We start from the raw sequence: 1,017,149 nt of genomic DNA on the forward strand, positions 1-1,017,149 counted from the left end.
TTTAGCAACCAAGAGTTATGAGTCAGTTCCCAAAATGGCACCTTTCAGGTTCTAGTACAGGCTGTGCCATTTTGTAAGTGTCATATTTTTAAAAACATTTAATTAGCATGTAATGTGTGGGCACTTGTTACATCCATTTCAATCAGCCATAGGAAGATAATGAAAAACTTTTTCTACTGACGGTTCACAGGGGGAAAAGCAACAACTAGACAGAAATTTAGAAAACTTTATTTTTGGGGTAGTATTTATTTTATATGCTTGTTCTAATATAAAATAACATTGAAAAGCTACAGTACTTGCACAGATAAGGTCCCACTTTTTTCTTCAGCTTTATTGTAAAGGGATCTTGTCACCCATCATTTGGCCCATGTTTAAATTAGGTAAAACAAGCTTTTATAAATTCCAAGATCAATATATTTCCACAATTTAAAACAAACAGAAAACAAAACAAAATCTATTGAAAAAACAGTTGAAAGTATCCTTCTGCCTTGTTGAAAATCCAAACATTGCAACATTGAAAACCTAAATATGAAACTGATTAAAAAGGAAACTGAAATGGATTGAACACAAACAGTAAATACGGGAGTAAATATAGATAAATTGGATTTTTTTTAAAAAGTTCTTTCCCCTTTAATAATCATAGGTATTATTACTGATAGATAAAAGAGATAAAGAAATGTGCTTATCTACAACATGATTTTCTAAAAGGATACTGACAACTTGAAATCCAATCTATTTGAAAAAATGAGTTAAAAGTAGTTTCAAGTTTAAGCCTGGCCTTTGTGTCCATGCTGCCACTTTTTTTTGTGATTTTACAAATCACATTTTCCTGTTTTAATGTATTTTTAAATTTTTCTCTCTCTCCCATGTTTCACGAGAAAGCCACACAAACAACAGGAGAAACTAAGATCCTGATTCAGCAAAGCGCTCACGCACATGCTTAACTCTAATAAGCACGAGTCATCATATGCCACAGCATTCAGTGCCACCTCCCTGCCATTACACATGTGTGCAAATAAATAGGTGCAGCTGGCTTTTGGGTGTTCTTTTGTTGTCCAGAAGACTTTGATGCAGCAATATGGCAGACAGAGATTGATCTATAATCTGTCCTATTCATTTCTAAGACACCCACCATGGTAGTACTTAGGCATCTTATATTACACACCAAATTAAAACAAATCATTTCCATCCAAAGGGTCTCAGATCTCAAATGAAGCCTCAGGGTTGGGGGGGGGAGCTTTTTCTGAACCTCACCCCTATACAAAGAGTAGCCTCTTCCCAACTTTCTGTAAGGAAGAACACTCCTTCATACACAGCAGTAAGAAGGGATTACATGTATAGCAAAGTGAACATGAGGGAACAGAGGATTATTGAGTTATAGCACATCTGAGTACTTTTTCATATTAAGTTTTATAAAGCTTCTCTTTAAAAAAAGATAAAATAGCTCTTTATTATATATGTCTAATATCTCTTCAGAGAACTAAAAAATATTTTTAATATACTGCACATGTGAAAAAAAATATTGGATCAATGGAATACTAAAAAGACACCATGGAACTGTTCCATATATTAATTTAGAGACTAACAAATTTATTAGAGCATAAGCTTTCATGAGCTACAGCTCACTTCATCGGATGCAAGCTGTAGCTCACGAAAGCTTATGCTCTAATAAATTTGTTAGTCTCTAAGGTGCCACAAGTACTCCTTTTCTTTTTGCGAATACAGACTAACACGGCTGCTACTCTGAAACCATATATTAATTTATAAAAGTAGTTTAAATGTTTGTTTTTAAATGTGTAGTTTTCAGCATAACTGGATGCTATACAAGGTTTTTCAAAACTTGTACCCAGAAAATACTACTTTGCAAAAGATTTTAAAGGGGAATATTTCAAATATATACAGCATCAGCCTATAGTTCATATTAATAAATTGAAATTCTGATCCCATAATTGTTTAAAAACAATTTTATCTTCAAACAGCGATTAATAAATTGTACATTTCTCATTAAAATCGTCCTTGTTTAGCATCACTTATGGCTCCCCATACATCAAATACAAACTCATCAGGAAATGCGAAGTCTCCAAGAGCTTCATCAAGTGCAACAGCAAATTCATCTGGATTGTTTTTGTCTCTTCCTGCTTCTACCATTGTTGCAGCTTAAAAACAAACAAACAAAAACAAAAATAACCAGCCCACAAACACAGATATATAGAAAAACTATAAAGAAATTTACAGTTAAATTACATGCTCATTGTAACATTTCAAAATAATATATTTTAAACACTGAGAAAGGTCTGCTTAGAGGAGATTTTAAAATGCATCTAACAAGATTTAGGAGCACAAGTCCCAAAAGAGAGTCAACAGGATTCATGCTCCTAAATCTCCCCCTTAATCACAAGTGCTCTGCTATGTGGGACAGCATGGTTGAATTCCTATGGACAAATTCTTCCTGATCTTCTTCATGTTCTGTTTAGTTTTGGTTCATTTTTCCTTTGCTCAGCACAGATTTAGTATCCTTACTACTAACTGTAGTGTCTTGTGAAAGTAAATCTAGGTCTGGGGCTAAAGAACCAGATAAAATGTGGCACAACCCTTCATAACACAATGTCTATTCCAGGATGTCAGAATTTTTATGCCAGATTATGACACCAACTACTTATCATAAATTCAGTTATTTTAATTGTGAGATCAAGATGCAAATGTGCAACACATTTAATCAACTGGGCTTCACAGAACAGCTTTTAGCAAGCCAGAGCTTAAAATGACCACACTGATGGACACTGGATGATCTGTGGAAGTGGAGAATTCACAGGACCTGAGCATGGAGAGCAACATACAACCTATACACAAAAGGCATGCAGACTGGTTTCCAAACACTTGCAGAAGTCAGGGTGAATCAGAACCCAATCAGGAGTAGGGTGACCAGATATCCTGATTTTTGGTGCTTTTTCTTATATAGACATCTATTACCCCCCACCCCGTCCCGATTTTTCACACTTGCTATCTGGTCACCCTAATCAGGACCATTCTCAGCTTGCCCAGCATTTGAAAAGGAACACTGTAAATATGATAAGAAAAAACACTGAAAACACCATGTCTTTTCTAGGATAAAAGAATTCAAACCCTGGACAGGAGAAAGTAAATCTCTCTGCTATGTAAAAGGCAGAAAACAGAGGGCAGAGCACTGCAGGTTGGCCAAGCAATAGATACAGATGTAGTGTGGCCCAGTGAATAGACTGGGGCTCAAGAAACCTAAATTCTTTCCCTACTGGGCCAACAGCCTTTTGGGTGACGCTGGGTAAGTCATGTCACCTATCTGTACCTCAGTTTCCACATACATAAAATGGGGATGATACTTACCTTATCTGTAAAGTGCTTTGAGATCTACAGATGAAAAGAAAAAGCTCTCTGCATTATCTGAAATTATCAGCATTATCTGAAATATTCTCATTTGAAAGATGAACACACAAAAATTGATTATAAGAAAATTGCAAGGCAAAGAGACGATGCCAGAGGGCTTCTGCCACACAAAGCAGAATAAACACTTTCAAAACAGCTACAAAGTGCTTGGAAAAAAACCCTCAAGAATGTATAGGATAAACTTAATCAGTTTACAAAAAGTTAGTAAAAAGATACTAAACATGGAGAGATTTCAGGTTCAAATGAAGATCCAGTGGGGGGGAAAAAATATCTGATTTGTCATTAGAAATTTTGAAAAGCTGGTCTCTTTAACATCATTTCAGAGTAAAGGAACACAAACAGCCTTTGGAATTACGTTGTGGCAAGATCAGTTAGAAAGATCTGCTGTACTGAAACAGCGATAGTGCTATTAAGGCAGATATGAGAACAAAACTATAGAAAAACGTGCGTTAGGCCCTAGTGTATTTGTAAAGCCTTGAAAGAAGGATAAGATGATGCATCCCTTTAAAGCCACTGTATTGTAATCTAAGACAACTAGGACATCTAGTACACAAGGTTGTTAGGGCATAGAGCTGACTGCTGAAGCTCTACTAATAGAGCAACATTAATCCTGTATGTGCATGTGAGCCAGCATTTACTTCCATAAAACAGCAGAGTATAAGAAAATGTGATTGAGATACAGATTTCAGATTGGAAATGGATACACTTATGTTAATTATTTTGGACCCAATCTTCAGCTTCTGCCAAGGAGTAATCGGTGGCATTCAGAATGGGGGGGAAACACAGGGGTGTCCTTTGTACCCTCCCAACCCTGGACCATCGGGGCACTGGTCTAGAACCCAGGATCAATTAGAGAAGGCTGCTCTAACTTTATGCCTGCTACCAATATCCCCAGGGGCCTGTTACAGCAGTTGGAGATTGCCAAGGCCCAGGGATGCCTTGGCCATGCTGCCTGCACCAGCTGCAAGGATGATGAAGGGGTGTCAGCACAGGAGCCACAAGAGCAGCTCTATGCAGACAAGGACCCCTTAGTCAGGGAGAATCCTTCAGTGGATGGCCGAGATAATTTTAGGGATGCTGGGTACTTGCAAAGCTATGCAAAGCAGTCTCAGCACAACCAAGAACTGGGCCTTTGAATGCAGCTTGCTCACTGAGATATTTGTTTAGATGCCACAGCCTCAGGGCATATTCACAACAATGGAGAATATTACAGCCTAGAATCAAATCAATTCAAAAACACTTCTGCTTTTACTGGCTCATGTCTTTTTCTTAAATTGCCAGGTGATATTAACTGAAACTTTGTGATCCATCCAATACTCAAGTCACTGTTTTCCCAAGCACCACAGAGAAAATACTATTGTCACATTTGGAAGGATTCGAAAACCCCTATAAACTTTCCACTTAGAGGGATGTAAAACAACATATGCAACAGTGCCTGACCAAGGCCACAGAAGCATAAAACCACTAGCAGAGAATCTCTACCTGTGAGTCAGGACTGGAGCCTGTAAATCTGTCTGATCAAAACCATGTGAGCTTCTCCTGATTTCAAGTTTTTTTTTAACATGAAACTCCTCTCAAGTTCACTGATGTTTATGAACTTTTGGCAAACCAGAGCTGACTTATGTGAAGATGTGACAAGTTAGGAGTAAACTTGGATCACTCTGGGTGAAAATCATTGAATCAGTAGTTTTGACTGAATTTTACTTTGAGTTTGAATGTTCATTCAAACATGTCCTGGCAAACTGAAATTCCTGAGATTTTCACAGTGCTCGTTGAGATTCTCCCCTGACTCCCAGGGGTTATTAACCCTGTTTAAACTAAATGGTTCCATGGGGAGGAGGGAATAAACCAAAAGTTGCTGCTAAGTGAAATTTTAAAAAATGAGTTATTCAAACAGCAGAAATAGCACCTCAAAAATATCTAATTAGAGGTTTAACTAATTTTTTTTAAAAAAGTGACCATAATGCTGAAACACCCATGAGAAATTTCAGCCCAGTCAGTGAGATTTTTCAGAACAAGACCTTGTAATAAAAGTGCTTCCTCAATGGTAATCATAATGTCAGTGCTCCCGTGGTACATTATAGATACTATTCTCATTAAAGCAACTTCTTCTGCTCAGATACATGTGATATTATGAAATCTGAGGAATTATCATAACTTTGGTAGTAGGTGTGTTACTTTCACAATAGCTTGAGGCTGACCTGTAGTGTCTGTAGAGCTGAATTACCTTACTACGGTATGTTAAATGGTAATGCAAGATGTAGGACCAAATCCTTCTTGATTTTCTCAAGTCCCACTAAGGTACTTGCATGTGTGAGGCTGAGTCCTGCCTCATTCCCTGCACACCTTAGCAGTAAATAAAACAAGGACTCCCCATACACTGACTACTTTCATTTCATTTTTCACTGTGAGACTAATTTAAGCATTTGTACACTCACAGTATATGGTTTCCTTTCGATAGATCCTTTATGGCCTAGTGAGAAAACTCCGTGAAGTATGTACTGATGTTTACAAAGTCCAATTTTCCATGGATAATTGCAACAGCAAATCAAACCAGTGTTTGTTAAAACATTAAAAAGGCACTTTTCAGGGAAAGCTATTTTCATATAAATTTTTTAAGTAAATCTTATTGGTTCACAGACAGTGTCAGTTTTCCTCTTTTTACCCCAACTGCTTCTTATAATAGCTGCACAGTACAAGGTTGGAAGGATTTTATTCTAAGGGGGAAAGTGTATTTATTCCCTATTCTCCTCACACTCAACAGACTGAGACATTTTTCCTCAAACTTTGCTAAACAATTCACCTTGAAGCAAAAGCCAAGCCTGGGAAATATCACCCCAAACCATGAGTTTCAATAAGTTATAAGAAGTGATTGAAAACAGGGTCCCTTTCACACTTAACATCTGAGGTGACGTTTCCTTTGAGTTTCACTTTTGACATCATATAATACTTCTGATGTGCTATGAGTCTTCCGATCTGCTTGCCATTCTCATTCAACTTTTTATGCACTTTCAGTGCTAGACAGCAACCGGCTATTACTTACTGCACACTTAACTATTTGGAGGCTTCATTGCTACCTAAGTCCTACCCCATAAACCAGCCTAAATCCAGCTTAATAAAATGACTTTAGAAGTCTGAACAGAATCAACAATTTTTATTTAGCAGTGAATAATGCACTATGATTTGCCCACATCAAAAATATCCAAGCAATATGTGGTTCTGGCCTGTGCCTTTAATAAAAAAAGAGAGAAATAATTCCCTTTCCTAATACCAATGAGACATTCCAGACAATATATTTCAAATGCATCACTGCCTTTAGCAGGTGATTAGAATCCCTTGGTTTTGGCTACATGTCTAACACAACCATCCAAAATATTTAAAAGAATCCCTAGAAACCTGTTTCTTTATTGTTTCATTTTAATCAGGTGCCAATTTTAACTAGGCCACAACCTACCAAAGACAGGAACAGAAACCACATAGATTCTGTTTTTAGACACACTTGCTCTTTTCTTTCCCACAAAATGCCTGTTATTCTCCCTCATAATTAACTAACAGTCATATTGCATCATAAACATACACTGGGTTTGCAGTACTGAGAAAAGACATCCCCCTACTCCAAATAACTTACAGCATAGAATATACAAGACAAAAAACCATAAGAAAACAAGAGGACAACAAAGATTCTTGGGGAAAGGCCATTTAATTGGGGGAGAGACAGGAAGCAAGTGAAGTCAATAAAGGAGAGTGTTGGTACTCAGAGCAGTTGGAAAGGAAAAGAGCTTTCACAGAGTCATGTTGGATAGATTGGTGGGAGAGCAGGTGAGAATCAGGGAGGCTGAAAAGAAAGATACAGAAGTCAAAGAGAGAGAGATGACCAGGTACAGAGAAGGGTTTTAGCAGCAGGGATACTGAAGAGGGTAAAGATTTTGCTGATAAGATGTTAATGAGATACTATTATGTGAGAAGGAAATAGAGACACAAAGTACTACACTTAGGAGGGGAAAAAATCATATGCACAAATACAAAATGGGGAATAATCAGCAAGGCAATAATACTGCAGAAAAAAATTTGGGGTTATAGTGGATCACAGACGGAATGAGTCAACAGCATGATGCCATTGTAAAAAAGGCAAATGTCACCCTGCAATTTATTAATAGGAGTGGCATATGTACACACAGGAGGTAATTGTTACACTCTGCTCGGCACTGCTGAAGCCTCAGCTGGAGTACTGTTTTGGGCACCACATATTAAAAAAGATGTGAACATACTGTAGAGAGTCCAGGGGACAGCAACAAAAATTATATGAGATTTAGAAACATGTCCTATGAGGACATGTTGAAAGAAATGGGGAAGTTCAGTCTCGAGAAGAGAAGGCTGAAGGGGAACATGATAACAGTCTTCAAATATGTAAAAGGTTGTTATAAAGATCAGTTGTTCTCCATGTCCACTGAAGGTGGGACAAGAAGTAATCAGTTTAGTTTGCAGTAAGGAAGATTTAGGTTAGATATAGGAAAAACTTTCTATTAATAAGGATAGTTAAGTACTGATACAGGTTACCTAAAGAAGTTGTGAAATCCCATTGGAGGTTTTTAAGAACAGGTTAGAAAAATACTTATCAGGGACAGTCTAGGTTGTACTTAATTCTGCCTCAGCATGGCTGGGATGGACTAGATGACTTCTTGAGGTTCCTTCCACATTTCTGTGATTCTATGACATCAGGATTGAAAGCCTCGGAGAAAGTAAGAAGAGTAGAACTGTCAATTGCGATGAAGAATAGAGGTGATGGATGGATAAGAAGAATTGAATGGAAGTTTTGGGCAGAGTTGCGATAGTGGTGAAAAGAAAAGGAGTACTTGTGGCACCTTAGAGACTAACAAATTTATTAGAGCATAAGCTTTCGTGAGCTACAGCTCACTTCATCGGATGCATTTGGACATGGATAGTGGTGAGACATCCCAATAGACATGTCAGAGATGTTAAAGATATGAGACTGGAGAGAGGGGTGGAGGTAAAGGGTTGAAAAGTAGATTTCGGAATAATCTGAATAGAGGCAGAGAGAACTGATGAGGTTGCCTAAAGTGCTGGAGAGGGTTCTAAAGGAGCAGAAGAAGGGACCAAATACAACATCCTGAGACATATTAATAGATAAGCAACATGGAAGGACAGGGTGATTTTCCGTAAGCACTGGAGAAGAGATCCCAAGTTGGAAAGGAAGTCACCTTTGTCATGAACTTTCCATCAATAGCAGAAGAGCTCTTCTGGAATTGGGTTCTATTGATATAAGCTTCCCATCCTCTTCTGTCCGATTTGGTAGTAGGAGCAGTCTTCCATGATCCAATCATCACCAGGATAGAAGAAAGAGTCCCAGGTAGCCCCATGTGTCTGAGACCTCAGCTTTTAGAGGAGCGATCCTATAAGTGGCCTTCATTGTCATCATTCAGGAAGGAGTCTCTCTTGCCCCACCAATCAAAGAGCAGTTTCCATTCACTCACCAGACACCACACACCAGTGTTAGAATCATTTGTGAAGGCCTTCACTGGCTCATTCATTTTTAAATAAGAAGCAGAGTCTATTGGCTCAGTTTCCATTGTACCCTTAAAATTGTTAAGAGCAATGCATTTCCAAACTCGGGGACACATTCTGCACAGACCTGAGTGGAACTTTAGTAAAATGGTATATGGGACAGATTTTTAAAGGCACAAATGAGTTACATGCATAATTGCCACTGAAAGCAATTGGGAGTCTAATGGCCCTCTGTGTCTTTGAAAATGTTCCCCTAACACTATTTGCCAAATTGCATTGCCACTGAGTTTAAAGCATTGTACCTATTTAGGTATTTATGTGCATTTAGTCATTCCTGAAACTTTACGCTGTACAAGATCCTTAACTGGACAAATATTATGTCTTGATCTTATTTGACTCCATTATGTGTTATAATGGATGCTACTTTATCATTTCTTTTTTAAACCTCTGAATTAAAATTAGGAGCATTGCATTCTAAACACAATCACACTATGAAAGATATCATTTTAATGGAGATTGAATAGCAATATTATCTGACATCAAAAGCCCCTGGAGAACAGAACAGAATGGGGGTGGGGGTCAATGATAAAGCTTTTAATCATTTGTCTTTTGAATAACTATCACACTTGTGGTGATTTGTATTTTTGGCTAATCTGGGATAAGTAATGAGTGAAATTCCTAGTTGAACAGTTACTGGCATTCTCTGAATGAATCCTTTCCTCATATTTCATTTCCATGGGCAACTAATCACATTTATAGTCAGTGTATGAAAACAAAATTACATATTGATTCAAGAGATTTGCGACAGCTGATAATCTTTCCACTGCTAAGGAATCTTAAGTGCTTAGAGCTGTGTAATAGTGTAACAAAGATAAAATTCTGTTTTTCCTACCTCGTTTTTTCCACTGGCCCTTGATACTTATGTTTGACCACTGAAGGAGATATCTTAGTGGTATAAACCAGAGCAATAATGCATACTATCCAATAATGCACACAACTACATATACATATTGCATAGAAGAGGAAGGATTTGATAGGGATTAATTACAACAACAAAGCAGAGGAATATAATTTAATTAAATAGCAGTTCTAAATACTTTAATTAAAAACTCACCTAGTTCAATGTCTCTTATTCCCATGTACGTTTCAAGAAGGTCATCTATTTTTTTTATTGCTTTTTCTTCAATTTCAGAGGGCTTTATTGAAACAAAACACTTAAGAATTTAAAATGCTACATCTTGGTTACAAATTTCAAAAATTACAAGATACCCAAATTAATCCAGATTTTGCATTTAGGATCTGATTTATTCCCTTTTTATCATAAATAAATTGCAAGCAAATCTTCTATCTTAATGTTTTAGGTTTTGGTTAAGATTTATCCTCCATCCCCACCCCAAAAAAGTCAAGGGTGAAATAGTAATACAATACAGTTAGTGAGAAACATTTGACTTCCCGGTGACTCTGCACAAGTAGAACAGAAGATATACATTTCAAATCCCTCCCCCTGACAGGTGGATTCAGCATTTTGGGCATGCACATCAATGAAGTGAGAAGCATGTCATTGGCTGTAGCTCACGAAAGCTTATGCTCAAATAAATTTGTTAGTCTCTAAGGTGCCACAAGTAATCCTTTTCTTTTCTGTCACAGAGCTGGCCCTTTAAGGGGAGTCAGCTACTTAGGCAGTTAGCTAGCCCCAGGCAAAGCTGGGCTGGCTCCTTCCCTTCAGCAGAGCCTGTTGCAGGTAGGCAGGGCATCTGACACCTCTTAAAGGGCCAGCCCTGTGACACTTACCTACTTTTTGGCTAAGATATGCCATTGCTAGCTTACTATATGGCTGGAAAACAGATGTGACATGCCTTTCGCTTCCCTGACAAATGCCAAAAGATTCAGTCATCTTTCATGTTTTGAGTTATCAGTAATAAGATATAATAACTGAAAGTGATGAAGGGTAATGCAGAAAGATGTTTCCTTGGTCAAAGATAATTTAATATTCCTATAAACTCCAGATAAAGGATGCTGATAAATTTATTACTGAAACTTATTATTATTATTACTACCACCTTTAGCACAGAGGAGTCCTATTCATGGACCTATTTGTTGTGCTAGGTGCTATACAAACACAGAACAATCTAATCTCTAAATGATTTAAAGTGTCAGATATTTGCACAGTATACATAAGTATCTGTATTGCAGACTCCAAGCATTCAAAAATCGTGAGTCAGACTCTCTAAAAAAAAATCACGATTATCTTAAAAAATAATGTTTATTAAAGGAATACATTTTGGAAACTTTTTATTTGCCTTATGGGCTTTGGACTGTTGGGGTTCATATTTTCTAGATTTTCTCCATAGCCACCAGGTTTAGAAACTGTTTTGTTAAAATGCAAGTTGAAATTCTCACATAATCGTATGGCTATAGGAACTGGGGCTTTAAAAGGGCAGCGGAGGAGGAGGGGAAATAAATATTGTGAGACCTGTAATAAAATCACGAGAGTTTGCAGCATTGATATGTATGCCACAAGAAACATGGCTTTAAATTTATTTCTATAAATATTCCACATTTCCTAATGAGTCACCTTGTTCCATTACCCATTATTTTTATTGCTTACATCAGTACTGAATGTAGCTTTAAACAAACTTTTAGTGACATTCAACAAAGTAAGAAACACTGAGATTTTGCTGTGCTGGAATTTTTCAAGAAAATCCCATTTTGCCACATAAACTTTGCTGAAGGATAAATCTGATGTTTTACATAAATGTAACAGATGCTAAAAGTTTCAAATGCTCTAATTACTACCCAGTATAAACATACCACTTCCTCCACAGTGGCAGGACCTTTGGATCTCAATCGAAGTGTTTCTCTTCCCTTGGAGATTTTAGCCTCTGATAGAGTTCCACTTTTTAACCTTGGTTCAATCATTTCTAAAAACAAAAGTACAACCGTTAAATGTACCATTTAATTAGAATTAAATAAGTATGCTTTAGCTGACTCAGTAGCTTCAATTTTTAGGTCTACTTAAAATCTAGAGCAACTTGAATTTATAATTTACAGTACTTTAGATATAATTTGGGCCCCAATTGTGCATTAAGAGTCATTACACTGGACCGCTCAGCCCTTGTGGAATCCTACTCAGATGCTTTACAAGCACAAAAATATTACTCTACAATAAAATTAAGACTCTCCTTTGAAAAATGCATCTATGTAGGCATAGTTCATTCTATTATATTTGTGCATATTTGAATAAATTTAGTTCTCAGTTCTAGAGCAAATAATTATTCATTAAATAGTATTGGGAATTGATAAAAATCATGCAGTTTTTACTCAGGCAGGATTCTCAGACTTCAGTCCTGCATTGTGGTCCACACTAAGAGGTAGATTCTTGCTCAATAGGTTTAGCTTTCTTCCAGGATTACATTGTTGTCCCTTTTTGACTTGCAAGGCTAGTCAAAGTGCAGGGCCTGGGGATGTTGCAGTTGGAAGTAGAAATTGATGGAATCTGGTATTTTCTTTGATGCAATCTTGTTTATTTACAAAAAATGTACAAAGTCCTAATTCTCCAAACTCAGAATCAAGAACAAAAGGATCAGTTTCTTCGTTTACAGCTCCAAGCCTCTGTAGCCAACAGACCCAAGGGATCTCTTTCTAGTTTCTTCCAGGGCTACACTGTGGTCACCAGGTTCTAGTACAGGGGTTCTCAAACTGGGGATTGGGACCCGTCAGGGGATCGCGAGGTTATTACGTGGGGGGGTCATGAGCTGTCAGCCTGCACCCCAAACCCCGCTTTGACTCCAGCATTTATAATGGTGTTAAATATATAAAAAAGTGTTTTTAATTTACAAGGGGAGGGGGGTCGCACTCAGAGGCTTGCTATGTGAAAGGGGTCACCAGTACAAAAGTTTGAGAACCACTGTTCTAGTACCTCACTCTCTATTCTGATTTCTCTGTGCTCTGCCTTCCTACCCCTCCCCCACACTTACCAAAAAAAGCACTTGGGTGGGTTCACACACTTCTTTTTCTTAGGTGGGGGCTTGTGTTTACAATTATGTTAATTGAAGGGCGAGTTCACACCTATCAATCTCAAGGAAGTTTTAACTCAACCCATAATAAGACTTCCCCAGCGTGGAACACCCCCATCCCCAACTCAGCTTTGGTTATCGTCCCAATGAAGCCTAAAATGGCAATATCCAATAACCTATCCCAAACAGAAAGAAAAGAAATAAATACAAAATTATACAAGGTTGACTATTTACATATGTACAGTGTTTTCTATCAAGATGTTTTCACATCAGCCCCAAAAGAATTTTATTCCCACCCAAATCTCTTTGGGGTTTTTCTCTTCCCGGGTTTCTTTTCAGTCAGTCCCTGAGGAACATCTATTGTTTTTGTGGAATTTGTAAGCTGAGACAGACCCTGCACATTTTGTTTTGATAGGGTATTCACCTCTGTAACAACTTTTCCAGCCTTACCTTCCACAGCTACAACCTCAGATTCAGGAAGCCACAAGCTGAAATTTTGTTCCCCTCATATTTTCTCAAATGGTCCTTATAGGTAACTGTGTTTAGTCCTGGGACCCAACTGGTCCCTGTACACCACTTTATTTATTTGGGTTAGCATTGTATAGGGTGCCTCCCAAGGTTTATCCAATTTAGGGCTCCTACCCTACTTTCTTCTAGGATTGTGTACCCAGACCAAGTCCCCTCTTTTTAAAAGTTTCCCCATATGAACTTATATAATACAAACATTTTATCAGAGGCTATCAACTTTTCCCTAGCAAAGGTTTGAACTTTTTCAGTTTTGGATTGTAGGGTTTTTACATGGTCCAAATGGTTCGAATCCATTTGTTCCTCTTCAGGAACTCCATACAAGAATTTTTCTGCCGTCCTTAGCTTATGCCCAAACATGAGAAATCTTAGGGTACACTGTGTACTCTGAATGACTGCTATCCTATAAACTATCAAAAGGAATGGGATTTTTGCTAGTTCCACTCTGTTTGGTACTGTTCTACAAAAGTAGCCAGCTGAACCCCCCCAGACTCCTATTCCATCTTTCCACCATCCCATTAGATCCTGGGTGTGCTGTGGTAGTGAGAATTTTGTGGATCCTTAGAATCTTACACATCTGTTTAAACACTGGATTCCAAGTTTCTCCCTTGATCTGCGTGTAACTCACTCGGGACCCCAAATCTGGTGAAAAATTCATTCACTAGGAACCCTAATACTGTTACAATTTCTTGATTTCCTATTGGATAAGCCTCAGGCCATTCTGCGAAGCAGTCCATAGCTACCAGCCACTATTGATTACCAGATACCCCACAAGATACTGCTGCAAAGCAGCTCTCCCAGTTTTAGGGGGCCCTTCTTTATAATGCAAGCATTGTATTTCCTGCATCAATTTTATAAATCCAGCCTGCATTCAACCCAACAGAAATTCTCCCTTAGCTTAGCTAAGATTTCTGCAATCCCCAAAAGTCCAGCAGTTTTAAAATCATGACACAACTACAGAACCACCTTTTCTGATGTATCTGGTACAATTAGCTAGTACCTATATCCATCACCCACTGGTTTATCTCACCTCCCAGGGGTAATGTGAGCCATAGAACCAAACTGTAAACCCTGTATATGATGGAAACCACTTCAAGCCAGGGGGTGCGGGAGCACCCCAGCCTCCCTAGTTCCAGCACCTATGCCACCTCCTATACAGTATTTCATCTTTAAATTCCAAGCTTTTCTACTGTGTCCAGAAAGATTTTACTGTGATATTATGAATTGACACCGCAGTTGCCAACTTTCACATGGTAAATAAGCACCCTGACTTTCACAATAAGCCAAAAATCAAGCGAATCCTATTTCAAAACAAGGCCAAAACAAGCCAATCCCTAAGAACCCCAACCCTCTATGTGACTAGATCCCCCCCGGTGTGCAGCCTTGGACTGTGATGGGCCTGCTGTGCACCCTTGACTCTCTTCCCCCCCCTTACCCCTGCTTGCTGGGAGCCGATCAAAAAAAAAAAAAGCAACTAGCTACAAAACAAGCAACAAGCCAAAAAGCAAATCACAAGCCAATTAAGCCAAAAACAAGCCCAATTTCTACTTTTTTTCCACGGGTTTTGCATGTCTGGTTGACACTACAGTCCAGGGTGGCTGGAATCGACTTTCCAGTTGATTTTTCCAATCACACACTATCCTGATAACAAGGTCATCTCTTTGGGAAGATTTTAGTTGCTCTGGGATCCATTATGGGGTACTCATCCCCATTTTCTAGTGGATGAGCCAGGAACATGGACACTTCTGCAAATTAGAGGTAGGGCAGCACGCCCATCCTCCTGAGCAACTAACTCCTTGCTCTTCTGCTTGGGGCAGTGTTTGCAATTAGCCTCCCAACAAGGTCAGCTGGACAAGACATCAGCATTAACATGCTTGTGGCCAGGCCTTTGTGTATTTGTGAAGTCATAGCACTGCAGTTCTCCAACTACCTAGCAAGCTGTCCCTCAGGATTCCTGAATCTAAAAAGCCATTGCAGGGAAGCATGCTCCGTCCTGACCATAACCTTCCTCCCATACAAATAGTGATGAAGACATTCTATAGATTTAACCACTTGAATGTAACCCAGGAATGCTTCCAGTCAGCTATGATGCAATTTGTTTTAAAGGTTTAGCATATCATCAGTATTCTTTTCTTCCTTAATCCTATTCTTTTTTTAACTGATGCAATTCTGCTGATTATAGATTATATCCAAGCAAGCAAACAGAATACAACAGAAAAAAATTATATAACTGAGGCCAGTGGTTAATTTGTGCCAACGCTGAGCCCCAACACCTCCAGGCTTGGCAGTTCAGAGCCCCAGCACCTCTGGGTTTGCCGCATCAGTTATGAATGTAAAAAAATTGCTTGAGCCCCGGCACCTCCTTCATTACAAATTAAGCACTGACTGAGGCTGATAGTGAGGAAGAAGCATCTACAAATTTACAACATGTACAAAATGAGGTTGGAGTTCCTAGGAGTTCCTACTGGGTGTGGCAATAATTTCTCTCAAAATTCAGACTTCTGCAGCAAGAAGTTACCGACCTCTCTCAAGTCTCTGGAGTTCTTGTGTCAATACTGCCCTGAACCCAAAGTACTAGTATCTGTGTCCAATATGAAAGGGGTTTTGAAACATGTATATGCTAAGAGCCTGTTTCAACTCTGAAAATGCTACATCACGCTCTGCTGATCACTGAAGTGGCTCACCCATCCTGTGCAGTGGTTTTGCAATACTGGCAAGCCTATACATGATCCTTCTGTGATAGGAGCAGAGCCCTATAAAACTTTACATATCTGTGAGTGTCTGGGAAGTTGGCAAGCTCTGTACAGTCTCTTTTTGGGGGGTGTGGTGAAGGAGGGACAGTGGAAATTCCCTCCTAACTAACTGTGCGCCAAGATTACCTTTTTTTTAAATAATTCACATTTCTGGGAGTTCAGTTTCAAATTAGCCACACTCAGTTTAGTGCTTCCCCATCTCCCAAACTCAGAGAGAAGTTTTCACTAGACATCTTCAACAGTCTGTCCTGGCCAGCCTTAAATTTATAGAAGTCCTTCTTTTTGTGGCCAGATTTGTCATAGTACCAGCATTTAACTGAACTGTTTCCTTTAATTTTTGTATTATTGCCAATTTCCCTTGTTCTACCAACCAAATGTATCATCTGTTCTAATCATTCAATACAGTCTTGAGCCAGATTAGAATCCCCTCTTTCATCATACATATTAGACACAGAGCTGTACTTACAGGACTCATGGTTAGGGTCCTATCAAATTCACAGCCATGAAAAACGCATCACGGACTGTGAAATCTGGTCTTTTGTGTGCTTTTACCCTATACTATACAGACTTCACAGGGGAGACCAACGTTTCTCAAATTGGCGGTCCTGATCCAAAAGGGAGTTGCGGGTGGGGGGTGGGCGGAGTCTCAGTATTGCCACCCTTTCTTCTGCACTGCTTTCAGATCTGGGTGGCTGGAGAGTGGCAGCTGTTCGCCGGGCACCCAGCTCTGAAGGCAGCATCCCACCAACAGCAGCGCAGAAGTAAGGGTTGCAATACCATACTATGTCACCCTTACTTCTGCGCTGCTTCCTTCAGAGCTGGGCGGCTCTGCTGACTGAGGCTGCTGACTGCGGGCCCAGCTCTGCAGGCAGCAGCCCGGAAGTAAGGCTGGCAGTACTGCAACCCCCCTTACAATAACCTTACAAACCGCCACACCAACTCCTTTTTGGGTCAGGACCCCTACAAATACAACACTGAAATTTCAGATTTAAATGTCTGAAATCCTAAAATTTACAATTTTTAAAATCCTCTGATTGTGAAATTGACCAAAATGGGCCGTGAATTTGGTAGGGCCCTACCCATGGTGACCAGCTTCCATCTTCCTCACTAGTACAGTCTTCTGCTTCCTCTTCTGGTACATTATTGCAAGAAAAAAGGCAACTTCTGTGGCAAACACCACAGCCTCTTGGAGTGTCTTTGGCCTCCTTTAATTGATCTTGATCTGCAAATCCAAGTCCAGCGGACCATCTATAAACTGATCTATTGCCAATCCATCCTGGAAGGCCATGGTGGTACCTGGGTATGCCAGGAATAAGTCATATTGCCAGTCCAGATGGGGTTTCTTCTTTCCCTCTCCTCCCTCTTGGCTATGCTTGCACCAGATCCAGTTGATGGCTTGCTTCAAACCGCACGTCAAGGGCTTGTACCAGGCCTGGATAACACTCTCTCTTTTTTGGGGATAAGATCTGTAGCACGATCAGAGCTGGGCCACCCAAGTTGGCTGCTAGAAACATCCTTTTCTGTCCCTCTTCCCAGCCATTCATTTGAGCTATAATGCCGAATTCAGATAAGCCTACCACGGAGTTTTTCCCTCAAAGATTGTGGGCTTTTGCATCATTTGAGCTGGGACAGCCAGACCTCTCCCATCTGAGCTTCTGTAGGTTACAAATGGAGTAGAAAATGATTATAAATATCCAGTCTTACTCAAGGCCTCTGGCTGGCTCAATTCATCATCCAGGGAGTTGTCTTCCACTGTGATCGGTGACTCTCTTATTTCCTTCCAGAGCTGAATGTTCAGCTCCTTAAGTCCTTGCTGGGGCTTAGGTTGGCATAGCTACCACACACAAAGGTGTGGATTTTTCACACCCCAAGTGTCACAGCTGTGTCAGCCTACATTTTAAGTGTAGATCAGACCTTAGCTTACAGCTCCAAGCCTATTCAATAAACAGACCTCAAAGCTCTCTCTCTAACTTCTTGCAAGGACACACTGTGCTCCCCAGGTACTGCTTGGCTTTCTTGATGTTTTGCCTCTACCTCCTTCTCTATTCCGTTGTCAGTTTCCCTGTGCTCTGCCTTCCCTCACCACACATCTACCCAATATTTAGCAAAAAATCCCCTGGATGAGTTTACATGCTCCTTTCGTCTAATGTGGGGTCTTATCCTTACAATGATATTAATTGAAGGGTGAGTTCATTACTATCAATCTCATTACTATCAAACTCAACCATTTATAAAGCTGCACTGAGCTTATAACAACACCCTTTCACTAAGGCTGTGCTGTGAGCACCATCGCTACTTGGGTCAAAGCAGCAATTTAACTAGGTTTGGAACTAGATGAAGGTTCTGTCTGCTTCTTCTGTCCCAAGCACCTGGATCAGTTTCAACCACGTAGGATGGGATTCTTGAGGTGAAATTCTGGTCCTATTGAGTTTTGCCATTTACGTCAATGGGTCCAGGATTTCATACCTAGTGCTCATCTATCCCTGGGCCTCCTGGTTTAATTTTGGGTAATTCTTGAGCTGCATTTTGGTAGTTATAGAAGAAAGCCTGAGACCTCTTAGACATGGTCTCAGCCTCACGGCAGCAGTGCCACTTAGGATAGAATTTTATCTGTAAGGTTGGCAGCATTGTTCTGATCTGTCAGCCCATTAACAGCTGAACTGGCCTTAATCTGTTGACTGATGTGGGTGTTGCAGAGCTGATCGTACAAAAATTGATTGCCTATCTTCTTAATCTGATAATACTCTCTCCACCATTTCATTCCTTTGTGCTGGTGGGAGCTGGGAGAATATGCTGAAAAAGTATCCCAAAAGCTTAAAATTCAGAACTGTCAAACTGTGGCCCATTATCACTGTTTTGTTCTTCTTCTGCTTTATTCCTGATTCATGTGGAGTCTGTTTTAAGCCGTTAATTAGGAGTCACTTGCAGTCTGTCCATGTGCTATCAGCTGCAAGACTGGAGCAGTTGTGCATTGATTGTAGCGGACTAATGCTTTATAGACTGGTACTGTTTAAGGTGTGAATGTTACCTTAGCTTTGTTTTTTAATGTTTACATTATAAGAAAATGTACTTGACAAATCTTAACTCTGAGTTAATGAAGATTCTTTGTTTTGGAATATCTATACATACACACAGATATATACACAAATATATACATCAAATATGATACAGTATATATACACAGCATTAGTTCTGTATGTGTTAAATTAGTTCATTACAGGTACAGTACTTAGTTCAATGCTGCACATATACTATATTTATGACAAAATAAAATAGAAAACCACTGTTTATGAACTAACTAGAAATCCAAGTTAGGAGAAGATTCAGTAGCTATATAATCTCAAAATAAATACTGTATATTGAGAGTAGGTGGCAGTGTGGGCTTACACTAGCTCAGGGGTTGGCAACCTTTGAGAAGTGGTGTGCCGAGTCTTCATTTATTCACTCTAATTTAAGGTTTTGCATGCCAGTAATACATTTTAATTGTTTTAGAAGGTCTCTCTCTATAAGTCTTTAATATATAACTAAACTATTGTTGTATGTAAAGTAAATAAGGTTTTTAAAATGTTTAAGAAGCTTCATTTAAAATTAAATTAAAATGCAGAGCCATCCGGACCGGTGGCCAGGACCTAGGCAGTGTGAGTGCCACTGAAAATCAGCTCCCGTGCCGCCTTCAGCATGCATGCCATAGGTTGCCTACCCCTGCACTAGCCTTTTACTTCTGGAAACTTAAGTACAGCATTCAGGTCAGAAGTAAAAATGTTACTCTGACTCCTAGTCCTCATTTATGCATACTACAAACTTTTCCACAACTCATAATCTCTTTAAGAAAGTCTCAGAAATGAATAGCAGGGGCTTTACAGGTCTGAACTGCATACAGAATTGTCACAGTGAACCTTTCATAAGCACCAAATCTATTCACTAACTTTTACACATTGTAAAATATTAAATGACTGTTTCAAATAAGATTGAACTATCCAGAAGAAACAGTGAATTTTAATTTTTTAAGTACTGTAGAAATAATTTTACAAACATTCTGAATAAATGTTGATGCATCAGACTACACAATTTCCAAATAACACTTTGTGATGTCATCTGATTAAAATATGACCATATAGATAATTGTTGCAACCACTGTTATATATTTGCAGCAAATATTGTGCAAAGGTTGTCGAGTAAGATGTCTATGAAAAGGTTATGACTATGCTATCTGTATGTATGTATCATTTTTATATTTAAAGTTATAAATATTGGCGTTAAACCTGGATTTCAAATGTTTGCTCCTGGGGTAACACCCACGAAGTAATCAGCCAGATATGTCAAGTAAGATATCTGCAAAAATGTTATAATTTTCCAAATATGATAACCTTGTTTATACATTTGTATCATCTTTGTATTATAAATTGTAGATATGTATGTCTGTATTTCAAACTTGTGCTATGCTTCTGGGTGACACCCTCACACAGTTTGGCATTGTTTAAGGGAACTGTGTTGTTTGGACTTCTGAGTAACCAGTAAGGTAATAAAGAAGGTGTTGTATGCTGGCTTGGTAAATCTAGGTATTGAAATATCCACCAGCTTTATGCGGATTGTCTGCCCCATTCTTTGCAGTTCACCCTAATTGAGTGACCATAACTCGTCCCCACTAGGACCCCGGTCACACACTTATTACTAAGAAATCCTTTCTTCAGTTACTAAAAATCTGTCTCTCTGTTTCAATATACATTATTTCAGCATATGACTGAGCTAAAAAAAAATGCATTGGTCTCTATCTAGAAAATAATACAAAATATATTTTACTCTTTTTTACAGAATTTTAAAAAAAAGTCTTGTATTACTTTAATAAACTATATTACTTTAATTCTTTCCATTGGGAGCTTTACACTGCCATTTTATGCCTGACTTTTCATCCATGCTATTATATGCTCATGCATAGGGAAAAAACAACAACTTGGTTATCAATTTTAAGAAAAACAGCTTATTTGCATATTCTCTTGAAAACTGCTTCATAAAATTAGTGACCAGTGTTCCTAAAGAGATGCATTATTCACTTTAGCACTATTACTCATGTATTATATGAGGAATTAGAGTGGAAAAATACAGAGTTGGGGGGCTGTAAGAAGTTGTAATATAATTAAAATATAATTCCAAATGCAAAAGTAGAGTCATAGTACCCAGGAATTTAGTAGTCTAAAGCCTTTAAAATTGATCATTATCCTTCCAGAATTACCCCTCAAAAGAATTCCCTGTCCATGACATTTTCTTAATAATCTTGCTTTTAAAAAGATGAATCTTTAGTATTTTACATTCATTTTATTCAGATGGGTTCCAGTTGGTTGCTTTATTAGTCTATAGGGTCAGATTATGTGAGGAGAATTTCTACTTCTTTTCAAATTTAAAATTCACTTTTCAAAACACTAATTTTACTTTATCTCATTTTAATAAACTGATGCTGTACAGTCTCTATTACTCACGTTTGTTTAACCCTCTGTATAGTTTTTGTACTCATGGTGCAGTAACAAGGGGGAAGTTAAATTCTCTTTAACAAGAAACATTTCAAATTCTCATTCCTGATGAAGGATACGCCTACATTAGCTCTACCACCAGTAGTATCTTTACTCATGATTTGACATCTATAGTTTCTATTGTAGATTTGCAACAGGCGCCCAACATTTTGGCCAAACTGCCTGTAAAGTTATAGGTTTCAGAGTAGCAGCCGTGTTAGTCTGTATTCGCATAAAGAAAAGGAGTACTTGTGGCACCTTAGAGACTAACAAATTTATTAGAGCATAAGCTTTCGTCGATGAAGTGAGCTGTAGCTCACGAAAGCTTATGCTCTAATAAATTTGTTAGTCTCTAAGGTGCCACAAGTACTCCTTTTCTTTATGTAAAGTTATACTGGCCAGAACAGGACCTTTTTATTAATTCTATCACTATTCACATTTTTAAAAATTGTGCTATAGTTCCTCCAATTAGCTTCTGTTGATGCCAAAACATTTCATAGAGGGCTGACCACATGCCTACCCAAGGGAGAGCAAGAACCCTTTCTTACTCAGGCTACTCATTTGCCTAGCTTACTGCTTCTCCCGAGCAGCACTCCTGGACGGGGAATAGGGGCACAGTGGTGGGAAAATGAGCAAACCTTTTGGGTCCATCATACCCCTACTCACTGGCCAGAATAACTGAGCCAAGGTGTGTGTGTTTGCCCGAGAAGAGGAGGTGCAGCTGGTAAATTATTATTCTTCCCTCCTCCCCTGGGAGCAAGGAGTAAGCAGGCATGACACAGAGGTGCGATTCCCAGGCACCATGCCTTCTGCAGCTATTCTTGGAGTGATGCAGCTGAAACACTGCCCCTTGCTCAGGGATATGCCTAAAGTTCAAGGCTAGCCCCACGTGGTAAGAACTCAGGCTATGTTGACACAATTTCTTCTACATACTGGAGCTATATGTTTTTTTGTTTTTTGTTTTATTTAAATGGTACCAAATGGGCTGTGGTGAATATAATTCCATTTGCGGTTTATATCTCCTCAAAACCTTCCATAAACCAATTTCCTAATACAATAATTCAAAGAAACACATTATCTATATAGGACACACAACATTTTTACGTATTGAGAGGAGGAGTGGAAAGTGTGTCCTCTCCAAGTACCAACATCTCCTAGTATCCCCATGGCTAGAGTAAGAAGTATCCTAAAAGAATTTTCTCATTCCTATTGAACGAATTATTTTGAATATCAAATGATCTCAAAATCAATTGTCTACATGTTGCCATTTGCAACATGTTCTATATTCTTAGCATCACTATTAAGTACATATGTGCAATATAAACATGCATATATTTAACAAATATATATTTATTTTTAGAGGTAACACCCGCACCTCTCTTACCATTCTGTAGCACCAAGCATAAAACACAGACTTCCAGTTTCTTTCATTCTGTCTAATTACTGCAGTCATTCTGACACCAAGTGTCCACACTGGTGCATTACAGTCTTCCTAGATTGGTCACAGATTACAATGACTTGGAAAACAAATATTTCAACTTGCTGCTGAAACTGGAGGTAGTGGTGGAGAACCCAGAATTTGGGGTGTATATGTCAATGGTTATCAATGATTTATCAATATTTTATTTTGAATGATTTACTATGTGGAAAAATATTGTATAGAAAAGTTTATGGGAAAATTTTGAATAAATGATGGAAATAACAACTAGAAAATAGTTTTTCTATTTTCAAATGTTCAGCTACATGTATACTGTTTAATGTTCAATGGCTTGTTAAAAAATAATACACAGATGATTAGTGATACAAATAATTCTCTCATATATATATATATATATATATATATATATATATATATATATATATGATACTGTTCCCTCCTTGTATGGGCGGAGATGGGTTAATAGCCTCTGACGCATTGTCACATGCTTTCCTCAGATCCCACAGATGCTTGCCATGGGGTGAGGGATGCACACATAGAGAGGTAGCAGGGCACAGGCAGAGCAAGGGAAACAGGTCACTAAAGAATCTCAGTCTCTGCCACTATTATCTTTTCTACAGAATATATATACATTGCTGAACCCTACCCCTTTTAAATAGACTCAGAGGCTGTTGTCAGTATGGAAACCATGACAGCACAGCTCAACCATATTGCATTGCCAAGGACCTGGAAGGGTAATGGAGGGAGTCCTGAGCCAGTGCAAGAGTCACAACGTCTCTGTGTAGATACCATCAGTGTGTTCTGTAAAACAACCCCGCTACCCATTCTGCATATGTGTGGGCGGGGAGGGGGATGAGGATGAGTTTGGAGGCAAGCACCTAATGGGACCGATGTGATCCAGCCCACGGTGGTCTGCACTGCTGACAAGCTTCAGAAAGCACTCACCATTCCAGATACAATGCTCATAGGAGCTGAATGCAAGAGGCATTCATTCATTATGGTATAGAAGGGTACAGCTTTCTCAGGAAGGACAGGCAGGGAAAAAAAGGGAGGAGGTGTTGCCTTATGTATTAAAAATGTATATACTTGGACTGAGGTGGAGATGGAAATATGAGACAGATTTGTTCAAAGTCCCTGGGTAAGAATAAAAGGGGTAAAAAACAAGGGTGATGTCATAGTAGGCGTCTACTACAGACCACCAAACCAGGAAGAAGAAGTGGATGAGGCTTTTTTTAAGCAACTAACAAAATCATCCAAAGCACAGGGCTTGGTGGTGTTGGGGGGTGTTGCAACTTCAACTATTCCGACATCTCTTGGGAAAATAACACAGCAGGGCACAGATTATCTAACAAGTTCTTGGAATGTATTGGAGACAATTTTTTATTTCAGAAGGTGGAGAAAGCTACTAGGGGAGAGGCTATTCTAGATTTGATTCTGACAAATAGGGAGGAACTGGATGAGAATTTGAAAGTGGAAGGCCACTTGCATGAAACTGATCTTGAAATGGTAGAGTTCGTGATTCTAAGGAATGGTAGGAGGGAAAACAGGAAAATAAAGACAACGAATTTTAAGGCGGCAGACTTTAGGAAATTCATAGGTAAGATCCCATGGGAAGCAAGTCTAAAAGGAAAAACAATTGAAGACAGTTGGCAGTTTTTCAAAGAGCCATAATTAAGGGCAAAGAGCAAACTATCCCACTGCCTAGGAAAGATAAGAAGTATGGCAAGAGACCACTCTGGCGTAACCAGGAGATGTTCAATGATCTGAAAATTTAAAAAAAAGTCCTACAAATGTGGAAACTAGGTCAAATTACAAAGGATGGATATAAACATATAACACAAGTATGTAGGGAAAAAATTAGAAAGGCGAAGGCATAAAACAAGATCAAACTAGCTAGAGACATAAAGGATAACAAGAAAACATTCTACAAATACATTAGAAGAAAAAGGAAGACCAAGGTCCGGGTAGGCCCGTTACTCAATGAGGGGGAAAAAACAATAACAGAAAATGTGGAAATGGCACAGGTGCTTAATGACTTATTTGTTTCGGTTCTCACCAAGAAGGTTGGTGGTGATTGGACGTCTAATATAGTGAATACCAGTGAAAATTAGGAAGGATCAGAGGCTAAAACAGGGAAAGAACAAGTTAAAAATTACTTAGACAAGTTAGATGTCTTCAAGTCACCAGGGCCTAATGAAATGCATCCTAGAATACTCATGGATCTGACTGAGGAGATATCTGAGCTATTAGCGATTATCTTTGAAAAGTCATGGAAGACAGAAGAGATTCCAGAAGACTGGAAAAGGGCAAATATAGTGCCCATCTATAAAAAGGGAAATAAGGACAACCCGGGGAATTACAGACCAGTCAGCTTAAGTTCTGTACTCGGAAAGATAATGGAGCAAATAATTAACAATCAATTTGCAAACATCTAGAAGATAATAAGGTGATAAGTAACAGTCAGCATGGATTTGCCAAGAACAAATTGTGTCAAATCAACCTAGCTTTCTTTGACAGGGTAATAAGCCTTGTGGGTGGGGGGAAGCAGTAGATGTGGTATATCTTGACTTTAGTAAAGCTTTTGATACTGTCTCACATGACCTTCTCATAAATAAACTAGGGAAATGTAACCTAGATGGAGCTACTATAAGGTGGATTCATAACTGGTTGGAAAACCATTCCCAGAGAGTAATTATTAGTGGTTCACAGTCATGCTGGAAGGGCATAATGAGTGGGGTCCCGCAGGGATCAGTTCTGGGTCCGGTTCTCTTCAATATCTTCATCAATGATTTAGATAATGGTTTAGAGAGTACACTTATAAAGTTTGCAGATGATGCCAAGCTGGGAGGGGTTGCAAGTGTTTTGAAGGATAGGATTACAATTCAAAATGATCTGGACAAACTGGAGAAAAGGTCTGAAGTAAATAGGATGAAATTCAGTAAGGACAAATGCAAAGTACTCCACTTAGGAAGGAACAATCAGTTGCACACATACAAAATGAGAAATGACTGCGTAGGAAGGAGTAGTGTGGAAAAGGATCTGGGGGTCATAGTGGATCACAAGCTAATATGAGTCAACAGTGTAACACTGTTGCAAAAAAAGCAACCATTATTCTGGATGTATTAGCAGGAGTATTGTAAACAAGACATGAAAAATAATTCTTCCGCTCTATTCTGTGCTGATTAGGCCTCACCGGAGTACAGTAACTCCTCACTTAACGTTGTAGTTATGTTCCTGAAAAATGCGACTTTAAGCGAAACCATGTTAAGTGAATCCAATTTCCCCAGAAGAATTAATGTAAATGGGGGGGTTAAGTTCCAGGAAATTTTTTTTTAATATATATATATATTAATACACACACACACACACACACACAGAGTATAAGTTTTAAACAAACAATTTAATACTGTACACAGCAATGATGATTGTGAAGCTTGGTTGAGGTGGGGAAGTCAGAGGGTCGGATATTTCCCAGGGAATGCCTTAGTGCTAAATGATGAACTAGCAATTGGCTGAGCCCTCAAGGGGTTAACTCGTTATTAATGTAGCCTCACACTCTACAAGGCAGCAGGAATGGAGGGAGGGGAGACAGCATGGCAGACAGAGACAGAGACACACACCAGGTGCGTGTGTGTGAGAGAGAGATGCGCATTTCCCCTTTAAGTATGCTGACCCACTCTTAAGTTGCCTTGTTAAGTTAATCAGCAAGCTGAGACCACAGCTGCTGCCAGGAAGCTCGCTCCGTCCAGAGCCCTGTCTTGTGTCCCCCTGCTCTATGGAGATGGGGTAAGCAGGGTACAGGAGCAAGGGGGAGGGGGCACCCTGACATTAGCCCTCCTTTTCTCTCCCCACCCCCACCCACGCCCCCCTGAGCAAGCAGGAGGCTCGGGGAACAGCTCCAAAACAGAGGGCAGGAGCAGCACAGGGCAGTGGGGGGAGGGACAGCTGAACTGCAGGCAATTGATAGCCTGCTGGGTGGCTGCCACACAGGGAACTTAGGAGAGCGGGGAGCTGATGGGGGGCTGCTGGTCCACCCTGGTTCCAAGCCCCCACCAGCTAGCTCCAAAGGGCTGCTCTTCCTGCAAGCAGTGGACAAAACAGGCAGCTTCCAAACGACATTATAAGGGAGCATTGCGCAACTTTAAACGAGCATGTTCCCTAATTGATCAGCAATGTAACAACGAAACAACGTTAACCGGGACAACTTTAAGTGAGGAGTTATAGTATTGTATCCAGTTCTGGGTGCTACATTTCAGGAAAGATGTGGATAAATTGGAGAGAGTTCAGAGAAGAGCAACAAAAATGATTAAAGGTCTAGAAAACATGACCTATAAGGGAAGATTGAAAAAATTGGGTTTGTTTAGTCTGGAGAAGAGAAGACAGAGGGGACATGATAACAGTTTTCAAGACCATAAAAGATTGTTACAAGGAGGAGGGAGAAAAATTGTTCTTCTTAACTGCTGAGGACAGGACAAGAAGCAATGGGCTTAAATTGCAACAAGGGAGGTTTAGGTTGGACATTAGGAAAAACTTCCTGTCAGGGTGGTTAAGCACTGGAATAAATTGCCTAGGGAGTAGGGTTGCCAGGCGTCCGGTTTTTGACCGGAACACCCAGTCTAAAACGGACCCTGGCGGCTCCAGTCGGGCCATTAAAAAGTCCGGTCAGTGGCGCAGTGAGGGCCTGGGGCTAAGGCAGGCTCCCTGCCTGCCCCAGCTCTGCACAGTTCCTGGAAGCAGCCACCAGGCCCTTTCGGTCCCTAGGCACATGAGTGGCCAGGGAGGCTCTACATGCTGCTCCCACCCCAAGTGCTGGCTCCAGGAACCATGACCAATGGGAGCTGCAGGGGCGGTGCCTGAGGTCACGAGGGCAGCATGCAGAGCCTCCCTGGCTGCACATGCACCTAGGAGTTGCACTGCAGGGACTTGGCGGCCACATCCTGGAAGCCACGGTAAGTGCCGTTGGGACCCCACACTCCGAACCCCCTTCCACTCCCCAGCCCCCTGCCCCAGTCCAGAGTCCCCTCCCGTACCCTAACTCCCTCCCAGATCCTGCACCCCCCACCTTTCCATGAGTCCTCCCCTGCATCCTAAACCCCTCATCCATGACCCCACCCCAGAGCCCACACCCCCAGCCAGAGTCCAGTCCCCTTCCCGCACTCCAAAAGCCAGAGCCTCCTCCTGCACCTCAAACCCCTCATCCCCAGCCTCACCCCAGAGCCTGCACCCCCAGCCAGAGTCCTGACCTGCTCCATACCCCAATGCCCTGCACCAGCCTGGAACCCTTTCCCGCACCCTGAACCCCTCATTTCTGACTCCACCCAGAGCTCGCACCCCCAGCCCATATTCCCCACACTCACACCAACCCTCTGCCCCAACCCGGTCCCTCTCCCACACTCCAAGCCCCTCATCCCTGGCCCGACCATAGAGCCCACACCTCCAGCTAAGCTCTCGCACACACACACCCTGCACTGCAACCTCCTGCCCCAGCCTGGTGAAAGTGAGTGAGGGTGGAGGAGAGCAAGCAGCAGAGGGAGGGGGGATGAAGTGAGCAGGGGCGGGGCCTTGGGGACCAGGATGGGTAGGGTGCAGGCAGGGATGTTTGCTTTTGTGTGATTAGAAAGTTGGCAACCCTACTAGGGAGGCTGTGGAATCTCCATCATTGGAGATTTTTAAGAGCAGGTTACACCATAGGCGCCAACTTCCCCTCTGCCCGGTGGGTGCTCGACCAACACCGACACCGACACCCTTCCCCCAACCCCTGCGCCTATGCTTCCAGTCCTATGATTCTATGATTTCCATTTTCAGAAAGATCAAGAAAGCAATCTACTTTTAATAAAAATAGCCCCAGACACCCGCACATTGACTTGATAAAGTTTAGGGTCATACTCTGGGGCACAAGAGAAAGTCAGTTGCTACATGTACACAGAGCACTAGACTACAGCTGCATCTTGTTCAAACCCATTACTGTACATGAAACATAGAAAAGATTCTTTGTTTTTGGTTTTTTACTAATTTTTACCAAAAAAATCCTGGGTTTTACAAAACTATTATTTTACAAAAACAATTTTCACCTGAATTTTAGACCACTCAAATACGTGAAAATACTGGTTATGTTAAGAAAATCCAATACATTAGGCAGATGTGTTCATGTTAATAATAAATTAGCATAAGTGTGAATATGAGACTGTCAGTTAAAGTTAGGCAATGCAAAGGAAGATATGCACACGCATACGGGTGCATGAGTCAAGGTACAGTTCATTAAATAAACCACAGCATTAAACTGTCTTTACTTTCCAATACTCTTACTTCTCCTTTCCCCCAATAGTAACCCTGATATTTACCTAGAAAACTGTCGAGTCAATTTTTTGCACTCATTTTCACCCATTTTTAAATTTTTTTAATAAACACTGATAAATTCCCAGGAAATTTGCAAGAAAATAAAAACTGAAAAGGAATATAGCTCACAAGTCAAATAAAACTGAACTATAGTTATAGTGAAACTTGAGCAAAAGACCATCTCCCATAGGTAGCATCTTAACATCTTAAAGTACCCTCAAGGTTTCCAGTTCAACTTTGTTCTCCTATAGTTTAAAAACAAAACACCTCAACTCCTCTAGGCAACTAGGTTACCTAGGATAAATTTCACTGTGTTTGAAAAACAAACAACAAAACAATGCAGGAATGGTATTTCAATTTCCAGTTACAAGAGGTGGACAGTATGCACGTCACTCACCAAATGCTTTCATGGGCTCTATCAATGTTAGTTTAAATGTCTGATCCTTCTTCAGTCCTTTTAATAGGTTGGCAACCTCATAATGACGACAACCCACCATATTTTTTCCATTTATAGATTCTATATGATCACCCACGCATATCACTTTGATTTGGTCGACAAGGCTGTCTTCTTTAATACGCTGTCAGATAAAAAAGCATTCATATTAGTTAGAAACAAAATTGTGAAAAAATAAACAGGTGGCACCTAATTTATTGCTGCTACAGATCAGTGAAACTCTAATGATATCAACATAGTTGCATTATGCCAACAATGAATTCAGAACAGGAAGTTCTCATGTACCATGCCTTGACAATCATTCAAAAATATTTAATCTGCATTTAATATAAAATTGCATTTAGATTTGGCACAAAATGCATTTTGAAATCTACTTTAGAAATGAAGCTGAACTTAAGTAGATGTTGGATTATTAAAAGATTTTGTACTATAAACATGTTTATAGTTTAGTATGTTTAAAATTGCCGAACATCTCTCAGAACACCATATGTTCCCACACTTCCCGTGCACCCCACAGACCCACATATTAGTATTTCCACTGAGATAACAATGAAGTTATGAAATCAGTGTTCTTAATTGGACATCTCACAGAAAACAAATCATCTAAAATTTATAAAATGTCTTTTATAACAGAAGTTAGTATTTTTTTTAATTTTATGGTGAATGAATTATAGAGGATAGAAAATCCCAAAACATGTAAAGATGTCTAGCATTTGCATCATCAGAGCATTTTAGGGGCAGAATTTATAAATATAGGACTTATAATTCAAATTTCAATTTTTATATGAATTAAAAATATGTTGTAGTATGTATGAGTCCCATCTTTAATTCCCTTACTTCGGTGGAGAAACTATAACATAATAATACAACTTATTATCCTGAGTAATTAGGGTGAGATAGGAATTTTATTCCAATCTTCTCCTGAAATACATACTATTTCAGTGAGAACTGAGTTTATTTTCAAGTAAATCCATTCATCCAGCTTACAAAATGACATAGGAAATAAAATATCATTTGTCTACTATTTTAACACCTAACCTAGCAGCCCGTGGTGCTAATGGGGGGCAATTCTCCTCCTGCAAGGTTTCCATGGAACCGGGTGCCACTTATAAGCAGTGGTCCCATACTAAATCAGTACGGCTGCTGTCAGAGCAGTCCAGAGAATCACTTGGGCTGTGTGGTTGAAATGCCACTGAAATTTGATCCGGATGCTTGACCATACAGATGGAGTGTCAGCTGGGACAAATTTCAACAAGTGGCAATGTGACCTGGCACATGGGGTCACAACACCACTCAAATTTAGTCCAGCTGCCTCTCCATCCAGACAAAAGGGAGACTGGGCCAAAGGGCGTTGAGACCCTGGTGCACAAGGAGTCTGTCCCAGTGAAGTACAGGAGGATCTGCCAAGAACTCAACTCATGCATTGTGTGGGTGGAGAGGGGAGAATCCCCAGCCAAGGCAGACTCGGGGTCCCTGCTAAGGTGGGAAGGAAAGGGGACAAACAGGAACCAGAATGGGGTCCCTGCCAGGGAGGACAGGGACTGAAATTTTCCCCCACAAAAATATCTGAAATGGAGCAACTGCTAGGAGCAGAACTGTCTCAAAAGCATGCTTCCAGCGGGTGTGCTTGTGTCTGAGCAAGACAAAGGGAAGCCTGGTAGCATATGGTGTTCTGTTAGACATGTGGCAATTTTAAACGTCCGACAGAGTTTAACTCTGATAGCACAAATCATTTTAAAGTCTAGATTAAAGCCTCTGAGAACACTCAGTTGGGAGGGCAGGGGGGAAGAGGAAGGCATGTTATACACACAAGGAATCAGGCCCGAAATGCTGCAACACTTTCCTATTATGAAGTGCAAGGTGTATCTAGCAAACAGCAGTGAAATCTCATTAATTCAATCCCCACTTAGTTTCTTTACTTAAGCAGATGTTCTTATTATCAGGGTACAAATTAAGTGGTGTTGACTGAAAACATGTATGTGGTACTTCTGACTAATTATAATAACTTTTGGGTGGACTGTTAAAAGAAAGCAGGGCTATGCTAGACACTGCCACTGAGATTCAATGTTTAATTTTCAAATGGTTTATAGTCCATTTTAAAGGGTAAGTTGTGCATTTTCAATGCAGTGCACAGAGAATTAATTACACTGTTCCAGTTTTAAATAATCAGATTTGTACACCTATAACTTCGTACATCATACTATAATGATGTACTCCTAAGCATCTACAAAAATGTCCTTTTCCCCAAATGATAACTCATGGACGATTAGTTTCACTCCAGAATATATCTTCCCATTTAGCTTTAAATCCCTAAAAATAGGACTTTATAATAGAATTGGTGACAGACTGTTGAATACAGCTTTGCAAAAGTGACATAATACTGAATTTAAATGAATGCTTTTATTATAAAGCAGAATATTAGATCTTAAAACAAAAGCACCACTGTTTTCAACTTCATCCATAAAATCTGACCATGCTGTCAACTGCTTTAGAAACTTACCCTTTTAAACACAGAACGGTAAGTAGTTACAAGCAGGAAGTGATTATAACTATCAACAGATTACCTAATATAACACAGCTCATTAATTTCTAATGGAATACTAAATCAGTTCAAATGAAAGGAAAAGCTCTAGTGACAAAAGTTATTCCCCTAAATACAGCTCTTTATTCAACTATGCCTCTGCTTTGTAATGAAACTGTCACTAAAGCTTTCTAACTGACTGGGAACAAAGTGTACTGAAAGATACAGCTTTTGCCTTTTGGAGATTTGTCTCTCCACCTATCCACTTTCTCCATTATTTAATACACTCATTGACCAAATCGTTAATCTTCTGCTTACATGGCTGACCCCATTTCAAAAATTTCTCAGGGATTGTTATTATTGTACTGATTAGATGACATGGTATTGAAAATACTGGCAGCCACAGGAGTTTTATCTACACTAGGCACCCCATTGTTGTTGCCAAAGATGGAGCTGAAGAGGTGCTAGCAACAGTGGAAAATATTTGTCAAAAACCCCAAGAACAGAGACAGTCTAAAAGAAAGATGAGATACAGCTGAGGCCCAAAATAGTTTTATTACTATTTTCAAATGAGTTAAATGTTTTTATTATTTATTTTTCTTATGTTTGTGGGCTTTACGGTGGAAGAGGATGTTTACAAAAGATTTAAATAAGGAGAAGTGGGGATGGGTGCATAGGAGATTGAGAGGGCCTTCCATATGCATGGGGTAACAAGGTAAGACGATGATAAGAGTGACAGAAGGACCTATGAAAGAACAAAGGGTGATACTATACAAAATGAGATTAGTTATCTGGGCTAGACTGGGGTTTTGAAGGTGATGTTAAATTTAAGCATGAGGTCCTAGTGGGTGATTGGGAGCCAGTCTGACAACTCTAGTCTTAATATTTATGAATCTATTAATTCTGTTTATGTCCCAGTTCCTCCAGTGTGACAGTTCCAGACAGTGAATGTATTTGAAAGTACAGACCAGATGCTGAGCATCCTATTTTAGAAAAAGCTTCCTTTATTTCTACCACTAAATTTATCCCTAATCTAAGTGGGATACAGATTACTTTCAGATTACTTCTCCCTTCCCCTTGGGCTCTCTGTCCCTGTCTTATCGTGCCAACTACTCTTAATAAATAAAAATAACTAGGGCTGTCGCTTAACTCACACGCAGTTAACTCACACGATTAACTCACAAAAATTAATCACAGTTTTAATTGCGCTGTTAAACAATAGAATACCAATTGAAATGTATTAAATATTTTGGATGTTCTTCTACATTTTCATATATACTGTATTCAGTGTTGTAATTGAAATCAAGTGTATATTATTTTTATTACAAATATTTGCACTGTAAAAATGATAAAAAATAGTATTTTTCAATTCACCTCATACAAGTACTGTAGTGCAATCTCTTTGTTGTGAAAGTGTAACTTATACATGTAGATTTGTTTTAGTTATATAACTGCACTCAAAAACAAAACAACATAAAACTTCAGAGCCTACAAGTCCACTCAGTCCTACTTCTTGGTCAGCCAATCATTAAGACAAACAAGCTTTTTTACATTTACAGGAGATAATTCTGCCCTCTTCTTATTTACAATGTCACCAGAAAATGAGAACAGGCATTTGCATGGCACTTTTATAGTTGACATTGCAAGGTATTTACGTGACAGATGTGCTAAACATTTGTATGCCCCTTCATGCTTCGGCCACCATACAAGAGGACATGCTTCCATGCTGATAAAAAAATAGTGTGTTAATTAAATTTGTGACTGAACTCCTTGAGGGAGAATTGTATGTCCCCTGTTCTATTTTACCCACATTCTGCCATATATTTCAAGTTATAGCAGTCTCGGATGATGACCCAAAACGTTATTCATTTTAAGAACACTTTCACTGCAGATTTCACAAAGCGCAAAGAAGGTACCAATGCGAGATTTCTAAAGATAGATACAGCACTCGACCCAAGGTTTAAGAATCTGAAGTGCCTTCCAAAATCTGAGATGGATAAGGTGTGGAGCATGCTTTCAGAAGTCTTAAAAGAGCAACACTCCAATGTGGAAACTACAAAACCCGAACCACCAAAAAAGAAAATCAACCTTTTACTGATGGCATCTGACTCAGATAATGAAAAAGAACAAGCATCGGTCTACACTGCTTTGGATTGTTATCGAGCAGAACCCGTCATTAGCATGGACACAGGTCCCCTGGAATGGTGGTTGAATCATGAAGGGATATACAAATCTTTAGCATCTCTGGCTCATAAATATCTTGTGACACTGGCTACAACAGTGCCACGAGAATGTATGTTCTCACTTTCAGATGACATTGTAAACAAGAAACGGGCAAGCATTATCTCCTGAAAATGTAAACAAACTTGTTTGTCTGACCAATTGGCTGAACAAGAAGTAGGACTGAGTGGACTTGCAGACTCTGAAATTTTACAAAAATTATTAGGGGTATGGAATGGCTTCCATATGAGGACAGATCAATAAGATTAGGTCTTTTCAGCTTAGAAAAGAGACGATTAAGGGGGGATATGATAGAGGTCTATAAAATTATGACTGGTGTGGAAAAAGTAAATATGGAAGAGTTATTTACTCCTTCTCATAACACAAGAACTGGAGGTCACCAAATTAAATTAATAGGCAGCAGATTGAAAATAAACTAAAGGAAGTATTTCTTCACACAACACACAGTCAACCTGTGGAAGTCTTTGCCGGAGGCTGTTGTGAAGGCCAAGACTATAACAGGGTTTAAAAAAGAACTAGATAAATTCATGGAGGATAGGTCCATCACTGACTATTAGCCAGGATGGACAGGGATGGTGTCCCTAGCCTCTGTTTGGCAAAAGTTGGGAATACAAGACAGAGAATGGATCACTTGATGATTACCTGTTCTGTTCATTCCCTCTGGGGCACCTGGCATTGGTCACTGTCGGAAGAGAGGATACTGGGCTAGATGGACCTTTGTTCTGACCCAGTATGGCTGTTCTTATTTTCGTAATTCTACATTTGTAAGTTCAACTTTCATGATAAAGAGATTGTACTACAGCACTTGTATTAGGAGAATTGAAAAATACTATTTATTTTGTTTTTTTACAGTGCAAATATTTATAATCAAAAATAAATATAAAGTGAGCACTGTTCACTTTGTATTCTGTGTTGTAATTGAAATCAATATATTTGAAAATGTAGAAAACATCAAAAATATTTAAATAAATGGTATTCTATTATTAATAGTGAGATTAATCATGATTCATTTTTTTATTTGCTTGACAGCCCTAAAAATAACTTTTCGGAAGTGTATTGAACCCAGGACAGTGTTTCCTTGGGCTTATACTGTTGCAAGCACTGCTCATATTCTTCCAGTACCAGAGGATCCTCTCCTCCTAAAACCAGGTCCCAGAGTAGGCCAGTATTCAACAGTTTGGTGAGACTGCACTTTTCTATGGTGACTGCTATCTTTAGTTCCAGAATATAAACTGTAATTTTGTTTATATAAGTATCTAGCTGTCAAGGCTGCAAAGAAAACCTTCCAAATGTGAGATGAAGGAAAATGATACAGTAGTGTCTGCCTGAGTCTGCAGACAGCCTGAAACAATAGCTCTGTCCAGTGAAAATTGCTTCCATTCAGCTCAATAGGGTGTTAAACTCTGAAGTATAATCAGCTTTTGACATTTTAAATGTTAGGACTGTTAGACATTTTGGTGCTTTTCAAAAAACAAGAGAAAGCTGGCGTGTAAGGTGTGGTCTACATGCAGTTTTTGTTCCAGTATAACTATGTCAGTCAGGGATGTGATTTTTACTGATATACTTATACCTGTACAATCCCTAGCATACAGAAATAAGCTATACTGAGGACTGGTCTACATTCCAGACCTATATCAATATAACTACATCACTCAGGGGTGTAAAAAATCCGCACCGCTGAGCAACACAGTTATACCAATTTAACAACACCACCCCGCCCCTTCCCCCTCCCCATGTAGATAGTGCTATGTTGACAGAAGAGCTTCTCCCACTGACATAGCTACCACTTCTCAGGGATGTGAATTAACTACACCAACAGGACACAGCTACCAGCCAAGCAGAGATGGAAGTATCATTCCCAAGAGTGCTTTAAGAGAGGAACTTTAAAAACATCCTCAAGACGTTTTTAGAAGAAAAAAAAATTCATCAATGAACATCCAAAAGAGGGAACTGGAGGTGCTAGGAATTTTAAGCATCAAAGTGTTGATACAGTACTAGGAAAATCAAAGTTTTGTTGAGCATTCAGCGTTCATATTCCTAAATTCAGGGCGTTTTACAAAATTCATTGTAGGCTCTGAACCGATCGGCCAGTGATCAAAACAGCTGATCAAAAAAATCTCTCTCCAATCTTCCACTCTTCACCCTTCCCAGCTGCACTCCAATTAACTTTGCTAATGCATGTAAAATAAATGCAGAGGCAGAATAAAGAGGGAGAGTGCAATGAAGCCTATTTTCGTTCAATGGAAGGGCACTATGTGTGCTGTTAACAGGCTTCAAGAGTGACAGAAATTTAGGATAACTTCATTGTCATGAGTGAGCAGTTGCCCTATCATCACCTTCTCAAGAACTTAAGAAAGTAGTGAAAAGATTAGAAATAGAGCAATATCCAAAAAACTAAGGGCTCTCTCAACACAGGATTGACTGCTGCTTTTCTTTAATTGTGGTGAATGTTCAGTGGTAAAAGGGCTCCAGTTCTAGAGGATTACTAAAAACAATAAAACTTAGAACATTAGATATAAAAGATTCTGTTAAAATTTACCTTTATGAAGGCATAGCCCGTTCCATTGTCTGTAATGGTAAGCCCGAGAGAATCCTCAGATTTAAGAACATCCACTTCTTTTTTTGATCCCTTTATGTGGGCAAATATGAAATCTTCAAGACCAATCTGCCCTCCTAAGAGGTTGTCCATATCAATTTTGTGTGTATTCAAAGTGCAAAATATGATCTACACAGAAGGCAAAACAAAACAATTACATTTGAGTTCTAAAATATTTCATCAGTCATGGCAAGCTCCATTACGATAGGAAAATAAATAGTGGAAAGAATTCTGTTTCTCTGAATTTGAATTACCCATGAGTTTGGAGTAAAAAATCCTTCGTGGTCTTAAGTGATGACCCCCATTTTCTGTCCAACCGTCAGTACTAAAGACCTTATTCCCACCCACTCATATGACAAGAAGAGTACTAAATAGCCCAAATTCTGCAGAGAAGAGATAGCAGGGGAGAGGGTACATGTTATCCAGTACTTTAGCTCATAGCTGTGCGGCCCAGACACCTGTTGGTACCAACTGGTAGAGGGCACGGGGGTTGCACAGGGTCTTATAGGGATTTCCTGGGTCAGATATGCACATAATAGTTCATCATAAAGAGTGACATGTAAGGTCTCTACCAAGACACAGTAGCTCACTTTTCATCATAATCATTGAAAAATTTATGTACAGAGAATATTTAAGTTATGCATCTATACTGAAAATTACTTTCTTAAGGTCTTGGAGTTAAGGCAGGTCACCAGGAGATGACATGTCTCTGACAGGTCCCTTTCAGGAAGCAGGTAACAGACACTTATCGCCCTAAGAAAAGGAGTACTTGTGGCACCTGAGAGAGTAACAAATTTATTAGAGCATAAGCTTTCGTGAGCTACAGCTCACTTCATCGGATGCATCCATTTGTGTATTATCTGCCTCACAATGGAGGTCTATTTGCATACTAAACCAGGTGCCATTTGAAAGGTTGCAAAATCTACAACAGAAAATCTAAAGGAGGAAACAAAGCCGCAGAGGGGTATCTTGTTTATGAATGAAGACAAAGGATAGGACTTGTATATCTTGGGAGGCAAAAGAACACATTGGGTCCTTCACCTAGGAGATGAGCTGACAGCATGTCTGTTTCATGAAAGGGGGAATCACAGCAAAGCCTGACTGTAAAATACTATGAGGACTTTGGTTGAGCCATACTCTACAAGACATAAGAGTATCTAATTAATTAAGACTAGGTTCTTGAACGTGTGTTATGATTTTATTTTATATATAACCATGTGTTTGCAATACTTCTAACTTGCTATTAGTTGAATCTCTATACTCTGTTACATAAACTTATACTTGATTTCAGTGTAAACATATCTAAGTGCTGTGTGTTGAGCAGAGAGGTGACCTAAAGTCTGACTGGTAAACTGGGCTGGGCTGTTTCTTTGAAAGCAGCAAATCTGTGAATACTGCAGGTATCCACTGGATCAAAGGCTGGACATTCCAGGTTGATGCTTGGATGGCTCGATGGTTGGAGTGTGCCTATCTCTAACCTGCCGAGAGGCAGCAGGGCCTGCAAGACCTAGAGAGGAGTGCTTGTGTTGCCAATAGCCAGGGGAGTTGGACAGCTGATCCCCGCAGGTACAAACATCACAACCTACCTTTCCGCTCCCTAATCTCTGTTAAGAAGCTAACCTCCATGTGGCCCAGAAGCACGACCAAGGTGAATGAATCTGGGGAGATCATCAGCACCTTGAAGTGGTTTCCTGAGCATGTGTCTTGCTCATTTCGCACTCTGTTTCCACCAATAATCAACCCAGCTCCCGAGTCAAAGCATTACCAACCAGGAGAGAAAAGAGTCCAAATTGCAGGCCGCAGCAGTAAGATTCCCAAACTGTTCACCTCCTGGAAGAAGTTTTCTGTTCAGGACATTGTGGATGCTGTGTTGGTGAAGTCCCTACATGCCCTATTTTTTATATTTAGCATCCTACTACAGCACAAAATTTCAAAATATGTGTTATGCCCCACTCAGACAATTTCAGAATACAGCTTTTGCCAGCAGAACTCTCAATACCTCCCTGTCTATTTCACCTCCCACAGGTCTTTTTGTGTATCACGGTGGTCTGTGGGAGTGGTGCGAATGGTGGGAGTATTTATGGTGCTCCCCAATGAAACTATAGACAGAAGAAACTCCATGTCCAATCAGGGTAATTCTGGAGGGAACCACTGGCTTAAAATCATTACCTCTCGTTCCCTAGCGCAATCTGAATATCAGCTTCCAATAGCATACTTCAAAGTAGAAAAGTGGATAGAAAATCATGATTCATTGTCTTTTGCTAATTGCTGATATTAATACATATTTTTGTTTGCATAGTGATATAAGCATGCGGGAATTTGCAGACCCACTCCCACTGAGGCAAACAGAGGTTGCACACCTCACTGGGAGAATGAACTGAACAGCGCTAACTAACTAAGAAAGATTTTTCTGCTATACCACTACATTAAATCGTAAACAAGTCTTTTGTCAGAATTATCGTGCGGTTTTTTGGGGTGGCATGGAGGGTCGTTGTTTCTCCAGAAACTTGTCCAGCAGAGAAGCTGAACTTTAGCTTTCTTCTCAAACAAAAAGAGATACTTGTTGAATAAAACATTTCTGGGACAATCTTTTTGCTGTGAGAAGCAACATTAAGGACCTTGAATTAGGTTTCATTATGTACTATTACAATATCAAGACATTTTCAAAACATCCATAACATAGACTGTTAACAACAAGCAGCCTGCAAAATAGTATACATAATGTAGCTAAGTTTCTTCATGGAAAGAAGAATGCACATTTATTCGTAGCATGCATTGATTAAATAGAGTCAGTCATTGAAATATGCCACAGTTTACGGAGAACGGCAGCCTTTGCATGAGAGATGTGGTTCAAAGAAACTGCTAAACCCTTTGGACATTTAATTTTTTTTAAAATGCTAACTGCCAGAGTGTAACACTTTAACTGACAGCCTGTTCAAGAAAAACCTTTGATCTCCCTGTCCCAGGATGGTCCCCTGGAGTCCTTTTTCACCTTAAGTGTAGACCACACCCACTCTAGTTCTCCTTCACCCCCACCATGTGTCCTTATACTGTTCCAGCAGGCTACCCCCTCTCGAGGAAGGGAGCAATGCTAGCAGCAGCCAGCTCTGCCTTCCTTCAATCTCTCAGCTCCCTTCTCCTCCAGGGCTTCCTTTCTCTCCATTTATTTGCTCTCTGCGGCTGGGGTTGCCTCTCCCCTCTAATTAGCCCTTCAATTGTAGCACCACTTGTTAATTGATCCTCTAATTAGGTCCCAATTAATCTATAGTGGTGGGGAATTTGAGTAACAGTAGGGTACTGACTCATCTCCTGACTCAGCACCCTTGTTACACTCCCATCAACTGTGAAGTGCCTGGAAAAATTCTGATAGCAACTCTTTGGATTGGCCTGGTTTTGATTTCACTTATACTAGTGTAAATCAGAAATAACTCCAGTGAAATCAGCCAAATTAAATTGTGAGGACAGAAGCAGGTGCCTAATCTGTTACTCAGCACTGAGGTTGTGCATGAGTTCAGATCAACTCATAAAAAAATGAAAGGCACATGCCGCCCGGCTGCATAAAGAATTTAATTACTGGGAGCCCGAGACTTAAAAAAAGCCTGTGCAACATCTGGTATGAGTCCTCTGTCTTCACATCTTAAGAACGTATTTCCTAATTTTAAGTCAGTTTAGGAGGTAGAGATAAGGCTCATTAACCACTGAATAGGCATTATAAGAGTGGGAGAAACAAAAGACGATCTTAGAATTGCCTTGCTGGCAATAGTAGCAAGAATAGCCTTGCAAGCATTCTCGAAAACATACCCCCATAGGAAGGCATTTTTAATGTATTTATAAATTAAGAAAGCATCCAGAAAGCCCTAGTGCACTGCTTGTCTTAGGGTATGTCTACACACCGCAGCAAAGTTGTAGCGCTGCATTTGTGCTGCTGTGGCGCCTTCAGTGTAGATATTACCGATGCAGGAATGAGGGGGCTCCCATCAGTGTAGATAATCCACCTCCCCAAGAGGTGCTAGCTAGGTTGACAGAAGAATTCTTCCATCAACCTAACACTTTCTAGACAGGGGGTTAGCTGTCTCTCTCAAAGGTGTGGATTTTTCATATCCCTGAGAGATGTGTCTATGCTAATGTAAGTTCTGAATGTAGACCAGCCCTCAGTTTGAACAAAAATGAATTGGATCTTAATATGCTGTTTTACTCTGAAAACTGCCTTTATAAAAATGGCACTATCTTACCCAGCAGACATGTTGACTTTGTGTACTAGAGTCTGATCTGCTTGCAAAAAAGGGGGGAGGAGTGGCTGCTTTTACCCATAAGTGCTGCAGAATCCTCACTGTTTAGAATAAACAAACTGTAATTTATTCTATCCTATGCACGTCAATAATTGATTATTTTATTATAACCTAAGTACCTCTCCACAGCTCTAGAAACTTTTATATCATAAGGAACTGGTTTAAAGCCACCAACTCATTTCACATAGTCCAAACAACCATTACATTCTAATGTCTTATTTTAGCAGCCAGTCAGAAAGTCGCACATCAGCTGGCCACTGAGTGTTATAGATTCATCCAACACACTTCCATTTTATTCTATTAGGTAACTAAAATGTTCTTTGGTTAATTATCATTCCACCATCATCACCAACATTTTACTTTCACATAGTCATTCTTTTTAAGCCATCAGCATCAAATATGTTATTTCCTGAGGGAGCCCAATTCAAAATTTATGGTAAGTTTCAAGCTTTGTATCACGTTATAGATAATAACTCAATCAGTTTAATTGTGATTTAATGCTCTTCCATTATGAAACAGAACAAATGTTATTTCATCAATTTTTTGCTTCTAAGAAAAATACAGTGCCCTTGCTTTGACCTTGTCAAACATGAACACTCATCTAGTAATTTGTTTCACACCTCTGAACAGATAAAATTGGCAACAGAGCAGAAATGTGATATTAAGAAACATGATCCAGAGTTTCTTTATTTAGCCTTCATCTGGATGGCATTCTCACTGCAGCCTACAAGACTGCAGAACTTTCTACAAATGCGTCAGTTCTATACTAGCCTGAAAGTGCATCAGCCAGTCAAAAAATAAAAACTGAATCACCCTGTATGCTCTCTCCTTTCTTAGTGAACAAATGCTTCTATTCAGGACAACTAAATAGACAAAGTAACATATTAAAGATACAGCTACACAACATATTATACTATTACAGCATCTACAATTAAAAGTATACTTATATTTGTTACATCCTGGAGGACTGCCAGTGCAGAAGTTAAAGGCTTCATTACCACTGTTTTAAGTTAATACAGCATTAGTCAATCATATGCATGTAAATGGCAATTTCAAGTTCTGAAAACTACTTTCAAAGCCCTGCAGAAAAGTAAACAATTTTCCAAAAATTCAAAGAAGAGGAAATAAAAACAATGTCATTAGCATTTAATCATGTTCATGAAACAATTATTTAGATTCTAATAGTATTTCCACCCACCCATCACAAAGGATGTACAAAACTTTCTTATGTTGAACATGTCCTGAAATCCTATTAATTGGTCAGGAACATCTCCTTGAACTGGACAAATACATGGGTGAATCCCTTATCAACTTAAGCTAAACCGAAATAAGCAACTTTCAAACTGAAATAAGAGATTCTACACAGAGTTTTAGAGCAGTTTGCCCAAGACTACATTAAATTTGTGCAAATTGAAGTGAGCTGTAGCTCATGAAAGCTTATGCTCAAATAAATTTGTTAGTCTCTAAGGTGCCACAAGTACTCCTTTTCTTCTTATATGGACAAGCCTTTATTTTTGTCACTAGCACAAGCAGACATAACTCAATATATTTTTATACAGCTGTGTTTCAGAGTTTAACCACAGCTTTTGATAAGTCCTGCAAACTTTGGTTACTTAGCAAGATAAGGCACTGACTCATTCTTTACACTACAATAACCTATCATTTATCAATTATTGTTTCCCAAGAAAGAGAATTACTGTGCTGGGATGGACTCCACCTATTGAATACTGTAAGAGCAACTGTGGTCATTGTCTGGCTAACCTGATAAGGAGAGTTTTAAACAGGTCTTCTGGTAGGTGGTGACAAAAATCCGGCCCATGAGCATCTAGGCTCAAATAATGAAGACAAGGGGAAAGGGCTAAATTCTGGAGAAGGGACTAGAAACCATAACTGCAGTAAAGACGCAAGAAGAAAAACAACAGGGGAAGTCTGCAAAATATTTTTGATGCCTATATACCTATGCAAAGTATGGGGAACAAGCGGGATGAAGTGGAGGTCATGATATATGAAGAAAATTATGACTTAACTGGTGTTACAGAGACTTGGTGGGACAATTCCCATGATTGGAGGACCAACATTGAGGGATATGGCTTGTTCCAGAAGGATAGGCATGGGAATAAAGGAGAAGGCATTGTGCTGTATGTCAAGAATGTATACACTTGCTTTAAGGTCCTAGAGGAAGTGAGCGGAAGACCTACTGAGAGTATCTGGGTGAGGATAAAAAGGGAAAGGAATAGTAGTGATAGTATGGTGGGTGTTTACTATAGATCACCAAATCAAGAAGAGGAAGTAGATGACATTCGTCAAGCAGGAAACATGAGCTAGTATTAATGGGAGATTTTAAACTTCCCTCATATTTGTTGGAAAACATAATATGTCCTGCAAATTTCTAGCATGTGTAGGGGACATTCTGATTCAGAAAGTTGAGGAACCAACTAGGGTGTCGTCCATTTTGTATCTTGTTTTGATCAACAGGGATGAATTAGTTGCAAATGCAAAGGTGGTCAGAAACTTGGGAGGAAGTGATCATAATCTGATAGAATTCAAGATCCTAAGAAAGACTTGAGAACAGCAAAATACTGGACTTCAAAAAGGCAGATTTCAACCATCTCAGAAAAATAGTAGGCATGGATCCATGAAGACAGCAATTACGCAGAAAAGGAGTTCAAGGGGGCTGGCAGTTCCTAAAAGATGTAATACTAGAGGTTCAACATCAAGCTATTCTGATGCAGAGGAAAGATAAGAAGAGCCCCAGGAGACCAATGTGGTGACACAAGGAGCTTTTTAGCTATCTAAAAACTAAAAGGGATACATACAGGAAATGGGGCATATGACCAAAGAAATATACATGGGAATAACATAAGCGTGTAGGGACAAAATCAGGAAAGCCAAGGCAAAGAATGAGTTACAACTGGCAAGAAACAACAAGAAGGGTTCTACAAATACGTCAGACAACAAAGAAAGATCAGGGATGGTGTGGTCTGCTGCTCAAAGGAGAAAGTAAGCAAGATGATAAGAAGGTGGAGCTGCTCAATGTCTACTTTGCTTCAGTCTTCAAACAAAAAATAACATGTGACTAGATGACTAGCAAAGTTATCATCGACAATAAAAGGGAAGTGATGAAGAACAGGATAAGTAAAGAACACATCAGAGATCTTCTGAATAATATGAATGAATTCAAGGTAGCAGGGCCTGACGTATTCATGTAAGGGTGATGAAGGAATTAGCTGAAGAAATCTCAGAGCCACTGGCAATAATATTTGCAAACTCATGGATGACAGGTCCCAGAAGACTGGAGAAGGGCTAATACAGTGCCCATCTTTTAAAAAGGTAAAAGGAGGAGCCAGGGAACTATTGACCAGTCAACCTGACCTTGGTACCTAGGAAGCTACTAGAACAATGTATATTCTTAAAACATTCAATTTGCAAATAGTTGGAGGATGAAAGGGTGATCACTAGCAGCCAGCATGAATTTACTAAGAACAAATCATGTCAAACGAGTTTGATTTCCTTCTTTGACAAGGTAACTGGTTTGGTGAATGGGGGAATGCAGTGGACATAATATACCTGGCTTTAGCAAGACTTTTGACACAGTCCCACATGACATTCTTATAAGTAAGCTGGAGAAATGAAGGCTCGGTAGAACTACCATTAAGTGGATACATAATTGGTTAAACAACCGCAAACAAACTACTAATGGAATTACGTCAGACTAGAAGGAGGTCTCAAGTGGGGTTTCACAGGGATGTGTTCTGGGTCCAGTGTTATTTAACATCTTTATTAATGACCTGGATGTAGGAATAGAAAGCATACTGATTAAATTTACAGAGACACAAAGCTGGAGGGTGGAGGGGGAGGGAATTGCAAACACTTTAGAGGATAGAGCTAAAATTAAAAGGGATCTTGCTAAATTGGAGAACTGGGCTATAGACAACAAAATGAAATTCAACAAAGATAAATGTAAGGTGCTACATTTAGGGAAGAAAAATCAGATGCACAAATACAGAATGGGGGATAATTGGCTTGGCAGTACCACAACTGAGAAGGATCTGGGAATTGTGGTGGATCACAACCTCAACACAAGTCAACATTGCGATGCTGTTGCAAAAAAAGCTAATACAATTTTGGGTTGTATTAACAGAGGCATAGCATGCAAGTCATAGAAGGTGATAGTACCACTCTACTCAGCACTGGCTAGGCCTCTACTGGAGTCCAATTTTGGTCACTGCTGTATAGAACTGGTCAGTTCATAACTCTGGTGTTCATAACTCTGAGATTCTACTGTACTACACTTAGAAAGGAAAAAAATCAAATGCACAGATACAATATGGGGAAAAACTTGTTAGGGAGTAGTACAGCTGAAAAGGATGTGGGGCTTTAGTAAATCACAAACTGAAAATGAGCCAACAACATGATGTGCTGTGAAAAAGATTAATATCGTTCTGGGGTGTATTTACAAGAGTGTTGTACTGTATGTGAGAGACAGGAGGTAAATTGCTCCACTGTAGTTGGTACTGGTGAGTCCTCAGCTGGACTACAGTGTCCATTTCTGGGCACCATACTTTGACAAAGACGTGGATAAATTGGAGAGAGTCCAGAGAGAGCAACAAAAATAATAAAAGGTTTTGAAAACCTGACCTATGAGGAAAAGTTTAAAAAACCACTGGGCATGGTTAGTCTTGAGAAAAGATGACCAAGCTGGTGGACCTAATAACAGTCTTATGTTAAAGGTTGTTATAAAGAGGATGGTTATCAATTGTTCTCCATGTCCACTGCAGGTAAGATAAGGAGTAATGGGCATAATCTGCAGCAAGGGAGATTTAGGTTAGAAAGTTTTTCCTAAAACCAAACTAGAAGAATAGTTAAATATTGGAATAGATTTCCAAGGGAGGCTGTGGAATCCCCATCATTGGATTACATTGCATTGGAGAACAAGTTAAACAAACACCTGTCAGGAGAGGTCTAACTAGGTATATTTAGTCCTGCCTCAATGAAGGGAATGGACAAGATGACCTCTAGCACTCCCTTCCAGCCCTGCATTTCTATGAATCTTGAGACTGAAGGGAATAGAGAATCAATGGGGAAGGGGGACAGAGGATCAGAGAGAAATGGGAAAGGACAAAGACTGGTGCATGGGGAAAATGAAAAACGTAGTTAGTTCTTAATTACCGAATGAAACTGAATGACTAGGTAGAGTATGTTTTCAACAATATGGCCACTCTTTGTCTTTGGGATAATTTACTACAATGTTAGTACAGGGAAACACTGTCTGTCTCCTAGATCAAAATCTACTCTTTTTTCCACTATAACAAAAATAAAGGAACCAGACAATAGTGACAAGACACAATCATACTTTATAAAACCCCCAAAACACCAAACTTTTAAATGTAAAAATCAAACTTAAGTATTTCAAAATATTTACACTTTGTTTTAGTTTGACATTTAACGCTGTAAAGTGTCCACAGCTACATCAAGGAACAGTTGCATAGGGTCGCTGTCATGCTAAAATGAAAACAATGCATTTACAAACACAAGTAAACCATAATCCAAACAAATCAGTTTTAAAACTTGACTCAAAAAGGGATCAAAGAGGGTTTCTATTAAGGAAAGGGTGGACCTTCCTACCACGGCTTTTATTCACTGCCTTAATAGTTGGCCTTTTTAATTAATTCTTTATTTGTCTGGAAAGGGAGCATCCTACACTGCTCCCTTAATTTACCCTCACTATCCCATAATTTTGAAGTTAAAGGAATGCTAAGGTTAAAAATCATGGGTCTGATTTTTCATGGTCTTGCTTCTTGTAGTCACTTCATCCATTGATTTTTAAGCCAGAAGGAACCACAATGATCATGTAGCCCAGTAATTCCTGCTCTGAAGGGAATTATTCTTCCCTAGTATGCAAGTTAGTAAAACTGAGCCCAATAAATGTGTTTTCCTAAATTTATAAGTACTAAATTGTGTTGAACACCATGCTCGTTAAAATGTGTTAGGTCTGTAAGATGATACATTTCCCCCCAATGCAGATACAGCCAAAATGATTAGAGAACAAATTGTATTTGCACTTGACAGCACTGGCCATGTATTCAGTCCACTGTCTCCTCTGTTCCTGTGGGTCTTTTGAAACAGCAACAGGAGAAGGGAAAACGTTTTGAAAAATAGAAAAATGACTGTAAAACCAAAACAATTTGCAGGGAGCTGGGGGCGGGGGGGGGGGGCGCAGCTGGATTACCTGAAGCTACTCTAAACTCATGTTTAAACTGACTGGATATCTAGTCCCTGATGTTCCTTTCATTCAAATATATTTAAACCAGAGACAACAGCCCATTTAAAACAAGGTGACCGCTGGGTCCATTGTGCAAAGGCTGCTTTGTGTGGGTGACGTTTTGACAATATGATGTGGCAGGCCGTTTGCACTCCCGCAGCCGGCGGCGCGCCTGTTGCTCCCGTGGGAGAGCACCAGAAACTTTTGCCGCAAGCGGCACTGCCATGGTGAACGCCAGGGCTCCCGGGACTGGAACAACCTGCCTCCCTGTGCCTCCCCCCAGCGCACGCGGCGATGCCCGGGAGCGGGGCCGCTGAAGGTGGCTCCTTACCTCAGGGCAAAGTCAACTCCCATAACTCCTCCTCCCCCGGGGAGCTGCACCTCTCCGCCCGCCGCCAACGGGCTCGGCCTTGCCAGGGCAGCTTCCCGCGGGGCAGGTGCGCTCACCAGACCGTCCGGGGAGCAGTATCGGTTCCCCCGGAGTTTCCGCGCTCTGGCGGGCTGGGCTGCCCGGGCCAGGCGCGGAGGGGATGGGGCAGCCCCCTCACCCCAGCCCGGGCCGGGGCTGTGCCCGGCGCTCACCTCGGCGGCGGGGATGCGGTACGCCTGGCCGATCTGCTCGTACAGCTCCCTCACGCTGGCGAAGCCCCCCACGCGGCCGGTGGGGCTGCCGTGCGCCAGCTGCGTGTGGAAGAGCAGCCGGGCCCGGGGCTGGGCAGGAGCGGGCGGCGCGGCCGCAGCCTCGCCTCCCCCGCGGGCCCCAGCCGCCTGCTCGCTCTCCACCAGCTTGGCGGTCTCCTTGGACTTGCCTTTCTTCTTGCCCCGCAGCCGCAGAGGCATGGCGCGCACCCACCGCGGCCTCCCCGCCCGCCCGCGGCTCCCCCCGGGCTGGACTCTGCCCCTGCCTCGGGCGCGCACTGAGGCTGCCGGCTGGCACACGCCCATCCCCGGCCGCCAGGTGATGGCAGCCGGCGGCCAATGGCCGCCGCGCTGCTCCCTGCCCCGGGCAGCGCCCCTCCCCTGCTCAGGGACGGGAGCAGCCTGCCCCAGTGCGGCACCACGTCCCCGAGGGCGGGCTACACGGCCAGCGCCTGGCTCCCGCCAAGGGCAGCCGGAGCTGTTGAGAGGGACGTTGCAGTTGGGGGGATGAAGCTGTTAGAGCTTGGCCGTAAGGGTCGGTGCAGCAAGGGCCAGCGCAGCGATTTGCTCCACCTTTGGGACAATGGTGATCCTTCAAGGCCAGAGCCAGAACACCGGGCCCCTCCCTGGCTGTATCCCCTTCACTGAGGGGTAAATTACAACAGGCCAGTTGCAGGAGAGGACACAGATGTGCAGGAAAAGCACAGATGCAAATAGGAAGGCTGGAGGGTGGCTGATATGAGGAGGACTCAGAATAAGGGGATGAAATTGATATCTAGAGATCATTCATAAATAAGACTTCCTGTCAAAGAGCTGTTATCCTATGAAAGTTTCCGAAAGGGAGCAATGGAAAGCTTCTTTGCTTGGGACATTTAAAACTAGACTGCATCATTAAAACATAGTCATTGTACAAAAGAAAATAATCACAATTCTGCAGTGACTGAAAGATGGACCATAGCTTGTAATAATGTAGGTTTTTTCCATCCCTACATTCAAAACAGAAGCCACAATTAAACTGTACAGAGCATCAAGCTATGTAGCCAAGTGTCTGTGGTTCCCATTTCAAAAGCAAGATACTAAATATTGATCAAAATAGATCTGTATTCAGGATACTATAAGACAAAAATAGCACAGAAAAGGATTCTTACCCCCTCCCCGTTTATATAAAGTAATTCACCCACAACTGTATATAAGGTGGCTATAATTCCTTCAAAGGTCACTAACCCTAACTTCTTAAGCAAAGCTTCTTAATGGCACCTGTTCCTCACCAAAAATGGAATTATAACCTTAAAATTATACATAATTTAAGAATACATTATCTAATATTTTTACCAAGCCAAACAGTTAACCTTCATTATTTATACAATGGGTTAGTTGAGTGCAATAAATGTGCTAGAAAGTATTGATTTTATACATTTCTCCAGTATAAAAAGTGTTTTTTCTTTCATTTACACCAGAACTTCAATGGAGTTACTCCTGATTTACACTGGTGTGAGGGGCTCTACTCTAGTCCCAAGGGTGCAAGACAGTGGAACATGTGCAACAGTATCGCATACTCCATGGGAATTCTCAGTGTAAGATAACGTGGAGAGGCAGCATTAACTTACACCAATTCCCCCAGCACTCAGTAACCACCTGCCTCCCCACCCCTGAGAGAAAATTGGATGTCTGGGAAGTGGCAGCACCCATACCCAGGTGCACACAAGGAAGTGGTTACACAGGATCTCTATACAGATGACATGCAGATGTAGCAGATCTTAGAAGAGATACATATTGGTGGGTTTCAGAGTAGCAGCCATGTTACTCTGTATTTGCAAAAAGAAAAGGAGTACTTGTGGCACCTTAGAGACTAACAAATTTATTTGAGCATAAGCTTTCGTGAGCTACAGCTCACTTCATTGGATGCATCGGATAAAGTGAGCTGTAGCTCACGAAAGCTTATGCTCAGATAAATTTGTTAGTCTCTAAGGTGCCACAAGTACTCCTTTTCATATTGTTGGTGGTAAATCCTTTGCCAATTCCGTGGGGACAAACAACAATCCCTGATGGCATGCTCAGCTAGGAACTCTATTCTGGGCTGTCCTGCAGTGGCTCAAGAATGGGCGTATCAACCTCAAGGCAGACTGTTAAGAAGCAGGGCACAAACCCCAAATTGGTTGAGAGTTCTATATACTTAGATTTCACCAACCAATTAAGTGTAAACTCCTCAAGCACTAACAGCCTTAACATGGAGTCAGAATCAGTCCCCTTGGGTACCCTGATCTTTCTTGCCACCCAGGTGAGCCTACATTTGTGATAGACGGTCCCTTACACCAAAGATCACAGCAATGTTCAAGTTACTCCCAGTCTCAAAGGACTGGTCACTTGTAACTTGTCTTTTGTGTGAGATCTAACACTTGTAGCCCATTCTATAATAAACTAACTAAAGATTTATTAACTAGGAAAAGGAAATAAGAGTTATTTACAAGGTTTAAAGCAGGTAAACATATAATCATATAAATGAGTTCCAGTCTGAAGTTTCTAAAAGTAATAGAAGCTTCTATAATAAGCAAGCTCTATATGTCCTTTAGGGCTAACCCAGGCTAAGCACTGGAGATCTTTTTCTTATACCAAGTAATCCTTGACCCCCAGAGTCAAAGCAACATCCTCCTTTGTAGGGGTTTTTTATTCCCTTCTCCCATTCTGCTTTGAGCTGCAAACTCAGCTGATGGGAGAAAATAATTTGCAAGACTCATCTTCATTGGCAGGGGTGAGTAAACAACGAAGTCTTTTGTCCTCTTTAATGTTCCACTCTAGTCCGTCTGGTGTCGATGGGCCTTCCCTAACACTTTATGCTGGAGATCAGCACTTTACACTAGTTAATGTCTCTCTCCTGTCTAATGATTTCCAGTTACAGAAGCTTACAGTGAAAACACTCAAATATTACTTTATAATATTGCATACAGACGTTGTGAGATTAATGCATGTAGCAATTTACAACCATTTCATAAAGTTAAAACACATAATTCTAGTACCAGTTTTAACAATACTAACACACAGGTGAGCCAGACTTATTTCAGCTATGTATTTCTCAGTATTCAATTGAGGCATGGGCACCTTAGCATGAGCTGGCACCTGGTATGCCAACCTTACATTCTACAACTCATACCTCATGGGGTTTCCACTCCCTTGCAGGGGAATAACCCATGTAGGGGCCAATTTGTCCCTGAGCAATTTATATAATACATTTCACTGGAGATTCTGTTCAAATAAGCATTTAACAAATTGTACACTATCTATTCTTGAAACTTTTGATTTCAAAACTGAGTGCTCTCATTAATTTTCTAGTACTTCTCAGTAATCAAAAATACCACAAGATAAATCAAGAGCCCTATTTTGATACTTCTCTTTCCAGTCCTGACTGAGACCAGAAAGTGCAGAGGCAGACACTTCTTTTCCCTTCTTCTTTCTAATTAAAGCTGATTTTTTAAAAACAAAAATAGTCTGGATTCCTTTTGATTTTTTTTTTTAATCTGAACCACTATGACAGTCTGGAGCTAGGGAACCTTGAAATTACATTGATTGTTAAACATCCCTTTCTTTAGTTCATTTTTTAATACTTGAGATCCTATACAAGGAATGGAGTACTTGTGGCACCTTAAAGACTAACAAATTTATTTGAGCATAAGCTTTCGTGAGCAGGTTCCTTCCCCACTCTGAACTCTAGGGTACAGATGTGAGGACCTGCATGAAAAGCCCCCTAAGCTTTTTCTTACCATCTTAGGTTAAAACTTCCCCAAGGTACAAACTATTTGACCTTTTGCTCCTGGAATTTATTGCTGCCACCAAGCGTCTAAAAAATATATAACAGGGAAAGAGCCTGCTTGGAAATGTCTTTCCCCCCAAACCTTACACCCCCTTTCCTGGGGAAGGCTGTAAAAATCCTCACCAATTTGCATAGGTGAACACAGACCCAAACCCTTGGATCTTAAGAACAATGAAAAAGCAATCAGGTTCTTAAAAGAAGAATTTTAATAGAAGGAAAAAGTGAAAGAATCACCTCTGTAAAATCAGGATGGTAAATACCTTACAGAGGTATCAGATTCAAAACATAGAGAATCCCTCTAGGCAAAACCTTAAGTTACAAAAAGACACAAAAACAGGAATATACATTCTATTCAACACAACTTATTTTATCAGCCATTTAAACAAAACAGAATCTGACACATATCTAACTATCTAATCTAATCTAATGTAATCTAAATTGTGGATTGCTTATTAGCCCTTTACAGGAGTTCTGACCTGCAGTCGCTAAGGTGCCACAAGTACTCCTTTTCTTTTTGCGAATACAGACTAACACGGCTGCTACTCTGAAACCTGTCATTATACAAGGAATGTCTAAGCACTGTATTACTACAGAATGTAGCACATTAACTAAATCCTCTTTCACTGCTCTCCTCCTTCCCTCTCCATAATTTCACATTCTCCTCCTTGTTCTGTATAAAAATACGCTTTCTATAACAAATTATAATTTAGGAGTTTGGAAAGAGGTATGCACTGAAGACAAAAGCAAATGAAATGAATCACAGTCATGATGAGCGTGCAGAGAGAGATATGGTGGTAAAGGTGAAAGAGAGGCAATTATTGGAAAACCTTGAAAATGCGGGGGGGAGCAAGAAAGCAATGACCTAGAAGTGTTTGTATCAGAGCTTTGTCACAGACAGAAGGAGGAATGTCAATATGAGGGGAATCTCATGAAAACTAACCAAATTTATTTTCTGTAAGCTCCGTCTCAATAAACTGTTGAATTTTGCACAAATGAATGCTTTTGGTTTTAAATTCTATCACAGGACAGGGTGAAGGGGAACAATGATACAGACTGCAATGGTGCCATATTGAAGTAACATGGCAGGCCGGAGAGACGGGAACTCCTAGCTCCCATCTGCAAAAATAATGAATTGTAAAAATAGATACTTACATGCCATAGTTCCCTACAGGGGATTTGACTCTTTGGCCTTGGCCCAGGTTTTTGCTAGGAGTCAGGCTCAGCTGAAGCAGGGCAGAAATCAGGGTTTGTTGTATCAGGGTAGAACTGTAGCTGGCTTTCCAGTTGGCTGTCATCAGGGTCCTGAATCACATCTGCTTACCCTCTGATAAGTAAACCTAGTCCACTTTGCAAGAGGATTCCAGAGTTCCCAGTAAATGTGGAGTTGGTGCAAATGATGGGTTGTATTGTGTGAACATGTGGTCAAACTGGATTAACTTGATTTGATCTGGCTTAAAAACCCCATGTAGATAAGCGCCACAAAAAGATTGTCAGAAGCTAGACAGCTGGGAGTGGTGAGCCATCTAACCATTTCACTCCTGGCTAGTTTAGGAGAGGGGCTTAGTCATCTAAGCTGCTCAGCTGGTACATGTGGCTGATGGGCTAGAGATAGGGATCTTCATCCATGAATCTTCTCCCAGAGTGCAGCACCTAAGCCAGCTCAGCCACTTAGAGGTTTTTTTGGCTAAGGCATGGGCTACTATCTACCTCCAGCTCACGCTCTGTATCTCCCTCATGCTCACCCTACATTACCCTGAACTCTTGGCTTTCTTTGTGCAGGTGTTGTCACTCCACCTATTGGTAGCCTGCATCTGGCCCTCCTTCTGCAGGGTCTGACTGGTACCAGGTCTTAGATGTGCTCAAAGCACACTTATGGGATCAGGCCCTGCTGCTGAGATAGACGTTTCTGTACCTAGTTTTAAAAACAGTTTTAGGGTCTCCAGAGCTTTGGCTTGATATAGGGCTCCAAGCAACATGTTAGCTTTAGGGTCACAGCAGCACTTATGCAGAAATGAAGGCACCTAAAGGACTTGAGCAGTTGGGAGAGGGTTTTGAGGAGTCACCTGAGCTTTGGCTTTGAAAATTTCAGTGGTACCTACCTGGTTGAATTAGGCACCTATCTGCCTCTTTAAGTGCCTAAATTCCTTTAGGAATCTGGCCCTAAGTCCTATTGACTTTCAATAAGCCATAAGCACCTACGGGCTTCTCTCCACTTAAAACGCTACAGCTGTGCCGCTATAGCACTTCAGCGTAGACACTACCTATGCCAAAGGGAGAATCCTCCCATTGGTTTAGGTAGGTAATCCACCTTCCCAAGAGATGGTAGAATTCTTCTGTCAACCTAGTGCTGTCTACACAGGGACTTAGGTTGGCTTAACTTTTCACACCCCTGAGCGACATAGTTAAATCAACCTAACTAACTTTCTAGTGTAGAGTAGCCTTAATCCCTTCTGGAAAAAAAAAAAAAAAGTGGAACTCAGGGCCAGATTTTTTAAAAAGAATTTGGGTGCTTATACCAGCAGCAAAGTTTCTAGTAGGATTTTCACGAGTGCCCAGGTGCCCGACTCCTATTGATTTCAATGGGAGTGAGGCATCTCGATGCTTTTGAAAATCCCATTAGGCACCTGGCTGCTGGTTTAGACACCAAAATCCCTTAACAAATCTAGTCCTTAGGCACTTTTGAAAGTTTTATCTGTTATCTATACAGGTGTCTAATTCCTTTTTGAATCCTGCTAAACTCATCTCCTCACCAACAGTAGTGGCAATGTGTTCCACAGGTTGACTGCATTCTGTGAAAAAAATATTCCTTCCACAGAGAAAACTGTAAAATTTTTCAGAATGATGTGGCAGCTTTTCCTGTACTTCAAGTTTTACACCATATTCAGAAATGGTGAAATAAAAGAACTTAGTTTTTTGTATGGGTAAACATACACTATTAGTAACTACTGTGGAATTCTGCCAATTCAGCCCTGCTACTTTTACCTGAAGTTGATATTGAAAAATATCTGCAGTTATTCTAAGTATTGTCTCTACTTAGATTATGGGTGCCCAAGACTTGGTTTCAAAGGCTCAGCCTCATTTGCTCTTCACAGAGTTTATAGCATGTGGTTATGGCAAAAAAATAAAAAAAAAGTTAAAAACAAGTTTATTAAAAAAAACACATGAAAAATGCCATACAGAACATACTGAAACTGGAAATCTTTTAAATGCAAAAACACAATATATTAGGATAACAATAGGCATAAGCAATTGGTAGCAGTTAATTTTAAAACTTTTTTTCCCTTTGTAGTATCACTCCAGCTACTGTTCAGGTTCCCTGTTTGTTTAGGACTGCAAATGAATATGATTTACACTATCATATGTGTCAACTGTATGAAAGAGAAACTGTAGTTAAAAAATTGACAGTATCTTTTAGGAATGTGTTCTTTTGAAAAATTGAAGTAGGATTCTTCTGTGCAAGGGCTCATTAAAAAAAGGCTAATTAAATTAACCCCAACTCTCAATCCACCTTTCTACAGAAAATCATTTATATGATGTTGCTAAACACCCTGTTATAACCTAAATTACCCAGAGCAGGTAACTAGAAGATTTCCACAGGTAAATGAATGACTGCTAATAAGAGTAATATTTTCTTCTTATAAAGAAAAATAAATCTTCCCTTAAGAATGTCATTATTAAAGCACTGTGGCATGTTTTTAAAATCTAAGTTATGAAAGTAAGTCTGCAAGGCAATTATATGACCAAAACCATACTGCAACCAAGGGAACCAGCCCTATAGCATGTTATAATACTAGACTCAATTATTGAGATATGTTTTCACCTTAAGGGCTAGGAAAGTCATGTTTCTATTCACAAAGGAAATTATCCAAGCCCGCTAAATTGATGGAAAGACTTCCACTGGCTTAAATGAACTTTGGGTCAGGCCCCAAAAGTTTCCTCAGAATCCTTTAGCTGGGAGCTGGGTTTTGTCCCTTCTCTCTTATGGAAGTGGTAGACGGTTCAGCCCTTGAACTCTACAGATGTCCTGAGATCTGCATGATCTTGAAATGTGTGTGTAAGCCAAGCGCCTTTATTTACACTGTTCCATGGGCAGCCTTCCACAAAATGACAGCATGGCTCCTTCTAGAGCCAAGATACCATGTTGTCCTGCCAATGGTTGGACTGAAATCCATCCGTAGGGAATGGGTGTTAGCACCGAATAGTAGTATTCCCCAGCTGGATTTCTGAAGGGAGCATGTCACAGTGTGGCTACACCTTTCCCCAGAGCCATGTGTTCTCCCCTAATGCTTCAATACAGTCCTCACAAAATCTGGGGCAGCTGGGAGAAGGCTCACGCTCTTTTGTGGGTTCAGGAGCTCTACAAACAGATTTAGCTAGCCTTTGCTTTGTGAAATGGAAGGTAGCATGTGGGCCTTCATATCTAAATGGAGTCAGTTAATGCTTTAGTCTCTTTAAATATCTGTGGATATTACATGAGCTTATTTCTACTAAGAATTCTGATTTCTGATATTAGTGGGTAGCATCACATAGATAATCTAGAGATACATGAAATAAAGTACTTGGATGCTCAAGTACTTTATTAGAAATATGTGCACTGAGCTTTTGCAAAATGATTACATTTTACATGTAAGCAAAATACTGAATAAACTCTCTGATTAGGAAGAAGTAAGATACAGTGAGTGGTTTTTCCTGTATGTTTTACTGCAAGAGTCACCCGCGTGACTTGTACTTAACCATTCTCTTCTCATGCAGCATTACAGTATTCCCTCCCTCCACCCCACAAAAGAAAATGAATATTCCACAAATGGATATAGATTGCACTTTTACAGCATGAACTTGCCAGTCTTCTGCATTTTCAGTGTCCTGCTGAAACAGTGTTAACACAGTCCATTCCTTTATGAAACAGGAAGATTTCTCCTAAGTACTTCTTTTGATGCTGCAGGAATATTGTCTGGGAAATTTACTTCAAATTCTATAATTAAGTCGCCACGTTGGTCGGGAGTTTTGGGAAATGGCAACCCATATCCTATAATTCTTCTCCTCATCCCAGGCTTTACAACCTCATTTATTGTCATGGGTATGGTTCTTCCTTCTATTGTTGGCACGGTGACAGAGGTGCCACATAAAGCCTAAAACAAATAGTTCATATCATGAGAAAGAGGCAACCATCAAAAGCTTATTTGTACTGAAAACTGTTTTTTCAGATTACAGAATTAGAAAAAGATGATATTGTGAATACATGGATTATTTTGCATAACTGAAGAGAACTGTCAAAACTGAAAGACAATAACTTATGCAGCTCCCTTTAAAAGGGGATGCTTGTTTTATTACCAATGTATCTCCAATATCAAAACAGTTGTCAGTGCCCCAGAATAAAAGCAGTCATGAAAGGGTTTACTCCCTGGTGCTGCATCCTAAACATCAACAGATAACGCTGTGATCAGTACAAACAGAACAAATATGCTCAGTACTCCCACTCATGAATCTCTACCAAACAAGCAGCATCTCAGTTGTCATTAGAAATTCAGAGTCCTAGCTCTATTGTGCTTAGGGTTACATAGACTATATATTCATTTTAAGACTCTTGCAACACTTGTTTTGCTCATACTTTGCTTTTTAAAATTATTTTAGGGGTAGTGTCTGACATTTATGTTGAGCCTTTTTGATAGAGCTGGGCAAAAAAAATGTGGCTAAGATTTTTTTGTTGGTTAAAAAAAATATATATATATGCATTTTTCGGTGTCCCAAAACAGTTTGCAAATTTTGATTGAATTCAGTGAATAGTTTTGGCCAAGAAAAAGAAAAACAACCTCAAACAATTTGAAATGTTTCATTTTGAAATGGCATTTTGAATTCAAAATTTAGCCAATTAAAAAAAAAAAAAAGCAGGGGAGGAGGGTTGGAAAACCACCTGAAATGGCTGATCCAAAAACATTTTGCTTTGAATTGACCAAAACGTTTTGGTCAATTCAAAACGAACATTTTGAAAAAAAGATGGTTTTGGTTTTAAATCAAATGGGATTTTCTTTTCCCTCCTGGATTTTTTGGTTTGATCTCCAAACCAAAAAATAATCCATTATTTGCTCAACTCTGCTATAAGTCTTCCCAGTGTCCTTTTATGTGCACATTTGTGATATTCAAATTAAAGTAAATACTAAAATACAAACCAAGGATTTACTTTCTCTATATCACCAAGATATAATTTCTTAGCAAAAACAAAAACAAACTAAGCACTTTGTTTTTTAATAGAGATAATTTCCACTAATCTCCTGTTTATCTAAATATTTATACATTTAATACTGTACTTCTGGCCTGCAAGGATTGCTTTTGTTTTCCACCTACTCTATGTACTTAATTTGTGCTGACAAAACTCAGTGTTATTTGGACTCAGTGGAAGAATTATGATATTTATGCAGAAACCACATTACCTATCCTGTTATTACATAACTGCTTTTCCTCTTGTATTATGTGGTTCATCTCATGAAAAATCTAAAAAAAATATATTTTTTTAAAATTCAGAATACAGGCACACTTTCTTTGCATGTCCTCTGCACATCGCTTGAGATTTGTTTATTCTCACTATTCCTTAATGCTACATTTTTAAAAATACAGACTTGATTCATTTTGGGGAAAATCAATTCCTTTAACTGTCTTCAAACACTAAAGAAAACACTCTGCAATCTCCTATTTTTGTTTCTGAAAGCAAAACTACTTTGGTCTTTGGAGTGCATTTAAAAAAAATGATATGAACTTATTTTTATCATCACATATAACTTCCATAACAACACCTGCTCGCAATTTATCCTCATGAAATCCACCTCCATATATTCTAAAAGCACACTGAAATGTGTGACATGAAAGATATTTTGCAAGTTTGCTAAATTAAGCTCCACTGGTGAGCTGTGAAAATATTCTAGACGTGTGTTCTAGATGCTTTCTACTCCAGAAATGATAAGGACGGTATATCATAGCAGAAAGGAGTCCATTACATTGGATGCATTCATTATTACTCCAACCCAATCTGCATTTACATATAGAAAGCTATTGTACTTACTGTAGTACTAAAACTTAGAAAAATGGCAAATATGCTTTACTTTCCTTTCTCACAGATCATCCTATATGCTGCCATAGACAAAACTTAATAACATATGATGCAGACCCCAGTAAAAAAGCTAATGATTCTGGTACTGATAACTATGCACTATATTTAGTTTGATTAAATTGTATTAGCTAGAGAACTGGAATGCTGAACGATGATAATTTCTACAGATTTATTTTCTGCAGTGTAGTCACAATACCATGCTAAGACCATTTGTTTTTATATTTCATTTGCGCCATCATCTAACACAAAACTTACCTCCCGCAAACTGATTTTAACAGGATAGATAATATTTGAACCATCTCTCTTGAAGAGCGAGTGACTTTTGTCTTTAATGACAAAAACAATATCGGCTGGGATGGTATTGGGTGTTTCATCTCCTTCTTTTGGGAAAGTGATTTTAGTGCCTTCTTTCCACCCTCTCTTGATCTCAATGGTGAGGATTTTGTCCTCTGTTCGGACACTTCTGCCATCTGGGTTCAGCCTTTTTCGGGAAATTCTCATCCTTTTTGTGCAGCCATGATATATCTCTTCCAATGATACTTTAAGTTCATGGATAATCGGGGGATCTTGTTTACGACGAGGCTGGCTACCAACTGTATTCCTCTCTCTTGGAAATCCATTCATGCTAAAACTAGTGAAAGATCCAAAAGGATCACCATCCACTTCCATGTCTTCAGTGTCTCTGCCACTAGGCATTCTTCTCCCAAAGAAGATCTCAAAAGGATTTGTGCCACCAAAAAATGCTGCAAATGTGGCATGTGGGTCACCATGGAAGGAATATCGAAAGGTGCCACCCTGTCCATCGGGTCCTCCAGCTCCTCCTTTCAACCCTAATTGGGACACAAGGACAAGGTTATGAAAGTTCATACTAGTTTTCAATCCTGGTACTTATTAACAACATAAAGAATAAAATACCGTTTTGTCTAGAGTAACAAACAAATACTGAAAGGACTTGTAGTGGTTTAACAACTGCACAAATATAGAACAGTAAGCAGAGATTGAAGGGCTCCTCTTTAAAGAGACCTCACCCTACTTGCCAGTGGACTGTAGAGTAGTAACTACTCATCATCATGCAACCTGGAGTAATTCTGAAGATTTAGAATTGTTTCCTAAAAAAAGATGCCCTATCAGCAGCAAATCTATTTAATAATTGGTCACTCATCTGAATGACCTGGATTGTAATTAATGTTTTAATAGTGGGCTGAAAATGATGAGTGTTCTCTGTCTGCATGATCTTAAAGAACATATTCCCATGTAATTTTTTTCACTAAGGATCTGCTCAATGGGTCTAGGGTTAAGCCCTTCAAGGCCACTATAGGTATGGAATATATAAAGTTGTATTATATCTAAAACTTCAAATATGCTCTGTTTCTAATCAGACTAGGCCAATTTCTGTGCTCTTGAGATCAATGGGATTGCACAGGGTGTAAGTCAGACAGAGTGGGTCAAATTCTGTGCCATTTTAGGAAACTACCATAAGTCAACAGCAAGCCATAAAGCACATTGGTATGAATGGATAACAGAAAGCATAATCCCCTTCTTTGGGGGTTATAATCTGGGAATGGAGAGGAAAGAGAAAGTTGAAAGGAGTGCAGCACACCAGAAAAGTGAGGCCACATTTTTGTTTATTAAAAAACTATTTTCCATCAGTAGCAACCCAGCATTAAAAACATCCCAGAAACAGTAAATGTTACATTTGTACTATGTGGAAGAGTTAATATTGTAGAAACTTCGACTTTCAAAATTTCTGACTTCTTTGGGTGCTTGATTTCTCAACTTTAATGCTGCATTAACTAGATTTTGTATTTAATTTCCTTGAAGTTTTCAAAGTCAAACAATAGTAAACAGAAAAAAGCTAAAAAGGCAGGCTCCTTTATTAGTTATAAATTTGCAGTTGTGTTTATCAAATACTGTAAGATAGTGGTTCTTGACCTTTTCCAGACTGCACATCATGTTACAAACAGAAAAAGCCCCCACTCCCATCTAGTGATGAAGAAAGGGAGGTGCTTGTGACCCCCGGAAACTTTTTTGGGGGAGGAGACTGTGACCACCAGTTTGAGAACCTCTAGATACAGTATGAGATTAAAAAGAGACTTTAGAGGTAAAGAAGCTTTGCTATCTCTAACCACCAAACTCATACTATCACTTCCTTAGTAAAAATTCCCACTCTCCACTCCTCTTCCCAGGCCATCCAAGATTTTACTCCCCCGCAAAAACACAAAACAAAAAAACCCATCATCATCTCTAGGAGTCCTTTATAGTTCAGTCTCCTTTCTCAACTAATTGACTACTATTTCTCTTTCTCTTCTTCATATTGGTTGTCCCCATTCTTCCCAGTGAGAGATCTTCCATCCACTTCCTTCAGGTGACAGTTTTCTCATGTTCCGCTTACACTTACCACAATCCCCAGCACCCACCCAGTTACCTTCTACCTCTACTCTGTGGCTCCAGACCATACCTCACGCAACAAACAGTTCTTTTCTACCTCCCTTCTCTAGCTAATGACCTCCATATACTTCTTCCTACTGGTTAATTCCCTCCCCCACTCTCGCCCTGACTCCTCAGACCTTGCTTAAGAGGTTTTAAGGCCAAACGCACTCAGTCCTTAAGGAGGCCTTCAGATCTAAATACTTAAGCATCTCAGCAACACTTAACCACTAAGCTACCTCGTAGGATTAAGGTAGCTCAGCACTATATGCAACCATTTTCCTACTAAGGGCCTTAAGCAGTCATGGATTTAGTCTTATGCTAAAGCAGTTCAGCATGCATCCTACTTTCTAATCCATGTTAGAGACAGATCTTTTAAAAGAAAAGCTGAATTCAAAGTATTCATAAACCATGCATACATTTTTAATGCTAGGTCCTCAGCTGCAGCTGGTTAGCATATAGTGCAGCTCAAATGGAGGAGTGAGAGACAGATAAGGCAACTTCCTGACATATCTTTGGGAGACCATATTGAATTAAGTGTATAAATGGTTTATATATCTTTGTGGGCCAGGGACCGTATGCACTCCACAGTGGGGAGGATTACCACAATTCCTCCAGGAAGTGAAAACAGTAGGGGATGATTAAGGCAAATCACTCAGGTTCTAACACCTCAAGAGAAGTATCACCTCCTGTGGAGGCTCACATATTCTGGTTCAAACTGGACTCTCCAGTGATCAAGAGACAAATAAAGGACTTGTAGATAAATAACCTGAGCTTAAATTGATGCAGGGCCATTGTTCCGGTTCCTGCTCTAAAGACTGATATGACCTTGTAACAAGGGGGAAAAACAGTTATGGGGTTTGAAGAACTAACACCTAGAAGAGCCCTGTGCTGAGTTGGGGGTGGGTGACTTCTGGTAAGATTTTTAGCACATGGGAAGGTTCTTTTATGTTTTTATATGCTTTCTCTGTAATGCTTCTACCTTAAGAATAAATGTGCTTGCTTGGAAGCTGTGTAGTAACTTGTAACTGCAGGCCAAATACTGGTCACAACCCTCAGAGAAAAAGCAAAGCACAGGCCATGGCCTTCTAGGCTGGGGATATCACAATGTAGATCAGGGAGATGTGCATCCTTAAAAACCCCACTCCCTTCTGACTGAGGCATGGGTCTCTGCCCAGGAGAGGTGATGGCTGAGAGTGAAATCTTTAAGGAGCGAGAAGGGTGAGTTACCCTAAAACTGTGGCAGAGAGCAAAAGTGGCCTTTGCCTCCTCTTGATCCTGGGCCCAAGTCAGTTGCCTGGCACAACACAGACCAGCCTGAAAGGATGTTATTGGACCATTGGTGGTTGGCAAGAGATCAATATGGCAGCCAAGCATCAGCTAAGTATAAAGGAGCCCAGTCACTCCCTCTACACTGGCATCAGGGAAAGAGTCAGCGTAGGAGTTCCTCAGTTGGTGCTATAGCTACACGGGGGTGATCCTCCCATGTAATGCTGACTTTTGGGCCGCTTTCCACCAATGGCACAGCACAAAGCAGCAACCCATAGGCCTTAGCATTTACTATTTCCAAATTCAAAAACCCTGAACTGATCTTCTTCAAAAATGTATCGCTTTTCTTTCTCTAAAAAGGACTCTAAAACAAGACAAGTGTCCAGCTTTAACAAATACATTTAACCCAGATATGAGGAATGGATTTTTAATATTTGTTTAATTCCAGGAGGACTGAACTGATTTTACTCAAATTAAAAAGTTAAACAAATTTGGATTAAACCAAGCACAAAAAGTTTGAGCCGTAAAGTAATGTTTTGATAAAGTTCTGAACAACGGCAGAGGGGGCATTAGAATGGAAATGGCATCTCAATCATAACTCTAGTTTTGCTATGGCAAATGCTACACTAAATATTTTTCAAGTTTTTTGTTTTGTTTTTTTTAAATGAAGTACTGGTACTGTCAAACAAATGCATGACAAACTGTGTCATGTGATTAGTGGAATGATACTTCCTAGAATAGATACTGAATAGTTTTTGCTGAAAGTACATCAGGTTCCATGGTTGTAAAACAATCACAGAGCTTTACAACTACTGACTACATTCTGGACAACAATGACAGAGCTTAGGCAGCCACTCAGGCGACAAGGGATATTTCCAGACAAATAGCTGCAGGAACTTGTCAATACTTTTGTTAATATTATGCCTAAAATAAACAGAAGTACATGCTTTGACCCTCTGCTTCAGGTATGCAATGCCACACTGCCAAAGGCTACACTGCTTTACACTGCCTTGCCCTCCACTCTTAGGAGAATTGACTAATGATATTTTTAGGAGAGGGTTAGAAAGTGCTACTGCACTGGATTGGAATGAGTATTACCTACGCAGTAGATTAATTAAGTACTTGCATATAGGAAAGAAGAACAAACAGAGCTAAAGGGAAAAAAAGCAACAAGGCAAAAAGATTAAGGGAAAGATTTTTACAACTATTTAGGTATTGCTGCACTTAGCATTGCAATGCCTAATTGATTTAGGAGCCCAAGACTCATTTCCAAAAGGGGCTTGGGAATTTAGGAGCCTAAATCCCATTAACAGTCAAGTGCTTAAAACTCTTTTGAAAATGAGACTTAGGCATTACAATGCTGAGTGCAGCAATGACGGAATACTTTATAAATCTGGGCCTAATACCAAAGGAGATGCATGAGCCCTTAGTATTCCCAAATAATAGAATCAGGTCAGGTACCAGAGTCTTAGGAATGACTTGAGAACCTGTGGAAACATCAGTAAAGATTTGTAGTTCCAGAATTCTCTCATTTCAAAGTGGAACAAGAGACTATGGAATTTGCCTCATTTATAGAAATTAAAGTTTGCAAAGAAGCAATGATCAGTGACAGCACCACACATGTTGATAAAGGGCCAGATATCTTGCATAGCACTTACTTCACAATTAGTGCTACTTGTCAATGAGACTACTGATGGAGTAGTGTGCAACTCATCTTGAGTAAAATTATCAGAATCTGGCCCCAAATGAATGTTAACGATTCAATGAGCCTACTTAATTTCTGTGGGCAGTGCTTAACCAGTTTAGAGTCTCAAATAGCATGTAAAAAGTAACTGCTGAATCCTAAAAATGGTGAGGAACCATCGCAATTGATGATTAAAAAAGAAAGAGCTTCCTGTTTAAGTAACCATTTTAGGCTATATAATATTTCTGGGGCCTCATCCCTTTGGCACGTTATTACTGTTTACAGTTAAACTAAAGAATTGTTCTGGTATTTCATGACATCAGGCAAATACTTTCCTCTATGGGCAAGAAGCCAAGGCCAACTAAGGACTTGACACCTGGACTCCTGCTCAGTAGAGGGATTATCCTGTCTTGTTTTGTACAAGCAAACTATCCTTTATGAAAAGTTTGAGAGATACATTATTCAAAGAGGCGCTCTGTCTCTATGTAACATTTTGATGGCTATCTGAAAAAGCACAGGGGCAAAAGTAAATAAAATGCATCCAGCTATCTATGGGTCATAGACAATCTTTATTTCATTAAAAAAGTTCTATAAGATTGATTTGGGATCTTTTTAATTTTTTTTTAAAATAAAGAAAATTGAATTAAGCATGGTTCTAAACTATGAAAGATATACTATACATGATTATAAATATTTATTAACATATATGTCTCTGTAATTACCATACATCAGTCTCCATAAGAAAACAGTCATTGTCCAAATCAGTACATGCATGGATAAATACACAAACTTTCTTCTTATCTTGTGGCATTCAACACAACTAAGTGTCTACTGTAAGAGTGTAGCACAGATAGATACTGAGTAAGAGAAATACTTACCTTCCTCCCCAAACTGATCATAAATGTCTCTCTTTTTGGGATCACTCAGGACTTCATAGGCTTCTGCAACTTCTTTGAATTTTTCCTCTGCGTGGGAGGATTTGTTCTTATCCGGATGCCATTTAAGGGCTTGTTTTCGGTAAGCCTTTTTGATATCTTCTTCAGAAGCCCCTTTTTCAATTCCCAAAATTGAATAATAATCTTTTCCCATTCCGAGTGTTGTTAGATGAATTTTAGTTTCCCTTGATATGAAGAAACCTGTGTCCTGTGTCTGAGTAATGCAGTGATACTGGAGGGAAAAAATAGCACAAATCAGCAAAGCTGTTGGTGCTCTGAGCAGTGGGTAGACTGCTTACCCTTATTTGATTCCCTCCCCTGTTGCTCATTTATAGATAAATATACATAGTGGTAGAGAGACAGCCCTCTCCAGAGCCCTCCCATTTATACTACGTGTCTCCGCTCTTTCTAGAACAGCAAATGCTATAGAACGTCATTTCCCAGACTGCTCACAGCCAAAACATTCTCTGCACAGCTGTTTCCTCTGCCTTCCAATTAACTGTTCAATTTCCATTTTTCTCTTTTGAGTGATAAATAAGCTCTGTATCTTACTATCAGACCCCGGAACCTGTAGATCAGTGGTCTCCAACCTTTTTACACCCAAGATCACTTTTTGAATCTAAGGGCAACCCAGGATTTCCCTGCCCCTTTCCCGAGGGCCTGCCCTGCTCGCTCCTTCCCCCTTCTCTCCCTGGATCGCTCACTCTCCCCCACCCTCACTCACTTTCACTGAGCTGGGCCAGGGATTTGGGAGGGGGTGTGGGCTCTGGGCTGGGGTCGAGGGGTTTGCAGTGTGAGAAGGGGCTCCGGGCTAAGCGTGGAGCAGGGGGTTGGAGTGCAAGCTTTAGGAGGGAGTTTGGGTGCAGGAGGGGGCTCCGGGCTGGGGCAGAGTATTGGGGTGCAGGAGGGGGTACAGGGTGTTGGCTCTGGGAGGGGAGGCAGGGCTGGGGCAGAGGGTTGGGGTGCAGGAGGGGGTATGGGAGGCTGGCTCCGGGAGGGGGGTGAGGGTTCAGGTGCAGCCTCCCACCGGGCAGCACTTACCTCCGGTGGCTCCCGGTTGGTGGCGGGTGCAGCGAGGCTAAGACAAGCTCCCTACCTACCCTGGCCCCACATCGCTCCTGGAAGGGGCCAACGCACCCCTACGCCCCTGGGGTGGGGTGAGGGGCACGTGGTTCTATGCACTGCCCCCTCTGCAAGCACCACCCCCGCAGCTCTCCTGGCTAATGGGAGCTGTGGGGGTGGTGCTTGTAGGCAGGCACACTGAAGGAGATCCTGCCCCCCCACCTCCGGGGCTGCAGTGGCGACTTCTGGGAGTGGTGTGGAGCCGGGGTAGGCAGGGAGTCTGCCTTAGTGGTAGCCACACTGCACTTCCGCCGGACATTGCGATCGCCTGGGAGATCCTCTAGGATCGACCAATCAATCGTGAATAACCAGTTGGTGACCACTGCTGTAAGTCATTGGTCTGAATCCAGACCATGTCAGTGGGCACTGAAAACCTAGCTGTCTGACAGTTATAAAACCACCTATGGAAATGAGTTGGGAATTTCAATTCCTGATGTGCATTCTAATCTATTTAGGTTCTTATGCCATGTAAGAATGTACAGCTGTTAAGGTGACAAACTGCCAACATAAACAGGCACCTTTTTTGTAGGGATTAAAAGCACATTTCAAATTCACGATAAAATCAAACTTTTCAGTAGCCTGATTTCACTTCATTACAAGCTCAAATTAATCGACTTCCACCCAATATACAGGATTCCAGATTGAGTCAATCTGATAAAGTACTACTTTATTGCCAGTTAGGTAGTAAGCACAACAAAGTACAACAATGATACAACTTGATGTATTGCTGGTTTAAAACATCACATGCAGAAACTGGCCACATTCCTTTCCATATGTTACACTGTACAATATAAGCAGCAGAATACTGGTTTCAACAAGATGCTGATACAAGTCTAAGTAAAATAATTACTAGAGACTTCTGAGACAAAACCATTTGATTTTTGATAACTAAACAAGTTAAAGTTGGGATAGATACCCAATCACTTCATACAATGATTTACATAAAGCAGGGATACTCAGACTGACACTCTGGATCTGCAAGTGGCTCTTTAATGTGTCTCCTGCGGCTCTTTGCAGTACACGATATTAAAACACTGTGTAATTTAATTATTAACCAGTCTAAGTTATTAACCAATCAGGATACTTTTACTATGTTATTAACCAATTGTAGTTGATAAAATAATAATATTTGGTCAGTCATTTTGCTGTGAGAATTATATAAACTAAATTATTTCCCATCATACTGTTTAAATATGAATTTATAATACTATAGTAAAGGAAACAATAAATTCACCTACTGTGGCTTGTTTGGGTATTGCTGATTACTAATTTGGCTCCTGAATCACTGAGGTCTGAGTATCACTGATGTAAAGTTTTAACTTTCAACTCTATCTCATACCCTGCAGAAGGGTGGATACCAAATTACAGTCTGCAAGCCAGCATATTCAAGATCTCATATGGCGCTTAGCTGGGTATTAGGTCAAGAAGTTGTAACCACCTGGTCAAAAAGGCTATAGATTTAAGAGTGATTACTATAATTTTAGGAAAAATATTTCTTTTTAACATTTGTTCTACTGAAAGGAAAGGCCAGTTTTAGTCCTAGCTAAAAATTACACATGAGAGACAAAGAACTTTCCATATATTGTGTTAATTAATTGTTTCCCTTTCTACTTGATTGTGTTCAGACGTCCTGTCTCTCTGTTACAAATGTCAATACTGGACTGTTTTATAGTGCACTCAGCAATATCTGTGGGAAACTTCTGCACACCAATGCTCAACTTAGAGATGGTATACATCATAGGTTTAGATGGTATACGTCAGAACCTGCATCTCCTCCACAGATCTTCTCAGACCTATCAGTTATGGTTAGAGCTGGCCAGAAAAGGAAATTTTTTTTCCCCATGGGGGAAAAGCTCTTATTCAAAGTTTCCAGCTTGGGAAATAATTTTTTGTATGTTCCCACAGAAAAATTAACAATACGGAAAACTCTACGTTTCCTTATCTTTACATTTTTCCAACTTTTACCAGTGGAAAACCAGAAGGAAAAGATGAAAAATATTCCTCTCACAGACTCTTCAACATTCTGTTTTCCAAATTGGGAAAGTCAAGGTGTGACTGTGTGTTACTTTCTCATTGATTTTGTTTTGTCTGCTCCCCCTTTTTCTTGGGGAAAAAAGAAAAAACCTAAAGTGGCATGCAAATTCTCACACTTTTTGCGGGGGTTGGGAGGGAGGGAAATAAAAAATTAGAATTGAAACAAATTTCATGGAGGGGGGAAAAAGTAAAAGAAATTAGAACAGTTTTTAACATAAAAATCATTTGACAAAACTCCATTTTTGACAAAAAAAATGTAAATCAAAAAAAGTTTTGACCAGCTCTGCTTATGATCCTGTTTCTGAGAATGCTTGAGGATACTGGGAATCAGAACCAGCTGCCTCTTTGTCCCCCAGGACTAGCTTGCATCACTGGAACCTGCAGTAGGCTAGATCAGTGGTTCTCAAAGCCGGTCCGCCGCTTGATCGCGGTTCCCACTGGCCATGGTTCACCGCTGCAGGCCAATGGGGGCTGCAGGAAGCAGTGCGGGCCCAGGAACGTGCTGGCCGTCCTTCCCGCAGCCCCCATTGGCCTGGAGCGGCGAACCGCGGCCAGTGGGATCCGCGATCGACCAAACCTGCGGACGCAGCAGGTAAACAAACTGGCCCGGCCCGGCCAGGGGCTTTCCCTGCACAAGCGGCGGACCAGCTTTGAGAACCATTGGTCTAGATTGAGCAGTCACAATGTTCAGGTCCACCCACCCTATTTACTGCTAGCATCAGTCATCCTCTTGGCTGTAAGAGAAGGAACTGCCATCAACCCCCCAAGAGACAGAGAACTAGTTATGGTCCATCACTGTTTCCCCATCATAAAAAAGAAAAGGAGTACTTGTGGCACCTTAGAGACTAACAAATTTATTTGAGCATAAGCTTTCGTGAGCTACAGCTGTTAGATTTGTTAGTCTCTAAGGTGCCATAATTACTCCTTTTCTTTTTTGCGAATACAAACTAACACGGCCGCTACTCTGAAACCTGTTTCCCCATCATGTCCTTCTCCAAGTGAGACTTGGAAGACATCATCAGGCCTTAACAAGAGCTCATTTTTATTAGTGTCATTCCTATCTAGTTCCAGGATCCTTGAATGGGTGAGAGGGGTTACATTTCATTATATTTTGCCGACAATATTTTATAATGCCTGATGCACAGCATGGCTTACATGGTTTTTGTTTGTTTTTAAATTAATAAAAAAATACTCTCATCCACACCATTTATAGTCAAGTTATCTTTAGAAATGTTCTAGGATTCCAAGCTAACAAAAAAAAACCCAAATTGATGCTAAGCCGAATATACAGTCCTAAACTAAAACTTCTGTAGTGCTGGGGTCTCATAACAAAGCACTATGCTGCAAAGGGTAGGCACAACAAAGGCCAGATTATAAGCTTTATTGCTGAATTTTCATCATTAGATTAGTTCAGAACAGAATTTTCCTATACTGAAAGGTTTTTCTTACATCCAGAAATGTGTTACAATAATTTAGGTTCAGAGGATGAATATTTTCCATTATTCTAATTCCTAACTAAACCGGCAACAAAAGTTAGTCTAGAAAACACTGAACAATGACAACAAATGCTATCAATGAGACCTATGAAGTTTAGTTTTGCTGCATATATAAGGCACATGTTGTCAGGGCAAAAAACAGTTACAGGATAAACTAACAATCTGAGGCCTCACACCTAATGAAAAGTAGCCCTTCAAAATTAAGCAGTCTACATTTTTCAGAACATCCTGGTTGATGAAGGTGATAGGAATGGGCTGCATATGATAATTCTAAAACCAACAAAAAAACCCCAAAAAGTCTATGAAATCGTCCTTTGGCAATATTGTACCAAATAGATTACACAGTCCAACATCAAGTGTATATAAAAGAAGTTCACGCTGAGCAAGTTCAAGATACCTTTTATATATTAGCCTTTTTAAAAAAACTGTTAAATCCCCTAAGCTCTCTCTCTCTCTCTGAGGGGGGAGAGGGAAAGATATCACAGACATAAAATTAAAATCTAAACATTTTGTTGAAGGCAACACCACTTACCAAACTCAATGTCATACACGTCTAAAACTTGTGCTGCACACAGAGAGCTAGTGACTTGCTCTTTGCAGTTGTAACTACACAGAAAGAAAAGGCAACCATATGTCACATGCTCCTCCCATTACACAGCAGAGAGGCCAGCTTCAATAGCTCCTGCATGCAATATGCCAGCCAGTCAGTGGCATCACTGAAACTTAGTTAAGCCCCTTAGGGGCAGAGAGGGAGGCCATGTTCCTGGAGAATATACATACATACCCAAAGACTGAAAATCTGTATCCACATGTTCCCCTACATAAGATGCTAGCCTCAAGTAGCAGTATTTTCCAGACACGCACAAGTGATGCTTGCTGACAGCAGCACCACATGGCTCCCATAGCCCAGATGCCAGGCAGGCATCTCCAAGGCTATGTCTACACAGCAATGTAAGGCTAGAGTTAGTGGGACTCAAGTCAGCTTAATCATGGGCTTGAGCCTGTACACTGCATTTTAACCCTAGGTTAAGGATTTTCTGACCTGTGCTCGAACTAGGGCTCTGGCATCTACACTGAAGTGCATAGACCAGAGTGAAAGTAAATGTATTCCAAAATGCCTAGTGCCCCCTGTCCACATACTAGCCCTAGGAACATGGTGTACTGTGGGAAAACTCTACTGCCTACCCTGTTCCCTCACTGTGGCAGTACTGATGAACTCAGTCTGAGAAGGCTTTATACTGAAACTACCATCCAATCTGAGAATTGGGCTCTCCAGCTCTAGGCTGAGTCCCACAGGCATGAAAATGTCCATGTGTACCTGTTCTCAGAATACTTAGGACATCAGTCACCAGGGCGGCCATATTAAAATGGAACGTGGCAAATCTTAATTTTTAAAAGAGGACGTTCAATGAAGATGTTTTGGTGTGGGGTTTTTTTAATTTATTTTTGTCTGTTTGTTTGGAAGTTTGACATAAAATGAAGGTCACATACCCATCCTGGCTGCTGCTGGCTACAAAGCAGTAAAATGATCCTCCCAAGGCTAGGGGTGCAGTGTGCTTCAGCAGCCCCTGAGATCTCTTACCCCTGCCGCTGCTGCACCCTGCGAGGCAGGGATAAAGGATCCTCAGGAGACTGTGGGGAAATTTTGGGGCTGGTTCCCAAATACTGCCCTCACAGTGCACGCAGCCCCAGCAACTTCAGGGTGCTTGGGAGCAAGGGCCACCGAGTGGAGTGGGACCAAGTGGATGTCCTGCAGGGAGCGGGAGTGGCAGAGCTCCCTGCTCAGCACAGCTGGGGGTGGGATGACCTGTACCACCCCAGCGGCCAGGAGCTGCCTCCTGCCTGTCAGCTTTGCTTCTTGCTCTGGGCAAGTTCTGTGCAGCAGCGAGGAGGACCAGAGTACGCTTGGCCAGACAGTAATGGCACTTCTGGTCGCTGTGCTCCTCCTTTGCCACTGGGAACTCTGGGATACATCCAGAGGACTTCTGGGACCAAGTCAAGATGAGTCTGCATGCACACAGAAAAGAAACAGGGCTCGGACCCTATGTCCCAACTTAACACAGGCTTGGACGCTCCAGCCCTGCAGGGTCCTAGGATCCTGGGATCTGAGCCCGAGATTAGCACAATTGGTGCGTGGACACAAGGGAGGTTTGGAGCCCAGGCTTACATTGCTGTGTAGACATAACTCAGTAATGACAGCATGCATATTAATTATAATCCAACAGAGCACCACTGATTAGTCACTATTCTTTCCTATTTCTTCATCACATAGGCACAGTAGCTTCACTGCAGTCCTCGGATTTTGATGCATTTTGTGACTATTAGATAGTTAGTAGCCAGCATTTTATCCAGTGACTGTACGTTTGTCTGTTTTAGGATTTTCAATTCCTTTATACACCATCCCTCTAGGATGCAAGGGTATGCATGGAAACAGAGGCTGCAGTGTACTCTGCATGGTACACAGGCTGCCACATATGGTCGACTTCCGATGCATATTGTATAGGTGTATTTTCTGCCAAGGAAAACGTGGTCAAGAGTAATGAATCTGGACTAGTGGAGAGAAATATATCTGGCACTGTTGCAAATATTTTGGCTTTCCCATCTACATATCTAGACTGTACAGCACCTACACTACATCTTTCAGATATCTAAAGATCTAAATAATCAATTGCCTTAAACAAGCAGCTTCATTTAGACATAAACTTGTAAAGTTTTATGGTCAACAAGTGTACTTTGCTTAACCAGCAAAATCCTTTGTGTAAGCCTTTAATTTTATAACTCAATATCGGTCCTTTGTCATGCATGCAAAAACTTTTCCGTTGAGGGAAAGGTTTTATCGATATAATTAGAAACTAAATGCAATATTGGAAGCAGGTAAGAAGGAAGATAGTACCCTGTCCAAAAAACATGCACCTCTGGCCATTCAATGGATCTCTAATACAAATACCGTAAGATTTTCATAAAGCAAAAAATGATTTGTGACAAAGCTAGTGCACCCCTAAAATATTTACATCTGTCAGGACGTCCTTGCATGTAATTAGACCAACTCATTAAGATGCAACAGCACCATATTCCTCAATTATTGAATATGTTTATTAGCAAAATTAAATGGGAAGCTGGAGAAATATAGATAGCTTAAAGCAAAGATAACAGATTCCAACTACTAAGACAAAGGTGGTTTAATTTTTCCAACACTAAGGGATGAGCATACTGTTCCTCAATAAACAGTAAAATTGTGTCTCTTTTTCAGAGCAATCAAGAAAAGAGGAGGAGGAAGAAAGCAAAGTAGTCATATTGTTGAAGGGTGCTGTATTAATTTCAATGGAATAAATGGGCCCAAAGAATCAGAGGTGTTAACATGACCCTGTCACTGTTCAACATTGAAGAGTTTTAAACAAGGTTCAGGCTTTTGGAATAAAATGACTTCTGCCTGGTCAGCGGCAAACATGCCGTTAAAAAATTCTTAACCTTTACCAAAGATGTAGAAAAGGAGGAGAAACAATTAAAGCATTTGAAATGTAAAATATCAATTAATGCCTTCGTTTTAACAGGATACCAAGATAGCTGGAGTCTTTAGAAGGTAACCCCCTTTCTTTCATTCTTTCATCATTCTTTCAGATGATAAATAACTGTCTTTTTTAGGAGAAAAGAAGTCAGTTGAAATGGGCTGCAGTTGTTAAAGTCTGATCCTGTTTCCTAGAAGACAAACATACACAAAAGGAGAGAAAAAAGAAAAACAAATGGAAAAAAATGCAGCTTGTGTGTCTGTATCATAGCCCTGGTCTACACTACGGGGTTAGGTCGAATTTAGCCGCGTTAGGTAGATTTTAAAATGAATGCGTCTACACAACCAACCCCGTTCCGTCAACCTAAAGGGCTCTTAAAATTGACTTCTGTACTCCTCCCCGGCGAGGGGAGTAGTGCTAAAATCGACCTTACTGGGTCGAATTTGGGATTGTGCAGACGCAATTTGACGATATTGGCCTCCAGGAGCTATCCCAGAGCGCTCCAATGTGACCACTCTGGACAGCACTTTGAACTCCGATTTACAAGCCAGGTACACAGGAAAAGACCGGGAAATTTTGAATTTCATTTCATGTTTGGTCAGAGAGGCGAGCTCAGCAGCACAGGTGACTATGCAGTCCCCCAAGAACCGCAAACAAGCTCCAGCATGGACTGAAAGGGAGACCCTGGATCTGATTGTTGTATGGGGAGAAGAATCTGTGCAGGCCAAACTCTGATCAAAAAGAAATGCTAGTATATATGCCAAAATCGCAGAGGGCATGGTGGACAGAGGCTACAACAGGGACACACAGCAGTGCCACATGAAAGTTAAGGAGCTCAGGCAAGCCTACCAAAAGACAAAGAAGGCAAACGGTCGCTCCGCATCAGAGACCCATACATGCTGCTTCTATGATCAGCTGCAAGGCATTATGGGGAGGACCCTACCACTACCCCACCACTGTCAGTGGACACCTGCAAGGGGGGAGTCTCACGCAACAGGGAGGAGGATTTTGTGGATGAGGAAGAGGAGGATGCGCAGCAGGCAAGTGGTGAATCCATTCTCCCTGGCAGCCAGGACCTTTTCATCACCTTGGAGACAATACCCTCCCAAGGTGGAGTCCCCGACTCTGAAGCCGGAGAAGGCAGCTCTGGTGAGTGCACATTTGTAACTACAGTACAGGGTTTAAAAGCAATAATGTTTAATGTCTGAGATGCCCTGAAGAATTGGGATGCATTCGCAGCCAGTACAGCTACTGGAAAAGATGGTTAGCATGTCTGGGGATGGAGCGGGAATCCTCCAGGGACATCTCCACAAAGCTCTCCTGGAGGTACTCTGAAAGCCTTTGCAGAAGGTTTCTAGGGAGGGGTGCCTTATTTCGTCCTCCACGGTAGGACACTTTACCACGCCAAGCCAGTAGCAAGTAGTCTGGAATCACTGCAGCACAAAGCATGGCAGTAAATGGTCCTGGGTTTTGGTCGCATTCAGGCAACATTTGGTCTATATCCTTCTGTGTTAGCCTCAAGAGAGTGATATCATTCATGGTCACCTGGTTGAAATAGGGGAATTTTAGTAAGGGAACAGTAAAAGGACCCCATTCATGCTGGTTGTTTGCGCTTGGCTAAAAGGGATCATCCCGGAGAATAGCCATGCTGCGGGGGGAGGGGTGAAGGGATCATCCCAAAGAATAGCTACGTGGTCAGGTATGGGGAGGTGTGTGCTGCACATCCACCCGAAAACCGCAGCCCTTCCTTTTAAATGTGAAACCCAACCGGCATTACTTGCTGTGGGATAGGATGGCGCTGCAGTTTGAAACCATTCCCACATGTTATGAATGCGTAAGAAGCCAACCCTGCATACCATAAGGCTTACCATGGCTGCCTGGAAACCAAATTCTGTTGCCCAGACGTTGGTGATGTGTCACCATACCGGCAGGCGCTCACTATAAAAGGCAAAATGCGACCTTGTACCTAAAGCACATGTGCTGTCTGCTGCTTGATTCACTGTGAAAGTCTCCATTTTGTTCTCAGAAATGTATCATCTTAAATTTTACTCTCCCTTTTTCTGTCCCCTCACATGCAAATGTTTCTATGCTCCCACTATCATCACCATCCCTGAGGTTATATCGCAGATTAGAAGGCAAAAAAAACCACACTCGCAATGACATGTTTTCCGAACTCATGCAGTCCTCCCGCACTGATAGGGCACAGCTTAATGCATGGAGGCATTCAGTGGCAGAGGCCAGGAAAGCATTAAGTGAGCACAAAGAGAAGAGGCAGGAGGCGATGCTGAGGCTAATGGGGGAGCAAACGGACAAGATGAAGCATCTGTTGGAGCTGCAGGAAAGCCAACAAGAGCACAGACCCCCGCTGCATCCATTGTATAACCTCCTGCCCTCCTCCCCAAGTTCCATATCCTCGTCACCCAGACGCCCAAGAATGCGGCGTGGATAGGAAGGGGGGCTCCGGGCACTCAGCCACTCCACTCCAGAGGATGGCCCAAGCAACAGAAGGCTGTCATACAAATCAAAACTGTTTGAAGTGTGGCTACAATAAGCAATGTGGCCTTGTCCTTCCCCTCCCCGCCTGGGCTACCTTGTCAGTTATCTCACTTTTTTTTTTTAATTAATAAAGAAAGAATGAATGAATGGTTTCAAAACAATAGTTACTTTATTTCCTTTGCCAGCTGTGATCGAAGGGGGGAAGTTGATTGGCTTACAGGAATTAAAGTCAACAAAAGGGGCAGGTTTGCAGCAAGGAGAAACACACAGAACTTTCACACCATAGTCTGGCCAGTCATGAAACTGGTTTTCAAAGCTCTCTGATGCGCAGCGTGCCTAGCTGTGCTCTTCTAATCACCCTGGTGTCTGGCTGCTCAAAATCAGCTGCCAGGTGATTTGCCTCAACCTCCCACCCCGCCATAAACGTCTCCCCTTTATTCTCACAGATATAATGGAGCACACAGCAAGCAGCAATAACAGTGGAAACACTGGTTGCACTGAGGTCTAACCTAGTCAGCAAACAGCACCAGCAAGCTTTTAAACATCCAAAGGCACATTCTACCATCATTCTGCACGTGTTCAGCCTATAGTTGAGCTGCTCCTTACTACTGTCCAGGCTGCCTGTGTATGGTTTCATGAGCCATGGAAGCAAGGAGTAGGCTGGGTCCCCAAGGATAACTATTAGCATTTCAACATCCCCAATGGTAATTTTTTGGTCTGGGAAGCAAGTCCCTTCTTGCAACTGCTTGAACAGCTCGGAGTTCTTAAAGATGCGAGCATCATGCACCTTTCCCGGCCATCCCACACTGATGTCAGTGAAACGTCTCTTGTGATCCACCAGTGCTTGCAGCACCATTGAGAAGTATCCCTTGCGGTTTACGTACTGGTTGGCAAGGTGCTCCGGTGCCAAGATAGGGATATGCGTTCTGTCTATTGCCCCACAACAGTTAGGGAACCCCATTGCAAAGCCATCCAGTATGACCTGCACATTTCCCAGTGTCACTACCCTTGATAGCAGAAAGCCAGTGATTGCATTGGCTACTGGGATCACAGCAGTCCCCACACTTGACTTGCCCACTCCAAATTGATTCCCGACTGACAGGTAGCAATCAAGCGTTGCAAACTTCCACAGGGCTATCGCCACTCGCTTCTCAACTGTCAGGGCAGCGCTCATCTTGGTATTCCTGTGCTTCAGGGTGGGGGAAAGCACCTCACAAAGTTCAAGGAATGTGGCCTTATGCATGCAAAAGTTTCACAGCCACTGTGAATCATCCCATACCTGCAACACTATGCGGTCCCACCAGTCTGTGCTTGTTTGCCGGGCCTAGAATCGGCGTTCCATTGTATCAACCAGCCCCACTGCCACCATGATGTCCCAATTGCCACAGCCCATGCTTTCAGGAATATCTGTGTCCATGTCCTCATCACAATCGTCCTCGTGCTGGCATCTCATAGCCCTGTTCAGCACATACTCCAGGATAATGCGCAAGGTGTTTACAATGCTCACAACAGCAGTGAGGAGCTGAGCAGACTCCATGCTTGCCGTGGTATGGCTTCTGCACGGGTAACCCAGGAAAAAAGGTGCGAAACGATTGTCTGCCGTTGCTTTCACGGAGGGAGGGAGGGGCGACTGACGACATTTACCCAAAACCACCTGTGACAATGTTTTTGCCCTATCAGGCATTGGGAGCTTAACCCAGAATTCCAGTGGGCAGTGGAGACTGCGGGAATTGTGGGATAGCTACCCTCAGTGCACTGCTCTGTAAGTCGATCCTAGCCACGGTATTGAGGACACACTCCACTGACTTAATGCACTTAGTGGCGACATACACAATCAACTGTATAAAATCGATTTCTAAAAATCAACTTTTATAAAAATCGATCTAATTTCGTAGTGTAAACATACCCTTGCTGGCTACCACACTGCTGGAGAAACACAGGGATAGCACACTCTGAGACCTAGCAAAACTTGTACCAGCATCAAATTGTCCAGGGCATTGCTTTTTGCTGCCAATTTGGTCACATATTCACAGCAACATTGCAAAATATAGTCTTGGCCAGCTAAGCCAGACTCTTGATAGAGAGAAGGCAAAAAGAGAGAGAGAGAGAGAGTGTAAAGAGAAGAAATAGGACATACGGATGGAAATGACAGTCTCACATCCCAGGTGATATTCAGGATTTAGCTGAAGCTGGTAGAGGTGGAAATATCTGGGTTCCTCTCTATTTAAGGATCAGGATGATGAAAGCCCAGTGATGCTATAGTACAACCTGGAGTCCCGGGAGACTGTGGGTTTGGCAGCCACAGTGGTAAAGCTTGCTCCTTCTCTGTCACCTATCCCCCTCTCCCCTGTCAGTAGTTGTCAGACAATTTCTTAATTTCCTGTCCAGAAGTCTTTTCTTTAAGAACTCCAAAAGGGAGTGATGGATGGAACAGCCCATGCCCTCATCATTTTGTTAATCAATTAGGCCTAATTTTTGACACACCAATTTTGGTCTATTAGTTTCTGGTCCCACACTTCTTGTTTACCATGTGTGATCTCAGCATAGTCTTTAAGTTATATCAATAAGCCTTTATATTTTGACTAATTCAGTTTTTCTGTCTCCCTTTTGCACCTCTTCCCATGAACAAACATTTATTATTATAGATTATTATGAAATCTTATGAACTTTCCCTCAATTCTGACACTTGGGTAAAAATCTGTCAGCCCAATTATTAGGGCAAGCGTTCTGCTGTATTTTGGAGGTGGGATAGGGTTGCCGGAAGATAATGCCAGCCCAAGCCCCAGGCCATGGGCTGGAGTTGGGCACCTGCCGGCTTCAGAGAAGGGGAGAGGCATGGCCTCAGGGAACAGTGTGGGCAGGGCCACGGCTTCGGTTAGGGGAGGTTTAGCCTTCCCTGGCCTTCAATACCCACTACCCATGACTAAGCATAAGCAAAAGATCTCCAGTGCTTGCCGTGGGTTAGCTTTTAAGGACATATACAGCTCACTTATTACAGAAGCTTCTATTACTTGAAACTTAAGACTGGAATCCATTTATGCGGATATAGGTTTACTTACTTTAAACCTTGTGAATAACTCTCTTATTTCCTTTTCCTAGTTTAGGAATCTTGAAATAGTTTATTATAGAATTGGCCACAAGCATCGTCTTTGATGTGAGATCTAAAATACAATTGTCCTGGATTAAGTGACCGATCCTTTGGGACTGGGAGTAATTTGAACATTGCTATGAGCTTTGCGTCCACTGTTACTGGTTTCCAGGAGCCATCCTACAATGCCCCACACTGAAAAATACAAGTTGATACAAGTGCTTCTGGTGAGGACACGCATCGCCAACACCTGGAACTAAGTGTGCACACACACAAGTGATTTAATAATTTCGGTGGCTGTATGCCAACAAAATTTTGTAGTGTAGACAGGGCCTTAGTTTCCCTGTGCATTTGTTACTGCAATACACGGAGGGCTAGTCTACCTAGGAACTTACATTAGTATAGCCATATCTCTCAGGGGTGTGAAAAATCCACACTTCTGAGAGATGTAGCTATACCAACCTAATCCCCTGTGTAAACAGAAGAACTCTTCCGTTGAGCTAGCTACTGCCTCGCAGGTTGATGGATTACCTATAATGACATGATGGGATCCTGTCAGTGCAGATAAAATTCTATTTCACTGTAGACGCTAAGGGTATGTCTACACAGCTGCTGTTAAAGTGCTAAAACCACCTCCGCAAATGGAATAGTCAGGACTGTCCCTAGCTATTCTGGGGCCCTACACAGCCCACCCGTGGGGGAGGGCAGGCCTCCATGGGGAGGGGGGGTCTGGACCGGCTTGGGGGGCAAGGGGAAACCACCCCCCAGCACTCACCGGTGGCATGGTTGGGGCCGGATCACTGCACTTCCCACTGCTGATGAGTGCAGGCCCGGCAGGCACTCATCAGCAGTAGGAAGTGGGGGCAGTGGGAAGTAGGGCCATGGGGAAGAGGCGGGGCAGGGGCTGGAGGAGCACTCAGCTATGCAGGGGAGTGGGGGCAGGGCTGGGGCAGAGCAGGGGTGGGAAGAGGTGGGGCTGGGGCAGAGCAAGGGCAGGGGCCATGGGGAAGAGGCAGGGGCTGGAGGAGCACGCAGCTGCACAGGACACCAGGAAGTTTGGTGCCTCAAATTTCCTGGTGCCCTACACAGATGTGTACTGTGCATATGGGTAGAGAGGACCCTGGGAATAGTTACCAATGCTAGGAGCACAGCTCCTAGTGTTGTAGCACTATCTACACTGCCACTTTACAGCAATGAAACTTGCATCACCCAAGCGGTGTTTTTTCACACTCCTGAGTGAAGAAAGTTTCAGCGCTGTAAATAGCAATGTAGACAAGGCCTAAGTGCAGACAACATACCAAGTGTATAAGAGAATGAGGGCTGGCAGGATGTCACATTACCAGGCTAAGTTGGAAACAGACTGCTTAACAATGTCTAGTTGGAATCCACACATGTGAATGTAGACTCTGGAAGGGACAATGGAAACCCCAGAGGCCAGCACCTTAACACCTAGCTGCTCACAGCCAAAGAAGGACCTCAGCTGGAAACAAAGGGAAAGGGAGTTTGTCTGACAGCTCTTAAGAAGCTCTCCAGGAACTCAGAGGAAAAGGGGACAGAGAGGGAGAGGATGGGCTTGGGAATTGATACAGCAAAGTCCTGGTTACCACCAACAGAAACCATATCCCAAGTCTGCCTCTCTCTTGTAAACTCAAAGACTTTCAGATTCTGTGTATGTCAGGTAGCTAATGAAATTGTTACGTTGTTTTGAAAAGGCTGTCTGGTACCACTGCAACTACTTACTGCAAGCATTGAATGGGTGGAAAAATGCTTTTTCAGGAATCTGGCTCAGCTGGAATCACTGCAGGTTTGGGTGGGGTCATAGATCAGCATTCATGTCACACTCCCCATCAGTAGTCAGCCTGGGCCAGGAAAGCTAATGATCCAAGCAGCAGACCAAATTCGGTGATTAATCCTGGTCACATGTCACCTGAGGCACATTGTGCATATGCTAAGAGCCATGGACAGAGACAAGAATTGCTGAAACCTGAAGGCCCAGTTTTGGAGTTGTGGAGGCCATGGGCAACCTCTGTAGAATAGCAGGGATCCAGCATACTAAAGAGGTACTCCCATTAGACTAGTTAAAGACTGGGGCATAGACCAGACCCTGTGAATCCATGATTCCCTGTTTCCTGATTTTTCAAAAAGTCCTGTAGTAAGTGTGATGAATAGGGCCCTACCAAATTCACAATCCAGTTTGGTCAATTTCAGTGACAGGATTTTTAAAATGGTAAAATTCATGCTTTCAGCTATTTATATCTGAAATTTCATGGTGTTGTAATAGTAGGGGTCCTGACCCAAAAAGGAGCTGTGGGAGGTGTGACATTATCTGATTAAAATATGACCATGTAGATCATTGTTGCAACCACTGTTATATATTTGCAACCAATCTTGTATAAAATGTGGTATATAATATGCCTATGGAAAGGTTATGATTTGCTGGTTATGATTATGCTATTTGTACGCATTTACAATTTTTGTATTTGAAGTTATGAGTATTGGCTCTATATCTGGGTTTCAAATGTTTGCTCCTGGGGTAACGCCCACAAGGTATTCAGCCTGCACATCTTGGAGGGACTATTCAAATTGACAGATTTCAGAGTAGCAGCCGTGTTAGTCTGTATTCGCAAAAAGAAAAGGAGTACTTGTGGCACCTTAGAGACTAACAAATTTATTTGAGCATAAGCTTTCGTGAGCTACAGCTTATGCTCAAATAAATTTGTAAGTCTCTAAGGTGCCATAATTACTCCTTTTCTTTATTCGAATTGAGTGGCCCATCAAAAGGACACTTAACTCACAAAGGACCATGGGAGATGCCCATCTAAACTGAATGAACGTTCCTGTGATGTTCCATCTGAAGTATAGGTAATGACTTCCTACTATGGCTAAGCAAAATCAGGCATGGACAGGTGAATTGACCATGTGATTCCAAACTCCCATCTTTTACCTGTAATTTTCTACTAGCTGTGCTGGGGGCTTGCTTTGAAACAATGGGTTTCCCTCGACATGATAAAAGTTATAAAAGGCCCTCGAAACACCTCCATTTTGCCTCTTTCCTGCTCAAGCCTCTGGACTATGAACTTATACTAATGGGAGCATTCTAACCCGGGAGTGGGCAAACATTTTGGGGAAATTGCATGCAGGGCCATGAATGGAGGGCTGGGGCAGGGGGTTGGGGAACAAGAGGGAGTGCAGAGTGTGGGAGAGGGTGAGCAGGAAGGGGCTCAGGGGAAGGGGTTGGGAGTGCAGGAGGGGGCTCGAAAGGGGTGCAGGAGGGATGCAGCAGGGGGCTCAAGGTGCAGGAGGGAGCGTGGTGTGCAGGAAGGGGCTCAGGGCAAGGGGTTGGAGTGCAGGAGGGAGCTCAGGGCAGGGGTGGCAGCAGTATGCACTGGGGCCAGGGCAGGTTCCCTGCCTCCCTGCCCTGGCCCCATGCTGCTCCTGGAAGTGGCTGGCACCATGTCCCTGCAGCCCTTGGGTGGGATGGGAAAAAGGGCTCTACACGTTGCCCTCACCTGTGGATACCTCCTCAAAAGCTCCCATTGGCCACAGTTCCACATTCCCAGCCAATGGGAGCTGTGGGGGGCAGTGCCTGCAGGCAAGGGTAGCACATGGAGCTCTCTGCCCTCCCTGTCCCCCAGATGCCGGAGGGACCTGGTGCCAGCTGCTTCTGGGAGAGACGTGGGGCCCACAGAGGTGGCAATCCCACAGGCCAGATCTGGCCCGCGGGCCGTAGTTTGCCCACCCCTGTTCAAACCTATGGACTGAGGACGTTCCAATGATTTGGAAGTAACCAAAGACTTGACTTAAGCCAGCAGTTTATTCCATGACTGTTACAAGCGTGAAACAAGAACTTTGCAATTATTGTATGTATTTGATTCCTTTAACCAAATTTAACTCTTACCTTTCTTTCTTTTTTTTTTTTTTTATAAATAAACCTTTAGATTTAGATACTAAAGGATACTAAAGGCAACGGTGTGATTTTTGGGTAAGATCCGAGTTACATATTGACCTGCATATGTGGCGGTCCTTTGGTACCAGAACCTTTTATTTGATTAGATTGGTTTTAAAGAACCACTCATTTTTAAGTCTAATGTTTTTGGGTGAGACAAGGACTGGAATATCTAAGGAAACTGCTTTTATAACTTCTTGTTACCGAGCATAGTGAAACAGAAGTGTACTTTTGTTGCTGGTTTGGTATATCTCATGGGAGAATAACCTCCAGTTTCGGGGTCTATCTGGCCTATTTTTCAGCAGTTTGTCCTGAATTTGGTATTCTAAGTTGTGACCCTCTGAGGCACAGTTACAGGGGGGTTGCAAGGTTATTACAGGAGGGGGGTTGCAGTATTATTACTCTTACTTCTGCACTGCTGGTGGTGGCTGTGCTGCCATCAGAGCTCAGCAGTGATGGTTGCTGGCTGAGATCTCTCAATTTGAGAAATACTGATCACCCCTCATGAAATCTATATAGTATAGGGTAAAAGCACACAAGACTAGATTACACAGGCAGGGGAAGACCAGATTTCATAGTTCAAAACGTGTTTTTCATGGTCAGGAATTTGGTAGGGCCCTAGTGATAAAGGTGGGCATTTCTTAAACTTTTTAACCCTCTTCCTTTTTTGGCAAGTATGCCAATAAATCAGTAAGTCTCAACAAAGAGGCAGGTCATTAATTTGATGCATCTGGAGGTTAGAGATTGACTTTTCAGGTGAGGGTTTAGACACATTGGCAAGGCAGCACTGGGAAGCTTGCACTGCTGCTGCTCGTACTATACCAGTTCTGTGCACAAAGAGAGGACTTCACTCCCACTGACTCTCAATCTGGAAGCCTGCATGAACTTGAGAAATGTTATTGACCAACAGGATGTAAAACAGCTGTGAAATTATGGCACAATTCTATAGGATCAGCATACAAGCTGTCTTCATTTTATTACCTAAGCTATTTTTCATATTTTTCTTACCTTAAATACCATACTCAGAAATACAGTTTGTTAGTCTCTAAGGTGCCATAAGTACTCAGTTTCTTTTTGTACTAGCATTTGTGCAGTTGTTTTTGGCCTAATTAAAACCAAACAGAAAATGTCTGGGGGGGGGGGGGGGGGGAAGAAAAAAAAAAACACAGCACAATGTGTTGCTGATCAGAGTTATGGTGCTATGTAGATAGGGGAAAATCCTTACACATTCCCCATCTACATTCCATTTGGTGCTAGTCAGTGCTTTCTGCATTTTCTCTCAGCAGCATTCAAATTAGCAAAAATTCAGAGGGAATAAGTTTATTCTTCAGTTTTCTTTGCTAAGAAAAAGAATACTTTCAGAATTAAACCACAACTAAACCTGTTTGGGATGACAGTTTCAGTGCTATAGTTTTTATTTTATTTATTTATACTATTGCATAGAACAAAATGAATGCTATTAATACTTTACCAAATAAGGAACAGCACAAATTTCTGCTGTTGGACATGTGATCACTATTTTTTATGTAAGCAAAACGAGGTGTTCCCACATATCCATACTAGATATTTTTCCAAAGTGCCGCTGCCAAAATCCCACCCACATGCTCTTCTATGACTCATGCAGATAGATTTTTATATGTTTACAACGCTCAGCAATGACAGATCCCCATGTACTGTAAGATGTAATAAGAACCAAGTTACATTAAAAAAAAACAAACATGTCAGAGTTTGATCTAATTGTTACTTTAAGACTGTCTGATTTAAGATGAAACAAAGGAGTCCATTCTCCCTTTGAATCACACTAATGGGAGTTATATGTGCTCACCAAAAAAACAAAAAACAAAAACCAAACCCCAATTACACCCATAGCCCTAGGTATCACTCATCCTTGCTGCATTACAGCAAAGTCCAGTTTAGAAGAGTAAGTAGTTAGTTGTTGCTCTCTTTTTGAATGTTCTGATTGCATTCCAAGGCTCGAAGATGCCTTATTACTTCCAAGAACATAGGTCACACTTACAGGTCACTGACTCCATTCTGTGATTCAGTGACTCCAAAAAGGGTTTGTCGTCATGGTGGATAATCAGCAGAACATGACTCTCAATACGACACTGAGGCCAAAAGGATGATGCAATCCTCGGATGCATAAACAGGAGCTTGAGTAGGAGTACAGAGATTATTTACCTCTTTTTGGCACTAGTGTGACTGCTGATGGAATACTGTGTCCCATTCTAGTGTCCACAATTCAAGAAAAATCTTATTCAATTGGAGAGGGTTCAAAGAAGAGCCACAAGAATGATTAAAGGATTAGAAAACATTCCTTATAGTGACAGACTCAAGGAGATCTATTTAGCTTAAAGAGAAAGTAATCAAATCACCCTTTCACCGTCTTTGTTCTCTATAGAGGGGAACAAATATTTGATAATGAATTCTTCAATCTAGCGGACAAAGGCATAACACAGTCCAATGGCTGCAAGCTGAAGTAGACAAACTCAGACTGGAAATAAAGCGTACAATTTTAAGTGAGGATAATTAGCCTTTGGAACAATTTAGCAAGAGTCATTCATTGCCTACAGCTTGTAAACAATGTGATAGTGCTGGATTCCTGGTGTGTGCGCAAATACCGAACACCGGTATCATGATGCTCAGATGCCTATTACCTTCACCACATCACCATGGTTCTAGCACTAGTACCCATATTAGCTGGGTTTGAAAGATTTACTTCTGCTATTATACTCCTTTCCCCCATAACCTCTTAGGCCATCACCCTGCAATTTAAAGAAAGAAAACCAACATACTGCTTAGGGAGAACTGTATTAAACTGCAACATATTGACAATCCTCATTTTTCAGGATGTGTGTGTATAAATAAATAAAAAAAAGGATTTCTTCTACTCACTATCTTAGTGCTTCTCAATCTCTCAGCATTCAGGATCCATTTGTAAACCTTGATGGCCTGTCTCAACCCAATAAATAGCTTTGCATACAAAAAATTCTGACTTACTAATTATTTCTTATACATGATATACAATACACATTAACATAATAATTGAGTACTAAATAAGTACACTACAAGTATCATAGTGGGGCTTCTATGGCTTCTGACCCACAGGGCTTAGCTCCCTGCTCTGGGGTTTGAGACCTCTGAGGTCAAAGTGCCACTGAAGTTTGACCCAGCACCACAATAGGGAACTGGCCAGGCCAAATTTGTTTGAGTGGCATTGCAACTTGGTACATGGGGTCACGGTCCAGTCACACAAATTTGGCCCAGCTTCCCCCCCCCCCCCCATCATGACAGAGGATGAACCTGAGCAGTGCTGCAGCACTGCAAACCCATGCTCCAGGTCTCTGGTCCCTGCTATGGGCACTGAGCCCAGCCAGCCCCACAGGACCAACCACTACCAGGTGAGTATGGGGCAGGCTCTGCAATGCCCCCCCTCCCCCAACCTCCCATGCAACCCTTTGACACATTCTGGCAATCCCATTTTGGGTCATGATCCATGGGTTGAAAAAGCCTTCACTGTCTTACATACAGCCACCCATCCCCTCACATATAGGTATCTAGTAAAATTTTTGAAGCCCCAACTAACTAGAGATCTGAGGGATGGGGACCCCACCATCCAATATCCAAATGAGAAGCCACTCTTACCTTTGCCATTGTAAGGAAAAGTGAGAGTTTGATGGTGTTCCTATCAGGGTGCTATATCTGGACCTTGCCTGGGAGACAGTCTTATGTATCAACCTTGGGCTAGTAGGAGACAAATTTAAAAGGAACGCCTTCCCTTTTCAGTTACTGGAAGAGAGAAGCAATATGCTCCTGCTCTCTATCCCCCCTTGCTTCTTCCCACCCCCAGACTTCTGGTTGTTGGGAGATGTGGGTGGTTCTTCACTTCTCTACCTCTCCCCTCCACCCCACACCTAAATCCAAAAGCATGTCTCATCGAACAGCTCCAATTCCTGCCCTTGCTGTTGCTGCTCAGCTCTTCTCAAACAGCAGAGGAAATAGACGCGATTCTTCTCAGTTTTACTGCTGCCCACAAGGTTTTGAAAAGCTACGGTAAAAACCAACACAATTCTGATCAGCTTTTAGTCTGCTGCATCTTGAACTATTAGCAGCAGAGGTACAGAAGCTCACTCCGTAGATTTCAGAAGACAGCATTACATCAGTTCAAGGTTGGAAGATTTTCTTTGCCATGAAGAACACTGTAAGGCTCTCCCTGCCCCAGTTGCACAATGAAACCTTCAATTCTGCATGGGACCCATATGCTAGAAAGCTTCATGCTTGCAATCACCATGTGATTTTTCAAACCTTTCATTTTAGTTCTATTGGAGTGTCAGGGACAGAGAGCCGTGATGAGGAACAAACAAAAAATTAGGAGTAAAGACAGTGTGTCCTACACTTCCCAATTGTACACATTTCTTACATTCATATGTTAAACACAGATTATTTCTCTCATAAGAAATAACCCACAAGACAGCAAACTCTAGGGAGAAAGCAGGATTTGCCCTCAGCAGAACAAGTGGGATATATCCCCCATCAAATCAGCGAATTTTGCCAATTTTCCAGGTTTCCAATTTTACATTTAACTATGTGGGGGGGGGGGTAGTGTTTTTTTTTTTTTTTTAAAGTTGTACTTTGTTTTCTCCCTCGACAGCAATCCTTATTATACAACATATGGGAGATCTGACATTTTAGTGGATGTGAATTAGGCAGCAGTGAAGAGGCAGCTTTCTTATACTATTTTGGTCAAAAAGCGTTTCCCTCCAAATCTAATGTCATCCTCATTCTTAAGTACATAGAGTTAGTTTTCTCTGCCCCTTTGTATTTACCAGCTTTATTGAACTTTGAAATATTAATCCTGTACCATAGCCCTTCAGGGCATGAATTGCCTTTTACCTATGTTTTTACATTATCAAACACAACAATCAACAATCACAAATGGAGGCTCTGGGTGCTATCATAAATAAATGTTTGTTGCCACTTACAGTAAATATTGAGCTATCCACTTATAGCATCATAAAAAAAAGTCTAAAGGAGGATAGAGAAGGGTGAAAACTAGGGACCATGATAAAATAAATATTCTTAGACAAACACAAGCGTTTTGTCATATATTATTTATTACATTTCCTCAATAAACACACATAATCAATAAGATATTTCAAGTTACCAGTTCGTCTAAACTCGCCATAATCATGTTCTTACAGACTGGTGACCAAGTTTTGAATATTGACTAGCTTCAATGTTTATTTAGGGATTTTTAGAGCTCAACTCATATCCTTGCCTTCCTATTGTTCCCTTTCCCACGGCTGCCAAAATTATATACACAATACAGGTCTAGCCTTATATACCAGTTCTTTTTAACTGACCTCTGACAAACAGCAAGCAATGGCTGGAAAAAATAAATTATTATATATATATATATTTTATTTATGAGCCTCACCTAAACAGATGAATAGATAATCAGAGGAGAGGGTACAAATCCTTCCATCCCTGGACCAACTGTCCTCAGGATGGCCTGAGCTGATGCACAGGTAGCTTATAGTCTTTCTTGCCTCTTACTTGTCACATGAGAAAAGGTAACAGTTTGGTCTTAATGAGGTGTGTACGTATGTATGTATGTATGTATGTATGTATGTATCAGGGCATAGGTGGCAACTTCATGGCTGGAGCATCCCCAGGGAAAAAATGGTGAGTGCTCAGTCCCCATCAGCTCCCCCTGCCCAGTGTTTACAATTTGCTGGAGGGCCCCACTGATCAGTGCCTCCCTATCCCTCTCCTGCCGCCCGCCTGCTGCAAACAGCTGTTTCGTGGTGTGCAGGAGGCTCTGGGAAGAGTAGATAGGAGCGAGGATGCAGCGCGTTGTGGGGAGGGAACAGGCAAGGCGGGGCTGGGAAGAGGTAGGGCTGGGTGGGGCCTTGGAGTAAGGAGTGGTGTGGGAGCAGTGCCTGGGACAGAGTTGGGGGTTGAGCACCCTCTGTCCCTCCAGCACACTGGAAAGTCAGTGCCTGTGTATCAGGGAAGGGGATTACCTTAGACCCAATCTGTATGGTGGTAGTAGAAAAATACATTTGCCTAGTCTCCCTTCCAAGCTAAGAAAAACTGACACACCTAAATCCGTTTGTTTTAAATGAAGGGGCTCAGTATTAAGGCCAATTCAGCAAATCACTCAGCATACATTTAATGTTCTAAGTCAGGCCCATAAAAGACCATGGGTTCCCTTTTTTTTCCCCCTACCCCCATCATGTATAACTTATTTGTCTTCATTCTTGAGGCCTTCACACTCTACCCCCACCCTATCTTCTCTGATTTACTATCAAGTTGTCAACTCCTGCCTCCTATCCACCAATACTGCAAGTTCCCCTGGCCCACTTGTAACGCTTTAAAGCAACCACTTTCCTGCATTTTTACATGCTGCAAATATCCACAAAAAAGCCTAATTATCCTCCTGAAAACTCTTCTTTTCCTTGATGCCTACAAAAAACTTGACAACTGTTAGGCTGTGGGTGTGCTGAGATCACTACTTACCATACTGACCCATATTGTTTCACTGTACTCCTGCAGTCCTGTGTGGCTGTATCCATCTATTGTATCATCTCATACTCAGATAATAAGCCGTTTGGGGCAGAGACCATCTTTTTGGGTCAGTACAGAGCATAGTACAATAGGGTCTTATCTATGACTAGGGCTGCAACACACTAGTCTCCATTATTATTATTATTTGTATTACCATAAGAAGCAGTGCTTTAGAAGGACGTGAGGTATTTGTAAAACTTTAGCCATTTTTAAAAAAATGGAAGACAGATATTTAAGCTTGTCAGAATTATTTTTTATGATTTTGATAGGTGTCTATTTTTAAGCATTTAAGGGTTTTTTTATTTAAATTTTCACAGTTGTGGGAAATTACGGGGGCGTCACGCAATGGGGAGGACAGACAATTATTTAATAACTGTAGATATTGAGATTCAAAACTTTAAAGGTTTATAACCATTAAAATACAAATTGTCCACATCACATCAAAATATACAAAGTAAATATCCTCAATCAAACAAACAAGTTGTCAAGCAGCATTTTTCTTATTTTGACTGTCCGTAAATTTTCATCATTTATGGAAATACTTGTAATTAGTTTGTGTGTTTATGGTGAATCAACATTTACTGACATTCACTGACAAAAAAAATCTAAATCTTCCAAGCACAGATATTAAAATTTTACATATATTCAAAAGGAAAGCTGTAAGGATGAAATCCATCCCATATTCCTCAACTGAGCAGTCCCGCTGAAGTCTTGTGAGCATCTGTAAATTTCTTAGCATTGGACCCAAAAAATTGGACTAACCTTGTATTAAGTCAGTTATGTTTTAGCCCACAGTCAAATCCTATAGCAGGATAAGGAGTTTGTAAGAGAAATGCTGACAAAACTTTTACTATAATATTGTAAGAGGGATCACTACAATAGAATCCTTTTTGTTCTTCCATTTTTCCCTCTCTGCTATCTAGTCCCCTTCCATTTATCTTTATTAAGAATCTTTGAAATCATATACATGAATTTTCCTCTTTCACAAGTGCAGTAAGCAATTCACAAATGTCTGTGCAGTTCAGAATTTGAATTATTAAAAACCCTGTACTTCCTGGCTTTCTAGGTAAATTGCACTACTGAAGTAATCACTATCGGTCATTTAAACCAAAAAAACTATTTATGGCAAGCAGAAGATGGCATATCTCAACTCGCCAAAGCCCTATAAAGCAACTTGAAACAGATTACCAGGCAAAGAATTTGGCATGTTTTAAAATTACAAGCTGGAAAGGTCTTGAACATTAGCAGCATTTTTTTAACCCAAAAGTCAACTTTCAAATCAAGCTTGTAATGCTAAATTTCTCATATATGTCTATCCATCACACAAACACACACACACAAAAAGATATTCACTCTCACCATTATATCTTTTTCCTCATCTCTTTACTTGTACATTAAAAATACTGAAGGAAAAACTAAGCAAAGGTTTTAAAATGAACAGTATGTAGTATCTTCTAACAGTTACCAGTATTCTGCTGGTTGGACTGTAGATGTTCTTTATCACTTCAGGGAACTCAGCTGCCAAAACAAAGCTGGGAATGATTTTTTTTTTTTTTTAAATATGAGATCTCATCTTGCAAATGAGCCTCTCACTATATGCATGTATTCTTTGAGTGATAGTTAGGCATCATTTCTCTCATGCTCTGAAGTTTCAAGAAAGGCAGACATCTGGAAGCAAGGAAAGCAAATTGCTCAATCCAGAACATGTTATTCCATATTTCTGAATACAACGTATTTCCTTCTTTGAACTTACGTACATACCATACACATTCCAAGAAGTAGGACTGCTTTGCTATGTAGAATGTGTTCAATATTCATTAATGTCTGTATATTCCCAAGATCTGCATTGTTGAACAGAAAGCTACATAGGGAAGGGGAATTGCTATTATGAGAATTATAGATTTCCTATAATTTAGAAACAATAGTGTTTCTTCCTTCCCTGCCTGTAGAACATGATTATTTTAATAAGCTGTTTTGGTTTGATTACCTGTCGTGCATGTCATGTATAGAGGGAAAGAAAGCTAAGTAGAAATGAGGCCAGTATTACCCTTAGGTGATTATCACAGGTCAAAATTGTGCATTGGTAGGTCAAAGTGGGAAAGTGCTTTTTGCCTTGGTCAATGGGTTAGTCACTGAAGGTAATAAACAGATTCTCTTGTACCAAAAGAAAGCATGGTAGCATAACCATGTTTCGATGTGTTTTTCTGTTTAATGTGTTGATAGTAACATGTTTATACTATATCTATTTCAGAACCATATACAAGTAGTGACTATTCTTGTACAGCCAAATGCAAGTCAGAGCATCTAGATCAGGGGTGGGCAAACTACGGCCTACGTGCCGGATCCAGCTGCCAGCTGTTTTAATCCAGCCCTCAAGCTCCCGCTGGGGAGTAGGGTCTGGGGTTTACCCTGGTCCGGCTCTCGAGCCGGGGAGCAGTGAAGGGGGCCTCTCCACGTGGCTCCTGGAGGCAGCGGCACAGACCCGCTCCAGCTGGGGAGCAGGGTTGAGGGCCACTCCATGCAGCTCCCAGATGCAGCAGCATCGCCCCCTCTGGCTCCTATGCATAGGAGCAGCTAGGAGGTTCAGCTCTGCATGCTGCCCCTGCAGCTCCCACTGGCCGGGAACTGCAGCCAATGGGAGTTGCAGAGGCCGTGCCTGCGGACAGGGCAGAGTGCAGAACCATCTGGCTGTGCCTCCGCGTAGGAGCTGGAGAAGGGACATGCTGCTGCTTCCAGGAGCTGCTTAAAGTAAGCACTGTCCAGAGCCCACACCCTTGAGCCTCTCCCAGTGCCCCAGCCCCGATCCCCGTCCCACCCTCCGAACCCCTCGATCCCAGCCAAGAACACCCCCCTGCACTTCCAGCCCACGCCTGCACCCCTTCCCACACCCCAGCCTGATCCCCCTCCCACACCCTAAATTTCTCACCCCCAGCCCCACCTCAGAGCTTGCACCCCAGTCAGAGCCCTCACCACCCACTGCACCCCACTCCCTGAACTCCTCATTTCTGGTCCCACCTTGGAGCCCGCACCTCCAGCCAGAGCCCACACCCCAATCATAATTTTATGATCATTCATGGCCCACCTACAATTTCTATTCCCAGATGTGACCCTCAGGCCAAAAAGTTTGCCCACCCCGATCTAGACACAAGGGAAAAAACCTTAAATGAATAAGGAAAAGTTTATTAGAGGAAAACTGCTTCTCTGTCCTAAGTGATTAAAGCAACATAAGAACTTAAAGACAAAGTTTCAGAGTAGCAGCCGTGTTAGTCTGTATTCGCAAAAAGAAAAGGAGTACTTGTGGCACCTTAGAGACTAACAAATTTATTTGAGCATAAGCTTTCGTGAGCTACAGCTCACTTCAGCTGTAGCTCACAAAAGCTTATGCTCAAATAAATTTTAGTCTCTAAGGTGCCACAAGTACTCCTTTTCTTTTTATAAGAACTTAAAGTGTCCAACTAGAATGCCAGAAAGAGGCTTATAAAGTTTTAAAGCAACTTGACACAAGTTGTAAAGGGCCCCATCTGAAGAACATTTACAGTGTAGGCATATATCAAGATTAAAACAGAGTAGGCAGTGGTGACATTTGCTTGAGTGTCTTCTAATAAGAGCTAGATCTTGTATAGCACTTTCATAGTAATCTAAAAAGCACTTTACAAAGGAAGACAATATCAATATCCCTATTTTACAGATGGGGAAACTGAGGGACAGAGAAGGGGAATGACCTGCCCACGTTCAATAAGGTCAGGGGCAGTCAGGAATAGAACCCAAGTCTTCCAGGTCCCAGAACAGCACACTAATAATTAGGCCATGCTAGTCACCCTTCATTGTTTGGTTTACACTCCAATCTGTGCATTACCAGTAGACTTCTGAGTAAGCTTACATATTACAAGCAACAGGAAACACAGAGTCAAGGCTTTGAACTAACACAAACCAATCTTAAAATGCCCACTTTATATACATAATCTTTTAATTTCAGGGTGATTATAATGGGAAGCCAATGGAATAGGCATACAATCTCCTTTCACCTTCCTGGGATAGAATTAATTAATAGAAGCAGATAGGAAAAGGAATTCTCTTTTTCCTGGAACAACTGCAGTTGTTCCCTCTTTATGCGTCTTACCAATACAAGTCAATAGAATTAAATTAAATTAAAAAGCCAGTCATATTTAAAAAATACTGTTTTCATCTAAACATCTATTAAATAATAAAAGTACAACATTGCCAAAGTGACAAATAAAAATGTGCAAAAATGGAATCTACTTAACTCAAACCTAAGTTTAAATTGGAAATATATGATTTGTAACAGAAGAATACACAGCAGTAGGCCATCCCCTGGCACAGACACAACAGGTGTAAGGTATAGTACATTCCCCTCCACAAACACACACACTTAGTGGTCCAATTTAAGTATTGCTATTACTTTCTTATATTACTAGCTATTAGGGCTAAAAAATTAGCCACACTCTATGGCCTTCAGCCTCATCTAGAGCTGATTTTTTGTCATGTTGCAACATGTTAATTGATTGTCAATTGTTTCTGGCCAAAAATGCTTGTTCCTGGATGTGGTTCAAGAACTTCAAGAAGGTCTATGTTAAAAAAAAAATAAAATAGGTTTTATTTGTGCCACCTGGTTCCAAATTGACACAAGCTCAAAGAGACTTGTAACCAAGGATATGACAAATCCACTTTTTAAATACTTTATCAGATGCTTGCTATCAACCCTCAGCATTAACTGGATACCAGATACAGACACTGACACTACAAAAGTTAGTAAGCCTGGTCCTTTTGAGCACCAAAAAGTGGGCAGGCGCTAGCTTGCCCACTGCTAAAAGCCCCTCCCCGGCCTAGGGAGAAGCTACTGGACCCAGAATCCAACCAAGTTCAGGGGACAACAAAGGCAATAACGGGAACAGGCATGGGGGTTAAAGGGCCAAAACTAGGGAAACAGAAGGGGACACCAAGCAGAGAACCCCAGACAGCACCCATTGCTCCTCAAAAGCATCAAGAGAGCCGGCAGATGCTGCCCAGAGGAACTGGGACTGCAGCGTGGTGCACTGAAGATACGTAAGCTCCAGGGTCTCCCTCACGCCATAGAAGGGACAGGCTTCAGGGACAGAGGTGAACCGTGCCAAGTACATGACCGTGCTCACAGCCCCATATAGGAGCCGGCAGCTGATATCCCTGGCAGGCTGCAGGACTAAGATGGAATATAAGCTGGCCCATCGGGGTTCCCCACCCTCCACTGCTGGTAAAAGGTCCTGCCCTTTGGTATCTGGATGGGACACGAGGGTGGGGAAATGAAGCGTGTGCAGCACGAGCGCATGTAGATGGTCTCTTGGCACAGTTAGAAAATGGACTGGCTGCAAGACACACAGCTGGCTCGGGGTACGAGGAGGGGGAGGTCAGGAAGGCTTGTGGGGCAGGGGACTGATGGAAAGATCCAGAGGGCCTGGAGTGAGAGGCAGACAGGGCGCACCTTCTTCCTGGACTGGCTCGAGGAAAACCCAAGCTGCGGGGAGCAGGGCTGCCTCCACCTCCTGGAGAACGTGCTGGGGGTTTTTAAGGGTGGAGAGCCCCATGAGCCGACCAAGCGCAAGGGATCCACCCAACCCCCCCAAGATCTAGTCCAAGAGCTCTCCGATCATGGTGACTCCCGCCAGGATCAACCTCTGGCACACCAAGGGGGACTCCGCCACCTGCACACAAAGCTGAAGATTGTGTAGCAGGGGCTCCGCGAGAAGATCTATCTCCTTGGTAGCCGCCATGGACCTGGTTGCTGAAACCAACCTCCAGATCCAGAGAAAGTCCTGGCAGAAGACCGGCAGCTCAGAGAGGTCTCACAGAAGACCTCTTGGATGGGTCATACCGGTCATATCGGAGCCCTCACAGGCAGCAGAGGAATGCATGTGCCAAAATGCTTCACAGAGCCGCCTGCACTATAAAGGAGTCTCTGCAGGGCCTGGAGGCAGAAGACATTGACCTGTGTGTGCATACATGTCAGGCCCTGTCCTTCCTCCTTCAGGGGAAGATAGAGAACCCCTGCAGAGATCCAGTGCAGTCCTGGCCAAAAAAACTCCAGAACCAACCTCTGGAGATTGGCCAGGAACCTCAGTGTTGGGCACAGGTTGTTGAGTCGGTGCCAGTGTCAGGACAGGACAGGACCAATTGGTTAAGCACCAGGAGAGACACTGGAGCAGTCCTGTTCAGCCCCACAGCCACCCTGCCCTCTAAACCTTGCCAGTTCTCCGGCAGAGATGGATGTGTGGCAGAAAGGTAAATACCAAGATAGAGCAGCAGACCCGTGCTCCAACGGATGACCTGAAGTGTGGTTGGGAGGGAGCTCACCCGCCACCCGGACAGAGCTCTTGACCCAGCTGACCTGGGCGGAGGAGGCTGCTGAGTAAAGAGCTTGGCAAGCCTCCACCTGCACCAGGTCGTCCAGGTCCTGGACCATGAGGAGCACATCACTGGCATATACTGCCAGGACCAGCTGCACCAACCCCGTCAACCTCTTACGAAGGAGATGGGGAAAGGGCTCAATGGCCAGAGCATACAGCTGACTCCTCGCCTGAAGCCCACAGGTGCCGTCAAGAGCCAGTTGAGCCTGACGAAACACTGTGCAGAAGCGTACAGCACCTGGAGAAACCCCACAAACTGGGGCCCGAAGCCGAATGCCCACAGAGCGCCCAGGACATACCCGTGGTCCATCCGGTCGATCACCTTCTCCTGATCCAACGATAAGAGGGTGAATGACAGACCATCCCTACACCCAAGCTCTAAGAGATCCCGGACCAGGTAAAGATTATCAAAGATGGTACGGCCTGGGACAGTGTAGGTCTGGTCAGGATGGACCATGTCCGCCAGCACAGACTGCAACCACAGTGAGATGGCCTTTGCTACGACCTTGTAGTCTGTGCTGAGGAGCAAGACGGGACGCCAGTTCTGGAGATCACAGAGATCCCCCTTCTTTGGCAGCAAGGCGCACACTGTGCACCTGCATGACAGGGGGAGGATCCCGCTCTCCAATCACTTGGCCCAGCTGGTGGCCTAGGACGTCCCAGAACATGCGGTAGAACTCCACGGTCAGCCCGTCCATGCCTGGAAATTTATTAGTGGGCATGAGATCGAGGGCTTCCAAGACCTCAGCCAGAGAGAGAGGCAGCTCCAGCCGGTCCTGGTTGCCCATGCTGACCGTTGGGAGTTTGTCCCAAAGCACTCGGCAGGCCTCAGCGTCGGTTGGATCCAGGGAGAAAAGGCCAGCATAGAAGGCCTGGGCCCTCTCCCGCATTTCCACTGGATGTCTGAGAGGGGCACCATCAGCTGCCAAAAGGTGGATGACATGCTTCTTAACCTCCTGTCTTTGACTCCAGGGCATAGAAGAAGCGGGAGCACGACCCATCTCCCGCAGGAGCTGAGACCTAGTAGGAAGATGCTAGAATCAACAGAGCTCACCATCCTGAAAAAGGAATATCCTAAAAAGAAATCAAAAATAGTACTGACTGAATGAGAGTAGTTAAGTGCCAAGGCAAGGGGCACAAAGAACGTAGCGGTGGTACATCTTAAAAAGCCAGGTTGCATTTAGCTGAAAAGAGAAGCCACGCTAGAGAAAGAGTCACAAACCCCAGAAGAAGAACCTAGGCCTTTGTTCCCCTCCACCCCCACCTTGGCTGGCATGCCAAGCAGAGACGTCTCCGATCCTGAGCTGGTCGGAACAGCTCTGCATATCCTGCAGGCTCACCTCCCCGTGCTGCAGCTAACAACCACCACCGCGGCTGTTGCTTGAGGCGCTGCCAGTTTCCTCAACCCCCGCTGCGGCGCGGCCCCGCAGGCCTCTGGCCCCATCCATCCTCCCGTCGCAATGAAGCGCTAGTTGTAGCCCGAGCGCGTTACACGGGGGGGATATTTGCTCCGTCACCGCGCTCAACAGCAACGCCAGTTTACAAGCCTCCGTCGCCAAGACAACACCCCCGGCCGCGCTGCAAGCCCCATGCCCAGCGGGCTGACCGGCTTCGCCGCGTCCGTTTTCGGCGGCAGTCACCTGGCGAGTGATCCTTCTCCTCCCCAGGGGCACCACCCCAGCATGCCCCGGGGGGCAGCCCCAGAGCCACGCTGGGCCAGGAGCTCGGCGCCCCCAGATCTCACCCCACGATGGAACTCGGGGGGGGGGGGGGAGACTGTGCCCTGGAGGCAATGAGCTCCCTCAGCATGGGGCAAGCGCCCAAGGGGTGGCGGTGGGTCAGACCCCAGCGGCCTGCGAGCGGCAGTAACCGCTCAGCCTCGCCCCGCGCGGAGCTTCACCCTCCCCGACTCACTCGAAGCCGCAGAAGTCTCGGTCAGCCTTAGCAGGTCGCGAGCCAACCGAGCTCCCAGCAGCCACCGCGCTCTAGCGGAGGCTGTAGCCCTAAGCGCCGAGCGTTAACTTTTAAAACTCGCGAGATCCACCTGTGTCCTTTCCGCGATCTCCCAAATCCCGAACCGATAAAAGTCACCGCGTGATATCCACACCCCACCCCGCGCGCCATCGTTACGCGATAGGGCCTCTTAAATCCCGTTCCAGGAAGGAACTATCGCGAGCCTTGTAGCCCCGCCTCTGAAGATTTCCCCTTCCATGCCCCTGAAGGACATCTCCGGAGGTCTCACTCGACCCCACACATATACTGTGAGAATGAAGTCTCACGAGATTTCCTCTTCTTCCACATGAGCCTCCACGAAATCCCACTCCTCCCTTCCAGAGGTCTCGCGAGGTTTCCTCTCCTCCCATGCCCCCCCCTCCCCCGAGCACGATGCCGCGCAGGAATGTGAAAGGCTCCCGCCCGCCGCCATTTTCTTTCTTTCTTGGCAGGCAGCGAGTAGGGCAGGAAGCGGCGGCGGAGCGGCTATGGCGGATTATTCCACGGTGCCCCCTCCTGCTTCGGGCGCGCCCGGAGGAGGAGGAGGCGGAGGTGGGGGAGTCAACGATGCCTTTAAAGACGCACTGCAGCGGGCTAGGCAGGTGTGTAATGTGGGCACCAGCCCAACGGTAGCTCCGACCCTCAGGCTCGGGGGCCTGGAAGCGGCCCCCGATAGGGCCTCCTCTGATCCTCAGCGCCGGAATGTCCCCTCTACCTATTCTGGGACAAATAGGGTGGGTCCTACACAAATCCTTTGAAGCGTATCGGGCGGCTTCAGGGGTTTGTTCTGGGGAGGGGGCTGGCGCACGGCTGGGTCCGCTTCCCTTTCAGGGGCCTCGTTTTCCGCGCACGTTGATGGCGGTGCTATTTGTTTCCTCCCCATTCCCCGTCCTATGTACGCAGTGAGGAGGGTTTCCTCTGCCTCCCCAGCACACGCCGTGGGGAGCTCCCGCAGCGCCCTTGCCCCTTCAGCACGCAATGGGATGGGGGGGGGGGGTCCCCTACCTCTGCTCGATCCCCGGTAACCTTCCCCCTGTTCTCGCAAGCTCCGTGAAGGGAGAGGTGAGAGAGAGGGCTTTTCCCGGGCCTACCCTCTGAGCCTGGGGGGGAAGCAAATAGTGAAATCACGGCTACTTATTAAAAACGCCTTCTCCCAGGCAGCGCGCAGCCCTGGGTCACCGCCCTGCGCTGCTTGGGGAGGCGAGGGAGAAGGAGCTGCTCGTCGCAGGTTTTCGACGAGGGTTCCCCCCTCGTGTTCTAAAAGGCTCCGTTTCGGTTCCATTTATTATGTTGCCTGAAGCGCTCTTGTATCCTGGTAACCTGCGCAAACTAGTTTGGAAGCGTTGGGTTCGTGGGTCGTGAGCTAAAACTACAAGTTTCCGTTGAGTACTCTTCCGTCCTTTAGTTTTACTTTTAACTGGATTTGCACATTTGTCGTTTTTTCGGTTGTTGGCTGCACATGAGACTTCATTTGGTAACGAGCAAGATATAACTTTATACAGTATTTATAAAGGGAAAGTCAGATAATGCACTTATGAGATTTAAGGTGATCTTGCTAGGAGGTGGGTTCTCTGTTAGACAGCTCAACCTGTTTTAATGAGATGTAAAATCTCAAAGACTTTGTGGGAAAATACATGGTGCTGCCATTTTTAAATGCAGCAGTCTCTTCTACTTCCTATATGGGTGAAACCTCCTGAGTACAACAGCTTCCTTTTATTAAAGAGAAATCTGTAACGATGCAAAATGCTCTTTAAATGCCCTTCTTAAAGCAAAATGATCATTTGATCAAGTGTGCTCAAAGATGATATGCAAAGAGAGGGATTTTTTTTGTCTTTGAGATGTATATTGTTTTTAATGTACATTTTTTTTTTAAACCTTCACTAGGTCCTCCGGCAAAACCAGGACTGATACTTATACCTTGTAGATCAAAAAATCTCATGTTTGTTTTCATTATTTTTTTCTTTTATCTAGATTGCAGCAAAAATTGGAGGTGATGGAGGGACATCAATGAATTCAAATGATTATGGTTATGGGGGACAAAAAAGACCTCTTGAGGATGGAGGTATGCTGTCAATAAATGTGTATACTACCATAAGTCATTTTTTTCACGGCAGCGGTGTAAAAAACGTCATAAATTTTCCACAGAAACAATAGTATAGATCCATATTGTACCGGCATGTGATCTCTTTAAAGAACACCACACGCTTTCCCAATTTGGTTTTAATATGGATTTTTGTTTAGAAATCAGTGGTGCTATTTCGGTCTTAAATCTGAAGTCTGTAAATCAATTTTTAGACCATTACCTAACCTCTTGTACTGACATGATGCTGTAAATTTTAAGAGGAGAACCCAGGGTAAGGTAGGTGAAACATAAATAATTTTGAAGATGCCTTTATTCAGGTACATTATTGAAATCTTTTATTCACTGTTAAGGTTGAAGGTGGTCACCTTTCAAACCTGTGCTGGTTTGACATCTGATTTATTATTGAAGGTACAGCATCTGGTAAACTACTTTTAATGCATTTCATTGTAAAGGCATAGGACTTTAAAAAAAAAAAAAAAGACAGGAAAATAAAAATTCTACTTATTAGACTTGGCTAAATCTTTTACTAACTTCAGCATACAGCACGCATGAACCCTGATAAGATCATGCTGTAATATTTCCTCTACTTTTGTTGCGGTTTCCACTTTTTGACTTACTTTACGTTGCAGAAAAGTTTGCTACTGAATTGTGTTGCGTGTCTTCTGATTTTTACTACACAACTAGTGTGAACTTAACAGGGTTTGATATGTTTAATATACACACCTAATCCTGACTAAATTATGGAGAGAAACTTCTGAACTTGGAGGTGTTGAAAATACTTTGTTAGGTCTATATGAGTTGTGACTTTTTTTTTCTTTTAAGAGGATTGTGACTCAGTTTACAGAATGTAATTAAGGCTTTAGATCAGGAGTTCTTGTGTTCTTTATTAAAGTGTTTTTCTATTAATAGTGAGGTTTTTAATATACAAAAATGAGCTAATGATGCTTCAGATGATGTATGTAATGTATTCTTTTTATTTTATGTGTAGATGGCTCTTGGACAAGTCCGAGCAGTACAACACACTGGGAGGGAATGCCCTCTCCTTTTAAAGGCAGGAATTTTTATTTATTACCTGTGTTTAGTATGTAAACGTGAAATAAACTAGTGGATCTTTTGAAATGGATGACACAAATATTTCTTGGATTATGTGTCTGACTTTTTGCTACACATAAATTATGATGGTTCATCGCATAACTTTGAATTTGGGGTGGGGAAGGAAACATCTGAAGTAGTCTTTTCAGACATAGGTTGTCTATACCTTCCATTTTGCTTATTTGTACAAAAAGGATTTTGGATGGTAGTGATAGAGTTGCTTTGAATCTATTTTTTTTTTTTTTTTTGAAGTTTTATGCTGTGAAATGCTTGATATTTGGATAGGAATTTCATACCCCAGTTCAGACTCAGATTGCATTGCAGTGGGATTATTGTTGCTTCTTAAATTTGATATTCTATGTAGATTTGTGGTCACTTGTCAGATTTTTTTTTAAGCCATTGTTTATTTTCATACTGATTTTGGTGGACTTTTTTCTTCAGTTCTTACTGTAGAAGCATCATTAGCTTGAGAAGCCAGTTATTAGGAGCATAGTTAAATGTTGTTGCTTGTCTCAGCAAAGTGGCATTGACTGTTTATGGATATCCAATCTACAATATGTTTCTAAAACTGTGCTTTTCTTAAACCACTGAATAGACAAATGGAAATACCTAACTTCTTTTCAAGTATACTAACCAAGTGCTGAATGCTTATAAGGTTTCTTTTTTATTCAGATCTATTCCCTGAAATTACCAAAACAAAAACAAATTCAATGACTAAAAAAATACACTGGAAAAGTTACGATTCACACTATGGGACAGCCACTAGTTTAAAAGATTCTTGTTTCTTGGCAAAAAATAAAAAAAATCTTAATTTTGCAGATCAACCAGATGCTAAGAAAGTTGCTCCTCAGAATGACTGTAAGTAATTTTTATTTCATTGTGAATAAAACCTAAACAAGTGTACATTTTCAGAGCAAGGGTATGATGCAGTATTCTGGTAGGTAATGTTGGACCAGTGAGATCACGCTGACTTGACCTGTATGTCTCAAGTTTCTTGAAGTAAAACAGGCTTGTTTTTGAGCAGCTTGATAGTTGTGGAATATTATGTACTAGCAACAGAGCTGAGAATCAGTTTGTCTTTTTCAGCTATACTTTTATAGTTGGTAACTTTTTTTTTTAAAACCCAGCTTTGTCAGAAGTAGCTACAGATAGTTTGTTAGTGGGAAATGTTTGGTGTAATTGTGAGAGATTTTGCCTTTATTTGTGAATTTAACTTTAAAAATACTTTTTATTTGTAGCTTTTGGAACCCAGCTACCCCCGATGCATCAGCAACAAAGGTAGGAGCCATAATTAACATTTTGTTTACAGTTACTTTTTAGTATTGCTGCATTTCCAGGCAATAACTTCAAAACTTTTCTCCCAAAAAGACAATGTTTGAACATAATAATGAAACACAGTTATTAGATTATAACACATTATAACAAGTGATGCTTGTTAGAATTTAGCCACAACAGGCATAAGCTAAATATTTGAAATATATGTAATAGGATTAGTGTCCTATCCCATATCTAGAACTGTATGGGGACCTGATATCATGTCATATGTGGGAGGAGTGGTCCTTAGGGTCGGTCATCTGGTCTGAAGGAAAGGTTATTTTAAAAGCAAAAGGGAAAGATTGCTTAAGGGGAAAAATATTGGTGTTAACAAAATTTATGTCAAACATGTCTGATCAATAACTTATGCTGCATTCTTCTCATCTTGCTTCTTCCCTCTGCTGCCTCAAAAAAAACAAAACCACAAAACTAACCAACCTGACCGCATACCCTTTTAATTTTTGATGTGCATTTTTCTGTTTTGATCTGGAAATGGCATGTATTTTCATATATCTGGAATATACTGTTCTTTTTCATGCCAAACAGATTTTTAACAGAAATAATTGATCTATTATGAAATATCTAAATCTAATATCTAAATTTATATTATGTTAATTAGGAATGTCATTTTTGCCTTCTAATATTACTGTTTGGTATTCTGTGTTAATAGATTGTCATTTTGGTTTTTAATTTCTATTTAACCTGAAGGATTTCAGGTTAAAATGGGCAAAACTTCTGAAGTAAAAATGCATACGCTTGGTCCCCGTTCAAGTCACTAGATGTGGTAGATGCACCCAAAGAAAGGCATTTCCCCAAAACGTTACAGTATATTTCTCCTCCTTGGTGTGATGGGGGGAAGGTAGCCAGTCTTTCTATACAGATGAAAAATATTCTGTAAATTGTAAGCCAGTGTATCAACATATGTTATCTTCTGTTGTATTTTGTCTTTTTAGGTCTGTAATGACTGAGGAGTACAAAGTTCCAGATGGAATGGTTGGATTCAGTAAGTAATATAAATATAATATACAATATAATGGAGGTCTTAACAAATGTTGCTATTGCTAGTAACATCCTTTGTTTTTATCCCTCAAGTAATTGGCAGAGGAGGAGAACAGATTTCACGCATACAGCAAGAATCTGGATGCAAAATACAGATTGCTCCTGGTAATTATTTCCTTTTGAGGTATATACATTTAGTGGTAACAAGTTTGGACCACGGAACACTGATCACTGGTTTTTCAACTAAATTTACTCTCACCTTTAACAACTGGGAATAGGTACAAGTCATTAAAGTGCAAAACAGTCCTAAATCTTGAGACCATGATTTTATGGGTTTAGTGAAGTGTTAAAACTTCCCACAGCACACTTTTCTATTTACTTAGCTACTGATTCCTTGCAAGTTTAAACAGAATTGTTAAATCTGTTTCATTTTACAAACTTTATAGATAGCGGTGGCCTGCCTGATAGATCTTGCATGTTAACTGGAACACCCGAGTCTGTTCAGTAAGTACATTGTCTAATATTTTTAGATCTAAAAATATTTTGAAATATGTCATATGACTCCTATACAGTGAGGTGACAATAACTAGGCTTGGAAGGATTCAGTTTTTATTGGTAAACATTGATTGTACAGCACACAGAAACTGACAGTGTTTCCATTGATGATTAAAATTTACAGATAGGCAAAATAAGAAAAATGCTGCTTGAGAGAATTTGATTTAAGGATATTTCCTTTGTATAGTGTGTCATGCGTATTGACAGTTTGTGTTTTAACAGTTATAAAGCTTTAATTTTTTGAATCTGAGCGTTTACTGTCATTAAGTAATTATTCTGACCCTCTGTTGTCTTGGAGGGGCGGGATAATTTCCCACAACTCTGAAAATTTAAATAATCATCTAGAGAAATGCTTAAAAATAAGAATTGAATTCTGCTGAGTCCAAATATAACCATTCAACTGTTAAAATGAAGTACCCCCCTTTTCTTGGAATCAGATCTATGCTGATGGATCAGACACTAAGGATATTGTTAAATCAAGGATGAAACATTTGATCTTTATTATCGGGATCTGACAGAACAATGCAACTGGTCCAATTTTGGCTAGTAATTATTCATCTGTACACTAGTTTCAGCATGGGTACAAAGTGGGGGGTCAGAGTGGTGGTGTCCATTTCATTTGATTTTATGTTGGTATGTAATATGTTGGATGAAATTACTATTGAAGTGTGTTTTTGATGATTAGTAGGGCTTGGGGGACATTCATAAATTGAGTTCCCTTACTATTTTTCTTACTGCCATAATGTTAACAGTAATTTGAATTTGATCTGTTACGAAGTAATTTAGTTTACTATATGTCACTAAGCAAAAAGACATTATCATTTATTGAACATACATGAAAAGGGGGGAGGGGGAGCCTAGAACATCTGCTTTTTTTTTAATTTTGAAAGGGTCTTATGCCTTTCACTCAAATTGGCCTGCTCAGGAATAGTTTTTTAGCGGACCAGCTGATCACAACAAAATGTTACAAGATTAGATTCATTCTGGCTGGATAGAATAAGCACTTATTAGTCAGAAGACAAATTGATAAAGAAGGAACTGGAATCAGGTGGGTGTGGAAATTTCTTCATTGAGGAGTAATAGTAGAAACCCTAAAAAGAAAAGGAGTACTTGTGGCACCTTAGACACTAACAAATTTATTTGAGCATAAGCTTTTGTGAGCAACAGCTCCCAACCCTAGTTTCTCCTCTTTGAAGTTACTCAAGGCACAGTCATGGTTATGTTGGTGTTCAGTCAAAACATTTAGGATTTTAAAAGAAGGCCCAATGGCATGAAGATAAATGTGGTCCTATTATATAGTAGCAGTGGGAATAATCATGGTGGTACTTGGTAAATCAAGGCTTTCCAGTACACAAGACGTAAGCTTTTAGCTGAGACAAAGATGTTTAGATGCTGCCTCGTCTGAATCCTTACATGTCTTTATGGTTTAGATCAGTGATTCTCAAAGCCGATCCACTGCTTGTTCAGGGAAAGCCCCTGGCGGGCCGGATTGGTTTGTTTACCTGCCGCGTCGGCAGGTTCGGCCGATCGCAGCTCCCACTGGCTGCAGTTCGCCGCTCCAGGCTAACGGGGGCTGAGGAAGGACGGCCAGTACATCCCTTGCCCCACGCCACTTCCCGCAGCCGCTGTTGGCTTGGAGCGGCGAACTGCAGCCAGTGGGAGCCATGATCGGCCGAACCTGCCGATGCGGCAGGTAAACAAACCGGTTTGGCCCCCCAGGGGCTTTCCCTGAACAAGCGGCGGACCGGCTTTGAGAACCACTGGTTTAGATGACCTGTACCTATTGATAGAAGACTTGCATCAGCAGAGAGAATTCCCACCATCCTGTGCTTGGTGGGTTAAGCTGTAAAATTACACTTTGTCCGGCATATCAGCAGCAGAGTGTATTCTAGTTGAGTGCTGGAAAGTCTAGTGCAGAGATTCTCAAACTGTGGTCCACAGACTCCATTCAGGTGGTCCCCAGATAGTTCCCCTCTAAGGTGTGCGCCTGGCTGGCCGCACATGAGAACGAAGGGTCACCCACCTAATTAGTGGAGCTGCGCAGGCGTGGCTCCACTAATTAGATACCTGGACCCTGGAGAAGATGCACATATAAGGTGAAGTGGTGGCCTTGGGAGGAATAGGGGGTAGGTGGGACGGGGAAGTGGGGTAAGATGAAGGGGGGGGGGGAATTTGGGATGTGCAGGACTGCGGCGGCCAGAGAAAGAGGTGACTTTCCACAGCTGCAGGTCTGCGGCTGCCGGGGAGAAATCTCCCACCTTCCATTCCCAGCTTGGGGGCTGTGGCAGCAGGGGAAAGAGGGCACCTCCATCGAATTAGAAAGGTAAGACTGCTGATACTAAAACATTAGTTGTGTGTTTTTATTTGTAGAACAAAAACACATGAATTACTGTTAAGGTTTTTATTATATAGCACTTTTATCCAAAGAGCTTTACAATAGTTAGCTAATGGTACAAACAACATTTGGAAAGATCATTAAGTGGTTCACCGAGACCCTCAACAATTTTGAAGTGGTCCGCGGTAAAAAAAAAAAGTATGAGAACCACTGGTCTAATGGCCAGCCCTAGCTGTTAGTGTTGAGTGGTTTTCTTTCAACTTAATTGAAAAGTCGATGTGTATCCAGGCTTATTTGTCCAGCACTGTAAAGGCAGTGTCAATGTGGGAGACTGTTGCCTCTGAGTCTAATTTACTCTGGTTTTGCTTGAGAAGATGTTATATGGAATGGATTTTTGTCCCATTGCCTGTGTGCTAGCCCCCTGTGCTCTTACATTTTTGGTAAAGACTGCTGGGAGATCTGGGGTCGATTGATGGCAGTTGGTATTGCTCTTTGGAAACCCACCCATTTTTCAGCAACTGTGGTGGGTTCGCTCTTCAAGAGGTTATCTCTTAATGTGAATATTCTTGCAAGTTATCTACTGTGACCATAATTTGGGGGCAGATGTTTGAGAGAGGTATTGTAGCAATTTCAGTCCTAACTTTGATCGGGCCTCTGTGGTTTAGAGTGAGGTTAAAAACAGACTTACTGTTGTCCATCCACCTAAAAAGGATCCATGCTGATCTTGATAAATGAAATCTGCAGCCGTTGTTATCAATATGGGGCAGCAGCTACCTATCCAAATTTAGAATTAAAACTGAATTTTTTACAAGCTTTATTTTGGTATTTGTATAAAATTAACATACAAAGGGAAATACCTTTCTGAAAATTGGTAGTCTGTTTATCTTGGTCACAGTCTATGAAATTTGAAATTAATTGGATAAGAGGTTTGTCAATTATGATATGCGAAGAATTTCACCAGAGTTTAAATGTTTTTTTGATAGTTATAGTATTTAAAAAAAAGAGAAGTTTTAAATTATGGTTTACTGGATTCATCAAGCTGAGCTATAATGCACAGAACCTAGAACTTAAGATGAGGTGATGGGTTTTTAAAAAATAGTCTTGTAAATAGCAGTCTTAGCATGGGTTGATGAGAACCGAAGAGCTGATTTTTGGTTCCTGCAGCTTCTGAAAGAGTGCTGGGAATCAGAAAGAGCCAGGTTTGGGGACAGGTTTGTTTTCCTCTTTTGGATTTTTTTGCACAGAACCTGGGAAGGAAAGCATATTCCTAAATATCCATTTTCAGATCTTTGGGGGTTTTTTTTAATGTAAACTTGAATTGGAATTACCTGACTCTTCAAATGATGGTTGTTGGTAAACTAAAATATTATAAAAATATTTATTGGACCTGTTATTGGGTGTATTCATTAGTACTTCTTGCAGTAATAGAGGAACAATTACTTTTTCCTCCCACAGGACTCAGTAGGCTTTAGTTATACAGAGTTGCCTCTTGTTACACTCAACAGGAGAGTATGTGTAGGCCTGTAGAGAAGAGAGTTGCAGCCTGCTGTGTAGCCATTGTGAAATCTGGGCGTCCTTATCAAACCCAGATAATGTAGTCTGTGCTCTTCTAAAGTCCTTGCATTATAAGGACCTTGTTGGGAAAATAATTGATTTAAGAATATGAGAGAGTAGAAGTAATGCTGAAATGTCTGAGGAAGTACCTGGTGTGAAGATGTCAGACTTATGGCCCAAGAGCTGCAACTTGGACCTTTTTTGAACCCCTTTCCCTTGTTCCACCATTCCCAGCTGCCTCTTTGCTGCTGTTCACAAGGACTGGGAGGGAACCATACCCAAGTGGGAGGAGGTGAGGTAGAACCTTATTTCCTGATCGGACACAGACAATGAGCCTTTCCCTCCCTATGTGTGATGGCACAATGCCCCAGAGCTGGGGCTCATAGGAGGCTCTGTTTGAGTCTCCTCCTTCTAGCCTTCTGGGAAAGGGCCCTTCCTCATCTCATGCCCTGGAGCATCTCAACATTGATTGATTGATCTGATTTCTCTCCCCTTCTGTTCAGACCAGTGGGTCTCAAACTTTTTTTATAGTGGCGATGACCCCTTTGACACAGCAAGCCTCTGAGTGCGACCCCCCCCCCCCCATAAGCTAAACACACTTTTAAATATATTTAACACCATTATAAATGCTGGAGGTAAGCGGGGTTTGGGGTGGAGGTTGTCAGCTTGCGACCCTTTATGTGATAATCTCACAAGCCCCTGAGGGGTCTCGACCCCCAGTTTGAGAACCCCTGGTTCAGACTATTCCCAACTGCTTCTCTTGATATCTATTCCTAGATGTCCCAGACTACTGCTTTCTTTAATTGTCAATAGTTACACCATTCTCTCTTTTTATTTCCATTTCAGCTCCTCCTTCCTCTCCTTAAGCCAGTATTTCTCTCTAACATTTCTAAAATCTTCCTACTCCTTATTCTCTCTGCTAATAGTCTCCTTCTGTTTTGTAGTGATCTTAATTTGGCTTTTAAGCAATTTGGGACAGGGAATACATGTTTTTCTAAATAATAAAATTGTAGATTTATGGTAAATTTATAGTAAATATTAATCTGTAAATCCCTAAACAGTTTGAAACCAAGATAGTTGAAAGAATGCCCCTTTCCCTACATCCCAGTGATTAAGGTCTTTTAGGACAGTGGTTCTCAACCAGTGGTCTGGGGCCCCCAGGGACCGCGAGTAGGTTTCGGAGGGGTGCCAAGCAGGGTCAGCGTTAAGATTCACTGGGGCCCAGGGCAGAGAGCCAAAGCTCGACTGCCTGGGTCTGAAGCCTGGTTCCTTGAGCCCTGCCATTCACGGCTGACGCTGAAGCCGAAGCCTGAGCAATGTAGCTCCTGTGGTATGGGGCCCCAGGCAATTACTCCGCTTACTAACCCCCTAGCTCCGGCCCTCGCTTTTATATGCAGAAAATCAGTTATTGTGGTGTAGGTAGGCCATGGAGTTTTTATAGTTTGTTTGGGGGATTCAGAAAGAAAAAGGTTGAGAATTTCTGTTCTAGGTCACTCCTGGTGTCTGTTATTAAGGTTAAACATCACAAGACTGGCTGTAGGTCACTCTCAATGGAAGATGCAGGGACCCTGATCTTTCCAACAGTACAAAAGCCTGAGCTTCAGGTCACAGTGCAGGACCTCTTTGTTTGGTCAGGTCTTTGACTCTTGCCTGTATGTTATCTTAATAACTAGGAGTTGAGGATTTCAGACTTCTGTTGTGAAATTTAGTTTTAGTGACTCTTTGGTGATAGTAAGGTGGTGAGGCAATAATTATCCTCAGTTTCTAAATAAACTGATTCCCAAATGACTTCTAAAGGGAAAAGTAGAAATTTTCAATTTATTTTTTATGTTCGATAGTTACATTGTCTGTTTCCTATTTAGCTAGTTCTTGGTACACAGTAGAACCTTGGAGTTGGGAACACCTCAGAAATGGAGATTGTTTGTAACTTTGAAATGTTTGAAACTCTGAACAAAACGTTATGATGGTTCTTTCATAAGTTTCCAACTGAACAATGACTTAATATAGCTCGGAAACTTTACTATGCAGAAGAAAAATGCTGCTTTCCCCTTTTTTCTTTAGTAGTTTACGTTTAAAACAGTACTGTACTATATTTGCTGCTTTTTTTTTTTTTTTTTTTTTGGCCTCTGTTGTTGCCTGATTGTGTACTTCTGGTTCCAAACGAGATGTGTGGTTGACTGGTTAGTTTGTAACTCTGGTGTTCATAACTCTGCGGGTCTACTGTATATATTATACTATTGATAAACATTGAAAACTTTAAATTGGAAACAAATTTATGGAACAGGGACAAGCAAATGAGAATGTAATGAAATAGGAGGATTTTTCCATATATGACAAATGTGCCAAAAAATTAAGACATTTTGGAAAGCCCTTAGAGATTTCATAAGGAAGATGATAGGTTGTCCAATAACCCCTGGGTGCTTTTATTAAATTGTCCTGAAAACTCAGCATCTTATAAAAGCCATAAGGAACTAAAAACTTATCCCCAGGCTGCAACTAGAATTACTGTAGCATGGTGGTAGAAGACCCTATTGTCTGGAATTGAAAAGTGTGCAAAATTCTGGTGCTAGAAAAGGTAAATCCGAGTGCTACAGGGAAGAAGGAAAAGGGTAACTACCTAGAAGTCTGGTGGAACTCCTTGAAATTTTCTGGAAGAAGGTTATCAGCCACCACCATATCTGCTAGTTTGAGAACTTGCTTTAATGCTGAGGAAGGAGGAAACACCTTCAGCAATAGTCAGAATTAAATTAAAAATTGAAATATTAAAGGAAGGAAAAAGAAGCTTAATATCATGTAGAGTTTTGCTAAGACAACTAGTAAACAAGTAAGAAGAACAGGTGGACCTAAATACGAGATAATGAAAGACTTTTTAACAGACGCTATTGACAGACAACACAGAGGAGGAAAGTAGAAAAGCATCGGCCACAGTATCTGCTCAATACCATAAATCTGAAGAAAGTGACTGGTAACAGGTTTCGTCAGTACAATTTAAGGGATTTGGATATTTGGACACAAGTTCATGTTCTTAATTCACATTATATAATTGGGCATCTAAACCAGTACAGTTGTTTCACTCTTCTTCTTAGAACTCTTAATAGGATGTAATCTAACACATTCACATGTTCACACTGAGCTCATCTTCATGGAGTCTCACATAAAGATATTAAGAGAAGCTAGACTGGGAGGGCATCCTGTAGCATTTGATAAATACAGCTCTTATGGATATCAACATATATAAACGTCTGTTAAAATTTTAATGAAGAAACTCTTTGAAATGGCTGTGTGAAATGATTTTTTCCAACTGGAACAATGCGCAGTTCGTAATACATTTAGCAGTAACTATGAGTGTGTGTGTGTGTGTCCATCTGTCCTCACAGGTCTGCAAAAAGACTGCTTGACCAGATAGTTGAAAAGGGAAGACCTACACCTGGCTTTCATCATGGTGATGGACCAGGAAATGCTGTCCAAGAAATCATGATTCCAGCTAGTAAAGCAGGATTAGTTATTGGAAAAGGTGGAGAGACCATTAAGCAACTTCAGGTAAGTTTTAAACGTGGGTGGGTGGGTGTGAGAGAGAGAGAGAGAGAGGTCAGAATTTTGAATTGCATGGAAATTCAATTTTATGTTGTCAAATAGGAACGAGCAGGAGTCAAAATGGTCATGATTCAAGATGGGCCACAGAACACTGGTGCAGACAAACCTCTTAGGATTACAGGAGACCCTTACAAAGTTCAAGTAAGGAGTTTGTTTCCAGTTTTATCTTTTTTTATGTATACTAAACAGTTTTTTAAAATTATATAATCTAAAACACGTTTTTTTTCTTCTTTAGCAAGCCAAGGAAATGGTGTTGGAGTTGATTCGTGATCAAGGTGGCTTTAGAGAGGCGCGCAATGAATATGGGTCAAGAATAGGAGGAAACGAAGGGATAGATGTATGTATGGTTGAAAATCTATTGTTCACTATGTACTTTGAGACTGTTTAATAATGTTAAAACAGTTAAAAGCTAGTTAATACCAATAATAGCTCTTTAACTGTATCCCAAAGTGGTTATGGCCCATAGGTATCACTTGCTCACCACTGAAATACTGCTATCTCTTTGTGCAATGCAGCAGCCATCTTGTGACAGCAACAAAGTACAGCAGTTTCTGTTGCTTTGGAGGGGTTTTATTGTAAAAGTCATGGTATTGTAAATGACCGTGAGTGGTGAGGGTTCCTGTTGGAGATATTGTTCGATTACACCAGTATCCTAGGCCCCCTAACACCTTGTTCAGGCATTGACTGGGAGAAAACCACTATCTGCTGAAGTGATGCCTCTATCACAACCTGTGGTGTCTAGAATTTATTTCCCCTTTTTTTGGCCATCTCATCCATTTACTAGCTAGGATCATGATTCTGTAGTTGCTTAGATTTGACAAGATTGCAGGCTGAGGTGGTATGGTTGGTGATCAGTTCAGTTTTCCAGTATACCTTTTTATTGTGGCTTTTGGTTGGAATATTTGTTTCAAGATATTGATGTTGTATTCTCTTAAGGTCCCAATACCACGATTTGCTGTTGGTATTGTAATTGGAAGAAATGGAGAGATGATCAAAAAGATACAGAATGATGCTGGTGTTAGAATTCAGTTTAAGCCAGGTGAGTGGTGTGTGTGTAAATGTTGATCAACTTAGCTTTGTTTTTAAGTAAAACATGACTTGATTTAAATATTACATTCTTATTCCAGATGATGGAACAACTCCAGATAGAATAGCTCAAATTACAGGACCTCCGGACAGATGTCAACATGCTGCAGAAATTATTACAGACCTTCTTCGAAGTGTCCAGGTTAGCTGATATTTATAATATTTTGTGCAAAAAATTTCAGCTTGAGTTAGGAAAAATCCACATTTTAGCCATCTGTCCATTTTAATAACCTTACTTAATGATAGTATTTGGGTCTGTGTGGAAAACTGAGCATGGACTATAAAACATTCTTGTTTGCAGTCAATGAGGTTACTATTTTTTTTTTTTTTCTAATTCAGTTTAAAGCCCATAGCAATGTCTTGTCCTGGCTATTCTAGAACTACTTTTATTCAATTGACAGTTGTCTGTTTACTGCACTACCTGCTTTTAATCAATCATAATCTGGTGGTTACTAACCCTTTATCTAATCATTGGCTAACGGTTGCACCTTTATATCTGAAATAGGCAGGCAATTGTGTTTTGCTGTATTTTGAGGAACCCTCCCTGTGAAATCAGTCTGTTTTTTGCCCTACCACACTATTTTTTTAAAGCTTTAACTTTTTTTTAAAAAAAGTGGGTTGGGACAAAAGGAGTGGTCCCAACATTTTTATATTTTCTGTCTGTGAATTCCTCTTTCTCAGCTGCAGAAACGCAGGGTAGTGTATGTGGTTATCTTCTTTTAAAAAATACAGCAGCAATTATGTGTTTAACTGTGTTACCTTCTGCTTAATTCTTCAGGGGGAGCTATGTTTAGTGCATATGCTTCAACTATGTGCTAAATCAGATGCAGGAGCATGAAAGCTTCCTATACATACTTTTCTGACCAGGGCACTATAGGCTAGCACAGTTACCCACTTCTTTATGTGCATGTGCGCACACACGAAACTGGAATGTGCTTCTGCCCCTCACCATTCTGAACCCTGTCCCCTTTATCCAGCCACTACTGCCTTCCCTCCCATCTCTTCACTTCCACCTACTGGATGCCAGGTGGTCTTCCTTCCCTCCTCTTGCACCTCAGAGTGATTTTGAGGAAGACCACTGGACTCCTGTGGTATGTCAGTACTTGGGGTAATCTTGAAATTAAGCAGAACATAAAATGAGAGAAAGCACTTTAATGAAAAATCCTTATCAAACTAAATGTTAACTATGTAAGTTACTGGTGTGTGTGTGTGTGTGTGTGTGTGTGTGTGTGTGTGTGTGTGTGCACAAATAATAAAGCCTCTAAATATATTCATCTGACACTTGTTAGTTGGCAGTGGGCTTCGTTCTAGAGTCATCTGTTGTCACTAATGAATGAATTGTGGTAAATGAGGCTGTAAGTTTTAATAGTTTGTGCTAATTTGTTACTTTCCCCTCCCCCATTAGGCTGGTAATCCTGGTGGTCCAGGACCTGGTGGTCGAGGAAGGGGTAGAGGCCAAGGCAACTGGAACATGGGGCCTCCTGGTGGATTACAGGAATTTAATTTTATTGTACCCACTGGAAAAACTGGATTAATCATTGGAAAAGGCAATATATTTTAAACTAAAATATATTCTAACTAGAAATCATAGTACTTAACATTTTTGTATAGTTAGTTGTACCAGAAATCTTGGCAAAAAGTGCATTGATTTTTTTCAGTTTAGTATAACAATGTAATCACGTTGTATCCGTGTTGATTGATGCAGCACTAATTTCCTTTTTCTTTAGGAAAGAATTTTTTTTTTTCTGGTAGCCATAGTAATGTGCATCTTGCTAAGATTATTTAAATATAACAATAAGTCTGAAGTTTTTAAAACTAAAGGCTAAAATGTTTATCTCGCACCTTCTTCCAGTTGGTGCAAGTGCATGTAACTGTTCTTCAGTATGATCTTAATTTAGATTTTTCTTATCACACATACTGTAATTATGTTACAAAAGAAATCTCTGCACTTTTCATCAAAGATCTAATAAAATGAAGTCTCATTACTAAGATTTTTTTACCTTTACAAAAATCAAAATTATAGAAGATACTAGGCTTTGAAATATTATAATTAAAACTTAAGATGTACTACACTGTCAAATGAGATACTCTTTGTTATCCTTGTCTTTTTTTTACTTATTTGTAATGAGTCTTTCAGACAGTACAAATTATTGATCTGTTGTAGTTCATCTTTTGACTTGGAATACTAGTGCATGGTTTAAATGGACACAAGCTTGCATCTCCCATCTGAAAACTGTGTAGCTATTAGTGTTATAAGTAACATCTGAAATTACTGCAAATGAAGGAGACTAGAGAGGGAAATGTTCTTATCTTTTCAGTGAGTTTATTTGTGCACAGTTGGTAGCACTTGTTCAAAAATTAACTTCACTGTTGGTCAGTTGTATCTTTGTCATTCATACTAACATGATGACACCATTCATGCACTGCTCTATAGGAGCTCAGGTATGTGCTCTTCAACAGACTGGAAAAAATATTGTGGGTTTTTTTGTTTTTGTTTATTTTAAAGCACGTTATTTGGAAGGTGGGTTTTTCATCAGTCAGTTAAAATTAAGTGTCCTTTTAAATTCAAGTTGAGGTTCCTTCTTTTTGTTCATTCTGTTTTCCCTGTATTATATCTTGTTCTTAGTATTACATAACTGGCAACTAAATCTTTTCTCTCTTCCTCTGGTTATTTTTTACTTAACAAAATTTACTGATTTCTATATGCATAATTTATCTTATTGAACACTTCTGTGAAGTGTATATATCTATATAATTTTAGAAATCTGTGGCTCTTCCTGTCTAATACTTCGTTACAGTTTAAATAAGTGACATGTCTGCATGTGCAAGAAAAGCACTATTCTATGACTTTCTTACTGAACTGGTTTTCAGATACTGATATTGTCTTGCAGTCTCTTCCCTTGGGGCTGGTGTTTTGTTTGCTTTTTGGTTCGTGTGTTTTTGCCTGGGTCCCTACTGTTTACAATATGTCAGATCCAAGGAAATATTTTATTTTTTTTTTGTATACCATGTGTAACTGAAAAGAATAGGTTATCAACTCTGTAATTCAGTAGTTTGTTTACTTCCTTGTAAGTGTCTTTTGCTTATATCTTATTTAGTATGCAAGTTAAATGTCTTGCCATCAAAGGTGGATGTTTTGATTACAGGTGGTGAAACTATCAAAAGCATAAGTCAGCAATCTGGGGCTAGAATAGAACTTCAGAGAAATCCTCCACCAAATGCAGATCCTAACATGAAGTTGTTTACTATCCGCGGGACACCACAACAAATTGATTATGCTCGGCAACTTATAGAAGAAAAGATTGGAGTGAGTATTCGGAAAGGCATTTTTACTTACTGTAAAGGCCCCCTGGTACATTCATCCCTTATTGCTTCAAGATACAATTGAGATAATACAGGAAGTTGATCTGAATGGCTGAGGCTGTGTTCTATTTCTTCCCTCTTTTGGGTTGCTTGTTCAAATGTTATTAACTGGTTGATAGTAACTAAAAGTTGTTAATAATCAGCATCTGATTGTAAAATGAGATATGTAAACATAATCACAGCCTAATTTGCACTCTTGATGGTAGTCTGAGAAGTGAAGGATTAAATGGGAAGAAGACAGAATGACCGTTTTCCAGATTGCAGTTTTTGCTGTTCTTGCTCTGTGGATAATGAAGAATTTGACAGCCTAGGAGACCAATTTGGGTCCACTAAACTATTATGTTTTTTAAAAGGCTACATTAAATACTAACTTATTTCTCTACAAACTTCTCTTACTCTCTTCAGGTAGATTTCTGTTTCGGTCATGGTTCATAATGTAGTCTTTCTGCTTTTTCTATTTAAATCATTTTTGTTTGCCTGCACATAGTTATAATTTCTTACTGACTTTATTTTCACAGTTTTTGTGCATCTGGAATTTGTAATTAAATATCTAAGTATGCAAACAGTGAGCAGTTGGACTAAAAAACCTGTACTGATTTTTATACAATGCTCAGAATAGTTCATGCATAGTTTGGCAATGTTCTTTTTTTGCAGCGAATTGAACTGAAACAATATCCTTTGATTTAAAAGTAAAACTCGTCACATTTAATTTTTCTAAATGAATTCTCTGGTTGAAATGAAGAATGACTTGTTTTATATCTTCGTTCAGAACATTCATATCCTCTGACTTTTTTTTAATGCTAAAATTTAAGCCAGTGGTTGTCTAATTACTGTCTCTCAATCATCAGTTGTACATGAACATAAAGACTTTTCTGGTGGTCTGCAGAATGAAGTATTTTGATTTTTTGAATATCTTGATACATTAAACCCGCTGTTGTTGGTTATTAGGAGAGGTTGTCCATAAACAATGTGGGTGTTGCAATGGTGTGGTCCTTGAGAACCAAATCAATGGGAGGAAGGCATTGGAGTGCTAGCTAGGAAAGAATTCCTAATGAATCAGCGCTTGGAAGGAAAAGTTTAGAGAACATCTGGGTGAAACCTTTTAGATGAGCCTCTATTGGAATTCAGACTTGTTTCCAGTGTGTGAAAACATGGGGGTCACTCTTCCCCCGCCCACTTCTTTCCTGTTGTAGGGTCCAGTAAATCCTTTGGGTCCACCTGTTCCTCATGGGCCCCATGGTGTTGTTCCTGGCCCACATGGACCTCCTGGACCACCAGGTCCTGGCAATCCTATGGGACCTTATAATCCTGCTCCTTATAATCCAGGGCCTCCTGGTCCCGCACCTCAGTAAGTAACACTTCAATTATCTTATTTTTTTAAAAGGTGATTCTCAAATTGGATTTCATTGCAAGTGGCTCTTTGTCTTTTACAGTGGCCCTCCAGCCCCATATGCTCCACAAGGGTGGGGAAATGCCTATCCACACTGGCAGCCACCAAATCCACCAGATCCAGGTAAGAAATTCAGTCTTTTTATAAAAAGAAAAGGAGTACTTGTGGCACCTTAGAGACTAACAAATTTATTAGAGCATAAGCTTTCGTGAGCTACAGCTCGCTTCATCGGATGCATTTGGTGAAAAAAACAGAGCTTCATCCGATGAGCTACAGCTCACTTCATTCGATGAAGTGAGCTGTAGCTCACGAAAGCTTATGCTCTAATAAATTTGTTAGTCTCTAAGGTGCCACAAGTACTCCTTTTCTTTTTGCGAATATAGACTAACACGGCTGCTACTCTGAAACCTGTCATTATGCAAGTCTTTTTATAAAAGGTTTTGTTCACATAGATAGTCAATGCATGATTGTACGTGGACTGCTTTAAAAGTGTGTTTTTTCTTTTTATTTGTACGAGTAAATCTGAAAAGCTTTTTCTCCTTGGAATCTACTTCATTGATACCCACTTTGAATGTGCACTTCTACATATACCATGTGTTGGTGGTGAATTGTGGAAAATCAGTTGCCAGAAAAGCGGGACTATGCTTTCTTCTTGTTAAGGAAAGCATAACATTGGGGGCATGCATCCCAATTTCACTTCCATTTTCCTAGTCGGTTGAATATCAGAATTATTTACAGTGTTGAAGTGAAGTTTTCTTTTCCTATTAAATTCACTTTCTATCTATTCTGAAATCTATTCTCTTTTAGAAATCTTTACCTGAAGAAACTTTGGAAATAATCACAGTCTCTATTTATCATCGTTCTATTGAGAAATTGGTGATTTTTTTTTTATAGGGTTACTCTTCCAAGTGCAAACATCTTAAATTTTAGGATAGTGATGCAGTATTTTCAGTTTTGCATTGCCTTTTTTAAAACCTTGGGCACGTGTTGTTTGTAGAATATTTACATTTTGGCAGAGCATAAGTATGATCTTGAGGCTCTGTTTCTACTGTACAAAAGATTCATCAATAATCCCAGCTAGTGCTAGTTGAAAATTTTTCTCTCAAAACCACTTTTGAATGAAAATTGGATTTTTTTTTTTTTTTTAAGAAAAGAAAATTGCTTCTATGGAAAAATGCCAGCTTTCAATTGAAAAACCAAACACAAGTAAACGGGAATATTTTTTGGTTTTGGCTGCAAATTGAACATCTTCCAATTTGAAATGCTGCTGTTTTATGGGAGTTTCAAGCTACATCTACAATAGAAGCACTGCAACATTGTAGCTGCACTGATTCTGCAGTGCTTCTGGTGATGATGCTCTCTCGTTGGCCTGATTTCTCCACCTCCCATGAAGGGCAGTTGGCAAGAGAAGCTCGCCTGCCAACATAGCGCTGTCTAAACCGGTGCTGAGATTGGGCAGGGGTGTGGATTATTCACACCCCTGAGTGACGTAATTTATACCGAAGTAAATTCTAGTGTAGACAAGGTCATAGTTTTATCTCATTCCCTTTCTGGACTGTAGATCCTGGACTACACTACAGCTGGGGACACCTATGATGTGTGGATCAACAGGAGACTGTGGTGCAGTTATGGGAGATGTAGTCTAACCAGGAGCCTGGTCTGTAGATAATAGGGGCATGAGGTTCTTTAAAACTTAAATTCCATAAGTCACTACAGCATTTCCAAATCGAAATTTTGTTTTAAACCAAAAAAAAAAAAGCGGGGGGTGGCTTTCAGTTAGTTATTCACCAGAAGTCAACATTTTTGGCGGTGGGAGTCCATTTCTGACCAAAGCTAGTCCTGACCCAGTAATTCTAATAATGGAGAACTTTTGGCCATCTCTGCTGTGATCAGAGTTTTTTCTTCATTTTACTGGTCTTTGTCAAGCATCATACTCAAATTCTAGTTTTCTGACATCTGTAACAGCACTGGAGATGCACAGATTTAGTAATTCATATAAAAATGTGCCCATCTTCAGCTCTTTAAAGCAGAGCTATTCAAAGTAATTTCTCTGACAGTTTCCTTTGATAGGGCTAGAGTTCATTTCATTCTTTTTCTGTTACACACTAGAGAGCACTGAAATCAGTTTACATCTATGGTAGTCCAATTCAAACTTTCTGTAAATTAATATGTAAACTGCATGGGAGTGCAGAAGCAAAAGAATGACAAACCTTGATCTTGGTGTTTGTATTCTCTCAGTAAACATTCAGTGTTCAGTCAAGGAGTGACTCAGTGTATAGTTAGGGATGGTATTAGGATGGTACAAGTGTTAGCTTGGTGCTAGCGTAGAGATCATAAGATCAAACTGAAATTTTGTAATTGATGAACTGAACTATAATAGGTTTCAGAGTAGCAGCCGTGTTAGTCTGTATTCGCAAAAAGAAAAGGAGTACTTGTGGCACCTTAGAGACTAACAAATTTATTAGAGCATAAGCTTTCGTGAGCTACAGCTCACTTCATCGGATTAAGTGATCACTCTCCTTACAGTGTGTATGATAAACCCATTGTTTCATGTTCTCTGTGTGTGTGTATATAAATCTCTCCTCTGTTTTTTCCACCAAATGCATCCGATGAAGTGAGCTGTAGCTCACGAAAGCTTATGCTCTAATAAATTTGTTAGTCTCTAAGGTGCCACAAGTACTCCTTTTCTTTTTGTGAACTATAATAGTATCAGCATTTTAGAATAAGTAGGAATCAGTGGACCAGATCCTATCCCTTGCTTTGCACTGTTCTGCAGCCACAAAGAGAACTAACTGGCTACACAAGAATTCCCCCAGGTGCTGGGGGAATGCCTCGATGGTAGGGCTGGCATAACAGCTCCTACACTACCCCCTTTCAGCATCCCTTTCACCACACCTTCCAAAAAAAAAAAAAAAAAAAAAGTTAAATCTCTCTAAGTTGTTCCTTGGGACCAGCCAGGTCAGAGATGCATGTTTGTTTGTTTGCTTGTTTTTTTGGGGGGGGGGTCTTAAATCTCCTCCCTGAGATCTGGCCCAGTGTTTTAAAATACTTAACTTTAAATTTCTTATATTTAGAACATGCTGTTTTAGTGCTGTGTGCATTTTCAGTATTTGACTTTCATTTTCTTTTAGAGTAATGTTTTATTGTTTTCTGTTTGTTTTCTTTTCTTCTCTGCTCTACCCCATTAACTCTCTCCAGAGCACCTATTTAATTCTTTCTATCTGTTCAGTTTGTGGTGCTCCCTCACTGTTTTTGTCTATGGGTGCAGTTTCAATCATCCTTTTTCCATATGCTTAGTTCTGTCTTGAGAATCCCAGTTGTAATTTTTTTGCCTCCAACTCTGTTGATTAGCCATGCATGTTCATAAACAGGTATCCATAAGCTTCAAGAACACACACCTACGTATGCTGCTGAACCACATGAAGTTTTCCAATCCCTGATGTGCCTGAAAGCTTCTTTTGCAAACTGGTGGTGTAATTATCTTCATGTGGTTCAGCAGAAAGAGTAAATTGTTCCTAAAAGGTGAATGTGGATAAATGGGAAAACCAAGAGGATTGGAAGCAAAGACATTTGACTCTCTAACTATAATTAAAAATAATGGATGGAAGGGCAAGAGATGATCAGATATGTAGAGGGTAGATGTAACAGTGGTTACATGGTTTACACTTTTTAACAGCTAAAACTGTAAAATTGCCTGATATTCATAGCTATGCAAGGATGGGCATTCAGGATCTTGGGACACTTGTTGCATATTCCAAATGATTAACACTGTCTTGAATTTTTAACAGGGAAAACAGGTTAATTGCAAACTTTTAAAGAATGAAACTCCTTTGCTAAAACCATCTCACTATATCCATACTTAGCCCCAAAATGATGCTGTTAGTGAGATTACATTGGGAAAACTTTTGTTGAAATTCTGCGGAATTATGTTAGTTGATCAAAACAAAAAATGTCCATGTTACAGTGTCATGGACATTTTAAATACAAAAAATTTAAAATCTTTGAATTCCTGAACCACGCCTCTAGCAATGTAAATTGTATAGTTAGGCTACTAAAACACCCATAGGTCAGAAATATTGTACAAAAGTGCACTTTGTAGCACATATGTAATTTACTAGACTAAACACACAGCCACCCCTATGAGATTTGTGTGCTGTAATACGAAAACATGACAATGAAGTTGACTTGGTTAATGTGATAACCTTAGCTCAGAAATTTTTTCATAACTTCCATTTTTAATGAATTTGTGTTTAATATAACCAAATTCAGTTGATCTTAATGGGTTAAAATGAATTACAATATACACATAGCTATGTTAAAAATTAAGTATTTCATTAAAATTTCTCAGAAGACAAATTAGGAGTGCCAGAAAAATTCTTGATCTGTAAGAATTTTTTTTTACAAAGTCTACTGCTTACATTATGAGATTGATGGTTTATTTCTTAGGTAAACCAGGAACAGACCCCAATTCAGCAGCATGGGCAGCTTATTATGCTCACTACTATCAGCAGCAAGCACAGCCGCCACCTGCAGCCCCTCCTGGTGGACCACCTACAACCCAAACTAATGGACAAGGTATGCAGATCAATCTGTTACAAGGAAAAACTGCTCATTACTGAAGGAAAATGGTGGCCCACCTAGACTTTTATCCTGTAAATGTTGGTTGGGTTCTCCCATACAAGGGCTAATTTATTGCATATTAGCCTATTGTGTTGGAAATCCTTACTTCTAATGCCAAAACATTAAACCTGCAGCTTTGCTTCAGGTTCATGAGTGTTAGGGATAACCTTTAAAATAGTGGCAGAGAGTCCTGTGGCACCTTATGGACTAACAGATCTATTGGAGCATAAGCTTTCGTGGGTGATACCCACTTCGTTGCATCATCTATAAGGTGCCACAGGACTCTTCGCCGCTTTTACAGACCCAGACTAACACGGCTACCCTTCTGATATTTTGAAATAGTGGTTCTCATCCAGGGTTATGCATATCCTGGGGGTATGCAGAGGCCTTCTAGGGGATATATCAACTCATCTAGATATTTGCCTAGTTTTACAATAGGCTACGTAAAAAGCACTAGTGAAGTTAATACAAACTAAAATTTCATACAGATAAAATGAGAGAGTAAGCATATTTTTATGTCTGATTTTTGTAAGCAAGTAGTTTTTTAAATTTACAGATGTAAATTCAATTGATATGTCTGGTTTAAACCAATATGAGAGTCCAAGCACAAAGTCATACCAGTTTAACTAAATCAGTATAAAATCACACTGTGATTTATATCTGTTCAACTTTGTGTGTACATCTGTGTCTAAAACATTTTAGACTGCAAGTGGCATTTGCACAGTATGTGAGTGTTATAGACTTCTTGAATTCTTGAGAAATTTAAAGTATTAAGTTTTGAACTAATTATTATGTACAGTTTTGATATTTTAGCATTAGCTAGTAAATAAGCTTATTTTTATAGTGGGTTTTAGCAGATTAATTGCATTCATAAGTAAATTATATGTAAATATTTAAGCCATTTTTTGTTTCAAATTAATTAATAGCTGGATGCTTGGAAATGTGAGTATACAAAAATTTTGTTTAAATATATAACTAAATTCATTATTTTATTTTTACTTTCTATAAATCAGGAGAACAACCAAATCCAGCACCAGCAGGGCAGGTTGATTACACCAAAGCTTGGGAAGAGTACTACAAAAAAATGGGTATGTTGTTTATTTTTGGTTTGTTAAAAAAGATCTTTGTAAGGGGAAAATGGTGTTCACATTTGATTTGGCAGAGTTTTAGCAATAAAAATATAACTTTTAATGCCACAGTCAATTGGCTTAGGTTCTTCTATTGTAGTAATTGAGCACATTGTGCCAGGAAATCTGACTGTAATTTAAAATAAGATATCTTTTCATTGTGCTAGCAATCAGCAATGGGCAGTGTTCCACATTCGAGGAGGGAAAGTGTGTATTTCTTCTTAAAATTCCTTTACTCCCTAGCTGGCATTGAGGAACAGATATAGAAGTGTTTTTGGTTTGATTTTTTTAACCGAGCAAACATGATTTCCAAAGAAACTACACTGTGTAACATATGAAACATACCATATTTAATTATTGAGTGGATAAGTAGCATTTTTTTAAACTTTTTCAACTTAAATACAAATTTTCAAAAAAACTTCCAATATTTGGAGTTCATTCTTTCTTTCTTGTTGTCTTTGGGAATCTGGAAATTTGAAGTGTGTTTTATAAAGTTGTTGTATATCTTCCTGGTTTGGAAGTTCATTTGTTTAACATTTGCTCTTAGATGACCGCTTTTATGTCTTTTTATTTTTATTATTGTCTTTTGTTCAGTCTAAGCTTTTTATAATAAAGCTTGCTACAAATGAATGCCATTTCTATAGGTTTTATATGGCATGTCATATTTTTTAAATCTGTTATTAGGTGTGCAACAGCTAAGTGCTATAAACTAAATCTGACGGCTATTACTTGTTCTTAGCTTTGACTAGCTTTTTTAAAAAAAATAAGTAAAAGTGAAACTTGTGGTTCTTTGAAAGGATACATGTTTCACTTTGCTGTTCAGTTGTCAATCATTTCTTTATTTCTCCTTCTTCAATAAAGAAGGAAAATTTGGCACTGATGTGTCAGACCTGCCAGTAGGTGCTAATTCACTTTTCTGGGTCATGATCTCTTCTCCCATTTTGAACATAATCTCATTCATGGGGCTCAGCCACATCCTTAGGCATACTCCAGAATTTCTGCCTCTGGCCATGCAAAGAATAGCAGCTTTGATTTCTCACTTTTTCCATTATCATACTTGTGTTTAAAAAGGCAGACTTTGGAATAGCAGTGAGCAGTATTTCTCTTCTTTTCAGTCTTCATCCAGGGGTAGTTTTTAGGGGCATGGTGCACCAAATTAAACCACCCATCAGGCTCCTTTACCTCTATTTCTTCTTTTCCTGAGCATGATGCAGTTGTGAGCAAATGGAGCAGATGAATCATTTAAGAGGCCTTCCATCTCAGGAGGGGGAGTTCTGTCACAATTCTCCCAGCCTAAAAACTCTTTGCCAAAAATGGGCTCAGATTCTTAAGGTTTGTTGGGCTTTTCCATTCTTTACCTTAACCGCTCAGACTTCTCTTCAAGGGTGAGTCAGATCCTGTTTAGTGCCTGTGAATCTACAGTCAGGTCAGTCCTTGCTGATCATGGATTTTTCTCATTAACTCCTTCCCCATTGGTCCAGTACACGACTAAGGCAACAAGCTCTAGAGTCTCTTCTCACATTCTTAAAGGGATAATTGCAGTCCTTGTCAAGAAATCTGGTATTTGTTCTAACTTGGTTTTCCTCCAAAGGAGGATCTAGGCTTCTTCAAGGACCTTACCCTTCATTTCCTTACTAAGTGCATATCAGATGATGAAGAGCACAGGGGCCCAGAGCATAGAATCATAGAATCATAGAATATCAGGGTTGGAAGGGACCCCAGAAGGTCATCTAGTCCAACCCCCTGCTCAAAGCAGGACCAAGTCCCAGTTAAATCATCCTAGCCAGGGCTTTGTCAAGCCTGACCTTAAAAACCTCTAAGGAAGGAGATTCTACCACCTCCCTAGGTAACGCATTCCAGTGTTTCACCACCCTCTTAGTGAAAAAGTTTTTCCTCATATCCAATCTAAACCTCCCCCATTGCAACTTGAGACCATTACTCCTCGTTCTGTCATCTGCTACCATTGAGAACAGTCTAGAGCCATCCTCTTTGAAACCCCCTTTCAGGTAGTTGAAAGCAGCTATCAAATCCCCCCCTCATTCTTCTCTTCTGCAGACTAAACAATCCCAGCTCCCTCAGCCTCTCCTCATAAGTCATGTGCTCTAGACCCCTAATCATTTTGTTGCCCTTCGCTGTACTCTTTCCAATTTATCCACATCCTTCTTGTAGTGTGGGGCCCAAAACTGGACACAGTACTCCAGATGAGGCCTCACCAATGTCGAATAGAGGGGAACGATCACGTCCCTCGATCTGCTCGCTATGCCCCTACTTATACATCCCAAAATGCCATTGGCCTTCTTGGCAACAGGGCACACTGCTGACTCATATCCAGCTTCTCGTCCACTGTCACCCCTAGGTCCTTTTCCGCAGAACTGCTGCCGAGCCATTCGGTCCCTAGTCTGTAGCGGTGCATTGGATTCTTCCATCCTAAGTGCAGGACCCTGCACTTATCCTTATTGAACCTCATTAGATTTCTTTTGGCCCAATCTTCCAATTTGTCTAGGTCCTTCTGTATCCTATCCCTCCCCTCCAGCGTATCTACCACTCCTCCCAGTTTAGTATCATCCGCAAATTTGCTGAGAGTGCAATCCACACCATCCTCCAGATCATTTATGGATTATTATTAATTTATTCATTATGCATGGGCAAGTCCTGAAAAAGGGACCAGTTCTCAGATGGGGGAGAAAGGTAAGGCAAAGAATTCCAAAAGGGCAGAACAAAGAGGAATTCAGTAGTTGGGAAGCATTCCAGATCCTTCTCCTTCTCCTCTAGCTCCAGCTGTAGATAATCGCATGAAAGGAGTACTTTTGATTTTAAACCTTCGTAACCCTGAGCTAGAGAACCAGAAGAGGTCATTTCTCCACAGACATGTTCAAGATAATGGGGAAGGAAGATGATTTCCCCATTGAGATCCATCCAAAATGGAGGATGAACAATTGAGATCCAAGGGCAATTATTATTCAGTATTAAGTCAGAATTTGCAGTTCCCCTTCTCTTTTTTCAAAGAAGTTGTAAGGGAGGAATGGGAGATCTCTGACCTGGGGAAGAGACTGTCAGTAACACATTGTGCTCTGTAAGCTTTCAAAACCCCAAATGCTCCCTCCTCGATAGTAGCAGTGGTACCATCCATTGTAAACCATATAGTAATTCCTGGCAGGAAGATAAGTCACCTTTCATAGGGACTGGGAACTACTCTGGTAATTACATGTTTCATGAGAGCAAATGCTTGCTGCCGCCCCCCAGAGCCACAATAAATTTTAAGTTTGTTATGAAGAAAATTATTCTTAGCTATTGTATTCATAGTGATGGACCCATAGTGATGGGTCCATGATTTCCCTGAGGTTAGCAGCAAGGGACATGGCAGCAGACTCCATGGCCAAACACCCACCAAATCCATCTTAAACACAAGACTGCAGATAATTATACTTAGCAAATTCACGATCTCAAAATTCTCCAGTGGAATCCTGTTTGAGGAGAAGCTTGAAAAGCTGGTAAGTGACAGTTTGGACAAACCAAATTACTTGCTACCCACTCCAGCAAAGTCAAAATGGCAGAAGTTATTTTTTTTCCTATGAACATCAAAGATACCATCTTATTTCAAGAATAAAGCCTGGGCATGAAATATTAGGGAGAAAGCCAGATCAGGAAATGGGCACTTTCCCTCCTTTCAGTTCAACCCATCAGACCACAGAGGGCCTAAATGGTTTCTTTTGTGTGCTTTCAAGGCCCCCTCCCTTCCACTGTAAGGAGAAGCAATTAAAAAGATGAAGGCATAAACATTGCTAACACAGATTGGACCTACTGGGGTTATCCTAATGGTCTTAATTTCAATTTCTCACCAATTGGGATGCTCTGTTGCAGATCCTGCTGCAGAATCCCAATCTTGACTACCTGAAACTGACAGCTTGGTCACTGATCATCAAGTCCTAAATAGGATGGGATGTTCATCCTAAGTAATAAACTCTTCTAGCCTTTCATCTTCTCTGCCTACACACAAATTTGGACAAGTTTCTTTCAGATGCTTGGAGAGAGATCCTAGGAAATCAGAAACTGTAGTTCTGGATTTCTTTAGTCTGAAATCTCCCATCTGTTTCTTTTTGTCTCAGCATTAAATAGTGTTATAAGCACAGATCACTGAAATATTAAGCAGATATTTCAAGATTCCATAGGGTAGTACATCTATCCAGTCCAGCAGTCAGATCCGTCTTCTCTTCCTGTAGATCTACGGATCTGCAGTCTTCATAACATATTCACTGAGACACAAGATGTAAATTCCATACATTTTCTTTACAGAATCATGATTCCGGGTTGCAATCATGTCAGCAAGAAGAGTATCTGCTCTTAGAAGGCACAAGCTTTATTACTTTTGCCACAATCACTTACTATTCCAGAATAATTCTCAGAATCAGTAATTACAAAGGAACTTTTTTCCATACATCCAGGGAGTTCATTCTTTAGTTTTACTCAAAGCCTCAACACTCTAAAGAGCATTGCACATTATGAGCATGAGATACGCTCTTAAATTTTATCATCGTAGAATCTTCTAGTTTAGGGTGTAATCATTGTTTTCCTTTATCTTGCGTACCTGGGCCTGAAAATGTCTAGATTTTTCATAGTCAAACTCTGCATCAGTGAGGTCCAAAGATAAACCGTCTGAGTGGATCAAAACCCATTCAGCATGCTCTGCAGTAATATCTTGGCAGATGATGAAGCATCAGCCACCACAGAAGAATCAGAAAATTTTCCAATTGATCACCCATTAACATGTTTATAAAATGCTTGACCTTAATTCCTGTTCAGACGCATTGTTCAGAGGTCCCCAAGTATCATACTAATACTTAAGGAAGGAATTCCTCTCCTTCCATATTGCCCACTAAAGCCTAGAACTAAAAGAACTCAACTATTAAAGAACTAAAAAAGAGCCGCCATGGCTTAACAACCATGTAAAAGAAGCAGTGAGAGATAAAAAGGCGTCTCCTAGTGAGGTAAATAGAAGGGAGCATAAACGCTGCCAAATTAAGTGTAAAAATGTAATAAGAAAAGCCAAAAAGGAGTTTGAAGAACAGCTAGCCAAAAACTCAAAGTAATAAACAAAATGTTTTTTACATCAGAAGCAGGAAGCCGGCTAAACAACTAGTGGGGACCCTGGACAATCAAGATACAAAAGGAGTACTTAAAGACGATAAAGTCATTGCAGAGAAACTAAATCATAGAATATCAGGGTTGGAAGGGACCTCAGAAGGTCATCTAGTCCAACCCCCTGCTCAAAGCAGGACCAATCCCCTATTTTTGCCCCAGATCTCTAAAGGGCCCCATCAAGGATTGAACTCTCAACCCTGGGTTTAGCAGGCCAGTGCTCAAACCACTGAGCTATGAATTCTTTGCTTCAGTTTTTACGGCTGGGGATGTTAGGGAGATTTCCAAACCTGAGCCATCTTTTGTAGGTGACAAATCTGAGGAATTGTCACAGGTTGAAGTATCACTGGAGGAGGTTTTGGAATTAATTGAGAAACCTAACAGTAACAAGTCATCCAGACCAGATGGCATTCACCCAGGAGTTTTGAAAGAACTCAAATGTGAAATTGCGGAACTATTAACTGGTTTGTAACCTGTCCTTTAAATCAGCTTCTGTACCCAATGACTGGAAGATAACTAATATAATGTCAATATTTAAAAAGGGCACTAGAGGTGATCTTGGCAATTACAGACCGGTAAGTCTAACGTCAGTACCGTGCAGATTAGTTGAAACAATAGTAAAGAATAAAATTATCAGACACAGAAAAGAACATAAATTGGGCAAAAGTCAATATTGTTTCTGTAAAGGGAAATCATGTCTAATAGATTACTAAGAGTTCTTTGAAGTTGTCAACAAACATGTGGACATGGGGGATCCAGTGGACATAGTGTACTTAGATTTCCAGAAAGCCTTTGACAAGGTCCCTCACCAAAGGATCTTATGTAAATTAAGTTGTCATGGGAGAAGAGGGAAGATCCTTTCATGGATTGACAACTGGTTAAAAGACAGGGAACAAAGGGTAGGAATAAATGGTAAATTTTCAGAATGGGTAGGGGTAACTAGTGGTGTTCCCCAAGAGTCAATCCTAGGACCAATCCTATTCATCTTACTCAAAATGAGCTGGAGAAAGGGGTAAACAGTGAGGTGGCAAAGTTTGCAGATGATACTAAACTGCTCAAGAAAATTAAGACCAAAGCAGACTGTGAAGAACTTCAAAAAGATCTCACAAAACTAAGTGATTGGGCAACAAAATGGCAAATGAAATTTAAAGTGGATAAATGTAAAGTAATACACATTGGAAAAAATAACCCCAACTATACATACAATATTTTGGGGGCTAATTTACCTACAAGTAATCAGGAGAAAGATCTTGGAATCATCGTGGATAGTTCTCTGAAGACATCCACACAGTGTGCAGCGGCAGTCAAAAAAGCAAACAGGATGTTAGGAATCATTTAAAAAAGGGATAGAGAATAAGATAGAATATCTTATTGCCCTTATGTAAATCCATGGTACGCCCACATCTTGAATACTACATATAGATGTGGTCCCCTCATCTCAAAAAAGATATACTGGCATTAGAAAAGGTTCAGAAAAGGGCATCTAAAATGATTAGGGGTTTGGAATGGGTCCCATATGAGGAGAGATTAAAGAGGCTAGGACTTTTCAGCTTGGAGAAGAGGAGACTAAGGGGGGATATGATAGAGGTATATAAAATCACGAGTGGTGTGGAGAAAGCGAAAAAGGAAAAGTTATTTACTTGTTCCCATAATATAAGAACTAGGGGCCACCAAATGAAATTAATGGGCAGCATTAATTAACAACAAATTTGTTTATTAAAACAAATAAAAGGAAGTTCTTCACACAGCATACAGTCAACCTGTGGAACTCCTTGCCTGAGGAGGTTGTGAAGACTAGGACTATAACAGGGTTTAAAAGAGAACTGGATAAATTCATGGAGGCTAAGTCCATTAATGGCTATTAGCCAGGATGGGTAAGGAATGGTGTCCCTAGCCTCTGTTTGTGAGAGGGTGGAGATGAATGGCAGGAGAGAGTTCATTGATCATTACCTGTTTAGGTTTACTCCCTCTGGGGCACCTGGCATTGGCCACTGTCTATAGACAAGATACTGGGCTGGATGGACCTTTGGTCTGACCCAGTATGGTCCTTCTTATGATGTTTAACTGGTGGGTAGGTAATTGTTAAGAATAACAAAATTGACTGCTTCTCTGGGACTTTGCCTCATCCTCTTAGTCTGGCTTCTTTGATAAGTCTTTCATATGCTTCTACAATGGCCTCTTCAAGGTGCATGTGTGTGTATAGTTAATATGATCTAATAAAGCATTACTGGTAAAAAGTTTCAGTATGCTAATTAGAATTTAGTGTTTCAGTACAGCTTTGGAAGGTGGAAGGACTCATCCTGAGTGAAGGGATTTGGCGAAGCCCCAGAATTCCATTATTCCTGTGGGAATTCTGTGCCAAAAAATTTAAATTCTGCACACAATACTTTAAAATTCTGCAAACAAAATTTCCCCCAGGAGTAGAGAGTTAGAGAAACCCCTACAACAACCCAGTTCCTGCTTCTTTGTCATTGTCTTCTCTCCTCCTCCCCTCCAGCACAGTCAGGGGGCCCAGACATTCACACCCCCTCCCCCCAGAGCCCTGCTGTGGGGCCCTCCCGGGCCCAAACACTCACACCCCATACCGCCACCCTCCCCTGAGGGCAGATGCAGGTGCACATCTCCTTCTTTTTCTCCCCTCCCACTCCCCACCCCCCCCCCCCCCCCAAGACACTCATAGACCCTACCCTCCTAGAGCCCACCATTAATTTCTGCAAAATTGTGCAGTGGCACAGAAGTCTCCCAGGAGTAATTCGATGGAGTAAGCTTGAGCTGTCTCTATTTGCCAGAAAAGTAGCCTAACCCAGATTCTTTCTGGACCCCTTCCACAAAGTAAGTCAGCAGATAATAAATTAGATACTGGTTTTGGTGTGAGTTTTTGCACTCCATAAAAATAAATGATTAAATACAGAAAGAATCTTCAAAACCTTCCTTTTCCAGTTGGGCTTCTGGAGATGTGAAGGGAAGAAGTTGGAAAGTGCTTTGGGATATAACTATACACAATAGCCAGCTCTATCTTGTATTTATACAATTCAGAAATTGGAAGCCTTTGCATGGTACCAATACACAATACTGTACATTTCAGCACCATACTTTAACTTTTTTTTCTTTGACTCGTATCTTATACAAAATCTAGCTATAATTGAAAGTAGGTATGTGAAAGCAAATTTCTTGTTGAAGTCACCAGAAGTATCTATCAATATGACCACAATGTTGGAGGAGGGTAAATGCAAATGGCATGTGACAAACTACATAACTTCAGCTCTTAAATTTCTATTTGGGTCATAACTTAAGTTTTCTTGATCAGGAACAGAAGGTAAAGCATCTCTTCTGTCTACACAATTTGATAAAAAGTAGAATTTTAAATTTTCTTATTTTCTTGTGCTGGCTTTACCTCAGTAATATGACAGTGACAAAAATCACTAACCCTGAGGAAAACTTTTAGTTCCAAGTGTATGTAAACTGAACACTGGCTGATTTTGCTCCAGTGCTGTGCCAGGGAGGAATTTTAGCTATCGGGAGGTGTGAATCCCTCCTTCTGGAAGCTATTAATAAGAGAGAGGTTGTGTCAGGAAGTCAAGCTACAGGGATGGAAAAGGTTTGCTAGGGAGCTGTAAGGGAGTCTTAGTGAGCCATGTTAAGGAATAGAAGACTGGGCTTCTGGAGATGTGAAGGGAAGAGTTGGAGAGTGCTTTGGGATATAACTTGTGGGGGTTTTTTTTTCCTCTCCAAGTTATTGCATGCAATAGAACAGGCTACCTCATATTTACAAAATGTAGGAACTGGAAACCTTTGCATGGGGCGTACACACAATACATTTACAAAAGAGGATTGGAATAAACAAAGGAAAAATAGAAGGGATGTCTTTCACTCTGGTACTTCTTGTAAATCCTTTGTTTCTTATTTTACTATGTTTCTAGTAGATTTGTTTCCTCAGAAGATCCAGGTTTGTTTAAAATCTTTATGACCACAGTGAGCAGAGATCAGTTTGAGTTGCAGGAACTAAAGTGTTTTCTTCTTTTTATTTTTGCAGTTTTCTATTCTCCCTTCATGTCTCCCAAAATAAAAAATAAAAAAAATCTAGGAACCTTACACACCTTGTTAGCCAAGATCGTAAAAATTAGGATATATCTTAGTGTATCAGTATGTATATATACTAATATTCCATAAAGACTTGTCTTTGGAAGATCAAGACAAGTCAGTTAATCTTGTCCGTGGCTATCTCAACCAGCCATCTTGAGCACCTCAAACTCTACCTGAATGTGTGCTAGTATTTTGTCAGTAGGTATGTGTTCCTATTATAATGGCAGCTGGCAAAAGCACCTTTGGAGTGTTGTGACTCTTGAATATCAGTTGGGATGTCCCACTGTCAGGCAAAAAGATGGTGGTAATAGTAGGAGGAGTTAGGGTTTCTAAATTCAGAGGACTTGGAAGGAGGAAGATGTCAGGAGCATCCTTGACCTTCCTTTCAAATAGTAATATTATTGGTTTGGTTTTTCAGTAATAACTTGCCTGTTGGATGGAAAAAGTGAACTTGTGCTATTGGCGTATTCCATGTACCTTATTGCCTTCTTACAGCTTTGAGCACTGTTGAATGAGGCAATAGTTCTTAATTATAATTCTCCAATTATCGTGTGTGTTGAGAATAAATTGGAGAGCTTGAAATTTGGAGGTCAGAGGGAAGGAGGAGGAGATTGGGGATTGTTTTCTTTTGTGGAATATAGTAAAAATATGTGCTCCTTTGATGGAAGTGCTTAGCTCTAATAGTGTTAAATCTTGAGATTTATTTCAGTTTGCTCGGGTAGAAAATCAATTAACTTTAAATTTAATGAATTAACAGCTGGTGTGTTAGTAAATGCAGCCTGTGCAACAAGATCACTTTTTGTAATCTGACTACTTAATTCCTCTCCCTTGCTGATCTGCATTTTAATTGAAAATACTGTCAGTTGTTCAATTCAAGTAAATCCAAGTGGGAATGCTTGGAAAAGAAAGTGTGGTTCTTTCTCCTCCCCTCTTCTCTCCCCCCCCCCCCCCCCCCCCGTGTGCTCTGGAACACGTTTCAGCAGGAATCCCTTTTATTTTTTGCTTTTAAAAGTATTAACATACAAGGTTATGACAAAATGTGAGTATTCATGTGCAAACTTCCTGACTCCTGCACGCTGCTTTCTATAAAGGATGTCCTCAAATTCTGTCACATAGAAGTAGTAAAATCTGTGTTGTTGATATTTAAGCATATTTGAAATGGTAGTGTCCCAGAGTTAAGTGGCTCTATAATATCAACAGGAAGAATAGCATTGTGTAAATTACTTGATATTTACATGTATGCTATCTTTAACTTCTTTATTTGGACCTGAAATCAACTGAGAGGTAGAATACCTCTGTCTTTGTATATATGTATAATTTTGGTGTACATGGGAGTTTTTACATTAAAATGTGGGGGGTTTTTCAGGTCAACAAGGGCAGCCACAAGATTATTCAAAGGCTTGGGAGGAATATTACAAGAAGCAAGGTAATGTTTGCTAGAAATGAGATTATTTTTAGCTTCTTTGTCTTTGTTACAGCAAAAAAGTTATGTAGTCCTAATTTATTTTAGGTCAAGCAGTGCCAGCTCCAGCTGGGGCCCCCCCAGGTCAGCCTGATTATAGTGCAGCATGGGCTGAATACTACAGACAGCAAGCAGCATATTATGCCCAGACAAGTCCACAGGGAATGCCACAGCATCCTCCAGCACCACAGGTATAAAATTCTATGAATTATTTTGTGTTTTTATAAATATATTTTTTGCATGTCTCCTGTTTTGTTATCTTTTGGAGTGTGCATCCTTTTTTGTAGCAAAATAACTCGGAATAATTAGTAAATGACTTTTTTTTATCTGGTAACTTGAGTTCTCTATCTCTTCAGAACGTTCAGTGCTTTTGATTAAAATTTTTTCTCCCCCAGGGTTTAGAAAACCATGCAAGAAGCCACCACCATTTACATTAACCAATTTTTCTTTCTTAAAGGCTTCACTCCTGAGTTAGCTCAATTTAAAGGATTTTCTTTAACTTTTTGTGTATCTCTTATGTATCTCTTCTGCACAGGGCCAATAATAAGAAGTGGACAATACAGTATTTGCTTCATTGTGTGGGGGAAAAAACCTTTGTTAAATGTATGGATGCAGACGCCTTGATGAAGATCTTAATTTTGTTTGGTTTAAAAATAGTGTTTTTGAAAATGTACAAAATATCTATCACTACTGATAGGAGGTAATATTTCTGTGTAGAAATGAAAATTGGTTTGTTTTTAGTATATTAGTGTAGATGTACACATTCCAGCAAATGTATTTGCAATTATTATGTGGTCAATGCTTTGTGATATAAATGTACTTTTTCAATGTATACTTTCACTTTTAAAATGCCTGTTTTGTGCTTTACAATAAATAATATGAAACCTCCTGTGTCGGTAAGTTGGATATGTGGGTATTTAAAGAATTCTAGGACTTACTAGTAATGCTGAATTAAGGTATATGTACCCAAATGAGATTTTTTTTTTCCCCCATGAAATCTTAGAATGAGTTAAAAAACCTGTCATTGGCATGTTTTTCCCCTTTGCAGAATAGTTGTAGATGGAGGATCTCTTTCATTTATTGTATTTTGCTGTCTAGCACCAGTAATCTTGATATCTTTATTTTCTTTCTATTTGATTAAAAACTGCATGTGTTTAAAAAGGTGATCTTTTGGCATACTTCCATTGCATTAACAGTGAAATTTCCCTTTTTATACATGACCACTGTTTCAGACCTGTACAGCTGCTATAAGTTAACCTTTCTGTTTTTAATTTGATACTTACTTGACTGTTTCAGCATAACTATTTTAAACATTTTTCAGATTAGTTATAAGAGGTTTTTGCTTTTATAATTAAATGTTCTAAGCATTCAGTTTGCAGTAGTTCATTTCAAAATCAGTGTAGAAAGGTTAACGTGGTTATCAGAATTGCATCTGACATTGAAACTTTATATTTTGTTTGGGGTGGGGGGAGTGGTTGACAGAGAACTTCATTCAGTACAGATAAGTTCTGTTGTGTAAATGCTCAAGACCAGTTGTTGAATCAAACTATTTGATATTCTTTTTGCTACATTACTGCTCGTACTGAAAATCTGATATTCTGTTGAAATTCATTGTTTGCTGTTTGCATATTTATTGGCTCTTTGCATATATTAGACTACATGCAATACAGTCTGTCTTGCCATTGTCTGTTGAAGTGCAGGTTTGATCCAGCCAGTATAGAACTAGCTCTATAGGGGTGAGGAGGACTGTGCTGTGTATCATCCTTGATTGTTCCTTCAAGGAGCATTGCACTGTAAGTACATCAGAATGACAAATTGATGAACTGCAACAGTATCGTTTGTCAATGTTCCACATAATGCAAATGCCATACTTGTGTGAATATTATGTTGGAATACAGTGCTAATATCTTAGGAAATCATAACTGCTTCTTAATTCAGAAACATAGGTGTGCATATATATATGTGAGCTTTATGGGTAAGTATTCTTGAAATGTTCAGCAATAGCTAAAGAAAATCTTGTTATCTAAGTAATACAACATTTTTCACTAGTGCTCCTGAGACAAAGGTTGTATTATTTAGCTTATGAAAATATGCATATCTTGTTAATATGAAAGTGATTGGAACTGCTTGATAGACAGAAGTTGCTTTGTCTTAAGTTAGTTTGCAGACATGTAGCGATGCAGGTATATGTTAAACTATTTTATAAGCCTGTATTAGCCTTATCTTTTTGGAGCACCATTTGTTGCTTTGAGAATACTTTTTTAAGGTGGCTGCATAGAGAAGTAAAACTTAAGGCTTGAAATTTGAAGTAGTTTTATTATTCAGATAATTAGCAATGTATTTTATTGTGTTTGTAGAACCTGGAGGGAACTACCTTACCCCTTTTTAGATTAGGAATTTTAGTAGTAGTCTGAAACAAACAGCTAGGAAGTTATTGCAATCTTTAGTGTAGGATATGAAGTTTAATAGTTAAGATATTTTGCATGATACTTTTGTAGATGACCTTATAGTAGAATGGTGCATTTATTACTAATTAAACTGAACAAAATTAAATTCACTGGATTCTTTATCATTCACAAAATGGAGGCTGTTGATTTTGATTCATTTAAGGTATAAAATCTTTATTAATTGCAAACAGTGCAATTATTTATACTTCACAGTGCCTTCCCAGACCTTCCACCTTAGGTTCTGCTGCAAAAAGCAACAGGTAAGCACAACCTAAGGAAGTATATAAATACATATTTCAGTACATTAATGTTGTCCCTGTGAGATTTTTGTGGTTGTGTATTCAAAAGCAATCTGCTGATTTTCCCCAAATGCATTCTGTTACTCATGGTTCCATTTCAGTGGAAAGTCTCTCAGTTGTTTAAACAACCGTTCACATTTCTGGGTAAATGTATCTTTATTTTTTAGAAAAGATGAGTGGATTGCTGCAATAATTAAACTTAATCTGAATAAGTCATTTTTTGTTACTTTTTCCTCAAATAGCTGAATTGTAACAATTTAACAAAGGAAAACAAAACTTTTTTTCCCCCCAAGATGCAGGAAATACTTGGTTAGAAACTTCAACAGCCTTCACAAATGTTTTTATAATTGGCAGGTCATTATTCCCACCCCACCCCTAAAAGCTAAATAGAATACTGTGTGTTTCTCTTGTCACTGGAACTGATAACTTGACTTTTTAAAGAAGTTATACAACATAATATTAGTAAAATTTTTAGATAAACTAGTTTGCTTATCCATCTGATATAGTAGGAAAATTGACACAAGTTTTGCAGAATAATATGTCTTACTAGAAAGCATGTGCACAAGTGAAATGTTAACTGTGTGGCAAATAATCTTTTCATTATCTATATAGCAATCAGTATTTTCTGTTCTTTGATACTTTAACTGAATTGCTGTATACTTTTGCCAGTTTAAAATGTTTGTTTTATCGATGGTCTGGTACAGTTTTTTAGTTAAAGCAGCATCTCATCAGTTTTTGTTTATTCAATATATAAAATGTGCTGATCCTTTTTCAAAAGTCCTGCTTATATCTATATCAAAGAAAAATATTCAAAAATACTGCCTTCATTTTCACACACAGTGCTGAAGATGCTGCAAGCACCAAATCATAGCTCATAAAATCAGGTCCTGAGATAGTTACTACCAATAAAGAGGAATCCTTTGAGTGTATGCCATTGGTGAGCCGATGAGCACGGACCATAGAAGGGGTCCATGTAGAAGGTAAAATTGGCAAAACATGTATCCCATACATAATGGTGTAGGGTATAATTTTTCTGTCTGATCACTTCTCATTCTTTAAAGTGCTATTTGCTTGACCATAAATGTTCAATAATCTGTTTAGTTTTAAAAACTATGTGGCTAATAATATTAAACTATATATTTTAATTTATATTCTTCTGAGCAGTCAAGCTTAGATATATTTACCTTCTGAAATTAATAGTTGCACTTAATTCCCTCAAGCCACTTCATTTTTGTTTACTTGTAGTTTGATATGTAACTCACATTTATTTTTCACATGAGAACTAGATATGTACCCTAGTGGGTTTTAAATCCTAAGAATTTATTGTCTGGGGTGGGATTTCAGTTTCACTTCCTTAAACATGCTGCTTTTTATTTCACCGTTACCTGAATATTTTAATAATTAAAACCTTAAATTGAGTAAATTTAGGAAGTGGGAGGAAATAGAGAAGACAGGCAAGTTATTTTGAGTAATGAGGGAATGTGAAAGTCATAATGGCTTCAGTTTAGTGTTTGTGGCATATTGATTTTCAGCTCACTTATTGCTGGACTTAAAGGCATATTTTATGCTAAGTGTAGTGTTATTATTTAAATCAGTCTCCAAACAGTATTTTTTTTTAAGAGGATAGAAGATCATTAAATTATTAGAATCTTATTTCTGAGCGAAGATTGTTTTGTGTTTGGTAGAAAAGTAATTGAACTTTCCAAAATGGGATGTTAAATAAATATATCTTGATTTGATAGAACCCCGCAAATGAAATAGGAAGTTGAGAGTACCGCAGTTTTAAAAGGGAAGTAGGGGAAGTGTAACATTTAATATAGTAAAAGCATTTACAGATCACTTTCTTTAGCCTTTATACTGTAGGACATGGCATGAAATACAATGTCAGTTGGAAGGATAACCTTCATTTAGCAGTATTATAGTGTGTTTTGGTGTCCAGGCAGGTCGTATTATTATTCACTGCACAGCCTATCTTACATGAAATATTTCATCTTCTTCCATAAAAGTTTTATTGGATGCTAGAAACTATTTTCCCCCCCTCATGAAATAGCTTTTCTATGTTTCCTTTGCATGTTGTAAATTGGCAAAATTTGGGCCTTCCAGTAAGCATACAGTTGACAGGGTTCCCTCATCCCTAGTAATACCCTATAAAACTCTCATGTATATGCACATATTTCTCTTATGCATGTGAGATGCATTTTCGTCCTGAGAAAAGTGTTCTCTACAGAAACTACCCGTGTGTAAAAAGAAGATTGGCTTTATAAGGCTACTGTGATGGGAAGTGTCTTAGGGAGATGCAGCTTGGACTTGAGGTAAATTGAATGCTTTACAAAATGTGGTTTTGAGCTTGCATTATTAACATTGTATGTAATATGGGTACACATTAACTGTATAACATTTTTGTATGGTTTTATGGTTTTCTCAATAAATGTAAAATGATGGATAGTACAAAATAATGTTTGTCTTTTTTTCCCCCTCTTTCTTCCTGGCTTCATATTGACTTTCACCCATATCCATCAGATGGAAAATACATATATTTGTGATTATTTTCACAGTATGATATAAATTAATGCAAGAAACACTGAAATGTAGGGCTGGAAACTAGTCCTAGTCACCTCCTGGAATAGGATCAGACCAAGTATACCTAGACCATTGCTGACAGGTGCTTGTTTAACACAGGAGTGGGCAAACTTTTTGGCCCGAGGACCGCATCTGAGTGGGGAAATTGCATGCAGGGCCAGGGCAGGGAGTTGGGGTGTGGGAGCGGGTGAGGTTTGGGGGGCAGGGGAGCAGAGGTGCAGGAGGGGTGTGGCAAGGGGTTTGGGGGGCAGGCTCCATCCCAGTGCTGCTTACCTGGAGCAGCTCTAGGGTGGCAGTGGTGCTCCCTGGCCCTATGCCACTCCCAGAAGCGGCCAACATCATGTCCCTGTGGGAGAGGGCAGAGGGCTCCGCGTGCTGCCCTCACCTGCAGTACCTCCCCTGAAGCCTCCATTGGCCACAATTCCCTGTTCCCAAGCCCTCTGCCTCCCACCCCACCACAGGGACATGGCGCTGGCCACTTCCAGCAGCAGTGTGGGGCTGTGGTGTCAGAGGGGTGGCAATCCCCCAGGCCTGATCCAGCCCATGGGCTGTAGTTTGCCCACCCCTGGTTTAACCTGTTCTTAAACTTCCAGTAATGGGGAGTCCACAGCCTCCCTTGATGATTTACTCTGGAACTTATAGTTAGAAATTTTTCATGATACCTCCCTTGCAGCAGATTAAGCTTGTCCATACATAAGTGACAAGGAGAACAGCTAATCACTGTCTTTTTTTCTCAAAACTAAACATACCCATTTTTTATATCTTTCCTCATCAGTCATCTGTTTTTAAACCTTGGTATCACTTTTTGTTGCTGTCCTCTGGAATAAGCATGACGCCCAAAACTGGAGCCACTGTTCCATGTGTGGCCTCACCAACATTGAGTAGAGTGGGAAAAGCTGTCTTTCATACAACGCTCCAGTTAAAACACCTCAGATATTTGCCTCTTTTGAAACTGCATGACACTGTTGACTTGTATTGCTAAAAAGCATATGGGGGCTATAGTGGATCAGAAATTGAATACAACGGCCTAGGCCAGTTATTTGCCATTTTGTATTTATAGATTTGGATTTTTATTTCCATGTATATTACTTTGCACTTGGCTTTTTATACGTATACTCTCTGCTCCATTATCCAAGTCACTAATGAAAATATTGAATAGTGATCAGACCCAAGACCTACCCCTGCTGGATCCCAGTGGATATGTCCATCTAATATGACAGCAAACCATTGATTGTACTCGGAGTTAGTTGTCTTTCAACCAGTAGTGTATCCATCTTATAGTAATTTCATCTAGACCACATTTGCCTCGTTTGGTTATGAGGAGGTCATGTGGGACTGTCAGAAGCCTTACTGAAATTAAAATGTCACATTTACTGCTTCTTCCTTTATCCACTGGGCCAGAAACCCTGTCAAAGAAGGAAGTAGGTTGGTTTAGCATGATGTGTGCGTGACATTCGTGTTGGGTATTACTTATCACCTATTATCCTGTAGGTGCATACAAACTGATAGTTTAATAATTTTGTGAAGAAACACTACCCACGTGAAATGAAGTAAGATGAATTTGACAATTTATCTTCTAATTGTAATATTCAGAAGACTGTCGTGCAACTGATCAGCAAAATAATTGTCAGGATATATCGAATTGTAATTGTTCATTGAGAACCAGAAAAAAAGTTAGACCCAACAACCAGAATATATAACATATATAATAAAACCTCAAATAGTCATTGTTTTATTTTCTTCAAGAACATCTTTCAAAAGGATTGCATGAGAATTCATTTGGGTACTGCCTCTAGCTTATTGTATTATACTGAGGAATAAAAGTGCTGAACCTCAGAAAAAGTTGAAGCATGTGTACTTTGTATTTAAAAAAAAGTCCTATGAAAATTGGACAGGCTAATCTGAACAAAAATCTATTTTAAGATGTTTTGAGACACTGGCACATGCATCCATTTGTTTTTGTGGATTTCCCATAAGAATTAATGCTTAGTCATCTTTTCACTACAAAACCAAACATATACACTAAGATGCAGTAACAAAAATTGCAACCAGGTGAGGATGAAAATGGGGTTTGTACAGCAGCTATTTTCTCCAATATATCCCCAAAGGTACTTTCTACAAATTTAGTTTAATATGCCAAACACTATTTTGATGCAGGGGTAACTGGTAAAGTAGTGGGGGCAAACAACCTTCAAAAGCAAGTCATGGTAGTCTAAGAGTTATCAAAACTTTAGTGATGAATTTACATTATTAGTGATTACAAGCTAATTACACATCCCATTACTACATTGAATGTAAGTATTTATGAAAGCTGATTGAAAGGAAAACGTTTTATTAAACAAAGTTTAAACCATTACATAACCTTTTATTGTTTAAAAATAGTACATTACTTTTATTCCAGAAACATTCACTTTTGCCTGTTAAGTCTGCGACAAAATAAAGCAGCTAAAAACTTAGTGCTCATGCAGAATGTATTCCTAACTCTCAAACTTCCAGATTGTGTATTTAACGGTTATACTACAGAATAATTGGTCTTTAAAGGTAGGAACACAAGTAAAATTCAATTTTTTTCTATAGTTGGGCTTTTTCATACCAGTCCTTGTTCTAGTGTAACACGCCTCTGATACCAAATTTCACATTGTAACACTCATGCAGTACAAAGGATATCCCTATCTGATATAGGAATGACACTTTCTAGTTTCCTTTTATTGGCCCCACCACAGAAAAAGAGATGGATGCAGTAAGAAAGTTGAGAGGAAGTTTCCAGCAAAAGTGGAGCATTAGTAGTCATCAGCTAGAAAAGAAAAGGAGAGTCAAGAAAAATAGAATAGACTTTGTAACAGGAAAGGGGTATAAAGTAATTTGGCACTCAAACAAAACAGGATAAAACATTAACTCTTACTTTCAATGGTGAGAATACAGGTGCTAGCTGCTGTACCTCTGCTATTGACCGCTTTACACATATATTCTCCTTCGTCTTCTGGGAAAGTTTCTGGTAAGTAAAGGCAGTAAGTTTCTCCTCTTTCAATGTACTGATAGTCCTCGGAGTCCTGCAACATTTCCCCTTCAAACCACCATGTGACTTCAGGTTTTGGCTCTCCCGTAATTTTAACAGTAAATCTTACTGGCTCACTATCTACAACTGATACATTCTTTAGGGGTTTCTTGAACCATGGAGCTCCTGACCGAGCTTGGTTCTCTTCATCTTCATAAGTAGAACCATTTATAATACTTCCCTCTTCCTCCTCCTCCTCTTCCCTTTTCTGTGTTAAAAATAAATTGATTTAGAGAATTTCAAACCCTGTCAGAACATGAACAGTTTGCAATGCCTCGTAAATCTTTGGCCATATGAAAGTTAGAAAAAACTAAAATTTTGGGGAAAGGAGATGGCAATTCCAATGCAAGCATACTGGATAATAATGGATTATGCATCAATATCACAATATTCATAATACCATATACTGAACAAGAAAGGCATAATGGGAAAGTTAGGGAACACAGCTTAATATGGGGGTGGGATGCAGAGGTGGAATCTGGGGAACAATATAAGAATGTATGTTGCTTCCTTATTTGAGAACTGGCCAAATGCAAACAGTGCCATACTGAATGCCTATTCTCACTTTCAAGTGACATTATAAATAAGTAGTGGGCAACATCTCCCATAACTGTAAACAAATTTGTTTGTCTTAGCGATTGGCTGAAAAAGTAGGACTGAGTGCAGCTATGTTTTAAAAAAAAAAAAAAAAAAAGCATTTGTAAGTTGCACTTCCACAATAGAGAGAACTTCATACAAGTACTGTAGTGTAAATTGAAAAACACTGTTTTTTACAGTGCAAATATTTGTAATCTATAATATAAAGTGAGTACTGTACGCCTTTGTATCGTGTTGTAATTGAAATCAATATTTGAAAATGTAGAAAAACATCCAAAATATTTATAATAAATGTAAATTGGTATTCAACTATTTAACAGTGCAATTAAAACAGACTAACTGTGATTAATTATTTTTAAATTGAGTTAATTTTTGTGTTAATGGCTTGAGTTAACTCTGATTAATTCCTTCAAACAGGAATATTTGCAAATTCCAAAAGCAATTTTACTCTATTTCCTTATTACAACTTTCTGTAAATTTTTGCAGTATCAAGACTATTGTGATTATGGTAATGTTGCTACTAACTGGAAACAATCCAACACTTAAAACATGCATTTCACTAATATTAAATTAATAGAAAATTATTGGCTCTTGAGGAACATCTCTGGAGAGGGTATTTTTATTCTTCCATACCTTCTGTAATGCAGCATCAATTTCCTTCTGTTCAAACTGCATACGTAGTAATTTTTGTTCCTCAATTCTTCTCTGTTCTTCCTCTTCCCTTGCCTTTGCCATTTGCTCAAATCTAGCCTTCATGTTTACTTTATGAGTGAATGGAGCCTCAGATTTCTTGGCAGGCTTCACATCTATCTCATCATCCTTTTCAGTTTAAAGGGGAAAAAATTCAGTAAAGTAATAAAGTTCAAAACTTCAATTTTAATCATAATACTGACAATAGACTGTACCAATAAACAGTAAAAAGGCTAGCTTAGCTGAAGGGTTCATGTTATGCTTGTTCCTGGGGGCAGCATGACCCAGCCAGAATGCTGTAGCAGTTAAAACCCCTTAAATATAACAGCACCTGAAGGCTGGTCTAGACTTGGATTTAGGGGTTAGATATTCACTAGGTAGCTTTACCATTATGAACCTTTAGTTGAAATGAAGCAATAATGCTTTAAAACATGCTAAATTAATTTAAAACCCAGGCTCCCTATTATAAACATAATTAAATGCTAGGTTGTATTCACTGCCAAAAAAAACACCACCTTACTTTGATGTGGGATTTACCTCAACTAGGTGGTAACAACAAACTGCCTTATCTCCACAGGATGTTACATTGACAATAGCTGAGTATTCCTGAGTAGTCTTGACAGTAGCTGAGTATTCCTACAAGGGTCATTTTCAAGATGCCTTGTATAGCACTCAGCACAAGTTCCAATCTTCATTAAGAGACTTCTGGGCACTATTCCCCATATAATTAATATTACACTAGCTCTTGTGTATGTAAGTCAAATTTTCTGGAAGGGAGGCTGAGAAAGAAGATGACCAATTATGAGAACAACATTGCTTTGGCTCTCCCTCCTCCCCCCCCCCCAAAAAGCTTTGCATAAATAAGCTAATTGAACAAAGAATCACCCAGTTGCTCCGCTGTTTCCCCTCAATAATTAGAGTGTGTTCTTCAGGATTGTGGTATATGTGTAAAAACCTATACATCAGCCTGCTATCCTGGGTCTACATAGAGATATATGGTACTCTGCTCAAAGAAATTGTAGTGCAAGAAAGTAACAGACAAATTAGAAAAACGGGTTACAACAACTCTTTTAAGCACTTGTCATTTCTTGTTTTGGTAAGGGCAGGAGGGACGATTTACTGGGTGGAGCTTAACTGAAGCCTCCCCAAACCCTTCTTGACTATTCCCAAGCTTCCTGTGCTTCTTTTGACCATCTAACTTTTTCTATTTAAAAATAAATAAAAGCCCACCCTGCTTGTTTTAGAAAACTGGTGGGGATTTTCTTTTTCCTCTTAAGAGATTTGTTACAGCAGTCCCTATGCCAAAATGGGGGAGGGAGAGGGGTGGAATTTATCCCTTCTGCAAGAAGCTTTTAAGGAAAAGGGAAGCAAAAATAGGTTAAACTGTACTGTACCACTAACATGAAGAACACAACTGTCTCTTCACTACTAAGGTGCCATACTTTAGTGTTTCCTTTTTTAAACCTCTCCCTTCACACTGAAAACTTGTTAGCTCCTTTTTTTAACCTGTGGCCTTCTCAGAAGTCATTTTGAACACTGACAATTCAATCTTAGCCTCCTCTCCAATATGACTTTTCCCCTGCTGCCACCTCTGTTCCCAAACAGGAAGCAGTTGGGAATTGGTGAGGAAGACAGGACATAATAGTAAAGAGGATTTCTGGAGGGGTGCGGGGGAGGTCTACTATCAAAAAAGGATGCATCTGCCAGAAGTCAGCTCCTCTCTTAATTTTGGGGATTGTTTTTTCTTAACTATCTGGAAATCAGCTTGTTTAGCAAGGGTTAAAAAGGAAAAATACCTGAAGAAAAGACAGAAGGGAAAGGAAAATAAAATAAGAAGGGATAAGGCAAAATAGAATGTAGTGGGAAGGAAAACCATTAGAATAATTTCTTTAAGGTTTATTTAAAAGACATTTTAATTTTAACAGTATCGAACTGTAATATGGACAGTGTCCAAAGCCACAGTCTGCTGAGGTGATTTTATGCCACAACTTAGCAGCAGCTGACTTTCAAAAATTAAGGAAATTAGTTAGGGAAGTGGATTGGATTGAAGAATTCATGGAACTAAAGGCAGAGGAGGCCTGGGATTACCATAAATCAAAACTGCAAAAGCTATCGGAAGTCTGCATACCAAGAAAGGGGAAAAAATTCATAGGCAGAAGTTATAGACCAAGCTGGATGAGCAAGCATCTCAGAGAGATGATTAAGAAAAAGCAGAAAGCATACAAGGAGTGGAAGATGGGAGGGGTCAGCAAGGAAAGCTACCTTATTGAAGTCAGAACATGTAGGGATAAAGTGAGACAGGCTAAAAGTCAAGTAGAGTTGTACCTTGCAAAGGAAATTAAAACCAATAGTAAAAGATTCTATAGCCATATAAATAAGAAGAAAACTAAGAAAGAAGTGGGACCACTAAAGACTGAGGATGAAGTGGAGGTTAAGGATAATCTAGGCATGGCCCAATATCTAAACAAATACTTTGCCTTACTCTTTAATAAAGCTAATGAGGATCTTAGGGATAATGGTAGCATGACAAATGGGAATGAGGATATGGAGGTAGATAGAAGCGAAACTCGAACAGCTTAAGGGGACTAAATCGGGTGGCCCAGATAATCTTCATTCAAGAATATTAAAGGAATTGGCACCTGAAATTGCAAGCTCATTAGCAAGAATTTTTAATGAATCTGTAAACTCAGGGGTTGTACCATATGACAGGAGAATTGCTAACATAGTTCCTATTTTTAAGAAAGGGGAAAAAAAGTGATCTGGGTAACTACAGGCCTCTTAGTTTGACATCTGTAGTATGCAAAAATATGTAGTATGCCTTTGAAAAAATTTTGAAGGAGAAAGTAATTAAGGATATTGAGGTCAATGGGACAAAATACAACATGGTTTTACAAAAGGTAGATTGTGCCAAACCAACCTGATCTCCTTCTTTTGAGAAAGTAACAGATTTTTTAGACAAAGGAAACACTGTGGATCTAATTTACCTAGATTTCAGTAAGGCATTTGATACAGTGCCAAATGGGGAATTATTAGTTAAATTGGAAAAGGTGGGGATCAATATGAAAATTGAGAGGTGGATAAGGAATTGGTTAAAAGGGAGACTACAGCGGGTCATACTGAAAGGTAAACTGTCAGGCTGGAGGGAGGTTACCAGTGGAGTTCCTCAGGGATCGGTTTCATGGACCAATCTTATTTAATCTTTTTATTACTGACCTCAGCACAAAAAGTGGGAGTGTGCTAATAAAGTTTGCGGATGATACAAAGCTGGGAGGTATTGCCAATTTAGAGAAGGACCGGGATATCATACAGGAGGATCTGGATGACCTTGGAGTAAAAGTAATAGGATGAAATTTAATAATGAGAAGTGTAAGGTCATCCATTTAGGGATTAATAACAAGAATTTTAGTTATAAGCTGGGGACGCATCAATTAGAAGTAACAGAGGAGGAGAAGGACCTTGGAGTATTGGTTGATCACAGGATGACTATGAGCCGCCAATGTGATATGGCCGTGAAAAAAGCTAATGTGGTCTTGGGATGCATCAGGCGAGGTATTTCCAGTCGAGATAAGGAGGTGTTAGTACCGTTATACAAGGCACTGGTGAGACCTCACCTGGAATACTGTGTGCAGTTCTGGTCTCCCATGTTTAAGAAGGATGAATTCAAACTGGAACAGGTACAGAGAAGGGCTACGAGGATGATCCGAGGAATGGAAAATTTGTCTTATGAAAGAGACTCAAGGAGCTTGGCTTGTTTAGCCTAACCAAAAGAAGGTTGAGGGGAGATATGATTGCTCTCTATAAATATATCAGAGGGATAAATACTGGAGAGGGAGAGGAATTATTTAAGCACAGTACCAATGTGGACACAAGAACAAATGAATATAAACTGTCCATTGGGAAGTTTAGACTTGAAATTAGACGAAGGTTTCTAAACATCAGAGGAGTGAAGTTCTGGAATAGCCTTCCAAGGGAAGCAGTGGGGGCAAAAGACCTATCTGGCTTTAAGATTAAACTCGATAAGTTTATGGAGGAGATGGTATGATGGGATACCATGATTTTGGCAATTAATTGATCTTTAATTATTAATGGTAAATAGGCCCAGTGGCCGTGATGGGATATTAGATGGGGTGGGATTTGAGTTACTACAGAGAATTCTTTCCTGGGTATCTGGCTGGTGAGTCTTGCCCGTATGCTCAGTGTTCAGCTGATCACCATATTTGAGGTCGGAAAGGAATTTTCCTCCAGGGCAGATTGGAAGATGCCCTGGGAGTCTTTCGCCTTCCTCTGTAGCATGGGGCATGGGTCACTTGCTGGAGGATTCTATGCACCTTGAATCTTTAAACCATGATTTGAGGACTTCAATAGCTCAGATATAGGTGAGAGGTTTATCGCAGGAGTGGGTTGGTGAGATTCTGTGGCCTGCGTTGTACAGGAGGTCGGACTAGATGATCATGATGGTCCCTTCTGACCTTAATATTTATGAATCTATTAAACTACACAGGTTGGGGCCTAGTTCCAGTACCCATTATGTTAAATGAATAGGGGTTCAATTATTTAATCAAGGTAAGTGTGGGGGGGGAGGCATAAAGGCACTCGAAGGACTTTGAAGTTGTATAAAAAAAGGCAGTACTGGAGAGTGGGTTGAGGGGCTGAAAGTGAGACTCAGACCTCCTGACTTCACTATATTCTCAAGCAACATTTCACAATGGCTGCAAACGGGGTGAGGGGAAGAGAAGGGACCCTCCGGGTAGCTAAGGGGTTATGCTCTTCTTTGCCCTTCCTATCTCCTTACTGCCCCTCAGAGGGGATGGGAATGTACATCAGGGAGAGAGCTCAGGTGCCAAAGTTTGTTTTTCCTAGCAGAGAAAGAGTTGGGCCACTGCCTTATTCACAGTGGGGAAGGGAGAATAGGACGTGGAGCAGGTCCTGGACTATTGGAAGCTACAAATTGGAAAGTGCCAATTTCTCCTCCTCCTTCCCCCTTGTGAAAAAGTAGCTGCCTAGCCTGCTTCCTATGACCTCCCCTCAAGGAAGAGATTGCTCCTTGGCAACAGGGCTCCCTCTCTCTGCTCCTCAAATGGGAACCTTGAGAAACCCAGGCAGGGACCCATTATTTGAACCCTTAAGTCCCTGAGCAACCTGAGCAGGGACCTCCTCCTCCCAAGCCATAACATTAAAAACCTGATTTAATAAAAACAATAAGGAACCAACTTAAACAGCTTTTATAGAGAGAAGTGATTAAAATCTGTCGCAATGTTTAAACACATGGATGTTCCACACATCAGCCATTTGCCAGAGAAATGGCAGGTTTGCAGATTGAGAATCATAAGTGGATGGTGAGAGATGGTGTGGAACCAAGAGCAAATACATACTAAAACCTTTGCAAATAAGAGAAAATAAGTTGGTGGGAAGAGCGAGACTGCTGGTTCCCTAAGGTTTGGCCAAGAGGGACCTCCTTAGATGGCCATAGGAGGGAATAGGAGGGAGATCACTCTGGAGATGGAGGGAACTCTGCTGGAAGGGCAGCATTGTTCACTTTAGGGTCATGAGGTGCTTTGGACAAGTTTACTCTTGCACCTCGAATGCAGCTTACTAAGGATGAAGGAACAGGTCATTAGTGTCCTAACAGCTAAACTAATGTGACAATATTTTTAGCAATTGTTGACACTGAAAATAACTTGCCTCAAGAAATTTCTCTGTTTCCCTCTCTTTTATTTCCTGGTCCACTGCTCTTCTTCTAGCTCGCTCCTCTTCAATTTTTTTCTGTATTTCTTCTTCAGACAATTTTCCAATTTTTTCAAACTTGCTTTTTAAGTTCTTTGCCTGAATAGAACCACTTCTTTTTAACTTTATTAGTTCTTCATATTCCCTGCTTAATTCAAAGGTTTCAGTCTCTTCCTCCTCCTGTTAAGAAATTACAACATAACAAGTATAAGTGTGCCTGATTTTGAAAACTGTTTTTGTGCAAAAAATGCCAAGTGTAACTAACTACATTTTCCTTAAATCTAATGAAACCACTGTAATGGTAGTAGATCTAGTTCCCCAGTGCAAGGACCTTCGCTTTGAATTTCTTTTAAAGTCCCAGGCATACAAGACAGGTCCATATTTTTTTAAAAGGTAAAATACTCCAATTATATTTGCTTCTAAACCAATTTTATTAGTTTGAACGGCTCTTGCCTCTTCATACAGTCCTCTCAAGTTACTGTTCTGTGAAGTCAGTCCATGTGAAGGGTGCTTTATTGATATGGCTTTGTATAAACACTAGATAGTCCTGGAGGCAGAGTCTTCTCTCTCAAAACAGTAGTGGCACTGCAAGATGCTTCATACTACTCTGCCAGTGTACTTCACTCTTCTAAGAGTAAAAGCATAGTTCAGTCTGCATGTCTGTGTTTCTGGTGAGACTGGCATCTAGTATTTTTTTGGCATAGACCTTTGCCCACTGGGAATGTGAGACCACCAACTTATTTCACACAGGTCAATGAACTGTTAACATGGATAACAACTAGAGCTGTTGCGCAATTAAAAAAATCACAATTAATTGCAGTGTTAATAATAGAATACCATTTATTTAAATATTTTGGATGTTTTTTACATTTTCAAATATATTGATTTCAATTACAACACAGAATACAAAGGGCACAGTGCTCACTTTATTTTTTTATTTTTGATTACAAGCACTGTAAAAAAACGAGAGAGTATTTTTCAATTCACCTCATACAAGTACTGTAGTGCAATCTCTTGATCATGAAAGTTGAACTTACAAATGTAGATTTATGTACCAAAAAACTGCATTCAGAAATAAAACAATGTAAAATTTTAGAGTCTACAAGTCCACTCGGTCCTACTTCTTGTTCAGCCAATCGCTCAGACAGACAAGTTTGTTTACATTTGCAGGAGATAATGCTGCCCGCTTCTTGTTTACAGTGTCACCTGAAAGTGAGAACAGGCATTCTCATGGCAGTATTATAGCCAGCATCACAAGATATTTACGTGCCAGATGTGCTAAAGATTCATATGTCCGTTCATGCTTCAACCACCATTCCAGGGGACATGTGTCCATGCTGATGACGGGTTCTGCTCGATAACAATCCAAAGCAGTGCAGATCGATGCATGTTCATTTTCATCGTCTGAGTCAGATGTCACCAGCAGAAGGTTGATTTTCATTTTTGGTGGTTCAGGTTCTGTAGTTTCTGCATCAGAGTCTTGCTCTTTTAAGACTTCTGACAGTCTGTTCTCACTTTCAAGTGACATTGTAAATAAGAAGAGGGCAGCATTATCTCCTGTAAATGTAAAAAGCTTGTTTGTCTTAGCGATTGGCTGAACAAGAAGAAGGACTGAGTGGACTTGTAGGAGCTAAAGTTTTACATTGTTTTGTTTTTGGAGTGCAGTTATGTAATTAACAAAAAATCTACATTTGTACATTGCATTTTCATGACAGATTTCACTACAGTACTTGTATGAGGTGAATTGAAAAATACTATTTTTACAGTGTAAATAGTATAAAAATATACACTTTGATTTCAATTACAACACAGAATACAATATATATGAAAATGTAGAAAAACATCCAAAATGTTTAATAAATTTCAATTGGTATTCTGTTGTTTAACAGTGCAATTAAAACTGTGATTACTTTTTTGAGTTAATCACGTGAGTTAACTGTGATTAATCGACAGTCCTAATAACAACTTTTAGTAATTAGTGGTCTTGTAACTGGTGACCACCTAGACAGAGTAAGAATCCTATGTATCATGCTGCCCAATACCCTATTCTTCACCAACAGTCCAATTTATTCTTAACAGAATCAATGCTGACTGAATGCAATATGCCATAACAAAACCTACTCTCCAAAAATAAAAAAGCTGCTTTTGAAAAAGGAAAAATTTAAGTAATGCTTTAAATATTTCTTAGAAAATCATGATACCACAGTGCAGGTAAGTTACACTATATGAATTTAAACTGCATACAACTTAATAGTAAAAGGCAAACTGGATATTCTGACTGGTTTAAAAATGCTGGAAGGATATTTTAAATAGAAAAACCCCCATAAGCAATAACATCTTAACAACAATTTTGGACTGAACTAAATCATTGCCCTCACTTTACGTTTTTTCTTGTTACCTCTTCTCTCTCATTTCAGTATTGATAGTACACTCTAATTAGTTTAAGATGCAATCCCAAACATGTTTGGAAATCGCAAATCCTAAAACCCTTATTACTCATCTGGAATCCTCCAGGCATGAGCTGCATATTCCTCGTTTGCTAACTTTGGAAGGTTTTGACAGTATTTCCAACTCCAATTATTGCTCTCCCTAAGCATTCAAAAATCATTTGATTCATTTTATAATTGAGATTTTAAAAAAATGTGGGTTGTTTTAATTTACCTTCTAGTTTCTTAGCATTTGCAGTTTGCATTTGCAAGCTATTTTCTGCAAGCACAAGGCCTAAAACTTTTTAAATTGAAACAGATTTTTTTATGTAATTGCATCACTCAAGGATCTGGAGCTTTAAGAAAAAACACCAAATAGAGCAAAATCATAAGATCAACATTAGAAAGAGGAAATAATTATCTTTTTGTACGTTAGCTGTAGGAGGATTATAGATATGATTCTCCAAGTATTGCTGTAAGAAGTTACAAAACAGCTTTTCAGCAAAGGATATAGCCAAACTTGCAGAAGCTACTGTGGAAGTAGACCGCTTTACAAGTCTAAAGTTGCTGGAGTTCTCAGTTGGGGAGGGCAAAGTGTATTAACCTGTATTCAAAGCAATTAGAAAGGGAAAACAAGTTTTCAAATGGAAAACAATTTTTTTAAAGTGTTAGATATATTAGTTTTCCTTTTTCCATTCCCTTTTCTTTTTTTTTTTAAAGTATTTAAAAAAATTCTAGAGAATCTAACTATATCTAAAAATCTTAAAATTTTAGAATTTTAAGCAATGATTCATTCATTATTTGCTATCAGGGAGATAATCCTGTATTATTTCATTTCATACATTTCATTCAATTATTTTCGAGAATACAAACCTCTCCCTTTTCTTTTTTTTTTTTAAAGTATTTAAAAAAATTCTAGAGAATCTAACTATATCTAAAAATCTTAAAATTTTAGAATTTTAAGCAATGATTCATTCATTATTTGCTATCAGGGAGATAATCCTGTATTATTTCATTTCATACATTTCATTCAATTATTTTCGAGAATACAAACCTCTCCCATTTCTTGTCTGAGCTGTTCAAATTCTTGCTTCTCCATTTCCAACTTTTGCCTGCGCTCTTCTTCAGTGCGTCTCTTTCCTTCTTCCATTTTTTGTCTCAGTAACTCCTCAAAATTAATTTCCAGTTTACCTGGTGTAAGAGATTCTTGAGAAACTGTTTTAAACATCTCTGGGGTCTCATCATCCAGTACCTATTGAAAATAATTATCTGTTGCCACTTTTGATACAATTTGTATACTTGTGCTAAATTTAGAATACAAAATTTGAGGATGTGATATTTGGACCTTTTGCTACCTCTAATTCACAGTGAAGTAAGATGTCACATGCTTTAATGTAGAAGACTAGACAACATTGATTCATTTGTGTTTTGTATTAGTGTCCTATCTTTCCCACTTTTAATCAATTTAACACAGAAGTAAAATTTTGAGCTTATTGAAGCAAAACCAGTGTATCCTAAGCTTTAAAATAAAGCTTTATTTTTACTAAAATAATGCTTCAATAATATGGGGTGAAGGAGAAATTCCATCTGAGCAAAGGAATGGGAGCCAGGAAAGCTTCAGTTCTAACTGATCAGACAGATTGCTTAACATCTAATTCATTTTCCCAGTTAAAATAGGGTGAATAAATCATGCATAATTCATAGAATCATAGAATCATAGAATATCAGGGTTGGAAGGGACCCCAGAAGGTCATCTAGTCCAACCCCCTGCTCAAAGCAGGACCAAGTCCCAGTTAAATCATCCTAGCCAGGGCTTTGTCAAGCCTGACCTTAAAAACCTCTAAGGAAGGAGATTCTACCACCTCCCTAGGTAACGCATTCCAGTGTTTCACCACCCTCTTAGTGAAAAAGTTTTTCCTACTATCCAATCTAAACCTCCCCCATTGCAACTTGAGACCATTACTCCTCGTTCTGTCATCTGCTACCATTGAGAACAGTCTAGAGCCATCCTCTTTGAAACCCCCTTTCAGGTAGTTGAAAGCAGCTATCAAATCCCCCCTCATTCTTCTCTTCTGCAGACTAAACAATCCCAGCTCCCTCAGCCTCTCCTCATAAGTCATGTGCTCTAGACCCCTAATCATTTTTGTTGCCCTTCGCTGTACTCTTTCCAATTTATCCACATCCTTCTTGTAGTGTGGGGCCCAAAACTGGACACAGTACTCCAGATGAGGCCTCACCAATGTCGAATAGAGGGGAACGATCACGTCCCTCGATCTGCTCGCTATGCCCCTACTTATACATCCCAAAATGCCATTGGCCTTCTTGGCAACAAGGGCACACTGCTGACTCATATCCAGCTTCTCGTCCACTGTCACCCCTAGGTCCTTTTCCGCAGAACTGCTGCCGAGCCATTCGGTCCCTAGTCTGTAGCGGTGCATTGGATTCTTCCATCCTAAGTGCAGGACCCTGCACTTATCCTTATTGAACCTCATTAGATTTCTTTTGGCCCAATCTTCCAATTTGTCTAGGATTATCACAGTACAGTGAAGATTATGTAAAGTTCCATTCTTAGATAAACAATGCTGTACAAACCATATATATTCTCCATTTCTAAGCAAATTTTGTGTATTTGTATTCAGTTTTCTTTAATACATGTTAACATACTGGTATGTACACAAACAACGTACAAAGAATGGAGAATGTTCTTAAACAACAGTTTGTGGGGTTTTTTGCATATAAACTGAATTATACTTTTACTTTAAATCCAGTGCTTTCCACATTTTCAGAACATTTCTATGTACAGCCAGAAATTGGGAATGGGCAACAGGGAATGGATCACTTGATGATTACCTGTTCTGTTCACTCCATCTGGGCACCTGGCATTGGCCACTGTCGTAAAACAGGATACTGGGCTAAATGGACCTTTGGTCTGACCCAGTATGGCAGTTTTTGTGTTATGTTCTTAAATATTCCCTCTGATACTCTAATCCAGAGATCAGCAACCTTTCAGAAGTGCCGAGTCTTCATTTATTCACTCTAATTTAAGGTTTTGCGTGCCAGTAATACATTTTAACATTTTTAGAAGGTCTTTCTCTAAGTCTGTTACGTAAATAAACTATTGTTGTATGTAAAGTAAACAAGGTTTTTAAAATGTTTAAGAAGCTTCATTTAAAATTAAATTAAAATGCAGATCTTATCAGTATAGTGCAGTGTTTCTTAACGTGGGGTGCACGCACCCCCTGGGTCTTTCTGGGGGGGGGGGCGAGACATGCGAGATTTTTTTAGAAGGTAAATCATCGAAAACACAAATTAAGCACAGGCACATAAGTACAACTACTTTGTTTCATCAAACCTATGTATTTATTAACATTATACATTTTGTAATGAACAAAGTTTTAAAGTTTTTAAGCTAATTGTAGTGTAATTTTTTATAAGGGGTGAGAGAACATATTTTAAGAACTCCAGATCGTCAGCAGGCTGAGCGGGGACAGGTCTGGTGTATTAAATTGCTCCCCATAGGAACATGCTACTTACTGTGTACTACTTATGGTTCCCAGTCCTTATGCTCTGAGTGGCATGATAAGGGGATGGGGAACGGGGTGGTTGGATAGGTGTGGGAGTCCTAGGGGCCTGTCAGGGGTCAGAATAGGGGTTGGGGCAGTCAGGGGACAGGGAGTAGGGGGGCTTAGATAGGGGGAGGAGGTCCCGGGGGGTTGGATGGGGGGGAGGGCCCCAGAAGGGGATGGTCAGGGGACAAGGAGTGTGGGGGAGGGGGTTGGATGGATCAGGGGTTATAAGGGGGGCAGGCGGGGAGCCGGAAGTGGGCCAGCTGTTTGGGGAGTAGTGTATTAAATTTCTCCCCTTAGGAATGTGGTACTTACCGTGTACTGCTTATGGCTGGCAGTCCTGGTGCTCCACAAGTAGCACATTCCTACAGGGAGAAATTTAATACACTACACCAGTGGACAGAACCCCAGACTGGCAGCATCAGCCCGCCGCTGGTCTGGGGTTCCATCTGCCGGCTCCTGCCAGCCAGGGTCCCGGCTGCCAGCCCCACTCAGCCTGCTGCCGGCCTGGGGTTCTGTTCACCCAGGCTGGCAGCGGGCTGAGCGGGGGCGGCAGCCGGAACCCCAGCTGGCAGCAGAGTGCCAGTAAAAATTGGCTTGCCGCTTTTGGCACACGTGCCACAGGTTGCCGACCCCTTCTCTAACCTTTCAAGCATGCAGCAAAGCTGTTTTGAGGAGGGAGGAAGATGAGGTGGACAGAGTTTTATGGACAGTCCTTTGCTTATTTTTTGTGTTTAATTTGAGAGAGGCACCTATTCTGTGATCTGGGTAACTAAAGTTTACACTTCAGAAATCTGAAGGAATAAGTAATAAAACATTTAATTCAGTTTCATAAGCTGTTTTGAGGTGTGACACACAACTTAGACATAATATTATAAAAATGGTCATACAATATGGTAGCCTGTCCCATGTAACTTTGAACAGTGCAGGTGGTCTTTTATCATTCACCGCTTCATCCTCTATTTTCTTTTCTCCCTTCCCCTCTAGTTCCTTTCCTCACCCCTTCCAAATTCCTTAGTGACATGCACAGGGGGGGAAAAATTTCCTTATGGCCTTTTTAAAAGCTTTTTTATAGGATGGCATGAAAAGTTAAGGTTTCTGTTCAAAAAGAAAACTTGCTTGATATTTTGACACTATAAATTTAAAATTCTGTCTATCCTGGAAGACTGGTGATTAGAGAATTAGTGGGATTAGAGTTGACATCCAAAGGGACAAAGCTGAACTTTTGTGTGGCTTTTAACACTATTTGCTTCCAAAGCCTAATGGACACGAGTGTAAGGTTGTCTGACTTTGCTAAAGATACCATACCTTTCCTTCCTTAAGGTATGTAAGCTCACAAATAATGTCTTAGACCCAGCTCCACCAAAATCAAAAGTTTAAAAGCAAGCAGAAACATAAATCTTTGTTTTATAAAATGAATCTTTCAGCCTCATCATAAACTAAAAAATGGATTTGTGCATTTTTTGCTTATTTTGTTAGGTCATCTTTCTAGCCATGCCTATATTCATATGGTTCTCATCACTGTAGAATCTGGTACTTTTAACTGTTACAGGAATCATACTTGTTTTGTCTTGTTGCACTACTTTGTCCCTACTTCCTCATTTTATCCCCAACTCTTTCAGGACTTTTCTTGCCTCTCCCCTACCTGCTATGGCTGGCTGTTAAAGACATCCTCTAATACGGTAACTCCTCAGTTAAAGTATTGCAGTTAACATTGTTTCATTGTTATGTTGTGATCAATTAGGGAACATGCTTGTTTAAAGTTGTGCAATGCTCCATTATAACGTTGTTTGGCAGCTGCCTGCTTTATCCACTGCTTGCAGGAAGAGCAGCCCGTTGCAGTGAGCTGGTGGGGGCTTGGAACGAGGGTGGACCGGCAGCCCCCCCATCTGCTCCCTGCTCCCCTAAGTTCCCTGTGTGGCAGCAGTTCAGCCGTCCCTCCCCCCACTGCCCTGGAGCTGCTCCCCGGAGCCTCCTGCTTGCTGTACGGGGTGGGGGTGGGGAAGAGTGGGGCTAATGTCATGGTGTTCCCCTTCCCCCTGCTCCTGCCCCCCGCTTACCCCATTTCCATGGGGGAGGGGGAGAGACACCACAGGGCTCAGGAGGAGAGAGCTTGCTGGCAGCAGCTGCTGTCTCAACTTGCTGATTTACTGAAAAGGAAATGTACTTAGAGTGGTGTCGCGTACTTAAAGGGGCAATGCGCCTCTCTCACACACAGGATATGTGTCTCTGTTTCTGCCATACTGTCTTCTCTCCAACCATTCATGCTGCCTTGTAGTGTGTTAGGCTACATTAACAACAATTTGTTAACCCTTGAGGGCTCAGCTGAGTGCTAGTCCATCATTTAGCAGTAAGGCATTCCCCGGGAAATATCCCATCCTCTGACTCCACCACCTCAACCAAGCTTCACAATTATCATTGCTGTGTACAGGATTGTTTGTTTAAAACATACTGTGTGTGTGTGTGTGTATGTATATATATATATATATAAGTCTTCTGTCTGGCAAAAAAAATTTCCCTGGAACTAACCCCCTCTATTTACATTAACTCTCATTAATTGGATTCGCTTAACATCGTTTCGCTTAAAGTCACATTTTTCAGGAGCATAAGTACAACGTTAAGCGAGGAGTTACTGTACTGCCCTATGAGCAGCTCAGCTGCTCCTGCCACTCCCAGCTCTTCAATTCTCTTGCATTGGGCAAGCTTATGTCAGTTGAGATGAATTGCATCAGCACAAGGTGGAGGCAAAGACCAAGCAATAAACAAAAAGTCTGAAAGTATCTATCACTTCACTTAATAATGAATATGAAACATGACTGTATGGCACATCTACAAGTTGAAAGAAGGTAACCACATCTAAACTGGAGAAGAAATGTGGGAGCCTTTTGCTGGCAATGCATTAGTTCATCTCTTCACCACTTCAGAAAGACTCAGGGAAGCTAAATGAACAGAAGTTGCAAGGATGAGAAATCAGTCAATGGACTGTGCATGTGTAGAAGTGAGAAGTGTGCTAACTGCAGCTCTGAAGAAGCACCCTGATTGCCAATTTAATGGAGAAGCACATATTCACGAGAAGACAATGGGCCAACTGTATCCCTGGTGAAAGCCACATGAAAAGTGGAACTGCACTAGGTCTAACTTTAGCCCAATACGTTTAGTATACCAGCTGTCCTGTTTGTATGGCTACATGAGCCCATGCCATCCTTACCTCTTCTGTAAATACAGAACTGGGGAATATTTATATTTTGCAATCTCCATACTGTGCAGTATGGTGGAGGTAAATATCACCGGGCCTGTAATGTGACTGATATGTGAGGGAGAACGTGTTTTGATCCCGCTGTATAGAGAATCCCTCTACTAGTCTAATTTAGTTGAAAGAAAATGATAGTGATCCAAGATGAATGTTCCAGGCTGAAGATGACTAACTTGATGGTGACAAAAGCTTTAAAAAAAAGCTGCTTTTTTTAAAAAAAATAAAAAAATAAAATATTGCTTCAATAATATGAGGTGAAGGAGAAATTCCATCTGAGCAAAGCAATGGGAGCCAGCTGTTAGGAAAGAATGTGGAACAGATCTGCAGGAGAATGTATGAAAGCTATTAGGAAAAGACAGATTAACCTATCAAGACCTAACTTTTAGTTTCTGTTTCTTCTAAAGAGTTGATGACTACACAAATACTTAAAACACTATAAGGAGTCAATGTCCCTCCTGCACTGCTGCTTTAGGTTTTTTTTAATGTCATCTCCTCTGCTTGGGGAATCTTGAATTCACGCCAGGAAGATGAGAGGAAATAACTTTCAAAGTCTCTTGTAAGATAATTTTTAGGAACTTTGTCTTTCTATGTATTCTGTTAATTTAGGATCCTAAACATCTTAAATGTCTCTGGTTATTGCTATGCAGTCATGTCATTTATGTTATATCTTATGGAATTAAACTTAATTTACTAATGGTGAGGGAGTTTTGTTATTTTGTAATTATTCAGACTCTTACTGAAAAAAAAACCTTAAGGAACATCTAGTTTCCAAGGTAATTTTAAACTATCAGAAAAATATTTGGGGGAGAGGTGCTGAGAGAGAGAGACTGCAATTTTCAGATCCTTCTTCCTACTGCCAAACATGTAGTATTGATATTACTGTAATAGTGACACCTGCTTGTCCCATGGGAAGGAAGTTTTGATGACCTCATTGCTATTGCTGGAGCTAGTAAAAAGCAGGAAGTGTAGGTGGACACCATGTTTTCTTTGCAAATGCAATACGCTCTGTTCAAGCTTGTATTACAATAGAGAAGAGATTTTACAAAGCAGTGGCTGCAACCGCCCTTTTCACCACCTCCTGACTTCTCTTAAAAATCATAACAGCATTGTAGCCCTGTTCATAGTTCATCTGTTGTATCTGATGGTTTAACTTCTCATTTTTATCCCTTCCTAGAGCTGTAGACAGATTACAAGCCCTGTCTACATTACTGCTGAAGCAGTAGTACCACATACAGTTTCTAAACTAGGATTTTCCTAACATTTCCTCTGGTTGTCTTATGATGATGTAGGGCCCTAGTCTATCACACAGTTTTCATCCCTGTTTATGCTATGAGAAGTGTTTAATACTACTATTGCTAACAAAACATGGTATTTGCCAAAGCTGTTAATGCTAATGTGCATGGCCTAATTCACTGAGATGTTGCTTTGAATTTTGAATGAAACAAGTTGCACTGTTTGTGTCTGACAATTGTCTCGTTAAGGCTGTATTTGAGAACATGAAATTCCCGCTGGACCAGACCAGTGTTACATCTCTTCCAGTATCTTGTTCCCCACAATGGCCCAATGCAACTGCTTCAGAAGAAGGTATAAGATGCTCCACATGAAGCTACTATAGAATATGCTGTTCACACAAAACTTTGTTTCTAACCTCAGTCAGAGGTTGCTTATACCCAGGGCCGGCTCTAGGATTTTTGCCACCCCAAGCAAAAAAATTTTTGGCCGCCCCCGCTTTTTTTTGTGCTCTCCACCCCTTCCCCAAATCCCCGGCCCCGCCTCCTCCCCTAGGCATGCCACATTTCCCCCCCCCCGCCATTGCTTCCTGCTGCTCCCCTCCTGCAATGCTCCGCCCTAGCTCACCTCTGCTCCGCCTGCCCCCTGAACACGCCGCCACTCTGCTTCTCCCCCCTCCCTCTCAGGCGAGGGAGAGGCAGCGCGTTCCAGGGAGCAGGCAGAGCGGAGATGAGCGAGGGTTGGAGGGGGAGCGCAGGAAGTAATGGGGTGGGGGTAGAGGAACTGCTCCCCATCCCAGCTCACCTCTGCTCCACCACCCGCTGCCTCCCCCAAGCGTGCTGCCACTCGGCTTCTCCTCCCTCCCAGGCTTGCCATGTGAAACAGCTGTTCCGTGCACAGCAAGCCTGGGAGGGAGAAGCAGAGCGGCAGCAGTGCGCTTGGGGAGCAGGCGGAGGTGGAGCAGAGACAAGCTGGGGTGGCGGGGGCACATTTCTAGGGGCGGCATGGCCAGCGCCCAAATGCTGCTCCTAGAAATGTGCCGCCCCAAGCACCTGCTTGTTTTGCTGGTGCCTAGAGCTGGCCCTGCTTATACCAAGAAGTATGAAGGCTTATATCCCTTCTGAAGCTCTGGGTTACAGTTTGTGTAATCTTTTACAATAATTCTGGATATTTTTATCTGCATACAAGTCCAATATGATCTAGTTTGCAAAAAAAAAAATTTTAAGTGACTTAAAGCCTTCTGTACTGCCCTCCCTAGAGGAGTAGCATAAAGAAAGCTTCCTGGGTGAAAACTAAATACTTTTCATTTCTGAGGGTCATTCTACATTAGAGTAATTTCTTTAAAAAAATAAAATAAAATAATAATCATGGGGATCTATGATTGATCTGGACAATATTGAGCAAAGTTGGATCATTTTTCTCCCCTCTTTTTAACTTAAACTAACTTGCAGCTTTGCAACCTCAACCTGATTTGTTAATTTTGTTTTTTGTTTTGTTTCCTGGTTTGTGAATCATCATACTAAAAAGATTATGCAAGCCAAGTTCTGTCCCAAGTTGTTCATTGAGGTGCCATAGATATAAATGAGGGCAGAACTTGGTTATTTTTCCTAGTTAAAGAGAGACATGGATAGATTTCACGGGAGCATATTTGTTTTCAGCCAGTTGGATCATGACTGGTGTGTGGTCTTTGAAGATGGCAATATAAACTGAGGATGTAGGAGAGAAATTCTCCAGGAAAAAAAATAATTTTTCATTGTGATTCTTTGGTTTTCTTTCAAGTTTTCAAGTACAGTGTAATACTGTTTACTGGTTACAAGCAGTAACTTTTGATGTAATTTTAAATGATTAGGAATGTTTCCTAGGGCAGCTATGAGTTTATTATTTTACTAACTTGAGTTTAACTACCCAGATGGTCCATTCTCTGATAACTATTCGGGTTAAAGAAGCAGCTGAAATGTATGCTACTGAATAGGTGGATATGATCTAATGCCATTTCCAGAAGTGCACCCTACTGGCAGAATTCAGATCTGAAAAATCTCTTAAATGCTAAGCAAAATGTCTTACCATACTCTTCCTTGCTTCAGCAAATGCCCTTTTCTCCTCTTCTATGCGTCTTCTGGCTTCTTCTTCTGCTTTCCTCTTTTCTTCCTCTCTCCTCTGTCTTTCTAACTCCTCAAAGCTGAGCTTGAGTTTACCAGGACGGAATTCTTTAATAGAATTTTCATTTTCTTTATCTTCTTCCTCTTCGTTTACCTTTAGAAAAAAAATTAAATGTTTTTATTCTTTTTGGGCCAGGGGGAAGAAAGAAAAGATCCCCCTAGGAAATGTAAAAACTGCAGTCTATCTCAAAGCCCACACACCTAATACTTTAAAGTTGTAGATACTTAGGCACAATCTGGGTAACTTTTCAAATTCTCTCTGAGGAATAGTTTAACACTATACGCTTATAAATCAAGAATAATATTACACAAGCAGGGCGTGAACTAAATAGCCAAAGTCATCTTTGATTTATAATTTTAAGGGCTGGATCATTTTGACATACCTAAACAGGCCTCAAAAAAGGTAACAATCCTGAAAATATGAGTAATAAAACATATCTCTGAATCTTGAATTATGCTGTCAGGTTCTTTTACAGATATGTGAAATTAACAGACCTTTCATTTGTAGTAGAAATATTATGTAAATGGATTGGACTCTCTATTTGCATGTGAGGTGCTTTCCCTCAGTGCTTTCCCTGATTTGCTACAAAATAATATAGTAGCGGACTGTGAATTTTTATAAATAAACTACTACTATATATTATCATTTTATTTTTGACCCAAATTGATAATGGTGCTTCTGTTCCTCCTCCAGAAAATGAAACATCTCTGAAGAACCGAACTGAGGTGCTTTAATATCTTCACTGTTGCCCTTCTCCATTAGACACTGTCTGCAAAGAGAAGGCTGGGATTTGCAAACTGCAACTAAGAATGAAAGCAAGCAACTAAGAATGAATAGTCCTTCAACTGCTGTATGTCTACGGAGAGAGCAAATCCATGAGCTATGATGGCATCGCTGCTCGAGTTTGCTGCACATTCTAAGCATTATGGTATTGAGCTGTTGCTCACAGAGTTGAGAAAATGATAGGACATCAGCTTTTCAGAATGATTAAATTACTGAATATCTATGGAAGGAAATAACTGAATTATCCCCTTTAGAAAACTCTGCAAAGGTACAACCAACAAAGGCAAGTGATTGGGAGGAAAATGGTCATTTATAATCCACCAACCAAAGTTGGGTGTGTAAAAAGGGAAACACCATAAGAGCTTTTTTTTAAAAAAAAAAATTTGCAATTGTCACTTTTATACTAAAACTATGTATTTCAAAATGTGGGAGAGGGGGTGGAACAAAGTATTGTTTAGGATGACCACTATGGCTTTCTAAACGAAGAATACATTATAATGTTGGAGAGCAGTGGTGTTCAGGGTTGTTAGTAAGAAGAAAGGTTAAGCACCTGGAAAACAGATATAGACCTAAACTACAGAATTTGAATTCCAGATCAGATATGGATTTTGATCCCATACCCACACTCAAGATCGAAGGCATTCTGATGCTGGGCTCCAAAGTTTTGTTTTTGAAATTTTCAGGGTTTCAATTTTCTGAGCGCCTGTGTTTCCACAATTTTGTGCTGAATCAGGTTCTTTAAAAATGTTACTATAAAAACACCACATCAAGTGTAAGATGGTTACAATCTGCTTACAAAGGAACAGTCTCGATAATCAGACTTTTTTTAGTTACCAAAAGTGTGTGGTCTATTAAATTCCTAGAAATAAAATCTTGCATGGTGCACTGAAATAAAAATCCCATTCACAAGTGCAAATACTGGTGCATACCTTCTACATGGGAGAACAATGACATAAATAGTAATCTGAGTCCACAGAAGTAAAATCTATTTTTAAACACAGAATTCTCTAAAGGTGGTCTCATTTTGTTGCAAATTATTAAGAAAATGGTAAATGTAGCTAAACTATCCACTGTACCTGATGTGAATACTCTAATTAAACAATTGTTATTGCTATAGAACAGAGTACCTAATTTATACAGAGGTCTACTGAATCTTAGATCATCCTAGCTTACAAAAATCTTTAGGGCAAAGGCTATATTATGGAGATATATCAGGCAGGAATTGGGAGGAGGGAGAAAAGGATTGTTTTTTTCTATTTCTGACAACATATTAGGCTAAATCTCTTCAAGTCTTAATCTAGAGTGTAGTATTTAAACCCTCTATAAAGAAAAGGACTGATCCAACCTTCCCCTCCTCCTCTCTCTCTCCTACCCCAGAGAGAAATCCTCAGTGATGAATATAAACATGGTAGATAAACAAAAGAGATGAATAAGAAATAGCTCCAGACAATTGCCATGGAATGCTTTCACGTGTGAAAATATTGGTTATTGCAATGCTCAAAGTACCACTGAAGTTAGACAAAACTTAGATAACTCCCAGTTTGTTTAATAATGTTTAGCCATGTGACTGAAAACCACTAGAAGGATACTGATACCCACAAATGTGGTAAATTCATCTGGAGTAGTTTAAATTAAATCAATATTTAATTGAAAATTAAGAACTGGAGTCACTTTAAGAACCGAATAAAATCTGTTCATACTTTCATACAATTGCTTCAGTTCCAAAAACATTAAAACATCCTGACACATGGAACTGGAGTATCCTATCATGTAGCTACATTTTGTAAGAATGAATATGACTGATAGCATGTTTTTAAGAAAAAGAAGCTTCACTCATACCAGTGGCTTGTTTAAATGACTATGCCAAGACTTAAATGAATCACTATCTAGAACAAAGAAAACGAGTACTTGTGGCACCTTAGAGACTAACCCTAAGGTGCCACAAGTACTCCTTTTCTTTTTGCGAATACAGACTAACATGGCTGCTACTCTGAAACCTATCTAGAACAGTGATTTTCAAAGTTCAGGTCACGAGCCAGTACTGGGTCATGGAATGCAAGGCACTGGGTCAATTTGCTCAGCACCCAGGGACCCTGGCAGCCAGCCAGTAAAAACTAGTAGTCCCTACCTGTTCTGACACTGCGCTGCGCCCCGGAAGCGGCCAGCAGGTCCAGCTCATAGATAGGGGAGCCAAGGGGCTCTGTGAGCACCAGCTCTGCACTCGCATTGGCCGGTTCCCAGACAATTGGAACTGGGAGGAGGAGTGGTGCCTGCGGGCAAGAGCCACATGGAGCTGCTTGCGTGTCTCCACCTAGGAGCCGGACCTTCTGGACACTTCCAGGGAGCAACGTGGTTCACGGTGCCAGGACAGGCGGGAAGCCTGCCTCTGCACCCAAGCTGCACTGCTGACCAGGAGCCGCCAGATGTAAGCCTGTACCCCAAGCCCCTGCCCCTGCCCCAGCCCTGAGCCCTCTCCCACACCCCATCCGTTGGGCCGCGGGCATCAACAACTTTCTTCAACCGGGTCACCAGAATAAAAGTTTGAAAACTACTGATCTAGAACAATATCTAGGGCAGAAAGTATTTTTGAAACTGATGATGCTGTCAGGTCTCCATTTCAACTGTTAAAAATTGAGAATTATCATGAGGTCAAAAGTTTGAAACAATTCAGATGTAAAAAAAAAAAAAACAAAAAAAACAAAAAACCAGATACATGAAGGAATGTACTGTATTTTCTACACAAACAAGCATCCATGACTAGAAATGAATAATGCATCTATTTACCATTTGTTGTCTAGCTTCTTCAAAAGCACGTTTTTCCTCTTCCAAACGTTGTCTTGCTTCCTCCTCTGCTTGCTTTCTTTGATTTTCTTGTCTTTGTTTTTCCAGTTCTTCAAATGTTAATTTCAGTTTCCCAGGAGAAAGAGGTTCATTCGTTTCACTGCCTTCATCTTCATCCTAGATAACAAAAATGAAAGTTTAAATACAGTTTAAATATCAAACGTGTGTTTCCCAAGTATTTCTCATGATTTGTTTACCATGACAAATGAAAGACACTTGGCTTCCTTGAGGGATCGTTTTTGTTCCTCATATCTTATCCTCTTTTCTTCTTGCTTTCTTTTTTCTTGTTGTTCTCTCTCAGTTCCTGGCTCTTCAAAATTTATTTTAATCTTTCCAGGTGTTTTGTTAGGTTTGACAGGCACTACTGTCACCAGCAGCGAATCATCACCTTCCTGTTGTTAATAATAAATTTGTTTCCATAAATATTGACTTTTTGGAGTAGTCTTTCCACATGCAGCTGCCACTGTTACCTGTGCTTCTCAAAATTGCCAATATAGTTATACTAAGACTAAAAGTAGGGACCAGAGTAATACTCATTTTCCAGTACTACTGACAGCCATTTGTTTTCTTCTGACAAAAGAAGAACATCAAGAGAATTCTATTTTAAATTGAAATGCGACTGGTGGCAAGCGTTCATAGAACTCGTACGGTATTTTCATTGACAGCTGAACTTATCCACAACTATTCATGGCTGATTGGAAAAATGATGCTGAAATTTTACTGACATAATTGTAAGTTTTAAGGTGCTATGCTCCATTTGGAAATAAGCTAATAAGGAATTTGCTTCCACACACTCTCTTTCTCCAGAAACAAATATGTGGTTTAAAAAATAGCATGTGAAGTAACTGCCAGTTCCTTCAGTCTTACTTCAACAGAAGTCTGGGATCTATTACGTGTATTTGTATGTTCAATCTCCCTGATATCTAGGACTGAGTCCTTAGTAATTTTTTTTAAGTGACAGAAGTTGTGCAGCATTTCAAAATGTCTGATTAGATCAACACTGACAACTCAAACATTTACAGGCTTCTTTTGTTTATAAAATCTATTGCTGTCTCAAGTGGATTTGAGCTATTGTCCAATACAAATTCACGTGCGCAAATATCTTCTACAATGTGGATTTACACAAAATATCACCATTAAAGAGAGATTTCAGAGTAGCAGCCGTGTTAGTCTGTATTCGCAAAAAGAAAAGGAGTACTTTGTGGCACCTTAGAGACTAAAATTTATTTGAGCATAAGCTTTTGTGAGCTACAGCTCACTTCATCGGCTGCATCCCACTGAATGCATCTGATGAAGTGAGTTGTAGCTCACGAAAGCTTATGCTCAAATAAATTTGTTAGTTTCTAAGGTGCCACAAGTACTCCTTTTCTTTTTATTAAAGAGAGACTGTCTAGTAAATTAGACCCAAGATTTAGATTTTATTTTAAAAAAGAAAACTTCAGTAGAAGTGTGATGATTATACTTTGTTTTGACACCTTAGTGAAAAATGGGGTTTTGGTGTTTAGCTTTTTTAAAAATTAAACATCCTCTTACAATGCTGGAACCTCATAGACAACAACATTGTGCTAGCACATGTAAACCATGTGTTAAACTAACCAAACAAACCAGTCTAGGTACACTTTCCAAGCTGAAGTGCAAAAAGTAAACCAAACATTGTTAAAGCGATTATAAACATTCTTTCTTTTAAACAAATCTAAAAACCTTGAATGTACTGTAACATTAAAAAAAAACCTTGACACTATCCCTCTTTAATTTCAAGATTAAAAAAGGCAAAGAGCTTTTAAGGTTAGATTTTCAAAGCCACTAGTTCTTTTAGAGGCTATGAGCATCAGAATCCCTTTGAAAATGTAAGCCTTAGTTATTTTTTTATTCTGACTTTAATGGTTGTAAGTCATTTACCTTTAAACCTGTTTTAAAGCTAGAATAAATTGGCCTCATATAGATAGATAGCCACAAAATATATTGCCAAGACATTTTCTCAGGCTTTTTTAGCCTTGTTACAGAATTTCAGTGAAAAATTAAGCGTATTGTTTATTTACCCAACCCCTATTAAAATAATAAAGCAGTGAATAAAAAATTAGGTGAATGTTTCTTTGAAAAAAAAAAGTCCAATTACCTCTGCTTCTGATTCAGTTCCTGTATTGTTTATGTCATCAATCTATTAAATGAGAATTTCACATAATTATGTTACTTTTGTTCCTTGCCTTAGATTTTCAAATATAAAATGGAAAATTAACTTGTGCAAATGTATGTTGCATTTAAGTTTTTATGTATCTTTGGGGTGGGAGGGAATAGAGGGATACCATTCTGAATACTTTTTGATAGCTATATGAGTTTTACCTGACATTACATTTTAATGCAAAGGTAGTATGTCATGTTTTAACCTACAGTAGCAGTATTAATGTTGGAACAGTTCTTGTGGCTTACTAGATAAAGGCTTACTTTACTAGCAATGTAATCCTGGAAACAGAATTGAAACCCTGGGTATAGCATAATAATCTTATTTAGCTTCTTAGTGATAAACTAGTAAATACAAGTAGATAAAGATTTGTTTCCACATGCATTCCATAACTCTGCAAGAGAAGCTAAAGAAAATCTATCATCTAATTTCATATTAAAGTGACCTTGTCCTTCCCTTGAGACTTAGCCTAGTGAGAAAGCCCTCTTTCCTATATTAATATTCTTGACATTAGCTTCTATATATTTTTATTATCTGAAATGAGTATAACTTCCTTCCTGAGTACAAATTTACATACTGTACTCCTACCTTTCAAAGTAAATAAACTCTAGAACAGGTACTGAAAGAGATTATGAGCTAAACTTTCAGCAGAATGCTCATAACTTAGTAATGTTACTCCCAGTAGGACATGAGTAGCTAAATCTTTGTTGGATATTTATCCCTAATAAGAGTTCTCTTTCCTCTTCTGTGTGGAGGGAAAAGATTAAGTGCTAATATTTTTGGTTAAGCAAACCATTTGTTCATGGTCCTGGACTATGAAATTTAGACTCTTACTCGCACAGGTAATTGCTTCCGTGAAAGAACTACAGAAGGAGGGGACACACTCCAATTCAGGGTTTATCAAAAAGATAAAATTAGGCTTGTAGGCATTGGCAAAAATTGAAGCTACTCATTTATATATCTAACAGAAATGATCTGTACAGTGACAAAAGAATAAAATACTGATTGAAACATCACTTTTAAGTAGTCTTTAGTGGACAATTTGTCTACAACTGTGCTTCTTACAAATACCTATTTTCAGTAATAAACTTGAACATAAATCAGCATCTCTTGTCTAAAATGTGTGTATGTAACAACAAATGTTTTAAAATTTACTTAGTTAACTTAGCCTTGAATCACTTCCAAGCATATGATACCAAAATCTGTGTTTGGTTCATTCCCTCTCCCACTTCCTGTTCATCTTTTTCATCAATGCCTGGCTTCAGCTATAACTCAAGCTCAGTGTTTGACAAGAGTGATAACCCTCCACATACCCCAAAAACTCCTCCACCACAATCATCTCCCTCATAGACTACAGTCCATTCACCTACTTTAAAGAAACTAAGACCAAATCCTCCTGCTGAACTCTTAGTCAACATTTTTTATTTTGTATGATTTTTTTCTGTTTGATATGTACTTAGTATTCAGAACAAGATAAATATACCTCCTGGGCTTTTTTTGCCAGTTCTCTCTGAATTTTCTTTTTCTCAATCATATCTTGTTCAATTCTGCGCTTTCTTTCCTCCTCCATTCTTTTTCTTTCTTCTTCTTGTCTCTGCTTCTCCATTTCTGCAAACTTGCCTTTAACAGTTCCTATGAATGTGAAATACAAAACTCAATAATTTGATCTAATCTTTAGCTGTCAAATTACATGGACTTTTAAACTGAGTCTCTTACCTGTCAGCTTTGGAACATAAGCTTTTTCTATTTTAGAAGACTTTGTTTCTTCTTCTTCATCAGAAGCAAGTAGTTCTTTCATCTAGTTGATTAAAAAGGAAAACTAGAACTGAACTGTCTTTAAGCATTAGAAGATAAAATTTCAATATTATCATATAAAGGGTTCAAAAATAGTTTATCTACTAGATGTTGAGACCACTTATTTGAATTACAATGAAAAGTTCCAAAAATATTTTTAAAATTCTTATGATCAAGTGAATATTAAAAAAAATATGAAAAATATTTGCAAAGAAAATAACCTCCTGCTTTCTCCTGTTCCATTCTCTCTCTCTAACATACTGTTCTTTTCTTCTTTGCTTTTCATCTCTAGACCTCCTTTGATTTCTTTCTTCCCTTGCTTTCTGCATAGCTTCAAATTTATCCTTTACATCACCCTTGTGAAGTTTGGGCACATAGGATTTTTGGACAGGTTTAGATGAAGAAAGCAGAATCTTTGTGAAGATAAAGAAGAAGTAAAGATAAGGAAAAGAAAGTTGAAACAGATGGAGAGAAATTGTTTGATAGCTTGGATTAGACAGAATGTAAGATTTATTAAAACAAAATACATTTGTGATCATGATTTTTGTGCCACTGGCTACTGTCTGCCAAGAATCTTAGCTATACTTTACCATTTTTTTAAAGGAATGAATCAGTAATAAATATGATGGAATAAACTGAGTTTTGTTGGACTTTAGCTGTATGAATCCCACCAATTTTAATGGAGGGCTATGTAGTTAAGCCCTGAATTTTGAGAATGTACTCTTATAATACACATGAAATTTTAAAAAGATATATACATCTCTATATTGTTGCATTAGAATATGTATACTCACTCTGAAAACAGAAATATATACTTGATTCTGCCTCTAGAAGCAAGACTGGGATTTAGATTTCAGATATATACAAAGACATGGATATTAGCATCACAGTGTCTAATATATCTTTTGGTTTCTTATGTAACAGATGTTTTACACCATACCTGTTGAATCTTTACACATGGTGGCATTTTAAAAGAAAAAAAATATAATTCTTCCATTTAAAAACTTAAAGCACATCATCAAAATAATTCCTTAAATATTGGGGTTGACCCAGCAATTCAGTGGCTACACATGACAACTGAGGAGCCAAGCTCCCTGGGCCAACAGAGACCTATTGTATATATGGCTGAAGAATTTTAATGGGTGTTTCTGTGCTAACACTTTCCTCATCTGTATGCTTCTGCTGGCTCCAGTTAGTACATTATACCCACATCTTGCAAATATTTGAGTGTTCAAGTCTCCTTTTACACTTTACTGCCAACATAGTATGGTTGAATCAGCTGAAAAACTGACTGAAAACATTGTTTCATATTTTATATGCTTCCCATTTGAGTACATCACACAATGTTAGTTATGCTTGTTTTAACTCCAATCACTAAGTTATCTAGCTAGGATGCTAAAACAAATCTTTTGAGTAACTTAATCCCAACACTTTCTAAAGATATTAAAATATTTTAATCTTCATCTTGAATCATGAATGGTGTAGGAAAGTGAATAAGGAAGTGTTATATACCCCTTCACATAACACATGAACCAAGGATCATACAATTAATAGGCAGTAGGTTTAAAAAAAGCATAAGGAAGTACTTCACACAATGCAGCATCAACCTGTAGAACTCATTGCCATTGGATGTTGTGAAGGCCAGAAGTATAACTGGGTTCAAAAAAGAATTAGATATGTTCCTGGAGGATAGGTCCATCAGTGGCTATTAGCCAAGATGGTGAAGGGTGCAACCCTATGTTCTAGGTGTCCCTAAACCTCTGAGTGTTAGAACCTGGGACAAGATGACAGGAGATGGATCACTCAATAAATTCCCCTGTTCTGTTCACTCCCTCTGCAGCATATGACACCAGCCACTGTCAGAAGACAGGATACTGGGATAGATAGAGCATTGGCCATTCTGGGTCAGACCATTCTTATGTTCTCTTCCTCTTTCCCTTTCCCCATTTTTTCTGTCCTCTGAATTTTCAACAATGTTATGTTTCCTATTTTGTGAGTCTCACTTCAGACATCCACTTCCAGCCTTTTAAGAAAAGCTAATATTTAATGCATAATAGCAAGAACCCCTTTAACATATTCCAGCAAATATAATAACCTTACTTTCCTTAATCAAACTGTTCTTTTCAAAGGCTTCTCTGTTACCTTAAGATACAAGGTACATTCTTTTCCTAGAACTTATTATGCTCTTACCCATTTGCTGCTTACCAGTCAGAAATAAAGCATCAATACTTGTCTTTTGTCAGCATCACTTGTAAGTTACTACAGAACTTTGATTATTTTAAACTTGATACATACCTCAGTCTTCTGTACAATGTCATTCATGGTTTGTTGTTCTGTGATCTGGCACCTGACCCGTTTGATATGTGGGTTTCTATTTTTACCTGTAAGAAATTGCTACAGATTTATTACCAGCTTAGGAAGACTCACTCTTTAGTTGAAATTTCTACTACCTTTGTAGAAAAAAAGTTAGTTCACATTTAAGTTTAGTGCACCACAACTTAAATTTGGCCCTCCTGAGTGAAGATATATGAACATGTACTGAGCATGCAATGGTACTGAAATGCAGTGGCTACAATTCACTATTTGAACTTTATTTTTTATGGATTCACCTACATAAATTATCATAATATTTAGCTTGTATGTCATAGTTTATTTGTTTTAATAATTGTTAGGGCTGTCGATTAATCACCGTTAACTGACGCAATTAACTCAAAATTAATCGTGATTAATTGTAGTTTTAAATCACACTGTTGAACAACAGAACACCAACTGAAATTTATTAAATATTTGGGATGTTTTTCTACATTTTCATATATATTGTATTCGGTGTTGTAACTGAAATCAGTGTAAATTGTTTTTGATTATATTTGCTCTGTAAAAATTATAAACAAAAGAAACAGTATTTTTCAATTAACAAACTTGTCTGTCTTAGTGATTGGCTGAACAAGAAGTAGGACTAAGTAGACTTGTAGGTGCTGAAGTTTTACATTTTGTTTTTGAGTGCAGTTATGTAACAAAAAAAATTCTACATTTGTAAGTTGCACTTTCACGGCAAAGAGATTGCACTACAGTACTTGTATGAGGTGAATATAAAAATGCTATTTCTTTTGTTTTTTACCATGCAAATATTTGTAATAAAAAATAAATATAAAATGAGCACTGTTACACTTTGTATTCTGAGTTGTAACTGAACTCAATATATTTGAAAATGTAGAAAACATCGAAAATTATTTAAATAATGGTATTCAATTATTGTTTAATCAAGCGGTTAATTTAATTGCACAATTAATTGGTTTAATCGCTGACAGCCCTAATATATTGTATATATTACCATCACTAACGGGACAGAAAGATGATTCAATGGTAGGGCACTTGCCTGGGACTTGAGACACACAGGTTTAATTCCCTGCTCTGGCACAGATTTCCTGACTGTTTGACACTGGACAAAAAGAAAAGGAGTACTTGTGGCACCTTAGAGACTAACAAATTTATTTGAGCAAAAGCTTTCGTGAGCTACAGCTCACTTCATCGGATGCAAGATTTGTTAGTCTCTAAGGTGCCACAAGTACTCCTTTTCTTTTTGCGAATACAGACTAACACGGCTGCTACTCTGAAACCTGACACTGGACAAGTCACTTCAGCCTAGATCTTTCAAAGGTACCTAAGTGCCAAACTACTATTGCTTTCAATGGAAGTTGGGTGCTTAACTAACTTTGAGGACTTGGGCCTCAGTCTGTTTGCGTCCGAGTTCCCCATCTGTAAAAGGGAGACATTAGTACCTCCCTATCTCCCGGGACTGTTGTGAAGATAAAGACAGTGAGGTACTCAGATAGTACAGTGATGAGGATGGGACATAGTACCTTAGGAAGACAGAACACTGTACCAGGTAACTGAGTGTGAGCTAAGACCTCTAAACACACTTTAAAGACGACAGCATTTAATATCTTAAAACATGCTATATTCATATGTTACTCCATTCAAATTGTGAATTAGCTCAAGTGAACAAAATGAAAAATAAGGATAATACATTACAAAATGTGCTTAACCTCCTTATTCTGACAATTTAATTATCACTGGTAGCATACAGCTAAGTAGTGTATATTATGAAAATAATGAGGTTCCTGAAGTGAAACATGCAGGGGCCAGGACCAAAACTTGCCAGGTTAACATCTTCATCTGTAGAATTTGCTACCCCTGGAGAGCAGTACAGTCCTTGACTTAGACACTTCCAGAACTGATACCTGATCAGCTTTTCACACAATCTTTCCACAATGGGAAAGATGAAACAGTCTGAATGGTTATTTCTGGACTAGTCAGTAAGGCTTAGGCACACACAAAAATGAAAGGAGTACAGTGATATGTGGAAGGTGCCTAGCTTCTATGGCAGGTGCACTGAAAAAGTATGGATAGTATCTGGAGGAAAGGTGGTCTCCGTGTCCTTTCAATTACTGACTTCTCTTCAGATACTGCCAACCATGTCCCTGAAACCAACTCTAGTAATGGTTTCAGGGACATGAACAAGTACCCATTAAACTACCTTTATTCCACAGAGCACACTTTACATCTGTTTGGTAATGAAGAAAAGTACTTATCAATCTGGGCTGGATAAGTCAATGACCTAGATATAAAAGACTATCCTACCACCACACTAACAAATTGTAGCATTTTTATATAGTGTGCATATAACTGAGACCTGTAATTGCTGACCACAGCAACTGTACTTGTCAACATGAGAAAAAAAAACACACAAAGACAGATTTATTCCATTGTGGCTCTTCAGTGAGAGGGTTTTTTTTTTTCTTTGCAACAGACCATATATGAAGCTTTGGTATTGAAATGCAAACTGACATCTGTGCACTCTTTACTAGTATGAAAAGCCACACTAGTTAACGTAAGCAGAGATAAAAACCTCAGGAGCAAGCAAAACAATCTAATGCTAAAGATAGTGTAAGTGCAATGCCAGTAAAAGGCATGACCAAAAATGGCGGTATTCCCTAATCTAGAGGTCAAACCAAGTAGTTTATTCTACCACATGTAATCACAATTAGCTCATTCGTAAAGGCTAAAAGTCAATAAGCCTTGCTCAGTTTTATTCAAACCCGCATCAAGCATCTCAACTGGTGTTTTACCATTAAGTGCTCCTATCTATAATTGTGTTGTCACATTCTGTAAAACTACTCTGTGCGTGTGCCAACTGTGCTTTGTTCATGCTTGGCTATTTCTGAGGACTACCTCCCATACATATTCATTTTCTGTATCAGTGGCCTCATCTACAGAGTTTTCAAATAATACCACCTTTCCAGCAAAAACTTAAAGATATCTCTAGGAGTGTGTTAGCACAGTTTTAAAACTTTGTATATTCGACCAAATAGACTGTTGAGGTTATAACCAGAAGTAAGGAATTCACAAGAAAAAACTTTATTTCCTGAAGCAGCATTAGGTCTTATGGCTAGCACCTGTGAAAATCAAGTTTATTTGATTAAACCCGCATAATACATAATAACATTGCATGGTACAGTTTGATTTTTTTCATTACATGTTAGCTGTTTTCTTAGACCAGGTGAAATGCATCTTCTCTTGTTTTTCCAATGTAATGACTTATAAAATAAGGTCTCAGTCCTGCAATGAATTCCATGTGAGCACAGGGGTCTGCCTATGCTTAGCTCATTGCTGGATTGGCGTCGACGTCTCTCTTCATGAAACTGCTATAATTTGTTATATACCTTTTTTTAAAACGCTTATTCTATATTTTAGCTTTTTAACTTAAAATAAATTAATGGAAATAGTTTTATAAATGTAAATATTTCTCTGCACTATTTGTAAGCAACAAAACACTGCAATACTATTAAAAGGAAGCAGAATGACAACCTGACTAATCTATTTCACTGCCTGAAATGACTGAAAAGCAAGAAAAAATGGTTACTTACTTTCTTGTAACTGTTGTTCTTCGAGATGTGTTGTTCACATCCATTCTACATTAGGTGTGCACGCGCTGCGTGCACGAGCATCAGAAACTTTGTCCCTTAACGGCTCCCATGGGGCCAGCAGGCCCCCGAGTGCACCACTGCGCCCCGCATATATACCCCCATCGGCCTGACCCCCTCCAGTTCCTTCTTGCTAGTGACTCCGACAGAGGGGTAGGAGAGTGGGTGGTGGAATGGACGTGAACAACACATCTCGAAGAACAACAGTTACGAGAAAGTAAGTAACAGTTTTTTCTTCTTTGAGTGCTTGTTCACGTCCATTCCACATTAGGTGAATTACAAGCTTACCTCTGAAGGAGGGTAGGAGTCACGGAACAACTGCTTGGAGGACTGCTCTGCCAACTGCTGCGTCCTCTCTGGCCTGCTGGTTGACCACATAGTGAGTTGTGAAGGTGTGCACCAAGGACCAGGTGGCTGCTCTGCAGATCTCCTGGATCAGGACCTGTGCCAGGAACACCGTGGAGGTCGCCTGCGCCCTGGTCGAGTGGGCCGTGACCGATGGGGCCGGAACACTTGCGAGCTCATAGCACGCCTGGATGCATCTTGTAATACAAGAAGAAATCCGCTGCACCGACACTGGGAGGCCTTTTAACCTCTCAGCCACAGCCACAAACGGCTGCGTGGATTTGCGAAAGGGCTTGGTGTGCTCCAAATAGAACGCCAGCACTTGACGCACATCCAAGGTGTGCAAGCTGTGGTGACTCGGGTCCAAATGGGGTTTCGGGAAGAAGACCGGCAGACAAATGTCCTGGCCCAGATGGAATTGGGACACAACCTTAGGGAGGAACTTGGGGTGCAGACGGAGCTGCACCTTGTCCTTGTGAAATACTGTGTATGGTGGCTCAGAGGTGAGGGCCCTCAGTTCGGACACCCTTCTGGCTGAGGTAATGGCAACCAGAAATGCCACCTTCCAGGAAAGGTGGAGGAGAGAATAGGTAGCGAGGGGCTCAAAAGGGGGTCCCATGAGTTTAGAAAGGACCAGGTTAAGGTTCCATGGAGGGACTGGGGGGCAGGAGTATGGGAACACTCTCTCCAACCCTTTAAGGAACCGCCCCACCATTGGGTGGAAAAACACCGAGCCCCCCGAGAACCCCGGATGGAAGGTGGAGATGGCCGCCAGGTGCACTCTGAATGAGGACGGGGCTAACCCTTGCTGCTTGAGGTGCAGGAGGTACTCCAGGATGGCCTGCACCGGGGCCTGGCCCGGCTGCACCTGTCGGGGTTCACACCAACACAAGAACCTTTTCCACTTGGCCATATAGGCTGCCCTGGTAGAGGGATTTCTACTGCCAAGCAGAATCTGCTGCACAGGAAGGGAGCCCTGGCTCTCCAGGGCGTTTAGCCACAGAGGCTCCATGACATCAGGTGCAGTGACTGCAGGTCGGAGTGGAGAAGCCGCCCTGTGTAATGAGGTCCCGGTATAGGAGCAGGACTACTGGGGCGTCCACCGACAGCTCTAGGAGAGATGTGTACCAGTGTTGGCGGGCCTAGGCTCGGGCGATGAGGATCACCGCCGCCCTGTCCCTGCACACCTTGAGCAGGATCTTGTGCACCAAGGGGAGCGGGGGGAAGGCATACATCAAGCCCCCCTCTCTATAGGATCGCAAACATGTCCGCAAGTGAGCCCGGGCTGTGGCCCTGGAATGAGCAGAACCGCAGGCACTGGGCGTTGGCCCTGGTGGCAAACAGATCTACCCGGAGAAACCCCCACCTGCGGAAGAGTGAAAGCATGACGTCTGCCCTGAACGTCCACTCGTGCATGCGGTACGACCTGCTGAGGGAGTCCGCCAGCTTGTTCTGCACCCCCAGAAGATAGGACTCCTCGAGGTGAATCGCATGGGCTATGCAAAGGTCCCAGAGGAGGAGAGCCTCACGACAGAGTGGCGAGAAACAAGCCCCACCCTGGTTGTTTATATAAAACATGGCAGTAGCTTTGTCTGTCAACTGTCATGCCGTGACCATTCAGAGTGGCGTGAAAGGTCTGGCAGGCGAGATGAACTGCCCTGAGCGCATTCACGTTGATATGGAGCGACCGCTCTGCCTCGGACCACAAACCTACGTCATGAGGTCCCCCAGGTGAGCCCCCAGTCTGTGGTCTGACACGTCCGTCATCAGCGTCAGGCCCAGAAGTGGGGTGACAAAGAGGATGCCTTCGCAAACCACAGGCTGGGACTGCCACCACAGCAGGGAGTCCAGCACGTCCCTTGGGGCTGTCACTACCAAGTCCGGGGGTCCCTGCCTGGGCGGTACACCCGAGCGAGCCATGCCTGCAGAGTCCTGAGTCTCAGTCTGGCATGCCTAACCACGTGCACGCATGCTGCCATGTGGCCCAGCAGCCGCAGGCAGCATCTGGCCATTGTTGTTGGAAACTGGCGCAGGGAGGCCACTTCTTGTTGTATAGCCCAGAATCAGGATACCGGAAGGCTTGCCCGGGCCTGCATTGTGTCCAGGACCGCCCCTATGAATTCCACTCTTTGCGTGAGTATGAGTGTGGACTTGGGGATGTTGACCAGGAGCCCTAGCTCATGGAAGAATCTCAGGATCACCTCCACATGGCCCTGCACCTCTGCCTCGGATCGGCCCGCCAGGAGCCAGTCGTTGAGGTACGGGTACACCCGGATTCTCTGCCTCTGTAAGTAGGCCGCCACCACTGCCATGCACTTCGTGAACAACCTTGGGGCTGAGGCTAGACTGAATGGGAGAACTGCAAACTGATAATGTTCTCAGCTCACAGTGAAGCGTAGGAACTGCCAGTGTGCTGGGAAAATGGCGATATGAAAGTACGCGTCCTTCATGTCGAGGGCAGCGTACCAGTCCCCCGGATCCAAGGAAGGGATGATGGTGCCCAGAAAGACCATGCAGAACCAGGCCTTGACCAGGAATTTGTTGAGCTTGCGCAGGTCTAGGATTCGGTGAAGGCCCCCTTTGGCCTTGGGGATGAGGAAGTACCGGGAGTAGAACCCTTTTCCCCTTAGGCCATGAGGCACCGCCTCTACCGCCCCCGCCCATAGCAGCAAGCAGACTTCCTCCTCTAGGAGATGCTCGTGAGAGGGGTCCCTGAAGAGGGATGGGGAAGGGAGGTCCGAGGGGGGGAGAGGGAGGCAGGCGAACTGCGGCGAGTACCCATTCTGTACCGTGCGTAAGACCCAACGGTCCAACATAATGGTGGACCACGCACGGGAGAAATGGGATAGGCGGTTCAGGAAACAAAGGGACGGATCCGGTGACTGGTCTGGTACGCTGTCCTCGAGTGCACCTTCAAAAGCCTGGCTTAGTGCCCAGCTGGGGTTTGTGCTGGCCTTGGTTCTGGCCCGGCGCATTATTGTTATTATTGTTGTTGCGCCGTCGCCTGTTATCCCTGCCTCGCCTACGGTAAGGCTCATGCCTATGGCGAGGCTGGTACTGGCGTTGAGGGAGAGGCTGTGGCTTAAAGGACTTCCTCTGTGTCGCCGGGGTGTGTATACCCAGCAACTTGAGCGTAGCCCGCGAGTCCTTGAGGCTATGCAGCCTCACATCTGTCTGATCCGAGAAGAGCCCGGACCCTTTGACGGGGAGGTCCTGGAGCCTATTCTGGATCTTGGGGGGCAGGCCAGATTCCTGGAGCCACACCGAGCAGCTCGTGACCACCCCTGACGTGATTGTTCTAGCCGCTGCGTCTGCTGAATCCAAGGAGGCCTGGAGAGAGGTCTTGGCTACTGCCTTGCCCTTGTCCACCAGGGCCGTGAACTACTGTTGGGAACCTTGCGGGAGCTTGTCCTTAAACTTCCCCACCGCCGCCCAGGAGTTGAAATTGTGCCTGTTGAGGATGGCCTGCTGGTTAGCAATCCTCAACTGAAGGCCCCCAGATGAGTACACCTTTCTACCAAAGAGGTCCAGGTGTTTCGCCTCCTTGGCCTTAGGGGCCAGGGCCTGCTGTCCATGGAACTCCCTTTCGTTCAACGCTGAAACCACTAGGGAGCATGGACTCGAGTGGCAGAATAGGAACTCATAGCCCTTAGATGGGGCAAAGTATTTACACTCCACTCCTGCTGTTGGAGCGCTGGAGGCCGGGATCTGCCATATAGTCTTATAGTTAGACTGAATGATCTTAATGAGCAGGAGTGCTATTCTGGATGGCCCTTTGGGGCTCAAAATGTCCACCCTGGGGTCCTCCTGCTCAACCGTCTCTTTGGACTGCAACCCCAAATTTTGGGCAACTCTGCGCAGCAGTTCCTGGTGGGCTCTATGATCTATTGGCGGAGGGCCGGATACCTCTATACCCGCCACTACCTCATCAGGGGAAGACTAGGAGGTTAGCTGCTGCTCGACCCCCTGTGGTTGGTCCTTCTGCTCCTGCAGGGGCCCCCGGCTCAGGCCGGGGCAGGAGTCCATGGGACAGCACTGGGCTCGGTGCCGGACTGTCCGGTCTAAGCTGGGGGGATGCTGGAGGCTTGGATACTGTTGCCTCCGGCACTGTCTGGTGTCGGTGCGGGGACCAGGACCACTGCACCGAGTAACTTGCCCTGGATGGGGCCCCTTGGTGCTCCTGATAGGCCCATGGGGTCCAGAAGGGCCAATGACCTGGCAGCCCCCATTGAGGTTGCCAGCTCCCCTGAGGGTCCCTGCTGTCCGGGCCCCGGTGCAGGTAGCTATAGCGGCCGGAGCTGGACTGCAGCAATGCCAATTGCGAAGGCCATGGTGGTGCCAACGATCTGCGCTGGCGGGAGAATGAGTGGCTCCTGGCTGAGCGGGACCGGGAGCCGTAGCATAACCCCCGGGACTGGGACCAGGACCGGGACCGGGACCAGGACCGGGACCAGTGCTGGCGTTCCCTGGACCGGGACCATCTGCGGGAGACCTCTGGCGAGGGCCGTCTCAACTCCTCCCGGTGCCGGTCTCTGGGCAGTGCTGGAGAGCGGTGTGCCCTTCCTGGCGCTTTTTCACGTTGACCCACTGCTGGTGCCGCAACCTCCTTCTGGGCCAATGGCAGAGTCTGCAGAGTCGGAGCTCGACCGGGACCAACTCCGGGAGCGGTGCTGGGATGGTGTCTTCGAGCGGCACACCATTGCTGGCTTACCCCTTGACGGCACCCGAGGCATGGGTGCCGGAGGGTTCTCCCCATACGGGATGGGGCTTGCCACGACAGCTTGATGAGGTCCTTTGCGGCCTCAAAGGTGCCAGGCATAGAGGGCTGATCCGTTATGCCCTCGAGCCCATTGTCCGCATGAGCTCACTTAAGTCTGGGCTCAGTGGGGCTTGTGCCGCTGGGACCGCCTGTGTCAGCGCCGGTACCGCGGCCTTCCTGCTCTTGTCGGTGCCTTGGGAGGCGCCAGCCTCCTGTGCGGGGAACAACTGCGCCTTCCTTTAGGCTGCGCCAGGGGCCGCACCGGGGAGGACAATCGGTGCCGGGGCCTAGCCTGGCGCTCCGGGGCCGACAGTTTACGTTACGCACTGAAGAAGCCTGAGCCGGTGTCGGGCGCTCCGGGCCCGGCGGCTGCCATGTGGCCTCCATCAACAGTTGCTTTAGGTGAAAGTCTCTTTCTTTCCTTATCCTTGGCTTGAACACCTTGCAAACCCTACACCTTTCAGTTTGATGTCCATCCCCAAGGCAACCTGGACATGAGTCATGGGGGTCACTAACTGGCATAGGTCTGTGGCACATGGCGCAAGCCTTGAAGCCGTGGGCCTGCGGCCTGCCCCGCACAGCCCAGGTCCGGTGCTGGAGGCCTCCAAGCCCCTAATCACTTAAGTGTTCACAATCTATATGTAAACGAACTGATAACAGCTACTCTAAAGGCTAGGGGATTGCTCTTCTACGACAGAGAGGTTGTTCCAGCGCCGCCATGGATGGCAAGAAGGAACTGGAGGGGGTCGGGCCTGCGGGGGTATATATGCGGGGGGCAGTGGTGCCACTCGGGGGGCTCACCAGGAGCCGCTAAGGGAAAAAGTTTTAAATGCTCATGCACACAGCGTGCACAAACCTAATGCCTCTGTGGAATGGACGTGAACAAGCACTCGAAGAAGAAGCAGAACAATTCCTACAATAATCTAGACTTAAATGTTTAATTTTTTTTAATAATGAAGAAGGTGTTAGGAACACAGGCACTTGAATCTTTAATATGCAATTCTGATATGCTAACGGATGGTCTTTAGACCACAGTAGTTACAACAGCAAGAAATAACACAGTGTGTGAGTAATTAGGCACCTGATTCTGCTGTGGTTTATAAAAAACCAAAAACTTTCCACCAACTTCAGTTCATTAGGAGTTTTGGGTACATATCCTCTGATAGGATCAGGACTTCTAACAAACCCAAATGTTACCAATCTCAAAACAAGTATTTTTTTTATCAGCCTTCCAAAATGAAAGTGGATACATTAATAATACCAAATACCCTACTCATGAACTGATAAAAAGCAGGCGCGTGAGTTTGTTAGAGTTATTTGAACTGTTGAATAAAAACACAAAAAGTACTCAAATCAGCTGTAGTTTCCGTTTGGCCTGTCTGCAAATTGGTGATAGCATGTTTAATTCTGTTGTGTCTAGAAATGCTCTAGATGCTTCTTGCAAGCATTTTTGTGGTATCTGGATTCCTGCAAACTTTAGCAGGTGTCAGTTTACCCTTTGAGCATTTTTTTAAGGTATATCTCATGCTATTTTCTTAGTGTCCTCAAGTGGCAACCCTGTTGTGATAAGCATGGCTTGTTCTATTTGGTTAAAGCCATTTTTTCCAGGTGGATCTTGATAGCCAAGATCCACCTGGGAAAGTCAGGAAAAGAAACATCACACTCCTGCCCCCCAATCCTTGTTTCTGATTTTGGCAGCCTCAAAACTAGCAGATTCATGTCTTATGTTTAAAATATAAATAAATATAGCTAAATCAGTTTTACTGCATGCGTTTAACAGAAACTTAAAACAATCATTTTTAACATTCACAAATTGGCACACCTATTCAACTTTTGTTCTCCTTTGCCCTACAAAATCTTTGGAAATCAGATGGACCTTTCAGCATACCCTGAAAGCCACCAAATCTTGGCTCTGGAAGAAGAGGGTTCCAAAGATGACCTTGTACAGGGCACTACTTCTCTGTCAGCTGACATACTCCCCACCACCTTAATACATGGGACTGGTTATATACTCTATATGTGACTTCCCCTTAAGATAATCTGGAAATTGTAGCTAGTACAGAATGCAATTGCTTACTATGTAGATTTCAGCATAGGTAGTACATTACATTTATGTACCACTATCAGCACCATTTAAGGACTTTGAATTTTTAAAAATGCTTTTAAATTTGGGCATTGCATATGTTCAAGAACATTTTGTAGGGAAGGTACATGGAGATATAAATATATATAAAATATGGAGATAGAAAGCAGTACATTTATTGCATGCTAACTACATTTCAGCCCACCGTTGCACTCCTAATAACATCCTATATATCTTGAACAGAAACAGTGACGGAACTGAATACTGTTTAATGCCTGAGAGAGCATTTTTCTGATACCACCCTCTAAGATCTTTCAGAAAGAAAGGAACAGAGCTACATCCTCACCATTTTCAAGTGGGGCAGATCAAAGCGCACTACGGAACTTTTCATGCACAGCAACAGACTCCATTCACACACTCCATGTGCGACAGTCTAATCTGAGGTAGATTTACAGCCCAATTTGCTGCATGCTGTTTATATAATCAAGCCCTTTATATGTCTTTGCTTGGACCTACACATAAGTTATCTACTCCTCATGAGCAAAACTATTAGATGAAGGATCCTTCAGAATGGCCTTATCACTAGGAAAGAATCAATCAGTATGGTCTCTGGAATATGCTGCTTCTAAATAAGAGGGCATTTTCTTATTAGTGCTTTCACTAATTCCCTTGGTTGGGGGAACTATTACTGCTTCTAAAAGTCTCACAGTTATATATCCCAGTTTTGGAAGAAAGCGTGTCCCAGTGAAAGCAAGTGCTTGTAACAGAAGCGAGGCTTACTCTCTGGGGAGGCAGAGGCCAACTGTATATAGGTCTTGTGTATTTTTACCCCATCAATGGGTGCTGTGTCTTCATTGTATACTTGGTCATGCATAACAATCATATCTCAGCTTTTCAGGGAAAGTTTGCTTCCTTGATATCACAATACTGTTCCAACTTTTCTGTACATATTTTTGGTTACTGGAGCCCTCCCATACAGTTTCCCTTCTGTAGTACTCCCATAGTTGGAATGACAAACCTGGATATGATGCAGAAATAAATTTGTTACCTGATTATTTTGCTTCTTGGACTAGTCAGTCTTGTCATCTCATTGCCTCTCTAACTGATATACATCTAAAGTAAAATTTCAGTTCAGCTGGGTGAAGGTGTATCTCAGGAAATATTAGTCTAATGTTTTAATACTGTGAATCAAAGTTCTTAGACTATGTTTAGTCTGTATAAACAGTCTTGCTAGGGGTTTTCCCAGGAGGGGAAGCCAAACCTCCATCCTGTGATTGACAGGTCTGATCTGGCCCCCAGAGCTGCAGAGCAGAGGAAAACCTATTTTTAGAACGGCTTGTCTGCATATAATGGAGAAGATTATTACTCAATAGGCTAAAATGAAATCTTAACTATGGTGCTTGATGAATATCACAAAAACGGTAACAGATGTAAAACTAGGAAACAGGTTAGGCAATGTTATTGGTTCAGCTGCCATGCAAAAATATCTGAATCTGCACAGGATTGTTTAAAAAAAAAACCCCACAATTTACTTATCTTACTGGTTCAAAGATGGGGGGGAAGGGGACAGGAAATGACCAACTATATGATATGTCTTTACCTGCTATAATTGTGTCACCTCTCTCTCTCTCTCTCTCACACCCACACCCACAAATCACTGCTATTCAGACAAAATTAAAATACCGAAAGATGTTACAAGACAGCAAAAATTTGATTCTTCCTTATCAACTCTTAAACCGAAAAGTCTGTTTAAACTTAATGTATCCCCACTTATGTAAGAGTTACAACATCCTTTAATTGAACAAAAGCTGTTGCATAGCCTTCATGAAATAAAGTTATTCTAGATTTTGTTTTAAAATATGTTGTCTATCATTAGCGGAAGACCTCAGGCAGATAAAAACCGTCCTTATTTCCTATTTTGAAGCAATTTACTTATATTAGTTTGAAACTGTGAAAACTTATGTTTAGCAATAGACTAATAAATATTCTCATATAGATGATACAGACGGAGAAGATACTTGGGGAGATAGTCCACCGCTACTCTACCCCTAAATAAATTGCTACTTTTTGCAGATACAGGAATAGAAAGCTAGGTTGAAAAAAATATATCTAGTTCCTCAATAACTCCTCTTTCTGACAGGCTCACTTACTGTCTTGCTGGCAACTGTATAAACAAGTATTTTCATTAGTCTTATGTTTACCATCTGTCTCCTTTTAATGACCTACCCACAGAAAAGATTGTTTTATAAGTAGGAAACGATCTTTTGAAACTTGGAAATTTATTACTTATGGTCAAGGCTCTTAGGGACAGGAAAGCACAGCTGTCCTTGTTAACATATTTAATAAAAACTGAGTTTAATAAAGCTGGGAAGAGGACACAGGAAAGGAGCATTCCCCCTGCTTATTGTTCATCACGTGAGCCTTGCTTAAACCATGAATATAACTTTCTAAAACTACATCTTTTAAAATATAGCTGGATAAGGCCTAGTTTGAAACAAGATACCTCAACTGGTGTAATCTTCTATTGCTCCATTGACTTAAATGGAGCTGTCACTTTATACCAGTTTAAGATCTTCCCCCTAGAATCTTATTCTGCATTAATTCACTACAAAACCAACTCCTATTTTTGCATATATTACACAAGAGAAACTATTTCCCCCCAAAATTACATGAAATTGATGTGCGTGTCTAGAATATCAACCAGCAACTAAACCGAGGCTCCCACTGAACAGAGATCATATTCATTCTCCTTTTCCCAAACTTTAAAAATCCAGTTTTATAAAGTGAAGTTGCTCAGTTTACAGCTCAAAGTTAGATGCATGACTCTATGTTACAGCTAAAATATCATAGCGGAATAATCTTAGCAGACATTATTATGGTAAACCAGATTATTGTAAATGCTTTGCTTATAGTGTAATAAGCACCATTACCATAGCATCTCAGCGCTATGTCCAAACTGAAGATAAACTTTTCTGTATGATAGAGAGTGGCTTTCTTGTTCCCATCAGGTTTAAGAGAGTGGGGAACAAACTTCAGGGCTATGTTCCAGGAAAAATGTCTGGGGGAGGGGGAGGATCTGCTCTGTTACTGGGAGAAGGCCTACTTTGGGTAACCTTACACTGGGCCTAAGGCCTGGGCTACACTGGAAGGGGGCGGGGGTTCGAACTAAGATATGCAACTTCAGCTTTGCTATTCGTGGAGTACAGGCATCAATTAAGGGATTGATTTATCACGTCTAGACGAGACACGATAAATCGATCCCCAGTAGACTTACCCTATATAGCAAGACTTTGACTCATCCTAATTTCTGGTGGTAGCAAATATCCTTGAGAGAGAAAGCAATGTGCTCAGCCCTAAACTACAAGATCCCACATTATTACAGATGCTGCAGCAGAATAGAGAAGAAGATATGATGGAGGAAGTTTGACGAAGGCTAATAGAATGTTTTAAAGATAAACACTAGGACCATGAAACGCAGAATTATATAAGGCAAGGATCCAGGGTAGAGTGTGGAGTACTGTTGTGATTTGCTTTCAGTAGTTTGCCCTTCCTGGAAAGTAGGACACTGCTTGTTGAACTTGATACAGTTTCCATGTAGACTCCAAGATCATGTCCAGATAGAACACACCGCACTAATCCAGGGTAGAGGTGATAAATAGATAGATCTCTGTAGTTATGCCTGCATTTGAAAAGAGAGGATGAAGTCTCCTGGCTCAGTGAAGATAAAAGGCATTTCTGGCTGCTGCTTCTGTTGGATAGTCCAGGAGTAGAGTTGATGCCAATAGGACTGAGAGACTGCGTGATACACCTTGAGGTCACAGCTCCTATTACTTCCTTGAAATGCTTTCTTCTGCTTCTCACCATCACTTCAGTCTTCCTAGACTGAGTCTGACCCATCTTTTTTTCCCCATCTAGGTTCCAATTTACTTCAGACACTGGAACAGCTAGGAAATGGCATTCTCTCCTGTTCAGCAAGAGATCCTTTGAGATGAGTTTAAGCACAGTAGGCTATAGTGGCTTCTTCCATTGAGGAAAATATTCCCTCACAGGAAGTGTTCAAAGAACAGCTATCTGAGAAAATATTTCATAGGAGACCATCTTAAACTTTATGGGCCCAATACATATTTTCATCTACTTGTATATTTCCAGGATATAAATGATAATTACTCATTGTCGAATCTTCAAAATACTTCTACCTTTTATCAACTGTATTTCTTACAAATATATATTTCTTCAATTAGCAAAAGAGATCTCCCTTATCATTAAAAGAAATGTCAGAACAAACTACATCTGCAAAATACATTCTCAAACATAAAATTCAATTACAACTAAAATATCACATTTTGATAATGATCGTTTGAGAAAGCAATGTAAAATGTACTCATAAAATACACGTTCAGATTACTTTTAATAAAGTCAAGCAGACAAAACTATAATTACATTTATTTTATCTGAAAATGTATCTAACATCAGAGATTGCACCATTTGGAAGCAATTTATAGAGACATTTTGGATGAGAACAGAACGGAAGGGAAGGAGGAATTTATTTTGTCACACATATTGAACTCAAACTACTGAGAGACAGACATAAGAAATGGCTTGCACATTCACATCTCTACTAAAGACAGAGAAAGTGTTTTTAAACAACTCAATCAAAATAACAATGTTAGCAAAAAGGTTAGCTGCTCAAATTACTGACTCCATTCATATTTCTTTCCTGGGCTTCTTTTGTAAAGACAAACATCATAAACTGAACATTTTGAAGTACTATTGAATTAATACTAATACAGCTCATTACAGCATTTGATATCTGTAATAATTTTACATTAAAATTTGCTATAAATGCCCCATCCCGTCACACTGGTCTAGATCACAGATTTATTAAACAGGCATATTGTATTTAACAAAACACATTAAAATGCCAGAGACTTGTCAGTTTTTGCTACAGGCCAATAAGTTACACTATCTGCTGTCCTGAACTGGGCCACAGTTTAAGGAGTAAAGACCATTTTGGTCTGTCTGTCTCATTCATCACTGTCTCCAGGTAGGCCCTCTTGATTCTTCACTGGCCAACTATTTCCCCACATCCATTATTTATTGTTTTTTTTTTAAATTAGTTAAGTAAAATAGATAGTAATTGTTTCTGTGTATAAAGCATAGAGAAGGGGACATGTGGCTAAAACAGTGCTTTATTGGAGCATGTTAGCAAAGCATTTTTTTGCTATGACTGAAGTAATGTCATCCAAAGGTGCCTTTTATTAAATTTAGTGAAAGTGAAGCAAGCAGCTGTGACCACAATTATAAAAATAAGCAAATGAGTGTCGTGCTGGTTTGCTGAGTTAGATTTAGGGATATAGGCTGATGACAGCCCTTCCACCCCCTCACCCAGGGACTCCCTCACCACTAACCCTGGCACTATTTTTAGCTCTGCATCTTATTTCCAGTGGACATCGCCTTAGTCTCCGATCAGTTGGCTGCCGTGTTAAGAGGTTTCCTTTTCACTATAGCCTGACATCTGGGGCACCCAAACCCCAGGTTGAATAACCCAAGTCATTCACCAGGAATGGGTTAAATTCCTGAAAGGGCAGGGTCCCCACGCAGGGCTGTGGGTGAGGAAACATGGCCCGGTGGACAAGGCTTGCTTCACTTCTCCCCCCTCAGACCAGGCGCGGCTCCCTTGTGGGGTAACACAGTCCGCTCACGCTGCCTGCTCAGGCCAGTCCGGTGCTAGCTCAGCGTCCCCCAACGCTGCGCCGGTGTGTCCGACACTGTAGCCGGGCAGCGGAAACGGCTTCCAAGCCTGAGAGGGGCAACTTGGGGGGCTGCCCCAGCGAGATGGCACAAATCCCCGGTGCCCCCCCCCCCCCCGCATCGCAACGAAAACAGGCACCTCCTTTGCTCACTTCCCGGCCACTGCGGCGGCAAGGAGCTAGTCTCCCGCCCGCGGGCTGTGTGAGACTCGGGTCGCTGCGTTCAGGGTGCGGGCGCCGGGGGCGGCCTGCGGTAGCCGGAGTCAGGCTGGACGACGGCGGGTGCCGCCTTCCGGCCCTAACATCGATGACGCCCTGCCGGGGACCGGGAACGGCGGCGCCAGGGGGAGCCCCGGGAGAGGGGGAAGAGGAGCCCCAGCGCAGCCAGGCTGCGGGGAGCAGCCCAGGGGAGGCGGGCAGGGGACTGGGAGAAGCGGAGCCGGGCTCCGCGGCGGGGCGGAGAGGAGAAGGGGGAGCCGCGTGGCGGGGCAGAGGAGCCGGGCACAGGGAGGAGAGGGAGAGGGAGAGGGCGAGGGCTCGGCGCGGCCCGGGCAGGGATTGCGGTGCCCGGGCGGCGCGGAGCGGGAGCCGCGCCCACCCCACGGAAGTTTTCCGGAGGAGTTTGACGCCCCGCGGAGCGTCTTACCTGGGGGTCCTGCCCGCGGCTCCGGCTCACGCTAATCCCCGCGGGCGGGCTGGGGAGCGGCTCTGGCTGCGGCTGAGCGCCCCTTGGCTGCCGCCGGCTCTGCAAGTTTCCATAAAAGTCCTGGTGCGCAGCCCTCGCCCGCATTCCAGGCGCGCCCCGGCCCGGCGGCAGCTGTCCCGACGCAGGCAGGCCGGCCGGGCCCGCCGCGGCCCCCTCCCCTTCGGCAGCGGCCGACTCAGCGCGCCTGGGGCAGAGCCAAGCCCCCGGCCGCGGCGGCTGGGTTATTTTGAGCTGGAAGCACCACAGGCTAGAAATAACCTGGGGCTCGCGGGAGCAAAGCGTTCCCGGGGCCGGGCCCCGCTGGGGTTACTTGACAGGAGGGGAAGGGGAGCCTGGCAGGTGAGACAGGCAGGGCACCAGGGCAGCGGATCGGACCTTGCCGTGGCCGAGTGGCGCCTGCCATGCTGGGCAGAGGGGAGGCCGTGGCAGGGACATACCCGCTGCGCCTGGGCTATTTGTAAGACGCCTAGCACCTAGTTTCAGCGTGGTGGCCACGTTCCTCTGGATCAGCAAAAACAACCAGGAGGCCCTGTGGCACCTTAGAGACTAACACATTTATTTGGACCTAAGCTTTCGTGGGCTAGAACCCATTTAAGCAGATGCATGGAGTAGAAGATACAGGAGCAGGTATAAATACATGAAAAGATGGGGGTTGCCTTACCAAGTGTCTTCTAAGCAGTCAGAAAATACTCACGCCTCGCCAGCCTTTCAAGGGGCCTCTTCCCACACAAAGTTCTGCACCACAGCACGTGCAGATAATGCCGTGGCTCGTGCTTTGTGAGCAACTGTGCTCTGGGCTTCAGGCCCTAAAGCCCTGGGGCATTTTATAGCATCAAGCCCATGAAAGCAGCCAGCTACTAATAGTATGTGACAGTTCACAGTGGTGGAGTGGGGAAGAGTCTAGACAGTACCACCTCTATGGAACGAAGTTAGCTACCTAATGAAGAGTGTATAAATTATTCTGAAACAGCCCTTTAGGGAACAGATGGTGCCTATCTTCCTTCCCCTGGAAATTAAGAACTTTCCTGTGCTTGATGCACAAATATAACTTTAAAACTTGAATTTTAAATAGACTCCCCTCCCCCCCCCCACTTTAAACCCACCTATAGATTTCATCCTTTCTTGGATTATAATAGGTTTCAGAGTAGCAGCCGTGTTAGTCTGTATTCGCAAAAAGAAAAGGAGTACTTGTGGCACCTTAGAGACTAACAAATTTATTAGAGCATAAGCTTTCGTGAGCTACAGCTCACTGCATCCGATGAAGTGAGCTGTAGCTCACAAAAGCTTATGCTCTAATAAATTTGTTAGTCTCTAAGGTGCCACAAGTACTCCTTTTCTTTTTGGATTATAATGGCTCTTAGGCAAGAGGGACTGTCGCCTAGTTATTTGTTGTACTGTGCTTAGCAGAGTGGCTTAGGCTCGGTTGCATACACCTTAGAATAATAAATGATATTGCAGCTGGCAGTTTGAACATCGGACTGGAAACAAGGCATAGTTTTTTTTAAACACAAAGTAATTAACTATTGGAACAACTTAGCTAGGGTTGTGGTAGATTCTCCATCACTGACAATTTTAAATGAAGATCAGATGTTTTTCTGGAAGATCCGGTCTAGGAATTATTATGGGGAAGTTCTATAGCTTGTGCTATGTAAGAGGTCAGACTAAATGATCACAATGGTCCCTTCTGGCCTTGTATTCTATGGAGATTAAAAAAAAAAAGAGCAAGGACACAAGAATTCCTCATCCTTTCCTCACTCCAGTAGATGAACCAATATCTTTGGGTTAAAACGAAGATGGGATGATTTAATTTAAGACTTCTTTTTAGATAGCGATGAGCAATTTGAAAGACAGGGTTAAAATAAAATGTCTTGTGACTTTGTGTTACAGTGTACTACTGTGTGTGGCTACAGTATAGGAAAGTACTATCTATTTAGGTTGTTAAAATAACGCTTTTTGCCCTCCAAAGATATTTATAATGTACTCATCACTATGGAAACTGAAAACTTTAAAAATATTAGTGCATGTGAATGATAGATATTCACATATGATAGGTATTATCTTTGCTCCTCCTTTCTAACAATAAGTATGATGGGTGTCAAACTAATTTAGAGGAGATCACTGGATTCCATATCAAGTTATGGTCCAGGTTATAAATTCATAACTTCATACACTACTCAATCTAGATATTGCTGCAGGGGAGGTTTGTATAAGGGAAAAATATAGTTTATGTAGTAACTACACTTTTATTTATAACATTCATGTGCTGTCATTATTCAGTGAGAAAACCCACTCTCCTTTAGGCCTTCTGTTTCTGTTCTCTTTCTTTGCATGCATTCTCTGTTCTATCCTTTGGCTTTCTTTCCCTGCAGCAACTTGCAATTCTCATCCCTTGAAGGCTTCACTTCCATCCCCTTTCCCATTACCTGTTGGAGTTGATACACCAATAAAATTAAAAGAGGACAGGAACATTCACACCTCATAGTCAGTTTCAGACTCTGACAGACATTGTGATATTGGCTTACACTCTGTAGTAGTGCACTGTGACCTCAGAGGTGCCATCTCATTTTTGATTGAAGTGGCCTTGTCTCTAACGCTCCCCTACTGGGCTCTTCCTTTGACCTGCAGTGGCCTATCCCAGCCTGCTTCATCCCCCAAATCCCCTCTGGATGTTCAGTGGTTTGGTTCTCCAGCCATGTCACATAAAAGTCTAAACCTCTACCAGGCAACCACAAACAACTCCAAATAAAAATCAAAAGAAGTCTTCAAACTAATATCCTTCTACCCCTTTAAAGCTTCATTGTAGTTCCCTTATTGACTTTACCTCAAGGCAGGAACCTAACCTGCTCCTATAAATGTTCTTCCTCCATTGTTTCCTAGCTATTAAACCCTATCGCAGGACTTCTCCCTGCAGAGGAGACAGGTGTCTCTGGCAGATATTCTCCAACTGAGCTTCCTTTTGCCTCCTGGCCAAAAGAGGCAGAGCTATTAATTAGCCCCCAGATGCAAAACATACTAATTGGGGTTTTTTCTCTTGCCTTTCAACTAGTGGGGATTAAGATCCATCAGACACTCCAAGGTCTATGAGCAGGGTCTGTATGGGTCTGTCATGCCACTTACATTCATGACATGGTCTAAATCCTACCTCCAGGCTATATGTTTGACATTCTAGGTCTAGATCTTTTCTTCACCTAGGTTCTGGTTGATAGAAGAAAGGAGTAATATACTTTTAAACTACAGGACTAAACGACACCAATTTTCTGTTAGACTTTTGCTAGATCATCATCTTACCAAAAATCATGCTTGGGGATTGTTTAATGTGTAGAATTAAATGAAAAAGGGCCATACTATCCGTTTAAATTAGTGCACCTAAATTAAACATGTTCCAATAGTTTCTGCCCTCCCGCTTTTTCTTTTAAATATTTAAATTAAAAAGAGTTTGAGAAGAAAACCCCAATACCTACAAGTTTCATTGGTGCCAAAGGTGGCTGCAAATAAAATATTGGTATCTCAAAGTACACACACACACACACACACACACACGTTATAGGAAAACCTAATTAAAATTTAGACATGTAAGGAAGTACTGGAGTAGATATGCATCAAGCTGGTCCAACTACATATAATGAATGAGCATTAGAGCAAATATATAGTAATTTTTTGCTTTATATGTGGAAATTCATTGTACAACTAAAATGAGAATTATTTTTCTTCTACAGTATTTTCATTGAATGTTATACTCTATATACACATTTCATTTAGGCAGCAGACAGTTCACCAGTATGCTTACCCTTAGCCAACTTGAGTTGATACATGTTTTGTTTGGTAAAAAACAAAAAAGACTACACAAGTGAAGTAAAATCACCATTAACATATTAAAAGTGAGATTACAACTAAATCACAGCTAATATAAATATCTTAATCCTTGTATCATTTAAATGTTTCTGACTGACCTTAGCAGTACCATATGGCTTTTGCATGTAACTTGCTCCAACTAGGATCAAAAGTTGCATTCAAAAGTAGCATGTTTGAACAAATAAATTCAGTTCTGATATTTCATTATGAAACACTACATATAAACTACTGTAGTGCAGTAGGAGACGTACCATAAATGCTGAAGTGTAACTTTGGCATTCTTGCTTCCCAGGATAGCAGGCACAGGTAGAAAGCAATTCAGATATATGTAGCTGGTTAGCAACAGATCTTTATGTACTTTCTTCTAGGCAACCGTGCAAAGGAATTAATTTCTGTGACAGAAGCAGCCAGCTGTAGGATGAACTAGAAAGAAAAAAATTACAGCCCAGAATAACTGAATCCATGAACACCGACTCCTCCTCTCCAAATCTGTATCCATTTTCATCAGCACAGTTTATTGGAAGTTCACGTAAGTACTACTTGCTACATACTATCTGAAGCACACAGTGGTGACCATCTTGCTGAAAAGCAAGATGGTGACGACATCAGAACAGGAAACACGTGAACTTGATTTAGACCCTAATCCTAACTCTGTGCGATGCTGACTACCACCAGCTTCTACAGGTTTAAAAGGATTAAAAATTAATATATGAATTATTATCTATGTTCTACACCAGCGGTTCTCAAACTGTAGGTCAGGACCCCAAAGTGGGGTTTTTAATGGGGTTGCAAGGGCTGGAGTTAAGACTTGCTGGAGCCGAAGCCCTGTGACCCAGGGCCAAAGAAGAAGCCTGAGGGCTTCAGGTTACAGGCCTCCTGCATGGGACTGAAGCCCTTGAGCTTTGACCCCCTCCCCGCCTACCCAGGGGGTGGGGCTTGGGTTTTGGCTTTGCCCCCCCCCCCGATTTATTCCCCTCTCCTGGGGTTGTGTAGTAATTTTTGTCGTCAGAAGGGGTCATGGTGCAATGAAGCTTGAGAACCTCTGTTGTACACCACTTTAGACTTAAAAATAATTGCGAGAGACAAGGTGGGTGCAGTAATAATCTTTTATTGGACAAACTTCTTCTGGTTAAAGAGCAAGCTCTTGAGCATCACTGAGCTCTTCTGATGCTCGAAAGCTTGTCTCATCTCACCAATCTTGTCTCTCTCATATCCTGGGGCCCACATGGCTACAATACTGCACATTAACAATAACTGTTTCATTAATTTTTCTCTATTTAGCATTTTTTAAATACAAACTGCAGTTCTCATTTTGGATATAAAATAGACTATTCAGTTTCCAGTCAATTCTACATTTATATTATGCGCAAGCACAATGGGTTGCACCTACCAATAGGGGAACGTTTGTTAGTAGGGTGGAAAAAACTGGGCCCACTAGAACGTAAAAGACGACATTTCTATTGAACTTTGGTTTTGTAAAAACTAAATTTCGACATCCTTATGAGCAGTGTTAGGTGGCAGTGTTCTAAACATCTTATGTAGAATGGAGAGAGGAGAATGGACAGGACTTCCTTTGACATCATCGCAGCTGGCGAGGTTGCTGGATAGAGCATGCTGTTTCCTTTCCCAGTTTGATTCTTAATTATCTCATTATTCAGTATACTTCAGTTTTATACATCACAATAAATTGTTAAAATGTGAATTTCTGGAACCGTGCCCCAAGGGAAATGAGTATCCTTCTTTTGAACTGAACAGGAAAGGTGAAAGATTCCACACTCTATCTGAAAATACTCTTTGGAGAAAATACATATAGTGAGATGAGATGCCAGGTCATGCATCTTGCAACAGACAGATCAGCAACAGTTTTTGGTATCTGTATTACACAAATACATCAATTATTATTCTGATTTTAACAATATTTCAGTTGACATTTCACACAGATTCACAAGTAACATCACCACCCTTCTTGTATTCAGAATGTTTATCTTTATCCATGATTTTACATTTTTTGGGATTGGTTTCTGCAAGAGAAGCAGAAATATATTTATGAAATACAATTCCAGTTTGTTTACATATTCAAAACTAGAAACTTTTAGCTACAAAGCTGCAGTTATTTGTAATTATCCCATATTAAGTTTATTATATATGGAGGGACATTTCTCCCAATGTTATGGCTGCTTTATGTCACACTGCTGGGGCAAAAGCAGTTCAAAAGCAGCCAGTGAGGCCAGCCATGGAAAGATCACTTCAGTTTGACATACAGGATCCTGCACCATCTTTACTCCCGACCGCTAGTGTAGGGAAAGTGACCAGGGAAGAGGGACTTGGCTACAAGCTCTCTGCACTCTGATGATCCCCAGCTACTGTACTGGACCATATGGCAGTTGGCAGCCAGCACAAATTACAGCAATCTGAAAGCTGCTCTAATTTATGCTATGAGACCAAGAGAGCACAAAGCACATTTTGTCCACATCTAAGGATCTGGGCCAGAAAGTGCAGAGTAAAGACAGTTACTAAACCACTTAATCTAGCATTTGGTGACAATAGTGCTTATAATCTGCATTAGCAACTACTGTCAAGAAGTCAAATGCTGGTGCCAACACAATAAGATGCTACAGGTTATTCCATATTTTTTATATATATATATATATATATATATATATATATATATATATATATATATAAAACAAAATAAAATGTTTTAATCGGTTTTTCTTTAAAAAGTGGATTGTGGAAGGACACATTAACACAAAAAAAAAAAACTTACTCAAATCTTACTTTTGTTTTTGGCCTATAATGCAACATTAAACTTAAGACTTTCAGCCTTGGAGCCTTAAGTATCAGAACCTGGAACTCTAATCTAAAATGTATTTTAAAAGCTAAAAATTTATTCTATTATGTGTATCACTCAGCTGCTGAAAAACTCTATTCTTATAAAGTACCATAAAAAGGGTCTTTGTGGCTTCTCTAAAAGGGATACCCATGAAAAAGTTTTTCCTCAAACTTTTTATTCTGAAATTCAAGACAAGACTACACAAAAGATGCCCTGAACTGAGCACCAGTTGTGTGTACTGAAAGACACGCTTACCAAAACTCGTATATAAAAAGTCCTCTCCCAAACCGAAGGCTGGCTTTTAGAAAGAAATGACTGAGACTGATTTAATTGAGAAACAACATGTCTTTAGGTTTTATTATACATCCTTACTTTAAAATATAGTTAAAATGCTACATTTGAACCAAGAATTATACTAGTTTATTCATAATCACAGCATAGTTTTAAAAACTTAGAAAGATGAGTTTTAAACCAATTAATTAACCTGAAAAAAGTGTCATTACTTTTAGAATATATCAAACAGTGATCTCACACTAGTGATTTCAAACGTCAACCTCAGTGATGATGTATTTACATATTTTAAGCCAACACCAATTAGCATTGAGTTTTTCGTGTTAGTTTCACCTGCCCAAATGGTGACTGCATTTACTACATTACTCCATTATGTTTCAATACAAAATGACTGCTTACACAAACACAAGTATAGGGTGTAGTTAAATATTTTGTCAATTTTTTTTGGGGGGGGGGGGGCAGGTGTATCACATAAGTTGAAAGATGTGTATACCTTGGCTGAAACACTTTCTAGACATAAAGCACATTACAGAGTTTGTATTGAACATTTCATATAATAAGGCTTAAAGACAAACTCATCTAATAACTCCATTTACCATATACTACATAATATCTGTGGCAAGTGTACAGTATTTCATAAATAAATTTTACCCAAATATTGCAGAAAAAACTTTGGGGTACATTATATATAAATACAGAGACAGCTGAGCTATGATTTTTAATTTAGGTATATGTACTATAATATTCTCACCAGTTCTTTTCCTAATTTTTTTTTAATCTCCCTGAGTCCATTCCATATTTAGCAACACAGTTATATTTTCAGATGTTTGCTCAAAAACAGTAATGACAGAACTGGAGGAGGGGGAAAAGGCAAGGTGCACTCAATTTAGGTTTTTTTAAGCTTATTGTACTCTCTCTTCCAAAAGCCCATTGGCCATGATGTGTCCATGACCATTTATGCAACCACTGACATGCCTTAGTGAATCAGCTCCGAGGTAGGCCATTAAAAGTTCAGTGTGACGCATTAGCAATTGCATAAGATCTTCAGCTAAACTCTCCATAGTTGAGTATCGCACCTTTTCAAAGTCAAAAATGTCTTTGAGGAAGTAAAGAACTTGATCCTAGTGGATAAAAAAGAAAAACCTGTATTTACTTATAGCAATGTATAGAGTTTTGTTAAATATTAATGAGACAATGTTATATATTTTTCCTCATTTATACATCATCTCTCAAAAGCACATATAAAATATGCACACAAATTTATTGGGAAATTTCTTACTGTGTTTAACTACCAACATTCATTTAATAATTCTCTTGACTGTTTAACAAAAAAAAAACATTAAAAATAGACACTGTCAGGTAGATTTAGGCTCCAAAACCAACCTAAGATTAATAGAAATGTTCATGATTAATATTTTTTTTAAGAAGTTGCATTGAGCTGCCATGTTGGAAATAAACAAGAAAGCTTACAACAGCACTTTGATAGTGCATGGAAGAACAAGAAAGGGAACAGACTATAAATAAGTAAAACTGACCAATCTAGGTTCACTGTTCACACAAAATGAAATGCAAAAATTAGAGCAACGCCATAGTGAATTGCAAATTATAGCCCTAATGTTGCAAGCAAACACTTATGTATACTAGTAGTCTCATGACTTCAGTTGGATTCTCATGTACAAAGTGTTATACAGACTCTTAAGTGTTTTCAAGACTGGGGGGCCTATGTTCTGAAAATTCTTAGCGTGTTAATAATTTAAAGCAGGGGTGGGGAACCTCCAGCCTGCTGCTTAATTTAATCTGTTTTGTGGCAAGTCTCTGCACCGTGGGCCAGAAGCCCTGAGCCTTGACGCCTCCCCCCCCCAGGGTTGTGTGTGGCCTGCGACTGAGCCTGCACCCTCACCCCAACCCCCTGCCCCAGGTCGGAACCCCCTCCTGCACCCCAAACTCCTGATCCCCAGCCCCACCCCAGAGCCTGCACCCCCAGCCAGAACCCTCACCCCCTCCCACACCCCAACCTCCTGCCCTGAGCCTCCTCCTGCACCCTGAACCCTTCATTTCTGGCCCCACCAGGGAGCCTAGGGGAAGCCCCGAGCCACTGCACACCCCACCCTCGCCCCATGGGGCTGCGTGCAGCCCGTGACTGATTTTTTTCTGTGGGTCAATGGCCCCTGATAGAAAAAAGGTTCCCCACCCCGACTTACAGTATAATTAGCAACGTAGGTAGGGATTGTTTTTCTAGTAGGGGGCAAATTAATCCCTGATATTTGTGGCAACTGGGATACATTAATCTCTGGTATAACAAAAAAATAATCAGGATGAATATTGACTAGCAAAGGTTTTTTTTATACACATTTTTATCTTAATGGTGTCCCTTTAAGTAAGATCCTCCCATCTGATCGATGCTTTTTTATGTTAGATAAACGATCATTACAAAAAGGATGCATACCTTAAAGAAGCAGCATAAATCATAGAGAGAGTTTCTAGGTCCCAAAAAGCCCCATGCCAAAACAGGACTCACATGCTCACAAATGGAATAGAAGTGTGCAAAAAAACCGTCAGGTATCTGGGTGATGCAAGTAGTAGAGAAAGGAGTTATTTTCCTCAGTATAAATCCCTATTATATGAAATTAAGGCATTATGCAAGTCTCTGGTAACTAGCCAAACTATTCATTTAAATTACATTGTATATCAAGTAAGTGGCAGGATTGTTAAAAGTTTTCATCTTCAGCGGTATTTTAGAATATAAACATTTTGAAGGAATCTCAATATAATATTGATATTCATACATTAATAATTTAAGGCTAGAAAAGATCATCAAATCTAGTCCAGTGGTTCTCAATTTATTTACCACTGTGCACCAGATATGCAGCTCTCTGTGTGTTATGGGGGCTGCATTCACACAATAGATATACTACCTGTATGGCCCTGAGGATGTCATATGAGCTGTAGCTGTGTGCTCATTGTGTGGCAAGTGGCCTGTTGGTTGAGAACCACTGATCTAGTATAATACTCTTATATAACACAGATCATAGAATTTCATCCAGTTACAACTGGATTGTTTGATTAAAGCATCTTTCTGAAAGCATCCTGTCTACAGCTTCTTTTGCTAACTTGTTCCAATGGTTAATCATTCATTGATAAAGTTAGATCTTGTTTCTAATTTGAATATGGCTGGCTTTAACTTGCAGCCATTGATTCCTGCTTTGGCTTTCTCCACTAGATCAAAGAGCCCTTTAGTACCTGATATTTTATCCTTGGAAGGCACATACACATCATCATCATCAAATCATCTCTTGGTCTTCTTTTTGATAAACTAAACAGATATGACCTGAGAGGGTTTATATATAAATGAATGTGTCTACTAAATCTATTTGCGTATTTTATTTATTCCTTCAGACTTAAATATCTATTGATGCCCAACCTATTCTGTCAACACCCATCTCAAACTAAAATACAATAAAATATAGAGAATTATGCATATACAAATGAATGGCCATCAATCCACCACCCTTTCCCAAGTAAAACAAAAACAAAACAAAAATAAAACAAAAAAACCCTTCAACTAGTCTCAACCTTAGCCCCAAAGACTTACATATGTGCTTAACTTTATGCACTGTGAGTTGACCCATTAGTCAACAAGACTAGTCACACTGAGTCAAGTTAAGCACATATTTAAGTATTTGCAGGACTGGGACTTCAGTGTATAGGGAATTAAACAGAAAAATAATTTATGCACTGAAATGATGAATATAGACTCATTATTACTACTTTTCTAAGTACACGCTCTTACAAACTGTTAGCATGGAAACAAATGTCATTTTTACTGGAGTAAAGATTCACAATTTGCAAAAGATGGTTATTTACCGGTACTGTAACTTGTTCTTCGAGATGTGGACGCAGACATATATTCCACTTAGGTGTGTGCTCCCCCAACACTCCGAAACTGGAGAACTTTGCCCAGTAGTACCTGTAGGGTTAGTGCTTTCATCCTATGGCTCTTGTTCTTCCCCAGGCTATTTAAGGGCAGCACCATCCCAACCCCCCTCAGTTCCTTCACACCAAATGTCAAGAGTAGAGATTTTGATGCAGAAGGGATGGAGGTTGGGTCATGGAATACACATCTGCACCTATATTTCGAAGAACAAGAGTTACAATACAGGTAAGTAACAGTCTTTTCTTCTTCAAGTAAAGTTGCAGACATGTATTCCATTTAGGTGATTCACAAGCAGTACTCACAGGAAGTGGGGTTCAGAGTCTACTTAAACAATGACTGCAGGACTGCCTTCCCAAAGTTTGCATCTGACCTAGACACAGTGGTAATTACACAGTGCCTAATAAAAGTATATACAGAAGGCCAGGCAGCAGTCCTGCAAATGTCAAATACCAAAACATCACTGAGGAATGCTATCAACATTGCTTGGGTCCTTGTCGAATGAGCCTGCAATCTCCGTGGAAGCATTGCTTAAACTACTTCATATGCTGATGTAATATAGAAAGTTATCAATCTGGAAATTGTTTGCACAGAGACCATTTGACCCCTCAATCTATCTGCATAGGAGAAAATCAGACGAGGCGATGACTGAAAAGGCCGAGTTCTGTGTAGATAGAACATCAAGCGTTGTCTCAAATCCAAAATGTGAAATCGCTGTTCATCTCAAACTCACAATTTATACTGGCTACTGACCATCTCCAAAAAGGTCAGTAGCAAACAGTTCATGGAGCACATTTTGATAGGAAATTTCTTCAGTCCAAAAATTGACAACACTTCTAATCACTAAAGCACCATAAGCATTTATAAGGTCATACTGTCCTTTATAAAAAGGCTCCTTTTTATACACTCTGGCAACGTAAAGGAGCCTTAAAATTCTTACACTGGTTTTATACTTCCGGGGGAATTCACTGAGAACAACAGGAACAATTTACTAAGTAGGCAGGCTGCCACATTCTGCTCTGAGACTGCCCCACACCTACCTCCTCAGAAACTCCTCCTCCCCCCAAAGCCATGCCCATCCACACAGAGCATGCTGCAATAGCGAGCCCCTCTCTCTCTCTCCCCACCCCCCCCCAGCAATTTACATCTCTACCAGCTGCTCTGGGTGCCCAAACCAACCTGCCTGCACTGCTGGGGAGGGGTGCATGACTGCTCTTGTGGATTCCCTTTTCTTCTCAGTCAGAAGTAATTTTTCTGCGGAGAAGCAAAGAAATCTGCAGAATTGCCCTGGGAATAGAAATCGGACCCAGAAGACCTCCTCTGCAATCTATGACCCTTCCTGGAAAAATCTTATGGTCTCACAGGGAAGGATGACTGGTGGAAAAAATGCTGAGAGTGGTGCTGCTGTTGACTCCTCTTTGTGACTGGGGTATAAACTCCCAAGGAAATCAAAGTCATATACAAGTCCTTAAAATTAATGTAAGGACTTGTCAGTCTTTTCTAAAAACAAAAAAATAACTGCCAAAAGGTAAGTTGTCTATGTACTGCTGAACTTCAAGAGCTATGCCGGAGATCTGCAACCATCAGGCCCACCTCATGGTCACAGCTGATGCCATAATTCTGGACAAAGTGTCCGCCACATCCAGAGCCGACTGCAATAAAGTCTTGGCCCACCAGATGGCCCTCTGCCATGAAAGCCTTAAACTCTTACTGGGAGGTTTCTGGCAGCTTCTCTGTGAATTTGAACTTAGCATCCCAATTAAAAAGAAAAGGAGTACCGGTGGCACCTTAGAGACTAAGTGCCACCGGTACTCCTTTTCTTTTTGCGAATACAGACTAACACGGCTGCTACTCTGAAACCTGTGATTATGCATCCCAATTAACAAAGTCATATTTGGACATTACTGCTTGCTGCTTTGCAATGTGCATCTGCAATGATGAAGTTGTACAAAATTTCCCTTGCCATCAATTCCAGCCTCTTGAACTCCCTATCCTTACTGGTGAACTTGTATCTCTCCTGTAGTAACTTGTCATTTAGTGCTTTCATCACCACCAAGAGAGTAAAGAGCTGGATGGGAGTAAAAGCACTGCATGGGTACATACCACTTAGCGGTAGGAGGTTATGAAACTGGGGTAATCTGAAGGGACCTAGCAGGCTGCAAAAGGGTTTCATTTATTGGGAGATCAACTCTCCCTGGAGCTGAGGACTGGAGGATACCTGCAACTTATCTGTTCTCTTATATGTACTTGACCTGGATCCCAAGGTGTAAGATAATATGCCTGAGAAGGTCCTAGTATGACTTGAAGTGCTCAGGCACTGGTGAGGAAGAGTTCGGTATTGCAGTCATCCAGAGAGGAAGAAGAGGGCCAACAGAAGCTGTTGTAGGGGGGCAGGTTCCTGCATGAGAGGGTCAGGGACCAGCCCAGGAAGAATGACCTGTAATAGAAGTGGCTCAGGAATAGACTGCAGCTGGAATTGGCAATCTTGCCCTGGACTACATCGAAGAGTGGGATCTTCCAAACTGGGATACATCCCAACAATTCCAAGGAGGCAACTGGGAACAGAGGTAAGGCATTGGTGGCCAGGGGGTACTAGGTCAGGACCCCTATCCTTGCTGCAGAAATAGTGTCAATCCTGGTACCAATGATGATCTGAGGTGCTTCAAAGGCGAAAGGAAAGAGGAAGATGTCCCTGAACCAGATCTCTAGAAGCCCTGGGAGTCAGCTGGTGGGAACAGAGAAGCCTCCCCTGATGGAGCAAACAAATCATCAGCCTTGTCCGACATCTAATAAGAAGAATCCATCAGTGCCAAGGATGAATGAGTGATGATGGTGAATGACACCATCGGTATGAGGAGAGGCATCAACCTTTAGCCAGCACTGGTGCAAACGAGGGTGCCAAAACCCATGTCAGCACCAGATCCAACAAAGAAGTCCATAGTACACACATCATCGGTGCCAAAGAAAGTATCTGCACTGATGATTTTTTTGATACTGCAAAAAGACATTGGTTGCGACTCTGCAGTTTGCGACCTGGACAGCGCAAAATGCGGTACCAAGGAGTGAGACACCTACATGACCTGAACAGACAACAGCAATGGTGCAGCAGAAGACGACAATGTAGAAGCCATGGCAACTGACAACTCCTGAACTATAGGGGAATCAGGAACGAAAAGGCAGAGCAGGTCAGATGTCGTCTAGTATGCCAATGGCATGAAGACTATCAGTGCCAATGCTGCCATCACTGGTATCAAACTCAACAGAAGCCCCATGGCCAGAAACAGAGTCAACAGTACAGAGTCCAAATGATCTTGGCATGATACCGGGGAGTGGTTAGATGGGCCAGCTCCATCATGAGTACCAAAGGACTCATGGTGACAGTCAGCACTCCTCTTAAACAACTAAGAGGAATCCCTCCAAATCCTGGAAAAAACCTGGTTGAGGAACCAAGGAAGAAGAAAGATCTTTCTTCTTGCTAGAGGGAGCACCGGATCTTAGGCCAGAAGCCACATTTCAGGTTGGCTGCAAAGGAGAGCACAGGGCCAGACAATCTGAAGAGGTTCCCATAGAGCAAAGCAGGAGGCCCACTTTGGCAAAGAGCTGCTGGTTTCAGATGCAAGTCTCTCGCCATCTAAGTGCTCTTCTTAAACAACTAGCATATAGAGCACCTTTCCTTAATGTGCCCCTCTTCATGAGTGTGGGGGTCACTACTGTGGATAGTTAACCCACGACAGACAATATTTAAACCCCAGTGAGGGAATCGCCCAGGGCACTATTTATCCTAACTCCTGTAACTAAATCTAAAGGTACTACTAAGCTACAAGACCTAGCAATGAATTATATACAATAAATTCCCAGAGAAACTGAGAAAAAAAAGTGAGGTAAACCCCACATAGAATGCACCATCTGTAGCTACAGTGGTGAGAAGAATCTAAGGGGGGTTGGGGTGGTGCTGCCCTTAAATAGTTTGGTGAGGGGCTAGTGCCACAGGGCACAAGCGCCACCCCTATGAATTCTGCAAACATTTCCAGCTTCAGTGTATTGGGGGTGTGCACCCCTAAGTGGAATACATGTTTGCAACCATTCAAAGAAGAACTATATTGATACACTGGTGTGATAACTCAAGATTCCTGTCTCCTATTCAGACCATATGATTTTTAAATGATCTTTTACAAAAAGTGTATTATTACAAATGAAGGCAATCTTCTGAAAAATGGATTTGTTAAGAATAACCAACATGATTTTCCTGAGATCAGAAGTCAGTGGCAGAGAAAGGACACTCAGAGTGCTAGCTGAGATTCAGGACAACTAGATTAAATTCTTTACTCTGCCACAGACATCTTGCATAACCTTGGGAAAGTCACTTAGTCTCTATGGCTGAACTCCCCTTGTGTAAAATTTGGGAATAATGGTACCTTTATACCTCACCCAGGAATACTGAGAGAATAAATACACTGAATCCCTTAGCATTTAGATAATATGGTAATGGAGGCCATGTAAGTATTTCTATCCAGACAGGACTAGAGGCAGATCTTGATTCCAAATTCTGTGCTCTAACCACAAAAACATTCTGCCTCCCTTGCAAGTGTCTTTAAGCCTCAGGGCATGTCTACACTACTAACTTAAGCAGACCTATATTTGGTCAACTTATAGCCACTGCAGTAATTACTGCAGTGGTGCATGTCTACACTACCCTCCTTCTGTCAGTGATGCGCTCCTCACCAGGAGCCCTTCTACCAACTTAAGAAGGGCAGTGCAGGGGACTGAGAGCCCAGGCTCTCAGTTCTGTGCAAAGCTCCTTGCTGAGAGGCTGCCAGCCCACCCTCTCCTCCGCTCTAGCTCTCAGTTCCCTGTGCCGGGAGCCCGGGAGGCAGCACAGCTACGAGCGGGGAGTCAGGCAGGGGCAGCCGGGCTCTTGGCGGGAAGCCCAGGCATCCTGCCCCGGGATGACAGGCCAGGAGCCAATGTAAGTAACCCGCAGTGTGTACTGTGTAGCCCTAATTAAACTGACATAAGCACTATGCCTCTCGTGCAGGTGGAGTTATTATGTGGGTGTAGTAGGGCACTCACATCAGCAGGAACCAGGCGGTAGTGTGGACACTAAGCTCCTTACATCACATCCCTCCCACCCCATAGTGTGTGTGTGCGCATCTGTCTGTCTATCTCTCTCTCACACACACACACCCACCAACCAGTCTTTCACACTTACCTCCCAACACAACTTGTATTATTGTTACTTCTTGATACTTCCTGCAATGCACATATATTCGCTACAATTTTATTCTTTCGAAGTGCTGTTATTTTAGTTTTCCTACTGGTCTATGCATTTCCTAATTTTTATTTCTCCCTTATGCTTAAATTTAATTCTTTGATTAGTGAGTTAAAATGTCTAACCTGTCCTGGCTGGGATAATTATCCCTATGGTAACTTTTAAAAATATATATATTATACCTAGGTTTTTTGTTTCTACTGGTTGCGCACATCCACACATTACCTTGATATTGGTGAACATAACAAAATTCATTCCACACATGGATGGAAAAGATTAGAGGGAACATTGCAAATGAGTTGTCATCTTACTCTCCATGAAACCATATTAATTGACATGGTAGACTTTACATATGTACACTAAGTGTCTGCAGGAGCAGAACTTTGTAATTTACTTCTTTGATGGCACATAGCATGACTTCAGACTTCTAGTATTCTAGGAGTTGGTCACTCAAGTTTGGACAGAATCTCTGAATTATAAAATTAAACAGGCTTCAAATTAGATCTCAAGACAATTTACCTTCATTTGCTGCCTTTTTTGCTTCAGTACTGACCAGCAGCTTGAAGCCACGGCCTAAATACAAGAAGAAATTATTTATGTAACTCCTACGCAAGAAAACTGACTATTTAAAAAACAACAGTAGACTATAAGATCTTGCACTTGATGACCAGTTATTTCCTTTATTTTAATGCTGTGATAGCATAAGCTCAAACATAAAATGTTATCTGTTGTGAATAGCTCATTTTACTATATCTGTTCATATTTCTTACGTTTAAATATTAAAAAATGAAAGTGTATTCTTTTCCAGAAATTTGTCCCATTTTGCATTGGTGCCAAATTGTATTGGAATTACAAAGCCTCCTAACTGTTTTTCACAATTTAAAAATTAGCAACACTTAAATTCAACCTTCCAGACGCACAGCATGTTGTGTGCCAAAATGTGGGTTCCAAAACCATAACTATCTCAGATTTTAAAAGGAAGCATATGAATACATGGTAATGGCCTCTCACTTTAAGAAAGAACATACTTGAAATAGTTTTGCATACAGCTATGGAGTTTTGTCCAAATAAGGAACTGAGCAATACAACATATTGATGGCAAATCGAGGCTCCCCTCCCCCACAGCACATAACAGCATTCTGATGGAATGTGATGCTACTTCAATACCATGAGGAAATTTGCTACTCACAAAACACAACTTTACCACATATGCTACAAAAACATGTGCCTTACCTTTTTTCTGTAGAAGAAATATTTCAATTGAAGGGTAAAAAATAAAAAAGGAAAAGGAAAACCAGCAGTTTATAGTTCTAAATAGATGCAATGACAGCAACATCTCTCACCTATGAACAATTGGCCACACCACAATCCCTTCCTTCAAACATGCATGGATAAGCTCAGTTATTATTATGAACATTTTCTAGCAAGCAAAACAGGCTGATGCACCTATGAAAAAAACCTAAAATAAGTTTCTGAAAATGTTATGAATGTCTGAGTCTTTGTATATTTTACAGTGCTTGCTACTTTTCCATACCTGACCAGTACAATTCTGGGATATGAACGAATAGATTTCCCCCATAAATCAGTACATCTTATTTCAAATGTGGCTAACATACACACCAGCCTTGCAAAATTCTACTTATCCAGGGCAAATATTTCTTTTTGCCAAGTGAGTACAAGTCTTTTCCATTATAATCAAGCATCATGGCAAAGGGCTGGCAAGTAAGTCTGGTAAATTTTAAAAATTAAGATTTTGCAAGGCTGACAAGTGTAATAGTTTTTTCTCAGGAATATTTTAGGACTGAGCTATGGTTGGAAATGGAATTACCTCTGACAGAGAGAAAGGTCTCCCCAGATCAGAGTTGAAGCCACCCATTGTGGCTACTTGCACTGTTCGTAGCATAGGGATAAAAAGGATGAGTTCAGTTGCTACAGATGCTGGTATCCTAATCTTTAAGAGTAAGACAGGTATCTATTCCCAATAGTATACTTATTTAAAAATTTTAGAAAGGAATGTTGAAACTAATGTAATTTTATCATGTCTCCTATTGGTTACAATAATCTATAAGAATCATAGTATAAGAAATTTTAAAAACCACTTACAGTTTCTTTAAAGGAGGAATTTAGCCAACGGTTGTTTATTACATTCTGTATAGATGTGGGTGGATTCTCTAAATCTTCAAAGGAATCCATTAATATAAAATCCAGAACAATGTCGTAAAAATTTAGATTTTTCACCTGCATTCAGTTAGAATAAGATCAAAATAACTTAACTTCTCTTTCAGTACTGGAACAGAGCATAAGCCAGTATTCCATACTCTATATATAGATCAGGCAGATTTATCATTTTAAGTTATTTAGGTAACCCTAAAAAGCATTTCACTAATGGAAAAGACCCTGACATGGCAACTCAGCGGTACAGAGGTTTTAAAAAAAGAAGTAGAAGCACATTTCTTTAAATCATCTAAAGTATAAAAAAGCAGCTGGATTTCTCATACTTATGATTAATAAATATAAATTTTGAGAGGGGAAAGAGGTTGTATAATCAAGTTTAATGTGGAAAAAAGCACTACAGAAATCCAGACTTACCCCCCTGGCAGCAAGTTCCATTTCAGTATTATCCCAGTGGTCTGTTTTCTCTAAAAAATGTATCATTTCATCAAAGACTTCTTCAAATTTCTTTGGATTCTGTGAAATAAAGCCAGTTAAGTGTCATATTTCCTAGTAGGATGACTTGTTTTAGTTCTAAACTCTTAAAAGGCAAGTGTTTTGTGTTGTGGTGGTGGTTTTTTTTTTTTTTTAAATGTGCCTAGAGAATTATCATGGTTAACTCTAAGACCAGACAAATGAACTTTGATCTCTAGTTACAATGAATACACTAAAGTAACAACAAAAAAGGAATTTACCTTTCGAGCTCTCACAATTAAAGCTGATAAAATTTTTCTTCCACTCTCAGCAAGAAATAGTCTGTTAGCGGTTTCTGAAAGAATTACCTGGAAAAATTTCCAGGCAATACAGACCTATAAGTACATAATTTATTTATAAAGGGAATTGCATTAAATGAGGCTATTAGTTTCTTTAGTCAAATCAAACCAAGAGATGCTTGATATTAATACAGTATGCAACTACAATACTTATAACCAATCCAGGAAGCAAAGGTTCCAAGGATACTGAAAGAGATAGGTCTCCCATCCAGTGATGCACATCATTATCAAAGAGGCCATTCATTTTGTCTTAACATATTGTCTTTGATTCAGAAAGGTACTTAAGCATGTCCTTTAAATTGTAGGCACCTGAATGCAACAACATTCTTAAGTAGATAAAATGTTATTCAAAATGCTTTAAAATTAATGAAAAAATTCTCAAAAGTTCATAATTCTCAAAACATAAAAAACCCCACTCCTTCAGTGAGCTGAATATTAAACAAAAATATACTGCTCTCAAACAGCATTCAATAATTACAATATATAACTATTACACTAAAAATAGGTTACTGAACAAGTAGGACTAGACAAAAACCTCTTAGCTTTGACCTAACTCTGCTCCATTTAAGATATACATATTGTAGATGAAAGAGAATGTGCGAGTGAGAATGTGTGCACCACATTGATAACTAAGTATTTACCTGAAAAGCCTGCCGAATACAGTGAAGTTTAGCAAGAAAGTCACTATCTCCTAGACACTCCAACATTTCAGTCCTACATAAAATGTAAAAAAGTTGTAAACTATATTTAATAAACCAAAGCACAGTACAATTTGACTAGGATTTATTTAGAAATCCATTACTCTGGGGTTAGGGGATTAAATGTAGTATTATATAGAGTATTTATCTTTATTCCTTGGAAATTAATTAGTAAATATAAATCAATACCTTAATATTCTGGAATAAATTTTGCCCTCTTCTACTAAGTGCATAGCTTCTTCATATAATGGACAATGGCAAAGAGACTCTAGCCCATAGGTATTTCGGATCTCTCTGTGTTCAGTAAGCTGAAAGATATTTTTTGTTAAAGCTTATTAACTAATTTGTTAAAATTATTTTAAGAGTAAAATAAATTAATTCAAAGTCTGCTTGATAGTCTGATGAAAGGAATATTCTTTTCTACGTTGGTTAACTGTATCTATAACTGGTCAACACTCAATACTAAAAACAAAACATTCTAGAACATTGTGGATTTTCATATGAAAGCTATGGTTTCAGATTTGAGTTTTGAAGAGTTAAATTGTAGAACAGGTTCAGATTAGCGTGTTCAGAATTTGAATATTTAAACCCATAGGATTTGTTGAAAGGAAATGTCTCTCCGCTGGTCACGAAGAATATATTGATGATGAGGCATTAAAAGGGGGCAAGAGGATCACATCATAAAGAAAGCTGGGAATATTTATAGAAATCACTGTCATTTTTCTAGTAAACATGGCTGTTAATTACTAAAACACATTTTCTATGATTAAGACATTACAACCCAGTTTTTTACTTAGGCGCCAAAAATTTTTCTTCTCTATCTACAGTTTCTAATATTTGAGTTTAAACCTTTGGCTGAAGGTTTAATACAGAAATGCATCATTACCCATCCCCCGGAATGTTATTAAAGAAAATAATATTTAAACCATTCAAAAAACATTAATGTAGAGCATCCTATGTTAGGAATATCATAATTTTTCATTCTACATAGCAGTGTCTTGTAGGTTAAACAGTTACCACTTCTATTACAAACATTACATCATTCTTATTATCTATCCAAAAAACTGTAGAGGCACACATTTTTCTATTTACTAAATGGCTAGAACACACATTCTAACAACTTCAAAAAAATTTACTTTACAGTATTACTGCTGATCGCCTGAAAAGACATTTTGTACTTCTAGGCATCAAACCCCTAATTTAGAAGGGTCTTAAATAAAACTAATTTTTACAAAAATTAAAATATATCTGGGTTTTTAACATATTTATGTTTCTGTCTTCTAGACATGTTCAAAGTTAGACAAACTTATGTTTCCTTCAAACAGAGTCTTTCCTTAACATTAAGTTTTAAGATGATAATGTTACATTTATCTTCAAGTTAAAAAAAAAAAAGGGCATATTTTTCCATCATTGGGGATACATCTCTGTAAGAGGTGGCAGGAGAAGTTCTACATGCATATTAATAAGAAAAATATACTCCTGAGTGGACCTTTTCTGTAGTCCCTATTGGAGCAAACCCCAGTGACTACAATGAGAGTTAGCCCAAGTAAGGATTATGGCTTGATTCAGGAGAGCACTTAAGAATGCATTTAAATTCCCCTGATTTCAATGGGACTTAGTGTGTGTAAGTATTGTCCTGAAGAGAGATGCTTTCCTGAACTGTGTTCTAAAGCATGACTGGGTACTTAAGAGAATAAGTGAAGAATAAAAACTTTAAAAAAATTGGTAAGATAATATACTTAGAGCAATTTACAAGCAATTAAACTTGCATGAAAATTAAAAGTTCTGTCTTGAGTTTTAAATCTTTGTCCTGTCTTATTTATTTGTTGGTTTGGCAGAATGGACTAGGATAAACAGACTTCCTGAAATAGATCTGCAGCTGTGAAAACATATCAAAGTTTTGATACTAGTTAACAATAGCATCATATTAATAGTAACAAAATAGCCAAAAACATGTTTAGAGAATTTACAGTGTTTCTCTAAAGTTGCTTTATCTTATTTAATCAAAAAAGCCACAAGTTCTTTCATGTGAAGATTGTCAAATGTATACTTGAGAAGTTGTAATATTTTAGCTGATTAGCAGTGGTAGGAATACACAGATTTCCTAGTATTTTTCATATTTGAGGTATAAACATACTTGTTATGCAAGTTTTTCCACTAGTTTCAGAATAAGAAAAAAAAGACTTACTTCATACAGAATCTGTTTTCCAGTGTTACAGCCTAACAGTGTTTATGAAAGGTATTTTTCAAACTTTAATGTAAATATTTTCAAAAAGAACAAGCATATAATAGGACACACTGAATCATACTAATGTTAAAAGGTCCAATCCAATGCCTAAGGATGTCAACAGACTCCCTTATGCTTTACTTCACCTGCAAAGCAGGAGAAGGAATACAGGTAACATGGGGCCTGATCAGACTTTCATGGGATTTACATCAGGCCCAATGTTACCTGTAGTTAATAACTCCTTCTTATACTTTGCAGATGAAATAAAATAGCAACGCACACTACAACAGCTGAACCCCATGAGAAAGCAACTGCTTTCTTGATACATTCCCGTCAAGTCAAAGCATGTAGACAAAGAAGATAATTTATAAGTTAGTTATTACAGCTATAAAGTATTTATATTTTATTTAATTGTCTGTAAGGGAGAGTTAAAGACCTGAAATGCCCTAGACAGGGTAGCCGCAGTGTTTTCACTTTCCTGGATATGAAAAATAAGTCATAGCACTTTAAAGTAATTTCATATTTTCTTTGTCATTAAAGTGTTCCTCATAGTGAAACTGTGGCAATTCATCCTAGTTCTGTAATACTATTAATCTAAATTATAAAGTAAAAAAATATCCAAATCAAAATCAAAAAGAGGCAAATCTAGCAGTAAAATAAGGTTTGTGACAATTATTTAATCTACAAAATTTAGAAGCAAGTGTACCGATGAACATGCAGTTCTTTCATAAAATTACGGGACAATAAAAAGAAGTGTTTTACCTCTATTGTGGCTCAGTTTTTAGCAGCAGGATTTCTGGAATCAGAGAACTTTAAAAAAAAAAATCAATGTAATAAATTTTAAGTCCAAAGCCATCAATGCATCCCAGCAGCCTCAGAGATGGGGACCTTTGTCTGGAAAGGCAAGGGAAAGAGGGCTGTCTGGCTTCTTGAAGGGTCACCCCCACCCTTCTAATGGGTGCTCAGCTGCCTCATGGGTTTTGGAGCTGACTGGCTTGTCTAGGGGGTGCAGTGAAAGCCCATATGGTCCTATACACCCATGAAGAAGGCATATAAGCCCTCTTCCCTTGGTTGGGGCTCCATCACATGACCAGAAAAACAGCTCCCACTCTGAGGTTAGGACCAGGGTTTTTTGGGTCTGGTTTGGGTATTGTGCAATTGCCTTTTCTGTGACTGACAAGGACTTTTCCCCCCATTGCCAGACTGGCCAGGGTTATTTTTGCCTTTCCCATAGCAGCCCAGGAACCTAGTCGGCTGGTTAGAAGGCAAGGATGAAGTTCAAGTTGTTGCAACTTAACAGGTGTACAGTGCAGATACTTGTTTGACGGGCGGTCTGCTAAACTGGAATCTGAAGTGGAGTTAAAAGCAGCAGCTAGGGAACAGGGCTGGGGTTCCTACTGTGTGGTACAGGGAGGAGAACTCTTTTTCCCAGCCCCTGGAGGACAGATGTGTCTCAGCAATGGGTTAGGACCAGATGTGGAGAGGTGATGGGAAATGGGGACTGACAGCAGTCTTCCACCAGGTGGAACAGATTATGGAGGGAAGGATGATCTGCATTGGGCAATATATTGCTGGATAGCTCCCAGATGAGTTAAATTAATAAAGTTGCAGCCTACTTAAAGCACATCCCGTGTGTCTTGTTTGTCCCAGACAGGCGGGAAGAAAAGACAAAATGCTCTTGGAAGCCATGAAGAAACAAAGGGCCTATTCATGACCCTGCTCTGGTAACATAAAAGGTCTGTAACTTCCTGCCCCCCCTCAGGAATACCTGTCAGTAGAGTAGGCTCTCTCACTGGGAGGGAGCCTGTGTTGGGAGTATGGCCTGTGGACTGCTGGCTATTTTCAGCTCCCAAAATGGCTCCTTGGTGGCCACTCTAGCCAACCATAGCCCCTACCTGAGACTGAACTATTCCCAAGCAATTGCTAAAACTTGAGGAGCACAAAGATATTTTTAAAGTCTAAGTAGCACTGTGACATAGCCGAGGATCTGGGTCAGAATGCCTGTGGTCTCGAGAACTCACCTTCCACACAACCTTCAGGTCCAGTCCCATTCCTCACAAGTGTCCCCCCATCCCTGGAACTTTTATTTCCAATTGAGTCTAGAATTTATGGATGTGGTCTCACTCAGATTGTATGCAATAAATTAAAAAGTACTTTCTTCAAATACCTTCCAGTTGTAGATTTCAAGAAAGTCTTTTAAAGCATAAAGAAGAGCGGGACCCTCCCAAATAACGTATTCTGTTTCTACAGTCAACACAGTGTAAACAGGATCAGATTACTGGGTCTAAAAGCAAGAAACAAAATTTGTAGTTAAATTTCTTTAGCTGTATCTACCACTCAAACTAAGTGTCAATCCACCAGCTATTAATTAGGACAGGAAAATTAAAAGGGTACAACTGTCGTGACATCTGTGTACAAAAGCTGCTTCAGTGGACGTTAATGTTTCTGAGAAATAATGTCTGGCAAAGGAATGCAAGTAGGATCAGGCAGTTGGCTTGAAAATTTCTTCTATGTATGACTGACTTCTCTTAGCTTACAAAGATATCTGAGCCAGAAAGGAAAGTGCTCTAACTTTAACTTGAAAAAGGTGCCTGTATCAATGAATAATCTTTGAAAACACATCTGTAACATTGTCATGTCATCTGTAACACTGTCATCTCATCTGCCATTTCTTCTTTTCCCTTCTCACCATAACACAATTTAAAGTTCCTAATGCCTAGGAATGGTCAGTCAAATTCTCTCTCAGAAACAAAATAAAGGCAAAAGTTTGCCAATATAATTTCCTGGTCCAGATAAAACCTTGAGGGGCATCAAAAGGAACAATAAACTTGACTAGTAATTTGAAAAGGGAAACATGCCATAATTCCATCACAAAGCTACTCTCTGAATCCAAAAGGTGAGAAACACTGACGCTCTAACATGTACTCTTCACATCCCCATTTTTAACACAGTAGAGACAAGTCTTGCCACAAAGGGTCAGATGCTACAGTGTTGAAACTCAGAATTAACAACATATAGAGTACGGAATGTTTTTTTTTTGTTTTTGTTTTTTTTTTTTATAAAGAGAACCATGCTAGCACCAAAGGGAGCACTAACTCCATAATTTGTAAGTCCCTGAGGCACACTACCTCCAAGTTTTTAAAAGACTTATTCATAGCTTTGCCAAAAATTCCTAAGAAACTACTGTCTGACTCTTACAAACCACTAAGAAGAGAATGTATAATTCAGGATGATTAGTAAGATTAACTAAAATCGAAGAACAAGATGAAATAAGTTTTTTCTTGCAAAGAAATGGAACAAGGAGGAAGATGCACAACAGCTACAGACAATAATGGATAAGTAGACTCCATATCTAGGAGCAGAATTAGAAACTTGTGGTTCATTCCAACCCCATAAAGAATACAACCTACTCCTCTCTACCAATAGCTGAAATACACCAAGAAGTAATAATTTTTCATTCTCCTATATGTACAGCAGACTGCTTCACTTATTTTTTTTAAAAGTGTTTCTCTTCCCAGAGACAGGACCAGCTTCTACTGGAAGCAAGTGCAGGTTCACCCATCAGAAAAGATGACTGCCTTGTTGCCTAGTTTGGAAATATATATTTTTTTTAAAGTCTGTGCATGCGTGTGAATTCGATAACCCACATTAACAGAGTTTGATTCTTCACCCTTCTCTTGCGACTAGACCATGTGAAGATACTTGAGTATGATACTGCCAGTAAGCTAACAAACCAAATCCTTTAGCTCAAGCTGTGGTGGTTCACTTTTAGATTCAGAAGTCCCAAGTTCAAACCCCACATGTGACCGGGCCAAGGGTATGACATCAAATAGGATTGGTTTCCCAAAACTGGACTGCCTGAAAGGTGAACTATTAAATCTCTGAAAAGTTTTTTTTTTTTTAATTTTAAAGTGAGGCTTTTAAGGTGTGTAAAAGGCAAATCAACTCCCGTCACCCCCATGTCAGATGCCTTCAAAATAGTAACCCCTTCAAAAACATTAGTAACTTCAGCTCACAGAGTTACTTCTGGGTTGCTGTAGATAACTTTAGGGACACTGAACATCACTATTGTATGATGAAAACTGGGACAACTGTGGCTGAGGTTAAGATGGAACATCCCCTTTCCCCACGGCTAGGGGCTGGGAATACTGCCGCTCAGGTTTCAATCTACAGTTATGACGTTCTAGACCCTCTAAAGACTATCAAAACCCTCTTGCAGATTGGCAAGTTCTGATATTTCAAATGTAATGCTGAAAACACTGTTTATACACTTTCTAGTCACTTTTAAACATGAAAGGGCCTTCATCACTTACTCTTTAGGCTATTCATATGAAGATGTTTCTCATTTGCAGGCTTCAAATGTGTTTCCACAGCAAGGAGGTTCATAATTGGTAATCAGACACCATTTGACTCATGGTGGCTAGTCCTTCATTGATTTTTTGTTTTTAGTGTGAATTCCTTATTTGTGGGGCTACTCAACCTGGATTGAACTAGAACTAGGCCCTGAAGGTGTTTATTCCCACTGAAACAACTGCGGGGGAATAAAATATAACCCAATACACTTTTGAATGAGAAATCTGTAGTTTCCTATGAACTTCTTTGCCGCTTCCTTGATCTTCAGGACTTGCTCTTCCAATGGAAAATTTCATTGCTAGGGAAGTAACAAGTAGGATCCCCAAATGAATGTCACTGGGATGGGTCACGACGTTTAGGGTATGGTTGCTAAGTGGCCAAGAAAACGGAACAGGAAAAAACTATCTTTCACCATTTTCTGTGCTTTTGGGAAGAAGGGAATCAGAACGGGTACTAAGAGTATATCTGCCCTGTAATCAGGAGGTGTGACTGTAGCACAGGTAGGCATACCTGATCTAGCTTACTAAAAACAGCAGTGAAGCCACAGTAACACAGGCGGTGGCACAGATCAATCTCTCAAATACAAGCTTGTGTGGGACCCTGGATACATATTCAAGTGGCAAGCGCATGCCATTGCATCTTCACTGCTATTTTTAGTGAGCTAGCTTGTGTATATGCCTACTGTACTGCAATCTCACCACTTGACTGAAGTGCAGACATATCTTTAGTGGCTTTAGAATATCAAGATGGTGAGACTACCTTGACAATTTAAAAAAGGCAATAGCTAAGGCTATGGTTCTTGCCAGTTATAACAGTGTTTCTTAAGGAGACTGAATCACTTTAGGCTCAGGATCACTGTTCCCTCTAACCTGTGCGCGTGTGTGGGCGCACACAGATCCTAAACCCCACGCACATGGCGAAACACCGTGCGCACAAAAATTTGTACAGCAAGCACAACAATTTGCACAGAAGAAACTTTTTGTGCACACGGCCTGTAAAAAAATTTGCACAGAAGATATTTTTTGCGCACATGACCTGTCAAAAATTAGAGGGAACATTGCTCAGGATAGGAAGAATCTCCCTCACAAAACATATCAATTTCTCTTACTGGAAGACTGTGTCCCCTGCCTGTTACCAAGCAGACACAAGAATACAGAGTGCATTCTCTGCATATCTGCTTAAATAGTAGGAAAGCTCATGTAAAAAAATGGGAGATGAGGCATCTTATTTTTTTTGTATCCTCTTGAATTGACAGCACTCGCTCATCTGAAGGGACCTTGGATAGTCTTCTTCTCCAAATTACAGGAAAGGGCAACTAGTCACAAGAGATATATTCCTTGTTAGAAATTACTTTTCCCTATACGACTGCAAGTTACTTTGAGCTGCCAAACTCAGGGAATCTTGGACTGCTACATATGATCAAGAGTTTAATTGCAATCAATTTCAGATAATTCACTTCACAAGTGAAGCATCTTCCCCCCAAACCTTCAAATTATGGGTAGGTGGCAGGAGCAAAATAATACAGTTATTTAGATGGCTGGTACTGTCCTGTCTAAATTTTTCTTCCTCAGTAATCAGAACCATTATAGGTGTTCATAAATATCCAGCTCCGATACCCAGAAAGATGGTTATTTACAGTGGTTAGCAATTCATTTTTAGAAGGATGGATAACTCATGGAATGTGCCGCTAGGTGACAAAGAAAAGCACTAAAATGACAGTTCTGAAAGCAAAACAAAGAGGACAGGAATTAGTGTGATTGTGACTCCATTGGTCCAAGGTAAAAAAAGTACTAGGAAGTACTAGTACTAGAGGGAGGCATTTTTTTCATGTAAGATGCCATTTATTTTTCCCACAAAAATTAGTAGCTTTTAATTTACAGTAAGAAATGAGAAACATTAGTAATCTATTTAGTTTTCATGAAAGAAAGATTCTAGTACTGTTAAAGAAGAAATCCTTCTGACTCTTACCTCAGCTGCTGAAACAAAGGAATCTGTTGATGCAATGCTCAGTGTATCTCGCAGACAGAAATCTTCTGTGTTATCCCTCACAGTTATATCGGTATCTTTATCTTAAAAATGAAAAGAAATCAATTTACCAGTTTGTCATTTTCTTTGACAGTCTATTGATTTAGTTACAAGTCTTGAATTAAAATGGCATTTTTTAAGGCGGCCTTCCTTTTAACTTTGTAACAATAAGATGTCATACATCTTATATATAAAAGTTGTTTAAGCAAACTGAAATAATGAATGCACTGAAAACGTTAAAGTTTTAGTATTGCATTTATTTTGTTGAAGTACCAAGAATGCTACAGCATACAGCTATAAGAGTAAAAAGTTACCAAACCAAACCCTTACTCTTCTCCCCAACACACACAAGATTTGGGGTTTTTTTCCCAGTTTTTATTCGCGGAATGGCTTTATAAACATCAACTTCTGCCATATATGAGACTTCCAGTGGAAAAAAACAGCAAGAAAGATCCAAAGATGTCTTATGGGTTTTGTCCTCTCAGGCTGTTTTTCTCTCCTCAAAGATCTACTTCTTCACTAAACTAATTTAAATAATCAACTAAGACTTTAAACCTTACAAAATGTCAAACAACAAAAGCTTTTTTTTTTTTTTTTTAAAGTAATCAGGACATGTTATGTGTGGTATAGGTTTTTAAAAAACCATAAGGTAATTTTAAACAACTTTTAAAAAACCTAATTAGGTACATCCCATGAGCTCTAAAGTATAAGAATCCTAGAAATACTCAATGCATCTTATTGCTTCAGGTTTTTCTTTCCACTCATTTTAGTTATATTTTAAATATACATATTCTTCAAAAAAAAATTTACAATGTGACCAATGTTCAGTGTGATCTCAGTTATACTGATCATTTAAAAAAAAAAAAAAAAAGAAACCAGAAAACTAATTCTTGTTAAACCAAGCCACAAAGTTGTGTTTTTGGATTTTTGTTGTTGTTTTGTTTTTTAAATCATCCCAATTCTGTAGTTTTTCCATTTCCCTCATTTTGGACAGTAACCAGAGTAAAATCAGTTTATTTTCTGGTTCTCATGCTCTTAAAAGGGAACTGCAAGGGAAAATTTACCCTTCCCCTGCCAAACACTTCTCCTATCTCCCCACAATCCTCTTCAGTGAAATAAACACATCCAGAAAAATTTCTATTGGCATTATGATTTTTAAAACCTTCAACAAAGCCTGTATTTTCCACTAATATCACATTCTATTAATCTGCAATACAAATTCTTTCAATTTGCATTTAACTTTTTTCAGATTTCAACAATTGCTGTACATGCTGCCAGCAAATATGGTTTTGTTTTAATCATGCAGAAGCACTTTCACAGAAGGATTAGATTCGTAAGTCATTAAGTCAAATCTTGGCTTGATGTACTTCACACTACATTCTCAACAGAACACAGACATTTATCTTGGATTCCTTTACCTTCAAACATTACACATGTGTTGCTAAAGTCTGTTTTATTTCCAGCAGTCAGCAACAATGAGCTACCCAATGTCATCCAGATCAGTTACAATCGTTGTACTTTATAAAAAACACTATTACACAGCAAAGTGGCTGCATGCCAGTTTTACTGGAATGGTTTACTCGTCAGTTAAAATGCTACAATCCACATTATTATTTCAGTAATTGTTATAGATTTAGAATGGCAGCTCAACAAATTATGCAGTAGGTATCAATAAATCAACAATATCAATATCAAACTAAATATGTGTCTTTGAGAAAACCCAAGGAAAAATATTAAAAAAGTCTGGACAAAAGCGTTCTTAGATATTGCTATACTGCATTCAGTTAGACTGAATCCAACTTTAAATCACAATTTCACTATTACACATTGTGACGGATTTTCCCCCTTGGGGTGCCACTTGATGTACCGGAGTACCACTGAGCCTGCCTGTTTCACTAGCCTGGGCTCCCTCACCCTGTTCCGCTGTGCCAGCTTCCTCCAGCACACAGGCAGGTAGGGCCACACCCAGCTGCAGAAAGACAGACACAGACACCAAGATCAGATGTGCATGGGAAAACTCAGCTTGGGAATTGTCCAGCACTCAAAAGCACACCCACTCTGGTGTGTAAACCCCAAATTGTATTGCCCTGCACAGAAAACTGTACCGTGTAAGATCATGAAATTCGCTCCTTTCCTCAATGTGGCAGAAGATATGCACAGTTTTTTGCCCCTCAGTTATGAATTGCACGAACTGGTTTATAGAAAACAACAAGCTTCTTAACTACAAAGGATAGATTTTAAGTGATTATAAAGGGATAGCAAACAGATCAAAGCAGATTACTGAGCAAATAAAGCAAACACAAACACACTAAAGAAACTGGCTACAAGTAGTAATTTCTCACCCTAAATGTTGTTTTAAACAGGTTGCAGAATTTCTTTTAGACAAACCCCTCTTACTTGCAGCTTAGAACTCCAAATATTCCTTTCACAGGCCAGACACCTTCTTGCCTGGGTCCAGTCCTTTCTTCCCCAGATCAGTCTTAGATGTTTTCAGCAGTCATCTTGGGTGGGGATTCAGTGAAAAACCGACCTAGATTAACTCACTAACTTGCCTTAAATGGGATTTACATATGGCAGGAATCCTTTGCTTCCCACTCACTATTGCTGGAAAAATACTAGTAGGCCAAGATGGGGCCCAGTACCAGGTGACATGATCACATGACCCTGCAGTGTCAAAGCAGCATCCCAGGAAGCTTCTCAAGAAGGTGGGAGATTAGCATCTTCGAAGTCCTATTGTTCTCCTTAATGGCCCATTGACTAACCAACCAGCCTGCTTGCATTTTGTCTGGTGGGCCTTCCCCAGGTGCAAACACTTTTGCAATTGATACATAGTCCATATTCCTAACTTCAGATACAAAAATGATACATGCATACAAATAGGATAATCAATCATAACCCTTCCAATGATAACTCACATGACCAATCTTGCAAAAAATACAACTTAGTTATGCCATATTCATATCACAACAGTATCTCTATGAAGAATATGGGGTGTATTATCACATTCATATTAAAGCACCGATTGTAAGATACTCTAATTGTTTTTAATTGTTTGTTCTCTCTCTCTTTCTCTGCTAGCCTTTTTGAAGATAAGAAAAAAAAACAATTACAACATCCAGCTGGATTATCCAAGCATCAAGAAACAATCATATATTGTACCAGAAATTGGAAAACTGGGACAGTGGAGGTTCTCAGACTCAACTGTACATCACTGCTGGCTTGCAAAACACTTGCTGGAGGTCTACAGAAAGCAGGCTGGTAAAATGATACTGCCTCCTCCTCATTTCTAGCTAATAATTTGCATTAATACCCATCTAAAAATACATTAAATACTTTATTACTTTTCCACATAAGCAATTGCTATAACTCTAATACAGATGTTAAAGGCAGGGCTCCATGTAGCTGTAGTTTGGCTGCAGAATTTTCCATAGAATTGATCCTTACCACAGAACTGTGTTCCATAATCTAAACTTTCAGTTTAAAAGTAGTTTCTATTCATCATGGTTGTTAAGAAAACTGTTCTCAACGAGGGGTGCGTACACCCCTGGGAGTACGCAGAGGTGTTCCAGGGCTACATCAATTCATCTAGGTATTTGCCAAGTTTTACACTAGCAAAGTCAGTAAAACTACAATTTCATGCAGATAATGACTTGTTTATACTGCTCTATATACTATACACTGAAATGCAAGTACAATATTTATATTCCAGTCCATTTATTTCATAATTATATGGTAAAAATGAGAAAGTAAGCAATTTTTCAGAATGGTGGCTGTGACATTTGTATATTTAGATTTTGTACACAAGTTATTTTTAAGTGAGGTGAAACTTGGGGTACGCAAGACAAATCAGACTCCTAAAAAGGGTATAGTAGTCTGAAAAGATGGAGAACCACTGTTCTAAATCACGAGCTAATGGTAAGCCAAGTCAGTATTATCTTCCAGATCTTCCTGAGTCTTCAGACAGCCTGTTACAATTGGTCTGAGAGATGTGAACTGCCACATTCACCTCAGTGAGGTGAACTCTGAAACCTCTGATGACAACACAAGTGTTAACATTAACCATTTCACAGAAACGGTTTCTTTAGCAGAAACACCTAGATAGGGCCAGATTCTCATTTACACAAAGATCTGGGTAAAGCAGCCTTTGCGTAAATAAGAATCAGGCTAGGCCTAACACTAAAAAGTTAAGCCAACCTAACCCCTGGTGTACACGGCACGAGGTTGACAAAAGAATCCAACTCTCAGAGAGGTGGATTTACTACAGTGACAGGAGAACCCCTCCCCTCACTGTAGTGAGTGACGACACTTACATCGCCATAGTGGTGCAGCTGCAGCACTGAAGCTGTGCCACTGTAGCAGTGTAAGTGTAGATATAGCCTAAGGGAGCATTTCTCAAATGCAACCACCAGGGGCTTTTCTTGCAGTCACAGCCTCCTGGGCTGTGATTTGGGGGAAGGTGGGCAAAGCAGTTGTCCACCTCCCAGGGCCACCAGCAGAAGATGGGCCTGCCCCCCCTCTGGAGACACAAATGCTGGAGATGCAGGCAGCTGGTGAATTCCCCACTTTCCAGAGATTGGGGGGGTGGGGGGGGGAACTTTGACAGCAGGGCTTCAGGCTCCATCCATGTGGCAACATGCTAAGATTCCAGGCTCCAGCCCCAGGCTTAACACCCCCTCCATCGTCCCTTGGCCCTGCTGCCTCCCTGCTCACCTCCCAATCCAGGGCTTACCGGGGCTGAATAAGTCTGCTGTGAAAAGTGATACTAACAAGCATACAAATATCACTTTTCACAGCAGCAGACTTGCTAGCTAGCAAGTCTTTAAAAAAAAAAAAAGCAATGAAATAAAGCAAAACAACAACATGCAAAGCATCTTATTTGTGTTTCTATTCTGTTTAGGTACAGTAATTAATAGAGACAACCGTACATTATTTTTATTACTGAGTCTGAAAAAACCCTACATAAACAAACAACAATGATTTGGACATGTATGTGTGCATATTAATTACCTTCAGTAAAAACAAAAAGGATTTCAGGAAAAATTGTCAGTGCCACCACCATCAAGAGTTGATGGCCACACTCTGAAGCCACCAAAAAATGTGTTGTGAGAACCCTTGGAAGGCCTGCTGTATGCTTATCTCATAATCCAATAAGGTCTCCCTATCTTCTCATTGGAAAAGCCTCAAACGTACCTTTACCCTACTGCCAAAACCTCCCATTAGTCTCTGACTACTATGTAATCATGAGTCAAGATAAAAATCTTCAGCCTTCTGAAAACTACAAATCTTAATCTTGACATTAAATTACATAGATTATGTCTGTCATCACAACACGGGGGCCAACGAATTGATTAAATATGAACATCTATAAACAGAACTTATTAAAAATGGTTCCTAATGAAAATGAAACAGCCATAGAATTTTCAGTTTGCTGCACCACATTCCCACTGATTCTAGGGACTTGGCTGCAGAGTTTAGGCCTGTCTTGCTGTAGCATACATGGGGCTCTGGTTATGGAATTTTGAATGGAAGGGGAAACAGTCTGTGCAACTGTGAATCCTGGAAGCAGTGTCACAAGCCAATCCCTCTTTTATAATGGAGTTCATGCTATGGAAAAGCTTACAAGAGGAAGTAGAGATACAGTTAAGAAGAGTTGAAGGCAGAAATTAAAAGTTCAAACAATCTTGAACATTAGTCTTTGTTATGCACACTTTTGAACAGACTATGCTACTAGGAATAATAATTTTGCCAACTGATTCATTTGCTTTTCAGACACTGAAGATAAAAAATTTCTAAAACACCCAAGTCACTTAGGAATGTTGAAAGTGGAATGTAGGTGTTTTTGAAAATTTTATCTTGAAAACAATAAGTTTTTTTAAATTACTTTTAAAAAGTTGATCCCTTGGTAAATAACTTTCTACCAGAATATAATATTTTTAAAATTCTACAGCCATTCATTTTTAGAAAATAGTTTTAAATCTGTCAAAATGTTTGAGACCAGACTTACATACCTTTCCTAGATGCCAAGTTATTTGACCTTTTCACAAAAATGCTATTTCTATGTGCCAGTTGATTTCCTTGTTTAAAAATATGTACAAACCAACACAACTGTAATAGCAAGACATGTTATGCGAGTAAAAAGATTTTTGCCCCAACTTTCAGATACAGCCCATTAAAATTATCCACATTGAGCAGCTGGCACTGGCACTTTAACAAGCTTATCTGCTGACTGTCAAGGTCACTCACAACTTCCAGCCTCCTTTGTAGGTTGATAAAACAAAATGTTGCGGCAATACTTTAAGGAGGATACTAAAGCTTAGGGCTCCCACAAAGTTGTTACATGTGATGTTGATAGAAAGAGAAGAGCGTAGACAAAGTTGCTCTCTAGTACTCCTTGCAAGATAGTTCAGTGACAGTGGTGATCTGTGAGATAGTATAAGGGGTAGACTAAAGTCCTGAATAGATTTTTTGATCCTAAAATATGGTATTTAGCACTCATAACACAGTGACCCAGATACTTAGAACATGATCTATCCTCCCAGACAAAGGGTAGCTCAATAGGACATATTTTGTTGTAGACACTGTTTCTCTTAATTTTTATTTAAATTCACCTTTTATAATAAGCTTATAAACATCAGTAAATGGAAGTTTCTTTGCTAATGCTGTATTACTGCATATGGTAATCTTCTCTAATGCATGTGTGTGTGCAAATTGGCTGACTTACATTTATAGTAGGAACGGTAATTCTGAATTTTCTGACATGTGCATGGTTTCAATGTATATTTTTAAAATTTAAACTGAATGTGGAATATCAGTTTTAGTTTTAAACACAGAAAATGCATATTCCTGTTACTGTTATTTACAAAGAATGGCACAAAATTCATAAGATTATAACACCAAACCAATTCAAAGGAAATTATTAACTACTGAATGATAAAAAATTAAGACTTCTGGCAAGTGACATAGGTTCACTCAAAAAATCAATCTTTACAAACCAAAAAAACCTGCTGTCAAATATTCCTGGCTTCCTATTGCTGCTCTTAACCTCCAAAACTCCATCAGCTCAGAAGGTGCTTAACACCTTCAATACACTTAAGGGTACATTCTAAAAATGTTAGGGTACAAATTAAATTACAGCTTAAGTGTATACTGTGCAAGTGTTGCAAGAACATTCCTAGATGTGAGAACACGAGAAAAGAGATAGTAGCAAAATGAGAGTCTAGGAATGAACAGCTGCTTGAAGAACACACTAACTACAGACCGCATTTGCTGGTAAACTAGTCCTAAGTTCTCCACTATAAGTATATTATCTTCTTGTCAAAGTGCCCTAAAATTTAAAGTTGACTTAAAACTATAATAAAGGCTACTGAAAATTCTAAAGAAATGGAACATGGTCTGAGGTTATAAATCCATGCTTCGTTTCATGTGGGATTTTGCAAACATTTGTCAGTTTGGAAAAGAAGCGTTTTAAAAAGCCTTAGTGGTTACAAGTTATTGTAGAATCTGCTTTATGCCTATGTACTTATATGGCTCTGTAACAGTGTGAGCACTTCCATGCTCTAACACTGACGCATCATACTCTCAAAAGAGAAGGGGCCTGGTCTCTTCATGAGTAGCTCTAGCTCCAATTAACAGAGTCCTCTCAACATCCAGATGGGTAACAGGTCCCATAATGATACTGCAAAGTATTTAAAAATATAAACATCTTTCTCAGACCCCACTCTGTATAAGAAATGGGGAAGAATGGTTCATAAGGTTTTTAGGGATGAGTTTGGGGGTTTTATTTTTGTGTATGTGTTAGTGAAAGCAGGAACATGTGCATAAAAAGCTTTCTGCAGGTCAAAGAGATGCAGCTTGTATTAGTTCTGAATGCCACAAGGCTTGTTGCTATCATCTATAGTGTCAAGTTGCATAGTTTAAGTCTCTTGCTGAAAGTTCGGTGAGTTGACCTCACGATTCTCTCCTCTTGGCTTCTCAGTTTCATGGATCCAATGGAATATAGTTGCAGCAAAAAGGTACTGGGGATGGAACAGGGGAGATAATAGGTAACTATAGCCAATCCCTTGGATGACTCTGAAGATCCAGACAGAAACCTTATAATGGACTTTATTCAATGGGAAGCCAGTGCAGAGAGGTGTGTGTGAGGGATGAGCAGGGGTGAGGGGGGGAGGTCAGTACCGAGTTTTAAGCTGATGTGCTCACAGTGAAGTATGTGGCTAAACAGACCGGCTGCTGTGTTTTGTATCAGTCAGTCAGCTTTCTCATGCAAAGCTTCACACCTAGAAATGAGCTGCAATAATCAAACCCTGAACTCACAAATGCATTACCGTAACAAGATCCAATTGCAATAGAATGGGGCACCGTGTTCTAGCCAGTCACAAATGAAGTGGTTGTTATTACCATAGCTCTTTGGGCATCCGAGGTCACTTAGGAGTCCAAAAAAATCCCAAAGCTGCTTTAACTTCATTTACCTTTATCAATAATCATGATTCAAACACAGCTCAGGGGAGTTTTAATCAAGGTGTTAAGTAAATGTTTGGAAAAAATCAGTCCTGTTAAGCAGGAATTGGCTCTTGGTGCATTGAAGTTAAAATTTCCAAGATTCACCTATAAACTGGTCAACTTCACTTCAAAAGTCATATCTGCCTGAAAGAAGAAGTTGGTGAATCTTCAGTAGATATCCCCTAAAGATGAAGCCATGCAACAATAATCAAAAACAAACAAGGATTTAGCAGAGTTACCAACAGGATTATTTTAAGTGACAACTATTATCTGCATGTATTATCTAAATTCTATTTCTCTAAGAGCACACTCATCACCTGCACAGCATCCCTTTGCAACCCATCAGAATCCTTAGAGAAAAATCACTAGTCTCCAAGTTATATCCTCCTCACAAATGGCCCATTTAGTTGATATTAAAGTTCTAGTTGTTAGCACAAAAGAAGGGCAAGAGACTGAAATCTTGCCCCCTTGACAGTTCACTCAGCCTGGCTGTTATACCAGTTACCAAATACAGCTACATTCTTCATGGTTTAGAGCTTAAAAAAAATCTTGTTTGATATTTTGAATTGAAATATAATTACATTTTAGCTCCTTCAACAAAATTACCAACTTCTAAAATATATACAAATAAAAATAACCTAAAAGAAATACTACTTTTTTATTTAAATATTTAACCTAAAATTAAAACCTCAAAATAAGCCCAAACCACCACCATAGTTTGGACCATCTCCTTGATTATTCAGAGAACCATCTTCAGTAAACAAACCTGATCACACGCCCACATACATAAAAATATGAGCTTTGTCTGTTACTGATTAACTTTGCTTGACGTATGTAACAAGTTTATTGAAATTGGTAATTTGTGGTCCATATACAATGAGGTCCTTTTAGGTTCTCACTTGTCCTTCAATTGTTTTGAAAATTACATTTATTTGTTCACACCTGCACATTATAAGTTTCTACCAATAACTCTTAATAAGGCTTCTTGCTCTTATGGTATGCTTGTGTGTAACCAATATTTATGTGATATTTTCTGTTATGCTTGCATAGTAAATTAATGTCCAGAAGTTAGTCTTGTATGTAGTTCAGTGCCATAATCGTTGAATAATAAAATTATTTATATTATACTGTCTTTGACGGTAATCATGCTGAACTTCTGTGGAGAAGCTCAATGGCAGAATTTAGACAATTATACCTTTTCTTTGCCTCCTGCACAATTATAAAAAAAGAAAAAGAGTGAGTAGTGGAGCTATTAAAAATATTACAAACAGGAATTGTTCTTCAAATAACAGCATTTTACTCATTTGTTGAGTTCAGGCAACACAGTAAATGTTTTGCACTTGTTTGTTTAGTGCCTTTAAGATTCCACTTTTCTACTCTGCCATCACACAATCAAATTTGGAATTTAAAACTGGTAAACCCAAATTAAGCTGTACTAAACTTCTAAATTAGTTGCTGTCCGACATTCTTGCACTCCAAGAGGGAGTACATCATAAAATAACTTCTTATTCTGAGTTGCCTCCCAATACCATTGAGTGAATTCTTAGTCCTGCTTTCAAATTGCCAGCAAGTTTTTATTTCGTAAAAGATCCTGTTCCCTTCACAAGCTTTAAGTCACATTTAAAACATTTATGTAAGCAGACAATGTCCATGTGCTGCTTTTTTGCTCTGCTAGGCACTGAAGCCAATCATCAGTGGATCCTGTCTGATTTTAGACTAATGTTCTTAAATCCCAATCCAAAAATTCCAGTACATCTACTGAAGAATTTGACTGGCTTTTGGCCATCCCATTTGTTTTGAAGCCTAATAATTCATGTATCATTTGGCTTCTATACTTAAATTTAATTTGATTAGAGAAAGCAGAGATTTGGCATCTGAGCTTGTCTGATTCCTTCACAGTTAATTCAAATAGACTGTCAACATAGCTTATTCTTGTTTCTTCCTTCCCTCTCTGCATAGCCTAGAAATCATTAAATCTATTTTGGCCACAGCAAACTCTACTTTGGATTCCAGGAATACTTTAAAAAAAAAAAATCTAGGCTGTCGATTGGGAATTTTATAACACAGAGTGCCATGATAACTTCCAGATACCTCAATCGTCTGATTCAGATGTCACTGACTTTTCTTAGCTGTTCTTTTCATATTTAAAAACAGGCTTTGGAATCCAGTCCCTCCTCTACTTTTGTGCAGAGCTGTCTCGCAGCAATTATGAAATGATCTGTCCACTCAAATTCAGTCTTATAGCACGTTAATTAATGTATTCAGATACAGAGCTCACTAAAAAAACCAAACACATTTTTGGAAGGGAAGAGGGAGGAAGATTAATTACAGGGCTTCCACTCAGAGAAACTTTTAATTTCCCCTCTAAGGTTAACTCCCATCCTCCTCCAGTTCCCCGTCTCACTCTCCCGCAAGGGAGGCCCAAAGAACATCTACAGAGATTTTAGGTAGTGCATCCTTCTCACCAGGCTTGAAGTTCAAAGGTCTTCTCATCCCTAAGGCCAGGTACTTAAGCATGCAATGGGACTATTCACATGATTAAAGTTATGCACTTGCGTAAGTACCTTACTGAATCAGGATATTAATCTGCACTACCTATTGTTCCTCTGTTAAGGAGCTCTCTGCCACCTTCCTGGATCTCTGCTGCACTGTGCTGCCCCAGGTAGATAAGCAGACGAGGGGAAATCAGTAACGAAGAGGCATAGTAATAACAAGAACCTGCTAATAACTACTCAGTACTTTGAAAGCTTTTTTAAAACAATGTCATGGATTTTTTATCTTTTGAAAAAGGAAGAGAGGTAAATTAACATCCAAGAATATTTAACTCATTGCTGGAGACTACAAGAGCACAGCCCCACACAGTATGCTCACTCATTGAGGCACGGGCTCCTGCCAGCGATGTGCTAACAATATTTTAAATGAAGGGTTTTTGCAAAAGCTTCTCTCCTTAGCCAGTGCTAAATCTTATATCACAGTGGCATACAAGCTTCCTGAGGTAAGTAGTGAGGGCCAAGGGAATATATTTTGGTTTATTTCCCATTTAAAGAAAGATACACTGTCCATCATAACCAAGATACACTGTCCATCATCACTTGGCAAACAAATCTATTTTAAGCATATGTGCTGGCACGTATACTCAGTTCTGAAAAATATGTTTCTAGCTCCAGCAAAGTCTGACTTCATGGAGCATGTACTTTAAGAATCTAATTCAGCAAAGCTCATGGTTAACTTTAAGACACGTGACTTAAACATGCTCAAGTGGTTTGCTGAATGGGGGCCTGAATGCATTCCACTTTCTCACAAGAATAATACGGAGTAAGGCAAGTCTCTCCAACATGTGTATTGAAGGAAGGAGGGTTCTTTCTCCAGGACCCTACTTCATTCAATCTACACTTGTGCACTGAATGACAGGGTTAAAAAAAAATTTGCCCCAGCAAAAATTCCTGTCATCTTAATTAAGCAAGCATACGGGGCTACAACAATGCTGGGAAATTTTTATTTAACCTATTAAATTAATGCACAGGCAAAAAGAACATGAAATAATTTGCAATTTGATCAAATCAAAATGGATTAATTCCAGACCACTGAAACGGACATATCTGAACCAAAAACAAACAAACATTCTTCTCACATGCAATACATAGCTAAATATTTTGCGCACAAAAAAAAAGTTTAATGACAGATTTTACCACCTCTGTTGTCTTTATTCTTAACATATAACATGTTTTTATTCTGACTTTCCAGAATGACAAATTCGCCTGAGCAGAGATCAGAAAAGCCTGAAAAGTGAAAGTTTGAGAAAGTTGTAAAGTAAAGTAAAGTAAAGAAAGAGGCCCTTTAGAATGGAAACACTTAAGCAAGTTCAACTATATATGCAGCTATGCATGTCAGAGAATAAATATATTTTAAATCAAAATGTCTGTATCATACTGCTGCTAACTACACACCTGTTGCTATAGTCTGACAGGGGTTCTGTATAAAGAACTGTGGGTAGGTGCTTCAGTGGGCATCGATTGTTGTAGAGTGTCCTATATGGAGGCATTGCACTGACTTCGGTAAGCTTGGCTGGCCACTGCATTGACACTGACTAGTTCAGAAATTAACTGTACTAGAAGGATTTAACTAAATGTTAAGCTTTGAAACACTTCAGTCCTCTAGTGTAGACTGGACGTAACTGGAAACTCTGGTTTCAATAATATATGTAAAATAAATAGAAGTGGCTAGACCATGCCAGCTATTGGGAACAAACAAACAAACAAACAAGTTACTACATTTCTGTAATATGTTTGCCGTGAAAAAAGTTAATATTTTCACTCAAGTGATTCCACTTCAAAATGTGCACTGACAAAAGTTTATTTAATTTTAATACCAACGTGCAGTCCTGCACTAACCAGTGGACTGCTTTGAAAGAATGTTATTCATCACACTTCAATAGCTTTATGCAATACTTACAATATTCCATTCTGGTATTATTTTAAAAAAGGTAGAGGATCAAAATAAAATGAAGGTGTAATGTATCCTGATGTCTGCAAGGTTAATTTGCCAAATTATCACTTCAGAAACAACCTCTCCCAATTTTATCTTTCAAAGCCACATATTCTGAATTGACATTCTATTTCAGCTTTTCGGGCAAAGCTTACGGAAAAAAACATTTTAATGTTAGATATGGGCCAAAATTTGCTTCTGATAATCAGTTTATATAACTTCATGCTGTGCAACTCCAGCCAGAAAAAATATTTGTCTCACAGGAAAACTTGTTATTTGTCTGGTATAGTTCCTCCTGTCATTAGTCAACGTATACTACAAGTATATGTAAACACATACAAATTATGAAGTATATGTAGATCTTTAAAAATATAAGGAGAAACTTGTAAACTAAAACTAAATTTTCACTTGCTACAACATGCTGCACAAATATTTTAGGGCAAAAGGCAAAAGTAACTTTTTTTTTTTCTTTAAGTTGCTTCCACTTCCTCCCTAACCCATTTTTAAGGAGTGCTCAAGAATTGCTATTTTGTCAGGCTGTCAAACAATTAAAAAATTGTGAAATTAAAAAAAGCAATTAATTGTAGTTTTAATCGCACTATTAAACAATAGAATACCATTTATATAGATATTTTTGGATGTTTTCTACATTTGCAAATATATTGATTTCAATTACAACACAGAATACAAAGCATACAGTGCTTCTTCTCATTACTTTTGATTACAAATATTCGCACTGTAAAAAATAGTATTTTTTTAATTTTTTAAAATTCAATTCACCTCATACAAGTACTGTAGTGCAATCTCTAGCGTGAAAGTAAAACTTACAGATGTAGAAATTTTTTATGTAACTGCACTCAAAAATAAAATATAAAACTTTAGAGCGTACAAGTCCACTCAGTCTTGTTCAGCCAATTGCTAAGACAAACAAGCTTGTTTACATTTACGTGAGAGAATGCTGCTCGCTTCTTATTTACGTCACCTGAAAGTGAGAACAGGCGTTTGCATGGCACCGTTGTAGCTGGCGTTAAGATATTTACATGACAGATGTACTAAACGTTTGTACGCCCTTTCATGCTTCGATCCCCATTCCAGAGGACATGCTTCCATGCTGATGATGGGTTCTGCTTAATAACAATCCAAAGCACTGTGGACTGATGCATGTTAATTATCTGAGTCAGATGTCACCAACAGAAGGTTGATTTTCTTTTTTGGGATTCAGGTTCTGTAGTTTCCAACTTGGAGCGTTGCTCTTTTCAGACTTCTGACAGCATGTTCCATAACTCATCCCTCTCAGATTTTAGAAGACACTTCAGATTCTTAAACCTTGGGTGGAGTGCTGTAGCTAGTTTTAAAAATCTCACATTGGTACCTTCGCGTTTTGTCAAATCTGCAGCGAAAGTGTTCCTAAATTGAACAACATATGCTGGGTCATCATCCAAGACTGCCATAACACAAAATATATGGCAGAACGTAGCGAAGACCACAAAACAGGAGACATACAATTCTCCCCCAAGGAGTGCAGTCACAAATTTAATAACGCTTAAAAAAAACCAAACCAAACAAAAAAACAAAAACAAAAAAAACCCACGAGCATCATCAGCATGGAAGCACGTCCTCTGAAATGGAGGCCGAAGCATGAAGGGGCATACAAGGATTTATCATACCTGGCACGTAAATACCTTGCAATGCCAGCTACAGCAGGGCCATGTGAATAACTCTTCTCACTTTCAGGTGACATTGTAAATAAGATGTGGGCAGCATTACCTCCCATAAATGTAAACAAACTTGTTTGTTTTAGTGATTGGCTGAACAAGAAGTAGGACTGAGTGAACTTGTAGGTGCTGAAGTTTTACATGGTTTTATTTTTGAGTGCAGTTATGTAAAAAAAAAAAAAAAAAAAAAAAGACAACCTACATTTGTAAGTTACACTTTCATGATAAAGAGATTGCACTACAATATTTCTTGAGATGATTTCTTTTGTTTATCTTTTTAACAGTCAAATATTTGTAATCAATATTAAGTGAGCACTGTACACCTTGTATTCTGTGTTGTAATTGAAATCAATATATTTGAAAACGTAGAAGGCATCCAAAATATTTATAATAAATTTAAATTGGTAGTCTATTATTGTTTAAAAGTGTGATTAAAACTGTGATTGTGATTTTTTTATTTGAGTTAATCGCTTGAGTTAACTCCAATTGGACAGTCCTACTATTTAGATTTTATTCTTATGACAAACAATATATCAAGCACTGAAGGATTATGAGAAAATTTACAAATAGTACATAATCTTTTTCCCCTATACAAAAACGTACAGGAATAATAGATTAAAAAGGTAAAATTATTTACATAAATTACTATGTAATGGCCACTGCTGCTAAGTAGTAATGACTAGAATCAGAAAAGGTTACTAGGCAGGAATAGTTTAAATCAGGGGTTCTTAAACTTCATTGCATCACAACTCCTTTCTGACAAGAAAAATTACTACACAACCCCAGGATGGGGGAGTGAAGCCTGAGACTCACCGCCCCAAATGGGGGCAAAAGCCCTCTGGCCTAGGGTGGGGAGCCAAAGCAGAAGCCCAAGGGCGTCAGCCCAGGTGAGGGGGGCCTGAAACTTGAGCCCCACCACACAGGGCTGATGCCCTCGGGATTCAGCCCTGAGGAGTGGGGCTTGGACTTTGGCCCCATGCTCAAGCAAGTTTTATGCCAGCCCTGGTGTCCCCATTAAAATGGGGTTGCGACACACAGTTTGAGATCTGCTGATTTAAATTATTCCATACAAGGTTCCATATTTTACATTCACATCAGGGAAGATTTAAACATCACATTCGTAACACTTTACAGGAAGGTTGTGCATTTAAGGTCCGATCGAACTCCCACTGATCTCTACGGTAGGCAGATCAGGCCCTTTGTCCTGGCTTGGGGCAGTTTTTATAGTAAGGTTGCAAGTATAAAACCAAATGGAAGTTAAGTGCACCCATAGATTTCTCTCACAAGGTTTATAAAAGGTCAGATTCCCTGACAAGGGAGAAGACAGAAATTAGTGTCTGTCAAAGAGACATCAACCTTCTCCATTCTGTTCTACCCCTCCCTGACCCTTCTCCAAAAAGCCAAACAAAAAATTAACATGAGAAAATTTGATCTAATTATCATTTCATTCTATTTAATGTTTAAATATCAGACTATACTTAAAAATATTCACATGCATTATAGTGACTAGCCATATCCAACATCAAAATAAGTTACATCAGATAATGAATTTGTTCATAGTCTTATAAAGAAAATCTTGAACAAAAGTATTTGCCACTATAAATCCTTGCAGATTACTCCACAAGAAATGCCATAACTTTTCTAAGACAATGTCTTTCAGTTTGACTGGAGAGAGACAAACATTCTTCCCAAGTTAAAACTGGCTGTTCAGACCATGAATTTAAGATACCAACAAAAAAGTCATAGCAACAACATGGCTAGCAGGCACTACCTATCAAAATGCTTTATTGGTTGTATTCCCACTCAAGATGGCCAGCATAAATAAAATGCATAGTAAGTTGCATCAGGCAACTGACAAGCTCTCCCTCAAGGGAGCTACAGAATGAACATTTGAAAAGAATGCAATTACTTGGAACAGACTCTTAGTAAACAAGTAATAAATTTGACAAACAATGAAACATCAATTTTTAAAAAGTGTGTCTTAGAAATGAAGCCTTTTAAATGTGTAATCACAGCTATAATTAAACAGATTAAAAAATATCATTCACTCAGTCCTTAGAAAATTACTACTTTGTAATCAATGTTTAAAACTTGAGTTTACAGGAAAGAAGTTACAAGTAAACTGACAACAGCTGATATGCATGGGAACTTTGTGCCAATGGAAATTTATATGACTGTGGTTTCAGTCTTCAAAATGTAACATCCATACATACCCCTTTCTCCTTTATGAGTTACGGTAACAGGTGTTAAAAAAAAAAAAAAAAAGCCAGAAAGCTAACTTTGACCTAAATTTAAACTCCCATGTTACTAAGAGCTATATTTAGTGGTTATAGAATATCAGCAGGGTTAACAGATGAAAAGTACTGCCCCCTGGTGACATTCAAAGTTAAAGCTAACTAACGTAAGTTTTGTTTTGCATTAAGTAATTGGCAATTACCCATTTTAGATCAGGGGGCCTGTGTGTCAGGGACATATCTTTGTCCATCCCTCTGAAAATCCCACCCGCCCGCCCCTCCCCCTAAGTTTGACAAAGTTATAAGCCTTTGAAATAACTGCAGTTCACACATGATCAGACTTAATAGTGTTGACAAAGAAAATCTTCTAAGTTTCCATCCACACCGGTAAGCTTCAGCTCATGGCGGAGAAGGATTTTCCCTGCAATGGCAGCTCTGAGCTGTTGGGGGCTGGGCCAGGTCTGGGTCCTGAGAATAGGGGGACAGCATTTCCTGTACTTTTTGTACCCCTTAGCTGATGCCCAGGAAGGAGAGACTAAGCTGCCTGATTCAAATGCAAAGCGGACAAGAGACTGGATTTTTTTGGAAGAAAGAGAAGGGAAAAGGAAAGGGGGAGTGGGACTGGTTGGGCATTAGACTGGGAACTGGGTAGGGGGAGACTGGGACTGGGTGGGAACTACTAGGGTGAGGGGAGATATATGAGGAGAAGCCAGTATACAGGCGAAGAACTGATAACTGGCTGGGTAAAGAGAACAGGAAACCTGATTTGACTAGGAGCCCAGAGAGCGAAACAGGAGATGGAGAACGGGAAATGAGAAAGGGGCAAGAGGGAAGATGGGATGACACTGAGACAAGAAGCCTAAGGAGCCCAAAGTGAAATGGCTTGATGAAGAGAATGGCGATAAGACAGGTGGGAAGGGAAGGGAAGGGAAGACACTGTGTCTAGTACAGTACATTCCCCTTCAGAGCCTCGAATAGAACCTAAAATTTCCCACCGTTCCTTTGTCAGTAAACATCTGTGAAAAGGCTCTGGCAAAGGCTCTCTCTTATCCCCATCTAGTACCAGTCTACCCAAGGATAACAGCCTATTAGTTACTCTAACAGCTCAAGTGGCAGAGGTCTGTATGTTGGATCTAAAGGATCGGCTCTGCTACGTGACAAAATAAGTTTTTTCAGTTGGCTTTTTAGAAAACCTAGGAAACTGCGCAAATAAAAAAGTATGTTAAGAATGCTAAGGTTGCAAAGTCAAACACTCAAATATTAGAAAATACCAGAATTTAGGTTTCCAGTGCAACCTCAGTTTCGCCCTCTTGTGCGCTTGCATTACGATACAGTCTTTAATTATATGATCACATACTACTTTTTCCTCCACAAGACCTCTGCCTCTTTCACTGCACAGGACAGACCTGCTTTGGGGATAAATCAGGGTTGCAGATGCAAGGAGGCTGTTGTCTGTGAGACTCCTGCTTCATTTGTTACAGAAATTGAAAGGTGTATAGTGAATGAGGCAGGGGACTGAAGGAAGAAAAAGGACACTCTCTCACGTAAGACGGCTTAATGCTACCCTGGAGAAATGGATTCTATCCTTGCCCCAGCACAGAGTTCCTACATGATGCTAGGCATGTCACAAACTTTTCACTAACTGTTTGTTCTTCATTTTCTGGGTGTCTGACTTGAGACCCTGGGGTCTAATTTGCAGAAATACTGGGCTCTTGCAGATGCAACTGAAGTCTGTGGAAGCCATGCCTAAAGTGCTTTACAACCCTAAGTACTCTTGAAATGTCTCAAATTGGGCACCAAACATTAGTGGATACTTTTGACCATAACCTCTGTGCCTCAAAGCTCCATCTATAATACGGGGATAATACTGTCCCCTCACTTCATAGGGGTATTGTGAAGATTAATTAGTATTTGTGAAGTACTCAGATATTACAGTGATAAGTACCATTGAAAAGCCCATGAGGAAATTAATAATACGGCTTTTAGAACAGGGTTTGAATAATGGGACTAAATAAATTCTGGGGCCACACATTGAACTATGAAGGTAACACAAAATACCGAATAGCTGCTCATTGAGCACCATCCATTCTGTGCAATGAATGAGGCAGGGGATTTGTGGAAAAATATAATATGGGCTCACGTAATTAAAGATTTATCACAGTGCATATCCACAACAGGGACACATTAAGGTTCCAAAGACAACCTTAATTCTGCCATTTTCTAATTTATGAGTACTTGACTTTGCAACCTTAATAATGTTCTTTTAACTTAGTGAGTGAGTGTGAGTGTGAGTATGTGTGTGTGTGTGTGTGTGTGTGTAAAAAACTCTCTCTCTCTCACACCCCTCCTCATGGACCCCATCCAGGAGACTGTATGCCAATTTGCAGCCTAGACTGAATTTTTATAGCCTTTCCTACCTCTTGGGGAAGAGCATCCAGTCATGGCTGCTACATGAGGCAGGCAGAGCTCTTCCTCTCAGGAGCTGACACAAAATTTTGGGGAAAAAGAAGGGAAAGAAGCAGCAGTCAGTACCTTTTTCACAAGGAGAAAGGGCAACAGCAGAGCAGCTACGCTTATTCTGCTAACTCCTCCCCTTCTTGTGAAAAACAGGTCAGTTTGCTCTCTGCTATGCTTTCCTCTCCTCCCATCTTCTTTGCTCCAAGATTAAGCCTAGGAAGGAGAAGAGATGATGGAACCTTAAAATTGTTTGCAATGCTGTTGTAGGTGTTGTGCACACACTGGAGGTGGGCAGGGGAGTTAACCCCCCCATATCTTTTATTTTAAATCTTTTTCAGGTCTGATCGTTTTTGATATTAACACTAATGCATGTGCAGGAGAGGAAAGGAAAAGGAATAGGACAGAAAGTGATGAGCAAGAGTGTGGGATTAACTTTCCCCCTTAAGAAAAGACAGCTAAAATAGAAACTCCTAATATTACTCCAGTTCTTGTAGTTACCACAGGGTTGTTATGTGATCACAAATGGAAGGGGAGGTCATTCAGAAGACAATTTCACGGAATTTATTAGGGATTCAGGACAAATTTGTGTGTGGATAATTGCAAAATTTCATCTTTCATTTTTTGTAGGTCATTTTTTGCATGATTATTTTCTTGCAATCTGTGAACTCCCCCCAGTTCTACATAATATTTCAGGAATTATTGTTAGAGTTCAGAAAGTTCAGAGAACCCTTATCACCCCATTATAAGTTTCATCTTAACGAGCCAATTTAAATAGACTCAGACTTTAAGGTCCATATATTCTTATTCTACAAATATTATATAACATATTTTTAAGTTCAGAAATCCTGGAACATTAAGAAATATAAATATCCCAGAAAAATACTCTTCCTGAGACTATTTATAAAGATTGGTAAAGTTTGGAGATTGAGCCAAGTGACATGCAATTATACAAAGCCGGATAATGGGGTAAAATTGAATTCTGTAGAGATGATGGTCCATTTACTGTTCAGTATATTTCTGTTTATTGGGTCTTTGGTGGGGTTTTTTTTTTGTTTTTTTTTTTAACACCATCTGGTTGATCATGTTAAGAATGATAAAAGTATAAAGATAGAAGAACTCACCAATATCATTAGCTAGGGAAGAAGGATCAGATGCCCCAAGAGTTGCCTCAAACTCCTCCTGAAGACGATAAGCTCTTTGAAGCAGGGATTCAAGCTTATGAATGAATTCAGCACTAATGATATCCTGCAAGCAAAATTAAAGTTATACTGTACTTAATAGAAAATCACATTTCTTTCTAAACTACTTCTTTTCAAAACACGAAAAATATTAAGTCTTCAAAGAGTTCACAGTATCCCATTAGCTAACGTAGTAAAAAAGTTCACACATTATCAAAGAGCTCAGGCATCCAAAATACTTGCTCTACTGGGTACAGATACACCTTATTAGGTATAAGTAAAATAAAACCAGCATTTAAAACAAAAATCTTTGTAAGATGAATGAAATCATCATTCCTGATATTTACTGCACTAGTGATGATGAACGTCATGGTGATTGAAATGTGTGCGCATGCTTTACTATCAGGCATTTTAGGATAGAATTTTATGGGCAAGGGGAACAAAGTTTAATTTCATTATGTTGTACATGTTCACTAATTAGTCCTTCCTCCCAGGAGCTGTTTGTACTGAGTCCCTATCCCATCTCAAAGTTTTCCTTTTAACTTCAGGAAGAAGTGACAAATGGGTGTGCTGCAGAGAACTGGTTCAGGGAATGCCAATGGACCTCTGATTGTGTGGTGGTTTGATAATATCCTCCAGGAGGAATGCTAATGGAGCAACAAGTGCCTGTATGGCTAAAAACAGGCTAATGCTGGGGGAAAAAAAAAAAAAAAAAAAGAGTGAGGTGGAGGGGAAAAAAAAAAAAAAAAAAAAAAAAAAAGAGAAAGTGCTCCAACTGCAGGTATTCAGAAGAAGTTTCAGCAGTTGCAGTAGAAGCTAAGCTCTGTTTGAAAATATTTTCAGTCATTTGACTATGCTACAACTATATACTAATATGGGAGAATATGTAATACTCACTTCTACACTCTCTTCTGCAATGGCATCTCCTGCTCCTAGTTTGATGGAACTACAATTTGCTTCATCTTCAGCCTGTCTGCTACGGAAAGTCAGTGCCTGCTCCCATCGATGTAATGCCTCTTCAAAAAGCTCCATACCTTCAGGAGATCATGAACACTCCCATTAAATCAACAGAAATCCTCCGCATTCTTTTATATATATCACTGTCCACAACTAACCACATGCAAAATAAGAATATAGTACATGTGGAAATGTTGTTTTAAGGAAATAATGTTGGAATTGCTAGTAATTTAATCAAGTTCTTGATGAGGTAATTTATGATTAAAGCAAAGCACACAGGAGTTCAGTAAGAATCTCTCTCCTACTTACTTACAGAATTTTATATTAACTACCAATCTGCTAATGCAACGAACATATATTGTCGACTTTTCAGCTTTTAAAAAATTGCATGTGTCATAACTGGGAAAGATTTCCTTTTCTAAATTCATTAAAATTAATGCTGGGTGAAATTTTTTGGCTGAACTTTAAGCCAAAAAAATAAAAATGCAGATTTGGTGAGGCTTAAATATTTCATGAATGTACATTCTTTTTGCCAAACTACGTCAACAATCTGTTTATCGGCTTTAGATAAAATAAGAATTCTTGAATATCTGTATATTGGAGGTACTTTGTCTAGCATAAGTAAAAAGATCAAGTTTTTAGGAGGCCGTGGAAGCATATCATGATAATACTATGAAGGAGTCACTTTACTGTAAATCAGGGTAATCTGTTCAAATTTTAAAGCATCTGAAAGTGGCTGGCAAAAACACAGTACTGCACCATACCACATATTATAACCTACCCATCAAATATAAATTTTCAGGTGTGGTCACTGGAATATTGACAAGCTTAATATCTTCATCTGCTTTGTCCCAGGAACTGGAATTGGCACAAGCACAACTGTGAGAAGAGATGACACTTTGGACCTAAAAAAGTGAGGTGCATTGTTAAATGAAGGTTACTTTAATAATAATTATTTCCTGGTGCAGTGCACTAAATAGCCCTGATTACAACTAGTTACTGTAACAGATTACATTTCCAAAAGTATAACAAAATATTGGCTCTTTTCAGGCTAAGAGTAATGTTAATTGTTTTTCATGACCACACAAGTATTAACAACGATATAATGGAAGTGTTAATATTCAAATGCATGATAAAAATTAATCAGTAATAATCCATTACTATAACAAGAATATAATCAGTAATTTGTGATGGTTAGGTTTCAAAACTAAGTTTGACAACTGATTGTAAAACCATATGAAAAATAAGTTTAAAAAAAATAAATCTTGCTCTCTAGCCTTGTGTTTTATTGGATATTTTACAGCTTCTTCAGGCATTACTGCTATACAGTGAAAAAAATTCCACTCTGATCTTTCTTTACCACCTAGAAGAAATGTGATCTCCAGGTACACTTGTTCTAGTGCATGGAATCTTGAGCGGTGCTTGAGGCACTAGTACTAGATAACAGCAGGGTGCCACCTGATGGCTCCAGACAGGTGGAAGGGTAGCGGGAAGGTGCAGGATCCAAACAGAGCCTCATGGAGAGCTCCATAACTTGTCCCTGGAACCTGAATTAACGAGATTCCCTTTGTGTACCAGGCAAAGCGCAGCAGATGCTGCACTTTGAGGGGACATGAGCTTCCCCAAAAACTATACAGGAAGCTCTCTCATGGGGTTGCTCACAGCAAGGAGCTAGGGGCAGGCAGGCAAGGCTTAATGTCTGGATCTTTGGGCATAATAGATGCCCAAAATGATGGGGGAACAGAGGATGGGGAACCCCCCTCCCCCGATTCCCAACTGACTAATACTAAAAAAACCCAAACCACTATTTACAATATTTACAGATTCAACAGCAGAGTGCTGAAGAGTAGGAAATGGACACAGGAGTTTCTATCCCAATGAGTCCCAGACCACAAGCAGCAGAAAAGGAATTGGAGAGGTGGTCAGTCTGCGCTACCCTTTGTGTCTTTATTTGGAAGCACCAGGAGGTGCAGGGTGCAGACCGACTGACATTACTATTAAAGAATTTCTGGTCCTGGGGGCAGGCACAACCACAGTGAATACCCATAGAGATCAGCATTCAGAAGAACAAGTCATCTTCCCACTGCTCCGAGCTACTCAACAGCAGGTTTGTATGACCTCTTCTGAGCTGTGCTAGCACAAAAAAGTAAAAGACATGTCCAGAGGGAGATATACACAGTAAATGGAGGATTTATGAGAGCTCCTCCTCCACCTTCAAAGCTGTTCTAATGTGGAACTTACCTTGCTCCTACATAAAAGATAAGCTAACCTTCACCATGCATTTGTCTTTCTGGCTGTGCAGCCCATACAGCCAGACATTTTCAGCTCAAGATAATTGTGTGCATTCATGATAGCCAGTGAAAATTAAAGTTCAGCAGTTTACTCAGTTTACTGTATAACAGATCCTTAAGAACAGCTAATACTTACAGAGGCCAAACTTTGTACTGAACCAGAATATTTACTGAAAAGTCCTCCATTTGCATAAACACAAGACTGAGATCCTTTTTCTTTGGCTGAATTCAAATAAAGAGTCAAGTTTTGTCTGCTACTGAAACTGGAACCTAATAAACAGATAGACTAATGTTAAAAGCTTCTGCAACCAGAAACATTTATTATATCAGCAGGTGTTCAGCCCTGAATTTTGTCTAATTATTCACTGTGTCACATAAGAACTTTAATGGTTAATCTTATCTTCCCACTTTGATGTTTACATATAAAAGTTTCAAAATACCTGCAAGAATGAGCATATTATTAAAACAATTTGCTCTAAAAGATATAAAAAACACTTCTATCAATAGTCAAGATATATCTTCAGAACCGTTGGAAACTTAACAGTAAGTATCAACTTTCAATAAGCTTTTGATTAAAAGATTTTTTTATTTGCAGAGATAATTAAAACATTGGCTTTCAGAGCAATGGCTTCCTGAGTTATTATAGGGTTCAAATTTTTCTTTTTACACTTGTCTATTTTTCTATTTTCTTTAAATACCTTAAAATTACAAACACAGTTTCCTTATTTCCAAAATTAAAGAAAAATCTGTCTTGAGTTTGATTACATAGTATTTAAAGTTAATTTAAGAGAAGAAAAAAAGGCTTCTTTGGTTCTCTCATGTACCTTTTTCTGATGCAGCTGTTTTAGTACATTCTAATACAAGATGGCCTGGCTCCCATGGTGACACTTTTGTGTTTTTCTTTCCACGTTTTCTTTTAAAATGGTGCGCCAGAAAAATTACAGATACTGCACTCACTGCTGTTACTACAAACAGCTTCTTCAACCCAGGGGAAAGTTTTACCTGAAAAGAAATCATCAGTATGTCATCACTGAGAGTTAACAAGCGCTGATTCAGGCATGGCTCTTAAGTCCTTCTCCCATTCACACACACAGCCCTTTCAACTGAGAGCTGTGGTGCTTTCAACCAAAGCTACCTGGAGATAACCCACCAGCTTGCAACGAAGACAGTCCAAATCGCTTGTGTGCTGACAGTCCTTCAATGCCTTCCCACAATTCCCCCTGCATGCCCAGAAGGATAGTCAAGTTCTTCCACAATTCACTGGGAAAGAATCAGAATAGCTCAGCTTACTGCTGCACAACAAACCATAGGATATGCCCCCAGATGACTTAATGACACACATGGGTGAGTTACTCCTCGGGGAATTCTGTGTCATTGCATATGCCCGGAATTCATGGTCCCCGCAGAAAAATGACTTCTGACACGGAAATAAAGGGAAGGCGCAAGAGTGATCATGTGTCCCTCCCTGGCAGCGCAGGCAGGTTGGTTTGGGCACCCAGAGCAGCCAGTAGAGACTTAAATCATGGTCAGGGGGTGGATCACTCTGTCCCTCTCGCTCATTATTTGGCGCTTGGCGTGGAGGAGCAGGGCTTCAGGCTGTTTCTGAGATAGGCAGGCATGGGGCAGGCTCTGTCCCCTCAGTCAAAGCGCAATATAGCAGCCAGCCTGCTTAGTGAATTGTTCTCATTGTCTTTGTGAATTCCCCCAGGAATGTAAAAAAAAAGGGTGTCATAAATATAAGGGGAAGAGTATACACCTTTAAAATCCCTCCTGGCCAGAGGAAAAGTCCTTTTACCTGTAAAGGGTTAAGAAGCTAGGATAACACCGCTGCCACCATGTCAAGGTTCCTTCCCCACTCTGAACTCTAGGGTACAAATGTGGGGACCTGCATGAAAACCTCCTAAGCTTACTTTTACCAGCTGAGGTTAAAACTTCCCCAAGTTACAAACTATTATACCTTTTGCCCTTGGACTTTATCACTGCCACCACCAAAAGTCTAACTGGTATATTACTGGGAAAGAATCCGTTTGGAAACATCTTTCCCCCCAAAATCCTCCCTTACCTTACACCCCCTTTCCTGGAGAAGGTTTGATAAAAATCCTCACCAATTTGCATAGGCGAACACAGACCCAAACCCTTGGATCTTAAGGACAACAAAAAAGCAATCAGATTCTTAAAAGAAGAATTTTAATAGAAGTAAAAAGAATCACCTCTGTAAAATCAGGATGGTAAATACCTTACAGGGTAATTAGATTCAAAACACAGAGAATTCCTCTAGGCAAAACCTTAAGTTACAAAGACACAAAAACAGGAATATCCATTCCATTCTGCACAGCTTATTTTCTTAGCCATTTTAAGAAAAAATAATCTTAATGCATATCTAGCTAGATTACTTACTAAATTCTAAGACTCCATTCCTGTTCTGTCCCCGGCAAAAGCATCACATAGACAGAGACAGAGAAAGACTTTGTTTCCCCCTCCCCCAGCTTTTGAAAGTATCTTGTCATCTCACTGGTCATTTTGGTCAGGAGCCAGCGAGGTTATCCTAGCTTCTTAACCCTTTACAGGTGAAAGGGTTTTTCATCTGGCCAAGAGGGATTTTAAAGGTGTTATATTTACTTCCCTTTATATTTATGACACAGGGGTAAAAATTTTAGGGCTCCTTTACATTGCCAGAGTGGTATAAAGGACAGTATGGCCTTATAAATGCTTATGGTGTTTTAGTGATTAAAACTGGTCTAAATTTTTGGACTGAAAAAATGTGCTCCATTAACTGCTTGCTACTGACCTTTTTGGAGATGGTCAGTAGCCAGTATAAATTGTGAGCTTGATTCCCCAGCCCTCACTCTTCAGTTGTCTACGATGTAACACCGAGCATATGGCTGCATATATTTGTTGACTAATAACTAGAAATAAAGGGTCAAACCTAGCTACATTACTATTAGCCAAGGGGGACTGGGGATTTCCTCCAATGCTCCCCACTCCCATTCTCCATCCATTGTATTGTAGTTAAAATAAATTACTGAAATAACAAACCATTTTCAATTATACCATAAAAGAGATTATATTGTATTATAATATATATGCATAATTTTTTGGTGCAGAATTCCCCCAGGAGTAGTGAGTGCAGCACCAGTGAAGACACAGTAAGTCAGTATGGGCTTTACAATGTGGCTTCTCACACCAAAAGTAGGCAATCCTGGGTGCCAGTCACCTCAGTGAAATATTCACTGAAGATGTACCCCAAGAGTTGGGATCTTTTTAAAGCATTATTAAAATTTTACTGGCTACCTAAGGAATTGACACTGAAACTTTCAAGTAAACATTTTTAAATATCAGTAACTGTCAGATACCATAGCTACTTTCCAAATTATTTACCTGACAGCTTTAAAAACAAAGAAACAAAAAAACCATGAGGAACAGCAAAGACCTCAATGGACTAACGTTTTTTGGATCGGTATCCCTCCTCTTTCCACAATTTAAGAAACATAATTTATTCCTTTGAAACACATGTGCTTACACTTTGTATTTGGCTATCAGAGTGATATTTTACTTCTACTTTTTTGTCTTGATATAGGCCACATTCATTTGAAATTTTAACATTAAGTTTTACGGAAAACCTGACATTATAAATGCACAATAAAGCACAATTCTGCATTGGCAGAGAAATAAACTAGGTGATTAAATATAATAGCCTTAGACTGAGACTCAATCTCTAACGTCTATGAATTTCTTCTGTGAATCTCTCTATATAATGTGATAAACAGTAAAGTTCAGATACCAATAAGAAACACTAAATACACAAGAACTGGAATTAAAAATATTAACAAAACTTTGAAAATCTGAAGTGGCAAACAGTTCAGGAAAGAAAAAAATTTTAAATGGAAAATAAGGTGCTAGATCATAAGTAGGGGATTTATGCTGTTTTAGTGGTAGAGAGCAGAAAACAGAAACCCAGCACTTTGGGGCTCCCACAGAGGGTGGGCATAGTGGTTTTACAGCATGCCCCTCCCTCAGAATAAGGGCATGGCTGGAACATCTCAGCTGTCTGGCAATCCTCAACTGTAGATTGCTTGGAGATATAATTAGCCAGGTGTAATTTAAAGAAACCCTGAGGTTTCAAATTACACTTCAGGCAAGGCCAGCCTTTAGCCAATCACAGGGTAAGACAGCCGGAAAGGGTCTAGAGCCATCTCTGCCCCCTCAGCCCAACCCTCACAATGTATCATGGCCAGAGTTGTAGATCTAGTCCAAGATTGAAAACACAAGTTTATATAAACACTAGGGCTATCAATTAGCTGCAGTTAACTCATGCGATTAAAAAAATTAACCACCATTAATTGCAGTTTTAATTGCGCTGTTAAACAGAATACCAATAAAATTTATTAAATATTTTGGATGTTTTTCTACATTTTCAGATACATTGATTTCAATTACAGCACAGAACACAAGAGTGTACATTATTTTTATTACAAATATTTGCAATGTAAAAATGATAAACAAAAGAAATAGCATTTTTCAGTTCACCTCATACAAGTACAGTAGTGCACTCTGTCATGAAAGCGCAATTTACAAATGTAGATTTTTGTTGTTGTTACCTAATTGCACTCAAAAACAAAACAATGCAACACTTTAGAGCCTACAAGTCCACTCAGTCCTACTTCTTATTCAGCCAATTGCTCAGACAATCAAGTTTTTTTACATTTGTAGGAGACAATGCTGCCCGCTTCTTGTTTTCAGTGTCACCTGAAAGTGAGAACAAGTGTTCACATGGCACTGCTGCAGCCAGCGTTGCAAGATATTTACGTGTCAGATACACTAAAGATTCATATGCCCCTTACTGCTTCAACCACCATACCAGAGGACATGCGTCCATGCTGATGATGGGTTCTGCTCAATAATGATCCAAAGCAGTGCAGATCAATGCATATTCATTTTCATCATCTGAGTCAGATGCCACCAGCAGAAGGTTGATTTTCATTTTTGGTGGTTCAAGTTTCCACATCAGAGTATTGCTATTTTCAGACTTCTGAAAGCATGCTCCACACCTCGTCCCGATCAGATTTTGGACAGCACTTCAGATTCTTAAACCTTGGGTCGAGTACTGTAGCTAGCTTTAGAAATCTCACATTGGTACCTTCTTTGCGTTTTGTCAAATCTGCTGTGAAAAACGTGTTCTTAAAATGAACGTGTGCTGGGTCATCATCCAAGACTACTATCACATGAAATATATGACAGAATGTGGGTAAAACCATGGAGCGGGAGACATACAATTCTCCCTCAAGGAGTTCAGTCACAAATTTAATTAAATTATTTTTTTAATGAGCATCGTCAGCATGAAAGCATGTTCTCTGGAATAGTGACCAAAGCATGAAGGGGCATACAAATGTTTACCATATCTGACACGTAAATACCTTGCAATGCTGGCTACAAAAGTGCCATGCAAACATCTGTTCTCACTTTCAGGTGACATTATATATAAGAAGCGGGCAGCTTTCTCTCCCGTAAATATAAACAAACTTGTTTGTCTGAGCGATTGGCTGAACAAGTAGGAGGACTGAGTGGACTTGTAGGCTCTAAAGTGTTACATCGTTTTGTTTTTGAATGAAGTTTTTTTTTTTTGTACATAATTCTACATTTGTAAGTTCAACTTTCATGATAAAAAGATTGCATTATAGTACTTGTATTAGGTGAATTGAAAAATACTCTTATTTGTACAGTGCAAATATTTATAAAAAAATATAAAGTGAGCACTGTACACTTTGTATTTTGTTGTAATTGAAATATATTTGAAAATGTGTAAAACATCCAAAATATTTATATAAATAGTATTCTATTATTAACAGCACGATTAATAATGATACATTTTTTTATTCGCTTGACAGCCCTAAAAAAAATACTGTTGTCAGAACTAATCTGAAGAGAGAAGTATTAAAAACCCAGCAGCACTGCAAAACAAGATTACACTGAGCAAATATCAACAGAATATTTAAGAATACACACATGTATTTAAATAAAAAGGCTAGTTGCAATTATTTATAATAATGAATTACATAAGATCCAGGTTTTTTAAACATTTTAATTAGATATTGTGGGATTTCTTTTTCACACAATTATGCATGCATATATGATGGAACAATTGAACAGACATAAAGGAGAGCTTTAGGACGCAAAATTAATCCTAGAGTTGGACACAATATTTATAGAGTGCATTAGCTTGGTGACAACATTGCAGCAACACAGGGTGAGACCAGTGGACTCAGTGAGTTGAAATCTGAGGTGGTTTTACAGGAGAAAGAATGAGCATTTCAGCAGTGACTATTCTCATTTTTTGTAGTAAAACAAGAAAAATAATCTTACTTTGGGTATTAAGTATGCAAAGTTATACACCATAAAAATGTTTATAGTTGTATTTCAATACATAATATATTTAATGAAGCCATTGGTTTTATACATTGAAATTAAATATGAATCAGTGTCTTTACTTTTTAGTTTTACTTTACTGTAGACGGTCCTGACTGTAGACCAGTGGTTCTCAAACTTTTAATTTATAAGGGGGCGGGCAGTACAAAAGCACTTTTTTATATATTTAACACCATTATAAATTCTGGAGGCAAAGCGGGATTTGGGGTGGAGGCTAACATCTCGTGAACCCCCATGTAATAACCGTGTGATCCCCTGAGGGGTCCCGACCCCCAGTTTGAGAACCCCTACTGTAGACCAAGTTTTGATTTCCTGTCAGTGTGGCTGTGTGGATTAAATGGAGAACGAGATCTGGATCCAATTTTATATTGTATTTATTTATTTTACAGACTAGTAGCATTCCACCTTTTTCTACATGGTAGGGCAACAGGACATGGACTTTTCTTCAGCCATAATGCCCTACAAGGGAATTCTGGGCCAAAAAAAAAAAAAAAAAGAATTCTGTGCATAATATTTTAAAATTCTGCAAATTTCTGCATATTTTATTTGCCAAAACAACACTATACAATTATGCCAGTTTCAATTATTTTGATAATTTACTTCAAAATATCTGTTAGCAACTACCTCTGCAACAATACAGACAACAAAAAGATTCCCCCTAGGAGTAGAGAGTTAAAGAAATCCATACGACAACCCCGTTTCTCTGCCTCGTTCTCCCCAGAATCTAGCTGCGGGGCCAGACACCTACACCCTCTTCCCCCAGAGCCCAGCCATGCCCCCAGCCCAGACACCCATACCCCTTCCCCTCCTGACCCAGACACCTGCACCCTCTTCTCCCAGATCCCAGCTGCGGGCCCCCTTCAGACACCTGCACACCCCCACCCAGGACCCAGCCGCAGGGTCAGACACCCACACCTTCTCCCCCCACCCTGAGAGCCCAGCAGTGGGGCCCCCATTGCCCAGACACCTGCACCCTCTTTCCCAAGAGCCCAGCCTCCCCGCCCCCGACACCTGCACCCCCTCCACCACAGAGTCCAGCTGCAAGGTCAGACACCTGCACCCTCTCCCTGCCAGAGCCCAACCATGGCCCCGCCCCCAGCCCAGACATGTGCACCTTCTCCCCGCCAGAGCCCAGCCGTGGGGGTCCCCGACTCAGACACCCACACCCTCTTCAGCCGCAGGGCACCCCCTCCCCTACAGAGTTCAGCCATGCCCTACCCCAGCCCAGCCCAGACACCTGCACTCCCTCCTGACCAGAGCTCAGCTGCGAGGCCCCCCGGCCCAGACACCCACACCTTCTGCCCCCACCCAGAGCCCAGCTGTGGGGCCCCCCGGCTCAAACACCTGCGCCCACTCCCTCCCAGAACCCAGCTCCAGGGCATCCCACAGTCCCGACACCCATACCCCCTACCCAACAGAGCCATTAGCTAAGATTTTGGGGGATTTTTCAGTTATAAGAAGGTACTGAAGATAGAAAACAGGCTGGATGTAAACCAAGAAGCTCTCAACTACAGATCACCCCTGTGTATGTATTACCCACAGTACAACCTCAGAATTATGAACACTAGGTTACAAACTGCCCAGTTAACCATACACCTCATTTGGAATCGGAAGTACGCAATCATATCAGATAGCAGCAGCAGAAAAAACAAAAAAGATACTGTACAGTAAGTACTAACTGTAGTAAGTACAGTACGTAAGTTACTAAAAAAAATTTAAAAAAAGGAAAAGCAGCATTTTTCTTCTGCATAGTAAAGTTTCAAAGCTATATGAAGCCAATGTTCAGTTGTAAATTTTTGAAAGAACAACCATAATACTTTATTCAGAGTTATGAACAACCTCAATTTCTGAGGTGTTTGTAACTCTGAAGTTCTACTGTACTATAAACGAATCTGATAGTTAATAGCACTAACCACATTAATCTTTATATTTAGTGTGACAATTCATTAACACAAGTTCATTAAAAAAAAAATCCATACTCTAGGAAAACATTTTGAAATGAACCACATAATACTACTCAAGGATTAATCATGTTTGAACATAAAGAGTGTGATATTTGACTTATCAGTAGAGACCTGTTGCAATTAAGGCACATACTAATGCAGAGAGAGCAGCCTCTGCTACTACCAAATATTATGCAAAGAATAACTGATTTAAAACAAACATTATAAAAATTAACCAAGAAATATTTTCAGATCCGTCTCTAAAAAAAGACCACCACAAATGAGACTATCGAAATATATTAATTACCTGGATGACAGAATAATACCAGGAAAGTGGAAAATCAAATACCCGTAAAGCTGCTGTCCTCAAAGAAAAGTGTGTCTCACTAACAGCTTCTTCCGACATGGCTCTTTCTCTCCCATTACCTCATTAAGTAAAACTACCTCGAAAACGTTTTAGTAACACATGGTATCGCACAATCTGCCAAATGAAAATTACATGTTAAATTATATATCACAAGCATATACATAGTTTTCTTCTGAAAGCTTCCAACAACCTTACATTATAGGATACATATTTATTTTGGACAACGTTTATATGAAGGGGTGAAACTAGTGTTCTCAGTAGCAATTACCAAGAATAGGGTGAAAAACTGAGATAAAATTAGGCCCAAATACTTTTAACTGCTCTGTGGAGAAAGATCCCCATATTCAATCTTGGGGATTTCTTTTATTATGGATAACCCCATACCAAATTTACTTCTGCAAGTCATGATCTCTATTTTTTAGAAAACAAAATCTGCTGCTAAAAGAATTTGGAAATCTTAAAATTGAATAATCAGTGACCATAGAGTTAAAGCACTTGAAGTAGCTTCTCTCCCCTTTAAGGTATGAATCTCCTACAATCACACAACAGGGAATAATGTGGCTGCTCAAAGTTGCTGCAGTTTAATTTCTTAAAGGGAATTTCGCTACTTAATTTCAATCAAGCCAGATACAAAGTAAAAAGCAGAAGGGCCACACAGACAGGCTGCAGGGTCAGATGTAGAGACAGGCCATTTGGTACCTGTCAAGTAGTTCATCATATGGCAAGGGTGACCCTTTGAGCAGCATAAGACAATCTTCAGAAGTTTGAGAGCAAGGATACAACCGCCGGGGCTCGGGGTTTTAGCCCCGCTTCTACTGAAGCCCGGAGCCTCGGCAGATGTGCCCGGCAGGGCTGAAGCCCCAAATCCCCTCTCCACGCTGGGCAGAAGCCAGAGATGATGCATGGGGGAAGGGCATAGGTGGGTCACATGACCTCCCAGATTTTTCCCAGGGTTTGCTGGACCCACTCAGTCACATGGTGCTGCCAGGCCTCCTCCCTGCAGGGCACCTGCTGGAGCTGGGGAGTTGTAGCCATGGGGAAAGGCAGCAGCAAACAGCTGGGAACAGCAGGGGGAAAGCCACTGCCTCTCTCTGTACAGCTAAAATAGAGAGGCCTCCCCGTGCAGCTCCCACTGTCCGCCATCCTCTCTCCACAGGCAGCTAACACTTGGGAGCTGCTGGGAGGGGGCATTGAGGATAAAAGAGGAAGCAAGAGAGGTGGGACCTGACTCAAGCGGGGGGGTGGAGGGAAGAGGAGTTGAACCTTTACATTGTGCCCCCCCCGCCAGCACCAGTTATTTCTGGCAGAAGCCCCCCTTTCCTCACTACAGGGCAGAAGCCCTGAGCTCCCCCCACCCACATTCTGAGAGGCAGAGAATGGGGGTGATATAGGAGGGAATCCACGAGCCACACTTTAATGGTAAAAAAGCTACGTGTAGCCCACGAGCTGCAGTTTGGCCACCCCTATCATAGAGTGAAAGGCAGAGAAATGTCTCCCCATCCTAAACTATCCACCTAGCCTGCACTCGGTCTCCGTGATGTTCCGGGGGAAGGACCATCCTTTCCCCTCTCTGCCGGTCCCACCTCCGAGGCGCTGTGACCAGAGCACCCTCGGGCTAGCGCTAGGTAACCTCCGCAGCCTGCCGCTGCGGCCGGGAGACAAACCCGCCCCGGGGGGCGGGGGGGGGCCGAGAGCTGCCTCAGTGTTCCGGGCCGGGTGCTCACAGGGCCCCTCGCTTAGCACCCGTCGTGCCACCGGGACACTCACCGCGCGGTGTACGCGCTGCACTGGTTCAGGCCCCCCGAGGACGGGGGGGGAGCCGCCCTTACCCGGTCAGGAGCAGGAGCAGGACCCGCGCCGAGAAATGGCCGCAGCCAGCTAAGGGGCGAACACACAGCACCCCGCCCATGCGCAGACAGAGGCTCGCTCCCTCTCCCCCCGGCGGCGCCCCACCCAGGCTGCGCTGCAGGGCTCCGGCCGATGGCCCAAGTTACCTGCCGGCGGTAAGAACAGCAGCCAGTGCCCTGCCCCGCAGCGCCCTCACCGCAGCGCCCGCTGCTAGGAGACAGACAGGAGATCTACTTCCGGGGTCAAAAAAAAAAAAGAAACACGGACTGGAGGGAGTCGCCATCTATACCACGTGGGTAATACATTGTGAGAGTCGGCCACCGCCATCTTTGTGAGGGGCGAAGCCGTCCGAATGTGTGCGAGAGAGAGACAACCAAGCGCCGCCATCTTTGTGCGGGGCGAAGCCGTCCGAATGTGTGCGAGAGACAACCAAGCGCCGCCATCTTTGTGAGGGGCGAAGCCGTCCGAATGTGTGCGAGAGAGAGACAACCAAGCGCCGCCATCTTTGTGCGGGGCGAAGCCGTCCGAATGTGTGCGAGAGAGAGACAACCAAGCGCCGCCATCTTTGTGCGGGGCGAAGCCGTCCGAATGTGTGCGAGAGAGAGAGAGACAACCAAGCGCCGCCATCTTTGTGAGGGGCGAAGCCGTCCGAATGTGTGCGAGAGAGAGAGACAACCAAGCGCCGCCATCTTTGTGCGGGGCGAAGCCGTTCCGAATGTGTGCGAGAGAGAGACAACCAAGCGCCGCCATCTTTGTGAGGGGCGAAGCCGTCCGAATGTGTGCGAGAGAGAGACAACCAAGCGCCGCCATCTTTGTGAGGGGCGAAGCCGTCCGAATGTGTGCGAGAGAGAGACAACCAAGCGCCGCCATCTTTGTGAGGGGCGCAGGTCATCGTCCGGGGCGGACCTGCTGCTACAGTAGGCAGGCGAAGCGGAAGGAACCGCCGCTGCGGGCAGCGAGGGACAAGCGAATAGCGGGGTCCGTGTGAGCTGGGCACCGCGAACCAGGTAAGGCCGCCGCGCAGCGAGTCCTCGGCCCGGACGCCCCTTCCTTCCCCCTGCGGCAACCTCCGCACGTCGCCTGCCGCCTCGTCCGGGCGGCGGATCCTCCCTGCGGAGACCTCTCCCTGGGAGCTCCTTCCCCTCGCGCCTGGGCTCTGACACTCCCGCCTCCTCCAATCCCCCCGCGCTGCCTCGGGCCCGGCACGGTCCCCCTTCGGACCCGCCCTCCCCGTGCGAGGCCGCCTCCTTGCGCCGCCGGTGTCCCGGCCCCTCCTAGGCAGCGGCCATGTAGAGCCTGTTCTCGGTCACTGCCACTCCCCGAGCCGGCCGTGCTGGGGGCTGCGTATTCTTTAACTAACGAGAGGCGCTGCGGGAGCCGGCAGGAGGGAGCGTGGTAGAGAGGCCGGCAGCAGGTGCGGGGCTGGTCGCCGCTGTGCGGGTTTGCGCTATGTAATGGGCCTGCCCCCCGGCCGGTGTCTGGAGGGGTCTGCTCGGCGCTGCTGCCCGCTCAGAGCCGCACGCGTTGCTGCAGCATCAGCCACGGGGCCGCCTGAGCGAAGAGGGGTCTGCTGAGTGTGGGTGCTCTGCTGGTAACAGCTGGCGGGGACGGCTGTGAACATCAAGGCTCCCTCAGCGGAGTTTCCCTCATTCAATAAAGCTGTCATTTAACAAGCGGGTACGATGTTAATACTTTCGTCGCCCTGAGATTCGGGGTGTGAGGTACATAGACATGTGGCAGTATTTGCCGGGGATTTACATTTATTTTACGGTGGTGATAGCTAAGCAGCATGGAGACAAACTTCAGAAAGATCTAATCAAATGAAGGGAGAGGACAGCATGATTACCCATAAAATGAAACCTACACACATTTCTCTTGTTCCTATAATGCTTGTAAATGTAAGCAGTGTTGCGCAATAGGTAAAATGTGCCAAACAAATACTGCAATATAATGTATATTGTGAAAATCAATCTAAACTTCTACATGAGCATGGGCTCCGAGCTAGCAAAATCCTCATAGAATTAGGGTGTACGGTTCCCTATGCTGTGTTTAGTGGAATTTTTATTTAAAAAAAAAAAAAAGTAAATGAGTTATTTGGATATATCAAAATAGGATGGAAAATTAAACACAAATAACCTTATACCTAAAGAGCATACTCTCATTTTGAGTGTGGTTTTATTTTGAGTTTCCTTTTATTGAGAGAGCATAGGAATTACAAGAACAAAGAGTAGCGAAAATGGTTTGCCTGTAAAAATACTACTTGCCTAGGGTGAGTTTTGCATCTCGGAGCAGGGACAATCCTGTATTTTCTTCTGTTCTTCTCAGTGTTATTTCTGAACATGCTATTGGCAGTTGACAACAATATGGCAGTGTTTCATAATAAGTGTGGAAAAGCAGATTTTGTGTCTGGGCTGATAAAGCGTTGTCGATGTTCTAAGGATAGAATAGATGTATTGATGGGGTTTACATAAAATGAAGTGGTGGGAGATTACTCCTGGGAAGAAGAATGTAAAGCATCTTTAGTCAATTAAAGGATAAAGTGACAATAGAGTGATGTTCCTTTTGTGACATCTCTTAATGTAGGAACAAAGATGCTCAAAACTCGAAATAAAAGTGAAAAGCTATTCTTTGTGTAATTTATAGTCAACATGAAGAAATTACTGCTGTAAGAGATCAAGACATACTGTAACAGGATTTTTGAAAGGACTGGATAGTTTTGTGAGCATTTATCATATATATACACATATACAAACACACAGAGAGCTATTTGATAGAAAAAGTCTACAAATTAATTAATTGAATACATAAAGAAATCTGAAGCTTATTTGGACATGTACTTTGCAATACTATGAATTGAATGCAGTGTTTTGGGTTTTTTTAATGTACAAGTGGTAGCATAACCGTTGCTGAAAGATCCGTAACTTTGAATTTCTTGACTTTTGTGTATTTAAATCTTCAGGTATAATGTTGCACGAACAGCACTGTAGCCATATTTCTTTTATTGAAAAAAAGGAAATAAATGCACTTGAATGTTATTGACGTTAACACAGGTGCAAATGAGGACCCTGATCCTAAAACTTGATCTGCGCAGGCAAACCCTTATGTCATCATGGAACCAGTTGCAGAATTAGAGCCAAATTTGATCCACATTTATTTCTGCCCAAAGTTCAAAGCGATCGTCTTTGGGTGTTTTTTAAATCATTTCAACTCTTATTAGTGTCAACTTTATTTTTAGTTACTTATATAACCTAATTAAATTTCCATGACTGGCATGTAATACCATATAAGGCAATCACCATCTTTATTGATTAATTTTTCTGAATGTTGTATTTTTAATAAACAGTCTTAACATAAACTGCATTATTTTTCTATTTGTGCCAAGATTAAGACTTTGTTTCCTCATGATTTTATTTCTGTATGTTTAATCATGATGAACATGAATTCTTTCAGAATCCTACAAACTTATTTGGATCTGTTCATTGTATATAGTATATATTGATTAGCAATCAGGAAAAAATTCTATGAAATCACCTGGTAAAATAGCTGTATATTTTAAGGACTTAAGCATAATGAAGGAAGTGATGTGTGTATTTATTTATACATTCCAGTACCTATAGAATTTCTATAGTTGAGGTAGATGAATTGCTTACGTTAAATACTTTATATGATTTTGCTTTAATATATTGTGACGCAATCTAAATTTAAGTGGAAATGGGGTATAAGCTTCAGGGTCTGTGCATGAGCCTGTCGGATCCTTTTGGTGCGATCTGAATTGTCTATCTCAATGTTTGAGGGGTTAGGGACCCTCTTCAGTTATAGGACTTTTATGGATGAGGTAGTTCTTCAGTGTTAAGCATTATGCAAGTCTATGGTGCTGTGGAATTATAAGTAGTAAATGGAGAAAGAGGCTGCCTAACATGAAGATTTAAGATGCCATTCACATTGCTCTAATTGTCAATCTGCTCAGCAGAACACTTATGAAAGCGTATTATATAACATATTTTGATTTTTAAGATGAGCCTAACAGTGTCAATACCTTACTTTTGTAGGACCACAATTTTGCATGGTGCTATACGTAGTCACTTACTTATTTAGCACATTTTCATTTATCGTGTAACAGGTCTATATCTTGAAAAGCAAAGGCATGATTGGTTCAGTGACCATATGGTACAATATACAAGAACATAAGAATATCCATACTGGGTCAGTGCTGCAGTCCATCTAACCCAGTATCCTATCTTCTGAAAGGATATATTCCTGACCAGTGCCAGGTGCTTCAGAGGGAATGAACAGGACAGGGTAATTATGAGTGATCAATCCTTTGTCATCCAGTCCCAGCTTCTGGCAGTTGGAGGTTTAGGGACATTGTAGCATGTGATTGTTCCCCTGACAGTCTTGGCTAATAGCCATAGAGACCAGTACTTGATAGAATAAACATCCTGATAGAAGCTTTTGGGAAAATAACCGAGGGAAGTAGGAGCACATTAACTGGAAGTGTTTTTCTAAGTGAACAGTAGCCACTGGAGAGGCACTATGGTCTAGTGGGTAGGGCTGTGAACTAGGTATGAGGAGACTTGTGTTCTGTTCCCAACTCTGCTACTGTCTTATTGTGTGACTTTTGGGCAAGTTCATAGAATCACAGAACTGGAAGGGACCTCGAGACATCATCTAGTCCAGTACCCTGCACTTGTGGAAGGACTAATTATCTAAACCATTCCTGACAAGTGTGTGCCTAACCTGCTCTTAAAAATCTCCAATGATAGATTCCGCAACCTCCCTACACAATTTATTCCAGAGTTTAACCATCCTTTTTTTCCCTAATGTCCAACCTAAACCTCCCTTGCTGCAATTTAAGCCCATTGCTGCTTGTCCTATCCTCAGAGGTCAAAAAGAACAATTTTTCTTTCTCCTCCTTGTAACAACCTTTACATACTTGAAAACTGTTATGTCTCCTCAGTCTTCTCTTTTCTAGACTAAACGAACCCAATTTTTTCAATCTTCCCTCATAGGTCATGTTTTCTAGACCTTTAATCATTTTTGTTGCTCTTCTCTGGACGCTCTCCAATTTGTCCACATCCTTTCTGAAATGTGGTGCCCAGAATTGGACATAATACTCCAGCTGAGGCCTAATCAGTGCGGAGTAGAGTGGAAGAATTACTTCTCGTGTCTTACTTACAACACTGCTGCTAAAACATCCCAGAATGATGTTTGCTTTTTTTGCAACGATGTTACATTGTTGACTCATATTTAGCTTGTGATCCACTATGACCCCAAGATACTTTCCACAGTACTTCTTCCTGTGCAGTCATTTCCCATTTTGAATGTGTGCAACTGATTGTTCCTTCCTACGTGGAGTACTGTGCATTTGTCCTTATTGAATTTCATCCTATTTACTTCAGACCATTTCTTCAGTTTGTCCAGATCATTTTAAATTTTAAGCCTATCCTCCAAAGCACTTGCAACCCCTCCCAGCTTTGTATTGTCCGCAAACTTTATAAGTATACTCTCTACGCCATTATCAAAATAATTGATGAAGATACTGAACAGAACTGGACCCAGAACTGATCCCTGCGGGACCCCCACTCATTATGCCCTTCCAGCATGACTGTTAACACTGATAACTACTCTCTCGGAACGGTTTTCCGTCCAGTTTTGCTCCCACCTTATAGTAGCTCCATCTAGGTTGCATTTCCCTAGTTTGTTTATGAGAAGATCATATGAGACAGTATTGAAAGCCTTACTAAAGTCGAGATATACCACGTCTACTGCTTCCCCCTGTGCACAAGTCTTGTTACCCTGTCAAAAAAAAGCTATCAGGTTGGTTTGACATGATTTGTTTTTGACAAATCCATGTTGACTGTTACTTATCACCTTATTATCTTCTAGATGTTTGCAAATTGATTATTTAATTTTTTACTCCGTTATCTTTCCAGCTACAGAAGTTAAGCTGACTTGTATGCAATTCCCCTGGTTGTCCTTATATCCCTTTTTATAGATGGGCACTATATTGCCCTTTTCTAGTTCTCTGGAATGTCTCCCATCTTCCATGACTTCTCGAAGATAATCGCTAATGGTCAGAGATCTTCTCAGTCGGCTCCTTGAGTATTCTAGAATGCATTTCATCAGGCCCTGGTGACTTGAAGACATCTAACTTGTCCAAATAATTTTTAACTTTTTCTTTCCCTATTTTAGCCTTTTTTGATCCTACCTTTTTTGATTCACTATGTTAGACATCGAATCACCACCAACCTTCTTGGTGAAAACTGAAACAAAGAATTCATTAAGCACCTGTGCCATTTTCACATTTTCTGTTGTTTTTCCCTCCTCATTGAGTTGTTTCAGTCCTCTGTGCCTTTGTTTCCCCTTTTATTCTTTGCTCCTATTTTTGGGGGGCTTGGACTTGTTGTGACACTGCACCCCATATTCTTCATGGTGATATTATGTTATGATTATGGCATAATTCTGATGTATATTATGCAAGATGGGTCGTGTAGGATGCCATTGGTAAAGTTGTGATTTGTTGAATATGCTTATCCTACTTGTATGCATGTATCATTTTTGTGTTTGAAATTATGAATATTTACTGTCTGTGTTTCAAATGTAGTTACCCCTGTATAAATGTAGTTATAGAGAGATTAAAAGTAGATGATTCATTAACAATCAAGGCATCTAAAAAACCTGTGTTGGATATGTACAGTACAGATCTTTAAGTCAGTTTCTTGTGCTCTCAACCTGTGGAGCACATTGATACTAGATGTAGAAGTTATTCATGGTAATTTTCTATTTCTAGAAGTTCCTATCAACAAGGAAATGTTTCTTGTGGCTTGTACAGATATTTTAAAATGTGAAACATTTTCTAACTGCCTTGTATGGTAGAAACTTATTCTTCAGAACTCTATCTCTCTTACGTACATTATTCCTTTTACTGTCTCATTCATGATGCTGAATACGTAAATGTAATTTTGTCTATGCTGCAGAAAAAGGAGGCTGTATTACCACAGGTTTTCATTTAATATTGTACAATTAAACTGTGGCTCTTGTTTTTAATGTTGCGAGCCATTTTATTTTCATTGTACATAAAGATACATCACACTTGGGTGATGCCCATTACGCAAGATGCTTTCAGTCTAGATAGCGGATGGGGAAGGGCCTATTCTGGACAATGGGCCATTAGGAAAAACAATGGGAGAAGCTTATCCCGCACCTGAGAACGATACAGACAGCCTGTAAGTAAGGCTGCTATGACTCTACAAGGACATATGACCAGACCACATGATTTTGGACTCCATCTTGGGATGTCAGTATTTTTCCACAAACCGGTCTGGAAACCAAGTTTTGAAACAAAGGGTTCCCACCATATGCAAAAGCTATATAAGGCAGGGAGTGACGTCATCTGACATTCTTCACTCCACACCCAAGAGAGGTCCTGGAAACACAGAGGAACAAAAACTGAACTCGGGGAAGTGTTGGATTGCTGGCTAAAAAGATTTCTAGCTTGTGTATGAAAGCCCTGGGGATTCCAAACTGTAAAGCAAGTGCAGCTTGCTGCTTAAGATCTGCAACTTGCTTGTATCATTTCTCAGGGTGAGAATCTGCTAATTCATATCCAATCTATTTAGCATATTAAGATTAGTATGCATTTTTTGTTTTACTATATAATCTGCTTTGATCTGTTTGCTATCCCTTATAATCACTTATAATCTATCTTTTTGTAGTTAATAAATTTGGTTTTGCTTTATCTAAATCAGTGAGTTGGAGTGAAGTGTAAGAAGATTTCAGAGTAGTAGCCGTATTAGTCTGTATTCGCAAAAAGAAAAGGAGTACTTGTGGCACCTTAGAGACGAGCAAATTTATTTGAGCATAAGCTTTCGTGAGCTACAGCTCACTTCATTGGATGCATTTGGTGTTGTTTTTTTTTTTCCACCAAATGCATCCGATGAAGTGAGCTGTAGCTCACAAAAGCTTATGCTCAAATAAATTTGTTAGTCTCTAAGGTGCCACAAGTACTCCTTTTCTTTTTGTAAGAAGATTGTAGCTCAAGGGGCAAAGACCGTTGCATATTCCTCTCCATGTTGAGGGAGGGACAAACTCTATGAGGTTATGGTGTACAGTTGCCAGTGCAGTGCAAGACAGTATCATTTTGGGTTTATACTGCAGTGAAGGATGTGAGTCTGGAAAGCTTGAAAATTGGCTGCTATCTGTTGTATGTATTTAAGTGACTTGGGTGAAGCTGTTCTTTCAGGTAGCTCAGCTTGGATGTGTGGCACCACCTGCTGTCGTGTTGGGTGATAACAGGGCCTGGGTTAGGCTGGCTGTCTCTCCAACCGTAGAAAGCAGTGTGAGCTGGGCCAGTTCAACTGAGCGGTTATAGGGCTGCAGCAGTTTCTCACAGCTCTCAGACTGCACCTCAGGGGTGACAATCTGTGACACCTGACTTTCAATGTATGTATATTGCCAAGCACGGTGGGGTCTCAGTCTCGGCTGGGTCCTCTAGATGCTACAGTCATACAAATAATAAGAGTGTAAAAGGGCACCAAGCTGGACTCAGGATTGACTACAAAGTGGAATGGTGTACTGAGGACAGAGGTGGAGCTTATGGAGTACTTTGAAAGTTTAAAGGAGAATCTTGAAGTCAGTGCAGGTATTTGAGAAGTGGCTACTGTGGGAGGGAGAGATAGGATGATAATCTTCGCTCCTGTATTTTAGATGGAGAAGAAAGGATGGAAAAAGGAGAGGCGAGCAAGGAGGAGGCTACAGTAGTCAAGAAAGGATAAGGCACCAGAACATGAGTTGTTTTTTTGGCCACAGGGATAGAAGGAAAGAAAGGAAGGAATTAATTTTGGAATTAACAAAAGAAGAGAAGCCTTTTGATCACATCTATATGAGGGTCTGGCATTAGTATGGGATTGTAACTGCTGCCTAGTGCTAATGGAGGTCATTCATCATAGATGGACATAAGTAAGAATATGTGTTCTTGATTCCAGATTGCTCTTTTGTACAGGCTGCATTTAGAAAAATAGGAGTTGAATTTGTGATCTTGGATTAACTGTAGGAAAGGTTCAGCTGAACTCATCAATCTTAGTTTGTTCAGGACTGCAATTTGGACTTGAGGCACAGTTCCAGAAGTTTAAAGCAGCTTGTTAGTTACTAATCCAGTAATACAAAATGAACTCACCACTAGCTTGCTTTGTATTACTGGGAGAAATACATTCGGAAATCTTAGTACAAAAAATAATTAAGCCTTTAGGCCTTACTAATCCATTATACCCTTTCTTCCTAAGTGAAGCATTTGTGTTGATCTTCAGCCTTAAAACAGTACTGAGGTTTTCAGCTGGTGTAGACTTTATTCAAAACCCAGTCAACCATTTCTAATGCCTTGACAGGGCTTGTAATAAGTGCAAAAAGAAGAGGCATTTCTGCTACCTCTTCCATATACTCAATGGCTTTCTTCATTCTAACTGGAGTTTATTAATGTTAAAGGAAATTGTGGAGGATTCAACATTTTGAAACTTTCACTTTAGCTTAGATTTTATCTAATTTTTAAGAAAATATGTAAGACGGGTTGGGACCCCTCAGGGGGTCACAGGGTTATTACATGGGGGGGTTGCGAGCTGTCAGCCTCCACCCCAAACCCCACTTTCTCTCCAGCATTTATAATGGTGTTAAATAATATAAAAAAGTGTTTTTAATTTATAAGGGGGGGTCGCACTCAGAGGCTTGCTATGTGAAAGGGTCACTAATACAAAAGTTTGAGAACCACTGGTGTAAGAGCAAAATCTTTCATATTTTTAAACATGAAAAGTACAGTTAAGTTTATATTAATTTTAATCCAGAAAACCATCTTCATTGCAGTATTTGGCAGGAAAATTAAAATTATTCTGCAAATAGATACTTAGTTTAAATAATTTGAGGAACACTTCTCTAGTTGCAGCTTAGTCTTGGGTATGACTTTTTTTTAATTTTTAATTGCTGGTCCAGTACAAGGGCTTTGGAAGATATTTGTACTGGTTTGCAACAGTGTTTCTAGCCTTGCCAAGTCAGAACGTTTTTGCTCATAAAGTAGTTGGTTGGTTGTTTTTATAATTTTGCTGCTGTGTTAATGAATGTTAACTCTATTAAACTTTGACATTTTCAAAAGACCTTCTGTCAAAAGTAAATGCTTGTATGTTGTGCTGTTTCCCAGGATATAGCCTCGGAGAGGCTGTATTGCTACTAACAAAAGAATTTCCTTATTCTACATTCAAGAGGATCTAAAATGGCCCAGATAAGTGGAGAAAATATTGAATTTATAAATAAAAGGGTTTGATGTTAACCCTGCTCATTTAATTTTATATTTTAATTTTTTAATAATAATAATAATGTTTTAATTTTATAATGTAGTTTTAAAAAGCATCTTTACTGGTTCCAGGCATCTTTGACATACATTTAAAATATAGGTTGGTAAAAGATAAAAGCAGCAGCTTTTCTTCCCTCTGTAACCCACAAATAACCAATAAAAGATTAAACCAAACCCAAACAGTGCATCGTTTCATCTACAAATAACTTAATTTAGCCTTTTTAATGAGTAGGATAGGCTTGTAATCAATGGTGATTGTGAAGGTAGGAAAAACAAAGTTGATTGGGAGTGAGTTTGAGATGGCAACTGGACGAAATGTTTGGAAGATGGTTCAGTAGGTAAGACTATGCTCAGGTCTACATTAAAAAGTTAAGTCTACCCAGCCACATCACTCATCAATGTAAAAAAAATCCAGATCCTTGAGTGACATAGTTAAGCCAACCTAACTCGTAGTGTAGACAGCACTGCGTCAACAAAAGAATTCTTCCATAGACCTTGTTGCAAATCCTCTCAGAGTGGTGGATTCACTATGGGTAACAGGAGAATCCTTCCTGTCGCTGTACTGAGTGGCCACACTGATAGTTCTACAGCAATGCAGCTATGCCACTGTAGCAGTTTAAGTGTAGATGTAACCAGAGATCGGCAAGGGTGGGAAAGATGTAAAATTGGGAAGCACTGGCATAGATGAAGTAAGCGAAACCATGAGATTGGTGGGTTCCTTTGGAGAAAGAGAAGATGAGGGATGCCAACTTATCTGGGCTATAGAGAAGAAGAGGAAAGGCTGAAGAGGCAATTGTCAATATCTAACATAGTGAATGCCAGTGAAAATAAGGTAGGATCAGAGGGTAGAATAGAAAAAGAACAGACAAGTTAAAAATTACTTAGACAAATTAGATGTCTTCAAGGCACCAGGGCCTGATGAAATGCATCCTAGAATACTAAAGGAGCCAACTGAGGAGATATCTGAGCCATTAGCGATTATCTTTGAAAAGTCATGGAAGATGGGAGACATTCCAGAAGACTGGGAAAGGGCAAATATAGTGCCCATCTATAAAAAGGGAAATAAGGACAACCGGGGAATTACAGACCAGTTAGCTTAACTTCTGTATTTGGAAAGATAATGGAGAAAATAATTAAGCAATCAAGTTGCAAACATCTAGAAGATAATAAGGAGATAAGTAACAGTCAGCATGGATTTGTCAAGAACAAATCATGTCAAACCAACTTGATAGCTTTCTTTAACAGGCTAACCATCCTTGAGGCCGGGCAGAAGTGGTAGACATGATATTTCTTGAATTTAGTAAAGCTTTTGATACTGTGTCACATGACCTTCTCATAAAGAAACTAGTGAAATGCAATCTAGATGGAGCTACTAACTGGGTGCAAAATTGCAAAATTGGTTGGAAAATCGTTCCCAGAGAGTAGTTATCAGTGGTTCACAGTCGTGCTGGAAGGGTATTAACGAGTGGGATCCCGCAGGGATCAATTCTGGGTTCTGTTCTATTCAATGTCTTCTTCAATGATTTGGACAATAGTGTAGAGTGTACATTTATAAAGTTTGCATACAATACCAAGGTGGGAGGGGTTGCAAGTGCTTTGGAGGATAGGATTATAATTCAAAATGATCTAGAGAAATGGTCTGAAGTAAATAGGATGAAATTCAATAAGGACAAATGCAAAGTATGCCACTTAGGAAGGAACAGTCAGTTGCACGCATACAAAATGGGAAATGACTGCCTAGGAAAGAGTAGTGCGGAAAAGGATCTTGGGGTCATAGTGGACCACAAGCTAAATAGGAGTCAACGGTGTAACACTGTTGCAAAAAAAGCGAACATCATTTTGAGATGTTTTGGCAGGAGTGTTGTAAGACCGACTTGAGAAGTAATTCTTCCACTCTACTTCTGTGCTGGTTAGGCCTCAACTGGAGTATTGTGTCCAGTTCTGGGTACCACATTTCAGGAAGGATGTGGACAAATTGAAGAGCGTCTAGAGAAGAGCAACAAAAATGATTAAAGGTCTAGAAAACGTGACCTATGAGGGAAGATTGAAAAAATTTCGTTTGTTTAATCTGGAAAAGAGAAGACTGAGAGGGGACATGATAACAGTTTTCAAGTATTTAAAGGTTGTTACAAGGAGAAGGGAGAAAAATTGTTCTTTTTGACCTCTGAGGATAGGACAGGAAACAATGGGCTTAAATTGCAGCAAGGGAGGTTTAGGTTGGACATTAGGAAAAACTTCCTGTCAGGGTGGTTAAGCCCTGGAATAAACTGTGTAGGGAGGTTGTGAAATCTCCATCATTGTTGATTTTTAAGAGCAGGTTAGACAAGCACCTGTCAGGAATGATCTAGGTAATACTTAGTCCTGCCAGTCATGCAGTGGACTGGACTAGATAACCTCTAGAGGTCCTCCCAATCCTATGATTATATGTAGTTGAAGAACCAAAGGAACTGCAAAAGCCCATAGAAGAGAGAAAAAATGGAGGAGAGTGTGGTAAATGATCCTGTAGAGAGCAGACATATCAAGAATACAAAGAATAGAGAAGTGCATCTTTTAACTCATTAGGAGGATTTAGTTTGGGAAGTTGGTATAGGTGATTCATTCTGGAAGGGGTGATTGAAAGGGTTGGTGGAGAGGAAGTCTACAGAGGAAGTTGGTGGAGAGGAAGAGCATGTTCCAGGATTTTGGTGACAAATCAGAGAAGAGAATAAGGTGGTAGCTAGCTATTTAAGCAGTGTGAATCAAAAGAAAGTTCTTGGGTGAGCATAGTAAAGGCTGTCAGAGTGTACTGTCTATAGACCAGTGGTTCTCAACCAGAGGTTTGCATATCCCTGTTGTACGCAGCAGTCTTCTAGGGGGGTACATCAACTCATCTAGATATTTGCTTAGTTTTACTACAAGCTACATAAAAAGCATTAGCGAAATCAGTACAAACTATAATTTCATACAGAAAATGACTTGTTTATACTGCTCTATATACTGAAATGTAAGTAAAATATTTATATTTGATTCAATTTATTTATAATTATATGGTAAAATGAGAAAGTAAGCAATTTTTCAATAATAGCTGGTTTCAGAGTAGCAGCCGTGTTAGTCTGTATTCGCAAAAAGAAAAGGAGTACTTGTGGCACCTTAGAGACTAACAAATTTATTAGAGCATAAGCTTTCGTGAGCTACAGCTCACTTCATCGGATGCATTTGTGCATCCAATGAAGTGAGCTGTAGCTCACGAAAGCTTATGCTCTAATAAATTTGTTAGTCTCTAAGGAGCCACAAGTACTCCTTTTCAATAATAGCTGTGACACTTTTGTATTTTTATGTCTGATCTTGTAAGCAAATACTTTTAAGTGCGGTGAAACTTGGGGTATGTAAGACAAATTAGATTCCTGAAAGGGGTACTGTAGTCTGGAAAGATTGAGAACCACTGCTATCGATAAATCATACATACCTTGTGTTTGAGGAAATATAACTAAATTTAGTTTTTTCCTTTGTATTGCAAAACAATCAGATATATTTGTGCAACCACCAAATAGTAGTTTTAACTGACATCTGATCAAGTGACCAGGTCTGAGACAACCTAGGTATGCTTCTAACAAAAGATTTTATATATTTGGCATTAAACCAGCCTTGCATCAGAGAAAGTGGAAGTCTGGCAAAGAATTGAAGAAAAGAGTTCTGTACTACATATGACGTTTTCCTTTTGACATCTAATATGCCTGCTCAGGAGTATGTGTCACTGTATATAAATGAGACCAGGATAAAGTTCCCTATAGCTGCTCCTTTCTCCTTCAACAAGGGAGTCATGGATTGTGAAATCTGTATAATATAGGGTAAAAACACACACAAAAAACAGATTTCACAGGGGAGACCACAGTTTCTCAAATTGGGGCTCCTAACCCAAAAGGGAGTTGCAGGGGGGTTGCAAGGTTATTTTAGGGGGGTTGCACTATTGCCATCCTTACTGCCATGCTGCCTTTAGAGCTGGGCAGCCAGAGAGTGGTGGCTGCTAACTGAGCGCCCAGCTCTGTAGGCAGCAGTGCAGAAGTAAGAATGGCAATACCATACCATGCGATCCTGACTTCTGAGCTACGGCTGGCAGTGGCTCTACCTTCAGAGCTGGGTTCCCTCCAACTGCCCAGCTCTGAAGGCGGTGCCACCGCCAGCAGCAGTGCAGAACTAAGGGTAGCAGTATCACAACCCCCCTACAATACCCCACAACTCCTTTTTGGGTCCAGATCCCTGCAATTACAACACCATGAAATTTCAGATTTAAATAGCTGAAATCATGAAACTTAAAATTTTTAAAATCCTATGACCATGGTTAATTTCACAAATTTGATAGGGCCCCAGTGATTAGGTTCTCCCTCATTGTTCTGAGTGGGGGAAAATGACTTTACCTACATTGTCCCTGTTGCTTGCATGGTAGCAGGATTTCATAGGTCTATGTCTCAGTAAGTTGCAAATGCAAAAATCCATTTTAGTGCAGACTTGCAATTTAGCAGGTTCAGCTATATTTAATTTTATTTACTAGATTCTATTACTTTCAATAAACAGTTACTTGCATTAATTTTAAAATGTAGCATGTGCATTTTCCAAGTGTACTTTTATTTAACTGAACAGATAACGGGATTGTCCTGGTTTTATATTATAAGGTTAAATGTATACAGCAGTTCTGTCAAATGTCTAATATTACTGCTTACAAGAATAAAATGTCTTCAGGTTATACTTAATTTTTTTTATTCCTGTCTTGTAGATATTGCCTCATGTTAAATGCTACAGGAGCTAGAAAACTACTGTTGTTAAAATGTCAGCTCTCAGCAGCGATTGCCCACATTTGGAATCGTTTGGCGAAATAACAAAGGAAGAATTGATACAGAAATCTCATGTGAGTTTCAGTTCTTTACTTGGTTCCCTGCTGGAGTAAAACCACTTGTGCATTTCAGCTGCAAGGCTTTTTGTTAATGGATCAACAAATTACTGTTTGTGCAACACATTTAAGTGGTAAATGTGATCATGGACTAAATATTTAGGTTAAAGTCTTACCATTTATACTGTAAATTACAGTGTACGTGGTCTGAGTTCTATTGTTAAACAAAAGAAACAAGAAGAATGGAGCTGATTTAAGCAGTAAAACCAGTTATTTCATACGTTACATTTAAAGATGAATAATTATATACCAACAGTACCAGCTAGCCTGTCTCAAGGGTTCTCTATCTCTTTCATAGTATGGCTATATTTTAAGACAGATTTTTGTGGGATGGCTCCTATTAGTGATTGTACAGACTGCTTCCCTTTTCATCTGAAATCCCGTAACATCCCTGTAGCAACTACAATTGCTAAGATTGAAAAGTAACATAAAGAGATAATTAATTGTATTAGCTGACTTTTAATGCTATTATCAGAGAAAATAAGGAGAAGAAGCTAGCATCCTGTGACCAGTCAGCTCTCACTGGATCACCACATGCTCTTGGTCCAAGGACCACAGTTTGAGAACCTCTCCTCTATCTAACCTTTGCTTCCTACCTCATTAAATATGGCAGCTGAAACTTTTAATAATTCATAACTATAGTGGCTATGAGGTGGAGAAAGAGTCCAGCTTCTTCTTCTTTACGTATATTTTCTTAAACTGAAAATGCAACAGTTGGGTTCTTGTTTCTCTGTTCAAAAGTATGGCACTTCTGTGCTACTACATATTTTGTATGCTGTTTATTTTGTGATTTAAAAATTTCATGCTTCTATATTAAAGGAAAGACAAGCCGCAGAATGGTTGGTTTTAAAATGATAACCAGTGTCTGTTAGTGTGACCTTGAAAGCTTAAAATGAGATGGTATATGTACTTAGTTTCCTATTTAAGCCCCAAATAACAAGTGAAATATCACATTGTGCTGTATAGCAGACTTTTCTCTTGATGTCTATTCCCTTGTACTCTGGAACACTTAAGAAATTAAGAGAGTTTTGGCATGGTCTAAAAGGTAATAGAAGTGGAACAAAAACTGAACGGCATCAACAAAATTCTAGATTTTCAACAAAGACTAGATTACAAAAATTGTAAATTCATCTGGTGATGAGCAATGGAGTATTTAAAGTCTTCATTGCGGTACCAGTTACTTCATGTTGTTTTGTTCTGGAGTCTTGTTTTCTTGGGCGATGCTGCTGCATTGGTTTTCAGAGGTTCCACGGGAAGAAGGGACCATTGCGATCATCAAGTCTGATATCCTGTCCAACACAGAACTTCCCCAAAATAATTCCCAGAGCAGATCTTTTAGAAAAACATCCAATCTTGATTTAAAAATTGTTAATGTTGGAGAATCCACCTTGATCCCTATTAAATTGTTCCAATGGTTCATTACTCATACTGTTAAAATTTTACAACTCATTTCCAGTCTTAATTTGTCTAGCTTGAACTTCCAGCCATTGGATCAAGCTATACCTTTCTTTGCTAGACTGAAGAACCCATAATTAAATATTTGTTCCATGCAAAGGTACATATAGACTGTAATCAAGTCACCCTGTAACCTTTTCTCTGTTAAGCTAATGAGAGAGATTCAAGGAGTTCAGTCATAAGGCATATTTTCTAATCCTTCAGTTTACTGGTTCTCAACCAGGGGTATGCACAGGTTTTCCAGGGGGTACTCAGTCTAGATCAGTGTTTCTCAACCTGAGGGTTGTGCTCCCAGGGAGGGGGTCTCAGGGCGGGTTTAGGGGAATTGCAAGTGCAGTACTGATACTAGGGGTGGCAAGCAGGGCCATTGCCTGGAACCACATGCCACAGGGGTCCCCGTGAAGCTAAATGACAGTGCTTCAGCTCCGGGCAGCAGGGCTTGGGTGTCAGACCCACCCACTGCCTGGGGCTCCAGCTTCAGACAAAGCTCACAAGTGGAAAACATTTCACTGTGATATTTGAACCTGTAACTTCAATATTCCAATTGATTTTATAATTATATGATAAAAATGAGAAAGTAATCAATTTTTCAGTAATAGTGTGCTGTGACACTTGTATTTTTACGTCTGATTTTGTAAGCAAGTAGTTTTTAAGTGAGGTGAAACTTGGGGTACGCATGACAAATCAGACTCCTGAAAGGGGTACAGTAGTCTGGAAAGATTGAGAATCATTGCTTTAGTTAATCATTTTCCTGGGTCTTCTCTGAACGCTCTCCAGTTTATCAACATTCTTCTTAAATTGTGTTCACCAGAACTGGACACAGTATTCCAGCAGTGGTCGCACCAGTGCCAAATACAGAGGTAAAAAAACCTCTTTACTGCTACTCAAGAGTCCCCTGTTTATGCATTCAGGATTTCATTAGCTCTTTTGGCTACAGCATCCCACTGGGAGTTCATGTTCAGCTGATTATCCACTATGACTGCTAAATCTTTTTCAAAAGTCACTGCTTCCCAAGGTAGAGTCCCCCATCCTGTAAGTATGGCCTACATTCTTTGTTCCTAGAGATATACATTTACATTTAACCATATAAAAATTCATATTGTTTTCACCCAGTTTACCAAGCTATCTAGATTGCTCTGAATCAGTGACACATCCTCTTCATTATTTACCATTTCCCCCAATATTTATGTCATCTGCCAACTTTTATCATGATGATGACTTTGTTTTCTTCCAGGTCATTGACAAAAATGTTAAATGGCATTGGGCTAAGAACTAATCCCTGGAAACTGGATTAGTAAAATAATTCCTTATCTATATTTTATTAACAGGGCACTTGTCAGGACTGCAAAGTTAGAGGACCAAACCTTTGGGCATGCTTAGAGGTAAGCTGATCTACTGCAGGGGATATGTGTGATAGATCTGTGTGGCCCTCTAGTGAAACCATATATAAAGGTTTGCAGCATTTCCTGCATAAACAGCTATTATGAGGGGTTAAAATTTAACTCTAAACATTACTTTATATCAAAGTTTACCATACATGCTTTTAGCCTCAAAGTGATTTGCTTTTTAACCAAGATTCAAACACGCATACATTTTGTAACTGAAAATGATCATGAGCTTAAAAATGAAATTTTGCTGTCTGTTCACTAGCCTTTCCAGGGTTATTTGTCAGTGAGGTAGATTATAAAATAGCTTTAGGAAATCCTATGTTCTGCCTGGTCAGTAGTCCTGGGAAGGTCTTAACGCATCGCAACAAATTACATTTCTTGAGTTGCTTTACAAAGAGTGGAAATACTTGGTATTTACAGTAAATATTGACTTGTCGGAGCACAGCATTACCTGATGCAGTGTTTCTCAAATGCAGCCACTGTGTCCGCTTGTGGCCACCAGGGACTTTTCTTGTGGCAACAGCCTCCTGGGTGGTGATGGGGGGAGGGCAAAGCCAGCAGTGGTTGGGCCCTGCCCACCTCTGGAGACATAAGAGCTGGAGGAGCAGGCAGCCAGTGAGTTCCCCCACCTTCCAAAGGCTGGTGGGTCAGGCTTTAGCCCTTGGGTGGTGGGTGGAAGGCTCCAGCCACTGGGGTTCAGGCTTTTTCCCCGGCCATACAGTGGCAAGCTCTGGCCCCAAGGTCACTCTCCCCTCCAGTGCCCTTGGCCCCCACTACCTCCATATTCACCTCCCCATCCAGGGCTTAATTTGTCTCAAAGCTTGCCGAAGCTGAGTAAGTCTGCTGTGAAAAGTGATATTTCTATGTTTGTTAATATCACTTTTCACAGCAGACTTAGTAACTAGCACATCTCTTTAAAAAAAAAATAAATAAAAAGGGGGGGGGTGCAACCAAAAATCAAAAGACATTAAATAAAAAAAAAAAAAAGACAAGAACATACAAAGCTCCTTATTTGTGTTTCTATTCTGTTAGGCCCAGTAAAGAATAGAGACAGCTGTACATTATTTTTATTATTGAGTATGGAAGAAAAATCAGACAGAAATTACAATAATGTGGACATATATATGTGCATATTTATTTGTTTTTCCTAAAGTTAATTAAGTATTTTAGGAAAACTTGTCAGTGAGGCCCACCGGCCTCACTCTGAGGCCACCAAAACAATTGTTGTGAGAACCCCTGACCTAGTGTCACTTCATTTTCACCAAGCAAAACAAGTGAAATAAACATTTATTCAAACATTTAAAAATTCCATACAAACATTTAAAAAGTATTCTTTCTTCAGGCTTTGTCCTTACCTACTCTACCTACTTACCTCTTTTCCCCCTCCCTCTTAAAATAACTTCACCACCTTATCTCCAGCATTAAGATATATTGCTGCTTCTCCATCCCAGCTTTTGGCATGAAGGGGGGCTTCCAGATGTTTTTAAAAAATGAATGGAGAGAATGTTGCTTCTGATTAAGATGCATCTCTGTGATACAAGAAGGGAAGTGCAGCTGAATCAGCTGTAAAATATCACTCGAGGTACTGCAGATGTGCGGATCTGCCTCAGCAGGGTTTTTCAACTCCTTGGTGAGCTCAGATGCATATCTCTTGTCAACACTCAAATCTGGGCTGAAACATGACAGGAAGCAGCCAGTATGTATATATTTCTAAAATTGCTTTCCATCCCCTTCCCCTTCAAGAGAATCCTGGTTGTAAGAAAAAGAACAGATTTTTCTGTTCTTTCTCTCAAAAAGAGAGAAGGTTCGCTCAAGTATTTATACAGTTTCTCATTAAGCTATTTTTTTAAGCTACCAAATTACATCTAACAAAAACTTTTAGCGAGGGAAACCAGTGTGGAAGGAGTGGGAAGGATGGGAATATCAGATGGAAAAGTCACAAAACTAAATGGGGGGGAGGGGAAGGAAGGGAGAGAGAGTACACCAGGCATTTGCTAAACCAAAAATCATTTTTTGTCTGTTTTGAATTTATATCCACTTTAATCTGGAACACTTGGACATTTATTGAATAATTTATTTTAATTTCCTACCAATATTTCCATAGGGTGATATTATAATCAGAAAAAGATACTTCAAAGGAGGTGTCATGGTGTGATATCTCCTCTTCTTGGATGATTTGGCACCTTGCCTTCCCCTTTGTGCTTAGCCAAGCACCCAGCACATGATGAGATCCCAGCATGATAGAAACTTCATTATGCCTCATTGCTTAATCAGTACCTACTGTTATCTTCTATAAATGCGTGCTATTAAAGTTTTAAAAAGCAGTTAATGCAAACGTATAGGAGCTATTTGACATTTAAGTACCAACGCTTTGTATGAGCAACGTCTGGGTATATATGTTAATGTGCATAAGCAGTATGTACAGATTACTTAAGCGCTTGTGTTTGGTGCTCATGGAAGTGAGGGACTAATAGCAAAGTCTTGAGATTAGCATTGTACGGACAGCTTCAAATTTGCATACCAGCTCAGCAAATACCTGTTAAATCAGAACTGTAATAACAGAATTGTTGAGAGTAAATAGACACTGCATTTTGTAACTCAAATATTGCACATGCTTAAAGATAGAATGTTGATGGCCATTAGCCTTCAAGGGTAATAAATCTGTAGGTTATAAAATATTATTCAGATGGTCAATAGCCTTGATGTGCATATAAATGTGCACTGAAGTTGAAATGATTGACATATTGAATATTAACAATTTTGACAGTTTAGAGGCAGACTCTGAATTAAAGATCCCAAATAATACACACACAATTGATAGTGCCATGTTTACATTTCATGGATTTTCAGAATATCTTGGACACTTTGTTTTTTTAAATAAGAAAAAGACCAAGTTAAAACAGCTGAAGAGAAGACATACATCAAAAACATTGTCTAAAAACATTGCCTACCCTGAAAATCAAGGAAGTTCAGAGGAAAATCTTGCAGCATTCTCATTGCTTTACTATACTATTTATTGCAGTGCTTACCTTGCGTGATACCTTGCTCTTTTCAGAATCCTGCAAATGTACAATAGTGTGAATTAAAAATGCATTTGGAAGCTGTATCATTTTGTTCTGGATGTTTGTTTTGACAACTCACTAAAAAGAATTAATAGAGTATACTGCACCATAATTATGTCTCTTATTTTTGTTTGACAGAATAGATGTTCGTATGTTGGCTGCGGTGAATCCCATGTAGATCACAGTACCATACATTCTCAGGTAGGGGTGTGTGTGTATAATATATATACACAGTTTCATTCTAGTTTTTGTCATCTAGGGTCTTGCCATCAAATGGTAAAAGCCTTTATTCTAGGACAGCAGCTTTTTTTCCCCCTAACTCCTTGAGAGGAGGAGGTGGAGGAAGGGAAGTATAGTTAAAGAATATTCTTGTTGTTTTTGACCAATGCAGTCAGGTAGTTTTTTCTGAGTTGAAGCTTTGCTTGTTGATGATGCCTTCTTGTGCTTGGGGATCATGTCTAATTCATTTGGGGGCCCATGTGTTTATAAAATGATTATGCAGCTACACAATTATTCATCTATTTAAACTTACTGCATAATTGTGTTCCACAACATAAAATGCCCCATGCTTCTCGCTTGGGAGTCAACACTGCAGTTTAATTATGCTCTTTTAGATTAACTATTTCATTGCTGATCATTTTAACAAAAATTCTTTGTCACTGTTGGATGTAGTCAGGCAGTAGGTCTGGGTGCAGTGGAACAGTTAATTACTGTCAATGTGTAACAATGGAGGAGGAATTTTGTCTCCCAACATCCTGCTTCTCCTTGACAATTTCTGGAAAGCATCTTTGTGTTTGCAATATACAAATCTGCATAAAATACATTGAATTTAATGTTGAAATCAATAATGAAGAGTTTGGACTAGTGTGGGGAAGGGGTGGAAAAATCATTATTGCATAGTCCAGGATTCCTGCTCCATAATTCAGGTCTAATGTGCAGCTTAGCTCACAGAACCTTGTTCATAATTCCTGCAACTCCTAGCAGCATTCTGCCATCTGACATGTGTTTGGAGGCTTTATTAAGTTTTTGTCTTTTACTCTTCTCAGACATTATTATATAAACAGTAATGTCTTTTTTTTTCCAAATAGGTTATTTCTTCCTACGTATGATGCTTGAGTTAATTGTCTGTCTGCACTTTAAGGGTATGTCTACACTGCAGTAAAAGACCCACCGTATGGCTGCAGCTGGCCTGGGTCAGCTGACTTGGGTTCACAGGGCTATAAAATTGCAGAGTAGATGTTCAAGCTTGGGCTGGAACCCAAGCTCTGGGACCCAGTGGGGGGGGGGGAAATTTCAGAGTCCAGGCTCCAGGCCAAGTGTCTACACTGAAATTTTCAGCCCTGCAGTCCAAGCCCCATGAGCTTGAGTCAACTGACCTGGGCTCTGAGACTTGGTGCCACAGATTTTTTTTATTGGATTATAGATGTACCCTCTGCAGCATGTGGATGTTTTTCTCTCGTGACTTGAATCTACAGCAGAAAGGTCTTTGGAAAGATTGTGCAAAAAAGAAAAGATTGGAAAGATTGTCTTTGGAGGAAAATATACTTTTGTGTAGGGCCATTCACTTTACTGTGCAGTCCTCTTCTTTCTGACCTCCAGTACATTACATTATAACTTTGGAAACTCTTAGGGAATATCTGAACATTTGGAAAATGTATATCATATAATAAAGTGCATTTGTATAATATATGTATTGATGTACTGCTTCAGTGCATCTCCTACCAAGCTTAGAACCTGGTCTAGGGGGCTGTGCCTTCAGTTATGGGATAGACATGGCATAGTTAGACAGGATGCTTGTGCATATGGACACGCTGTCCCATTTTACACAAACCATCTTGGATAGTGTAAACATATTAAGTAGTTGCAACAGAAGCAACTCACTGGTTCAAGCACAGCTGCTTGCCATTTAACCCTTCCATTTTGACCATTGAACTGCAAACAGAGTGAACCTTCTCGTGCATTTGCAATGGCCATTGACTAGAAGTCCTTTACCATGCACGCTGCTACCTGGTCATGAGATCAGCCAGATTTGGTAAGTCCCTGGTGCAAGGTGACCAAAACATTCGAATTCAGTACGAGGGCTAGAAATGTTTATGCATATCAGGAAAGAGCGAAGAAGCTGGCAGAGTTGGGGATTGACTGGACCAGTGACCAGTGCAGGGAGTAGATTAAGCAGCTCAAGAGCAACTGTTGTAAAGCCAAGGATGAGAGCCATACCTCTGGGAACATTCCATCATCCTACCGCTTTTACAAGGAGTTTGACAGGGTGCTGGGTACTGTGCTGAGTGTGGAGCCAACAGTGGGTCGCCATCAGTTGGGATGGCAACCTTCTGAACCCTGAATTAGAGGGGAGCTGGAATAGGCTACCAAAACGACTCTGGTGCTCACACTAGTTCCTGAGGAGGCTTTGCCACCAAAGCAGCTGTAGCATGTCCTGAGTCCATACTCAGAGGGGCAGTTTGATGATCCCCAGGAGGAGCAGCCTGCCACAGAACCAGCAGCAGTAGTCCCAGAGCCTGGTAAGTTTCTTGTTCCATGCTTGCTGCTGCTGTTTGTTATAGGAATGGGAGGGATTTCTGGTTTGACCCAAAGCAAAATATATTGCTAGCTACAGGTAGAAGCAGGCTTCCACTAATGGTGGAATGCTTGCCAGTGCCTTGGTATCAACCCACTACCACCACAATCATGTGAAATTCAAAATGGAGACCAGGAACCATAAACAACAGTTAAACAAGCATTCACACTTTCATTTTTACTTGATACTTGCACATTCTTGCAAAGATGTGCTGAGGTGTTAAAAGTAAAAATAATATATTACCTTCCCTTTTAGTATACCATTCTGAACAAATCAGCCACACAACAGTGTAGCAAGCCGCCTGTACATGGTAAAGATGGAGAGTGAAATATAGTGCACAGATGAAAAAAATCAATGTCTGAAATACATTGATACAGCTGAGGTTGTATGTGGTACAGAAATGTGCTAAGGAAGAAGGGGGGATGGCTGTGTAGTTCTTTGACAGTCCATTATATTGTGTGTTTGTATATGTAAACTTAGTTAGAGGAGGCTTTATTGGAAGCTATAGGGAGGCAGTAATCCATGTGGATGCTAACACTGCATCTTGTTGATTCCCCCAGGAATTTTGACTCAATTCCAGATGCTGATAGCTGCAAATTTTTCCCATTCTAGGAACCCCAAATAGCTATTCACATTTCGAGAGGGACATATTTTCTGTACCCACCTCTGAAGGTCGCCAGGCAATTCTATTACCAGATGTGCTGCTCAATTGTCATAGCTAGAAAACCTCTCGGGCTGGTTTGTCACTGGCAGCTTGGAATAAAATTTCACTTTGCCATTCAGGAAATTCAAAGGATTATGTCCCCCAGAAATGTGGAATGCCTAAAGGGATAGAGAAGGCTTAGGTAGTAATCTGCATGCCCTCCCTTCAGCCCAAAGACTACAATAGTCTGCAATCTTTAAACTAGTGGTTCTCAGCCCATGGTCCACTTGCAGCCCAATTAGCACACAGCTGTGGCCCATTTGACATACAGGTAATATATTATTGTGTGGATGTGGCCCACATAACACACAGGGCATGTCTACACTCAAAACTTAAGTAGACTTATATTGGGTCTACTTACAGCCACTGCAGTAATTACTGAGGTGGTGCATGTCCACATTACCCTCCTTGGATCATTGGTGTGGGTCCTCATGAGGAGTGCTTCCACTAAGAGAATCAGTGCTATTTTCTCATTACTTAAGCTCCCCACACTCTCAGCTCCGGTGGTAGCTCCCTGCTAGGAGCCTGGCTGCCCCACAGTCTCCTGGGCTCTCGGCATGCCGCCTCCCACTCGGCTCCCAGTTCCCTGTCCTGTGCTGGAGGGAAGCCGCCCAGGACTACTTAGTTCCCTGCCGGGAGCCTGTCAGTCTTGTCAATTTCATGGCTTCAACATGGATCTGTGAAATTAGGACAGCCAAAATTTCTAGCAGGGGGTGGGGGTGGGAGGCTGGCTTTTGCACCCCCAGTTGGGAGCAGGAGCCAGCCACCCAGCTCTCCAAGGGAGTGAGGGATAGCTGGGCTCTAGCTGTCCAGCTTTCTTGTCAATTTCATGACTCTCCTGGAGCTGTGACATTGAGGAGAGAGCTAACAACCAATGTAAGTAAGAGTGTCTACATAGACACTGCGTCACCTAACTACGCCGAGGTAAGCCTTATGCCTGTCGTGGAGGTGGAGTTATGTCAGTATAGTAGGATATGTACATCGGTGGGACACGGCTGTAGTGTAGACACTGACATAATTAAGTCAACTTAAGCTGCCTTTCGTCGACCTAACTGTGTAGTGTAGACCAGGCCACAGAGTGCTACATATGTGGCCCACAATGGTAAATAGGTTGAGAACCATTGCTTTAAACATATAGCATTTGTAAATTGTAACTTACTGTTGTGCTTTTTTTCCCTCTAACTCTATTGTGTCCATTGGAGCTTCTGGGAACAGAAGCATTCCTCTTACAATATACTGAAGCAGCATTATCGAAGTGTCAGTTTTTGGCTTTGAGATTCTACAGGCACTTTGTGGATGCACTGAGCCATTTTTGAAGTACTGAGACGATAGTGTTCTGTTGGACATGCAGGCCCTTCAGCCTCTGCAGGCCCTTGTACCTTGCCAGCTAAGCCACATTGCAGCAGGAGCCTGAGATTTCAAACTGTCACAGACCGGTCAAAGAGTAAGAGTTTCTGTGATAAACTTACAGGATATTCTGGACAGGGCCAACAAGCAGGTGCATTATGAAAGGGAAAAGGATTCATGACAAGTGGAAAGGCACAGGCTGAAGATCATGGGGACAGAATTTTAGTGTATGAGGAGAGACTAATGATCACAAGAGTACAGATTCTTGCTGCTCTTGCACGACATCCTGTGTTCCCTCCATGATACCATGTGCTGCAGACCACAAACATTTTGGACAATTCTATGTTGGGTGACTCTTGCAACTGGGACTTAACGCTACTTAACACTAGAGAGGGAAAATATAGCCCCGTGCAGTGGTACCAAGTGCCGAAAGTGCAAGAAGGGAAAGGAAAACTGGTGGTGGGGGAAAGGACACGGAAAAGTAAGGCATTTGCTTGTTGGCACCAGTTTCGCTATTTACACAGTTCACCATTTATTTTATGCACTATGTTTTATTACTGGTTTTACAACTGGTGTTGGTTTATTGCTATTGTTTTGATAGAGTAATGACAATTGGCCTGCCTGACAGTGCTTTAGTATAGGGTTTTTGTCTTTGTTTTTTGTAATACTGCCATGTTCACAAATCAAGGCTTTTATTTTATTAAGAACGTTTGTGTTCATAATGTGTATTTTGAATAATAAACACATGATGAGGCACACCGTCTGGCTGAGTGTTCTGGTTCAGCAATCCATTTCTGTCATAGGTCCGTGCAGGGGAAAATGGCTCACCTTTGGCTTTACAAAGATTGTCTAGGGCACAGCAAGCCTCAACAGTGCAGGCAGCATTGATGATACTGGAATCTAAACAGTTCTGTAAATGGAGCTGGGGGGGATTTCAGTCTGCCAAATGCTCATTCAGTCACCATTCTACACTTACTGAGAGTGTAATTAAACCTTCTGGCCAGCGCCTCTGAGATCAAGATAGTATGCGGGGTTCCCTAGAATAACAGTGGGGAGAGTTACTCCATTTATGCCAGTGTTGTCTGGTGAGACTTGTATCCCGGTCTGACCATGAAGGTAGACTCCTGATTGGCAGGAAACCCTGGCATCATGAACTCTTCCAGTACAGCCCATGTTGGCATCCATAAATAGGTCTCTGTGGTCCACAAGGACCTCCATAACAATAGTATCCTTTGTGGTTTATGTACTCATGTGCCCTTGAGGAGGGCAGCTATGGGCACATGAATCCTATCAATGGCTCTGGCACAATTTGGAAACACTGTTCTCCCAAAACCAGCAGTAATTCAGGAATATTGATTATGCCCACAATCTTGCTGTAAATCACATGCCTGATTTCCTCAGGAACTTCCACTGCCACTTTATCCACATTTGTCTTTCCAATGCCAAACTGGTTAGTAATGAACTTGTATAAGTCTGGAGTAGCCAGGTGTATATAGCAACCTGCTTCTCTGGCCATCCTCTTGCGTGTGTCATGACACTGGAAGGTTGGGGCAAGCTGCTTACAAAGCTCCAGAAATGTAGCTTTCTTCTTGTGGAGGTTCTCATTAGTGGTCATTCCAGGTGCACATGATAGTGTGATCCCACCAGTCTGTGCTTGTGGTGCTGCTCCGGAAGCGCGGTTCTACATAGGGGCATCAGCGGCTATACTGAGCGTCATAAGCAGCATCAGCCAGTTCGAGTCTGCCATGTCTCTAACGTTGTCATCGTCATCCTGCTCCAACAGGTGCTTTTGGTAGGTGAGAAAATGCTGTCATTATGTCCAAAAGATGGCCTGACAGGATGTCTCTGTGGGCTGCAACAGCTTCCTGTAAGGTGCAATGTGGACAGTTCAGTTTTCCCCATAGTGCATCATGAACAGAGGGGTAGAGCAGCTTCAGCTGGGGAGAGCACTTGGATCTGCTTTAGCATCAGTGTGAGACTTTGGTTCAGAAATTCTAAACCTAGTGAGATTTTCCTTCTTCCTCTTTTATGTTCAGAGGTAGTAAGGTTAAAAATGTTACTTTTAACATGCCCTTTCTATGGACTTATGTGGACTATATGTCTAACTTGGTACAAAAATGCGTTGTTGTTCAGGCTTGCACCCTATTTATTCAATGACAGTCCATTACAGATGCATTGCTATTGTTTAGTCAGTCAGCAGTTTGTTCTAGTACTGCTGAATCCAGGCCAAGGCATTGCCCCAGGTGATAATACTGTCCTCGTAATGAGTACTGGGATTAGAGCGCTAAGGAGAACTGCAAGGGGTCTCTTTGTCCAGCAGCTTCAAAGGATCCCCATTACAGTTATTACAACAGAGTCTGGTTTGTATACCATGACAGGCAGTACAGTGCCCTTATGACCACAAGTCTCAATTACTGAGATTTCTCTTTGCAGGGTAACTCAGCTGCATGTAGCTAGTCTAGAATGTAGTACATTTGTGCACTGATTGGAGCAGCTGTGTTTGTATTACATCCACCCCATGTTGTGGATATTGGCTGTCTACCAAGTGTCAGGTTAACTTTAACCTGGCACTATTGGTTATTAAAATTATAATAGCATAGGCCCTGGCTATACTCAAGGGCTCCTGCATGAGTTTTACCACATAGGAATCACATCTCAACTTGGCAGGTGATTGTAACTTTGTGGCCCCTTGGATGTGGATCCAGTGTCTCCTGACAATCATTTAGATAATATTTTTACACGTCTATTAAATACTTTAAGACTTTTGCCTAAGGCGCCTGGGATTTTTTTTTATCATTATTTGCCCTATATGTAATACCTTAACATCCCTTTCTCCTTGTATTAAATTTCTCATTTGTTTTTACTGGTTTAAATTTCAAGTAGAGGGTTTTGGGTTTTTTTGTGATACTTTATTTTTTGCTTTATAGCACAATGGTGGGAGGTGGCTTATAAATGTGTGTCAACATGTTGGAGAATGAGTGTACACAAGTGATTAAAAACTTTGATTTCATTAACAGCACCAGTATCTAAATTCCATAGATCAGTATCCCAAAAGGCTCTGTAGCAAAAGATATCAAAAAGTATACTGCTTTCAGTATTGTTTAGGAAGAAACTCACTCTTGCCCTCATCCACCTTTCTCCTTTCCCACCTGTCAGTATTCTCTCCTATTTTTACTTCTTGCATCTTATCTTTAATTAGAATAATTATATTCTGGGGTATGGATCATTTTTTTACTGTTCACAGCAGGATAGCATATCAATCAGGATTTAGCCTTAGTGTGTTACTATAATATAGCTAATATTTAGACATTGATATAATCCTAATATAGTATCTCACAATCTGATTTGCTAATGACTAGCATTAAAGATCAGTTTTACAACTTTTAAGTAAAATGATATATTGTGTGAGCTACTTGTAGGGCATTTGTGGAGTGGGTGGTACCTGGCATTTCTTATAAACATTTATAGTCTCCTGGCACTGTACTGAAGTTTATTGCTGCCTTCTTACACCCTAAGTTAGTGTTATTGATGTGTGTTTTTCAGGTAGCACAAAGGGAAAAGATAGCTTTACCTGCTTTCATTTCAAACAGCAATGTCTCACATTCTTGTTCAGTTTCCTTCATTTCCTTTAATTTCTGGACAGTAGCCCATATTTAACTGAAGCTCTTTTTATCCATTTGATCCATCCCTCTAGTATTCTAGATAGTGATTTCTGATCTTTCTAACTTGAGAAACAATTAAGGTTGATGTCAGTTTGTCACTCTCTCTCATTTTCACTAGCTTCCTTGCTTTATCTCTTTTGCATTTGGCTATGCTAGAAATAATAATTTTTAACTCCTCCACTTAGAGAATATTGAGCCCTTGCTGTAGAGGTTTGTAGCAGTTTATTGTAGGCTTCTACATAGCTGAAGCTGCAGGTGAAGACTTATCCTGATAATTAAGGAAGTTCTACTTAATTATTTCAGTTACTCTGCTGAAAATGAATATAGGAAATGTTACCATTTCTAGCAACTTTGTTATCCAAAAGTCTGCAAGTCAAAAACACTGGCATTGTTCAAGGCCATATTAACAGAGAAAATTTTATCTGTAGCTTACAACAGCTTGCACAAGAAGTGTACTTTGCCCCAAAGCTCTGTGTGCTATTAAAGTACAATAGTAGTCTGTGAGCAGGGACTCGGGTGGAGTGGCCATATGAGAGACGGAAGGTGCGGAGGGTGTGTGTGTATGTAGGAAAGTGTCTTTGAACCTTGTGCAACAGCAAGGCTGTTTCCATGTCATTATTTATGATAGCACCCGCAAGGTGCTGTGCACTTTCCAAACACTCCTGTAATGAGAAGCTTACAATTTTTATATGTGGTATCATTTGAATCACTGTAGGCAACTTGGGAGGAGTCTTTCAGTGACACTTAAATGTAGACAATGTACCGGCTTTGAGGATAAGCTTGAGAATATCATATCATGCATAGAAGGCCATGTAGAAGAATCCACAGCGTTAATTTATGGGAGAAGCTCAGAACAGGCTTGGAGACTTGGTGGAACAAAGGGGACGGGCAACATAAAGCTTGTTAAGAGAGAGTAAGTAGGGAGAGACAGAGCTGTGAAGGTGTGACAAGAAGCATAAAGGTGATGCAATAGCAAATGGGGAGCCAGCCGTGGGGTCAGAGAGGGGGGTTATGATCAGATCAATAGCCAAGCAATGTAAGTTTAGCCAGCAGTGCTCATGTGTGTTTGAGAGAGAGAGCACTCACCGTGTATGTGAGAAAGAGAATGCTCACCGTGTGTTTTTGGGTGCCTGGAGAAGAGAATATTAGAATAATTAAGGTCTGAATGAGATATTTGACTGTGGAGAGGACAGATGTTGGAGATGTTGAGGAGGAAATGGCAGGATTTGGAAATAGCATGGCAGTATGGGGCAAAGGAAAAGGAGGAATTAAAAATGACTGAGATTGCAGACCTGAGTGACGGGGAGGAGGATGACATTGTCAACAGTGATAAGGAGTTGGGTTTTGACCATGTTCTATTTAAGACATCCAGGAGGAGAGATGTTGGAGAGACAAGCTGACATATGCAGTTGGATAGGAGACAGTTTAGTGCTGGAGAGAGAGTAGTGAGCCATCAGCCTCGAGGCGACTGCTGAGGCCATGTGAACCGACTGTCGCTCAAAAATAAGAGCAAACGGCCAAGGACAGAGCCCTCTCACAGAGTGAGAGAAGGGAGGAGGATCCGCTGGAGGAATGGTCACAGAGGTAAGAGGAGACCCAGGAGAAGACAGTATCTGGAAAGCCCAGTGTGAGGTTATGATATCAAGGAGAGGATGATCTATAATATTAAACGCAGCAGGAGGAAGGTCAAAGGAGATGAGGGAAGAGTAGAGGCTGAAATTTGTGTAGGAAGAAATAATTGGAGACCCTAGAAAGAGAGGTTTCAGTAGGGGGGAAACACTGGAAGCCAAATGGATGGGGTCCAAGACTGGATTGGAGGAGAAGTGAATGCATTGGTAGTAGACTGTGTTCAAGGAGTTGAAAGATGTGAGAGATATGGGGCTGTAGCTGGAGGGGTAGGTAGGACTGAGGGATAGTTTGGAGGACAAGGGAGACCAGGATATTGTTCATATTGTGAGGGAAGAGGTTGAGAAAGAAGGATAAAGGAAGAATGATCAATAGAAGTAAGGAGATAGGAAGAGGAATGGGATCACTGTGGCAGATATGGGTGTTTATAGGAGAAAAGGCAAAAGATCTCAAGGCTGGTGACAGGAGAAAGGAAAGAGAAAGTGCAAGGGGGAGATTCCTGGTGGATTTTGTTGTTTGGGTTTTGTTTTGTTTTGTTTTTTATTTTTCCTCTAAAAGACTGCAAGATCCTGTGCAGAGAGACAGGAAGGGGAGAGCTTTAAGGAAGGACTTGAAGGTTACTAAGAAGTGATGGGGACTGTGGGCATGGGACTCCATGTGGGAGAAGTATAGTTGCTTCGCCAGGGAGATGATAGTTGAAGGAGAGAAGGAATCTGCAGTAGAGGAAATTAATGAGGTCCCAGGATGCTCCGCAGCACAAGAACAGTAATGGAGAGAGCAGATGCTGGGAGTGAGATAGGTCTGGAATTGGTGTATTGGACTTCACAGTGGTAGAAAAGGGCATGGGTGGAGGAAAAAGCAGAGTGGAAAGTGTACAAGAGGGTTGGGAGGAGGGGCCTGATGTAGTAGAAAATTCATGAACATTGATAGACTGGAGGTTGCAGAAGGCCCAGTGACGGGGCAAGGATGGGACAAATGTGTGGTGTGATATTGAATGAGGGGAGATGATGGTCAGAGAGAAGAAATTCAGATGGAGAGATCAAAGAAGAAAGGAGTGTTACATGAAAACAAGATGAAAATAGATTGTGTTAGGGATATCAAGGCAGGAGCTTCTGGGTCTGCTCTTACAGCAGCGGTCCTCAAACTTTTGAGGCTTGCGCCCCCCCTTCCCTGTCGATGCCCCCTGTCTCCCCTCTCCCCCCCCCCCCCCCGAGCTGGGAGCGGTGCTGTGGCTCGGGAGGGAGGGAGGGAGGGATGTGGACAGGGATAAGAGGGCCAAGTCTAGATATGGGTCTGGGGCTGCAGCCAGGGGTCAAGACTTGGGGCAAGGGCAAGGGCAAGAGCTGGAGCGGAGCTGCAGCCAGGCTGTGGTGGAGGCCAGCAGACGGGCCTGCGGCCAGGTGCGGCTCCACTCCCAGCCTCTGCCCTGGGCTGGGAACAGAGACGCAGCCAGCGGCCAAGGCTGGGACTGTCGCAGGGCTGGGAGCACAGCCGCACTGAGGACGGGGACGGGAGTCAGGGACGTGGCTGGAGGCGAAACTGGAGCAGAGCTGGGAGCAGGGATGGGCTGGATGGTGCTCCTCCCCACCACTGTAAGGGATGGCCAGGTCCCACTGCACCTTTCTGGGCATTCCTCCACACCCCCAGGGGGGTGTGCCCCATTCTTTGGGGACCTCTGTCTCACAGAAACCCACTGGCTTGGAACTTCCTGCATGAGGAACTTCGGGGGTAAATGACCTTTCCTACCATCATTTAACTCCAGATATTTGTTGGACTAAATCCAAAATGCTAACTTACAGTTAGACTAACACTGATCTGTATGAGATAAGAAACTTCAAAGAACTTAAGCTTTATAAGGCAGCATACTTGAGACCCACCCTTTCATTTGAGAGTCTTATTTATTTTGCTTGAACATAACTACATGTTTGAACCTGAGCAAATAGCCATAGGATTGTCAGTTTTGTTATCCATTGTATATCTGATGAGAACACGCATGCTACTGTTCTAATGTTTACAATTTGAGATAAATCTTGATTTTTGGGGGGCAGTTCCAAATACATAGACTGTACTTAAAAGTCCTTTCTGCTATAATAGTTTAACTAACTGGATTCAGGATATAGCCCCAACATTTTGTAGCTGACAGTCTTGTTATCTCCAGGGGAGATTTTTAAATACTGACCTAGAGATGAAAACACTCTATCCCATTGGTAGGGCCCTAGATATTGGTAATTCATGCCTGTGAAAAACACATCACAGACCATGAAATCTGATCTTCCCCATGAAATCTTGCATGGGGTTGGGGAGTCCTACTCTGCGCAGAGCTCCAGCTGCTAGTCCCAGCTGGGGATGGGGAGGGACAAGACTTCCTCTTCCCCTGCAGGGCTGCTCCACAACCCCCCTACAATAGCCTTATGTAAACATCTGAAAATGTGAAATTGACTAATTTTAAAATCATCTGGCCATGAAATTGACCAAAATGGACCATGAATTTGATAGGGCCCTACCAATACCCAGATACTTTTTTGATGAGTGAATTGTAACAGTTTAAGATGATTATGGACAACACTGAGATCTTCTCTTTTCAGATTGTACTGATAGTTAAAGCAGACATACCTCTTAGATGGTGTTTGTGGTTTGGACCCTTTCAATCTAGGTGTTGTGAGTTAAAAGCTTAGATTTGGGGAACAGCTGAACTGTTGCTAGATTTAATATTTTTACCTTGTACATGTTAGTCTTTTTTTGAAAGATTTCATATTAATACAGTTCTGGCTTGGACACATTGAGGTTTAATGCAAGTTCCTAAATCATTTTTTTTTGTTCTGTTTTAGGACACAAAGCACTGTCTAACTGTCAATCTTACCACCCTGCGTGTCTGGTGTTATACATGTAGCAAAGAGGTATTTTTGGAGAGAAAATTGGGATCTCATTCTCCATTACCAAATGCCAGACTGTCTCACCAAACACAAGGAAATAGTGTACAGGTATGTTCTTTAAAAAAGTGAAATAAACACAGACCTTGTTTTAGCTGTGCTTTGTCTTATTTCCCAGTTGTGTCTTATCTGGTGTAGGAGATAATGTGATTCTCTGTACTGTACTGTACTCTTCCTTTCTTATGTCTCTGAAGACTAATGCACCTAATGCCCAACCTACATTAAATCTTTCTGTGTATCACTTTGTTTGTTTCCTAAGAATATGAGTGTATTTTATTTAGTTTTTAAATCAACCAGAGAATATGAAATTACGTTTGAGTTTTAAGATGGGAATAATTATTTAGCTTTGCTTCCCATCCTATAGTTAGTGAGAAGTTTTTAATTGTCACATTCAAATTATTACTGGCTACTGTATGCAGAAGAGTAAGTTGTTTTGGTGTCTGTTTATGGAGCCTCTAGCCAAAGAGAGGTGCAAATTCACATGGAGACACAAGTATTGTGTTTATCAAGAGAAACATGCAAGCAACTGTCAGTCTGTATTCATTCAGCCACTAATATAAAAAAAAATTAAAAGGATTTGCATTACCTTATATTTCTGGTATAGCTTAGTAAAATTTACTGAGTTTGCATCGTTTTAAATTACTAACAAGGTATGTAATTGTTTTCTTATTGGGGATATTTTTTTTCCATTGGGCAGTACATCCACAGTTGTAGTAATTTTAATCTTTTCAGCTTTGATATATTCTTCCTTCAGAGGACAGGAGTAAATAGTCTCTGTGGCATGTGTGATTTTTTTAAAAAGAAAAGTGAACAGAATAAAGCATGCTGTCATCAAAGACACATTAATGTACAATTAAGTCATCCGAAAGCTGATATTATTTGTAGTGCAGTTAGGATAATTAAGCTTTTTCATGTTTACACATGGCCAAGATTTAGGAAACTCTATAATAAAATTAAACTAGAAATTTAGATTTCTAAACTGTCTTTTATTACATGATCATAACATAGTAGAGGAATTTGACCATTGTTAACACATAATTTATAACAATTAACATTTGTAGCTGAAAGAGTAAAATATCTACGGGGTCACACACTTCGTAGCTTGTTTAGGCAGAGCTCATTGTGCACACCGGCGGCTCTTTGCATCTCCCCATTCCTCCCCTCTCCTGCTCCCTGTGTGCCACCTCCCTCTATTTCAGTGGTTCCCTTGTCTCTCTCCTGCCAGGGGTTTGATCTGTCCCCCCATCTCTCCTTCTCCCATAGCAGAGTCCTCCATTCTTCCCTCATACCAGCATCTCTATGTGCCATCCCCAGTCTTCCCTCCCCTCATCATCAGTGATTCTTTGTGCTCCCTCATTGCCCACATCCTCTCATACCAGGGTCCCTTATTGTGCCAGGATCTGTTTGCACCTCCCATTTCCCCATACCCCCATTTCAGGGGTTCTGTGTGCCACCTATGCCCCTCCATGCCATGGACAATCTGTGTTCCCTCCTTCATACTAGGGCCCCACAATTTCTCCTCACCAGGAGTTGTGTCTCTTCCATCACTTCCTGACACACACACACACACAGGGCCATCCTTACCCATACGCAAAGTATGCAGCTGTGTAGGGCACCAGGAAATTTGGGACACCAAATTTCCTGGTACACCAAATTTCCTGGTACCTTGCACAGCTGTGTGCTGCTCCAGCCCTGCCTCTTCCCACCCCGCTCCCCTAAGCTCCACAGCGGGGCTTCTTAGGGCCCCAGAATAGCTAGGGAGGGTCCTGCCACACACCAGTGTCCCTCATTTCCCCCACATCTGCCAGGAACTATATGCACACCACCATTTTCCCCTTTCCTTTTCTTACCCCACCCCATTCCCCGCCATTATTAATTGTCTGGGAGATAAGTCATTGATGGTGTCAACATGTTAAACTCTATGGGGAGGAATGGGTAGAGAGGAGATGAGGTATTTTTAGGCTGGAAGGTGTTAATGGGTGCCCTCAAAGAGTTGTTTGATCGATAGATAATTGCAGAGGTGTTTGAAGCTCTGGCTGTGCTAGCAGATGGCACGGGCTTCACGTGTCCCCCGTTTTCCTCCTTTCTGATTTTCACCAGAATGATTATTGTTCTGGCCATTGATGCCAAGAATATTTTGGAATTGATCAGATATTGCATTCTAAAGCAATTACATTACAGAGAAATGCCATCAAGTTAAGTGTATAACCTCATAAGCTCTTCCAATGAATGAAAAAGAAATAGCTGAATTGGGACAAATAAAGAAAGCAGGGGGGGAAAAAAACAGGTATTTAAAGCTTCCATGTACAAGCTAAAACTATGCCATTAAAATAAACTATGCCGTATATATTAAAAGTAGATTGTAAATACCTTCCTTGGAGAAGGTGGTGACTTGCACATCCAGCACATAACTATTCTCCCACGGAAATCAGTGAGAGTTGAGGGTTTTGCAGGACTGGACCTTTTGAACAGTGTTGTCCACATTGGAATACTAAATAATTAATATTTAGACATACAGCATTTTCCTTGAGAAGCTGCATCAGAATTTCCCTGTAGTCTTTAGATGAGTTGTTTTAATGTGAAGAATGTTGGATAGACACTATCTATTTATATACCTAACTACTTGTTAAATGACAGCTGAAGTTCAAATACAAGGATAAAAAATAAGTGTGTAAAGAGTTAAGTGAATAAAGCACAATGCCAATGAAAACATTTCTTTTTTTCTGGGAAAGAACATAGCACAATAAATCCAAAAATTACAAGAAGTTGATTTAAAGAAAATTATACCAGAAAATATTCAGGGTATTCTTTTAACATATCTTGGAATCTACTCAGTGGTTGGAGTCCAAGAAGATATTGGCAAAATGAATACAATACAATACTCTTGTTACAGTGTGTATGGTAACACCCATTGTTTCATGTTCTCTATGTATATAAATCTCCCCACTGTATTTTCCACTGCATGCATCCGATGAAGTGAGCTGTAGCTTACGAAAGCTTATGCTCAAATAAATTTGTTAGTCTCGAAGGTGCCACAAGTCCTCCTTTTCTTTTTGCAGATACAGACTAAAACAGCTGCTACTCTGAAACCTGAATATTGTTAGGGAAGTCACAGAAGTTTTAGGGGAAAAATACCCCTGAAGAAATTATTTAAAAAATAATTGTATAACTTTAGCTTGTTTTCAGTTTTAATTATTAGTAGATTTAACACAAGGCATAATACATTTTTTTTTCTTAAAAACCAACCACATAATTCTAATTGTGTAGTGGTTCAGCTAAATATATTGGATTTTCTGATGTTATTCACATGTGCTCCTGAAATATATGGTGTCTTGACTTAAAAATAATGTTTGGCATGATTGCAGAATTCAGATTTGAAATGCATCCAATACCCAATTGTTTTTCTACCCTCAAGGAAGTTGCAGCATACATGACATTGCATAAGGAGAAATTAGCACGATTTGTGACATTTGTGTTGCTTTTTATCTTAAAATTTTGTTTAGGATTTCCTCCCCTTATGTGCTCACTGAAAAATAACATAAAATACAACAACAATTTGCCTATTTCATACTGCATCTCTGTTAGTGTTGCCAACTTTCTAATCCCACAAAACTGAACACCTTAGCTGAGCCCCTTCCCCGAGGCCACGCCCCCTTCCCCAAGGCCGTGCTCGCTGCTCACTACATTCCCCCTCCCTTGGTGGCTTGCTCTTCTCTACCTTCACTCACTTTCACTGGGCTGGAGCAGGGGGTTAAGGTGTTGGAGGGGGTGAGGGCTCTAACTGGGGGTGCAGGCCTGGGGGTGGGGCCAGAAATGAGGGGTTCAGGGTGTGTGATGGGGTCTGCAGGTTGAGGCAGGGAGTTGGGAGCAGGAGGGATGAGGGCTCCGTCTGGGGATGCAGGTTCTGGGATTGGGCTGGGGATGAGGGGCTTGGAGTGCAGGGGGGCTCCAGGTTTGGGGGGACTCAGGGCTAGGGCAGGGGGGTTGGGCTAAGGGTTGGGGTACAGACATACTGCTGGCGGCTCCCGATCATCAGCACAGCATGGGGGCTAAGGCAGGCTTCCTGTCTGTCCTGGCACCGTGGACTGCGCTGCGCCCTGGCAGCGGCCAACAGCAGGTCCAGCTCTTAGGCGGAGGTGCAGCAGGCGGGCGAGCTGCTCTCGCCCGCAGGCACCACCACCGCAACTCCTATTGGCCACGGTTCCCGGCCAGTGGGAGTGTGGAGCCAGTGCTCAGGGTGGGGGCAGTGTGCAGAGCTCTGTGGCCTTCCCGCTAGGAGCTGGACCTGCTGGCCTCTTCCAGTGCGGAGCCAGGACAGGTAGGGACTAGCCTGCCTTAGCTCTGCAGCACCGCCGACCAGACTTTTAACGCCCGGTCAGTGGTACTGTAGCCATGGGGTTCCCAACCCAAAAGGCGATCAGGGTGCTGACCGGAGCGACTAGGATCCCTTTTCGACAGCTTCTGTCTCTCGATTAAATGCAGTGGGTCATCTGATGGCAAATTTTTGTGCTGACTTTCATGTAATCCTTTATAAACTTTGTGTTATAATCCATTGTTATGTGGTGAATTGCAAAGCAGGCTTGCTGTTCCTGAAGCAGTGGCAGGAAATCTTACAGTGTTTGGCATTGTATTTTGACTGATTTATTTTCTCAACGTTTTCCAGAAAATGGTGCAGCGCTGTATTTTTACCATACATACCTGCTTGAATTACTAAAGTTTCATGGTGTAGCTGCAAACTACTTTTGCTTTACATAAAATGAAACATGCATTTAGAAGGCAGTTATTTTGAATGCACTCCTATGTGTAGTTCATAGGCATATGTTAGTAAAACTGTAATAACACGTAAAGAAAAAATGGATTTATAAACATAATCACACTTTTATATTTTGCCTTTTCTTCTAATAAGGATTTTAAAATACCTGGTAATCCAACACTGAAGATTCCTCTAGGTGCTATATTTGATGCTTTAGATATAGAGGTGGAAGAAGATGAACTGAAGACAAGAGGTAATGAAACTGGAGGATTAAAGCCTACACTGTCAACTAATTGCTCCATCCATGCCCTCACTTAAATAATTCCACCATGTATGAATATTTCTTTGAGTCCATTCCCCAGCTGTTTAGAAATTACATCTTTTCCAGCTGGAACTATTTTCTCCCACTCTAAAATAAGAGCTGCATTTTCAGTTTGATGCTTAACTGCAGCATCCTTTCCTTTTCTTCAGAGAAGAGGCTCTCGTAGTGGTGTTTGTAGTACATCAGTCACTGATAAAGAAAGCAGTCGTGATGTTTAGTGTAATTGCTAGTTTTCATTGGACTGAAATATGTGTCATAGCCACACTGGTAACTGGGTAATTATTGCAAAATTTGTTTTAAAATTTTTGGTTTTTATTTTTTTTTTAAAGATGCTTTATATGAATGCATTCTGAATACTGGTTAACATTTTGGGTCTGCAATTCCCAGCACTTCATTTTGTTTTGTTAGTAATGGATTTCATGCTCTGACAAATGCTATCAGTGCAAAAGTTAACCCAAACCTGGTATTTATATAATGGAAAAGGGGAAAATGTAAGGGGAAAGTGTAATGAAACTCCCAAAACTGAGAGGGTTTTATTTGTCATTTAACAAACGAACCCCCGTGTGGCATCTCTTCGAAGTCTCCCATATGGATCGCTTTTATAAAGAATAATTTTTGTTTACTACTTCCTTCACTTTATCTGCTGGTTATATTTTACTGAGCTGCTTTGTTGAGACACCAGTGAACATGTCAAGGCAATTCCTTCTCCTATCAATGGGGAGATGTTTCTGTCTCATGGACCTTGTTTCTCTTTCTGTCTCTGTTCTCCCTTGACTCAGCTAGCACCAGCTTTCTGCCAGGTCAGTCTCCCTGTTGTTGGCCCAAAGCCTTTTCCTCTGCAGCTCTTGCCATTTGGCATAACTTTCCTCATAGAATATCAGGGTTGGAAGGGACCTTAGGAGGTCATCTAGTCCAACCCCCTGCTCAAAGCACTCCAATTTTTGCCCCAGATCCCTAGATGGCCCCCTCAAGGATTGAACTCACAACCCTGTGTTTAGCAGGCCAATGCTCAAACCACTGAGCTGTCCCTGGATCCTGTGTGTCTCCACCTCACTGATTCACCATCTGCTCTTAAATCTTTGAAAAAACCTGCTTTTTATCACCTGTCAATGCCTTAGTTTCTCCCCTCCTGCTTTTATTTGTATTTAACCCTATGAAGTGTTCTGGGGATACACTTTATATGAAAGTTGCTGTATGGATAAGGTTGTATTCTAATTCCCATTAGCACCAATGGAGTTGTGTGTATATGTTTCAAGAAAGAATAAGCTTTCACAAGTCAAATTTATCTTCATATTTTATTTAAAAACAAATGTTAAATGTTTCTGACAAGGCATATATTGGAGAGCAGGATGAAGCAGTGTTAAATGTAACTGCAGTGAATAGTTCAGTTACTACTTGGTGAAAACTATAACAATAATTTGTTAAAAATGTCGCTAAATAAATTTGTATTGAATAAAAGCCCCATCCTTTAAATGATTACACAGTTACTTAACTTTATGCTTGTGAACAATCCCAATGAAGCTGATCATGTGTAAGTGTCTGCAGAATCAGGCAGAGCCTATGAAATTATATATAATACACACACTGTATTTGAAAAAAACTTTTTGAAGTATTCTATTGTATTTCAATACCGTATCTCCTTAGCTGTGACTGGTATTCCTTCTGCCTCAAATTAGAATTAGTCTTCCTGGTGGGAAGATTCAGGAATGGCAGTCTGATGTAGGCTGAGCAATGGGAAATGGAAAGAGAGAGAACGGAGACTTTCTCAGTTCGTATAAGCTAAGTTCTATTTTTTTTTGCTTGTTTGTTTTTAGAAAATATTTTTGGTTAATTTAGCTGAATTAACCAAGTAAGTTTTCTAAAAATAATAATGGAACTTGCAAAGTCCTGTCTCTCATACATTAAAATGATGAGATGCATTTCTTGTGTCTCAGTTAATTTTCAGACTGTTGAGCTGAAGGCTTTGTCTGATTGCTAAATATTTTTTTTAAATGCTGTGTAATTTTTCTTGTTAATTAGAAGTAGTGATTAGATTGTTTTCAGTAGTACATTGCAATTATTCTTGTAGAAGAACTTTATTATATTTTGAGACCAACTTCTATTTTATTGATTTCATTTATGCTTTGGCAACACTTGTATAACCTGTCATGCCAATAAAAGTTTAATTGAATTGAACTGAGATGACCATGTAATAGTTGCTAGTTCTGAATTGCAGGAGTAGTCTTTTTGAAGCCCTTAGGACTACTTGCATGGGTACAGACTGCTCAAATATTTTAATGTTTACCAGTTGAGCCCTAAAAATGAAAGTTTTCCCCATTATAACTTGTGCTATAGCTAGAGTGAGCGTATATAATGTTTGCTGAGTTAATTAAGAAAAGAAGTAGTCCTAGTCTGAAAATACGATTTTCTTGGAGAGGGTGAATGAAGCTGTCCTGAATAAATATTCACACTTAATAAATCTATACAAGAAAGAGAGAGAAAAAGAACATAAATTAACTAAAACTGATTCATTTGCAAATATAATTACACATTGAGAAAATGTATGTATACTGTTATATAATCTAAATATTCATTGCACAGATTAAAGGTATTGAAAAGCCATTGATAAATCCTCCTAAAAAACAGTCAGTTACATAATTAACAGTTATAGACATCAGTCATATATAGATAAACAGTAGAATGCATTTGAACTAGTAAACTCATTAAATGCAAGTAAAATTAAAACATTCAAACCCTTATCTTTATAATCTTTCTTCAAAACTGTGTCACTCTGCAAATATACATAAAGATACTAAGTGTGAATAAAAAGGTAAAATAAAATCCGCTTACGCTAGGTATTATAATCAACCAACAGCAAAATAGGAGTTGAAATAATTTATCTGTTTAGGAATCAAATTCTGCTTACTTACACTTGTGCAATCCTGTTGGTCTCAAAGGGATTGCAGAGGTGTAACTGGGAGCAAAATTTTGACTAGTAAATCTTTGAGTGGAAAGATTATTTTCCTACAAGTTTATTTTTAAATTTTAGCTTGCTTGATGTATTTTTCCTGTTTACAGGTCTTAAAGGATTGAAAAATATTGGAAACACTTGTTACATGAATGCAGCTTTACAAGCTCTTTCCAATTGGTAAGGAAAATAGCTGTTAAAAGTAACCTTAAAGTAGGTATGTGTATCTGCATGTCTTCAGTTATAAACCAGACCCTCAAAAAAGTTTTAGAAAAATCATACCAGTATAAATCTCATTTTGAGGGTTTGGTAGCCTCATCTTGAAGTAGCATGAATAGTGATATTGAAATCAATGGTATTACTTAAGAGTTGTATATAGTTTCCCTCGAATAGCAGTATGTGGGTTTGTTTTACCGCCTTCTCTCTAATATCTCACAGCCCTCAACCAACAATTATAGTTCTAAAAATTAAAAAGAGAATTGGCCATAAATATCCAGGTCTTCTTTTAAGCATAGGGCCATTCTTTGATACTTGAGTTGTTGTTTTTTTCATTCTTCTAAAGACAGCAAAAGGTAATATGATGTATGGGGCATAAAAGAGCTTTAATTTCCTTTTTACCATGTTATTTCTCAGTCTGGAAAGTTTTCAAATTGCTATTTATAGCAGTTAAAATGAGGTGGCATGGTGTAATCTTTTAGCAACAGAAGTTTAAACTTGCAAATTTTATAAAAGCAGCTGATATAAAACGCCGTTGATTAAACACTTGAACTACTTGGATCTTAATCTCAAAAATAGATCAAAGAATTCCAAGATTCTAATTATATACTAAACATACATAATGTACATAAGTAATGATAAAAATTTGAAGTGAAATCATTTAGAAAGATTTTTATTTTATCCCTAAATATTCATAGATCAGAAAGAGCTGCATAGCTATATACTTGAAAGTATCAGGGATATTTGGTTAATTTTTGTTTCCATTTTTTATTAGATGTTTCCAATTATAAAATAGCCTGTCCTTCCCTTTTTTAAAAAATAAATGTAGATTGTTAATTAACCTATTGACTTAAAGTACATTTGTTGAATTTCAGTCTTGCTAGCTGTTCCTTTTATATAATGATCCAAAAACAAACTGAGACTTTTATTATTATGCTTAATGATTTATTGTTGACTGTTGTATTTTCTGTTTGAGACTTCCCCCCTCCAAAACTGTGCTGAGTTAGGATTTGGTATTAATAATTATAATCCCTAGCTGTTATGTAAGGCTTTTCACCAGTAGATTACAAAGTACTTTACAAAAGAGATCAGTATCTTTATCTCCGTTTCACAGATGGGTACATTGAAGCACAGAGAAAAGAAGTGACTGCCCCATGGTCAACCCTGCAGGCCAGTGATACAGTTAGGAATAGAACCCAGGTTTCCTGGATTCAGTACAGTGATCTATCCACTCCTCATTATTTGCTCTGAGGTCCTTGCAATTATCAAAAAACGCTGTGGGATTTTTAAAGTCTTTTAATGAAAAAATAAATAAAAAGGTGGAAAATAGCTTGGAAATTTGGCAAGAAGAGAGGGAAAGGACCAAATGCTCTTTCGAATATATTATTTGTTCTAGCAAAATATCTCTTATAAATCAGGAACCAGTTAACTACTGTTTCTGGTCAATATTAATGGTATGGGAGTGGTCAAGGTTATAGTTCCTAGAATTTCCTTGGGCCACCAGTTGATTTTATATTGCTACAGCATATACATATTGAAAAGCACACTGAGTATGTCTACACTGCGGTTAAACACCCTCAGCTGGCCTGTGTCAGCTGACTTGGGCTAGTGGGGCTTGGGTTGTAAAATTGCACTGTAGACATACCCTAAGGCAGGGGTGGGCAAACTACGGTCCGTGGGCTGGATGCGGCCTGCCAAATGTTTTAATCAGCTCGAGCTCCCACTGGGAGAAAGGTTGGGGGCATTCCAACCAGGGAGAAAGGTCGGGGGCCGCTCCACGTGGCTCCCAGAAGTAGCAGCATGGCCCCCCTCCGGCAGTCCAACCAGGGAGCAGGGTCGGGGGCTGCTCCCTTCTGGCCCCTATGAGTAGGGGCAGCTCCGCTCTGCATGCTGCCTCTGTCCCAAGCACCGCCCCCGCAGCTCCCATTGGCTGGCACCATGGCCAATGGGAGCTGCGGGGGCAGTGCCTGCAGACATGGCAGCATGCAGAGCTGCCAGTCCGCGTCTCCGTGTAGGAGCCGGAGAAGGGACATGCCGCTGCTTCTGGGAGCCACTTGAGGTAAACAGTGCCCGGAGTCTGTAGCAGTTTAGCAACCTGATTTAAGAAATTGTCAGTAGAGAGGTCATCCCTAGTTCGTTTTACTGAAGATTGTTTAAGGATTGTTTAAATTACAGCTCTCTAAATGTAATTGAACAAAATAATCTAGGGCTAGCCTACCATTAATGTTGTCAAGAACTAACTGTATTTCCCTGTGCATGGCTTCCACTGTTAGGGGACTTATTCCTTCACCCACTTACTTCCCTGGTCCTTCTCGTATGAACAGAGAGCAATAATACCCGAAGTCCAAAGGTGGAAACAATTCGATATATATTGGGGTGAACTTCCAGCAAGCATGATTCCAGTTTTCTTCCTTAGCGTCCCCCTTCCCAGCTCTGACAGCACAGAGCCTTACCTGTGTCCCTGTTCCCATTCCCCCCTTAACAAAACATGATTCCAATTTTCCCACCCCCATTCCCTGTTCCCATTCCCCCCCTTAGCAAAACATGATTCCAATTCCCCCCCCATTCCCTGTTCCCATTTCCCTCCTACTTCCTGATTGAATGCAGACTATATAGTAAAATTTGACAGGTTTCAGAGTAGCAGCCACGTTAGTCTGTATCTGCAAAAAGAAAAGGAGTACTTGTGGCACCTTAGAGATTAACAAATTTATTTGAGCACGAAAGCTTATGCTCAAATTTGTTAGTCTCTAAGGTGCCACAAGTACTCCTTTTCTTTTAGTAAAACTTGAGTTCTGCTTAGCTATACTGTAACCAGTTATTTTACTGAAATTTAACTAACCAGTCCTAAAATGATTATTTAACCAATTATATCCCACCACCGTAATTAGTTTACACCCAGCAAAATTATACAGCAGACAGAAACAATCACAGAACCAGACAGATTATACAGACAAAGAATAGGGAAATGGGGACTACAATGATAAGACAACACAGAAATAAGGATTTCACATCCCTGCTATTGATAAGTGAGTTCTTGTCAGACAGGATGCTATCAAACTAAGTTTCCTTCTACATTTTCTAGGCACTTCCCTTTCTCTGGAGGCGATAGGCACTATCAGGACAGGATTTATTCCTAACAGCCCAATAGCACCTTATTTCAGTGTGACTAGTTTGGAATGTGAGGAGGCGACCGGTCGCTTCCCAGTTTATGACTGCCTCTGCTGCTTAGCCAAAGGCCTTAGCCTAAGAACAGGGCCTCAGACTGTCACAGTAAGCCCTTATTCCGGCAGACGGTGATTTTGATTCTCTCTTTTATACCTCTATAACTTGCTAAGTGATAAGAATATACCTAAATTCTAAGAGTATAGGCCTTTACAGACAGGCCTGAATATCTATATCCTAACATCCACAACCTGCCAGCTTGAATTTATTCTCTCAAGATTGACAAAACAAAATTCTTCAGAATACGCTGCACAGCTAAATCTAGGAAATTCTCATTGCCAGCTTCTCACTTGCTCCATATACACATCTGTTTGGGGATCTGCAGCTGCAGAGGTATATGGGGGTTCCTCTGTAAAACCATAGGTGTGTCTTCTACGTCAGACCCTATCTGACAGTCAGTTTCCAAGGGGCTACCGCAGGGATCATCAGGAGTAGATGGAATGTAGACAAGGAGAAGCCCTCTACAGAGCCTTCTGAATTTCTAAATCAGACTCCATGTAAGAATCACCATAGCCCGTAGGAGACCAGGATCAGATACAGCCTCCTCATTCTCAGACATGACAGTTTGAGAGTCTCCCCTACAGGGCATCTCTTTAGTATTTTTCTATTCTCATTAGCCTTTGTAAAATTTTAAAAATGATCCTGCCCCATAACTTTTTGGCAGCTTTGTTCCCCAAACCCTTTTATCTCCGACAGAATGTTAAGGAAACATGGGTGTGTGATTACATCTGAAGGCAGTAGTTCAACCCCATTTTTTCAGTAGGTTGTGGTTAAACCAATATGGTTCAGTGGGGTTGAATCAGCTGTATTGTACGCAACCACATTTCTCAAACATTCATGTTTTATACAAAATATGGGAGCTTTGTGTATTATTTCTATCCTGCATTTTACTACACGCGTTTCAGCTTTTTGCTGTAAATAGATATCTTTTCTTAAAGACACAATAGCTGGGTATTCCGAAACTGTTTTTTATTTAAAAGACATATAGCCCTTGAAAACAAATCAAGATGCCCTATCAAATCTTTTATCTTGTTTAAGGACCACTCAGACCTTGTAACAGAAACACAGGTAGTCACAAAGCCCTTTTCAATAGATGGTTTTATTTACAAATACCAAGTTTTATTATATTTTATATCATGTTTTTCCCCTCTAACTTAATCCTTTTCGATTTCTTACAAGTACTGTAGTCTTCTTCCTAAGCAGAGTTCTGTAACTTTTTGTGTGGATCAGGCAGTCAATATAATGCGCTAAGTGGTATTACTCGGTTTGATAATTTTGTTTAAAATACTGTTGGAGTATCAAGAGGTTTGCAGAGCATTTATCAAGGTCACCCTTAGTGCTACATTTTCTTGGATTAAGCACAGACATTGCATTATATAGCCAATGGCAATAACTGTGTTTAAGCTTTCCAAACGCAAGTTAGCATACGGGGCCCGGAGCTTGAAGTCCAATTCACACAGTCATGATGCCACTGAGCTGGAGCATCTATAACACAGCCCTCACAATCCTCAGAAAGCTTCTCTCTAAGACTGTGATTAAGGACAGCATAAAAAGAAACATGTACAATAGACTGCATAACTCCTTTACGTTAACGATGTGGCACTGGCTCAGCTAGATCTATGCCAAGGTCCTTCCTTACATCCATATAGCTGTTGCCCTCTTCACGCTTGATGTCCTCTTGAATAGTTTGTCTTGGTGTTGAGCAAAAACATGTTGGGCCTGATTTCATCTTTGCTCCCTGATGTAATGCTGTCTAGGGCCACCTCTAGAAAGGTGGCATTGAGCTGGTGAGAGATTTTTGGAAAAGAAACAGCTGTAAGTCCCCTGTTGTTAGATTTATGCAACCCCAGGTCAGTTCCTACCCCATTGCATCTCATCCTTGACCACCACTTTTTATAATCTGTTTACCTGAGCAAAGTCTTCTCCTGTCACCTTGTCCGATGGTGACTCCGACGAGCCGTGGTCCTTTTCCTTCATGGGAGTAGACGACCAGTGTCCATCATGCTCATCAGTCTGCCTCATAAGTGCTTGAATCTGGGGGTCAGGTTCTGGTGTATCCATCAACAGCAAGGCCAAAGGGCTCCCCTCCTCTTCCTCGAATTGTCGCTGAAGTAGAGCTTTCTTCGCAGGCAGCCAAGCATCCTCAGAACTAAAATGAATTCCGTAGTTCTCACGGGGGTAGTGAAAGAGGCCACTTTTCTTCTCGTTGTATCCGCAATTTCTGAAAAATACACTGGAAACAAGACTGCCTGTTCCATGCAGTGATGGGTTTTCCAGGGGCAGTGCAGCCAACGGTCCAAACGTTGAGCTTCAGAGATCGGGCGTTCCCACCTAGACCCTTGTGCTATATCTATTTTGATTGGTATACATTTCCCTTATGGGAGGGCTTATGGGGGTGAAACCCATGCCATTTGACAGAGGACCATGACCCTCTTCCGGACAGGTCACCCCACTCCAGAACTTGCCATGATTGGTCAAAACTGCTCCTGGGGAGGTCCTTCAGGGCTGAAGTTGACTCCAAGTGGTAGAGGGCAGCCAGGGGAATTCTTAGAAGGGTCACATGCCACCCCTTGCTTCTGGTCCCTAGTCAGTCTTGGCTCCAGAAGTAATCCCCAGTGGAGAGGGGATTAGGGTGACGGGTGGGCGGGTCAGAGAGAGGTACCAGCATTTGATTGACGTATCCCTAGACTGCTCATGTTTCCATTAACAGATTCTTCAACAAAGGTATGCACAAGCAATATTTAAATTATTTTTAAACACCTATTTAAAACACCACCTCTTGAAAGCACTGGGTTACCCAGACTAGTTACCAGCAGTTCAATTTAGAGTCTACAAAATGTATTATTCCCAAGAGAAATCTTAATATCAGTTCTCACTACTCATGTGAAGTATGTTCCTTAATGTGCCATTATCGTTTTAGAAAAAGGAGCTAGGATAGTTTCAGGCACATTACTACACCTACTTCTGAGTCTTCCTGCTAATTTTTATGGTTTTACAATACGCTTTGATTTTTTTTTTCCAAGATGTTTTCCCACTGTTTCTGTGAGAAACACCTACACAAATATAGAAAAATGGTAAACTATACATGGGAAACAATGAAATAGACTGCCGTATTTGAAAGGTTGTCAAATGCACAAAGTAAACTGATACTGAGACTTTTTCTCTCTAATCTCCATAGTAGTAATCGTAGGCGGTCCAGTACTTGTATGTAAACAGTTTTCTGTCATTAGTGATTTTTTTTTTAAGTTGATGTTCTTTTAGAGGTAGCCTCCCGGTGTTTTCTTCCTCTGTATGGTAAAGTGTATATTTTAAGGAAACAACTTATTCTTTCAGTGCTACTTAAAATAATAGATATTGGAACTAACCCACCTATTTGTTCCAAAAAAGTTAGATTTTCCAGATCAAGCTTTTCTGTAATTCTAACCACAGAACTAAATATTAATTTTCTGTATAGCCTATCCCTACAGTGATATATTTTAATACTATCCTTGTAAGACATTAAGGAGTATTTTTAAAATATTAGTTATGAAAGTTATCTGAAAATGTCTTACAGAATATTACATAATCAGAAAGTGCCAGCTTTCAGCCATCATGACTTTGCAGGGCAAGGATCACAGGAACATGCCACGATCCCCCGCTGGCTACGTTGGCTAGTGGGAACCTGCCCTTGTAACGTGGCTCCCACTGGACAATTCCAGTGCTTCTAACAAGTTGCAGGATTGGTCTGTGAGGGGTATTGTGCCACTCAAAGTGGCCCAAATAAGCAGGATATATAAATGTTATCCGAGGGTTTAGGAAAATAAATCATTAAACGTTTACCAAGTAAATGTCAGTAATTAGCCTTAGCTAACATGCTGTTAAAATGTATGTAGGGGGAGGTTTATACTTCTCTTAGCACTATTTAAAGAATAATAATCTTGCTTTCTTCCCTCTAATCAGCCCACCCTTGACACAGTTTTTTCTTGACTGCGGGGGCTTAGCACGAACAGATAAGAAACCAGCAATATGTAAAAGTTACCTCAAGCTGATGACAGAACTTTGGCACAAAAACAGGTATTGTACCACTTTCCTTGTGGAATATATTTATATATAAACTTTGGACAGCAGTGCAGCACAGCAGTGAACTTGTCTTAGCTCCAATTGTTTTCTCATGTGTGATATTCAGAAGGTGTATTCCAGGCTTTGAATTTAATTAATTTAAAAATAACTCTAAAAGGATGTGTGGTGCAGTTGGGGAAGTTAATGTTTGTTTTAGTGGGAAAGTTACATGGAAGAGGCTTTTCTGTGTACCATGCCACAAGTCAAAACAAATGTCATTTAGCTGCTGAGTGTTAATGGCATGATGTTTGCCTTAGGGTTGAAAAGAACGATTTGCCCATTGCAGCTATTTCTGTAGTTGAACCCATAATGCTGCATAATGGCATTAGATTTTCATCCTAGGAAACATGACAAGATTGATTTTCTTACACAGTGAAACATGTAAGTTATAAATAAGAGGTCTCTTTTATGGATAATTGAGCCTCCAGTTTCCAGCACTTTAAGCTCAACCTGAGATAGAGCAAACTTTGGTTTTCCATCTGCTACATACAGCATCATTACATACATAGATTTCCCATATTTCAGTGACTTCTATAAATTTCAATAACTTGTTTTTATACATGATCCATCACTTCTGATATTTGGAATTTGTGTGGAGAGGAGGCAGAAAAAAGAGAGCTGCACTGTTAGGCTCTATAGTAAGGGCTTGTCTACACGTGGATTTGTTTTATAATAACTGTTCTACTTTAAATTCACACCCTACTTTATTCCTCCATAATTTTATGTGTAGACGAGACCCAAGTTAATATGTTGCAGTCACATAGCAACAGCGCTGTGGCCACACAAGTCTTGAAGCTCTATACTTATTTTCTCCTTATCTCCTGAATTATCTGAAAAGTATTTTTAGGTGTACTTTCTGAGAAAATGGAGTAGAGCAAATCAGCCACCTTCTCTCCTTTCAAAAAATACCTAAAATGTAAGAGAAAGTAACTTTTTTTAAAAAGAAGAACCATTCACAACAACTTATGCTAAAATTCAGATTGGTACGGAATTTCCTTCCCATTTTTTCTTTCCCAAATGGTTTCACTTTTGGTTATGGATACAGTTAAAGACTAATATGTATTATTGATTGTCCTTGTGGGATATCTTGTATCCTGGAGTCACTTGCACACCATTCTTGTGCCTATGCTGCTACCCACCCACTCATCTATGGGTGCTGCTCAATATATAGACCACAACTTCTTCTTGGCTCTGTATCCATTTGACATGAGTCTTTTTATTTCAAAGGGGGATTTGATGTTCTACAAATAAACTTATATCCTTGCATTTACCCTGTAATAAACCAATACTCCTTAATATTTTTAAATGGGTCTTAGAAGTTAGTTTCCTCCAGTCATGCATATCAAATTATTTCCCTGCTGTATTGCTAATTAATTTTGGTTACAGCTTCCTTGAAGGCCTTTAAACATAAATCCCAATTTCACACATCTGGTTTTCCTGTACCCTGGGAGAAGGATGTTTTTATATTGAAGACCCCCCTTTCCCCAAAAAAAGATTACATTGGGGTAAGAATAATCTAGAACAAGTTTGTTAAAACGTGTCTCACAGTGATCAAACTGATGATGATCCCAATGAAGTTAGAAAATTACAGTTCATTTAATTTTTTTTCCAAACTTTTCTTTCCCAGACCTGGTTCCGTTGTTCCTACAAATTTGTTTCAAGGAATTAAAACAAATAATCCAACGTTTCGAGGCTACTCCCAACAGGTAAACCTTTCTTAGTATTATCCAATATTATGACAATGAAGTATCAAAGTTATAACTGCACGATTCAGGTAGATTAAATTGTCGGATTTAAAACTTCATAAAGTAGAAAAAAATGTATTTAAACCAAGCTAATCATAAACTTTTAGTTTTTACCTTTCCATGCTTTAAATCTATATCCCCTAAAACTCCTCTCTAACTTCTCTGAATCACAGACTTCTGTGCTGGATTCAGTTGAGAAACTGCTGAAAAGCTCCATGATCCTTGTGAATGTCTCCTTTCTCAGGGACAAACAGCAGAATGGTTAATAATAGAAACTTTTGTCACCTGAAGTGAAGTAGCTGAGATATAAGCTGTTCCAGAAAGTGACACAAAGGTCTTGCTAGGCAAACATAAAGAATATAATAGAGCAAACTTTTACCATATTAATTTACTATTTGAATATTTTTAAGCTGTGTTGGTAGTATCCAGTTTTTTTGTTTAGACAATGAGCCCCACATCTTTTTCTTTTCTTTTGAATGTTACTTAAGTTGGTTTACAGCATTATGGATACTGAATACTTGTGTCCTCCAGCTCTTGTGTAGGTAGTAATTACTTGTAGTGGCAGGCACTTATGTGACTGAATTATATTGTAGGTGCATTCTTCAAATCATCTTTAATGAAGGGTGTTCTAATATACCTATTTTACTGTTTAAAACATACTTTATTAAAAGCCCTATTGTGGGGACCACATTTAATTTCTGGTCTTGTAGTAAGAATCAGATCCTTAATAATTTTGTCTGATTCTCTGCATTGCAGTAGTTTATATTGGAAAACTTTGGTAATTCAGTATAATGAAGTTAGTATTAGTGAAATGGAGGGTTATACTGTATTTTTGATATGCAAATACTGTCTGTGGTATCAAGTAAGTGTCAAAATAGCAAACTTCAGAATTGTTGTAGATGCTTTTCATTATTACTGACATCCTCACTTTTTGTTGTGACCACAATTTATTCATGTATCTAAATGAAGAAATTAATTCACTAATATATGGAAAAATGGCAGAATTGTCTGCAGCTTTATTTACATACATTTCTTCCGGGAAATTTAGTCCTTGCAAGCTAAAATTTGGGATGAGTGTACCATTCTGTACTCCTTTAAATATTTAAGGAGAGACCCCAATGTTCTTCCTCAACACATCACTGTAAGATACTCACTAGGTCTCATGGTGGCTGCAGTGTTAAAGTAATCTAGCTCTCTCACTGAGAGATTGGGGTCTCCCACAGCCAAACTTTATCAATTCCTGGTGGTCATCTTGTTCCCAATCTGGATTGTGAGCCCAAGAGCCTTCACTCCTCCCCCCCTCCAATAATCTGAATTTCAGCCATTGTATCTGTGACAGACTGACACTATCCTGTGATATCTTGGTCAAATCTTATGGAATTAAAATAAATTTGTATTGAATTAAACCTTATTGAATTAGGTTAAATACCTTTGCAGTCCATTGTATTAAAAATTCAGTTGTGTATGTGTTATTGTGGAATTGTATGTACTGTCTCTTGTAGGAGGGGATGCTAATGTAATTCCTTCATTATTAGCCCTTTGAGGCAATCTCCCTGGTTAGATCTGCATATACTAGTTCAAACTGGATTCTCCAGGGCCCGACAGACAAAGACAGGATTTTTTGATAAATAGCCTGGTTTTAAATTGACTTTTTTCTGATCTAGTAAATATACAGGGTCCAGGTCTGTGAAGGACCCCACTCCTTCGAGAAGGGTTGGGAAGTCTTAGCCTACTGAGGCCCTTAACACTGGGTGCTAGCTCTGATCTGAGACTGTTATGAACTTGTGACCGTTGAAAGACTGTTCCTGCCAGAGCCCATGTTAGAGTTGGGGTGATCTCTGGCAAGCTTATTGGCATCTGTGTAGGTTCTTTTATTGTTTTAATATGTTTTCTCTTTAGTGCTTTTACCATGAGAATAAAATAAGCTTGCATAAAAAGAGCTGCTTGGTACTTATAACCATGGGCAGTTACACTTAAACATATCTAAAAAGAAAGCAGGTGTGCTTTGGGCAGCCTGTCTCTGCTGAGGATAACTAGGGCCCTACCAAATTCATGGCCATGAAAAATGCATCATGGACTGTGAAAATTGGTCTTCCCCCCCACCACACACAATGAAATTTGGTGTTTTATGTGCTTTTATCCTATACTATACAAATTTCACTGGGGAGACCAGCATTTCTCAAATTGGAGGCCCTAACCCAAAGGGGAGCTGCAGGGGGTCGCAAGGTTATTTTAAGGGAGATTGTGGTATTGCCACCCATACATTTGTGCTGCTGCCTTTAGAGCTGGGTGGGTGGAGAGTGGCTGCTGCTGACTGAGGGTCCAGCTCTGCAGGCAGCCCTGCAGATGTAAGGGTGGCATGGGGTGGCAATACCATACTATGCCATCCTTACTTCTGCGCTGTGCTGATGGCTGCTCTGCCTTCAGAGCTGGGATCCCAGCCAGCAGCCACCACTCTCCAGCTGCCCAGTTCTGAAGGCAGCATCGTTGCCAGCAGCAGTGCAGAAATAAGGGTAGCAGTACTGCAACCTCCCCTACAATCCTTGCAACCTCTCTCCCCCTTCCCCCCCAACTCCTTTTTGGGTCAGGATCCCTACAATTACAGCACTGTGAAATTTCAGATTTAAATAGCTGAAATAATGAAATTTATTATTTTTAGAATACCATGACCATGAAATTGACCAAAATGGACTGAATTTGGTGATGCCCTAGGCAGGGAACTGTGCAGCCTGGAAATACCTCAGTCACATGGGAGTGAGTTGTTGTTCTCCTCCCCAAAAGGCAATTGAGGGGGAGCTGGGAGTCTGAGGGTGGTGCCCTTGCTGGACCACTGAGGGGAAATACGGGTGCAATAGTCCTGAACTGCAACAGTATCTCTTCCCCTAAAAGAATTACCTGCCAGGGCATACGGGTCTAAAAGTTTTAAATTTACATGTGTACAGATCATTGGGCTGAGGGAGAGTCCCAGAAACCAAACAGTGGTGACATTAATAATTTGTAGGCAAGTAACCAAATGATTATGTACCAAACTCCTCTTAAACCTACCACCACTGGACCAAAAGATACCCTCTTAATGAATAGCTACCTGTGCAACAAGAATAAACGATGGTTAAGAAAAAGCAAAACTAGGAAGTTATGAATGAAGATGGGAGCAGCAGAAGCCACTAAGAGGTCAAAATTCTGCCCCCTTCCTGCTCTTACAAGAACAGCTGTGAGCTCAAACTGAAAGTAAGCCAGCAGAGCCATTGCCACAGTAGCCCACCCACTCCTTCCACAAGAAGTTGCTGAGCTGTTAGAGTGTGAATCTACAACATTCCCTTTGTTTCCTTCTCCTGTCCAGGCACAGCTGGAGGGCTGGGACAAATTAAACTTGAGTCTTTTGAAAGGTGCAAATGTAGTTTTCCTTACTAGTATATGTAAGGCCCTGATTGGGTGTTGCAAAAAAAGTCTGAAAATCTTATATGATGAGGTTAGATTCCTTTATCAACGACCTCTGGTAGCTGCACAGCTAGGAGCTAACCAGGTACAGTACTTGGTTGTTGCTTGTATTAGGATGCATGTCATTGTGATGGTTCTTGGGGTACCCAGGACTGAGAGTCACCTTGTTATCCCCTGCCTCCAACCTGAGGGAATTTCACCCATGCCTGGCTGATCCTTACCATCATTAGCCTTTCAGCCACTTGAACTCTTTCCCCTGGGCTATGCCAGCCCTTTCTTCACCTTGCAGGTTAACAAAAGGTGCATCCCAATCCATTTGAATCAGTCCTCTGTGATATGCTGCCCTGGACACAGACTACTCACAGAAATCCCAAAGGTGCAGTGTGTCCCAGTTTATTAATTTTACTTTAAATCGCTGCTCCTATAAATCAGACAGCACTTGTGAACCACTTGCAGTAAAACAAAAGTAGATATTTTTAAGAGAGAATAAAGATTTAACTACAAAAATAGCTATAATACAAAACAAAATCAAAATGTGAAGCTGCATCTACATTTATTAACAAGTTACCTTTCCTAGCTAATAAAGTAGGTTTCTTACTCCCCGATGTTCAGTTTGTTTCAGAACTTCACAGAAACCAGGATCAATTCTTCATGAGAATACCTTGTTCCTCAAGATGTCTTCTCAGTGGCAAGATACAGAGTACATTTCCCTCCTTTGTGACAGGTTTCAGAGTAGCAGCCATGTTAGTCTATATTCGCAAAAAGAAAAGGAGTACTTGTGGCACCTTAGAGACTAACAAATTTATTTGAGCATAAGCTTTCATGAGCTACAGCTCACTTCATTGGATGCATTCAGTGTAAAACCACTGTAGCTCACGAAAGCTTATGCTCAAATAAATTTGTTAGTCTCTAAGGTGCCACAAGTACTCCTTTTCTTTTTCCCTCCTTTGTGTTATCCTGAAACAGTTTTTTGTTTCTGTTCATAGGGTGAACCCCTATCTTATCATAATGTTTCTTTTTTACCTTCAAGTGGTTTAGATTGTTTGCAGTTGCCTCTGATGATTTTCCATTGAAAGCTCTGGTATTGAGCAAGGTTAAACAATTGAGCCTTGCATTGCATCAGTGGCAAAACAGGATGGAGTGGTAACTCGCTCCTGCTGAATAGGCTATCAGTGGACATTATCCTCTGGTGACTAACATTTACACCAAGTCCATAAAGCATACTTTCAACGTACATATATGATTACTTAAATATTACCTATACATACACCTTGCAGTGATTTTGAATCTTGATGAGTTATGAGCTTTCTGTAGCTACCTTACATGTTACTTTTTATGGAAAAATATCCTGTAAGATATGTTCGATGTAGTGACTTTGTCAAGCCTGAGTTAAGTGTTATTTGCAAAGAACAGGTGACCCTTTGCCAAGGAACCTCTGTCACAGAGACTACACAAGAAATATTTTAACAATTAAAATATCCTAGCACAGAGTATCAGCTTTGTGATGAGTGAAAGTATGAGAAGGAAAGTTGCCAAGTAAGACTCCTTGTGACATGGAATGAACTTGTGTAGGAGCTTACAAAATCCAAAAGGAAATATTATTTGGACTGACATTTTAATTCTCCTTTGCACCCCAGACTGGGCAGGAGGCATTTACTTTGTTTTTACTTCTTTGATTTAGTGGCCCGCTTTAGCTTTTTGTTGTTTCATCTTGTTCTGACACCACTGTGTGCATATCTTCTAAATATAAAAGGGGATTATGTACCTTATTTTAAATTCCAGGATGCACAAGAATTCTTGCGTTGTTTAATGGATCTGCTTCATGAAGAGTTAAAGGAACCAGTCATGGAAATAGAAGATACCCACTCTACATGTATAGAAGAGAGTATGGAAGAAGACAAGAACCATTCAGATGTAGATTTCCAGTCCTGTGAATCTTGTGGTAGCAGTGATAAGGCAGAAAATGAGGCTGGTTCCAGACCCTTATCAGAGGACTATGCAGAGGATACTATGTTAATTCAAGATGTTGAAAACCACTCTCTCACAACCAAAGATTGGCAGAAAGAAAAAACACCATGTAACAAGCTTAACCGGGCAAGTTCTATGGAGGACTTAAAAAAAGACACAAACACTGCTTCAGAAACTGCTGAATTTTTACATAATCCAGGAACAATCAAAGTGCATATACACAGCAGAATTTCAGGTGACTGTATGATCAGTTGCTAATGTGTAATAATAACAAAATCATAGTTGTAGTTGAAATGCATGTAAAAGTAAAAATGAGGGAAACCATTCTAGATATATAACTGTCATGTATCCCACGAGAGTAGATTGGTTTGGTTTCTAAACTGGTGCTCAAATTCATTAATGTGGTACTTTGATTACGTGTTTGTTTAATCCATTTTGAAGTCCAGTGACTATTTACCAACTATTCAAGTTTCGTAATAATTGAAAGACTTCAGATAACATTACAATTGGTGATTGCTTTTGGATTTTTTTGGTTCATCATTTCTGCTTTAACAGTTGCTGAATTAAAACTGAATTTTCTTATACACAAGTGTTTAATCAGTCGCCTACTGGTGTGCTAAAATGTAAGTTATCTAACTACTTTGCAGTTCAACCTGAAGCAAAACTTTACTGTTGAAAAAATTCAGCTGTGCAATAATACAAATTTCTGTTGCAGACTACATCAGTGATGTCCACATGACTGATCTGTCAGGACCGCAAAGCCCTCCCTCAAACGAAGGAGTGAATACACGTCTATCAATCTCTCTTCCAAAATCAGACTCATTATGGTCTGGATTGGCACCTGCACACAAAAAAGGTACAAGCTTCTTTTTCTCTTTGCATTACATTGCTCATAAGTGTGCCATTATTTTTTGCCCTTTTTTGCGGGCACAATATTTAATATTGACACTGTATATGCTTCCAGGCCTCTACTTAGAGAGTTGACACCATGCTAATGGGATACAGAGCTTCTCATGATTTTCTACATCACTGTCTCTTTTCACTTTATTGGAGAATGGTGTGTCACTATCAGTCATTATAAGCAGTTGTGTATCCATAGCACTTCCTGCCTCTCCAAGAGCAAGGAGACAAAAACAACTGAAGCATGGAGCAATATTTTTCTTGATCTTTCTTTATAGCACCTGATTGGAGAAATGGAGGTGGTGGAAAGAATGCTCATAGAAGGAAAAAAGGTTGTGTTTTTAGAGGAGAGTCTGGGAAGGAACCCATTGTTACTCAAGAGGGGCTTTTTGCGGGAACAAGACATCAGTTGAGTCTCCCCGGAGTGAAAGAGCTCATGCCTGTTCCTACTGCTATAGGCAAGTTCACCCATTGGAGCAGTCCTAATTTCTGCTATCCACACAGAGTAGTGGAGAGACTTGTTTAGGCTGCCTCCATTCTACAGTCTACTCATCAGTAATTGGTCAGCACCTGAAAGGGCTAGGCTCTCACTGCCTGCAGGGTTGGCTCTGACAAAGTGCTCCTTCTCTGTTACCGCAGTCTCCCAGCACCAGAGATATGTTTTTATAGCAGTTTCGTCTGTCTCCACAAAAGGTTCCCCCACTTTGTACCCTGGCTGCCTCTCTCTCTGTGGTCCCTTTATAGAGTTGACACCAAAATGCAAGTCCTCCAGCAGGGGCAGCTCTATCTTACTCCACTCCTCGAGCTTCCTGATCCCTTTCTTTCATCTGGATGAACCTATGAACAGCTTGGCAGAGAAGTGATCTGAAGTCCCATTCTAGCAGATCTTTTCCCCACCATCTGTCACAGCTTTAACTCCAAGGGACCCCTGAGCATGCTCAGATTCCAGGCAGCCTACTCAAAGCTTTAGAAAGTTGATCGTGGTCTCAACCAAACTTCCAGAAATTCCCATTCTGACAGGCTTGCTGTTCCCTCATCTGTGGCAGAGGTGGTTAGCCTAATAGCCGGCCTTTCTCCAGCCATCAGCAGGAGTCTGAGCAATTTCAATGGAAAGCCCCTCTGGGTACTCTGCTTCATTATACTTCCTTTCCTTTGCTGAGGACAACAGTGGACAACAGTGGTATTTCAGACATGGCCCAGAAGGGTTGCCTGCATCCCCCTTTTGGGATTGTTGCCAGGTGCAAGACTCTAGATATAGTGTTATAATTCATTGATGTAAATTATTCCATAATATTCCATGGTTTTGAGTTTGCTGCATAATTGTGCTTCAAAATCTGAGCATTCAGATTTTGCTGAAGATTTATTTATTTATGGTTGTGAAGAAAGCCTTCATACAGTGATGCCTGCTGTATTTGGCAAAGAGCGAAAGACCACAGCTCTGAAAGAGATTTAACTGACCCGTTCCTGTTGATGGTATGTCAACACTGAAGTCTAACAAGAATAATTTAAATGGCAACATTGTTTCACTCCTGGTCAGCTCTCCAGAAATATCAATCTAATGCCATAATTGTGTATAGTGGAAGATATGGGGCAGATTGTAGTGAGGCTCGTGTCGAAGTTTGCTGGAGTGGGGATTGAGAAATTCATCCTTCCTCACTCAGATTTAAAGTTACCTCCATCTTTGTCCAGAGTGGAAATAATAGAGATCTGTCCCCTGCCCTGTACCAAAAGTCTCAACTGCCTCCTGGTTGCCAAAACTGTATCCTGTGCCTTCCTGACTCTCACAAGGCCAAACTGTCCCCTACCCAGAAGCCAATACCTCTGTTTCCCCCTTCAGCTACATCTGTCATGCAATTTTGCATTTTCAGTATGGAAATCTCTGGCAAATTGAAAATGTGAGATGTTCTAAAACAGTTTAATATCAAAATACATGACTGAAGGATACTTTACTGGGGCCAGAAAGTGGGCATTGCTGCATAACTCGTGGGTTCCTGCATAATGTACATCTAAAGTACCACATGAAAAGAGGACTTGCCAGTGAGCTTTCTTGCTTGCTGGCTTTTCTTCCTGCCAGTATTCGCTCTTCAGATCCAAACTCTTCCCTTCTCCAAGCCTATTTCAGCTAGCAATGAGGCAGGGAGGCAATTTCAGTTACATGAGACAGCAGGCACTCAAAGGTATTTGCTTAGGGGTCATCCAGTTAGTGTATGGACTTCTTTTGTCTATGAGGCAGCCTTGGGGAGTTGCATCCCTGTGGGGAAGATCTATTTGGAGCTGTTTGTTTACCTTTTCACTGTTATTGGCCCCACACTTTGCTGCTCCTTATTTGTATTGGCAGCTAGCAAATCAGCAGGTCCACTGCCAAGAATCCTACAGGAGAAGTTTTGGGGACCGCAGTCTGTTGGGTAGGGTACTGCAAGAGCATTTGCAGTCTATATCTTGTATGATGCTTCTAGGTTTTAGTCTCTAATGTAGGGGGGCCAGGTTACTGTTTTTTGGGGGGGGTTGTACTCCAGAGAAGCAGCTATTATTCATCTAATACAGATCACAACTTGAAATTATTTATACTTGATTTCCAGATCAGTTGGGGAAAATCCGTCTGAGAGCTTTAGAGACTGCTCCACTTTAGGCAGTCTCAGCAGGGGGCAGATTTTCTTTTTTTTCGATCAGTCTGCTTTTTAAATTCTGTATCTATCACTGACTCATCCCAGTTTGGCCCAGCATAATGAGTGCCTCAGCATTTCGAGTCTGTATCAGTTGAGTCCTTTGGATCAAGATATGTTGAAGACTCCCTGCAAAACTGTTATATTCAAATGAGGCTAGCATATGCTCTCAGATGTATGAACTTTATACTCTGAGTGAGAATATGCTTAAAATGGGCCTTAATCTGAGAGCAATGCACTAAGGATTCTAAGAGTGCCCCTCTAATAGTCTGAGTTCTACTTAACTTAAATGCTAGCCTTGGAAATTCCACTAGGAAAGAAAGAAGGATCAAGCATGTTTGTCTGTCTACCTTAATTCTACTAGGAACCTACAGGAACAATTGACCCTAGGAGATGTACTAACTCAGCCTTGGCTGCCTAGTTCCATAGGGCATGAGATAATGGGGAAAGGGATTAGTTCCTTTATCTCAATCCTGAAAAGAGGTGGCACGTACTCATTTAATCCTGTCATTTTAAAAACAGATTCAGGCAAAGCAGAATCAAAGGTTACACACTGTACTTTGAAACCTCTTTAACCATTTTTATTCTTGTCTTTTTATATTAGTTCCAACTGTATCTTCTCCAAAAAGGAAGAAACACAAGAAATACAGGAGTGTCATATCTGACATATTTGATGGGACCATCATAAGTTCAGTGCAGTGCCTGACTTGTGATAGGGTGAGTGTAGAGAGATGTTCTGACGTGAATGTGGTGGTCATTTTTATATTAAAATATACATAGTTAATTTCAGTCATTTTACCTTTACATATGTAATCTTTCTCTGGGAATTTCTCTTGTGGCGGGCTCCCTGGGCATTCAAGCAAGGCTGCTGTCCCCTTTCTGAGTTCTGCAGCTGTTATGTCTCCTCAATTTAATTTTGTAGTCCCTAATAGTAACTGTTGCAACCCTTCTTTAATGTAGACTCTTGCTCTCATTAGGGAATAGAAAGAACATAAGCCCAACTGAAACTCAACAAAATTGTGGGTGTTAGTTTGCAACCAAATTTTTTTTTCCAAGTGCAGCAAAGTTTTTGTTTTCCTTCCTCTTCCCTCCTACCATCCAAGAGGTTCCCCCTATTGGTTATAAACTAGCTGAACAACTCTGTTACCTTGCTTAGACACACAGCAAGGTGTGTGTGTGTGTGCGCAGGTGAAGGCCACAGTTCCTTTTCCTATGGTATTATGGCTAACCAAGGACTGTGGTGTCTACATGCTGTCACTCACAGATTGCTAATATCATTCAGAACTGCTCATTCAGTTATATGCTAAGCTATGAGGTGCATTTTTTCAATTATTCTGTTTTTAAATAAGAAGAAAGGATTTCTCCTCCCCCCAACACACAGCCTTTACTTGTGAAAAGAGTTCACGGCAGAAGAATGGAACCCAATATGGAGGAGGAATCTTTTATGTTTGCAACTTCATTTAGCAGACAAATCCAATCATGGTTTGCCTGACTTCCTAACACACACAACTTCCTCAAGGAAAAATTCCATGTAATATAAAATAAACTGCTACATCAGATTAGAAAAGGCAAGTCATTAAGTGTTTTTAATTATCTAGAATATAGAAAAGGGTAGCTAGTCGTACTGTTTCAACAGCCTCTTCATGCAAGTTAGGGCTGAGAAAATTCAGGTCTTGTTAAAACCATTTAAAATTAGATTTTTCAAAGTGGTTTGAAGTCCTAGTCTGCCTTATGAAGCTCAGCTTCCTGTTGGAAGTGTAATGTTCTTTAGTAAAAATGGCAGCGCCCACTGAAGAAAGCAAGTCCCATTTCTTCATAGTGCCACTTAAACAGTAGCAAGTAATTAAAAAAAACTTCTAAAAATGATTCTTAGCAAAAATTTACTTCTAAGTTATTATAACAAACCACTTCAGTTTCCTTTAAAAATAGCCCCAAAAGTCAGAAGTGCTCATTCTTATTTGGAGGGGGAAGGCTGCTTCTAAGTAAAACACCATCAAAATAATTTGAATAACGTTTGGAAGAATTAGCACCCAGGAGAGCCATTTGTGAAAAGCTCTGTACCACTAACATCACCACTACCATGGGATAAACCAGCTGGGGTTTATAAAAGAGCCATTGTTACTACTTTAGCTATAAAAGAATTACCAGGTGTAGTGTTCTTCCAAAGACTGGTTTTATGACCCAAATCCATTTAATTGATAATTGAGAGAGTGCCATCTAGTGGAATTTTAGGAGTAAAACACTCAATCTTTAGTGGTCACTCTTTTGATCAAACTTCTCAAGATTATAAAATAAAGTAACAAAACACTGTGGTGTACTTTACAAAATTAGAATTAATTGCTTATTTCTTTTAACAAAAGCCTAATTTTCCTCCCTACTTAATTTTTTGCATAGGTGTCTGTTACCCTGGAGACTTTTCAGGATCTGTCATTGCCTATTCCAGGTAAGGAAGACCTTGCCAAACTGCATTCGGCGAGTCATCAGACTTCTCTAGTCAAGGCAGGGTCGTGTGGTGAAGCATATGCTCCCCAGGGGTGGATAGCATTTTTTGTGGAGTACTTTAAAAGGTAAGTGATTCTCTTTGTAGTGCTTAGATTTTAAAATTGCAGTTTCTGCTCTACTGGCAGAACATTTGTTGTGTTTTCTGTCAATGATGTTTCAGGTTTGTTGTCTCATGTGTTCCTAGCTGGTTTTGGGGTCCAACAGTAACCTTACAAGATTGTCTTGCTGCCTTTTTCGCCAGAGATGAGCTCAAGGGTAAGCCACTATTTAAAATACATATCTAATGTGCCTTCTTTTTAAAACAAGGTAAATAGATGAGGTATTTTACTTTTGCTTTTTTTAAAAAAAAAATTGAACCAACTCACACATCAGACTTTTAAAAATATTCCTGGTCATAGGATCAACCTTTGTTGTTGTTTTTTTTAATAAACCACTTTTGAAATGGATTTCGAAGCAAGAATTTTCCACATAAGTTTTCTTTGAAATATACAATAATTGAATTTCTCTTAATGAAATAAAATCAGATGAAGTTCAGGACATTTTCAATCTAAATTTGGGAATTTGCTCCTTCTCTTGCCTTTAAAATGTGTACTGCTTCCCTTTTATTTTAAAATGATTAAATCACCCAACATAATCCAGAATATATTTTTAATGTTTGGGAGCATAAACCCTAAGAAAACCATACATTTGCTCAGTGAAATGCTAAACTTTCTCTAGAGCAATCCAAAGTCTTCAGATATGAACTGAAAACATTTAACCTGAAAAATAAATGATCTCTGAAATTTCAATGACACAATCAAAGCAATAGAAAAGTATAATAGCTATTGTAAATCGCAATTATAATCAATAAAGTGTAGTGGATAGCTTGAAGAATAACTACTTGTGTTTAGAGAATAATGGTTGTGTTTCCCCCTTTCTTCCCCGATATCTACAGGTGATAACATGTACAGTTGTGAAAAGTGTAAAAAGTAAGTCATCTTTTACCTTGCGTTTGCTTTGATAAGCCTTGGTCTTGATCAGCACATTAATGTTGCTGCAAAAGTTTAATGTGTGGAAATAAATGCAACATACAGTGACTTTCATAGATGAGAATCCTGTACTTCTGATACAAGGACATTTTTTGATGAGCAGCTCATTGTTATATGAGCTTGTACTATACCTCTCAAAAGTCTAGTAACGATGAAGGCGTGTCAGCCAGGAAGTGCTTTAAGGATGAGTCAACCATATTGGGATTGTGATGGGCCTGGGACTGCTCTGTGGGACCACTGTGCCCCCTTACCTGTCCAGCCTGGGCTGTCTCTCACAGTGCTTTGCTAGTGACAAGCAGCAAACCCCTCCAGGCGTTATCACTCAACACAACTGCATGTGGAGCCCCACATCCAGCTAAATTGCATGAATGCTTCCAGAGCCACTCATGAACCACACAGAGAAAGTCATCAGCCAAATCCCCCCAGCTCCCAGCCTTGCACCTTGGGAATATACCGTCTTGCACTGGTCAAGACCTTTTCTTGAGCAATGCAAGTTTATTAACTGGTTCACCTCTTGGAATAGAAATTGAACATACACCAGCCTTTGTGAACCTGAGCAGATTTACCAAGCACTTCAGCCAAATTCACTGGTAAAGGTAAACAGTAAAACAAATTTATTGATTACAAAAGATAGATTATAAGTGGTAGACAAAAAGTCAGTCACCAAAATAAAATAAAATATAAGCACGCAGTCTAAGCTTTAACTCCTATCATACTTGACAGTATTTAGATCAAGCAATGTTCTCACCCCCATTGGATCTTAGTCCTTAATATACAGGTTTGTCTCTTAAACCTGGGCCAGTCTCCTCTGTTGAAATCATCAGTCTTCTCAGCATCCTTGTTGCTTGCATAGGTGGGGGGAGGAGAAAAGGCAAAGCATGGGGCCCCTGTGTTCTGTTTTATACCCTTACTCTATGTGCTTGGAGAACATAAATTCAGGCATGTTTGGTCGGCATTGCTGAGTCACAAGGTGAGGTTGAGCAATTTCCCTGGTGTGGTCTTGTGCAAGTGAGTCATTGCATTGTAGCTCCCTTGCTGGGTAATGGCTGTTGATGGTAGTTCAACACCCGCCTGGGGGTTGGTTATCTCCCTTATAAAGAAATATATAAATGTATAGCAACCCTTTGTATTACTGTAAGATAAATCCTTAATTGTTAATGCAATCTAAATTATGATATTTTATCAAAATAAAGGAGTGACACTGTCAGACTCTTAACAGTTGTTGCTGTTTTACATAACACTGTTTTCTTGTACAAGCATCATTGTACAATTTAAATATTGTATGGGGACAGTAAAATAAAGAGGACCTTGAAGAATGTTCATAGCCTTCAGTGGAAATAGAGTGCATATTAGCACTCCATTAAAATTATTTATTGATACTCTGCTGCGGTTACATTTTCTTCAAGAATGAATTTATTTGGCAAAAACTGGAATTCAGTCATAATTTTGCTTTCCCAAAGTCTAAAAGCTAAATCTATTCCCCATACTAAGAAAATCCATTGGCTAGATAGAACTGGTAGGCATATACATAATTATTGCTTTAAATTATTCAGTGGAACAGATTTTCTCTGCTTCAAGATTTCATTATTCATATCACTTTGGCTTCAGTAAGTCTAGTCTGCATTCCAGAAATATTTCAGGTTTACTAATGTAACGCACAACTCTAAGTAATGACAGGTTTCAGAGTAGCAGCCGTGTTAGTCTGTATTCGCAAAAAGAAAAGGAGTACCCGTGGCACCTTAGAGACTAACAAATTTATTAGAGCATAAGCTTTCGTGAGCTACAGCTCACTTCATCGGATGCATCCGATGAAGTGAGCTGTAGCTCACGAAAGCTTATGCTCTAATAAATTTGTTAGTCTCTAAGGTGCCACGGGTACTCCTTTTCTTTTTGCACAACTCTAAGACTCCATCATCATGTTTTTGCTGAGTTGGCACAGGAGGTGAAACATTTATAGAACTAAATGTTTTTCTTCTTTGCTTAGGTTAAGAAATGGAGTGAAATTCTGCAAAGTGCAAAAATTTCCTGAGGTATTGTATTCACACACATTTTAAAATGTTTCTTCTGCATGATTGGGAATGCGGCAAGGTTAATGAGTTGCATACAAAATAGATTGTGTCTTGAATGTTAAAAAATGTAGCAGCATGCTTGCAATCCTGAAAAAAACATGTTCGCGTCTAATCACATTTGGTCAGGTACTTTACAAGTAAGTTAACAACAGTTAAAATGAAAGGTAAAGTTAGAAGAAGAAAAAAAAAGAAATGTTTTTCCTACAGTCCTGTAGCCAGCCTGTGGAATTCATTTCTGCTGGAGGTCATAGAGTTAAATGCTGTAGCTGAGCTGGAAATGTTTCTGACTTGTTAGGTTTGTAGCTATGCATGCTAAAGGTAATCAAATCTTATTATTATGCTTCAGAGCATCAGCTGATGACTGCAAGAATTGTGAAGGAATTTGACCCTAGTGACCGCCTTGCACAAATAGTTAAATGCAGTAAGGGAAGAGCTTTGCCCTTCGTTGAAACATCAGGTTTTGGCAGCTGCTCAGTGCTGGCCTTTAGGATTTTTGCAGGATCAGTAAGATGATTTTTCGGGGGAAATCCCAAATGCAACTAATTTAAAATAAATGTGGAGTGTCCTGAGGCTGCCATCAGCTGCCTCTGACTGCAGAAGAAATTGATTCCAGCTGTTTGTACTGGAGCCATAGGAGTCCCTAAGATTTTAACTGTGTGGGAGGAAGGGCAATAGGGCCTCTGCAGTATAGTTGCTATATAGAAAATTACACATCAATTAGTTCTTAATTACAGATAGTTCTTCTTACAGATACTGTGCATTCATCTCAAAAGATTCAGACATGAGCTCATGTTTTCCACAAAAATTGGTACCCATGTATCCTTTCCCCTGGAAGGACTTGATCTTCAGCCTTTCGTTGCTAAGGACAGTCCCGCTCAGATTGTGACATATGATCTCTTGTCTGTCATCTGCCATCATGGAACTGCCAGCAGTAAGTATTGATTTGTTGTTTCAGAATGCAAACATAGTGACAGATGTTCATTTTATGGATGTAGATATGGGATTAAGGGTACCATTAAGATTTATTGGTCTGAAAGGTAAAAATGGACAATGGTGGTAGCAATATTAATTCCAAAATTGAGTAGTCTTACTGTTGATTGAAGCCAGAAGCTAGTACATGTTCTGGTTGATTATTTGTTTTTTAAAGTGAGTTGTGACATACACTTGGAATGCTATTTAGGAATCTTGTACAATTTGAAGAAGAATGGATCAAGCAAGCCTATGTCTAAAAAAAAAAGTACTTACGAAAACCTCTCTAGTTAACAATTGGGGGAGGGATAGTTCAGTGGTTTGAGTTCAATCCTTGAGGGGGCCATTTAGGGATCTGGGGCAAAAATTGGGGATTGGTCCTGCTTTGAGCAGGGGGTTGGACTAGATGATCTCCTGAGGTCCCTTCCAACCCTGATATTCTATGATCCTAAATGATTCTATGATCCTGCTGTTGTCTGCTACTTAAATTCAAGTACACAGTACAAATAATGATACAATATAAAGGACTGCTCATCCCAGCTAGCGACACCACAAGCAAATACAATGTGGATAATAAAATAAGCTCCTCTGTCCACAAAGATCTGTGGAGAAAAGATGGACTTTGTGGCATGTCCAGAGAATTAGTTGATCCTGGCTCTCATTGTCAAGGGGGAGTGCACTGCAAATTCCCCTTGTGAAGAATATTCTGCCAGTAGTTCCTTCTTGTTTGGCTGAAAGAGTTCCAGTCCTTCTGTTGTTATATACTCTGGCAACATGGCATGGGAAGAGAGGCAATTTCTCACGTAACAAGGCCCCAAACACTTAAGATATAGATTTAACAGTAAATGCTTTCAGTTCTATTCTGAAACCTATTGGCATCTAATGCAGATCCAACAGCTCTGGTTGTAATGTGCTTCCCAATGATGCCCAAGTCAATCAAGCAGACATAACATTCCTTTCTATAGTAGAATCTCAGAGTTATGAATACCAGAGTTATGAACTGACCAGTCAACCACACGTATCATTTGGAACTGGAAGTACACAATCAGGAGGCAGCAGCCAAGACCCAAAATAAGAAAAAGAAAAAAACAAATATAGTACAGTACCATGTTAAACATAAACCCCTAAAAAAAAAGGGAAAGCAGCATTTTTCTTCTGAATAATACAGCTTTTAAACTTTACTGAGTCAATGTTCATTTGTCAACTTTTGAAAGAACAAACATAATGTTTTATTCAGAGTTACGAACAATCTCCATTCTCAGGGTGTTTGTAACTCTGGGGTTCTGTTGTAGTTAGATTCCATCTTATTCTAAAAAGTCGGAGACCAGGAGAAAACTAGGGTGCGTTCAGTGAGAAATGGGAGTCAGAATAACTCAAGAATAGGTTCTGTAGTAGGTTCCAAAGACAAGAACCTCATTGTTTAGGTCAAGTTGTTTCACCATCATCTTCCCTAAATACTGCCTCCCTTTCAGATCAAGGGCAGGTATATGATTATCACAACTGTAGGTGCTCCATATTTTAAGAAATAACCTGAGCCTAATTGTGAATAGTATCCAAGATGCAAATTCAGAATCTTGAGAGGTTGAGCAGTAGAACATGGTTCCTATTGCATCAGGTACACTGGCTGCTTTTAGAGAATGTGACCATCTGGACAGAGGAGTTCCTTTGACTAAAATAACTTACTAAATGGACTGTCTTGGACATCATGACCCATCAAATCAATCAAACTAAATATCACTTGCAGAGCAGAGCATATGTTGAAAGAACATAACCATGTCTCCCTTTTCCCTTTAGCTGATGGGAATGGAACAAAAAGCTGATCTTAGTTTTATAAGGAACTTAAACCAAATTCTATAGTAAAAAGTCCCTTTCATTAATACCATTAAACATATGTGGTGAAAAGATGTACAATTTTCTGTTTCTTCACCTGTTACCTAAATTGTTCATAGCCTCACATTTCACTGTACCTTCTGACTCTAGGTGGACATTATATAGCTTATTGCCGAAACAATTTAAATAATCTGTGGTACGAATTTGATGATCAGAGTGTCACAGAAGTACCAGAATCCACTGTACAGAATGCAGAAGCTTATGTTCTCTTCTACAGGTAAGAAAGTGCATAAAAGGAGGAGAAAGATCAGTGTCAGTATAAATCTTGTTCAAGTAAATGCATCACTTTTGAGCTGTTGGCCATTTGGCACCCAGCTTTTAAAATTAGGTTGCTAAATAAATTTTGTGAGACATTTGGATTTGGGGAGGGGAGGTTGGGTCAGTCAGACACTCAGATATTGGCAAGAGACCCTGTAGTTCAGATAGAACTAATGTCAAGTATGTGTCACCACAAAATCAGCTATGCTGGAGAAATGCTTTTATTTTATAATAGCCCTCAGAAGACACATTAACAATGCATAGCAATTTCAGTATAAGAAAAAAGGAGGCTGCACTCTTCTGAAGAAGACAGTAATGCAGCAGCAGTACCATAGTGGAAAGGCTTCAAGAAGATTTGTTCTAATGTGATATTGAGAGGAGCACTAGATGCCACCGTGGAGATGCTTTGCTTTGCTTTAGTGAAAATGCTTTGCCACCAGTTTATTTTTTGATGCAACAATTACAAGGTGAAATTGCTTGAATGTTTAAATGCTTATAAAACTTCAGAATAAAGCCAGAGAAGTGGATCAGAACATTATTTGTGCAGATTGAAGATAATGAAAACTCAGTGAGATTACTAGAACTTGAAGAGTCTTAGAACTGGCAACTAAGATTGCCTCATTTTTATTCAGAGGATGATGCATATAAGAAGGATTCTGCACACAGACAGACTAAGATTTTTAGAACTATAAAGGGAGTTGAGGAAACTCTTTAACAGCTGGGAACTGGAACAACAGGGGTTTTTCTGTGTCCTGGTCTTTTTCTGTGTCCTGGTCTTTTTCTGAAACTGAGACAGTGTAAAGGAGACGCCTGCTATTACCATCTTTAGTCTCTGACACTTTTATACTTGGAACTGTACATGCAGACTCTTACCTTTTAACTGTTTTACAACTATTAAACTATTCTGTTTTTAAGCGTTACATTCTTTATACTGACATCTAGTTTTAATTAACAAAGGATATGTGTTTGGTACCGTAAGTTGAATACTGAGTCTAGCAGAAATAAGTTATAAGAAATAGAATTGCACAGATGAGTAGATACATTCTGATAATATTTTTGTCTTTGCCAGAAGCACAAGATACAGGCTGCTGGACAAGATGTGGTCATTGGTCTGACCCAGAATGACTGTTTCTGTGTTCCTTTTAGGAATAGACCATATTGTCAAAAAGAACACTGTGCTTGTTGTGAGCAAATGCTTCAAAATTAGAATACAAACTCAAGCATGTGGAATATTTATATCTTGGTAGCACATATTAAAATTCAAATCCTTTATTTAAATGGGTGTCTCTTCTGTTGGTTGTTTTAACTTGAATTAAAATTATTTAATGGTATAGTAATGGGATATTTTTAATTGGGTTTTTAGGTGTATTAAATGTAATGACCCAGAAATTCAGTGAAGGAAAAAGTTGGATTCCAAACCGGTATTCAGAATAAATCAGCACCACACATAAGGATATATCCTGTGCTTAATGCTTTTTTTAATTCATATAATAGGAAGAGCAACGAAGAAGCACGAAGAGAGAGACAGAGGGTGTCAAGTCTGTTGACTATGATGGAACCAAGTCTCCTGCAGTTCTATATTTCTCGACAGTGGCTGAATAAATTCAAGACTTTTGCTGAGCCAGGACCTATTTCAAATAATGATTTCCTCTGTATGCATGGAGGTGAGACTGCTAATCTTTTATGAAGTACCAGTAAAACAGAACATCTACCTTTGAGGATGAAGATTTATTTCACTGGCCAGTAGGGAATTTTTTAAAATACAGGAACTTGTATATAATCAGTTTCTTATTCTTTACTCTTATCAGTTACCCAGAAGCCAAGGTTATTTACTATCTTGTCATCATTTCTGGTTAGGGACCTACTTTAAGTGTGTTACAGTCAAGATCTGACCACAGTGTGTAATTTCACAAAGAGTGTATATAATAATTTTTCTTCAGTGTGCATGTTTTCCATAGCACCCTAATATGGTCTGCATGTTTTCAAAACATTTATATTGATTTTTTGTTGTTTTATACCTTGGATTACATAGTTATATTCCCCTAATAACTGTTTGGACTAACACCTTGTAACCTAAATCCTTGTCACAACTACACACTGAGGATAAAAATCCCAGGAACCCAAAAGTGATAGGGCACAACAGGGTATCCAGTGTGAAAACAGTAATGATTAAGGACACTTTCTTGCATATTTTGTACACAAGTTTTAAATTGTCCTTCCTCTGCTAGACATTGGTGAAAACTGTGTTTTGTGATGTCACCCTTATTTTGGCATCTGACTTTCTAAGCAACCACCACACAGTAGCCAGCACCCTCTCCCAAGTAACAATGTGTAAAAGAGAAAACATTATGCCTGTGGCCATTTGCAGGGTGTTTGTGTGCAGTAGAAGAACCTGAGCCTAAGAGAATCACTTTCTCATTGTTCAGGGCTGCTACAGATGCCACTGTCATGAACAGGACGTGGATGGTCTGACCTAGTGGTCGGGGCGGGAGTCAGGCTGGGTCAGATACCGGGAGATGAGAGTCAGACACAGGCCAGAGAGCAAACTCGAGAGTCTGGTGTCATGAGACAGGCAAGGTCAGGTTACCAGGAGATCAGCAGTAGGAGCAGGTATTGCCAGGGAAGCAGCCCTAAATATGGTGAACTCAGTTGCATGGACAACTTTCTGTTGCTATTCTGGGTTTAAATAGGAGCTGTGAGCCAATTGGGACCCCTGTTGGTTCACCAATCAGTTCCCAGGACTAGGATCTTCTATCAGAGTTTGGCTCCTCTTCTGATAACAAGTGGCAGGTTGGAATTTACTCGTGTCAGAGTCCTGTGGACCAATGTTCAAGACCCCCAGTCCCTTACATCCACACGTAGATCATCCTCGCTAGTGTTCCCCACATGGAGAGGCTAGAATGCTGTGTATGTACAATAGCTGTTTATAGTACATAGTGTTCGTACAGTAGTAGGAGCAACAGCAAATAATCCCCATAGCCTTTCTTCTGTTCCCCCTCTTCCTGAATTTTCATTATCCATAACCCTCTTTGAGGATTATTGATGCTATTTAGAGAGCCTGAAGACAACTAATGAGCTTTACTGAGTAGTGAGTGGAATAGAATTTGGGAAGTCACAATCAATGGCTTTTATGTGAGTAATCCAGAAGTTCTTAAATAGCAATTTTAAATTAGAATTTAATCCTACATTTAAAAAAAACATTTTACAACCAGCATTCTTAAAAGATGCCTTTACAATCAATCCATTTCTGCTTTCAAATATGTCTGAATTAAATCTTTGATGTGATTCCCTTCAGCTTTTCCAGTAAAATTTTCAGCCACATCTTAGAGAGTGGGGCCTCTTTTAAGAGATTACTCTTGAGTTGGTACTTTGACGCATCATTTAAAATAACATTTACTATATTATATCTTCTATTTTGATTTGAAGTGGTCAAAAGGTAGTTCGTGACTTAGAGACCTGTAAAACATTAGTTATCTCTTTCCCTAACTCTATGTAGAATAGCCACCCCCCCCAAAAAAAAAGTAGCAAGACTTTTTTCTTCTTTTATAGGTGTTCTTCCACATAAAGCTGGTTTTATAGAGGACTTGGTTGTAATGCTACCTCAGAACATATGGGATACCCTATATAGCAGGTAACTGACACTGCTCTGCGCTGTGGTTTGAGAGCCAGCATTTGTGCTAAGTAGTGAGTTCACAAATCTTAGGGTTAGTGTTAAAAATGGAACTCTGGATACAAAGCTGAGAGAATGGAGTGCAAGGTGCAGATTTAAGAAATTTGCTTTGTACAAGACAACCCAAGTAAATGGTGTTATAGGTACCTGGGGAATCATACCAATAAATGCTATATATATTCTACAGAATAACAAAGCATGTCAGCAAAACATGCTTTGCAAGAGGTATTTTGAAGGAACTGTGTAGCTTCCTAGCTATAGAAAGAGCTAGTTTTCTGTTCCCTTGGTTTTGTCTTTTTTGTCTGTCATCTGCCAGAATTATTTAAAAATAACTTACTTCTGAGGCTTCTCTGTATTTACTCTGCACTCCTCTAGCAGGTTGAATCTGTATACCTCCTGAAGGAGTGACCCTTGTAAGGCCCAATTCTTTTTAAAGCAACAAAGCTTCATGGGAGTCCCATTGATGTCCGTGAGGACTCTGTTGCACATTACACATTCCAATAATTTTTATCTTTTAAATCCCAGGCATCTGAGCATGATAGCTCAGGCGGGGGTGTAATGATTTGTAGATATCCCCAAGCAAAAAATGGAAATGTTTCTACATCCCCACCACCTAGCTTCTTCCCACTTCTCTATGTAGCTTGTCTTTTCATTGCACCTAACCCATACAAGCAGTATCTCTTCCCTCTCTGTCCCCTCCCCCCGCCAAGAACTTGCCAGTGCCTCCCAAAGAGACACCCGTTTCTATGCTTGTCATTCTCCTTCCAGCAGAGAAGGGTTCATTCCTCAAATAATTCTTTAGTGTTCCTGCAAAGATACTGGGAATTACTCTTTTACCCCCATATTGAGGGCCAGGGGAGGAAATGTGATCTGATTGTTCTTATTGTCCCTCCTACTGACTAACCAGTAGTGGTAAGGCCACTAACCACCCCCACACTAAGTTCAACAACCAGAATTAGACCAAAGTATAACAGCTCGTAGGAAACTTCAAAAACACTAAAAAGTTACAGATCTTTTGAAAATACCATGTTCTGAGACATGTTGAAATGTAGACTATAGACTGAGGGGATTTTGTATTCCTTTCCAGTGAAATTCATTATTTATGGAAGAGACACAGCAATTTGGATAATCTGATCCTACCTGTAGAATCTGATTTAGCTGTAGGATGCTTACATTCTACCTAACTGATGCACTGTTTTATTTCATTGGCTGATTATGCAGATGAGTTTTTGAAAATTAATGTTAAGTGTTTTTTTTTTAAAAAAAAAAACCACAAATGGAAGCCAGTTCTTTGAAGCAATGATAAAAAGCACTTTACAACAATGCCTTGTTTACTTAGCTGTACAAATAAGTTCCAGTCTAAAATCTGGCATTTAAGATCTTGAATCTTATTTCCAAAGATCAAATGCCAGTATCCCCAGTTATGGTAAATATTACTGTAGTATAGAGAATAAATGGTAACCTACATGTGTCATAGTGACTAGAACCTGAGTGTATTATAGACAACTCTGTGTCTCAGAGTGTATTATAGACAACTTGTTAGTATATGCAGCTGTGCTTTGCCCCAATTTACAGATAAATTATCCAGGGTAATAGCATTAAATATAAGAAATTCAGCCTATACTGCTGTGTGTTTGCCACATGTCATTAAAACAAACAGAATCTGGTGCTGACATTCTCATGGGTATTAGGAGTGTGGAGGAGAAATATGAAATATTTGGCATTAAATTAATAATGAAATTTACTATGATTATAGGTATGGGGGAGGACCGGCTGTTAACCACCTGTATGTTTGTCATACCTGCCAAATAGAGGCTGAGAAAATTGAAAAAAGAAAGAAGACTGAATTGGAAATGTTTATTCGGGTAAAAATTAGTAATCTATATTCTCTGATTCTTTCAAGTCTTTTTGTCTTTATCTTGTAGATTTTTCAGAAGCAATATTTTGACCAGGATTCTCAAATTCTTTCATAGTGTGACTCATGTTTCAATAGAGCAGGTTTTTTACATGAACCACCTCCTCTCATTTGCAATAATATAATATCCCTGTGGTATCTATGGCAATTGTGTATGTGAGACCTGTAACATTAGGGAAAGATTGAATATGTTTTTAGCTGATATTATTTTAGTGCTGCTTAGTTGGAAACAAGGAATAGAGTCAGCACCATATGAACAATCAGTTCTTCTTCAGGTAGTGTCTCAGTGGGTGTTCCACTATAGGTCTGTGTGCACGCCCTCACAGTGCCAATTGAAGAATGTCAGTAGCAGTCCATCGCACATGCGTCTCCCCACTTGCCATGAGGCTAGCCAGCATGCACAGCATTTCCTTCTCAGATCCTTCTAAACTGCCCCTGGCTAGAGAAAAGAACCGGAGGACTTGTGGCACCTTAGAGCCTAACAAATTTATTAGAGCATAAGCTTTCGTGAGCTACAGCTCAGAGCTAAGAGCTGTCCATTAATGGATCATTAACTCCCTATAGTTTTGCAAATTTTAGCTTTCCTTGAAGCCTTTTTCTTTTAGTACCTGGTTTGTTTTGAGTTGGCCATGCCAAAATAAAAAGAAAAAGAAGGAAAGAAAAAAAAAAAAAAGAAAGGGTTGGCGGGAGGGGTGCAGACCACCCCTGGACAAAGGTATGCCTGGCTCTCCAGGCTTCAAAAAGTGACTTAGCAGCAAAGAATTCATCCCAATGACAGATGGACATTTGCAGTGTGTTCGCCTCCTGGGGGAAAAGCACAGTTCACAAAAGTATGGTTGGTGCCAGCAGTTAAAACCTAGGTCCAGGAAGGACAAAGAGTTAAGGCTTCAAATGCCGAAGTTATCACTGCAACCTTCTATATTGAAGGCAGGTGATCCCAAGTAGACGAGCCACTCACTCAAGACCACTAAGAAAAGGTCTGTGAGTCCCTGTAGCAAGCCTCAATTGATCCAGAAATGATCAGAACTGACAGTGCCGAAGGCATCTAGAACATGCACGGTACCAAGCCAAGTCAATCTGCCCGAAGACCTGATGGGGATCGGCAAAGAAGTACCGGTACTTGATGTGGGGGCATGAAAAGCATGGAAGATCTGCACTGGCGAAGGCTACATCTACACGGTCATCGGCACTAACCCCAGAGCGCGTGACACTGACAGACCATAGGACTAGATCTACATCTCCAACCTGCACAACAGATCTCTTGGTGTCTGACGCACCAGACTCGCCCCTACTCGGTACTGGGGCTCTGATGCTGAATTTTCCAAGAGCATTGGACTCAATGACATCTCCATGCTGCACACCACATTTCTCCTCATCCGAGTCAGACAGTGAGCGAGAGGACTTGGGTTCCCATCGTCATCCTACCTGCCATACGAGTCCCAATTTCATCATGGACACCAGGCGTATTGCCCACCCGACCCTCAACCTCTATGGTTTGGGCAGCCATAGTACCAGCCGCCAGCTCCCTATCCTCAGTGGACCTATTGGGACCCCTGGCTGGCTCAGAGGCAACAAGCATCGCAGACCTCTAGTGTGGCATACCAACAGGCAAGGAGGCACCCCCCTTCTGCTATGGTGTCAAAGGGTTCAGAACCTCCTGAGCAACTCGGGGAGGAAGTTGAAGGTGAGGCAGAAAGGAAATACACCCCTCAAGCTTGTCTCATTGTCCTCACCTGATGAGGCAGCAGATGCCCCCTCCACCATCCATGACAGATTATTTTAAATCACTTAGCTCAGAGGGTGGCAAAAGTCCTGCCAATAACAGGTGCACAAAGTGACTGAACCTCGCCACAAACTGGTGAACAATCTTCCACCTCTAGCAGTGACCCTCCCAGTTAATGAGGCACTTCTGGATCCTGTCAGAGTTATTTGGCAGACCCCTGCATTGGGCCTTTCGACATGTAAGTGGGCGGACAAAAAGTATTATGTGCCAGCAAAGGGCACCAAATATTTATTTTCCCGCCCGCCTCCAGTTCCATCATTGTGGATGTGGTTAATTCTAGAGGCCTCCAATACCAGATTAAATCCACCAAGATGGGAAATGCTAGGAACTGTTTCACAGAAAAGTGTATTCATCAGCCACTCCTCAGTTCTAGGTGGCTAATTACCGGGCCATGTTGGCCAAATATGACTACCGAACTATGTGAATTTCTTTATCGATCAGCTCCCAGATCTCCCACAAAGACTAATTCATGGCGATAATTAATGAGGGCCAGCTGATGGTGAAAACATCTCTACAGTCCACAGACTTAGGTGCAGCAGACACAGCAGCTCATTCAATTTCCACAGCTGTGGTTATGAGAAGGGCTTCATGGCTGCAGTTGTCTGGCTTCCCAAAAGTGGTCCAAACCACCGTGGAAGATCTTCCCTTTGAGGGAATGAAGCTGTTCACCGAAAAGACACATGCGTCCCTTCACACACTGAAGGATTCTCGGGCAACCCTTCATTCCCTGGGGATATACATGCCAGCTTGCAAGAGAAAATACAGCCCTTAGCCACTGTGTAAGTCCCAGTCATCACAGTACACACCTCAATATTTGTCACAGAGATCTTATGAGCCATAGAGAAAGAAATCAAGATTCCCTTCAGGACCGCAGCTGACTTTGTCTCAGCCCTCAATCTCGAAGCGGCAATTTTGGTTCAGTTGGGTTTACAGGCCAAACAGAGACAACATAGGTAAGCTTATATCGATTCCCACCAGGGTCAATAGCAGCAAAGAGTCCTGTGGCACCTTCTACACTAACAGATGTATTGGAGCATAAGCTTTTGTGGGTGAATACCCACTTCATCGGATGCATGCATTGGATGTATTCACCCACAAAAGCTTATGCTCCAGTATGTCTGTTAGTCTATAAGGTGCTACATCTTACTCTGGATCTGTAAAAGCGGCAAACAGGGCTACCCCCTGATACTTGACACCAGGGTCAAGCAATCCTTAGACTGGTGGAAGGACCCAATAAACATCTGTATGGGAATCCCCTTTGCTCAGTCTTCCCCATCCCTTTTCCTAACCACCGACGTATCCCTTATAGGCTGGGGAGCACATCTCAATGGCCATACAACATATGACAGATGGTCTCCAGCAGATGTGTCTCCACATCAACCTTCTTGAGCTCAGAGTGGTCAGAAATGCTTGCACTCACTTTCTCCCACTGATCAAGAACACGCATACAAAGGTCATGACGGACAACATGGCCTGCATGTATTACATAAACCAACAGGGAGGTGCAAGGTCTCATTCCCTGTGCATAGAAGCACTGAAGCTATGGAACTGGTGCATCTCCCATAAGGTTCTAATATCAGAGGCTTATCTACTGGGATTACACAACACGATAGCCAACCATCTCAGCCACAAATTCCCGCACGACCACGAATAGGAAATAGTCAATGATTCTACACTACATATTCTGAGTACACCGCTACTCATCAAAACAAGAAATGTGTCCACAGTACTGGTCCAGGGCAGGGATGGGTTGACACTCCGTGGGAGACACTCTTCTCCTTCCTTGGGATAAGGGCCTTCTTTACGCTTTTCCCCCATTCCCTCTATTGCTGAAAGTTCTCTTGAAGATAAAAAGGGAAAAAGGAAACATCATTCTTATCACCCCCACCTGGCCCAGGCAGATGTGGTACCCTTATCTGTCACAGCTGGCATTACATCCACCGATTACTACTGATCACTCCTTACCTCCTGCCACAGAACGAGGGCAGGTGGCAGACAGGATGAAAGGTCTGCTGGTATTGTCCCAGAGGATCTTATCTTGGATAACCACATGCATCAAATTTTGCTATGAACAGGCAAGGGTGTCGCCCCAGTTGTCATGACTGCCCATTCCATGAGGGCACAGGTATCATCAGTGGCCTTCCTTGTGCAGGTACCAATCTGCAGAGCCGCTACCTGATCTTCGGTCTATACCCACTACGCCATCACCCAGCAGGCCGGGACGTTGCCAGTTTCCGAAGAGCAGTGTTGCAAGCAGCATGTCCATGAACGCTGAGCCTGCCTCCAGGGCTACTGCTTGGGAGTCACCTCGCATGGAATCGACATGAGCAAGCACTCAAAGAAGAAAAAACAGTTACTAATTTCTGTAATTCTTCTTTGAGATGTGTTGTTCATGTTCATTGCATGACCCACCTTCTTACCCCTCTGTCAGAATTGACGGCAAGAAGGAACTGAGAGGGCGCAGGGTCAGAGGCGCTCCTTATATGGGCTCATGAGCATATGGCCTGCCCTATGGATATCACTAAAGAAAAAATCTCTGGCAACTGTGCATGTGGGCGTGCATGCACCTAGCGTGGAATGGACATGAGGAACATCTTGAAGAACAGCAGTTACAGAAGGCTAGTAACAATTTTTTCTAGAGTTTAAAAAAAAAAAAGAATAAAAACCTCTTTCATGCTGTCTTTTTACATTAAATCAGTTTTTTCTTTCTAAGGTCTCATTTGAAGGAAAGTCAGCAAGATCTCAAATCATTAAGAAAACCAGGTTTAGATATAAGAATTGCAAAGCTGTTTATATGGTAAAATAAAAGGTAACTCAATTGTTCTTTCACATACCTGAGTCTGGGTTTCCCTGACATTCCCCTGCAATGATTGGTGATGGACAGTCTTATGCTCAATAGAGGAGCATTAGTTTTAGTTGTTAGTTAAGGTACTAGTTTATTCAAAGGAAACATAAAATCTTTAAACTCGCAAGTAGGAATTGACTTTCAGATATTTTCGTGAGATTCAAGACTACCAAGTGTTTACTGCTTTGATACACTGAGAACATTTAAATAATTTTGTATCAATCCAAATATTGCTGCTCAACTCATCAGATATTAGATAGAAATCATGGTTTACTGAAAAAAATCATTTTGCATCTATCTATAACAATGCAGGTAATGGGCTTGTCTGTTTTATTGTTTTTTCCAGCTCAACAGAGCATTCCAAGAAGAATCATCTCCATCTACTTTTTACTGCATCAGTATGCAGTGGTTCAGAGAATGGGAAGGATTTGTGAAGGGGAAAGACCGTGGTAAGTAACTACTTAGGGTTATAAAACTCTCTTCAGTAGGTAGGTAATCTGTGCTCTTTCATTATGTTCTCTGCCTTATCAGGTAGTAGTACCAGTAAATTATGTCTGAATGTTGTCAGAAGGATAGAACAAAGAGCAGAATAGTAAAGAAAATATTTAATGCATGTTTTGATATGTTGCAAGTATTATGCAGGAAGTCAATTTCACAGTATACTAGTGTTGTTAATAAAGCTGTCTTCAGGTGCAAGTCTCTTTTGTAAAGCTACAATTTAAATATTGGATAATACCTATTATGGGGATTGGGTAAGGATAGCAATTGTGGCTAACTAGCTTTTGAAACTGCTCGAAGATTTTATTCATTATTGCAATGGTTACTCTCTGAAAAATGTCCATTTGTGTCTTTGTATCATAGCACTATTGCTGAAATAATCTGTTTCCTTTTCCTCCGTACAAAGTATACAATTCAGCAGTGAGTAGACCAATGGGAGGCAACTCAACTGCAGTGCTCTTTAAAAAAAAAATAAATAAATAAAATAAAAGCTTTCTTTCCATTTTCAGAGTCCTAATTTTTTTTTATTCTTTTTTCCACACTAGATCCTCCAGGCCCTATTGATAATACGAAGATTGCAGTCACTAAATGTAGTAATGTTATGTTAAAGCAAGGTAAGTAACTAATGATATTATAAATTATTTATGCAGCCTATTCTTTGTTAATGGTTTGGGAAACATGCTGCTATGTATGATCTATATGCAGGTTTTAGTGGTTTTATACTCTTTATGCTAAGTTTCAGATCATACACGCATGGCAGTTGGAGAAGAAAACAGACACATGACCCCAAGCAGCCAGGCCACCTGACAGTTTACACAAGAAAATTAATGGACTAGCTTCTATTGCAGATAAATCCAACTACAGATATGAGTATCGAAAATAGTGTAGAGAACTAATTTTCTATTGAGGGGGAAAGTATTTTCTCTCTGTTGTCTTTCGTTAGATGTGTACCACTCAATTTGCTTTGAGCTTGGAGTCTTTTCCCTGTAGGTTGGAGGTGCTGACTTTGAAGCTACTGGATGTAAGGTACATCTGTTTAAACAGTCTATCCTGATTTGGATCATCAGTTTGAATCAAGAATTGTGTCAAACTAAAAGAATATACCCACAATGTGTGTGTGCTCAGCTCAAGACAAAAATATCAAAGTCTGTGCCCAAGAGAAATACAGAAAATGGAAAAGTATAGAAAAAATGCACTGGGAGACCTAGAGGAAAAAGATTGTATTAAATTTTAAAAATAATTTTAATAATTTTTGTGATCCTGATAGAAGTCAGTGTTCTGAAGGGGATTTGAATGATAGAGCTGGAATCCTCTAGTGCACTGTTATTGGTAGGTCGTTACATACAGAAAGCGTCATCTGCATTCAAAGCATATAGTACTAATGGGGGAATTGTGTGCCAAAAAATTAAAATTTCTGCACAAATATTTTAAAATTCTGAAAAAATCTGCTTATTTTATTTGTCAAAATAACACAATATAATCGCAGTTTCAATTATTTTGGTAATTTATTTCAAAATACCTATCAGCAAGTATGTCTGTAACAATACAGGCAACAAAAAAAGATTCAGGAAATGTTTTTTGACATTTTCTTACTAGGCATATTAATACAGAACTCTGAGGAGTAATTCATTTAAAGTACAGTACAGAACCATATTTCCCGCACCCCTCAGAAGCGGTGCAAAGGCTTGGGGAGTCAGGGGTATGGAGGAGCTGAGGGAGAGTGAAGTAGTTGCTGGGAAAGAGCCTGGGTATGAACTTGAAGGGTTGTTGGGTATGGGTGGCAAAAGTATGGAACAGGTTTTTTTTGCGGGGGGGCAGGGAGGGATTGTTAGGGAGCATCCCCCATGCAGACCCTGGCTGACCCCTAGCCTCTCCCATTCAGTCAGGCACATCTGCCCCGTTAACATCTGCCCCTCCACCCCCACTCAGCCACCCACTCGCCATCCCCATATGGCCCTACACCCCTCCCCCCTGTCCCCATGTATCCCTGCACCCCTGTCCCAATGTGTCTTTGTGCCCCCACTCAGCCATCCCCCTTCCCCTCTGTAGCTCTGCACCCTCTCCCCCTCTGCCCATGTGGCCCTGCACCTCCCTCCCCCCTGTGGCCCTGTGCCTCCACTCGCATTCAGCCTCTGCCCTAGTCTGTCCTCCTCCACTAGCCTTTATGAGCCTGCGTCAGATCCCCCCCCAGAAGCCTACGCTGTCTGTCTCCCCAATCCCCTATCTCCTGACCTGGCCCAACAGGCGTTGTGAAGAAGGCAGGCTCTTTCTCTTCCCTATTGAGCTGGGATTGGCCAGGAGCTTCTGCTCTGTTTTAGCACCACGGCGCCCTCTGGTGGGACAAAGGCAGAACTCCAGCAACTTTTCTGGGAAAAAAAAATTTAAAATTTGCGCATTACATGAAATATGCTTGCGTGCAGTGGCACAGAATGCCCCCAGGAGTAATATAGTAACCGTACTCTTTCAAAATTCATCTTAATGCATTTCATAATATTACCCTCTAAGATGTGGTTTTAAAGTTTACAGGCAGTATGGCTAAATATTTACATTAACCTGTTACTTGGTTTCTATGAGTCTTAGACCCATGGCATATTAGAGGTTTAATTATTTAAACTCTATATACATAGTGTCCATATGTTAAGTATCTGACTATAACATACAACAACAAGGAAACTTAGTGTTAAATCACTTACTGCTGGTAGATTGTCCACCAAGTTCTCACTCTAGCTTAAGCTATCCTAAGCCATAATAGAACTAGATAGAAATTGGAAAAGTATTTCTACTAAACTCACTTGCCTTGCATTGACTCTGAGTTGAAAGAGAGAGAGGTGACAGGAACTCTGGTAAATACTGTACAGCACCACGTAATTGCTGATCCAACGCTTTTTAAAGTCAGTGTAATTCTGTTGTTGTCATCTGTAATGTTCTATTGGTGTATTCTTCCTTGGGTTCTGAGAATTTCTTTGTGTTTCCTGTTTTATATTCTGCACTTTTAGTGCTTTGTCTCAGCCACTGTGCGCAGACTGGACTTCGTGGAGTCCCTTAACTCCATGCCTTACTTAGCTGGAGTTGGATGTGAAATCCTTTGATTGCCAGAACCTGAACACAAACTTGTCTGCAATCAGCCCTGGTGGACAAATATATCAAATAAGATGATTCATTATAGAAACTTCACATTTTATAACCTATTTTGGGTTTTGATATGCTAGTTGTACATTTGAGATAAATTACGTGCCACATTCTCTGGTGACCAGTTGGTTTTGGTATTAATTAGTATTAAATGTAAGAAACAGTTTGTTCTCCACTATGTTCTTGACAGTTCACTTACAAAATACTGTCACCAGATTGGATAGTATGTATAGTGTTGCTGCAGAAATTCAAAGGAGTGTTTAGTATTTAGGGCAAGAAGTTTTCTGCCACTTTTAAACATCTTTTTTTAAAGTCACAGGAGTTTTACTCTAACTCGCAATCTAAATTTTTAAAGATACTCTTTTGAAAAAGATTAAATATATTGTTTTCAGGAGCAGATTCTGGACAGATTTCCGAAGAAACTTGGAATTTTCTCCAGTCAATCTATGGGGGCGGGCCAGAGATCATGCTCCGACCACCTGTTGCTCCAGTAGACCCTGATGTGCTTCAAACAGAGGAGAAGATTTGAATTAGAAACTCGTGGTCTGTAGCTATCAGCACAAATATGAATATGTAAGAAATCCTTTCCACTTGCCCAAAACACATTCCTGAAAGGTGTTTAGTTTTTATTTTATTTTATTTTTGCCTAGAAAGGGGCAGCTCATTGGGCATTATGTTAGTAATGGAAGAATGAGTTGAAACTTAGAATATAGATTTGTTAAAAAATTTACTTTGAAACCTTTCAGACAGACTGTTCCCTTCATGTTTTGGAAGGTATGTGATTTACATATTTTGGAACATTTGGTTAATTGAAAAAAAGTCAACACAGTTTTTTGCTGCATATTAAACCTATGCTGTCCTTTGTAGAATTATAAAATTGAGATGAAGGATTTTAAAAATGCTTTTAAATATTGCTATAAATTGCTGATCAGTCTTTTCTGACATTTACAAAATGCAGTATGACTTTAATTGTACAGTTTTGACAAGACGAGGTATAAAAAGAGCATATTTTAAATGGATCATGGGGAAGTAATAAACACTCAGGAAAAGTTAAATTTCACTTTTTTTTGTTTGCACTGCAATGTATAAAATGAACAGCATAAAACTTACAAATGCTTTTCTTATTTGAATGTATCAAATATATAATTAGTCTGGATGGAATATTGTTTTGGTCAGCATATGTCAGTAACTTATTGCCTACTAAAGTTTAAATCATATAATAAGCTTCTATATATAAACCTACTGAATATCTTCAATACTATCAGTGATGGAAAAAAATCTTAGTCTTCTTTAGGATATTTGTTTGAGAGCATGAAGTGTGGAATGTAAATGATTGTGGACATGAGACTGATGCGCACTTAAGAAATTAAATTGTCTAGTCTTTTTTTAATTAAATTTAATTAAAACAAAAAAAATTATTGTATAGTTACAAAACACTTTTTGGCATGATTTGTGATGTCAGAAATCGGATAAAATATGTTGCAAGATTACAAAATCTTGCTGGATAATGTATACTGGAATGTGAATGGCATTCAATCTTTTTTCTTTCCCCCCCCCCCCCGCCTGAAATCAACATTATTTAGGGCTGGTTCAAATAAAAATTACCTTTAAAAACTGGAAATATTTATTCAAATATGTTTGAATTCTTGTAAGTGAAATACAAATAATATGAAGTAACTTGATTGCAATATAGATTTCATGTGTTTAAGAGGTGTTCCTTAAAGTTTTTCCCATTTAGGTGTTTAGAGACAACGTGACATAATATCTTTTATTGGACCACCTTGGGGGTTGTTTGAAGGCCAGAAGAGGAGTTCAGGAAAGATTTCTTTCAGGATGGGGTCCTCATCAAGTTTGGGTTGTAGTTGTTTAATGATATCCCATATAGGTCCAGTGTGGAGTGGCAAGTGACAACTACAAGTGTGCAGTCGGGGAGGGGATATATCTGTATTGAAGCAAGTTTTCTCAGGGTATAAAATAATAATACTCCCTCTGGACACTGGATTTATGACTTATTACAACAAACTGAGGGGATGGTATGATGAGACTTCCTACAATGGTATGTAGCCAATCTGCGACTGCTAGCTGCAGATGTCTCCAGTGGCTCGTAATGGGACCCTAGATGGGGAGGGCTCTGAGTTACTACAGAGAATTTTTTCCCAGGTGTCTGGCTGGTGGGTCTTATCTATGTGCTCAGAGTCTAACTGATCGCCATATTTGGGGTTGGGAAGGAATTTTTCCCTGGGTCAGATTGGCAGAGACCCGAGCAGGGATTCGCTTTCTTTTCGAGTGATGGTCCCTATTGTATTCCATTGTATGTTACACGTGTCCGAAGCTGGAGTATTTGAAAGTAGTAGTGTTCATTAGTTCGTGCATGCGCCCTTGCCTCGCCTCATGGTTTCGTCAGAGGTGATAAAGAGCGGGGCGGACTGACTTTGTCTCCAGTTCCTTCTCATTGCTGCATGGTCAGAGTGAGAGCTATTAGTGTTCTCTCAAGTATGATGCATCTTCAACCGTTTAGAATTGTACATAGTTAATTTTTCTTGAAGTGTATTCTGTTTACTGTTTTAATGTAGTTTTAGCTTTTAGTAGTATTTGTAGTAGAACTGAGACTTCGGGGGAATCTGTTTATGGATTACCCGTCCCCCCCATCACCACCTCAGTACCTGTAGGTGGGTATCAGGCTATGCCAAAGACACCAGGATTTAAAATCTGTGCCACCTGCCCTCATTCCTTCTTGATCAGTTATCAACATCAGTGCTGCCTCTACTGGTTGGGAGAAGCCCCCATTTCATCCAGGTGCAGTATCTGCAACTCCTTACCAAGCTTTACCCAAGAAGGCTGCATGAAACTCAGCATGAGGCCTCATCCCGACTCTGATCGGGGAGCTCCCGCCCCCCCCCCCACACCCCTGCACATCAGCCTGAGACAGCCAGTGCAACCTCCTGCTAAGGAGATCTGAGTTTTCATCCTCAGAGGATTCCAATTCAGTACAAGGGCCTCCCATTCCCTACTGCCACTATGAGTACCCCAAAAGACCACCGGCATCATGTCACTACCCTCTTCTACAACAGCAGAGGAGCCACTGGTTTCCCACACAAAAGGGCCCTCTGCAGCACCCACCAGCTCTCTCTCCCCGAGCCACTGTGCCCACAACTCCTGGCAGGGATCGCCAGCTCCGCATCGTCGCGGATCTAGGCGTCGCAGTGTCTTGAAAAGTAGTAGCACGAGGCAGCACCATTCCTCGACGTTGGAGTCTCGGTCCCGTGGCAGACATCGTTCTCGGCACCATCGATCGTACCGCTCCCATGGTACTGATAGGTCGTTGGTAACCCTGACCTCGTCTCACACGTGGCCCCCTACGTCCCAGCCTAGCCAACCTGACCAGTTGGTGCTGCCGGTGCCACAGCACGGTCAGTGGCAAGGGCCCCCATGGCAGGGCCATTGGTGCCAGTGGACCCCCTAGCCCCCCCGTGCATGCCCAGCCAGGGCTCATTCAGTAGCAGGGGCGTTGGAGGCTCCCTCCGCCTCAATATCCAGGCCTCCAAGGGATAGATCGGTGGGTCATGGATCCTCAGCACCGCATGCGGAGTCCGACCAAGGGGTGGATCCTGAGGCACCGGCTGATGTGCTCCATACCGGCCTCCTCCCCCGCGCCGGATGACAAGGTTGCAGCCCCACCACTTCAGCACCGCAGGAGGACTTCAGGGCTCACCAGGAGTTACTGAATCGAGTAGCGTTGACCCTTCAACTCCAAGCTGAGGAGATTGAGGGATCCTCAGACTCGCTCTTCAATGTCCTCTCCTCTTCGGTACCGGGCAGAGTGGCCCTACCGCTGCACGAAGGGGTGGCTAACATTTCCAATGCCCTCTGGCAAACGCCGGCCTCCCTTGCGCCAATGTCAAAGAAGTCAGAGCACAAATATTTTGTGCCCACGAAAGGGCACGAGTATCTCTCTACCCACCTGGTCCCCTACTCTCTAGTGGTGGAGTCTGTAAATCATAGGGAGAGACAGGGTCAACCAGGACCCACATCCAAGAATAAGGACTCTAGAAGGCTGTACTCATTTGGTAGGAAGCTTTATTCGTCATCCAGTTTCCAGCTCCGGGTGGCCAACCCCCAAGCCCTCCTTAGCCATTATGAGTTTAACTTCTGGAGGTCACTGCCCAAATTCGAATCCTCCCTTCCTGAGTGTGAAAGGATGGAATTTAAGGTGCTTGTGGAGGAGGGTGCCACTACCGCAAAGGCTGCTCTGCAGGCAGCTTCGGATGCAACTGACACGACTTGCTCTGTCCGTGGCCTCGGCTGTGTCCATGCACAGGGCGTCTTGGCTACTGCTGTCTGGGCTCTCCACGGAGACGCAGTCTTTGATGCAGGATCTTCCCTTCGATGGCAAGGACCTGTTTGCGGAACAAACAGATGTGAAACTTCATGCCATGAAGGATTCACATACTACCCTGCAAACCCTTGGGCTTTACGTCCTGCTTGCCAAGGACAAGCCTAAGCCACAGGCTCTCACCCCAGCTCCTCAGCCAAGATATGAGCCCGCCTATAAGCGGTCCAAGACCCAAAAGAGGCAACCTAAGAGGCAGTCTCGCTCTGCCCCTCAGCCTGAACCCTTGAGGGGCAAGTGGCAGGGCAAGAGGCATTTTTGACTGGTTGCAGGAAGGTACCTGGGTGCCTCCCGAGAGGATACTCCTACCAAAAAGTTTGCCTTCAGCAACCCCTTGTGCACATTCCTTGCGAAATGATCCCGAATAACATCGGACCGTTGGGTCCTCAACACCATTTCCCAAAGCTACATGCTACAGTTTCTCACCTCCGCCCTTCCACCCCCCTCCCTGGGACAACATGGGGGACCCATCACATGTACCCCTGTTAGAGCAGGAAGTGGGTCAGCTCCTCAGCTTGGGAGCTGTGGAGGAAGTTCCAAGGGAGTTCTGGGGAAAGGGGTTTTACTCCCATTACTTCCTTATCCTGAAGGCGAAAGGGGGGCTCAGGCCTGTCCTGGATTTGCAAGACCTCAGTCGGTTCATGGTCAAATGCCGGTTCTGCATGGTCTCTCTGGCATGTGTCATCCCCTCTCTGGACCCTCGCCATTGGTATGTGGCCCTGGAGCTTCAGGACACATACTTCCATATCCATATATTCGAGGGGCACAGATGCTTCTTTTGTTTCTTGGTGGGACAGGACCACAACCAGTTTACCGTCCTCCCATTTGGCCTGTCCACCGCGCCCAGAGTATTCACAAAGTGTATGGCGGTCGTGGTGGCCTACCTCAGACGCTGAGGGGTCCGCATATTTCCCTATCTCAATGACTGGCTGCTCAAGGGCAGCTCCCGGTCTCAGGTACAGGACCATATGGAGCTGCTTTTGGCTATGTGTGCCAACCTTGGTCTCCTAGTAAACGAGGCCAATTCCCGTGTGGTGCAAGCAGAAACTGAATGGTCCAGACACCAGCATCTGCACTACACCCCAGCTGATAAGGAGGGCAAACAATTGGACTTTCTGGGAAGCCAGGTCTGCTCATCAGCTATCCTCTAGTTCCAAATTTAGAACTATCAAGCCTTGTTGGCTAAATATGAATTCCTCAACTATGGCAAACTGGAGGACTTTACTGAAAAGATGTCTCAGCAAGATCGACCCCGGTTCCAGTCTATCCTGGATGAAGGGAAACTCGTGGCATGATCAGCGCTTCAATCTGCTGTAGACATGGCAGATACCTCATTGTGCTCGATGGCTGTGGGCATTGTCATGCAGAAGGAATCATGTCTTCATTTATTTGGTTTCCCCACAGAGGTGCAAAAATAATTGAAGACCTCCCTTTCAGTGAATTGCATCTATTTAACCAGAAAACTGATGATTCACTCCACATTCTGAAGGATTCAAAAGCCACACTTTGATCTCTGGGCATCTGTACACCTGTACCCAAGCAGAAATTCTACTGCCCACTACCAACACAGTGGTTCAGGACTACCCAGTTTTTCCACCAAAGACTGAACAAACCACCGCGCAAGCGCCAGAAGACCCAATACCCTCCAGGCCCACCTTCACAGCCTACATCACCATACACATGCAACCCTCTCAGAAAAGCTATTTCTGAATACCACTACAGAGCTGTCAACCACTGTGCCTACTGCCATACAACCACCCCACCCCTTTTAGCATTCATTCTACCAGCTTACAGAGCAATAGCAACAGACAGGCATTCATTCTACCAGCTTACAGAGCAATAGCAACAGACAAGCAGGTGCTAGATGTCATCAGTTATGACTATCCAATCAAATTCATGACACTACCTCACCCACAACCCTACTTCTCAGGGACCATTCTCACTAGCGCATCCTTGCTCTAGAGATAGATTCAATACTACAAAGGGAGCGATAGTCCTCTAAACAATCAAGGGACAGGGTTCTATTCAGCTTACTTCCTGATACACAAAAAGAAGGGCGGTTGGAGATTAGTCCTGGATCTCTCTCCCCCTCAATCGCTTCATCCACAAACCCAAGTTTCGTATGGTCACTTGAGCATCCATCATACTGTGTCTAGAAAAAGGTATGTGGTTTATGGCTCTCGATATGCAGGACACCTATTTTTACATCAACCCACAGATGACTCCTGAGGTTCATAGTAGGCCTTCAGCACTTTCAATACAGGGTCCTACCATCTGGACTCACCACTGCTCCCAGAGTCTTCACCAAAGTTTTCTCTGTTCTAGCAGCCCACCTCAGGCATTATGGGGTCCTTATATTCCCCTATTTCAATGACTGGCTACTAGAAGCGTGATCCAGAGATGAAGCACTCATCTCAACCACCATGTTGCTCAGACTCCTTTCCTCCATAGGAGTCGGGTCAATGTCAGAAAATCAGCTTGGGTTCCCACATGGTCCCTAGACTTCAGAGAGACCTCCATCAATTCAGTCACAGCACGAGCTTACCTACCAAGGGACAGATTCCAGACTTGGCAAGAACTCATCCCCCGAATAGTCGACAGTCCATCTGTCCCGGTCAGGACTTGCCTATCCATCCTTGGCCACATGGCAGCCTGCATATACGTCATTGCCCATGCTCACCTCTGCTTCGCTCACCTCTGCCTCACTCGCCTACAGATGTGGCTTCAGAGAGTTTACTCACCCACGTGATATACCATAGATCTTATGTTGATAGTCCCCCACATTGGTAGACTCTTCCCTCTGTTGGTGGACGGACCTGCAACAGTTCTGGGTAGGGATCCTCTTCCTCCTATCCTCCCTGGACAGGGAAGTCATCAGAGATGCATCCCTTGCAGAATGGGGAGCACACATGTGAGACCACGTGACGCAAGGGACACAGACCCCTCAGGAATCCAGGATGCACATAAACATTCTGGAACTCCGGGTGGTACGGAGAATGTGTCAAATATTTCTCACATCCATTCACTGGCATTATGTTCTCATCATGTCAGACAACACCACCATCATTTATTACATCAACAAACAGAAGGGCACGAGGTCAACTGCTGTGTGTGCAGAGGCAGTCAATCTATGGGATTGGTGATTCACCCACAAGATCCTGTTGTTGGCAGCTTTATATTCCAGGGACTCAGAAGTTGATTGCAGATGTTCTCACTAGAAGATTCGTGGCCGATCACAAGTAGGAATTCCATGAAACTTTAGTAAGTGACCTCTTCAACCAATGGGGGACTCTGACCAGAGACCTCTTTGCCTCCCATGCCAACAACAATTGCAGCACATACTGCTCTGAGGGGTGCGGAAGAGCAGGGGTGTGTCGGTATCCACTCTCAAGGTGATGTTCTCATACTCCGCTGGTCAGACCAGATCAACTATGCCTTCCCCCTACCACCACCACCTTTCCTGCCATGTGTACTCCACAAGACCAGGCAGGAGAGAGCCATTGTCATTCTGATCACCCCATTCTGGCCAAGACAGTTGTTATACCAATAAAATAAAAACCAGCAGGATCTTATTAAAGGGGAAAAGGCAAAATACCACATTTATTGTGAATATAGAAAGAATCATAGTAAGCAGTTAGTTATAGCTATAACATTCCATTCAATTTCATATTTATTCACACATTCATTCATATACACACACATACACGTTCTGCAAGGTTGTTATCATAGTTACCAGCCTTAGAGTTGCTCATGCCAAGCCACTGGCCAGGTGGCCTGGACATGAGGAGAGAGCAGGGCCTTGTCAGATGCTTATCTGATGCTCCTGGAAGTTGGCTTGCAGAATCAGAAAGTTCTCACTTTCTAGAGTCCATTTTTATAGGAATTTCTTCCTATGCCAGTCTATGGGAATTGCTTCATCATGCTGTTGCTGAATCAATCAGCAGATGGCACATTCCTGACGGCTCCGTGCTGCCAGATGCTATCTTGTTCTTTGGTTCTCCCATTCTTGAGGCTGTTGGGTGGATTCCAGTCTGCCCTCCGGGGTCCTCTGGTTATTTCCACTTGACGCCTTCTTCAGCCAATGGACACTGGATTCTTAGGCTGGCACCTCCCTGATCATTCAGTTATTATCCACACCAAGCATCCATCCACATACATCCTCTATCTCTCTATTTTAATCACAATTGTTAACAAAGCGAGATGAATACAACAAAAGGGCGGGGAGTCTCTGGGTACTATTTCTGTTGTTACAGAGTATTGCTTTGAGTCTCTCTGTGTGAGTAGTTGTTGTTGCAAAGAATTGCTCTGAGAACAGACTCTGTCTTAGAATGTACTAACACAGTTAGCAGCTTGCAAGTTTCACACACAGAAGGAGAGAAACCGTACCAAAGACCAAGAGACCTCTTAACCATTAATACCCTGGAATTCAAATCATGGGGAATCAAACTCATTTGTGACTTTAATACAGAACTTCTTTAATATGATCCAACACAGTTCTAGTTTCCCAACCTTCTCTATATGTCAACCTATCCCTCACTTCCTCTGCCTGCTTTCCCCAAGCTGCTAATGCAACACAACAGCAGGATCAGACATACCAATCTGCAGACATGTCACTTCAGAGCGTGGTATTTGGATGGGCAGCTTCTCTAGAATGGGAGTGTTAATCAGAAGTGCAAGACATCCTCTTGAGCAGCAGAAAAGAGTCCACTAGTGTTCCTACTGGGCCAAGTGGAAACATGTCATCTCCTGGGACCAACAGAAAGGGCTTTTCCCACAGGAAGTAGAGATTCCCCTTCTTTTCAATTATCTCCTGTCCTGGAAGACATTGGGGCTTGCCCTCAGCTCTCTCAAGGTCCTCATAGTGGCAGTCAGTGCCTCACACCCCCCATGGAAGGACACTCTGTATTTACACATCTGTTGACTAATAGGTTTTGGAAAGATCTCCTCAGAACTTTCCCACCCATATAACCTATCGCTCCCCAGTGGGACCTCAACCTCATTCTAATGGCACTAATGAAACAGCCCTTTGAATCACTGGCTTCGTGCTCTACCCTTCCTTTTCATAAAAGTTGCATTACTTGTGACTATCACTTTGGCGAGAAGGGTAGGTGAACTTTGGGGCCATGATGGTGGACCCTCCCCCTTCACCATTTTCCATAAGGACAAAGTCTCCCTGCACCTACATCCCAATTTTCTACCAAAGGTAATATCCCAGTTTCATCTCAAACAACTCATATATTTAATTGCTTTCTTTTCAAAGTGTCATGCCTCAGCAGAGGAACAAGAAGTTCATTCCCTCCATGTCTGCCAGGCCATGGCCTTCTACCTGCAGGGGACAAGACTCATCAGGAAGTCTCCTAGATTTTGTTTATTGCAGTAGCTGAGAGACTTAAGGGGCAAGCAATCTCCACACAGAGAATCTCCAAGTGGATTTTGGGGTGCATTACATTCTGCTATTAGTTGTCGCTACTGCCTGCACCGCTCAGAGTGAGAGCCCATTCCACAAGTGCCCACACATGGAGGGCAGCCACGTGGCGTTTGGTACGTTCTTTTGCAACAAGTGACTCATTTGGCACCACTGTCCTCCCCTCAACTGTTCCATCCTCATCCTTGCATCTTCCTCCAAATTAGGTACTGCTTGTTAATCATCCTCAGTGGAATACAATAAGGGCCATCACTCAAAGAAGAAGAGAGGTTACTTATCTGTAACTGGAGGTTCTTCAAAATGTGTGGTCACTGTTTATATTCCACTTCCTACCCTCCTTCCCTTTTGCTGCGGATCTATTCAGTTGGTGATGGAGAAGGAACTGGAGATGTGGTCAGTGTGCCCTGCCCTTTATCACCTTGGATGAAACCATGAGGCGAGGCAAGGGTGCATGTGCAGACCAACAGACACTACTACTTTCAAATTCTCTGGCTCCAGAAGCATGGCATGCATGCATAAACCCTCAATAGAACCACGCATCTCAAAAAACCTCCAGTTACAGGTAAGTAACCTTCTCTTCCGCTGCAGCATGGGGCCTGGGTCACTTTCATGTTTAAATTAGTGTAAGTGGTGGATTCTCTGTAACTTGAAGTCTTTAAATCATGATTTGAGGAATTCAGTAACTCAGCCAGAGGCTAGGGGTGGGTGGGTGAGGTTCTGTGACCTGCAATGTGCAGTGGTCAGACTAGATGATCATGATGGTCCCTTCTGACCTTAACATATATATATAACACACACACACACATATATCTTCCCACCTTTGACTGGAGGCCTTGTATTTAGCTGTGACACTCTGAGTGAGTTTCCAAGAAGACCTGAAGAAGAGCTCTGTGTAAGCTTGAAAGCTTGTGTGTCTCACCAACAGAACATGGTCCAATAAAAATTACTACCTCACCCACCTTGTCTCTCAACAACATTTCCAAACACCATTAGATCAGATTTTCTGGCATGAGTTTATTTTCCTTCAGAACAAGCAGAAGGAAGTGAAGGAAGAACCTTCTAATGTGTTCATGAACAGTACTCATAACAAATCGTGTTGGATTGCATTTCAGATCTGTTTACGGTTTAAATGGTTCCAAAAGGTTAGTCTTTCTTGCCATCCGTGAAGTATATAGAATTGTACTGTAAATTTTCAGAAATTTTTTTCACTAGTAAATTAAATCCCAGCTAGAGGAGTACTGTAACCCTACATAATCTGTTTCACCTCCCTCTCCAGTGGATTATGATTTAACACTTAAGATTGATGAACATGGGGGGACCAAAAAAATACCTGCCTCTATTTCTAGTGAGCAGTAAGAATCTTGAGTAGATGTATTGGATAATCCATTTTTTTTCCTAAAAAGGAAAAATATTTGGATTGGCTTCTCTGATGGCTATTGGGCTTACTTTCAATGATTTCCCTAAATGATAGTTAAGGTACAGCTGTTCCCTGTGTTCATTACAGAATAACCATATCAAGAAAAGACCCAACTGGAGCCAAGAGGAATACATCAGTTTGTCAAACTCAGTTGGAGAATTTTCTTATGCACCCTGATAGCACTGTCCTTACCTTGGTTGGTGGGATCTGTTTCTCATATCTTTCAACTGTTGAGTTGCCTGTATGCAATATATATGCTATTTAGGCATCATTTAGAGGCTAGCTGAAGAAAACTGTTTTTGGTTATACTTCTCTTTGCTGAAGCTTTAGAAAGCTCTACAAAACCACTTAATTCTGTGATTTAGTCTGCCCTAGAAAGGAGGAGTCAACATGCTTGTCACGTCGCGGACATGTGAAGGTGTTTGTATATCAAATCTAATTCCCTGCCCAAAACCAAAATAGTGCCAGATCCCAAATGAAAGCTCTTTTCTCTAGATGGCAAAAGTGGACTCATTTCAAAATGAATCTGGGTACCAGCTGATGTTACTGGCAGGTCTTCTATAAATTATTGCATCTTACATCACCTGAGCATAGTTTCCCTTGGGAGTCATTGATGGATACATAAGTGGATTTTAAAAAGTATTGTTTTCTGTTTATCCATGCAGTCTATTTCCTCCCAATTGGTGGAAACAAGCCAAATTTAATTTTCTGACAATTACTATCTAGAGATTTCCTGCTTAAGACTTTGAACTGCATAGGGGGAAACATACAACATTAAATTTGGACACTGAAATGTAGAAATAAGGTGATATACAAACATCACAGTAAATCATAAGATGAATAGACTCATTTAAATGATGGGAAAGGTGTTTGGTTGGTAAACTATGAATGGGGGCATTGCCTGTGTACAGCACAGTGGGAAAAGGCATTTAATTCTTGCAAGTTGGTACTATTTTAGCTGAAAATAGCTGCAGTCATAAAAAGAAAAAATACCAAAACAATTTTTATATCCTTTTTTCCAAAAGAAATTGCAAATTCCTTCATATTGTAATTCAGATTGTGCAATGTTTGCTTTCCCAGAAGTCAGCATTTTTTGAGGTGACTAATTTTATTCTGTCTCTTCTATGTACCTTTTTGTAGTGTACATTCTAAAACGAGATGTCCTGGTTACCATGGTAACACTGACATTTTTCCCCCATGACTTTCATTAAAATGGTAAATTCAAAAGAAGAGAGATGTAGCACTGACTGACACTCTATATTGATGTTTCCTTCCACCTAGGGCTAAACCTTTTCTACGGGACCAACAGTAAGACTTTTTAATTAGATATTCAGCTTTCTTAGCAAAACAAACACTTCCATAGTTGCCCAAATGTAACTGGCTGGTTGCAGTTAATTCAATGGCTTAATCATTTAATTAGAAACATTTCTAATTACATTTCTTGTCTTATGCTGTTTATAATTTGACTGATTCTATGATTTAAATACATAAGCAATAAATAAAGACATTTCAGCTGTGACCTCTTCAGAATCTAAAAATCCCTGTACAAATTTAGTAGAGGGCCACATTGTCTCACCTTTTTTTTTTCTTTTTGTTTGTTTGTAATTAATTAATTCACTTTCCTGCCCAAGAACCAAGCAATATAGAACTAAGCATAATTTTTATAAGTGAGTAACAAAACTAATCATTGCCAGGTCAAATAAATGCCAAAACAAAGACAAGACAGGGAACAGATCTGAATGAAATTTACGATGAGTGTAATATGTCACTGTAAATAAATATTAGTAGTACTGACAACCAAGCTCTCACCAGAATCTGAACATAATTTAGTCCCCTGCAAACACTTAGTCCTTTGTATAGTCACATGCATGAGTGCTTACAGGATTGGAGTCTTAATTTAGTAATAGTTAATGGTTCATCTCTGTTTACAGTGTTCTGGTTAGAAATGAAGAATGCTTTGATGCCAAAGCTACCATTTTTCTGGGACTTTTGAGGAAGTGTCAGGAACCCTAGCTAAGATAAATAATAGATCAGTGCAATTTTTCAGAGCGAATAACTAATAAAGCTTGACTTTGAAAACAATGATGTATTAGACTGTCAGATTTCACTGAGATTTGTGAATGGGATTTTTTTCCCCAGCTTGCACTGGTTGATCATCTTTCCTGCACTAGAAAAAATATCACATTTCAAATTGTATCACACCTACTACTTATTGAGAGGCTGCATGCAAAATGTTCAATTGTAAATGATTGATTTCACTAGGAATCCTACCACATATCTATTCTTCAAACAAAGTTGTATTTGGTCCCAGTAAATGTTCCACATCACAACACTGCCATTGCTATGTCAGAGTGAAAAGTATACAGAATGGCAGAATTAAATACTTTTTAAAAAAACACTTCTCTGGGCACAAAATGAAAACCTTCCCACAAATACAAGTGTGACCATAACTACCAGGCCTTTTTAGTGTTCCCACAGACAGCACCGGAGGAAACCCTGGTAGGAGAGGAGGCAGAGTGACAGGAACATACCCCAGATCAGGCCCTACAGCTGGCGAGCAGGCTCCTGGGCCTGTTTTCTGAGGATCTGTACAGGGATGGGCCCAGGGAACAGCCTGGGGAGGGAGTGGCACAGGAGCTGGAACAGATCAGCAGCTGGGTAAGCAGCAACCAACATCTTTATTATAATTATGGGGAAAATTATAGCATAAATGGGAGGGATTTCTGGGTTATGGTCAATAAAATAGTTATGAAGGGCATTTGGAATGGAATGGTGGAAGTCATGCCATTTCCCTGGTCCTTTTCCTTCTGTGGGACCACCATGTAGCCAAAGTGGCTTCCACATGGGGGAAAAAATTAAACATGCAACTAAGTTTCCACTTAAAAAAGAAAATAAGAATTACAGATTTAGCAAGCATGAGTGCATATTTCTGCATATATTGCTCGGTTTGTAGCTATGTCACACTGGTAGACTGATAGTTACACCGTTAATAGCATTAGAGCCTTGTCCCAGACAGCATAGATTATAAACCCCAGTGGCTGTATTAAGTGAAAAAAGTCCCTTCAGGATGTACTTGGTCTACTGACCTGGTCTGTCTACAGCATGCTGTCTGAGCTGGGGAGAAGGAAGTAGGGGGAATTGGTTCTCCTGTTAGCAAGCCTCCACATTCTGATTCGGTATCCTGTTAATGTTCATCTGAATTTTCCTCCTCTTATGGCAGGTAGTGCTTGAGACTTTTTCACGCAGGAGAATCAGTGAGATTTCTGGCCAGGATAAACTTCCAGTGGTTGCTCTGTAGTTTAACTGCTCTCTCAACTCCCTGTTATGTTGTTCAGCCAGCAGGAGATGAAAAGATCTCCATTGTATAGATATCTTTGGGAATTCCAGCACTAGCCTGGAACATTTGCTCCCTCTTCCACTCGGGGATCTCCCGCAGGCTTTCCTGGCCTGAAATAATATTGAAACCAATACTGGAAACAGGCCCCTGGTCTAAATAGCCTAACCACCCCCAATCAGTTCCTGGTATATTTAATTAAATCTGAAATTCCTTATTATGTGTTTGGTCTGGGTACATGGCTACCAGGAGCTTCTGAAGATGCCAGTGTGTAAAGGTGGAATAAAAGTATCAAACTATGGTATGATGGGGGATTTTTTTCTCTTTCTATGGACCAAAATTAATTTAAAAAGTTGAAGGCCCTGTTGGATCAAGGCAATCATCCAGGACTCTGGAGGAGAGGACCCTCAACCAGCATGGAAAAAGGAAAAGGCTCAGATTACCTGTTGCTTGAGATAGGGCACAGGTCAGAACAACAAACACCTGGAGGAGCAGCAGTGAGGGAGAATAGTGATGCAGTTCTTGATCACGCCCAGAGGGAGCAGTGTGAGTGGCTGCCCATCCTAATAGCTAGCAGCCTATAGCTCCTGCAGCATCATTGATGCCGATTGACTCTCCGTCACTTTACCACATCCTGCACCCTGTGCAGCCATTGGACAATCCAAAGATGGGGTTGGCTATGACCCACTCTGTGAACTGGAATGGGCAGATGTTCCTCATTTACTCTATCTCTGTACAATGTGTACATCTTCAAGTAATGAGAATGGATACACATATAGCATCCAGTTCTTCTTTGAGTGATTGCTCATGTCTATTCCACAATCGGTGTGTGTGCTCGCCACGTTCACCGGTGCCCGAAGTTTTTCCCCTAGCAGTACCCATGGGGGGAAGCGCCACCTGTGGCGCCTGCCTGGCACAGTATAAGGGGAGCTGCGCGCTCCACCGACCCTCAGTCCCTTCTTGCCACCAGTGAAGGTGCATCGGAACTACTCTGTCCCAGGTTTGCTGTAGCTCGTCCCCAGAACTGTTCGTTAGTTCAGTATTAGTACCTGTAATTAGTTAGCTGTTTAGTTAGTCAGTGAGCTGGAGCCAGGGCATGCCCCACTCCCTGGGGTTTAAGTCGTGCGGCTCTTGTACGCGTTCTATGCCAAGAAGTGACCCGCCCGTAGACTGTTTGCATTGTTTGGGAGAAACTCATATCAGCGAAAGGTGCAAGATTTGCAAGTCGTTTAAGCCTCGGACCAAAAGAGAAAGGGACATTAGGCTCCGGGCGATCCTGATGGAGTCAGCGCTGACCCCGACTCCGGCACCTTGCTCCAAACCAGTACCCGGCACCGTGGCGTTGGTATGCAGTGACCCTCCAGTGCCATCAACCAGTCAGCAGTGCTCCCCATCCACGGGGCATGCCTAAAGGGCCAGGAAGATTCCCTCTTTGCAGCGGCACCGAGGGAAGTCTGGGACAGAGGCTAGTCCCATGTCGGGCAGTCCTCAATCCCCACCAGGCCCCAGGTCTCCGACTCACATTGTGAACAGGTCTCTCCGGATGCCATTCACACCTGAAGCCCTCCAGGTGGCCTGGGACGTTATGTCCATGCCAGTGCCCGGAGCACCACCGATTTCAGCCCCATGCTCCAGAGGCAAGCCGCCACTGGGATCTCCAGAGTTGCCTCCAACCCGGTACCGGTCTTGGTTGAGGGAACATTCCCAACGCTATTCACCGCCCACCACCCAGCAGAGTCCATGTGGATCGCCCTCGACGCCGACCAGACTGTCTGGCTGGGTTCCGGCCAGCTGGGACTCTCGGCACCTCTCATCCTCAAGGAGCGAATATCAACAGGACCGCAGCAGGCATCGCCAACAGTCCTCGTCTCAGAAGGGGTAGTGCAATTGGTCACGGCACGCTCATCGACGCCGTTCCCGCTCAGGCTCCTGCTCCAAGTCTCCACCAAGACATCGCAGTCCTGGGCATCGATCGCCGGCATCTTGCTGTCGCGGGTCTGCCCATCGAGGCCATTCGCGGAGCAGCTGTTACCGTTGGTACTGGTCCTCCATGTCAAAATCGCGGTCCTGTGGCCGATGTAGATCCCGGCACTGCCACTCCTCCCGGTCCAGAATCAGCAGCAGATCTTACGCTAGCCTGGCCTCCATTCGTAGCCGTCTTTTGATGGGCCAGACCAGCCAACCCGAACAGCCAGCCCTGCCAGTGCCGCAGCAGGTGCAGTGGCTCCGAGCGTCGTGGCCGGCCTAATGGTACCAGTGGGCACCCTAGTCTCCGGCGCAGCCCGGGGTGGGAGCTCGCTCGGTGGCTGGAGCTTCAGAAGCAACGTTGGCCTCACTCTCGAGACCCCTGAGAAAAGAGTCAGTGGGACATACGTCCTCTGCACCGTGCCCGGAGTCCGACCAGGTGGTGCACCCTCTGGTGCCGGTCAATACCCAGAGCACCTCACTGGCCTCCTCACCCTCCCTGCAGGCAGCCTTGGATGCTGTGGACACGGCCGCACGATCCATTGCGTCTGTGGTGCCCATGAGATGGGCGTCATGGCTCCTACTCTCTGGGCTGGCCAGCGAGGTGTGGTCTTCCATGCAGAATCTCCTGTTTGACGAGAAAACTCTGTTTGTGGTGGAAACAGATACAAGGCTGCATGGCATGAAAGACTCCCACACGACCCTCCAGACTCTGGGCCTGTATGTCTCAGCTCTGGCAAAACCTAAGTTCAAGCTGCAGCAGACTCCCGCTTAGGCTGCCCTCCCGAAGTATGAGGCTGCCCATAAGAAGCAGTGGGACTATAAGAGAGGCCTTCAGAGGCAGTCTAGGCCTGCCCCCCAGCCTAGGTCCTCCAAGGGCAAGCAGGCGGGGAAAAGTCGCTTTTGATGGGATGCTTGGGGGCACCCCGTCAGTCCTGATCTGGGATCCAAGCCCAGTAAAGCTCCCCTTCACCAACCGGTTGTCTGCTTTCCTCCCAGAATGGTCGCGGCTAAACTCGAACCAATGGGTCCTCAACCATCTCCCAAGGTTACGCTCTCCAGTTTACTTCCTCCCCACCCAACCACCCCCCGCCCCGTCCCTTTGAGGACCCCTCACACAAAACTCTAGCAGGAGGTGGGGCAGCTCCTAGGACTAAGTGCCCAAAGAGTTCATGGGCAAGGTGGCCTTCCTGGTTGCAATCACGTCGGCCAGGCGAGTATCGGAGCTCAGGTCCCTGATCTCCAAGCTGCTGTACACAGTCTTTCATAAGGACAAGGTCCAGCTCCGCCCACACCCTGCGTTTCTCCCAAAGGTGGTCTCTGCCTACCACGTGGGTCATGATATTTTTCTACTGATCCTCTGCCCCAAGCCTCACGCTTCTAATGAGGAATGCCGTCTCCACGTGCTCGATGTGCTGGAGGCTTTGGCTTTATACCTTGAGCAGACCAAGCCATTCAGAAAGTCCTCGCAACTGTTCATCGCCTTGGCTGAGTGCGCAAGGGGCAGACGATTTCCACTCAGCGGCTTTCCAATTGGATCACTTCATGCATCTGTTCCTGTTATGAGCTGGCGGGTGTCCCCCCGCCACCAACTGTGAGCACACACTCGACTCGGGTGCAGGCCTCGTCGGCTGCCTTCATAGCCCACATCCCCATCCAGGACATTTGTAGGACCTCCACGTGGTCTTTGGTTCACACGTTCACTGTGCGATCGTCCCCCAAACCAGGGATGACGCCGGATTCGGCAGGGCTGTCCTCCATCCTGGGAACTTGTGAACTCCTACTCACTTCCAACAGATATAGCTTGGAATCGCCTATTGTGGAATACACATGAGCAATCACTCAAAGAAGAAAAGACAGTTACCTTTTCCATAATTGGTGTTCTTCGAGATGTGTTGCTCATGTCTATTCCACACCCCACCCTTTTTCTCCTCAGTCCGAGTTATCTGGCAAGAAGGAACTGAGGGTGGGGGGAGCACACAGTTCCCCTTATACCGCGCCAGGCAGGCGCCACTCCAAGGGTTATGGGGGGCGCTCCCCCCCTACAGGTACTGCTAGGGGGGAAAACTTCCGGCATCGGTGCACATGTGAGCACGCACACCTATTGTGGAATAGACATGAGCTGTTTTTTAGCAATGAGACTCTACAGCTGAGACTTTAGGTAATGGCACAATTCTGCAAGTTTTCACTTTCACTTACTTGTGTACAGGGAGCTAGGATGCCTGCAATGGCTTTCAGAATACTTTGGTTATGTTAATAAATTGGTTTGTTTGAAAAAAGATATTCATGCAGTTGTCCAAAGCTTTTAATAAAATATCAAACTCTTACCACATAAAAGCAACAGCAAATAAAAAATAGCAAACTCGTATGTCTCTTACAGCCGCACCAAACGCATTTCCTCATGTGTCACCTTGCACTGAAAGGATATGGGAACGCAAGGAATCCCTTTTATTTCCCTTGCTTGCCTGGACCCATCTCAGTTATGACAAAGCTCTTTCAGATTGCCTATACTAGATCTGCAAACCAATGGTGTCAGGCCTAATCCATGTGAAAATTCTTACCCTTATCCTCAGAGATGATGTGGAGAGTGCAGCATGCCACAATAATACAGATGGCATTGGACACAGTGGCATCCAAACAGTTTTGTAGGTAGTCCCATCTTGCCTTCAAATGCGCACACTACCACATCCTGTAACTGCTAAGCTGCTTCTATCAGATCAGCTGTGTAGCCGGACTATAGTTTCATGAGCTATGGCTGTAAAGGGTAAGCATGGGCACAGACCCTCACCCCAAATGATAACCATGTTATTTGGAGGGAATAAGGTTCCTGCTTGTCCAAACAGGAACCACCAGATCACAGCACGCTGCCATCATGCAACTTGCTGGTATATGCCTGCATTGGTGTTTATGAATCTGCCTTTTTGATTGACTAAGGCCTGCAGAATGCATAATAACCTTTGCAGTTTTCACTTTCCTGTGCCCTTCGTGGCAGTACCATAAATGCAATTGCTGGCCCAGCACAGTTTGGGGGAAGCCAATTATCTCGAAGCCAGCTATTATTTCTGGCACCTTGTTTATATCCACCACCTACTGGTAAACCATAGCATCAACTGCTGCTATCACAGCACCATTTGTGTGTCTGGGAGCATGCTATTCATACGGCTCCATGAAGTTGGCCTTCCTCAGGAGTTCTGGGCCCACTGCTGTTCATCCCAGGTCTGCATGATGATGTGATCCCATGGTACTAACTATCTAGCACTACTCTACATATGATTGCAGCATGCAACAGGTATATCTCCACTCTGCCATGAGTGAACTCCCTTCCAAGACCTGCCCCTGCCTTCTGAGGGTCAGACACTGATGGTGAAATGCTATCCACAGTCCATCTGTCTATAGTTGTCACAAGCAGGAACAGCTCATCCACCTGTGCTCAAGCTAGGGCTTGGCATGGGCTGGAATGGCCAGAAGCAGAGAGCATGCCAAGCTGGGCGTGCCACAGCCAAATGCGTTAGGGGGTTAAGAACGCTTCTGTGTAGGGGTTTGGGAAGGATGGGCAAGTTCTCCCACAATATACTGCAAACCACTTCCTAGAAGAGACCAGGTTAGTGAAGTACTAAGAACCCTGGGATATGCTCACAGCAATCCTAGTGCCAAACCAGTGTAACTGCAATACCAGTGTGCACACAGCTAGATGAGTCTGACTTGGATGCAGCTGTGCAATACTAATCCCACATGTGAGCATCCACAAGCACAGTTTTGCATGCAAAGGGGCCCAGCCACTTGTACACTGCAGCATATACATACCTGTGTCTGAACAGCACATAGAACAATGAGGTCCAGTGGATAGGGCACTGGATTGGAAGTGACGAGTCAAGGGCTCTAATTCCTGTCTCTGCTATGGACCAGCTATGTAACCTTGGATAAGTAACTTCAGGGTAAGTGAAACAAATGGGGATAGGGAGGACAAGGTAACAATAATACAAGCATGTGTTCATGTATGTTAGCTGTGCACACAATGTAACTTACTGCCAGTGGAACCATTTTTATGTGAGTATTCTGTAGGTACAACAAAAGAGCAGAGACTCTTGAAGATGACAAGGTAGTGAGTCGATTTATGATTTTTTGGTATACGTAAGGGTTACTACAGGGGAGAACTCCAGAAGTGAATGAATTGGCCAGGGGGCCAAGGAATGTTGGAGTAGCAAAAATACAATCAACAGCACAATAGGTAATCAGTAATGTAAGTCTGCACTAGAGCTGAGTAGTTGAATCCATGTGCCCACATACCACTTCATTACAGAACTGGGGCTTTTTTCAGTTTCCCGTGTCCTACGCAGCACCAGGAAGAGGAAAACCATTGTTAAAAATAGTGAAGTACGATTGCAAACCACAAAAGTTGGCAGGTTGACTCAGGAGGCTGAGATGACTTAACTAATTTTTGGAAAAAAAAAATCTAGATTAAGTTGGCAATGTCCCTTTCAGCAAAAGCTTCATTTAACTTTCCACCTCATAGATTTCTTCTAGTGCCAAGGCCTACAACTAATTTAACTGATTATGATGTAAATGGTATCAACTGCTACAATTAAAATTACATAAAGGTTTCCATTCCAATCTTACTCAGACAGTCCTCAACTGTCACCCATCAGTCAGAAATTTTCCATACCCCAATGGGTGTGTTACTTTTTTGGAAGTTTAAATCAAAGTTCAAGAATGAGGAGAGTGAAACTCAAAATAGTTAAATACATAACAATTACAATACACTAGTTTCAAATATTTTAAACTGTTACACTGATATTTTAGTTTTGTAATGTACAATCCAAGCTCCAACTATATTGTAATCTTAAATGACAATATGTATACTATGGTGAGCTAAACAGAATGTCTGACTGCCTTCAGCTTTGAGTACTGCTTTTGTGGTTTATGAGTCACCAAACGATCTAGATGAAATCATTTTCTTGTAATTCACTGCATTCCAGACATTCTTTAGTCACCTGATTCTGAAACCTTTACTCTTGCCATTTGTGCAATTGATTTAAATGGGAATAGTCTCATGAGTAAGAATTTCAGACTTGGGACCTCATGTATTTATGAAATGGAGCAAAGTTGTTCTGTGCTGAATTATAACAGACATTCTAAATGTTTGTGAAAAAATATATTCAGTCCTTTCTCTTAGTAATTAAAAATGTTTTGCTTGTTTCTAAGACTATCTTTTAGATTGCTAACATACATTAAACTTACAGGAGTAAATATGGAATAAAAGTGATGACTTGCTGCATATATTTTAGTATAGCAACTTATTTTTGCATAAAAGCACTTTGTAATAGAGACTCGCATTAAAGATTTATGTTAAGCAAAAGAGCCACTAAATGGATTTATTTAATTTATTTTTAAATTAAAAAGTTACCCCTATCAAATAAAACATCTGGATAGAGAATTACAGATGATGAAATATCCTTTATCAGACTCACTCCTCCCATTCATGGCACACAAAGGAGATTTCAGGGATAGCTGGCAGTCATAGTAGTTCCTGGAAGCACAAATAAGGAAAATGTTCATGCAGTCCAGGGGCAACACCAAGCATGGCTGGGAAGCAAAGCAGAGGACATGAAACTAAGATAAGATGGGAGATGAGAATTTGGCTCTTAATAGCACAGGCATTTGTTAAACAAAAATACGTTCCCTTTCAGCTTTAATTTTTAAATAGGCTTCCCTGTGATTTTTGGTGTGTTCAGTCAAAAGGAAATTTAGTTTTCTATTAATCATTTTTCTTTTCTCAGTGTCTGTCTTCTGTGGTTTCAGCTTTTCTAAAGCACACCGTTCTGGCACGTAAGTCTAATAGCTTTTACAAAATCTTTAAATCTTCCCATACAATAAAAAAATTTGTCTGCAAAGGATTGTATCTATCATAAAGGTTACTGAGTCTTATCTAATCTCTAAACATCATTTATAGAGCCTCAGTGACCTCATGTGCGAGGGTGTTCCATTGTTGAATTGCTGTTACAACAATAAAAAGGAGTACTTGTGGCACCTTAGAGACTAACAAATTTATTAGAGCATAAGCTTTCGTGAGCTACAGCTCACTTCATTGGATGCATTTGGTGTTTGTTTGTTTTTTTTCACCAAATGCATCTGATGAAGTGAGCTGTAGCTCACGAAAGCTTATGCTCTAATAAATGTTAGTCTCTAAGGTGCCACAAGTACTCCTTTTCTTTTTGCGAATACAGACTAACATGGCTGCTACTCTGAAACCTGTTACAACAACGTTTCTCTCTTATCTCAAGTAAACTCTCCCTTTAGTCTGAAGTCATTCTTTCCTGTAAACTCTTCAATGAACTGTTCTTCTTCCCAATAATGTCAACCTATTACACAATTGTTTCATTACCTTGTAAAATACATACAAAAGCAAATATTCTTCCACGAGAGATTTTTTTCCCTCCAAAAAATTAACTGCTTAAATTTCAATATTAAGTAGGCAGATATTCCCTAAAGTTGGGTGTGGTATTTTGAAAAATCAATTTTGGCATTTGATTTTAAATTTTGGCATTAATTTTGCAAGTAAGCCACTGAGTTATTAAATTGAGCTGTTGCCCTGCCAATACATTGCATAACATTTTGTTACTAATTATTGTGCAAGGGCAGGACTCTAAAGCACCAAAGCATTCTAGAAAGTGATATCTGAATTCTCATGGCAACTTTCTAGTTGTTTCCTGGATACTGCTGGGTCTAAATATGAGAGTTGGCAGGAAATGGGAAGATTGTTGAGGTTTTGCCTTAACCAGAGAAAGGGCTGAAGATGTGTCTTCTGCTCAACAAACCCCAGTGAGGGAAACTAGAGATTGCTGATCCCAAACTCAGACCCCCATTGAAGTAAATTTAGTACGAAGGGCTATTGGCTCCATAAATACTGTGACTTCAAGTTAATGGAGATACTGTAAGTGCTGTTCAGAAGGATGGTTTGTCTTCAGAGTACATCTAATTAGCATCAATATTAAATCTGCAGTTGGGGAGGAACTTTGAACAGAAAATTTGGCATGACCTCCATAGAAAGTTGGAAAAGGAAGGGTCCATAGCTGTTGGGAATAATAGTTGGGGATTGGCAGTTAGCTCTTGCTGGCTAAGAGTTTCTCTTAGGAAAAGGGGAGTCTCCTTAAGAAGAACCAGAGTTATCTAGATCAGTGGTTCCCAAACTTGTTCCACCGCTTATGCAAGAAAGCCACTGGCAGGCCAGGCCAGTTTGTTTACCTGCCGCATCCGCAGGTTTGGCCGATTGCAGCTCCCAGCAGCCACAGTTCGCTGCTCCAGGCCAATGGGAGCTGCTGAAAGCGGCACAGGCCGACGGACCTACTGGCCGCTGCTTCAGCAGCTCCCAGTGGCCTGGAGCCGCGATCGGCCAAACTTGCGGACGTGGCAGGTAAAGAAACCGGCCTAGCCCGCCAGGGGCTTTCCCTGCACAAGCAACGAAACAAGTTTGGGAACCACTGATCTAGATGGTTACAAAATCATGAGAAATAGCTTGTTCCCAATGTTCTACATAGTGGAGATTGCATTTTGTGTCTTGTCTTTTCTTTCAATATGTGTAACTTTAACAGGAAGGGACCAAAGAACAAGGCAGCTTCAAAATGGTTTCTTTTTGAAAGGAAAGAGAGAATATTGATCAGTAACTGAACCTTTACAGTAATGAGCATTAGAAGAAAGGATTGTGATTGTGGACTAGACAGGTTGCCACAATCCTTCCATTCTTCAGGCACCTCCAGCGCATCAATTAAGTAGCAGCCCAGATTACAACTAACTTGACATTGTGCATCTGTGAAAGGGATCATGCACCACCCATAAGGAAAAGACATTTAGGACCCAAATCTGCACTGCTGAAGTCAAATTGAAGTTTTGCAACAGGAATAACAATGGTTCAGCAGCTTCCTTTGGTCAGGCACTGGACATAAACTTCAACCTAAATACTGGGGAAATGTGTATTCATCACTGTACAATAGCTACTTGTTCACTGTGGAGGTGTTTGGTTTTAGAAATGACTGGTTTAATAGTCATATTACAGTAAGTGTGGCTTGCAATTGATTCTTTTCAAGATCTGCAAGTTAGAAAAATTGTTAGCTTAATCTCCCATTTTTAGAATACAATTATAAAATCAATTGGAATATAAATATACTAACATTTCAGTGTATAGTATATAGTGCAGTATAAACAAGTAATTGTACAAAACTATAGTTTGTACTGACCGCTAGTGCTTTTTATATAACCTGTTGTAAAACTAGGCAAATATCTAGATGAGTTAACGTACCCTCTGGAAGACCTCTGTGTTCTCCCAGGGGTATGTGTACCCCTGGTGGAGAACCACTGGTCTAGATGAGCTAAAAGGACCTAAAATGGCCCAGTATTTTATTGGAGACAATGAAGTGAGGTATTTCTTGGCAAAGCTTGCAGAAGTACCTACTTGTAACCTCCCTGCTTTCTGGAATCAGTGCTGTGAAGGCAGCAGAGTTCGGGATGATTCCATCACCCTACTTCAAATCCACATAGAAAAACCATGATTATTAATAATGCTCTCGTCAGAAATCTGGCCCATGTGTCTCCCCTACTCATACTAGCCCATCTGAGAAACTTTTTTTGGATCCAGCTACCAGATTGAAAGCTTTGACTTCCTTTCATCCTTCACATTGCTTCCCTCCTCTCTGGCTCTCCTGCCCACTTCTATCTCTACTGCCTAGCTCCAATCCACAGCTATGACCACCTACATATACTGCAATCAGCTCTTCCCCTGTGACACAGCTCCAATCCCTCTACTATCCCCACGCTTACATCCCTGAACCTCCTCTCCTTCAGCTGAGTAGCCTTTCTTGTCCCTGCAGGACTCACCCTTGGTGTCACCTGGAGGGTCCAAGGACCAATCCACTCCATCCTCTCCTGTAGTCTTCAGCAGTTGGCTGATGGCTTGCTCATCCCATCTCCTTCTTTGAGGAGCCACCACCTCCTGCATCACATGAAATGCATCTTCAGGGGCCCACTAATCCAAGAAAATACATTTTCAGGGATAGGATCACTGGCCTTCCTCCTGCTTTGTGGAGGAACCTGGCTCAGGATGAGCCCCATCTTCTAAGGGTTGGGCATACAGAAACTGCCCTCCTAGACCCGGGATTTCTTACAATGGAGCATAAATCCATATATGGGAGTAAATCTTCCCCAGAGGGAATCCTTGCCACTAGTGGATGGGACTACAGAAAGCATGGCCAGAGCCCAGCACCCTCACTGATGGACACATAGAAAGGGCAATGTTCCTACTCTTGAAGATGCATCATCTTGGAATTGAAGGGATCATGTCCCCTTATAGCAAATCCTGTGAAGATGCCTCCCTTGCCAATGGGGAGGCACGGACTTAAGCAAGTGGTATGGGGCTAGAAATTACTCTCTTTAGAGCTCAGCAGCTATCAAGGTAAAGATCAATAAAAGATATATCAGATCTGCCTAAAGACAGACAGAATCCTGGAGTGAAAATAGAACAGCTACAGCTTCCGTGGGGAGCTCCCTCACTGATTTCAGTCAGATAGCTGATTGAAAAGGTCTTGGAAAAAAGGTAGGCAATATCAGTTTGGATAAAATATGAAGGAAGGGGCTGGTGCCTGTGACAGGTCAGGCTGTGTAAACTCTGTTCCTGGTGAGCAGTGATAAAGTTAACCTTCTTGCCCTAGAAAAGGCCATAGATAAGGATGATATTGTGATGCTGGGAAGATGTTTAATGGCTGGCATCAAGTGGGTCTTTCATCTACAATCACAAAACTGGTTAAAGCAAAGCACCCATCTTCCAGGCTCCATGGAAGGAGCAATTAAGCTTTTTTATCTTGTGACATAGTTGGAAATAAAAGCTGCCACTGCCCAAAGCAATGGGCCATAGGGCAGTGCTTGAGCAGAAGCTAACCTCTGTGGGATGATGTGTTACCTGATTGCAAATGCAGAAGCTAGGGGAGCACAAACTAAGTGCGTGTAAAGAAAGCCAGCAGACAGAAACATGTGACATGAGCATGATCCCGTGAAGAAGCAGAGAGACAAAATTCCTTGAGCACAGAATTGACTGGCTTGGGGATTGGCTCAGCGAAGAAACTGCCTTACTCATTACTACACCATCCAGGGAAACAGAACTCTCTGCACATCCTTTGTAAATCAACAGGATTGTGCCAAAAATACACCTGACTCACCTCATCAATTTCTCTTCCTAATGGACACAAGCTTGCAAGACCCCAAAAGTTGCGTATGTGCTTAAGTCCAAGGGGCCCGGGGCAACCGTCTAAAAGCCCAGAAGCCAGAGTTGCCTGCCTGGGGAACAGAGAGAACCACTTTCTAGGGCTAGCCCTTGCCTCTGCACGCTCTGGAGAGAGGTGGGGTTTTGGTGGGGGCAGGGAACGCACCAGCTCTGCCCCAGACCTCGCACCTCTTGCTTCCACCATCCGCACCTCGCAGGGCCCAAGTCCGGCCCAGCCCGGCGCTTGACTCACACGCCCTCTGGCCAGGCGCCCGTCGCGTCCCCGAGGGCAGGGCCGGCTCGCACCCAGCCAGAGACCGTCCCCCTCACGCCACTCGGGGAGAACAGTCGCTCGGCGGCGCGTCCAGCTCCGCGGGGCAGCGCCGAGCCTCACCCCGCGAGCGTGGGCGGCGGCTGGCCGCCTCCCCCAGCTACCAGCAGGCGGAGCTGCAGGGAGCGGGTCCCCGCTGCAGCGGGGGGAGGGGAAGGAAGCGGAAGGAGCCGCCGCGCGGAGCGGGGGAGCAGGCGCTGTGTGGAGCCGCCACTGCCGCTGCCCCCGCCGCTGCCTGGTGCGCGGCACGGAGAGAACGAGCAGGGGAAGCGGCTCCTCTGCCGGCGGGCTCCGTGCGCGCGAGATAGCGGGAGCCAGGTGAGGCCTCGACACAAGGGAAAGGGGGGACCCGGATGATGCCGAATTCGGCGCCCGCGAGGGGGGGGCAGACGGAGGGGTAAATTCCCACGTGACCAGCGCGTGGGGGAGGAGGCTCGCGCGCCCCGTTCGAATCTCAGCAGCTTGGGTCTGGAGCAGCAGGGCAACTCTTGCGCGTGCGCTTCGGCTCCGCCTCCCCCTCCCGTCGCTTGCGTGTGCGCGCGCCGGGTGCCAGGGCGAGGCGTTTGCTGCGGGACCGGGACACGTGCGCGGCGCCAGCGCCATGTTGATTCCCAGCGCAGCTGTGGGGGAGGGGACAGTATGAGACGAGGAGGGAAAGGGAGTGAGTTCTCGCGAGGCTGTGTAGTTCCCGTGGGAGCTGGCCGGCAGCAGGATGGCGGCGCGGCGCTGGGCTTGCTGGGTAATGGTAACTGGGGCTCTGGGGGGCGGGGACCGTGGGACCGGCCTCCTCGCACTCTCCTTGCCGCAGCGCACACGGCGGGCGGGGTTGAGCACCCCAGGGAATCGGACTCGCGCACGCTGGGCCCGTGCGGTAACTGTTGCTGCTTCACGGGAGGCGCCGACCCGATCTCTTTTGCTGACCCCCTGTGGCTCTCTGGCAGTTTCTGTCCCCCCTTGCTGTCTGCCCTCAAGTGCCCCCCCCCCCCCGTTATCGGCCCCTGCTGTCTGCCTGCCCCACAGCGCCCTTATATTTTCCCATACAGCCCTGCCTCTTCCCAGCACCTCCCATTGTCCTCAGGGAAACCAGACTTCCTGCACTCAGACCATGCCCTGTCCTGTAGCACCTTGGGCCATCCTCTGGGCAGCACGCTTAAGCACCCCTCTGATATCTACCAGGTGCCTAGCACACTGTGGTCACTACTGGAAATCAGAACAAATAATAATGCTGTTTCCTTGTGTAGACCTGGCTCCCAGCACTGCTTTATCTGTCCTTCCTGGTGATGATCCCACTTAGTCCTTTATTCCTGCTATTCTGTACCTTGCTCCTTGCATGTTTCTGCTGTGATGCCTCTGAGGGTGCCCTGTAGCACCCTCACCGCTTCTGTTTTCAGGCATGCCAATATCATGGTTGTGATGGGTGAGGTAGAAAAGTCTAAATAGAATGGATAGTGATGACCGGTATTCCAGACATGACTTCCCAAGACTGTACTGCAGTGTGATGCAGCACCCGAAACACACTTTCTCTTATATTTGAACAGTGCCTTGCACACTATGACCACTATTGGAAATTAAAGAAAATAATAATATTCTGTAGCACCAAAGCATTCCAACTCTGCAATACTCCCTGCTTTTCTAATATTGGTCCCTCACAGGGTTTTGCATATGGTATCCTACTGCTGCCTGGTAGCATCCCTGTTACATTTCACTTTTGGTTACTCAAGGTGTCCTGATAGTTCTCCTATGCTAAAATTGCAACATCCCTTGTTGTTACAGTTCTAGACTGCTGCATAGCTCTGAAATTTCTACACATGTGATACTCAATTCTTTAAGCCTGGACTTCTGGAGCATATTATCAGTTATTGAGAAATGTGGTGTATTAATTTTATGATGGCACTACCAATTCACTAAGATCTGTGTTGCTATTACCAGGTTCGCTGTACCTCGCAACTTAGTCCAGGTAAATGGACTCAAATTTCCAGAGGTGGAACTCTGGCGTATGATCTAGCCCCAATTAAATACTAAGTTGGCAAACCTTTGAGAACACGCTTTTTGTTTGTGTTTTTCTAGTTGTAATGTTAGATTAATCTTATTAACTGTTGTTCACTTTTTGAATTTTTTGCTTGTGATGTGTTTTTAAGACGTGATTATACAAGAACTTATGCCCAAAAATTAGTTTGTAGATTTGTAGCTTATGATTAAAAAGTTTTTCTTGTAAGTATATGTTTCCCAGAAAGTAAGTTGAATACAGTAAAATTGGTATTGTTCTGTTTTACATCAAAATATCTGGGCATTTTTAAGGTACTTTGTTTAAGGTTAATAGAAGCAGTAACTATTATTCAAAAAATTGATGATGTAACTCTAGGAGTGAAAAAATAAGAGTTTTGCAGATTTTATAAAGTAGAAGAGTACATGCTAAGATGTTCAATATTTTCACAAGGCACAGGACAGAGAACCTGGATATTGGGGTCTCTCTCTGCTGCAGATGTCCAGTGAAATCTGGACCCTGTTGAAGTAAATGGCAAAACTCTAGCTGATGTCAGTGAAGTCAGGCTTCTACCCTGTCAGTATGACTTTGAGCAAGTTACTTAGAGTCTGATCCAACTCCAGTTGAAAGCTTTTCATTCATTTTGCTGCTCTCAAGACTGTATAAAATAAGTAGTTTTAAGAGGAAATGTCTTAGAGCCCAAGATCGGGCCCAAACTTGCAACCTTGTACAATAAATTATTTATTTTTATTCTATTGAATGGTGCAACTGTGTGTGTGTGGATAAATAGTAGCAGACTGGACGTTAAATCGGAATATCTTTTTTTAATATGATCCTCCAAGTGTATTGCTGTTTTAAGTTGATGTAGTAGTAATTTAGTACAATACTGTAACTTTCACCATTCTGAGTTCTGTGATTAAAAACTAAGGTGATTGATTATTCCTTTGTCTCTGTAATTATAAAATGTTTATTTATTTAAGTAATTATTTCAAATAGCATAATTATTAAGGAAAAATTAAGCATAATCATATTTTCTCTGTGAGTATATTTAACATTTGCAGAATCTGAAAAATTTACCAGACACTTACCTAGAACCCCAAATGTACTACAGAGTTAAGTAAGAAAGAAGAGTTGGGTCTTTGTCAGCGAGACCCAGGGACAAAGCTCTAATGAGATTCCATTCTACTTTTTCTGCCACCCTACCTGCTGAACAATGGGAAGGTGCTTTGCTTTCTGCCAGGATTCCTTCCTGCTCTGCTTAGGGGTTCTGTTTTGTATGAGCTTCTGGCTAGAAAGAGTCTAATAAATTTGAAGCTTCATCATCCTGTTTTTTTCCTGGAAGGATGAAGGAGCTTTCTCTCTTATTCCTCTCCCAGAATCTTCTGGCTACTAAGTTAGGGGATTCTTCATTATTTTACCAATTCCATAGAGCTATCTGGCATCTGCAAGGATGGAAATATTATTCTAACCTTCCACCAGCATTCTGTTGGGTAGATGGGAGAGGGCATCTTTCCCTTCTATACTCTGCAGAGTACTCAGTCGGCTGGGTTGAGGTCTCTGCTTCTTCCACAGCCTCTATTTTTGTGGTATTTAATTGGTTTACTTTTTGTTCAAATTTGGCAGGTTATCTTTACAATTATAAGGGCTATAATTTGTTTTAAAGACTTCTATTCTGTAGAAGTTAATGCGATAGCTCCCCTCATTTGGTAGGGAAAGCTCACTCATCTGGGATGAGTAGTTTTTTCAAGTTGGCAGCATTTGCTTTAGCACCAATCTTGCATTGTGCTTATGACAACTTGCTTATAAATCAAGTTTTACAGGTAGTTTTATATAACTATAGCCTTAGGAACACTATAGACATGGCTTCTCTATTCAAATGTCGCTTTCACAGTAGCAGACTTCATAAAAGAGAACTGTTAAGATCAGATTCACTAAAATATATCTCTAGCCTTCTGTAACATCCAGGCCCTGGTAGCCCAGATATGCTAAGTATTTTGTACTGCTATGTTTTTATTTGCATAAAAACATTTGTGTTCTGTTTGAAAAACTTTTTTAAAATTAATTTTGAAATATCTTTATTAGAACTAGGATTAAACTTGAAGTAACAGGTTTTCTTTCTACTGTATAATATACTTTCTAGACTAAAATGATGATTTTAAACAAATCAGTACAGTTAAGAACTCAATAATTCTTGCTTCTACACCTTTTCTCTCCAAAATCACTCTTGTCTGTGTTTTGTGCAACCTTGTTCAAGCTGTTCTGGTACTGAAGTCAAACATGTTTTTTAAGGGTACCTCCAAGATTTTAATGGAGAGTGAAGGACAGCCTGTCATGTTTGTATGTGCTCCTAGATTGGGAAGAGGTTTGAAGTACAGCAAAATATAACTTACGTTGCATATTTTTGGCATCTGTAATCAAAGTAAAGGTGAGGGCAAAACATGGCCTGTTGACAAAAGTATGCTTCAGTCTATTACTGTCTAATCATAATTAGTCTGTTAGGCTTGTTTGCATTTGACAGTGACAGTAGTTACCCTATTTTATATTCTTGCTTGCTTTGGCTTAACGCTGAGTCATCGTTTTGTTGTTTGTAGCTGGTTGCAAATTAGTCATTAATCAGTAAAGAAAAAAATGGAAAATTACTTGATTTTTACATTGATTCAAATGCTGAGAACATAAATTGTGTAGTGCTTTTGTATTTGTTTCCTTTCCGTTGATATAAGGTTTCTTTTTATATCTTCAACCAAGTCATGGGCTATAACTGAAAGGAATTATAGATGTTTCTTAAATTAAAACTTTATTGCATAAATAAAAACATGAATTTGATCTTAAAACTGATGGGAACCTGATTTCTAAAAAATAGGGATTAAAACAGAATTTGAATGCTGTAGAAGAATTCATCTTTTCAGTTGTTCATTTTAAGAATGTTCGAATTTTGTCAGGAGTTGTCCAACTTTCATATTTTGTGCCATACTTTAATACGGATATTGCCTTCTCCTGTTCACTGTGTCACAAGCCAGCTTCCTTCCTATTTTCAATATTTTATAATATTCCTATGGCAGCTATAATGATTGTTTATACTGGAAAATAATATTAAGAAAGGTGTTTGTCCTTTTAGTTGTCCTTAATAAGGTAAAATGACAGGTTTGTATCATGTGACAAGGGGCTTCTCCCTCATTCATTAGCAAATATTTTACAGACCATGTCTGGTCCACTAGAATCTCTGTAGTAGAAAAATATTAAGAAAATATTTTGAATGATAAAGAGATGATCCAATTTTCATGTATTAAGACAGAATCAAAATATTAACTTGGAGTGGCAATACTTTTTTGTAATAAAAATTATATATTCTTATCAAAACTAACCAGAGTCAGTCTTGAGTATTTCTGAATACAACAGGAAAATTAAAATTCAGACTAAATAAGAAGCAGCTTGCGGGTGAGGGGAGGAACGAGGAGTTGTTCAGATGCCTACATTTGGCATGTATATTCCAGAATGAATCTGTACTTATTTTTACTCTGCACTTGTAGGACTCATTATTTTTACAAATACGGAAAATCAGTTGCCTGCAGAATTTTACTGTTTTGTTTAACTTGCAGTACTTATGGCTGTTTGTTTTTGGTTTTATTTTATTTTATTTTATTTATGTTTGCAGTTTTTCATTGTACATATCTCTGAAAGCCAGAGTTAAAACAGCGGTCGGTTTAACTGTCCAGAATTTTGGTATTTGATCATGTTGACAGCTGTCAGCATGCTATCTAAATTGGCACAATTTAAATTAATTTTTTTTCTGAACTCTATTTTGCACCAGTGCAGATCTGTGGATAGCGCCTCTCTCTAGATTTCAGGCAGGAAAGAAACCAATCAGAAGCACTCATTGTTCATCCCTCTTTGGTCTGCAACTTTCTCCCTTTTTATCTGGACTTCTTGCTTTACCAGAGGAGTAGCAGAAAATATATCTCCTATCATTTGGCAAGTGTATTTTTTTTTATGGTTTTATATTTTTAAGTATGCTCAAGGTTTACTGTTTTGGTTTTCTGAAAACACTAGTTTTTTACTTTGAGGAGTAAAAGAAAAGGCTTCAGGCTCATTGCTTCTTGTGGCTGTGCTCAGGCCACAATAGTGGGATCATTCATTCCTACTTGTGGATGTGAAATTGAGAGGACTGGACTCCCTGGATTCAGAAGTTCATTATTACTTTGCAGCCCCCACAGCACCATCCAGTCTTAATTAGAAACACAGGAGCAGCACCAACATAAACACAAAATCATCCACAGATTAACTTTCCTGTTGAAATGCATTGTTTGATCATTCACTTTTCTATTTAACATAGAAAATGCTATCCTGGGAGCATGGTGAAGTATCTGTTGTTTTTATCTCATACATTAGTCAGAGTTGGTTTTTCTTTAATATATAGTAGGGCTTGATGAATGTAAGACCAACTCCAGTAATTCTTAAGTCAAATGATAACTCACAAGCCAGCCCTCTAAAAAAAAGTATGTTGGTTCTACTGCATCTGTATCCAAATACTTGAATTTTTTGGGCTCCTGCCACTATTTATTGGGCAGTCATTCATTGATTATTCTGCTGTACGTTCCAGATTGGTCTGATGCATGATATTGTTGTTGAGTACAGTCACTTTGCTCAGTACCATACAAAATATAAAACAATGTCTTTGCCTCAGGGAGATTGCAGTCTTTGGAGCAGTGTGCAGCATGCTGTTGGCATATAACACAATAATTATATGCAATGCAAGAAAGGACTAGGAGACCAAGAGAGTAGTGCTAATTTTAGGTGGAAATGGTTTTATTCTAAGTGGTATGTTGACATGGATTCAATATTTGTCAACCTTCTGGAAAAAGAAGATTTTCAGGGAGGATCTGAATGAATAAAGAGCAGGTGACTGGCACATTAAGATGCACATTTCATTCCATACATTGAAGGAGGTATGAAGATGAATAGGAAAAGAGAGGGTAACAAGAAAAACTTCATTAGTAATGTGAAAGGAGTGAGGGAGATGGATTAAGAAATCAGAAAAAGATGTAGGCAGGGGCCAAAATGTTTAGTCTTGAGCATGAAGTATGTGTAGGACTGATCCCCCTGAAGCCCATCGCTGCCACACGTTAATCTATCTGGAAGTTGTGGTGGAAGACTGAAAGGCACTTAGATTTTGTTCTAAATTTTTTGTCATAATTAGGTAAATATGTTGCTATTTGAGGTACTGACTTTTGCTCGCTCCGATCCTTGAGATGCTACTGGACAAAGATTCTGCAGTGATTGCAAACTTCTATTAATGGTCTTCCAGAATTCTGCTTAATTTAAAAAGAAAGCTGTTGGAACTCTTAAATGTCAGAATATGCAACAGGAATACAGGAGTGGCATAAATTATTGGTATCCTTGAATTTTGCATTTTAGATACACCAAACTCAACTATTGAGTCTATAGATTTGTTTCTTCAGAGGCTATTAAATATAAATACTGTGCAAAAACAATAGTGAAAATGGTTATATTGTGTGACACAGATGCAGTAAGTAGATTGTAGGGTACTTGTTGCCCACCTATCAACACTGTTTTTCAAAAAGATGTTCAGTAGAAAGAAAAACCTAAAACAAGTGTAATCCAAGGTAGAAGCATACAGATCTCCAAAACGAAGGTACTCTTAGGTGCACAGGATTTAAGAGTTTTTTCTTCTCAATCGGGATATAAAATAAATACGTTGCTGAGTTTGTTACAAACACATAAGGTACACACATTGGACAAAGTCCATATACTTCCAAGAAGTTTTAAAAGGCTTTAAATTGACGATGGTCTTAATTTAAAAAATGTTGTTGAGTGGGAGACTCATTCTGGTTTTAGTAAAGCTAGTTTAAAGTTGACTGCTTGTTTGGTGGTCAGATGTTTAAATGTGTGCTGAACTTTTTCATTTTATTTTCTCTGTCCATGTAACTCCATATAAAGGGTACATCTGTCTGCCCCTGGAAACATTGCAATGATACTGTTAAGAGTTTATTGTATTAAACAGTCAGCAGTCTTTGCACATCTAGGGATAATTATATTGTGACTACTGTATGGTCAGGAACAGCATAGGATATGGATGCAGTAATGTCTCTTGGTGCAAACATAAAAAACCAACCACCTGTGGTTTGCTTTGGATAACAGTATGGATGAGGGTCTGAGGCCCTTGAAAACAAAAGGAGTATTCATTACTAGTTTCATTGTTCCTTTGCTCTTTGGAGTTGCTCTAAAAGGCTATTTTTCATATCATTTGAAAAAAGAAGGGCACTATACTCAACATACTATGTTTTGTAAAATAGAGCAAAGCAAAGAAACGGTTAAAAAACAAGAATCATTTCTCACAGAGGAGTCAAATGCAGACTACGACTTTGTCTTGCCTCAGTTGAAATATTTTGATATGCTGGGGGCACCTTTTCTCTAGGCTCACAATAATATAATGTGTGTTCAGATAGCCCATTTGAAAAAAAAGGATCTTGTGTTGCTTCCCCCCGTCCCTTTTCCTGTGGAATGGGAGAAAAATGGAAATAAGTTTAGGTACAAAATAGTGTTGTGATATTGTGGGCAGAATTCTTTTCTGTGCAATTCCAAGTATTTATTTCAAAGTAATGAATGGAGTTATTTTAATAAAATATTTTAGTGTGCTTACAGAGGAACTCCACTCTCATATGACCAGCTGTTAATTTTCTTTTCTGCTATTAAGTCTGATTGATTCAATTTCTCTGTCTTAAATAATGTTTATAACAAAACAACTAAAGCACTGGGGTTTGCTTCCTGTTTTTCTAATATTATTGAATGTTGAAGATCTTTTTTATTATAAGCTGGTGCTTATTGACTCCCTTCAGTAGCTGAGAAAGAATCTTTGTCATGCTCTTGGGCAGAGGTTTTCTGTACTTTACGCTCCTATTCATTGTGCACTTTGCATTTTCTTTATAATATGAATTTTCTATAAAAGTAACAAGCCACTAGTGGAAAAACTCCAGTATTTTTCCATCGAGAAGCATATGGGGGGATAAATAAGCTCAAACATATTTTTAAGTAACAAATTAAGAAATATACCTCAACGTTTCCAAGATTTATTCTTTGTTTATTTTAAAATGTAAATATTAAAAATATTTTAAAAAAATAAATTAAGGCTGAGAGTCCATACTAGAGATTTATGTTTTTTAAAAAAAAAATTACAGGGATATTGTAATTATCCCAATAACAAATATTATAAGTCCAAGAAGTTCAAGGTTAAACTTAAAGATCCAAACGTGTTGCGGTATGAAAGGAAGGATGTTCTGCTGCCTAGGATACTAACTGGGGCCATGGAAGACCCTGGTTCAGTTCTCTAACGTGCTACAGACTTCCCGTGTGTCCATACGTAAGTCACTTAATCTCTCAGTGCTTCAGTTTCCCATCTGTCAAATGGGGATTATAATACTTACTTATTTCACAGGTGTGTTGTAACTACATATAATATAACTACATTAAATATTGTGATATGCTCAGATACTACTGTGATGGGAGCTATATAAGTATCTAATAGTATGTCTACCCTGGAGTCAGAGATGTGATTGCCTCTTAGGTACATGTATCCATGCTAGGCTAGCTTCAATCTAGCTAGCGTGGCTAAAAAGAGCAGTGAAGGTGCAGCGACATGGGCTTCAGCACCCGCTGTACAAATGCTCCGGGACCCTGGGTGTGTACTCGCTTTCCTACCCTGTGCTGAAGCTCACTCCAATGTGTCTTCAGTGCTATTTTTGGAAATTTAGTTATATTAAAGCTAGAGTGGGCTTGCCTACACATGTTGAAAATCACAGCTCCAACTGTAACAGACGTAAGCTTTGCTAGATAGATATCCAGATATCTTAACTGTATATTTCCATATTTCTGCCCTGTTGTAATACTCAACAATAAGCATACATTTATGATTAATGCATTTTAGTGTTCATGATCCCTGATTAGGCTAAAATGATTTATGAAGACTCATTTGATCTCCCCCGCCCCCACACACATTTTTCTGCATGTTGTCACTACAAGTCAGAATTAAGGTTGAGTCCGTTTCCATACCTTAACTCTTTGGGTTTCAGGTCACCAGACAGTTTGTTTACATTTGCACGGCTGCTTGCAGCTCCCAGTGGCTGTCGTTCACCGTTCCCGGCCAATGGGAACTGTAGGAAGTGACGGCTAGCACGTTCCTGCAGCCTGCGCCACTTCCCGCAGCTCCCATTGTCTGGGAACGGCAAACCACTGCCATTGGGAGCTGCGGGCAGCCATGCAAATATATTCAAACTGTCTGGCGACCTGCCAGCGGAGTACCCTGACAGGTTGCATGTGGGCTGCAGGTTGCCCACCACTGGTCATGAGCCGTACAACATTGAAGTATAAGCTCAAAGCTGAGGAATGGCACGTAAATGAAATCTGTCAGGTTAATACTCGCTTTTCTTAATCCATGATGCCAGCTCTTCAGAGGAATTAAGAAAGAGGAAACCCTGAGTTTGGCATAGAAATTTTAAACTTTTTCACTTACAATATTTGGAAAGGACTTGCACTTTAAAATGGGCAAAGAAGGCTTCTTCACATGCTGTTTCTTTTTTTTTTTTTTTATGCCTTGGGCTCAGTTGTAAGTGAACCAGAAAAGAAACATTAGCAACACTGGTCTCTCTAAGCTTTTTACTTGACAGTTTTACTTACTACACTGTAGCACTGAACCCCAGGGGTTCTCAAACTGGGAGTCGGGACCCCTCGGGGCGTCGCGAGGTCATTACATGGGGGGGTTGTGAGCTGCTTGCCTCCAGCATTTGTCAACCCTGCTTGCCTCCAGCTTTTATAATGATGATAAATATATTAAAAAAGTGTGTTTAATTTATTAGGGAGGTCGCACTCAGAGACTTGCGATGTGAAAGGGGTCACCAGTAAAAAAAGTTTGAGACCCACTGTAGCACAATATAATTCACATAGTTAAAAATAAATCTTTAAACACACTGATCAGGCAAATTATGCTTCTGTTCCATTGTTAATTTGGGCAGGACTTTATGCGGACAGTTTACTTATCTAGACAGTCAAACGAGACTGGGGTCCTAGTCTGTTTTGATATTCTGGTTCTTGTGCACTAGTGTAATGGTACAGTGTATTGTTTCCAAAAACTTTAAGGGAATGTTAAAATAAATATTTCAACAGGGTTTTTTTACTCCTGAAAATAAATGAATATGTTTTATAAAACTGTCTTTAGGCCCAAAATATTGGTTTTGTTTAAAGCTACTTGGTACTTATTTTATGTCAGGCATATCTCTCTCATCTTATGCAAACCCAACCCTTCTTGCCTTAGATCAGTTAGGGTGCTGGACTTGCACACTCTGTGTGGCAATACATTGTACTGCGATAATATAGCTGGGCTGGCCAATAGTTTTCTTTTTAAACTAATATTTATAAAATGTGAAGGTACCTGATTCTCCTTCCATTTTGTTAAAATTATCATTTAGTGTATCCTTAGAGTAGCCAATAGAAGAACAAACAAGATAAGCCTTGAAAAATAAAAAAGTGGAAGTGCCTCTTGTCATATGACAATCTATGTTGCATACAATTTAGGAAAATCTGTTATTTACTCAAATATATGTTGGTTTTATATTAATCTTTTATAAGTAAAAGGAAAGAATGGTACTGAATGCCAGATTCTTGTCTCCTGCGATCAAGATTTAAGAAATATCAAAGGACCTGGAATTCTGGCTGTGAAGTTTGAGTTTTCCGTTATGTAAAATGTACATGAAAAATGTAAGTGCTTTAATCAGTGACCATTTAAAACATGACCATTGTTGGCACTTGGTTATTTTATCATGACCAATGAAATTACAAAAAAATTATACCATAGCCAGTGAGTGCTGTAATAAGAGATTTATTATTATTAATTTTATTGAGTTGGGCTTCTAAAAGGTTGGAGAAAGGAGAAGGTGAGTTGTCATTTAACTCATGAGTTCTGGTGTGTTCTTAAAGTTTCGGTAGGAGTGCTAATGTAGAACAGGCTCTAGCTCAGTGCTTCTCAAGCTATCTGATGTGGGGGACCGGCAGTTTTTTTTTTTTTCCAATGTGCGCGCAGACCGGCAGCCAATGGCTCGCGGACCAGCACCAGTCCGCGGACCGCCACTTTGAGTAGCACTGCTCTAGCTGCTGGTGTTTTGACAACTGTATCAATTAAATCTGGCATTGACATGGTAGCTAAAATACTGGTACCTTGTGTATACTTCAACTTCCACCATTGCTAACACTGTGGAAATTTTTTCAGGAAAAACCTAGCCTAGGTGAGGCTATAGAAAGTAAGGCAGAAAATGGAGGTGTTCTGAAACAAAAGAAGAAAAATAAAAACTTTAATATTCCACAATGTGAATATATAGAAATGCCAAGTAATAAGGGAAACAAAATAAAATTATTAAGAAACTGTCTGTGCTGCAAGTCTCTTCCCTTGCTGTCTCTTAGTTGTCTGGCATGGTTATGGGCCTTGGTGTTCTAACTTTTTTTTTTTTTTTTTGGTAGTGCCACTATGACAATATAAGTAGATAGGGCTTTTGGAAATATGTCAGAGTAAACTGAACCAATAGAGCGAAATTATTAGGCCATTCATATATGAGGAGACGGGTATGAAATTAAAAACTCAAATGGTTGAAGTAATTAACTTTTTTACAAAATCTGTCTGACAAGAAAAATAAAGAAATTTGGACAATTAGAAACAAGGAAGAATTTTTGCAAAAATAGCTAATTACAGCTAATTTAAGAACAGGTAAGGGAATACATGGAGAATCTGAGTATATATACGAATCAACAAGTACCTCTAATATGTTAGTGTGCTAAGCGGACAGATGGTAGGTGGGCAGTGTTGCAATAGATATCTTCTCAGTAAGGGTCGTTGTAATATGATAGAATGCTTACATATAGCATAATGTCTAGGAACTTGGAGAACTTTGTTTAGAAAGTGCTTGATGAGCGAGGATAGTGCATATGGGGAAGGAAATGAACGATGACTGTTTCTGTGTCTTGGTGCTCCTTCTTTCTATGCTTGAGCAGACAATGTTGAAGGAAATTTGATAATGGTCAGAGAGAGAGAGAACTCCACTATTGAAAGATCATGCAGAGAGTAGGGTTTAGTGACAACGAGGTCCAGTGAGTGGGAGAGTTCATCTAAACCAGGGATCGGCAACCTTTGGCACGCGGCCCATCAGGGAGATCCGCTGGCCGGCTGGGACAGTTTGTTCACCTGCAGTGTCCGCAGATTCGGCCGATTGCAGCTCCCACTGGCTGCAGTTCGCCGTTCCAGGCCAATGGGGGCTGTGGGAAGTGGTGCGGGCAGAGGGATGTGCTGGGGGCGGCGCAACTGCGGCCAGTGAGAGCTGCCCAATCGGCCAAACCTGCAGACACTACAGGTAAACAAACCAACCCGGCCTACCAGTGGATTTCCCTGACGGGCCAGATGCCAAAGGTTGGCCAATCCCTGATCTAAACTAAAAGTTTAAATAAGGTGAGGGAGAGGAGTCTGGAGGCTAAGGGGTCAAGAAGTTGAAATTAGTGGTGATAAGGGTAAGAGAATGTACCGAAAAAGAGAGAGGGCCAGGAATCAAAATCAGGCAGGAGGATGAGGAAGCGTTAGGTTGATGCTAGATGACAGCTATATAGAGAGAGTCTGGGAGTGTAGTTTGAAGGAGTGGTAAGAGAGAGTTAATTTTGGAAGATTTAAACACTAGGGTTAGCACCTCTCAGGCACAAAACAGTAGTAAGGGGTAAATGAAGTCCAGGGTCATTTCATGAATGTCCAAGTAAGACACTCACGATAAAGTGATTGCAATAAAAATGCTCAATAGTGGTCGGATTTGTAAGTTTACCATGATGGATATAGTTTAAAAAAAAATTTTTTTTTTGTCCTATTGATGGTTATAATTTTATGGTCTGAAATGAGGGAATTAACTTGAATAATCACTTCATTACTGAATCTGTCCTGATGTGGATGAGGAGTTCTAAAAATTGTTACCTGTGCAGTACTACTTTGTTTTAAGCCCCGTAAGTATTGCAGTGATAGCTTATCTACTTCATATTGGCATGCTGAATGTCTTTGTGAACATTTGTCAAAAAGTTGCTACTTTGAGACTTTTTTAAAGCGATCATTTTTAAAATGCAATTTGCAAAAATAGTAAATTATATATACATCAGTTTTTCACAAGCAAGCATATTTTACCTACTAGAAAAAAGGTGGTTCTCGTTTGAAACAAAACAGAAAAGTCATTTTCATTTTGTTTTCTATAAAAGTATCTTTGAAAAAGACGTATCTGTGAAACAGCGTTAGAAGCAATCCTGTCACTCCCGCTTCAGTGTGATTCTTTATGGTCCTTTGCATGCTGATGGATTTAAAAGATTATTGGCAGAATTGTCTTGATGGCTGTCATCAGTTTGTAAATTCTGCTGTTTTGCGTGATGCCACAGTAATAAATTTGTCAGAAAGGATATTAAATAATTCCATTTAGGGAGTGTGAGTGGAAGCCTCCCTTATGTCATAATCCATGATTTGAAAATAGATAGTCTTGTTCGTAATTTTTAGATTAAAGCATTGCTTAGAAGCTACAACAACTCTGTAGAATGCTAATTAAATGACATCCTACAAGACGTGTTGATTATTCGAGCTATCTAGCATCTACACAGTATTTTTAAGTATTTAGAGTTTTACTGCACGCTTGCTTCTAAGTCCTTACTTGACTATGTATGGACTAAGAACTGTATATCACAGTTCAGACTTCCTAACCTTAGCCAGTACCTTTTTGGGGAAGAGGAACTGTTGAATTCCTGTTACTCTTAAGTACCAAGATTTACATGTGACCTAAATGTGTTTGAAGGATTAAAAAGCTTAATATGATGACTTTTTTAACTACTGGAAATGATACAAAAATATTGTCAAAGGAAAACAATGGAGCAAAAAAATCTGCTAAAACATTAGTAATAGAGAGAGTTGGAGAAATTTTGATTTTTCAGCAAAAATAGAAAACTGAAATACTTCAATTCTGAAATGCCATCATGATGATTATTGGAGTAGTAATTTGCTCATTCTCCTCTATAGGCTAGGCTCCCTTGTTGGACTACATCTCTGATGATGCACTACAGTCTCACCTCCTGATAAGAGTGCATGATGACAGTCACATGTCTGAAGTGTGAATCATGGGAGTTGAAATCCTTCTGGGGTGATTCAGTGGAATTAAAAGTGCTCCTTCTGAAGAATATGGGTTTTGTAAGCTATTAAGAAAAGAGTGCCTTGACTCTGAGACAACATCAGATATACTGCTGGGCTATCTTCTACTTGTTGGAGACAGTCCATTTGTTGAAAGAGTACATCACCAAGACCATCTCAAAAGCTAAGAAAATAGTCTCCTCATTGTCCTAGTGTGCAAGAAATTTTATAACTCCTGGACATTATTTTCTCCCTGATAGATCAGGTTGCCTAGGCATGCTGTCGCTCCTGACCCCTTTCACTAGGCAACATAATGGCCAGAGAACAATATCCTAAAAGTTAAGATTCACCTGGAAGAGAGAGTACAATCACAACTGCTCTGGTAGGAGCCTCATCAGCTCATCGGGCAGAGAATGCAGTATGTTGTAATCATCATAAATGCCATCAGAAAGAGGGTTGGGGCAAAAGTGACTTTTTACTGAATTCAAAGGACGTGCTAGACAAACATTTTTGAATTGGTATGCTCAAGCCAGTGGCACAATAATCTGCCATGTATATAATTAAAATATTAAGTTATTTGCTTAGGGGAAATTTCAGCTGGAACTTTGGCAGGCAGACAATTTCAAGGGAGTGGGTAGTGCAAAAATCCATCCAATGGGGAGGATACATTTACCTGTATGGGGGGGCGGGGGAGAACTTAACACTGGGAATTTGGGTGGTGGTGGAATTTGAGTTCTAATTTAAGAAAAATGAGGGCTTGTCTACACTGGCAACGTTAATGGCTTGTGTAATCTTGGCACAGTGCTGGGAGAGAGCTCTCCCAGTGCTCTGAAAAAAAAACACCTCCACAAGGGGGCGTAGCTACCAGTGCTGGTGCACGGTCTACGCTGCCACGTTACAGCGCTGAAACTTGCAGCACTCAGGGGTGTGTTTTTTCACATCCCTGAGTGAGAAAGTTGTAGCGCTGTAAAGTGCCAGTGTAGACAAGCCCTGAGGTTTTTGGGTTTTTTTTAAATGAGCTAGCTGATCCTGGGGATGATAGATCAGTGAGTCTTACTTCAGTACCAAGCAAATTTAGATGTAAAAATCTAATTTTTTTAAAATTATAGTTATAAAACACTTAGAAATATTTTCTTCACAATGTAAAATTAGCCTGTGGAACTTATTTCCAAAAGGTATTATATTCATACATATGAAGCGTGATCTTTGTAGGATTACCAACTATTGGACACTTGTATGAGTAATATTCACAGTTACACTAGTTAGGATAAAACTTAGTGACTGGCACAAGGGTGGATTTTACTAACTTCCAGGAATTAGAAAGAAACTTCTCTATAGGCAGGCTATAGCATATTTGTGTAAATGAGTGTGGGGGGGTTGTTGTTTTTTTTTCTTATTGATGTAAAAACTTGTCTTTGAAATAAATTATATTGGTCACTTTTTGAGACACCATCTTGAAAATGATGGACCATTCATCTGATCTGGTTGGATAATTGCTATATCACAACAGATATTAACAAATTAGAATATTGTTTGTAATAGTATAAGCATGGCACTTAATACAGTTTTGCAAAGAGTAAAGACATACATCCAAAATCACCATGGCATTTACTTCACTTTTCTAGTACAAGATGCCCTTCTTGAGGGTCTGGGAATGTAGGTTTGGTGTATGAGGAGCCAGTGTGTTAATTCTAGTCGGTTCGATTCAAATACGTGGTCCTGAACATTAAAAGAATTAGTACTAAAAGATATGCACTATTGCATATAGGTTTGCTGGCCTGCAGCCACTATTCTGAAGATAAATCACTGCTGTCAGCCTAGTAACTGATTATGAAGTAGCTATCAGTGTGTCTTTCTAACAGTGATTCCCATGCTGCCACTTTCTTCCACAATCATGTATTCTCTCTCTCTCTCTAGACACACACACACACACACACACACACACACACACACACACACACACACAAAACTGGCTTATCACAGGGCATTTAAGAATGGAGGAAGGCATCATCACCTTACTTTTCAGACACTAATTAATATCAGGGTTGATAAGTACTTGACAACTTTTGAACATTCCAATCCACCCAGTGTAACCAAGGAATTAATAAATCTGATAATACTTCTTAAATGGCTTTTAAAGTTTGATATTTTCCTCATACTATAATGATAAAACTATTGGGAAATAACAATGTTTCTAGATGTCTTTACTGATTTAAAATAATATTCTAGCTATGTTTAAGAGTTTATTTTTTATTCTCTGCTATTTTCTTTAATGAATACATATTGACTTATGGTTACTGTAATGAAGTCATTGTAATTTTTTAAATTAAGCTTTAACTGTATAATTAAATAAATGTATTTGAAACACATTATTTCTGTAATTGTGTACAAATGATGTTGGGTAAGAGCAAAGCTGTTTAGCAGATGGGGTTATGTTTCACATTGACAATATGTCAGTTTAGATGGCAGACATAAGGCTGTGATGATATGATAAAATGGGGAGGAGGAGGCGAATATATAGTATGATAGTAGATAGGAGTAAAAGTCTGACTTGTGAGGCAGGACATGAAAATCATTTGTTTAGTCCAGTGGTTTTCAAACTTTTTTTCTGGGGACGCAGTTGAAGAAAATTGTTGATGCCCACAACCCAACGGAGCTGGGGATGAGGGGCTCAGGGCTGGGGCAGAGGGTTGGGGTGAGGGCTGCGAGATGGGGCTGGGAATGAGAGGTTCAGAGTACGGGAGGGGAGCAGAGCTCTGGGCTGGGGGTGCAGGCTCTGGGGTGGGGCTGGGGATGAGGGGTTTGGGGTGTAGCTCTTGGTTTGGGGAGGCTGATGGCTCTGGGCTGGGGGTGCAGGCTCTGGGGTGCCCCCCCAGCTCCCATTAGCCAGGGAGCCAGTGCTCAGGGTGGGGGCAGCATGTGAAGTCCCATGGCCCCCCTGCCTAGAAGCCGGACCCACTGCTGGCCACTTCCAGGGCACAGCGCGGTGTCGGAACAGGTAGGCACCAGCCTGCCTTAGCTGGGCAGCACTGACGACGGGACTTTTAACATCCTGGTCTGTGGTGCTGACCAGAGCTACTAGGGTCCCTGGGTGCTGAGCCAGGCGACCCAATGCCTTACATGCAGGGCAGTGTGTGGGTGTGGGTGTATGAAACTTGTCTCTGTCCCAGTCCTGTCTTTTCTCTACCCCATGGCTCCTCATCCCAGTCCTAATCGTCTGATCCAGTCGGCCTCAGCTTCACCCATTGCCTCAACTCCTTGTCCTCAGTACCCTTGACACCCCGTCCGAGATCTCCCTTTCTTCCCTCATCCAATATGTCTCTCCCTTGCCCCCTGGACTCCAGTCTTTTCCCCAACCCCCATGGGCACCTAGTGCCAGTTTCCTCCATCGCTGTTTCCTTGTCCCAGTCTCTCTGGACAGCCACTCCCAGTTCTCCCTCTGCACCCTGGCTCGTTGTCAGATCTGGGTCTCCACTCCCTCCAATGCTTATCCCTTCCACTGGCTCCCAATGGCCTTGTAAACACAGTCCCAATCTTCTCTGCTTCCCTAGCTCTTTGTTCAGGTTTAGTGTTCTGTCCCTCCCATCCTCATTTCTTACCCCCCTACAGCCACTGGTTCCCAATCCTGCCCCATCAGTACCCAGTCTCCTTGCCTGATCTGTCCCCTTCCCAATAAATCCCAGTTCTTCCTCCCTCAACTTCCAGTCACAGTTCCCCCCCCCTCCAGTCACAGTCTCATCAGGTTCCTTGCGCCCGTCTCCTCCTCACCCCCATTCCAGCTCCTGTCCCCATAGCATTCAAGTCAAGCAACTTCCTCCTCCTTGTTGCTTGGGTGCTGGCGGGAGGGTCATTGAGAACACAGGAGAGACAGACTCCCTGCTCTCAATTCTGGTGAAACTTTCCAAAAATTTTCAATCTGAGGCAGATACCTGACAGGGAAAGTTTCAGCCCAAATGGTTAAAGTTTGGCAAAATTATAAGCAATTTAAAACAATTAGGACTTGTCTGCATGAGGAAATTTACTGGAACAGGTATACCTGTATAATTATACTGGCATAGCTATGTCTGTATAACTCATTATATGGACACTTCTGGTATAACAGTGCATTTTTCAGTTTAGCTTATGCTGCTTTGAATGTGGTATAAGATCAATCAGAAAATGGCACTCTTATTCCTGAATAAAAGTGCCATGCATGGAGTTATACTGGCATAACTATGCCAGATAATTACACTGGTATATCTCTGCCAGTAAATTTTCCCATGTAGAAATCCATTATAATTGAATGTGTCAGGCAACCTGAAAAATAGATGGCTCAACCAACCTCATTGATGACCTGCTACTGACTTCAGACATGGAGGGGGGGAAATATGGAGGGGTTAGAGTCTGGAAGAGGGTGTATAAGAGTAGTCTGAGGTAGACCTAAAAGTGGGAGAGAGTCTTGGGAGTTATGGAATGGGATGCAGGGAAAGGAGTGGAGAGGCAGTGTCATTTATATATGTTAAACATAAATTCGTAATATTTTAAAATAAACTTGGTAAAGTCTGCAAAAGTAAACCTAATATTGATATTCCTTGTATCTAGCAGTGTTGGACTTCCTTCGTGCAGACTTTATATACCAACCACATTTGCACTTTTGGTGTTTGTTTATAAATAACTCAACTTAGGTAACTCAAAAACAAAACAAAAAGCTTTCTTCAGAATTATGGGTTAAATGTGTTTCGGTGAGTACCAATAATAAATTATTAGACTGTAATAAAATTCTGTTCCCTATTTAAGCAGTCCTTTTCCAGTAATCACCAAATTAGTTATTTTGACCTTCTGTCTGTCTGTCCTTTTTGAAGTTTTTAGGGAGCAGTGAGTGCAAGTGCAGGGTAGGTGACGTAAGACAGGTGAGTGAGAGTGCAAAGTGAAGTAATTATATGGTAGTGGAGAAGAGGCTGGATCCTTTAATTATTTGTTATCGGAATGCTTGAGTTTAACAGTTATAGAATTCTTAAGAATATCCTAATGTTTCATTGTTTTAACTGCACTGACACTATACACCACTCAATCTCAAGTTTGCACTTCCACTCCTTGGCGTTCATACCCTACCCCTGCTCCCGCAACCATTAGGGCTGTTAGAGTGGGCAAAGATCTCCACATATTCTTATCGTTTTAGAAACCCCTTTACCAGAACTCCCTGCCTACTTGTGCAGCAGTCTTCAGGATAGCTTTAGGGCTGCTGCACCACCGCTATCTCAGCCTGGTGCATCATCTCTGTAGGTGTGCTGCTCTTGGGGTCCAATCTCTCTATGTCCTTTGGCTGGAATAGAATCTCTCTCTCCTCCTGCCTCACTTCAGGTGCCTGGGGCACTCTCAGTTCCATTAGCATACTATATATACTTCTCCCTCATTTGACTCTCTGTACTGGGGACTGTTTCTGTTCATTCACAGGGCCACATGTTTCTGAGGGTCATCACCCACTTCCCCAAGGTTCCAGTCTTCAAAAGGACACACCTTTACATGTCCCACAATTTCAGGGACCAACCATGTGACCACATTCTCCACCACATGTAGGGATGTGGGCCTGTTTCTGTTAATGCCAGGCCCAAAGTTTGTTCAAACGATAAAACATTTCAACATAAGTTGCATGTATAAACCCAGTCTCTGCCCCTTATTTAGGGTTTTCTGCAGGGGCCCCTTGTATCTCTCCTCACTGCTCCAGGGTCAGCCACAAGAGCCCTCCCTGACTCCCACAGCTGCACTTCATTTGAGCTCTCTCAGCCCTTTATAGATAACACCTGACCTTTTCCCAGCTGGATCTGATCATTGAACAAGACTGGTTGGGGATGGGGCTTAAAGGGACAGACAGTCCTGTTACAGTGCTATCTAATAAGTAATAATGTAGCATTGTAGCTAGAAATCTGAGTTAATCTTACTTAAAAAATTCTTCTTATATTAAAAGATGACTAGTCTGTTTAGTGACTAAGAAATATGTCAGTATTTCAGGGACTTTGTACTTTAACAGAGCAATTTGTCACATAGATCCAAAATATTTTACCTATCTCATTATAAAACAAATTCACTTAACTTTCATAATTATTTTTTTGATATGTAGTCATAAGGGGGTTGTATTCTAATAAAAAAAGTTCTTTATTTTAGCCCATCTTTTGCTTCATGATATTGCAGTCTGATCAGCATCACATTCTTGGTAATACCTAGTTTTCCATTTGATTTTCAGTGTATGTTGTAAAGGGAAAATACACTTTGTGTTTTAATAAGTATATTTGAAACTTATGAGCATTATAAATACATTGCTACAAAAATATTTGTACATTTTTCTTCATTGAATTTGCTGCTTAGTGAAAAAATTTTTTTCATAAGCCCTAGTACAAAAATAGATTTTCAATCCTGAGCCTATTTAATGAATATCAAAAAGATGGTTTCCCTTCACTAAGAGTGTTCTTTCATTAGTTTCAGCTCTCTTCCATCCCCTGTTGCATGCTTTATTTTCATAACTTCCATTTTTTCTCTTTGGTGTGTTTTATTGCAAAGCGTATCTCAGAGCTGTTAAATCAAGAGTGAAACAAAACTATTATGAACAAATATTGGACACTATCAAGATACAGCTATTGAGTTGCAAATAATGTGTGATTGTGTTTTATCCATAAAATAACTGCTTGTAAGAACTCTCTCAAAAGTCTATTGACTTCCTGATTTAGTTTTATTAAAGAGTTTTGCAAAGTTCTTAGTTAGCGCTTCTGTTACCAGACTGAAGTAGTGAGGATTGTAGCAATTGCCTCCTGCTATGTTGTTCCTTCTGTACCTGTAAGGAACTAGGACACCAGCAGTCTGGTCTAGGGTCACAGCTGGGCTGGGGTCACCAAGACAAGGACAGTCATGAGGTGGTAGTCAGTGTGCAGGGATCAGAGTTGTTGCTAGAGCCGGGATCAATAGACAAGAGCCAAGGTCGGAGTGAGGCAAGGATCAGAAAACAGAGATCAGAGGTACTTACCAGCCAGAGTCAGGAGGCAAGATCCAGAGTCAGGCTGGAGTTGGAAGCTAGAGATCAGAGAGAGTTACCAGGCTGGAAGGGGAGGCAGGCTGGGGTCGAAGACATGAGATCAGCAAGCAAGGTGAGTTCTAGAGTCACAGCAAGCCAGCAGTCTGCATATTTGCCCAGACAACTTCCTAGGCCACCCACAAGGGTTAAATAGTGAACATGGGTCAATTGGAAAGCCACAGGATGCTGTTCCAGACCCTTTGGGTGGTACTTTCTGAGGCACCTAATCTCCACAGTTCTCCTTGTTTGTGATTCTGTGTGGCCTCCCAATTGTAATGTGGGAAGGCAGTTGTCCCAGGCTCCACAGATCCAGATTTTAGTCCTGTGGATCCTTACAAAACCTTCTTTTGTGTATCAGAAATTAGCAAAATATGTTTGGGGCTTTTGCTGAGCAGATATTCAGCATATTGATTTGGAAATAATTGAAAACCAGTTAACTTGAGCCAGGTACAAGATACACTACTGTAGTTAGTAATCCTGTGCCTGTGTAAAATGTGAGTAAAGGCGCAGCAGATTATCAGACTATATATTTTTTTCGTCTTTCAGCATTTGATGTAATATTGACAAATCTGCCAGCTAGCCTTTAATAATCCACAGTAACGGTTTAATACTATTATTAGGGATTGCTGTACTGCACATATCTGTTCCCTGCTTGTCAAATCTATGAAATAACCATTATTTTTCTAAGCAATGCATTTAAATAACACTATATCCTATTAACAGTAATTCACCAAAGACAGAAACAAAGAAATATCAACAAAACACAGAAACGACAGGAAAAAAATACCTTGTTTTGAGATTGGATGTTCATCTGGTTATCTCACTGGTATATTTTGCCCTGTGTACAGAGCACTTTACCAGAATGGCTGCATGATGTTTGTTTGTTCCAAGATGCCATATAAATCTCTCTCTCTGCCTCATAATCCACCCAGATTGTCTTTTCCTTTCAGCCTATAGTTTACCTACCAAACATCTAAAGCATTTTGCAGGAAAGAGGATTGCAGAGGATTAGGGGCATGAGTAGTGAGAGAGTTAGAAAGGGCCTCAGAGAGCAAAGAGAAAGTTGTAGAAGAAGCCAGTTCCATTTAAGGTTGCCAGGCATCCCGTTTTTGACCAGAATGCTTGGTAGAGAAGAGACCCTGGTGGCTCCAGTCAACACTGCTGACCGGGCTGCTAAAAGTCCAGTTAGCAGTGCAGCAGGGCTAAGGTAGGCTCTCTGGTGCCCTGGCTCCGCGCAGATTCCGGAAGCATATCTGACTCCTAGGCACAGGGGCACCCACGGAGGCTCGGTGCGCTGTCCCCATCCTGAGCACCAGCTCGGCAACTCCCATTGGCCAGGAGCCATGGCCAATGGAAGCTGCAGGGGCGGCGTCTGTGGGCACGAGCAGCACACAGAGCCGCCTGACTGCACCTTCACCTAGGTGCCAGAGGGACATGCGGCGCTTCTGGGAACTGCCTGAGGTAAGTGCTGCCCCAGACCCCTTCCTGCACCCCAACCCCCTGCCCCCGGTCAGAATTCCCTCTCACACCCTAACTCCTCCCAGAGCCTGCACCACACGCCCTCCCGCACCCTGAACCCCTCATTTCTGGCCCTATCCTGGAGGATATAAATGCACCCCCAACCAGAGCCCTCATCCCCTCCCTCACCCCAACCCCCTGTCCCAGCTCAGTGAAAGTGAGTGAGGGTGTGGGAGAGCAAGTGATGGAGGAAGGGCAGATGGAGTGAGTGGGGGCGGGGCCTCAGAAAAGGGCAGGACGTCAGAGCAGGGGGTGGGGCAAGGGTGTTCGGTTTTGTGCGATTGGAAAGTTGGCAACCCTACTCCCATCCTGGTGCTTCTTGGAAATTAGGAGCTCTGTATGGCATCCATCTTCTGCTATTGTGGCTTGCGCTGTCATTTTGCTCTCATCTTATGTGGCTTATGTTCTGAATGGCAACTCCTGCTGTTCCCCTTAAAACATTGCTTCAGCCCAGAGGTGGGCAAACTACGGCCCGTGGGCCACATCCTGCATGGCCCCTGAGCTCCCAGCCAGGGAGTCTAGCCCCTCCACTGTATGTGTGCTGCGCAGCTTGTGCCTGCCCACGTCCCAGGCTTTCCAATAAGCCTGACCTGCTGCTCTGAGCAGCCTGGTAAGGGGGTGGGGTGTGGAGGGGTTCGGATAAGGGGCAGGAAGTCACGGAGGTAGTCAGGGGACGGTTGGATGGGGTGGAGGTTCGTGGAGGGGGGGTTGGATGGGGGTGGGGTCCCGGAGGGTCGAGGGGTCCTGGGGCGGGGGGGGATAGGGAGCAGGGGGGGTTGGATAGCGGGTGGAGTCCTGGGGGTTGGAGGGGACGATCAGGAGACAAGGAGCAAGGGGGGGGGATTAGGGGGTGGGATCCTGAGGGGGCGGTTGGGGCGGGGGGTCTTGGTACGGGGCAGTCAGGGGACAAGGAGCAGGGGGGGTTGGATGGGTAAGGGGTTTTGAGGGGGGCAGTCAGGGGTGGGAATTCAGAGGGGTCGGGGGTCAGGCTGTTTGGAGGCAGAGCCTTCCCTACTTGGTGTCCATACCGTTTTGCAACCCCGATGTGGCCCTCAGGCCGAAAAGTTTGCCCACCCCTTCTTTAGCATTTTGTCATCTGCCACCTACTTTCCTCAGTTTAAGAGCTGCACAGTTATCATGTGGCTTTATCAATTAACATTTCTACACAATTCTGTGATTCTTATCTGGTTACATTAAGGAACTTTACTGAATAATTTACATCTAATTTGGCTAATCCAAATACAGATACAAAATTATTTTTAATCTTGTGAAGTAACTATGATATTTTATGTAACATCACTATGCCTTTTTTTTTTTTTAAACTACTGCATTTTCACTAGCGATAGATGTGGTAAGTCTGATTCTGCTCTCATTTATGCTAACTTTATACTGGTGCAACTACTGTCTTCAGGGGAATTAATCCTGACTCTCACCACAGTCTGAGATTAAATCAGGCTGAGAATAAACAAGATGATTTCCAAAATATTCATGACATTTTGTTTTTGCATATAACCCAAATAATGGTTTGGGGGTAAAAATTTTGGAAAAAACCTGCCAAATTTCTGGCTTTCATAGCAAATTGAGTTGAGTTTGGCACATCTGAAAGCATGTCCATGACCCTCTCAGTTTCTTCCAGAACTTCAGAAAATAGCACAGAGATTAATAACTCCTACTCTTTAGTAAGTTACTGCAGTCTTACTGGAAATACGCGTTCTGAAATGTAATGGTATTCTTTGGATTCTCCTTTTTATGTCATTATCTGGTATGCTTTTCCAAATAATAGTTATTGGATTGTAGTGTTAGTGCCTGAACTCTCAGGGCAAATGAAAACGTGTTGCATTTGGATGAGTAGATTTATTTCTGTTTTTGTGCACAAAACCAATTCCTACTGGAAACAAGTTAGCATGTATTATTTTGGTTGGGGAGAAAAAACAGGTTGGGGACCCACTTGCAGACTCTTGTAACACTCCTCCCACACTCTCACTCTCTGACAATTGAGTAGGGAAGCCAAGGGAATTTATGAGCCCCAAGGATATTGAAGTCCTGGGCTCTTCTTATTCACCTAAAGAGAGGTATGGCACAGGACTGGGAGCCTGAATTAGGGGGTTATTGTGGGATTTGCTCTGATGAAAACTACAACCTAACTCAAGTATTGTTAGTTAATGTTTGTAAAGTAATTTGAAGAGTAAACGTGCTGTAGGTAGTACTAAATTCATTTAATTAATTTTCTTTAATAATTCAAGGGTGAGAAGGTAAAAGTGAAAGAGAACAAGTGTACTACAGTATATATATTTGCCTTTGTTCTTCCCTAGGTTGAATCTTACTTTTGGTTTCTCCTCTTTTGTATCCAGTACGGTTTTGTGAAGAAAAACTAGTACTGTTATAGGTGCTGTATGTCTACTCATGAGCTACTTCCTGGCCATGGTATTGGGAAATAAAATAGTGCAGTCCTGACTTTGCAATTCTGCAGTTGGATTTGTTTCCATAGCACTATTTATTACTGTTTATCCTCTCTCCACTCTGTATTGTATGAACAGATCAGAAAGAGGAGCGCTGATCACAGGTAGCACTAAAAGACAGACCCAACATCATCCAAGATATTTAAACAGCTCTTCCAGCACTACAGTCAGTACCAACAGAAAAAAGGAACTTTCCCCCAGGCTTGGCATATTGCTAAAAGTTTTCCCTTAGTCCCCCCACACCTTTTAATTTTTAAAAAAAGTTCATATGGAGGTAGGAAACTGACCATGAGAATTACACTTGGCCTTCTGTCTTTTGCAGTAATGATTAAGGGCAGCAGAGAATTAGACTATTAGAAAGTACTACACTTTTTTAGCATGTCAATTCAGCTACAAGAACAGAGATTAAATAGATAGAGACATACTTGAGGAATCTGATTAGTCTTCCATATTCAAGATACTGACAGAAGAAGTGTGCACACTCCAAAGTTTGGAGTTCCCACTGTAACTGTTCCAACATTATAAGATATCAGTTGTCAAATGACAGATCAAAAGGCTAAGGCTTGGTTACACTACAATGACTACATACATACTTTGGTATAACTGAGTTGCTCTGGTGTGGATCCTGAGAAATGTAGTTATACTGATAGTAAAGCTTTGTGTAGAAGCTCTCCCGCCGACATAGCAACTGCCTCTCGCAGAGGTAGACTTACTAAGCCAATGGGAGACCTCTCCCATTGGCTTAGTGCATCTCCATCGGATGCGCTACACAGCAGCACAGCCTGCATCAGTGCAGCTACACCGATGTGAATTTGAAGCATTGATCTGCCCTAAATCATTGATCCAAAATTGATATAACCACCTGGAAAAGATTTCATTTTATATTTAAGAAACCATGACATTTGCTCAATTGATTAAAATTAAGTGGCTGAAATCCATTCTTTTTGTGTGTAGTTATAAAATGTCTATATTTCATGCGATTGTATTTACTGTGTGTGATCAGCTTTTTTTTCCTCATGTGACTTTAAAATTCTTCCAGTAGTAAATTGGAACTATGATTTATGAACTCACTTTTGGCTCTACTATGGTTATTGTAAATCAGTTTTCTTTTACATTAAATAGTTGATTGGCTGTACTTAATAATTACTTCAAAAATATCTGAACCAGACAGGCATTTTAACATTTACCTAATATTATATAAGGGCCATGTGTCTTTAGGGTTTTGGCACTTTTTACATTCTTGATTAGTTCAAACTATGCTGTTTTTTCTGTTGTTTTCATAAAACTTGTGAATGCTTATTTAAGAACCTGTCACTCTTCTTGTATTGCAAACAGTTACAAAAAATATATTTTCATTATAAAATACATACTAGCTTTGTAAGCAATGAATCCTTATTCAAATGTTTTAGTAACATCGTTGCCCTCTTTCTTGATCGTAATACAGTATTGTCAAATGTGACAACATAAGCTAGTCAAATAAAAGGTCTGGAATGGGCCATGGACATCCACAATGGTGATTGGTAGGATCAGAGCACAGCATGGAAATCTGATAGACCGAGCACCAGAAGTTTATATTTTCTCCACTTTTGCAGTAGTTGGAAACTGTTAAATTTTGTCCTTCCCCCCACCCCAGAAAAAGACGTCCAGCATTATTTAAGATTTTATTCTTGTTTATTTCTTTAAAAAGTAATACAGTGACAAATAAGTGAAGCTTTTTGTGAGGCAGATATCCTTCGTTTTTTAGTATCTGTTGAATCTGGCAAGAAATATTTAAAAGGGTATATGTAAAACTGGAAATTAGTTTATTTGATTTTGCTTGCTATTGTCAGCTTGAAATGTCACTTCCTGGTCCTTATGGATAATACTGCTAAGTAAAACAACGCAAATAAAATTGTCTAAATGACCTTATTCTAGGAAGACTGCAAGCACCTTCATCAATATTTGTTTATTTTCTATTTTAGTTGTTGCAATTTCTTCAGCCTATTTCCCAGTAACTGTTACAATTCAAATTTGTGAAAATGTATCCAAAAATGTCATCGTATTATGGGGACAGCTGGTAGTGACCCCTATATTTAGCTTACCTAATATTTCCCATTGTAAAGGATTATTGCAACTTTTTCTTTGAGCAACTCCGAAGCCTCCATTGTTTGCAGCCTGGAGAACTCCCTCAGGCTAGTGAAGTGCTCTTTCTTTGTCACATGAAATTCTGTTAAGCTTTTGCAGAGGTATAAAGTATTAAAAATTGCCATTACTATCACTTGCAGGCTTCAAGGAAATGTTGGCAGCCTGCCAAAATAACTAAGCACAGCGCTCATACCTTTTGAGGCTGGGCTGATTCTGTCACCAGTGCAGCAGCAGCACACTCTGTATGGGGAGTTGTTAGAGCAACTGTGGGGAGATGAGTTGTGTGGTGTTTTTATTTTTTGTCTAGGGCCTGGTGGGACAGCCAATCCTGGCCCCCAGTGGTTCATGGGACAAGAACAACCTTCCCGTGCCTAGTCACCTCCTAGTGAGTAAGCCCTCCTGAGCCTGGCATCTAGCCCCAGTGTTCCCTCTTTCTTTCCCTCCTCATATCTTCTCTCTCCCATTGTGGGGATCTGGAACTGCCCCATTTAGAAAAGGGAGGGGAGGAAAGAACTAGGCTAGGCTCTTCTCAATCAATCTGTTTCTTGGGCACAAGGGGTGAAAGTAATATTAATTTCTTACCGGCATGGGTGCCAGCTCCGGCCCCTGGAAGGGGTGGGGCCTCGGGCAGAAGGGGCGGGGCTGAGGAGGGTCAGCCTCCCCCAGCCAGCCAATCTGCACTGCCTGGCTCCTGCTGCCTGGGGCTCCAGCAGCGATTTAAAAGGGCCCGGGGCTCCAGCCACTGCCATGGTAGCGGCAGCAGCTGGGAGCCCCCAGGCCCTTTAAAATCGCTGGCCCCAGGGAAGCTGCCCCTTTTGCCTCCCCCATCGGCAGCCCTGCCAGTAAGGTCCCCAGTGGCAGGGCCACCGACATGCAGCAGGGGGGAAAGGGCAGCGACATTTAAGGAGGGTCCTTTGCCGTGCTAGCACTTTAACATCGCTGCCCCTTACACTTCCCATGTTGGCGGCCTTACTGGCAGGGCCACCGATGAGGGAGGCAAAAGGAGGCAGCAACGTTACAGCACTGCTATGGCAGCGCTTTAATGTGGGCTGCGTACGGGCCGGTACCAGCTTCTTACCGGTATGCCGTATCGGCCTGTACTAGCCAACTTTCACCCCTGTTGGGCACCCTCAGCACCCAAACTAACCCTCCAGACCCAGCACATGGCCCCAGCAGTTCAGGTACACACGCTCGCTCACTCTGTCTCTTTTGGGGCTATAGGAGCTCAGTGCTCTGTTCCCCTCTGGAATACCAGCTACTGCCAGCTAATGTAGTTAGTCCTATAGCTTAAAATGATAGTCTACTCTATGCTGTGCTGAAGGTTCAGGATTAAACCCTGATGATAGAACATACTGAATGAATTATGTGCAACTATAACACCAATTTGTTTTTACCTTTTTTCTTTAAAAAACCCAATCCTTAGAAATTATGTCCAAAACCCCCAGTTAAAAGAATATTTGGGTTGCAAAGTCAAGCATATGAAAGTTAGAAAGTGGCAGAATTACAGTTGTCAGTGTGTAATTTTAGTTCTGCTCATTTCTGTTGCTCTTCAATTTGTGCATTAATTAATAGAAATTAATTTTTTTGGCAAATAGCTTATGTACCAAAAAAATTCAGTTTTTTTGAAAAATTTTTGAAAAAATTCATCTTGACAAAAACTTAATGAATTTGGGTGAATTTGTCAAAATTTTGGCCCCAAAAAAGCGGGGGGAGAACAGTCTGAAAATATCAAAGCAAAATGTTTTAAAATTTAGCTGGTTTCCAAAAAAAATGCCAAATATTTTATTTGACCAAAAAAGAACATTTTGGTTTTGTTTTTTGGTTAGAAAAACAGACAAACAAAAAAGTCACTTTGAGTCCATCAAAAACAAAGGGTTTTTCCCCCAAGATTTTTCAGCTCAGACACTGAACTGAAAAATCAATTATTTTCCAGCTCTAATTATGTGTATGTTGAGAAAAAACAGGGTCTATAAATGATGGAATGTGGTTAATGAAAATATTAGTGACTGATTATGATATGTGCAAATCTTAGTGAAATAAAGATATAGGTCAGCATTTTCGGAAGAGGATGCCTAAAGTTGCCCTTAAATTCATATTTAAAGACCTACATAAATGGGCAGACCTCCCACAGTTCCCACCAAAGTCAAGTTGGGTTCCTAATTGTAGATGTAGAGGCCTATTTTTGGGCGCCTAATTTTTAAAAATTTGGCTTTCCTAAATAAAATATAAGTTGTTTATAATATAAATAAGAAAACCTTTCAAGATGGTTTTAGGGAAACATGACACTGTTTCAATATCTCTTTCACTGAGTTGTGCTATTGCCATTTTAATTTGGGACTGCCACTTTAGTGATGCTTTCTGACACGCACTTCATTTGATGTTGCAAACATTAAATGAGTATTGGAAGTCAGAAAGTGTCAGAGTAGCATGGTAAATTGTAGTAAGCTCTTTTTTTCTTTAATGAATTTCAGCCATTTAGTTATATTGCCAAAGACGACAGAGTCTTAATGTTAGACTTGGAAAGAATGAGCATCTCCTGCACCTGTGTGTTACAGTATGTGAGAACTGCCGCTCAGGTTACAAGCATATGTGACATAGATGATTTACCTTTTTGCACATATCTGCATAAGTTTTTCTGTACCACATGCGTCTACAAAAATGGCCACTTGCCATATTGCCTGAGAGACTCTCCGCTCTGACTGATGTTTGTGCCCTCGGAACTTTCAAAATAGTTACATTGTGCACTAAACCCCTCAGGTTATATAAGGATGTTCAGCCCAGCTGCCACTTGGTTCATTCTGCACTCCTGGGGAAATTCTGCTCCAAAAAATTAAAAATTCTGCAATAAAAATTCTGCGCACAATATTTTCAAATTCTGCATATTTTGTCAAAATAGCGCAATATAATCATACCACTTTAAATTATTTTTCATCATTTATTTCAAAATACCTGTCAGCAAGTATGTTTGTAACAGTACAGACAACAAAAAAGATTCAGGAAATATTTTTTTGATCAATAGATTCCTTACTAGGCATATTAATATAGAACTCTGAGTAATAATTCATGTAAACTACAATACAGAACAGTATTTCCCATACCCCTCAGAAGCAGTGCAAAGGCTTAGGGGAGTCAGGGGTAATGGGTAATGGAGGAGCTGAGGGAAAGGGAAGTAATTGCTGGGAAGGAGCCTGGGTGTGAACTTGAAGAGTTGCTGAGCATGGGTGGGAAAAGTATGGAACAGGTTTTTTTGGGAGGCGGGGAGGGATTGTTAGGAAGCTTCCCACATGCAGACCCTGGCTGACCTCTAGTCCCCATGTGTCCTTGCACCCCCTGTCCGTGTGTGTGTGTCCTTCCACCCTCACTCAAGCACTCACCTCCCTGTTCCCAGGTGTGTCTGTGCCTCCACTCTGCCACTCCCCGTCCCTATGTGACCCTGCACCCCTTCTCCCATCCCCATGTGGCCCTACACCTCTGTCCCCCCGTGGCCCTGTGCCTCCACTCCCATTCAGCCACTGCCCCAGTTTGTCCTCCCCCACTAGCCCTTATGAGCCCCTGTCTGATCTCCCAGCAGCCCCATGCTGTCTGTCTCCTGACCTGGCCCACAGACGGACGCTGTAAAGAAGGCAAGCTTTTTTTTCTTCCTAGCTGGCCAGGAGCTGCTGCTCTGTATTATCCCCACAGTGCCCTCTGGTTTGCAAAAGGAGGAACTGCAGCAACTTTCTGTCAGAAGCTTTTTTTGTGTGCAAAAAAAATGAATATGCATGGATCATTAATTATGCATGCGCAGAGTGGCACAGAATTCTCCCAGAAGTAATATTGACAACTGTAGGCACAAGCAGAAACTCAGGTCTGGTCTACACATTGTATGGCAAGCCAGGGTATGAACCTACAGCACATTAGCTTGGCACTGGATACATCAAAGTGCACTATGAAACTTTTCGTGTGCATTAGGAAGAGCCACACAGCAAGTTAGTGTATAGCAATCAAGTGCACTGTAGATTCAGACCAGGGCTTGCTGTACACTAACTTGCTATGTAAACAAGCCCTCGGAATGTCTCTCATTATCATCCTGGGTGTGTCTCTAGGACAACTACTCTGTTTCTTGTTCTTATGAGTATAAAATGATGATAATTATTGTAAGGGATAGCTTTTTGGCACATTTTGGAAAGTTTTGCTCCTGTTTGGCTCTTCCGTTTCCTTAGGTTCCCTTCAGCATCTTCCACTTCAAGGCAGATTGCCTTACTTGATGTGCTTTGGATGATTGTGACGAAATCTGCCAACTTCAAGCATTGTCCTTCTTGCACTGGTACTGTCTTTGTGACTGATGAGTACACTCTGCAGCCCAGTCTACTCAAAGAAGTTTCACCAGTTTAACTAAATCAGTTTCTAAATGAATTTAGTTAAATTGGTGCAGTTTTTAATGTGGGCAATCTTAAATTGGTTTGAATAGCTAATATCAATTTAGCTTACTTCAGTTTATTACCAAATTAAACTAAATCAATGATGGTTACTCTTTTAACTGATTTATATTGGTGCAGTTTCTTTGTGCAGAAAAAGCGTATACCTTTTCTGCTTCAGGGACGGACATAATCTTGAATTCTGTTTTGTATGCTAGCCTTCTCAAGGTGCATGCATCAAGTCTAAGAGAGCTGTGCAAGTGTAAGAGAGCTGTGCCAAGCACCATCTGTGGGAGGCAGACATATAGGCCTCATCATCTGCTACTGAGCATTCAGGCACACTGGAGGTCCTGGTCTGAATCCAGGACAAGCAGCCTCACACCCAAAAAAAAGCTTGATGTCTCAGGACTCAACAGTGTCATCACATAAGGAAAGCTCTGATGCTAAAGGTTATTCCAAACAACAATACAGGAGTTCTCTGTCCCACTCTCCTAGATTTGATGTTGGAGATTGTAAAGGATGTTGTGAGAGGTTACTTTATACGGTCTCACTCCATGACAGCCACCCATCCACTTTCTGATGCCCCACGGGAACTTAAGGCAAAACTGCTGTGGTTTATCTTTCCTCCAAATGAGAGCCTTAGAGGAGGTCCCTCAGCAACAGAACGGGAAGGGATACTATTTGCTTTATTTTCTAGTTCATGAAAGAGAGTCTAGATGTTGCATCCAATGATGAATCTTGGATGTTTGAATAAGTAACGTAGGCAACTGAAATTCTGTATGGTGATACTGGCATCCATAGTTCCTTTCCTGTGTCAACGGAATTGGTTTACAACTCTTGATTTGAAGGACACGTGTTCCATATTGTGATACTACCTGCTCATTGAAAATACTTTTGGTTCTGAGTTAAATGCCATCATTGCTGACAATAGGTTCTGAAATTCAGATTTTTCCAGGGCCCTAAAAGTTTTCATCAAATGCCTTAATATTAGTGCCTCGGCAACTAATAAAAGACCATTTGCCTCAAAGTTGCAGTCTGACCTCAATATATTCTGCCCGTTGTTCCTGTTATTGAACCTAATAGTTAACATCACAAAATCCACTTTTGCCCTTTCACAAGTGAATCTCATATGGATGGTTCGGAACTCCATAATCACCACATCGTATCTCCCACAATACTGATTCCAAGCCATGTTCAAAGTGGCTTCTGCTGTAGTTTAGGCAATTGGGTCTCATTTCTTTTGCATATTTATAATTTTTCTTGCTCAACTTCAGTTGAGATAATTGCAGGTCTGGCTAAATACAATCTTCATCTAGACAATAGAAGAGATTTTTAAAGGCACAAAAGTCAGTTAACTGCCCTTTCAGTGGAAGATGGGTGCCTAACTCTATTTGTTCTGTGGAACATTTTCCCCTAAGTTGGACTTGACAGATTGCCATACCTCCTGCAGTTGTGCTTTCCGTATTGTGATGGATAAAACATGGATATGATGACAAAAGCAAACTCTTCACCCAACTCCACTATTGGCAGTATTGTTGTTGGATGTTTTAGGATTAATTTGAGGTGTTCATCTGAATCAATTCCTAATTTAAGGCCTCTAGACACAGGAGAAGATTCACCTTCATGTATTGTCTTGTGACTGAGCTTGGCCCTTCTGGCCTATAAAGAATCCTTGCCTCCTTTAAGGAGCACTTCTCTTACATTTTAATGCTATCACTATGATTATATGAACTTACACCTCATATTGTTCATCAGGAAGCCATGAAGTTTTGGAACCAATGTGCCCATCACTGTATCATGCTCATAGATCCCCATCTTGCAGGAAAAGACAGTATCCTGGTAGATGACATCAGCAAGAAGTACAGCACCCAACCCAAGTAATTTCTTAAAGAGGCAGTAGCCAAAGCTCTGGTTCCGAGATCAAGTGGATCTGTTTGCCATGGAGCACAATACTAAGTGCAACTTTCTGCTTCAAGATTTGGAGAAGTTCAGAATCTGTAAACATATTTCATTTAGTCTAGAGCCAGACATTCCCATATTTTTTTTTTCCCTCCAATTCCACTCATTCCCTTGGTTCACCCGAAGATTTTATGGAACAAGTAGCTGCTTATAACCTCTACTTGGTTTGGTTAGTTTTAGTTCTCCAATCTGCTGGATCTGCCAGTAGATTAGTCAGGTTATCTGCCCAATGGATCAGATTTCCTGTGCTAGAAGCAAGGCCAAGTTCAACATCCCAGTGTGAGGTTCCTGAGTCTATTAGTATGGATACCTGCAGAATGACCAAATTAGACAGACTAGAGTGCTCAAAAATCCACGATTATCTGCCAGAAAGTAGGAGACCTTCCTCTAGAAATCGCCACAATATAGAGGTTGTTTCCTTCTGGATAAAACAACATAGTTCTTATGCTCTCCAGTTTTCCATTCCCTTTTTTCTGAGTCACCTGCTTCTTCTCAGAGAAACTGGTCTCTTCCTGCAGCTCCATAAAATGCATCTGGTTGTGATTTTTGTCCCTTTGCTTACTGATACAGGACTCTACTGTGACTCCATATGTTTTATGGAAATATGTTTATAAGTGTGAATATGATGCAACTGGAATATGCTTCATGCAAAAGGTCTCTTGTATCATTAAAAGGTTATGATTTACTGAGTGTGTTCATCCTATTTGTTTGCATGTATTATTTCTATGTCTGGAGTTAAGATAATAAAATATAAACTTGTATTACTGATGTAAATATGTTACATGGAAGCCATTAAGGGTGCTTCAGAATCAATGAACTGTGATTGGGTTTATTTACCTGCAAACCTTCCTACGTACCTGTCTTCCAGCTACTAGGTAATGAACAAGGAGATCTTACAGTGACAATGATCATGTCACCTGAACTGGAATCCATCTTAAACCTGGCGCTTTTCCATTTAGAAGGAAGGGTGGGAACCCAGAGAGAGACACAGAATTCCCGCCTTGTACCAAAGATATAAAAGGGGGTGGAACAGAACAAAGGGGGCTGCCAGTGATGAGAAATCCCCTAGTTACCACCTGACGCTAACAAGGTCTGTACCAGGGGAAAGGATTGAGCCCAGACTAGGAAGGAATTTAGTCTGTGAAAGAAACATATTGGAACATCTCTGAGGGTGAGATTTTATCTGTAATCAGTTTCTTAATGTATTGGGCTTCGACTTGTGTGTTTTGGTTTTATTTTCCTTGGTAACTTACTTTGTTCTGTCTGTTATTATTTGAAACCACTTAAATCCTGCTTTTTATTCTTAATAAAATCACTTTTGTTTATTAATTGATCCAGAGTAAGTGATTAATACTTGGGGGAGCAAACAGCTGTGCATATCTCTCTCTCAGTGTTACAGAGGGCAGACAATTTGAGTTTACCTCGTATAAGCTTTATACAGAGTAAAATAGATTTATTTGGGGTTTGGATCCCATTGGGAACTGGCTTCTGGAGACAGGAGTTCTTGCTGAGCAGTTTTTGGTTAAAGTTTCAGGGCGTGGTTCAGACCCTGGGTCTGGGTTGCAGCAGGCTAGCATGTCTGGCTCAACAAGACAGGGTTCTGGTTTCTCAACAAGACTTCAGAGAAAATGGGCCCAGAGGTAATTTCAGCACATCCGGTGGCAGTCCCAAGGGGGTCCTTGTGACCGAACAGTCACATCTACTATTTTCTCTTATCCTACAGTGACCGCATTATTTTGAAAAAATTGATCATAAGTTTCTTCCTGTTCAGGAGTTACTTTTATTTTAGGGCAGTAAATGTGCTCTCAGATTGGTTCAAGTGACCGTTGTGTCAGAATATTCCCTGCATCATCTCTCACTGAAGACTACATCAGCTAAGAGAGTCTGAACTCTTGATACCAATGGCTGAACCTCTGTATATAATAGGATGTGTCTTAAGATGATTTTTTTATCTGTGGTGGACTCTGATTTCTCCCTCAACCAGTTATTGTCTACCATTTTTTCCTCTAAGCACCAGTGAGGTGAGTCTGCATTTTTTAGAGATGGAGGCACTTAAATGGCTTTCTAAACAGAATTACATTTTTCTAAGTCACCTACATAATTTGTATTATGATGAGCACAAGGGTAATTCTAAAAGTCAGTCAAGTTCCACCCAGATATTTTTGAAGTAGATTAGACTATGCATATTCACTTGCTATGAACTAGCAGGATTTGAATACCTACAGCTGCCTCAATGGCTGTTCTTGAGATATGCAAGGCTGCTATGTGGAGTTCTAGCCATATCTTCATATTGCTCCCTGGATTTAGCTTCTAGTTTAGATTCTCAGTTCGGGAGAGAAGTTCTGCAGTGTTTCAGCCAAGACTCCTCAAATCCGCTTCCTTTCCACTTGTTTATTAACAAGAGTGGAGATCTATGGAGGCAATGCTATAAGAAAAAGAAAGCGATTACCTATCACAGTAACATAGTTTCTTCGAGATACTGTCTGCACTGATTAACAGGAGTCTCCCATCTTCCTGACTATTTTGGAGAATTATTTAATGGAAGGAAATGGATGGCCTTTGGGACTGTAACCCCTATTTATCATCATGTAATGCATGAGGACATAGTCGGGTGTGTGCACACAGCCCCAACAAGCACTGCTGTCCAGAAAGTATTGAGCTTGTAGATAAAGGGAATGTACGTCACTGAGTGTGGAGCCTGCAGGAAATTTATGTTAAAGAACCACAGTTACTATGGTAACTATTTTCCTCAAAAAGAAAAGGAGTACTTACAGATTCATAGATACTAAGGTCAGAAGGGACCATTCTGATCATCTAGTCTGACCTCCTGCACAGTGCAGGCCACAGAATCTCACCCACCCACTCCTATGAAAAACCTCACCCATGTCTGAGCTATTGAAGTCCTTAAATCATGGTTTAAAGACTTCAAGGAGCAGAGAAGCCTCCCTCAAGTCAACCATGCCCCATGCTACAGAGGAAGACGAAAAACCTCCAGGGCCTCTCCAATCTGCCCTGGAGGAAAATTCCTTCCTGACTCCAAATATGGCAGTCAGCTAAACCCTGAGCATATGGGCAAGATTCACCAGCCACATACTACAGAAAATTCTTTCCTGGGTAACTCAGATCCCATCCATCTAATATCCTATCTCAGGGGATTTGGCCTATTTACCCTGAATATTTAAAGATCAGTTACTTACCAAAATCCCATTATCCCATCATACCATCTCCTCCATAAACTTATCAAGTAGAATCTTAAAACCAGATAGATCTTTTGCCCCCACTGCTTCCCTTGGAAGGCTATTCCAAAATTTCACTCCTCTGATGGTTAAAAACCTTCGTCTGATTTCAAGTCTAAACTTCCTGGTGGCCAGTTTATACCCATTTGTTCTTGTGTCCACATTGATGCTGAGCTGAAATAATTCCTCTCCCTCTCCTGTATTTATCCCTCTGATATATTTATAGAGAGCAATCATATCTCCCCTCAACCTTCTTTTAGTTAGGCTAAACAAGCCAAGCTCCTTAAGTCTCCTTTCATAAGACAAGTTTTCCATTCCTCGGATCATCCTAGTAGCCCTTCTCTGTACCTGCTCCAGCTTGAATTCATCCTTTTTAAACATGGGAGACCAGAACTGCACACAGTATTCTAGGTGAGGTCTCACCAGTGCCTTGTATAACGGTACTAAAACCTCCTTATCCCTACTGGAAATGCCTCTCCTGATGCATCCCAAAACCGCATTAGCTTTTTTCACAGCCATATCACATTGGCAGGTCATAGTCATCCTATGATCAACCAATACTCCAAGGTCCTTCTCCTCTTCCGTTACTTCTAATTGATGCGTCCCCAATTTATAACTAAAATTCTTATTAATCCCTAAATGCATAACCTTACACTTCTCACTATTAAATTTCATCCTATTACTATTACTCCAGTTTACAAGGTCATCCAGATCCTCCTGTATAATATCCTGATCCTTCTCCGAATTGGCAATACCTCCCAGCTTTGTATCGTCTGCAAACTTTATTAGCACACTCCCACTTTTTGTGCCAAGGTCAGTAATAAAAAGATTAAATAAGATTGGTCCCAAAACCGATCCCTGAGGAACTCCACTGGTAACCTCCCTCCAACCTGACAGTTTGCCTTTCAGTAGGACCCGTTGCAGTCTCCCCTTTAACCAATTCCTTATCCACCTTTTGATGATCATATTGATCCCCATCTTCTCCAATTTAACTAATAATTCCCCATGTGACACGGTATCAAATGCCTTACTGAAATCTAGGTAAATTAGATCTACTACATTTCCTTTATCTAAAAAATCTGTTACCTTTTCAAAAAAGGAGATTAGGTTGGTTTGGCACGATCTACCTTTTGTAAAACCATGTTGTATTGTATTACCTTTTGTAAAACCATGTCCCATTTACCATTGACTTCAATGTCCTTAACTAATTTCTCCTTCAAAATTTTTTCCAGGACCTTGCATACTACAGATGTCAAACTAACTGGCCTGTAGTTACCGGATCACTTTTTTTTCCTTTCTTAAAAATAGGAACTATATTAGCAATTCTCCAATCATTCGGTACTACTCCTGAGTTTACAGATTCATTAAAAATTCTTGCTAATGGGCTTGCAATTTCAGGTGCCAATTCCTTTAATATTCTTGGATGAAGATTATCTGGGCCCCCTGATCTAGTCCCATTAAGCTGTTTCAGTTTCGCTTCTACTTCAGATATGGTAATATCTACCTCTATATCCTCATTCCCATTTGTCATACTTGTGGCACCTTAGAGACTAACATTTATTTGAGCATAAGCTTTCAATCTACCAGCTCCTCAGCTTTTTTTGCTACCATTTTGCCTTTTTTCTCCATGTCTGTGGTCTTTCTGTGTGTTCCGCAAAAGAGGAAGTTCAGTGGATTTCTTGCTTCTTCACTACTGCCTTTAACATCTGAATGGGAGGCAGTGAGGTAAAAGTTTTTACCCATCTCATCAAGATGGTAAACTGCTCTTCCATACACTGACATAAAGACTCAGAAAGATGAATCAGTGGAAGGACTGTGGGAGGAGACCGCTAACTGCCATAAAGGGTGCCAAAGCTGCCCAGGAATAAGAGCTCAATTTTGGGGAGCGCTAGAAGTTCCACATGTTAACTATTTATTTTTCTTTGTTGTGCTACATGATGAAATCCCTTCACAGTTTAGGTGCAGTGCAGTTTGCAAAGACAGTTGCTCAGCAGGGTTCCTAAACTCTGTAAGAGTAGAGTTTTATGCCTGTACAGTTAAAGATCCCCATATGGCATCTCTTTGCCTACTCCCATTCAGCACCTTCTGCCCCTCATGCTAATGCATGCCTTCAGCTAGTCATCCAGTCTAAAGTCTTCCTTTTGTAATTATCTTCAGTTTGTAGTTCATTTTTAGAATGATTTCAGTCAAACTGAAAATTGCCAATGATTTTAAATTATAAACTCTTTGGAGCATATACTATGTCTCATTTCTGTGAAAATCACTGTACTGACTTCTGGTGCTGTATATATTGTAAAAAAAATTGGTGATTGTTAACGTTCCTACATAATGTCCATTTTGCCGTAGAATTTATTCAGCTGAGTAATTTAGGTTTCATGCGCCACATAGTACAGCCTTGTCCAGTATTCACTAGAATGCACTAAAACTCTACAGCAACCTGTACAGACCCTAATCCAATTTGAAAACATTTTTCTTCCGTTTCCTCTTTTGGCTTAGTGCTCCCCCTATTGCTCTCCTTTACCTCCATAGCTGTTCTTCTCTCTTTTCCCCTCTCATTACTGATTTCTCTTTCTCTTCACCTGAGTGGAGCTCAGGATCATGCTCACTGCCAACTGCCGCTCAGTTTCAGATGGAACATTTTGCTGAGCATAGCGGAGAGGTGGCTATGGGATTCAATGCTGAGAGCTGGCCAGTTGCACTTAAGTGTATGTCTACATTGCAATTAAAAACCTATGGCTGCCCATGCCAGCTGATTGAGGCTCAAGGGGCTTGGCTAAGGTGCTCTTTAATTGCTGTGTAGACACTTGGGCTGGAGCCTGGGCTCCAGGAACCTGTGAGGTGGGAGGTTCCCAGAGCTTGGGCTGCAGCCCCAGCTGGAATATCTACATTGCAATTAAGCAGCCCCACAGCCCAAGCCCCACAAACCTGAGTCGGCTGGCATGAGCCAGCCACAGATGTCTAATTACAGCATAGATATCATTAAGAGACAACCAAGGGTAAGGAGTGATTAACTTGTTGGGAGAGGTGCTGCTGTTTTCTAAGTACAGCATCATTACTATATATCCTGCTGCTTGCTACCATTGCCAGTTCTTGGGTCAGATATTCTAACTCTTATATAGTACCAGCCAATTTGGGATCATGGGCAACTATGTTTCTTTAAATATTTGTAGAAGAGCAAAAATCCTTGAGAACTGATGACAGAATCAGTTCTACTTCCAGTGGTTATTACTTTATTTTCTCTTAATGGGCATAAACCATGTCTATAAATGGGCATAAAACATGTCTAACCATGTTTGTGTGTACACATAATTATGGCTGCAAAGGAGTCAAATCATTTTATCTTGTATTTAGGATCCCCCCAGGTGATAAAATGTAGAAACCTGTGTTTTCATGTTTTTACTTAAAACTTTGTCAGAAAAAATTAAAATAATTAGATAAATTGAGATGACATCCCATGTGACTTGTGGTGTTGATTTGGTTCTAACCGGTTGCATTAGTGTTTGAATGTTGGTTTCTTTCAGTATATCCAGGGCATCATGTAATTTGTGGTTATGCAACCATGGAAATACCATATAATTTACCTTTTTGCTAAGATGTCACTTAAATCTGTTTTATTGTGCAGATCAGCACAAATGAATTTTTCCTGTAATTTTCTGTTCCTCAGCTTATCTGCTTGCCATTTTAGGATCTCCAAGAGAGAGAAATTGTGTAGCCTGACAGAGAAATGGGGAATACAGCAACATGAGGTTCAGAAGGTGCTAGTGCACTATCTTTAGGGAGCATGGAGAAAGATATGGAAGCATGTGGTTGCCATCCTATGGCTTTAAGGAACAGAACTATTTCACCTACAGGTTTCAGAGTGGTAGCCGTGTTAGTCTGTATCAGCAAAAATAATGAGGAGTCCTGGTGACACCTTAGAGACTAACATTTATTTGGGCATAAGCTTTCGTGGGCTAAAACCCCCTTCATCAGATGCAGTGGGTAAGGCAACTCCCATGTTTTCATATGCTGTGTATTTATACACCTCCCTACTGTATTTTCCACGCTATGCATTTGATGAAGTGGGTTTTAGCCCACGAAAGCTTATGCCCAAATAAAAGTGTTAGTCTCTAAGGTGCCACAAGGCACAAATCACTTGTTGATTTCACCTACAGTGCATCAAGAGTGGAGCGCTGCTTAGGAGTTATGAATGCAACTGCTGCCTCCTTTAAGCCTGCCCTGCTCCCTACAAGGCTTTGCTTCAGGTCCTTTTAGCCACCATCTGTCACCCACTCTCCCAATTTAAAAGTTGTAATGTTTATCAAATATGTTTGTAATCAGTCAACATTGCTTCATATGTCTGTACTGCTGTGGTGCATAAAACAGGGACCCTCACCACATAATTTAGGATGAATTAAGGAAAGGAGAGACCTTGATTTGGCTTATTTAATACCATAGAATAGTCTCATATTTTGAGAAATTAATTTGACAGGACTCTGAACTTATTTTCAACATAATCTTTAACTAACCTATTTAAATGTATAGCAGTGTTTTTCATTTAAATACTCTCAACAATTGTCTTCTTAAATCACTGTCACTATACTGTAAAGATAAGTTTATATATTTTCATACTCTCGTGGATGAGTTTCTAGGATGCATTAACCTGCATCTAATATTAGCAAACAATTACTTTAGGCTCTGTCTATGCTTTTTATTAACCTTAATAAATAGTAACAAATTTTTCATTGTTTGATTTTTATATATATATATAAGGAATGTAAATCATTCCTTGTTTCATGGTCATAATGTTTACCAAGTAATACTTTGCTATTATAATATCGTGTATTTAATGTAACTAGGAATTTTTAAGTGTATTTGAAATAGGAATTTTAATATAAGCACATGTAAACAGGCAGTTTCATTAGTTGCTGTCATTGTCAGGCAGAATCAAACTGTTCTAGAAGCATATTGTCTTGCCCTGATTGATGCAAATACCACACTCCCAATGTTTTCTCTTTACCCTACTTATCCATATATATAACTTTCTGAGAGGTGACACTGTCATTCTTTTCCCTTCTTGCTGAAAATGAAAAAAAAAAAAAAAATCTTGAAGTAGTTCCCTTCCATTTGTCAATTCATGCCTTTATCAATAATAGTGGGTGGCCTGACTTATTTATTTATTTGTTTATTTTTAAAATAGCATTCAGGCCTTGTGCATCATAAATGCCAGTTGAATGGATTGCTGAAATCTGGAATTGTGACAGGTGGAAAAGAAAAAATATGCAGTTAAATTTATGCAAAAAAAAATTCTGTTCATCATCTTTGATGTAATAGAGCTCCAATGCTAATGTCCAGTGTTGTATGTTCAACTTTTATATAATATGAGGAATGCAAGAAGATACGGCTGGGTTTTAAGATTCATGGATTCGACGAAATGTAGAGTCCTACTGTGTCACACTAACATCTCAGATCCATACACAGGGGTTTGAAATCTAGATCTGAACCCAGTTTTTCCCAAAATTTGAGATAGAAAATGATTCAGTCCATCATTTAGGAATAGGTTCAAACTGCAAATTTTAAATATGATGTTTGTTTTGGACCCATTTCTACTGTTAGTGGTTTGACAGGAGTAACATCTTTTGATTATCTGTCAAATTAGAAATGCAAATGAAAATAATAGGAGTACTTGTGGCACCTTAGAGACTAACAAATTTATTTGAGCATAAGCTTTCGTGAGCTTTCATGATGCATCCGATGAAGTGAGCTGTAGCTCATGAAAGCTTATGCTCAAATAAATGTTAGTCTCTAAGGTGCCACAAGTACTCCTTTTCTTTTTGCGAATACAGACTAACACGGCTGCTACTCTGAAACCAATGAAAATAATGTTACTTATCAGTTTCTTTGATTTATAAAGGCAACAGATTCAGTTAACAAAATATTGTATTATGTTTTCTATTTCATCTTGCTATGTGATTATAATTAATGTATATTGCTATTGATAAATATGGAATTTTAAGGATGAGGTTTGATATTTCTTGTGTGAGTGCAGACATTTAATAATCATGCCTGTACAAAATGATTTTTTATACAATATAGTAAAAAAAAAATAGTGCATTTTAGTAATACTGAAGTGTTCCAGTTATATTTGATATTCAGACTTTAATGATACTCTGATACCTGTTATAAAGACAGAATAAAGAGAAATAGTAAGTAAACTGTTCTATTTCTTGGGGCCAATATACAGCTCTGTAAAAGTCCTTATTTGTTGAAACAGAGGGAAGAAATAACTGTTTCATAAACGTATTTAATTTTCACAATTAGGTACCTTTGTCACAATGTAGAATATATCCTTCAGAACATTAGCATATATTTTATGAATGCAGATGTTTTTGAATGTTACTTTTTTCTCATTGTTTTGTTTACATTTTTTTGAAGGTTTCCCAATGAGTGGATCATGATGAACATACTTTAGGGACTTGCCATAGTATGGCTGCTTCTCGATCTACTCGTGTCACAAGATCAACAGTGGGGTTAAATGGTTTGGATGAAAACTTTTGTGGTCGAACCTTAAGAAACCGTAGTATTGCTCATCCAGAAGAATTATCTCCTCATTCTCAAGTACGATCAAGATCACCAAAGAAGAGACCAGAGTCTGTGCAAACTCAAAAGGGAAGTAATAGTGGAAGAACTACTGACTTGAAACAACAAAGTGCTCGGGAATCATGGGTGAGCCCTAGAAAAAGAGGACTGTCTACTTCTGAAAAAGATAATGTTGAGAAACAAATTGTGGAAAATTGTGAGAAAAGACAAGCAGAATCTGTATCACCAGTTTTAAAACGAATTAAACGTTGCCTGCGTTCAGAAGTAGCAAACAGTTCTGAAGAAGAACTGCCTACTAAAGCGGAAAAGGAATCATTGGAGTGTAAGAGTTCCATATCGGACAATGATGCAGTGTCTGCAGGGACTAAACAAGCTTGTCGATGTCTTATACTGGATGATTGTGACAAAAGGGAAGTTAAAAAGGTGAATGTCTGTGCGGAAGGGTTTAATAATTCTGCAATAGTTGAAGAGCTCACGGGCTATCAGGCTGTCAATGGGGTTGATGAGAGAGAGTCAGATGCCCTAAACTGTGATGACTGTCAGCCTGATGGGAACACTAAACAGAACAGTGCTGGTTCCTGTTTGCCCAAGGAGAAAATAGTAGCAGAAAATGGGAATTCATTTGCCCATTCTTCATTGTTGCATAATAGCAGCAAGGAGGACAGTGTTATAGACCATTATGTGCCTTGCACAAATTCACCTGAACAGGTAAAGTTAGAGGACCACAAAATAAGTGACTGCTTGCCTGCAGAACATGCTGATCAGGCAAATGAGCCAGCTACAGGGTCCTTTTCTGAAATCCAGTCATCTTTCTTAAGGGATTCTGAGGAGGAGGTAGATGTGGTGGGAGACAGCAGTGCCTCAAAGGAACAGTGTGCTGAAAACACCAATAGCAACCTGAACACCAATCGTGATAGTACATCAATCTCAGGTGAACCTGAACCACCATCTTCTGTGGTGGAATGTGTTTCAGCTCAAATTACATCTATGTCAGAACTTCAAGAACACAGATATACATTGAGAACTTCACCACGAAGGGCTGCCCCTGCCAAAGGTAGCCCCACTAAAAATAACTCACCTTGTAGAGAAAATGGGCAGGTTGAGGAAAATAATCTTAGTCTCACTGAAAAGAATATAACTGCAAGTACTAATAATATCCGTGGATCTCCCATAAACGCTAAAGAAATTATGCAGAGTGAAAGAGTGAGAGGTTGTGACTCTGGAGATTATCTGACTGATGGACTAAGTAAGCCACCCTCTGAGGCGAGGCTCATTGCTGGATATATATCATCTGCCAAAGAGAGTGCCAACCTGCATACTGCAGAAGATGATGAGGAAGAGCCTGATGTGTATTACTTTGAATCAGATCATGTGGCATTGAAACACAACAAAGAGTATGTGTAACTATGGTAACCATGAATTCTGCTTTTGTTCCTTAGCCAAAAATCTAATTTTCAAAAATTATCCATATATCTTTAAGTAATTTCACAATAACTTAAGTATTTCAATTTCTTAATTGTTCAGCTATTATTCATTTTCATAAATACTTTAACCTCAACCCTCATTTCCCATATCCTCTCAAAAAGTAACCTTTTATCTACGTAATATGCAGTGTAGGATAGCAATATGGTTTATTCAGTTCTAATAATTTAAGTTTCTAGCAAGAAATTTTTTTTGAAACATACTTCTGTTTTCCCCCCTAAAGAATTTACAGAAACCAAACCAAAATATTACAGCCTTTAATTTAACTAGAAACATTTTGATTATTTATCAACCTGTCTAACAGTTACAGTACATACAGGTTTATTAAATGGTGATACTACTATACATAGCAGAGTATATAAACAAGTTGCTATGGCATCCATTTTCCAAGCATTGTGAAGAGATTTAGCTATGTTTTTTTCATGTCAATTAACTTGTCATGTTGCTAAATTCCAGTGCAACAATTTGAAACTTTACACCAGTGTTGTCACATGTTTTCATCTATGGTGATGTTATTTTAGCACAAAAAGTATAGATTGATATTCTAATTACCCTTAGCAAGTATAAATGTTGTTTGTTTATTATCTGAATAGCTATTAGTAAAACTGAGGTAGTCACAAATATGTAATGTGATGAAAGTCCTTGTAAAGAAAAGGCACTGGTTTTTATATAAATATAGTTTATATGGAAAGAATTTGCCCTAGAATGACAGATCAGACCACAACTTTATACCACGTAACAATTTCAAGACCTTTTTAAAATTTGTGTTTGTTTTTTGTTGTCTTGCTATTTAATATATTGTCTAGACTTTCTTCTGAGTATTGAAATACCAAAAATATTAAGTGCAGATGAGATTTAGTTTGCTTCATATGAACAGACAAACAAAGTTATTGCTAACTGTAAGACTTGACAGAAGCTGTGGTTTCCAGAGATAATGGCACCCCTGGGGCATTATAAAGCACAAGACACAGATGATTGTCTCTAATCCTGCAGAAGTTTGACTATGTTGTTATGGCGTTTGGAGTTGCATAATATTTATAATGAAATTTCTTCAGTATTGGATATAAGTAAATTGCTTTGATTAGAGAAATCTGCCAACTAAAGTATACAGTAGTTCAGCTGTGAGGTTTGCATAATGTACATGCACTACAGCACTTTCTCAAGCCAAGTATTTTTTTTGCTGCATTCCCATTGACAGACATTGCATATTGTATAAAATTTAAATGTATGATGAAGGTCAGATGAAATGGGAACTCGATCACTTATTTAATTTTTGTTGTTTTTATTTTAAACAAAGTGATCTATTTTAATTTATGTAAGTGCGAAGACAGTTTTTCTCTCAGCTCTGTAATTGCTGATTATTAGGAATAGAATGTGACAGTGGGGAAAATTTTCAGATGTGGCCTTGGATTTTGCTCTTCCAAAATTAAGTATACACAAAACCCACATTATTGTAGGCAAAATGCACATGTGGATGTAAATATTAGATAATAGTGCATTTAATTTCCCTAGTTGTATGTGCAAATGGTGTAAACAAATATTCCTATACAGTTTAGAAGCTAGTTTGAAGCCACCTGAAAACCTGGACCAATATTTTAACATCTGTATGTGTACAATTGCTCTTTAAATTTAACTGGTTATTGTTGAGCTTGGCAGGCTGCTTGTGACAGCTGCTTGGAATGGTTATATATTTATAGGCTGCTAGTCACTGGTGATTGTTAAAAGGTAATGATCTAGATGCAGAATTTTAATTAAATATTAGAGTTTCTGAAATGTGGAACGTTCCATCAGTTGTTATAGCAAGAAAGGGAGACTTTTGAAGTCCTTTATAAATAATGGTATAAATCAGGAAAGGACTGTGCCCACTTTCCAGGTGAAAAGCACAGTTCCACTGAAATACTGTTATTTAATCTGCAGTCTTTCTTCCTTAAAAAGAATGTGCAAGTCAACACTGACCCACGGTTTGGACTAAGGGGGTGTGAATAGCAGTGTGCACCAAAGTGCTGTGCTATAACTCCCCTGTGTGCAAGCCGTGCGCATGAATATAAAGGTCCCTAGTTCACTCTAATGTAGTCCTGTTTAAAGAGTTTCTATTATAGCAGGCAAATGCTGTTAGTTCTGTGTCATTTTGGCTTTGCAGAGTGTGGTGGTCTTCTGTTTAGTAGCTCTGCAAAGAGCATAAGCTATTTCTATCTGACAGCAATTCATGATTAACCATGTCTTTTCTTTGTGGGTGAGTCTTGCTCTTCGTTCACCTTTTAATTCCTTCTTACAAATCAATCCAGGCAGCCACTCAAAAGATGATACTTAAATCACTCTGTAGATTATCAGAGAGAAATCAGTGTTTTTTGATACCCACCTGTACCCTAGGCCAGCTCCCACAGGAACCACCCAGCCCCGTTCCTCTCCCAGCTCTGCTCTGGCATCCCCCACATCAGGCATGGCCTGGCTCCCAGCCTCACCCCCAGCCTCTGCCCCCAACCAAGGCCCCTGGCTGCAGCTCTGCACCCAGCTCTGGTCCAACTCCCAGACCCGCCCCCTGCTGAGGCCCAAGCTTCAGCCCCCTTATACCTGTCTGCATCCTCCCCCTCTTCCCCACCTCCCTGCATCACAGACCCACTCCCTGCCCTCGTGGGGTGGGGTGGGGGAGGACAGAAGTAAGGGGGTGGTGACCCTGAAAAGTTTGGGAGCCACTGTCTTAAAACAATGCATCATCTGTAAAACTTGTCCAGTTTCTTTCCCTAGTGGTCTTATAGACCTTAACTGTACAGTTCATAAATCTAAGTTTCACCATGTTTGAGAATGGCTTTATTGTTTTATGCAATATTATCATGGATTGTCATTTACTGATGAACATTAAACTTGTATTGATTTCCTTGTTAATATAAGGCATTTCCTACAATTACACAACTCACAATAATTCCAATAACTTAATTTGTAAAATTCTAACAATTACAGTCCTAAATAGAAATATGAAACTGTTAAGACTATGCTAAAAAGGCCAAACCAAAAACCCAAAGACTTGTTTCCCAGAAAAACAAGGTAATAACATATGTATTGTAGCCTTTTAATGTGAAATTATGGTGTTTTAATTTGGCAGTGTCCATAAAACATTTTTATGTGAACACTTCTAAGGAAATATGAAAATACTGTAGGAAAATAAATACCACAAAAGTGGGAGGATAGTGGAATATTATTATTTAATATTTATAACAATCTCATCCAGGTCATGGTAAGTGCTTTACAATCCTATAGTAAATGACAGTCCTTCTCCAAAGAGTGATTCAGAAAACTATAAACAGTAGTTGTACAGCAGTACATATAAACAATAACAGGCTGATCTAGGAGTTTATATAATTGTAAAATGTTGGGTTTTTTCCTTTTTGTTTCATATATATATTATTATATACATTATATAATATATATATTGTTAATTCAATCTTCGATTTTGTTTTTCTTTTGTACAATTTCTGCTCGTACAAGCGCCTCTCTGAAAAAATCCATTCTGTATGTAATTTAAAGTGTTTCCATATATTTTGCCAGTACAGAATTTTTACATTTTAACACTGTTTTCAAAAGTCTTTTTATTTAGTCGTCTTATGTCTTAATAATCGTCTTGCTGTCTCCTTCTTAACTTTCATCATTCCCATTAACTTACTTGCCCTAAATTCTCTGTTCTCTCAATTCAGGCGTATTGTTTTCAGTATGTGTCTCCCTTTGTCCTGCTTTTCATTTTTCCTTCATTCTCAGCCTTTTTTTATTTTATTTTTTACCTACTTCTCTCCACTTACATTACTTTCCCTATGTTTATGTCTTGAAATGCTTTGCATTACAGGGACTATGGGGAGGTGAGCTGGAAGTGTCTGCTCAGTATTCTCTTTTGAGAGATTGGATAGTCCGTGGGCCAAATTTGAGTGCGTTCATAATACCTTTATGTATTGCTATACAGCTATGGTCTGAATCCTGAAATCTGAAATCAGTTTTTCAGGGAGACACTTACACTTGCAAGGAATCCCATTGAAGTCAGTGGGGTTCTGCATGGGCACAAGGACCTGTATATGGCAACTAGATTACAGGATATGGAGACCTATATTTTTCCAATAGACAAGTTCTTTCTTCTGTCTTTCTGTATACATTTATTGTATTTCATAGTTTAAAAATGACATTCATATATGAGTTTAAAACCAAAGACAAAGAATGTAAAACATTTAATTACATTTACAAAATCCCTATTTTTGTCTGTGATGGATTGCTTTGTCAATGTGGAGCCCTAATTGAAGCCAGTAGGCTTCACACAGATGCAAGATTCCACCTGCGGTCAAAGAATTGCAGGGTCAGACCTAGATATTTTAACTTCTAGTATGTTGTGAGCTCCAATGACACATGCGTGTGCACATACATATTTTGCCTTACCAATTATTTCAAGATCCTCTTACAGAGAACGCATTTGAATGATAAATCTATAATGATTTCATGACAAACTGTTCCAATTTTTGCATTTTTAATATTTTTACTGGTTTTCATTAATCTATTCACAGATAAAAACCAGAGAATTCAGAGTTAAGGTTAAAGTTAAAATAAATCCAAACGTTAAGATTTGGTAATGCACAGATAAGGCATCGAAATACCTTTATTCCACCGTGAAGTGACACCATGCATTTATGAATTGAGCCTAATACTGTGTGTAATTCCAGTTTAGATAATACTGTTTTTTATAAACCATGTTACTTTTTTTTCATTATTCCTTTCTTCATGGGGCACACCATCTTTCCTGAGGGAAATTTAACATTACTCTTACTTGGAACAATGGGGGCCGGTGGTCATTTTGAAAGAGGCCTTTTTTTTTTTTTTTTTTTTTTTTTTTTTTTTTTTTTTGCTAATAGCAGCCTTGTACCCTCACTGATATTGAGAACAATAGGAGATAGCAAATACTTTGAAACAGAGCAATTCTTCTTGATATTCTCTGTAGAAGAATATTATTTGACAGTCGCCGCTGAAGAAGAAATTTTCACTTTTGAAGAATAATGAGAATAAATTAGCATTAATCCTTAAAAAGAATCTCCAAGTGTAGTTTATGCGTGTGGTTGGAGTGAGTTTTAACTGTGAGAAGGGTCTGTGTTGTTCTCTTAATATCACTTGGGACAGAATGGTCTGACAAAGGGTGATACATTTCTTAAATTACCCATTTTTAGTTTATTTTAACTCATAAAACACTTAATGGGTTTACTTGTCAATTCAGAAAATGTATTCTGTGTTCAAGCACATGCTGTAATTTTGGTGAGGTCTGGCTGTATTTTTCATACAGAACAAAATAGCTTAATCCCTGCTTCAAATGAAAATCTGAACTTGAACTGTGGAACCACTATTGATGCTTCCATAAAGTGGAAGCATAAAGGAGATGTATAAGAAATCGTTTGTATGAGTTTGAGATGAACGACAATTTAGTAATACAAATAAGTTTTTTGTTACTAAACAACATTATACTAATAAAATGTGACTAAGTTAAGTGGTGTTAGTGAAATTCTGCTATTTTTTATAACTGACCCCAAATTTACACAATTTCAAAATTTTACTATAATTTCTGTGCACCTTCCATTGGTGTCACATTTATAAGAGATACAACCTTGAGAAGGCAATACATATCAGTAAATAGAATATTACATTAAATATTAAATTAATAAATAATAAACTAACTCTCCACATGACTTGAAAAATGGCTTAGTTGAATAACACATAGCTAATAAAAAGCTTTTCTGGGTGAGTGCTGGCAACTTCTACAGAGTTGAAGCTTTCCTTTATAAAGATTTTTTTTTTTTTCAAAAATAATATTCAAATGTGAGTGGAGCCTAAACCAATGCAGATGGACAACAGCTCCACTTCCTTTCCAGCTATTCATAGCTTTGCCAAATTGCAGCAGAGTAAAGCTAACCAGTTTCATTGCTGTCCACAAGACTCTGACAATAATAGGGTCAATTTCACTCTGTTGCTAGTTGGGAAACCTTTGAGTAGGAACAGGGTCAGAAACTGCAGTTACTTATTAGGGAAGAAGATTTAATAATTTGCATCTGAAGGGAGGGGGTACAGTAGTGGAAACATCTCCATCGCAGTAGCCAGAATGCTGTGATAAAGGTGAACTAACAGAAACACATACTGTAATCACAGCACCTATAAGACACCTAAAAATAGAGAAGTGGAGACCGCTGTTTATTTTGATAGGGCCCTGAAATGAAAGAGGAGCAATAGTGTGAAACAGAATGTGCATGCTCATTTTTCTTTCCAGCAGGCACAGTGGGTTTATGGAGACAGGGAAGGGAACGCTTTTCAAATTTATTGGGCAGTTAGTAGTCAGAGGCTGATTTTAAAGCTGAACCCACTGAGGATCTAGGGATGACGTCCTAATATGACGTCCCTGTACCCTCCTCTTTCCTTTGGCACCTGGACAGTGGGAGTCCCCTCATCATTTCTATTGGTCTTTGACTAATATCTTTCATTATGTGGCTCTTAGGCATCTGTTAAAATGTTAAAGCACTTATGTGATGGGTTGGGTTTAGGGAATGTATGAAAAATGTTTGTTTGTGAGAGCATGGACATAGAAGAGAAGGAGGGATTGATACAAGGTAGGAAAGATAAGTGTGATATTGAGCAAGAGAAGGAGATTTTGGTGAAAGAAAGAGAAAATTAAATTTAAGAGAAGATAGCAATCACAAAGAGAGACCAAAGTGTGAAGGAAGCAACGCAGGGTTGTTAAAGTGGGGTGGGGGGGAAAGAAAGGAAAAGTCTAGTGGAGCTAGGAATAAGGGCAAACTAAAGCAAGAGATGTTAGTAAGTTACATTTAAAAAAACAAATTAAATAAAAAGTTGTCACATGGTGTAATGACCTAAAGTACCCAATAAACAGTAAACAATTTATTCCTTTAAAATTTCAGGTGTTATTGCCTTGAGGCATGGCTAACCTATATTTTTCACCATGGCTAATCTGCTTAGTCTTGGGACGAGTCTACACTACAAAATTAAGTTGACCTAAGTTACGTCAATGTATAGCCATCCCAGTAATTAAATTGCTTTTGCGTATGTTTCTTGTGTCAGCGGTACGTGTTCTCACTACTAGCACTTGCATCTGTGCAGAGAGCAGTGTTCCTTGGGTAGGTATCCCACTGTGTAACTCGCCGCCACCTAGCTCAGGGTGTTTTGGGAAGGGTTTGAAATGCCTCAAGGGAACAAACGAGTCACACAGGAGTTACTGGGAAGATGGTTTCAATGTCCCATGATGCATTTTTCTCCATCCCATAATATTTTGTGCCTCTTTTGAAAAGCCCTGCAAACCCACGTGTTTGCCATCTATGTGAGAAGCATGGATCCTGCACATCTGTGGACTACTGTGATGAGTATTTCGAGCACAGCGCATGCCGTATTTGCAGAGCCACCAGAGGAGCCGCGGGGAACATGAGGATTCCTTGGAGGCTAGCTTGCTGTGGAATATAGAAACAGTTCAAAGTTGTTGGCATTCACGGAGCAGCTGCAGATGGTGGAGTGCTGATTCTGGGCCCAAGAAACAAGCATTGACTCACGGGATCGAATCATTATGCAGGTATGGGTTGACGAGCAGTGGCTGCAGAACTTTTGAATACGCAAAACCAGATTCTTTGAATACGCAAAGCCAGATTCTTTGTGCAGAGCTTGCCCAGCCCTCCGGCGGAGTGACATCAAAAGGAGAGCTGCACTGACAGTGGAGAAGCGAGTGGTGATCACTGTGTGGAAGCTTGTCATGCCAGATTGATTCCTGACAGATTGGTAGCAATTTGGAGTTGGGAAATCCACTATGGGAGCTGCTGTGATGCAAGTGTGCAGGGTCGTTAATCACATCCTGCTACAAAGAACTGTGTCTCTGGGCAATGTGCAGGACATAGTAGATCACAGGCCCTGACTTCCTAAAGTGCTGGGGAATGCTCTGGCTCTGCCCCAGGCCCTGCCCCCACTCCATCCCATCTCCCAAGGCCCCACCCTGCCACTCCTCTTCCCACCCAGTTCCACCCCTCCCCCGAGCATGCTGTGTCCTCACTCCTCCCCCCTCCCTCACAGCCTCCAGCTCGCATGCCATGAAACAGCTGATTATGGCAGACGAAAGGCATGGGGAGGGAAGGAGAGATGCTGATCTGCGGGGCTCGCGGGCGGGAGTGGGGGCAGTTGATATGGGGGCTGCTGGTGGGTGCTCGGAACCCACCATTTTTTTCCCTGTGGGTGCTCCAGCCTCGGAGCACCCATAAAGTCAGCACCTATGTAGTAGATGGTTTTGCAGCAGTGGAGTTCCTGAATTGTGGTGGACAATAGATGGCACACACATCCCTATTTTGGTACAGGGGATTATCTTGCTATAGAGTGCAGCAACAGAAATGGCTACTTTTCTATGGTATTGGAAGTGCTGGTGGATCACTGGGGATGTTTTACTGACATCAACGTGGGAAGATCAGGGAAGATGCATGACATATGCATCTTTCAGAACACTGGCCTATTCAGAAATCTGCAAGCAGGGACTTTCCAGACCAGAGAATTGCCATTGGGGATGTTGAAATGCCAGTTGTGATCCTGGGAGACCCAGCCTACTCCTTCTCCCATGGCTCATGAAGCCTTATACCGGCAATCTCAATAGTAGCAAGGAGCGCTTCAATTACAAGCTCAGCAGGTGCAGAATGGCAGTTGAATGTGCCTTTAGCTGTTTGAAAGGCCGCCAGTGCTGTCTATTTACAAGATTAGACCTCAGTGGAAAAGAAAATCCCAATGATTATAGCTGTGTGCTTCATAGTATCTGTGAAGCAAATGGGGAAAAGTTTCCACCAGAGTGGAGGGCAGTGGTGGAATGGCTGTCTTCTGATGTTGAGTAGCCAGATATCAGGGCTTATAAGAAGAGCTCAACAGGGAGCTGTATGGCTCAGGGAGACATTGAAAGAAACCTTTCAATAGTGAGCCACAATAATGTGTGTTGCTATAGTGTGCTCTGCCTGGTATTTTTTTTGCACCCGGGTACGAACCTTGTAATGAATGCTGTGTGTGTAGTAATATAACATTGCAAATGCACCTATTGTTGTTATCCATGAATGATGTCAGCCCCAACCAGCATATGTTTTGAACTAATAAAGATGAATTAAGTTTCTATAGACTTTTACTCCAAACCCATGCATACAGACATATTTGTAACTGAATGAAATTTTATAAATACAGGGGAAAGAACAGTTATTTTCATTTCACAAACACATATGCCAACCGTGTCTTTCACAGATCAGTGTATGTGCAACTCTGATTGTACTCTCCCGTGGGTAGAGTGGAAGGGGTAGTGCTGCGGCTCCGGATGCCACGTGGACCGTGTAGTAGGTGTGTAGGGAGTTCCCAGAATGCAGTTCTGTCTGGGCTATAGAGCCTGAAAGTCAACAAGAATCTCCAGTATGTCTGTTTGCTGCTTGAGAAACGCTAGCATCTCCTGCTGCATGTGTCTCTCCTTTCCTTGTGCTTTTCTTCTCTGTTCTATCCCTGTCCATTCTGTCTGCAAGGGTGATCCTCCAAGCCCTGTGCTCAGTATCCAAAGCACTAGAGGCTTGCAGGGTCTCTTGGAACATGTCATCCCGCGTCCTCTTCCTTCTCATCTGGCTGAGCTGCTGTGCTATTGTGGATGGAGAGACCTTCAAGACCACATTTCCAGTTGCAAAAGATATGCACAGAAGTACTATTGTGAGTGTATTCCCAAGATAAATGAAAACTTGGTATACTGAACTTACTCCCTTTGACCCATGCAAGTTACAACACTGCATTCTCACTTCCCCTTGAGATTCATAGAGCACGGCAGCCATGGTGAATATGGCCCAGGGAGGGGGAAGAGGGCTAGTTGGGACAATAAGGCAGGGGTTATCTCATGGGCATCAGTATATGCTGATAGGGCAATTGAATTGAATACTGGCACCGTTTTCCACAGGTGGTGGTGATTTTAGCCAATATCTCACTCCTGAGGCAACCCCAGAGGCTGAAAGGGGACAGCTCCTGCATGCATCGGGCTGCAGACTGGGTCCTTATACTGCTGACCTGTGTGCTGCATTGGTGCCAGCTAAAGTAATTGCTGAGTGGCATGGGAAAGTGTCTTACCACAGCAGAAGAAATAAGGCAGCCCTCCCCAGAAACCTTCAGCAGAAGATTGCAGACTACCTCCAGGAAAGTTTCCTCGAGATCGCTATGGAGGATTCATGGGACATCCCGGTGCTTATAAACTGTTCTACCGTGCCCCCTTTGCCTAAGTGTACATGGGAAATGAGACGCAGATAGCAACTCTACCTCTATTGGTTATTTCCTACCTCTTTTAGTATGATTAAAAAAGAGTAAATGAACAGATGTATCCCTGAAGTATCAAAGCAAACTGCATACTTACCAGAGGTTTCTTCCCCTGCATCAGACTGCTCGGGAATCAAAAACAGGTCCTGGCTCACTTTGCCACTGGATCCCTGGTTGACTGTCCCTCCTCCTCCTCCTCCTCCTCAATGTTAGTTCCAGGGACCTGTGACTCTAGCTCCCCTGAAGTATCCACGGGGCCTTTGGGTGGGGGTGGCTGAGGATGGCATGCAGCTCCTTGTAAAATTGGTATGTCTGCAGCGCTGCACTAGAGCAGCTATTAGCTTCCCTTGCCTTCTGCCACAGCTCCTTTGCTTTGCTTTCATGAAGTATTGTTGCAGGTCCCCCTGGTAGTCCTTCTCCCCCATGCCCCGAGCGATCCGTTTGTAGATATCAACATTTCTTCAGCTAGATTGGAGCTGTGCCTCCACAGCCTCTTCTCCCCACAGAGTCAGGAGGTCCAACAATTCCTGTGTACCCCGGAGCCAGCATGGTCATCTGGTAGTTGTTAGGTGAGTTCTCCACACTGAGCAAACAGGAAATGGAATTTCAAAAATTCATGGAGCTTTAAAAGGGGAGAGTACATGGTACTGTACAGGCAGCAGAGTTCAAAACAGTGACCAGAGCAGTCACGTTGGGGCATTGTGGGACACCTCCTGGAGGACACTAGAGTCAATGTAAATAACATAGTGTCTACACTGACACTGCGTTGCCCTAACTATGTCACCCTAATTGTTACACCTCTCATGGAGGTGGAGTTAAGTCAGTATAGTGGGCGAGTTACATCGGCAGGAGTGACACTTTAGTGTAGATGTTTACAGAGTTAGGTCAATGTAAGCTGCCTTGCATCAACCTAACTGTAGTGTATACTAGGCCTCGGCTAGTTTTTTTTTTTTTCAAGTCCTTAGTTTCATCACCTTCCTAAAAAATAGAAATGCATACATATTTACTACAGTACAGCCTAATTAATAGTCTATAACAAATTGTCATAATTTTTTAAAAAGAAAGAAAGCAAAGATAACATTCGGCACCTACTGATTTGTAAATGCTTAACCAGTTTTAAAGTATGTTAATTATTGTAGAATATCTAAATTGGAAAGTGACAAAATATTAGACTAACAGTTTCTCTTTGGAGGTGTCAGAAATATCAGATTAAAAGAAAAGCAACTGCTACAGAACTGCAGTGTTCTTGTAAAGTTATAATTAAAGTGGAATGGGGCATCTGTAGTTCAGAAGAAACATGAACAGAATGTTCTGATACTCTACTAAACAAACATGAGACTTTTCCATGAAATATTCCTTTGGTTTTTGAAATGGCCTACCTAATTTGGTATGTTGTCTCTGACAGTGGTACCTGTTAAATGCTTCAGAGAAAGTGCAAGAAAACACATAATGTACAATTTTGCAGTAATGTGTCTGGAGAGTTTCTTCTTTACCCCAAGTATTTAGGATTTGTCTAAACACACAAAAGTTGTGCCATATTAACTATACTGGGATAGTTAAAGTGATATAAACTCCATATTTATGTCAGTATAAAGGTGCCTTATGACAGTACAGCTGTTCCTATATGGGAGGGGAATTAGCTGTGCCAGTGAAAGGCACCTATGCTGATAAAAAAGTGTCCATACTAGGGGTTGTACCAGTATAACTATTTTGATTATTTTTTAAATCATACCCCTAATGACAATAATTATACTGGTACAAAATCTGTGTGTAGTTATTGGTTTATGCCCTGAAACAAGAGGGTTGATACTTCATACATTTTAATCCCAGGCAATGTAAATATAAATTTCTAATCTGATTTTGAATTCTGTTCACTTATACCCATCAAGAGCCACTAAGCTTTTTGCTCCATTAATCCCTCTTGGAAATGATTTCCATAGGTGATGGTTGATGGTGGTGTTTGTTTGTATTACAATAATGTCACTATGCCCCAATCCTGATTGGAGCCCATATTTGCTAGGTGTTAATCATGTGGTGTTTAGAAGTGATTAAAGGAAATAAATACCTTTATTAGTTTGTTTCCTTTAAATTTGTTCTTGTTCTTACTAGGAATAGGATATAGACATAAAATAATGAATGAAATTTTAAAGTTCAGTTGACTGCTATGTCTTCTCCCAGACTGTGTCTCCATTACCACTTACGTCGGCAAAATTTATGTCACTCAGAGATGTGAACAAACCACCCCCCTGAGCAACAAGTTTCACTGGCATAAGCGCTTGTGCTCATGGTGCTAGGTTGGCAGAAGTTCTCCTGTCGGCATTGAGCAGCTTCACGAACGATCATACAGCAAGCACAGCTGCAAGTTTGCTAATGTGGACATGGCCTCACTCTCTTTTTCTGCAGACACAGTGTTCAAGGTGAGGACGTAATACTGATTTATATAATAGTTCAGCTGTGCAATTTTCCCAGCCTAAAGACAAAATCTGCTTACCTGCCTTTTACCAGTATGATTGATGGTAATAAAAAGACATGTTAAAGCACAGCAAAACAGAAAAAACAACAAAAGCAAAACAAAAACTTGAGTGAATATGTGGAATTTTTCAAGGCCAACTAATGGGTGGTGGTATATTTTCAGTATTATTTTCCATTAGTTTCTTAATACGATGTAGCATATTTTGCTTTTTTTTAAAATTATTGGTATACATTTTGGCATCTCTTTATTTAAGGCATCAACTGGATCCTATGATATTTATTATACTAATAGTTTTGAAAAATGCCAACACATTTTTCAGTCTTTTATTCATAGATTTTAGAGCCAGAAAAGGAGCATTATGATTATCTAGTCTGAGCAACGTAACACAGGCCATAGAATTTCACCCAGAGATTCCCCCATCAAATTCAATAGCCGTGTTTTTTAATACAACATATCTTATTAGAAAGACATCCTGTCTTGATTTAAAGACTTTGTGATGAAAAATCTGCCACGTGCCTTGGTAGGCTGTACCAATGGTTATTTATCCTTATTTAAAATATTTACGTTATTTCCAGTTTGAATTTGTTTAGCTTCATCTTTCTGCCATAGCATCTTACGCCTTCTTATGCCTTCTGATTATTGAAGATTTAGTCTAAAGGTTATCCTTATAGATTCCTTGCATCAGGACTCATTAAACTGTTCATGACTGCAAGTCATGTCCTATATAAATAAATTGTAGTTCTATAATAGTATAATGCAATACCTAATGGATTAAGCTGTTAATTACTCTTAGAACAAGAGTATGTGCTAAAGCACTTTATTCTTGCCCCTTTGCTTTTTTGCTTAAAAATCTACTTACATGATCTAGGAGAAACCCCTAATTAAACCACAGCATTGTGAGATTTCAGCTGGATCTGTTGAATTTGAGCTTTGTTTATGGAGAACCCCCTCTGACTGGCTGCCTTTCCATCCCTCCCACATCCTGGGGAATAGCACCCAATCAGGGTTGCTGCAGAAATCAGTCAGAGATCTCTCTCTCCCATCAGAAACCAACACCATTCTCACAGGAGGGGAGGTAACAGACAGACCCAGCAGCTCAGAGTGGCCTCCTTCACCCTCCCCTCCTTTGAGCTCAGGATGGCCTTCTTTCCCCTTCCCTGCCTCCTTCTCTGCAACACCAGCCCTGGGAAGGGGGAGAGGGGAACCACTGTAGCTGGTCACCCCGGTCTGGGTAAGGGTGTGTTTATGGGTGTGTGTGAAGATCGCTTAGAGCTGCAGGAAGAACAGAAGTTAGGTGGGGTAGGGGCAAGGATGATGCAGACTTAGGCTAAGAATTGATGAGGAAGGAGGGCAGAACTAACGTGGAGTAGAATTGCTGAGGGGCTGTGGGACAAGATTGATTTGAGAGATGGGAGGGCAGTATTAATTGCTGAGCAGGGAGATGAGCAGATGTGGAGGTGAGATCTCCACTGGGGACCAAAATCACTTTTCCCAATAAATTGGAGAGTTGGCATCACTAATTGACTCACATTGTGGGGATGGAGCAGGAGGAGTTCAAAAATCAAAAGACAGACTGAAATACACACTATAATTAAAAAAATATATATCATTTTTGGACAGCTCTTGTGATATTTTTGAAGGGATCTGACTCAGGATTTTTGGACTTTGGGGGTTGGCAGTACTGAAACAAGTTATACTATATGTCATTATTGATGCATATGGAAAACTGGAAAAATAATTGGACACTAAATGCTGTGCAAAAAAAGTAAATGAAATTATTGACATGTCTTGGCAGCTTTAAAATATTTAAAATGGTTAGAAATATGGAACATGTCCCCCCACCCTAGAATTAAGCATGAAGAAATGTGCCTGAATAACCTTCCTATTTCAGTGCACCAGGTCTCCCTCTTTCTTAATTTAAATCCCTCTCAACAACCCACTACTTTTGTGAGGAGTATAGATCCTAACTCATGTCATTATGCACGTCACTATTCCCATATATTTTTTTTTAAAAAAAGAGTAAGTTATCCTCTAAGTTTCTCAGAGTGTCTGTCCTTACAGGTTTCAGAATAGCAGCCGTGTTAGTCTGTATTCGCAAAAAGAAAAGGAGTACTTGTGGCACCTTAGAGACTAACAAATTTGTTAGTCTCTAAGGTGCCACAAGTACTCCTTTTCTTTTTGTCCTTACAGGGTGCCTCTACATTGTGGGGAAGAAAAAAAAAATCTGCTGCAATGAGACTCAGAGCCCAGGTCAACTGACTCAGGCTCACGCTGCAACACTAAAAATAGAAGTGTAGATGTTTGGGCTGGAGCCCAGGCTCTGAAACCCAGCCAGGGGGTCTCAGAGCCCAAACTTCTACACTACTATTTTTAGCTCTGCAGCGTGAGCCTTGCAAGCTCAAATCAGTTGAATATTGCTTCCATGTTTTTTGTTTAGTTTGCTGTGTAGACCTACACTTGGACAGTACGTTCCTTGAGGAACAGACCATGCCTTTAGCTTACACACAAATTGGTTACATACTCTGGCTTCAGGACTCACTTTTAGATGTTAGTAATTTTAGGAATATTATTTATTTAACATTTGATATTTCAGTACTATGTTCAGAGGACTAATCAGGCAGAATAGAAGGCTGACATAAAGCGCCCACAATTACCACAGATATATAATAGATAATAGTTGTATTGCTTAGCAGTGAAAATAACATTTCAGTAATGTTGCTTCTCTACTTTTGAAGGTCAGATACATTTTTAGCATTTTGGGCATATTTTAAAAAGTAAATGTAGGGTAGGTTAGTGTCTCTACATTGTGTAACCTCAGTCCAAACAGTTGGAGTCTTACCTTAGGATAATTACTTTTTGAGCCACTGTCAATTTTGATATTGTCCTTATGAAGAAAATAATGAATCATTAATTTACTGAAGATTTGTGTCATTATTTTTGTGTGTGTGTGTGTGTGTGTGTTTCATCTTTTTTCCTCACCCCTAAACTCTGTTGTGTTAATTACATACAACATAACTGACATTTAATTTAAAAAATAGTGATACATGATGGCTGATGCTAGAGATTGAACTGGGGACCTCCAGAGTTTAAAAGCATGAGTCTCTATGGAGTGACCTGGAAAAACTAGGCTCTGTCGCTGGGGATTGTAACAAACAGTGACCATTGGGATACATGTACTCTTTGAAAAGTACAGAAGTAACAAAACTATAACCTTTGCTATAACCTTTGCTAGGGAAGGGTTTGATTGGGCTATCATGTACATCAAATTAAATAAAAAAAATAACTCCGGTTGAAGGCAGTGAATTACACCACTATAAAATTAGTGTGTCCGAACCAGCAGAGTTGGGTCCTATGAAAACAGGTGTTGTAAAAACAATTTAAATAGCAGATGTATTTTTGATGACCATCTGAATTAGAGTATCATATGATCAGGCCCAGTCCACACTACATGGTTAGGTCAACATTTACTTAAATTTGTCTCCCATCAACATAAGTGCCTCTCTCACCAATTTAGTAACACCATCTCACCATAGTTATTGTCGATGGAATTAGGTCGATGCAGTGTCAGTGCAGACACTACATTGCTTACGTTGACTGTTTCTGGACATCAGGAGCTGTTCCATAATATCCCACACTGACAGTACAATGGATACAAATGCTCCTGGTGAGGATGCGCACCATCAACATAAGGCACCAAGTGTGCGCACACACAAGCAATTTAATAACTTCAATGGTTGTATGCTGCCGTAAATTAGGTTGACATAATATTGTAGTGTAGACATGGTGTAAGGTTAGAAGGATTAGATTTTTATTGGTAAACGTCAGTAAACTTTGATTATACTTTTTGAATCTCAATTTGGTCATTAAATAATTATTGTCCCCATAATTTTCCACAACTGTGAAAATGTAAATTGATAAAAATTGAAAAAAATGCTTAAAAATAAACAGTATTTTCTGTCAAAATGATATATAAAATAATATTCTACTAAGCCTAAATATGGTACAGTACTTATTTTATATGGCAATCATTAACTTTTTATTAAAATTTTAAAATATACAGAAAAACCAAACATAAGCTATCCATAAACTTCTCATAGTATATAAATGTCTCATAATATAATAACCATTTGCTACTTAACCTTACTGATACTTGGAACATTTAATTATATAATAGGAATGGTTAAAATATAAATCAAATATTTGTATTACACAAATTACAATTTGTTTATAAATATCAAATGAAGTAAAATAAAATTATTAAAATAAGATGAAGAATACAAGCAAAATTCAGAAGAAGGGGATAGAGATGGGGAGGGAAGGAAGTGGATAGAGAGGAAAGGGAGAGGAGGAGGAGAGGCTCATGCATTTAATAGGACCATGCAGATAATTCCAGGAAAGCATCCTATATCTGAGAATTTCTCTTAAGTATTTCTTTTACAGTATACAGTTCTGTCCAGTGTGGCCAAACTTATGATGTCTATGCTTAAGTCCTCAGTTGTTGGTCATTTTTTGGAATTCCATTTTTGTAGCACTAGTCTTTTAGCAAACTTTGGCTTAGCTGAACACTAATAATTATTACATTTATTCAGCTTCCAATTAACATCCATTAGGTTTAAGATTATGTATGTAGCTTGTAACACAATTTTATTTGATAGGAAAAAAATTAACTCTGCCCGAAACGTACGAGTATAACAGCATTCCGAGAGCATATGGAATAAGTTAACACCTGCTGAATCACAGCACCAACATTTGTCTGACTTAGAGGCACCTGTTTTGAAGATTCAGAGAGGGGACCAGTGCATCCTCCATATGATTTTCTGCTGGATTAATCTTAAATAGAGGAACAGTTCAGAGGATTGGCTAAAATTTGTTTCCATTGGTTAGCAGACTATAATTGACTTAGTTGTTATTCCCATTTCTTTTTTAGGGAATCCGTGTTTAATTCAGATTTGCTGGCCAAGTCTTCATATAGTATTGCCATAGGTCTTGGCAATCTGGGTAATATTTGGAAAAATAAAAGCAGTTCCAGTGGGTTGGGGTAGCACAGGCAGTGTGGTGAAACAGAATGGAGATGAAATGTTTAAGCTGGATATATTGCAACTTCTTAGTCTCTAGATTGAACCTTTCTTTTAATATTTTAAGAGAGAGGAAGGTATCATTTTCAACAAATTGACTGATGGTCAAATCCGTTTCCTAATTCAATCTGGACTAATGATGGGGTGCTCTGCTATACAGTTTCAAGCTATCCCAGGTAGATGCCTTGCTATGTAGAAGGGAGCGATTTTTAAATTTAGGAGACATCCCAAGTATTTATGGCTTCCATAATACTGTAGTTGGTAATTATTCTTTAGGGAATCAATAGTAATCCAAGTGCAGCACACTGGAAAGGGGAAAAGGAGCAACTAATTCTACTTTCAGCTAGAGACAATATGGGGCTCTGCAACACCGGGAATTAGCCACTGTGCCTGATGGTAAAGTTCAAAGTCAGGAAATCTAAAACCACCTGTTTTGAGAGGGAGCTGTAATCTTTTAAAGGAGATTCTGGATTTGTTACTAATAATCCACAAGAAGGACCTGACTGTATTGGTGATTTTGGTAAAATAAAAGGGAGGAATATAGATAGGGAGGAAATTCAGAATAAAAAGGATCTTGGGAAGGGTACTCATTTTGATTTTGTTTTTCCCCAAAGGGAGAGAGGTAGTGCCTGCCATCTATTTAAATTGTTTGCTAACTGCATGATTATTGGGACGAGGTTAACTTTTTGACTGTTTTTAATTTCCTTTTGGAACAGAATGCCAAGATATCTGAGGTTTGTCTGTTGCATGTCCCTACAGGAGAGCTACTTCTAGCTAGATCCAATAAGATCCTCCTTGCTTCTGATTTACCCAGTTTATCTTGTAACCAGAGAATTTACCAAAGTTTTCTATTGTTTGTGGATATTTGGCCTAAACTGGTCCAGATTTTTGATAAAGAGGAGGATGGCCTCTACATACAGAAGGATTTTTGTGTTCTGAGTCCCTGGTTTGATTCTTTGAATACCTTTGTGTTCCCTATTTAGTATTGCAAGTGCTCTAGATCAATCTAGTGCTAGATTGAACAGGACGGGGGCATTTTGTCTACTCCGGAAAACAGATCAAACTGGGGGATATAGTGCAGTTTGATAGGATACAAGAGTTGGGATTTTAATGTAACAGATTGATCCATGAAATAAAGGATTTCCCCAACCCAAATTTAGCTAGGGTAGGAAACAAATACTGCCAGTTCAGTCTGTCAAAGGCTCGCTCTTCATTGAGTGAAATGATTGCATGGGAATTTTTTACTGTTCATGGAATGCAATAACATTAATCAACTGACATTTTTTAGCTGAACCATGCCTTTTTTAATCAACCCTACCTGACTGGAGTGAACCATGTCGCTCATTATTTTTTCAAGCCTCTTAGCCAATACTTTTGAAAGTATTTTTATATCAATATTGATTAAAGAGATAGGTGTATACGTATTACACTTTTCTGTACCCTTGCTTGGTTTAAGTAGTACAGTAATTAGGGCTTCCCTCATAGTCGGAGGTAATGTACCTTTCTTTAAAGCATCTTCATAAATGTATAACAGCTTAGAGGCCAGAATTTCTTTGAAACTTTGATAGCCATCAGGGTTGAGCTGTCTTGCCTGGATTCACTTCCTCCCTGGCTTTATTTCCCCTGATTGCAAGGGAGAAGCATCCTGGCTTGTTACTCTTCTTATATTTTTGGAGGCTAAAAGTTTTCTCAGAATTATTCAGTTTTATGGGAACTTTAAACAACCAGTTAGATTATCAGGATTTAGTCCTATTTCTTGTTGCACACAGAAGCAGGAAGAAAAATGTTGGAGAAACAGTACTTGTCGGTGTGAGAGATTTTAGCTGCGGAAGAGTGAACACTTAGTCATGGGAATTGTATAGGAACTTGGTTGCCTTGAGTGGAAGTTTTCGTCTTGAGGAACGGAAGATGATGCAGATGCCATGTTATGTGAAGATCAGTAGACTGAGGCATTTAGGAGGAGTAAAGCCTGTTGGGGAGTTATACCAGATGCTGTTTGTAAATCGGAGAGACTAGAGAATAGTTGAAACATTCAGAAGAGCTGCAAGAAGGCCATAGAGGAATTGCAAGTAGTCAGCAAACAATTGCAAGTAGTCAGCAGAGGCCATGTCTACCTCTGGTAACATGGAGTGGAGGCAGTATGAGACGCTTGAGGGACATTAGGCCAGCAGCAGAGGAGCAGGAGGTAAGAAGTGAGCAACCTACAAAGGAAGCAAAGCAAAGACTGCTGTGAGCTTTGTGGTGAACAGGCAGCCTATAGGTGTTCGTAAAAGGGGAGATGTGTAGATATGGAAGATTACATAGTTTTAAATGGGAAGTGTGACGTTGCGCTCTATATGATTTTATAAAAATATGCTAACGAGTATAATGCAACTGGAATATGCTCCATGCAAAAGGTCTCTTGTAAGGTATCATTACAAAGCTTATAAAGTGTGGTCATCCAATTTGTATAAATGTATCACTCTTGTATCTGAAACTAGAAATATGAACTATAACTCTGAGGTCCTATTGTAGTTATTCAAAGTGTGGGCCACTAATGGTGGTTTGGAATCTTGGCTCCCATTAACCAGACATTTGACTGTAGATGGCTGTTTTACTTGTAAGTCTTCCTGTGTACATGTGTGCTGGCAAGTGGGTAATGAAGTCTTACAGTGACATGTGATCATGTCAGCTGAACTGGAATCCATTTTTAACCTGGTGCTTTTCCATTGAGAAGAGGGATGGAAACCCAGAGGGACAAAGGATTCCCGCCTTATGCAAAAGATATATATAAGTGGGTGGAACGGAACAAATGGGGAGCCATCATGAGAAATCTCCTATCTACCACCTGAGCTGGAACAAAGGCTGTACCAGGGGGAAAGGATTGTGCCCAGACTAGGAAGGCATCCAATCTGTGAAAGAAACTTACTGAAACATCTCTGAGGGTGAGATTTGTATCTGTATTCAGTTTTATTACTGTACTAGGCTCAGACTTGCGTTTTATTTTATTTTGCTTGGTAATTCACTTTGTTCTGTCTTACTACTTGGAACCACTTAAATCCTACTTTCTATATTTAATAAAATCATTTTTTACTTATTAATTAACCCAGAGTATGTATTAATACCTGGGGGGGGGGGAGGGACAGCTGTGCATATCTCTCTATTAGTGTTATAGAGGGCGAATAATTTGAGTTCACCTTGTATAAGCTTTATACAGGGTAAAACGGATTTATTTGGGGTTTGGACCCCATTGGGAGTTGGGCATCTGAGTGTTAAAGACAGGAACATTTCTTAAGCTGCTTACAGTTAAGTCTGCAGCTTTGGGGCATGTGGTTCAGACCCTGGGTCTGTGTCGGAGCAGACTGGCGTGTCTGGCTCCACAAGACAGGTTCTGGAGTCCCAAACTGGCAGGGAAAGCAGGGGCAGAAGTAGTCTTGGCACATCAGGTGGCAGCCCCAAGGGTGTTTCTGTGATCCAACCCATCACAGGAAGTACTTGCGGAGAGGGATTTATTATGCTCTCACTGGCGTTATATTGTTACATTTCCTATTACTGAATATGGTGAACAGCTCTCTTTTAAGAGGGAGGCATCAAGAAAATAAACCATTAAAGCTAGTAAACTAGTAAATATTACGGTTCTGGGTCGAGGTAGGAACTTCAGAACGTTTTTGGAGAGAATCAGTAAGCTGACAAATGAAAAAAATAGCTCTGACATTATTTACAAAGCAGGATTTACCTACCTCATTGGTTTTGGGGAAGATTAACATATGTGCAGCACCTTAAGATAGAAAGCATTCCATAAGTGTTAAGTGTTTCTTTTTTCATTGTTGTATTCAATGTAGTTGTAGCCGTGTCAGTCCCAGGATATTAGAGAGACAAGGTGGATGAGGTAATATCTTTTATTAGACCAACTGCTGTTGGTGAGGGAGACAAGCTGTCGAGCCACAGTCTCTCTCTCTCTCTCTCTCTCTCTCTCTCTCTCTCCAACATAAGATGTTCCAGTGAAAGGTATTACCTCATCCACCTGGTCTCTTTTTTTCATTATATATCGGAAATTAGCAGCAACAGTGAATTTTAAGGACTTTCAGAGGACAATAGAACACATTCTGTATCGAATGAAATGAATAGTTATAAAATTACTGCACAATGAGTTTCAAAAACAACCCAACAGTAGATTTTTCATGTCCCTGCTTGTGGGATTCAAGCTTTCTTATCCACCAGATGTCACTTTTTTCAATCCCGGATGTAGGCTTGGCAAGCCAGTCAGTTGACCACCTATTATTTGATCATGGTCAAATATTGTCAGATATTTCAGCCTGAATGGTCTGATGTAGGCAGCAGCCTACATAGTTCCTTTCTGTCTGTCAGGATTTCATTTAATTGTTGCACATTTTTCTGAGTTAAAATAACTCATCTTAGTAACTTGTTTTTTATAATTAAGCATAAGTATCTATCCAAGTCTAAGCCTATTAGAAATAATAAAGTCTTACTCTCTTTTGTTACTGTTCAAATAAATTGGTACTTTTAAGTATTTAACCATTTTTGATATTATTTGTCAATATTTGATGAGTCAGTTGACCAGTTAGTTTTGGGCTGGTCAAGTGCCCAGTACTAGGTGCAATAATTTTTAAATCTAAAGGCTTGTCTACATAGGGACATTCAAGAAAGTTAATTCAAATTAACTAAAAGTGTGCATTTAAAGCAGATTAGTTAAACCACATTAAATCCCAATGTGAATGCACTTTTGCAGAATTAAAGTGTCCTTAATTTGGTTTAGTGTAAATCACGTGGGTTTTGTCATCAGTGCAGTGCCATGTAGACTAAGAGGGTGTGAATTGCAGAGTGTACCAAAGTGTTGTCTTCTAACTTCCCCCTAAGGACACTGCTGACGCAAACTAAAAGGTACCCAGTGTGTGTTAACAATAGTCCTCTTTGATATGCTCTGCAGTTTGCACTGCTCTAGTCCACCCTGCGGCACAGTGTAAACATAGCCTTGCGAAGTGAATGAAGCTAAACTGAGTTAAGGACACTTTAATTATGAATGAAAAGCATCTACACAGGGATTTAATGCTGTTTAACTAATCCACTGTAAATTCACATCTTTAGTTAATTCAGATTGTTTCCTGAGTGTCCCTGTGTAGACTAGCCCTAACTCTAGTTGATGTAAAATTCACAAGCTTTTTTGTTTTTGTTTTTTAAATGGAGACCAAGAAGAAGACACCCTTTTCTTCTTCTCCTTCCCTATTTATATTATCCATCAGTCCCTGACTTGGATCTACATCTATCTCTGACTCCCAGTTTTCTTATCCCAATATATTCCTTGTTTTTTAGTCTCGGATGTGCCTCAGAATACTTTGTGCTCACTGCCATGGTGTCACATTTGCTGTATCATGACAGTCAGTGAAAAAAGTTTTCAAGCCTGAAATATAGCAGGGCCAACTGAATGAATCTGAGCTGAAAAAAACACAGCTTGCTCAGGAGAGAAAATATTTGATCTGTTGAATAGATTTCTACAGAAAGCCAATCTCATATTATTTGCTGTTGGTTAAATTTTAAATTCTAAATGCATTTAATTTTTTAATTTTTTTCTGCAGTAATTTACAATCTACTAATATAAAGTATGTAATATACTAATCCTTACTTAGCCCAGGATCTAATGAGATATCTTCTGAATCACTGTTCTAGCAGGTGGGGAAAAACAACTCCTCTCCGCCCACCTGCCTCTTCTGTGGTGATGACTAAATATGAGTTTTCTTGAGTTGTTTGCATGCCAGTAGATGGCAGTAAAACAATGGTTTAGTCTAATGCTTGACAAACTGATACTGCTTTTTCGCTTAAAATAATTTATCTAAGCGCACAGTAGCAAGAAATGGCATAATCGGTATTTCAAGTCTTGTAAAACTGAAAGCTATGTTTGTTTAGAACCATAGATCCCAAAAATTGATCTATGACCATAATTGCTCTTGTATATATTCAAACTACCGCTGAAATGCAGTCACTTTTTGGGATGGAAAGTGGCAATCAACAGTGCGCAACATTAGATAGGGAAGAGAAGAAACATTTTTGTTACCAGGGTCACAAGACCAAAACCGTTGTCTTATGAAAGGTGCCATGGGATGTTCTAGGTCATTCATGGGCAACCTGCAGCCAGCGGATTGCACATGGCCCATAAGGGTAATCCGCTGGTGGGCCTCCAGACAGTTTGTTTATATTTGCATAGCTACCTGCAGCTCCCAGTGGCCATGGTTCGCTGTTCCCAGCCAATGGGAGCTGCGGGAAGTGCAGGCCGCAAGTTACCCATCACTATTCTAGATCCACAGACAGCTGACAGAACCGCTCTTATTCTGAAAAGTGCACAAACCAATAAATTGCAGTGAACTCAGTACATTCATTTTTATTAAATATAAAATTACAAAGTAATGAAAGCATTCTGTAACAATACCTTTATATCAGCTGTCAGCTTTATTCTGTGTTAGCCATATAAATAGGCTAGGAAGGATATTTTTTTATCAATAAATGTTGGTAAATGTCAATTTTACTGTACAGACACAAACCAAAGAGAAATATTTCCATAAATAATAATCAGCATATACAGATAGGCAAAGTAAGAAAATGCTGCTTGAGAACATATTAGAGTTTGAATTAAGGATATTTACTTTGTATATTTTGGCACAAATTATGTTTTAAAGTTTACAAAGCTTTAACTTTTGGAATCTCAGCATGTACTGTTATTAAATAATTATTGGCTGACCCCCTGTTGTCTGATCCCTTCCATAATTTTCCACCACTGTGGAAATTTAACTTGAAAAAATACTTACAAATAAACATCAATATTATCAATTTTATAAAAATTATAAAAAATAAAAATTGAATTCTGCCAAGCCTACGTATAAAGCAAAATAATATCATAAACTATCTGCTTATTTCAAAAATTATTGCCTGGCATTAGCCCGAGGAGAAAACTGCATTTGAATAAGGGTTCTAAAACCAGGAGATAACTCCACATTCAAATGGTAAGAGAAGAAATTATTACTGTCATGGTAATGCAAATGTTTCCAATACATATGCAATCTATGCCAAACCCAAATAAGTATCATTTGCTTATAGATGTGTGTGCTGGATAGACTTGATAAATCCTAAAAGACAAAGTTGGTAATATAGTGTGACATTGTAAGAGTCCAAAGCTCTAGCAATTTCCATTGAGTGATTAAATAATCAAATACAAGAAGGTTGAATATATTGTGGCATTGTAATCAATTGTGTTGTCACATGGTGTTGACAAAACTCAGTTCATTATCTCCTACTGGTATCACAAGCCTAATTTGTTTTAATTGAGAGAAGAGCAGAATTGATACTGTTCTCTCCAGATCTCCAACCTAAAACAAGAAATGAAGGTAAAAATGGAGAGGCCAATGTATCAGATCAGGGAAAGCTGCCAAATTATGGGTCCATAATGGTTTCGGATTTTTTCCTTATCTTTTGTGTGTGAATTTAGCGTACCTGACTGACAACTCTGGTGATGGAAGTTCTCTATTTACAGTGGAGAGAAGAGCAAGTACTTCTCCATAGTCCAGCCTATGTACATAAACCTAAACCTTTTGGGGGATTAATTTTTAAAGAGAAGAGGGTATGGCATCCTTCATGCACATCCAGTGAATTTGACATCTCTGCTAATATTATGAACAAGTAACAAGTTTGCTACTTTTGATGTTTTTGTGGCATAGACACCTGTCAGAACAAAATTGAAGCACAAAACTCATTTAATAAATTACGGATTAGCCACAGTGGGTGTTTTTTCATTTCCTGCTTCAGAATGGATTTGGACTGGTGACCTATCGGTGAAAAACTTGATGTCCCATCACCAATTCATTGAAACATTCAGTCACATGGAACTATTAAGTTTTGAAAGCAACATTTGAGGCCTTGAGAAGCTATAGGTAAAGTTGTTGGCATTAACTGTGACCCAAGAAATCTAGTGGTAGCACAGTATAAGACTGGTGATGTCGTGGAGAAAAATCCATTCCTTTAAATACCCTGAGTGACATCACATTATCTGTGAAGAAGTTTGCATATAAGTGTTTTTTTATTATTATTATTTTTTTGTTTTTTAAAAAGAAAAATCTGTTCGTAAAGCAACTGGAAGCCAGTATGTCAGAGACCACAGTCCTTATGATAAGCCATTGTCATTTCCCAACTCAATAAAGATGAAATATGTGATCCATTACTGGATACCTAAGAACAGGAATATAATTAGCACAGGACAAGTAATAAAAAAAAAAATTGACCACAGCAAAAAACAAATGGATCTTGCATCTCAGAAATGACTAGATGCACTACTTTGAGGATTTGTTGTGGGTAAAAAAAAGAACATATCTCAAAGAAATTTGTCCCCCCCCAAAAAAGTAGCATCATACTAAGCAACCCTGCTCCCTTGCCCCCCATATGGCAGCATCTCTAGAAATCTAGAGCACAGTGTAGTGCTTACATTGTGGGACAATCTAAAAATGGTGCAACAAACATTATAGCAGAACACTTGAGTAGGGGATTCTTGTCAATTTATATCTATCTTTTAAAACCTATTTTATTTTCAAAAAGTACAATCTCAGGAAAGCCTTTTATCTCATCTTAAAGATCACAGAGAACCCTACCTATTTAGATATGATTATCAGATAGTTTAGTAACCTCTTATTTGGAAGGCTTTCTACAAACTACTGTCTATTTTGTCTGTCATTAGTGTTCTAATACTGCATTTGTAGATTTAAACAAATCTTAATTTCACAGATTGAAAGTTCCTGTGGAGAGCATTGTGCATTAATTTTTTTCAGAAGTGCTAATAATTGTATGATTTTAGAGATTAAGTCTGTAACTTGAGTTAAGTCAGTGTAGTATCTAATTGTGTCTGAGTCCTGGTCTACACTATGAGGTTAGGTCGAATTTAGCCGCATTAGGTAGATTTAAAAATGACTGCATCCATACAACCAACCCCGTTCCGTCGACCTAAAGGGCTCTTAAAATTGACTTCTGTACTCCTCCCCGACGAGGGGAGTAGCGCTAAAATCGACCTTGCTGGGTCGAATTTGCGGTAGTGCGGACATGATGAAGCATCTGTTGGAGCTGCAGGAAAGCCAACAAGAGCACAGACCCCCACTGCATCCGCTGTAGAACCTCCTCCCCATGTTCTATAGCCTCCTCACCCAGACACCCAAGAATGCGGGGTGGGGAGACTTCGGGCACCCTGCCTCTCCACTCCAGAGGATGGCCCAAACAACAGAAGGCTGTCATTCAAACAGTTTCATTTTTAGTGTGGCTCCTCCCGCGCCCCACCCGGGCTACCTTGTCAGTTATCTCTTTTTTTTTTTTTAAATTAATAAAGAAAGAATGCATGGTTTCAAAACAATAGTTACTTTATTTCGAAGGGGGGAGGGTGGTTGTCTTACAGGGAATTAAAATCAACAAAGAGGGTGGGTTTGCATCAAGGAAAAACACACATAGCTGTCACACCGTAGCCTGGCCAGTCATTAAACTGATTTTCAAAGCCTCTCTGATGCGCAGCACGCCTTGCTATGCTCTTCTAATCGCCCTGGTATCGGCTGCTTAAAATCAGACGCCAGGAGATTTGCCTCAACCTCTCACCCTGCCAGAAGTGTCTCCCCCTTACTCTTACAGATATTATGGAGCACACAGCAAGCAGCAATAACAATGGGAACGTTGGTTGCACTGAGGTCTGACCAACAGCGCCAGCGCGCTTTTAAACGTCCAAAGGCACATTCTGCACTTGCTCAGCCTATAGTTGAACTGCTCCTTACTCCTGTCCAGGCTTCATGAGCCCTGGGAGCAAGGGGTAGGCTGGGGTAGATGCGACCACGTGGTGCTGCCGGCTGGGAAGCCTCCAGCTCGCAGGAGAGCAGAGTTGCAGCGGAAGCCGTGGAGTCGTACACCATGCCCTGGAGGTTGGTAGGAGCCGGGCAGGGAAAACGTTCCCAGAACCCCTGGCCAAGCTACATGTCTGACGAGGACAGCTACCAGTCCTACTCCACGGTCTGTTGCAGAGTAGCAGGAGAGCAGAGTTGCAGCAGAAGTGGTGGATGAGTGGTGGATGGTACACCATGGATGAGGACGGCTAGCAGTCCTTCTGCACCGTCTGCTGCGAAGGCATCCAGGAGTTGCTGCTGTTTAGCAATGCCAGCCGCTGCAGGAGCTTCTGTAATCGAATGCTTGGAGGTCCCGGTAGGGCAAAGTACCTCAGCCGAGGCAAAAGAGTAAGAGCCCTGGAGCTGTTACATGTGTCAACTACAGAAGTGCTATGGGGTGTTACAGCACCGACCGGACTGGAATGTACGGCTGAAAGACTTCTTCATCAGCGGCAAAAGACAGAAATATGATGCACATAAAATCTAAAATCTAAAAAAGCCTGCACATTACCCAGAGTCACTGCCCTTGATAACAGAATGTCAATGATTGCATTGGCTACTTGGATCACAGCAGCCCCCACAGTAGACTTGCCCACAACAGCAGCGGTGAGGGTGAGCTGAGCGGGCTCCATGCTTGCCGTGGTATGGCATCTGCCGTGGTATGGCATCTGCACGGGTAACCTAGGAAAAAAGCCATGAAACGATTGTCTGCCATTGCTTTCACAGAGGGAGGGGTGACTGATAACGTACCCAAAACCACCCGCGACAATATTTTTACCCCATCAGGCATTGGGAGCTTAACCCAGAATTCCAATGGGCAGCGGAGACTGTGGGATAGCTACTCACAGTGCACCGCTCTGTAAGTTAATGCTAGCCACTGACTTAATGCACTTAGTATGGAGATATGCAATCTACTGTATAAAATCGAATTCTAAAAATCGAATTCTATAAAATCGACCTAATTTTGTAGTGTAGACATACTCTTAGTGTGAGTTAAATAAAAGTACACTTGTTTAGTTGTGTGAGATGGTTTTGTTGTTTGAGGAATCACCAGGAAAAATGATCCCTTACAAAAGTCCTAATCAAAGGAAATTATTTAAGACTTCAATTGTTTGGAGCTCACTTTAAGAAGTTTGAAGTGTTGTTCTGATGGGTCATCAAAGTAGGAATTTAATTGGAAGTTTTGAAGTGGTTTGTAAAGGCTCTAGGCTCCAACTACATAGTTCTCATTTAATTTAGCAAAATCTTATGCCTTGTCTTCTCTGAGATTTTGCCTCAAATTAGTTAACTTGAGTTAAAAACATACCTTCTTTTCCCGGGGAAGACAAGGCTTTTGTCTTCTGGTGAATTAGCACAGGTACAGAGACTGACTTGAATTATAATTCATATTGTTATATTCACAGAGAACCTAGAAAATGTATAGTAAAAGTCTATAAACCAAATTATTTTGAAAATAGCCATTTAAACTATGTACACACTTTGCCTGTGCCCCTGCAGAAAAGCATCTAATCCTAAATATAGTGCATGCACATTTTAAGATCCCTGCTTTAAAAATGAAACTTGTGACTTACTGCATTTTTTGAAATATAAACAAAATGTTATGTCACTACTTATAGATAGAGGAGAAGAAGAAAATTTAGAGGATGTGAAATGTTTATATTCAGCCTGTAATTTCCTTGAATAAATCTCTCCCTTTCAAAAGGGTAGTTAGTTTTCATAGTAAAATAAATGGGAGCCATACAGCTAAAAGTCTGTATGCATCTTTGAAAATTGGAATGGTTAAAAACCTAATAGATTGGTGGCCAGATGAGTAATTGATTGTATAATTAAGAAGCAGTGTTGAAAGTAAAAAGGAAGAAAGTATGATGGCTATTTGAGAACCTGGTAGTGGAGGAAATCTGACTGAATTGCTTAAGTGTAACAGAACACAAAGTGAAAAGGAGTACTTGTGGCACCTTAGAGACTAACAAATTTATTAGAGCATAAGCTTTCGTGAGCTACAGCTCACTTCATCGGATGCATTTCACGAAAGCTTATGCTCAAATAAATTTGTTAGTCTCTAAGGTGCCACAAGTGCTCCTTTTCTTTTTGCGAATACAGACTAACATGGCTGCTACTCTGAAACCAGAACACAAAGTGCGTGCTTCCATATTATAAGGAAGTGTTGTACACTGTTTGCTTAAGGTACCAGTTAAAGGGATTTTACCTAAAAGGATGAAAATCTATGGTATCTTCTGAAGTCCATGAGCATTGACAGTGGCACTCCTGAACCACTGGTACAAACACCAGGCAGTAAGGAGGAAAAAAGAAAAAGCCACGGTCATTAGTAGTATTCCGTGGAATAGAAAATATGGAAATATTAAAGATGGCTGCTTTGCACTCTTTCCAGACTGAATTTATTTAGGGTCACTCAGTGTATGTTGCATGAACTGATTCTAACCTTCCTGTTTCCTCAAAGCACCCCAGAAGTTCCCCTTTATGATATACTATTGCACAGTCAAGTCTGTAGGTCTGACATGTGGAAGTAACTTTATGGTTTGTGGCAAGATATTGATGTGAATCTGTAGCAGCAATATCATTTTTGCTCAAGAGAGATTAGATTGCTTTCAGGACACTTGTCTCACATGATGTCACACCCCAGTAGGTTATCTGTTGTGAATGGAGACCAAAGCAGCCAAGAGTTTGATATTTTCATGTTTACAATGTAATGTGTTACACCTAGGTGCTTTGCTGTTGAAGAAGGATTTTAGGCAGTAGATCCATCAGGAAAGCAACACTCTTAACTCTCTCTCTCTTCTTTGTCTTGTAGTCAAGGAACTTGAAATACATTCTCTTCTATGAAGACTGAATAGTATCCACAAGGAACTTTAGAAGGGAAAGAGGTGGCAGGGGTCGGGAGGGTGGCTTGGAATTTGGAGATAGACAGAAGTAATAGAAACAAGATAAGGGGAGACAAGGAAAGAGCAATGAAAGCCCAGCAGGTCGGTCAGCCCTTGAGAACTGTTTCCTGCTTTGCACTTGCACTCTCTGAAGAGTTCCACGTAATGGTACATAAATGTGTCTCAATATGGTATATACTGTACTGAATAAGTAAGCAAAAATCACACATTCTGCATTTCCCCAAAAAGCTTGGGGGAGGGGAGGAGCTAATCCCAGTTTAGTTCATTTCTAGGAAAAAAGACAATTTCTACTTCTTAATTTTCATTTTATGTATTTAGCATAGGGGATAGAGAGAGCATTAATTATATGAAATAAAGCACTGTCAGAACAAGGATGACATTTTTACTAGAATGTTATTTTAAAAGTACAATTTAATTAATTTCAGGCCTAAAATTGACAATGTTATTTTATACTTAATTTTAAGATCTGTTATTAACCTAATAATGCTCATTCTAGATTTAGTCATTTAATCTGTACTGGGCCAAGAGTAAAGTGCTTACTTAATCACTTTTTAATTATAGGAAAATAATACAGTTGATTTAGATTAGGTTCACTTGGCAAGGATGTTAATATTTTGAGAAATATTTTACTATGTTGTTAGAGTATTTGTGCTGAAAAAGTACAATAACTGCAGATACACATCACATGTAATACTTCTGAATACTTCTTACGTTTCTGATTTTTATCAAGAGCAAAGGGAGATAATTTGTTAACCAATGAACTTGCAATTCCTAGAGTGTCTTACTCAGCTGATCAGACCACAAGATGGGGAGAAATAGTTACACAGATCTGAATTTTCTTGTTTCTTCAGGAACATAATTTCCTCTATGCCCACCCACAACTGTGTATATTAAGGCCATAATAAGCTGATGACCCTTCTATTTTATATGTGCATGCCCTGTCTTGTAGACTGATATTAGAAAACATTAGTCCTTGTGAAAAATGATGCATTATTTAAAATTATTTAAATAACTGTTTTTCCTAAAACATTAAACAGTGCGATTGAAGTCGGTGATTGTTTTGTCTTGGATTCTTTTTGAAAAGTAGTTGTTTAAACACAGTCTGGGGAAAACAGTTTAAGATACCCCAGGTTTTTATTAAGAAATAAGAAGGCAGAAGTTTACTTAAAATCTTATGTAATTGACTATATTTATATAATTAACTATTTTTTTAACCGTGGTTCTGCAAACTTTTGTTGTGTGTAGTTATGAAAGTGAAGGATTACTAGTACTGGTTCGAGCCACAAATAATGGTGCTATTTTTTACACAAAAACAACAAGAAATCCACCGGACTCCTTGTTGTTTTTGTGGATACAGACTAACATGGCTACCCCCTGATTTACTCAGTTCTGCTAATGTAACTTAATCCTGACCAGTGACACATCTTTTACTCAGATCTAAGGCTTGTCTCAGACAGACACTGCTGGTTGTGCAGAGTTGTGTGGTGATTGTGAAGTGAATTTAGAAAGCTAAGTGAAAGGCTAGAGTATTAGGACCTGATCAGGAATGCCCATGGAATCAGTGGGAGTTTTACCATTGACTTCCATGGTCACCTGATTAGGCCCTTAACCACTTGAATCACCTCAGTGTCTTGGGCAAATTCTCAAGACTTAATATGTTAAATTGTATACATTTGATGAAATGTAGTCACTATGTTCAGAAAAGGTAGGAAGAACTTTTATGAGTCATCTTATCTTCCCCCCTACCCCCAATAAAATAGCAAAATAACAAAAATGTAAGTTTTAAACATTTTCTTGTTGGTTTAGAGGAAACTGGAGTGCTGTTCCAACAGTTGCACCCTATTAACTGCTTGTTTAATTAGTATTTTGGTTTTTTTGGTTTTCAGGTGTATACAGACAAATGTCAACATTTTGCCTGCTCCGTCCCCCCCGCCCCGCCCCGCAATAGAAGAAGACATGTGCCTTATTTTCAGTAAGCCCTGTGTTTTTCTCGCAGAGGCTGCAGACCTGAACCTATGTTTCTTGTCGTCTTTCCTTGTTTTCAGTTACTGCATTTTTTTTGTTCTCTTTTTAAAAAAAAAAAAAAAAAAGGGGGGGGGGGGGACAATTATCTTCTGGTATGAGGCCCATTTAACATTGGAAAATTCACAACTTTCAAATGAGCAAAGCACAAGGATGTGATGGCATGAGGTGCCTGTTTTGTACCTGGCACATGAAGGCCCTGCTTTGATCTATGCCTTTAAGGTTTGATCAAATTCCCATTCTAGTCAATGGAGAGACCAAGGCCTTGTCTACACTGCCACTTTACAGCGCTACTACTTTCTCGCTCAGGGGTGTGAAAAAACGCAGCCCTGAGTGCTGCAACTTTCAGCACTGTAAAGTGGCAGTGTAGACAGTGCACCATTGCTGGGTGCTGCGCTCTCCCTGCACTGGTAGCTACTCCCTGCGACTACACAGCAGCAGTGCTTTAACGTTGCTAGTGAAGAAATACCTTCACATTCACTTGAGTTGGAGTTGGATCTGATCATTCACACTTGTACTTGACACTTCATTGTGTTAAACTTGTTTTTAAGTAAAAGATCAACAGAAAAAAGGAATTTTTTTGAAATAGAAGATAATTTTTGTTCTTAAGGTTTTCTCTGGGTTTAATGCAAGTCAGGTTACATTGTTGGGCCTAAACCAGGAATTCCCAAATGGGGTTGTGCTATCAGCAGATGGGGGCGTGGCAATCCCTAGTGCACACAGATGCCATTTTGCTCTGCACAGCGTGACCTCACATATGTGGTGCATGCGAGGTCGTAATGCATGGAGGATGACATTTTGCTTTATAAAGTAGTGTCCTCCATGCTGTCTGGGGTCCTGGCAGGACCTTTACTTCATTAAAATGAGGTTGTGCCTGCAAAAAGTTTAGGAACCCCTAGCTTAAACTATATAAAATTATAGTATTACAGCATAGTCTACACTCAAAAATTAGATCTGCATAGCTCCATTGCTCAGGGTTGCACCATGTCATAGCTGTGCAGCGGTAATAGCTGTAGTGTAGACATGACCTACATGTATACATATCAGAAATATTTATATGCAAAAGTTACTCAAACTTACTTGTTTGCAGGACTGGAGTCATATATATGAAGGTACATCCACCATTACACAACTCAGAAACCTAAATGAAATAAAATAGGCAAGGTTTTTACAGGAACAACAGAAAACAATGTTGTGAGTCCCCTTCCCCCCCCACTGGGTGTGTTTTGTCATTTATTTAACACATTCTTAAAGCATTGTTTACAATATTTGTATTCCGTTTCAGAAACAGTAAGTGAGATGCATGTTAATTTTATCTTTTCTAGAAATACTGGAACTAACCTGGTGAATTTGTAAAGGACGCAGGCAGTAGAGAGAAATTTTATTAGCCAGCTCCTATTAGGATATTCCAAACAATGACAACTATAACAACATTAATAAAAAGCTACTAAAAAGTAGTTCTCTGAATTTTTTAAAGGTTCATATTGCAATAACACATAATTTCATCACCAGGTTGACTTATGGAAGGCAGCTTGTGGGGGAATATATTAATAGATACTCTCCTAAGTAATTTTACATTCTGGAAAAGCAGGATGATGTTGAGTACAGCTTGGCAGATGTTGTGGAGGGGACTAATTTTTGGTTTGGACTTGTTTATTTTTATACGAGGTGTTTTCTTGTATATGTTCATTTTGAGTCTGTTTATTTCTCTCTTGGTTGTTCTTTGTGAATAATTGCACTGTAGTTTTCATCTGAAGCTTCTATGAAATTCTCTGTTTCTGTAGATGAGTATCTCAATCATTCTTTTCCGCTTGTGGTAGAGTAACAATTTAACACTTAATAATGGAACCATTTGTCATGGGGTGAGGTGAGGTGTGGGGAAGTTTATTTTGAAGTAGGAAATAAAAAGTCATGTCTTCTGTCTTTCTGTTTTTACTCTTGTGAGTAATTCTGGTTGTCACATGTAGCTATTGGGAAGCTTGGGAGCTTGCCTTATGTCATCATGATTTGTTGTCATTTTTATGGGCGAACTGCTAGAATAAGGATTTCATATTAAAGGAATGCCTGAATTTTCTGTTTTATTGTTGTGCTTTTTATTTAACTACTTAAATATCAGTCAAGACCATTTTTGTTTCAGTAAAATGCTTTGCTAAACTGTTACAGATAAGTGTGCAACACTACCTGACTTCTTATTAGTAGGTAATCATGGCTGGCATTTAGATTTTTTGTTGTTGTTTTTGCTAGAAAACTTTAGTGAGATGTTTCCCTTTGTCTCTGTAGTTATCAGAGACTGTTACAGACGATTGCTGTACTCGAGGCTCAACGTACTCAAGCAGTTCAAGACCTTGAAAGTTTAGGCAGACACCAGAGAGAAGCACTGAAAAATCCCATTGGATTTGTGGAAAGACTCCAAAAGAAGGTATACAATAGGCATTTCTTAAGTTTTATGAGAACTTTTTTCATAACAATTAACTCATCACCTATTAAAAACTAGTGTATTTTATATATACTTGTGTAAATATTAAAAGGTTTAAATTCTGTAGTGAGAGAAAACTGCCATATGTTCAGGTTTGATGATTGGTTAAATATTGGTTAAACCTATAAAATACAAGTAATTTTGAAAAATTTGTTAAGGACACATCTTTATAGGAATATAAAACTCATCTTGTCTTCAAGCTTTCAATGCATACGGGCTTTTCAAGCTTCTGTGATCAGAAAGAAAGCATTTTGTGGTAGGAAATGATATCAAGAAATCATTGGCCTTTGTCACCAAATAGACTTCAATGCTTTGAGTTCTATTTCAGGTTAGGGTACTTTTTAAATGGAGATTGTGAGCAGGAAATGTAGTTAGTAAATTGAAAGCAAAATGAGCTATAAAAGCATACCTCAAACCAGGAGAATGCCAGTGATTATATCAAGCTAATGTACATGTGTGGAGGAGGAGAACAAATTTCAGTAAAGAAACAGATATCATTTTCAAAAGTTTAAAGGGAAGTTATAACAGTAACAGGGAAAACGCATTAAATTTTAACGTCTTAATAGTTTTTTTTTTTTAAATGGAAGCATTGACTGACCTTATGTTCTGATAGCAGCACATTGTGCTTTAATGAAGGTGAGATGCTGGTTCTGAGAGATTCTCTTTCCATAGGCTAATATAAACTTGGGGCCTGATCCAGAGGCCACTGAAGTCAATGGTTGTCTTTCCATTGATTTTTGTGAGTGCTTAGAAATCAATTCAACAAGTTATAGTTGTGATTCATCTGGCATCCAAGCACTGTGTTCTGGCAACCATATCAGCCAGTCTTTGGAAAACATTAATGCCTGTTGCAGAGCATTTCATGTATTTTCCCATCTTGGCCAAAGAAATTATGCCAAATGGGGTGTGGGTGTGTGTGTGTGTGTGTGTGTGTGTGTGTAACATTGCCAGCAATTGTATTGTGGGCAGAAGGCAACAAAAACACAGTACAATGTGCAGTCATTTCTATTATAGTAGACATTTATGTTTACATGTGGATGTGATTAATCAGTTCTGATAACTGGGTTCCTTTTAGTTCTCATTAGTCTGCTGTGTTTGCTTGCAGGAGTACAGATCTGGGTATACAGTATTTGTTTTAATATTTAACAAATCAGTGAAAATAGACAGTAACAGGATATGAAAATCAGAAATACTCGGCTGCAAATATTCAATGTAATTTTCAAAGTCCATGTCTAATAAACCATCATTGACCATGCCGCTGCATATTTTATATGCCCTGCTGTGTATCACTCTTTGAAAATGCTTTCCCTATATAAAGAATATGTGCTGCATGGCACTTAAATATACAAACTTTGAGTCCTGCTGTTAGCTAAAAACAGATCCAGGATTTCTGTGGTTCCATATCCTTTCATTTGTATGCTAAGTGACTGCATTAAGTATTGCTTCTCATTTTGATTCTTTCAGGTTGATATAGGGCTTCCATGTCCTCAAAGAGTTGTCCAGCTGCCTGAGATTGCCTGGGACCAATACACAACCAGCCTTGGAAACTTTGAGAGAGAATTCAAAAACCGGAAACGTAACAGTAGGAGAGCGAAGCTGATTTTTGATAAAGGTAAGTGGAAAACTAAGTGTATATTACAGGAAAAAATAATCTGCTATGTTGGTTTAATAATTATTTCTTTATGTTGCTTGTAGTAGGTTTGCCTGCAAGACCAAAAAGCCCTTTGGATCCCAAGAAGGATGGAGAGTCCATTTCATACTCTGTGTTGCCTTTAAGTGATGGCCCAGAAGGTTCTACAAATAGCCGCCCACAGGTAAATGTTATAAAAAAGAAAGTAGGCAAAATTTTACAAAATAGTAACTTTTTAAAATAGATTACTAGATTATGCGGGTAGTGTTAAAATTTGTTATAATAAATTTAATGCCTCAGTTTCCAAATGTTCAAAAATTCTGTCATCAAAACACTTGGTGATATCATCTTTTCATGTGACCAAGTCAGATAACATTTTTCTGTCCTCTACCAAAATAAAGTTTTCATGTATGTTTTTCTTTTACTTTGGGTGGAAAAAGGGTTAAAGTCAAGTTACCCTAACTTTTTTTCTAAAGTCCTATTCCATGTTATATACTGTATTTAAGCAGATGATAAGAGGGCGACTTTGCGATGAGACCAAACCCGAAACTTTTAACCAGCTGTGGACTGTAGAAGAACAGGTAATGGGAAACCCTAGCTAGCTCATAGACCATTTTGTAACTGAACAGTGATGTTCACCAAAATAAACTCAAATTGTGTAGCAACATTTAAAGCGCATAACACTTTGGTGTCAAAGATAAAATGTATATATTTATTCATTTTTTGCACCAGTTTGATTTTTTTTTTTTTTTTTTTTTAGTGACAAGCTATGCCCTTTCTAGATCAGGTGTATTAATGTTTATGATCTTGTCTTGTGCTTGGTTTAGAAAAAACTTGAACAGTTACTCCTGAAGTACCCACCAGAGGAAGTAGAATCCCGACGGTGGCAGAAGATAGCTGATGAACTGGGAAATCGAACTGCAAAACAGGTAATGGTGAATTCTCTTGCATAAGTAACCATCTCTCTTGTTGCTTTGTAGACATTCCAGGAAATACTAGAGGGTATAGGTGTTAGGTGGTCTTTTGCATAGTTTCTTCAGTAATGGAATTCTTATGTATTATTTGCCTTGCAAAAGTCAGGTCGATTCATAGAGACAAGAATTTTTTAAAACTATTAAATGTATTTTGGTTGGAAAAGAATTGATTGCTTCTGGGGGAAGGAACCTCACCAACAAATTCTTTGCTTTCGTTCGTGGCTATGCCATGGGGACTAATGGCATCAATTACTGCATCCTGAGGATGTTGAAATACATACAAAATGGAGCTGCCCACATTCCATTTGGAGATTTTAAAAAACTCACACTAGATTAAAAAAAATCAGGCAAGTTGTCAAATCCTCAAATCCAACCTGTTAATCTTCATATTTTGATGAAAAATTTAATCAGTCATCCAAAGCAAGGGCTGCAGCACTACTAACATCTCTACTGGGGATCTGACCATAGGGCTCTTTGTTAGGACTCTTAAATGTGAAATTGTATTAATTTTTAATAAATGCCTACAAACCATGATTAAGCTGTCAGGTCTAATTGTTGTCCATTAGACTTTGTGCAGTGCAAGGCCAGATTAACGCTCCTGTGGGCCCGGGACTAATACATTTTGTGGGGCCCCTGTATACAAGTCTTTTTCATGGGAGGAAGTTTGGTGCAGGAGGGGGCTGGGGCAGGGGATTGGGGTGCGGGGTCTGGGAGGGAGTTTGGTACAGGAGGGGGTTCTGATCTGGGGCAGAGGATTGGGGTGCAGGAGAGGGTGCTGGGTCTGGGAGGGAGTTTGGTGCACGAGAGGGTGTCGGGCTGGGGCAGGGGATTGGGGTGCAGGAGGGGGTGCGAGGTGCAGGCGCCAGCTGGGAGGCACTTACCATAGGCAGCTCCCAGCCAGTGGCATAGCAGCCTGCCATAGCCCAGCGCCCCCCCCCCGGAAGTGGCCAGCTGCTGGCATGTCTCTGCGTGCCCTTGGCAGGAGGGGGACACTGTGTCTCCGTGCACTGCCTGCACCTGCAAGCACCACACCCACAGCTCCCATTGGCCAGGGGAACTGCAGGGACGGGGCTGGGGGCGGGGGCAGTGCGCGGAGCCACACTACCCCCCCCCCACACACACACCCCCTCCAGGGCCAGCCACTGCCGGGAGCAGCATGGGACCTGGCCAGGCAGGCAGGCAGCCTGAGCGCCCCTTTTAGCGGCCCAGAGATTGCTGCCTGTGATTTATTTTGCAGGGCCCCCCATGAGTCGGAGCCCCCGGCTGCATTCCCTAAAGCCCCTGCCTTAATCCGGCTATGGCCCTGTGACCAGTTGCTGACAGACTCATTTACTTTTAACTCCTATCATAAGTTACTGTGAATGCATAATATCTACTGTTATCTATCCAGCAGAAAGAGACCGTATGAGGGACAGGTTCTTCTTCAACACTGTAGAGTGGGCAAATATGTCTGTTCTCAGACAGTGGTCCTGATCTCACACAATATCTTTGATGCAATTTCAGAATCAGAAACTTAACTGCTATGCTCAACTCTCAATTTTTTTTTTAACTTTTTGCAGAAGAATAACCTAGACATTTGCCTTTTATAAATATTACATAAAGTTTAGAATGTCATCTTTCTCTGAAGTTTGTGTTTTTCTTTAAGCACTTCAGTCAAACATTAGATTTTTAATGGGTATTTTAATTCCTTATTTAAAAGTCATAGCGTATTTATTTATTCATCTAAAACTTAATTAACTTATCTTTTTTCTTCTAGGTTGCCAGCAGGGTGCAAAAGTATTTCATAAAACTGACTAAAGCTGGCATTCCGGTACCAGGCAGAACTCCAAACTTATATTTATACTCCAAAAAGGTAAGACTACATTATAGCAGAAGACTTCATATTTGCATGTGCATTTACATGCAAATTAGTTTTGAAAATACTAAGGATCCTACTTTAAAGTGCGGAATGGAACCTTTTTATTAAATAGACTGCTCATCCCAAGTTATGTTTCTATTATTTCACTGACAGAGGTATTTTTTACTGCTGTTAGCACCAGAGAGCAAGCTGGATTCTATTCTGGGTTGCACATCAACAGTTGTTTTAAGTAAGTTAGTTCCTGTTGCAGTGTCTTTATTGTGATGAAGGGCCAATCAGAAGCACACATTTGAGTTTGCAGGGCTGGCAGGTTTGTTTACTCTCTTCCCTCCATCCCTCCACCCCCAGCACATGCACATGTAAAATGATCTAGTAGTCATTGAACACAAAAAAAAAAAATATAGAATCCCAGCAGTGGCATTTTCACAGTCACCTTTCAGAGAAGAACAAAACTTTAAATCCATAAAAATTAAAAAACATAGAAGATGAGTTTTCACAAAAATGACTATATTTAAACTACCACAGCCATAGAGTTAACACTGAAACTGAATGCTTTTCTCAGGCCTGAACTCCTCTAAGATGTAAGATCATCCATTATTATTGTACATCATATTTAATTTTGCTTAGTAAGTTCTTTGTGAACAAATCTCCACCCCTAGCCCTCCCAGTCCCATCCCCCTTGAATGCTCTTGGAATGGTAGAAAAAAGAATAAGAATAGAAGGATAAGTTCAGTGAAGTTTCTGAGAATCCTTCCTGGTACTGGGAAGAGAAGAGAAACTCAAATATATATTTTAAATAGTTATATGGATTGATGTATGCAGTGTTGTTGTAGCCACGTTAGTCCCAGGATATTAGAGAGATAAGGTGAGTGAGGTAATATCTTTTTTTGGACCAACTTCTGTTGGTGAGAGATGTCCCATTTCCCAGACCTGAAGATGAGATCTGTGTAAACTTGAAAGCTTGTCTCTCTTACCAACAGAAGTTGGCCCAATAAAAGATAGTTATCTCACCCACCTTGTCTCTCTAATATGGATTGATGCAATTTTATGTGGCGCTCAGATGCTGTTGTGATGGTCATAGGATATGAAGTGACTTACTCAAGTTTACACAGGTTATAGAACACCCATCTCCCTGTTCTTCTGCTTACCATTTTGTCTTCATTATATGTATTTATCATTTTTTGGTGTGTAAGCTGTAGCACAGAGCAAGTCATTGGCACTCTTTCATTGACATTAACAGAAAAAAAAATATAAACTGATAAAACATGAATATCAATTAAGCCATCTTAATGAGATTTAAGCCAGACTTCAGGGTCTTCAAAATTCTCAAAGGTGAGTGCAGTAATGTCCACAAAATCTATTCATACCAGATAACTCTGCTAAAACATGTATTTGCAATTATAGGCCCGAATCCTGTAAAGATTTCTGCACATGGCTTCAGTGTGTAAAGATAAGCACATACATGTCTTAGCAGCATCAGATCCTTAATTAAGAATGCTCGCCATCAGAATTATTTGTGCAAACAACCTTTCAGAAGAATCTAACATTGCTGCCACTCTGAAAACTTAAAAATCTGCATTATTTTGTCCATTCGTATCTAATTACTATGCTTGAGGACAAAAGAGGCGGATTTTTTCCCTTCAGTTTAAATTTTAATAGAAAACAATGGTATTGCTGAACGTGAGCACAAAACAGTGGTAGTGAATGTGAGCAGATTGTGACCCATTGCATCTGCTGTGTAACCATAATATTTATTTCTTCGTGTGTACTTTTGTAATTGTTTTAAAAATATTTAATTTTTTTCCCAGAGTTTACAGAGGTTGTCTAAGTTCCTTAGCATTGTGCTACTCTTTAAATATCAAGTATTATATCAGGGCTGAAAATGTAACTGATATTGAATTTTATATTAATTTATAAAATTGTGATATTTATAATGGAAACCCTACCTTTTCTGCTTTTCTAAAACACATGAAACATATACTTATGTCTGTTTTCACGGTAGTATTCAGATCCTAGCTCTGAACACTAGATTCACACTGGTCCAGTGTATTGTTCTCAGGTTCACTCCAGCATGCTATCCTGCAGAGGTGTGGGCTCTCTATGCTCTCAACACTTGTAACCAATAAAAAAATATAATCATTGGAGGGGGAAATCTAAGTTTTACTGCAGATGGGGGAATTGAACTCTGTCTGCTAACAGAGAGTTGTCTACTTAGAGCAGTGTTTCTCAAATGCAGCCATGTGGCCGCATGTGGCCACCAGGGACTTTTCTTGCAACCACAGCCTCCTGAGTTGTGATTGCGCGCGGGGTGGGGGGAGAGCCAGCAGTGGTTGGTCCCTGCCCACCTCTGGAGACACAAGAGCTGGAGGAGCAGGCAGCCAGTGAGTTCCCCACCTTCCCAGGGCTGGTGGGGTCAGGCTTTAGCCCTTGGATGGAGGGTGGAAGGCTCTAGTCATGGGGCTTCAGGCTCCGTTCCCCGGCCGTATGGTGGCAAGCTTTGGCCCCAAGGTCACTCCCACCTCCAGTGCCCCTGCCCTCCACTACCTCCATATCCACCTCCCCATCTAGGGCTTAATTTATCTCAAAGCTTGCTGGGGCTGAGTAAGTCTGCTGTGAAAAGTGATACTTGTATGTTTGTTAATACCACTTTTCACAGCAGACTTAGTAACTAGCACATCTTTTAAAAAAAAAATGGCAAAAGACATTAGAAAAAAGACAAGAATGTACAAAGCACCTTATTTGTGTTTCTATTCTGTTTAGGCCCAGTAAAGAATAGAGACAACTGTACGTTATTTTTATTATTGAGTCTGGAAAAAAAATCTTACATAAATTACAATGGTGTGGACATGTATATGTGCATATTTATTTGTTTTTCCTAAAGTTAATTAACTATTTTAGGAAAACTTGTCAGAGTGGCCCACTGGCAAGAGATGGTGGCTGCATTCTGAGGCCACTGAAAATATTTTTATGAACGCCCCTGATCTAGACAGACTTATTCGTCAGATATTAGACAGACTTGTTCAGTGCTGGGTAGGAGCTGGTGTTCATGATACATGTAGGTACTAATGATATAATGAAGGATAGGAGACAGGTCCTGGAGGCAAATTTATGCAGCTAGGTAAGAGCTTCAAGTCCAGGACCTTCACAGTAAGATTCTCTGAAGTACTTCCTGTTCCATACGTTGGGCCAGAAAGACAGGCAAACCTGCAGGGTCTCAATGTGTGGATGAGCAATGGTGTGGGGAAGAGGGTTTTAGGTTTATTAGCAACTAGGAAACCTTTTAGGAAAGAGGAACCTATACAGTAAGGATGTGCTCCACCAATACCAAAATTGAACCAGGCTGCTGGCATGTAAAATTAAAAAGATTGTAGTGGGTTTTTTTAAACTAAGGGCTGGGGGAAAGCCGACAGGTGTGGCAGAGCCAGGAATAGAACACGGGTCTCTTGACTCCAAGGCCTGTGCGCTTGCCAATAGGCCAAACTGCCTCTTTTCAATTTTGACTCTGCCACAGTGTTTCTGTGTGACCTTGTCACTTCATCTCTTTGTGCTACAGAGCCCAATCTGTAAAATGGGGATAATTCTGCTTCCTCTCTTTTCTCTTGTCTATCTTATTTATTTAAATTGTAAGCTCTTCAGGGCAGGGACTGTTCATTACTAGGGGTTTATCTAAAATAGGATTGTGTCACAGTATTTATGTATGGAACAGATAATAGAAAGCAATCTCCAAGGCATGATGTATTCATCTCTCAAGTGAATGCCCCCCAGAACACTTGTACTAGGCTCAGAAGTAGAAGCTGTCTGAAAATTTGTGAGAAAAATAAGAGATCACATATAAAAATTTGTAAACATTTTGTCTACAGGTTTTATTGTTAGGAATTTCTTACTACAAAAAATAGTTTCTGAGGAATCTGATCTGAACATTATTTGTCATTTTTCTACTACAGTCGTCGAGCAGGCGACAGCACCCCCTAAATAAACATCTCTTCAAACCCTCAACATTCATGACATCCCATGAGCCGCCCGTGTATATGGATGAGGACGATGACGGATCCAGTTTTCAGAGCCACATGGATGCTGCAGCAGAGGAGGAAGTGTCGGTATGTCATTTAAACACAAAATTGCAAAATGTCTCGCTCGCGGTGTTTCTTGCCTGCTTAATGATATTTGGAAAAAGTGTCCTTACTGAAACACTGTCAAGTATATAGTAAACTGTTACAAATTCAGTTGCATAAGCCAGGTGGCGCAGGAGATTGAATTCTGGCACCTCTTTGATGTGAAGAGTCAAAATTCAGGGAAAGTCCAAACCAAAAAATAAACAAACCAAAAAACATGATACCAGGGAAGAATTAGACCGGGGTCAGCAATCAAAGAGGGCACACTGCTGCCTGCCGGGTCCCAGCCACCAGCCCCACTGCCGAACCCAGGCCGGGATCCCGGCAGGCAGCAGCGTGCCATTAAAAATCCTGCCCGCCCCAGCCCACTCTTTTCCACCCCTCCCCGCGGGGGCAGGGTGAAGAAGCTTGGTCCTGCTGGATGCTGCTGCTGGGCAGGCGAGCTTCCCCCTCCCACACCTCTTCCCCCAGCGTGCTGGTTCCTGCCCCTCCTACTCTACTTTCCTCCCTGCTGCCAATCAGCTGATGGCCCTTGCGAGGGTCAGGGAGAAGTGGAGCTGCAGCGCGCGCTGCTCCGGGAGGAGGTGGGCCTGGGGTCTTGGGGAAGGGGGGTGGAATCAGGGCATATCCCCTCCAGCCCCCTGCCGTGAGCCGCTCAGGGCAGGGCTGGGAGCACCCCCATGACTCCAGCCCACACCCCCCAGCCCTCTGCCCTGACCCCTGCACCCCCCTCACACACACCCAGTTCTCTGCCCTGACCCCTGCACCCCCCTCACACACACCCAGTTCTCTGCCCTGACCCCTGCATCCTCCTCATACCCACCCAGCCCTCTGCCCTGACCCCTGGAACCCCCCACAACCACAGCACCTGACTCCAGCACCCCCCACAAATACCCAGCACCCCCTACACCCCATGCCCTGACTCCTACATCCTTCTCACATGCCCCCAACCCTGTGCCCTGACTCCTGCACCTTCCTCACATACCCAGCCCCCCCACACCCCATGCCCTGATTCTTGCAGCCCCCATATTCCCACCCCAACCCTGAGCACCAAATGGGAGCTCCTGCACCCACCACACATTCCCACCTGCACTTCTTGCACCAAATTGCAGCTGCCTAGGTAAATACTCCACACCCAAACCTCCTGCCCCAACCCTGAGCCCCCTCCCTCATTCTAGCTCCTGGCCAGACCCTACACCCCAACCCCCAGCCTGCTCCTTCACCCCCAGCCCTGTGCTCAGTGCACTCCCATCCTCAGAGAGGATGGTGCAGAGAGAGAGGAAGAGAATGGGCTAGAACCAGGGAAAAGGTAGGTACCCACTCTGTGTGGTCAGGGATGGGATCCCAGACCAGCAGCAGGCTGAGCACGGCCGGCAGCCGGGACCCTGGCTGACAGGAGTCGGCAGACAGAATCCCAGACCAGCAGCGGGCTGAGTAGCAGTGGGCTGAGCTGCTCAGCCCACTGCCGGTCTGGGGTCCTGGCCGCTGGCCCAGCTCAGCCCGCTGCTGGTTTGGGGTTCTGGCTGCCGGTCCCTTGCCAGCTGGGGTCCCGGCCGCAGGCCCTGCTCAACCTGCTGCCAGCCTAGATGAATGGAACCCCAGGCCGGCAGCGGGCTGAGCGGGCCGGCGGCGTAAGATCAGCATTTTAATTTAATTTTAAATGAAGCTTCTTAAACATTTTGAAAACCTTGTTTACTTTACATACGACCATAGTTTAGTTATATAATATATAGACTTATAGAGAGAGACCTTCTAAAAAACGTTAAAATGTATTACTGGCACGCGAAACCTTAAATTAAAGTGAATACATGAAGACTCGGCACACCACTTCTGAAAGGTTGCCGACCCCTGAATTTAGACACTTCTGAAAACTTTTAATTGCACGTTCACATCTTCAAAAACAGTTCAGTCACCAACTGAGAATTATTCTGAACACCATATAAAGTGTGTAAACATATTTCTGCCTAAAGTGTTGCACCATCTTTCATCATTCTTTGGTATAATTGCATAGCATACTATATATGGCTCTTTGTCTTACCTTAGTGGCTGGACTAAGAGGTTAGATGCAGAGGTCCACACAGACAACTCATCAGCAGTGTCATTACATATTCAGTGGACTGGGTTTGTGGGCTTATAATATAAACATCTTTTCATACTTCTTTACACAATACTGTATGTAGGGAATAAATCCTACTGCTGAAGATTATGCGTCTAGATTCTCCACTTGTGTAAAATCAGCATGACTTCTCTGAAGTCAAGACAGAAGGATCTGGCCTGCTGAATTTATCTTTGGGAGAATGCTGGAGGGGAGGGTGTTATCACTCACAATCCTCACAGCATAACAAAAGGTAATGAGGTTGTCCAGCACAGATCAGTTCAATTTTTCTCAGTGACTTTGTGACGTGTACTGCATTTTCTTCATCTTAAATTGTTAGATACTCCTGAATCTATTGTTCAGTTCCAGCCACATCTCTTGTCTTTAGACATGCTCTGTATTCTCCTTGGGACTTAATTTCTGAGCTGTCTGGGACATCTCTCTGTCCCATCCCTTACCAGCATATCTGATAACTTACTATTTTTCCATATGAATCTTAAAAGAGGTGAAAAAAGTATTTTTAAGAATTAATTAAATGTAATTAAATTAAAAAATTGAATGTTAAAATTTACCTCTCTTTATCTTAACAAATCATTCTGGAATCAATTATACTTTTCTTCTGTGCGCATATATATAATTTTTTATACTACATTCTACATCTAGATTTTTTTTTTTTGCCCAAACTGCTTACATTTCACCCCGTGATGCCACAATTATAGTAGGTTTAGGGAGCCTATATTTCAACACCAGTTTTTCTTTTCAATTTTGCTACTAGTAGCTTTTGGTTTTGGTTTTTGCAATGGTAATGCTTGACTTGGTCCTATTTTAGGAAGCTTGGCTTACTCTTTTCATTCTTCACTAGTGCAGCATTTCAGATGGATATTTTTCTTGTTTGCAATAATGTAGAAAGAGACAGGTGAGCTCCATTACCAGACAAACCCCATTATTAAGGCTAAGGCTTTGTCATGGATGTTTTTAGTAAAAGTCACGCACAGGTCACGGGCAATAATGAAAAATTCACAGAAGCCCCTGACCTGTCTGTGACTTCTTACTAAAAATACCCATGACAAAATGGGCAGCTGGCTACGGGGGCGTTGAGAGCTCCAGGGATCTTGGGATCCCGGAGCTCTTGGAATCCCCCCTGCCTCCTGCCGGCTGGGAGCTCCATGGATCCCCACTTCCTCCCATGGTGCATGGGACAGTGGGGATCCCCCCTGGCGCCTGGGGTGGCCAGGAGCAGCAGGGGTTTCCCCTGCTGCAGGGTCCCCCTGTCATAGCGGGGAACGGCAGGGTTCCCCCTGGCTGCCCAAAGTGTCCTGGAGCTGTGGGGTTCCCCCTCTGCCACCTGTGGAGGCCAAGAGCTGCAGGGGTACCCCGCACTCCCCACCTGTGCAAGCGGCAGGGAAACTTGCAGCTCCCAGCAGGCGCTGGCTGAAGTCATGGAGGTCTTTGGAAGTCACAGATTCCGTGACCTCCGTGACTAAATCACAGCCTTACCCATTATCAATGCAAAATGACAGTATTAGGAGATCAAAAATATCATGCCCTGCTGACAAAATGAGTAAATTGGATTGAATTTCAGGATTCAAAGCAGGGCTCTCAGGGTATGTCTATGCTGCAGTTAAACACTCATGGCTGGCCCGGGTTTGCTAACTTGGGTTTGAGGAGCTCAAGCTGTTGGGCTATAAAATTGCAGTGTAGACAGTTGGGCTCAAGCTGGAGCCCAGGCACTGGGACCGTCTCGCCTCGCAGGGTCCCAGAGCTCAGGCTCCAGCCTTAACTCAAACATCTACACTGCTGTTTTACAGCCCCATAGCCCAAGCACTGTGAGCCCGAGTCATCTGACACAGGCCAGGCATAGGTGTTCAATTGCAGTGTAGACATATCCACAATGGCAGTTGCGTCATCTCAGAATGATTTTGTGGGGCATCACAGTGCAACCAGCAAGTAGTGGGAAGGGTTTATCTATAGTTCTTGACTCTGGAGGCACCAGTTGCTGCCTGCTCCATAGGTAAGGCTAAGGCCTCATCTACACTGGGGAAATTGACTGGTATACTTATTCTGCATTAGCTGTGTTGGTCAACTTCCCTGTGTAGACAAGACCTGAGTTGAGTTTTTCATATAAAGCAGGAATTCAGCCACTTCTTTATGTATGGAAAATACAGCGTGTCATCCCTAAAATTTTTCAGCACTTTTACTTTGAGTATAAGATTAGTTTTCTATGAATTTCCAAGCAAGTTCATTAATTAGTTTAGGAGTTAAAATTAACTAATTCAAAATGGGTCCTTTCAGAAATTTAGTAGCTGCTGTCAAACCTTCCCCATGCCACGCCCCCCCCTTAATAATCTTACTAAACAAATAACACAGACTCTTCAAACTTCAGTATTCTTAAAACTCACTGTTGTCTTGTGTGTAGGCTATATCGGAAGAATTTTGAGGAGAGTTAATTGTCACTTTTTCCTCATTCTTCATAACTGAATGTTTCTCCTTCAGTAGGAGCAAAAAAAAATTCTAATATTCAACGAAGAACTGTCCTCTGTCAAAACAGCTGCCATCTTCCATTGCTGTCAGTGGCTCTGAAGTCATAGCTACCTTCAGTTGGGTGGGCATTTTGAGATAGAGACCTCAGTGGAACTGTCTATGCTTTCTGACAGCCTGGTGGGCACCATCTTCCCTGAGATAGCTTGGCACTCTCACTAAGAAAAATGGGAGATGGTCGCTATTTTAAAATGAGAGAGCAAGTGATTTTTCATGAGGTTCTCTTAAGATGTTTTTATGCCCCAGCTTTTGGTAGAACATAAGCTTTCAGTTATGAAAAATAATGGCAAAAATTACCATTGATCTTAAATATTCATTTTCAAAAGCTACTTGTTGTACCTTGTCTATTCAACAGAGAGGGTAAAAAAGGAAAGGGAAGCTAGGGTGTGTGCATCCATGTGTATGTGCTGTGGACTAATAGGTGCTGGAGAAAAAGGGAAATAGGGGTGTGTGCACCTATGGGATCATTCTCTGGATCTTTCCCGTGGCATAGAAGGATGCCTCCTTACCACTCCCACACTCTGCTGAACCTGGAAGTAGGACGTCAGGAGTTTAAAACGGACATTCAATAAAAAATGTGCAATGAAAATTTGATGCCTATCTTGGCTCATCAATATATTTAAATGTGACATTGTCCCAAAACCCTAAACACATAACAATCTATAGGGATCTATCATTTTTGGCCCACTTTCTCAGCTAGTTAAGGCACTTGAGCAATCACTGGACAAAACTATCACTCCTCTGTAGAACAATGGTAAAGAGAACAAGGTCTAATTAATTTGATATAGTTTATGCTAAATTCTAATTCTCAATTTCTTAATCTGTTACCAGATATTTATACATAAAATAACCTAGCTTTCTATTGATAAAAACTAGCTTTTTTCCTCCATGTGTCAGTTCCCACTCAACATGTAAACAAATGTATTATATAGAAATTAAAGTACATTTCTTAAATGGAATTAAAAATAGGAAGTATAATTAAGAGGCATAATCTAACTCCTCTGTGAGCTATCTTCCTTACTAGAAGATACCTACTGTAGCACACTGTTGGTTTAATACAAACAATAGTACTAAAAATATAAATTAACAATAGATTTCTTTCCCCAAATAATTCTTGTATGTCTCTTATGTAGTTTATTCTGTCAATATTTTTCTGAAAGAAATTTGATCACACTTTTATGTTGAAGGAAGCTAGTTCTTCTTAGTAATGCTATCTCAAAGCCAAGGTTTTCTTTTTTGAACAGGATGAAGAAAGTATTCCGATAGCATATCGAGAATTACCTGAATACAAAGAACTGCTAGAGTTAAAAAAGTTGAAGAAGCAAAAACTCCAGCAGATGCATGCAGAAAGTGGATTTGTGCAGCATGTGGGCTTCAAGGTAAGGTATACTGGTAATCTGTTGTTACAGTAGAACCTCAAAGATACGAACACCAGAGTTACAGACTGACTGGTCAATCGGACACCATGTGGAACTGGAAGCAAGCAATCGGGCAGCAGCAGAGACCGAAAAAAAGAGCAAATACTGTACGGTGCCTGTATTGCATTTTAAAGGTAGGCACATCTGCACTGCCTGTCCCCACCTGCGAGGCAGCCACTTACAGCTAGGAGGTGAAGACTCTGAGGTTCACAGGCACAGCTGTGAGCCCCCGCTGCTAGCCCAAGGCAGCCTGAGCAGGCAAAAGCAATGTTGCGGTCTGTGCCGCTTTCCTGTAAGCCGCAGGTGCTGATTTCACCCTCTCCCCTTGGCCAAGAGGTGGACAAACTTGCAAGCTCAGTCCAAGCCTGGGAAAGAAGCTGCTGCAGCCCAAGCTGCTTATGCTGCAAGGAAGCTGCCGGTGCTGGGGTGGGAGCTTCTGCTCTTGCGACCAGTGTCTGGCCTGGAGTGTGAGCCTGAGCTACTGCCAGCATGCTGCGCTCTGGAGGAGCAGCTCAATTTTAAAGGGCCACAGTTTGCATGGCGCACTCACTGATGCCGTAGTGCCCCAGGGTGCCTCACTCATCATCCTTGCAGTCGGGGCTAGAACCAGCTGCCTGTCCCCATCCCCATGCACAGGGAAGCCACTTACACGTTGTAGGTGAAGATGCTGTTCAGAGTTAAAAACATTTTGAAGTTGCAAACAACCTCCATTCCCAAGGTTTGTATAATTCTGAGGTTCTACTGTATTCAATTTAGTGTGAGCATTTTTTTTTTTAAAACTAGCAGGAATTGGATTTTCTTAAAAACTTTCCTTTTCAGAGTGATAGATATATAGAAAAAATAATGATGGAAATATGTAATATCATAATGCAGGATTTTGTCTTAGAAATGTACAGACAGCACAATAAAACTCGCTGTAAAGAAAAATAAATGACTACAGCTATCTGCACTGCATTATGAAACTCCTCTTGGAATCTAATCTCTTTTGGGGTACTGGGAATATTAAACCTTAAGGGTGAAATTAATCCCAGTTAATAGTAGCAAAGTTTCCCAGTCATTTAAAAAGTTAGTCTTTCAGAAATTTGTCCTTTTGAAGGAAAAAAAAAGCCAGAGATGTGGAATGATAACTGTAGTAGATCAATAGGCAGTGTACTGAGGCTGTAGGTGCAGCGAAAAATTGCAGCAGCATTTGGGCCAGCTCCAGGCAATTTTTGAAGAGAGGATTTAAGCAAGGAAATAAAATGATATTGGTATGAGATGAATACAAATAATATTTTTACACTTAACATACAGAGACGTGCTATCTGCAGCACCATCCGTTTATTGGCAACATTGAAAAGGGAGGGAGTGCCCGAGGATACCTGTTCTAGTTTGAGGATTTTCAGTCATTACCAGCAACCTTCTTTGTAGCTGTTCCCAGAGGTGAAAGTAAGGCGGTACGCCCCGGTACGGCATACCAGCAAGAGCCAGTGCTCTGTACTGGGACCGGCTTTCCCAGACAGCAATTTAAAGCCCTGGGGTAGCGGCAGTGGGGCTCCGGCAGAGATTTAAAGGGCCCCGGGACTCCAGCCCCTGCTACCACCCTGGGGCACTTTAAATCGTCGCCGGAGCCCCGCCGCTGCTACCCCAGGGCTCAGGCAGCAGGGCTCAGGCTGGGATTGAAAGGGCTTGGGGCTCTGGCAGGCCCTTTAAAGCTCTGCCAGAGCCCCGGGGTAACAGTGGCAGCCTGGAATACCCAGAGCTCCTCAGTGATTTAAAGGGCCTGGGGCTCCAGCTGCAGTAGTGGCAGCTGGAGCCCTGGGCCCTTTAAATAGTGCCTGGGGCTCCCAGCTGCCTCTGCAGCTGGTAGCTCAGGCGTGATTTAAAGGGCCTGGGACTCCCAGCTGCCACTACTGCAGCTGGAGCCCCAGGCCCTTTAAATCCTGATTTAAAGGGCCCGGGGATTTAAGGCCCTGCCTCTTCTGGTTGAGGCCAAGCCCCCTGCTCAGGACTCCGGCGTACCAGTAAGTCCTTTAACTTACTTTCACCTCTGGCTGTTCCCCATGTATGGAGTCGTGCAGGAATTGCCTTTACTCCTTAGGGAGGAGAGAGGGCTTATTGGGCTTTTTTGGTAGTAGCCTTTTCTATAAGAATGAAGGGAATACAGTCCAAGGAGACTGACATACACTTGAAAACTGAGACTATCAGGCTAGTAACATACTGATACTGACAGATTTATGTCATGGTATTGGAAAGCTGAGGCTTTTTTAAATTAATGCTATTATTGTAGTTCAGAATATAAAATATGGACTTTGAGCAGGAATATTGCAATTCTAGCTATGAAATATAATGGACAAAGTAATTTGAGTTACTAATTTAGTACTTTAATGTACTATATTCGAAATGTTATTAAGGTTACAAAATCAAGCACTCAAAAGTTAGGAAATGCCAGAATTAAGGTTGTCTTTCCAACCGTAATTTGTCACCCTTGTGTGTATGCATCATGATACAGTTTTTAGTTACATGAACACATACTGTATTTTTCCACTGGACTGCCAGCTCATTCAGTGCACAGTATGGACGTTGCTTACTTAATGAATTGCTATTCAATAATTAGTTTTTTTTCCTGATTGTTCGAAGTGTGGCTTCTTGCCTCATTTACTGCACATTTTTTAAACCCGGGTCAGAATACACAATTGTTTATTTCTTTATGGGTTTTTTTTGGTGCTTATCGCTTTAGTATCTGAGTGCTTCACAAACATTAATTGATCGTCTCAACAGCCCTGTGAACTGGAGCGGGGAGAGGAGGGTGGTATTCTATTTTACAGATGGGGAACTAAGGCTCAGTCAAAGACCTGAGATTAAGGTCAAAAGTTGCCCCCAGTAGTGAGTGCCCAGTTTGAAATGGTTAGAACCTCATTTTTCAGACTATGTAGCATTATATAGCACTTTATATGTTCTAAGTACAGCTCCCATTGACTTCAGTTCCAGCTGTGAGTGCTCAGCATTTCTGCATATCAGATCCCTGGGTCTCACTAATTGTGTGTTCATTTTCTGGGTGCCTGTCTATGAAGAGTTTAAGTGATTTGTCTAGCATCACGTAGGAACTTTGTGGCCAAGGAAAGGATAGAATCCAGTTCTCTAGGACACCATTCAACTGCCTTAACCATGAGACCATCCTTTCTTTTCCTCTAGTCCTCTGCCTCATTCACTACACACCTTCCAACTTCTGCAACAAATGAAACAGAGTCCTGGAGATAACAGCCTCCTTTATTGTACAACCCTCATTCATTTCCAGAGTGAGTCTGCCCTGTGCACTGAATGATACCCATCATTGGGTGTAATCCTCTCTGTGGGTCTCCCAGTAGAGAGGGATGAGACACAGTTTTCCAGAGGTTTCACAGTTATTTGCTGTCAGCGCAAGAATGGTGAGACTCAGGAATCTTGTGTTCCGGTCCAGCCTATGGCGGGGAGTTTGCTTTAGACTCCTTGCCTTACCAGTCCTGGCCTGCCATGCCTGGTCTCAGTCCCAGTCTCGCCAATCAGTCCCAGTCTCCTCTTTTCCTTACTTCCAGTCCCAGTCTCCTCTTTTCCCTCCCCCTGATCTAGCTTTTGTCCCCTCTGCATTCAAAATAGGCATCCTCTTCCTCCACACTGACTGGTGGCCAGTAGGGGGGGTCACTGAGAGCACAAGAAAGACTCATTGCTTTCAGTTGCAGTGCACAGACCCAGAGCAGCTGGGAACATTCATTACATTGAAAGTCCATCTTCACCCCTGTAGCCTTGGACTGGAGCATGCTCAGTCATTCTGTGGGACTGGTGCATGTGGAGTGTAGTCAGCATTAGGATCTGTGAGAGGCTTGAGCATGTTCAATGAAGAAGGAATCTTCAGAAATTTAACTGGTAAAATGGAAGAAGTCTCTACTGAGCCTGTGAGAACTGAGATTTCTCCTGTGCTTATAACTTGGACGAATTTGGCTGGATTTTTCCTGTAAATAGCAAAAAGCACATCCATGACACAAAGGCCACCCCGTTCAAGTCCCTGCTCCAAAGCATGAGGGTGCAAGAGGTAGAAAAGGTCTCATGATTTTTTTTTAACATGGGCAGAACTACGTACTTTTTCCCTAGCCTTGTTCTTGGAAATGGCTGAACCATTTCGGCTGAAGTAAAAAAAAATTAAATAAATAAATAAATAAATAAGTAAAAATCAGCCATAGGCTAATACCCACCATGGAAAATCTCAGTCCAAATGGGTTTTTTTGGCAGAGTTATAAGCAACTAAAATCAGGGTCTTATCATGGGAACTGTCAGGCACCCTTAACAATAGGTGGAACTACCAGCCTTGCATGGAGTATAAGTTGTATATGTACTGAATTTGGAAACGCTACTGTGTAATAAACCTAAGCTAATGTACGATGTTCTTTGAGTGCTTGTTCATGTCGATTCCAGTCAGGTGTGTGCTCACGCACGTGCACGGTAGCTGGAAGATTTTTCCCTAGCAGCAACTGAAGGGTCGGTCTGGGTGCCCCCGGGTGTCGTGCCTTCATGGCGCCCAATATAGAGCCCTGCTGACCTGCCACCCTCTCAGTTCCTTCTTACTGCCAGTAGAGGGACCAGACAGCAATCAGAATGCAAGGTCTGAAAAAAAAAAAAATCAGGATGGGGGTGAGGGGTAATAGGAGCCTCTATAAGAAAAAGACCCAAAAATCGGGACTGTCCCTGTAAAATCAGGACATCTGGTCACCCTAACTGCCAGTGACAGTAGGTGGAACTTCCCTTGCTCTTGCTCCTGTTGTACTCACTTTGTTTATTCAGATCGTGTAGTTTAGTGTAGTTAGTTAGTCAGCTGAAAGTTTCATTTACAGAGGTTTACCCCCAGTCCCACCCCACTTATTTGTTGCCTCCGAGACATGTTGTGATTCCCAGGCTTCAAGACCTGCAAGGACTGAGCAAAGCGCTTGCCAAAAAGTGACCCTCAGACATCCTGTTTACAGTGTCTGGACAAGGGTCACCAAAAAGACTGCTGTAAAATCTGTTGAAAATTCCAACCAAGAACCCTGAAAGAGAGAGAGCAGCAGCTTAAAATCCTCCTCATCGAGGCAGCACTTTGACCACAGTTGGACCCCGGTGCCGGGGATCTCACCACCAGCACATACTCTTTGGTGCAGAGCATGCCAGTGCCCTCTTCAAGAGGCACCGAAGAAAGACGCGGCCAAGGACTCTAGGCTCCATCATGGAGTGTCTCGGGGACACTCCAACCTTTGGTACCGGTTCCAATTGCAGGTGCAGAAGAAGAAGAGGATTGAAAGGGGCCGATCCCATTGCCTAGATCCAGAGATCAGCCATCAGTGGTACTACAGGTGGGCCACGGCTCCGAGACTCAGGGGTTGACCACGTTGACTCCTGCCCAAGAGACGCAGTCGAGTCCGGGCCTGTCGCGCTCGCCAAATCCCTCAGAGAGCCTGCTGTTTCCGTCCACTCCTGAAGTGTTTGAGGCAGCACATGACCTGCTCAGACTCATGGCGCCATTCTCAGCTCCGAGGCAGGAGAAGGCTTTGGCACTGCAGGCTCCATCCTGCACTGTGCAGTTAAAGGGAAAGCCAGCTATGATGTCGTGCTGCTCCCCGTTGCCTCAGCAACCACAGACACCAGCACCTCCATCCAGGGAGCGCAGTCGGTCCCTGGGCTTCTGACGCTCCACGTCAAGAGGTTCAGCACTGCCCTGGTCCTTGTATTCTGAGACCTCAAAGTCGGACTCGTACCGCTCCAACTATATCAGGAGCAGAAGATCGAGCTCAAGGCCCCACAGGAGGTCCCAGCCGATGCCATGCACCCCTCAATGGCAGAACCCAGCTCAGTGGCCCTTCTGGACTCCATGGATCTGAGCCAAGGATCTTGCTCTGGTGCTGCTTCACTTTTGTCTGCAACCTTTGTCCCACCACGTCCAGTGACTGAGCAGTTATCTCCATCGTCGATGCCGGCAACCGCAGCACTGTTGCTGACATCGGCACCAACTGCGGCGCCGCCTTCAGTAACGTCCTTGGCACCAGAGGTGTCAGCGGCTCAGGTTACGGTGCCAACCGCATCTTTGGCACCAACTATGGCACCGGCTCTGGCACCAACGCCGATGCCGTCATGTATGCTGCCTGCGCCGATGTCGATTACTACCATGGCGCAGACACACCATCAGACAGTGCCACCAGCACCGGTGTGGGGACCGACGTCAACACCTGTACATGCGCCTTTCATGGTGCCAAGACTGGACCATTCCACCACTGTCCCACCAGCTCAAGAGATCCCTCCAGCGGGGATGGAAGGGAGCAACCACCTTCCTTAGTGCCCTCCTCATCTTCCCCAGATGAGACACTGCCATTGCCCCAGCTCTGGAAGACTCTAGGGTGTTACAGCAGATGCTGCACCAGGTCGCATAGGGTCTAGGCATTAAGGCAGAGGAAGTTGTAGATGATGCAGACGCTATGGTGGACATCCTGGCCCCTTCGGGCCCTTCCTTTATTACCTTACCACTAATCAAAACTAACCCAGATATGACCAAGACCCTGTGGCAGACCCCAGACTCTCTGCCGCCTACTGCTAAGCGCAATGAACTGTGGTACTTTGTGCCCTCCACGTGCTACAAACATCTGTACACTGGTGGTGGACACTGCTAACCAGTGAGAGAGGCAGGGTTTCCAGGGCCCTTCCTCCAAGAATAGTGATGCAAAAAACTGGACCTATTCAGGCGGAAAGTATTCACCACAGGGGGACTGCAACTCCGCATTTCCAGCCAACAGGCCATCAGCAGCAGGTATGCCTATAGTACCTGCTCGGCAATGGCTAAGTTTAGAGTTACTTCCCTCAGATTCCCGGGCTGAATTCTCGGCTTTGGTTAAGGAGGAGAGATTGATCTCCAGGACATCCCTGCAAGCAGCACTTGATGGGGCAGACATTGCCACTCGAGTCATGGCCATGGGTGTATCCATGAGAAGGGGCTAGTGGCTGCAGGTCTCCCCTTTGCGGTCCAGCAGACCATAGAGGACCTGCCTTTTGAGGGTGAGACTCTGTTTTCAGAAAAGACAGACACAAAAGGCTAAACAGCCTGAAGGACTCCAGAGCCACCCTCAGGTCCCTGGACCGCTACACGCCTTCCACTCAGCGGAGACACTTCCGGCCACAGCCCACTTAAAGGTTCAGTCAGCAGAACCATCAAGATGGCTCCAGAAGCAGAACAGAAGCGGCAGGAGAAGGCCACATCAACCTTCTGGCCAGAGCTCGGGACAACAAAAGCCATCTTCGAGACCTAAGCCTGCCTTTCAAAGGCACGGTCAAGGACGTGTACCACACCTGGAAATGGATCCACCCCATCTTACCTTCTCGTCCCAACTATCCCCTTTCCACCATGCGTAGTCCCTTTATTACCTCGTACCGATGGGTGCTCCGCACGGTAGAGGGGGGATATTCCATCCATGCCCTTCCACCCCACTTCCCTGTCCCTGTTCAGGGACCCTTCTCACAAGCAACTCCTTATCCAGGATGTGTAGTCACTCCTATTTTAGGGGCAGTGAAGGAGGTCCCTCAGGAGCTCAGGGACAAGGGCTTTTATTCCTTGTATTTCCTAATACCGAAAGCCGAAGGCGGCCTCAGGCCCATCCTGGACCTGCTGGACCTCAACAAGTTTATAAAGAAACTCAAATTCCGCATGGTCTCTCTGGTCTCCATCATTTCCTCATTGGATCCAGCAGACGACATGGCAGTCGTCGCTGTGTTTCTGCGCAGGCACCAGGTTCAGGTGTTTCCTTACCTCAACGATGTCTGGCTGATCAAGGGCTGCTCCAAGACCCAAGTAGAGGCTCAGGTCAAGTTTATCAGAGCCACCTTCATCAACCTGGGTCTCCTTTTAAACAAAGCAAAGTCCACTCTGTCCCCTGTCCAGAAGATAGAGTTTATAGGGGCAGTATTGGACTTGACCCAGGGCAGGGCATACCTGCTGCAAGCAAGGTTTCAGGCCCTGATGGATAGCATTTGAGGCCTCAGACAATTTCCCACCACCACAGCAAGAAACTGCTTGAAGCTTCTGGGACACATAGCGGCTTGTACCTATGTGGTGCAGCATGCCAGGCTCAGACTACAATCTCTTTAGTCATGGCTGGCGTCAGTGTACTGCCAGGCCAGAGACAGCCTGGACAGGATAGTGACCCTACCTCGCCTAGTCCTCGACTCCCTCCTGTGGTGGCTCAACCCTCAGGAGGTATGCCCAGGGGTCCCCTTCGCTAGTCCACAGCCATGCCCGTCTCTAGTGACGGATGCATCAGACACGGGCTGGGGAGCACATTTAGGAGACCGCAGGACTCAAAGTCTTTGGTCTCAGGTGGATCTGACTCTCCACATCAATGTCAGAGAGCTGAGAGTGGTGTGCCTGGAATGCCAGGCCTTCCGGGCATACTTAACGGGACAATGCGTATCAGTCATGATGGACAACACCTCTGCAATGTTCTGTAACAAACTGGGGGGGCGTTGTGCATGGTCCTTTCCCCTGTGCCAGGAAGCCCTCATGCTGTGGGACTTCTGTGTAGAACATTCAATACACCTGCAAGTATTGGACTTCCCCAGGGTACAGAATGAGCTGGCGGACCACCTCAGCAGGTTGTTTCACGGCCACAAGCGGTCCCTTCACCCAGATGTCGCGATTTCAATCTTCCAGGGGTGGGGATTTCCCCAGATAGACCTATTTGCCATGCGATACAACAGGAAGTGCCAGCAGTTCTTCTCCTTCCAGAACCACAGCCCTGGCTCCAGAGCGGATTCGTTCCTCCACCACTGAGGAGGTTGTCTCCTGTATATATCTTTCCGCCCATACCACTCATTCACAAGGTGCTCTTCAAGATCCGGAGGGAATGAGCTCAGGTTATTGATCGCTCCAGCATGATCCCGACAGCACTGGTATACATCTCTCCTAGACATGTCCGTGGAAGCCCCAGTCACCCTGCTGCTCTTCCCGGACGTTCTGACACAAAACCATGGTCATCTTCAACATCTGAGCCTAACTTGCTTTACCTTACGGTGTGGAAGCTCCATGGTTGAACCCAATGGAGCTTTCCTGTTTAGACCACGTTAGACAAGTTCTCCTTGGCAGTAGAAAACCCTCTATGAGAGCCTCTACCTTGCCAAGTGGAAGAGATTTTCAATTTGGTTGGTGCCGCGCCACTCGTCCCAGACACTGGACCCAGTGCTGTTTATTCTGGACTACCTCCTCCATTTGAAGTAGCGTGGGCTTTCGTTGACATCGATAAGGGTGCACTTAGCCACCATCTAGGCCTTTCACCCAGGTGAGGCGAGCCGCTCAGTGTTTGCTAACCCTATGGTCAGCCGTTTTTTAAAAGGGCTCAACAGGCTATATCCTCATGTCCGACAGCCTGTCCCAGTCTGGGACCTCAACCTGGTCCTTTCTAGGCTTATGGGACCATCCTCTGAGCCCTTGGCAACATGCTTCCTTCTCTCTTTCTGTTACAAGATGGTGTTCCTGGTGGCGATAACCTCAGGAGGGTGTCTGAACTCAAGGCCCAAACCTCAGAGCCCCCTTATACCGTGTTCTATAAGGACAAGGTGCAGCTCAGACCTCATCCTGCTTTCCTCCTGAAGGTTGTGTCACAGTTTCACGTGAACCAGGACATCTTTCTTCCAGTGTTCTATCCTAAGCCGCCTTTCTGTGGCAGGGAGCAGAGACTACACTCTCTGGATGTCTGCAGGACACTAGCCTTTTACATCGAGAGAATGAAGCTGTTCAGAAAATCAGTCCAGTTATTCGTGGCAGTGGTGGACAGAATGAAAGGTCTGCCTGTGTTGTAACAATGCATTTTATCACAGATTACATCCTGCGTCCAGGAATGCTACAACCTGGCAGGAGTTCCTGCACCCCTGATCACTGCGCACTCCACCAGGGTGTAGGCTTCATCAACAGTTTTCCTGGCACAGGTCCCCACTCAGGAAATCTTCAGGGCAGCGACATGGTCCTCCATCCACACTTTCACCACGCACTATGCGATTACCCAGCAGGCCAGAGACGATGCTGCCTTCGGACGAGCAGTCCTGCAATCAGTGGACGATTCCGACCCCACCTCCTGAACATGGGCTTGTGAGTCACCTGATTGGAATCAACATGAACAAGCACTCTAAGAAGAAAAATGGTTACTCACCTTCTCGTAACTGTTGTTCGAGATGCGTTGTTCATGTCCATTCCTCCCCTCCTACCCCTCTGTCGGAGTAGCTGGCAAGAAGGAACTGCGGGGGTGGTGGGCCAGCAGTGCTCTATATTGGGCGCCATGAAGACGCAACTCTAGAGGGTGGCCAGGCTATGGTTGCTGCTAGGGAAAAATCTTGCAGCTACTGTGCACGTGCATGGGCACACACCTGATTGGAATGGACATGAACGACACATCTCAAAGAACAGTTACAAGAAGGCGAGTAACTGTTTTTTATTCTTCCGTACAGCTTACCGTAAAAGGTTTCTAATGCAGCTGTCTATAGTGATACCACATTTTGCTTCCATGTAGAGGATCCTAAGTTCAGGCATTTCAGATTGTTGAGTTTGGAGAATTGCAGGGTCATCATGCTCATCCCTGAGCTAGAAAGGACTGCCTTGTATCACTCTGAAGCAACTCCTCTGGCCAGTTTAGGACTGGCACTGATAGGTTCCAGAGGAAAGCATGTCCATCTGTTGTTGGCCAGAAGGATAATTGCAATGGGAGCCTTGAGGGAGTGGTGAATGAAGCAGAAAATAGGATGATCATCAGCGGTCTAAGTGATCTTTCCTAGGATCTGTTAATTTATAAATACTAGAGAGACAAGGTGGGTGAGATAATCTTTTATTGGGCCAACTTCTGTTGGGGAGAGAGACAAGCTTTCAGGGTTATACAGAGCTCATCTGCAGGTGGTGATGATGTTGCAAGAAACCATGCTCTTTATTATCCTTTGAAAGCAGTACATTGGTTGAGATGAAACTATATATATTTTTAACATAAATTCTTTCTTTCACTATCTTTTTGTTCAATATGTTTCACAGTGTGACAACTGCGGAACTGAACCCATTCAAGGCATTCGGTGGCACTGCCAGGATTGCCCTCAAGAAATGTCCTTGGATTTCTGTGATTCTTGTTCTGACTGGTGAGCAGCAAGCATTGATGCTTATTATTTGCAATTACTTGAATATCCCTTTAAGGCTTAAACACTGAGTAAATTCTTTGCATATATGGGATTTATCTGTTCCATGATACCTCATGAAAGTTAGATGTAACTAGATTATAACTGTAAAGTGTGTTTCTAATAGTTCTTTTTGGTGTGTTTTCTGGTGTTGTGAAAGTCGATCATTCTTTCAGTGCAATGGAGAGAGTAATTAATATTTGGACTGTTAAGTATGAGACAGGGAAAGTATGTTCTCTGAAATCCTCAACTTTGAAGTAATGGTATGTGATACAGAATTTGACATGCATCTGTCAATTAAAAAAAAAGGAACATATATTCATTGTTCTGCAAGTGAAAATATTATGAAAAATAAGTTCACTTGCCAAATTGTATTTTCTTTCCTTTGCAGTCTACATGAAACAGAGATTCACAAGGAAGATCACCAGTTACAGCCTATTTACAGAGCAGAGACATTCTTAGATAGAGACTACTGCATGTCCCAAGGCACCAGTTACAATTATCTTGACCCAAACTACTTTCCAGCAAATAGATGACATGGGAAGCAGACTTGCAACCTGGGCTTACTATCCTCTTTGAAAAGTAACAATGGCATCATTGTTAATTCCGTGCACACTTTGGAAAGACTCTGCTTTCCCTGAAATGTCACTCACAGCGTGACAGCTTCCTGGGTGTACTCGTCAAACTACAGCTCTGAACTGTCACGGTTCTTGATCACTGAACAGCAGCTGAACATTCCTAGTGTGCAGAAGGTTTCACTGGGAGACTTTCCTTTTACCACCTTAGTCATTTTTAGGTGGTGAATCTAAAACAAAACAAAAAAGAAAGGAAAAAAATACAGAAGGCTGAGCCAGAAATGAGAGCATGCATTTAAAGATACAATAAATTCCAAAGGCTTTGAAGAACTTGGTTATGAGATCCAGAGAAGATGAAGTATTTATATAAAAACAGTTTAGTAGCTTGCAGTTTTGTTGTGAAATAGTTTTCAGCACAGAAACTGACTTCTTTAGGCAAGGTTTTAACCAATGACAATGTTTGCTTCTAGGATATACTCTAAAAAATACTCACTGTTCCAGTGATGGTTGGTTACAGGTCTTTATTAAATTGGAGCTGCTTAATCACATTGACTTCTAATTATTATTTTTTTTTTTTTTTTTTTACCACAATGAACTCTATTACCAACAGTGAAGCACTACAGGGAGCAACTGTTGCATTGCTTCCTTAACCAGCTCATGGTTTGTGAATGTTAAAAAAAAAATTGTCACTCAGATATATTTTTTAAATGTAATGTTATATAAGATGATCATGTGATGTGTACAAAATATGGTGAAAAGTGCCAGTGGTAGTAACTGTGTAAAGTCTCTAATACTCAACATTAACTCCTTTAAAATAAAGTACACAGCCTTCTGCCTCTGTATTTGGAGTTGTTAGTGCAACTCATCAAAGAAAACTGCCTAATATAAATCATATATATGGTAATAATTTTCCTCTTTTGTAGTCTGCACAAGATCCATGAAAGATTGTATTTTTATTACTATTTAAACAAGTGATTAAATTTAGCCTGAGCAGTGAGCAAAGGTTCACATGCATTCTTTTATACTGCTGGATTTTGTTGTGCATCATTTAAAGCATTTTGTATGTTTCTTCTTATCTGTGTATACAGTATGTTCTTAAATAATGTTCAATTGTCAGGAGAACTGTGAGAAATAAACTATGTGGATACACTCTGTTTATATATAGAATGCTTACTGTGATTTCCTTTCTGGGTAGAAATTAATTTTTTAACCAACATTAACAATAGAAAATAGCTCATTTTAGTAGGTCACATGAATACTTAAAGGGCCCGTATCTACACTGGCTCAGCACTTGGCACTACTGTTGACCTCAGTGGGAACTGAACATACGCTGCACCTAATAGAATGTGTTTGGCCTCTTACAGGATTGTTTTCTCATATCCTGTTCACAAATTGGGTTGTTGTTTTTTCAGACTGAAGAAGAAAGGAACGTTAGCAACTTTGGTATGCTGTATTAATCTCAAAACGTGCTGATGTCTGCAAAGCTTTGTAATTATTGTGATATTTTTGAACTAATAACTTTTTTTATTGAACTGTATAGCTTGTGATTCAGAAACGCGCTTTATTTTAAACTGTATTAGTTTTCCACTTAAACAAAAACTCAAATTTTCAGAGTGATTTAGAATGTAAAAGAAACACATTAGTTTAAAACCATGGCAATAAGAAGGCTGATTGCATTTGATAGCAACTTTAACTGTAGCCTGATTACAATGTTAAATTTCACAATTTCATTTAGGTTTTCATACATTTGTTTCTAAGGAAAATAAGTTTAAGCATATAATATATTGAGTAGATAATATAGTACAGTTACTAAAAACATTGAATGATGTAATACATCATCTGTAAACATCTCATATACTTTGAGAAATTAATAAACCTAAAGATATATAATACAACAAAGATACCATATGTATTTCACTTTTCTCTTTGATGAAAGACAAAAGCTACTGTGTGATAGAATCTATAATATCATGGGAACATATAATATTATGTTCTCCCACTCAGTTACACTACTGTCATGGAAGCTGTTTTGGTGAAGAGTGATTACTAAAGAGAGAATCTGTTGTCGTCTTATTTTTGAAGGGGTTTTAAAATGTTCTTAGACGGAAATAACCATAATGCATAAGTGGGGGAAAAAAATTACAGATGTGCACAGGGGAAAGGTTAATACAGTTTGAAGGGGAAGGGCGGAATGGGGTGGGGGGGTTCAGACATGAGGGAATTCAGACATGAAATCCCTTAGTTAAAATCTCTTGATTAAAGCCCTGTTTCTAATTTGAATTAATATCTGCTTGTATATATGTGTGCATGCACACACAATTATCTCTCTCACACACAGTATGTATGTGTATGAAGATATATATATGTCAGAGTGGTCGATATCAAATATATAATATACTTACACAAAAACAGTGTTACTTACTGAGATGGGGAAATCTTATTTGTGTGTGTGTGTGTGCATATGTGTGTGTTTTGATACTTGCATATTGATCCATGTAATGTTTGCATTGGTTCTAGATTGGCATTACAGCATCACTGATGGACTCGGACAGTGGTTTTCAACCTTTTTTCAGACCCTTTTGCAGACCCTACAAAATTTGAAATGGATGTTGCAGATCCCTTTGAAAGTTCAACCTGTGATCCAGAGACTCATACCATAGAAGTCTTAGACTGAAAACTGACTGAACAGAATTCAACTGTAAATATTTCAGTGCACAGCATTTGACACAGTGTGAGAAAGGGCACTAAACTGTGGGCTTCTATGATAACCACACTACTTCTGGGTTTTGACCTGTAGGTGGGGGTATTCACATCCTTTTGATTGATCAGAAAAACAGAATGCCTTTTATGAGATCTGAAATTTTATTTTCGTAAAAAGAAAATGAGTACTTGTGGCACCCTAGAGACTAACAAATTTATTAGAGCATAAGCTTTCGTGAGCTACAGCTCACTTCATCGGATGCATTTAGTGAGCTGTAGCTCACGAAAGCTTATGCTCTAATAAATTTGTTAGTCTCTAAGGTGCCACAAGTACTCCTTTTCTTTTTGCGAATACAGACTCACACGGCTGCTACTCTGAAACCTGTCATTATGCAAGGCACTTTATTTTCGTACTCATCATTCGCGGACCCCTTAGACATAGAATGCAGATGTTCAGCGGGTCCACGGATCGCAGGTTGAAAACCACTGGACTAGGAAATGTGATATAAGAAGGAGGGTGGAATTAAGGGTAAAATTTGACATACTACATTTAAAATATGGAATTGTATGTTGACTAATATTATAAATAACTTTTGGAATTAGAAACTGATGATCAGTTTCTGAGGGACAGCACCAAAAATCAAAGTTTCACATTCCACTCATTTTAATTGTCATTCTAATGAGAAATAACTCAAGGAACAACTAGAAATACCTATATGTGTGTGTGCTTAGGATAATTTACAACCACATGATCATTCTAAAACCCTCTAATTACTGGAAAAATAGCATAAGAGTACAGCCATTAGTGCCACCAGGTTCAGATCTAGGCTAAAAGGATGTTTCTTTTCAAGCTGGAGGAGTCTGGCTGCATTCTGAAGGTAAATTGATTATTTCCAAGAAGTGTTTTGCTAGACATGTTGTATCACATACTCTTCCAGGTGATTCATGGCAATGTTCTGGAGTTCGCATAGCACTTCAGTTGGTGTCAGAGGTAAAGGTTAACTTATAAAGGGGAACCCAAGGAAGCAAGAATATCCACGATTAAAGGAGAAAAACAAGTCTAAAATTGCCCTTTAATGAATAACTGGAGCTATTTGCTTACATGGCAGATGGCAAGGAAGTAGAAGAAAAGGGAAAAAAAAATACCTGCCGTGATTTGGCGGGGGGGGAGTTTAGAGTGCTTTATTTGTTTTATATTTATCAGTTATCCATATTTTATGGAGCTTTAGGCAAAATCAAACCCAAGTATACTGCAGCATAAATTACGACTCCTAGCATTTGTCCATACTTTTTATTTGTATTATGTCTTCATTACAAGAAAGATAACTTTAAAAATACAAATCTGCCCCATAAATGCTCATTGAAAGTACAGTTGTTGACGGAAAGATCAATCATGCAAACTTAAACTATGGACTGGTGCAACAGCACATTAAGAGGATGCAATTACTTCACAAGAATGTCAAATAAGTTTGGGGTTTTTTGGCTACCAGTATACCAAAAACATTTTGGCTGAGCAGATGGAAATATCATATGATTTTGCATATTTTTGTGCAGATATTTTGGAAAGGTAGATTGTTAAAGATGCAAGCAACAGGAATCAAACAATCCCTGCCTTTTTTTTTCTTTTTTCTTTTTGACTGTCATTTTCAAAGTTTGACAGAGCCACTAGAAGACAACAGATGAGGATCTAAAACTGAAATTTACACTTGGAATACTTAGAGAGTATGATTTAATAGAATCTGCTAATCTTTATATATAATGGCTGTTGAACAACTTCACATGCTAATTTTTAACAGGTGAAATATGCTACTATTATTAGCATGAAGAACTATCTGTTTGCAGTTTTTTAATTGTACCAACATTACTCAGTTCATGTTTTCAGCAAAGATCTTGCCCAATTAGAAAATTGTGTTACAATATACAGCAAATTCTACCCGCACAGCAAAGATTTCACAGCAGTTTTATCTGTGCGATGGCAACGGATGGACAGACCCCTACAGTATTTGTTAATTTCTGTATGTTCCGTTCATTTTTTCAATGCATTTGCAGTGTTTTGGGGAAGTGTTAAAAGTCTATTCAACTTCCACAACTCCACAAATTAGCATGACTAATTCCAGGAATGTTCCATTATAAAGCACAATGGCAGAGAACAGATTTCAACCACTATAAATCAGGAACAAGCTAAATGTTAGCACAAAAATGAACAGTGTTAATGAAAGAGAGAAAATTAACCTCATTGCAAAGAGACAGAGCAATCCTGAAAGTCTTTGCTATATATATATATATATGGCAGTTGACGGAGCTGACTGCTGATTGTGCAATACATATGATTATATTCAAATGCATGATACTATAAATATAAACAGGAACTGCTGTTCACCATGCTGCTTTTAACCTGTGAACTGCAAACAATTTGATAAACAACATACAGTACTAGTGTGGAGACCATTTTGTATTTAGCATACTGTATGATTATAAATAAAAGATTTATTTTAAAATAACATTGAATACCACATGCACTAATTCCAGATACCTCTCAAAACAGAAGATATTGCTTTGAACAGCATTTTAGTCAAGTGTGACAAGTGCACGTAAGATGAAACTTTTGTATATAAACCATTACTGTACTTCTGCTGAAAGAGACAATGCTTCCTCTTCCTTTTTCAGAAAGCTGTCGACTGATGCGCATACTTGAAGAAAAACCTCTTCTGGCATTCCTTCTGCATTTATCTATTAAAACAAAAAGTATGTTACATAGAAATGATGTTAACACACCAGTCTATGCTGATTAAGTTGTAACAATTTAAATTACCCATGTTGTCTAAATAATTGATCCAAAGGACTCGGAACAGTACTAATTCTGGGTTATTGGATTTGGGATTGGATTTATAAACATGCTCCTTAAGAAAATCCTACTGTAGTTTCTGCAGCTTCATTAAATGCTAAACTGGAAAACAGCGTATTCATTTCTTATGCTTCCACTAGATCACATGTGGAGGTTTTGTAGGTCGCTCAATTGTACATTGATCTTTCTCCAAAGTCCTTTGAAGTTTAAAATATCAAAACATCTTTGATATATGGAAAGGACTCTCAAATTTTTAGGATTCTACTTTAACACTATTTTATGTTAAACATAAACTCAATAAAATAGCCCCATTTAATACTGGTAAAAAAAAAAAAGTCACTAGCACTGACTTGTTTACTGTTTTCTTGTCAGTTGAAGTGTCACCGCATATAATCCTATGATGTTCAGGCAACAGCTCCCAACCTAGCGAGTCAGTTTTGAGTTTTTTGTATTTCAAGCTTTGTGAATTTGTTCCAGTTTTTTCATGACCTTTGGGCAGTGCATGTTCTGCAGTGGGCACTGCTTTTGTTCTGGTCCATTGCCTACTTTCTTCAAAACAGATAAGTCCAAGTTGTTCTCTTTAGCTTGAGTTCTTCACAGATTCTGCTTTGACCAAATTTTCTCCTGGCTGTTAGACTCACTTTGGAGAACTGACTAAGAAAGACTAAAACTGCTTCCTATGCTGTGGAATAATTACCAGTGTTTTGGCCTTGGGGAACAGAGTTTACAGCCATTAATTGTTCTGTGTATTATATGGGAAACGTGTAGATTAATACAGTGACTGAGTGAGATCTGGAAACAGCTTATTTCTTTTCATTATGGATCTATTTCCTTTGTTTGTATTTAGTGTCGGATGTTTTTTTTTTTATTCTGAGTTTCATCTTTGGCCTATTACAACCATTCACATACCTCTTTAATTTTTTATATTTTGTATTCCAGAAAATCTGCAAACAGGATCTGTAATCCAATCCATCATGTTTATTACCACTTATAAATAATGGCTTCATCTATGTAGTGAAACAGAATTTGAGATCTGAACTAAAGTTTCAATCTCTAATTCAATTGTTTCTTCCAAAGGATGAAACTCTACACTGTATGCACACAAAATACATATTTTAGAGCCAGCAAAATTTCAGTGCAAGAAAAATTCCTTGAAATGTCTCAAATTTTTAAAATACAACATTAGCTTCCCATTCAGGGCTTCCCATAATTTTAAAATCAGTAAATAAAGGCCTGTCCATAATTAGAGCCACCTCAGCACATTCCCTCCTCAACAGCCTTAGGGAAGAGGGGGAAAGGATATGTTTTGCAATGTGCCCAAAGGTTAACAACTCTGGATTTTGGTGGATCCAATGGGGACTGGGGGGGTGGTAACATCTAAAAATCAAGGGTAGCCTGTGTCTCCTACTCTCCCTCCTACCTATTGAAACAAGTGAGGTGACCATATCCACCGCTGTAGTACCCCATGAGACAGTTCACGGGGCAGCAGAACTATTGCCCACAACTACACTCTGGGTTCTCTTAGGAGTAAAAGAACAGACACAGCCAGGAAAGGATCCATCCACCCCTTCTTGTGTTCACAAACAAACCAAGTAGATCTCATGGTCAACTGTATTGTAGGCTGAAGACAAAGAATCAGCCTGAGCACGTTAGTGTACAACTTCAAAGATATGAACACCAGAGTTACGGACTTACTGGTCAACTGGATTCCATGTAGAACCATAAATAATCAATCAGGCAGCAGTGAAGACCAAAAAAACCCAGCAGCAAGTAGTGTATTGCCTTGGGGCTTCAGCCATGGGGGCAAGGGGGGGGTTAGGGCTCTTGGTCTACGGGGGAGGGGGAGCTCAGGGCTTCTGACTATCGGGAGCACCGGGGCTCAGGGTTTTAGACCTGGGGTGGGCGCTGGGACTTGGGGCTTCAGCCCCGCGGGGGGTACCAGGCCTCAGGACTTTGCTACAGAGGGAGTGCTGGTTTCAGCCCCAGCGTTCCCCTCATGACTAAAGTCCTGAGCCTCGGTGTGCCCCCACCCCAGTGGAAACTGGAGGGGAGAGAGTGGAGCTGTGGGGACCTGATGCCCCCTGTGGGGCAGGAGCTGGGACTGGAACCGCTGGGCTGAAGCCCCAACCACAGTTTATTTTACTTCTCCTTAAACAGCATGTGACTTAACTACTCTTCAGAGCTGTTATTAAAAGTAGAAGGAAAAAACTGCATCTGGATTGACATCTTGTAGGCTAAACTTCAGGCTGATGCAATTTGAAATAGGGAAGTTTTATGAATCCCTAAAAGTCCACTGGGCCAGGCTGCTTACACTATTTGCTAAGTGCGTGCTCTTTTTATTTAGCTGTCTGTTTGAACATGAACTTTCCTAGGAAGACACCTATTCCGCTACTGTAAACCAGCTTGGGATCTTGCTTGATTGCCAGTGCGTTGCTGTTAAAATTACTTATTAAACTCCTACATACTGCCAATAAACTGAAGCTTTGAAGGATGAGTCAGATATTAAGAATAATCAGAATTTGTCTTTCTCAATAAAAAGCATACCTACTGAATAAGCCACTATTGCATTAGATATCAAGCCTGATTTTTAAAGGTATTTAGGCACCTAAAGATGCAGACAGATGCCTAGTGGAATTTTCAAAAGCACCTATGTGCCTAACTCCCCCGGAAATCAATGGGGGTGAGGCACATAGGCACTTTTGAAAATCCCACTAGGTGCCTATTTGTGGTCATGTCTGCACTTATGGTGGGGTGTGTACACACACAGCATGCCAGCGAGAAAGGGAATAAATAGCACTGTAAATAGCGAGGCACTGCTTGGGCGAGTAGTAGACTACACAGTAGTCCAGTCTAGTACACAGTCCAGTCCCTCCAACCCCCAGCAGTGCTTCCCATGTCTACACTGCTATTTTTAGCAGTGTAGTGTCCCGCTGCCAGAGACTTTCCCTACCACAGTGAAAGGCTCCAGCAACAGGGGAGAGGCAGCAGGGAAAGAATCCAGCATGGAGCTTCCCTGGTGCTGGAGCCTTAACTTGCTGCCTCCCCCCGCCAGAGCCTTTCACTGCCATGTGTAACTACCCAACCCAGTGACAATTGTGGATGCAGCCTGCCTTTCAGTGCAGCATGTAGCTACACAGGTAGAATAGCCTGTATCTTTAGGCACCCAAATACAATAAGAAACCTGACCCATACTCTACTTCACTTAACCATTATACTATGAAAGACAACTTATAATTCCTCAAAAACCCTGTCCCTGTGGATAACCATGTTCAATGGCTAGAAGAGTGAAATATTTGTGGTTCATAATTCATTATTCATAATTTGATTTTGTACTAGAAAAAAAAAATCAACATTTGCTATAAAACCTTTTAGCCTACAAATCACGTACACTGCAGTGCTCCTGAGATGCAGCCTGCCCTAAATTGTGTCTTTGTTTATACAGCCCTTTCTAAAAGAAGCACCTAATTTGGATTCACACGTGGCTGTCACACATAATAAATGTGAGTATGGTTCGATAAGTTTGTTCTTGCACCTGGGATTGACTTTTGCCATGAGTTTTCCTATTTTAATTAAATCTTGACTTTTGCATTTTTTGCTATGAAAGTTTTCACTTTTCTATTTTTCTGCCATAACAAGCAGCTACCCCAAAATGACATAGTTCAATAGTTAATTGCAAATGTATATCAGCTTTCTGAATTAAAATAGCGCAGCAGCTTTGTATTTCTGAAAAACAACACTCAATAGCATGAATGCTTCTGTATTAAGGAAGTTACAGTCTTTGTTCCCTTTCAAAAGTACTTTCTGCACTTACATGTAGGATAGGAATAATCTGTAAAAACAATCTGTAGTCATTGTTACCAGCTGGGTGCACTGAGTCACACATGGTAGGGATCATAGAGAACTGAATTGCCCCTAATACCAGGATTTTAAATTCCTTAAATGGAAAAACTTCTATCCCACCGTTACAGTCACTTTGATGCCCAGAATAGGGTTTGGAAGCTATCTGCTCAAATGGAAAATGTGCAGATTAGAAACAAACAAACAAACAAAACCCCCAAACCCCTTCAATTCTATCTCCTTTATTCTCTCTGATTATTTTTTGAAACTGAACAGCAATGTGGCACACTACCTGTACCCCTTTTGAAAGGTTCACTATCATTTATTCCTGTCAGGTTCACAGACAGTGGGGATCATTTGCATATTAAGATTCCAGCACCTTTGTTGGGTGCAGTACCTTAGTTGCTGAATAGAAGCAGTTAGCAGTTATCTTTTGTTCAAAGAGTGACTTCAGATGGAGACCTGACCTTCTGGCCACAGTAATCTGACACTGCCAAATCATCATTTCAAGAATCCTATTGACTCCAAAGGTTCATGGTCTCCATAAGGTCCTTAAAGCTCCTTCCATATATGTTCTAATAGTAAATCTAATGCACTTAATGAGCAAACTAAGGTTTGATGTTTGGGTTCTTTATAAAATATGGTGCCCCTACTTGATGGTCCACATCTCTACCTTCCCCATCTAACTGACATTTAACTGGCACCCTTGCTGGCCAAAGATTACATGAGCCAGGAGAGTGATCTGTCACTCATTCTCAGAGGGCCATTCCCATGTATCATGGTGCTATACAGCAGTAGGGAAAGTGACTCTTCAAAACAAAGACTAACAAGTCTAGCCCACAAAGAAAACATTTTCAGCTTAGACTTAAACCAATAAACAGGGTGAGCTACATTCATATCCTTTGCCTGAATGACCTAAAGAGGGGCAAAATACAAAGTATTTGGAAAACCTACATGTAGGAGCTGGAGAAAACAGTAAGAAACCATTGCTAGGATGTGATACTGTGCTGTGTGTGTCTGTTCCTTTCAAACAGGGGCCTGTGCAAGACCATGAACACTAATAAGACCAAGTAAAGGGAGAAAGAGAGACCGTCAAGGGGAGTGACAAATGATCTAGGAATGCATTTTTGGGTGGAGTGAAAGCCTATGGATGCAGTTAATGGCTGAGGTTGGCAAGAATCCTGTTGTTTATTTATGTATGTATATTGATTCCCTATCCCCCAACGAGTCTGCACCCTAACTGGACAGTGAACAGATTGGCAAGGTAGGGATGAAACATAAAGTAGATGACTGAGCAGGCGGCAGTGACTGGCACACAACTTGTTTATTTTTTTAATGCCCCCCATTACTACATTAAGGGGGCAGAGGGCACTTGGCCTTATTAGGTGACTGATACAGTCATCTATTGGTGATGTAATAGAACGTGGGGACTAATTGTTTAGTGGAAGAAAGGACTTTTTTAAAACAAAATTAAGCACACAAAAATATAGCAAACAGATTCTTGACTCTGTACCAAGTAAACGAGATGACATAACCAGAGACTAGGGAGACAGTACTGGGCAGTCAGTAAGAAATTTCAGAAGACAAAAGGGAAGTTTGGAACCTGCTCACGTGTAAACTTCAGGCAGTTGAAATGCACCCACGTCTCCTCTCACTCAAGCTGAAACACATCCCTGGGCCGTGGGGTGATGTACCAATTGAAGCCACTCTAGGCCTTGTGCTGGCCTTTTGCGCCAAGGTGAATTTCTCCTGTGCACATGTAGCCCCTCCAGTTCCTGACTGAAGAGCTGGTGAGCTGCGAAGTGCAGGGGAGCTTGCACAGCCACTGCCCTGTGTTCTATCGGTTCTGTGGATAAATGAGGGGACTCAGTTGCTAGGGCTGCCAATCTGATCCCTTGCCTCAGCATTAAATTCACTTACAAATGTTGAAATCAAATAAAAATAGTCTTCTCTTTGACAAGCCAATTGACAACTCTATCTTTTTGCTCTATGCCAACGCCAAAGGCTGGCTCTTTTAGAAGTGCTGTATGCTTATACTCCTGAGAGCTGTAACATGGAACATTTAAGTAAGATTTCTAATCTCCCTGCAAGTAAAAGCACAAGCAGTATTTGATCATGTACTGGGGCAGGCTGCATTTAAAAATAATGACAACTGTGATTTTCAAAGCATCCTAAGGGAGCTGGGTGGGATTTGGGCCCCTTAAACACCTTTTCAAATCCCACCCTATGCCCTTTTAAATCCTTCCCAATCCCTCAAAATAGGGTTTGTCAGATTTAAAGGGGCATAAATTTTGTGTGGGCCCTCAGCACAGCAGTGAATTTCATCTGTTGGGCGCACAGGCCTGAGGAGGGGTTTCCCAGCATTAGTGAGGTGGAGCAGGACTTGCTGCACCTTTAAGTCCCAATATACTGGCCAGAAACCCTCCCGCCTTCCTTGTTTACAGCACCCTTCTAGTAGCTCCTTCCCACCTAAGAATGAATTAGATTCCTAAGGGTGAAAATGTGAGTTATGTTTAAAATAAAAAGCAAGTATACGAAATACGTATTCTGAAATGCTTTTACAGAAAGACTCAATCCTGTACACATAGCTAGATCCATAAAGTAAGGAAGCCTGTGACAAATTCCTTGATTTAGAATACAAGGAAGTTGTGATCAGAAGTAGTATTGGATTTTTCTATTTTTCACCTACTTCCACTCCACTTCTCTATCTCAGAGAGCACACGAGTGTGCCAGTGGTGATATCAATGATACCATTTCCACCTGAGACCTCCCTCCCTCCCTCCAAGGCAGAAGCCCCTAGCCCTGCCACAGAGCAGCACACAACAGTCTGAATAATATGTTGCAACTTGGTATAAGTGAGAAAGTAATACCCGTGCCCTGCAAATTGCAAATTTCCCCTCCACCAGTGATACTCACATCTCGGTGGTTCAGGAGAAATCAACATTACCCAAAAGAGCCACAGCCATGTGAATTCATTGTTTCATTTACTATATATTATTCTCACAGCAAAACGACGGACCAAGTATTATTATTTTATCCACTACCATTTTTTGTTCACATAGTACAGGGGTGCCAAATCTCTGCTCTTGAGCTGCATGCGGCTCTTTTACAGTTAAAGTGCAGTTCATGGAGCCCCCCACGTCCTCACTCCACTCTCCACGTACCAAACTGGGGCAGGGGGAGCACAGGCCTTCTGCCCTGCGGCAGAGTGGTGGGATTTGGGGCTTCTGCCCTGCGGGGCTGGGGGGTCTCAGGTGGAAATGACATCATTGATATCACCACTGGCCCTTTCCTGGGTGAAGGGGTCCAAGATGGAACTGGGAAGATGTAACTTCCCACTGCCAGCAAGAACGAATCTGGCCCCAGGTCAAGGCCCAAATGAGTGACTGGGAAACCCTGGGCCATGCATGATTCGGAACTTCTTTCTGTCCTCCTTTAAGTGATCTGTGAATGTGAGGGGAGGAGTGACCATCGTATATAGGATTCCAAGGCAGCTTAGTATATCAATCAATTAAACTTATATTTGTTTTCCTGTTGCAGCTCTACAAAGTGCTGCTTATTCATTTTTTTTACTTAAACTAAAGTCACGCTATGAGGGTCAGATCCTCAGCAAGTGTAAAAAGATGTGGCTCTGTTGAAATTAGTGGCCCTATGCCATTTACACCAGCTTAAGATCTGTCCCTAATGGGCTATGTAAACCTGGTGTGGAGGTGTGTGTTCAGTTCTGCACAAGAGGGAGATTTAGGTGTCACACTAAGGTGTTTATGCTACCCTGGGTCCTGGGTGACCATGCAGAGAAGTATACACAGATCTTTTTAAATAAAAGATTTTAATAGGAGAAGATGCTATGGTTTATGGTGTTGCATGGTATTCTAGGTGAATCTGCCTTTTTATGCTTTAAAATTGTTTTCCAGAAGTCAGACATTTGATTGCAGAAGTTGCATAATGCAGGCTGCTCCACTGAGTGTTTGAAAGTAACAGTGTATTTTACAGAGACTATTGCCAATGCCAGTCTGTGCGCAGGAGAAAATAAATCAAGCAAGAGAAAGATGAGATCAAATCAGAATATGAGCTCTGTGGGAGGCTGGCAGAATTGAGCGCAGTTTATAAATGGCCCTTCCATCACTAATCCTGAAACACCATTCACATAATAGAAGAGGAGAACAATAGCTTAATTCAAAAGTTAAGTAATTTACCTTGCATAACTGTATCTTCTTTTCATAAGATGCAATCATGGGCTTGGTTGCTTGGTGGTATGTTTCAATTTGTTTCATGACAGTTTCAGCATCATCAGTGCACTGACTCCTGTCAAAAAGGTGACTGCTCATGGTCTCAATGGAGCAGTCCAAGCAGAGCACAAGTTTTGGCTCCCCAATCTACAGAAGCAGAGAAACAATAATTAGTCCAAATGCTGGGCTGGAAAAATCTGGTTTTGTCTTTTAACCCAATTTTTTTCAGATAAGCTATCTGATTAGTCATATAATTAAAACAAGACCAACTCTCTTCAGCAAACAAGTTATTCAATTAATTTAGCCCCTCTTCTATTTGTAATTTGCTGGCAAGTAGATTATTGGGGGGAGGGATAGCTCAGTGGTTTGACCATTGGCTTGCTGAACCCAGGGTTGTGAGTTCAATCTTTGAGGGGGTAAAAATTGGGGATTGGTCCAGCTTTGAGCAGGGGATTGTACTAGATGACCTCCTGAGGTCCCTTCCAACCCTGATATTCTATGATTATTAACAAATACAGCAGTCCCCAGAGGCCTCAATCAGGACAATGGCCTTCCTGTGCTAGGGCAAACACATACAAAAATACAGGCCTAGCCCTGAAGTAATTACAAGCTAAGAACCAGACTAGAGCTTTGAGAATTTCTTTGCTATTTGCAATTATCCAACAAATGCTTTATGCAAACACACTCCAGCTTCTGGAGTGCCCAATGTAAGTATTCAGTATTTGCTGGTCAAGCTTTGTGTAATGTGTAATTGCATGCAAATAAAATAACTATATACATACACACATAATCTTGTGTATGAATGTCCCCAAATGTTTATGTCAACAAAACCCTTCCTGAATAGCAATAAGGGGTTTAGGAATGCCATCCAATGTAATTCACTGCATTTACTCTAACAAATGTTCATAGATACTTTACCACAGTATTTGCCTGGGTCTACTTGAGATGTAACTCTCCATCCCTATGGCTCCAGTATCAACAGAGAGATGTGTTATATCACTTTGATTTATGCAGAGATGAATTGTTTCTAACTCATATAAGAAGAAACCTAGCATTGTGTGCTTCTCAAACTGTGAGGCTGCCTTCCCTGGGGAGGCTTTGACCTTTTCCAAAGGAAGCGCAAGTGAACAAGGTAAAATGAAACAGGTTTGTGTGTGTTTTGTTTTTTTTCATTCTTGGGATATGGCAAAGACAGTCAATTTCTGAATTAAAAAGATTATATTATATGTATTTATTTGTTCCCAGCTGAAAAAGAACCTGTAAAAATAAGAGGAAAAAAAACAAATTCTGAGGATGACTCCCAGTAATTAATTGTAAAGGGCAGTCATGGATGTTTCTCTACATGTTGGGTTGAGAAAGCTGCAGTGCACTTTATCCTGCAGCCTGCTCAGCCAAAAACTCCCATTGACACTGAATTTTGTCTAAGCAAGAACTGTAGGACTGAGCCTAGTATGTGATAAACTTCATGGAGATCATAAAATCATAGCAATGTAGAGCTGAAAGGGATCTTAATGGGTCATCAAGTCCAGCCTGTTGCACTGATGCAGGACCAAATAAACCTAAACCATCCTCGACAGGTGTTTGTCCAACCTGTTTTTAAAAACCTCCAGTGAGGGAGATTCTATAACCTCCTTTGGAAGCCTACTTCAGAACTTAACTACCCTTATAGTTAGAAAGTTTTTTCTAATATCTAATTCCTTTAACTTCGGTACAGCCATGATGTAACTTTTATAAAGAGGATATCAAGGGCTTAGCTGACTGATAGGTAACTATGTTACCCTGGATGGTAAACCAGGTATATTTTACTTTTAAAAATCCATGTGATTCTGCTGAGACTGCATATAAACTCACCTACTCTCTGGTATTATGTTTTTCAATATATATATATACACAGCAGTCATACTTTCAGTCTGAGTAATTTTTATTCCAAATTAATGGAAACAACAAGAAAGAACAATATGTGCGTGTCCTCAGTAACATGCTGCTTCAACTCTGTCCTGCAAACAGACAACAGAATCCTAGGGATTTAAAGGTGTGGTACACAGAAAACAAAATCATATTGATTATACAGCAACATATGCCACATCTGCAGGCTGTCACAGTGAGGTACTGAGTGCCCTCAACTCCCATTGACATTATATGGATTGAAGGTGCTCAGCACCTTATAAGAGGGTCTCAGCATCTTCCTGAATTGGGTCTGTAAGGCTTTCTCTTTTAAATTAAAAGGGACCTAATTTCTGAGATTCCTTGGTAAATGCTCTTCTCTCTCTCAGGTTCATCACAGATAACGGAGAAAACTAAAGAGCCAACAGAAGAAAATGACCTTAGGTTCAGTACATTTAAGAATGGCTAAAGTGAGAGTAGCATCTCCATCCCAGAATAAAGACCGCTATCAGCTTTGTTGTCAAGACAACCAAAGGAGTGTTTGTGAACAGTGTAATGATTTCAACACTGCAAAGACTAAATAATTCCTTGTCATTTCTAGAAGCACGTTGGGCAACTTTTTCCAAGTATGGGAGCAGCAGCTAGCAAAATGTACATATTGTAAAACAAACTCTCCCCAAAGCTCCTCCCTTCCACTCCACCCTTCTTCCGAAACAGTGGAGTGCTCTGCTGTGGATTCAGAAAATTGTATGTCAGCTGGAGCTGGCATCACTTTTGACTTTGTGCTAGCTCTGACCCACAAAACTTGATGCTCAAGACACATACCAGAACGAATCCTGAAAGTCCTGTTTGGAACATGACTATGATGCAGATCTCTCTCTTTCTGCTGCTTTGGATTCAACCAGGTTCCTACATTTAGAGCACTATGAATTCTGTGATGCATCCACCAAGCAAGGGACTACAACTCCCATTAGCCCCTTCCCCAATGCACATTCCTCTTCCTCCTGGCCAGGTAAGGGAAAAGGTCATGAATCAGGAAGGTGCCACTCCAGGCTCTGTTTGGAAACAGTGGTTGCATGGGAAGTGAGGAGCTGCAGGAAAGTTGAAGCAGCAGTCACATGGCAAACAGGGAGCTGGAAAGAAGCTGAATTCAGAGAGTCAACCCCAGGAACTGGTATGTAGGGGTGCCAACCCTCCAGGATTGACCTGGAGTCTCCAGGAATTAAAAATTAATCTTTCATGAACAATTGTGTCATGTGATGAAACCTCCAGGAATATGTCCAACCTAAATTGGCAATCCTAATTGTATGTAGAGCCATGCGTGAAATAGGCTGTAACTATCGGGTGCAGCTCTGTGTGGGACTTATGGAGGAATAGCAATGGCTGCGCAGGGCGTGAGTGCAGAGGAACCCCAATGAGACAAATTAACTAAGCCTGGCTTAGAAACCTGCAAGCACCTATTCACTTGGAGCAAAAACTGGACTGTAGAGGGCACCCCAGGCACTAGGCCTGTAGGGCCCTGACTCTTGACTGTACTGCCTCAGGGTCACTTAGCCATATATCTCAGTGATTACTGGGACCCATCAGGGCTGGTGCCTACTACACCTACAGTGCTTGCCTAGAATAACTTTCATAGTAGGATAGGCTGGGCCACTGGTTAGGATAGCACACTGGGACTCAGAAAACACCACTTCAGTTTCCTGCTCTGTCACATGCTTTCTGTGTGACACTGAGCAAGTCACTTGGGGTACACCCACATTAGGAAAAACGGTTTTATAACCACGTTAGCCAGCATGCCATAAAATCCCAGTGTGAACAAGACGGGTGTAGCTTTAACACGTTAGCACATTGAAGTAAACACCGGGTGGAGCCTAGTACAGTAGAACTTCAGATTTACGAACACCAGAGTTACAAACTGACCGGTTAACCACACACCTCATTTGGAACCGAAAGTACACAATCAGACAGCAGCAGAGACCAAAATATAAAAATAAAAAAAGAAGCTAATACAGTACAATACTGTGTTAAATGTAAACTACTTAGAAAACAATAAAAGGAAAGTTTAAAAAAAAAGATTTGAAAAGGTAAGGAAACTGTTTCTGTGCTTGTTTCATTTAAATTAAGATGGTTAAAAGCAGCATTTTTCTTCGGTGCAGTAACGTTTCAAAGCTGTATTAAGTCAATGTTCAGTTGTAAACTTTTGAAAAAATCACCAAAAGGTTTTGTTCAGAGTTGCAAACATTTCAGAGTTACGAACAACCTCCATTCCCGAGGTTTCCATAACTCTGAGGTTCTACTGAATTTATGTTGAACTGTTAATGTGTTAAAACCACAACTGTCTTATCCATGCTAGGATGTTACCATGTATTAATTACCACATGTTAGCTACCACATGATTTTAAAAAAGTATCTTCTTTCCTTGACAAGGCCTTAGTCTCACTCTGCCTCAGTTCCCCATCTTAAAAATGGGATAATACATTCTTACCACACACGGGGGGAGGGCAGTGAGAATAAAATCCATTGACAACTGAAGGTGCTCAGATACTGTAGAAAGGAGCTCAACAGTACTGCTCCATATAAGGGAAGCACAAGCTGTCCCACAATGCCCAATGATGCAGGATATGGAACAATTCTAGGATGCTTCTGAGTGCCCTCCACTCTCACTGACTCTGATGTAATGGATCTTTAGAATGTTTCCATAGGGCCACTTGCAGAGTAAGATACTACTCAAACTGTCCCTATGTAATTTACTCTTTCAGGTTACACTATCTTAGGAGAGCAGCATTAAGTTATTGATACACAGGATTCTCCCCACCCCACCTCTTACAGCTACAGGAGTGTGTAATACTAGTTCCATTTAAAATAAAAATGTGTCTGAGAGAATATGATGGCTGGGAACTAGTGCTGGGGTGCATGGATTCATGAGGGAATTAGTTTAGGGCCCCTAAGCTTTGTAATTATTTCTATAAGAACTATTCCTGAAGCTTTCTAAATAGTATATATCTTTAATACTTGTAATGATTTTCACATATGCTGTATATATACAGCCTCACCAAATTCCTGATGTCACCTCTTGTCATTCATTCAAACTTAATGCGGTGAGGAAATATTTTTAAAATGCCCTTTAAAAGAAAAAATATGACATTAATCATCAATCATGACTAATTTAAAATGTTTCAAAGATTTACTGAGTTACCTACAATCAAATTCGCCCCTGGTGGAACTCAAGTGGCTTCAGTGTTGCTACACCAGGGATGACTTTGGTGACTAGTATTTTTCAGCTAAGTAATAAATATCTGGATCTTTATATTTTGTTCCAGAAGCTGATAAGGATTCAGTGTTGTACAGCCACCAGTGGGCTCCTGCAATGCCCATAGAGCTTAATCCAGGAAACAATATCTGTGGAATTCTGGGAGCAATTCCTTCCCTGGTCCAGTCCCTACATGCTGCTCTGGCAATGAATAGGGGCTGCAAACAGCCCACAGGGGCCTGAGGGAAAACTTCCCAAGAGCAGGCACTGAGGTGGTCCATGACACATACTGTTCAGGCCATTCTGGCTTGCACCTCAAGTAACAGGCACAAAGAGTGGGCAGCAGGTTAGGAGCCTGCAGGGCTGTCTAAGTTACACTGAAGACCATTTCAGCCCCTGCAGCAGCCCAAAGTCACCTTTGTTTCCCCTTGCCCTGAGTTGTGTCTCTTGGAGACCCAGTACAGAATCTGATCTTCTGTCTCTAGCTGTCGTATCTCTCACCACTCATATGGATCCTTCAGATGTCCCTCCTGTAGCAGTGCTATGCAGTAGGTGGCCTCTGAGGATGTGCCCTTCCCTTATTTTCTTCTAATGTCACCACCTGGGTGTTAGCTCTCCAAAACTGCCAGTAAGAGGTAGGGTGACCACCATTCCCTAATTGGGCAGGAGAGTCCTGAAATGTACATTTCAAGTCCCAGTCCGAATGACCCCAGATCAGCATTTGTCCTGGATTCCCTGTGGCGCCACTTCACGCCTGCCTGAGGTGGCACCAGTCTCTTCCTGGTGGATGGACTGAGGTGGGCCTTAGCCGCCTCTTGCCATGAGGCCCCACCCCTGTCCAGGCCAGAAGCCGGGCAGTAGTAAGAGCCATCCAGGGAGCCTGGGCCACTGTGGGGATCCCTGGACCCTCCACCTGCCCTGGGTGGCACAGACGGGGGGGCAGGGACACAGGCTCGGGGCTGTTCTTGGACAACCTGGCACCCCACCCAGGGCAGGTGGAGGGTCCGAGGCTCCCCACAGCAGCCTGTGCTCCCTGGGCAGCTATTACCATTGCCTGGCTCAGGCTTGGCTGTGGGGCGAGGCCTCCAGGTGAAGAAGAGGAGCAGGGGGGCAGAGTCATGGAGGGAGGGTGGAGCTCCTGTATCTGTCCTGTTTTTGCATTTTGAAATGGCAGTCACCCTAGTGAGGTGTGAGTTAAATGGTGGCCAGATATGAGAGTGGAACTCACTCAGTTAGGCCACTGCAGGCACCTCATCAGGTAACTGGACTCTGACTGTGCATTCTGCACATTAAGAAGGCTGAGGTTTGAAGTGGGACCTTGGTGATCTGTTGGCAGCTCAACACTACCAGGTAGCTCCCCTTTGGGCAAGCCTGTAGGAGCTCTGCTAAACTTGTCTCAGCTGGAAGTTGCCCTTGGCAGCTTTTACACTCAGCTGTGCTGATCAGTGCCATGGGGCGTTAATTGGACTATTCAGTGTTAAAGTATAACTTCCATAAAGTATTTTGAGTTTTCCCAGCTGCATGGGACACCAACAAAGCTGGTGGGTACAGAGTTCTGGACTCTGATAACTGAAGTTCTCTGGGTCTGTGAATCAATATTTCAATTTAAGGAATCATGATTACTACCTCTGTTGCTCTCCAATAGAACTTTGATGTGCTAGAGATGGCTCTTTGGAACTTTTATTAAAATTTTACCACCAAACTGAAGGGATGGCTTTCCTGCCTTTGATGGAGTCAACCCCTCCCGCTATTACTGCCAGCGAACTTTACCTCTTGGGATTCTGCTGAAGATTAAAAAAAAAAAGAAAAATCCAAACAAGCAGCCTTTGGAATGAATCTGATGGCATCTTATGTCAGCCTGTTCTAAGTATATTCCAGGGTAGGATAGTCCCTCCACCTCCTCCCACATCATTTCAAGTTACACAGATCAAACACAGATGAACTATCAATATACTGAGTAGGAGCCTGAGCCTGAAAACCTTTGTTCAGCTGAGCCTGAAAACCTTTGCTTACTTACACTACTGAATACTCTATTTGCATCAGAAAGAACTACTCATTTGAGTAAGGGTTTTTGCACTCAGATCCTATTTCAGGTATAGTCACTTCTAATAAGTGCAATCACTATAAGTTTATTTGTCCAGTGGTGCTGCCCCTTTCCCCTTGGATACAGAGTTTCTCCAGTCCTGACCACTGCCCTCCCAACTCTGCAAAGACATGCAAATGCATGTGGAGCTTATCAGAGGCAGAGAGGGAACATTTTTGTGGGAGTCCCTTTGTTAAATTGGCACATGCTATTGGAAAGAGACATGGGAGAATTACTTAATTTTGTGCACAGGGAGGCATTAATGGACCAAAAATGAATCTGTGACCTGCCCAGCTTTATTGCTAATTACCTTGACTGGATGCTGAAGCCATTTCTCCCACCTCTTATGGCTTTTGTGACTCTTTCGTAATGAACAGAATCTATATAAAGCAACTAAAGGTTCATGGGAGGAACTCGATGACTCAATAAGTCTTTACAACATTTTAAATCAGTTACAAGACAATGTGTAGAGTGAAGATGTAATATAATGGAATACATAATTATTATCTTCCTTCAGGATATAAACTAATCAGCCACTCCTGTTCTGCTTTTTCACTGTTGTAGTGAGCTTGTGCAAATTCAGTGCAGGCTTTAGAGAGAATGGAATATTTTCTGCAGGCTCAGAAATCAGTAATTGAGACTTCTCTGTAGCTTTTTGTGCATAGTGAAAAAATCAATAGCTTCCTTAATCTTTGTAAACTACCACATAAAAACGTGCAAAATGCCCTTTTATGAGTATTTCAGCATGCTGCCTACCACAATAATTTGGCCTGTGCTTTGCTCAGTCACAGTAGTTGCAGGCACTGAGAGCTCTGACTCAACCTAAAGAAAGCGCTTAATAATGATGATACATGCATCGCATAGTGCTTGAAATTCTGTTACGCCACATTGCCTTTCAATGAGAGATGCAGTAGCAGCACAAGCAAACTGAAGGTATAGCTATAGGGAGAAAAGTGACTCTCTGAATGGCAATGTCTTACTAAACAGAATTGCTCTTGTCTGTATTTAATGTAACTTAAATGGCTAAAATCAATTTTTATTTCTTCTGGCACTGCAGAGTCCATACAATTGGGGAAGCAAGTTGGATTCACTGTATTGCTGGCATTCCAGATCCCCAGTGATCAATAACAACTCTCTACTCTCTTAGCCAACAAATTGGAACAGTGGCTTATAAAGAGTCATATCTGTCAAAACTAGGGACCCGAGTAGCTGATTTGTGGGTCAGATGCAAGTTGAATTTTAATATCAGCAATGATGGTAAATAACTAGATGTTCACCTTGCATTCAAATTCTTCTCCTTGTTTCAAGTCCCGGGGATACCCATCAATCAGAAATCCCTTTGTGTCTCCTAAACTGGCAATCATGGCTTCCTTCAGTAGTGCCAAAACAATATCCTGTATGGAAGAAAAAGAATTCTTTGGTTACTAATAAATATTACTTTAAAGGGTTCAGTTTTTACACATGGACTTTAATCCTATGTCTTCAGGAACTACCATAACTCTGCTTTGCTTCGAGCAGGTCCCTTGAAAGCTGGCTTTTTTTCCCCTAGCTGCCCATGGAGAGGATAGTTTGCCATGGGGAGAAATAGCTTTCCCTCAGGAACAGCTCTGTTACACAAACCTAGAACCAGGGTCAGAACAAAACCTGTTCTGAATTTTCCAGAATCTTTCCTGTTGTGATGCACTGTTGTTGTGGGACATATCTGAGCCTCAAAATCAATTTGGGGGCTGTGACAGACAGACACGATCCTGTAATAGCCAGAACAAACCTTATGGAATTAAGATAAACTTTACTGAAGCAAGTTAAACCATACTGAATTTATACATTTGGAGTACATTGTATTAAAATGCAGTTGTGTGTGTGTGTTACTATGGCACCCTATGCACCTTCTTTAGTTGGGAGGGGGGATGCTAATGTAATTCCTCCATTATCAGCCCTTTGACACCCTCCCCCTTCCCCCGAGGTCTGTATATACTAGTTCAAATCAGATTCTCCAGGAACCAGCAAGCAAAGAAATGTTTTTTGGATAAACAGCCTGGTTTTAAACTGGCTGATGGTCTTCCTCCTGATCCTTCAAATGGACAGGACCCTGGTCCATGCGGGCCCCAATTATTAGCATAGGGTTGAAAGGACTGGACCTACTGAGGTCCCATAAAACTGGGTGCTTGTGCTGAGCTGAAGCTGTGAAGAACTGGTAACCACAAAGAATCCCCTTAGGTGAGGAGCTGAAGAACTGCTTGTGTCAGAATCCAACTTAGGGTTAGAGTTAATTCTGGTAAGCTTATTAGCGTGTGTGTGTGTGTGTGTTCTTTTATTGTTTTTAATATGTTTTCTCTGTAGTGTTTTTACCTTAAGAATAAAGCAGGCTTGCATAGGAAGTGCTGTGTGGTAACTTATAACTGTAGCAATTACACCTAACCATCTCTGATGAGAAAGCAAGCAGGTGTTGTTGGGCAACCTGTTTGTGCTGGAAATAACACAATGAAGGCAGGAAGCTGTGCAACCTGGAAATACCCAAGTCAGAAGGGAAAGATACATGGGTCCCCATGCAGAAAGGCAACAACTGAGGGGCTGGAAGCCTGAGTATTCCCTTGCTCGATCACTGAGGGGATATACAGGTGCGGTTGCCCTGAACTGTGGGGACCATGAAACTTCATGACATTATAATGATACTTCACAATCTGATTGTATTTTGACACAGCATCACATTGTGTCAATGCAATGTCATGGTATCTTGCTGTAAATGACAAGAGAGTTTGTCCCATCAGACAAACTGGGGAAGATAACAACACTAAGCTAGACCCAGTACTCCTTTTAATTTCCTATGGGCGGCATTTCTTGATGCCTTTTATTAATACACACATCTCTTGTTCTGACTGCACTTGCTGCACATAATATTATGCCTGATTCTGGCCTGCAGCCTGGCCCATTTATGCTGCTCAAATGCTGTAAAGAATCTCTCCCGCCCCTCCGCCCCGCATCTAGGAATTATTGCAGTTCAGAGGGATTTCATGGCCACAGCCTGGAATAACAGCCCCTACACTCTTCGCATTCCCCATCAGTTGGCACTCAGCTATTCTGGGCTGCCTGCCAGTTCCTTAGGGAGCCATTGCAGTTAATGTAAATTAAAATAGTTGCTAGGAATGCTCCAATTTACAAGGAAGGTCATATCAGCTCTGGGACTAGCCCAGAATTTGGAAGCTGTAAAAGCGGCATAAAGTTCCCTTTGCTGCTACTTCTGTGTTGCATCTCTTGCAAGGTGTAGCATGCAATCTGGCCCATTGTGTTTAATAATTAATCTGCCATAGGGAATATATGGGTATGGTGTGAGAAGGGATAACTACGTCCCCAGAATATAAAAGAAAGAGAAATGCCATATATCTGGGAATTAGGGATCCTCTCTACCAAGCTCTAGGCTTATTTCCCCTCAGATGGGAATACACACCAATGCAGCTTTCCTATTTCCACACTTTTTGAGGGACACCCCATTCCCCCTTTATTTTTCAAACGAAACTGCAGCTTACTCCAGGCACCAGTTCGCCACATTCCATGCTGTCTTTGATCAGTTTGCTCCTCTCTGATGATGATGTTAATTCATGTCGGAGGAGGTCACCAGTGGACAGATGTGTAAATCCGTATTTCTGTGCTAATTGTTCACACTGGATTTCTTTGCCAGAGCCGGGACCACCTTCATGAGTGGGAAAAAAATCTAGAGTTAGAAAAAGAAATTGCGGGGAGCTGAGCAATTGGCCTTTTTATCAATCACTGCAGTTGGGAAAATGTAATGAAAATAACATGACTTCTTGTACTGACTGGGCGATCAAGTACATAGTTAGTTAAAGCATTCTGTGCAGAAACTGCCTGGTAACATACTGCTATTAAGTAACACTGCTGAGAAGAGAGCAAGCCCCTTGATTGAGCTTTTTAGCTCTTAAAATAAGTTGTTCCTCCTTCTCCCCTTTTTCTCTTCATTATGTGGTAACTATTTGGGGGACCAGAAATCAGTGTAACTTTTAGTGCCATTAACAGATTCTCCTTTCACACTGATTTCACACTGGTGTACCAGTGGAAGACTGTGGAATCAGCAATATAACTTAATGGTAGTAAATTACCAGGCAGAAAGTGCACAGAATTTCTTAGCTAATTAACTGTGGCCTGAAGGCTCACCCAGTACAAAAAGTGATGGTATTTTCTAGTGCAGAGATGCACCAATAGGTAGCAGAAGATTCTGCCCGCCCCTTCCCCAGGGGGAGCCAGTTTCTTTTGTGGTTTGTCCATTCCAGTGGCAGACAGAGTAAACTGGAAGCTTTATTCATTCTCCTCAGTGCTGAGAGATACTGGTTTGTTCTCCAGATGTATCACAGAATGGAATGGCAAGCAAGCCCAGGAGTTTGGCTGGCTTTGCCTCCAATGGAGGGCTTATAGCTCAGCAATGGCTGGACTACATAAACAGAGGATCTTTCTGCCTATGTTTGGTTTATTATCTAACCTAGTCCGGGCACAGGCTGGGCATGGGAAGCAGGAAGCCTGTTTCAGAGGCAGGGATCAGGTTACAAGAAAACAGAACATAGTACTGCCAACCTCAAGCCATCAAAAATCATGTCATATTCCCCAAATCATGAGATTTTAAAGAAAGTCAGAAAGAAATTGTGTTTTGTGGTCTGTCTTTTGATTTTTGAATGAATTGAATTGAAATGAATTGAATTGCCAGCCTGTGGGATGGGGAGATATGGGTCTGGGGTTGCTCAATTCTAATTGCTCAATTAGAATATTTGGGTTTGGGGAGAAGCTGGAAGCTCAGCAGCACCATTAACAGGCAGCATTTTATACAAGTCTGTGTAACTGGACCTCAGCTGGGTCTTCCAGGGTGAGAGCATCTGCAGGAGGCACCAAAAAAGTCACCTTACTCTGTACATTTTGGAGAGGTGGTAACACTGTCATTGTTGCACATGGGGGTAAGGGAAAGTTCAAAAATCAAAAGACAGCCCAAAGTCACAGTATAATTGTTAGAAGTAAAGTTCATGTTTTGGGTGTCTGACTCACAATTTTTGAACGTTTGAGGTTGGCAATCAACACTGTTAACTCTTTAGTATCCAGATATTATGCATACTACTCCATTATGTGACTGAGTCCAAGATTCATCTATTTTTCTTTATTGATTGCTTTTAGTGGATGAATATGAGCTGACGCACTCATGAATTTAGCCATCAATCCCCTTCAGGCACAAAAGTATCCATGTTCCAGGCCTTCACATTGAGTTGTAAGAAAATGCTGCCCCAAACAGATATTGTTCAGTGGCGTTACAGTGGTGTAACTGAGAACAGAAATTAGGCCATAATGTAACATTGACGAATGCATTTTTCTTGTATAAATGCAGTGCCTTTTATTGCAGAATCACAATGAACACTCTTAACATACAATGAAAGCATCAGGCGCTGCATCTTCACTGGGAATGTTTTTGGGGAAAGGGTGAGATTTTTGGATAATCTCATTTTCTTCCCTTTAGAAAGACAAGTATCCAGATGCCTAGAGTGAGGTAGCAGTGTGCCTGCCCAGAGGCAGAAATGTAAGCATCTAGGAAATTTTTACTGCAAAAACTTAGGTGCTGAGTGAGTCTAGACATGTAGAGGGTTAAACAGCTCATAGGTGCTGACTCAATGGGTGCTCTGGGGCTGGAGCACCCATGGGGAAAAACTGGTGGGTTCTGAGCACCCACCGGCAGCCTCTCCATCAGCTCCCCCCTCCCGCCCACGAGCCCCGCAGATCAGCACCTCTCCCTCCCTCCTGCCTGCCATAATCAGTTGTTTCACGGCATGCAAGCAGGAGGCTGGGAGGGAGGAGTGACCACATAGCATACTTGGGGGAGGGGCTGGAAGAGGCGGGGTGGGGCCTTGGGGATGGGGTGGATTGGGGGCAGGGCCTGGGGCAGAGCCAGGGAGCGAGCACCCTCCAGCACTTTAGAAAGTCGGCATCTGTGAGGCAGCTGCTGAGCAGGGATTAGAGTAGTGCCTAAACATGGGATTTAGTCATCTAGAACTGGGATTAAGGCAACTCAGTTCCTTTGTGGATCCAGGCCTAGGTATCTGAATGCCAGCTACAGATGAGGGGTCAGTGGTAAATATGAGCCAGCTAGCCCCACAGAGTCCTGCCCAGTGCATTAGACACAGTAGCCTCACTTCCTCACTCCACGCAGGGAGGAGCCTCACAGCCTCCTGACTTCATATTCACTTAGTTTCTCCCCTCATATGTTGTATCACCCTTGTCTGTTCATTTGCCCCCTTTCAGAGCTCTGCAGCCCTTCAGCTGCCCTACCTCCTCCTCTTCTCTTCCTCTTCCCCCCGGCTCACTGTGCGCTCTCCAGCTCATTCTTTCCTCTTCCCATTTTTACACGGCTCCCCCCTCAGTTTTCCTCTCCTTTTACCAACTCCTCTCTTACACCAACAATCCTTTCCTCAACCCAGAGTGCCCCCAAAGTTTTAAAAATAGAAATAAAACAGTTATATAAACAAATATGCAAAAGATCAGCCCTGGCATTAATGTGCCATGTGACTGCCATCATCTTGATCACTCTGCTTGTTCATTACATCCTCTCTCTCCATTCTTCCTCTGGTTTTGCCTTTTTAGATTGTAAGCATATACCACATTCCTGAAACTCACTCTAACACAAAACCTTAACACCAGCCTCATACTTTCTCCAGGCACATATAGCATGTCATACTTCAAACCAGTACACATATACATCCCTATGGTCACAGTAATGTTGTTGAGGCAGGCACTCAGGTTTTGAATTAGAGTGAATTTTGAATTACATTTCAGGAATTTCAGGATGTGTACACTGTGTTTCTGTCTGTGAGGGAAGCTGAAGGGAGCTAGAAGTGCTGGAAGCCTAGAGTTTGTTCGTGTGATTGGCTAAGAGATGTTTTGGTGGGAAGGTATGTGAAAGAAGGTTCCCCTAATGAAACTTTCCCTTGCTTTTCAGGGAGTGCACTGATAAGATTGGCACTTAAGTAATCTTAACTGTAAATCAACAGTGGTTGATATTTATACTTTTATACTTTTTATGAGAAAGAGTGGTTTGGTGGATAAGGTATTGGGCTGGGAGCCTGGGTACTAATCCTGCCTCTTAACTAACCTGCTATTTGACCGTGGGCAAGTTTCCTTACTGGTTTCGCTCCCACCTTTTGTGTCTTGTCTATTTAGATTGTAGGCAATTAGGGTCATGGTCCACCTCTTACTATATGCAGTGCCTCGCATAAGGAGGCACCAATCTTAACTGGGCATTCTAGAAGTATGTCTACACTGTGATTAAAAGCCTGCCCTGGCCTGTACCAGCTGTCTTGGGCTCACAGGGCTCAGGCAAAGGGACTGTTTAATTGCTGTATAGACTTTCGGGCTGGGGCTGGAGCCTGGACTTTAAAACCCTGCGAGGTGGGAGGATCCCAGAGCTCAGGCTGCAGCCCAAACCCAGATGTCTACACTGCAATTAAACAGCCTGAGAGCCCTCATAAATCAACTGCCATGGGCCAGCCGTGAATGTCTAATTGCAGTGTAGACATTCCCTAAGTGCTACCGTAATTAATTAATTAACTATACAACCATTTTGAAGATAAAACTGTACAAGAAATATGAATGCAAATAACATGTTGGGAAGCTAGGAAGCCCAGTGATTGAAAGTACAATAACAGTGTTCCCATGTTTGAAGTTCTTTGTCCTCTACCTCTTGTTTTCTTCCCTGCCAATAATTGCACAGTTCCCTAAACAATGTAAGTTGTGCCAGGAAAGGTCCCAGAATGCTAACAGCCTTGTGTATGCTGTGAGGGCAGGCTTTTTATTTTTTAAGCCTGAAGCTCATTTTTTTTGTGGGAATGAGGCCACTAAGCACCTCACAGAATTGGACTCACAATGAAGGGATGCAAGTCGCAAGTGAAGGTGCAAAGACTGCAGGATGGTAGGTTGTAGCTCTTTATATTAGAAACTGTCCTATAGTAACAAAGTAACACAGTAATTAAAAAAAATTGGAGTAAATATTCAGGTTTAGGGCTAGCCTGTGTCTTGCCTTTGTACAGGTGCACAGGGAGAAAGTGAAAGGAAGCTTCCAGCATTCAACTCAAGGGCCAGTCGTAGCCCCTGTACTCTTGGAGGTGCAGAAACTACTTACTCCTACCATACCCAGGAGCAGGTGGGGCCACGTGGTGAAGTTCCATTTTCTTTCTTCTTTGTTCAGAATGCTCTGTCCCCATTGCCTGATTTGCTAAACCCTGGTCTCTCTAGCTAAGGAGTTTTGCGGGTTGCAGATGAACATCCCTCCATATTGTATAACAATCAATGCAAGGTCCAACAATAACAGTTTAGAAATCTAAACCAACCAATGCAAAGAGTAGGGAGAGTTCACTTCTAATATTCTTCTTAGGAACACCCACACTTTTGGCTGCTGGTCCAGAATGCTTATTATCACAGTCCTACCTGAGGCTGAAAGACTAGATGAGAGAATTATGTTTAGTTCATGATCTGTGCCAGTATGAATATACATGCTGTTAGATGAGTCTTTCTTGTAAAATCAGAGTTAATAAGCCATGGACAAGAGCAAAGAAAGGATACTGCCAAGATGGACTAAGGGCTGGACTTTGGTGGGTTAGTTGCCAGCAATGAATCGAGATCCACTGAGGGTGGTTCTCTCAGCTGTGAGCTAATTAGACATAGCTGACCCTCACTGGGCACAGCTGACCCCATTGGGCTCAGCACCAGAAAGAGGGACTGGTTAATGCTTAAGGGTGAGTGGATGATATAGACCAGAAGGAATCAAAAATGCTGTCTTGTATGGTTTGTATTTTTCTGTTCGGAATTTATTGCTTTTAGCTTGTACACACACACACACACACACACAAAAAGGGCAGAAAGAGACTATATTACTATTTTTGTGTTTTGTTTAAATGATATTGTTTCAGGAGCATACTTCTTCCTTCAAACAAATATAGTAGAAAGAGTGTTTATGAAGTTGTTAAAACACTTTTTACCATTTATTGGAGCGATATGTCATTTAAGATTTATCACTCTTCTTTTAAAGCTGTTTTATACCAACTGTTAAATTGAACAAAGGTTGTGGATAAGAATAAGATTCTTCTAAGCTTCTCTTGTAATTTAACACTTTTAAAAAGAAATGAGTGTCTATTGCTATGGTCCCTTCCACTGTATTATCTGATCACCTCATACATTAATTTATTTACCGTTGCAACACACTTTTGAAGCAGGCTAATATTACTACTTCACTTCATGGATATGGAACCCAAGGCACAGAGGGATTAAGTGAACTATCCAAGATTGCATTGCAAGACTGTGGCAGAACATAGAACAGAAGGCCAATCCTTCCAAGTCTCAGTCCAGTGTCTAAATCAAACTACAAGACCATCCTTACAGCTATGTGTATGCAATCAATAAAGATAATACAGGGGAAATCATCATTAGGCTAGAGACACTTAGATTTCTTTAATACATTGTTAATTACAAATGGGAACATTTTCTCTGGCTCTCCTAGCTAGCTGATGTTCTATTTATCCTTTACCCATCTGTGTTGGAAATGTGAATCTCCTTTAGTGAGAGAGCAGATTCACACTTATCAAAATATGGATATTCTTAATGAATGGTGCAGCTCAGGACTGATTTTGCTAATAAAACCTTAAGCCATCTCAGTGATTACAAAGGAATCATCTGGCTATCAAAGCACTTTGAGGCATCAATGTGTCTGTGTTGCATCTGCCAATACGCTAACCTTTTGTGTATTCCAGCTTTTAATTTTTTATAATATAAATGGTAACTCACATGATTAACTCAAAAAATTAATTGTGATTTAAAAAATTAATCGCAATTAATCACACTGTTAAACAACAGAATAACAATTGAAATTTATAAAATATTTTTGGATGTTTTTCTACATTTTCAAGTATATTGATTTCTATTACAACACAGAATATAAAGTGCACAGTGCTCACTTTATATTATTTTTTATTACAAATATTTACACTGTAAAAATGGTAAACAGAAGAAATAGTATTTTTCTATTCACCTCATACAAGTGCTGTAGTGCAATCTCTTTATTGTAAAAGTATAACTTACAAATGTAGATTTTTTTTGTTACATTGTTTTGGTTTTGAGTGCAGTTATGTAGAACTTTAGAGCCTACAAGTCCCCTCTGTCCCACTTCTTTTTCAGCCAATCGCTAAGAGAAACAAGTTTGTTTACATTTATGGGAGATAATGCTGTCCGCTTCTTATTTACAATGTCACCTGAAAATGAGAACAGACGTTCTCATGGCACTTTTGTAGCCAGCATTGCAAGATATTTACATACCATATATGCTAAACATTCATATGCCCCTTCATGCTTCGGCCGCTATTCCAGAGGATATGCTTCCATGCTGAGATGCTCGTTAAAAAAATAATGCGTTATTTTGTAAATTTGTAAATTTTGTTATTTTGTAAATTTGTGATTGAACTCCTTGGGGGAGAATCGTATGTCTCCTGTTCTATTTTACCCGCATTCTGCCATATGTTTCTTTTTATAGCAGTCTCGGATGTTGTCCCAGCACATGTTTGTTTTAAGAACACTTTCACAGCAGATTTGACAAAATGCAAAGAAGGTACCAACATGAGATTCCTAAAAATAGCTACAGCACTTGACCCACAGTTTAAGAATCTGAAGTGCCGTCCAAAATCTGAGAGGGACAAGGTGTGGAGCATGCTTTCAGAAGTCTTAAAAGAGCAACACTCAGATGCAGAAACTACAGAACCTGAACTACCAAAAAAAGAAATCAACCTTCTGCTGGTGGGATCTGACTCTGATGATAAAAATGAACAAGCGTCGGTTTGCTCTGCTTTGGATCATTATCGAGCAGAACCCATCATCAGCATGGACGCATGTCCCCTGGAATGGTGGTTGAAGCATGAAGGGACATCTGAATCTTTAGCACATCTGGCACGTAAATATCTTCAGACGCCGGCTACAACAGTGCCATGTGAACACCCATTCTCACTTTCAGGTAACATTGTAAACAAGAAGCGGGACACATTATCTCCTGCAAATTGTAACCAAATTTGTTTGTCTGAGTGATTGGCTGAAGTAGGACTGAGTGGACTTGTAGGCTCTAAAGTTTTACAGTTTTACAATTGTTTTATTTTTGAATGCAGTTTTTTTTGTACATAATTCTACATTTGTAAGTTCAACTTTCATGATAAAGAGATTGCACTACAATACTTGTATTAGGTGAATTGAAAAATGCTATTTCTTTTGTTTTTTACATTGCAAATATTTGTAATGAAAAATAAATATAAAGTGAGCACTGTACACTTTGTATTCTGTTGTAATTGAAATCAATATATTTGAAAATGTAGAAAACATCCACAAATATTTAAATAAATGGTATTCTATTATTGTTTAACAGCATGTTTAATCGCAATTAATTTTTTTAATTGCTTGACAGCCCTTGTGCGTGCGGGCGCGCACGCACACACACACTGAAATAAAGCCTATTGCATCTCTCTGTAAAAAATCTTGGGAACAAACATTCTGTGCTCTGTCAGGTGTGTGATATAAACAGTGAGTCTGTTCAGTGAGTAAATGGAGTCAGACTCCTGTAACGTAGTATCCCAGACCCTCTTAGAGAGAAAGTAATGCATCAGTAAGTGAAATGTCTTAAGGACACTTCAGTGTTGCCAACTCTTGTGACTTTATTGACAGTTTCACTATATGTGATGTTTTATTTAAAGTTCCAGCTCTTGGAGTCAAGTGAGCATGAGAATCTTGGCTTTCATCTATTTTCCTAACCCTTCCATTGTGGAGAAAAGCTTGAAAATGTGACCTGAATGTATCCTAAAGGCTCAGAAACCAGAATGCAAATTTAAAAAAAGTCTCCATATGTTGTTAAATTCCATAACTTTTAAGCCACTTGCTGAAATCCTATGTATTAAAGATCATATTGGTTGAAAACAGAAAATAATCTTCATTTGCTTTTTGGAAACGCTATAGGGATATCAAGTGCTTAATCCGGATGTTTGTAGGGGAGTAGCTCCCATGAAGTACTGCAGAAAGCAACAACCATCATCTTCTAGCTTTGGCACTTAGAATGGTTTTAGGTATGGCTAATTGGACAGAGTGCTAGCTGTAGCATCCTGGTCACTAAAGTTGCTGCAGCACCAAGATGGCTACGGGCTGAATTGGAGCTAATCAACCTGTTGGTAGTGGGGATTACTGACAGTTGGTCTTAACTCCTGGGCTAATGAGACAATTGTCTCAGTAACTGGGAGGACGTATCATTTGGAGGAACATGAAGTAGAGGGAAAGCGCTGAAGGTAGGCTGGGTTGAGGAGAGTAGATGTGTGAGAGGTTCCTCCTGTGGTACACCTGTGCTATGTTCTGCTATTGTTTGGACACAGTGCATTAAAGGTACATGTAGTAGAAAGAAGTGTGTGTATGACAGAGACAGACACCATGAAAACAGCCTAGCTGAAGAAACACACCTGTGAGGACTACTTAGCCCTGTTGAGCTGATCTGTCAGAAATTAAAATCCTGAAATATCGGGTATGAAAATCTTGCTATTTAGCATTTTAAACACTTTACTATATTATTTTTCTTTGGTAAATGTTGCCAGAACAGCCAAGGCCAATAGATGCAACTGAACCATGCTAAGAATGCCTTAAGTGTAAGTGGGACCAACTATTTCCAGTACCATTCAGAAAGCTTTTGGAGCCATATCTGAAAACAATCTGATTCTGTTCATTCTTGGAGTTAAACTGTCTTCAGCCCTGGACTCATTGTAGGCACTGATTGTCACAGAGGGGTCAATTTGATAGCATCATTTAAATGGCCAACCCTGCCACACACTAGTCTTCAAATAGTTATTTAATATAAACTATTAAGCAACTGTCAGAGGGAAGGGCTACACCATATATGGGGGAAATGCCTAGAAAACAGAATATGCATCTTTAATCTCATTTTAGATCCAGTTTGCCCACAAACACACTTTTAAAACTCTGCTAGCAAGGGAACTAATTAATCTTTAGATACAGCTGAGTGCCTAGCATCTGATCCAGATGCTAATGAAGTCAATGGAAATATTCTCATTGATTAGAGGATTGTTTCAGTCACCTACTGTATTGTATCAAATTCTGGCAGAAGGTGAGGATGTCTTGTGCATGCGCCCATGAAGCCACATGAGTGCTGGTTTTCTTAGATGTGGTGTTAGGCTATCAAGTGAGTGAAACTGGTTAAAAGCTGTCCACTAGATTTTCACTGTTCAAATACAGTGAAGATGCTCACTACTATGTGCAGCTGAGATATAGTCAATTTGAGTCATTGGCAATAATTACAAAAATGTAAAATACTAGCATCCAAAAAACCTCACATTTTGCTAATTTATTTAGTTATATCTAATTTCATGATTGTCTCTTCAGCTTATGTTTTTAAATTCAATGAATTAATCTTGTTGTAGTCTATTACCCTGCTGTTATGTCTCTCATTTTTCCCTTCTGATTCTATATCTTTGCTTTGGTTGTCTGGATAAAATATTGATGTTGTTGCCTAATTAATTTGACTTGACTGCATTTCCAATTAATTCCTACTCTAACCCTCATGTAAATCTTTGCTAATCAGTCCATGTTTTCGTTCCCTTACTAGAGACGTTTGAGAGAAATTAGATTTCTTAGTGATATTTTTTATCTCATAAACAGTGCCTCAACTTGTCAGCTACAGCAGATGTGCATATTTATTTCAATTATTATGTAAACAATTAAAACACTATTTTTTTAAAGTCCTTCTTATAAGTGGCTTGGTTTCCTGTGTCTCTTGAGACAGGAATATAGTAGCAGGGCAAGTCCAGATTTCTTCACTGAAGGTAATTGGGGTGGTAGGAGTCCTTCTGTCCTTCTCAGTGAAAAGAGCAGAATTTTCGCATTTGTAGTTACAGCTTCTAGTTCCTTTACAATACTTTTAAGGGCTCAGATGAACTCCCTGTGAAGTCATTATAAAGACTCCCATTGTCTTCAACTGGGATTGGATTGGGCTGCTAGGCTGTAATCCTGCAAACACTCACACAACAACTCTTTCCTGTTTAAGTAGTGATATTGACCTCAGCGGGACTACTCTTGTGAGTGTTTGTAAAACTGAGCCCTCTGTGCATTACTCCAAGGAAATTAATAACAGCAGCCAGAGTTTCATTATCTGCAGAGACCAGATATTGTCTTTGAGAAACATCCACTGTGCCCATGAAAGAAGTACTCCTACAGGCAGCCAAGCAGTTTAAATATCAATACTCTGAGGAAAACAAATAGGACCTATATATTGGAATCTTCTTCTGTGACAACATGGTGGCTCCACAAGAAAACCACTTACAAATTCCATAGAACAATGCTGTCAAGGGTATGCAGAACTCTTCACTTCTGTTACACTGGCACAAAGCAGCATAGGGTGCCAAACATAAGAAATGAGGTGCATAATGGTGATTGCTTAGGGAAATTTGAATGGTGCCTGCCTGGTCCTTGATTCTCTGAAAAGCAATTTACTGAAAATATACTTTTTAAAAAAAGAAGATCATGTCTTGTGATTTGGCCAACAGAATAGCAAACAGTGGTAATATACAGAAAAACATGTCCTTCACCTGCTTGCCCGATCTAAGCCAGAAACTTCTTAGTGGGCTATTCCCACAACTTGGTGATCAGCAGGATTGGGCCTATTTAAGTAGATTAGTTCCCAGTTTCATTACATCTTTCTTTCTGCCTTCTCTTTAAAAAATGGCACAGGATACGTCAGACAAAAGCTATGCCTTATGAAATCATTCTGGTTTAGTGCCTTTTTTTCAAATTAATGTGTTTTTCCCAAATGTTTTGCAATCCCTAACCTTATTCTCTAGGATCTGTGATAAACTAAATTTACTGATGTGTACTTTTCTGTCAGTTATGCTTCTCTTTTTCAGCCTGTCTATCTAGATACTTAACCTCATCACGTTAGAATGTTTTATGTTCTATGCCCAAGAACCATTCTGCTTACCTGTGTTTTCCTCTAATGTAGCTTAATGGAAAGGAAATTTTGAATTTGTCTAGCCAAGTATAATACCTGATTCTAAGAGGTAGGCTGATGGAATAAGGTAAAAGAAACGTATAATATGCCTGTATATCTCCTGGGAAAACAGCTATAATTTCAGATGTTGAATATTTTAAATAAACTACTTGCAAATGAGAGAGATTGGTCAAGAATTATTCATAAAACAACCAACTGAAGAATATATGTGAAAGAAACATTGTCTGAGTGTGGACAGCTCACAAACAGATAAAATTTCTTACATTTGTTACGGATCACTTCACAGTTTCTTTTTTGTACAAACCCATGTATGGGTTCTCAATGAAATAAGAGAGAGAAAAAAAGTGTTGCTGTAACTGTATAACATAGGATTGCAGTTTTTCAAAAAGTATGAAGCAAAACATTGTGCATTTTCCCTTTATGAAAGTTCTGGGTTACCATAGCAATAGTGTAATAGTCCAACCTCACTTTTTCAAGGGTTTTTATATACATACAGGTTAGTGATGAGCTGGGTCTATTCATATTTAGTACAAAAATGGGGCTTAAAAAAACTGTAGTACAGAAATGTGGTCTTTTGATCTTTGCAAAACCTTAATTTGCATGGCTTTATTTCAAAATTCATGATTGTAATTTACAAGAATTAATATGCAAATGGAGAGGTTACTTACTTGTGCATTAAGAACCCGGTTAAGGTCTCAAGGAGGGGTAGGCTCCTTGATTTATGGAAACAGATTAGACAAACCTTTGAGGGAACCTGACTGGTACAGTGCACAAAAACAATCTGTGACAGGAGGGTGAAATCCCATAATGATCACCAGATGCACTTTAACAGAGCTCCACAACAAACTTCATGATTTCAAGTCCAGCAGGTAGTCAACAATGCCTGAGTGGATGTTCCATAGGAGTTATTGATCGATGAGTACGCCAGACCAGGAAATGCTTCCATTTCTGCAGGTAGGTTTTCTTAATGGCAGGTTTCCTACTGCCCAGGAGTATTGTCTTAACTTTGGGGGAACAGTCCAATTCTATGCCCAAGAATCATTAAGGATCCAAGCTCTGAGATACAGAAATGTTGGTATGTGGTGCCTAAGTTTTGGGTTAGGAGATCCATTATCAGAGTGGCATTCACAGGGAAAAGCAAAGCAGGTTTGAGAGCCAGACTGGTCATGGCCAACGTGGAGCTATGAATATTTCTACCACTTGTTCCTGTTTAGAACCCTGAGGATCATGTGTCAGAGGGTAGGCACAGAGGAGGGTGTAATGCCAGGTGACTAAGAGGGTATTCCTCATTGAGCTGTGACTCTACCATAAGCAAAAATGTCTGCAGTTTCCATTGGATGGTTTTGCAAAGAGATACACCTTTGGGAAGCTGGCTATAATAGCACATGTGAAAGCTCCAATTCTGACAGGTGGGATGGTACCAGGAAGGGATCTGAGAGGGAGAGTCTGGTTCCTCTGTGATCAAGAAGTCCTCATGAGAAAGGAACCTAATCGGTACCATGGAGCCTGGGCAGTGTTCCACCATAACTTGGATGGTACAGAGGTGCAGTCCTTGTGCCCTGTAGATAGTGAGCTGAGGACAAAGGTACTGGGGACTGTGCTGAGGTATGGTCATTATAGCTATAACCTGAAGAGGAGGATACTGGCTTAATATAGGTCAATATAGGCTTCTTAGAGGAGTCCCTTAGAGTTCTTTTTGTGTCTGGAGGGCTCATCTTCTAGTACCAACTTCAGTGCTAAAGGCTGTGATTTTCTAGGAGATCCCTTGGTATGGGATGAAATGGGTTTCATCTTAATGGGTACTGGGGCTTGCACAAGCCTCAACAGTACCCATACTGGGATGCAAGATCTCCCTAAGTTTTGGCCATGGAGATGACTTCCCTTCTTCTAGGAGTCCCTCTAGGTACTGTGGACTCTTCCTTGGAATATTCGATTCTGGAGCTTCCCACAATCTTTAATTGAGGCTGAAGGCATTGGAATGACCTGAGTGGCTGAGGCTGATGTACAGGGTGGGATTGGATCTCAGTGAGCGCTCCATGAGAAGGAGCTTCCGTCTACCCTGAGGTGCCAGGGTCCAGACAGATCTGTTTTTTAAAGCTGGTTCAGACCTTGCATTTGAATGGTATGTGGGACTCTGAGGCAGCTGGAATGTCTGTCACTGAGGGAGAAAGACCTGTAGCATGTCTGACAAGGCTTGCAACCTGGAGTACTTGGTATAACCTGTTCCATCAAGGGAACAGCCAAAGGCAGAAGGCCCTGACTTCAGAAAGAAGAGTTCAAGGGAGGGAGACACCTCTGAAAGCACAAAGTGTGCTAATGAAATATAACATAAAGAACACAAAGAAAGAACTGCAAAGCTAGCAGCAGACACTGTTATGATCTGTCTTGAGCCAAGGGCAGCTGAGAAGGAACTGGAGTGAAAGCAGGTTCACATCTCCCTATATTACCTTGAACCAGAGCACAAAGATGTATGGTGCACAGGTGTGGATCCTCAGACACTGCTAGCTAAAATTTCCAATCACAAGTGCACAGGTGCATGCACATCCTATGGTGGAGCAACCAGAGGAACAAATAATTCATTTTCATATAACAATAAATACTTTTTTAAAAAAATTGGGAATTACCCCCAGGGGCTCAAATTTGTTGCTCTTTCTCCCTGCTGTAATGTGATTCTGTACACACCTGCCTGACCCAAGAAAAATCTTTCTCAATTCTTTTCTTCAAAAGCTTAGTACAAAATGTTCAGAAACTTGTAAATGTTTTTGTGTAATTAATTAGTTAAAAACTGTACACTAATTAAATCACTGTAATTTTACATACTTGACATTAATATAGTACTTTTTTTCAAGAGATTTCAATAAACTAAATACAAACTAGTCCCTGATCCTGCATACCACCGCTTTATAAACTAAAAGTTTGGTATGTGTTCTGATGTTGTGATTGTTGAACACTTGGCAAGACAGTCTGCCGAAGGCAAGACTGGCACAGCGAATTCTGTGCTGAATCTCAACATCATTGTTTGCCCTCTGTGAGAGATGGCAGCCAAGGTAGGCAAAGTATTCTACATTTTCCAGTTCTTTTCTTGCTGGGTCTGATGATTGACCGGGGACTGGCTGGTGGAGAACTTTTGTTTTGTCAATGTTCAGAGTTAGCCCTAGGTTTTTATAAGCTTCAGAGAAGCAATTGAGGGCTGTTTGTCGATCCTCCTTTGAGTGTGCAACTACAGCACAATCATCTGTGTACTGGAGTTTAGTTATTGTTGCCAATATTATTTTAGTTCTGGCAGAGAGACGAGAAAGGTTGAAGAGGTTGCCGTCAATCCGATATTGAATGCCAATGCCCTGTGGTAGACAGCCGCTATGAAAACACTAACCCAAGACTAAGAAAATGGAGAAAAGGGTGGGTGCCAGTACACAGCCTTGTTTTACGCCAGTTCGGATAACAAAGGGCTCAGAGGTGGAGCCATTGAACAGGATGGAGACAGTCATCTGGTCATGGAGGAGTCTTACAATGGTGATAAATTTGCTTGGGCAGCCAAACTTTGACATGATTTTCCACAGAACCTCACTGTTGATGGAGTCGAAGGCTTTGGTCAGATTGATAAAGGCCATATGCAGCTCCTGGTGTTGTTCTTGACATTTTTCCTGGATCTGCCTGGCTGCGAAAATCATGTTGGTAGTGCCTTGTGTTGGTCTGAAGCCACACTGGGACTCTGGAAGTACTTCCTCTGCAAGAGGGAACAGGCGATTCAGTAAGATTCTGGCAAGGATTTTCCCAGCAATGGAGAGGAGGGCAATGCCTCGATAGTTGCCACAGTCGGCCCGTCTCCCTTTTTGAAAATGGTAATGATGTCAGCATTATGTAAGTCAGCAGGGATTTCTTTGGTGTGCCAGATTTTGAGAAGCAGCAAGTGAAGCTTGTCAGTCAGTGTTTCTCCCCCCACTTTCACTACTTCATCTACATACATTAAAAATCAAAACTGTATGACCCATTGTTAACAGCTTCAAATGGAACAGTTATATTAAGGCTCTTACTTACCAACTACAAAAATGATGTTAGATTTCCTTAAATCTTCTGTAACATCTAAATAAAAATAAAATCTTTGCTTTATTGGCAGCAACTACTGATTTTAATCTTCTAGTCTTTCTTTACACTGTTATATAACATCTAGCAAGGTTTTCAAGGTAACTTTTTGATTTAAAGTAGCTTTTGTTTTCTACTAGAATGTTCTTTATTCTGAAATGAACTGTTACTCACAAGCTCATTTATGTCCCAGTTTTGTAACTGTCACTGCAGAAATAATAAAAATATATCTTACATGGAAACAATGACAGCTCTTTCATATGCACACCTTAGCTAAAAAAGGCAAAATCATAATAATTAAAAAGAATCAAACTTTTCCTGAGATAAGAATAATATGCATCATGAGCCACCATGGTTTTTTTTGCTTTTATTCTAAAAGTATAATTTGATTAAAGTTCATTTATAACAATTTCCATATCCTTTTAGGTTTTTGCATTCAGTGCTCAACATTTCTGACTAAAAGGAAATTTAATCTTAAATTCAGACAGACTAGAAGCAACTCACATCTGACTTGCACATTTCTAATTATGGGATATCACTAGCTGAGGGTGTTCATTAACCCTCAGGTTGCTCTTAGAATCCTGCCAACTCAGCCTTTAATAACTGTTTGCCAAATTCTGAAAGCTGTTTTTGGCTTAATAGTAAGACTTCTGAATAAGTCTGGGTCCAACGGTTTGAATGGGAACTGAAGTAACTCTCTGACATACTCCTCCATAAAGGGGTCACACAATCAAATGCGCTTTCCATCAGTAGCTGAAATGCATACCTCTTTCATTTAAAAAAAAAATCTGGATGCAATTTATTATACTTATCATGTACTTGATTATACTAAAGGAGGGGAACTGAAAGGATCATAATGAATACGTTAGTCTATACTTAAGAAGAAACTCACCGCCTGCGTTCTCGTATTCAGAGAGATTTGATGGGTCATCTGCCTGTTAATTAAGGAATTGACATTTTTAAAATTGTTATTGCATAATTTGTGTGTTCTTCATGTACCTGTGGATATTAAAACTAAGCACGTGAAAGATGATTTTCCAATTTTTGTGCCTACTCAAATAAACAGTATCAATGGCTACAAGGAACTCTATTAATGTACCTTTATTTCTCCCTGCAGAGCATACATACACGGAACCCAAGGTAGCTCACATTGATTGATATTGGCCCATGCTGTAATTGCTGCAACGACTGGCCTATTATAGTGTTAAGCCATATAGTGGCTAAGTATTTCAGAGGCAGCTAGTATGCATACTAAATAGCTTACCATGTTAAATGGTGGACATGTTTCCAGGTCAACCATGAGATAAGTAACAGTAGAGTGAGTTATAATATGTGAAGTATGTGTTATAAAGATGAAATTATCATATTGCCCCTCGCAATATATTGCACTAACTCTCAGGAAACTGGAGTTCAGGGCTTGAACTATGACCCTCTCTCTTGAGGTAGTAGGAATTGGGCATGCTTTGATGGTATCATGAGGGAGAAGAAAGCTACCTTGCATTACTCTGCAGTGACCTCTCTTGCCCATTTGGGAGTTGTTTGGGCTCTCAGGAGAAGTCTCCTCTGCCAAAATAGTCAGATGAACATGAAGTTTTGGCAAGTGTGTTTGTTTTTGTAAAATATGCGGTTTGTATATGTAGCAGAAACAATGAGTTCAGAGGTTCTCTGGCAGACTCTCTAGACCATCCAGGTAAAAAGTTGTCCTTAGCTATAGTCCTCAGTTCTGGAGTATGTTACATCCATTTTATGCGAACTTATAGTAAACCTTCTGGCTGCATGTTCTCAACTCCTGACTAGAGCTGGTCAGGAAACTATTTTTCCAACAATTTGGACAATAATAGGAGAGCACTTCCTGTAACCCAGGAGAGTGAAGTGACTGTGACTGACCCCTGTATGGAGGGGCATGGAGGAACAAAGAAGGATGGCTTTGTGCTTTCTCTTCCACAGCCTGCACACATCAGGGACAACTTCTTCCATAGAATGCAGGGTCAGAAAAGATGATGCATCCCCTGAACCTGACAAAGATAAAGATGTGAGTGGTAAGGAAATGCCTGGGGGAAAAGGACAGCTAGGTGAGCTCCTGCAAGGATGGTTATGCAAACTGTCTTTGAACCTTCCTGGCCACAATAAAGGGTCTTGTGTTCAAAGATATAATGTGGATTTGGAATGGTTTTGTCTTTGGTCTGAAAAAGCCTGAATCTGTTGACCTTCAGGACAAACTGCAAGTGCTACTGAAGCAGCAAATGTTGTTAGAGAAGAACGTATGGGAGAAGTGAGGAGTGTGGTTAACTACTTATTTTGCGCTGCCTGGTTATTTAACATTATTCTGGGTCATGGGGCTACTGTTTCTTATTTGATTTATAGTATTTTTAAGTGTTTGACATAGGCACCTTACAATCAGGAAAGATGTGGACAAATTGGAGAAAATCCAGAGAAGAGCAACAAAAATTATTAAAGGTCTAGAAAACATGACCTATGAGGTAAGGTTGAAAAAAAAATTGGGTTTGTTTAGTCAGGAGAAGAGGGGGGACATAACAATTTTCAAGTACATAAAAGGTTGTTACAAGGAAGAAGGAGAAGAATTGTTCTTCTTGACCTCTGAGGATAGGACAAGAAGCAATGGGCTTAAATTGCAGGGTGCTCCACACTGACATCTTCATCTAGTATGACTTTTTTTGAGGGAATAACATAAACAACCTTCCGGCTCTGAAGAAGATAGGCATAAAATATTATGGGTCTGGTTTTTAGAAGCAGCCTCTCATTTTGCACTGGTAGGTTTGAATGCAAATAATTGCAGGAAAAATTATTTGTAGCTAAAATATTGTGGGGGCAAAATGGAAGGCTAAGTTGAGGTCTCTTTAAAAAAAAATCAAACTCTTAGGGAATGTCTGCACTGCCAAAAAAAAGTGTGTTCTTAACTCAGATCAAAACAGCAGTAAGTACATAGTCAACTTGGCTTTTAACTCAGTTTGGCAACTTGAGTTCAACCACAGACTCTCCTATCCACCTTAACTCAAGCTGCTAACATGAGCAGGGGTGGCAGGTTTGTATAATTTTTGGTGGTGTCCAGAATGGGTCTAAGTCCCCCGCCCCCCACACCCACACACCTGTCTAAGGTTCTGGGAGGGAGTTTGGGAGCAGGAGGGGGTTTGGGATGCAGGCTCTGGGAAGAAGTTGGGGTGCAGGCTCTGGGATGGCGTTTGGGTGCAGGCTCTGGGCTGGGGCAGGGGGTTGGGGTGCAGGAGGGGGTGTGGGCTCTGGGAGGGAGTTTGGGTGCGGGAGGGCTGCAGGCTCTGGGAGGGAGTTTGGGTGCTGGGTGTGGGCTCTGGGCTGGGACAGAGGGTTGGGGTGTGGGAGGGGGTGTGGGGCATGGGGCTGGGCCAGGAATGAGGAGTTTGGGGTGCAGCAGGCAGGCTCTCCCAGGGCTTGGGGGCAGAGAGAAGGACTCCCCCCAGCCCTCTCCCTGCCGGCAGCAGCAAGCTCCGGGGAATGGTGGGCCCCTCCCCAGTCCTGAATTTGCTGGAGCCCGGGCATTACAGGACCATACAACTTACTGCCCCTGAACATGAGTTAAAAGCTGACTTGCCAATGTCTTCACTGCTATTTTAACTAGAGTTAGCTGATGTAGGTTAGCTAACCAAAACAGTCCCCACCCCGCCCCCCTTTTTTTGCATACCTTTAGTCACAATTTTACCTACCATTCAAATGAAAAAGAAGTTACTGCCCTCCTTTGACATAATCAGCTCTTTTTTATCTCCAACAACTCCACAAATGAAATTACATTAAACAGACTGGGACCCTTGCAGTCTTCTCAGTTGTTGAGAAGATGAAGGAAAGTTTAAGTCAATCGGAGCTATAATTTTTTGCACTGGAAGTTCCTTATATTGTAAATACATCCCAGGAGGCAGCCAGTGAAGCTAAATGAACTTCTCAGTTTCCTGTTGGGGAGGCAATATCTCTTTTAGGATTAGTTATGTGCCAGGAAAGATCAATATTTGTGAGTCTTCAATCCGGGTTCAGGAAAGTCATAAGTGGTATTTGTATTCATTAAAATTCAAGTCGATAAATAGCTCACACCAGTAATCATTGATCAAAAACCATCACCTCAAAAATATTTGCTTGTACTCTTATTTGCATATATGCTGATTTTCTTGTGTAGAATTATGCACATTTTCACTAGACTTTATTTTATTTTTAAATTTTACTCACAGGGTTTTCCTAATGAGACAACATTAGCGATTGTGAGACTGTGCTCCCCGGGCATGGATATGAGAATTGTATCAGCATTGGCCCACTGAACTGCCATGGTCCAAAATAGGTTTCCTCTGCTTAAGACTACAATTTGAATTTACAGTTATCCTATGAAAATGTCTCTCATAGCATTCAATCATACTGATTTTGAAATGATGCAGTGAGGTCCACAGTACAATACTGGACTACAGGGCAAAAAGGTACTATGAACTCTGAAAGGTAAGAATCCACACTTACTCTGGTCTTTGGGGAGCCAAGAGAGAAAGTCAAGGAGTCTTAAAATAAATTAGAAAATAAGATTACTCTGGATTTGATTTTGGTGCCTTAGTTTTCTTAGGTGGTTTCCATTGTTCTAGGTATTAAACCTTACTCATAGATTGATTCTCCTTTGCCCTCTTCCCTTCCCTAAGCCTATGTTGATGTGGGTGGAGAGCTAGACTCTTGCTATATGGAATTCAGTTACAGGATCTGCACACTCTTGAAGCAGTTATGTGATGTGACCATGTCAGACAAGGAGCAGTTGGTGAGTAGATTTCTCTTGTACTGTAGTTTTGTATAGGGTAGGCAGGGGCTTATGTCAGCAATTAAGCCAGTGAACCAAGATTTTAATTTAAATACCTATTTATATGTATTAATTTTTAGCAGATGGGTCTTGAAAGTGATTAAGATGCAAAGGATTTGTTGGCTTGCAGTGATGATGGTGGGCTCTGCCTGTATACCAGAGGGCTCTGGAGAAGAACTGTAAGACTTGGCTAATGATCACATAAGGAAAGGAACTGAAGAGGTGGTGCCAGGAATAATTAGGTTGAAAATGGTTCAGTGTAAGAGATGACTAACAGCAATATAGCAATTCAGTAGTAGAACTGTCTTTATATTCTTGAGCTAGCTGTTTCCATTTAGCTGAGGCTCATGTAACTCATACTGAGTTTAGGGGATATCTATCTTTTAATAGAGATATTTGATGGGCAGTTTCTAGTCCAGTGTTACTGGTGCAGATAGGTCAAGGTCAGGTTTGTCCATAAATATAGTTTATCCTTTGGTGGTGGATTATAACAGAGTTTTTGGGTTGGGCAATTGCACTTGAACCCAACTAACAGATGTAGTCATACTGTCTGAAGAATCATCAGGTAGAGGGGATCTAGCTGCCTATAACTGAACAAACAGAGTACATATCCTACCTTTTTCAAATTGGGAAGACAGATTTTAAACTGAGATGATTACTAGCTGTTGGAAGTATAATATCAGGAGTACAATAAGTTACCATGGATGTGATCTAATGATAATAGCAGAAATATTGATTAAAAAATGTCCTGTTATATAGTTTGGGTTACAATAAGACCTCTTCTTGTCATTTAATTCATTAGAAGGTAATTAATCTATATTGAATATTGTTATAGGTTAATATGTTTAATTTTCTGAGTGTAATGATTGGGACTCGAAATAACTATTATAATAAAATAGGTTGACAGTAAGTCACAGCATATTAGAGGGAATGTTATAGCACTACTCAGATCTTTGTAGGTGGTGATAATGGTCAATTGTTACTCATAAATCACATTCATATAAAGAAAGTGGAATGTTTATATAATGGATGGTGCTTTTAAAGTGTGTGTGAATGCGTTCCGAAAGAAAATAAGGACCAGCACAGGGGATATGAACAGATATGGAGAAAGCTGATGTGTCAGAGGAAAATCATGTTTTACTAGTCTATTATTTATTTCATTTATTATTTGAATGTGTCAAAGTAGTGGATAAAAGAGAACTAGTTGCATAAGGTCTTTGACATGGTCACCTACAAGACATTAAAGAAACTAAGTAGTCATGAAGGAAGAAGAAAAGTATTGTCATGGATCAGAAATTGGCTAGGAGAGAGAAAATAAATAAGATTAAATGGTCAATTTTTATCATAGCAAAAAGACTTCAAGAATATCCAGAGGTATAATTGTTATTGCTAACAAAAATTCTTGAAGGGATATTAAACGTCATGCTGTAGGGCTGTGAGGGACTAGACCCTATGTTCACACCCTCACACGATTTGTAATAATCTTTATACAAGGTATGCCTTGTGAGATAATTTGAAAACTCATAACTTGCTAATCAGTAATATCATGGTAAAAGGTGTATAGCAGCTTTATGCATAAAATAAAAAATTTCCCCTATATGGTGATAAAAATACATACTCACCTAGCACCAAACTAGTCAAACAGACCTGTCTTGAACAAAGGATTGTATGCTTGTCTTAATTTGCATTTAAGCAATAAACAGTCATCAGTCAGGAAGGGGGAAGGGAGAAAAACAGAGGTCACACAGGTGAAAAAGCCCAGCAGGGAAAATCCTTCTTCCAGCAGACTGCCTCTCACCTGGTTCTAAGCTGAAAATGTTTTTCAAAGTGGGAGTAAAAACTGTTTTAAACCAAAAAAAAAAGGTGAACACCTCAAAGACACTCTCTCTCTCTCTTTTTGTCTATCTCATTATTCGCACCCCAGAAGAGAAAGGAAACAGCTGTTGGACTCTGGGGAAGGAATCCTGACCTGAAGCATTTGGTCACTAATTCTGCTAGAAGCATGTGGTGAGAAACTTTGCTTGAATTTAATATAGTTTGTCAGGCACTAGAAGGGGATTATCTTTCTTTTTCTTGCATCCAATTCTGACTTTTATGCCTCATTATTTGTACTCAAAATCTATCTCTTTGTAGTTAATAAACTTGTTTTATCTAATCCAGTGTGTTTAACTTAGTGTCTGAGTAACTCTAGTTAAGATAATATCCAACAGCTTGTTATTCCCTTAAAGGGAATATACTTAGTATATTTGGACTGTCCAGGAGAGAGCTGGGCAGTACAGTAGAACCTCAAAGATACACACACCAGAGTTACGGACTGACCAGTCAACCAGACACCATGTGAAATCAGAAGTAACCAATCAGGCAGCCCCAGAGATGGGGGGAAAAAGTAAATACTGTACTGTGCCCGTGTTGCATATTAAAGGTAGGCACATCTGGGCTGCCTGTCCCCATCCCATCCCCTACTCGCCATGGTGTGGGGCAGTCACTTACAAGTAGGAGGTGGTGAATGCTGTTTTCCCCTCTCCCTCCCCCCTGGCTGGGAGTGGGACAAGCTTGTAAGCTCAGAGCCCTGGGAAAGAAACTGTCCAAGCTGCTACTGAAACCTGGCCTAGAGCATAAGCTGAAAGAGCCGGAGCCCGAGCTCCTGCCTGCGTGCTGCACTCTGGAGGAGCAGCTCAGATTTAAAATGCCAGAGCCTGCACTGTGTGCCCACTGACACTGCAGTGCTCCAGATGCCTCACTCATCACCCTTGCTGCCAGGGGGCTAGAACCATTTGCCTTTCCCCACCCCCATTTGCTGGGCAGCCACTGCAGAGCTGTGAGCCCCCCCCCCAAGCTGTCTGCCCTAAGGAGCATCCCATAATGGCTTGTTCAGAGTTACAACTTCCCTTCCCAAGGTGTCCATAACTCTGTGCTTCTACTGTAGAAGATGTACTTTTCTGAGGAAAAATTAAAGACTGGGAGTGTGTTTGGGTGACCCTGCAGTGTAACCCAGGCTGTTGAGAGCCAGGGTGTGACTGACAGGCTGCAGTCATACAAACACATCTGGGAGTGACCTGCCTGCTGGTGGCAGTCTGTGAGCCATCCAAATCGGAGGCTACAGCAGCAAGGCAACCCAGGTTACAGTTCTGAATTCAATCCACTTGCCAATTATGCTCTGTGTCTGTTGTATAGTTGTAGTTCTTAGAGTAGTATTAAAACAAGATCCAAAATGTTTGCAGCTGGTACCCCTGAAGATCAGCAAAGGATGCCAAACCTTCTGAGGGATTATTAATAATAATAATAATAATGGGGAGACCTGCCAGGGAATCAGAAAGCATCATGAGGTGGCTGTCAGCAGGGGAAATTTTGGATGTATGACTTGCTTGTTGCAAGATGATCCAGTCTCAGGCATATTCTGCATGGTTTTAGAGTTCATCTGATGATCTAAAATGCGTGTGGGTGTGATCTACTAGGCATATATCTGCTCATAGTTTACAAAGCATTCAGGCACACTGGAGTTCCTGGTCTGAGTCCGGGAACAGCAGCCTCAGACCCCCCAAAAGGCTTGATGCCTACGGACTCATCCCATAAGGAAAGCTCTGATGCTAAGGGGGATTTCAAACAGCCCTCCAAGAGCTTTGTCCTCTCTGTCCCACTCTCCTCTCCTAAATCTAATATTGGAAATTGTAAAGAATGTTGAAAGAGGTTACTTTATACAGTCACACTCCATGACAGCCACCCATCTGCTTCCCAATGCCCCAAGGGAACCTCATGAGAAACTACTCTGCTTTCTCTCTCCTCCAAATGAGAGTCATAGAGGTCATCTCTCAGCAACAAAATGGGAAGGGATATTATTTGATTCACTTTCTGGCACTAAGAAGAAAGGCTATCTGTTGCATCCAATGATGAATTTTGGACATCTGAACAAGCAGAGTAACCAACTGTAGTGATGACACTGGCATCCATAGTTCCTTTCCTGTGTCAATAGAATTGCATTAAACCTATTTAGAAGTATTTTCAATGACCGGTATTACAATATGGAACATGCGTGCTTCAAATCAAACTTAAGTTCACAACAGCCATTCCTGGCAATGAATTAAAGCAGTGTTTCTCAATCTTTTTGATACCAGGGACCAGCTTGCTGCCTTTCTATACTGTGCACCAAGGAGATCTCTGGGATTGGTGCCAGTCCATGGACTGGTCATTAATGCCTCTTAACCTGAACACCTTTCTGGTGCATCTCACATGGAAGAAAGCTCTGTAGTCAGTCCGTATCTGATAGAAAAGTCTATGGTGTACAAGGTGTAAATGACATGGTGTCAGAAGGGAACAGAAACAGAAGGAAGAAGGGGACAGAAGGGGGAAAATATACAACAAATGTTGCAGGATCTCATCAACATGCCATTCTTCAATGCCCCAGAGAATTTTATCTATGATAGACTTTCAGAATGGACAGACTGTAAACAATATTTCAGAAAATTTCAAATTGCTACAAAACTCCATAAGAAAATTTGAGATGTACAGGTGTAAAGGGGTGTGTGTGTGTGTGTGTGTGTGTGTGTGTATAATATATATATTGTGATACAGGAGGGCCAGGGAGAAGTGGTAGAGAGTTAGAGGGGAAATATATAAGCTCTAGGCTAATTAAAGCGTGGTTCCCTGTAGACTAGGGAAGGTTGCTGCAGGTTAATTGGAGCACCTGTTGTCAATTAAGGCCCTGTCAGGAACCTAATAAAACCCCCTGCTTCAGGCAGTCAGAGGAGGACGAGGACACGAGGACTGGAGCTTGGAGGTATGTTGTGAAGACCAGAGAACTGAAGTAAGGGAAACCCTGCCCCAGCAGGACAAGGAGACTCCCTCTCTCCAGTGTCTAAGGACTGAGGGTAACCCCACCTAAGGGGGTTGAGAGGGGCTGGGACTCAGAGCGAGGAGCAAATCCAGACCCCTCCCCCACTTCCGTCCTCTATCACCTTCCTGGGCCACTAGCGGGGGCCCTTGGCACCCAAGAGCAGGGGCAAAGGGTGGTGTCTTAGCCCTTCCCCCCACCTTCCCAAGAAAAGCCCAGGACCCACCATATGAACATCGGCCATCTTGTCACAATATATAAATTTTAATTTATGCTATGAGAAAGTAGGCAGAGTATATCTTTAAATATTTTCCCTTTACTGAAGACAGTCATAAAGATCTCAGTGAAAGGGTTCTGACTATGTTTGATGCATACTTTATATCTCTGAGAAATGTGGTGTATGAAAGAGCATGTTTTCACCAAAGAATTCAAGAATGAGGAGAAAATGAATCTTTTGTAAAAGCTCTGCATGCATTGGCTGAAAACTGTGATATTTGGGACTGCAAAACATGAAAATATTAGAGACAGGCAGTCTTTCACACCAGCTACAATTAAAGGCAGACCTAACATTACACACAGCTATTCAAGTAGCAAAGCATTCTGAACTTGTGAAGCAGCAAAACAAACTTGCCAGACTTAAAAAACCAAGAAGCTAGTTTATAAGTTTTAAACAGCTGCAGCATGACTGCTCAAAGTAATTATCATAAGACTCCTGAACCTGAGAGGAGGAAAAATTCCAGCCAAATTACAAAGCCTTTCAGAATAAATGTATAATATGTGGAAGATTTCATAGCTCAAGATATGTGTTCAGCTAAAGGTGAAATATGTAATAATGCATAAAATACAGCCATTTTGCAGCTGTTTGCCATGCTGAAGCACTGAGAGAGCGAACTACGATTAGAGAGAATAAGAGCCATTGTTGCTGGGTTCCATCATGTGACTACACAAGCATGCTTTGTTAAAATGAGTATTTGTGGAAAGACTGACTAAAATTGACTCCAGAGCAGATGTAACTGTCATATCAGAAGGAATTTACAATCCCCTTCAATCCCTCCTGGAGCTGAAATCACTTGACACAGCCTTGATTTGCAATTGAGGTATTCTGAACTGCATGGACAGAAAACTTACGCACCGAATACACAGCTTTTGTCTTTGTATGCGATCAAAGACCAACAACCTTCTCAACTGCAGTGTGGCAGCCATGATGGGCCTCAGTAAGAGAGGCTGAAGAACTCGATGGGGTATTTGGTGATTTTGGACTTTTGAAAGGAGATCCAATACAAATAACATTGACAGACATTGCTGAACCATAAAGCCTACACACACCTTGCAGGATTCCTATCCCATTGCTTCATAAAGTAGAAACTGAATTAAAGAGAATGGAATAGATTAGCACTATGTAGAAAATCTCTGAGCCAACAAATTGGTGTAACCCAATGGTACTGGTTATAAAGAAAAATGGAAAAATATAAATGTGTGGATCTTTAAATACTGAATGAAGCTGTTGTGAGAAAAATATATCCTCCCAATACTGAATGATTTCCTCCCCCAAACGAAAGGAGCTACAGTATTCTCCAAGCTGGATGCCTCAAGTAGATTCTGGCAAATTTTGGTTAGTCAGAATTCTAAACTGACTACATTTATCACACACTCTGGGAAATTTTGCTTTTGAAGATTACTATTTGGGATTACCAGTTCACCTGAAATTTTCCAAAGAAAGATGGCAAAACAGTTCACAAACACAAATGGATTTGCACTTTTCATAGACAAAAAGAAAAGGTGTACTTGTGGCACCTTAGAGACTAACAAATTTATTTGAGCATAAGCTTTCGTGAGCTACAGCTCACCCCACTGAATGCATCCAATGAAGTGAGCTGTCACTCACAAAAGCTTATGCTCAAATAAATTTCTTAGTCTCTAAGGTGCCACAAGTACTCCTTTTCTTTTTGCGAATACAGATTAACACGGCTGCTACTCTGAAACTTTTCATAGATAATATGTGTCTTCAATGGAAGAACACAACAAAACCCTCAATGAAGTTTTAAGTCTCTAATTAGTCATTCTGAATGGAAGCTAAACAAGGACAAGTGTACTTTCCACCTACCCCAAATCAAGTTTTTTGAGGGGCAGACAATATACAAAGATTAAATCAGTCATAGCCATGAGAAAGAAAAAGCAATTCAAGAATTGAATGCATCAACAAATGTACCAGAACTGAGATGTGTTCTCAGTAATGTGAATTACCTACGTTTATACCTACAAGACCTTTCTACAATGAGAGAAATTGTAGAAATTCTACACCGGATGAACTATAAAAGTCCAATACATAGTGGGTATGGAGCCAAATAAAGAAATTTGCCTTCGAAAAGGTACAAATGATTTCAACAGCTCCAGTTCAAGTACTATGATGTGAACAAACCCACAATGGTCAATGCAGATGCAAGCAGCTATAGCTTAGATGGGGTATTGTTGCATCTGGCTTCCACTCAGATTCATGTTGCATTTTTCTCTTGCATACTCAAAGAAACAGGAAAAATGATATGTACAGATTGGAAAGGAGTGCCTGGGAAGCATGTGGGCATGTGAAAACTTTTACATGTTTCTGTGGATTGGATTCTTTTATACTGATAACAGACCATAAATTGCTTGTAACACTCATCAATGGAAAAGACCTGAATCAAGCACTACTGAAATGCCAGCGTCTATTGATAAGATTAAAGAGATTCAATCCAATTGCAAATTACATTCCTGGAAAAAATCTGGTAGTAGCAGACACTCTGCATTGGAGCCCTGCAACCAACTCAGAGATCTATAAAGGCATTTGTGAATGCTATAGATGCATACAGACTAGTGTCAGAAAAGAGACTACTCCAGCTACAAGTAACCTTGACAGACATGAAACTTTAAGAAGTTTTAGTTATATTTGGGCTGCTGGTCCAAGTATCTAAAGGCACTAAGGGAGCAATAAGAGACTACTTTGCAATATGTGGACAATTAAGCAAAGCAAATTCCATTGTTTTACAAAGTATCAGAGGGGTAGCCGTGTTAGTCTGTATCCACAAAGGATAAATGGACACAAATCAGACATCAGGTATGGTAATATACAAAAGCCAGTAGGAGAACACTTCAATCTCCCTGGACACTCAATAATAGATTTAAAAATAGCCATTCTTCAACAAAAAAAACTTCAAAAACAGACTTCAAAGAGAAACTGCAGACCTACAGTTCATTTGCAAACTTAACACCATCAATTTGGGCTTGAATAGGGACTGGGAGTGGCTGGCTCACTAAAAAAGCAATTTTTCCTCTCTTGGTATTGACACCTCCTCATCAATTATTGGGAATAGACCACACCCCTCTGACTAAATTGGCCTTCAACACTGGTTCTCCACTTGTAAGGTAACTCCCTTCTCTTTCTGTGCCAATATATATTTATACCTGTATCTGTAATTTTCACTCCATGCATCTGAAGAAGTGGGTTTTTTACTCTCGAAAGCTTATGCCCAAATAAATCTGTTAGTCTTTAAGGTGCCACCAGGCTCCTCATTGTTATTATTTTTCAAGAGATTGAATTTAGATGATAAAGTAGTAATTGCTATACTTTCTTTTTCTTATTTCTTTTAAAGACTAGTACCAGATTTGGCCTGGGATCATTAATATATCTGGAAGACTAGAAAGCCAGTAGTGATTTTAAGACATCTGAGCTCCTAAAGGGTGTTTTTAAATTAGCCTTAAAAAAAGAAAAGAAAAGGAGTATGGACAGTTAGGAAGTGATAAGGAATTTGTCAGTATTATCCTTACTTGCATTCAATTATCAGTATCTTCAGAAAAATTAAATAGACTCTACAGATCAATGTTAAACAGCTAGTTGTAAAGGGATTTTAACAACACATTTGTTCTTCACAAAATCTTAAATGACAAACTAATTCAAATTGGCTTGAATTAAAACCTTTGTATTATGGATTAGAAACTCACTAGAAGTCTAGCAATAAAGGCTATGGCTGCCCTGTAGAGCCCATGCTGGCACAACTATGCTGATAATGCTATGCTGGCTCCTAGTGTAGATGTGATGCACACTAACAGGAGGAGTTCTGCCAGTATAGGAACATCCCCCTTGACATTAACTATGCTGCCAGAAGCCCTCTTCTGTGTTTTTTCACATCCCTGCCTGACATAGCTATGCTGACAAAAACCCCAATGTTTGACAATCTATGCTGACAGAAGATTACTTCTGTCACTGTAGCTAATGTCATTCCAGGATGTGGTGTTCCTATGCTGGCAGAAACACTCCTCCTTCTGTGATAAAGGGACTTACACAGCACATTGGAAACCTGCAGAAGATGATCATTTGGGCGAAGATGCAAATAATAATGGGAATGGAGAAATAAAACAAAGAGGGACAGAGGAGAAATATTGACAGAAAACTACAATGGTTTACAAGCTGGAAAAAATAAGCTAGGGGAAAATAATATGAAAATATTCAGCGGAAAACTGAAATATGAAAAGCACCTGAAAGATCTAGGGGTGAAAGTGGTCTCTGGCTTCTATGTGATTGCATATGGGCCTGAGAACTGTATACAACCAGAGTTTTCTTCCAGGAAAGAAGAAGTTCTGTATTGAAAGTTTATATAAAGGAGAAAAAGTTCAGGCCAGTGGGGGAAGATTAATTGAGAATTTGGGTGTGTGTGTGTGTGTGTGTTTTTTTTTTTAAAGCTACAACATTCCATATTGCTCTGCGGTTTGTTTTTTGTTTTTAAATAAAATACTGTTCTATAGAGCTGGGGGTGCTTGGCCCATCTGAAAATCAGGCCACAAATTCTTAAACTTAACTCCTATTTTAATGTGACTCTATTATCTGAGAAACTTTTATTGGTTCAGAAACAGTCCTTCCCAAAAGGGGACACATGCTTTTGTATATTTTGGGCACAGAGTCGAACTAAAAGAAGCAGAAAAATAGCAACCTGCTTTGAAAAATAAAGCCCCAAGGCTATGAAGCAAACTAAAAGACAGGAAATTCAAAGTGGACGCCTGAACTCATGTAGTTTTGAGAATAAAAAGATCCAAAATCCTGAGTCAAGGACAGCATGTAACCTTCACTTTTAATTTTCTTGGGGGTTTTAATCATTTTAATTTTTGTTTTAAATGTAGCCCTTCTATTCATAGATTCATAGATTCATAGATACTAAGGTCAGAAGGGACCACTCTGATCATCTAGTCCGACCTCCTGCACAGCGCAGGCCACAGAATGTCACCCACCACTCCTATGAAAAACCTCACCCATGTCTGAGCTATTGAAGTCCTCAAATCTTGGTTCAAAACTTCAAGGAGCAGAGAAGCCTCCCTCCAGTCAACCATGCCCCATGCTACAGAGGAAGGCGAAAAACCTCCAGGGCCTCTCCAATCTGCCCTGGAGGAAAATTCCTTCCCGACCCCAAATATGGCAATCAGCTAAACCCTGAGCATATGGGCAAGATTCACCAGCCAGATACCCAGGAAAGAATTTTCTATAGTAACTCAGATCCCATCCATCTAATATCCCATCTCAGGGGATTTGGCCTATTTACCCTGAATATTTAAAGATCAGTTACTTACCAAAATCCCATTATCCCATCATACCATCTCCTCCATAAACTTATCGAGTAGAATCTTAAAACCAGATAGATCTTTTGCCCCCACTGCTTCCCTTGGAAGGTTATTCCAAAACTTCACTCCTCTGATGGTTAAAACCTTCGTCTGATTTCAAGTCTAAACTTCCTGGTGGCCAGTTTATACCCATTTGTTCTTGTGTCCACATTGGTGCTGAGCTTAAATAATTCCTCTCCCTCTCCTATATTATCCCTCTGATATATTTATAGAGAGCAATCATATCTCCCCTCAACCTTCTTTTAGTTAGGCTAAACAAGCCAAGCTCCTTAAGTCTCCTTTCATAAGACAAGTTTTCCATTCCTCGGATCATCCTAGTAGCCCTTCTCTGTACCTGCTCCAGCTTGAATTCATCCTTTTTAAACATGGGAGACCAGAACTGCACACAGTATTCTAGGTGAGGTCTCACCAGGTGAGGTCTCGCCTTGTATAACGGTACTAAAACCTCCTTATCCCTACTGGAAATGCCTCTCCTGATGCATCCCAAAACCGCATTAGCTTTTTTCACAGCCATATCACATTGGCAGCTCATAGTCATCCTATGATCAACCAATACTCCAAGGTCCTTCTCCTCTTCCGTTACTTCTAATTGATGCGTCCCCAGCTTATAACTAAAATTCTTGTTATTAATCCCTAAATGCATAACCTTACACTTCTCACTATTAAATTTCATCCTATTACTATTACTCCAGTTTACAAGGTCATCCAGATCCTCCTGTATAATATCCCGATCCTTCTCCGAATTGGCAATACCTCCCAGCTTTGTATCATCTGCAAACTTTATTAGCACACTCCCACTTTTTGTGCCAAGGTCAGTAACAAAAAGATTAAATAAGATTGGTCCCAAAACCGATCCCTGAGGAACTCCACTGGTAACCTCCCTCCAACCTGACAGTTCGCCTTTCAGTAGGACCCGTTGCAGTCTCCCCTTTAACCAATTCCTTATCCACCTTCTGATGTTCATATTGATCCCCATCTTCTCCAATTTAATTAATAATTCCCCATGTGGCACGGTATCAAATGCCTTACTGAAATCTAGGTAAATTAGATCCACTGCATTCCTTTATCTAAAAAATCTGTTACTTTTTCAAAAAAGGAGATTAGATTGGTTTGGCACGATCTACCTTTTGTAAAACCATGTTGTATTTTGTCCCATTTACCATTGACTTCAATGTCCTTAACTAATTTCTCCTTCAAAATTTTTTCCAGGACCTTGCATACTACAGATGTCAAACTAACTGGCCTGTAGTTACCTGGATCACTTTTTTTTCCTTTCTTAAAAATAGGAACTATATTAGCAATTCTCCAATCATTCGATACTATTCCTGAGTTTACAGATTCATTAAAAATTCTTGCTAATGGGCTTGCAATTTCAGGTGCCAATTCCTTTAATATTCTTGGATGAAGATTATCTGGGCCCCCCGATTTAGTCCCATTAAGCTGTTTCAGTTTCGCTTCTACCTCTGATATGGTAATATCTACCTCTATATCCTCCTTCCCATTTGTCATGCTACCATTATCCCCAAGATCCTCTTTAGCCTTATTAAAGACTGAGGCAAAGTATTTGTTTAGATATTGGGCCATGCCTAGATTATCTTTAACCTCCGCTCCATCCTCAGTGTTAAGCGGCCCCACTTCTTCCTTCTTAGTTTTCTTCTTATTTATATGGCTATAGAACCTTTTACTATTGGTTTTAATTCCCTTTGCAAGGTCCAACTCTACTCGACTTTTAGCCTCTCTGACTTTATCTCTACATCTTCTGACCTCAATTAGGTAGGTTTCCTTGCTGATCCCTCCCATCTTCCACTCCCTGTATGCTTTCTGCTTCTTCATAATCACCTCTCTAAGATGCTTGCTCATCCAGCTTGGTCTACAACTCCTTCCTATGAATTTTTTCCCCTTTCTTGAGATACAGGCTTCCGATAGCTTCTGCAGTTTTGATTTAAAGTAATCCCAGGCCTCAACCGCCTTTAGATCCATAAGTTCTTCAGTCCAATCCACTTCCCTAACCAATTGCCTTAATTTTTGAAAGTCAGCCCTTTTGAAATCAAAAACCCTAGTTGCAGATTTATTTTTGTTAATCCTTCCATTTAGTTTGAACTGAATTAGCTCATGATCACTTGAGCCAAGATTGTCCCCTACAACCATTTCTTCTATGAGGTCTTCGCTACTCACCAAAATTAAATCTAAAATGGCATCCCCTCTAGTTGGTTCAGCAACTACTTGTTGAAGGAATCCATCAGCTATCGCATCTAGGAAAATCTGAGCCCTATTATTATTACTAGCACTGGTCCTCCAGTCTATATCTGGGAAGTTAAAGTCTCCCATGATCACGCAGTTTCCATTAGTATTTACTTTATTAAAGACATCAAAAAGGGCTCTATCCATAACCAAATTAGATCCCGGAGGTCTATAGCACACCCCAAGCACTATCATAGGAGAGGCTTTACTACTTTTCTTCCCCAATGTAATTTTTGCCCAGACAGACTCTGTCTTATCCATATGCATTCATATCCATGTGTATAATGAAAGATTAAAATAGTGGAACTCAAAAGTTAAAATAATACTGAAACAGGAGTATCCAAATACAATGAGGCAAAAGCACATGGTTTTTAAATCCAGCAGTCCTTAATGCAGCCACAGTCCTCGTGCACATGTTTGCTTCCTACTAGATCGTGCTATAAGCAGTACCCAGCCAAAACCACATTTTCTTTCACTTCACATTTTACTAGCTTTTCTCTAACCTCACCCACTTATAACTCCCCATAACACTATGTATTATTTACCTATGACTCTCAAATAGTACTGTCCAGGTACAAACCTCTTTCCCTTCTCCTTTAATTTCTCAATTATATTTTGGCACTACAGAAAAAGGTTTGGTGGAGGGAGAGTTTGGCTTTCTGACAGCACGTATGCCCAGATGATGAGTAAACACCTACTGGAATAGAAGACCTTTAAGATGATGAATATAACTGGTTATTATCACAGAATAGCTGAGCCCAGATTTCACCGGCCATGTGTAAAAGAGCAGATACACACTCCCAGTGCACTGGACAGACTGGTTTAAGGCTCGTTCACCTGCGCATCTACCAATGTGATATATGCCATCACGTGCCAGCAATGCCCCTCTGCCATGTACATTGGCCAAACTGGACAGTCTCTACGTAAAAGAATGAATGGACATAAATCAGACGTCAAGAATTATAACATTCAAAAACCAGTTGGAGAACACTTCAATCTCTCTGGTCACTCGATCACAGATCTTAGAGTGGCTATACTTCAACAAAAAAGCTTCAAAAACAGACTCCAACAAGAGACTGCTGAATTGGAATTAATTTGCAAACTGGATACAATTAACTTAGGCTTGAATAGAGACTGGGAATGGATGAGTCATTACACAAAGTAAAACTATTTCCCCATGAAGAAAAGGAGTACTTGTGGCACCTTAGAGACTAACAAATTTATTAGAGCATAAGCTTTTGCGAAAGCTTATGCTCTAATAAATTTGTTAGTCTCTAAGGTGCCACAAGTACTCCTTTTCTTTTGGGAATACAGACTAACACGGCTGCTACTCTGAAACCTATTTCCCCATGGTATTTCTTCCTCCCACCCCACCCCCCCACTGTTCCTCTGATATTCTTGTTAACTGCTGGAATTAGCCTACCTTGCTTGTCACCATGAAAGGTTTTCCTCCTTTCCCCCCCCTGCTGCTGGTGATGGCTTATCTTAAGTGATCACTCTCCTTACAGTGTGTATGATAAACCCATTGTTTCATGTTCTCTGTGTGTGTGTATATAAATCTCTCCTCTGTTTTTTCCACCAAATGCATCCGATGAAGTGAGCTGTAGCTCACGAAAGCTTATGCTCTAATAAATTTGTTAGTCTCTAAGGTGCCACCGGTACTCCTTTCTTTTTGCGAATACAGACTAACACGGCTGCTACTCTGAAACCTGTGGTTTAAGGTAGGGAGAGATGTAATCCCAGGAAATAAATCTGCAGAAAAGAGGGCCCTTGTAATATGTTAATTGTTTACTGCCTGAAAGACACTGGGATACCAGGACATGGGGGGCATCACAGGAAAAGGCAGCTGAATGTAGGGTTTGTGATAAAAGGTATCGGATCCTAGAATTTTAGTAAGATGTAAATTGTTTTCTGTAACTGAAACTGAGAGAGCCTTATCTAGTGAATCTTTTGGCCAGGTATAAATCTAGATATTGTTGAGACAGCCATTTACAGTGTATTAAATCCTTTTTCTATCTACTTTTTTATAACTCTTTATAAAACAAGAGTTTCTTTTGAGTACTTGAGCCCCGACCTGGGGTATTCTATCTGCTACCCAAGATCCATAAACCTGGAAATCCTGGACGCCCCATCATCTCAGGCATTGGCACCCTGACAGCAGGATTGTCTGGCTATGTAGACTCCCTCCTCAGGCCCTTCGTTACCAGCACTCCCAGCTATCTTCGAGACACCACTGACTTCCTGAGGAAACTACAGTCCATTGGTGATCTTCCTAAAAACACCATCCTAGCCACTATGGATGTAGAAGCCCTCTACACCAACATTCCACACAAAGATGGACTACAAGCCGTCAGGAACAGTATCCTCGATACTGTCACGGCTAACCTGGTGGCTGAACTTTGTGACTTTGTCCTGACACATAACTATTTCACATTTGGTGACAATGTATACCTTCAAATCAGCGGCACTGCGATGGGTACCCGCATGGCCCCACAGTATGCCAACATTTTTATGGCTGACTTAGAACAACGCTTCCTCAGCTCTCGTCCCCTAATGCCCCTACTCTACTTGCGCTACATTGATGACATCTTCATCATCTGGACCCATGGAAAAGAAGCTCTTGAGGAATTCCACCATGATTTCAACAATTTCCATCCCACCATCAACCTCAGCCTGGACCAGTCCACACAAGAGATCCACTTCCTGGACACTACGGTGCTAATAAGCGATGGTCACATAAACACCACCCTATATCGGAAACCTACTGACCGCTATTCCTACCTACATGCCTCTAGCTTTCATCCAGATCATACCACTCGATCCATTGTCTACAGCCAAGTGCTACGATATAACCGCATTTGCTCCAACCCCTCAGACAGAGACAAACACCTACAAGATCTCTATCATGCATTCCTACAACTACAATACCCACCTGCTGAAGTGAAGAAACAGATTGACAGAGCCAGAAGAGTACCCAGAAGTCACCTACTACAGGACAGGCCCAACAAAGAAAACAACAGAACGCCACTAGCCATCACCTTCAGCCCCCAACTAAAACCTCTCCAACGCATCATCAAGGATCTACAACCTATACTGAAGGACGACCCATCACTCTCACAGATCTTGGGAGACAGACCAGTCCTTGCTTACAGACAGCCCCCCAATCTGAAGCAAATACTCACCAGCAACCACACACCACACAACAGAACCACTAACCCAGGAACCTATCCTTGCAACAAAGCCCGTTGCCAACTCTGTCCACATATCTATTCAGGGGACACCATCATAGGGCCTAATCACATCAGCCACACTATCAGAGGCTCATTCACCTGCGCATCTACCAATGTGATATATGCCACCATGTGCCAGCAATGCCCCTCTGCCATGTACATTGGCCAAACTGGACAGTCTCTACGTAAAAGAATGAATGGACACAAATCAGACGTCAAGAATTATAACATTCAAAAACCAGTTGGAGAACACTTCAATCTGTCTGGTCACTCGATCACAGACCTAAGAGTGGCTATACTTCAACAAAAAAGCTTCAAAAACAGACTCCAACGAGAGACTGCTGAATTGGAATTAATTTGCAAACTGGATACAATTAATTTAGGCTTGAATAGAGACTGGGAATGGATGAGTCATTACACAAAGTAAAACTATTTCCCCATGGTATTTCTCCCTCCCACCCCACCCCCACTGTTCCTCTGATATTCTTAAAAAGAAAAGGAGTACTTGTGGCACCTTAGAGACTAACAAATTTATTAGAGCATAAGCTTTCGTGAGCTACAGCTCACTTCATCGGATGCATTCCTTCTTATTCTTGTTAACTGCTGGAATTAGCCTACCTGCTTGTCACCATGAAAGGTTTTCCTCCTTCCCCCCCCTGCTGCTGGTGATGGCTTATCTTAAGTGATCACTCTCCTTACAGTGTGTATGATAAACCCATTGTTTCATGTTCTCTGTGTGTGTATATAAATCTCCCCACTGTATTTTCCACCAAATGCATCCGATGAAGTGAGCTGTAGCTCACGAAAGCTTATGCTCTAATAAATTTTAGTCTCTAAGGTGCCACAAGTACTCCTTTTCTTTTTGCGAATACAGACTAACACGGCTGCTACTCTGAAACCTTTCTTTTGAGTGTGATTTTCATGCAGTTCTGTCATGGAGGAGTCAACAGTTCCGTCCTGGAGAAGGACCTTCCAGGAAGGTGTTCTCAAACCAGGCCACTCCACACTTCCCTTGGCCAAAGGACATGGAAAGGCAAATTTAACCCTACTAAAATGTGTTGCAAAAGCATGTAACTCACAAAGGAGGAGACACTGAGAGGATGCAGGATGCAGAGCTGGAGGAAGGATGCATTTGATGACAAACGCTGACTCTCAGGCAAATATGCAAAGGATTTTTTAAAACGTATGCATTGTACCCAAAGGAGCCATTCTATTGCTTTGATACAATATAAATAAATATTTTAAAGAGCAATTTTTGTACCCAATAGAGTAAAATAGCACTTGTGCAGACATTGCAGTTTAAAAAGTAATTGTATAGATTTGCAAATAGGTGTGAGTCTGAATAATGAGGATTAACATTCTTTATAAAATAGAGCTTGCTCACCAGTCATCTTTCCAAAGTTCATAGTTTATATTGTTGCATTTCTTTTCAAAGAATTGCTCAAAGTGAACTTGTGCCTGCTCTTGCTGTAATTGCTATCTTGAAGTCAGTGGGAGCTCTGCATGAGTGAGAACTAGGCACCTGTAGGTTATAAGCTCAAGTATACTTACGCAGAAGCATGCTATGCTAAAGATGGGGAGACGGTACACTGCCCAGTATTAATACTTGGAGGCATTAGAGTTTTGTAAGCCATTAAGCTTCTAAACTAGAGGCACTAGGGGGACTGGATTCTTTGCCCTCCTGCCCCTCCACAAGCCACAGAACAAAACTTCATGACATTGCTGCTGACAGAATCTGGGGAGCTTAAAATGCAAGTGGTTTTTGGAAAATGAAGTTGTGGATGTTTAAATCTGCAGTAACTTGCATGGGTTTCCCTCCATGCAATGACATTCCAACTGAGGGTTATTCTAGGAAGCCCCTGATAATATGGCTCCAGCAGGCAATTAGCTTGGGGTAGTAGTAGGCAGTTTCACCTTGTCTCTGGCAGATCTCCACTAAGACCTTTGGGTTTGGCTGTGGAGCCTTGTGTCTTCCACATATGGGGAAACAAACTTCTATTTCTGACAGAAGAATTCCAAGGATAGTCTGCAGGCTGATCCTAGTGGCATTTCTATTCCCCTATGTGAGAATAACCTGCATTAGGGAGAATGGAGCTATAGGATTTGTTTGATGGTATAGAATGTACACTTTTGAAATAACTGAATAATCCTGAAAGATGTACAAAATGAAATAAAAGCACCAAAAAGACATTTAGTTTTGAGCATACTGAAGCAGCACTTTGTTCAAGGCAAACTACAGTTCTTTTGTTTCTAGAACCGATTTTTTTAGCCCCTGATAGGACAGTTTCCATGGCAACTCAAAATGAACAGATTGTGCACTAGCTTCAGTCGATTTCTGTTAAGCATGTTTCATCTGCCTAAAGTTAAAACAGATTTTTAGAACCTCTGCTGCGATATGAATGTTCATTTTTCCTTATTGACATTCACGTCCTCCAGTTTATAATCTCTCTCCTTCCAAAGGCAGAATCTGGATCTATAATCTGAAGTGATGCCACTGCATATCAATGAAGGAGAAAAGCCGATAACAAAAACATTGGAGTTGATAAGCCTGGAGGACCGTGACCTTCTGGATGCTCATGGTCATATTTTAAAGTCAGATTCCTTATGTTTAATGCTGTACAGCATATATGAATGCAACTGCCACTTTACTAAGTACTTTGTTCTGGAGTACAATTAAAAAATCATAGTGTATTCTCCTTCAGTCTGACCCAGCCTCTTAAATAATTTAATCACTGTGTATCTTGAAGGACTGATGTAGAAGTTCCAGTGGAAACTAAAAGTTCTTTTATAGCTGATAGAGGTGGGAATCATGTTCTTTGTCATGTTCTAATTTCAACCCTTGAAGTATCTCTGTAGTGTTGGATTATTCCCAGGGGTCTTGCCTTCCAGAAGTGGGGAACTGAGAGACAAAATAATGTGACAAATGAGATAATATGGGTAGAAGCAGAGAGAAAATCTTTGATATCCATAGTTAAAAGGGAATTTGAATTCACTGCTGTCTGTCCACCTTTTGAAAATTATTCTGCTACAGTACTGACCAGGATTTTTTCCAGAGCATTTTGATTCTCTCTTGGACATTTATCAGTTGAGTTTTTAAGTTATGACAAAGGATCAGGATGGATATGTTGCTCTACTCCTGGTAGCAACGGAGTCTGTTTTTCATGGGTTGAGTTGATACCTTTCTGTTTATATTTGCATATCCTAAAACCTAATTTTTTACATACTCTGGGCTGGAAGTGCATAAAAATAACGAGGAGTCTGGTGGCACCTTAAAGACTAACAGATTTATTTGTAGTCCTCTTGAAGAGTTGTTGCCATACGTTCTAATCAAGAATTTGCTATTTGGGTTAGTAGAATGTAATTCTGTTTTTGAGAGAGTTTCTTTTCCTCTATTTCCTCCTCCTTTTGTTTGTTGCTTTTTGAGTAATCCTGGAACATTTTCTAATTATAAAACATTTTTCCTTTGCAGCAAAGATCAGGTTATGTAATTTGCTTAATACAGGAGATTGCTTGAACTCATGATATATTTTTGATATATTTCTGACACTTTTTCTTTTATCTTAAACATACTTGGCCATGTCCATTTTGTAAATGTTATTTGCACTCATAATCAGGTGGTTTGCTGTGGGGGGAAAAAAACCTGCATCTGAGCTGGCAATTTTTTTTGTGACAAAAAATGTGTGTGCAAATTGCACTCAGCATTTTTAAAATTTTTCCTCAAAGTATTTTTGTCCATCTGGCTTTTATCCTCTTGACTAAGGCATGTTCTCCTAGGTTACCAGGAGTGTAGGGTTTGTTTTTATTTTTTGTTTTTTACTAATTCTTGCTTTGTTAGCATGTATTCAGATTGTAAACTTCCACCTATTTTCTAGACATAATTCTTCTTTATCTAATGAGGGCATATTCTTACTCTACAGGCTGGTTGAAGCTGTCCATAAAAGCTTTGCCTTTCACAAGAAAATAATTTGCTACTTCATTCTGAAGCTCTTTGACATGATTCACTGATTCCAATTCATCTATATTCTTGTTTGACCTGAATGCACTCAAATTAGACCAAATGATAGACTCCAAAATAACTACTGAATTTTGAAAGATAAAACATGTCTGAGTCCTAGCATCAAATGGCACAATAGCAACTAATTCTCTGGCAAGGCCAAGGAACTCAGCAGTAAGCATAACAAAATACAGTGAGCAGTAGGACAACATAACCATGCCAGAAAGCAATTCTGTAATCAAAGACTGCACTTGCAGATGGACACACCTGCATTGTCTGTAATGCAAATATTTCTTTATTAAATAAAACAGATAATAGAAATTCTCATTTTTAGAAATATTGTTATTAGAAATTGGGAGAATACTATAAAATATATTTCCATTGTCATAAGCAATCCCGTCACTTCCCAGGATGAGAAACCAAGGAGGGGGTCCTGGTATGAGTAGAAATAGCAGGAGCTTTTTTCCAGCTCTCTGTTTTTCAGTTGGGTCATTGGGTGCCATCATTTCCCTTAAAAAAGGAGCCCTAATTGCTTGGCTGACTAAACAGCAGTTCCTCCCCTCCTCTAATTGCAGGGGATTAGCAGGAGGCTAGAACATCCAACCCTAGTTCTTCCATTTGCTAGGAATGCTTCCCATGTAGAAGTCCATGCCCACCCATATGGTGGTGTTTTGTTTTGTTTTAGGGAGATATACCAGTTATGATGGTGAACTAACTTCAGTGAAATAAATGCAGTTTCACTAGATCTGATTGCCTTAAATAATGCAATCTTCTATTAGGATTTATTATCAAAGGAGAGTAATGTATCCAAATTAGATTAATTGGTTCACTGCATGGGATATTAAAAGATGTTAATGGAGAAAGAGAGGCCAACATGGAAGTTAAAGGTTGGTGCTTAGATGAGGAGCAGTGGATAGGCTGGAGCTTTGTTTGATCCAAGGTTTTTGAAATGGAAATTGTGGAAATGTGCCTTTCATAAATATAAAGGGAAGGGTAAACACCTTTAAAATCCCTCCTGGCCAGAGGAAAAATCCTTTCACCTGTAAAGGGTTAAGAAGCTAGGATAACCTTGCTGGCACCTGACCACAATGACCAATGAGGAGACAAGATACTTTCAAAGCTGGAGGGAGGGAGAAACAAAGGGTCTGTCTGTGTGATGCTTTTGACGGGAACAGAACAGGAATGGAATCTTAGAACTTAGTAAGTAATCTAGCTAGATATGTGTTAGATTATGATTTCTTTAAATGGCTGAGAAATTAGACTGTGCTGAATAGAATGAATATTCTTGTCTTTGTGTCTTTCTTGTAACTTAAGGTTTTTGCCTAGAGGGATTCTCTATGTTTTGAATCTAATTACCCTGTAAGGTATTTACCATCCTGATTTTACAGAGGTGATTCTTTTTACCTTTTCTTATATTAAAATTCTTCTTGTAAGAAACTGAATGCTTTTTTTTCCATTGTTCTTAAGATCCAAGGGTTTGGGTCTGTGGTCACCTATGCAAATTGGTGAGGAATTTTATCAAGCCTTCCCCAGGCACGAGGGTGCAAGGTTTTGGTGAGGATTTTGGGGGGAAAGACGTTTCCAAATAACGCTTTCTCAAAAATAAACCCAGACATTTGGTGGTGGCAGTGGAAGTCCAAGGGCAAAAGGTAAAATAGTTTGTACCTTGGGGAAGTTTTAACCTAAGCTGGTAAAAGTAAGCTTAGGAAGTTTTCATGCAGGTCCCCCACATCTGTATCCTAGAGTTCAGAGTGGGGAAGGAACCTTGACAGTGCCATTGAAGAAAGATATCTCTGTGAGAAACCTAAGAATCACAAATCTCATTCTGGAATTATTGTTGCAAATTAGATGGAGAATGAAGATAAGGGTGAATCTGAGATGTTTGAGCATTTTAAGTTTAGGACAAGCAGTTTCTGCTTTAAAAGGTTGTAGATATGGTTTCTCTCAAACGAAGATAAAATTATTAGCTTGTTGAGTTTAAATACTCATTAACTCTAAAGTGAGCTTGCAGTTTTAAATGCTGCAGTAAAACATTACTGAATGAGAAGAACTATGAATAAATCACTTCTTCCACATTGTTATATTATGATCTTTTAGCTGACTGAGTTCTGACTTAATCTAATGAATACATTTGAAAATTTCAGGAGCAATATTTTGGATGTGGAGGATCTGAAGTACTCCTCTAGCTTAACAATAAATGTCTTTTTATTTCTAGTTCATTATATACAACATTACAAGGGCATTATACCCCTCTGGCAGGCCCATTGTACAGTCCTAATACACGTCAACATGAGGTATTTTATATTTAAATGTTTGATTAAACAGAATACATCAACTCCAAGAGCTGCCCATCAGGATGCCAGCTTAGAAAGACTTTTGGCAAAGGAAGGGAATTCAGCTGCTGCAGTTCAGACTTCATGATTTGGCATAGGATGCAGTGCATAGCTTCTGTAACTGGATCTACCTTCTGACAGGCTTAGAAATCATGGCCCAGAAGAAGAGGAATAGTCAGATCTGAATGATCCTAAAAATTGTCTGCTTGAGATTTTTTTAGGGACAGTGAATCAATAAAAGATATGGGTAAAGCAACAAAGTGGAATTTGGTTCATTCTTTCACAAGACATTATGAGCTGGATGCACTGTGTGGCCTTTTTTCAAAACTGTTCTCCAAACAGTGTTTCTAAAATACCTGTCTACACCATCTCTGACACAGAATCTGTTTGTTAGACCTGTTAGTTCCAGATATGAGTAGAAATGGAGATGTAATTCTTATCTGGAAATTTGCTTTTGTAAATTTCTTCAATTTAGGTGGCCTCCCTTGTGTTGCCCTACAATGTTTTGGGATCTTACTGAGGTGCAAATATTCAGGTTCATAAAGCATTCATGAATAGCAAATAGGGAACAGTCAGCTTGTTTATTAATTAATTATAAGCAATTTGTTCTAATTTATATTATAAATGTGTAAAATGTACAGAATCAGTTTAAAACTACAAAAAAGAGAGCCAGATCTTGAGCTGCAATTAATGCTGCTTTGCACAGTGGAGCAAAGCAGTACTGAAGTCAGCACAGCTGTACACTGGAGGATCTCCTCTAAGTAGAGGAATCCTTGAGTGGCATAGTCCTAGAGGTTCCTATACCATTTCACCCTCCTGGCTGCCAGTAACAGGGTGTGTGTGGGTGAGAGAATTTTTGGCTGCCAGAATAGCCCCTGGCAGGCCATTAGCAAGTGGCATCAAATAATGAAGTCCTTAGGCTGCCCTAATTTACCTCACGGACCATCCTGACACAGAGCACCCCCAAACTTTAGTGGGTGCAAAGGGCATATTTGTACCTCCATTTCAGCTGAGCCAAGTGCTGCTCAGTCCCTGCTGAGGATCTGCCCCAATGAAAGCAGCACATGCCATATAGCAGTAACCCCACAAATGCATCTACCTCTAATTGCTCAGTGGCTACCAAGGTGTTCTGCTAAATCTCAACCATTATATTAACAGCTCAGCTGCATAAGGTTGCTTGGAAACCAACTCACTTAGTCCTCACATTCCTCCTGATAGCTGTTCTATGCAATAACATCCTCACATGACACACTTGTAACTAGACATGTATGCCTACCTCACTTGAGAGCCCCACTGTAGAGGGTGTTGGTGCTTGAAACAATTACTAAATAATGTGTCATGCAGTAAGTCACTGGGATATTAAGTCACTGTCCTAGTCAAAATGTGTTCTAGCACTGAATACAAGCAGTTCCACATAGTCTAGTAATCTACTCCATTTTACTTTATCTTTTATTGAGGATAATTTCTAATTTAGTCTTTCAGATGTGTACGTACACTCACTGAGTAACGGGATGGTTTTATGATTGTAACCCTTATCCTAATCTCTCTCCCTTGCTTTCCCTCACTTGTGTCATGCCTAAATTTAGATTGTAAGTGCTTCTGGATAGAACTGGGTTTCTTCTATGCATTTCTATAAAATGTCTATCACAGATTTAGAGACACAAAGATCATTAATAAGCAGCAATAGAAATCTGTCTTGTGGGTTTTATTTTTTTTACTTGACCTGTTTTCCTGACCTTTGAATCAATGGCCATATTAGTAATTCCCACTACCTGATGAAGGCAGTCATTATCAATGAGCTGCTTTAAAACTGCACCAGATGTTTCTGATGCTCATGGCTAGGAATCTGCTTTTTTCCTCTCCTTCTTTCCCTAGTTGACAACAATCTTGCTTCTCTGCCAACCTGACAATTTGCTGCTCTGGGCAGGAATGACAGTCAACCCCAAGCAGTGGGAGGAAGACTTGCAATTAATGAATTGTATAAGGTTTCATATCAGCCTTTTCAACAAAACATATGGCTAAGAAACAAATAAGTTTAACCCTCTGCCTCCAAACCCAACCATACATGCAATGACCCATTACTATGAAATTAGCAAGTTCATATACTTTTTCCTGTTAATCTTGTTTTGTAACCATGAGCTGCACTTTTAAGGACCAGTTAAAATAATTTGGTTTTATGTACACAGATTGTGGACTAAGGGGTGCTGTTTCTCCAGGGATTCATACTTTGCCAAGGGAACACACACATCTGTCATTTAAAAATTAAAAATGCATGATTATTCTTTTATGGATTTGTATAGCACTACAATGGTACACTCTGCATTACAATGCTAACAGACCCTCTCCCTGCCCTAAAGAGTTAGAGCTAACCAAGATAAGGAAACTTAAGGAGCTCATTGGTAAAGAGGCCAGCGACTGGAGGAAGTGTGTGCTTTAAGGAAGGTTTGGAAGGGAGAGCAAGGCTGCTTGATAGACAGAAGTGAGAGGGAGTCAAAAGCTGGGAATGGGAAGAGCTGTAAAGAACAGTAAAACGAAAGGACTGGGAGTAAAACTGGAGTAGGAGTAAGTGAGGGTAGAATATATTAGACTTTGAAGGGGTTTGCATCAGATTTGGCAAAAGAAAACCCAAGAACAAATGAGGAAATGAAAATGTAAAAGGCAGAATTATAAAAATCTAATTTTAAAATATGTTAGTGCAATAGGGAGATAGTCTTCAGCAAAGATTTAACAGGACAATATTCAGGCCCTTTTCCATTTCTCTATCAGATGAGTGACATATTGTAACTCTAGTGTGGACCAGTACTGTGACAGGCTGTGGTTCTATGCATAGTCCCTTCCAGACTAGCTTTGCCATGGCAGGAGTAGCCTGTGAGAGAGGAGGGGAAACTAGGGCAGGGCATATACATACTATAAACAGGCTGAGCCCAACCTTTGACTCTAGGTCCTGCCCTTTCATACCTCCATGGGATAAGGAGTAGGGTGACACATCGTCTGACCACCTCTTTTTCCATGGTCTTGGAAAAGGCTGTCTGAATTTGATCCCGTAACAGGGATGAGATTGCAGTTGCTCTTAACAATTTAACAATCGGAGGGTTGCTCTTAACATAAACACTTCCAAGTGGAGAATGTGTTTGGTTGGGTTTTGATTACAATCCACACCTTTTTCTTTTTAACTCATCTCCTCTAAAATATGTTTAACCATTGCTCCTACTCTAAATGGGATACACCTAGAGAGGCAGGGAAATCGAGCATGACAGACTTCTGTTTGTCTATAACAGAACCACATGTGCCACCATTCTGAATTGCATGGAGAAAACTGCAAAATGTAAGAGATGGAGAATAGGGCTTTGAACTCCAAAGTAATCTTCATTGCTGTCCCATAACCAGATAGCTACTTCACTATGACATATTTGCTTACATGGCACAACAAAAGCCCTTAAGTGTAAATATTCATTTCATCCATCTTGCTCAGGCAAAACACAGCATATAGATAAAGTAGAAAGCAATGAGTGAAGAGACTAGGGTATGAGGGGGTATGTGTGCAGGTGTGTGTGAAGAGATACTTATATAAGCAATTACCTGGTCTTCAAAGTCAAATTCGGTATCAGCGATATCTCCAGAATCCAGAATCAGACTCAGATCAAGTACATTTGGCCCTAAAGTATGAAAGGAAATGAAACTTCAGACATGGACTGGCAGATTTCACTTCACATGATGGGACATAGTTATATTTCCAATCTCAATCGGCTCTCTCATTGTCCATATGTTTTTTTTTTTTAAACAAAACCTATCCAAGGAGTCATTTGTATGTGAAAGAATACCAATCAGTGTGATTGTTCTTTAGAGAGATCTTTTAAAAGCTACAAAAATCCTAATAATGAATGGTTAATGTGATTAGTATACTGTCTGAATTACAATGCCTTTCATGTATTCTGCAAAGTGTTGTACACTGTGTAATGCACTACAAAAATGTTACTGGAATTTTAATTAACTATAAAGTTGGTGAAGAATAAAATAATTTTATACACAAAGGGATAAATTAATGGCACTCAATAGACTGAGAAAGACATAATCTACTTTGTGTATACTAGTAAATCAGAATGGTTGCATTTTACATTTGCTTTGCTCTGGTGTAAGTGACTTCAGGGCACTGGAAAAATAAGGCTCAATATCTCCAGCGGTGCTGGAGGTGTCCAGGGCTAAACTGGTATGGTAGGACGTCGATCAATCTCTTAGTCCAGATGTACCAACATACAGGATAGAGCCATGGCCCCTAGCACCTGCATCCCAGAAACATCTATTCTGGGACCACCAGTTCTGCCAGCAACAACTCCCCAGTGCTGGCAGATGGATTATGGCAGTCCCCTGTGTTCTGGGGAAAGGAAGGGTTCCCTGTACCCTCTATTGGAGTAATAATTTAGCCCCATTCATAGCTCATCACAGCCCACCAGTATTTGGGATTTATGAAAGTTTCAATGGGAACATTATTACAAGATGATTTGAGTTCCTGATAACAAACTTTGTATATCTTTTAGTTTTTTGCTATCACTTCAGTAGACTCATGAAAAACAAAATTTACTACTCTTATTTAACTTTCAACTTGTCATCACACCATTGATTTACAGAATTTTAAACCCTAACATTATAACAAACTCAAATTAATGAGAAAATCTAGGACCCAAATTTTGAGTCCATTCTAGACTGCAGCTACAAATTAGCTGTCAAGAAGCCTGCAGAGGGCCTAAGCACCATTTACCACCATTTACTAATTTGGGAGCAGTGAAGAACACTAGAGCAGCTAATAAATATAATTTTTGTTGTGACCTGCTGTCATCAGTCAGTCAGGGTTATGGATGGGAAGTGGGAATGATGTTCTGGTGGGTTGCATGTGTGATCACGCAGCAAAATATCTTTGGAAGAACAGGCACTATTGACCACATAGTCTTAACACTGCCACTAATCTTTTGATTAAATGGTTTTTTGCACTGTCCCCAAAGGCTTTACTGTTTCATAGTTCCCAACCCATTTAAGCATCAGCTATTTTTGTTTGTTTTTAACATTTACAAAGTAATAATCTGTGTAGGTGGTGAGATGAAAAATAAGAGAGAGAACATGAGGAGCAGAATGGATAGCATGATGAGTAAAACCATAAAGCTTTGTAAAAGGAGATTACGCCAATGCTGTTTAATTTGCTATCCATATTATAATTGGCCAAATTCATCCTTGATGTAGCTTGTTGGCTTCATGAGATTTACACCAGGGATGGATTGGCCCACCATCTGTTTGTGTGGGGTTTTAAAAAAAAATGTTCTTGTATACTTTAACAATTTGTTATATTAATATAGTAGAAAAGGATTGCATTTTCCCCATCTTTATAACCAGAGATGCACCTGTGCTCCATTCTGTACTTTGGTATAGGCGTTCTGTGAGCTTTTAATGAAAATACCTGTTTTTATAGATAGGTGCAAGAGGACAGAATTAAGGTTACTATGAGAAGCTTAATTAAGTTTCTTGTATTTTATGCAACTGAAGTCTCAATCTTAATATTACACCAAGGTAGATAATGTATATAATTCAACTAAACCTGAATCTTGATTGAGAATCTACCTTGAACTGCCAATTATTTTTAAAGGCACTTTTGTAAAATATTTGATTAACTATCACTAATATTCCTTATCTACTGTGAGCAGCATATCTCCTCCCTAACAGGAACATTAACATTAAATATTGGATTTAGAAGCTAAGTACTTTTTAGGGAAATAGACTACCACAAACTTTTAATGTAAAGATTGGGCTGAAAGTTGATGGTCATGCATAATGTATTTTAAACTAGAAAAGCCATAATAGTTCTGTATTTTTTAACATGGTGAATTGTGTATGGCAGTTTTTCCTTGAACTGTGAGGCTTGTTTTCACTGCAGAATCCCCAACTCTTTTGCAAGGTTCAAGAAAGGGTAGGATAAATTGAGAGGTTTTTTTCTTTCTTGTTTTCACTGAGAACTTAGCGAAAGGAAAACCATTGGTCACTCTCTGAATATTCTAAAGAGAGGTGAGTGAAATGAAATAAACCTAAAAGAGATGCCCTGCAGTACAACTGTAGCAAGAGGCTATTGTGAGAATAAGAAAAAGCAGTAGGGGCCTGGTGGAGCTTTTGGATACCATTGCTGCATTACTGATGGAGAATGGGGTAGGTAGTTTGCCAGTCTAACTGTACTGTAAGGGGGAGCACACCTAACTTGCTGGATCCACACTAAAGCCTGCTACTACAGGGATGGGAGGAGAAGAGAGCAGGCTTGGCCATTCACTCAGGAGGATGGGAATAGGAGAGGGCCAGTTAATCAATCTGTATAATAATAATGGAAGTGATGAGGATGGGGGTGGGAATTGCCACTGACACACCAGAAGACCTTGAAAGATGTGGGGTAAGTCAGGGGGAGGGTGGATATTCTAAGTCTCAACCCAACTTTGCTTAAAACTTTCTGTACCAAGTTTCAGGAGGCTTATGCTAAACTGGTGTTGCTGTCATCAGTATTAATGGGGAAACAAAGAATTCTGAACTCAGGACCAGGCAAATAAGTGGATGAAGAAAGAGTTGTCAAATATTTTCTTTAAAATGTCAGTGCATGTTCATGGCTAGTCTATATATAGCAGTGGTCTGGTAATACCCTCCAATCATAAACAAGGTTTAATTCATGTTGTTGTTTTGCATCTTTCTTTCTAATGTTAAACTTGTACACATAAATAGGCTGCAAAGCACTTTAGCACATGGTTAACACAAAGGGGTACATCCTTAGCTGGTGGGGATCATTTTGCATTCCATTGTCCCATTCCATTACAGCATTTAAATGCTTGCTTAACATTAAGCACATGACAATTTACATCAAAGCTACCCATAGGTATCTGAAAAGGAGTACTTGTGGCACCTTAGAGACTAACAAATTTATTAGAGCATAAGCTTTCGTGAGCTACAGCTCATTTCATCGGATGCATTTGGTGGAAAAAAATTTTCCACCAAATGCATCCGATGAAGTGAGCTGTAGCTCACGAAAGCTTATGCTCTAATAAATTTGTTAGTCTCTAAGGTGCCACAAGTACTCCTTTTCTTTTTGCGAATACAGACTAACACGGCTGCTACTCTGAAACCTGTCATAGGTATCTGAGTAATTCTATTGACTTCAATGGGCTACTCATGTGCTTAAAGTTACACAAATGCTTAAATGCCTTCCTGGAATGGGGTCACAGAATGCAAAAACTAAGACCTGATCTGAAAAGGTGCATTTATAATCTGAAATACCTTTCTGTTTTGACATGTACGTGTTTATGGGGGTTGGGGAGAAATCAGTTAATTTTCATGTGTACTGTGTTTTCCAAAGGTGAAAAATGGAAAGGGTTTTATTACAGTTTTTTAAAGATTTCAGTTTACTTCTTTATTGGAGCTCCCTTAGCTAAATAATAAGCTCCACAAAGAGGAAAAAGTTATTGAAGGAAGAAAGTATTTCAGACAATTCTATTTGCTTTTGTGCTAAACTTTGCATCTTCAACACAGAGGGCAGCATTTATGCTATCTTGTAAATTAAGAGTTCATTCTTAGTAAAGATTTGGCTCAAATTTTGACACATCGTTTGTTGTTATGAAGCTGACTTGCACAGAACTGTTAGTGAAAAACTATTATCGAGGTATAACTCATGGGTGGTTACGTATAACAGATGTCTGGATCCTAGCACAGAAATGTACCCCAGTGTTAATTTATTATATTCATTTATATCATTGAGTCAAATTATGCTGATCTGTCTAAATTTAGCTGCTGTTAATTTGCCATTAAAAGGAAGCAGAATCACATTGATGCTAGTTAATTAAGCAGCTGTTTGGGCCATTTGTATTTCAGTAACGTATTAATATATTCCCACACAAACTTAAATATTATTTTTATCTGCAGTCCATAAACTGGCTCAAGTATCCTCACACAATATATCTTTTTAAGAACAACTGTATTTGCACTTTCTACATTTGACATTGTCATAAAAATAATTTTTAAAAAATTCTGTGAAAACTAGGTTTGTCCATATGGTTAAAAAAATTAGGTGTAATACAGTCAAATTGTCCTTTTAGTTTATGAAACTCTCTGAAGAATGGTCTAACGCAGTTAATAAGTCTTGCATTTCAGCATTCCAAGTCAGAGAAATACTTATAAAATCATCTTCCAGGGAAAGATAATTTAAAAAAAAGAGAGAACTGATTGGTATTAGAATAACAGTTCCATTTTTCTCTCAGTAAGATGTTTCTAATTCAAAATTTATTGCAACCTTTAGTGGTGGAATTTCATGACAGGCTGTTGCTTTTGGCAACAGTCAATATATCTCAGGAATCCACAATGAAAAAGAATATCATTATCATCTACGAGCACACTGAATAGCTTTCTTTCTCCAAATATTTGTTGTATAGGTGGTTGCACATGGATCTTGTAAGAGTAGTTCAAGGTTTAGCATATCAAATATGATGATGTGAAGCCATGAATGTGTTCAGAAAATAATGTCTTGTTTGTTAGCCACTGTGAACCAAATTACAACTGCAATTATGGTAATAGTTTAAAGACAAAATGAACTGGGGCTAAATACCTTTACAAACATTATTGAAACAAGCAAAGAGCCTTTAATTGCCTGCCATTTGATTAATCCTCACATATTTTCTGAAAAAGAGAGGTACCCAACTGACCGTAACCTCTTTGGTCTGATGCCCATTTTGATATGGAGAAAAGGCTAATTAATGAAGTGAGAGCTCTTAGCCTGGAGACTGGATTACGTCACTTTTGAACCCTATCTTGAAGGAGGACAAAGGCAGGTATAAGGTTCCTGTTCACATGAAAATTCACTTTAACACAGAAGGGCTGAGGGGGAAAAATCCTCCAACACATGTCACAGAGCTCATTGACAGCTAATGTGGCTATTGGGAGGAGTAGCGGATGCTACCTGCTGCTCCTCTTGCAATGGGTTTTTGGCTATGTGGGTCTATGCGATCTGTAGAGCTACTGAATGCAACCTGTTCTGTGGGTGACGCACCCAATTTGTGCCTTTCTATGGTCCCCCACAAAGATCTCATATCCAAGCCATGCTAATTCCAATTATGTCAGTTCTCCAAATATTTGCCCATTCAAACAGTGAAACATACAACTTCCTTCCCAGACATGAAGAAGAGCTCTGTGTGGCACGAAAGCTTATCTCTTTCACCAACAGAAGTTGGTCCAATAAAAGATAACACCTCAACTTTAGCAATTTTGAGGGGGTGGGGAAGTAGTCAAGAGTTTTTCACTGTTTTTGTTAATATTTGATGGGTATGAAAAACAGACATCTCTGCTACATTTGATGTCGAAAGTAAACAGTTTCTTATGCTTGTACAGTAACTCACCTGCCACAGCCTCTTTGGGAAGAAATAGCTTATTGTCAACTGCCATGCTTATGTCATAGAAAACTTCCTCTTCGTCCCTGTCCGCATCAAACTGTTGGAAAGGGAGAAGGCAGTCAGACACTTCTGGGCAGGATGAATTACTTAGATGAATGCTATTATATAATATGCAGTCCAATCCTAAACCATTAAAGTCAATGGGAATCTTTCAATTTCCTTCCATGGGCTTTGAATCAAGCCCTTAACTGTGATTCATTCCATTGCCAACTTGCCCATATTTCATAGACTGCAGTTAAAAAGAAGTTGAGTTGTTTTAAAAGACTGACATTTCCAAGATAAAACCTCAGAAAACAATATTAATAATACATAACACTATATTTGGCGCCTTTTCTGCCATCTAAAGTATCTATGTGGAGACTGTGAAACTACAGATCACATGAATAGTTCTTATCACCTGATTTTTAGGGGGAAGCTGTAACAAAATACATTTAATTTGTAAGTCAAAATTGCTGAGCAACTTCTGAATTGTGGCTTAAACTAATCTTTTTAATATGTGTGCTGTTCTTTCAGAACTTCAGTGAGTTACTAGAAAAATGAAATACTTTTGAAAACTTACCTGTAATAAGTGGAGGAAGAAAAAGTTTCCTTCGTGTATTGCTATTTGATATCTATAATATCCTGTTAACATAAGTTAACAAAATCATGGGGGTAGAAGTCCCCTTAAAATTGTACAATAGCTTTTTGAGTTTGACTTTTTTCCTTCTCCCATTTACAAAATCCTTTGTCTCATTTACAATATCCTACCAAAGTTTGACTTCTGTTTTCCTACATCCTAGTCTCTGATCTGTATCACGAGTTCTCTGCCCCAATCCATCATTTTACACTGTTTTTCCTTGTTTCTGGTATTTATCACTGCACCATTCAACTAGATCATTTTTTGTATTTATTGTTCCTACTTAATAAACTATGAATGCCTGCTTGAAGATGATTCATGTGTTTCTTTTATTAATTTGAATATGTTGCCAGCTGATTACCTTCAGTGTTCTTCATATTAATTGAACATGGAAATAAAGGGAAAATGTACATTTGGGTAAATTAAGCTGCCTTTTCTCTTCAACTGAAGCCAGGTATGTTTCCAAGAGAAAACTAAACACTCAGTGTAGACTTAGGGTTAAATCCATCCCCACCCCGATCCACCACAAATCATTCTAAGTTTCTGCTAAAGCAAACAAGCTTTCGGCTGTCCTTATACAAGACCAAAATAAAAACCAGGTTACAGATGATGAACTGATCTTGTTCTGAGTGTTTATATACATCTTGAGCTCCTTTCTTGACTATCAGGCTTGGAGCAATTTTAATCATAAACTAGCTTCCTGGCACAATTTTCCACATTTTGGGGTCATTTTTCTTCTCCAGACTAATGTGCCTGGTGATGCAGAATGAGCCTAAGAGGCAAATAGCCGTACACTGATGAATGTGAGTTCATGAGCTTTCATGGGCTTGTCCTCTCAAGTCTGAAACTCTGCTGAACAGCATGCTCCAGCTCTATAGTCAATGTCTGTTTTGTTTTGTTTTGTTTGGGGATCCAGGAGCATGAGATTTCTTAGAGAGATTATGAAACAAACGATTTAGCATTAGTGATGCAAACAGCAATAGGACGTTTTGGTAAAAAGAATTAATCTTCTTACTTCTATACCTTGTGCTAGTACCATAATTTATTACACTCTGTGTGAGAGAAGTCTGGCTGCTGCTGCAAAGGTGTGAACCCTTTTATAGCCTAGTCTAAATGCTGGTTGGAGCTGGGCTGCAGAAAGCTAGCACTGGTGGAAATTTAGTTGTTCTTCCAATACTTATCATGTATATTGGTTAAGAATACAGTGTGATAGCCAAGCATTTATTCAGAAAACTGTTAAAGCCCTTAGCTAGCCCCTACTTCTAAAAAATCAGTGTCACCCTGTTTTAGCCCTCATGGCCCTTCATGACAACTTGTATAGGACTCGCACTATACGAACTGTTTTGTATTTGTTGTTTGTGGCATTTCCTTTCAGCACCTAATAGTGGATTTAGAGGCAAAAAGAAATCCAAAGGAAGAATCTCGGAGGGCCATTCATCATAATAGGAATCAACAGACAGAGATAGAATTTGTGCGTTGGAAACCCAGAGAAATAGTCCTGAAAATGGGGAAAGAATATGAAATTCTGGAGAAAGAATCTCATTCAAAATAGCCAGAGCCTCGCGAACCAGCTGAGCGGCAGCGAACCAGCGGAGCAGCGGGGACAGCAGAGCAGCTCACAGCAGGAGTTTGCCTGGGACTGGTAAGTATCCGAGTGTGTGTGTTTGCTTGCTGAGGAAGTATCCGAGCGTGTGTTTGCTGGGAGAGAGCCTGAGTGAGTGTCTGATTGGCTGCTAGCCTGCAGGGGGCGGGCATTAGGGTGTCTGTGTGTTTGCGTCAGGGAAGCCTGGCTGTTTGAAAATAGCCAGAGCCTCGCGAACCAGCTGAGCAGCGGGGACAGCAGAGCAGCTCACAGCAGGAGTTTGCCTGGGAGTTCGCCTGGAGTGAGCCCAGTGAGGCTTACATCTTGCCAACGTCTCTGAGGAAGCTCATAGTAGGTAGGTGATATGGAAGGGGGGGGTTCAGCTGCTGTGACCTGCACTGGATGTGCCATGTTTGTCTTTCTTCCACAGGACAGAAGCGACTTTGTCTGTACAAAGTGCAAGCTGGTCTCCATATTGGAAGAAAAGATTGAAGGTCTGGAGCAACAGTTAACGACCCTGCGTTGTATACGAGAGACTGAGGATTTTCTGGACCAAACTCAGGATAGCCTTCTAGGGGCACAAAGCTCTAAAGATGTAGAGCAGGTTGCACAGAGGAGCCAAGAGGCCAGTGAAGAAGCTTGGCAACATGTGACCTCCAGAAGAGGTAAGCGGAATGTCCGGGTTCCAGTAACACAGACACAGGTAACTAACCACTTTCATGTTCTCTCCACAGGTACCAATGCGGAGAGTGGACCAGATGATATGTCTGGGGGGAGAAAGCAGAAGGAGACTCCGCTGGTTGGGAGGCATGAGATGCGATGTCCTGAGGTTGGGGGTTCCACGACCACCACTCCCAAGAGGAGAAGGCGGGTGGTGGTGGTCGGGGACTCTCTCCTCCGGGGGACTGAGTCATCTATCTGCCGCCCTGACCGGGAAAACCGAGAAGTCTGCTGCTTGCCAGGGGCTAAGATTCGTGATGTGACGGAGAGACTGCCGAGACTCATCAAGCCCTCGGATCGCTACCCCTTCCTGCTTCTCCACGTGGGCACCAATGATACTGCCAAGAATGACCTTGAGCGGATCACTGCGGACTACGTGGCTCTGGGAAGAAGGATAAAGGAGTTGGAGGCGCAAGTGGTGTTCTCGTCCATCCTCCCCGTGGAAGGAAAAGGCCTGGGTAGGGACCGTCGAATCGTGGAGGTCAACGAATGGCTACGCAGGTGGTGTCGGAGAGAAGGCTTTGGATTCTTTGACCATGGGATGGTGTTCCATGAAGGAGGAGTGCTGGGCAGAGACGGGCTCCATCTTACGAAGAGAGGGAAGAACATCTTTGCCAGCAGGCTGGCTAACCTAGTGAGGAGGGCTTTAAACTAGGTTCACCGGGGGAAGGAGACCAAAGCCCTGAGGTAAGTGGGAAAGCGGGATACCGGGAGGAAGCACAGGCAGGAATGTCTGTGAGGGGAGGGCTCCTGCCTCATACTGGGAATGAGGGGCGATCAACAGGTTATCTCAAGTGCTTATATACAAATGCACAAAGCCTTGGAAACAAGCAGGGAGAACTGGAGGTCCTGGTGATGTCAAGGAATTATGACGTGATTGGAATAACAGAGACTTGGTGGGATAACTCACATGACTGGAGTACAGTCATGGATGGTTATAAACTGTTCAGGAAGGACAGGCAGGGCAGAAAAGGTGGGGGAGTAGCACTATATGTAAGGGAGCAGTATGACTGCTCAGAGCTCCGGTACGAAACTGTGGAAAAACCTGAGTGTCTCTGGATTAAGTTTAGAAGTGTGTGCAACAAGAGTGATGTCATGGTGGGAGTCTGCTATAGACCACCGGACCAGGGGGATGAGGTGGATGAGGCTTTCTTCCGGCAACTCACGGAAGCTACTAGATCGCATGCCCTGATTCTCATGGGTGACTTTAATTTTCCTGATATCTGCTGGGAGAGCAATACAGCGGTGCATAGACAATCCAGGAAGTTTTTGGAAAGCGTAGGGGACAATTTCCTGGTGCAAGTGCTAGGGGAGCCAACTAGGGGGAGCGCTTTTCTTGACCTGCTGCTCACAAACCGGGTAGAATTAGTGGGGGAAGCAAAAGTGGATGGGAATCTGGGAGGCAGTGACCATGAGTTGGTTGAGTTCAGGATCCTGACGCAGGGAAGAAAGGTAAGCAGCAGGATACGGACCCTGGACTTCAGGAAAGCAGACTTTGACTCCCTCCTGGAACAGATGGCCAGGATCCCCTGGGGGACTAACATGAAAGGGAAGGGAGTCCATGAGAGCTGGCTGTATTTCAAGGAATCCCTTGTGAGGTTACAGGGACAAACCATCCCGATGAGTCGAAAGAATAGTAAATATGGCAGGCGACCAGCTTGGCTTAATGGTGAAATCCTAGCGGATCTTAAACATAAAAAAGAAGCTTACAAGAAGTGGAAGGTTGGACATATGACCAGGGCAGAGTATAAAAATATTGCTCGGGCATGTAGGAAAGATATCAGGAGGGGCAAATCGCACCTGGAGCTGCAGCTAGCAAGAGATGTCAAGAGTAACAAGAAGGGTTTCTTCAGGTATGTTGGCAACAAGAAGAAAGCCAAGGAAAGTGTGGGCCCCTTACTGAATGAGGGAGGCAAGCTGGTGACAGAGGATGTGGAAAAAGCTAATGTACTCAATGCTTTTTTTTGCCTCTGTTTTCACTAACAAGGTCAGCTCCCAGACTGCTGTGCTGGGCATCACAAAATGGGGAAGAGATGGCCAGCCCTCTGTAGAGATAGAGGTGGTTAGGGACTATTTAGAAAAGCTGGACGTGCACAAGTCCATGGGGCCGGACAAATTGCATCCGAGAGTGCTGAGGAATTGGCGGCTGTGATTGCAGAGCCCTTGGCCATTATCTTTGAAAACTCGTGGCGAACGGGGGAAGTCCCGGATGACTGGAAAAAGGCTAATGTAGTGCCCATCTTTAAAAAAGGGAAGAAGGAGGATCCTGGGAACTACAGGCCGGTCAGCCTCACCTCAGTCCCTGGAAAAATCATGGAGCAGGTCCTCAAAGAATCAATCCTGAAGCACTTAGAGGAGAGGAAAGTGATCAGGAACAGTCAGCATGGATTCACCAAGGGAAGGTCATGCCTGACTAATCTAATCGCCTTTTATGATGAGATTACTGGTTCTGTGGATGAAGGGAAAGCAGTGGATGTATTGTTTCTTGACTTTAGCAAAGCTTTTGACACGGTCTCCCACAGCATTCTTGTCAGCAAGTTAAGGAAGTATGGGCTGGATGAATGCACTATAAGGTGGGTAGAAAGCTGGCTAGATTGTCGGGCTCAACGGGTAGTGATCAATGGCTCCATGTCTAGTTGGCAGCCGGTGTCAAGTGGAGTGCCCCAGGGGTCGGTCCTGGGGCCCGTTTTGTTCAATATCTTCATAAATGATCTGGAGGATGGTGTGGATTGCACTCTCAGCAAATTTGCGGATGATACTAAACTGGGAGGAGTGGTAGATACGCTGGAGGGGAGGGATAGGATACAGAAGGACCTAGACAAATTGGAAGATTGGGCCAAAAGAAATCTAATGAGGTTCAATAAGGATAAGTGCAGGGTCCTGCACTTAGGATGGAAGAATCCAATGCACCGCTACAGACTAGGGACCGAATGGCTCGGCAGCAGTTCTGCGGAAAAGGACCTAGGGGTGACAGTTGACGAGAAGCTGGATATGAGTCAGCAGTGTGCCCTTGTTGCCAAGAAGGCCAATGGCATTTTGGGATGTATAAGTAGGGGCATAGCGAGCAGATCGAGGGACGTGATCGTTCCCCTCTATTCGACACTGGTGAGGCCTCATCTGGAGTACTGTGTCCAGTTTTGGGCCCCACACTACAAGAAGGATGTGGATAAATTGGAAAGAGTACAGCGAAGGGCAACAAAAATGATTAGGGGTCTAGAGCACATGACTTACGAGGAGAGGCTGAGGGAGCTGGGATTGTTTAGTCTGCAGAAGAGAAGAATGAGGGGGGATTTGATAGCTGCTTTCAACTACCTGAAAGGGGGTTTCAAAGAGGATGGCTCTAGACTGTTCTCAATGGTAGCAGATGACAGAACGAGGAGTAATGGTCTCAAGTTGCAATGGGGGAGGTTTAGATTGGATATTAGGAAAAACTTTTTCACTAAGAGGGTGGTGAAACACTGGAATGCGTTACCTAGGGAGGTGGTAGAATCTCCTTCCTTAGAGGTTTTTAAGGTCAGGCTTGACAAAGCCCTGGCTAGGATGATTTAACTGGGACTTGGTCCTGCTTTGAGCAGGGGGTTGGACTAGATGACCTTCTGGGGTCCCTTCCAACCCTGATATTCTATGATTCTATGATTTGTTAGATTTATTCTGGGAGCAGAGAGAAACAGGACATGCTGGAGGGAGGCAGCTAAAACTTGAAGAACCAGTGCCAATAAATCAAACCCTACATAGTCACCTGGGTGTCTTCAGCATGCCTAGGATTCCACTGCCCTATTCCTTTTAGTTTCTCCCTCTAAGGCTTCACAGAATGATGCTCACCATTCTTCTAATCCTGTTTTGACTAGGATTTACAGATTTGACTAAAACTCTAGTAAAGACAAGGAAGATGCACTTCCTTATATACGATGGTCAAGTAAAAGCCTTAGGCACCCTGTCCCCCCCTTCTAGGTTTCAACTTCACCAGTTTAGCATGAGTTAAAGAATACTTCTTCCTTGTCTACCCTAGACTTTTAGAAGGTCTTAGTTAGATTAAGCAAGCTAACATGATCTATACCTATGATCTTTTACAGCCTAGTCGAGACAAGGCCCTAGAGCTGGAAGGTTGGACGTGAAGGTTTGTCTAAAATGTTCCCTGAGTGGGGATACTCTTAAGCCAACTGCTCCTGGAATTCAAGATGGGGTTGGTGACAAAGAGCACAATTTTCCCTCTGTGGCTGATTAGGTGTTTGTGATTCTTTAATAATTTTTAATTACATATTTAATTACAAATGACATAGGGCATTACATTTTCATAGGGCTTTACAAACTCTAACTAAGGCTGCATCTACACTTGGAGCTGAGGGTGTAATTCCCAGCTCAACTAGATGTACTCACACTAGCTCCCATGGTGAGCTAGAGTTTTTAAAATAGAAGTGTAGCTGGGGTGGCATGGACGGGGTGAGCGGTGAGACAGGCTAGCTGTCCCAAGTACATACCCACTGGGTCCTGGCAGTTTTGTACTCAGGGTGGCTGTCCTATGCTGCCATTCATCGCTGCCCATGTTACTGCAGCTACACTATTTGTGACACACTAGCTCAATGAGAGCTAGCAGAAGTATGTCTACTCAAACCAGGAAATCACACTCCAAGAGTAGACATAGCCTAAGCTTCACAACATCGCTGTGAAAGTAGCTAATTTAATTATTATCCCCTTTTTACACACTGAAGTTAATGATTTGTTCAAGACTGCACAGTGAGCCAGTGGCAAAGTCAGAATTAAAACGTGAGTTCTTGGCTCCTAGCTCCATCCTCAGTCCACTAGACAATACTACCTTCATGATTCCTTCTTTCACAAGTGGACTGTACCCCACTAACCCATGCCTTTGACTTCTGTATTGGTTACTGCAGTGCAGTAGCCTAACCCTAACTTCAGATGCTACCTGTGGGGCATAATACACCTGTCCATCTTTTTAGACAGAATCATTCACAGGGAACATATCACATCAGTTCTTCAGGAGTTGCACTAGCTTCCTATTGACCTTTGGGTGCAATTCAAATTGATTTGGATTTAGAGAGTCATGTATTTGGATCCTGACTATCTCAAAGCTTGCCTCCTTCTCTGTATACCTATGACAACAACTGAGGCAAGTATGATCTTCAGCCTTAAATTTAACAGTCTGTATAGTGGTGGCAATGCACTGTCCATGGAGAGTCCTTGACTTTGGAATTTAATAATCTAGCAGTGGTCGAGTGTATGGACCTTTAAAATGAATCCCTTCATTCCGGCCTTTTTCTAAGGCTGAAGGGTGGACTTTTATATTTTGGGGAGATGTTCTTTTTACGTTGTTTCATAGCAGAAACCAGTATATTTTGTTAGATTTTGTACATGCTACTCGAGACATTGTAGGGGGCACATTTTATAAATAAAAAATAAACTTATGGCATATAAATCAGTGAATTGCTGTCAGACAGTCTAATTGCTGTCAACTTGGGCCATGTCACATTTGAACTGATGAAAGGCTCTGTATCCCAGTATTAGCAATCCCTTGAGTAATCCAGTTTGCCGTGGAAAATTGCTAGATCTTTCTGAAACATTCTAAAGGTTTCCCAGAACTCAAAACATAGCTGCATTCTCTCATTCTGGGAACACCAGATGTGTCTTTGCACTCTGAAGATCTAAGTTGTACAGTGAAATCCTCTTATTGCAAACCAAAGAAAATCAATTACTTGAACACTTGCACTTAATTCAGTTTCTCCCTTATGTTATAGGACTTGTAATGTCCAGAGCTGTGGGAAGGAAGGTAACTTCGATGGGGAGAATATTTTTGAAAGAAACAGAGATGTAGTTTTGTACTTCAGTGAATTATTACACATTTTTAAATGGCAATTCTTTGATAAATGCCAGATACTTGAATAGAACATAAGGCTGCTCATCTGGCCCTACTCAGTTTTAAACAATATCAAAACCCTTATGATTAAATATTTTTGACATTTCATCTCTAAATCTGTTGAATGTTTCTACCTATTGAAAATAGAATTGCTAATCACTGTAAGAACAAAAGTCTCTACTATGTGCTCAATCCAGTTCTCATCTTAAGAAAGAGAATTTCAGAGCCCAAACAGGATCTCTAAAAGGGTTGATTACTTGCATGTGCTGCTAAATAATCTCCCAACCTCCACTGGTGGATGCAAAATATCCACAGTCGAAGCGTATGTTTTTATTTAACATATATTTATTCCATAAACAATAAATTTGCCCAAGGTGGAGCACTAAAGTGAAGTTCTACTTTGAATAATTACTGAATAAAAATGGCACCTTTTTACTCGAGATCTGTGTTCAGAATCACATCTACTTAATTTTGGCCCTGACCCTGCAATAAGCAATGTGGGATGGCACCTGTATGCCTGAACATGCTCCCATATGCTCCTTTGACTTTGCTGGGGCTCCACAAGGTGCATCAGTGTGCCCAATTGCAACTTACCGCAGGATGAAAGACTGTAACTAAATACTTTTAAATTGCCTTTTGCTCCTTTTTATCCCCGGGGAAAAAATACAATTGAGAGAGAGATGGATTCTGTTCCTTTAACTGCATGTTAAATTTTAACCAGCCACACCTGTGTGATTCCCATTGAATTAGGTTGCACAGATGTGGCTGAGGACAAAATCTGATTTATGCAACCCTTATCACAGATGATGATGATGAAAAGGAAAGTAGCTAGCTTGAGGCTCCCAAGCGCTTTTCTACCCTACAGTCCTACAGCAGCCCAACTATGGTGCTCTAGCACTATAACGTAATTGTTTCCTACAGTGGCAGAAGGGTGTTTTTCTGGTTGCTGTAGGTAATCCACTTCTACAGGTGGTGGAAGCACTCTTCTGTCAACCTAGCCACCTCTACACTGGGTGTTAAATTGGCATAGCTCTGTGCTCAGGGATATAGCTATGTATACCTAAATTTTAAGTGTAGACTAGGCCTAAGTTGTAGTTTTAAGGGATGGCAGTGAGGAAAAACATATTTTTACTTGTAAACTGAGTACATTTGATCTGGAAGTCACTCAGAGAAAATAACTATAAGACCCCACAATGCCATTGTTAAAAATACATTTCAGATTTGTACTTTAAGCAAAAATATGCATCCTCTGAGCAGAATAGTTTAAGACATCGCAATCATTATAATTCAGTAATGCTTATTATTTGCAAATTCATAAGTATTTTCCTTGGGTAAGGTCTTGATTTGAGCTCTGTGTAGCTCTAAAGTGTGTCGCTTCCACTAGCAGATGATGGTCCAATAAAAGATATTACCTCATCCACCTTGTCTCTAAAATACATCGTTGGGTTTTGTGGGAGTTTTGGTTGTGGTTTTCAGTTCTTGCATATCTTCTACTAGTGTGGTCCAACAATCATAACAAGCATTCAAAAGCAGGACATCCTACTCTTGGGCTAATTTCCTCATCATCTTTCAACTGAGAAACACTGCCATATATTTAATACAACATGGAAGATTTGCAGAGTAGGAATCAGGAAGCATGGTAGCAAGTGGTGGAATATATTCTGATTATGTAGACTTTTCAATTATTGACATAGTCAAAAAGTTAACATTGAATACTGTCTTTCTGATCAGGTTTTCCTTTGACAACATTAGAGGGAGAAATAAAAGTACTAATTTCAAAAGTGAAAGAAAGCTACAAAGAACATAGAAGATGAAATAGCAATGTGTCCTTCAGCTTCAATGTTTTTGTGTCTCATTCTGGAAAACAAGTTTCTGTGCACATATTTTAATCACATTTAAATATATAACATGTTGTTTGGGATGCTAACCAGAAAAACTAGGCAATTCAGAGGATATCCCTATCCTGGCCACATTGAGCCTAGACACTGTATCACATACATTCTTCTGAGTATTCCACCCGAAAGCAGAAACCTAGACTAAGAGATATAGGGTCCTATAAGCAAAAGTTGAGGGGAGTGAGAGATGGACTTCATTATAGGGAGGACAGGAAGCTAGCTATATGGGGCCTTAGAAGGTGAAGGAAGAGAAAAATGTCAGAGTTGACTGTCAATCTTAAATCTCTCCCTTAAGGAGATACATGAAGACAAAACTGTCTGAGACTCAGAATTATCTTTTGTGTTGTTTTTTTTTTTTAATCCAGCACCAAATGGATTAGTTAAACCAACATGTTTAAACTGCATCCTTAATGCTGCACATGGGAAAAACCAATATTATCTGGAAAAGTTCTTTTGAAAATAAAATACAGGTGGGAGATGGGAGGAAATAATCTGGAGCTGTAATGCAAGCAGTAGCTGCTTAGGTGCTGAACAGTGCTCCATTTGCATGGCTTCTCCCTCTGTCACTGAAGAAAGTTTTAGAGCTTTTATAGTACCTATCTGTGATTCCTCTGTTTAGTTAATGAATTCAATGATGTCATATTTCCACTGCCACCGCTTACTCTTCAAACAAAGTATATATATATAATGTTCTATAAAGTTCAACACAGAAATACTCGCTGAGGAAATGTGTTCATTTAAGGGCTGATGCTGCCAACCTTTGTAGTGGCATAATCTAGCTGTTACTGCCCAATTCTGCTCTCACTGGACTTAGAGGGACTAGTGCCATTGACTTTGGTAGGAGCAAGTGCAACCCATGCCTGCTTGGTGTGGCACTCTGTCCCCCTCTAGTGGCAGCTAGATCAGCTACAGATTGATGAACCTGCTATAACCTTAGATAACAGAGATGTGTCTTTTACTTGCAGTCGAGAGAGGCTCAAGTGCTAAGCTCCAGAAGTCCCTGATTTGATCCCAGAAGACGACCAGGATCTGTTGACATTACACAAGAGCAGGTATTTAAACTCCGCAGAGCTTTTTTTCAATTTGGTTTGCAGATATTTTGACTTTGTTGTTGACATCAATAGTTAGGAGAGAAATAGGCTAATAAGAGACATCCTCTTTACTATTTTTTTTGGTAGTACTGGATAAATAGTAACTGGCATTATAATGTATCTGGGGCAAAGTTTATGCCATAAACTGTATATTCTGTTGGCTGATTTGATTGTGGTCCAGGATTATATATCAAAAATCAGCATATCAGATTTTTGATAAATTGATGAATAATATTCTGAGGTCCTGTCTGCATGCCATAAGTAATCTTTCTAGGGAAAGCAGTTATGCTGATAGTCATAAGACACTCAATGAGGGTTTTAAAATATGTTCTCAGAGAATCCTATTCCAAAGAAATGCTTTCATAAAGTTATATGCCATTTCAAAAAAATTGTCTGTGCTTCTAAATAAGTGGGTTTAGGTGGCCAGTAATAATAAATGGAAGTTTGGTAGCATCCTGACTTAAAATAGGAAGAGAAGTAGAATACAATGTAGAGATCCAGTATTCTTTCCTCTTTAGCTAGTAGAAAACAAACATACCAAGGAAATTGCATGATTGCTTATGCTTTTGTATGAAGGTACAGTCATCCACTCTCACTGCCCCCTACAGGCTGATTTACAATGTAACAGTGATGGTCTGTCTCAATGCAGGTAGTTTATCTATGATGACAGCCATGAAACAGGGAGATAATATTTTTTTCAAAAGTAGTGTACAAAAGAAGAATATAAAGGAGTCTGAGTACAGCAGACTTCAGGTCAGTGCAGGGCATAACAAGCTTGTGTGACAAAGGATATTTAATGCTGCCCAGAGAGCCTACCAGATATACAGAAATGAAAATAAATAAAACTTCAAGGAAAGAGATGTAGTTGAATAAGTATTTGTAACTGCTGAAATCATGATATCATCTATTCTGGAACATGACTAATGGGAATGAAGAGAAAAAGCTGTGGCTCAGTTCATTGATATATGGCAATCTTCCCATCCATCTGAAAGTCTAATCGGATTACAGAGACTGGATGATGAATGCTCGAGTTGTTCATCTGGTAAATCAAAAAGGCTGTACAAACAGCTATAATGCATAGATGAGTGTGCTTTCTGTCAGTTTTTGAAACAAACATATGGCATATGGAGAAACAACATGAATAGTATATATGAATGCTGTACAAAAATGCAAGCAAAAGGAACCCGTTGGAAAATAACGTTAATTATATTCTCTAATTAAGATTCACTGTTCAAAATCACATCAGAGTGGTTTCCATATTCTAGTAAAACATTAAATCCACCATAGGTATTTCCTACAGTCAATGGGCTCTGTACTACTAAGTCTGTCTTGAGTATCAGAATCCAGGTATCTGCATATATTTACAGAATAAGGGATTTTGTATGGAGAATACTAACTTTTGATGATTCTAAAGTTGAAGAGTAAGTGAAAATTGAGCTTTCTTATACCACCTTAATTTTGGAGGAGCTGCATTGTACAGATGTTGTTGTTCTAGGGAAAGAAAAATGATTTTTAAAAATCAAGTCATTATTACAAAATCTAAAGGTGACCTATAAAGATAAGGTACCAAATTCTAGAACCTTTACATCTCAGCAGCCCTCCATTTCCATGTTGTGGTACAGGCAAGAGCAAGGTACGCTGAAAATCATATGTAGTGGAAATACAGGAATTATTATGCTTTATTAGTAATAATCTGGAAGTGGCATACACAGCCATCATATACAAAGTGGAAAAAACCACACTAAGGCAGGTTGTTTTTCCCAAGGAAGGGAACAGTTTTGCTTACCCCCCACCCCAAATCCAAAAAAACAGCAGCGGTGTGGACTCTGTTATTATCCTTTTGTCCCCTCCACAATTTAAAAGCCTAATAAACATCCAGATTTTAAAGTCACACTACATTACAGTCCCCTTATATCCTGGCATTTGTCAGTTTTGAAGCTATTTGGCACTTAATGCTCCAAGATAATAAATATAAAGAAACAAATTGCTTAATTTAAAGGTGCAGAATCTTCTTGGCCAATAAATAGGATTATAAAATGGAACATAAACTGATCACTCAATTAGTTTTAAGAGAGAGCTTGACAAATATTAGGGGGATTTTATGACAGGGATGATTGTGGGTGGGGGCAGGGTCTCCCTTGGTGGTTCCTTTTTATTCATGTTTTATGTTCCTAAAAACCTAATGCTTCAGGGCTTCAGACAGTCAATTTGCAGAGGAAGGAAGGGAATCCCTTTGCCCAGCTCTCATGCATTCGGTTTGGTTTATTTTTTGTTTTTTGTTGGTGAGGGGACGGAGTCTCCTTTCTCTGAAGCATCAGAGATTGCCACAGCTGGAGATGGATGTGATGAAAGTGGAAATTTTCTGTAGCCTTTTTGTGAACACTATGCATGTCAGTTGCCACATTTGGCCTGCGTGAACTGTCTTAACCTTTTGCTAATCTAAGGACTTCCCAATGCTGTATTGCAGTTGACTATTAAAACCTACTCTGCTTTGAAAAGGATACATGCTTGTAGCTGCAAATACTGACTGACATGCATTGATCCCTGAAGGTGTGAAAAGTCTCTGAACAGGCACCTACCTCAGCTGGACTTGCTGTTCAGAGCTCACAATAAGAGACAGATATGTTGGAGTCTGAAGGCCTCTCTCTGTCTCATAGGTGTTAAGGCTACATGGCTCACCCTTGTGGAAAAATGTGACCCGTGGCATCCTAAAGGGATTACCTCCAGGGAGCGTTTAAAGGCTGGGGCTCCCATGCTCAGGGGCAGACTGATCACCATATTTGGGGTCCAGAAGGAATTTTCCCCCAGGTCAGATTAGCAGTGAACTTGTGTTTTTTTTGTTTTTGTTTTTGCTTTTGTTTTTTGCTTTGCTCTGCCATGTGGACATAGGTTACTTGCTAGGCTTATCTGAGTTATCATCTTTCTTTGATTCCTGTCAATCAGGTCAGCAGCAACAAAGGGGCTGAATGAAGGCTTTCCACCACTTTCTGTCTTGTAACAGCTTTATTCTTCTTTATACTTTTTTGGTTCTATGTCATTCTTAACACATGTCTATTCCACACATCCTCAGTCGTCTTCTTTCTTGTTCCTGTTCCTTCCTTTTTTCCTTCCTGTTTCTTGTGTCACTCTGGTATGTATTGTATTGCCAGGTACAGTATTCTTTCAGGGTCCATTCTTGAAATGAGTTCAAACCATCACAGTGGACTTTCTTGAATCTTCTGTAACAGCATTATTTCTTCCCCAGCTATTTTTCCATCACTTTTTGTTATTTTCTGCAGTCTTGATACTCAGTACTCTCCTCAGAGAGTTCACTTCTGCAGTTAGCTTCCCTCATGTTCCATACAGCAGCATTGGCACAACAGCTGTCTTATTGACAGTGATTTTTAGTTTTTACCTAAATGTTTTTAGCCTTTCAGATGTTGCAGAATTTTCCAAGAGCAGTAGCAGGTAGTCTGATTCTTTTTGTCATTGTCACAATTCCCATTCTTCAATACTAATCCTCCAAGGTACACATATTTTTCCATTTGTTCTAGTTCTTTATCTCCAACTTTGATCTTTACATCTTTGTCTTCCAGTTATCATCATTTGTCTTTTCCATGCTGATCTTCCAAATTTTCTGCTTTTCTGGTCTACCTTGTCAGTTATGTAAATACTCTTTGGTCAATGCTATGAAGCTAATATCAGCTGTAAATCTAAGGTTATTCACTCTCCTCCCACATAACATAACTAATTTCATTTAATCTCTGTGTCATTGCCATTACTGCTTCCAATACCGAGCTGAACAAATCAGGTGGTAGAGTGCATCCTTGTCTCATTACTAGGGTAGCCTTGAACCATTCTATCATCTTCATGTCTATTTTCACCATGCTCATTCACTTGCTTGCTGTCATAAATTTCTTGGGGATGCCATACATTCTCAAGACTTGCCATAACCTTTTCTCCTAAATGCTATCAAAACCCTTTTTGGAGTATATAAAGTTGTTTTATAAAGCACTAACATGTGGAAGTGGAGTTAGAAGATGTACAGGTGCTATTGACAGGATTTATATGCTCCAAAGTCATTATTTAAATAGACTTTTGGACATGCAGACCCTGAACACACAGGTGTCAGTTCTCAATGTACAATGGCACATATCAAGGCCACAAATTGAATATGTGGTCAAATTAATGTGTTTTTCTGTTTATAAAATACATCTCTTATAAGCTGCTGGGCACCTATACAGAATTTAGTTTTTAAACTAAACAGTCAAATTAAAAAAAACATAAGCCTCCCTGTAACATTAGAGGGATTGAAATTAGGCCCTCACAAAAATCTAATAGGTGGCTATAAATTAAACTGTTGCCAACTGTGCCGTGAATGGTCAAACCTAGTGGTTAACATGAGAGTTCGGCCTACCAGACAAAGTTGGGTCCAGGGAGGGGAAGAGTCCAAGGCAGTGTAGCCTGGCTCAATGGTTGCCTAGCAGCAAATCAAGTCATGGAGCAGGCCAGCAGCTGGTCTAGTAGTTCTGGACCCTAACAGCACTTCCCTCCTTTCGGGGCCGCCTCCCAGGAGCCCTGGGGCCAGGTTTCTCTTGGTAGGCCCAGTGGAAGGTGCACAGGAGATCTGGGGTGTGGACATGTTCCGTATGTTCCCGTGAGCCCTCCTCCAGGCCGTATCCCTCCTAGTAAGTCAGATATTGGAGTCTTCCCTGGACTCGGCAGGAATCTAGAATCTGCTGGACTATGTATTCCTCTTGGCCCTGATTATTGATAAAAGAGGAGTAGTGCGGTGTGGGAAGGGATTCTTAAAAAAGGTTTCAAGTGGGAGCCTTGGAACTCCCTGAATCTTAAGGGATTCTGGTAGCTGCAATTGAACAATTATAGGGTTAAGCTGTTCCATGATTGCAAATGGCCTTAAATACTTGTGGTGCAGCTTTGCAGACAGACTGGTGGATCACAGGTTTTGGGCAGACAGCCAAACCTTATCCCGTACTATGAGGTTGGGGGTAGGCTGATAGTGTTGGTTGGTGTAGTGCTTGTATGCTGTCTTAGCGTCTTCTAACTAGCGCCTGAGTTCTTCATGTACTTGGTAAATGTGTGTAGTGTGGCCCGCGACAGAGGGCACTGGCAAGTTGAGGGGAATTTCAGGGTGATACTGAGGGTGGAACTCATAATTCTTGAAGAATGACTGGGTCACAGCATGTGTGGAGTTGTTGTAGGTGAATTCGGTGTGGGTAATCATTGCTAACTAATAATCCTGATAGTAAAATAGGTTAGGCCTAGTGGTTTAAATGAGAGTTCGGCCTACCAGTTAGAACTGGGTCTACGGTGCGGGGGCAGAGTCCAGAATGAGCCACGGGCCAGTACATGATAATCAGTCATAAGCCAGAGGTGGAGCTGAGGATTGAAGCCAGAAGCAAGAGAGGAACAGGGGCTGGAGTCAGAGCAGGCAGAGGGCTGGAACTGGAGCAGGTTCAGAAACAAGGTCAGAGCAGGATAGGAATTGGGCAGGAGGTTGAAGCAGGACTGGAACAGAGGAGGAGCAGGGACTGGAAGGAGGCTGGAGCAAGGGCTTGGAAGCAAGAGCAGGACAAGTGCTGCTGCAGGCATGGTATATGTTGATCAGCTGTTGATCTGCTGTGGGAGCCAGGCTTATAAACTGGGCTGCTAAACCAGCAGCCATCTCAGGTTCTATGGCTACTCTGCCAGTTCCAAGGCAGTGCAGTTGGGCTCACTGGTTTCCTAGTAGCCAAGTTAGCTTGGGAGCAGGACAGCAGCTGGTCTGGCCCCTGATACTGACATACACAATCAGCTTCCCTTCCTCCAAAACTACTACCTCACAAACAGACACAAAACAAAACAACAAAGAACTCAAATTTGCTCATTTCTACAGCAAGTAGGGGGTGAAAAAAGGGAAGGGCATACTTAAACTCTGTTCCAGACTTCCCAAGATTGTGAGTATTTGGATTAGGGGTTTTGGTTTGGCCAATTTCTAATACGAAAATAGGGTAAATTCCAGACAGCTTCTGCATAGATGCAGGAAGAAAAGGGATGGCACAAGATGCTTCACACTGTCCATTTTTCAGCTGCACGGGAGCCAGGATCCCACTGGACAGTGTGTGTAATTCTTCTTGACAAACGTACCTACTGTGCATCCCCTTCTAATGCACCTGAAGCACAAACTGGCCTATGATCAGCAGAGTAGATATCATAGAATCATAGGACTGGAAAGGACCTTGAGAGGTCATCTAGTCCAGTCCCCTGCACTCATAGCAGGACTAAGTATTATCTAGAGCATTCCTGACAGGTATTTGTCTAACCTGCTCTTAAAAATCTCCAATGATGGAGATTCCACAACCTCCCAAGGCAATTTATTCCAGTGCTTAACCACCCTGACAGTTAGGAATTTTTTCCTAATGTCCAACCTAAACCTCCCTTGCTGCAATTTAAGCCCATTGCTTCTTGTCCTATCCTCAGAAGTTAAGAAGAACAATTCTTCTCCCTCCTTGTAACAACCTTTTAGGTACTTGAAAACTGTTATCATGTCCCCTCTCAGTCTTCTCTTTTCCAGACTAAACAAGCCCAATTTTTTCAGTCTTCCCTCATAGGTCATGTTTTCTAGACCTTTAATCATTTTTGTTGCTCTTTCTCCAGTTTGTCCAAATCTTTCCTGAAATGTGGTGCCCAGAAGTGGAAACAATACTCCAGTTGAGGCCTAATCAGCGTTGCTTACAACACTCCTGCTAATACATCCCAGAATGATGTTTGCTTTTTTTTTTTTTTTTTTGCAACAGCATTACACTGTTGACTCATATTTAGCTTGAGGTCCAATGACCCCCAGATCCCTTTCCGCAGTACTACTTTCTAGGAAGTCATTTCCCATATGTATTTGTGCAACTGATTTGTTCCTTCCTAAATGGAGTACTTTGCACTTGTCCTTATTGAATTTCATCCTATTTACTACAGACCATTTCTCCAGTTTGTCTAGATTGTTTTGAATTTTAAACCTATCCTCCAAAGCTCTTGCAACCCCTCCCAGCTTGGTATCATCTGCAAACTTTATAAGAGAACGCTCAATGCCATTACCTAAACCATTGCAGGGTTGTATTGAATAACAACTTTGATAGATATGATAGGGAAGGAATCATCCTTTATGCTTTGATTATGATAAGCAGCATCCTGAAGCTTCACACATCAATGGTTTTTAACTGTCAACAAATTTCATAAAAATGTATGTGCTTAATGCTGTCTGAGAGGAAGAGAACTGATGGGGAAGACACCATACAATTATTAGACTTGGTAGGATGGAATATTAATAGACTTAGGGAGAACTTGAACTGGGAATGGTGGGGGGAAAAGGGGGAATCGATGCTTGATGGCATGTCAAGAGAAGGCCTAATGTATTTGTGTTGAGCTAACTGATGGGTTTTCAAGGGGCTGGTGAAATTGGAAAGAGGGCTGTATAGAGATTTTGAAATATATTCAAATTTAATGTAGATTTTGTAACTCTTGATGCAACGCCCATGTTTGAGAAGACATTTGGGGAGAATTAAGATCGCTATAGTTTTTGTCCAGAAAGAATATAGGGGATAGGAGGTTCTGAATTATAATATATGGTTGACCAGTGATTGTTATGTTGTGAAGGGTGAGGCATAATGTGGTGTTTTGGCTTAGTAATTATTTTGTATTTTTAATTAATACCAAAGGTGCCTAGAGTTTCATATAGGCATTCTTTTATGTTGTATTTATATCCAAACATATTTTACCCCTTTCTTCCATCCCTCCCCCCATCAATTTTTAACACAGTATTAAAGCATTACAAAAGTTTTAGGCTCTCTTTCCATGCTGGCTAACCCTGCAGTAGATATACTGTTCTACTCTCTCCCACAACCGAAATTGAATCAGACAGTATAGGCAGGTTTGTTAGACACAATATTGTCTCAGACAAAACAACAACAACAACAAAAAACCCAAAATGACATAACAAAGCTCACCATAGCCTGTTTGCTCACTCTGGACACACGACCTACCAACAGACTTAGTAACTAGTAACTTTTCAGTATTCTAAGCATAGCCAGTTGCTTCCATATACAAACTCTCCCAGCACTGTACAGCTTTCATCTGTTGCAAACTTGCACAGGAAAAAGTGAGAGTGCTTTATAGGATGCATGTGGGATGTACCTGTCTTGCAGAAGATATAGGAAAGCTAACCCTATCAAATGGTTTTGGGAATTAATTTAGACCAAGGAGGCATTTCACCACTTGCACAAACATTAGATACACTATTCTATCTTGAAATGACAACTCAAAACACCAGTGTGTCATGTTTTTATATTCCACACTGGCAGAGTAATTTTCACTCCCTATTCTCCATTTCTGGAGGTAAGCTACATTTCACAGAAATAGTACAGTGGTGGCTGACAGCAGGGCAGCTTGTTATTGGAGCACTAATGTGGTAAATTGAATTAAACTCTGGGTTAGGATGCCCCAGGACTTGCTTGTTGCTTGACTCATAACACTTTAGGAAAATGTCACACTTTAGGGAGAGATAGTCTGAGAGTCTTGTCTCCATTGGTGCTCACTCTAAAAATGGGTGGGTTGTTTGTTTGTTTGTTTGTTTTAGTGCATCTAAAAGTGGAGGGAAGGAATGTATTGGATGGAGTCATGCATGGAGTGGCTTGATGCGGTTCAAACATCCTCTACCAGTGCACTCCGTCTTAACTGCAATACCCTTTGCTATTACAGTATCAGAGCTGACATGATGCTGCAAATTATGAACCAACATAATGTAGTATTCTGAGACACAGTCAAAGGCAACTGAAGTGCATAACTGTGCAAAAAATTCATGTGAAACCTATTAAAGTATGTCCTGGGTTGGTGGGTAGTTCCATTTAATCACCTCAGCTCATGCTCTTGAAAGATCCAAAATCACAAACCTCTTCCCCCCTAACCCCCCCAGTTGCATTTCCTCACTCCCTGCAGCAACATTTCTCCTTCCTCAGCAAGCCCTGGGACTCCTCCTCCATCTTTGCCTCTGATGTGTTTGGGGGCTCAGTGACTTCCTCATTCTTCAGGGATCATTGGGTGGCTGCTCTCTGCCAGCAGGCTCTTTACGGGTTACCAAGTACAGGATGATAACCAGTTCATAGTGTCCTTTGCATATTTCCTTCATGCTGTACAGTGAGTAGGAACATGCCATAAGGTGGATAGAAAGCTGGCTAGATTGTCGGGCTCAACAGGTAGTGATCAATGGCTTGATGTCTAGTTGGCAGCCGGTATCAAGTGGAGTGCCCCAGGGGTCAGTCCTGGGGCCGGTTTTGTTCAAAATCTTTATTAATGATCTGGATGATGGGATGAATTGCATCCTCAGCAAGTTTTGCAGATAACACTAAGCTGGGGGGGAGAGGTAGATACGTTGGAGGGTAGGAAAGGGTCGAGACTGACAGAGGATTGGGCCAAAAGAAATCTGATGAGGTTCAACAAGGACAAGTGCAGAGTCTTGCACTTAGGAAGGAAGAATCCCATGCACCGCTACAGGCTGTAATTATTTTGTATTTTTAATTAATACCAAAGGTGCATAGAGTTTCATATAGGCATTCTTTTATGTTGTATTTATTACGTATGTATTTTTACTGGCTAAGCAGCAGTTCTGCAGAAAAGGACCTGGGGATTACAGTGGACGAGAAGCTGGATATGAGTCAGCAGGATATGAGACTCCAGTGCCGAATAGAGGGGAATAATCACTTCCCTCACCGTTGGCTGTATTAGTAAGAGCACTGCCAGCAGATCGAGGGAAGTGATTATTCCCCTCTATTCGGCACTGGAGTCTTGCATCCAGTTTTGGTCCCCCCACTACAGAAGGGATGTGGACAAATTGGAGAGAGTCCAGCAGAGGGCAACGAAAATGATCAGGGGGTTGGAGCACATGACTTACAAGGAGAGGCTGAGGGAACTGGGGTTATTTAGTCTGCAGAGGAGAAGAGTGAGGGGGGATTTGATAGCAGCCTTTAACTACCTAAAGGGGGTTCCAAAGAGGATGGAGCTAGATTGTTCTCAGTGGTGGCAAATGACAGAACAAGAAGCAATGGTCTCAAGTTGCAGTGGCGGAGGTCTAGGTTAGATATTAGGAAACACTATTTCACTAGGACAGTGGTGAAGCACTAGAATGGGTTCCCTAGGGAGGTGGTGGAATCTCCATCCTTAGAGGTTTTTAAGGCTGAGCTTGACAAAGCCCTGGCTGGGATGATTTAGTTGGTGTTTGTCCTGCTTTGAGGAGGGGGTTAGACTAGATGACCTCCTGAGGTCTCTTCCAACCCTAATATTCTATGCTCCCACTCTCACAGCAGCCAGCTCATTGAATGGGATCAGTGCACTTGACACCTCATAACCTCTAGTAGATGCCCTAGAGGTGTTACTCAAAGGGGGGAGGCCCAAAAGCTAGAGTAAGACATTAACCAACATATTTTTGTACAGAATTTTTTTTCCTTATGACTTTCTAAAATAACAGCAGGTTTTTCACCTTTACTTCCATATTTGCAGAAGCATTAGAGCTCCAGGGTCATCCTTCTTTAAATTAAAAAAAAAAAAGGGTTCCCAGAATTATTTATCACAGCAGCTATCTTAATGGCAGACAGACTTCCAAAAGGAGAGAGAAACATACAGGAATGTCACCCTACAGAATGACTAAGGCTATGTCTACACTAGCACTTTTGTCAGTAAAACTTCTGTCCATTAGGAGTGTGGAAAAAAAACCCACACCCATGACCGACAAAAGAGCCAGTGTGGACAGCGCTATTTCAGCTGGAGATGCTCTCCTGCCAATATAGCTACTGCCGCTTATTGGGGTGGTTTAATTATGCCAGCAGGAGAGCACTCTCCCGATGGCATAGAGCAGGGGTGGGCAAACTACAGCCCGCAGGCCGGATCCAGCCCATCAGGGCTTTGGATCTGGCCCAGGGGATTGCCACCCCTGTGGGGCCATGGGCCGCCGGCCACTCCTAGAAGTGGCCGGCACCATGTCCCTGGAGGAAGGGGGGCAGAGGGCTCTGCGCACTGCCCTAGCCTGCAGGCACCGCCCCCTGCAGCTCCCATTGGCCAGGAACAGAGAACCAATGGGAGCTGCAGGTGACGTACCTGCAGGCAAGGGCAGCCCTGAACTCCCAGCCCCCTGTCCTGAGCCCCCTCCCACACTCTGCACCCCAACCCGCTGCCCTGAGGCCCCTCCCACACTCCACCCCCTCCTTCACCCCAATCTCCTGCCCTGAGCCCCCTTGTACACCCCGCACCCCTCCTGCACCCCAACCCCTTACCCTGAGCCCTTTCCTGCACACTGCACCCCCTCCCACACCGCGCACTCCCTCGCGCACATGAACCCCGCGCCTCAGCCCTACGTTCATGGCCCTGTATGTAATTGCCCCACCTAGATGTGGCCCTCGGGCCAAAAAGTTTGCCCACCCCTGGCATAGAGCGACTATGCGGGAGACCTTACTGAGGCACAGAACATACATCCCTAGGTAAATTGTCCAAATGGTTGAAAGCTGAAGCTAGACAAATTCACACTGGGAATACTGTGTGTATTTTTAACAATGAGGGTTATTAACCATTGGATCTCATTATGTCTTTTTCTCCTAGATTAAAGAGTCATCTATTATCAGAAATCTCTTCCCTGTGTAGACACTTGTAGATAGTGATCAAGTCACTTCTCAACCTTCTCTTGGATAAATTAAATAAATTGAGCTTCTTTGCTCTCTCACTGTAAGGCTTGTTTTCCAGACCTCAAATCATTTGTTAGCTCTTTTTTTAACCCTTTTGAATTTTTCAACATCCATTTTGAAGTGGTGACTCCAGAACTGGAAACAATATCACAGAAATGGTCTCAATAATGCAGTACAAAGAAGTAATACCACCTTCCTACTCCTATTTGATATCCCCTTTCATATATATCCAAGAATTATGGTTGCCCTCTTAGCTACAATATTGCATGGGGCGCTCATGTCAAATTGGCAATCTACCATGACTCCTAAATTATTTTCAGAGACAACTGCTTTCCAGGACACAGTCTGCCATCATATAAGTTAACTTTTATGCAGGTAACATTTTACACCTTTTAAATGAATTGAGATAATAGATAAAATACCTAAGGATCTAATGCTTGGGAAAAGTTTTTGAAAACACATTTTGTGCAAGAGCAATAAAAATTTAAGTCTACAATGGAAAGTGGTGAATTTGTGGCCTTTTATTTTACTTGGAATTCAGAACGAAAATTCACTAGTATTTTAAGGACAATAAAGAATTGCACGTGACTGGCTTAGATGCATACGTTTTTCTGATCTTTCAATGTCTTGCATTAGAGACTGGTGAATACTGAAAAAAGTCTGAATATTTATTTGAAAATTCAAATTAGTAAGTTTTCATTGTGTTCAATCCTGTTGGAGGTTTGCTTTCTGTGAACAGTCTTATGAATGAATGCAGAGTGAATTTTTGGTGAATACTCATAAGGGAACATTTTAAATTAATAAATGTTAAGTATTTGCCCTGGAAGCCTGATTGTGTTATGCTCATCCTCAGGGAACGACAACACACCATGTGACCAATATATCCCATCAAAACTAACTAATGCACATCAAACTGTGAACTCCATCAACAACCTGCTTGTGAACAAGCATCCATGTTACAAGTGGGATGTGCACAAGATTTAAACAAATATCTGGATCTCAGGTGGATGTAGCTAGAAGCTGGACCAGTGTTGACAAAGTTAGAGAGGGTGTTAGCCACTCCTTTTTAATAAACTGAATAAATATTACCAGTGGGCATTGCTGGAAGCCCGCATAGTCCGGCAGCTGCAATGGCAGAAAGGCAGATGTAGATTTTAACTCCATTACTATGTGTCAATGTGATAGGTGCATCTGAAGAAGTGAGGTTTTTACCACGAAAGCTTATGCCCAAATAAATCTGTTAGTCTTTAAGGTGCCACTGGACTCCTCGTTGTTTTTGCGATAGGTGTGTGTAGCAAGGTGCTGGCAGCCCCATAGTTCAGCTTTAGCCAAGAGCTATGTGTCAGAGTAGAACCATACTTCTAATCAATTGTGCCAATGGATTCCAGTAGGATAAGTAGAGGATGTCAATCGCTGAGTTTTCATAGTCTATCATAGACAGAATAGCGGAAACTCTAAATTCAGCCAGTTAGTATGTTTTAGTTCCTTCATTTTCTACTGTTAGACTACAATTCAGAGAATAAGACGCTATGAAAAACAGTACAGTATCTAATAACTATGCTAAACTCTGTTGTGGAAATTTTAATTTTTTTTATATACTAAAAAAGCTAAATTTTGTCTTTGACTCACAGAGCAGAAGTGATTATGCTGAAGAGACACACCTCCCTGTGTTTACTTTCCTTTAGAACTTTCTGCATAGCTGTCATTATTTCCTTTCCCTAGTCCCCATTAAATAGGTTTCTTTGTTAAACATTCATTTTTAATGTTAGACATTTCACTATAATCAATCCACAAAGCAAGGGACCCACTGGAAGTTTCTATGTTCTGTAATACAATTATTGTATATTTGACCATTATTTACTGATTTATTAGTTAAATCAGGTTCAAGTAGAAAGATTTTCTAAGTGCAGTTATCCTCCCAGAGCAGTGAAATTTAATTAAAAGCATATTTATTTTTTCAATCAGAAGACGGGGGTGGAGTAGGAAGTCTGCAGATGTCTAAGTATTGGTAGCTAAGTGCTTATAAAAGGAGTGTTACTGTGATTGGGTTAAGTCACTGCACAGTCATTGTTATTGCAGTGGTGGAAACAGCATAATTTCTCTCTAAATTGAGCTGCAGTGAGGTAGCTTTTGAAAGTCACTATCAAGCTTCCAAGAAAATGTAATTTAGTCAGGGCCGTCTCTATACATAGGTAGGGCAAAGTATTCAGCTGTGTAGGGCACCAGGAAATTTGGGGGATCAAATTTCCTGGTGCCCTTCACAGCTGCGTCCTGCTCTAGCCCCTGTTCCGCCTCTTCCCCATGGCTCCCGCCCCTTCTCCACCTCACATCTGCCTCTTCCCACCCCTGCTCTGCTCCAGCCCCACTCCACCACTTCCCCAAAGCCCCGCCCCTTCCTGCCCCAGCCCTGCCCCCACTCTCCTGCGGACTGCAGTAGGGGCCAGGCCTGCACTCATCGGCAATCCAGCCACAGCTGCGTCACTGCCCCCCAAGCCAGCCCCTCTCCCCCGTGGAGGCCTGGGGCCCCACACCCCCCCCGGTGGGGGGGCTGCATAGAGCCCCAAAATGGCTAGGGATGGCCCTGAATTCAGTATTTGTTTTTAGTACTCTTAAAACTGGTCTATACTGAAGAGGGGGAAAGGTTTGTTCAACTGGTTCTGGCATACTGTGTTTAAACATGGATACCTAGGTACTTGTAAGGCCTATACTGTAACAAGGTTATGCCCTATCTACACTCATCAGGGAACCTGCGTTTAAACACAGGAACTCCTTTAGAGGTGGGTACATGAGACTTAGTGTGGAGCTACCCACTCTAGGTCCCAACCCTATGGAGAGCTCTCCACAGGGCTTTAGGAAGTGGATGACCTGACTTCCATGTAAAAAGGAAGCGAGATCCATGCATGGACACTGGGCACATGTGCTTTGGGGGCAAGGTCCACATTTAACTTGCTGTGTACACACAACACATCTGTTTCAGTGTGCACTTGTAGACCTATTTAAATTGAAGTCAACTTGTTTTTGAGAGTTTTTCTTTATCTTTGAAAACTACAGTCAAAAGTCAATCCAAAAGAACTTAATTTAACTTTAATTTCAGAGTGCAATTTCCAAACAGTTGTATCTTTGTTTTATTCAAACCAAGGAAATTGTTTGTTTCAAGGTTCAATGCCATTTTTATTGTAGCTCTGTCTTAGAAAAAGATAATTTGATTTTTTTAATCAGAAAAGTTCCTTTTCCCTTTTTGTTCTCATAAATAGCTTATGACATTTTGTTTTAAGTTTTGTCTCTGTATAGAGAGGAAGCATGAACTTTAATTTTAAAAACGAATATTTGGAAAGTGAATACAGCTCATGGGAAATTTGATGTCAAAATGGTTTTTCGATGAAAAATGTCCAAATGTTTAAAAAATATCAATTTTGATTAAATTTTGTTTTAAAAAAAACAAATGAAGAATTCCAATAATGCTTTTAATATTTTTGGAACAGAACATTTTGAGTTTTCATTTTGAAACTTTTTTTTCACCCAGAAAAAAATTCAAGTTTAAAAAGGTTGAAATTGGAATGAAGTGTTTTGATTGATCTGAAATGCTTTTGTCCCAGAATTTTGTTTCACTGGAAATGTGGAATGTTTGTTTTCATTCTGTTTTGGAATGAATTCTAATTTGTGGACTCTAACACAAAATGGACAATGTGATTTCTGCCGAGCTTTTGTTAGGGTGACCAGCTGTCCCGATTTTATAGCGATAGTCCTGATATTTGGGGCTTTTTCTTATATAGGCTCCTTTTACCCCCCCACTCCCATGCCAATTTTTCACACTTGCTGTCTGGTCACCCTAGCTCTAGTGTTGAGTGTCTGAAGAATAGGAGCTTTTAACTGAAATTGTTCTGCCTTTTTAACTATAGCATGCTTTAACTATAGGTGCTTCCAAATACCCTCTATAAAATGTTATTTCAGAAGTATTTAATTGATAAATACTTAACTGTAATTTTATATTTAGCACCCAAATGTAAGAAAAGTTCACATAATTTGCACTATAAAGTCTTAACTGCTGAAGATATGGATTTGCTTAGTTTATATTATGTTAAACTGACACTGTTAAGTTAAGCTCTTTTGAATTGTCTTTTGACTGTAGTTGTCAAAAATAATGAACAACTCCCAAAAACAAGTTGACTTCAGTTTCCACAAGATTCCTGGCCTTCTCTAGAAAAGTCCAACAGCCATAAGAGAACAAGAACAGCAAAAATTAGGGTGACCAGATGTCCCATTTTTAAAGGGACAGTTCGTATTTAAGCCATCCTGCAGTGTCCTGACTTTTTCTTAAAAATGGGCAAATTGTCCCATATTTTCTGTCTCCCCGCCCCCATCAGTACTGGTGGGTCCTGCCATTGGCCAGATCCTGGCTTGGCAGCCACCCGCCCACAAGCAGTGAGTCGGGGGGGGGCGTCCAGTGGCCGACGATGGGGGGTGGGTGTGCAAGGCTGGTGGTGGTGTGAAGCTGCAGCATGCAGGGCCGGGCCACTTCCTCTGTTGGTCCATCAGCACAGCCCCCCGCTGCACCCCCTGTCCCGTTTCCTGCCGGGATTGGCTGCGAGCTGCGGTGGCTGGTGAGTGTGCGCAGGTGCCAGACGATAGCCGGTTAAGTGTCGCCTCTGCCACCCATCCGTCTGCCATTTACATGCTCTCCCTCTCACTGTCCTCTCCCTGCTCTGCCCCTTCACCCCTGCAGCTCCTCCATATCCGTTCCTGCTCTCAGTGCTGTGTGGCGAACCAGCCACCCCGATCGGAGCACTCGGCTCACTAACAGCCTGGTCAACAGACTCCTCCTTCTCGCACTGCCTCTGGCTTGGTTGGCACCCCAGGAAAGCCAGAGACCCTCTGGCCTGGGCACTGGCCAGGAGGAGCCGAGCCCTGCATGTGCCAAAGCCCTGCACAGCGCTGGCACAGGGAAGCCTCTCCGCCCCTCAGCTTAGCTCTGGAGTGCGGGAGAAACGATTTCCAGCCTGTTCGTGCCCCAACCCAGCAGGCTCCACAGCAATCCCCCAGGTAGAAACTTAGCACCCTCTTCACCACCCCCCTCCACCTCCGCTCTGGGTCCTGCCCCCAGGGAGAGCAAGGCTGTCCGTCCCCTAGACGCCCTCCCCTGCTGAGCCACCTCTCTGGCCAGGTTTACTGAAGCCCCTGCAGTTAGGGTCCCTGGGCCCTGGTACACAATGCAGCCTTAGAGTTTAACCCATTTCTGTTTGTGCTGTAGCTGGGGGATAGGAGGTGGCTGGGTTATGTCTGTGGCCAGCAGCAGCCTGGAGGTGTTAGCTGCCTTTCCACGCTGTGTGGGCAGGAAGGGACAATCTGCTTCCAGTCACTGGGGATTTGGAGAGGGCGGGCGAGGGAGGGGAAAAGATGACCTCTGCAAAGACACAAGCCAGGTCATCCCTTCCCTGTGCCCCCCCTGCAGCTGGAAGCAGCTCCCATCCCTTCCCTCCCGCACAGTGCCGAAAGGCTGCTGCTGGCCTTATTCTGGTGTGAACCCTGACAGAAATCTGGGAGGGGGGCATGTGACCCTGCATGCCCCCCATGTGTTGCCTCAGGAAGACATGGCACCAGGAGAGGCGGGCCCGTCCTGGGGGCCCAGCCCGGCATGGAGGGCAGAGAGCACCGGCCAGGGGAGGTTGGGTGAGTTGGTCACTCCCCCTGTGTGAAAGAGGTGTACAGGAATGTGTATGTGTGTCACCTCTCCCCATGTGAACCCGAAAGCCTTAAAGGTTAGAAGGTAAATAAAAAGAATCCAACTATGCAGTATTTCTTTTTAACAGGGGCTCAGTCAACTTGATGTTAATTTGATTTGTTTGTACTGGATAGTTCTGACTGATTGCCATTGAACTCACTTGAATACAAGTACTTTTACCAGGTTTCCTGTATTCAGCATAGGGAAATATGGTCACCCTAGCACAAATGAAGAGATGGCTAGTATGCACAGAACTTCAAATTGTTTGTGCTTTACTCCAAATGATCAGGGTCAGAGATAAGAACTGGAGTATTCATGAAAGCTTCAGTGGTCACTGTGGCAGATGGAGGGCAAGCTCAGATCTTGAGGGAGAACAGAAAACTAAGCAACATTTACTTAAACACAGCAGGAATGAGAACGCCAGGGGGCTGTATGAATCTTGGGGGAAAAAATTCTTGGGATGACTCAAAAATGGAAGCCCAGAGAGCACTGCTGAAGACTAGTTCCCCTTAGTTAGTATTAATTAAGCACTGATAAATGTTCAGCACCATAAAAGGCATAAAATGAAGAAAGTTCCAAATACTGTAAGAGGATCAGTGCGGATGGCCGGACCTCTGCATCCACAAACTGACTTCAGTTGGGCTTCTTGCAGGATTGGAGAGTCAGGGCTTAGCTACGCTTACAGTGCTGCAACAGCGCAGTTGTGCCCAGGGCCTGATTAATTTTTGGGGGGCCCCGGTGTCTAGACCATGGCCATGTTTCCCGCTCCACCCCTGCTCAGCCTCTTCCACCTGAGGTCCTGCCCACTGCTCACATGAGGAGGTAGAGAGGAAGGAGCAGGAACAAGGAGTGGAGAGAGAAGCTAGCCCATACCAGCTGGTTCAGGCTCATGGGGCTTGGGTTAAGGGGCTATTTAATTGTGGTGTAGGGGTTTGGGCTGCAGCCCAAGCTCTGGGACCCTCCTACCTCACAGTTTTTAATTGCAGTGTAGACACACCCCATCAGGTCATCCTGTTGACAGCAAATGCAGAGGTGTTATAACCCCAGGACATTAGAGAGGAATCTATTTAGAAGGTGGAACACATTTGTGTTTCTGCTCTCAGATTTGATGCCTTTTCTCCATTTAGAAACTTATATGGCTCCCTTATGGTTTATCAGCTGTATCTCCATCAATTTAAGTGAGGATTCTTCTTGGGTAAAATGAAATTGGCTGCTGTGATGGGGTTTCCACCCCACACTTGCCCTAAAAGGGTTAAGGTAGATTAAGAAGGGAGGCTAATTAACCCAACAGGCCACACCTGAGAGCAATTGGGTGGCTAAGCAATCCCCAGATGAGGAGGAAGGAGCTGGGCTGGGACTACAAAGACAGAAAATTGGAAGCAGAAAGACTGCTGGGAAACTCTGGGAGGAGTGTTTGGAGGCTATGGGGACAGGTAGCTCACAGTCTCTCCCTGGGAAAAGGGAATTAGGTGGCTGGCAAGCCTGGAGTGCCAGATTGTAAAAAAGGGGCTTTGGGAAAAGCAGTAAGGCCTAGAAGGGAATGGACCTTAGAGGCTGACTGGAGGATCTCTGAGTGAAACTCAGATTAGAGGATAGGCTTGGGTTCTTATGCCAGCAGCTGAGGGAGTGGCACTATGTGGCAGTGAATGGGAACATTGCCCAGGATTTGCTAGAGAAACCCTTTGGCACCCAGAAGGGGAAAATGAGTGAAGTGACCTGGCTGGAAGGCTGAGTCATGAAGAGGCAGCAGCCCATGAAGCAAGAGAGGAATGGCAGACACAGGGAGAGAGGCAGAGGCCCATGTGCAACTGTGGGAAGGAGTGTTGACTTGGTGAGCTATTCCCCAGAGTTACCAGGAGGAGGTGCCATCCTAGCAGTATGTGGAGCACCCCATCACAGCTGCTAAAGCCATGTTATCAAATTACTATCCCATAATGGTACCAGCAAGTGCTCAGGAGTTTGAAATGCTTGCAAGGGTTGGTAACACTGGCTTAAGGTTCAGGAAATAATATATTTTATCTATCTCCAAAAGGTTAAATCTAAAAATATGTTAAATCTCAGAAGTAAGGAAGGGTACAAGCAGTCAGAGGTAGCTGCAGTTGTTTCCTAGGTTAATAAGTCTTGGAAGGATGCTAGCTGAGGTTTCAGCTACATTAATCATCAGATGGAAATACTGAAATCAAACAATTGTTGACTTCTTACCATGGAGTCAAAAGTTCATACAATGTGAACTGATACACTTATGATAAAGACCCCCAGTACTTGTCAGGGCTGGGTGAAACAAAATTAAACTGACAAATTAATTTGGAGTGGAAGAGAATAATATTTTTGCAACAAAGTGTAGCAGTAATGCCGTTTCAGTTCTCCAGTAGAATTCTTCACAGTCCCTCACTTCTCTGAATCATCACTTAGTTCTTTCAGAAATTTAGAAAGATACCTAAAGGGCAAGGAATTTTTTTTTACAACCCACACATTGTTTTTCTATACTATGTACTGCATTCAAACACTGAGTTACATAAACATATACTCATGATGCCAAAGTAAGAAACCAAAAGACAGAAAAACAAAACATTCAAGCTGGGATCCTGTGTGATAGCACCAGAACTTTGAAATGGCTTGTAGCAGATGGCTTTGTCAGCTTGATAGCTAAAGTTCATGTCAGTGTGCAAGTGAGTGACATTTGGAAGGCTGTGACATTCAGAAGGGCAAGGCGGTGAGGAGGAAGTATTCACAGTGCAGAAATCCACTTTTTCCACCCAATAAAGAGAAAATCTTATGCAACTAAATTCCATGGGGAGTTTTTGTATGACAATTGACAGCTATTAGGCTTGTTTGATGATAATTAGGTCAGATAACTATATAAACCATTCCTTTGCTGATAACTATTAAACTTCTAAATCTGTGTACCACAAGCCCACTTCCAGCTTCTGCTGCTTTTGGTGGGTTCTCTGCAGCTATAGCTCATCTGAATGTCTTATTATTTTGAATGGAGAAGTGAGTTCTTTAAAATGCAAAATAATGAAGATATCTTAATGAAATCAGCATTGCATGCCACAACATGTTGTCCTATCCAATCAGTTTATGAATGAAGATGCAGTCCCTTCTTTTGATGCTTTATTAAAAAGAATGTTTCACTGAAGCCAGTCATTTGATTGGATTAGTTACAAACTCCACCGAATGCATCTGATGAAGTGAGCTGTAGCTCACGAAAGCTTATGCTCAAATAAATTTGATAGTCTCTAAGTGCCACAAGTACTCCTTTTCTTTTTAATTCATGTGACGTGCTGTGCTTACATATAATATACCTAAGATAAACCAGGTCTGATCCTCTGTCTATATGATGATAGTATGCTGACTTCTTAGTTTTTTTTTTAATGTACTGAAACAAATAGCCATTCATCAGAAGACAATCAAAGCCACTCTTTTTTGATTGGGCAAGGAAGCCATACTTAATTTGAGAATACAAGCACCATCTCTAAGCCTTGAATATTAGAAAGTTAATAGAATAATATCAGAGGACTTGAGAATAACACCTAATAGACAAATATTACTGTTAGTAATTGAATATGTTGGGAAGGATAATGCCTTTAGACTAGTTGTTGACTGCATAAAAATATTCTGATTCAGAAAGGTTGGTTTATTATAAACACAAGTAGATATGATGTTTTAGATTCTTCCCTATCCTCCTCTCCTATGTCATGTCCAGTTTTTGATTGTGGAATATCCTGAAATTCATTTTGTTTTGGAAGTAGAAATGTAATGTGATTCACTAAGAACTAGGTTGTGCAACCTCCACTCATTTGGTGAGTATTTATAGAAAAGTCCTATGGAAGCTAATGAGACTTCTTCCTTGAGTAAGTGCTAATCAAAGTGAGTAAGGATTGCAGAATCTAGCCTTAAATCTCATAATATCCGGTTTATTCTGTACATATAAGACTGAGTTTATAGCTAATGTGATTGTTTTACTTTTAAAAAACCAACAGAATGTGCTTTCTTCCCACGGCTATGCTATCAGGTCATCATCTTCTGTTTTGTTTTAGCTTTGGCCATCATGACCCTGTTTCTGCAATGAGCTCACTGCAGGATTGAGGCCTTATTTGTCTGTGTACCAAAAAAAAAAAAAAGTCTGTACCATAAGTCAATATGATTAGATATAATTTGACATCCCACTATGCAACATGACCTTCTTTCCAGAGTGTTATGACAAATCCCACAGAGTAGCTGATGATGTGGTACCATCTTACTTGTAACTAATCATGTAACTTAATGTAATTATATTTAAGGCTTCTGGTTTTCAGTGTTTATTTTTTCTGATATTCTTTATTATATGACAATTACTGCTTTCCAACTTGTATATTTGTTTTTTGTTTAGAATAAAAATAATTTTAAAAAAATCCAAAGTTTCTTAGTACAAGTTTTTCTTAGTACAACTTAATCTTCAAATGTAAAGACAGCTCTGGCATTTGGCATTGAAAGCTGTATAATTGCTCATTCAGCGCCTTCTGTGTTTATACGTGTCATTACCTTCTCAATAACAAATTGATACAATCTGCAGAAAGGTTAAAATAACAAAAAAAGACATTTACAAATAATAGTGCTTACTTCTTTTGAAGAATAAACTGTGAAAAATGACTTCCATGTAGTTTACAGTTTAAACTTAAAACCAGAAATCTTAATTTCAGTACATTGTATAAACTGGCAAAAATAATATTGCACTTCTCAAGTTAAGAGAACACACATGATTGTCTTGCACCCTCTGCCCCCTCCCCCCCATTTTTTCCATGGTAAAGAAATCATCATAAGAATTGCCATACTAGTTCAGACCATCTAGGCCAGTATCCTGTCCCTAACAATGGCCAGTGCCAGAGTTTCAGGAGGAGTGTACAGAATAGGGCATTTAGAGTGATCCCACCCCATCTTCCCCTGCCAGTTTCTGGCAGCCAGAGCATGAGGTTGCATCCCTGACCATCCTGGCTAACAGCCATTAATGGACCTATCCTCCATGAACTTATCTAGTTCTTTTTTGAACCCAGTTATATTTCTGGTCATCAAAACATAACATGGCAATGAGTTCCATGGGTTAATTGTATGTTGTATGAAAAAGTATTTCCTCTTGTTTGTATTAAACCTGCTGCCTATTAATTTATTTGGGTAAGCCCTAGTTTTTGTATTGTGGGAGAGGGTAAATAACTTTTTTCCCCACATCATTTCTGATTTTACACACCTCTATCATATCCTCCCTTAGCCATCTCTTTGCTAAACAGCCCTAATCTTTTTAATCTTTCCTTGTACAAAAGCTGTTCCATAGCCTTGATCATATTTGTTGCCCTTCTCTGAATCTTTTCCAGTTCCACTATATCCTTTTTGAGATGGGGTGACCAGAACTGGACAAACCATTCAAGGTGTGGGTGCACCAGGAATTTATATATTGGCATTATGATTTTTTTGGTCATTTTCTATCCCTTTTCAAATAGTGCCTAACATTGCATTGGAAGTGATGCTGTATACTGAACTGACGTTTTCAGAGAATTATCCACGGTGATTTCAAGATCTTTCATTTGAGAGAGAACTAATTTAGAACTCATTACTATGTATGTGTAGTTGGGATTATTTTTTCCAATGTGCATTATTTTGCCCTTATAAATACTGAATTTCATCTATCATTTTGTTGTCACCAAGTTTTGTGAGGTCCCTCTGAAAGCTTTCACAGTCAGCTTTGTACTTAACTATCTTGAATAATTCTGTATCATCTACAGACTTTGGCACTTCACTGTTTACTCCCTTTTCAAGATCATTAAGGAATATGTTGAACAGCTTTCTGAAAATGCAAGTACACTACTCAAGAAATTCAAGTTGATTGGAACTACTCAAAAATTATAAAAATTCATTGTTCACTGAATAAGGCTTGGTCTATACTATCAACCTAATCACCAGTGTAGACAGTGCTATGTCGACAGGAGGGCCCTAAGACCAGTTACCAAGGTATTATCATTGGCTGACTATTAAAGGAGTAACTGTTTATGAATTCTTGCCATGCTCCCATCAGTAAATTAGTATAAAAAGATGCCTAATTAAAAAAATTATAGGCACTGAATTTCTAGTAACAAAAAGGCATTTTTCTTTAAAGATCCTCACTTTAAAACGTCTTCATTTTCTGACAATCTTTTGATCTTAAAACCATAAACAAAGGAGTCCCTTTATTTTAGTGGAAGACATATAATTGTAGGCTTCCTAATGAAACTTAGGCAACAGAATGTTTACAGATCTGTTTTCACAATCAGTTTGAAGATTCACGATCCAGATACTTGAGACAGTAATAGCTTAACATTCTTTGTCTAATTAAAAGTCATATACTACCCTAGACCAACCATTCAGTTGTTATAAACCATTAACTACAGCTCTCCAAATATGAGACTGAGGGCACTAGAAAATAACAGTAGTAGAACATGCCTAGAGGAAGTAACCTTCTTCCCTGTAAAGTGTATAAACGCAAGTTAGGATGGTTATGGGAATCACTACTTGTAGTGTCTCTGCTGTTTAATAGAGTCATTGTTCAAAGAAAAGGATGTTCTTTAGTGGCAACAGAGGCAAATCTGTGCCCGCTACTATATCAACAGTTGAATACACCCTGAGAATATTGCACAATCTCTGTGGATGAGGAATGTTGCACCATTTGAGCTGGAATGGGCCATATCCCCTTGTCTACAAAGTTAGGTTTAATGATAGACGAGGAGCCTCTGCTTTCTTGGGGGGGGTGGGGGGATGGGCAGGGGTTATTTCTGATACCAGTTTATGATCCAAAGTTAGTGCTATTCAGTTTTGGTTAATACAACAACTACTTTATGGTGTAGCTTGCTTGTACTCCCTATGATTTCTATAAACCTGTAAAAGGGCCTGCCTGTCCAGTACCACCACCTTCTGGCCAAGTGTAGCTCTGCTGAGGCCTACCTCGCTTCCTCTTCAGAGATGAGCAAAGGGTTCATTTTAATGGTCCAGGAAGAGCCCAGCCCGTGCTAGGCATAAGCAGACTAAACAATTGCTTTGGGCCCAAAGCAACTCAAGGGGGCCCTCTATTAATAATTAGTATGTGTTGTGTGGGGAGGCCCCCCAAAATATTCTTGCTTAGGGCCCCCAATGAGCTAGCACCAGCACTGAACGCAGGAGCCAAGTATTGTAACATAAGCCAAATATTGTAACGTAAGCATGTCTCCCTTCAATAAAGCTCCCCAAAAGGGGAACTTTAACAAAAGTTTAAAGGCTGTTACCTCAGAGCCCTGGTTTGGACTACTCAAGATTGAAAGCTCCCAAAACAGGGAACTGGGCCAGAGATTACCATCCCTTTACCAGCTGTACAATTTCTAGTACATACACACACACAAATGAGACTCCCTGATTATATGCAGGTGGTTCTGTTTGCAGCTCCTGGTCAGCCTTTAAAAGGTCATACACTCCATCACAGTATTTAGGACTTTTGTGTGGTGGAGTGAATTAAGTAAACAAGGATATGTGATGATGAAATCCACTAATAAAAATAATTTTGGAATGCAGTATTTTATTCAGAGATTAGTGAATATTATTTCCCTAAGCTCCACACTGCAGATCTCTTAGGGCTTAGCCATTCCATTATTTCAGGGCTAACAGATGGTAAAAATACTGATACACTGCTTAGTTTACCTGGTAGAGAAAAATAACACAGTGGAAGGATAGTTCTTCAACTAAAATTTCTGCTTGGTGCCATAAAGAGTTCATGGATGTATAATGCAGAGAAGAGCTCTGTTCATAACAGGTTCTCCATAGACAATGAGGAAATTTGTGCGCCAGATTTTCAGGTGCTGTAAATCAGTGTAGATCCAAAGATGAAGCGATGTTTCTTTTACAACGGATGAGGAGCTAGCTCCATTATCTTTGAATTAAACCAGCAGTTCTCAAACTTCATTGCACTGTGACTCCCTTCTGACAACAAAAATTAGTACACGACCACAGGAGGGGGGACCAAAACCTGAGACTGCCTGAGCCCCGCTGCCCCGGGCAGGGGGGCTCAAAGCCAAAGCCTGAGCCCCACCACCCTGGGCAGGGGTGGGGGAGGAAGCCAAAGCCCAAGGGCTTGGGCTTTGACCCCGGGTGGGGCTCGGGCTTGGGCTTCATCCCTGGCGGTGGGGCTCGGACCCTGGACAGTGCAGCTCGGTTTGGGCTTGGGCTTTGGCTTCAACCTCAGGCCCCATCAAGTCTAATGCCAGCCCTGCCGATCCCCTTAAAATAGGGTCACAACCCACTTTGGGGTCCCAACCCAAAGTTTGAGAACGGCTGCATTAAACTATTCACTGAAGATACCCTTGTTAACCTGTATAGTATTGTCTCTTTTTTCCCTTGTTATTGCATAATGTTAAGTTGAAAAAACAAATCTCAAAACATACTTCTTCATGTAACTAGTTGGATGTCTCTGGTTATATATTTATTTATTTATTTGTTTTCTCTTGCTTTGTTTTACTGTTTTTCTAATTGTGTTCCAATTTAAAAAAAATAGAACGAAACCCTCAGAAAGCAGTATTAGTATATTAAATGGTGTCCTGTTGTTTGCAATGGTAGAATTTTCATATTAAGGATTATTGTAGGCACAGTTTATTAAACATGTGGCAAGGTATAACCTAACAATTATTTTAGCAGGTAAATGGTATGAGTCAATTAAGTGTTTGTGATTGAACAACAAGAGCTGTCTAGTACAATTCAACTGTACAGACATTTTATTTTGAGGTTTTCTACTTAAGTCCATTTATCTATAACATTCTTGGTTTATTTGGCATAACAGTTTGCACAGACAGAATGGTATATCAGCATATCAGAGCTAATGTACACTATTCTAAAATATTCATCTCTAGATGATTACTGGGAAGGAAATAGGTGAGAGTAAACTAGGTTAAGAACAGACCATATCTTCAACTTAATGTATTGTTTCTCCAGTTGATAAGCACTGGTTTAATTTCAGGTGATATGTCTCCTAAATGTCAAGTATAGGATATTATTATTGCACTACCTGTTCTTCAGTCAAGCTGATCACATAGGAGTGAAATTCACTCCTATGCAGTGGGCCAGCACAAGACCTATTTATCACTGAAGTTCCACTTAAGCCTATTTTGTGCTGTAGCAGAAATACTGTCATCAACTGGCGTAAGGAGTTGTATCTTTCCATTTAAAACTCTGCAGTCATAAATGTACATTCTAGGGGAAAGAAGTGGCTTTGAACAAATCCTTTCTTTTACCCCACTTTATTTCTTTGTCTCTGGCTTAATAAATACTACTTTTTAAAGGTGGGAATGTTTTGTATTTATATTAACTAATCTGCTTCCCAGGCAGTAAGATACAGTATTCACTATTACACTGACCACTGCATCACTGTCCTGAACAAACTACCCTCACAAGTCTAAACCCTGAAACCTTTACTTAAGAAAAATGGGGGGTGACATTCTGTGCTGAGCCACCAGGAAGCTTACAGCTGGGTGGAATCAGAGTGAGGAATGGAGGACGCCTCTAAGGCTTGGAGCTCTGAATATCAGTGAGAAATAGCAGATAAGCAGGATTAAAAAATTTTAAAAAATACAAACCTTTTCCACTCTGGTCTTGCCTGAGGCGTCATTCCTCCAGGAATTGGGCTATTGTAATTCTATTTTATTCTGTTCAGATTCTTACACTGCCCTCATCACCATAGAATCTAAATTCCTTCCAGATTGAACATCACGACAAGCATCTGTCACGTGATTCTTTCTTTCTCCCTTCCTCTTCCCAGAGGGAGAATGTGTGGAAAGTTTTAGAACTAAATGTGTTGTGTACACTGTTCATATTAGTAAAGTCAAGATTGAAGTGTACCTCCCCCCTATACTTGGAAGAGAAGTGGTAAGGTCTGTGGTGGTTCTTAGATCCTGGGAGAGAGAGTTCCACAGTCTTGGACTGGATCCCAAGAAAGCTCTATCTTTCACTCAGACAAGCTTTACCCTGGTGATGGCAATTCAGTTTGCCAGAGGAGCAAAGTTGTCAACCACAATGCTCATCCTTGAGCATCAGATGATCTTTTAAGTACTTTGGGGCCCAGACCACTGAGTGCCTTGAATATAAAGACTAAGTTCTTGAATTGCTGCGTAGGATTGCCAACCCTCCAGGATTGTCCTGGAGTCTCCAGGATTTTAAAGATTAATTTTTAATTAAAGATTATGTCATGTGATTAAAACCTCCAGGAATACGTCCATCCAAAATTAGCAAACCTCTGAAAGAGTTATTCCTGGGTGCAGTTTAAATTTAAACTTTCCCTCGTCATATTCCCACAGTGCAATTTTGAATGTGATCCCAGCTGAAAAGGGTGCAAACAGAATTCTATCTTGTTTCATTGCCTTTGGTCCAGAGCTCTAATGAGGGATTTGCCTTTATTGCAATGTAAGGCCCTGGACCCACAATGAGCTTTATGTAGATGGACCCCTGCACTCACACAGTCCTCCTGAAGTCAATGGGGCTCTGTGCTGGGATGGGACTTCATGCAGGTGCAGGGGTCTTTCAGTGAGGAGCTCATTCCAGGATGAGGGACTAAATTTGTATCACTGAGCATCAGTACGGCTAGGATTAAATTGCTTAAAAGCATGAATAAAGAGGGAGAGTTAAGAAAAAGGCATATTAAAATAACAATCACCAAACAGAAGGGAGATCAGAAATAAGCTAAATGTTTTTTTAAAAAAGCCAAATATGAGAAATGAAAGATTTCACGGGACACTAAGAAAAACAGTAAGATTTTTTTTTTAGAGCACATAAGAAAACTCAAGTCTGCCAGTGAGAAATATAGCAGGATCTCCAAGCAATAGGAAAGGCAACTGATGGAAAAGAGGGAGGCATTGGTTTTTTTAAAAAAGAATCAATTCTTTGCCTTATGACAATGAAGGATAATGGCAAGTTGGCCCAAAGAGACACAGATTTTCCAGTGGATAGAAGAAATATCATGTGAAATCAGAATCTTAGCAGGTTATGTGGGAACTAGGATGTAAAAGGACTATTAAGACTCATTAAAAAATGGTCATCTATGTCAGAATTTGTAGGAAAGAGCAAAAGAGCCAAGGAAAACTTAAGCAGATATATTGATGTTTAAACACTGTTTGGAAAAAGTAGTAATAAAGAATTGAGAGATTGGAGAAAATCTGTTGCAATATCTGTGTTAAGAAAAGATTTAAATTATTAAATTAAATAATCAGTAAACATAAAATCAGTATGTTGGACTTCAACAGTAGTAAAAAAAAAAGACAAATTAGGTGAGAAAGGGGGGAATATTTGGAAAGCTCTATTAAGGATAGTCAGCATGAATCTACCCACAAATAAGAACTCTGTACTTGAAACAATAATATCTAAAATGTTCATGTCAGCTCTTATTTTCCTGGGCCCCTGTACTCTCTGGCTCCCTCCTATGGGATATGCAGGGGGACAAAACTGCAAAAAAATCATGGTGTGGATAAGAGAGCCAGCTAATGTCTGCTTGTGAAAAGGGAAGATGCAAAGCAGCAATTCAATGGGAACTGCAGGAGAACTGCACTACTACTTGTGGCAAGTTAATGTGAATTCCCTTATGTGCTCTCACGCCACCATTCCATCTCATTATGGGTCACTGAGCAGAAGGTCCAGCCATCAACTGGTTGTGGGTCTGGGGAGGAGTGTGGCTGACCAGGTGTCTGCAGGGTTGTTTCCTCTGACAGCTGTGGATCCCCTGTGTCGATATGTTTACTTGCATCTCACCACCATCCATCCTATGGGAAAACCACCAACTTTCATGGCTCTGAAAGCCAATTTAGTGCTCCCCTGTCTCATGGACAGCATTTCTGTGCTGCACCTCTTAGAATCATAGAATCATAGAATATCAGGGTTGGAAGGGACCCCAGAAGGTCATCTAGTCCAACCCCCTGCTCAAAGCAGGACCAAGTCCCAGTTAAATCATCCCAGCCAGGGCTTTGTCAAGCCTGACCTTAAAAACCTCTAAGGAAGGAGATTCTACCACCTCCCTAGGTAACGCATTCCAGTGTTTCACCACCCTCTTAGTGAAAAAGTTTTTCCTAATATCCAATCTAAACCTCCCCCATTGCAACTTGAGACCATTACTCCTCGTTCTGTCATCTGCTACCATTGAGAACAGTCTAGAGCCATCCTCTTTGAAACCCCCTTTCAGGTAGTTGAAAGCAGCTATCAAATCCCCCCTCATTCTTCTCTTCTGCAGACTAAACAATCCCAGCTCCCTCAGCCTCTCCTCATAAGTCATGTGCTCTAGACCCCTAATCATTTTCGTTGCCCTTCGTTGTACTCTTTCCAATTTATCCACATCCTTCCTGTAGTGTGGGGCCCAAAACTGGACACAGTACTCCAGATGAGGCCTCACCAGTGTCGAATAGAGGGGAACGATCACGTCCCTCGATCTGCTCGCTATGCCCCTACTTATACATCCCAAAATGCCATTGGCCTTCTTGGCAACAAGGGCACACTGCTGACTCATATCCAGCTTCTCGTCCACTGTCACCCCTAGGTCCTTTTCCGCAGAACTGCTGCCGAGCCATTCGGTCCCTAGTCTGTAGCGGTGCATTGGATTCTTCCATCCTAAGTGCAGGACCCTGCACTTATCCTTATTGAACCTCATTAGATTTCTTTTGGCCCAATCCTCCAATTTGTCTAGGTCCTTCTGTATCCTATCCCTCCCCTCCAGCGTATCTACCACTCCTCCCAGTTTAGTATCATCCGCAAATTTGCTGAGAGTGCAATCCACACCATCCTCCAGATCATTTATGAAGATATTGAACAAAACGGGCCCCAGGACCGACCCCTGGGGCACTCCACTTGACACCGGCTGCCAACTAGACATGGAGCCATTGATCACTACCCGTTGAGCCCGACAATCTAGCCAGCTTTCTACCCACCTTATAGTGCATTCATCCAGCCCATACTTCCTTAACTTGCTGACAAGAATGCTGTGGGAGACCGTGTCAAAAGCTTTGCTAAAGTCAAGAAACAATACATCCACTGCTTTCCCTTCATCCACAGAACCAGTAATCTCATCATAAAAGGCGATTAGATTAGTCAGGCATGACCTTCCCTTGGTGAATCCATGCTGACTGTTCCTGATCACTTTCCTCTCCTCTAAGTGCTTCAGGATTGATTCTTTGAGGACCTGCTCCATGATTTTTCCAGGGACTGAGGTGAGGCTGACCGGCCTGTAGTTCCCAGGATCCTCCTTCTTCCCTTTTTTAAAGATGGGCACTACATTAGCCTTTTTCCAGTCATCCGGGACTTCCCCTGTTCGCCACGAGTTTTCAAAGATAATGGCCAAGGGCTCTGCAATCACAGCCGCCAATTCCTTCAGCACTCTCGGATGCAATTCGTCCGGCCCCATGGACTTGTGCACGTCCAGCTTTTCTAAATAGTCCCTAACCACCTCTATCTCTACAGAGGGCTGGCCATCTCTTCCCCATTTTGTGTTGCCCAGCACAGCAGTCTGGGAGCTGACCTTGTTAGTGAAAACAGAAGCAAAAAAAGCATTGAGTACATTAGCTTTTTCCACATCCTCTGTCACTAGCTTGCCTCCCTCATTCAGTAAGGGGCCCACACTTTCCTTGGCTTTCTTCTTGTTGCCAACATACCTGAAGAAACCCTTCTTGTTACTCTTGACATCTCTTGCTAGCTGCAGCTCCAGGTGCGATTTGGCCCTCCTGATATCTTTCCTACATGCCCGAGCAATATTTTTATACTCTTCCCTGGTCATATGTCCAACCTTCCACTTCTTGTAAGCTTCTTTTTTATGTTTAAGATCCGCTAGGATTTCACCATTAAGCCAAGCTGGTCGCCTGCCATATTTACTATTCTTTCGACTCATCGGGATGGTTTGTCCCTGTAACCTCAACAGGGATTCCTTGAAATACAGCCAGCACTCCTGGACTCCCTTCCCTTTCATGTTAGTCCCCCAGGGGATCCTGGCCATCTGTTCCCTGAGGGAGTCAAAGTCTGCTTTCCTGAAGTCCAGGGTCCGTATCCTGCTGCTTACCTTTCTTCCCTGCGTCAGGATCCTGAACTCAACCAACTCATGGTCACTGCCTCCCAGATTCCCATCCACTTTTGCTTCCCCCACTAATTCTACCCGGTTTGTGAGCAGCAGGTCAAGAAAAGCGCTCCCCCTAGTTGGCTCCCCTAGCACTTGCACCAGGAATTGTCCCCTACGCTTTCCAAAAACTTCCTGGATGTCTATGCACCGCTGTATTGCTCTCCCAGCAGATATCAGGAAAATTAAAGTCACCCATGAGAATCAGGGCATGCGATCTAGTAGCTTCCGTGAGTTGCCGGAAGAAAGCCTCATCCACCTCATCCCCCTGGTCCGGTGGTCTATAGCAGACTCCCACCATGACATCACTCTTGTTGCACACACTTCTAAACTTAATCCAGAGACACTCAGGTTTTTCCACAGTTTCGTTCCGGAGCTCTGAGCAGTCATACTGCTCCCTTACATACAGTGCTACTCCCCCACCTTTTCTGCCCTGCCTGTCCTTCCTGAACAGTTTATAACCATCCATGACTGTACTCCAGTCATGTGAGTTATCCCACCAAGTCTCTGTTATTCCAATCACGTCATAATTCCTTGACATCACCAGGACCTCCAGTTCTCCCTGCTTGTTTCCAAGGCTTTGTGCATTTGTATATAAGCACTGAGATAACCTGTTGATCGCCCCTCATTCCCAGTATGAGGCAGGAGCCCTCCCCTCTCAGACATTCCTGCCTGTGCTTCCTCCCGGTATCCCGCTTCCCACTTACCTCAGGGCTTTGGTCTCCTTCCCCCGGTGAACCTAGTTTAAAGCCCTCCTCACTAGGTTAGCCAGCCTGCTGGCAAAGATGTTCTTCCCTCTCTTCGTAAGATGGAGCCCGTCTCTGCCCAGCACTCCTCCTTCATGGAACACCATCCCATGGTCAAAGAATCCAAAGCCTTCTCTCCGACACCACCTGCGTAGCCATTCGTTGACCTCCACGATTCGACGGTCCCTACCCAGGCCTTTTCCTTCCACGGGGAGGATGGACGAGAACACCACTTGCGCCTCCAACTCCTTTATCCTTCTTCCCAGAGCCACGTAGTCCGCAGTGATCCGCTCAAGGTCATTCTTGGCAGTATCATTGGTGCCCACGTGGAGAAGCAGGAAGGGGTAGCGATCCGAGGGCTTGATGAGTCTCGGCAGTCTCTCCGTCACATCACGAATCTTAGCCCCTGGCAAGCAGCAGACTTCTCGGTTTTCCCGGTCAGGGCGGCAGATAGATGACTCAGTCCCCCGGAGGAGAGAGTCCCCAACCACCACCACCCGCCTTCTCCTCTTGGGAGTGGTGGTCGTGGAACCCCCAACCTCAGGACATCGCATCTCATGCCTCCCAACCAGCGGGGTCTCCTTCTGCTTTCTCCCCCCAGACATATCATCTGGTCCATCTTAAATGATGTACCTTTAAGGAATTTGTGTAAGTCAGTGTAGAAAAAATATAACAGAATATGTCTGGAGGTAAAAAACAAGAAATAGGGATATATTTTCATTGGTAATCTATTACCAAAACACAAGAATGTCCTGGGCTTATTAATCGGGAAAGCTACTCTCAAACGTTACCAGCAGGAAGAACAAAAACAAACAAAATACTGGGCAGCACAACCATAACTACTATAGATAAACCATAGGACAATTTTCTAGCACTGTGTGATGATGCTTTGCATCGTCATAGTATCTTTCCTCTTCGAATCTGAAAATGAGTAATATAAGAAACTAGTGGGCTGTATGTGAAGCTGGAACTAAGTAGTAAAGGGTGCAGTACAGCATAACCAAAATCATATAGGAACTGGAGATACTTTTTATTCAAATAAGGTAAAATTTAACCCTCCTTTACCAAGCTTATGCATAGAACAATAATCAGAGGTGATTAGTGAAATTCACCCCCTTTAAATATGTGGTCAAGACATGGGGTTCCAGTGCAGTCCCTTTGAGGTTGGAGTTTTTGTTTGGATGGAGGGAGAATCTACCCAGAGTTCAAGGGAAACTAAAGCTGTGGCTACATGTCTGTAGTGGATCGAGCAAGCCCCTCTACATCATAAATGAACTTCATTCATGAAGAGGAAATAATATATATAACTTTAACAACAAGTTAGGTACATGATTTGGATCTTCAAATATTGTTACAGGCAATTTGTGAGCACTATAGGTCAATGAAAGGGACAACCTTGGATGCTCTCATCCTACCCTAAAATTTGCTAGATTGGACAAGCAATGAGTAGTGATGGGTCAATATATCTATATATATTATCTATAACAGAAATTCTGAGAGAAAACTAAAATAATCCCACTGACTTTTCAATGGGAAGACTGAAAGATACAAAATCTTGGAAGTGCATTACTAGTGGTAATATCATACCACAGGTGTAGTCAATGGGTGGTCTGTAGGAGAGATCTGGAGCATCAGATACTTTTGAATGGACCCCAAAATCAGAGAATCATAGAACTGGAAGTGACCTCGAGAGATCATCTAGTCCAGTTTCTTGCACTCATTGCAGGACTAAGTATTATCTAGACCACTCCTGGCAGGTGTTTGGAGATTTTTAAGAGCAGGTTAGACAATGATGGAGATTCCACAACCTCCCTAGACAATTTATCCTAGTGCTTAACCACCCTGACAGTTAGGAATTTTTTCCTAATGTCCAACCTAAACTGCCCTTGCTGCAATTTAAGCCTATTGCTTCTTGTCCTGTCCTCAGAAGTTGAGGATTTTTTTCCCTCCTCCTTGTAACAGCCTTTTATGTACTTGAAAACTGTTATCCAGTGGCGCCAGAAATGGGGGGCCAGAGGGGTCATAGTCCTCCCACTTTTTGCCGTGGGGGACCCTGCCCCCTTTCCCTTCTCTTCCCCCCAAGGCCCCACCCCTCGACCAGACCACCGTGGAGCCCAGCTGAGAAGCCTGGGCAGTTATGGGAGCCGCGCGGACCCTACACCTGCCTGCAGTGCAGGAGGGGTTGAGCGCAGCCCCCAGCTTGTGACCCCACCCCCCAAGCTTCCAGCCCAGACCAGGGCAGGTGGAGGTGGAAGGTCTGCCACTCCACACCAGCTCACCAGAGCTGCCCACATGGCTCTCCCCAACCTGGCTCTGGCCTCGGGGTGGGGTTTCAGAGCTGCAGACCAGCCAGGATAAGAGCTGAGTGGGCAGCTGTGGGAGCCATGGACTCTCCACCTGCCCTGGGCAGAGGGCTGCTCTCGGTGATCCCCCTGCATAATGGGCAGGTGGACAGTCTGCTGCGCTCACCACAGCTGTTATGATGTCCCCTCTCAATCTTCTCTTTTTTCAGACTAAACAGACCTTTAATCATTTTTGTTGCTCTTCTTTGGGAGTTCTCTAATTTGTCCACATCTTTCCTGAAATGTCGCACCCAGAACTGGACATAATACTCCAGTTGAGGCCTAATCAGTGCGGAGTAGAGTGGAAGAATTACTTCTCTAGTCTTGCTTACAACATTCCTGCTAATACATTCCAGAATTAAGTTTGCTTTTTTTAAAAAAAACAGTGTGTTACACTGTTGACTCATATTTAGCTTGTGATCCACTCAGACTCCCAGATCCCTTTCTGCAGTACTCCTTCCTAGGTAGTCATTTCCCATTTTGTATGTGTGCAAGTGATTGTTTTTTCTTAAGTGGATACTTTGCATATGTCCTTACGGAATTTCATCCTATTTACTTCAGACCATTTCTCCAGTTTGTCTGGATCCATTTTAATTTTGATCCTATCCTCCAAAGCACTTGCAATCCTTCCCAGCTTGGTATCATCCACAAACTTTTTAAGTGTACTCTCTATGCCATTATTTAAATCATTCATGAAGATATTGACCAAAACTGGACCCAGAACTGATTCCTCCAGGACCCCACTTGATATGCCCTTCCAGCTTGACTATGAACCACTGATAACTACTCTCTGGGGACGGTTTTCCAATCAGTTACGCACCCACTTTATAATCACTCCATCTAGGTTGTGTTTCCCTAGTTTATGAGAAGGTCATGTGAGATAGTATCACAAGCCTTACTACAGTCAAGATATACCACGTATACCACTTCCCCCACTATCTACAGGGCTTGTTACTCTGTCAAAGAAAGCTATTAGGTTGGTTTGACATGATTTATTTTTGACAAATCCATGCTGACTGTAACTTATCACCTTATTATCTTTTAGGTATTTGCAAACTGATTGCTTAATTATTTGCTCCGTTATCTTTCCGGGTTCAGAAGTTAAGCTGACTAGTCTGTAATTCCCCAAGTTGTTCTTATTTCCCTTTTTATAGTTGGGCACTATATTTGCCCTTTTCCAGTCCTCTGGAATCTCTTCCTTCTTCCATGACTTTTCGAAGATGATCACTAATGGCTCAGATCTCTCCTCAGTCAGCTCCTTGAGTATTCTGGGATATATTTCATCAGGCCCTGGTGACTTGAATACGTCTAAGTACTTTTTAACTTGTTCTTTCTCTATTTTAACCTCTGATCCTACCTAATTTTCACGGGCATTCAATATGTTTAATGTCCAATTGCTACTAACCTTTTGGGTGAAAACTGAAACAAAAACGTCATTTGGCACTTCTGCCATTTCCACATTTTCTGTTATTGTTTTTTTCCCCTCATTGAGGAATGGGCCTATCCTGTCTAGGGTGATGAGATGTCCTGATTTTATAGGGACAGTCCCAATATTTGGGTTTTTTTTTAATATGGGCTCCTGTTACCCCCGACCCGATTTTTCACACTTTCTCTCAGGTTACCTAACCCTGTCCTTGGTCTTCCTCTTGTTTCTAATTTTCTTGTAGAATGTTTTCTTGTTACCATTTATGTCTCTAGCTTGTTTAATTTCATTTTGTGCCTTGTCCTTTTATAATTTTTCTACATACTTGTATTATTTGTTTATATTCATTCTTTTTAATTTGACCTAGTTTCCACTTTTTGTAGGACTCTTTTGAGTTTCAGCTCATTGAAGATCTCCTGGTTAAGCCAGGTAGTCTCTTGCCATACTTCCTATCTTTCCTATGCAGTGTGATTGTTTGCTCTTGTGCCCTTAATAATTTCTCTTTGAAAACCTGTCAACGCTCTTGAACTGTTTCCCCCTTAGAGTTGATTCCCATGTGATCTTATGTACCAACACCCTGAGTTTGCTAAAGTTTGCCTTCTTGAAATCCATTATCTTTATTGTACTGTTTTTCCTCCTACCATGCCTTAGAATCATGAATTCTACCATTTCATGATCACTTTCACTCAGTCTGCCTTCCATTTTCAAATTCTCAACCAGTTCCTCCCTATGTGTCAAAATCAAATCTAGAACAGCCTCTCCCCTAGTAGCTTTCTCCACCTTCTGAAATAAAAAATGGTCTCCAATACATCTTTTTCTTTTTAATACAGTCTTTTTATTTACTTATCATTGTTGTTGTTTTATTATTTTCTCTGGAGTCTGGACCTTGACTATACCTTGACCAAAAAATTTGGATCTTGACAAAAAAATAATTGACTATTCTTGTCATACCATGTCTAGTTTTCAATTTAAGGACATTTTTGACATTCATAAATCTGATGAGCACATAGTATTAAAAAGACTTTGTCATATTTGTAATGACAGGAAAAATTATCTGTATGATTTACAGAACTTTCCAAAGGAGGCTGTACATGATACATTATATAATGCCAGTTTTTCTCTTAAGGGTCAATCTTCCAAACACTTACTATCAGGCAGAGCTCATAATTCATTTGTAATTTAACCACTCTGAGCAGTTGCACTGATTTCACTGGGACCACTCATAGTAGGAAGCACTATGGGGGGGGGGGGGGGACTTGCCATGCTCATCAGTGTGGCCAGGATTTCACCCTGAACTAGCTAGCGCTGGCTAAACCTGTTAGCGTTTGCAGGACTAAGTCCTAAGAGAGAAATACACAGAACAATTATTAGTCTATCTGCACTATCTAGATTCCTTACCTACAGCAGTGAATTACTATTTACAGCTGGACTATGAAAGATGTCAAATACAACTGAAGATAAATGAGTTGGAGAGATACACTTGTCCATATTTTATAAAGTGATCCTGCAAGTGTATTGTGAATTCTCAGCTGTAGATTCTAAAACCAGATCAGCCTCTCTGCTTCTGTACTTTTTCTGAAGTTTTTTTTAAGTATCCTTTTAGAGTAATTAGAGGTATTCATCTTAAAGCTCATCTGTTTTCACACTCAGGATTTTCACTGTTATTCAGTTCCTCCGTTAGAACTACTGACATTTCACCAAGCAAAAAATTAATTAATCATCCCCTTATTAAAGCTGTCATAATCTATCTTACTTGTGGTGATAAGCTTGGGATAATCACTGAAATACGTTAGCAGTACTTTATAACCCTGCTTGCACTAATTAAACCTTCTGTCTGCACTTACGTAAGCAACTTGTTTAGTGTGCAAAGATGGATTCTCTTTTTCAGCATATTGCAGAGATCACTATTCATACTGATTTGCAAAAAGGACCAATTTATACCAAACCTTCCTGGCTTCCAAAGTTTTAAAAATTATCATTTATATAACACCATAAATTTATGTGTACATTATAAACCGGATGTGACTTGTCTGAAGAGCTAACACTTTAATGGCCAAATCCTCTACTGATGTAAATTAATATTGCTTATTGAATTCAGAAGATCTATGCTGGTTTACTCCAGCTGAGGATATAGCCCCGCAATCAATAGAATCAAATATCATTTCTCTGATATTTTCAAGACAAAGAATCCCAAAGGTGTTTGCAATGAATGACACTGTAACCTTGAAACAGTAATTAAAGCTTTATTGTTTTTTGTTTTTGTTTCTTTGGATGAAATTCAAGGCCCTAAGAACAATTTCTGCCTTGAGTGAAGAGTTGAAGTGGGGCTTAAGTGGTCACTTGCTGTCTGCACTGGGTTGAATTTCACTCCATACGCATTAATGCTCTTTAGAGAAATTATGCTCCACAACAGCTATATAATTTCTGTTTGAGTTTACACTGCTATGGAGTCTACATCAAATTAAGGGTGTGTCTACACTTTAAACTGGGGGTTAATTTCTAGCTTGAGACATACCCATGTTAGCTCTGATTGAGCTACTGTGCTAAAAATAGTATCCCTGCATGGGCGTGAGTGGCAGGAGAGACTAGTTGCTTTATGTACATCTCTGACAGTACCTACTTATGGTAGCTAAGCTACTGCAGGTATGTCTCCTTGAGTTGGGAATTACACCGACAGCTCAAAGTGCAGGTAGATCCTTAAAGTATAAATTTCATAACTGCGTTACTGAGAAACTATCTGAAATCTAGTTCCTCACTTTCTCACCCCCAAAATCCGGAAATGGAACAGATGACTAATATTGACATCACAACTGTAGAGCTGGGAAAATTGTTCCAGTCCTTGCATGCATGGCAAACATTCTTTTGATATGCTCTTTAAACAGATTAGCCTTTGACTTCCATATGATCTCTTTAGTATAGGAAGTGAAAAATATTTGTGTTAACATGGAGTTATGAATAAAAATTATGTAAAGTTCATCAGATACTACAGTACATCTGCATTCCACAGCTAAAAGATACAAGCCAAACTTTGCCTTCAATAACTGCAGTGCGATTCTACAAGTGTAATAATCAGAGCAGAATTTGACTCAGACTCACTACTATAAAGCAAAGAGAATGCAACTTACCAGGCCTAAGCTCCTGAGTTCAACTACCGCCATACATTCGTTTATCAGGTGCATATACTGACGGCTAAATGACTTACTGTGATGATTAGTCCCTTTTCCTGGAAATATTTGACCAGTGGAACAGCATTCTGCTTGAAATTAATTAGTCGTCTTTGAGTGGCTTTGAGGTTATCATCAGGTCTCCCTTGCTGTTCCGCACGTTTCAATAACCTTTCTTTCAGCCGCTGATTGGAACAGGCCAGAAACACCACCAAATCTGGAGTGCAGATCTGTAGTGAGGATTATCCAAAAAGACTGTGTTTTAATAAACCATAAACAACAGTAACCTTTTCATGTAAGTCTTAAATATGCTATCCTTACATATGTTAGTTCTGAGCAACTTGCTGACTTTGACAAACTCAGTAATTCTCAGTTGACTTTGCAGGGTACTTTATATATAGACATGTTTGTCACATTTTTATTACTACAAGTTTTCAGTATATTGTAACTAAAATTTAGATCTTAAAAAAATCAAAATATATAAGTATCCCATATTCCGCAGGAAATCCCTGTGTTGTTTCCAAAAGTAAGTAATTTACTCAATAAGATGGCATTTAAAATCCAACAGTCACTATCGAGTTTACTACGGTGCAGAGCCAGAAGATAGGAGACCTGATTTCTGTTCCCAGATCCACTATAAACTTCCTCTGCAACTTCGGAAAGTCTTTTATTTTTCCATGGCTCAGTTTCCTTATAGTAAAATGATGATAGTATCATCCAGTTATTCTTGATTCAGAATGTTCTTTTTTTCTCATCTTTTTTTTGTCTGAATGTCAGCACATTTCCATCTCTAGATGTTTCCTAACCCTGACTTGACTATTGCAATCAGTTTTCCCTAAAGCTTTTCCTTTTCCTTAAGTCTTTATGCACTAAACTTTACAGAGTACAGAATTCTATAGCCAGATGATTCAGCTGCAGCTGGAAGTGATACCATATCAATCCAATGGTTCCTCAAATTCTAAATTGTCCTGATTTTCAAAGCTCTTCATGGACTTTTAGTTACTTCTGTTATCAACTAGAAGTTTCTCAAGTGAGAGAGATGCTCACAGAATAAGTAAGACCAGCAGAGCTATGATAGCCATTCATAGAAAAGCTCCTAAAAGTTCTCATGAAACAGGAGTCTTCAGAGCCCACTGTTCATTGCTTTATTCCATATGATAAATACAATGGGGAAAAAAATGTCAAAAGCACATACGTGGCTTAGATTCTGAATCCTACTGAAAGTTGATGGGACTTAGGCTCCTAAATCACTTAGGTGCTTTTGAAAATGTTACCCGATAGTCTTGATGCCCCTCCAACCTAAAACACCCATTCTCCTCAGTCTACTGATTCTCATTGGACTGTGAATCCAAAGCATCATGCTCAGCAATCCTACTTAAGCTGTGCTATTTCACAAGATTGACTGGACCCCTGCCTTGATTCAAGCCCTTGTCCAGTAGTTCTGCTCTATCTATCTTGAATTTTCTCCTCTTTCTGTAACAAAGCAAGTTGCTTCTTTAAATCTTACCAAGAAATCTTTTTCTCTTTAGCCTTTCAGATTTTGTGATGTTCCTGACTGTTAAGAAAGCTGGGTGCAGATCTCCATCTGACTACAGATTAAAAAAGGGTTGTGTGCATTCCCACATACATTTTTCTGATGTCCCTAAAATTCACTGCTAAAATTTTAACTTTGCTCTATTGTGTGTGTAAAATATATGATAATATAATAATTAATGGTCAAGAGTGCAAGGAACATGGATTATTTCCCATAAAGTTACCAATGTATAAATTGACTTTGTCTGCATTATCTAAATAAGGTAATGTTTAATAACATTAAAGAGGTATCATTAAGCATTCACATGCATTTTACTTATTAAAATGTGGACAGGGAATGATTTACATACCTAAAATAACAGATTTATTAGTATAATCATTCATAAGTAAGCTACTGTAGTCATTAGCACTTTATCTATGGTAGCACCTCCCATCATAGAATTGTGAAGTGCTTAAGCTGACACATGAATTAGGCTGATACACCCATATGAGGTTCAATACCGAAGTTGTGTCGTTATTTTACAGGTGGGTAATGTGGAGAGGTCAAGAAGCAAATTTTGAAAAGTGCCCTCTAGTTATGCATGCTTCCATTTTTGGGTGTCCAACTGTAAACATCTTTGATCTGTTTTTTCAGGATGCTGAGCTCCTGCAGTTCTAGCTCAAGTCAGTGGAAGCAACAGCGGCTCACCATCAAAAAAATTAAAATTGGGGCACCCAAAATTGATGAAAACATTTCAAAATTTGAGCCCAAATCACTAGCCTATGGTCATCATGCAGCAAGTCAGCAGCACAGAACCTAGGAAGTACAAAAGAGGAAACTTAGACTAGATAATAGGAACATTTTTAGGACTATAAATAACAGCAAGAAAGAAGAAAAAAAGTCAAGGGATACTGAGGCATCACCAGCACTAAGTGGACTAAACTAGATGATTAGAAAAGTTTAAAGATAATTAATTCATTCTTTGTGCCATGGGGTTTACAGGTGGGGGATTGGAACTGAATGACTAAATACAGTCAAATCTAATGATTCGTTGGTACAGAGTGATCTCTGTTGAAGTGATGAGAGCTATTCTGAATGCAAATCAATTAGCAATATTAGTTTTTGTCATTTTTAAGAGGAAATCTATTAGCTTATGGAATAATTTATATTTATAATTTTAAAACTCTTTGACATAGCTGACTCAGGTAGAAAACTGCCTATCCTTTCTCTAATCCCCTCCCACAAGTCCAAGGCAGGTACCCCAACTCCAACAAAATAAAATAAAATTTATATTGTTTCAAGCTATTTTAACTGTGTAGTTAACTAGGTTCTTCTGTCTCTTCCACACATCCTATAATCAAAAGCCAAATTAACTGTGACAGCAGAATTCAGCTGCCACATTAGTGGTTTCAAAGAACATCATTACTAGGTCCGATGAAAAGTTAATTTCTGTGTTGGACTTCTGTGCAACAGCATTCTGGTAAAAGCACCTATGTTAAATTCAGGTAGTTGTTGTTAAGCAGGGATAAGAAGACAAACCAGAAGTTGTAGGGTTTTAATGGGCATATAGTAGTAAACAAACCCGATTTACAACATGAGATTTACTCACCATTGGAGGGAAAGTACTATGTATTTCCAAGTCATGGAACTGTATGGCTGTAGAATGCATGGTGGAAAGGTAGTATCACCTAGTAGGGTGAACATATTAGTGGTACCCAGAACCTCCATTGCTCTAATCCTGGCTCTGCCACTGTTTTGTACTTGCTAACTAACTTTATGCAAGTCACCTAAAACCTGATCCAGTTTCTGCTGAGAATAGCAGAGGGCCAGTATGGACAGAGACAATATAGTATTTTGGACAAGTAAATAAAATTTTGGCTAACTTTTAACTTACACAGCAAATCTCCTGATGGCCACCTGTTCTGGCAGAAGTGAAGAAAGGTGGGCAGAAGGCCAGAACCTCTGGCATACAGTCACCGTTTTTTCCTCTCTTTTGGTACTCCAATCCCCAGCATCCTAATATAGCCTGGGCTTATCAAGGCCTGCAGCTGTTCCAAGAGCTAGCCAATGTCCGCAACTCCATGCTTTCTGCTGCATGAGGCCACCACCAGGGCTGCTCAAGTGCAGTGGCTGCAATAGTCTGCCCTAACCTCATGTACAGCAAAAAATGCACACAGAGTGAGCAACAAGAAACAGACTCCCCAGGAAACCAATAGGTCCCAAAGAAAAAGGGGGAGAGGGTAGGACTGTGTCGTGGCATAGAGGGCAAAGCAGGAAGATGCCTTCTGCCTGGCACCACCTTTTGTGAGCAGCCTTCCCCTCCTCCCCCCCCCCCCCCACGCTCACTAGTCAATGTCAGTGCTTATAAGAAACACTAGATTGACCACTGGCAACTCTCCTAACAAAGGAGGGCTGCCGTGGGCTGGCAAATGCTGTGGCCCAACCAGACAAACTGGGCTGATTGTGAGGGGCCAGCTCCCTTTAGAGTCAATGGAAAGACATATTCTGGGTCTTAGTTTACTCTTCCAAGTTTTAAAATGAGGATAAAAAGAGGGTACATCACAGTGAGTGCTGTGAGGAAGAATTGTTTGCACATTGCTTTTTAAAATGTAAAGCACTATAAAAGTGTTAAGTATTGTTATTTTTAATGTTTTTTACTAACAACAGTAATAGTGTAAAAAGAAAAGGAGTACTTGTGGCACCTTAGAGACTAACAAATTTATTAGAGCATAAGCTTTCGTGAGTTACAGCTCACTTCATCGGATGCATTTGTTAGTCTCTAAGGTGCCACAAGTACTCCTTTTCTTTTTGCGAATACAGACTAACACAGCTGCTACTCTGAAACCTGTCATTATGCAAGTAATAGTGTAGTAAACTTTATGCTGTTAACACCAGAAACCCAGTAGCTAAAGCTGTTTATCCTGAAGCTTCGGCTTTTATGCTTGGAAACACATATCATCCACCCAGAGAAAATGTCAGGGCAAATAGTAGTTTAAAATTCTCAACACATGAAGCCTATGGTCAAATCAAGCTATTCTCTAAAAGGTTTCTTAAAAGGAAATAATGATTCAAGGTTATAATAGATGTTAACATGTGTGGTGGGACTATAAAATAGATTCTAATTTTTGTGACGGCTCCATTAATACCCCTCATCGGTAGAGTACAAATGTTCAATCAGAAAGCAGTTGAAAAACTGTGCTACAAAATTATGTTTATTAGCATTTTCGCCTTGTTATTTAGATGCAAGAAGTGTGTTGCTCACCAAAAGATAACATCTCTCTTACATGCAGATATAATTTTTATGGGAAAAGTGCAAAACACTCCAAATATTAGTGATAACTGCATCTCTTTTCTTCATGAAGCCTTGTGTTTCCTGTTTACCACTTAACCTCAGCCACAGCTATATCTTCAAGAGTATGCATCAGCTATGGCTTCAAGGGTATACATATGAAGAAGGGATGTGACAAATTGCTGTGGACAAAGAGATGTGTGGCAATAATTCACTGGTGATAGATATAGGTCCCTTACCTAAAAATTAGTATGGAAAATGTTTTTGCAACAAAAGTTTTTTCAGAAGTGGTTATAATTAAGTTGAAAATCAGCCTGCTCTTAAGATGCATTCAAAAGTACATTGCTTTGAATTTCCTAACTAGGGGACAGATTGTATTCTGAGGATTAGCATACAGAAGTGATCCTCCGCATGCAGATCTCTCCAGCCCTGCTCAGAAAGAAAAATCCATCATCTCCATATCAGTGCTTCCCCTAATACTCTTCTTTTGGGACTCAAGGATAGCTTTCTGTAGATCCAGCAATCTGTGCACAGGCAAAGAGCAGGAGGGATGCAGATACAGTCAGGAACCCATTGTTCTTGTCATCTCAGAGCTTTACACTCACTAGCCATCTTTAAAAGTCATAGGTAAGTAGACACCGACTGTCTGGCTCCCAGGAATGGGACCATAGGCAGTAGAAAGGCAGAGGGCTTTCATATGGTCAGTCCTGTGTCCCTTGGGGAACTGCTGGGGTTGTGAGCCACACCCCATTTTCCCCATAGGGAGATAAGCCCTGCTCTCCATTCCTCTGAGGAATACAAAGGAAATCCCAGAAGGGAACTATGGTTGAAAAGACTAAATACGTTTTCTGTTTCCTATTTTAATAGATTCATAGATCCTGAGGCCAGAAGAGGACCATTGTGATCATCTAGTCTGACCTCCTGTATAGTACAAGCCATAGAACTTCCCTAAAAAAATTCCTAGGGCATATCTTTCAGAAAAACATCCAGTCTTGATTTAAAAATTGTCAGTGAGGGAATCCAACATGACTCTTGGTAAATTGTACCACTGGTTAATTGGTCTCATTATTAAAAATTCACACCTTATTTCTTGTTTAGTTTCAGCTTCCAACCGTTTGAGTGTGTTACATTTTTCTCTGCTAGATCGAAGAGCCCATTATTAAACATTTGTTCCACGTGTAGATAATATGTAATCAAGTCACACCTTCATCTTCTCTTTTGTTAAGCTAAATAGACTGTACTCCTTGTGTTTATTGCTAAGGCATGTTTTCTAATCCTTTAATCATTCTCATGGCTCTTCTCTGAACCCTCTCCAATTTATCAACATCCTGCACCTTTCTCCCATGAAGCTGAAAAAAATGTATAAAGTGTCTTAGCTCCCAAAGCAGCTGGCCCAGTAAAAAGAAAAACTTAAAAGACTGAAGAAAATGTAGTTAAAAACTGATGCAAAAGTTAACACGGGGGGGCAGGTTTAATTTATTACAAGGAGCACATGAAGAATTAACCACTTGAACTATTTCCAGAGTTGAACAGATGCTGTTATGTTTGCAAAGCCTTATGCTCCCAGTGGATTTATGCTCCATGATACGTGCCTAGACTGTGCACCGAGGTAAAGACCCAGACTGATTCAGTGCTTGCAAATTATCCTTTCTACATTTGTTCTTAAAATTAAGAACCATCCATATAGAAAGGACATACATATTTTATGTACACAGATAACTAATGTAAGAGTAATTAAGCACTGGAACAAATTACCTAGGTAGATTGTGGAATCTCCATCATTGGAGGTTTTTAAATACAGGTGAGACAAACGCCTGTCAGGAATTGTCTAGATAATACTTAGTCCTTCCTGAGTGCAGAGGACTGGACTAGATGACCTATCAAGGTTCTTCCAGTGCTACATTTCTATGATTATTTCTATGTTACACACGTATATGAACTGTAGCATATGAAAGGGACCTTACTAATTCATACATGACTCAGTACATGAAGTCTTAAGACCAATATGTAAAACACATGCTACTTGTATAGCTTTCGTATATGTCATTTATTTGTATTCCATGCTTTCTCTTATGCAGGTTCGGAAGGGTACAGGGAAGGGCCTCATCCGAGGCCTGTTCCAAAGCTTTTTAAAGTCAACGGAAAGACTCCATTGATCTGAAGGGTGCTGGATCAGACAGGGAGTAACTAGAATCACAATGCTTGAATTCTCTGAACTCAAGGGTGGAAGGAATTGTTAAAGGATGAAACTGTGAGAATTTGCATGTATTTTCCTTTGGTAGATGGTAGGAACGAGAAGAGATTGCCTATGTTCATAGTAATTTTGTCATAAATATTACCCAAATCTAAAACGTATAGGCCATTTTCTTTACTTGAGATCCAACCCCTTTGCACTGCACCAGAAGGCCACATTCTGGCCATATATGTCCAGCAGGGAGTTCCCCTGTTGTAGGTGAAGTGTCTAGGGAAGGTGAGGCACATTGAGATGGGATGTGGCTGTTGTTGGGTAGAATTCCACTACACCTTTCCTCCATTGATGTAGAATCCATTGGAGGCCCCATGCCAGTGGTGCAAATTAGAACAATCAGGGGTTGTTCTAAACCTTACTGGCATAGACTGGCCCTCATGGTCAGGGAGCTGGGAATTGGCTCCCCAACCCCACTGAGTGGAGCTCAGCAGAGGAGAAAATCTGGCCATGTGTAGGCATTAGGTATTCTACTATGGGTGACTTGTTTGTTGAGTTTTAAACTAGGCGAAGAACATACAGCTTCAACTCTAAATACAACAGGTGGGTACAGAATTGTGCCAGTCCTCTTATCTTTTATAATAAAATTTTCTGGTGAGCAAATCCAATTCTCTTTTAAGTACGAGTCTCCTACTTAAACCAGTGTAAATTGGGAGTAAATCTATTGGAAGTCAATGGTATTACTGGAATAAAGCCAGTGTAAATGACAGGGAGGCTTTATAATCTCTGGGGGTACTTTTCATGTCTCCTTTTATTAGTCAGATTGCAATAGTTGCTAGTTAGAAAATTAGATGATTAATTGATTTTTTCCTCATAGACCAAAAATATATATATATATCTCACTAATTTGCTTCATTTCTTAATTCCTGGTACATTCTACTGGATACTCATGAGAAAACGTAATTGATAGTTCATGCACACTCATCATTAGATCAATAGTGCATTTAATTCTAATTATACTAATAAAGATTACTATAAAGTTACTTTATGTCCATTGTGCTGTTATTCCCCATGATAATTACTGATCTGTTGTGTATAATCCCATCTCTGCCGGGTTATTAGACTATTTGCATAATTTTTCTTTTTTGTTTTAGGAAAACAAAAATGTGTTTCCAATTATGCCAAATAATGCATGCTGTTGGAAGGGGGTATGCTGCTAATTTACTTCAGTCTTTCATAATGTGGGTGCTACATGGGAAACACAATTATTTCCCCAACATTCATATAGGTATTTATTCTGATTAGGCCTATACTGAGAGGTGGGGCAATTGCCTAGTGGGTTAGATCTTCACACCAGCGGGAGGGTCTCTTCTCTCTCAGACGCATATGATTTGAGCATGAAATTCATGCCTGTGCAGAGGGAACTTAAGTGGGATTTAAATGGTATATAAACCATGTGCGAGCCCTTTCTGTGCATATAAATATCATCCTGAATACACTGACTGGGAGCTCTGTTACTTATGACTCTGAAGCAGCCAGCAGGGCCTTAGTAACAAGGGCCAACAGCATTACCTGCTAGTTGGCCTTTCTCCCTGCAGATCAGCATCCCAAACATATAGTCAGCAGCTCTCCTTTTGCTCTTCCCTAAGCGTAACTCTCACTCCTGGGCAGCAGGCACCTCAAGGAGGGTAATGAGAACACACAGGCAGTGTGTTAAAACCCTCCACCTCAGCATATAGGAGTTAGGGAGCAAGGATTACTGATCATGCAGACCAATTTTACTCTTCTATCCAGCTAGGCTTTGTCCAGCTAGGCAGGGCTCTTAAGCCTTTAGTCAAGTATTAGTCCATTAGGAAATGGTATTTTGGGGCTTGAGCTGCCAGGGACAAAGGATAAAATGGTGGGGCCAAGAGGAGATAAATGAATTTGTGGGGGGGTAGTAAGCTATTTGAGATGGAGTTTTAGGAATGGGGAAAAAACAGGAGAGGAGCAGGCAAGAGGAGGAAGATGCATAGATTTTTGAGAGGGAATAGGTAGATTTACTTTCTGGGCAATGGATTTATTTTAGGAATGCACCAAATGCAGGAGGAGGCACTTTCATCGTAGATAAATAACAGCACGGTTGAATTCAAGAGAGCTTCTGTTCTGAAGAACAAAATTTTCACCATCCCTCCCCTTTTACTAAGTACCTGCCTTTTCTCATTAAGATTAAAATTCACCCATCTGTGGATGGTCATAAAAGATCTGTGATATAGTGGACTTGTAATTGTTCTGCTCTGCAAATCCCAGCACAGAGAACACAACTAATGGCCATAAATACCAACGTGGGGCTGTATAAGGGTTGCAGCTACTATTCCCATCCAAGAGTTTGAGCTAGAGCACCTGTAGTGCTGCCCTGAGCCTGCTGATGTATAGGACAAGAATTCAATTGTCCCCAAGTTCCCACAGTGTTTTCTGCACAAAACCTGTTTTACTCCAGCATTGTGGAGGGAGCATGGACTCCTCCCTGGGAAAACTGTGTTTAGGAATTAACAGGTTAATCTAATTCATACAAAATAGTTCTCTATAAATTAAGAAAAACAAAAGGCTTCAATCTTCCTGTTTGCAAAGCACATGTAGAAATGAATGTATATGTTCTCAGAGGCATCTTTAAAAGAACATTTTATATATTTTATTGAAATTTAACTTCCTCAAATTCATCCATATTATCTAACTCACACAACACAATTAAAAATACTTATTCTTTCAACTTAATCCCTTTATTTTAACATGGAATTAAACTCTACACTCTTCATTAACATATCCATTAATTGCAATATCTACCCTACATTTCATTTCATTATTGATATATCTACCTGTTAATAAATTCTAGTCAAACTTTGGATGTATTTACTCCTGCTGAGATTAAAAAAAACCTGCTGAACTCAGAAGGAAAAAGAGTGATATATGAGTGAATGAAAATGGAATAAGAGTAATTGAAATTAACTGGAAAATATTGTAATTCTAAGCTGTGGTTTTCCTGGGAAAGAAACACCTACTGTCACCTCAGGGACTGGATGAGAAGGTCAAGCTGCAGTTTCTTCTTCATAGGCTATTTGAGTTCAACTCACCAATCAGAGCAGTCACATTATGGTGTCAGTGGAGCTGAAGATACTTAACATGCATGAGCATGCTGCTCCTGTAGGTGACTTGCTGGATTTCAAGCTGATAGGTTAATACTAAGTAAATTGCTTTCACCTCAGCATTTTCCAAAATATGCTTGGAATGTAAATAACTTTCCAATATTTGCCAAGCTAAAGAAAAGTGGAATGCGTGCTTTTAGGTTATTTATTTCTTGAGGCTCAAAGAAAGGACAAACCAGAATTAAATCAGCAGTACTGACAGCCTCAAGCATTCAAAAATAATGAACAAATCTCCAAAAAAAAAAAAAATCCATGAACAAATTTGGGGTTCTTTTTATTTGCTTTTTGCTTCATGTTTTCAAGCTTTTCTCCATGACCAGGAGGGCTAGAAACTTATTTTCACTTAAAACGGTAGCTGAGAGTCTCATGTAATCACATGATTCGAGGAGCTGGAATTTTAAGAATAAGCACTAATATCACAAAGTTGGCAACACTCTTGAAATAGGAAATGGGAAAATCAAAACTGGGCAAGAATCCAAGGCCTTCTTGTGAGAAAAGCTACCTGGGTTAGGATGTGAGATGTTCAGTCACTAGGAGAAGGAGTTAAAGCAGGGAAATATAGGCCTTACTTTGGACATAGGCAAGTGGCTCTAAGGAAAACTGTGACTCTGAGTATTCAGAGTCTGATTTTGACATCATACTAGTTTATATCAGTAATAAAATCATTTTAATTAATGGAATTACACCAAGTGGTCATGGCTGCTATTGGGTGCTGAGCACTTTTGCTGCTCAGATACCATGGTGACACAAACCTCAGTATTACCAAAATTAGAAAAACTAGAAGCCAGTTTATTATTTTAACTAATCCAGTATCTACAGAGGGAGCTGAGACATTTCTGCATAGTCATATGGAGGTTTTGTAGACCAAGAAAATAAAATTGTGCTTCAATTCTAATTTGAAGAGTCATCTGTTCCTCTAGACTTTAAGATGTAAATATGGATGCCATGCAGGAAGGGCTAGCATGACTAGAGATTATTGTTTGGAGGGTTGTCTCTCTTTCCCTTGATTTGTAGATCTGAAGTGATACAGAAATAATAACCACCGCTGGGTACTCTGAAGATGCCCATTTCCTACAGGCATTCTGACTATCTGAGGTGCACCGTGTTTTTGATATAATTCTACATAGTACTGCTTTGGGAACGTTGTAGCTGCACAAACAAGCTGATGGTGGAAACATAACTGGAAGATACTATAATCTCTAAACTATTCCTATGTTCAGGAATATTAGCATTAATTGGTTTGTTTGGCTCAACTATATTTTGTCCTAGCAAAAAGGGAGTATGTGAAGTTCAGTGAATCAAGCTTTTGGATAAGCCGAAGTGGCAAAAAATGTGTTGAAGTTAGTAGGAGGAAATGCATCAGAAGTTTAACTAGAATTCGCCATCAATGATTTAATTTTAATATAAAAAGTCTATGCAAGAGCAGACATTGTAATTAATGCTCATACTGTAGCATTTTGTAATTTCTTGATTAAGTAAAGAAAAGATTTAAGCCCAAAGAATGCTAACTCTTCATAATTGAGCCATATGAGCTGGAAAACCAAATAAGTTTAATTTTTAATTAAATACACATAATTTTAATATCAGATATTATGTTAAAGATGCTTCTGAGGATACATGCATTTATTTAACTAATTTCTACATGTGCTTGCAAACAAAAATGGTAGAATGCTTTCCCTACTCTTAGCCTTTGTATTTTATTAGTATGGTGAGCCATTTCTGACAATTAGCCATTAGCTAATTAGCCATTAGCTTGTCCTTGTAAGTACTGGGCACAAGTCCTTCATTAATGACTTGCATAATGGAGTAGAGTGTAAGCATATAAAATTTTTGGATGACAGCAACTAGAAGGAGTTGCATGCATTTTGGAGGACAGCATTAGAATTCAAAACGACCTTAAGAAATTGGAGAATTGGTCTGAAATCAATAACATGAAGTGAAGATGAGTGCAGAGTACTACTCTCGGGATGGAAAAAGCAAATGCACAAATACAAACTGGGGAATAACTGGCTAGGTAGCAGTACAGCTGGACTGTGATCAATTGTTCTCCATGTCCATTGAAGGTAGGACAAGAAGTAATTCGCTTAATCCTCAGCAAGAGAGATTGAGGCAGGGGTGAATGTGGGCTGGTATGGGTCAGTATGGCATACCGGTAAGAAGTAGCCACCGGTACCGGCCCAAATGCACCTGACGTTAAAGTGCTGCTGTGGCAGCACTTTAACATCACCGCCCCTTCCCCCGCTGTCCCCCCACTGTTGGTGGCCCTGACGGTAGGGATCCTACTGGCAGAGCCAGAGACGGCGGGGAGGGTGGAAGGTGTAAAAGGGGCAGCCCGGCAATTTAAAAGGGTCTGGGGCTCCCGGCCACCACTGCTACTACCACGGCAGCAGCCAGAGCCCCTGGCCCTTTTAAAATCACTGCTGGAGCCCCGGGCAATACAGGCCAGGTAGCGCAGATGGGCTGGCTGGGGGACGCTAACCCCCAGCCCCACCCCTTCTGCCCGAGGCCCACCCCTTCCAGGGGCCTGGAGCTGGGCTCCCCTACCAATAAGTCTTCTGTGTTACTTTCACCCCTTGATTTAGGTTAGATATTAAGATAAACTGTCTAACTAAGCATTGGAATAGGATTCCAAAGGAGGTCGTGGAATCCCCATCATTGGAGATTTTTAAGAACAGGTTGGAAAAACACCTGTCAACGTTGGCCTAGGAATACCTGATCCTGCCTCAGTGTAGTTGGCTAGACTACATGACCGCTCTTCCAGCCCTACATTTCTACAATTCTGTAGTGACATTTATACCCTAACACTGCATAGAGGTTAAGTAAATCTCCTTCATTCACGGAACTCTGTAGAGTTGGCGTGTGTACGGCAGATTTCCTCTCTGTGGTCACTATTCCAGCCCATAGCCTAGCAGTCCGTGCCCTTACACACACCCTATATGGAGGTTTTGGAGCACCGGATCTTGATAAGAATGGAACCTCTCCTGGCCCACCTCCAGCCTGCCACCAATAACATTCTCCTGAATAGTAGCCTATTCAGAGCCAGTGCAGAGCCTGCCTCTCTGGTGTATCTTAGGTACAGAGGCCCCTTATGCGGACACTCTATCAAGACATCTTCCTCAGCCTCACTATCCCACATCTTAGAGGCAGAGCAAATAAAGGGTTCAAATGGCACAGTGCACCTATGCAGGCCCTCTCAGTTTGCCTCTGATGCCAAAAGAAAAAAGACCCAATATTGCAAAAATGTTTAATTGAATTAAACAAGGCTGTTTGTTTTTGAAACCTGCCCCGCTTATTGCTCTCTGTATCCCACCCTCTCCATGTCAACTTAATCTCTCTTCCTGCTTTACCCATTCTCCCCAGTTTCCTTTATTTTTATCAATCTCTAATTCCACATAATTTAACCATTTACCCTTTTGCAAAGTCTCCTTGTTCATTCTCTTCCATTTGATTTGATATCATTATGTATGTTCTTGCAATGTGATTTAGCTCTGTGTAAACAGTGTCAAAAGGAGAGGACTCCAGTGAAAATGCTGCTTTGCAAGTGAACACTCCTTTGGTAATTACACACTTTCACAGGCTGGTACACATCCATCCCCAACATGCTACAGATTATAACAAATGACAAGGGATGAATTTATTACAACACTATGTTCCCACTTCTCATTGTTGTCCCTCCCGCAAATACATATTTTATCTATTTAAAGGGATCCTAGAGGGTCATCTATACATCCACTGTACTGTGGCATGTTCTGCATATCCCAATACAAACTCACAATATTTATTATTAATTTCACAGCACCCAAAAGTGTGCAAAGTGCCTTATAGAATAAATAATAAGACACAGCCACTGTTCTAAAGAGTTTAGTCTTGTAATTTTAAATTCAGCGTGATGAATGCTGTTGCCAAACTGTAAGGTGGGGATGGGATGAGGTAGAGAAATGGTTGTTAAAAAGATCACCTGTTGTGAGCATGTGTACATCTTGATGGTTCAATTAAATTTAACCTTTTAAAATTTGATTGTAATAATCTAGATTGTGCACCCCTGACTCATACTGGTGGGCACTTACTCCCATGCATAGTCTGATTGACTTCAGAGGAACTGAAGTCAATTGTGTAGTATTCACCAACTGTAAGTATTCACCAACATGAATAAGGGGTACATATTCCAGCCTAATATGATTTGATTATTTTCATTACTGGGGATTTCACCATTTCCCTTACATTTTCTACTGCCTAGTAGATCTTCTAATTAAGAAGTGTCTTCTTATTTAATCAAAATGCCCCTTGCTGCAGCTTCAACTCATTATTTCTCATCTTTTCACTTTTGGCTAATGAGAGCAATTTTTCCCTTTCCTTATTATAAATTATGAATAGCTTCTACACACAGCCATTAAGAAAGCTTAAACATTTATAAGTTGTAGAAAACACGAGTCATGTTTTTAAATTGCAGTCTTATACAAATTATTGTGAAGCGTTCAGTAGTTTGTACTTCTCAATTCCACTGCACTTTCTACCTAAGGATCTCTAAACACTTTATAAACATTATCAATTTTAGCATGAAGACTATGCCATCCCTTCAGTTATTATCCTCATGCTACAGAAGAGGGGTCTTAGTCACAGAGAGGGTAAGCGGCTTACTGAAGTTTATCACACAAAGTCTGTGGTAGAGCCCAAGTTAGCATTTGTCGTCATCCCCCTCTGTTTCCCTAGTCTCCTAGGATCAATGAGAGCTAACAATGTTGCCAGAAGGGTATCTTTAACACATTTTAGAGGAACTTTGACACGACAATTGAATTTTAAAAAAAGCAAATAAGATATTTGAACGCAGCAAAAGAAGAGTTCACAAATGAGCCTTTACCTCTTCCTGCTCCCTTTCCGCGCAGATGGATTTACTTTTCAGAGGCTACCCTCATCACCCCCTCATGCTTGACAGAGGCATAGTGGTATTAGTCATGACATCTTTAAGAGTGAAATGCACCCCTGCGTAGGGGCTTATATGGGATTGAAGAAGTTTATAGGCCAAGTGCTGGTCCTATGTACATGGGTTAATTTCACTGTAGGATATTGTTGGGGTTTGAAGAACCCGTGCAGCGTAGTTCCTGCCTATTCCTCCACTCCCATCTCTTTTCATTCTTCCCTTGCTAACAACAGAATCAAACAAAGTCATAGCACGAGAAGCTTCCTCCATTTCACCACTAAATCACTGTTTTTAGTTGTATGCCATTTGTTATCATTCATCTGTAAGCTAGACAATAAGCTCTTCAGGGAAGAGACTTTGTTTTCATTGGACCCGGTACGATAAAGAACCTGTTAAATTATGATAGATTACTCATGCTTAAAAAGTTAAAGACTTGCTTAAATGCTTTGCTGAATCTGGGACCTTGTCTGTAAAATACCTTATTACTGTTTAATTTTCTCTAGTTCTGTTATTTTTTAAACATTTAATTGGTTGGTGATAGTGTTTTGAGTTTTCCTCTTTGTCCTGCTTATTAGATTTTAATATAGGATTTATCTTTTGTTGTTGACAATCATCATTGTGTTATACAGTTTTAAAATGTTAATTCTCGGTCTACTCCTGCTATCTCTGCACACTCAAGTTTTCCCTTGATGTTTATGGGAGATTTTAGTGCACAAAGACTGCAGGATCAGACCATATATTCTTAAAGAAATAAATACATACACAGACTTACGCAAAAGGCTCATAGTGAGATGAATAAATATGCTGGGCTTGATTCTCAATTACAGTAAGGCTTTGGCAGTGTAATGGGGCCTTAGCCCTTTAAGAACAAGTTACAATGCTTGAGCAAAAATGTAAAATGGTCTTAGAGCAGTGGTTGTCAACTCTGGTCCACCGCTTGTTCAGGGAAAGTCCCTCGTGCACCGCGCTGGTTTGTTTACCTGCCACGTCCGCAGGTTCGGCCGATCGCGGCTCCCACTGGCCGCGGTTTGCCACTCCAGGCCAATGGGAGCTACGGGAAGGGTGGCCAGCACATCCCTCAGCCCGCGCCACTTCCTGCAGCCTCCATTGGCCTGGAGTGGCAAACCGTGGCCAGTGGGAGCCGCAATCGGCCGAACCTGAGGATGCAGCAGGTAAACAAACCGGCCCGGCGTGCCAGGGGCTTTCCCTGAACAAGCAGTGGACCAGAGTTGAGAACCATTGTCTTACAGTAAATAAGAATAAGGCCCAATTTTTAATGTATGTATGTACTTACACTGTATGATCATTTTTCTTATATATCTGTAAGTATGTTATGTAATGCATAAACCTTATATATAATGGTCACCTGCCTGGCATAACTCTCTTCAAATAACACCACCCTGCTTACACTAACTGCAATTTTATTATAAAAAGATATTTTAAACAATGTCTACTGAAAACGAAAACTGACTCAAGGAATGATGATTCGGACTAAATTTCTTTTCTTTTTTTAGTTTCCAAAATAATTAACATTAACCACAAATTTCTCCTTTTTTAATTTATAAGCAAATGTAGCTGGCAGTCATCAACTGTTTTCCATAATAACTATTTTGTCAGTTTCTTTTAATTTTATCAGTTTGATTTTTTGAACTTCACACAGAATTATACCTTATAAAAGAGCAATAACGAAGAACCTCATTAGGCTGCTTTCTTTTTGTTACTTCTATTGAGGCAATTCCATTAAAATTCAAAGTACAGAAATGATAATGAGTGCTTTTAGTGATTATGGAGCACTCTGAAATGATTTGCTTGAGAAGCACTCTAGAAATGCAATACTGAATTGTAATCTTTGCATATGGCCATAAGGAAATATTACATGTTACAGTGTTTAATCAAAAGATGAAATAACTTTTTGCCTCACAACACTGCACCCAAGTAGAAATTACATTTACATATTTTAGATTAATTAATTTATATACATGTCTATGTCATCCTGATAGGACTCTGTACTTTACTATGTAATCATTTTATCTGACTAAGTCTAATCTGACTAAATTGATTTCAATAATCAAAACTAGGCAAGCCAACAGACAACTATTTCTAAAATGAGATGACCACTACCAGATTAAGTGAACTCACAAAAATGCAGGCAATTTTAATCTTAGCATTTGTTCCAGTCTTTTCAGCACCTCAGAATAACCTTGAGACCATTCCTCCTTGATTGTGAAGGAATTCATTGACTACAATGTGTTTCTCTTAATGAACATTTAAATTGTACAATTAAATATTAAAATAAATAAATTAAATAAAAAAAAAGGATAACTTTGTTCTCTTCCTAAATGATGTATGAAAATTGTTAGATTTTTTTTCCTTGAACTTGGAGGATTTTCATTACATCAGCAGGAGATTAGGTTATTGGTTCCACTATCACATTCTGTCTTTTTACAGAATTTTCTGTCTTCAGACCCTAAAGTATAGGCCAAGAAAGTGACCTTTTGTCAATTATAATTATGTATTTAAAAAGATTTAAAGAGCAATGCTGAGAATCTGCTCATTAATTTCAAGAAGCTTAACAATGATATGAGTTACATAAGTTTTCTTAAGAATAAAGACAGTCTCTTACTTGGTCCTCAAAGGAGAGTGCCTGTGCAACATCTCTTGGAAATCCATCAATAACTATGCCTTCTTCATCAGGAATCTGCATTAATCTCTGCTTTATCTCAGTTATGGTTGTTTCCTTTCATGGAGAGAAATAGTTTTAAAAGTTTTTTGGTGATGCATATAAATGCAGCATGTAAAAATCTTTACAGAATAAATACCAAAGAGATGGTATTTCTTAGGTTAGTTGTACCTGAGGGGCCAGTTCTCCTGTAGTAATTATTTTAGCAATTAGACTCCATTTTCTATTGCTGCTTGTATTGTGGATCTTCTTCCTTAACAATTCACCAACTGATATGTATTCAAATCCATAACGTTCTGCTATTTTCAAACTTTGTGTTCCCTTCCCACTTCCTGGGCCACCTATTGTAAAGATAGCAAAAAATAGAGGTTTCATTCAGAATGTCAAATTCACTATGACATCTCAGTCATCAGCACCAATTTCCCAGTGTACTATCAAATCCTACAATTGTTCCATGGTTAGCACTCTCATCAAAGTCAGTGGAAGTGGATTTATTGCAGGACTGAACCTAAAGTTAATAATCTAAAATAAAATATTTGCATGAGTCAAAGAAACAGATGAGCTTGTTCTTTCTGGGCTTGATTCTCCATTCACTTACCTCCCTTTACTAACCTCTTTAGTGGAGCGTTTCCTGGTTTATACAAGTGTAAGGAAGAAGAATATTAAGGCTTCTTCTCCATTTCGGTTAAGGAAAGCTATAACAGAATCCAAATGGAGGGACAGATATTCTGATTCCCTTATTCACATTAAAAATGTACCTTAGTCTACAAGTGGTCCCACTGAAGTCAATGGAACTACTCATGGAATAGGAGTATCAATGTCTATTCCTAAATATGTCTGCAGAAAATTCTGGAGTTTGTAAAATGAACATACTTTGAAATGTTAAACGAGTGGAGAATATAAGTGTATATAAGAATATAAGTATAAGTGAATTGGTATATGTAATGATTTCTGTCAAAGCATACACACTTCAGGTACCCCAAGAATTTTAGAACCATTCAGAATTAGTTTTATTCTTCTGTGTACTTTTAAAAATAAAGTGATACAGTGGAAGCAAATATTAATATCTGAGATAACAGATAATGAACTGGTTATGAGGGATAACATACCTCTTCCTTATATTACTTATGTTAGTCCCATAAACCTTTCTTAAGGATTTATATAATTAACAAATATCTGTGGGAAAGATTACATGCTAGGATATTTCTCCATATGTGCTACAAAATAGTATGACTTAGGGTTAGATAGTAGTGGCCAGTTTTATGGGCCAGATTCTGCCATTGAAATCAGTGGGACTACTGGTGGAGTGAGAAACTACTGAATGAGAATAAGGATGGCAGAATATAGCCCTATATATATATATATATATTGTAATGGGTAATTATTAAGTAATTTTAAACATATTATTATGAATTTGCAAGGCTTTATTTACTGGCAACAGGCTATCTATTTATAAAGCACCTATCAACTGGGAATCAAAACATTTTACAAGGTTTAAAAGGTTGAACAGAGTTGCCAAAGAGGGACAGTCAATTCAGTTCCCTATCCTTCAACCGGGAGATTCAAAATCTTCCTAACTGCAACAGAGCAATAATCAACAGGCAGAATAAATATAGATAATATTGTCTGATACAGAAAATTTGGTGATGGAGGAAAAAGTTTGCCTTATTCTATCAGAGCTGCACAGGATATTTGATGTGAAGAACTAGGAAAAAGATCACCCATTAATATCCCCTTTATTAATACTTGGAAAATCTCAATCTTTACTCCTAAATTTTCAAAAGAGCTGAAAGAAACCACACAGCCTGCTGAACAGAGGAGGGTTTCACTCTTATCTTCAAGAAAACTTTGCTATGAAACACATATTAAAAAGGAAGTGCACACAGTCCTGTATTTCTATGCTTTCATCTTCATTTTGTGCCCCCAAAAAATAATTAAGCCACAAATTGTAGGGTATCAAAAGTTCACAACCCCCTTCTCATATCTGAAGTAAGTTTTTATCAGTCAGAAAATTACCCTTATACCAAACTGATTATTGAAACAATGAGGAAAAGTTCAGAGAATAAACTAAGTTAAGAGGACTAGGATAAAATTATTTCCCATGTCAAATAATTATCTGTTTTCCTCTTTTGCAGATTTGATGTTCCTAGTTCCTTGGTATGACTTAAGTTGACAAGTATGTTTACAAAGAGGGAGGAAGTTCAATTTGGTTGATATTTTTTGGATAATGTACAGAATCTGAAATGTTGGAGAGAGTTTCCGACAGATGATGTGTAGATGCGTGGAGGATTCTTTGTCCGCTAAGCTTCAGAGCCATTCAATGGGGGCAAGTCAGCCCAATGGCTGAAGTAGCTTTTGTGGGCTGCTTACATAGTTTCCCTTTAGATGAAACAGAGGAAACAGAAAGATCTTCACAGCACCCTGTCATAAATATAAAGGGAAGGGTAACCACCTTTCTGAATCCAGAACTATAAAATCCCTCCTGGCCAGAGGCAAAACCCTTTCACCTGTAAAGGGAAAAGAAGCTAAGATAACCTCGCTGGCACCTGACCAAAATGACCAATGAGGAGAAAAGATACTTTCAAAGCTGGGGGGGGGGGAACAAAGGGTCTGTCTGTCTGTGTGATGCTTTTGCTGGGAACAGAACAGGAATGGAGTATTAGAACTTGTTAGTAAGTAATCTAGCTAGAAATGCGTTAGATTTCCTTTTGTTTAAATGGCTTTAAAATAAGCTGTGCTGAATGGAATGTATATTCCTGTTTTTGTGTCTTTTTTGTAACTTAAGGTTTTGCCTAGAGAGATTCTGTTTTGAATCTGATTACCCTGTAAGGTATTTGCCATCCTGATTTTACAGAGGTGATTCTTTTACTTTTTCTTCAATTAAAATTCTTCTTTTAAGATCCTGATTGCTTTTTCATTGTTCTTAAGATCCAAGGGTTTGGGTCTGTGTTCACCTATGCAAATTGGTGAGGATTTTTATCAAGCCATCCCCAGGAAAGGGGGTGTAGGGCTTGGGGGTATATTTTGGGGGGAAGACATCCAGGTAGGCTCTTTCCCTATTCTTTGTTTAACACGCTTGGTGGTGGCAGGCATAGGGTTCAAGGACAAGGCAAAGTTTGTACCTTGAGGAAGTTTTAACCTAAGCTGGTAAGAATAAACTTAGGGGGTCTTTCATGCAGGTCCCCACATCTGTACCCTAGAGTTCAGAGTGGGGAAGGAACCTTGACACACCCATCCCCTGCTCCCTACATGCCATGAGGCAGGAAGCACGCACTGAAGAAAACTCCACCCTGTTCCAGGAGTGCACACATACTGTGCATTTCACCTACATCCAGTCTTCACCCACTTTACTTGTGCAATGGAACCACATTGATTCCATTGCATGAGGGCCTTCCATGGCCACACAGTAGAGAGGCCTGGATTTGCTCCCTTATGAAAGGACGGCCATCTATTTGTTAAAATAAGAAAATAAAAGGTATCTGTGTTACTTCTCCATCTGCTGAAGGTCATAGAGCTCAAAGATATGAAGGCTTTGAAATTTTCCCATGTTTGATTTCTGCATTAGAAAGTAAGAGCAACAGGCTGAGGAAAACACCGTTGTCTAGCAGCCGTATGAGGGGTATGCAGTAGCTATGAAAATGTGATGCTTTTTTGTTTTATATGTATTGCCCTTACATTTCTAAAATTCTCCCTGTGTGCAGAGTTCAGCAGACATTTTGTCCTCGGCGCTTCTGCTGTATATCGTAGAGGAGACACACACAATATCCTCTCTCATGGAGATTGCATTTGGTCCCTTTAATACAAGTCCTTTAGATTCAGATCTGATTCTTCACTGCTTTGCACCTTGTGTAGTCATTTACACATATGCAAAGTAAATGCAAAATGGGCACAAAACACTACCACCACTGTAAGTGAGAGGAGAAATCTGATTTGGCAGCAATTTACACTAATTTTGCACAGGTATAAATGACTAGATATGGTGCAAAGCATTGGAGAATCAGGCCCTGATATGACATTTGGAAATCAGGCCCTCTTGGCACATGGAAATATAACACCCTGACAACAAAAAACGTAATCCAGACAAGTGAAATGCAAATGCTTCATGTCCACTGGACAAACTATTGACCTGGATTTAAATTATAGGTATACCGAGTGATTAGCATATCTTACCTGAGGTTGAAAATTATCAGTTTGCTTGCAAATGCCACGAAGCAACAAGCAATGCTGAATTTTGTGAAAAATGTGTATTTAAGTAGTTCATTCTTACTGATGAGCACACCAGACACAACTGGCTGAGTGTAGCTAGAGATGAATTTATCAAAAGTAGTGGACTGAAGAAGCACGCTTTCACTCAAGCAGGATATGCTGGTTATTTAATGCATCAAGGAGTTTTAAGCGCAGGTCATATGAGACTAGTATTTTCTTCTCAAGGGATATAGCTTATCTAATTTTACAGTTTCCCTTTCCTGTGGACAACTATATTTTCTTATCCGGCAACCAAACCTGAGATATAGTTTGCACTTGGACCATATTCTTTCCTAACTGAAGTAGAAAGTTTACATTTAAACACTGTAGGCATCTGATTTATTCACACTATAAATATCAGTGCAGAGAGAATAATAATACAGGTTTGTCAAACAATTGACCCTCACTTTGCCTTCATACCTAAGACAAGGATGATTTTTGGTCGAGGTCTTGTAGGATCAAATACAATCATACTCCTCAATTAGCTCAGCAGTTTCAGAAGATCTGTGTCACTTTCTATGGAGAATTGGTGGATTGGAGGGAGTCGGTCATATCGTCGATAAGGAAAGTTAGGATTGTCAGGCATCACTGCAAAACAATAAATAAATGGGAAATAATGGAAATAAATAGTAAAGTCAAATTACTTGCATTTTTTTTTATTACATGAGTTGCAACGACTCGTGTTGGTATATTAAGAAATATGGTGATAACAAAATTTCTTCAATATCTTAAGTGCCATTTTACTACTAGAAGTAATTTGGTATTGAGTCTCTCAACTCAGCTGGTTTATTCAATTTTAAAAAATTAGTTCTTAGTTTATAAGATATCTTGAGTGTCTTTTTAATTTACAGCTTGCATTTATGGTTAAAGTTCTTCTTCAATGAAAATATGCCCTAGCAGACAGCAGGAAGGCACAAAGCCTCTGAGCAAATGGCCCTCCTCATTCCTGTAGATGCCCTGGGATCCATGATTTTGGGAGTGGAAACTCCTTTTATGTTGCATAAAGATATGGATAGGAGGAATAACAATGGCAACGGAAAAGGAACTAATACTGATCATTATATGTTACTAATATATGAATGGCATGTATTGATAGACAGATTTAGATTTACTGAGAAGCACCAGTTGTAATCTTTCTTCATATATATAGTTAAATAACGTACAGCTCTAATTACTGCTTATAACATAAAGGGACAAAATTTCAGTTGTGGTAAGCAGTGCGGTCCACTGAAGTCAATGAGTGTGGCTCCTGAGGACCAGTTAAAGATTTGGCCCAAATACTGTAAAGATCTGAGGCTGAATTATGTCTATATGTAGATGTGTTACTCTCCACAATGTAGCATATCCACACAACAACATTCATCGTTTAGCTGCAGGATTATGGTGGCCAATTTATGGCACGGTCAAGCGTGCTAGCAGCCAGGGAAAGAGCATGTGTCTGCATCAGCAGAGCTGCATTTCCTATGCATCAAGCACCAAAATGCCCCTTTTCAAAGATGTTGGCAAGGGTTGCACCCCGAGCCTTCCCCAAACACCAGTTGAGGCATAATGCCTCCAGGAACCATGGCTTGACAATACTTTCTTCCCACTCTACATCAAACTACTTCATCATAGGAGGCATAATTTTGATCAGTTTTCCCCTACATAACAACCATTATGAGAAAACATAACAACCCAGCCACTATTACAAAACCAAAAAACAACAAACAACCACTCTTGAAAGTAGTTTTAAAATAAACCTGAATGGTAATTTTTCATTAATTAAATTGCTCGTACATTTGTTTAAAATATTTGGCATATATAGTCTGTATTTCTACAACTTTTCCCCAAGAAATGTAACATCTAATTTGTCATACTGTGTACATATACATTTTTTAAATAGTGGATCTAAAATTGCCTAATATTACACTGATACACAAAATATTCAGCTCAAGGATATACATTACCATTCCTGAAAAAGGATCTTCTTGATTGTCCTCCATTGAGCGGCGGTAATGTCTTCTTTTCTTGACTAACAAATGTGTCCCATTTCACTTTTTCTGACCCTCCCAGTTCCTTCACTTTTTGTAAACAGCCTTCCAAATATTCTATTGGGTCATCAGGTTTATAACATACTAATCCATTCAACAGACTCTGAAACATAACATCCAAAAATAAGTTATAGTTCCAAGGTTATGAAAATAAACACAAGCTTGTATTTTGAATTTTATTGCACCCATTTCTGCATTCCCTGCACCCCCAAAACCACCAGTTCAAGTAGATGTTCGGGGCATTCAAGTAATGTTGGATTTGGGCCTACTGAGGTCACCAATACAACTTAGAACATAAGGATCCTAGGTATGTCTTTATTTTCCTGTTTACAAATGGAATGAAAGCAGAAAATAGTAACACGTTTTCTTTAATCTTTCTTAGAACTACATCTCTGACTGGCAAATACATATAGTGTTTCTTGTACTAGCTAGATAAGCCCTAAAGCTTATGTTTTCTAGTTTACTTGTTAGTTCAATAAAAATTTATAATTTTCTGAAAATCCAATATGACTACAAGCATTTTGCTCATATTAATGTTCGAGAGACAACACTATAAGAAAAACTAGATAGATCTTAAAAGCCCCAACAGGTGCTCAAACATCATGTTGATCGATGTGGTATAAGAAGCTGAACTGACCACCAGCTACAGTCATTTAGAAAATGTCCATTGTGTAGTATTAATTGTAGTATTGCACTAATTGGTCCAGGATAAATGTGTATGAAGGGTAGGGTGGATTATGGGGTGTTATAACCATCTCTGGAGCAGACAGGATTGGTGAAAGGATACATGGGTAGATGGACCATTAGTTCCAATATGGCAATTCCTACTCCTAGCTTTTAACATACGCTTTAGGATGTAGTCCTTTCCATTGCATTTTTCAGCTTTTCCTGATTCTTGTGCATAAAATTGGGTGCTATAGTAAAATACATGAAAATACATTCATGTTTCAATATTTCTCCAAGTGTTATTTTATAGCTACAGTTTATATAGTTATTTAAATGTTGCTTTTATATGTGCTTGCATTTATAATATAGTAAATCATTTGTATGTCTGAGTTACACCTTTTGTATAATCAAATAACTGAGCATTGCAACTATGTACATATTTCTGTGGAAGAATGCATACCTTTGTAGTATCAGAGCCTTTTATTGCTAACACAAGTCTTGCATCTCTCTAGATGCACAATTGCCTGTATCCATAATTAAACCATTTATTTTTTAAACTTATGAATAAAACATAACTATAGCCTTTGCCCTATATCTATCTATCTATCTATAGATATAGATATCTTTTCAATCATTCATAGGGAAAGTCTTGTTTCAAACAGTATAAAAATAATATTTTCATACAGATCAGACAGGAAATGGTTTACTCCGTGGAAAAATCCTCATTGTACTGGAAAAAGCAAATTACTGTTGATTAATAGATACACCAGGTAGCTTGCACTAAACCACTTCAACAATTTTATGTTTAAAAAACTCTCATGAAATAGTCTGGGTTGTCGATCAGTCAGTGAACTGAGCTCTTGAACAATGGATGATCATTTATGCCCGAGTTCCTACACAATCATTTCATTTTTCTATAGGAACTTATTGGGCATATGGGTTTTATCTAAGTGGGGTTTTTTTAAACCTAATTTTTTTAAAAAGGGTTTGGTCACACACGACGCTTTCTACTGTTGGCTGAAGGACAGAATGATCACGGAAGAAATAATAAGAGCATGCACATTACGCCTTCCAGGCGAGGCTGACAAAGCGCCCCACAGTTAGGGGGAATATGTGACTGACACACATATTCCCTAGTCCCCGATCGCTCCGCGTTCCCAGCCCACCCCAGGGACGGCTGCCGGCCAGGCTGGGACCGGAGCCCTGAGTGGAAGGGCGCGAGGGGGGGGGGGTTTCTGTGCTGCATGAGGCAAACCCAGCACGGTCCCAGGAGCCAGAAAGCCCGTGTTTGCAGCAGGGTCACCTGCAGGGCGGCCCCTGGCCCGGCGCTGACTGGGCGGGCGCGGCAACGCCCCAACCGGCCCTTCGCCCGCTGAGGAACAGGGTCGAGCGGTAGAAGCGCAGCCCAGATGCCTTCCCCGGCCCCCGGGCTACCCGAGCGGACTCCGTCCCCTCTCTCCTGGCTGGGACGGGGAGCGGGCTCCAGCCTTCACCTCCCGCCTCGCCTAGGCCCTGCCCATCCTGCCCCCTCCACCCCCTCTCTCCTGCTCATCCCCCCACTCCGGGCCCCTTCGCCCTCTCTCCTGCTCATCCCCCCACTCCGGCCCCCCTTCGCCCCCTCCTCCTGCTCACCCCCCACCGGCCCCCTTCGCCCCCTCTCTCCTGCTCATCCCCCCCACTCCGGCCCCCTTCGCCCCCTCTCTCCTGCTCATCCCCCCCACTCCGGCCCCCCTTCGCCCCCTCTCTCCTACCCATCCAGCCCCCCCTTCGCCCCTCTCCCCTGCTCATCCCCCCACTCCGGCCCCCCCTTCGCCCCCTCTCTCCTACCCATCCAGCCCCCCCTTCGCCCCTCTCCCCTGCTCATCCCCCCACTCCGGCCCCCCTTCGCCCCCTCTCTCCTACCCATCCAGCCCCCCCTTCGCCCCTCTCTCCTGCTCATCCCCCCCACTCCGGCCCCCCTTCGCCCCCTCTCTCTGCTCACCCCCCCACTCCGGCCCCCCTTCGCCCCTCTCCCCTGCTCATCCCCCCCACTCCGGCCCCCCTTCGCCCCCTCTCTCCTACCCATCCAGCCCCCCCTTCGCCCCTCTCCCCTGCTCATCCCCCCCACTCCGGCCCCCCCTTCGCCCCCTCTCTCCTACCCATCCAGCCCCCCCTTCGCCCCTCTCCCCTGCTCATCCCCCCCACTCCGGCCCCCCTTCGCCCCCTCTCTCCTACCCATCCAGCCCCCCCTTCGCCCCTCTCCCCTGCTCATCCCCCCCACTCCGGCCCCCCTTCGCCCCCTCTCTCCTGCTCATCCCCCCCACTCCGGCCCCCCTTCGCCCCCTCTCTCCTGCTCATCCCCCCCACTCCGGCCCCCCTTCGCCCCCTCTCTCCTGGTCATCCCCCCCATTCCGGGCCCCCCTTCGCCCCCTTCTTCTGCTCATCCCCCCCACTCCGGCCCCCCCTTCGCCCCCTCTCTCCTGCTCACCCTCCCCACTCCGGGCCCCCTTAGCCCCTCCCTCCTACCCATCCAGCCCCCCCTTCGCCGCCTCTCCCCTGCTCATCCCCACCTCTCCCCCCAATCCAGGCACCCCTTGTCCCCGTGTATCCTGCCCATTCCCCTCCACTCCGGGCCCCCGTTGGCCCCCTCCCTCCTGCCCTCCCTGCCCCACTTGGCTGGCTCAATCCCCCCTTCCCGCGCTGGGGTCCGGCCCAAGGCGCAGGAAGGGAGCTGGCAGCCCAGGGTCTGCGGGGCCGGGGTCAGACGGGCTCTCAGCGCCCCGGGATGGATCCGGCGGAGTCAGGCGGGTTCGCCCCGGGGAAGCGGCCCCCGGAATCGGCCCCCTGCCCGGGCTCCGCTCCTCGGGGCGCTCACTGGGCTCCGCCCTTACCTCGAAGAGCTGCGGGATCTCCCTCCGGGCCAGGTACTCCTTGGCATCGCCGGTGTTCATGCCGCCGGCTGCCGGAGAGGGGGGCGACGGCTCCGCGGCTGCTGCTCCTCCCTCGGCCCCGGGGGGCCTCCTCTCTCCAGTGTCCACGGCAGGAGCCGAGGGCTGCAGCGCGGCGCCGGCTCAGGCCACTGGCTGTGGCCGCTCCGGAGGGCAGAGACGAGCGAGAGGAGGCAGAGCCAGCCCCTTCCCCAGCTCCCCTGAGCACCGCTGCGGCCGCCCAGCCGTGTGCCGCGGGAGCCAGGCTCGCTCCACAGCTCAAGCGGGCGGTGTGAGTGGGTGGCTGAGCAGCGCGCACCCCCTCCTGCGGGCTGCATCGCGCACACGGCACGGCCCCTTTCAGGGCTTCCAGGCACCGCTAGGCAGCCAGATGCGGCCACCTTACAGCTGCCTTATTAACCTGTAGGTGCCCGAGGAGATCCCCCCCCTAGCCCCAGTCCCCCTCTCCGCTGCACAGATCTGCCAGGGCATGTAGTCTGCAGACGGGGAGGAGGGGCACAGGGCCCGCCGGATCGAAAGCGTTTCCAGCAGACCGCAGCGGTCAGGAAAGTTTCATAGGCTGCAATGCAGCCAGTACAGATTGCAACCCGAGTCCAGGACGCGCAGCACGGGCACCAGTTGAGCTTCCGACCTCTGGCCGTGGTACTCAGTGCAGTTAATGATACACGTGTGTAACTGGGACACTGCTGTTACTGGGGGCCTCTAGTGGCAACCCGAAATGCTCCCTACCAGTGGAAAACCATCGCTTAGTTATTGCAGTCATCAGAAAATACATCTGTGCCATCTCCGTGTGAGTGGATGGCTGAGAATGGAGAAAGGGATATAAGTGGAGGGAAGGGATAGGATAGCTTAGTGGTTTGAGCTTTGGCCTGCTAAACCCAGGGTTGTGAGTGATTGAGGGGGCTATTTAAGGATCTGTGCCAAAAATTGGGGATTGGTCCTGCTTTGAGCAGGGGGTTGGACTAGATGACTGCCTGAGGTCCCTTCCAACCCTGATATTCTATGATTCTATGAAAAAAAAGAAATGGAGGACTTGTGGCACCTTACAGACTAACAAATTTATTTGAGCATAAGCTTTTGTGAGCTACAGCTCACTTCATCGGATGCATTCGGTGGAAAATACAGAGGGGGAGATTTATATACACACACAGAGAACATGAAACAATGGGTTTATCATACACACTGTAAGGAGAGTGATCACTTAAGATGAGCTATTACCAGCAGGAAGGAGGGGGTGAAGGAGGAAAACCTTTTGTGGTGATAATCAAGGTGGACCATTTCCAGCAGCTAACAAGAACGTCTGAGGAACAGTGGGGGGTGGGGGAGAAAAACATGGGAAAATAGTTTTACTTTATGTAATGACTCATCCACTCCCAGTCTCTATTCAAGCCTAAATTAATTGTATCCAGTTTGCAAATTAACTCTCACTCATCACTCTCACAGATCTTGGGAGACAGGCCAGTACTTGTTTACAGACAGCCCCCCAACCTGAAGCAAATACTCACCAGAAACCACACACCACGCAACAGAACCACAAACCCAGGAACCTATCCTTGCAACAAAGCCTGTTGCCAACTCTGTCCACATATCTATTCAAGGGACACCATCATAGGGCCTAATCACATCAGCCACACTATCAGAATCTCATTCACCTGCACATCTACCAATGTGATATAAGCCATCATGTGTCAGCAATGCCCCTCTGCCATGTACATTGGTCAAACTGGACAGTCTCTACGTAAAAGAATGAATGGACACAAATCAGACATCAAGAATTATAACATTCAAAAACCAGTTGGAGAACACTTCAATCTCTCCAGTCACACGATTACAGATCTGAGAGTGGCTATCCTTCAACAAAAAAACTTCAAAAATAGACTTCAATGAGAGATTGCTGAATTGGAATTAATTTGCAAACTGGATACAATTAACTTAGGCTTGAATAGAGACTGGGAGTGGATGGGTCATTACATAAAGTAAAACTATTTCCCCATGTTATTTCTCCCCCCAACCCACCCCCACTGTTTCTCAGAAGTTCTTGTTAACTGCTGGAAATGGCCCACCTTGATTATCACCACAAAGGTTTTCCTCCTTCCCCCCCCTCCTTCCTGTGGTAATAGCTCATCTTAAGTGATCACTCTCCTTACAGTGTGTATGATAAAACCCATTGTTTCATGTTGTCTGTGTGTGTATATCAATCTCCCCACTGTATTTTCCACCGAATGCATCCGATGAAGTGAGCTGTAGCTCACGAAAGCTTATGCTCAAATAAATTTGTTAGTCTCTAAGGTGCCACAAGTACTCCTTTTCTTTTTTGCGAATACAGACTAACATGGCTGCTACTCTGAAACCTATGATTCTATGAGTGTGTCTGTGGATGAGCCGGCGTATGAACGTGTTTGTGAATACATGCCTGTGGTACTAAAGAGATAGGGAGAGGGAGGCTGCAAGGGCAGGTACCTACAAACACGGTGGTGAAGTCCATGTGCACTTACCAGTGAGTAACTACCTCAGTTAAATCTCTCAGCACCTTCCCTCGTCTATGTGATCGATAATCCCAGTCATGCCCTTGGGACTCTTTAGAATAAGATTTCCAGATTAGGTGAGTGCCAAAGTGAGGAAGTGTTCACAGGCAAGCTTTGCTGTTGGGTCAAGGCAGCCTAGATACTCTTCTTAGGATTATCAAATGCTGCAAGTCACTGGTTTCTTTTGAGGGACTATGACTTACCCTATCAGAAAGCGCTAAATGTTGTCTTGTCCCGCAATAATCATATCTAGTCATGAAGTTAGATAATTAATTTAGCATCGGGTACAGGGTCCTTTGCAAGGGCTTGATGCAAGGTGTCCAATCTGAAAAGCTTAATTTTCCTTACAATATCACATTCAAAATGGGGACAGGTGTTAAAGCCTGCTTCCAACACACCTTGTAGAGTGGATATATCTTGATCCCATCTCCCTGGTAAAAACCATCCTCATCTTATGTGGTACTGGGGTATTTCCAAAGGAAATCTCTAGCTACTGGGGCTGGGACAACCATATTTCCACGATGACTTTGTATAAGAGAGTTGGGAAATACAATGCTACTGTGTAGGGAAAACCAACATGTCACCTCTTCCAGAGGCGATGTTGACAGATATACTACTTCCACTTTTAACATGATGCATTTGAATGCAATGGACATCTGGAACTGTATGGGAGAAGTTGGAAAACAGCTCTGTTTACTCATTCCTAGAACAGTGAACACTTTTGTATATGTTGGAGGGATTGAAATGTGTGTCATCTGACACATCATCTGTAAATACTGAGTGTGATGGGGTGTTCATCCCATACTAGCTTAAAAGGGGTTAATGAGGCTGAGAAGGGATCAGCTAAATGAATAGGCCACAGTTGAGGGGAATTAGATGGCCTAAGTAACCCCTGAATGATGATGGAGCCCAGCTGAGAAGGAGTAGGCAGGGCTAGTAAAAAATCTAGGAAGCTGGCAGCAGAACAGGGCTACAGTGAGGGAGCTTGCAGCTATTCTCTGGATGTTAGAGAGGGAGGGTGCCTGGGGAAAATAGAAACCTCAGGGATCCGGACTTGAAGGAAGGGTTTATCTAGAAGGATAGTGTAGCAGAAGCCTGGGAGAGGCAGAATAGGAAAAGGTTCTGGGAAATGACAGCAAGGTGGGATATTGCAGATCTTGGATGCTGATTTGAAGGTCTCAGAGCTGGAACCAGGAGTAGAGGGTGGGCCTAGGTTCCCACCCCCGCCACTGAGGAAGTGATACAGACTGGACAGTGGAGCAGAAGGCTGCCTGGGACAGTTGTCCAATGAGATGTTGCTATCTGGAAGGGAAGGACTATAGTGACTTGGTTGGAGGGCCAAGCCAAGAAGAGCAAGTCATGAAGTTGGAGGATGCAAAATCCCAGAGAGACCAAGAGGGACCATGGCATGAGTGATGGAAGGAGCTGTTGGACCTGGAAGGCGCTAAGCCCCACAGCAGCTAGGAGGAGGCACCCTAGTGGTCAGTGAACCCTGTTACACTGAGGCCAAACATCTAGAGATTACTAAATCTACAGTTATTCTCTTGGAATAACAAACTGTAACAGGTACAGCAAAGGAAACACCAAAATGTAACCCAGAAACACCATGGATTTAAATCACATGGTGCACAGACTACATTGATGATGCAAGCTGCTCTAGTGCAAAGTGGGGTTTACACTGGCATGCTTTACTCAGGTAATTTACCGAATTAAAACTATTCAAATATTTCTACGGTAGAGGGATCTAATTCTTATTAGATCCAGTGAATATTTTTATGAAACCTTTTACAATTAAGAGTTGTCTTCTCTAAATAATTAACCTTTATGTGAAAAATTCTAGAGATGATTGAAAATTTCCATTTTTTTTCTTGAAATAATCTCACATTATGATCAAAATTACTTGAATTTTTTTCATTTAATAAAACCCTGGGTTTCAAGAAAAGGAAAAAGAAAAGGAGTACTTGTGGCACCTTAGAGACTAACAAATTTATTTGAGCATAAGCTTTCGTGAGCTACAGCTCACTTCATCGGATGAAGTGAGCTGTAGCTCACGAAAGCTTATGCTCAAATAAATTTGTTAGTCTCTAAGATGCCACAAGTACTCCTTTTCTTTTTGCGAATACAGACTAACATGGCTGCTACTCTGAAACCTGTCATTAAGAAAAGGAAAATTACAATAATGACTTCAAAAACAAAATAAATATAATTTGTGATCATTTCAGTTAAAAACATTGACATTTTTCATGAAAAACAGGTCTATTTTGAATTCCCTTCCACCCCCCACCAACTCCCCCCCCCCCCACAACCCAGCTTCAATATTTTGAAATTGTTTGTGGAATCATTTTTCTATTTGTTTGACCTGCATCAGAGAGAGAAATTCTACCTGCTCCAACTTCTACTGACGTGGTTGAGTAAGCATTTTTTATTGGTCATGGATGTCTTACCTGCGGGCATATTTCTCTCACAAGGAAAAATACTCATTACTGACAATAACAGTTGCAACCAAACTGGTCCTTAACATTGTTTAAATACAGTACAAGGACAATTTGTGTTTAGTACCATTTCAGAAGCACTAGTTAAATCCCACAGGTGTAAACATAACTTGGCACCCCAGAAGCCATTTGTTTTTGTTTACTTACAGAAGCTTGAAAAACTAAAGTTTGTAGCTTAACACTCTTCTTTGAAAAGGGTAAAAATGGGCAACTTCCTTTGTCCTAAAAAGCTGAAATACAGAATAAAATAGGTTGTTATAGGAATGATTCCATCAGTAGTGTTAAGTCTATTTAAGAACCCTCTAGATGTCATGTAGTCCACTATTATGGACAATGGCTAATGCACAATGGAGCCAATGGACTAGAAGAGTAAGAAAGCATCTTTGTCCTGTAGGAAACAGCAGTCAGCGTTTTGTAAATAACTTAAGCTAGGCTGCTTGATTTCATTTTGTTAACTAATGTGTGATGACTTCCAGCACAGAAGGCATGGTTTTAGTAAGTGTGAGAACTAGAAAGACAAGGTGTCATGTACTTCTGTACCAGATATGGACTAACTACTTGCTTATACACACCAGATGTGTTCATCATAAGGTCTTTGCATGCTCTGCCAGGTATGGCTGAGGTTCATTTAAATACAGTAGAACCTCAGAGTTATGAGCACCTTGGGAACGGAGGTTGTTCAGAACTCTGAACAAAACGTTATGGCTGTTCTTCCAAAAGTTTATAACTGATCATTGACTTAATACAGCTTTGAAACTTTACTGTGCAGAAGAAAAAATGGTGCTTTCCCTTCATTTTTAGTAGTTTACATTTAACACAGTACTGTACTGTACATGCATTTTTATTTTATATTTTAGTCTCTGCTGCTGCCTGATTGCATATTTCCGGTTCCAAATGAGATGTGTGGTTGACTGATCAGTTTGTAACTCTGAGGTTCTCCTGTAAGGTATTTTACACACAGTGTCACCTAGTGGCTGAGCTGTATAATACAGTTTAGCATCCCATTACATCTCTCCATTTAAGTTCTACGTTCCTGCCATTTACAATATTTACACTATCATACTGTCTTTGAAGTTCAGTACATATCTGTGTGTTAAGTGCCTCTGAATTGTACTGTTTTTTTTAATTATACAACCCGAACGCAAAACAACTTGCTAAGCTGGCTTTTCATTAGTTGCAACAACTGGCTGGCTGGTTTGAAATCCTTGAGTAATCTTCTTCTTGCTCTGCATCTCCCATCTGTAGAGTTTGCTCTGTTGATTGTTCTTTCTGAGGAACAAACTGTAGATGTGGACAGTTTCTGTTGAATTCTCCACTGTCTGTCTTGATCACATATGATCTAGAACCAATTTCCATTGTGGAAGGCTAATCTGTCGTGATCCATACCTCCTGCTGCCATCTCACCTTACCCTCACCCTTCACTTTGCAAGTAGTGAGGTCATAGTCCTCTCCCAGAAGAAAGTGGACTGCTCTCTCCAATTGAGGGGAGAGCAGCTGCCCTTAGTGGAAGAATTGAAATATCTAGAGATCTTGTTCATTAATGATGGTAAATGGGAGCGTGAGATCAACTGATGGATTGGTAAGGCAGCAGCAGGTATACGGGTGTTGCACCAATCCATGGTGGTGAACTGGGAGCTGAGTTTTTGGACAAAGCTCTTGATTTACAGGTTGATCCATGTCCCCATCCTTACCTATGAATTTTGGGTGATGACTGAAAGGATGAGATCATGGGTACAAGTGAAGGAAATGAGGTTTCTCTGCAGTGTGGCTGGGCTTATTCTCTGAGACAAGGTGAGGAACTCTGTTATTCAGGAGAGCCTGGGAGTAGAGTCATTACTCCTCCGGATCGAGAGGAGCCAGCTGAGATGGTTCCGGCACCTGATAAGGATACCCCCTGGAAGGCCTTCCTTTGGAACTCTACCGGGCATATCCCATTGGGAGGAGGCCCCGAGGCTGATCCAGGACATGCTGGAGGGATTATATCTCCTGGCTGGCCTGGGAATGCTGGGTAATACCCCAGGAGGAGCAGAAACCTATTGCAGAGGAAAGGAAGGTCTGGTCCTCCCTACTCTCTATGCTGCTGCCACGACACTCTCCAGGAAAAGTGGCATAAAGGAAAAAGAAGAAAGAAAAAGAAAATATATGATCTGGGTGCTGAATTTTTTTCTTTATGACTGCTGGAGTTGTCTGTCCATTTTTCTTCATCCAATTTGACATGAACACAGTCACCAGGTTCTAGATGTGGCAGTTATCTAACTGAGTGATGTCTGTTGTAAAAACGTTCATAAGCTCTTTTAACCTTGTTATCCAATTTGGCTACTCTCTTCGTGTGTGGCCACTTTGGAAACTAGTTATTTTCCAAAGCTGGAACAATAGTTCTGAGTTGCCTTCCCATCAGGAGTTGTGCTGGACTATACCCAGCAGCTGCTGTAGGTGTTGATCTATAACTCAGAAGAGCAAAGAATGGATCCTCCTGCTGTAGGATTTTCTTGGGTGTCTGTACAGCTCTCTCTACCTTTTCATTTGCTTGTGGGTAAGGCTGGTAGTAATATGAGCAAAATCATATTTCATTCAAAATTAAATTCTGCTGCAGTGAATTGTGGTCCATTGTCCATCACGAGTTCTGGAATATCAAAGTGAGCAAAAGTGCACTTCAGTTTCTCAATAAAATTGCAATATGTTATGTCTTTCAAGTATATTATTTGTATATACCTGGAAAAATAGTTCATGATGACCAAATAATGATGTCCTTTGAATTCCTATAAATTTGTAACTAGTCTCTTCCAAGGTCTCTCTGGTAGAGATGTTTGTGCACTGTATGATCTGGCACTTTCTCTTAAGTTGACTTGTACTGGATCATCTTTCAAAAGTCATATAAGCAAAATTCTCCAAACTCTTCCACATCTCACTAGGCCCATTATGGCTGCCACACTGCAGTTGAGAAGGCTGTTGGCCTTTGATCCTTTAATCACATGCACTCTGAATGTATAGCTTTTGTCTTTGTAAATTGTTTGGTGAACTGGCCCAGGCAATTCATAACACCTCCAGGACGAGTCAGATGTGTCATATGACATCAGCTCTGGGAAAGGCTGAAAGTGATTGTAAGTCCTTTTTGAGACGACTGTGTCACGTGACACAGTAAATGTCACAGCTCCTGAGTAAATTTTAAAGTTAATAGTCTTGCCATGAATATTCAGTTTAACTCTCTAGACAGGCTCTGTCATCACAAGTGATAGATTCCAGAAACAATGGCTTTTGACCATAGGCTCCAACTTTCTCTGGTGCTGGTGGGTACTTGTGCCCCACCGCCCCCATCCCTGCCCCAATTCCACCCCCTTCCCCATTCCAACCGCTTCCCCAAAGTCCTCGCCCCAATTGGACCCCTTCCCCAAATCCCTGCCCCATCCCCGCCTCTTCCCTGAGTGCGCTGCATTCCCCTCCTCCCCCTCCCTCCCAGTGCTTGCCACGCAAAACAGCTGTTTCACAGTGCAAGTGCTGGGAGTTAGGGGGAGAAGCAGAGCCCAGCGCACTCAGGGGAGGAGGCGGAGACGGAGCAGAGGCAAGTTGGGGCGGGTAGCTGCCAGTGGGTGCAGAGCACCCACCAATTTTTCCCCATGGGTGCTCCAGCCCCAGAGCACCTATGGAGTCGGCACCTATGCTCTTGACTGTGTGTCAGGTGAATCAGCTCCCTGACTGCTTTGGTGCAGCTGTAGCAAACAGCTGCAAAATGTTCATATGTCATGCATGTATTACACCATGCACCTCTAGCTGCACATGCATCATCTCTTGGATATGACTTTTTCCACACATTGTGCATGTAGGCTGGAATTTGTCCCTCTTAGTCTGGGATTTCTTTCTCCTTGCCTCAGGGGGATTTTGGTAATGGCTCCTAGCACTAATACTGCATCTATTATCAGTTTCTAAGCTAGTTTCTTGTTTTTTCAAGTTTGAGTTGGTCTTGGTTTTGCTGTCTCACCAGCTCAAATCACTTCACTATCTGAATAGCTGTGGCTATGATTAAATCCCTCTTCAATTGTAGCTTCTGTGAAAGGTTTCTATCTGTCAACCCAATAACCAGCCTGTCTGAGATTTTCATGTTTTGCATTCCCAAAATCAGTTTTCAGCCAATGCACGCAGAGCTCTTATAAAACATTCCCCAGGTTCTTGAATTCTCTGGTGAAAACATTTCCTTTCATAAACCACACTTCTCTGTGGTATAAAGTGGTTATCAAACATAGCCAGAACCCTTTCATAGTAATCTTTGTAACTGTCTTCAGTGAAGTCAAAGGCTTTAAAGATAGGCTCTCCCTGCTTCTCCGATAGCTTAAATTAAAGAAAATACCTATATAGCTCCAGTTTCTTTGTGTTTATTTGCAATTCAAAATCTTGCAAAATATTGCTTCCAGTCTGTCAATTGTGAAGGTCTATCAAAGCTGAAGTTTTCTGGTGCATTGAGAGCCGGCAACCTTGGTTGGTTTGTTTCTTTTGTTTCTGTTCTTATCCTGCTCCTGACACAATGTCCTACTTCTATACCAGATATGGCCTGGCTAAGGAGCTTGCTTATACACACTAGATGAGTTCATCATCATTTGAATGCTCTGCCAGTTGTAGCTGAGGTTCCTTTAAATAAGTTTTTTGCACCCAGTGCCAACTGGTGGCTGAATGATATAATACAGTTTAGCATTCCATCATGAAAGGTGGACGAGGTAATATCTTTTATTGGACCACTTCCTGTTGGTGAAAAAGACAAGCTTTCAAAGAAAAACTCTGTTGGCTTGAAAACTTGTCTCTTTCACCAACAGAAGTAGTAAAAGACATTATCGCACCCACCTTGACTCTCTAATATTCTGGGACCAACAGGGCTACCACATTGCAAACATGAGATGCTATCCTGTGCATTGTGATTGATTGCTTTTAAGTAATAGTAATAGAGACCTTTTACTTAACATACAATTTCAAGCTAGGCACTGATGAGTCTGACTTATAATTAAGTTTTAGTTTCAAATAATAGCGGCCTCTGCATGAGAACTTTTTGGACTAGCTGACTTCTAATTTAAATGCTCTGGTGTGTTAACAAGAGATTTACCCAAGAGACTTTTTAATGAAAACTTAACTGCTTCAATATCTAAGAAAGTGTCAATGATCTCACCCCTCATGCTCTCCCTTACTCCTTGGGAAGATTCTTTTGTCTGGTCCTGCCAGCATTGAAGATCCTAGCTTCTAGCTAAGGCAGGAATTTCAGCTATCTTGAAAAGGATTAGTGATATGAGGCTAAGGGTATGTCTACACTAAGAAATTAGGTCAATATTATAGAAGTCGATTTTTAGAAATCGATTTTATACAGTCGATTGCGTATGTCCACACTAAGCGCATTAAGTCGGCGGAATACGTCCTCACTACTGTGGCTAGCATCAACTTATGGAGTGGTTCACTGTGGGTAGCTATCTCACAGTTCCCACAGTCTCCACCGCCCATTGGAATTCTGGGTTAAGTTCCCAATGCCTGATAGGGCAAAAACATTGTCGCAGGTGGTTTTGGGTACATGTCGTCAGTCACCCCTCCCTCTGTGAAAGCAACAGCGGACAATCATTTTGTGCCTTTTTTCCGTGCAGACGCCATACCATGGCAAGCATGGAGCCCGCTCAGACCACCATGGCAGTTATGAGCATTGTAAATATCTCGCGCATTATCCAGCAGTATGTGCAGAACCAGAACCTTCAAAAGCAGGTGAGGAGGCGATGGCAGTGCTGTGATGAGAGTGATGAGGACGTGGACACAGACTTCTCTCAAAGCATGGGCCCTAGCAATTTGGACATCCTGGTGACAATGAGGCAGGCTCATGCCATGGAACGCCGATTCTAGGCCCGGGAGACAAGCACAGACTGGTGGGACCGCATAGTGTTGCAGATCTGGGATGATTCTCAGTGGCTGTGAAACTTTTGCATGGGTAAGGGCACTTTCATGGAACTTTGTGACTTGCTTTCCCCTGCCCTGATGTGCAAGAATACCAAGATAAGAGCAGCCCTCACAGTTCACAAGTGAGTGGCGATAGCCCTCTGGAAGCTTGCAACGCCAGACAGCTACTGGTCAGTCGGGAATCAATTTGGAGTGGGCAAATCTACTATGGGGGCTGCTGTGATCCAAGTAGCCAATGCAATCACTGAGCTGCTGCTATCAAGGGTAGTGATTCTGGGAAATGTGCAGGTCATAGTGGATGGCTTTGCTGCAATGGGATTCCCTGACTGTGGTGGGGTGATAGACGGAATGCATATCCCTATCTTGGGACCAGACCACCTTGGCAGCCAGTACACAAACTGCAAGGGGTACTTTTCAAGGGCGCTGCAAGCACTGGTGGATCACAAGGGACGTTTCACCAACATCAACGTGGGATGGCTGGGAAAGGTACATGACGCTCACATCTTCAGGAACTCTGGTCTGTTTGAACAGCTGCAGGAAGGGACTTTATTCCTAGACCAGAAAATAACTGTTGGGGATGTTGAAATGCCTATAGTTATCCTTGGGGACCCAGCCTACCCCTTAATGCCATGTCTCATGAAGCCATACACAGGCACCCTGGACAGTAGTAAGGAGCAGTTCAACTACAGGCTGAGCAAGTGCAGAATGGTGGTAGAATGTGCATTTGGACGTTTAAAAGCGTGCTGGCACAGTTTACTGACTGGGCTAGATCTCAGCGAAACCAATATTCTCATTGTTGTTGCTGCTTGCTATATTCTCCACAATATCTGTGATAGTAAAGGGGAGACATTTATGGCGGGGTGGGAGGTTGAGGCAAATCGCTTGGCCAGTGATTACGCGCAGCCAGACACCAGGGTGATTAGAAGAGCACAGCAGGGCGTGTTGCGCATCAGAGAAGCTTTGAAAACCAATTTCATGATTGGCCAGGCTACAGTGTGACAATTCTGTTTGTTTCTCCTTTATGAAAACCCACCCTCTTGGTTCACTCTACTTCCCTGTAAGCCAATCGACCTCCCCGCTTCGATCACCGTGCTTGCAGAGGCAATAAAGTCATTGTTGTTTCAAAATCATGCATTCTTTATTAATTCATCACACAAATAGGGGGATTACTGCCAAGGTAGCCTGGGAGGGGTGGGGCAGGAGGGAAGCACCGCAAGGGGTGGTGGATGAGGGGAGGAGGGAAGGAGAAGGCCACACTGCACTTCAAAACTTATTGAATGCCAGCCTTCTGTTGCTTGGGCAGTCCTCTGCGGTGGAGTGGTTGGGTACCCGGAGGCCTCCACTGTGTTCTGAGGCGTCTGGGTGAGGAGGCTATGGAACTTGGGGAGGAGGGCAGGCAGTTACACAGGAGCTGCAGTGGCAGTCTGTGCTCTTGCTGCCTTTCCTGCAGTTCCACCAGATGCTAGAGCATATCAGTTTGATCCCCCAGTAGCCTCAGTATTGCATCCTGCCTCCTCTCATCGTGCTGCCGCCACCTCTCATCTCACTCGTCCCTCCTGTCCTCGCGTTCATTTTCTGCTTTCCTGGACTCTGACATTGTCTGCCTCCATTCAATAGGAGGACTGCATGAGCTCAGAGAACATTTCATCGTGCGTTTTTTTCACCTTCTTATCTGCTCTAGCCTCTGGGACGGAGATGATGGAGGAGTGTTGAAACATTTGCAGCTGTAGGAGGAAAAAAAGGGAGAGTAGTATTTAAAAAGACACATTTTAGAGAACAATGGGTCAACTCTTTCACCAAGCTGTTAACATTACATAGCACATGTGCTTTCGGTACAAAGTTGCATTTTGCCTCTTATAGTGAGGGCCTGCCAGTTTGGTGTGAGAGATCATACATGCAGGGCCAGGCAACAGAATTTGGCTTGCAGGAAGCCATGGTAAGCCACAGTCTTTCGGCTGCTTGAACCTTCATAACATGTGGGAATGGTTTCAAACAGCAGCGCCCTCCTTTCCCATACCAAGCACCAGTGGGTTGGACATTTAAAAGGAGGGGCTGCGGTTTTCGGGTTCACGTGCAGCACAAACCCAACTAACCCCCCACCCACCCAATTCTCTGGGATGATCACTCTCCTGAGGATAACACAGAGAGATAAAGAATGGATGTTGCTTGAATGCCAGCAAACACCTGGACCATACGCTGCCATTGTTTGTTATGCAATGATTCCAGACTACGTGCTACTGGCCTGGTGTGGTAAAGTGTCCTACCATGGAGGACGGAATAAGGCTGCCCTCCCCAGAAACCTTTTGCAAAGGGTTTGCAAAAGACGTCCCTGGACGATTTTCATTCCATTCCCAGACACATTAACAGACTTTTCCAGTAGCAGTACTGGCCGCGAATGCATCCCAAGTCTTCAGGGCAAATTAATCATTAAACACACTTGCTTTTGAACCATGTATTATATTTACAAAGGTACACTCACCAGAGGTGCCTTCTCCGTCTTCATGGTCCGGGAGCCCGCCTTGGGAGGGTATTGGCTCCAGGGTGATAAACAGCTCCTGGCTGTCAGGGAGAACCGTTTCTCTGCTTGCCTGCTGTGCACTATCCTCCTCCTCATCCCCAAAATCCTCACCCCTGTTGCATGAGACGCCCCCCTTACAGGTGTCCATGGACAGGGGTAGTGGAAGGGGCCCCCCCTAGAATTGCATGCAGCTCGTCATAGAAGCGGCATGTCTGGGGCTCAGACCCGGAGCGGCCATTTGCCTCTTTGGTTTTTTGGTAGGCTTGCCTGAGCGCCTTAATTTTCAGGTGGCACTGCTGTGGGTCCCTGTTGTAGCTTCTGTCCATCATGCCCTTGGAGATTTTTGTAAATATTCTGGCATTTTGTCTTTTGGAACTGAGTGCTGATAGCACGGATTTGTCTCCCCATACAGCAATCAGATCCAGTACCTCCAGTTTGGTCCATGCTGGAGCTCTTTTGCGATTCTGGGACTGCATGGTCACCTGTGCTAATGAGCTTGCCACGCTGGCCAAACAGGAAATGAAATTCAAAAGTTCCTGGGGCTTTTCCTGTGTACCTGGCTAGTGCATCTCAGTTGAAAGTGCTATCCAGAGCAGTCACAATGGAGCACTCTGGGGTAGCTCCTGGAGGCCATACCGTGGAATTGCGTCTACACTACCCCAAATTTAACTTGGTGATGTTGATTTCAGTGCTAAGCCCCTTGTCAGGGAGGAGTACAGAAATCGATTTTAAGAGCCCTTTAAGTCGACAAAAATGGCTTCGTTGTGTGGATAGGTGCAGGGTTAAATCGATCTAATGCTGCTAAATTTGACCTAAACTCGTAGCATAGACCAGGGCTAATAAAGAGAACCCAATAGCTGTCAAAAATTATCAAGGTAATTTGCTGAGCTGGTTGAAAAATGTGAACTTTTGGTCAAATTTGGAACTTGCTATTCAATATCAAGAGTGTCTAGAGGGCCTGATTGACTAAAGGAGAGAGTAAGGTTACAGCTGCATCAATAATTCTGATCATGATGAGGAAGCCGGCAATCTATTGTCAACTAAGTCCTTCAACAAGGACTGTTCATCAAGGCCATGTCTATACACAAAAGTTGCACCAATTTAATTAAATTGATGTAACCCTCCTGTCTGGGCAGCCTTTAATTGGTAGAAAAGTGCCTTATATCAACTTAACTTAAATCAGTAAAGAATAGACAAGGCTTATGTATACCTGTCAGAAGAGAGAAGAGAATTATTCTCAGATACCTTAAGGAAACTCAGGCAAAAGGAGGGTTGAAATCAATTAAATGGATATGTTCTTGATCTACTCTAGAGAATGGTGAATGTAAATTAAGTTTGTATTTAGGAAGACAGGCTTCAGCAGTGTTAAATAAGCACTGGGTGTTTTAGAAATTCATATCTTTTTACTTTATATGATGAAGGTACAGTGAAACTATCATTGTCCCCAAAGAACAATGCATTCCAAATTGCATTTATAACCTTTCATGCTGCATTGCTGGTAACAGTAAAAAAATATGGGGTTTGATTTCTAAGGAAAATCTTTTCACTCACATTCCTTAAATGCTCTATCTTCAATAAGTGTCCTCAGAAACCTAAACAATTTGTGTGCAAAGTCAGAACTGACATTTTTGCTGTTTTGGCTGCCAGCTTCTTGGCATGTCTTGGGGTCAAATTTAAAGACTGATTCTGATTTTCCAGGCAAACATCAGTTATCATGCACTTCTAAATTACTATCAGACAATGAAAGAACTGGAGCTGATTTGGTTTTGGTAAACAGAATCTAGTTCTATGCTGTACAATTTACCATCCCAGGAAAATGATTGCCCCTTTGGAAATCTGTCAGGCTCTGACTATGTGAAATGTAGCTAGAAATCAGACTGTTAGATCTGACTGACATGACATCTCTCCCTTGATATAACTTTTATTTTGGCAAGATGTACATTACTGCAATATATAGAAAAAAATCAGATGAGACTGCCTCTGAAGAACTAGAGGCTGAGGATGCATTTATTAAATGTACTTGCAAGGCTGGGTAACCCAGCTTGGCTGTACTGACAGTTATGGGTATCTTGAAGATGGCACTCTGCCAATTAACAATATCAGAACATCAGAGAGAAAATGGAAGTGGTTCAATCTTGCTGATTGGGAGAAAGCACAGGGGTGCACACAAAGTTCACTATAAATAATTAAATTAATTTGAATTCTACAGCATTGCAAAAGTCTAAGTCGGGGCCAGATTCTATAACAGGAAGAAGAGGGTGTGAGGAGTCCCTTTTGTGGTACTCTATAGAAAATGTGGAAGAACCATTTGGGCATGCATGCCCCCAACCCTCTGAAAGTCCCCAGGGATCTCTGCTTATGGCTTGAGCTGCAGCTACACAGCCCAAGCCCATCTGAGGGTGTCAAGAGCAGAATTTTTCTCTCAAAAAGGTAATTCAAACAGTGATTCATCACTTATCCTGGGAACTCATCTTTAAATTGATTGGTGAATTCCATACCATGGACCTGATTCTGATCTTTCATCATCTTGTCCATAGACTGGTGTAAAATGTATGCTAAAGGTCCTTATGGTCCTGCCTCTGCTCCCACTTAAATCAATGCCAAAAATCCCACTGACTTCAATGAAAGCAGGATTAGGCCCTGTGTTTGTACCATCACTTCAGAACCACACCTGCAATGTATAAACATCATCTGGGTTTTTTCGTTTTTTTTTTAAACATTACTGTTGAATCATTCATAAACAGCATTTCTTACAGAAGCTGCTGCTCTGCTAGACAGCTTTACCAAATCAAAGAATCATGCTTTTGGATTGACGCATTTATTCAGGCTGATGCAATATACATGGGAAGCCTGAATTTGTAGAGTCTGTGAGAAATGTGAGACCTTTTCAACAGAACCTGCTGAATCATATGCTTCTGTTCCAGAATTAATGTCTTTTAATGTAGATGTACAACTTGTGCAACTCTACATTGTGCTCAGTCCATTAGCAAGTTGAAAATTCATCAGAAAAGGATGACTAAAAGGAAATCTTTGTGCCTTAGAGAGGAAATACACTGTTTCTGAACACTTCTTGCCATATAGCTATCTAACAAGCTTTTCATAGGTTTCAGAGTAGCAGCCGTGTTAGTCTGTATTCGCAAAAAGAAAAGGAGTACTTGTGGCACCTTAGAGACTAACAAATTTATCAGAGCATAAGCTTTCATGAGCTACAGCTCACTTCATCGGATGCATTTTCCGATGAAGTGAGCTGTAGCTCACGAAAGCTTATGCTCTAATAAATTTGTTAGTCTCTAAGGTGCCACAAGTACTCCTTTTCTTTAAGCTTTTCATAACGTCTGTAGGTTCTCCCTCCTTCCCCCCCTGTTTCTGTTACACTTAGCTAAGAGTTTGTTTTTGTTAATTGTAATGATACAATTTATTGGTATCTATTCAGATTATCTGAGTGAAGTAGAATCATGACTCAAGACGTGGTGAAGATTCTACATTATGGAATCTAACTTCTGAATCTAGCATTGGTTTAGCTTCAAAATTTGTGTTACATATAATTTGTGGAGATGCCGTCAACTTTTGTTTAGGTCCCTAAATTCATTCTTTTAAAAGCAAAAAGAGGTAGTGGTGTGGGGATGGTTACATAGCTCAATAACAGAAATATTTTCATTTAATTTATAATGTTAATAATCTTATTTTATTTAAATATTCTCTTACAGTATTGTGTTTTTAAACCAGCACTTGGCTAATGAATAAGAACAAGAAAAATGAAACTGACTAGAAATTACAGCAATTACTGACTTGTTTTATTTTCCAAACTCAATAAAATGTACTGCAATGCACTACAAAATAAAAATGAGAAAACGGAAAATCTGGAAAGTAAATTGGATCTCAAGTATAGGGGAGGGAATTGGTTTTTTTTGGGAAGGTGGAGGAGGGGAGTTAATCCAATATGATATGAATAATGCAGGCAAGTACGCTCTTTAAATAATGGGACCAAATCCTGAGGTCCTCTCAGATTTTCTTCAGACCTTACTCTGAAACTGCTAATTCACTCTTGTTTTGTGCAGACCCCTAGAGTCCTGAGCCCTTCGGGAATGGGCATTAGCCCTGAGCCCACAGAGGGGTAGAGCACTGAGCCCATGGAAGGGTAAAATTGGGTCCCTTATGACCTCAGTACCCACAAGGACGGGAGACCTATAGTATGGTCCTGAGGATCCACAAGGGGGGTACGGGTGGAGTCTTATATTGTGCAGGTAACAGGGCCATGCCCCCAAGGAACACATAGGTAGGAAGTAGCCCAGGGTGTCAGATTTAGATCTGTGCAAGAGGACTCTAGCGGTGTTATTTCCACAGGGCCCTGGGCTGGGACCTGGTGGAAAGGAAAGACCTGGGTCTCCCCTGTGACTCCCCACTTAACGGCAAAGGCCCAGACCCAAGTGCACACCCAGACATTCCTGGCCTGGGGTCAGGAAACCGGGTATCTCTGTTGTCACTCAACAGAGACAAAAGGCTGGTGGTCATGTGTGCTAATTGCTGGGCTACCTGGCCCTATTGTGTGGTGGAGAATGCAGGTACTCATAGTATCCCAGGCCTGAAAGTAGGACAGAGAAGGAGAAGAGGCAACAAACGAAGCAGAGATGGATTTTTGAGAAGCTTCTGAAGTGGGGTGTGAAGAACCAGTAACAGAACCAAATGCTCCAGCAGCTTGCTGTCCAACAGCACGTGATTAAAGAAATGGTGGCACAGCAGCAGTGGCTCATCCAGCAAATGACAATGCTCCTACAACCCCTGGGGCAGCAGCGAGTCTCACCAGAGGATGGCAAATACCATCCTGATGTCATCCATCCGGTGGAAACTGACAAATGGGGCCCATGGATGACCCAGAGGTGTTCCATGTCATGTTTGTGAGGGTTGCTGCTGTGACTCAATGGTCCATGGTAAGCTGCACCGCCCTATTGGCTCCCCCCACCCTCCTTGATAGGCCTGGCCCATGCAGTGTACTGGGGCCTTGATGTGGTTGCCACCCAGGATTATATCCAAGTCAAGGCAGCCATCCAAGAGGACCTGAACATCTTGCCTGAAACCTATTGGCAGTGGTTTCACCACAAGAAATTCCTACTTGGGGCTTGGGGTTCAGCCCACAGCCATTGCCAGGATCTGAAAGAACATTGCTGGCAGTGGCTCCAGCCAGAGGACTCCCTGGGGGTTCAGGTGGCTAAGAAGCAGTTCATACAGATCCTCCCTGTCCTGGAACTTTTGGCAGAGGCAGTCCCGTGGCAGAGAACTATCCGATGTCCATTGGGTCTGAAGCAGATATGCCAAAGGTTGTTCTGGTGCACCCCCAGGACCCACACACTACTGATCCCTGAACCCAACTGAAGGTGTCTGGGGCACTTGGACACAGAACCCTAGTGTAGGGAGTACAAAGGCCTTGAGAGGAGCCCAGAAGCCCACCCTCAGTCAGCTAGGAGCGATCCAGCCCAGGTGGAGCAACCTTACTTGAAAGAGCCATCCCCTTGAAGAATTAACAATGGAATTGTCTTTTACCATGAGGACCTGTTTTGCATGTGGACAACAAGCTCATTCATGGATCATAACTATAGACAACCCTGGACAGCAGATAATCAGACTCAGAAAAAGGGCCCAGGGAAACTGCTAGTCCCCATACAAGTGGACTGAGTAATGGTGGGGTGAGAGCTGGGCATGGGGGAAGGGAGGCATGATCTACTTCCAGTGTATTCCTGGAGACATACAACCCTACCCAAGGAGAGAGCTGAAACTCACTCTGCAAAACCACACCTAGACAACGCAAGCTGGCATGGCCAAAGCCATGGCCTCTTTGGTCATCTTGGGGTGGCTCTTGGAAGGTTTTTGTTTTTTTTTAAGAGATTGCCCAGAGATGGGATGGCAGATCCTAGTGGAGACACAGTTGAGGCCAAAAGACCCCAGGAGACAGGAAATGTATGTGGTGACTGAGAAAGAACATCATAAGGAGAGGGCCCCAGGGCAAGATGAAGACCCAGGATAAGAACCATCCTTGTGGATGAATGACTATTCACTAGAGCCTAATCAGAGCAGTAAAGCCCCACTGCTGCCTCTTAACATGGACTTGCTGTCTTGTGAAGCAGACTCTAGAAGAACAAAGGAATGACCCAACCTTGGGTCAGGTTTATGAACAGCTTGCCCACATAGTCAACATAGTACTAGATCTCCAGCAATTAAAACAGTAGCCCCATCTTGAGCTAGTTGAGGAAAGGCCATGTTGGGTCATGAAGGGGAGGTGAGACACCGAAGGTGAGAATGCAGTTGCTAGTACCAAGAAAGCTCTCGAGGGGTGTGCTTTTCCAAATGGCCTGTCCAATACAGTGGGGAACTCTTTGAGTGTAGAGATAGAAATCCTAAGGCCATGTTGGATCCTCTAAAGGACAACTAAGCATCCATTTTGTAAGCCCTTCTTGTCTCCTCCTCACTCTGCATTTGGCGCCTTTTTATGTTTAGGTAGGAAAAGATGGTTACTGTCATTAGCTAATCTGTTTAGCAACCCTATGTCTATATAAGGGTGGTGCTCAGATTAATGAAGGAGATGTGCGACCTGCTAAGAGTCAAGTCCTTGAGAACACTGATATACCATCCCCATACCGACAGACTGGTGGAACAGTTTAACAAGATATCAAGGCAGTTCATAGACATTGATCTCTGACACTTGGAGAGCTTGCTCCCATCTCTCCTGTTTGTCATCTGTGGGATGCCCAGGTATCCACAGGCTTCTCCCCATTTGAATTATTGTACAGGAGGCAGCCAATGGGAATTCTGGATCACCTCCATGAAACATAGGAAGAATGGGACTTCAGAACAACCAGTGTAGTGTGGTAAGTTATACAGCTCAGAAAAGTTGAAGATGGGACGGGGGGATTGCAAGGGGAAAACATGCAAAGGGCACAGCACAACTAGGAACCTTCTCCAACCACTCCCTTTGAGAACCAGCAGGTCTTGCAGGACCCTATATATTTGGACTTTTTGTTAAGCTATTGACTATTTGGATTATAGGGGCCATGTCCTAAACTGAAGGAGCACATGGATAGGCAGTAGCCCAAGGTAGCAGACTTAGACATTCTCTACAGGGAGGACCCTGATAGTTTTACTTCCCACAGGGAAAGTACCTGGGGTGAGACCTGGTGGAGAGGCATGGCCTGGTTCCCTTTACCACTCCCCACTTCAGGGCAAAACCCCAGATGGTGGAGGCCCATATGCTCCTGGTCTGGAGTCAGAAATCAGGCACCTCTACTGCCCCTCCACTCAATGGAGAGACAAGGGGCTGGAGGTCAGGTGCACTAGCCATTAGGCTTTTTTTTTAGTCCCTCTGAATGCCCTATCACAAGTTTTAAAATGGTTTAATCCGTTGAACCATATAGAACAGATTAAACTGTTTGACTTGTAGGGATTCAGTTTAGACTTTAGGAAAGTTGAAATAACTGAATTAAGTGAAGCTTTTTGTTTTTTAAATAGCAGCTGTATTTGGGAGGCCTTAGGATTGGTTGGATTTAGGCGTCCTGGCATAAGTAAGGGCCCAGGTAAGGAAGGACAGATATTTTCAAGAGAAACTCCATTAAGGATAGCCGTGGGTTTGATTCTGAATGAATGTATCAATTGTGGCTGATACAAATGGTGTACTTTGAGGGGATGTACCAACCATACACTAGGCCTGCTGGGATTAATGATTGCCTGTGGGTGCAACCACCCACTACATCTGCAAGTGTCAAAGCTGGAGGCAGGAGCTGAAAGGGCTGAACCTGGCTCTGTTAGGTGCTGTCCAGGAAGGCAAGCCGATCTGCGGCTCTCTCTCAGTAAGAGAAGCCAGGCTGGAGTCAGGGAGCTGAGTGGGACTGCTGAAGGAGGCAGTTGGGATGAAGTGACAGAAAGTAAGGGGTCAGCCTATATGACTCGGCTAGAGGGCTGAGTCATGAGAAGCCACCCACCACAGGTCCTGAACAGCTGTCATCAGGGGGTGCTAAAGGAGACCCTGATTGGACATGAGATATCACTGGGGGGGTGTGACAGCTGGTGAGTCATGGGTACAATTATGTTTACTGTAAGAATATACAGATAGATACATATACATGTATGCACAGTGCAGGGTTAGGGGCACAGGAGGGGCACGAGTTGGGATGAAGAGGACACTGCAGGGGTTAGGGGCTCAGGAGGGAGGTGCAAGGGTTGGGGTGATCAGGGCACAGTGCAGGGGTTAGGGACACAGGATGGGGCAGGTGTTGGGGTGCTGGAGGGAGGCAGGGGTTGGGGTAAGGAGGCATGCACAGTGCAGAGGTTAGGGGCTCAGGAGGGAGGTGCAGTGGGTAGGAGTGAAGGGGTGCAGGGAGGGGCACAGGAGGGGGCAGGTGTTGGAAGTGAAGGGGGTGTAGGGATTAGGGTATAGGAGGGGAGCAGGCATTGGGGTGAAGAGGCATAGTGCTGGGGCTAAGGGGGAAGGGAGGGTGGGGAGCCTGGGAAGTCTATGGGGGCCAGGGCCAATGGGGGGTACCCACGGGAGCCAGGGACACCAAAATGCAAGTTTGCCCAAGGTGCCATTTTCCCTAAGGCCAGTCCTGTTTTCCTGTATAAATTGAGCTACAGTTAAAGGAAGTCCTGTAAGCTTTCTTCTAAAACTTTTTATTTAATTAGTTTCTAGATTAGTGGAAAGGAAGAAAAATTGAGTGACAGAGCTAGACTGTACAGCTTACTATATCTGACATCTTTGATAGACAATAGAAGTTTCTGGAAATACCCTGGATTTATCACTCAAATTATAATTTAATAGAAAATACTGATTATCCCCTTTCCAAAACACACTTAGGCCTGTATGTTCCTCTCCTTTATGGACGGCACTAAATATGGTTTCTGGAAGTTCTGAGCAGATAGAACAGCTCTGTGCATAAATATTAAGTTAGAGAAGTGAAGTGGAGCTATTTCATGAATGCATGTGAAAACCAATCGGGCAATTTTAGACCATCGGAGCTGGTTATAGAAAAGGATTAAAAAGCGAAGTGAAGGAGATAGGAAAAGTCACTATACAAGTGTAAAGAACTTACTTTTATATTTACCATAGTAGACTGGATCAGAGGTTATGACATCTCATCTTTATTTCAAACACACACAGCAAGTGAACTTCTGTATCTTCAGTGTGATATAACCTTGAATATCTGTACTTAGAGACTGACAATATGAATTTGAAAAAAAAGTATTCTAGTTATGATTTTGCAACCTGAATCTAAAATTATTTTCACTCTAGAAATGAGATGTACAATTCTGAAACTGAAACACTCTACAAATTTACTTTTTAAGATGTATGTAAAATTGACATGCAGCTAAGAAAATTTAGCATATATCTGCATCTAGCTAATGTAGCAGAGGTTTTGCTTGCAGAACATGAGTTTCACATGGGAGACTTGTGGCACCACATGTATCTCCACTAATTGTCTATGCCACCCAACATATTATACTTCCAATCTGAGGTCTTCCAGTCCAGCCAAGCTGTGCTCAGCTCAACAATGGAGGGAGATCGAAATTGCCTTTCTGTTCTCTCAATTCTGGGGATAGCATACATTTAAAGCAATCTCTGGCTTGCTTTGACTTATTCCTGGATTGCATACCAGCAGCTGTTATGGACCAATGGGATATCAGGACCGGTTGGCCATTCTCTTGGCCTTGGACATTCCCACACTCAAACAAAAAGGGGTGGTAGGAACATGCAGAACTCCCTTCACAAAGGTATCAATAACTGAGATACACAAGAGGATCTGGCCCTGAGGTTTTAAATCTTAAACTTCTACATGTGTATGATCTGTTCTTTAAAAGTTGTGCTTACTGTTTTTCTGACTGCTGTTTTTCTGCAAGTTCAATATAAATTGTTTGCCTCTCTGCTTTATCAGATTGCATTATTTTATAAAGCATGTGGGTTTTTTTGTTTTTGTTTTTTTAAAGCTCCTGCTAAAGTGTAAAGGTTGAAATTGTACATAGCTGACTTTCATTGAGGTAATATTCCTCCAAAAACGTCCATTAAAGCTCTGAGTAGCTATCATTGACTGACATCAATATCCCAAATGAGAAAGTAAACTAAGTCTATTACAACTGTATAAGGTCACTAGCTGCTTTTTCATGTAGCAGATATATTTATCAGTAAAACACATTATATCTCTTCCTGCTCTTGACCTGAACTAAAGAACCAACAGACTCACATTAGTGTGTGAGTTATCCTTGGTATCAATGTGTATATTTCTTGATTCTCATTCAGTTCCTATCACAGAACAGCCTCATTGAGACACATCCTGTCTCACAAAGACAATTGTAAGAGGAAGGGGGTCTCTGGATATTTTACTCATAAGAGAGTTGCAGAACAATATGGGAGAACTTTCATCATAACTTTTCATAGTACTCAATACAGCTTCCCTGGCTATCTTTGTCTTAGCTTGCATAATAAGAGTTCTCAGAGTAGCAGCCGTGTTAGTCTGTATTCGCAAAAAGAAAAGGAGTACTTGTGGCACCTTAGAGACTAACAAATTTATTTGAGCATAAGCTTTCGTGAGCTACAGCTCACTTCATCGGATGCATTTCTGTAACTGGACAGCATTCACACAACCACCACCAATTTAAGTCTAGTGGTTGCCATATTTTGCAAATTGCATAGTCACCAGTGAACTTTGTTGCTACATCTGTTGTTCAATTTAATCCAGATTCTCTGACTCTGTTGACATCCCATTTAATTCCTTTGGGTGAAATTCTATCTTGCACAGACCAGCAAAAGATCAAGGAATTAACTAAGTCTTAATTTAACCAGTGGGATTTTAATGGTGAGTTGACCTTGAACTGGTTTTCTTCGTAGCAGTAAATTTTAACCAATGATTTCAATGGGATTGTATTGGTATAAATACTGCAGACTTTGGCCTCTTGGCATTAGTTCAGTTTATGGAGCCATACTGGCATTTCTTTTTCTTTACAGCAGATTTCATCTTACTATCTTTGTGTGCATAGCTATATTATATGGTTAATAAAACAGAAGATTAAGGACTAAAAAGGTGGCTAGTGAAAGCTAAAATCAGTTATAAGTCAAATAGCTGGGAGGAAGAACTTATTCAGAAAAATGTGAATGATGATTGGGAATCATTTAAGAATGCCTTAGTTGCCCAAAAACCTACTATTCCACCAATTGAGGAAGAAGGCTATGCTGGTTTAAAAAAAAACCTGGTTTAAAGGGTGAATGAAGAAGGGGCATTCCTGCAAACATGCACATACGTGCTTGAATTTAAGCACATAATTTGTCTCATTGACACTAATAGGACTACTCATGTCCTATTAAAACTCCTCAGGAGTTCCTAGATGAATCACTCTTACTGGGTGCTGTTAGCAATCGCTAAGGCCATGTCTACACTACAGACTTAAGTTGACGATCATAAGCCGTTTTAATTACATCGGTTGTGCATGTCCACATAATGCTCCTTGTGTTGACAGAGCATCTCCACAATCAGTGCTCTTATATCAACAGAGAATGTTGCATTGTGGGTAGCTATCCCACTGTGCAACTCACCACCACCCTCTGCCACTGGGAACAGATCACAGTGCCTTGAGGGGGCGTGCTCACTATTTTATGATGCACCGTCCCATCATTTTGTGGGCTTCTGATTTCATTTTGTTCTGTTTTTGAACAGCCCTTTTAAACTGTGTGCCTGCCATCTCTGCCTGAAAGCATGGATCCTGAACTGCTGACCAGTCTGGCAATGTGTGTTATGAACACAATGTGGCTGGTCCTGCAGTATTTAATGAGTTGCAAAACAAAGTGAATCGAAGGTGCCTGCCATGGAAATAAATAATTAAAGATTGACACTGGCATTCATGGAATGGCTGCACACAGTGGACTGTCGGTACTGGGCTTGGGAAACAAGCACTGAGTGGTGGGATTGCTTCATGATGCATATATGGGATGATGAGCAGAACTTTTGGATGCGCAAATTCACCTTCCTGGAACTGTGTGTCAAGCTTGCCCCAGCACCATGGCACAAGGACATCAGAATGAGACCTGCCCTCACTGTGGACAATTGAGTGGCAATCACTGTTTGGAAGCTGGCAACTCCAGACTGCTGCCAGTCAGTCGTGAATCAGTTTGGAATTGGAAAGCCTACCCATAAGGATTGCAGTGATAAAGTGTGCAGGGCCATTAATTGCCTCCTGCTACAGAGGACTGTGACTCTGGGCAATGTGCGGGAAATAGTGGATGGCTTTGCGGCAATGAGACTCCTTAACTGCGGCAGGGCAATAAGCTGGAACGCATATCCCAATCTTGGTCCCAGACCATCTTGCAACGGAGTACATCAACCAAAAGGGTTACTTCTCCATGGTGTTGCAGGTGCTGGTGGATCGCCGGGGCCATTTCACTGACCTCAGTGAGGGTGGGTCAGGGAAGGTGCATGATGCACACATCTTTAGGAGCACGGACTGTGTAGAAAGTTGCATTCTGGGATTTTCTTTCCAGACCAGAAGATTCCATTGGGGAATGGGAAATGCCCATAGTGATCCTGGGAGACCCTGCCTAGCCTTTGCTCCTGTGGCTTATGAAGCCTTATGCTAGGAACCTTGACAGCAGCAAGGAGTGCTTCAACAACAGGTTCAGCAGGTTCCGAATAACCATTGGATGTGCCTTTGGCTGATTGGTAAGATCACTGGTGCTGCCTTTTTGGCAGGTTAGATCTCAATGAGGAAAATATTCCCATGGTCATAGCAGCCTGCTGTATTCTGCATAACATTTGTGAAGCAAAGGGGGAAAAGTTTCCCTAGGGGTGGAGCACTGAGGTTGGTGGTCTGGCTGCTGATTTTAAGCAGCCAGATACCAGGGCAACTAGAGGGGCACAGTGTGGGGCTATTCAAATCAGGGAGGCTTTGAAGGAGCATTTTGAAAATGATTCCCAGTAATGTCTTTGTGGTGCATTCAGTCAGGCGATGTTTACTTGCCATCCTGGATGACCCCTGTAGGCTTATTGAGCAAATATTCCTGCCTATAGCCACCGTTTGAATTTTAGCACCAACTAATGTGTGTACGACACAGATTCATTTTATTTCAAATAATAAAGTTTAATAGCACGACAAAACACATTTTTCTGTCAAACAGGGCACATGGCAATGATGAACAGTCTCTCAGTTACGGCTCTCAGAGCTGTGTGTAACTCCAGCTTTCATTTTGAAACCTTCCCTAGGGGTGGAGTGCAAGAGGTACTGCGAGGGACCAGGAAGATGTGAGGAACGTGGTGGGGGCGTTTGGGGAGGGCATGGAATGGAGTTGACCTCCCTTGCCTTCTGGTACGTCTGTCTCAGCTCCTTGATCTTATCATGGCACTGCTGCATGTCTCTTTTGTGCCCCTTCTCCTGCATGCCACTAGCAATCAGCCCGTAGATATCAAAGTTCCTGCGGCTGGCTTGGAACTGCAACTGCACAACCTCCTCTTCCAAAAGATCCAACAGCTCTGGTGTACTCCATGTGGGAGCGGATCTGCTGTGGCAAGCCAGCCTGGTCAGCTGGGAAGAGGCTATGTGAACTGTCCGCAGACGGCAACTTTCCAAAGTGCTCAGGGGTGCTCGACCTCCGGCTCTGCCCCAGGCCCCGCCCCACTGCACCCCTCTCCCTAAGACTCCACCCCCACCCTGCCTCTTCCTGCCCCAGCTCTCCCTGCCCAGTTCCGCAGCATGCTGCATCCTCCCTCCTTCCACCCTCTCCCGCAGAGTCACATGCACACCAAAAAACAGCTGATTGTGGCATGTGGGAGGCCCGGGAGGGAGGTACTGATCCATGGGGTCCACCGGCAAGCGGAAAGCACTGGGGGGGGGGTAGGGGGAGCTGATGGGTGGCTGATGGTGGGTCGGCACCTATGGAACTGTCCATGCCGAGAAAACAGGAAGAGGAACTTCAAAAATTCCCGGGCTATTAAACAGAGGAGGGCGCATACCTGTGTACCTTCAGGGCAGCTGAGTTCAAACTGCTGACCAGAGCAGTCATCATTGGCATTGTGCCCACTTCCTGGAGGCCAAGTGCAGTGTCTATATTGATGCTGCGTCACTCTAACTACGTCACAAAAAGTGCTCTGGCTCTCGTCGGGGTGGTTTTATTATGTTGGTGTAGCAGGGGAGTTACACTGTCAGAAGGAGCATTTCAGGGTATACACCTCAACTGTTTTGTTGTGGAAGCTGAGTTTTTCGACAAAACTGTGTAGTGCAGATGAGGCCTTAGCCACACATCCTGTTGCCTCTATCTTCAACACCAGTGTCCTGCTCTGAAACCATTATGACCCCTTTCCAAATGATATCAGAATGTCAGGACCTTGTCAGTTGGCTTCTGTTGGAGGAGAAATCAGGGACACAGAATCTAGGTATATTCTAAGCATAATTTGCTTCATTTACATGGCCAGGGAGCAACTCTACATCAAGAACTGACTCTCATCAAGAGTTTAAGGCAAAGAGCAAACTTTCCTCCTGCTTGCTCGGCTTCCTCTCTCCCAAAGCAGCCTTTACACAAATATGCTTGCACAATCAAAAGTAATAACACAAGCATTTTTTCCAAGACCAAAAACTTGCTTGCATGCTAAGAACTTGAAGACTAGTTGTAACAGCACCACATGGTAACACCTGCTATATATGCTGTGACTAGTAGTAATAAAGGCCTTGACATGGCAGTTTCTTAAGGTGATCAGAGTGGCAAAGAAAAGTTGGCTACAATTACCTTTCTCACTGACCAAACAAGGCGTGAAAGCGTTATAGCAACACTTGAAAAGAAAATACTGTGATTCTTACATGTTGGTTACTTGCTTCATTTACCACAAACATTTCTCTTTCAAGAATGAATCACCCCTGAGCAGTTTGACTTTGGGAAAGAAGGAAACCACCAACGAACAAGTATGGGTTTTTTTTAAAGGGAAACTATTTTTGAACTATTATTCCTTCCATGTATTTTTCTTTCAATCAACGTTTAGATGAAGGTTCTCAGTGCTAAATGTGACCTTACACCTAGAAAACCAAAAAAAGGATATTATTAACTAACCCATTGGTCCACATAAAAGCAAATATGATACACATTCACCTCTGATCTATGGTTCTGACATTACCTACTCAGAGAATATAAACAAGTTGCCGTTATTTTTCCCATATTTCATCCTCTCACAATAGAATGAGCTGTATACGATATTAAAATGACTTCTAACCTCATATAGTCTGAAAGTGAAATACTGGATTGTTCCATGATACTGCATCAGGAAATCTATATTCTCTTGTTGATATGCTGGGGATTTGAATGCATAATTACAGAACAGAACTCACAGCAAGATAGAGCCCATAATATGTACTAAAACTAAATGTCAACTGAATTTCATTTTCCTTTTGATTGCTTTATTCTATACTTATTTATAGCTCTATAGTTATTTTATTTTGTTTTCTTATGTTTCTATAGTTATTCTATAGTTATAGTTATTTTAGTTTGTTTTCTTGTGTTTACTGCTGACCCCAAACCTCACTAAAATGAGATCATTCTATCATTTCATTTTGCAAATACCAGTTGAGACATTATTGTTTTATCTGGTTCCCAAGAATAAAGAGGGACCTCCAATTTATGGATGAACGACATGGGTCTTGTGTTTAAACCGCTGTTCAAAACTTTAAAAATCTATTAAAAGGTACAATTCAATAATTTTACTATAGAAGCTAGCTCTATTTAGGAGTTATTTTCCTTTTTCTGAGTAGCAGCCATGTTAATATGTATTCGCAAAAAGAAAAGGAGTACTTGTGGCACTTCAGAGACTAACAAATTTATTTGAGCATAAGCTTTCGTGAGCTACAGCTCACTTCATCAGATGCATTCAGTGAAAAATACAGTGGGGAGATTTATATACACAGAGAACATGAAACAATGGGTTTTATCATACACACTGTAAGAAGAGTGATCACTTAAGATGAGCTATTACCAGCAGGAGGGGGGGGGAGGAAGAAAACCTTTTGTGGTGATAATCAAGGTGGGCCATTTCCAGCAGTTGACAAGAAGGTCTGAGGAACAGTTATAATTCTTGACGTCTGATTTGTGTCCATTTATTCTTTTACGTAGAGACTGTCCAGTTTGACCAATGTACATGGCAGAGGGGCATTGCTGGCACATGATGGCATATATCACATTGGTAGATGCGCAGATGAATGAGTGTCTGATAGTGTGAGTGATGTGATTAGGCCCTATGATGGTGTCCCCTGAATAGATATGTGGACAGAGTTGGCAACGGGCTTTGTTGCAAGGATAGGTTCCTGGGTTAGTGGTTCAGTTATGTGGTGTGTGGTTGCTGGTGACATTCTTACAGTTGTAAGAATGCATGATAGAGATCTTGTAGGTGTTTGTCTCTGTCTGAGGGGTTGGAGCAAATGCGGTTATATCGTAGAGCTTGGCTGTAGACAATGGATTGTGTGGTGTGATCTGGGTGAAAGCTGGAGGCATGTAGGTAGGAATAATGGTCAGTAGGTTTCTGGTATAGGATGGTGTTTATGTGACCATCGCTTATTAGCACCGTAATGTCCAGGAAGTGGTTCTCTTGTGTGGACTAGTCCAGGCTGAGGTTGATGGTGGGATGGAAATTGTTGAAATCATGGTGGAATTCCTCAAGGGCTTCTTTTCCATGAGTCCAGATGATGAAGATGTCATCAATGTAGCGCAAGTAGAGTAGGGGCATTAGGGGACGAGAGCTGAGGAAGCGTTGTTCTAAGTCAGCCATAAAAATATTGGCATGCTGTGGGGCCATGTGGGCACCCATCGCAGTGCCGCTGATTTGAAGGTATACATTGTCCCCAAATGTGAAATAGTTATGGGTGAGGACAAAGTCACAAAGTTCAGCCACCAGGTTAGCCGTGACATTATTAGGGATACTGTTCCTGACGGCTTGTAGTCCATCTTTGTGTGGAATGTTGGTGTAGAGGGCTTCTACATCCATAGTGGATACCCCTCAGACAGCCCCCCAACCTGAAGCAAATACTCACCTGCAACCACACAACTACACCACACAACAGAACCACTAACCCAGGAACCTCTCCTTGCAATAAAGCCTGTTGCCAACTCTGTCCACATATCTATTCAGGGGACACCATCACAGGGCCTAATCACATCACCCACACTATCAGACGCTTGTTCACCTGAGCATCTACCAATGTGATATATGCTATCATGTGCCAGCAATGACCCTCTGCCATGTACATTGGTCAAACTGGACAGTCTCTACGTAAAGAATAAATGGACACAAATCAGATGTCAATAATTATAACATTCAAAAACCAGTCAGAGAACACTTCAATCTCTCTGGTCACTCGATTACAGACCTAAGAGTGGTTATTCTTCAACAAAAAAGCTTCAAAAACAGACTCCAACGAGAGACTGCTGAATTGGAATTAATTTGCAAACTGGATACAATTAATTTAGGCTTGAATAGAGACTGGGAGTGGATGGATCATTACACAAAGTAAAACTATTTCCCCATGTTATTCTCCCCCCCAAACTGTTCCTCAGACCTTCTTGTCAACTGCTGGAAATGGCCCACCTTGTTTATCAACACAAAACCTCCCCGCCCTCCTGCTGGTAATAGCTCATCTTAAGTGATCACTCCCCTTACAGTGTGTATGATAAAACCCATTGTTTCATGTTCTCTGTGTATATAAATCTCCCCACTGTATCTTCCACTGAATGCATCCGATGAAGTGAGCTGTAGTTCACGAAAGCTTATGCTCAAATAAATTTGTTAGTCTCTAAGGTGCCATAAGTACTCCTTTTCTTTTTCCTTTTTCTGTGGGGGTTATGACATGGGGAGTTGATCACCCTGCCCAATTTATTGGCTATTCCCTAGCCACCAATCTCTTTCCACCCAACAGAGGAATATGTGAAACATTCCACTATAATTCAAGAGGACACAGCTTGTTACTTTAAGTGTCACATGATATTTTTAGGACTAAACACACAACTCGTAACTCACAAAATATATGTCCATGTGATCATTTAGATTGGAACGTTTTCACTGTGGTCTGTTTTAGGTATTTGAGGAACTATTCTATAGACACCATTCTCAGATTATCAGGGTACTAGCTGCACATTCACGTGCTCACTACGAGCTATCTGTTGAAGAAAAAAAATGTTTATGTATGTATATATAAGAATGCTGAGGTAGAGGCATCTGTCCACTAATAAAAATTTGAAAAAATGTAAAGAACTGGATACAGGTAGTAGCAAGCTTTCTATACCAATATCCCTCCAGTCTGAATTTGAGACAGAGTCTCAGGGTGGGGAAGGGTAATTCAGTCCTCACTCTCTCAGCTGAGCTATTAACCAGAGTGTTTGGTTTCTGCCAGTTGTGGTAGTGGTTTGTGTGATATGGTTACTTATCCATGGGGAGTTGAAGTGAATTAATCAAATAGCCATCAACTGGTATTAGCTTCTGATCACTACTAAGTTGGTCTGGATTTGAACCAGAAATGTAGCAGGCTCTACATTTCATTAACAATTCTTAACCGATCCAATCCCCCTACCCCCCATGTTGTTTACTAAGCTGGGCCAACAGAAAGTAGGTTCTTCCTACAAATTCTTTATAAAATTTTAATTTACAGTTGATAAAGTACTTGGCAATTGCAAAGGTATCTGGAAGCTTAAATGATTGATGGTTACAATTAAAAAAAAAGATCATAAACAGCTGTGGCAGAGAAACTACTGTAGCAAAGACAATGGTCATTATATGGCTGTCCACCTCCAAAAATTGTGACATAATTGCACCCCAGCACTTAAGTTCTCATTTAAAAAAGATTGAAGGCATACTCTACCATTTGGTTTCAAATAAGGTAATTAATGCTTACCCAAAAGATAAGGAGTTATTACAAACATTTTTGGGTATGGATAATTTTGTAGGAAAATACATACCTCGCCTAGCAGAAGAAACAACAAATCTAGGGTCTTTACTCTGTAAAAATAATCAGTGGAGATGGGACTGTCAAAATCAATAAGAATTTAAGCATCTTAAGCAACTAACAAAAACAGCTCCCAGTATTAAAATGATTTGATAGTAACACAGATGTACAAAATTGTCTTCAGGTGCAGCCCGCGGGTCACAGGTTGCCCACCACTGATCATAGAATCATAGAATCATAGAATATCAGGGTTGGAAGGGACCCCAGAAGGTCATCTAGTCCAACCCCCTGCTCAAAGCAGGACCAAGTCCCAGTTAAATCATCCTAGCCAGGGCTTTGTCAAGCCTGACCTTAAAAACCTCTAAGGAAGGAGATTCTACCACCTCCCTAGGTAACGCATTCCAGTGTTTCACCACCCTCTTAGTGAAAAAGTTTTTCCTAATATCCAATCTAAACCTCCCCCATTGCAACTTGAGACCATTACTCCTCGTTCTGTCATCTGCTACCATTGAGAACAGTCTAGAGCCATCCTCTTTGAAACCCCCTTTCAGGTAGTTGAAAGCAGCTATCAAATCCCCCCTCATTCTTCTCTTCTGCAGACTAAACAATCCCAGCTCCCTCAGCCTCTCCTCGTAAGTCATGTGCTCTAGACCCCTAATCATTTTTGTTGCCCTTCGCTGTACTCTTTCCAATTTATCCACATCCTTCTTGTAGTGTGGGGCCCAAAACTGGACACAGTACTCCAGATGAGGCCTCACCAGTGTCGAATAGAGGGGAACGATCACGTCCCTCGATCTGCTCGCTATGCCCCTACTTATACATCCCAAAATGCCATTGGCCTTCTTGGCAACAAGGGCACACTGCTGACTCATATCCAGCTTCTCGTCCACTGTCACCCCTAGGTCCTTTTCCGCAGAACTGCTGCCGAGCCATTCGGTCCCTAGTCTGTAGCGGTGCATTGGATTCTTCCATCCTAAGTGCAGGACCCTGCACTTATCCTTATTGAACCTCATTAGATTTCTTTTGGCCCAATCTTCCAATTTGTCTAGGTCCTTCTGTATCCTATCCCTCCCCTCCAGCGTATCTACCACTCCTCCCAGTTTAGTATCATCCGCAAATTTGCTGAGAGTGCAATCCACACCATCCTCCAGATCATTTATGAAGATATTGAACAAAACGGGCCCCAGGACCGACCCCTGGGGCACTCCACTTGACACCGGCTGCCAACTAGACATGGAGCCATTGATCACTACCCGTTGAGCCCGACAATCTAGCCAGCTTTCTACCCACCTTATAGTGCATTCATCCAGCCCATACTTCCTTAACTTGCTGACAAGAATGCTGTGGGAGACCGTGTCAAAAGCTTTGCTAAAGTCAAGAAACAATACATCCACTGCTTTCCCTTCATCCACAGAACCAGTAATCTCATCATAAAAGGCGATTAGATTAGTCAGGCATGACCTTCCCTTGGTGAATCCATGCTGACTGTTCCTGATCACTTTCCTCTCCTCTAAGTGCTTCAGGATTGATTCTTTGAGGACCTGCTCCATGATTTTTCCAGGGACTGAGGTGAGGCTGACCGGCCTGTAGTTCCCAGGATCCTCCTTCTTCCCTTTTTTAAAGATGGGCACTACATTAGCCTTTTTCCAGTCATCCGGGACTTCCCCCGTTCGCCACGAGTTTTCAAAGATAATGGCCAAGGGCTCTGCAATCACAGCCGCCAATTCCCTCAGCACTCTCGGATGCAATTCGTCCGGCCCCATGGACTTGTGCACGTCCAGCTTTTCTAAATAGTCCCTAACCACCTCTATCTCTACAGAGGGCTGGCCATCTCTTCCCCATTTTGTGATGCCCAGCACAGCAGTCTGGGAGCTGACCTTGCTAGTGAAAACAGAAGCAAAAAAAGCATTGAGTACATTAGCTTTTTCCACATCCTCTGTCACTAGCTTGCCTCCCTCATTCAGTAAGGGGCCCACACTTTCCTTGGCTTTCTTCTTGTTGCCAACATACCTGAAGAAACCCTTCTTGTTACTCTTGACATCTCTTGCTAGCTGCAGCTCCAGGTGCGATTTGGCCCTCCTGATATCTTTCCTACATGCCCGAGCAATATTTTTATACTCTTCCCTGGTCATATGTCCAACCTTCCACTTCTTGTAAGCTTCTTTTTTATGTTTAAGATCCGCTAGGATTTCACCATTAAGCCAAGCTGGTCGCCTGCCATATTTACTATTCTTTCGACTCATCGGGATGGTTTGTCCCTGTAACCTCAACAGGGATTCCTTGAAATACAGCCAGCTCTCCTGGACTCCCTTCCCTTTCATGTTAGTCCCCCAGGGGATCCTGGCCATCTGTTCCCTGAGGGAGTCAAAGTCTGCTTTCCTGAAGTCCAGGGTCCGTATCCTGCTGCTTACCTTTCTTCCCTGCGTCAGGATCCTGAACTCAACCAACTCATGGTCACTGCCTCCCAGATTCCCATCCACTTTTGCTTCCCCCACTAATTCTACCCGGTTTGTGAGCAGCAGGTCAAGAAAAGCGCTCCCCCTAGTTGGCTCCCCTAGCACTTGCACCAGGAAATTGTCCCCTACGCTTTCCAAAAACTTCCTGGATTGTCTATGCACCGCTGTATTGCTCTCCCAGCAGATATCAGGAAAATTAAAGTCACCCATGAGAATCAGGGCATGCGATCTAGTAGCTTCCGTGAGTTGCCGGAAGAAAGCCTCATCCACCTCATCCCCTTGGTCCGGTGGTCTATAGCAGACTCCCACCATGACATCACTCTTGTTGCACACACTTCTAAACTTAATCCAGAGACACTCAGGTTTTTCCACAGTTTCGTACCGGAGCTCTGAGCAGTCATACTGCTCCCTTACATACAGTGCTACTCCCCCACCTTTTCTGCCCTGCCTGTCCTTCCTGAACAGTTTATAACCATCCATGACTGTACTCCAGTCATGTGAGTTATCCCACCAAGTCTCTGTTATTCCAATCACGTCATAATTCCTTGACATCACCAGGACCTCCAGTTCTCCCTGCTTGTTTCCAAGGCTTTGTGCATTTGTATATAAGCACTTGAGATAACCTGTTGATCGCAGCCATGTCAAAAATGGAATGTCAGTATGCTCAAATAGAAAAAGAGGGTTTGGCATTAGTTTTTGCACCCAAACTATTTCACATATTTACATATAGTAGATAGAGATCATAAACCATTAGTTAATATTTCAAAAATGACAGACATACTGCCTCGGTTACAAGGATTATTTTTTAAATTGTATCTATATGATTTAAAATTAGAACATCAGCCTAGCAAATCATTAGCAGTCGCTGATACATTGGTTACATCATAAGCTCTAGAAAGAGTAACAGAAGATGATGTGGTATATGTAGATGTACTTAAAAATAATTCCTATATCAGAGCATAGGAAGAAATTTTACAATCAACTAGATAGGGTGGGAATTTACAATAGGTTATTACAGCTATTGAAAAAGGATATAATAAAAAATTCTACCAAAAGCCATATAATCATTTTATTCAAGAAGTATCAGTAATTGAAGGAATTCCATTTAAAGGTAATATAGTAGTAATTCCTCTAGGATTAACAGCAGAGATGTTGAAATACATACATTTGAGACATAGAAAAATATAAATGTAGAGCAAGGGAGGTTCTGTACTGGCCACAAAAGAACCAAACTATAGAGGATTATATAAAAAAGTGACATAAATTTTTGACATAGAAATGCTCAGTCTAAACAATTTGATACTTATTCAAGAAAACCTAAGACCTTGATCTAAAATAGGTTTAGATCTATTTGAATATAAAGAAATAGGGCTGACAAGTGATTAAAAAATTAATCACGATTAATCACATGATTAAAAAATTAATCAAAATTAATTGTGTGATTAATTGCACTGTTTAACAATAACAGAATATAATTTATTTAAATATTTTTGGATGTTTTCTACATTTTCAAATATATTGATTTCAATTACAACACCGAATACAAAGTGTGCAGTGTTCACTTTATATTTATTTTTATTACAAATATTTGCACTGTAAAAAACAAAAGAAATAGTATTTTTCAATTCACCTAATACAAGTACTGTAGTGCAACCTCTTTATCATGAAAGTTGAACTTACAAGTGTAGAATTATGTACCAAAAATAACTGCATTCAAAAATAAAACTTAAAACTTTAGAGCCTACAAGTCCACTCAGTCATACTTATTGTTCAGCCAATCCTTCAGACAAACAAGTTTGTTTACATTTGCAGGAGATAATGCTGCCCACTTCTTGTTCACAATGTCACCTGAAAGTGAGAACAGGTGTTCGCATGGCACTATTGTAGCCGGTGTCGCAAGATATTTACATGCCAGATGTGCTAAAGATTCATATGTACCTTCGTGCTTCAACCACCATTCCAGAGGACGTGTCCATGCTGATGATGGGTTCTGCTCGATAACAATCCAAAGCAGTGTGTACCGACGCATGTTCATTTTCATCATCTGAGTCAGATGCCACCAGCAGAAGGCTGATTTTCTTTTTTGGTTGTTCAGGTTCTGTAGTTTCCACATCGGAGACTTCTGAAAGTATGCTCTACTCCTTGTCCCTCTCAGATTTTGGAAGGCACTTCAGATTCTTAAACTTCAGGTTGAGTGCTGAAGCTATCTTTAGAAATCTCACATTGGTACCTTTTTGCGTTTTGTCAAATCTACAGAGAAAGTGTTCCTAAAATGAACAACATGTGCTGACTCATCATCCGAGACTGCTATAACATAAAATATATGGCAGAATGCAGGTAAAACAAATGGAGACATACAATTCTCCCCCCAGGAGTTCATTCACAAATTTAATTAATGCAGTATTTTTTTTAAATGAGCATCATCAGCACAGAAGCATATCCTCTGGAATGGTGGCCGAAGCATGAAGGGACATATGAATGTTTAGCATATCTGGCACATAAATAGCTTACAATGCCGGCTACAAAAGTCCCATACGAACGCCTGTTCTCACTTTATGGTGACATTGTAAATAAGAAGTGGGCAACATTATCTCCCGTAAATGTAAACAAACTTGTTTGTCTGAGCGATTGGCTGAACAAGAAGTAGGACTGAGCAGACTTGTAGGCTCTAAAGTTTTACAATGTTTTGTTTTTGAGTGCAGTTATTTTTGGTACATAATTCATAATTTTTTGTATTTGCCTGAAATATGTATACTAGAAAACATGTGCCAGACAAGTCATTAATGAAATCAAATCAATGTGTGCAAGACATTTGATTCCCAATACAGTCATGACTGATCATGGACCTCGATTTCACAGTCGAGTTAAAAAATTTCGCTGCAGCATATGATTTTAAACATTACCTCAAGTCCAGGTTACCCACAATCTAATGAGCTAGTTGAAATTGGTGTTAAAATAGTAAAAAGATTACTAACAAAAGCTGAAGAAATAAATACTGATTTATATTTGGCATTATTAAATTATGGAACATTGCCATTACAACAAGGCTTATTACCTGCACAGTTGTTGTTTAACAGAAAGCTTAGATACAGATTACCTATGTTTTTTCAAGAAGGTTATAAGGAAAGGAATAAGTATAAATATCAGATAAGTTTCTATCAAAAGAATTTAATGACAGAGGATCACATGAACTACCTTTTTTGGAACCAAATGATAGAGTATGTATCTATAATGGTAGAAATTGGGCTCAGAAAGCCACTGTAACAAAAGAGGTAGCACTCAATCTGATGATGCCATTGACTATGGTTAAGCGTGTAGATGAAATCAGAGACATTTACAATTGTTACTTGCAAGACCAGACTCAGATGAAAGAAGAAATTATAGAATGCAGCAAGAAAATGACATCAGTCCTCTAAATAGTGAGAACAACTTCAATAATACAGCAAATATAGAAGTTAAATGGTCACTGCATCAAAGGAGACCTGTTAAGATTTATAGACAGCTATTAAGATAATTCTGATATATACAAATAACTCTGTGCTTAAACAAATTAACAAAAAGGAGATGTGATATTACTGTGGCTTCAAGAGAATTAGTTGAATCTTTAGGATGTGGGACCTGACAGCTGGAGGAGGCAGTTGGTTTTAGGCTGCTAGATTGAAAGGAGTTGAGATGCTGTCATAAATATAAAGGGAAGGGTAAACACCTTTAAAATCCCTCCTGGACAGAGGAAAAACCCTTTCACCTGTAAGGGGTTAAGAAGCTAGGATAACCTCACTGGCACTTGACCAAAATGACCAATGAGGTGACAAGATACTTTCAAAAAAAAGAAAAGGAGTACTTGTGGCACCTTAGAAACTAACACATTTATTTAAAATAAATTTGTTAGTCTCTAAGGTGCCACAAGTACTCCTTTTCTTTTTTGCGAATTCAGACTAACATGGCTGCTACTCTGAAACCTGTTAAGATACTTTCAAAAGCTGGATGGAGGGAGCAACAAAGCCTCTCTCTCTCTGTCTGTGTGATGCTTTTGCCGGAGCAGAGACAAAAGGGAATTGTTTTTTGTGAGCTGGAATTTTCTCTACCTAAAGGCAGGGTAGTTAACCTCCTGCAGGGAAATTCACAAGTCTTCACAGACCTGAAGTTGTTTTTTACCTAAGAGCAACTAGAGAGGTTTTCTGCCTATTTGCCTGGAGACAAAGGTGTTAGTTTTTTGGGGTTTTTTTAGGATTTTTATTTTTTGAACAAGAAGCACAGATCTTAAAAAGGATTTTTTTTTCCTTTGGGCTGCTGAAAAGCAGGTTTTTGGCTGAAAGCCGTTAAGAGTTTTTTTTTTCCTCTGCTTTGGGGCCAGAGCAGAGACAAAAGGGAATTGTCTTTTGTGAGCTGGAGTTTTCTCTACCTAAAGGCAGGGTAGTTAACCTTCTGCAGGGAAGTTCACTTGTCTTCACAGACCTGAAGAATTTTTTTTACCTAAGAGCAACTAGAGGGGTTTTCTGCCTATTTCTCTGGAGATAAAGGTGTTAGGGTTTTTTTTGTTTCGTTTTTTTGTTGTTGTTGGGGTTTTTTTTAATGATTTTTCTGTAGGCTAACAATCACTATCAGAGAATATAGGTATCATATTACAACACAGCAAAATTTTACAAGCCAAGGTTTTTTTGTTTGTTTTATTTTTAACCATTGGGTGTAAAGTTAGTTAAAAACAGAGAGGCAAAGATGACAGAAACCAAGACACAACACAAATTGGAGTTAGCCAGACTGGAGGCAGCGAAAGAGGCAGAAAAAGCCCTAGAAGCTGCCCACAGGAGAGAAATGGAGGCAAAGGACAAAGAAATGGAGGCAGCGAAAGAGGCAGAAAAAAACCAAGAGGCTGCTCACAAGAGAGCTACAGAGGCAGAAAAAAACCAAGAGGCTGCCCACAGGAGAGGGGCAGGGCCAAAGAACTGGAGGAGAAGGAAAAAGAGAGGAAGCATGTGGAAGAGGAAAAGGAAAAAGAGAGGAAGCATGCACTGGAGATGGAGAAGGCAAAGGCTCAGCAGAATATACCAACAAACCCTAGCAATCCTTCTGCAGGTACCACTTCCCATCCCAGAAAGTTCCCTACCTACAAGGCAGGCGATGATACCGAGGCCTTCTTAGAAAACTTCTAAAGGGCCTGCCTTGGGTACAGCATCTCTACAGACCAATACACGGTAGAGCTGAGGCCACAGCTCACTGGACCCTTAGCTGAGGTGGTGGCTGAAATGCCTAAGGAACACATGAACCAGTATGAACTGTTTAAAACTAAGGCGAGAGTCAGAATGGGACTAACACCCGAGCATTCCCATCAGTGGTTCAGAGCCCTAAGGTGGAAACCAGATGTGTCATTTACCCGACATGCCTACCACATTGTGAAACTTTGGGATGCCTGGATATCAGGAGCAAGTGTTATATCTCCAGATTTGCCCTTCCTAATGCAAATGGAACAGTTCTTAGAGGGTATTCCTGAGGAAATAGAAAGATACATCCTATATGGGAAGCCCAAAACCATAATTGAGGCGGGGGAGATTGGAGCCAAATGGGTGGAGATGGCAGAGAAGAAAAAACTGGTTGCAGTGGGAGTGGATACCAGAAGGGACAACCTCAGACCACATCCTACTACTGGGGGCTGCCCAAGGCCCCACCTGCCCCCCAAGGAACCCTCCAGCCACCTTATCGTCCCGGCACACCATTCTCCAGCAACCCACCTCGCCGCAGTGACCTATCAGCTGGACGATGTTTTAAATGTAATGAGCCAGGGCATGTAAAAACCAACTGCCCTAAGAACCCCAACAGATTACAGTTCATTGCACCAGAATCACCCCAGAGGTCTTCAGGCCCAGCTATCTCCCAGATACTCTTGGAGTGGAGGGAAACTGTGAGTGTGGGTGGGAAGAAGGTCACCGCATGGAGGGACACCGGAGCACAAGTGTCAGCTATCCATGCTTCCTTAGTGGACCCCAATTTAATCAACCGAGAGATCCAAGTGATGATTCAACCCTTCAAGTCCAACTCTTTCAATTTGCCTACAGCCAAGTTGCCTGTCCAGTACAAGGGCTGGTCAGAAACGTGGACTTTTGCAGTCTATGATGATTATCCCATCCCCATGCTGTTGGGGGAAGACTTGGCCAATTGTGTGAAGCTAGCCAAGAGGGTGGGAATGGTCACTCGCAGCCAGGCTAAACCAGCCGTCATGCCTAGCTCTGTTCCGGAAACTTCTACCAGGACCCGGTCAGAGGTGATGGACTTGGACCCAGGCCAATGTCTGTAACAGCTGTAGTCGATCCTGTCCCAGAGACCCAGACAGAGCCAGTCCCAGAACCGGAACCGGCGGAACAACCAGCACCAGACCCATTGCCAGCACTGAATCCAGTACTTGCAACCCCAACACCAGAGGGCCCCACTGAACCTGAACCAGCAGCAGCCAATAACACTACACAAGAGGCTCAGCCGGAGTCTGAACCCCAACATAGTGCACCAGCGAAGAGCGGTTCACAGTCAACGGAAAAAGCCCTATCCTCTACATCGCTTCCAGAGGTCCACAATCCAATGAGGAACTGATGTCTCCAGCATCAAGGAAACAGTTCCAGACCGAACAGGAAGCAGATGAAAGCCTCCAGTAAGCTTGGACAGCGGCACGGAGCAACCCACCACCTCACAGCTCTTCTAATCAATCCAGGTTTGTTGTAGAAAGAAGACTTTTATATAAGGAAACTCTTTCTGGTGGATACCAGGAAGACTGGCATCCTCAGAGACAGTTGATAGTTACAACTAAGAACCGGGTTAAGCTCTTGAGCTTAGCCCACGATCATTCTAGTGGCCATGCTGGGGTGAACAGGACCAAAGACCATTTGGGGAGGTCATTCCACTGGGAGGGAATGGGCAAGGATGTTTCTACCTATGTCCGGTCTTGTGAGGTATGCCAAAGAGTGTGGTGCCCCAAGACTAGGTCAAAGCCCCTCTCCAGCCACTCCCCATTATTGAAGTTCCATTTCAGCGAGTAGCTGTGGATATTCTGGGTCCTTTTTCAAAAAAGACACCCAGAGGAAAGCAGTACATACTGACTTTAATGGATTTTGCCACCCGATGGCTGAAAGCAGTAGCTCTAAGCAACACCAGGGCTAAAAGCGTGTGACAGGCATTAGCAGACATTTTTGCCAGGGTAGGTTGGCCCTCCGACACACTCACAGATGCAGGAACTAATTTCCTGGCAGGAACTATGGAAAGCCTTTGGGAAGCTCATGGGGTAAATCACTTGGTTGCCACTCCTTACCACCATCAAACAAATGGCATGTTGGAGAAGTTTAATGGAACTTTGGGGGCCATGATATGTAAATTCGTAAATGAGTACTCCAATGATTGGGACCTAGTGTTGCAGCAGTTGCTCTTTGCCTACAGAGCTGTTCCCCATCCCAGTTTAGGGTTTTCACCATTTGAACTTGTATATGGCCGCCAGGTTAAGGGGCCATTACAGTTGGTGAAGCAGCAATGGGAGGGATTTACACCTTCTACCGGAAATAACATTCTGGACTTTGTAAACAACCTACAAAACACCCTCCAAAGCTCTCTAGCCCTTGCTAAAGAAAACCTACAGGATGCTCAAAAAGAGCAAAAAGCCTGGTATGATAAACATGCCAGAGAGCATTCCTTCAAAGTAGGAGACCAGATCATGGTCTTAAAGGCGCTCCAGGCCCATAAAATGGAAGCATCGTGGGAAGGGCCATTCACGGTCCAGGAGCGCCTGGGAGCTGTTAATTATCTCATAGCATTCCCCACCTCCAACCGAAAGCCTAAGGTATACCATATTAATTCTCTAAAGCCCTTTTTTTCCAGAGAATTAAAGGTTTGTCAGTTTACAGCCCAGGGAGGAGATGACGCTGAGTGGCCTGAAGGTATCTATTATGAAGGGAAAAGTGCTGATAGCATGGAAGAGGTGAACCTCTCCATGACCCTCGGGCATATGCAGCGACAGCAGATCCAGGAGCTGTGCACTACCTACGCGCCGACGTTCTCAGCCACCCCAGGACTGACTGAACGGGCATACCACTCCATTGACACAGGTAATGCTCACCCAATTAAAATCCAACCTTACCGGGTGTCTCCTCAAGCTAAAACTGCTATAGAAAGGGAGATCCAGGATATGTTACAGATGGGTGTAATCCGCCCCTCTGGCAGTGCATGGGCATCTCCAATGGTTCTAGTTCCGAAACCAGATGGGGAGATATGTTTTTGCGTGGACTACCGTAAGCTAAATGCTGTAACTTGCCCAGACAACTATCCAATGCCACGCACAGATGAATTATTAGAGAAACTGGGATGGGCCCAGTTCATCTCTACCTTGGACTTAACCAAGGGGTACTGGCAGGTACCGCTAGATGAATCCGCCAAGGAAAGGTCAGCCTTCACCACCCATGTCGGGCTGTATGAATTTAATGTACTCCCTTTCGGGCTGCAGAATGCACCTGCCACCTTCCAAAGACTTGTAGATGGTCTCCTAGTGGGATTAGGAGACTATGCCGTCACCCACCTTGACGATGTGGCCATATTTTTGGATTCCTGGTCAGAACACCTGGAACATCTACAAAAAGTCTTTGAGCGCATAAGGGAGGCAGGAGTAATTGTTAAGGCTAAGAAGTGTCAAATAGGCCTAAACGGAGTGACTTACCTTGGACACCAGGTGGGCCAAGGAACTATCAACCCCCTACAGGCCAAAGTGGATGCTATCCAAAAGTGGCCTGTCCCCAAGTCAAAGAAACAGGTTCAATCCTTCTTAGGTTTGGCTGGTTATTACAGACGATTTATACTGCAATATAGCCAAATCGCCACCCCACTGACAGACCTTACCAAAAAGAAACAGCCAAATGCCGTTCAGTGGACTGAAGAGTGTCAGAAGGCCTTTAACCAGCTTAAAGCGACACTCATGTCTGACCCTGTACTAAGGGCCCCAGACTTTGACAAACTGTTCTAAGTAACCACAGATGCGTCCGAGTGTGGTGTGGGAGCAGCTTTAACGCAGGAAGGACCGGATCAAGAATTCCACCCTGTAGTGTTTCTCAGCAAAAAGCTGTCTGAGAGGGAAAGCAACTGGTCAGTCAGTGAAAAAGGATGTTACGCCATTGTCTATGCTCTGGAAAAGCTACGCCCATATGTTTGGATTTGGTGTTTCCACCTGCAAACCGACCATGCTACAGTGGCTTCATATTGCCATGGGAAATAACAAAAAACTTATTCGGTGGAGTTTAGCTCTCCAAGGTTTTGATTTCGACATCCAACACATCTCAGGAGCTTCTAACAAAGTGGCTAATGCAATCTCCCATGAAAGTTTCCCAGAATCAACTGGTTAAAATCATCCTTGAGATTTGGAAAATACTGTTAGTCTTTATATACTTGGTAGTATATTTAGAGGTGCATGTGTCTTATTAACTCTGTTTTCTCCTAGAGCTCCAGGAAGAAATCACAGCCAGTGTTTCACCCTATCTGTGATTTGGGGTGCGTGTCATAAATATAAAGGGAAGGGTAAACACCTTTAAAATCCCTCCTGGCCAGAGGAAAAACCCTTTCACCTGTAAGGGGTTAAGAAGCTAGGATAACCTCACTGGCACCTGACCACAATGACCAATGAGGAGACAAGATACTTTCAAAAGCTAGAGGTAGGGAAAAACAAAGCCCCTCTCTCTCTGTCTGTGTGATGCTTTTGCTGGGGACAGAACAGGAATGGAGTCTTAGAGCTTAGTAAGTGATCTAGCTAGATATGCATTAGATTCTGATTCCTTTAAATGGCTGAGAAAATAAGCTGTGCTGAATGGAATGTAGATTCCTGTTTTTGTGTCTTTTTGTAACTTAAGGTTTTGCCTAGAGGGATTCTCTACGTTTTGAATCTAATTACCCTGTAAGGTATTTACCATCCTGATTTTACAGAGGTGATTCTTTTTACTTCTATTAAAATTCTTCTTTTAAGAATCTAATTGCTTTTTCATTGTTCTCAAGATCAAGGATTTGGGTCTGTGTTCACCTATGCAAATTAGTGAGGATTTTTATCAAGCTTTCCCCAGGAAAAGGGGTGTAAGGTTTGAGAGGATTTTGGGGGGGAAAGAAGTTTCCAAACAGACTCTTTCCCAGTAATATACTGGTTAGACGTTTGGTGGTGGCAGCAATAAAGTACAAGGGCAAAAGGTAAAATAGTTTGTACCTTGGGGAAGTTTTAATCTAAGCTGGTAAAAGTAAGCTTAGGAGATTTTCATGCAGGTCCCCACATCTGTACCCTAGAGTTCAGAGTGGGGAAGGAACCTTGACAGATGCTCACTTGGTAAGGCAACTCCCATCTTTTCATATGCTGTGTATTTATACCTCCCTACTGTATGTTCCACTCCATGCATCTGATGAAGTGGGTTTTAGTCCACGAAAGCTTATGCCCAAATAAATTTGTTAGTCTCTAAAGTGCCACAAGGACTCCTCATTGTTTTTGCTGATATAGATTAACACAGCTACCGCTCTGAAATCTGTAGATATGTTAACTAAGTATCTATTAAAGACACTCGTTAAATAGCTAGCAATGAATTATTAAAATTAGTGGATTACGTCAATATAAAACCACACCGGTGAGGTTTCCTGTTTAAGGGTTGGAGCCCACATATGTCTGGGGAATTTAGGATGCCCTGGTTTAGGGTTAGGGTTGGGAGAGTTAGACCTCCCCTGATGAAGGTTAGAGGTAGAGTCAATAGATCCCCAAGCAAGGTTTAGGGCTGAGTCTGGTATTCCTCTGTGGCCTAGGGTTGGAGCAGTTAAGTTACCTTGACCTAGAGTTATGTTGGGTCAGTTAGGCTTCCTGTGCTGGTTTTCAGTTAGGGCTGGAGTCAGTAAGGTACCCCAACTTAGGCTTAGGGTTGAGGCCAGTACCCCTGCCTAGCCTAAGGTTAGGGCTGGGGCAGGTAGGGCTCCCTAGAGTAAATTTAAGCTGGAGTTGTTACAGTTCCCTGACCTAGGTTCAGGGCTGGGGCTGGTACCCCACATTACAGAGTTACCTAGTCTATACCCCAGCTTTTAACCAGTCTCTTGGCAGTAACCCATTTAATGCACTGAACCTCAAGAGTCCACACAAAATTGGGCCTTTAGCACCAATGATCCCTGTCTCCACAGCTCCCTGCAGTAAATCCAGCCACACCAGCCTCTTGCAGGAGGCTTGTACTTTATCCAGAGCTCTCAGCAGGTATATGCAGAAACAGCAAACAGTCTTTTATTAGTCACCTGGCAAACAGAATCTGAATGTTCTTAGGTTACCATAGAGAAGCAAAGGCTAAGACAGTTCAGACTGTCAGAGCTCCACAAGCCATATTGCTGATTCCTTTATTGCCAGGTATGTGCAGTGAATTGTAAGTATGTCTACCCAGCATTTTGGAGCCCCCAGCCTGGGTCAACAGACTTGGGCTAGCAGGGCTCGTGCTAGTGCTCTAAATATAGCTGTATGGAGAGTGCTTCAAAGTTGCGGCTTGGACTGGAGGCCCACTCCCCACCCCACCTAGGCTTCATAGCCAAAACTCCAGCCTGAGCCACAACTTTGAAGGAGTCTGTATAGCTGTTTTTAGAGCAGTAGCATGAGTCTGATGACCCACTGGGGGCTCCAAAACACTGGCTGAACAGCCTCTGTGAGCTTATCTCTTAATAGAGCCACCTGACACTCTTTTTTGTCTTTGTTTTCTGGACACAATCATGCTGTGTTCACATGTTTGGCTGCCTCTGCAGCTAGCCATTGTCCCTGTAGTCTTCCTTTCAAAGGTGTTGATTCCAGCCCAGGCAGCCCTAGAAGCTATATCATAAATACCTAGCCTGATTTCCCATGTTCTAGGAAGAAAATCATTCCCCCCCCTTAATGGGCAGTGATGCCGAAGTGATAATAGGAGAATCATATAGATAGCTCACAACATGATTGCAGGAAATTTCCTACATTTGTCACATGCCAGCCAGCCTAGGCTCAGGGCTGGAGTACTCTGCCCCAACCCTAACTTTTGGTGCAGGAGGGCTGCTAGGTTATCATGGCCTATGGGTAAGCCTTACTCACAGAAGATTAGGGCTGGAGTTGGTAGGGTTCCCTTCCTGACCTAGTTTTAGGGATGGGGCTTGTACCCTTCCCCAGCCTAAGATTAGGGTTGAGGTTGGTAGGGCTCCCCATTATAGGATTGGGGTAGTTAGAGCTCTCCAACCTAGGGTTATAGTACTTGGGGTTCCCTGGCCTAAGAGTAGGGTTGACGTAGTTAGGCCTCCTTTGCCCATGGTTAGAGATTGGGACAGGTAGAGGTCTATGAGCCCACCTGAATCCTATGACAGAGTGCTCCCCAGCCTACGGTTAGTGTTGAGGCAGTTAGGCCTCCCCAGCCTAGGGGCAGGGTTTGGGGTGATAGTGCTTCCTAGCCTAGGGTTAGGGGAGGGGCAGTTAATTCACTTCAGCCTGGGGTTAAGGTAGGGGCAGCAAAGGCTCTGCAGCCTAGGGTTGGGTTGTGGCATTTGGGCTCCTCAGCCTAGGGTTAGGGCTGGAGTCAGTAGGGCTTGCCGGACTATTGTTATAGTTGGGGCAGTTAGGCCACCCTGACCTAGATTTAGGGTTTGAGGTTATTAGATCTCCACAGACTGGGACTGGGGTTAGTAGGGCTCCCTGGTGTATGGTTAGTTTGGGCAGCTAGGGTTGAAGTTACATTTAGGATTGGGTCAGTTATGGGGGGCAGTTAAGGCTCTCCAGACTAGATTTAGGGCTTGGTCCAGTAGGGCTCCCTAGTTTATGATTATGGCCTGTAAGTGTAGAGATTATGGCCTGTAAATGTACATCTACTCTGCAGCTGGGGATGCGTCTCCCAGCCCTGGAAGACAGGCTTATGCTAGCAGGGCTCAACTGCTTAGGCTTTAGAGTCCAAACTGCAGCCTGAGCTGCAAAGTCCACACTGCTAGTGTGAGTCTGTCTACCCAGGATGAGAGGGTTGCTCCCAGCTGCAGTGTAGATGTATCCTAGGGCTCCCCGGCCCAGGGGTAGGGCTGAGGCAGTTAGTGCGCCTCAGCCTTGGCTAGCGCTGGGAGCTAGTAAGGCTCCCTGGCCTAGCTTAAGGCAGTTAGGGCTCCGTGATCTTTGATTAGAGTTGGGGGCATTTATCGCTCCTTGGTCTAGTGTTAAGATTGGGCAGTTAAGACTTCCTGCCTAATATTGCCCTCTGGGACCAATCTGTCAGGTGTGATCTAAAGCTACACAAAATGGGCAGCAGGTATGCGCAGAAGGGGTTTGAATTTGGGTCTCCTACCTCTCAGGCCCTAAATGCTGTAGTATTGGTTATGTTTTGGGGTGTATGTCTCAATTTGTCCTTCTGAAGCTTTCCACTGTGTATAAATCATTATTGCTGGAGCCAGCTGACTGAAATCTGGATTTCCCACCTTCGTGCCCTACCCACTGGGTATAGAGTCATTACAGTTCTCTCACTGACTACTTAATTATTTAAAGAGTACAACAAATTCAACAGGAGAGATTGAGGGAGCCAGGCCCTGGAATAACCCCTATCCTTGTGGTTATGGCACTCATCTGGGAGATGGGAGACCTTAAATTCAGATTCCCTTCTCCACCTCCAGCAGAAGGGGGAAGTGAACCTGGGTTTCTCACACTGTGGGTGACTGCACTGACCAGAAGGCTGTTAGGGTTGCACTTTCTCCCTTTTTCTTGGAAAAGGGCTGACCTGATTTAATTCCAGAAGAGAATGGTTGGGGATCCCAAATGAATATAGGCACCTAACTCCCTTTGAGGGGAGAAAGGGGGGAAGCCCCCTTTCTTCAGCATTTCCTACTGGCTAATTTAGACAGCTTTCTGCTCAGGTTGCTGGCTTTTGTGAATCTAGGGTGACCAGACAGCAAATATGAAAAATAGAGACGGGGATGGAGGGGGGGTAATAGGAGCCTATATAAGAAAAAGACCCAAGAGTCAGGACTGTCCCTATAAAATATGTGAATCCCACGTTTAGACCCTATGTGAATTCCATGTTTAGACACTTAACTCTCTCCCCATGTGGGAACCTTGGGGCCCACAATTTAGGGCTGTGAATTTCACTAGGTGCCAAGGCACCTAAAAGTTAGGTGTAACAACCCTGATCATCGCAGTGCCTAAATCCCCCTTGTGAATCCCACCCCATAAGTATGGCATTTCCTAATACTTGAATGCTTTACTCTGCAATCATGAAGTTTTTGGTGGGGGGGGGGGGTGTGTGTGTGTGTGTGTGTGTGTGTGTGTGTGTGTGTGTGTACAGTGAATGTTTAAAGGAGCTTTCCATTATGTTCTTGTTTCACTATCTTGGTTCTCTAAATGAATGTTCATTCTTCCCCCAGCAACTGAGCTGTAGCTCATGAAAGCTTATGCTCAAATAAATTTGTTAGTCTCTAAGGTGTGTTGGGGACACCAGGCATGGCCATTAGGTAACGCAAGGGGATGGAAGACCACTAGTGTCGATGAAGCCCCCTCGCTCTAGGCCCAGATGGCCCCCCCCTTCCCTTTTCTGCCTGGAGATACTCACAGCCTTCTCGCTGAGAAATTTGCAACAGTGTATTGCAGGCACAGACTGGCTGGAGCAAGATTAGATAAAGCAGGACAGGAACATTAGATAGTGTTGAACAAAACTCCATATATGGGGGAATAGATGATAAGAGGAAAAAAGGGGAACTGGCTGGTATACTGGATTGGCTATATGGATACTTAGGGCAGCTTGCTATTGGATAAGTAGGCTAAAGAATAAATGTATTAAAATATGTGTAACTGCTGGCGCTGGCGTGCAGGATTTGAGATTGTCTCCCTGTACCGCTTGAAGCTTCAAATAAACTTTTCTACTTCTCCACCCCGTTGCCCCCAGCAGGTGCCACAAGCACGCCTTTTCTTTATGCGAATACAGACTAAGGCGGCTGCTACTCTGAAACCTATTTGTTTTGTGTTACCCAAGTGGCTGGAAGAAAAGGAGTACTTGTGGCACCTTAGAGACTAAGCGGCTAGGAGCCCTAATCTTAGGCGCTATGATCTGTACTTACCCGGGATACGTTTTTCCCGCCATTTCTAATCACTGGGGGGAAGAGCCCGTGTAGACAGCCGAGGAGGCGGGAGGAGCGGACTCCCACGGGGTATCTCAGCACGCCCAGCCACAGAGCGAGGCACTGAGCCGCTCCGCAGCCGTGGGGAGGCGGGGCGATGGGAGCGGGGAGGCTCCCACAGGCGGCCCGGAGCTGCTTTACGGCGGGGTTGGGTCCTCCCCCGCCTCTTCCTGTTGTGAAGCCGGTGCCTATGGCCGCTGCCCTGGCGGCTCCCCGCTGGCTCCCGGCGGCAGCCGCCCTGCTGTGGGTGTGCTGCGGCTCGGCGGCTACTGACGGGATCCAGGTAGGGGAGCGGGGGGGAAGCGCCTTGGGCCGCCCCGCACCGCCCCTGGCCCCGTGGGGGTGACTTGCGCTCCAGGCCCGCGGGCTGCCCGGGCTGAGTCGGTGGACCTGCCCCTGCGTTGACGCCACGCACGGGGGCGGCTGCTGTGCTGGGGAGGGATACGCCGCCGCAGCCCTCCCCGCAGCGTTGCGGGAGAGGCTATAACCCCGCCCGTCCGCCCCTTCCTCTCCCTCGTGTGCGTAAAGTTCTGCCAAACGCCGTCAGATCTGTCGCCTGCTTCCTGGGAGGCTGGAGCTTCTTATTTATTTGTAAAAAGAAAAGGAGTACTTGTGGCACCTTAGAGACTAACAAATTTATTAGAGCATAAGCATTTGTGATTCCCTATTTCTTGCTCTAAAATGCCCTTTAAACCTCTAGATACCTTGAGCTGCCCTCAACCCCTTCTAGCCCAAGCACTGAAGGATAATCCCTGCCGGTCTTGTTTTTCGTTATTTGCTTGCTTCTCCTATTCCTGAGCTTGGAAAATCCTCCCAGTAGACCAACTCTCACCGTATGAATACACAGATTTATGTCAAAGTACACCTTAAGCTTATAAAAGATGGAAATAACTGATTCTAAAGAACTAGGGGGCACCACATGAAATTAATAGGCAGCAGGTTTAAAACAAACCAAAGGAAGTATTTCTTCACACAATGCACAGTCAACCTGTGGAACTCTTTGCCAGAGGATGTGGTGAAGGCCAAACCCTGTAACGGGATTCAAAAAAGAACTAGACAAATTCATGGAAGATAGGTACATCGGTAGCCATTAGCCAAGCTGGGCAGAGATGGTGTCCCTAGCCTCTGTTTGTCAGAAGCTGGGAATGAGTGAAAGGGAGTGGATCACTTGATGATTACCTGTTCTGTTCATTCCCTCTGGGGCACCTGTGGCATTGGCCACTGTCAGAGGACAGGATACTGGGCTAGATGGACCTTTGGTCTGACCCAGTATGGCAGTTCTTACGTTTTTATATGCACCGTGTCTTGCTTAAACTGTATAATAAGTATAAACAAGTAATTCAGCTGCATCAGAATTAATTTTCAGATTCATTTCCATGTACCAGTTCTCTTTGAATAGAGAATATAATATAGGGAGGGTTTTTTTTAATAATCCTTTTGAGTTATTTGCCAGTTGTGGTTCTCAGTTTCTAGTAAACTTTTGTGATCAATCCAGATATATTATGGTCAATTTGGGTATGTGTTGCAAGTGAATTTTTCAGAGCTTTATGTTTTTATAAACTGAAGGAGTTAATCAAATATTGTCCCTTGATCAGGAATCGTTACAATTTTGCCTTTTTCATGTTTCAGTAATTATACTTTTTTACATACAGCTCATTTTAAATCCAGATATGATGTTTATAGTCTAATATCAATCCCATATTAACATTTTGATAAAGCAGAAAACTTCACTGTCAAATGATTTCTATAATGCACACTTAACAAGATTAATAAAATGTGACAAAATAGGGTAATGGAAATAAGATCAAGCATTTTAAATACACTAATTTTAGATTCTTGTAAAGTTACTCTTCAGAGCTACAAAGAAGAATTCTGTGTAGATCAAAAGTTTGTCTCTTTCAACTACAGAAGTTGGTCCAAAAAAGATACTACTTCACCCACCTTGTCTCTCTAATATCCTGGGACCCATACAGCTACAACAACACTACATAAAGCTATTATCATTGTTTATTAATCGTTGTACTTGTGCTTCTACGTTAGAAGGTCCAACATAATCTGGTCTTTACTTTAAAGCTGATTTAAATGTGTGGGATCTTTTATTTTCCTATTTGGTATTCTTTAAGGGTGCGGAGACAGTGCAAGGAAAAACTTATCCAAGGCTCTTCACTTTAAGGAAGGTTTGAGGGCTGATGAAGCATTTCATCTGTTCCTAGGAGTGTTCTCTAAAATAGAACAATATGTTTGGGGGGGGGGGTATTTTAAAAATTAAATTAACAGAGCCTATCACTCTATTCTTCCATTCGCTTTAGCACAGGATAGATTTTGAATGCTTAAATCACCTTCCATATTTTTTTTTTTTTAGCCTGGATTCGGATGATTTGTGGAGTCATTGTTTAACACGTGATTAGAGACTTGTAAACGGAAAGTTTCTGGGATTTTAATCTTTCCCAGATATTGCCCTCTTGGACAGAACGCAATGTTTCTTTTTCATTCCATTTTTTCCTATCCTAGTTTGCTGCCTCTCTCTTTCCATCACCACTACCACTCTGAATTTCTCTGGTTTTGTTTTCATTGCCAGCCAAGTGTTTCCAAACTTTGATAAGGAATTTGTGAGAGAACCAGATTACTTGTCTGATTTTAATATGTGGACAGAACAGCCCAAACAGAATATAGAATAGATCCTTTTCTCAGGCATCAGGAGGGGTATTATAAACCAGAAGTCATGTTTTCTGTTTAGCTGGTTTAAGGTTTTAATTCTATATGACATTTAACATTTATAGAACTAACCAAAAAAAAAAGTGCTGTATTGTAGTTTTTTTTCCTAAGCTTGTTTCTACACTAGTGTTCCAATATTTTTTGTCTCTTGCAGGACCAAGCAGAACAGTTTTTTAGAAGTGGGCACACAAATAACTGGGCAGTTTTGGTAAGCATTTTGTATTCAATCTTCTTAAATAAAACAGTGATCCTGCAGTTGTTGCATTGCAGTCTGCCCATATGCAGCAAGATCAAGAGCTGGAAGTAAGTATAGCATGACTTTGAGTTATCCCTGCCTGCCAGTTTGCTATACTACATTACCATTATCTCGTCTGCATAACTTAATTACAAGCATCCAGAACATTAATGCACATTTGAAGTATTTATAAAATTAAAATTCCAATTAGAATGAAAACAAATGATTATGCTGTATATTATTACAGTCATGGTTGGTTTTTTTTTTTTAAACATTTGCTTGGTTAGAAAGGTACAACATCTTCCTGATTTTTTTGTTTGTTTTGAAATTTGCTAACTTCTGACAACAAACTTTCTTCTTTTTTTATTCTAAACTCCTAAAATAATACTTAGGATAAGAACTACTTGTCTTAATTTTTTATCTGGGTAACTTCGGATCGTATTATTCCATCAGTTTTTAATCAGGCTTTCTGAGCATAATGACTAATGATCAGTTCTAAAATATTATGTGAGCAGTCAGGCATGACGCTGGTTTTTCTAAGTATTAAAATATAGAAAAATAATTCAAGAAAAGACAAATAGATAATTAATTTGAAAGAATAAGAATCATTCTCTTATTCCCTAATGCACAAACTTAAAATTATTAACATTAAATACCTGTTTCTATTTCAATGTTAAAAGCAAGCAGAGAATTAAAATACAATTTTCTTTGGTCAGAGCAGTACTCTTGATACAAACTGGTAATAATAATAATAAGGGAAGTAGAAAGTTCTTGGAGCTGAAGGCACAAAGAGACCTGCTTTCTATCCTGGTCTTTGCCACTGATTTCCTGTGTGACCCTGAGGAAGTTACTTGTGGCCAGACTGTATTCCGTGCTCTCCCAAATTGCCCCGAAATTTAGGCTCTGGCCTCATGCCAGCTATGCCTCATTTTCTCCATTTATAAAATAGGAGTGATAACACCACTTTTGAGGTATAAAATAAATGAATTAAAGTACTTGGAGGTTCACAAAAGAAAAATGCCATAGAAGAGAAGTCTATTGTTACTATTTTGTTATCTAAGTCTTTGTACTGTACTCATCACTGATAGCTATATAAACAAAACTCAAGAGCTTCAGAAGATGCCCCTTTAGTGATCATCTCCTATCTCAAAATACTTCTTTTTAAAGATTTTTTTTTAAGCTAAGTATCTTGCCTCCTGGCTAGTGTACTTTGTTAATCCGTACTTATTGCAGAATCTTATTTAATTGAGGCTGGGCAGTTTCTTCTATCTGATCATGATTTCTCAGAGCTCTTCTAGTAGCTTTAATCTAACAAATGTCTCTTGTGTTGATCAGCCTTCCAAGGATACTTACTGCTGTGCTAAATAGCAGCTACTCTCATGGCTCTCACTGATTGTTCTGGAGACAGCTTGAGCCTGGTTGGAAGCTAGAGCCTTAGTTCACACTTCAGAAAGGGCCTGGGGTCATAATTCAACAAAGCAATTAAATGTGCTTAACTTTAAGTATGTTTAGGGAAATGTTTCATGACCTGGTCCTCTCTTGTGGGTTGGCACAAGTGGCAAAGTCCTGAAATGGTGACGCAGGCATGAACTAGGTAAATAAAAGAACATGTGTTTTATTACTGGAACAGGTTGCAGAAGCTGATCTCCTCCTGCTGGTGATGGTGCTGACACCTAGAACCCTGCATCTTCCCTCAGGCAGGAAGGTCACCCTCCCCTCTTCCTCTCAGGATTATGTCCTGGGTTCTCCTCTCGGAGGGGTCACACCCTTTCAGGGCTGTTGTTGGATGTGTAATGCACACAGAGCCAGCCAGTATAGTAACTCTATTATAATACTCAAAAGCTTCTAAGTAACTTAGGAGCCTAACTTGCCATCAAGGGGAGTTGTCTGCCTAACTCCATTAGGCCCCTTTTAAAAGCCTCGCTTTAAAAACCAGCTGGGCAGGACAGAAATCTCTCAGGAAGCTGGGGAAGGCAAAAGGTAGGGGTCTTATGATTCTCACTGAAAATTAAGTTGTTTAATTTTTCATGAGCCAGGTTCAGAGTAAAAATGATACAAAGCAAAACTTTTAAACTGGTTTCTACATCTAGTCAACTTTTAAAAAAGAATTGTAGATTCACTATACATGATCCCAAATCCTCCCTGCTCCTTCTGTGTGGCAATACAATCCTGTTTTCTTCTATTTTAAAATGTCTTATCTTTCCTCTTCTGTTCAAAAGAGCCAGAAAAAAAAATATCCTGGCTAACTGGCTATAAAGGGAAAACTGCCAGTGGCTCTACAGAAAATGCTATGTGATGCACAGAGGAACTATAGTTCTTTTTTCTAATCTGAATTATGTTAAATTTAGATGTAATTTTTAAAAATGGTAAGTGAAATGTCTTCAGACAGAAATGATTTTTTTTTTTTTAAGTTTTAAGTCTGTGATTTATGATTTTTGTTTCAGTTCTCATGCCTCTGTTACAGAGGATTGCAGGACACATGCTTGATGTAGTAAGCTCGCTTACAGGTTTTAATATTGCTCCATGCATCTGAAAGATTCTTTCCAACTATCATAGTATCTTGGCCATTAATATTTATATTTATTTAGTCATTGTCTGTTCAAAAGCTCTATAACATATAATACAATTATTGCTTTTTAATCAATTTCTGAAAGTTTCTTCTGACACTCTTCTTGTAGTTGCATGCTTACTTGTATTTAAAAAAACCTTACATATTGGTTGAAAATGGGCCCCCATACTGGAATGTGAACATTCCTAAATTGTGTGGGAGTTCTTAGTCAAACTTTATGGCTGGGGCCCAACTCTAATGTTGTTGTTATAGTTGACTCCCTAAAAACCAGATTCCACCAGCAAAAGTTTCCCTCTTTCTACATGTGGACCTTGTATTCATTTGCTTACACTTTACCGCAACAGGGCAATCATAGAAATTTGAAATGGATAAGACATTAAATAATCTAGCTAATCCATTTGTCAGTGCTGGATTATTCCCTATGGTACTTTTTTTTTTTTTTAAAGTACTTTATCCAGTTTTAAATGAAAGTGTTCTCTGTGGCTCTATACGTTAACATTTATTTTCAAAATTTGAAAAAGCTTTTTCTGCAGAGAAAGTGTGTATTACTTACGGCATTGATTTCTTGCAGTTGCTAGGCCCTGATTGCTGGGTGACAAGTTTTTTTGGCATCTCAGCCATCAATATCCATTGATGCATATACTAATTCAGAATGCATTTCTTATATCTTCTAATATGCATTTATTTCTTTTAACACTTAAAGGTATGTACATCTCGCTTCTGGTTTAACTACCGTCATGTGGCGAATACACTTTCAGTTTACAGAAGCGTCAAGAGACTAGGCATTCCTGATAGGTAAGAGAATCTTGACGAGCACAATTGTTTAAACTTGGATATTAAAGTAAAAGTTCGGTCTCATCTTCTGAAACAGGAATAAAATGCTGGTCTCTTCGTTTCATAATAAAGTAAAAGGTAGAGAGCACAGACTTAATTTACTGAAAATTGGAACAATATTATTGGAAAGGAAAATGAAAAAAAATATGTACCCTGATGATTCCAAACAGAAATGGATAATTAGATCAAATGATGTGATGCTAACTAACCACTTAATTGCACTGCTAATTAGTTTGGTGAATGCACAATGTGAGAAAATTGGTAAAATGTATTCAGAATTGATAGTGCAACTCTTTAACATGTACCTGTTACTGTATTGCAATTTCATGTCTAACATAACTAATGTCTTTTTAATATGTCTTTTGATTAGAAAACACATCACTTAATGAGCAAGACTAAACACAGTACAAGTGCAGGGCTTCAGCTAAATCAAGGGCACACAATTAGAGTGAAGACCTCTAAATAACTGGTGTCTAACAAAGAAGCTCCTGCATGTCACAACCTATATTAAAAAAAAGACTATTTTGGCTGGGAGTTTCAAAGGAGCCAGGAGCCTTTTCTGCATGCACAAGTTGTGCTGCTTTAACTACACCAGGGTAGTGAAAAATGGCACAAACTCCATGGTGTTGATATGATTATATCAGTATAAAGGTGTCATGTGGGAAGGGGAATAAGCAATACTAGTATAAGGCATCTTTATTCTGGTATAACTGCATCCACACTAGGTTGTACTGGTATAACTGTTTTGGTAAATAGTTACGTTTCTAGAAAAACTGAGCAGACCGTCCGAAGAGAGAGGTGCTCAAATACCATTGGATGTCAGTAGGAACTAGGCACCTAACTCCTTTGGCAATTCCAATCTCAGTTTTATGTTATGTCAGAATGGAAAAACTAGGAGAATCTTTACCATGGCTTTCAGAGTAGCAGCCATGTTAGTCTGTATTCGCAAAAAGAAAAGGAGTACTTGTGGTACCTTAGAGACTAACAAATTTATTAGAGCATAAGCTTTCGTGAGCTGAGCTGTAGCTCACGAAAGCTTATGCTCTAATAAATTTGTTAGTCTCTAAGGTGCCACAAGTACTCCTTTTCTTTTTACCATGGCTGACACTGAAAAGGAATTGGTTGTTTCATCATGAAAAAGCCAAGATCGCATTAAGTTAACATCTCCCTATTTTATTAAAGTAGTACCATGGTGAGACTATAATGCTGAGATCTATGTTCCCTTTATAATGTCGACAGCTGTAGTTTCAGAGTAGCAGCCGTGTTAGTCTGTATTCGCAAAAAGAAAAGGAGTACTAACAAAGAGACTAACAAATTTATTTGAGCATAAGCTTTCATGAGTTACAGCTCACTTCATCGGATACATTCAGTGTTCTTTAAGAGCTCAGCCCAGGGTATCCCAGGGGAATTGCTAATGTGTGAAGGGTTGTCTTCAGTGGGTATTCAATAATGTCTTCTCATGCTTTTTGGCCTTTTTTTATTTTAAATTTTAACCTGCTGATTGCTCTGTGATCATGGGCTACTATTAAAATGCTGAAAGCTTAATCTTTGATTTGTGAGCATTCTTTCTTCACTCAACTTTCCAAATAGCAGCTCTCTACGTTTTAAAAATTGTGTTATGTTTTTCTTTGCGTTGTCTTCTGTCCAAACTGTGTTTGTGTTAATAAGCTCAAATTAGCCAAGGTCCACAGTGTAGATGAGATCTATTGGGGACTTGACAATACACACTTCTTTGAAGTGGATAGGGAGCATTGAAAGACTGAGCAGAGCAGTCTTTCCTGTTTTGGTTGGATTTACATGCAAGGGTCTTAGATTGTTTTGTTTTAAAAAGCTCTTACTTTATATTGGGTCCTACCAGAACTTTTTGTTCCCAAGGGACAGTGAGGACCAGATCCCCAGCTGGTGTAAGGTGCTGTAGCTCCAGATTTGACCCTGACTATCTTACTAAACTACACAATCTGGATAAAATAACATGCATGCAATAACTATGCTGGAAGGGGTAGAATCAGGGCACTAATGTCCTTAGAAGCTAATGTCTTGCTCATCTAAGACGGTCTTCACTGACAAAAAAAAAATTGTTAGAAATGGCAAGATAACTAACAGGTATTAGCTGTGGTGGGTTATAGTGCTGACCTTGCCTGGCAACCTCATGGTAAAAATGGCATGTGCCTTGTCTCTGCTTAGGATTTTACAGTGATATAACTATCGTGTGTTAGTGATCTCACTTTAAAAAACAGCTTTTTGTGTCAGTAAAGACACAGCCTAAGTTTGGGGGTTTATTTGTGGTGTTCAGAAGGGGAAGGAGGTCCTATTGGACTGGGACCTTGTTTGAGTGGTGATATGTTGTCATTTACCTGAAGTGTCCCTAATAAGAAGTCTGCTCAAGTTCTGTCCCTGCGTGACTGTGCACATGATGGGTTGGTGTGTAAATTAGGGGTAAATCCATGCTCTTATGCACTATTTATATTTCCAGGACTCAATCTTTTATGCCCTGCCTATTCACTATGTGTAATTTTTCTCAGCCTATGGGTAGGATCCTGCTGTCAGTTGAGTCAGTGATAAAACGCTCATTGACTTCTGTGGGTACAAGACTGATCACTAGACACACAACCTCATTGAAAGGAAAATAAGCTTTCTGCTTATCAAAACTATGTCAACGGATCTTGGGATTAATTGCTCTGCTGTTTCTGTTTGGCAAGATGACGGTCAAGACTACACTACAGACATCTGCCAGCACAGCTGATGTCAGGGGTGTGAAAAGGTCTAATGCTTAATCAACATAGCTGTAACAATAGAAGACCCTAGCATAGATGCAGCTATGCCAACAGAGTTCAGCATTTTTAACAGCATAGCTTGTTTTGCTCCCTGGAGTGTTTTAACTATTTTGATATAGCTGAGTCTACACTAGGAATGCATTGGTGGTATAGTACACTGGTATTTCTATACTGGTAAGGTGCTCTTAGAGTAGCCACAGACAAGAGCTAAACTGGTTTGAGTGAACAAGCATTTTCAGTACGTCAGAGGAAGCCAACATTCTTAGTCACAGTTGAAAGTCACAGTTGGGAAAGGAAGAAAGAATCCCAGCTGTGTGACTGCACACAGGCTGACTGAGAAACATTTTTATACCCTGCCTGTACTTTGTATCAGGACAGGCTATCTGTTTGAGTATATTTATAGTATGAGTATGTCTGATGCTGGATAGAGCTGTCTAGGTGCCCTTAATTTCTTGCCATGTGCACGTCTGGTATTTTCAACAATTAAAACTCGGGTCTGTGGAAAGCAGCAGATCTCTTCCCTTTTTATTGTCTCACTTTGTTTTATCCTGAGTTGAGTCATATTAATATTTAATCAAGTCTAATAATAAGAAGGGAAAATGTTCACCAGGTCAGTAATTTGTGCTAGTAGGAGGAAAGCTTCTTTCTGGAGTAATACTACATCCTGGAAGACTTGTCCTCATTCTTCGTTATTCTTCATATTCTGAGGAGAAATTGCTGTGCCCAAGGGGTTGTGCGTGAAGAGAAAAAAAAATCTGCTGGTGCAGTTCAGAATAATCCTTAGGTGTTAATATCAGTGAATGTATTCATAGGGCTTAACAGTTGGGTCTTGGAACTTGGTACTTGGAACTAGACACTTTTTTCAAGTGTGACCCACCTTCTGTTTGACTTTGAGTCCTTAAGCTCTTTGAGGCAGCAGCCATCCTTTTTTGTGAAGTACTGTATGACGTTGAGCATGTTGTTAGTGCTAAACAAATAATTCTGTTACGGTAACAAACAAAAAGCTTTATGTGGTAGTGTTGTGATGGTAACAGGTTCCCTGGGGAAATAAGGTATTACCAAAGTAACTTGTACTCCAGGCAATTTTCTAAATGCCATAGAATCTTGTTTCAATAATGAGTAGAGTCCTGCGTGGATACAAAATTTTTTATCTTCAGACGATCTGCGATCAGCAAGCATAGTCCACGGATATAAAGCGGATATCCACAGATTTGCAGGGTTCTCGTAATGGGTCATGTTTGTTGGCTTCATTATTTGCAGTCTTCCTTTTGTTTATTATATTAAAATAGAATATCTGAAATTGTGTTGTTTTGTTTTTCCCAGTCACATTGTCCTGATGCTGGCAGATGATATGGCATGTAATCCCAGGAATCCCAAACCAGCAACTGTGTTTAGTCACAAAAACATGGAGCTAAATGTTTATGGGGATGATGTGGAAGTGGACTATAGAAGCTATGAGGTAACAATGCTTTGTTTATCTAACCAGATTTTTCTTAAGTGTTGCTTTAAAGCCTGATCCATTGAAGTCAGTGGTAGTATTTCCATATACTTCACTGGATTATGGATCAGGCCCTTATTCTCAATTGATATATATAATAGAAAGAAAACTCTTACTGAGGTTTCATAACTTGTTGCAACTTTGTGTGTCTTTCTAACCAGTTAGAATTTATTATTATATATTGTTATTGGCTATTTTAATGAAAGCATTCATTCCCATGACTGTTGTTGCTGCTGTTTTTATTGAGAGTTGTGGTTAGGAGATTGTGAGGATCTCCGACTATATTAACAATATAAAAATGTTACTGGGTTTTCCATTTTGTTGAAGTACTGTAGATTGTATGATTGGTTAAACTGCTAACACTTTCATAAGCTTTGATGTTAAGCAGGTGTGTGTCTGCACGTTGCAGGTTCAACATCTTCTTTTTTAAATACTTGTTTTTATTTTTTCCAAATAAAACATGTCCTTTTTGTAAGTAACCCATTTCTAACCACTTTATAACAGCTAGTAAAAGGAAATATCTGCAGCACTTTACCACGTTCTTGTTTTCAGAAAACAATTCTTGCTGCAAATTTTTTTTTCTGAGTCTTTACTGGACTGACTTTAATTAATATCACATAGTAAAATGATTTATAAAGCAAAAATGTATATTGCACAGGAACAAATTAAACCCTGTACCATATTTGCCTATTAGAGTATACAGAAGATGTCGTGCTCTCTGATTTTTAATGTCCTGAGAACATAAAGTGCATGTTGAAAGATTATAGTAACAAAAAAAAAAAAACCCCTATCTGTCATGAGTCTGAATTTTGTTGGTAACATTTTGAGTGTTGTAAATCTGCATTCAGAACAGGTAGTTCTAATGTTTAATCAGATGTTTTATGATTGGTGTCCAGATGGACTACATCTGATCTTTTCGATGTTTGTGCCACAGGAATCTTTTCTTTGCCTGAGATGCACAGAGAATTTAAGCCTTAGAGTATTTATTAACATTTTTCCATGGTAACACATACTAATGTTGCAGTGTTTTGTGAATGCATAAGTAGCATTGACGGAGTAAAGATGCACACTATAGTGTGACAGATGTTCAGATCAATGAAGAAGTATTAAAAGACTATAATGGTCATAGAAGTGTGTTTGATGAAACTGTTTTCAAATACAGTAAAGCAACAGGTTGATTTTAATGGGGCAATAAAAAAACTGATTGGTGAGCAGTAGCACAGTAAAACCTTGAATAGAAAAAATCTGGTAATGCAATTTATACCATCTATTGGTGGACCTATTTATATATAGTGCATAGTTTGTATCATTTTATGGAACCCCATATAGTAGTGGTCAATAGATATCCCTTATGATAGTTAGAAATTACTTCATTTCGATGTTTGTAGGTTACTGTGGAGAATTTCTTGCGCGTATTAACAGGAAGAATCCCACCAAGCACACCTCGATCCAAGCGCCTACTTTCTGATGACAGAAGCAATATTCTAATATATATGACAGGTAATTACAGGAATTTGTTTGTTTTGTTGCACAGTAGCAGAGTGAAATCTCATCAGAATGCCAAATAACGCTGGAAAAATAAGTAAAACAAATACACAAGTAATTATGGATTCACATTAGTTTGAGCAAAACATCCATTATTATTAGTATTAAAAACAATCAATGCAAAAAGTTCTGATAACTAAGATTGCTGCACCACTTAAAAATCTGGGTCTCTCACTTGTATTCCACAACCCTGGGCATATGGTCTAGAGAGCCTAATTTGTAATGACTCTGGAAGTTACAAAAATCATTACTATGTGAAGGGGTTTTTCATAAATAGTAATCAAGGAAGCATCTTTAATGCAGTATCTATTAATTTATGAATGAATAGATGTATTCCAGGTTAAACCATACACGTATACTGTCCTCATTACCCTCGAATCGTGTCTTGTCATCCCACACCAAAGAGGGAGAAGGATTGCATTTAAGCTGTTTCTGTTGGCCTTTTGGCAACCATATTTGTATATATTATACTTCTCTCTTTAATGTACATGCTTATTTACCTTGTGAATTTTTCTACAAGGTCATGGTGGAAATGGTTTCTTGAAATTTCAGGATTCTGAAGAAATCACTAATGTAGAACTTGCTGATGCCTTTGAACAAATGTGGCAGAAAAGAAGGTAAAAATTGATTACTTAGAGATTAAATACAATATGTTACCAACGGATGTAATACTTGGCTTGTAGCCTTTCATTCCTCCATTTAATTCTTGTCTAAACAGCACGCTCTTCTTGTGAAGGGTGGCAAAATTAATTATTTTTATTCTGAATGTGGTTTAAAAATGCAAAAAATTACTGTCACCCCAGCAGTGGTATTAAATAGCTGTTGTCCTTGAGATTGCTTGAAGCTCTCCTTTCCACAGGAGAAAGAAATCTATTCTAATCTTCAGCCACACAAATGAGTTACCATGGTTCAACAGCTGTATGTGCTTCTTATTAATTATAAAATGTCTGAAATGTTCAGCCAGTTGGCTCTCTATTACATATCTTGGTAACTATGCAGTGAAGTTGTATGAATGAAGACATAATCTACAGAATGCCAAATGTGAAAGCTGTTTTATTTCTTTCAGATACAATGAATTGCTGTTTATTATTGATACCTGCCAAGGAGCATCAATGTATGAACGATTTTATTCTCCAAATATAATGGCCTTGGCTAGTAGCCAAGTAGGAGAAGATTCACTTTCAGTAAGTATGAGTTTGGTTGGATACTTGGAGCCAAGGTTAGGGTTCCTATGGTAGGGTATTTGGAGGTAGGGTTAGGGTTCCTATGGGTAGGGGACTTGGAGCTAGGGTTAGGATTCCTATGGATAGGGTATTTGGAACTAGGGTTAGGGTTCCTATGAGTAGGGTGCTTGGATATAGGGTTACAGTTCCTGTGGGTAGGGCTCTGTGCCCTAGCATTGGGGTTTCTATGGGGAGGGTACTTGGAGTAAGGGTTAGGGTTTCTATAGGTACAGCTCCCCACCATAGGCTTAGTGTTCCTATGGGTAGGGTAGTTGGAGGTAGAGTAAAGGGGGTATTTTCAGAAGTGTCCAAAGGATTTAGGATCACAAGTCCCATTAACTTTCAGTTCTGCTGCTACATTTCTTTGGCACTTCTGAAAATCTCCCCCTTAACTGCTTAACAACATAAAGGGTGTTTAGCCTCTAAACCATCACTCATATAATGTTTGATGTACTTTTCATGTTTTGTTGTGCTGTCCAAAAGTGTTGGAATGTCAATTGCCCACCAGGCTAATGTACCCCCCTAATTTGATTTTCAGTAAGTCTTCAATTCAGACATAAAATGATGAATTAAAGAACGTAATGATAAATACCTTTTTTCTGCAATGTAACAATAGAGAATAGAAAATGTGATTTATAGTACAATGACTAGCGCACTTGAAGAGGGACATTAGTCATCTTCTCCCTAAACCTGCAAGTGGCTTACCTTCATCTTTCTGACTTTAGGCTATGGCCTCATGAGACAGTCGCAGTTTGTGAAACCATCCTATTCTGTAGATTGATTTTTTTTTTAAAGGTAATGAGCACCATAGCCCCAGTAGGTGTTAAACATCTTTGAAAATTAGGCTCTACTCATGTGCCTACTGCAACTGGTCATGGCCTCCTGGAGCTGCACAGGACTATCTTCCCCCACGCTCCTTCTCATGCTCAAGAAGCCATAGTGGGAGGATCCTACCCGAGTTCTGCACAGGTGCATAATGGAGGAATAGGCTCCCTTCAACCAGGCAAAGACAGGGCTAGTCAGAATTTGGTCTTAAAAGGTGAAGATAACATACAATATAAAGATTAATTTACACAGTCTATTGGGGGTTTTTTGATGGTTAGTAATTTTTTTTGCATACTTCTGATAATTTGACTAACAGTAAAGATAATTCATAGGTTTGAACACTTGCATGGTCCTGTTTTGCTCCGTTCCCATCAGGTTTTTGCTATGGAACACTCTAAGTACGTATATTTTGTTTTTAAGCATCAGCCTGATCTTGGGATTGGAGTTCACCTTATGGATAGATACACATTTTATGTCTTGGAGTTCTTGGAAGAAATTCACCCAGCCAGCCAGACCAATATGAATGACCTAGTAAGTAGTATACTGTATTCATTAGTTTGCTAACTACTCCTGTGTTCTCACAACTGGTCCATTTTGGCAGTGAGAACTTCAATGTTTTTTGTTCTCCTACGTATCAGAAGGGTTTTTTTTTTAAATGTGTTTGTTGTTCTTATTTAGTAAAATCATATATTGACATTTCGGAGACTTGAGTCCACAGTTTGAAATTGTTTCTTTGCTTGATTAGGAAAAAAATAAATTAAAACAACCTGGTGGTTTTACTGAAAAATGTCTCCTATGTGTGTTATCTCTGCATCCCATGGAACTGATCCACTTGCAGGGTACCTAGAATCATGGATTGTAATCACTTTGCACATATGGAAAGAAAGGCAGTCATTGGCATTTGCTTTGCAGAGGTAATTTGTATGTTGAAATCCTGATCCTGCACTCAGAAACATATGAGGAGAGCCCCATTGACTTCAGTGCTTTGCCACATAGGTGCAGGAGTCAGCCTGTGCAAATGCAGTTATAAGTCTGGGGCTTTATTTGTTCTCAGGCAAATATTATAATTGCCAAATATGATCCAACAAAAAATGTCTTGGTGAAGTTCAATGAAAATGGTTTTTGAATAGTTACATATGTTCCATCTTAGATACCATAAATTGAAAAAGCTACTACGTTTCAGTAGCACTCTTAGCCCGTTGGCCTTGAACAGGTCAGATGTTCCTTTTTTTCATGCTTTTATGGCTTGTTGCAGTAAATTCTGTCATGCTGTTGTCAGAGACTTAAGAGCCACCATTGACCACACACATTAAATCTCCATTTCAGTAAAAGGAGCGCTGTTCAAACATTTTATGTCAATGTCTGTGGAGGCTGGTGTCAGCCTTGCTGCTAGATGAGGTGTAGTAGATTTCACACAAAGCAGCCCACACTGACAGATTTTGTGTTGATATAGAATTGATTCAGTGACTAATATGTCAACATTTTCTATCAAGAGTATGAAAATCCGTTTCATTACATCATATTCTAATTTATGATGGGTTGTGGAGAATTTTAGAACAAAGTGTACGTCACAAGGATTAAGTAGCTTTTCTATTGATTTTGTACATATTTTAAAAAACATTATTTGAATGAATTTGGCTGGAACACTCAATCTGTTGTCAAAGGAATTAGTTGTCTTATAAAAAGAAAAAGTATCAGAAATTCAGCAGCAATTTAAAGTGTATAAATAGCCATCTGGAAAATGGAGTGAACTGGTTCAGCTAGTTAGAAATGTTAGTGCAGACCTTGTTGATGACATAGCAAATCTGTAAATCCTCTATCCTTTTCATCGCTTTAATGACTTGTAAAAATGTTGACATCCACAAAATACCAGAAAAGTCCTATGTATTCTTTGTTTAATTACAATTGTATGGGTCTTTCAGTGGCCAAATTCAAAGTATTCAGCAGTACATTGAAGTAGTATAGCAAACCCTATAGCAGCATACTATACCCAGATACTATTTGAGGGATAAGGAGACTTGAATCACTGTCCACAAAAAAAACGGGGGGGGAGACACAAATGTATATCACGATTTACAATCAGAATACACTATATTATCTTGAGTCATAATGTGCATGAACTTCAGGGAATCTGACTTCCAGTTGCAGATGTCAAATTCCACCATGCCTTCATCTTGAGGCATCCCTAAGAGCCATAACTATAAACCCTGATAAAATAATCAGCTTATGTCTTGTGAGAAATTGAAGGGAATACTTTGGTCAGTGACTGAATTGCACTGCTTAAAGAAGGATACCTGCTTAAAGAACAAATTCCTTGTCTAGGCCTGATTTTAAAAAATTGGCACTATACAAATCCAGTGTCGCACATATAAAATAGATTAAAAACTGGTTAACAGACAGACCTCTAAGTCAAAAGTAAGTGTAGATGGGGAATCATCATCCAAACGGTGTGGTGTTAGTGAGGTCCCCAAAAATCTATTCTTGGCCCAATGTAATTCAGTATTTTTGTCTAATCTGGAAGAAAACAAACTCATTGCTAGTAAAGTTTGTAGATGACGACCAAATTGCTGGAGTGACAAATAATGACAGGTTCATTTTACCCCAGATCAGTATGTATCTAAGTGATTTGAGTTTGAATATGTGTTTCTAATACAGCCAAATATAAGGTCATACACTTAGAAACAAGACATTTAGGTCACTTACAGGATAGGGGACTGTATCCTGGAAAGCTGGTGACTCTGCAAAAGGCTTGGTGTCATGGTGGTTAATCAACTGAATGTGAGCAGCTAATGCAATGCTGTGATTAAGAGGGCTAATATGATTCTTGGTTATATAATTAAGAAACTATCCAGTAGAAATAGCGAGGCAGCATAGGTTGGACAATTACTAGAATAATATGTCTAGGTATGGTCTCACGCTTCTAAAAGGATGTTGAAAAATTGAAAAGGGTCAGAAAAGAGCTACAAGGATGATGATTTGAGGTCTGGAAAACTTGCTATGCAGTGAAAGGCTTAAGAAGCTCGATCTGTTTATCTTAAGAGGTTCAGAGGTGCCTTGATCACAGTCGTAAGTACCTAAGTGGTGAGAAGATTTCTGATGGTAGAGGACTTTAATCTAGAAGGAAAAGGCATAAGAAGATCTAGTGGCTGGAAGTTTAAACTAGTTACTGTGACAAAGTTCCTCCTTTGTCTTGGTGGGTTTTGCACTTTCTGGCGGATTTGCTTGCCCAGAGGTTCACGGCACTCCTCAGTTTGGCTCCTTTTGTTAGTGGCACAAACTTGCCGTTCACTCAGCTAACCTCATCACTGACCAACTGGGGAAAAGGAGGAGAACAATCCCCGCAGTCTCTGCTGGCCCACCTAATGGGTCGGGGGACAGGCCAGAGACCTTCCCCTCTGGTGGGACCCACAGTCCAGGTCAACTACTCTTATATCAAATAAGGAGTTGGGGGGATGCGGGGAACCCAGGCCTGCCCTCTACTCCGGGTTCCAGCCCAGGACCCTGTGGATTGCAGCTGTCTACAGTGTCTCCTATAACAGCTGCATGACAGCTACAACTCCCTGGGCTACTTCCCTATGGCCTCCTCCCAACACCTTCTTTGTCCTCACCACAGGACCTTCCTCCTGATGCCTGAAAGTTTGTACTTCTCAGTCCTCCAGCAGTATGCCTACTCACTCTCAGCTTCTTGCGCACCTCCTGCTCCCAGCTCCTTGTACACACCTCACTAACTGAAGTGAGGTCCTTTTTAAAACCAGGTTCCCTGATTAGCCTGCCTGTCCTAATTGATTCTGGTAGCTTCTTAATTGGCTCCAGGTGTCCTAGTTAGCCTGCCTTAATTGGTTCCAGCAGCTTCCTGATTGTATTGGAACAGCCCATTATCTTACTCAGGGAAAAAGGACCTGCTTAATCTGGGGCTAATATATCTACCTTCTATCACTCTCTTGTAGCCATGTGGCCTGACCCTGTCACAATACATTCAGGCTAGAAATAAGATCCAAATTTTAACAATTAAGGTGATTAATCACTGGAACAATTTAGTTCGGGATGCAGTGAATTTCCCATCGCTTGAAGTCTTTAAACCAAGATTGTCTTCCTAAGAGATACGTTCTAGCTTGACCACAAGGTATGGACTTCATGCAAGTATTACTGGGTGAAATTCTCTGGCCTGTGTTATGTAAAAGGTCAGACTATATAATCATAGTGGACCCTTCTGGCCTTAAAATCTGTAAATCTGAGACTTTTGCCACAGTCTTGCCTCTCGCACCATTTGTCACAGCCCTCCCTCCCCCCTCCCCCCCATATATTAGGATGACAGCTAGGAGCCACATCATTATGGTGGCAGGCAAAAGAGTATGATGAAGTTCTACCAAACCCTTGAGAGAATGGTCTGTGTGCCCAATACACCTGAGTCAGAGACTTTTGCCAGCAGTACCTCTAAGTGTCCATGCATCCTGGTGTCCCTTGTGCTCTCAGGCAAGGGCATAAAAGGGCATGGCCACTGCCTCCCTCTCAGTTCCTTCTCTCTGTAGCATTTGCTTCAGTTAGCCAGCTTTCAGAACTTCAGTTTGTATAGTTAGTATGTAGTTAATATTTAATGATACTATACTTTAGTTTAGTTTAGTTTTAGTAGTTACTTAGAGGATTTATTATGAAAAAATACCCAGGTATTAAGCTGTGTACCATGTTCGGGGCTTCTTTTCTCCTGTCACAGATAGGCATGAGAGCTGCTTGATTTGTCCTGTCCTATTCAATATGTAATTCTTTCCTCACTGAGACTAAAATTGGTTCTTTCATCTTAAAGTCTGTCTCTTGAAATATGTGATGCAACCTGCATTGGAACTAGACCCTGATTGTGATGCAGGGGACTCAGATTCAACCAGGAGACCACTCCCAAGGATAAGAAATTTATGAGGCTGGATTTCTTCCTTGCTACAGGCTTCTGGCATTCCAAGAGAGTTGCAGAACACAATAGATGGCTCACCTTTTGACGGTTCTGAGTTGTTTTCTGCCGAAACAGACGACTCTGTGTGCACACTGAAAGACTTTCATGCAATGCTTAGTTCATTAGGAGTTTATACTCTGTTTACAAAGAGGAAGAAGTTTAGGCGGCAATCTTACTTCAAGGCCTTGTTTCCAACAGATGTCACAGTATGCCTCTAAGAGAAGGTCAAGACCTCCTCGATGCTGCCAGCCATCTTCATTGGCAGGAGCCCTGGTTAGCAGACTGCAGCAACTTCCAAGCAATCATTTTTGACCTTCTTGGTCAGGGACTGCATACCAACAATATATGCTCCCTTTGGATCACGCCAGTTCTTCTTTCACTGTGCTTGGGAAAGCATCATATCAGACAAGTGGTAAAGCATGGTAAAAGAGGGATAATGGTATCCAGTTTACCTGCTTCTCTTTTCCCAACCCACATTCTCCATCCTTTTCAGGGATCCTTTCATGGGGATTAATACATGGAATGTATTACTTCAAGATAGATGGTCTCTTCTAGAAATGGGAGTGATGGAAGAAGTTTCTTACCAGCACAGAGGAAAAGGTGTCTATTCCCAATACTTGCTGGTCCCAAAGAAATCTTATGGCCTCTATCCCACTGTAGAGCTAAGAAAGCTGAACTGTTTCGTCAAGGAAATCAAGTTCAGGATGGTCACCCTCATTTCTACTATCCCTTCCTTGAAGATGGGAAATTGTATCTCAGTTTACAGGATGCATGCCTCCATGTAGCCATACATCCTTACCCTTGGAAGTATCTTCGATTCACTACTAGTACACAGTCCTTCCCTTCAGACTGTCATCAGTACCCAGGGTCGACAACATGTGTGTGACAGTAGTAACAACCTCATTTCCACCATTTGGACATTAAAATATTTCCTTACCTGGGTGATCAGCTAGTTCATGAAGCATCAAGTGACCATGTCCAAAATAGCATTCTAGTAATCTAACAGGTGTTCTCCCATCTAGGCCTGAAACTGAATTTGGACAAATCACAAATACAACCAATACAGCACATAATCTATATAGGAGCAGACCTTGGCAGCATAACAACCAGGGCTTACCTTCCAGAGAAGGTTTCGGTTTGTAGCCTTTCTCTTAGAAAGCCTCAAGTCCACCCCCCACAACATTGGCATGTGCCTGCTTCAGCTTCTGGGCCATATGGCCTAATGCACATATGGAGATCTGCATGCCAGACTTCATCTTTGCTCTCTGCAGGCCTGGCTCCAATCGGTATATTGTCCTCCCAGGCACCTTCTGGACAGACATACAGATTCGTGTAGCCTCATAAGTGCTTCGGTCTCTTGATTGTTGGATCCCCCAATGTGTGCAAAGGAGTTCTGTTTTTATCCCCAGAATTGACTGACTCTGGTAATGGATGCATCTATTAAAGTTTGGGGAGCCCATCTTGGTCAATTCCAGAGGCAAGCTGTTTAGTCATCTCAGGAAATTTCACTCCACATAAATGTGTTTGTGCCCCAGGCCTGTGAGATATTTGTCCACCATCAAGAACCAAGTGATAGAACATAGCAGTGGTTTTGTCTGTAAGAATTGCTATCTGAACAAGCAGGGAAGTGCAAGATTGCCTCAGCTGTGCCTGGAGGTGATCCTCCTACGGAATTTATGCATTCATCACAATGCTTTCCTGAAGGCTTTTCACCTTCCAGGAACGAGAGAAACATTTGAGGATTTCCTCACAGGATTTTTGTACATCAGCACGAGTGGTCAGTCAGGAAGGATGTTCTCCTTCAGATCTTCCACTGCTGGTGGTATCCAGCAATAGACTTGTTTATGATCAACCTGAACAAGAAGTGCACAAGATTTTGTTCCAAGGGGGGCTGCAGTCTGGGTTCCATCACAGATGCCTGCCTTCTTCCATGATCCAGTTATCTCCTATATGCATTCCCTCCAGTTCTTCTCATTCAGAGGGTACTCAGGAAGCTGAAAAGAGACAAAGCAACATTAATCCTTTTGCACAGCATGTGCAAGATGGTATTGGTTCACGGACCTACATCCGCTTTCTGTTTGGGCGCTGATAACTCTACCTCTTATTGAAGATCTTCTGTCCCAGAATCGAGGCAAATCTCTGTATTGCAACCTCCAATTTCTTTACCTTACATGCATGGATGATCTCTGGTTAAATTTTCATGAGAAATTGTGCTCCTCAGAGGTTCAAACCTTTTTGGTAAGCAGATGAAAAGAATTCACTAGACCCAAGTATGCAGCAAAGAGGTTTTCGATTTCGGCACAATCTCAATATTTATGGCTCCATCACACACCAGTTACATGTATGCTGGACTATCTGTTGCACCTGAAATCTTCAATCTTTCTGTTTATTGCCACAAGAGTTTGCCTGGCTTCCATTTCTGCACTACATCCACCAGTAGGTGAGTTTTACACTTTTTCTCACCTGCTCATTTCCTGGTTCTTGAAATGCCTACTTAACATTTATCCTCCTGTGTCTGATCCTGTACTGGTATGGGATCTCAATCTAGTCCTCTCCAAACCCATAGCACCCCCCTATTTGAATCTATGGCCACAACATCACTATTGTTGTTGTCCTGTGAAGACTGCTTTTCTGGTGGCGATCACTTCTGCTAGGACCATTTCAGAACTTCAAGCTCTCCCGGCTTATCCTTCTTTCGTGGTTTTTTCATAAAGACAAGGTTTCCATTAAGCAACCACCCAAGGTAGTGTCCACTTTCCGCCTAAATCAAACTATTTATTTGCCAGTGAGATTTTCTGAAACCTCATGCTTCTAAAGCTGGTGAGCTGCTTTATACATTGGATGTTCGTTGAGCTTTGGCCTGGATCTCCCAGGCTTTTGATAGCCTGTGATGAGAGAGTTAAGGGTCAATCAGTGTCAACTCAGCAAATCTCACATTGGATTTTTACTACATTAAGCTCTGCTATGATCTTACTAAAATCTCTCCTCCATTGAGAATAGTGGCTCACGCCACCAGGGCTCAGCCTTTCTGAGCAATGTTCGAGTAGCTGGTATCTGCAAGGCAGCAACATGGTCATCTGCATATACGCTGTCCTCTTATTATGCCATTCCTCAAGCCTCTTGTAACGATGCAGACTTTTGCAAGCTGAGGTTACAGCCTCTATTCAGATGATCTGAAGTCCCTCTGCTTGTAAGGGAACTGCTGATGAGTTACCTGCAGTGGAATATATACATGCACAGTCACTCGAAGGAGAAAAAACGCTTACTTACCTGTAGAATAACTGTTGTTCCTCGAGACGTGTTGTGGACATACACATTCCTTGCTACTTTGGAAATTATATACAGCAGTGCGAAGGAAAAGAGAGGAAGATGGAGGCATGAGGCAAGCAGGGGCTCTTGTGCTGCCTAGTGGTACTGGTGACAAAAGTCTGACTCGAGTGGATTGTGTGCACAGATACCTGCAGCAGAATGTATATGTATACAACGCATCTCAGAAAATAATGGTTACTGTACAAGTAAGTAATCCTTCTTTTCCTCTTCAAGTCCTCTGGTTTCAGTAACCTCCTAGGCAGATGATCAAAATGAACCCTTTGCCTTGACAGGATGGATGTGCTCCAACCTCAAAGTGCACGAGGCAATAGTCGTCATTTTGTGCTTTATGTAGCAAGCAGTTTAAATGGGATCAAGTGTATCCAAGTTTTCCTTTTAGTTTCTATTACCTTTTATAAAGGTAATCATTGGAGAGGTGTATACAGTACCTACTTTTATGATAGGGCAAATGTGTGTTGCTTACATACGATAGGTGAGCATATTAGTAGTTTGTCAAATAGAAGTTCCTGACTCCTCCAATAAAATGTTTTTTTGTTTGTTTGTTTGTTTTAAATTAGCTATAGAAACAATCTACATAGAAGAGAAAGCTAAAAGCTCTCCATTTTAAGTTGTTGGATATTCTGGTATATATTATTGCATAATAGTGTAATTGTTTTCTTTCTGAAGTTGAATATTCTAGGTTTTAAAGCATTTTTATCATGCTTCTTCTCGGAAGGATTAAATCCTATTAGGTTTTGTTCTGAAAATTGCCAAAATTGCTTGCTTAAAACCATATACATACATAATGGATCCGAACTGTCAAACAGGTACTTGGCTTCTATTAACAAATCCAAGGAATCTGATATATATACAGTTCATCATAAGAAGTAACTCACTTCTACAGCCTCTGCAGATGGTTGCTCCTTAATCATTTTCCTTGTGGTAATAAAAGCTGCTGTTATGATAGTAAAGGTCTTTTTTAAAACCTTTAACTGATAACATCTTTCTCTACAAAGGCTGAATATAAAATGGGAATGAAGAAAAACTAAGTTATATGTCTATATTCAATTTCATTCTTAGTCTCTGAATTCTTCTTGTATAGAAGAAAAAGTACAAATTAAATGGCATTTATTCAAGAGCATTTATGTTGGTTACATTTTTTTAAGGAATATGTGACTTTATCAGTTTGAACACAGGAGGAAAACACAGTGGCAGCAATCTGTTGGAAAAGCTTTCTGTTTGTACCAGAAGAACTGCAGGTTATAAGTACTTTGTTTATAGCATAGTTCTGTGTTTTTATAGAAAATCTAAAATTTATTTGGCAGGATCATTTCAAAATAGTGACTAAACAAACAGTATCCTGGTTTTGGGTGTGAGTATTTGGATGGAGATATTCTTGCTTTGGGAAGACTCCCGCTTTGATTGTCGGGTTAATTGCTGTTGTGTTGGCCTGTTTGATCTGAGCTGGTAGACTGTTGGTGGCTCTGACTTCCATGTGCTGTTTTTCAAAGGAATTGTATCCTGTTATTCCTAATGTGTAATCTTTTAGGAAGCAGTGTAGTAACTTCAAGGTGTTCCTATACCCTATGATATTCAGAGCAGCCACTTTTCTTAAAACACCTCCCCCTCAGACCTACCTGAGCTCTTGGCTGAGAATATCACAGAGAATAAGGTCTTCCTGCTTGCTGTGCTCTACTCCACCCATTTCCCAACCCTCCTGCCCACCTGCATGGCTAGGGTATGTAGTAGCTCTGGAGACTCTGTCCTCTGACACTTCTACCCATGCTGGATGCAACAGTTTGGTCCGTAATTTACTCTTGGGGGTATTTCAGTTTACACTATTTATGGTATAGTTATGCTTATTCTTCTTTTACTTTTTTCTTTATTTCTTTATTTAGAAAGTTTTAACAGGATTACAAATCCTTCCCATGTAAATATCAGAGACAAAACAACAATCATTACAGCAGTGAGCTTTTGTTAAGAGAAACGTGCAGTAATATAGTCATTATATCTCTCTCTACGTAACAGAGTGTTACCATATTAGAGTGGAGCATCTTTACTCTACCCATGACATGCTGCTTCTGGTGATTTTTATTAAATTGGAGTATTAAATTGGACCTTGGAGTATTGGTTGATCATAGGATGACTATGAGCTGCCAATGTGATATGGCTGTGAAAAAAGCTAATGCGGTTTTGGGATGCATCAGGAGAGCATTTCCAGTAGGGATAAGGAGGTTTTAGTACCATTATACAAGGCACTGGTGAGACCTCACCTAGAATACTGTGTGCAGTTCTGGTCTCCCGTGTTTAAAAAGGATGAATTCAAACTGGAGCAGGTACAGAGAAGGGCTACTAGGATGATCCGAGGAATGGAAAACTTGTCTTATGAAAGGAGACTTAAGGAGCTTGGCTTGTTTAGCCTAACTAAAAGAAGGTTGAGGGGAGATATGATTGCTCTCTATAAATATATCAGAGGGATAAATACAGGAGAGGGAGAGGAATTATTTCAGCTCAGCACCAATGTGGACACAAGAACAAATGGGTATAAACTGGCCACCAGGAAGTTTAGACTTGAAATCAGACGAAGGTTTTTAACCATCAGAGGAGTGAAGTTTTGGAATAACCTTCCAAGGGAAGCAGTGGGGGCAAAAGATCTATCTGGTTTTAAGATTCTACTTGATAAGTTTATGGAGGAGATGGTATGATGGGATAATGGGATTTTGGTAAGTAATTGATCTTTAAATATTCAGGGTAAATAGGACTAATCCCCTGAGATGGGATATTAGATGGATGGGATCTGAGTTACCCAGGAAAGAATTTTCTGTAGTATCTGGCTAGTGAATCTTGCCCATATGCTCAGGGTTTAGCTGATCGCCATATTTGGGGTCGGGAAGGAATTTTCCTCCAGGGCAGATTGGAGAGGCTCTGGAGGTTTTTCGCCTTCCTCTGTAGCATGGGGCATGGTTGACTTGAGGGAGGCTTCTTTGCTCCTTGAAGTCTTTAAATCATGATTTAAGGACTTCAATAGCTCAGACATAGGTGAGGTTTTTCATAGGAGTGGGTGGGTGAGATTCTGTGGCCTGCACTGTGCAGGAGGTCAGACTAGATGATCAGAATGGCCCCTTCTGACCTTAGTATCTATGAAATTTATAAATTGAGTGAAATCTCAGCTTATACATGTCTATCAAATGTTACCACATTTTTCTCTTGCAAATTTTTAAAAGTAATTTTATCTTCTGTTACTTTGCTTATTTATCTCCCTAGTGCTATCCCCTGTCAATTTCAAATAATTTTTTGATTAGGAGAAGTTTGCCCTTATTGCCATTCATACTCTATATTAAACTGGTAAATAATTTATTCTTCCCGACCCTCTTTTTTTTTAGTGTTTAGTAAAGTTCATGTAGTAATAGATACTGTAAAAACAATTGTACTCTCTAGAGAGATTTTTTTTTTAACTAAGTAATTGTTATTGGCATACTCTGTTTTAAATCCTTAAATACTTAGTATCTAGTCTTAATTATTTTTCTTAGCCAAGAAGCACATATTTGCCTATAGAGTGACTTTATTTTGTGCAGAAGTGGCTTTTTGCAGTCTTGGAGAACGTAAAGACTTATGAATATAAACTAATTCTGGGCTGCATTTGGCTGTGTTGTCTCTTTAAGTGCCTACAGCAAGAGCACTTTATAGAATGACTGACATATCACAAGGTACCAGATGACTGAGGAGCATCTCCCAGGTAATGTTCGATCCATACAGCCTAGAGCTGCAATAGACAGCATTTACTGCGGGTGAAGATTAAGACCATTGTTTACCCACAGAAGGGAGTGGGCCATTATTCTGATTTTACTTTAAAACCTTAATCTCTGACCTATTTGAGTAAATTTTATAAATTTAAACTCATATTCTCTAGGTTAGAGGAAAAATCTGCGTCTATTTCTATACCTTCTCATCCAAAAGAAAATCTGCTGTGTAGAAGTGCATCCAGGGAAAGCCCTGGGAAGGCAGTGCTCAGTTTAAGGAGCATAAAACTCCTCAGGAGTCGAGAGTAGGGATGAAGAGAAAAGTCCAAAAGGGGCGGAAGACTCATTTGTCTGGATGTTTCAGTTGGACTTTCGTTATCCTGACTGAACTGAAAGGCGACCGGGCGGAGGGCTAGGTCATAGAAGGTATAGACTGAAACAAGCCATCACATGTCCAAAGAAGCGGTCAACAGAGGGTGCTCTGCTGAAGACCTTCTGCATTGCCACATTGTTACATCAGGGAATGCTGCAGGGTGAGTTGAACCATTGGACAGGAAGAACCTGGGACTGAAATTGAGCAAGAGTCAGTCTAGCTGCCTCCACTAGGGGTTGCTGCAAAATACAGAGTACGGAATTGGGAGCACTTGAATTTTTTTGGCATCTGGCTTGTCTTTTGCCTTTCTTCTGTAGATTAATGAGCTCTGTAGTGCCTGATATTTTCTTCACATGAATGTACTTGTATGCTGCAATCATTTCATCTCTCAGTCTAATGTTTGATAAACAAACAGATTGAGCTCCTGAAGTCTCTCACTGTAACACATTTTTTTTCTAGCCCTCTAATCTTTTTTGTGCCTCTTATTTGCAACATGTCCAGTTTTTCAACATCCTATTTAAAATGTGGACCCTGGAGCTGTATACAGTATTACAGTGTTGGTCTCACTTATACTATGTACAGTGGTAAAATCATCTCCTTACTTCTACTTGCCACGCCTTCTTTGTACATCCAAAAATCATACAAGTCCCTTTTGCCACTCCCACCCCTGGTTAGCTGAACTAATTAATAAGATCACTTTGAAACTTAATTTAAAGTTGATGGCATGGTTTTTAGCATGATGAAGTATAATAAGATTAGGCTGAAGTGAAATACTTCAGAATTCTGACTTTCTGAATTCTCCCAACATTCATTTTTAATAGTTATTTACATGTATGAGCTTTTGCCTGGCATCTAATGATTATGGCACTGTGAGCTATCCATACACCTAACATTATTATTAGTTTATTATTTATTTGTATTTTGCAACCAGATTATTTCTTTTAGCACTCCTGACACTTCCAACTTGATATTTGACTGATTTCAAGCCTAAAAAGGCAGAGAATGGTTTTGCTATCTATGCTTAGCAGAGCAAAACTCTTCTCACTGATTCAAAACTGAATTTTATTGTAGCAGATAGAAATGAATGTAGGTACAATGGATGGAAATAAAACTTGTAGTTCTGGAAGCAAAATATGCTCTTCAAGTGAGCAGATCAATGAAATAATTGAATTGGTAATTACTTATCCTCTGCAGTTACCTTAACTTTAACCCTTTCCGGGGCAAACTGGTTATTTTCTGTTAGACAATGTATACTACTTATGATTTTATTTTTATTGGTGCCTACAGGTACATTGGCATGATGGAGAAGGTACACTGAGCTAGGTAGAGAAGGGATGCACTCAGAGTTGCAGACTGCTTCTTGAGAAATTCCTGGGGCAGTGCAGCTGCCCCAGCACCCTTTCCTCTGGGCTTGTGATAAAAACACAATTGACCCTAAAGGAGGACGGTCTTGGGTTTTTAAAGATGTGTTTTTAAATCCCTTTCAGTTATATACAGTTTATCACAGATTTCATTCACTCTTAGAAGTACCCATTGAAAGAGAGGGAGGATTTTTCAAATTGGCAGTTTTATAGGAATAAAATGGAAGAATTTGTCACGACTGTTTCACCAATAAGAGAGCAGATTAATGGGCTTCCAGATAAAAGAACTGTTGTCATCGGATGCCTTCAGTAGGTAACATAAAGAAGAATTAGTAAGCAGCTTTTGCTCTGAGGTCTTTGAAGCTATTTGCAACAGAGTCAACTTCAATCAAAAACCTTTGGTGCTAGGTTTGAAATTCTGTTGGTAACTGATAAATAAAAGTTATGGATGATGTGCTTTGAAAAGTCATTGGTAGTTTGTTGAATCATTTATACACCTCCATTCGTGGTGGTGTTGACATTATAGAAATATAAAATTGTTACGGTTACTCAATGTTTTATAACATTTCTAGCCAGTTCAGTGGCTTGATGGCATAGCAACAGTATAGAAGACTTATGTCACATACCTAAGTGAAATTACCCTAGTGCAATACTTTGAATGGGAATACACACCTGGTTAAACCATGGGTTTAGGAGAGTTTGTTATGGTTTTGGAAAGAAGGTACATGTCCAGATCTGAAAAGCTGTGTTTACAGAATTACAGAAATGGAAAGGTTGGGGGGAGAAGAGGATGGACAGCAATGATGCATAAGCAATGATGCTATCATCTCCTTTTGTGCCCCTGCTTTCAGAGGTTGCTAGAACCATATGTCTTGTTGTATTACTTATTTAATAAACTTTTACAGCCACTTGAAATACTAAGTTGAGTTTGTCCCCACTGATGCCAATATAGTTTTTGCTATATCGAATTTCTTGGTATCTAAGGAAAACCTGGATAAATTTGTTACTGCCTCCTTCCCTTGATGGCCGTGCCTTTACAGGAGTGTCAGTGATGCATTTTGGAATTCAGCATAGCAATGGAACTGATCTGTGGATAATATACTGTGTGAGCTGCAGACACATCTATACTAACTTAAAATAAGTCTAATTTATTTTTAATATATGATGATTCTAATTCATAGTTAATTTACAGGCTGTAGAAAGGAAACAAGTATTGGGATTTTGGCTCCTCTGGACCTATGTCAAGAATCCAAATTCTTGTTTCATTTTTGCAACCTTTTTAATTAGCTACTGAGCAGGCTTTCCAAGGCTGTGCGAGCACTTATCTAGCCTCACTTGCCTCCTTTTGATCAATCTGTAGGATTCCCACCTAGTTTTATTTTTCAGAAGTTGCCACATGTACATTGAAAAACAGCTTGTTCTGATGAACGGCTTGTTTTCTCCCAGAAGAGTTGCCTATAACTCCTCTTTAATATTAATTTGTCATTAGAGTTAATGGGAGTTAGATGCATATCAAGAGCGGAAGAGGTTTCTAAATGCATAATCATGACAAAGCAGCACTTCTTAGTTCTTTAGTTAAATTGCCTTTTCTAAGTGTGGAAAACCATTGCATGTGTTATTGATACCAGTAAAATCAATGCTGATTTTGTTTAGCGGTTGTCTCTCCTTTCCCAGAAATATTCTGACAGACATCAACAGAGACTAATTTAAAGAGGGAATAAATGTGAGAGGGAAAATATAACTATCCTTTTTATGTTCAGTTTCAGGTATGCCCTAGAAGTTTGTGTGTTTCTACACCTGGACACCGGACTGATCTTTTTCAGAGAGATCCTCAGAATGTTCTAATAACAGACTTCTTTGGCAGTGTACGAAAGGTGGAAATTACAACAGAGACCGTTGCTCTGGATCCTAACTTAGTTGGCTTGGAAACCAGGTATATATATATATATATATATTTTTTTTTTCTTTCAGTTTTGGTTCATATACCTTCATGTAGTATAAATAGAAAACACATACTGTAGCTCTATCCACCTGTTTTATACTCCATACAAAGTCTGTGAACATGCAGTATATTTTAATGAGTAAGGCTTTGATTCTCCACTCCATCTGACATGGGGGGCTGCAACTCCCTTATTCAGGGCAGCCCAGCTCCAGCACAAGTTAGGGGTGAATAGGAGCACTTCTAACTTGCATCATTGGAGGGTCAGGCAGGGTGAAGCTCTGCTCTGCCATACCCCCATTCCTGTACCAACTCCAACACATCCTCCTCCTTCGTCTTATGCAATGTGAGGTGGGGGGCGGGGGGGACGGGCGCTGGGTCCAATAGACAGCTGAGCCTCATTCTTCCATCTAGCCACTGGTAGAGAGAACACTTGTGCAAGAGGAATTCTCCCCATGGCTATCTGGAAGATTTAGGGCTACATAGCACAAAGTGGCTTTAGACTAGAGAATCCGGCCGTAAGGAATTTTATAGCTGATATAATGCTGCTGCATTTTGGCACCCAACAGCACCTGTTCAGCATGCAAGCCCAGTCTGCACTGTCCATGTTTATTTTTATAAAATCGTGGTGGATTTAGGATTCTCATTAGAGGTACAAAATCCTCTCCATACCAGCCTGCACCAAAAATATCTCAGCCTCTCCTCTGGGGGAATGTGGTTGTCCCTTTTATTTTTAGAATAATTTTCCATTGAAAATCCAGAGGATTGCCTTCTGTGTCTTTTAATATGTTATTTTATTTGAAAATAAAACTTTTCTCTGTGGCTACTTCTCAAGATTTAAAAGTTCCTCGGAGAAGCAACTCTGCAAAAATAATTTGAGCTCCATGTATACATGAGAGAGTGAGGGGATACAGGGAGTGTCAGCCAATTGACGAAGTGTATTCTCTCTTCAGTACTGTATGATAAAAACAGGACTTCTAGTTTTCAGTTTAAATTGATACTTTGAGATGTATATTTCTAAAATCGAAGTCTCTAAAGAATTCTTACAGTTGTCTCTAAACTCAATCACTGTACTTTCAGACATCACTTTGGCCTAATTCCTAGCCAGTTTCATGCAGCAAAATGATGTATGGCTGATCATTCTGTTTGAAGTAAGCTGAAAAGTGCCTGGAAAATGGGAATTTGGGGGCTAAATACTTATTTGTTGAAAAATTCTCCCTTCTCTAAACTATGTTGCAAAGATCAAGATATGGCCATCAACAAAAGCTTTTTAACAAATCAGTTTTTACTTTCCTTATTAGAAGCTCTTGTTAAATAGGCCACAAACATTTATTTACTTCATATCACTGCTAGTAAACTATATACGTCTTGATCTTTCCTCTGAGATGGTCAATCAGGTAGCTTGTTATACACAAAAAAAACCCCAACCCTCTGCCAAGTTTCTTAATAGATGCTTTGATCCTGCATAAACACTTGTGCCCTTGGGTAGCTTTACTTGTGGGAATAGTACCATGGGCTTGAGTGAGGCTACTCATGTGAGTGAAGTTAGTTAGGCATAAGCATTTGTTGGATTGGGCCCACTGATAACCATTTTGATGGCTTCTTGTTTCAATAATAGTTGAGCAAGGCCTTAGGTTCATTGTATTTCTGGTACTCTGTTGCCATCTATTGGGAGCATGTACAAGATGACTGATTTGTATTATTGAGTTTTCTTCATGTTGTATTTGCCTTTCTGTTACAGCCCTTTGTAAAATGACCTGAGAACACTGTGTGTTGCCATCTGCTAGGAAGAAATATGAATCCGGTTATAGACTGATTTATGTATATAGACAGCTATAGATATGGATATACATATTTTGTGATTCATCATTTTTCTTGGAACACTGTACAGAATTGCTCGTGGTATGAAATATCACCCTGTATTATGGAAAGGGATAATGTTTAGCTGTTTTTGAGAGTTTGAGGGAAAGTTAGTGCAACATTGGTGCATTTTTGGGGGGAGAGGGGAAATGAAATCTCACTTAATTCAAAACTTAGTATAATTTATTGTAATGTATTAATATAGTTGCATTTTGTTTTCATGTTGTATTCGGCCTCCACATTTTGCACTGAAATACAGTTCAAAGCCTAAACTAATTCTGAAACTGTCTTAGTGCCTCTTCTAACTCGTATTCTTAAGGTAAAGGTAGTTTTTACCTTTTATGAGTGGAAGCAACATTCAGAAAATAATAGAGGTTTTGGAGCTTGATAGGATGTAAAACAACTGCTTGGGTTTCCAATTTTTGCATAATGGTAGAGGCAGGTTCTGGGACCTCCTTTCCAGTCAGTAAATCTTTAATTTTTAGTCCTGAAGAAGTACTGGTATGAGTATGGAACTATTATGATGCCAGGCACACATGCTTGCTTGTACTGGCTTGGTGTGTATGACTAGACCTGGGTGGCCAACCTGAGCCTGAGAAGGAGCCAGAATTTACCAATGTACATTGCCTCCCACCCGCTGGCAGCTCTGCTGATCAGCGCCTCCCCCTCCCTCCCTGCATCTCCCGATCAGCTGTTTCGTAGTGTGCAGGAGGCTCAGTGGGAGTAAGGGGAGAGGAACAAGGGTACGCAGGGTCAGGGGAGGGGGCGGGAAGGGGTGGAGTAGGGGCAGGGCCTGTGGCAGAGCCAGGGGTTGAGCAGTGAGCATTCCCTGGCACATTGGAAAGTTGGTGCCTGTAGCTCCAGTCCCAGAGTCGATGTGTATACAAAGAGCTGCAAATTAACTTCTGAAGAGCTGCATGTGGCTCCGGAGCCACAGTTGGCCACCCCTGGACTAGACACTTCTTAATATTATTACTTACACACACAAAGGAAGTACACCTGGATGAAATTCTGTGGTCTGTATTACAGAGGAAGTTAGGTTAGATGACTATAGTGTTTCCTTCTGGCCTGAAAAATCTGATTTTTGGTGTTGACTTGTAGGTAAGTTAAGGGACAAAGTACTAGTAGTAACAGGAAGGTGAGTTCTAGCATAAGTGGGAGACGTCTCCATATTTGATGCTTCTAGTCTAGTATGTTAGATTTGTAGCATAATTATGTGGTGTATACAGCATATGGATCTACTGTGTGCTGGTCTTTTGTAAAATAATACTTGGTGTTCTACAGTATTCAAATGTTTTTTTCAAGCAGCAATGTATTTTATAGTGCTTCAGGCCTCAGTTTTCAGTAGCTCTGTTGGTATGGTTTAAAACATAACTTTTTTTCTTTTTTAATAGAAAAAGCCTTTTGGAGCAGTTTAGAAAGTTCTGTGGCTTTCTGGTATTACCTTCAAAGACAGCTGTGCAGAATGTTTAATAAATTCCTCAAATGAATTAGTTCTCAGTATGGCAGAGTCTTCAAAGCTATATTTCACTACAGTGAATAGCGAGGAAATGTAACTTTAAGTGCAAGAAAACGTAGGAATTTATTTATCTGCCAATTACCATTTCCCAGTATTGTCCTCTTTAAATGTCTGGCAGATCATCCTCCTTCTCAACACACCTTTGTCACAACCCTCAGCAGCTGGCTTGGATGGGGACTGGGATGTGAGGCAAAGATGAGGAGGTGCTAGACATGTAAAAGAACAATAGTGTGAAATGGTAATTAGTAGAGATCAGAGTTTGTCAAACTGTGGACTGCTGTGCTGCACAGATCACTTAGTGGTTGGCCCTGGGTAGGTTGGCTGGTCTTATGCTGGCTCTTCTTCCAGCTTCTATATCACATTAAATTATGACTGCAATTCAGTAAGTGCCATCCTAATCTTACTTTTGGATGTAAGTGATTATTATAGTTGCGATTGAACATTAGGCAGTGGGAACAGAAAAAAAGGTGGGGAAGGCAGTTCATGTGGTATACAATGGGATGAGTGGCTGTCCACACTTTTTGTGTTCGTGCGTGGGCTGTGCTGTGATTGAGTCTGAGTTTTTAAAAAACAATGCTGTACTGAAATACAACTTTGCAGGGCCTGCTGTACTAAAAAAGCTTATTATGTGGGATTTTGTCTGAGGAATTTATTAAACTGTCTGTACAGCTGTTGATGAAGGTGATGTTAGAAAGCCATATAACTTTTCTATGACATTAACTTGTAATGGGACATTTTGAACATTTACAGTCCAGATTACCTATTTAATTTTCCCTAGCTGAACATAAACACAGTTTCTAATTTAAATATATGGTTCAGTGGTCTTCCCAGTGATAATCCTACAAATTTTCTGTGTATTGAAAATGGGACTTAGATACTAAATCACTTAAGAACTCTTGAATATTTGACCACTGTTTAATCTATTAAAATTAATGTCATTGCTGTGCCTGGACAATAAACACACACCTTCAATAAACTTCATTAAGTAATATAGCTATAGCATGACAGAGTATCACCCTTTCTCATGATTACACCAATATACAGGAGACAATTCTGAAAAATTGGTGTAATGGAAACTTTTTTGAAATCTTTTAATGTAAGGATTTTAGTTATTCCAAGATCTCTAGAATTGGGAGAGCTCTTTTGTAGATAATTCCTCTGTCTTGAATTACCTTTCTGAGTTGGAACCCTCACTTTATATTATAAGGATAATGTGCATATTTTTCAAATCTCCTATTTAGTATTTGTCTCCTTATCTCTATCCCCTAGGCTGGCTGCAGTAGATTGTTGTATTGTTTTACAGGGATTGTATCATGAGCAAACTTTGAGCCTAAAGGATATTTCTAAATGAGATTATTTTTCCTGGTATGTGGATATGAGATTTTGAGAAGAAAATCAGTGGCTTATGCTCTTTATGTATGTCTTCGTGTTTACTTGCAGTGAAACTGACAGTAAAGTCTAAAAAATACACATTTTTTTCAGATATGTTGCCAAAGTGATCTTACTAACATAATTTAGGCAGAAAGGAAGCTTATTTAAATGTACATTTCGTTCTTCATCAGGTTATTTTGGCTAATGCTGTGCTTATTCAGTGGTCTTCAAAAAAAATTGTTTTAATGGTAAATTAAGTTGTTGAACTCATTACTTTATGTACCAAAACATTAACTCTGAGCCTTTCAAATGTTTACTTGGACTAGCTAAGGGTTCTCTTTTGATATTTTATCCTATTGCTTCTGTCGCGTGTTAATGGCTTTTTAGGAATAGGATTTTTAGTATCTTTTTGCTTTTAGTATCTTAAAAATTCTGCAATGAAAAGATTCTTTACATTTTCCTTTAATTGTATAACAAATAAAGTTATTCAAAAGTTGTTTTTAAAGAACTACAAAGGACAGAAATTGTATTAAGCAAGCATAATATTTTCCTTAACATTTAAAGAGGAAAAAGCTTTGCAAAGAAAATATAAGAAAGTAACTCAGTATTGAGTTAGCACTCCCTGTAGCATTAATACATAGATGTTTATAAATGTGTAATGCATATTTTTATACAGATATAAAATATTTTAATCTGTACACATATTTATACATTTGATTACTGGGCATAATACATATTTTTAAATCTTAATTGAAAAGTAAAGATTGAGTCAATTTGCAAAATTTGCTCACTTCTCCTTAATGGACATTTAAATTTAGATATTTTATTTCAGGCCCATCATCACTAAAACTCACATTTTCACCCTTGTCTATACTACTTCCCTTTCCTTTTTTTTTTTTTTTTTAAGGTGGCCTACAAAATGTTTTTAATGAGGTTTGTGCCTTTTTTGGTTTTGCTTTTCCTTTTTCAAAATCACTCCCTCTTGTTTCATGTGGGGTTTGTCTCGCTAGTTGTCCGGTCACCACAGAGATTTCTGGGTAGGCCAAATCTGAATTTTTAATATGAAATATAAAATTAAATAAAAAATAAAAATTGTAGAATGAGGAGAGAAGGGGACACATCTTTAGGTACCCTACGATAACATAATTAGAAAATAATAATGAAGCAAAAAAGGAACTCAAGGCCCTTTCTGTGGTTTCTCCCATTTCTGGGTCACTAATGGTGTCAGGACCTGCCTTTCACAAGCACCCCTCTCTGGCCAATACATGTCTGCAATCTCTCTACTTCAGAATGGGGCGGCACCCGCCTGTCGCAAGCGTCCCATTCTAGTCAGGTGTGAGCCTCCTTTTCTTTCAGTTCTGAATGGGGTAGCTCCCTTCTTTCGCAGGCACTCTCCCTGGCTGATGATTCTTTCAGCAAGTCTTCAGTGACTCAGCCCTTTGGCCAAGTCACACACATACTGTCCCCCCTTTTGGGTACACAACCTCTAGTTTTTGTTCACAGCCCTGGTATGGGGCTGTATCACAAATGCTTCCTCCTGGAGATACTGTCTTCTTTACCAGCCCAATGGGGCCTATTTTGGTACCCTCAGTTGGCGTCCTTTTAGCAGCCCTCGCTAGGCTCAGTCTTCAACCAGACCACCAGGGCCCCTCATGGGACCGTCGCCCAATCTGCTAGATTCTGGGCTCAATCCCTTGGGCTCAGCCTGCCTGCACTGAGCTGTCCATGGTCCTGCCGCACTTCCAGCCTGGCACTCAATTTTGGCAGACTTTCCTGGGCTCAGTCCTGCATGCAGTGAGCTGTCTGCGGTCCTGCTGCTCTTCTAGCCAGTCAGGTACCCAGTGCTGCCTCTTTGAGTTCCAGGCAGTAACTAACTGCTCTGCCTTTGCTGCTTCCTTTTATATGACCCTTCTGGCCTCTGATTGGCTGCTCCCCTGCAGCCACTCTAGGCTGCTTGGAATACTTCTCCTCTATTCTTTTCTGGGGGCGGGGGGATGAGGCAGGGCCCTGAGGCCTCTAGCATGGGGCCTCTGGACTTAGTCACTTTAACTTTCAGCAGCATTATTTAACTCTGTAAAAGTTTTCTGGCTTACAGGGTTTTATTCAACCAAAGAGAGAGAAAATTGTGGGAAAACGTGTCTCCCCTTCTGTGAACGTGGGGGGAAGGCATTAGAGGACTAATAGCAGTCATGTGACTTAGCCTGCCTCCTCACTACAAAGTTGGAAGGTTATGAGCCCAAATGAAAACAGAACCCATGCTCTAACCCATACCCTCAGTTGTGCCAGCTAGCCTGGGTTGAAAGCACCACTTAACTCAGGTGGGAGGCTTTATGTATGTACTGAAGGGGGGTTAGATGACACTTGAGCGAGAGCCTGGGCTAACTCTGCAGTAAAGATATGCTCATAGGCTATGTCATTTCATTCAAAGTTAGCATGATGTTATCAGAATCCCTGATGCAATGTTTCTCCCCTTCTGGCTCACAGATATCCATAGGTAGTGAAAATCCCACTTATCATATAGAATCACATTTCTGGCATACCTGCTGAGCACTGGACAAAATAAAAAGTCTACTGAATTATCCATCCCTTACTCAACTCAGCTTCTACCTGTGCAATTAATATTGGACTAAAGTTACCCCAGATAGCATAGTGGGGTCAAACTGTGCCAGTGGAAGCAGTTGTCGCTCTAGGAGGTTTCATCCTCAGGAGTACAAGCTGTGTTTATGCTGCTGCCTTCACAAGGGGTTGTGCCAGGCAAGGGAAGATTTAATTTGTAGCTGGGGTGCCATAGGAATCAGCACATCCTCATAATCTAGGCCAGAAGCTGCCTGTAGGCCCCTCTTATGCATTTGCCCAAGCTGTCTGTTTATCCTACTGGTGGTGTCTTTCTCCAAACCTCATTCCATTTTCTCAGCCTTTAGCATTGTTCAGGAAATGGAGGCCCTTGAGGAAGATGTGACTCCAATTCAGTCTTTAATAGTCAACAGAAAAAAGGGCTCTTGCTTGCATTTGAACTTGCTAGTGTCTAATGCACATAATTAATTCAAAGAGATAAGGACTTTTTTTTTTAAAATGCTGCTTACTCCTGACAGGCAATAAATAATAAAAATGCAGCCCTGTATTACAAGGAAATTCCATTTGGGATCATACAGATGGCAAACCACTTAAGGTTCTTTTTCCCTCTCTGCTTTGACTTTGCCAGAATTCTTCAGTGGAACTTTGTCCTTGTTTTACATGATCGCTTAGCTTTTATCTTATTGCACAGTCACACACCAGCTCGTTAACTATAGCTGTGCTACCAGATTACAGCTGGCAATTTCACCTTGAGCATCAGTTATGATGTCTGATGTGTATAACCTTTGAAGTTTCACTTGGTTTGGGTTGAGACTTCTGTGAAGTGAAACCAGCAATTACCCAAAAGAAAAAGCTTTCTTTCTACCCGCATCCAAGTAGTGAAATATTTGTGAGTAGAATAAAAGTTTCGTTTAAAAAAAATACTAGTTTTTCTTCAGAGCACTTTCAATCAGAGCTATTGAAACGTCATAGGCTTCACTTTACAAACACCTCAGCACAGACTGAACCTAGAGCTGCCAGTTTCAGCACAGAAATGGAAGGTCTTGAGATCCTGAGGTCTCAGTTACTTTTTTTTTTTTTAAATCCTTTTTTAAGTGAACTAAAATGATCTGATGGAAACAGTAAGGGGTGGAAGAAATCCTGTATTTTAGACAAGTGGGATTTGCAGAGTTTAAGATGTTTATCAAGTTTCGAGCCTTCAATCTGTCAGACTCAGGTAGGAGCTCTCACTAGCCAGGTAGGTCACTTCTTCCTTTTCAGCTCCTGTCATGAGGAGGAAATCTCTAACTAAGGAGCTGACAGTACAAATTAGGGATGTCCTTTTCATATGTGAGTGATAGTGTAAAGTGAATTCAAGATAAAGTAAGGTCATTTTTAGCTTTGTTATCCTTGATAATTAAGCTTCATTGTTCAATACTTTCCTAAAACAAATGGTGGAAGTTCATATTGATGATTGGGCTAAATCCCTGGAAGTTCAATTTCAGACACAGCTAATGGAATGGGAAATATCTGTAAAAGATATTCCTTAGCTAAAAATAACGCTTTCTACTTTTCACACAATAAGTGTAGGCTTGGTGTTCTTATTTATATTTTTATGATTTTGATGGATAATATGTTTATTTTTAAGCATTTTTTTAGCATTTTTCATGTGTTTACATATTCATAGTTTCAGGAAATTGTGTGTGTGTTGAACAGTGTAATTGTTTAATGACAGACACTGAGAGTCAAAGAGTTAAAGCTTTAACTGTTAACACAAATTGGCAGCACATCCCAGGTCAAAATATACAAAATAAATAGTCTTAAATCAAACTCTAAGTTCTCTGGCAGCATTTTCCTTCCTTTTTACAGTATAAACCAATAACACTAAAATATTGAAAGTTTATTTTTGTAGGGGAAATCTGATTTTGGGTATTCTATCTCTCCAGTAGTATAAATTGAAATGGTTTATGTAACTTTATTAGCTCCAGTAGTAATTGTGTGTTAGAACTGGGTGGTATTTTGAACCAGAAGATGGCAGTACTGTTAAGCATAAAACTATGTCATCACTCTTTAATTTCGAAAACTGACCTAGAAACATTGCAGGTTATTAGGTAGTGCCCTGAGGTAATATGCAGGATTAACTCAACGCTGCTGAATGTGGAAACAGTTTTTGTATTATCAATCTGATTTCTTTAGGTCAAGAGAAGGAGAGGAGGACTTGGGTTTTTATTAGGGCAGTCGATTAATCGCACTTCACTTACAAAATTAACTCAAAATTAAACTGCAATTAAAACAATTAATTGCGGTTAATCGCACTGTTAAACAATAGAATACTAATTGCAATTTATTAAAATTTTTGGATGTTTTTCTACATTTTCAAATATATTGATTTCTATTACAACACAGAATACAAAGTGTACAGTGCTTGCTTTATTATTATTTATTACAAATATTTGCATTGTAAAAAATAAAAGAAATAGTATTTTTCAATTCACCTGTACTGTAGTGCAATCTCTTTATCGTGAAAGTGTAATTTATAAATGTAGATTTTTTTTGTTTTGTTACACAACTGCACTCAAAAACAAAACAATGTAAAACTTTAGACACAGCAAGTCTACTCGGTCCTATTTCTTTTTCAGCCAATCGCTAAGACAAACAAGTTTGTTTACATTTATGGGAGATACTACTGACTACTTCTTACTTACAGTGTCACCTGAAAGTGAGAACAGGCATTCTTATGGCACTTTTGTAGCCAGCGTTACAAGGTATTTATGTGCCAGATATGCTAAACATTCATATACCCCTTCAGGCTTTGGCCACCATTCCAGAGGACATGCTTCCATGCTGATAATGTTCTTTTTAAAATAATGCGTTAATTACATTTGTGACTGAACTCCTTGGGGGGGAAAATTGTATGTCTCCTGTTCTGTTTTACCCATGTTCTGCCATATATTTCATGTTATAGCAGTCTCAGATGATGACCCAGCACATGTTCGTTTTAAGAACGCTTTCACAGCAGATTTGACAAAACTCAAAGAAAGTACCAATGTGAGATTTCTAAGGATAGATACAGCACTCCACCCAAGGTTTAAGAATCTGAAGTGCCTTCCAAAATCTAAGAGGGACGAGGTGTGGAGAATGCTTTCAGAATTCTATCGGAAACCTACTGACAGCTATTCCTACCTACATGCCTCTAGCTTTCATCCAGATCATGCCACACGATCCATTGTCTACAGCCAAGCTCTACAATATAACCGCATTTGCTCCAACCCCTCAGACAGAGACAAACACCTACAAGATCTCTATCATGCATTCTTACAACTACAATACCCACCTGCTGAAGTGAAGAAACAGATTTGACAGAGCCAGAAGAGTACCCAGAAGTCACCTATTACAGGACGGTCCCAACAAAGAAAATAACAGAACGTCACTAGCCATCACCTTCAGCCCCCAACTAAAACCTCTCCAACGCATCATCAAGGATCTACAACCTATCCTGAAGGACGACCCATCACTCTCACAGATCTTGGGAGACAGGCCAGTCCTTGCTTACAGACAGCCCCCCAACCTGAAGCAAATACTCACCAGCAACCACACAACACTAACGCAGGAACCTATCCTTGCAACAAAGCCCGTTGCCAACTCTGTCCACATATCTATTCAAGGGACACCATCATAGGGCCTAATCACATCAGCCACACTATCAGAAGCTTGTTCACCTGCGCATCTACCAATGTGATATATGCCATCATGGGCCAGCAATGCCCCTCTGCCATGTACATTGGTCAAACTGGACAGTCTCTACGTAAAAGAATAAATGGACACAAATCAGACGTCAAGAATTATAACATTCAAAAACCAGTCGGAAAACACTTCAATCTTCTGGTCACTCGATTACAGACCTGAGGGTGGGTATCCTTCAACAAAAAAACTTCAAAAACAGACTCCAACGAGAGACTGCTGAATTGGAATTAATTTGCAAACTGGATACAATTAACTTAGGCTTGAATAGAGACTGGAAGCAAATGGGTCATTACACAAAGTAAAACTATTTCCCCATGTTATTTCTCCCTCCACCCCCCACTGTTCCTCAGATGTTCTTGTTAACTGCTGGAAATAGCCTACCTTGCTTGTCACCATGTAAGGTTTTCCTCCTTCCCCCCCCCCCCCCCCCCGCTGCTGGTGATGGCTCATCTTAAGTGATCACTCTCCTTACAGTGTGTATGATAAAACCCATTGTTTCATGTTCTCTGTGTGTGTATATAAATCTCCCCACTGTATTTTCCTCCAAATGCATCCGATGAAGTGAGCTGTAGCTCACGAAAGCTTATGCTCAAATAAATTTGTTAGTCTCTGAGGTGCCACAAGTATTCCTTTTCTTTTTGTGAATACAGACTAAGACAGCTGCTACTCTGAAACCTATCATTAAAAGAGCAACACTCTGATGCGGAAACTACAGAACCTGAACCACCAAAAAATAAAACCCTCCTTCTGCTGGTGGCATCTGACTCAGATAATGAAAATGAACGTGTGTCAGTCTGCTCTGCTTTGGATTGTTATCGAGCAGAACCAGTCATCAGTATGGATGCATGTATTCTTGAATGGTGGTTGAAGCATGAAAAGACATATGAATCTTTAACGCATCTGGCTACAACAGTGCAAACACCTGTTCTCACTTTCAGGTGACATTGTAAACAAGATGTAGGCAGCATTATTTCCTGCTTTTTGTAACCAAACTTGTTTGTCTGAGCGATTGGCTGAAGTAGGACTGAGTGGATTTGTAGGCTCTAAAGTTTTACATTGTTTTATTTCTGAATGCAATTATTTTTTATACATAATTCTACATTTGTAAGTTCAACTTTCATGATAAAGAGATTGCACGACAGTACTTATACTAGGTGAATTGAAATATACCATATATACTCGTTCATTACCCTGTTCATTTATAAGCCGGCCCCCCAAGATGGATAGGTAAAAATAGTAAAAACTGTATGATCCTTTCATAAGCCGACCCTGTATTTCAGGGGTTGGCAAACTTTGGCTTCTGGCCCATCAGGGTAAATCACTGGCAGGTTGGGATGTTTTGTTTACCTGGAGCATCTGCAGGCATGGAGCCCTCAGCTCCCTATGGCGAGGTTTGCCGCTCCCATTGGCTGGGAATGGCGAACCGCAGCCACAGGGAGCTGAGAGGCTTTATGCCTGTAGACGCTCCAGGTAGACGAAACGACAATGTATTAGATATTCAATTCAATGATTTCATAGAGTTTTTTAAATCATCAAATTTTGGTGTAGACCCATTTATAAGCCGACCCCGCTCTTTGATATGTCACTTTTTTACCAAAAATATTCGGCTTATGAATGAGTATGGTACTATTTCTTTTATTTCTTACAGCGCAAATACTTGTAATCAAAAATAAATATAAAATGAGCACTGTACACTTTGTATTCTGTGTTGTAATTGAAATCTATATATTTTAAAATATCAAATATTTAAATAAATGGTATTCTATTACTGTTTAACAGTGCGATTAATTGCACAATTAATTTTTGTAATTGCTTTACAGCCCTAGTTTTTATATAAAATATCTTTAAGTAAAATTTATCATTAAAAATAATGTATATGTGAAGTTATTGACAAGAACTGTGAGCGTATAGATCATCGTTGCAACCAAGATCCTGTATTTGCCCCAAATCTTGAACAAAGGAGGTCACGTAAGGTGTCTATAGAAAGGTTTTAATTTTCTGGTTATGATTATGCTGTCTGTATGTGTGTATCATTTTTGTATTTGAATTTATGAATATTGGCTATGTACTTGTATCTCAATGTGTTTGATTCTAAGTAGCCTCAGTGAAGTATTTGGTCAGCTTCTTGAGAAAGGACTATTCTCAGTAAGTGCCCAATCAAGAAACACTTAACTTACAATGGACTTTGGGAGATGCCATTCCACATCTGAGCTTTCCTGGGAATGTTCAAACTAACATGTAAACTGTGGCATTGACCTGCAAAAAGCTAAATCAGTCATGGATATGTGACTTGCCCAGGTAGCTACAAACTCCATCTTGTTGCTGTGACTTTGCACAGAAGAACAAAGGGGTTTCCGCCCACAAGAGACAGAATATAAAATGCCCTGGAAGCCTCTCCATTTTGTCTTCAGCTGTCTCAAGAGATGGTCTCTCCACCTGAAAGAGATGCCTGAAAGAAACTGGAACAAAGATCTTTGGGGGTGTGAGTGATTGCTGGAACCAGGCCATAAGCCACAATATTGTTCTGAAAAGGATTGGGCCCAAACTAGGAAGGAGTGTAGTCTGTGAAAGAAGCTTATTGGGACATCTCTGAGGGTGATATTCATCTGTATACAGTTTCCTACTGTATTAGGCTTAGATTTGCATGTTTTGTTTTATTTTGCTTGATATCTTACTTTTTTCTGTCTCTTATTACTTGGAACCACTTAAATCCTACTTTTTATATTTAATAAAATCACTTTTGCTTCTTTATTAACCCAGAGTAAGTAATACCTGGGAGAGCAAGCAGCTGTGCATTCTCCATCAGTATTATAGAGGGTGGACTATTTGAGTTTACCCTGTATAAGCTTTATACAGAGTAAAACGGATTTATTTGGGGTTTGGATCCCATTGGGAGCTGAGTGCTAGAGACAGGAGCACATGCTAAGCCGTTTTCAGTTAAGTCTGCCCCTTTTGGGGTGTGGGTCAAACTCTGGGTCTGTGTTGCAGCAGATTAGTGTATCTGGCTCAACAAGACAGGGTTGTGGAGGCCCAAACTGGAAGAGAAAACAGGCTCAGAGGTAGTCTCAGCACATCAGGTGACAGTCCCAAGGAGGTCTCTGTGACTGAACCTGTCACAGTATACATACAAGTTAGCAGATTCCTGTGGGGATGGGATCAGTACTTCATCTGTGGGATTGTGAATCTATCTGTAGGAGTGCTATAAATTGCCAAGCAATTCTGTTTATCTGAAACCTTTTAGGATAAGTTCCACATACTGTTTATGAAAAAAACCTGGTAATTACATATCTATCGCATTTGTGTTTAACATCTTCAAGTCGTTGCAACACAAAAATGTAATTGTGGTTTTACGAAATGTTTTGTTGATCATGAAAAGTTGTTAAAAGCTTAATACATGAAGTGCTATTGGTGCTATTGCTAACTTCCTCTAGTTGTAAATATATTTGTATTTTCTATTTGTCTGTGTGGCATTAATTAACCCTGTATAATGTATTTGTGTGTGTGTGTGTGTGTGTGTGTGTGTGTGTGTATATATAAATAAATACGGCTATATTTATTGGAAAATAAAGAGAAATTCACACAGAGTGGACTTCTATCAATAGAACAAATACAGTGGCAGAATTAATACAGTAGAGTAGAATTTACGTAGTGAAAAGTCAAGGGAAAATAAATAAGTATGACAGGATCATTGGGTGCTCTAACAGGCATAAAAGGAGATAGCTAAATTTAAAATACATTATAATAGAAAATGATGCTGTATTGGATAATGGATTAAAAATTTCATTAGAATAATGTGTTTTTAAAAAAAGGAAAAGAGCAATATTAGAGTTGTCTAACTGAAAGTAATAAGTCATGTAAAAATGTTTAAGCCTTTCTCTATAGGTTTCTTTACTTAACAGCTCACACCTTCACTCCTTCCTTATGTCAGTATATCCTTCCCCAGAAGAGGAATTCCTCCTAATGCTCTACCTTCTGAAATTGTAATCAATTCCCCATACCTCCTTGCTTCCATTGACACCCCTGCACTCCTCCTCATGCTTCATATCATGTTCTCCCATTGGTGTTAATCAGTAGTTCATTTCATAGTTTCATAGTTTTTTTTAAGGCCAGAAGGGACTGTTATATCATCTAGCTTGACCTCCATTAAATTTCACGCAGATACCCCCATCATTGGACTCAATACTTTATTTAGATGAAAGCATTTCAATCCTCAGAAGATTTAACTGTTTGTCGTAGGCAGAGAAACAGGAGAGACTGAGGTACCACCAATGCTAAGGTCCCTGCAGTGTCAGGGAATTGATTAGTTGAGATATCAGTAGATGATCCTAGCAGATAATTCATGCCCCACATCTGCCTTTCCGCAACATCAGATCCAAGTTCTTCTCTCATGCTTATCCCCTAACCTTCCCAAATGTTCTTTTTTTATTGTAAAGGAGTGTGTCTAGGCATAGGTGCTGGAATGCCCTCGCTTGAAGTGGATTCCATTATATTCAAGGTTTACAGTTTGATTCAATGTCTCTGTTCCCCCACTATATAAATTGTTCCAGCACCACTGTGTCTAGGGGGCTAATGGGTTTTGTAGGGAGTGAACGTCCTGATTTCCCTGTATAGCTAGTTACTCTTTTTATGCTGTACTATTCAGTGGCTCAGCCTTCCCTCTGTTTTCAGAAGAAGCAGCACTTCTGGCTAGGAGGGGAGGGAGTCTGTCCTTTAGAAAACCCAAGGGCTATTCTCCCCTTCTCTTATCACTACCTGAGACAGGCTGTGGGATGGGTCTGGTGAAGAAGGTAAATCCCCTAGGGAAGTGAGCTGATGTAGGGCCAAAGGCTAGGAAGGAAGTGTAATTCCAGATCTCTACGTGGGGGATCAGTAGGTGGGGGAAGAGCTGCAGAGGGGACTCTGGGTGGCGGGCTAGGCTAAAAATTGTATATTTCCTACAACTGCACAGGACTCAATGCCGTGCACACAGACTCCAGTTATTTCAATGGGGATTACAAAACAGCTGCTGGATCAGTCCTTCAAAACAATAATTATGTCAAAGTCCAAGTGCGCCATAGCATGTAAGTATACTGAGTGCAGTGACTTTTGTGTCAACAGTAACTCTTGGTGTGTTGCGTGGGGAAATATGCACCTGCAGCCTCCTCCACTAAGAGCCCTCTCTGCACTCTGGCATGTAATGAAGCATATCATTATAGTTTCAAAATGTCACACTCTGCTCTTTCTAGGTTAACTCCATTTTATTTCTCTGAGTGAGGTTCCTCGGAGATCAGGCACATAAGTTTCAATTCCTGCTGGTGTGCTGGGTTCCCGTGTGTTGTGGGGTGTTCACCTATCAAAGAGGAATGTTGCTAGAGATGCGGAATTCCTATTAGACTATCCAGTGCATCTCCCAGACTAGGCAGGCCGTAGCTCCCCTTTTGCTTCCCCTAAAAGAGGGCATGTCATATTAAGTGATTTGATGCAGCCCAAAAGGCCACTGGTATTTATAAGCCGAATTGCAGTTTGTGGTTACTAAACTAATGCTATCAACTTTTCAGTTTTAAACCCACTTTTTACATTACAAGATTTCCATAGAAAATATATTTATTTACAAGATTGTAGCTGTTGATTCAGATTTCTTTTTCAGCTAGATTTTTTTTCAGAAATTTTGTTAGGACTTGTTTGGCTTTGAGGATTCCTACTGCTACATGTCTTTTATTTTTGATAAAAGAAATACCACTGGTAACTTGTATGTTTTCAGTATACATTACTTTGCTGTAAATATGAATATAGCTTTTTAATAAGTTTTGACATCAGAGAGAACTGTTAGTGTGTGATAGCAATGCATATTGGGAGTAATGCAAAAAACTCAACTAAAAATCTGACCCAGAGCCCACTGAAGTTAATTTTTATAGGCTTTGCATCAGGTCCTAAGTCAGCGTGTATTCTCCGTTAGCACTTTTATCTGCTCACTGACATGTACATCATAATGGCAATAGATCTCTTTGGCACAAATGGATAATGTCGAAGATAGTTAATTGTCAGATTTGGAAAGGGCTTCTAAATACATTTTACAGCAGATTTTGACAGCACTTAACATGTGAGACTATCTAGGAATTTGCTTGATGGGCAGACAAATGACAACTTGCTCAATCTTTGTTCATCTTTGTCCCTCACCCACCCACTCTTACTTAAGAACTCTCTCTTTTCCCTTCCTTTGTAGCATTTCTCTCTCTCTCCTCTTCTAGCTCACCATTCCTCCTTTACCTTTTCTGTGTGATCTTGCACTCAAGTGGTCTGTTCTAAAATTCTGATCTCTGATGTACTCTGTAGAGACACCTCAGATAGCATGATTTTGGTACATTTTTCTTTCCTGCCAGCATGCTAAACATAAATCCATTTTTCTTTTCAGGGTGCACTTCTGCAGTTATGCTCAGTTTGCTGCCACTCAAGTAAAATGTATTAAATCTTGATCTAAATCTTGATATGTACTACTGGTGTTTAACACTTTGAGACCAGAATGTTGATGCCATATGGTTTTATGGGTTTCTTTAGCCCTCTGGGACAGCATGATGTACTATCACTATAAGGATTATTAGTAGTAATGCTCGTTAAATGTTTTCAATTGGAAGCATTAAATGGCTGCTAATGGTTAAGGTTAGAATTCCTCTTTGGTGTTTGTGGCTTAGAGGATGAGGGCAATAATAAGATGATGGGAATTTTAAGGTGGTAGAGCTGAGAGGAAAAGAGCCAGCAGATTGGAATACTAATTACTGGGCTATTAGATCTCTGGCTTTTTGGTAAGCAATTTATTTTGCCATCCCTTTATGCCCTTGAAAATGGACCTGAAAAACATAACTATAAATTCTAGAGGGCTGCAGGGCTCAAGCAACCTTAATATTTTTGTGTTTGGCATTAAACCATATACAAGCAGTCTCAGTCCTTGCCCGCCTCAATATCATCATAAAGTTTACACTATTTTTTTCAGTGCCTGAGAGATTATCTTCCAGATGGTCAGAAATCTCTGCCACTGAAAATTCATATCTTGTCTAAAGCTTGGAGCAAGGTGCGGGGCGGAAGGGGCATTTTCCCTCTCCTGTTCGCATATTGAAGTGACAGCTAAAAGTCTATAAGATAGTCTTTCTCTCTCTCTTCCCCCCCCCCCACTTGAATTCTTCCTTTGTGTTTCATATACTAAGAGACCAGATTTGTCGTGATGACTAAGACTGTTACTTAATTTGCAGTGATTGCCCTGTGGGAATCTTTGTATTGATTTAGTGAGAGTCTGTTCAGGTCTTATGCTGGAGGAGAATCTAGAAGGTGGAAACAGTATATTTTTCCTGTAACTGTGCATTCCTGAAGTCTTCCTTATCCTCAGATGAGAGAGAGAGTGATGCTTCATGGGGGGGGGGGGGGAATGAAAGAAAAGGAGAAAAGAAAAGCTGAGCACTAAATGAAAAAGCTAAAATTATCAGTGGCAGAGTGGAGGGAAACACTGTTTGGGTTCAGCTGGACATCTTGAGAGAGTGCTTGAAATGAGGGAGCACTTGGGCAGCCATGATCAACCAGGAAAGGAAGGCAAAGCAAGCCAGTGGTGACTGCTAAGAGGGCTTCTAATGTGGTACATAAAATAGTTTTCAAGTTTTTGTCATTCTTGTTTTGCGGAACAATGTGAATGTGTTGCAGTAAATGAGACCATTTTCTGTGTCTGGTCAAGTATATCAAAACTGTAGAAATTGCAGTTAATGTTGAAATTGATGTAAGGGAATCCAATGTGCGAATATATCTACAAGTGTGCACAGGATAGCAGGGGAGCTTTCAGGCAATATGCCAGTGTTAGGTTAAATTTGTTGGTAGGGCAAAATATGTGGAAAAACTGATCTTTCAGAAATAATGGGTTGATATTTGTAAAGACTTGGTATGGTTGAGTTCCAGAAGGCTTTTGACAATGTATATGAAGACAGTTTTTGGACAATTATGGCATACTATAGAATACTAGCAAAAATAATTAGAATAGTCAAGGATCTGTATGATGATGCTGAATGTACATTCAGAGATCATATCAGTCAGTTGCAGTGATAACTGGAGTAAGGCAAGGATGTGTTATGTCTCCACAATTGTTTGCACTAGTTACTATTTCATGGGGGAAGTAACTGCAGAAGGGCAACCAAGGAATTTTATGGACAAATGATAGAGCACAATTATATGGCCTTCTTGCTGATGACATTTTCCTGCTTAGTTCAAAACATTGCTTAATGGAAGAAGAGACCCAGTTATTGGCAGAAACAGAAAAATAAGTTTGTTTGTTTGTCAATAAAAGGAAGACAAAATATACAGTGATCTGTGTCCCAAAAGTAACTATTTTAGTGGATGAAGAAACACTAGAAGAATTCAATCATTTTACCTATCCAGAGAGTGAGATGTGCAATGATAATGAAACCATGGCAGATTTTAAGCAACGGATATCAAAATCGGCAATCAGCTTTCATAAACTTGAAAAGATTTGGAAAAGTAGCATGATTGACACTGACAAAAAATATGAATATTAAACACCGGCATCATGTCTGTCCTCCTTTGTGGAGCAGAGTGATAGAAATCTCCAACAGAAATTGGTAAGAAGATCACCTCATTCCAAATTAAATGCCTGAGAAAGATCTTCAGAATCCGTTGGAAAGGTTTTCTTGGAGTGAGCTGTAGCTCACAAAAGCTTATGCTCTAATAAATTTGTTAGTCTCTAAGGTGCCACAAGTACTCCTTTTCTTTTTGCGAATACAGACTAACACGGCTGCTACTCTGAAACCTTGGATCTTCAGAAATTCTAAATGGAGCAAATCAACAATGTAAAGCATCAAATATAGTAAGAAGATGATGCACATATTTTTTACACTGCTTTAAGATGCCACCAACATGGCTTTCATGGCAAGTGTTAATATGACGCCACCGAGAAAGAGGAGAAGAGGGTGACCTGGAGAAACATTATGTAGGATAATAGAAGGAAGCCAGATCCATCAGCATGACACTCGGAAACCTGAATAGACTAGTACAAGACTGAAATAAAAGGTGGAAACTGGTGCACCTGACCATGGAGAGAGATGAAGAAAAGAAATACAGTGTAATGAAATGTGATGTGTTAAGCATGATTGCACCAAAGACTGGTACTGGTAAGTACCTGAACAAAAATGAAGGCCAACCAGGCAGTGAAAGGAAGAGTTTGTAATTCCTACAGCAGGACCAAAATGAGAGGATAGAAGAAATGTCCTTGCATATCCTTCTTTCATCAGATAGTTGGATGGGTGTCCTCTTTGGGTACAGAACCTGCAGTATCATTTGTATCATAACAAACTTAGTTGTCATCTACAATCTGCCAAGACTATGATATGGACATTCCTAGGGCAATTAGTGATCGCGATGAGGACTATGGATGTGAAATTTGAACTTCATAGATCAGCAGCTAGATTGCCAGCATTCATGCTAAATGCTGGCTAGCCATCTCTCTTCTGGGGCAAGCAGAGCTTGAAAAGATGTGGCTACATTGGCCACAAATTTACATAATGGGCAGAGCAAACTGATTTAAATGCAAAAACCTTTAAAGCTAACCATTAAACCAGCCCAGCAGAGAGGGATAGTACCACACACCAACAGCCCAAAACTCAAATCTTTTTTGGAACTGTGACAAAGTTCCTGCTCTACCTTGATGGGTCTTACGCTCATTGGCGGATTTGCTCGCCTTGGAGTTTCATGGCAGATCTCAGCTTGGCCGTTTTTCTGAACCCACAGTCCAGGTCGACGACTCCTGTGTCTGACCAGGAATTGGGAGGATTTGGGGGGAACCTGGGCCCACCCTCTACTCCGGGTTCCAGCCCAGGGCCCTGTGAAACGCAGCTGTCTAGAGTGCCTCCTGGAACAGCTGTGTGACGGCTACAACTCCCTGGGCTACTTTCCCATGGCCTCCTCCCAACACCTTCTTTATCCTCACCATAGGACCTTCCTCCTGCTGTCTGATAATGCTTGTACACCTCAGACCTCCAACAGTCCGTGTTCTCACTCTCCGCTCCTAGTGCCTCTTGCTCCCAGCTCCTCACACGCGCACCACAAACTGAAGTGAGCTCCTTTTTACAACTCTGGTGCCCTGATTAGCCTTCCTTAATTGATTCTAGCAGCTTCTTGATTGGCTGCAGGTATTCTAATCAGCCTGTCTTAATTGTCTCCAGAAGGTTCCTGATTGTTCTGGAACCTTCCCTGTTACCTTACACAGGGAAAAGGGATCTACTGAGCCTTGGGCTAATATATCTGCCTTCTATTACTCTCCTTAGCCATCTGGCCCAACCCGTCACATATCCGTCCCCGTCCCCTCCCCCCCCCCCCGCTCAACACTACGGGGTTGGGCATCTTGGGACTTCAGGCAGTGTATTCGTGACAAGCCATCTGCATTGCCATGGTGGCTTCCAGCCCGGTGTTGTATGGTGAATTGGAAAGGTTGTAGGGACAGGAACCATCTGATCACCCTTGCGTTCTTATTTTTATTTCGCTGCATCCACTGGAGGGGTGCATGGTTGGTCACAAGGGTAAACAGTCAACCCAGAAGGTAATAACATAGTGTTTCCGTGGCCCATTTCACAGCTAGGCACTCTTTCAAACACGGCATACTTCTGCTCTCTCGGGAGGAATTTCCTGCTGAGATAGAGGATTGGGTGTTCTTCATCTCCGACCATCTGCAATAGGACAGCTCCCAATCCTACTTCAGGTGCATCTGTTTTGTAAAATGAATTTTGTTGAAGTCTGGAGCTATAAGCTCGGGGTTACTGCAGAGGGCTGTCTGTAGATCCATGAATGTTTTCTCTGCGGCATCTGTCCACTTCACCATGTCTGGACCCTGGGCTTTAATCAGGTCTGTCAGGGGACTTGTTCTGGTAGCAAAATGGGGACTAAATTGTCGGTAGTACCCCACCACACCCAGGAATGCCCAGACTTGCTTTTTTCCGATTTGGCCGGGGTCAATTTTGGATAGCCTCTAGTTTGTTTAGTTGGGGCTTGACCATGCCCCTTCCTACAATGTAGCCAAGGTATTTAGCCTCGGCTAGCCCTATAGCACACTTGGTTGGGTTGGCTGTGAGGCCAGCCTGTCTTAGCGTGTCCAGAACCGCTTCCACCTTTCCTAAGTGAGTTTCCCAGTCGGGGGTGTGAATAATCACATCATCCAGGTATGCCACTGCATAACTGGTATGGGGCTGTAGGAGCTTGTCCATAAGATGCTGAAAGGTGGTAGGTGCCCCATGCAGTCCAAAAGGAAGAACAGTATATTGAAACAGACCCTCTGGTGTAGAGAATGCAGTCTTTTCTTTTGCATCTTTGGCAAGGGGAATCTGCTAGTATCCCTTTGTTAAATCAAGGGTGGTCAAAAATTGGGCATTGCCCAGGTGGTCAACTAACTTATCGATATGGGGTATGCATTGAATTTGGATATCTCATTCAGCCAGCGAAAGTCATTACAAAACCTAGTGGTGCCATCGGATTTGGGCACCAACACAATCGGGCTTGACCACTGACTGTGGGACTCTTCGATGACTCCCAGTTCCAACATCCTTTTTACCTCTGCCTTGATCTCCTCCCTTTTTGCTGCTGGGACCTGATAGGGCCTTAAAGTTACCTTTGCCCCAGGGTCTGTGATGATGTGGTGATATGCTTCGGTGGTCCGGCCTGGTTTGGTTGAAAACACATCCTGGTATCGGTTGATCATCTCAGTTACCTCCTTCTGGTTTGGTGTCAGATCAGTGGATATCCTGATCTGCTCCTGCATATTATTTCCCTGGATTGAGGTCTCTTGGGCCACTACACATGCCTCTCGTTGGTGCCAAGGCTTTAAGAGGTTAGTGTGGTAAATTTGTTCTTGTTTCCGGCATCCTGGCTGCCGCACCCCATAGGTTACTTCCCCCACGGGTTCAACCACCTCATAGGGCCCCTGCCATTGGGCCAAAAGCTTGCTTTCTGCTGTGGGTACCAACACCATCATCTGATATCCTGGTTGGAACTGTCGGACTTTTGCCTGGCGATTATTATGGGTTTGCTGGGCCTCCTGTGCCTTTTCCAAATGTTCCTGTACAATAGGGGGTGACCCGGGCTATCCGTTCTTGCATCTGCAACACATGGTCAATTATATTTCTCCCCTCATTGGGTTCCTCTTCCCAGATTTCTTTTGCAATATCTAGTATGCCACGGGGGCATCCATGTAGTAATTCAAAGGGGGAAAACCCAGTTGAGGCCTGAGGTACCTCCCGGATTGCAAACATAAGGTAGGGTAGTAGGGTGTCTCAATCCTTCCAGTCTCCACTTACCACTTTCCTTATCATTGCCTTGAGGGTTCGGTTAAACCTTTCTACCCAGCTCATTGGTCTGCGGATGATAGACTGAAGTTCTCAGGGTATGTATATGGAGCAGCATACAGAGGTCCTTTATTAGCTTCGACATAAATGGGGTACCTTGGTCTGTTAATATCTTCTTTGGTAGTCCCACTCGGGCAAAGATCCCCACCAACTCTTTAGCTATCTCTTTAGAAGCCGTGTTCCACAGGGGGATGGCTTCTGGGTGGTGAGTAGCATAATCCAGAACGACAAGTATATATTGGTGGCCCCGGGCTGTCTTCTCCAGGGGTCCCACTAGATTCATGGCTATTCGCTCGAAGGGGACCTCTATGATGGGAAGGGGTACTAAAGGTGCCCTCAAGCAGGGACAGGGACTGTGCAGCTGACACTCCGGGCAGGATGCACAGTACCTCCATGTACTCTGGGCCAGAAGAATCATTGCAGGACCCGTGCCAGGGTCTTCTCTACCCCCAAATGCCTCCCAAAAAGATGACTATGGGCCAGACTTAATACAGCATTCTAGTGTTTTTGAGGTACTAGGATCTGTTGTACCTTCTGCCCCTTTTCTGGTGCAACCCGGTATAAAAGATTCTTCTTCATTATGAAGAAGGTTCCTGGTCCTTGGGTTATCCCTTCCACAGGGACCCTATCTATTTTGGTCACCTCCTAATGTTGTCGTACCTTGGGTCTTCAGCCTGGTCCTGTCCAAAATTTCCTCTCTTGGAGCTAATCTGCCTGAGATATAGGGGGCCAGTCTCTGATGTCTCTACTGGTTCAGAGGTGTTAGGGTGTGGGTCAGACTCAGGTGCTTCTCCCTCCTGGGTGGCCTCCTTTTCAGCTGCTTGGGTCCGCCTACCTACGAGAGCGACTCTCTGACTTTGGGCCAGTATTCGGCTTCCCAAGGCTTTAGCTGCCCTTCTTTCCCTTTTCGTCTTTCTACGCTGTCTGGGAATGGAGAACAAATCTGGGGATATTTCAGAGAAGGTTGGGGCTTTACAGTCTACTGTGGATGCCTCACTATTTTCAGGGCTTCCCCCTTTCTCCAATTCCCCTACCAGGAGTAAGTCTCCAAACCCTGGGAAGTCCTTCCCTATGAGCACTGGGGATGGAAGTTTAGGGACTACACTGGCTGCTACCTCAGTAGTGTTCCCCTGAATCTTGATTTTTACTGGGATGGTGGGGTAATAATCAACTGTCCCATGGACGCATGTTATCCCCGTACGCTTAGCCCACAGCAGCTGACTACGCTTCATGAGCTTCTCCGAGACAAGCGTGATAGCACTCCCAGAGACCAGTGCTGTGGTCTCTACCCCATTTAGCTTCACTGGTCTAGTGGGGTTAGTGAGACCCCCACAAGGTGGATTAGGGAGCATGAGTCTGCCCAGTTCCCCAGGTTACACTGCATAGGTGCCTCAGCATTGGGACACTGTGCAGCTATGTGTCCCCACTCCCTACAGGCATAACATCAGTATGGAGCCCTAGGCATTCCCCAGTCTTTTGGTTTGGGTAGTCTAACATCACGATCCTCTTCCCTCTCAGTGCTCTGACTCTTTGTGGCTTCTGGTGGGCCTTCAGCCCCTCTCTTTTTCCACCTGGGTTCTCCTGGTGGCCCAGTCACCCGAGCTCTCGGGCTTGGTGCTGCTAGTTTAACCTAGGGTGCTTCTTCCTTAACTGGTCAGGTCAGCTTCCTCGCCGTCCTTCGCCTTTCTTCCAGCGCGACAACCTCGTTGTAGGTGGAGGGTTCGTTCTGGCTTACCCAGGTGTGAAGGTCTGGCAGTAGTCTTCTCATGTACCGGTCGATGACCAGAACCTCTAGTATTTCCTCTGGACTCCGAGACTCAGTTTGTAACCACTTTTGTGCGAGATGGATGAGGTCATATAATTGGGACCGCGGGGTTTTGTTTTCCTGGTACCTCCACTCATGATATTGCTGATATCGTTGTTACCCCAGATCTGGCCAGGATCTCTGCTTTCAGCTGGGGGTAGTCTCCTGCAACCTCTTCAGGCAAATCATAGTAGGCCTTCTGGGCCTCCCCACACAGGAATGGAGCGAGGATGCTAGACCACTGTTCTCGGGGCCAAGCCTCCCGCAGGGCTATCCTCTCAAAGGCCAGGAGGTATGCCTCTACATCATCCTCCCGTGTCATTTTCTGCAGCCAATTGCTGGCCCGCATGATCTGCGTCCCATCATGGCCGCGGTTCAGCTCCATAAGGGTCTTTACCTGGTTTACCAGTTCCCGCAACATAGCCTGGTCTTGAGCAGCCTGGTCCATCAGCAGGCGATTAATCTCTTGCTGCAGCCGCACTGCCTCTTATTGGGCGGCTGCCTGGACACAAGTAGCCTCCTGCTGGGCAGCTGTGGCTTGTATCAGTGCTCGCACTACCTCCTCCATTGTGGTGAAAAAAAATAAAAAGAAACCCTCTTCCCCCTTTTTTTTTTTTCCCCCCTTCCTTCCTTTCAAACACCCTCCTTCTTCCGCCGTGTTGTGGACACCAGATCCCGCTTCTGACACCAGTTGTGACAAAGTTCCTGCTCTACCTTGGTGGGTCTTGCGCTTATTGGCGGATTTGCTCGCCTTGGAGCTTCACAGCAGCCCTCAGCTTGGCCGTTTTTCTGAACCCACAGTCTAGGTCGAATCCTCCTGTGTCTGGCCAGGAGTTGGGCAGATTTGGGGGGAACATGGGCCTGCCCTCTACTCTGGCCTCCAGCCCAGGGCCTGTGAAACGCAGCTGTCTAGAGTGCCTCCTGGAACAGCTGTGCGATGGCTACAACTCCCTGGGCTACTTCCCCATAGCCTCCTCCCAACACCTTCTTTATCCTCACCATAGGACCTTCCTCCTGCTGTCTGATAATGCTTACACACCTCAGTCCTCTAACAGTCCACGTTCTCACTCAGCTCCTAGTGCCTCTTGCTCCTAGCTCCTCACACGCGCACCACAAACTGAAGTGAGCTCCTTTTTAAAACCCAGGTGCCCTGATTAGCCTTCCTTAATTGATTCTAGCAGCTTCTTGATTGGCTGCAGGTATTCTAATCAGCCTGTCTTAATTGTCTCCAGAAGGTTCCTGATGTTCTGGAACCTTCCCTGTTACCTTACCCAGGGAAAAGGGACCTACTGAGCCTGGGGCTAATATATTTGCCTTCTATTACTCTCCTATGGCCATCTGGCCCGACCCTGTCACAGGACACAGACAAGAGTTTTTCCACCTGTTGTATATAGTGAATCAGCAATGCCTGTTGTGTATAGACGCATTCATATTTTAAAATTCACCATTGGAATTTGTGGTGGTTTTCAGTGGTAATAAGTTTAGTGGTCTGAGCAGAAAAATACCCAGATCCACCTCTGCAAGTCTAGCAAAACTGAGCCTTTCCAAACTTGCTTATGTATACAAGAGGAGGAAGAATCACTGGAATTGTTTCACAATAGTGATGTGTAAGGGATTGTATTGCCACCATCATTTATTTTGGGGATTATGTTGGCTCCAGTCTTGACGGGTATTGGAGTGGATTGACAGGAGTACAGCACTGCTTGGATGACATTCTAGTAGCTGGTTAGAATGAAACTGAGCAACCCAGAGAATCTAGATACAGCCTTGGAGTATGATAGTCTGTCTATAAGGTCAAATGCAAAGTTTTCCAGCATATTTAGACTATGTGATTGATTCCAGTGGTCTTCACAGGGCACCAATAGAAGTCAAGACTACAGTGGTCACCCTAGTTCCTGAAAATGTGAGTTACCTTTGTTTATGGGTTCATCATTCTTCGTCTGACTTTTTCAATGTTTAACAGAACATCCTTGTTAGAGGAGGAATATATTATGTGTTCATATTCTGTGTTGCTTTGGAGTAAATACTTAAATAGTATGGAATGCCAGCAGTCATTTTAGCTTTTTTTTCTTCTTGTAGGAAAACAAAACAAACAAGCAGCTTGTTTTTGAACCCTAGCCACTGTCCTTTATTTGAGCCTGTTCCAAGATTAAAGGGACAGACAACTGGTAATCTAATCAATTTAAAAAAATGACTTTCAGATGTTACACCTGCTCCTGACTCGCAGTGCCACGTTTTTGGTTTTTATAATTCTATTTTTTTTAAATATTTTCTCTCCCTATTGTTCTGTGCAAGGATGGGAGGAGGCAGTGCAACCGATTACACACAGTGTTGTCAAATACGCAAACTGAAAAAATAGATCAATACCTTTTTCTCTAATCTTTCAGTTACAATATTATTCATAATAGCAGCAGGTGGTAAATTTTCTGACAGGGATGTGATTTTTTCAAATTGAGAGTCCTGTTAACTTTTCTGATTACTCCTGCCTCCGTGGTGGCTTGTTTGTTTACCCATGGCAAACTCAGGATGCATCATAACTTCAAGAGACTGTAGTACATTGAAAGGAATTTTGATTGCCAAAATTGGTTAAATTGTGCCCTGATCCCAGTACAAGCACTTAAATTCAAGCTTAACTTTAAGCATCCAAGTAGTTATAGTTAAGTATGAATTTGAGTGGTTGTGCTGGATCGGGGCCATGAAGTCACACATGCTGTGAAGTAGAAAAACCAAATTAGCTAGCAAGATGAGCCATTCTAATAAAATGCATAATTTCCGTGGGCCAGCTGGTACAGAGTTGTTCATTAGGCAGTGTAACTTACACTAGCAAAACCTGCTGTCCTCACAGGGAAGGGCTTTGCGGCTGGAGGAGAGCAGATGGTCTTTCCATTCCCATCCTTGGAGGTTACACTCGGGATAGGACAGCCTTAATTTGTGATTGGGACTCAGTAGCTTTGCCGGCAAATGCTACTAAGGGCAGGCACTGAATACTCCCTGGTGGCCAGCACTTCTGCTTTTCAGGTTGTGCTGGCCCCATAAGGACCCTCAGAAGGACCAAAGGGTTATAGCTGCTTTGTGTGCCAACCCATTTTATTTTCCCCATGGTTGACTTTCTGCTACTGAGGACCTAGTGCCCTGGCTTATACTGGCAAACCTAGCTAGTAATTTATATCTGAGAGTTTCTTCATCAATAGCAGAATGCTATGAAAGACATGAAAGCGGTCATTTGCTATGTGCTAGGAAAGAGAACAGCTAAATGTAAACTGCATGAAAGGGGGGAAAGTATGAGTTTCAGTAATTCCACAGTATATTTCTACCCCATCAGCCAATATCATCCAAGCTAATAAAGATAACTGTATATTAACAACCTGAGTGGAAGATGGAAAAGATCGAGATAGGGTTGCCAGGTATTATTAGTTGATTTCCTTGTCCTGTATTGCTCGCAAATGGGTTGTGGTGCTATTGGCATATTTCAACTTTTTTTTTTTTTTTTTTTTTTTTTTTTTTAACATTTCAGCGATTTTCCATTTGAAGTTGTTGGAGAAATGTGTTATCTTCACATATCTAGCAATTTATGGAGAGTTTTAGTTTGTGGGAATTCAGTAATAACCCACTATAGTTACTATAGGAGGCTCTCTCAGGTAACTGTAACATAATATTTAAGCTTCATAGCTCCCAACTGAGTTTTGCTGTTGGTTACTTAAGAAACTAAAGCATGACTATCCCACTAGAATAGGAATGAAGACCACTTGCTGTAGGTCAAAATTTTATCTGGGGAATTGGAGCAGAACAGCCACTAACTGAAACTGCTTTGAATCTCAGCCAGAGAGGACATAACCTCTGTCTCTTCCATAGCTATCAGATAATGCTCTGGTTCCTTTTTCCTTTGAGTATATTTCCCTCTGTTAGAGCTTTCACTAACAGATAATTTATTATCAAATATTCTGAACTGCCGTCTTTCTTATTAAATGCATAAAAGCTTTATAAATGTCCCTATAAAAATATATGCTGCACCTGTACGATGGATAAAACTGCTATATATTTTTGTGTTCTAGAAATGACAATGCATGTGTGTGCGCAACAAAAATCACCCCCACCAACCTGTGAGAGGCTAGACAGAACAGTTTCAGTTAAACAGTGCTTTTGCGTAATTGCTTATGAATCCATTATTATGAATACATTAACAAATATTGTCACTGTCCAGCCCTATTGCATGCAAGTCTGAAAAGTAGTTTAGGAAGGAGATGTGTGGGGACATTGCCTTGACTGTATGAAGTAAGATTTTTCAGATCACTGATTGAAATGTGGTTTAACTCAAGAGTGGCCCCAAGTGTGTTCTCATAATGCTTTCTCAGTGGCCTGCAGTATGTGAAAAGTGCTGGTGGTCTCAGTCCAGTTGCTAGTGGACAGATAGGTGGGCCATATCACAAAAACAGTACCCACAGTTTGTTGTTCTTGCTGATGCTTTCAGCAGAATAGCCAAGAACTGAATGTGCATGGAGACTGGAACTACACTTTCAACCTTAGAGGTCTTCCTTCCAGAATGGTGGAACATGTTTGTGAGACATTGTGGCGAAAGCTGTACTGATGCTCTGTGTGCTCTATAGATAGACAACTTCAGCTTCCAGTTATATCAGTCTGTCACCTTTCGATATTAAATGTATATATACATGCTGTATTGACAACAGCTACTTAACATGTAACTGTCGACTTTTTCAAAGCAGTATACTGATTTGGATTCTGGAAAGCTGTCGGCAAAAGGCCAGATAGTCCCCTCTGCTGCCATGAGCAGAAGAGGTGAAGTCTGGAGTAGACTGAAGTGGGGAGTAGATCTTCTATGTGGGCCAAGAATGGTGAGTAGAGGGGGCAAAGCGGTCCCACAGCTCCAGGTTGCACCCCAGGGATCCCATCCCAGCAGGTTTAGGAATGTTGCCATAGAAATCGGAGCGTGTTGCCAACGGATCTCTGTGAGGTTTCCTCCCCCACTCCCATGCAACTTCCTGTCCCTTATTCAGATAATTTTTTGCTTAGAAGAGAATCTGATTCAAAGTTAGTGTGTCTTCCATTGAATGTGTTTGTAGTGCCTGACATCCTTGAAAGTAAACACAACCAGCATTGTGGCAATGATTTATCAAAGCTCAGCTTAGATGGACAGTTCATGTTATCAGACTGGATGCTCATAGACTCCTGCAAAAAGTTCTCTATGTTGAGTTGAAAGTCAGAAAGGGTAGTCAGCATACATGCTTCAGAGACGCGCATAAGCAGAATCTCATCTCATGCAGCTTAATATTGATAACTTTGAAGACACAACCAAAGACAGGCTTGAACGGAGAGCAGCTATCAGTAAAGGTTGTAAGCACTTCGAAAAAGGCAGATGTGAAAAACTGTTTGGAAAAGAGGGCCAAACAACTTGGCAAGTCTTCAGTGGGAGTTCATTCCTGTGTGACATCAGTTTATGACCTTACTCCTCGCCAATTGGACTATATGGCTACAAGAGAACACTGTGACAACATTGTTAGTTACAAAGGACAGGCCTACCATCTGTATTTTAAGAAATGTGGCGTACGGGTGTCCTTAAACTAATGGTCATCTGCAGTAGCTTTTTCATAAATTGATTATCCATGCTTTGGTAAGGATGTTATTCATAACCTCTTTTCCACTGATCATTCAGACACAGACTTAACAGTTGTAGGCTGGTTGTTTGCTATACCATCCTTTTAAATCTTGTCTTAAACTATGATTGGCTGTCTTTTACAATCCGTCTCTACAGCACCTAGCACCATGGGGCCTTTACCTGGTTGGGACTTCTGAGTGCTACTCTAATACAAATACGTAATACATTGTGAGCATTAAGAGGTATGTTCAGTAGTGCTTTTGATGCTTTTTGATTCTCAGCAGTGACCCTGTATAGCTGGTTCAAAATCATGTTATCTGGCTCATAAGGAAAGTATAGCTAAGTTTGCATCAGCCAGAAAGATGGCAGTTGCATTGTGGAGTCATGAGGATGGGGAAAGGGTGGATGGCTTCACATGGACTGACTGTGTGAAGGATGTTTGACTCTCCTCACCCCCAAACCAAATTTAAAAATAATTTTTCACGCAGATCTGAACTGCACCAGAGAACAATTTATTCTTGATTAACAGTGTGACAGAATCCGCATTATGTATTGAAAAAAATGATTAATGTGGTGGCATTGCTGTCAAGTTATGACTGTCTTTACATTTGTTATGAGATGAAATTAATAGATGCTTTTAAAAATGATTATCATTAACGCTGTATTGAACTTTGTGTAGATGTACAATGGTTTTATTGCTCATAATAAATGCAAGGGATCCGTTAAAGTAATATTGATTTATAAAGTGGTGTGGCTTGGAATTTATGCATGGAAATTCACCGCTGTTGATGTACTTAGTTCAGTGTTTATATACAGTATGCAATTTTGGGGTTTGTGAGCGGAGAAGATACTATGGTTCTTCTGCTGAGGATGCAGAATGAGGCCTATTTTTAAAATAGAATTCCTTTACAAGTCAGATCAATTAAACAAAAATTAAACAAACAAAACAAAAAAAGCAAACTAAAAATAATTAATTATGAATAAACCTGTCATAGCATATACTTTAAAAAAATCAACTGGTGACTGAGAATTAGTGTCAACTGCTGGAAATGGTCCTCCTTGATTATCACCACAAAAGGTTTTCCTCCTTTCCCCCCCTCCTTCCTGCTGGTAATAGCTCATCTTAAGTGATCACTCTCCTTACAGTGTGTATGATAAAACCCATTGTTTCACGTTCTCTGTGTGTGTATATAAATCTCCCCGCTGTATTTTCCACTGAATGCATCCGATGAAGTGAGCTGTAGCTCACGAAAGCTTATGCTCAAATAAATTTGTTAGTCTCTAAGGTGCCACAAGTACTCCTTTTCTTTTTGCGAATACAGACTAACACGGCTGCTACTCTGAAACCTGTCATGAAACTGGGCATTATGCTGTTGTTTCTGTAGGCATAAAGCAGATTGTTTTAGTGGTTTGTTTACAGTAAGTAAACATCATATATGATGAAACAGTATACTTGTCATGTACATTGTGTGTATCCCATTTTTAATCTGAAATCACAACAAAGTTAACATAATTGAACTTGAGACAGTAGTTAATTGGTATATTAATGCACTTCTATAGCATTTTTCTAAAGGGGCATCTTCTACCACAGTCTGTGTTTGCAAATCAAGTAGCTTCCCTGCTCATTTTATACTGGTACAAATACATGTTTTTCATGCACAGAAACTGCAAGAACAGTTTTAGAGATTAACTTATGATGACGTTGCAGAGTTGGTTCTCCAATTCAATGCTGTGAAAACGCTTTGTACCTACTGTGTGTTCTTCCAGTCTATTTATTTTGCTAAATATAATCAGAATTGTGCAAAAGGATAATGATATTTCTGGTGATGTTGACTTGTTATATAAAGAGAAAATAAAACTTAAATCAAATGAAGCAGATTTTATTGCATTTCTTTAAATTCACCCTAATTGTCTTTTTAAATAGAGAGTATAGTTTTAAGGTACACGTCTGCTCAAGCTAACTTGGATAAAACAAAAATGAAAGTGAAGAGGAGAAAAATTTGCACGTCTGTATAATATTTGAAAAAGATGAGCCATCATTGTCAAGCTAAATAGAAATTAAATGCAAAAGAAGTGCTAATGCAGATGGCAAAATCAAATCATCAGAAGTCAGGAGACTCCAGAAGTTAAGAAAAGGAGTAATTGTGGCACCTTAGAGATCCAATGAAGTGAGCTGTAGCTCACGAAAGCTTATGCTCAAATAAATTTGTTAGTCTCTAAGGTGCCACAAGAACTCCTTTTCTTTTTGCCAATACTAATCTGCCATTCTAAAACTCCCCTTTTGTCCCCAGTCAGCCTGATCTCAATAACTAAGTCAGGATGCTTCAGCATTTCTTGTCCCTTGCCTTCCCAGTCCCACCTGCTCCCTTGCCCCTAATTTGTACCTTGAGCTGAGAGAGAAAGAAAGAGAACTGAAACCATCAGAACACCTCAACAGCAGTCCAGGCTCCAAAGCCTGTAGAGGTCACACTGTCCACATAGGGGTCTCTCCTACCCAGGCCCCTAATCACAGCAGCTCCAGCTACCTCTCCCTACTCAGGATGATAAGTGGAGGAAAACCTCCAAAGTACGATCATGGAGAGTAGGCTGTGATGTCAGTAGGGCTCTTGGACTCTGATGATGTTTCAGAAATCCTGCTGCCTCCCATGAAGGCAGGCACTGCCTCTGCAAACTACTGCTCTGTCTCAGCCCATCATTCTGAGGGAGGGCATCTATGATCCTTGCCTGTTCCCTACTCTCCTGTTACAGGATCCAGGGCCCTGAAAGGGTGAGTTTTTTCTCTTAGCATGTAATCAGTGGATAGGCTGTGAGGAAAAGCTGTACTGTTAGTTTTGTGATGCTGATTCTTATTGGTAGGTCTCTTGTAAACAGCAAGAAAGTATCTTCTCTGCCTTAGCCTGAGATTTCCAAAAAAAGGAGATTGCGTGTATCCCACTTGTGTAAACCTCACTTCGAGACTGGCGTACATAGTGTGAACAGTTACCTTAAGACATTATCCAGATGGTGTGTCGCTGATTTTTCCGTCAGTGGGAAACTCTAAAGGCACTCCGATCACCTAATTCTTCGGCAAAGGAGCAACAGACATTATTTATTTTATGTTCCGCAGTAAAGGGCGCCCAACATAAAGTGCTACGTTGAAAGTGCATCCAATGAAGTGAGCTGTAGCTCACAAAAGCTTATGCTCAAATAAATTTGTTAGTCTCTAAGGTGCCACAAGTACTCCTTTTCTTTTTGCGAATACAGACTAACACGGCTGCTACTCTGAAGACTAGCATTGGTTACAGATTTTTAAAACAGAAAAGTATGAGTCAAGTTACATAAGGAGGGTGCAGCTAGGGAGAATTTTTTATTTTTCAAAATACCTATAGAGCCCCCAATATGTGAAGTGGTGTTATATATATTCCTTACCCTCACTCTTCATCTTCCTTTTTTTTTTTTTTTTTTTTTTTTTTTTTCTTCAGCTTGCAAGCCCTTTCGGGGCAGAGATCATGTCTTCCTATGAGTTTGTGCAGCACCTAGCAAAATTGGGCCCTGATCGGAGTGGGTCCTGTGCATGCTGCAGTAATGCAAATAATAAGTGGTGAATGTAAGTTCCTTGATCCATAGCTCTGAGATTTGTCCAGTTTTTAAGCACTGCAGCCTTCACCAGTTGAGTTTGAAAAGTTCCTTGCTTTGGAATGCATAGGCTAGTGCTGCTGGAAAGACACTATAAGCTTCTTTGGTAAGGGGCTGACTGCACACTTCTGCTGCTTTCCAGTTAAAACTTTTGAAGGATCAGTTGTCTTCAGGTCACAGTTCTGTGTTTGGGGGTAGCTTTTAGAGCTGCAATAGCTAAGCATGGAACATATGTGCTGTGCTTTTTTTTTTTTTACAGTGTCACTTGTTGATCTTGCAAATTCATCTAACCAAATAGTTGGACATTAACTAACTGCATGAGACTTATATCCATGGTTAGGGCTTGATTCTGATCCCCTTACTCATGTTGAGTAGTTTCTTGAGTGAGATACCCTTGTTCATGTTGAGCTATGAATAATCCTCCTGGAGTCACGGGGACTGCTTTGTGGAATAAGGTACTACTTGGTCTGAGTAAGGGTATTAGAATCTGCTCCTAAGAGTGCAGCTAATAGCTTTGTGTGGATTTATGTTTCTCATTCTCAGTCCCAGCATTTTAGATGCTTCATATTTAATCTTAAATAAGCTTTAGAGTTTCAGTGGTAACCCATGTTTGTGTAACTCCTCTTCTCCCCTTCCCCACCCAAAAGAAGCGATCAGTTTTTACTGAGGATGAATTCCTTTGGAGGTGAGAGAAGGAGGTGTTGGCCTCTTGTAATGCCAAAAGAGCAGAAACAGTTTAATTAAAAAAAAAACATTAAAAAATACCTCCAGGAAAAAACCCATCATGAAGTATTTTAATCTAAAAACTAAGTATTCTGGGAAATTGAGGTGAGAGACCCGGATTATAGTGGAAGGCAGTTGCAGTTGGCTCAATTATTATGGGACACCAGCTGTCATATCATGAATAAATTATAGTCATGTATGCCTCATTGACCATTTTTTTTGTAGAATGCAGTCGAGTACTGTGCTCTATATTCTAATCTTTATAAAATATTTTATAAAGCTGAACAAGAATATTTTTCCCAAAATAGGGAAGCCCTGAACATAAGGTATGATCTGCAATTATACCTGAAAGATTAAAAATTTACTTTTATCAGTTACAGTAAAACAGTTAATTCTCACTGCACTGGTCCTCTCGCATGCCCGTGATTCACACAGAATAGGTAGCGAGGTTTGTTTTTCTCTCCACAAAGCTGCCATAGTACGGTCTCTTATTACTAAGCATCATCACTCGTACAAATCTTACCATCATATGTTTACTGCTGTTATGAATTATGGGTATATTTTAAGTGAGCTGTGGTCAAAGAAATGAACAAAGTACATATTGTCAGATGCTGCCCATGGCTTTTTAAAATTGTTTTACTTGCTAATTCACAACATTCAGTGATTGTTAATGGTACTCCCAATCAGTAGTGCTTATTTAGTAAAGGTCTGCCATAGTGCAATGTATTCACCTTTCTCAAGGAACTGTTGTTCTGGAACAGATCACATTAAAAAAATAGTTATTGGGTTTGATGAAAACCTGTATAAACAGTGGAAAAAGAGAGCCAAAGTTACCATAGCAACTACTAGTACTGAAGACAGAAGCTAGGTAAAAAGGTTTGAAAGCAGGAGAAATGCAACTAGAAAATATAAGTGAAACACATTGATATATTATTAAAAAGACCCAAATCCAAAATGAACTTTAAACATCTACTTGTAGGGTTAATATTCACCCTTTATCAATTAGAAATCCTTTTAAGTGCTGTTTTCGTCCAAAATTTAAAAAGGGGAGGGAGTTGATTAAATTATATACATAATTTCAGCAATAGCGGTCAAATAAGCCCCTTATTAAACTAAATGCTTTTTATAATATGCTGAAAATTGTACTGAAAGTGGCTCGATATCTCTTGTTCTAATGTGGCTTCACTGTAGTTTCAAGTATTGTTGTGATTTGATCCAATGTAGTAAAACAGACTCTGTTAAGGTCTTACATAATGCAAAGTGTGTAGACGAACTAATTAAAGCTTTAATAACCAAAGTAGTCCCATAGCGTGGTGTGCAATAGTTCTGAATGTGATTATTTATGATGTGTCATTACTGCCCATAAAACCACCCTTGAATACCAGAGAGAGGAAGGTGGCTTTGTCACTTCTTTGAAAACATCTCATTCAAAGAAAAAGCCACATTGCTGAGTTCCACCCCACTTCAGCAAGAAAGGAACTGAAAGGTGATATCTAGTCAATAGGGTTTGGGCACAGTTGTCTGTGTCTTTGTTCTCAAGTTCTAATCACATCAATATCTTTAATTTAAAGACTCTATTTTGATTTTTCTTTTTTGCACACACATCAGTGTCCCACAATGATTTGCTGTTGGGTATTAACTTTGGCTTGTGTTTTGCCCTTCCATTGCTTTGACGTTTATAATCATGCACTGGCCTCTTGGAGGCAGTTTAAGATTTTATCTATGTGAACGCTAAATTCATATGTAGTCATAAAGCAAACATATCTTTCCATACATTTTTCTTGTACAACTTCCAAATGCAGATTTGATCTCAGTCCACATTGGCAAAAATGGTCCCTTGGCCTTTTAAAAAAAAAAAAATCTCTGAAAATAAGAAATGCACAGGAGTTTTCATTCTTAAGGGAATTCTATATTTGAATATGGAAAATAAGATTTCAGAACTCTGTTTGAGTTATAGGAATAGACTACTCTGCTCTGGAAAATTTTTATTCCCCCTCTCTGGAAGAAAAAATTGCCCAATAATTACTGATTCTTTGTCCACATGGCAAACAACTGAGTACTTGGTTGCAACACACATACCGCTGACAGTATTAAAATATGATTCTATCTTGAAGTCTAGTTGGTCATAACCACCATAGATTATACCAGCGCCTGAGGCTTCTCGTACACATCGATGCAGTTCTAGTGCTATTGTCTGTTTCTTCAATTTTGCTGAAGAAAACATTGTATCTGAAGAATCGGGGACTTATTTACGTTTTATATAGAAGTATGAAATATTTCTCTCTCAAAATTATGTGGAAGAGAAAAGTTTTGCATTTTTTTTTTTTAGTGTGCCTATGTGCATCCCAAACTAAATACTCTTGCTCAGTCTTTTGTCAGAAAGATCATGTAGTAACCTTTCCTCTCTAGTGTTCAATACACATGGAAAAAAAAGTCATTAGCTTGAGCCTCAGTGTATTTTAGGTGAGAATATTACTATGATACTGGATTACAGTCTTCAGAATGCATAATTCTATAACTTATTTAGGGCCTACTTTTTGCAGCCTTACATGTGTAAATCTCCTATAGATTTCAATAGGAGTTGCAACAAGGGCTGCAGGAATGGGCTCGTTAGTCATTTTATTGTTTTAAGAAGTGTAGAGCCAGAGCCTATTAGAAAATGCCCATCTCTCTATAGCATGCATTATGCATCAGAGGAAATGCACATATTTTACCTTTTCACCCATTTTCTTAATCCCTGAATGCAAAATTAAGACACCACTATGGTGTCCACAGTGTGATCCTTTGTAGACAGGAAAACTATGTATGCACAAGTCATTATAGTGTGGATATTTTCTGGATTCCTTTATTTTTAATCAACCTGTTAACATTAGGCACTGTATGAAACAGGATATAGTATAGTAGCTCTTTAAACTCAGAAATCTACATTGTGTAGTTTTTTTCCACAACATTTTTACTCTGATACTGTCACTTGAACCCTTTTGTACACTAGTAAAATTGGAATTGTTTCTTACGATTTTACTTTATATTGATGAGGTGCCTCTCTTCATAGATGCAACGAAAGTTTTGTTTGTAGACGATACAGATTGCATCATGCAACATTCATTAAGAGATTCTGTACTGTACTCTGGAAAAATGTGAAAACACTTAATTCCTGGGTTTGGTTGCATCCCAGGATTGCCTGTTTCCACTGCAGAGGCTATGCTGTAATGATTTCTTCTGGGATTTGATCAGATTATTAGTGTTCCACTGGCAGGTGTTCTCACCTTTTTAATAGTGATTATTTTTTCTAAAGAGCCTTTGAAGGAAAGCTAGGATTTTATTAAAGATGTTTGGGTCTGTACTTACTGTGCATGCTCAACTTCTTTTTGGCCACAAAACCATATCATCTATCATCGAAAACATTTAGATGAAGAAAAGTCCCTTCTCGAGTAGATAGAAGCCACACATGATGAAATTCCCATGGTCTCAGTGTACTCTTCTGATAAGGAGCCACCATCATTGTCTGCAAACTCTCATGAATCATGTTCTACCAGATAAACACAGGTTTCAGAGTAGCACCCGTGTTACTGTATTCACAAAAAGAAAAGGAGTACTTGTGGCACCTTTAGAGACTAAAAAATTTATTTGAGCATAAGCTTTCGTGAGCTACAGTGCATCCGATGAAGTGAGCTGTAGCTCACGAAAGCTTATGCTCAAATAAATTTTAGTTTCTAAGGTGCCACAAGTACTCCTTTTCTTTTTGCAGATAAACACAGAGTATCTGCTGTTCCCTAATGGCCCCCATCACATCAGTTCTCCCAAGGGTGATGGGAGTATACCACTGCCAAAATAGGAAGATGGCACCAGCTTGTTATGAAGGGTGAGAGCTGCAGTAGGAATTTTGTAGGCTACTTGGCATTACAGCAAGAGTTGGCATGTGCCCCAGTTGCTGGTTTTGCTGTATCATTTTTTTCCAGGCTTTGTCTCCAAGTGAATATGGTTCATCAATAAATACCACGTTTATCAGGGTTCAGTCCAGCTTTCTGTAACAAGACAATAACCACAGTCACTAAGCAACCCTCTAGTGATAGTTCAGTACTTTACAGTGCAGTATATTTACCTAAATGGAAATTTTTCATTTCAAAGTGACCAGTCATATATTTATTGGTGAGGATGAGTGTCTTTGCAGCACTCATCCTTGTCTTGGTAAATGCAGCAGCAGCAGCGTTCTTCGGAACATAGGGCGGAGGACCCAATGGTAGTTAACATAAAACACTCTCCTTATGGTCTATACTTATAAAATCTCATTTGATCAACAAGTTAAAAAAAAAAAAAAAAAAGACTAATCACAATGGGTAGACAATGGATATTCATCTTTTTATTATGTAATTTGGAAGAATGTGTAGTTCCAGATGCACAGGAAAAGCAGTGACAAACTGCTGCAGAAGTACTGCACTTATAATACAGGAGGAACACATTTTCATTAATTTTTCTGGTATGGGATCCATATATTCTAGTGCTGCTGTGCAGTACTGCATACTAGCTATTCTACGAGAATACGACTAGAAGCCAATACTGCAGAAGTATATATTTTGTAGTACATACGTAAAAGAAACTTGGTAGTACCACTGATGGTTAAACTGGTGCTTATGTCTATTATTTATTTGTATTACCATAGCGCCCAAGAGCTCTAGTAGGGGCCCAGTGTAGTAGGGGCCCATGTAGTAGGGCCCCAGTGTGTTAGGCACTGTGCAAACACAGAACAAAAGACTGCCCTTCCCCAAAGAGCTTACAGTATAAGTAGCCTATATACTAGGGAGACAGGCACATTAGACATGCAAAGGTAGATGTGAGTGAGTGAGAGAGAGATTTCTAATTCAGAAATCAAGGCCATTTTGTAACATAAAAAAAATGCCAACAGGGATGTGAATTTTCTACTTAGCTCCATAAATGCTAAGTTAAACCCTGCAGAAAAAAAAATCAATTTTTAGACATTGCTTTCTTTTTTGTGTCTGGTCACTTTGGATTTTTTTCTCGAACATAGGTGCTGGGTGATTCCAATTGTTCCATTATTTTTGTATGTGTTAGTTCTGCCATATGCAGCTGAAAGCAAGAAATCTGTACTCATCATCTGACTGACCTGAAATTATTGTTTCCAGACTGAGGAAGATATCATTGCATCAGATCCACAACCATAGACTCAAACATAATATTGATAAAATGAGACCTCTGATTTTGGAGCATCCAATACTTACGTATTTATATTTTATATATGTCAATAAACATTGAAATACAGGTAGAAACAGTTATACCTACCTGTTAATAAATAAAAATAAATACACTAATTATTTTACCCAGATTTGGTTAAAATATAAATACCAAATTTCGTATCTCAAAATTCAGTAAATAATTTCCTAGAGGAAAAAGGTACTTAGTAAAATAAATGTCTCTTCAAAGAGTCTGAGTATAAATATTTTTAAATGGCCTCAGATTTGTTTGAAAATTCACAGGGGATTCATTTCATATAAAAAGAGTAAGAGCTGTATATTTGGGAAATTTTGTACCTTCTTACAACTTAAAGCTTTAAGTGTAAATCTCAGTGTTACTTTAATTATGGAATCATTATAGCATCCCTACTAGGGAGAGGAGAAAACATATCATGTAACTAATCTGTCAGTTAGATTGTGGAATGCTGGATCTTTATGATGGTGAAGAAAATTAGAAGATGCTAACCATTTGTATCAAAGGCCCTAGAAAATTTTTTGGCAAAGAGTATGTGATCATGTAATACACTAGAAACTGTTGCTGGTATAGTAATGTTGCTTAGGAGGGGGAGTTTTTTACGACATTCTATACCCGCAAAAGCCCAAGAGTAGACTCAGTTATACCAGCAAAAGGGCTCTTTTGTTGGGATAGTTTATTTCATTCAGGGAACTAGTATAAGGCAAAAGCACTTTGTTTTTGTTTTTTTGTTTTTTTTTGCGTCCCTATAAACCACATCTCCACTAGGAGGCTTTGCTGGGATGACTATACTGGCAATTCCTTTTCCATGTTGACATGGACTAAGGCACTTAGGTGCTTCGAAAATTTTTACCCTTAATCTTACAAAAACGTAACATTGCAGAAAAGTGGCTTTTTGCATTTATTAATTTATAATGAAAATCACAAGGGTTTTAAAAATTGCTTCTTGTTTAAAATGTTAATGATTAAGATGTTGCCACATTGCAGGATTTGAACATAATGGACTTTGTACTAATTTAGGGTTGGAAATAAACAGTGATTTCAAAAAAAGCTCCTTAGCATTAAATGCTTTAATCTCTTTACTTTTACAGTGAGCCATATAAAATGCTGCCTAGAAGTGGAGCTAACTGTGAATAACCCTGTGAATGAGTAGGCATATCTGCTTAGGGAGTTTAAGGAGGTGAATTCCGTTATCCTCAGAAAGAAGAAAATCTTGGCTGTGGGGGAATCCATTCACCCATCAGTATGTCATGGGGAACTTGTATACTGGATCATTTTATATTCCATTTCAATTCATATTATCTTAAGCAGAGATCAGGAGAATTGCAATGAAACTGACTCCTCATTGTAATTCATATTTTGAAATACTGAATAAATAAAGATAGGAAAGCAAACTGTAAAATGGCAATATTGAGAGGAAGGTTGACTCTTCTTTAGGATCAACTATTAGTTAATCCAAGCCTGAAGTCTCTTGACTTGAGTGAATATATTATAGCAATGAGTTTGGATTTTTCAGTTTGGTCTGTTACTAAAAATCCAAACAAAACCCAAGCAAATAAATACAGAATTTCTCCATAAATTACTGAAAATCACAGTCTGAGAGATAAGATTGACAGAACCTTACAAAGACAGATTCACTTCCTGTGCAGCGGGGGGGACCCTCCCCCCAAAAATGCCCATCCTAACATTCTCAGGAGTATAGCACTGAACATTGAAGTGCATTGGGGAAAGTCACTTAGGCCTTCTGAAGCATCCTGTATTGGCCATTGGTGAAGACAGGATACTGTCCTAAATTGTTTCTGGCATGGCAGTATGTGGTATACTTATGGTAGTTTATAGAAAGGAACCATTATAAACAAAATCCTCTTTAAAAAGGAAGAACATGGTTAGCTAAATTCTGTAGTACACTGCCTCTGAATCCTCTCTGTATCTGTGTTCTTTTCTCTGTATATACGTCACTGGTAGTGTTTTATCCAAGAGGATCAAATGCTGCGTTTATTTTTTAGGGAAGACCTAATTGTATAGTTACAATACAGTAAACCCCATTTTAGAATATAGCTGTTCATTTTCAAAAGGCCCAAACTACTAGGGGGTATTTTGGACTTATTGGCTTACCCACTATTTGTACTGGAATGAAGTCTTATGAATATTTATAGGAATGTAAAAGTATATTTGACATCACTAAGCTTTTTCTGTCATTCCTGTAGTTTAACACTGCCGATCAGAAAGGTTTTTTTCTCCCACAGTTTGGTAAAGGAAAAAGTATTTGTATGCTAAATTTCAACCTTGACTACAATTCTGTAGCCAACTTATATATCCTTGCAAAATGAGATAGATAGAAATGCTGACAAACTAATATTTTGTCAGCACTACAACAGAGCTGCTATTGTCAGTAAAAGCACAGAGACCAATGATCTACAATGTTTTTCTCACAGGGCCATAAGTAGTAGGAAGTCTAAAATCCCAAAGGGAGACGTAAAACTGGATCTGATGAAGTTGCCACCACTACTCTGACACCAAAGTAGTGACCTGACTCTTGTGATGGAGCCAACAGTCCCGTGAGAAATTAGAGCTGAGCTGGTACATTGCATGATTCATGAACTGGGAAAATAGAATTATATACTGTAGGGGAAGATAATGTGAGAACTTAAGATCTGTTGTGAAAAACTTACTCTGTAAATCTAAGCAAAACGAGAATCTAATTTAAAAAAATTAAAAATCCTTCTGGTTGCAAAGTAAGCCTTGACAGTATAAACTGATGCACAACAGTTCTCTTGAATCTGAAGCAAGCCAAGCAGAAATGGTGGAATGAAAGGATGATCTTAATGGGTTGAGAAGTGTAAATCCTAGTTATAACCATGTAATGGTCAGTATTCATATCCTGGCACAACCTGTTATTAGTTTTAAGAACAGCTCACTGTTGATTTTGGTGACTCTCCATGTTCTGATAGATTATGGTGTTTGGTCCCATATAATTATTAACTAATGCGCTGCTGCTAATTGTTCCTGAAACTTTTAGCTAATAGGCTTGTCTAGGTGCAGCTGCATGTACCGTATTGTTGTCTAAATAGTATTAGAGCCTTCTGACTGATAGTTGTGACTCTCTGGGTTTTTTTTTTAATTTTTTTTATTTTTGTTTTGTTAAGATTTCACTGAAATTCAGTCAGAGGTTTTTGGGTGGTGGTGACCTTTGTTTTCATCACCTTTTTTGCTATTAAGCAAGCACAAGGAGCAAAGGTGGAGAATGAAGTGATGCTTTTAATGGACTGTTGTGAGTATTGTCATGAGTGGAAGAGGCAAAGCTCAGGATGTATCCCAACTATAATGAGATGTGCAAGATGCCATGAGCAGTCAGACAGTGAAGAGCCACAGGGTTGGGTGGATAGACTTCAGTCTTTATGCTGTTATTAAAAAGAAGCAGTGTTTTAAACTCAGAACATGCTAATATTATTCTCAATAGAAATAGTTTCCTCCAGTGTTCTCATTTCTTAGCCCTGTTTTGTATCTTGCTTCCATTCATTAAAAAAAAGAGTGTGAATTAAATGGTGATTATTTCCAAAACAATTTGTGACCTTAAGTATTATTTTAAATCTCAAATTATTCTTAACTATAAAGAGATATCAAATTTAAAGTAAAGCTGTAACTGGTTGTGGATTTAGTCTCACCTGGGATTATTTATTTTGCTAGTGGAAGTAGAAGAGAGCATTCATCAAAGCTCTTTTGAAGCACCAAGGAGCGCTGCAGTTTTTTCCTCCTCCACACTACTAAACAGAAGGGCTGTTCAGTGCTGCATCCGGAGTCTGTCAGCAGCATTACTGAGTTTGCTGGAGAATTTGGCAGACAGTGAGAGTGACTTAGGGCACGCCTTGCCTTCTATTTCTCCCAAACCCTGTTGTTTTAGGAATGAAGGAACCTAATCTGAGTATTAAAAAGAGACCATTGGTTTGTTAGCTGAGACACCAACTAACTATTATCTTACATTAGAGAGACCAGGTGTATGAGGCATTTTATCTTTTTTAGAGGACAAACTTGTGTTGGTGAGATAGAGAGACAGACAGACAGACAAGCTTTCAAGTTTACACAGAGCTCTTCTTCAGGTCACGGAAAGGCACTCAGAGTGACACAGAATACAAGAAAAAAAGAAAAGGAGTACTTGTGGCACCTTAGAGACTAACAAATTTATTTGAGCATAAGCTTTCGTGAGCTACAGCTCACTTCATCGGATGCATTCGGTGGAAAATACAGTGGGGAGATTTATATACACACACAGAGAACATGAAAAATGGGTTTTATCATACACACTGTAAGGAGAGTGATCACTTAAGATGAGCCATCACCAGCAGGGGGGGGGGGAGGGAGGAGGAAAACTTTTTGTGGTGATAATCAAGGTGGGCCATTTCCAGCAGTTGACAAGAATGTCTGAGGAACTGTGGGGTCAGGGGAGAAATAACATGGGGAAATAGTTTTACTTTATGTAATGACTCATCCCTTCCAGTCTCTATTTAAGTCTAAGTTAATTGTATCCAGTTTGCAAATTAATTCCAATTCAGCAGTCTCTCGTTAGAGTCTGTTTTTGAAGCTTTTTCGTTGAAGGATAGCCACCCTCAGGTCTGTAATCGAGTGACCGGAGAGATTGAAGTGTTCTCCAACTGGTTTTTTGAATGTTATAATTCTTGACGTCTGATTTGTGTCCATTTATTCTTTTACGTAGAGACTGTCCAGTTTGACCAATGTACATGGCAGAGGGGCATTGCTGGCACATGGCATATATCACATTGGTAGATGCGCAGGTGAACGAGCCTTTGATAGTGTGGCTGATGTGATTAGGCCCTATGATGGTGTCCCCTGAATAGATATGTGGACAGAGTTGGCAACGGGCTTTGTTGCAAGGATAGGTTCCTGGGTTGGTGGTTCTGTTGTGTGGTGTGTGGTTGCTGGTCAGTATTTGCTTCAGATTGGGGGTCTGTCTGTAAGCAATAACTGGCCTGTCTCCCAAGATCTGTGAGAGTGATGGGTTGTCCTTCAGGATAGGTTGTAGATCCTTGAAGATGCGTTGGAGAGGTTTTAGTTGGGGGCTGAAGGTGATGGCTAGTGGCGTTCTGTTATTTTCTTTGTTGAGCCTGTCCTGTAGTAGGTGACTCCTGGGTACTCTTCTGGCTCTGTCAATCTGTTTCTTCACTTCAGCAGGTGGGTATTGTAGTTGTAGGAATGCATGATAGAGATCTTGTTTGTTTCTGTCTGAGGGATTGGAGCAAATTGTTATATCGTAGAGCTTGGCTGTAGACAATGGATCGTGTGGTGTGATCTGGATGAAAGCTAGAGGCATGTAGGTAGGAATAGCGGTCAATAGGTTTCCTGTATAGGGTGGTGTTTATGTGACCATTGCTTATTAGCACCGTAGTGTCCAGGAAGTGGTTCTCTTGTGTGGACTGGTCCAGGCTGAGGTTGATGGTGGGATGGAAATTGTTGAAATCATGGTGGAATTCCTCAAGGGCTTCTTTTCCATGGGTCCAGATGATGAAGATGTCATCAATGTAGCGCAAGTAGAGTAGGGGCATTAGGGGACGAGAGCTGAGGAAGCGTTGTTCTAAGTCAGCCATAAAAATGTTGGCATACTGTGGGGCCATGCGGGTACCCATCGCAGTGCCGCTGATTTGAAATTATACATTGTCCCCAAATGTGAAATAGTTATGGGTGAGGACAAAGTCACAAAGTTCAGCCACCAGGTTTGCCTGACATTATCAGGGATACTGTTCCTGATGGCTTGTAGTCCATCTTTGTGTGGAATGTTGGTGTAGAGGGCTTCTACATCCATAGTGGCTAGGATGGTGTTTTTAGGAAGATCACCGATGGTTGTAGTTTCCTCAGGAAGTCAGTGGTGTCTCGAAGATAGCTGGGAGTGCTGGTAACGAAGGGCCTGAGGAGGGAGTCTACATAGCCAGACAATCCTGCTGTCAGGGTGCCAATGCCTGAGATGATGGGGCATCCAGGATTTCCAGGTTTATGGATCTTGGGTAGCAGATAGAAAACCCCAGGTCGGGGTTCCAGGGTTGTGTCTGTGCAGATTTGTTCTTGTGCTTTTTCAGGGAGTTTCTTGAGCAAATGCTGTAGTTTCTTTTGGTAACCCTCAGTGGGATCAGAAGGTAATGGCTTGTAGAAAGTGGTGTTGGAGAACTGCCTAATAGCCTCTTGTTCATATTCCTACCTATTCATGATGACGACAGCACCTCCTTTGTCAGACTTTTTGATTATGTCATCAGAGTAGTTTCTGAGGCTGTGGATGGCATTGTGTTCTGCATGGCTGAGGTTATGGGGCAAGTGATGCTGCTTTTCCACAATTTCAGCCCATGCATGTCGGCGGAAGCACTCTATGTAGAAGTCCAGTCTGTTATTTCGACCTTCAGGAGGCGTCCACCCAGAATCCTTCTTTTTGTAGTGTTGGTAGGAAGGTCCCTGTGGGTTAACACATTGGTTAGAGGTGTGTTGGAAATATTCCTTGAGACGGAGACGTCGAAAATAGGATTCTAGGTCACCACAGAACTGTATCATGTTCGTGGGGGTGGAGGGGCAAAAGGAGAGGCCCCGAGATAGGACAGATTCTTCTGCTGGGCTAAGAGTATAGTTGGACAGATTAACAATATTGCTGGGTGGGTTAAGGGAACCACCGTTGTGGCTCCTTGCGGCATGTAGTAGTTTCGAGAGTTTAGTGTCCTTTTTCTTTTGTAGAGAAGCAAAGTGTGTGTTGTAGATGGCTTGTCTAGTTTTTGTAAAGTCCAAGCTCTACGATATAACCGCATTTGCTCCAACCCCTCAGACAGAGACAAACACCTACAAGATCTCTACCATGCATTCTTACAACTACAATACCCACCTGCTGAAGTGAAGAAATAGACTGACTGACAGAGCCAGAAGAGTACTCAGAAGTCACCTACTACAGGACAGGCCCAACAAAGAAAATAACAGAACACCACTAGCCATCACCTTCAGCCCCCAATTAAAACCTCTCCAATGCATCATCAAGGATCTACAACCTATCCTGAACGACAACCCATCACTCTCACAGATCTTGGAAGACAGGCCAGTCCTTGCTTACAGACAGCCCCCCAACCTGAAGCAAATACTCACCAGCAACCACACAACAGAACCACTAACCCAGGAACCTATCCTTGCAACAAAGCCCGTTGCCAACTCTGTCCACATATCTATTCAGGGGACACCATCATAGGGCCTAAACACGTCACCCACACTATCAGACGCTCGTTCATCTGCGCATCTACCAATGTGATATATGCCATCATGTGCCAGCAATGCCCCTCTGCCATGTACATTGGTCAAACTGGACAGTCTCTACATAAAAGAATAAATGGATACAAATCAGACGTCAAGAATTATAACATTCAAAAACCAGTTGGAGAACACTTCAATCTCTCCGGTCACACGATTATAGACCTGAAAATGGCTATCCTTCAACAAAAAAGCTTCAAAAATAGACTCCAACGAGAGACTGCTGAATTGGAATTAATTTGCAAACTGGATACAATTAACTTAGACTTAAATAGAGACTGGGAGTGGATGAGTCATTACATAAAGTAAAACTATTTCCCCATGTTATTTCTCCCCTGACCCTACAGTTCCTCAGACATTCTTGTCAACTGCTGGAAATGGCCTACCTTGATTATCACCACAAAAGGTTTTCCTCCTTTCCCCCCCTCCTTCCTGCTGGTGATGGCTCATCTTAAGTGATCACTCTCCTTACAGTGTGTATGATAAAACCCATTTTTCATGTTCTCTGTGTGTGTATATAAATCTCCCCATTGTATTTTCCACCGAATGCATCCGATGAAGTGAGCTGTAGCTCACGAAAGCTTATGCTCAAATAAATTTGTTAGTCTCTAAGGTGCCACAAGTACTCCTTTTCTTTTTTGCGAATACAGACTAACACGGTTGCTACTCTGAAACAGAATATAAGGTGCAACAGATTATTTAGCATAAGTAGTTAACACCCATTTCAGGGGATGATGGCCCATAAAGGTGAAGGTGATGTGGCCCATAACACCTCTCCAAACCTTGTGGGGTTAGGGGAGAGGGAAGCCAAAGGGAGGAATAAGTGAGTTTTATAAATTGTTGTAATAAGTGTGTCTATTCAGTCCATGATTTTTAGTATCTAGCAAAGTTATGAATTTACGCTCCCAGGCTCATCTTTTGAAGGTGTTGTGCAGGTTTCCTTTGAGTAGGACGACTGAGGTCAGATATAGAGTGATCACTTTGTGAAACAAGTGATGTGGTGTTTTTGATTATCATTTTTCTGTGGGAGTTCATTTGAGAGCATAGTGATTGTCTGGTTTCACCCACATAAAATCATACAATTGTAGAACTGGAAGGGACCTTGAGAGGTCATCTAGTCCAGTCCCCTACACTCATAGCAGGACTAAGTATTATCTAGACAGTGTTTGTCTAACCTGCTCTTAAAAAATATCTGATGATGGAGATTCCACAATCTCCCTAGGCAATTTATTCCAGTACTGACAAAGTTTTTCTTAATGTCCAACCTAAACCGCCCTTGCTGCAATATAAGCCCATTGCTTCTTGTCCTACCCTCAGAGGTTAAGGAAAACAATTCCCACCCTCTCTTGGTAACAACCTTTTATGTATTTAAAAACTGTTATCATGTCCCCTCTGTCTTCTTTCTCCAGACTAAACAAATCCATTTTTTTCAATCTTCCTTCATGTTGTTTTCTAGATATTTAATCATTTTTGTTGCTCTTCTCTGGACTTTCTCCAATTTGTCCACATCTTTCCGGAGATAAAGTGCCCAGAACTGAACACAATACTCCAATTCTGGCCTAATCAGCGTGGAGTAGAGTGGAAGAATTACTTCTTGTGTCTTGCTTACAACGCCCCTGCTAGTACTCCCAGAACGATGTTTGCTCTCTTTTTTTTTTTTTTGGCAATAGTGTTACGCTGTTCACTCATATTTAGCTTGTGATCCACTATGTGCCCAGTAACATAGTTGATACTGAAGCATTCAGTGCACTGGATGAGGTACACCACATGTTGTGATAGACATGTGTAAGACCCCTGGATCTTGACAGGCATGTTGGATGGGGGGGGTGTATTGATCATCATAGCAATGGAGATAGGTCTACAGGTTTTGCATCTTTTATTCTGCTTTGAGTTGGTATTTCCTGCTTCTGATGATGAGGTTGGTTTCTTTCTGAGGGCCAGAAGAAGGGGATTAGGAAAGATTTTCAGGATAAGGTCCCCGTTGAATATGGGTTGTAGTTGTTCGATGATACGCCGTATGGTTTCGTGTGTAGGGTGGTAAGGTTGGAGAGGGTATTATATCTATATTGAAGCAGGTTTTCTCAGGTTATTTGTGTGGCCTGTTTCATGGTGTGATCTATTTCTCTGGTGGAGTGTCCTTGCTTCATGAAGGCAGTTTAAGTGTGTGAAGATGGATGTATATTTTGAACTTTCTCCTCAGAGCAGTGGTGCTCAACCTACTGGCTGCATCCAATAATACCTGTATGGTCCTGAGGATGTCACATGGGCCGCGGGTTGAGAACCACTGCCTCAGAACATATTATGTGGTATCTGAGTCCCTGGCTATAGATAAACAGATTTTAGTGTGTTAAGGATGGTTACTGGGTCTATGAAGATAAGTGTGGTGACTCATGGGTTTCTTGTAAATAGTGTCTGTAGGGTTCCCTTATTGAAGCTGATTCCTGGGTGTCCAGGAAGTTGATGCTACTGTGGGAATGTTCTAGACAGAGTTTGATGGAGGGTGGTGATGTTTGAAGTTGTGGTGGAAATCTGTGAGGGAATTTAGGTTGGCTGTGTAGAAGATAAAAATATTGTTGATGTATCTCAGGTATATCACTGATTTTGTGGTGCATTTGTCCAGAAATTCTTCTCAGGGTGGTCCATGAAGAAGTTGACATACTGGGGAGTCATCCGAGTCCCCGTGGCTGTTCCCAAACACTTAGACAAAGTGTGTGTTAAATGTGAAATTGTTATGGGTGAGGATGAAATGGATGAGTTTGGTGATGTGTTTGCGGTGGATGTCTGAATGTTGTCCATTATCTTGTAAAAATTTGAGGCAGGCTAAATGCCATCATTGTGAGGGATATTGGTGTATAGGGAGGTGACATCCCTTTTTTCATAATTTCAAAGATTATTTCTGTCTGAGGTATACATTTTCATTATCCTCTAGATAAGATGCATGTATTGTTTACATATTGCTTTATAGATTATCATCTTTTTAAAACATCTTTAATGCCACGCCACTACTGAATGAGGTCCTACATGCAACATGGAGCAAATTCCCCTATTAACAGATCTTGGCATGCCTGGCAGTATTCATGAATCATGAGATGTCTGCATATTTCCATTGTAGCCATAGCTCCCTCATCCTTGAATATACACTAATCGCTTGCCCATTAAAAGACGCGATTTTGAGGGGTCCACAGTAATGATCTGCAAAAGATACACGTTAGCATTCTGCTAGGCAGTCATGCAAGGTCACCCAAGGTAAGCTGCCAGCTGTCCAGTTTACCAAGGTACAGTGAAATGGAAGTGAGTGAAATTGTGTTGAGTATTAGGTGCACCACATAGTTACAACTGAAGCATTTAGTGCACTGTATGAGGTACATCACATGTGCTGATAGGCACATGTATGTGATATTTGCACTTACCTAAGACAAAATGTTAGCACAAAGTGTTTTGTGCTGAAATATATTCTTAGATCCCCTGAATATTCATCTAACTGCAAAAATGGATGGGGTAAAGAAGTAGTTCTGTAAGGAATCTCTTTGAAACACTTACTTTACTTTTCAATATTCCCCCATTTTAGTCAAATAATATAGTTGAGTGTATCTGTAGGTGAAACGTTCACGTGCTGGAAAGGTAAGAAAAGAGTTTGATTCGCACCCATTGTGGAGTTTAATTGTACTATCTCCAGGGAGGAGAAATGCTTTCCATGGTTTTGTGCTTTGCATGATGGTTGATGCTGAGTGATACGTTTACCATCTAAACCTATCCTGTTTAAGAACATGTAAAGCTAGGACTTAGCAGGTGGAGCAAGTAGATGGCATTAAACTATGTTTTAATTCTTAATTTTCTCTAGTGTCGATATACTACATAAATTTCTCAGTGGTCAGTTTTAAAAACTATTCACTCAAATCAGATATAGCCCATTTCAATCTCTTTTTAATGGGGAACCTAATAACTTTCTCTGATGTAATGCATAAAGCACTGATATTTTGTTTTGTTTTTATTGCCAGATGCAAACTTGTTCATGTATTTATAGACAGTAAAGCTATTGGTGCCAGACAAGAATTTAAATTAATATTTTCACCCCCACTGTTTTCTTTTTCGCTCTGGATATCCGTCTCAGGCCATTGCTACACTCTTTGCATCCTGCTACCACATAGTGACTTTGTTGTCACTTGCAGCATTTCTTCTGTCGTGCTGCTCTTATGCCTGGAACAGCTACTAAGTCAGTATAAACCAACAAAACTGGTGACTCTTGGCAAAGGAACAAATGTCTACCCTTGCTAGCCCACAATCACCTAGACAATTATTCAGTATTTTGCAGTCTCAAAGCAACCACATGTTCTGGCGTGTCCTGTTTACCAAGTCCCATCCTTTCCAACTCTTAAATTCCTGAAAGCCCTCCTCTTCTGCGGTGAATCATATGAGCTATAGTGACCACATGTTGTTCTCAGTGTTATACCAGAATCTGGCCATACTAATGAGTATTAAAATGTGCCTATCCCATATTGTAATATGCCATCTCTTCATGATAGGGATTTAGTTCTTTCTTTAGCACTTCCTGCCTATTGCAAAACAGCATGTGCCTACATGACACTATATAAATAACAAATCTGCTTCCTTACTAAAATCTTGACACATTTTACTAGAATTACCTTCACTTTCTATGGCTTCTGCTCCCTTCCCCTTGTCTAAGAGCCATCACAGCAGCAATACAGAAGTTGCTTTCTGTAGCATGGTGAGACTCACTGGCGCGGCACCTCCCGCTGGTTGTCCTGGGAATTAGCTCTCCAGCCTCCGGAGAGCCCTCTGCAGGCCAGTGTCACACTTGCCTCAGGCCCCCGTGTCCCTCCCGGACCCCGGTGCCCCTTTATCTTGGGTGCTGCCCCCTGGCAGTACACGCTCTCTCTGGGTCTCCCCACCCAGGGTAACCCCAACCCTCTATCCCTACCTTGCCTCAGTCTGTGGCTACTGCCAGTCACCCTCTAGCCCCCGCTCACTGAGGCAGACTGCAGTATACAAGCGATTCATCATTGGCAAAGCGGGGTTTGGGCCTGTTGCCTTTGCCTAACCCCTGGGCTGCAGCCTCTGCAACCCCTGTACCTGGTTTGGCCTTTGACAAGGCCTGCAGCCTGGGGAGTTGCCATGTGGGAGCTCCCTTGCTCCTCTCGCCTTTCCCCAGCGCTGCTCGGTTGCCTGCACCCTCAACTCCCAGGCAGCTAGGTCCTTCCCCCTCTGAAGCTGGAGGGAGAGTGTGTCTAGCTCCTGGCTCATAGCTCTTTTATCAGGGCCAACTGAGGTCTGACTGGGGCGTGGCCCAATCAGCCTAGCTTTTAGCCCGCAGCTCCAGCCCTCTCCCAGGGCTGGCTGTAACCCTTTCCAGACCAGAGAGCGGGTGACCACCCTGCTACACTTTCAAATTGAATGTTTTCAAGATATTTTTTTGATATTTCTTGCTTTTTTTTTCTAATTCTCCTCTGATTTCATGTCTCTCTCCCCTCTCCTTCGTGAGAATCAAAATCTCCTTAATGCTCTACATTACCAGATGTCAGGCATACTGGAATACTGTTTTTATATGTTAGTGTGCTAGCTTGTATTGACACTGTTGGCAGTAGTCTGCTGTCATGCTCAATTGGGACAGAAAGGCCTATTGCTGGTTGGAAAATTAATTAATTCAGTGTGTCTGTGTGTTGATAATAGAATTATTTTAAAAGAAGATAAAAGCACAAAGAAGCCTGCATTAAAGTAAATTAGCTTTTAATTCTATAAAGATCCGAGTGTAAAATATAAATGAACTAAATGGAGAAGCTAGCGGATTTTGTGAAATTATAGTCCACAAAATACATCATCTGTGATCCAGCACACTTCCATCAACTGACAAGTCCCTGAGGGGCTCAATAAGATAAGTAGTTTTTCACAGCAGAGTCCAGTTATTTTTTTCCTGATGTCCATCTTCTCTCAGAATAGATGCATACCATCAGGCTCTGCTTTAGGGTGTTCTCCTGAGGAGGTACTAGTGATAGCTTCCTTTGATCTCGCTGTGAAGAGGACAAGCGGAGTCAGGATGACCATGGTGGGAGGTGCCATTTCTTTTAACCTGGTCTTTTCTTCCACTTTGAAATGGAGAAGAGAAAGCAGGGCAGCCCTTAACCTTTCTCCCCTCTCCAATGAAGAAAAGCAGATAAGAGCCAGCCTCTCCTATCATGCCTCTCCCATCCTCAGTGCCCTCCCTCAGAAAAGGAAAACCGTGCAGCTACGAAAGTGAAATAAGCTCTAATAGTGTAAGGTACATTTACAGTGGTATAACTTAATCTGCACTAGGGCTTATACTATTATAACTGTATAAGTTTAAAAAAAAGTGACTCCCCCAACTGACATAGTTATTACTGGTTCAACTTTTCTAGTGTACATCAGCCCATAAGTCTTTGAAACCTGTTCTGAATTGAACCCGTATAAAGACACTGTATGAAGGTTAAGTGAAGACACTAAATAAGGAAATACTTTCCTATGATAATCGTGGTTATTAATTAATTATTTATATGTATTACCATAGTGCCTAGGAGCTTGTCAGAAGGTTACACGCTTTTTGAGTTAAGTGGAATGATACCCATAATAGACATGCTTAATATCACAACATATACACAGCTCTCAACTGAGACCATAACAATAGCTCTGTCTTGGCTCCCTCAGAGCAGAGCCAAGGATGCAGGTGTTAAAATAAATGCATCAGAATGCCATTAGAAAAATAGGACTGTTCTGTAACAAACGATTTATCATGTTGAACACCTCTAAGGTTGATCAGAAGGGAAGGTAGCTGGAAGAAAAATGTCTAGAGAGGCTTTTGTAAAATCATATATACAAGCCCCCTCCCGCCCCCCAAAAGTGAGAGAAAAATCCATCCATCCTTGGGCCCATAACTTACTTACTTCACAAACCTACATGTTCCATAATTCACAAAGAGTTGATAAAAGCAAGCCCCCCCCCCCCTTCTTGTCAGGAAAGATGTGTGAGTATGGGGCCATAAGGGGCCCTCGTCTTACTAAGACCTCATGCATTTTACAAAATATTATACAGTAGGTTTACTGGGACAGTGTAGTATCATAAATAATGAAAATTGGACTGCACATGCCAAATGAGCAAAGTACATTTGTTATGAACTTTCTAAATGGTTTTATTCACTAACTTGCTAATTCTCAAAATTTGTTGATCCACAGTGGTTATTCACAGATCAGTTATAAGCACAAGTTAGTGAAGTTCTGCTTTACTAAAATGTGTCTTTGGAGATTTTTACAAACAGGAGTATCAACATTTTGGTTGCTGCAACTTCCTTCAAGATCAGAGAACCTTTACTTTTATCCAGTTTATATAAAAGCATGCAAAAAACAGAGGCTCACATGATTAAGAAATCTCATCTATAGAAGAGAAATAGCAAAGTTCTTGTGTAGTCCTGATGGCTAGGTATAGCATGGTATGGCATATGTGTGTACTAGAAAGTCCAAAGAGGGACACACATAACTAAAAACCTGATTTGGTTTCCTGAGGACTGCACTTAGGCCTGTCTTGTCAGACAAATCAATTTTCCACCACAATCTACCCCTCTCTTGTCCTGTGGACATGAGAGAGTAAGAGATTGGATGCACAAGTAGTTTGAGACTTTCACTTTGTGGATTTGGTTTTCCATGCCATAGAGGACCCTTGGCTATATGCCCACTCATAGTCTCTACTGAGACTTGATCTGGACTATGACAGCATCTCTCACTTCCTGCTTCACACCTTGCAAGAACTTGCAGGATCAAAGCCATAGTTGGTGTAAGTGAACCCCATGCCGACCCCATCCCTGTTGAGGTATAAAGAACATCAGTGCCATAAAGTATATCCACAGTTGTCAAAGGGTATGAAAAGCAGGGATTCTAGGGAAGTCACCTTAGTTTGTAGCAGAGATATTAACAGTTTCTGTGCAGTTCCATTCAAATGGTATTTTCTCAGCCAGGCAAAGTTCAGGGATGCTGTACAGCTGCTGATGGATAACTAGAGGGTTTTTTCCCTCAGTTGTGCAATTCTCTGCACCCTGGTTGTGGATATCAGATTTGCATAATCACTGTATGGCTATTTCTTAATAACTATAACGGATGCCAATTCTTATGTCCTAGTGGGCTAATAATGACAGCTAGCCAATCAGAGTACAGAGATTTGCATAATCAGTGGAGTTGTTTCTGAAAAATCACACAGTGATTATGCATATTACTCTGACTACTCCAATTCTTCTGCCCTGATTGGCTTTTGTACTAAGAATTTGTTGCAGCAAACAGCCCCCAAGAGACTACCTCAGTCTCTCCCTCCAGCTAAACAGGAAAATTCCAAAATGTACATAGGGGCAAGAAGAAGAAGGGGCTGGGCAGCGGGTGCAGGCAGAAGAAGATGGGGTGGTCCACACTGCTGAATAGAGAGATGTTCAAAAAAACCCTTTTAAATTTGTTTTCCTTTTCTTAGTATTGCCTGTCCTCATCCTTCCCTGCCTACAGGTTAATTTGTTTCCAGAATAATTGTCAGAATTATGTTTACATAGGGCCATGGAAGAACAAGGCCATATTTTTGGTACTAATGTTTAATACAATGATATAGTGATACTCCTCTCCTACAAGCATGCCTAACTCAATCTTAAACTTAATGTTCTGTTCAAAGGGAAGGTTAAAACGAGGAACAGTTCTATATTGAACTATGGGGTGAGCTGTTCATTGTGGCTCCCAAAAGACAACCAGCACCTTGAGTTTTGCTGGTAGCCAGCCAGTGATATGCTTTTACAATTCTTCCCTACTCAGAGGGGTAGGCAGCTGTATTCTGCACTAGATGAAGAAACTGAGCAGCCTAGGTGGTTAGTCCCAGACACACCATGTTTCCAACCAAAGAAGTAACCAAAGCATTGGTGACCTATAGCAGGTGCTGTACAGGAGAGGAAAGAGCTCAATTTTCTGGTCAGCTGAAGATGAGAGTATTTCTGGCCATTGTTGGTAGCTGGGGATCCAGGAGCAGAAAGCTGTCTAGTGAGGCTCCAAGATTGAAATCCACTTTGAAAGTGTACATAAGTGCACACATTGGAGCAGGTTTAGACTCAATGAGTTCCTCAGAATGGTTTTCCCTACTAATCAGCTTCACCTTTTTCTTTCCTAGGGAGATCTTATGCTAACTGGATTTCTTTCTGGGCCATCTCTCTCTGTCTGTCACTATGAGAGCAAGGAAACTGCTCTATCTGGGTTTAATGATAAGGAAACCTAGTGTACAGTGTCAGCAGCATATCAACAGGGTAGCCGGCTGAAGGTCTTACTCCAGTTCAAAGTGGACAAGTGATTGCATTGTTAAACTCGCCACCACAGCTGGCACTGATTGGCATTTTTGACAGAGAAGGAAAGGAGAATGATTTATCCTCTTGCCTGTGGTGATGTCACATTTGAGTTTCCCTAGCCCTGGTCTTCACTACGAGTTGAGGTCGAATTTATCAGCATTAAATCGATTTAACCCTGCATCTGTCCACATGACGAAGCCCTTTTTTTCCGATTTAAAGAGCTCTTAAAATTGATTTCCTTACTCCACCCCCGACAAGGGGATTAGTGCTGAAATCGGCCTTGCTGGGTCGAATTTGGGATACTGTGGATACAATTAGATGGTATTGGCCTCCGGGAGCTATCCCAGACTGCTCCATTGTGACCGCTCTGGACAGCACTCTCAACTCAGATGCACTGGCCAGGTAGACAGGAAAAGGCCTGTGAGCTTTTGAATTTCAATTTCCTGTTTGGCCAGTGTGGCAAGCTGCAGGTGACCATGCAGAGCTCATCAGCAGAGGTGACCATGATGAAGTCCCACAATCGCAAAAAGAGCTCCAGCATGGACCTAACGGAAGGTACGGGATCTGATCGCTGTTTGGGGAGAGGAATCCATGCTATCAGAACTACGTTCCAGTTTTTGAAATGCCAAAATATTTGTGAAAATCTCCCAGGGCATGAAGGACAGAGGCCATAACAGGGACCCGAAGCAGTGCTGCGTGAAACTTAAGGAGCTGAGGCAAGCCTACCAGAAAACCAGAGAGGCAAATGGCCACTCTAGGTCAGAGCCCAAAACATGCCACTTCTATGATGAACTGCATGCCATTTTAGGGGGTTCAGCCACCACTACCCTCGCCGTGTTGTTTGACTCCTTCAATGGAGATGGAGGCAACACGGAAGCAGGTTTTGGGGACGAGGAAGATAGCTCACAGCAAGCAAGCAGAGAAACCGGTATTCCCGACAGCCAGGAACTGTTTCTCACCCTGAGACCTGGAGCCAGTATCCCCCGAACTCACACAAGGCTGCCTTCTGGACCTGCCAGGCGGAGAAGGGACCTCTGGTGAGTGTACCTTTTAAAATAGTATACATGGTTTAAAAGCTGGTTTCAGAGTAGCAGCCGTGTTAGTCTGTATTCGCAAAAAGAAAAGGAGTACTTGTGGCACCTTAGAGACTAACAAATTTATTAGAGCATAAGCTGAAAGCTTTCAGCTTATGCTCTAATAAATTTGTTAGTCTCTAAGGTGCCACAAGTACTCCTTTTCTTTTTATGGTTTAAAAGCAAGCATGTTTAATGATTAATTTGCCCTGGCATTCGCGGCTCTCCTGGATGTACTCCCAAAGCCTTTGCAAAAGGTTACTGGGGAGGGCAGCCTTATTCTGTCCACCATGGTAGGACACTTTACCACTCCAGGCCAGTAGCACCTACTCGGGAAGCATTGTAGAACAAAGCATTGCAGTGTATGTTTGCTGGCATTCAAACAACATCCATTCTTTATCTCTCTCTCTCTTATCCTCAGGAGAGTGATATTATTCATGGTCACCTGGTTGAAATAGATTGCTTTTCTTAAGGGGACATTCAGAGGTGCCTGTTCCTGCTGGGCTGTTTGCTTGTAACTGAACAGAAATGTTCCCCGCTGTTAGCCACAGGGAGGGGGCAGGGGTGAGAGGCTAGCCACACGGTGCGGGGGAGGCAAAATGCGACCTTGGAACGAAAGCACATATGCTATGTATGTAATGTTAACAGCAAGGTTTACTGTGAAAGAGTGTACCCAGTGTTCTATAAAATGTGTCTTTTTAAATACCACTTTTTTTTTTCTCCACCAGCTGCATGTGTTTCAAGGATCACAAGATCTTCTCCTTCCCAGAAGCTAGTGAAGATTAGAAGGCGAAAAAAACGCACTTGCAATGAAATGTTCTCTGAGCTCATGCTGTCCTCCCACACTGACAGAGCACAGACGAATGCATGGAGGGAGACAATGTCAGAGTGCAAGAAAGTACAAAATGACCGGGAGGAGAGGTGGCGGGCTGAAGAGAGGTCTGAAGCTGAAAGGTGAGGGCAGCGTGATGAGAGGAGGCAGGATTCAATGCTGAGGCTGCTGGAGGATCAAACTAATATGCACCAGTTTATGATTGAGCTGCAGGAAAGGCAGCTGGAGCGCAGATCACCGCTACAGCCCCTGTGTAACCAACCGCTCTCCTCCCCAAATTCCATAGCCTCCTTACCCAGAACGCGGTGTGGGGGGGCCTCCAGCCACTCCACCCCAGAGGATTGCCCAAGCAACAGAAGGCTGGCATTCAATAAGTTTTAAAGTTTTAAACATAAAGTGCTGTGTGGTCTTGTCCTTCTCTCCTCCACCACCCCTCCCGGGCTACCTTGGCAGTTATCCCCCTATTTGTGTGATGAATTAATAAAGAATGCATGAATGTGAAGCAACAATGACTTTATTGCCTCTGCAATCGGTGATCGAAGGGAGGAGGGGAGGGTGGTTAGCTTACAGGGAAGTAGAGTGAACCAAGGGGCGGGGGCTTTCATCAAGGAGAAAAAAACAGAACTTTTTATTGGTTTCACTGAGGTCTAACTAAGTCAGTAAACTGCGCCAGCGCGCTTTTAAATGTCCAAATGCACATTCTACCACCATTCTGCTCTTGCTCAGTTGGTAGTTGAACAGCTTCTGACTACTATCCAGGCTGCCTATGTATGGCTTCATGAGCCATGGCATTAAGGAGTAGGCTGGGTCCCCAAGGATAACTATAGGCATTTCAACATCCCCAATGGTTATTTTCTGGTCTGGGAAGAAAGTCCCTTCCTGCAGCTTTTGAAACAGACCAGAGTTCCTGAAGATGCGAGCGTCATGTACCTTTCCTGGCCATCCCACGTTGATGTTGGTGAAATGTCCCTTGTGGTCCACCAGTGCTTGCAGCACTATTGAAAAGTACCCCTTGCTGTTTATGTACTCACGGCTGGATGCTCTGGTGCCAAGATAGGGATATGGGTTCCGTCTATGGCCCCACCACAGTTAGGGAATCCCATTGCAGCAAAGCCATCCACTATGACCTGCACATTTCACAGGGTCACTATCCTTGATATCAGCAGATCTTTGATTGTGTTGGCTATTTGCATCACAGCAGCCCCCACAGTAGATTTGCCCACTCCAAATTGATTCCCGACTGACCGGTAGCTGTCTGGCATTGCAAGCTTCCACAGGGCTATTGCCACTCGCTTCTCAACTGTGTGGGCTGCTCTTATCTTGGTATTCAGGGCAGGGGAAAGCAAGTCACAAAGTTCCATGAAAGTGCCCTCACACATGTGAAAGTTTCGCAGCCACTGGGAATGATCCCAGACCTGCAACACTATGCGGTCTCACCAGTCTGTGCTTGTTTCCTGAACCCAGAATCGGCATTCCACTGCATGAACCTGCCCCATTAGCACCATGATGCCCGCATTGTCAGGGCCCGTGCTTTGAGAGAAGTCTGCGTCCATGTCCTCCTCACTCTTTTCACCGTGCTGATGTTGCCTACTCGCCTGGGTTCGCTTTGCCAGGTTCTGGTGCTGCATATACTGCTGGATAATGCGCGTGGTGTTTAATGTGCTCCTAATTGCCAAAGTGATCTGAGCGGGCTTGATGCTTGCTGTGGTATGGCGTCTGCACAGAAAAAAGGCATGGAACGATTGCTGTTGCTCTGATGGAGGGAGGGATGATTAATGACATGGCTTACAGGGTTGGCTTGCAGGGAATTAAAATCAACAAAGGGAGTGGTTTTACATCAAGGAGAAACAAAAACAACTGTCACACAGAATGGCCCCCTCAAAGATTGAACTCAAACCCCTTGGTTTAGCAGGCCAATGCTCAACCCACTAAGCTATCCCTCCCTCTGGTATTTCTGGCAGGACTGAATCTCCATTAAAGTTTTCAAGGTGCCCCTGACAGACCTCACCAAAACAATTGTCGGCCGTTGATTTCACAGAGGGAGGGAGGGGGGAGCAAATGAATACAAAACAAATCTGGTCTATTTCTTGTTTTGATCCACTCCATCTATCTTTTACATCTTTGGCTGGCAGCAGACAGTGCAATAGGACTGCTAGCCATCCTCATCTCCTGCCTGCCCGGCAGAAGATGGTGCAATAGGACTGCTAGCCATCCTCATCTCCTACCTACTCACCATAAGATGGTACAATAGAACTGCCTGCAGGACTAAAGAGAATGACCTGGTCGAGTCGCTCCTAATTTAGTCCCTGCGCCCATGTCTGCCTAGGTGCTCCTGACTGACCTTACCGAGATGGCCAGGAGCACCTTAGACATGATGATGATGGTTTTCAGACCTATTGCACCGTCTGCTGCCACAAGGCAATGGGTTGCTGCTGCTGTGTAGCAATGCAGTACCGCGTCTGCCAGCACCCAAGAGACATACGGTGACCGTGAGCTGAGCGGCCTCCATGCTTACCGTGGTATGGTGTCTGCACAGGTAACCCGGGAAAAAAGGCGTGAAACGATTGTCTGCCGTTGCTTTCAGGGAGGGAGGGAGGGAGGGCCTGATGACATGTACCCAGAACCACCTGTGACAATGTTTTTTTGCCCCATCAGGCATTGGGATCTCAACCCATAATTCCAATAGGTGTTGGAGACTGCGGGAACTGTGGGATAGCTACCCACAGTGCAACACTCAGGAAGTCGACGCTAGCCTCAGTACTGTACAAACACTCCGCTGAGTTAATGCACTTAATGCACTAAGAGCATTTTGTGTGGGGACACACACAATTGACTATATAAAAATGATTTCTATAAATGCGACCTAATTTTGTAGTGTAGACATACCCTTAGTGGGGCCATATGGAGAAGCTTGCACTGTCATTGCCAATACTGCACCTTTTCTGTAAAGAAACAACTTCGTTCTGCAGGGAGGTCAGGCAAGCATCTTTCACCAGAACTGAATTCACTTAAAACAAAATTAAAAGGTTTTCTCAGGTTTCTGCCTGCTGTTTTTAAACTTTCTAGATATTTGAATTATTCCAGTGAAAAACAGTAGCCATCATTAACACACAAGTTTTATTTACACTAACTTGTCTTATTATTTTCTCTCGCTTTTAAAAACTATTTTAAGGTGTGGATTTACTTTTCTGATTATAATGAAGCAAAACATTGTTCCCCCTAGATGTAACATTTCAAACAGTATTCGGTGGTAACATTTTTTGTTTTTAATTCCAGGAGTTTGTTTTTTATAATAATTGTAAGAAAATTTAGTAATATGAACTTCATTTATTTTCAGGGTTCCAGATGATGAGATGGCAACAGAACCACTAAAATATGCCGAACAGCTTCCTGTAGCTCAGATAATACACCAGGTATGCCTTTCTATTACAAGTATTTGCTTTCAGAATACGCAAGATTCATAATCTTTAAAATGTAATACTTTTGTTAGGTTTTACAGAATCAATGTGCTTATGCTAGAGGCACACACAAACTTTAGATGACAGCTGTTAGATCATAAAAGTCTTATTCAAAGCACAGCAATTAAAGGATATTTGCAGGATGTACACAAGAATTCTGACTTCAATGGCGACACAGGGTGCAGTTAAAAATTTTGTAATTTTTTTCCTTAAAAAACAGAACTAGATTTCTTCCAACTTGCATCTTGACCCGAATCACAACATGCCTGCTCTCTTTGAAAAAGCAGCTAAATTACAATACCATTATCACAGTGTATTTGTAATGAAGAGTTGAACAGGAAAAACAATTTCCCTTCCCAATATAATTCTGAATGAGGTCTGAGTAACATTTCCATTTCCAACAGCAGTGCCATCATACTTTCTGTTCCTTGCGCAGCATAGCTGGTATCACAGCAAAAAGCACTGTTGGTAGAGTTTTGCCTTAGGTATTTCATTCTAGTTGTGGCTGTAATTAACTGCTGGCCCATTAGGCCAGATGTTAATATTGTCTAGATGGCAGATTATCTACAACTCTGGCCTTCAGACACAATTGACTTTGAACCATGATAGATCAACAAGAGAAAATGGAAATCCACCAAATGTCAAAGTTGCTGAGAGTATCCTATGAGTATTTATTAATTGTTGTTGTTGTAGATCTTTCCAAATATCTTTGTCAGAGTGTTTCTTTGCAGTTGAATTGCTTGGCAATTCCAGTTTTATCTTAAAGGAAACATGGGCTTTATTTTAAAACTTTCAAGTGTACAGGCCTTTTCTACAAGATGTAAACACAAGGAATTTTAATTTTTTTTTTTTGGCTGAAATCTGCACCTCCGGGAAGAATATCTGACGTGTTCAGAACATTGGAGATTGGAAATCAGGACCAGTTTGTATGTCAGGAATTCCCTAGTGTTGTCAGAGCTTCAGATGACCCAACAGCTTTCAAATATCACATTTAAAATTCTGTCTTCATGCCTGACTCTCAGCATAAATGAATTAAACAACAGAGCAGGCAGCAAGTCAATATGCTCTTAACAGCAAGAGTGAGCAGTGAAACAATTTGTGGGTTGTTTGGAATAGGTAAATAGGAATTGCACTGATTGGTTTACCTAGAGGAAAATCTGAAAAAGGAAAGAGAATTAACCTTTAAGATGGCTGACCAAATGAAATTTCACAGTAATATTTTTACAGCATAAAGAAATTAATAACCATGGATGGTTCATTTGGCTATTGTGTGATGCCTTGCAATGGAATACTGCATTGTGGGAAGGCAGAAATATGTTTTCATATACTTTATCTCCTTGCTATAACAGAAGCTTACCAACAGTGTAGGATTAGATCCTCCTCCTCATCTGGTGAAAAGCAGCTAGACAGACCCAGTTACCTAGGGATTTCCCTGGCATAGGATGATGTAAAACTTGGAGGCCCTTATCTAGGGAGCATGTGAGGCGGCAGAATGCCCTGGTAATCCCTGCTCCTGGAGTAGCCCTTTGGGGCCGGGGGGTCATTACCAAAGGTGGAATTTAGAGCAACCCTGAAACTGCTCTACATTACACTGGATGTCCATCTCTTGCTTTCACATTCTTATCAGTTTCTTCATAAATGTAAATAACTGAATGTTTATAAATGTAACTTTGTCACACAGGGCACTCTTTTTGGAGAAAAGGACAATCTATGTTAATGATTGGGGATGTTTCACATTTACTTTCTTTTGCCTGTATCTTAATTACTTGGAATAGCCTAATAGATAGCTGGCAACTATATTCAAATAGTACCATAAGTTTGTTGGTATTCTGGGTACCACCAAGTGTCTGTCACTGTTTCCTGAGGTCCTTAAACATTTATCTCTAATACTTTCTCCAGTTTTTAAACCACTGTAATATGCTAGCCATTAAAAAGTCTCTTTGATTTCTCATTTGTTTGCTCTACGAAAAAATTCAGGTACAGTACATCTTGAATTGCTTATTACATATGAATTGCACCAAAAGGAAACACTGCACCCAATTTTGACTTCAACACAGCATTTCTTTTGTATTAGTAGTAATCTGTTAACGTATTCATATAAAAATGGAACAACCACCACATAGAGTTTAGCAATTCTAAATTGAAGAATTATATCAAACTCAATACATTAGCGCACAATTAATTTAAATATACAGACACACAAAGAAATGAAAGGATAAAAACCAAAGGGAGTATTAATATTAAAACATAAACCACCAATTTTCTGAATATAGAGCAAATCAGACGTACACAAAAAAGGAAGGTAATTGCTTTACCAGTCTAAAACAAAAACACAAACATTAGATTTTAAAATATTTTAAGTAATTGGAAAAGGAAGAGCCTGGGCAAGCATTAATGTAAAATGTAAATCAGCTATAAAACAAGCATTCACATGAAATGGACACACGATCTGGTTTTAAAATATTACAGTACTAGGTAGAAGGAGCTGTGGCAGCCAACTGGTTGACAGCCTGTACAGAATGAGTTGCCAAGAGATTAGAAATCAACATGACAGCTCTTTGATTCCTAAAATATCCTGTAAGTAGCATGAAGTAATCATGTACTCTTGAACAAAAATATTTAAATTAAGTTTTAAAATAGCTTAGTCAAGCTTAACACGAATACTACAGAAGACATCCTAAAAATTTATGAGGGTTTTTTTTTTCTGATACACTAATATATGCAGACAAATTTGGATTGAGTTTGTATATAAAAAGGCAAAGTCAGGAGGTATTTCAGTTTTTTTTGTTTTGTTTTGTTTTTTAATTCTTTTTTTATTTTGTTCTAGTGAGAGGGTGGAGAAAAATGTTAACTTAAGTCACATTTGGAAGAAAAAGAAGTATGTTGGAAGATTCTATTTTTGTTCATCGTATACAAAGCATTCATTAGTAGGGCTTCAATTCAGCAAGGTATTTAAGCATGTGCCCTAACGTCAGTGGAGCTGCTCATGCACTTAAATTTAGGCACATGCTTATACATCTTGCTTAATCAGGGCTTAGAATATTGAGGATAGTTGAACTATCCTCATATGATGTAACCCAGTAACATTACAGATATTTATTGATGAAAGGGATGTTTCAATGATAAGTGTCCAATCTCATAATTTTGTTATAACATGAGGGGGAAAGGAGTCCGTGAGAGCTGGCTGTATTTTAAAGAATCCTTATTGAGGTTGCAGGAACAAACCATCCCGATATGTAGAAAGAATAGTAAATATTCAGGCGACCGGCTTGGCTTAACAGTGAAATCCTTGCTGATCTTAAACACAAAACAGAAGCTTACAAGAAGTGGAAGATTGGACAAATGACCAGGGAGGAGTATAAAGATATTGCTCAGGCGTGCAGGAGTGAAATCAGGAAGGCTAAATCACATTTGGAGTCACAGCTAGCAAGAGATGTTAAGAGTAATAAGAAGGGTTTCTTCAGGTATGTTAGCAACAAGAAGAAAGCCAAGGAAAGTGTGGGCCTCTTACTGAATGAGGGAGGCAACCTAGTGACAGAGGATGTGGAAAAAGCTAATGTCCTCAATGCTTTTTTTGCCTCTGTCTTCACGAACAAGGTCAGGTCCCAGACTGCTGCACTGGGCAGCACAGCATGGGGAGGAGGTGACCAGCCCTCTGTGGAGAAAGAAGTGGTTCGGGACTATTTAGAAAAGCTGGACAAGCACAAGTCCATGGGGTCGGATGCACTGCATCTGAGGGTGCTAAAGGAGTTGGTGGATGTGATTGCAGAGCCATTGGCCATTATCTTTGAAAACTCATGGTGATCCGGGAGGTCCCGGAAGACTGGAAAAAGGCTAATGTAGTGCCCATCTTTAAAAAGGGGAAGAAGGAGGATCCAGGGAACTACAGGCCAGTCAGCCTCACCTCAGTCCCTGGAAAAATCATGGATCAGGTCCTCAAGGAATCAATTCTGAAGCACTTAGAGGAGAGGAAAGTGATCAGGAACAGTCAGCATAGATTCACCAAGAGCAAGTCATGCCTGACTAACTTAATTGCCTTCTATGATGAGATAACTGGCTCTGTGGATGAGGGGAAAGCAGTGGATGTGTTATTCCTTGACTTTAGCAAAGCTTTTGATACGGTCTCTCACGGTATTCTTTCCAGTAAGTTAAAGAAGTATGGGCTGGATGAATGGACTATAAGGTGGATAGAAAGCTGGCTAGATCATTGAGCTCAACGGGTAATGATCAATGGCTCCATGTCTAGTTGGCAGCCGGTATCAAGTGGAGTGCCCTCAAGGTCAGTCCTGGGGCCAGTTTTGTTCAATATCTTCATTAATGATCTGGAGGATGGTGTGGATTGCACCCTCAACAAGTTTTCAAATGACACTGAACTGGAAGGAGTGATAGATACGCTAGAGGGTAGGAATAGGATACAGAGGGGCATAGAAAAATTAGAGGATTGGGCCAAAAGACATCTGATGAGGTTCAACAAGGACAAGTGCAGAGTCCTGCACTTAGGGTGGAAGAATCCCATGCACTGCTACAGACTAGGGACCGAATGGCTAGGCAGTAGTTCTGCAGAAAAGGACCTATGGGTTACAGTGGATGAGAAGCTGGATATGAGTCAACAATGTGCCCTTGTTGCCAAGAAGGCTAACAGCATTTTGGGTGGTATAAGTAGGGGCATTGCCAGCAGATCGAGGGACGTGATCATTCCCCTCTATTCGACATTGGTGAGACCTCATCTGGAGTACCATGTCCAGTTTTGGGCCCCACACTACAAGAAGGATGTGGAAAAATTGGAAAGAGATCAGTGGAGGGCAACAAAAATGATTAGGGGGCTGGAGCACATGACTTATGAGGAGAACCTGAGGGAACTGGGATTGTTTAGTCTGCAGAAGAGAAGAATGAGGGGGACTTGATAGCTGCTTTCAGCTACCTGAAAGTGAGTTCCAAAGAGGATGGATCTAGACTGTTCTCAGTGGTACCAGATGACAGAACAAGGAGTAATGGTCTCAAGTTGCAGTGGGGGAGGTTTTGGTTGGATGTTAGGAAAAAAGTTTTTCACTAGGAGGGTGGTGAAGCACTGGAATGGGTTACCTAGGGAAGTGGTGGAATCTCCTTCCTTAGAGGTTTTCAAGATCAGGCTTGACAAAGCCCTGGCTGAGATGATTTAGTTGGGGATTGGTCCTGCTTTGAGCAGAGGATTTGACTAGATGACCACCTGAGGTCCCTTCCAACCCTGATATTCTATGATTCTGTGAAAGCTTAATTAAATGGAAACTTGAGGCCAGAATCAAATTGGATGCTTCTCTCCTAGTCCTTTGTTAAATACTGATCATATTAAGTGAAAACACTTTAACATTATGGAACAGTACAATAGTTTAGATTTTTGTTTGTAATAGTAACTTTACAGTTCAGTACAGCTTGTCAGTCTGTTCTAATGCTGGGGGAGGGAGGCCCACACTAGCGGTGCAACCTAGAATGCTCTGCGTTTGCTTCTGAAGGGTTGAACATTCCTATATGTACTTTCCTTGTCTGGTGAAAAAACACATTACTACTGGGAACTAGTAAATGAACATCCTAATGTATCCAGTATCCCTTTGTTGCTTTTCTTAGTACTTAAACTTAGCAAATAAATTACTGTTTCATTTCCCCAGAGAACTATTTGATCCTAATTTGAGAACAGAAACCTTCAAAATTAGCAACTAAAAAAATTGCTTTTCTAGAAATAACAGTTAAGGGAAAACATTTATGATGGTAATCCCAAGGGATTTCTATATTAAATTAGTCCTTTAGTGTAAATTTGCCTTTGCATTGCTCAACAAGAACTTGCTTTTGCCACTGAGGTTCCAGTTCAGCAAAGCTTTTAAGAACTTTCCCTCAACGCAAACAGATGAGTCCACTACCCTTTCACAAATTTTTCTGCATTGCCCATGCCGCAAGGGGAGCAGAAGGACCAAGGTTGTGGTTGGAGCAGTTAGTGATTGTCAAAGGTAATTATGCAACTGCTCAGCCCAGTAGTTCCGCAGTTAACCTTTCAGCTAAGGTCTCATTTTCATCTCTGGTTTCAGCACTTATCTCACTTTGTCCCCCAAACTCCCCCCATCTCTCGTTTGTTTATTCTCAGGACCTGATTCCAGTCTCTCTAGTTTTACAGTGCTGTGTAAATTCATTCATTTTCAGTGAAGTTATTCCTGTTCTTTGTTGATTTAGCTGGGAGAAGAATCATGCCCACAAGTATAGAGGAGAGAGGTTTTTTTGTGAAATTTGAAGGAAAACACTGAAACCATGTTCGTATGTCAACAAAGTAAAATGTACATGGTTCAGGTTTCTAAAATGCTCTATTTTTGCTGTTCTTTGTGGGGCCTATAACAAGAAATACTTTAAAAAACAACAACAAAAAACCCCAAAACAATCCAATGCACAGAAGCCAGTACTGATCCTGGTAAAAGCTTTCAAAATGTAGTCCAGTAACTATAACTGAAAGCTGACCATGAGGATGGTTCCTTGCACCTCCAGTGCATACTACTTTGGCAGAGCTCCAACAATGAGAACCTGTTCCTGACAGCAGGGATCTTCACTCTCACCTGTCTTGGCTCAGAATGGTATCTTTGCCCTCTGCACCTACCCCAAGACATTTCCTTCTTGAATTAGTATTTTACAAACAGCACTTCTGGGAGAAGCTGTCAGCACCCAAGGACTTGAGCTGTTGTTTCTCCTGGCTACCTCCATGAGGAAGGGATGCATGTCTCTTGTAGGCACCCATAGAAGGAGGATCTGTAGAGATATTCTTTCCCTGCTTTTTTCACCCAGATGAGAGGTTGGGGAAGTGGCTATCACCATGCCTGTGGGTTCAAGTCAACAAGTACAAGCTGCCACTTCCATATGAAACAATCTTGGTGTGGCCCCCTTACCAACATATGGAGCTGACGTTCATGTGCCACTTCACTGGTGAAATCTTCACACCAACCCAGCCCATAGGCAGAATATTTTTACCCACACACACCCCATCTCACTTGGAAGGGAGACAGGTGGTGACATTTCTCCTTAAGACGATGGCATATCAGCTCCAAGCAGCACCAGAACTACACATTGAGGTATCATCTCTAGCATATTTATAATACAATCTTTTTTAATTAGTTGATTTTAATAACTTATTTAAAACTGTCCTTTGCTGAGAAACGTCTGATTTCATAGCTCTTTGGATTGGTTGATTCCTAGGGAAGTAGGGGATGATGGGAGTCATCTCTGGATGAATGAACTAATACTTGCCACTATAATCGTGTTCAAATTTGCTGAACTTACCTGTTGGGAAACCTGTGTGAGCAATGCAGTCCAGTGAAGAGATACCCCCTTGGAGGAATAATGCAGAAGAAACAGATGACTTCCAATATAATTGCATTTTACAGTTACTTAACAGACATTAATTTGCAATTAAACTATTCAGTTTTTCTTCCATAGTCTAAATTTGAAATTAAGATTTTGAGTTTAACTTAAAAAATGGTACTTTCTATGGAAAATACTTGCAGTTCCTTCCTGCTTTGTTAAACAGTGATAAACAGATGGGTGAGAATTCATTTGTTTACATGTTATTAGGTTCATTTCATTTTAATTGGTTGAAAATAAAATGGTGATTAGCACGGTGTAAATTTTATTCAGCTTTTATAAAATGAGTTAAGGGTGTTTAAAATTTTAATCAGGCACATAAAATGCTTAGTCAGAACAAAGGCAATACAGGTTTTAGTTTAGATACAGACACTGATATTCTTGGATTAGAACAATTTATCTGGAGATAAAAATACATTGATGAATGAAACTCATATTGAAGATTTTACTTTATTTTCAAACAAATAGGACACAATTTTCAAAAACAACCAGTGATTTTTTTGAGTGCTAAACCTGAGATGTAAAAGCGTGTTTAGGAATTGCTACACAGCTACTCTCTGAAAATTAACCCCCTTTAAGGTTGGCATCCTAAATTACTGTGTGTTTGTATACAACAAACACATATTCTACATATAGGATGTATTCCCTCTGCCTAGTGATGCCATGAGTCAGAATCACCAGGCAAGTGGTCAAGAAGAAAAGTCCTGCATTTCTCTATCTCTCACTAGGAATTCTGACAGTGGAGCTCCTCTTCCTCTTCAGCAGGTTTGATCAACAGCAGCTGTGTGTTTGCTCAGCTGTCTCCTTTAGTGCTGCCGTCTCCTGTGACTGCAAGAGAGTAGATGGAGGGCAATCAGTGGCCATGTCAGTGCTTCTGCACACCTTGGACTAGATGTGGAAAACCATGATGCTTGGTGAAGTCAAAATGTGTGGGCTCCCTCTCCTCCAGTGATTGAATTTAAGCCAACGTTCTCAAGGCTAGGGATGCTGGTTACTTTTGTACGCTATGGTAAAATGCAATATATTGCACTCATTGTTCTACCTTTTCAGTCTCTAGGATTTGCGGGGTCTGTTAATGCTGAAGAAAGTTAGAAATGGACACACTGAATGTCATTTTCATTGTGTGTGTGTGTGTGTGCGTGTGCGCGTGCGCGTGCGCGTGCGCGTGCATGTGCGCGCACATGCCTGGTTCCATCTCCTTTTCACTTTGTAAGTACAAATACTTGTAGCTGAGCACAGTTTAAACTTGTGTTTTGTTTGCCTCTACTTGTAAACTGGACAAAAGGAGGCAAATGGAATCCTGTATGGATGTTGCCCAGTAAACTACAGCTCTGAGAGTCCCCTTCCTAAGATCTAGCTGCTGTGCTGTGAATCTAGTTTCTTTCACTACTAGGCTTATGTGGGAATTGTTGGACTTTCTATAGCTTCTGCTTTTCATGCCCTGCAGCCTCACAATACCCCATGGGCAAGGATAGCTACTTCTGTACCCAAGAGAAGTAAAATAAACATTCTGTCAATAGGACCAAATGCTGGTGTAGGTTATTGCCAACTTCTACAATGTGAATGGACATAGAGCACTGAAGAGAGATGCTGCCAATATTGTATGCACACAAGTGAAAGTTCCTGGCTGCTATTTGCTCATCTGGCCACTCCGAAAGAAATGTGGATGAACTCCAAGGTTAAGGACGATCAAAAAATTATGATGGGAATACTGTCTTACTGCCCCAAAACTGGAAGACACTCCTCATGTTCACATGCTCGTGCTTGCTTTATAAAGTCAAGAGAATGATTGATTGCCATGATAACTTCCACTAAGTTATACAAAGCTATTTGAGACAAACAGTGCCATCATTTATTTCTCTGGCTTTCACTTCAAGAAGTTATTTAAAAATATTACAACCCCAAATGCTGATTTGCTTGTAGTTGAATGACAGAACCTATAATGCCAGGTGTAACATTTCAAATTAATGTTCATCTTTCCAATTACCCATGGAATCTCACTGGCTTGCACTTTCCTAATATGTAAAAACGAAGTCGGCCCTTGACATTTCTCATTCAAAGGTTAAATAGCAAAATGCTCTAACAGGCCTCATATTAATCAAAGTTGTAACACTAATGTACTACAGTATTTCCCAGAATGCTGTGAAGTATTATCATAAAGAATTAAAATTAAATCACATTTGTCTAATAAATGAAGTACACTGTTTTGATGTGTTATCCTTTTCGGATACTCACTAATTCACAACATTGTGTGTGAATTAGTGATGATCTACTCTATTATAGAGCATAGTTGTCTTTTTTCAAAATGATCTTTCTAGCTAAGGAATAAATGAAACTACAGAAACCTTTGGATAATATCAATCAGTACTTTATAATTTTGACCCATCTCATACATTCAGAAGAAATTTAAGAGACAAAGTGCGTGCAGCACTTACATAACAGTTATCTAGCAGACTTTTGGCCATTGCCAGCAGTGTGGTGGAACTTTGCATTGTACTGTGAGTGGATTCTGCCTGTAAAGCTGGCATAAATGGGCGTGAGAGGATTACCCCAGTATAAGGGGAATCCTCCAGTGGCATAGAACAGGTATAGTGGTTCCAATACCACACTCTTCCTTTCTTCTTTTATCAAAGAAGGTGTTAGGGGGAGTTTTAGCCATGACCCGCCCAGGATCTGTGCTGTGTGATCTTCAACCACATTCAAGGATCTAGTTCTTCATCTCTATTTCATCAAGTCAAAATACCAGGGAGAAATTCTGTTCCTGATCTTCAAGATGCAGTAAGGATAAGTAGACATCTGGAATCTTCATTGACTTAAGCTTTTTCTTTTTAAATACTGCTTCCTGAATCCTAGAAATTTAGCAGTCATTATGGGGAACTTTATTTTTAGGGCATAGATTACTAATGTATTCATGCTATGGAAATTCCTTCTGTCTGTATATCCCACATTCTCTGCTAGAGCCACAAAGGCAGCATTAGCACTTTTTGTTCATCTCTGAACATCAGGAAGACACTGAATATAATATTACAAACTTTGTAGTGTGGTAGAATGTACCAAATAACTAAATGCATTGCAGGGCAGCTTGCATAAGGCACCCAAGCAGTCATTATTTTTCAGTTTCCCTGCTTGGGGTTCTGGTTTTTGATACCAAGAAATGCCTTGGTCACCATGCTTCAAGTCTTGTTATTTTTATCCAAGCCAATGCCTTTGAGTGATCCTGCACTCCAGCTGTTTAAAGTGCCTGGGTGAATCTCTCATATCAAATAGGTAAGGACTTCAAGTCTAGGACCAAAAAAAAGATAGAGAGGCCAGGCTGAAGTTTCTTTTAACGAAAGGTGTGCTGAGACCACCATTGTAGTCTTCCCAAACAGGGAGAACAACCACTTCATCGACAGTGAGAAGTGCTCTGCTAACATTGGCAGAGGCCTGGCACCAGTCACAATCTCTGGTGCAAAGGAAGAAGCATAAGGCTTGTAAGGAAAAGGCCGGAAGAGGAAGATCTCTAGGTCCTAAACCACACCATGAAAGGGGATAGAGGATTGAGTAGAGTACATCCTAAATCTAAGCACTCATCCAGATTATCAGCTAAGGAGGGCACTGTTGACTCCAGCGCTGGGACAGGCACTGTCAAGTCCAATACCTGAAGCAGCACCTGCAACTTCTGCAGTGCTGTTGTCTTCAGTTACTTACCAAACAGCAGCCATTCCATTACCAACTATGGCAGAGGTGTTTGCGGCAACAAAAGACTTGTTGTCTTTGTCAGTTTTGGTTTCCCCAACAGTGCAGGAAATCGCTCCCATGATATTATCAGAGCTCACTGAATCAGTTCAATTACTGCAGTGCCCAGTTCTGTGTCAGCTGCTCATTTCTCAGAGCTCTCATCCTACAGTACTGTCAAGGGGAAAACTGGTAATGATGGCCAGGAGGGGTCCATTCATCCCAGCTCTGCCAAGAGGCAGTCTGACTCTGGGATTTCTGCATTGCCAATTCAGTCAACCTCACAATCTCTTTGGCTATGTCTATACTAGAGACCTTACAGCAGCACAGCTGTACTGATGCAACTGCATCGCTGTAAGATCTCTCGTGTAGCCTCTATGTGCGGACGGGTGAGCTCTCCCATTGACATAATGAAATCACCCCCAAAGACCGGCGGTAGCTTGGCTTCGGCTGCACTGGTTCTCCACTCCCTTTCATAAAAGCTCCAGTTTTGTCTCTGTTGGACTCGGACCTAATTTCTCAAGACTCTATTTTCCTACTCCACTTAAACTTGGAGGTGCTTCATTTAACAGCCTGGATGCTCCATGGCTAGACCCTTGGGAAGAGTCTTGTTCAAAAGAGGTTCAGGATGTGCTTTTAAATAGTAGGAAGCCATCTACTAGATCTACTTACTTGGTGAAATGGAAGCAATTCTCTATCTGGTCCCAATAATCTGAAGTCTTGCCGACACATTCTTCAATCCATTTTATCTTGGACTCTCTCTTATACCCAGAACAACAAGGGTTGGCTGTTATCTGCTAGGAGGACTTTGATAGATCTATCTCAGCTTTCCATCCTCAGGTCGATAATCGCTCTGTATTTTCTAATAAGATGTCAGTTATATTTTTGAAAGGCCTGGAGTGATTATATCCTCACATACAAGATTCTGTTCCCCTGTGGGACTTGAACTTGACATTGTCAGACCTTGGGCCTTCCTTTGAGCTTTTAGCTACCTGCTTCTTATTACATCTTTTAATGAAGGTACCATTTTTGGTGGCCGCCATTTCTGTTAGGAGCATAGGTGAACTATGTGCACTAATGTCTGGCCCTCTCTCTCTAACTTTCTTTAAACATAAGGTTCACCTACGTCCTCATCCAGTTTTTCAAAAGTGCTGCCTAACTTTCATATTAACCGAGTTATTTACTTATTGTCATTCTTCCCAAAGCCTAACTTGAATAAAGATGAGGAAAGGCTGCACATACCACACATCAGAAAAGTGTGAGCTTTCTATCTCAACAGGTCCAAGCAGCTACGCTTGTCTTCCTAGCTGTTCGTGGAAATCACAGGCAGGATGAAAGGGCTCCCCGTCTCTTCTCAGAGGATTTCATCTTGGATAGTCTTCTTTATTCACTTGTGCAACGTTTTAGCTCGTGTTACTCCCCCAAGCAGAGTGACAGTACATCCGACGAGATGGCAAGTGATTTCTGCGGCCTTTCTGGCTCAAGTGCCTATTATAGATATTTGTAGAGCAGCAACCTGATCTTCGATGCACACATTTCCATGTACCATCACTCAGCATTGTAAAAATGTCAGATTTGGGAGAGCTGTTCTCCAGTCCTTGTTCAGATCGACTTCTATCCCACCTCCTGATTTCACGGCTTATGAGTCACCAAGAGTAGAATGCGCCTGTGCAATCACTCAAAGAAGAAAAAAAGTTACTAGCTTGTTCTGTAACTGTTGTGGTTTGAGATGTGCTGTACACATTCATTCTATGATCTTCCCTGCTACCCCTCTGCATCTGACTTTCCGGCAAGAAGAAACAGAGGGGATCAGTGTTGCTATTAACCTGAGTGCACGGCAGTAGAGGGCGCTCAATCCGATCTCATGGGCATTTCTGAGGGAAAAAGTTTCTGACAACTGTGAGCAGGGTGCACATGCAGTAAGAGTGCAATGGACATGTGCAACAGTTATGGAACAGGTTAGTAACTGGGTTTTTTCTTTTTGGTTTTAAATTTCTTTTTGGTTTTAAAAGATGACCTACAGTTGAGCCAATCAGACACTTCAAGAACCTTTGCATGCAAAACATTCAACACAATTTGAGCTTCAAACATCTTTATTTTGGTTTAGGGATGGAAAATACAACAAACATTTCTTTAAACAGTATTGTTTATAATCTGATCACATTAATGGCTTTAGAACTGTATTATTTTTACTGTGCCATGGATGTACTTAGGAGCTTTACAAACCAAAAAGACAGGCCCTTGCCCCAAAGATCTTATAGTCTAAAGTAGACCTGACACAGCAAGTTGACAGTAAAAGGTGCGGTGTGAAGGACATGGATAACAGTGAGATGCTTTCATAGATTTTAAGGCCAGAAGGGACCATTTTGATAATCTAGTCTCACCAGCTTCAGAACACAGGCCATGAATCTGTTTTAATATTCTCCCCTTTTTTGTTAATATATTAAAATTAGGGAGCAAGGTCAGGACGAGGGTTGGGATGTAGATAAATGATAAAATAGTAAGTTTTGTAAGAGGGATTTGAAGGGGGGGCAAAGTACTATCATATGGGTCATGCCAAGGAAGACGTTCCGGGCATCCCAGGTGGCAGGAGAAAAGTTGATCGTTCCTTGAGATAGAAAACCAGAACGGAAGTAAGAGAAGTTGCTGAGTGTATGTTGCAAGCAAGCAGTTGGAGCTTTATAGACAAAAATAAAATGCCAGCCTTTAAAATAGCTTAGTTTTTCTAAGCAGTTTTAGAGGCAGTTAGTTACTCCCACTGGTTTCTCACATGATTGTGTGAAAATTTTGTGTTCAATGTGTTTTAAATATAGAGCATTCACTTTGGAAGGAGAGGACTTGGACTAGGAGAGACATCCCCATTTGATGTGATTAACACATGGAAGAAGAGGTTTTAAATGCAAAAATACTGTGATTACTGCAATGCCATGAAATTTCATAATTGTTTTTATAGTGCTGCTACTGTAAGTGATCAGTTGATCTGTCTGTGAATTTATATAGCTTCATTGTTTTATAAGCGAGCACTAAATATGTTGATTATCATTGCATAATGTTATCCATAGAGGATCTCCTAGTCGCAGCGGTTCCCAAACTTCCCTTATTGTGTATACCTTCTAGATCTACCAGTTGCTCACGTACCCCTACCAGAATACAGGTTTTATATTTTAACCCTTTTAATGCCGAAGCATTGTACAAAATGTACAAATTATAATACACATTAATACATAGGAGTATCATGATAATACATATCATTTACGGTTTTAGTTTTAATGTATACTTATGTTTGATCAACTTAAACAATGGTTTCATAGTACTACGCACCATTAATGTGACGGAGGAGGTTGTTCGAGCACAGGCACATAATGTTTGGAGTAACAGAAAGGTGATTGTTTGAGTCGTAAGTTGTTTTCAACACAAAGGCACTGTCGATACTCTGATTTCATTCCAGTGAGTGATGAAAATCCACTTTCACACAGATAAGTTGTAGCAAATGGTATCAAAACCTTGACACCCTGTCTGACAATTCACGGAACTCTGCTCGCATTTGGATCCAAAACTCATCCAATGGCTTTTGTTGGAACTCATTCTTGAGTCTATCATCAATTGAGATGTCCAGGAGATTCTCTTGTTCTTTTATTGACAATCTTGCAGCATGGGCAATGCAGAAAAATTTGTGAAAGGGTAGTGGACTCACCTGTTTGCATTGAGGGAAAGTATTCACGTAATTGCCTCACCAGTTCAGTGAGATGTTGCTTGATGTCACCTTTAACACTGTCCTGCAACTGTAGTTCCTTCATTGTCAGGAATTCATGCATGTTTGGGAAAATTTCAGTGTTTTCCTCCAAACAGCGAGCCCTTTTTATCATTGACTCAGTTTTGTCCTGGATATTGAAGATGGTTGTATTCAGCCCATAAATTCCTAAACTTAGCTCATTCAGGCGAGAGAATATATCTGACAAGTAGCGCAGACTGTGTCCTGCAGACAGTGAGAGAGTGGGAATGGGTAGTCTGTAAAGAATACCTTGACCTTGGAGTGAAGTTCAAAGAAACATGGCAAGAGCTAGCCCCTTGATAGTCATTGAACATCTGTGTGGAGCAGTAGATTGACATGCTCGCTTCCCATCTCATTACATAGAGTGGCAAAGATTCTGGAATTCAAGGGTCGAGGTTTTGTAAAGTCCAGCACCTTCTGCAAGTTGCTAGGCATACTTTTTGGCAGCAAGTGCTTCCCTATGTATACTGCAGTGCACCCACATCGCATTGGGAGTGACTGCTGTGATATGTGTCACTACTCCACTATGCCTACCTGTCATTGGCTTTGTCCATTGGTGCAGATACCAATACAATTTGACCAGATGTTATCATATTGGTTTCATGAAGCTCTCAAGCAACCAGAAATCTCCTTAGCTCCTGTTCTGGTAGGCAGTGACTGGCAAAACAAAATGTCCTCCTGTATTGCACCTTTGTAAAGGTACCGCACATACACCAGAAAGTGAGCTAAGCCTGCCATGTGTGTGGATTCATCCAGTTGCAGAGCAAAGTACTGGCTGCTAGTGACATGGTTCACTAATTGAGTTAGGATATTATTGGCCATATCATCTATTCAATGTAACACTGTGTTGTTTGACAATGGCACTAACTGAATTAATTTTTGGGCCTTCTCTCCAAGCATGGTGCTTACCATGTCTGCAGTCGTGGGTAGTATTAGTTACTCTGCTGTCCTGTGAGGTTTTCCTGACTTCGCAACTCTGTAACTCATTAAGTATGATGCTTCAAGGGCCTTAATATTGTCATCGGTGACAGCAACAGAGTACAAAACTTGCTTGCTCGCCATTAGCTCTGCCCACGTCCAATGAAAAATTCTGATGGTTTACCCTTGTTCATGTTTTGTTTCCAACTGTCTGCATAGAGGAGATTGTTTTAGGCTGTTGTTTGACAGGACTTCACCACATAACACACTGACTGCACATAACTGCAGCTGACTGTATTGTCAATGTTTCTCTTCACAGGCTTAGATCCGCATGTTGAGTCAGTAGTCGTCTCACCAGCAATTTCAGCATGCTTTTCATCACTGATACTTTGGGTGTTCTGCTTTAGCCATATCTTTAGCCATCTGTCCATATTTCACTCTTTTATGTACAGATATATAGTGCGATGTATACAACTGGAACCTTCCCCTTCCCTGTCCCCTCCCTCCCCCGAGCTCAGTTAGACTGAACAGTTGCTGAACCTGCGCTGTACAGTGATTTGAGGTGAGGGCTCTGTATGTCAGCGTCTCTGTGTATCTGTGTTCTCACTGTACATCTTGAAGTCAATATAACACATTCCCCTAGAGTTTTAAACCTTTATCTGAGTAGCCTATTATGAAAATGCCAAAAATAAAATAATTAAAAAAAATCCACCATTACACAATTTCTCTCACGTACCTCCCAGAGATGTCTTGCATCCCCCAAGGGTAACACACATCCTAGTGGATTGTGCTCTATTCCTTTCCCAGGTTCTATGCTGTGATGTTACAGAGCACAGATCTCTATATGTTAAGTTCTGTAGGGACTGTGCCAAGGGACCAGTCTTTTGTTGTAATCTCATTGTTAGAAATGTCAATTTGATATTCTCAAGGGTTTTAACCAAATACAATCTCTGTTGTGCTCTATAAGGGTCTCCAAATGCTGGTGATATATGAAGTGTGGCAGTATCTAGACCGAGTGATATGCAGCTAATGCTGTTATGGCTGTCTGAATTCCTTTGCCTCTATCAGCTGATGTCAGAAGAACCTTTTCTCTACTTAGAGGTGCAAATGAGGGCAGGTTGTATCTAATACTGTGTTACCTCAGCAGTGCAGTTCAACATCTTCTTTGCCCTCATCCTGACAGCAGCACATTTGACTAAGGCTTGAGGCTTTTTGGTGCAATAACTCACAGATATCTTTCTTCTCTGTGCGATAGCCCTTTTCCATTAAGCATATAATTTATTTTTTTCATTATTCTTTGCTCCTGTGGGATTCATTATGCTACATTTGTCTGCATTCATCTGCATTTGTCATTTATTAGCCCAGGTTCTTATTTAAATGTTCTAAATCTTTGTGCATGTGTCTGCATCATTCTTCGTTTATTTGCTGTTTCTTCAAATTTTGAGTCAGAAGAGTGAATGCTATTTAGGTCACTCTGGTGAGTTGTCTCCTGTGGGAATAACTGAATAGGTTTCCAATGCATAATGATATGCAAATAATGTACTTCTATCTTGCATGGGAATATACTAAATATATATGCAAGCTCTGTATGACTTTAATAGGGTTCGCAGCATCATAATATACCACGTGCTGTTGTTGTATATCTGATATATGTACGAGTGTGTGTGTGTATGTGTGTTCACTGTAGCTGAGGGCACAGGAATCTATGTAAAATATTTCTCTGTGAGAATTTAATATGTGAGCAACATACTGTACTCTGACAGGTTTCAGAGTAGCAGCCGTATTAGTCTGTATTCGCAAAAAGAAAAGGAGTACTTGTGGCACCTTAGAGACTAACAAATTTATTAGAGCATAAGCTTTCGTGAGCTACAGCTCACTTCATCGGATGCATTTGGTGGAAAAAACAGAGGGGAAATTTATATACACACACAGAGAACATGAAACAATGGGTTTATCATACACACTGTAAGGAGAGTGATCACTTAAGATAAGCCGTCACCAGCAACGGGGGGGGGGGAAAAGGAGGAAAACCTTTCATGGTGACAAGCAAGGTAGGCTAAGAACAAATCCGCACAGACACACCCCTAGAACCCCGATATTTCAGAATACCACTGGGGTATTCTATTTGCTACCCAAGATCCATAAACCTGGAAATCCTGGACGCCCCATCATCTCAGGCATTGGCACCCTGACAGCAGGATTGTCTGGCTATGTAGACTCCCTCCTCAGACCCTTCGTTACCAGCACTCCCAGCTGTCTTTGAGACACCACTAACTTCCTGAGGAAACTACAGTCCATAGACGGACTACAAGCCGTCAGGAACAGTATCCCCGATACTATCACGGCTAACCTGGTGGCTGAACTTTGTGACTTTGTCCTCACCCATAACTATTTCATATTTGGGGACAATGTATAACTTCAAATCAGCGGCACTGCGATGGGTACCCACATGGCCCACAGTATGCCAACATTTTTATGGCTGACTTAGAACAACGCTTCCTCAGCTCTCATCCCCTAATGCTCCTACTCTACTTGCGCTACATTGATGACATCTTCATCATCTGGACTCATGGAAAAGAAGCCCTTGAGGAATTCCACCATGATTTCAACAATTTCCATCCCACCATCAACCTCAGCCTGGACCAGTCCACACAAGAGATCCACTTCCTGGACACTACGGTGCTAATAAGCGATGGTCACATAAACACCACCCTATATCGGAAACCTACTGACCGCTATTCCTACCTACATGCCTCTAGCTTTCATCCAGATCATACCACTCGATCCATTGTCTACAGCCAAGCTCTACGATATAACCGCATTTGCTCCAACCCCTCAGACAGAGACAAACACCTACAAGATCTCTATCATTCATTCCTACAATTACAGTACCCACCTGCTGAAGTGAAGAAACAGATTGACAGAGCCAGAAGAGTATGCAGAAGTCACCTACTACAGGACAGTCCCAACAAAGAAAATAACAGAACGCCACTAGCCATCACCTTCAGTCCCCAACTAAAACTTCTCCAACGCATCATCAAGAATCTACAACCTATCCTGAAAGACGACCCATCACTCTCACAGATCTTGGGAGACAGGCCAGTCCTTGCTTACAGACAGCCCCCCAATCTGAAGCAAATACTCACCAGCAACCACACACCACACAACAGAACCACTAACCCAGGAACCTATCCTTGCAACAAAGCCCGTTGCCAACTCTGTCCACATATCTATTCAGGGGATACCATCATAGGGCCTAATCACATCAGCCACACTATCAGAGGCTCCTTCACCTGCGCATCTACCAATGTGATATATGCCATCATGTGCCAGCAATGCCCCTCTGCCATGTACATTGGCCAAACTGGACAGTCTCTACGTAAAAGAATGAATGGACACAAATCAGACGTCAAGAATTATAACATTCAAAGACCAGTTGGAGAACACTTCAATCTCTCCGGTCACTCGATTACAGACCTGAGGGTGGCTATCCTTCAACGAAAAAGCTTCAAAAACAGACTCCAACGAGAGACTGCTGAATTGGAATTAATTTGCAAACTGGATACAATTAACTTAGGCTTGAATAGAGACTGGGAATGGATGAGTCATTACACAAAGTAAAACTATTTCCCCATGTTATTTCTCCCCCCCACCCCACCCCCCACTGTTCCTCAGATATTCTTGTTAACTGCTGGAATTAGCCTACCTTGCTTGTCACCATGAAAGGTTTTCCTCCTTCCTCCCCCCCCCGCTGCTGGTGATGGCTTATCTTATGTGATCACTCTCCTTACAGTGTGTATGATAAACCCGTTGTTTCATGTTCTCTTTGTGTGTATATAAATCTTCCCTCTGTTTTTTCCACCAAATGCATCCGATGAAGTGAGCTGTAGCTCACGAAAGCTTAGTCTCTAAGGTGCCACAAGTACTCCTTTTCTTTTTGCGTATACTGTACTCTGTATGGGAAGTGTTAAAGCCAGTGGTAGGTCTGATTTACTTGCTTGCATAAGCCACAGGAATTACATTAAGCACCAAAAATAAAACTGAAGATGCCTATCCCATTATCACTTGAGTTGATTTCACTAGTAGAGTTTCTCCATGTGTGGAGAAGAAGAATAAACTGAAAAAATGATGCAAGTTCAGAAGCTGCCTTTTAAAATTACTTGTTCCACTAGATATTGCCAGCGTGTGTGTGTGTGTATTGTAAGGCTTGTGAGGAAAAGTACTTTTAAAAATGAAAGTTCTTTTTAGCTGCCTTTATACTAGTTTCTAGAACAATCCTCAGAATAGATGCTTTCTTTAAAAAGCCTTTTTGTGTAAGAGAATGTATTCTTCCTAAAACTTCATTTCCCTGAAATTAACTTATATATCCACTGAGAATGGCTTACAAAGGGAGGCTTAGTGGTTTAGACGTCCATCAAATAAACTGCATAACTAAAGAGAGAAGATGCCAAGCCTCATGCTCTTGTACTTGAAAGTATTGTGTTCCCTCTCGTGGGAACTCAAGATTAGAGAAATTATAAAGACTTTGCACAAAAACAGAGAGTTAAAATTAATTTTTGCCTAAGCAGGGAAGTGTCAAAAGCCTATTATGGTAATTTTTCAATTTTGTCTTAACTAGTCACACATTTTAAAATAGTTTACAATTGAGAATAGGCATAATTGATGTGAGGTTTTTTTTCCAGTCCAGCATAAAATGTAGTTTAGATGCACTTGGGGGTTTCAGGCAAAGTAACTGTACTAATTAACTAGTTGATATTTTTCATATCATAGTGAGAAAATTTGCCTAATGGGTTGAAAATCAGATTCCATGGAACAGTTTTCCCTATTGTTAATTACATCTTATGTACAGACATCAATCTGAGGTGGAGACAAATTGAATACCAAAACACTAGTCAAAACAAAAATGTATTTCATAGTGCTGGAATTTTCAGCTGCAGAGACTGAGTTGTTGTTATCTCTTAACTAAACAAAAATGTTGAAAGTCAACATGGAAACAACATTTTTTTTTAATCTAGCAATTCTTCCAGAATTTTTCTACTAGAAAACGTTGACTTTTAGAAGTTGAAAATATCAAGGAGTGAAGAGGTTCTAACAGATTTTCTAATAAATTAATTTACTCATTAATGGTCTAATACAATTAACATTTTTAAAGGTGTGTCTACATCTCTGCAACCCATGCAATGCTGGGGAAGAGTTAATGTAGTTAAAAAAACAACAACTTGATCCAAGCAAAAGTTGGAGGGATTTTTTTCTAAGTAAGGGAAGACCTTCTGATTTATCAAAACTTCTAAATTATGTAATGGAATTGGCTTTTTATTTTGTTGAACAAGGTGTTTAACAATAGACATGGTGAAAAGTACTTATTCCGTCAAAGCTACTCTTATCCTGTGATCCAGTTAACTGTACTGTATCAAACTCTTTCCCTTTACTTTCAATGGGACAAGCATTTGACTTTGAATGCTGTTTGTAGTATTAAATACTAAAATGTACAATGTTTTAAATTATTTTTATTGGCAGACAGGATTTGGGAATTGTATATACATATAAACTGCAACCTTTCCCTCCCTGAGAGCCAGAAGGCCAGATTTTAGCTGTAAGTCCTTGCTTAGAGCAAGGTGAGAAGTGGCCAAGCAACAGTGGGAATTGCTGAAGTTCTTGCTGGCTAAGCCAGAGTTCCTCTGTGGTCTTGTTTACACTTGGAAATTATATTCTGTTTGAAGGGCAAAGATCTGTTGCAGTGGTGTACACAAACTGTAACCTGCAAAAGTGGCAGAGCTCCCATTCCAATATGCACTCCCTGGGCTTTTATTGACTTTTGTGGCAAGCCATGACCCAGAACTGCTTTTACTTCTTTCCCCATTATGCACCTGTGGAGAGCTGGCCATGTTCTTGTCACTGCACCCTTTCTTTTCGCAAATAGCTGTGGATGAGAGTTGCCCGGCTATTCACCAGAGCACTGTCCCATGCGTTTTGTGGTGGGCATGGAGTTAAGGGTCATATTTGATGTTGACCTCTTCCCCATAGGCTTAGTTATCTTATTAGCAGCAGTATGGGTGTCACATTTATTTAAATAAAAGGAGTACTTGTGGCACCTTAGAGACTAACAAATTTATTTGAGCATAAGCTTTCATGAGCTACAGCTCACTTCATCAGCTCACGAAAGCTTATGCTCAAATAAATTTGTTAGTCTCTAAGGTGCCACAAGTACTCCTTTTCTTTTTGCGAATACAGACTAACACGGCTGCTACTCTGAAACCTGACATTTATTTAAATGTATTCACAGAATTCAAAAAAATGAGTAGCTTTGTGAAGTACTTGAGATCCTCAGATGAAGGGTGATGTATATGCACAAAACATCAGTAGTCTTTATTACTAACTTTATTGCATAAATACTACTACTCACATGGGGCCTTAGGACCCAGTCCTGCAAGCTTATGCACCTGCTTACCTTCAGACATGTGATTGGCCCCACTGATTTCAATGGGGACCACTTGTTACACAGATGCAGGAGTGGGGCCTTTGTTAATAAAACATGATTATTCAAGCAATGTGCAGAAGACTGTCCAAGAAATAAGATGTAGTTTCAGTTTTCTGACTATAATTTAGTGTTCTTGCACATTTTCATTACTTTATATAATAAATAACTTTGGCATTTATTAAATATGCATTTGACTTTATTCTAAGTGTCTGTATGACCGCTTCAATGATAGGCAAAATGTACTTAAATAGGATTTCAGTGAACAGTAAAATTAACAATTCTGGCTTTGCTAATTTAATGTGCTGCGCACAGCATTTCTTCTTCTGAGTATAAACAGAAACAACAGAAATTGTTACCTGTAAGCCCACATTGATAAAGTAATGCTGCTGTTACTGTGACCATGTTTTGATGTAAATCTCATCAATTTAATCTTGGTATATTTAGCACTGTTGTAATGGCAATTATCTTTTTAGACACTCTTGGGTGTAGACACTCCTAGCTCCAAATATATTTACACATTTATCTCCTTTAATTGTCATGTAATTTTGATGAGAGTTATATTGGTGTGTTTTGTGTTAAGTTAATTATATTTTGTTTACCCTTCAGTAGCACATTGTCGGGATTGTGGCAGTGTAATGCACAAGCCCATCTTGACAAAACTGATGAATAGCTAGAGATAGAGGTATTGGCAGGCTGCTCACCAGTGCCATGTCTAGAATTTGTTTTCCTTAATAATTCAGAAAGGCTGGAATTCGATCAAATCATTTCCATTTTCAGAGTGAACGGAAAGAGTAAATGAATAAAGACTCCAGTAATGGAACCATTGTGTTTGTGTTGTCGAACAGGCAGGGCAGCGTCACATTTTATTGTTCCCTGTGAAAATTATTTCTGCATATGGTTTCTTTGTGGAATCAGTTTCTGCTCTGTTGGCTAGATTTCTCTTTGCTGGGTGTCACTTTCACCTAGCCCAACCCCCTACTAGTGGTGGTGGGTTGGGCCCATTCCACCTCAGTAACTGTAATCCACACCTCAGTGCCCTGGGAGCAGTTCAAATCCATTGGCTCTACTATGTCATTTTGTTAGTGGCAGTGCCTTTGAGGAGGTTCATGCAGAGAGTGCTCCCAGTACCAGCAGAGTACATGCATGTACAAAGATAAAAATGGGCTTGTGAATATGGGTGATATGGAATGGCTGTAGGAAGTGGCTGTTTATTAACTGCTAGAGTTTAAAATGGACGTGCAAGTGGGATGGGAAGTACTTTTGTTTAAATTAATAAAACTGGGGTTTAAAATGGTGCCTGAGGATGAGTGAAGGCTTTGGAGGAGTGAGCTGTTATGCTGGAGTAGAGCAAGCTCCATTTTTTTGTTTAATACAAATTATCTTATTTTGTAGTATCGTAAAACTAATTTTTAGTCAGTTTGCTGCTCATATGTATAAGGGGACTAATAGTATTGAGTTTGGAGCAGACATAGTGTAGACAGGTATTGCACAGAGAACTCTGCCACTGCTCCTAAATCCTAACCTGCTACGCTGTTGTGCTTTTCCAGCTGAGGAACTAATATAGTTGTTGCAATTCCAAACGCCTCTATATTCCTGGGTTACAGTATCCCCAGTCTAACACTGGAGGGCATGTAGTTGCACCCTCATTCTGTCCTGGTCCTTAGAGTGAGTGCATGAGAGTGTGTGTGTACATATGATTGGTAAAATGAAATGAATTTATATTATGGTGTACAGTATATCCTATCAGTATAGATGATGACAATATTGTAATGTTTTTATATTGGTTACTTTACAGCTAAGTATAATAAAAACAAATATAATAAACATAAATGGTTGTTTATCCCTTTGTATTTAAAAATGGATATAGATTGTTAGTTTGTGATGTGTTGTCTTTTCTTGTCTCTCTGTTCTTTTTAAATGGCTATAACTTTGTTCCTTCTTGATAATAATTCTTGCTCCTATAGAATACCTACCTTGATCTCATTGGAGATCTTTGGTGCATTTTACTCTGAAGGCCTTGGTGTTCTATTCTGAATACTTTGAAAAAGAGAAATATTTTCTGCATCCTCAAGAAAACTGGTCATGAAGGGTGGCAGTTGTTTTTTGAGGGCTGTTTTTGTGCTAGAGCTAACCTCTTGGGTTGTGTCTGCTGTTGTCCTTGGGGTGAACATGGAATCTGTGCTGTTGAAGAGACAGGGATTGACCATCACTGTAGATAATCACAGATCAATATATGGAGTTGTGAATGATGTGTTGAGTTCCTAAACTGAGTGATTTCAGAAAGCAGCTGGATTTTTTTGCCAGACTTGCATGCACTAAGTTGAGTGAGTGAATGCAAAAATCACATAGCTCAGGGTTGTGGGGGACTGCAGGAGAGTCTTTTCTTCAGTCTGCATTGCTTTTGCCACTCTAATCTCTGTATTTTTCTTCTTCTTTCAAAAGCAAAAGCTTCCTTTATTTTGACAGCCCCCTGTGCTTTCTCTGCCAAATATGCTGTCAGGGTTCCCTCCCTACTCTGAACGCTGGGGTACCGACATGAGGACCCACATGAAAGACCCCCTAAGCTTAATTCTACAAGTTTAGGTTAAAAACTTCCCCAAGGCACAAATTCTTCCTTGTCTTTGGACAGTTAGAGGGCTAGGGACACCCAAGCATCCCTGACCATCATGGCTAATAGCCATCGATGGACCTATCCTCCATGAACTTATCTAATTCTTTTTTAAAATCCAGTTATAGTTTGGGCCTTCACAACGTTTCCTGGCAAAGAGTTCCACAGGTTGGCTGTGGGTGGTGTGAAGTCATATTTTTTGTATTTGTTTTAAAGTGGCTACCTATTAATTTCATTGGGTGACTCCAGTTTCTTGTGTTATGTGAAGGAGTAAATAACACTTCCTTATTCACTTTCTCCACATCATTGATGATTTTATAGACCTCTATCACATCCCCCCTTAGTCATCTCTTTTCCAAGATGAATAGTCCCAGTCTTTTTAATCTCTCTTCATATGGAAACTGTTCCTTACCCATATTCATTTTTGTTGCCTTACTTTTTCCCATTCTAATATATGTTTTTTGAGATGGGGTGACCAGAGCTGCACACAATATTCAAGGTATGAGCATTCTGTGGATTTATACAGTGGCATGATGATATTTTCGGTCTTACTATCTATCCCTAGCCTAATGGTTCCGAACATTCTGTTAGCTTTTTTGACTGCTGCTACACACTGAATGGATGTTTTTGGAGAACTATCCACATTGACTCCAAGATCTCTCTCTTGAGTGGTAGACCCTGTGATTTTAAATGTGATTGTTTTTCAATGTGCATTACTACTTTGTATTTAGCAACTGAATTTCATCTGCCATTTTGTTGTCCAGTCATCTGCTTTTGTGAGATCACTTTGTAACTCTTCGCAATCTGCTTTGGGCGTAAATATCTTGAGTGGTTTTGTATGATCTGTAAACTTTGCTACCTCACTGTTCACCCCCTTTTCTAGATCATTTATGACTATGTTGAACAGCCCTGGTCCCAGTACAGATCCCTCTCTGTTGACCTCTCTCCATGCTGAAAAGTAAGCATGTATTCCTACCCTTTGTTTCCTGTCTTTTAACCAGTTACTGATCCATGAGAGGATCTTCCCTCTTATTCCATGACTGCTTAGTTTGCTTCAGAGCCTTGGTGAATAGACCTTGTTAAAGGCTTTCTGAAATTCCAGGTACACTATACTGGATTGCCCTTGTCCATATGTTTGTTTGACATCCTCACATAATTATAATAGATTGGTGAGACATGATTTCTTTTTACAAAAGCCATGTTGACTCTTCCCCAACAAATTATGTTAATCTATCTGTCTGATAATTCTGTTCTTTAATATAGTTTCAACCAATTTGTCTGGTACTGAAGTTAGGCTTATTGGCCTGTAATTGCCAGGATCGCCTCTGGAGCCTTTCTTTAAAAAAATGGCATCACATTAGCTATCCTCCAGTCATCTGGTACAGAAGCTGATTTACGTGAGAGGTTACAAACCACATTGGTACAGCTGTGCCACTGTAAGCTTGCTAGTGTAGATGTGGCCTTAGTCCTTTAGCTCAAGTGACAGAGGCCTGTGCTCTTGCTGCCTTGGTTTTGTCCCTGATGTGGATTCTCTTTTGGTTCATTAGAATTACAGTGGGGAGAAAATGTGAAGATTTGTCTCAAGCAAAATAACTATGAGCAGGATGTTCAAATACAAGCATTTTAAATAAGCTGTTCAAATCCCCCATTTAACTGGACACTTATAATAGATACATAAATCTCACTTATATGCATATATATCAGAATACAGGCATTTTTCAGTCACTCATGTCTGAAAACTGTGACCATGGTGTGATGAAAAACAAGGTGTATTTGATTAAAATACAGAAAATTAGCTCTGTGGGTCTTGAATAAATTGGGGAATTTATTGAATAATAAGTGCATTCAACAGAAGACTTCTATTCTTTTGTCTCCAGAACATACACACACTTGTTTAGTGTCACTTCCCTGTATCACAGGGGTGAAGATTAATGTTTAATTGTAAAGCACTTTAAAATCCTTACAAGGTACCGTAGAATTTTGGAGACATACCCTATTAATAAATCGGGTAAAAGTAAAGAATGAAATTGTCATCAGTGTATTGAACAATCATTTTGGAACAGAAATTAATTTCATAAAATGGCTTATTGAATGAAAAATTTAGACACAGGAAATGACAAGCAAAGCCATCATGACATAATTATGCTATTTCTACAGTGATCTTTCAAATTTGAAAGCAAATACATTTATTTAAGATGCAGTTGTTGGTGTTAACGTATTTAAGTGTAACTAGCATTCTCTCCAGTATGTTGTCTGAGTTTTTGTTGTTCTTTCATAATTATTTTACTCAAAATGTGGGGCATCAGTAATCATGACATTATTGTTAATAAGTTAAAAACTGGGGGGATAAGATGAAAATGCTCTACATTGTTTTACAGATTAACAGGAATCCTTTATGTTGGAATTCCATTACGACTTTAATCTTACTTGGGCACCAAAGAGGATTAAGTTATTACTAGATGGCTGGAATTATTATTTTCCTTAGCCCCCAAAATCAAGAATATAACTGACAAATGAGAACTTCATACTTTCATTAGATGCATTGGGCATGTATATTATGGTATGTTTATATATGATGTGTATATTTCATTTTGAGAGTGAATTTTGTGCCTTCTTTTCAGAATTATAATGATTACCTGATTTGCAATGAAAAATTGCAACTAAATCTGAATTGCTATTAGAATGTCCTTAAAAATATGTAATATGCATGCTGCTTACATGGAGCCCTGTGTAGTGAATTCTGATTGGCTTTTCCAATGCGAGTGTTTAATTTTTTTTTCTCCTGTTGGATGGTGTCATTTTTTTTTGAGGGCATGGGACATTTCGTTTTCACTGTCTGATCTGAGAAAGCCTGGTATTTTAAAGATCTCTTCTGAAGCATGGAACTGTTTTGTTTCTGACTTGAGAATGAAATTTGAAATGTCAGGTCTTTAGTGCGGATTACAAAATATAAGAATGGCAAAGAAGAAAAGGAGCCTTTTGTCCATCAGTGAAGAAGAGGAAAAGATGACAAAGAGAAAAATTTCAGAAAGGAAAATTACTGGGAAGAAAATAAATAAATTCACCAAAAATATTACATAAAACCCATCTCAATGATGTAGTAACACAGTTCTACAGTACCAAACAGGAAGCTTGCTTCAATTCTCTCATCTGATCGCTGACCCCCTAAGCTATCAGAGGCTGGGAATTCCACAGAGGTGGCACGTATGTCATGTACTGGACCCTTGGAACACAATGCTATTTTGTTTCTGTAATAGTAGATATGGATATTCAGCCCTTAGATTTTGTGACATAAGCAAACACCATGGGCTAGATTCACAGCGGGACTTAAGCACCTAACTGCCACTTCAGATGACAAGTTCAACATTGAGGCGCCAGTGCTCAGTTCCCACCTAACCCTGTAGGTGCCTGAATTTCGGCAACTGGGCATGTACACAATCTCCTCATTTCAGACAGCACCCAGCAGCTCAGTGTCTGAATCATGCCTGTGCCCCAGCAGAATTTTCAAACTAGACATTCCCCTACCTATCTTGTCTTTGGAGCCTGCTCTGGTAGGTGGGAAGATGGTTAAGTGGTGGTCCCCTCTCTCTTCCCCCCGCACAACATTAACTCAGTGGTAGAGCACACACCTTGGATGTGGGAATCCCGGGTGCAGTTCTCCCCCTCCCTGATCTGAACTTGGAGAGATTTGAACTTGGAGAGTGCCCTAGCGAGTGAGCTGTGGGGTATTCTGGGTAGGTCTCCCTCAGTCTCTGCTGTTGAAGCTGTTCCTACTTGCCTTTGAAGAATGGGTTACAGGCCATGATTCTCTCCTCAGCATTTCCTACTTCCTAACTTAGGCAACTCCCTGGGTGGCTTTTGTGAATCCCATTCTAAGGCATCTAACTCTCCCCATGCATTAGGGAGTCTGCAAGCCTAATTCCAGGTTATGAATTCCGCTAGGTGATAGGGCACCTAGGAGTTAGTTATTGCAATGCCTAAATCCCCTTTGTGAATCTAGTCCAACTGGCTAGGTCTGGGAAGAAACTTTCCCTGTAAGCATGTTACTGCATAAGTGAGGTCACTTTTGAGGTTTGCTCCCTTCCTTTGAAGCATATGCCACAAATCACAGTTGGGAATAGGCTACTGCTCTGTTCCAGTATGGGAATTCTTGGGTTCCTAACCAAATACAGTAGTTACATTTCTGTGAATTGCAGTGCCTACAATCGCCATCAAAATGTGGACACATGAGTTTAACTCAGTCTTCTGGCCTAATAGTTGTTCTTTTTCATGAAGCCTTCATGTTGAAATCAGTGGGGAGTTTTGCCTTGGTAAAGACTACAGGATTGGGACCTTAATGACACCTTAAAATAACTTTTTTTTTTTGCATGTGAAATAGATGCACACTTTTAAATTTGAACTTTTATTCTGAAACCATTTTCTAACTTAATTGCTACTGTAGCTTTAGTCCATATGTACTGTATGTTTTCTGAAAAGTTCTCATTGAAAATCTTGGATGCTTTCCATTAGGATCCCTACAGACCCAGCCACACTGTTTTATTCTCTCCTTAATTACAATACTTGGAGCAGCTCTCTGTTAACTGTTTTGAAGTTCCATAGAATAATGATTCTATCAGAACTATAAAGAGTGTGACAGAAAATATTCACAGTAGGAAGCTCACTGTTGCTTAGCTACCTACCTTTTTAATTCGGATTCTCTAGGAATTTGATAATGACTAGCCCTTAAGCTACTAAATGTATTTTAAGCTACTAAATGTATTTCATGACATATTGTGCCATTTTATGTGTGCATTTCACCTTTGTGTCACAGCTATTATTGTAGGAATAAAGAGGGCATTTATAATGGGATTCGCAAAAAGAAAAGGAGTACTTGTGGCACCTTAGAGACTAACAAATTTATTAGAGCATAAGCTTTCGTGAGCTACATCCGATGAAGTGAGCTGTAGCTCACGAAAGCTTATGCTCTAATAAATTTGTTAGTCTCTAAGGTGCCACAAGTACTCCTTTTCTTTTTGCGAATCCAGACTAACACGGCTGCTACTCTGAAACTTATAATGGGATTATATGTAGTGTAAATCAAAAATCTTAACTACATCAATTATACAAGCCACTCTTAGGAAAGTTCTCATGTGGGTACTACTCAGGTGAAATTGCTAGATAGAGAAGTAGTCTGAACTAAAAGAATTATGGGCCTGATCCTCCAGATATTTACCACTACTGTGAATAGTCCCACTGAAAGTGATAAAACTACCCTTATTAGTAAGTGTTACACCAAGGGTAAATATATATGGGATCGGGCTCTGAAACTTTTAAGTGCATGCACGCACACCCATCTACATAATTTATAATTATATTTAATTAATTGCAAGTGAAGGATCACAGCATCCTAATATTTTGTCCATCCAGGCTTTTACAAGGAGCATGAAGTGGTTGGGTTTAGAAGGAGTTTTGCTTGAATAAGGACTGCAAGTTAGGATCCATGTCAGTCAGTGTGCAACTGTGCATAAATGCAAAATACTGGATTTTTAAAGGATTCAGGAGGCAAGATTTGTGTGTTGGCAATTACTTTCTGATCAGCCCTCTTGCTAATATCTATACAGGGCCAGATTTCTCAGAGAGATTTCTTAATGTGTTTCCACACAATTTGTGTATGCATCTGTGTACTCAAAAAAAGGTACATTCGCACATAAGTACTGGTATTACACAAACGCGTGCCCCCATTATGTGGGTACAAATGGGTATATGAAATTTTTGCCCCTGAAGCAGTCCCTTTGATTTAGTATATTCTTAAGGTCAGAAAGGACCATTACAATATTCTAGCCTGACCAAAGAATTTCACCCAGCAATCCTTGCGACAAGCTCAGAACTACTGGTTGAGCTAGAACGTAAATCCAGTTTTGATTTAAAGATTTAAAATTTGGCCCCTAGCTGTGGGGCACTTTATAATTGTCCCCTTCTCTCGGTGCACCTATTTGCATTCTGAAAACATCTTCTAAAACCTCCTTCCCACTTCACTGAAAAAACAGCAGCATTTGTGACAGAAAAGAAACAGAAATGCTTAGACCAAAATGTTAGTTATTGTAAAATTCAAATAATTATTCTAATGACTGACATCTGAAAATTGTTTTGCTTACCTACACTTCTGAAATTCTTGATGTTCTGTGTTTAAAAATCAAGCCAACCCTCTTGTCTATAAGCTATGCCCTGTTAGTCTCTGTCTTAATACTTTCTGTACATATGAAGATTGTTTAGGCAATTTTTAAGCTATCTCATTGTGTGTTTTTACATAGACTGTGAAATATGGCTCCACGTAAATACATCAAGTTGAGGAGCATGCTCACTTTCTCTGAATAATAATGTGTTTTGTTTCATGAATAAGCATTAGTGGATAAAGCAAGTGCTTATAACAGAACTTGATTTGACTAACATTTGCCTATGTGGGTTTTTTTCATTGTTTCTCTTTGAATTTTGTGTGTATTGTCATGGTGGTGGTGGGTTTTTTTGTGGTTACCTTTTTAACTTTTAAAAATTTAGTACAAAGAAAATAATTGTAAAGTCAAAGTGATTTAGAACACACACCTGATAATGTTTGGGCAATGGAAATCAAGCAATAGAAGAGGTTTTAAATAAATCATTATTACTGTATTTAAAATGCTAAAACATCATCTATGTACCTGATAATTTTTAAAATAATTTAAATTTTGGTTTAATATAATCCCAGTATTGTTTCCTTGTACTCCTCCATCGGTCTGTCTCTATCCATCTGTTGTATCTTGTCTTATATTGGGATTGTAAGCTCCTTGGGGCAAAGACTGTCTTTCTGTTTTTGTTTGTACAGCACCTAGCATGGTAGGATCCTGTGTTAGGATATAGATATTCAGGCCTGTCTGTAAAGGCCTATACTCTAAGAATTTAGGTGTATTCTTATTACTTAGCTAGTTATAGAGGTATAAAAGAAAGAATCAAAATCACTCTCTGCTGGTGTAAGGGCCTTCTCTTACTGTGACAGTCTGAGGCCCTGTTCTTAGGCTAAGGCCTTTGGCTAAGCAGCAGAGGCAGCCATAAGCTGGGAAGTGACCGGTCACATCCTCACATTCCAACCTAGTCACACTGAAATACGGCAATCTGGGGCTGTTAGAAAGGTGATCTGATCTATCACCTCCAGAGAAAGGAAAGAGCCTAGAGGATGTAAAAGGAAGTTTAGTTTGATAGTTTTCTGTTCAGTAAGAACTCACTTGTCAACAGACACAGCTGGGAAACGCTTATGTCTTTGTAGATGTAATTGTGAAATCCTCACTTCTGTATTGTTTTGTCATTATAGTTCCCACTTCACTATTGTTTGTTTGTATAATCTCTGTCTGGTTCTGTGATTGTTTCTGTCTGCTGTATAATTAATTTTGTTGGGTGGAAACTAATTCTGGTGGGATATAATTGGTTAAATAATCATGTTACAATATGTTAGGATTGGTTAGTTAAATTTCAGGAAAATGATTGGTTAAGGTATAGCTAAGCAGAACTCAAGTTTTACTATATTGTCTGCAGTCCATCAGGAATGGGAGGGGGAATGGGAACAGGGAATGGAGATGGGGAAATTGGAATCATGTTTTGCTAAGGGGGGGAATGGGAACAGGGACAGAAGTAAGGCTCTGTGGTGTCAGAGCTGGGAAGGGGGACACTAAGGAAGGAAACTGGAATCATGCTTGCTGGAAGTTCACCCCAATAAACAGGATCTTAGGGAGGTAAACGTTTTAAATTAGAGCACTAATTATATTGTTTTGAGCCAGTCATAAACTTTTATTTTCGGAATCTTGCATACAAGTTTTGAGAGTTTCAGAAAATTCTTTCAGAAAACTGTTTCATCTTCTGTGCTCATTTTATGTGTTCAGTAGTTGTGGGATGTTTGTGACACCATAGTTGAAAATGTTGGTACATTTAATTATAATTATGTACTCAGCAGCATTACTGACAATTTTAGGTGTGCAACAGAGGCACCTCTTGGACTTGAACATAGCAGTGGTTTAATATTCACATATAGTTTTTAAAAAAAGAAAAGGAGTACTTGTGGCACCTTAGAGACTAACAAATTTATTAGAGCATAAGCTTTCATGAGCTACAGCTCACTTCATCAGATGCATTTGGTGGAAAAAACAGAGGAGAGATTTATGTACACACACACAGAGAACATGAAACAATGGGTTTATCATACACACTGTAAGGAGAGTGATCACTTAAGATAAGCCATCACCCACAGCAGGGGGGGGAAAGGAGGAAAACCTTCCATGGTGACAAGCAGGTAGGCTAATTCCAGCAGTTAACAAGAATATCAGAGGAACAGTGGGGGGTGGGGTGGGGGGGAGAAATACCATGGGGAAATAGTTTTACTTTGTGTAATGACTCATCCATTCCCAGTCTCTATTCAAGCCTAAGTTAATTGTATCCAGTTTGCAAATTAATTCCAATTCAGCAGTCTCTCGTTGGAGTCTGTTTTTGAAGCTTTTTTGTTGAAGTATAGCCACTCTTAGGTCTGTGATCGAGTGACTAGAGAGATTGAAGTGTTCTCCAACTGGTTTTTGAATGTTATAATTCTTGACGTCTGATTTGTGTCCATTCATTCTTTTACGTAGAGACTGTCCAGTTTGGCCAATGTACATGGCAGAGGGGCATTGCTGGCACATGATGGCATATATCACATTGATAGATGCGCAGGTGAACGAGCCTCTGATAGTGTGGCTGATGTGATTAGGCCCTATGATGGTATCCCCTGAATAGATATGTGGACAGAGTTGGCAACGGGCTTTGTTGCAAGGATAGGTTCCTGGGTTAGTGGTTCTGTTGTGTGGTGTGTGGTTGCTGGTGAGTATTTGCTTCAGATTGGGGGGCTGTCTGTAAGCAAGGACTGGTCTATCTCCCAAGATCTGAGAGAGCGATGGCTCGTCCTTCAGGATAGGTTGTAGATCCTTGATGATGCGTTGGAGAGGTTTTAGTTGGGGGCTGAAGGTGATGGCTAGTGGCGTTCTGTTGTTTTCTTTGTTGGGCCTGTCCTGTAGTAGGTGACTTCTGGGTACTCTTCTGGCTCTGTCAATCTGTTTCTTCACTTCAGCAGGTGGGTATTGTAGTTGTAGGAATGCATGATAGAGATCTTGTAGGTGTTTGTCTCTGTCTGAGGGGTTGGAGCAAATGCGGTTATATCGTAGCGCTTGGCTGTAGACAATGGATCGAGTGGTATGATCTGGATGAAAGCTAGAGGCATGTAGGTAGGAATAGCGGTCAGTAGGTTTCCGATATAGGGTGGTGTTTATGTGACCATCGCTTATTAGCACCGTAGTGTCCAGGAAGTGGATCTCTTGTGTGGACTGGTCCAGGCTGAGGTTGATGGTGGGATGGAAATTGTTGAAATCATGGTGGAATTCCTCAAGAGCTTCTTTTCCATGGGTCCAGATGATGAAGATGTCATCAATGTAGCGCAAGTAGAGTAGGGGCATTAGGGGACGAGAGCTGAGGAAGCGTTGTTCTAAGTCAGCCATAAAAATGTTGGCATACTGTGGGGCCATGCGGGTACCCATCGCAGTGCCGCTGATTTGAAGGTATACATTGTCACCAAATGTGAAATAGTTATGGGTCAGGACAAAGTCACAAAGTTCTGCCACCAGGTTAGCCGTGACAGTATCGGGGATACTGTTCCAGACGGCTTGTAGAATTATAACATTCAAAAACCAGTTGGAGAACACTTCAATCTCTCTGGTCACTCGATCACAGACCTAAGAGTGGCTATACTTCAACAAAAAAGCTTCAAAAACAGACTCCAACGAGAGACTGCTGAATTGGAATTAATTTGCAAACTGGATACAATTAACTTAGGCTTGAATAGAGACTGGGAATGGATGAGTCATTACACAAAGTAAAACTATTTCCCCATGGTATTTCTCCCCCCCACCCCACCCCCCACTGTTCCTCTGATATTCTTGTTAACTGCTGGAATTAGCCTACCTGCTTGTCACCATGGAAGGTTTTCCTCCTTTCCCCCCCCTGCTGTGGGTGAGGGCTTATCTTAAGTGATCACTCTCCTTACAGTGTGTATGATAAACCCATTGTTTCATGTTCTCTGTGTGTGTGTACATAAATCTCTCCTCTGTTTTTTCCACCACATGCATCCGATGAAGTGAGCTGTAGCTCACGAAAGCTTATGCTCTAATAAATTTGTAAGTCTGTAAGGTGCCACAAGTACTCCTTTTCTTTTTGCGAATACAGACTAACACGGCTGCTACTCTGAAACATATAGTTTTTAGTCTCTAAATCTGTAATCCTGTTACTCAAGAAATTTTTATGTTTAAGATAACTGAGCATGCAGCTTCACTACTCTCAACTATTTTCCTTTATGTTGCTTTAGTCTTTGTATCAATAATATATCCAGTACATTTTAAAGTTGTGCTGCATGGCTTTGAACAGATTATTTTGTGTCCTTGAATTCAAATGTAAAAGCATTACTGTACCGGACTCCATTTTCTCTTGGAATTTCATGGGGAAAGCTTCAGTACATGGCATGACAAAATGTAAAACCATACTCCTAGGTCACCTTATAAATATTTATTCATATAAATTCTTTAAAGAAATTAAATTATGTGTTCTGTACAAAATAGAAGAGAGGCTTTTAGTGTCACTGACTGCAAATTGAAGTCATTTTTCTAGAAGGGTCAGGTGCCACTTTGTGGTAAGGATTTGTCTCAGCTCCAAGAAGAGAAAGATTGATAGTACAAAGAGATTGATGAAATGAGCAATGCAATATGCATACGAAGTTGTGGGTTAATTAGGAGAATTTAAACAAGAAAGTTCCTTTGTGTGGAGAAGTGTTTGGGAGCTGTTACTCTCAGAACTGAGGTACATTGGCAGCTTTGCACATTTAGACTTGATTTTCTTGAGATATTTACATGGAGATGTGTGGTAGTGAATACCAATGAAGGGGTTTGGTATCAACAGCAGATACGTTTAATAGTTAACGATAGTTTCTTAGCAAATGTAACGGTGTATATATTTACTTTGCCATAAATCTTCTGCTTTATTACTATTAATGTAAATTATAATCTAAGTTTCTTGATTCTCTCAGCAGGGAAAATAAATTCAATTACATTTCATGGACTTGTTTTTCTGGTTTGTGTCCTAAGCCCCCCGTTTCCATTTGTTTTGTTTATGCATAACAAATATTATACTTAACGAGAAATTTTCTCTTGATTTAAAATAAAAAAAAAACTATCCAGATCTATCCAGCTTTAGAAAATGGAGGCAGAGAAATCCAAAGGCTTTTGTTGTTGTTGATTGAAAAGCTGTTTTGAAAGAACAGACGCTGCAAACTGCACCTATGGCTTTAAAGTTCCCAGCCACCTGGTGCATTTAGTGGGAAACAGGAAGCTTCCCATGCAGAATTTTCATGCAGAAATTGGAACTGTGGAGTATTTTGTATTTGTAAAAATTTACCTGAGCGTAAGATGACTGTTTTAATTTGATGGGTTTCAGAGTTGCAGCCGTGTTAGTCTGTATTCACAAAAAAGAAAAGGAGTACTTGTGGCACCTTAGAGACTAACAAATTTATTTGAGCATAAGCTTTCGTGAGCTACAGCTCACTTCATCGGATGCATTCGATGGAAAATACAGTGGGGAGATTTATATACACACACAGAGAACATGAAACAATGGGTTTTATCATACACACTGTAAGGAGAGTGATCACTTAAGATGAGCTATTACCAGCAGGAAGGAGGAGGGGAAGGAGGAAGACCTTTCGTGGTGATAATCAAGGTGGGCCATTTCCAGCAGTTAACAAGAACGTCTGAGGAACAGTGGGGGGTGGGGTGGGGGGAGAAATAACATGGGGAAATAGTTTTACTTTATGTAATGACCCATCCACTCCCAGTCTCTATTCAAGCCTAAGTTAATTGTATCCAGTTTGCAAATTAATTCCAATTCAGCAGTCTCTCGTTGGAGTCTGTTTTTGAAGCTTTTTCGTTGAAGGATAGCCACCCTCAGGTCTGTAATCGAGTGACCGGAGAGATTGAAGTGTTCTTCGACTGGTTTTTGAATGTTTATAATTCTTGACATCTTATTTGTGTCCATTTATTCTTTTACGTAGAGACTGTCCAGTTTGACCAATGTAATGGCAGAGTGGCATTGCTGGCACATGATGGCATCTATCACATTGGTAGATGCGCAGGTGAACGAGCCTCTGATAGTGTGGCTGATGTGATTAGGCCCTATGATGGTGTCCCCTGAATAGATATGTGGACAGAGTTGGCAACGGGCTTTGTTGCAAGGATAGGTTCCTGGGGTAGTGGTTCTGTTGTGTGGTTGCTGGTGAGTATTTGCTTCAGATTGGGGGGCTGTCTGTAAGCAAGGACTGGCCTGTCTCCCAAGATCTGTGAGAGTGATGGGTCGTCCTTCAGGATAGGTTGTAGATCCTTGATGATGCATTGGAGAGGTTTTAGTTGGGCGCTGAAGGTGATGGCTAGTGGCGTTCTGTTATTTTCTTTGTTGGGCCTGTCCTGTAGTAGATGACTTCTGGGTACTCTTCTGGCTCTGTCAATTTGTTTCTTCACTTCAGCAGGTGGGTATTGTAGCTGTAAGAATGCATGATAGAGATCTTGTAGGTGTTTGTCTCTGTCTGAGGGGTTGGAGCAAATGTGGTTCTATCATATAGCTTGGCTTTAGACAATGGATCGTGTGGTGTGATCTGGGTGAAAGCTAGAGGCATATAAGTAGGAATAGCGGTCAGTAGGTTTCCTATATAGGATGGTGTTTATGTGACCATCGCTTATTAGCACCGTAGTGTCCAGGAAGTGGATCTCTTGTGTGGACTGGTCCAGGCTGAGGTTGATGGTGGGATGGAAATTGTTGAAATCATGGTGGAATTCCTCAAGGGCTTCTTTTCCATGAGTCCAGATGATGAAGATGTCATCAATGTAGCGCAAGTAGAGTTGGGGCATTAGGGGACGAGAGCTGAGGAAGTGTTGTTCTAAGTCAGCCATAAAAATGTTGGCATACTGTGGGGCCATGCGGGTACCCATCGCAGTGCCGCTGATTTGAAGTTATACATTGTCCCCAAATGTGAAATAGTTATGGGTGAGGACAAAGTCACAAAGTTCAGCCACCAGGTTAGCCGTGACATTATCGGGGATACTGTTCCTGATGGCTTGTAGCCCATCTTTGTGTGGAATGTTGGTGTAGAGGGCTTCTACATCCATAGTGGCCAGGATGGTGTTTTTAGGAAGATCACTGATGGATTGCAGTTTAATTTAATTTTACTTCATGCTACAAAAGTAAAATGCTTATGGTATAGAAGGAGAATCTGGTGCAAGCTTTAGGTAGAAAATGTATATATTCTATGCATGACAGATGGCTTTTCTAATAACAAGAAGCCAAATTCCTCCTCAGAAAATGAACAAAAACTAAGCAAGAACTTCAGTACAGTATTGGTGCCATTTAGACATGCTCTATTTCTTTAGCAGTTCTACTTTACCAGCATGTGTTTATTTTTCTTTTAGCAACTCCACCCCTTGCACACACCTAGGATTCTGCGTTACTGTATATGGTGTTGTATGTCTACTGTGTTCAGGAGGTATTGAGTTATGCTTCTCATAAGAATTGCAACTCTGCTATCTCTGATTTCAGCATGTTTAAATTCTCAGCCAAAATGTTGCATGTACATAGCATGAATTACACAGATCTCAGACAGATTTTGGGCACTCTGGGTCTCTACCTGGCAGAGTTCATTTCCCACCATAGACCATATAAGCTCTGAAATTTTCATGGTGCTGAGCAAAGAGCAGAAGGGATACAAATCTTACCATTCAGTTTGTATGAGAAGGGGCCTGGCTGTCCTGGATGTATTTCACTTGTCTGCAGATAAAAGGATTGTTCAAGGGAGGAGTACTGGTGAGGACCAGACAAGCACAGGCTCTTGGGCTTCCTGAGGTGCAAATCCTTAGGGAAACTACTGTGTTCAAATCAATCATACTGTGTACTATAGTCAATTAACTATTAATTATGTATATATTTAAATAACTATTAATTCATTAAATAACTCAGCACAGAAGCAACATCTGACCATTTCTTTGCTGATGAAAAACCAAACTCCTCCTCTTTTTTTTTTAACTTTCACACTTAAGAATGTATATTTTTAATACCCAACAAAGTTTTACCAAATTCTCCCATAAAATTTCACAGTTCACTTGAGCCCAAGCATGAGAAATTTCAGTCCAAACTAATGTGTGAGGGATTTTTCTTCTAGAAAGTTATGTGCACCTGCAAATAGTGTACAACAAAAGTGGTGTTTCACTCATAGCTATAGTGTCACTCCCAGATGCAGGTGAAGTGACAGGCTGTCAGCTCAGTTCACCCCAGTTACTTTTAACTTCATTAAAAGGATAGATGTTTGGCGCTGGATATCAGCTTTGTAAAGGATGTGCATTTTGTCAATATTTTGCCCTAGTGCAAAGATTTTTTTTTCCAGTTGATAAATCCAAAAAGTATTTAGCATGAAGAACTAACAGTGATACCATTTTTATTTTACAGAAACCAAAACAGAAAGACTGGCATCCTCCAGGAGGTTTTATTCTAGGACTCTGGGCATTGATTATCATGGTTTTCTTTAAAACGTATGGAATCAAGCACATGAAATACATCTTTTAGGTTTTCTGAGCAACCAAGATGATTGCACTGACTGCAACATGGGATGAAAATTGGTGTTATCAAAGGTTCTTTATTTGTGTATTATGTCTGTTTGTAGTGACAAATAATGCTGAAACTCGCATCTAGATGCTCTTTTGATGTTGTGTCATCTGTCCTCCTTTCAGTAAAAAGCCTAACTAATGGTTATACTATTAGATAATTTTATACTTTCTCATTTAAACACATTTTAATGCTGTTTATGAGCAATTTTTCGTCCTGTGTTTTCAGAGACAGCAGGAAAACCGAAGATCTCAGCTGAATCTTTAAAATGTTATGGCTGTTTATGAATTGTAAAAAGGAAGAATTCTTTCCCTTCCACCTCTAAGTAAATCTTTTTAAAAGTTATCCCATCACTGGAACAAAGGTCTAGACAATATGCAGAACCTTATTTAAGTAAGATGTCATTTTATCAATAAAAACTTAAGTCGCTCTACGGACTTCAGGCATGACATATTGAAAACTTGCTCGACAGAAACAAAAATATTGTAGAAAATATTGATTTTTTGTGTGTTAAATGCAATCCTTTAGATCAGTACTTTTACCTAGGGCAATTTTGGGTTTAGGATTCTGAGCCATTAGAATTGAAAACAAAAATATGGCCAAACAATGACCTCATTTAATCTAGTTGAAGAAAAAGCTGCCAAAATGTATAAAAAAACAAAAACAAAAAAAACCCACCATCATTTCATCTTGTCTATTAGAAATCAGTAAATATCTAAAAAAGAAAAGGAGTACCCGTGGCACCTTAGAGACTAACAAATTTATTAGAGCATAAGCTTTCGTGAGCTACAGCTCACTTCATCGGATGCATTTTTTTTCCACCAAATGCATCCGATGAAGTGAGCTGTAGCTCACGAAAGCTTATGCTCTAATAAATTTGTTAGTCTCTAAGGTGCCACGGGTACTCCTTTTCTTTTTGCGAATACAGACTAACATGGCTGCTACTCTGAAACCAGTAAATATCTAATAAGAACAAACCAATAGATATGTCAAAACAGAATTTATAAGACTTAAAATAGTGCAGTTCAGAAACTCTTGAGTACAATAGTACAATTACAACTATTTTAAATCCCTGATACCAGAGACAATTTTCCTCTATGCAAAGAAGATCCAGTGTATTTAATACATTGGAAACCCTTTAATCCAAATTGCATAGCCTTAAGAAGACAGTGTTGCAAGGTCTATGAATGGTTCTATGAATTAATGGTTAATGTATGCTAAGTGGGTTTTGTTCTTAAATTTTACCAATATTAAGTGACAGGAGGACCGAATCTGTTCATATACAGGAACAACAAATGCCAGACAAGAGATTTCTGAAGATGTTTTTCCTGAATGCCGAATGGTTCTGCTCTGTATGTCAAATATAAAGATTAGGTATACAGGAAGGGAATAGTCTGTCTGGCATAAATCTCTAAAAATCATTAGGAACTGTTTGTATTTGTATTACTAATGTATAGATGCCTGGATCATTTTGTTGGAGAGAATACAGCATTAAACATTGCCACATTGCATAGAATATGTATATTAGATGTTTTATCTTTGTTATTTTTAGGCTTAATTGTGGCATTTTGCCATAGCCTCATTTTAGGGATAGTGTTGAGGTGCGCTGTCCTATAGGCACAATCCGACCTACAGCTCTGGTGAGTGCAAATTTAATGCTGCTTCTGGAGAGGATCTGGTGTCTGCCAAGATACTTCTGCTGCAGAAGTGGGGAACCTTTTTTCTATCAGGGGCCACTGATCCACAGAAAAAATCAGTCATGAGCCACACACAAGTAAAAAGCAAGGGTCTGATCCAAAGCCCATGCTGTTGACTACCCCAGTCTTTGGAACAGATGCTGTGATGTGATTCTCGTCGTAAATCAGCCCTACCATTCCCTGGTGCTGTCATGTGGCTCTTCTCCGAATTCCCCCCAGGAGCTGGAGCTCCTCCCTAGAACTGGAACGAGAGGGGCTGTCCTCTCCATGCTCCGGGGTGGGTTGCCCAGTGGCGTAACCAGGATGGTACACTTGGGTAGGCCCCGACTTTGGCTCGGTGGGTGGATGGGCTATGATGCGGGGGAGGTGGAGCAGGAGGAATTGGGGCCGTCTTCCCCCTCCCTCCAGCCGGCCTTGCGGGGGTGATAGACACTCTGGCCAGGGGTCCCCTGGGGCTCGCATCCAGCTCCGAGAGGAGACGCCACTCTCCAGCAACGGCTCCCATCCCACCACCCTGCAACGGGCCTGGATCCCCAAGCAGCTAGCCTTCCTTTTTTGAGCATTCCTCTGCCACCACTGGACTGCCCACTCGCTTGCCTACTGCCCTCCTCCCAGGGCCAGATTAGCCACTGAGCTAAGGGGACATGCCCAGGAGCCCCAGCCAATTGGGGGGCCCTGGAAAAATGGGAGCACACCTCCTCCGACCCAGCGCTCCTGCTGGGAAACATGGTTGGGGCTTGGGGGCTTGCCCTGCTCCACCCACCCAGCACTCCAGCCGGGGAGCGGGGTTGGGGGGCGGGGGGTTGCTGGTGAGCCCCGGACCCTGCTCCCTGGCTGAAGTGTTGGGTGAGTTGGCGAAACAGGGTGAATTCCCAATCCTGCTCTGTGGGCCGGATGCAATTAAGCAGTGGGCCAGGCCGTAGGTTCACCACCCCTGTTCTTCTGGATGGTGCTAGAGACTAGCACCCTCAGTGCACTAGTCCCACAGAGTCATCCTGCTCCACAAGCACAATGTTGTGCTCAGCACCTGTGATGGGCACAAGGGGAGGGGAGGAGAGCTGTAGACTTTTCCTTGCATATTTGCACATGCGTCTCCCCTATCTTGGCACTCTTTAAAAAAAAATAAAGAGATCTTTTGAGTGAAAGTGGATGGCCTGAGGGGTTAGTACTGGGATATAGCATCTTTCACCTCTAGAACGCTAATTCAAATCTAGCTGTTGGTCATAGCACTTGAGACTTTTTTTTCCTGAGCACTGGCGATGTGGTTTGATGTTAAATTGGAAACAAAGAGATTCCCTGCACGAAGCACCTTACGGGCTAACAACAGGGTAGACTGTGAGAAATAAGATTAAGATTGGAGCTTGCTCTCGTTACATCATCCAAACGCCGTGCCCCCCGCGCACATGCCCTTTGTGGATGAGATGCCAGTGAATGACTGAGCTTGGAAAACACCGTCCTCTCCTTGCTAGAGGAGGCCTCTTCAAGTCAGAGTGGGACACAGTGGCAGGACAGCAGTAAGAAGATTGCATTCCATGCTGTACCTGTTCTGTGTCCAAAGAGAAGGCGTATTTCTCCCTGGTGTTCAGTCCAGCACCTTTCACAAGCAGTAGATTCACTCACAATAATTATAACACTTTTAAGGAATAGGTTTTTTTGTTCTAAAAATGAAATGGCATGAGAATGACAAGAATTTTAAAATGAAAAGTGCAATCTATCTCTGCTATTTCTAATGCACCTATCAATATAGTATCTATTGTAGACCCCCATTAGAAAAGTGAGACAATTAAATTTGTCCTTAAACGACCTCTGTCTACCTATTGTTCCTCAATTCAGCTGCTGATAATTTTCTTTTTTCTCTCAAATAATTATTTTTATCAAATGATAAATCGGCTTTACAGGCAGATTTGGCCACATTTTAAAAGACAGCTGAAGTGACGTTAATAGAGCTTTCAGACCTGTTTCAGCTGCAATTAAATTTTCTCATTCAGATTCCTTAGGCCTTATTCATTTCCCTCCACCCTTTTACTGTTTTCATCTGAGAGAAATGATAGGCAGGAGAATCAACAGAGCTGGGCTGAATTTTGAGGGGCAGGGAAGAAATCAGTGATGCTGTACTTTTGAAAAGAGAACCTGCTTGGGGAAAAGGAGGCAGTTAGATAATTTAATAATGGGTTATTAAAACGTAATTTACGGAAGGGAAAACTCAGTAAGCATACAGCTTACAGCTTACCACACAGCTCATTAAACTGAAGTAAGAAAAAAAAATTAGAATGGAATGCAACAATCAATGCTTAATGCATTTATGGTTGAGATATTTAAAATCAGAGAATAATAAAAATGTAAGGTTGCAAGGGGCCTCGAGAGGTCATCAAATCCAACCCTCTGTGCTGAGGCAGGACTCAAGTAAACTTAGACTAGGGGTTCTCAACTTTTTCTTTCTGAGACCTCCCCCCCATGTTATAAAAACTCCACGGCCCACCTGTGTCACAATTTTCTTCATATAAACCTCAGGGGGTAGCAAGCAGAGCAATTGCCTGGGAACCCATGCCACAGGGGCCCCCACAAAGCTGCATTGCTCAGGCTTCTGCTTTAGCCTTGGGTAGCAGGGTTCAGGGCCTGGACTTCAACCCCATGCGGCAGGGCCTTGGCTTTCTGCCCTAGGCCTCAGGGATTCTAATGTTGGCCTCGCTTGGCGGTCCCCCTGAAACCTGCTCGCGGCTCCCCACGGGGCCCCCTCGTTGAGAACCACTGACCTAGATCATCTCTGGCCCCTGACAGGTGTTTGTCCAACATGTTCTTAACCTCCAATGATGTGGATTCCACAACTTCCCTGGGAAGCCAATTACAGAGATTAACAATCCTGATAGTTGAAAAGTTTTTTTCCTAATATCTAACCTAAATATCCTTTGCTGCAGATTAAGCCCAGTTCTTCATCTGCACTGCTAAGACTGAGTGGATGTATGGGAAGCATGTTGTCTTTGGCCGTGTCAAAGATGAGATGAAGATGGTGGAGGCAATGCTGGCCTTGGGTCAGAGGGGGCAAAACAAAGAAGAAGGTCACCATTACTAACTGTGGGCAGCTGCCATAAAATTCCTTTCTTTCTTAACCAACCATTCCTTCTGTAGCTGGAGCTAACATACCATGGTGTGATTTAGCTCCCTGTAATCCTTGTGTTCCTGACCTACTGCTGCATTTCTACTGGGTTTCATTTCCCTTACCTTCAAGTCTAGCTGGACTGCAGAATTAAATTGATGATTGGAAATTAAATAAATAAAACAAGCTAAAAAAAAATTACTTGTCCTACCTTCTGTGGGCACGGAGAACAACGGATCGCCATCATCTTTATAACAGCCCTTAATGTCTTTGAAGACTGTTAGTATATCCCCCCTCAACCCTCCCTTATCTCAAGATTAACCATGCCCAGTTTTTTTTAACCTTTCCTCATAGGTCAGGTTTTCTAAACCTTTTATCATTTTTGTTGCTCTGCTCCAGACTCTCTCCAGTTTGTCCACATCTTTCTTAAAGTGTGCTGCCCAGAATTGGACACACTACGCCAGCTGAGGCCTCACCAGTCAGAAGTAGACTCAGAGACTTTAAGGCCAAAAAGGACCATCATAATCATCTAGTCTGACCTGCACACCAGAGGCCACAGAACTGCACCCACCCACTCCTGTAATAGACCCCCAACCTCTGGTTGAGTTACTGAAGTCCTTAAATCATAATTTAAAGACTTTAAGTTACAGAGAATCCACCCTTTACACTAGTTTAAACCTGCAATTGACCTGTGTCTCATGTTGCAGAGGAAGGCAAAAAAGCCCAGGGTTTCTGCCAATCTGACCTGGGGAGAAATTCCTTGCCGACCCTAAATATGGTGATCAGTTGGACCCTGAACATTTTGACAAGACTCACCAGCCAGACAGCTGGAAAAGAATTCTCTCTAGTAACTCAGAGCTCTCCCCATCTAGAGTCCTATCACTGACCATTGGGGATATTTGCTACTAGGAGTCACAGATGGGCTACTTGCCATTGTAGACAGTTTCATCATCATCCCCTCCCTAAGCTTCTTATGTTCAGTCTTGAAACCGGTTAGGTTTTTTTGCCCCCACTGTTCCCCTTGGAAAACTGCTCCAGACCTTTACTCCTCTAACAGAAACCTTTGTCTAATTTCAAGCCTAGAGTAAACTAGTACTAAAGTAGAGCAAGACCATTACCTCCTGTGTCTGATGTATAACATTCCTGTTAATAGACCCCAGAATGATACTAGTCTTTTTTTGCAGCTGCGTCACATTGTTGACTCGTATTCAATTTGTGATCCACTATAACCCCCAGATCCTTTTCAGCTGTACTACCGCCTAGCCAGTTGTTCCCATTTCGTAGTTAAGCATTTGATTCCCCCCTCCTCTCAAGTATAACACTTGTCTTCATTGAATTTCATCTTCTTGATTTCAGACCAATTCTTTAATTTGTCAGTCATTTTGAATTCTAATCCTGTCCTCCAAAGTGCTTGCAACCCCCCCCCAGTCTAGTGTCATCTGCAAATTTGACAAGCATATTCTCTATCATCCAAGTCATTAATAGAGAATATTGGATAGTATTGGACCCAGAACTGACCCCAGCAGGACCCCACTAGATACGTCCTCCCAGTTTGACAATAGAACTATGGTCTTTCAATCAGTTGTGCACCCACCTTATGGTAACTTCATCTAGACCATATTTCCCTGGTTGGCTTATGAGACGGTAATGTGGGATGGTGTCAAAAGCCTTACTAATATTAAGATATATCATGTCTTCTGCTTCCCCCTTCATCCACTAGGCCAGTGGTTCCCAAACTTGTTCTGCCGCTTGTGCAGGGAAAGCCCCTGCTGGGCTGGGCTGTTTTGTCTGCTGCGTCCGCAGGTTCGGCCGATCGCGGCTCCCAGTGGCCGCGGTTCGCTGCTCCAGGCCAATGGAGCAAACTGGTCTGGAGCAAACAAACTGGTCCAGCCCAGCAGGGGCTTTCCCTGCACAAGCGGCGGAACAAGTTTGGGGACCGCTGCACTGGGCCAATACACCTGTCAAAGAAGAAACCTCAGTACACCTGTCAAAGAAGAAAATTGTTCATGACAAATCCATGCTAGCTATATCTTATCACCTTCTTATTGTCTAGGTGCTTACGATTTGATTAATAATTTGTTTCAGCATCTTTCCAGGTATTTAAGTTCGGTTGACTGGTCTATAATTTCCTGGCTCCTCTTTGTTCCTCTTTTTAAAAATAGGTACTGTGTTTACCCTTCTCCAGTCCTCTGGGATCTCACCTGTCTCCCATGAGTTCTCGAAGATAATTGCTAATGGTTCTGAGATCGCTTCAGTTAGTTCCTTAATTACTTTAGGATGATTTCATCAGGCCCTGCCAACTTGAATATATCTAATGTATCTTTAACCTGTTCTTTCCCTGTTTTGGCTTATGTTCCTTCTCTCTTGTTAACATTAATTGAGTTGAGTATCTGTTCAGTGTTAATGTTTTTAGTGAAGACTGAAGTAGCACAGGCATTAAACACCTCAGCCTTCTTGATGTCATACGTTATTAGCTCTCCTTCCCCACTAAGTAGAGGACCTACACTTTTCTTCATCTTTCTTTGCTCCTAATTTATGGAACTTCTTCTTGCTTTTTACATCCCTTGCTAGATGTAACTCATTTTTTGCCTTAGCCTTTCTGATTTTGTCCTTACATTCTTGTACTATACTTTTGTACTCATCTTTAGCAATTTGTCCATGTTTCCACTTTTTTGTAGAATTCCTTTTTGATTTTCAGGTAATTAAAGAGCTCTTGATAGAGCCAGATTGGCCTGGCTTTCTTTCTGTCTTTCTTTCACATCAGGATAACTTGCTGTTGTGCCTTTAATGTTGTCTCTTTGAGAAACTGCCAGCTGTCCTGAACAAATTTATCCCTTACATTTTCTTCCCATGGGACCTTACTTATTAGTGCTCTGAGATTGTTAAAGTCTGCTTTTTTCAAAGTCCATTGTTCTTATTTTGCTGCTTTCTCCTTCCTTTCCTTAGAATTTATCATTTCATGTTAATTTTTACCTTTAACCTTTAAGTTTACAACCAATTCCTCCCTGTTGGTCAGAATCAAATTTAAAGTGGCTGTGTCCCTTGTTACTGCATTTCTGAAACAAAATTGTCCCCAGAGCATTCCAAGGATTTACTGGAAATTTTGTGTTTTGCCATATTACTTTTCCAGTAGATGTATGGGTAGTGAAAGTCCCCCATTACTACCAGGTCCTGTGTTTGGATACTTCTCTTATTTGTTCTAGAAATGCATCCTTCATCACTTTTTAACCCTATTTTTCCCCTTTTACCTTTACCCAGAGATTTTCAACTGATCTGCCTCTCACCTCTTTCTGGATTGCAGAACATGTGTCTGTATTCTTGATGTATAATGCAACACCACCTCCTTTTTTCCCTGTCTGTCCTTCCTAAACAAGCCATACCCCTCTATAGAAATTTTCTAGTTATGTGTTTTATCCCACCAAGTCTTTGTGGTGCCAGTTAAGTCATAATTTAGCTTATCTACTAATACTTCCACTTCTTTTTTATTCCCAATAGTCCTTCCATTTATGTATAGATATCTAAGATCTTGAGCAGATTCCCCCAGTGATATCCCTCTTGATGCTCTTTGCTGACCCTATGTAATTTTCTATGCCCCTTCCCCAAAAATCTAGTCCTCTGTTAAGGTTGCCTTTGTTAATGTTTACCTGTGGACTTTTGTCACCTGTCCTCTTTGAACCTAGTTTAAAGCCCTCCTCATTGTGTTGTTGAGGTGGTGCTCTTCCTCTTCTTGGTCAGGTGCACTCCATCTCTTCTCAACTGTTGTCCTTCCCAGAAAAACGTTCCATGGTTAAGGAAGCCAAATCCCAGAACACCCATAAATCAGCTATCTTGCTCATATGACAGTCTTTTCTTTCAAGGATTTGATTATAATTTTTGTCCTTAAGTACAGTACCACTCAGAAAAGTGACTCTAGAAATGCATCTCAGTAAGGTTCTGAATAAATGTGCTCTGTTTACAAGTGAAATTCCCCCTCCCGCTCCCAACTTCCACCCCTGTGAACTCAACCTGGGATCTAAGAGTCAAACTAAGTACTTTCCATCTGTCACATCATATATGTTTTGCAGGTCAAATTATCCCTTTGTGCAATCTCAGTGATTTCTCTGAGGTTGCATATTTTAGCCCTGTATTTGGAATTTAATAAACAATTTTGATGATAATGCACACAGAATAGAATTCAGCTTTTTCTCCCTCTTGGGAGTATAAAACAGTAAAATTTTGGTTTAGTCACTGAAGTATGTAGCTATGAATGACTATAGATAGGAAATAGAACTGTTGTATAAAAATAACTTTTTCAATAGACACTTTTCAGAGCAGAATTACGCATTGTATGTATAAAGTATGTGTGTACACCCATGCCCACAGTGTGGCCATGATTGCATTGCTGACCTTCTTGTCTGTAAATCCTTGACCATATAACTGTACTGATGTATTGTATTGTTTTACTATATAGTGCCTCGGATGAATTACGATGCTATAGAAATGATAAAAACTTTTTTAAAAACCTGAATAATCATCAGTCTAAAATCAGCATCTTTATTTCAACATTTTCACTTCTTTAGGATTATTTATTCAAGTGTATTGCCATCATTTGACTAAAGGTATGGTAGCTTTTCCATATGTACATAGCCAGGTATGCATGCCTAAATGTCTGTGTACCTTAATTCATGGCCATGGCTTTACCTTTAGTAAGGAAAAACAATATCCTATATGTATTTGCAGTACTTGGTTTTCCCGGGCATGCCCAAATGATTACACAAATGTATGACTCCAGATTGGCAGAAAAGGCTGCAAAATAGAGATAAATAAGCAAACCTACCTAAGCCCTGGGAAAGAAAGTCCTGGCAGCTATGAAAATAGGAGGGTTCAATTCACCATACAAGCCAATCCTTGTTTTCCTAGGTTATCCTAATACCTACCAGGAGGCTCTGTCTTCCTGACATGATGAAGGAATATAGGTAAACCAAAGCTACTGCTATCCCTACTATCACCAGTAATGCCACCCATTTTTGTTCAGAGAGCTGCCCCTCGGATTAAAGACCAATCTCCATCAGATTATGGTAATGGTGGTGCTGACACCTGTTCTGCAGGGAGGACATATGCCCCCATCTCCAAACTTCAGCGAAGTTGAGAGACCACTCCTATCCCTACATAAACAGCCTTACCTGGATCTTTGCTCTTCGGGACCAGAGACTACAGTTCATGCTAAACTGTAAACTTAGTTGGCATTCTCCATTTTATCACTTGCTCTTCAGCCAGGTCTGGAGCCTAAAACTAAAGATAACACAGGTGACATCACAAAATTGCATGCAGTTGGGTAAAGTAGGCTAGGACACTCTTAAGAAAAACTTATTCCTAATGGTTGGTGGACAGTGCAGCAAATAAAACAACACCACATTGTTGATCCCTTTCCTAGCCCTGTTTGCCATGAGGTGTTCGATGGCACCCCCTTGAAACGTTTAGGGTCAGCAGCTCCACCCTGGCTAATTGAGGGGCCAGGACTATTGGACTGATTTTTGTCTTGTTTCACCCACTGCAATAGCCTGATAACAGCCGAGGAACCAGATCATTTCCACAGTGCTGGATAATAGCATATGAGCTACTAATGTTTTCCCTCAGTTTGTGTATTTGGACTGAGCGGATCACATCTCATGGCCTGATGCCTCTTCAAGTAAGGCTCCACAGAGGATAAAACAAAGGTGGATTGGAAACAGTATTGCCTGCTTATGGGCCCAGTAGGTGATGCTAGGATTGAGGATTCAAATACTGTAAGGAAGAGTGACATGGTACTAGACCAACAAGCTGTGGGGGAAAAAAAGCCAAAAAGGTGAGAGCAGGGAGCAAGTTCAAACATGTGTTGATAGTGCGGGGAGACAGGCTGCTAATCTACATGGTTGAGGGGGTGGGAATGCGTCATGGCCCAAGGAGGGCATAAGTAATGGCTGAAGCTGATTCTCTCACGCTGACAGCCTGGCTAGGCCTGCTGTTTTGGCAATCCTGATCCCAAAAGAATATGATCAAAACCTTCCAAAAGATTGGCTCAAACTGGTATTGCACTTCCCCTTCCCTGTGATGGAGTCTGCTGCCATGGAAGTAGGGAATGAAAAGTTTTCCTCCAAGGGCTGAACTGAATTGCCTAGCATGGCAGGCGTTTGTTACCGAAGACCCCATAGCCCGTCTTTCAGGTGAATGCAGGTGTCCTATGGGTTTCGAGTAAGGTCTCTAATGTAAAATTAACATGCTTACATCGCATATAGCACTGGTTTTTTTATTTTTAAATTAAAAGTATAAAACCAGAGCCAGATAATCCTCTGCTACAGAATGGGGCCAGTAGGAACATCCCCTTTCTTCCTGCGGAAGCAAAGAGGTTCATTCACCGAAGCTACTCTAGAGCCACAGGGTCTTCTACACTAACACCCTATACTGCCACAGCAGCACCAAGTCCCACTTTCTCAGAATGTTGGCTTCCAGCTGTGCCTATGTCACATAAGCTATGACTTAATCAAATTTTATCAAACTTTCCAAATGAATTCACTTTTGAGGACAAGCACAAGAAGTTTCACCCGAAAGGGTAATTTCTCCAGAAAGTTATAAGCTACAGAAAATAAGAGTGTATACAATGAAAGTGTCTCCTCAACCATAATTTAGAACTGCTGTACAATAAAGAACATAATAGCGTTTTTTTAACAGTGGTGAAAGACAAAGTAAAATAGAACAGGTAGATGTTTGTCTTAGAAGATAATGTCCTCCGCTGTTTGCACCTAATTAGCTCTGGTTTGCATTTGTCTGCAAACTTTTAAAAATAGCGCACTGTAAGTCATACATTTTGAAAGCCTTTGTGCTTAAATACAAAAATCTTTTATATCCTAAATAATATGCTACCAAAGTAACAGTGTTTCATAGCACCTGTTTCGCTTGCAAATTCTTCAAAATTAGAGTTAGGAATCTTTTGCTTTTTGTTTTTTCCTAAAATGGATTTCTGTTGCACCTAAATGGTTAAACTGGCATGTGCCTTTCAAGTTTTGTTTTTTTAACACAGGTACATTTATATGTTAAATTTCTCTCCACCCCATCTCTCCCTATACTATTTTATATTTATATTTATAAATATAAAAAAAATTTAAATGTATGTATTTGTGGGACACTGACTTGTCTATGCTAGAAAGGGTTTGTTGATAAGCCTAGCAGAGATGCAGTTTGCATTAACAAAAAACTGCGCTTTTTTTTGCCAATATAGCTTATACGTTCCCTGAACTCTAAATAAACTATGCTTCCAAAAGGATTTTTTTGGCTGGTATAACTATGTCTACACTAGGGCTGTTTCTGGCATAGTTGTGTCAGGTGTGGATGTTTGTGTGGGAAGGGGGATATTTTTTTTCATACTCCTGACTGACATTGCTATGCCAGAAAACTTTTAAGGGTAGGTCAGTCAGCTGAGCTTTATATTCTGTTGGGAAGAGTCATTTCCTCTCTGATATGTCATCTATTTTCCTTTTTCTAAAACTGTTTGAAAATAGCAACTGTTTCTTCTCCTATCACCAAATGGTTACTGGCATAATACTGTCATGTATTTACTGTTTGCTCAGGCTCATAGCACTGGGGGTAGGCAGGGCTATAAATAAGATAGTTCTAATGTACACAACCACCATTTCAGGGTGCTTGGGAAGAAGAGTGACTCACTTAGCAACATCAAACAGTTTTATTTTTTAATTAAATTATAAAACCAAAGCCAGATTGTCCCCTGCTGCAGAAAGGGGCTGATGGGAACAAGCCTTTTGCCCCATTCTCCATCCCTGCAGAAGCAGCAGAGGTTCATTCACCCAAGCTACATTAGAGGCACAGGTTCTTCTACACTAGCACCCTGTACTGCCACAGCAGCACCAAATTCCTAGCTACTTAGTAACCTACCTCTGTTAGACTCCCTTGCTCACAGTTACCCCTCGGATTCTCCTTAAATGAGGGTTCCAGGCATGAACTTTCCTGCATGACCTACTTAGCAAGATAAGAGTTGTTCCAGGATCCTGTCTTTGAGAGTGGCCACTACCAGCTGATTCAAAGTAGGGGCCAGAAACATAGACCCTAACTCCACAGTGGACAATTATGGAATAACCAACCCCTGTGGAATGTGTTGTACTAACGTTAATTAAGGTGAATTTCCTTTGTAGAGAGACGGTTGCATAGTGAGCAGAGAGCTAGACTGGGACTTGAAAGCCCCAGTTTCTGTTCCCAGCTTTGGCTTGTTGGGTGAGCTTGGTCAAATTACTTCATCTCTTGGTGTTTGCCCATTTTTATGATGTGGAAAATGTTACTGTCCTCCTTTGTAAAGCATTTTGAGATCTACAGTTGACAAAGTGCTATATGATTATTAGTTGTAGGAAGAGTTGATATCCTATTTAATGTAGTTGTAGGAGGTCTTATTAATCATCTTATTACTTGTTAGTTTGTAATTTTTGTGGTAAGAAGTTGCATAGCTTACATATGCGTCATGTAATAAAGTACTTCCTTTATGGTTTAGATTGTATTGTCTTCAGGTTTCACTGAATATCCCTATGCTCTTGTACTGGGTAAATAGGAGGATCCAATTTATCTTTGCTATACAATTTCTTATTTTATATTTGTATTGTTACCTTCCCTCTGCTTTCACTGTTTTAAACTAAGTAGGCCTGATCTTTGCATTCTCTCGTCATACAGAAGCCTTTCCATGCCTGTGTTTTTGTAGTCTGTTTATGTACCCCTCCTATTTTCTGCATTATCACTGTTAAGATAGAATAACTAGGAATTAGAAGATTTCAGGTGAGGCCATAGCATTGCTTTACATGAAAGATGATCATAAAGGAGATACAGTAAGGGGCCAAAAAAATAAATACAGCAATCCTCTGAATACTGGTAACCATATATACCAGTTATCTCAGTATCTGCCTGTAAGAAGGTGGCATTTCTTTCCCATAACATGCTATCCACACACATTAGATAGGGTCCAAGCCCTGGGTGAAACCACTGTGGGAGGTGAGGAAAATATATCCCCTTGACTTTTTCTTTATAACCTTTATAACAACAGCAAAACCTAAAACAACTCAGCCTTCGGGTTCTCCTGCACTTGGCTGCTCCTAGTGTTTTCCCTACAGAACTTGCAGTTGTCAGCAGGATCTCAGGTTGTACTCTCCTAAGGGATATGGCACAACAGCTGCACTACAGATGTGGTCAAAGGCACTGTTATCCAGAACTTTCCTTGGAGCACTGAGACTCCACTTTGCAAACACTGTCTGGCCCTTTATAGTCACTTTTCCTTTTTTACTTTACATGTGTTAAAGGAACATTTTTAAAGAACCCCGTGATGGAAACCAATATTTTGTGCTGTAAGTGGGACCATTTCCCAATCTTGTCATGTTTATATTGTTCTGCCCCAGCTCAGTGGAGGTCTCCCCATCGTATTGACTTTTCCAGTTTTTATATTTCCTACACATTTTTAAAGGAGTTTGTTACTCCAGAGAGTTTTCCCTGGACAGTATGACATTTGACATATATGCTACCTGCACTGCTCTGCTCCGTAACATTTGAATTTTACTTCCTTTCAGTAAAGATTCAGATGCTGATTCCTGGAATATTCCATTTTTTTAATTACAATTACACTCTACTTCTGTTTAACTGTGTTTTTACCTGTTACGGTTTCTTGTTATGGTTTCTTGTCCTTCAGCTATGATGTTTAATTGAAATAGAAATAGGACTCATTATATCCAATTAAATATTTAACTTCCATCAGCTAGGGGTGATCATCATTTTTTTTCCTAAGTATCGTTGGTGAAGGGTGATGTGTGCAATATGCAGCATTACTGAATTTAAAATGCAAGAGATGTGTAAAATATTCACAAAGGAACCCCCTATAGTACCATGGGGTTGCCATTACACCACCACTGTTTTCCATTCTGTAGGGGCAAGACTACCTTAGCTGCTCAGATTCTATGGCGATGAGTGCCATATAGATGTCTGGCAGCTATAATTAGCTTATGTCAGGGAGCCAAAGAAACAGAACAAAGATTATTTAGAAAACTTCCCTACTTACTACTGTTTCCTCCAGAATTGCAGGAATAACTATCCTTAAAGTTAGGTCAGGATCTAGCGCCACAGTTCTCATTTGCTTGCTTCATCTTCTGTACATCATTCTGAACATTTTCCTGGAGCTCTAAGCCTCATTGTCTTCACACCTTACTTGAGTAAAATGATTACTGAATAGAAAGATTGCCTGAGAAGGGACTGCAGATTAGACTCAAATTATTTAATTTAATTGTTCTTGGGTGAATATTTACTGTATTTAGTATATTGTGAATTGAGGGATCTTTTTTGTGTACAGGCCATTTGAAATGACTGATGCGGTTTGTGAAATGATGGTTCCTGACACAAATGCTTAGAGCATGGACTAGTCAACAGGAGGCCTGAGTTCTATTCTCAAGTGTGGTGCTAACTTGTCACATGACTTTAAGCCAGGTTACCAAGATGAAACCCATGGGAATTAGGTGCCTAAATACCTTTGAGGATCTGGATTTTAACCTCTGTATCTCAATTTCCACATCTGTAATAATGGTCATAAATAGTACTTATCCATCTTTATAAAGTGCTCTAAAATCCCAGGATCAAGGGTTCTTTGAAGTGCACACTATTATTATTTTATAGCATAATGCTTTTAGCTGGACATCTTTGTGCTAAAAAACAGAAACCAAAAGCAGTATTTTTCTAGAGTTGCAGAGATATTTCCTTTGTCGTATTCAATTCCAGTTGCACATGTCACGCTAGAGTTATAGTTCTTAAAGCTGAAAAACAACCACTGTAGTGAAGCTGGCCAGAGAAGAAAAGGTATGTTAGACATTCAAGTTTAAGATTAAATAGATCTTAAAATTACTGATGTCTGTAAACACTGTTTTACAATGTTTTTTTTAATACCAGAGATGATGCACACTGAAGCTAATGAGTCAATACAATCATAGCGACAGGTCTAGAAGGACAGCACAAAGCAGATAAGGACAGTGATGCGTAGTAGCACTACATATCAAGTCTGGCAGCCTTTACCATTACCAATCCTTAGTTTAAGATATGTTTTTCACTATACTCTAAAACCTCATTCCAGGCTGGAATGTAGCATACAGTTACAACTTTTCAAAATGTAGAAAAAAAGCAGTTTGGATATCTGTAATAGTACTAAAGCATTTTTAAAAATTAATGACTTCACTAGATTTTACTTTGTATTCCGGTAATTTTTGTTGTGTGGACCACCAGGGAAAAAATTAAAAACAATTTATTTCCCTATAAATATCTAATCCCTTTTGTAATCTTGCTAAGGTCTTGGCCTCATCCCCATCCTGTGGCAGTGAATTCTAATTACACATTGTCTGAAAAAGTATATCCTTAGAAATTTTTGTCTTAATCTCTGAAGCATCCTTAGGAAATACTTCTACATTCTGCTTAATTAGATGGGGGAACTCAAACCCAGATCCTTAAAAGTACTGATCAGCATTCCAATACCTAAGCCTTAGTTACTACTGCCCACAGGAATTTTCACCCCCAACGTTGGCACTTAGGCTCCCCATACAATACAGCGGAGATTTAGGGGCTTGATCCACAAACTGTCATCTAAGTCTAACATTTAGACACCATGGACAGGCTTAAAACCACCACTCAGTTGCCATCTAACCCTGTGGGCACGTAAATTTCACCAGTTAGGCAGGTTCAAAGCTGCCTAAGTGCTGATGCTGTTCCAGAGCTGCTGAGTTGCCCATGCCCTTGTTCGCATATAAGCCCTGTCCTTGGCTTTTCCTATTGGCTCAGCTTGCTGGCTGCTGTGAATCCCACTTTTAAGTGCCCAACTCTTCTTACGCTTTTCAGAGGGAGCCTGGATGCCTAATTCAAGGCTAAGGATTTTATTAGGCAGCAGGGTGACTAAAATTAGGCATTGCAGTGCTGAGCTAAAAACCTCCTTTGTGGCACATATATTTCTATTGGTAAAGTCTGAGATGCTCACGTTTCGACTAGTGGGCATGCACACAGCTGCTTCAGTCCTGACACCACCAAGTGACTTGCTGCCTAACTCATGGGCCTTGGTGGGATTCAGAGCCCCAACCAATCTCACCTGTGTGGCCCGACCCAGTAGTTAGGATGCTTTATGGCAGTGGTGTGCAAACTGGGTGTGTGTGCCTTCGGTGGGAGGGAGGGGGAAAGAAACGCAAGAGGTTCTCTGGGCGGGGGGGTGCATGAAGAAACTGCGATGCTGTGGGCCCCACAGTACCCGCTGCTGTAATAGCAGGTGTGGGATAAAAATAGTCTGTAATGTGGGATGGAAGTGGGATTAAAAACATAGACCTCCTGCACCGCAAAGACCATCAGTGCTCCCCCTGCTACCCTGCCTTAGCCAGCAGTAAATCGTGACAATGCCTCCCTTACTGCTCCTCCCATCCTACCCTGTGGCACTCCCGCTATTATGGCAGGGGGATCCCAGTCCTGCTGCAGGCAAGAGCCCTTCCCCCCGCCCCTCCAAAAAAGAAAAAAGTTTCAGATTACAAGTCATGTGGGAGCAGGGGAGGGAGGCATGACAAATGCTGTGAATAGTAAGGATGGCTGTGACTGGAAAACTTTGCCGCCTTATGGCATGCCTCTTATGGGATTGCCTCTGCCTCCCTCCCTCCCTTATAGCCCCTAGGAAGTGAGGGAGCAGGGACTGGAACCTGGTTTGTTCCCAGATGTGTGCCCTACCCACTAGCCTATGGCGATTCATTTTCTCTCGCTCTCTCTCCCCCCCTCCTTATTATACACAGTGGAACAGCAACAACAGGAGAGATCAAGGCCCTCTTTCCTCTTCCCCCCCCCCAGCCCCCAAATACCCCAAGCTTAGGGCATTCTCCTGGGAGGATCTGTGTTCAAGTGGCTGGTCCACATGGCAGAGAGATTTGGCTCTCACCTCCTGAGTAAATGCTCTTGCCCTAGGATTTTGGTTAAAAGCAGACCCACCCCTGCAAACGCCAGGATTGGGTTCATGACTGAGAATGCCAAGTGCAGAGAGGCACTGTTCACTGGTCCAGACTGGTGCCTAACTCCCCAAACCTCATGCTGCCAGGGAGTGGAGAAAGGAGTGACAGATCTGGAGCCCTGGTCCCCCTGCAAAAAAAATCCCCCAGGTCAAGGCATTTCTACCCTCAGGTGATGGCAGGGAGGGAAAGAGGCAGAGTGGAGGGGGTGGAATAGGGTGGGGGAGGGGATCCATGCTCCAGCCAGGGCCAAGCTCTCAGCACCCCCTCCTACCTGGTTAGGGTCATAGGGGGTGGAGGTGCTCAGTGCTCCTCCCCCACCCAGTGGCCCTGACTGAGCTGGGGGGGGACAGGGAAGGGGCTGGGCCCAGACCTCCTCCCCCTGCCACGGGGAGAGGCAGAGAGCACAGAGTGGGGAGGGGCCCTGGGCTAGAAAAGGCAGATGGGGGAATAGCCTCCCCTAGCGGAAGCTCCATCCACTGCCTGTGGGCAGAGGTAAGACTACACCCCTCACCTCAGCGTTTCCTATGGGCTTGGCTAGGTGGCTCGCTTGTTGGCATCTGAGACTTTAGGGCAGGAGTGGGCAAACTTTTTGGCCTGAGGGCCACATCGGGGCTCCGAAACCGTATGGGGGGGCCGGGTAGGGAAGGCTGTGCCTCCGCAAACAGTCTGGCCCCTGCCCCCTGACAGCCCCCTCACCGATCCAACCCCGCCCCAACTCATTGTCCCCTGACCGCCTCCCCCCCGTCTCCCGGGACCCCTGCCCCCTAAACGCCCTCCCCCCTGGTATCCCAGCCCCCCATCCACACTCCTGCTCCCTGACAGCCCCGCCCCCCGAATGCCCACGCCTATCCAATCACCGCCCCTGCTCCCCGACAGCCCCTTATCTCCCGCTCCCTGCCCTCTTACCGTGCCGCGCCGAGCACCAGGACTGGCCACACCGCCGCGCAGGCTAGAAGACGGGGCAGGCTGGCGAGTCTTGCAGCCGCGCTGCCAGGCAGGAGCTCGCAGCCCCGCTGCCCAGAGTACTGGCGGCACAGCGAGCTGAAGCGGGGGGGGGGGAACAGCCTCCCCAGCCGGAGACTCAAAGGCCGGGCAGGACAGGCCCCCCGGGGCAGTAGTTTGCCAACCTCTGACCTAGAGGCTGCAGGGACCCTGGTGGCTGCCTTCTGGGAGTTGTGATAAGTGCCCCGTGGATCCCGCACCCCAACCCCCCGTCACCTCCCCCCCCCACACTCCCTTCCAACATCCCCAACCCCAGCCCTGAAGCCCCCTCCTGCACCACAAACCCCCTCATTCTTTTCCCCTGCCGTCACAGCCCCCTCCTGCACCCAAACTGCCTCCCAGAGCCCCCCCATCCTCCTGGCCAAGCCCTGAATCCCCTCCTGCACCCCAAATCCATGGCCCCCTCCCCAGCTCGTAGCCCTCTCCCGCCCCCCCTTCCCAGTGAAAGTGAGGTGAGGGTGAGGGACAGCGAGTGACAGAAGAAGGGGGGGGATGGAGAGCGTGGTGGCAGGGGAGGCCTCAGCGAAGGGGCAGAGCAGGGGTTTTCAGTTTTGTGCCATTAGCAACTTGGCAACCCTACCTACAAGTGGCCTGATCGTCTCTACTTTAGTCTATTTTTAGTCCCAGAGCCTGAGTTGCAGCCAACAGACTGGGCTCTGAGACTGTGTGCTGCCAGTTTCTTTTTGCAGTGTAGACGTACCCTAACAGTGCTATATTTTACCATGTCCAAAATCCTTTTAGCATTAAACCAATAATAAAGTAACTAAAAGACAGGTCACTATGGCAGCCTAGAAGCCATTGTAATCTATAACAAAATCGTTTACAGTGACAACATGTTCTGTAAATCAATTTGACTAAAGTTCACCAATTTTAGCACTATGTGTGAGATATGCCGCCAGTAGCCAGGGTGAAATGGCTCTTCACATAATCAGTTTAAAATCCATTCTTGTTTTTCTAAGGTGCCATGACATAACATGGGAGGAATAAAACACAGTCACTAAGGCTATGTCTTCATAGTAGCTGGGACAATGCCTGTCTGCCTGCCCACACCTTACCTCTGCTCAAGCTAATGTGCTTAAAATAGCATTGTGGACATTGCGACACAGGCTAGCCATGAGTATGGATCTGGTGGGGTGTCAAGAGGGCTTGTACTCCGGTGACTAGCCCATAGTAATGCTTGTGCCGCAACATCCTCAGTGGTCGTTTTTAGTGGGCGACCTCAACTTGAGCTAGTGTGTGTCTGTCTATCTAGGCTGGGAGGCTCACCCTAAACATCTGAAGAAGTGTTTTTTTACCCACGAAAGTTTATGCCCAAATAAATCTGTTAGTCTTTAAGGTGCCACCGGACTCCTTGTCACCCTAAACTGAAAATTGGGACCCCAAAGTGGGTCATGACCCCATTTTAATGGGGTTATGAGGGCTGGCTTAGACTTGCTGGGGCCCAGGACTGAAGCTGAAGGCTGAGCCCCAGCACCCAGGGACAAAGCCTGAGCCGCACCACCTAGGGTGGAAGCTGAAGTCCAAGAGCTTCAGCCCTGGGTGGCAGGCAGGGCTCAGGTTACAGGCCCCTTGCCTCGGCTTTGACCCCACCCTTGCCCAGGTGATGGGGCTCAGGCTTTGCCCCCTCCCCCCCCCCCCCAATCTGAGGAAGCAGGGCTCAGGCAGGCTCAAGCTTCAGTCCCCCCTTCTGGAGTTGTGTAGTAATTTTTATTGTCAGAAGAGGGTCATGGTGCAATGAAGTTTGAGAATCCCTTTCCTAAATGGTGGAAATTAAACATCAGCTGAAAATTGGCCAGAGAATGGGGATAAATAATGGGCAAGTAGTGTAACTTGTACTAGTTTTACATTCAGGGGTTTGCAGACTGAAGGGGTAAGTAGCAGGGGGAAAATACCAACTGAGACAAAGGAGAAGGACTGCTCTATCCTACTTGCTGCATCCCTTCCACTTCCTTGCAATTATGGTTTAGATTCCACTGAATGCTAAATTGGTGCAAAATATACTATGTGACCCATTTTCTAACCAAATGCCACCACTGTTTATGTCCTGGCTGAGTACGAGGCAGAGACTTCCACAGGAGGTGCAGCTACTCCCATCAGGTGTGAATTTGGGCAAATTGTGTACACCCACTGCCTCGGGGTATTGCACCTCACTTTTGAGTTTCCTGACTTTTGATATTTTAAGATCAACCATTAACAATAGCTTTGGTTTCACTCTTTGTACAATGAAGGAGCTTTATCGCCTGAATTATACTACTCATGTAATAAGTAAATTACTCCCAGCAATTACTTTGAAGAAATGATTGAGTTTTTGTAGTTGGGAGGTGAAAGGACAAATAACACAGGAAATGAAAAGGAGTACTTGTGGCACTTTAGAGACTAACAAATGTATTTGAGCATAAGCTTTCGTGAGCTACAGCTCACTTCGTTGGATGAATAAATAAATAAATAAATAAATTTGTTAGTCTCTAAGGTGCCACAAGTACTCCTTTTCTTTTTGCGAATACAGACTAATACGGCTGCTACTCTGAAACAGGAAATGAAATCCATCTTTCTGCACAAGCCATTATAATCCAATAAGACCCACTGTGAATTTCCATATATAGAACTATTAGTGTCTACCACTATAATTCACAGGAACTAGCCACATGTGCATCATGAAGAACTGCCATATTCTGCTACTTTTTGTCCTCAAGAGGACCGTCTCAGAACCACTGAACTCAATCCACTCAGGCTCCTAACCTCACTGTGACCCAGGATCTATGAGAAGAAAGTTACTGGGGAAATAGATAGGAGAGAGTTTGGAGTGGTAACATTATATCTCCTTATATTCATCACTTGATGAAGTGAGCTGTAGCTCACGAAAGCTTATGCTCTAATAAATTTGTTAGTCTCTAAGGTGCCACAAGTACTCCTTTTCTTTTTGCGAATACAGACTAACATGGCTGCTACTCTGAAACCTGTTATATCTCATGTAATTGATGCCATACAATTTCTATTCTGCTGGTTGGTGTAGACTTAGGAACATCATGTAAGTACCTATTGTAGGGGAAGGATTCAGTTCATGCACTCTTAATCCATTGCAGGCTGTCTTGCAGATTGCATCTGGAAATCGGAGCATTACAGAGTTAGTGGGAAATATAAAAGGCCAAACAGAATGATGGAGTTACTGAGAGTCCTCTGACCTCCTGAAGTGGCCCCTCTCATTTTTCAGTCTTAATTATATGCACTGTGCCACAGATGGTGGCGATATCCCAGGATACAATCTAGTAAACCTTGCCCTGCCCTCTACTCTCTCTCCATTAAGAAAGAGCAGCCTGACATCATAGCAGCAAGTGCACATTTACATCAAAAGGAATTTTCTTTGTCATTTTTATATTAATGTGAAATGTCAGATTGCAGCGTCTCTCACACGATCATCACACGGGATTTTTTTTGCCATTAAAGACTCTATATTGGAGTGGAACCCAGCAATTTAAAAAGAAATACAATATTTACAGATCAAATATTAATTACATGCGCAATAGAATCATATTTTTCAAAGGCAAAACTTATAAACAAGAAGCTAGACCTTTCTATACGACCAGCAATAAATTTTGGATTTGTAGGCTTATGAAAGATAATCACATAATTGTGAATTAGAAAAATACTGGCCTAACCTGCATAAAAACCTCCATTAAATAAGTATTTTAAGTTTTCACTATGAAAATTCAGTGGCAACGTGCTTTAAAAAACTATAATGAATTAAACATCCCATTAACAATAGTCAAGGTTGTTGTTTTTTTAAACAGATCACATACTTTTACAGGAGGTGAGCTGGCCAGACAATGTTAATTATTGGATTATGATACAATTGGATACAAAATGTCCTTTTCTGTATTTCTTTGCAAGAACTTCCTGAATATTGTAGCAGTTTCCACCCACAAATCCTGTTAACCTTGCTTTTTTAGATTGCTTTGCTCTTCTGCGAGGTTCAATACCCTATAGCCTGATACAGTAGGTGATTGTGATTGCAGTCTTGTGCGTTCACTCCTCAGAACACGGGTTTAATCTCCAGATGATTTATCGTAAGTGATTCTGGTTTCCAGTCTGGTTGAAAAAAGTGAATATTGAATGTCCGTGCCCAGTTCTCAAACACTCGTTTCTCTGTGATAAAACGATGATGGCTGCCCTTTCGTCCCCGCTCATGTGAAATGTACATTGTACATTCATCAGGTCCCAAAGGTTCATAATAATGATAAGGTACTGAAGAATGATTAGGATCCCTGTGGAAAAAAGAAAATAGATGGAAGCCCAAGATGTTCTTTGTACTGATTGAAAAAAGATGCTATCTTAAATAAGCTGGTGGGTGCAAATCATTTTTTGTCCCAGTTAAACTGAATTTCCTGCAGCTGGTATTTTTCTAGCATAGTTAAGCAGTTTCTGAATGAAGCAAAGGTGGTTTTCTTTTTCCTTCCTGTTAAAAGAGTGACTCCACTGGCTCAAAAACAAGGGAGGGTGTGCCCACGGCAGTGCCACATTGCTGCACTGAAATTTGAAGCACGGTGCTTAAAAGTGACTCACACCTTCTTGTCAACTGTCTGTAAAGGGCCACTCTCTTACCACTTCAAAAGTTATTTCTCCTCCCTTGGTATCCTGCTGTTAATTGATTTATCTCGTTAGACTGACCTAACACTTGGTAAAGCAACTCACATCCTTTCATGTATTTATACCTGCTCCTGTATCTTTTACTTCATACAGCTGATGAAGTGAGTTCTAGCCCACGAAAGCTTATGCCCAAATAAATGTGTTAGTCTCTAAGGTGCCACAAGGACTCATTGTTTTTACTGATACAGACTAACATGGCTACCACTGAAACCTATATTCAGTTTTTAGCTCGAGAGGAGAGGTGCACACTGTATTGAACTGGGAGAAGGGGAGGAGTTGATCCTAGTCACTTCATTCTCTCACACTTGCTTGTATGAATATTCTCCCACCATGGTGCCAGGGATATAACCACACAACTTCATTAGCGCTTCCCACATATATCAGGTTGATGATGCAACCCTCTCTTGCTGACTTTTTAATCAAATGGAACCAATGCACAAATGAGTTCCTTCTATTATAGTATCAACTTTCATATACGTAGGGGGCAAAAATTAAAGCCATTCACACAGGGCATCTCTTAGACTTTGTAACCCCATGCACATCAACCTGCAGGGATGCCACAGAGCACAACCTTTTAAGTAGAGAGAGATTTATATGAGACATGGATCATTTTAACAATTTTCAACTCACTGATGCACCTGCTACAGAAAAGATGTTTGGTTTTAATTCTCACACCATACATTGGTTGCCCTGTTCGATTTTCTATATCAGCCGGTATGTTGTTTTGAAAAATATACATATTACCCTCCAAAATGCCTTTAATATGGGCATGGCTAATTTGATCTCACAAGAAAACCTATCCAAGCCAGTGTTACTACTGGAGCTTAAATGGAATGCATATGGCCAATGCAAAACAACTCTAGTGTAGGGCTGTTTTCTGGCTGATGCAGAGCTCACCTAAATCCTCTGTGCCTCATTCCTTCCTGCCCCCAGGATGGGCCAGAATGCACTACACTGACTATCGTGTACCAGCATAATGGTCCACACAAGGTTGTTCCCAGGGGTGAAAGTAGCCTGGAGTCTTGAGCAGGGGGGCATGGCCTCGACCGGAAGAGGCGGGGCCTTTAACTACCCGAGCCCTTTAAATCACCCCTGGAGCTCCTGGGAGCCCCGGGGCAATTTAAAGGGCCTGGGGCTCCAGCCACCGCTACCGCAGTGGAGCTCCAGATCCTTTAAATCACTGCCGGAGCCCTGCCACCGCTACCCCAGGGCTCCGGCAGCAGGGCTCGAGTGGTGCTTTAAAGGGCCCTGGGCTCCGGCCGCTGCGGGGAGCCCGGGGCCCTTTAAAGTGTCAGCCTGCGGAAGCTGGTCCGGTCCGGCACTTGCCGGTACACTTTATTGGCTTACTTTCACCTCCGGTTGTTCCAAGTTGTTGCAACTCGGAGGAGCTATGAAGTTGCTTTATGCTGTGCGCTGAGCTGGCCTCTGATATGACACATGAATAGACCAATGCAGAATCAGGGCTGGCAGCTGTAATACCAAGGTTATTACTTTCCGTTTGGAAAAGGAACTATTTAATGTTTGATCTCAATTTCAATCAAATATACAAAAAATATCTGAAGTATTTTGGTATTGCCCATTATTTCTATTGTATAGCATCTGTCACTGCACAATTCTCTGGCTAATTTTCCTTATTTCATCATTCCCTATATTGTATGTGTAGCAGTAATGTAAAAAATTTGCTGCTGCTTTCCATTTATCCCTTAGATTAACATTTTAATTCAATCAGTCTCACTTTCTAATAACACAATATAATACTGAGATCAATCCTCCAGCACCACACTAACAATAAAATTACATTTCTAAAAACATGATTGATTCTGTCCTTATTGTACACAGCCTCACCGGAATATATATGAGAACTAAAAAAAAAAACAAAAAAAACCCATTAGTCCTTCATCTACCGACCCTGATTTTTTTAATTTTAAAAAATCCATGTTTATATATGTATTTAATATAGATGGTTTCATCTAATCACCAAGGTAGATTTCTAGAGCTCTATTTCAAATTAATGTCACACACTAAGTTTATTATAAAAGGTCCAATGTATTAAAAAGAAAAATAAATCTCCTAGCTGAGTGGTTTATACTGTTGCCATAAATCTAACAGGGTATATTTTTAAAGTGGTATTCAAAAAGAAATTATTATGTACACAGGCATGTGCATATAATTTAGATTATTGCTCCTTTGACATGTATTTCCCCACCACCCTGCCACACTTTCTCTACTGTAAATCTGGAGTAACTGTTTAAGTCACTGGAAATACTCAGCTGTAAAATCAGTGTGTGTGAGATCAGAATCAGGTCCATGATATCCATCTAACTAATACTTTTACTGTGGTAACAAATTAACTGCTTAGGGTCCACTCCTACTAAAACTTCCAGGCTTACTGGCTCTGGCACTTCCTAGGCTTTTAAACAGCATCTTAGAGTCTGCATCATATTAAAAAGGGTGGGTATCCAGCATGTTGGATTAGACAGGAATTCCTTTTTCTCATCATATGGAAAGATAAAAGCCTATTAGGAAGATACTCCCTATTTAAAGGGTTAGTTCAAAGCTACAGTTGTAGAAACACATGTAGACTTCAGAGTCTGGAGTTGGGACCTGGATGGTCCCAAGAACTTGGAACAGAAGAGCAAATGAAGCAAAGAATTTATTTGTATTATGTCTCTTCCCTCTCTCTCTCCTTGTGCCTCTACCTTGAGTTTAACTCCCATGGATCTTATTTTTTGCTTTGTTTGAGGGCTTCAATAGCAGGCCAAACTTTCCTATGTAGGAAGGCCTATAACTTGTGTTGGATGGGGCCTATAGTTACTTCATAACAATGTGTTATTTGAGACCCAGATCTTGTGAATAACTCCACACTGGCTTCAGTGGGACTCTGTACGGATACAGATGTCCATTCATGAGCAGTCACTTCCAGGATCAGGTTCCAGAATTCCAGGTTATTCCATTTAATACAATGGTGACTACTAGAAATGGGTCTGAACCAAAACCAGTTATAGGAAAACACCAAACTCAGGGGAAGGGAACATCCAGATTTGTATCTTAACAGCTTTGGCCCAGCTCTTCAAAGGGACACCCAATGGGAGTTAGACGCCTAAATACATTTGAGCGCCTGGGCCTTTGTGTTTAGTATCTTCTTCTCTCACATAAGCCAAATCTAAATCCCAGTTCCAAAGACCCCTGAACTTCAGGATTGCTGGGTTTGGATCTGAACTCTGTGTCTTGAGTAAGTACACAGTAACCCAACTTAACTGTACCATGTTCTCTCCTAACTGCAATCAACTTGTGTCACCGGCAAATGAAATGCATGAGTAATCTCTATCAGGAAATTGCTAGTCATCTCATTTATTAATATTAAAACAGATGCTATTTTACCCCTGCCTGACACTGGACATTAATCAGTATTTTGTCAGTTAGCATGCATATTAATATCACAGCTGGGAGGGAGCTGTTGGATGGCAGTTTGTAAAATATACTATACTTTCCCTCTCATCGTATGCCAGCACTGACACACAATAAGCACTTGTATCTGGCGTCAATCATTTACTTTTTGCCACTTCAGTGCACATTTTTCCACAGATGGTATCCACCCACACTGGTACCTGAAAATACAGCAAACAGTGTTTGCACTGAAAGGAATGAAGCAGAAAAACAAGGCCATCCCATCTCCCGCTCCAGTCAATCTCTTCCTTTATAAATTAAAAGTGGCTATAAATCAGCCTTGCAGAATTATACTTGCTCACGTGGGGTGAGTACTATATATATTTTGAAGGGTGAATAAAATGTCATCGTTCTTTATCATCATCAATCATCATATTGATGTATGGACAAGCAGATTTTGTGCTTCGGCTGTTAAGTTTTCTGGACAATTTTGTCTCCTCTCTCCAGTGCCCTGCCCCCTTTGGAATCTAATTTCTAGTCCATTAAAATTGTTCCAAACGCCTTTATACATTTTGCTCCTGGTTATACAGGACGGAATTGTGCAGCCCTTACTGAGGCAGTGCTCTCACCAAGATCAATAAGTAAGGACCGAAGGAGATAGCCCACTATGAATAGTTGCCATACAATTGGGAATAAAATGCATAACTCCAGACAACATAACTAGGAACAATAGCCACTTGATTTAAGGCAGTTGGGAGTGGGACAGAGTAAGAAGCCAGATTCAGAGGTGGTGGCCAAAGGAATAAATTACAGGACTTTAAATGCCAATTTGCCTACATTTCCACAAATGAGAAATGACCTTGCATCCAACAAGACAATTATTGATAGGAAAATATCATTTTTTAACCTGACTCTAAATTGCCTCTATGTATATGCCTCTGGTGTAAAAAGAGTTAGAATTAAACCATTAAAACAGTGGTCAGAATAAGCTCTAGTGTGGGAAGATCTCCACAGATCCATGCTGGGGCTCTCCTCAGGCAGAGTCCCTCCCCAAATGTGGAAAGCAGCAACATGTATGGTGCCAGCCTCCCTCATCCAGCAGCTGTTAAGTGCAGAAAAGGTTCTGTGGGGTTGCAAATGGAGCAGGAGCCTGGCAGCTCTCTATGGCACCATTCCGAGATTGTCTCAGATTTCCTATCAGAAGTTAATGCCACCAGAAGTAACATCAACCCTCTTGTGTCCTTCCGGCATACGCTACTGGGCAGCCAGAAGCTTGGGTAGGTCTCTCTGCATTGCAGACTAAGACCAGGCTGAGACTCAGGTTTGAGCCCAAGCCCTCTTCTGTCCACACACAAATCAGTCTGACTTGCATCAGCAAGCACTACGGAGCCAAGGCCTAGCACCCTGCTAGGAGGATTCTTAGAGCCTGAATCCCACTGTGACTTGGTGTCATTTTACAGAGTGGACACAAGTCAAACCACCAACCTGAGGTGGAAGGTCTGTGTAGTGCAGAAGAGATGCATTAGCACGGCTGTGAAACCCGGATCCAGCAACTGGAAACACAGTAAGTTTACAATGCAGTGTGGATGCTCAAGCATTGGATAGGAAACCATAGTCCACTTGTGAGTCCACAAGTTCGGGTCTCACAGACCCAGGCTTAGCGTGCAGTGTAGACATACCCAAGGGGATCCAGCAACGGCAATGCAGCTCCTGGAGCTGGGTTGCAATGAGAGCCAGTAGAGACAGGAACAACCATACAGAATGACTCCTGTCTCTGGGGAACAATGGCGCTTCCTTGTGTGCCCAAGATCACAGGACTTAGGAGATCTCACTGTGTGTGAATTCTACAGAAGCCCAAATCCCTCACTTTGCAAGGACAATTAAAGGAAGCACTGTGAAATATAGTATATTTCTGCTCTTTTGACTTCTTCCAACGGCTTCTCTACAGAGAGGGAGATCTGGACCCAAGTCCACTATGGGCTGGAATTTGCTTCCTGAACACTCCGAATCAGAGTAGGTGATCTTCTCCCTTAATTTTATTTTGGAGCAAGAGAAGTGTATTCTCTGGGCTACACCGTTGCTAGGGACTTAAGCAGGTTATCATCTTACTATCGGAATACTCAATAACTTCAGCACATCCCTATCCAAGCAGCACTTTGTAAGTCAGATACTCACATAGAGTGGCATAACAGCAACATCAGGGCACCTTAGGGTATGTCTACACTGCAATTAAAATCCACAACTGGCCCATCAGCTGACTCAGGCTCGTGAGAGTCGGGTTAAGGGGTGTTTAACTGTGATGTAGACGTTCGGGCTTCGGCTGGGGCCCGGGCTCTTGGACTCCACGAGAATGGAGGATCTCAGAGCTCGGGCTCCAACCCAAGCATCTATATCACAGTTAAACATCCCCTTATCATGAGCCCCTTTGTCCAAGTCAGCTGACATGAGCCAGCTGCAGGTGTTTAATTGCAGTGTAGACACACCCTTCACTTTTGATAAAATCCAGTAATATTATGACCAAGGTGAACGATTCAATCTTACATATGGATCTATTGCAGAACACCAGAAAAATCACAAAACTCAGGTCAACCATTTCACTTTCAATTGCAAATACCAACACATGTAAATATTAAATTTAGTAAATATACAGATTTATACACCTAAGTGTTGTTCATGTTGACAATGAAAATCTTCTCATTCTGTAAGACAAATTCCTTGAAACAGAATTTGTTTCCCCTGCCCTGGTGGAAAGAAATTTGGTTAATGATCTTAAGCTAATAATTTTAACAGAACCAACTATGTAATATTCATGATTCCTTTGAAATGTCCTTTACATTACAGATGCGATATTAATTTAGTTCCATGACAGTGATCACCCAGACTCATTACTTTGCTAATTAATACTTTAAAAAATGGGAAAGAGGAATTGTAAATTTAGTTTTATTTTAATTCTGAATATAAATATGAATATTATACATTAATTTTTAATATATTTGTATTTGATATTCAACTAAATAATCAGCAATACAGTAGGAGGATTTTAATCTGGAAAATAATGAAAACAGATTTTATTGCAAATTTTTACTGTGTTGGACCTAAAATACATTGTTTCTAATGTACCACAGGAACACAACTCTGAAGTCCAGCCTTTTGTGCACATTTTTAGTAGTAGACAATAGTTAATGGCTCTATACTGTATTTTGTAACCATATATTTGAAAATAAGTATCATGCTTTATTTGCTACAATATTTTATAATTTAATGAGCTGACTAAGGACAAATCAGACAATTCAGGTTGTATTTATGGGAGCACCGGGTTCTTCTCAGAGGCCTTTGTAGATTACCTTCCCCAGAGTTAGTCTCTACAGCACAGATGTAGGCTGTGCCCTTTAATAAGGATAGATTAAATTCCATTGCTTATGAAACTGCTTTTTCCCATCTTTATGAGCAGGTAAATGAACCACTGTACTATAATTTGTTCACTGAACTATAAATATTAACCATGTATATAAAAGAGGTTAAAACTATATGTATACCCCAAATTTAAAAAACAAACAAAAAAAAGTAAGAGAACCAAAATATGGCACCAAGGCTAAACAGAGTAAAAGAGGAAGTTAGAGACAAAAAGACATATTTTAAAAATTGGAAGGCAAATCCTATTGAGGAAAATAGAAAGGAGCATAAACTCAGGCAAGCCAAGTATAATTAAGCAGCCAAAAAAAGGATTTGAAGAGCAATTAGCAAAAGAGACTAAAACTAAACAGGAAATATTTGTGAAGTACATCAGAAGCAGGAAGCTTGCCAAACAATCAGTGGGGCCATTGAGTGATCAAGGTGATAAAGGAGCACTCAAGGAAGACAAGGCTATTGCAGAGAAGCTAAATGAATTCTTTGCATTGCTCTTCACTGCAGAGGATGTGAGCAAGAGTCCCACACTTGAGTCATTGTTTTTAGGTGACAAATCTGAGGAACTGTCCCAGACTGAGGTCAATAGAGGAGCTTTTGGAACAAACTGATACATTAAACAGTAATAACTCACCAGCACCAGATGATATTCACTCAAGAGTTCTGAAGGAACTCAGATATGACAGTGCAGAACTATTATCTTTGGTATGTAATCTATCACTTAAATCAGCCTCTGTACCAGATAATTGGCAAATAGCTAATGTAACACCAATCTTAAAAAAAAACTATAGTAAAGAACAGAATTATCAGACACATAGATGAACACGATAAATTGGGGAAGAGTCCACATGGCTTGTAAAGGGGAATCATGCCTCACCAATCTATTAGAATTCTTTGAGGGGGTCAACAAACATGTGGACAAGGGTGATTCATTGGATATAATGCATTTGGGGTTTCAGAAAGCCTTTAACAAGGTCCCTCACCAAAGGCTCTTAAGCAAAGTAGGCAGTGACAGGATAAGAGGGAAGGTCCTCTCATGAATCAGTAACTGGTTAAAAAACAGGAAACAAAGGGTAGAAATAAATGATCAGTTTTCACAGTGGAGAGAGGTAAATAGCGGGGTCTGTACTGGGACCAATGATGTTCAACACATTCATAAATGATCTGGAAAAAGGGGATAAACAGTGAGGAGACAAAGTTTACTGAAATTGTGGAAAAGCAGCATCAGTTGTCCCATAACCTCAGCCATGCAGAACACAATGCCATCCACAGACTCAGGAACAACTATGACATCATAATCAAAAAGACTGACAAAGGAGGTACTGTCATCATCATGAATAGGTCACAATATGAACGAGAGGCTTCTAGACTCTCCAACACCACATTCTACAGGCCATTATCCTCTGATCCCACTGAGAGTTCCCAAAAGAAACTACACCATCTGCTCAAGAAACTCCCTGAAAAAGCACAAGAACAAATCTGCAGAGACACACCCCTAGAAACCAACCAGGGATATTCTATCTGCTACCCAAGATCCATAAACCTGGAAAGCCTGGATGCCCCATAATCTCAGGCATTAGCACCCTGACAGCAGGATTGTCTGGCTATGTAGACTCTCTCCTCAGGCCCTACTCTACCAGCACTCCTAGCTATCTTCGAGACACCACTGACTTCCTGAGGATACTACAATCCAACGCTTCCTCAGCTCTTGTCCCCAATGCCCCTACTCTACTTGCACTACATGGATGACATCTTCAACAGCTGGACCCATGGAAAAGAAGTCCTTGAGGAGTTCCACCATGATTTCAACAATTTCCATCCCACCATAAACCTCAGCCCGAACCAGTCCACACAAGAGATCCACTTCCTGGACAATACAGTGCTAATAAGCGATGGTCACATAAACAGCACCCTATACTACTGACTGCTACACTTACCTACATACCTCCAGCTTTCATCCAGACCACACCACACCACACAGTCCACAGTCCTACAGCCAAGCTCTAAGATACAACTGCATTTACTCCAACCCCTCAGACAGAGACAAACACCTACAAGATCTCTATCAAGCGTTCTTAAAACTACAATACCCACTGGCTGAAGTGAAGAAACAAATTGACAGAGCCAGAAGAGTACCCAGAAGTCACCTACTACAGGACAGGCCCAACAAAAAAAATAGTAGAATGCCACTAGCCATCACCTTCAGCCCCCCAACTAAAACCTCTCCAGCGTATCATCAAGGATCTACAACCTATCCTGAAGGACAATCCCTCAATCTCACAGATATTGGGAGGCCAGTCCTCGCTTACAGACAGCCCCCCCAACCTGAAGCAAATACTCACCAGCAACCACACACCACCCAACAAAAACACTAACCCAGGAACCTATCCTTGCAACAAAGCCCGTTGCCAACTCTGTCCACATATCTATTCAAGGGACACCATCATAGGACCTAATCACATCAGCCACACTATCAGAGGCTCGTTCACCTGCAATGTGATCTATGCCATCATGTGCCAGCAATGCTCTTCTGCCATGTTCATTAGCCAAACCGGACAGTCTCTATGCAAAAGAATAAATGGACACAAATCAGACATCAAGAATTATAACATTCAAAAACCAGTCGGAGAACACTTCAATCTCCCTGGACACTCAATTACAGACCTAAAAGTCACAATTATTCAACAAAAAAACTTCAAAAACGGATTCCAAAGGGAATTAATCTGCAAACTGGACACCATTAAATTAGGCTTGAATAGAGACTGGGAGTGAATGAGTCATTACACTAACTAAAAACTATTTCCCCATGAAGAAAAGGAGTACTTGTGGCACCTTAGAGACTAACAAATTTATTAGAGCATAAGCTTTCGTGAGCTACAGCTCACTTCATCAGATGCATTTGGTTTTTTCCACCAAATGCATCCGATGAAGTGAGCTGTAGCTCACGAAAGCTTATGCTCTAATAAATTTGTTAGTCTCTAAGGTGCCACAAGTACTCCTTTTCTTTTTGCGAATACAGACTAACACGGCTGCTACTCTGAAACCTATTTCCCCATGCTAATTTTCCCCCTACTGTTACTCACACCTTCTTGTCAACTGTTTGAAATGGGCCATCCTGATTATCACTACAAATTTTTTTTCTCCTGCTGATAATAGCCCACATTGATCGATTGGTCTCGTTAAGAGTTGGTATGGCAACCCCCATTTTTTCATATTCTCAGTATATCTATAATCCATCTATATATCTTCCTACTGTATTTTCCACTGCATGCATCTGATAAAGTGGGTTTTAGCCCATGAAAGCTTATGCTTAAATAAATTTGTTAGTCTCTAAGGTGCCACAAGTACTCGTTGTTCTTTCTGCTGATAAGGACTAACATGGCTACCACTCTAAAACCAGACAATACAAAATTACTCAACACAGTTAAGTCCAAAGCTGACTGTGAAGAGTTACAAAGGGATCTCACAAAACTAAGTGACTGGGCAACATAATGGCAGAAGAAATTCAATGTTAATAAATGCAAAGTAATACACACTGGAAAACATAATCCCAACTATACATACAAAATGATGGGGTCTAAATTAGTTGTTACCACTCAAGAAAGAGATCTTGGAGTCATTGTGGATGGTTCTCTGAAAATATCCACTCAGTGTGCAGTAGCAGTCAAAAAAGCTAACAATGTTAGGAACCATTAGGCTAGGGATAGATAGTAAGACAAAAAATATCATAATGCCACTGTATAAATCCACAGTATGCTCATCCCTCAAATACGGTGAGCAGTTCTGGTCACCCCATCTCAAAAAACATATATTAGAATTGGAAAAAGTAAGGCAACAAAAATGATTAGGGGTATGGAATCCCATATGAGGAGAGATTAAAAAGACTGGGACTGTTCAGCTTGAAAAAAAAAGAGAGCTAAGGGGGGATATGCTAGAGATCTATAAAATCATGAATGGTGTGGAGAATGTGAATAGAGGAGTGTTAGCTACCCCTTCCCATAATACAAGAACCAGAGGTCACCCAATGAAATTAATAAGCAGTAGGTTTAAAGCCAACATAAGGAAGTACTACTTCACATATGCACAGTCAACCTGTGGAACTCATTGCCAGAGGGATGTTGTGAAGGCCAGAAGTATAACTAGGTTCAACGAAGAATTAGATAAATTCATGAACGATAGGTCCATCAATGGCTATTAGCCATGATGGTCAGGGACATAACCCCATGCTCTTGGTGTGCCTAAACCTCTGACTGCCAGAAGCTGGGACTGAATCATTTGATGATTGCCCTGTTCTGTTTATTCCCTTTGAAGCATCTGGCACCAGCCACTGCCAGAAGACCGGATACTGGATGGATGGGCCATTGGTCGACACAATATGGCCGTTCTTATATAAACAGTAGTAAATATTATAGTCTTATAATTTAATATTATGCCACTTTGTTACAGTACACTGATTCTTATGAACATTTTACACATGGTCATAGTGAAGACGTTAAGCTCTCTGGACCAGGGATTGCCTTCTTTTTTCCCATCTACATGCATGTACCCCAACAAACAAACCTCAAAGGGGTTACCTTGCTTTACACTGAATTAAAGCGGTACACAGATTTATGACTTATAAATTCATAGGGATCGCTTCACTTACCACCAGAATGCAACCACTTCTGGGTTAGGACCTGGCAGCTATCATAATGGTGCCAGGAACTTTACAGTTTTAGAGTAGGAAGTGAAGAAGGTCTTATCCAATTGAATTGGCAGGAAAGCTCAAGTAGGCGAAGTGCAATGGAAGTTGTTCATGTCTGATATCCGTAGTATCTGATCTCGTCTGATGCCTTCTTTGAAGAGCTCCTTGTGAAATTTGGGAGCTCTGGTAGGGACAGCTCAAGTTAGAGTCACTAAAGTTCTGTTAGAAATACATAAAGATTCTCATCACGTACAATTTGGTGTTGACGTTGCCTATGGTAAAGATCCTGTCAATAAGCTACTACTTCTTCATGGTCAGCACAAATGCAAGGTCATGAATGGTCATTTTTAATGCTCAAAAGAATTAAAACAAAAGAAACTCTACCTCCGTGATACAATGAGCCAACCCATCTCTGTAATCTTGCTTTCCTTGCCACTGAAAGTCATTTTACCGATAAACTAGACTTCAGTGAAGTCAGTGAGTTTGGAGCAGAAAATTCTATGAAGTACCCACTAGTTCAAATGGGCAGTGAGCGATGAAAAGTTGTACCGAATCCCTTCCCCTTGTTGCCTATGAGCACTTAATGTGGCCGAAAATAAACTGTACTTGTGAAATGGCTCAATATCAATTTTTGTAGCAAGTTACCTCTCATTGAACTTACACCGGTTACCAAACTTTCTAACACTAGCCAGTTTCAGTGGCAAAAGTCTGAGTGCTGCGTCTTTCACCTGCAAACGAAATTTGCATGCACAAGATAGCTAATAGCAAGATAAGATAGCTAATAGCAAGATTAACCATCCAGTTTACATGTGCAAATTCAGATTTTGTGGGGGGCAATATAGGTAGCCAGTTTTCCAGATGTGTAGGGCTCACATGTCAGGGGAACCGGGATCTTAATTTTGGTTTCATAAATAGTTCAGTTTAGAAACTAGTCAAACTGTCAGAGCTTCCCTCCTTCTATAATGAAAAATCCCTTCAGAGGAAGATTGAAACTAATATTTTCCAGATAAATTTCAATTATTGCATTAGTTTTAGCTGATAAATATTCAAAGGCTAAAAGATACCCACAAGATGGATTAATTCTTCCACTGTATGAACAAAAACATTTAATATTTTATATAACAGAATTAAATACTGGTTTTTGTTTCTTGAACCAGATCCTGGGACATGTTAATTTATTGCTTCTAGAGGACTGTAGATATGTTTCTTGGAAACAAAATTATTTATCTCCAATGTTCAACCTGGTTAGCAAATAATGCTTCCAAAATACATCTTACCTGCAGAAATCTGGTGGCACCATGCCATAAACATTTATCCTGTCACAGAGTTCTAATGCGATAGTCATTGTGAACCATCCTGTGCTAAGCCAAGTGTTGGATATCTTCCTAAAAGTAAAAACATAATTAAATTTCCAGGGTGACAAATAATTCTTGAAACATCTAAAGTAATTTCTGGGCAGTTTTCTCCATTCTTGTGAAAGGTTATGAAAACTGGGCAACCAACACCTCTTCTGCTGTCATTAATTTTGGGCACAGAAACATTAATATTTTTGTGATTATATTCTGATACTAGTTAACTACCAGAAAAATACCCTGTATCGATAGTTGCTTAATGGAAACCATCACCCAAATACATGGCGACACAGGATGCCATTTAAAGCCTAATGCTGGTCCCATTATGTATGTCTACATAACCTGTGGCAGCAAGCCTCCCAGCTCGGGGCTTGCACTAGTGCTCTAAAAATAGCTGTGTAGACAGTGCTTTGAAGTTGTGGCTATGGGACTCGAGCACGTTCCCACCCAAGCAACTTCAAAGCACTTTCTGCACAGCTATTTTTAGCGCTAGCCCAGATCTGTTGACCCCAGAGACTCACTGCCGAGAGCTGTGTAGATATACACAGAATTTCAGTGGGACCAGGATTTGACCCCAAGAGCTCAATCCAGCCAAAATGAGCTTTTGTAAGTGCTGGTCCGTGGACGCGCCTGTGTTCCATACCTGAGAATTCTAATTGTGATTCTTAGCAGGGAGTCTCCTTTCTTCAATGACTAAAGCCATTGCCATCCATTAGCCATAACATGATACCTCTTGCACAAGATCAGAGACTCTGACTCCACCTAGCCTGAGTGTCATTAATGGCATCTGGCATCTTTGAACAACAATGTGGGATTCCATTTGAGGAGTAACCCAGATATCCTAGTGTGCCTGGTCCTCCCTGGCTAACTGAACATCTGTAAACTGGGGACAGTCTTTAAAAGGGGCATACCTGATTCCACTCTTGAGTGTTTATGTGACTTACAGGTTCATTACTGAGGCTGCCAAGGAACCATGTATGCCATCTATTAATCTCTACCCCTTACTACTGATGAGGAGGCTAATGGCTAGCATAAATTAGTCTACTTGACTCACCTCAGAAATGGACCTGTCCGCTATGGGAGAACAGTAAAGACAGCAGCCTCAATCTGACCTTTAATTTCTCTGTGCCTTGGGTCCACATCTGTAAAATGGAGATAGTAATACTTCCTTTTTCCTACCCTATGTTCTGCCATGTCTATTTACAGTGTAAGCTCTTTGGGACAGGGACTGGTTTCTCACTGTGTGTATATGCAACACCTAGTACAATGGGGCCCTAATCTCAGTTGGGGTCTGTGGGCGCTATTGCCATACAAATAATAATTTTCCAGCTCAAAGGTGGAGGGGGAAGGGATAAGGACCCGAGGAGGAGAATTTGTTTGCATGCCACAGAAGTGAGAGATTTGGGGGGAATAGATTGTTCTCAACAGACAAGATTCCCCCAATGTCTAGGGTTTGCGCAGCCCAGAAAACCCAAGGCATCTGTCAGAAGGGTCTGGTCCTTTTCAGTTAGACAATTATTTTGTCAGTTACTGTAACTCTCAAGGTTTTAATAAATAGGAAAAATAAAGGAATTTAAACAAATTTTAAACACAAGACAATCAATAGGTATAAAGAATTTAAAGCTGAAAACCTGTTCAAGTACCACTGTTAATGCTTCCATCTCTCTAAATGCCACCTTTGCAGTATTACAGTATAGAAACGGGGTTACATTGTCTTGCCTTTTCAGAAAAGATTTTAACAAGAGTCCAACAAAAGAATATCTATTGTTTTTACTCCTAATCAGCTGTAATGAAAGAATACGAAGAGCTGTCATGTGCTTATTAGGGGGAATTATCAGATATTCTTTTTTATGATGAACTAACATACTGTGCTGATAATTCTGTAGTGCACACTAAATTACAATTAAAGGCCTTTCTGCTCCACCAAAATCTCATTTATAATCTCTATGGAAATACTCTTCCTGAAGTTATTTCATTTACGCTTCCTTTATCTAATTACTGTAATATTGGTTCTGAATCATATTTTCTTAATGTACCCTTATTCAATTACAAAGTTATTTTCAAGTACAGTTACTTTGTAATATCAAAGTATATTGCTCTGCAGCCTCTGTCATTTGCCATACTATTTCATTGGTGACATTTTCTGAAGATTCTCCTTCAGTTTTAAAAATCAGTCCTTTTTTTTTTATAAAGCACAATACATCCAATTATCCTTTTTCTCATAATACTAAAGACAGAAATGGATGGCTTGATTATTGCTTCCTTGCAATCAGATTTCTCCCCCTTTGTTTTTTGCAGTCAATAACTCAGTAGTACTCAATAGGAAAAAAAGAAAAAAAAAGCACACTGAGTAGAGAACATTCTGGGTTACACAGTGTTCTGTCCCTGCAACCACAGCTTTGTAATTGTCTTTTTCTCTACAAATTCCTTCCTGCCCATATTTCCTTTCATATTCCTTCCTCCTTCGTTTGTGCTGCCTTTTCATTTATTTTCATCTCTTGTTTTAATCTTCTTAGTCCTTCAAGTAGGTCAAAGGTGTCCTCTAAAGGAGTATTTCTTCTACAGGGGCATGTGCGCCTTCTTATTACCAACAGAACTTGTTTGTAAGACCAAATGCTACAAGGATCCCAGTGCCCTTGGTTCCCACTGGGAGCTGAAGGTGCCCAGAACTGGGCTCAAAATAAACTCAGCTATAGGGTAATTAAAGGACAAAATTCCTTCAGGTTTTCACTTGTCCTACAGGACAAGACCATGCTCTGAGCAGATGTGACTGCAGAGGTGTAAAAAGCCCTCACTCTATGCACACACAAAGCCTGCACAGATCCCTGCTGTGTGCCTGATATCCCCACTGCAAGTGAGGAGGCATGATTCCACCCTCCCCCATGTGTAGCCAGCAGAGCTGGCCAGATAGCAGGGCAGGAAGTAGCCTGCCTCTCAAAAAGGGGTGCTACGTCTTACCTTCTCTAGAGCAAGAGGGAGTCAGGGGAGGTATTGTGACTGGGAGAATACAGCACTGCACTGCCCTATAGGCAGAGCCTGAGCCTAAATGCCCCATCTAGCCCGCAGTGAAGCCTCATTATACTTATTGTTAAGTTTCACTCCGCTGTATACTGGGGATGCAGCTAATTCCATACACCCTCCAAAAAAATGTTAAATGCACAATTCCCTGGGGATTGTCAGCTTCCCCTTCTTCTCTGCTCTGGCTGAGCAAACTAGGAGAGGGAAGAGTTTTTTCTGTGCTGGTAGAGCCCTTCTCCCAGCTGTGGTTTCCCTCTGCAATTCCAGTGAATGAAGAGAGGCCCTGCCACCACACCGAGCTGAGAGAGGATCTTTAACAAGTAGGCCTAGACATAGTTACATTACGCTTATACCGGCAATACCGGTCCATACCTCCAGAGCCATTGAGGATTCCCTGATGACAGTGGAGCCAGTGTAGGAGGGGCACAATTTAGAGGATAGTACTGCACACCCTGTGCAGAGCCCTAGCCTAGATGGGACTCTTAGGTAGCAATGCACAAGGTAGGCTGGGGCCAGAGGATACAGTATATCTTGGTTGCAGTGGTCCTTTACCTTACAGTGTGGGCTTCTAAAGGGCAGGGACAGCTACCTATCATTATTATTTATTATCTGTGTTGCGGTAATGCCTAGGCACCCCAGTCATGGACCATGCCCCCATTCTGCTAGCTGCTGTACAAACACAGAATCATAAGACGGTCCCTTCAACCAATCAGGTGCAACAGTCTGCTATGGAGTGGCTCTGCCTCGCCCCTACCCTGCAGCCTGGAAGACAGGACACACTGTGGTTGCCCAGTACTAAAACCAACTGTATGGGCTGGACTCTGCAGTAAGTTTCGAGGTGGGGAAAACTGTTCACAATGACTTACTGCACTGTGTATTCACCTCTTCATTTGTATGGAAGTGGGGACCTTGTACCATTTTTACTGCTGCATATTTAATATGTACAAATATAATGAGTTCATAAAAATAAAAACAAATGCATTTTTCTTGAGAAAGTCCTTGGCTTAAAAGCCCATTTACCTACATTGTGCTCAAAAACACTCCAGTCGTGCAGTGGGTCACTTATTAAAAATTTCATTTAAAGATCAGTCTATAAGGTACAGACGGTCTCATAAAGATCTAAGTATCATAACAATTTCTTTTTTCTCAGCTGTAAATGGCAGATGAACTGTCCAGAAGCACCTAATATATGAAAAAAGTGTGTATTTGTTTTACAGGAAGCTTTACAGCAGCAATGTTCAAGAATGCTTAAATTCAATAAGTAGCCATTATAATTCACAGAACAGTAGCATTTCCTCCATAAGAAAGTAAAACCTATCAATTCTGATTTTTCAAAACCAGTAAAAAACTGCTTTCAAGTTTATTACCCCAAAGCAAGATTTAAAACGCAGTGTCCATCTCCTGGCTGTTTCTTTCTACAATTCCCTTGCTTGATTGTATTCAACACACATGGTTTTAGTGTTATAAGTTAATGGAAAAATATTCAATACAAATTATTTTGATGCACATTTTTGATTTAAGTTACAAAGGCTAAGTGTTATTTAGCACATAAATCATATTACAACCACATTTAAGGGGCATGATGTTCCCTCTGAGTTAATCTGAAGCTGATGAGTGTAAATGCCATTATTCTGCAGCTATGGAAATTTCTCCAAATGTACCCACATAAACTTCCTCACCTGTCTTTGCCAGTTTCCCGTTTGAAGAGGTCATCAAATTGAAGCATCTTGTGCCGAGAAACCATATATACTTTTAATTGAGGTAGTATCTGATTCATCAATTGCAGATTATTATAAACCAAACCTTTTCCATCTCTTCTCATATAGCTGCTGGGACCCCAGAAGATAAACACAGTACCTTGACTCATATTTAACAGTTCATTGCGGTTTCGCAGAATTCTCTGGATACTAGAATGTGCAATGACTCGAAGGCTAGTTTTGTTTCCAACATCTTTTCCATAACCTCGAGTGGGTGCGTCGTTCATTCGTATTACACACTCAGTCTGGTCAATTCTGTTGCCTTGTTTGCTTCCCAAGAGGTGTCCAGAACTGGTTACCAGTGCACAACTCTTGCAATGCATTTTCAAAGGCTGCAAAGAAATAAACACATCAAGATAACACGGCTGCTACTCTGAATTCTTCATTCACTAGGCAATACAATTATTATTACTAATTAATTTACTCATATATTGCACCTTTTAGTACAAGGATCTCAGCGTGCTTTTCAAACACCCTGCTGGGTAGGTAAATGTTTTCTATTAACATTTTCATGTTCTAACAGATTCTATTACTTAAAACATTGCTTTGGTGAATGGAAATAATATTTTAATCAGGTTTCTCTGGTGCCAAATGTCAGCAAATTGTCTCCCTTGGATTGTCATCCGCAGCATTAATGTTATACAGGTAACAGTTCAGCATGTAAGTACACTCGTTTTAAACAAAATCACTGTCAAGATTATCATAGTGCTTTATCAATACATTTCTTTGTCTTTAATGCATACACATATTTTACAATTGCACTGATAACTAGTGGTTTGCACTTTTTCTAGATTGTCTGTCAAGTCATCTTCAAAAGATACACAGTAACAGGAGATGGAGCACATCTATACAACGTGTTTACAAGGCAATGGAAGAGAAGAAAACCACAAATTTCCATGAAAATAAGCCAGGTTATTAAAAGATGTATAAACTATCATAATCAATCTGTAAATACATCTTATCCCATTGTTTAACAGGAGAATGAAGAAAAAGAAAGAAGGAAAGCTAAAGATAAACAAATACGCAGTGTGCAACAAGGTGCAGTGAGTTCCCAGTGATGATATACTGAACTAAGAAGACAGGACTGTTTCATGATGTGGCCCTTCAATAGGCTCCTGTGGAATGATGATATCTTGCAGCATTATTTACGATTTGTTGAAGAGGTCTAGATAATCTTTCCTTGATTAAGGAGAATGCAGTAGCCTACATGTCTCCTTCTATTTGCTGTGCTGGTCTGAGCTGGATTTGACCCTACATTTCCAAAGAGCATAGTGCTGGCCTGAAGTACTTTATCATATCCCTCTGTCTCTCCAAGAAAACTGAGGTCACCTGCATTGTTTGTGCTCACCATCCCAAGTTCCCCTCTGGGGATAAGGACGTTTTTGACCAGGGACCTTGTCTATGGATCATCCTCTCTGAGGACATCCATCAGATTTCCAAGGTTGAAAGCTAAGTCTTTCTATTTAGGTCAGCACAACATTGTACTGTCTATTGTGCACCAGCTCTTCCTTTCTGGTTTTAGTTCTTTTGCACAGTTCTCTTAGTAAGAGCTTCTGGTTCTTGTAGGCACTGGGCACAGTTTTGTTTTAAACTTTGTTTAAAATTTGTACTACGTCTCAGATTCTGTACTCAGAAATGAGTATTCTAGAAATCAGTAAATAAATTCTATTAAGTAACTATATCGGATTTTTGCAAGAGATATGCAAATTCTCTATATACTAAATTATCAACTAGCACCATCTCCAATAGTCACTGTTACAAGTGCAGTGACATTAGAAATGTCTCAGAAAATGAAGAAATTTTGAATTATGATAGCAAAATTTCCTACAGTAAGTTGTGCCAATAAAACGATAATAACGTTAACTGTAATGTAAATGTAACTGTAATGTTACATTTTACAGCTGTACATGAGAAGATGAACCAAGCACTGAATCATTAACAGAGTGACAGCCATTGTGTCATAGTTAAGAGAGCAACTGAGTTTCTGTTATAAACCTGATTTCAGCCCCACCTTCTATGTATATTGTTCTCAAAACGTATAAATTAGCTCTTTTTTTCTATAAAATCTGAAGCAAGAATGAATAAAATGAATGAATAAAATGAAGCATGAATAAAATCCATGTCCATCTCCCCCAAGCTATTCGGATAATCAGGAATATACTGTATTTGTGGAGCAACATACTACTCAATGTAAGTAAAGGTGGCATTGTGGCTGGGCTAATTCACAGCTTCCTTTATGGCCACCTACAATGTGCACAAATACACACACATACACACACAGACACTTTTATTATTATTTAAATATTCCGATATAACATGCTAAAGCAGGGGTGGGCAAAATTTTTGGCCCTAGGGTCACATGGGGTACAGAAATTATATGGAGGGCTAGGTAGGGAAGGCTGGGGGAGGCTTTGCTTCCCCAAACAGCGAGGTGTGGCCTGGCCCCCGCCCCCTATCCAATCCCCCGGAACCTCCACCCCCATCAACCCCCCCTTCCGTTCCCCACCCCGACTGCCCCCCAGGACTCCCGCATTCTATCCAAACACACTTGTTCTCTGCCCCCTGACCATCTCCCCGGGACACCCATCCCCTATCCAATCGCCCCTGCTCCCCAGCTCCTGACCACTCCCGAGACCCCCACCCCTCTCCAATATCTCCTGCTCCCCACTCCCTGACCTTCCCCCTGGAGCCCCCCGCCCCCTATCCAACCCTCCCTGCTCTCCCCACCCCAAGTTACATGTGGGATGCGGGAAAGGGGGGCTCAGTCCTTTCCCTGTGCGTTTCCCCTGCTCGTTTGGCTGCTCTTCCTGGCAGTCGGGCAGGGCTTGCTCCCTGTCTGGGCTTGGCTGCTGGGGTCAGCGGCCAAGCATGCTGGGGGTGCAGGAGGGCCCTGGCTTGCTCTGCCCCTGTCCCCGGCAGCAGGGTCCAGGCCCCTTGACCACTCCCCCACAACTCCCCCTGCTCCCCACCCCCTGACCGTGCTGCCCTGGAGCACGAGGGTGCTATGGCTATGGCCCGAGCTGCAGCCATGCTCCCCAGGTGCTGGTAACTGTGACTGCGAGGGAGGGAGGGGAGCAGAAGAGGAGGGGACAGGGGCTAGCCTTCGCCCCGAGAGTTGGGCTGTCTCCTCCGCAAGTTTGTCCTGATCCCGCTCCCTGGCAGGAGCTCGGGGGCCAGAGGGAAGGATCCTGCAAGCCAGATGAGGCCCGTGGGCCAGTTTGCCCCCATCTGTGCTAAAGGCCTTAAATAAGGGCCTGATCCTGCAAACCACAAAGTGAATTCAGGCCCAGACACTGAAAGGTGTTTAGGCAGACAACTCACCTGAATACCTTTGAGGATCTAGGCCTCAGTGCCTCACAGGAGTGCTCAGCGCCCCATGAGATTTGGCCCTGTGGCAGCCAATTATCCATGTCATTATACAGGTCTCCAAACATAAATCTCATATACCTATTAACTGTACTTGCACAAAAAGAGCAGAGTTAGTGTGGTGACACTATTATTACAGTTAATACAGAGACATGTACATATGAAAAACATTATAAAAGCAATGTTCTGTGCTGCACACCTTTGACATGGTACAGGCTAGGAAGGAAGGCTGGCATCAATATGGAGCAGAGTTAGGATAGTTTGGGACATCCTAGGTTTCTAACAATTGAGGGTTTATTTATTTACTTATTTCCTCTTCCATTCTTGGAAAGTAATATCCACTGAAACAGCATATAACTGACTGCAATCTCAGCTTCATCTTAATGAAGATTTGTGTGTGGAAACAGCCACTGAGGAATGATTTTTTTTTTAATTAGGATAATCTTAACAAAAAAACAAAACAATCTTTTCAACGGAATTACTAAAAAAATTAAACAATTTGTGTAGTGGTATTTCCAATGGGTGTTATAGTCTCATTTTTCACACAGCCCTAAGTCCATTTTCATTCACACAAATGCATTACTAAAATCCTGAGGGACCTAATGATATGGGTAGAAATATTCATGCCTTTGTGAGTCAGGTTCCTAATGAGTATTTACATGCGTTTTCCTTCAAGTACTCGTCTGTCACTTTGATGAATTACGTACCAGAAGGCACAAAGGTGAACTAGTTGCTCCAGCATCATGCATGGGAAAGCAAGATGAACTGCTAATGAGGTTAAAGGAAATGTAGTCAGCACCAATGTTAACTCGCATACTTTTGAATATCCACATAGCAAGGCATTTTCACCTAAAACCATTTCTGCTGGTTTCTTGCCTACTGAGCTACAACTTATTAGTTTCTTTAGAAAGCCTGTCAAAGAGCCCATCAATTGCAAGGAAATAAGGACAACCATCACTGGAACCATGAAAAGGTATTTTTTTTAAACACATATATTTTTATGAATGTTGACATATCTGTTAACATGCCCTCTCTCTCCTGCTCCCACCAAACGATTTCCTTTGTGAAAAATCTGTCAGTGATTTCCCACTTACTTCCCGAACAATACTTGGGACCTGATTTTTTGCAGCTGCTCTTTGCAAGCGACTCCCATTGACTTTACTGGGAGTTTCATGTACTCTCCAAACTACAGTTATAGACTGGGGCCCAGAACCTCCAAGATACTGAAGCATTGCTCCACTCAGTGTTATGATGTTTACTTCCTAGGAGGTCTCCTGCCCAGTGGAATCCTCAGTGCCCAGCAAAGCACCTGGGCTCCCCATACAATGCATGGTGAGAGTTAGGTGCCTAAGGAAGGGATTTTCAGAAGCCAATAAGGTGAATGGGGCACCTCCTAAGCTAGCCAGGAGTGAAACACCAAGAAGAGTCGCAGGGAGAGAGGCTTACGTGCCTAAGCAGCTGACCTTGTGCCTGAGATAAGTGCCTCTCTCTAACTGGGAACCTCAGCAGTGAACACTCTCCTGGAGGCACGCACTGAAGCCAGGTCAACTGCTTAGGTAGCCCATGCCCTAGCAGTCAAAACCATTGCTCTTTCTCTCCATCCCCTGCTCATGTTTGACAGCTCTGTCATTATTATAACTGCTTAGTGCTGGAGTACACCAAACCCCTAAGGTGCCAGGAGCGTGCCAGTAGTACCATGACTTGGAGACGAGCACTGAAAGTGCTTCAGCAGCTAAGCCTTCTAGGCACTAGCCTTAGTGGGCTCAAATAACCACTCAGACATATGGATAAGTGAAAGCGTATTTTACTAGGGTTGGCAAGAAAGGTAAAGGTTGCCGATACTCTAAGTAGAGAAGCTTAACAGTTACAATTCATAGTGAGCGACAGCAGTAAATGTTTGGGTTCCTGGGGCAGGACAGTTGAGAGACAAGGTTCTACAGGCCTAATGCCTCTCCAGTCCAGTCAGTATTCCAAGCAAATTGATGCTTGCAGGTTTCCAGGCCAAGCTCAGTTAATGTCTCTCACTGGCCCCTCTCTCACACTCACCCCATGTGTCCCTGTGCCCCAGGTATCTCTTGTGTGGACGCTGTGTTGTCCCTTCACCTGGCCTGCATTTGGCCCTTCTGCTGCAGGGTCTAACAAGTATCAGTTCTTAGTCGGAACTGCCCCCTCCCCCGCAATACCCAGCCATCCTTCACCCCCAATATAACCCAGCCACTGGCCGCCACCCCCTCCACCCCCAATATAACCCAGCCACTGGCCACCACCCCCTCACCCACAATATAAGCCAGCCACTGGCCGCCCCCCTCAATAACAAATAGCAGCCACCACTGGCCTTCATCCCCAACCAACTGAAAGGACCCAATGCTGATTAATTATTACTAAACTAAATTTTTTTTTAGTAATAGAGAACCATGTTACAAAAAAACCCAACAAAATATCCATACACACACACACACACACACACACAACCTCTCCCACCCAACACCACAACCCGCCCAAAATAACGTCAGGTGTGGCCAAACTGGCTCATGAGCCACATGTGGCTCTTTACAGTTAAAGTGTGGCTCCCGGAGGCCCCCCACACACACGCTCCCCCCAATTCTCCACCTACTGGGCAGGGGAGAGCTCAGGGCTTCTGCCCTGCAGAGGGGAGATGGGACTAGGAGCTTCTGCTCTTCAGGGAGGTGGAGTCTAAAGGTTTTAGCCCAGCGGGGGTGGGGGTGAGGCATCAGGGCAGAAGCCCTGAACCCCGGTAGGAGCTGCCCCTATGGGATCAGGCCTTGCTGGAGAGACAGATGATCCCCTATCTAGGGCTTTGTCTACACTACCACTTTTGTCAGTAAAACTTTTGTCGATCAGGAATGTGGAAAAAAACATTGCCCTGACCAACATAAATTTCACTGGCAAAAGTGTTGGTGTGGACAGCACTATGTTGGCAGAAGAGTCTCTTCTGCCAACACAGCTAACGGCAATTGTTGGGGTCATTTAATTATGCTGGCAGGAGAGTTCTCCTGCTGGCAAAGAGTGGCTAGACTGGAGACCTTACAGCGGCACATCTGTAGCAGTATAGCTGTGCTTCAGTAAGGTCCACAGTGCAGACAAAGCCTAGCTTGAGAATCCTCCTTTGAGGCCTCTGTGGCTTTGGCTTGAGCTACGGCTCTGAGCTGCTCATTATTTGCAGAGTGGCATCAGGCTTGGGCAGCTTTGCAAATTCTGGTGGGAATTAGGCACCTACAAGATTAGGTAGCATTGGTGCCTAAATGGTGAACTTGGGTGCCTAAAGAAGCAGATAGGTGCCTAAATACCTTTGAGGAGCTGGGTCTTGGACCCTGAAGGTGTAGTCCTAGGCAAATCTACAGCCAACAGCCTCATAATTTGGGGTACCAGTTGTTTAAAGTGTCTTGGTAATACTGCAGATAACTAAAGTGAGAAGAAAGAAAGTATTAGCTGTAAGATTCTCTCATTGGAAAAAATAAGGCATTGGTTGCAGCAGAACTGTCATCTACCTAAGCAATAATAATGGAGGTGCAAGGCATTTCCGTGGGATTGATGGCCAGATGGGAAAAGCTGATGGCCTGAGACATAACCAAGGGCCATTAAACCTAGGCTATCATTAATTCCATGCAGTGCTCTCTGTTAAGGTAATTATTGGTTATAAATGAAGATCCTAAAAACCTAAGCAAACCCTGACATATGTTTTTTTTTGTTTTTTTAGGAGGGCCATTACTCTCATCTCAAGACTCACTTCTGAGAAGCCCACAAAAAAGGGCAGTCTGTATATGGGACAGTTGAGATAGAAGAGATATTTTTATTCATTATTTTGAAAGAATATATATAATGCATAATTTAAAAATGTATATATTTAATTGTATCACTCTCCCTGAACTGTCTTCTTAAATACTAGGCTTTTTCAGTCATGTTTTGTGGCTTCTGATGTGAATATGCAGCACCCAGCACAGTGTGGCTGGGGCATTTGAGCACTTCCACAAGGCAAATAAATAACGTACAGGACATTTTTTAAAAAAGAAAAGGAGTACTTGTGGCACCTTAGAGACTAACAAATTTATTAGAGCATAAGCTTTCGTGAGCTACAGCTCACTTCATCGCAAGCTCACGAAAGCTTATGCTCTAATAAATTTGTTAGTCTCTAAGGTGCCACAAGTACTCCTTTTCTTTTTGCGAATACAGACTAACACGGCTGCTACTCTGAAACAGGACATTTTTAGACTATGAATGACTCACAGATCAGTCATACAAATTGCTTGAATCCCTTCTCAACGTTTCAATTGCTTTAGAGAGAGAGAGGGAGACAGCATGTGTGCACACATGTGAGAAAGAAAAAGTGTAAGCGTGAGTGTAATATTACACATGTTCCTCTCCATTACAGCTTATACTTGAAAACAATAGCTGTCTGTTCCCATTTTGTCCTCTTACACTGCATTTCTGATAACTTTGTTAGATTCTGTATCAAAGAATGTAAGGCAGGTCAAATTTGGGGCACAACTTACTTAACCATGTCCATTTGGAAACTGTCCATTTAGAATCAACACAGATATTTACCATCCTGTTTTCATTTCCTTGTCAGCAGAATAAATAAGAGCATATGGCCAGACTCTTGGTCCCACTGATCAGGCAGTGCCAAAGGACTTAGATCTGCCCTAATTGGGCACCTGGAGTTTTGCCCAGTGTGGGGAATCCCAGTGGTGGAAATGTGGGAGAACCAGCTCTACACCACCCTTGGCTGCTCTTTGCTGCATGTGACATGCCAGAGACAAGGAAGGGGGCCATCGCAAATTGTAAGTATAAGCCAAGCAGCAGCCATTAGCTGAGAAGCAAGAAGTCACATCCTCACATTCCATCTAAATTATGTTAAAACAATGTAATATCAGGCTGTGAAGAAGGAGACGCTGTCCTAATAACATTTGCTCCAACCCCTCAGACAGAGACAAACACCTACAAGATCTCTATCAAGTGTTCTTACAGCTACAATACCCACCTGCCGAAGTGAAGAAACACATTGACAGAGCCAGAAGAGTACGCAGAAGTCACCTACTACAGGACAGGCCCAACAAAGAAAGTAATAGAACACCACTAGCCGTCACCTTCAGCCCCCCCAACTAAAACCTCTCCAGCGCATCACCAAGGATCTACAACCTATCCTGAAGGACGACCCATCACTCTCACAGATCTTGGGAGACAGGCCAGTGCTCGCTTACAGACAGCCCCACAACCTGAAGCAAATAGACACCAGCTTCATCAGATGCCTGGATGAAATGAGCTGTAGCTCACGAAAGCTTATGCTCAAATAAATTTGTTAGTCGCTAAGGTGCCACAAGTACTCCTTTCCTTTTGGACTAATCATCTTCAGCTAAAAATTTGAGACTGTAAGAGAAAAATATCAACAGACTGCTCAAGTGATTCTGCAATGTGGACTCTGCTAGAAGCACATATTGAATCTATTTCCCCATGTTAAGTATCCTCACACTTTCTTGTCAACTGTCTAAATGGGCCATCTTGATTATCACTACAAAAGTTTTTTTCTCCTGGTGTTAATAGCTCATCTTAATTAATTAGCCTCTTACAGTTTGTATGGCAAATTCCACCTTCTCTGTATGTGTGTATCTATATATCTATCTATATATCTATATCTATCTTCTTACCATATGTTCCATTCAATGCATCCGATGAAGTAGCCCACAAAAGCTTATGCTATAATAAATTGTTTAGTCTATAAGGTGCCACGAGTACTCCTGTTTTTTTATTGTCAAAGCTGGAATTCTTGACAGACAGTATTCCCTTTTGCACTGCAATATTTCCACATACGTGGTATTTCTCAATGCTGGCAGTGTTTGTTTAAAACAAACAAACAAAAAAATGAGACTCAGATCTGAACTGGAATGAAAACCATAAGAATCCTCGACCCCAAAGATTGATCTTTTTTGCTCATGAACCATACCATATCAGCTGCCTACTCTCCATAAGCACCCAAATAAAGGTGTAAAGTAAAAGCAATATAAAAAATAAAAGCTATTATTTAAAAGAAGCCAAAAAATGTCTACCTTTTAAGTTGGGACATCATAATTTCCAGTCTCCCTCTGTACAGAATGTTGGAGATGTCCGTATTATTTTTATGAATATCGATATTTCCATCTATTTCATTACTCTCATAATGAAAGTACTACATTGGTGCAAAGAATTAGTCCTTGGGGGTTTACATGTCTGCAGAAAGGCAAGCAATGGGTGTAGATAGCCCAATCACTGATACTTAAACAAAAAATACAGGTGTCAGGAGCTTTTGTTGATTCGTCCAAGGGGAGAGTACTGGCTGAAGAAAATTGACACTAATCCACTGTTACAAAAATAAGGTTTGGATGATGGGAAAACCGCAATGGAGACACAGGAAGAAACATGGGTTCTAGAGTCTGCTGTTAAACAAGCTGCTAGCAAGGAAGAGCAGACCAGAACAAGAAGACAAGACTGTGAAGGAGGCTCGGCTAAGGAAACTGAGGCAGGGTCTTGCATGCAGATGTTTATTTTTCTGTAAATCTATACATCTCATGCTTTGTCTGAGTAAAGCATGATTGGTTTAGAAATTCCTTTGCAAATTGGTGTGTCCCTTGCTTTGTCATGAAGTCTCTGAAATCCAGAGTAACCATGAGTCTGGAGCTTTGGAGAGGCCATGCATAAGATATTGGGGAGATGTGTTGGGTTAACACCAATCTTGGAGGCTAGTGCAGCTGAACCACAGAGTCCTATATCCAGCAATGATCACCAGATTGAAGTCTGTACCCGGGGAGGATGCTTGAAAGACCAGATATAGGGACAGCGAGTGCTCACTTAGTAAGCTTAAAAGCACTTGGGATCCAGTACAGCAGCCTGATGACCAACCATAACAGGAACTCAACCAGCGACTGTAACCTCCTCCCTTCCCAATGTCATTGCAATTTTTGTAAATGTTTATAAACTTTTTTTTTTAAAAACAGACAACTGGGGGTTGGCTAATGCCCGCTTTCCTAGAAATTTTGAATTAGTTCATCAGAAAACAGAAAGCACACAACCTGAAAATTTCTGGACAAAATCCCGAAGTTTTTGGACAAGTTTCAACCTAAAATTTTCAGCCGTTATCTGCCCCAAAATATATATATATATATATTAGCAATTTTCAGGCAAAACAGTGCTGCAAAATGCCCAGCCTGTTGGTTTTCTGATGAAAAAAATTCAAAATGTTCTTCAGGAAAAAAACAAAGAATCAAAAACATTTTCTAACCTGTTCTATTGTAGATGTGCTCTCCTCAGCTCCTGTGCCTCAGGTTTCATCTCCCTTCTTAGCCATTTCAGACTATTTTAAATTCTATTTTACTGGCATAAATTTTGTTGTAGCATTCCAAAATATATCTTAGCTAGTTCCCTCTTTTCCCACTGTGAACATCTTAAGCATTACTGAATATCAGATAGTTTTCTTTAACTCACTGCACATTACTTTGATGTCTACTTTTCAAATGTGAAGTATTTTTTAATCACTGCCCTTTCCACAGAACCTCATCAGCATTTCATGCTTGCTGACAGTAGCTCCTAAGTTCTCTCCAATTTCAGTGTAGTTTATTATGCCTGGTTTACTCTCAGCTATTGGGTCTAGAATAACCTCTGTCATTATTCACTGTTCAATGATTGTATAAGGACATAATCCCAGACTGTGCCTAAAAACACATCTCATTTCCTTCATTTTCCTACCTGATTAATCAATTAACTCTAGAGCCAAGTTTTGCTCTGTTACATGGATAAAACTCCCACTGATTCATGTAACTTAGAGCAGAATTTGGCCCTCAAAGCTTTATTTTTCTAAAGTTCATTTTCTTCTGCTATATGAGTCAATGTAGCAAGTCATGTTGCTCAACATGTCTTTTCCATTGGCTAAGTACAGCTGCCCTCACTGCCACTCTAGAATTTATTTCCAAAATACCCAATTTTGTGCCCCAAAATGCTTGCAAGAATAACCTGGAAACTGCTGGTTCAGTCCTCTCAATAACATGGAAAGAGGGAGTACATGGGAAAATAGAGAGAAACTCTGCCTTAAAATTCCCAGCCTCCATCCACCTGAATTTTTGTTAAAAGAGGCTCCAGATCTAAGCAGCTCTGAATGGTGAGAAAGTTCTGATTGTGATTTGAATTTTTTACCTAACCCTTTTTCATATAACAAGCTGCAACCTAAACTCCAGATTGGAACCCTCAGAAATTTCTGAAGAAGTCTGGATCTGAGTCCAAGTTCAACCTTTTGAGATATATGCCCATCTCTCTCCATTCTCAGGTATATGACGGAATTGCTTTCCGGTTGTGAGTTCTGATCTCAGCAGTATGAGGCTGTTTCACACTGGTATGTGGCTTCACTTTGACAACACAGTTGTTATGCTTTGCAAAACTCTCTGTGAGGATATTAGTTCCAGGGAGGGCACATAGCTTAATTTACAGGCTGTGCATACTAACTCAGACTATCCCTTGAACTTTCATTCTGTAACGACTACACTTTTAAGTATTGTGAGGTCTACTGTGTAAAAGCAGAGAAGAGCAAAAATAATTTTATTTTTTGTTGAACTAGACTTTGGAACCCCAGAAAGTCTGCCATAAAAAGCTGTATTGTTTATCCAGTAAACAGAGAGAAATGACGGACACCAAAACAGAGACCCAATGACAGCCGTAGAGCAAAGAAACAAAGGTTAGGAGATACACTTCTCTTGATAGTGTTAATCCTTATGCACAGCCAAACAACAACCATTTGCAGCAAAACTTAGCAATTCAAAAAAGGTCTGGCAGGCCTATTTTTAAAGATAAACGGGTCTGTTTATAAAGATAAAAGATAAAACAAACCAAATACTTATTATATGTCTTTGTTTCTTGGGCTGCATAGCTTAAACATGCAAATGTTACAGAAACATAAGTATCTTCCATTTCCATTGAGTATTCTATGAGTTCATTACATAGCTGGACACTATCTTCAGTTTTCTAATGATAATATGACAAGCAGTGAAAATAAAAATGTCGTGAATAAACTCACCCACAACAGTGACTATTCTCTTGGTTTTTAATACTGAGTTGATTTGTCAAAGTCTGTAGCTGCCTAAATGTCACAGTGATGGGCAGACCCGAACTAGTTCTGAATGGTCTTTACACAAATATAGTTCAATTTCAAAACATGAGCCTACATCAAGAGAAAATAAAACCATATGCACTCCATATAGCTTTTAATGGGAAAGTACTGTTAAGCACTTTAGTCAATGATGAGTCCTTTGCTTGCGCAAAGCATTTTCCGCCACATTAACTTTTTTCAAGGGACTGCCCGCTAGTTAAAGCTTGCGTTAGAATAATTAAAATATGGTTCCTCTCACTGGAGAGAAAAATGCTTTAGTTTGGTTCCTGGGAATTGACCAGCTGTATAAAAGTGGCCCTTACTAATCACTTAAAATATAAGCCAGCACAGCGCATGATCCTGAGTGAAACAGTATATGAAACAAATTTCTGTTCTTATTAGGAAGTATGATTACAAGATGCAGGGGCTTTCCCCTAAGCCAACTAAAGTGAATATAAGGTGCAACCTTGTAAATTGTCAGCACATATAAAGCTAAGATTTAGAGAATAGTTCCATCCTATATCCTATAAATGTGTCCCATGAGGAAGATTAGTATCAATCATAGGCTTATTGGAGAGGGAGATAGGATACAATGATAACCCGAAGCTATCAACTAGAGTAATGGTCTAAAAAGAAAAAGCAATCAAAGAAGAGAAAAGGATATCCACAATGAAAGACAGAACTGGAAAATCAGGGAGAAATGTATCATGTTGATGAACACGACCTGTTATAGAAGAGAGAGTGAGAATCACATGAACAATATATAGGCTCTAAAGAAATGGTTATTGCCTAATGTTTATCTTAAAAGGAGTGCAAATAGACATCCATATTACGTCAAACTGCTTTACTTTTGTTCTTTAGCTCGAACACTTGCATTGAAATGCAATAAAGCCACAAACACAGTGTCTTAACCATGCAAATTGTTATTGCTGAAGTCTCAGAAAAACAGAGGTTATTCCAAGGGTTTCTAGACAAGGTGCTTGAAGAGTTTGCTATTTTTCTTCATAAAGCCATTGGAGCCAGCCAATTCCCCCTCTGTAAAAATTGGAAATGCTTCAGGATTCTATTCTGCCCTCAAATGCCCCATGTACAGTGTGTTTGAAGGGAAGAGTGACATTACAGCTTATTTTTTTATTTAAATATTTCTAAATTTCACTCCTAGAATTTGGTGTAAAACCTATAAGCTAGGAGAGGACAAGGGGAAGAAAGCAGAATGAGTTGGAGAATTTTTCACAATGAGAAAGATGTTCTACACTATAGATGTCTGTGGGGGGGGGGAATCTTTAACCCCTTCTTGTTTTGGTCACCATTTAAAAAGCAGATTGGTTTGTTTGTTTTTTTAAATGGGAAAGGCTGGACACCTAACTTAAATCTGTCATCAGAAAGCTTTAACTTATGTAACCAGCACTTCCTCATCAGATCACCATACAGTAGCTCTCCAGGATTCTGACAGCAGTCCAGAATCAGTTTCACATGGATGGACTTTTATTGAACAGTTTCTTCAGTGCAGTAGGCATACCGTAAAGTAGCTTTCCTGCATCAGGCATGTGGGTCATCTTTCCAACTTTATTGCTCTAAATAAAAGGGATGATTTAGTCATCTAAACAGTGGCTTTGACGAACCTAGACTCTCTAGAACCACAACTTCAAACCCAAGCAGGGCTAGTGCAGCCTTTTATTTTTCTGAGGGAGACAAAGTGAGATGCACAGAGCTTACTTTATGTGGATCTTTCAGCCAAGAACTTAAAAATAAGGGGCCAGATCCTCAACTGGTATAAAATTACTTATTTCCATTGAAGAAAGAGCTGACCCTTGAGGTCCTATGCAGGCTTTTAAAATCATTTCATCTCTCGCACTGCATCAGCAGGAGCAGGAATGGCTGCCTGGTGCTGAGAGACATCTACAGTCCTTACTGGGAGCTTGTCGTTTCCCTGTGGCCTGTTGGCTATTTCTAAGGGTTATGCATACAGGCCATGGCTAGAAAGAATGGTGCTTATTTCTAGGATACTTTTCTGTTGCTAAGGAATAGCCAGGGGAAGTCTCCCCTCCACTCCCCAATCAACATTTGAAATCCACATGTTTAGCACATACCATCCGCCAAACTCTGCTCAGAGTCTAGTGTTTAATGTTAGGGATGTTATTTAGACAGAACTTGTCACTGCTGCCATATCTCTTCTGTTTCCCAGACGATCTAGAATAAGAAAAATGTGGGTGTTCCTAGAAAAAACAAGTCAGATGACATCCTCTAGCATAATTAAAAAGCAATTAAGTTGTATTCCAGAGACTGGCATAAGTACTGTAGGTTTATCTTACATTTCATTTTAAATTATTACATGTCATTTTGGAACAGAAGACATATCTACCTTTTCTAAGCTAAATACGCTGCATGCGTGTGGGGAGGGTGAAGGGGGGAAGGAGGAGAGAGAGACTGCAATTTTCATCCAATTAAAAAACATTGAACAAGTTGCTAAAGCAGCTAATTTTAGTGCAACATGCATTTGGTTTGCATGCAGGTTTTTTTAAAAAAATGTTTGGAAATCAGGTTTCTTTAAACGGAATCCTGAATTAAGCACTGGATGTCTGGCAAAACAATAACTGGTTGATATATTTTCAAAAGGCACTGAAATGGTAGTGTACATCATGGAAGTTTGTTAATGGAAAACCACCCAATAATGTGTATTTTAGCTACCAATGGATATTTTTTGAAGTGTCCACTATTCCCAGAGCAATGGACCAAATGGCCAGTGTAATCAGAGAAACAATACCAAAACTTTTCTAAATAATAAATGACCTTTCTGACATGTCAGAAATTAATGCATCAGAGAAAGTAACGCCTCATGCATAAACAGCCATGCTTCAGGGCATAAACCGACTTCTAACTAATGGGAGTTAGGAAGTAACATTACTAAGGGGTAGATAATTCCTTAACTGCCTACTTCAGGGTTTCTTGCACCTTCCTCAGATACATCTAGATGCTGAACTAGACAGAGCATTGGCCTGAGTTGGTATGGTAATTTCTGTGTTCCTATATTCAGAAATCATTATAAGAAACATTGTTTTAATCATTCTTTGAAAGACTGTCATAAATCTATCATGAACGCCTACTAATTGTTAGTACATCAGCAAAGTTGAGTGTCCCAAGCCTATCCAAAAGGAGTCAAGGTGAAAAGCCTAACATATTAAAGAGCTCTGAGGGCAAATCCTGTCATTTTCCAGATGAACTTGTAGTCTATGTGACAGTAAATGATGCATAATGATCATCATATTTGAAATCAAGCCTCCATGTGGGGACAATCTGACAAGATTAGACAATTTTGGGACTATGAAGCAGCAATCATGGAATGGAAGATAGTCTTCCTTCCCTTAAAGACTGCAATAATTCTGTATTGCTTCATTCACTAACATCAAAGGACACTTGTTTTCATTGATTAGTCTGTGGGGGGTCTCAACAAAAAGAAGGGAGGTATGTGCCCAAGAATGACTGGCAATGATCCTAAATTACCATTCCAGACACCATTTGGCCTGACAATTGATGCAAAATTAAGTGTGATCAATTTCAGTCCATTGTACATGGTTTCCTTTTGACTGACCTGCCAAATCCTTGACTGAATAATTAGTTAAGGTATGAGTATCTGACATTTTGCACAATGGTCTCAAGGCAAAATCCTAATGTCATGACAAAAATGGACAATCACCACAGAGCTGTGATTCCGATTATTTTTTCTTTCACTTATATGACTTGATGACATAGAGGCTTAAAATATACAACACGCAATATAATTGTACATGAGATGAGAAAGTAAAACACCCAAGCATGAAAATCTAGAGGTCAATGCAACTTTAAGTAATAGAACGCATGGATTTCATCTTATGGATGGATGATAACCTCATCAGAAAGAAGTAACACAGCTAGTTCCTATTCTGGGTACCAAGGATACAGTGGTATCCCAAATACTGTGTGGTAACTGTCAGCAATACTGACATTTTAATAGCAGCCACTGTTTAAAACAAAAAAGAAAATCACTGGGATTCACAGAGGAAGCCAAACGCTAGTGATGTTTTGGGATGGGAAAACTTTATGGCTCAGGTCTTCTGTTGTGAGGGTGGAAAGGTTAACTAAACTCAGTCAATCCCAAATTGGATGTGCAACACGTTATTCTACTGGCATATCAGAGCAGCCTGGGGACTGCTCTAAATTACACTGCATCCAACAGTCCCTTTGATATACCAACTAGAGATTGCTATGGAACAGGAAAACTATGTTCTACATTGTTTCCCTTCTACATTGTTTCAGGCCATCCATCCTACAGTCGCTGTAGGGACACTTGTGTGTGGGGAGAAGAGATGTAGGAGCTGCTACACCAGCTGAATACCACCACAGGATCCTCATACACTAAGGTGATGATGGCATGGTATGTTCTGCTGGATTTGCTGAGTGAATGTGGCCCTAAAGGAGGGACATATCAGGGTCAGTCTCTCCAGAAAGTGTTTGCCAGTAATTTTACCAGAGAAATATAATGAATGTTCACTCTTTGTTCTTCAGTCAGTACGTATGACATGTACGGACCCAAAAAGGAATCGTAATGATTTGTGAAATATTGACATAGCTGTGGTGTGAAAATGGCGTTTTTTTGTCCTCTCTTCTTCCCTCATCCCCAAATATTTTCAAGGTTTAACATGTGTGTTTATGTCTTTTTAATGTGTTTATATACAAAAAGTAATGCTTTGAAAGGCATAGTTCAGACATGATCAATGAACTACTGATTAATCAGTGCTCACAGCAATGTCATTCAACAGCCAAGCAAAGCTGTCCTAAATCTTCTCTCTGGGCCAGATTTCTAGACAAGAGTCTCTACTTTCAAATACAAATAACTGCAAGCAGGGCCGTCCCTAGCCATTTTGGTGCCCTACGCAGCCCTCCGCGGCCTCAGGCCTCTGCAGGATTAGACAAATACTGGTTAGACAAATACTGATCAGAGATGGTCTAAGTATACATGGTCTTTCACAAATTTTATAAGCACACTCTCCACTCCATTATCCAAGTTATTAATAAAACTATTGAATTGTACTGGACCAAGGACTGACACCTAGGGAGGGAGACAGCCCCAGACCTCCACAGGGGGGGGAAGAAGTAGGCTTCGGGGGTAGGGGGGAAACTGTCCCCCCCAGCACGAGCCGGCAGAGTGGGCTGGGGCCAGGTCGCTTCACTTCCTGCCACCTGGTGAGTGCAGGGCAGGCCCGACCCTGCACTCACGGGGCGGCAGGAAGTAGAGCGACCCGGCACCAACCCGCTCCGCTCTGCTCCCCTGGCTCCCAGTTTTGGGACTTGGGGGGGAAGGGGGAAACTGCCCCCCCGCACTCACCGCAGCATGAAGCAAGCTGGGGCTGGGTCGCTGCACTTCCCACCGCCCGGTGAGTGTAGGGCAGGCCCGACCCCTGCTGCAGTCCTCTGGGAAAGGGGTGGAATGGAGGTGGCAGTGGGGCTGGGGCGGAGCAGGGGTGGGAAGAGGCGAGGTGGGGGTGGAGCAGGGGCCATGGGGAAAGGGTGGAGTGGGGGCGGGGCTGGGGCAAGCAGGGGTAGGAAGAGGCGGGACTGGAGCAGCATGCAGCTCTGTAGGGCCAAATTTCCTGGTGCCTTACGCAGCTGCATACTTTGCATATGGGTAAGGAGGCCCTGACTACAAGTAACGTTTAGATCACTTAGATATTGAGTGCCCCCTCCCCACAATTTGTGAGCGCACTCACAGACTAGGACATGGAAGTGGCCTAAATTCTAAGCACAATAATTTTTTGGTGCAAAAAATGGAAGCCTGGTTAAGTTGGAGCTGAAAATTTGGTCCTTTGTGTTGCAAATAAAATTTAAATGCTGAGTCCATATGCCTGGATTTCATACGTCTTTCATTGCCAAGTACCCTGGCAGGATGGAGGAGTCTAAAAAAGCCATCTATCCTACAAGTACTCCTGCCTATCACCCCCCCCCCCCCGCCCATCCCACCCCTCCCTTAACAGCCAGTGAAGAGCAAACATAAAATAGAAAAATAAGATTAAAAATTTCAGCAAGCAAATGTCCACTAATCTGCAGGAAAATGCCAATGTTTTACAGAGCAGCAATGAAGAAGCCATCTTATTCCACCTATCAGTCAGGTATGCCTCATTCTTTCACATGCTATGTTGTAACAAATATTAGCCTTTACCAGCACAAAGAATAGCGAAGGTCTTTTCGACTTAATAAGATAAGCACTTCTTAGTACTAACTTCAGTATGCAAACTGGATGAGAGCTCTAGCTAACAGCACCTGAGATAATCCAAAGAAAACAGGTTTATTTGTCTGATGTATTGGTAACAGATTAAAGTAGATGATACAGCTTTGGACCCAGAGGCAGAAAGTGCCATTCTGGACAATTAGGCCATTCCTGCCTCAACTCATTGTTTTTAAATTGCCAGAAAATATTGTTCCATTGAGTTTCCAAGCGAAAGTGCTTGCTGGCTGATTGTCCTTTGATTCCTGCATTTGGCAGGTGTGTGTAACAGCCACTACATGCCACAATGTATTTCCATGGTTGCTGCTGTAGTTCAGTAGTTTGTAGAACACTCTGAAGTGAATGTTCCTTAAGAAAGAAAATCTGTATGACAGAGGCAGCAATTGTAAACTATATGTTCAAGTTCAATGCATATTTTTTCATGTAGAATCAGCCTGCTTTTGGAACTGTGCACCAAAGGCAGAGTGTTGTATTCATGAACTGCAAATAAGGAATATGAAAGAAGCTGGATGGATAGCCATCTTAAATACTGTAAGTAAAAATGCTGAATTACATGCATGAGCTTTATGCACTATACAAAACTTGAATATGTGAATTATATACATATTTACTATGTACAGGTGAACATAGTCAATAGGAATCTGGTTCTGCGTATTTTACTTTAAATACTAAAATAGCATTTCCTTACGTATTTTAAGCAGTACCCGTTCAATGTGTACCTAGGTGCGGATCTGGTCCTCTATTATTAATAGTTCATTACAACACTTATCACAGCTGAGTAATAGTACAGAACTACCAATGCTAACCCTGCCTATTTAAAATAAATACAAAAACAAAAAACTCCGCTTTGCTAACCTTCCTCTGATTATCCAGTGCAAGTGTCTATAGTGCATAATCTGTCCATCTGTCTCTAAGAGCACCAAACTCTTTCTCCATGTAGTGTTCAGGTCTGAGCATACTGCAGATGTACTTATTATTATTTAATAAACTATAGCTACATCTTTAGAAAAAATGCCTCCTTAAGGAGAGAGATGTAGCCAACTGATGGAGTATGTAAACATTCAACCCCTCCTGGATTAGCCCGACACAACGATTGCGAGAATTCTATTTGTCGTTCTTAGCCAGAGCAAATGCTACATAAGGCTCACATTAAAAAGTTTCATCTTTAGCAAAATTGGCTCTAGGAATCAATCAACTTATCTTCTCTCAGAAGAGCTAGGCTGCCTAGAATTTTACACCTGTGAAAATGGTTACTAGGCATTCAGTAATAATGACTAAATAATAAGCTGACAAGACTTCAAACTAATTTTTTTCTGATATGGTAAAATTCTGATTCTGCTCAGTAACAAATGTAAATTACTTACACTGTAAAGACATGGTAGATACTATACAGTATAATGCATATGGGTACATAATTCTTGTTTAAATGTACAGTAATAGTATACTATATATGCATAGATAACATTGAAAGTAGGCAGAATATTTCTATCTTGAATAGTTTCCTACATATTAACCATTCAAAACTAATAGCATAGCTTTTCTTATTTGATGATGTTATTAATTGTTGACAGTTTTTCATTCAACTAAAGCTTCTCAAATGAAGAAAAATGACAAACGCTTAGCAGGTCAGATAAAATGGATACAGTGGATAAAGAAAATCCCAGTATTTCACAGAAAATCTGCAACCTCAGAAATAACATTTACTAGATGGATTTTCTCAAGCAGCAATTTCCATTTGCCAAGGGGTAGGTAAATGTAGAATTATAAAGTCCAAGGAAAGGTACTGTATGTTCTCTGCGAAAATTAATAATACAATGGAAGAGATGGTTCCTCTTTATCCAGCACCAGCTAAATTTTGCTGTCTCCTCAGTCAGGAGGAAATCCGATTTCTTCTCTATGGTCACTCTGTTTCCCACTGCCTAACCCACTTCAGCAGGCACTCAAAGCCAGGCTGAGCTCTTCTCTCCTGATTCTTGGCTGACAGTCTGCTTTGACTTTCCCCTTACCTCACCTGGTCCAAGTTTTATTCATTTCTCCCATGGTTGCTAACTTCTCAGTGTATGTTTCCTTTAGGGGGCAACATCTCTCTGCCACAGATTCTGCCTCAGTAGTGATGCAAATAAGCATGCACATCTGGTAAATGTGAAATTCATTTAAATGATCTTGAAAGTCATTTTGTAGGACACGAGAGAGTTACAAATCCATGAAAATCCAGGCTATCGCTTAAATTTCAGGATGGTAGTGAAGGCAGCTAGGCATACTGTTCACAATGCGCACCTTATCCAGTGAACTTCAGTCTTTCTCCTGTTCCCAAATTATTCATCAACAGTTCAGTACAAATGCACATGCTATTTGCAATGAGCTGCCAAATGCCTATGAACAATTTCAGCTTATGGATTGTTTGTGAACTGTGTTTCCCACAGATATTCACTGTTTGTTAATACAACTGCATGACGGTCACCTTTCTTAGATAGCATTCTATCTGCTCCCTGTTTGGAGGAGAAAAACTTTAATAAATAACAGGAGGGCATGGTCCAGTCAGGGTGCCCTGATTCAATCAGAAAGAGGGCAGAAGCCGTTCCTGGAGTAAGACCTGAAAGTTCAGGGACTTTTGGGACCTTTTTCTTTCTGGGTACTTGCAGGAGGCCTTCCTTGCCTGAAGCAGCACTGCTAGAGAATCTAGGTTACTATAACACTGTAGTCTAGGGTTGGCTCGAAATGTTGCCAGCTCTTGTAGATTTTACCACAAGACTCACAACATTTGATTTTTTTTAAAAAATCCTCAACCCCCAGAGTTGTGGACTTGCGTGAGAATCTCAGCTCTCATTAAAAAAAGCAAGTAAGTTTATATCCCTTTTGCAAAGAAAAACTGAAAAATGTGACCCTGGTGCACTCAAAATCCAGAGGGCAAATAAAATGAACCCCAAATTATTTTTTAAATCTAATGATTTTAAGCCAATCTCATGATTTTTGAGCACCGGGGTTGGAAATTCTGTCATCACAGTTCTAGTAAGGCATTTTGCATTGTTCTAGCTGTGATGCTGGAGTCACATACCTGCATGTAACTGTCTGGGGACAGGACTTTTGTCTGGGGTTTTGGAATAATAGTCCCTTACCACTGGCTCTTTCTCACCAATTAATTAAATTTAGGCTCTTCCTCTCCCCCAAATTAATAAACTTTGGGCTCCCATCTCCACAAACTCAATTAATTCTGCCCCCCGGTAAATGAATGCTGTCCACATACAAATCTCTTTTCAGGGCTTGTCTGGAGCTGCTGGGCCCTGGGGGAAAGAGTAAATCCTCAGCAACTCTTCTCCACGTGACCACTCTGCTTTCCTTGATTCTCCTCCCCCACACTCCTCCCCCACACTGGAGCTGCAAGGGCTCCAGCTACTCTCATTTCCTCCCCGCCCCATTGAGAAGCAGGGTATCTGAGCCTATGTGCCTGCTTTACTCCTCCCCATCCAGAGCTCTGCTGTTCTGCCTCAGCAGCTCTGCCCTGAAAAAGAGCAAGGAAGCAGGGGGCCTGTCTCTTTGCTTCCAGCCTTCCCCTCACCTCCTGTTAGAAGAAGAAACTCTGCTCCTTTCTTCCTCCCTCCCGCCCCCTGCAGGGAAGAAGCCAATGGCTCCCAGTCCAACTCAGCTCACTCCCTCCAGCACACTTTCTGCTCAGGGTGGGTGAGAGGATTTTTTGAGTCCTGGCCTCTGTTCAGTTCCTCGAGCTCACTTGGGGCAGTCAGGTAGTGACAATTTGAATCAGGGGATTTTTTTAAAAAAATGGAATGAGATTTTAAGTGTCTTATTGAAATACTCCCCCTTCGTGCCTAATGTCAGATATTACAAGCTGCCTTAAAAATTTATCCCAAATGAGTGAGTCACCTTCTTCTCAGTCAGTGAGACTTGGCAAGACTGCACAAAACCACCACAGCCTTCTGGCATCACTCATGGCAGCCTCAGTGGTGAGGCTAAGGACTGAGTGGATATGGATGCTAATTAAAATCTCTTCACGGCACAGTTATCCCAAGGTCTAACCCAGGTGTTGCCCAACACCCCCTGCTGTCCAAACAGAAAAACCTCTCACTTACGCTTGAGGTAGCTTTAAGCCTCGGCTAGCATACCACTGTTCCTCTGATATTCTTGTTAACTGCTGGAATTAGCCTACCTGCTTGTCACCATGAAAGGTTTTCCTCCTTCCCCCCCCTGCTGTTGGTGATGGCTTATCTTAAGTGATCACTCTCCTTACAGTGTGTATGATAAACCCATTGTTTCATGTTCTCTGTGTGTGTGTATATAAATCTCTCCTCTGTTTTTTCCACCAAATGCATCCGATGAAGTGAGCTGTAGCTCACGAAAGCTTATGCTCTAATAAATTTGTTAGTCTCTAAGGTGCCACAAGTACTCCTTTTCTTATAGCTGAGATTATAGCCTTGAGCCCAGGTTTTGCCTCCTACTTCGGTGTGAGGACACTGGCTAATCAAGCCTGTCTGCTGAAGGTCCTCCACCACCTTCCCACACCTGGGCTGTATTTTCTTGCACTCTACCTCTCTGGCATGAGTAAGGCTTTGCAATGGGGACTCTAGACAAACCCGAGCTCATTCAGCAGTGAATATACACTTGTAGAGGAGTGAGCAGAATAGAAGCCCATTGGCAGGATAGTGTGGGGAAGCTTCCTTGCCTCTCTCGGCGCTATTGACAAGCGGAGAACCACGGGTCTCAGTCTGACACCCATCAAAAGAACTAACTTCATTTTGGCATAAAAGAAATGCCTCCTTTCAGCAACATTTGCTTTACTTTGCTAGGCAGTAAATACATGATAGCGTTATCACCAACAATCCCTTTCTTACACAAGCCATTTAACCCCACTGCAGTAACTTTCAATCTTTCAAGGATTTAAGGCAATTCCCAGTAAATTTCTATGTCTGGATGACCCTTTATCAATAAACTTGGTCTGTTAAGTAGCAAAGGAAGATTAAAGAAATAATCCTCCTTAAAAATAATATTGCATTCATTTTTGTATGAGAATATATTGACTGTATAATACAAACATCAATTTAATAGGGAAAAGACCTATATATTAGTCTGTGTGTTACATGTGGTTCTGCCTTTCCCTTCATATAGACCAGCGGTTCTCAAACTGTGGGTCGGAACCCCAAAGTGGGTCATGACCCCATTTTAATGAGGTTGCCAGGGCCAGCATTAGACTTGCTGGGACCCATGGCTGAAGCTGAATCCTGAGCTCCACCCCACCTGGGGTGGCAGGGCTTGGCCTGCAGCCCCCTCCCATCCTGCCCCCAGGGCAGCAGGGCTCGGGCTCCAAAGCCCCACCCCTTCCAAGTCATGTAGTAACTTTATTGTCAGCAGGGGGGTCGCAGTGCAATGAGGTTTGAGAACCCCTGATATAAGCCTACAGCAAGGTACACAAGTATGATTCATTTTGAAACCAATAATACTGATGAGCATCACCTTTTACTCTAAGTGGCTTATGAAATTCATGCAAGCTTCCAAGTGTGACAGGCGTTCAATGATATACTCTTCATGATGTGTACTCATGATATCATTTGAGTTGACCCAGCTGCTAAAGTAGCTCAGATTTCGGGCTAGAACAAAATGGACCACTAAATAAATCTGTAAGGATTACCCCTTTATTACATTAAAGTCTTTACTCACCCCTGACCAGAGAAAGAGGAAGACAGACTATTCCCATATCTTCAGCCTTTGACATTCTTAGATTCCTTCCCTCCAGAGTCAATAGCTTCACTGATAATGTTAGTTCAGTCAGCCATGTACTAAGGGAGCCTGACAATTTCCATTGCCATTTCAACAGTGCAGACTGGATCAACCACTCTAAACTGCACAAAACTTCCAGCTTCTTAAGTCTCCCTGTTTCACAAATGAGAAATCATGTCTGGTGCTGTACGATCCCTTTGATTTGCAAACACTAATTATATAATAATTTTATATTGGCCAGTGATATTTTGAAGTTCTCTTTTAGTTCTTTTTTTGTTTACACTTTATGCTGGCACAATTCTGCCTGATTAGTATTGATGTAAAATCTACCCTGTCAGTTATAGCTCTACTCCCAAGTATGTTCTAGGAGAATGAGAACTGTAGTATGTCATCACTTTCTAACCAAGTTCTGTGTGGTCAAACCAGAAAAGTGCCTGGAAAATTGACATGGGTGGCTTTCCTTCTCAGTCATTTCCATATCAGATTTGTTGAGTGAAAAGATTATATTTTCCCCTAAATCTCAGCAACTGGGATCTGGCAGTGACGCCAGGTTCTTTCTCCTGCTTCAATCATTGCCAGTAATAGAGATTTTGCAATCAGTGCCAGCTGACAATCTGGATGACGAGGTGGACTGAGAATCAAGGTTCAAGACCTCCTTTTTACTTCTTGGTGCCAAAGTCAGCACAAGAAAATGTCCGAATGCAAATAATCCATGGAAACTGTAAACAGCTACGCCACAACATGCTTCCCCAAACCTAAGGAAGCCCATCTTCATGAACACTGAGATTGGGGCTCCATGGATGTCAGACCAGAGGCCAGCAAATTTTCAGTGGAAATCATTGCTACTGCATTAACTCCACCCACAGGGTTCTAATCCCCTCTCATATAGAGGATTGCACATAGCTGTGGGGGGGAGAGAGCCAAGGGCAGCACGATGCCTGAATGAGTCATGCTGCCAAGAACAAAGAAGAGTCCAGACAGCGGCGTGGAGGTTCTGACAGGCTACGTAGAGTTACTAGAATCTACAGGATTTGACTTCAAATCATTGGGCTCTGTGGGGTTTCATGGCTTTCTCCAGGGGCCCGTTAGTCTATTACCCCTGAGCGCGGTATGTAGGAAAATCTCCAGGAGTTTAAATTCATGGCATTTCAGGTAGACTCTTCTCTCTCGGGTTGCCAACCCTCCAAGATTGTCCTGGAGACTCCAGGAATTAAAGATTAATCTTTAATTAAAGATTGTCATGTGATGAGACCTCCAGGAGTCTGTCCCACCAAAACTGGCAACCCTACTTCTCCCTCCCACAGGTTTTCCATGGGAGGGGATCATTTGGCCCTTCTGCTCACTCTTCCATAGTTTATCAGGTCTGCACTTTTAACAGCAGTTACAAGTCGTTTTCGGCAATGACGCCGGCAGATATGACTCTGCCTATTCACAGGGAGAAGCACTCTGGAGACAGCAGGTACTACTTCTACAAAGTCACTTTTCTGACCATAGCCTTGCTTCAAGAAAAATAAGGTCCAAGTCATGGCCCTTTTCCCCCTGCCAATTTGCTCATGCTACACAGAAGAGAGGGTCAGCCACTTCGTTGGAAGCCCTTCCACTCCCCCTGCAAAGAACTCACTTTATTATTTTTTCTTCTAACAAATTCAAAGTGACAACATATAAATCAAGTACCAAAGTACTACACATAAAAAAAAAAGTCCAAGATAATTACACAATGCTTGGCTTGCCATGTATTAACTGTGATATTCCCAGCACATGGATTTTTGTAACATACAGTTTCAGGGCATTCCCTCTCTGTGGCTCCCATTTTAGGCTTCCAGTTCCCAGCCATCACCTCTGTTGGGCAGAGCCCCACATCTCACTCCCTCCTGTCTGGGGATTTTAAAAGTACACAGGTTCATGCCTTACACTGTGATATGTTCAGCAAGATTGACAGCCTAGAAAAGCCAGTGCCTGCTCTTTGGTTTCTCTCTGAAGGCTATGACCAGTGTATTACTCACGGTTATAATTTACCACACAGCTCTTTCTAAGCAAGCACATTTATTCTTAAGGATAAAACATTACAGAAAAAACATATTAAAACAATAAAAGATCCTATATGCATGGTAACAAGCTTATCAGAGGTCAACCTCCCTCCAACTCCAACCTAGGGCTCTGGCAGGTTTTAGTCCTTGAAAACCATACAATAGATCAGCCATTTATTTATCGAAGGTCTTTGATCTTGGCCTTCAGTAACAGTAATCAGCACACAACCTCTCCTCAGGACATAACTTCAAAAGGTTGGGATCTTGCATAACCAGAGTTGGGGAATTTACATTAACCTCTCCCTAATAATTCCCCAAGAAATCTACATCAGACATATTGGCCCAAAAGTCCATACTTGTCTGGTACATTTTCAACTTCTGAACTTCTAGATCTCTTATCTGTCATCTCTCCCCACCAGAGAAGATACATACAATCACAGCCCACAATAATACATAAACTCAATACAATAAGGTTTTTCAAGGATATTGCAGGAAATTGCCTTATCTGTCACAATACATATTAAACAAAGATAAGGAAATCAAAACCAAGAGGTAAAGAGCAGCGAGACAGGGAGGAGAAGGGACAAGGAGAATTTATCTCCTTTCAGCCAGGCCTCCTTTAAGGATCTTTAGTTGACCAGTTTTAGGAAACTGTCCCAAATTAACTTCAATTTTTCCAGGGTCAGTTGTGTATTGCATGGGATCCTCTCTTTTGCAGCCATGTCTGCCATCCCATTATATCAGTCTTTGTGCAATTTGGAAAGGGGTTTACTTTTCCAACTGTTTTGCAATCAGTAGAGCTTTATGTAGGCATCTCCTTCAGTATCACAATAGCCTACACTTGCTGGGTATTTGACACAAAAGTTGAGTGAAGTCTCTAGGATCATGTTCATTCTGGTTTTAAGCTTGAAGCTCGAAACAACCGGGCAGGATCAAAACATATGTGCAGGCATGGCTCTTTTGCCCTCACTCTTTCAACATCAATCACTGGGACAGTGCAAGTGCTTTCACACCAAATCCTCAGCTGAGCAGGTGACAGATTTGAATAGGCTGATATACTGCAGTAATTGGTGGGTTGTACTGTACTTAGAGTGAAGTAAATATATGATCTGGTTCTCAGTATCCTTAACTGGGATATATATAGTATGGCTGTATACCATCCAGTTTTTTCAGATCATCATTTCCTCTCCCCCTCTCCCCCCCCTGCCAAATTTTAACATGACTGGGGCCTCTACATGAGATGACAGGTGGAATTTATGTTGGTGTGCTATACTGGCCCATCTCTGATGGTCCGTATAGATGGTAGGGTTTAGCTCTTTTTGGTATCTACAATATCCAGAGCCTAATATAGCCACCAGTGGCAAAGAATGGGACAGTGCCTTCCTGATACCCATCATGTAGATTTTTTTATAGTGTTTCGCCATTGCATGGCCTGGTTTATTTCCCAGTGGGTCTGGGAATCCACACTGGGGACAAGATCCGACAAGGGGAGGAGATGAAAAGCTAAGAACAATGCTGGACCAAATATGCATCATCTCTCCAATGGACCTGCCGTGGATCAGCAGGAAAACTAATAGAGGGTATGTTACTCTTAGATTTGCCATTTTAGTTGAGAGAAAGTCCAGGGTGCAGCTGCAGTCAGGGGACGCTCCAGAACCATGCTGGCAGGGAGTGGGAGAGAGCACCACGGGCCCAGAATCAGCACAAAGGTACAGAACCTCCATATGGATGGCCCTTTCCTCCTGCAACCCATTGGATATGTAGATGTTTGGGGCTGTCCCAGAGTCTTGTTAGAACCCGCAGGGCTGGAACCTGGGACCATGAGGATTTTGGGATGCTGACACCTTCACATAGCCATGGGAGGCTTACGTTGGGCTCCCAGGAGGGCACCCTGTAAGGCTGGACTTGGCAGGAAGCACCGCACAGCAGGACCTGAGTGGCAACCACTCTCAGCCCTTGATTGGTCAAGATCAGTACTTAAAGTGGGAGCCACAAAGGGGTGTTGTTTGAGCAACAATATAGATTACCTTCCTGTCTCTGTTCCAGACCCTGCTTGTGACAGACCCTAGACTCTACCTCCCGACCCTGGTTTGTCCTCGACTTCGCTATTTGATTGCTATCTGTAACCTGGTGTCCAACCCCGATCTGTTAACCTGACCCTGCCTGCCTCCTGATGCCTGACTCTCGATTCACCCTCTGGTTTGTCTCAGACTCTCACCTCCAGGTACTTGACTCAGCCTGATTGCCGACTCCTGCTCTGACCACTAGGTCATCCTGGTCGTGATGGGCTTGTTCCATGGATAAGGCAGCTTGGAGAGCTAGGCACTAGCTCTCTTCTATACCAGGGCGAGATCAGCACCACAGTTACTAACCTAATCACCAGGGTATTACAATTTCCACAAATGATTCTTTCTATACAATTTATATAATGATATTGTTTGTAATACAGGCTTGGAAGGATTCAATTTTTAACAGTAAATTTTGATTCCACTGTACACACACACACACACACCTAACAAAAATATTTCCATAGATGATAACAGAAACTTACAGATTGGTAAACTCAGAAAAATGTTGCTTGAGAATTTATTAGAGTTTGATTTAAGGATATTTATTTTGTATATTTTGACATGTAATGTGGACAACTTGTGGTTTAACAGTTATAAAGCTTAACTACTTGAATACCAATATCTATTGTCATCAAAAAACCGTCTGATTCCCCATAATTTCTTGCAACTGTGAAAATGTTAGAATTGATAAAAAATGGTGAAAAAATGCTTAAAGATAAACACTGATATTATAAAACCTGAATTCTGCCAAGCCTAAATATACATAAGGACAAATCTCAAGGGTTTAAGCTATATAATTTGCCATTAAATAATATTTTCAATGACAAATCTCCATGTACTAAGCAATATTCAGTCAAATGATTGGGACATCCAAAAATATTTTTATCACGAACTAGAGTAATGGAAGAGTTATGAAAATATTTGGTTCACACATGTAGCTGAATGTATCTTAAATTCTTCTTTTCAACAAAGAATTAACATTGTTGCCTACTGTGTAGGTCTCGTGGACATTATGGGTACGGTTATAGAACATTTTGTATATATTGCTTGCATTACATCCACCTCATCCTTATTTCCATCACTAATTCTGTAATTTCAAGTAAGCCCAAGAGCACATCTCCAGTGAAGATATGAAATACAGTATTCCACTCACACCTGCAGGGCAGCACTGATAAGTCCCTGTTTTTCTAGAATCTAGGTTTGAATGCACTGCTCTCAGAGAAGTACCCGCTGTATTGATCCAAGCAATATCTGAAAGGCAACACTTCAGCAATAGTTTTGCTCTTAACAGGAGTCACAAACACGGACTCAGCACATTTGAAACTGAGCTCTTACCACCCTGCACACAGATACATAACTATGGCTTATTGACATTATATAATTTCAGAGCAAAATCACATCAATGCAGTGACATAAAATTACCTGCTATGTATGAGTCTCATATTCTTTCCTAATTACTTATAAAATGCACCCTAAACACTGTTTCACAAGGAAAAAAATCTATCCAGTAGAAAATAGAATAAATAATCTTATTGGACACATGCTTTCCAAGATGTTAATTCTTCTTCAATTCCTCTTTAGCAGAAGTTCATTAAACTTCTAGCCTGACCTAGAAAAGTAAATAAGTACTGTGTTATTCCCCTTCGAATCCTGAGTTACTAATAAGGAATTATAAATCTCTAGTCACTTTGAAAAACAACCAAATATATCACAAAGTGAAACACAACAGCAGAAGTTCTGTATCTTTCATGAAAATGAGACTGAAATGGAAGACTAAAAGCGTGATTTAGTTTTACAGACCATGAATTAATACCATATTGCTTCAGCTTTTCTAAAGTGCATACATCTCTTTTCATATGGCAAGAGAGGTGATTAGCAATGTTCAAATAACCGAGTCCAGATTAGTGCAGTGTTATTCACCTTGAGAACTCCTGAAAGATAATCAAGAGGCCAAGACTATAACCTTCACATGGTGCTCCTGTTACATGCTATTGATTAACACAACAAATGTCATCAAAAGGCTACTGGACATCTATTTGTCGATATGCCGGTATGATTAGCAACTATAAATATGCACAACTGGAATGAAAACAGGCAATTTCATTCACCAAGCCCAGTCTGCTCCTTCAGGCGGTCGTACTTCATTTTCTCCTAAAAATAGATAGTCACTGCACTTACAAAGCACCTTTCATCCATAGATTTTACAACACTTTATACGGATGGATAGAGAGAATTAGCCCCATTTTACAGGTGGGGAGAATGAGGAACAGAGAAGCATAAATGGTTAACATGTGACTTAGCAAAAGTCAAACTGCAAGCTAGTGGGAGATTTGGTAAACATCCTGGCTCCCTGCCCTTTGCTCTAGCAGCTAGAATATACTGCCTTAATCTTGATCCAGCAAAGCATTTAAATGCATGCATAACTTTAAAGTACATGATTAATCCCATTGGAGCCATTTGTTGGATCAGAATCTTGGTTTCTATACACACAGGATGAAATCAACCCCTAGTGAAGCCAGTGATAAAACTTCCATTAACTTTAATGGGGCTAGGATTACTCCATGCTTTCTAAAGTGTGCTCTGGATTTGCTGGGCCTTCATTTGATGACCTCAGTTATATCATCCAGAATACTTCAAAAACAGTAGCATGAATTGTCATTAATTACAGCGATTAAGACTGTGTCTTATAATTAGATCCCTTTCAACATCCTCTTGACTTGCAAATGGGTGTTTCTGACTTTCCCTTATGTTGCTTTCCATTAGATACTAGGATGTCTCTGGTCGCCCTGCCTGGTTCAAGAGCTACAACGTGTTTCCTGCAGGTAATGTGACCAAAATTGAACACCACACTTAGCAGGCATTGTTTATAATCCTGTTTCCTCTCTCTTGCTATAAAACACCTTCTTAAACACCCAATCCCCATTTCCAAACCTTCCTACTGTAGCTTCTTCCCACTGATTTTGCAGCTGTCACTTGGAGCACGGCTTTGCAGTTCAAGTATTCTGAATATTGAGATATCAAAATATTTATTCCATCCATGTAAACAAGGCATTTGGAAGGATTTTTCCCATATTATGAATACTATTTAAATAGGTGTTTATGTTCAGGCACTCAGATATCACAGTGATGAGTGTGGTATAAATGCCTAAATAGACAGAGATAGATAATGTAGCCATTATTATCAGAATTAAGATAATTTTTAATAGATTTGTGCACAAACTTTGACCTGCAAGAATCCTGTCATTGTTAGACACAACCTCTTACATCCTTCACTTTCCTCAGATGTAAAATGGGTATAATAATATCTACCTACGTGAAAAGCATTCTGAGTTCCTTGGAAGAAAGGTGCCATGTAAGGCAGAGGGAATGGTTTTGAAGTGTAAACATCAGTTATAAAGTACCAAGAATCCCTGGAACAACAAGGTCAAATCTGGTAAGGTAAAATTTAGCCTTTCATCATTCTGAGTTTCATGCCGTTTTCTACCTGGGGTTCTTTCAGATGAGGTCTTAAAATCCCAGCTCCTGTCTGTTGTGGACAACAAAGATTCCACGCCACTTGACCTGTACCCTTGGTCAAATTTTCCATTCTCCTCACTTCTCGGCAGTGTGCTTGCTATCTGGTTGCTGCCCTCCCATTACAGAGGTGGCTGTGTTGGATGAATGTTTGTAAGGCAGTTTGGTATCCTTTGAGATGAAAAGTGCTTGAGAAGTCTTAACATAGCAATCCAATTTTAATTTTATCTGATGTACTTATAGTGCTGATTTTTAATTTTCTATCCATCTCTAGACCTCAAACTGCACTGTTAACTACATGGCTTGGACGCTATACCTGCGTGAAACTGAATAAAACTGCTAAACTGAGATTGCTTTCAAGAGGGTGTTGTCTAGCCTCATTAGCAATATAAAAGGGCAGGTAATTGAAATACATGCAAGAAGCTATTAATTCAACAGGTCAAGTAACCTGACAGTTGCTTAAAGCAATCTTTACCTAGACAAAGAGAGGGTTAATTAGAGAAATGTAAATAATTTGATTTCTAGTGTTTCAAGTCTGGAAGGTCCAAATGTTCTGTTTAAATAGGCGATCAAAGCACAATGGATGAGCTCCTTGTAAAATGGGAAATAAATTATAATGAAGGATGCAAAGTAATCATGTCAACACACTGTGTACCAGGGAGATGCAAATAAATGGAATCTGAATACTTCTCATGCTGTCAGACCTCACTTAAGGCACAAACAAGGCTCTGACATTTCTGTCTTTCCTGGGCTGCTCTGTGTGTGTCTCCTATGTTGTTAAGTCCCATGAGTAATGTTCAACAGATGTAGTCTTCTGGTCATGTTCCTCCAGCTGCCCAATGGCACCCCTGCCCTGGCAGATTCTATCGCTTTATTCTTAACACATGGAAGTTATAATATGTTATATTTGGTCCAGCTCCCAAAGAGGGAATGTCTTGCTCAAAAGCCAGTATGTATTTTGGCACACTGGGGAAATAAACCTGTTTTGTTACTACTGACACCTCCACATCAAAGTCAGAAGGCCTAGCCACTAGTGTTGAGGGTTTCCTAGTCACATACACAGCCTTTCTAAGAAGGCATGTCACACTCCTCACAGCTCTGACAGAAAAAGACAGCTATGGCTTTGGGCTGTGGGAGAGCCAAGATTTTACTACCATGTAGTAAACCAGCTAAAATCTACCAATTCTTCTGTAAACTGGAGAGTGATGCTAGCAATGGGGCATTCTGTGTTTCCACTTCAGGTGGTTTAATATCACCTATTTTTATTTTCTGTTTTCTCTCATTCTGTAAAACACTAATAAATCCTTCTTTTCTTTAATCTAAGCTTAATTGGGTTTTTGGCTGTCATCAGAGGAAATTATTTGCTGGCATTCCTGAGGGAAGCAAAACGATGTCCTCAGGAAGGCTGAAGATAACAGTCAGTGCACTGGTCAAGGGCAGGAGAAAAGTTGTTATGTCTTTCAAAGCAGTGCCTCGGCGGGGACAATAGTATTATGAATACAAGACGGGCCAAATGACTAGAGAATACATTCACCATCAGAGACCGCTATGCATGTAACATAGTACTGTTAAGGCATAGTACCATTATGCAGGAGCAGGAAAGAAATGAGATGGGATAGCTTATTTTCATAAGGGAAGGGTAATAAGTTCTGGTAAGGCACCTTTACACCAGTATATCTGCACCTACCCTAGGAAGTTGCACCAATTTAACTCAGAATTTAAAATCCAGAGGGATCTTGATCAATTGGAGAACTGAGCTCTAGACAACAAAATGAACTTCAACAAAGACACACGTGAGGTGCTATCCTTAGGGAAGAAAAATCAAATGCACAGATACAGAATGGGGGAAAACTGGCTTGGCAGCAGGACTGAGAAGGATCTGGGAGTTGTGGATCACAACCCCAACATGAGTCAGCAATGCAATGCTGTTGCAAAAAAAGCAAATGCATTAACAAAAGCATAGCATGCAAGCCACAGGAGGTGACAGCACTGCTCTACTCGGGGCTGGTTAGGCCTCAGCTGGAGTACTGTGTCCAGTTTTGGTCACCAATGTAGAGAAAGGATGAAGAGAAACTGGAAAGGATCCAAAGATGAGCGACAAAGATGATCAAAGGGATGGAATGCAAGCCCCATGAGCAAAGGCTGAAGGAACTGTTAGTTTAGAAAAGAGGAGATTAAGGGGGGGGGCACAATAGCAGTCTTTAAGTACTTGAAAGGCTGCCATAAAAAAGATGGAGAAAAGTTGTTCTCTCTTGCCACAGAGGGTAGTCCACTGAGTTCAAACTACAGCAGAGGTGGGCAAACTACAGCTCACGGGACCCTCCAGCCCAGCCCCTGAGCTCCTGGCCCAGGAGGCTAGCCCCCGACCCCTCCCCTGCAGTTCCCCCTCCCCCGCAGCCTCAGATCACTGCACCGCCGGCGCAATGCTCTGGGCAGCGGAGCAGTGAGCTCTTGCCAGACAGCACAGCTGCAGAGCCGCAGCCTGACCCAGTGCTCTGTGCTGCGCGGTGCCATGGCTGGCTCCAGCCGGGCGGCACGGCTGCCTGTCCTGGTGCTCTGGGCGGCATGGCTGTAGCGCCACCAGTGCTCCAGGCAGCGCAGTAAGGGGACAAGGAGCAGGGGGGGTTAGATAGAGGGCAGGGGAGTTCGGGGTGGTGATCAGGGGGCAGAGGTGTGAATAGGGGTCGGGGCAGTCAGAGGGAGGAGAACGGGGGTTTGAATGGGGGCAGGGGTAGGGGGGCAGTCAGGAACAAGAGGGGGGATTGGACGGAGCAGCAGGGGGCAGTCAGAGGCAGGAGTTCCAGAGGTGGTCAGAGAGAAGGGGTGGTTGGATGGGGCAGGGGTCCCGGGGGGGCCGTCAGGGGGCGAGAAGCAGTGGGGGTCAGATAGGGGACAGGGGCAGGCCACACCTGGCTGTTTGGGGAGGCACAGCCTCCCCTAACTGGCCCTCCATACAATTTTGGAAACCTGATGTGGCCCTCAGGCCAAAAACTTTGCTCGCCCCTGAACTACAGCATAGTAGATTTAGATTAAATCTCAGGAAAAACTTCCTAACTCAAGAACAGTAGGACACTGGAACAGACTGCCTTGGGAGGTTGTGGAAGCTCCTTCATTGGAGGTTTCAAAAGGAGGCTGGAAAGCCATCTGTTTTAGATGGTTTAGACACAACAAATCCTGCATCTTGGCAGGGGGTTAGAATGAATGACCCCTGCAATCCCTTCTAACCTATGGTTCTATGATTCTAACTATTTCAGTAGAAAAATCACATCTCTCACCAATATAGTTAAATTGGTACAGAAATTGTGTGCAGAGCAGTCCTCACTGAGGAGACATTACACCATAAGTGTGAATCAAGGTCTTAATAAAAAATAGACTGACACCTTTTGTTTGCACATTCAGGACTAGAACAACCACTACAAACATACCGGGAACATTTCTTCTTGGTAAGGACCTTCTGCATGCGTGCACCAATGACATTCCACTCATATTTCTCCACGTGTTATTACAGAGGGTTATACACCAGAGGAGGGTCCGATCTGGTGAAGTGCTGAGAGTTTCCCAGGAGGTGCTGAGTTTCACTGTTCCACTAGAGTTCAGCACCTGGCAGATGTGAGTTTGAAATTTGTATTTTTCCCTCATGTCACTGTGCTGTTTAGAATATTTATTCAGAATGTGTGTATTCCAAATACTTCCACTTTCAGAATATAATTTAGAGTATAGACATAGTAGCAGGCTGTTTCCTTCCCAACAGCATTGATAAGAGCGAAAATGTTCGCAACGTAAAACTATCTGAGAAGCAAAGCAGCAGATCTCTATAGGGCAGGCTTTCAGAAAAAGGTAACTGGTAATCAATCTGAAAGAGGCTTAAACCAAGTTATCCTACATGCCCAGAAGTGCTCCTGAAACACCAGACTTATTCTGGAGTACACCAAAAACTGTAATGTTTAATGTAAAAAATACTGGATGTTTCCACTCCATGGTTTTCGAACATCCCATACCAAATTCTATCAAACTACTTTGTCCTGACACTGATGTATAGTTAAGATCTTTTCCTCCAAGATCTCCTAGCAGGAGTACATTTCCAGCCAGTGTGTGAGGTGTTAGGATCAACACATGCACTGTATAGTCTGATTGGATTTTTTTCAAAAAGAAGACTGCACAAACACTGGAAATTTACCTTTGCTTTTGTGCTGTCCATAGCATTGACTATTGTTATCCCTAGCTGTACCCTTAGCACTGACTCCTACAATGCAAACTTGCTCCCCTGAGCCACAATTCCTCTCTTCTGCTGCTCTAAATCAAGCAACTTGGAAAAAGACTGTAATATCCTTAATTCTATTACTGCTATTTTGGAAGAGGGCTTGTGGGCAAATAAATAGCCCTGAACTAAATTGTGTTCTGTGAATTATTCTGATGCATAATTTGTGTTTAGAACACTTTTTGTGTGCTAAAAACAAGGCATGTAAATAACAATGGATATATTTTTATATTTGGATTCACTGAGTCCATTACGAAAAAAATGATTAACTGTAATCCACATTCAAACAAACACTAATTTAAAGAGATAGCTCAGAACCAAAGAGGTGGTGAACAGCTCTCCAATATGTTTCCTTTAGGCACAGAGGTAAGGGTTGATGGGTGTTAATTTCCAGCATTTTTATTGAATGTAGTGGATTTCATGATATTTTGTGCTTCTCGGAGTGGTTGTCTCTCAGCCACCATATCACATTGTCATTCCAATTGTCAGTATTTAGATATGAAATACAGTACTTAAATTCAATTACAATATCCACTAATAGAGGTCACTAGGAAATTCCTCATTAGCAGAAATAATTTGGTTTAGAACTTCTATTATTAAAAATGATAAACATTTCCAAAACAGTGGCATATTAGTTTTTAAACAATTAATATGTACTTCTAGGGTCTGATTCTGACCTGTTTTACATTAGTTTTATAGTGGTGTGACTCTGACCTCACTTATTTCTTATTTTATACCAGTGTAAATCAGATTAGAATTGGGCACCCCGTTATCATTTTTCTTTTTCAACATTCTGATGGGTTTGATAACACACCAGAATTATAAATCTGATGTCTTGTTTAGCAATCACTGTTTTATAATAACACTAACTGAAGGAGCTTAAATCTTTAATTCTCAGGAACTTATTTATATGAAGATAAACATCTTCACTTCATCACTTCATCGAAGTGAGCTGTAGCTCACGAAAGCTTATGCTCAAATAAATTTGTTAGTCTCTAAGGTGCCACAAGTACTCCTTTTCTTTTTGCGAATACAGACTAACACGGCTGCTACTCTGAAACCTGTCATTATTTATATGAGATATCAAGTTCAAGTGCACAAGTTGTCATCTGGATCAATTTGAGATACCTTTGTCAATTCAACATATGAAGGGTTAATTCCAAACAACTTAAGCCCTTTAACATCTTCTAAAAACAACTCATGACCTATCTTGCAAAAAAGTCACTTTGCAATTTGCGTTGGAGGATTTTTTCCCCTTCATCTCTTTCAAATGCAGCTTTGCATTAGCATGTTCAATAAAGCAAGTAGCACTCCAGCTCTATTAGTTAGAACCAGTCTTGACCCTCATTTCAGCCTAATTGGAGATAATTACTTGATACTAATATAAAGTGTTAAAGCCATTCTTGAATTTCATTGAGTTATTATTAGATAGATTTTGGTTCAAATCACTCCAAATACTTCAGTTTACTTTTAATACTCTTTCTTTCTTACTGACAGGTCATCATGATCCTTCCTTGCACATTCAAGCAAAACTCCCAAAAGACTTCAGGACCAAGTCCATAATCTGGTACACGCAATATATATATTGATCAGTTTGTACAAATCCTTCCAATATAAGATGTACACCTGTAAACTGAAACATTTTAAAAATTACATTTAGCATAGGTGGAATGTATGGCATATTGTATTCTGAGTGCACTACTATATCTGACATATCTCAGCTATGTGGAAAGTAGCGACTGCTTTTTGTTTGGGTATGTCCTATGTGCTGTTTGTCAAGCAGTACAAGCAAATATCTTGAAATTCAGTTACGTCTCAGTGGATGGCTGGTTCATTTTATGGAGTCTAGGTTGGAAGTCTGAAAATTAACATGCATACATTTAAATGAATCATGTCTGTGTATTAAGTAGTCACTATATTACTGATATCTATGGTAAGAGGACCAGAGTTATTCTCTGAGGCTCTTGAAATATCAATTTTAAAAAAAGGCACATAAGTTTACTTTTCAGTGAATATCTAAGCGGCTCCACAGCCATTAGTCTACAAAGAGTGAAAGGATACATTCTTATCTTTTTTATATGTGGGAGTAACACATGCTCAACTCCCATTAGTATAAGTGGTCATCATGGGGGTAAAGCTCCAGAAACCAAGATCAGAATGTGCACCACAGTGCTAGCATTCCACATGTTCCAGAGACTGATTAGATTTTTACTCATCAGTTTTGAGTGCGCCCAACTCTCAATGATTGTTTCATCAACTCAGGTTTGTTCCAAGTATAGCTCATCAGATTACAACAATCTGACAGATGTTAAAGTACTTTACAGTGTTAGTTGATGAGCACAGCGTCACAACAATAGAGCAAAGCGGATAGACAAGCAGGATCTTTCTTCTCTAAATATATACTATTAACTATTGGGATTATTCCTACGTGCTTTAAAAAAATAATACCACCATGTAGGTTTGCATTAATGTTCTGAGACAGAATCTGTATATATTGAAAGATGACAAATATGACTTTTTGTATTCTTAATATATGAGAACCAACACTTGATCTGAGACAGAGAAAGGCACATACCTATGAACTACCTTGGTGCTGAATAATGTACTTGAGATATGAGGCAAAACCCCAATTAAGTGCTTCCCCAGACCTCGGGTATTTATGTCACTCTAACAATGGTGCTTCATAGAAACATTGTTCCATTCCCCTACAGCACAGTAACTGGTTTATATCTGAAGGCATTAATATAATTTGTTTCTTCATTTTTTTTTATTATGCTTCTATATTTTGTAAAACATTTCATTTTCTGTCAGATTTCCAAGACATACTTGACACAACAAGGACTGACACATGAGAGCACACACATGCACGCATAATGCATTGTTAATTAAAACCTCAGTTTTACTGGCACAGAAGTCACTCTGGGAAATTAGAGTTTACAACCACTGAAACAGCATATGGTCAATGATTTTCTCTGCAGATCCACTTGTAAGAAGCACTGAATACTTCAGTAAATCAGTTACTTAGTATATCCTGTGATGCTCTACCTTTCTCCTTGATTTTTTGCTGGTATATGATATAGTCAAATTATCTGCTTTTCCCATTATTTGAACATACAAGTATCAAGTTGGAATTAATTATAACACTCTCCTCCTCTGCATGATGCTTCCAAAAAACTCAATAACGAAAAGGGAACTGGTGTGCTGTGACCACTGTTTATCTCACTGATCGCAAAAGTCTCCTTTTTACCTTGTGCTTCCCCTGTCTGTTTGATCTATCCACTTGTCTCTCATAGTACACTTAAGCTGCAAGTTTTTGAGGCAGGGACTGCCTATAAAGTTATATGTTTGTACAAGCCCTAGCAAAAGAGGCTTGGACCCTTAGGTGCTACAATAAAAGAAATAAATAATAACAATCGACAAAAATTTCTAATTGATTTGATTCATTTACAGCAGCATCCTTTTGTGTCTCTGATTCTCTGGCGAGAAAAATTAAAACTTTTCCTTTTCATCCATAATCTAAATACTAATTCTATGAAGGATAAAAAATAGCAGTGAGACTACACCCATGTAACTGAAATGTAATAACCAGAATTAAATTACTCTTCCAAAAATCTCTATAATCTACAGTTTACTGGATCTATACTTCAGTTGGTGGACACAGATTTATGCAGCAAAGGACAGCAGACTCCCAACAGCCAAGACAGTAAAGACTGTATTCTTCCTCTCTGAGCTGAAAATGGTATTTTCATACAAATGAATTCTGATCATTACTGCACAAAAAACGCAAATGTTTCTACAAGCTAGAAAATTATCTTATTACTGTATGAAATGAAAAAAGCAGGAGGGTTGGGGGGAAGAGCTTTATATGTCCAGGGTTTTCATCTTGTCACAGGCTCCATCACCAGCATTATGGATTTCACCATAGTGATAATAACTAATAAAGGTCCACACATGTACAAGTCTCAATAGCTATTTATTCCCAGAGGAAACTGAATCACTTCTTGAAAGACCCATGTTCTATTCTAAAATGGTTCAAGGCACTCTATACTACCAGTGGAAGTTAAAACCATTCTGGCATTGGACTGGGACAACAAACAGCTCATCACTCATCATGTCACCAATTCAGCAAGATTTTTAACCATGTGTCTAACTTTAAGCACATAAATATTCTCATTGAAGTCAACTGGAGTAGTTACATGCTTAAATTTAGGCACATGCTTTAGTACCTTTGTGGACTGTAGACTACAGCTGTAATTATAGTCAATTCTTTCTGCCAGTGTCTTTTTCGTGCATCTGATGGTGGTGTTGCTAGTTTCAGGTCCACAAAGTGCCTGGTCTGCTCATGCAATAAAGCCCAGAATGGCTACGGGAAAGGGAGAATCATCCAATAACTTATCAAAGATATCCCTTGTGTCAGTATTCCCCAAATCATGCAGATTCCTGCCCAGGTTTACTCAGATGAATGGAGAGGCACTGCACACCTACTGAAGGCATGGTTTCCAAAGTACAGCGGCACACATTCCTTGGCTGAGGTGTGTATTTGCACAGTGAAGGGGGAACTAGAAAACCAAACTGGGACAATACAACTATTCTGAAGAAGGCCATTTCTTCAAGTTTCCAACTGTGGAATCCAATAAGGTTTGCTCTTTAATAAATATTTCATGATAAACACAATCTTTGGAACTTGAACACATAGTTAAGTACTGTAGTTATTAAACATATATAGAGTTTGAAATGTTCAGCACAGTTAAAAATACCAAATATTTTACAGGCAGAGTAATCTGGGTTTTCCTGATTATGCACTGAACCCTCCCTGAATCTCTTACATTGCTACCCAAACTCCTGGATCACTAGTTATTGTTCTTAGTCTTTTGGAAGATGTGTTAGTACATTCCAGGGATAATTGCTTAAAAACAGTTTGGGGGACTAGATGGTTTCTGGAAATGATAACTATACCTTTCAGATGTAGGTGACTGATTTGAATCCAGGATTTACTGGTAGTGACCCAAAGTTGAGATCATATGACAGCAGTTATGCTACGTAAGATCAGTGGCAGTGTTAGTTGAGTTCTCGATCTTTACACCACACACTAACTCTCTATCATAATTTTTACCAAATAGTCCTCGCTTGCACTCTAAACAGAAAAGCCAGACTCGAGCTGCTCAACATTTTCTCAACAAAAAGTCTTTTAATAGAAAAAATGGCCTTTTTTAATAAAACATGTTTTTGTAAAAAACTTATCAACATTATAGAAAGTTTTAATTTTTTCCAAAAAAATGGTCATCAAGGCTTTTATTTACCGAAAACTGTGGGTTTGGTACTTGAAAAATGTTGATAACCCTTTTTATGTTTTTAGTAAAAATTTTGTGGAAAAGTTTAAAAAATGAGAAATTTCCAATCCCTTAATATTAAAATAACTTTTAATTTTGACATTTTCCACAAAAATGGGTTTTCATTTTTCAACCAGTTCTACCAAAGAATGAATGTATATTCACGGACATAGAAACTAATTTATTTTCTTAGCCTTCAGGCTAGTCCCTCCCCAGTCAGGACTGAAGCAGAGTGCCAGAACAGAGAGGGAAGCTTACACTCTCTTTACCTCTACTACAGCTGTCCTGTGGGTAGACAAAGAACTTCAGCCTCCAAGGCTATCCAGACAGCATCTTGCACACATGCTCCATTCACTTCACTTAAAACAGAAACTGATGATATATTCTTAGCATGCAAATTACTTCATATTAAATTGCTAATTAAACAATAATGAATTTAATTTAAATTCATTTTATCTCAGAGTGAAATAAGCAAATAGGACCCCATTTGTTTTCCTGTTTATGGTCTCTTTGATCTACAAAATATAAGGAATATATTACACTTTTGAAAAACATTTTGCATATTCAGCACATTATTTCTTACTAACAAAGACCCTGAACCACAATCTCAATTGAGGAACATACAGAAACTGTTCAAAAAGAGGGATTATCCTCTTTCCAGTATATTATTTATAAATCTCCATGAAAAACTGCAAAAATGCCGACTGCTCGTTTAGCCTGTTAATAGCAAAAACAATATTCCCTGATCTTCACTACTTTTCACATCATCAATTTTTAGAATGCAAGTCTTATTCTTCATGCAATTACCTGTATATGAAGCAGGAATCTTTCCAGCTGTCACAAAATATCTACAACATTCTACAAACAAACATATTTATTCTGGTTCCAATAACCCAAAACCTCACACTTAATATCAAACAATATTTATTCCTGCACATTACTGACAAAGGCTGGGTTTGGGTGTCTGATGTCAAACATAACTCCAGTTTTATTATAGTGCGGATGTCAAAGGGATACCACTGCTAATTGGTAATTTGTTCACCATTCAAATTCAAACCATCCTTTTTTAGAATTAAAGTTTTCTAAGACAAAAGAAATTAATCTGTAGCTGCACTTGCATTAAGAACATAGGTCTAAATGTTCAAAAGTGACTAGAGATTTTGCAAGCCTATTTTTGCGTGCCCAACATGAGACACGCAGAAGGGGCCTGCTCACTGAGAATCAGGCCCCTTTAAGGGGCTTCACGTTGGGCACCCAGAAATTGAGGCATCCCAAATTATTAGCCACTTTTGAAAATTTAGGCCATAGGCATTTTAATTACAGATGTGGTGTATATTTTCTAAAATTACTGAACGTCAAGCTCTATTTCCCAGCTGAAGATATTAACCTAAGTCTTAATCTCATCCAAAAATTTGTATCCTCATTATCAGTGATGGGCAAAAGTGAATTATTACAGGCCATGAATATTAATCCTAAACAGCACATAACCTCCAAAATCGGACTTAGAACAGAAGTAAGGATGGGGTTTAGAAAGATCAAAACACCAAGACTGGAATAATAATGTAAGATGATTATTGACAGACTGAGGAAGTAAGTAGCAAGAAAGGGCATTAGGCAAGAAAACATGGAATTTACTTAAAGCCTGGCAATTAAATTGCAACGTGACAGAAGCAAATGACAAAAGACTTCAAGGTAGGCAAGTCTCTAAGAAAAGTATCACAGAGGGCATCAGAAAGTACAGTCCATGGAGAATGATCCAGAGTAGTTTTGAAAGGAAAAGTTGTCTATAAAGGGGCTCATGTGCTTCTTTCAAACATGACTTCAATGTGTGACTGGTAGAGAAGATCAGAAAAAGAGATGACACTCATTAACTTTTTTTTCCTGACATCAAAAATGGGTTAAGAAGGAGAGGGGATCAAAGGCACACCCCACATATCAATAGACCAGCTAAAGCAAGCAGTGAAAGATGATTTTTGAAGAGAAAAAGCCTGAGGAAGGGAGGATGGATCAACATTAATCCCACAAAGGATGATTCCAGAGAATAAAACTGAAATAGTAAACTGCAAAGCTAACAGCCTCCAATCTGATGAGCCCAAAGCTTTTCTTAAGAGGCTGACCTGCTGCACTAGATTTCAACCTTTAGAGAGAACAAAAAAACTTTTGATTAAGATCCTCTATAACAAAAATCATCAGGCAGTAAATGAGTTACTAGAGATTATGAATGCATGCTATCTATCATTCTATAGAGACTATGAGACACTTTTTGATTCAACAGTACTAAGGACAGAAAAGAGTTACATTTTGTCCCTGGAAAATTCACATAAAAATTAGACACCCAACACATTTCTGTACAAAGAAAGTCAAAATATCAAAGAATAACAAGCGTGAGATACAGAGGGCAACAACAGAAGATCTTGCATAGACTAGTTAGGAAAAATAACAAGGACTTTTCATACACAAAAAGCAGATGACCCAACAACTCATGCAAATGAATGGGAGCTATATTAACTCCACTGATAGGCAGAAAACAAAAACCACCTGAACAAAGAACATCAGTGGGAAGACAGTATAATATATTTGCCTGAACTGTGCTCAGACCAACTAAGAACTGAAATTGTCACCATGCAATTAGGAATAGTCTACTGCAGGAGTATGTATATGTAAATATATATGTAAGTATATGTAACCTGCTGGTGAATATGTATTACAGATCCCCCTCTATGCCTGATCTGCTGAGGATGTGAGTCTGTTATAATTCCAGCTAGAGAAATTTGGCTCAAACTGCACAAGCATGTGCTTTTAGCACTGGAAGTCCCTGCTTCAATTCCTAGTGTTGGCCAAGATAGTGGTCATCACACACACACACACACACACACACACACACACAGCTAAATAAAACACAGACACATATTAGAATCGAGCAACCTTTAGACTCTAATGGGGCTACAAATATTCAGCATATCTGTATGTGTTTGCAAGATAGAAACCTGAATTTCTAACGATCAGTGAGTTTGAGGGGAAAAAGTGTGTCTGTGCATTTTCAGGGGCAGGGAAGGAGCCAAACATGAGGGAATATGGAGAAACTCTGCAAGGGAAACTTACAAAATTGTCCTCACCTCTGATAACCTCCTGCCATTTTTCTGAAAGAAAGGAGCCATCTGCCCCTACGTAAATATATGCAAAAATTGCTTCTGAGTAATGGAGAGAGTAAACAACTAACATATTACATATTTCAGCATTTATTATATATCCCGGAAAAATGGAAACAATTATGGTGAAAACTTGGTCCTATCAAAATCAATGGGAGTCTGTCATTGACTTCAATAAGGTCGGGATTTCACCCTTGAGATTCTACTGCCCAGCACTAGTTGTCTTTGTTTAATAAATTCTGGTTGTGTCTGAGATGAATGTGTACATTTTAATTTGTTTGATACTACATTCCACACATTAGGCTATCTGACAATCCGCCAAAAAAACAGAGCTCACCCCAAGGGAGAATTTGACATTCCAAGAGGCAATCCCGCCAAGGGAAGATGTTTCCTCATACACCATAATTTCAGCCAATAATGTTTGCAAGGCACCACAAAGAGGAGCACCAAAAAGGGGGGCTGGATATGGCCCTGTGTGTTTTTCTGCCATGAGTGGTGAACAACTAAAGTACCAACAGTCTCTGAGAGGGTTTGAAGGTAAAGATCATACAGAAGGATCAGGGGAAGCAGTGGATTTAATCCCACCCCCATTGAAGTCAATGACATATTTCTCCTTGACCAAATAAGTATGTTAGTAGTACTTCATCCTTATGAAAATCATAATGTGCCTAGTCAATCCTGGCTATTTAAATTCAAGATGACTAGGCTCTAACCATAAGACTACTGATTCTCCTCCCTTCTTCTCTCATCTATTAATTTGACTCCTCCCCAACCATAAACACAAAGGACAAGGGGAAGTAACCTTGCCTTAGATAAGTAAATCTTCAGTAAGATTCCCAATGATTTCAAGGGCTTGGGATCAGACCTACGCTGAGGGAAATACAGTATATCCATATACCTAATGCAAAACTGGCAAGGTTTTAAGGGTGACTGCTGCAATCTCAAAAATGCATATGAAGTAATCAACAAAGCCCACACCAGTTCTAAATAACCAAAAACATTACAGCAAATAAGCACGTTGAATAGTCATATACCCATACCCATTTCTCATTGGTTTCAATAGGACTCAGTGTTCCATACCTGATAAATTATATTATATAGTTGATGCAGCATTACATGAATAATAATGGATATTTGTTTGTTTTTAAGTTCATAATTCCATAAATACTATTTTATATGTTGTATCAATTTTAGGATACACAGAATACATCACATCCTATTACAATCAATGAGGGTGAAAATACAATTATTGAAAATAAAGTTCAGATTAAGACAAAGATGATGACCTTTCAGTATTTCTTCACAATTTTCAATAGAAAAAGAAGACAAGGAAATTTACGACAATACAGTTAAAGATAGGAAGAAAAAGAGACAACAAAATGTATGACATTGTCTAAAAGTATGAGATGGATTTAGAATCTAATAGCATAAATTATTCTTGGATATTTTCAAACAAATAAAAGGATACAAGAAGGTTGCTGGCACTTATTTTTTACTGTTTACTTCTTGATTGTGCCCTATCAAGCTTAATTTTCTGTCTATAAATCAAACACTGAAATCATCACCACTTTCCATTCGAAAACTGAAATCTAGGTTCTATAAAATATGGTTAATCTTCTGGAAAACAGCATTAACACTGGCATGCACAATTATATCGGAATCACAAATAAACAGATTTAATAGACTTCTGTAAGACCTGCATAGATAAACTCATCAATCAAATGTAAATGCTTGAATAAAGCAATAATGCTATGCATTAAACATGTCTACAGAGAACAGACAGATTCTACAGTTGCCAAAAAGAGCAAAATGAAGTTGAGTATAATTGTTAATTACTAGTTCTCAAAAGAAAAAAGGGGCTGTGCAATCTACAGAAAGGGGGAGGAAAACAATCATTATGACGAAAATGAAAAAAGGCAGACTATAAAGAGTGAAACATATCAATATGCCCTGTTGTGAGTTATAGTATGAACGTACTAGTACAAAATAGTAGTCTGAGTTTTGCACAGCTTTTCATGTGCTCTACAGAGGCTTAAGATTTGTCTTAATTTAAAAATCTGACTTCTTCCCATGGTCTTCCACAGTAGTAATATTGAGCCAACATAAATCTATTGTTACATCTAAAGAAACATTTTTCTTATTATTTCCATATATTTAATCACATCTCGTCTGCTTATGACTTTTTTAGAGCACCTAAATGATACAGGGTGGTTCTTACAAGTCAGTGAGTTTAGAGTAGAGCTGTGTGAATAACTGGTTTTGGGGGGTTCACTGGCAGTTTAAAAAAAGACTTTAAAAAACCTGTTTGCTTCAAGAAACCAATTCTGAAACTTGTTGGGATTTTAAGGAAATTTTAAAAAGTCTATTTCAGGTCACACAAAATGGTTAGTTTTGTTTCTAGGCATTTTAAAAAGGCCACATTCACAAAACAGCTTGAGAAGGAGTTGCTGCTGCCAACCCCCTTATAACCATTAGCCTGGTGGTTAGGGCACTCACATGGGATGTGCCAGCCTGGAGCAGGGACTTGAACCCACATCTTCCTCCTCAGGGGAGTGCGCTAGCCAACAGACTAGAAAAGCTTCAAAAACAGATGCCAAGGAGAAACTGCTGAGCTTGAATTAATATGCAAATGAGATACAATTAACTTGGGTTTGAATAGAGACTGGGAGTGGCTGGATCATTACACACTGAATCTATTTCCCCATGTTAAGTATCCTCACACCTTCTTGTCAACTTTTCTAAATGGGCCATCTTGATTATCACAACAAAAGTTTTTTTCTCCTGCTGATAATAGCTCATCTTAATTATTTAGCCTCTTACAGTTTGTATGGCAACTTCCACCTTCTCTGTATGTATATATCTATATCTTCTTACTATATGTTCCATTCTATATATCCAATGAAGTGGGCTGTAGCCCATGAAAGCTTATGCTTTAATACATTTTTTAGTCTCTAAGGTGCCACGAGTACTCCTCTTCTTTTTGCGGATACAGACTAACACAGCTGCTATTCTGAAACCCGTCATTCTAGAGGTGGGTCTTTCTCAGTCTCTCAAAGCCAGTCCAGAGTAGGGAGTTCAACATGTGTCTCCTCCCACACCCCAGGTTCATCTTCCTACTCTGGAACAGGGACTTGAACCAGGTCTCCCCCCCCAAGGGGAGTGCCCTAGCCACTGGACTAAAGATTATAAGGAGGGGGCATCACACCATGCCTTCATTTCATGACTGGTACCAAAGTCCCCTAGGGAATCTAGCCTTTTTTTTTTTTTGGTCCGAAACTATTTGGGCAAATTCATGACTAATTCGCAAACAGTTCCATGTTGACTAAAATTGCATTTTCTGGCGAATATAACTATTAATTCAAAAAATGTTGCTCCATTCTACTTTAAAGGCTATTATTATTACAATCTACAAGTTAAAGGAGAAACATTTTGCACTGAAATTTGGAGCACAGGTTTCCATTATTACATGGTGTAGTGCACTGAACATGCACTAAAATGAGGAAATGATAAGAGGACCTTATCACAAAAATACACCCGTCACTCAGTAATGGTATGCTTCCATTTAACGATGGATTGAGTTGATACATGGTGGTACAGTATACTGGCACTCATTGAGAGCTTGAGTTTAGCTTCAGAATTTAACCTTTACTGAAAGAAGGTTATATCTCTAGCCCTTCTGACTTCAAAGACAAACTTCCAAATATGACCCCCATGACACACTGGCCCCTTGAAAGCCTGAAACAGTAATCTCTGAGAGGTATCTATGGCCCCATTTACCTAAACAGGGTTATCTCTAAAGCCCAACAGCTAAAGTACTGAGCAGAGTCAAAGGCAACATGCAAAGAATCATCGCCGCTGAATGGTGTCACAGATATACGAGATAATATGTGACAGCCCGACACAGAGCGGCAATGCTTGCGCTGTACCATTCATCATCCATAACTGATGAGAATGCTTTGCCCTGATTCAGCAGTTGCACAAAGTTATACACAATGCAAATGTTGAAAAGCTCTGGTTGGATGAGAGAGACACTTTCCCACCTCCATCTCCCACTTCCTGGTGGCTGGGATGAAAGAGTTATTTTCTCCCCCCACTCTATACCCCACTGACAGGTCTAGATAGTGGAGTTTATAAACCCCACTATGGGTTTTTTGTTGCATCTGTTTACTTTCCTTTGCCCCGTCCTTCTGGCTGCTAGAATAAAAGGCGTTTGGGGCTTCTCCAAGAAGCACACAGGGGAGAGGGGGATCCAGGATTTGCCAGACTGTTGGTCTGTGTCTTTGATGGTTTCATCTCCCACAAAACAAAAAAGAAAGATTTAAAGTGAATGCCTAGAAGTGTGACATTGATTTCATTCTTTTAGCTGTGATTCAGGGGGTAATAAAACTGAACCATTTGCAAAAGGCTTTGAGAATCTCAGATAAAAAGTGCAGTGTAAGTGCCAAGTACTATTTTATACAAACAATTAATTGAATATGAAATATATTCTTGAGATGTGTTCATATGTATCTGAAAGCCAACTAGTTCATTGCCAGTTGAATAGCAAAGTTTGCTAACAGGAACCTACCTGCTTTTATGGCCCCTAAGTACAGAAGCTGGTACTTGGAAACTGACAAGCTATTTGTTTACAAACTGCCTGTAAATTTTAAAAAATCCTTGCCACTAAAGACAAATTAAAACAGGTCTTCTTTAAATGCTTGGTTTTAATAAAAACATCTTGCGGTAAGTGGCGTTTGATGGAGATGTGTCCTGCGCTAAACATCAGTCCTACATGTACATGTCCCCAGTGAGAGTTTAGAGAAATGCTTAAACAAATTGTTTAAGACAGGAAAATGAGTATTCGGCACTGGGGTTGTTACATTTCTGGTTAGATGAAGGAGCTGATAGTATTTGTTCTATATTCTGACTCTTTCTCAGTAGTCCCTGTAGGGATGAGAATTAAGCACTGAAAAGTGGGAGCTAAAGCAAAGATTAGAGGATAACACACTCACAACACCTGTCCTGGCACACACATGAAAAGGTTCCATGTGCCTATATTTTTAGAAAGTTTTCAAATCTTGTTCTCCTTGGGAACAGCTTGTAATACCTGAAGAGTGGAACCCTACAAACTCTTACAGCTGTCTCTCTCTGAAGCAGGTGGCTAAGTCTTGGAACAAATGCACTGGGTTTGAAATTTTTCTCTTTTAATATTTAAAGATAATTTCAAGCTAAAAACAGATTCAATAAACTCGGTTGTCATTTATGCACAGGCCCTTTCACACTGCTCCAGCAGCATAACAGCCTGAAAATGGGTAGAAACTGCCTCCTGAGAAAGATCCTGTACAGAGGACCTGGCAGTAAGAGTTCTTCACAGTGGCCATTCTCTCAGCCCCTAGTGTTGGGCATGGTCCGAAAGGACAGCACAGCACAGTGGCTATTTTCTGCTTCCCAAGGACCACAGGAGGCTACAGGAAGCAAGGTATAAATGAGAACAGCCCTGAGGTAGCTTTAACCCACATCTGGGGCCAAGCAGGGCTCTGAATGGTCCAAGAATACTTTGCCCCTTGCCCTCCTCCATCTCTGTCCCAGCCCAGGAATGGAATGATAGAGTCATTCCCAATGTAGCCATATTTACTAGTAGGGGTTGTATTTACTGAAATATTAAACTCTCAGAAAACTAAATATGTGTAATATATGATCCCACACGTTTGCATTTATAGAGGGAAGGTTTTTGTACTAATTTCTCAGGTTTCAAGGTGAGTGACATGTCTTTCCACCTTATTCAACAAATGTATTCTTTTCTGGTCCCTCCACTTTTATTAATATATCCCTGAATGTAAGCACTCTTCTCCCTTTGGCGGATTTATAACAACACATTTAAAAGATGTTCAGAACTCACATTAACATCTAACTTGCAGCAAAACTGTTGCTTACATTTCAGCCCTCTTGGCACCTTGATTACAAAGTTCTATTAACTGAAAGACAGCACCAGTTCACCAAGATAATCAAGAAGAAAGGTCAGTGGCTTATGAAAGAAAGTTCTGGCCTTTTAGTGAACCTCTGGGACTTCAGCTCAGCACTAACTTGAAGTATTAAAAGGCAGGGTTTCAGTGGTCCCTCAGCACTGGACTATAATCCAAGCACCACTCATAACATGGTACTGCTGTCACTGCTGTTAAATAAAGGCCAGAACTGAGAACAAATGATGAATCAACTCTCAACCACGCAAACCTCACAGGTGAAGGCTAAGAAGATATTATGAGGGGCATGTGGGTTAGCCAGCAATGCAGAGCTTGTATCTTTCCTTAAATATGGAACTGTTGATAAAAGCAGGCATCATATTCCAACAATCTCAGCCCTTATCTCAGGGACCATAAAAATGCTTCAAAATTAATAATAACATCATGATTTCCTTCATTCCAATTACACATCAGCATAGCAATTCCCATTTCTCTTACAGTATACTAGGTTTCCCCTTCTATTTTAACAATGAGACCCCCTGAAGGAAGCTGAGAGCTCTCAGCATGTTGCAGAAGGTGCTCAGTATCTCACAGGACTGGACCCTATTACAGTGGTTCCCAACCTTTTCATTGAGCTACATGAATTTAGCAGAGAGAGGACCTGATCTCCTATTGATCTCAATGTAGGTCGGGAAATGATCAACACGCTCATGTAGGAGTGGAGGGTGCTCAGCACTTTACAGGCAGGGTTGAATATCTCAAAGAATTGAGACCTCAGCATTAAGAATCCTTCCTAATGGCACTTAATCAAATCAAGCTGCAAACTCAGGTTGTGTTCCTGCTCCCACTGAAGTCCAGGGGAGATGTGCCACTGGCTGTGGCAGAACCAGGATTGGGTCATTTGGTAAGAGTGATTTTTTTTTCAGGCGAAGGAGGGCTTGCGCATCATCTGTGCATCTTTAGCTGTAAAAAAGTAATATGTGTGAATGATATTATTCATCCAATGCTAGGCTTCTGTTCTCTTAAGATAAACAAAGAGAGAGGTTATAAGAGTCTTTGTCAATATAAGACTGTTAGATGATGCACAACAAGTGATGGATCATAATACAAGAGAAAAAAACACAGCTGTGGGAGGCAAGCTCTCATGACGGAGTCTCAGCATCACCTGATGGATTATTTGTCAGGGTTCACCATTTGTGAATCATGTACCTAGTGTAAGCCACAAACACTTGCAGCAGATCTAAAAGATGTGTTTTCCAGGGTGTAATCAGAAGGGTCTGTTTTGCTGCAGAGGGGGAATGCACCCTTAATTCTAAAAGCTGGGCAATGCAGCAAAGCCATTAACAGTATTACAGAGTTTACAGCTTTGCTATTTGTGATAACCAGAGTTCACTATTTCTCATTTCTTCCCTATAAATATCTGGGTTTAAATGAGACAATCTCAATTTTATCTTCGCTTCATTTCCATTCCCTATAATGGAGAGAAGGGATGAGAAAAGGTACCTGTTCCTGGTCCTCAGAAAATAAAACTGAAATCAGTTCTTAAATTTTAGTTTCATTATTTTAAGACTAGAAGACCACCTTAGTTTTCTCAATGCAGATTACTGCATAAACCAAAAAAAGAACTGTTCACATTGAATTCTTGCTGTGCATCACATCTGGTAGTCTTTTGGAATGAAACACATATGAAACAACTAATTAAACAACTTCTTACAGATGTTTATTTGTTCACTGTGTTTCCAAGTTTCAGTCAATGGAAGTTAGGGTTACACACAAATATTAACCCATTAGTGGGGCACTGAGTGCTCTATGAATTTTAAGGACTGCAGGAGCCTTACCACTTTCCAGTGCAATCCATTTTAGTACTGACTGAAAATTGTTAGCACGTACTGGCTGATTCCTGAAGAGGCACACCTGAGTGACATCAGATGATCCCGCTATAAGAGCAGTAGGATTCTGCAGAGCGGGGATGGGGACCTCAGGAAACTACAGAGAGTAAGAATGCTCTTGCAGGGAAGATCCTGCCACTAAGGCAGTTTGGGCATCTGTAGAGAGTAAAGGAATTATAATCCAGTTCCAGGAAGGAGGGCTGAGGACTCCCTACCCAAAGGGAAAGAGCCACTGAGCTGGGGCTGGGGCTGGGACATGGAAGGCCAATGGGTGTCAGGATTAAATAAATTGGATCCCAGAGAGGGGGAGTGTTTCATATGGACTGTGCTCTGGAGTTTTGAGGAGTCCAAGAAGAACAAATGCAGGGTACTGCAGAGCGCCCTCTGGCCATGAGGAGGAGCTTGGGTGGTAATCACCCTGCTACATGGTTCTAATATAGTGAAGTGATCCAAAGCCCACTCAAATCAACAGGAGTCTTTCCATTGATGTTACTGGGCTTTGGATCAGGACCTACTTCCTTTTAGGTTGTCTGTGCTTGCTTACTTTAAGCATTTGAGTACCTGTGTTCATTTATTAGAATGCAGTAAATTATGTGGCCCTTGAGTGCACACCAAATGCCAGTGTTCAAGAGATCAGCCTTCCCTAGGCCACTTTAGTCATTGGGAACTGCATGTGCTTAACACCTCCAAGAATCAGGCCACTTATTTAAGTGCCTGGTTAGGAGTTTAGAGGGAATATTCAAAAGTACCTAAATGACTGAGGAGCACAAGCGCCATTGCCTCTCCATGGGACTTGTGCTCCTAAATCACTTTAGTGCATCAGAAAATCCTGCCCTTAGATGCCAAACGAGGCATCCAAGTTTGAAAAATTTGGCCTGAACCTTTTTGTGCTTCAGTTTCCTACTGTGTAATATGGAGATGATAATACCTCCCTCCGCTATCAACATGCTGTGAGGCTCAATTTTTAATACTTGTAAAACACTTTGAGATCCTCAGAAGCACAGGGATATATGTAAGTGCAAACTATTATTATTTAATGAGCTCTGGCTGAAGATGGATTGTTTTACAGACTGTGGTGGCTGCACGCACAACATTTCTAAAACAGGTTTCAGAGTAGCAGCCGTGTTAGTCTGTATTCGCAAAAAGAAAAGGAATACCCGTGGCACCTTAGAGACTAACAAATTTATTAGAGCATAAGCTTTCGTGAGCTACAGCTCACTTCATCGGATGCATTTGGTAGAAAAAGCAGAGGAGAGATTTATATACACACACACACACACAGAGAACATGAAACAATGGGTTTATCATACACACTGTAAAGGAGAGTGATCACTTAAGATAAGCCATCACCAGCAGCAGGGGGGGGGAAAGGAGGAAAACCTTTCATGGTGACAAGCAAGGTAGGAAGAAAAGGAGTACTTGTGGCACCTTAGAGACTAACAAATTTATTAGAGCATAAGCTTTCGTGAGCTACAGCTCACTTCATCGGATGCTGTAGCTCACGAAAGCTTATGCTCTAATAAATTTGTTAGTCTCTAAGGTGCCACAAGTACTCCTTTTCTTTTTGCGAATACAGACTAACACGGCTGCTACTCTGAAGCAAGGTAGGCTAATTCCAGCAGTTAACAAGAATATCAGAGGAACACAGTGGGGGGTGGGGTGGGAGGGAGAAATACCATGGGGAAATAGTTTTACTTTGTGTAATGACTCATCCATTCCCAGTCTCTATTCAAGCCTAAGTTAATTGTATCCAGTTTGTAAATTAACTCCAATTCAGCAGTCTCTTGTTGGAGTCTGTTTTTGAAGCTTTTTTGTTGAAGTATAGCCACTCTTAGGTCTGTGATCGAGTGACCAGAGAGATTGAAGTGTTCTCCTACTGGTTTTTGAATGTTATAATTCTTGATGTCTGATTTGTGTCCATTCATTCTTTTACGTAGAGACTGTCCAGTTTGGCCAATGTACATGGCAGAGGGGCATTGCTGACACATGATGGCATATATCACATTGGTAGAGGCGCAGGTGAACGAGCCTCTGATAGTGTGGCTGATGTGATTAGGCCCTATGATGGTATCCCCTGAATAGATATGTGGACAGAGTTGGCAACGGGCTTTGTTGCAAGGATAGGTTCCTGGGTTAGTGGTTCTGTTGTGTGGTGTGTGGTTGCTGGTGAGTATTTGCTTCAGATTGGGGGGCTGTCTGTAAGCAAGGACTGGTCTGTCTCCCAAGATCTGTGAGAGTGATGGGTCGTCCTTCAGGATAGGTTGTAGATCCTTGATGATGCGTTGGAGAGGTTTTAGTTGGGGGCTGAAGGTGATGGCTAGTGGCAAGAAACTCCCTGAAAAAGCACAAGAACAAATCCGCACAGACACACCCCTGGAGCCCCGACCTGGGGTCTTCTATCTGCTACCCAAGATCCATAAACCTGGAAATCCTGGATGCCCCATCATCTCAGGCATTGGCACCCTGACAGCAGGATTGTCTGGCTATGTAGACTCCCTCCTCAGGCCCTTCGTTATCAGCACTCCCAGCTATCTTCGAGACACCACTGACTTCCTGAGGAAACTACAGTCCATTGGTGATCTTCCTAAAAACACCATCCTAGCCACTATGGATGTAGAAGCCCTCTACACCAACATTCCACACAAAGATGGGCTACAAGCCGTCAGGAACAGTATCCCCGATACTGTCACGGCTAACCTGGTGGCTGAACTTTGTGACTTTGTCCTGACACATAACTATTTCACATTTGGTGACAATGTATACCTTCAAATCAGCGGCACTGCGATGGGTACCCGCATGGCCCCACAGTATGCCAACATTTTTATGGCTGATTTAGAACAACGCTTCCTCAGCTCTCGTCCCCTAATGCCCCTACTCTACTTGCGCTACATTGATGACATCTTCATCATCTGGACCCATGGAAAAGAAGCTCTTGAGGAATTCCACCATGATTTCAACAATTTCCATCCCACCATCAACCTCAGCCTGGACCAGTCCACACAAGAGATCCACTTCCTGGATACTACGGTGCTAATAAGCGATGGTCACCTAAACACCACCCTATATCGGAAACCTACTGACCGCTATTCCTACCTACATGCCTCTAGCTTTCATCCAGATCATACCACTCGATCCATTGTCTTCAGCCAAGCGCTACGATATAACCGCATTTGCTCCAACTCCTCAGACAGAGACAAACACCTACAAGATCTCTATCATGCATTCCTACAACTACAATACCCACCTGCTGAAGTGAAGAAACATATTGACAGAGCCAGAAGAGTACCCAGAAGTCACCTACTACAGGACAGGCCCAAGAAAGAAAACAACAGAACGCCACTAGCCATCACCTTCAGCCCCCAACTAAAACCTCTCCAACGCATCATCAAGGATCTACAACCTATCCTGAAGGACGACCCATCACTCTCACAGATCTTGGGAGACAGACCAGTCCTTGCTTACAGACAGCCCCCCAATCTGAAGCAAATACTCACCAGCAACCACACACCACACAACAGAACCACTAACCCAGGAACCTATCCTTGCAACAAAGCCCGTTGCCAACTCTGTCCACATATCTATTCAGGGGATACCATCATAGGGCCTAATCACATCAGCCACACTATCAGAGGCTCGTTCACCTGCGCATCTACCAATGTGATATATGCCATCATGTGCCAGCAATGCCCCTCTGCCATGTACATTGGCCAAACTGGACAGTCTCTACGTAAAAGAATGAATGGACACAAATCAGACGTCAAGAATTATAACATTCAAAAACCAGTTGGAGAACACTTCAATCTCTCTGGTCACTCGATCACAGACCTAAGAGTGGCTATACTTCAACAAAAAAGCTTCAAAAACAGACTCCAACGAGAGACTGCTGAATTGGAATTAATTTGCAAACTGGATACAATTAACTTAGGCTTGAATAGAGACTGGGAATGGATGAGTCATTACACAAAGTAAAACTATTTCCCCATGGTATTTCCCCTCCCACCCCACCCCCCACTGTTCCTCTGATATTCTTGTTAACTGCTGGAATTAGCCTACCTTGCTTGTCACCATGAAAGGTTTTCCTCCTTTCCCCCCCCCCTGCTGCTGGTGATGGCTTATCTTAAGTGATCACTCTCCTTTACAGTGTGTATGATAAACCCATTGTTTCATGTTCTCTGTGTGTGTGTGTGTATATAAATCTCTCCTCTGCTTTTTCTACCAAATGCATCCGATGAAGTGAGCTGTAGCTCACGAAAGCTTATGCTCTAATAAATTTGTTAGTCTCTAAGGTGCCACGGGTACTCCTTTTCTTATTTCTAAAACATACATTCTTTGTTAGTCTCTAAGGTGTCAGAAGGATTCCTCGTTGTTTATACATCCTTTGATTATTCTTGAAGAAGAGCAAAAGAGAGAATTTAGGATTCTTCAGTGGCTTTCTCTGTTCCTGTTCACTCAAAAAATATAGATTGATTGGCTTTGACATTTTAGAAAAATAATATTTTTAGACAGCTAAGCTACTGCACCTAATAGCCTCTGCTTCACAGGTGCCTTGCATTTTTCGTCAATCATAAAAAGTAGACATCATCGAACATTTAAATGGCATAATCACATTTGACAATTACCTCTTTCAATTCTGTGATTACATATATTTACACAAATTGCATAATTACACTAATTGTACATTAGCGGACCACAACTGATTAGAAGACACCTATGGAAGTTTCCATTAAGAAAATATTAAAATCATTAAAAAACCAGTACAAGTAAGGACATTCACAGATGAGATCAAAACCTCTAATACTTATAAGCATAACACAGCCGCCCCTTAAATCTTATTGTATTATGTTATGTTTTGTCTTGAAATTGAGCTTTAATCCCTTAACTGTGGATTTGACTTTGCCTCCCAACCGCACCATTTTTTTTCATGCAGTTTTTGTTGTAAGACTATTTAATGTCTTGCCTTGTCTAAATATGCTGTAACTACAGTACATGCTTTCTTGGTGACTTAATTTTATAATTTGAAAGGAAAATGGAAGAGTAATTACTGATGCAATAAAACATGAACATACTGTAGACAACTCTATGGAATTTTAATTAGGAAAAGTAGGCTGTGTTATGATTTCCTGTCCTCTTTTCAATAAGCTGTCTCCAAGTGTAGATCTCATTTTCATGGATTTAAAATTTTGAACATTTTTGCCAACTTCAGCCTCAACTTTTAGAAGCATAAACATAAAGCAAGTTATTATGTAGTTAAATATGGGCTCCAAATGCAATATTCTTACAGAGGAATGTATGTATTACACAACTTCTCTTTTATTCCTTGCTCTGTGCAAATAAGCTAAGGCATAAATATAGGAAAGGTTGATTCTTTAATTTCTTTGCACACAGATTCTGCTTAAACCATGACCATATCTAACCAGGCTCTGATAGTAGAAGATTAAAACTCCTACCATACCAACACACTTGACAAAGGAGCTTAACTTTATCCTTACAGCAGTATAAGATGTTGTATGTGTATTACTATATAGAAACACAACTTTAATAAACACAGCAATGTAATTTTCAGTACTCTTATTGATGACAAAATATGGGCTATGAAATTTAAAAAGCACAGATCTCTATTAGTCTAAGAGAAACAAAGAAATTACAATATTCATGTCTTCAAAGCATTACTTTATATTCTGAAGTCCAAAGATGCAGTACTTTGCACAGACTGCTACACAAAAAGCGCTTCCAGTAACAGAAAAGAAAGACACATACAATCCTTGTTATCCACACTTGACAGGATACGGAAACACAATTTAAGCTATAGTACATGACGAACATTTTTGCCACTTGATAATAAAGATACTACCCAGTTAGCAGTCACAAGGTTTTCATGCATTTTCTGTCATCACTGGATTGAACAATTTTACAGAGTGTTTGTCGAGGACTATATTTAATGTGGCCTTGTTTAAGCTTTCAAGTGGCATTAATCCTCTTTTCCTATCTGGGTAGACTCTCCGACATAACCATATCAGAAAGTTCAGAAGTTGGGATATTGTCTTTTTAAAACAGTATTTTTCCTTTGTGCAATACAAATGAGATATGGCATCATCACATACACTGAAAAAAACCCAGGAAGTGGCATAATTATAACAAATAAGTTCTGAGAAACTTTAATGAGATCTGAGCCTCCTTATCATCCATCACTTTATTCTAGATGTGTCTGGGAGTACCACTATAGGTATTAGAGCTTTGTCAGTGTTCTGTCATAAATCCCATTTCTAAGATGCTTTTAACTCAGCACTTTTACTGTATTCCACAACAGTACAAAAATTGGCAGACAGATTTTCAGCTCAGGTGTGAATTTTCTTTCCAGATTTTGATGTAAAGAGATATGGCCCTTTTTTATTTCCTATTAAAAACAGATGGTGGAAGAAAAAAATATTTTAGTGGCCTATAGTTTAATTTTTGTCTAATACACAGTTTTGTCTGCATAGTGTCTTTCATACAAACTGCATCTCAAAATCTTTAGCAATGTTAAGAGGTCACATTAGCTCCAAACACATTTTGTAATTCTCCAGTGGGAAAAAAATAAAAGGCCAGGAGACATATCATGTTATCATTCCACGCTGAAGTCAACAGGAGCGTTGTGAGCATACTGATAGAAAGATTCAGGGCCTGCTCCGCTTGAAGTCCCAGGATGTTGTGCCATTGTCTTCAATGAGAACAGGAGCAGGATCGAGACACTGAGAGCTGGATTCCCAGCTGTGATGAGTTTAGACTCAGCTGAGTTGGGAGTGAAAGGTGCTTCTGAGGCATCTTTCCATTCCCTTGGGGCCAAAGTAGTCCCCGGCATAATTTAGAAGCTGGCTGCTACAAATTGCACCAACTGGAGCAGTCCCGCTGGGCCATGCACTGGCTGGGAATCAGGCACAGCAGCAGCCACTCCAGGCCCCAACCCTCTTCATCAATGCCATGCTTGCCCCCAGTGCTACAAGGTGCAGGAACCTGAGCTGCTTTGTGCTGTTGCAGAAGTGCAAAGCAGACACAGGTGAGGCCAAGAATCTGGCTCTAATTATTTTTACAAACTGTGGCTATTTGGGTGTTCATACAGATTGAAAGAAAAAGAGGTATTTAAATCTAATAAGGGGTTAATTATGCATGTGCATATGCATGTTTCCGAATAGTATTTAACATATTTCTTAGCAGGCCTCGATTAGATGGACTAAAAGGCTACTACCAAAAATTCTATTGTTTTTGGGGAGACTTTGCAAACTAAGACTTACATGTTGTTGACAACCTTTTAGAAGTTTCAGAGTAGCAGCCGTGTTAGTCTGTATTCGCAAAAAGAAAAGGAGTACTTGTGGCACCTTAGAGACTAACAAATTTATTAAATGCATCCGATGAAGTGAGCTGTAGCTCACGAAAGCTTATGCTCTAATAAATTTGTTAGTCTCTAAGGTGCCACAAGTACTCCTTTTCTTTTTGCGAACCTTTTAGAAGGATTTTACGTAGTAAGAACACCATAAGGTGTATCACAAACTTCAGCAAAGGAACTGACCTGTCAATACGTAGAGTAATAACCTAGCTATACTGATAATACTTGGCCAGAATTTCAAACTTGGTTGTTTAAAGGAGGACACCTAACAAGCGGTTTTAGACACAAATGTGCAGATGTAGATGTCTAAATCAGGATGTCAATGTCTCTAAGAGTGATTTAAATGCCTAAATTCTGATCTAGGTGCCTATCTTTAGGCATTCAGGTTTGAAAATGCGGCTATCAATGCCATTTGTCAGTTTCAATCTATGTTGTTAGGTGTTACAGAAATGCAAAAGTTAGACAGACGGTATTTTAAGTAAGTCTATCAAACATCTGACACACTGTTCTCATTACCAAGATTTGTTTAATAAGACTACTCCGGGAAAAGTAACATTTGTAATATGTAAAATCCTAATTAACTGAATAGTGTATTGCTGCATGGTAAGCATGCTGAATGGAGCTAGAGCACTGCATCACGTGTTACATCCATGGAACTCCTAGTGGCATGGAGGAAGAAGAGACTTACTGACACTCTTTCAGGCTGACGCTGGGTCAGACTGCAAGACCCTTACTCATATCTGGCAGTACCCTACTCTACAGTCAGTCCCCTTGGCTTCAATGGGACTTTGTAGTCAATGTCAACTATTCAATATAACTACTGTTACACAAACTGGCCCACTATTTGTAATAGTTGCAAAGTAAACATTACAGTGCTGAAAGGCAAAACTGGACAGTCCCATTCAAAGGCAGAGCAAGTGAGGCAATATCAGAAAGAAGGTGCACATGTATGGGAATTAGCAGGGCAGGGAGTTATTACAAGTTTTTAATTTTTAAAATGTATTTTGGATCCTTATCAATAAAAAAATGACAAACAAAATGATCTGAACACTGGAAGAGGGATTTTTCCTAAGAAGGACCCCAACAAATAGCTGAGCACAAGCAGATGAGTTGAGAAAAAAGTGGCAGTTTTAATTCAGCGTTACCCTGCCAGTTACAGTCACACCACTGAATCTATTTTGAGTTTTTATTTTCCTATTTTAGAGCCAACCAATATGCCAATGCAGCTGGAACCAACCCTTTTACAGCAGCATTAGGAATAAAATGGACAGCAATATTTAAAAGTACAGGTGTAATTGTTATAATCTCTGAGGGTGAGGTCAGCCAAATGTGGATGGCTCACACAAGGACCCCCTGTGCCCCTTAAACTCTGAAGTGGAGCTCAGATGAGAAGTCACAGGTTCTACAGCTGTACCTGGTGCCTATGATCCTCTGTGTTCTCCGGAATGGATATGCACAATGGCCTTGAATAGTCTGTCAAGTATGGGGCCGCTGCAGTATGGGAACAGGTCGTGAGATCTGTGCTTACGTATAATAAGCGGCCCAAAGCCCTCACCTAAGGAGTGTGGAGGGGCTATGGTGACTACCACAGTCTATGACCACAGCCCATTTTCCTGGCAGTGGGCTGGAGAAGTGCGTTCTGTGCCTCTATGTTCCTCTTATGTTTTTGTGCAGGGTTAGAGGGCAAATTTCATCACTATGGAATAGGTGTCTGTCCATAGAGAATGTAATGCAAGGAAAAGAAAACACAAGTTCAGAAGAGAAATGAGCCTGAGTATGACCCATGTAACTATCGAGGAGGTGTATCCCTGAGCCTCCGAACCAGAAGGAAAGGTGGGGAGAAACATGTTCTTGGTGATGAACGCAGTCCCAGAAGAACCTGGTCCTTTTATTCCTGTTTATTTCTCAGTGAACAGTTTCCCAAGAAGAGCAGTTTCCCTTAAGCTTCCTATATGTAGTGCCTGAAGTGCACGTACATGTTGGCACAGACCTTCCCTGCTGAATTTTTCTTTTCCTTAGAGAAAACTACTGGGACGGATGCTCTACTGACTATTATTATAACTGTTCTCTCTACTCCTGACTTCCCACAGCTGAGGGCAAAACATACTCTATGTTAACTTTGGCTAACAATATGAACTTTATAGAATATTTTGTTCTTGAGTACTAAAGCCATGGCAATATCTAAGGATGCTAATAATGTACTAAACTACAAACATGATATTGTTTGGTATGACACTGTGAGGTGCTGGCAAAGCAAAATATTAAGTACTGGAATTAAAAAGCAAAGCTAATTCAGAGTTCAGAGACTACTAATTGAGAGTCATTATCCTTTGTCTATTCCACACTATTTTTTATCAAAGTATCTCTTCTGTGATGCTATTTTTGACTATAACTGCAATGGTATCTTAACGGGGCACATGTAAGTATAAATCATGTTTTTTTATAAATTTCTAACCTGTGTTACTAACCACACTAGATTATTAAAATTGAAATTAATCTATGCTGCTTGTTTACCATTTATGCTGTGGATTTACTCTTTACAGTCCCCTTTTCTTAAACAGCGATACTACAACTCCTGGTTCTTATGCACTAACACAATACTGTTGTGTTTGGGTTCAAAACACACCCGGGGAATGTTTAAGTTTACTAATTATATATAATTGATTTGCATCTCATTTATAAAATAATTTATTTTTGTCCTACATTATAACTGACAATGTTTCTTTGAGAATCCAATATTTATGATTGTACTTAATATACACATACTTAAAACATACAATGCACTTCTCTTATGCATTTAGGGACAAACCCTCTCCTCCAGAATACACTCCAAACAGTAGCAGGTTCCTGATCCCAGCCCCATCTTCACCCGTCCCATCACCTGTGCTAACACGCAGGTTTTCCCAACAGAACAGAACTCCACAATGCACATATCCTCTGTGGGGCCCCTACCCCACCATTAGCACCAAGGAACTCCACCAGTTCTGCTGCAAGGAGGCCCTGATTGCCCCACAGGGTTTTATGGTGATCAGAGGAGAATCTGGCTCTTATCTACAACTAAATTACACAGGCATTTGGAAATTTTCAAAAGTGAGAATTTGAGAACCATTAGTAGGCATCTCTGAACTTAGCATATTTGCTTTTCAAGCTGACAGGAAGCTTCACTAATTAACCTGGTCTTAAAGCACTTAATGTTAACTGTTAGAACAAAATAGCACTGACTAATGGAGACACATTACTTAGGGATGAGGTGAGACAGTATGATGTTTAATCTCACCTTGAAAGTGACCTTTGGGCTGTCACATCAGTTTCTATCAGCAACAAAGCTCTGCTGATTTGATCATAATTGCATTAATTAGAAGTTAAATTAATACACTGAATTCCTTACTATCAATGCCACCTCTGCATCAGTAGCACTGCACAACGTGCTGTACTGAGCAATGCAGGTTGGATTAATGTAGAAGGTCGGTAACAAAAGGAAAGCTCTGCCTGTAATCAGATGTTCTGCAGATTTATAAAAAGAAAAGGAGTACTTGTGGCACCTTAGAGACTAACAAATTTATTTGAGCATAAGCTTTCATGAGCTACAGCTCACTTCATCGTATGCATTCAGTGGAAAATACAGTGGGGAGATTTATATACATAGAGAACATGAACAATGGGTGTTACCATACACACTGTAACCAGAGTGATCACTTAAGGTGAGCTATTACCAGCAGGAGAGCGGGGGGGGGGGGAACCTTTTGTAGTGATAATCAAGGTGGGCCATCTTGATTATCACTACTAAAGGTTCACCCTACCCCCCCGCCCCACTCTCCTCCTGGTAATAGCTCACCTTAAGTGATCACTCTGGTTACAGTGTATATGGTAACACCCATTGTTTCATGTTCTCTATGTATATAAATCTCCCCACTGTATTTTCCACTGAATGCATACGATGAAGTGAGCTGTAGCTCATGAAAGCTTATGCTCAGATAAATTTATTAGTCTCTAAGGTGCCACAAGTACTCCTTTTCTTTTTGCGAATACAGTCTAACACGGCTGCTACTCTGAAACCTGCAGATTTATAGACATCCCTGTAAGTTCTGACTTCCAATTTCCACCTAAGTTTCGGTACAGGTTAAAGGGGAAAACTTAAGGGAAAGTCATCAAGCAGAGGTGGGCAAACACTACAGTTTCCTTCATGGCAAGTCTCCTTTGGCTCAGCCTTGCTCCCACTGTAGTCATTAGAAGCAGAATTGGGTCTCTTAAGAGGACAGTTTGCTTGAATTGCCCATAAGTAAAACTCAACATGTGAGAACTGTACAACATGGCAAATTTAAAAGGATATCCAATATAATAGTATAGTACAGTGCATACTACAGATACATATAAGAACACTAACGATGAAAAACAAAGCATTTTGTGAACCTTCTAGCGTATGTGTATGTGTGATGCTGCTATTATTTATTAATATATGATTATATTAATATTCACAGTGGAGAGATATTTACTGTAGCTTCACTGTTCTCAAGTCAGAGTGACGGTCATAACTAGGATCAATGGAGAAACCACAGACAAAAATGGATCCTGCATTTTTAGAGTCCTTCTATGAGTTCTGCTATTTTCCACAAAGTCTGTAAAGAAAAAGAACTTTCTACCTTAGTCTGTTGTAAAGAAGGGATCAGTGCATTATGGTACATTTCATGGATGTCACATAATACACATGAAATGTGACATTTTGAAAGTGTGAGAAAAAGCCTAGATACTTTTACAGCATTTCAAACCAAAAAGGACTGCAATATGCGAATTAACCACTGTCAGCTGAATTAGCCTGAGTTAACTCTGTCTCAGTCTGACCACCTCTCCCATTGTTGTTCATAACTGTACCAAAATCAATCTATAGGACTAAAAAAAATATCTCCCAAATAGTTTTGTGTTGTTTGGGTTTCTATGAAAGAACATTTTAAAAACACTGAACACGTGGATAAGTTCAGTGCAAAGAGATGAGTTTAATAAAAACTAGTTTTAGTTGTTAAAATTCTTCAAATATATAAAATCCATCAAGCAAAAAAGTGAATGAAGCTTTACACAAATTTCTGAGTTCTGATGACATTCAAACTACTTGGGGACAGATCCTCAGATGCTGTAAATTGTCATAGCTTCATTGACTTCACTGAAGCTATGACAATTTACTCCAGTTTAGGATCTGCCTTTGATATTTACGATCACAGTAACCAGGGATGTTATCAGAATCACATTATTTGTGTGTGTGTTAATACAAGCTTTTACACCAGGGGTGGGCAAACTACGGCCTGCAGGCTAGATCCGGCCCATCAGGGCTTTGGATTCAGCCTGCGGGATTGCCACCCCTGTGGCGCCGCAGGGCTAAGGCAGGCTCCCTGCCTGCTTGTACCCGTGCCGCTCCTGAAGCGGCCGACACCATGTCCTGAGGCCCCTGGAGGAGCAGGGGACAGAGGGCTCTGCGCACTGCCCTCGCCTGCAGGCACTGCCTCCTGCAGCTTCCATTGGCTGGGAACGGGGAACCATGGCCAATAGGAGCTTCAGGCGAGGTACCCGCAGGCAAGGGAAGCACGTGGATCCCTCTTCCCCTCCCTCCCCCAGGGGCTGCAGGGATATGGTCCTGGCCGCTTCCAGGAGTGGCGTGGGGCCAGGGCAGGCAGGGAGCTTGCCTTAGCTCTGCTGCATGCTGCTGCCACCCCGGAGCCAGTCAAGGTAAGCGGAGCTGGGCCAGAGCCTGCACCCTGAACCCCTCCTGCACCCCAACCCCCTGCCCTGAGCCCCCTGCCGCACCCCTCTGCACACCAACCCCCTGCCCTGAGCTCCCTACCCTGAGCCCCCTGCTGCACCCCTCACCCCTCCCGCACCCCAAACCCCTGCCCTGAGCCCCCTGCTGCACCCCTCCTGCACCTCAACCCCCTGTTTTGAGCTCCCTGCCACATCACACACCCCTCCTGCACCCCAACCCCCTGCCCTGAGCCCCCTCATACACCCCGCACCCCTCCTGGCCCCAATCCCTTGCCCTGAGCCCCTTCCTGCACACTGCACCCCCTCCCACATCCCGCACTCCCTCCTGCACCCCAACCCCCTGCCCCAGCCCTACATTCATGGCCCTGCATGCAATTTCCCCACCCAATGTGGCCCACCCTTGTTTTTACATGTTGCATGATGTGAGTTTATGTATAACAACTTCATACCTTAGGTGCATAATGAAATAAGAGACCAGAGACCAAGTTTCTTCAGCTACACTAGATACTCAGGCTTATCAGGTAGCTATATTTCTTTAAATGTGTTTCTGTTTTGATAAAAATGTTTTGCTAACATATTTTATCAATTAACTAAATTCCTGGCCTGTGTAATTATACTGCATATCCGTAGTCAGTATCTCCATCAGCCAAATTCCACCTTAGATAATTCTTATTTTTGAAGACTTATACTTCACACAGCTACCTGTGCTGCATTCCCCTCTCTATCTTTTACTTTCTATTGCCAAATTCTGTTGTCCACACATTCAAACAAAAATACCAATAAAGTCAATGGAAAGTTTGCTCAATTAAGGACAGCACAAATCTGACCCTGTATTTTTAAGTCAAAACCATAAATGCATAACATGCTAAGCTGACTGATACGTAATCAGGAACAGTAATGTGTACAGTACTTTGAGAGATTACAGATGGTAACAGTGCCAAACCAGAATTGCTGGCTGTGTGCAGAGGTGCCTGCAATCTGGAATAAGCGAACGGTACCATTTTCTATCTCTGTCACATGCTCTGTAATGCAAATTGAATGTTATCACTTATTGCACACAGAAGCTGCTAAAAACTTTAAGCAAGGATAATCAAAATGCAATGAACCAGTATTATGATTTGCTAAGATGAGAAAAATAGAGATCACTGCTGGTGGCACAAAAGTAACAAAATATAAACACAAGATAGTCAGCATCCAATTAATTATAACACTTTCAAACAGCTCCAAATGTAAGCATGGTAAAACACATTTCTCTACTATGTGTATATATTTTTTCACCCAATTAAATCTTTTCAAGTCTTCTTAAAATCAAACACTGTATCCGATTGTACTCTTTCTTCTCCCTCAAAGTTTGATGGAAACATTAAATACTTTTTCCATTTTTAATCTATTAACTGAATTAGTGTTTAATAACTATATGTGCTATATGTACAGACTAATTCCACTATCTCAGAACACAGAGGCAGTGCCATGAAAAGAAGCCAATACCCCTCTGTCATACATAACTACATACTGCTGAGCTTTATGTCACGACAAACTCTCCCCTGACAAGGGTATTCCAGAATAAAGTCTCCCCCTGGTACATCTGTTAGGTCATAATGCCTCCATCAAGATGGTTATTGCATAATAAAGCCTCCACTCCACAGTGGAACTTTTATGGATAGAGGACTTCATTCATGTTGTTAGCCATATGCCACAGAAGTCTTCACTACAGCTCAACTTCAATGTTTGACCCCCCTCTCACCAGGACCACTCTCCTTGATCTCCTCAGAAGCAATTGACTACTCTATTCCGAAATGCTGTATGATTCTGTGAGATAACAAAATGGAATAGATTGAACCCTCAGACTCATTTTCCTTATCCCCATAATTTTCCAGATAAGAATAGTTAATGTGATGACTCTATGAGCCATTCATCCCAAACATGTCAATGTTGTTGCCTGTTTAGGTGGATGGAGTAAAGAAGAAAGCAGAATAATTTTTTTCCATGTAGGAGTAAAGTCCCAGTACTAAGGTCTGAGAGATTATGGAGCTATAAGACTATTTGCAGAATGACTCTTCTTCAAACACTGATTAACTGTACTACTCTCTGATCTGTTTAATTATATATATAAATATCATTGTGATCCATGTAAATTAGTGGGTTGGTCATCAAGTTCTCTGAGTGTTTCAGCAAAGGCCTAAAAACTCATATTTTGTTTGCAAGATTGGTTTAGTTATGGTACTTTTTTTAGGGGGTGGGGAATGCAAAATCTTTGGTGGTCTGAAATTTTTTCCAATTATATCTGTGGCAGAACTCTCACATGTTATTGGTAGTAACCACTGGTGAGTCAATACTGGGTAAAAAGCTTTTTAACTATCCAGAGTCTTGATCTCATGTTCACTTCAGAATAATCAGATGGTTAAATACTTATTTCTTGCAAGATTTAGAATACCGCTAGCCTTTCTGTTTTCATAAATTCTGTCCTACTCACATGCAGTAATTGCTCATAAAATATTAGCACTGCCATTTATTGCTAACATTGTGATTCTCATTTTGATAAACTAACAAAAAGTTACATCCCCCTGTCTGATGACTAGGCAGACAGAGCCTGATCCTGCTTCTATGGAAGTCAATATAAAAATTCCTATCAACTACAGATGTCATGAAAGGTGCTGCTTTGATAGTCTGTGAGACCAGTGTCCTCTCTTTAGTGATGGAACAAGTACAGCACAGACAAAAGCAGGGAAAGCTTCTCCAGACTGGCCTGACAATGTGCCTCAGTCTTGCTCTGGTGTAAGAGCTTCTAGGAGTAGCAAGGTGGTTGCTATTTCCCTCATTCTTTAACCTCTCAGCAGCAGCTATCAACAAACAGTGATTTTGTGCCACTCCTGATAGTTTTTATAATGTAAACACCTGGCTACTAGGAACTAAAGGGAGATGTCCCACTTATTTCAGTCATCAGGTGGCAATGATTTTCAACCACTGTTGGCCTGAGATGCTAAGGATAAAATGCTAAGAACCAGATTCAGAGCCATCCAGCCCTTTTCACTATTTTTAAGAGCTCAGTTCAACAAAAAATATTATACAGCTTCTTAAGTGCAAAAGGCTGCTGAAGCTAAGAACATTGGCTGTGATGCAGAATAAAGGTAAAATGAATTAAAACAAGAAAAAAGTTTCAAATCTCAGTAGGTGCTGAGAGGCTCATGCAAAGCTTTCTTCAACAGTGAATAGGAAATTAGATATGTTAGCCATATTCTTAGAAGCTGTGTGGCCATCATGTCTGAGTGGATCTGGAACTACTATTCTGACTGTATATGAAATGAAAGAAGAATGTGATAGGTAATCTGAGCATAGTACATGATAATTAAAATTTAGGGTATGTTTATGCTGCAATTGGAGGTGTGACTAAAGCTCAGATAGGCATACCTGAATAACTTTAACCTAGCTAGCACAGTTAACAAGACCAATGCAGATAAGGTGACAGGGGTTTCAATGCAGGCAAGCAATATAAGTATGTTCTGAGGGTTCCAGGCAGGCTTCTACATCCCATACTGATGCTTCTACCACCACGTCTTTACTGCTATTTGTAGCTGTGTTAGTTAGCTTGAAGCTAGAGCAGATATGCCTACCTAAGCTGCAACCACACCTTCGACTGCGGTGTAGACATTCCTGATGTGATACTTTGCTCTACAAAGGCCCAATGCCTTGATTTTCAGACAAATATTCTCTTCAAGCATAAGGTGATTTACTTTGGTAGTAAACTAGAACTGGCCCACTACTGCCAGTAACTGTACATACTGTAGCCTGTGACATTTTAGTATTGTGAATAATTGTTAAATTTTATCCCTGAAGGGAAATGCCACTACAACCACAAAATACAACCTTTATATGTGCCAATATCTTTCTTTTGTATATTTCTTCTCCTGAGTCTAGATACCACATAAGAGAGCCCTGACTCCACTAGACTCCATCCACCTCCCTGCCTTCTGTGAGGGGTTCCAGGATCTACCCATGCCAAACAACGGGCACTAAGGTCTGTCCTATGTGAGGGGCAGCCAAGATGGCACACCACTGGTGATGAACACCAGAGTCCATCCACCCTTAGGCAAAGGATATGGAAGTCTGACATCCCAGGCTCAAGTGTTCCCAGTCAGCTCACTCTGGGATTTTGAACACCATAGGCAGCGCAACTTGAGGGAAGGGATACCACAGTTTACCCAGAATGGGTGAAGGGCACCAGAGTTTGTTCACCTGAGATCAAAGGGCAGCAATATACATAATCACAGAGATGCACCACAGTCAGCATGCCTCCAAGAGGAAGACCGTGGTCGACAACTTCACTCTTCTGGCACAATGGACCTTTCTACAATAAAGATGAAGCTCATCTATGCTTTCTTGGGGGCCAGTCCAAGTCTGTGGCATGAACTCTTACAAGAACTAAGGACCATCAGAAGCCGCACCACCTTCCACTCTAAGTCAGTTAGTTCTTTGACTAAGCCAGTTCTTTGACTTTGCTGTCTCTAACATAAACCTATAGCAATGGGTATGTATATTATTTTTTAAAAATCAAAAATAAAACACTGCTTGTGGAGAAACAAACACATAACAGGGGTGCAGCCACACTGCTTTCTGCATTACTGGAAGTGCTCAGAGACTACAGGAATGAGTGCAGTATACAAATGTGAGCAGAGAAGAGTAGAATAGGGTGACAGGCATCAGTCCAAAAGCAATGAAACCACTGGTGTACCACCACAGATAAATGGCTAAGGGTGCCAGTCGTACCACCCCCCTCCCACATACACACAGAACAAGCAGAAAACAATGACGTCCCTGCCACCACGAGTCACAGTCCCTCTTCCCATTAAACAAAGGGCAGCAGAGTCACACCAGGGCAAGGGGTGCAGGAGTCACGGCTACCCCATGGACCAGGAGAACCACCACCCCAGTCCCACCCCTCTCCAAGGGGAATGGTGCCAAATGACACGTCTGAGCCAATCATTCAGGACCTGCCAAAGCTTCTGCTGGGAGAGCAGGCCCTGAGCTGGGAGGACCCATAGCTTCCCAAAGGGCCTTGCACCTGCATGGGGTGCTCCCTCCCCCCTCCCCTTGTGTCCAGGCCGGGGTCCCATCGCCTCACCTTGTGGTCCAGGACGCTGATGTAGCCCTCCAGGAGCCCAGCCCCCACAGGGAGCCTGGGGCCCTGCGGGCTGGTGCCCAGCTGCTTGCTCCCCGGCTTCCCACTGGCCGCCGCCGCCGCCGCCACCTGCTGCTGCTGCTGCTGGCTCGGCTCTTTCTGGCCCCCGCCGCCGATGCTGCTGTACATGAGCAACAAGCTGGTGCACATGGTGGTGAGCACTAAACACACCGCCAGCCCATGGCGCTGCAAAGGGGACAAAGAGACACTGAGCCCCCGCGGCGGACGGCCGAGCGCAGGGCCTGGGGCACAGAGCCGCGGACAGAGGGATCCTCACGGGGGAGGGCGCAGTTCAAACCCCGGCCCGCGTGGGCAAAGACTGGACATCCTGGAAGGAGGCGAGGGGAGGGGGGATGGTTCAAATCCTGAGCGGGGGAGACGGGCTGGAGTCTGGGTCTCCTGCTCTGCACCCCCCCCCCTCACCCCCTCCAGCCCTATGCCGCGCTACCTCTTTGCCCCCCTCTCTCGTTCGGTCATCACATTGCGGGGGGGGGGGGGGGGCTACACCTAGCCCGGGGCAGCGGCGACGGTGGGGCTCCCCGTTTGTTTCACTTGCGGGGCAGGGTCTATCCAGGCGGGCGGGAGGGTGCAGCGGCTCGGCTGAGGTGTCTATTTTGGCAGCAATCGCCGCGCCTTTCCCTGGGCAGATCCTGCAAGTTTGACACCAATGAAGACCAGGCAAAAGTGCGGCCAGAGAACTCCAATAATCCGCCGCCGCCGCCCCTCTCTTCTCCCCCCCTTCATCTCTCATCCCCCTCTTCCCCTTTTCCTTCCGCCTCTGCCCCCCCCCCAGCCCCGTCTTTCCCTGTCCCCCTCTCCTTCCTTCCCTTTCCCAGGCTTCCCCTTCTCCCTCCGCTCTCTTTCCCGTGCCTTCATCCCCCTTTCGCCATGCCAGCCGTGCGTTTTAATGACTGTTAGGAATTGTTGCACTAGCCAAGTTACATCCAGACTCCTCCTTTAAGCCGATCTGTTTGCCACACGCCCTGAACAATAACGCTGCACATGAATAAAAGAAAAGCAGGCGGAAAGTTCTCCTCCTCCTCCTCGGTTTTGCTCCCCTTCGTAAAATATAACAAAAGAGACGATACCAGCCCTAGAAGGAGCATATGTCTGATGCCCTGGCCAGCCCCGATCCACTACCCTCGTCCTCTTCCCCACCAGGGCTGCTTTCGTTTGGTCCCCGGGTGACCTAGGATAATGAGGTCCAACAACTGACTTACCATCGGGGTCTTCATTTTGTGCACCTCTTTGTACCGAATCCTCAGGCTTGCGCATCTGGGGCCACTTTTCCCTCTAGGGTTTCCACTGGGAGGAAGCCAGTGACATGTATTTTGCCGGGGATCAGGCTGGAGAGAGCAACGCCCGAGCCCGAGCTGGGGCTGTTGGGGAAAGCACTGCTGTGGCAGAGATTAGAGACAGAATTAAAACTGGACTGGACCCTCTTAGTCTCTCAGGGATCTACACAACTGCCGCCTGCCACTGTCTGCTGGGTCCTAAACTACTCCGGGTCTTTCCTGGTCTCCGGCACTGAGGCCGTTTCAGGATAAGTAGAAGTTAAAGGAAGCCATAAGTTAGGTCGCATTATTCCTCAGAAAGAAACCTCATCTCAGCACACACACAGCAGCCACTTTCCCCTCTTCTGAAACAGAACAGCAGAGAGGGATGGAAACACACTCTACAGTCTTCTGCACAATGTCATACTTAATCAGTGGGTGGGATTCTGATCAACATAAATGAAACCTTTTCAAAATACAACGGCATTATATCCCTGCAGGCTGACACCAGCTTTGCCTTTTTTAAAATCCTGCTTTTAATACTAGGACCCAATCTTCAATTTACCTTATTTCCATTTTGCCTAGAGGAAGATTCGCCCCTCTCTAAGCATTAACTGGGTTTTCTGAGCCTTGTGGTTTTGAGGCAACAATTTTTCATCTAAGTAATTTTCATTTTTTGTTTGTAAATATTTTAACACCCTCCATTTCTAATACAGTATTAACAACTTTTAGAGTCTCCTGCTTCCTTATTATCTAAGAACCCTTCATAATAAGTTTTTAAAAATGTAAACACACGCTGTTCTCACGAGTAAGTGGAGCTGTAGTTTCTTGTACTCTTGTTCCTAATGCCATCCTTCTGGTTGATGGAAATAAAAGTAGTTCTACTATCATTTCATAAGCAGTCTTCTGGCGTCCTTTACTGTTTCCTTCTTTGATTTTGCTGTATTAATGATGCATAGTTCAATTGTGAAAACTTTAATAAAGCAACTTAAATTACATGAATTTCTTGCTCTATGAATTCCATATTTATATATTCGCCCCTTCAAAACAACCCATTTTCAGGTTGGTTTCATATGAAGTTATTAAAATGACAGTATAGCATTTTGAAAAAAATTAGATCTTAATTATGAACATATTTCTTTTGAAATTATTCATCAAAAATAATAGTTCTAATATATGACTTCACATCTAACCTATAGCAATATAACATTAAAGACTACATTAAGGAGAAAATGATCAGCAGGCTAACTCAACCATGTTCACAATAATATCTTTCTCAAGGCTGGAATTGTCAATTTCTCAAGGCTGAAATCCATTTTTTATCTTTACTAATTCATTGGTAGTCTAACAGTGGAACAAATGTCATCTCTAGCTATGGCACAGCATTCAGCAGGTGATGCTTTTTAAGAAAGTAGAAATTATTAGCAGAAACAAAAATGTATGCTACATCAGTGGAGATGCAGTAAACATGTTTTGTCATTTCAAAGAAGATTGCTGGCATTGCAAGTATACTTGCTATTTATTCCATTTGTGGTTTAGGTTAGAATAGTACCAGTTAAGACAGGAGCTGCAGTATAAGAATAATCTTATCAGGTCTTGGTAATTCTTTATTATGTGGTTGCACTTGACACTCAAATTAGTGAAACAAAGGGCCAACTTGATGAATCATTGAAAGCAAATTATCTGCGGCTCTCCAAGGCTTCCTGCAAAAAACTACAAAAGGCAGCTCATGCATTTTACAGTGCTGTTTCTCAACTATCAGCAAGCAGGTTGCTGGTAACTGACAAAGCTCCTCTAATATATTTTGCCATGCCCAACAGAAGCATCTTATTTATGATGATTTAGGTTCATGGCTGTATGTAGACATCTGTGACACAGTATGCTGACCAAATTCATTAAACTTATAGTTTGGGATAGTAGCTGGGCTGGTAGCTGAATATATTGATAGAGTAGCCAGGCTAAATTTTCTAATTTAATGCTGAGTTGGCCTTGAATATTGTCCAGTTTTCTGATTCTTAGATATTTAATTAGATTGCCATCCTGGTCATAAACACTCAAATGGCAGTCAAATGGGCAGTGACACAAATAGTGTAGGGTAAAGTAAATTCTGCAGTAGTTTTTATGTATAAGCATGGTTTGTACAGGGAAAATTATAAATCAACTGGAAAACAGCCCAGGTACTTAATTTAATTTTAAGTCCCCACAAGTTAATCGTTTTAGCTTTGTGGGGTTTTATATTTAAGAAAATGTATTTGTGTCTACATAAATGCATAGATATATAGTTATATGCACACACACATTAAATTTAATAATTAGGCTAGCAAGAAGTAGAAGAATATGGGCTGAGTTCATAAACACTTAATCAACTTGGAATAAAACATTTTAAAGTTCATCTGACTCGCCTGATTCAATATCAAGTGAATCATCTGGTCATAATTTCTTTTTTACATGAAAGGGATACTGAAATGGATTTCTGATTATTCTGAACTCTGCCACAGTCCCCTGTTTATACCAAGCATTACAAGGACTGTGTTTTATCAATCAACAATTTTGTTTGCTGCTATCAGAGGACATGTTTCACCATGGTCTAGGTCAGTGATGCTCAGTCTGAAGTGCCAGACCAGTGTCACACATACCACTTGTCATCACCCTGCACATCTCTTTCTATGAGTTTCTATTTCTGTACTTATATGACCCCGATCACTATGGGATCAAGAGGACAAGGTAGATTGAAATAGAAGAGGGTGCTCTCCCCACACCACAAGAAAGAGGGAGGGTAAATGCTGCTCAGACAAGCCTGGGAGAGGAAGGGGAGCTTCCCGCACACCTCTACCACACACCCGCTCTTTACTTTAACCCTTGGTATTATCTGAGGTCTGAGTTAGAAGTTGCATGATGTCCTGACCTGCATGTAGTGGTTAAAGGCAAGGCAGAAAAGGAAAATGGCAAATGAAAACAGATAGACTGAGAAACACATGTAGGTAGCAGTGACACAGACAAGCAAACTTCTAAAAACCAGTAACAGACTTGGTAATGCCAGAGATCTCTCACTAATAGCTAAAAAAACACCTGCTCACATTGTAACCGTCACTTAACTTTTTAGGTGAATGCATTAACTATTGCCTATAAAGTTGTTACACAGCAAATGCCATATTATGGCTGCCCTGGGGTGGGTGCAGTTGAGGGAGAACCTCTTTTCCTTCCTCCCCCAAGAGCACCCCAGTAGGAGACATCCAAAATGCTAATGTTCACGCACCCTGAGTGCAAGTTGGGGGTATGACAATGGCTAGCATTGCTGCTGGTGCCCAAAAGGGTGTCTCAGGGACTGAGACCATGACATTGCAAGTATGCACACTGCCTAGTATCTGGAGGCCAGCACTGGCAAGGGCAGCTGCTACTCCCATTGTGTAAGTATAGCAAATGCCACTTCTGATCATGCAGTTCCTCCATCCCCCTCACAATACCCTGGAGGCATTCTGTCTTTGTCTGCCCTCTGTAAAGAGAACAACTCCAAGTCATTGCCACACAGCTGCTCCAGCTGTTCACACATGCCTCAATCTCATCAAAGCCAGAACCTAGCCTTAAATATTTAATTATTTTGTGGCTCTCTGTGACGTTCTTTTGATTCCAATGTGGTTCTTTTGCTGTAAAAGAGTGAGTGCTATGATGAAATAGAAATTCTGCTTGCTGTGCACCCAGTTTAGGGGGCAAAGTTCTTGTTTGTCTAGCATCATGCACAAAGGAGAGAAAGGGAATGAGAGAGGGAGAGAATACATCATCTGTGGGAAAGCTCCAGGTGAGTTCTGCAAGTCATCCAAAGTGAATGCTGAAAACACATTTATACCACACCATCAGGCATTCTGTAAGTGCCATGTATTCTACAGAAAAATGAGTCACAAGAATGATTTAGATAGAATTTTTTAAAACTATTCGGACTGGTTTTGTATCTTTGTGGCCTTAGAGCCAGGTGCCTTAGTTACTAAGGTTCCATATGGTGCTGAGAATGAGAGAACAATTTTTGCTCAACATGCAAAATACCTTTAAAAATTACCTAAAATAGTGTTTTCTTTAAAGTTTCATATTTTGAGCACCTCCAGGGCTAGAAGAAAATTATGTGGTTCTATGAAAGCTGGGATTTTTCCCTCTACAGGGAAAAAATCCTGGCCCCATTGAAGTCAATGGTAAAACTCTCATTCACTTCATTTAGGGCAGGATTTCACCACAAGAGTGTAAAACTCCTATATCCAGTTCTGCAGGCTCTTGAGATATCATGGGTTTTAAAGAGCTGGTCACTGGTGTAGGACAACATATTGCCTTCCCTGGACCTCAGGCCAGGGAGATTTGGGGGAATGATTGGGAATTCCACATTTCAGGGGGAAGAAGAAAATCTTTTTCAGATGAGTTGATTAAAACATTAGAGCTGTACGAAAATGTTCTGAGTGTTGGAAGTTGGTGGAAGAAGATTAATGAGCAGAGGGGTAGTCAAAGCTGCATGATAAATGTAGTCCATCACATTGATATCACTACCCATATGTTCCATTATGTATGTATAGATTAGTTTTTAACATTTTTTCCCCATAGAGAGAAAGAACCTGGTGAAACCAGTTTTGCATTGCAAACACTACCTTTGGAAAACACTCAACAGCCAACATGGTAATGAGCTCATGCTATAGATTTTTCAAACTGCCCAGTGAGTCATGAAATGCTGTTCAAACTTGGAGATGTTCATCAAGGATTGGTTTAAAAAAAAAAAAAAGGTACATACAATATTATGGATCAGTCAATACTATCTCCCTTTTATGAAATTGGTCTGCCTTTGAACTTCTGACAGAAGCAAACAGTGACAGATGCATACAAAAATGAAATATTGCATGGAAATAGAAGTGAACATGAAAACACAGGAAAAAATACTGAGGTAAGATCTGCTGAGTCTGCTGTTTTATTCATATCTATTTCTTCGTTCTCTCCCCAATCTGGGAAGCATAAATAAAGATAATGGATATTTCGGAACCAATCTTTCTAGCACTACGAAAGGTACTTATTAGTCATAAGGCCACATATGAAATACTGTGCTTAATTCTGATCACCTTTGAAAAAAAAAATTAAAATGTAGAAATAGACAAGGCTCAACGCAGGATGAAGAAAAAATGATACAGGAACATGACAGAGCTTATATATGTAAATTGTTAGAGGTTGATAGTCTTCTTTAGATATGAGGAAATTAAGAGGGTACAGAATACAGTATCAGCTTTGGAAGAGCACAGACACTCCAAGGCCTAGACACGCCAAGGTCTTTTTGAGCTAGTATCTGGTACGAAAGCAAGAGAAGGAATAAATATATAATTTTCTATATATGGCACGAATTTAACATATGGAATAAAGTAATTGGGGGAATCAATTTAATTACTAGAGTTTTGTAAGATAAATGTTTACTGAATATTCTGGGTGTGCTTTTTGATCTAATACAGAAAATGCACTATCAATAAGATTTTTAGCTTCCTTCCAGTAGATTGTAACATCCAATATTTGTATATTTTGTCTTCCTTTGCTTAGAACCAGTGCACAGAACTCTCTGTACCAGTATAAAGGCAAAGCATTAAGCTGGGAGGAAATATTAAACTTTTTTTAAAAATTACCAGTTAAAAATTAAGATGACCTAATGAGTAACCAAGAATCAAGCATTAATAAAGAATGCAAAAGGACTGATGGATAAATACTAATCATGGTCTGGCTTTCAGTGCATCATGTATTATTAGACAGTCAGCTGGGAAGCCTCCTGCTGTTACTTACAAAAACACAAATGGTACTTATGATGACAGGCTGAACAACAACTATGACAAGTAGATCTGTTACTATGAAATTGAAATAGGGACATGTCAGTGAATTGACGGAAGTCCTTGAATTTTGGATTTCTCTGTCCTATGTTTTGGCAGAAAACTAGTTTTCTTAACTAAGGGTTTATCCAAGCTGTCCTTACTATTCGTAGATAATAGCCTTAGTATAACTTATGTCCCTGCTATGTTTGTTTGTTTGCCCAGACCTGAAGAATAGCCCTGTGTAAGTTCTAAAGCTTGTCTCTTTCACCAACAGAAGTTGGTCCAATAAAAGATATTATCTCACCCACCTTTTCTCCGTGGTTAAAGACAGTACTTCTCAGAGTCTAAGCTAAGCTGTAATTTAAGGTTTCATATTTCAGCTTTATAAGATAAAGTAGACAATACATTTAATTCATGGACTGTTAGACTGAAATTATTTAGTGGTCTTTTCCATATGTTCATAAATCTCAATGGTATTTCCCCAGCATACACCAAATACAGTTATCCCAATGGATGCGGCTGTACTTGGGGATACTGTCTTGATCCTGCAAGGTGCTGAGCATTGGTGTTCAAGGGAGTCAACAGGAGTTGACTGCACTCAGCACCTTTTCACGATTGGACTCTTTATGCATTAAAGCAGGGTGCTTGTTAGAGATACAGTGTTGGGTGCCACAGCCCAGAGCCAATCACCAGGGTAGCTTTGTCCTAGGAAACATTATAGGGAATGAGTGATGTAGTGTGATAGTACAAAGATATAGAGAAGGAAGCCATTTTTATATATTTTTATTTGACCCACATTTGAGAGTAGAATGTGGCCTTAAGAATGTCATGTTAGAGGGGTTACAGAATCACATTAACACCTTACCCATTTCCTTCTTCCTGGCCTGATTCTGCAAACCCTAACTTCTTACTCACCTGACCAGATCTATGAAGACATTAACACTAGTTAGATGAGTAAGGATCAGGCCCCATACTAGTAGAAGAAGTTCTTCCTTGCAATGCAAATCTAATCAACCCCCTCAAACCAGCTATCAAGGCAGATGGATAGTCTTCTTTCTGTGTAGTATAATTCTTTTCCCAATTACCGTGAGCCTATTGAATCATTTCTGCCAGATTATTGTTATTCATCACTTTCAAATCAACATGCAATTAGAGAGCCTCCCCTGCCTGACGTGGAGTGTATATCACCAGGTACCTTTCTTTCTTTGAACTGCATTTGTCCTATTTGCTATCTCTGCCCTCACCCCCTTTTCCACCCAGCAATGCTTTTCATTCAGCTCTGGGAACCTTTTCAAAATCCTGGTCTTTTTCCTGGTCACTGTTAAATACTTTATTCAAGTTGACCATTACTTATCTATCATATACATAGTACAGCAGAAGCATTTTGCCTGGAATGCACCAACACTAATTTTGCTACAGAATTTGCATTTCCTTCTGATAGTCTCCTTTGTGAGAATTCTCTTTGTCCTTTTGCTTGGAAAGTCATAATCTCTCCTTGGTCTAAAGTATTATAATCAAGTAGTCATGTTTATGTAATTGTTTTATTTTGTCCTCTTTGCTTATGGTTGTTTGTTTCAGTTTAGAAGGGCCAGTTTGGAAGTCTTTGTTTTCTCTGGAGTATTTTACATTTGTATTGTAATATATGCCTTATTTACCAGTAGTCACCAAAAGCATTCTGTGGAGTCTGTTCAATTTTTCTTCTGATTAGTTCTTGAAGTAGGACAGTATAAATTCAAATGAACGGGGTCCTAGACTTTTCATGGTTTAGACCATACATTCAGATGAGGGAGAAATGATGCTAGTGTGACAACTTGTTGCTGGTTTTTTAGGTTTCCTTTGCTCAATCTCCCACTGATTCATCTCCGTTACAAGCCCAAATCACACCGGACCAACCCTCACATGTATACGTTGGATTTTGATTGGTTTCAGTTTTTGTCTGCTGGCAAACAAGAGCTCCTCTGAAGCCTGGTAACATAAGTTTGAGAGAATATAGAGCTTGGAGTCTGAGTGACTGGTTGGTTAGCGATGTTGCTGGTGTGATGAGGGGCTTGAAGCACATATTTCAAGGACTTACAAACACTGGAAAGGAATAAGGGCTGGCCAGGAGAGTGAGGATTCAGCATTTAAACTAGCCTTTAACCTTGTCATGAAGCATTAGTATAAAATGACTTCTGAGTCACTCAATGTTTGATCAGCCACTGAGCTTATTCTGAAGATTTCATATTTATAACTTGCTATCCAGCTGGTGGGAGGGCGTTTTCTCCTCAAGCAGGGAGATGGAACCAGCTGCCACTCCTGTTTGTGTAGCTTAATCAATCTTGCTTACTCAAAGAAACTGCTACATTTTCTAATTTGCCTTAAGACTCTTACATAATTTTACTCCAAATACTTGTAATCTTCAAACTGTCTAAACATTAACTAATACTCACAGCACCCCTATGAGACAAGTTGTGCGTTTTTATCCCAACTTTACAGAGTGGAAACTTGGGCAGAGAAGGTAAGGCCAACATTTTCAGGAAACCCTGCTCATTCACAACTCTAGCTGAAATCTCTTAGGCTTGGACTACACTGCAACTTTGACGGCAAGCCTTTTGTCATTTGGGGGTATTAAAAAACCCCACACACCCCGAACAATAAAAGTTTTACCAAAGAAAAGAGCCAGTGTGAACAGCTGACAAATCTGCTGCCGCTCGTTGGAGGTGGAAGTTTTTTGTTGGCGGGAGAGCTCTCTCCTGCTGACAAACAGCAGCTACACTGCACGCCTTTTAGTAGCACGGCTGTAGCGGCACAGCTGTGTCGCTAAAAGGTGCATAGTGTAGACAAAGCCTTAGAGCTGTGACGACTTAGTAACTCTGACAATCAAGCTCTCAGAGACTAAAGTCGGGCACCCAGAACAAGAGACCTGGTTTGAAAATCAAAGCCCAACTCACTTTTAGAGGAAAGAGTTTCTAGCTCTCAGTTATGTGTTCACATCTCATTTCAGCCTGATAGAACAGAGGTAGAAAACCCTTCAAGTTAAATTAGAGCTTCAGTGAATGGGCAATAAGAATGGGCAATGAAACCCTACCTCTTACAACTAGATCAGCATCAGATATCCCAATAAGCTTCAGGGCAAATATTTTTGTAACAGCGACACATTTTCAGGTACAACGAGTCTCAAAACCTCGCAGCCTCTACTGACTTACCATCAACTCCAGCTGACCCAGCCAAATGCATTTGAGAGCAAGAGGCCACCAGAAGAAAATATCTGGGGTCCTCGTCTCCATCCGTACCAAACACACAACACAGAGCCAATTAGTGGGAAAGTTTGTCAGCAGCTGCAAGGATCTCCTATCTTTTTGCTATCTCCACTGACTCCTCCTCAATTCTCTATCTCCATACACCACCTACCACCTCACATTCATTTTCTCATGGAAATCACCTCCTTTGCCAGTACCAGGTGGGAAGCAGGCTTGCACAACCTCAGCTGCTACCCTTAACATTGCTATGATGCTCCCCATACAATTTTGCTCCAGCAGTTGCCTTTACTGATCCCCAGTAACACATTGTGCTATCTGAAACAACTGGCTTCTCAAAACATTTTCCTGAGTCACAATCCACCAGCTATGGGAGAGTCAGTGTAGAACTACCCTTTTCCTACCCTTCCAGCCGTGAGGTTTTCTGCTTATAGGCCATGGTTCTTAAGCCTTCTATGACTTGAAAGGCTGTTTCATTTCCCCTTGTTATTGTTCACTCCGCGCAATTGCTCAGAGAAAGATTAAGTAGAACCACTGCCTTATTTCTGACTCTTCAGATACTTTCATCCTGAGCAAGCGGTCATGCTAAATCAGCATATGTAACACTGTGTGTGTGTGTGTGTGTGTGTGTGTGTGTGTGTGTGTGTGTGTGTGTATGTATGTATATACAAGTGTGAGTGAGATTGCAAAGCTCCTGGATTAATAGGAAATGTAGCACCAGAAGTTCTACATCCACAGCCAGGGTATTAGTCACTGAAGAAGAAAGAGTGCCCCCATTTGTGCTTCTCGTATTTTAGTATGGGATGGCAAAGGAACGTATTAGGGGATGGAAAGAGCATGTGAAGCAAGTGAGGATATAGCACATGATGATAAGCACTTTGAGGGTATGCCAGGGATAAACAAGGTCTTAGACATCATCACAGAGGGCCAAGAGGCCAAAAAAGATATTTATAAAAGTATTAAGTCTGCGTTGCACAATTTCACTCAGACAGGCAGAGAAGAAAAGCTCTGGGGCCTAAAGCCTGCCCTAGGTTGCTGAAATCTCAAACCAGCTAATAGGGATTTAGTAAGAAAGTAGAGGGCCACATGCAGAGAAGCCCTGGTATTCTGTGTACACTCACTGACACTACGGGGGGTGAGAAATTCTGGGACTAGCAGGAATATCACATCTATAACCTTAAAAATATAGATAGTTTAAAGGGAGAGGACTTGGTGCTCTGCAACCTAGTTTGGAGTGCAGGGACCCACAGACCCACAAGATGGAGACTAAATAGTCAAACATGGGTTCCGAAATTTCTGTCCCTAAATCCATTGTTAGGATTAATCAGTAAATATAAGTGATTTAATTTTCAAAGTTACTCAGCACCCACATCTCCCACTGACTTCAAGGAAATTCAGATTTGGATCCAAAATGTGTCTTGGACTTCTAATTTTAGACAAAGCAGATTACTCTTTTTTTAATGTGTGGTCTGGCCTTCCCTTGTTCCAGTCTATTGCCATCGAGCTGTTCATAAATCTTACAAGCCTTAGGCAAGTCTAGTCCTCCCAGTTCACAAAGGGAACATCATTTTTGCAAGCTAATGTTTGCTGTTTTCATGCCTTGGTGTCACTAAATTATGCAAACGAAGTGCTGACTGACGGATGCTTTCCAAACCACATTGTGCTGATTGTAGCAACACTGAAACTAGACCAAAGTGTATAGGAATGTGGATCATATAGATCTATTTTGTTCCTAAATGTAGGTATTAACAAATTGCCAAAGTTATTGGCCAATTGACTCAAAGCATAAGCATTAAAATAATTCATCCTGAACGTGTGGTTTTATTTTATGTTTAGTACAATAGGTTCATCTGCACGAATTTGCTGTGCTTATTTAATATCCTCTTTAAGATGAAAAAGGATGCCAGTCCTGTAGTAATAGCATCTTTTGACACTGAGAAAGCATTTCACTGGATTGAATGGCAGTTTCTCTTTACTATGATGGAAATTTTAAAATTTGCCATTAATGTATTTAATCAGTTACAGCATTCTGAGCAAGGATACATGCTAATGTCACAATATTATCTTCATTGTGACTTTGGAGGGGGACTAGTCAAGGATGCCCCTTTCAGTGCTATTTGTGTAATTGTATGCAAGCCAATTCTTAAAACAATAAGTGGGGGAGGCTACAGCAATATGTGCTAGAGCTGAGAGCTCATGTTCTCACAGCTGTCCTTACACAGTGTGAAATAATATTTTATTATATATTATTAATCCTATGGAGTGTCTAAATCAAATCCCGGGGATATGGGTTGCTTTGAGGCAACTCTCTAGATTTAAGATGAATTACTGCTCAAAGATCTTTAAGCGGGAAAGAAGAGTCTGGTGGAGCTATTCTGAGGCTTTCACTGACTCCTGCACAGTATAGCTCATGATTCTCAGCACCTCCAGCCTCCCCAACACACAATCTTATTATTGTAACCCTTTTCTTTCTCATCCCATCCGTACCTATTTGTTGTTACTTGCCCAGACTGGGTAGGCAGGCTATGTTCTGGAGAGCTCCCTGGGGCTGTGGGCAGGGATCCTTCTGTCCCAAGGTCACCCTCAGCAGTAAAGTACTCTGTGACTTCCAGCAGCTTCCATATTGAAATAGCCTCTCCAGGACTGGAAAGTTGGGAGTAGTCCCACCAGAAACAGATTAGAGGGCAGAGCACAGATAGAATGGTGAAGGGTGTATGATTAAACAATACCAAACCACCGAGTCCACAGTTTGTCACATGGGTCGACAATTTAGCATATTCATATCACCACAACATACATGGGAGATTGCCTATGTCATATGGCATTTCCACCACCACTGAAACACAGCCACTTTCGGGGTGAAACACAACAGCTCTTTAACAGTTACAATGCATACAATGCTGCATGTCATTATTCTCTTTAATACATTGCAATTGCGTAGTGGTTTCCAAGACAAAAAGCCTCAACATTGGAATTTGGAGAGAAATTCAAGGGGAGATTTCCAAAGCCCAAAGGGCAGTTATATAGCTCTCTTCTATTGAAAGTCAATGGGCTTCTAACACCATTTGTGCCTTTAGAAATCTTACCCCTAATTAAACATTTCAGTGATATGATAAACTAAGGTGGGCATGGAGGAAAAACAAACATGCTAAAAACAGCCCTTTTAAAGACCTGGGGTGGAATCCACAAAGGGACTTAGGCGTTGCAACACTGTGCATCACAGCACCTAACTTGTTTATGGCTAGAAAAATCACAGAAACAAAACTGTGATCCACCAATCCAAGTTAGGCACCTAAACTCCCCACACAGTGAATGGGTAGAGAAAAGCTCCTAAGAATGCAAGCCACAAAAGCCAGCACACTAGTGCAGAGCCACCTAAGTTAACCAATGGGAGATGTCAACAAAAGGGGTGTGACCTAAGCCCTACCTCTCTCTCAGAGATAGACACCTAAGTCCAGAATGTAGGAAGGCACCAATCTCTGCTAGAGATCCATGAATGCAAACCAGTCACTTGGAGACAGGTGGCTCAGGAACCTAAAGTGTTTCTTGAGACAATGAGAAAGGTTCGCTTCACACAAAACCTCATTGACATCACTGGTAGTCCCCACCTTTATAACGTTTAGCCTAGTGGTTAGAGCACTCACCTGGGATGTGTGACCCAGGTTCAATTCCCCCCTCTCTGCCGGGGAGGGGGGGAAGGATTTCCATAGGGGGTCTCCCACCGCTGATGTGGGTTCCCTCAATCTCTCCTGTTGAAACTGGTCTACTGTAGATAAACAGAGAAAATGTGATTGAAGCAGGGGGACAGGTCCTAGGGTTGTCCACCTCCCAGGTAGGTGCCCTAAGCACTGAACTACATGGTCATTCCCATTCTCTCTCTCTCTGGTCCAATGACTATTCCACTATGGGTAAATATTAAAAATGGTCACTCCTGTTTATGTGTTGGCATTCATGGTCTCATAACAGGTTCTAGCTCTATTTTGATGTAATTTAAATGTACATTATTTGAAATGTTTGGAAATAAAGCCCTCTAGTTAAGAAAATCATGTTTTCATCAAGTGCTTAGACGCTAAATATAAAACTACTAAATAAAGTTTAACAAGGGTAAACTGAAAAGGGAAGATGAACTTACTCTGATGTGTTAATGTAATTCCCTTATGTAATGCTAGTTTCCTTGCAATAATTAATTTTAAACACTAAGTCAGTATGTCTGGTTTTTGATAATTATAAAAATGTATTCATCCGTGTCACTGCAAATTATTAATATTTATTATAAGAAATATTCTGTAGACATTAAGAATCAAGGGAGATAGAGTTTGGAGTCATTTCAATCACAGGTTTACTAAAATAGTACTCAAGGTTTTTTATCTGAGTTTCTCTGACTCCAAATCAAATATAAATATAGGGCCAAATCCTCATGCCCTTTCTTGATTCTTCATCATCTCCATTCAAGCAAAACGCTCACTGACTTCAAAATCAAGTAAAGATTTGAGGATTGCAAAAGTCTGTGATACTGCCAAGAATCCTGTGTGCTCACTCCATTACTGTTCCACTCCTGGAAGCCAAGAGTTCTGAGTGTTATAAAGGGATGATGTTATAAAAAGATTATGAGGGCCCCTGTAGTTCTGAGCCATTTCAGGGGTAACGTTAGTGATAAGGAGGCTGCATCGAGACATGTTTGAGTTACTTCTTTGACATTTCTCCAACACTGATAATCAGCAGTTCTGTTCAAAGATATTTTTAAGCCTCTCAGCATTCTTGGACATAAAGCTTCACACTTATAGGAGCTGAAACTCATCATCCTATGCAGGAAAGCTTCCATTAAGTCAGTTGAAGCCAATGAGGTGGGGGGTTGTTTGCTTGCATAGGGATTGTAGGCTCAGATGCATAGACTGTAGTTATACATACACTTTCTGGTTGTGATAAAATAAGAACCTGTGTGGAAAATTGGAGCTAAACCTGAAGCAAAGCATTTTTCTGGTTCAAAAGAAGTTTGGTTCCCTCTTGAAAACTATTTTTAATTTTCATGCACCTCGGTGCTTTCCACTCTAGAATTCGGCATGAAATAGTGTTTTCAAAGTATTTCTGGTGCAATCAGAAGCAGAAAGCAGTAGCAATTGCATGGGAAAGCTGCTTTTTGCACACTATTGCTGCCTCAATGAGTTCAGATCCCATCTTTTGGGATAAAGAAAAGGAGTACTTGTGGCACCTTAGACTAACAAATTTATTAGAGCATAAGCTTTCGTGAGCTACAGCTCACTTCATTTCCACCAAATGCATCCGATGAAGTGAGCTGTAGCTCACGAAAGCTTATGCTCTAATAAATTTGTTAGTCTCTAAGGTGCCACAAGTACTCCTTTTCTTTTTGCGAATACAGATTAACACGGCTGCTACTCTGAAACCTGTCATCTTTTGGGATGCTTATCTTCAGTGAGCAATGTAGACTCAGGTATAGTGGCAGGGGGAAATGCAACGGCCGTACCCAACAGTAATCCAGCCACCCCTACCAAAATTATAGACATCAATTAATTTCTGTTTTGGGGAGCTGGCAAAAAGCCAGTTGCAGTTCCCTAATTGTGAGCCCAGCTGGGGAGATATGGGATCTTTTCAGTGAACTAAAGAAAGTTTCAGGTGTCCAGGAGAATAACTGACCAGAGTGTTTATTTTATTTCATTTTGCTGGTGCAGAGAAGGGAAGTTCAGATGGAGACAAGTATGGGAAAAGAGCAAAGCAGCAGCAGAGACAGGTGAGCTAGATAAAAAGGGGAGGAGGAGAGTGCACCACCTTCTACCCCAAAGTAGTAGTAGATTTCTCTGAAACTACAGGGGGGCAGAGCCACAGTATGAGCAGATGCTCCATTATTTCCTCTATCCAGCAATGCAAGCAGCAACCTGAGCTCGTACACCAGTTAAGGGCTTGATTCTGGCGTGTCCTTAGGGTTTACCATTGTTCCATATAATGATCCAAGGATCTAAACCCTTCAGTTTACATCAAATGCTAAACATTGCTACAGACTGGGAAAACAATGACATACTGTAGGTATTTAATATAACAGAGATTTGGTTTAAAAGAGAGAGCTGCTAGCAGGGACTTCAGGCCAAAGGGTCCCTAACTCTAGAAACCACTTTCTCCTCTTGATCTGATAGAGTCTAGATCTGTTGATCTTTAGGGCATGCTGTTGATAAATGCAAAGTAATGCACATTGGAAAACATAATCCAATCTGTACAGATAAAATGGGGTCTAAATTAGCTGTTACCACTCAAGAAAGAGATCTTGGAGTCATTGTGGATAGTTCTCCGAAAACATCCACTCAATGTGCAGCAGCAGTCAAAAAAACGAATGTTGGGAGCCATTTAGAAAGGGATATAATAAGACAGAAAATATCATATTGCCTCTATATAAATCCATGGTACTCCCATCTTGAATACTGCGTGCAGATGTGGTTGCCCCATCTCAAAAAAGATATATTGGACTTGGAAAAGGAAAAGGGCAACAAAAATTATTAGGGGTATGGAATGGCTGCCATACTGGGGAGAGATTAATAAAACAGGGACTTTTCAGCTTGGAAAAAAGATGACTAAGGGGGAATATGATAGAGGTCTATAAAATCATGACTGGTGTGGAGAAAATAAATAAGGAAGTGTATTTTCATACACAAGGACTAAGGGGCACCAAATGAAGTTAATAGGCAGCAGGTTTAAAACAAACCAAAGGAAGTATTTCTTCACACAATGCACAGTCAACCTGTGGAACTCTTTGCCAGACGATGTTGTGAAGGCCAAGACTATGACAGGGTTCAAAAAAGAACAAGATAAATTCATGGAGGATAGGTCCATCAATGTTTGCCAGAAGCTGGGAATGAGCGACAGGGAATGGATCACTTGATGATTACCGGTTCATTCCCTCTGGGGCACCTGGCATTAGCCACTATCGGAAGACAGGATACTGGACTAGGCGGACCTTTGGTCTACCCAGTATGGCCATTCTTATGTTATCATGAATTTGTTCTGGGAGAGGAGGAGTGAAGGGTTTTGGAGTGAATGATTGAGAGTCACTATTTTTATGTCAACTTGTTTTTTTATGCTGCTGATGGTTTATGTTGTGAAGCAGATTAGGGTGGTAAATTCTTTTCTGCTAAGGGTATTATCTATCGTTTGTTGTATTTTTGATAATTTTACAGGCACTTGAGAACTTGGAAAGCTGCCTATGATAACCCAAAATAAAATAAACTCCAGTAGGTACTGCAGGGCTCATGCTGCTGTTGCAGAAGGACAGAGTGGGCTAATTAATAGTTATTGCATCAAGTTGAGGCTGCAGTTGCAGTAATGACACTGATGATATTGATGGCATTGGAGATTGGGTTTAGTTTAGAATGGAAATGAGCAGAAGATTCATCTATCAACTGCATATTGCTGTAGGCAGTGGAAGACAGCACAGCTTTTTGTTCTGCTGTTCTCTTGTTCAGTTGGTTTGTTTCAGTGGTTCAGTTCTAAGAGATTAATATATCCATTTACACAAGACAAACCATGGTCATTTCAAAGGAGCTCCATGGCTGACACCGAACCATATCTCTGGAACAAGCTATTATTTGTTTTTTTCCCTGCTGTTTGACTTTCAGTAAAAGCGGGATGTGGGTGGGTGCCTGGGTTGAACCCCCCTTGGCAGACACCATCCTCTTATCAAGGGATAGCCGAAGAAGAAAAGACTTTTTATAAAACGGTGTGTGTGTTGGCAGCAGGGAATGTCAACTCCTGGATCCTGAGATAAGATTTTGTTCCCATCACTATCTGGTTTCAATTCAGCCATCTCTTTTGACATCTCTCTCCTCTCTTTTGTTCTATTAATATATTTATTTGGCTTATGTCATAGATATCAAATGAGCTCATCACAAAATCTTGCGATCACAAAGATGTCTCATATATGCTGATGATGTCACCATCAAACTCCAGTATCAGGCAATCTACCAACTCACCACATTGTCCGTTCAGTGCCAGAATCACAGGGTTCATTGTCACACAAGTTCCATTTACTGTGAACTGACAGCCCCTAGGATTGGAACAGAAACAGTTGAACAGGATCCAAGACCAACGGGTAGGGAAGAGGGGGTGCATAGCCTGGAATACACAGGAGGCCAGGCAATAATGTAATTGCTACCCAGAATATTGCTCCTTTGGACATGTGTCACTTCACTTCTGAAAGCATCATGTGATCTAACTAAGATCATAAAAATGATTGAGAGGTAGAAGAAGACACCAGTGGGGGCTGTGGGTATACAATGGGTGAAATCCTGACCCCATTGAAGTCAATGACTTCAGTCAACGCATGACATGTACTGTGTCCAAATGTGTTCTGGTTTGTGCTGTTCCTGTAGTACAAAGCAGCTGTAAAGCTGGCTTAGCGGGTTCCCTGCAGGTTGTAAGGGCAATCCTCATGTGGCAAAGTCTAAGACCTGGCATAACAGCACTGCACTACCCTCTCCAAACTCCCAGAAGATGGGGTATTTTCCAGAAAAAGGGGATGTGACCAGAACATTCCTGTCTGCAAGAATGACCTTTGGGGCTGTGGATAGCAGACTGTAACTTTGAAGACCCTGGCTTCTGCAAGTTATACCAGGGACCAGGCTAGTCCCTCTCCTTCCACAGGAGCAGCAGAATGCTAATGCTGTTTATAGCTCATTTCCTTGCTGCCGCGCCCCCCGCAAGCTGCCCTGACCTATCTAATTATTGCTTCAGGGGTGGGGACTTTGCTGTTTGCCTTCCTTCTGCTTTACTTTCCCGAAGTATCAACACAGTGAGCCAGTAATGAATGCTCTCTACGCTCCCATATCCCCCCATCTAAACACCTGCTCATCCACTTATAAAAACTGACTGTGTGTGTTTGAAGATGGAAATACATACCTCCAGTTTTTGCTATTAATTTGCATTATTCCCATTTACAAAATGACTGCAGGTGTCACTAATTCCTGTCCAACTCATGAAATCCAGTTATCCAAAGCTCTTATTATACATCTTCATTTTCCTTAATGCTACTCATCACACAACCTTCACAACCTTTTAGTCTAGAGCTCTCAATAACACAGCTAACTGCTCCATTTCACCAGGTGTACATGCAATAGACCCTGTAAATTCATCTTTGCTAGGACATTCCTCTGGATTTTATCATGAAGGATTTTTCATGCATTTGCAAGGAACGCCCAATCGTTTATACAGGAGAGAAAAGCAGATAAGACTGCTGCAGAAAACACATCAAAGCAGTTAGAAGCAGAGACATTGATAAACCTATTGTGTTTTCTGTCATTTCCAAACCATCATGATTTCCATGGTCTCTTGGCTTGTAACCTTCAGCAAGTTTTCCAAATTATTGACTACAGAAGAACCATTTTGCCAGATTCTCAGATGCTGTAAATCAGCATAGCTTCACTGATTTCTGTAGGGCTACACTGATTTACACCAGCTGACAATCTCACTCTCTGGCTTCCAAGAAACAAAGAACACATTTTTTTGGGGGGTTAACTTTCCCTCTCAGCTCTTCACTGTAGTGCATAGTTTGTCATAAATTTATACATCAGTCTGAGGTAGTTTGTAAACTCATTGGGTTAGGAATGATGGGCCAGGCTCAGGTCTGAATTCCATCAATGCCAATTCTGAAATACTCACTGACTTTATTGTAGTTACCTTGGATTTGTACAGTTGCAGCTGAAAGCAGAAACTGGTTGCAGGTATGTTAATCATCTCTGTAAAGGGCCATAAACTAATTAATAGCGATGATAATAATATACCGTTGACACACTTTGGGCCCAATTTTCAAACACTGGTACCTAAACCAAGCTGTGAAGAAGGATAATTTAATGGAGAGGGAGCTGAACCAGGACTTGAGAAACTTTGGTTCAATTCTAGCTCAGCTATAGACTTGCTATATGATCTTGGGCAAGTCATTTAATCTACTCTGTGTAAACCAGGGACAATACTTCCATTCGTCCCAGGGACCTTGTGAGGATAAAATCCATTAATGACAGGGATGTTAGTAACAAGGGCCATATAAGTACCTAGGATAGATAAATTTTAGAGCCTTGTCCAACAGTTGACTCTGGCGCCTTTGCACACTCAGTGGCTCTCTGCATGAAGGAAATCCATTGAGAGCTGGACTTGTTTTGTACAGAGGCACAAATCTTAGACTTCTGCGCTCCCATGAAGTGATGTGAGGGAGTCTCATGAGTGCTCCTCCCCAGAACTGTCTCTTGTGGGTTCCTCTGCAGGAAGGTGAGGTTCCCCCCCCCCCTTTTCATTATGCAGCCCCACCATGCATCCAAACACATTCTTTTGGTTGATTACCAACTGCTTTACCTTAAACCTTTATATAAAGTGCCTCTCTGCCCTCGCCTACAGCTATTTCTAATGTTTTATTCAGTATTTGCTTCCTATTACTATTCTTTTAAAGTATCTGTACCAACTCAGGCTTTCTTGCTTTCTATTTAAATGGCCCTGCTTCACTGATTTTTTTTAACCTCTCCATGGATGATAGTATGTTTATATTTACAGAAAGCTTCATGGGTGAATTGTGGCCTTTAACAACATTTTTTTTCTGTCTTGAGCTTTCCCATGGATGGTGGTTATCTTGGCCAGGCGAATTAAAGAGCCAAGATTGCCAGATAGCAATGTGTGTTTCATTTGGCATCACTGCAAATGGTGAGATGGCAGGCAGTGTGTGTGTTAACTGGCCACGTTAAGAAGATCAAAAGGTTGCCTTTGAAAAGTGAGAAAGAATACCCCAAAGTCAAATGCTTCATAAACCATATCAGCATTAATAAGAAATGGCAGCTCCCAGCTCCACACACATCTCTTTACGGCACTGTCAAGCACAAAAGCAGAGAAATGTGTAGTCTACGATTAGCAAGGGGGCAAACCAGATCTGCCAAGATATTTGAGCACCCTGCCAAACAAGTGCCAATCAGAAAAGGGAGGCTACATAGACATTGACTTTGGCCTTGCGATCTTTGACAGTAGAGGTCTACCTTGGTAACTATATGGCAAAGGACACCTACAATTTGCTTTAGCAAGGTCTAGTAAGGAGCATCCAATTCTTGTCAACACTTGAAATCAATTCTCTCTCTTTTTTCATTCCTCCCCCCCCCCCGCCCTGTATTGCTTTCAGATTTTCAAAAAGTGATTTTATGTTCTCCTTCCGACCAAATGAGTAGCACACTCCTCTGTTACCAGTCATCAGCAATATTCTGTGCACTGGAGTGCATGACCTGCTTTAATGAGCTTTGGCAGAACATCAGATTCATTTCGACCCCCCCCCCCGTCTAATTATAGTGTGCTATTTGTGCCACTGTGGTTCAGGGCCTATCAGCAGCTCCATTAGAAACACCTATTTCTAGGGATTTATAACTAAGCATTAACAACGTGCTTGAAAATGACTGAAGATGGCCCCGCAGAATTTGTCAGTTTTTAATCTGTTGCCCAGTTTGTTTCAGATGCTCTTTGAGCTCCTACAGCTCTGTTTAAAACAGAAAAGTTTCCTGCAATTAGCAGATGCTGTGAGTTAATTGCTCTTGGTACTTAAAGGTGGATTGCAAAGTTCTTGTAAAACAATTACATAATAAATAAAACTCCTGATGCTCCAAAATTATTAATAGAATGTATGGGCAGACTTAGGACCTGCTTCTCTGCCTTGGACCTGGTGTAGCCATTTACACCTGTGCTGAGGGAGGAAAATGTTACCATTCTGATTGTCTAGTATTTTATCGGGTACTGCATAAAGTGCAGGGGAGAGGGGATTCTTGTCCTTACAAAGCAAACATTAAAAAAAAAACAACCTAGAAAACTGTGAACCTAATGTAGTATGCCCACACTTTTGCACATACAATTTTAGTAGCCAAGAACGTGGATGCCCAGAAGATGTTTTGTGAAAATGTGCATGTACAACATCTTCAAAGTCATCTTCAAAATGTCATCCCTGGTTTGCAAGGTCAGGGACTTAAAGACTAATGTACACGCTTAACTTTACACATGTGACTAGTCCCATTTACATCAATGGAGCCACTTGTCTTTATAAAGTTACACACATGTCAGACTTTATAGGACTGGAATACTAGTGAATAGGTTGAATCCCTTTTTAATAATTTGGCCTAAAAATATAAATACATTTATAATAAATCAAAATATTTAAAAAATAAGTTTTTCTTTATTTCTTTGCCAAACCCTGAATTCTCAGGACACAAGTCTTGGCAAAGAAATAAAGGATAAATAATGGGTTTTGAACCTATTCTAGTTAAGGACATCATAAATAACTAACGATGCAGGCTGTATTATTTTAGGAGATTTAAGACTAAATCCTACTATCCTGACATACTCAAGAAAACTGGATTTTTGTCAGAGTAAAATCTTTGTAAGGGCTGCAGACGTTAGCCCCTTAAAGACTTGACTTTGAACTTTCTTCAATTTTGTGAGTAAGGGTATGTCTACACTAGAACGACTACAGCAGCATGTGATGGGGTGTGACTTACCACAATAGTGGCTTCTGCCGGCTGTTTTGGGGATTAGGTCCGCAGGACAGTATGCCCTCTGCCAATGGTACCTTGCTCACAGTCACATCTGCTCTCGGACACACATCACTCCAAGGACCATGGTGTCCTCTTCGTGACACAGCCCTCCGGCCATATCACCATCAGCACTCCCCCCTTCCAGGTGATAGTACTGCAGTCCAACTATCCAGCCACTTCCCCAATGGCGAGTAGTTGGGTGGGTGTGGGGGAACCCAGGCCCACCCAATGCTTGGGGTCCCAGTCCATGGACCCTCTGAACTGTAGTCACCTACTGCGTTCCTTTGCCTCGACTACCACCGCATTTCCCTGGCCACTTCCCTGCAGTCTCAGCAGCCTGTCTGGAGCGTCTTCTCTACTCCCCAGGCCCCTTCTGCACTGCTTTGTCCAAGGTGCTAAAGGGTTGCAGCCTACTCAAGACAGAGTCTTCTCTCCTCAAGCTTCCAGCAGCGACTGACTGACTCTGGCCCTGCAGCCCCTTCTATGTGTGCCCACTGGGCCCTGATTGGCTGCTCCTTGCAGTCTCTCTCCTGTTGGCTGCTTCCTGTGCAGCCTCCCTAGGGGTCTATTAACCCCTTTCCTGTCAGGATGGTGTGAACCAGGAGCTGTGAAGCTCTAGTGTAGACCAAAGGAAGGGTTTTTTTTCCTGTCAATATAGTTAATCCACCTCTCTGAGAGTTGGTAGCTAGGTTGAGGGAAGAATTCTTCCATTGACCTAGGTGCATCTACACCAGGGGTTAGGTTGACCTAACGATTGTGCTTAGGACTTGACATTTTTCACAGCCCTAAGCAACACAGCTTTGGCAATCTAATTTTTAAGTGTACATGAGGCCTTAGTAATTATTGTAAAAGTATTTGGGGGTTGTAAAAAATGTCCTATTCTTCTGAGCTATCAATGGATCTTCAGCAGTTTCAGTATGTGATCTAAGGCAAAGCAAGAAAGTCATCTTGCTCCAGCCCCTGAGAAATGTTCAGGGTTGTAAAGGCATCATTTTATACCTTGATCAGATATTTTAATATTTCTTACCTTTTCTGCATAATTATCATGGTGTTCATTTCAGCAGGTTAGCAAAATAAAGGCAGATAGCAATAGATTAACACAATTCTACTGCAACGCTGTCATGAGTCTCTTGTTGTGCTCCTTTAGTTTAATTTCCTTACAACTCACAGTCCCATCTCCACCTAGTGACTAAGCAAGCAATTGCAGTGCATTATTTATTAAGAATGCCTGCTGGCCAAATTTTCCCTGCCATTTCTCCAAACAGAGCTCAACAAATCTGTGGCTCCCAGCAGGGGCTATGTGAAAGGAAGGAGAGCCAGCTCAGCAGCATGATGATCACTTTCTACAGTCTTCATGGAAACTATTCACTGTGTGATCTGCAGAGTTCAGGGTCTCCAGATCTCTCAGGGGCACATTAAAGGCAGAAGTGGGGAGGAGGTGAGGACAGCATTTCTCCCCAGCATCAATCCCTGTTCCCCAAATTCCTGGTGTAGGTTAATGCTCTATTGAAGAACATAAACCTGCACAGGTTCTCCTTCTACTGTGCTGAATTGCCTCAGGGTGGGGTATGTGTGCCAATAAGTTATGTTCGGAATGGAGCCAGATGGATAAGGGACTAGGAGACAGTGTGAAAGCACAGGGTCTCCACATACTCATACTCATTTCCACAAGGATCTGCAGGTTTTGGCAGCCAAATCCCCGACACTTTCCCAGAGGTGGCAAACCACACACCAGGAGGAGGAGTGAGGAATTCCATGCAAACTCACTGAGTTTCCCAGCTCCTGGACTGAAGTAACCTGCATAGGGCCCTATGGCATCATTCATAAATTACATTCAGTGTTTGGAACTGGGTCACCTCATGTCTCTACATCCCACTACCATTCAAATGTGAAACGGAGTGGGCCCTTCAAGCAGGGACTCTGCATCACCATACAAAGTTAATATAACAAATACCATTACAATTATGAAATAACACTAACTAATATGCTTCAAGTTCAACCTGAACAGCAATTCTGAATATACAATATACAAAGAATCACTTCCCATCTCCAGGCACATAATATGTCTGTGACTGAAAAGACATAACATGAGGTTGTGAAAAGCTCCTTGCTTATTGTACTATTATCAGTCTAGTTTCAGAGGGGTAGCCATGTTAGTCTGCATCTGTAAAAGCGACAAAGAGTCCTGTGGCACCTTATAGACTAACAGATGTATTGGAGCATAAGTTTTCGGGGTGAATACTCACTTCGTCGTATGCATGAGAAATGGGTATTCACCCACAAAAGCTTATGCTCCAATACAACTGTTAGTCTATAAAGTGCCACAGGACTCTTTGCTGCTATTATCAGTCTACTTTCTAATGCCTAGAACAATGACATTCCAATCAATGACAGGGACTTCTACGTGCTACTCTAATACAAATAATAAATAAATTAATTTAATTAAATAATGTCAGAGCCTATTCTTTCCTTGCTATGCCACCGAAAACATACAATACAGATATTTCTTTCTCTCTCTCTCTCTCTTACACACACACACACACACACACACACACACACACACGGTTATCAGTTGCCTACTAAAGTAACACAATCTGGGGAAGGAGGTGGTGATTTTATGGGATCACAAAGTCTCAGCACTATTCACTGTTGCAAATACACCTCCCCTCTCTGTCTAGTTCTTTAACGTGCTCTTTCCCTTTGTTGTCTTCCACAACTGTCTGATTGCATTTTCCATCCTCAGCTTTGTTCTCTGAACACTGGATGTCATGGCTTATGAACCGAATTTGTCAGCTTTTGCTCACTATCTTCCCATCTACATAGCCTCTCTGGCTAAATTATCTGCAACATGTTTCTCAAGAGGCTGGTTTAAAAAGGGGCTGACAGGAGTACTACAGTATCTGTTTCCCTCCCACACCCCAATCACATAGAGCACTATAAATCCTCCTTGGCATTTGTTCAGTCTTTCTTTCTTACATTTAAAAATCTTCAGAGTTCCCCCCCCACCCCTTATTTACATTTTTATCGCTTAGTGTGAAACTTTCATAAATCAAAGGGCGGAAGGGACATTTTCAAGGCTGACAGGCTCAAAAAATGGCTCCTCTCTTAAAAAGGATGTTTTCTGTTTGAAAACATTCCTTTGATAATAAAAACATTGCAACGTGAGGGCTGTGACAGCGCTAAAATCCCAGCTCTGAGCAGCATTAGGTTTGCTGGGCCTGCAGACACACATCTACTTCTTTCTCCGTCCTCTGTCTTCTTCTGAGTCTCCAGGGCACTAAAACAAGTAAGAACTTTGCTCTCTGAAGGGCTCAGTTGCGCACCCACATTGCTACAGTCCATACAGACTCCTGAGATTAGCAGCTGGGATTGCTATACTGCTATAGCTCTTCTCTTGCAGAGCTGATAAATGTTCCTTTAGAGGGGCCATAAGGGAGGAATTTTTACAATAAAGGTGGGCAGAGGAGATGCACATTGGCCTGTCAATTTGACAGTTGTCTTTCAATTTTCAGTTTGTTTTGACAGTTATAAGAAGAAGTGGGGGAGAAGCATGGGCTAGACCTGACACACTCACTTCACAAGTGAGGCTGCTGTACACAATGGTAACAACTCCGATTCTCCATGGAGTTGGGACTCTCAGCAGTTTGAAAGTAAAGTCAGATGTGTTCATAAAAATGACAGTTGCAGAGGAAGGACAGAGGCTTAGGTGCTAGCCTAGGACTCAGAAGCCCCAGGTTCGATTCCCTATTCTGCCGTAGACTTCCTGTGTGACTTTGGGCGAGTCACTTAGTCTCTCTGTGCCTCAATTCCCCATCTGTAAAATGCAGATAATAACACTTCCCTACCTCACTGGGATAAATCCACTAAAGGTTGTGAGGAACTCAGATACTACACCACATAAATATAGATTCATAGATTCATAGATACCAAGGTCAGAAGGGACCATTCTGATCATCTAGTCCGACCTCCTGCACAGCGCAGGCCACAGAATCTCACCCACCCACTCCTACGAAAAACCTCACCTATGTCTGAGCTACTGAAGTCCTCAAATCATGGTTTAAAGACTTCAAGGAGCAGAGAAGCCTCCCTCAAGTCACCCATGGCCCATGCTACAGAGGAAGGCGAAAAACCTCCAGGGCCTCTCCAATCTGCCCTGGAGGAAAATTCCTTCCCGACCCCAAATATGGCGATCAGCTAAACCCTGAGCATATGGGCAAGATTCACCAGCCAGATACTACAGAAAATTCTTTCCTGGGTAACTCAGATCCCATCCATCTAATATCCTATCTCAGGGGATTAGGCCTATTTACCCTGAATATTTAAAGATCAATTACTTACCAAAAATCACATTATCCCATCATAGCATCTCCTCCATAAACTTATTGAGTAGAATCTTAAATATGTAAGAAAGATAGGTAGAATTCACAACACCAGATGGACACCACATAAATATGTAAGAAAGATAGGTAGAATCCACAACACTGATGCAAGCTACAGTGACCAAAAGCATACGATACAATAGGAACTGTACGTACAAGAGCTCTAACTAGCCCAAAAATTTTTTGAGGGGACAGATACAAATATAAATATGAACCCCCAGTTCTCCATTCAAACCAAGTGCTGCTCATTGCAGAAACAGAGTTCGAGGTATGAAGATGGCTTTCCAGTTCCCCTACTCTAGGGCCAGCCAGAGACTATTTCCTCAGGTTGCTCTAACTTGAACCCAATTACCTATGTCCCCATAGGGCTGGGCAGCCAGGAATACCTGCAGTGCATTTAGGAACCTGTCACTGAGGGATTTCCTCTATGTAGAGGGGAATTCCCTTAGGGCTGGTTCCCCAGGGATTATGGGGCCTTCGTACTGGCACCATGGCACAAATGAGGAATTGAGCTCATGGAGCTTAACTCTGAATCAAAAAATTAAATTCTGTAGAGCAAAATATAATGAGCTAGAAAGTACAGATTTCAGTCAAAGAAAGGTCATCCCAGAGCTAATTTTTGTTACTTGTGAACAATTGATTAAGAATAATAGGGGTGCTCTCTGGTAGCAGCCTGGAGTTCTTTAAAGAATGCCTCACCATGAGCTCATAAAACACCAGTATTAGAGTTCAAGGATGCTAATCTGAGGGGTTATGAAACTCAGATAGTTGGGTTCAATGGCAGGAAGTATTAAAATCCATGAGTTACGGAAGAAGGTTGAAGAATTTTGAAAGACACCAGAATTAAGGTATAATCAACTATAATTTTGCTGAAAATGAAAAAAAAGTGCCAAGAAAAGGAAGCAAACTATTTAGCTTCCCAAGTGATTGCTGAAAGATTGAAAGCAAAAATAATATGTTCTGGAAATGGAGAAGAGAGTACCAAATAGAAATGTGCAGAGGGCAGAAAAGATAAGGGCCACCGAAAAGCGAAATGCATTAATTCTAGTCAAAGAAATTAGGGGAATAATAAGATTGATCACAAATATATTAAGAGAAAGAGATACACTAATGAGAAACTAGGCCTGCTAATAAATGAGAAAGGATATTAACTTACTAATGACTCGAAAATGGCTGAGTTACCTGCATTTTTAAAAATCTGGTTGTAACAAGAGAAATAAAGACAAGAGATATGGACAGTTAAATAATAATGAAGACTGTCAAATATGTCTGCTGATAAAATAAAGAGAAGGGAAGTCTTTAAAACCTTATTAAATACCAATCAGTCAGTCCAGATGATATTCATTTTAGGATCTTCGGAAGAAAGCTGATGAACTGACTGAACCCTGACAATTATTTTTGAAAAGATACAGAGAACTGGAGAGCCTCCAGATGACAAAGAGCAAACAAATCTGACCAGTCATTTGTGTTTTAAAACAGGAAAAGTCTTCGCAAATACCATCCAACTTCATTCCCTCATGAAATATTGGGACAAATTTTAAGAAAAAAAAATCTATGAACACATCAGGGATAAAAGAACTGAGTAACTAACACCCACTCTGGATTTAAGAGAGGAAGGATGGGCTATGGATTAAAGCAATAGACTGGCACTTTGGATTAAACTGGGTTCAATTCCCAGCTCTGAATTAAGTTTCTTGTGTGACCGTGGGCAAACCACTTCATCTAGCCCAGATCTTTGGAGATATTTAGGCACTTCACTCCCACATAAATCAGCGGGAAGTAGGCATATAAATACCTTTGAGAATGTAGGCCTCTGTGCTTCAGTTCTCCATCTGTGAAATAGAGGTGGTAACGATACTATCTTATGTAGATTGTTAGCTCTTTAGGGCACATGTTTGTACAGCACAATGGGGCTCTGATGTCAGTGAGGGGATCTAGACACTAGTTTAATAGAGATAAAATAAGAGAGAAGGGTTAACATGTCAGACAAATTTAAGTTTTTATTGATTCAGTTCCAAAATTAATGGCTGATGGGAATGCAGTACGTCATAGATAAGCTAGCTGGGCTTTAGCAAAGCATCTCTTACAAGCAAGTCAAAAAAATCTAACTTGAAAAATTAAAACAAATTAGCTTGCATAAGAGCACTTCCACTGAGACTGGAAACTGGTTGAAGGACAATAAACAATAAATGGCAATGTATCATATTGGGGAAGTTGTCCAGGCCCAGTTCTATCTAAAAATTTAATGATCTGAAAGAAGAACTAAACAGCACAACAACTGGTACTTATTTGGGAGGCATTACAAACTCCAGGGATGGACAGAGAAATCATACAAAGGACTCTACATTGAGGTTCAAAATAAAAGTAAATAGTAACAAAATGTGATTCTTCCTTGAAAATCAAATTAATAGGAATTTAGAGTCATAGAAATGTAGGGCTGGAAGGCAACTTGGGAGGTCATCTGTCCAGCCCCTTATGCTGAGGCAGAATAAACCTTCCCTGACAGGTGTTTTTCTTACCTGTTCTAAAAACCTCCAATGTCAGAGATTCTACAATCTCCCTTGGAAGCCTATTCCAGTGCTTAACTTTCTTCATAGTTAGAAAAGTATTCCCATTATCTGGTCTAAATCTCCCTTGTTACAGATTAAGCCCATTGTCTTTTTGTCCTACCTTCAGTGGACATGCAGAGCAGTTAATCATTGTCCTTTTTATAACAGTCCTTAACGTATTTGAAAACTTGTCAGGTACCCCCTCAATATTTTTCTCTCAAAAATTTGTCTCCTGTCCTCTTTGAATCTAGTGTAACACCCTCCTTATTGGATTGGTAAATTGGAGTCCAAAGATGCTCTTCCATGTCTTGGTCAGGTGGACCCCGTCTCTCCCCAGCATTCCTCCTTCCCAGAACAGCATCCCATTGTTGAGGAAGCCAAAGCCCTCCCATTAATACCATCTACGTAGCCATGCATTCATTTCCAGGATATTTCCCCTTTCCTGGGCTCTTATCCTCAACAAGGAACATGGATGAGAACACCACTTGTGTCCCTGACTCCTTCATCCTCACTCCCAGAGCAGCTGATGATCTCTCTGCTCAGGGTCATATTTGGCAATATCATTAGTGTCCAGGTGGGTAACCAGCATGGGGTAATGGTCAGAGAGATGGAAGAGCCTCAGAAACCTTTCTTGCATAATCACAGGTTTCAGAGTAGCAGCCGTGTTAGTCTGTATTCGCAAAAAGAAAAGGAGTACTTGTGGCACCTTAGAGACGAACAAATTTATTAGAGCATAAGCTTTCGTGAGCTACAGCTGTAGCTCACGAAAGCTTATGCTCTAATAAATTTGTTCGTCTCTAAGGTGCCACAAGTACTCCTTTTCTTTTTGAGAAACCTTTCTGTGACTTTGGGATGTCTGCTCTGGCAGTCAGCACACCTCTTGGGATGTCACATCAGGTTGGCAGATGGATGCTTCCATCCCCCTCAAAAGGAGGCCCTGACCACCACCACCACCCTCCATCTGTTTCTCTTGGGTGTGGTGGGCCTCATTTGCAGCATGTCAAGACAAGGACCTGAATAGATGCATTCAGGGTCAGGATGCCTGTTGGGCCAGGGCTCCCACAGATGATTAGAGTTTACAGTAAAAAACTATTGCAGTCAAAATAGCTCGTGTGATTTGGGGTTTCATACATGGAGACACTGACCACAGAAGTGTTAGCCCTTCTTCATTTGGCTCTGGTGATACTGCACCTAAAATACTGCATTCAGCTTTGGCCATTGAAATACCAGAAAGATATCGATAAACCAGAAGTAAATCAGAGAAAAGCATAAAAATAACAAATGGATTAGAGGGGTGATTTATGAGGAAGGATTAAAATAGCTAAACATGTCTAGATTGAGTAAGGAGGGATTTTATAACCATCTACAAATATTTGATTCATGGAAGAATCAAAATTGTTTAGAATTGTACAATGGTTTATAACTAGTGGTAATAGAATGAAAATAAGAAAAGGAAAATGTAATCAGGCTATCAGCGGAAGTTTCCTAGCTTTGCGGTCAAGGTTAGACTTTAGAAAATGTGTCTTGGGAACTAATGAAAGCCCTATTGTCAGCATCGGCCCTAGACACAAAATTGCTTGGGTACCCCTGTGGGAGCCAGGATGTGGAAGTGTTTCATGAACTTTTGAAAGGTGTCAGAAGTTTCTATATGGCTTTCAACTAGTCCTGCCAATTGCTTATCGTATTTAAAACTAGGCACAGGACTGCAACTAGCATCCGGTAGAATGGGGTCTCCCAGTAGATCTAAAGGAGGTCCAGGGAGGCAGTGAGAGGTGGCTATGTGTGACTTTAAGAGCACCCCAATGCCAGAGAGCTCCAGGGGCTCCCTGGTATGCAGCTGAGAGTCTCAGCAGGCCTGATCAACTCAGTGCCCCACCCCCACACTGTTGTCATGATATTTATTTAAAAGGTGTCTTGTAAAGTAACATTGGAAAGTAATCATGGAGAAACTAAATGAATTCTTTGCTTCAGTCTTCATGGATGAGGATGTTAGGGAGATTCCCAAACCTGTCTTTTGTAGGTGACAAATCTGAGGAATTGTCACAGATTGAAGTGACACTAGAGGAGGTTTTGGAATTAATTGCGAAACTTAACAGTAACAAGTCACTTGGACCAGATGGCATTCACTCAAGAGTTCTGAAAGAACTCAAATGTGAAATTGTGGAACTATTAACTATGGTTTGTAACGTCCTTTAAATCAGCTACTGTACCCACTGACTGGAAGATAGCTAATGTAATGTCAATATTTAAGAAGGGCTCTAGAAGTGATCCTGGCAATTACAGACTGGTAAATCTAACATCAGTACCGGGCAAATTAGTTGAAACAATAGTAAAGAATAAAATTGTCAGACACAGAAGAACATAAATTGTTGCACAAAGGTCAACATAATTTCTGTAAAGGGAGATCATGCCTTACTAATCTATTAGAGTTCTTTGAGGGGGTCAACAAACATGTGGACAAGCGGGATCCAGTGGACATAGTGTACTTAGATTTCCAGAAAGCCTTTGACAAGGTCCCTCACCAGAGGCTCTTACGTAAATTAAGTTGGCATAGGATAAGAGGGAAGATCCTTTCATGGACTGAGAACTGGTTTAAAGATACGGAACAAAGGGTAGGAATAAATGGTAAATTTTCAGAATGGAGAGGGGTAACTAGTGGTGCTCCCCAAGGGTCAGTCCTACGACCAATCCTATTCAACCTATTCATAAATGATCTGGAGAAAGGGATAAACAGTGAGGTGGCAAAGTTTGCAGATGATACTAAACTGCTCAAGATAGTTAAGATCAAAGCAGACTGTGAAGAACTTCAAAAAGATCTCACAAAACTAAGTGTTTGGGCAACAAAATGGCAAATGGGATAGAGAATAAGAGGGAGAATATCTTATTGCCCTTATATAAATCCATGGTACGCCCATGTCAAGGTTCCTTCCCCACTCTGAACTCTAGGGTACAGGTTAGATGAGGGGACCTGCATGAAAATCCCCCTAAGCTTATTTTTACCAGCTTAGGTTAAAACTTCCCCAAGGTACAAACTATTTTACCTTTTGTCCCTGGACTTTATTGCTGCCACCACCAAGCATCTAACAAATATAACCAGGAAAGAGCCCACATGGAAACGTCTTTCCCCCCAAGCCCTACACCCCCTTTCCTGAGGAAGGCTTGATAAAAATCTTCACCAATTTGCATAGGTGAACACAGACCCAAACTCTTGGATCTTAAGAACAATGAAAAAGCAATCAGGTTCTTAAAAGAAGAATTTTAATTGAAGAAAAAGTAAAAGAATCACCTTTGTAAAATCAGGATGGTAAATACCTTACAGGGTAATCAGATTCAAAACATAGAGAATCCCTCTAGGCAAAACCTTAAGTTACAAACAGACACAAAAACAGGAATATACATTCCATTCAGCACAACTTATTTTATCAGCCATTTAAACAAAACAGAATCTATTGCATATCTAACTAGATTGCTTATTAACTCTTTACAGGAGTTCTGACCTGCATTCCTCCTCTGGTCCCGGCGAAAAACAACACAGACAGAGAGAACCCTTTGTTCCCCTCATCCCCTCCAGCTTTGAAAGTATCTTGTCTCCTCATTGGTCATTTTGGTCAGGTGCCAGCGAGGTTGTCTTAGCTTCTTAACCCTTTACAGGTAAAAGGGTTTTTCCTCTGGCCAGGAGGGATTTAAAGGTGTTTACCCTTCCCTTTATATTTATGACAGCCCACATCTTGAATACTGCCTATAGATGTGGTCCCTCATCTCAAAAAAGATACTGGTATTATAAAAGGTTCAGAAAAGGGCAACTAAAATGATTAGGGGTTTGGAACGGGTCCCATATGAGGAGAGATTAAAGAGGCTTGGACTTTTCAGCTTGGAAAAGAGGAGACTAAGGGGGGATATGATAGAGCGTATATAAAATCATGAGTGATGTGGAGAAAGTGAATAAGGAAAAGTTATTTACTTGTTCCCATAATATAAGAACTCGGGGCCACCAAATGAAATTAATGGGTAGCAGGTTTAAAACAAATAAAAGGAAGTTCTTCTTCACTCGGCATACAGTCAATCTGTGGAAATCCTTGCCTGAGGAGGTTGTGAAGGTCAAGAACATCTGAGGAACATGGGGAGTGGGGTTCTTGTTAACTGCTGGAAATAGCCTACCTTGCTTGTCACCATGAAAGGTTTTGCTCCTTCCCCCTCCCTCCGCTGCTGGTGATGGCTCATCTTAAGTGATCACTCTCCTTACAGTGTGTATTATAAAACCCATTGCTTCATGTTCTCTGTGTGTGTATATAAATCTCCCCTCTGTATTTTCCACCAAATGCATCCGATGAAGTGAGCTGTAGCTCACAAAAGCTTATGTTCAAATAAATTTGTTAGTCTCTAAGGTGCCACAAGTACTCCTTTTCTTTTTGCGAATACAGACTAACATGGCTGCTACTCTGAAACCTGTCATTATGAAAACTAGTAACTCTCTGATGATTAATAGCCCTATGTGATGTATATACAGTTAACGTGCAAAAAACAATACAGATGTGCTGAAAATACGGGACTAAAATGTGTTTAAGCAAAGGAGGTCGGAAAAAGTTGATAAACAGGGTTTTTTAGAAAAAATTTATCATAAGAGCCATGGACAATGGGGAATCTACCAGCAGTAAACAAAGCAATTAGCTCACAGGCAGGGGGAAGACTTCATTTGCATTGTAAAATTGCAGCAAGAAACATCATGGGAACTCAGCAGGACGGGACACTTTGATCAAGATAGGTTTCAGAATAGCAGCCGTATTAGTCTGTATTCGCAAAAAGATCTTTTTGATCAAGATAGAATCACCCCTCTGGAGGAGACAGGAAACTGAATCCCCCAGGCCCCAGAGGACCTTCCTGGCTCTTGACACCAGGACAATGAACTTGGGGAAATGTATGGAACTGGAAAGGTATTTTGGGTTGTCCTTTATCCTTCACCTGAGGAGACAAAGAAACCAAGCATGTTGGGCTCCATGTTGGATTCTCACTAAAGACTGGCCAGGCATGCTGCAAGAGTGACAGTGGTGAGAAAAGACTCTAGTTGTGACATTAGATTTTAGTATTAGAAGCGCACATTTACTTTTTTCTGTAACCATTCCTATCCCTATTCCCTCTCTGTGATGTCACTTAAATCTAGGTTCTGTTAATAAACTTGTTTTACTTTACAAAACCATCTGAGGGCTATCTATTAAACTAAAGGCGTAAAATCCTCAGCTAATCTTGCAGGCTGGTGTGTACCTGGTCTCTTTGGAGGCAGCAAACTTCACTCCTGTGAAAGAGGAACTGGACACTGCAGGGGAAGTGGTTTGGGGGAAACTCAGAACTGTAAGGGCTGTTGGTGTCACCTGGCAAGGAGTAAGCAGGCTGGTGGAAGCCAGGATGAGGTCATCATGTGAGAGAGCATGCTGCTGCTGTCAGGGCTCTGAGCCAAAGCTGCCCAGCACAGAAGCACTCAGGGTTACAGGGCAGGTGGAAACAAAACCCCCTTACTGGTCTGGGTGAATCCCCAAAGTGTCACACTAGGGCTTTTGTAAAGGTGACTTCAGTGCTAAACAGTAGCAAGGAATTATAATACGGTAAGCAATAAATGAGACATTACTTTCACTCTTGGATGAACAGCTGATTGGCAAGGGAAGGAGCTACTAAGACACAGATACATGGCTAGTATCCTGAGCAGAAAGTAGGTAGGTAGATTAGACATATAATAGACTAGAGAACTGGGAATTCTGGGGACACCAAGCTCCTTCACCTGATAGGTGCCACCTCAGGCTGGGTCCTGAGTATTGCTTGGTTCTCACTGAAAGCAGCCCTGTTAGAGTGAACATATTACTAAAAAATAGACTGTAGAAAGCAACTTTGCACTGTCTGGAAGATCCCACAGAAGTTAGTGATGAAAAAGGCCAATTAGTCCATGGATCTACAATTTGTACCTCACTAAACAGCACCCCGTATTAATAGAAATTAAAACCACAGGGACTTTCACATATAATATTATACAGTTTGCACATGAAACATTCACTTGAACTGAAAGCTGCGATTGGTACATCTCAACTGAAGCAAAACAAACAAGAGAGTTCTCATTCCAGAGAATCCCAGTGTGACTGTTGGCCATCCCAGGGCCATGCTGGTACCAAGGCAGTTTACTACTGCTACAGCTTGAAATAAATAAAATGAAAACCTCATATAAATAAGCAAGCCAGTTTTGAAACTATGCCCTTCTTCCTTTCCCCATCCTTAAAATGATTCTCTCTTATTATTATTGGGCTAGATCCTCAGCTGGAGGGTAAGGCTGCGATTCTCCATTGATGTCCAGTATGCTTTAAATTATTTTCAGCAAATAGTGCCCAAAGTGTGTTAGGGGCTTTACAAACAAGTAACGAGACAAGCCCTGAAGAACTGACAATCCAAATAAGTTACAAGTGTTAACAAGATCCCTGGTGAAGCAGCCTGTAGTGCTAACACTAAGTTAATGGGAAGAGAAGTGATGCATCCAATGTAATACAGCAGAGCCAATTCAGCCCAGTTCCTGCTTCAATAACAGTGCAGGCAGGAGGAGAAATGTTGTAAATGAACGTATTTGGCATTAACATGTTTTTGCTAATGGTGGCACTGGTACAATTTCTACTCATTAGGATCAGTCATAAAGCCAAATCCTAATGGACTGAGCATTTGTAGTTCCCACTGAAATCATGGACTTGCAGATGTTCAGCACCTCTGAAGATCTGGCCCATAACTAGTGAATGAACCAATCACTGAAAAAACTGAGGGAGCACTCAGAAACTGAGGTTCAGAGAGCATATGTGCAATGGAACACAAAGCATAAGCCAAATTAGCAATAGAAGAAGGTCATCTAGCCCAACATCCCTGCCGGGTTTCAAATGCATCTTAACCCCACTTTCCTACTTTTTCCCAGTGCACCTGAATTCTCCCTTCTACAAAAATTATAATAATTTTCTGTGGAAATTTTTCAATATCTTCTTTACTGCGTTCCCTTTTTACTGTGCCATTTAGAGAAAGTAATACTGCCTGAATCCACTTTTAGCTTCCACTTAGGAAAAGTACTAAATGAAGGCTATATTTAGTAATTTTTAGAAGAAATTCCCTAGATTTTTTTAACCACCTTGTCCAACTCTAGTTCTATGGAAGTTGATATACCGTGGTGACGGACAACTTTATAAAAACCTAGATAGAGAGAAAAAATAAATATATTTTAGTTCATGCACTTAGTCAATCACTGCAAAGATATAAAAGAGCTGAGAAGACCAGAGATACAGAATAGGAATTGTATATTTGGCAGATAGATTAGCTTTGCCTTGTATCTATTACTATTATTTATATAGGGGACAGTCATAGAGAGCATCAAGAAATCTTTAAAAGATGTAATTTAAAAACATTTAATCTGATTAAGAAATTTCATTCAGTTATACTACACTGAATGTCAAAAGCCAGACAATGCTACTGAGCTCTGACTACGCTATCAAAATCAGATGAAAGAATGGTGTGTAAACACTTGTTAGGCAGGAAACCTGGCTAGGTTTTCTGCCATACTTGCTGATATAGCTTGTAGAGAACAATGAATATTTTCCTGTGTTATGCCAATAATAGCTTTCCCTGTAGAGACGCTTCCAGCTTCTATTGCTTCTATTGCTTCCAACAAGCAGCAAAGCTAGATACTCAAAATCTGACAAATGGACTGTGCTCAAAGTTGGCTAATTGGAATCTCAGTTGTGTAGAGGTGACTTGTGTAGCTCAAACATGTGACAGTTCATCTGTTCTCAGCAGTAACTTAAACAGAAACCAGAGACTATTGTTTTGTCATCCACATACTAGACACACGATATTATCAATACCTTGGAAATTGAGTTATTGTGGACATAAGTGCTATCTTTTCCCAAAGATTGGAATTGTATTTAAAATGGTCTTTCAAACATATGCATTTATTTCCTTATTGCAGACTTATAATAGGGTTCTTGAATTTTTAAAGAAAGTTTGGGCTGAATCCACTTCTTGAGGTTTCAAGGATATATTTCACTAGGGGGGCTTATCAGAAGTGTGCAATAATTGAAACCTATCTTGCACTCTTAAAATAAATATCAGCATGTGAACTTGGATACAGAGTCAGAGCTAGAGGACCCCACAGTTAACTATTGAATTCAATAGTATATTTCCCTCTAAAATACTCAACCAACTCTTGTCAGTAACTGATAAATAATTTATTTCAGACACTAGTTTTAGATATTGGATGTACTTTCACTCCTTTATCTGGTCTCAAATATAAACATTTAGAATTGGTAAGTGACTTAGCAGGCAAACATGCTGCTCACATATCTAGTGATAGCAATTACAAAATGACAAAGGACATTATTTAGCTTTTGGCAAACATATGCCCCCATTTTTTTCTGGAGAAAGACTCATGAACCCCGAAGAATCAGTGGGCTTTATTCTGCTCCCTAAATACCCAATTCAGCAAGATACTTAAGCAGTGCCTATTTTAATCATAAAAAGAAAAGGAGTACTTGTGGCACCTTAGAGACTAACAAATTTATTAGAGCATAAGCTTTCGTGAGCTACAGCTCACTTCATCGGAGTGCCACAAATACTCCTTTTCTTTTTGTGAATACAGACTAACGCGGCTGCTACTCTGAAACCTGTCATTATTTTAATCATGTGAGTAATGCCATTGTAGTGAATGGGACTATTCAAGTGCATTTGAATCTGGGTCTTACAGCAGTGTTTGGCCCCCATCCTCCAAACACTTAGGCACACACTTAACTTTAAGTGTGCAGGTAGCCCTAGTGACTTTAAGCACTTTACTGAACATCAATGAACTGCTGGATTAGGGCCTATGTGCGTAAGTGATTTCACTATCACTATCCATTGAGTTAAACCAATGTACTTAAAATATTATCAGTTATTTTTGATCTGTAACTGACAAGTGATTTTTCTAACAAGACCTGGATACCAAGAGGAGCCATTAAAATTAGAGCTGATCAGAAAAGGGGGGAAAATGTCTACACTTCATTTTATCTAAGTTTTCCAATGAGCTTTAGTTCATATTCTGATGATAAAGTTGTGATAAATGAAGGGTGGGGGTAGCTCCCTTTTACGGACACCCAGCCAGCCAGTTAGCTATAAAATTCCTCTTAGTAGCTGTTCTCTACTTGCTTTACCTGTAAATGGTTAAAAAAGTCCAGGTAAAAGGAAGGGAGTGTGCACCTGATCAAAAGAGCCAAAGGGAAGGCTAACACTTTTTAAAATTGGGAAAAAAGCTTTCCCTTTGTGTGCCGTTGTTCTTCTCCAGGAAAGGAGGGAACAGGGAGCAGTTATGCTGTGAGAAGCTGAAGGCCAGATATGAAAACACTCAGATCATATCTAGAACTACTTATTTAACAACCCAGATATGTAAGTAGACCAGGAATGTTTAGAAAGACGCGATTAGGTTTATTTCTGTTTATGTCTTATTGGCTTGTGGACTCCTCTATGCTAACCCCAAATGCTTTTTTGTTTTCCTTGTAACCTTTAAGATGGACCTCAAGAAGGTTATTCTTAGTGTTTAATGTTTGCAAGTGGGTTTTTTAAATCTAGCAAAATTCTAAATTCCAGATATATTTTCTTTTTTGTTTTTAATAAAATTTTCTTTTTTTAAGAATAGGATTGGATTTTTGGTGTCCTAAGCGGTTTGTGCATATGTTGTTTAATTAGCTGTGGGCAACAGTTAATTTCCTTTGTTTTCTTTCTCAGCTCTTCCCCGGAGGGAGAGTGAAAGGGCTTGAGGGTACCCCATAGGAAGGAATTCCCAAGTGGGCCTTCCTGGGTCACAACATTTTTGGGGTTTTTTTTTGCACTTGGTGGCAGCATCTACCCATCTAAGGTCAGAGAGAAACCGTGACCTTGGAAGTTTAATACCAGCCTGGAGTGGCCAGGATTGATTTTTAGAATCCTTGTGGGCCCCCACCTTCTGCACTCAAAGAGCCAGAGTGGGGAATCAGCCCTGACAAAAGTCTAGCAATTTTACCAAACTTTTGGAAGAAAAACTGATGTAATCATGGCAAGAGACTTCCCTGTCTACCCAAATTGAATACCCATAGAACAGCAGTCCTTACAAAAACCTCTCCATCAGTGACAAATCTAACCAACACTAAGCAAGTCATTGCTGAGTGTAATTAACAATTCCAGCAACTACTTATGCACAGAAGTGCTTTTTCAAATGAGTCATCACCATCAAAACATCTTTAAAATGAAAGAGAATAAAAGACTGAGTCAACTAGTAATTCACAACATTCAGCTGGAAGTTTAAAAAAGTGATCTACATGGTGAAATGGGTGAATTTGCCATCATCTCAAATAAAAACCCATCAGCAACTTCTACAAAGGGCTGCTCCAAAATGAAAAGAAGGGAAAAAAAAACCTGTCTAGGGAAGATGGTATTATTCTTATAACAGCTTTAAATGCTGCAAGATAACTTTTTGAAACAAAGAGAAAAGTGAATGAGTTCCACTGAAACACTCCAACCAGCCACCCATTAGAGTTCTCATGTTCTCTGTAGTAAAGCAGATTAGAAATAAACTAATATTTAATTTACTTAGGTAAAATCTAAAAGTATTTTGACAAACAGATCACATTTTGTATTTCGTATAGTATTTATGAGTAGTTTGGCAAACAGTGATTGGACAAAATAGCTCTATTCCATTCAATCTTTCCTGATTGATAAACAGCGCCCTCACCTATGGGGGGCATGGATCAGCGTTCATGTTGCACTACTCATCAGTACCTGGCCCAAGCTGGGGAAGCAAGTGATCCAACCAGCGGGCCAAATTCAGTGATGAATCCTGATCATGTGCCACCTGAGGCACGTTGCGCATATGCTAAGAAGAAGACAACTTCAACTATATCATCAGCCATTTCTTATGTAGAAATAGTTAAAATAAATAAAACAGGTGGGATCACACTAATATTTTCTTGCTGTTTCCCTGGCTCGTAGTAGTCTGAAAATGCTAGCATAAGGCAAGGCAGATAAACATTGCCTGTGCAGGGCTCATTTTTTGATTAGTAAATCAAATGTTTGCTATACCTCCAGCTTAGACAATATCACAGTAAATTAAAACTAAGGGCTTGATTCAGCCCTAGGACACGTTAGCTTTATCAGCATCTCTCAGGGTACCTTCCTGGGGGATGGAAAGTCTACCTGGAGGGTGCTCTCCATCTAATGCTCTGGTGTGTGGGGGGGGGGCAGAGGGGTGGTGGAAGGAGGAGCAAGAGTCAACCAGCATCACTCCAAAGTAGTGCGTGGTGCCGGTTGTTGAATGGATCTGGCAAAGGTGGATATAAATCTGCTGTGCAGTCCCATAGCCAGGATTGCTATAGAACCATGGCTATTGATTAAAGCTGCCCCCTTCTTCGACCCATGGAAGACAGTGGTGTGGGGTATGCATATCATTCAAGTCTTTAGACCTATGTCCATAGAAAGTACAAGTTTTATATATATTCTCCACTGCCTTGCTGTTCATGTAGTCATTTATACCCGCAGTGCTGCCAGCTCATGCTATTTAAGACCTAAAACTTCATATAAATTATAAAGAAATGGGCCTGGTTCTCATTTACACTAAACCACTTTACACTGCTCTGACAGTGGGAATAAGTGGGTGTAAATTATATTTATACCCAGTTTAAAGTCTCTCTACTCTGTTAGACTGCTGTCAAGGGGCCACAGTAAAGATGAGAATCGGGCCCAATAATAATAATGGATGGAGATTTATATCAGATAATTTTAATTCAGAAACAAAATGCCACCACACGTTTTGATATAAGAATTCTGGTGTTTTGAATGCATGCAAACATGGGGGTTGGACTAGATGACCTTCTGAGGTCCCTCCCAACCCTGATATTCTATGATACAAAGAGGATACGTGATTATAAAACAATGAAAACAGCCCAGAAACCCTTTAAAAATGCAAATGTTATAATATAGTTGCCATTTGGTACCACAGAAAGCCAAATCTGTAGGCTATTTTTGTAGTCTGATAGAAAACATTAAATGCAAAAAAGAAAAGGAGTAGTTGTGGCACCTTAGAGACTAACAAATTTATTTGAGCATAAACTTTCGTGAGCTACAGCTCACTTCATCGGATGCATACCAATGAAGCGAGCTGTAGCTCACGAAAGCTTATGCTCAAATGAATTTGTTAGTCTCCAAGGTGCCACAAGTACTCCTTTTCTGTTTTGCAAATACAGACTAACACAGCTGCTACTCTGAAACCTATTAAATGCAAAGATTTTGTTTTGTTATTCAAGTACCACCTAGACAGGCAGACTTCTTATGAAATGAGGAAAATAACAGAAGAAAAGGCTATTTATTATGACTTGAATTTGCAAACACTCACAAGTAGTTCTTACTTTCACAAGTTTCAGAGTAGCAGCCGTATTAGTCTGTATCCGCAAAAAGAAAAGGAGTACCTATGGCATCTTAGAGACTAAGAAATTTATTTGAGCATAAACTTTCGTGAGCTACAGAGCTGTTATAATTCTTGAAGTCTGATTTGTTAGTTTCTAAGGTGCCACAAGCACTCCTTTTCTTTCTGTGTAGCTTGAAAGCTTGTCTCTTTTACCAACAGAACATGGTCCAATAAAAGATACTATCTCACCTACCTTGTCTCTCTGTTTTCCTTCAGTCAGTGAAATTGACTATGGTTGAATCTGGCAACTGGTTAATAAGCTATAAATATAATATAAATTAAAAAGAGCTAATTCTCCTTTCTGACTAGTTTTACATTGGAGTAACTCCTTGACTGCAAAGGATCTTCTCTTAATTTACACAGGGAGATGAAAGTATAATGTTTTCATTAAATTAAAAACTGGTAATATGCAAAAACAATAAGAACTAGTATGTTCATGTAACATGTAACTACAGTGATTTTATGAATCAGGTGAAAAACAAATGCTTGTATTTGGAAAGATAGGGGTGCTGCAGGTTTGTATTTAAAATTTTCCCGTTCTTATTGGGAAGTTCATGATGCAAACAACTATTTCTTTTCTAAGGTCTTGTTTCCTAAAGTTGCATCTTTCCCTCAGAAGCACCATCTTATTGAAAAACGCAGACCTATGTGCATAACTCACAGCACTTTGGTTGTTTTTTTATTAACTAATATTAACATAGAAACTTTTTAGCTTTCAGTGAAGAATCACATTTTAGTGCCTTCACCAAATGTCAAGAACTGTTAGGTTAACATGATTGATTTTTAGTTGCCTGCTTTTATTCTCCTATGTGTAGCTCTCACCACCCGTTTTCTTTCACTTGATCATAACACCAGTAATAAAACTTCACTTCACCTTAATAAAACAGAGTCAAGGCAGCTCATTCCATATATTCCTCTATTGCTTTAAACAGACACTGATAATAGATCTGATAACATGCCATCCCTTACTACTGTACCTTTCCGCTTCATTTTTTCATCTTTTGTTTACATCCATTGTTGATTGTGATGGAATTATACTAGCAAAACAATAAGATCCTAGCCTTGAAAAGAAATCTCTTCTGGGTCAAGCAATCTGCCATAATGAAAATTGCAAAAAGAAAATAAGTGCACTCAGCAAACGTCAGCAACACTGGCCTTTCTCCTCTGTGCCTCACACTAACAAATTGGCCTTGTCAACTTCCATCACAAAAACATTTTCCTCTCTAGAAGATCTTATAATTCTTGTTTTGAATGATTGCTTTTAGAGGACATGTAGCAATAAACATGAACTTGATTTTATTTAGTGACCACTGCTTCTGAAAGAGTGCATGTGAAGTAGAGCAGCTGAATATTGAATACATAAAACTGCTATTAAAGAAGGTTAAGGCTGTGTCATAAACCATCTAAAACCTTATTCTTATTTCAAGCTTAAGCTATATGTTGGTGCACTGTGGGGAGAAAAAAGAAAAAAGATACAATAGCAGCAGTGAAAGCACATTCACAGTCAGAAAAGTCACTGCAGTGACAGTGGAGTGACTTCAATATGAACAGGCGCACACCCACAGTGGGGTTATATATTCTATTCCAATGATACCAGATCAAAGTCATTCAGTTTACAAGCCCCAAGAGGATTTTTTTCCAGCTGGCAGACTTGAGAACACAGGGACCAATCTTGCTCCCACTGAACACAGTGGAAACAGGATCCATAAATAGTTAAGCTGTGTTCTTTCCATCTCTTCCATCATCCTTATCTCCACCACCACTAATGAAGATTTTGCAACTGGAAAGTAGCAAAGAGTGTTGCTGCATTTTCAGGACTGAATCTACCCTATTGTTCCATTGCTGGATTGGCTCTGCAGTGTTGACAAGCCAAAATGTAGTTCTGACAATGAACAAATAACTAACACTTACACAGGGACTAGATAATGTGTTGGAGGAAGTGAATGCAGGGAGAGCAAACCAGCTACTACACCCTTCATCTTTCACACCTGGTCTTTCCTCATCGCTTTTAAATGGGCTATTGCATTAGCCAGGAACAGTCCATGCTCTCAGGAAAGCATAAAGATTGTCAGCCTCTCTGTAGGGGGCATGAAGGAAAAAGGCTTGTTGTATACACAGAAGTCCCCAGCCACCTACACAGCGACCAGCCACAATAAAACCCCTTACATAGTCACTTTCCTAGCACATGTCAAGGGTACTGATATTTCAACCTATGTATTTAGGGCTTGATCCTGCAACATGCTGAGCGCACTGACCCTGATCCAGCAAAGTGCTTAAGCTTATGCTTAACTTTAAGCTTAAGAGTGGTGCCATTCCCTTCAGCAAATGTGCTTAAGTGCTTTGCTGGATCAGGGTTAGAATGGTCAACACTTTACAGGAGTGAGCCCTTCATTATGAACAGCACGTTAAAAAAACACTGTAAAAGCCCATCTATGCTTTCCAGATTATGCTGTAAGTAAAAAATTAAAATAAAAAAAATTGCATTTTACCCAGAGCATCTTACTGTCTCTAGTAAAAGCATATAATTTAACATATTGCATAGAGATTTTTTAAAAGGGACAACAAGCGTTAACCCCTTCAGGACTAAACAGTTTCTTGGAGCTAGAGGAGGTCTGTAGTAAGAACTATGCCAGGGAGGATGTTCAGCTAGAGGAAAGAGGGGCCAAGCTGTGACTTTTATGTAGAGAGGCAAGGTGGGTGAGGTAATATCTTGTATTGGACCAACTTCTGTTAGTGAGAGATACAAGCTTTCAAGACATGAAGACAACATCTTTTAAACTCATCTCTCTCACCAACAGAAGCTGGTCCAATACAATATATTACCTCACTGACCTTGTCTCTCTAATATTCTGGGACCAATACAGTTACATTATTGCATACTTTAGAGACAGTTCTAGCTATATCCACCTTTCTTGATCAGAAACTGCCGTACCCTCACCTTTATTCTTTACTGCTTTGTCCCAGCTTCTCCTGATTTCTGGCCCATCCCTGACCTCTTGCAGGAAAGCAACCAGGAAAACTATTCTGTGGCTGGAACATGGTGGAACAAGCCTGTGGAAACAGTCTTCATGCTCAGAGGCCTGCTGGCAGGGTGGATGAGGAACAACAGGCTCTCTAACCACTTGATGACAGTTGTTTTTAAAGAGCGTTAAATCTTTGTAAGGATCTGGAGCTAATGATCATGTAAGAGTGCTGAGTCCTACGCAGGTGAGGAGCACAGCATGGAAATGCTAATGTGGTGGGTGTTGAGAACAGGGGCACAAAAATGTTCTGTAGGCTTCAATCCTAAAGTAGGTACCTATATAAATAATGCAGGACACAGCTGGGTAGTGCCTTATGGCCAGGTGTTTGGGTTTCGACCAGAAAATCTGGTCAAAAAGGGGACCTGACAGTGTCCAGTCAGATCTACTGACTGGACACCCAAAGTCCAGTTCCTACAAGCAGGGGGCACCGGGCCATCACCTGCACCAGCGCCTATTGAGCTGAGGCTGCCTCCTATCTGTGTCAAGTGGTTGCAGCTCCCAGCCCTGGCTCTGCAGGTGAGTCCCTCCTGACCTGGTCAGAGGGGAATGGGGAGAGGGGAAAAGCACTGAGCGATGGGGGAAGGGGGAAAGAGGAGCGAACAGGGGAGCGGGGCCTCGGGGGAAGGGGCAGAGCAGGAGCAGGGCCTTGAGGGGAAGAGGCGAGGCAGGGACGGGGCCTTGTGGGGTAGGGGTGGGGCAGGGGAGGTTCCAGCACTCCTGCTAGAGCATCTGGTTTTTACACATTACAAAGTTGGCAACCCTAGTGAGCAGCAAGATATTGTTTATGGGGAAATCAATGAAGCTCCCTCAAAACAGGATTGAGTCAAATAAGTAACTAGAGCATGGGTTCTCATTCTTTTATGGCCCATCTTACAACATAAAAAAAAAATTGGGACCTCCTCTTCTTATCCCTTCCCATCTCGCCATAAAGGAAGACAGCATGGTTGCAACTCTCCCTGGACCTTCTTGTGACCCAGGTCTCATAAAAGACAGGGAGAACATGGAGAAAGCTGAAAACCTCTGTGTAAACTGCAGGAAAACCAGAGGGAGGTAACTTCAGTAATACAAATGAGAGGTAGTGAACAAAAGTGTGTGACAGAGCATAGGATGCAATCAAAGACACTTGTACAAGAGGAAAAAAGGAAAGGAGTACTTGTGGCATCTTAGAGACTAAAAATTTGCTAAATAGCAATCTAGTTAGATATGCGTTAGATTCTGTTTTGTTTAAATGGCTGATAAAATAAGATGTGCTGAATAGAATGTATATTCCTGTTTTTGTGTCTTTTTGTAACTTAAGGTTTTTCCTAGAGGGATTCTCTATGTTTTGAATCTGATTACCCTGTAAAGTATTTACCACCCTGATTTTACAGAGGGGATTCTTTTATTTTTTCTTCAATTAACATTTTTATTTTAAGAACCTGATTGCTTTTTCATTGTTCTTAAGATCCAAGGGTTTGGGTCTGTGTTCACCTATGCAAATTGGTGAGGATTTTTATCAAGCCTTCCCCAGGAAAGGGAGTGTAGGGTTTGGGAGGATTTTGGGGGGAAAGACATTTCCAAGCGGGCTCTTTCCCCGTTATATATTTGATAGACACTTGGTGGTAGCAGCAATAAAATCCAGGGGCAAAAGGTAAAATAGTTTGTACCTTGGGAAAGTTTTAACCTAAGCTGGTAAAAAATAAGCTTAGAGGGTTTTTCATGCAGGTACCCACATCTGTACCCTAGAGTTCAGAGTGGGGAAGGAACCAAGGTGCCACAAGTACTCCTTTTCTTTTTGCGAATACAGACTAACATGGCTGCTACTCTAAAACCTTTTACAAGAGGAGTTTCACATATCAGAGGCTGGATAATAACATGAAAGGACTCCAGGGTTATAAAACTAACCTGGCTTTTTATCAAGAGAACTATTTACAGAGGGGCTGTAATTGCATCTGGCAGTCTTGCCATATGCATACACTACAGACTGACTTCCAGGTGCCACCTTCAAACTCTTCCCCCTGCTGCAACAAATGTGCTTTCCCCTCCAAGTTCCATGCTGGGTGCTACAATTGCAATGCAGTTAAACCTGAACTCCGGGCCACCTGCAGTATGCAGCCTCCAATTTTCAATGACAACTTGAAAGTGATACTAAGATTTCCAGAACAATTCTGTTTGACCTATAAAGACAGTCTTTTCTTGGTGAACAATATTTGTGGTCCTTTGGGTGGTCACTTACGAATATTTTATAGTATATTGAAATCTATTGTATGTATTTTAGAAGAAAGAACTGTGTCAAATACAAGTCTGCAGTTGTAAGTCCTAAGTGCAAGTGGGACAGGAAGGGGACTGTTCCTAGCCACAACCTAGAAACAAAATCTGTTATCTGCATTTCATACATTTCATTGTTTGAAATTCATACATGTCCCCTGGATCTGACATGTATAAAACAAATTTCATTTGTTCAAACCAACGTCACTTATCCAAATCCTGCCCTAAATGGTAAGATAATCAATGCATTTATTACTGCTGCATTCCCCTTGGAAAGAGACAGACGTTTAATGTCTGTACCTTGAAATGTTCTTACTTATGACAGCTTAATGGATAACTTGTCATCTGAATTAAGGGCCTGACCCTGAAGCCCTCATTCACATGGGCTACTTATCTGAGTAAAGACTGCAAGATGAATACCCAAAATAAATAAAAGGCTGAAAACATGATATTCCCTGTACTTTAATTTTGCCTGATCTTTCTTTCTTCTGTTAATCCTTATTTGGCAAATTTTGTATTAAAAAACAGAAGCATAAAATTTCACACCTGTTTACCACCTGGTTGAGCACCACTTAACCACTTGATACTAACAAAATGTGTCCCCGCTGCATGGAATTGGTGGAAACTGCCCCAGTTAAGCAGCAGTCACAACTCACTATCATTAGGTTAAACAGGTTCTGAGGGAGACTTCCCAATAAAACAGCCATCTCAATTTAGTGGCATAAGCTATATTTGTATTTATGGGTATTGATGTGCCTTTTAAAATAACTCAGATACTTCATGTCCAGTCATTGGACATTTGTATATAGAAGGGTTTTTTTACATATAAAACAGCCAGAAAATTAGTAAAGTTATCTAAAGGATTACTGCCCCAGTGTGTGATTCTGTGATCTACCAAGTCAGCTATCCCATGTAGCTTACGGAACAGGTTTCCTACTGAATCTAACACTTGACATTCTACAGAGAAACAAACTTGTGTAATTATCTTTGGAGAAGCTGCTTTTTGCAAGAAAACATTTCTTTCTGGAGCAGTTCAGAGCACTTCTGGTGTATCTCATCCAAAACCTGAGAAAGCTGATGGAAGACGAAAAGGCTTGCAAGTGGGTTTGACCTTCCTCTTTCTTTACAATCCAGATATAACCACCAAAAGTTAAACCAGGAGTTTAATCTATAGGGTCAAAGTAAAATGTCTCTATCATGGAGGGGAGGGGGAAGAAGGAATAAAGCACATTGTGACAGTGTGTGATTTGAATGTCTTCAGAGCAGTTACAAGATAGGTTTGACCTCCTAGAAACACTTCTTTCTTGGCTTTCAGCTGAGACAGTACGTTAACACCTGGATCAGCAGAGTCTTCCTTATATAAAGTTCTAAGATTTTCTTAATGCCAAAGCTCTTCTATATTTTATAGCACTTAGCAGTCCTGCGATTAGAGTCTAATAAAAATATTGCAGTAAGGAAATAGGGGGAAGCTTTAAGTAACACACCCTTTACTGAGGAGCAAAGGAAGGACATGCTTTGTCCTCTAGGAAATCTTTCAGTAAGTAATGACATTCAAGAAGCTTGGCTTAAACAGCTTCCCAGAATGCTTGTTACTGTAGCCAAAAATCAGGGATTTGACAAGGGCTTGCTGTCTTTTGTACGTAATAAATACATTATGGTGATGAATCTTGGACTATATATTTTTTATGTGGGCATGCCCTCACTTTCCTTCTCATTTGAACAGGAGCTGATTAGAAATGGAACTACAAATGTATTGTTTCCATTAACTCATTCATTAAACTCTATCTCGAAGGCATACAACAGTGTTAGGCTCGTGTTTATCATTCTTTCACTAAGTCCAAATAATAATAATCAGGGCTGAGTGAATGGGGAGGATGGGGAAGGAGAAATCATAGAATATCAGGGTTGGAAGGGACCTCAGGAGGTCATCTAGTCCAACCCCCTGCTCAAAGCAGGACCAACCCCAACTAAATCAAAGCTAGGGCTTTGTCAAGCCGGGCCTTAAAAACCTCTAAGGATGGAGATTCCACCACCTCCCTAGATAACCCATTCCAGTGCTTCACCACCTTCCTAGTGAAAAGGTTTTTCCTAACATCCAACCTAAACCTCCCCCAGGTTCCATAAATACTTGTTCCATATATACTTACATAAATAAAACTTAAATAGATAAATAAATGTTCCATATATACTTGCTTGAATGGGGAAACAAATATTTTCTTTTAAAAACACGTTTTCCTTATTTTAAATTACTTATTAACAGTAATTCCCCCATTCCCCTTTACATATAACTATGTTAATATTATATACGCAATGGTATTAATCAGGTAAGCAAAATACAATATGGTTCTGCTGAGGAATGCACAGAACAACTCAGAAGTGGGTTAGGTACAAAAGTGGCTTTAAACCAGCTTTGTGCTCCCCCAATCCTGAGCTGGCTTTGTGCCAGGCCAGTACCCTAGCATAACTTAGAGCAGTTTTATGACTGCTCTAAATAACACTTTTCAATACTAGCCCCAAGGTAGGAGAAAGTAATCTGACTTTATGCCACCAGAATATTCCCCCCAAACTAGGCTTACTATACTTGTTGAGGACTGCTATAGAGCAGTAGGGTAGTGCAAAGCAGCTGGAATGCAGCCAAGGATTGGGGCCACTATCTCTGAAGCATGTTGCATAAAGTATTTGAATCTTAATATATGGGGCCTGGTAGGAATTTTACCATTGATTTCACTGAGCTTTGAATCAAGCATGTAACCACCTTCTCTCTTTTTTCTGTACCACTACATGAAACCCATTTTCAGTCTTGTTCACCTAGCGCTGCAGTTGTCATCCTTGTAATTAACTTTATCCAAATATTATTTACACATTTAAATAATTTTAAAAAATTGTGCAAGTGCTTTGGTTTTGCTTCAGCAAAGTGTTTTCTCTATTATATACCCAAATTGAAACTACATCTAGTATTGGTTTATCTTCTGTTGTCCTAGTCCCTTTATTTGGAAAGTCTTTTTTCCCATGACTACACTCTCCCAGGTCTTCTTGTACCATGCTATTTTCCTATGAAGAGAAGTCTTTAGTTTAGCTTTGGTTTTTAATTTAAAGGATATTTCAAAACAAAGTAATTTTGAATGAAAACTCAAAATGTTTCATTTGGAAAATGTCAAAACAAAAGTTCCAATTTTTTTTCAGAGTATTTGAGTATTTTTGGGGGGTTTTTTTGTTTTTTTTTTTTACACAAAAATTTGGCGAAACCCACATGAATTCACAAAATATTTCACTGAATCTGCATTTTTTTATTTAAATAGTTTCAGCAGAAATATTTTGCTCAGTTCTAGTGTGCAAACATTTCCTGCTCACTTTCTGCAAATGTTCAGGTGCTCAATTTTTACTGGTGCAAATACTCCCCAAAATGAGATTTTTAGCTAAAACTAACAAATATTTGCTAAGGGTTTGATCCAAAGCCCAGTAGATGGGAAGACTTCAGTAAAAGATTGCAGTAAATTTAGACTGAAACCCTAAAGCATCTTTTGTTTTTTAAAAATTGTAAAATTGACCACTCTCCGTTAATGCTATATTGATTAATCACATAATTAGACTGGATGATTTCTGTAACCCATGCACTGTGAAGTCCAAATGGCAGATATTACTACTGAGCTTCAAATCTGAGCTCTGTTTGTAGTTAAGTTAATTATTGACTAATAGAATGACTCATGCATTGTATGTGAATAGTATATTTTATTGCAATATTTGCAACGCACAACTGGTATGATCTGCAGACTGACAATTATTCAGTGAAAAAATTTGGGACAGATTTTGAATAAAGAATAATTCTTAGCATTTTGCAGTCTGTTCATGGCAAAACTTAAAAGAAGGTGAAATTCACTGTATGAGTTATTGCTAATTATTTTCTCGATACTAATAATCACTTTGTAAATGGGCAAGTCCTCTTCCAACTATATATTTACTGTGGGTTCCCCCCCCCCCTGCATTTCTGTGTGTATGAATTTAGTAAATATGAAAGGTGCTGGATTAACAGCCCTGCACAATGTAAACCAGGCACTGGAAGTCTGCCCACACCATCCTATTTACATGTTTCTATTTTGAACTGAAGGGACCACCTCTAGCAGGCAGTGGAACATGTAGTCCTTTAAATTATTCCTGAAACTACCATCAGGGCACCAATTGAAGCCAAATGTTGCAGTCATTTCTGAGAGATAGACACCTGTGCTCTGGAAACGGGACTGAAACCAGCAAATTCATTTTATACAGTTAACCAAGGGAAAAACAGTAATAACCGTCTGCTCTCTACTGACCAGGAATTGAACTTGTGACCTAGTGGTGAAAGGCTACCCTGACTCCTCTTGTCTTCTATAGAAAGACAATCAGCCCAGTTAGACAACTAGGAAACCAATTTTTCTATACCTGAGCCTTCCTCTTTTCAGTTCTGTCTTTTCTTTGTGTTTTATATGTGAAGCAACTTGGACCTCAGAAAATAAATTTATTATAATTTCTTTAAAACATATTTTAACAAAAAAAGATTTATTTTCTGCAAATCAAATTGCGTCCGTACCACTAGATCATATACATTGTTGTCCCATTTTGTCATTATGCATGATGTAGAAAATATTAAATGCTGATTCATTATTTTTGAAGTGTGATCTACAAGGCTAGTTTAACTACTCAAATATTTATAGCGTAATGAGGACATGAATTTAACTGTTGCATATAAAATCTTAAGTGATATACATTTCAAATATAATTTTAATCTAACATTTATAGTAAATTGGGGAACTTAAGTAATAGGAATTAAATCCTATAAATCAGAATTTTAAAATGACAAGAAGCTACATCCAAATGTATAAAAGGATTAGATGATCTCCCAAGGAAAGTTATTGAGCCTGAGGTTCCATCTACATTAGCAAAGAGCTCTGTGTTGACAATGCTTGATAGCAATGATTCTCCAGCACTTTACCTCAATCTCTTATCTGGTGCTGAAACTAGTTTTAAGTGCTAGTGTAGATAGGCCAAACCCATTTTTAGTGTCATTACAGCAAAAATAATTGAGACCAGGTAGTACAAGCAGACTGTAGATATGGTGTCTCTTATGAAACAAGAAGATGTGCTGACTATAATAGAGTGATAATCTTAAGGGCCTCTATATATTTTAATAAAAATATTTACATTATATTTATGTTCAAATATACCATTTTAAAATCTACAATCTTCAGTAGCACCAGAAGAGGTAAATCCTGGCATAGTTATTTAACTTTTCTAGAAATGTCAAATAGCAAGGTTGGGGCATTAAATGGACAATTTTATTACCATCACTGTAACTAACACCTAGGGTAGGCTTCTTTTACAACAAGGAAAAAGCCCAACAAATTTAACATGACAAAAGATAAATCACAGTCCTCGAAAAGCCATTAAGCCATAAGTGTTAATTTTTGTAGTTAAATCTTTGCTCTATCACCTTGTTATTTATGAATCATTACATAAAAGTGAGAAGGTGGTGCTCTAGAAATATTAAAGTTATAGCTTTATGTCTTCCTGAATAAGCCAGGTTCTTAAACTTTCAGCAAAAGCTACCTAAATGCAGCAGCTATCTTTGGAGGGCTAAAAAAAGGAGACACATGCAGGGGGCTGGAGAGATTTTGTGGAAATCAAAAATACAGACATATTTCAAATGAATCTCATTGACTTTTAGAAATACTTTGAACAACAGCCATGGCCACTGGGGTGCCATAATGATCTACCCCATTATATAGTGTAACACTAAGTAAATGTAGGAGTGGAAATATCACAATTGGACGTTTAATGGCTGCAATTATGGCAAAAGAATAATGAACCTATTAGACAGGAGAACTGGCAATTACTCTAAGGCTTATTGCAATACAGCTGTGAAAAAGTAATACAGAAGCATACTTAAAATGGTTATTAAAGGGGGATAATGCATTCTGTTTACCCTGACAGAAGCGATTTTTCTTCTGAAATGAAATGGGGCTTTCTGGTTATCAGACACGGGAGCTCAGATGTGATGGATCCTACTATTTAAAGGTAATATATTTTCAGATATGCCTTTCTAAGTATAAATGATGCCTACACTAAGACTATAAGAACTAGATTTACAAGCATACACACAGACAGCCAAAGGATGACGTCTAAGCAGAGACATAAATGCAAAACAAATAGCATGAAGAAATTTAAGGTAACTTCTAAATGGTCCAAGTGGCTGCTCATTGCAAATGGAAATAAGTGTTAGTTGTCTCAGATCAGGAAAGATTAGCTTCCAGAACCATTACACAGCCTACAAAATCTCCACAGTAGGAATCCAAATATGATTTATTTGGCCTACTAAATTTTTAAGATGTACAAATCCAAATGAGGCTTTAAGAGACTGGATGAAGTGAAACACAAGACATCTACATCAAGGACAGCTAGAAAAGAAAGCCACAGTGTACTCCAAAGAAAGTAGTATACATGGCTACACTATTTCCCATGGATAAACAGTCAGTCCACCAGGGTGCAAAGTCTAGGAAGAAGTTACTACATGATGAACAATGTGTCCATTGTCCACAGGGATGTAAAGAATACAATTAGCAAATAAAGGGAATATGAAGAAAATCCATAGGTCTCAACCATGCTCAGCTCTAGGACCTGAATCTTTGCCTAGGTTAAACACCATGCCACAATATAATTGCAGTGTTTCTAAAATGTATTTCATTAGCCTTACCATGCTGTCTGGAGTGGCTCACGACCTTAGGGCAGACTGTCAAAAACAGGGCGGACACCCCAAACTGGTGGTAGGCTCTATAATTAGATTTCACCAACCCAGTCACGAATGTGAAGTCCTGGATCACTCTAACAGTCTTACCATGGACAGTTCCCATAGGCTCTCCAGTCTATATTGCCACCTAGGCAAGCTGGACATAGTGATAATTGGTCACCTATATCAAAGATCACAAAATACTCAGGATACTTCCAGTCCCAAGAAACCAGTCACATATCAGATCAATTTGTATCTCAGCTCTCACACCAAAGACAACATTTGTAGCCAATCCTGTAATAAACTACATAAAGGTTTATTAACTAGAAAAAAGAAACGAGAGAGTTATTTACAGGTTAAAGCAAGCAATCATATACACAAAAATAAGTTACCATCTCTTGTTCCTAAAGATGCTAGAGATGTAGTAATCTGTCAATGTCAAAATGTCCAGGATGGACCCAGGAACAACCCCTGGGGATCTATGCTTTAGTTTAGTGTGTCTGCCCTGGGAGAGTTCAAACAGAAAAAGATGAAAAAGTTTTCTTGTGACCCCATTTTATCTTTTACATTTAGCCTTCAGTCCATGAGATGAGCCCCCTTGCACACAGTATTTCCAAGGTGTGACAGGGCCATCCACCAACCCTTGGTATCATGATGTTCCTTAGAGCACCTGACTGGGTCAGGGGTGGGGGCAATGAATCCCATGCCTGGGTTCACAAGTTCAGAGCAAAAATTTTCAAAGTTATGAAGCAAAACTTACATATTTCCTTACAGCGTGGAATACAGATAGTACAAGTGAAATTAATGCATGAAGCAACTTATGGGCATTTCAAGGAGTCTAAACACTAAATACGTTCTTATAAGACTAATACCTATTTTGAAAAAAACAACATGCAGGTGAGCTGGTTTGGTTTCCAGCTAAAAGCTTGTCAGTCCTTTGCTAATGCCTACGGCCTTGGCCAGCGCTGGCACTTGATTTACCAGCATCACAAGCCTCACTAATAATCAACATGCCTAGGCTTTACAGTTCAGTTACTGTTTCATAAGGGACATATTAAACATGTTGCAACTCATTTGTGCAAGAAAAAGAGGATTCAACCTGATCTCAATGTGGATGGCAGAGCAGCCAGTGGAGAGGTCCCTCAGACTGCATACCTCATTGATGCAGTTCATCCTGGGGCAGATTCCCAGGAGGAACTGGATCCTTCCCCTAAAAAGAGAAAGTCTCAGGGTCACGGGATATACCAAACAGAGCCAAGATTTACAGAGGCTAGGAACCAGAGTAATCAAGGGGTTGTTATGCAGCAGCAAACTCCTTAACCATCAAGGCCTGACTCTGATCTTACCTACACAGTAATACCAGTATGTCCTTCAGTGGAGTCACTCCTGATTTACTTTGGCCTAAATGAGAGCAATATTGGGTGCATTAGGATCAGTCCTTGGCCTCAGTTCCAACTTTAGCTTCACAAAGCAGTCGGAAAACTGCAGTCAATGATTTCCCCTAACAGAGGAGACAGGTTGTAGGTTGCTCTAAGTTACCCTGTTGGCCAATTTGGCACTCGGCTCAGGAACAGGGGTGCAGAAAGGCTTACGGCTGCATTCTGCTCTCCTTAGCTGTGCTGAGTACACATTTTCCGCTGCTGAGGATTTGGCTCACTAACTTAGTTATTCCTGTTTCACACCAACATTAGATAAGAATCAGGCCCTCCATAATATTTAACAGAGGCCCACTACGCTTAAGTCTTTATTGCCACATATCTACTTTGTTTGTGCTCTGTAAATACAATTGTATAATTCCACAGAAAATGATAGACTTTTTTTCCCCACTACTACTTAATTTGGACACTGAGATTAGTGATGCTTATACCACCATTGCTTAAGTGTGACTGCCAGAAGGTGTGGACACAATACTTACTACAAAAGCTGCCTCTTTCTCTGCCTGTATTCCACCCCTCTGCCCTGACTACAGGGACCAGCTGGGGGATTTCGACTATAGTTACACGAACGAAAAATTACACCAGCATGCAAATTGCACTTACAACTCACTTGCACTATTTTGCCTGCACCTAGATCATTATACCATTCTTTGCATTGCCAATGAATCAAGCTCCTTTGATTTTTCTGGCTGGATACAGGACCTTTGTATACATTCAGCCCAGAGAGGACTGTTTAAAAATGTAGCCCTACGTGTTCTTTAGAGGCATAACCTGTTTGATTAGTAATGATGCGTGCAATAGAAACTAGTAGCAAACAGAAAATCCAAAAAGGTGAATAATAAGGCAATTTGAAAAGAAACTATGCCATGAAAAATTGCAGTTAAGGCAAGATGTTATCCTCAGTTGTCATCATCTGGGAATATATTTGTTCTCAAAGCAGTAAATAAACATACCCTCAGGTTTTCTGCTTTGAAATGATATCTACGAAAAAGTGCATCACTACTATAATCAGATTTAGATCTTCTGCTTTATGGCTAATAGAAGGTATTAGTTAAATATCACTTGAAGGAAGGATTCATAGCATTAGGGAGAAAGACACTATTTTGAAGACTTCCCTTCAAGCTCCCCGGCTTCTCTGAGTTGAAGCACATTACGTGAGACTGGAAAAGAATAGGCTGCATCTTTGAAGCAGAATTAGCATGCAGCACCATCTTTTAAATGTTTTAATTGCTGGGATTCAGCTTTTGTATGAGTAAGACACTCAGTTTATATCTAAATCTCCCTTCCTTGTTAGCTTCCTTGTTCTTTAGCAATCTCTGAGGGGTCTGTAACTTTCTTTCTATAAACTGTGCAATATCGTCAGGGTCTCTATGCTCTGGCTCTTATTCAACACTGACAGAAATCACTTATGTTTTCCCTACGCTGGTAGAACATGTGTGCTTTGTACAGTGTTGGCATCTTTCATTCTTTGCTGAAAACTAATTTATAAGTACTTGTGTGGCATTAGTTACAGGGATGAGTGAAGCTGTCTTGGGTAATTCTGAACCTCCTTGATCACTATGATGTAATGGTAGATTTCCTGAACCCTAGAATTTGCCAGTCAGGCAGAAAGTAGCTTAGTATCACACTCCCAATTCAACTATCATCCAGTAAGAAAGGTTCCTTCTTTTGTTCAAGATTTTGTTTCACGCCTATTTTTCATCAAATCTTTTCCAATGACCTCTAGGTTGTCCTTGTTCATTTAACTGCATGTGCCTGCTTCAAATAAGGTTTTGAAATAAGCACTTGAGTGTTTGCTAAGCAAGGATTTACTCTGGTTTCCCTTACAGTTTCCATTCAGGAGGAAAATATTCTCTTCTCCTTGACAATCTGAAAAAAATTCTGCCTTCCTTCATTACAAAACCCCTGGGGGTGAAATCTAGGCCCCGATTAAGGCAATAGCAAAATTCCTATTAACTTCAATGAGGCCAGGATTGTTCCCTTAGCCAAGAACATATGAACCTACATCCAAAATATAGTTTTTCCCTCTCTGACAGCAGAGAGACTATCTGCTTTCCAAAGCTCGCTATGAATATGCTTCTTCAACTACAGTCCCTTCAGAATTCGCACTCAGGTCCTCACTCTTCCTCAGCCAATAACCAATAAGGGTACAGCTTATTATTAAGTTAATCAGTCAAATGATGATACTCTTGTGACATGACTTTTCTGAGAGGATATAAACTGAGTCTGGAAAGCCAGGGTACTCAATGCTTCCCCCTACTTAAATCCTAAACCCAAATGTAAATCATTATGGAAATTAACTTTGATCTCTAGAACATTCAAAAGTTTGACACATGTTCCACTTAGGAAAGACTGAAATAAGGCGCATATAGGAGGATATAAGAAAAAAAATACCATAACAAAATTAAGTGGAAAATGGAGGAGAGGGAAATAAAAAATCCTAACAAAATACAAATATATATACCAGCCTTGTTCAAATCTGCTTGCCCAGTGTGAGTCTTTTGGTTTACATGCTGGTTGGGTGAGAAAAATATAATTAGTTTACTTTACTGCAAATGGCCAGTGGGTAGACTGTGTCTGAGCTGGAAGATTTTCATGTCAATGCTACAAGGCTGCTATATATTGCTATGTAACATCCACCTGTGCTAGCCTAGCTTTTGAGGAATGTTTTTCTATCCCCAGTAGCCAGCACGGGCTTTCCTTGAGCTAGAAAATTCACATTTTTAACAACCCCTCACAAATAATTATTGGGGGAAACTAATCACCCAAAGATTAATGAACTTGAACTAAATTTGCAAGTTTGCATAGAAAGATTCAAGTTTGTAGAAGATCAAATGTCATGAGATCTCTATTAGAATGCATGAGTCACGCAGTTGCCACTGAACGGTGAAAAATGGAGGCAGGTGTTGCAGTCTGCATGTTCACTTAAGAGTGGAGGGTCCGTCCCTGTTACAGGGTGTGCCCGAGAATTGTTTCAGTGTAACAAACTTGGAGAATACACTATGCTGATAGGTATAGTATGCATCTTCCCTTCCTTTACCTCAGCTTATTCCTCTGCTGTGGCGCAGACCAGTCTGTTCAGGATGTTGTGTACACACACACACTTTATATTATATCTACATATATATTACAGTTAAATCTCTGATAGGAGAGTGATACAAAATCTCTAAAGGAAAACATTTACTCAATATCTGTGTATATATGAATATATTAGAGAGACAAGGTGGGTGAGGTAATATCTTTTATTGGAGCAACTTCTGTTGGTGAAAGAGACAAGCTTTTGAGCCACATAGAAGAAGTTGGTCCAGTAAAAGATATTACCTCGCCCATCTTCTCTGTCTCTAGTATCCGGGGACTGACATATCTACAACTCTATTGTATATGCATATAGTTTGCTTATAACTTCTGAAACAATTGTGAATATTGTCAACAACTCTTATTTAAAGATGTTATGCTTACTTGTTACAGTTATAAATCCAAATACATACATTCCCCTATGGCTCTTCTCTGGGAGGAGTGACACTTCTCAGCCTCTGTGAAATGGAGTCCAAACACTCTATAGGGCACGTCAGATCCTGAAAGAGAGGGAAACAAGTGATAGTCCCACAATCTCAGACTCCCCTGAGGTCTTTGCAAAGACAGTCTGCAGTGTGCATAGCCTGCAACAATTTCAGTCCTTTTCTTCTTCTACAGTGCCTTCTAATCCAACAAAACTGGCAAAGTCCCTGGAACACAATCCTTATAGCAGACCTTTCTGGTCCTTGCATGGCTGCTCTGCCGCTGAATTCTCCCCTGTCTGCCTCCCACTCTTATTTATAAACTCCCCCCCCTCCCCTGGAGTTTCCATTGGTTCCAATCTCAGAGAGTGACTTGGGGTGTGTACTGCCAAGCTGCTTGCCTACAGTTGAAATCACCCAAGGAGCTTCAAATAGCTAATAAACCTGGCTAGTGTCACTGCACCTAGTTTCTGGATGATTTTGGCCCATCCAACAGAGTCACCCCTTCAGGCTATGGTAAATATGCAGGCACACAGAATCTCTCAAAACAAACACAAGAACTATATATCCTCCCACTGTTTCTTCCCTTATTTAGAACACAAAATAGGGGGTCATCGATCTGCATTCACGTTACACTCCCTGTCAGTACTTGGCCCAGGCCGGAGAAGCTACATGATCCCACCAGTTGACCACATTCAGTGATGAATCTTGGTCATGTGTCACCTGAGGCACGAAGCACGTACGCTAAGACCACCACAAAATAGTACACTGCAAGCATGTGGGTTGCACTAGCTTCTCCTGTTTGGGCAAGAGTGATCTGAAACTGGAGTCTCTAGTTTCAGAGTAGCAGCCGTGTTAGTCTGTATTTGCAAAAAGAAAAGGAGTACTTGTGGCACCTTAGAGACTAACAAATTTATTAGAGCATAAGCTTTCGTGAGCTACAGCTCACTTCATCGGATGCATTTGGTGGAAAAAACAGAGGGGAGATTTATATACACACACAGAGAACATGAAACAATGGGTTTATCATACACACTGTAAGGAGAGTGATCACTTAAGATAAGCCATCACCAGCAGCAGGGGGGGGGGAAAAGGAGGAAAACCTTTCATGGTGACAAGCAAGGTAGGCTATTTCCAGCAGTTAACAAGAATATCTGAGGAACAGTGGGGGGTGGGGTGGGGTAACATGGGGAAATAGTTTTACTTTGTGTAATGACTCATCCATTCCCAGTCTCTATTCAAGCCTAAGTTAATTGTATCCATTTTACATTGTATCTAATTGTATCTAAGTTGCTTGTCACCATGAAAGGTTTTCCTCCTTTCCCCCCCCTGCTGCTGGTGATGGCTTATCTTAAGTGATCACTCTCCTTACAGTGTGTATGATAAACCCATTGTTTCATGTTCTCTGTGTGTGTATATATCAATCTCCCCTCTGTTTTTTCCACCAAATGATCCGATGAAGTGAGCTGTAGCTCACGAAAGCTTATGCTCTAATAAATTTGTTAGTCTCTAAGGTGCCACAAGTATTGGAGTCTCTAGTGGTCAGGAGGGGAAATGTGTTAGCTGTGTTAGGCAGTACATTATGAGAGGAGAAGAAAGATGGTTTCTGGTATATAAAAAGTGAGCCAGCGCAAATAGCTGCGGCAAGAAGGAAGAATATGGGAAGATCAGAGAGAAAGTTTTCAGTGAGGAAAAAAAATCACATTTTTTTCATGCTGCCTGATGTCCTCATTTTAAGGATTCAACATGATCCTTGAAGTGATCTCTACTGTCATTATGTTCTTCCATCCTAGTGCAGGCTGTCATATTGCCTGACAGTTGCATATTTCTATCAAGTTTATACAGCTTGCAAATACGCTTTTAAGCACCGCTATGTTATAAAAAATTAATGCACTAAGTATCCAGCATTGCACCATCCCCTGAGTTAAAAGTAGAATTTTTAAAATGTCTGTCTCCTTTAAATGGTCATTCTGGGAGGACTTTTTTATTGTATATCTTCAAGGTAATTAATTAATGTAATTAGAAATATAACTGGATATATTACTTCTTAACCATCATTTCCTATATTGTACACTTGCAGTTGCTAAAAGAGAGGATTGAAAAATCCACATCAGCCGACATATTTTCCAAACCCAGGTAAGAATTCAGCTCCATGCTTCTCTATCTCAATTCAGCTCAAGCACAACTAAGAACTAAATAGCATGATGGTAGGCAGAGGTTTATACACACAATGTAGTTACAAGACATGTACTAAAAGTGTACTATGTTTACTGTGTGTGGTTTTCCATCTATCGCCATATAAATGACCTAGCACCAGTGGCCTTGCTTGCAGCTAGGCCAGGTTTTCACATTACAGCTTTCTGATAATGTTGCATCACTAATGAGAAAATAATGTGGGAGAAGAACTGGGAATTATAGAAAACAACATGACAATGCCTTGTACATTTGGAAGTGGCATGATATTAAGATACCTATCTAGCTCAGACATTTCTGATGTATCCATTATGACAGATCGGTGGATATGTTTGTATTGGATTGTGAATTCCATTTTGTTTTGTCAACGTCATGTTGTACTGCAGCCTCCATTTTGGGATTAGAACACCCCTTTTGTGCTGGGAGTGGACAACTACATAAATGACTGTAAAAGAGAGAGCCATCAACGCCCTCAACTCTGAATGGCTCTTCCCTACTGGAACAATGTTTGCTGCCTGTAAAAGCCATTGACTTTGAATGAACTCTCTATACAAAAACCCGTCTGGGAGGAGAGGGCTGGAATCCCCCAGCCTACACACACGGTTAGGAGAGTGGCAGTTTCTCCAAATGACCACCTGACTAAAGAGGAGAGACTTTATTTAAGGCGGTGACTGTCTGCAAGGGAGGGGCCATTCTGTTGTGATTGACAAGAAGAACTTGTTGGAGAAAGTGATGGTAGCAGAGACTCTACATCACAAGGATGTTGACCAGAGCCAGGACTCACAGGTGGGGTGAGATCTGGCAGATTCATTCAGGAGTTTGTTGTTTTCCTAAGTAATGTAACTCTAGTTCTTTCAAGAATAAAAGTATCTTTAGTTAAGAAATTCATGTATTAAGCCTGTGTTCCTGGCTTTACTGACACATTGCCTCTGAAGGATTTAACTAGACCAGAGCTCCCACAGCCAAGTGGTTTATGGGGGTACATACCTAAGCAACTGAGGCTCGGGGGGACTAAGGCTCTGGTTCTGAATCTAGGTGACTGGATCGTGAGGCCAAGAAGGGTTTCACACATGGGGTCTATACTTGGGAATGTGTCCAAGAGACCCAGAGCAAGGAGCAGTGACTGATCATTGAGAAGCATGGAGGATTCAGCAGTTGGATCCACTCATAACAGACTGGAGTCTGTCCACAGAGCAGGACCAGGCCTCGTTGTAACACCCATCACCATAGTATCTCAATGTATTGTCTCTTCCCCATGTGGCTTCCATACTCTCCGGAACTTGGGGAATGTAATCATACTAATACTTATTGCAATCTGCTACATATTAAAACACAATCCACTGGATTATAATCATACTAAGATTTATTATATTTGTTACCAATCCTTAATAATTCATGCTGTGTTCAAAAACACAAGCAGTACCTCACAACAACCTGTTTTACAGATGGGGAAACGGAGGCAGATAGCCCAATTCTCTTCCCCCTTACACTGTAGTTACACTGATGTAAATTCATTGACATGGATGGATTTGCTCCTTACATCAATCGGAGACAAGAACAGCTCTTAAATGATGGTGGCCAAAACTGCAGATGAGGTTGCTGTCTGTACTACGTTTAAGACTCAGAAGTCTGTGGCCCCCAGTCCTGGGCTCAGATCACTAAACAATGGACCAGATTCTCAACTGTGCTGAAGGAATGTTTGCATGTAGCTGAGAAGAGGAGTGCAAAAGAACCCATTGTGACCCACTGATCCTGGAGCCATATCTGCTGTGAAATAGTCTCTGGTGTAGTATAGACTCACTTCAGGGCTGCTCTAAACTACACGAGCTGCCTAGGGTTCCAAGGGCCATTTTATGCAGCTGGGGATTGCCTTGATGTCATGCATCCTAGATTACCTGGATTTTGTACATCTCAGGTGTGACATATCATTCCAAATATTCTTTATGAAAATATGCTTATGATATGAATATGACATAACTGAGATATACTTTATGCAAGATGGCTCATGTGAGATATCATTGGAAAGGTTATGATTTACTAAATGCAATTATCCAATTTGTATGCCTGTGTCATTTCTGTATCTGAAGTTAGAAATATTGACTATGTATCTGTATTTCAACTGTACTACTTTGTGTGATGCCCACTGCTAACATTTCAGGTACAACAATGGAAAAGCCAGACAGGGCAGATGGCCCATCAGCAAGGATAATAGACTGTGAAAAGCTTGGCCTTCCTGTGGATACTCCATACTGCCACTGACTCATGGATGCTTTGATATTACAGGCTCAGGTGGTCTTGTCACCTGATACTAAAACATTACCTGGGACTTTTTATAATTTTCCACTGTAATGGAAGGAGTGTCAAGTTTGGGAAACAAAGGATCCTGCCTTATGTAAATCCTATTTAAGGGTGGGGAGGAAGGCAAACAGGACTCCTCCACTCTAGGCCTGTCTGCCCAAGAAGAAAGACTGCAAAAGGGAAGGCAAGGGGGTAGTCCAGACTGAGAGAGGGGTCCAGTCTGAAAAGGAATGTAACTGAAACTCTGAACCACAGAAACTTTGCGAACTGCCTGCAACAATATCTAGGGCGAGAAATACTATTTGTAACCAATTTCTTTAGTGAAACTAGTATAGTTTGCATGTTTGATTTCATTTGCTTAGTAATCTGATTTGTTCTGTTTGTTACCCCTTATACCACTTAAAATCTGCCTTTTATAGTTAATAAAATTTGTTTCGTTTATTATTAAATCCAGTTTCTGTAATTTTTAACTGGGTGTGTGTGTGTAAGAAGTGTGCACACATCTCTCCACATTGAAGGAGGGGGCGGATTTCATAATATATCTTTGGGTCTGCACTCCAAGGGAGGTGGACATCTGAGTGCTGCAGCAATCCCTTAAACTGAGTCTTCCCAGAGCTGAGCTGCTGCTGGGTGCGGCCCTGCCTATGTGTATGTTAGCAGAGGTTTTAACACCCTGGCTCAGCAAGACAGGTTAAAGGGGGCCCATGATGGGAGAACAGGTAGACTCAGTGGTATTTCAGCACATCAAGTGGCTTCCCAAGGGGTCCAACCCATCACATCCAGCCTCCTCCCTCTTTTATATATGCTTTCACCTCCTTTTTCACCAACAAACTGGAAAAAGGACAAAAGGGAGGGGAAGAAAACTGAACCCCCTGCCCCAACTAAGAAAACCAAACATCTGAAAACAAATGGAAAAAAACCCACATTCCTTTTCAAAACCCACAGAAGGAAAATTACTTCAACATTTTCCATTTTTTCCCATTTAGCTCTGCACTGTAGGATTCTCCTACTCAGGGGGATCTACCACCAGCTGGATCTGCCAGGTTTAAATCTGCTTTTCACTGGGAGACTTAATAGCCTGGGAGCACAAAATAGACTTAACAGGCCCATATGCCTCCTTGTACAGGCTCTTCTTGCTTCTCACAGTTTTTCAGTTAACATGCTAACAAAAGAAATTCAGCACCATTTAAGACTAGCCTAGCAAATTACAGCAGGCTACATGTAAAATAGCAGATAAACTGTGGTGGTCATGAAATCCAGAGCACATGTCTAGACCCTGTGATGTTTTCCCAGTCCTGGAATGTGTTAAGTGGCATTGAAGCAGTTTCTCTGACCCATGCCAGTCATTCAGACAACCATGTGAGTGGCACTCCCCAAAGTTCACCAGTGGCACATTTGCCAATGTAAACGGCAGCTGCTGCTGCAGCAGCATTGTTTGCAAAACAAACATCACTGCAAATTAAGATCAGCCTACAAAATAATATGGATAGAATGAGAATTCATATCAGACATCAAAGTCCTATCCATCAGCATTCAGCTTGTCTGCTCCTTTTCTTTATTTTGAATTTTAATAATGGTCTTACCATCGCAAACACAAATAAGTGGAAGTTATTACACCCATCTCTAGGGGATCAGTGGCACTTAAGAAATAAACCACATAAGGAGACTTGACCTCAGGTCTCCAGTTGTGTGCTGTGCCACCTATCTGCTGCACAGGAATAGTTACTCTAGCCACAGTTGAACAGATTAATTCCATAACAAGAATCAATCCTGACACTTGTTGCTGGCTGACATAACATTTTGAAGGTTTCTAGTTTAGTGCTACTGAGATGCAGACTTCTTTACCTTGAATAAGTTAAGCTAATGCACTGCTACATGAATGTAATCAACTGTAAGCACTTCCCACTGTCTGTAATTTGCTTTAACAATAATCATTGCAGAGACCATTGTTTTCCAGTTATGTTGTCCAGCATAATCACAAGCTTCTTGCCATGTAACTTCACATGCATTTACTATTACATTGCAATCACACCTTCCACAGCAAAAGACTGTGGCTCTGAGAAAATTCTAACCTGCTGAGTCCAAAATAAAAGTCAGTTTTGACAGAAAATGTTGTAAATGCCACACATTCATGTAGCACTTTACACCCCAAAGGATCCTATAGTGATTTAACCCTTTATGTACGGGGTTATTTCACCTACCATTGAACCTTAATGTATTCTAGGGTGGAAACGCGGATGTTTTCAATGCCAGATCCACTACACCAATGCTTGTATAAGGGGAAGTGAAGAATAATTTAACTTTTTAAAAATAGAGGAGATTTAGGTTACTTACCCAGATCAGAATTTGACCAGGATATTAGGGTTAACATCCCTATACGTATTCTTCCAAAACTAGCCATGGGATCACTTATGAACTTGGAGGTCAAGACCTCCATTTTGATATCTCACCTAGAAGACAGAATAACTACAACAGAGCTATTATCATGGGTCATTGGTTCAATACTGCCACATGGGCAAGAGTGCCATCAGCAGATTTGGCCACCATCAACACTTCTTCAAGCATTTGGACTTCGTTGGGACATCGCCTGTCCAGTAGATGCTACTACAATACAAATGGTAAATAAATAGTCTGCTTAAATTCTGAAATCTAATGATCTTACCTTACAAGATGGTACTCTTGAGATCCCTCCCAGTCTTATGATTCTATGATACATTGGTATTTAAAAAATGTTATGTATAAACTCATATATCAGCCTCTGTCCTGTATGTTATGAAATTATACTATAGGGAAGGGAGGAGCTAATGAAACATTTCAATAGCTGATTTGTGTAGCAGAGAAACAACTACAAAGCCTTGGTAAATAATTAATATCATAGAAGAAATGCACCTCCCAGCACTGAGGATACCATAGAACAAACTATTGCCTCCATCATCAATGTTTTTTTTCTTAAATAAAATAGTGTGACTGAAAAAGCTATTTGAAAATATCATGCTGTAAACAAATTTGAATATAAAAGCCACATGGAGTTTGTTATTCTTCAAATTTGTATAAAGAATTTGTCATTGTCTGAAATGACAATCCATTCAAAGTACAAAGGAAAATGTGCTGAATAGACTAGTGCAATTTAGCTAATACTGGGAAATGGGGCCATACAGCTGAGTTTCATTTTTATAGACTCTTTCATACTCAAGGTATCCCAAAGTGCTTTATCACTAAGGAGTAAAATGGCAGTGCTACCACTGCATAGACATATGGAACAACCATTGTGCACTCATTAGTAGACAAAACACAGCACTGGACATCAGACTTTTTTATGGAGAGAAGATTATTACCTCTCTTTTATATAAAAAGTGCAACTAGATATCTAACTTCTACTTGAATAGGCAGAGTCAGGAAGAAGGAATCTGGATTCATCTCCTGTACCTCTAACAATGCAACACTAACACTGAACATAAGCTTAACGTCAGGTCAGGGTCCTGAATCCAAGGTCTGGTGTCCATTGGTTATAACACCTATATATACATAGTGCTTTTCAGTACATAAATGCCAAACAAATTATACCATCTTTGTCTTAAAGAATTTAGGCTCCACAGTATAACCATAAAAGGGAACCAGCTACAACTTGGTAAAAAGCAGACAAGACTTATACCGGTCCTAGTGTCTGGCCTAACGCCTTGGACAATCCAGAATCTAGCCCACTTACAGGACTAAATCTCATTTACACGATAACTTTTAACTGAGTTGTAACTTAGTCTTTTGTCTCAGTTATAATATGGACTGCTCCAAAGGCACACCAATGGATCCTGGGAAGTACAATGCCATATACAGCAGATACAACACAAACACAGAGTGGCATGTAGTCTTAATAACAATAAGTCTTCATGGAACAGGTAAGCTGTCTTGAGCTTACGAGAATAGGAGAGTGAGGGAACTGGGTGTATGTTCATCTGGAGGATGTTCCAGGCATAAGAAATGGAACAAAATTGGGAGTGAGCAAAGGGGACAATGGGAGAAATCACTAGAGAGGATCAAAGTAGCTGGAGGATGAGTAGGATGCAGAGTGCTACTGAGTGAACTATACTGACACTAATTTGAATGTAGAAATGCTGTCTACATTTCTAAGAGGAGTACAAAATGTTTTAAGAGAACTCAGGATTAATCAGAGGCATATTTATGCAATGCAGGATTGTACATGGGATCTGGTATTTGTATTTGTATGTTGTGTGTCTGTTTTTCACTGGCTTTTTTAATGCCTTAGAAAACCAATTAAAGAGCCAAAATAACGAGCAATCTGGACATGACCACCAGACTGTACGATTTTGGCCCACAAATGACTCACAGAGACATTCAAAAAGCTAGTGAAAACAAAAACACCAACTCCGAGAGCTTCAGTTTTATTTGAAATTACCTAAAGAAGAACAGGATGGTTTAGGGATAATAAAAACTTCTCCTGTTAGGAGGTGGGGGAGGGACTAGAAGTTCTTGAAGGATTATTTTTAATGAGATATAGTGAACAGTGGAAACATTTTTTCTGAGCCTGCTATTGAATTGGGTTCAGCTGTGTTCCCGCACGACTATTAGTTTTCTGCAAGCATGTCCAAGTGAGGTTTCATTCACACAGATGTTCAGGAGGGAGCACGCCTGTTGGTAAGGATACATGTAAGTGCATCCATGCACTTGTGTCAGGAGGGATCTTGTATCTATCTGAGATACTCTCTATGGGTTTGGGAGTGAGGGAGTAGGAGGCCGTGCGAGGCTAAGGAGAGAAAGTGAGTGGGTATCTAAAAATTATTAAATACAATGGTGCGATGCTACTCAGCAATGAGGAGGAGAGGATCTAGACCGGGTGCTCCAAATATTTTTATTTTATTTATTTTTATTTTATTTTCTAACATCTAGGCGTACATGGGCAGAATATAATGATCTTGTGGGAGCAAGGAAAGAAAAAGGTTTTACATTTCCTAACATTCTTTAGGCCTGCACATCTCCTGCTACCACTCCCATAAGATGTCCTCACTCTCTCCTTGAGACAATCAAAGCCTTAGCAGCTCAGTCAGGCACTTCTCCTGTTTATAAATATTATGGACATCCAGTCTATTAACAGAAACAATACCATGAGCCTTAGGCACCCACCCACTCATACAGCTCGAGTATGAAAGAGTCACAACAAACAGTTCATGAGCAAACCACAGTCAAATTTGTTACATTAGTGATGTATTTGTAGCTGATGTGTGAACACCACCACCATCACCAAAAGGGTTAAATTCAACAAATCATTGTTCCCTATAAAGTTTTTTTCCAGTTTCATGTCCCACTCAAATGACTTGATAAAATGATCAGTTCAAAACCCCGGCCCAGCAGAAGGTCAGCACAGACTTTGATGTGAACTATTAGCCACTCAAAGCTGAGTTTACTGAAATCGAGAGAGAAAAACACACTGCCTGAAAATCCTGCCACTAACAGAGTCTCACAAATTAAAGCCCACAAGAAAACTAACAAACATAATAATCATAATAAAAGGATTCTAATCTTTTGTTCTTTCTCCCTCAGTTGCCGCCTAGCCTCCAGGCAGCTAACAATTGACAGAGATATATTACTCATATACCACTCTTCTCCTGAAGTCCCCATCACCATACATGAATAAAAAGGCTCCCCTTCCCTTAGCAGTATAATGATTTATGAAGGTGCCTTTAAAAATGGTTTGGAGTTTTCTGTCTAATATCATAGAGGCAGTGTCTGTAGCCTCATATACCCTTAGTCAAAGACAAAGATTACAAAATGCTGGGAATTCATGGAGAGCATAAGTAGCAGCTTCTATAATGAGATAACTTATTAAAGGTTCAATCCTGTTCCTACTGAAGGCAGTGGTCAGTAAGCATAGAAGGACCTGATTCTGATTTAAACTAATGTCACATTTGAACCACTTTGTGTAAAAGAGCCTTAGTTAAATGAGACTCAGAACCCAGTGCCTACTAGGGTGACCAGATAGCAAGTATGAATAATTGGGACACTTTTTTTCCAGCAGTGATGGGGGAGTGGGAGAGGGGCATATAGTTGCATATATAAGACAAAGTCCCTAATATTGGGACAGTCCCGATAACATCAGGACATCTGGTCATCCTAGTGCTTAAGGTGAAAGATCTCCTCCTTATGACAAATCCACACCAAGCACTTTTGAAGCAGTAGGCCTCCCTAAAATGTACACTGGGATTCCCACTTGAGTTGGGAACATTTTAAAAATGTTTCTGGGGAGGGTTAAATAAGCCGAGAGTCTAGTAGGGCACTGCTGTTGGAGAGTAAATATAAGACTGACTCCTAGTACTAATGTCAATGACCAGAGCCTTGTAAATGTTTATTTGAACCGAAGAAGGTGCCTTGTCACAAGGCTCCATGATGCTCTGTCTCTAAACAACACTTCTTCCTTGATAGGCTCCCCAGACCTGCAATTGTCTTGAAGATAGTCCCAATGCCCACTGACCCTCTCCAGTATCTTCAGGAGAAGATGGAAGGTCTGTTTTGCCTTCCAGTGTCTTCAGGGAGATCAGGGATAGGGGAAGTGGAGATCAGGAGTAGGGGAAGTGGAGATCAGGAGTAGGGGAAGTGGGGCTGCTTCTCTTTGTAACAGTGAGGTCTCGGAGTTTTTCCTATGGACTTGTTCTGCAAGAAGAGATACCATAGTTCTAACTATAATCCTTTTGTTTCTCTCTCCCCACTACCGCCACCCAAAAAAACCTCTCATTCTGCAGTCCCTTCCAAAAAATACCTTTGTCTATCTAAGTCATGAAGCAAAATAGCATGGGATGCTCTTTCCCTGGGTATTTTCAGTATATTCATAACTATATGGTCTCATACTGTAGTTCTGTTGAATCCTATCTAGATATTACTTGTATTCAGACCCTAACATGAAAATAGCCTATAATTATTTTCCATGAATATTTGTTGAAAAAAGGAGCCAGATTTGAGGTGATAATATTTAGACTCTAATGAGGGACAGAGGCCTAATAAGCAACCAACCAGCCTGTAGGCAGCAAGAAGGTTTAAGTCTGGGTAAGAAATTAGCCAGCCTCCCTGCAGGACTTTGAACATTTTTGGCTAAATCCTCAGCTTCTACTTGACTACAATGGAGCAATGGTGATTTACACCCACACAGCAGCTGTTCTTCTGCTGTGCCGTGGAGCTACACCCAAATCTTTCTTTAATAGGTCTGTCTCCTCTCTAATTTAAAGCTCCTTTACATTTAAGCAAATTTTTTCACTTGACAAATGTATGTTTAAAAGCCATATAATTCAACACAATGGGCTCTGACTCAGTCTCTAGGCTTAACAGTTTTTGTTTTAGTCTCCACAGACCATTGGAGTGTGCAGACTCAAGAACCTTCCCTACCCACTGCTTTTCCAGCATGTCTCCCACACACAAATAATCCCTGGGTTCCCCTGTAGAGATGAAGATGCTGAAATTTCACAGGGCAAGGGAACTATATCATACTCTATATTACTGAGTTTCAGTTTCATTGCACAGCTTTTCCCCTAGAGATATAACCAGCACCCAAAAATGTAATTTCCTAACTTTTTTCTTCAAGTGTCACAATGTTTTCTACAATGTTCCCTTTGGCCTTGGAATCTATGATGGTCCAGCCTCAGCAGTCCAGTTCCAGCCCCTCCAATTTTTTCTGGTTAGCATTTGTAACTGGGATTCACTCACCACTCTGGTGCCTCCTGCTGGCTGTCTTGGAAATTAGCTCTGTGTACTAGTGCACCCTCTTTGGGTGGTACCTTGCTGCCATCACTCCTGCTTTAGGACCCACATTTCTTCAATGACCATGGCATCCTCTTCAGTGCCATAGCCCTCCAGCCATACCACACACTGTGCCCTCCCCAACATTCCAGGGGACCTGCAATCTGCTATTCAGCCACTTCCCTTAGTGGCTACTGCAGCAAATTGTCTGGCCACTTCTTCATGGCACCTGCATCCCCTTTATCCTTGCCTCAGGGCCTCAGCCTGCAAACCCCAGCGGCCAGCCAGGAGCTATCTCTCACTCCCCCAGTCCTTGCTAACAGCACTGCTCTGTCAAGAGTGCTGGCAGTTCTCTCAGCCCTCCAGAAACACAGTCCTTCTTCCCTGGTCTCCTAGCAGACAACTGCCTTCCTCTGCCTTGCAGGTCCATTTTTATATGGACCTGCTTGGCCTTGATTGGCTGCTCCCTTCAGCCCTTCTCTGATTGGCTACCTCCTGTGCAGCCTCCCTAGGGCTCTATTAACCCCTTAGAGGTTGAGGCATGTGCCATCACATGCTGCCATTCACAGCTATTATTTATTTATGTTTCTACTACTCTGCAGTAAAAGAGCTCCAGCCCAGCCCGTGGGCATCCTAGTTAATCTGTTCAAGAAGACTATTCAAATAAGATGACTCTGCCTGCTACTCCCAGATCAGATACCAAGACACCAACACCACAGAACAAAATTTAATGTAAACCCCCAACAGACTCTCCCACAACTCTCCCTCACGCTGCTTTCCAGCCCATCTTCTTATGGGCTCGGGAAAAAGAAAAGGTTAACAAACATGCAGTATTATGGAACAAGGGTAAGGTTGCCAACATTCTACTTCAAAAATAAGGAACTATTTTCTTAGAACCCCCCAACCCACTTCTCCTCCCAATACTATTATCATTAATAATACAAGAATAAAAATAAAATAATACTAAGCAGTACTCACCTATATTCGCCAGGGGCATTTCTTGCTCCTTTTTGCAACACTCCCGATTTTATTATACAGAGATGAAAAAATAAGGGACGTTCCTTGTAATAAGGGACTGTTGGTAACCTTAGTCCAGGGGGAAGTGAATTCCAAAGGCACTAGGCCTAATGGTGAACACTCTGATAACAGCCTTGCCCTCCCCATCATTTTTCTTCAATACCAATGGATCTCTAGCTCAGTTGCCTTCACAGCACAAGCCTGTGGCAGACTTATAGGAGGAAAAGAGAAAAGGGCTCTCTTAGGTAGGTAGGTCCCTTAGAGGGTTTGGGGTTCAACCCAGACCAGTAGGGGGTTGTGTCATCATCTGACCTGCAACTCTGGGTACCTTTCAGAGTAGCAGCCGTGTTAGTCTGTATTCGCAAAAAGAAAAGGAGTACTTGTGGCACCTTAGAGACTAACAAATTTATTAGAGCATAAGCTTTCGTGAGCTACAGCTCACTTCATCGGATGCATTTGGTGGAAAAAACAGAGGAGAGATTTATATAGACACACACAGAGAACATGAAACAATGGGTTTATCATACACACTGTAAGGAGAGTGATCACTTAAGATAAGCCATCACCAGCAGCAGGGGGGGGGAAAGGAGGAAAACCTTTCATGGTGACAAGCAAGGTAGGCTAATTCCAGCAGTTAACAAGAATATCAGAGGAACAGTGGGGGGTGGGGTGGGAGGGAGAAATACCATGGGGAAATAGTTTAACTTTGTGTAATGACTCATCCATTCCCAGTCTCTATTCAAGCCTAAGTTAATTGTATCCAGTTTGCAAATTAATTCCAATTCAGCAGTCTCTCGTTGGAGTCTGTTTTTGAAGCTTTTTTGTTGAAGTATAGCCACTCTTAGGTCTGTGATCGAGTGACCAGAGAGATTGAAGTGTTCTCCAACTGGTTTTTGAATGTTATAATTCTTGACGTCTGATTTGTGTCCATTCATTCTTTTACGTAGAGACTGTCCAGTTTGGCCAATGTACATGGCAGAGGGGCATTGCTGGCACATGATGGCATATATCACATTGGTAGATGCGCAGGTGAACGAGCCTCTTATAGTGTGGCTGATGTGATTAGGCCCTATGATGGTATCCCCTGAATAGATATGTGGACAGAGTTGGCAACGGGCTTTGTTGCAAGGATAGGTTCCTGGGTTAGTGGTTCTGTTGTGTGGTGTGTGGTTGCTGGTGAGTATTTGCTTCAGATTGAGGGGCTGTCTGTAAGCAAGGACTGGTCTGTCTCCCAAGATCTGTGAGAGTGATGGCTCGTCCTTCAGGATAGGTTGTAGATCCTTGATGATGCGTTGGAGAGGTTTTAGTTGGGGGCTGAAGGTGATGGCTAGTGGCGTTCTATTGTTTTCTTTGTTGGGCCTGTCCTGTAGTAGGTGACTTCTGGGTACTCTTCTGGCTCTGTCAATCTGTTTCTTCACTTCAGCAGGTGGGTATTGTAGTTGTAGGAATGCATGATAGAGATCTTGTAGGTGTTTGTCTCTGTCTGAGGGGTTGGAGCAAATGCGGTTATATCGTAGCGCTTGGCTGTAGACAATAGATCGAGTGGTATGATCTGGATGAAAGCTAGAGGCATGTAGGTAGGAATAGCGGTCAGTAGGTTTCCGATACAGGGTGGTGTTTATGTGACCATCGCTTATTAGCACCGTAGTGTCCAGGAAGTGGATCTCTTGTGTGGACTGGTCCAGGCTGAGGTTGATGGTGGGATGGAAATTGTTGAAATCATGGTGGAATTCCTCAAGAGCTTCTTTTCCATGGGTCCAGATGATGAAGATGTCATCAATGTAGCGCAAGTAGAGTAGGGGCATTAGGGGACGAGAGCTGAGGAAGCGTTGTTCTAAGTCAGCCATAAAAATGTTGGCATACTGTGGGGCCATGCGGGTACCCATCGCAGTGCCGCTGATTTGAAGGTATACATTGTCACCAAATGTGAAATAGTTATGGGTCAGGACAAAGTCACAAAGTTCAGCCACCAGGTTAGCCGTGACAGTATCGGGGATACTGTTCCTGACGGCTTGTAGTCCATCTTTGTGTGGAATGTTGGTGTAGAGGGCTTCTACATCCATAGTGGCTAGGATGGTGTTTTTAGGAAGATCACCAATGGACTGTAGTTTCCTCAGGAAATCGGTGGTGTCTCGAAGATAGCTGGGAGTGCTGGTAACGAAGGGCCTGAGGAGGGAGTCTACATAGCCAGACAATCCTGCTGTCAGGGTGCCAATGCCTGAGATGATGGGGCGTCCAGGACTTCCAGGTTTATGGATCTTGGGTAGCAGATGGAATACCCCAGGTCGGGGCTCCAGGGGTGTGTCTGTGCGGATTTGTTCTTGTGCTTTTTCAGGGAGTTTCTTGAGCAAATGCTGTAGTTTCTTTTGGTAACTCTCAGTGGGATCAGAGGGTAATGGCTTGTAGAAAGTGGTGTTGGAGACCTGCCTAGTAGCCTCTTGTTCATACTCCGACCTATTCATGATGACGACAGCACCTCCTTTGTCAGCCTTTTTGATTATGATGTCAGAGTTGTTTCTGAGGCAGTGGATGGCACTGTGTTCTGCATGGCTGAGGTTATGGGGTAAGCGATGCTGCTTTTCCACATCTGCTACCCAAGATCCATAAACCTGGAAATCCTGGACGCCCCATCATCTCAGGCATTGGCACCCTGACAGCAGGATTGTCTGGCTATGTAGACTCCCTCCTCAGGCCCTTCGTTACCAGCACTCCCAGCTATCTTCGAGACACCACCGATTTCCTGAGGAAACTACAGTCCATTGGTGATCTTCCTAAAAACACCATCCTAGCCACTATGGATGTAGAAGCCCTCTACACCAACATTCCACACAAAGATGGACTACAAGCCGTCAGGAACAGTATCCCCGATACTGTCACGGCTAACCTGGTGGCTGAACTTTGTGACTTTGTCCTGACCCATAACTATTTCACATTTGGTGACAATGTATACCTTCAAATCAGCGGCACTGCGATGGGTACCCGCATGGCCCCACAGTATGCCAACATTTTTATGGCTGACTTAGAACAACGCTTCCTCAGCTCTCGTCCCCTAATGCCCCTACTCTACTTGCGCTACATTGATGACATCTTCATCATCTGGACCCATGGAAAAGAAGTTCTTGAGGAATTCCACCATGATTTCAACAATTTCCATCCCACCATCAACCTCAGCCTGGACCAGTCCACACAAGAGATCCACTTCCTGGACACTACGGTGCTAATAAGCGATGGTCACATAAACACCACCCTATATCGGAAACCTACTGACCACTTATTCCTACCTACATGCCTCTAGCTTTCATCCAGATCATACCACTCGATCCATTGTCTACAGCCAAGCTCTACGATATAACCGCATTTGCTCCAACCCCTCAGACAGAGACAAACACCTACAAGATCTCTATCATGCATTCCTACAATTACAGTACCCACCTGCTGAAGTGAAGAAACAGATTGAGAGAGCCAGAAGAGTACGCAGAAGTCACCTACTACAGGACAGTCCCAACAAAGAAAATAACAGAACGCCACTAGCCATCACCTTCAGTCCCCAACTAAAACTTCTCCAACGCATCATCAAGGATCTACAACCTATCCTGAAGGACGAGCCATCACTCTCACAGATCTTGGGAGACAGACCAGTCCTTGCTTACAGACAGCCCCTCAATCTGAAGCAAATACTCACCAGCAACCACACACCACACAACAGAACCACTAACCCAGGAACCTATCCTTGCAACAAAGCCCGTTGCCAACTCTGTCCACATATCTATTCAGGGGATACCATCATAGGGCCTAATCACATCAGCCACACTATAAGAGGCTCGTTCACCTGCGCATCTACCAATGTGATATATGCCATCATGTGCCAGCAATGCCCCTCTGCCATGTACATTGGCCAAACTGGACAGTCTCTACGTAAAAGAATGAATGGACACAAATCAGACGTCAAGAATTATAACATTCAAAAACCAGTTGGAGAACACTTCAATCTCTCTGGTCACTCGATCACAGACCTAAGAGTGGCTATACTTCAACAAAAAAGCTTCAAAAACAGACTCCAACGAGAGACTGCTGAATTGGAATTAATTTGCAAACTGGATACAATTAACTTAGGCTTGAATAGAGACTGGGAATGGATGAGTCATTACACAAAGTTAAACTATTTCCCCATGGTATTTCTCCCTCCCACCCCACCCCCCACTGTTCCTCTGATATTCTTGTTAACTGCTGGAATTAGCCTACCTTGCTTGTCACCATGAAAGGTTTTCCTCCTTTCCCCCCCCCCTGCTGCTGGTGATGGCTTATCTTAAGTGATCACTCTCCTTACAGTATGTATGATAAACCCATTGTTTCATGTTCTCTGTGTGTGTCTATATAAATCTCTCCTCTGTTTTTTCCACCAAATGCATCCGATGAAGTGAGCTGTAGCTCACGAAAGCTTATGCTCTAATAAATTTGTTAGTCTCTAAGGTGCCACAAGTACTCCTTTTCTTTCTGGGTACCTTAAATGCTATGCTGCTGTGGCTCATAGACTTGATACCAACAGGCATCGGACAATCATGCAGGTCACACTCTGGCTTCCATCACACAGTTACTTTTTGCAGAGTGACTGCAATAGTCCCAATATTTCCCCAAACTGTCTGCCACTGCAGGGTTCAGCCCTCTCCTGGAACACTCACAGAAGTTATTAAGCTCATTGCTTCTTTAAAGAGTCAATACACTTCAGCTCATTCATTTAACTGGTGTTTAGCAACCACTCATTTCAATCACAGCACTGTACTGGTTTATAGTGAAAGCAAACCAAGTTTATTAAACAAAAACTCATACATTTAAATGACAACACTTAAATTCTTTAATTCTCTATAAAATACCACTTCATCCTAGGGTTCAGATGTGAACAGATCCATCTGTAACATAAGCTATACCAGTGTGGGTGCATAGCCATTATGTAATTTACTGTATATATGCCAGGGCTTTGGGAAAACAAACTAAATGCCAAACTTATTCCATGTTTGTTTGAATGAGGTTTGTGCACTTCAATTTCATGAAGACAGGAAGGAGTGTGATAAATCCAGGGAAAGATTTGGGATACCTGTTGGAATTCATCTTTCTCCACATTTTCAAAGAACAAGGAGCAAAGGTGTGCAGATACACTTTGGAGCATCAAAGTGACTAGTCAGTAAGACAAGCTTAATCTTTCTTGAAACTTCCATTTGTGTTCCCACAAGATTAAGCCTTTAATGTCTTAAGAGAATGTATATTCAGCAAAATGCACAAGCGGGCTGCATGCCGTGTATTCAGTTGTCTTTTGAGCCTGTGCTGGTAATACTTTTATAAAACATGACTCTAGCCAGACACAGAGGTGTGGCACTGGACAGATTAAATGGTTTCTTTCATGTCTTCATAGCTAATATCTTTAGATAAAAGATATTAGCTATGGTACCCAAAATGAGAAACTTTTATTATTGGGTGAGTTGTCACTCTGGAGCCTTTGACTGTTTGGAATAGGAATAGGCTATTTTTAGAGAGTTGCTGCTGTTTAATTATGGATTTTTGTTTTGTGATGCATATAATCAGTCACCATATTCACAAATTCAAGATTTCCCCATGGCAAAAGTCTTAAGATTGGACTTTTATTGCTTTTATCCCTTATCAAAATGGAAGCAAGCAGCACATGGAGTCAGCAACAAATATCCTGGGAAACATACTTAGGGCCTGATCCTACTGGTTTCTTAAATCTTAGGATTTAATGTTGCATGTAGGAAATATTTCAAGCACTCTGTTTAGCCCAAGATTATTGTGCATCTTAGACAGGATGGAGGGGAGCTGTGGGACCGCTCTAAATGTGCAGTCCTCCCAGGGGTGAAAGTAAGGTAAAATGCTTACCAGAACAGGGTCCTGGCTCTGGATCCCTGGAAGAGGTGAGGCGTCAGGCAGAAGGGGCGGGACTAGGGGTCAGCCTCCCTCAGCCAGCCTTTCCATGCTGCCTGGCCTGTGCCACTCAGGGCTCCAGCGGCAATTTAAAGGGCTTGGAGCTCTGGCCGCTACCACAGTAGCAGCAGCTGGGAGCCCCAGACCCTTTTAAATTGATGGCCCCCAGGGCAGCTGCCCCTTCCCCACCCCATGTAGGTGGCCCTGGGGTGGGGGCAAAAGGAGCAGCGATGTTAAACGCTTTATCGTGGGCTGTGTACGGGCCAGTAATGCCAGCCAATTTTTATCGGTACACACGCACTTTCGCCTCTAAGTCCTACATATGGGATACTACAATCCAAAGGCTGAGCTAGTACCAAGGGTGTAGCACACGTTTAAAAGGTTTTACCCCAAAACATAAGAGTTTTAGTTTATTTGGTTTAACTGATATAGTCAGGACATTTTCCTTAATATTTGATAAATAATTTTTACCAAGTGCAGGAAAACTGATCAGTAGCCAGTGTGACAAAATCAGACCTCACAGCTATAAGAGAATAGTGGAACACAGGTATATCAGTCCTGGAATTGTGAAGGCCCTTTTACTTCTGAAATGAAAAGAGGTTACCTCAAGTTAATTAGAGACACTGAGCCCAATTAAGGACTGCTGATGACCTTTAAAAAACCCCTTTGCCAGTGAGAGTGAGTGAGGAGGGATGAGAAACAAGTTGCAGTAGGGTTAGAGGCAATAGGTAGAAAAGGTTTCTCCTATATGGAAGGTTGCTTGCCTTGCTATAGGGGAAACATTTGAGTTCACTTCTGTTTGGGGAAGGGCTGGCAACCATATGCCAGCATAAGTCAATGGCCCAGTGAGGGGGCAACAAAATTTATTTCTTTGTGTTGTGAGTTTGTTTTTGCTTAAGAGAACCACCAGGCCTTACCTTGTAAATATTGAAAAAAATAAACCTAAGCAAAGAATTAAAAACCTCTGGAGTGGGACTGATTTTCTCCAGGCCTCCCACTGTTAGAGGGAGAAACGCTGAGGCTGCCGAAGAGAAAGTGTGACCTTGCCACACCACTAGAACCAAAGAAAACTTTTTTCCAGTTGGGAGGTGCCTTCAGTTTTGCAGCTTGGTTGTATATACAAGTACATTGCACTTCCCATCAGAACTAAATGCAGGCATACAATATGACTGCATGTTTAACATGAGAGCCAACTGACTGGGGAGTTATCACACCTCTGTCTCCACCATACCTTTTTTGTTCTACAGGAAATAGCAAAGAGATGCTATGTCAGGTGGCCTGCTTTCTCACCACAAATGGTGCATGAGTAGGCTGCTACAGGAGATGTATTTGGAGTACTTCTGTGGAGCCCTGTGCTGGATTCAGCCTTCTGTTTTATTACAGAAAAATGCATGACATTCAGAAATAGGCTGTCCATGGGGAATAGGGAGCAACCCACTGTTGGGGCACCCTGTAGTATTCAGGTGTGCCTAAACCCAGTTTCTGCCACTCAAGCTTGCCCGCTCTCATTTGACCCATTAGCCCTCTGGCCAGGCCACATACTGTCATTCTCTTTTCGGGATATCAGAGACCCACATCGAAAATAGATAAATCAACATCTGCAGTCACACTATCTTGGGATCTCCTTCCTGGTCTCCTTGGAGCTTCTCCTGGGTCCCCACACCATAAGCTACCCAATCAAAACTAACTCATATTTCCCACCCTAGCTAAGTCTCCACCAAAATCCTGTTCTAGTCTCTTCATCCTTTAAGGCAGTGGTTCCCAAACTTGTTCCACCGCTTGTGCAGGGAAAACCCCTGGAGGGCCGGGCCAGTTTATTTACCGGCCGTGTCCACAGGTTCGACCGATTGCAGCTCTCAGTAGCTGCCTTTCACTGCTTCAGGCCAATGGGAGCTGCTGGAAGCAGCAGCCAGTACGTCCCTCAGCCCGCACCGCTTCCAGAATGTCTGTATGTTTGTATTTGAAATCTGGATCTAAATCCTGTCTGGCCCCCGCGTAACAATGGCCAAAATCAAACCTGAAATCCTTAAACTCACAAATTTGAGGGTGTATAGTTTCAAAATACAGATCCAAATTTGCACCTTGTGTACATCTCCAATTAAAAATATATGAGGCATACAAGATAAACCAGTTTTGTTTACGCACCAAATCAAAACTCAGGGTGTGAGTATGAGTGTGAAGTGACCATGTTAGATTGTTTAGTATTGACATTGTTATTTACCTGTATTCTAGTACTTCCCAGTCAAGATTAAACCTCATCATTCCAGGTGCTGAATGAACCCATAGCGAGGCCTGCTTCTGGCCTGAGGATTTGACAGTGCTATCCAAGTCTGACAGAACTAACTTAGATTTCATGCAATTCTTTTGAATCAGAACTGTATTCAGAAACCAGTCTATTAAAACTGAATGAAAGGTCAAGTCTCCATTTCAGCAATTATGTTGTTTTCAATCATGACCAGAGTAGCACTATGGTAACAGCTATTGTGGATTTCTATCTGCCACCATATGGTACTTCATATTAACAAATAGAAATTATATGTTAAAGAAACAATTTGTTGATAAGCAATTCTAAAGACTCTTTTATGAGAAGTGTTTTCCTCAGTAGTTAGCATGGGACTCCTATGAGATGTTTTTGTTTATTTTCCTGCTACGTCTTTAAAATTGATAATTGTGAATGTAAAGAGTGCAAGGTCACCAGCTCCTGGAGACTGAACTCTTCCTTTTGCCTCTTATTATTGAAGCTCTTTATATCCATATTTGTCTACAAAGTGCCTAGTACATTGTTGGCACTAAGGCCAAAATTGTCAAAATTGAATTGGCATAATTTAGGCTTCCAAACCTATATTTATGCACCTAAATATAAGGGGTGAAATCCTGGCCTCATTGAAATCAATAGCTAAACTCTCATTGACTTCAATAACGATTTCATACCGGCAGTATTATCTCCCCTAAACATTTGGAAGTGATGAGTCAGGCTACAAAATCCATGAGATCGTCTTAAAAACATTTTGGAGCCTTTTTTTTCTTTGCCTTTTGGCTTTTGAGCCTCTCGAGTACACTCAGATTACTTTATAAAGTTTTTCTCTATAACCATAAAAGCTAGAAATGAACTTTTTTAAAAAAAATGCAAGTTGTGATTGGCATATAATCACAGGAATCTAGGAACTGGGGCTTTGAGAAGGACATCAAGTATTACAAGACTTGCACTGATATAATGAGAATTGGGAATGCTGCACAAGTAGCCTGTTTTCAAAGGTGCTGAGCACCCACAAGACCCCTTGAAGCTTTGGAGATGTCATTCTTCAGCACCTTTGAAAATATGGATTTAAAATCTTAATTTAGGCCAGGGGTGGCCAACCTGAGCCTGCAAAGGAGCCAGAATTTACCAATGTACATTGCCAAAGAGCCATAGTAATATGTCAGCAGTCCTCCAGTAGATCCCCCACTACCAGCGCCTCCCACCCACCGGCAGCCCCGCCGCCTCCTTCCCTCCCCGCACCTCCTGATCAGCTGTTTCGTGGCGTGCAGGAGCCTCAGGGGGAGGGGGGGAGGAGTGAGGATACTGCAGGCTCAGGAGAGGGGACGGGAAGGGGTGAAGTGGGGGCAGCGTCTGTGGCAGAGCCAAGGGTTGATTAGTCGGCACCTCCTGGCCCATTGGAAAGTTGGCACCTGTAGCTCCAGCCCCGGAGTCAGTGCCTATCCAAGGAGCCGCATATTAACTTCTGAAGAGCTGCATGTGGCTCCGGAGCCACAGGTTGGCCACCCCTGATTTAGGCACTCAGGTTTGAAAATTGTGGCCTACAAACAGCAACATTTACAGAAGAAGTGCAGTGCCAGCTTCCCCACACAGTTCTTTTCAGGTCTGCCCAAAACTCTAATATCAAGAAAAACTGTCTCCAAGAGTAAAAATATTTTTTTGTTATGCCTGTTCAGACCGTGGCACTTCTCTTGAAACAGTCAACTAGTATGCCAGTTAGTGGCAATTGTGAGCGGGCATTCTCTTTGTTGTTGTTAAGAGGGGAACTCGGTGTTCTAAAACATAACACTTGATTATTTAAATTGCATTAGATATTCTTGCCTCTGAGATACTTGTTTTAAAATAAGAACCAAGGTGAAACAATTGAGAGAGATGGAAACGTCATAAAAATAAAACAAATACAGATGTTTGAAAGACAAAACTCTAAGAATAATTACAGTAAATAATGCTATATCTATCTCACCTTATCATTCCAATTACATTCTACTGATCTACAAAACTGAAAGGTAATGAGCAGTATTTCCTTAAAATACATTCAACTCTCAAAATGCAAATGTATTCATTAAATATAAATGAATATGTTAAATATTCATGAATTGTTGCTCATATGTATAATTAATCCCATGGTCTGTGTGTCCAAAAGCATTTAGAAGATAGAGAGTAGAGAAAATGCTGCTGTAGAGTGATAACATTCTAAAACATGTTTTTAAAAGCAAAGGCCTTGAGCCCATTGGATCCTAAACTATTACAACTGTTTATAATTTCATTATAACACTTCTTCAGTATAGAGACACGTTTTCATGATCCAAGGTTGGTATCCTCCGTCCTTGCTGTCTAATAATCTGTTCAGGGAAAGAAACACTTCAGAGTGGAAAGAGCTATTAAAGCATCCTATTTGCTAGCTATAGACTCAAATTAAAGCTTTAGTATCCAAATTTTTAAACTCCCAAGGATGTCTCTGATGCAGTTTGACATTCTTGCCCTCCTTCTTTTCTTAGCAGTGAAGTCTTACACTCACTTGGCCTGCTGGTGGGATAGTTTACCATTTCAAGCACCTGAGAGGTAAAAAAAAATTCCCCTACATAGTCAATTGGGGGCCAGCACCATAGACAGATTCGATTTTGTTTCTTGCTTCTTTTTGTGCTCCACTGCCATTAGCTCATATGAAGTTGCAAAACCCCATGTTCCATATTAAGCCACAAGTAGACACCCCCACTGATTTCAGTGAGAAGTTCAACTTATAATAGATGGCATGATATGGCCCAATGTCCTTAACGTAAATATTTACTCTGTTTGCATTTATCCAATTCCCATATCTCCCTCAGAGTAATTCAGACTTTGCTTTGAATATTTCTTATCTCAGTAGTGCTCACTGGTTTATGGTTGTTGGAATTAATCTTTGGGACAATTTATTCCTAGTAGTGAAAAAATACTGATTAGGATAAAAATAGGAATTACACATTAACCCCAAAAAACTCCCTGTAGTGCTCACTCTAATTCCCTCCAATGTATTTTGATTGTATAGTTTACTTACTGTAGCTATATCTACCTGTCATTAACTATGCAATCTTATCCTCACCTCATAGTCCTCTATCAGAACGAAATGACAGCCAAGTGCTCTGTTTATGGGACACATACTCACTAACAGAGAGTGGAATGTAGGGTTTGCCATACAGCCCTCGTGAGTGTGCTGGTTTTGTGTGTTTATTAATCTTCCAGACAACAGAACACACAAAATCATGATTCGCAATCCCAAATTTCTCCAGACCTATTATCCTTAGTAGCTGCAGACCCTTAGAAAATTAGAAACTTAAAAGATCTATCAATTCTATATCATCTATTCTCTCCAGCTGCCATTAAAGGGCTGTTCCATACCAATTATTTTCTAGAGTTTTGCCTAGTTTCAGTTTGAATACCACCGGGGATGCACTTTCCTCTTTTCCCTTGGAGACTACTAAAAAACATTGACTTAATCACAGCCCTATTTGCATCCAAAAATGCAATGTGCATGCACAAATCTGTTTTTCAATGCACAAAAGGAGGCAAGCAAAATTGCATCTGCAGTTTTAGAAATGGGACTAGGCTTATTTATAACTTCTAAAATTCTCTGCTAAAGAGAAAGTGCTAAATATCACCAGGCCTGGCTAGGTAGCTGAGTGAAATTTATATGACTAGTCCATTCATTCAAGAAAACTTTTCATTGATTCATAGATTCCAAGGCCAGAAAGTATCACCGTGATCATTTAGCCTGACCTCCTGAATGGGCACGAGCCCATACAACTTTCCCAAAATAATAACTAAAGTGTAGCTGTTAGAAAAACATCCAATCTTCATTTTAAAATGGTCATTGATAGAGACTCCACCACAACCCCAGGTAAATTGCTTCAATGGTTAACTACCCTCACTGTTAAAAAATTACACCTTATTTCCAGTCTGAATTTATCTAGTTTCAACTTTCGGCCAATCAATGCGGTTATACTTTTGTCTGCCAGATTGAAGAGCCCATCATTAAATAGTTGTTCCCCATGTAGATACTGTCAGGAATTCAGATGCCTCTGGGCTGGGTTGCCTAGAACTCAGTGAGCTTGTAGATCCAATAAACCCTCACTAAATGACTGTGCTCCCTGGTCAGAAGAGCCAACAGATCACAATTTAAGCCCTGTGGCAATGGCAGCATAGTGTCCGCTCAGTGTGTTCCATGCCTGTAACTGTGTCAGACTTGCTTCCTGTCCAATCCTTGCTTCATCCCTTGCCTGCTCTGCTCCAGCCCTAGTACCTGCCTACCTCTGAACTCCTGATTCCTAATTCTTGGTTCCAACCATTGACTTGTCTCCTGACCACGACTCTGGTTTTTCCCTCTGATTCTACTCCGACCACCAGGCCCCAGTCACTTACACCTCGGTGCATGACGATTCTCGTAGACTATAATCAAGTCCCTCCTTAACCTTTCCTTTGTTAAGCTAAATAGACTGAGCTCCTGGAGGCTATCATAAGGTATGTTTTCTAATCCTTTCATCATTCTCATGTCTCTTCTCTGAATCCTCTCCAATTTATCAACATCCTTCTTGAACTGTGGACACCTGAACTAGACACAGTATTTCAGCAAGGATCACACCAGTGCCAAATATAGAAGTCAAATATCCGCTCTACCCCTATTCAAAATTCCAGTTTATGCATCCAAGGATCTCATTAGCTCTGTTGACCACAGCATCACACTGGGTGTTCATGTGCAGCTGATCATCTACCATGACCACAAATCTTTTTCAAAGTCACTGCTTCCCAGAATTGTTTGATCCTAGGTGCACACATTTACATTTTGCTCTTTTAAAATGCATATTATTTGCTTGCACCCAACTTGCTAAGAAATTCAGATCTCTCTGTTATTAGTTACTTTGTTCTCTTCATCATTTACTACTCCCTCAATTTTTGTATCATCTGCAAACTTTATCAGTGTTGATTTTGTGTTTTCTTCCAGGTCATTGATAAAAATGTTAAATAGTGTAAGCCCAAAAATCTGTCCCTGTGAGGCCCCACACCCACGCAATGCTGATTCCCTGTTTACAATTACATTTTGATATCTGCCAATTAGCCAGTTTTTAAATCTATTTAATGTGTGCCATGTTAATTTTATATTGTTCTAGTTTTTAATCAAAATATTGTCTGGTACCAAGTCAAAAGCTTTACAGCAGTCTAAATATCAGTGCTTAATTTCTGTCAGGGCTTGCCAGGCTGATGCCTCTGCACTTCTAGGCTTGGCAATTCATAAACCCAGCACCTCTGGGCTTGGCAATTCATAAACCCAGCACCTCTGGGCTTGCTGCGTCAGTTATGAAAGAAAAAAAATTGTCTGAGCCTCGGCACCTCTTTCATTACAAATTAAGCACTGCTACGTATGTTATATCAACACTATTACCTTTATCAACCAAACTTGTAATCTCATAAAAAAATCAAGTTAGTTTGACAGAATCTATTTTTCATAATCCCATGTTGATATTACCCTCCTTTAATTTTTTATTCATTTTTTTTAACATCATAAGGTAGGGCCCTAGCTATGGCGGGACACCATCAGGGTAGAGATGCCTTTTTAAGGCCTTTGGTAATTTTTCATGCTAGGAAAGGAAAATATATCTGTCTAGGTACTTACAAGGCTCTCATCATCAGAGAATCTGAGCACCTCACTACCATTAATGGATTTTAGCTTCAACACCCCTGGGAGGGAGGGCAGTACTATCATCCCCATTTTACAGCTGGGGATATAAGGCACAGGGTAGATTTAGAGACTTTCCCAATAACACAGCGGAAGTTTATGGCTGAGCTCAAATTTTTCAGGTCTCTAGAGTCCCAGGCAACTAGACTGCACTTCCTACACTAGGAAGAAATGGAATCAGAGAGATTTTTTTTTTTCCAGTCTGGAAACCTAGGTTTTGCCATTGTTAATACCACAAATGCTACCGCTGGCAAATCACCTATTTTCATTTTCTACAGGAGATGGGGATATAAACACATTAACATAGTTCTGTTCCCAACTAAGCAGAGCTATGGTCAGGGAAGGAAACTACCAGGTTTCAGGACAGATGACACCACCATACATTACGTGCCTTTCACCAGTCAAAAATCACTGAGAAGATGGAGAAATGCAACTTGAAGAGCATTGGACCAAAGCAGTGTCAACAATCGGGCACCTGTCTCTCAGGTGTGATGATATATATAGAAAACAGTTGGGGGCCAAATGGATGCCTTAGCTGAAAGAAATAAACCTGAAGGGCCTGGGCTGATGAAATACAGACATTCAAGAGCAGACTGGCTAAATTTCAGTTACGGTCACTATGTCTACACAGCAACTGGGAGGTGTGTTTCTCAGCTTGTGTAGACATATACATGCTATCTCTGCTCTGTAGCACACTAAAAGTATGAGGCTTCTGCCATATAGTGTAATACACTACAGACCAAGCCGGGGGGAACTGAAGAAAGGAGCGGAGCTCAAGCATTCCGCTTGCCCCGCTTCCCCTGGACTAGGGCCCAGCCCTCCATGGCATCATCTGGGGGCTGGCTAACAGGGCTCAGGTCGGGGGGGGCAGGGGTGATGGCTCAGGAACTGTGGGAGGCAGTGGTGGGGCGGCATGAGGGAGGGAAGATTCCCCCTGGGGCGGGCCCTCTCCCACGCTCGGCGGTATCTCTGCCGCACCCCCCTCTAGGGGCCCCGCCAGATTGCAGGCAGCAGAGGCGGGGCTCTCCCCCTCATCTGGGCGTGCTGGGGGAAGTACCCCTTGGGCCCGAGCGGGAGCACTGATGGACTGAGGAGGAGGAGGGGCAGCTCCGGGCACCGGGCAGCCAGGGGCACCGGCGATGATGGGGCCGGTGCCCTGCCGGGGCTCGGGTGTCCCAGGTGCCCCCCTTGCCAGGCCAGGGGGCAGTCCCTCCGGATGTGCCCCATCGCCTGGCAAAGGTAGCACCGGGCCTCCCCCGTGGAATAATGCACCCGGTAATGGGCCCCCTGGTAGGGGACCAGGAATGACCCCTCGAGCGCCTCTCCGCCACGCACAGCCGGTGGCAGTTGAAGCTGCACTTGCTGGCGGAATGAGCGGATGTGACGGAGGGTGGGGTCTTTGCGGCCCAATGGGAGAGGGCTGATAATAGATATGGCAGTTAGAGAGGGTAGAGAGGGCGGGTAACAGGGCGGCATTGGGAAGAAAGGGAGGGACGGAGGTCAGGACCAGGCAGAAGCCCAGGTCCTCTAGCAGCTCCAGGGGGACAAATACCCCCCCCCCCCGCTGCCTGGCCCTTCTCCACCACCTCCTGGGCGGCAGCCTCCGATGCTAAGAAGAAGAAAACCTTGCCATACATTTTGGATGCTGTCACAATGGCTGTGGGCCCCCCGACCCTCGCCAACACCTGCACATAGGTCTCCATGTGGGGCGAGGCGGGCACCAGGAGGCAACGGACGCCGGGCTTCCTGGTCATGGTGGGAAAGGGGCCCCAGCCGCTATAGATGGTAACAGAGGCGGTGGGTGGGAGAGATGACGGAGAAGCAGGCGAGGGGGCTGCCGCCAGCTGGGTGTACGCCCTGGGGGCCGGGAGAGGGGCACCTGCAGAGCTGGTGGAGGGAACAGCGGGGAGGGATGCTGTGGCTGGTGGTGGGGCCGCAGCAGTGGGGACAGCTCCTGCCATGGAGGGCCTGGTCTTTTTAGCAGGGCCCTACCCCTTCTTCTTACCCTGACCCTTCCCAATGCTGGGGGGGACTCGCCCAGAATCTGAGGGGGCGAGGAACGTGGCAGCAGCAGAGGTCATCCGGTGCCCACCGCTCCTGGTGCCCCAGCGGGGGTGGTGGCAGGTGGTTCGGCAGCAGCAGTGGAGGTAGAGGCTCTGGGCGGGGGCAATGGGGTGGCAGGTGCGGGAGGGGAAGTGGGGTTTTCTGGAGGATCCCCACCCGTCTCGTCCCCTGCCATCATGAGCAGGGAGGGAAGGGGAGACACCAGAAGGAGAAGGGGAAGCAGGTCGACCACTCCTCCTCGCTAGGCTGCAGGCAGGGGAGGAGGGCGCCAGAAGGGATGGGCTGGATGGGGGGACAAAACAGGGGTTAGGGGTCAGTCGCTGACACAGGGTGGAATTCCGGCTCCTCTAGCTGCACTAGGGGAGGGGGGGATACAACAACTTTGGGGAGTGTGCAGTGAAGAGGGTTTAAACTAAAATGGGGAGTGGCACAAGCGCATGGGAAGGGGCATGGGTGCACGGAGCAAAGAGCTAAATGGGCTGGAGTTAGGGCAGGGAAACCAAGTGGCCAGCTTCAGAGGCTGGGGCAGGGCAAACAAACAAAGGCTGCAGAGGGAAAATGGGCGGGGCAGGCAAACAAACTGAAGCTAGTAAGGGGGAGCGATTTACAAAATTGGTGTCCCATCTTGCTCCTCAGCATGGACTACAAAGTCGCGGCAAAAGCAATCTCGCTGCGGCTAGGGTCTATGCTGGTGGACGTGGTCCACCCAGATCAGACCTACACCGTCCCGGGCTGCAGCATCTTTGTCAACCTATATCTGGTCCGGGACCTTTTGGAACTCGGGTGTAGGGATGGTCTGTCATTCACTCTCCTGTCCTTGGATCAGGAGAAGGCGTTCGACAGGGTGGACCACGGGTATCTCCTAAGCACTTTACAAGCGTTTGAGTTCGGACCCCAGTTTATGGGTTTTCTCTGGGTGCTGTATGCCTCCGCAGAGTGTCTGGTCAGGATCAACTGGACCCTGACCGAACAGGTCAGCTTCAGGCAAGGAGTACGGCAGGGGTGCCCCCTCTTGGGCCAGCTGTACGCTCTGGCGATCGAGCTCTTCCTCTGCCTACTCCGCAGGAGGTTGACAAGGTTGGTGCTGCGGGTGCCAGAGCTACGGCTGGTCCTGTTGGCGTACGCTGATGACGTGCTCCTCATGGTCCAGGATCCAGGCAACTTGGCGCAGGTGGAGGCTTGCCAGGCCATCTATTCGGCACCCTCCTCCACACGGGTCAACTGGATCAAGAGCTCTGGCTTGGTGGTAGGGGACAATGCAGAAGCCCCCCGGAAGACAAGAAAGGGGGCCACTGATGCCGAGCCTTCTGCCTTGCCAGTGGGTGCGTTCCATCCACCGGTACCGGCTGGGGAAGATGTGGCAGCACAGGAGGGCAGTATCGCCCCTCCATTAGAATCCCTTCCCTCCAAGGCCCCCAATGGAGCTCCTCCTGCCCCGTTACCATCTGAAGCCCCTGTGAGCCCCGAGGTGAGCGTCATTTTGGGTACTGGCGGGGAGAACTCCGGGGTGGTGGAAGGAGAGCTCCCTTCCATCTACGAGGAGATCGAGGCCCTGGGTCTGACCCCGGTCACCCAGGGGGAGGACGACCCACTGCCAGCGGGCCTCGATCTGAGCTAGCTCATCCTGGCCCCCCTTCGCCATGCTCCCTCCCCCTAACTGCTGTTTCTGCTCCAGCCTCTGAGGGTTCCCTGGGCTCCTCCATCTACCCAGCTGCGGGTGGCGCCCTGCTGATGGCCATTGAGCCTACTAAGGTGATGGCCGATGCCATGTGGCTGGGACCTGAGCACCATGGGATGTCCCTCATGGGCATGGGACAACCGACCTCCTTCCCGGGCGGGGACCCCACTGAAGGCTGTCCACCTTTCAATGCCATGGCTACTACACTGGCCATGGAGCCAGAGCCCGGCATCATGGAGGGCCCCCTTCCCAACCCTAGATTCCTGAGTTTGACCGAGAGGGGCCATTTCCCAGAGGCCTAGCTGCTGGGGCCCAGGATCCTGACTTTGCCCCTCTCCCTGATGCTGCTCCCGATCCCTGCCCTGCCCCTGATGCCAACTCTGTCCCTGTCCCCTCCACCTCCCGTGATACCATTGCTGCCCCTGGGGCCATCATCTCCTCACTCCCTGAGGATAGCCCCCAGGGAGCGGCCTCTGTATTTTCCTGTCCCGACTCACCAAGGGACTGCTATCTTCCCTCCGCCGCCCCCAACTGAGCTGGGGTTTGAGGGGGGCCACATGGCGCCAGCCCATCAGGCATCACTTTGGGGGTCCACCCCTTGCCTGCCTGTCTTGGTGGGTCATGGGGCTATGTCAGTGGTCCCTCCGGAGGAAAGCCGGGGGCCAGTGACTCCGGCCCCCCATAAGCTGCGAGAGGAGCTGTGGGAGTTCCTTGAGGACGTCCGTGGCTCCCGTAACAAGGTGCAGCTCGCTCTCCAGTGATGGGGGGACTTCCATCAAATCCTCTGGTTTGTGAGGGCCCTTATGGGAGAGGGTAAAAGGACTGGGAAGCAGGCCACCATGGTCTACCAGCGGGTCTGCCTCTTCCGTGACTCCTTACTCACCTGCAGGGTAGGTCATGAACTGTTGCGTGGCCCGTTGGGAGCCACAAGCGTCCCTGCCAGTGAGGATCCCCCCCTAGCCCTCCTCATGGCACCTCTCACCATCGCAACATTGAACACCCGAGGCTGTAGGATGGGTCTCCGCAGGTGCCAGGTGCTCTTCTTCCTTCGGGAGGGGGGTATTCTGTGGTTTTCCTGCAGGAGACCCATACGGATCTGGCCACCGAAGACAGCTGGAATGTGGGGACAGGGTCTACTTTAGCCATCTCACAGTTTGTACAGCTGGAGTGGCGATCCTGTTCTCCCCCGACCTATGGCCCAAGGTGCTGGGGGGTCGCCGAGGCTGTGCCGGGCCTTCGGCTGCACCTCCAGGTCCGTATGGAGGGGCTCATGGTCAACCTCATTAACATCTATGCCCCGACATTGGGCCTGGAGCAGCTGCAATTCTATCAGCAGGCGTCCGCCTTCCTCAGCACCTTGTATCCTCACGAGTGCCTGGTCCTGGGTGGGGACTTTAACACCACCCTCGAGGAGCGGGACCACTTGGGGACCAAGCAGTGCCTAGCCACTGTGGATGTCCTCTGGGAGATAGTTGAACTTCTGGCGTGACCACCACCCAGAAGACATTTCAATCATTTGTCCACCTTTGGCCAGGTGGAGGCCCATCGGTCATGCCACTCCCGGTTGGACCGCCTTTATTTATCACGCTTCCACCTTTCATGAGCCCACTCCTCCAGGATCCAGCTGGCCCCATTTTATGACCATCATTTAGCCACCATGACGGCCTCCCTCTGCACAGAGAGGCCGGGGCCGGCCTATTGGCATTTCAACAACAGCTTGTTGGAGGATGTGGGCTTCATGACATCATTCCAGGAGGTCTGGCTGGCCTGGCGAGGGTGCCGGTGTGCCTTTCCCTCGGCGCAGTGGTGGTGGGACCTCGGGAAGGTGCACGCCCAGCTCTTCTGCCATAACTACACCCAGGGCACCAGCCGACGGAGGGATGCGGCGTAGAGCAGATGGGACGGGAGGTCTTAGAGCTGGATAAGCACCTGGCCGCCAGCCCTGAGGATCTGCCCCTCTGCGGAGCATGCCGGGAGAAGCGGGAGGAGCTCCAGGCCCTTGAGGTCCATCGGGCCCAAGGTGCCTTTGTTCAATCTTGCATCCGTCTTCTTTGGGAGATGGATCGTGGCTCCCACTTCTTCTACACCCTGGAAAAAAGGAGGGGGGCCAAGAAACACATCACCTGCCTTCTGGCAGAAGACGGCACCCCCCTCATGGACCTGGTGGAGATGTGCAGGATGGCGAGAGCCTTCTACGCAAGCCTTTTCTACCCGGATCTGACCAATCCTAACGCTTGCAGAGTGCTCTGGGAGGAGCTCCCTACAGTCAGCGTGGGTGACCGAGACTGGGTAGACCTGCCTCTCACTCTGGCCGAGTTATCAAAAGCCCTCCGTCGCATGCCCATCAATAAATCTCTGGGCATGGACGGGCTGACTGTGGAGTTCTACCGCGTGTTCTGGGACATCCTTGGCCCAGACCTAGTCACCGTCTGGGCTGAGTCTTTGCGGAGCGGGGTCCTCCCTCTTTCATGCAGCTGTGAAAGCATGTAAGCCATTCTCACCTTATTGCCGAAGAAGGGGGACCTCCGCGATTTACAAAATTGGCGTCCCGTCTCACTCCTCAGCATGGACGATAAAGTTGTAGCAAAAGCAAACTCGCTGTGGCTAGAGTCCGTGCTGGTGGACGTGGTCCACCCAGACCAGACCTATACCATCCTGGGCCACAGCATCTTTGACAACCTATATCTGGTCCGGGACCTTTTGGAACTCGGGTGTAGGGATGGTCTGTTGTTCACCCTCATGTCCTTGGATCAGGAGAAGGCATTCGACAGGATAGACCACGGGTATCTCCTAAGCACTCTGCGAGCGATTGGCTTCGGACCCCAGTTTGTGGGTTTTCTCTGGGTGCTGTACGCCTCCACAGAGTGTCTGGTCAGGCTGAACTGGACCCTGACTGAACTGGTCAGCTTCAGGTGAGGAGTACGGAAAGGGTGCCCACTCTCAGGCCAGCTGTATGTTCTTGTGATTGAGCCCTTCCTCTGTCTCCTCCGCAGAAGGTTGACAGGGTTGGTGCTGCGGGAGCCAGAGCTGCAGCTGGTCCTGTTGGCGTACGCTAATGACATGCTCCTCTTGGACCAGGACCCGGGCGACTTGGTGCGGGTGGAGGCTTGCCAGGCCATCTATTCGGCAGCCTCCTTTGCTTGGGTCAACTGGGTCAAGAGCTACGGCTTGGTGGTAGGGGACAGGTAGCAGGCGAGCTCCCTCCCACACACACTTCAGGCCATCCAGTGGAGCGCAGGTCCGCTGCTCTAGCTAGGTGTTTACCTTTCTGCCACACATCACTCTCCGCCGGAGAACTGCCACAATTTAGAGAGCGGGATGATAGAGTGGCTCCAGAAATGGACAGGACTACTCCGGTGCCTCTCCCTTCAAGTGAGAGCACTGGTGCTTAATCAACTAGTCCTGTCCATGCTCTGGTACCGGCTCAACACCCTGGTCCCAGCCCCAGGTTTCCTGGCCAACCTCTGGACATCAATTCTGGAGTTCTTTTGGTCAGGACAGCACTGGGTCCCTGCAGGAGTTCTCCATCTACCCCTGGAGGAGGGAGGGCAGGGCCTGAAGTGTCTACACACTCAGGTCCATGTCTTCCGCCTCCAGGCCCTGCAGAAGCTCCTTTATAGTGCAGGTAATCCAGCGTGGAGCATACTGGCGACACGCCTTCCTCCACCGCTTCCGAGGGCTCCGATACGACCGGCAGTTCCTTTATCTCCATCCGAGAGGTCTTCCTCGAGACCTCTCCGGGCTGCTGGTCTTCTACCAGGAACTCCTCCGGACCTGGAAACTGTTTTCAATGACCAGGTCCGTGGTGGCCACTGAGGGGACAGATCTCCTCGCGGAGCCCCTGCTACACAACCCCCAGCTCCGCGTGCAGGTGGCAGAGTCCCCCTCAGTGTGCCAGAGGTTGGTCCTGGCAGAAGTCACAAGAGCCGGAGACCTCCTGGACTACGACCGGGGAGACTGGCTGGATCCCCTGACGCTCGCTCAGCGCATGGGGTCTCCGGACCTTGTACTCCCCGGCGTGTACTTCAGGAGGTGAAGGCCACTTTGCCGCCCGCTGCTCAGGTTTATCTCAACTGGGTCCTGCACAAGGGCATGTCCCGCCCATCCTCCACCCCAGGCCCGCCAGACCTTTTCATAGGACCCCTGCCCCGTGGACCCAACCGATCCCCCCACCCCTTCACCATGAGCCGGCTGCACAAGCTGCAGCTGGTTTGTTTCCAGACCGTGCCAAGGAAACATCTATATACGCTCGTGCTCCACACCCTTCACACCCTCACCCTCATGTCCCGCCCCAATACAAAATGGCGGGACCTTCTGCCACCTTTGGAGGGTGAGGAGCCCCGGTGGGCCAGCCTTTATTCCACCTTGGTCCCGAGGCCCGCTGGGGATATCAGTTGGTGGCTCCTTCACAGAGCCGTGAGCATGGGCTTGTTCTTGGTGCGGTTCACCTCTATCCCAGACACCTGCCCCTTTTGCGGCATGAGAGAAACCAGACATATATCTGGAGTGTGCCAGGCTGCAGCCCCTATTCCGCTCCTCACCAATATTTTATTATGTTTTTGGTTGCACTTTTCCCCTCACCTTCTTATTTATGCACTCCCTATCTGTGGCCCCACAAAGTCACGGGATCTCCTGGTCAACCTCCTCCTGGCTCTAGCTAAAATGGCCATCTATAAAACCAAAGTGAGGAGGTTGGCCGATGGAGTCTCCTGTGACTGTGGGGCCTATTTCCGATCCTTGGTCCGTTCATGTATCCGGGCAGAGTTCCTCTGGGCAGCGTCCACTGACTCCCTTGATGCCTTTGAGGAGCAGTGGGCGCTGTCCGGGGTTCTCTATTCGGTGTCGTTGTCTGGTTTCTTTTGACCCTTTGACCACACTCCTGTCCCTCTTATTTCATTAGTTGTCCTCTGGATTTATTTGGTGTCAGGTCCTGTGGATCCCCCTCTTAGGCTGGGGGGGATCCTTTAGCAGTGGATGGGCTTTGCCCGCCCACTTCCCGGAGCCCAATAGAATCACTCTCCTGTAGCCCTCTGGCCTGGAGGGAGAAGGAGTGAGAGGACTGCTGCTACTGCTGCTCCCCTGGCTGGCCAGACACCAACCCCCTTTTCTCCTACCTGGTTGCTGGCTCGCTGCTGGACCCTTCCCCCCACCTTTGGGTGCTTTTACTGCTCCAACTGCAGCCCCTGGGGGGGAGGCCTGCTGGCCTGCTCCCCAGAATGGGGGAGTGAGGGACCCCAGCCCCAGCCATTGCTGTTGTGGACACCACCACCACCTGAGAGGGGTCCTTTCTGCCTGCCTGGACCACCACCTGGAATTCCTGGAGCTGCTGTTGCAGAGTCTGCTGCCTGGAGCTGCTGAAGCCCCGAGGAGGAGAAGGAGAGGACCATCTACCAGTGCGGGAGCACCTAGAGACTTTGCAAACCACCGTGGAGGGGACCTTTGGAACTGAGTAACTTTCAAACTGTGCTCTTGTGGTAGGGGTCTTGACTGTGTTTGTAGGGACACAGTGGGTGTGTCGTGGAGCTCCCCCCCCGATCCATCTGTGTCTCCCCCAATCCCCACCACCGCTGCCCCCTCCACCACCCACACTTCCATTTGCCTCAACTCCTGCCTCTGGACTCAGCTGCTTGCTTGGCTTGCCAAGACCTGATTCCACCCTTTGGGCCAGAAGCAGCAGCCAGCCTAAACAGACTTTGTGCAAGTGCATGTGGACACACATGTCCCCGCCCTGGACTGCCCACCTCACAGCTTTGCCCTTTGCTACCTGCCCCATTTGCCCCTTGCAGCCTTTTGCCCCCCCTTTTGCCCCAGCCCCCCTTACTAGCTTCAGTTTGTTTGCCTGCCCCACCCATTTCCCTCTGCAGCCTTTGTTTGCCTCGCCCCAGCCTCTGAAGCTAGCCCTTTGGTTTCCCTGTCCTACCTCCAGCCCGCTTAGCCCCTTGCTCTGCGCACCCATGCCCCCTCCCATGTGCTTGTGCCACTCCCCATTTTAGTTTAAACCCTCTTCACTGCACCCCCAATGCTGTTGTATCCCCCCTCCCCAGTGCAGCTAGAGGAGCAGGAATCCCACCCTGTATCGGTAACTGACCCCAACCCCTGTTTTGTCCCCCCATCCAGCCCACCCCTTTTGGCGCCCTCCTCCCCTGCCTGCAACCTAGCAGAGAGGAGTGGTCGACCTGCTTCCCCTTCTCCTTCTGGTGTCTCCCCTTCCCACCCCCCCAACCCTTGAGCCTGATTGGGAGGTGCTACCACCCAGCTGCTTGGCTTCTGCTTGGCTTGCCTCTGCCCCTACCCCTGTCCCTGACCCCGGCCCTACCCCTGATGCTGACCCTGTCCCTATCCCCTCCACCTCCCGCGATGTTATTGCTGCCCCTGGGGCTGTCTCCTTCCCATTTCTGGCAAATGACCCCCAGGGAGCAGCCTTTGTGTTTCCCTGTCCCGACCCACTAGGGGCTGCTATCTTCCCTCCGCCGCACCCTATTGCCCCAGGGTTTGAGGTGGGCCACGTGGTGCCAGCCCATCAGGCACCACGTCGGGGGTCCGCATCTTGTCTGCCCATCTTGGTGGGCCATGGAGCTGTACCAAGGGCCCCATCAGGGGATGACCAGGAGATAGTAATCCCACCCCCCCATGCACTGTGAGAGGAGCTGCGGGAGTTTTTAGAAGACATCTGTGGCTCCCGCAACAAGGTACAGCTTGCTCTCCAGCGATGGGGGAACTTTCATCAGATCTTCCGGGCTGCAAAGGCCATTATGGGGGAGGTAAAAGGACCTGGAAGCAGGCCGACCCTGTCACAGTATATAAACTGAGCTTTCCAAAGGAGCTGTAGGGAGTTGGGTGCCCAAATCTGACTGAGTGGAAATTGAGTATGTCACTTGACTCAACTCCTCTGAAACTCTCAGAACTCAGTTTGAAATTGGGGACTTTGCTTCTCTTTTTAAAATGGAAGGTTAGATTATGGAACACTGAGAGAAGTATAGAGTCATACTCTGGATTGGCAGTTGCAAGGTTTAGATGTTTTCAGGTACCAGATACTTGTTGGTACTTCTGTAACTTAACACAAGATTAAAAAATCATACAGAAATCACAGAAATGTGGGATTGAGGGAAACCTCAAGAAGTGACCTCACTAAACTGAAGCAGGATTAAATATACCTAGACGAGCTCTGACAAGTGTTTGTCCAACCTATTCTTAAAAACCTCCAATGATGGGGATTCTACAACCAGCCGGGGTAACCTGGGCTGTTTAACTATCCTTTATAGTTAGAAATATTTTCATAACATCTACCATAAATCTCCCTTGCTGCAAACTAAGCCAAAATGACTAACTTGAACTAAAATAATCAGCATAAAAATAAAACATATTTTTTTCTTCATCAAAGTACCTTCAAATATTAACAAGTTGGTCTAATGAGAGATTTAATTTTTTTTAAAAAATAGACCTTATTTCAGATAAATCAATATTTAAATCTCTTTTGCTTCAATGCTTCAGGCACACTTCTGTCAATGGGGCTGTGTCAGAGTACAAGGGTCTGCTCGCATGAAACTGCTTGTGGAATCTGGGCCTTAGGTCATAATATGATTGTGGGCTCAGATGTGCTCAAAAATGTAGAGCTCAGATGTACTCAAAAATGGCCCAAAGTGTCTGTTTTAATATGTGAACCACTGTGCATGTATCAAGGCTCTTGTCTTTTTCATTACATTAAAATATTTCAGTAATTAGATTTTATTACATAACCACATGCAGATCCACAATGCATAATTGAATGAATTCGCATTCATATGCTATACCACAGCAGTTGAGTGTGAACGCAGCTCAAAAATAATCTACAAAACTAACAGAGCTGTATGGACAAAGGGGATTAAATGAATCCATATTTCATCATGTTATTAGTATGCACGTGCATCTCATGCTGTAATGGCTCTGAAAGGAACATTAATGTGTATCCAGTAAGTATGTTTGAAAAATAACACACAAATTCTTAACAAGTCCCTTGGCAGGATACACCAGTATCCAGTTTGAAAGACCCCCAGAGCTCAGCCTGGGAATGCCATTTCTTTCCTTTATTTAACTGTCATTTTATCACAGAAATCCCACTCTTCCTTCTTCTTCTTGACACCACAGTCAGCATGCCACACAAGGGACAGGAAGCAAGTCCTTTTATCCAGCACTCCTTTTTTACACAGGTCAGATCAGGTACCAGAATCTGGCCCTAAATTAGCTGATACAGAAGCTGTATTATTTATCACAGCCTTGACCTACACACCTGAAATCTGGAATCTTCTCACAAGCCCAGTTGGTCTATATGTGCTTAGCTAATGGACATGTCATGTCAAGTTAAATTGTGTATCTGGAAGCATGTTGGACATTGATGACTCTACTAGCTGGAAAGAAAAGGAGTACTTGTGGCACCTTAGAGACTAACAAATGTATTTGAGCA

At 41.2% G+C, this 1,017,149-nt stretch overlaps 11 protein-coding genes and 1 long non-coding RNA gene across 85 annotated transcripts; 4 read left to right on the forward strand and 8 right to left on the reverse strand.

The window, feature by feature from the left end:
• Window positions 1-212: 212 nt before the first annotated feature.
• GIPC2 (GIPC PDZ domain containing family member 2) lies at window positions 213-48,984 on the reverse strand. The gene is made up of 6 exons (XM_038413475.2): window positions 48,461-48,984; window positions 37,271-37,456; window positions 29,913-30,093; window positions 11,755-11,864; window positions 10,058-10,139; window positions 213-2,156 (listed from the first exon to the last, which is right to left on the reverse strand). The coding sequence occupies exons 1-6, from the start codon at window positions 48,821-48,823 to the stop codon at window positions 2,005-2,007; spliced, it is 1,074 nt and encodes a 357-aa protein (XP_038269403.2). The 5' UTR covers window positions 48,824-48,984; the 3' UTR covers window positions 213-2,004.
• A 6,466-nt stretch (window positions 48,985-55,450) lies between these two features.
• DNAJB4 (DnaJ heat shock protein family (Hsp40) member B4) lies at window positions 55,451-98,556 on the reverse strand. Of its 4 annotated transcripts, none has more exons than XM_043491126.1 (4): window positions 98,418-98,556; window positions 65,683-65,971; window positions 59,680-60,254; window positions 55,451-57,451 (listed from the first exon to the last, which is right to left on the reverse strand). In XM_043491126.1, exons 1-4 carry the CDS (start codon window positions 98,517-98,519, stop codon window positions 57,218-57,220), a joined length of 1,200 nt encoding a protein of 399 aa, XP_043347061.1. In that variant the 5' UTR covers window positions 98,520-98,556; the 3' UTR covers window positions 55,451-57,217. The 4 variants fall into 4 exon arrangements, with proteins under 4 accessions (XP_043347061.1, XP_043347062.1, XP_038269596.1 ...); XM_043491127.1 differs by having other exon boundaries at window positions 98,440-98,457; XM_038413668.2 differs by having other exon boundaries at window positions 98,310-98,430.
• Window positions 98,511-163,221, forward strand: FUBP1 (far upstream element binding protein 1). Of its 33 annotated transcripts, none has more exons than XR_006273872.1 (24): window positions 98,766-99,121; window positions 100,359-100,449; window positions 101,459-101,521; window positions 102,382-102,420; window positions 102,801-102,840; window positions 103,830-103,879; window positions 103,969-104,040; window positions 104,322-104,379; window positions 111,697-111,859; window positions 111,956-112,054; window positions 112,149-112,250; window positions 112,850-112,952; window positions 113,041-113,141; window positions 114,405-114,546; window positions 116,146-116,306; window positions 117,556-117,710; window positions 117,796-117,875; window positions 122,199-122,327; window positions 123,386-123,460; window positions 134,085-134,144; window positions 134,229-134,371; window positions 135,876-135,973; window positions 136,841-136,887; window positions 162,901-163,221. XR_006273872.1 is itself a non-coding variant. In XM_043491113.1 (23 exons), exons 1-23 carry the CDS (start codon window positions 98,876-98,878, stop codon window positions 162,905-162,907), a joined length of 2,226 nt encoding a protein of 741 aa, XP_043347048.1. In that variant the 5' UTR covers window positions 98,766-98,875; the 3' UTR covers window positions 162,908-163,221. The 33 variants fall into 33 exon arrangements, 25 of the variants coding, with proteins under 25 accessions (XP_038267857.1, XP_038267842.1, XP_038267853.1 ...); XR_006273870.1 differs by lacking the exon at window positions 135,876-135,973 and adding an exon at window positions 137,767-137,906; XR_005294281.2 differs by lacking the exon at window positions 162,901-163,221 and adding an exon at window positions 137,767-139,374.
• Window positions 141,856-190,263, reverse strand: NEXN (nexilin F-actin binding protein). Of its 11 annotated transcripts, none has more exons than XM_043491118.1 (14): window positions 190,126-190,263; window positions 172,100-172,185; window positions 170,026-170,217; window positions 169,727-169,808; window positions 169,494-169,642; window positions 167,948-167,989; window positions 166,029-166,223; window positions 165,775-165,948; window positions 162,112-162,300; window positions 153,053-153,250; window positions 149,531-149,752; window positions 143,792-143,977; window positions 142,409-142,769; window positions 141,856-142,300 (listed from the first exon to the last, which is right to left on the reverse strand). In XM_043491118.1, the coding sequence occupies exons 2-14, from the start codon at window positions 172,124-172,126 to the stop codon at window positions 142,287-142,289; spliced, it is 2,031 nt and encodes a 676-aa protein (XP_043347053.1). In that variant the 5' UTR covers window positions 172,127-172,185; window positions 190,126-190,263; the 3' UTR covers window positions 141,856-142,286. The 11 variants fall into 11 exon arrangements, with proteins under 11 accessions (XP_043347053.1, XP_043347054.1, XP_043347056.1 ...); XM_043491119.1 differs by lacking the exon at window positions 190,126-190,263 and adding an exon at window positions 189,372-189,509; XM_043491121.1 differs by lacking the exon at window positions 170,026-170,217.
• A 6,571-nt stretch (window positions 190,264-196,834) lies between these two features.
• On the reverse strand, window positions 196,835-252,740 carry MIGA1 (mitoguardin 1). 17 transcript variants are annotated; one of them, XM_043490474.1, is made up of 17 exons: window positions 252,438-252,586; window positions 251,963-252,036; window positions 250,384-250,558; window positions 242,535-242,712; window positions 241,847-241,980; window positions 240,201-240,324; window positions 239,360-239,496; window positions 238,406-238,529; window positions 217,838-217,938; window positions 209,479-209,597; window positions 209,233-209,305; window positions 208,514-208,627; window positions 208,197-208,295; window positions 207,711-207,845; window positions 206,127-206,180; window positions 198,854-198,970; window positions 196,835-197,528 (listed from the first exon to the last, which is right to left on the reverse strand). In XM_043490474.1, the coding sequence occupies exons 3-17, from the start codon at window positions 250,480-250,482 to the stop codon at window positions 197,310-197,312; spliced, it is 1,827 nt and encodes a 608-aa protein (XP_043346409.1). In that variant the 5' UTR covers window positions 250,483-250,558; window positions 251,963-252,036; window positions 252,438-252,586; the 3' UTR covers window positions 196,835-197,309. The 17 variants fall into 17 exon arrangements, 16 of the variants coding, with proteins under 16 accessions (XP_043346409.1, XP_038267981.1, XP_043346414.1 ...); XM_038412053.2 differs by lacking the exon at window positions 251,963-252,036 and having other exon boundaries at window positions 208,514-208,600; window positions 250,384-250,557; window positions 252,438-252,740; XM_043490479.1 differs by lacking the exon at window positions 251,963-252,036 and having other exon boundaries at window positions 208,514-208,600; window positions 250,426-250,557; window positions 252,438-252,708.
• A 351-nt stretch (window positions 252,741-253,091) lies between these two features.
• On the forward strand, window positions 253,092-336,748 carry USP33 (ubiquitin specific peptidase 33). Its single transcript, XM_038412049.2, is given in 25 exon segments — window positions 253,092-253,298; window positions 267,378-267,509; window positions 270,335-270,388; window positions 273,595-273,657; window positions 286,198-286,350; window positions 291,206-291,305; window positions 294,432-294,501; window positions 301,699-301,812; window positions 303,485-303,563; window positions 308,823-309,243; window positions 309,724-309,864; window positions 313,176-313,288; window positions 314,966-315,138; window positions 315,258-315,328; window positions 316,008-316,041; window positions 318,086-318,131; window positions 318,921-319,101; window positions 321,120-321,246; window positions 322,782-322,951; window positions 324,837-324,918; window positions 326,714-326,822; window positions 331,847-331,949; window positions 332,544-332,612; window positions 335,520-335,653; window positions 335,655-336,748. Coding segments are annotated over 24 exon segments (2,712 nt in total). The 5' UTR covers window positions 253,092-253,298; window positions 267,378-267,428; the 3' UTR covers window positions 335,679-336,748.
• A 2,439-nt stretch (window positions 336,749-339,187) lies between these two features.
• On the reverse strand, window positions 339,188-362,838 carry LOC119859652 (translation initiation factor IF-2-like). The gene is made up of 2 exons (XM_043491310.1): window positions 362,158-362,838; window positions 339,188-339,524 (listed from the first exon to the last, which is right to left on the reverse strand). The coding sequence occupies exons 1-2, from the start codon at window positions 362,836-362,838 to the stop codon at window positions 339,456-339,458; spliced, it is 750 nt and encodes a 249-aa protein (XP_043347245.1). The 3' UTR covers window positions 339,188-339,455.
• LOC122455444 lies at window positions 354,591-358,927 on the reverse strand. The gene is made up of 2 exons (XR_006273651.1): window positions 357,908-358,927; window positions 354,591-357,652 (listed from the first exon to the last, which is right to left on the reverse strand). It is a non-coding gene; the product is annotated as an uncharacterized LOC122455444 (long non-coding RNA).
• ZZZ3 (zinc finger ZZ-type containing 3) lies at window positions 362,697-470,890 on the forward strand. Of its 8 annotated transcripts, none has more exons than XM_038411970.2 (12): window positions 362,697-362,974; window positions 406,561-408,119; window positions 443,159-443,297; window positions 444,819-444,966; window positions 445,050-445,168; window positions 445,491-445,565; window positions 445,812-445,913; window positions 447,715-447,810; window positions 451,761-451,913; window positions 457,806-457,940; window positions 469,015-469,115; window positions 469,543-470,890. In XM_038411970.2, exons 2-12 carry the CDS (start codon window positions 406,612-406,614, stop codon window positions 469,685-469,687), a joined length of 2,721 nt encoding a protein of 906 aa, XP_038267898.1. In that variant the 5' UTR covers window positions 362,697-362,974; window positions 406,561-406,611; the 3' UTR covers window positions 469,688-470,890. The 8 variants fall into 8 exon arrangements, with proteins under 8 accessions (XP_038267898.1, XP_043346404.1, XP_043346403.1 ...); XM_043490469.1 differs by having other exon boundaries at window positions 362,748-362,974; window positions 445,053-445,168; XM_043490468.1 differs by having other exon boundaries at window positions 362,753-362,980; window positions 445,494-445,565.
• A 2,812-nt stretch (window positions 470,891-473,702) lies between these two features.
• On the reverse strand, window positions 473,703-625,398 carry AK5 (adenylate kinase 5). The gene is made up of 14 exons (XM_038411979.2): window positions 624,781-625,398; window positions 621,161-621,347; window positions 619,635-619,802; window positions 615,141-615,310; window positions 614,913-615,026; window positions 597,241-597,432; window positions 546,185-546,275; window positions 540,363-540,439; window positions 510,594-510,636; window positions 509,657-509,701; window positions 494,079-494,242; window positions 491,832-491,948; window positions 483,305-483,484; window positions 473,703-475,156 (listed from the first exon to the last, which is right to left on the reverse strand). Exons 3-14 carry the CDS (start codon window positions 619,684-619,686, stop codon window positions 475,046-475,048), a joined length of 1,356 nt encoding a protein of 451 aa, XP_038267907.2. The 5' UTR covers window positions 619,687-619,802; window positions 621,161-621,347; window positions 624,781-625,398; the 3' UTR covers window positions 473,703-475,045.
• A 49,410-nt stretch (window positions 625,399-674,808) lies between these two features.
• PIGK (phosphatidylinositol glycan anchor biosynthesis class K) lies at window positions 674,809-807,261 on the forward strand. 5 transcript variants are annotated; one of them, XM_038414421.2, is made up of 11 exons: window positions 674,809-675,077; window positions 677,664-677,717; window positions 681,017-681,108; window positions 685,245-685,380; window positions 686,808-686,919; window positions 687,485-687,581; window positions 688,031-688,148; window positions 689,433-689,543; window positions 704,498-704,670; window positions 766,913-766,988; window positions 806,457-807,261. In XM_038414421.2, the coding sequence occupies exons 1-11, from the start codon at window positions 674,892-674,894 to the stop codon at window positions 806,571-806,573; spliced, it is 1,272 nt and encodes a 423-aa protein (XP_038270349.1). In that variant the 5' UTR covers window positions 674,809-674,891; the 3' UTR covers window positions 806,574-807,261. The 5 variants fall into 5 exon arrangements, 4 of the variants coding, with proteins under 4 accessions (XP_038270349.1, XP_043346418.1, XP_043346417.1 ...); XR_006273652.1 differs by lacking the exon at window positions 806,457-807,261 and adding an exon at window positions 747,494-747,638 and having other exon boundaries at window positions 674,877-675,077; XM_043490483.1 differs by lacking the exon at window positions 806,457-807,261 and adding an exon at window positions 775,061-775,464 and having other exon boundaries at window positions 674,877-675,077.
• Window positions 807,262-813,663: 6,402 nt separating this feature from the next.
• On the reverse strand, window positions 813,664-920,097 carry ST6GALNAC5 (ST6 N-acetylgalactosaminide alpha-2,6-sialyltransferase 5). Of its 2 annotated transcripts, XR_006273653.1 has the most exons (6): window positions 919,817-920,097; window positions 918,540-918,782; window positions 847,585-847,994; window positions 842,813-842,920; window positions 816,566-816,674; window positions 813,664-815,167 (listed from the first exon to the last, which is right to left on the reverse strand). XR_006273653.1 is itself a non-coding variant. In XM_038414757.2 (5 exons), the coding sequence occupies exons 1-5, from the start codon at window positions 919,829-919,831 to the stop codon at window positions 829,446-829,448; spliced, it is 1,008 nt and encodes a 335-aa protein (XP_038270685.1). In that variant the 5' UTR covers window positions 919,832-920,092; the 3' UTR covers window positions 828,373-829,445. The 2 variants fall into 2 exon arrangements, 1 of the variants encoding a protein (XP_038270685.1); XM_038414757.2 differs by lacking the exons at window positions 813,664-815,167; window positions 816,566-816,674 and adding an exon at window positions 828,373-829,677 and having other exon boundaries at window positions 919,817-920,092.
• Between the last annotated feature and the right edge of the window lie 97,052 nt (window positions 920,098-1,017,149).

Source organism: Dermochelys coriacea, chromosome 8 (assembly GCF_009764565.3).
Source record: "Dermochelys coriacea isolate rDerCor1 chromosome 8, rDerCor1.pri.v4, whole genome shotgun sequence".
Taxonomy (NCBI): Eukaryota; Metazoa; Chordata; order Testudines; family Dermochelyidae; genus Dermochelys; species Dermochelys coriacea.

Excerpts from the sequence above, each read along its gene's own strand:
- MIGA1 (XM_043490474.1), bottom strand. The coding sequence starts at position 250,482 with ATGTCGGAAGAAGCTGTTAGTGAGACACACTTTTCTTTGAGGACAGCA. Across the intron at positions 206,181-207,710 it reads ATTCCTCCTTTAAAGAAACT|GCCGTGGCTTCAAGCTGCTG; the intron begins GTAAGTGGTTTT and ends TCTTGTATTTAG. Across the intron at positions 197,529-198,853 it reads ATTTATGCTGCTTCTTTAAG|GATCAAGTTCTTTACTTCCT; the intron begins GTATGCATCCTT and ends TTTATCCACTAG.
- AK5 (XM_038411979.2), bottom strand. The coding sequence starts at position 619,686 with ATGATTGTATTTGATCCTACAAGACCTCGACCAAAAATCATCCTTGTC. Across the intron at positions 540,440-546,184 it reads TCCCAAAGAGGCTGTGGCAG|GGCCAAATGTACTTGATCTG; the intron begins GTGAGTTACTGT and ends TTCATACTTTAG. Across the intron at positions 494,243-509,656 it reads TAACATCATTTTTGTAGTTG|GTGGTCCCGGCTCTGGCAAA; the intron begins GTAAGTAAGAGC and ends CCACTCATGAAG.
- ST6GALNAC5 (XM_038414757.2), bottom strand. Across the intron at positions 847,995-918,539 it reads TCAGCGTCCTGGACCACAAG|CCTTTGAAAATGCATTGCAA; the intron begins GTGAGGCGATGG and ends ATTTCTTTGCAG. Across the intron at positions 842,921-847,584 it reads CGGGAAACTGGCAAAGACAG|GAAGATATCCAACACTTGGC; the intron begins GTGAGGAAGTTT and ends TTTTACTTTTAG.
- DNAJB4 (XM_043491126.1), bottom strand. The coding sequence starts at position 98,519 with ATGGCGCGCGGGGTGGGGTGTGGATATCACGCGGTGACTTTTATCGGT. Across the intron at positions 65,972-98,417 it reads GGATCTCGCGAGTTTTAAAA|TATCACTGCATTACTCAGAC; the intron begins GTTAACGCTCGG and ends TTTTCCCTCCAG. Across the intron at positions 60,255-65,682 it reads TGATCAGTTTGGGGAGGAAG|GGTTGAAAGGAGGAGCTGGA; the intron begins GTAAGTATTTCT and ends TGTCCCAATTAG.
- ZZZ3 (XM_038411970.2), top strand. The coding sequence starts at position 406,612 with ATGGCTGCTTCTCGATCTACTCGTGTCACAAGATCAACAGTGGGGTTA. Across the intron at positions 408,120-443,158 it reads GCATTGAAACACAACAAAGA|TTATCAGAGACTGTTACAGA; the intron begins GTATGTGTAACT and ends TTGTCTCTGTAG. Across the intron at positions 443,298-444,818 it reads TGGAAAGACTCCAAAAGAAG|GTTGATATAGGGCTTCCATG; the intron begins GTATACAATAGG and ends TGATTCTTTCAG.
- FUBP1 (XM_038411904.2), top strand. The coding sequence starts at position 98,876 with ATGGCGGATTATTCCACGGTGCCCCCTCCTGCTTCGGGCGCGCCCGGA. Across the intron at positions 112,055-112,148 it reads GAGACCCTTACAAAGTTCAA|CAAGCCAAGGAAATGGTGTT; the intron begins GTAAGGAGTTTG and ends TTTCTTCTTTAG. Across the intron at positions 117,876-122,198 it reads ACCAAATCCACCAGATCCAG|GTAAACCAGGAACAGACCCC; the intron begins GTAAGAAATTCA and ends TTTATTTCTTAG.
- GIPC2 (XM_038413475.2), bottom strand. The coding sequence starts at position 48,823 with ATGGGCGTGTGCCAGCCGGCAGCCTCAGTGCGCGCCCGAGGCAGGGGC. Across the intron at positions 30,094-37,270 it reads CGGGCTATGCCTTCATAAAG|CGTATTAAAGAAGACAGCCT; the intron begins GTAAATTTTAAC and ends TTTATCTGACAG. Across the intron at positions 11,865-29,912 it reads AGAGCCCATGAAAGCATTTG|AAATGATTGAACCAAGGTTA; the intron begins GTGAGTGACGTG and ends TTTTGTTTTTAG.
- PIGK (XM_038414421.2), top strand. The coding sequence starts at position 674,892 with ATGGGAGCGGGGAGGCTCCCACAGGCGGCCCGGAGCTGCTTTACGGCG. Across the intron at positions 681,109-685,244 it reads AGACTAGGCATTCCTGATAG|TCACATTGTCCTGATGCTGG; the intron begins GTAAGAGAATCT and ends TGTTTTTCCCAG. Across the intron at positions 689,544-704,497 it reads AGACCAATATGAATGACCTA|TTTCAGGTATGCCCTAGAAG; the intron begins GTAAGTAGTATA and ends TTTTATGTTCAG.
- LOC119859652 (XM_043491310.1), bottom strand. The coding sequence starts at position 362,838 with ATGGCGCTGGCGCCGCGCACGTGTCCCGGTCCCGCAGCAAACGCCTCG. Across the intron at positions 339,525-362,157 it reads GGCGCCTGGCCAGAGGGCGT|GTCCTTGCCATCGAAGGGAA; the intron begins GTGAGTCAAGCG and ends TTCCGCAAACAG.
- NEXN (XM_043491118.1), bottom strand. The coding sequence starts at position 172,126 with ATGAATGACATTGTACAGAAGACTGAG. Across the intron at positions 169,643-169,726 it reads TTATGTTCCAAAGCTGACAG|GAACTGTTAAAGGCAAGTTT; the intron begins GTAAGAGACTCA and ends TCACATTCATAG. Across the intron at positions 165,949-166,028 it reads AGTGTCTTTCATTTGTCATG|GATGAAGATGAAGGCAGTGA; the intron begins GTAAACAAATCA and ends TTTGTTATCTAG.